The 1008212-nt window shown below is 47.2% G+C and overlaps 1 protein-coding gene across 1 annotated transcript; it reads right to left on the bottom strand.

Moving 5' to 3' along the window:
• Positions 1–136329: 136329 nt before the first annotated feature.
• LOC138528198 (transient receptor potential cation channel subfamily M member 2-like) lies at positions 136330–739086 on the bottom strand. Its single transcript, XM_069639650.1, has 33 exons — positions 738925–739086; positions 728209–728297; positions 712599–712860; positions 675996–676176; positions 594142–594308; positions 488068–488248; positions 451311–451372; positions 434934–435134; positions 430706–430808; positions 377668–377789; positions 353257–353601; positions 350563–350574; positions 346456–346584; positions 343001–343130; positions 328712–328857; positions 312516–312628; positions 297711–297948; positions 274147–274265; positions 270319–270451; positions 270059–270230; positions 255985–256165; positions 254068–254249; positions 251236–251368; positions 247178–247265; positions 232050–232137; positions 228857–229008; positions 222484–222560; positions 192152–192253; positions 180134–180220; positions 151774–151879; positions 150594–150695; positions 139344–139454; positions 136330–136455 (listed from the first exon to the last, which is right to left on the bottom strand). The coding sequence occupies exons 1-33, from the start codon at positions 739084–739086 to the stop codon at positions 136330–136332; spliced, it is 4602 nt and encodes a 1533-aa protein (XP_069495751.1).
• Positions 739087–1008212: the final 269126 nt, after the last annotated feature.

Genomic DNA, 1008212 nt, shown 5'->3' with positions numbered 1-1008212 from the left:
CCCGTGTTTCTGGGTCTAGCCACCCCAGTGTGACTTTGTCTAGGTTTTGCAGTATGTGGCCATGTTGTGCCCTGGTTTGGGATGAGTAAAGCTGCTCGTAATAGTCTCTGAAGGTTACATTAATGGACTGCAGGTCTTTGACAAGGGTAACATAAACATTCTCTATGGCCATTATGGGGTTCAGCTGCCTTTGCTGTTTAACTGCCCTGGCTAGGGTTCTGCTAGGGCGGTCACCCTCACTATATTTCACTGCCGCGATTGGATCAACCGTGAACCTCTCTGCACTAGATGCAGTGGAGAACATTTCTTCCCTTATCTCCCTGAGGGCCCTGCGTAATTCTTCGGTGTCCCGTTCCCCTTGTCGCACCTCCAGGGTCTGTATCTGTTTTTCTAGTTTCCGCATGGTGCCCCTTAGTGCTTTAAGTACACCCCCCCGCCTTCCTTGGAAATACAGCAACCTCTTCTGTAGGCTTTAAATGCCTCCTATATCACTTCAGGTTCAGGCCAGAGTTTACATTTACAGTGAAGTACATCTGGATATCCTGGGCTATTTCATCCCGGAACGCCACGTCCTCTAATGCGGTGGCTCTAAATCTCCACTGTAGTTGTCTAAGGGGGGGGCCTGCAAACTGGCTTTGCGTACTAAAACAGGGCAGTGGTCAGAGAGGGTGCGCGGCAATATGAAGGATTCTGTCCCGTTTCTCGTTAAGGCGGTGGTGGCCATAATATAGTCTATCCTGTTTAACCAATAATTAAGGCACACTGAGACATATTACATAAATCTATCATATATTTATACTGCATATTTGCATTTATAACCCAAACACACCCTACAACAGATTTGACATGAGTAGTAAAACTGTCAATGTATTCATCACTCCTCTCTAGCCCCCTCTCTATCTGCCTGTATGTAATTAATTAAACAGATAACACTGTTTTCCCAATCCTTTTATGAGGTCAGACTTTTGGCAGCTGTGTGGCTTATTCATTGTAGGGGGGCCAGCCACAAAGCTATCATTTTCGTGCACATGCGCATACAAGGTTTCCTAAATGATGTCACTAAAAAAAGCACCACGTGCCTGGTGTGCACGCAATGCCATTTGCTCCATAAAACACACCACACCACGTCAGCATTGCATATGTGCAGAAGCACAAACAGGAGCACCTATTTATGACAATGTCATGTAGGGAAATGTTCTGTGAATGCACAGTCTGAAAACGGCTTTACAGGTGGCACTCTACAACGCGCCAGCCTCAAAGTAACCATAACACAAGTTACCGTCTGTGGAGTTCTCGCAGACTCCAAGACAGAAGAGAATAGTTAATGGTGACACCAACTAACCAACCCCGAGGTGACCCGGTGCACTGAGGTGATATTCTTGAGGTCTTGGGCTGTCCCTTGACGAGAGCGGCAGTGTTGTTACCGAAAGGGTCAGCCCGCTGCCAAGAGGCATACCACAATTACCACCCGTGTATTTCCCTACATGGATGCTAAGGGTGTTTTTTTTTAATTACAAAACAGGAACGTGTTATATCCGCCCTACGTCCCGCAGCGCGGTGACGTAGGGCCGTTTAATAAAAGCCCCGCCCCCGGCAGTGGGAGGCAGTTCCGGGCAAACCCAGCACAGCGTGTGGGTGTCTTTTTTGTCCGCGCTCCTGCCGATGCCGCGCCCCAGGCCGCGCGGCCTCCTGGACCGGTGCCAGCCCCACGTGCGGGGTCCTCCGGAACACCGGTACTTAACAATGGCGACGAGGAAGTGAGCGAGCAACCACGCGCTCTAGATCAACTCACACGCGGACGCCCCACGGACGTCCCGTACGAAGTTTTTGGACACCCGGTGGGGGCCACCGAGACCACGTGAACCCCACCCCAAAAAAAAATAAAAAAAAATTTCTCTCTCATTCCCTATCCTAAAGGGGTCGAGAATTTTTTTTCTCTTCTTTTGCCATTTCTCCTGCATGGCGCACATGCTACAAGGCGCCCATCGGTCGGCGCACATTCACCGCAAAAGAACACTCCTCAATGCAATGTGCGGACGAACCCATGAGGCAGGACAACATCAGGCCAGCACGACAGCATAAACAACAAACCGAGGGTACGTGACACCATGGCGGCTGGGTCATCAACTCCTGGACCCTCCACGCCATCCAGGATTGCGGCAAACCTGTCGATGGCGTCACCACCACCCCGCACGCTGGGCAGTTCGTCGACGTTGGTTCAACCTTTCGACCCATTCACCGACCCATCATCCAGTGGACCCAGATGGCAGTTATGGCTGCAAAAGTTCGAGATGGCCATGGAATGCAAGGACATCACGTCATCCAGAAAGATGAAAGCTCATCTACTCCTCAGTGTGGGCGACGAGGTGCTACGCATCTTCAACTCCCTGCATGTTGATGATGGCCAAGACGCATATCTGAGTGCAAAGGACGCCTTAACGGCACATTTCCTCCCGCAACTAAATCCAGACTATGAGACTTTCATTTTTTGCACGACCATCCAGGCCACTGATGAGACTCTAGACGCCTACCACACGAGGCTGAGGAAACTGGCCATGTCGTGTGAGTTCACGAACACTGAGAGGGAGATCAGACGACAAATCATAAATGGCATACATTCGGAGAAGCTGAGGCGTCTCGTACTCAGTGAGAAAGGCATCCCTCTACAACACATCCTGGAACTGGGTCGACAGAGGGAGCTTGCCCACTCCAGGGCCGCCAACATGGAAGCAACATTACAGAAACTGCAGCCGTCCCTCTCCACAGCGATGGTCGCCCAGATCTCCGACAGACCATTTACGAGAGGTGAAAGTGGCGGCAGCCACACCCAGAACAGGTGGCAACCTCGAGTACCAGGACCCACGGAATGTGGGTGGTGTGGTGGTCAAAGACACGGAAGGCGAAACTGCCCGGCGCAAGGCACGATGTGCGGAGCGTGCAGCAGGAAGGATCACTACGCGAAAGTGTGCAGATCAGCGAACACGCCACTGCAGCCCCCACAAGGCGCTCAGGAAAAGGGGTCACCGAAAAAAAAGAAGCAAGCCAGCGCAAGGAGGGTTGCAGTAGTCAACTCCTCGACGGAAGAGGAAGGGGATGATCTCTCAGCCCTACAAACGGCAGGCACGGAGAGCGAAGGAAAGGGCCGAAAGGTATACCTGGTATCTGTACTGAACCAGGGGCCAGTACCACTGAAAAGAACCGCCAGGCGACGAAAATGCACGGTCTCCATCCAAGGCCAGTACGTACAGATGACCATTGATACGGGAGCCTCGGTAAACGTCATGCCAACCAGTGTCTTCCAAACTCTTACACCACCACCTGAGCTCAAATCTACAGACACTCGTCTATTTGCTTACGGCAGCCGGAGACCCCTGCCAGTCATCGGGAGGTTCCGCACCACTCTTGAACATGGCGAACAGAAGGTGTGGTCAAAGATATATGTCGTGAAGGCGGGAATCGAAAGCCTACTGAGCGAAGATGCGGCTGAAGACTTGGGCGTGGTCAAATTCATCTGCCACATTGACTACGCAGCCGAAGTCGAGAACTTTCTCAGGCAACACCCCAAGCTACAGAAGGGGATAGGCTGTCTCAAGGGAAAGACTACACATTGATCAATCAGTGCAACCATGTGCGGTGAGACACCGGAGGACACCGTTCCACATGAGGGAACAGGTAGAGAACGAGTTAAGGTCACTGGAAGCTGCCGGCATCATTGAAGAAGTCACGGGACCAACGCCGTGGGTCTCCCCGATGGTGGTCACCAGGAAGCCCAAACAGCCCGGAAAAGTCCGGATCTGTATTGACATGCGCCTGCCCAATGCGGCCATAAAAAGGGAACGACACATAACACCAACAATCGATGAAATCATCACCGACCTCACTGGGTCATGTGTGTTCTCGAAGGTAGACCTAAAAGCGGGGTACTACCAACTTAAGCTCCACATTACCACTTTCTCAACCCACCTAGGTCTGAGGAGGTACAAGCGCCTGAGCTTCGGCATCTCATCGGCCGCGGAAGTCTTTCAACAGACCATCCAGGAGGTCATCAGAGGCATACCAGGGGTATTGAACGTGAGCGATGATATCCTAATACATGCACCTGACACCAAGGAACACATCACGAGACTCAAGACACTCCTGGGCAGGTTGGAAGAAGCCGGACTCACAATCCATCGAGAGAAGTGCGAGTTCCTAAAATCGGAAATAACCTTCTTCAGGTACAAGTTTGACCGCACCAGCATCTCACCTGATCCCCAAAAAGTGCCGGACATCCAAGCTGCTAGTCCCCCAGCGACCCCCACTGAAGTACGCAGTTTTCTGGGAATGGCCACCTACTGTGGCAGATTCATTCGAAACCTAGCAACCCTATCTGAACCGCTACGGGAACTAACAAAGGTCAGCACCAAGTGGGTCTGGGGGCAGGAATGCCAGGAAGCTTTTGAGAGCATTAAAGACTCCCTGTCGACTGATACCAAGATGGCCTACTACGACACGGACCTCCTGACAGAACTATTTGTGGATGCCAGCCCAGTAGGACTTGGAGCAATCCTGATGCAGGTCACGAAAGAGGGCGAAAAAAGACTGATCGCATATGCATCCAGGGCACTCACAGCTACGGAACAAAGGTACTCCCACATAGAGAAGGAGGCCATTGCCGTACTATGGGGGTGTCGACACTTCCACATGTACCTGTATGGGCGCAAGTTCACGGCAATCACTGACCACAAGCCCCTACTACCAATCTTCACCGGGTCATCGGCACACCCACCAGCCAGAATCACCAAGTGGCTGCTACACCTCCAGCAATATGATTTCGAACTCGTCTATCAGCCGGGCAGTGGCAACCCAGCGGACTTCCTTTCGAGACACCCACGACCAGCCACTCAGCGGGAAGTTCTGATTGCCGAAGAAACGGAGGAACACATTTGTCAAGTGGTTCGCACCATGAGGCCCAAAGCGGTAAACATTGAGGACATTGCAACAGAAACCCAGAATGACCCCTGTTGCGACCTCGTAAAAGATGCCATCATGTCAGGTAACTGGAAGGAATTCATGACGCATACCCGCAACAGAACCGAGGGGGGTAGGGAGTTCCTGTCCGGCATGTTCACGGTTCGACAAGACCTCTCAATCACCGAAGGAGGGCTCCTGCTAAGGGGAGATCGCATCATCATACCCCCAAATTTGCAAGACAGGATAGTAGCCCTAGCGCATGAAGGACACCAAGGTCTCGCAAGAACAAAGGCCCGGGTCAGACACAGGGTGTGGTTCCCTCACATCGACGATCGTGTCGAAGGCTTAGTGAACACATGTTTGCCCTGCCAAATAACGGGTGGGCCCCCAGATCCAGGACCGATTCTGTCAGCCGAGCGCGGCCGGGCACGATGGGAAGCGATCAGTATTGATTTTTGCAAAATCAGAGAGGGTCTACATCTACTGGTGGCAATCGACGATCACTCACGCTATCCAGAGGTCGAGATACTGGAGTCCACCGCCGCGGAAGTGGTCATCCCGGTGATAGAAAAGATGTTTGCCACTCATGGTCTGCCCACAACCATCAAGAGTGACAATGGACCCCCGTTCACAGGCGAAGAGTTCAAGCAATATCTACAGGAACTGGGCATCAAATACCACTACATCATGCCGAGGTGGCCACAAGCCAATGGGGACGTCGAGCGGTTTATGAGGACCATCAATAAGGTGCTCCGAGTATCAAGGGCAAATGCCAGCCCGTGGGAAGATCGACCTATACCGCTTCCTGCGGAACTATCGGGTCACCCCACACAGCACCACGGGCATACCACCTGCTGACCTCATGTTTGGAACCATCATCAAATCGTCGATTCCCCATCACCCAAGCAGGACCCCCAATGACGTCAATAATGCCCGCATGGAGATGAGAAGAACACGTGCCAATGCTCACATGAGTGCCAAAAGAAGAGCAAGGCCGTCCGACCATCGGGTGGGTGACCAAGTCATCATGTTACGAAACCCCACGAAGTCCAAGCTAGACACCAGGTACGAGGAACTGCCATGGACTGTCAGCAACCGGCGCGGGACCATGATAACGGTGACCCGGGGGCATCGGAAAGTGACAAGGAATGCCTCCTGGTTCAAGCCCGTGCCCTGCACTCTCTGGACGGATTGCGAGGGCCCTCAAGACGACGACAACTTACAACAAGACAGCGAAGAGCTGGGACAAGACCCAGAGGAAGAAGCCGCCTGGGACCGCAGCTGGCAACCAGAGAGCCTGGCCGGCAGTGGGGACGCATAGGCAGTGAAGGTGAGCAGATTCACGAGCCGAGTGGGGACAGCCCCCAGGTGAAGCGGTATAGTCTGAGAACCAACACGAGGCCGCCCGCGAGCCTGAATGACTATGTATGCTGAGCGGACACCGTCGCCAGGCATCCCACACAAGGGGGAGCTGGTACAGTGTGAAAAGAGAACTGTGTCAGGAGTTTGAAGTTGAGTATGTTGATTGTGTTGATGTTAAGTTTATTTGAAATAAAGGAGGAATGTTATATCCGCCCTACGTCCCGCAGCGCGGTGACGTAGGGCTGTTTAATAAAAGCCCCGCCCCCGGCAGTGGGAGGCAGTTCCGGGCAAAACCAGCACAGCGTGTGGGTGTCTTTTTTGTCCGCGCTCCTGCCGATGCCGCGCCCCAGGCCGCGCGGCGTCCTGGACCGGTGCCAGCCCCACGTGCGGGGTCCTCCGGAGCACCGGTACTTAACAGAACGTACCTGCAGAAAGCATCAGTCCATTTTCAATGTCGATGACTGTGACATCATCAACATGAAAAGGGACTGAGGGGACTGCAGCACTGCACGGTGACGGGCTGCAGAGCAATATTTTATATATACAAAAAAATACATTAGCACCCGTGTAGTTAACTACACGGGTGCTACGGTGAGGGGGAGCGGGGTAGGGGGGCGTTGATTACCCAGCTTGCTCGGAGCATGGTTTTGTACCAGACAATACAGCCCGCATTACGAGCATCCTGATTGGTCAGCACCACCTTCCAGGGTGCTAATAAAATAAAAGCTTTTTCTTCTTTTAAAATCTGCTTTGCTTCCCCCGAATATTTTATTAGGATTAATTGCACATCAGCTCTGTGTTACTCATCACAATCGATTTTTAACTGAACTTAGTTCATTTGTTAATGCCTTTTTGGAAGAAGTGGGACTAACTGTAACACAGTTGATGGAACTCCCGAATCCTACTCTTCCGTTGAAAAAGCACCTTAGAACTTGGGATATTAATAATAGCTTATCTCGATTGGCAGCTAAAAAGAATTACTCTACCTAGATAACATGCAGAGTTTTACGCCTAACTCCCCACGCACCTATCTCACAAAGCTTTGTTCTGTTCATCTAAGAAGATTTGCCATGTATAAACATGTAGGAAGATGGAAAGAAAATCCCACGCGAAGACAGGTTTTGTCGATTATGTACTACATACATCAAAACCGCCCCAACACATCTTGGCTAAAAGTTCCCAGTTAAAAATGTGTATTTGAATGGATATTTAGACATTGCGCCTTCCCTTGACTTTGATCAATTGTGGGTTAACATAGTTGGTGCTGAACCCCTTGTGATAACAGCGACTGCCTTTCATATCTGGGTAAAGATTCAAGAAACAATTGAAAGCTTAGGTATGCCGGTGGTTCACATTGCTTCGGAATTCATACAGGGTGCTTTGAAACACAATTTCTTGATGCATAAGCGCCTTACAAATGCACAATCAATAAATAAATAAATTAGATATTTTTATGCTTACCTTGTTGCTGATATATATATATATATATATATATATTACACAGTCACGGTAGTGGCTGTGTAGTTATGGTTAAGTTGCTGTTTCCCTAGGAAGAGCACTTTTTGGGCGGCCTATAACTCCGCTCCCCCTGGACGAATCCTCACCAAACTTTGCAAAAAAAGTATATGGGCACTCTGAATTATTTTGCAAAGTTTGGTGATGTTTGGTCCAGGGGGGCAAAGTTATAGGGGGGTCCCAAAACGTCTTTTCTTCCCATAGACTGAATGGGGGAAAACTTTGCGCACGGCTACATGCCAAAACGCTGGACGGATTTGCACCAAATTTGCGGCAGGGGCAGGTGCTTGGTCACAATAGCGTGCTTTTATAAATTTTGTGACAATCCGTCCAGTAGTTTCCTTAAAAACGATCAAAAAGTATGTCTCTAAAAATTAGTGATATCTATGTCCGCTCCGCGGTCACACTTCCCTGTTCGCTCCGTGGAGAAGATTTCAATTGGCTATTCCATGGCGTGCTGCCCGCGACCATGTTGCGCTTTCACCGATTGGTTGTGCCACAGCGTGAAGTGCATCATAATCGTTCGATACGGCCGCCATGTTTACTTCGTTTTCTGTTGTACGCGGACATCGCTGCTAACATACATAAACGAAGAAGACACCAATGCACTTGTTACACTTATGGAACACTGTTTCGAAAGGTGAACGTTAATGAGATGTGGCAGTAGAAAGTCAAACATTGGTGTATTCTTGTCACCAGTGTCATACGGTACAGTGGGACTTGCTACTCATTGTACGACATGAACTTACTGCGTCCATGTTACAATACATAAACAACATTACTGCGGTCAGACTGGCGTCCTACAGTTTGGAATCTGAGCCAGCCACCTGCACTGTTTCGTATACACAGCACTTCTGCGGGTGTACGGGAGTAGCGCTTCTCATGAATAGCTGCTGATATGTTGTTTCAAAATGACAATGTATTTGCATTCGGAGTGAAGGTCACTTGATTTTCTCTTTTCAATACGAGCTCAGTACGGCCACATATTTGTCGGCACCCATAAGGGTCACTTGTTTTTTTACCTTGAGCTACAGGGAAAAAGCAGAAAGAATGCAGGGAGTAACAGTTTGAAAAAACATATCGTTTGATAAGGTTATGCTTCAAAAACGGCCACATATTTGTCAGCACCCATAAGGGTCACTTGTATTTTGACCTTGAGCTACAGGGAAAAAGCAGAAAGAATGCAGGGAGTAACAGTTTGAAAAACATATAGTTTGATAAGGTTATGCTTCAAAAACATTTGTAAGGAACATGAAATATCAGTTCCCGAAGAGGCACTCTTCCAAATACCCTACTGTCTGACTGTACCGAACGCAATGGAGGCGGTCCACATTATGTAAGTTTACTTTTGACGCCTGTATACCGAACTGGCATTACATTTTTAATTTCGAAAAGAAAAAATGTATTATTGCTAATGAATTACAAGCTTTCTGTGCTGTTGAATTTTTTTTTTCCATTATGGAGATTGCACATTGTCGCCGTTTGTAGGGTGCCACTACATTTCCCCACATTAAATTAATATTTAGTAAAAATGGTATTTGTTACAACGTTGGTTTGTGCAGAGGTTGCGTATTGATACACGTTTTATTTCCCCTTTCCCGCTCAGCTACTTCCAAACAAAAATGTTATTATTAATAATGACGTACCACCTTTCTGTGGCGTTGAATTTTTTTTCCCAATATGGAGATTGCACATTGTCGCTGTTTGTAGGGTGCCACTACATTTCCCCACATTAAATTAATATTTAGTAAAAATGGTATTTGTTACAACGTTGGTTTGTGCAGATGTTGCGTATTGATACACGTTTTATTTCCCCTTTCCCGCTCAGCTACTTCCAAACAAAAATGTTATTATTATTAATAATGACGTACCACCTTTCTGTGGCGTTGATTTTTTTTTTCCCATTATGGAGATTGCATATTGTCGCCGTCTGTAGGGTCCCACTACATTTCCTCCTATTAAATACATTTTTACTGAAAATGTTATGTATTACAACTTTGGTTTGTCCAAAGGTTGCGTATTGATACATGTTTTATTTCCCCTTTCCCCCTCAGCTACTTCCTTCCCTATTGTGATTGTCACGGATTGCAGCTGCTGAGTGACGGCTTTTTTAACTGTCAAATGCAACTGTTCGTCACCGGTTGTCGACCAAAGAGACAAACTTACTATTTCTATGGAAATGTGAATAGGGCGATCATTTTGCACAGTTTATTGTGAAATAAAACTACTTTACTAATTCCATAGGGCGATGATTTTGCACAGTTTATTGTGAAATAAAACTACTTTACTGATTCTTAAATGTTAGGGTTTTTTAACAATTTCACTCTCCTATTTCAAAATGCGGCGTGCTACGTCGCAGGTCGTAATGTGTTCTTTTGTAGGTGATACATCACGGCATGTAAGTCCTTATGGACACATTTGTTTATGCTGCCAAGGAACGTTATGGAGAAAGGTATTGCATACCACTTGCTTTGGCTACGGGAGGGTCAGGCCAATCTCATATGCTTTAGTGCCGTCAGGCCAATTTCTGTCACCCAGATGCCCCATTAACCAACATTAGTTCAGAATGATTAGTATCTTTCTAAAAGAGGAAAAATGAGGTAAGGTGCACTGAAAGTGTTTGCTGTATAGAAATGTTTGTAAAATAATACATGGTTACACCCTCCCAATACACATATCTTCACACCTTTCGACCTGTGCCACTTACGAAATTATGTGTCGAAAGGTGAGTGGTAATGGTGTTGCTTGCAGTATTTCTGACGTGATTGCACTTGACATCACAGAGTTTGTTGGGATTTTGTGCAGACGTAAGAAGACTACTCCTTTGCGTTTTCTTAGCACATTTTTACAAAAAGAAATTACTGCATGTACAACACATGTATGTAAAGGTCATTTCCAACGACCGAAAAGCTTCGTGTTGTGCATGTGGTAGTGTTTTGATATTTGACAAGTGTCGTCATGTACATAACACATCAACGGTACAGCTTCCGTCTCTGAGGGGTAGGCTCTAGGCATAGTTAGTGGCCACAATGTCGGGGATGTGGGTACTGGCCATTACTGGAAGGGACAAAACATTGCATTGAAGTCTCCATGTCCACCAGGGACTGGCTTTCTGGTAAAGGTCTTGCTCATAACGACACATCTCACAAGGAAGAAAAATGTGGTCCTGCTATTACGGTCACCCGTCTTCCCTTTCTATGGTGGCCATCTTGGAAAAGGATTTGATTTCTTCAGCCGGGAATGCCGGAGGCGTTCCGGTTGAAGACAAAAAATCCTCTTTTTTGGTACATTTCTGATGTCATCTTTGATGTTCTGGGTGTTAGTCTTAGCAATGCACGTAGGTGGCGCGAGTTATGGTTGTTTAGCGTCCCATGTTTAGGGATTGCCAAGTGTTTTTCGGTTTTACTGTGAACTATAACGTCCCAGTAACAAAGTTTTTTCACTGAATATACATATGTATATATATATATATGGCAGTGAAGAAAAACAAAGGGGCGAAACATGTGATGTCGTCAGTGATGTCATCAATGACATTTGTGATGGCATCTTTCATGTTCTGGGTGGTAGTGGTAGCAGTGCACAGTGCTAATGGCAGGAGTGGGTGCTTAGCCTACCATAACTGGCAAATTTCAGGGGTTTTTAGGTTGTAATGTGGTCCGTAATGGCAGGCTGGAAACGTTTCTTTAGTGAAGTGCACATGTTTTTGGTAGGGCAACCTAACCATAACGTCCCCTTAAAGTTTTTCAACGATATATATATATATATATATATATATTCACTAAAAAAACTTTTCCACCTCCCCATTATAGTTCAAATTAAAACCGAAAAACCCCAGAAATTTGCCAGTTATGGTAAACTAAGCCACCATACCTGCCATCACCACTGTGTACTGCTAACACTAACACCCAGAACATGAAAGATGGCATCACAAATGTCATTGATGACATCACTGACGACATCACATGTTTAGCCCCTTTGTTTTCGTTCACTGCCATACATATATATGTCCATTCAGTAAAAAAACTTTGTTAAAGGGATGTAACACTTCACATTGAAACCAAGAAACACTGCACATTCCCCAATTATGGTAAGCTAAGCAACCATAACTCGCACCACCAGCGTGCATTGCTAAGCCTAACACCCAGGACATCAAAGATGACATCACAAATGGTCATCGTACGCATTTGTCTGCAAAATTGCAGAATTGGCGCAACATCGCCATCAGCCTCAGCACTCCACACCACCTCCACTCCTCTCACATCGAAATGGTGTGCCACATGCCTACTATCGGCATAGTGCTGTAAGCCATGGGCAAAAATATCTCCAAACACCAAAAGCCTGACTCTCTCCACCTCTGCCATCTTCAGTATACGCACCGTCTTTCGACACAAAAGAGCAATGTGAACGTCTGATTGGCTAATGCCTACAGTCCCCTTTCCATGCTGGATCTGCTGTAGAAACCCATATGTGACACGCCCTACCCGTGGACAAGCGTTGTCTACGTTACCCAGTCCTTCTAGCCTTTCCACATCAGTCGCAAATCCAGTTCCTCATTGGACACAACTAAGCAGTCACACAACCATCCACCAATCACATTAAACATCGCTAAATCTAACTCTGTCAGCAACATTGCGCACTTCAAATTTACTATCGATGACTCTGAATGGAAGTCACATATCGTTGCGAAGCACCTACCTCACAAACGACTGTGCAAGTGTTGTGGATTTCTACATACACCTCCATGCATGTGCACATGTATGAGTATAGAGTACAGGTATGCATATTTTAATCAGAGAAGATGTGCAACCCTTATGATTTCAATTAAACAAATTAATGCCACTAAATCTGCATAGGCAATACATACCGCTTCTTCCCATTTTAAGTGCAAGATGTCCGATTTTTCATTGGCAAACCGCACTATACCTTATTGTCTCCCGCATAACCTATACATACGTTACAGGCATGCCTATTTAGCGCGAAACTCGAGTTTACATTCAAAATGTCTGAGTTGTGTACTGTGTACGGCCTACAGTAATGCTACTTGCAATGCGATCTTATGGGAAAAGTAAGCGCTCCTGATTGCTGTGGTGACATCTCCCTCTGAGGGTCTCTTGATTTTTCGGCATCGTACTTATAATTTGAAAGTAGAAAATGTTTTCCCATCTACTATAATGTCCTATCGCTTACAAGCCTCTCTCCTATAGATAAAATAGCTTTAAAAAACAAGGCATTATCATAACCTTAAAATTGTTCTCATTTCTGAAGGACTTGCAAGTAACATATTGCAAAAAACATACAAAGACAGCACATAGTGAAGTGAAATGCACACATGCATTGTGTTGCAATATGAAAGGAGAATACTCTGACAAATGAAGCACAATTAACGTATACCGTATCATCACTGCTTTAAACACACAAAGTGAATATTTTTTTTTTCTCAATCGCAGTGAAGACTACTCTCCTGGGAAGCAACAGCATCTACACTGCAAATGACATATTCCAAGAAACCTGGTCTTTTCGCAAAAACTATTCCTCAATGAGGGTGCGTGGGTTATTTGTTAACTTTGGGCACCAAAGCAAACATTGATTTCTGCACCATTCTACTCACAAATCACCATTTGTTAAACAAAGAATAACAGGCAGAATGGCTCACAAATCCCCGTGTGTTTGGAACTGAAATAATATGTGGAATCATTAGAATGTTAGTACTAGGAAAGAAATAGCTGTTTCAATTTTATGCCATTTTGTTTACAAATAATGCTTCTCGTCACCACTAGGCCATTTTGTACTGTCATCTGAAGCACATTGTAGTGCTATATAAATAGAAAAATAGCCTCCCAAATCATTGCAAGAGTCCAATGCACATTCACACACCACGGCAAACAGCTTCCCCATCAAAATCATGCACGCATGCACACAACACACATACATTGTACAACAGACCAAAGCATGCCTTCTTTTTTTCAACAGACACCAAAGAATGCCTACCAAAAAGCAAGTCCGTAGAAAGGAACGCAGAATTAGAGCAAATAAAAAGAAAAGTGTCCAATCTAAGCATCCATCTGTAGTAGAGTTTGTAGAGAACGTAGGAACAAACCAGCTAATACAGTCGTTTAGCAAAACAAAGGAAGCGTCAACTACTGAAACTTTACCTCCACAAAACACAAATATCTTGGCAAACAATCGGCTACCAGTATAGCTAGCAATGCTCCTAATAATCCTGATATAGTAACAAGAACCCACAGTAAAAAAAGTATTTTACCAAAAAAGTTTCGCCAGAGAGTCCTTCAGAATCTAATAAGAAGAGGTCTGAAATCATCCTCAACCCTTAAAACCTACCGTAGAAAATGAATCCTACAAGCTCTCATGGACAGTGCAATCCTTCTCAAAAGGAAGTTGTTTATATTAGTGTTAAGTAGGATGAAAGCACTAACAAAACTAAGTACCAAACTACAAAAGAAACTCAGCAATAAACGGAATGTGAACAAAAATAATTTCTTAAATGTTTGTGGAGGTGAATGGAGTCACACGACAACCACAGAACCATATTGTAATGAAGAAGCATACATACAAAATCAAACAAACACAATTGCCATCCATAGCAGTGGACGAGGGTATGAAAAAATCAATAATACCATCATGGAACAAGAAACACTGCTTACAAAAGTATCCCCTGAAAACTCAGAATTACCTCTCGATTCTACAGAACCACACCGTCCAGTATACAAATGGCCGCGCACATCAATGTGTGCCATTACAAACAAATCTTTCAAATCTTTACGTCAGTTCCTCAATCAGTATGTAAAAGGTAAAGACAAAAGTAAAATGAAAGTGCTGCAAAATATGGATATTTTTCCAGTGCGCAAATACACAGGACTACAAGGACATTCATTAGCTTGCATTTCTGGACCTATTTGCAAAAGCACCTTCCATGATATCAAAAGGATATCAGTACATCATTCAAATGTAAGAAATCTAGTGTATAAAATATACTATACAAAAAGTCCAGCTTCAGAATTAGGCAATTTAAATAATACTCTTCTGCATGGTACACCCAAATACTTACAAGAAGAAATTGACCGTATTCAGGGAAAATATTTTGGAAGTCAAAGCCACTTACAAAATGCAATAGTTTTAGAACATAGTAGCAACAGTTCTGCACATAGCAACCTTCTATTACACATATACAGAAAACAAATACTAAAATGTAAAAGGGCATCGGCTGAAGTACCAAACCAAGTGTGTGTGTGTTGCCGCAGAAAGTTTTACAAAAGGAACACAAAAAATATAGACATAGCATACAAAATAGAAAACAATGAAGATTCTAAATTGTTTGAATTAACTGTCTACCTTTTAGCAGAAAACAAATATGAACTGAACGCCTAATATGTTGCAGTTACTGCACTACAAATTAGACAACAACCACACTCCTTCACGTGCTATTACAAATAATTTGGAATTGTTCCCACTACCAAAAATCCTGCAACAACTCAATTTGTATTAGAGCATCATAATTCAAACAGTTCACCCATTTCAAGCAATTATACGCCTTCATCCAAAAACAGCAAAATTACCTCCCTCTGAATTGGTGAAAGGCATTTGTGGCAAAGTAGCTTATTTGCCATTAGATCTAACTGAAAATGTACACACTCTAGGAGGGCAACGTTCAATAGAGCATTCTTTAATAGTCTTGGTAAATGGTGTACCAACAAAAGACAAAAGAATTTGGCAACAACTGGTGGATTTACATAAAGTTAGACAAGCATTGCAATATCTAAAAGACAATAACAAGTACTACACGGAAATAAATATTGAAGAAAGCTTAAGGGAAACAACTGAAATAATTCAAGAGCCGTCAGAAACTGGACAATCGAACTTCTGGATCGTGCTACAGTATCCACTCTTTTGGACCAGTACACAATTCATCCATTGCATTCCAATGAAAGCATATATGATGCACTAGAAACTTACCAAATGTGACAAACCAAAGGTTCACCAATGAGTATATGGGAAAAAAGTATAGACGCACGTGCTTTTCCACTGCTATTTCCTAATGGAAAAGGTGGAAGATACGATGATAGACACATTCAGATTGGGGCATCAGAATACCGCTCATTACAAATGTGTTCGCAAGATCCCAGATTTAGACAAAATGTGGAATACATATTCCACCTACTCTATGAAAGTGAATTAGCAACGCTATGTCACGGAGGGCTCAATGGGAATGGGGAAGGCGGTAATTACGGTACCGCAAATTGCGGTACCGTAATTACCTCCAAAGTCCCTTTGCGGGTCCTCCCTTAACGGCTGGAATTGGGCGGTAAGGGATTACCGGTACCGGTGCCCTTACCGGTACTGGTAATCCCTTACCGCCCGGGTCGTAATGAGGCCCTATGTATCAGTATCAAGAAGATACAGAAAACTTAACTGTACAACAAGCAAAACTTAACAAAGATCAGCGCACCATTTTTGAAGATGTAACAAAACAAATTGTACATGGTGTACAACACGAAAATAAAGAATGTAACTGCCAAAATTACAAACCTATACTGCTGTAGGTGAGTGGTGAAGCTGGATCAGAAAAAACATTCTTGATCAAAATCATCAGCAAGTTTCTTCAACAATTGACAAACAACAAACTGTCAGCTGTTGTAACGGCCCCCTCAGGTTTAGCTGCCTACAACAACGGCGGTGTCACTTTACACAGATTACTACTGCTTCTAGTAGAGCATCAAAATAAATTAGACTACTACAAACTTTCTGCAGAAGCTGCAATGGAAGTATGCAGAGTATTGAAACAAATGAAAATGCTACTAATAGATGAAGTGAGCATGGTCTCCAACCTAATGTTGGCTTTGATTCACCTCAGATTGCAGGAAGTACTTAAAAATAACAACGAAGAACTCTTTGCAGGGAAACACATTATTGTTTTCAGAGATCTCCAAATGACACCAGTGAAAGGTGAACCTATTTTTGAAACCTTAGGCCACAAACTCTGCCGTAAAACTGTTGGCAGCATAGGTAATGTCAACCTTTGGCAACATTTCCAATACAGAGAATTAACAGAGAACATGCGGAAATCCGCAGATCTCACTTTTGCCAACATCTTAAAAAGTATTAGAGTTGGTGTACTATCGCAAGAAGCACAAGTAGTATTGAAAAACCGGCACATTCATGCACTTTATGGCGATAATGCATGTGCAACTGATGTTATGGAACAATTAGCGCACAAAAATGTCAATTGTATGGCATTAATGCCAACTCTTGCAAGCTGTTTCAAATTCAATGAAACAATGGTAAATAAAGAAATGCAACCAATAATGGACATTAGGGATACAGACAAACTAGACGTACATGATATGACAGTACTCATGTGTGATCAAGCCACAACAAGACTAAATAGTTTAGAAAATTCAATCTCCAACGCAGCTGGGTTGGAAAAAATATTAAAATTATCCTTAAATTGTAGAGTAATGCTTAAACGTAACCTTGACGTCGAGCAAGGGCTAGTTAATGGAGTACTGGGTACAGTTGTTGGCTTTCAATCATACCCACGTGATAGCAATATTCAGTTTGTCAATATTCGCTTTGATAAACGTTCAGAAGTGAAAAGGATAGGGAGCTCAATTGCTCGAATCTTTCTCTTCAAAGACATGTATGTACATAGAGAGCAATTTTCTCTAACTCTTGCATATGCAGTTACTATTCATAAATCCCAGGGTATTACCCTAGACAAAGCATTGATAGATATAGGAAACGCAGTCTTTAAAGAAGGAATGAGCTAAGTATCATTATCACGCTTACGTACACCTGACGGTCTATTGCTAATGAACTTTGATGCAAGTAAAGTCAGAGCTGATATTCCTTGCATTCTAGAATACAATAGACTGCGTTCACTGTACACCCCCCATCTGAAACAATATCCTGTTCCAGATAAAGTAAAACGTGGTAAAAGAAAACTAAATCAAACAGAAATGCAACATAATCCAACAGCAAATCCCTCAAAGAAAACAAAAGAAACTAAAGCTTCATCAATTACCACAAACAAAGAAGAACCTATTTGTGAATGTGAACCAGGTACGTCTTCAAAGAAGGAACAGAAACTCTCAGATGCAGAACTAGCTTGTCCATTCAAATTTGCAAATGAAACTGGGGTAAGTTGCTTTGCAAATGTAGCAATGAATATTCTATTTCAATTGCCACCAATTGTTAACAATATTTACTTACACAGTACAGACCAATTGTGTTTGCAAATGTTAGTGCTTCATAGAAACGCAACAAACAATCCTGACAACACGTACATGTGCATGGAATAAGGCAAGAATTGGACCACTGTGCTAGAATGGTGAGATTCACTATAAACTCACAAGAAGATCCACAAGAATTTCTAATGTACTTACTACTAGTATTGGAAAACAAAAGCATACCTGTAAATGAAATCTTCCAGATTTCGTACATGTGGAAACATACATGCACTCTCTGTAGCAATGTGATACAGGATGAAATCCCAAATGAGCGATTTGTGTATGTTTACATACCTAATTGTGAATCTATTCCATTTCAGCAACTTGTACAGAATGCAAACTATGGCAGATTATGTACTATTTGCAATTCGGACAATCGCTCCACCTTACTGATACAATCACATAGTGCCTACATAATACTTATGCTTCTACGATATAATGCAGATGGTACTAAAAACAACTGTAAACTGACTGGATTCACACACGGTCAAGTGTCACTTAGAAAGAAAACCTTTACAACAATAGGTATTATCTACCATGCAGGAGCTACAACCAATGCAGGTCACTACACTGCATACATTAAAAAGAAATGTGGATGGTTCGAATGTAATGATAGCACCATTACTCTAAAGTAGAGATTGCCAGCTAATCTTACAAATGCGTATTTAATCTTCTTAAAGCCAAAATTTTATAAATAATGTGTACTTCAAGATTACCAAAAAATTATGTGAAAGACTACAAACAGTTAGAATACGCCTACAGGTATCTAACTGCCCAAGAGGATATAACAACGACACAAATAAATGAATATCACAGATCTGTAAGAACAAATGCACAGTTAGAATACACCTACAGGTATCTAACTGTTGTTAAAAATCGGCAGCAAGGCAACAAACATAACATTAATCAGAAAGAAGAAGGAAGCATTCAAAGGAAACAAGGAAGTAGTTAGTACCATAGCAAATAAAGTTTTTTTTTAATCCGAAAAGGATTTTTTTTTTCCCAGACCCAAGGATTAGAAAAGCAAACACAGAAACTGAGTGGAATGCACAGTACACTGGTTTGTAAACTAAATATGAGGGTCCAAAAAAAAAAGTTTACTGTCCATTATGCAATGTAGTAAGTTTTCATAAAATGCAAAGACTAACATACCTTTTTCTTTTATCACAGAAATTAAGAAAGGATACTTCCGCCAAGTACTAAAGGCATTTTAAACATATATGGATTCCGAACAAAGTAAGGTGTAAGTATATTAGCAGTCATTTTGTACACATGCGAACCTACACGTCAAATCTATGGTAGCAATATGCTGCTGTGGCTGTAGGCTGGCCCTTGCATCTTGGTTGTGTAAACTACCACCTACGCCTTACGACCAAGGTACAAAGAGTATAGTTCCTACCCACATCCATCGCTGCATATCAAAACCTTGGTCCTTGTAAATTAACTACTTTTAAGTTAACTTTTGGGACCATCGTCTGCAGCCATGCAGCCAAGATGCTAGGACGTGTACACAACTACCGCATTACACGCACCCATATTCACTTATAACCCCACTGCTTATGACTTCAGTCTTGGGTGCATGGCCTTTGGGCATGCAGGCAACACTCTGGGTCCGGGCAGAAACACCACAGCATATCGGAACCACTGTGCCTTGTAATTTCACTACTTACAAAGTTGGTTTTCAGAGCAAAACGCTACGCCCTCCCCACAACCATCTTAATGATGTTGCATAGTACAAGTGTACCTATAGCTGTGATATGCTGCAGTAGTTTGTAGCCACGGGCTACAGACATGTGTGTGAGGTCATAGATTTATCAATGAATGGGTATACAGTATATAAAATCCATAGGTGCTTACAACTGCAGTGCATATTACTTTGTTCAAATACTCTATATCCTGGGCACTACTACCACACCATATGACATCCATTGGGGCATATAACAACACTACGTACAAATGTGCTTTTGGGGGCATGGCCTTCGGCCATGCATCCATAACTGCAGCCCCTCCCCACAGCCGCCTGAGTGATGCACTACCACACCATATCACACCCATTGTGCCTTGTAAGTACACTACATATAACTGTGCTGTTGGGTGCATGGCCTCCGGCCATGCACGCATGACTGCAGAACCTCCCCACAACCACCTCAGTGATGTGTGGTAGTTGGGGTTTTTCTATAGGTGTGGTATCCTTCAGTGCTTCTGGCCATAGGCTGCACTCCTAGCTGTATGCCCATAGATATTACATGGGATAGGTGTGCAGTGGCTTGGACGTCCAGTGCTTATAACTTTGTTCTTGGGTGCATGGCCTGTGGCCATGCACCCAAGAGTGTACATACTCCCCACAACCAGGCAATCGATATGCAATACTACGGGTGTATTCATGGGTGTGTCATGCTGCGGTGGTTGTGGCCAGGGCCTACAGTCGTGGAAGTAAGGCCTTCGACCGACGGACATGCATCCAAGACTCTAGGCCCTGGCCACAACCACCGTAGCATGTCACACCCATGGCGGCATACTAATGAATACAATACCCATAGGATAAAGTAATGCAATTGCGACATGTTGTCAATTTCAATGGTCGCTAACACCACGCGTGTTCCTACAACAGTTACAAGTTGCCTGTGCACTGCATGGACTGAAATACTACCGTTATTGGACCCCTCATTTTCTGTGCGTACAAAGTGGCCATAGAAAATACACCATGAAGACCGACCGCCAGAACAAATGCATTGATCACCCATGTCTTACTGTCTGAACCTTTCCCAACGCTCTATGACACAGCAAAAAAAAAAGTTTTATAAAGATAGCATGTTTGCGCTGGTTGACGCTCTGCTATCGGCGGATCCAAGATGTCGGGCGCATCCAAACAATCTGACGCAGAACACATCTTGCTGCAGCCAATCGGCAGAGACGTCGCGTGTCCGCGGTAATGACGCCAGCCCCTTAGCCAATCAATATCTTGTCCGTGGACCGAACAGGGAAGTGTGACCATAGATATCACTAATTTTTTTAGACCTACTTTTTGGTCATTTTTATGAAAAGTACTGCACGGAAGGTCACCAAATTTACAAAAACACGCTTTCTGGACCAAGCCCCTGTAACTGCCGCAAATTTGGTGAAAATCCGTCCAGCGGTTTGACCTGTAGCCGTGCGCAAAGTTTTTCCCCCATTCAGTCTATGGGAAAAAAAGACGTTTTGGGACCCCCCTCTATAACTTTTTCCCCCCTGGTCCAAACCTCACCAAACTTTGCGAAAAAATTCAGAGTGGCCCATATACTTGTTTTGCAAAGTTTGGTGAGGATTCGTCCAAGCGGAGCAGAGTTATAGGCCACCCAAAAAGTGCTCTTCCTATGGAAACAGCAACTTAACCATAACTACACAGCCACTACTGTGGCTGTGTAATGTTTGTTTGTTTCATTGATGAATTGTTCTTAAATGTTTGCTTGTATTAATGAAACTTCTATGGATTATGTAATTAATTAATTTGTGAAATAAACCAGCCATCTCGCCCCAACGTATTAGGATTCTGAGGTGTATTAGTTGTGAATCATAGACTATCCCCCATGTTTTAACTCAGGGGACAGTGGTGAGGTTGGGTAAAGCTGGCCTACTAGACCTCTTCTGGAGTCTTCTATGGACATGCACAGTTCAGCCAGGAAGTTGGGATACTTGATAGCTGTAATATGCCACTTGGTTAACGATCAGAAGATCAGTCTTTAGTCGCCCATGAAAGCCCATCACACACCTCTCTTAGCCCCCCAGGGACGTTCCCAGTAAAATATGTATGTCACCCTTTCTTAAACTAAAAGTTGAACTGGAGAAAATATGGAGATCCACTCTCGGCAGAGGACCATGTGGGCTGAGGTTTGTCACAGATTTCATGTTCCTCTTTTCATCTGTATAGTTGACCTTTGCTAGGGCAGCAGAAGGTGGAAACGGCTACTTATGGTAAAATAATCTTGGTTTTAAACATTGTGAAAGGCAATGACCAATTTAATGAGTGGAAAACAACAAACATAAAATACAGTGGTAATATAACATCAATGAATTTGTTTGTGCACTGTGGTTTCATCGAAATAAAGTAACTATGTGGCAATTTACCTGATGGAAAATTACTCAGTGGAGTAAAATAGATAGCAGTATATAGAGCGTTAGGGGTGGGTAAAGGTAGGGTTGGGTAGGTTTGCACCCTGGCTGAGGACTAGGTTAAACATTATCCAGATTATGCAATTCCTTGAAAAAATATATCTTTTGCACTAGGGTCATATTTGCTCTAGTGCTAATTACACCGATGCTGGATCTGAACCGCTCCTACCCACAAATGCAGTCTTACACGTGTGAAGGAAGCAATACCAGAGAGCAACGTGGTAGCAAAGAAAAGTGCTTCAACAGAGCTTCCTTAATGGGCCACTGCACAACCACAGTGGCAGGCCGCTAAATGTGGGTAGCGTGGATGAACTCAAGAGTTCATTGTGACAGAGATGCTGCGAAGAACGTCGAGTCCAGGCAATGGATCATCTGAAAATAATACAAATGGCTTAATTAGCAACCCCTGAAAGATTGGCATAAATATTAATTAGGATGTAAGTATTAAGAACTATTATATAATTATATATTTAATGTCCATTTAAATGATCAGGCAGCAGTATACAGGGCATTCCGAGTGCTGGCTAGTCTATAATTATTGTTATTAATAGGGTAATTATCGAGCATGGCACTAGCTTCGGGAAGCAATAGAACACTTTACAATTCATAGGGGAAAGTACACTGTGAGAGAAGCGATTGCAAGGGATGTGGTATCCTAAAGTTATGGCCAGATGAGAAAAGCTACCTCACAAAGCCCAGGCCAAGATGAAGCATGTTTAACAATGTTGGCTGGGGGCGTGGCTTGGAGTCATGGCGGTCGGCACGGCTCTGTAAGAGCTCCCGGCTGAAGCCACGCACCTTTTAGTAATGCACCGGGGAGACTGAGTTATTTGTACAGCTTTTGCCAAGACTTTTGAAGCGGACCTCCCACGGCAGTCCCTGGTCGCCTTCGGAGGCAGGAAACGGCTGTTTTAAGCACTTTGTGGGACCCGGGGGAGCAGCGGCGGGGGAGGCTGCGGAGATCAAGATGGCGGACGCCTGAGGCAACGTTCACCCAGGGGTCCGCAACCCGTGTAGCATCTACGGTCCAGCAGAGCTCCTCTGAGCATAGCGCCGCTGACCCCCCTGTGCCCCGGGGCAGCGACCCGTCGGGTCTCGGGGCGGAGCGCGTTCTGAGGCGAGTGAGAGGAACCCGAGTTGGTGGAGCCCGGTCGGGGCTGTGAGCCAGCGGGGCGAGGAAGTATCCAGCTGCCGAAGGCTACAGCGGCGGTGAAGCGGCCCGCTGGAGTGGTGATCCCGCGCCCCCTCCACCCCCCTGCTGGGGAGGTCAGCAATTGTGAAGTTGGGGATCCGCGGCGGGACAGCCATGCTCTGGTCCCGCCTGACCTGGCGGCCATCGGCGGGGGCCGTCCTGGGTCCCGCCGTGGACGGCACTTCTGCGGGCCCCACGCCGGGGGCCGGAGGCTGAGTGGGGGCAACACAACGCGTCGCAAAGGCCACATCCCAGGACTCCGGAGGGGAGAGGTGGAGCTGCCGGGTCCTGCGTCGTCTGGGAGCGGTAGCCTCTCACGGCCCAGCTCTGATAGCGGAGCGGTGCGGGGGCAGAGCAGGGGCACATCCCATCGCCGCGGCCCGCTTGGTAGCGGAGCCCGTTCCCTCTCCTCCCAGCAGAAGACCAAGCCACGTCATCGCAGCTGAAGAGCCCAATTCAGAGGTGGGTGCTGCGTCTCTGTCGGCTCGGCTGAGGAGCACAGAAGCGGGAACCCAAGCCCCGGGGGGGAAGAAAAATACAATAAAATAGTCAGCCAGGGGCACTTGCCCAACAAAACGCAGGCAAGAGGGGTTGGAGCCCGGTGGGAGCAGAGGCAGACTCCCGGGCCTGGTCCAGCAAGACAAGAAGCAACTCAGACATTAGCAGTGGCAAAGGCCACCCGGGGACACTTCCCCCATGAGTTCCACCCCCTGTGGTCAAACACAGCCGGAGCCCAGTCGTCAGAGGTGGAGTGGTTCGGGGGCTCAACCCAGCGCCAAGGTGGTAAAGTCCCACGGGAGCCAAGGCACACAATCCGATCGCGGACGCCTGGCAAACAATCAACCACAGGCAGCCCCACCATGTCAAGTGCCAGATGGGGGTCGCACCACCCCCCCACGCCAGAAGGGTAAACATATCCGGTCAACACTTGTCGGAGAGTGTCCCCCGGGCTGGGAGCTTCATCGCACCCCACCTGCATCAGCTAAGCTAGTTGCCTTCTGGCGGAGCCGTACTCTCCCCTGCTCCTCTGAACTGTATTCCAAGATCAGCAGTGCGCCGCGCCGTCGTCAAGCCCCCAACCCAAGTCACCATGGCTAAAAATTCCAGCAGGCAAACCGACATTGCAACCCTCTTATCCACTCCGGCCACAGATAAACCCAGGAGAGGGGAACGCCATGAGATGGGGGAGACAGATGTTGAAAACACTCACGGGCCGCAACCCCAGGGTGAGCAGTCGGCAGCGGTAACAAAGTCGGACCTCCAGGAGCTGCTCTCGGCATTAACTAAGGAGTTTCAGAGAGGGACGGAGGAAGTGAAAAACACAATCACCGCGCTGGACTGCAGAGTGGGGGAACTGGAAACCAGGACTGCAGAAGCAGAGAACACCCTGTGTGAGCATGAATACGAAATTGAGAAGGGGTCAGACAGACTGGCGGCACTGGAGGCCAGATGCGAGGCCCTCGAGCTGAAACAAGAGGACACAGAGAATTGCTCTCGTCGCAATAATATACGTCTGAGGGGCATACCCACATCAGTCCCGGATGCTGACCTGGAGAGCTATGTGCGTGACCTCTTTCACTTCATCCTAACGCTACCGGACGACAGGCCCCTGGTGATTGATAGGGTCCACAGAACCAGAGCCAGGCCCAACCCCTCGGTCCCACCGGACGTCCTTGCGAGACTGCATTATTACAAGGTAAAGGAGGAGATCATGATGGAAGCTAGAAACTCCCCCCGTATCCTGTTCAGAGATGCCACAATTTCCCTATATCAGGATCTTGCGGCATCGACGTTGGCAAAGAGGAAGGCGCTGAAGCCAGTCACAGAATGGCTAAGGGAGAAGGGAGTCTCATACCACTGGGGATTCCCCACTGCACTAATCTTCTCTTGGAACGGGAGCACCCGCCACATACGCAACACTCACGAGGCAGAGGGGTTATTGTTCCCGGATGGGGGCGAAGGAAGCAACAATGAAGACCCGCCCTCCGAACAGGAGGAACGAAAAGCCTCCCACCAGGCCTGGTCACGCGTCGAGAGGAGGCGCCGGAGGACCAGAGGCCCCCCACAAAAAAGCAAATGGCCCAGCAAAGATGGCTAAGGCGCCCCACAGAGCCCTGAGGCCGAAGCGTCACCTATTGGTCCGAATGCCACCGGCAGACCCCACCATTGTGCGAAACCCATGCAAGTAAATCTACGACCAGCACACATACTCAGTTCTCACCTGTTAACAGCAAAGGCCAGTTGGCCCATATCCCAGAAGGCAGCGTTAGCCCAGCCGGAGCCCCCCCTTTGTTTGAAGGCTGGTCCGGAAAACCAAGTTCTGTTGTTTTTTTGAGGGGGGGGGCAGTGGAGTGGGGTCTAATACCAGTAACACAGAGGGCAGACACAATGATTTCTACCCATACGAAGCGGCAGAGAAGGGTGGGAGGCAGCAATAAGGATCAGAAATGGGGTCACCTACCACTAACCTAACCATGATCACATGGAACGTCCAGGGCCTGAACTCCCCCAGGAAAAGGAAGTCCGTGGAACATCGCCTGGCCCAACTTGAGGCGGACATAGTATGTCTGCAAGAAACTCATCTCCTGGCGGCAGACGAGCAACGCATCAGGTTCCATAGATTCCCCAAGAGATTCTTTGCTTCCTGTGGCAAGAAAAAGAGAGGGGTCGCTATTCTACTTAGCCAAGCGGTGGCGCTCTCCAAGGTCACGGTCAAACGGGACCCCAAGGGCAGATTTTTGCTGATTAAGGGACTCCTGGTCGAACTTCCTATCACCATCGCAGCCATCTACTGCCCGAATGAGGCCCAGGAGCGCTTCTTACACAAGGTGCTCCCAGTGTTAACCACCTTTACTGAGGGGAAACTACTAATTGGGGGGGACTTTAACCTTACCCCGGACCCCACTATCGATAAGTCCCTGCCGCCCAATGGATCAGACTTCTCAAAAGCACTGGGACTGGCGGAATTCCTGAGGGAGACGGGGACGGTTGACGCATGGAGATTGGCTAATGACAAAGCAAGGGACTACACCTTTTTCTCACACGTCTACAGAGGTCTGTCGAGGATAGACAACCTCCTGTTCTCGAGCGTCCTGTTCCCCTGCATCACAGATATCCATATAGGATTGAGGATCATCTCGGACCATGCCCCAGTGGTGAACTTCGCAAAGCAAAAGTAGTCCTCGAAATGCATCTGGCGGATCGGACGGCCCAAGCTCTAACATTTACAAAGCAATATTACTACCTAATAGCAATAAGGCCAACCGTCTGCTGGTGCATAAGCTGAAGAAACTGCACACCAGGAATACCATCAAAGTCCTCTGGGACCGAGAGGGGATACCCCGCTGTTTGGACTCAGAAAAGCTTGCCATTATCACCAAACACCACAGGGAGGTGATGTCTGGGAAACCCACAGAGGTGGATCAAATTGCGAAGTTCCTGCAGTCAGTCCCAAAGCCGCCCCGCCACCCACAGATGGACGCCCTGGAGGCTCCTATCTCCTCGGAGGAGGTGGCTGAGGTGATCAAAACTATGAAAAACACAGCTCCAGGCCCACATGGCTTTCCCGCCCCATTCTATAAGAAATACAGCCACATCCTGGCCCCGCGTCTGGCCTCTTTGTTCAACACCTTCCTGGAAACAGGCTTGGTCACCCCCTCCATGGAGGAATCTGATCCCAAAACCCGGGACAAACCTGGAACTTTGCTCATCGTACCGCCCCATTGCCCTACTAAATGTAGACAATAAGATTTTTTTGAAGCTCTTGACACGTAGACTCGCTGCTCTCCTTCCAGACCTTATACACCCAGACCAGACGGGCTTCAATCTGGGTCGCAACACCCAGGACAATATTAGACGGAGCATCAACATCATCGAAACAACCAACAGAACTGGAGAGGAACTGGCTGTGGTGTCGCTTGACGCACATAAGGCCTTTGACAGGCTGGACTGGGGCTTTATGAGAGCTACACTCCAACACTATGGGGTGGGACCAAGGTTCCAGAAATGGATACTGGCAAACTATCAACAGCCCACCACAACCCTCAGAATCAATGGGGCGTGGTCCCCTAAAATAGCGATCACCAGAGGAACCCATCAAGGATGCCCCTTGTCGCCCCTCATATTCGCGTTATCCATGGAGCCGTTCGCTGCCAGGATCAGCCTAAGCCCCACTATCCTAGGCCTAAAATATAAGCAAGAGACGTATAAAGCTGCCCTGTATGCGGACGATGTGTTGCTGACACTGACCCACCCAAGCTCATCTCTCGTGGCACTAGAGGAGGAGTTGGCGGGCTTCAAAGCTGCTTCCGGGTACACAATTAACCCCAAGAAGTCAGTGGCTTTGGGCATTAATATGCCCACAACAAAGCTGGAGGCGCTACTAGCCGGCCTCCCAATCCCGTGGGCCAAAACACATCTGAACTACCTGGGTGTTCAACTTCCCAAGCTGGCTGAACACACGTACAAGCTGAACTTCCCGTCCCGGTTTAAGGACCTGCAAGCGCACATGTCCCACTGGCAAAAACAAGAGATATCTTGGACGGGGAGGATCACAGCACTAAAAATGAACTTGATTCCCAGACTGCTCTATCTCTGCCAAGCTCTCCCAGTAGCGATCCCCTAAAAGGCCAAGCAAAACCTCCAAGCCAGTATGATGAAATTTATTTGGGCAGGAAAGAAGCCACGAGTCGCCTGGAAAATCATGCTAAGGAGCCCCGGCTCCGGCGGCTTGGGGGCACCGGAGGTTGAGAGATACTGCCTGGCCGCCCAGCTCTCTGCAGCATTCATGTGGCAAGCGTCAACCAACAAACCCCGCTGGCTCAAGTTGGAGGAGGAATGGAGCCACCACCCACTGGATTCCCTGCCACACATCACAGGGCGTAGAAACCCGCCAAACTCTGGCCCGCTTACATCAACCTGGAACACAGTTAGCAGCTAGAGGCAGGCGACGAGGAGGTGGAAATGCAGGGGCCCAGCAGGCCCCCTCTCCCCGATCTGGGATAACCCGGATTTCACTCCTGGGGTGGGTCAGGGTGCCTTTTCCAGTTGGAAGGCAGGAGGCCTGAAGTGGGTCGCAGTCTTTTTCGACAGGGACGTCCTGCTCACTTTTGAGGACTGCAAAAGTAAATTCCAGGTCCCGGAAGCCGAAAGATTCCGATATACCCAACTGTGTCACTGGCTTTCGCAAAACCCAATGAGCAATGAGATCACGGGCACACAGAGAACTCACGGCACTGGAACAAACGGTAACAACCACCCCGCCCAAAGGAAAGATCTCATCCCTATATAAGCTACTGGACAGGGTAAACCTGGACTCGAAGGAGTCCTACATGGAAAGGTGGGAGCGAGACCTTGGCAAAGAACTAGATATGGCTAGTTGGATTCGCATATGGACGAGAACCCACAAATCCTCGAAATGTGTCACGAATAAAGAGGGGGCCATCAAGGTCTGCTACAGGTGGTATATCACCCTGGAAACCATGCACAAGTGTGACCCCACCATCCCGCCACATTGCTGGAGAGGTTGCGGAGTCACCGGCACGCTGTTCCACCTGCTCTGGACCTGCCCGAAGGCCGAGAGGTTCTGGAGGGAAGTCCTAGAACAGATTCAGCTCATCACAGGACTGACGATTCCGTGGGATCCGGGAATCGTCCTTCTAGGTGATACAGGGGAGGGTCAACTGCTGTTGTCAGGCAACCTGGCAAGCCTCTGCACGCACTTACTCACCGCAGCCAAAATCTCCATCGCCATGTTGTGGAAGCTCCCGGAGGGTCTGACAATCCCTGTGGGGTGGGTGAAATGTTGGGACATTGCAGCCGCGGAGAAAATCATGGCCCTCTGATTCGGAAACAGCAATAAGTTCTATAACATCTGGTCCCCATTCCTGGACTACGTGGAGAAATTCCCCGGGGTGGCAAGACAACCCCTCTCCCTCTGTTGGTTGCTGAAGATGGACTAGCCCCCCCACCCCTCATCCGATATCATCTGCTTCCTATTCCGCTGTCGCCCTTGAACATAGCCCCTGTAACCGTGATTTAAGACTGCAGAACCCCCCCTCCTGAGGTTTCCTCCTTGACCCCCCCCCGCCTTTGTTCGCCTCAGAGGAGGCCAAGTTCTTTTGGTTGATTATTAACGAGATAATATGGTAATATGTCATTGTGAATACTGAAGCCTCTGTTTTCTATAAATGCCAATAAAAAGAGTTTTTGAAAAAAAACATTGTTGGCTGAGCTCAATATGGGCTTGTATTGAAGAGCGCTCGAGCAGGTGACAACGCTCCAGGAAATAGATGATGCCCATGGAGACGATAGCTAGAGGTGAGCACCTCAGATTGATTAGGAGGTCTTCCCTGTGTGGATAAAATGCTTCCAAATCCCAGAAGGATCTGAAGAAGTACAGGTGTCATGCCTTGCAGTGCTCATCTTAAAGAACTGTTTCAAACCTTAAAATAATGTTTAGTATAAGTTTTAATCAGCGGTAACTCTGTAAAGTTGATGCAGCATGGTATTTGGACCAAGCCTGTAAATACATGCTTGCCCTTGTTTATGGTTTAAATCGATTTTAATATTTTCTATACATGCCTTTTGATTAGAATCCAAATAAAAGTGATTTGAGCTACAAAAAAAAGCATAATATCAGAATGCTATCCCATGAAATCAAACAGAGGGAAACCTAACATTGTAACAAGTTCAAATGATATGTAATGACAACGAAAACATTTTGCAAAATGCTCTTATTGTGTGAGTTGATCGAATCAAGGTTTGAACCTCTCAGATCCTTCTGAGTTTCAACTCCAAATATTTAATTCATTAGAATGGATTAAAGTTCTGATTGTTAAGGTAAATTCACAACATGATCTGGAGCTGGTTGTTAGACAGAAACCTGTTCAGTTCCCTCTGGGACCACTGCAAAAGGCTTAGGACTACAGGTGTTGGCAGTAAAACCAATTGGTAGCAGTCTGTACCACCCAGATTTACCTGGTAGCTGTGGCTGAGCAGTCAGACTTCTCTCAAGAAGAGTTAGGCAGTATACAGAATATTCACAATAGTTCAAAAGAACACAGTAGAACAAGCAAACACTGACCAGAGCTTGGTGTAAAAGGGATATCATTATTTATTTAAAAACCACATCTAATAAAACACACTGGCACTAAGATCAAGCAGTTCAAAAACACGGTCACTAAAAGATATACACTCCCTTCAATGATTATTAGACAAGTCTTCAGTAAAGCAACACTTATTTTCAGACAGCGATGAGCGCTTAGCGAAGATGGCACTCTAATCAATCGGCTTACAACGGAGAGAAAGGCAGAGCAAAGATAGAAACAGATCCCAACACTTTCGTAAGCACACAGTAGGAGTAGAAGGCAGGTTAAAACCGTAAAGTCAAAGTTAACAAGGCCGGACCCACTTTAAGAGGCTCCGGACGAAATGTGTCCAAGGTCACACGGTTTAAAAGTGCACAAAAGTCTTGCAAAAAGTTCAGAAAGGAGTTGGATCAACAGAAAGGGACCAGTTAGATGGTCAAGGCGGCCAGCCCAGTCCAGAAGGTTAAGGGGTTATTATTACCTTGTAGCAATCTTTAGAAAGGGAGGCCTGGCGGACACGGTACCTTGAAATGGTGAGAACGCTCCAGCGGGGGCAGTTGTTCCTGGCAGTGATTGCAAGTCGGTGCTTCGTCCGGAGGAAGAGAGGATCTCGTTGAGGAAGAGAGCAGGAGTTCGTTGCACTGCCAGGGAAGAAACCAGCCACGGAGTTCTCAATTAAAAGGAGCGGTCCTTTTATTCGCGGTGCAAGGGTAAGTGGCTATCCGGTTGCCGGGGTGCTTGGCCCGGGCAATTCGACCACTTGGACGTCTTGGAAGCGAAAAAAAGAAGGTAAACTGGTTGTGCCCACCAGTCAAGGGAAGAAGACTCTCTAGCAGGGAGATCTCCTCTGTCGTTGGGAAGTGGTGAGTCGGTTCAGCAGGGCTCCACCGGTGGTGTCGTCGTAGCAGGTCGGCTCAGCTTCTCCCTCTTCGGATTTTCAGGTCCTGTGGAGACTTCTGAAGTTCCAGTCCCAAAAGCCCTGCTTTTATGCAGCACACCCCCATTCACTCAGCCTAGCTGTCAATCAAACATGCTAAGTGGTGAGCCGGCCGGCTCACCACTTGGGCCAATCACACAAGAGTGCGACTTGAGTTACCAAGGTAACTCAGTCCAGGCTGCCTAAACCCCCTCCCACCCCCCCTGTGGTACCCAGACAGAGTGGCACCACTTTGGAGGGCTTCTGTGTAGAAGCCCGTCAAAAGTGGAACAAAGGGCTCGACCTTTGGTTTGGAGTTACAGAGGCGAACACAAACGCCATTTTAAAACCGAGTTTTGGCAGAAAATACCAACCGGTGAATTAATATTAAATAAATAAACCGGCGGTATGTTAGAGGCTATGTTAAAAAAGTATTAGCCTCGAACAATGGGAAAATCCCATAGAGATATATTCGCGTTTGAATATAAAAAGTAGTATCCACTGCCACCAGCCAAAACTCGACGAGGGGGGACGGGAGAGTGCCCCCTCGAATAACAGACCAGGGGCAATCGAATTGCCCCTACCAGTACGTCCACAATATGATGGTTTGTACTGGTTCTGTTAGTAATTTGGGACTAGTAAAGCCAATGGTGACTTTACATGCCCTGGGAGACAGTAGTCAGTCCCAGGGTATGGAGTCTATGGTGGGGTGTCACTATGACACCCCTGTGTCACTGCACTGAGGGTGCTGGGTAACACACATAGTAAAAACACATGAGACCCTATGGAGTAAAAGACCCCATAGCCCATAAAACACATTAACAGTCAAAGGAACGCCACAAATCATGTCCAAGAGTGGGAGTAAAAAAGAGTCTCACTCTTGGCAGGAGAAAAAAACAAACTCCAGAAATCCAGCAAAGCTGCTGGGGGACTCACTAGGTTAGGAAATTCAGCCTAAACAGAGAATTCTCCCTAACACTGGTCCACCCACCCTAATCACGAGCAATCGAACAGCTTTCAAATCAAATCCACAGGAGAAGACACAAAAGCATTAACATTTCCTTAATCTCCTTCATCTTCTCCTGGTATTCATGATCAAGCCCATGCCTGGGTTGAATCCTGCTTGGCACTTTGCCAATTCTCTGTCTCCTGGAACAACAACACATCTCAACTCACTCTTCTAACTATTGGTGTTACACAAGGCTCTGTCTTGGGTCCTCTCATCCTTACACTCTCTACCTGTGCTCTTGGGGAACTTTTATTTTTTTATTGTGGTTTTTGTTAAACAACTAAACTTTCACATGTTTACTTTACAAAAACAATAGTCATTAATTTCTATATATGACATAGGAAAAGTAAATTATGCATGTTCGTTATATTGCAATACAACAAATTATCAAACATTTATATTCATATTCATATTAAAAGTAAGAAGCATCAAAAGGTAAGATTAGACTTGGCTTCTAGATTAGATAAAAAGAACTACAAACCGCATGTCCTAAAAACTATACAAAGTTTAACTGATGTTATCACTGCGATTGTAAGATGGGTTTCATCTACACTGGACAATCCCAACCAAAGGTCCTCTGGACCATTCATGTGTCAGACACAACAACTAAATGCCTTTACTTGATATCTGTGAAGGGTTTCACAGTCAATTAAAAGATGCCTCAGGGTTTGAATGGTGGCGCCATCATTGCAAATTGAGCAGAGTTCGGATATAGTCTGAGAATGATTTCTGGTACTTCTCATCTGGTTAGTAAGTACTAAATTCAAACAAAATCATAAAACTTGCTGTGTAAAGTATGAATTTGGAAACTCAGAAAAGTATCTTGACCGAACACCCAAAGGTTTGTCCATTAGGTCAGACTTGAGTGTATCCTTCAATTGTGCAATACTGCAATAGTTTCAATCAAATCATTTTTTAATCATTACAATTATAATTGTTCTTTTTCAAAGCGCTTAATACCTACCGGTTTCTAAGCACGAGCCCGGGATTCAAACCCGTGTTGCTATGCGTTGTCTTGCTTCCAAGACTCACACGTGGCCCCTGAGCTAAATCTTTAATCCTAGTTGGATTTTCACAAAGGTCCACAGTTCTACAGTCTATGGTCCTCAAAACACAATCTGCTCTGCTATAAAAGTCAACCATGAGACCAGATGTCTTTCCCAAGGACTCTGCCTTAAGGTTGACCTATAAAAATTCATCATATGACGAGAGAATATTTCTGTAAAAGGACAACACTCTCCAGTCCAAGTGAGCCTTCATAGATGTTATAACTAGCTCGTATCTCAATGCAGTCATCTGCAGGATCTGCGTGATTTTTCCGTCACAGAAAAGTCAGCAACGGAAACGTTTGCATGAGAAATGTGCGAACCACAAAAGGTTCGCACATTTCCCATGCGAACACGCATTGAAAACCCTTACATACCCACACCCCCACCCACACCCACAATACTCCCCCGCCAACACCCTCAACACACCTCCACCCACTCCCCCAACATAAACAAACCCTACTTACCTTTATTACATGCTGAGTCCCTGCAGCGCCAGTTCCCTTTCACTTCCGTGATCGGGAACCGGCGCCACGCACCGAGGGTTCCATGTCATTTCATCGCAGGATGAAACAGTGATGGGTTTTTCTCAGTTGATATTTCAACGCGAAAAGCAATATTTTTTTTTTTATTCCATCCCCATCCCCTTTAATTATTTAACAATCCCCGAACACCCACACCCCATCTATATATTTTTTTAACCCCCCTACAAAATTCGACGAGTTTTCACGTTGAAATGACAACAGTGAAAAACCCAGCGTCCCCTCATCCCACGATGAAAGGGCGGTGTACCGCACCGAGAAGGACACTGCACGAGCCTGCACGCAGAAGAAAAATGCACAACACGTGTATTCATGGAATTCTTCACATAAAGTAACCGTATTCGCAAGTCGCGCCTGAACGCCCCTGCCCGGCCCACCCGCAAAGCTGAAAACCGCTAGATCAGATACATTTGCACGCTCCTCTGCAAATACATGCACCCTTCAAACAGTGTGTGGGGTCCCCTGTAAACAAGCCTGCGACTTGGGGATCGTGCTCTTGGTCCATGCAACTGTATCCGGCACCCCGACAACTTGCGTATAAAAAATCATAACTCAGCAATAAGTCAGGATATCTGCGTGCGGACTCAGGTAAAACGTTCCTGCACCCTGCTACACTGCTTACATGCACCCTGAGTTACATAATTTCCCTGATTGAGTACATGAACCCCAAAATCCGACTTGCGACTCCACCTGCGCGCTGCATATCCTACGTGCAAGTGTACCTACGCCTGCCTTCGATTGGTGGATTTTATGAAAGACTTGCATGGCCATTTCCAAGCCGAGAGGTTGCGCGATTGAATACATGAATACGTCTCGTGCCTCGCAATAGTGGGTGTCCTTGGAACGCCCAATTTTTTGCAAGTTCTTCCCCATTTTTGGTGTTCCACTCCCTTCCCAGCCCTCTGCGCAGGACACACCCACACTCAGCTCGGAGTCTCAGGCAAGGCCCTCGTCGGCTTGCACAAACGTGCCGAGCCAGCATGAAATCCATGGAAGTGCAGGGAAAGTACAGAGCATTCTATTCCATGAATCGACAAAGGTGGATTTTCGTGCAGTTGCCCGCAAGTACCCTATTTTCTTCACAGATAATTCCATGAATCGGGCCCACAATGTCATTGCGCTATTGTCATACTAGTGGGTCTCTCGGATATAGCTCAGTCAGTAGTGCAGTGAGAAAAATGTGGCCTAGCCTATTGGACTTTTCAAGCTACACCTCCCTCAGCTAAATCATATTTTATTGTTGTACATATTCCTCTACAGATGCCAATTTTAATTCTTTACCTCATGCCTTAACTGGTCCAGCCGCCTCATGCCTCATCCTTTGTCCAACAACACGTGTGCCTGCTTTATTTATATTATTTTTGCTCAGACCAATATACACATTTTTCTTGAAACACTCATAATGTTTGGAACAAATATGCACGTTTTGGCTTTTTCGGTTTATGTCTTAAGTGTTGCACCCGAGCTTCTTCAATAGTAAACTCCTAAAGCGTTCTATTCCCAGCCTTTTGACTTGCTCTTGCACGTGAAGGAATAAAGTGCTTTCTGTGTCATGGACTGAGATTTCTAAGTGCAGCCCATAAAGCGTGCAGACCTGCAGATAAGATTATAAACGATGCCTGTGTGGTCTGAGAAGAAAGCATGCCAGTGGAGGTGTGACTGCTCTGAGCTTGAGCCCAGCCGTGTGACTGGTTGGATAGTCTACCATTTAAGCACTGGCCTCTCACCTGGGTTCAGCCTGCACTTTACAAGATTGAATCCTGCAGCAGGACTGTATCTGCCCGCGTTTCTCCTGAGGTTCATAAACTGAGCAACAGTAAATGGGGAAAAATAACACCAATTATTAGAAACGCTTAGAAGCACGTTGAATCTGGCATCAAGCGCTACAAGAAGACACGTTGGTCATATTTATCGAAAGTGGCACCCATTAGCTCTTCAATGAGTTCATTCTACTTTTTAGGACACAGGATGTACTTCCTGGTCATCTTTATATCAGAAGGATGCATTTCTGCTAGTCTCAGACTCAGATGATAAATTGTGAGTGACCAAAATAGAGGAAAGGAGAAACGTGAAGCTTGTGAGGCAGCTGAAAACAATGGCATGAGAGCAAATAACAGCTAGAGACCTAAGAGATCAAAGTAACTCTACTGACGATCAGATCATTCAAACACAACTGATGAAAACTGTTCCCACTAGTATGACTTGTATAAAGTTTTGAAAAAGGGATGGACGCGATCTCTATAATTCGAATGCAATCGTAGGCTGTTATTGTGTTAAGCTATTTCTCTACATAGCTTCATGTTTGATTCACCTGTCTGACTATTTGGGTGTGGTGGGAAAACAAATGATTGTGCCATTTAATGCTGTGCTGAGTATTTCTAAAACAACATCTCCCTTCACTTATTTAGTGGTCAGGCGCGTCAGCACTGGTGCACCATCACCCACCCGGTCAGCACCAGACCGCGCCGTAGCGCTGGAGTGCTGCTAGTTCTCCTGTTGTATTTACTGTTTTCCATGTTGGTAAGAAGGCACTGGCACATAATTCATATGTATGCTGTTGTGACCCGGGTGGCGTAGCTTCCCACCATCCTGCATCCGCTTAACCACTTAATTAGCTGGAGTGCATTGTCCGCCAACGCTATGTCTGAGTCCCCTACTACTTAAGGCATTGCTGATATGCTGTTGTTTTACCTTAGCACAGGGCTCTAGAGGAAGTCTTATCCTCTAGAGATGTAGGCCCCCTTAAAGTTAAAGGTACTCCTATTGAACAGTTGATTTCCTCCCCTTTGGGTCGCCTGGGATAGGTAACATTTTTTGAGATAATGTTATGTCTGCTGGAGGAAATAGTTTCTGGTTACGATTGGTGGCGGATTGGAGTTCTTGGAAGTAATGGGTGGCTTTGGCAATGCGAATGGCTGTTTTATATTTGTTGCAGCAGTGCCTCTGGGGTGTCCTGGTTGAGGGGCGTGAGTCATATTGCAAGGCTCTTCCTAGGTGTCTGTGTTCATGCGCGAGAGAGAGGAGGGAACTGTTGAACTAGGGTTTGTGCTGGTTATTGTGGTGTTTTTGTAATTTGAGAGGTGCAGTTTTGTCGAGTGTCTGTGTGATGATGGTGGTGTATTGGTGGAGTAGGATGGAGGGATGTGTGTGTTGTGTGGGGGAGTGGTGTTCGTGGTGTTAGGGCCATGTCTGCAATGTTTTTGGTTTGTCTGGCTCTGGGATTAGGGGATGTGTGGCAGGTGGTGGGATTCTGTGTGGTAGGGTGAGCTTTAAGGGCATATCAACGTGGTCTGATCACGATACTCAGATTTGATTATCCACAGAGAGATTATTTTTGCGTGTGATCAAAACTGTCAGGGAGTTGCCAGCAGTGTGTGCTGGATAGGTGATGAGGTGTGTGAGGTTGTAAGGTGTGAGTTGAGGGAGGATACTCTTTAGTATGGCATTGGTGTCTGGAAGGGAACTACTGTGGTAGAAGTTGCCAAGGTAGATGTTGTTGCAGGGGGGGGGTGGCGGTTAGTAGTGAAGTCAGTGTAGAAGTTTGTATTGTGTATAGGAGGGTAGCACATGAGGTAGAAAAGGGTAGGGTGTGGGTCTGAGGGAGGAGAGCAAGTGAGAGAGAGTGTCAAAGGATTTGCATGGCGTTGTTTGTGATTACTAATTGTGAATGTGTCTTTACATATGATGGCAATGCCACCACCTTGTTAAAGTGGGCGGTCTCAGTGGTTGATGAGATAGTGAGTGGGAAGTTTGCCAGGGATAATAGGTGTGTGGTGAGGTTTGAGCCATGTTCTGTTACTACTGTTCTCTACTTGAGTCACATTTTCAGGTTTATCACAAGATGACTTGCTCCCAAATCCAGGCCAGTGCCCCCCTTCTGACAATAAATATTCGGACACATTGATATATCAAGACTGATGACCTAATAAAACCCAGCCCCATATCTTATTGTGAAGTTCACAACAGAAACACTTGTGTACAGGTGTGTTATAAATGACATATCATATCATATAATAACATCATGGGATATATGTGGAAGACCAAACCACCACTTTTCCAACTGGTGGTTCTGTTTTTTCCAATTCTGTCCTTCCACTTCAAGGAGGCGTCCCCTCTCATACCCCCATTTTCTCCCATCCACCCCCCCAAGTTCCCGCTTGCCGATAACCCATTTAAATACATTTATTTTCAATTATATCGAGAAACAATACATCAATCTTAATATCAACATAAATCCTCACAACATCATACATAATTAAAATTACAAAATATTACTTAAATACTGTTTAAAACTCATACAAGTGTTTCAAAATTTTTCCAAATAAAATGTGCAGCCAGCAGCAAACACCAGCGACTCCCCAGAGTAGGTGGTACTCCAAAATTGATCAGTGTAAATTGATTGTAGGTTACTAACAAATGTGTGGCAACCATTGACATTCTTTCCCTGTAATCATTCAATAAATATCTAGAAGTCTCAACCGACATGTTACACAGTCTGCAAGTCTTATTTACATATGGGATTTTTTTCCAGGCTCCTCTATTTTCATAGGTTTCAAGGAGATTAAGGCTAAGCTTCGCAATAAATCTTCTTAACAAGGCACATTTTGTTTTTGCAATGCATGAGCAAGGATGAGGGAATGGTTTTTGGTTTAGCGGATACTTTCTCCAACAATGTCCCTCTTTCCCATATTATGGCCTTGCATTTCATTAGGTTGGTACTCACTCTTACATTAAAAGGTAATTCCATTTTAAAATAAATCCAATTAAAAAATGCATACACTTGATCAATATTAATCTGGAGTACTCCCATCAGTTTCCAAGTACCCCAAAACCATAGGTAAAAAACATCCAAGCAAATAATATGTGTTACCACCGTCTTGCATCTTCAAGTATAAGGAACATCTCTGAATCCCCCAAAGATTCAGGATGGAGTTGAGTCCTACTTCACAGCAGATTGCCTCAGATGGTACACATTGAGGCAAACCAAGAGTACGCTCCCACATTTTACTGTCAATCTGTTGAAGATAGAGTACCTCATCTTCAGTAAGCATCTCCATCCTGTTCAAAAGGCTTGGTATCAAACAGGCCTTGTATAGGGTTTAAAAACACTCCACAGATCAATCTCCCTTTCCACGAAATGACGCTTTTTTCAATAACTGGGGCATTATGGATCTGCGTAATGCAGATTTATGTAATTTGGAATTAACTAACACACCCAGGTAGACATCATACTCAACTATTTCAATGTTTGCCCTATCCATTTTCCACTTGAATTCCCTAGACTTTTTCAGCCAATTTCCCACCACCAGTATATTGGTTTTAGAGGGATTCCTGAAGAGGCCATTCTCTTTGGAGTAGTGAGTCAGGGCATCAATACTGCACTGCAATCCAATGGGCATCCTATCCAGTAAGGCAGTATCATCTGCATAGAAAAGCAAGAGCAGCACGCTGACCCCAATCCTGCATCCAATCTCCCTCCTGGGTCTGCCACAAATATAAGTTATAGAATAATGGTTCCACAAGCAGCCCTGTTTTACTCACTGATTTGTGACAATATTGTGAGACACACCCCCTTTGAGAACAAGCGTTACCCGCACGGAGGTACATCTGTGTGACCATAGCAACAATTGAAGGATCACAACCCCAGGCAATCAGTTTGTTCCACAGCTGCCTTCATACCAATCGAAGGCTGCAGAATAATCTACAAAACATACAAAAAGCCTGAAGCCCTTATTTGACACAGTGGATCTCATAAGGTACAGGAGGCCTCAAAGATTGTAAATGGCGCCCATACCTTTTCCTGAATCCTGAGCACTTGTTATCACAGAAAACTGTTCTTACCCCTCACATGTTATTGGCTGTGGCTCTTCTTCAAATGTGGGTTCCTGTGACGTGAAGAGTGAGTGAACTACAAAATCTCCTCCAATGAGAATGTCTCCCTCCCTGGAGTAGGGTTCCCGCTTCCAGGGGGGGAGCTTGCATGCTAGTTGCACCCTTCCCTTCCCAATTGTGGAGAGCAAAATAAGCAAGAAGAGAAAGAAATCCATTGGTGGTGAGAAAGGTCCACTAGAGCTTCTTTCAATCCAACAAATGTAGGATTACTATAGCAGTGAATAATGTAGCATTCAGGAAATGGTAAAGCTTCATTAAAAGTGAGAACTAACTCTGTCGTTTAACATGCCACCAGTAAGCCTAGAATGCACAAAACATATTTAAAATAGCCCTTACTGTACATCCTTTAAGAAGCACCAATAATTGCTCCTGTTTGTTAGTTTGCCTAGTAAGTAGTTTTATACTGTGTGCCAAAAACCCCAGAGTGCAGGCAAGCCTATAATTTCAAAGTTCATGGGGAAATTATTACTATAATTGTTATTTTATAATGCACTTAATACCGAAGAGGTTTATAACTGCAGACCTGGGATTCGAACCTGTGTTGCTCTGCGTCGTCGTGCTTCCAAGGCGAGTGCTTGCCACTGAGCTATACTACCTGGGCCTATGATGAGCAATCTCCTCTAGTCATTAACCTCTTCCTCTTAATTACTGTCTTTAGCATAATAATACGTTGTGTAATGCCAGGTTTAGAGAACCTCATTGTTGAAGACGAGTTGTCTTATTCTGCAGGTATTCATTAGGAGACGGTCTCCATGTGGAATATCGCAGCTGTTCAACATCTGTGCTAGTTCGCTCAGGGATGCGTCATCTCCTAATGGCTGCCAGTCAGAGACCACAGCATGTGCAGTAGAAATAATGACTCTGGCCTTCTCTTTCTGTGCCTCGTTCTTTATTTATGCTCTGCTAGTGTGATCCCCTCTCTTCTAGAACAGACATTCTAGCTGCCAGGTCAGACCCACTGAGATTACCCCAGGTGTATATTGGGACGTAGCTGAAACTCGTATCTTTTGGACACCATGCTACTCACCCTTTGGTTTGGGAAGAATGGCAGGAAGAGCTATCACTATCGCTGACACATCCACTAAAATGACCCCCACTAGAGTAGTACTTGGCTTGGCATCTCAAGATCACTGTTCGCCCCCCCTGGGTATCCACTGCCCCAATGATTTCTCAAACGCATGCAGGCTTTTCAGCATTTCAGGTTTGCTAGCCTTACTGCTATTGTATTCTATTGTATGTGTTATATGTATACCGCCCTTTCCCCATTTGTATGGCCTCAATGCACTGTGGTGGAGTCCACTCTTCCGACATGGATCGTGAAGGGCACTGGGCTTCAAGCCCTTCACTGTTTTCATGCTCTGCTCCAAGGTGCCAGTACATTAACCAGCAGTACCTGTCTCTTGGCTGACTATGTCGTTCTGCTCTGCAAAAGTACAGTGCTGAGTAGGGGTTACAACCCCCACACTATTTCTAAACCATCAGTGATCCCAATAATAAAGGTGGATCAGGTGAAATCAGGCAGATATAGCTCCTTTAACTCTTGTCGTGACGTAGGCTGTGGGCAGGCTATACACTAGGAGGGGTGTCAGCTAGCAGCAGGCCACACATCAGTACCACAGTGCCAAAACTAAAGAATGTCAAACCTGCATCTTTAAAAATAGGAGGCTTTAAACTAAACACACTAATACATTAATAAAAAACAAGGTAACCTACCTCAGTAGGAGGAGGCACGAATACAAAGGCAATATCGCAGCTGGAAAGTTAAGTTAAATGAAGACAGCGGGCCTCATTACGAGTCAGTCGGTCCAGAAATAACGGTGGCGGTAAACCCGCGGCCACCGTTGTTTCCGGACCGGCTGATCTCGAGTCCTGCAGGCGGGAGGTGTCATTCCTGCCAGGTCTGACCTGGCGGGTTTAACACCACCCGTCTGCCGGCGGACGTGGAAACACTGGCACCATTACAAGATGGTGCCGGTGTTTCCACTTCCCCATTCCCATGGAGTCCTATGGGACTAGATGGGAATGGGGATTTACTGAATTCTGCAGGCGGGGTTGTAATGCCCCGGTGATTCCAGGAATCACGGAGGCGGAATGGTAATACGAGTCCGGCGGTAACCTGCCAGAATTTCAGGCACGGTTACCGCCGGACTCATAATGAGGTCCAGTATTTAAGAGTTAAGGAGCTGGGTTTTTTAATTCCACTAGGGTCCTCTAAGGCAGACATGGGGTATTTCAACCACTTCATTACTTGGCTAGACTGACATTTTGGGCCAGACAGTCTAGCCATTTCATAGTGTAGCATGACCTTTTTTCCCAGGGGACTTATTTTAAAGCAAGCATCTTACATGTTATTACGTGGCTACACTGTCATTTTGGGGCATCCCGTTAAGCCATTTCATACTGGGGTAAAACACTTATCTGGGCATGTATGATAAAGTAATCATGTCAAATGTTATTATGTGACTAGAATTGCATTTTGGTGAAGCCAGTCTAGCTATATATTTGGCATGGAATTATTACTGGCCATCTATGATAAAGTAGCGAAGATGTGCTATTATGTGGTTTGTTATTTATTACTGTAACATGCGTTAAGAATCTGGACAATTTGTCCCTACTTCCAAGGAGGAGCCACCCTTGTTGAGGTTAGGGAGGTGAGTCTGCAAAGCGAGACTCACCTTAGGGGTCAGGGAATGTGGGATCTCACTGGGAATGACTCCCCTCTAGGGGACTAGAACTCCCATTCCTCCAAGGAACTACCCTACGAATGAATACTCTGTTTGCATATATGGGAGTATAAGAGACTGATATTACTTCTGTTCTGCATCCAACAAATACTTGCATTGCTTGTATATCATTGCCCCAAGGTAATAGTGGCATTTCCTTGAACTGACAAAAATCAACACGCCCCTTTGAAGTACAGCAGCAAGAATAAAGGGACTAGAAACCTTGAATTGCAGATTAATAATCCTACACAGCCTCTCACGTACACCTGGTGGTGTGACCATGCTGCAGCCATTGTGGTTCGGGGACCCGGGAAACTATGCCAAGGGCAGGAAAAACCTGAAGAATGAATCCTCCAATTTGAACTTGAGGACCCCACAGACTGCCAAAACAGGCAAAAGAAGAGAAGCTGGAACCTACATGCCGGTGACTCTGTGGAGAAGGGTGAACGGCAACATCCCTGTTAGGACGCCATCACACTGGAGCAAACACAAAGCCATCAAAATGTACCAGGGTGGTGGGAGAGAGCAGAAAGAAATAGAGAGAAGGCAACCTGCAAGAAGGGTTACGGGAGACCTAGAAAGCTGAGTATTGAATCTTGACAAGAAGCACATATACAACTAGAGAGGTTAAGGAAACTTGAAATCCAGAGTAGCCTGGAAAGTCCGAAAATAAGTTACATTGGTACAATCATAAAGCAAAGGGAACCTGGAGGATTAGATCAGCCTAGTCAAGATATGGAACCAATAGAGGGAAAGTGGTCAAGGTGGTGAAAAAGAAACAAGGGAAACATTCTTCCACATAATGAACTTGCGATATTTGCTTTATAGATAGACTTACAAGTCCATCTGAAGAGGATAACATGGGAACTGAGAACACTTCTTTTCTGAACTATTTTAGTATGAATTGATATCCATCTCCAGTGAGAGATCCAAAGGACAATTGGTCGAACATAGCCTGAGCAGAGAGGCTATTGCTTTGGCTTATAATTTTATTTTTACATCCCGGTTCAAGCAGCACTCTGTTTGGAACAGATGGAGGAGGATTCATGTCACGGACCTTCCTTCTTCCAAGATGGCACTCATAGTGCCAGGCGCAGGTCTAGTGTCCGGATCTAATGCTGTTTCCTTCCTGTTTCCTCCTCAGTCCAGAGTTAGAACTAGTTATATGTCTGTATCTCTCTGTCCCAGCACGCCATCGTCAAGCATATTGCACCGGAACCCACATGGTGCGAATAACATAGGGAGTCATGGACAGTCCACCTCATAGTCTCTCAACTCGATTCCTGATCCTGCGATTCTATGAGCAGCTGCATATCTGCTGCAGCACTTCAGATCCAGGAAATAGGTTTTTCTTCCCCAGAGGGTTTCCCTGGGGGCCTCTGTACCTCCCTGTCTTAACTTATAAGAGAAGGGAGGAGTGCAGGAGTCTTGGGGAAGCTTTTAGTTGTCCCACTGTTCTGTGTCTGATCAGGTTTGTTGTTTTCTGTTTACTCTTGAATGTATTTGGATAATATACACTGTCAGCGACGCCTGTGAAAGATAAAAGTTAAATAGTGCAACTATAGATCAGATGCAGCAGTCAGTGGCATCAGTTCAGGCCTTAACCCTGGAGGTTCAAACGTTGACGTTAGAGAATGTTACTTTACGTCAACAGTTATCGCGCCCTCCTGTAAGTCTCGAAATACCTCCAGGGCCCCCACCTGGTGGTAAATATGATGGCAGTACCCATAAACTAAAAGAATTTCAGGATGCCTGTACGGTACAGTTCACTTTTAAAGCTACTTATTTCCTTCAGAGAAGGACAAAGTAGCACGTATGATTTCACATCTAACTGGGGCAGCTCTGGCTTTGCCCCCCCTTTAGTTAACACAAATAGCCTCATAATTGATTCCTATCAAGCCTTCAGTCAGTCTTAAGGCAATGTTTGGTAGGCCCGAAATTACAGTCGCATCTCAAGAACTTCTTTTGGATTTTAAACAGGAATCCCAAGATAAACTAACTCATATCACCAGGTTTAAACAACGGGCCACCAATACAGCCGAGCCAGATGATGCGTTAGTCACATTGTTTTGTAGAGGAAATTCAGAGGAATTGAAAGATGAGATCTCTAGGGTTCCTTGTTCTGCTAACTTAGCAGAAATGATCATGCTTACTATGCAATTGGATTACTGTTTACAAGAACGCCATCTAGAAAAGAAACGTGGTAGATCTACTAAACTGTCATGATGCCCGCTCCCGGGGAGCCGGTTCAAGCCCTGCGTCCCCGAAAGCGGACATCCGGTCCCCAAGGAAGGACCCAGCAACCCCAAATAGGGGCCCTTTGGACAGTGTCCTGGCGCCTATGGCGCCAGGCTCATAAAAGACATCAGTCCTGGCGCCATAGGCGCCAGGCTCATTATGGGAGTGCTTGGGTGCACTTACCTGATGCAGACCATGCTGCAGGATCCCAGCCTCCTTGAGGCCTGAAAGGAACTACTTTACCTGTGGGACTAATTTACCATCCGGGCTTGGTCAGGGAAGGATACATACCTGATTGGAGGAAAGATACATACCTGGAACTTCTTCCAAGGCTATTTAAACCCCACCCGAACAGCCACACGTGCTTCGCGTTGTTCTGCATCTAGCAGCTGGACGCTCACCGTGTCTGCTCCGGCATCCTGACTTCTGCCACGCCTGCCAGCATCCTGGATCACCTGCAAAGGAAGAGAAGAAAAGAACAGAAGAAGCAAAAGTCCTTACCTGCTAATCCGCATCCCGGAGACATCTCGCCGACAATCCTGAAAAGGAAAACTTTTATTTAAAAGTTCATTGCGTCGATCGCTGCAGGGCCGCATTCCACTCAACTTCACAGGGTGCCTCCATGTTCAGCAGCGATCATCCGGATTCGCAGTCACGCCCCAGCGCCTAGGGAGAAAAAGACCAGAACAAAAGGTGAGAGAGAGAAGGGAATAAGGAAAGCTAAATCTCCATGTTAAGACTTACCTGTTGATTCATTCCCTCTTCATTTCGAGTCCGCGCCGCTTCCTGGCATTTCCGGACCCCGGCCCCTAAGGGGAAAAAGAGACATCAGCGTTAATGAGCGAATGAAAAGACATTACCAAAAAACGCTCATTAAAGACTTACCTGATTTCTACAAGGATTTCACCTCTCATCTCGGGTCGGTGCCTGTTCCCTGGCATTCCGTACCCCAGCCCCTATGGGGAAAAAGACACTAGCATTAGTACATTAATGCATGGACACAAGGGGAACCTCTTATCAAAAGACTTACCTGGAAGCCAAGCAAGTTTGGTTCTCACCAATCCGAAAATCCAGTGAAGTAACTGGATACCAACGCGCCCCTGCATCAGAGGCAGGATGGAGAGCTCGTCCTTCCAGACCCTAAGAAGGATACTTCTGCGAGCCAGACAAGCCAGATTTGGGGGCCCGGTCCAGTCCGTCTTCTGAACCCTGTGCATCACCTTAGAAGAGGTCACAGCAGCGCGAACCAGGCCAGCGCCACCGTGGGAGTCAGGTGAGCGTAACATAACGCAAAGCCTTCCTACAAATTCCCACCCAGGCGCTATGGAAAGTTCTGAGACTGATCAGTTGGCCCAATTACTGGGGGAATTACGGGCCGAAGTACATGCCGCTCGTCAAGAGACTAATGCCCTCAGGAGGGAATTAATAATATCAAAGGAAAGAACTGATGACCTGGCCAGACAGCTTTTGCAAGGTCAAGCTGGGCAAACTCCTCTACCCGGTTCCGGAGGGAACCCCGCTCCTGTGGTTCCAGTAACCCTGTGCAGATTAATCTACCTGGAAACATGCCGCTGGCCCAACCCGAACGCTTTGCTGGAGACCCCAAATGATTCGCCGTATTCATGAATCAGTGTCGTTTGCACTTCCTATGCAGACCTGGGGTCTTCCCTAATGATCAGACCAAGGTAGCCTTTGTATTGTCATATCTCAGCGGCTGCGCTGCCAATTGGTCAGTTCCACTGGTTACTCAAGATGACCCGATTCTCCATGATTTTCAAAGGTTTCAAGCAAGCATGGAAAGGTTATTTGCTCGACACTCTCAGGGGCAGGCTCTGGATGACGAACTTCTATCCCTGCGACAGGGCAATCAGGACCTCCTATCCTATATTGCAACCTTTAATAGACTAATTGTGGAAACGGGATGGCCAGAGGATAAAAGAGTCACGTTGTTTTATCGAGGCCTACGCGGAGAACTTAAAGATGTCTTGGCCCAAGTTGTAAATCCGCCCCAAGAATGCAACGAGTATATAGACTTAGTGGTCCAATTGGATCACAGACTTCAAAACAGAAAAGCAGATCGGTCCAGGTTTGAGACCCGGGTGTTGGTCAAGACCCATGCTAATCCCAAGGGAGTTGATGTCTCTGAGCCTATGCAAATTGGAGGGGTTAAAGGGCCCTTTACTCAAAAAGAACGTGAAAGGAGGTGGCAGTTAAAATTATGTCTTTATTGTGGGAATTCTGGACACTTTCTACGAGATTGCCCAGCAAAACCGCCCCGAAAGGCGGTAGGAGCTGCTGATAAAAACCATGAAGACTCTGTTTCGGGAAACAACTCCGCCCGACAAGTGTAGGGGTCCGCTTGCCGAGCTTGAAAACTAACTCTCAGACCTCGCATTTCATTGTGCCAATGGTTCTCGTAGATCCAGAACAGCCTAAGCGGTTGCATGCAATAAAGGCATACATCGATAGTGGGGCTATTGGAAACTATGTGGATCGTGAATTGGTCTCTAGGATTAACCTCCCTCTCCGTCCTAAAACCAGCAAAGATGTCATCACCACAGTCGATGGAACTGAAATTGCCTCTGGACCGGTAACACATTCCACTACTGAGGTGACTCTTATTGGTCCCGACAGCCATCGGGAGGGTGTTGTGTTTGATGTAATCAAGGCTCCACAGTTTCAGGTTATTCTTGGAATTCCTTGGTTAGAGACACATAATCCTCGAATTGATTGGCGAGCTAAGAGAATAACCTTCCCGGATTGTACACAAACCTGCTACCCAGAAAACCTGAAGATTAATCTAGCATCTGTAACCTCTGCCTCCATGCAACTACCGCCGGAATACCAAGACTTTCAGGACGTCTTCCAAAAGGAACAGGCCCACACGTTACCTCCTCACAGATCGTACGATTGCCAAATCGATCTGGTGCCCGGTGCACAACCCCCTTGTAGCAGGATTTATGCCCTTACCGAACCTGAGAATCTGCATTTGAGACAATATTTGGATCAATACCTAGCTAATGGTTTTATTCGCCCGTCAAAGTCCCCGGCATCCTCGGCTTTGTTCTTCGTGCCCAAAAAAGGAGGCGACCTTAGAACTTGTATCGATTACCGCGCATTGAACCAGATAACGGTTAAAAACCGTTATCCTCTGCCTCTGATCCTTGAACTCCTTGACCAGGTGAAGGACGCTTGCATATACACCAACTTAGATCTCCGGGGGGCTTATCATCTGGTACGAGTTAAAGAAGGCGACGAATGGAAAACTGCCTTCCGTACTAAATACGGATTATTCGAGTACCAGGTGATGCCTTTCGGATTGTGTAACGCGCCGGCTGCCTTCCAATATTTCATGAATGATGTCCTTCGGGAACTCATCGATGTTTGTGTTGTCGTATATATCGATGACATTCTGGTGTACTCCTCTTCGGAATCTGATCACAGAAAACACGTCAGGGCAGTACTTGAAAAACTGCGCCAACACAAACTATTTGCTAAATTGGAGAAATGTGTTTTCCATACCACAGAAGTCGAGTTTCTGGGTTTCATCCTGACACCCAAAGGAGTCCGAATGGACTCAAGAAAAGTGGATGCCATCCTCAAATGGCCATCACCTAGCCTAGCTCTGTAAAAGGGGTTCAAAGCATGCTCGGCTTTGCCAATTTCTATCGCAGGTTTATCCCAGAATTTGCACGCGTGGTACAACCCATTACTGCACTCTTGAGGAAAAATAAACGTCTGAAGAAGACGAGCAGGCCTTTCAGGATTTAAAAGCTAAGTTTACCTCCGCACCTATATTGAAACACCCGCGTCCAGATCTCCCTTATGTCGTCGAGACTGACGCATCCAGCCTAGCCATGGGAGCTGTCCTGTCCCAAAGAGATCCCGAAACCAACCAACTGCATCCCGTAGCATTTTGATCCAGAAAATTCTCGGCACCCGAGGTTAATTATGCAATCACGGACAAAGAACTGTTAGCCATTAAGTCCGCTTTTAAAGCCTGGCGGCATTATCTGCTTGGCGCTCGACATACCATCACAGTGATCACTGATCACCGGAATTTACAGTATTTGAAAACCGCCAAGGCTCAGTCATCACGGCAGCTCCGATGGGCTTTGTTTTTCGCTGAATTTGATTTCGTGATTACCTATCGACCTGGCTGCAAGAATGGCAAAGCAGACGCCTTATCCCGAATTGGAATGGGAGAATCTGATACAAACTCAGAACCAGTACCAATAATTCTCGAACAGAGGATTCTAGGCATGACTTTGTTACAGACGCTTGAAGACATTCAAGCCAGAGTGAAACAACTCCTGGACCCTACAACCTTACAGGAATGGATACAAAAGGGATCAGACTTTACCATAGATAATGGTTTACCTTATTTCCAAGGACGCTTATTCCTGCCACATAAGGAATTACACAAACTAGTTATTTCCGGTTATCATGATACATTAATAGAGGGACACCCCGGTATTGCCAAGACAGAGGAAAAGGTGAAACGACAATTTTGGTGGCCCTCTTGGCGAAAAGATGTTAAATCTTTTGTGATGTCCTGTGGTGTTTGCGCCCAAAATAAAAGTCAAAAGAAAAGACCAGCCGGTCTCCTTCAACCTCTAGACATACCGCCAGCACCCTGGCACACCCTATCAATGGATTTTATTACGGACCTGCATCCTTGTTCGGGGTACAATACTATTCTGGTAATTGTGGATTTGTTTTCCAAAATTGCCCACTTTATTCCTTTGAAAGGTTTACCTTCAGCTTCTGTCCTAGCCAAAGAATTCCTCGAAAATATTGTTCTGCTACATGGATTCCCATCTATACTAATCTCTGACCGGGGAAGCCAATTAATTTCCCACTTCTGGCGCAAATGTTGTCAAATGGCGCAGATCGACGTAAGATTATCGACCAGTCACCACCCTCAGACCGATGGTCAGACCGAGAGGACAAATCAGACCCTTGAGCAGTACTTACGGTGTATGTTACAGCACTCTGAAAGCAACTGGAAAGACATTCTTTGGATAGCCGAATACGCATATAATAATTCGGTACACTCTGGAACTGGCCACAGTCCTTTTTATACTTTGTTTGGGCATCACCCTCGGACCTCAAACCTTGACTCACCTCAGAACCTCGGAATGCCTGCAGTAGAACATCTGCATTCTACAATTACACAAGCCTTCAAAGAGGCAACTACGCATTTACAACAAGCCAAGAGAAAATACAAGGAGAATGCTGATCTACATCAAAGTGAAGCACCTCCGTATCAGATTAGGGATCAAGTGTGGTTAGCTACCAGACATTTACCACTCAAAGGGCCTCGAACTTTTAACCCAAAATATCTGGGACCTTATTCTATTATGGCAATAATTAACCCAGTGGCTGTTAAACTTGATTTACCAGCTAGTATGCAAATTTACCCTGTTTTTCATGCGTCACTTCTGAAACCAGTGGTACCCGGAACCCGACTACTCAAACCTCCAGAACCTATTCTAATAGATGGGGAGCCCGAATTCGAAGTGAAGAACATTTTAGACTCAAAAATGTTTAGGTCAAAACTGTTCTACCTAATTGATTGGAAGGGGTACGGACCTCAGGAGAGGTCGTGCGAACCCAGCGACCATGTGCATGCACCTCGATTAGTCAGGAAATTCCACCGACTCTTCCCAGACAAACCAAAACCCCCGGAGGGAACAACCTTGGGAGGGGCCTTGGGGGGAGGGCTGTCATGATGCCCGCTCCCGAGGAGCCGGTTCAAGCCCTGCGTCCCCGAAAGCGGACATCCAGTCCCCAAGGAAGGACCCAGCAACCCCATATAGGGGGCCTTTGGACAGTGTCCTGGCGCCTATGGCGCCAGGCTCATAAAAGACATCAGTCCTGGCGCCATAGGCGCCAGGCTCATTATGGGAGTGCTTGGGTGCACTTACCTGATGCAGACCATGCTGCAGGATCCCGGCCTCCTTGAGGCCTGAAAGGAACTACTTTACCTGTGGGACTAATTTACCATCCGGGCGTGGTCAGGGAAGGATACATACCTGATTGGAGGAAGACAGCCACACGTGCTTCGCGTTGTTCTGCATCTAGCAGCTGGACGCTCACCGTGTCTGCTCCTGCATCCTGACTTCTGCCACGCCTGCCAGCATCCTGGATCAACTGCAAAGGAAGAGAAGAAGAGAACAGAAGAAGGAAAAGTCCTTACCTGCTAAATCCGCATCCCGGAGACATCTCGCCGACAATCCTGAAAAGGAAAACTTTTATTTAAAAGCTCATTGCGTCGATCGCTGCAGCGCCGCATTCCACTCACCTTTACAGGGCGCCTCCATGTTCAGCAGCGATCATCCGGATTCGCAGTCACGCCCCAGTGCCTAGGGAGAAAAAGACCAGAACAAAAGGTGAGAGAGGGAAGGGAATAAGGAAAGCTAAATCTCCATGTTAAGACTTACCTGTTGATTCATTCCCTCTTCATTTCGGGCCCGCGCCGCTTCCTGGCATTTCCGGACCCCGGCCCCTAAGGGGAAAAAGAGACATCAGCGTTAATGAGCGAATGAAAAGACATTACCAAAAAACGCTCATTACCCCGGCCCCTATGGGGGAAAAGACACTAGCATTAGTACATTAATGCATGGACACAAGGGGAACCTCTTATCAAAAAACTTACCTGGAAGCCAAGCAAGTTTGGTTCTCACCAATCCGAAAATCCAGTGAAGTAACTGGATACCAACGCGCCCCTGCATCAGAAGCAGGATGGAGAGCTGGTCCTTCCAGACCCTAAGAAGGGTACTTCTGCGAGCCAGACAAGCCAGATTTGGGGGCCCGGTCCAGTCCGAACGCTTTGCTGGAGACCCCAAATGATTCGCCGTATTCATGAATCAGTGTCGTTTGCACTTCCTATGCAGACCTGGGGTCTTCCCTAATGATCAGACCAAGGTAGCCTTTGTATTGTCATATCTCAGCGGCTGCGCTGCCAATTGGTCAGTTCCACTGGTTACTCAAGATGACCCGATTCTCCATGATTTTCAAAGGTTTCAAGCAAGCATGGAAAGGTTATTTGCTCGACACTCTCAGGGGCAGGCTCTGGATGACGAACTTCTATCCCTGCGACAGGGCAATCAGGACCTCCTATCCTATATTGCAACCTTTAATAGACTAATTGTGGAAACGGGATGGCCAGAGGATAAAAGAGTCACGTTGTTTTATCGAGGCCTACGCGGAGAACTTAAAGATGTCTTGGCCCAAGTTGTAAATCCGCCCCAAGAATGCAACGAGTATATAGACTTAGTGGTCCAATTGGATCACAGACTTCAAAACAGAAAAGCAGATCGGTCCAGGTTTGAGACCCGGGTGTTGGTCAAGACCCATGCTAATCCCAAGGGAGTTGATGTCTCTGAGCCTATGCAAATTGGAGGGGTTAAAGGGCCCTTTACTCAAAAAGAACGTGAAAGGAGGCGGCAGTTAAAATTATGTCTTTATTGTGGGAATTCTGGACACTTTCTACGAGATTGCCCAGCAAAACCGCCCCGAAAGGCGGTAGGAGCTGCTGATAAAAACCATGAAGACTCTGTTTCGGGAAACAACTCCGCCCGACAAGTGTAGGGGTCCGCTTGCCGAGCTTGAAAACTAACTCTCAGACCTCGCATTTCATTGTGCCAATGGTTCTCGTAGATCCAGAACAGCCTAAGCGGTTGCATGCAATAAAGGCATACATCGATAGTGGGGCTATTGGAAACTATGTGGATCGTGAATTGGTCTCTAGGATTAACCTCCCTCTCCGTCCTAAAACCAGCAAAGATGTCATCACCACAGTCGATGGAACTGAAATTGCCTCTGGACCGGTAACACATTCCACTACTGAGGTGACTCTTATTGGTCCCGACAGCCATCGGGAGGGTGTTGTGTTTGATGTAATCAAGGCTCCACAGTTTCAGGTTATTCTTGGAATTCCTTGGTTAGAGACACATAATCCTCGAATTGATTGGCGAGCTAAGAGAATAACCTTCCCGGATTGTACACAAACCTGCTACCCAGAAAACCTGAAGATTAATCTAGCATCTGTAACCTCTGCCTCCATGCAACTACCGCCGGAATACCAAGACTTTCAGGACGTCTTCCAAAAGGAACAGGCCCACACGTTACCTCCTCACAGATCGTACGATTGCCAAATCGATCTGGTGCCCGGTGCACAACCCCCTTGTAGCAGGATTTATGCCCTTACCGAACCTGAGAATCTGCATTTGAGACAATATTTGGATCAATACCTAGCTAATGGTTTTATTCGCCCGTCAAAGTCCCCGGCATCCTCGGCTTTGTTCTTCGTGCCCAAAAAAGGAGGCGACCTTAGAACTTGTATCGATTACCGCGCATTGAACCAGATAACGGTTAAAAACCGTTATCCTCTGCCTCTGATCCTTGAACTCCTTGACCAGGTGAAGGACGCTTGCATATACACCAACTTAGATCTCCGGGGGGCTTATCATCTGGTACGAGTTAAAGAAGGCGACGAATGGAAAACTGCCTTCCGTACTAAATACGGATTATTCGAGTACCAGGTGATGCCTTTCGGATTGTGTAACGCGCCGGCTGCCTTCCAATATTTCATGAATGATGTCCTTCGGGAACTCATCGATGTTTGTGTTGTCGTATATATCGATGACATTCTGGTGTACTCCTCTTCGGAATCTGATCACAGAAAACACGTCAGGGCAGTACTTGAAAAACTGCGCCAACACAAACTATTTGCTAAATTGGAGAAATGTGTTTTCCATACCACAGAAGTCGAGTTTCTGGGTTTCATCCTGACACCCAAAGGAGTCCGAATGGACTCAAGAAAAGTGGATGCCATCCTCAAATGGCCATCACCTAGCCTAGCTCTGTAAAAGGGGTTCAAAGCATGCTCGGCTTTGCCAATTTCTATCGCAGGTTTATCCCAGAATTTTCACGCGTGGTACAACCCATTACTGCACTCTTGAGGAAAAATAAACGTCTGAAGAAGCCGAGCAGGCCTTTCAGGATTTAAAAGCTAAGTTTACCTCCGCACCTATATTGAAACACCCGCGTCCAGATCTCCCTTATGTCGTCGAGACTGACGCATCCAGCCTAGCCATGGGAGCTGTCCTGTCCCAAAGAGATCCCGAAACCAACCAACTGCATCCCGTAGCATTTTGATCCAGAAAATTCTCGGCACCCGAGGTTAATTATGCAATCACGGACAAAGAACTGTTAGCCATTAAGTCCGCTTTTAAAGCCTGGCGGCATTATCTGCTTGGCGCTCGACATACCATCACAGTGATCACTGATCACCGGAATTTACAGTATTTGAAAACCGCCAAGGCTCAGTCATCACGGCAGCTCCGATGGGCTTTGTTTTTCGCTGAATTTGATTTCGTGATTACCTATCGACCTGGCTGCAAGAATGGCAAAGCAGACGCCTTATCCCGAATTGGAATGGGAGAATCTGATACAAACTCAGAACCAGTACCAATAATTCTCGAACAGAGGATTCTAGGCATGACTTTGTTACAGACGCTTGAAGACATTCAAGCCAGAGTGAAACAACTCCTGGACCCTACAACCTTACAGGAATGGATACAAAAGGGATCAGACTTTACCATAGATAATGGTTTACCTTATTTCCAAGGACGCTTATTCCTGCCACATAAGGAATTACACAAACTAGTTATTTCCGGTTATCATGATACATTAATAGAGGGACACCCCGGTATTGCCAAGACAGAGGAAAAGGTGAAACGACAATTTTGGTGGCCCTCTTGGCGAAAAGATGTTAAATCTTTTGTGATGTCCTGTGGTGTTTGCGCCCAAAATAAAAGTCAAAAGAAAAGACCAGCCGGTCTCCTTCAACCTCTAGACATACCGCCAGCACCCTGGCACACCCTATCAATGGATTTTATTACGGACCTGCATCCTTGTTCGGGGTACAATACTATTCTGGTAATTGTGGATTTGTTTTCCAAAATTGCCCACTTTATTCCTTTGAAAGGTTTACCTTCAGCTTCTGTCCTAGCCAAAGAATTCCTCGAAAATATTGTTCTGCTACATGGATTCCCATCTATACTAATCTCTGACCGGGGAAGCCAATTAATTTCCCACTTCTGGCGCAAATGTTGTCAAATGGCGCAGATCGACGTAAGATTATCGACCAGTCACCACCCTCAGACCGATGGTCAGACCGAGAGGACAAATCAGACCCTTGAGCAGTACTTACGGTGTATGTTACAGCACTCTGAAAGCAACTGGAAAGACATTCTTTGGATAGCCGAATACGCATATAATAATTCGGTACACTCTGGAACTGGCCACAGTCCTTTTTATACTTTGTTTGGGCATCACCCTCGGACCTCAAACCTTGACTCACCTCAGAACCTCGGAATGCCTGCAGTAGAACATCTGCATTCTACAATTACACAAGCCTTCAAAGAGGCAACTACGCATTTACAACAAGCCAAGAGAAAATACAAGGAGAATGCTGATCTACATCAAAGTGAAGCACCTCCGTATCAGATTAGGGATCAAGTGTGGTTAGCTACCAGACATTTACCACTCAAAGGGCCTCGAACTTTTAACCCAAAATATCTGGGACCTTATTCTATTATGGCAATAATTAACCCAGTGGCTGTTAAACTTGATTTACCAGCTAGTATGCAAATTTACCCTGTTTTTCATGCGTCACTTCTGAAACCAGTGGTACCCGGAACCCGACTACTCAAACCTCCAGAACCTATTCTAATAGATGGGGAGCCCGAATTCGAAGTGAAGAACATTTTAGACTCAAAAATGTTTAGGTCAAAACTGTTCTACCTAATTGATTGGAAGGGGTACGGACCTCAGGAGAGGTCGTGCGAACCCAGCGACCATGTGCATGCACCTCGATTAGTCAGGAAATTCCACCGACTCTTCCCAGACAAACCAAAACCCCCGGAGGGAACAACCTTGGGAGGGGCCTTGGGGGGAGGGCTGTCATGATGCCCGCTCCCGAGGAGCCGGTTCAAGCCCTGCGTCCCCGAAAGCGGACATCCAGTCCCCAAGGAAGGACCCAGCAACCCCATATAGGGGGCCTTTGGACAGTGTCCTGGCGCCTATGGCGCCAGGCTCATAAAAGACATCAGTCCTGGCGCCATAGGCGCCAGGCTCATTATGGGAGTGCTTGGGTGCACTTACCTGATGCAGACCATGCTGCAGGATCCCGGCCTCCTTGAGGCCTGAAAGGAACTACTTTACCTGTGGGACTAATTTACCATCCGGGCGTGGTCAGGGAAGGATACATACCTGATTGGAGGAAGACAGCCACACGTGCTTCGCGTTGTTCTGCATCTAGCAGCTGGACGCTCACCGTGTCTGCTCCTGCATCCTGACTTCTGCCACGCCTGCCAGCATCCTGGATCAACTGCAAAGGAAGAGAAGAAGAGAACAGAAGAAGGAAAAGTCCTTACCTGCTAAATCCGCATCCCGGAGACATCTCGCCGACAATCCTGAAAAGGAAAACTTTTATTTAAAAGCTCATTGCGTCGATCGCTGCAGCGCCGCATTCCACTCACCTTTACAGGGCGCCTCCATGTTCAGCAGCGATCATCCGGATTCGCAGTCACGCCCCAGTGCCTAGGGAGAAAAAGACCAGAACAAAAGGTGAGAGAGGGAAGGGAATAAGGAAAGCTAAATCTCCATGTTAAGACTTACCTGTTGATTCATTCCCTCTTCATTTCGGGCCCGCGCCGCTTCCTGGCATTTCCGGACCCCGGCCCCTAAGGGGAAAAAGAGACATCAGCGTTAATGAGCGAATGAAAAGACATTACCAAAAAACGCTCATTACCCCGGCCCCTATGGGGGAAAAGACACTAGCATTAGTACATTAATGCATGGACACAAGGGGAACCTCTTATCAAAAAACTTACCTGGAAGCCAAGCAAGTTTGGTTCTCACCAATCCGAAAATCCAGTGAAGTAACTGGATACCAACGCGCCCCTGCATCAGAAGCAGGATGGAGAGCTGGTCCTTCCAGACCCTAAGAAGGGTACTTCTGCGAGCCAGACAAGCCAGATTTGGGGGCCCGGTCCAGTCCGACTTCTGAACCCTGCGCATCACCTTAGAAGAGGTCACAGCAGCGCGAACCAGGCCAGCGCCTCTGTGGGAGTCAGGTGAGCATAACATAAACCCTCTAGTGATCTATCCTGCCCAACCACTAGAACAGTGCAATCTGAGGAACCAATGCAGTTGAGGGTCACCTGAGGTCCATTGTCTTCTGACAAAAGAAATTATAGGAGATTAATGGATCAGTGTATGACCTGTGGATCTAAAGATCATTTAGTACAGGAATGCCGTATACCTCCGCCCAGAAGGCAGGGACACGGTTCATCCCGTTCCTAGAGGGAACCACGATCAGGGAAGAAGAGGTTGGTTCCCTGATTCAACATCCAATATGATCATCCACTTCAAAGGACAGGTGCCATTTAGATTATTCCTCAATGGTGATCCTCAAAGTGAAGTTCTTACTACCTGATTTAGAGATACATAATCTACCCGCATTGATAGACCTTGGTGCAGCAGGACTCTTTGTGGATGATCAGTGGCCAGGAACAACAGATTACCTCGCACACCCAAGGAAGTTTCCATCCCAGTGGAAGGAGTGGATGGTAGTCCATTAACTTTTGGCCCTATAATTGAACAGACCGTTCTCTTATCGATGTGCATTTACTCTCACAAGGAACTAATCACTTTTGATATAATTAAGGCTGCACATTAGCCATTTATATTGGGGTTACCTTGGTTGAGGTTACATAATCTTTACATGAACTGTGCTGCTGGATCCATGTTTTTAGGTTCCGAACATTGCATATTTCACTGCCTAACAGAAGGTTCAGTAGGGTTACATACCACCTTGCCTCTGGCTATTGTCTCCAAGACTAATACAGTGATTGATAATATTCTAGCCTTAGCAGAGCCGTAGCGGGAATACCAAGACGTATTCACTGCACAGAAATATTCTGATTTACCCTTCCCCCCATCATAGGGATGATTGCGTTATCCAACTCCTACTTGACCAACCAACACTCTTCAGGAGAATGTATATTCTTTCAGAAAAAGAGAAATCAGTACTGAAGGAGTACTGCAAAATAATCTCTAGAATGGTTTGATCACTGAATCGACCTCTCCAGTGGGAGCTTCTCTATTTTTTGTATCTAAGAAAAATACAGATGAATTACATTCCTGCATTGATTTTCATGGCCTTAAAAAGATAACGGTACCAGATCTTTATCCCTTGCCCTTAATCCCAAATATCCTGGAGGCGGTTAAGGGGGCATCCTTTTATACCAAGTTATATCTCAGGGGTGCCTACCATCTCATCCGTATCATAGAAGGTGATGAATGGAAGACAGTCTTCAGCACTCCTTTGGACTTTTTGAATACAAGGGGATGCCCTTTGGTTTATCTAATGCCTTTGCCATCTTCCAACAATTTATGGATCGCATTTTTTCTGATCTATTATAACACTCAGTTATCATTTACCTCGACGATATCCTCGTATTTTCACGCAATACTTCTGATTATGTCCTTCATGTTCAGATGGTACTGTCCATATTCCAAGAAGAACATCTTTTCTGCAAGCTGGAGAAATGCAACTTCAACCAACCTGAGGTCCCTTATCTTGTACATATCCTATTTGCTAAAGGCATTTCTATGGACCCAGAGAAGGTGCCTGCTGTATTAGATTGGCCTCCTCCATCCATAGTGAAAGAGGTACAACGGTTTCTGGGATTTGCCAATTTTTACAGGAAATGCATATCCCACTATTCACTCACTAGTCTTCCCTTAATTGCTCTTTTGAAGAAAAGGGTTTCGTTCGCATGGACAGATGAGGCTCAATGCGCCTTTACAGAACTTGAGACCCTATTCTCCTCGGCACCCATTTTGAAAGCACCAGATCAGAATAAAGGGTTCATAGAAGAAACCGACGCATCCCATTATGCTTTGGGGCTGTATTATTACAGGAATCAGAAAAAGGAATTGACTGTCCAATGGCTTATCTTTCCAATACCCTGTCTCCCTCAGAGTTTAATCATTTTGTCTTAGAAAAAAACCTCTTAGCGGTTAAAAGAGGCTTTCATGATGAGGACATCTCCTTTTGGGTGCTAAATTCCTGTGGTGGTCAGGACGGACCATCAGAATCTAAAGAGCCTTCAATATGCTGAGGCTAGGACCAGCCGTCAAGCCAGATGGGCTAATTATTTCCGATATAACGTTACATTTACCTTTATCCCAGCAGGGCTAAGCTCCAGGCAGATGCCTTGTCAAGAAAGGACACACGATTCCCTCCATGTTTCCAATCAGAACACCTTTTTCCAAAAGCCATATTTATCCATGTGGTCTCTGATTTTATTCAAACAGTTCATAGAGAGACAGCAGCTAATGATAGCTTGTTATAATCTACTGACGCTAACTTCTACCTGATTTACGAAGGTGGCTACTATTTCTGTGGTGAAAGGATTTGCTTTCGCACAATTGCACTTCAATGCAAAGCTCTTCACATGTACCATGCCTCAGTGGCTGCTGGTCATCACAGAATTACTACCACCCTAAACCTCATACAGAGACGCTTTTGGTGGCGTACCTTGGTCCATGACATTCAGGAGGACTACATTGTTGCATGTACATCTGTCTAGAAATTAAAATACCTAGGAAACATCCCCAGGGCCATCTAGTGAGGATGCTGATACATGCCAAACCTTGGCAAATCATCTCATGGGCATTGTGGTGGATTTGCCTCCTACTAAAGGATCCACTGCGGTCATGGTAACCATTGACTATTTTACCAAACTCTTGTTGTGCCGGTTGCAGGTCTAGTGTCCGGATCTGATGCTGACTCCTTCCTGTTTCCTCCTCAGTCCAGAGTCAGTATTAGTTAGATGCAGTCTCCATGGGAACCCCAGTGCATCGCTACTCTTCGCTCAAGATGCTCTATAAGTTCGAAATCTTTGCCTTCTGTTACTTACTAACACAGCTCCCTGAATTTCTGTATCTGTTGCCTTGTTTCTTTTCTTGCTCATTAGGAAAACCCTGGAAGTGCGCTTAGGAAGCCTTCTTCTACCTCGCGCATGGTGCCTTCATGGAAGAAAGCATCGGCACATTCCTTATGACACACGCTACAACTAATTGTCATTCAGTCGCTCTCCCTCTCTAATTCTGTCTGTATCTCTCTGTCCCAGCACGCCATCGTCAGGCATATTGCACCAGAACCCACATGGTGCGAATAATGTAGGCAGCCATGGACAGTCCACCTCCTAGTCTCTCAACTCGATTCCTGATCCTGCGATTCTACGAGTGGCTGCATATCTACTGCAAAACTTCAGATCCAGACAATAGGGATTTCCTCCCCAAGGGGTTTTCCCAGGGGCCTTTGTTTCTCCCTGTCTTACCTTATCAGAGAATGGAGGAGTGCAGGGGTCTTGGGGAAGCCTTTCGTTTTCCCACTGTTCTGTGCCTGATCAGGTTAGTTGCGTTCTGTTTACTCTTGAATGTAACTGGGTAAAAGAGTTGACATAATATACACCGTCATTGTAACATGTATGTTGTTTTTCCACAGTGGTAGGGCCAGATAGTGATTAGGTTTGGAATGAGGGCTTCTTCTGACGACGGAGAAGCCCCCTTTGATTCGTTTTGTAGGTAGGGAAAACCCCTATCAGCTGTGGGGATGGATAGGCTTTTTCATATCAGTTTAAATAGACGCCCTTGAAATGCCATCCTTGAATCTGTCTCTTTCTTCTGCTTTGCCACATATGGCATTTTTCACTGGGCATCTAAGATAAAGCAAGAATGATGTGTTATTCCGTGACTAGACTGGCATTTGAGTGCAGGCATTATCCGCAAAGCAAACACGAGTATATTTTTATATGGGAATACTGGCATATGTTAGTGCAGCCAGCATGGAAATGTATGGGTGGAACCAGGGTGAATATGTTTTCATAAAGGATTATATTGTGGGCAAAGGCATTATGAAAATTATGAAAATGTGTTGGAAATGCTATTGTGCACTGTTGCATTGGTGATTTTTGGATTTAAGTTTCACTATGAAACTAATTACAAACTGGCTGGCTTTTTTACACAATGTGTCACGCGGTAGAATGCATAATTCTAAGCTGTTATTAGAAGACATTTTCCCGGTAGAAATTCCCCTCAACCTCCTTGTCTCCTTTGGGCTCCCTCACTACTCTCGGTGGCTCAGGTATACCTGTGGGAAATATTAACGCCACTACTATAACAAAAACCAGCCGCTACTAGTAATAAGGTGGGCGAGCCCCTTTCTGTATCAGGGGCTTTCTTGCAGACACAGGCAGGGTTTCAGAGGCAGAGCACAACCAGCCCGCGTACTGATGTAGGTGGACTGGGAGGGAAACAGTCGTGATGTGTTACCATGTATTCATTTATTTCTTAGTGTTATTATTGTTCCATAAGATGCGAATGTCATAAGCAGATATCATAGGGGAACCCTATAAACATACTCTCTCCTCACACATTCCAATGTCCACGTCCATAGACAATATAGCATGGTCACTAAGTTCATTGACCTTGAAATTCGAGATCAAGCGTCTCATTGTATCGCTGAATTGTGCTGCTTGTTGAACATGGGATCCTTGAGGCTGCAGGTAAGATGTATTTAAGTTCTTTATTATGTTTCTTCAAGTTACTTCATAAGTAAGAGCTGAAGCACCTGGGAGCCCACTGGCTGCCACCACCCAGGCTACATAACTCCAACTGCCTGAGCTGGAACCACAATCATACACAAACATTCTGGTCACTCATTCAACATTCTCTCTCTGACATCAAGCAGGAAGGCACAATAAAACACACCTCCGTTCCTTTAATATTAATGAAAGAATGCAGCTGCACAACACTTACGCTAACAGTTACATTCAAAACATTAGGATGCCGCAATGCAACACACCTTCCTTCCAAACACACGAGTTACCTGACCCACACACATCTGCAGGAAGAACAGAGGGATCCTGACTCTGAAGGTGTAACTCACCATCCAAACAGCATTCCCGCACCACAGTCCCTCATTCTAAACCAGATGAATTATAACTTAATACCTTCTACCCAAAACTGCCACCAAAGGGGTGCAGGCCTGCCACGCCTAAGTAGAAACCTTCCGATCCTTGGGCCTAACCCCTACATTCTCTGCAAACTGCAACTGCAATAAAACTCCTTTCATCCATTAGTGCCACTAATGGACCTTAGGGCTGCCACCAATAAGTACTGACCTTCCCCTTCTTTGGCGGGTATGCAGACTTACTGCACCAAACATGCATAACTAACAAACATAAGAAACACATCTCGTTGAGATAACACTACCTGCAGGAAGAATACCAGTATACAACCATACATAATGCAAGCACGCGTGCAAACACACATCTCTAAACGCAACACACATACCCACAAGGTGACAACATGCCACAATCAAATGTTTACCTACTTGATGCTCCATGCAGAAACATAACAACACTTCCACCTTGCCCTAGTTTGTTAGCCAGACAAACTAGGCACCATATAGTGAAACTCAACAGAGAAAGACAAATGCTACACTTCCATCCAAGAAAACAAGTTGCAGCAACAGCTGAAACAACAGTTGTCATACTGACCAAAGCACAAGATGGATTTTGCTCTTCCCTAGTGTTGCTGAGCAGCGTCGTTCAACAAAAATAAGTTTCCTTTCACCACTCTTTTCCCTGAGTTAGCCTGCCCCTATAAGGCCAGGGGACGGCAGCCGCTACCTGATCCTGACCCTGTGTGGCGGCTATATGAAGGAGGACCACCCGGGGGAGATGTCTCTCAGTGAGATAAGATGACATCATTGATGCAAGTCGCATACCCCTTTTCCCTTCCAGGGATGTTTCCTCTATTACCCATACCTTAATGGCATATTTCCACACTCTTCCCCAACCTCTAGGTACATCTACTTTGACTACTCTCCAAATTCCCATTAGGAATAACATATTGACAACTGGGAAAAGGAAGAGGCAGGGAGCAGTGAGGATCACTCCTAAGAAAGTCCAGTATCCACTTCCACCACGGCATCCAAGAGATGGTTGCATAACCTCTGATATGAGAGAGAACAACAGAGTAATGAAGATCACTTGAACCGGGTGGCCAGCGCAGCAGTCTAGCTGTTGGAAAAGGTATAATCGAGCCAGGAAGTTGAAGTGCGAACCGGCTACAGCTGACAAAGAGGTTAGGTTGACCTATGATTCATATATGTAGTTTGGGTTACATATATGAAATCTCTGTTACACTTGTGACACTTTCCCGAAATGAGCTGATACATATATGCACCAAAAAAATAATTATTTCTGTGCATTTTTTAAACATTTGGAGATATACATTCAATGCAGCTTCTTCTAAAGCCACTGACTACAGTCTTTTTTTGCATTAAGTGCATTTCTCACAAACATTTTGAACATTTTCGCACTTTGCATCACTGGTGACAAAGAGAGAAAATTGTGTTTTTTTCTGTGGGGGAAACACTTAGAGTGCTGAAAATTAATCTGTGAGCTCACTAGTAACATGCCATTGCAGCCATCTAATTTAAATTCAGCAAACATGTAATACCTTTTTGAGGCTCCAAGGGGTACAAACTCAGAATTTTACCCTACACAGAGTTCCATGGCATCAGACCGAAAAAGCACATGTTTAACATTTGCAGATATACATTCAATGCAGCTTGTTCTAATTCCCCTGAATAGTCTTTTTGAGCATTTCTCATGAATATTTAGAAATTGTTTGCACTTTGCGTCACAGCTGATAGAGATAAGAATTAGTTTTTATCAAAAGGTGACTCCCAGAAATCCTGATCTTTGACTCAAGTCCAGAAAGAAAGACACAGAGAGAAAAATGTGTTTATTTGTATAGCGCCTCTATAAATATACTAATAATAACAGATTTTTACATAGCTTCAGCAGAGGCCCCCATTGCCTTCAGAGACCCTCTCATAGTCCTATAATACCTATACAGCACTGGCACCTCCCGCCACACACACCATAGCTATGATAGTCTCTCTTGAGGCTACTATCCGATGTATTGATGTATACTCTGCTCGCACTGCCAACTGTTATGATCTCCAGTGCTCCATTGTGTGTATCCCCGCCTCCGGTCCTATATGTTGCATGGCATGCTCCCCCCTTCCCATGGTCGCTCCCCTACCATTTATTGTATGTTTGGAGGGCGTATCCCCCCTCCATTGTTTATATGTTTTGTAATGTGTGTCCCCCGTCCATTAAGCGTATGTATTGCAATGCGTGTCACCTTCCCATTGATCATGTGTGTGGAGTGCATGTCCCCCCTCCATTGGTTATATGTATTGTAATACCTGTCCCCTCTCCATTGAGCGTATGAGTGGAGTGCATGTCCCCCCTCCATTTGTTATATGTGTGGAGTGCATGTCCCCCCTCCATTTGTTATATGTGTGGAGTGCATGACCCCCTCCATTGAGCGTATGCATTGTAATGAGTGTCCCCTTTCCATTGATCATATGTGTTGTAGTGCGTGTTCCCCCGCCATTGATTGTATGTATTGTAATGCGTGTCCCCGCTCCATTGAGCGTATGTGTGGAGTGTTAGGAAAGATTTAATATTTTAATGTAATTTTCCCTCCATGTGTCAACCCCCAAACGTTTTGCTGCTGTTTTACACCCTGATCTAACCTTTGCCAGAGAAGCACAGCCCTCAGCTGCACTCCTCTGGGCTTTCGCTCACTTTGAATGGGGAAACTGACATGCCCTTAAGACAGTCAGTACTGGGAGACTTTGTTTACCTTAGTCCTTTCCTCATGTTGCAGCTTTTGTGCAACATGTAACAAGTGTGCAATATAACTTACTTTACCGCTCCCTTGGGTCTCTAGTCATTCCAAAGGCCCTAGAAACTCTTGTTGGACTTTTTATGAACTGTGCAGATGTGTCATGGACATGACTGGTGGCAGCTATCATTTTACTGTATTTTTAACCCATTCTTGCCATGTAAAACATGCTTACCGCACTTGGCACAAATCGGTGGCCTGGCTCCAAAATGGCCATGCCATGAGGTTCTTTGTCCTGTCCTTTGGCCATCTTGCCACTTCACCTTCCCCAGGTCGAGCCGACCCGGGTCAGTCCTTATTTGGTCATGCACTTTCCCGCGAAACCCAATGCTTTGGCGGGCTTCTGCATGCTGTGTGTGTGTGCCTCCAGGATGTGGGCTGGGATGTCTGTTCCCAATACACATCCTGAGTGCCAGAGAGTCTGGACTGTCCTGAATGCCTGAGACCACCATGGTCCATGATTGGTCCGCATATGGAGTGAGTGTTTGTGAGCAGATCTCCCAATGGGTCCTCTCCGTTTTGGCGCGAAGGGAACTTTGGATAAGAGGAGGCCGAAAACACCACTACCAAGTCGATCTCCTGAGTTCACATGAACAAAGGATAAGGAGCCAAGTATCCTGCAACAAGAAGCCGAGTCGAGGAACCGCTGGTGACCCGCTGGAAGGTTTGGCACCCTGAGCCCGCTGTCGTCCTGTGAGACCCCTCTGCATCTGATCGTCCTAGAAGGTCTGTGAAGACGCTTCGATCCATTGGAATAGTGGGATCAACTATTCTCGGCACTTTCAACAAACCCTGCAAGTAAGCCTCTTCCGAAGTGTCAGTGGGCCAACCAGTGGGCTGACCAGCTTACAAGGGACGTTTGCTCTGTTACCACCGCTGTTTTGAGGAGGTCCTCGAAACTTGGTAGATTGTTTGCTCGTGTCCACGGCACCCTCACACAGACTTTCGTACACTTGGCATTCCCTGGTCTGAAGTGAGACGAGTGCGCCCGGACCGGAGTAAACACGGTTACCATGTTGCCCTGCTGTGGCAATGACCTGTGCAAGTTTGCTGAACTCGTGACCCCCTTGACCCTGAAGCCTGCTGCAGTGGAACTGGGCCGATTCTTCCCCCCTGAGTGGAGAAATTGCCACTGTCCTGTTTGGGAATCTCTGCTGTATCTCGGAAGCTACACGGTGCCGAGACGTCGTGATTGTCGCATTCGAACCTGCCAGGGAAGTGGACTGTACTGGCGAAGTCTGGGTCTGCCTGCGTCGGGGACCGATGAGTAGTCCTTACCCCAACCGGTGGCCCCTAGCACAGGAGCCCATTTTTATGCATGAAGTGGCCCCCAAGGGCCCCTTTCCTTTCCACAGATTTTTGCAAAATAGCAACCCCATCCCACACTCTCAAAATGCCTCTGCCCTCCAGTGGAGGTCCTGCTTGAATAGTGGGAACTTGTTCTCCATCGCCGCATCCACCTTCTTGAGTTGCCAGAGACACTTGAAGAGACCCTATTTTGTCCATTGGCACCAGTGCGTGCAGATACTATTGAGCATAAGGCTCTTCTCTTCGTAGGGCTTGGACTGCCTCTTAGTTAGGTGTATTCTTGATGTGGAACTGGGTCTAAAGATTACTTGCACTGCCTGTTTTCCTCCCCCTCTAGGTGGTCTACATATTTCGTGCTTTCTATTCCGTTAGACCCCTCTGGTCCTGTATATATATTGTATTGATTGTGATGTGTTGGTTTACTTTAGTGTTACTGTGATTCTTTGCTATGGTCTACATTACAAAGGCCTTGTAATAAATGTGTCTATATTTTAATATAACATCTGTCTGGAGTAATTTGTAAGTGTCCTTGCTTTGTGTGCTCATTGAGGTCTTTCAGTCACCCTCACCCCTCTTGAGAGTTAGTCTTGACCGCTTGCCATAGCTACCCTGATTGGTCTGGCTTGTCCAGAGGTTACCCTGTTCCAAGAAACTAGGTTGGCCTTCTGAACCTCTGCCCCTCGAGTTCAGAGTTCAGAAATCCCTCTTAACATGGAGTGCCTGTCCCACCTCTATTGGTTATATGTGTGGAGTGCATGTCCCCCCTCCATTGGTTATGTGTATTGTAATGCATGTCCCCCTCCATTAAACGTATGTATTGCAATGCATGTCCCCTTCCCATTGATCGTATGTGTGGAGTGTGTGTGTCCCTCTCCATTGGTTATATGTATGTATTGCAATGCGTGTCCCCTTCCCGTTGATCGTATGTGTGGAGTGCATGTCCCTCCCTCCATTGGTTACGTGTGGAGTGCATGTGCCCCATCCATTGGTTATATGTATTGTATTGCTTGTCCCCTCTGCATTGAGCGTATGAATTGCAATGCGTGCCCCCTTCCCATTGATCGCATGTGTGGAGTGTGTGTCCCTCCTCTATTGGTGATATGTGTGGAGTGCGTGCCCCCCCTCCATTGGCTGTATGTATTTTAATGCGTGTCCCCTCTCCATTGAGCGTATGTATAGAAATGCGTGTCATCTTCCCATTGATCGCATCTGTGGAGTGAGTGTCCCTCCTCTATTGGTTATATGGGTGGAGTACATGTCCCCCCTCCATTGAGCGTATGCATCGTAATGAGTGTCCCCTTTCCATTGGTTATATGTGTGGAGTGCGTGCCCCCCTCCATTGGTTATATGTGTAGAGTGTGTCCCCCCTCCATTGGTTATATGTGTGGAGTGCATGTCCCCCCTCCACTGGTTGTATGCATTGCAATGCTTGTCCCCTTCCCATTGATCGCATGTGTGGAGTGTGTGTCCCCCCTCCATTGGTTATATGTGTGAAGTGCGTGTCCCCCCTCCATTGTTTGTATGTATTGTAATGCGTGTCCTCCCTCCATTGGGTGTATGTATTGTAATGCGTGTCCCCTTCCCATTGATCGCATGTGTGGAGTGCGTGTCCCCCTCTATTGGTTATATGTATGGAGTGCATGTCCCCGCTCCATTGAGCATATGCATCGTAATGAGTGTCCCCTTTCCATTGGTTATACGTGTGAAGTGCGTGTCCCCCTCCTTCGGTTATATGTGTGGAGTGTGTGTCACCCCTCCATTGGTTGTATGTGTAGTAATGCGTGCCCCCCCTCTATTGAGCGTATGTATTGTAATGTGTGTCCCCTTCCCATTGATCGCATGTGTGGAGTGTGTGTCCCCCCCTCCATTGTTTGTATGTATTGTAATGCGTGTCCTCCCTCCATTGAGCGTATGTATTGTAATGTGTGTCCCCTTCCCATTGATCGCATGTGTGGAGTGTGTGTCCCCCCCTCTATTGGTAATATGTGTGGAATGCATGTCACCCCTCCATTGAGCGTATGCATCGTAATGAGTGTCCCCTTTCCATTGGTTATATGTGTGGAGTGCGTGCCCCCCTCCATTGGTTATATGTGTAGAGTGTGTCCCCCCTCCATTGGTTATATGTGTGGAGTGCATGTGCCCCCTCCACTGGTTGTATGCATTGCAATGCTTGTCCCCTTCCCATTGATCGCATGTGTGGAGTGTGTGTCCCCCCTCCATTGGTTATATGTGTGGAGTGCGTGTCCCCCCTCCATTGTTTGTATGTATTGTAATGCGTGTCCTCCCTCCATTGAGTGTATGTATTGTAATGCGTGTCCCCTTCCCATTGATCGCATGTGTGGAGTGCGTGTCCCCCCTCTATTGGTTATATGTATGGAGTGCATGTCCCCGCTCCATTGAGCATATGCATCGTAATGAGTGTCCCTTTTCCATTGGTTATACGTGTGAAGTGCGTGTCCCCCTCCTTCGGTTATATGTGTGGAGTGTGTGTCACCCCTCCATTGGTTGTATGTGTTGTAATGCGTGCCCCCCCTCTATTGAGCATATGTATTGTAATGTGTGTCCCCTTCCCATTGATCGCATGTGTGGAGTGTGTGTCCCCCCCTCCATTGTTTGTATGTATTGTAATGCGTGTCCTCCCTCCATTGAGCGTATGTATTGTAATGTGTGTCCCCTTCCCATTGATCGCATGTGTGGAGTGTGTGTCCCCCCCTCTATTGGTAATATGTGTGGAATGCATGTCACCCCTCCATTGAGCGTATGCATCGTAATGAGTGTCCCCTTTCCATTGGTTATATGTGTGGAGTGCGTGCCCCCCTCCATTGGTTATATGTGTAGAGTGTGTCCCCCCTCCATTGGTTATATGTGTGGAGTGCATGTGCCCCCTCCACTGGTTGTATGCATTGCAATGCTTGTCCCCTTCCCATTGATCGCATGTGTGGAGTGTGTGTCCCCCCTCCATTGGTTATATGTGTGGAGTGCGTGTCCCCCCTCCATTGTTTGTATGTATTGTAATGCGTGTCCTCCCTCCATTGAGTGTATGTATTGTAATGCGTGTCCCCTTCCCATTGATCGCATGTGTGGAGTGCGTGTCCCCCCTCTATTGGTTATATGTATGGAGTGCATGTCCCCGCTCCATTGAGCATATGCATCGTAATGAGTGTCCCTTTTCCATTGGTTATACGTGTGAAGTGCGTGTCCCCCTCCTTCGGTTATATGTGTGGAGTGTGTGTCACCCCTCCATTGGTTGTATGTGTTGTAATGCGTGCCCCCCCTCTATTGAGCATATGTATTGTAATGTGTGTCCCCTTCCCATTGATCGCATGTGTGGAGTGTGTGTCCCCCCCTCCATTGTTTGTATGTATTGTAATGCGTGTCCTCCCTCCATTGAGCGTATGTATTGTAATGTGTGTCCCCTTCCCATTGATCGCATGTGTGGAGTGCGTGTCCCCCCCTCTATTGGTTTTATGTGTGGAGTGCGTGTCACCCCTCCATTGAGCGTATGCATCGTAATGAGTGTCCCCTTTCCATTGGTTATATGTGTGGAGTCCATGTCCCCCCTCCATCGGTTATATGTTTGGAGTGTGTGTCTCCCCTCCATTGGTTGTATGTGTGGAGTGAATTTCCCCCCTCCATTAGTTATATGTATTGTAATGCGTGTCCCCTTCCCATTGATCGCATGTGTGGAGTGTGTGTCCCCCCCCCTCTATTGGTTATATGTTATATTATGTTATTTGGCATTCATATAGTGCCTTATGTACCATTGGTATGATCTCATGTGTGGAGTGTGTGTGTCCCCCCCCTCTATTGGTTATATGTTATATTATGTTATTTGGCATTCATATAGTGCCTTATGTACCATTGGTATGATCTCAAAGCGCTGGTAGGTTGAACGCCCTCGGGAACCGTAGTTCGATACAGTAGAGAGAGAGTCATAGGTGTGTGGGTGCACCGGATATGTGTGCAGAAGGTGAGGCAGTTGCATGATAGCTGCTTCTTAGCGGTAGGTGTGGTGGCGCGGCGGTCAGTTATATGTGTTCAATTCTAGAGGGTGGACACTCAGACTGATTTATGGCTGTGTTAGGCCTGAGGAGATGCTTAGGCTAGCGGTGTGTGCTTGGCTAGATGTGTTTAATTAGGATGATAAGGAGTTTGTGGCGAGTGTTAGTATGGGAACAGCTATACCGAATAGGTCATAGTATCGCTGTGTTCTAGTTGAGTGGTGGTGTATAGGAGAGAGTAAGCGAGGTAGTGTGATATGGTGGTTATCAGTAAAGCGCTAGAGATCGAGTACTCCATCTGTAATATCTATTCTATCTGTTTTGTTTACTCTGTCCATTCATTCCACTTCGTCTGTACATGCATTTCGTCTGCTACATCCATTTAATCTATTAGTCCTTCTATTCATTCCACCACTCGACCCTTCATCTACATGATCTAGTCCTTCCATTCCATAGACCTATATCATCCATCCCATCCGTTTAATATGTTCTATCCGTTCCATCCTTCCTATTCATTTGATCCGTTACATGTGTTCCACCCATTCACTTGTTCCATCTATTCAGTCCGTTCCGCCTGCTTTATCCGTTCTATCCACTCCATCTGTTCCATCCACTCCATCTGTTCCATCCACTCCATCTGTTCCATCCTCTCAACCTGTTTCATCCTCTCGACCTGTTTCATCCACTCCATCTGTTACATTCACTCCATTTGTTTCATCAACTCCATCTGTTGTGTCTACTGTATCCGTTTCATCCACTGCGTCCCTTTCATCCACTCAATTTGATCCATCTATTCCATCTTTTTCACCTGTTCCATTTGTTAAATCTACTCATCCTTTCCATTCATTCAATCTGCTCATTCATCTCGTCTGTTCAATCTACTCATCCGTTCTATTCATTCCACCCCTACATCTGCTCTGTCTGTTCCTTCCACTCAGTCTGTTCCTTCCACTCCGTCTGTTCCATCCACTCCTTCTGCTCCATTTAGTCCATCTGTTCTATCCACTCGTCCGTTCTATCAGTTTGATTCACTCCATCCGTTCCGTCCACTTGGTCCGTTCCATCCACTCTGTCCGTTCCATCCACTCCATCCGTTCCATCCACTCCATCCGTTCCACCCAGCCCATCTGTTCTATCCACTCATCCGTTCCATCCACCCGTCCACTCCATCCGTTCCATCCACTCCATTCGTTCCATCCACTCCATCTGTTCCATCCTCTCGACCTGTTTCATCCTCTTGACCTGTTTCATCCACTCTATCTGTTACATTCACTCCATTTGTTTCATCAACTCCATCTGTTGTGTCTACTGTATCCGTTTCATCCACTGCGTCCCTTTCATCCACTCGATTTGATCCATCTATTCCATCTTTTTCACCTGTTCCATTTGTTAAATCTACTCATCCTTTCCATTCATTCAATCTGCTCGTTCATCTCGTCTGTTCAATCTACTCATCCGTTCTATTCATTCCACCCCTACATCTGCTCTGTCTGTTCCTTCCACTCAGTCTGTTCCTTCCACTCTGTCTGTTCCATCCACTCTGTCTGTTCCATTTAGTCCATCTGTTCTATCCACTCATCCGTTCTATCAGTTTGATCCACTCCGTCCATTCCGTCCACTTGGTCCGTTTCATTGACTCGGTCCGTTCCATCCACTCCATCCGTTCCATCCACTCCATCCGTTCCACCCAGCCCATCTGTTCTATCCATTAATCTGTTCCATCCATCCGTCCACTCCATCCACTCCATCCGTTCCATCCACTCCATTCGTTCCATCTACTCCATCCGTTCCATCCACCCCATCCGTTCCATCCACTCCATCCGTTCCATCTACTCCATCTGTTCCATTTACTCCATCTGTTCTATCCACTCATCCGTTCCATCCACTCCATCCATTCCATCCACTCGATTTGTTCGATCTGGTCCATCTGTTCTATCCACTCATTCGTTCACTCCAGTCATCTGTTCCATCCGCCCGGTCCGATCTACCCCCACCGTCTGTTCCATCAGCTCTATCCGTTCCATCAGCTCTATCCGTTCCATCAGCTCTGTCCGTTCCATCAGCTCTGTCCGTTCCATCAGCTCTGTCTGTTCCATCCACTCCATCCATTCCATCCAATCCATCCGTTCCATCCATTCTATCCATTCATCCGTTCCATCCTCTCCATCTGTTTTATCCGCTGCATCCGTTCCATCCGTTTTATCCACTGCATCCGTTCCATCAACTTCATCCGTTCCATCCACTTCATCTGTTCCATCCACGTCATCCGTTCCATCCACTTCATCCGTTCCATCCACTTCATCCGTTCTATTCACTTCATCCATTTCTTCCATTCCTATCTGCTCCATCTGTTCCAACTTCCATTTGTTTCGTCAATTCCTTTTTTTCCATCTATATCATCCGTTCCATTCATTCCAATCAATACACCCACTCTGTTTCGTCTGCTCTGTTCACTCTGTCGGTTCCATCTATTCTGAGCAGTGCATCCTCTCCAGCTAGCATTCCGTCCCATCCACTCCAGCTAGTACGGCCACTCTGTTCCATCTGTTTCATCTGCTCCATCCGCTCCGTCTGCTCCATCCACTCCATCCGTTCGTTCTGACCAGCTGACTCAATCGGACCAGCTCTCTGTTCCATCCATTCTACCTGTTCCATCGGTTCATTCCTTTCATTCAGTCTATCCGTTCCATCCACTCCATCCGTTCTATCCACTCCATCCGTTCTATCCACTCCATCGGATCCATCTACTCCCTGGTTCAGATCATTCACCCTTTCATTCCATTTCATTCCTTTATCCACTTTATCCATCCACTCCATCCTTTCTACGCATTCAATCTACTTTCGGTTTTGTCTACTTAATTTGTTCTTTACAATTGATCAGTTTGTTACATTTCTTCCGTTCTCACTACTTCTTCTGTACCATTCATTTCTTCCGTTTCACCCGCTTCATTCCAGTTCATCCGCTTTGTTCCAGTTCACCCACTTCATTCCAGTTCCATCCACTTTCTTTCAGTTCCATCCACTTCCGTTCCATCCACTTCTTTCGTTCCATCCACTTCTTTCGTTCCAGTTCCATCCACTTACTTCTGTTCCATCCACTTACTTCTGTTCCATCCACTTCTTTCGTTCCATCCGCTTCATCCGTTCCATCCACTTCATCCGTTTCATCCACTTCTTCCGTTCCTTCCACTTCATTCGTTCCATCCACTTCATTCGTTCTACTCAGTTTATCCATTTTATTTACACTGGCCGTTTGGTTTTCTGTTTGATCGATCGGGTCTCTATGCAGGATTGTTATCTTTGTTCAAACAACCATGGGATTCTGTTTATTGTTGTTGTTTTATCCTGTTTGTGCTATTAGTTGATTTTTAAGGGAAGAGCCACATTTTCAGTTGTTTGCAGAAAGACATGAGGTCTTCGGTGAGTCGAATGTTGGGTGGAAGTGAGTTTCACAGAGTGGGGGCCAAGGCTGAGAATGATGATCCACCTAACCTGACTGAGTTGGTGTTTAGTATCACTAGGAGGCGGGCAGAGCTTGATCTTAAAGTGCATGGTGGATGGTAGGGTTTTAGCTTGTCCTGAAGATATTGAGGTCCGGTTTTATGCATTGCTCGGTAAGAGATGCATAAGGTTTTGAATGTCACCCTTCGTCCAACCAGGAGCCAGTGGAGAGTTTTGAGAGCTGGGGAGGTGTGATCTCTAGGGCCAAGTGCTAGTAGTAGTTTGGCTGCAGCATTTTGCTCTCTGTAGTTTACTCAGGTGGTATGCTTGGACTCCGAGGTAGAGGGAGTTAGCATAGTCCAGTCTTGACATTACAATTGATTGGACAGCGGCAAGTCTATTGGGAAAGGAGAGGTATGGAAAAATGCACCTAAGAATTTTGAGGTCGTAGTAGCAGGACTTAGAGACGGTTTATAGTCATAATACCGAAGTTCTAAATCTCGAAAAAAAATATCTTGAAAAAAAAAAAGGCCGAAAAAAAATATCGAATTTTTTTTTATGACGTTTTTTTTTCGAAATGGGGGGGTTCCCCCTCAACCCCCCTTTTTCTATTTTTTTTTATTTTAACCCTTTTTTTTACTTACCTGACCCAAAAAATACATATATAAAAAACAAAACAAAAAATCGATATTTTTTTTTTCGCCCTTTTTTTCCGAGATTTTTGTTATTCGAGATTTTTTTTTCTGCCTTTTGACCGACCACCCTTAGAGACATTGTTGACTTGGTGCGAGAGGGTTAGGTCAGAGTCGAGAGTGCATCCAAGGTTTTCTACTGAGGTTGTCGGGGGATTGCCCATGGATAATGGCCAGGGAAGAGGGTACAGGAGTAGTTTGGTGTTGCCACACACCATGATTTCAGTTTTGGTAGGGTTTAAAAGAAGGTGGTTTATGGTCATCCGGTGATCAATGTCAAGGAGGCAGGCAGCGAGGTCAGACTGGCAGCTGGGTTGTGAGTTAAGGAGTTTTAGGATTAGTTGGGGGTCATCGGTGTAGTTATAGCACAGGATATTGTGTGAGCGGATTATTCGTGGGAGGGTGGACATGTAGAGGTTGAACAGGAGGGCTGATAGGCAAGCTCCTTGTGGAACTCTGGTATTGACTGGTCGGGCAGCGGAAGCAAGGGGGGGGAGGTTTATTTGGTTCCTATTGTTGAGGAAGGATGCTATCCACTTGAGAGCATTTCCACGGATTCCTATGGAGTGGAGGTGGTCGAGGAGCATGCAGTGGTTGATTGTGTCAAAGGCGGCAGATAGGTCAAGAAGGATTAGTGCAGCGCATCTCGCAGAGTCTGCAGTGTTTTTAAGGTCATTCAGATTGAGGTCAGGGTGGTTTTGGTTCCGTGTCGGGGTCTGAAACCTGACTGAGCGGGGTCTAGAAGATTGTTGGCTTCGACAAAGGCATTTAGTTGGGAGTAAGCGGTCCCCCCTCCAGTGAGCGTATGCATCATAATGAGTATTCCCTTTCCATTGGTTATATGTGTGGAGTGTGTGTCCCCCCTCCATTGGTTGTATGTGTGGAGTGCGTGTCCCCCCTCCATTGGTTATATATATATTGCAATGCGTGTCCCCTTCCCATTGATCGTATGTGTGGAGTGCGTGTCCCCCCTCTATTGGTTGTATGTATTGTAATGCGTATCCCCCCTCCATTGAGCGTATGTGTGGAGTGTGTGTCCCCCCTCTATTGGCCACACATTTTGTAATGTGTGTTCCCCATCCCGTGGTCGCAGTTCTTGCATCATGCTCCCCCCTCCCCCTGACCACTTGTGATGGGGTACGTATACCGCCCCCCACCGTAGGACCACATGTGTATAAGGTAATCACCCTTCCACTTTATGGTAGCCCACACATTCACATCCACCTACCTGAATCGTTCACCCCTCCCAATCCCCAGTGCTGTTTTGTTTCACCCTTCTCACCTGTTGCGTAGTGTTTATGCCCCCCCCCCACACTCTCCCCTAGTCCCGGCGTTTGTATGTAGCAGCCGCACTGCAACATGGGGCAGGCACCATGTATTTGCTTACCTACTTTGAGGCCGTATACATACTATGAGGTAGCTCCCAGTAACAAGAGGCGAGAGCCCCTTAGTATCTACCCCTTGCACTCCCTGGTGCTGCCTGCCTGCTTTGTAGCACTGTATTTTATATGCACTTTTGAAACCATATTCTTAAGCGAAAGCGCCTTGGCACCCTAGGGTTTTGGGCGCTATACAAGAACAATAAATAAAATAAAAATAATCGCACCCTGAACCCTCTCTCTTTGCTGCTTCCATAAATCCAGCATAACTAACAATGTTCCTGTGTCACTAGGCCTATCGCTTTAAAGCAGTCCTTTCCTTGTGGGTGTTTGTGTTGTAAGCAACTGGGTTAGTGTCTCCCCCATGGGTGCGGCTGCGAGGGGGACCCCCCTGAAGGTGCATTGACCTGCTGCTTGCTGCCTACACCAGCACTCCGCCCCCCATCATAACTATGCTAAAGTGCCCCTGTGACCTCACTTTGTGCTGCATGCCCCGCCCCAGCAGGGGGTGGGGAGGCCCTGATTGCTCTAGTGTCATGCAGCCTTCACTCTGGGAGGCTGTGAACCACCCCTGCAGGGAGGGGGAGGGGCTGAGTCTAGGCCAGTGTGCTCAGCTCGCGGCAGCCCCTTGTCACACCCGCTTACCTGCCGCTCTTCAGACCCAACCCATATCCCCCTCCCATCTACTAATGTCTGGACTCTGGAAATTGTCATCTTTTCTTCCCCAGAGCTCCATTAGAATATGTGGCATGCACGCCTAAAAGATGGGCTTCATGGCACTTAGAGTGCAGGGATGCCAAGGCAACCAGTAGATGTGTGGGAGGTTTTGCGGTCCCTTGGCAATCCCCAATGATACCCTTCATCCAACGTGACTCTGAACATTCTATTCAACCTTGCAGTGCTCCATGCCACAAAGAGGCCGCACCATAAACATTCCTGTGACTGCCTCACTCACTCAGACAAATACTCTCCTGTTCTCTAGCAAAAGATAAAAGGCTTCATGAAAACAACTTCGTGTTGCCCCAAAATGCATAAGTGCATCAGTGAACAGCATAACTCTGAACCTTGCCGGCTGCTTGAAGGGTGACAGTCAGGAACGGCGGTAACGTTCTACGGCCTTTCACTGCTGATGACTTCACAGGAAATGATGTCACATGACATTTGCCACCAGACACATCTCATGAAGTGACTTCCCTGAAGCAGACAATACATAACTTGCGAGAAGTGTGAGTTTATTTTAAAATGTATTAAATCCGTTATGCAAGTGCTGACACTTGTGTGTTTGAAAGTTTGAAGAGCACCAGTTTCGGGAAGTAAATGGCACAGCAGACTAGAGGTGACTTCAAATGTAAAAGAATGGGAGCGACTGTGGGAATATTTTTGTGGAATATGGAATGGAAGTGAAACTCTCCTTTTGATCCTCTTTCCAACATTTTCAAGAATGGCTGTTAGGTAAGATTTCCACGGAGCTGGTAAATCTTCCTTTCCTGGTTCAACTCCAGAACATTTTGCTTTTCTAGTGGGATATTTTTCATTAATACCTCAGTGAGTGGGAACCTTTTCCACACTCACCTAATCTTTAACTCTTTATGGGTGTCATTTTTAAGACTCTCCATAGTTTATTTTTAAAAGTTATCATGTCTAACAATTTATTGGAAAAAAGTGCCTGTTGTTGTTTGGTTGCCCTAGGGGCTCCCCATTTAACTTTCTTGTGCTAACCTTGAGTGAACTACAATTCCCAAGGGTAGAAAGGATCTTTGGATCCTTTTACATTTTTTTCTGTGAAACCAGCACACCCCAACTTATGTGGAGTGCTGGGGAGATACAGTTTTAATGTGAAAGGGGATACATTGTAACAATTATGTTACAGTGACAAGCTTACCTTTAATGGCTGGTGGCAGTGATACCTTTTACTAATTTGGGGCACCTTTACCGCGGGCTGTAATCCCAGCTGCAGTAAAGGCACCTAAGGGTGCTCATTTTACCAAAATGGCCCCTGCCTTCTTTTTCTGTCATTTTATTGTTTCTTGTCATTTCTTGTTCCTTCCCCTGACATCCAGGGTGGGAAATTCCTTTGTTTGAGTTTTGTCTTTGGCGGGAGTCCCCTGGACACCCCACCCAGGCTCTAGTCAGTCTGTAAGCACAGGAAGTGGGGGAGGAATCTAAAACTCCTGCATCCTTTGTCTTACACCTTCCTTCAACTGGGACAAATCCCAGTCGGGGGCTGGCTGTCCTGATTGGACAACCAGACGCCCCTTTCTTGTAAAATGCGGGGAGAGAATGCAGAGGTTGTGCTGTAGTTGCTGATAAATACTGGAAAGCTGGAAGCTGAAGTCATGTCGACCACTGGAACAGAAAACCGAAGAGGATGATGAAGGAAAAGCGGCAGGAATGATTTCCAGCAACTGGAGAGCCTGCTGTGTAACCAGAGCCTGCTGCAGCCCTTCCTTCCAATCGACCTGGGATCTCCGAAAACGACAACCCGAACCCAGAGCCTATTGAGACCCACTAGACTCAAGAAGACCTGCATTTTGAGCCACCCCACAGGTTGCTGCAACCTTGCGTTCTTGCAATACCCCAATACCCTGGGACCTCCAGCCACTGTGCGGCGCGCAGTGTTCCAAATTCCGAATCTCAATGAAACTTCGTGGGCATCCTGGTGTATCTCCAGAGACATGGCTCAAGTCCAAAAAGTCCCCTCACAAGAGTGCTGGACCTTTTCAACGACGAGAATTCAACCCTGATTTTCTGTCTTCTTCTGTGCTCCTTGAAAAGGCGCCAAACCTGCAGAACCGCTTTCAGCCATGAGGGAAATCTTGCCTAGAGCCTTCTTCATTGATCCCTGCTGCAAAGTCCCTTCTGAAGTCTTGTGTTCAGTCTCCAGGACAAGGAATCCACTGGCCGGGTATTTGGCTGCAGTCCCTGAAGTTCTCCTGCTGCAATCTCTTCTTCATTGCTGGGTACTGTCTTGGCTTGGGTATATACTTACCTTAAGCCTGTTGGGATTTCTGTGTAGCTTTGGGGTGTCTTCTGTGATTGGGAGGTCCCTCATCCAGTGCACCCAGTCCCACTGCTAGAATCCTGCTGGGGTGTCTTCTGTGAAGCCCTGGACCCTCTTCTAACCCTAGAAGTAAAGTACTCATCTGTTTGCCCAGTTTTCCTAAGGAACTCTGACTTTTGCTACTAACGAACTTATTCTAACACTGCCTGTTGGTCACTAGCCCTAGTGACCCCCCTTCTGCCACTGAGAACACTTATGCTCCAAGAATAAGGGAAAGGCTTTGAAGGGACTGGGACTTCTGCCTAGAAAGGAAATCAAGTGTTTTACTTACTTGTAAAGAGTCGGTGGGTAACTGTAATTCTAAGAGTGAACAGTTACAAAAGTTCTTACTGATCTTGAATGTGTGATGCACTATTCTTAAAAGTATCGTTAACATCTTTTCTTCCTTAGCCACTGTTTTGCCAATCTAAAAGAAAGTAGATGTAAAGGTGTTTTACTCTCCTGTGATTAGGTTGTGCTAGTTTCACCAGATTATTCCTGCAGGGTAATTGTACGAGTGTCCTCCAAACTGTTGGTATCACCAGGTTAGTCCTGTTAGGATAACTGTATGAGTGTCCCCAACTGGGTCTTGCTTCTCCTGACTTGCTGCTGACCTGTCCTTAATAAGTCTACACTAGGTTGTTGCCTACCTAGAATAGCTATTCAGTAAAGTGTGACATTGTGTTTTACTTTCCCCTTCATTGTGAAGTTAAAGTAAGTGGGTTTTACTTACCTTGTGTTAGCTGTGTGCCATCCAAAACAAGTTACCAGAGTTATTGCTTACCTCAATCCGGGGTTCCCTGATTTCCAAAGCATCTGTAATTGTGTATTACTTCATTAGGTTTCTACTGCACCTAGAATAAGTGTTTCACTATTCACCAAAAAGTATATTGTCCAGTTGACTGTGTATGTGATTTGTTCCAAGAGTCACTGTACAACTAGAAGGGCCTACTGCCCTTGTATTACCAAAAGTAATCTGAAAGTTACCATTGGTCTTTTACTCCCAAAGAATAGGCTTGACCTATACTAAATGTGTATAACAAGGTTTTGACTTCCCTGGAACTACTGTTTGGTGTTCCCAATAAGGTTTCTACTTGGGTCTGTGTACTTTCAAGTATAGTGTTGTGTTTTATATTGTGATTTTATATAATGTGTTAGTACTTACTTAACCCCTAGATTTATCTGGGCCTACCTGTATTTAAATAACTCCTTTACTTTTACAATACATAGTGTTTCAGTGTTTCTTTGGATCATTTGTATTACAATTTCACTTGTACTGTATCTACTGCCCTCTCTCCCTGATAAAATAAGCCTGGCTGCTCTGTCTACGCTACCCTGAACTCAGGTGGTACAGCCTTATACTAAGAGTGGAGTCTTGTACTGCCTCAGTTGAATGGTTTTACTAAGCCCTTAGTTGGACTTCAGAAAAACTGTCCTAACACTGTTGGCATGCGCTGGGATAAAGGTGGATTGCATTGCATTGATTATTGATATACTTTGTGTCCAAAGGAAACCATCCAGTAGGTTTGGGTTAGCCATGGTAAAGTGTACTTATTGTATTTAACACAAGAACCAACACCATGGCTTGTTTTAGGCCTGAGGACTATTCTTATGCTGCAATGGAAAATTTGGTCACAATGTGTATAGAGAAGGGCCTCGATTGTGAAGGAAGTAGGCTTGAATTATTACAAAGGTTATGGGACCATATGCATGGTTTCAGTGAACCTATGTCCACTTCTAACAATATTGCTGGGAGTGAGGATGATGAGGGTTCAGACAGCTGTCCAAACTCCTCAGAGGAGGAATATGAGGGTTCTGATGAGGAGGATGTTAGTTCACCCCCTCCCCTTCTCTTGCCTCTACCTTACTGCCTACCATGTGCTCTGAGATATCTAAGGAACTGGATATAAGAAAACTCCTGTGGAAAAACAATATGATAATGTGGGAATATGGGAAAAAGTCTGACAGGTCTGTAGAAGACAGTTTTCTGCACCCCTCTTCTTTTTCCAGGTCTTCTGTGTCTACAACTTCCAGGTTCCCAGAATTGGTGAGCCTGTATGATCTGAAGTATGACATTGTTGTATGGCTGAAAACCTTTGACCTCACTTGTAAAAGGTTTGGTCTGTGCGAGAGTGATAGAATACCCTGGGTTCTTTTTAGACTTCCCAAGAGAAACTATCAAGTTCTCTTGGATTTACATGACGTAGAAAGAGGTAACTGGTCTAGGGTAAAAAAAACAGCTCTCAGGTATCAGAAGAAAGCTTCTCCATATCTAAACCTCTTAAGGGACTCTGAGAATAGAGGTAGGTCAAAAAGTGCTCTCTCCTCATCCCTTAAGAAATGGAACAAGTTACTTACCTGTAACTGTTGTTCTCCAGCATGGGTCTGGCATGGATTCACATGCTCATGAATATTCCCCGTCGTCAGGCTGGGAATCCTCGGTAAAGCAAAAACCAGTATCAGTTTCGTTTCTGATCTGTCTTTCGTAGTAATAACCAATCACTGGTCTCTGCGTCATACTGACCACAGCCAATGACTGCCCTCTACCTAAGCACCGCCTCTGGCAGCCATCTTCAGATTTGGAAGCACGTGAAGTGGCAGTATGACCAAGTGAAGAGCCGCAGAGGGGTAGGCGGGAGGGTTCGCATGTGAATCCATGCCAGACCCATGCTGGAGAACAACAGTTACAGGTAAGTAACTTGTTCCTTCTCCAGCATGGGGTCTGGCATGGATTCACATGCTCATGAATAAAGAATACATAGCAGTACACACATGCAGAACCACGGGAGGTGGCAAAGGCTCAACATTAAGCATTACATCAAACTCAACATTAAGCATCTTACCTCCTCACCAGGCTCACCTCAGGCGAACAGGTTGCGCAGCACTGCTTGGCCGACCCTGGACTCCTCCCTGGAATCCCGATCGACGCAGTAGAACTTTGTGAAGGTGTGCGTCGACCTCCACGTAGCAGCCCTGCATATGTCCAGCAGGGGCACACCAGAAAGGAACGCTGTGGTAGCTGCGATCGCTCTGGTGGAATGGGCTCTCGGACGGCCAGGCAGCGGTCGGTTTGCCAACCGATGACAGTACATGATACAGCCGGAGAGCCATCTGGAAATGGAAGCCTTCGAGAGAGCCTTCCCCTGATTGACAGGTCCAAAGTTCACAAAGAGTTGTGACGTCTTCCGAAAACCCTTCGTGCGGTCCACGTAGAACTTCAGCGCTCTAGCTACATCCAGCGAGTGCAAAGTCCTCTCAGCCGGCGACGAAGGCGACGGGAAGAACACAGGTAACACCAAGGGTTCGTTGAGATGGAAGTCCGACGGTACCTTGGGCATGAAGGAGGGGTGCGTCCTGAGCACTACCCTCGTGTCGTGGAAAGTCAAGTACGGGGCCTTGCAGGAAAGGGCCTGGATCTCTCCCACTCGTCGTGCGGAGGTGATGGCCACAAGAAAAGCTGTTTTCCACAATAGAAACTTCAACGGGGCCGAGTGCAGAGGCTCGAACGGAGGTCCCATGAGCTTGGTCAGCACCACGTTGAGCTCCCACGCCGGGGCCGGAGCCTTCACCGGCGGGAACGATCTGAACAGTCCCTTCATGAACTCTTTCACCAGACGATGAGACCACAAGGACGTCCGCCCCGTGGTTCTGGTGTATCGGGAGATCGCAGCAAGATGAATCTTGATGGACGCGTGTGCCAGACCAGCTTTGGCCAGCGTCAGCAGGTACGGCAGTACTTGGGGGGCCGTAATCCGTAGAGGGTTAATCTTCTGTGCGTGGCACCAGACAGAGAACCTCTTCCATTTGTGTCCGTAGCATTTAAGAGTCGAGGACGCCCTGGCCTTTGCAAGAACCTCTCTGCAATCGGCCGGTATGTCGTATCCTCCAAACTCTAGCGCTGCAGGAGCCAGGCCTGCAAGTTCAGCGACTTCGGGTCGTGGTGGAGGATGGCGCCTCCTTCCCTGGAGAGTAGATCCGCGTCCGCCGGCAGCTTGATCGGCGGGGACGCTGACAAGTCCAGAAGGTCCGGGAACCATATCTGCCTCGGCCACGCAGGTGCGACGAGGATCATCCTGCACCGTGACCTCTTGAGCTGGTTGACGAGCCGGATTAGCAGAGGCAAGGGAGGGAACGCGTAGAGGAACAGGCCCTCCCAGGGGAACGAGAAAGCATCGCCCATGCTCCTCGTCTGGGGAAACCTGCTGGCGAACCTCCGGCACTTGGTGTTCATCGCCGTCGCGAACAGGTCGATCTGGGGTGTGCCCCACCGTCGGAAGAGGCGATCCACCAGATCCTGCCGTAGTTCCCACTCGTGGCACGAGCGCAGCTCCCTGCTGAGTGAGTCGGCGATGGTGTTTTTTATCCCTGCCAGATGAAACGGCACCAGAAAAATCCCTTGGGCAACGGCCCAATGCCACAGGTCCTGCGCCTCCTTGGACAGCGCTGGGGACCTGGTTCCGCCCTGTTTCCTGATGTAAAACATGGTGGTGGTGTTGTCGGTGAAGATCCTCACCACCTTGCCCTTGAGGGACGGAAGGAAGGACCTGAGGGCCCAAAACACTGCACGGAGCTCCAGGACGTTGATATGCAGGGACTTCTCCGTCGGGAGCCAGAGTCCCCTTGCGTGCAGATTTTTGGTGTGCGCTCCCCACCCTTCCAGGGAGGCATCCGTGGTCACGGTCTCCTGGTGGGCTGGGGTCTGGAAGTCCATGCCCGCCGTCAAATGCGCGCGGGTGCCCCACCACCGTATCGCTCGTCGGAAACTCTCGTCGAGCTTGATCCTTTCCTCGAAGCTGCCCGTCGTCTGGATCCAGCGCGCATCCAGGAATTCTTGCAACGGGCGCATCCGGAGCCTGCACATGGGAATGAGGTAGATGCAGGAAGACATCATCCCGAGGAGGGACTTGATGGACCTCACTTTGGCCGCGTCGGCCACCAACATCCGTTGCACCTTGCCCAAGATGGTCCTGGTCCTCTCCTCCGACGGGGAGGCCAGAAGGGACACTGTGTCGAGCCTGGCTCCCAGAAACAGTGCGACTTGCGCGGGCACCAGGTGGGATTTGGCGTAGTTCACGGAGAATCCCAGGTCCGTGAGGAGTTGGACGGTCCTTGCCGTGTGGACCACGGCGAGCTCCCTCGTCTTGGCGCGGATGAGCCAGTCGTCCAGGTTGACGCCCTTGGACCACGAATCTGAGGAATTTGCGGTGCCCCTTTAGGATGGGAATGTGGAAGTAGGCATCCTCCAAATCCAACGACGATAGGAAGTCTCCTTCCTCCAGCTGACCCAGGACGTGCTGGAGGGTGACCATCCGGAACTTCTGTGCCTTGATGAACTTGTTCAGACGTCGCAGGTCCAGGATGGGGCGCCATCCTCCCGTCTTCTTCTTCACGAGGAAGTATCTCGAGTAGACTCCGGAGCCCCGAAGCCTCTTTGGGACGAGTTCGATGGCGCCCTTTCTGAGCATCGCCTTTACCTCCAGGAGAAGTTGAGGGACGTGAAGTTCTTTCCTGGCCACGGGGGGGACGCGCGGGCACCTTCTTTGAAACTCGAGCGCGTGGCCCCGGGCCAGGGCGTCCAGCACCCAACGGTCGGTGGAGATGGACTCCCACACGCTGACGAAGCCCGCCAGCCGGCCTCCCACCGGGGTGCTTCGGTGGGGGCCCGACCCCACGGCCGGTTCAATCCTGCTTGGGCGCGGCCTTGACCTCCTTGGCGACGACGGCGGGGTCCGCTAGACTTGCCTCGTCCTCTGTAGGCCTCTTGCGACGACGAGCGGGCCGCTTGACGGTAGGAAGCGAAACCGCCGCCGGAACCTTTGGAGGCGCCCTTGCCTCCGCCGCTCCGAAAGGGCGTCCGTCGTTGCAGGACTCCAAGGGCCCGGGCCGTCTCAGTATCCGCCTTGATGGCCTGAAGGGAATCGTCCACTGTCTTCCCAAACAGGTTGTTCCCGTCGAAGGGCATGTCCAGGACTCTGGTCTGGACGTCCTGCCGGAAATCCGTAGCTTTGAGCCATCCACGACGTCGAAGGCAAACGCCGTTGCCCAGCTGGCGGAACCCGGTGTCGGCGATGTCCGTCGCCACGGTGATGGCGTGGTCCGAGGCCACCTCACCTTCCTGCAGGATCTCAAGGGCCTCCGCCCTCTTGTCGTCCGGCAGAAAATCCAGCAGGGGAGCTATCTTGTACCAGAGCTCCCTGTCATAGCGGGCCACGATAGCCAAGGCGTTGGCCGCTTTAATCGTCGTCGCTGCCGACGAGATGACTCTACGTCCCATAGCATCCAATTTCTTTCCCTCGCCGTCCGGCGGGGAAGTCGATGTGGAGGCCGCACCCCCCCCCGCTTTCTTCCTGGCTGCCGCGGAGACGACAGAGTCCGGGGTAGGCTGCGCCCGGAGGCACAGGGGGGCCGTGTCCGGGACCCGGTACTTTTTCTCGTACCGGTCTCTTCTAGCTGGCGTCGTGGAAGGGTTCTTGAGGAGGGAAAGGCCCTCATCCCAAATGTCGTCCAACAGAGGCACTGAGAGGACCGTCTTCCTCTTGGCCTCGCGCCGCTGATAAAGGAAGCCTTCCTTTTTCTTCACCTCAGGGCAGAGTTGGAAAAGCTCGGAAGCCCTGGAGATCATGGAGTGGAAAGATCCGATCTCGTCGGGCGGAGAAGCCCTGGTGGGAGGCGACGACGGAAAATCCTCGTCGTATGCCTCGTCGTCCGTACCCGTCGCTGCCGTGTCAGTCCCCGTATCATCCCCTCGGGTGGACGGGGAGGAGGGCTGGAAGGGGCGCGACGGTTGAAAAGGAGGTGGTGGATGGATCCTTCTTTTCTTGGTAGGGGGAACACCAGAAGGTCCCGGTTCTGGATCCCCCGACGGGAGAGGTTCCTCCGTCGGTAACGGTAGCCTCGTCCTTATCTCGGAGCATAAGGACTGTATGGCCAACAAAATGGCCGCCGAGTTGTCTTGCGGCGCTGGCAGAGGGGAATCCGACGGGCGAGCAGGGGCCCCGTCGGTATCCTCGACGATGTTGTCGTCGTCACCTGCGTCGGGGTCCATTCCGACGGGCTGGCCTTCTTCCACGCCTAGGCCGTGGCTTAAGACCTCGATCAGCTCCTCTTCTGAGGTTGAGGCCGAATCTCCGACGACGCCCTGCCCCCCCTTCTTCTTCCCCACGGAGGGTTTCACGGGGGTCCTATCGATGGGCACAAAGGAAGACTCCCTCCGAGGAGGCAGGGAGATTCTGGGCCCTGAGGTCGCCACCACTGGTGCAGCCACCACAGGCTGAGCCAGGGCCGCCGCGACCGTTTCGATAGAGGGCTTGGTCGGATGGATCAAGGCCTTCACCACCTTAGGTGCGCTCACCGCCTTATCCTTGAGGGAGGGGGCACTGCCACGCTCCTCCTCTGCCTTAGAGCTCGACCGGGGCCTCTCCAGGAGCTTCGCCGGGTGCTCGGCCTTCCTCTTACCCGACCCAGAGTGTTGGCTCGTGGTTGATGGTGCCGGGGAGGGTGCGCCCTGCCTGGCGCCCGTAGAGCCCGACCGTTCGGCGCTCCCGGTGCCAGCGGACTCGCGGTGCTTGGCCTTATGTTGGGCCCCCGTCGCCGGGGCGCCCTCAAAGGTCTTAGAAGACCGCTCGGATTTCTTCTTCTTCTCGCCAGACGGGCTCTTACCCTCCAGCCAGTTGGCGAGACGTTGATGGCGGTCCTTCATGGTCCGTTCCGACATGTTGCCGCAAAACGCACAGTCCTTCTCCACGTGCGTCTAGTCCTCATGAAGGCAGTAAAGGCAGAAAGAGTGTTCGTCCTCCTTGAAGACGTTCTGCAGCTGGCATCCAGGGCAGACCCTGAACAGCTTTCCGGGCGTCGAGCTTCCCTTCTCCTGGGCCATCTCCGAGACCGGGCCTGAGAAGCTTCTGGATTCCTCCGAAGTGTAGCTCGACGAAATCTTCACCCTTGAGGCACAGATGAATCCGACACGGGTCCCCGTTGATCGGATGTAGGATCGGTGGAGTTTGAGGCTCTTTGACCGAAAGAATCGAAGTTTTTTGTGAAAAAAGCGCGAAAAATAGCACTAACGCTCGAGAGCAATAGCACAAGGATCCCAACACATGAACGTTCGGTAAAAATCTGAAGATGGCTGCCAGAGGCGGTGCTTAGGTAGAGGGCAGTCATTGGCTGTGGTCAGTATGACGCAGAGACCAGTGATTGGTTATTACTACGAAAGACAGATCAGAAACGAAACTGATACTGGTTTTTTCTTTACCGAGGATTCCCAGCCTGACGACGGGGAATATTCATGAGCATGTGAATCCATGCCAGACCCCATGCTGGAGAACTGTCAATACTGAGTATAGCAGAAAAGTTGTGGTCTTAGACTCAGCTGAGACCTCTTGTAAAAAGGCTGAGGCTCTTAACCTTGAAGTAAGAGAGGTCCCCTTAGGAGACCCCTCAGAGATAAAAGGCATTAACTGCCACTCTGAAGGGCACTTGGGTGTAGCACCCATAACTTCAAATAGGGACAAAGCCCCTAGGCCCACAAAGCTAGAGGTCACTTCTGTGACCCCACCTTTAGCTGCTGCTAAGGTGATAGAGCCTCTTGAAAAACCACATGTAGTGGAAGTGGTTCAACTAGTTCCCAGAAACTTAACAAATTCTGTCCTAGTACCAATATGGTGTAATACCATTAACCAGGTCACTGTTGTGACCCCACCTTCAGTTAACACTGAGTTAAAAGAACCTCTTGAAAACCCACCTAGAGTGGAAGTGGTTCACCCAGTGGATATAAACGTATATATTCCTGTCCAATCTATAACACTGTGTAAAAACGTTGTTGAACCTGACAAGAACCTTAGTGTTCATGTCACACACCCTGTGTGGTGTATGTCCTTTAGAATAAAGGCCCCTTCAGTTAGACCTGTAGTGGCTGAAATATTTGAAAACCCACTTACAGTGGAAGTGGTTCCTTAAACTCTAAACATGGATACACCTGAAAACCCACTTACAGCGAAGGTGATCCAGATGGATGTACAAAGCTTAGGTGTTTTTAACAACCCTAAGAGGGCAAGGAGTTTCCTTGACCCCAAGGTAGGAATTGAGTTTTCTCCTTTAGTTCAGAGTGCCCAGAATGTAACTTCTAGGCCTGAAAAACTGAAAACCAAAAAGAGTTGTAAGAAACCTAAGAATAGCTTTCTTCCTAGGCCTTTGTAATAAAAAGCCTGTGACTCCAACTACTACAAGAGAGATGGATAGGTGTTCTGACAAGGCTAGGGTCCCTGTTTCAAGAGACCACTCTAAACCTGTGGGATCCTCTATAGCGAATCCTACTGAACGTCCTAATGTTAGAAGGGAAACCTCAATAAAAGGCAAATCAAAATCTAGAATATTAGGGAAATGGGAGCCCAAACCATGCCCTGCCATTTCAGTTTCAATTCTAATGTCTTTGACCCACGCTGCTTCTGAGGAAAGGGTGGATAGACCAGTTGGAAACCTAACTAGGCCTTTGAGGACTGGTAAACCTCAAAGCTGGTGGAAATCCAGAAAAGATATGTCTAAGGCTAAACCTCTTGACATTATGGGCTCTTCTGCTGAAGACCCCCTTGTAAATCCTAGTGTTAGAAGGGAAAACCCTAACCAAGGTAAAAATAGATCTAAGAGTAGGTGGAAGGGTGTACAATGCTTTGCCACAACCCCTCCAAATAGGATACCTGAGACCCAACCTGCTCATGTGAGAGAGGTGGTAAGGAATCATGGAGACCCCTCTAGGTCTAAGGGATTTATTTATAAGAACCCTTTTAAAAAGCCTATTTTAGGTTCAGAGGTTGTCACAACTTCTGAGGGACTGTTTAATCAGATCCCCTATACCTTAGACAAGAGTAAAGTGCCCAACACTACTTGTAGGTCATATAGTTTGCAAATGATAACTAATATAAGAAAAAGTATCACAGCAGGGGTTACAAAAAGATGGACTCAGCAAACAGTTTTACCGACTTGAAACAAGATATCCATTCAGGTAAGGATTAGCTTCTCCTGTTCCTTAGTCTGGGGGGACAAGTGTTAGGTAAGATTTCCACAGATCTGGTAAATCTTCCTTTCCTGGTTAAACTCCAGAACTTTTTGCTTTTCTAGTGGGATATTTTTCATTAATACCTCAGTGAGTGGGAACCTTTTTTCACACTCACCTAATCTTTAACTCTTTTTATGGGTGTCATTTTTAAGATTCTCCATAGTGTCTTTTTAAAGTTATCATGTCTGAACAACTTATTGGCAATAAGTGCCTGTTGTTGCTGGGTTGCCCAAGGTGCTCCCCATTTAACTTTCTTGTGCTAACCTTGAGTGAACTACACTTCCCAAGGGTAGAAAGGATCTTTGGATCCCTTTTACAATTTATTCTGTGACACCAGCACACCCCAACATATGTGGAGTGCTGGGGAGATACAATGTATAGAACTGTATGATACCTTTTACTAATTTGGTGCACCTTTACTGCAGGCTGTAATCAGAGCTGCAGTAAAGGCACCTAAGGGTGCTCATTTTACCAAAATGTCCACTGTCTTCTTTTTGTGCCATTTTAGTGTTTCTTGTCATTTCTTGTTCCTTCCCCTGACATCCAGGGCGGGACATTCCTTTGTTTGAGTTTTGTCTTTGGCGGGAGTCCCCTGGACACCCCGCCCAGGCTCCAGTCAGTCTGTAGGCATAGGAAGTGGGGGCAGAGTCCAAAACTCCCCCTCCTTTGTCTTATACCTTCCTTCAACTGGAACAAATCCCAGTGGGGGGCTGGATGTCCTGATTGGACAACCATATGCCCCTTTCTTGTAAAATGCGGGGAGAGAATGCAGAGGTTGTGCTGTAGTTCCTGATAAATACTGGAAACCTGGAAGCTGAAGTCATGTCGACCACTGGAACAGAAAACCGAGGAGGATGACGAAGGAAAAGCGGCAGGAATGATTTCCAGCGACCGGAGAGCCTGCTGTGTAACCGGAGCCTGCTGCAGCCATTCCTTCCAATCAACCTGGTGTCTCCAGCCACTGTGCGGTGCACGGTCTTCCGAAATCCGAATCTCGCTGAATCATCCTGGTGTATCTCCAGAGACACGAATCAAGTCCAAAAAGTCCCCTCACAAGAGTGCTGGTACCTTTTAAACGACGAGAATTCAACTGTGACTTTCTGTCTTCTTCTGTGCTCCTTGAAAAGGCGCCAAACCCGCAGAACCGCATTCATCCATGAGAGCAATCTTGCCTAGAGCATTCTTCATTGATCCCTGCTGCAAAGTGCCTTCTGAGGTCTTGTGTTCAGTCTCCAGGACCAGGAATCCACTGACCGGGTATTTGGCTGCAGTCCCTGAAGTTTCTCCTGCTGCAATCTCTTCTTCATTGCTGAGGTACTGTCTTGGCTTGGGTATATACTTACCTTAAGCCTGTTTGGGATTTCTGTGTAGCTTTGGGCTGTCTTCTGTGATTGGGAGGGCCCACATCCAGTGCACCCAGTCCCACTGCTAGAATCCTGCTGGTGTGTCTTCTGTGAAGCCCCTGGTCCCTCTTCTAACCCTAGAAGTAAAGTACTCACCTGTTTGCCCAGTTTTCCTAAGGAACTCTGACTTTTGCTACTAACAAAAACTTATTATAACACTGCCTATTGTTCACTAGTCCTAGTGACCCCCCTTCTGCCACTGAGAACACTCATGCTCCAAGAATAAGGGAAAGACTTTGAAGGGATTGGGACTTCTGCCTAGAAAAGAAATCAACAGGCCGATGCATGGAATTAATGTGCGCTGAAACTTTCCGCCCAAGCGATTCATGGAAGTCGGTACGCGTGTAAATCCATGGATGTGCGCTAAAATCCTGCGTGGCGCACGCTGGCACACTGTGATGCTGGAAATGCATCGGAGGGACAGGGCATCCGTATCCTTGTCCTTTACAGCTTTTTATCGTGTGTTCTGTCGTGTTTTCCACGCAGGAGTTCATGTGGGACTCCTGGCGGTGTAGCTCTCTTTCTTTTGGTTTGGTGAACGGACCCGTGGGATACCCTTATGGCACCCATGGGTGGGGGTACAACCCTGTGCCCCTAGTGTATGTTTTTGGGCACCTGTGGGTGGCCCGCAGAGCAGGGTATGGGCCGGTGGCAGCTCCATGCTGGATTTGACAGGTGCGTGGAGTATCCTCCATTTTGGGATACCCCGGCCCTGCCATTGGGATCAGTTGATTCCTGATGGAAAATAAGATGGCCCCGGTGGCCTCTTGCTTTCTATTACCCATTACCTTGTTTTCCCAAAGTCCTGGGAAGCCCTGACTCTGTCCCTTCCCCCTGACTGGCTGTTGGGTGGAAATGCCATATATGGTGTTGTTGTGAAGGCCCGGCCAGACTAGCTGGAGCCTTCCCAGTGATGTATGTTGTGGGTACCTCCTGTGGGTAGGACCCGGGTGAATAGAGTGTGTGACGAATGTGCATTCTGTGTTGTGGATGTCTAGTATCTGGTGGTTGACACAATGACAGACAGCCCTGCCCGAAACCGGTATGAATGCAGCTTGGAGTGTTGAATGCCTCGGTACTTGTCCCAATACACATAACTTGTTGTGAGTGTCTGGAGAGAAGTGAATGGCCTGAATACCTCGTGTGCCTGATTGGCTGCCTGCCTGCATGAATGCCCTTAGTCGTGATTGGATGCTTGAGTGTGACCCAGCGGAATGAATGGGAGATCAACAGTATATCTGGGAACCTCTCAACGCTAGGAATCGTGTTCAGATGCTGAAGTCCACAATGACGAGTAACTGGAGTAGCTCACGCTTGACCTTGAAGCCCTGCTGGACGAGAAGAATTGCTGTTGCTCTTCTTCGCAATCTGAAAGCTGCTGTGCCTCCAAGGACTGACCCAGAGAGGACCTGGTAAGGCGCCCTCTTCCCTAGCTACGAGGGACCATCGTGCACAGCTGATATTTGCCAACGCTCCCTGGTAGACAGACCTTCGACAGGCTGCCGACCCGATACGGGGACTGCTGCGGAAATCCAAGGAGAAGCACTCAGACTGTTGTCCGCCACTGTCGACGACCGCCGTCGCCGACCGGAGCCGCCATGCTCCCGTTTGCCTAAGAACTTCCATTGATCATCGGACAGTCTCGTCTGCATCGTCACCTGCTTGTCTCCCGCTGGAGAAGGCCTGACCGTCGACGCGCCGAGGAGCATCCACCGGTGGGTTTCCCGCCACCTAAAGACCACAGAGACGCTGACTACTCGACGCCCTTGCTGGGCCACAGTTCTTCATCATCTCTTTGCGGTCCAGAACTATCATCACCGAGGTGCCCTGCACGCCTCTTCGTTGCAGGACGCCAACGCTCTGTCGTCGACTAGGACCGCTAGGAACAAAGCTGCCACTTCACGGCCGTAGTTCAACCTGTTCACCGTCGGACGTTCGACGACCCGTGACTCCTGCCTTAAAGGGAGGGCACTCAAGAAGGGCTGTCGATTCCCCGACACTGAACGCCGAGTTCCTCGACACCTCTCGACGATCCGTGGCTCCTGCCTTAAAGGGAGTCCCTCAAGACTGATCGGTCGATGCATCGTCGGAGAACTCTACTCCACCAGGTACGTTGGGGGGTAAAACCTTAATAGGAAGTAAGACTAGTGAACATTACATGGACTGAGCTTGTGCTATATATATTTATTTACAGGTTGCCCAGGTGGGGGGGGGATTTCCACACAGATCTGTGCCTCGTGGTAGGGGTCAGCATTCTGCCTACCGTTTCAACCATCTTACGTTCCTTCCTATCTCTATTGCTGGTTTCCTCGTTATTGATCTGTATGACATTTTAACAGTACAGTTGATGCACTTTAATGAGATTTGATAACATTGGTGGTACCACTTTAGAATTGTATATATTTATCATTATTGACTTCCGAGTACAAAGTGCGTTATTGTGCTCGTGAACATACCTTTGAATATTAATTATATAAAGACTGTGTTTTCAGTAATACAGTGTGTGGACATTCCTTTGTGGGGGATCGGGGACTACACTGTACTTAAGAACCAGCCTGCATCACCTCCTGAGAAGCTAGGCCTTGATTGCTCGACCACGTACCAATAATAGAGAATCTTGGCTGGGGTCCTCTGTGCCTCTCCTCTACCATATAGAGAGCGGAAGTACAGACAACCCCTACCAGTCTTTACACTGGTGGCAGGGGTGGGATGCTTATGGTTTTAAGAATCAGTGTATAACCGTGCCACTTACAAAATATCTGCACTTTATTAGATTAAGGTTTGGGTGTGTACAAAATAACTGCATCACAGGCAATGGAGTCTATTGCGAATGGTAAATTGACTCGGATGAGCTTAGAGGCTCTCCAGAGTGCTTGTGAAGCCAGGGAGTTAGACTTTGTGGATAAGTCTAGGGCTGAGCTGATAGCTGCCCTGGTGGACTACCAGACCGATGGTGAAACTCTTGATGAGGGGGGGAATGCAACCAATGAGGACTCTGCCCCTGGGGTTTCTACTGAATCTGTTTCTGGAAAGGCCACCATTCCTGCTGCCTCTGTTCCGAACCCCAGCAATTCCTTGGAGCTTGAGTATTGGCCTTTGAATATCGCAAGTTGGAAATAGACGCTGAGCTTAAGAAGGAGGAGTTGGCTCAACAAGTTGAACTCAAAAATAGGGATCTTGAACTCAAAGACAAGGACACTGAATGTCAGAGAATCCAGCTAGAGAAAGCTCGAGTGGAGACTTCAGCGAAACCCAGTGAGAGTGTCAGGTCCCCAGCAACTAAATTTATGAAGGATTTGGTTGGTGTGTTTTCGGAGGGTTCTGATATCCTCCAATGGATTGAAGCGTTTGAAATGGCTTGTGCAATTCATGATGTTGACAAAAGAGATCGGGCTAAGTGTTTGCTAAGCAGAGTGCCTCAAACTGGATATGACTGTATTCTGAAGCTGAGTGTGGAAGAAAGGGGTCAGTATGAGTGTATGAAATCTGCTTTGATTGCCAAGTTTGGCAAGACGCCTACCCAATACCTTAAAAGGTTCAGGGATTTTAAGAAAAGAGAGAATGTGTCTTGGGTTGACTGGGTGAGTTCTGCACACATGAATATGATGGGGTGGATTGATGGTTACAAGGTGAAAACTTTTGTTGAATTGTCCCACCGGTTGTTTTTTGAGCATTTTTCTGAAGCCTGTTCACCAGAGCTGCGTCAGTATGTTGCTGACCAGAACATTTTGGATCCCTTTAAGCTGGCTAGGTTGGCTGACAAGTGGGTCTCCCACCGGGTGTCCCCTAAGGACTCCAGTGGGAAGGACAAGGACCAGGAAAAGGGGGCCTCTCAGAAAGCTGAGGAGTCCCAAAAGCAGTCACAGTCGAAAAAACCTAAACCCTCCTCTCCTAAGACCCAAAATCTAATGGGGATAAGTCATCTGTGGGTGGGAATAAGAGTAGTGGTCCACCTGCTGCAAAGCAGACTCCCGGTGGTTCCAGTACCGTACCCCGCACTCCCGGCACTTGTTGGGACTGTGGGCCTCTGGATCACAAAAGGGGTGACTCCAAGTATAAAGGTAAGGCACTCGGAGTACAGGCTGTCAGCCTGACCTACCCTTACCCCATGTCTGAGGTGGAGGCCACTGTCCTCCCCTCCTCTACAGTGATCACTGTTGGTACTCCCATAGAGATTTCCTTAGTGTCCCTTGGGGCCTGGGACCAGTACGCGGAAGTACTGGCGACTATCCCACAGAACACCCGTAGATTTTTGAGAAGTGTCCTCCTGAATGGCCAGCCTTCTACTGGTGTGAGAGACACTGGGGCAAGCATGACAGTGGTGGACAGGACCCTGCTCAAGCCAGAGGACTATGTAGATGCTCCTCTGAGAACCACCAGGTTAGCTGGTGGGCCTCCCAAATTATCGCCTGTAGCCCGAGTCACACTCGTAATTGGAGACAAGACAGCAAAGCTTCCTGTCCTGGTTCAGGACAATGTCCCTGCTAACATTCTGTTAGGTAACGATCTAGTAGAGTTGGGGTTGATCGTGGATGGTCTTCCCATGGCTGCTGCTGCGGTCACTAGAGCACAGGTGACTCCGGGTCTGGCTGTGAGTCAGGTACCCGAGCCGAAGGCGCGGCCTAAGGCACGACGAAGGAAGGGCAGGAAGGCCACCTCTGTGGAGGGAGCTCCTTCTCTTCCTGCTGTTCCTACAGCACCCATTGGGATCCATGCTCCGGACGGGCTGGGTCCAGTGGTAAACCCCGTCTCAACTCCTGTGGGAGAAGAGCCAGAAGACTCTCCTGTGGGAGAGGTTCTCAACCCGGAGGATCATCCCGATCTTCAATGCTTGTTAGCTGAAGGGGGACCCTCCCGGGCAGACTTCTGTAAAGGACAGAGAGAGTGTCCCTCTCTCTCAAGGGTCTGAGGAAACAGGCCCTGTCCCAGGCACAAGGAGAAGTGCCTAGGATTTTCCGGATTTATTGGGAGGGTGAGCTCCTAGTTAGTGAGCCCACTAAGCCTGAACCTGGTGCCCTCAAGAGGTTGGTGGTACCCCAGGTTTACAGGCCCTTCCTACTGCAGTTGGCGCATGAGGTGCCCTTGGCTGGTCATCTTGGTACCAAGAAGACTAAGCAGAAGCTCCCTGCCCATTTCTACTGGCCTCGGATGGGAGTAGAAGTGGAGTCCCACTGCAGGTCCTGCCCAACTTGTCAGTGGCTGGCAAAACTGGAGGCAGTGTCATTGCCGCACTACAGCCATTGCCAGTGGTTGGCACACCGTTTGAGAGGGTGGGCATCGACATCGTCGGTCCCCTTGACCCTCCCACGTCAGATGGACATCTGTTCATCCTGGTTTTGGTAGATCATGCCACCAGGTACCCTGAGGCTATACCCCTTCGGATTGTTACTGCCAAGGTGGTTGCCCGGGCCCTCCTAGGCATTTTTACCCGTGTTGGATTCCCCAAGGAGGTTGTCTCTGACCGAGGATCCAACTTCATGTCTAGTTACACGAAAACCATGTGGAAAGAGTGCGGGGTAACCTACAAGTTCTCCACTTCTTACCACCCCCAGACCAATGGTCTGGTTGAGAGATTTAATAAAACTCTCAAGGGCATGCTAGGTGCTTTGGAAGAGCCCCTAAGGAGGAAATGGGATCTCCTCCTGCCATGCCTGCTGTTTGCTTACAGAGAGGTACCTCAAGAAGGCGTTGGTTTCAGCCCCTTTGAGTTACTCTTTGTTTATCCCGTGAGGGGGCCCCTTGCCTTGATCAGAGAAGGTTTGGAAGCCACCCCTCTCGGTCCTGCCAAGCAAGTGGGGGACTATATGTTAGGCCTCAGACAGAGGATGACACAGATGATGGGTCAAGCAACAGCGAATCTCAAGGCCAGCCAGGAATTGAACAAAATACTGGCATGACCTTAAAGCATTGCAAGTGGATTGGACTCCGGGACAGGAGGTCCTCGTGATGGAGCCTACCAAGCCTCGGGCATTGGCAGATAAATGGACTGGACCCTTCAGGATAATCTCCAAGATGGGCGAGATCAACTATCTGGTTGACATGGGAGTCCCAGGGGTAGCCCATCAGGTATTCCATGTCAATAGGCTCAAGCCTTTCCACAGGCGAGCAGAAGTCTCATGTCTCTTGCTAGCTTCAGAGCAAGAAGAGGATGAGAGTGAGCCCCTTCCTGATTTGCTGCATAGCAACCCTCAGGATGGCTCAGTGGAGGGAGTGCAGCTCTCTCCAGATCTGACAACCGAGCAGCAGAGGGCCTGTAGTACTTTGCTCCAGCAGTATGCCTCTCTGTTTTCGTTGACGCCGGGCCTTACACCGTGGTGTAAGCACGAGATTGACAATGGTGACAGCGTGCCTGTCAAGAGCAGGAGCTACCGAATGTCAGATAAGGTTAAGAACCACATCCAGACTGAGGTCGCCAAGATGTTGGATCTGGGTGTTATTGAACCCTCAACCAGTCCCTGGTCCAGTCCCGTGGTCCTTGTCCCCAAGGCAAGTTCCCAGGCAGGTACCAAGGATTGGAGGTTCTATGTGGACTACCGAGGAGTCAATGCCGTCACCAAAACTGACGCGCACCCATTGCCCAGGGCTGATGAGATCGTGGACACCATAGGTGCTGCCAAATTTGTGAGCACCTTTGACCTCACCTCGGGCTATTGGCAAATAGCTCTGACGGACCATGCCAAGGAAAAGACGGCGTTCTCAACACCAGAGGGACTCTACCAGTTTAGGGTCATGCCTTTTGGGTTGAAGAATGCCCCTGCCACCTTCCTTTCAATCATGCTCTCAGTGGGCTGGAAGCCTTTTGTGTGGCTTATTTAGACGACATTGCCATCTACAGTTCTACTTGGGAAGAGCACTTGACACATCTGGGTAGATTGTTGCAGGCCTTAAAGAGGGCTAACCTCACTATCAAGGCCACCAAGTGCCAGATAGCTCAGGGGAAAGTCACGTATCTTGGTCATGAGGTAGGAGGGCGTCAAATCCAAACTCTCCCCAGTAAGGTACAGGATGTACAGGACTGGGAGACTCCCTCTACTCAAACCCAGGTGAGAGCTTTTTTGGGCCTCACTGGGTATTATCGCAATTTCATGGCGGACTATGGAACCATAGCTGCACCACTGACAGCTCTAACTTCACCCAAGCAGCCTAGGAAGGTCAATTGGACTGAAGACTGTCAGAGGGCCTTTGATGGCTTGAAAGAAAGTCTGTATCGGGCACCCGTGTTGAGTGCGCCTGACTACAGCCGACCCTTTATCGTCCAGACGGATGCCTGCGACACCGGAATTGGAGCTGTCTTGTCCCAGTTAGATGACAAAGGGAGAGAACATCCTATCATATTCATCAGTAGACAACTCAAGGGTAGAGAACTTAGGTGGGCTACTGTTGAAAAGGAATGTTTTAGTATAGTTTGGAGCCTTAGGCGTTTTAGGCCCTACCTTACGGGGTCTACCTTCAAGGTCCAAACAGATCATAAGCCCCAGAAGTGGCTTCTACAGATGAAGGGTGAAAACCTGAAACTGCTCAGGTGGTCCATTAGCCTGCAAGGGCTAGACTTCACCATAGAGCACAGACCAGGGAAGAGTCACGATAATGCAGATGGCCTTTCCAGAAGGTATGTTGACCGTCTGGATGAGGGTGTCTATCCCGTGGGAGAATAGGCACCCTCCACCTCAGTCTGGGGGGGCCGACTGTGATGCTGGAAATGCATCGGAGGGACAGGACTCCGTATCCTTGAAATGTATGGCTTTTTATCGTGTGTTCTGTCGTGTTTTCCGCACAGGAGTTCATGTGGGACTCCTGGCGGTGCAGCTCTCTTTCTTTTGGTTTGGTGAACGGACCCGTGGGATACCCTTATGGCACCCATGGGTGGGGGTACAACCCTGTGCCCCTAGTGTATGTTTCTGGGCACCTGTGGGTGGCCCGCAGAGCAGGGTATGGGCTGGTGGCAGCTCCATGCTGAATTTGACAGGTGCGCAGAGTATCCTCCATTTTGGGATACCCCTGCCCTGCCATTGGGATCAGTTGATTCCTGATGGAAAACAAGGTGGCCCCGGTGGCCTCTTGCTTTCTATTACCCATTACCTTGTTTTCCCAAAGTCCTGGGAAGCCCTGACTCTGTCCCTTCCCCCCGATTGGCTGTTGGGTGGAAATGCCATATATGGTGTTGTTGTGAAGGCCCAGCCAGACTAGCTGGAGCCTTCCCAGTGATGTATGTTGTGGGTACCTCCTGTGGGTGGGACCCGGGTGAATAGAAACCGGTATGAATGCAGCTTGGAGTGTTGAATGGCTCGGTACTTGTCCCAATACACATAACTTGTTGTGAGTGTCTGGAGAGAAGTGAATGGCCTGAATACCTCATGTGCCTGATTGGCTGCCTGCCTGCATGAATGCCCTTAGTCGTGATTGGATGCTTGAGTGTGTCCCAGCGGAATGAATGCGAGATCAACAGTATATCTGGGGACCTCTCACTGCTAGGAATCGTGTTCAGAAGCTGAAGTCCACTACGACGAGTAACTGGAGTAACTGACGCTTGACCTTGAAGCCATGCTGGACGAGAAGAATTGCTGTTGCTCTCCTTCGCAATCTGAAAGCTGCTGTGCCTCCAAGGACTGACCCGGAGAGGACCTGGTAAGGCGCCCTCTTCCCAAGCTACGAGGGACCATCGTGCACAGCTGATCTTTGCCAACGCTCCCTGGTAGACAGACCTTCGACAGGCTGCCGACCGGATATGGGGACTGCTGCGGAACTCCAAGGAGAAGCACTCGGACTGTTGTCCACCACTGTCGACGACCGCCGTCGCCGACTGGAGCCGCCGTGCTCCCGTTTGCCTAAGAACTTCCATTGATCATCGGACGCTCTCGTCTGCATCGTCACCCGCTTGTCTCCCGCTGGAGAAGGCCCGACCGTTGACGCGCCGAGGAGCATCCACCGGTGGGTTTCCCACCACGTAAAGACCACAGAGACGCCAACGGCTCGACGCCCTTGCTGGGCCACAGTTCTTCATCATCCCTTTGCGGTCCAGAACTATCGTCACTGAGGTGCCCTGCACGCCTCTTCCTTGCAGGACGCCAATGCTCTGTCGTCAACGAGCACTGCTAGGAACGAAGCTGCCACTTCACGGCCGTAGTTCAACGTGTTCACCGTCAGACGTTCGAGGACCCGTGACTCCCGTCTTAAAGGGAGGGCACTCAAGAAGGGCCGTCGATTCCCCGACACCGAACGCTGAATTCCTCGACACCTCTCGACGATCCGTGGCTCCTGCCTTAAAGGGAGTCACTCAAGAAGGATCGGTCGACGCATCGTCGGAGAACTCTACTCCACCAGGAACATGGGGGGGGGGTAAAACCTTAATAGGAAGAAGTAAGACTAGTGAACATTACATGGACTGGGCTTGTGCTATATATCTTTATTTACAGGTTGCCCAGGTGGGGGGATCTCCACACAGAACTGTGCCTTGTGGTAGGGGTCAGCATTCTGCCTACTGTTTCAACCATCTTGCGTTCCTTCCTATCTCTATTGCTGGTTTCCTCGTTATTGATCTGTGTGACATTTTAATCGTACAGTTGATGCACTTTAATGAGATTCAATAACATTGGTGGTACCACTTTAGAATTGTATATATTTATCATTATTGACTTCCGAGTACAAAGTGCGTTATTGTGATCGTGTACATACCTTTGAATATTAATTATATAAAGACTGTGTTTTCAGTAATACAGTGTGTGGCCATTCCTTTGTGGGGGTTTGGGGACTACACTGTTCTTAAGAACCAGCCTGCACCACCTCCTGAGAAGCTAGGCCTTGATTGCTCGACCACGTACCAATAATAGAGAATCTTAGCTGGGGTCCTCTGTGCCTCTCCTCTACCATATAGAGAGCGGAAGTACAGACACCCCCTACCAGTCTTTACACGCACACGTCTTCAAACAGCGTGCGCTACGCACACAGCAAATGCGCACATAGCGCAGCGCACACAACAACAGTAGGCGTAACACGGGGCATAACACGCGGAATGGGGAACAACGCGTGAAAATGTGGGCGTCACGGGGGAAGTACAGGAGGCAAATGCGCGGAACGCCCACACGTGCGCCTACAACATGTATTCATGGATCGAACGGGGCTAATGCGTGCGCCAAAAAAGACGCGCTAATCTGGAAACACGTACGCCAGCAGGAAGCAGGCGTACGTGGACCCGCGCAGCATACAAGTGCGCGTAAACAACAAACAAGCTCAGACGCCAAGATGAATATACCGTTCCTTGCAGCAGTGGTCGTGGGATACCGGAGGAGGAGGAGGAGGATAGGCAGGCCCAGAATTTTTACACCCAGAACCAGCTTTTTTGGGATGCCTCATGACCAGGTGTATGGGAGGTATAGGTTTCCACCTCACATAATACTCGACCTGGTGACTGTCATGTTTTTGCAATGTTTCATGGCGTGTTGCTGTTATGTGTTGGTGGTAAGTATTTGTTCATATGTGCTGTTTGTTATTGATTACTGGGAGCATATTGTCTGTGTGCAATTTCCATTTGGGACAGTGCACTTTGTGACACTTGTGTCAGGTCTTGTGCATTGCTTTGTTTTCTTTCACATTGCATGACATGCCATAGTGTGTTGGGTGGCGGAGCTGGGGAGGGGTTGGGTGACATGACGCTGTTTTCATGTTGTATTTTGCAAGGGGGTTATCAATTTAGCAGCATAGATGTATGTCTTATAATGACACAGCATTGGTGGTGTTTCGGTAGGTAGGGATGCACACAATGTAACGCTTCCAGGTGACCAATCTCAGGCTGGTATGGTTGTGACAGTCCCTTATGTCATCATCATTGATTGTCAGCTGGTATGTGCCAGGGCTGTGTGGCTGAGAATCCTCCTGGGTCTGCACCATCTCCTGAACCTCACCAGCATCAAGTGTGTCGTCACCTGCAAAAACATGAAATACAAGAAATGGAAACCGGCATGAGCACCATAGCACACACATAGGCCTGACAAGACACAGATCCTGTACATGGCTTACACATGTCCCACATGACTATAACCCTGGCATGCATGCACTGTCAATGTGTTTGAAGGGGAGTCAAAAAGGCAGACAATCAGGACACCGAGATGGAAAAGCAACACATTCGCAGCATGTTGTGTAGCACTGGCATCACACATCAGCCTGTAAGTGGCATGTCCAATACACATACATGACACATGCCAGCACACAGATGTCATGTAGCATAGCCATGGTAAATTAGACAACTACAGCGATATGTCAGTGAATGAGTACTGTCACACATCCATGTCACATGGACATGATGAGAAGATTAATGCAGAATAGTGTTGCAAAATATGCATGTGCCACACACTGCAACACATCCAGTGTACAATAAGACAGTGATTGTAGGCAGATGTACACATCAATGGTTGGTCACTTCAACATGACAGTAAACAACTATCATGTTCCACATGCAAACAGGCCCTAACAATAAATTTCAGCAGGCCAATACTCCCTCGCCCTGAATGGTCTAATCATTCACATAACCAGGTAACTAAAGTGGCACAATGTGGGGGTGTAAACAATGACAGAAGCATGTCACATATGTGGCATTAGGGATGAAAAAAGCATATGAAAAATGGGATGATCTAAACAATCAGCCTGAATGAACACAGAAAAAATCAGAACAATGTTGTTGCAAGATGATGTTTCAAGGGCAACAGCAGTAATGTGGGGCTAATTGGCTACTGTGGGCAGAAGGGATACTGTCTTACCCAAATCAAAGGCACGTGAATGTATTGGAGGAAGCACATGGGTGACCCATAACACTTAGGAGTACACACCCTCACCTGGCACTCAATCAGAACCCGTCACCCAAACAACATACACATGGATTACACACACATGCATGGGCACTCACCGGACAATCCGTCATAATCAGGTAGGTCTCCCACGCCTTGGATCTGTTCCTCTGTGACGAAGATCCCAGCAACAGACTCATGTTCAGTGAGTTCATTGTCCTCTGGTGGAGACCCACCGCCAGTCACCAGAATAGCGGCATGATTTGAGGCCAGCTTGTTCTTTGCTCTGCGTTTCAGGTCATTCCACCGCTTGTAGCAATCATCAGCTGTGCGCCTCACAAATCCAAGGGCACTTATGCGGTCCGCGATGGTCTGCCAGTGTGCCCTACGTTGACCAGGTGTGGTCTTGCACCCTGCAGTCACCACCATTTTGCGGCTTTGTGCCGACACATAGGTCACAAGTGCATCAAGTTCGGCGTCATTAAAGCTAGGCTTCCTTGACGTGCCGGAGTGTGTAGCCGTGTCTGGGGTCTCAGCCTGTAGTGCCAGAGCACCCTTCCTCTTTTTCAAAGGTGGAGCAGAGCCTGAGTGGCTTACGCTGCTCTGGTCAGTAGGGGCAGAAGCGCCGGTGGACTGGGTACTAGGAGTGTGCGAAGGCACAATGACCATAGGTCTTGGTGCAGGCATTGGCTGAAGTGTGATGTTGGCAGGGGCAACGTCAGTTTGATGGACCTGGACCGACACTGTCCCGGCTGGGAGACTCAGAGCTGGGGTGGATAGAGCTGCAGCTGCCCCTGCATCCTCCCCACCCTGCCTACTTGGGGCAGCAGATGACATTGCTGCCCCAGATCCTCGTAGCCTGGTGACACCAACTTGCACCACCACACGTGGCTTAGACTTGCTGACCTGGAAGTCAGCCTGGGAGTCATCCTGTGCCGGGTCAGGTGCCACAATGGGCTGGTCCAACAAGGGCTGAGCTGGGATGGTGTCAGCTACGTTTCCCACAACCATGGGGGGGGGCATGGGTGTCCCTGATTGGTCGTCCACACATGAGGGTCTAGGGGCACCCTGCAAATCCTGGCCACGTCCCCTACCGCGCCCACCACGCTGACCTTTTGGAGGTCGGCCACCTTTGCCTCCCTTACCGCTTGGTCGCCTCCCAACCATGGCAGTGATGTTGTTGTGCGTATGGGAGTAGCAGTAAACGATTGTCCTGGGCAATTGGGGGTGAAAAGGGTAGGGTACTAGATGGAAATCGTACCGTAGTGCTCTAGCAAGGCTGTCTGTGACCCCTGGGGGAAGATGACGGGTCACTCAACGCACAGGCACCCCGAAAACAAAAAATAACATGTACGCAACCCCTCGTAGACCACGTGCGTGGAAAAATGACCCAGCACTACGCTGTGGCACCCAGGAACATAAAAATAAGTGTACGTGTGTTACACGCAGCCTACAATGACCTCTGAAGGGGTACGCGACACACAGGGCAAGCACAGTTGGTAAAAACATGCGCGACTCACCATCTGCCTGGAAAAAGAACGTGAAAAAAACACGTGTGTGCGCGTTGGCAACACCCACGCCAAAAGAAGAATTGTACGCTGTCTGAGGAGACAGGACAAAAGAAGAAGTGAACGCTGTTTGAGGAAACAGGCCCAACAAAAAATGAACGCTGTCAGAGGTAACAGGGAGTACGAACTTGAAACGCTGTGAAGTAATCGCGTGTGAACCGACAAGAAGTACAGAATTCACCCACTCGCTCTCCACGAAAAGCACGTACAAGGAAATGGGGTCCTACACGTACCTTTTAAAGCAGCCCACACGTACAACATCACTTACGTGTGTACGCGCTAAGGCCCTTTCCTCCAATTACACGAGCTGACACTCGGACGTGCAGTTTTTGGACGTATATGATGAACATGCACCCGTGTTGATGGAAACGCCCGTGTGCGTCACGTCACAGACGCGTAGGCCCTTTCCTCGGATTACACACATAAAAACACACTGACGTGCAGTTTTTTCATGCGCCATGAGCCACTATGCCCACGTCACGAGGGAAACGCCCGTGCGCGTCACGTCACAGACGCACTTACGCACTAATGGCCTTTGGTCCAATGAAACCGCGTACGTGTGCTGACGCGCTTATGCGCTAAGGGCCTTTCCTCAAATTACACGCTGACGTGCAAGATTTTCACGTGCCAAATCACTCCGTATCAAGCTAGCCACGCAACAACACACGGAAGACCACGCTCCTGCCCAGAAGGCCGAATTACTGCCCCCCAGAGCCCCAAGCACGCTCCCACCTGCAATCATCTGCTGCTGCCTGCCTGCTGCCAACGTGCCCTGGTATTTGGTGCCTGCACATCAGCCAGGGTTCCAGTTGCTGTGTCCACACCTGCTGGAACAGAAGACTCCCGACTGGGATACCACCGCTCCACAGCCCAGCCCCAGGACCCAGTTGCCCACCCACGCCTGCCTCAGGGGTTGCCATGTCGGGGCAAACATCATCTGAGACAACTGGCGACCCCCAGCCAGAGAGGCAGAGGGCCACCAGCTTCAGTGTGAAGGAAGTTGGTGTCCTGGTGGAGCATGACCTGGGGCAGTATGATGCCCTCTTCGGAACATCACGCGCCAACAAGGAAGGACGGGAGAGGATCTGGGACGACGTAGTGGTTGCCATCAACGTGGAGGGGGTGGCAACCTGCGACATCAAGAAGCGCTGGGAGGACTTCAGGTCCAGTACCCTCCACAAGGCCCGGCGCCTCTCGGAGGGGGGCCGGGTCAGCATGAGTGACATCCAGATGAGGGCCCTGGAACACATATGCCCAGGGCTCCACGCCCAGATCCTTCGGAGGAAGACCCATCTGGAGTTGAGCGGTAAGTGGCCAAGCATTGTTGTGTGAGACAGGGCATGTTGCAGTGTGCTGGTAGTCTGATACTTGACTGTATGTGTGACATGGGCCATGTATGGATGTCTGTGTGCAGGGACATCAGGATCATGCATGTGAGACCAGTAATGTGCGAACCACATGGTTGGTGCATGAGTTCCAATGCAACATGGGAAGCTGTATGGCAAATGCACACATGAAAGCATGCCAGTGTCTTTTCTTGCACATGGTGGGGGTGTGAGAGATGGGTGTTGCTGTCATGTACATGTATGGTGCACATGTGTGTGTGTCTGAGAAGTGTGTCTGTGACTTTGATACCCCATGGATTCATGACACATGTCCGTGATGATGTGTACATTCACTCATGCAGTGTGGTCACCGTTGTATGCACTGTGTCTATCTAATGTGTCTGTGGTGTACAAGGCATGATGCCTGACCCTCCGGTGATGTGTGTGCATGGGATCAGTGTGAGCCATGATGCATGTGAGTTTGAAGGCAACATTTTGATTAATAGAGGCCCTTGTACATGGATGCTGATGTTGATTGCAGGCGCCATGCCTGTTTATGCATGTGTGTTGCGTGCATTCACCCATGTGTTGTGGAGGGACAGGATGGAAGTGACGTTAGACACTGCCACTCATGTGTTATTGCTTCCTGTCTAGGCGAATATTGTACTGTACCCTGATGCTTGTGTTCTATGTCTCCCTCTACGCAGCGTCGAGTGAAGAAGAGGGCGGAGACGGCGCTGTGGAGCCAAGCAGCGGGGATGCCTCCACTGGGCGGCGACGCAAGGCCCAGCCAACCTCCCAGGACTTGCCATCATCTGGGAGCGAGGGGGCTGGTGCCGCGTCTGCCACTACGGCTGTGGCAGAAGGGCCGGGAGAGCCCCCACAGGGCTTGCAATGGCAGAAGATGGTACGGAGATATCCAGGTTGGCGGTCTCCACAGAGGAGGAGGAGCCCGCTACTGAGCCGCACATAGGGCCTGGTGGGGGTAGTACCACTGGTGCAAGTGGTGCAGTCCAGGGCCAGGGTCAGGAGGCAGCACAGGTCACCACGGAGGGGCCTGTGCATGTCCCTGTCCTTGACCCTGCGACTGCACCACCATGCACCAGCAGGGATGCCCCTTCCCAGGCCCATCCGCAGGTAGGGGAGAGTGCCATGTCATCTGCCTCTCCACTACCTGCGGACGAGGGGTCCAATGAACGTATGGGCTCTGTCCTGATTGGTGTTGAGTTGCGCACGCGTGACATTTGTGATGACGTGCGTTCTTCCTGGGCAGAGAACGCACGCCATCACGAACAGCAGCGTTGCGACGTGGCACTGTTGGGAGGGGCCCTGGTTGGTGGGTTCCTACATTTGACACGCACTCTGGCAGGCCTCTCCTCCTCTGTGGAGACTATACGCCAGTCATTCTCCCTGCCGTCTTCCGGCCCAGATTCCACCAGGGCCCCCTGCGGACCTGGCCTGACCAACACAGCCAGCTTGGTAGAGATCCCATCCTTGCCACAGTCAGGAGTCGGCGGTCCAGCAGGGGTGGACACCACAACTGGAGACCAGCTGATGGAGGATGTGCAGGCATCATCGGACAGGGCACATGGACAGCAGCAGCAGCAGGAGCAGGCTCTAGGTGGAAGCAATGATGGCTCAGGCCCATCGACATCAGGGGGGCAGGCATCGGCCAGAGGGCAGGAGAACCCTGGAATGGATGCGTCTTCCGTGTGGCTGCGGTTGGGACAGAGTATAGGTGCGGAGCGGCGGTGGGCAGAGGAGGCGCGCTCACCATGGTCAGGGCGGAGTTCTCCATGCGTCGGGCAGTGAGGCGGGCAGAGTGCCTCGAGGCGATTCGCAGGGAGTTGGAACAGGCCATGAGTGCCTCCCTGCGAGACCTCGGGGCCAGGACAGAGGCCCACCTCCAGCAAATAGACATGGAGTTCGATGATGCTCTGGCCGAAAACATCAATGAGTGAGCCGCAGGACTTGCCCATCGCCATTGTAAATAGTTTATAGTGTTAGGTTTCCTTTTTTTATTTTTATTTTGGGGCTTTTGGACTATGCCCCACACTTTTGTAAATAGTTTTTTGGTTAGGTCGGTTATTAGATAGGTTTCATTTGTTTCGTTGGGCTCATGGACACTTGAAAATTGTATTGTACATAGTTGGACATTGGATTTATTTGGACATTTTAATTTCATTTCACCATGATCAATGGATTTACCTTTTTGCGTTTCATTTGGATTTGGTTTGGTGGACAGAGAATTTTGGCCATTTTTTTTTTTTTGGATTACTTGGGTTTATTTTTTTTTATTTGGACATGCATTTCATTTCATGTTTGCCATTATTTTATGCTTTAAGTACTTTCAATTGGTGTTCATGTTAATACATTTTGATCTTTTACTTCAATGTGTGGGATTCACTCATTGGGTTCATGCATGTTGACATGTGCGTTTACTCAATCAATGGCAACCTGTGTGTGTGACAGACATGTGTTGATGTACATAGTTGACTTTTGGTTTGTGTCATGAGATGGTCATGTCACTGCTGGGTGGTTGAGTGGGTGGGGGGACATGAGTGGGACATGAGCGGGGGCCTGCTGGCAGGTGCCCCTCACTGCTGGTGGGTGGGAGTGCAGGGGGACATGAGTGGGGGCGTGCTGGCAGGTGCCCCTCACTGCTGGGGGTGGGGGTGCAGGGGGACATGAGTGGGACATGAGTGGGGGCCTGCTGGCAGGTGCCCCTCGCTGCTGGGGGCTGGGGGTCCAGGGGAACATGAGTGGGGGCCTGCTGGCAGGTGCCCCTCACTGCTGGGAGGTGGGGGTGCTGGGGGACATGAGTGGGGGCCTGCTGGCAGGTGCCCCTCACTGCTGGGGGTGGGGGTGCTGGGGGACATGAGTGGGGGCCTGCTGGCAGGTGCCCCTCACTGCCGGGGGGTGGGGCTACTGGGGGACATGAGTGGAGGCCTGCTGGCAGGTGCCCCTCACTGCTGGGAGGTGGGGGTGCTGGGGGACATGAGTTGGTGATCATGTTGCAAGGTGACATGTGGCTTGGCTGGGGGGCATGCCCATGGTGGATGGGCTGCCTGCGGGACATGACCAGGGGTGCAGGGTAGTCCTCTGTGTTGTGGGCTGCCTGCAGGGGACGTGGAGGGGGTAGAGGGGAGGACACCTGGGAGGACCCACACTGCCAATTCACGTGTAGGACTCCCCGCACACCACACTGGATACACTACCCCGCTCTGACAGCAAAATCGCCTGTGAAACTTCACGCGCACCCCCGAAATACTCGTTCCCCGCTTGCACAGGGCCAATCGCGTGTGACACTTCCCGCAAACCCCAGTAATACACGTACCCCGCTCGCACAGGGCCAATCGCGTGTGAAACTTTGCGTGAACCCCAGTAATACACGTACCCCGCTCGCACAGGGCCAATCGCGTGTGAAACTTTCCGTGAACCCCAGTAATACATCTACCCCGCTCGCACAGAGCCAATCGCGTGTGACACTTCCCGCGAACCCCAGTAATACACGTATCCTGCTCGCACAGGGACAATTGCGTGTGAAACTTCCCGTGAACCCCAGTGATACACGTACCCCACTCGCACAGGGCCAATCGCGTGTGACACTTCCCGCAAACCCCAGTAATTCACGTACCCCGCTCGAACAGGGCCAATCGTGTGTGAAACTTCCCGCGAACCCCAGTAATACACGTACCCCGCTCGCACAGTGCCAATCGCGTGTGAAACTTCCCGCGAACCCCAGTAATACACGTACCCCGCTCGCACAGTGCCAATCGCGTGTGAAACTTCCCGCGAACCCGAGTAATACACGTACCCCGCTCGCACAGTGCCAATCGTGTGTGAAACTTCCCGCGAACCCCCGTAATACACGTAGCCCGCTCGCACAGGGCCAATCGCGTGTGACACTTCACGCGAACCTCAGTAATGCACGTACCCCGCTCGCACAGGGACAATCGCGTGTGAAACTTCCCGCAAACGCCAGTGATACATGTACCCCCCTCGCACAGGGCCAATCGCGTATGAAACTTCCTGCGAACCCCAGTAATACACGTACCCCGCCCGCACAGGGCCAATCGCGTGTGAAACTTCCCGCAAACCCCAGTAATACACGTACCCCGCTCGCACAGGGCCAATCGCGTGTGAGACTACCGGCGCAGCGGGGTACGTGTATTCGGAGGGGTGCGCGGGGAGTTTTACAGGCGTTTGTGGTTGTGAGCCTGTGCACCATGTACGGGATTTGTGCGCTGTACATGGGGCACGGGGAGGGGTTGGGGGCATAACTGGCGCTGTTGCAGGCTCGATGCGCCACTCTGCACCATGGCTGGTTTTGGATGTTAAAATCCATGAATACGCTGTGCGCGGAAATGGATTTTAGCGCACGGTGCTGGCGCATTAAGTCGCACGAGCACACTGTGCGCCAGCGCGTGCGCCACTTGTGCGCTGAATTCTATGAATTACCCCGCAAGTGTTTTACTTACTTGTAAAGAGTTGGTGGATAACTTTAATTCTAAGAGTGAACAGTTACAAAAGTTCTTACTGATCTTGAATGTGTGATGCACTATTCTTAAAAGTATGGTTAACATCTTTTCTTCCTTAGCCACTGTTTTGCCAGTCTAAAAGAAAGTAGATGTAAAGGTGTTTTTCGCTCCTGTAATTAGGTTGTGCCTCTTTACAAAAGTAATGTGTTGGTTTCACCAGATTATTCCTGTAGGGTAATTGTACAAGTGTCCTCCAAACTGTTGCTATCACCAGGTTAGTCCTGTTTGGATAACTGTATGAGTGTCCCCCAACTGGGTCTTGCTTCCCCTGACTTGCTGCTGGCCTGTCCTTAATAAGTCTACATTAGGTTGTTGCCTACCTTGAATAACTACTCAGTAAAGTGTGAAATTGGGTTTTACTTTCCCCTTCATTGTGAAGTTAAAGTAAGTGGGTTTTAATTACCTTGTGTTAGCTGTGTGCCATCCAAAACAAGTTACCAGAGTTATTGCTTACCTCAATCTGGGGTTCCCTGATTTCCAAAGTGTCAGTCCAGAAAAGAATAGACAACCCTCGATCGTTAGGCACTATACTTTGTTGGCCAAAGACCAACCGTCTCATGTGTTTAGTAATAGAAAAGGTGTAGCAAAAGTTAACCATGGAGTGGCCATTTTAAGGTGACTGAAATCACCATTTTGTTTTCTTTTTGTTTTTCTCTAACGTTGCCTTTTTGCCTCATGTAAAACTGCTTTGCTGAAATATTATTCTGCTTCACTGGTGCACAATGCAAGGCCGCGAGTGGCATGTTGAAACATAACGCAATAACCCGGACAGAAATGCCCGGTCCCCTCCCTCGCATATCCTTGGAGAGTGAGCAGCAAGGCATTCTAATCAGTACAGCAGGTGCCAGCTAGTCTCGGTAAGCACAGTAGAAATGCTAGAGCGAACATTAAATGACTTGAATTATGCTCTTCTTTGCGGCCCCCCTTTCCTGAGCCCGGTAGAGCCCTGGAGAGCAAGTTGACACCCAGTACATGAATAGAAACGAGGAGATAGCAAGGCCTGGAATGTGTCTCTCCCTACGCACAGCTTGCTTGTAGAAACAGAAGCATTGTGTTCTTTGTGTTCTTTAAAACAAAGACTTATGTCTGTGAGCTTACAAAATTGCAAACTGTTACTAAATGAATGTTTGAAGGTATCATACTCGTCAGCATTGTCAATCATCGTGCCTAGTTCAAAGGAAATGCAGCAGGGGCGGTATAAGTTGTGACACTACTGATTACTAGATGCTTGTTTTGTATATATGTAACTGTTGTACGAATTTCTCTCTCTTGCGTGCCCCGAGGTCTGGTAGACACACGTTGCGGGGCGTGGGACCAGTTGGCCAACTGAGACTATTTGCTTTGCAATAAACCCTAGATTTTGGGAATACAACCTCATGTCTGGCGTATCAGTTTGTGTGTGGTGATTGTGCCTTGTTTCCATACGTTAGGGTCCCTCAGGGGCCCCTTCAAGATGGTGCCCGAATAGGGACCCTCCCCCACTTGTTCCATCGTGTACGTTGTAAAATAAGGAAGGCGGAGAGAACGGCGAGGACGGGACGATCGAGCCGGGATCAAGAGGTGTTCGGGGCACCCCTGCGAAAGCGATGAGAGATTCCTTTGCAGATCTGCACACAACTGATCCCTGATCAACGTGCCCGGCCAGAGAACAAGGGGGCGAGGGTCCCGAAACGAGGCAGAGTGAGCCAAGATACGCAGACACAACGTAATTGGTTGCGTCAGTATACCGACAAATTGTGTCTTGAAAAGACAACTTGATTGATCAGGTGAGTCGTGCCCCAATTCAAAAGTGATCCTGATATTGGTGAGAGTTGATTTTGCAAAATCAAACACCCAGTGTAAGTTTGATTGGCCATGGGTAAGGTTAAAACATGCCTGGGGTATTGTCCCCCCCTAGTGGGATTTTTCTACTGCAGCCGACAATCTTTGGAAACTGGCCAGGTTGCGCCACCCGAGGAGTCGCCGGCGTATGAGATGTATCTGAAGTATGGTGTGGGAGCGATAATGTTTTGTGAGATTTGGCATAAGCAAACCAGAAAGCAGGAAGATCTTCAATGGCCGAATCATGGGAGTTTTGAAATGACGAGAATAGATAATTTGGAGAAGGTGTTGATGAAAAAGAAAGCACGTCCTGCAGCATTTGATATCCTTAGGGACTGGAGAAGGGAAGCAATGGTTTACTGGAAAAATAGAGAGAAACATGCGCGCAGGCATAAGTCGAAAGCAGAGGGAGCGAAGGAAAAGGAAGAGTGGAATGATAGACTGAGAAAGTCAAATAGACGCCAGCAATTGAGCATAGAAAAGATATACCCACAGCGGGAGTTGCATTCATCAGACAAATTAATAGATAAAATATTGACAGACACAAAGCAAGGTCCAAGAATAGAGACTAAAACGATCACATCAGTAGCAACTGCTCAGCCCCCTCCTGTTGCTCAGCCTCTCCCAATTGACCAAATCCCAGCCCAGCCACACACTGCACAAACAGTTCCTCCCATTAGCCAGTCAGCGCCGCAACAGTCAACTGCCAGTCCTGCTGTCCCATCCGCACCTCCCTCTCAAGAGATTGGTTCTGTCCCATCTTCCCTTTCTGTGATTGAACTTGAACTTGTTGAAACAGACGAAGGGGCTGAACAAAGGGGATGTACGAGAGTAACTCGTAGTGCGATTAGCAAGGAGAGCAAGCGAGAGTTGCAAGAACAGGCCGAAATGTATATAGATGGTAATGATGAAACGTCCGCGATGGCTTCAATATTCAACTTCAGGAGGAGCAACGAAAGACAGGTAGTGTTGGAATGCATGGGGGAGTATTTAGTGGCGAGATGGAAACAGTTAATTGGGAAGCTGCCTCCGCAACGACTGTTGGATTTGAATGCATTGGCACGTTGTAGAGGGAGGGATGAAGAGATGAGGGAACATGTAGACCGACTTTTTGAACTCAAGAATGAACTGAATAATGGGCGTGGCCAGCGCGCGGACGATGCAAACGTGAGCCGAGTGAGCTCCCGCAGGCGCCAAAATAATCCTGCATTTTCATCCTGATTCCTGGGGATTTCGTGCAAATAAACACTGCGACCGAGCCCATAACGCTGCGGGCCCGGATTGACGGAGGTGGTGGCACCTGCCTGCCTAGACGACGGAGATAAATCCACATTTTGCCGAGGCCCGGCAGCGGAGCTACGCGACCAAGATGGCCGCCGGTGTCTGGGGACGGACTTCTTCTGCCTGATCGAGAGGCCCGAGACGACCTGACACGGCGGGGCACGGGACAGAACGTGAGGCGGACGCCCGGAACCTATCTTCCTCCACCGCCGAACATGAGATTATTCACCGGCTGAGCCTTGCTGACACCCGGAGGATGCCCGAACGGATTCGATCCGCGAGAGAAGTGCGGGGGAAAATGGCAGCCTCCTGAGGTCCCGGTGGGGTGCGGCTCCTGCCTCCTGACTGCAGCCGTGTTAGAAGTAAGTGACCGAGCCCTGCCCGGTGCGGACTGTACTGTACCGCCCGCTTGGGGGAACAGCTAGAAGTGCCGGAGGTCCACGCGTATTGTGGAGGCCCACTAAAGGGCGCTGGGCCTTAGAGTACTCTCGTCACATAAGCCCCAGGCCCTGGTGGAGAAAGCTTTTGGAACTCATACCCCCTCACTTGACTCGCTGCTCGGCCACCATCCCATATACCGGGGGGTACGACCACTCCAACGGCGTTCATACAATAATTCCAGCCCCGTCGTAGCAGACACCCCACTACTCCCGAGAACATGGGGAAGGACAGGCAGAAGAAACCATCTACACAGAGCAGCATGGACCAGTTTGCCGTTGATACCACCCCAGCCCCGGCGGACCCTGCAACACGACCAAACTCCCCCACGGGAGATGAATCCCTCTCCTTACGGGACGTAATGGCGGCCATCGCCAACTCTCGCTCCTCCATGGAGACCAAAATAGACAGTATGGCGGCGGATGTCTCCTTCCTACGCCACGATCTGCAGAAGCTGACTTCCAGAACAGGAGTCGTGGAACACCGCATCTCCGAAGCGGAGGACAGCATCGGCGGGATCAACCGTCAGCTGTCCCAAGCCTTAAACCGCCTGAAAGCCTTGGAGGCGAGAGTGGATGATGGAGAGGGAAGGTCCCGCCGCAACAACGTTCGCATCCTGGGCCTGCCGGAGGGGGAAGAGGGACAATGCACGGAATTGTTCCTGGAGCGGTGGCTCGTGGACATCTTCGAACTCCAATCCTTCTCAAAATTCTTTTCGGTGGAGAGGGCTCATAGAATACCTTCGGGCAAACCGCTCCCGGGCGCTCCGCCCCGGACTATCATCGCTCGCTTGCTCAACTACCGCGACAGGGATGCCATTCTGCAATTGTCACGCTCGCAGGGGACGATCACCCATAACGGCTCCCGAATCGCCTTCTTCCCGGACTATACCCGAGAAGTGCAGAGGGCACGACAATCCTTTGAACTAATCAAGAAACAACTTGCTTAGATGAACGTGAAATACGGCCTGCTCTTCCCGGCCCAACTTAAGATCTATCATAAAGGCACTACTGTCCACTTCACCGACCCACAAGACGCCTGGAAGTAGGCAGAGGCTCACATAGAGGGCGATTGGACTGCAAGACCAAGGAGACCGAGAGGACGACCCCGACCCGGGCCGAGGCGGGCCTCCCCGAGGAGACACCCTGAACGGGGAGGACAGGAGATCCCGGAGCCACCGGCACAACAAGAAGAGGAATGAACTAACTATAGTCCCCTACGAGGACCTTAGAACACTGCTGGGACACACGAGGGTGTACCGACCGTGCCTCTGATACCGACACGCAATTTACCCACCATGGAAGAAGTCGACGATGGGCGCAAGGTGGGAACTCTGGGGAAAGGTCTGAACTCTCCCCTGGTTAGACCTCTTCCCCCCCTCTCTTTTTCTTGTGGTTTCGACCCTATCTAAGGGTCTGGTTTTTGAGCTGACACCTTAAGTTGAAGGATCAGCATGTTTGGGCGACAGGTACTTCGTGTTGGGGTGGAGTATGGGGTGGGGGTGTGTTGGGAAGGTTTTAAAATTGTTTGTTGGTTTCTTCAGGACTGCCACTTGCTCATGGGCCGAACTACTCACTGTCCCCTGTTAGGGGCGTCTCGCACTGTTCCACGAAGCAACCCTGCTTCCTTAGTACAGGCGAACAATACACCGCCATCTCTTATGAATCGCTATACCCCAAATATCCCCATCATACGTAGTAAATATCCTCTACGCAAACTCACATATCCCTCATGCAGCACACTAAGTCCTTGAAACTCCTTACCTGGAATGTGAATGGGATGGGGTCAGGAATTAAACGGCGCCTTATCATGCAATTCCTACATAGACATTCCCCTGATGTGGCCCTCCTTACGGAAACCCACTTGGCTGGGGTAAACTGTGTCTTCTTCCAAAGAACTAACTATCGCCTTGCCTTTCATGAGGGATACACAATGGGCTCCAGGGGCACCCTTATTCTGATACACAAACTTATACCATTTATTCAGCATACCGTAGAACAAGATCCCAGGGGCCGATACGTGTTCATCCTGGGAACGATCTGGGGTCAAAAGGTGGCAATTGTCTCGATCTATTCTCCACCGGGTCTGGGACAGGAATTACTGGATGACCTCACCACCCTTATAGGTAAACATCACCCTGACATATACATCCTAGGGGGGGATTTCAATGACACCATGAATAACAACACTGACCGCTCCCACCTCCGAAATCGTAACCCAGATACCCCTACCAAATTAGCCAACTTTACATCTGCCCTTGGGTTCCGGGATGTATGGAGGGAGCTACACCCCGATGTTAGGGAATATTCATTCCACTCTGGTGCCCACGGTTCTATGTCCAGACTGGATTATTTTCTTCTATCGCACACTGACCTCTATAGGGCAATGTCCGCAGAACTGCTCCCTCGGGGCATCTCGGACCATTCACCGCTTTCGATGGAAGTATGTATGCAGGGCGCCCTCCCCCCCAGAACGTGGAGACTTAATAGCTACTACCTGGGGTTCCCGGAGCTGATAGATCGCCTAGAGGAAATATCCGCCGAATACTTCGAAATTAATGAAGGATCGGTAGATAACCCCGTGACTGTATGGGAGGCATATAAAGCAGTGCTTAGGGGCGAAATCCTCTCCTGGACGACACATAAAAGGACCACCCGGCTCCAAAAGATACTAGAGGCCGAGAAGGAAGTGAGCGACAGGGAGGCTAAACATATTTCCGACCCCACGCCTGACACCCATCGTTCCCTCCAACGTGCCCAAGAGCGTCTTCGGAACAGAGCGATGGATGACGCTAAGCAGGCCCACTGGCAGGCTAAAGCGAGAATATACGAACTAGGGGACAAAGCGGGCAAATTGCTCGCCTGGCTGCAGAAGAGAGACGAAGGACAACGCCATGTCCGGGAAATAGTCACACCACAGGGCGACAGCTATCACTCTGACGCTGAGATTGCTGAGGCCTTCTCGATGTTCTATGCAGACTTGTACCGAGCCCCAGCCTCTCCACTAGACCCATCCCTCTTAGCCGAGCTATCCTTGCCGACGCTCTCTGTGCAGCAGAGGGAGCATCTGGACTCCGCCGTATCAGAGGCCGAGATTTCAGAGGCACTATCTCAGCTCCAGTCGGGGAAAACACCAGGCCCGAACGGATTCCCCGTTGAAACCTGGCAAAAGCTAGGAGCAGACAAGATGGTGGCCCCCCTGCACAGAATGTTCCTTGCCGCCCGGGAACAAGGGACCCTCCCACCAGACCTATGTAAAGCGACCATCGTGGTCATACCCAAACCTGACAAACCTCCACACAAATGTGCTTCCTACAGACCTATCTCATTGATTAATGGAGAGGCCAAGGTCCTCGCAAAACTCCTGGCGAACCGGTTACAACTGGTTACATCCACCCTGATTCACCCGGACCAATGCGGATTTCTGCCCCACAAATCGACCCGGATGAATCTACGCCGTCTCCATTTGGCAATGGAGAGATCCCCGATCATAATCGGACCTTTGGCCCTGCTGGCAATCGATTTTGAAAAAGCGTTCGATTCAATTCGATGGGATAGCCTTTGGGAGATTATGCGCCGTATGGGATTCGGGGAAGTCTTTATAGGATGGGTACAATTACTTTATACTAACATCCAAGCGGAGGTAAAGGTAAATGGTGGTCCTCTCGATCCTTCCCCTTGGGCCGAGGTACGCGGCAAGGATGCCCGCTCTCTCCCCTTTTGTTTGCCCTTGCAATCAAACCACTCGCTGTTTGGCTTCGCCAAAGCACAGCCTGGACGGGGTTTAGTTGGCCAGAGGGCTATGAGGACCGTACATCTCTTTACGCAGACGACCTCCTTATATACCTGGGAGACCCGCCTCGATCATGTCCCATCGTAACACAGCTGCTCATCCGCTTTGGTAAATTTTGCGGACTCAGAATCAATTGGGATAAATCAGTTTTCTTCCCTGTGAAGGGTGGAGAGCAGGCCATCCCCCAGGAATGCCCGTACCGAGTTGAACGACAAGGCTTTCGATACCTGGGAATCTGGATATCCGGGGACCTAACAAGCTATGTAGAACACAATCTCCGACCGATCGCAGACCGGTTCATTATCGATGTCCTTATGGGTAGAGCGGCACTCTTTAAAATGATGACCCTTCCCAGATACCTCTATGTCCTTCAAAATGCCCCACACAGAATTCCAGACTCAGAGTTTCACCTAGCAGAGACACTTCTTAGGGACCTTATATGGGGGGGAGGTCAACCACGAATAGCGTTAACCACCCTTCAGAGATCGATCTGGGAGGGGGGAGTGAGAGTCCCCCGTCTCCACACCTACTACTGGGCATCACAATTGGCTGTGGTTAACGATTTGCTTCACGGGAATCGGGACCTACCTCACATACGAGCTGAGATGGCCACTATACAGATGCAGACCCGCTGGCCATTCTTTATCAACCCCTCCCGAGAACCCCCCCACCCACAACTACAACGCACCTCACTATGGCACACCGGTTCGTTGGGTGGGATAATAAAGTTACCATCGCACAACCTCTCTGGCAAAATAATAATCTAGCTGCGTCCCGTAACCTAGAGCCATGGCCCAACTGGATGAAAGCAGGGGTCACGCGAGTGGGGGATATGCTCACAAATGGGAAACTGGCCTCATTTGAAGATCTACAGTCACACTTCCAGATCCCAAATACGGAACGGTGTCACTACATACAACTAGCCCACGCTTTAAGAACCCACTTAACAGCTGACACAAGGCTACCGGACTACACCCCCGTAGAGCGTAACATCCTACCAGCGTATATCCCCACCAAATGCACTTCCATCTTATATAACGCCATATCCTCCTTTGCTACCCCCGAACTGAATGAGCTCAAGGTGAAATGGGAAGCGGATGTGGGAGAGATAGATTCGGAGGACTGGATACAAGTCCTCATGCACTCTCGTGAAATTGCTATCTCCTCTAGGCTCCGACTGGTGCAGTTGAAGATACTGCACCAGGTATACTACCCTAGGACACGACTATACGGCTGGAAAAGGGCCCCAAACCCAAACTGTCTCCGCTGCGGGGAGGAGGGAACCTTCTTTCACACCTTGTAGGCATGTCCCTGGATGCAAGCCTTTTGGAATGCATGCTGTGGGGAGCTCTCCAGGGTCCTGGGCCAGACCATACCACTGGACCAAAAAGCCCTACTCCTGGGAATACCTAATTAAATCGAAGCTAACAAGTGGGAGAGATTGCTCTTACACACGGCAGCAAGGCTGATCAAGCGTAATATAGCGCAGAAATGGGGAGCCCCTGACCCCCCGACAATGGATCAATGGAAACTGGATATGGACGTGTGCGCCATGATGGAGCATAGGATCTATTTGGCAAGGGGTTGTCCCAACAAAGCCTCGAAAATTTGGGATAGGTGGGAAGATGAAGCGATCTAAGACTCCCTCCTGCATGCTGGGGAGCGTGCAATGGGTATTATGTACTACACGCCGATATATGTACTAAGGAAGACTTTTGACCACAGCTGATATGTGCACTGCCTTTGTTGATTGAGACTGACCATGATAGTCCTTATGTTGATTTGTTTTTGATTTTTGTGATTGTTGTAATACTATGATAATAATAAAATACTTTATTAAAAAAAAAAAAAAGAATGAACTGAATAATGAATATGCTGAAATGTTTGCCACACCTGGGTATAGGAGTAGAGATATTAGGAGAGATAGAACTGAAGCGGTAGAGCCCTATATACAGCGGCGATATTTGTCATTGTCAAGACGGACAGGCGACCGACTAAAAGTGTGTATACGAGAGGCGTTGAAATGGATTTCAGATCCTAGTATTCTCACAATGGAGATACATGAGATATTTGATAAATACACCTTGCCCATGAAAAGAAAAGCACTGCAGATAATGGCTGAACATCTGATAGACAAAGATATAAATGAGAAGAAAGCCAGCCCCTCTGAAATAATAGCAGTATATAAGAGGGCATTTGAACGCGGAACAGGAGAAACAGCCTTATCACTCGACATGGGAATATTACTACAGATGAGAGAGGGGGGAGGAACAGTGAGTGCGGTATTTCCCATGAGAGAAGTCCCACCTACCTTTGTGCCAAAAGTAGAGATTCCTGCAACAGGCACCGTAGCGGCGCAGGTAACGCCAGCCCATTATACCGCCCAATATGTACATGTTCCCTTTTCCAGATAGGAAGTGAACAACATAAAACAGACGATTCCCGATATAAGAAAGAATCCTGCAGGATTCTATAAAGCAATAGAGTCCTGTTTGCAGTCATCCGTACTCACTATGGGTGACATAGATTTAATATTCCCAGTAATACTGCTAGCAGACATATGGAAGCAAATAAGAAAAGTGGATGATGCAACGGCCTATGGCGCCACATGGGCAGTTTTAGTACTAGAGGATAGGAATAAAGAGGTGGGAGGGAAACCAGGGCCAAATATGGCAGCATTACCAGCACGAATAATACAGAAATTGAAAGAAATTGTTCCAGAGAAAAGAATTCAATGGGACAAATTGACTGCATGTGTTCAGGGCAAGGATGAACTAGCCACAGAATATTTCAAGAGCTTCGAAGAAGTATTTACAGATTTCAGTGGACAGGATGGAAGTACAGAAGCAGGAAAAAGGCTTTTTGTCAATAAATATGTGAGAGGGTTAATACTTCCCATTCAAAACTTAATAATGACATTGGAAAGTGCATGGCAAGCAAAAACGTTGAGTGAAGTACTACATATGGCTCAATATTATGAGAACAGAGTGAACGCGTGAGAAAGAGGCGAAGGATAGAACACATTTAAAGACAAGGGTGCTACTCCAGCCGGTAGCGGCGACACAATAGAGGTAGAGGAAACGCCCAGGGCAGAGGTAATTCGAACATGCGTGGAGGGCCCCTGGGACTGAATCAATGCCCGTATTGCAGAGAGGAAGGTCACTGGCGAGCGCAATGTCCACACTTGCAAAATAGAAATGGGTACGGCCAGAGAAGACAGCATAAGGGGCATCCAGGAGCAAATGGGCATAACAGAAATAACATGCAGCAGCACCAAAATAGTCAAGGGAATGGTGCCCAATATAAGAACCAAGCTCAGAATCAAACCTCTAATCAGAATCAGAGCCAGCAGAACATGCAAAATGGGAGTAGAGGAAGGTGCGGGAACATTTTTGATACTCATGCGAATGCGTACTTTCATAACAGCAGCGATTACACATCGGATGATGTGTTGTTTCCTCAATAGGACAGCCCAAGACAGGTGTTGGAGCCAGTGTCTATTCCCGTGAATCAGAAAGGACCCGACGTAGTAATGAAAGTCGGGAATAGTGAGCACAGATTCCTCGTGGATACGGGGGCACAAAAGTGTTCGATAAACCATCACTTGATTCCAGAAATACCACTGTCAGGGCGAACAAATATTTCAGTAGGGTTCGCAGGCATCCCAGTGATAAATCCAATGTCCCACCCAGTAGCAGTGACATTAGGCCCATTCACTGAATACTGTCCTTTCCTTTTAACAGAGAACTGTGGGGAGAATCTCTTGAGATTAAATGTATTGAAGAAATTGAGTGCAGTAATCCACTGTACACCAGATGGAGTATTTTTGACCATTTCACCACAGAATGTACCGGTATCCGAATTTGTGTCTAAACCTTTGCCAGGCGAATTGAGTAAGGTGCCAACTTGTATTTTGGCTATAAATGACAATGATGTTGGATGCTTGAAGATAGAACCAGTGAAAATTGCTTTGAAAGAAGGAGTAACGTTACCGCGTATTCCGCAATATAAAATCTCAGTAGAAGGAGATAAAGGATTGAAAAGTATTGTTTCTGATTTGGTAAAATTGGGGGTGATTGAAGAGATTACAGGCAGCACGTGTAACAGTCCCATTCTCCCGGTGTATAAGAAAGGAGGTAATGAGGTACCGTACCGTTTCATAATTGATCTGCGGCATTAAACAAGGTGGTAGATCCTCAATTCCCGTTAGTCCCAGATGTTAGCACGATGTTGACCATGATTCTTGCCTCAGTTGAGTATTTTAGTGTTATTGACTTGAAGAATGCATTCTTTAGCATTCCAGTGCACAAGGAAAGCAGATTTCTGTTAGCCTTCACGTTAGGAGGACGATCGTTTACATTCACGCGCATTCCACAAGGCTACACAGAAAGTCCGAGTATTTACAGCAGAGCATTGAAAAACAACTAGACATGCTAGAGTTACCAGCAGGTTGTGTATTGTTACAATATATAGATGATTTGTAGCTCGCTGCAGATACAGAAGAGATTTGTAAAGAGAGTACTGTTTTATTACTTAGCAGCAGATGGCCACAAAGCGAGTTTAAAGAAGTTTCAATATTCTCGAAAGGAGGTGATTTATTTGGGTTACCTACTTTCGAAAGAAGGGAGAAGACTGACGCCAGAGAGAATAGAGAGCATTTCTGGTATGCCTATTCCAAAAACACAGAAAGGAGTCAGAGCTATAATAGGCATGGCTTCTTATTGTCGGCAGTGGATTGTGAATTTTTCCCTAATTGTGAAGCCAATGGTGGATTTGACAAAGAAGGATGTTGTGATGCCCTTGCAGTGGAATGAAGAATGTCAGAGAGCATTTGAGATGCTCAAAACTGCGTTGTGTTCTGCTCCAAATTATGAAAACATTTTCAGATTGTTTGTACACGAGAGTGAAGGCTGCGCGTTGGCTGTTTTGAGACAGGAACAAGGTGGAAGAAATAGGCCATGCAGCTATTTTTCTTCTGTGCTGGACCCTGTAGCGCGTGCACTACCACAATGTTTGCGAGCTGTTGCAGCGGCTGCTGCGTCAGTGAAACAAACAGAAGGGATGGTATTGGGGCACACCTTCATTTTGATGGTGCCACATGCCATAGACGTTCTACTCAATAGAACGCAGACGCAACACCTCACCTCTGCTAGATTGACTAGATATGAAATTGTCCTCTTTGCGCCACACATCCAAATTATGAGGTGTATCGCTTTGAATCCTGCTGAATTAATGCCACTACCCATGGGAAAAATTGATGGGAATGAATCACCTCCCCATGATTGCTTAATGGTTACTGAGGAAGAAACGAAGGGGAGAATTGATTTAACAGATACCCCACAAAAAGAGCCAGATGGAGAGTTGTTTTGTGACGGCTCCTGTTTTAAATTGCCAGATGGCACATCAACTGCTGCTTATGCTATCACCATGTTAAAAAGTATTGTGGAGAGTAAAAGAATCCCCTACAACTCTGCACAAGCGGCAGAGATAATAGCCTTGACCAGAGCTTGTGAGATTTCTGAAAATCTGAGTGTAAACATCTATACTGACCGCCAATACGCCTTTGGCGTGGTTCATAACTTTGGCCGACTCTGGGCTGAGAGAGGTTTCCCATCATCACATGGGGCTAGAATACAACATGGCCCTTTGATGGCACGATTATTGTCTGCACTTACGCGTCCAAAGCACCTGGCAATAGTAAAATGCGAGGCGCATAAAAAAGTAACATACAAAGTGGGAGAGGGAAACGCATTTGCAGACAGAATTGCGAAACAAACTGCCACTGATCTGAATACCAAAATGTTAACAGTACAGTCGGAGGAAGTGCCCTGCATGATAGAGAATGGAATTGCCACTGTCAAAGAGATGCAGGCAGAAGCCTCTGCAGATGAGATAAAAGGGTGGGCTGAGGGCTCTGCTGAATTAGATCTGGAGGGATGCTGGGTAGACAAGAAGAGTAGGAACTGGATGCTGCCCAATTCCTATGTAACTGCAATGGTCACGATGGCCCACAGCCCTACTCATATTTGTGCCAAAAAGATAGTCCAACATTTAGCCACAGTATGGGAGAATGCGCACATAAAGAAAAATGCCGAGAGGTTGGTCCAGAATTGTATCACGTGTCTACAACACAATGTGGGGAAGGGAACAGTGACTTCAACAGGAAGTTCTGGCCATCCCTCTATGCCTTTTGAGGTAATCCATTTTGATTTCATAGAGATGGAGAGATGTCAAAACTCAAAGTATGTTCTGGTGGTCATATGTGCATTTAGCAAATGGGTGGAAGCATATCCATTGAAAGACTGCACTGCCATGAGCACGCGAAAGTGATGTTAAAGGAATCCCTTTTGGTTTGCCCCGTGTCATATGGTCAGACAACGGTCCACATTTTGTGGGCGCAGTAATATTACAGATTTGTGCAGGTCTCCAGATTGATAAGCGATTCCATTGTTCTAGACACCCCATGTCTGCCCGTCTTATTGAACACCACAACGGTATCTTGACATCTAAGATAAGCAAGGTATGCGCAGGAAACAAGTTAAGCTGGGTAGATGCATTACTGCTACCGTTACTGTGCATGCGCACATCTGTGCAGGCAAGAACTGGGCTCTCCCCGTACAAAATCGTTATGGGGAGACCGTAGAATGTTTGGTGTGCACCTCAGCCAAAAAGGCTGAGGGAACTCGAATACCCTGGCAGACGTAGAACGTGTACCACTTTGGCGGCCACCCTCTTTCATTGCGCCGCAGCCTGAAAGGAAAGCTTCATCATCACTGTGGCACCCACCATCATCTACTAGTGCGCCACAGGCGGACTCCGAGCTGGAGTCTGGAAGTGCATCCGCACTATTCATTGATCACACGATACCAGGAGCAAGGCGATACAATTTGCGGCCTAGGAAGGAGTGATCAAACCTGCATTTCTGTTGATCTTTTTGTAACCTCTGTTTCCTATTCTCTAGGAACTGGAGGCCTAGAGGAGAGCGGCGTGAGGGTTGTGCAAATCAGACAGCCCAATAAATGAGGCTCCTCAGTGCTAACATAAAATCCATGTTTCCTGAACCCGTACGAACGAACGGGGCACACATGGTACGAAGGCAATTGATAACTGCTCTGGAGTTCCTTGAGCAATGTGCAGACGCACAGAGATCTTGCCCAGCGTGTAGCAATCCAGGCTGCTAAGAACTGGCAGAAAAGACTGTGACATTTATCAAACTTATTGACATTCCAACGTGTGCAACGACGAGAGACATTCCCAACAAACACTGCAGAAGAAGAAGGACAGTGAGAGAAAAATGCCGGAACCAGCTTTTGCCCCCTCCTGCACCACTGCTGATAATGAATTAAACATAGCGCATAGAAGGGCACAGAAAGTAAATGGTCAAAGAAATTGTATGCTGAGCTTAACGATAATAATGTGTATAATGAGTATATTGGCCCCAATAATGACAGTATTGGTATTATGGTATTTGGAAGAAATGCACCCATTAGAAATGTTCTTGCCCATGAGAAACATCTCCACCACTGAAAGCCCTGTTCATGTAATTACTTACACTCTGTCCCCAATGGAGGAAACACATAGGGAAGGTTATGGAAACAACGCATTACTGCAAATAATGAATATGACACATTCAATTTTGAAAAAGAACAACTGTTGGGTGTGTGTTCATTTGCCACAGCATGGTGGCAAATGAATAGGTTGGTACGTGCAGCCACTGACATTGAGTTCTGCATGCAGTGCATCCCTGAGTACATTATATTATGGGAAATGGACTAAAAGTGAAACGGGTCAATTAGATAGCACAAACATGAATGAATTTGAGGAGATAATTATGAGACCTATAGGTTGCTCCGTATTTCATAGAGCACAAATGATAATGCCAAAAGCTGTGCCCAAACCAATGCCACACAATAGATTGTTCATGCCGGAAAAATCATCTGTAATCATATTTCGTATGAGATCAGAAGGAAATAAAGATGCAGTGCCTCCCCCCTATACTGTAAACTATAGCCCACGTTCTGTTCCTTTTTGCTTAAAGAAGAAGGGCTCCTATTCAGTAGGGACATTCACTAGATGTATGAATACAGCGATTCTTAATAGGGAAGTAGAACCAGTGTATGTAGGTGACCCTGTATATTTTATATGTGGGGAAAAAGCGTATCCCTGGTTGCCTAGAAACTGGGGAGGTACTTTGTTATTTGGGACTTTTGTTCCCAGGAGTGTTTCTTTTAAAAACAACAGACATAGCCAAACTATCTAGATCTAGGCCACAGAGGAGTAATGAAGACGGATTAATAGTAGAGGACGTAGCAAAATCATTTATACCATTATTGGCCCAAGCAATAAACTCCTATAATATACGACAAATATCCAGAATCTTAGAAAAAACAATAAATGGAACAACAGATATATTATACAACATGACATTAGAGGAGTAAGGGATTAGGTTAATGACACTACAAAATAGAATGGCGCTTGATGTAATCCTGGTTGATCGTGGCAGTGTTTGCAAAATCGTGGGATCAGCATGCTGTGTATTCGTAAACGACTCCTCTCCCACGATTTTTGAAGCGATAAGAAAGCTACATGTCTTGAGCTCTGAACTCCATACCCAGGAAGGAGGTTGGGATATAGACTCCTGGTTCTGGGAGTTGTTATATTTGTGGGGATGGAAATTATTTGCGATCCTAGTAGCAGTACTAGGAATATTCATGACATGTTGTTCCTGCATACACTGCCTACCTGTAATATGCACTGAAATAAGTGAAGAGTGTGTACATATGATAGAAAAAGAGAGCACTATTAAATCAAATACTCATGGTAATGATGAAACAAGAACAGTAAAAGAATTCATGTCAATTGATATTGAGTATAATGAAGATGAGACCAGTAGTGTGCAAGATTCAGAATCTGATTCAGATACTCGGTCGGAGGAGGATGCAATGTATGGATGAGGCGTTTGGCATACAGCCAAAAGGAGGGTTTTGTCAGTCCAGAAAAGAATAGACAACCCCTCGATCGTAAGGCACTATACTTTGTTGGCCGAAGACCACCCGCCTCATGTGTTTAGTAATAGAAAAGGTGTAGCAAAAGCTTAACCATGGTGCGGCCATTTTAAGGTGACTGAAATCGCCATTTTGTTTTCTTCTTGTTTTTCTCTAACGTTGCCTTTTTGCCTCATGTAAAACTGCTTTGCTGAAATATTATTCTGCTTCACTGGTGCACAATGCAAGGCCGCGAGTGGCATGTTGAAACATAACGCAGTAACCCGGACAGAAATGCCCGGTCCCCTGCCTCGCATATCCTTGGAGAGTGAGCTGCAAGGCATTCTAATCAGTACAGCAGGTGCCAGCTAGTCTGGGTAAGCACAGTAGAAATGCTAGAGCGAACATTAAATGACTTGAATTATGCTCTTCTTTGCGGCCCCCCTTTCCTGAGCCTGGTAGAGCCCTGGAGAGCAAGTTGACCCCCAATACACAAATAGAAACGAGGAGATAGCAAGGCCTGGAAAGTGTCTCTCCCTACGCACAGCTTGCTTGTAGAAACAGAAGCATTGTGTTCTTTGTGTTCTTTAAAACAAAGACTTATGTCTGTGAGCTTACAAAATTGCAAACTGTTACTAAATGAATGTTTGAAGGTATCATACTCGTCACCATTGTCAATCATCGTGCCTAGTTCAAAGGAAATGCAGTAGGGGCGGTATAAATTGTGACACTACTGATTACTAGATGCTTGTTTTGTACATATGTAACTGTTGTACGAATTTCTCTCTCTTGCGTCCCCCGAGGTCTGGTAGACACACGTTGCGGGGCGTGGGACCAGTTGGACAACTGAGACTATTTACTTTGAAATAAACCCTAGATTTTGGGAATACAACCTCGTGTCTGGCGTATCAGTTCGTGTGTGTGTTGATTGTACCTTGTTTCCATACGTGAGGGTCCCTCAGGGGCCCCTTCAAAAGCATCAGTAATTGTGTATTACTTCATTAGGTTTCTACTGCACCTAGAATAAGTGTTTCACTATTCACCAAAAAGTATATTTTCCAGTTGACTGTTTATGTGATTTGTTCCAAGAGTCACTGTACAACTGCAAGGGCCTACTGCCCTTGTATTACCAAAAGTAATCTAAAAGCAACCATTGGTCTTTTACTCCCAAAGAATAGGCTTGACCTATACTAAATGTGTATAACAAGGTTTTGACTTCCCTAGAACTACTGTTAGGTGTTCCAAATAAGGTTTCTATTTGGGTCTGTGTACTTTCAAGTATAGTGTTGTGTTTTATATTGTGATTTTATATAATGTGTTAGTACTTACTTAGCCCCTAGATTTATCTGAGCCTACCTGTATTTAAATAAATCCTTTATTTTTACAATACATAGTGTATCAGTGTTTCTTTGGATCATTTGTATTACAATTTCACTTGTACTGTATCTACTGCACTCTCTCCCTCCTAAGATAAGCCTGGCTGCTCTCTCTACGCTTCCCCGAACTCAGGTGGTACAGCCTTATACTAAGAGTGGAGTCTTGTACTGCCTCAGTTGAATGGTTTTACTAAGCCCTTAGTTGGACTTCAGAAAAACTGTCCTAACAATGGCAATGTACCCTAATGTTGCTCCCATAGAGTGGCTAATGCGCCGCCTCTCCTCGCTGGATTTCAGGAATGACCGGATTACAGGAGGTCATCTTCATTACTCTGAGGCACACTCTTCCTCGTCAGCTTCCCATGTGAAGGAGGCCTGCATCCCCAGCCAACGTTAACCCTCTCCCTTCACCTCCCCAATCATTTTCCCTAGCTCCTGGTCCTCACAAAAGGACTGCAACCTCCCCCCTGTTCTATCTGTAGGTGCCCACCCCCCTGACACATGATTGATTGATTGATTGTTTATTTGTATAGCGCCTATACATAATGTGTTTCAAAGTGCTTCAATGTAAGGGAGGGAGCAAGGGAAAATGCAATGACATTCTTACAAGGCCTTGAGACATTAAGAATGTGAAATTAACTATCTTACTAGGCCTGGCGACATTTCAGACAGTGCAAGAGCTTTGAAAATGATAAGGAGGGGAGGGAGGGAGGGTAGGAGATGAGACAGACAAAGACTATCATACTAGGCCTGGCGACATTTCAGATAGTGCAAGAGCTATGGCAAAAATCGGGAGGAGAGAAGGGGGCGTAGGAGATGTAAAAACAGACAAGCGACTTTCATACTAGGCCTGACGACATTTCAGACAGTGCAAGAGCTTTGACAGTGATAAAGAGTGGAGGGAGGTAGGAGATGAGACAGTCAAAAACTATCATACTAGGCCTGACGACATTTCAGATAATGCAAGAGCTTTTCTTTCAAGACATGCACGCTGCCCCTGAGCTATTTGCATGTTCAGAAACAGCCCTGTAAGTAACATAGCAAAGTTCCCAACTCATACTGCTACTGACAGTTCTCCTCCAAAGGATGCATCACAGTCTCCTCCTACCCTAAGGTGGTAGTGGGAAACTAAAGGGTGTGTGGAAACGCATGTGGCTGCCCTGCAAACATCAGGGAAGGGGGTATCTATAGCTTCCAAGAGGTTGCCATCTACCAGTGGATCATTCCTGCGTCAGAACCTAAACCCTGCGCTAAGATTCTACTATGGTGGCCCAGACTCATTTTCTCAAAGTGGCAGCATATGGGCGTGCCACCTGGCCAATTTCCTGGTTGATATGGAAGGCTGTCCCTACACAAGAACAAGAGGAAGGTCCCAAGGAGGCAGTTCATACCAGGGAACTTTGAAGTGCTCGAGAGGCAAACAAGAGTACAGTTGAGAGCCCACATCATGGTTCCCGAAAAGCATGAATAGCTTCCCATTATACCCGCAAAGTGGACATAGATATCCTAACGAGGATCCCTTCATGCAAGAATGCCCTTTCATGCCCTGCCTGGAGGGCAGACACAGCCTATAATGGCACGCCAGGCCGAGCTAAGGCAGACCTAAGTGAAGCGAGGGCCTCAGCTCGGGCTGTGGGCCGTTAAAGGCCATGTCCTCCAGCCAGGCAGGGCATGAAAGCCATTCGCACGCTGGGTTTCAAATGGCTTTCACAATTTTGCCTCAGGAGATCTGCACTGCTTGCGCAGCCGATCTCCCGATGTAAAATGGAAAAAACGAAAGATGGCCGCCACCATATGGAAAAGCATGTCTATGGCGGCAAGACGGGAGGTGCTCCGGGACCGGAGCATTGCGCTCTGGCCCGCAGGTAATTGGAGGGGGTGGGGAGGGGAAGCGGGACACAACTTTGCATTGCACTAATTTTGATATTATTTATACATAATTCATGCATTTATAAATTGTACTTATGCCAGCCTCAGAAGAAGAGACATTCTCGAAACACGTGTCAGGCTGATTCAATCCACTGTTAAATCTGCATAACTATGCAATGAAAAGCTTTGTGTTTGGTGCAGTGTGATTGTACAAAACGTGTGTGATAGCATTCTGAATTGTGGTGTGTAGGGCAATACACCCACACGGTACATATATTGTGCAGCCGTTGAACAAACACTTATTGCAACATAGTGCTAGCGCTGGACGTCTCTGTTCTTTCTTGCCCAAATAGCTTCTCCTTTTCTACATAAGCTTGAGATATCTAGCTGCTGCACGGTAGACCTTTGAAATTATGGCAGAAGCAGCCGAATATATTCTCACTAGGGATGAGGATATCAAAGCATTGTTTGCCCCAAGAGGGTCAACCCTCAATCCATTTAAAAGACTTTATAATCAAAAAGAGGACCCAGTTCCAAATTTGTCAAATTGGAAAGATTAAGTATCAAGGAAATAAATAAATTCTGGGAGAAAACTATGCTCAAGCACTACCTAGCAGAAAACAAAATACCGAGGGGACTTAGAATCCTTATCTTACCCGATTTTGAGGATCCTCTAGACAGCAACCTAGCTTTAGAATGGGAAGCAAATCTGACCTCATGCTCCAACAATATGATGAAATTACTCATAGAGGATGGGGAAAGGGAACATGCATGTATAGTTAATCAAATTGATGAGTTGAAAAATGAAATAGAATTATTTGATGCACCTAGTGCAACGATTGACAAAGATTTTAAGACCATGTACAATATACTAAGAAAACACCAGGATGAGGTGAAAATGAGGAAATCAAGAACATGTTCGCGTGATGACAGACTATAGAGACAATCGTGTTTACACATGTCAACCGAAATTTGATGAAGTATCAAGATCACGTAGCAGCAGCTTAGCCTCATCAGTTGCAAGCTCTGATATTGGTAGTGATTCTGACAAAACAGATACTACTACAACAGTAGAACCTGTGGAGCCCAATAATTAACAAACTGATGAGGAAGAAGAGGTACCTCATGGACTCCCAATACCAGGACCATCGTCAGGTCCCCTTTTTTTAGAACAAATCAGACAATTCAAAAAAGGCAATCGACAAGAAGCTATACGCAAACAGGTCAGATTCCGACTTCCATCAGGTTCATATATTGTAACACCTGGTGCAAACCAAGGGGCACAAGGGGTGGCAAACATAGGCGTAGGAAACACAGCACCAACAGGATCTCGATTGACCAGAGCCTCTTATCAGAAAGCTCAACAAAACCAGAACAGATAGATTTAGTCTATAATTTGAGCCAGCATCAGCTCTCGCCAGCTTTACATTCTGTCTTAAACAAGGGACTATCATTTGCACCGTCTGGTACAAATGATTTGGTACGGATTCAAATTGATCTTTTTAAGTTCATTAGAAAACAAACTAAAAAAATACTTTGCTACACAAATTAAAAAATTCTCAAGCAAGACTCGGATACTGGAACCATCAGAAGTATCTTTGCAGACAATGATGACCACACATATACTCATGTCCCTAGACGATGCCGCGGCTGATAGGGACCTGAATATAATGGATACTTTGCAGGATCTAGATATCCAACAACAAAACTTAAAAATTTAAGAATTTCACAAGCAATCCAAGTTTACGCCTATTTTTTCTGAGAATAATATTATTGACACCTTTCATCGTGCTGTAACTATTGATATCCAGGCTTTGGCAGACAATCCACAACATAAGACTTTCAATTCTAATCTCACACGTTCTGAAAGGGTAGCGTTACAGAATTTGGCATCGAATAATGCAGTGATTATTAAAGAAGCGGACAAAGGTTGGAATGTTGTAATTTTGGACAGGCAAGACTACATTGAGATGGGGCTATGTCACCTCAATACGATTGGATGCTACGGGATCCTTAAATTTAATCCACTGCCTACTCTGAAACAAGAACTGAAGATTCTCATAGACAAATGGCATAGCAAAGGGGTTATTTCTGATGTTGAAAAACTTTACCTTATGGTTGACTGTCCAACTATTCCGACCGCCTATTTTCTTCCTCAGATCCATAAGGCCTTTGATAAAATACCAGAGGGGAGACCTATCATTAGCAGTCAAGGTGGACTTATGGAACCAATATCAATTTATGTTAATGAATGCTTAACACCATTAGTGTCTCTACAACACCAATTTATATACGTGACACTATGCGTATCTTGTTGATACTGGAGCAACTGAAATATTGTCTGAATCTAATCTTAGTTACACTTGATGTAAAGGTGTTATATATGTCAATCGACCATAAGAGAGCTATTGACAGTGTTGACTATATTTTTGACAACAATCAGCTTCCTATCATTTGGTTTAGTAATGATCAAAGAACTATTGATTTGCACTCCAAAACAATGTTTTTTTTTTCGATAACATTTATTTCAAACAACTCATTGTTATTGCTATGGAGGCTAGTTTTGCACCATTAGTGGCTAATATTTTTATGCATCAATTTGAGCAGCAATATGTCTTCACTAACAAAACATTTTCCTCTGTGATTTATATTTGGAAAAGGTTTATTGATGATGTCTTTGTGATTTGGTCTGATACTGTTGACAATCTATTACTATTTGTTCAATATTTGAATAATAATGTATGGGGTTTGAAATTTACACTTCAGTGGAGTGAATCCTCAATTGATTTTCTTGATTTAACGATTTCAGTGTCTACAGATGGTTTCAAGACCAAAACGTATCGCAAACCTACTTCTGTGAATGCCGTATTGCATGCATCTAGTTGTCACAAAAAGTCAGTGATTGATAATATCCCAAAAGGTGAATATATTCGGGCTAAACGTAATTGTTCAGCTATTTCTGATTTTGATGACAAAAAAATGTTAATTCATCAAAATTTTAAAAATAGAGGATACAAGCCCCCAATCCTTAACAAAGCAGTAAGAGATGTTACAAATCTGATGAGAGCGGACCTACTGACTCCTCGTTCAAAATATAAGAAACAACCCAACCAAATTAGACTGATAACCAGATTTAATGCTGACAATAATAACATCTATACAATTTTGAAGTTCCATTGGCATCTGCTACACTTGGATCAAGATCTTACCAAATGGCTTGAACCAAAACCGGGGATCATTTTTAGCAGAGCCCCAACGCTTAAAAATATTTGTGTCCATCATACATGCAAAACCAAAAGAGAAGCAGCACATGGTTATCTCTCGGGTGTCCGAATGGTTTCTATAAATGTGGTAATTGCAATATGTGTGCATATACATTAGAAACATCAACGTTAGACTAGACGAAATTTGTAGTTTATTGCATAACTTGTATCTGTGGACTGCGTTACATTGGAAGTACCATTAGACCGTTGAAAATTCGGATTAGAGAACATTTGTCATCCATATCTAATTGTGAGAGTAAATATCCTCTGGCAACTCATTGGCAGGAAAAGCATCAAATGGATAACAAGCAGGCTATTCGATTCACGGGCATGGTCCAAGCAAGCATTACACAAAGAGGTGGGGATCGTGAACTGAGATTGAGGCAACTGGAGGCTAGATTAATTTGCAAATATAGATTGACAACTCGGGGCCTCAACTCAGATCATGAATTTCATGTATTTTTATAATTAATAATGAGTTAACAAGACACTGTACCTCAGGTTGTTCGTTTGTGTATGAAGATCATTGCTAACCTGCAGTTTTAATTTTGATAATTTATGATTTTCTTTTATTAATTAATTTCCCACTCGGATTGCATTACTATCACACTGATGCAGAATAATGCTATTTAAACTTAAGGTCATAGAGAGCGCACCCAAGATGTGTCATGGCGCTATCAATATGTGTATATTTGAAAATATATTGAAAACAACGGTTCACAATATATATATTATTGGTTGTTTATCAGAACATATCTTTTGGATTGTAAAAGGTGCCGCTGATGGCGACGATGGAGTGCATCGCGTGTCTGCATAACTCGAATGTAAGTCTGCATTGAACGCGTAAATGGTGATTGCTACAACTTCTACCTTTAATCCGCAAATATCTAGGATCTTAAGTACTTATAGTATTTAATCATCAGTAAAATAAAAAACAATGGTAGCGATCGAATTATGGATGGAATTGGTGAGCGACTGTTATTTACTCAACCAAGATGGCGGACGCACGGAAGCGGCTACAGGCCAATGTTAACAGTCTAGTGTGTGTTTATACATTCCTAGGAGAGACGGCGGCGGTTTCTCCCGCGTAGCTGTCAGAAGCCGAAAGGCTGGTGGGTGAGATGGTTGTGTGTGTTTATCTATGGTCCCTAAACAGGCTGATACGATTACCTATTGACAAATTGGATGAATAATGACTAATTAGATGCTTGTTTGCATTTTCTATTTTTTTGGGTTACCTACATGTTTGGCTATTCGCAATCTGTTAACTTGGGATACAATTTGGATGGTTGCCTTATTTGGTGAATCGCGTGCTGTTTAATATCGGCGCACAGTTCAACAATCCGTTAATTAACTAGCATTACAAACTTAATGGAAATGGCAGGTAATTAAGGAATTTTCTGCGTATTTATATAGGTGTGGAAAACAAATGACTAATGAAATCAGAAGTGTATCTGATAGGGGATTTCGTTGATTTACAGATATATGTAGCATACTAAGATACATGATTTACTAATGCTCGTGTTGGTAAGTTACAGTCTTCAATAATATGGCATACTAACAATAGTCTATATATTCAATTGATGACAATTGGTCTTATCTTTTATCTATTTTTTCTTGCATAATTGGTGGCTATTTAAGAAATCGGACTAGTGAAATTGGTAAATATATTACTTGGTTATATACACTTCTGATCATGACGTGACACACTTTATCGCTGTGCATTCAACTGAAATGAGATGGCCAATAGACCAATGAGTCTTATTTCTTTATTCTTTGGCTATTCTTCACTTATTATTGCCTCACAACAATTGGTATGTACTCATGATTATGCATTTCATTTATTGTCTGCACAACTGTAATATGAATGGTTTGGATCACCCCTTTAAACTCCTTGCCTTGCACTACCTATTTGGAATGTCAACTTTGCATTGCACTAATTTTGATATTATTTATACATAATTCATGCATTTATAAATTGTACTTATGCCAGCCTCAGAAGAAGATACATTCTCGAAACACGTGTCAAGCTATCCCAATCCCCTATTAAATCTGCATAACTATGCAATGAAAAACTTTGTGTTTGGCGCAATGTGATTGTACAAACCTTGTGTGATAGTACTCTAATTTCTCATCCTTAATAGTTGATAGTTAAACTACAATTGTACTGCACAAAATTCAGGGTAACTCATATATGCTTGGTATATTTCTGTCTAAAATAAAACATTTCAAACAAGAAAATAAATACTAATTATTTGCAACAAGTATTTTACTGTATTCAAATTAAAAAGTGTGTTTATTAAAAAACAAACGCGCCACCCAGGGCATACATGGAGCTCAGTTCTTCCACATCAAGTCCCATTTTTACATTATTAGCAAATGGCTGCTCCTGCCATTGCTGCTGAACTAGGACATAGGCTGTCAGCAATTTAAGTACTTTGTGAGCCAAGCAGACAGACGCGCTTTACTTTTTTTTCCATTGTTTGCAAATACTTGTGTACAGGCGCGTTATAAATGCCATATCATATCATATCAATAAATACAGATAGAAAACAGATTAAAATGTAAACATCAGTAAAACAAAAAGAAAAAAACGAGACTTGCATATAAAGGACAGCCAACAGTGGGGTAAATCCAAGTAAGGATGCTAAAATGGTACTACCATTTTTCTCAAATTTTATTTTGCTGCATTTTTGACCACTATTTTTTACAGCAAACACACAGATGGGAGTTTCAGGTTAGAAATATAGAGAGCGGGGAGGGGCGAGGGGAATCCTGTGCTTTTTGTGGTAAAAAAAAGAGGTAAAATAGTCAAAGAAAAATGCAATGAGAATGTCATTCAGCAACAAACAAAAAAGTTGGGTAATCTTCATAGATCCGGGGAACTAGCAAACTGGATGAACTCCATGAATCTGGAGTGTTTCTCTGCCATCACCTTCTGCTTATCTCTGCCATCACCTTCTGCTTATCTCTGCCATCACCTTAGGGTTATCTCTGCCATCACCTTCCGCTTATGTCTGCCATCACCTTCCGCTTATCTCACCTTCCCCTTATCTCTGCCATCACCTTCCACTTATCTCTGCCATCACCTTCCGCTTATCTCTGCCATCACCTTCCACTTATCTCTGCCATCACCTTCCGCTTATCTCTGCCATCACCTTCCGCTTATCTCTGCCATCACCTTCCACTTATATCTGCCATCACCTTCCGCTTATCTCTGCCATCACCTTCTACTTATCTCTGCCATCTTCTTCCACTTATCTCTGCCATCACGTTCCGCTTATCTCTGCATGTGCATCTACAATTCAGACCATTACAGATTGTCGCTCCAAAACCACTTCACTGGGCACCTTACCAAGAAAACATTTATCCATGGCTGAGAATTATATTTTCTTTCTTTGAAAATATCAATATAATAATTTAGATTATGTGGGTTCAAAATCACAATCCTGCTCATGTATAAAAGACAAATGCACCATACTTGTGTAATAATGATGTCAAATAGAATATGACCATAGATATACAATCAGTGCATGCTAGAGTTTCCACTGAAGTGCAGCAGACCAGGCTTTTAAAGTGACATGCGACTGTGACATGGACTAGCCTCTGACTTTACGCTGTCTGTGGGATCCGGTTTGAACTGGTCCTGGATCTGCAGTTGATTCTGGTGTGTAGCTTAGTCAGAATTTACACAACTGATAATTTCTTGGCTGGTGTCACAGGTACTAGATATGGCTTGAGGTCCAGGTGTCCAGGTGTTTAGTGGAGACCTTTCCTCTGATTATGGAAGTACCACAGGACCAACGATGCTTCAAGCTGTGCTGGCATGAAGTTGCCCCTTTTCCCTGAGAGCTGACAGTCAATCACATATTAGAAGCTCTTGCTGGAGCCATGCATGCTGCAGATGGTTGGAGAGTGCTTCCTGTACGAGCACGGTCCACTCTCCAGAAGCAACCTCATGATGTTCTCTTCCGCTTTCCAGAGCTCTCTGCCACCGTCTGGGCTGACCATGCCTTGTGTCCTTGCTTACACCAAATAGATGTATTTAAACCCTGTGTTATGACACTCTTTTGCCCGCCAGGCACAGTCTACTCTGCTCAGCAGTGACCAACAAAAGGGCTTTTTCAGTGGCAAACACTTGATCCAAGAATGCATGGTTTTTCCGAGCACTCCCACTCACTTCCTTCTTAGTAATACATGGTTTGCCTACCCAGTAATGTGGCTGTAGCTCTGTGCAGCTACTAGCGCCCATCTCAGTAGTGAGCTCTAAAGTTCTCAGTTGCTTTACGGAGAATTTCCTTCTGATTTGCAAACAGCGGAATCTTCTGATCCACGACCTGCCAGCGGATGGAGAACTCAGGCTCACGGTCCAGAATATTCTGCAAGAGATACAGTCACATTGAGTTACCATCAGTCAAGGCCCAAGTGTTTAGACAGTCCCTACTACTGGTGTGCACATTATGGCGCGGGGCATGATTGATGAATGAGCACACATGAAGTGTGAACTCCTATAGTCTCTACAATTGTCATACGATATGATTGTGGATATAAGGACTCAAAGAGCAGTAAATCCACCCACCCTGAAAATAACCTATTTGATGGACACTAAATGGAGAAGCAGAATACAAACAACAGTCCCAAAAGTACTAGGTGAACAGTCCTAGGCAAAAGGAAAGGGGTTACAGAAATCTCATCTCAACCTTGGCACACAGGTTCAATCTACAAGAACATGCTCATAGAATTAGTCTCTTCATGTTTGTTCTACCAGAGGCCTGCACTCCAAAAATATAATCTCAAGTTAGGATTTTTGCTTGCTTGTATAAAGGTCAGGGCATTCAGTCACAAAGCTGTCAGTACAAGGACCAGCAGCAGTGGGGGGAATCCCCAGCACATGCACTGGCTGACCCCTCCCCTCTCCTTCTTAGCCCCACCCTCCCACTCCTAACTGGATCATGCCTTTGAAAGAATGAACCAACAGCCTTCCTTCTACTTCATGTCAGCACTCACTGATATGTGATTGCACCACCATTTCCCCAAACACTGACCACACACGTGAGTGGAGTTGGTTCATTCACTTGCTGCTCTGTGTTCCAGAACACCCTCCCCTTTCCAACAGGTTCCCTGCACAATCTTCATTTTTAAGCTTCCAAAATAGCTGTGCCACGCCTAGCAGGTGGGGCCCAGCAAAGTAATGGTGTGGCGATCTGGGTGCGGTTAGGAGAGGCCAGGGCGCGTCTGCCAGGTGCAGCCTGTGAAGACGGTGGCATCTGGGGGCAGGGTCAAAACTCCAAAAGTGAGGAGGAGACATGCATTGGAGGGGCGGGGGTTAGTGCCCGGGCCGCGTCTGTCAGGTGCATACCAGGCGGGGTGGTGAGCTGTCTGGGTAGCGGGGCTGCTCCCTGGTGGTGGCACTTAAACTACTGTGTGGCATGCATCCTCATTCCCGAAAACAAGGAAAGGGGTGCTTTTTGAAGTGTAAAACACAGAGGTTTGCCTCTGTAAAATCCTGATAAAGGATTGATTTTTTAAAGTCTTTTTATTACTGGGCTGGGGCAGACACAAGTGTGAAATGGAGAATGCTAATGGCCACATTTCCTGACATGTCACTGGGAAGGAGTCATTAGCATTCCAAAGCCCCTCATTCTCCGTATAATCCACAGTAAATGACTGCACCACATAAGCCTGATTTTTTTCTAGCCAGTCTGCAATGTGTTTAAATTGACCTGAAAACAGTGAGGTAATAATGCATACACACTTGCACCTTTTATTTAGACGATGCATGTGGTAACATTTTGTGATATGTAGACAAGTTGGGCAATACACAGATGTCTGGTGGTCTTAAGCAGGTTAGAGTGCTTCAAGCATCATGGTGTTGTAATTGTTTTACGGACTCCTTGATTTGGGGAATAAGGGGTGTTTAAAAGGAATGTTGAAAACAAGGAAAGGGGGTGTTTTAAAAAAAATGGAGAGCAGCGTGGGTACAACTTTAGACTAAGTGTGCCACCACTGGCGGCTGTTCTTAGCTCGGAGCTCCCATGAAGTGAGGGAGCGCTGCACTCAGAGCGCTGAGCGCAGCTCCGCCTTGTACATCGCTATGACGCTTGCCACAATCTGCAAGCTGCAACGGTTGGTATAGCTCACAGATTAGCCAATCGCTGCAGCACATGCCACTGTGGGGTGCACTCTTTACTTTTATTTTATTGATTTATTGCATTTGATAAAGAGCTGACCTAGCCCGCAAGAATCAGCAGGGGGGCGCACCCAATAAAAAAGTATCTGTCAAGGATGTTCCAAAGCAATTCATATTTAAATCATAAAAATACTCTAAAAGAATGATAATTAGGCTACAAGCAAAGCAATCTAATGTAATACATTAACCACTCAAAATACAAAGAACAGAACAGGTGTTTAGGGAAAGTTAATAGCATTTCAGATAATGATCTTCTGAAATAGGTATTTAGCTTTTCATGACACCCTGATGGCAAATGGCAGCAGCAGCGTGACCCTGGCTGTGAGTTCCACTAATAGGCACATAACCAGAAAAAGCTGGAGGATTATTGCCGCGCCCCAGATTTCGCTATTTTATTACAATGACCTCTTTGGATGTCCATTCATCTCTGCAGCAACATGACATAATATCTAGAACTCTTAAGAGAATTGTGATACAGCACACAAACCATGACAACCTACAGGTAGTGCACACACAATATTACATCAACACTAAGGACGGTCCTGTGTGATGAAAATCCTATGAATTTTTAATATACTCCATAGAGACCGCATGTGCATGCTTGGCAATCATTTTGTTTAATTTCCTTATAACTTATGTTATGATTTCCATTATACTTGCTCTTTAACACATATATTATGTTATTTTGATTCAATTTATTACATACACATGGCATTTTAGGGACCTTGAAGAAGGTCATTAGAATTATCTGGCAGTGGAAACACTCAAATATATGTCTTGCCAGCAAGGGTTTGCGTAAACTGTTTTTGAAACAGATTTGATGAAAATGAAATGATCCTACCTCATAGAGAAATGTGGTCACGTTTAATGAAAGGCTGGCAAATGTCTTTGATTATTGCAACTGTTGGTTATCGTCAAGACATTAAGGGAAATCTAAACTATTTTGTGCAAGCTTGGAAGTTCTAGGGGAATCTTTCTGTGAGAACTTTGTATATTTTGTGTAAGGTTGAAATTAACCCATATCAGGATAAATAAATAGAATAAATAAGCCATATCATCACATGATAAATGCCTTACCTGTGTCAGCTGATCCAGCTTCTCCGCAGACTCCAGGTGCACGTTTATCGCCAGTGTCTCGATCCAGGCGTTGTCGGTGTTCCTTGGGTCATCCAAGTAACCCCTGTACACCTGTGGGCGGAGGGAGAGGTTAAGAAATACCCAGTGGAAATAAACACCACATGTTTTGTTTTGTTCCACACACAGAAAAAAATATAAACACAAAATACAAATGCAGGTCTCATCCATGCAGTTACTTGCCGTATAAATAGACCTATGCGACAAAAGACAATATATGCGATTGAACAACATTACGATTTCCAACTAATGGCTAAGCAATAGATATACAGCTTGACAACTACTGAAAACGAATCAATCTAGGGCCACTAACTGTAGAGAGTCCCAAAAATAAAGCTATAGATCAGCATATTTAATAGATACATTTCTAGCTAACAATAGCTAATAGATAGTCTTGGGATTTGTAAAGGTCTCAAAGAAGGAAGCTGACACAAAGGTGGCATGGTTTTGGTTATACCCCTTTATTTCTCAAAAATAAACCTCACTGTCCCCATCTCTAAGAGGGGCTTCCTTGCCTTGAACTAAAACTAAAGGAATTGTCAGAAGGTCTGTGAAATCAAAGTCCCACCGTCCTGTGCCAAATCCTACTCTAACCACCCCATCAGCCTTGGGAGGATAGCTCAGGGGCAACATGCTCACCTTGGAAGCAAGACGACACGGAGCACCACAGGTTCAATCCCCGGGTCCGTGCTTAGACACCTCTGGGTATTAAGCGCGTTATAAATAACCTATCATATCATATCACTATAACTAAAGGCATAAAGGTCCTTCTTCGGGAGGATGGCTCCGTCTCCTGCTTCTTGAATAGTGTCCTAGAATGTTCTTTTCCAACAGAAATGCTGGGGGAATAACTCCCTTCCCCTGGCTTACGTGCTTCACCCAGTCTTCATGCAGTACCCAGGAGAATGACTCCCTTCCCCTGGTTTACGGGCTTCACCCAGTCTTCATGCAATGCCCAGGAGAATTACTCCCTTCTCCTGGTGTAAACATATGCAGTTCCCAATAAAATCAGGGGGAATGACTCCCTTCCCCTGGTGTCTCCAGTACAGCTCTTAGCCCAGTACCAAGAGAATACCTCCCTTCTCCTGGTGTTAATTTGCACAGTTCACCACAAGGCCAGGGGGAATGACTCACATCCCCTGGTGTCTTCAACACAAGTCCTGGGCCTCTACCAGGAGAATGATTCCCTTCTCCTGGTGATGCTTGGTTCAGTTCACAATACTGGCAGGGAGAATGAGTCCCTTGCCCTGGTGTCTTTTCACAGATCTTTGTTTGATACCAGGAGAATAAATCTGTCCTCTTCATATTACTTGGCACAGTTCTTTCTCACTGTTGGGGTTCCAGACCCTTCTCGGTTGGCCAGTGATTTCCTTGTTACCACTGCGCGGAGGAAGATTTCCTATGATGCTCTCTTTCTCACTGTTGTGGTCTGTGAGAAACAAGAAGGTGTCTCACTCTCTAGTCCCCGCAGATCTCTCTCTCTGGTGGCCAGGGCACAGCCATCGCCTTTGGATCCAGACTCTGGGGGTGGGCCAGTGCAGGAGGATCACCTGGATGAGGGGTCTTTGGGGAGTGGAAGTGGGACACTGGATGGTGAGACGCGGTATCCCTCTCCCTGTAACACTTTTTCCCCATCCTACTCAATGGGATATTTAGAAACTCACCCCGCCGCCCCCTTTTCCTGCACAAACGCTTTTACATGGACAGCCCGCTCTGAGAGAAAACAGATTCACACCTGAGCTGTGTACCTGACATGTCTCAATACTATGGTCAGCCGAGTTCACGCCATTATCGACAATCACTTACACGTGACTTCAATTACACTTCCCCATATGGATAAAAGGCGGAGCACAAGAGCACACTTTGAGCAAAGCAAAGCACACAAAGGTACAGCAGTTTAGTTTTGAGTCGGCAGCTGGACGAGAGGAGAAAGACGGCAAGGCACGAGAGGTTTGTGAGGGCAAACCCCTTGACTTTTTTGGCAGGAAACCGTTACTTTCAAGAAACCTTCAAGGCAGAAAGCATAAAACCAGGAAACCAGGCTGAATAATCCTCCATTGTGTGTCATAGATATCGAGGGCCCTCCTGTGTAACTGACCAAGGTGGGGAGGAGCTGCAGACACCGTTGTATTGTCCTTGGCTCCAAGAAGAAAGAAACGACAGAGGACAACACAGCTGGTTAGTTGGGGAGACCAATACCAGACCGGTCTGTGTTGAACTCATGGTTGCAAGCAGCAACATTATAAAGCAAACTTTGTTAAATGCGTGTGATGAAAGGCACGAGTACAGCTACATTGCTGGTGACTATATGACCTTAAGAAAGAAGGATACAATGCGGTTGATAGTGGGCTCCCTGACAAAGGAAAGGAACTTTGATGTTTGTTTGTTACATCATACCCTCTGCAATAAGAGACTGTCATTGTGAGAGGGACTTTGGCAGAAGGCCCTGATGCATATGTGTTGAACTGTTACTTCCTGGTCAAGAAGCCAGAGTGTGTGTGAAGCCTGCACATGCCGGCCTGGCCTCCTGCTGAAAACGTGGGGAAGGGAAGCCAACTGCTCAACTATGCTGACATATAATTTCTTGAACACTTTTCTTTTGCATACATTGTTATCCCACACCATTCTGTGTTTAGAAGTAAGGATTGGCAATAGGTTTATTAGTATGGGCCCTTTTATTTTGACAGACTCCAGTAGGACTGCGTTATTATTGTTTGATGGTCGTAGCTTGCTCACATCTTCAGATTTAGGTTTAGATACGCATTCAGCCAACCCATTTAAAGTTCAATAAACACCCTTGAACTGTGATCACTTGTGTCTGTCGTCACTGTTTGATACCATGCCTTCCTTACAGGTCCCAGACCCTTCTCTGGTGGCCAGTGGTTTCCTCGTTAACACTGCGCCAAGGAAGATTTCCTCTGATACTCTCGTTCTCATAGTTGGGGCCCCATAACCTTCTCTGGTGGCCAGTGGTTTGCTCGTTACCACTGCATTGAGGAAGATTTCCTCAAATGCTCTCTTTCTCACTGTTGTAGTTCAGACCATTCTCTGGTGGCCAGTGGTTTCTTTGTTACCATTGCGCCGAGGAAGATTTCCTCTGACAATCTTTCTCACTCTTGGGGTCCCAGACTCTTCATCATTATTCCCATAAACGTCTTCGCTAATACTGGGCCGGGGGAAAGCCACCTTAACCTCTGCATCTACCCCTAACTCCTGTCCGGTTCAAGTGTACCTCCCCTTACCTCTTATGGGGCTCTGGTATGTTGCCGGGACTTCCTGGAACCAGGGCACACTTCTCCAGCTCTGTGCAATTCTCTCCACTGCACTCGTGGCTTCAATGCGTCTTCCTGGCTTCGGGATTTAGTCTGCCTCAACTTGGCAGGCAGAGTTCTTTGGCATACTCTTGCCACTCTCTGCTTTTCCCCAGCTGTTGGTCGGCTTTTGAATCTCCCACACTGGAGAATTCGTACGTCAGCTGCTTTCCCCAACAAGACTGGATACTGCTGTACCTGCCACCACTGTGCTTCTCATTACACCTGCGTTTGGCCCCGTGGCCGGGCTTGACACGTCTAACGGTCCTTTGTTCCTCTTCATACATTGCATCCATTTCTTCTAATGCAGATTGCACAAGTCCTTCACTTTTACTGATCTGATCCTCATGACTCCATGGGGCCATCTTGTAACAGTGTCATTACAGTCAATGTTCTTTATGTCTCCTGTGTTCTGCCTTGTCCTAGTGCTTTTGGCTGTAGGCCCTATGTTACAACCATAAATGGGTTTGCTTTCAATGAAGTGGCTCTGGACATTACGGAGTGCTAAGGAATGTCAGGGAGTAACAGCATTCATTGGCCTGTACCCCAGGTGATCATCCTTACCAGAGGAGGAATCAGAAGTCCTCCTGCATTAAAGCACCCCTAGGGGGACTATTGGGTAGCGGCCATACCTCCCTAGCCTCATGAAAAGGGGCTCCCCCTCGGGAGAAGTAACAACGCCTTGTGAATCGTCACAGGTTGCATAGCTGTAATTGAGTAGAGTCCAAGCTACGTATCTATAACAAGTTAGTGGCTTTATAGGAAGTATGGCGAATCATTGCTTCAAAACCCCTACCGAGACAGTGGGGCAGGATTATCATCCAGCTTCAGAGGTTGGGTTTACCTACCTGTGCAAGTACTGCTGCGGGAGGTGCACCTTCAGCTCCAGAGTCGGAGATCCCAAGCAAGATGTCCTGTGGCCTAAACAACCACCAGAGAAGGTCTGATGACAAGGTCGAACATAGGAGTTGTAATTGATTCCCCTGCATGTGCCGGGGGTAGGGATGTATGTGCGGGTTATTGAAGCTGGATGCCAGCATCTGCCATGAAGAACATGGGGGAGAGGTCCTCCAGATCACACCATTATGCTCCATGTCCAAGGCATGGGAATATCATCAGTGGTGCACCCTTCGTGCCACCCCAAGTTATGTAGGAGTCACTTTCCCCCTGACCCTGCCAGATAAGGTCCTCAAGTGGAGCCACAGAAAGGGAGAAAGACATTAGAGATTCTTACAGTAATGTGCAACCCCCTTCAGCAGCAGGCTGGATGTGCCCAGGCACGTGTGTATGCTGCCTTTTGCTCTGCACATTAATGACCAGAATTTGGTGTCAGGGACCTGGCTACTCCTGAGTGCAAACTTACCAGGTCCCTGCCATCAATTTGTGATTTTATATAAAATGAGCTCCCAAATAGGTGGGAAGAAGGAGAGAGAGAAAGGAGGTTATTAACCAACTATCCCTATATTTGCCTTATTTAATGTCATCAGCCATTGTATTTTCATTATACCTGTGTATAAAAAAGGGCAGTGGACCAATCCCAAACATGATAGAATCTTAGCTATGCTGGATGTGTCAGCTAAGATCTTTGCATAGGTACTTTAAATTGAGTTAAATCATTGGGCTTCGGATGCAAACATTATACCCTTCAATCAGATGGGAGTTCAGAAGGGCGCTGACATTCATGCTAATGTCTTAGCTCTGGTATCTACGGTCGGATTTCCGTGGAAGGTTCAACAGCAGCCCATTTATGCAGCCTATATCGTTTATAGTGCTGCTTTTGACACGGTACAGCGTGAGGTCGCATGGGAAAGGTTAGCTAAATGGCTGGGCAACTTAAAATGATTATTACCCTCCACTCTGACACTAGTGTTAATGTGAGGTTATCCCTCACTGAAGCGGTCACTAATCTGAAGCACTCATTTCATGGATTGATGCAGGGTTGTGTTCTTGCCCTCACCCTATTTAATCTTCACCTTTTCGACCTGTCTAGTGAGTTGCTTTCTACTTAAGCCTTCCAACATAGATTGGGAAACATGAACATTCTAAATCTTGGGTATGCTAATGACCTGGTTCTCTTAGATTGCACTCCTAAAGGTCTCCAGCAGCAGCTCAAGATCCTGAATTCTTATTCATGTAAGAATTAATGATCTATTTATGTTCATAAAACAAAGATTATGGTGTTCCATCCTGGCCAACCTAAATCAACTAAAAGGTTCTGCTGGAAGATTGGCTGCTATCCTTTAGATATGGTTACTCAATATGACTACTCAGGAGTCACTATTGATAACAAGCTTACTTGGCAAACCCAGCTGAACAAAATTGGTATTAAAATGTGCCAGCAGCTTGGAGCCATTTTGACATTCTCTTGGAAGCACTGCAGCTATTCCTTCAATTATATTTTCTCAGTATATAAAACTAAAATCCCTCCTGTCCTGCTTCTTCAAGCAGAATTTGGGGACATAGACATGAAACTAGAGACCCAATGGGCCTCATTACAGCCATGGCTGTCCGGGAACAACGGTACCAGTAAGCATGCCGGTACCGTGGTTCCCGGACCACCATACTACGTGCTCTGCTCGCGGGTGCTATTTCACCCGCCAGGTTTTTCCTGGCGGGTGTAACGGCACCCAAGAGCAGAGCACGTCAGGTGCACCGGCACAACTCTGAATGTACCGGTGGATCCGACGTCCCCATCCCCATTCAGCCCTATGCGGCCGAATGGGGATGGGGACGCCCTTGATTCCGGCACCCAAAAATGGGCAATTACCGGGTCCGCCGAGCTCGGCATGACCCGGTTCTTGCCCATCCACGGGTGCCGGAAAAAATGTAACTCTTAATAAGGGCACGGCTACCGCCAGAGTTGTAATGAGGCCCACTGTCTCAAAACCAGCTCTAAATGCCCCAATAGCCTGCCGATTGAATTCCTACTTTTGGAATTTGGCCTCAATAGTATTGCTAGTTCCCTTAAGGTGCGTAGAGTAAATCTCAATTGGAATTCTTCTGATAATTCCCTTTACCACTACATTAGGACTGCTTTTGACACTGGAATAATTGGCTTGAGGAACACTACCCTGACTTTTATGCTTAGTGAAATCAGTGGTTTGTGTCAACGCACTAAAACCAACCCTCTCAGCATTACATACATTCGTTTTAAATTTAGTCAAAAATGAAATCTTGGCTGTTGATTCTAATCCAACCCTGATTTATTTGGCTAGCAGATCTTTGATCAGCGAGTACATTTTGCATGATATTTTGGGTATGAAAATTCCCTTATATATTTGTGAATATCTGGTTAATTGGATTCTACATGAATATTTGAGAATCAAATTTACCCTGGCCAATATCATGGAAATTTTGGGAGGGAGAGTGTGATTAAATGGGGATTGAAGACGCTGCAGATTATGTGGTAAGAATGTAATGGAGAGAGTAAAAAGCACCTTTTACATGACTGTGATCTTATCTTGCAATGAAGGAACTTTCTTCAAGTTTATGGCACACCTTCGTATCCAGTCAATACCCTGGAAACAATTTGCGACAGTTTCCTTTGCGTAAATTACATTACGTTGACATACTGAATGGCAAAAATGTGCTGATAATTCTATTTTAGACATTTTTTTTTAAAGCATTTGTTTATCCAATTTTTCAAAAACAAATGTGACTAATTCAACAAACAAAAAGTAAAAGCATATGTAAATAGAGACAAAGGTAAATGCAATTGAGGGTATAGGCTTATAAGACAACAATGAACCAGCAGGGTAACTAGCGATCAGGTCAGAAGATGTCCATGTAAACTCTGACACTTAGGACTGAAATCAGGAAACATCATCTCCTCAACCTTACAGCCCAGCCCCTGGTTCGCCCCCAGCCTCAGCAATGAAACAGGTGAGGACTAAATCAGGGAAAAGTGTTTAAGCAGCTGTGGATTAATCGAACGAAGAGGATACCCATTGTAAAACACATGGAAAGGAAGCCAAACCCCAATGTGGATAGCCATACAACCCCGAGTAGTGGTGCAAATCTTTTCTGATGAGGCTATTTCACAGATTTTGTACTACCAGATATTTATGTGTGGATCCTCCTTCAATTTCCAGCACATGACCAATGTAATCCGGGCCACCCATAATAGGTGGCTAATCAATGACACCTTGTGCACATGCATGGGGTAGACAGCCTCTACCGTTTCACTCAACAAAACCACCAAGAGGCCCATTGGCAACTGTAACCAAATTATATCCTTTATCTAAGCCACAATTTCCTTCCAGAATACTGGTCCACCAGAGGTGTTAAAAAGTCTCCCTCCAACCCATAATCTTTCTGGCACAGCGGAGAAATGGAACCATTGACCCTATTCAGACGGGACAGCTACATGTACCACCGAGTATGTGTTATCTTTGTTTGTCACACATCGAGATACCGCTGCGGCCCTTGCACAGGTTCTGCCCCAGGACTCGTCAGAAATTGGCTGCACCAAATCCCTCTCCCACTGCGACACATTTGAAAGCTGCATCGCCGGCCGGGTCTGATATGTCTAATAATATATAGAATCAAGTTTTTTTTGTGAGCCACCCTCCCATAGTGTGAGCCCCAATTCAGTGGGTGCCCGTGTTCCAGCCCTGCACACCGTGGCACTAGCCGCCCAGTGCCTGAGTTGGCAATACCTAAACCGCTAAGACTCAGAGACCCCAAACTCTTTACACTCTTCAAATGCCAATAAAGTGTCCCCGTGATACAGCTACCTCAGTCGTCAGTCGTCCCCCACACCAAGCACCAAAGGCCCCATCCACCAAGTTTAGCGTAAAATCTGAAGACTGGCGACAGTGGGCCCATACTCCCAGGGAACCCTCCATAGCCTTATAGCCTTATCCCAGTAATAGAGCAAAGCCGACGAGGAGGGAAGGAGAGTACCTGTACTGCACGACCCAAGTGCGGTAAATCCCATAGGGATTGTGCAGAAAATGATTGCTCAATATCCACCCAATCGGCCCCATCCACATCCCCCTGCCACTCCAACAGGTGCGATAAATTGGCTGCCATGACAGTGATAAAGAACCGGAAGGCCCAGGCCTCCGCCCTATTTGTCAGCATGGAGTACCTGTCTAACCACGCGCAGCTTACAATCCAACCACACAAATTTCATCATCTTCTGATGGAGGGATTGAATAGCGGCGGTAAGGATCGGACTCGGCAAAGCCATCAGAGAATAGAAAGTATGGGGACGATATACATTTTTTTCTGCTGTGATCCGACCCATCCGGGAGATCTCCTGGTTACCTCACCGTAAAATGTCCTCAGCCAGATCTTTAAGCAAGGAGGGGATATTAGCCTGGTACAAGCCCCCACAGGTAGGCATTAACCTAACCCCCAGCTAGTCTAACTGGACATCACTCCAAGTGTAAGAAAATTTGCTTTGAATCCCGGCGATTTCAACCGGGGACTCTGAGACATTTTGTCCCTTAGATTTGCTTAGATTCACACGAAAACCTGAGGCTTGTTCAAACTGGTGTAGTTCCAACATCAACACTGACAATGATGAGCGAGTATGCAGCATCATCAGCAAAACATCATCTGCATACAAGGTACCCTTATGGTCCATCCGTTCAATCGGATACCGCTAATTCCCAGGTTGTTTCTAATTCAGGTCTCCAGGGATTCCATCACAAGGGCAAAATTGAGGTGTATAGGGGGCATTCCTGCTGCATTCTTCTAGAGATTGGTGTATAATGACAGTATAACCCATTAAGGTATATCCTCGTTTTCGGAAATTTGTAACAAGCTAAGACTCTGGCAATACATTGGGGCCAAACCGAAACATCTGGAGCGTTGCCTGAATAAAGCCCCAATCAATACAGTCAAAAGTGATATTAGCGTCAAGTGCCAATATTGTCATTGGCATTCCCCCCAATGTCCTGCCTCCACAACATCTATAGCTCACCTAATGTGATCATGCATGCTACGACCCACAATAAATCCTGTTTGATCCTGGTGAATCAAAGACGATAAAACCCCCATCACCCGAGAGGCCAATACTTTGAAATATATCTTGGCGTCCGTGTTGAAGAGGGAAATTGGGTGATAGGAATCACACATTGTAGAATCTTTGCTTGGCTTTAAAATCAAGGGCAGCAAAGAGTCACCCATTGTGTCTGACACAGCTCGTGTTCAAAAAGGAATTAAAAAGTACCTGCAAGGGAGCTAACAACTGGGCCTTGAAGGTTTTGTAGAACAATGGAGTGAATCCATCAGGCCCCTGGGCCTTCTGAGTAAGGAGCAAACTGATAGCCTTGTCAGTTTCCTACACCATAATAGGGAGCTCCAACTAGTCACAGACCCCTGGGAAAGCCCGGGAAGGTCAGTGAACGCCAGGTAAGAATCCAGCTCACCCAAGGCCAGACTCTACAAGGTCATCTTGTGCTTGTGGAATGCTGAAAACACCTTGAGTTTCCCATCTTCTGTGAACTGTAAAGTTCCAGAGGAGTCCCTAATGCCTGCAACATGGGTCCTGGATCTCAACTTCCTCAACTAGTACACCAACAGCTTATTGGCCTTATTAACGTGTACATAGTAATACTACTTCATGTGCAGTAGGGACGTGGCGGTGCAGTTGCCATCAGTGCCTCCAAACTAGATCTAGCCAACCTCAATCCCTGAGATTTTGACTGGGTGTGAGCCTTTTCCCGATGGCGAACCCCGGCCTCCAGGTGCTGTCTATTCTGCTTCTTAGATCTAAAGTAGGACATGGACCTCCCAATCTCACCAGCGATGTCAGAGGTCCATTGCTGCACCCCCAGGCGCCCTGAACAGGGGGGGAGAGGAAGGAGAGGGATCCATGCAGCGCTCCTCACCAAGCGCTTGCGAGAAGGGAGCCCCCAGCATCCATCCAGAGTGCCACACCCCCAGTGAATCTGCTTCCAATGGAGCCGTCTGCCGCTTCCTGTGACTCCAGGGGAGCTCCAGTGCTGTGCTGTACTAAATCCGGCGTGTGTGGAGCAGTTGCGGGCCCCACGTTGCCCAAGGTCCAATGCCATCTTTCTCCTGGCCAAGGCCCCATTTTAGACCTTTTGATCATGTAATTGTGTATGACTGTATGATTTTGTTTGACTGTGTTATTGTATAAGTATAAATTCATTGGCTAAATTATAATAAAATAAGTAAATAAATGCATTGATAAAATATGTGCAGTGAACATTCTGTAATGAATTTCCTGGATGCTGGACAGCCAGTGGTGGTTGGAACATGTGCCCTTTTTCCTGACCTCACCTTGTTTTTGCTAATTGCAAGCCATTACAGGATGTAGTAGCATTGCTATGGTTCATAAGTACTTCTGTCCAGTATTTACTGGTATCGCACGAAAATACCATATATAAAAAACTGAATGGTTCAAATGATCGGATTTTGGCTGTATCAGCCGAAAATGCCGAATATTTTAACCATTCGGTTTTCATCATAGCGAACAAGGGAAGTAGGTGTTGCAGGGGTATCCCCCACATCCAAAACAAAGCTTTGGTGGAAAAAAAGAAAAGAAAAGGACCCTGCAGCGCCGGTTCCCATCCACGGAAGTGAAGGGAACTCGCGTTGCAAGGACTCAGTGGCACGCATCGAAGTGTGCCACCAAAAGGTAAGTAAGGGGGCGGGGGTAGCGGGGTATAGAAAGGCAATGTAGTATAGGGTGCTTATTTCGAATACCAACATTTAGAATGGAAGATTTCCGTCTTCGTAATGTTCATATTCGAAATAATCACGTACATCCATTCTGTCCCAGCTCATTGTAAATGTGTGTCGGGCTATCATGTCCCCCTGCCAGTCTCACTTCTTCAGGCCAATCATACACATTCCTCTGTTGGTGCCAGAACCTCACAGTTCTTTGATGAATATGCAAACCCACCTCTGTGCCCTGGACCTGCATGGCCTCAAACTGATGCCAGAATTCCTCTTTCAGAATCTCCTTCAGTTTGGAAGGTAACTTCTCCCCTGGTGCCAAGGTTCCCTAGAATTAAACCAGAAATTAAATGAGTTAGAACTTCTCATGAGGTGCCGGGCCCATATACTGCTAGACTACTTTAAGAAAGATTTCAATCCAGCCGTGGCCGGAGGGTATGTGCCATGGCACTGCCATCCAGCGTACGTGATTCCAAATCACCGCCCTGCTCAAGCACTAGGGACCACAAGTGTAGATCCGCGCAAGCTGAGCAGTCCCTGAGAGCAGTGAAATGATATGAAGTGTGGCAGCTGTGATAGCCAATGACTGGGCTCATAACAAGTGTGCCAAGCTGGAAAAAATGCCAGTAATTCCAGCTTTGGCATTTTCTCTGGACGGCACACTTTAAGTTTGCCAGTGGTGGCCACGGATCTCCCGGCAGGCCTGGCCTGCCAGTAGATCAGGCCCCTACCAACAAAGAAATGCCGCAATTAACGGCACCAGTAATACCTATGAGACGCCATGGGAATGGGAAGTTGCCGGCACTCTGCCGCCCGTAATATCCCAGTAATATCAGGATATCAGGCGGCGGAGACAGTAAGGGCAATTTTCCAGTATCCCGCCAGAATTACCGACAGGATACCGGGAAACTCTTAATGAGGCCCTTCTCTGGAGCTGTACAGGGAAAGCAGTTCTGATAGTCTTCTTTCTGGCCAGAGTCCTTGCAAAATAAGGGACAAGAATGGAGATAAATGGTGCAGAAAAGGGAGGCTACCCTGGTATTACACTCCAATTGTGTTACGAAGCAACTGCTTTCACAGTTGTATCATGAAACTATAATACATAAGTACACAAATGCACAGACTCTCTAGGACTTGGGCAAGTTGACACAAGCACAATGAGAATCTGATTAAGAGGTTTACTGGGATTCATTTGAAGTTGTAAAGAAAGGCCACAATCTCCGTTTGGTTGCTGCATGGAATGTGCACCAGAAATGCAACACCAACCGGCCTTCTCAGCAGAGAGAATGACATTCTAAATTCCATCTGATTCTCATCTGAGTGCCTTGGCTTGAAGGTGTTCTAGAGAGCGGCCTAGTGAAATCCCTCCAGTAGCCCCTCCCCCCCATTTCCCTGGTTTATCTTACCCCTGGAAGAGCCCAGTGTTCTGATGTGACCGGTTTCACTGCCAGGATTTCCAGCATCTTCTTAGAATTCTTTCGACTAATCGATCCATTTATATTTCTCCTCCAGCTGTGAAGAGATAACATATAATCAGACTGTATTAATGGCTGTGTCTGTTCCAATTAAGTGAGCCTCTGCTGCCTACTGCCCTAATAGACCTGCGTTACAGCAGATGCTACGTGCACATGTCCTGCTTTTCAGTTTATTCAAAGCATGTGAATCTATGAAAGATCCAGTGCTGGAGAAGACTCTAGGTCTCCAGCATTGGTACCTTACATAGAATCACATGCAACCCACCCTCCATCCCCTCTGGAGACTCCACTGGTTCGTAGCTGGGCACTTCAGCCGGCTAGAATCTAAGCACAGCTTGAAGGGTTGGGGCTGAGAACTCAACGTCCTGTTGGCTGAGAGAGAAATAACATAAAACAAGGTGGATGGGCAGCAGTAGACACAGCTTTTTTGCTTTAACATAGGACTGAAGATTCCCAGCCTGACATGGGGAACTATTCAAAGCATGTGAATCTATGAGAGACAATGCAATAAAAGGGGGCTGTTTCTGAGAACCCTCGATGAATATCTTCCTTTTAGAAAAGCGTTGAAAACCCATCTTTTCCAAATTAACTTTCTCCTTCCCTGTTAGAGCGTGAAGCAATGTCTGTCCTGGGTTTCTCCTGTTTTTTCGTTATCGCCTAGGCGCCTTCTGACCTTAGTTCGCACTCTACACATTTTACAATAATGATACTTGCATCGATGTCACTTTACCTGTATGAGGTCAACCTACCTGACCTGGAACATCGTGAGTCACTTCCTGCTAAACTGGGTAAATAAAACACACAATCGATGTCTATGCTACATGGAAAATGTTATACTTCTTGATACCACAGAAATAGGGCTAGAAACGATCTCCAAACAAATGGCCAAAAGTCACACATCACATGCTATGAAAATGACAACATGGAAATTGTTCCTTGGAGGAGTTTCGAATGGATTGTGTCCTCCAATGTATTCCTCATCTTTGACATGTACTGTCCAGCTTCAGCTGCCTCGGAAAACCTTTTCAGCAGAGGGTGCCGTGCGTCAATGGCATCGAGTCGATGTCCCTTGAAGGCCACCGTCGAGGGTGAAATAATTGGGGATGATATATAGCAAGCGAGGGCGCTGGTTGGGCTCAGTTCCGTTTTTCCGTGACAGCATTAGCTTTGACTATGAAATTCGGTGCGCCTCATTGTTCTACACATTTCTTTAGAGAAAATCTTTCATTTCGATCGTCATGTCTTCATCTTCGATGCCGTCCAAGATGTCTCTCACCGACCCGCATCGTGTCTGCCTGTGGTGCCTCGGGGGGGCCAACGACTTGTCTAATTGTGTAAAGTGTCAATCCATGACAGGAAAGGCTTTGAGGGGGAGAGGAAAGGGAAACACCAGGTAGGAAGAATATCCAAGTCCCCTAAACCCCGACCTGCTAGGCCTTCAACCGACGAGTCGAGAGGAGACTCGAAGGAAGAGGTCTAAGCACTCCAGATCTAGGAGTGGCTCCCACCACTCATCGTCTTCCTCGAAGAAGTTGAAGAGAAGGGACCAGAGGTCGTCTTCATGGACTTCTTCGTCCGACGCCTCACCCGAAAGGGTCACCTGTCCCACCAGAAAATCTACCCCAGCAGAATGGCAAGCTTTCCGAAAGGAAATGTTCTACATTTTCGAGAAAGGTCAAGCCCCTACTGAGCCTTTAGAGCAAGCTGGTAAGGAGAGGACTCGCCCAAAATCCTGTGTGGCCTCGAGCCCGGGAAATCGGCCTGATAAACATAGGGAGCCATCGTGGCCCTCTTCCGATGTCAAGCACAGGGAAAAGTCGAGGTCATCGACGCCTTCAAGACCTTCGATGCCAGCAGTGTCTTCGACACCTGCTAGGCCCTTGACAACGAAGGTGTCCTCGACACCAGTCGGGCTCTCGGCGTTGACCTCGAAGATTTCGAAGCCTTCGAAGCCAACTGCGCCACATACGCCAGTTATCCAATTGAAACCCAGTGTCCCTCCTCTGTCGACGCCAGCAAAGCCTTCGACATTGTCAAAGCCTGTTTCTTCCATTCCTGAAAAAGTTGTCACTCCTCTTCCTAGAAGAGTTTTTCAAGTCGCTCTCTTCAATTTATGAAGATGAGAGTTCAGAGGAGGAAGATGCCCCATTTGGGTTGCAGTATGGGACACCCAATTTTCCTGAGTGTCTAATATCTGAAGAGTCCAGTATTAAAGACTTATACGACACCTTACAGTATACAAGTGGAGTAGACACTTCACCCGAGCTGGAATTTGGGCGACCTGAGCCGGGCCGGACATGAGCCGGGTGAAAATGCAGACGCTCCATATAGGCAACTCATGTCCAAAGTTGTTGAGTACATGGGATGGAGCAGACCACTACTCCCTTATGAACAGTATGACCTAACCGATATATTGGATAAGGGTCCGCAGACTGACCCTGCTTTGCCATTCCATGTGGCATTGCAAAGAAGGGTGGCTAAAAAGTGGGAAACACCGGAGACCAATCCGGCAGTTAATAACAATCTGATAAACAAGTAGGGACCCTGACTACCTGTCGAAACACCCCACTCCGGAGAGTATGGTGTTGCAGGTAGCTACAATCACTTCAAAACAGACAGCGTACTCTACCGTCCCTCCTGATAGGGTTGACAAACGTGTAGATGGATGGACAAGAAAGGTATTTTCAGCAGGGAGCATGGCATTGAAATCAGCCAACTCCACTTGTGCCCTGGCAACATTTTCGTACACTCTGTGGGATTGCATATCCATGGCGGCAGAGCATATTCCCGAAGGGGAAGAAAGGGATGGCTTCTTGGCTATAATTAAGGACGACAAAAAAGAGGCTAGTTGTGCATCCCTTCAGTCAGGATTGGATACTGCCGATAGTGTCAGCAGATCCATGGCTACAAGCACCGTAGTACGTAGACATGCGTTGTTGAGGAAGTCGGGTTTTGCACCAGATGTGCAATCTAGACTGCTCAAAATGCCTTTTGATGGGTCTCATCTTTTTGGCAGCAAGACTGACGAGAGCCTTGAGAAGTTGCAGACCTACGAAGCGGCGGCCAAAAATGTAGGCCCCACTGTTACACAACCTCAGCCTTTTCTTCCTAGGGACCAACCTTGTGGGGGTAGATCTTTTCGCTACTACTCCTCAGTTGGAAGGGCAAGAGGAATGGCCAGTCAAAGGGGCCAAAAAAGGTTTTCTTGTGGTGGACGAGGTAGAGGTGCGAAGCCAGCTCAAGCAGCAGCCTCCTTACCATTGGCCTCTGCAGGAGCCGCCACAAAACCACTCTGAGGTCTTGAGTCACAGTACACTAGTGGGGGCAGACTGTCTCAGCAGCTGCAAGAATGGTGAGACATTACTTCAGATGCTTGGGCCCTGGAAACAGTAGCCCACGGTTACTACCTTCCCTTTATAAGAAAACCTCAGAACAATCCACCGGGTAGCCGTTCTTTGATGATTCCGGATCCGGTCCTTGTGCAGGAAGTTTTAACCCTGCTGGATAAAGGTGCCATAGAACCAGTACCGGTAGCGGAGAGGAACAAGGGATGGTACTCCCCATATTTTTTTATCCCCAAAAAGGACGGAGGACTGAGACCCATCTTGGACTTGACTTGAACAAGTTCCTCAGGAAGGACAAGTTTAAGATGGTCACACTTTTTCAGATCCTTCAGGCCCTCCAATTTCAGGATTGGTTGGTGTCATTGGACCTTCAGGATGCTTATTTTCATGTGCCAACCCATCTCAAGCACAGAAAATACCTGAGGTTTGCAGTTGGCAGTTCTCAATATCAATTTCGAGTTCTGCCATTCGGCTGACCTCCGGCCAAGGGTTTTCCCCAAACTGATGAGTCCCATATGACACCTTCTCAACAGCTCCAGTACATCGGGCTGTTTTGGACACTTCCTTGGGAAAGAGCTCACCACCCAAGGTGAGGGCTCAAGACATTCTTCAGATGGTTACCAAATTTCAGAGTGCCCAAAATCTTCTGGCCTTCGATTTCTTAAGGTTGCTTGGTCTCATGGCATCCTGCATTTTTCTGGTGCCAGAAGCCTGCCTGAGAATGAGATCCCTTCAATGGGCTCTAAGAACACAATGGTCCCAGTTCTCAAGAAAGATGTCGGACTGACTTCTGATTCCAACCAGGGTCTCACAGGATCTTCTGTGCTGGGCCTGCAAGGACAACATTCTGAAGGAAAACCCTTTTGGCAGCCATGGCCGGAGATTACAGTAGTGACGGACGCCTAACTCACGGGGTGGAGAGCCATGCCAACGATCTGACAGTCAGCAGTCATTGGTCTCCATCGGAGTCCAAACTACACATCAATCCTTTGGAGCTGAGGGCAATCAGACTAGCACTGAAGGCCTTCCTGCCCTCTGTACAGGGAAAGAATGTCCTCATAATGACGCACGACATGGTGGCTATGTACTACCTCAACAAGAGAGAAGGTGTAGGGTCAGTACCACTGTGCAGAGAGACAATGCAGCTCTGGTACTGGGCAATTCAAGAAGGAATCTCCCTATTGGCAGTTCACCTAGCCGGAGAGGAGAACACGGCGGCGGATGCTCTGAGCAGGCAGAGCACAGTCTCCCACAAGATCTTCACCCTTTAGGGAATCTGTCAAGTGGATCTGATCGCGACCAATGTCAAACGAAAGTGCGAAATGTACTGCTCAAGGGAATTTCCCTCAAGAGGAGCTCTAGAAGACGCATTCGTGGTGGACTGGGAGTTTCCACTCCTGTACGCGTTTCCTCTAGTCCCTGTCATTCCTCACGTGATCAGGAGGTTGAGAAAGTTCAGGAAACACATGATCCTAATTGCACTGGATTGGGCCAGTAGGACATGGTACCCAGACCTTCTAGACATGTCCATCTGTCCTCCGATATGTTTTTCATAGAGAGAGGATCTTCTCTCATGAGAGGAAGGTCAGGTTCTCCATCCAGAGGTCAATACTCTGAACCTTCATGCTTGGTTTCTGAAAGGTTGAGGTATAAGGATTGGGACCTCCTGGATGACGTGATGGAGGTGTTGCTTTCGGCTAGAAGACCAGAAACAAAATCCTTGTACCGTTGCCATTGGAACAAGTTTTGCAACTGGTGCAAAGATCAGAATGTAGATCCTTTTCTGTGTAAAACACCAGATGTGTTATCATTCCTTCTATCTTTAGCCAATTTGGGGCTCCAGATTGGCACTATTAAAGGCCATCTGGCAGCGCTATCCATTTTTAAGCACTCGTCAGAGGAATGTTCCTATTTCAAAATCCCTCTGGTGACTCAATTTCTAAAACGACTCATTAACTTATATCCTCCGTCTCCTTTCCAGGTTCCGGTTTGAGTCCTTAATTTGGTTTTGAAATTCTTGATATGTGCACCCTTTGAAACCCTGCACACGTGTCCTTTAAGGTTGTTAACCTTGAAAAACATTTTATTGGTTGCTCTCACATCAGCACGCAGAGTGAGCGAGTTGCAGGCACTGTCAGTAAAGCCACCCTTCACGGTATTCGACAAGGACAAGGTTGTCCTGAAGGTCGAGCCTTCGTTTCTCCCAAAAATAATTTCGGATTTTCATTTGAACCAGAAAATTGTCCTACCTTCCTTCTACCCTCTGCCTCACCCTAGTAAGGAGGAGGAAAGGCTTCATAGGTTATTTCCTAGAAGAGCTCTAAGCTTTTACATTACAAGAACATCCAAAATACGGTTAGATGATCAGTTGTTCATAGGGTATACAGCACAAACTATGTCAGGCTGTTACCAAACAGACCTTATCTAGGTGGGTGATTGTAAGAACCAGGACGGGAGACGGTATTGATGCTTCAAATAATACTTTATTTCTTTAAGGTTCAGAATGTCCTGTTCTCTTTAACAAACTATAAAAAAGGTTTATGGTAGTTTCTTCACTACCTCAAAGTCTTGGGGAGAGGCTCCTTCCAGTCACTCGAGCCCGGATAGGCCCACCATTCACTTCCTCTCTCCTCTCCGGAGTTCTGGAAAACAACAACACAGGAGAGGCCGCGTTATCCCTTTTATACTTTGCAATTGGCTTATGTCCCCACCAAACAGCCTCTGGCTAAGTCTATCCCCTTCTGATAGGGTGCTGTCTACAGGAGTCACCGTCCCCACCTCCTCCCTAGCTGCAGCAAGTTCATAGACGGAACCTTCCCAGCATTCCTCTGGGTAATGATGTCTCTGCAGCCCCCTCCCATTCCCTGCCCCGTTCTTGGTGTGCCACGGACTGCCGTGAGTTTTTCCCCTCCCAGCTTCAGCGTGCCTCCGGCCCCGCCCCCTTCCAGTAAGTCTCATTGCTGGAACTGCGTAGGCCGTGTAGGCTGTGGTTGCAGGTGCGGCACATGAGGTAAGGAGCCCGGGTCTGTGGGATGTTTCCAGGGGATGATGGACCGCTACCCCTCCGCTGCCGGTCCGGTGGGCAGGGTATGGGGCATGTATGTCTCTCGTCTGTCGCCGGACCCCAGCGGAGTGGGAGGGCGGTCCTCTCCCTGCTGCATGCCGCGGCCGTGGCGCGGGCATCTCACGCCCAGCTGTTATTGCCCAGCTGTCATTGCCGCGGCTGGTGCTGTCCGCTCCTCGTCCGTGCCTATAAGTGGGCTTGTACCTGTCCGGATCCCACTATCCCCACAGTGATTTTGGCAATTTCTGATTGCTACAGGCTAGCAGGAAAAGACCCTCCCGAGGGTTTGCAGGCTCATTCCACTAGGGACATGGCCACATCGACAGCCCTGCAAAGGGGGGTTCCTATTAGAAATATATATGATGCAGCAACGTGGTCATCAGTACACACGTTCACAAAACATTATGCTCTGGATGCTTCCCAGTCTCAAGATCTTGTTTTTGGCAAGGCGATACTTTACTCTGCCCTTGACATTGTGTAATTTCTAAAATTCTTCTACTTCCTCCAATCATAACCACTGCTTTGGGAGTCTGTCAATGATGAGGAATACGTTGGAGGACACAATCCATTCAAAGAACAAGTTACTTACCCCTGGTAACGTTCTTTCGACTGGATGTATTCCTCGTAGCCCTCCCAGCCTACTCCTCCAAAGAATTTCCCATGCTGTTACAGCTTCCGCTCCACCAAGGTTGATTACTGTCATGCCCGTATTTGTGGACATCTGGGCTACATGAGGAAGAAGAAAAACAGAACTGAGGCCAACAGGCGCTGCACATGCTATATATCTTCCCGGATGACATCACCCTCGACGGAGGCCTTCAAGGGACATCGACTCAACGGCAAAGAATAGAGGAGAGGCTGCTGGAGACTTCGAGGGGCGGATGAAACCGTTTGCCAGGTATTGATCTAAGCAGGACTTTAAATGCTGGTTTTCTGGTTCTGTGAGTGCGTAGATTCGCCCACAAGGGATCTGTGCCCCCGGTATCAGGTCGATCTGGCAATCATATGGTCTGTGCGGCGGTAAGGTATTAGCTTGTTCTTTCTGAAATACATCTTGAAAGTCCTGGTATTCACTTGGTAGGGTACCGGTTACCCCCAGAGTTATTGCTGCTGTTCCATGAGCAGAATTACTAGTATCAGTCGACTGTTTTCCTTGATGGTAACAAGTGTGAGCACGACGTTCGAGAAAAGGCCAACTCTTTTGCACGCCAATCTATTTGAGGATTGTAAGCTACCAACCACAGCATCCCTAAAATCAACTGAAACTGGGGCGCCATGATGAGGTCGAAAGCGATAGATTCCCGGTGTCCATCCTGGCACAGAAGGGTTAACACTGCGGTGCATTGGGATACTGGACCGGAAGCTATTTCCGTACCATCAACAGTGGCGACTGTGTCAGTGGTTGACTTAGGGCATAAAGGAAGCGCCATCCTTGCTGCAAGATCTTGGCCCATATTTTTTTTTTTATTTTTTTTATTAAGCATATAGAGTAAATAAATACAAACTTTTGCTTGTTTCGCTCACTTACAAGGCCAAACCATATCTTGGAGTCTTCCTTATATTTCTATAGCAATTCCTCCCATACTTGCCAATTTTTAATTGTTTATTCAAGTCCTCTTTGGTTTGGCCTGAGTATAGGCATAATTCAAAGATTATGCTTTTTCCTTCGTCATGGGATCCTTTTCTATTTCACTGTGTGATTCCTGTTTGTTTTCCAATTTGACCATCATCATTTGTAGGAAAATTCCAAGAGCTCTCGTGGTTTTCTGATTTGGGTTGTCATACAAGGTTTCCCACCATAAATCGGAATCCAGCCCACACGTCGAAGTTAATGCTGGATGTAAGAATAGATCTCTTGCTAATCTTAGTTCAGGACAAAACATTATTAGGTGTTTTAAAGATTCCACTTCCTGCTCACAGAGCCGGCACATGTTATCACTTACTGTGCCGTATTTTTTCAAATTTGTTTTTGTTCTTAGGATATTTAATCTAAATCGTAGTCTGATGAGTCCCATGAATAGGATTCCCACTCTTTTTCAAATAACTAGGTAGAGTTTTTGGTACTGATCTGAGATTATTTGAGAGAGTGTGAGATTTGGAATTGGCGCGAGCGGTTTCTGTTTTATCCCAGTCAGCACACAGTAACGCAATCTTCACCCTTTTAGGGTTATTGCATAGTGTGTCCTCAGAAATATTTAAGTTCTGTAAAAGATCTTTACATTTTTCTTTCCAGCTAGACAGTGGCCAGAATTGCGCTTTTATGTTTTCATCCTTTAAGATTTCATATGATTGTGGCCTGCAGGGAGTACAAGCACAATTCATGTCGTATTATGATCATTGGGACACATTGAGGTAGTCTCATTAGTCTTCTCCAAAATATGGCTTCGACCTTGCCCCAAGTTTCTGATGGTATTCTGAGTGCTGTATCTCCAGCATAAGCGACAGACGGAATAACTTTTGTATTATAAAAGTCAACTGTTGGTTGAATCGAAAACTTTCCGAATTTTTGTTTCAATATAAGCGCTTGTGCCGTTAGTTGACTCATTTTACGCAATATGTGCTCTATCCACGGTTGGTCGTTCCAGTCTGCACTTATTATTGCTCCCAGGTATTTTGCGCTCGTTGTTATTGGAATAACTTTGTTCCCGACATACCATTTGAAAGACTTTTTCTCTCTGACTCTTGATGTTTTCATTATTAGGATTTCAGATTTTTCAGGATTTATTTCTTGATTATTTTCTTTGACATATGTTTCTAGGGCCTCCAATTCTTTCTGCAAACCGATTGGGGTCTTATCCAAGATGATCAAATCATCTGCGTACAACAGATGGCCCACTGGTAAGGTGCCTATTTTAGGCGAACAGCCTCTCGGAATGACAAGCCGGTCCTTTATCTCCAGAATGTAAAAGTTATAAAGGATCGCTGCCATAGGGCACCCTTGCTTTAGGCCTCTTGTTGTCGGGATCGGTTTGGTTAGGTTACCTTTTTGATTTAACCTTACTTGAATGCATGTGTCAGTATGCATGGCTTTAATAGCGGCCACAAGATCTTCAGGGCATCCCCTTTGCTTTAGCTTTTTCCACAGGATTTGTCTATCCACTTTATCAAAAGCGGCGGCCATGTCTATGCACGCCAGGTAAAGTTTCTGTTTTTCGCAGATAGTTTTAGCCTTTAATAGGTTGAGTATGAGCAAATTTAGCCCGCAGTCAACTTTTTCAACAAACCCTGTCTGCCGTTGGTCGTAATTTCTTGAGTGTATGATCCATTCCTTTAATCTCTTTAAGAGGATACCTGTAAATATTTTACCTATTACGTCCAACAAAGATATTGGACGATAATTCTCAGGCTTGCATCTATCTCCCTTTTTGTGAATGGGAATAATAATCGCTTTAGTCCAAGATTCCGGTATTTGTTTAGTTTTGATGATTCGTTTAAACAGTACGTAGCACATGTCGGCCCACACTTCAGGTGCTTGTTTTATATGGCGTTTGTTAGGCCATCGGGCCCAGGTGCCCGCGAACTGCTTGCCTTGTTGATCAGTACAATGATTTCCGACTTCTCGAATGGTATATTCCATGGAGTCTTATCCATGATTATTTGCATCTGAGCATCTTCTAGCATCTCCTGGCTATAAGCTTTTTGGAAATATTGGGTCCATTTTCCTTCGTGAATCGGGTTTATCTGTTCTGTTCCTTGTAGTACGCTTGTTTGATTCATTAGAGCCCACATGAATTTAGCGTTTTTATTGGAGGTAGCTGATAGCATCTCTTCAGAGTCTCTTTGAAACAGTAAGGCCCTGTGAGATTTAGCCCAATTACGATAGGCTTTTTTTTACGTTGCCCTTTCTTCACATGCCCCCTCGGTGTTCAGTTTGTTTAGAGCTCTTAGCTTTGTTGCTAGCTTTGATTTTCTTTCAGCCAGTTCAGAGTTATATTTATGTAGTCGTGGAATTTTTGGCTGTATCTTGTAGCCTGATTTTACTCTGAAGGTGGAAAGACATGATTCGTATTCAACTCCCATGTTTGTTGTTAGTTTCCAGCATTCTATGGTTTTTTTGAGCTTCAATGTCATTTTTGGTGCTATTCGTAATCTGTTAAGGCCATTGTTCGTTTCAACCTTGTGAGGCCAGTTTTTTTGATAGGCCGATGCACTTTCCTGTGGTTTGATTGTTAGTACACACGTAAGGAGAAGTATTTTGTGGTCGCTTTTGCTTGTTGGAATTATATTCAGCGAAGAGGTAGTTTTGAACGTTTCTCTATCCACAAAGAAATAGTCGAGAGTTGCGTTTTGATTATATGAAGCCCATGTGACTGCTCCTTGTCGGTCGCCGTTCACATTTCCATTTACCTGCAAAAGGTCTCGACTATTCATCTCCGCTAACCATCTTTTCGTACGCGTTACTCTCTGTTGTGAGACTCCTCTTTGTTCGACATGAGACTTCTTTATACAGTCTATATTGAGGTCACCACAAATGATTAATGTGGGTTTCTCAAATTCGGCTCTCAGCTCGTCAATGTGTTGAAGCACAGTTCCTAGGAAATTCTCTCCATCCTTAGCTTTAAGATTCCAATAAAGATTAATAATAATTTGATAATGCTTCTTGAATTGATGAAAGCCTCCGTTATGCTCTTGAATTCTGATTATTTGTATAAGTGGTGAGGGAGTCATAACCCGGAATATGTTTCCTTTATATTCGTTTTTTATCACTGTCAACAGTCCTGCGGAAGGTCTCCCTTTCAGACCTTAATATCCTTTGTTAAGGAAACATGTGGACCCCCCATGACTGGGGGTTCCAAAAGCCAGCATTCTTGGATGCAAATAATATCTGACTTTAGTAATTCCTTATTCAGATGATCCAGCAGATGTCGATGCCCACGAGTGTTCCATGACACTATTCGCAGGTTATTTGAGACGTCTCCGCAGTCGATCTAAAGATTGTTTTTTGTGGATGATGTTCCAGCGAGCCAATTCCAGGGTTTAGTTGTGTCGATTTTTGTCACAAGTGCTGCTTCGCTACCAGCTAAAGGACTCAACGCCTTCCATCCTACGTTTCCTTTTATTCTCATTCTGAGAGCAGTGGGTCCTCGCAAAATTGTTGGAGAGGACCTTATTGGTTTTGCATTCAAATCATCTGTTGACAGGGCGGCCCTTGATGGAGAGTGGCTCGGGGTCCGTGGCAAATTATGCAACTGTTTTGGTCCTTGTTCTTGGTTTTTAGATTCAACCGATTTGATGTAGAAGCCAAGGGATCTGAGTGCATCAGCAGCTAACCAAATAAGATTCATAATTGCTTTTGAAAACAGATGGAGGCAAATTCGATCGGTTTCATCTTCTTTAGGAAAAGCCACTATCTTGATGTCATTAGGCTCAATGACTCGTAGTTGTGGTACGTTGTGCAAAAGTCTCATAAGATTTGATCTATTTAGGATCAGACCATCTCTAGCTTTCAACACTCGTTCGACTATGAGTTTATGGCCTTTCTTCTCCATTTTACCTCGCTTTTCCGTGGACGTATTGGCTCGGAGTCGATCACTTTGTTTTTTTGTTTCTTTCCTTATGGTTTCTCGTCGAGGCATATCTTTCTTTTTCTGATTCTCCTGATTTGAATGGTCCAGCATAGCGTCCAATAATTGTTGTTGTCTCATTTCATTTATGCTTTTGCGTTCCAGCAAATCTCTTTTTTCCTGTAAAGTTTTAAAAGCTGGTGATTGGGTCTCGCTGTGATTTAGTTCCTCGTTCTCGTCGTCCTTTTGATCGGCGTTCACTGGGCCTTCTTGACTGACAGAGTCTGCAGATCTGTCGCACTCGTGGACCGAGAGTTGCAGGAGGGCATCCATGTCTTCGCTAGTATTGGATTCGTCTTCATCTGTGTCTACAGTTATCGATTCTGGGACGAATTCTCGATTTTTATAGTTTTGGCATTTTTGTGAGCCGTTTAGTTGGAAACTTCTTTCAACATTATGCGGCACGGTTCCAATAGGTTTCAAATTATGAATGAAGTAACGGGTTCCTTCTGCCGAGGTGTGTTTTGGCAGTGGTAGATTTTTTAACTTCTTAGCTGTTTTCCCCAAAGCAATTTCCTTTTTTTTGGAGCATTTCACAGCAGTTTGTTTGGGTTGGCCACCCGTTTCCTTTTCCTTTGATGCAAGTGGACTTTCTGTAGCGAATAAAGGAAATAGAACTTTATTTTTATCTACCTTAGGACAGTTATCAACATGGCCTATCGATGGATTTATTATCAAATCCTGTATATCCGATTGTACAGCAGGACCAGTTGCGGAGGCAATGACGGGTTTTTCTTTGCAGATGATGTTTTGTTGTCCCGTTGATGACTCCGGCCTCACTTGTTCTGGTGGACTGTCAATGACCGCTGTTTTATCTGTCTTATTATCAATTTCGTTCGCATAACTCCATGCGTTTTCTGTGGATGTACATTTTTCCATAGTTTGGCCTTGATACTTAAATACATCCGGTTTCATCATTGTTATGGTATCACTGAAACAGTGGAGAAACGCCTTCTTGTCTTCTCTGGCATCTTCCATCAGATCGATAAGAGTTTTGAAAATGACATGTTCTGTTTCTTCCTCTCTTGCTCTCTTTTCTTTAATAGTAGCAATATACGAATCTATGTATATTAATTTGGATTGAATTAGAGCCAAAAGAGTTGATTGATCCTTGTAGTTTTCGTAAAGTACTTCATATAATTTGAGGAACGGTGCCATGGTTATTGTCATCATAGATCCCATTGCAGCTTGCAGGTTAGCGCAGGCTTCTGCGTTAGCTTTTAATATTGCTGGTAATTTTATCATAGGCAATCTCTGCCTGGCTGCGCTTTAAAGGCGCTTTAGCAGACGAAATATCATTTTCTTCGTCTGTACTTTCAATTATGGTTGGCTCGATGTCGCTGTCCTTTCTTTTCGTTTGACCTGCTTGTTTCTGCGAACTGTTATTTGCTGTGGCTGAAAACAGCAATTCATTGTAGAACTCTTTCATTTGGCTTGGCTGCGTCAATACAGATTTAGATTTTATTTCTGGGGCTGTTTTGAAGTTAGCTGGAGTTATTACTTCTTCTCCCAAACCTCGTTTCGATCTATTTGGGTGAGGAGTTGAGGTTTTTGTTGGGCTGGTAAACACCGCCAAGGCCTCAGCTTCTGTAGTTGAAATGATTGGTGTTTGTCCATTATGTGCTTCTTGTGGCTTCGAGGAGCAGTCTTGACTGAGGACTGATCCAGCTGCAGTTTGCGGTAGCTCTGTGCGGGCAGGATTGCATGGACTGTGATTCTCTAGAATAGGACTCCTCCGGTCTCCATCCTTTGCTGATGTCTGATTCGTTACGCTTGCAACTGGTTCTCCAGTTCCAGTCGCTTGAAGTAATTCTTGATCAGTGACTTCTAGTTCAGCTGTCATTGAACATTGTTCCCCGGTGATACCGGGGGCTACTTTTGTTGCGGTTCCAAGATCTTTTTTATTAAAGTGCCATCTAATTGATTTTATGTCCGAGAGAGAATTTGCTCTTGCTTTACTCTTTTGAGTAAGATTTTGAGTGTAGCTTTTATTTGCTCTGAGTGCATCCTTTTTTGCGGCTAGTGGGCTTGTTGATTTAATGCTTTTGCACATAGTTGATTTTGATGGTGGCTTTAAGCTGCAGTTTTGGTTATGTCCTTTTTGAATCAAGGGCTCTGCAAAGGTCAGGGGGTCGTGGACTTTTTGAGAAAGAGCCAAGCTTTGTTTTTTAATGGGAGAAGAACGGGGGTTCGGGGAATGTTCATGGTCGTTCCAAAGGTCTCCCATGGCATCCACGTATGCAGGAGAAATTGGGCTTTCACATAACTCTTCAGTTCCTTTATTTACCTGTGTTTGTTGAAACGTAAAGAAGGCCTCTTCACGTGGTGCGCAGAAAGCAAATTTTCCCACGCTCCCTGGTTCTTCGACTCCTACGAAAGTTTGTATCCCGTCCCCTTCCATTTGGGACTCCGCTGGGGCCGTATCTCCAATTCGCGAGTCAGTAGGAGTATCGTCCATACGCACAGCCCTTCTGGCCACGCCCCTTCCCTCTCTCCCCACCGCGTCGCCGCTCCCAGCGATCGGGGGGCGGTCACTCGACCCTCCCGGCCGAGCGCACACAGCCACCCCAGCACCAGGGGCCGCGAAGGCATACACCCCACAGACCCCCAGCCGGGGAAGCCCACCCACCGGCCCCAGAGAACCCCCCGACACACCGGCCGCGCCCCCAAAGGCACCCCCACCCACCCCCCGCGGCGAGCGGCCGGAACAGCGGGCCAGCAAAGCCACTCCAGACTCAACGAGCCGCACGGCAGCCGCGGGTAAGGGGAGGCACCTCGTAGGGGAGGAGGCCTTAAGGGCTTTCAAAACTGGGGAACAGGTTTTTTGGCACGTACCTTTTGTTCCATTGACCACCGTTTCCATATTGGGAGAAGCCGCCAACCGCAGGGAACCTGTTTCCAACAGGCCAACTGCGGAGGCGGAGATAGCATCCTCTAACTCTCTATTATGCTCAACGCTGGCGCGTTGGGGCCCATTGCATGATGGCGTGCCAGTGCCAGTGACATGTTCATTCCGAGTGTTGTTTTTGTCAATCTGTGTTTCATCAGAAGGCACAGGGCATGGCTCCTCATCTACCCCATGCAAGGCATCGGTCATTTTTGAGCGGCTCCGTGTATGAGGTGCTTGTTTCTTTGGGTGGTTTATTGCAGTTTGTCTTATGTCCAAGGCGCCTTCTGCGCCCTCTCTGCAAACACTCTGCTAACACTCCGCGGACGCTCCGCGTCTAGAGTGAAGCTTATGTTCAGGCACCACCTCCAGGCACCACCTCCAAGCAGTAGAAAGAGAAAAATTACTCAGGGTCCAGCAGGGTAGCTTCCAGGCACAGGCACCAAACACTCTGCTAACACTCCGCGGACGCTCCGCGTCTAGAGTGAAGCTTATGTTCAGGCACCACCTCCAGGCACCACCTCCAAGCAGTAGAAAGAGAAAAATTACTCAGGGTACAGCAGGGTAGCTTCAAGGCACAGGCATCAAACACTCTGCTAACACTCCGCGCGAGATCTTGGTCCATATAGTTCCCAACTGCTCCACTGTCTATGTACACTCTTACTGCGTGCATCCGAGATGGTTGTTGGTAAATGATCAAGATCACAGACAATGCAAAATGGGAGGTCTGTAGTTCACTTTCTTCGCTCGACAAGCGGACCCCTACACTTGCCGGGCTTGGTAGTTTTCCGACTCTTTGTTGGCATCTTCCTTGTCAGTGGCCCCTACGGTTCTCCTTGGTGGTTTCACTGGACACTCCTTAAGGTATGGCCTGATTTTCCGCAGTACAAACATAGCTGCTGCTGCCTCTCTTGTCCCTTTCAGCCTTAGTCAAGGGGGCCCCTACCCCTCCGATCTGCATTGGTTCCCCTGAACTTTATATTGCTTGTGGGACATTATCCTTTGATCGTACATACATAGGGCGAGTGTCCAGTCTGATTCAATCTGCTCTTTGGTCTTGCAACCTATGATCTAGTTGAACAACAAGGTTAATGAACTCTGCACAGTCTTTCGGTGGGTCAACCACTTGAGCAAGAACATCTTTTAGCTCCCCCTGTAGGCCCGATGAAATAACGTGGTTCTCTTCTCCTCGGGCCATCCTGCTTCGACCACAAGCCTATTCAAGGTTGCTATGTATGTTAATAAGTCTTGGTTTCCTTGACAAAGGGACAAAAGTTTGTTGTCTAATGCCTGTCCATGGGTACGACGAGCAAAGAGTTTCTCCATCTCCTGCTGAAAACCCCTGAAGTCGTGTAGCAAAGGATCGTCCTGACTGACAAAGGGTACAGACCAGTCTGCAGCACTGCCGCTCAGATAAGATAGCACGAAAGCAACCGCTGATTGGTCATTTGGGAAGGCCCCCGGCCTACAAAGGAAATTAAGACAGCATTGGTTCATAAATGTTGCATACTTCTTGGGATCTCCCGTGAATCGTTCAGGTGGGGCCAAAGGAACTGCCCCAGGAAGGGTTATCTGTACAGGATTGGCTGATGGTACTGGCATTGATGAAACGTTATCAGGCAATGGTGCATGAACTGGAGAAGTTGCCGGCTCAAGTCGTCAGTGCGTTCTTTAGCAACTATCAACTCTCTCCTCAGGGCATTGGTCTCCTGCCTGGCTGAATGTACCTCAGCATTTAACTGCCCCAGCATTTGGGCTAACTGGTCGGTTTCTGACGTTTCCATGACGTCCAGGTGGATTATGGTATAAAGGGTTTGCGTTCTGTAACGCTCACCTGATATCCACAGGGATGCCACTCAGCCTGATTGGACCACTCACGATCTCGAACCCTTCCCTTGGAATCTGTTTGACTGAGGATTGGGCCTGAAATACAGGAGTTTCGGATTTTAACTTTACTGTTTCTTGTTGCTTGACCCCCACCTCCCTTGAGGACCAAACCTTCCCCTATGTCCTCTCCTCACCTTGTTTTCTTGTATCGTGCGCTCTTCGTCCTGCTTCTCGGTGCAGAGGTGCGTTGTTTGATGTGGGTGCGGCGCGACCTAGTTGCTTCACTGGTGCAGGCCCAATGAGTCTGGACTTGCTGTAACTCCAGTCCGACAAGGTAGGTTTGTTGATTTTGGTGAACTGTCCTTTTCTTTTCTCTTGCCCCTAATAATGTCTCCTCTTCTCCCTTTAGGTGTTGGAAAAGGTTGTTAATGGTGTCGTGCTGCTTAGGGGGCCGAGCACAAAGCAGTGAGTGAAAGCGCGATGCGCGGCGCTGTTTGCCTTTTTCTTGTGCTGACCTATGTCTCTCTTTTCCCTTGCAGGCCGTTGCAATGTCCCAGTATGGCTGCCGGCTAAGAGAATAAGTAGCGGTGAGTAAAGCGTAATGCGCGGTGCCTTCTTGTCTTTTTTGTGCTAACCTGTGTTGCTTTTTCTCCTTTGTAGGTCAATGGTATGCTCCATAACTGAAGTGACCATAAGCGGCTCGAGTCCAGGTAAGAGTGTGATTATTCTTGCTGGTTTTTTTGGGGAATCGGAATATGAGAACGCTTACTAATGTCTTTTCCCTTCGTTCTTTTCTTCCCAGGATGCGGCGTTCCGCAATGGAGATGGCGCTGCCGAGATGCTGCCCACTGGACCAGAGGAACGATGGATGGAAGCAGGATTCTCCTCAAGGTAAGTGTTGTGCTAATGTTGTTCTTGTTCTTTCATGTACGCGGTACGAGGGTGGCAGGCGAAGATCTCAGGGGACCGATCTGAACGCGGTGAGTGTCACGCTGCAGGCACAGAGTAACGCAAAGTGTGTTTCTCTGCCCAGGGGTGGTTTACATAGCCTCCAGGTATCCCAGGTATCCCTAGGTCAAACCACACCCAAAAAGCTAGACCGCATAGCTCAGTGCATTACCAAGTCCAGTTTCCAGTCTTTCCTCTGAACATGTATGAGCCACAGGCGCCACGACTGACTCCAAGTGGGTCTCCGATGAGATGGGGAGGCCTTTAAGGCCCATATGGAGGATCGTAGCCTGGCTCCAGTGTTTTGCCTAAGAGGGTTAGGGACAGGGATCATGACAACTTTTGGTGGGAGCAGATAGTCAGCTTCTTGCGATGGGATGCCCAGCAGATGATCTTCACGATACTGGCTCGTTAGGACTCGATGCAGGCTTCAGTTCAGCGAAGGTTGTCACATGGCAGGCTTCTCCCTGTTTCTCAGCCCCTGACTTGGAAGAGGAGGTTTCTCAGAGTGGGAAAAGGTCACTGCAAGACCGGAAGGATGCCCACAAGGTTCCAACCAAAACCCCACTTCAGGAGACGGTGCACAGCAAAATGGTCCCAAGTATTGGGAGATTACAGCCCAGGATGGTCGCAGCTCTTCTAGGGATGGCTCAAAATGCAGTTGGTCTCAAGACTGGTTAGACTCACTATTCCAAGGGGGAAGTCATCCAGTCTGGATCTTCCCTGTCGAGTAGAAGAGGAGGTTGGAGCAGCAGCGGCTACACAGCAGTCCTTGGCGGTCGCTGGAGGTGGCTGCAGACATCCTTCTTCTTTGGATTCTTCTTTCCATTGGTCGGCTCTGCCTTTCTGCTCCAGGAGCCCCGCCTTTTATGATGGAAAACGTTGCCAGTTACCATTCAAGCCTTCATGCAAATCTCGGGGCTGTACTGTCCAAAAGGACAGCCAGACACCCAGTTCGAACTGGATCCAGGCAGATACACTGCAGTACAAAGGGCAGGGGAGTTTCCCCACTTCCTGTCTTTTCAGGCATGCAGAGAGCCTTGGCCAAAGACAAAGGACTTAGCAGGACCTCCTCCAGCCAACTAGGTAGAAGAAAGTTCAAGAAAGGACACGTCATCAAGAGTTGGTGAAAAGAAAGTACAGCCACCATTTTAGGTCAATTGTGACCCATGTGTCCCTTACCGCAGTTGCAATAGTAGCCTGCGTGTTCAGTTCACAAAACCTTGGTAGAAATCATCCACTGCCACCAGCCACTCAGATGAACTTGTCACTGTAACTAGAAAGCTACAGCAGAAGTGGGAAAAGAGATACATTATGTCCCCTCAGCACTCGACATAAGGTGGGGTGTGCTGATTCTGCAACAATAAAAGTCAGGTAGGATTAAAAGTATCCACCCTGTCCTTGGCAACGATTGTTATCACCAGGAAAAGAAAAAGGGCAGCTCAAGGAGCTCCCAGCAACAGTGTACAGAAAGTGATGTGTACAACAATAATAAATTGCAGATGCCTAAAATGTTGGAGGAAAGTATACCTCAGAAAAGAAACAACCAAAAGGGTTGCGTTTTGATTATATGTTAGAGTAAACGACTGGGTGAGTGAGGAAAAAGGTTCCCACCCACTCAGAAGAACTGGTTGAAAAACGTGCTGGCGACTCACACGTGGGGAGAATTACAGCCAAAAAGGAAATTGTTCCCAACACCTTGGGACACATCCTTGTTGCTTCAGCCACTTTGGCCACCATGCACTACCTCCTTTTCTCAGCCATAGTTTAATTTACAGAAAATCAAACCCTACTCACATTATTACAGCAGGTCAATTTTTGAGGAAAAAATCTGTGTAAGGCTTGGATTCTGTGGTGGATCAATAAGACAATGCATTACTTACCGTAAAAGCATTTCTGATGGTTGTATCTGCTTATATTCCTATTATATCATATCCCTATTAATACCATATATTCACATGCTGTGCATAGTCCGACATCCAGTGGTCACTGCGGAGTATTGCATTTTGTTTTTCGTAGTCGAAAAGGGGACGTCGACAAGGCGTGTCTGAAACACTATCCCTATAGTGACGTGCGGTGTACCCACAATCCCTCACGCGTCGAGATCCCTCTGTTTGTATTTTTTCTGCCCTGAGGGAGCCTTCTAGACGTGAGTGAGTACAGAAAAAGAGAGATATAAAAAGATGTCTATGTTCCTTCCATCCGAGCGGGGAGGAAGGGTGGGCGCATGTGAATCTAAGCAGATACAACCATCAGAAATGCTTTTACGGTAAGTAATGCATTGTCTTCTGATGTTTGTTAATCTGCTTAGAATCACATGCTGTGCATAGACTAGCGAACAGTACCCGGAGTTGGAGGTGGGTTGTGAGAAGGAACAGTAGAGAAAAGATGTCTTAATACTGCTTGTCCCACCTGGGAATCAGATCTAGAGTGATCATCTAGACAGTAGTGTTTTGTAAAGGTGTGTACAGAACTCCAGGTTGCCGCTTTGCAAATGGACTCGAGGGGAACATTTGCAATGAATGCTATGATGCCCCAGTGCCTCGAGTAGAGTGTGCTCTTGGCTTGAAGGGTAGTTCTCTCTTAGCAAGAGTGTAACAGAGAGTGATGCATTGAACAATCCATCTAGATATAGTGGACTTTGAGACTGCATCCCCTTCTCTTCCTGCTGCCACCGAGACAAATAACTGATTAGTCTTTCTTAGTGGTCTAGTTCTTTCCATATAAAACATGACAGCTCTGTGCACATCAAGTGTATGCAGGCTTTTTTCTCCCAAATTTTAAGGGTTTTGAAAGAACGTTGGTAGTTCTATTGACTGGTTGACATGGAATTTCGAGATGAATTTCGGTGCAAACCTCGGGTGTGTGCGTAGAACCACTTTATCTTTGTGAACTGTTACAAAGGGGTCTAGAACAGAAAGAGCCTGTAGTTCACTACCTCTCCTAATGGAGGTGATAGCTATTAAGAAAGCAGTCTTAAGAGAGAGGTCCTTAAGAGTTGCCTTGTGCATGGGTTCAAAGGGTGAGCCCATGTTATAACTTTATACTAACAAAGTACTTGAAGCAAATTATCTCTCGGCAAATGAGAATGACACCTACCTCCGTGATGGTCAGCTCTCTTTGAACTAGAAGCAGGAGGGAATTACCTGAAAACTCCTCTCAAACCCAGCTCAAGGCTAGATTGAAGTTAAGTCTCCAGGGGAAACCCCGAAGGGAAAAAACCCCGTGAGGTGCTGCTGGGGAGCGTAGATTCCTGCAGCGGCTGGTGGAGGGTCACAATGGTTGGGCTGTGAACCGGAATCTTGTCAGGGAGGATTCTGATAGAAACAGAATAGAATTTCAGATAATTAAAGATACCGGATCTAATATAGAAGAGTGGTAGGAATAAGAAAAGAAGCTTACCCTGACAAGCCTATTCCCTTCTAAGCTTTTCTTTTTCAATCGGATGTGAAAAGTTGGCTATGTGCCTATATGATGTTAAAGAGGTTAGGATATGTCAAAAGTAAAGACACGAAGATGCAAAGGATGTTGTAGGAATTGGAGTCTTACCAACAGGTGATAGCCCAAGGGAGGAATTGTAAAGAGCTGGATGGAGGGCTTGAGCTCGAGGGGACTGAAGACTGAATAGGGCTGAAGTTGAAATCTAATGTTGACGTAATAGATAAGCATGATTAGAGGGAGAAACCCTGTGAGAGACACAGAAAAACAAATAGCTAGACAGAACAAAACACTACCAGAGAGAACAGTCGGGAACACACGGAGGTGACTTCCTGTAGAACCGCTGGGCTCGGAAGGAAATCGAGATCTCTAAGTTTCAGGAAACGGAAAGGTAAGGAGATAAGGGATTGAAGCTACAAGGAAACGATCCACTGAAAAGTAGCAGAGGAATAACTTCAGATAAGAAGGTAGCGAACTTACGATGCGCAGCGCGACTCTGAATAGAGAAGCAACGCGTAGTGCTGCGGTTCCTGTTGCCGGAAATACCATTCCGGAAGTTGGGGGCGGAGCTAATCCCGCGGTCCGAGGAGCGGGAACAACTAGAGCGCGGCTTACAGTCTCTGGATCCTCCACATTGAGTGTTCCGATTCCGAGTTTAACCGTGGATGTCACGGGTATCGATTCCTGAAAGTGTGCAGCAGTGCGATTCCACAGGACAGTTGTAACAGCCCATGAGTCTGGTAAGTACCACATTTAGGTCCCAGTCGGGAGCTGGGTTTGCTATCGGAGGGTGTATTCTATTTACCCCCTCCATGAAGGCTTTGATAACTGGGACTTTCCACCATGACACTTTAAGTTGGGAAGTGGTGTATGCAGAAAGTGCCGCTAGGTGGACTTTAATAGAATTGAACATTAGACCCGAGTCCAGTAAATGGGTCAGGTACAGAACAATGTGCGTGGGGGAGCAATCAACTGGGTTGATGCTTCTTCCTCTACACCAGATGACAAATCTCTTCCATTTGCTAGAATAACAGTGACAAGTGTTAGGCTTTCTAGCCTCCCTGAGGATGTCCATGCATCTCTGCGGGAGTTGTAAATGTCCAAATTCTATGATCTCAGGAGCCAGGCTGCTAAGTTCATGGTCTGAGGGCATGGATGCAGTGTCCTGCCCTTGTCCTGTGACAGCATGTTGTACGGGCAGGGAAGTTTCACTGGAGGAGATAGAGACATCTCCATCAGGTGAGCGAACCATGGCTGCCGCGCCCACATAGGGGCCACTAGTATCATGGTAACTTGTTCCTGGTGCATCTTGTGCACAATCTTGTTGAGAAGGGGAGTCGGGGGGAAAAGCGTAAACAAATTTCCCTGACCATGGAATCGATAGACCGTTCCCCTTGGATTGGTTTTGGGGGTACCTGGAGGCGTAATCTTGGCATTGTGAGTTCTCCAGAGTTGCGAACAGGTCTATTTCTGGGAATCCCCATTGTGTGAAAACGTCGAAGACGATGTCTTCGTGTAACCGCCATTCGTACTCTGAGGGCAGAGGGAAGTCTCTGCTGAGTTCGTCTGCTAGCAGATTGAGTTCCCCTGGTACATGTTGTGACAGTAGGAACATGTTGTGTTTGAGAGCCCACTTCCAGATGTTCTGGGCCAGCTTGGACAGTCCTGGAGAGTGAGTGCCCCCTTGCTTGTTGAGGTTGTACATGGCTGTTGTGCTGTCCGTGAGGACCATCACTGTTTTCCCTTGTAGGTGTGCCTGGAAGTCTTTTAGTGCTTTGAGCACAGCCAGTAGCTCCAGTAAGTTTATGTGTTTGGATGCTACGCTCGGAGTCCACACTCCGTGAGCAGTCTGATGGGATAGGTGAGCCCCCCATCCTGTGAGGGATGCGTCTGTGGTTAGAGTGGCTTCCACTGCGGGGGTGGCGAATGGTTTCCCTATTACCAGATTTTCCTTCGACCACCACCGTAGCGAGAGAACTAAGGCCTGCGAGACCACCACTAGATCGTCCCATTGTCCGCTGGCCTGACACCATTGGCTGTTGAGCCACTCTTGCATTGGGCGCATACACAGGCGCGCGTGAGGAGCCAAATAAATACATGACGCCATCATACCTAGCAAGCGCATTGCTCTGCGTACCGTCACCTCTCGACCTGCCACATATTGAGGGATCTGAAACAGCATGTTTTGGACCCTCTCGTTGGAGGGGAAGACGAGGCCGTCCTTTGTTCGAATTAGAGCCCCTAGGAATTGTTTGATCTGGCTGGGGTCTAAGCTGGACTTCATCTCGTTGATGGAGAACCCCAGTTGGAACAAAAGGTCTACAGTCTTTTGGGTATTTGCAAAGCATGTTTCGTAAGAATCCCCTGTTATGAGCCAATCATCGAGGTAAGGGTATACTGGGATGGAAAACCTGCGCAGGTGGGACGCTGCCACTGCCAGTACTTTCGTGAATACCCTCGGTGCTGATGCTATGCCGAAGGGTAGCACTCTGAACTGGTAGTGTTTGCCCTCTATCTTGAACCTGAGGAATTTCCTGTGCGCTGGCAACATTAAAATATGAAAGTATGCATCTTTCATGTCTAGTGTTGTCATGTAATCTCCTTGTGATAGCAGGGGGCTCGCTTCCTGTAAGGTCACCATACGAAACTTTTGAGGTTTGACAAATTTGTTCGCTGGGCGCAGATCTAGTACAGGGCGCACGGTTAAGTCCTTTTTGGGTACAAGGAAGTACAATGAATAAATACCTTCCGTTACCTGAGATAGAGGCACGACCTCTGTGGCCCCTTTTTCCAGTAGTTGGTCCACTTCTTGCAGAAGGATGGCGAGGTGTTCTGGTGTCATGCATCGTCCCCTTGGGGGTCTGTACGTTGGGGAACTGTTAAATTCTATACAGTAGCCGCGGGCTATGGTTGATAGTACCCAGCGGTCTGATGTTATTCCCTCCCATGCTGGAAGAAAGGATGTTAACCGGCCCCCGACCGGCGATGCATCGGAGGGGACCCGAACCTTCGAGTTGGTGTTGGTGGCTTGGGAACCTCTAGGGGTGGAACCCCGACCTCTCCCTTTACCACAGCGTTGTCCTCTCTGGGTGTATTGTCCACTGGTACCTTGGTTAGAGGACCAGTTGTTTGCAGAGTATTGCTGCTGTTGATTTTGCTGCTGGCGTTGGCCTCGAAAAAAGCGCCTATTGCCATAGCCACGTTTGTTAGGAGGCCTAGAAATCTGGTCTAGGGTTTTGATGGTGTCAAACTCTTTCTTTGCCGTTTCTAGTGCCTCATCAACCGCCTTGCCAAAGAGGTTGTCATCTTCTATAGGCTTGTTGATTAGAGATGCTTGTGTTTCGGGTTTAAATCCCGAATTACGCAGCCAGACATGGCGTTTTAGGAGTATTCCTTGGACTAGGGAACGGCCAGCCGGTATTGCAGCATCCAGAGTGTTTTTCACGATGCTTTGGTTGACTAGGGTCCCTTCAGTAATCGTGGCCAGAAGCCGTGTGCGTAGGGGTTCTGGTACCTCCTCGATGTCCTTACGCAGCTTGCTCCATTGTGCCTCTGCGTAACTTGCTAGCAGGGAGTTGTTATTTGCAATCCTTGCGGAAAAACCAGCAGAGGCTGTGATCCTCTTCCCTAGGGCATACAATTTTGTACCCTCTTTATCAGGTGGTGCCTCGCTGGTTGACAGCGGGACCCCTGCTCTTTTCCTTGTATTTGTCACAACTAGGGAGTCTGGTACAGAGTGGCCCCTGAGGTACAACGGGTCTGAAGGAGAGGGACTGAATAGTTTTTCTATCCTCGGGTTGACCCCTCTGACCAACGCGGGTGTAGATAGTGAAGGGATAATTCGTCCCCTTACTGAGGCGAGGAGGGGAATGGTTTGGCTGACAGGGGTAATCCTTGATTACCTTCTCCACAAAGTCAATGTCAGGAGAAATCTCCCCAGTGTCTATTTTGAAATGCGCTGCTGCCTTCCGTAGTAGTGCATTAAATGTATGTTGATCGTCTATAGGTGACGTGTTCCTAATAGGTGAGTCCTTGGGAGGGGACAGGTTTAGGGCATCAGGGTCCGAAAACGCTGATGGGGACTGCCAGGGATGTGAAGCACCCCCACCTATATCTGGATTCTCGTCAAAACCCTCTTCATCTAGGTGTTGTTCCTCTTCGTTGCCTAAAAATTTGTCCTCCTCCTGAAAATGGGGGTCCTCTCCAGTGAGGTCATATAGATCTACATCCTCTTGGGAGGGATTAAACAGTCTAGGGATTTTCACCCTGGGGTCCTCCTGAGGTCCCTCTCTTGCCCTTTTGGGTGTTGGTAGGTTTTGGGTCTCCATAAACCTCTCCATCTTCTCCATACAGAACTGGAGTCTCTCCAGGGTCTCATGAGGTATCCCTGGGCGGTCTGGGGGGGGGGGGGGGAATAAGGTATTCGGCCTGAAAACACTTTGACCTATCCCATAACGTCGAAGAAAGGTTTCCGTCGCCGTCTGAAAAGCCTTCTGGCAGGCTAGAAGTTCCTCTAGATGAAGGGGGCAGTTCCTGCCTTCCTTCCGGCCTTTTCGGCGTTTCTTTAGCCTTCTGAGCGGTATTCGGCGCGTCTTTCGCCGTCCGTCTCTGGCTATCGGTGGAAACGATCCTCTGCAGGCTCTCGACGACTAATCTGTCCGTGGAGGGCTGTCTCGACGTTACGGGCGTTGCGTGTTCTACGGCGACGGGCGCTCTCTGACGGAGCGCTTCGTCTGGTGGTTTGGGGGTAGCGCCCTTAGCTGGGGGAAGCCCAGTCGCTGGTCGTGTTTGCGGTTGCGAGGGGGGCTTAAGATTCTTACGGTCTGAGGAGGACGCCGGTGGAACCTGCGTCTCCGTTGGCGCTGATGGTTTCTTCGTCTTTGACGAAGAAGAGCCGTGGGTTATGTGTTTATGGGAGTGTTTTTTGTGTGCGTCAGTGTCGCCGGGGTGTTCATCCCCATAATCAGGGCGTGAGCCGAGCTTGTCAGGCCGGGGACAGGCGACGAGGAGAGCGAGCGCTCCTTAGAGAGGTCTACGACTTCCGAAACGGATGTCGGGTTATCACATTCCTCGTCACTTTCTGCGGCGGCGGCGGGTGAGGAATCGGACCTCGACGTGGCGTAGGCCGCCCACCTCTTGACCCTGCGGTCCTTTAAAGTCTTAGGCTTAAGAAGCTGACAAGCCGCGCAGCCGTCTTCCTTGTGATCAAGGGGCAAGCAACGGTTACACCGTTTATGCTTGTCTTTCCAGGTGAACTTGCCTTTGCAAAGCGGGCAAAACCTAAAGGGTGTCCTCTCCATAGCTGAGGAAATCTATAGCTGTGATAACAACCCCGAGGGAAAGGGAGGGGAAAGGGAAAGGCATTCTCAGAGAGAAACAAGTAATGTCCCACAACCCCACTCTCCCTACTGTCTTTTGGCCGGCGAGGCCAGGCCACGTGTTCGGCAGCGCCGAAGGATCTCCTCCGTCTCGTCCCGCAGTCGAAGTTCTTGCTCGGCGGAGAAACAGCTTCGCAGCTACGTCGAGGGAGGGATCTATGTAATGGATATTACTAAAGAACGACCAAAGGTTGAGTAAATGAATTTGCAATGTCTCTCGAGGAGCTCCGCATAAAGGCGACCAATATCTGGGTGGAAAAAAACAATCTGAGGGACCTCGACGCGTGAGGGATTGTGGGTACACCGCACGTCACTATAGGGATAGTGTTTCAGACACGCCTTGTCGACGTCCCCTTTTCGACTACGAAAAACAAAATGCAATACTCCGCAGTGACCACTGGATGTCAGACTATGCACAGCATGTGATTCTAAGCAGATTAACAAACATCAGAAACATTAATTCCCTGTCCTCTTCACAGGGCCCCTGCAGCAGATTGCCACCATTTATATGCCATGAGGCATCCAGGGAGAAGGGAGAAAAGGATACTGGAGAGCCACACCACTGTCAATTGCTGGAAATTCTAAAACATGCAACACATCTGAGTGGGTCCCACAGCTCCACAGTTTGCAATATCCTGTGAAACCGGAAAGAGTGTTGGATACAAAAAAACTCCAGCCTAAGGGGGAAAAGCAGGGATTGTGCTTTCAATAGCATGGATAACCTCCAGTCAGAGATGTCATTGGGGGGTCGCAGTTGCGACCCCTGAGCTCTCCCATGCTAACCCGAAAAAAAAAAGATTTTTTTTATGGATGCTGCTGTGCTGTGGCCCGCGCCATGTAGCTTTTTGTTTCTGGAGTGGCTGGCATTCTTGTTCAGGCCTCTGAAAATAAAACAGGGGGTTCCACAAGTGTAACACGTTGAGCAGTGACCCTCAATAAGAAAGAATAGGAATTCTACACAATAATTGCTAGACTCATTAAAGGTTTACCTTTTTAAAATTAGTTTCAATGGCCGGCATGGAAAGGGAGAACAGACTTCATTTTCCCTTCCACGGCAGCCATTTAATTGTTTTTTTTGTTTTCTTCCTTAAGTACCCCGGTCCAATGGGCCAGGTTACAAATAGCAATAATAACCTCGCTGGGGGGGTATTACCGAGTCAGGTAATGCCCCAGGCCTTCGTTAAGGCCCTTGCTATGCACGGGCCGGTAACTATGGGCCCCGGAGCATTACCTGACACCGACTCAGGGGTTATCACTTAAGTAGTGGTTCATACCACAATGGTACATATTTTTAACTGCACAAAGATGTCAATTATGACCCTTTTAGGCATTACATGGGTAAGTTGGTGATAGGGGGGGACAACAGACATGCCCTCCTTCCCATCCCTTACATGTTCCAGTCTACATACATTTTTACGTATTGAAAGGAAGTGACTGTGCTTCCCATCTGTACAATTACAAAAATGTTGTGACCAATGTAACATTTTTACCGCCACCTCTTTTCCAGAGATAAAAATGGGCAGATTTCTGGTTTAGTAATCCAATGTGTAATACCTCTGGCGGTATTTCTTGGGAACAGCCACAGAAGTATTCCCCATCTGACCTCTGAATTGGGCAAACAGTAAAAAACATTTGTGGGTGAAATACCCCAGTTTTTTTTTACTATCACTGCCCACTCATAATGACCTACGTATGTGGCAACCACACAGAACATTTGAAGACATCACAATGAAGTGGAGACACCACAGTGTGTGAACCAGATCCAGAGAACGATGTGTATTCGTACGGTGGGTAGCATGACTGAGAATCACAAGAGGTGCAGCGCAATGTTCACCACTTACCGGGTTAGCACTGGGTGTAGAGAATGGTTTGGCCCATGACATCTCAGACTTCCAATCCCTCGTATTCCTGTCCGGCCCATTGGATTTCTGCAAAAATGCCAAAAATATTCAAGATTAAAACAGATCCTTAACCTTAAAAATATTCAGTATTTTCATAACTCTTTCTTAGAACCTAAAAGGAGGCCCCAAAAATGTAAAGATTCTATTTCACTTGTGAAGAGCTATATCGATTCTGAACGTCTGGGCTGAGCACTGGATGGCTCTCTGAGGTACTGCTGGCATGAATGCCAGACTGGATTGTTCTCTGAGGTACTGCTGGCATGAATGCCACACTGGATTGCTCTCTGAGGTACTGTCTGGCATGAATGCCAGACTGGATTGTTCTCTGAGGTACTCCTGGCATGAATGTCAGACTGGATTGTTCTCTGAGGTACTGCTGGCATGAATGCCAGACTGGATTGCTCTCTGAGGTACTGTCTGGAATGAATGCCAGACTGGATTGTTCTCTGAGGTACTGCTGGCATGAATGCCAGACTGGATTGCTCTCTGAGGTACTGTCTGGCATGAATGCCAGACTGGATTGTTCTCTGAGGTACTGCTGGCATGAATGCCAGACTGGATTGTTCTCTGAGGTACTGTTGGCATGAGTCACCTCGCCAGGAGCTCACTCGAGGAGAGGGCAGGAGCTCCTCCTCATGCGCAGCAGCATCCGCATCCAGGAAGCAGCTCCAGCACACCACGTGCTTTGGCCTCCACATCTACGGCACCGTGCATCGACAGCCACGGAAGGCCTGCTCTGTTTGGGGTAAGGCCTAAACCCCCCAACCTCACCCTCCCTCCACCTGCAACACCGAAATTTTGCTGCTAACGGGCAGAATTCCCTCGATCCTGCACTGCCTGACCCTCCTGCCTGACCTTACTATGCCGGGCGCCGTGCGGCATGAAAGCGAGGCTGAGGCCTTGTTGCAAGGGTACTAGCACCAACTTCTTCTCCACGCATCCGCCGGCAGGCGGAAGCGCCGGCCACACAAAGGCCCATACAAAGGCCCCTGTTTGCACCCTGTTCGCGACATGGAGCGTCAAGGAGCAGATTAGGAGTCCCCCCTCGCCTGATACTGATGCCTCTGCCTTCCTGCATATGAGCCCGTCACCAGTAAGACTCTGCATAACTGTGAATACCTGAGCTTAAAACCCGTACTACTGTATGTATGCTCTTCTATAAGTAGCTCAAAGGAACCCTTGTCTTTTTCAATCTGCATTCTGCGTAGGCATCAGCTCCCTGAAACTGCACCCCGCACTATCAGGCAGTCATCCCCTAATTCCGCAACCCTGGTCATGGTACTACCCTGCCCCTCGTTGCTTTGTCATTGCTGAAGGCCTTCCACACGCCTGATATTTTGATGTATGTCTTGTATTTTTGCGCCACCTGCATCCATGACCCTACTTGGCCCAAACCTAGGCGTCACCTAATGCAGCCGATGTACTATTCTGTGTTGCACTTGATTTGTGTTGTGCCTTATGGTCGCTAATAGACCTCTTTTGATTTGTGCTGTGCCCTTTTGTCGCAAATAGACCTCACCTGATTTGTTTTGTGCCTTACGGTCGCTAATAGACCTCACTTGATTTGTGTTGTGCCTTATGGTCGCTAATAGACCCTTTTGATTTGTGTCGTGCCCTTTGGTCACGAATAGACCTCACTTGATTTGTGTTGTGCCTTACGGTCGCTAATAGACCTCATTTGATTTGCATTGTGCCCTTTGGTCGCGAATAGACCTCATTTGATATGTGTTGTGGTCGCTAATAGACCTCAGTTGATTTGTGTTGTGCCTTACCTGTAGTTACTACTGCACCCTTGCTAATAACCTATGAACTTCACTGCCCCCATCATCAGAGCCAAGCCACCTACAATGGCCACATTTAGAGGCGCCACTCTAACTATGGCTACCCTCCTCCCGTTGCTCCGCACCCACACAACCACACCACTTTACCCAGACCTACTATCTCCAATAGAATGGATAAACAGATTTGCCCGCCCACCTTCACCATGCATACCCTGTCCCACACCCCTTAGAAATACAAGACTAGGATCTCGCCTTGTTGTACCCACTACCACATGCCTGAACGCAGACCCACTGACCATGACTAGAAACGATAGACTCAGCTATCGTACTAATCTTGTCACAAAGCTCACTAGAATGCTCACCAATCAGACTGCGAACCCCAAGCAGCCTACCTCACTTTCTGAACTCTCACCTAGTCACAACCCTACTATACCGCACTCGCCACCTCACACGAAAACTAACCCTCCACAGACCTCTATCAAGGGAGCCCTCATCAACGCTCGCTCATTGGTTGCCCACGCTACTGATGTTGCCGACATTATTTCCACTAACCACCTAGACTTTATCGCCATCACGGAGACGTGGCTCCACCCAGCAGCCGGTCCCACAATAGCTCTAGCCCCTCCAGACAACTACAACATCATCCGAGCTGACAGGAAAAATGGAATAGGCGGAGGTATAGCAATTATTGCAAAATCCACCCTAAACATCAGAGAAGTAACAAGCACAACCCTACCTTCAGCCGAACTTCTATCCGTCAAACTCCCATTATCTGACACACAAACCATCCTGCTCCATATTATATACAGACCCCCAGGACCCCCCTCCACCTTTGAAGAGGATATCTCTCTCCTACTCACCACCAATTTGAAACCGAAATCCCAAATCATCATTCTGGGATATTTCAACTTGGGACTCAATGACCCCAATGACAACCAAGCCACTTCCCTTAATGACACGATTACTCATCTAGGCTTCACCCAACACATTAATCAACCTACACATACAAAAGGAAGATCCTTGGATTGGCTTGCAGATGCCAATTGCAACCTCTCACTGACTGACATCACTCCCTGTGCTTGGACTGACCATCATCTTATTACCTTCTCTTTACCTAGATCCTTACCATCTACCACACGACCTACAAAGTTACCTCAAATAATCACCAGAAACAACCGCAACATCACTATAGAGAACCTCAAACCTTTTCTCGCGCCTATCAGTAAAGCTAATGTACCCACGCAAAAAAACAACCCAGCAGCCATAGCAGACCTATATAACAATACTTTAGAACTAGCCCTCAACCAGATAGCTCCTCTCAAACAACGAAAAGCCAAACCTATTGCCCACTCCAACAAATGGTTCTCAGCAGAATTAAAAGCTCTCCGTAATATTAAAAGAACTGCAGAAACTAGCTGGAGAAAAGCCCCTTCTCTCTCCACTAAAGACACATTTGCTTCAGCTGCCTCCACCTACAAATCTGCCATCTTAAATGCTAAGAAAGAGACCTACAACTTGAGAATACAAAATGCCAAATCTAGCACCAAAGAACTCTTCTCTATACTAAGAGAACTTGAATCACCACTGCCCCCTACAGAGGACTGCATCAAAGACAAGGCTTGGTGTAACAATATCCAGCTCGCCCTCGCTAACAAAATTGCCCTCCTACAAACCAAGATAGAAGCAAAAAAAGCTGGCATTGCCTTCAAGCAGAACCCCAGCAGCAAAACTAACCACACTACCCCTATCTGCCCATCTTTCCACTTCTCACCAGTCACAGAAGAGGAAGTAATCAAGATAATCGCCAGCCTCAAACCATCCAACTGCAAAGGTGACATTTGCCCAGCATCCGTCATCAAAGATGGTGCTAATGAGTTAAACCCTCTCATCACCTCTCTGATCAACTCCTCCTTCAAAAACTCAGTGGTCCCCAACAACCTTAAAGAAGCGTGGGTCCTACCCCTGCTAAAAAAACCTAACCTAGATCCCAACATCCCCACAAATTACAGGCCCATCACCACAGTCCCATTTCTTCTCAAAATCTTGGACAGGGTAGCCTATCTCCAAATACAACAACATTTGGAAGGAAACAACCTCCTAGGCCTGCGACAATCCGGCTTCAGACCAAGGCACGGGACTGAAACTGCCCTCTTGGATCTAAAAATCCAAATGGATGACGCCAAAGACAAGGGCAAACTGGCCATCTTGCTCTTGTTGGATCTCTCTGCTGCCTTTGATTTGGTTGACCACCAGATCCTCACTCAACACCTCTCCTCGGCTGCGGCATTCTCTCAGAATGCCACTAAGTGGATCCAGTCATTCCTGTCTGACAGGACGACTAGAGTCTTCGCCCCCCACTGCGGCTGCGGACCCTATCCCAATCACATGTGGAGTGCCGCAAGGCTCCTGCATTTCTCCCACACTTTACAACATCTTCACGAAGCTCCTATTTGACCGTCTTGACGATCTGGGTGTCAGCTACACTAATTATGCAGATGACACCCAGGTCCTCATCACGCTCACTGGCAGCTATGAAGAAGATGCTGCAAAGCTTAATGATATCTATTTAGAAATCCAAGCCTGGATGGCCACACACAGTCTTTGCCTTAACAACGATAAGACAGAATTGCTTATCGTAGGCTCCCAGGCTCGCCTCAACAAACTGGACCAAAGGTACCAATCCTTTACCATTGATGGCAACATCATAAAAGTCTCCAAAGAGGTTAAAACATTAGGTGTATACCTCGATTCTACCCTATTACTAAAGAAACAAATAAACTCTACCATCTCAGCTACCTCATACACCAATAAATTGATCAATGCCTGTAGGCCTTTCCTCTCCACCTCTAGCTGCCTCACCCTATCTAGAGCGCTGATATTGTCTAAATTAGACTATTGCAACACACTCTACTTAGGCACTACCACTAAAAACTTGAACAAACTCCAGATCCTGCAAAATAATGCACTAAGATGTGCCCTCAACCTCCCACGCAAGGCGCACATATCCACGGTTAGAAAAGAAGTCCACTGGCTCCCGATCCGTGACAGAATTAAGCTAAGAACACTGGTCATCACCCACAAGTGCCTATCACATACGGCCCCACGATACCTTTCTGACAAATTCGCTAGACACTGCCCCATTAGACCCACCAGAACACCTTACCTACACCAACTAAAGATCCCTAATTATAACCTAAAAACAGCAGGGGGCTCCAGTTTTCCAGTGCTTGCAGCACAATGTTGGAACACCCTCCCCACTACAATTAGATCGGAAGCCGCATTCTGGCCATTCAGAGCCATGGTAAAATCATGGCTACTAGCCTAAACAGCCAGACTCTCACCGACATGACCGGCTAGCCGCCGCTCTCTACCTGTAGTAATGTTTACTCCACCTACAGCCTATTCAGGACCAACCTGTAACCCGGTCCACATTAGCCACTGTAACTTTTTTTTTCTTTTTTTGCATATTCTCTGTACATACTTTTCTTGGTATATTCTACTCTTGTATGTAAACATTCAGAGCCTGGACTAATGTACGTTCTGTCTGTTGTACTATGATGCTCGTGTAACGATATGTAACTCTGCTGTACACATGATTATGTGCCCAGTTACCTGAGGGTTCGGATGCGCTTTATAAATAAACAAACTAAACTAAACTAAACTAAACTAATGCCAGACTGGATTGTTCTCTGAGGTACTGCTGGCATTAATGCCAGACTGGATTGCAAACTGAGGTACTGCTGGCATTAATGCCAGACTGGATTGTTCTCTGAGGTACTGTCTGGCATGAATGCCAGACTGGATCGTTCTCGGAGGTGCTGCTGGCATGAATGCCAGACTGGATTATTCTCTGAGGTACTGCTGGCATGAATGCCAGATTGGATCGTTCTCTGGGGTTCTGCTGGCATTCATGCCAGGCTGGGTTGTTCTCTGAGGTACTGACTGGCATGAATGCCAGACTGGATTGTTCTCTGAGGTACTGCTGGCATGAATGCCAGAATGGATTGTTCTCTGAGGTACTGCTGGCATTAATGCCATACTGGATTGTTCTGAGGTACTGCTGGCATTAATGCCAGAATGGATTGCTCTCTGAGGTACTGTCTGGCATGAATGCCAGACTGGATTGTTCGCTGAGGTTCTGCTGGCATGGATGCCAGACTGGATTGTTCTCTGAGGTACTGTTTGGCATAAATGCCAGACTGGATTGTTCTCTGAGGTACTGCAACAGAGAAGAAACTGTTGGTGCCCCCCAGACTGCAGTCCTAAAGGCAGAGTCCATCCAGCATAGCATTGCACCCTGCCCAGAGCAGAAGAAGTCTGCATGTTATCTGCATGTTAGGCACAGATTTAGTGTAAACTCTTGCTACTGTGTTGATACATTGGTTTGATAAATGTTGGTCAAATGCAGCGGACATCTTGGGTTCCCAGATCTACCAATGAATGGACTGGGACATTCCTATTGGTTATGAAGATGCTTTCCTGTTAGGAGCATTAATGCTTAGGTTTCGTCTCATATAATTAGTTTGGGTGGATTTAATTAATCGTCACAGTGAAAAAAGAAGAAGACTATACAGTGCTTTCTTTTGGAAAATTTCTGTGTCGAAATTAGCAACCTTCAACAACTTACGAGTACTATTGGGCTCAGGGTGCCTCATTTAACAACTACCTTCAGTGTATTCTGTGCTTTAGAACAGACACCCGATTATTGATTATTTTCCCAATCCACCAAAATACGCCTTAGGGAAAATCAAGATAACGACAGATCAATTTTACTTTTAGATTCCATTGGGAAATTATTCTACAAAAAGGCATTAGCACTTGAATTGCTCCAAAAGTATGTTCTATGAAAAAGAAAAGTGTACACATGCTTCATTGATTTAAAAACCGCATTTGACCTATTGAAATGCTTACTAAACTAGAAAATACCAATTCTGACCCTAAAATCGATTTTATGGTTATAGCCTAACAATAATAATTCAGTAAGGGGGGGCATGCATGGGGAAAGCACCAGCATGTTTAATGTTGGCAAAGGGTTTGAACAAAGCTGTGTGCGGGCCCCTACGCTGTTCTGCGTCTATATAGACGATATCGCGACAGAATCATACACCATCCAAACAAATGCTCCGGTTATAGGCAGTGATAACATTCCAATGCGGTGCTACTATCTAAGACCATAGGTGACCTAAAGAAGTTGGGGGATAAGTTTGTCAATCCATGCCAATGCAAAGGAATAGAGCTTTATATATCTAAGACCAAAACTATGGTTGGTACAAATAAGAAGGCAATTAGCAGGACAATTAATTTGGTAATTAATGGTGAACTAGTCAAATAGGTGTTATTTTTTTACTAACTTGGCATGCGTTTTACCCGAGTAGGGGCATAGAAGAAATACATGGAAAAGTCAACATACGCATTAAAAGGTTACTCGGAAGCGACATTAAGCTTCTCTCGCCAGCACGGACTGAGAGCGGTGGGTCCCACCCTCTCTGTCTACAAAACTGAGGCCAGACAAGCCACTATATTTGGAGTATAAACCTGGTGCCACGTAGGGGCACAGAATTTGCATCTCAGGAAAATGGGTTCTTAAAAACAGTATTATGCTTAACTAAATCAACACATACCCCAATTCTTTGTTTAGAACTCAATTGGCAAGCGATGGAACTCATTCTGAAGATGAGACCCATTTTCTATTGCCTTTGGCTCTGGTCCTCCCCAGTATTAGGCAAATATAGAGAAGCGTCCCCGATGTGATAAGCATCCAAAACAGTAGGTCCCTGCCTTGGCTCCATCATGTAAAGACACTTAGTGAGAAGCTTGGTAGATCACACCGAGAACGATGGAGGCAACCTGGCTCCATCATGTAAAGACACTGTGTGAGAATCTTGGTAGACCACACCTAGCATGATGGAGGCAACCTGGCTCCATCATATAAAGACACTGTGTGAGAAGCTTGGTAAACCACACCTAGCAAGAAGGAGGCAACCTGGCTCCATCATGTAAAGACACTGTGTGAGAAGCTTGGTAGACCACACCTAGCATGATGCTTGGTAGACCACATCTAGCATGATGGAGGCAACCTGGCTCCATCATGTAAAGACACTGTGTGAGAAGCTTGGTAGACCACACCTAGCATGATGCTTGGTAGACCACACCTAGCATGATGGAGGCAACATGGCTCCATCATGTAAAGACACTGTGTGAGAATCTTGGTAGACCACACCTAGCATGATGGAGGCAACCTGGCTCCATCATATAAAGACACTGTGTGAGAAGCTTGGTAAACCACACCTAGCAAGAAGGAGGCAACCTGGCTCCATCATGTAAAGACACCGTGTGAGAAGCTTGGGAGACCACGCCTAGCATGATGGAGGCAACCTGGCTCCATCATGTAAAGACACTGTGTGAGAAGCTTGGTAGGCCACACCTAGCACGATGGAGGCAACCTGGCTCCATCATGTAAAGAAACTGCATAAGAAGCTTGGTAGACCACATCTAGAACGATGGGGGCAACCTGGCTCCATCATGTAAAGACACCGTGTGAGAAGCTTGGTAGACCACACCTAGCACGATGGAGGCAACCTGGCTCCATCATGTAAAGACACTGCATGAGAAGCTTGGTAGACCACACCTAGCATGATGGAGGCAACCTGGCTCCATCATGTAAAGACACCGCGTGAGAAGCTTGGTGACCACACCTAGCATAATGGAGGCAACCTGGCTCCATCATGTAAAAACAGTGTGTGAGAAGCTTGGTAGACCACACCTAGCATGATGGAGGCAACCTGGCTCCATCATGTAAAGACACTGTGTGAGAAGATTGGTAGACCACACCTAGCATGATGCTTGGTAGACCACACCTAGCACGATGGAGGGAACCTGGCTCCATCATGTAAAGACACTGTGTGAGATGCTTGGTAGTCCACACCTAGCATGATGGAGGCAACATGGCTCCATCATGTAAAGACACTGTGTGAGTAGCTTGCTAGACCACACCTAGCATGATGGAGGCAATCTCCTAGGCCTTCTTGAAAACCGAGTTAATTGAATGGAATCTTTCCTTGTTGTTGAATACGTTATGTATGCATTAAAGATGGAACAGGCACAGCAAAATATTTAGACCTCACCAAACCCCCTTTACAAGTACCTTACTCTTTAAAACTAAGAGCTGCCATATTATCCTTAAGGACATTTACTGTACTTGGAAGGATGGTGGTTCACAAATATGTCAGCTCTGTCCGCAATGCAGGAAAACAGTATCCAATTTCCTGTTCATCTGGCCAGCATGTGCTAAATTCGGACAGACCAATTTAAAACCCTGATTAAAAGAAATCACTGAATCATTGATATGCGTTCAACAGGATTGTTCTGCTAAAATTGAAATCAATAGGCGTAACTTTCCCTGTCGTCCATTGCATAAGCAGCAGAGGGGTCGCTATGGGCAGCTGGGGGGGCTATAGCCCCGGTTCCCAGCAGTCACGATATTAGCATAGTCCTGGATCTTTTCCAGACCTAGCACCACCCGTGGTAAGCAGAATTAAGTTTTTAAAAACTTCTGGTTAGAACATAAGGAAACTCGCGCAACTCTCATGCTTACAATGATACCGGGATAGTTAATAGGGAGTTCACTCTAGAGGGGATCTAAAGGTGGCTTCTCATTGACTTTTCATTAGTTAGATCTTGCCATTCGTCCATAAACTGTTGATTGCTGCATAAAGCTTAACACAATCTAACCCACACTAATACATTGAACTATTTATGAGATCGAAAATGAATGGATTGATGACCGATCAAGGCATCAATTGAGTATGCGTTGGTTAATTTATTTATTTAAACATGGCTGCTTTTAGTGACACAAATCTTATTTGGTCATGTAAGGACATGTGCCATGTGAATCTAGCTTTTGCTTTCATGATGTTCGACCATGCTTTATTTTTATTTTGATCTTTTTATTGCTGTTATGGTGTTCATGCCAAAATAGAGATTGCATTGATTGATGTGTTTTATAATGGATTTCTACGGAATCCGGCTGGTGTAAGCAGGTGATAAACCAATGCATATTCCAAAGGAATCCTTTGGTTTGGTTTTACAAAAGCATGAAAATCTAATGGAGGCATAAAACCATGTGCTCTTCCAAAGCAGAGCAGGAAAGCAAAGCAGCGATGCCAACTATGCTTTGCTATCCTCCTACACGCAGCAAAGGCACACAACTGAGCTGGAGCGGAAAAACAATACACCACACTGGAAAATGAACCCATTGTGTATTTTTTGGCATGTTTCTAGAACTAGCAGAACTAGTACCAATAGCACATGGGTTGTCACTCAAATCATATACAAGGGTTATGTGTAAGCACTCAGAGCAGGCAGGCCCATAATGGCAGCCTGTTTGCTTCATGTACTACCTTTACTTGCGGAAGAGTCACCCTTACCTTACACTCACTACTCAGAGACACTGCCAATAAACACTGCAATGTCTAAGCAGTAACACGTGATTGACACTACTATCAGGACAACCTCTCTGCTGTGAAATGCTCATGCCCTGAGAAGACATACACAGTACAGTAACCGTGCAACTCAATGCGCAAACCACTCCCAACAGCTGTCAGTGTTGCACTCCACACTTCTGGACCAACATCCCAAAAGAAATAAGAAACACCAAAGATCACCTAAAATTCAGGAAATTACTAAAAACCTGTCTCTTTAACACCACAGACGCAAACTGAAAACTGAAACAAAAATGACTAAACTGGAGAGAACACTGACAGCCCTAGTACCAAAAGGAAAGCCCCCACGGCACCTGGACAGGTAACGCCAGGTAGAGTGGAACACAGGCAGCACCCATAGAAACTGAGTCAACAACCTCTGCCAATCCTACCTAACATCCTCATTCACCCCTTAGGTGCTACTAGGTACCACAGTGTTGTGGAATTGTCGGGATATATGCATTCACCACACCAGCTGAGTTGTGGACATGGGCAGGTCCACTGGCCTTATGAGTGGGAAGGGAGGACAGATGGGGTTGAGAGGGAGGCTGGTGGAGGTTGGGGCCAGATGTGAAAGGGACCTTGAATGCTGAATGGGCCCAGATCAGGACAGTGGCGCATGGTTGCCCCCACACATCACCTGGGGAGACTACACAAGCCCAGCGCCTTAATTGAGGATAGAGAGGCCAACTAACCCATTCCACTAACAATTTCTCCCTTCTGCATACACCCCTCAAACTCCAAACCAAACAGAACCACAGACCAACGCCCAACAAACCGCACAAACTTCAGTACATTGCAGCAACAAAACAAAAAACACACATAGACTTGCACACAACGACTACCGGCTGCAAACACCCAAGGCCCAGCCAACGGGCCCACTGGGCTGAGGCTGCCAACAGCACATCACTGCGCTCTTGCACTTTTCCAGCTTCCTCCCACTAACTCACCCCGCCCTTCCTCTTTCAGAGCCGCCAGAGCGCCAGGGGACCACTCCGGTGGTGATAGTGCGCGGTACAAATGTACTTTCACATTAACATTAACTTCTAAAGGGCATTACTCACTGGCAAAGCCTGTTGCAACTGGGGATTGTTTGTGAGCATGTAGGTAGGGTTATCCAACTCCATGCTTCGAGGGCCGGAAATGTGTCGGGATTGTCAGGTTACGCCTCACTAATATTCATGAGACACATTTGCATACAATGATTCTAAATATGGCCATTCTCATGTATATTAATGAGAGATATCCTCAAAACCCGTCAGGATTCCGGCCTTCAAGGACTTGAGTTGGACTACTATGAGTAGAGTGTGTTTGGTGTAGGTATTGTGCACATTTTGTGTGTGTCCGCCTAGTGGTGGTATGTTCGAGGGCCGTGGAATTTTCTTATCAAGTCCAGGTGGATGGAATTGTAGTTGGGTTTGGAATGGAAGGTTAGCAAGGAGACTGGAGGCTGTTCTGCAATAAGGCATGTATTTCTGTCCATCTGAAGACTTTGTGCAACATAAACATGTGTTTCCCGGCTTCTATGCGGTGTGACAGTGGTGACGATGACGCAATTTCAAGCCATGGTGAACCCCTCAGTCTTCCCCAGATGCAAAGCCTGCTTATTCAATGCAATGTCCCAGCATGTAGTGGGGCCTGGCCCCTCACTATGCCACGCCCAACCCCTTGCAATAGTCATGTGGTCAGTCACTCACAGTGGCAGCCCATCCTTCACCATGTAGGTCCCACAACAGCTGCGCAGGTCGATGAGGCCGTCCAGGGCATTATACTGGCGCGTCAGCAGATGTTCAGGTGACCTGAAAAATAGGAAGACATATAGTACAAACACTTAAGAAAGCACTGATTTGAAGAGCAGTCAGACAGGACAAAACATCAAAACTAATCTGGAAGTGGCTGAAAGAGTGAATAAAGAGGCAAGCATGAAAACACAATATACTGAAAGAAAAGGTGGATAAGGGCAAATTCTTTTTTCGATTTTCTGTAATAACTTTTGATTTTTATATTTTCAATAGGTTTTCTACAGTAAGTTATTATTCATAGGCAGTGGGCTTTCAGCCTCCTTGCTCCCCCTTTCATCCACTATGGCTCTTGTAGACATTGACAAGCAAACACCATGTCTACATTTATTGAGTGTTATCTGTTTAAGGATACTAAGGAATTATTCTTGCAATTTCCATCCTGTTGAGCATTCATCCAATCAGGTTTGTGCCTGACAAATACATGACAATTCCAGGAACAACCTGATTGGATGAATGTTCCTGTGAATCAAATCATAGCACTACCTAAAGAAAAGTGCCCCCCTGCTTGCACTCTTTAGTGCCCTCTGTTGGGATGGCTTTTGTTAGCCACATAAAACAATCCATGTAGAAAGAGCTGCTGAGCAGCGCTGCAACATACCCGGCAATGCTTATAATAATAATAACTCTTTACAGGCTTAATACCCAGAGGTTTCTAATTGCGGACCCGGGATTCAAACCTGTGTTGCTCTGCGTCGTCTTGCTTCCAAGACAAGCACGTTGCCACTAAGCTATACTACCTGTGTCAACTTGCTGCAGCCAGTGTGCTGCCATTGCTAGGCAACCAAGTGTTGAGATCCCACCTGTGCCACTGTGTGTCTGGTTCGACCTGATGTGTGTTGCTTCAGCCTCCTCTTTTCCTGGTAGTCCGCACACCAGTCCTGCCTTTAACCCACCCGTGCTCATATTGTTCCTTCCTGCAGATCCCTGCACCTGCTCGAGATGGAGCCTGATGTCCCGCTGGACCAGTGCATAGTGTGTACCCTAGGCCAGGGCTGCTGGTAGAATGAGCAGCTGAGGCGTCAACCATGTGTTCCCTAGGCCAGGGCTGCTGGTAGAATGAGAAGCTGAGGCATCAACCACATGTATCCTAGGCTACGGCTGCTGGTAGAATGACCAGCGGAGGCGTCAACCACGTGTACCCTAGGCCAGGGCTGCTGGTAGAATGAGCAGCTGAGGCATCAACCACATGTATCCTAGGCTACGGCTGCTGGTAGAATGACCAGCTGAGGCGTCAACCACGTGTATCCTAGGCAGATCCCTGCACCAGCCCGCGATGGAGCTTGATGTCCCGCTGGACCAGTGCATAGTGGGTACCCTAGGCCAGGGCTGCTGGTAGAATGAGCAGCTGAGGCGTCAACCATGTGTTCCCTAGGCCAGGGCTGCTGGTAGAATGAGCAGCTGAGGTATCAACCACGTGTATCCTAGGCTACGGCTGCTGGTAGAATGACTAGCGGAAGCGTCAAGCACGTGTACCCTAGGCCAGGGCTGCTGGTAGAATGAGCAACTGAGGCGTCAACCACGTGTATCCTAGGCCAGGGCTGCTGGTAGAATGACCAGGTGAAGCGTCAACCACGTGTATCCTAGGCCAGGGCTGCTGGCAGAATGACCAGGTGAAGCGTCAACCATGTGTATCCTAGGCCAGGGCTGCTGGTAGAATGAGCAGCTGAGGCGTCAACCATGTGTACCCTAGGCCAGGGCTGCTGGTAGAATGAGCAGCTGAGGTGTCAACCACGTGTATTCTAGGCTGGGGCTGCTAGTAGAATGACCAGCTGAGGCATCAAACACGTGTACCCTAGACCGGGGCTGCTGGTAGAATGACCAGCTGAGGCGTCAACCACGTGTACCCTAGGCCGGGGCTGCTGGTAGAATGAGCAGCTGAGGCGTCAACCACGTGTACCCTAGGCCGTGGCTGCTGGTAGACTGACCAGCTGAGGCGTCAACCACGTCTACCCTAGGCTAGGGCTGCTGGCAGAATGAGCAGGTGAGGCGTCAACCACGTGTATCCTAGGCCGGGGCTGCTGCCAGAATGACCAGCTGAGGCGTCAACCACGTGTACCCTAGGCCGGGGCTGCTGGTAGAATGACCAGCTGAGGCGTCAACCACATCTACCCTAGGCCGGGGCTGCTGGCAGAATGACAAGGTGAAGCGTCAACCACGTGTATCCTAGGCCGGGGCTGCTGGTAGAATGACCAGCTGAGGCGTCAACCACTTGTATCCTAGGCCGGGTCTGCTGGTAGAATGATCAGCTGAGGCGTCAACCATGTGTACCCTAGGCCAGGGCTGCTAGTAGAATGAGCAGCTAAGGCGTCAACCACGTGTATCCTAGGCCAGGGCTGCTGGTAGAATGAGAAGCTGAGGGGTCAACCACGTGTATCCTAGGCCAGGGCTGCTGGTAGAATGAGCAGCTGAGGGGTCAACCACGTGTACCCTAGGCCAGGGCTGCTGGTAGAATGAGCAGCGGAGGCGTCAACCACGTGCACCCTAGGCCAGGGCTGCTGGTAGAATGAGCAGCAGAGGCGTCAACCATGTGTATCCTAGGCCCGGGCTGCTGATAGAATGAGCAGCTGAGGCGTCAACCACATGTACCCTAGGCCGGGGCTGCTGGTAGAATGACCAGCCTAGGCGTCAATCACATGTACCCTAGGCCAGGGCTGCTGGTAGAATGACCAGCTTAGGCGTCAACCACGTGTACCCTAGGCCGGGGCTGCTGGTAGAATGATCAGCTGAGGCGTCAACCACGTGTACCCTAGGCAGGAGTTGCTGGTAGACTGACCAGCTGAGGCGTCAACCACACCTACCCTAGGCCGGGGCTGCTGGCAGAATGAGCAGGTGAGGCGTCAACCACGTGTATCCTAGGCAGGGGCTGCTGGCAGAATGACCAGCTGAGGCGTCAACCACGTGTACCCTAGGCCAGGGCTGCTGGCAGAATGACCAGCTGAGGCGTCAACCACGTGTATTCTAGGCCGGGGCTGCTGGTAGAATAACCAGGTGAGGCGTCAACCACGTGTACCTTAGGCCGGGGCTGCTGGTAGAATGAGCAGCTGAGGCGTCAACCACGTGTATCCTAGGCCGGGGCTGCTGGTAGAATGAGCAGCTGAGGCATAAACCACGTGTACCCTAGGCCAGGGCTGCTGGTAGAATGACCAGCTGAGGCATCAACCATGTGTACCCTAGGCCAGGGCTGCTGGTAGAATGACGAGCTGAGGCATCAACCAGGTGTACCCTAGGCCGGGGCTGCTGCTAGAATGAGCAGCTGAGGCGTCAACCACGTGTACCCTAGGCCGGGGCTGCTGGTAGACTGACCAGCGGAGGCGTCAACCACGTCTACCCTAGGCCGTGGCTGCAGGCAGAATGACCAGCTGAGGCGTCAACCACGCGTATCCTAGGCCGGGGGAAAGCCAGAATGACCAGCTGAGGCATCAACCAAGTGTATCCTAGGCCGGGGCTGCTGGTAGAATGAGCAGCTGTGGGGTCAACCATGTGTATCCTAGGCCAGGGCTGCTGGTAGAATGAGCAGCTGAGGGGTCAACCGCATGTACCCTAGGCCAGGGCTGCTGGTAGAATGAGCAGCAGAGGCGTCAACCACGTGTACCCTAGGCCAGGGCTGCTGGTAGAATGAGCAGCGGAGGCGTCAACCAGGTGTATCCTAGGCTGGGGCTGCTGGTAGAATGAGCAGCTGAGGCGTCAACCACGTGTACCCTAGGCCGGGGTTGCTGGTAGAATGACCAGCCTAGGCGTCAACCACATGTACCCTAGGCCGGGGCTGCTGGTAGAATGACCAGCGTAGGCGTCAACCATGTGTACCCTAGGCAGGGGCTCCTGGTAGAATGAGCAGCTGAGGCGTCAACCACGTGTACCCTAGGCAGGGGCTGCTGGTAGACTGACCAGCTGAGGCGTCAACCACATCTACCTTAGGCCGGGGCTGCTGGCAGAATGAGCAGGTGAGGCGTCAACCACGTGTACCCTAGGCCAGGGCTGCTGGTAGAATGACCAGCTGAGGCATCAACCACGTGTACCCTAGGCCAGGGCTGCTGGTAGAATGACGAGCTGAGGCGTCAACCACGTGTACCCTAGGCCGGGGCTGCTGCTAGAATGAGCAGCTGAGGCGTCAACCACGTGTACCCTAGGCCGGGGCTGCTGGTAGACTGACCAGCGGAGGTGTCAACCACGTCTACCCTAGGCCGGGGCTGCAGGCAGAATGACCAGCTGAGGCATCAACCACGTGTATCCTAGGCCGGGGCTGCTGGTAGAATGAGCAGCTGTGGGGTCAACCATGTGTATCCTAGCCCAGGGCTGCTGGTAGAATGAGCAGCTGAGGGGTCAACCACGTGTACCCTAGGCCAGGGCTGCTGGTAGAATGAGCAGCAGAGGCATCAACCACGTGTACCCTAGGCCAGGGCTGCTGGTAGAATGAGCAGCTGAGGCGTCAACCACGTGTACCCTAGGCCGGGGTTGCTGGTAGAATGACCAGCCTAGGCGTCAACCACATGTACCCTAGGCCAGGGCTACTGGTAGAATGACCAGCGTAGTCGTCAACCATGTGTACCCTAGGCAGGGGCTGCTGGTAGAATGAGCAGCTGAGGCGTCAACCACGTGTACCCTAGGCAGGGGCTGCTGGTAGACTGACCAGCTGAGGCGTCAACCACATCTACCTTAGGCCGGGGCTGCTGGCAGAATGAGCAGGTGAGGCGTCAACCACTTGTATCCTAGGCCGGGGCTGCTGGCAGAATGACCAGCTGAGGCATCAACCACGTGTACCCTAGGCCGGGGCTGCTGGCAGAATGACCAGCTGAGGCGTCAACCACGTGTATCCTAGGCCGGGGCTGCTGGTAAAATAACCAGCTGAGGCGTCAACCACGTGTACCTTAGGCCGGGGCTGTTGGTAGAATGAACAGCTGAGGCGTCAACCACATGTATCCTAGGCCGGGGCTGCTGGTAGAATGAGCAGCTGGGGCATAAACCACGTGTATCCTAGGCCAGGGCTGCTGGTAGAATGACCAGCTGAGCCATCAACCACGTGTATACTAGGCCAGGGCTGCTGGTAGAATGAGCAGCTGAGGCGTCAACCACGTGTATCCTAGGCCAGGGCTGTTGGTATAATGAGCAGCTGAGGCGTCAACCACGTGTACCCTAGGCCAGGGCTGCTGGCAGAATGACCAGCGGAGGAATCAACCACGTGTACCCTAGGCCGGGGCTGCTGGTAGAATGATGAGCTGAGGCGTCAGCCACGTGTACCCTAGGCCGGGGCTGCTGCTATAATGAGCAGCTGAGGCGTCAACCACGTGTACCCTAGGCCGGGGCTGCTGGCAGTCTGACCAGCGGAGGCGTCAACCACGTCTACCCTATGCCGGGGTTGCAGGCAGAATGACCGGGTGAGGCGTCAACCACGTCTATCCTAGGCCGGGGCTGCCAGAATGACGAGCTGAAGCATCAACCACGTGTATCCTAGGCCGGGGCTGCTGGTAGAATGAGCAGCTGAGGCGTCAACCATGTGTACCCTAGGCCAGGGCTGCTGGTAGAATGAGCAGCTGAGGCGTCAACCACGTGTATCCTAGGCCAGGGCTGCTGGTAGAATGAGCAGCTGTGGGGTCAACCACGTGTATCCTAGGCCAGGGCTGCTGGTAGAAAGAGCAGCTGAGGGGTCAACCACGTGTACCCTAGGCCAGGGCTGCTGGTAGAATGATCAGCGGAGGCGTCAACCACGTGTACCCTAGGCCAGGGCTGCTGGTAGAATGAGCAGATGAGGCGTCAACCACGTGTACCCTCTGCCGGGGCTGCTGGTAGAATGACCAGCCTAGGCGTCAACCACATGTACCCTAGGCCGGGGCTGCTGATAGAATGACCAGCTTAGGCGCCAACCCCGTGTACCCTAGGCCGGGGCTGCTGGTATAATGAGCAGCTGAGGCGTCAAGCATGTGTACCCTAGGCAGGAGTTGCTGGTAGACGGACCAGCGGAGGCGTCAACCACGTCTACCCTAGGCCGTGGCTGCAGGCAGAATGACCAGCTGAGGCGTCAACAACACGTATCCTAGGCCGGGGGAAAGCCAGAATGACCAGCTGAGGCATCAACCACGTGTATCCTAGGCCGGGGCTGCTGGTAGAATGAGCAGCTGTGGGGTCAACCATGTGTATCCTAGGCCAGGGCTGCTGGTAGAATGAGCAGCTGAGGGGTCAACCGCATGTACCCTAGGCCAGGGCTGCTGGTAGAATGCGCAGCAGAGGCGTCAACCACGTGTACCCTAGGCCAGGGCTGCTGGTAGAATGAGCAGCGGAGGCGTCAACCAGGTGTATCCTAGGCTGGGGCTGCTGGTAGAATGAGCAGCTGAGGCGTCAACCACGTGTACCCTAGGCCGGGGTTGCTGGTAGAATGACCAGCCTAGGCGTCAACCACATGTACCCTAGGCCGGGGCTGCTGGTAGAATGACCAGCGTAGGCGTCAACCATGTGTACCCTAGGCAGGGGCTGCTGGTAGAATGAGCAGCTGAGGCGTCAACCACGTGTACCCTAGGCAGGGGCTGCTGGTAGACTGACCAGCTGAGGCGTCAACCACATCTACCTTAGGCCGGGGCTGCTGGCAGAATGAGCAGGTGAGGCGTCAACCACGTGTACCCTAGGCCAGGGCTGCTGGTAGAATGACCAGCTGAGGCATCAACCACGTATACCCTAGGCCAGGGCTGCTGGTAGAATGACGAGCTGAGGCGTCAACCACGTGTACCCTAGGCCGGGGCTGCTGCTAGAATGAGCAGCTGAGGCGTCAACCACGTGTACCCTAGGCAGGGGCTGCTGGTAGACTGACCAGCGGAGGCGTCAACCACGTCTACCCTAGGCCGGGGCTGCAGGCAGAATGACCAGCTGAGGCGTCAACCACGCGTATCCTAGGCCGGGGGAAAGCCAGAATGACCAGCTGAGGCATCAACCACGTGTATCCTAGGCCGGGGCTGCTGGTAGAATGAGCAGCTGTGGGGTCAACCATGTGTATCCTGGCCCAGGGCTGCTGGTAGAATGAGCAGCTGAGGGGTCAACCACGTGTACCCTAGGCCAGGGCTGCTGGTAGAATGAGCAGCGGAGGCATCAACCACGTGTACCCTAGGCCAGGGCTGCTGGTAGAATGAGCAGTGGAGGCGTCAACCACGTGTATCCTAGGCTGGGGCTGCTGATAGAATGAGCAGCTGAGGCGTCAACCACGTGTACCCTAGGCCGGGGTTGCTGGTAGAATGACCAGCCTAGGCGTCAACCACATGTACCCTAGGCCAGGGCTGCTGGTAGAATGACCAGCGTAGGCGTCAACCATGTTTACCCTAGGCAGGGGCTGCTGGTAGAATGAGCAGCTGAGGCGTCAACCACGTGTACCCTAGGCAGGGGCTGCTGGTAGACTGACCAGCTGAGGCGTCAACCACATCTACCTTAGGCCGGGGCTGCTGGCAGAATGAGCAGGTGAGGCGTCAACCACGTGTATCCTAGGCCAGGGCTGCTGGCAGAATGAACAGCTGAGGCATCAACCACGTGTACCCTAGGCCGGGGCTGCTGGCAGAATGACCAGCTGAGGCGTCAACCACGTGTATCCTAGGCCGGGGCTGCTGGTAAAATAACCAGCTGAGGCGTCAACCACGTGTACCTTAGGCCGGGGCTGTTGGTAGAATGAACAGCTGAGGCGTCAACCACATGTATCCTAGGCCGGGGCTGCTGGTAGAATGAGCAGCTGGGGCATAAACCACGTGTACCTTAGGCCGGGGCTGCTGGTAGAATGACCAGCTGAGCCATCAACCACGTGTATACTAGGCCAGGGCTGCTGGTAGAATGAGCAGCTGAGGCATCAACCACGTGTATCCTAGGTCAGGGCTGTTGGTATAATGAGCAGCTGAGGCGTCAACCACGTGTACCCTAGGCCAGGGCTGCTGGCAGAATGACCAGCGGAGGCATCAACCACGTGTACCCTAGGCCGGGGCTGCTGGTAGAATGACCAGCTGAGGCATCAACCACGTATACCCTAGGCCAGGGCTGCTGGTAGAATGACGAGCTGAGGCGTCAACCACGTGTACCCTAGGCCGGGGCTGCTGCTAGAATGAGCAGCTGAGGCGTCAACCACGTGTACCCTAGGCAGGGGCTGCTGGTAGACTGACCAGCGGAGGCGTCAACCACGTCTACCCTAGGCCGGGGCTGCAGGCAGAATGACCATCTGAGGCGTCAACCACGCGTATCCTAGGCCGGGGGAAAGCCAGAAGGACCAGCTGAGGCATCAACCACGTGTATCCTAGGCCGGGGCTGCTGGTAGAATGAGCAGCTGTGGGGTCAACCATGTGTATCCTGGCCCAGGGCTGCTGGTAGAATGAGCAGCTGAGGGGTCAACCACGTGTACCCTAGGCCAGGGCTGCTGGTAGAATGAGCAGCGGAGGCATCAACCACGTGTACCCTAGGCCAGGGCTGCTGGTAGAATGAGCAGTGGAGGCGTCAACCACGTGTATCCTAGGCTGGGGCTGCTGATAGAATGAGCAGCTGAGGCGTCAACCACGTGTACCCTAGGCCGGGGTTGCTGGTAGAATGACCAGCCTAGGCGTCAACCACATGTACCCTAGGCCAGGGCTGCTGGTAGAATGACCAGCGTAGGCGTCAACCATGTTTACCCTAGGCAGGGGCTGCTGGTAGAATGAGCAGCTGAGGCGTCAACCACGTGTACCCTAGGCAGGGGCTGCTGGTAGACTGACCAGCTGAGGCGTCAACCACATCTACCTTAGGCCGGGGCTGCTGGCAGAATGAGCAGGTGAGGCGTCAACCACGTGTATCCTAGGCCAGGGCTGCTGGCAGAATGACCAGCTGAGGCATCAACCACGTGTACCCTAGGCCGGGGCTGCTGGCAGAATGACCAGCTGAGGCGTCAACCACGTGTATCCTAGGCCGGGGCTGCTGGTAAAATAACCAGCTGAGGCGTCAACCACGTGTACCTTAGGCCGGGGCTGTTGGTAGAATGAACAGCTGAGGCGTCAACCACATGTATCCTAGGCCGGGGCTGCTGGTAGAATGAGCAGCTGGGGCATAAACCACGTGTATCCTAGGCCAGGGCTGCTGGTAGAATGACCAGCTGAGCCATCAACCACGTGTATACTAGGCCAGGGCTGCTGGTAGAATGAGCAGCTGAGGCATCAACCACGTGTATCCTAGGCCAGGGCTGTTGGTATAATGAGCAGCTGAGGCGTCAACCACGTGTACCCTAGGCCAGGGCTGCTGGCAGAATGACCAGCGGAGGCATCAACCACGTGTACCCTAGGCCGGGGCTGCTGGTAGAATGACGAGCTGAGGCGTCAGCCACGTGTACCCTAGGCCGGGGCTGCTGCTATAATGAGCAGCTGAGGCGTCAACCACGTGTACCCTAGGCCGGGGCTGCTGGCAGTCTGACCAGCGGAGGCGTCAACCACGTCTACCCTATGCCGGGGTTGCAGGCAGAATGACCGGGTGAGGCGTCAACCACGTCTATCCTAGGCCGGGGCTGCCAGAATGACGAGCTGAAGCATCAACCACGTGTATCCTAGGCCGGGGCTGCTGGTAGAATGAGCAGCTGAGGCGTCAACCATGTGTACCCTAGGCCAGGGCTGCTGGTAGAATGAGCAGCTGAGGCGTCAACCACGTGTATCCTACCCCAGGGCTGCTGGTAGAATGAGCAGCTGTGGGGTCAACCACGTGTATCCTAGGCCAGGGCTGCTGGTAGAAAGAGCAGCTGAGGGGTCAACCACGTGTACCCTAGGCCAGGGCTGCTGGTAGAATGAGCAGCGGAGGCGTCAACCACGTGTACCCTAGGCCAGGGCTGCTGGTAGAATGAGCAGATGAGGCGTCAACCACGTGTACCCTCTGCCGGGGCTGCTGGTAGAATGACCAGCCTAGGCGTCAACCACATGTACCCTAGGCCGGGGCTGCTGATAGAATGACCAGCTTAGGCGCCAACCACGTGTACCCTAGGCCGGGGCTGCTGGTAGAATGAGCAGCTGAGGCGTCAAGCATGTGTACCCTAGGCAGGAGTTGCTGGTAGACGGACCAGCGGAGGCATCAACCACATCTACCCTAGGCCGGGGCTGCTGGCAGAATGAGCAGGTGAGGCGTCAACCACGTGTATCCTAGGCCGGGGCTGCTGGCAGAATGACCAGCTGAGGCATCAACCATGTGTACCCTAGGCCGGGGCTGCTGGCAGAATGACCAGCTGAGGCGTCAACCACGTGTATCCTAGGCCGGGGCTGCTGGTAGAATGAGCAGCTGAGGCATAAACCACGTGTACCCTAGGCCAGGGCTGCTGGTAGAATGACCAGCTGAGGCATCAACCACGTGTACCCTAGGCCAGGGCTGCTGGTAGAATGATGAGCTGGGGCGTCAACCACGTGTACCCTAGGCCGGGGCTGCTGCTAGAATGAGCAGCTGAGGCGTCAACCATGTGTACCCTAGGCCGGGGCTGCTGGTAGACTGAAAAGCAGAGACGTCAACCACGTCTACCCTAGGCCAGGGCTGCAGGCAGAATGACCAGCTGAGGCGTCAACCATGTGTACCCTAGGCCAGGGTTTCTGGTAGAATGAGCAGCTGAGGCGTCAACCACGTTTATCCTAGGCCAGGGCTGCAGGTAGAATGAGCAGCTGTGAGGTGAACCACGTGTATCCTAGGCCAGGGCTGCTGGTAGAATGACCAGCTGAGGCGTCAACCATGTGTATCCTAGGCCGGGGCTGCTGGTAGAATAACCAGCTGAGGCGTCAACCACGTGTACCCTAGGCCAGGGCTGCTGGTAGAATGAGCAGCTGAGGCGTCAACCACGTGTATCCTACCCCAGGGCTGCTGGTAGAATGAGCAGCTGTGGGGTCAACCACGTGTATCCTAGGCCAGGGCTGCTGGTAGAATGACCAGCTGAGGCGTCAACCATGTGTATCCTAGGCAGGGGCTGCTGGTAGAATAACCAGCTGAGGCGTCAACCACGTGTACCTTAGGCCGGGGCTGCTGGTAGAATGAGCAGCTGAGGCATCAACCACGTGTACCCTAGGCCAGGGCTGCTGGTAGAATGAGCAGATGAGGCGTCAACCACGTGTACCCTCTGCCGGGGCTGCTGGTAGAATGACCAGCCTAGGCGTCAACCACATGTACCCTAGGCCGGGGCTGCTGATAGAATGACCAGCTTAGGCGCCAACCACGTGTACCCTAGGCCGGGGCTGCTGGTAGAATGACGAGCTGAGGCGTCAGCCACGTGTACCCTAGGCCGGGGCTGCTGCTATAATGAGCAGCTGAGGCGTCAACCACGTGTATCCTAGGCTGGGGCTGCTGGTAGAATAACCATCTGGGGCGTCAACCATGTGTACCTTAGGCCGGGCCTGCTGGTAGAATGAGCAGCTGAGGCATCAACCACGTGTATCCTAGGCCAGGGCTGCTGGTAGAATGAGCAGCTGAGGCATAAACCACGTGTACCCTAGTCCAGTGCTGCTGGTAGAATGACCAGCTGAGGCATCAACCACGTGTACCCTAGGCAGGGGCTGCTGGTAGAATGACGAGCTGACGCGTCAACCACGTGTACCCTAGGCCGGGGCTGCTGGTAGACTGACCAGCGGAGGCGTCAACCACGTCTACCCTAGGCCGGGGCTGCAGGCAGAATGACCAGGTGAGGCGTCAACCACGTCTATCCTATGCCGGGGCTGCCAGAATGACCAGCTGAGGCATCAACCACGTGTATCCTAGGCCGGGGCTGCTGGTAGAATGAGCAGCTGTGGGGTCAACCACATGTATCCTAGACCAGGGCTGCTGGTAGAATGAGCAGCTTAGGGGTCAACCACGTGTACCCTAGGCCAGGGCTGCTGGTAGAATGAGCAGCGGAGGCGTCAACCACGTGTACCCTAGGGCAGGGCTGCTGGTAGAATGAGCAGCGGAGGCGTCAACCACGTGTATCCTAGGCTACGGCTGCTGATAGAATGACCAGCTGAGGCGTCAACCACGTGTATCCTAGGCCGGGGCTGCCAGAATGACCAGCTGAGGCATCAACCACGTGTATCCTAGGCCGGGTCTGCTGGTAGAATGAGCAGCTGAGGCGTCAACCACGTGTATCCTAGGCCGGGGCTGCTGGTAGAATGAGCAGCTGGGGCATAAACCACGTGTATCCTAGGCCAGGGCTGCTGGTAGAATGACCAGCTGAGCCATCAACCACGTGTATACTAGGCCAGGGCTGCTGGTAGAATGAGCAGCTGAGGCATCAACCACGTGTATCCTAGGCCAGGGCTGTTGGTAGAATGAGCGGCTGAGGCGTCAACCACGTGTACCCTAGGCCATGGCTGCTGGCAGAATGACCAGCGGAGGCATCAATTACGTGTACCCTAGGCCGGGGCTGCTGGTAGAATGACGAGCTGAGGCGTCAGCCACGTGTACCCTAGGCCGGGGCTGCTGCTATAATGAGCAGCTGAGGCATCAACCACATGTACCCTAGGCCGGGGCTGCTGGTAGTCTGACCAGCGGAGGCGTCAACCACGTCTACCCTATGCCGGGGTTGCAGGCAGAATGACCGGGTGAGGCGTCAACCACGTCTATCCTAGGCCGGGGCTGCCAGAATGACGAGCTGAAGCATCAACGACGTGTATCCTAGGCCGGGGCTGCTGGTAGAATGAGCAGCTGAGGCGTCAACCATGTGTACCCTAGGCCAGGGCTGCTGGTAGAATGAGCAGCTGAGGCGTCAACCACGTGTATCCTAGGCCAGGGCTGCTGGTAGAATGAGCAGCTGTGGGGTCAACCACGTGTATCCTAGGCCAGGGCTGCTGGTAGAAAGAGCAGCTGAGGTGTCAACCACGTGTACCCTAGGCCAGGGCTGCTGGTAGAATGAGCAGCGGAGGAGTCAACCACGTGTACCCTAGGCCAGGGCAGCTGGTAGAATGAGCAGATGAGGCGTCAACCACGTGTACCCTCTGCCGGGGCTGCTGGTAGAATGACCAGCCTAGGCGTCAACCACATGTACCCTAGGCCGAGGCTGCTGATAGAATGACCAGCTTAGGCGCCAACCACGTGTACCCTAGGCCGGGGCTGCTGGTAGAATGAGCAGCTGAGGCGTCAAGCATGTGTACCCTAGGCAGGAGTTGCTGGTAGACGGACCAGCGGAGGCGTCAACCACATCAACCCTAGGCCGGGGCTGCTGGCAGAATGAGCAGGTGAGGCGTCAACCACGTGTATCCTAGGCCGGGGCTGCTGGCAGAATGACCAGCTCAGGCGTCAACCATGTGTATTCTAGGCTGCGGCTGCTGGTAGAATAACCAGCTGAGGCGTCAACCACGTGTACCTTAGGCCGGGGCTGCTGGTAGAATGAGCAGCTGAGGCGTCAACCACATGTATCCTAGGCCGGGGCTGCTGGTAGAATGAGCAGCTGAGGCATAAACCACGTGTACCCTAGGCCAGGGCTGCTGGTAGAATGACCAGCTGAGGCATCAACCACGTGTACCCTAGGCCAGGGCTGCTGGTACAATGATGAGCTGGGGCGTCAACCACGTGTACCCTAGGCCGGGGCTGCTGCTAGAATGAGCAGCTGAGGCGTCAACCATGTGTACCCTAGGCCGGGGCTGCTGGTAGACTGACCAGCAGAGGCGTCAACCACGTCTACCCTAGGCCAGGGATGCAGGCAGAATGACCAGCTGAGGCGTCAACCACATGTATCCTAGGCCGGGGCTGCCAGAATGACCAGCTGAGGCATCAACCACGTGTATCCTAGGCCGGGGCTGCTGGTAGAATGAGCAGCTGAGGCATCAACCATGTGTACCCTAGGCCAGGGCTTCTGGTAGAATGAGCAGCTGAGGCGTCAACCACGTGTATCCTAGGCCAGGGCTGCAGGTAGAATGACCAGCTGAGGCGTCAACCATGTGTATCCTAGGCCGGGGCTGCTGGTAGAATAACCAGCTGAGGCGTCAACCGCGTGTACCTTAGGCCGGGGCTGCTGGTAGAATGAGCAGCTGAGGCATCAAGCACGTGTACCCTAGGCCAGGGCTGCTGGTAGAATGAGCAGATGAGGTGTCAACCACGTGTACCCTCTGCCGGGGCTGCTGGTAGAATGACCAGCCTAGGCGTCCACCACATGTACCCTAGGCCGGGGCTGCTGATAGAATGACCAGCTTAGGCGCCAACCACGTGTACCCTAGGCCGGGGCTGCTGGTAGAATGACGAGCTGAGGCGTCAGCCACGTGTACCCTAGGCCGGGGCTGCTGCTATAATGAGCAGCTGAGGCGTCAACCACGTGTATCCTAGGCCGGGGCTGCTGGTAGAATAACCAGCTGAGGCGTCAACCACGTGTACCCTAGGCCGGGGCTGCTGGTAGAATGAGCAGCTGAGGCATCAACCACGTGTATCCTAGGCCAGAGCTGCTGGTAGAATGAGCAGCTGAGGCATAAACCACGTGTACCCTAGGCCAGGGCTGCTGTTAGAATAACCAGCTGAGGCATCAACCACGTGTACCCTAGGCAGGGGCTGCTGGTAGAATGACGAGCTGACGCGTCAACCACGTGTACCCTTGGCCGAGGCTGCTGGTAGACTGACCAGCGGAGGCGTCAACCACGTCTACCCTAGGCCGGGGCTGCAGGCAGAATGACCAGGTGAGGCGTCAACCACGTCTATCCTATGCCGGGGCTGCCAGAATGACCAGCTGAGGCATCAACCACGTGTATCCTAGGCCGGGGCTGCTGGTAGAATGAGCAGCTGTGGGGTCAACCACATGTATCCTAGGCCAGGGCTGCTGGTAGAATGAGCAGCTGAGGGGTCAACCACGTGTACCCTAGGCCAGGGCTGCTGGTAGAATGAGCAGCGGAGGCGTCAACCACGTGTACCCTAGGGCAGGGCTGCTGGTAGAATGAGCAGCGGAGGCGTCAACCATGTGTATCCTAGGCTACGGCTGCTGATAGAATGACCAGCTGAGGCGTCAACCACGTGTATCCTAGGCCGGGGCTGCCAGAATGACCAGCTGAGGCATCAACCACGTGTATCCTAGGCCGGGGCTGCTGGTAGAATGAGCAGCTGCGGCGTCAACCACGTGTATCCTAGGCCAGGGCTGCTGGTAGAATGAGCAGCTGAGGGGTCAAACACGTGTACCCTAGGCCGGGGCTGCTGATAGAATGAGCAGCTGAGGCGTCAACCACATGTACCCTAGGCCAGGGCTGCTGGTAGAATGACCAGCCTAGGTATCAACCACATGTACCCTAGGCCGGGGCTGCTGGTAGAATGACCAGCTGAGGCGTCAACCACATCTACCCTAGGCCGGTGCTGCTGGCAGAATGAGCAGGTGAGGCGTCAACCACGTGTATCCTAGGCCAGGGCTGCTGGCAGAATAACCAGCTGAGGCGTCAACCATGTGTACCCTAGGCCGGGGCTGCTGGCAGAATGACCAGCTGAGGCGTCAACCACGTGTATTCTAGGCCGGGGCTGCTGGTAGAATAACCAGCTGACGCGTCAACCACGTGTACCTTAGGCCGGGGCCTGGTGGTAGAATGAGCAGCTGAGGCGTCAACCACGTGTATCCTAGACCGGGGCTGCTGGTAGAATGAGCAGCTGAGGCATAAACCACGTGTACCCAGGCCAGGGCTGCTGGTAGAATGACCAGCTGAGGCATCAACCACGTGTACCCTAGGCCGGGGCTGCTGGTAGAATGACGAGCTGAGGCGTCAACCACGTGTACCCTAGGCCGGGGCTGCTGCTAGAATGAGCAGCTGAGGCGTCAACCACGTGTACCCTAGGCCAGGGCTGCTAGTAGACTGACCAGTGGAGGCGTCAACCATGTCTACCCTAGGCCGGGGCTGCAGGCAGAATGACCAGCTGAGGCGTCAACCACGTGTATCCTAGGCCGGGGCTGCCAGAATGACCAGCTGAAGCATCAACCACGTGTATCCTAGGCCGGGGCTGCTGGTAGAATGAGCAGCTGAGGCATCAACCATGTGTACCCTAGGCCAGGGCTTCTGGTAGAATGAGCTGCTGAGGCATCAACCACGTGTATCCTAGGTCAGGGCTGCTGGTAGAATGAGCAGCTGTGGGGTCAACCACGTGTATCCTAGGTCAGGGCTGCTGGTAGAATGACCAGCTGTGGCGTCAACCACGTGTATCCTAGGCCGGGGCTGCTGGTAGAATAACCAGCTGAGGCATCAACCACGTGTATCCTAGGCCGGGGCTGCTGGTAGATTGAGCAGCTGAGGCATAAACCACGTGTACCCAAGGCCAGAGCTGCTGCTAGAATGTGCAGCTGAGGTGTCCACCACGTGTACCCTAGGCCAGGGCTGCTGGCAGAATGAGCAGCTGAGGCATCAACCACGTGTATCCTAGGCCAGGGCTGCTGGTAGAATGACCGGCTGAGGCGTCAACCACGTGTATCCTAGGCCGGGGCTGCTGGTAGAATAACCAGCTGAGGCATCAACCACATGTATCCTAGGCCAGAGCTGCTGCTAGAATGTGCAGCTGAGGCGTCCACCACATGTACCCTAGGCCAGATCTGCTGCTAGAATGTGCAGCTGAGGCGACCACCACGTGAACACTAGGCCAGGGCTGCTGGTAGAATGAGCAGCTGAGGCATCAACCACGTGTATCCTAGGCCAGGGCTGCTGGTAGAATGAGCAGCTGAGGCATCAACCAACCACGTGTACCCTAGGCCAGGGCTGCTGGTAGAATGAGCAGCTGTGGCACCATCCACGTGTATACTAGGCCAGGGCTGCTGGTAGAATGAGCAGCTGAGGCATCAACCACGTGTATCCTAGGCCGGGGCTGCTGGAAGAATGAGCAGCTGAGGCATAAACCACGTGTACCCTAGGCCAGGGTTGCTGGTAGAATGAGCAGCTGAGGCATCAACCACGTGTATCCTAGGCCAGGGCTGCTGGTAGAATGAGCAGCTGAGGCATCAACCAACCACGTGTATCCTAGGCCAGGGTTGCTGGTAGAATGAGCAGCTGTGGCATCATCCACGTGTATACTAGGCCAGGGCTGCTGGTAGAATGAGCAGCTGAGGCATCAACCAACCACCTGCATCCTAAACCAGGGCTGCTGGTAGAATAAGCAGCTGAGGCGTCAACCACGTGTATCCTAGTCCAGGGCTTCTGGTAGAATGAGCAGCTGCGGCATCAACCAGGTGTATCCTAGGCCAGGGCTGCTGGTAGAATGAGCAGCTGAGGTGTCAACCAACCACGTGTATCCTAGGCCAAGGCTGCTGTAGAGTTGGCAGATGAGGTGTCAACCAACCATGTGTATCCTACGCCAGGGCTGCTGGTAGAATGAGCAGCTGAGGCGCCAACCAACCATGTGTACCCTAGGCCATGGCAGCTGGTAGAATGAGCAGCTGAGGCATCAACCACATGTATCCGAGGCCAGGGCTGCTGGTAGAATGAGCAGCTGAGGCGTCAACCACATGTATCTGAGGCCAGGGCTGCTGGTAGAATGAACAGCTGAGGCATCAACCAGCCATGTGTATCCTAGGCCAGGGCTGCTGGTAGAATGAGCAGCTGAGGCGTCAACCAACCACGTGTACCCTAGGCCATGGCTGCTGGTAGAATGAGCAGCTGAGGCGTTAACCACGTGTATCCTAGGCCAGGGCTGCTGGTAGAATGAGCAGCTGAGGCGTCAACCAACCACGTGTACCCAAGGCCATGGCTGCTGGTAGAATGAGCAGCTGAGGCGTCAACCACATGTGTCCTAGGCCAGAGCTTCTGGTAGAATGAGCAGCTGCGGCGTCAAACAACCACGTGTATCCTAGGCCAGGGCTGCTGGTACAATGAGCAGCTGAGGCGTCAACCAACCACGTGTACCCAAGGCCATGGCTGCTGGTAGAATGAGCAGCTGAGGCGTCAACCACATGTGTCCTAGGCCAGAGCTGCTGGTAGAATGAGCAGCTGCGGCGTCAACCAACCACGTGTATCCTAGGCCAGGGCTGCTGGTAGAATGACCAGCTGAGGCGTCAACCACGTGTATCCTAGGCCAGCGTTTCTGGTAGAATGAGCAGGTGAGGCGTCAACCACGTGTATCCTAGGCCAAGGCTGCTGGTAGAATGAGCAGCTGAGGCGTCAACTATGTGAACCCTAGGCCGGGTCTGCTTGCAGAATGAGCAGCTGAGGCGTCAACCACGTGTACCCTAGGCCGGGGTTGCAGGTAGAATGAGCAGCTGAGGCGTCAACCACGTGTACCCTAGGCCGGGGCTGCTGGTAGAACGAACAGCGGAGGTGTCAACCATGTGTATCCTAGGGCAGAGCTGCTGCTAGAATGAGCAGCTGAGGCATCAACAATGTGTACCCTAGGCCAGGGCTGCTGGTAGAATGAGCAGCTGAGGCGTTAACCAACCACATGTACCCTAGGCCAGGGCTGCTGGCAGAATGAGCAGCTGAGGCATCAGCCACGTGTATCCTAGGCCAGGGCTGCTGGTAGAACGAGCAGCTGAGGCATCAACCAACCACGTGTATCCTAGGCCAGGGCTGCTGGTAGAATGAGCAGCTGTGGCTTCAACCATGTGTATACTAGGCCAGGGCTTCTGGTAGAATGAGTATCCTAGGCCAGGGCTGCTGGTAGAATGAGCAGCTGAGGCGTCAATCAACCACGTGTATCCTAAACCAGGGCTGCGGGTAGAATAAGCAGCTGAGGCATCAACCACGTGTATCCTAGGCCAGGGCTTCTGGTAGAATGAGCAGCTGCAGCATCAACCACGTGTATCCTAGGCCAGGGCTGCTGGTAGAATGAGCAGCTGAGGCATCAACCAACCACCTGCATCCTAAACCAGGGCTGCTGGTAGAATAAGCAGCTGAGGCGTCAACCACGTGTATCCTAGGCCAGGGCTTCTGGTAGAATGAGCAGCTGCGGCATCAACCAGGTGTATCCTAGGCCAGGGCTGCTGTTAGAATGAGCAGCTGAGGTGTCAACCAACCACGTGTATCCTAGGCCAAGGCTGCTGTAGAGTTGGCAGCTGAGGTGTCAACCAACCATGTGTATCCTACGCCAGGGCTGCTGGTGGAATGAGCAGCTGAGGCACCAACCAACCACGTGTACCCTAGGCCATGGCAGCTGGTAGAATGAGCAGCTGAGGCGTCAACCACATGTATCTGAGGCCAGGGCTGCTGGTAGAATGAGCAGCTGAGGCATCAACCAACCATGTGTATCCTAGGCCAGGGCTGCTGGTAGAATGAGCAGCTGAGGCGTCAACCAACCACGTGTACCCTAGGCCATGGCTGCTGGTAGAATGAGCAGCTGAGGCGTTAACAACGTGTATCCTAGGCCAGGGCTGCTGGTAGAATGAGCAGCTGAGGCGTCAACCAACCACGTGTACCCAAGGCCATGGCTGCTGGTAGAATGAGCAGCTGAGGCGTCAACCACATGTGTCCTAGGCCAGAGCTCCTGGTAGAATGAGCAGCTGCGGCGTCAACCAACCACGTGTATCCTAGGCCAGGTCTGCTGGTAGAATGAGCAGCTGAGGCGTCAACCAACCACGTGTACCCAAGGCCATGGTTGCTGGTAGAATGAGCAGCTGAGGCGTCAACCACGTGTATCCTAGGCCAGGGCTGCTGGTAGAATGAGCAGCTGAGGCATCAGCCACGTGTATCCTAGGCCAGCGTTTCTGGTAGAATGAGCAGGTGAGGCGTCAACCACGTGTATCCTAGGCCAAGGCTGCTGGTAGAATGAGCAGCTGAGGCGTCAACCACGTGAACCCTAGGCCGGGTCTGCTTGCAGAATGAGCAGGTGAGGCGTCAACCACGTGTATCCTAGGCCGGGGTTGCAGGTAGAAAGAGCAGCTGAGGCGTCAACCATGTGTACCCTAGGCCGGGGCTGCTGGTAGAATGAGCAGCTGAGGCGTCAACCAACCACATGTACCCTAGGCCAGGGCTGCTGGCAGAATGAGCAGCTGAGGCATCAACCACGTGTATCCTAGGCCAGGGCTGCTGGTAGAACGAGCAGCTGAGGCATCAACCAACCACGTGTATCCTAGGCCAGGGCTGCTGGTAGAATGAGCAGCTGTGGCTTCAACCATGTGTATACTAGGCCAGGGCTTCTGGTAGAATGAGCAGCTGAGGCATCAACCACGTGTATCCTAGGCCAGGGCTGCTGGCAGAATGAGCAGCTGAGGCGTCAATCAACCACGTGTATCCTAAACCAGGGCTGCTGGTAGAATAAGCAGCTGAGGCGTCAACCACGTGTATCCTAGGCCAGGGCTTCTGGTAGAATGAGCAGCTAAGGCGTCAACCACGTGTACCCTAGGCCAGGGCTGCTGATAGAATGAGCAGCTGAGGTGTCAACCAACCATGTGTATCCTAGGCCAGGGCTGCTGTAGAGTTGGCAGCTGAGGTGTCAACCAACTACGTGTACCCTAGGCCAGGGCTGCTGGTAGAATGAGCAGCTGAGGCGTCAACCAACCACGTGTATCCTAGGCCAGGGCTGCTAGTAGAATGAGCAGCTGAGGCGTCAACCAACCAGGTGTACCCTAGGCCATGGCTGCTGGTAGAATGAGCAGCTGAGGCGTCAGCCACATGTATCCTAGGCCAGGACTGCTGGTAGAATGAGCAGCTGAGGCGTCAACCAACCACGTTTACCCTAGGCCAGGGCGCTGGTGAATGAGCAGCTGATGCATCAACCACGTGTATCCTAGGCCAGGGCTGCTGGTAGAACGAGCAGCAGATGCATCAACCAACCATGTGTATCCTAGGCCAGGGCTGCTGGTAGAATGAGCAGCTGTGGCTTCAACCATGTGCATACTAGGCCAGCGCTTCTGGTAGAATGAGCAGCTGAGGCATCAACCACGTGTATCCTAGGCCAGGGCTGCTGGCAGAATGAGCAGCTGAGGTTTGTTTGTTTGTTTGTTTGTTTTATTCACTTTTTATGCGCGCCAGACCCAGGGGTAGCAGGGCGCAGTGGCAAGAAAATGCAAAGCTTACAGGTTACATCAAAGCATAACGTACAATATAAATACAGTTGAAATTGACAAAGTATACAAGTTTGCGAAGGTTAATCCAATTACAGGTTGCAACCAGGCAGATGTACAGTAGAGAGAAGACTGTGTGGTCATGGGGCACATGTAATTACAAGTATAAATGGGAAACAGGTGATACAAAATATACACAGGTTTGAGAGCGGGCAGTAGGGTAGTAGAAGGGGACACGGTCGAGTGAGATCAGCTGAGGTTAGTCAGGTGAGGAGTTGGATGACATTTTATGGATGACATTTTTTCTAAAGCGGAGGTAGGGTACGTCTGCTCTCAGGTCTTGAGGTAGTGAGTTCCAACTCTTTGCCGCCTTTACCTGAAAGCTATTACCACCTATCGTCTGTAGTCTAAAGTTAGGTATGGTCAGGCAGTTGGAGTTGACAGCTCTGGTCGGTCTGGAGGATGTTCTCCTATGGAATTTGTCAATCAGGTATTTGGGGGCGGAGTTATTGAGGGCTTTATGGGTCAGGGAAAGCATTTTAAGTGTTATTTTGTTCTCAATGGTCAGCCAGTTGTGACGGCGTCTGGCGGCAGAGATGTGGGATCTTTTGTTTATGCCTAGTGCTGCTCTCAGGGCATTGTTTTGTAATATTTGTAGTCTTTGCGTTATAGTTTTATTTGCTCCGGCGTAGAGAGCGTTGCAGTAGTCAATCCTGGATAGTATTAAAGCTCTAGCCAGGATTAGGCAGCTCTTGTTGGATAGGAACGGTTTACCGGCTCTTATTAGTTTGCACGTGTAAGCCGTGGAGGAGGCAAGGGATTTTAGCTGTTTGTCGAGAGATAGGGTGGAGTCAAGATAGAATCCCAGGGTTTTTACGTCCTTGGACACTTGGATGATATTCCCATCTATGTTAAATGAGGAGAATTCCTGACCTAATTTTTTAATATTAGTTTGAGTGCCCAGGATAATCAACTCTGTCTTATCATCGTTCAGACAGAGGCCATGGGTGGCCATCCAGGCCTGGATGATAAGATATACCTTGTTCACCAATTCCGTGTCTTTCGCATGATCCCCAGAAAGCGGGAGGAGGATCTGTGTATCATCTGCATAATTAGTGTAGGTGATACCGAGATGGTCCAGATCATCAAACAAGGGCTTGGTGAAAATGTTATATAGAGTAGGGGAGACACAGGAGCCCTGAGGGACACCGCATAGAATAGGGGTGGGATCAGCTGCTGCCGAGGGGGAGAAGACTCTCATTGTTCTTTCACTCAGAAATGACTCAATCCATCTGATGGCTTCCGGGGAGAAGTGGGCCGCGGAGTCCAGGTGACTGCAGAGGACTTTGTGGTCCACCAAATCAAAAGCGGCGGAAAGGTCAAGGAGTAACAGAAGTACTGTTCTTCCTTTGTCTCGAAGTTCGTCAATTTGGGATTTCAAGTCAATAAGGGCGGTTTCAGTTCCATGTAAGGGACGGAAGCCCGATTGTCTCTCACCTAGGAGGTTGTGTGATTCCAGATGTTTTTGAATTTGGTTATAAGCGGCTTTGTCCAGAATTTTGAGAAGAAATGGTACCGTGGTAATGGGGCGGTAGTTAGTAGGGATAAGGGGGTCTAGTGTCTGCTTTTTAAGTAGGGGAAGTACCCATGATTGTTTAAGGTTGGCCGGGATGGTGGCTGAGGTGAAGGAGGCGTTTATCAGTTTGGTGATAAAGGGCGATAATTCTCTGGCAGCGTCTTTTATTAATTGTGCTGGGCAGAGGTCACCTTTACAGTTAGATGGTTTAAGCGACAAGATAATTTTTTCTACTTCCATGGTGGTCAGTTTGGTGAAGTGGAAGGAGTCACTATGCGCCAGTAGATTATTGGTCTTGGGCATTTTTGGTGAGTCCTGAATTTTCAGTACTTCTTTTTTTTGCTGGATTTTATTTTGGAGAGTAATAATTTTGTGGGAGAGGGCTTGCTGGATGTCCGTGCACCAAGATTTGTCCTTGGTACAGGGGTCTGGTGTGGCGATCGGGGACTCAAGTTCCTTTAAAATAGAAAAGAGCTCTTTCATGGTGGAGGTGTCAATCAACCACGTGTATCCTAAACCAGGGCTGCTGGTAGAATAAGCAGCTGAGGCGTCAACCACGTGTATCCTAGGCCAGGGCTTCTGGTAGAATGAGCAGCTGAGGCATCAACCACATGTACCCTAGGCCAGGGCTGCTGGTAGAATGAGCAGCTGAGGTGTCAACCAACTACATGTATCCTAGGCCAGGGCTGCTGTAGAGTTGGCAGCTGAGGTGTCAACCAACTACGTGTACCCTAGGCCAGGGCTGCTGGTAGAATGAGCAGCTGAGGCGTCAACCAACCACGTGTATCCTAGGCCAGGGCTGCTAGTAGAATGAGCAGCTGAGGCGTTAACCAACCAGGTGTACCCTAGGCCATGGCTGCTGGTAGAATGAGCAGCTGAGCCGTCAGCCACATGTATCCTAGGCCAGGGCTGCTGGTAGAAAAGCTGCTGAGGTGTCAACCAACCACGTGTATCCTAGGCCAGGGCTGCTGGTAGAATGAGCAGCTGAGGCGTCAACCAACCATGTGTATCCTAGGTCAGGGCTGCTGGTAAAATGAGCAGCTGAGGCGCACCGGTGATCCCTCTCTGTGGAAACGGGGTTGGTGTGGTTGGTGTGCTGTTGCTGAAAGATCTTCGAGAATCCTGTCCCATGACAGGCATTTCTTTCGTGGTGCATGCACTGTTCCTCTCGTACCCTTTGTTGCATACACTCACATTTCCTTGCCTCTGCACGGTAAACGGTGGGATCATGCGATGCACCCTTGTTGTGGGGGCTTTTCTACTGCTGTCCTTATACTCATTCACCAGTCCTCATCTCAATATTTTGCCCATCCTCACACTCATTCATCAATTTCTATATTGTTCAGTAATCCATTCCTTCATATCGCACATATTTACCTATATACATCATTACACTATATGTCCTTTAAGTTTCATTTATTCATCTTCATAACATTTCATTTAACCCTCCAGCACGATACTCTTACCCATTCCTCTATCCTCATAAGAACTCATTCACACATACGCCCTCAGTCTCATCCATCAATCAATCCTCACATTTGCAGTCATTCACCACTCTTGCACCCTTTGTATACTTTCCCTATTCATTAATCTTTTATAACGCACTTAATAATGGAGATCAGTCTCAAACTGTGGGACCGGGATTCGAACCTGTCTTGCTCTTCGTTGTTTTGCTTTCAAGACAAACATGTTGCCCCTGAGCCATTCTACTGGCCTGCCTAGGTCTGCCTAAGTGGGTTTGAAATGGCTGGGTGCTATGTAGCTCCTGCTTGAGCCTAGAAAGCCTGGTTATCCTGAAACCTACAGCTACCAGGAGCTTCTTTTCTTTCTCCAGACTAACTGGCACCAGACAAATACACACATTTGACATTAACTCTGTATATTTGGGAATGTTAATAAGGGGAAACACAGGATAGATCTAAGGGATAGCAAAGCAGTATGGAACATAAATAATGGACCAAGAATTAGAATTTGCATTTCATGTGAATGTTAGGTTTCCGGTGCACTATGCACTTGCTCTTGGTTCCCCAGAGCTCCTGTCTCCTGGGGGATGTCTAATACCAAGGAGCTGCTTTTAGCTTCTGCTCATCAAATCTTAATTTTGATCCCTAGAGAACAGGCAAATGATTGGCTTTGCTAGTGCTTGTTTTTAACTAGGAAAGAACGTCAGTTGCAATGTCATTATCATCTCTACCCGACTCTACCATATGCACCTTATTAGTGCCTCCAGTGCCCTCGGCTTCTGAGTGTGGTCCATGCCCTGCCAGTCCTGCTGGGGCATTTAAATTCTGCACTTCTAGGTAGGCAGTTTTCAGTCTTCCTGCACCAGGAGGTGGATGTGTTTGCTGCACACAGAACAGGTGCACCCACCTCAAGCTTTGTGGCTTGACAGACTCTATATGATAAATGACTGCCTGCAGGGCCATTTTAAGGAATTTGTGGGTCGGGGGCACAGACGCCTTTGGGGGCCCTAGACCAAAATAAATGAAGGGATCCAGACACTTCTTTCATAATAGCAGCCAAGAGGAAGGCATACCAGCCAGAGTGTAAATGCAGGGTACAGATCAGGAGCGGTATGAACAAGCATTGACAAAGCCAACAGTTTTGGCTTCTGTATAAGTGTTAGTTAGGTATATGCCAGGCACAGCTATTAAATGCAGGGTTCGAAATTGCAGAGATCTGTCTTGCTCCTGGTTATATAGAGCCAAGGGCAGCCTGGTTAGCTTGACACCAACAGCTACCAGGAGCTCCACTTGACTCCTCTAGCAAATAGTGCCAAGCAAACATAGCTATGTGATATTAAATGTGTAGCTATGGGAATAACTTTACACGACTATAAATGACACGCCTAAGGGACATTTAAAGCATATTGTATAATATGCAAATGGTCAACAAGTGAAAGTTTGCATTTTGCGCTCATGTTATATTTGCTGTGTGCTCTGGGCGGACTCCTGGCTCCCCAGAGGTAGCTCCTGCCTAACGGGTGATGCTTTATACCTAGGAGCTGTGTTTTGCTCCTGGTCAACAAATCCCTATTTCCACCCCTGTAAATGCCCGGGTACTTGCACCATGTTGCACCTGCTACCATCAATGGCCAGTTAATACCACTATGGCAGTACCTGGCAAGTGCCTTTCCCATGCCTAACAAAAGCCCAAACTATTGGTATTGCCAATGTTTGTTTACAGCTTGTAATGGAAACCAGAAACCGTTGTCACAGAAAAGGAATACTTAGGAGTGCACTGCACACCCAGCCCACTTTCCTGTAGTGTGTGCAAGTAAAAACAGCGGGAAAAAGACAAAATGTCTAACTCCATTGCTCATAGCCACCCAGCTAAAGGATGAAAACGCATTTCATTATGAGGCACCTACACTTTGAATTTTGACTCTGAGCAAAAACAACACAAGTAGCTGAAGTGTATGCTAAACTTGGACATGCCGAGACACATTGCCAGAGTGAAATATAATTGGAAAGACTTAATTCAACAAGTGTCTTCCCCATGCCTACACAAAAGCCCAAACTGTTGGTATTGCCAATGCTAGTTTAAGCAGCTTGGTAACGTAGATGAACAAGTTACTCACCAACTGGTAACGTTCTTTCGATTGGATGTGTAATTCGGAAACTTTTTCAGCAGAGGGCGTCCTGCATCGATGACGTCGGGTCGGTGTTCCTCGAAGGCCCCCGTCGAGGGCAACATCACCAAATGTTATAAATAGGACGCACGATGCCCGTAGCCTCAGTTTATGTTTTTTTCCCCATAACGTGTGGTACCAAGACAATGCCTGCTTGACTGCACATAGCTTTGCGGAAACGTAAGCTGCAATTGCATAGGAAATTCTCCAGAGGGGCAGGCTGGGAGGGCGATGTGGAATACGTTGGAGGAACATCCAATTGAAAGAACGTTACCAGTTGGTAAGTAACTTGTCCTTCGAATGGATTTGTATTCCACATCTTTGACAGACTCCCAAAGCAGTACCAGAAAATGAAGAGGGAAAATAATTTAGAGTGCCCAATCAGATAGAGGAATAAAGAACCGCCTTACCAAAGGCCATATCTTGACCCTGGCTCGTATCCAGGGAATAATGTTTAACAAAGGTGTGGGTAGAAGCCCATGTGGTTGCATCACAAAAATTCCTAACAGGAACTCCCCGTTGTAGGGCTGTGGAAGTAGCCACGCCCCTAGTTGAATGAGCCTGCAGCCCTTCAGGAGGGTCCTTACCTGCCAATCGGTAACACTCCGTAATGGTGAGGATAATCCACCTGGACAAGGTCTGTTTGGTAACAGCCTGGCCCAATCAGTGTCCAGCATATCACACAAAGAGTTGATTGTCCACTCTGACCCTGGATATCCTAGAAATATAAAAGCTCAGAGCTCTCCTAGGATCCAACCGATGGAGTCGATCCTCTTACTTTCCAGGATGAGGAGGAGGATAGAAAGAAGGAAGAACCACTTTCTGGCTCAAATGAAATTCAGATACTACCTTAGGTAGAAAGGTGGGACGTACCCGTAGTACAACCCTGTCCTTGTGGAATACAGTAAAGAGCGGCTTAGAGGAAAGTGCCTGCAATTCCCTCACACTGCGAGCGGAAGTAACCGCAACCAAGAACACAGTCTTGAAGTACAGTAATCTCAAAGGACAAGAGTGCAAAGGTTCAAACGGAGCACCCATTAGAAATTTCAAAACCAAATTCAAATCCCAAACCGGCACCTGGAAAGGGGACGGCGGGAACACATTAGTCAGTCCTTTTAGAAATTGAGAAATCAAAGGAATCTTAAAGTAAGAGCATTCTTCAGACGAGCGCTTAAATATAAACAGTGCCACCAGGTAACCTTTAATGGTACCACATTTTGTCCCTTGCACCAGTCGCAAAACTTATGCCAACGACAATGGTACAAGGATTTTGTTGCTGGTCTTCTGGCCGAAAGCAACACCTCCATCACATCATCCGGGAGGTCCCAATCCTTATATCTCAACCTCTCAGATACCAAGTGTGAAGGTTGAGAGTCCTGACCTCTAGATGGAGAACCTGAACCCCCTCTCGCAAGAGTAGATCCTCCTCGGTAGGGAAGATGGCGTGGAGGGTAGATGGACATTTCTAGAAGGGCCAGGTACCACGCTCTCCTGGCCCAATCCGGAGCAACGAGGATCATGTGGGAATTGAACCTCCGTAACCTCTGCAACACTTGAGGAATGACAGGGACTGGAAGAAACGCGTACAGTAGTGGGAATGACCAATCCACTACGAATGCGTCGCCTAAGGATCCTCTCGGAGGAAATTCCCTTGAGCAGAATCTCTTGCACTGGTTGGCACTGGTGGGGTTCCCCAAAGGGCAAAGATCTCCAGAAGGACTTCCTGAGCCAACTCCCACTCGTGAGAGATCGTGCTCAGCCTGCTCAGAGCATCCACTGCCGCATTTTCGTCTCTGGCCAGATGAACTGCCGAGATTGAAATTCCCTGCTGGATGGCCCAGAACCACAGCTGCATTGCCTCTCTGCACAATGGGAGTGACCCTACTCCCCCTTTTTTGTTGGGCTAATGCATGGCCACTGTGTTGTCCGTCATGATCAGGACACTCTTCCCCCGCACAGACGGCAGAAAAGCCTTCAGGGCTAGCCTGATGGCCCTCAGCTCTAACAGATTGATGCTAAAGGCAGCCCATTCCTCCGGAGTCGAGGACTTTGTTGGGCAAGCCACTTTCCTCGAGGCACCATCCTCTGAGGAGGACGGGGAAGGCGACCGGTGATGGCGCTTCCTTGAATGCCGAGACGAGGACGACAAATAGCGGGAACCACTCCGTGACAGAGACCCCCGAGAATCCTTCCGACGCTGAGAGTCGCCCCTCGAATCGTTGGTGGACATACCCTTGGACTTGGAAGTACGTTTGGACTTACTGGGTTTAGCACCCCTTCCTACCTGAAGCTTACCCTTACGCTCCCGCAAGGCATTAGCAGGCAGCGACTGGCAATTAGAACAATCGTTGTTGTCGTGACTCTCGTCCAAGAAGACATCTTCACAAGGAAAAACATGAGGCGCGCCGGGTCTCCGAAGCAAACACGTTTGCGGAAAAAACGGAAATGAGGCTACGGGCGCCGTGCGTCCTATTTATAACATCCGGTGATGTCGCCCTTGACGGAGGCCTTCGAGGGACATCGACCCGATCCATTCGAAATGTAGTTAATATATATGTTTACTTAAACCATTTTGGCCTGTGGACCCTTATTTGGTTCACACCCCCTGTTTTATTTGTGTTCCCTGGCCCAGTCCCTCCCAGCCACCACCCTCCCCCCCCAATATTGATTTCTAGAGAGGCCACTGCTGCCATATGTTTAGATGGTTTCATTGCTATAGGAGAACGCTTGCACTGCCGATTATTTGAGACTGTTATTGCAATAGGAATCTGGCTCTGCGATCTAAAGATACTTTCAATCATCACTATGGAGTTGCGCTCAGCGTGCTGCTACTTCTGTCTGATAAAGCCGAAGCCGGGCTCTGAAACCCTCATCTTCCTGCAACAGCAACACGCTGCGAGGGGACTCATGTAGCCAATACCAGCAGGCCCGAAAACAGGCGAAGAGGAGAGTAAAAAAGCATAGGATACGAAATATTACATAACATCGGCCAACATCTACTAACGCCCAGAGTTCTTAAAGGTCCTCTCAGACCTATTCCAATTCTCACTGTTAATCTGATCCCACCTCCCATGCAATTGTGTCCCGTGCCCCATTTCTACTCACTATAGCCAGGCGACACAATATTTTGATGCCTGCCGTACCCGCTCGTACCCGCATCAAATCAGAAGGGAGCCTGCCCCTTTCAGTGTGATGTTCATAAAACCAGAACTCTACGTGACGTGAAAGTCACGCCAGGGAGGGCCGTGGTTAGATCCTTACCACCTGCTACAAACGGTGTAGCTTCGGGTTGGTGACGATACATGTCCATCAGTCTCCATCTGCTTGTATGAACAAGCACCCTCAGAGCCCAAGAGAAACGTCATGGGCTATTCCAACTATTTCTGTCCCTCAGCGTTCATCACCGCCAAGAAAGTAAAGCGAGACACAGTGTTAAAAGCTTGTCCTGTTGTTTATTTTCTGCTTTTAAATTTGCCCAGTGTCCTCTTCGTGAATAACAGCACAAGCAACGAGACTGCATAAAAAAGCTAGACAAATACCTCACAAGTCCTTAAATGTACAATTTGTAAGCCATTTTAAAAGAAAACTTAACTCTTACAACACCTGCCTAAATGTCATTAAAAAACACTAAAATATGTAACATTACTTAAAATATGCTGTAATTATTTTTAAAAGCATCAATCGACTGAAAATACTTTTTTATAACATTAAAACATGGCAGTCGCATTTTGGAAGTAAAAAAGGCCAACAAATCCACCACACAGTAGAAATTCAGCCAAAGAGGCATGTCGTGGGTGGAGATAGGTGGGGAGGGGTGGGAAATCCCATCCATTTCACTTAGCAATGGGCGTTAAATGGGTGGGACACATAGTCAAACTACCATGTATCCATCCTTATATGCCAACCTGCATTGAAAAGCATTACAACAAACCTGCATCCAAAGCCCCTGTTTCAAGCTCTCATTTTAAAGCTCTTATTATAATGACAATAGTTTCGTCTTTTCTGAAAGGCTGGCTGTCTTTAACACAGATATTGTGCAAGAGTAAGAGAAGGAAACAACTCTGGTTAGTCCCAGGAAAGGGGACAGTGAGGAAGAAAACAAGATGGCTGACATAAATTATGAGCGGTACAGTACTGTCAGAGGCACTTGGAGTTTCTCTTTTCACACCTACTCTGTCAATGGCCCAAAGGCTCCTCGGTCATCTCTCTCTGCGATATGGAAAGGCGGGTCATAGATCAGGAACTCCACCTATAGACAAGAAACACATTATAGCATTAATCTCAAAGAAACTCCTAAAGAAACACCTTCCTTGCACTGTTGTAAATGGTGTACTACCCCCCTCCGGCGAGAACCAGTCCAGTATAGAACCAAAGTGCATCCAGTCTTTAAACTGCCTTGAAAAGGTGCAACCATTGGTGGGATTAAGATTGCGCTGGCCAACGGATAACTGATAAACTTCAGGTGGGCTACCGGAGAAGAAGTTCAGTACTCATAAGTTTTCATCATTACAGCATTGGTTGTAGGGACAACAGGCACAGAACGACCTATTGCTTAGCAATAGACACCCTTTGCAAGCATGTATATTTCATGGTCACTTGTAGCCAATGAGCTTGTGTGTGAAGAAATGGAGGCACATTGACTGTTCTGAAACTGGTTGGCGCCTGTGGGGGAGACACTGGGAAGGTTGAAAGGCGCATGCTCCCAAAACATCCTGTGTCCCTCCCAACTTCACTCATGAATGGCTTATGCCCACAGTCAGTGGTCCAGGGCTAACCGACCGTCCTACTTCACCCATGCATGGCTCATGCCCACAGTCAGTGGTCCAGGGCTAACTGACCTTCCAACATCACCCATGCATGGCTCATGCCCACAGTCAGTGGTCCAGGGCTAACTGACCTTCCAACTTCACCCATGCATGGCTCATGCCCACAGTCAGTGGTCCAGGGCTAACTGACCTTCCAACTTCACCCATGCATGGCTCATGCCCACAGTCAGTGGTCCAGGGCCAACTGACCTTCCAACCTCACCCATGCATGGCTCATGCCCACAGTCTGTGGTCCATGGCTAACTGACCTTCCAACTTCACCCATGCATGCCTCATGCCCACAGTCAGTGGTCCAGGGCTAACCGACCTTCCAACTTCACCCATGCATGGCTCATGCCCACAGTCAGTGGTCCAGGGCTAACTGAGATGCTGTGTTTGCTTTTCAATGGAAGAATTAGGAGGCCCTGTTCTATGTATGAATGTAAGTGTGTGTCATGAAGACATATTTACATGTGCACATAGGAAGTAGAATGGATGTAAAACGCTGCACACATGCTTGAGTGTTTTGGTGCGCTGGTTGGCTGACAGTATGTGCTGTGCTGAATGATGAGCAGAGGCATTCCTTGCAAACTCCCTCCAATTCACCTATGCGGAACGTTGAGTGCACTGCATCCTCTTTACAGTGAAGATCATGGAAGTAAAGTGGCTGGATGGTGGTGCGTTCATCAGGGGGTTACGACATTAGCCTAGGCAAGGAGGACCCCATGTGATAGGAGGAAGAGGAGGGGGCGATAGCCCAGGGGTATCAAGTTCAGTTAGATATCAAAGGGGTTACTATCCAGACCTGTCTCTGTGTGCATTGTGTGTACAGGCTGTGTGTTACGAGGGTAACAACTGCCGACGAGTGACGGAGACGGCCTACGCATTGACATCCCACTGAACACTGAGGGATAACGGCTCATTACCACGGGGGTGCCTGGGTACAGTGGGGCACCTACTGTACATACATTTGCTGATGTAACTGACTGTACCAGCCTAGAAGCCAGCACTGTTGATGGAAAGAGCCCTGCTACGAGCAAATGAGGCCGAGCTGGTCCACACAACCACTAAGAGCCAATCAGGCCAGACCCCCACGTGCACCAGTTAGAGGTTGGAGGTAGGAGCTGTGGCGGACCGCAAGTTCGCCGCAGTTCACCGCAGTATTTTCAACTCGCTGGTGGCAGCGAGTTGAAAATACTGTGAAAGGACGGACATGGGGTGGCAGGGAGAAGACACTCTAGCGCCTCAGCAGACCAGTGCAAAGGTGTCCTTTTTAGGAAAACCTAGCCCATTCGCATTGAAACCGCAGCAGGACAAGAGCCCACGGTGGGTGGAATGGGTTGAGGAGTTTGATTACTTCATAAAAGCACAGGGGAGGAGAAGTCACCCGTTCTCAAGGAAATGTTCATGAATTTGGCTGGTAAGGAGATCAAGAGATAAATTAAAACGATCCCAGCGGAAGAAAGGGTCGCCTATGACGACCTTGTGACAGCGCTAAACAAGAAGCTGGTGATTCAACCCAATAGAGACTATGAGAGGTACAACTTCAATCAATGTTGGAATCACCACATGAAACTGTGGAAGAGTTCATAACCTGCCTCAGGCAAAAACTGGTGCACTGCCAGTAATCGCAGTTCTCGGATGATGAGGCCATCCAGTTACGTGTCATTGAGGGCTGCGTGTCGTCAGCATTCTGGAAGCAGCTATTGAAGAAACCCCAGGCGATTTATGAGGTGATTGAGCTACCGTGAGTTCATGAAAGGGTAGAGATACAGGCTAATATCTTGGCGATGCCAATGAGGCAGACAGAGAAGGACGAAACAGTTGCAGCCCTCTCGGTGTCCAGGGACACGAGCAGAGGACCTGTGCAGAGCCATAGCATGATGCAGGACCTGCCGAGAGACAGATCTGCAGCCCAGAATAGGGCCTCACCACAGAGGTCATGTTTCAGATGTGCCCAGGCGTTCCTGCATGCTGGCATGCTCCCCGCTGTTAGTCAACGGTGCTCCAAGTGCAGGAGGGAAGGCCGTTTCCACTCCGTATGCAGAGAAGGGAGACTGACCCTATCCCCCTCCCCCCGAGCTGGAAACATGTGCCCAGAAAGACCCTGCAGATTGCGTGGAGGCCGACACCTGCTTAGCCGCCGATGCCAAGAAGGATGACAAGGGCCCTGGACCAGTATCTGGACTATGGGGAAGCGCAATATGAAAAACAACCAGGCCAAGCTATCTACTACCCTGACCAGTATGAGTATCCGATGGACATGTAACCTGACTATGAGGGATATGCACAGGATCTGTACCCAGAGTGCACTGATGAGTTTGTCAGCCTCATGCACAGTGAACAGGAGGGGCTGGAAATCCGTAAAGTAATGGTTAAGATGGGAGAGGCAGCACACTTCTTCCTAATAGACACGGGTGCCACCGTCAACATCAGGGGGAGCAAGAGTTTCTACAGACGGGATACCAAAGCGAACTAACAACATCAAACGTATGCATTTTTCTGTGGGGGGCAAATACACTGCTGCCATCTATGGGGCAGTTCCAATGGACACTGTTGCATAAAGGGAAATCGATGACCACCACCATCGCTGTCCTCAGAAGCCCCGCAAGTAGAAAATGTCTGCTCAGCTATAGGACAGCGAAGCAGCTAGGACTCATTGACCTCCACTACCAGGGCAGTGACATAGTGCAGTGCAGCGTGGACACCACCAGCACATAAAGCATCTCCCATATGACAGGGACAAATATGGGGAAAAAGGTTATCAGACTTATGTTTCCAGAGCTGTTCAGAGGACTAGGAAGACTGCAGGGACTGTGGTCAGATTACACATTGATGAGGGCCAGGCCCGTACACAGCACCCCAGGAGGCGCGGGGTTCCACTTGCAGCAGGCAGTGTCCCAGGAACTACAGCAACTAATAGACAATGGGACCATAGAAAAAGCAGTGGGGCCGACACTGTGGAATTCACCCGTGGTTTTAGTACCAAAGGTGGGGGGACAAGATCAGGCTCTGCATTTTCATGAGTGGCCAACACATCAATACAGAGGGAGAAACATGCAGAACCACAAATAGAGGACATGATCTTCCAACTAAACAGAACAACCAAGTTCTCGAAACTAGGCCTCAACCGGGGTATCACCAGCTCGAACTACACCCTGAGTCGTGGCTCTTCACGACATTCTCCACCCGTGTGGGTTTGTTCAGGTATAATCGCCTCAACTTTGGAATTTCATCGGCCGCAGACACTTTTCAGGAGGCAATCAGACAGCTGCTCCTTCCTGTCAAGTCGGCATTCACATATTCAGATGACATCTTGGTATATGGAACAACCCAAAAGGAGCATGATCAGACTCTCATGTCTGTGTGTAACATTTTGTGCAGGGCAGTCCTCAAACTGAACTAGGAGATGTTTAACATTAACAAGGGCATTCTACGATTCTATGTACACTTTTCTCCAGCTGGGGGTTGCAGCCAGACCCCGAGAAAGGTACGTACCCAATTTGATTGTTTTGAATTGATCGTATGGTACATCTGGCCGAATTCGGCCAGTACCATTCGTACGATTTGAAATGATAAAATGGGGTATACAGTACCAAACATGGGGAGAGGGGGTCCCAGGGGTGTCCCCCGCTCTCCATGTTTGGTAGTGATGGCCTTTGGGGGTAGCAAGGGTGTCCCCCGCTTCCGGAGGTTTGGAAGCGGGGGACGGGAAAAAAAAGAAGAAAAGGGGACCCTGCTGCGTTGGAACTGACCCGCATATGAGGAACAGAACTGACGCTGCAGGGTCAGAAGAAAACCAGGCATGAAAAGATAAGTAGGGAATGGGTGGGGGGATGTATTGGGGGCCGTGGGGGTTAAAGGTTGGCTGGAATTGGCCACAGCAAAATTGTCTTCACAGCAAAATTGACCACGGTCAATTCGGCCACGAAGAATTCTTCCATGGCCAAATCGTATACATCCCGAGAAAGTATGCACCATCAGTGAACTGCCTGCACCAGTGCAAGTGGCCGACGTGTGCTCATTCCTGGGAATGGCTGGTTATTGTGCCGGGTATCTCCCCGAGTACGCCATCACCACAGAGCCTATGAGGAGACTGCTACGAAAGGAAGTGCCGTTTTGATGGTCACTGGAGTGCCAGGAGGTGTTCAACTACATCAAGGATGAGTTGGCGAAGGCGACACACCTGGCCTATTTTAACCTGGCATGGCACACTGAGATCATGATCGATGCCAGCCCTGTTGGGCTGTGGTCCATACTGGCTCAGCTGTAAGAACTGGAGGCACCAGCAAGCTACGTCGTGGCCTATGCTAGTTGGGCTCTGTCACTCACAAAGGGAGCCAAGAAGAAGAACCTGGCCGCCATCTGAGCCTGTGAGCACTTTCACCATTTTGTAATAGGCAAGAAATTAATGCTTTTGACGGAGCGTCAGGCGCTCTTATCACAATTTGGCAATCCGAGGACGAAGATGCCACTGCGCATAGAGAGGTGGGGCATACGCCTCCAAGAATACGACTATGACATAGGCTGGGGAGAGCACAATCCGGCTGATTACATCTCAAGGCACTGGAGCAAACAACAGCAAACACTGAGGGATGGCGATGCAGAGCACTTCTACTATGTCACGGAGCACGCCCTACCACCGGCACTGACGATGGAAGAGCTAGCCCAAGCATCGATGAGGGATCCGTCCATTGTCAGGGAAACAGAACTGAACAACACCAATAAATGGAATGATTACAGGAGACGGCTGTCACTGCACAAGGACGCTGACAGAAGGGAAATTGAAAGGCTAGCCAGAATAAGCACGGAACAGGCAGCCATCGGACCAAGGGATCCTCCTAAGGGGACGCAGTCTGTTCATACCAGCCACCCTCAAGCGAGGCATGGTGCTGATGGCACTTGAAGGCCACAGGGGAGTGGACGCCACCAAGAAGATACTCAGACAAACCCGTATGGTTCTCATTCATGGACAGCATCAAGAGACCCGTCAGACTCATCGAAGAGATGTGAGATGGATGTAAGGAGATATGTGAGGGGGAGGTGTTGCGGGGATGAGGGGGTTATGACATGAGCCTAGGCAAGGGGGACCAGATATGATAGGAGAAAGAGGAGGGGCGAGAGGCCAGGAGGCACGAGTTCAGTAAGAAATAAAAGTGGTTACTAACCAGACCTGTCTCTGTGTCCTTTGTGTGTACAGCCTGTGTGTTAGAAGGGTAACAGATGGTAGCCCAGAGACATCACCAAAGGAAAAAGAAATAAACCTAAATCAGCATGAAGACTGCACTTCATGCAGAGTAACTTCAACTTTAACTTGAATTCAGTACGGGCATTCCAGACGTGGACCCTTTTTTTCTTTGTGCTTAATTAGGCGCTGCAAGTCCATCGCAAATCAATGACGATGTCCAACTAGGGAGAAACCTATGTCTGGGGTTGTTGTTGTTGCTAGTCACCAGGAATTTCATTCCTGGACTGGTCTTGTGGGTAGAGCCAGACTGATGTGAAAATGGATATTTCTCCTCAGGTGTTTTATAGGGAACTGAAAGTTTGGTGCAGAGCTTAACGAGTGGGCAGCACCCCATAGTTCTCAGCAAAGAGGAGGTCACATTTCTGGCTTGTATTCAAGATTATTTTCATGGTGGACCATGAGATGAAGGAATCCCCAGCAAATTCTGCAATGCACCACCAAACATTAGCCTAGGTCACATGTCAACTCCCAAACGCCTGATACCATTCTCACCTGCCATGGAACCATCTCATCTGGAACTGGGAAGCGGTGGACATTGGAGTCAGGATACAACAGCTCGCGGACGTTCACGTGATAAGGATATGCAACGCCTTCTGCTACCTCCCCAGCACCCGCCTCGCCTTCTTCAAGTGACTTACTGTGCACTGAAATACAAGTCAAGAAGCCCCTTGAATGCTGAAACCTTCAGAATTTCACACTCTACTCAAAAGGCCAGGGAGAGAAACTGAGGTGGGGTGAGTGGTCTAATTGAAAGCTTTGGGGAGTGGGAACAGAATGCCTAAATGTAAAGTGTGTGATGGAGGGAGAAGAGGTTCAATGGACTATGGAAAGTGTGTGTGAGTGTGTGTGTGTGTGTGTGTGTGAACCCAGGCATTCTTCGGTATGAAGCATGACAGTGCATTTTACTGGATTAAGGATGGTTATTTTTATCTGTACTGATGGTCTAATGCATGCTTTGCCCGTCAGCATCTCTATTTTGTAATGATTCTTACCACGTACATGGCTGGCACCCTACGCACTGTGCTGTCATCCCCTTTTCTCTTTGTTGTTCTAACAATTAGATGCCAACATTGAAGAACTATGGGCATATGAGAGTGGAAGCACATTAACCCTACTCATTAAATTACAGATGTCCATTAGTCAGTCGTGCTAGATGTTTCTTCTGTGTGAATCATGTTAATTTGCTCAGATCACGTGTAAGGCTCTTTCTCAGGCCCCTGGATCTGATGTTGTCCTCTGTCCCCCTGTGTACAATGTACCACATGGGTCAGTCCTAGATCCCCCCTACATTTCTCTTAATCGTGCCAATCTTTCTCTGATAAATGTTCCTCAAATTGATTCTTTTCTCTATTTTCTGATGCTCTTCCAACTCATCTTACTCCTCATCATTCTGTGGCTGAGAGATGGTTGGTGGGTAATGTTGTGCACTCAACTGCTTTCAAAACAAGATATATAGGCCAGGAGGGTAGCTCTGGGGCAACGTGTTTCTCCTGAAAGCCAGACGACACCGAACATAGGGGTTGAATCCCAATCCCACGCTGAGAGGCTGGTCTCCAGTATTAAGTGCTAGATACATGATTAATTGAATGTATATACTTTCCTTGTATTTGCTACCATTAGCCCATGAATTTCTTTAATAACCTCCCTCATCTAAGTCTTTTTATTTTTCTCAGCGCATAATTAGGCTTTTATTTTCATTTCCCCTCTGCACAGAGCAGACTGCTGCAAGGTATGTGGCAATCAGTTATTTAGCTATTTTCACTTCTCTAAAATTCCTTCTGCAGACATCAGTGCCCGCTTGTTTTCATTTTTCTTTCCCTCTTTATATTACACTTTCTCAATATGAAACTCATCTCTGATCTCTTTTAGGTTTTCATTGACTACAGACTGGCCCTCTTAAGTAAACTAACCTTTTCAGGGCCTTTGGAACCTAAAAGATTATGATGGCCTGACCCCAAAGGTACCTCAAACCCTGACAGGTGGAAACTGCGTGGCAGCTGAGGTGATCCGGTGATGGGCGAGCTTGGTGTTGCAAAGTGGAAAAAGCCTAAAGGCATTCAGAATGTCAGGTGGGGTCAGGAATCAGACTGGGGGACCAGGTACAACAATCAAGAAAGAGTAGAGCACCTGTGGGCTGACAAACCCAATGCTTTGGGGACCAAGCTTGAAGCATTCTGATGCGCTAGAGACACACTGGGAAGAACAATTACAGAAAATCAGAATCCAGAAATGTGGCGTGCTGTCTTCAGATTGGACAACCTGTGGTACTATAGGAACTGGTATAGTCAGCAGAATGACTCGGGACACCACATTCCAAGCCTATCTGCAATGCATATTGTACCGGCAGCCAGTCCCCACGATGGACCTGGGTCATTTGCATACTATGACAGGCTTGTGCACATTCTGTTAAGGTAAAGAAGTGGTCATTAACCCAGGAACTAGAGATCACTTGTATACACTATTTCTGCTCTTTATTCTTGGACATTTAGTTCCCTTTATTAAAATGAGAATGTTCTGTTACTCTGTACTTTGCCATCAACTCATTCTCTCCTGTAGGGATTAAACCTTTTATCATGGCCAGGCATGGTGAGCCAAGAGTGGGTCACAGAAATCTTTTCCTTCCAATGTGGTACCATCTCCCCGGGAACAAGTCAAGTCACTTGATCTATCCCCATTTCTGCTTCACAACACCATGGGACTAAGAATTTGAAAAAAAGCATGCTTGGGGTGTAACTCAAGGAATCTGAGGAGGTGATGTCTAAATGAGGCAGCTCAGTGAAAGAAGTGTTTTGAGCGATGGGCACAATTTTGAGAGATGCCCTAGAGGAGAGCAGACAGAAAAAGTCAAGAAGTGGATGGTTGCAATAACTTGAAAGTGAATCGAATGGATCCCAGCGCCAACCTCCAATAGGTGATTGGAGGATCAATCACACAAGTCTTCTTGGTTCATGAGAACCGTATCATACATTCAGTAAATGTTGGGACTCTCAAACCTGTTTCTGTTTTTAAACGGGCTTTGCCATTATTCGATTCACTTCACAGTGTGCACTGAGACTCCTGGACCATCACCAGGAAAGGTCTTTATTGGAAAACAGTGAATAATTTGGACACAGAAAGGGGCGTAGACACCCAAAACCAGAACCTGTTCTCGAGTTGCTGAAGCGCTCAGGCAGCTAAGATCCAACCCTGGAAAGTCACTGAAAGCATGTTTGGGTAAAACCAGCCCTCGATTTTAGAAAGTTGGTAAACAGTCAAACAATATTTGAGTGACTGAATACTGGATTTACTTCATATGGGAGGCAGCTGAAAACACAAAAGGTCCAGTTCCACCAGTCTGGGTGAGTAAAGAAGTGAGCAAGCATATTTTGCACTCAAGAGATCAACTAGAGGTGGTTACAGTCGGCTTGAGAGGTCTGCATTTGTGATGCTCAGCTTGTCGATGAAGGAGATGAAGCAGACAAAAGGTAAATATTGTCCAGATAGTTAAAGAGACAGAGAGATGGGAGAGGGAAGACCAAGGAAGAGCAGAGTTTCAGAAGCCGGCAAGTCTTCAAGCTTGCATGATGTTTACTGGCACTATGCTCTTCTATAAGGACTACAGGCCTAAGTGTCGGTGTGCACACAAACAGCATGTCTCAAATGTACATCATCTCTGACCCTTTCATCCTTGACCTCCGCTACTTACCCAGGACAGGAGCATTGGACTTCGATCCAAACCCCTTTTCTGACAGCACCTCAATGATCCAGCTCAGGGCCTTGGTGGACTGGATCATCTAAGTAATAGTAATAGAAGTAATGATCTATACTCGGAGACAGGAACTTTCTTCATAAACGAATATACATTCAGATAAAACATACAGGCTGTAACGTGGCATTGTTGAACATTGCAATCAGAGTCTGTCTAATAGACAGTGTAACAAATGTATAACTTAATAATACCGTTAATAAAATAACCTGCTGGCCCTCCACTCCACCCTGCCTCTCCCGTGCTGGATCTCTAGATGATGGCTAGATGAAGCACTCAAAACTAATGCCTTTAAATTTAACTTCCTACACATAATCCACGGCATGCATTAGAATCTCCTATATAGCTCACCTTGATGACTGCAGGATCCCCTTATTGTAGAGCTGCCAAGTGGCTCAATTTCAGGAGGGACCTCCTACTCCACTCCAGGGATTTGCTTTTACCTTAATTTGACTTCAGTCCATTTTATTCAATTAGAGTGCCCACACACTCCCTGCAGGCAATTGACAGAGAATTGAAAGCCCAGGACTGGGACATTGTGCCCATACTGACATGGAGTCATCTGGAAACCCAACCTTTGTGCTGGCTCTGGGAACTTGAACCTGAAACTCATTTCTAATTTCCCCACCCCGCTGTCCCAGGAATTCCTCAGGTGCAAGAGCAGCACGTAAAGGCCTCCCAATCTTGATGCACAGACTTTTCTTACATGGTGATTGTTGGAAATGTATTTGTTCCTCTCTGTTCCGATTACCTGCGCCATTTACCCTTCATTTTCTACCACTCTGAGACGCTCACTCACTTGTCACCTTCTCTTTATCCCCTGCATCTCTTCCCTCCTTCAGCAGGATCAGGAATGCGACCTCCCCTAGGTTTAGATGGTATAGTCCCCTGATCTTCACTCTCTACCTCCCTGTCTCACTCCCACTCTATAGCCTGGTTCCGTAATGCAAACAGTCACAAACCAGGATTTAACTGCTATAGACCCCTCACCTTTACCTTCAACATCACTGCCTCCCTGTTTTGTCTAATGTCAAATGGGAATATGCCTTTTGCATTGTTATGTTGCAAACCTGTTATACTGCGCTTTATCACCAGCATAATTCCTCAGAGCGCCTAGGCTTGACCAACAAGAGGTGAACTTTGCCCCCATCAGGCGTTTCCAGACTGTAGTCTGCAGAAAACGTTGAAAAGGGGAGAGAGTAGAGGGAAAGGGTACGAACGGCTTAAAACAGACTACGGGTAGTGATTGTGGGAGCTTGGATGTGTGAAGCAAGGACCATGAAAAACATGGCAGAAGGTGAGAAGTAAGCTCCAGGTTGACGAACTAAAAGACAAAGGCAGAGTTGCCATCCTACTTCTCTTAGACTTATCTGCAGCCTTTGATCTTGTTGACCATGAAATACTATGTGATCACTTGTCATCGGCAGCACACTTTTCTAACTCTGCTGTCACATGGATTTAATCTTTCCTTGCAAATCGAACTATGCTCGTCTTTTCACCCACTGCTGCGGCCGACCCGATCCCCATCCATCACCTGCGGAGTCCCACAAGGCTCCTGCGTATCGCCCACTTTGCACAATATCTTTACAAAGCCACTATTTGACAAACTAAACCGTCTGGGTGTCACCTACACTAATTATGCAGATGACACACAGATACGCCTAACATTATCAGGCACCTATGACACAGATGTCTGCCGGATCAACGAAGTCTGTACCATCATTCAGGCATCGATGGCCACAAATGGCCTTTGCCTGAATGATGGCAAGATTGAGCTGCTCTTAGTCTGCTCTTAGACGGCTCACCCAACAACCTTCTGAAACTTTGTCCGAACTACACAAGTATCCTCATTGATGGGAACAATATACACATTGACAAAAATGTAAAAACCCTAGATTGTTACCTCAATGCCAACTCTAATCTAACCAAACAGGTAAACATGACTACTTCAGCCACCGCCTACACCGGCAAGCTGATCAGGGCATGCAGACCCCTATTGTCTTCCAATAGCTGCCTCACACTGGCCAGGGCACTTCTACAGTACAAACTGGACTATTTCAATGGCTTATACTTAGGCGCTAACAAATCTATAATTAACAAATTGCAGATTCTACAAAATAATGCACTCAGAGCAGCACTAAAAATCCCCAGAAGAGAGCACATTTCGGCAACTAGAAAGCATTGTAAATGGCTCTCCATACAAGGGAAAATTGACTTAAAAACCATCTGCCTTACCCACAAAAGCGTTAAACCACCAAGCCCCAACATATCTCACCGACAAATTCACACGGAAATTGTCAACCAGAACCACAAGATCCACCAACACCTCCTGCCGGGTGGTGCCTAGGTATAACCTTAAAAGAGCTGGCCAAACTAGCTTCCCGGTTCTAGCTGCCCAGCTATGGAACACACTCCCACTGGACATCAAGACTATTCAAACATTTGAAAAATTCAGAAGCCACGTTATCACATGGCCACTCAACAAAACTAACCTCACTTACCTGACAACACCCTGCATATCCACGATCCCATTCCTACTACATGCATGTAACCCTCTCTTTCTTTCTCTGTACATGTTTTACATATTACTGCTTTGCTTCCATGCACTACCGTCTATCCCCTGTATCTTGATTGCATAAACTGTATTTCATCTGTATAAACTGTATCATGTAACCGTCATTTTTCACCTAAGCGCCAAGATACCCCTGGGTCAGGCGCGCTATATAAATAAAATAAACAAACAAACAAACCTTTATTGAATTAAGCTTTAGGCCTTGCCTATTTACATATTTCCCTATTTTCCTCTTCTATCCCACAGTTAATGAACCAAGGGATCGCACATTGATCTTTTAAGTTATTTATGCCCTGACTTTTTCATCATTTTCACACACCTGTCAGCTGCATAGAATCACATGGACCTGTTTTTTTTGGGGGTAATGCATGTGCATGTGCCAATGGTTCACTTGCTCTATCACTGGCCTATTACACTCTATAGTCAATTGTTTTAAGAGCCCATCCTACCGGAACTCTATTTTTACCCGCATTTTTTGATAGTATATCACAATGATTCACTTGTATGAGATTCGAATCATAGCCCTCTTCATATTTGTCCCTTCTGTGCACTACAGCTCCCATATGCCCTGAAGTCCCCCACCTTTTTTAGACGTTATCAGGCACGTTAGCGCCGGCTCATCTAAGCTGGTTTGTGCCCGCTTGTGGGAGGTGAGAGGGCTGTACAGTCTTTACCCCGCTTACCGGTGTGGCTACATTGTTAAAAATAGTACGTGCTAGGTTTCTGTAATGACGTTTGTTAAGCTTATACTGATTATTTGCACAGAATTTCGCGTAGTGAACTAATCAGCCGGATTCAGCATAATCGTAAAATGAGGCTACAAGCCCTTAATTAATCGAGACTGTGCACAAGATCCCGCCCCACTAATTGGTGCACACACAATGGTGTTGAACCAGATGGGTGCAGATAAGCTCCTTATTTTGGAGGAAATTGCGGGTACTATAGCAGTCATGAATCAAGCAGAATCTGAGCCAGTAGTTTACCATCTGGCCCCCACTGTTTCCCTTAAAACAATGCTGTTAAACACACGCTCTTTGGCATTTCATACTTCTAAGGTGGCCACCCATATCCAGTCAGAAAAATTGGACTGGATTATCCTAACGGAAACTTGGCTCTGTGAGGCTAATTTACACTCAGCCCAATTAGCCACACCACCTGGTGACAAGTTCCTGCACTTGGCCCGGGTGGGACAAAAGGGACAGTGGTGGCCATAACCTACAAGGATAATCTTAAACTGCTTTCATCCAGTATACCAGTGTTGGATGCCTGTGAGACCATGTTTGTGGAATGAACCCTTAATTATACCTTCACACTCATTTTTTGTTCTCCACCACCCACCTGCCTCCACTGCAGCCTTCCAGGAGCAACTCCTGGCTTTCGTCGGATCTCACACTAAACCACAAGGCCTGCTGTTAGTGCTAGGAGACTTCAATCTCTGGGCATATGACCCCTCCAATTCTGAAGCCAGTGCATGTTTGAATCTTTTAGAGAGTATTGTGCTGAAACAGTGTTTTAATGTGCCTACATACCAATGGGGTCACACTTTGGACTGGATTTTATCCAGAAACGAGACCCCACATTGGATGTACAAAGATGCTGCTGGTCTGACCATCACATTCCTGTCCCCGTTTCAGTAAAGGAAAGTGTTTGCTCACGCCCTAAGGCCATCTTGCGTAGAGGCACTCAGAATGTCTCCCAGGAGGCTTTCCACTCTATTGTCTCATCCCATTTAGCCGCTCTGGAAGTAAATTGCTCCTTGGAGTCATTTACTGTACAGTTACGTGACACAATGAATAGAGCTTTTGATAAATTAGCACCCATTAAGGTAATATTAAAAGCGAAAGATATTTCAAACCAATGGTTCTCTCCAGACACCTTGGCAGCTAGGCAGCTTAAACGCCTGGCCGAAAGAAGCTGGAGAAAAGAATCCCTCCAATATTTCTCTGGTAATCTACAAAGAGGCTGATAAAAATTACTAAGGTGCTATTTTTAAAGCTAAAAAGGACAAACTGGAGGAACGAATCATGGGGTCGAAATCAAGCCCTAAGGAGCTATTTATTATTTTGAAAAAGCTCAAAGGTATAGCTCCTGAATCACATATAACTATTGACGATACCAGGTATGCACACCAGCTAACACCCTTATTTCACAGGCCATAGATATAAGTTCCGAAATTACTAGCACGGAGGGGGACAGTGCAGTGAATGTGTTTGTTTTTCAGCAGGTCACAGTCCAAGAAGTGTCAGCAACTGAGGCCCAAATGAAACCCACGTCCTGTAAGAGTGACATTGTTCCAGTCCCATATTTTAAGGACTACTTTACTCTCATTGCGCCATCAGTTACGTACTTCAAAAAACGATCTTTTCAGGAAGGGTTGGTTCCTGATCATATCAAAGAGGCCTGGATCTACTACTGGACTACTAAAGAAAGAGGGTCTAGACCCAAATGAGCCTGCTACCTATTGACCTATAATTAATGTACCTTTTTTTTGTTAAATAAGATTGCCTGTACGCAGTACGATGCTTTTGTGGAAGAGAACGGAATTCTGGCTAAAGGGCAGTCAGGCTTTACGAAGAAGCATGGGACCAAAACTGCCCTGGTGGACGTCAAATCCTGCTTGGCTGAAATTGTGGATCAGAGTAGTCTGGCCACGCTATTGCTGCTAGACCTGTCCGCCGCTCTAGGTTAGCAGTGAACTGGTTTAGATATTTTCTTGGATCGAGGAAGGCTAGGATTTGTCAGGGGGGACTCTCAGCCACAACAATCTTTACTCAGTTGCAGAGTACCACAGGGCTCCTGTGTTTCACCTCTGCTTTATAATATATATTCCAAACCCTATGTCGAACTCCTAGATGGTCTGGGCATCAAATTAGCTAATTATGCGGTCATTCGGGAGCTCTCTGGATCTTATGAAGTAGATCTATTGAAAGTCGGCAAGATTTTCAATGCTGTCAAAGCATGGATGGCAGAGAATTGTCTTCACCTAAACGATAAGAAAACAGAGATTTTGATTCTTGGGAGTGCTACAAAGTTGAAAAAACTGGATATCCAGTATGGGGCACTAAAATACAGGTCTTCGACCATGCGAAAACCCTGGGGGTCATTTTTGATCGCAACCTCAATTTCGGTCAACACGTGTCTTACTTGAGCTCCTGCTGCGCTTCTATGACCCAGCTAGTTTGGCAGATACGCCTGTACCTATCTGAGGAAAACAGGGCTCTGATTGCAAAAGCTACAGTAAATTCCAGGCTGGATTATTGTAATGGGTTACTAGTTGGCTCCTCGCAGGCAAACGGGAAGAGGCTGCAGACCATTCAAAATGGTGCAGTCAGAGCTATATGAGGGACTGACGCGTAGATATTATGTTACTGCTGCCCGTAGGAAGCTACAGTGGCTCCCTGTTCACCAGAGGATTTGCTTTAAAGCATCCTGTCTGGTCTATAAATGTCTAGCAGGTGATGCCCCAGATTACCTCAGTTTACGAATCACGAGGCTGCTGCATAGACGCATTTTACGATCGAACAATAAGGACCTGTTGATACAGCCTAGATTTTCATTAAAGAGTTTTGGAGGCCTGAGCTTTAATGTCTGGGCACCGAGGGTCTGGAATGATCTTCCACAGTCTCTAAAACATCTACCGTCAATTGTCCAATTTAAGAAAGCCCTGAAGACACATCTGTTTGATGTAGGAGGAACCTAGGATTCTCCTCTCTCTTATAGGCTTTCTCCCATCAGGTTTCTCTCTCATCGACTCTTCTCCACTGTTCCACACCTCTCTTTCGTGTTTCTTGTTTTTCTCCAGTCATGTGAACGCCCTGAGGCCTGCAGGCGTGTTGGCGCTATATAAAAATTCTTTAGAATAGATATTGTGGCAGAGCCACCAGGGGGGGCGGACATGAGCTGAGCTCCTATGTTGCGCTCCGCCACAGAGTCTGCTAAAGAGGAACTGAGCCCCCGCTAGCAGTGCCTGAAAGAGTGAACCGACCGCCCCCCCCCGCCCCATGAGAGAGCTAACCCTGTGGGGCCCCCGCAGTGCAAAAAAGTACTCTGGAGCCCACGGGGAGCGGAAGAGACGCCATGCCCCTCAGAAGGCATACCGCAGGCCCAGAGTACATGCACAATCACCCCCGTGAGTAAGCGAAACTCGCACCCGGAGGGGGAGGGGACTTAGACTGCTGGAGGTTAACGGAACTCCGGGGGAGACCCCTCTGCCTGGGTCGGACCCCCAGGACAAGCCGCTTACAACACCACCAAGAGAGCAGTGACTGAGGATCGTAGGACAACCCACCGGTGATGCGGCTCCCACCCCCCATCCTGAGGGAGCCGGCCAGGCCTGCGCCTTCTGAACACCTTCTCAGCCCTGGAGCCATGCAGGCCGGATGCAGCTATCGTCCAGCCCCGATCCCTGAAGCTCAAGCCTGCTCAAGCCAGGGCTCCAGCAAGGAGGTGAGTGAGCCCCCGGCCTCCGCCACCACCCTCCAGGATTGTTGAAGAGCGGGTCTTCCCCACTCACACACAGGGCCCCCGCAGGGAGGGGGGAGTGAACGCTGGTCCCCACTGCGCCTCACTGAACGGAGCGAACCACCACCTGGAGGCTCCATAAACATCCTCATAGTCATCCTGGACATGTATTTGTTGAGAGCAAATGGCAGCTGCCAGCTGAAACTTGAATGCCCTAAAAAAACATCCATCTTGCTGGTTGGGCTGTGCCGTGGAGACTGTTTTTCTTTACTGCAAAAGACACAGGTTGATCGTGGGAGCCCCAGGACAGCATTGATTTAAGCTCCCCTACATCCTGCCAAACTGCCAATGTATAAACTGTTGCTAGTGAGCTCACACACAGTATAGGGGTTATAGCATAGCATCCATCAATAGGGCTTTTGGCGACAAAGCCTGCCTTGCCAAATCCTGCAACAGCTAGTTGATCGAGAACGGCACGGCTACCGCCAAACTCGCATCTGACACCGGCACCCACGAATGGGCAATTACTGGTCCATTCCGAGTTTGACAGGCCGGTAATTGCCCGTTCGTGGGTGCCATAGGGCTGAATGGGAATGAGGAGTGCGGATGCACCGGCACCGTTTATAACGGTGCCGGTGCACCTGCGAGATGTGCTCGAGGGTGCCTGACAGCTGTCAGGCAACCGCGAGCACAACTCAGAGTATGGCGGTGCGGTACTGCCATACACCCAATGAGGCCCAATGTATTATTGGAAGGTTCTGGATCTGTTCTTGTTTCGTTTTGGTTTGTTTACCATGTAATGTTCAATGTGTAAACTCAAAACTACTCAAATGTTTTATTTAAAAAAAATAAACAGCATAGAAGACGAAAGAGAGACATCCTTTGCAGGCGTGGTAACCAGCTTTACCTTTAATGTATATTCATTGCCTTAGATTGCTTTTAGGTTATTCTTAGTTAACTGCCCTTAGAACCCATGGACTTGTGATAGAGTTTCTAACCCTTTCCTTTTAGTTATTATTCAGGGGTTGGTATCACCTGTATTCTGGCTCATCACTCCTGACAGCACCAGGATTGTGAGTAAGATAGAAGTTACTTTTTCACAATGGCTACACACACATTGCTAATTGGTTATAGGTTGCTTTAACAGTCTAGAATTGAATAGAAGTATAGGGTGCTAGGGATCTATTCAATTACTTTATTGCTCATATAGGGAAGTGCATATTGTTTGACTATACTATTTTCAATGCTCATTTTATTTTTTACAATAGAATACATACACGGAAATGCTAAACAAGAGAGCGAGACCATTCTTAATGTGTTTCTATTCATTAGCAAGTGCAAAATCCTACTGGTTTAGTAATAGCATTGTGTAGGGAAGATGTTAACATAGAATGTTTATTATACACATAAGGATAATAAACATTGGTTTTTAGATACTCTAGAGCTAGACACAAGGTATTGCTGTCCAATGGTAAGCCTGCCAGGTTCTCATTGGTAGGGGCTTCTCTTGCACTTAAGCGCAGGGACCAAACTCTCGCAAGAGCCTTGCATGGGGTACAACACTATTCTCTGCCACAAACCCTGCCACAGCCCCAGGTGGGCATTTAGACAGAGTGTGGGGTTGAGATTAGGCTCTGGCATGCAGGGATGATGAACATCATAACACAACTGCTGCTATTAGATTGTGGTATTCAGCTCATAAAACTGGCCAGAGAGAAAGGAGAGTATATTTTCTACGCCCATTGTGTGTGTGGGCAGCTGGTCCCCACAATGGGCCTCATTACACGGTAGGCGGTAGGGACATACCGTTACCGGTAAGGGATTACCGGTATCGGTAAATCCCCTCCCCAATCACGAACCGGACATACCGCTATTAGCGGCACCGCAAAGTACGGTGGCACTATTAGCGGCAAGTCCGTGAGCGCGCGGCCCCTCAGACCGGAAATAGCGGCATAGCGCTAATATCACGGCATCACGAGCCATGTGTACATGGCAATACCGGCATGTAGTAGACCCAAAGAACCCTTACCGGCAAGGCGCTAATACCGGCATCGCGAACCACACGTTAAAAGAGCACAGCAGAGTTCCCACCTGCCACAGGTGGACAAAATCAGCACAGGTGGAGGCAATGGAGACTGGCAGCACAAAAGAGCACACCACACCCCTCCCCACACCCATTCCCACACCAAGATGGATGCAATACTAGCAGCATTACATGGGCTAGAGGACATGATTGCTGTGCAGCAGCTACAACAACAGGCAGCACAGAGGAGACGCAGGAGGAGGAGGAGGAGGGCAAGACAGGCGCAGCAAGCACCACCAGTGCACCTAGTGATACCACAGAGGCAGCCACCAATTCCCAGGATCAGAGCCAGTCCAGTCAACCTAACCCCTGAGCAGATACACACCCTGTACCGTCTGGACTGGGATACCATCACCACCATAGTAGACATGATATACAACGACATTGTGAGTCTCATTGACATCCGTACTGCCATCCCCCCTCTACTGAAGGTAGTAACAGTGCTCCACTTCTTGGCCACAGGCACCTACCAGCATACGGTAGGTCAGATGCATGGCATATCACAACCAGTATTCTCACGCACACTGAACCAGGTGCTCGATGCCCTCCTGCAGCACACAAGTCAACACATATACATGCCACGGACTGCCCAGGAGATCTCCAACACCAAAGTTGGCTTCCATTCACTGGCAGGCATCCCAAGTTGCATCGGGGCCATCGACTGTACCCATGTAGAACTGCTGGTCCCACATGCCAATGAGGTAGTGTACCGTAACAGAAAGCAATACCACTCCATCAACGTCCAAATGGTATGTGACTCCAATAAGATCATCACACATTGCTGTGCCCGATATCCCGGTTCAACCCATGATGCAATGGTCCTGCGGAACTCGACAATACCACGATACATGGAGCGACATGCTGGACAACGTTCGTGGCTACTTGGTGAGTAGCAGGCCGACCACATGTCAGTGTGATGTGGATTGTGAGTGGGAGGGAGATGCATACTCCAACTGGGCGTGAATGGGGGGGGGAGATGCATACTCCAACTGGCCGTGAATGGGGGGGGGAGATGCATACTCCAACTGGGCGTGAACTTGTGTCATGAGAAGAATGGACATACATATTTGCATCACTGTACAGTGAGGCAGCCCACAATGGACCAGAGACAAAACCACATGCCGGAAGTGAGTGCCACGGCAAACATATCAATCCATTACGCCAAACAGGCCATTCCAAACAACATGCACACCGCACAACACACCATTCCCCCATTACACAAATCAGCAACATGCATATCAAAATCACAACTGAAATGTACGCTGAACAACATCAGAAATGGTCCGCGCACATGAGTGCATACAAATGGATCCCCTGTAGCCATTGTGGTGAGGCACACCCGTACCCCACCACAGAATTGCCATCAAACAGCATGGGGACATCAACTAAGGAATGGCAGTGTACTAGCAGTGTGGCACTAATGTTGCCAGGGCCAGGAAACACAAATCACTTAAACTCTGGCGGGACATGGCAATCCCTGCTGTATGCATGCATGGTGCATGTCCACTTGCAAGGACCACCTCACCTTCCCACATTGCAGTTACCCTGATTGCCATGCGTGCTTGGATCAGTGGATGTCGTTGAATATGCAATGTTTGTTTGTGTGATATGTGCACGCTCCACATTATGTAGACACTTACACATACCCATTGTTGCACCCATGCAGGTGATGCAGGTTATCCCCTGAAGAGGTGGCTCCTTACCCCTGTGCAGAACCCACAGAACAGGCACGAAGAGGACTACAATCATGCACACACCCGTACCCGCGTGGTGATCGAGCAGACATTCGGCCTATTGAAGGAACGCTTCCGGTGCCTCAGCAGGTCGGGCGGGGCACTCCTGTACGGGCATGAGAAGGTGGCCAAGATCACCATGGCATGTGTCATGCTTCACAATATGTGTATCAGACGGAATGTGCCAATGCCCCCTGACATAGAACTGCGACCACCGTCTGAGGATGATGACGGGGATGAGGATGGAGGAGAGGGGGCTGCAGGTCATGCAGGTGGCGATGCCCATGAGGGACGTGCTGTGCGGCAGCACCTGATAGACCATTGTTTCTGATGCACATGGATTAGGAGGGTGCAATTGGTGTTCAGCTCAGGGCACGAGGTGTATGGAGGACATAATCACAGTGCACCCTTCAACAATAAAGCACACATACACAATTATCAATGTCCAGTCATGTGATTATCCATGCCATTACGTGTGTATTGAGCATTATGACATTCAAACGTGCATGTACCCTCCACCCCAACAACCCTCACCCCCCTCCCCCCACAACTCCCCCAAACACCCTCACCCCCCTCCCCCCACAACTCCGCCGAACACCCTCACCCCCCTCCCCCCACAACTCCACCGAACATGGTGTGCACATCAGTGCTGCATTAGTTCCCAAGTGTCAACAGGGACAGGCTGGCCCTACTTCCCTCCTCCACTACCACCATTGGGGGGTTGTGAGTCTGACCGCCGCAAGGACCGGCTGGACCTGCGCAGGATGGTTGTCTGGTCGGAGCTAGTAGACGAGGGCGTGGCTGGTTGATCTGCTCCCTGTGAGTGACGCATGCTCTCCATCGCCTCAGCAATGCGCGTTAGGACCTGCCTCACAGCGGCCATCTCGTCACATAGGCGCGTCGTGTTGCTGTCCATGGCAGCTTTCATGTCCCTTGACAACACCCGGATCTCCTCCCTGGTCGAGGCAGCCTCGCTCACTTGCCGGGCAACCAGGGCATTGAGCTCCTCCTGGCGCTGGCGTATCAGGCTCATGGTGTCGTCTGCGGCCCTGCCCCTGTTACTCCTCGGCGCAGCTTGCTGCATGTGGCCGACATCAGGTGAGCTCGCCACGGGACTGAATGACCCATCCATTGCATCTCCGGCATGCACCTCATGGATGCTGCCATTGGATGTGTTGCATGGGCTGTGGAGTGGGGACAGCTGGGGGCTGGGTGTACGCTGCCCTTCCGGTGTCGGACATGGGTCGTCCACATCACTCATAGGTGCCGTGGCTGCTGCTTCCCCAACGGAGCTATTGGCTGCGGACGGCGTGCCTTCTGGCACTGGCTCCTGAGTGGTGGGGGTGGGTGGTGGGGGTGCTGCCACAGTGTCGGATGGCATTTCGACCCTTGGTGTGGTCGTTGCGTGGGTGGCTTTTGAACGCTGGGCCACTCCAGATATCCCAGTGCCCCTCGATGTACTGGGCCTGGTGCCTGCATCCTTTCCCTTGGCCTGCTTTTTGGGTGGTGGGGCCTGCGTTGCAGAGTCCAGCTCCTCACTGTCAGATTGTGACCCTGTGGGGGAGCAAGACAGGGATAACATCAGTGATGGGTCAACGTGCATCATGCATATGTTGTTGTTGCTGCAGTTCTTTGGATTTGGACATCTACTTTGGGCCTGCAGGTTGTTGGCCAGATGGGTGGGTCATCCGGACATGTGTCAGGGTGACACGTGTGTGAGGTGCTGCATGCATGTGGTTGTGTGGGGATGTGCAGGGCATATATGCAGGGTTGTGTACATGTGTGTGTGATGACCCCATCCATTAGCTGATTCCCAATTCACATTTGGGGGAGGGACTCATGCTTGGCATTGCTGTGTCTTGCGTGGTCACTCACCTCCGTCTGACGTTGTTGCCACACCACACTCCATTCGGCCCACTCCCTCGATGGATTCTATGCCAATGGTGCTGGCACATGTCTCCTCCCACTCCTGCATCTTCATCGGGGATCCACCTCCGCCTCCTGTGCCCATGGCCATATTCCTGTTGGCCGATAAAATGCTGCGTACACGGAGGCGCAGATCATCCCACCGCTTGCGCACGTCCTTTACGGTGCGGGGGGTGGAGCCCACCGCACTGACTTTCTGCGCCACCTCAGCCCAGATTTCCTTTTTTCTCAGGAGTGCCGGGCGCCGCATGTCGCTAGCGAACACTACGTCTGCATTTGCAGCCAGGGTGTCTGCCAGCATTTTCAATTCCTCGTTTGAGAAGCGTTCTTTGCGCTGGCGCGCATCGGCTTTCTTTAGGGCCTTGGGCATTGTTTGTTCTTCTGGGATGTGGTTTTGCCAGTCGTGGTGTTGCTGCAGGTCCTGAGTGCAGGGGATGGCAATGGATTGTGTTTTTAAAGATGGCCGCCGGGCTCTTTCCCGTTCCGGTGCGATGACGCTATTTCCGGTTCCGGTGTTTTACGGTGACCGCTAATAGCAGTGACCGCTAATAGCAGTGACCGCTAACAGCGGGGACCGCTAATAGCGTGCAGCATGAGGGCGGAGGTGCTATCAGCACTTTGGTCGGAGCCGGTAAGGTGCTTTTCCGCCATGGCAGTGGGGTCATTTACCGGCATGGCCCTATGCGCGTGTCCGCTAACTCGTAATGGAACGCTATTAGCGGTCTCCTACGATGGCGGACACGCTAATAGCGCCATGACGGTAAATCACATTTTTTAGCGCCTACCGTGTAATGAGGCCCAATGTCTCCTTCCCCAGTGCTGAGAGAAAACTAAAGCAACTCACCGACCCACTTGTATGTCTGGTTCAGAGAGGGCGGGTCATGTAGAACACTGCTGCCGTTTCCCCGAGAACACTGGCACTGATCTCACCCTCCTAAGGACACATCCGATGCAGGGATGGCGTTGCTCTGAAGTGGTCCCCAGCAGCAAGGACCTTGCACTCTTTAATAGTGATAACCCCCATCTGTGGCAGCAGCAAAGCTCGCTCTTTGACTTGGCCTGCTACTGAAACATTCTTCCCGCAACGCAGTGTAACAGGCAAACAAATACATCAGTTGACTATTTCAACCAAGAGCATAGCAAGCACAAGAATAAAGCTGAAAATTGAAAACCCAGGAAGCACAGAAGCACCCTGCACTCATTCCTAAAACAAACACCCCAAGATTAAGCTTTAAAGCAAAGCGCTATCATAAGTGACTTATGCGTTGAAAGAGCAACAAGGAAAGCAGATGGATATAGGAAAGGATGGAATTTCATGGTCTGGACATCAGGGCTTTGAAGTGCCCCTATCACATGTTCAGGAAAGTTGAAACTGCACATTGCCCCAGGGTTTCATGGGAAATGCACCCAGCTTGTGAAAGTTGAAACTGCACATTGCCCCAGGGTTTCATGGGAAATGTACCCAGCTTGTGAAAGTTGAAACTGCACATTGCCCCAGGGTTTCATGGGAAATGTACCCAGCTTGGGAACTTTTCTTATGCTGCCGAAATTTCAAGTGTAGAACGTGAAGCATAATCCTCGCGTTCAGTCTTGCCACAGAATTTAAAATCATGGTGCCTTTTTTATTTTAAAATAAAAAAGAGGTCATTAGAGAGGTACCCATTTCTAGTGGGTTGTTTTTATGTGTTAAGGAAAAAGAATAATATGAAGATACTGTGATGTGTTGAAATAATGCTTTTGTTTAATCAGGCATTATTGACTGTGGGGTTGTCCTTAATGCACATGTAATGTTCAACCATTGACTTTGCTGTTGGGGGTTCCTCAGAATCACTTTTCCATTCTACAGTATCATTCATTGTCACCAGATCCACCAAGCATAAAGCTGGAGTTTATAATTATGTATTTATTTTCATGTATGGTTTTGATATGTGTTGCTAAGCACCATCACATGATTCCTATTGTGAGTTTGAGGTTTCCAATCTGGCCTAGGATGGGTGGGAAAAGCTCCACCTCTTTAGACTGAGGCCATCCAGGCACCACAGTGTTGTGATGTTTGGGATACACAGTGTTCAATGCTGTTGGCAGGGGGAGGTAGCAAGAAGAGTGGAGATGATTCCAGCGTAAGCTCCTAGATGGACGCTAAAACCATGCATTGCAAGGAGTCATCACAGGACGGATGAAGGGGCGCAACTGCCAAAATAGAAAGGGAGTCCCTAAAAGGGTTTTCTGGACACAGCTTAAAATAATGGAATAACATTCTAACAAATCAAAGGAAAGGTCCCTGTCCCCTCACCTGCACTTCCAGGAGTGCCAGCTTCCGCTCCATCATCCGTGACCGCTTCTCCTGGTCAATCTCCAACAAATTCACCACTGCACTGACCCTACAAAGAGGCAGGAATACAAGGCAAAGCTCATAGTTGCTTCTTGTAAGGTTCACAGTGCATGCATGACTGAGGCAGCTGAGTTCCCCGCTCAAGCTTGCTGAACTCGTAACTCATTGTGCTGATAGATCCAATGACCTACTTCAGATTATTCGAGAAGTCAGCATGAGACGTGGCCCAGAGCTTCCATTAACACCCTTTGGAGCTATCTTCTGTCTGTAATTCAGGTCCTCTTCCGTTGCTGCAGCATTCTCGCTGTAAGTGTCCGAACGCTGCAGCAACGCGCGGTCCATGCTGGCTGCTAATCAGGGGAATCAATCAAACCGATGGTCTGAATAATTCGAGTAATGGCATCCACCCCAGCTGAATAATTCACACCCCAAACTTGAATCCAAACGTCCATCAAAAGGACATTGAGATCTGTACCCTATGCTATTTCCTCACAGGGTATCCGAGTATGTAAGAAATACCAGAAATTTGGCAATATTCTTCTAGATTCAAACGGGAGTCTTTGACCAATTCGTGATCACGCCGTGACTAATTGAGAACACGAGAACAGTAGGACACCTTCAGTTCAACTTGTTTCCCGTCCTGATGAAGGCCAACCACTTGCCAGCTTTATGGCTCAGCTGATGAATGGTCAAAACACAGAAGTGTCGACTCCTTTTTTCCACAGTTTGTAGTGTCAACACTGTCAATTTATGTACTGTTTTGTACTATATTCACATGTTACTTGTTCACCAAAATCCCTAGATTCTGTAAGGGATTATACATGTTCATTTACACTGAGGTCCAGTCAATGTGACTGGATAGAATATCAATATATTGTTTACAGATTTTGTTTTGTTATCATTTTGTGTCCTGCTCTGATAGACAACTTTGAAAATGACTTTTTATGCATTAAAATAATTGGGCAAACAGCCAAATTGTTCATACTTTGACATAGAACAATGTCTCTCTTCTCTTCTGTGTAGGGTCAATATTATGAGTGTACATAGGTTCAGTCTCCCTGATCACTTTGCCATATAGGTTAAGGACACAGACTTTTAAGTTGAACTTACTGACTCAGACTATCCTTAGTTTCTTTAGGTAGGGAAATCCAACCTTAGCATAGGGCAAATTCGGCCTTACATCATCCTGACATTTAAGTTCATAACAAGTTTTTGTTTGAACTTAGAATCTATTGTCTGTGTCTTGCTTCTTGATGCCTTTACAACACCCAAACCACAAAACAAAGCACATGACATCTGTATGACATCACGTATGCATGGAGTACAGTATACGATACACTCTAACAGCATACCACTGCATTGGCACAGAGTACAGTATAAGTACTGCCTAATATCATGTTACCACACTAAGTACAGGATAGAATATTCTCCAACAGTATGCCCCCACCCTGGAACAGAGTAGACATTAGAATACCCCCCAAGGTGATGGCAACAGCAGACATTGACAAAGTCTGAGCACAGGATACAATTCTCTATGAAAGCATTGCACCACACCAGCGCTAAGTACAACATAGAACACCCCTGTGATATTGGGAGATGGGTACATTACTCTCCTATACCATGGCACTGGTCTGATAATGGGTGCAGTGTAGATGACTCTCCTGCTGCTCGTACAGAAGACTAGGCAGGTCTTAATGCAGATGAGATTTGTTCTCCAAGCACGAGTAGGGTTCTGACACCGTATGCATGTTGACAAAAGGTGGTTGTGTTAGGTTGCTTGCGCCCAGCCTTAACAAATTGTTGGTTCACAAATGAAATTTTGATAAGTGGTTTGCTAATTACTTTTTAAAAATTTTTATTGGTTATATACCAATACTTATAATATAAGGACATGGGTGCCAACATGATCCATTTGGAGGGACGTGCAGTAGTTTCTCTCTTACCTGGGCTTGCTCAAGGCACAGATATGATTGTATATACAGTATATAGTGTTGTTCTATAAGCACACTCCTTCACAAGGTTTGCACATCAAAATAAGGTTCATGTAGGATTGAATATGCAGGTTGCTCTTAATGCAGATTAAAGAAAATCTGTATATGAGAACAATTACCTGCATATTGAGTGTGTATCTGTGTAAGCAAACCATACATGCTTAAAAGTGTGAAGTAACACTGGCTCCCAGTTAAGCAAAGAGTGATGATTATACCCCTATGTCCCACTCATCGAGACCACATCACGCTCCTGCTGGAATCCAGACACTGGCTCCCAGTCAAGCATAGAGTGATGATTTTACCCCTATGTCCCACGCATCGAGACCACATCAGGCTCCTGCTGGAATCCAGACACTGGCTTCCAGTCAAGCAAGGAGTGCTGATTATACGCCTATGTCCCACTCAACGAGACCACATCAGGCTCCTTCTGGAATCCAGACACTGGCTCCCAGTCAAGCAAAGAGTGATGATTATACCCCTATGTTCCATGCATCAAGACCACATCACGCTCCTGCTGGAATCCAGACACTGGCTCCCAGTCAAGCAAAGAGTGATGATTATACCCCTTATGTCCCACTCATCGAGACCACATAACGCTCCTGCTGGAATCCAGACACTGGCTCCCAGTCAAGCAAAGAGTGATGATTATACCCCTATGTCCCACGCATCGAGATCACATCGTGCTCCTGCTGGAATCCAGACACTGGCTCCCAGTCAAGCAAAGAGTGATGATTATACCCCTATGTCCCACTCATCTAGACAACATCACGCTTCTGCTGGAATCCAGACACTGGCTCCCAGTCAAGCAAAGAGTGATGATCATACTCATCGAGACCACATCAGGCTCCTGCTGGAATCCAGACACTGGCTCGCAGTCAAGCAAAGAGTGATGATTATACCCCTATGTCCCACGCATCGAGACTACATCAGGCTTCTGCTGGAATCCAGACACTGGCTCCCAGTCAAGCAAAGTGTGATGATTATACCCCTATGTCCCACTCATAGAGACCACATCACGCTCCTGCTGGAATCCAGACACTGGCTCCCAGTCAAGCAAAGAGTGATGATTATACCCCTATGTCCCACTCATCGAGACCACATCAGGCTTCTGCTGGAATCCAGACACTGGCTCCCAGTCAAGCAAAGGGTGATGATTATACCCCTATGTCCCACTCAACGAGACCACATCACACTCCTGCTGGAATCCAGACACTGGCTCCCAGTCAAGCAAAGAGTGATGATTATACCCCTATGTCCCACTCAACGAGACCACATCACACTCCTGCTGGAATCCAGACACTGCCTCCCAGTCAAGCAAAGAGTGATGATTATACCCCTATGCCCCACTCAACGAGACCACATCACACTCCTGCTGGAATCCAGACACTGCCTCCCAGTCAAGCAAAGAGTGATGATTATACCCGTATGTCTCACTCATCGAGTGGAATGGGCAAGAGGCTCCCAAGTACCTGGCTAAAGAGGTACATTATTATATCCAGTGCACCCTGCACAGGATCATGCAAGAAAATACAACATGGCGTGAGAGAACCGGCTGCCCCAAGCACACACTCAGGAATGAGCGATCACAAAACAAAGACTCCAGGATGGCCAACTAACGTGCAGAAAGACAGAACACCCGGCTATGGCAACATTGCTTTCTATATCAATGCACACCTCCAAGAATTAACTGAAATGATTCCCAAACTATGAATGAACCGGGATAAATGGTATGTGACTTACCTTAAGCAACAGAAGATGCTTACTCTACAGTTGGCCAATTTAGCCCAGTGACATCCTTCAGGTTGTTCCCTCTCCCTCCACTCCTTACCCAAACCCTTCCTTCTTGGTGCTCTGACGGGGGAGGGGGAGCCTGATGTGTAGCGTGGTAAACAAATAGATAACTATTAGGCTCTGTATGGACTGAATTATGCCCCATGTGAGACAGGTGGTTGGAATGTTGCTCCTCATGGACCGCAACTACGTTTTGGAAGGGTCAGGTCTGGCCTGAGCGTGCACGGTGGTCCTTACTTTTCAGAGGTGTCCCGGATCTTCTGGTCTGTGCTCTGCTGCTGCTTATACTGCTGGCTCTGGAGGTAATTCTCCTTCATGTAGGACTCCCAGGATAGCAGCGCTGCCGACTCGCTCTCGTCCAGCGTCCGCACTGTCAGATAACATGCAAATACATGAATGTTACTTTCCTTCATGAAAATAAAAGCGTGGCCTCCAAAAACTGTCCTCCATCAGAAGAAGCCTTTATGCTCTATGGCAAATCCACCACAGAGAACACTGTCTCTGCAGTGCACAGATATCCATGGCAGTTTATTGCACAGTGAATGGCCCCGGAAATAAGCCATTTAACCAGGAAGCTGTGAGTTTTCACTGTAAAATGGCTGCCAATGGACTACTCATCATGTTTAGCCGTACAATGCAGGACACTCTTTCACAAAACGCCTTCTCCATAAGAGAGTGGGGAACCCTTTCAAGAGAAATGCTGAGAGGATGGGCTGAAACTTCAGGATTGCCTGTCTCAGGCTTATCCTTTCCATGAGACCACAGCATGCACCAGAGGCTAGGACAGCAAATTAGTACTACTGGTCCCATGTAATCTGCCCACTTCCCTTCCCACATTTAACAATAATCAGCATAACCATCTGATCTTTCTTTGGTGACACGGACTGTCTGTACCTTCTTACTCCTTCACCAGCTCTCAATTATTCAACTAGTGGGTTCCTTCTTTCTGGAGGCTGTGTGCTGCATTTTCTTCTTTTCTGACTGTCTATATTTAAAAGTTATGTTTCACTTGTCCTATTACTACCTTAGGAAGAGACCCATGTGGTCTTGACAGCTAATAAATAAAGGTTAAAGGAATTGTCCCTGCAAGAACCCCTGACTTTGCCTTTAAAATAAAAAGAAAACAGCACAATTATTTTGTAGGAAGTAAAGTAAGTATTCCCATTCCCAATAAGCTATACTTCTTTGCAGCTACTAGCTTGAAGTACCTTTGCGTTCCTTTTTAGATCAGGCAGTAATGATATTAAGAGTACCTACCAGTGGTGCTGGTAATCTGGTAAATGGGTGGGAGCAGGGGGCAATCTCCATCATGCCCGTTGTTTCCTGTGTTTTCCTAAGTGTACTTTTACTCCCTATTTTTGCTGCAAGTGTCTGCCTATTTTGGTAGTACAGGTGACTCATAGGCCCTCATTATGTTGGTGCTGTCGGTAGTACTGGCGGACTACTGGCAAACTCGGCTTACTGTTTCCGATGCCCAATAACCCAGTAATACCGGGATATTACGGGCAGCGGCGGAGCAGTAAGTTACCATTCCCGTAGAGTCCCATAGGACTCCCGGGGAATGGGAACACTGAAGCACTGGCACCGTCGGCACCGTTAGTAACGATGCCAGTGCTTCAGTGAATTATCTACCAGTAGGGGCCTGGACTAGCGGCAGGTCAGGCCTACGGGTAGTTCACAGCCCCTACCAGCAGACTCGGAGTGAGCCGGTCCTGGAAAAGGTCCCAGTAACGCTGTCACTGGCACCTCATTTTCGGACTGGCTGGGGGGCCGCCTCTACTACAGAACAGCATCCTCCTCTGATGTGTTTGTTCCACATGGAAATAGTATTGCACACAGGTTATTTTTCAATCGCCCCTCTTCAGATATGATGCTTAAATGGCCACCCATCTCTGGACACATTACAATGTGCCTTTATCCTTTGTGAACCCTTTAACAATTTGTTGAATCTTCAGGATCCATTACAACAAGAACACAACCCCATTTTGCAGCATCTAGGTTGGATGTAAAGGCAGGGGGGTCATAAGGCCTCTGCCGGTCTGTACAGAAAGTGCCGGTATTTCTGTATACTGGCACATTTCCAGACCGGCAGAGTCCCATTTTGCTGGTGGGGGGTCGGGGGGCTACCTGATTTACATCCAGCCAAGAGCTGTATTACTGGCACTGGCCTTACTGATGCCAGTAATACCGGCAATTCCCTCCATGGAGTCCTGTGGGTTGCATGGAATGGGGATTTACCACACTTCCCCCTGTACTATGCCAGTAATGCTGGGGCATCAGGCGGCGGGAACGGTAATACCATTTGCCGGTATCCCGTAGGAATTACCAGCAGGAAACCGTGAAACAGGGTCATTACGCGTTTGCCTGTACCCCATCGGTAATTCTGGTGGGATACTGGCAAACGTGTAATGATGACCCTCAATGACCACTCAGTCGTTTCCCAGGACTGTAAGATCTAGAAACTGTTCTTTGAGGGGTGGGGTCTTGGATGACTTTCTCGAAGAGACTGGGCAAAGAACCAGGGGTGAATGAGGTACTGAGGGACTCTGTGAAGGAAGCCGTAAGAACCTGGGTGTGGCCTTGGCCATGGTGGCTGGGATTGCATCATCTTGTACTGGGATGGCCGAGGGTTTGGTTTGGTTTAGATGGTGATAGAAGAGCAGATGTTGGTACGGCAGTAATGGTCAGCTGCTGGGGGTGTAGAGAGGCACGCTGGGTAGTGATTTTGTTGTGGATGTTTTGGAACTGGAGACTTTGGGCGGTTGCACTGGGAGTGAGGAGTGCAGAAAGAGTGTAGAAGGATGTGGATAGTTTAACACTTTAAGGCAGCCAAGAGGCAAACTCATCCACAGTGTGTGCCATATAAATGGTCACACTCCCTCACCACTTCTCTGCCTCCTGTTGATATATAAACAGGTCTTCATTTCCAAAGAAAAATATAGAATTCCCCACAGTGAAAGGGTTAATGTTGGCCACAAACATTCTGGAAGTCCTGACCCTCTTCCAGCGCCCCCCACCCACCCTCATATCTGATGCCCACCCCATGGGGCACCAGCAGGCCATACTCACTGAGATGTTTCTGCCCCCGTGCTGGCCTGCGCATCATGACATATTTCACCAGGAAGTGAAGGTGACTGAGGAGGATGAAAGGGGGAGGCGCAGGAGGTCGGTTGTTGTACTCCTCGATCAGGTCATGGCGCTGGAACTTCCAGATCTGATCTGTGTGATCCTGCACTTCTGCAAAAGTGTAACTGGGAGAGGAGAAAGGAGTGAGGTCCAATTAGCGTCCAATCATAAGATAAGCGTCATATGCCTTGAACTCAACTCATGCCCCCACATCTGCACCAACTCATACTATGCGCCTCCCCACAGTTTCAACCATTCAAAGCGGTCCTGGCTTTCAATTCAGGAGGCGATGTTGTCTAGTGGCTAGTTGATTAATTTTCATCCATAAGACTTGTTTGTGTACCCAGGCTTCACACTTGTAGACCTAAGGGTACCAAAATATTGTTGGGGGAGGGCTTCTGGAACAATTTAAAGGCAAGAAGAAGCTTGAATTGGGAGCAGTTACACATAGATGGCTACTCAGTGCAACAGCAGCGCAGAGAGGTCAGCGATGAACAGGGGAGTTTGGAGCAGGTAGCAAAGTTCAGCACTTAACAGCGAGGAGCAAAGGCACAGGAAGAGGGGGTGTAACCTGCTAAAGGGTGGAGATAGATGGCTAGCCCGTGTAACTGCGGCGCGCGGAAGTGGATGATCAACAAGGGAGCTTGGTTGAAGGTAGCAAAGTTCAGCTCTTTACTGAGAGGACCAAAGGCTCAGAAGGGGTCCCGTGAGGAGTTGGTGCAGTAGTGTAACCTGCTGAAGGGTGGAGATAAATGGCTATCCTGTGTTACTGGAGCGCAGAGAGGTGGGAGATGAACAGGGGAGTTAGTGCAGCACTTTACTGAGAGGAGCAAAGGCACAGGAGGGAGGCTGATCCCATAAGGAGCTGCTGCAGTAGTGTAACCTTCTAAAGGGTGGAGATAGATGGCTATCCTGTGTTACTGGAGCGCAGAGAGGTAGGAGATGAACAGGGGAGTTTGGTGCAGGTAGCAGAGTTCAGCACTTTACTGAGAGGAGCAAAGGCACAGGAGGGAGGCGGGTCCCATGAGGAGCTGCTGCAGTAGTGTAACCTTCTGAAGGGTGGAGATAGATGGCTATCCTGTGTTACTGCAGCGCAGAGAGGTGGGAGATGAACAGGGGAGTTTGGTGCAGGTAGCAGAGTTCAGCACTTAACAGCGAGGAGCAAAGGCACAGGAAGAGGGGGTGTAACCTGCTAAATGGTGGAGATAGATGTGTAACTGCGGCGCGCGGAAGTGGATGATCAACAAGAGAGCTTGGTTGAAGGTAGCAAAGTTCAGCTCTTTACTGAGAGGACCAAAGGCTCAGAAGGGGTCCCGTGAGGAGTTGGTGCAGTAGTATAACCTGCTGAAGGGTGGAGATAGATGGCTATCCTGTGTTACTGGAGCGCAGAGAGGTGGGAGATGAACAGGGGAGTTAGTGCAGCACTTTACTGAGAGGAGCAAAGGCACAGGAGGGAGACGGGTCCCAAGAGGAGCTGGTGCAGTAGTGTAACCTGCTGAAGGGTGGAGATAGATGGCTATCCTGTGTTACTGGAGCGCAGAGAGGTGGGAGATGAACAGGGGAGTTAGTGCAGCACTTTACTGAGAGGAGCAAAGGCACAGGAGGGAGACGGGTCCCATGAAGAGCTTGTGCAGTAGTGTAACCTGCTGAAGGGTGGAGATAGATGGCTACCCGTGTAAAGGCAGCGCAGAGAGGTGGGAGATGAACAGGGGAGTTTGGTGCAGGTAGCAGAGTTCAGCACTTTACTGAGAGGAGCAAAGGCACATGGAAGGGGGCATCCCATGAGGAGCGGGTGCAGTAGTGTAACCTTCTGAAGGGTGGAGATTGGTGTTTTAGTTGAGTAAGGCATAAAAGACTCACCTGAACATAGCGATGAGCAGGTTTATAATGAGGATGTTGGCAAACAGCAGGTAGAGGCAGAGTAAAATGATGGTCAGCCATTCCGGGAAGAGCGGGTTGCCCGCGTCATCAGCATAGGCACATTTTGGCAAGTTCTGGTCCGTTGCATTAGGTGAGCACTTTGTTACGTCAAAACCTGAACCTTAAACACACAAGAAATACTGTCACATGTTATATATATTTAATAGTACACACAGAATATACCTAATGCGCGCGGACACACGCACACACACACACACACACACACACGCACACACACGCAAATATAGCAACTTCCTTATCCCAAGATGCACCATCCACTACATATACAAACAAATGATTTTTTCCAGTGCACTTTTAAAGTTATTTCACCTAGAATAGTGTGTATGCTTTGCACCAGTCCTGCTAAACGACCACTCAGGAAATGCAGAAGCGTTGATGTTGGAGGAAGAAATGCTGTTATACAGGAGCCTCTCGGGTGGATAGCACAGGGGCAACCCGCTCCTCTTGGAAGCAAGACAACACTGCGCAACACAGGTTCGAACCCCGGGTCCGCGCATAGAAATCTCTGGGTATTAAGAGCATTATAAATAACCCATTACATTTACATTCAATGAAAGCAAAATTGCACACACTCATGACCAGCCTACAGGGATCAATAGCTTGTTTCTGCGTGCGTCTACCCACCTGCACTCTGCTGTTTCCTACATAAGGTTGCCTTGTGTACATGCTAGGCTCTCAGGGGGCACTCATATGTTCAGTGTAAAGGCAAATGGGCCATGTGCCCTGGAATTCCTAACATAGGTAAATACTGCTGTGCCGGAGCACATCTGGAGCAGGTGCAGGATCGCCTTTGATTTGCACACGAGATGCTTGAGACCGCAGCGAGTCAAATGTGACCCTCGAGGCTAGCTTGTAAAATGCACCCATAATAGAATTGCACGACAATGCTAGCGACCCTTCTGATATGTGAGGACATTACTAGTCACGCGCATTTTATTCAACTGTGATTAAATGTGAACTATTTCAAGATCTAAATTACAAACAATAGTATAATTTAAGAAACCTTTAAAGAACTAGGCAAGGTTCACTCTGGCCAGGCCTTGGAAGAATCCTTGATCTAATAAGATTCCCACCGCCAGCAAGGATGCACCCTCCGGGGTCCCTCCAAGCAAATGGCTCTTTTGGGCTGGGAGGGCCGGCGCGCTTACAATTGCCTGTGCAGTTTACTAGACAGGCTACACCTCCCCTCACGAGGCAAATGGGGGCCTGGCTTTACTGAGCCAGAGGCACTGGAAGGAAGGGCCAAAGTTTGAGCTTGCTTTGCTCAGGACTCATTACAGGCGTTCATCTTCCTTGGAGGGGAAAAACATAGGACAGCACGTGGGTCAAAAAGGGAACAGTTATGCAGGCTGGGCGAGCCCACCTTGTGTTGCGGGGGGCTATATCAGACAGCACAGGAGTCAAATAGGTATAGTTAAATGGAGTGGTCAAGCCTCTCCTCATGTTGCGGGAGGTTACATAAGATAGCAGATGGGTTGAATAGGTACAGCTATACAGACTGGGGGAGCCACACCTCATGATACGGGGGGGCTACAACAGAAAGCACGAGAGTCAGATAGGTGTAGTTACATGGACTGGCTGAGCCTGTCCTCATGTTAAGGGGGGCTACATCAGACAGCATATAGGTCAAATAGGAACAGTTATAATGACTGGCAGAGTCTAACTTCCTGTATAGAGGGGCAACATCAAACAGACTGCCTTGCAATAAGGACTCTGTGAGTTGGTGCGATATAAGCATTACACGTATAAGTAAAGGTCTTGTTCACATGAAGTGCACTGTAGAGGCACCTTTAACATTGGGTTTTGAAACGAAAATGGATGCACAAAGCTAAGACCACCCAGATTCAATTTATTTTACATCAGACATTCTACACACTAAAACGAAAGCGGATGCACAAAACTAAAATCATCTAGATTTGATTTTTAACATCGGGCACTATGCGCATTAAAACAAAAATGGATGCGCAAAACTAAAATCACCTAGATTCAATTTTTTTACATCAGGAAGTCTATGCATTAAAACAAAAATGGATTATTGCAGACAAACAACTCTAAGACGTGCATGGCAAGGTGGTGTTGACGTAGTGGTTATTGGAAGCTAACATATGATAGTCAGGAAAGTGTGTAGCAGTCAAGGTAAACAAGGTTTGTGTCGCAACAAGGAGAATCACACCTTGTGCCTCATGGCTGCTTACCGGGCGAGATAAAAGCCTGATGGAAGCCGCAGTGTTGTGTGTCCAGAGTAAGTTTTGCCGGGAAGCGCTCTTTCCTGCTCAGACAGGCTCGGACAGGGGCCTTAGGGTGGGCCTTGGTGCAGGGGGCCGGCTTCTCACCTCCCAGCGACCCTGATTTGTGTTCTACAGTCCAGGCCGGCCAATCACTGAAGCTGCAGGCCAGGCTGAGTGAGGCACTTTCAGTATGCAGAAAGTGTTGGCCATGTTGAAGGTGGTGGGCCAGGCGCAGCACAAAAAGTGTAATAAGTGAACATAACACTTTTAAATTAGTCGCCCAAAGCCATCTAGGCCTACCTGCTGTGGCGCGTTAGCTGTAACCTCAAGGCACTGGGCCAAGAGCACAGTGGGAGGCTGAAAGCATGCACCAAACTGATGGCCATGCATCCTTCTTGGCCCTTGTTAAGTGCCCTACCTGTTATAAGAATGTTCTTCCTTTTCAAAGTTCTTCACTCACAGCATCCGCCAAGCAGACCCGAGGTGGTGTAACCCACTTCCGGAACGACCTTTTCTCGCCTGGTACTTTTCTTCATGTCATTAGAGTTGCACCGAGGATTCCTACTTTTGGCCTCATCACGAGTTTGGCGGTAACCCTTAAATCCGGCGGTCTCGCTATTACCGCCGGATTTAAGGGTCTGCCAAATCAGGGCTTCGGCAGATTTCTCCCCAGCTCTGTGTCACGCTCACCTGATTCCCACGGAGGCGCAGGTCTGGCTTCGAGTGCTGATGCTTCTTCAATGGTGAAGCGCAGGACTCTGAAGATGGACAGGTAGGGCCCCTCTACTCTGGCTTCTCTGGCTCGTAGGAATATTCCCCTGTGCGTGAAAAGGGAGTATTACCTACTGACGGAATAATGCTCAAGCCTCCCACTTCCTTCCAACCCTCCACGATACCCTTCCACGATTCCCCGTGAAGTCTCACCTTAGGGTCTGGAAGGATGAGTTCTCCATCCTGCTTCTGATGCAGGGGCGCGTTGAAACCCAGTTACTTCACTGGATTGAGGTTTGATGGAAGTTCAAATAAACTTGACTATTCAGGTAAGGCGCTGTAAGAGTTCTGTTGCAAGTTCAAAAGTTCAAGCTTAATAATAATGTTCATTGTCTTATTGCAGCAAGCGCTAACTCTTATGTCTTTTTCCCCTTAGGGGGCCAGGGTTCAGAATGCCGGAGATATGGCGCCGACCCGAAGTGAAACGTGCAGTTCCAATAAATGACAGGTAAGTTCTGGATGAGCGTTCGGGTAATGTCTTTGCATTCGCTCATTCAATGTCTTTGTCTTTTTTCCCCATAGGGGCCGGGGTCCGGAATGCCAGGAAGCGGCAGGACCCGAAATGAAATGGGAATGACCCAACTGGTAAGTCTTAGAAGGAAACTGAGCTTTTCCTATTCCCTTCCTTCTCTCACCTTGTGTTCTTGTCTTTTTCTCTCTAGGCACTGGGAAGTGGCTGCGGATCCGGATGATCGCTGCTGAAGATGGAGGTGCCCAGGAAAGGTGAGTGAAATGCAGCGCTGCAGCGATCGAAACGAAATGCTTTTAAAAATGATGTCTTCCCTTTCAGGATCGTCGGTGTGATGTCTGCGTGACACAGCTTTAGCAGGTAAGGTCTTCTTTCTCACCAATTCTCTCTTATCTCCCTTTGCAGGTGACCCAGGATGCTGACAGGCGTGGCTGAAGTCCAGATGCAGGAGCTGACACGGTGAGCGTCCAGCTGCGAGTAGCAGAACAACGCGAAGCAAGAGTTGCTGATCGGGCGTGGTTTAAATAGCTTTGGAAGAAGTTCCAGGTATGTATCCTTCCACCGATCAGGTATGTATCCTTCCCCGACCACACCCAGGTGGAAAGTAGTCCCACAGGTAAAGTAGTTCCATTCAGGCCTCAAGAGGGCCTGGATGTAGCAGCATGGTCTGCATCAGGTAAGTGCACATTGAAACACTTGAACACATGTCTAGCTTTATGAGCCTGGCACCTAAGGTGCCAGGACAGGGGTCCAACATGAGCCTGGCGCCTAAGGCGCCAGGACTGTGTCCAAAGGGCCCCAGCTTGGGCCCGCTGGCACTTCCCTGGGGGGAATGATGCCTGCCTCTGGGGTTGCTGGGTCGGACTCGGCTCCTTGGAGGTAGGCATCATGACAGTACCCCCCCTCAAGGCCCCTCCCAAGGTTGTTCCCTCCGGGGGTCTTGGCTTGTTCGGAAATCTCCGGTGGAACCTTTATATTAATCGAGGTGCGTGAACATAGTTACTAGGCTCCCACGATCTCTCCTGAGGTCCATATCCCTTCCAGTCAACAAGATAGAAGAGTTTTGACTTTAACACCTTGGAGTCTAAAATACCTTTAACCTCGAAATCTAATTCACCTCCAATTTGAACTGGGTCTGGAGGCTTGGACAGTCGGGTCCCTGGTTGTACTGGCTTCAAAAGTGATGCATGAAAAACTGGATGAATACGCATGTTGGAAGGTAAATCCAGTTTAAAGGCCACGGGATTGATTATAGCCTTGATGGGATAAGGACCTATGAATCTGGGATTGAAGGTTCGCGGGCCCTTGAGGGGTAAATGTTTCGTTGCTAGCCATACCTGGTCTCCTACTTGGTAAGGAGGAGTTTTACTTCGGTGCAAATCAGCGTTTTCTTTATACTTTTTCTTGGCTTGCTGTAAATGAGTTGCAGCTTCTTTGAAGGCTCGGGTTATTGTGGAATGCAAATGATTTACTGCGGGCATTTCCAGGGTCAGAGGTGGATCTAGGTCAGAGGTCTGAGGATGGTGACCATACAAAGTATAAAAAGGAGTTTGTCCGGTTCCAGAATGCACTGAATTGTTGTATGCATATTCTGCGATCCAAAGGATGTCTTTCCAATTTAACTCGGATTGGTGTAACATGCACCGAAGATATTGCTCAAGAGTCTGATTGGTTCTCTCGGTTTGTCCGTCGGTCTGGGGGTGGTGGCTGGTGGATAACCGCACATCTATTTGTGCTAGTTGGCAACACTTCTTCCAAAAATGGGAGATAAATTGACTTCCACGATCCGAGACTAATATGGAAGGGAAACCATGTATGCGAACTATATTCTCCAGAAATTCCTTGGCCAAGGTGGAAGCTGAAGGCAAACCTTTTAAAGGGATAAAGTGGGCCATTTTGGAGAATAGATCCACAATTACAAGAATAGTGTTGTAACCAGCACAAGGAGGCAGGTCAGTTATAAAGTCCATTGACAAGGTGTGCCATGGTGCCGGTGGAATATCCAAGGGTTGAAGTAGGCCGGCTGGCCTTTTCTTTTGACCCTTGTTTTGGGCGCAAATTCCGCAAGACAATACAAAAGACTTTATGTCTTTTCTCCAAGAAGGCCACCAGAAGTGGCGTTTGATTTTTTCCTCCGTTTTAGCGATACCAGGGTGTCCTTCCATTAATGATTCATGATGATGGGCAATAACAAGTTCTTGCAATTCTTTACTTGGCAGAAACAACCGCTCCTGGAAGTAGGGTAAATCATCCTTAACGGTGTAATGAGGACCTTTTTGACTCCATTCCAGTAAGGCTGAAGAGTCTAGAAGTTGTTTTACTTGCGTTTGGATGTCCTCAATAGTTTGCAATGAAGTTAGGCCTAAGATTCTTTGTTCAGGTATGATTGGCACAGGTTCTAAACTCGAATTGGGTTCTTCCATGCCAATCCGGGATAAGGCGCCCGCTTTACCATTCTTGCAGCCAGGGCGATAGGTAATTACAAAATCAAATTCCGCAAAGAATAGAGCCCATCAGAGTTGTCGTGAAGATTGCGCTTTAGCCGTCTTTAAATACTGTAAATTTCTGTGGTCCGTAATTACGGTGATGGTGTCTTGCCCCGAGAAGGTAGTGACGCCAAGCCTTGAAAGCAGATTTAATAGCCAGTAACTCTTTGTCGGTAATTGCGTAGTTGATTTCAGGAGGAAAAAATTTCCTGGACCAAAAGGCCACTGGGTGTAGTTGGTTAGTTTCTGGGTCTCTTTGCGACAGGACAGCTCCCATGGCCGAACTGGATGCGTCGGTTTCCACAATATAAGGGAGATCTGGGTGCGGGTGCTTTAATACAGGTGCAGAGGTGAATTTGGTTTTCAGGTCCTGAAAGTCTTGTTCAGCCTCAAGAGTCCATTCAAAGCGTTTGTTTTTCTTTAGGAGAGCTGTGATGGGTTGGACTGTTCGGGAAAATTCCGGGATGAATCTTCGATAGAAATTGGCGAAGCCGAGCATGCTCTGAACTCCCTTCACCGAGCTAGGAGATGGCCATTTGAGGATGGCGTCCACCTTTTGCGAGTCCATTCGGACTCCTTGTGGTGTCAGGATGAATCCGAGAAACTCAACTTCTGTGGTATGAAAAACGCATTTTTTCGAGCTTTGCAAATAGTCTGTGCTGGCGCAATTTCTCAAGAACTGCCCTAACATGTTTTCTGTGATCGGACTCTGAAGAAGAGTACACCAGGATGTCGTCAATATAAACAATGACACAGACATCGATAAGTTCCCAAAGAACATCATTCATAAAGTACTGAAAGGAGGCAGGTGCATTGCACAAACCGAAGGGCATCACCTGATATTCGAAGAGCCCAAATTTGGTGCGGAATGCAGTCTTCCATTCGTCGCCTTCTTTTATACGTACCAGGTGATAAGCTCCTTGAAGATCTAACTTGGTGTACACACAAGCGTCTTTCACCTGGTCGATAAGCTCAGGGATCAGGGGCAGAGGATAACGATTCTTAATCGTTATTTGATTTAGGGCGCGATGGTCTATACATGTTCTAAGGTCGCCCTCTTTTTTCGGCACGAAGAACAAAGCTGAGGAGACAGGAGACTTGGACGGGCGAATAAAACCATTGGCTAGGTACTGATCTAAATACTGACGCAAATGCAGGTTCTCAGGTTCCGTAAGAGCATAAATCCTACTACAAGGTAGTTGAGCATTGGGTACCAGATCGATTTGGCAATCATAAGACCGATGGGGAGGTAACGTGTTAGCCTGTTCCTTCTGAAAAACGTCTTGGAATTCTTGGTATTCTGACGGTAGTTGTACAGGGGTGGAAGTTGCTGAGGCTAGACCCATAACTGGATTTCTTGGATAACAAGTTGGTTCACAATCAGGAAAACTTATCTTCTTTGCTCGCCAGTCAATTCTGGGATTATGTGTTTCTAACCAAGGAATTCCAAGAATTACTTGAAATTGTGGGGCCTTGATCACATCAAACACGATTGTTTGCCTATGTCCATCCTGACCCACCAGTGTCATTTCAACAGTGGAATGCGTTACAGGCCCTGAGGCTATTTCGGTTCCATCTACTGTAGTAATGACATCTTGGGTTATTTTCGGGCTGAGAGGGAGCTTAATCCTGGAAGCCAATTCACGGTCTATGTAATTTCCAATAGCTCCACTGTCAATGTATGCTTTTATAGCATGCAACTGCTGAGGCTGTTTTGGGTCCACGAGCACCATTGGCATGACAAAATGCGAGGTCAAAGAATCTGTTTTCAAGCTCGGCAAGCGGACACCTACGCTTGTCGGGCTAGGTCGTTTCCCGAATCAGGTGTCAATAAATCGTTATCAGTGGCTCCAACCACCTTCTTAGGTGGTTTAACCGGACAATTTCGAAGAAAGTGACCGGAAGTCCCGCAATACAGACAAAGTTGCATTTGCCGTCTTCTCTCTCGTTCCTTCTGCGTTAATGGTCCTTTAACACCGCCGATTTGCATAGGTTCGGATACGTCGGTACTCTTGAAGTTGGCGTGGGTTTTGATCGGTACTCGGGTTTCGTACTTGAACCGATCTGCTTTTCTATTTTGAAGTCTGTGATCAAGTTGAACCACCAAGTCTATGTAGTCTGCGCAGACCTGGGGTGGATCTACTATCTGAGCTAGAACATCCTTAAGCTCTCCGCGCAGGCCTCGATGAAACAATGTGATCCTTTTGTTTTCTGGCCATCCAGTTTCCACAACCAGTCTATTAAAGGTGGCAACATAGGACAGGAGATCCTGATTACCTTGTCGTAAGGATAGCAGTTTGTTATCAAGGGCCTGTCCTTGAGAGTGTCGAGCAAACAATCTTTCCATGCTGGCCTGGAAACCCTGAAAATTCTGGAGAATGGGATCATCCTGATTTACCAATGGAATAGACCAATCGGCAGCACTGCCACTGAGGTAAGATAGTATAAAGGCTACCTTGGTCTGGTCGTTAGGGAAGGCCCAGGTCTGCATAGAAAGTGTAAACGACATTGGTTCATAAAGACGGCATATTTCTTGGGATCCCCCGCAAAACGTTCAGGCGGGGCCAAAGGCATGTGTCCAGGTAGATTGATTTGTACCGGGTTATTCAAACCCATTGATGTGGAAGTACCTCCGGAATTAGGTAAAGGAGTGTGCCCTGCCTGGGCCTGCAATAACCTTTTGGCCAGGTCATCTGTGCTTTCCTTGGATAGGATCAGTTCTCTTTTGAGAGCGTTAGTCTCCTGGCGGGCTGAGTGCACTTCTGCCCGTAATTCTCCCAAAAGCTGGGCCAGCAGATCTGTCTCGGAAGTCTCCATAGCGCCCGGGTGGGAAATTGTGGGTAGGCTTCGCGTTCTGTCACGCTCACCTGATTCCCACGGAGGCGCAGGTATGGCTTCGAGTGCTGATGCTTCTTCAATGGTGAAGCGCAGGACTCTGAAGATGGACAGGTAGGGCCCCTCTACTCTGGCTTCTCTGGCTCGTAGGAATATTCCCCTATGCGTGAAAAGGGAGTATTACCTACTGACGGAATAATGCTCAAGCCTCCCACTTCCTTCCAACCCTCCACGATACCCTTCCACGATTCCCCGTGAAGTCTCACCTTAGGGTCTGGAAGGATGAGTTCTCCATCCTGCTTCTGATGCAGGGGCGCGTTGAAACCCAGTTACTTCACTGGATTGAGGTTTGATGGAAGTTCAAATAAACTTGACTATTCAGGTAAGGCGCTGTAAGAGTTCTGTTGCAAGTTCAAAAGTTCAAGCTTAATAATAATGTTCATTGTCTTATTGCAGCAAGCGCTAACGCTTATGTCTTTTTCCCCTTAGGGGGCCGGGGTTCGGAATGCCGGAGATATGGCGCCGACCCGAAGTGAAACGTGCAGTTCCAATAAATGACAGGTAAGTTCTGGATAAGCGTTCGGGTAATGTCTTTGCATTCGCTCATTCAATGTCTTTGTCTTTTTTCCCCATAGGGGCCGGGGTCCGGAATGCCAGGAAGCGGCAGGACCCGAAATGAAATGGGAATGACCCAATTGGTAAGTCTTAGAAGGAAACTGAGCTTTTCCTATTCCCTTCCTTCTCTCACCTTGTGTTATTGTCTTTTTCTCTCTAGGCACTGGGAAGTGGCTGCGGATCCGGATGATCGCTGCTGAAGATGGAGGTGCCCAGGAAAGGTGAGTGAAATGCAGCGCTGCAGCGATCGAAACGAAATGCTTTTAAAAATGATGTCTTCCCTTTCAGGATCGTCGGTGTGATGTCTCCGTGATACAGCTTTAGCAGGTAAGGTCTTCTTTCTCTCCAATTCTCTCTTATCTCCCTTTGCAGGTGACCCAGGATGCTGACAGGCGTGGCTGAAGTCCAGATGCAGGAGCAGACACGGTGAGCGTCCAGCTGCGAGGAGCAGAACAACGCGAAGCAAGAGTTGCTGATCGGGTGTGGTTTATATAGCTTAAATAGAGGATCTGGATGTAGCAGCATGGTCTGCATCAGGTAAGTGCACATTGAAACACTTGAACACATGTCTAGCTTTATGAGCCTGGCGCCAGGACTGTGTCCAAAGGGCCCCAGCTTGGGCCCGCTGGCACTTCCCTGGGGGGAATGATGCCTGCCTCTGGGGTTGCTGGGTCGGACTCGGCTCCTTGGAGGTAGGCATCATGACACTCTGAGCTGGGGTGAAATCCGCCGAAAATTCCCCCCTTGAGCCCAATGGGGAATGGGGCATTCCCGAATGGGCTCAGTGGGGAATAGGGAATTCCATTGCCGCCAAACCCGTGATCCGGCGCTAATAGCGCCGGGGGTTACCGCTCAACTCGTGATGAGGCCCATGTATGCCGGAGAGAAGAGGAGGAATGTAACTTACATTTCCGTAACTCCCTTCGCCACCGCCATGCAAATACTCCAGCATTTGCGTCAGCATCCATTTTCATGCTGGTGCAAATGTTGGGGATTCCTATGGAATACGCTGTTGTTTGCACCAGCAAAAAGCAGGCAGACTCCATTGTAAACTTCCTATCCAACATACATGGCAGGCAGGCAGCGTTTACTCAATTTGCATAGCGGAGTGCAAAAAGGCGGCCTACATGGTTGTAGGGCACCTTTGTACCCTCCTCTTTTACACTTCACTGTGCAAGTGAGGAAAATACAGTGGCAGAGACTGTGTACGTGAAAGTGTATTGTCCTGCTGCCGAATTACAGGAGACTAGAAAATGAGCTCCTTAGTATTTTATACCACTCATTTTGTGGACAATAGACAATTATCTCTTGACTATTTTCAACTGGTGTCACTTTTTCATGCACTGACTAGCATCTTGGGCGTTAAACTTTGAGCTTGGTCTAAGCTACCAAAGGGAGAGCTAAAGGTCCCTCACAGAGTCCTGGCTTACCTCAGTGGTTGTAGTGTATGCTGCCATGTCAGGGCTGCTGTGGGAGCTCTGCTAGACACATTAAGCTTCTTCTCACTTGCAGTCAAGCCAGGATGCTCTCACAGTTTCCCACACACACAGGTGGACCTTCCTTGCCAACTCTCCCCATCACTGAGTTGTCTAACTTTTTTAAAGTCTGTTTGTTCTAGGCTTGTTATAGCTCAGCTTCATCCTCAACCAAAATGTGAAGCTCTGCCCCTTTCACACATGTTCTCATTGCATGAGTAGGAAGGAGCAGACCACAAAGATACCTTGATATTGGGGTACACATAATGTGTTTTATCCTCAAAGTCAAAGGGGAAACACAAACCCAACAGATAATCCAAAGTAAAAAGGAACTTCCTGGTCCTCTGTTTAGATTGAATAGGAATATTTTGAATCCCAAACAACCCTCTCTCTTGGAGGTGAAGCGGTTCTCCTCTGGGTCTGAGGCAGAGAAGCCCCCTTCAATTTCTTGAGGATGGATTGGAGGATGACCTACAGGGTGCAGCACCGCTCAGGAGGGCATTGTCCTCACAGAGGAATAGTCCAAACCTTAGATAAGGAACCTTTTCGAAGGTTCCTAATCTAATCGACTGGAGGTCCAGCGCCATTCCCTGCTCTCAAGGAGAAGCAAAGGTTCTCAGTCATCCACTCAGGATCATGTCCAGCCAAAGCTCACAGCCTAAGGAGTTTAAGGACGCCTGCATACTTCTTTCACAAGGTTTGGCTTCCAGTTGAGATTGGGGTCTTTATCTTGGCTTGGACCGGGAGCTTGCATTATCAAGTGAAGTGATATGTTTGCGGCAAAGACAAGGCAAGGGTCTGACAAGCTACTTGGGCAAGAGCTCAAGGGTCAACCCCACACGCTTGCCATAGGCATATTTAGCAGATAAACACATGTTGCTATCCGACCCCCCCCCAATATGGCTACTCCTGGATAGAGGCTCTAGCCCTTTACTTAGGTCAAAATTAGCAAGTGTTACTTTGTTTGTGCAGGTGGCCTTGCTAGTCTCGCCATTGTCTGGGATATAGCTCACAGCCTGCCTCCACTCACCCTTTCTTAAAAGGTTTTAGGGGGGGTTCAGGGAGCACTTCTTTTCCAGTCCTTAAAATCAGGCTACCTGGATTATACAGTTCTACTGTTTTACAGACTTGGCTATCCTCAAGCTGTGGCTCAACTGGCGCAGTCTACTCGCCTGCCCACAGGTACATTCTACCTGGCCCCTTGGCTTGGCCACACCACTGCTCTTTCTCCTTTTATTGTTTTCTCTCTCTGGTCAAAATTCTCTGTTAGGAACGAGGACTTTTCTCACTGCAAATCAGTCAGCTTCTGTTCCCTTTTATACTCTGGCTGATTGGGTGAGTGAGTGATTCAATGTGGTTTCTGATTTGTGGGCCTGATTTCCTTCCTTCCTTCCTACTTCATAACCCAGGATTGGTCCTGACATACTAGGTCCACCTCCTCAAGAATTCAACGGCTGGTTGTTGTAATTCCCTCCATTATGGTGCATAATTACTCATTAATGATTGGTCCAATCTCAGGTCCTGCTGCCCAAAGAAATAAGTATTCACTCCACCATGTTGGAATGAGGTGCCAGAGAAATGATGACTGGGGAGGCGGCACGTAGCCCTCCCTACTTTGTTGACGGTAAGCAGGTCCTTCCACAAAAGCACCACATCAAACATGAATGTTGATCGCCTAGATTGTTGGTGTCTGTTCGGAGATTGTCAAGAAGCCCCAATCCAAAGTCAATGCTGGAGTCTGCTTACCTGGTTTACACTCAGCACCAGGTCCCGCTACGCACATGGACCTGCACAGCTTTCAATAAAGCAAATGTCAAATCATTGTTTGGGGGAGCTCTTTCTTTAATAGCTCTTTCACTCCATCTTGCCCTCTCTCTACCCTGGATGTCATCACTGACCCAACGGCTGAAAAATACCATGCACCTCCATCTGCACAGATGGGGAAGGTCTTGCTGTCCCACTCTCCTTGCACCAACAAAGAATGCTCGTTAGCTCGCCCCAACAAACTAAAATCTTAACTACTGCAGTAGATTCATCTTGTGACTGTACTCTCACTTTGCAAGCTATTCTCAGACCTCCAGATTATGCTAGCTAGCCCCCATCCCCACTTCATCTCCTCTTCTTGCCATACAGGTGAGTTTGCCTTCTGCTTCTCACCCATCTGTTCTCATATAAGAGGCACTTTTACAACATTCACAACTCTCTCCCCCACCTCTCTCATTGTACACACTCTACAATCATTTTTCGTACATCAACACAACTGAACTCATATCCATTTTCCGATCTAACAACCTCACTTGTGCTCCAGTGCACCCATTTGCACCAAAGACAATTAAGTAGCGTCACCCCTTACCTGCTCTTTCATCTCCTTTATTAAACCTACCGCTAGCCCCTGGACCATCCCAGCTTGCTCCAAGATAGCTACCCTCCTACCCATCCTGAAAACACCATCTGCCAAAAACATCACAAATGATTACCCAGTTGTATAATGGCCTGTCTCCCATATGCCCTTCTATACGCAAGTCCTTGAACCTACTGTGTTCAACTGCATGAGACCCTACCTCGAAGTCACATAGAAACAACACAGGAATTGCATCTTACCTGTACGGATACAATAAGCCAGTGCACAGAACCAACCATTTGCAAGCCAACGCACAAAGACGCCAGTTTCTCCTGATTCTGGACCTATCCTATCACTCTTCCCTCAGTTACCAAGACAGTGCTCTTTCTTGCAGAGCCAAGTGAGCACCTGGAGACTGCCCTTGGGCGGTAGCGGTGCATGGTATAAATCCACTTAACATACTGTAAAATACTCCCTCAGATATCAAGAGACTTGCTTTCCAGTGCAGTAAAGTACATTAAACACATTGCTATCAGCCTATCATGTGCCACCAAACATCACTGAAATTATGCCATATTTGTAATATACTGAGATGTATAATCTAATACACTGTGAATGACATCATCCCATAATCAGTCCTGTATTTTATGTCACCAACCATGAGCAGAAAGATTCACTGACTGCCCAACAGTTCAGGGACTGAAGCGAAGACAAAGGCAAATCTCAATGGTGGCTCAAGGGAAATCAGAACGAGCGAGTCTTTTGCTGCTTACGTTCGACATCAGTTGGGATTTGTCCGAAGAGGGTGAGGAAGGGCTGGTAAACAACACTACGCAGAATCCAGTCCAGGCGATCTTCATTGTGGACCAGGATGGCCTGCTTGGCAACGCCGTACGAGACGATCCACACAGCCAATAGGAAGAGGAAGAAGAAGATGTCCTTCATCTGGAAGCCAGAGAAACAATGTTTAGAAATCTGAGGGGGAGCCATGGGCTTTTCTTAGCACAGAGCTTGCATGCACATCAAGGTTTACCATTCTCTGCATCATGATGATCTTGGGCCCAAGGACTTTACTGACGGTAAAAATATGCATTAGACGGATGCAGAAGATGATGAAATCTAGAGACAGTAAAATTCTGCCCAAGTAGAGGGTGATCGAGAAAAATCTGAAATAGGAAAAAACAAGCCCTAAATCATCCTATTGTACAACTCTCATATAAAGAATAAGACTTCCTCCTTCTCAAGTCAATACATGACCTTGGGGGCTGACGCGTCATGGTCATCATTGGTCTATATTTCTTCCTTTGCTCATACAGCAGGCCAGGGGAGGAGTGAGTCCATGGGTGTCAGAGTGGAGTAATGGATCCAAAGAGATACTCTCTTCATCATAACAGTGCATTTCAATGAATACCTTTGCCTGCACTTTAGGAGTTTGAAACACTTACGGCCCTTTTTTAGACACTAAGAACGGGGTCACATGAGTGGTGAAAAGGAAACGTGAACAGTGTGCGCTTCTATTCTGGCTTATCCTTGATATAATTCTCATCAGTGTGTGACATTTAGGGTTCTCCAATCAGGGAAGAAGATCTGACTGAAGTCGCACAATGGTTTGTGAGCTTGTCAGGTCTTTAGAGTCATGTAAATGTAGAGAAAGGTCTTGCATGTAAAATCCAGTTCTGTGCAAAGTCTCCAGAAATCCCGTTCAGCAATAAGAGTGATGATTGTTTAATCTATAATGTTTTGCAACCATTTTCTGAACTTTACCCCCATTCTAGGCCATTCTGCCCCAATCCAGATGTCCCAAATCTAGGTGTTACTGCATTTACTGTTGCGCCCCTATTTTAGCCATGTGTCCCATTCAGATAGAATTGCGAAGAGTAAACATGCGTCACACTTAGAGGGAATTGTGAAGATTATGCATGCCTCACACTTCAGAGTGAAATGTGAAGTTTAGCCATGCATCAAACTTAGATAGAATTATGAAGTTTAGCCATGCGTCACACTTAGAGCGAAATGTGAAGTTTAGCCATGCATCACACTTAGACAGAATTATGGAGATTAGTCATTTGTCACAACAGATAGGACTGTGTAGACTAGCTGCATAGAAGAACTTAGTGAGCAGCCAAAGGACTAACTACCCAGCTTCTACTTCCTCAAAAACACCACCCAAACTATGCACGCCCACTGGGCTAGCCAACCTATACCGTAACACACATCCAACACAAGCAACACACACTTACAACAAACAAACTTGGACGATGGACCTTCCCCGTATGGACACAACAAGCCAATGCGCACAACGTTAAACAACTGCCAATCTACACATAAAACACATACATGTCCCTACATAACAAACTGTCACATAGAAACATCCCAGGCATTGAGCCTTACGCGGGTGGATACAACAAGCCCGGGCGCACAACCCTAAATACCAGCAATCTACACATAAAACACACAGATACACCCCAACACAACAAACGGCCACACAGAAAGCATCCCAGGCATTGGACCATACCCGTACGGCTACAACAAGCCATTGAATGCAACCTACCCTCTGCAAGCCAACACACACACAAGCCAGTTTCTCCTGGTTCTGGACCTATCCTATCATTCTTCCCGTGCTATCCAACCGTGTCCTCTTTCTTGCAGACCCACGTGAGCACCTGGAGACTGCCCTTGGGCGGTAGCGGTGCATGGTATAAATCAACAAAACATAACATGACATAACGTACCACTCAAAATAGCTCGGAGGCTGCAATTCTATTTCATTAAACTGATTTCATGCTATGTTATGTTACTAATTAGCTGTAAAGTGCACCAGTGACAATAAAGTGGGTTATTGGTGCCAAAGGTTAACATTGTGCTATTGAAGGAGGAAAAAAGAGGCAGAGACATTATTATTATTGTGGAGGTGCACGAGAGTCTTTGTTTCTGATTGTATTAGGTGTTGGAAGGGATCTCCACAGAGATTGTGTTCAGTGCCGGGGGAGGTCCCTCAAAAGAGAGGCATGAGAGGCTTGGCCACCCTTCTTGGTGATCTCAAGGGCCTCATCAATACCCTCATGGTGCCAGTCTTGGTACTGCATCAGCAGCCCTGGTGGCGTATGTGGTGGTCCGCTTAATTATGAAGCTGGGGAAGGCTTTACCAAGGAAAAAAGGTGCGTGATGTGGGAGGATTTGATAAGGTTATCAACGCCCTTTCCCCCGCTCCCGGGTTTCTTTAGAGATGGAGAGATTTAGGCTGTTTTCATGGAAAGATGAGAAGGACCAGTATCAGGATGAGGCAACCTCGGGGAGGACGCCCAGCCGCTAAAAACCCAATCAGAAGCTATGCCCAGACCACTGCATTCAGCCAGTATGGCCAGAAGATGGCCTAGAAATGCAGCAACAGCAGGAAAAGGCAGGAAATTCTCGAGTGGGTAAGCATACCTGCCCCCTTTGCAAAAATCCAGCAGGACTTCACTCGGTTCTATGTCTTTTTGTAGGTTGCCTTACAAAAAGACTGATTTTCTTCAGCTGATTTTAGGCGGTCTACAAAAGGTGAAACGGAAAAATTGCTTTGCCCCCCTTCCATGCCTGCCCCCACCCTCTCTGGTCATGTTAGTCTAAAATCGAGGGATTACACCACCGAACCTCCCTCCCTCAGCCCCGGCCGCCTCCCGCACCACCCAAGACTCCCCCAACATAAACAGATACACGCAACAGATACACAAACACAAAAACTTACCGGTTCTCCCCCGACGGCGCATCCAGGTCCTGGCATGCCTGTCAGCCCCTGCACCACTCGTGTGCGTTGCAGGGGCTGACAGTTCAGTTTAGAAAGACCGTTCTGTGTGACCACAGAGCGGTCTTTCTAAATCGTGGTCACAGAGCGGTCTTTCTAAACCGATCTATTGTTAAATCGTTTTTAAAAAAACGAGTTAATGACTTAAGAATTTTAGCTCAGGAACAGGGTTTCCCCCACGCATTCCTTCACTCACAGGGCTCCACCAATCCTATTTGGAATTTAAAACAAAGGATTTGGCAGACAGATAATCCTGTTGGCCCCATAAACCACCCAACACCCAGGATCACCCTCAGGGGAAGAGTAGAGGCCCAGGAACTAGTCAAAACAAGTCTAAAGACTATGGAGGCTGCCATCTTGGGCTTCCAGGGAGCCCACCTGGGCAGAACAGCCACTTTTAAGGCCTGCCTCATGTTTTCCCTGAACAAGTGAGCTCCTAAAACAAAATGGCAGAGAGTATGAATTGTAAATACCCATTAGTACCTTGATTGCTTCCATAAAAGTGCATTGGGCTACTAGAGAGGTGAATCGGCTTACACCCCCGTTGAAGCCAAAAATAAATATTAGCTACCACCAGCCTACCCCCTAAAATTACTTTACAGACATAAAATCAGCCTAGGGCAAAAGTGAGAGGCACCCCTGTGACTAGGCACCGTATGGGCAACCCAATACCATAAAGCAGAAGTAAGGTCATGCAGCATGTAGCAGCAGGAGGACTTCAACAGAAGTCCCTCGGACTACCAAAATAAATTAGAAAACCCAAAAAAGTAAAGTGGGTAAAAGCAAAACGTGTTGGTTCCCATTAATGAGACTACAGAACCCCTCAAAAGGGAATCCTGCGCTAACAGAAGTAAATTTGCTCGTAGTCTGTTTCTGATGGTGGTTTGGGCAGGACATGAGCTTCACTCGCTCTTCCTGAGCACTCTACAGGGTCAGGCAGCGCTTCAAATACGATGTGCAGATTATTGGCATGGTCTGTCATTGACTCTGTGGAACCTATACACGGTTTTACTTAACTCACTTGTATGGGCAAGCCTCTTGAGAAATAGCCAACAGAGCATGAAACTCACTACCAACCTGCAGGCCAGCCCCGTGACGAACAAGATGAGACCCAGAGCATCCACCTGGTTCCAGAACTTGCTGATATACAACAGGCATCTATTCTTAAATCCCGTACCCTCCGGATCATAGAAGCACTGTGGGGGGAAGGAAACAGAAGACAACTGAAGGATATTCACCTATTTGCATGAACCCATACTCCAGAGACACCATAGACCTAAAGGTCTTGCTGGCAGAAGTGCAGTGTGGTGATGGCGCGGTTCTCACATTTTGCAAAGTGTGACTACCACGGCCCACACTGACATTTTTTGGGACTTTTATTTTGTTTCCCTTATATTCTACAATATCATATAGAAATATTAAAACTATTCACATGGGATATTTTTGGGCGGGAAATATTCAACAGATTGGACTAATTATTTGGGATTGAATATTTAATAAAGGTCAGTGTCAAGATCCACACTGTTGGTCAGATAAAAGAAATAGTCCTGCCATCAGCCTTTCTCTTTCAAGCAAATTGTTGAACTGAGGTTACACATGTGGAACAGTTGTCAGGGGACATGGAGTAAGGATTGCATGGCAAGAAGTAGGTGTGCCCCAACATGGAGCAGGGCTCAGCAACACAGTGGACCCCCCTCGCCACCACAACAAAACCTGCTCGGTGCCACAGGTGAGTGTGGCTCTGCCCACCGAAACACACCGATTCCTTAAAGGGCCTGATGTCTTAAAGGAGGGATTAGTTTAACTTGTGCAACATTATTTCTTGAACATTTCCAGGACTGGAGGAGGGTTGGCTACTAGAGACTTGGAGTTACCCGGCAGTCTGCAGGGGCAAAAGCACCACATACTTGCAGAGAAAAACTCTATTAACAGGCATGGTGTTTATAATAATGTTGCATTCCTTTTTATGCATTTTGTGTCTAATCATGACACTGTTTTATGTTTCTTCTGATTGATGTTTTTCATGACATTTTCTTTACAGCTTGGACATTTTAGCAGAGATACATTTTGATGTATAAGTGCCATTATGAGACCACATCCCTTAGGGTTGTTAGCACAGCTTATGCGGCCTCAGTTGGAAGAACAGATGGTACATTAACAAATAGGCAAGGGCGGCTTTAGGCAGCTGGTTCTGAGCAATGATAATGCTGCTTGCTCAGAGACATCACTTGGCGTGGACACTTCAACAATAGAAGATTAAGGATTTGAATGTGGGGTTGGACCCCGGGTGAACCCTGGGACTGGAGATTTCCAGAAGGTTCTGAGTCAGGTCTCTGAAACCTATTGGGTGAGCTTTGTTTCTCTGGCAGTCAAAAAGAGTAGGAGTTTGGAATGCCTTCTGTAACACAGGTTTTCCACAAACATGGTTCTCCCATATGAACTGGAGTTTGTGTATTCTAGAACACACCCAACTGGGCTGCAGAATGTGAATTTCTGAGTGTCACAGAGGAAGCACTGACACCGTTCTTGGGTACAGATCCTGTATACATCTTACACTAATAGATAACTTTGCGGAGTTGAACAACAGAAAGCAGGAAAAAGAAAAACAAGCAATGGAGGGATATGCTGAGGAAATCCAGCACCCTCCAGACCAGTTTCTTAAAGCTCCCAACTTTGGGAGGTAAATCAGCTGGGTCACTATGGCAGGACATTATTTTACGTTAGAAGTATCAAACTATTGAGGAACCGGTTATGATTAGATACGAGAGCCAATCCTGACCCACTGACCACATCAAAAACATATAAATAATATTCTTCTGCCCCTTTTATAATGTTGTGCTCTACTCATAGGTGCAACAGATCTCTGCAGCTTCGGAGCTGAACTCACAGTCCCTCCGTGGTTTTCTAGTATAACATTTTCAGAACAAGATCAACATGGGCAGGGAAAAAAGTCCGAAAAATGATAAGAACCCCTGATATCCTTCCTGTCTTTTACAATATCTCTGGAATTGTGACCATCCAACATAAGACATCTAGTTTCTGACTGGTACCCCCTGTCCCGCAGCCATCCTAACACAGACAAACACACTGAGTGAATGATAAGGCCTCTTTCAGATATTTCACCCTCATGAAAGAAGATGGTACATGTCACTCTGAAGAAGCATTGGATTCAAAAAATGTTCCTGGTAAGGCAAGTCCATCACCAACTTCTCTGAAAGAGAAAGACCCACAATGGTTTCGTGCCACAGCAAGCTAGAGAGTTAAGGCCCTCTTGATGAGGTGCAGACGGCTTCTCATCCTCGCCCAGCTCAAGCACTGCATTGACCGTCATCTGGAAGAAGCTGCTGGAGATCAAAGTCTTAAGGTCCCATCAGAAGCCTTGCTGCTGCCTTTAACCTAGATGACCATAGAGCGCTTCATCGTATCAGATCTCAGACTTAGTTCAAATGGATCCCAATAAGGACAACATTGCAGGGGGGGCGTGGCTTGGCGGCCATGCGAGCGTGAGCTAGTCTTGGAGAGCTCCCACTCGATCCGGAGACAGATCCTGCAAAAAGGCCATAAATAGAAGGGAAACGACAGAAAAAAGTTGGGGAAGGCATCGGAAAGCCCAGAGAACACGCAGAAGAAAGTTCGAGGAAAATCGGTGACTGAGAAGGCTGAAACGGAGAGCGCGAGATACGCGGTACCACCACGCAAAATGGCGGGCGTGCCTCGCTGAAAAGGCCGCTCGCCACGGAGAAGAAGGCGGGTGCAGGAGGAAGGAAGACAGGACCCGGGGGCGCCGCCGGCGGACAACCAGCCCAGTGAAGACCACCGAGCCGCCCGGGAGAAGAAAGAAGACCGAGATACGCGCCGCAGCGCTGTGCCGAGATAGACTGAGGAGGCGCGAACGCCCACAGACCGTAGCACAGGCCGCGGCAGAGCGGGAAGAGACCAGGCGGGCAGCGGCGGAGTCGGAGGCCTGGAAGGTGCGCCCCCCCTGACAGTCAGCAAGGGGGGCTGGAGGTGAGGACGCCGAGGGCTCCAGCCGGGAACCCTTTGGAGGACTGGCCGCTGCGGGAGACGGAACAGCCACCGCAGAAGAAAGGAGCCCGGAAGACGTGCCGCAGCGCCGTGCCAGGGCAGACAGAGAGGGGCGCGGGTGCCCACGGCCCCCCCGACAGTAGGCCCGAGCGGAGGCTGGTAGTCGGGGCGCCGGGAGCCCCAGCCGGGGAAAAGAAAAGAGACCCCAAGGCCAGAGGACGAAGGGGGTGAACGGAGTGTCCGGCCCCGACCTGGGGACCGTTGGACACTCCCTTGAAGAGGTGCCTGGGCTCATAGCGGACGCAACGGATGGTGATACGTCTGTGACAGGCCGGTTTCCGCCAGTTTCCGCCAACACACACACTGGGGCACACACACTGGGGCGAACGGCGACGGACAGCAGGGCCACACCAGAGAGGTTGGTTGAACGCCCGACCCCGGGCCCGCCCTGGGGATCATAGGACATATGTGGGAGGACACAGCCCACTCAACAGTCTTGACAGAGACCCTGGGAGTGCCACGAACCACACAACTGGCGGGCCTACTCCCACACACACCTGCACGGAAGAAATAGCCAGGGGCACACCACCCCACGGAAGACGGGGTGAGGCTACCCATAAGAGGAAGACCACAGTAAAGACCCCGGCCCAACGCAACAATGATAGGCCACCACTACGAAACTTCAGGAGCAGGATCCGCATACTGGCATACAGCAACCGAAACCAACATGCCCGAGGCAGCTGAAATGGACACGGCAACATCACAAGTGGCGCAAGGAGAGATCAAACAGGTGGAAGGAAGTATCCTGGAGGCCATAGAAGCACTGAAGACTTCGATAGAAGGCAAGCTGGATGCAGTAATCGTAGACGTGGGGCTGCTTCGGCAAGACACGAGAAACCTGGCGGAGAGAGTGACAACGGTAGAACAACAGGTACAGAGTAATACAGCGGATATGACCACCTCCCAATCACAAATGTCAGAGGCACTGGAACGCATCAGTACGCTAGAACGCAGAGCCGAAGACGCGGAAAGCAGGGCTAGACGCAACAATGTACGCATAGTGGGGCTGCCGGAGGGGGAGGAAGGCAGAGATCCCACGAACTACATCGAGAACTTACTGATCCAAGCGGTGGGAGCCGGGACCCTGTCCCAGGGTTTCGTTGTGGAAAGGGCACATAGAGCATTAACTAAGAAACCACGCCCGGGGGCACCACCGAGGCCTATGATCGCAAAGATCATGAACTTTAAAGACAGGGAAAAAATCCTGGCGTTCTCGAGAGACGGTGGAGTCATAACCCGGAATGGAGCCAGGATAACCATTTACCCAGACTACACGGCGCTCGTGCAAAGGCAGAGAGCTCAGTTCTGGCCGACCAAAGACCGCCTTCGGGCTGCGGGCGTGAAGTTCATGCTACTATACCCGGCTAAGCTCAAAGTGCTACATAACGGAAGGACACAGATCTTTGAGACCACAGCGGACGCCCAACTGTGGATGGACCAACAAGGGTTCCCGCAGCCGGAAGGGGGGAACAGACGGAATAGAGAGGCGCCCCGACGTGGCAGAGAAGGAGATTGAAGATGGAACGCAAGACCCAGGCGCCCGGCAAAACTGGGCGAGACAAAATCTGAGGAACACTGCAGCGAGCCGCAGGCTGCTACACCACCTCACTGCAACTAATTTAAGACAAAACGGGAAAGAAGACACAGGGATACTCCCTATGGAAAAGTGAAAGAGCAGGATAACCAACAGCTCACGAGTTCAAGGCCTAAACCAAGGAATTATACTGGGAGTACAAGACTTCTGGAACTGGACCGCCAAGACCCACAGTAGGAACCCCAAGCAGAGACAATGTTTATAGTGCCAGTTCTAAGGCACTACGCCGCGACAAGTGCGCCTGAGGGAAAGAAGGCGGCACCTGGAGAGCGGTGGGGCCCGAGCAGGGGGAGGGAGGCTGGGCGTTTGTTGTTGTTGTTTTTAGTTACAGTTGTTAGGAGGCTAAGTTTGCGGGGTGAAGGCATGAGGAAAAAAGGACATGGCAGACAAAGAAACCACGGCGAAGGCACGGAAGGTGGACACGCGGGGCAGACCCCGGGTGCCAGGGGTCAGCGAAGCGCACTGAAGGAAAACACCAATAAAAAACCGAATCCAAGAACCGCAAGATCAGCTACACCCCGGGGAAACGCGGGGGAAGGAGGACGTGTGAACCACACAAAGTATCACAGGAGAGATGCGGGACGAGGACCCCCGGAAGAGGCACGCCAAAAGGACATGAAAGTGTACGGGCCCATGGGACGGAGAGGGCCACTAACGCCTGCCCCACAAGAACCGAAATGACCTAAACATCGTCACATGGAATGTTAGAGGGCTAAATGCATACGTCAAGAGGCTGAGGGTCTACACCTGGTTAAATAAAACCAGAGCCCACGTTGCAATGCTGCAAGAGACGCACCTGACGGTCGGAAAACAAACCAAGGTGGCCAAGAAATGGGGAGGTCAGATGTACAGCTCAACGTACTCTAACTACGCAAGGGGGGTGATGACTTGGATCGCTCCGAGCATCCCATTCCAGCTCATCAACCAGGAAAAGGACACTGAGGGTAGGGTCCTGATCGTCCACGGAATGCTGGAAAACCGGGAGGTGTGCCTGGTGAACAAAAATGCCCCCAATCATGACGCAACAGCCTTCTTTGAGTCACTCACGCCCCGGCTGGCCCCGTACAGGAACGCTACGATCATCTGGGCTGGAGACCACAATTGCGCACTGGAACCCCGACTAGACAGGTCGGACGACAAGCATAGACGACCAGCGCCACCAGCACGGAGGTTACGGAAGATAATGGACCAGCTGGAACTGGAAGACATCTGGAGGAAGGTACATGAGGGGGAAAGGGGATACACACATTACAGTGCTCCGCATGGGACATTCACGCGGATTGATTACCTTTTCACGGGAAGGGAAACACTAGGCGAATTCACTGGGGCACATATACATGCACGAACCCTGTCTGATCACACCCCCCTGAGAGTCACATGGGTACATACACACAGGGGGGCCCCCACGCCCACATGGAAACTAAGGGCAGAAGCACTGCAGGACGGGGAATTCCAGGAACATATCCAAAGCACGATAGAAGACTACTTTGAGTATAACTCGGGTAGCGTGGACAGCACGGTGACGATCTGGGAGGCCCTTAAGGTGGTAGTCAGAGGTGCGGCAATGGGTAAGACGGGAGGACTCAGGAGGGAAACCCTAACACAACTGGATGCGTTAGAAAGGAAGATTGAGAGGGCCGAGAAACGGGCGGGGGAGAACGGAGGAGAGCAGGATGATCTTACCACCCTGCGGCAACAGTGCATGGTGACTTGGGAAAGACTAGGGCGCCTAGATTATGGGAAGTACATACAGAGGCTGCACGCAGAGGGGGATAAGCCCGGCAGGCTCCTGGCCTGGCTAACCAAGCAGGAGGCCAAGCGAGAACCAATTAATGCAATCCAGAATAGTCAAGGGGAGGTGGTAAGGTCCCAGGAGGGTATAAACGCGGTGTTCTCGCAATTTTACGAGAAGCTGTACACAAAAGTCCAAGAGGGGGAGGAGGGGGACCTGGAGGATGCCTTCGCGGAAATCAGGCTCCTGCAACTCACCGAGGAGCAGGCCCAAATGCTGGATGGTCCCCTCACAGTGGAGGAACTGGCGGAAGTAATCACTCAACTGCCGACAGGGAAGACCCCGGGGCTGGATGGGCTACCGGGGGAATTCTATAAGAAGTACAGAGACAGTTTAGCCCCTAGATTGCTGGAAACATTGGAGGAGGCATATCAGACGGGGAGGCTCCTGAATAGCATGTCGGAATCCATTATAGTGCCAATACTTAAACCAGGGAAACCACCCCTCGAGTGCGGGTCTTATAGACCAATTTCCCTGATAAACCAGGACTCCAAGATCCTAACAGCGGCATTAGCTAACCGACTCAAGAGAGTGATACCCACCCTGATCCACACTGACCAGACAGGGTATGTACCTGAACGGAACACGACATGGAATCTCCGGAGACTCCATTACGTCATTGATAGGACTAACCAAGTAGAGGGGGAGTGCGCAGTAGCTTCACTAGATGCGATAAAAGCGTTTGATTCGGTGAGCTGGGACTGGCTTTTGGGAGCACTCGCCCACTTTGGGATAGGGCAGGGGTTCCTTCGATGGATAAAGTTGCTCTACAAAGACCCGAGAGCAAGGGTCAAGACGGGTAGGCTTGTCTCCGGGAAATGGAGCATAGGGCGAGGTACGAAACAAGGGTGCCCGCTGTCACCAATGTTATATATTCTAGCTTTGGAGCCATTCGCGGCTTTCCTAAGAATGGATTATATGGATACGGGCATAGCGATTGACGGGGTGACACACCAGATATCGATCTACGCAGACGACATACTGCTCTACGTCCAGAACCCACGCACCCATCTGCGAGAATTACTCGAGGCACTAGGGGCATTCGGTAGACTATCGGGAATCACTGTTAACAGGGAGAAATCCTCACTGTTCCCCCTGGCGGGCCTGCGAAAAGTGCCACCAGACCAACTGCCGCATCTGGGCCTCACATGGACCCCGACCACCTTTAGATACTTGGGGGTGGACATTTACCATGATACCACGGACACACACATAGCCAACACGCAGGCGGCCCTGAACAAAATTGAGCACGCCATGCAGTTCTGGAAGACCCTACCACTGGGGATGATAGGTCGAGCGGCCTTATTGAAGATGACGGTCCTGCCCCGGCTCCTATATTATTTTACCAATATCCCTTACAACATCCCGGGAGCTTTCTTTAAACGCTTGCACACCTTGGTGAGGACCTTCCTGTGGGGAGGGGGGAGAAACAGGGTAGCACTGACTACACTACAGAGGAGCCACGAGTGGGGGGGCATTAAACTCCCGGACTTCTGGCATTACTACCTGGCGGCACAACTCCAATTTGTGGCGAGATGGCTGGGGAGGATATCTCCATTGACGCAATTCTTCTCCGACCAGCACTCAGGCAATATTACCTGAGGGAACTCCTGTGGATGCCAGCTGCCCACGCTAGGGCTCTTCCTAACATGGCCCAGCTGGGCCGAACGCTATGGGAAAGAGCCTGGAAGACGCAAGGCATGCAGGACCCCTGCTCGAGACAGATCCCCTTGGCGGGTATGGTAGATACCCGCATAACAAGCCTGGCCACGTACAGGGCACAATGGGAGGACAAGGGGGTAGCCCAAATAGGGGACCTGTGGCAAGAAGGACAGTGGGTCGGATTCCAGTCCCTGGTGGAGGAGCAGGAGGTGCACAAGGGCCAGTTCATCCTGTATAACAGCTTAGTACAAGCAATAAAGAAGAGGTGGGAAACCATGCCAGAGGCGGAGGGAGAGGATACTGGGGGTGCGCTGGATACCTGGTATGACATTTCTGAAGGAGGACACACCGTGTCCAGGCTCTACGAGCAACTACTGGGTACCACTAATAGGAAGACACTGAACGTGCGGGCAAAGTGGGAAGAGGAGCTCCAGCAGCCCTTCCAGGAGGGAGAATGGAATAGAACCCTCCAATACACGAAAAAAGTTTCTAGGAATGCCAGGTTCAGACAGCTGCAAATCTACATAGTCCATAGAGCATACCTAACTTGCAAAAGAATGGCGAAGATGAGAAAAGGACAAACTCCCAGCTGCCCACGCTGTCGGGAAGAACAAGCAGACATGGTGCACATGTTCTGGTCGTGCCCCAAAATAACAAAGTTCTGGAATATGGTGAAGGATAAAGCGAGGACGGCAGGAATCCATATGCAAGCCTGGTCACCTAGGTCATATATACTGGGCCTGTTCCCGAGGGGGGACAGGCAGATGGCACACGTGGCAAAAATGAAAGACCTGATGACAATACTGGCGAAGTGCCGCATAGCAATGGCATGGAACACGAGTGAAGGACCCTCGGCAGAGGGCTGGTGGGCAGATCTACAAAAATGGGCGATAGCTGAAACGACTGTCTGGACGAGAGCCACACAGAGGGGAGAAGGCAACAGCGGAGCCAGAATACTGGCGTGGAACACCCTGGTGCAGGACCTGTTCGGAGACGGGGTGGAAAACAACAGGAGTGACTCAGACGACTCGGAAGGAGGACAGGCTGGCCCGCCTATGCCCGGGGGCGGAACATAGACCAGAGGGAACACAGTGAGTGGGGAGGAGGCGGCCTGGCCGGGGCCGGAGCAAACAATGGACAATATAGACACAACTCCAAGGTGCCAACACACGTGTTCACGGACAAGGAGAGGCCACTCCCAGGGGAGAGAGGGGGGTGGCCGGGACGATGGTTTCTCTGTTATGAACTTAATAACCTTTGGCGAGTGGCCCATGGCGATAATGGACCACGGACATAAGCAATTGCCTTCATGGGGAGGGGGGGGAGGGGGGGAGTTGGAAATGCACTTTTCCTCTTGTTGTAAAACCAATAAAAAGAAGTTAAAAAAAAAAGGACAACATTGCACTGACCCTACCCTGCTACTAGAAGCACCAAGGTGGACAGTAGGAGAAGAAGATGCAGAAACACCACAGCTGCATTGTGTTAGGAAAGATTTCCCTTAGGTACAATTTTCCCTCTATTTGTGAACCCCCCAAACTTTCTTCTTTCATTTGGAGTAACTAACCTGACTTTTTCCAGTGGAGCATAGGCTTCAGCTCTCGGCTGTCACTCATTCGTTATGGGGCAACTGACACGTCCTTCAGGCTGTCAGTACTGGGAAACTATGTTTCCCTTTGTTAGGCATAATCCTATGCAGTTCCCTTAGGGAGCACTACAGAAGATTAGAACTACAGGTATATGCAATAAATCCCCTTTGGTATCAGTCTGTACCACACAGATTTAGTTGGTAGCTGTGGCTGAGCAGTCAGACTTATCTCAAGAGGAAGATAAGCAGTATTCAGGGTTTACACAATAGGACTACAATACTATGGAACAAGGAAACACTGACCAAAGCTTTGTATCAAAAAGAATATATATATATATATATTTATTTTACTGCAAGTTAAAACAGTCAAGAAAAGTATACACAACTCGTAGACACGTTAGAGCAAGAGTGAAAACTGAGCAAAACGGCACAGTGTAAACCAAGCAGAAATGGCACTCTAACAATTCCTTCAGAGAGAGGGAAAGGACAAGTTATACAGGTTTAGACTCTATATCACACCAGCAACACTTCCCAAGGGGATTGTGAACAAGTTAGGCAAGGTAGTATTTTAGCATAAGCAAAATGGCACTTCACAATATTAAAAGGGGAAGGAAAAGTTGGTTATGAGTGTTTAGGTGCACCAAAGCATTTCTTGATGAAAAGCAATCTAGAGAAGGCAGTTGTAAAAGAATTAGCCAGAGTTAATAGGCCTGTGCCAGAGTCAGTGGTACAAGGCAAAGTGCCCAGGATCAAACTGTTCTAGTAGCTGCAGTCAAGTCTTTGTTTAACGATTTGAAAAGGCGGTTGCAGAAGGTAAAAAGATAATGTTAGACGATAGGGGCAGCCAACCCAGAAGGTAAGTAAAGGATTTAAAGCACCTTTAGCAATACCCAGTGAAAGGGGAGGCCTGGCGGAACAATGAACCTTAAAAGTGGAAGAGGCTCCTGCGGTGGCGGTAGTTCCTGGCAGTTCCTGCAGTTCGGGAGATCCAGCAGAGGAAGAGAGGCTCTCATCGTGGAGGAAGGTTCGAGTTACTGCACTGCCCAGGGATGAAGCCAGCCACGGTGCTGCCAAAACGAAATAAAAGGTACGCTCCTTTAATTTGCGGTCGTGGTCGATGGGTGCCTGGCTATCCGGTCTCCTAGTGCAGTGCACTGGCGATTCGACCAAGGCAAGTCCTGGAAGGGGATTGGCGAACTGGTTGGCCCCACCAGCTCAAGGGAAGAAGACTCTTGTAGGTGAAGATCTTCTCTTGTCGTTGGAGAAAAGTGGTGAGGATCTGCAGCAGGGCTTCACCGGTGGTTCAGTCGTTGCGGATGTCTTCAGCTTCTCTCCTCTTTGGGTTTCTTAGTTCCAGTGGCAACGTCTTGTCCTCCAGTCCTCAGAGCACTGCTTTTATGCAGAAAAAAACCCATTCATACAGCCTAGCTGTCACTCACACAGTGGGGTGGCTATCCTGGCGGGATAACCCCCGAGCCTATCAGGGCAGAGTGCGACTTGGGTTGCCTAGGTAACCCTGTCCAGGGTGCCTATTCCCCCTCCCACACATCCTGTCTACCCCAGACTCAGTGGGGCAGAGAGGAGAGCTTCTGTGTAGAAGCCCGCCAAAAGGACGCACAAAGGATGCCCGACCTGGGTTAGGATTTCAGAGAAAGACACGAGAAAGAAATATTATTAAAGATCTGGCAATAAAAACCTACTGGAGTAAAGTATATAATAAAATAAACCGGCGGTATGTTAGAGGCTGTCAGTAAAACTGGTAGCCTCGAACAATGGGAAAATCCCATAGGAAAATATTCACGGTCAAATATTTACGGTAGTAACCACTGCCACCAGCCAGAAACTTTTAAGAGAGGGACTGGACGGTACCCTCTCGAAAATGAACACCAGGGAAAAACTATTAACCCTTTCCAGTACCTCTATAGTAAGATGGTTTGTACGGGTTTTGTTCATAACTATTGGCTAGTAAAGTCAATGGTAACTTTACATGCCCAGGGAGACAGTAGTCAGTCCCAGGAGATGGAGTCTATTTTTGGGGGTCACTATGACACCCCTGTGTTAGTGTACTGAGGGTGCTGTGTAACACATGTAAAAAGATGATACCTATGAGGGTGAGAAAACCCCCATAGACCATAAGCACAAAAATAGCCTAAAACACACATCATCAGTATGTCTAAGAGTGGGAAAAAGAGTCCCACTCTTAGCAGGAGAAAACAATAAACACTTCAAATCCAGCAAATCTGCTGGGGGACTCTATAGGTAAGGAAAATTAGCCTTAGAAGAGAATACTCCCTAACACTCGCCCCCCAGACTAAGGGACAGGAGGATCTAATCCACTCCTGGGTGAGTCTCTTACCTCTAGTCGGTTAAAAACATCCTAGAGAGACCATCAGCATTTTGGTGGTGACATCCTGACCTATGCGCAAAGGTTTTCCTTTGTAAGCTATATGACCTACAAACCCTTTCTGGTACATCTTTCCTATTTAAGGTATAAGGGAGCTGAGCTAACAGTCCCCTGGAAGTTGCAACAACTTCTGAACCCAAAATAGGTTTTCTCAAGGGGTCCTTTAGAAGGATTCCCTTAGATCTAGAAGGGCCTCCATGGTTCAGACGAAGTGGGCTAGACTGACAAAGTTTGGTCCAGACTGTGCAAAGGACCAATGAGTACTTTTCTATCTTACCGGTGGCCTCCTGGCACATCCATTCATTTTTACTCACAAGTGTCCCTCAAAAGATACTCAGCCTGGCTGGGATAGCCTGTGCTCTCCAGCTATTCCCGAACTCTGAAAGTCGCTCTATCCACAAGGGTAGACCATCTTCTAGGAATAGGAACTTATTCTTCATCGTCTCAAGCCCCTTCCTGAGCAGCTACAGCCCCTGAAGAGAACCAGTTTTTTCGTTTACGAGCGTTGTTAATGCACAACTGTACTTTAAGCGCTAGGCTCCTCTCTTCGTAGAGCTGTACTACATAAGTTAGACAATCAAAAAATAGTCCATAGGCGCACCTCTGTGAGAACCAACATGGCTAAATGACCTGTTCTTTGGGATGGTACCCACTCGAGAGTCTGCAGCCACACTTTAGCTCACTGTACCTTTCACAGAAGGGAAATATCCATTTGCACATCAGTCTGTGTCCCACCCACATGGGCAGTCTATCACCGAAATGCTATGGCAATTCGCTTCTGAACAAGAGTACCAACAGCAACCCCATACACGTGTTTCAGCCTTGTTGGGCCTCATCAGTGAGGCAGAGATGTGCCTCTCTCAGGACAGTGAGCAAAGGGTCCACGTCTGGATGACCCTAGGAAACTTAGGGTGACTAAACATAAGTTCCTTAAACAATCAAAAAATAGTCCATGGACTATTTTTTGACTGCATAAGTTAGACATTGTAGATGAAGGACTGCCTAAACTGATATCTGTGTTGATTAAACCCCTTTACTGTTACAGGTCGTGGTTATTTTCTTCCCCCATCATCCGCCTTAGTCTTATCGTACGATTGTATAGAGGTTAGATAGTGTATGATCGTGTGTGGGATTGTTTCTTCATAATTGTGGTTTGATTGTGTTTTCCTTATAAGGCCTATAATAAATGTATTTTTTATACATCTGTCTAAGAGTATTCTGTGGAGTGTTACTGTGTGTGCTCATTGTGGGCTTCGGATCACTTGAACCCCTCCTGAGACTTATTGCCTCATTACAAGTCTCGCGGTAACCCTGCCGGTGCTACCGGCAGGTTGTCACCAGACTTGCAATATTTACTGGCACCTAACTTGCTGGTAACACCAGGGGATTGCAACCCGGCGTTCCGGGAAGTCAGGCGCCGGTAAATTGTAATTCCCCATTCCCATTTCAGTCCCATAGGACTCAATGGGAAAGGGGACCACGGAAGCAGTGGCACTGTTAATGACAGTGCTGGTGCTTCCGTGAAACTCTGCGGGCGGGTGCCGTTCCACCTGCCAGGTCTGACCCCGCCCACAGAGTCATACTGTGCCAGTCTGGTAACAACGGTGCCGGTAGGCTTACCTGCACTGTTGTTACCAGACCGGCACAGTCGTAATGAGGCCCTAAATCTTGACCGCCTGGCAAGCCAATGTAGATTGGTCTAGTTTGTCCTCTCTCCATGGCTGTTCACCCAACACCTGGCACCTCTTGCCCACTGCATTGCCGCTCTCTGCCCCGACTTTCAGTGCTATCCGGATGAGACTCAGATCGTTTTCAGGCAACCCTCTGACACCTCTTCTCCTTCTCTCATCTCTGACTGTCTGTCTGATATCCAGGAGTGGTGTGCCGCCAACTATCTCTGCCTTAATGCCAGTAAGACAGAGATTCTCCTCATCGGCACACCTGTACCCTCCTTTCCTGTCACGCTCTGGCCTGCCGCCCTTAGCCCTCTTCCTGCTGCCACCTGTGAGGCTAAGAACCCCAGGGTCATCTTCGACTCCACACTTTCCTTCTCTCCTCACATCTCTGACGTCTCTAAGAATTCAAACTACCAACTGCACCTCCTCACAGGTATTCTTCCGTTCTTCACTTTCTCCCAGAAGCTCACTGTCTCCAGAGCTCTGGTTCTCTCTAGGCTGGACTACTGCAACAGCCTCTTTCTAAATCTGCCTGCTTCTACTCACTGCACTCTGCAACTTATCTAGAACAGGACTGTGAGACTTGTCTTTGGCCTCAAGCCCAGGCATCATATCTCTCCAGCACTGAAATCTCTGCATTGGCTCCCGGTGGCTGCGAGGATTAAGTTCAAGACCCTCTGCATTGTCCACAAGGCCTTCTGGGGCCTAAATACCTCCAACTCTCTCTTCATATATACCTTCCTACTCGAGCTCTTCGCTCCTCCACCTCCAAATCCCTCAGGGACAGTCATTTCACCAAGCAACGAGTTGGTGGGGCCTCCCTCTGGAACAGCTTCCCTGCATCTCTTAAACTTGAGGAGAACCATCTCCGGTTCTGGAAGCACCTTATTTATTTTATTTTATTTATTTACATTTATAAAGCGCTCACACATCCCGCAGGCATCGAGGCGCTGTTACAGGAATTGTTTGTTTTTTCTTAGTTGCGTAATTGTGTTTTTTTGTCTCAGTTACGTATTTATAACGCGCTTAAACACCCGGAGGTTTCTAAGCGCGGACCCGGGGATCGAACCTGTTGCTGCTTCGTGTCGTCTTGCTTCCAAGACGCGCACGCTGCCGCTGACCTTCCTCTTTGCTTCTGCCTTCTCGCTTGCTCTCCCCTGCGGATTTTCTATCTGAAAATGCACTGGTCACCTAGCTACCCTCTGATCTCAGGGCCAGGTCCCTGCCCGCCCAACTGCACACCTGCATTGCCTCCCGGCAAACCGTGGACTTGGGTCTGTAACTGTAACCCTACAGTCCTCATACCTGCGCTTTGGACTCCTGCTGTCTGCACTTGCCCTTGCACATGCCACCCGTTGGGCGCACTTCTTGTTATTGTTTTGATCCCATATACAGCACTTCCCCGTCCCCTTACCACTCGCACTTTTCCCCTCTCCACTCCCCTGCACTTGCGCAAGCTCAATGTCACTTGGCCTAGTAAGATCGTAGTCTCTGTCCTCCCTCTGTCCCCTCCCTTGCCTCGACGCGACTTGAAACACTTGTGCATTAGAGCGTTATAAATGCTATATCATATCATTACCTTAATTTAAATATAGGGACACTAGGACTAAAAGGACTCTGGTCAGCCCTGGTTGAAGCATAAACAACATATGAAATAAAGACGGGGTGCTAGAGTTTACTTCTACAGGAGGCCACGCCACAGAAAGGTCATTTGTGAAGAGAGAAAAAAAAAAGAAATTCAATTCGCTCTCTTTATTTACAAAAAGTAAATTGCTAATGTATTAATCTTTAAAAAAAACACACTAGTCACAGTTAAAACTTCAGTTTAGTGTTAAAGATAAAACAAACAATGAATACCTTGGTAGACTATTTCTTAATAAACAAACATTGTCAACAATTGATTACAATATTAATACACAGACAAAATACAGAAAAATACATTATTCACACAACAATTATTAATTCATAAAAAACATAATGTAAAGCGAGAAAAAAGTGCTTAAGTGACGATCTATTACAGTTTGTCTAGCCTTCAAGTTAAGGCCAATAGCTAGCCAACATATTTCATTCCTATTGAGATGTGCAATAAAATTATAGGAACTTCTTCAGGGGGATTCTGCTTATATTCTGTGTCGTGATGAAAACAACCTCCAAATGGAAGTTGCTCAGTCCTTTTTTTTTGTCCTGTGTTATCCTAATGTATATTCTTTACATAGGTTATCTCGAGGAGTTTAATTTCGCTCATAACTCTCTTGTCAGAGAGTTGTGCTTGTGCTTAGATGTAACTAATGTGTGAGTGCTTTCTTCTCAGCAGTAGCCGTAGGTCTTGCGCAGTGGGTAAACACCAGACATTTCAGTATGTCGAGTCCAGTTTTGCTTGTGTGGGGTCCTTAATAGCCGTCTACACTCAACAACAGTTGCCTGTTTATCGGTACAGGGATCGAATGGTCTTCGGTTCTTCCTCGCCGCTGTGTCGATTACTAAAGACGCTGAGCTAACCACACCTATTGTCATCCAATCACTGCAGAGCCTCATTACCTCAAAGGAACAAGGAACATGTTTTGGGCTTGTTAACTGTCTTTTGTTTACCTATAGCCCCAGTCTAGCCCAACTCATAACTTACACCTGTTCCTTCACAGTCAGCCATCCACCCCTTCCCTTTCTACTCACCCACCTAACCTCTGTCTCTCTTGGGCAGCACCCTCTCATCATTGTCTTTACCTGCCTATTTCTTCTACCCTCTATCATGCATCTTGACCGTTCCATTCCTCCTTCTACTCACTCTTCTCTTTCCCTTCTCTCATAGCCTTCAGCCTCACCTTTGTGTAACTTCTGCATCACTCTCCGGCCTCCCATCGTCCCCCTGCATCTGAATCACTCAAAAAGACACCCCCTTCCTCCCAGGATCTCCAAACCCATCTATCTCCCTTGGCTACTGCACAGCACCTGCTCCTCTCCCCCACCTCCTATAAATATTTGACTTGGCCTCTGAAATGCACAATGCCAACACGTCTTTCTATATCACGGACCACTTCGACACTCATCACTCTCATCTTTTATTTCTTGCCATCACAGAAACCTGGATCTACCCTCCACACACTGACTCTGCTTTCTTCTAGCACTCCCTTCAATCTGTTTGAAAGGACAGCAGTGCCGGGTTGCTTATCAATAAGGCTCTCAACACTGCGTCTATACCACTGTCTGACATCAACTGTTTCTCTTTTGAACATGTCCCTATTCAACTCCTCTCTCCTATTCCTTTCATTGTTCTGGCTCTCGATCGACCCACTGGTCCTCTAGACCTTTTCTTCCCTTATCTGACCCTTCTCCTTGAGTCAATTTCTACTGCCATCCCAATTGCCATGCTGGGGGACTTTAACCACCCAAGCCCGCTGCAGCCACTTGCCTTGAACTCAACTCCCTCCTAAATTCCTTAAAGTTGTTCTGTAATCGCATTTCTCGCGCGCTGAAAAGTTTGCCGCGATTTGCATTTGGCTCAATTTCACTCCATATAAAAATAGCTATTTCTTGCTTTCAACTTCTGAATTTCATTTTCCATCTGCTAATCACTCAACAATCATTGCTAGTGTCTACCTGAACCAATCCAAAGCAACTCTCACTAGTTCTGAATCAATTTAGCGAATAAAAGTCATTTTAGCATTTTTCCCATCACTTCGTATTACATTCAAAAGTATTTGACCTGTTTCAAATCATTCCTGTTCTCTAAGCTTGCTGGGGGAATTGGGATTGAACTTGCATCTGTTGATTGTACATTCCTGAAACCTGTGTGTCCTCATTCCATCTCTTCATACTGCGTATTAGGGGGGGATTGAGTAACAGGGGGAAAGAGTGATTACATTGTCTTTGATTGAATTCATATCAAGTTTCATTTCTGTGCTGCATTCATTTCATATTATTGCATTTCATTGAACCCACACAAAGTTATTCTCTGCTACATTATTCTTATCACTCATACTCCTATTGATTAAAGAGATTGTTGATTATTGTCATATCACCCATTGCTGATCATTGTATAAATATTAATAAGTGTGATATCTAGATATTATTCATATTCATAAAAGTGTGATTATATATATATATATATATATATTGTTCAATTCATCAAATAAATATTTTAACTCTGCAAAACAAACCTCAGTCTGTTGGTTCAGTCAGACCGGGGGGGATTCAAAGAGGGGCGTTATATAAGGGTACATCATCCAGAAATAAAAGAACTTTTGACATACAAATATATAAATAAGGGTTCCAGCTGGGCATCTCATGCTAGGCATTGACTTAGGTGGAGTGCTGGGTTGAAACCACTTACAATCCCTGCATTTTAGGATTTAGCTATTTCCAGGTATAGATTATTTAAACTGTTGCAGCCAGGCTCTGTGGGTAGAGTTGGCTACACTTGTCATCATGTGTCGCTTTACATAGGGCCAGGGCATCATTAAGATACCTGACCCTTGATGATTGCATTAATGGGATCAACTGAGCGGCTCCTGGGTCTTTATAAAGAGGGCAACAAAATACAAAATGGTACAGGGACTCAACAATGTCATTACAATGAGGACCAGAAGCACTGTAGCTTGCATTCCAGAGATTCTCTGGATGACCTCACGGGAAGGTACCTAGCCTAAATCGTATAAATAGTGATCTGGTGAATTGGGGTTTGAAAATGTCTAGGCATAATCCAAACCCTGACCAGTATTTATTCAGTAGCTCAGAGCCTTGGCAAGATGCAAGCACCTGCTCCACATTATGCCCCCTATAGAAGGATTTCACAGATACCTGGTGCGATTTATCGATTGTCCAGGGATTAAGACATAAGTCATTCATGTTCAGTTCTTGCAGCGTGGTTAGTTATAGCTGCACCATGACATTTTATTTATTTATTGATCATTTGTAATGCGCACTATACATCAAATTGTGTTTCAAGGCGCATCAAGACAAGGGGGGGAGGGAAAGGCAGAAGGTACAAAAATAAAAAAAGGAGAAACACGTTCTTAAAAGGTCTTGAAACATTCGGAATGTGCCCGTGTTATAGCATGAAAGCAGGGGAGAGAGGGAGAAGGGGAAGTGCAGAGAGGGGGTAGACAAACAAAAAGAACGTGCACTGCTGCTTCACAACATCCCTTAGTCCCTCCTGAATTTGTATTAAGCAGGTGTAGGACCAAACTCTTATCTAGAATAAGCACCAGGTCATATTCAATATTAGGCCAGTTCAGTTTGAGTTTTAACCATGTGTTTGTCATAGATTTGGTTAGGGATACCAGTTTTTTTTCCAAAAAGATGTTCTCTATTATGGTTATTTTACCAATATTACCAAAACCTCATAGATCTGGACCATACGTGGTGGATGCTTTTGCCTTGGCATGATACAGTTGTAGCGCTGGTCTCACTGCGCCATTCCCATGGCTAATTGCAAGTGTAGCAATAGCACCAGATGATTTTTCCAGGATAGCATCCGATTTCAATATTTGCCTTGTCCATGTGTCACCTGATCAAGAGTTATACATTCTAACTTAATTGTTAACTTAGGGAACATTTTTGCCAGGTGTGTGGAATGCTGTGATTTTGGTCTTTGTCATATTAATTTCCAGCCCATTCTCCTGACAAAACTTAAGAAACAAATTACACTGTTTATGTAGACCTTTTGGTGTCATGGAAATTAAAACCGTGTCCTCCGCGAATATGAGTAGTGACAATCTATCAGAGCCCAAAACTGGAGCATCCACAATGGAATGATCAAACAAATCAAGTAGAGGGATGACAAAAAGGCATAGCAAGGATTAAACACCAGGGTGACCAAAAAGAAGAAGTTGAGCGGAAGCCTACCAGGAGTTGGAGAGAGGAGAGGAAGTAAAAAGGAAGATCAGCTGGAGAACAGAAAAGCAGGAGGCAGAGAGGATTGACCAGAGACTAGAGGGGACAAGAGCAGAAACTAAATGGCGGAGTTGGGCCTGAGGGATGATTGGCGGGAGACACGTGGGGATGAGGCGGCTTATACGTTTTTCTCGGGAGTGCATGGGACCGATTCTAGGATAGATTACATGTGGGTATCAGCATCCCTCCTGGGGCGGGTTAAGGCGGTGGAAGTGGGTCCCTTGGGTATAGCGGATCATAAAATTCTTACTATACATTTAGAACTAGGGGAGAGGAAGAGGGGGATTTGGAGCTGTACATACCCGGCGGCCCTCATGAGAGATTCAGAACTCAAAGAGGAAATAGAGGGTAAAATGAAAAAGTTCATGGAGGAATATAGAAGAGGGGATACATCTGAGGGGATAAGATGGGACGCGTTTAAGGCCACTATCAGAGGCGAATTTATAGCAGCCAAGGCCAATCAGGCTATGCAAATGGGGGAGCTTGAGAGACAAGTGGAGGGTAAAGTTGAGGCTGCCCGACTAAGAGCAGAGGCAGCACCGTCTAGATCCTCTCTGAGAGAGTATAGGCGAGCTGAGGAGCAGCTCCGAATCCTCAGAACGAAAAAAGCTGAGGGGGCCTTACTGTTCGTTCGACAAATATACTATGCCAAGGCGAACAAATCTGACGCCTTATTGGCCAGACTCCTGAGAGGGGAAGCAGCGAAGAAGGTGATAGTGGCCTTTAGGTCAGAGGCGGGAGAAAGGGAAACGCGAAATGAGGACATCCAGGAAATCCTCGCAGCCTACTAAGAGGCCCTCTATACATCACAACACCCCATCCCTCGAGTTCAGGAAGAACTGCTAGGGAAAGTTAATTTGCGCAAAATCAGTGAGAAGTCTCAGGTGAGCATAAGCCAAGAGAAAACAGAGGACAAGGTGAGAAAGGTGATATTATATTAAATCTTCCCCCTGGTAAGGCTCCAGGCCCTGACGGCTACACGGCCGCGTTTTATAAAACATTCTCGGCTTTTCTTGTCCCGCACTTGACCCACTTATTCAATACGTTTAAGGACACCGGACGTATCACCCCATCTATGGAGGAAGCTAAAATGTCCCTGATCTTGAAATCCCAGAAGGACCCCCTGGAACCGTCTTCGTATAGGCCGATAGTATTGATTAATATTGATGCTAAAATCTACACAAAGATTTTGGCCAACAGATTAGAGGGATTGCTCCCGGAATTAATCCATCGAGACCGATCGGGGTTTATCCGCGGCAGGCAGACGGCAGATAATCTATGGCCTATAGCACATTTAGTGGAAAAGACGCAGAAAATGAACACTCCCGCGGTCCTACTCTCTTTGGATGCTGAGAAGGCCTCCGACCACGTGCAGTGGTCGTATCTCTTTCGCACTATGGAGAAGATGGGTCTGGGAGGGGACTTCTAACAAATGGTGAAAGCCAATTATCAAGAACCAAAAACCCGGATTATGGTGAATGGGACCCTCTCACGCATCTTTCACTTAAGTAGGGGTACAAAACAAGGCTGTCAATTGTCCCCGCTGCTTTATGCCATATACTTGGAGCCACTCCTGCAAATGATACGGGATGAAGATGGGATACAGGGGATTCTGTTCGGGGGAAAATCACATAAGGTCTCAGCATTTGCTGATGATATGCTTCTCTCCGTAACCAACCCAGTAGATTCTATCGAGGCTAGTAAGAAGGTACTGGATAACTTTGGGGAGGCCTCGGGACTTTGCATCAATTTGGGAAACTCGGATCTTATGGGTTTGTCCCTGGGTGGGGCCTTGAGCGACAGATTGAAAGTGGATACTCCGTTTATCTGGTCCCCCGGGGGAATTAAATATCTGGGAGTGCGGTTACCCCTACTCTTAGGGATGGGACGTGGCTAACTATCTCCCTCTCCTGGACCGCATTAAAAGGGACCTAAGGAGCTGGGGGTCACTACATATCTCCTGGCTGGGGCGTCTGGCTGTGATCAAGATGGTCATATTGCTACGTTTGCTTTATTTGTTTCAAGCCATCCCGCAGATGGTCCCAGAGAAATTTTTTAGGGAGATCCGAAGCTTAACAAAGGAGTTCATCTGGGAAGGAAGACGGGCTAGACTCAGCAGAGGCCTGCTAGAGGCCTCCGGGGAGGAGGGGTGGGCTCTTCCTAATTTCAGGCAATATTACGAAGAAACCCAGTTATGAATTATCAGAGAGTGGTTGTGGGAAGGTGAGGGACCCTTATGGGTTGGCATGGATAAGGCGGTGACCAAATATGACCTGGACAGGGTTTTGTGGTTGAGGAAGGACCTGCCACCTAAACATATGTATGAAAGGTCCATTACGGGCTTAATGGCGTCCAACTGGGACCAGCTGGCTAGGAAGAAGGGAATGACGTCCTTCCGTCACCTTTTACACCGATATTTAACCACGCTGACTTCACCCCCGGAACCGAAAAGGGAGCATTCACGCAATGGGAGGAGGGGGGATGTAGGCGAATGTGTGACATGTTTCAGAATGGGGAAATCCTGTCATTTAGAGACTGTAAAGAGGCCCTTGGGATCGGCGAGCGAGAGAGGCTTGGATATGCTCAACTGCGCCATTGGCTGCTTCAGCCCCCAAACAAACAGGCGGCAACAAGGGAGGTCACTTCCCTCGAGAAATTCCTACTCACCAATGATAGGTCTAAAGGTCTAATTGGCAACCTGTATAAGATCTTGGAAGAAGCTACCCCTCATGAAAGATGGCCCTTCATGACAAGGTGGGAGCGGGTACTAGGGAGAGGGTTGGAACTCGAGGTTTGGTCCCGATTGTGGAGGGAAATCCCTAAGGTGGCAAAGGCTTTGCAGACACAAGAGGCCAGGTATAAGATAATATAGGGATGGCACTATACACCGGAAATCCTGCATTGGATGAATCCTGAGGTCGCAGGGGAGTACTGGAGAGGCTGTGGGCAGGAGGGAATGGCTGAACATTTCTGGTGGAGTTGTCCTAAAATCACTCCATTCTGGGAGGAAATACGGAGGGGACAGGAACAAGCAATGGGAGAGGTGGGATTTAACCTCCTGAACATATACTGTTGGGCATCCGAGGCGGAGGCGCGGGCGGGGAACCGCGCAGCAGAGTGAGAGCCAGGGTGATATTGACACTTACGGCTATGACTCTTATTGCCCAAAGATGGAGAAGTATTAATATTCTGACCGTCCAGGAATGGCTACGAAGGTTATGGGACACTGTCACTCTTGAGTGGGCAATTTATGCAATGAATGGGGATTTGTCGAGATTTGCAAATGACTGGGGAGAGACATTGGCCTACCTCAGAGACGATTACAGAGCAAATTCGTGCCCCCAACGCCTTAAGATTTTGGACTTGTATCAAGCTTAATGTGTGTGCCGAACCAGAGGCTTTACTGGAAGGGTGGATATACGCGCCCGTGGGGAGAGGGGGGTGGGTTGGACGAGGGTTCTGTTGGTTTTTTTCTTTGTTCTATGTTACCGTTCATGTGTAAAATATAACAGAGATGTAAAAAAAAAAAAGAGCAGAAACTAGTTTCTCTGGATTCTTCCAGGTATAGCCAGTATCTGTACCTTATTATTTGTAGAAGGGCCTATTGAGGTGGTTTGCACGGTCCATTGAAATGATCAAAGTTTAGAATAGTAAAGAAGTAAATGTCTACAGTTCTTTGATAGAGATGGACACGCTCACCCAAGGTCTTACTAGATATGACACAATTAGTGGCTCTAGTAGTCGGAGATCCTAAAATCAAGCAGATTGCATTTTAGAATTTAAGAAGGTTAGAAATCTTCAATTGGGTGAACGGGTGAGAATTTATTTTGACTTCATACTATGTAAGAGCATCTATTGCGGCCATTTGAAAAATATGATGTGTGACGATGCACTGATGCTTGTTTGCAACAGAAAGGTAAGCACGTATGTCTGAAGATGCTTGATGTCCTTACCTGCCTCAGTTCCTCACATAGCACAGAGAAAGTCCAGACATAGAGCAGGCACTCCCTCCAAGATGGCAAGGTCTGGAAATCAATCATGAGGACGTGGGCGAAGAGCCAGAGGAAGCCGATGTAGGATATGACGTTCCAATAGAAGACCACCACGGGGGCCGTGAAGAAACCACTGAGACGTGCAATGCAGCTGAGTGGCTGAGGCTTCTTAAGTCCGTCAGAAGAGGATATGTTGGTCCTACCATTAATACATTTGGGAAAGCAGAACCAAATTTACATGAACTCCATAAAGACAATCTTAGAAGTACAGTATTTTCTAGGCTGGCATATTAAAGCGCTATTAAAATCATTTGTTTGTTTAAAATGTATTATAATATTGAAATGCTGGCAGGCCCTTGTGAAGATGGATTTGCAGAAGGCCTTAACCAGTCACAAAGCTTGATGTTTTGCTCCAACGTTCTGTCTCAATGCTCCGTGCTATCCTTAGCCAACATTGCATTAAGAAAACCCTCGCTGCAAGATTATCTGCACCTTCTCCAACTGTTGCACTTGTTTTTAAGCTGTTTTTGTGATTTAGCCACATGATAATGGCATTACAGCCCTAGGGAGAGGGATGCAACAGGTGTTATCTGCCCACTCCATTACCCCTTCTTATGCACCCTTGGGTTCACCCCTGGTCCAGAACTGGAGTGTGGGCAATGACTGGAATGCCTCATCACATTCTTCTTTTTCCCTGCCTCTTGTAGTTATTTTGCACAGTCACCCATCCACTCTCTCTAACTGTACCTCTCTACATAAGGTGCCAGAGTGGACCAGAAGACATGGTGCTGATCAGGCCAGACAGGTGAACAATGACATTATTGACTAGACAAGGAAAATGACAGCAGTCTGGTGCAGGCAAAAACCCAGACCAGGGTAGGGCATTACAGAATGTAAGGGGTGGCAGGCGACATGTAGTGGTGTCTTGGACTATTTCAGCAGAAGATTTCAATGCGAGTTGGTGAAACAGTTGCTTGGGGTAATCATATTTTTATAAAGATGCACTGTGTTCCAGAATGAATAAGCAGTGCATAGGTAACAGAGGGGACACAAAATGCCCCACAAAAGGCAAAAAAGGTTGCAGTTTTCACGGGGCCCACATGAATGAAATGGCTGTTTTGTTGGGGTTCGGTAAGGGCTGGAAAAAATAAACTGCTATTTTCTGATTTCACCAATAAATACAATAAACAGAATGGGAATGAAATGAAAGTCCAAGTCAAATCCACTGCATTTGGCAAACACCTGGTCTGGCTGCATCCAAACATGCCAACGCTAATGCACGTATGGACAAGCATGCATGTGACATGCTCAGGAGGCACAAGCATGAACATTACGCTTGAAATATACATGCGCACAATCAACATACTCTTAAGGATTATGTGAACCCAGGTCTCCAAACGCAACCCACACAAGCAATCTGCACCACACACACAAACACAGGCAATAGCCCAAGAGAAGACACTGAGGGGAACTACAAACATTGCACTCAGAATAAGTGTATACAGATTCAATATGGCCAAACTGTAAGGAAGCACAATAGGCACATCTAATATGCATGGAACGGTAGTGAGCACAGACAATACACTCAGAATCTGCAGGCACACACATGATACAAACAGGCAGGCATTTAGAATGTATGTAAGTACAGAGCATCCATTCGTAATATGCATACACAGAAACACACACACTCGTTCATCAACACACACACATATACAGTGAACACACAAATAAAAAAAGGAAATCAGTGAAAATAAAAATGTATTTTTAAAGACTAGCAATGCTGGTTATTGCGTGCTATACCCTGCGAGCAATGCAAAGCCAGTCCTTCCCCTGAGGAGGATGACATCAGTTGAGAGGGTCCAAGATCCTATCCCCCCAGCATGCGATTATGCAATACACCTTTGTCTCACACCATGCACCATATACAAAGATCTCCCAAGACTCTTCCTGTTTCTTGTAGAGAAACCGAACTGACTATGAGCCAAGGTAAGCCATACCAGAGAGAGAGAAACCCCACAAGAGTCCCATGAACTGTCATCAGAAGGCAGGACCTGAATACAGGCAACACTCCAAAATACAGCGCTAACAGCGTCCCGCACTGGAAAGAAAAACAAACCAGCCGAGCAGTAGCAAGGTGGTGGAGAACACAGTCGCATAACGTTCTCCAGCAGCAATGCTCCGCAGCCGGTGGTTTACTCCTTAGACCACCAAGGACTTTCCAATGGGGTCTTCACCTCCAAAGGAACTGTACTCACCAGGGGGGAACTAGAGCCCAGCTCCCTACAATGGTCAGGAACACACAATGCCTCTGGCTGCCAGCAATATTCTGCAACAGGCCCGCACAGAGGAATGGGGCGGGGCTTATCCCACCATTAACATTTCTGCTGATTATGTCACACCCCGGAAGGGAAGGACAGGGATAGATTGGATAGGGGAAGTGATGGCAGGAGGTGGGGGAAACTAAAAGGAAGAAAAAGAAGCAGGAAGTTGTAAGTAATTCGGGTGAGGTCAGAGGAGGTGGAGGTGGCAGACCACGAGACCAACAGGAGGAAGGAAGGTGCAGCGGATTGTGAGAAAAGGGTGAGGTATTGGTTAGTGAGCGCAAGTGGCATTGTATTTTGAGTGTGCGTGTTAGTGTGGAATGTATTCTTAGCAGAATAAGGATTGAATGTGAAGTTTTTGGAACTAAGTGGGAGGAGAGTGTCTTAGTAGAAGGTGGGTGGAGGGGAGTAATGGGGTGGAGGAGGGAGTATTAGCGAGGGAGAGGGTGGAGTTACATCATGGGGTGGAGGTGAGGCCTAGAAGGAACAAGTGACATCTGAGGGACGGAAGAGTAAAAAAGGAGAGAACAAAGGTGGGTGGAGTTGGAGACAGAGAATCGGGAGAGCAAAAAGTGAGCATGGCAGAATATGCACTGAAGTAACCAGGGTGTCTGTAAGGTACGATTCCCTATCCGTATAGAACACTAACCACTGGTTATAGTAGGGACCGTTTTAAGAAGTCCCTGAGCGAGATTGTTATACAAGGCAGTCCTATTTATTACAGGAAAGAATTTAGACTACAGGGGATAACATTCAGCGTATACTAATCTGGGGTCCGGGATGCTTCAGTTAGGGAGGTGGTGCGTTTCAAGATGAAAGAGAGAGAGAGAGAGAGAGAGAGAGAGAGAGAGAGAGAGAGAGAGAGAGAGAGAGAGAGAGAGAGAGAGGGGGGGGGGGAAGTCCTTAATGAGCCCCTGTGAGGAATTGCCATCTGGCACGGGTACAAAGCCCTGGCCTTTATTATTTTTATTAGCACATACAAAAGCATATTGCACTTATGCCCTGCTGCATCAGTAGCCCGATCCGCAGCACTTGCTCTGCTTGTGACGCAGGGCAGGTTCCAGAGTCATAAAATGCCTACTCAACTGCCGCAGCGACAGCAAAGTCACTGCAGCACAGGGGCAACATTTAAGATATGTCCCCTGCACCAAAACTACGATGATCATGAGTATTCCATGCTGGTGGCAGGGGAATCTCCAAGCATAAGCTACGTCTTAGTTTAGGCATTATGCATAGCGATACTTATGATCATGGCCACCACGTCAAAGTTGATATTGCACATCTGTCAGCTCCTGTGAGTCAGCCCTGCTGTGGAAGGGAATGTGTATTTGGTTCAGAGGGCTGATACTGCCACATGGCAGGACATACACCCAGAGGATTCAGCCTCTCTTTGATTCTCTTTTGTAGGGCTGGTAACCCCTTCCCCAGAGACAGCAGCACAGCTGGAAGCCGTCCTGGGCCCAGGTATCAAAGGACAACATCCATTCAGGAGGAGTAGCCTCACACCAGGTAGCTGTATATCCAAAGATCTTTGCTTTCAGTAGGAGGGAAGGGGGCGGGAGAAGGATAGGCAGACGTGCTCTGGACATTGGAAGCTATGCACACTGGAAGAAGCCTTCCACCATCGTGTTTCTCACTGTCTCTATGTCCCTTTCCTGTCTGCTCCACTTCCTCCGGAGCATAGCACTTTGGGTGCAAGATCAACAGGGAAACGTCCACTCCAGCCAGGAGTAGTGATTGGTCCCCTAAAGCAGGCTAGCTTTAGGCCAATCTCCCGAGGACGTGTGCCTTTAAAAGAAGGAGTCTCGCACCCCTTCAACAGAATTCCTACAGTTCCTTAAGCATCCTTTGAGGTTGAAGAGACATTCTGAACATTCTCAACTGGATTTCCTTTGGAAAGTTGCACTGTCCAAAGCCCTCAGCCTGAGGTGAAGAAGGAGCCATCCAAGACAGAAAGAAGATATGTCCTCTAACTGTCGAACTGGAATATTAAATTATGCCTCCTATTGTAACGATTGTACGTATATTGGCCTACGCCAAGTTGCTTAAAATTGTACGCGAATAAGTCTCTACGGCAAGGTCTAGACCTTAGAAATTGATGTAAGCCGCCATCTTGAATCAAGCCTCCATTTTAGGTTAGAACAGCCATTTTTGGGGTTTTGACAAAGTAACCCTGTAATCTAAAATGGCCGTCTCGTGTGCTCTTGTTCTTGCCTCAACCTCTTCAACCTCTGTAGGAGAGTTAATGTCCAACCTGCCTTCAGGCTACATGTTAGGGTCATGTAGACCTTGTCCTTTGTTGACCTCGGGAGCAGGGGATTACTTGAATCAGCAATGTTAAACTACAAGTATACAAGAACAGTAACGCTATCCGAATACAAAATGCGAAACATTTGTTTGATCTGTATTAAAACAGTATGTAAAGAGTGTAACGTTAAATTAAAGAATAATGGAGTGTGTTAGTAAATGTATTCAAAAGTAAACCGCATGCACGAGATATGTAAATTAGGAAAGTCAACCTGGCGCGACCCTAGCCCAATGTATTATTAACTTGTAAGAGGCTGGATATCATTTTTACAAATTGTATAAATACGTCGATGTCCAGCTAGGAATTCTATTCACTGCTCACATTGAACCCTGCTGGTGGTCTCTGTGATTTATTGATGGCCAAATAGTTATTTGTGTACTTTGTTGAATACTGTTCAGTTTTGTAATAAAGATTCTGGGAATCTTTACAAGCCCATGTCGGTGTATTTTCCTTTGCTTGGTGTAACAGCTTTGATATTGTATTTTTTCTGATGCCACATAACCACTCCATGGGAACATTGGGAGTGACTAGTGCTGTGGACCAGGACCAACCATTCTGCAATTGTCCCTCTGTGCCAGAAGAGCAGGTCCTGAACTGGACTATCCTGTCCTAAAGGCCTTTACGAAGTCCTCACAGCAACTGGAGGGATAGACCAGCCGAAGCTCCCTGTTCTATCACAGAAACGGTTGCTCCATGTTCCCCGTATCCTGAACAACAGGAAAGGTGCTAGTGCTGGTGTCTGTGTTCCTCAAACCAGCCAAACTATTGCACTTCATCTAAACTAGCTTGATACTGCATCATGTCCTCGTGAAGCATGTCACCTGTTAGGCCCGAAGTGTCTGCTCAACGCCGGAACCCGAACCAAATCTCTGGAGAATCACTCGCCAACTAACTGGGGGTTACAACCATGGCTCGGACCAGCTAGCCCGAGAACCACCGCCTCATTGACTGCATATTGACAAACCTAGATCACCACTTCAACGGCCATCATCCGTCAACTCGAACGGCCATCATCCGCCAACTCGAACCTCAGGAGCGTCACTCACCGACCTCTCCCAGCAACCAGAGCCTGACTCGGCCTGGCCAACTGTGAAGCATTCTTGGGACTGCCCTGATCTTCGTCATTGGACCGCCGTGGTTTGACCGCACAGAGCACTGGCATTCGGCCCTACTGGACACCTGCTTGCTGCCAGAGCCTACTATGTGCCCGACTGAGCCTGATCAGCTCAGATCAATGTTCGAACCTTGGTCTGATGCGTCAGCCGACCAAAAACTGAATCCAGGTACTGTAACACTGAACTGCCCCACATGGGCCCTAGAGACTGGGTAGATCACGATTGCTCCTGTTTTCAACCTAATATCTTTTTATGGTAGTACCTTACCTACCACCCCTGGAACTAAGCTTGAAGTGCTACTTTATCCAGTCTGTCGCATCTTCCCTGTCTTTCCTCTGCGGTGGGTCTTTGTACAGTAATCTCTTTTCGTTCTACTTGCAGATGGTACATTTTATTAAAGTGTTTCTATTTGTATAAAAACATTGATTGGACATTGCCTTTATTTTGGACTGCGGTACTGTATTGTTTGGGTCACTACTGGTTCACCTCTACACCCCTCTTGGAAGTATAGCATTCACTCGGCCCGCGTTACCGCAAAAGGCAAAGGAGGTATATCTCTTGATTGTCCCTGTTTTACCTTTATGATTGCTTGAGTTTTGGTTTGTAGAAGTGTGAGGACTGAGTGGGCCATTTTACCCCTACTCATTCGTGTACTCCTGCGAGGCGGAATCCAATTCATCACAGCCCCTCCAAGACGGATGGCCCTTACTGAGCCCCTCCAACCACCTGATACCAATACTGAGGTCATTCTATGCTTAGTTACTAAACTGTGTAATGTGCGCCGAAGAGCTGGGGTCCCTAACTGGAATAATAATTTCTTGAAAAGGCTTTTATGAAAATGTACTGCAGCCAATTTTATAATCTACTCAATAGAAAAGTTTAAAACAGGAATTTATTTACAAAACAGATGAACAACTAGACCCAACAAAACAAAGACTTCAAACTGTAAGACTTTCTTCATAACCACATCAGTAGCACCAGTACTCAGGATATGAACTCTATTATGTCTAGATTGTAACCTAAATGCTTGCGGGTCGCTTTTATGAGTAGTACATGTTTCTCTACATAGGTATGTATTGTCAAAAGTATGTATTGCTCAGAATCAAAACAATTAACACTTTGTAGCCCCCTAGTGTTTAAACATGAGACCTTGTTATCTGTTACTGTGGCAGTTTTCTGTCCCTCAATACAGGCATCTTGCACAACACTTATCCGGAGCCCTGGGTTCTTAATTGAGCCAACAGGGCAGTTGAGTGGGTATTTGCTGCTGCCTCCGCCGGATCCTCAATTTCAGGTAATAGGGCATGGCTGGGCTACAGTATAGCTGAGATGTCCGACAAGATGGCCAACCTCTGAGTCTCACAATTGTAGTGTTTTGTCCTAAAGTGCAGTGTCTCAAGCATTTCTATGGTTTCTGCACCTTTTTCGTTGTGGCTAACCTCAAAGAAGGTCCTTTGTCTCTCTTTGCCTACACATGCTTTTAGGACAATTTCCAGGCCATATACATGAGATATGTGGTGCCGTGGCGTGACCGCAAGCAAGTCGTGGTGGACAAGTGGGTCCGTAAACAACGCTGATACCACTTACTTTGATGTAAACCGAACCGACTGAAGAAAGAACAGGGAAGCCACAGAAGTTATGAGAAGCCAAACTGACAAGTGAAAGAATGGGTCTCAGCTGCGACGTTACCCCTAAACAATCCAGGAACCAGGAAAAGCAGGAGAACCAGGAGGGGGAGAAAAGATTATTACTGGAACGTTCATACTCATCCCAGTTGTGGCAGAGTATCAAGAGTGAGTGAAGAGAAAGAGCATCATTATGGGCATGGTCATATGGTTTCAGTCGAGATAAAGTATCAAGGGTAAATGAAGAGGGCGAGCATCATACTGGAACGCTCATACTCGTCCCAGTCGAGATAAAGTATCAAGGGTAAATGAAGAAAGCGAGAATCAAACTGGAACAACTTGTTCCAATCGAGATATAGTATTAAGAGTGAATAAAGGACAAGAGAATCAATACTGAAACATTCAAACTCGTCACAGTCAAGAAAAATAGTTGACATTGAATATGGGAAAAACCTTAAGTCTGAATAAGGAGAAAGGAATAAACTTATCCCATGAAACGAAAGGGACAAACCAAACTAGAATAATACAAGAGAAGAACAAGAAGGAAAGAAAGAGTAATCAAGTGAAAGAGATGGTTGAAACCTTGAAGGACCCAGTATCAGTAGTGTGTGACTTAAAGGAGTTACCACGACCAACCTAAGGATACTTTATTGAACTGAACTTGGTGAACACCAGCTCACAGGAGAAGGGAGTCATTCTCCTGTGCTTTAGTTGTTCTAACATACATTAGTTGGGAGAGTGGACTGATCTTGAGTAGGAGTTTTCACTTTTCATTTAATCATATTCAGCAGTGAGATGGAAAATCAGATTCTGTGTTCTTCTTCTAACCCACCGCAAGAGGGAGTAATAATTGGAGAGAGGAGTAGTCGTGTGGAGGAGGGAGTAAAGCAGAGAAGGAGGTAGTAATAACAGTGGAAGGATGGCTAACATCAAAATGTGAGGGCAAGAACTAGCATGAGTGCGAACATCAAATGGACAGAAGAGTGCTGGGAGGGGTGAGGCACAGAGGACAAGATGAGAGAGCAGTAAAGGGAGAGGTGTGAGTGTTCATGTAAGACAAAGTCTGAATCAAACTGAGTATTTGTAAGGCACCATCTTTAATCCTATTAGATTACCCAACTATGCAAGTGTGGCCATTAAAACCTAAAAAAGAGAATACACCCTTAAACAAGTATGAAAAGTGTCTCCTTGAACATAAGATCTTACTAAGATATGCCTGCTCATATTAATCAAATAACCTTCCCTCCCCACCCATGAGTCCTCTACTTAACTCTACCACACCTTATGACCCTAACTTCCGCCCATGTCCACATTTAGATATTACTGGACAACCTTGAATCTGCCTTCCTGGGCTCTGCGAAAGGATACCAAACTTGAACATACATCCACCTGTCTTATGTTTGTTCTAATATAAATGTCGTTCAAGCACCAGAATTTCTGTTACTCATAATCCTTAGCAAAAATATCATCCACACTGTGTAACTGAACTGTCAGCTCAAATATCAGATACTGACTGTAAGTAAGCCGGCTACTTGGAAGTGTAACCTCAACTCATGCTTCCTATGCTTTTGTACGCATGTCACACAAGCACTTAGAAGCAGTACCTTTGCAATGCAATATAAAACTCAAATACTAATTTGCCTTTTAAGTATTTTGAGTGGGCAAATATCATGCTCAGTGTCTCCTACTTTGTTAACATTACCCTGTAGGCGGAGAGCAGGAATGCAACATCATTTATTTGGCATGCAAGGAATAACGGGTATGGACTATGTCTGGCATTACTTGTACAAAGTATTAGAATGACTGATATTCAGACAGCTAGAATGCCTTTCACACAATCTGCATCCTTTCCAGGTTTTCAGAATTGCATTGGGCATAGACCGTAAACAAATGATATGGCAACTCGCTGCTATACAAAAACGGTTTCACTGAGCACTCGTATAATCCTACCGAACAATGTTAGGGTAGGGTATGTTGTAAACAATTTCTATACACTGCTAAATAATTGTGTACATGAAGAATTGTGACATGTTAAAATGCACATAACATCACACTGATGCTTTAAAAATGTTTTGCTTGAAAAGTATTGTGGCTATGCAAATATCCCAGTAAATATCTCAGTAGAACAAGTTACTTACCAACTTGTAACGTTCTTTCGATTGGATGTTCCTCCAACGCATTCCTCATCTTAGATGTATATCATCCAGCTTTGCTGCTCTTCGGAAAATTTTTCGGCAGAGGGCGCCGTGCGTCGATGTCGTCCAGTCGATGGTCCCTCGAAGGCCTCTGTCGAGGGTAACGTCATCGGGTGTATAAGTAGCACACGCGGCGTCCGTTAGCCTCAGTTCTGTTTTTCCCGTTTTTATCTTTGATCTTGTACTGTGTAGATTGTGCCGGCAGACAGGTATGAGCCTTGCGAGATTTGAGATGGCAATAACACAGAAACATCTACAGAGGGGTAGGCTGGGAGGGCGATGAGGAATACATTGGAGGAACATCCAATCGAAAGAACGTTACCAGTTGGTAAGTAACTTGTTCTTCAAGTGGATTGTGTCCTCCAACGTATTCCTCATCTTAGATAGACTCCCAAAGCAGTATGGACAATTCCTCTGGAGGAGGGGGTAGATTTTTCGATACTCTTAGATGGCTGAGTATAGTACTGCTTTTCCAAAAGTTAGCTCCCTAGAATGGGAAGCATCCAGGTTATAGAATTTTGAGAAGGTGTGCAGCGAAGACCAAGTTGCTGCTTCGCAAATGGATCTTATTGGAACACCTCTTTGAAGGGCCGTGGAGGAGGCAATGCCTCTAGTGGAATGAGCCCTTAACCCTTCCGGAGGGTCTTTTTGAGCTAGTCTGTAGCATTCTGAAATGCAAAGCACATTCCAGCGTGAAATTGTCTGTTTATTCACCGATTTACCCAGTTTCCTTCCTGTGTAACCTATAAACAGCTGGTTAACCACTCTAAGTCTAGAAAGTCTATAGATGTAAAAGCTTAAAGCTCGTTTAGGATCCAACCTGTGTAATCTTTCCTCCTCCTACGAAGGATGGGGTGGAGGATAGAATGCGGGTAAGACAATTTTCTGACTTAAGTGAAAATCAGATATTACTTTCGGTAAAAATTATGGTTTTACCCTCAACACAACTCTGTCCTTATGGAACACAGTATAGGGTGGCCCAGAAGACAGTGCCTGCAATTCGCTCACTCTTCTTGCTGATGTTAGAGCAACCAAGAAGGCTGTTTTCCACGTTAGTAATCTTAATGGACACGTGTGCATAGGCTCAAAAGGAGCACACATCAATAATTTTAGGACTAAATTGAGATCCCAGATCGGTACTTGAAATGGGTGAGGAGGAAACACATTAGTGAGCCTTTTTAAGAATTGTATTATCAAAGGAATTTTGAAGTAGGAGCATTCTTCCGACGAGCGCTTGAAAATGGAAAGCGCCGCAAGGTAACCTTTTATTGTTCCAATATTCAGACCTCTATGTGCTAGGGTCAGAAGGAAAGATAATACTTCCGGAATAGAACATAGAAAAGGATCGACATTCTTTTCTCTGCACCAGTTGCAAAACTTTTTCCAACGGCAACGGTACAGAGACTTTGTTGCTGGCCTTCTTGCCGAAAGCAACACCTCCATAACGTCATCTGGAAGGTTCCTATCCCTGTATCTAAGCCTTTCAGATACCAAACATGAAGGCTGAGCGTTTTGACCTGAGAGAGAAGGTTCTCTCTCTGTGGAAGACGTATTGGAGGGCAGATGGACATGTCTAGAAGGTCCGGGTACCCGTTCTTCTGGCCCAATCCGGGGCAATTAGGATCATGCGGCTCCGAAACCTTCTCAGCCTCCTGATTACCTGAGGATTGACGGGAATCGGAGGAAACGCGTACAATAGTGGGAAATTCCACTCCACCACGAACGCGTCCCCCAGGGCTCCTCTCGGGGGAAATTCCCCTGAGCAATACCTTTTGCATTTTCGGTTGATTCCGGTTGCAAACAGGTCTACTTGAGGGGTTCCCCAAAGGGCGAAGATCTCTTGAATGACTTCCTGAGCCAGTTCCCATTTGTGGGATACCGTGCTCTGCCTGCTCAGAGCATCTGCCGTCATATTCTCTTCCCCGGCTAGATGAATTGCCGTTAAAGAGATTCCCTCCTGAATCGCCCAATACCAGAGCTGCATTGCTTCTCTGCACAGGGGTAGTGACCCCACGCCTCCTCTTTTGTTTAGGTACTGCATGGCCACTGTGTTGTCCGTCATTATCAGGACATTGTTTCCCGTGACAGATGGCAGGAAGGCCTTCAGCGCTAGTCTGCTTGCCCTCAGCTCTAAAAGGTTGATATGTAGTTTGGACTCCGATGGAGACCAACGACCGCTGATTGTCAAATTGTAGGCATGTGCTCCCCACCCCAGCAGTGAAGCGTCCGTCACTACTTTGATCTCCGGACATGATTGCCAAATGGGTTCTCCTTTTAGGATGTTCTCTGTACAGGTACACCATACAAGGTCTTGTCTGACCTTGTTCGGAATCTGAAGAAGATCCGTCATTTGACCCGAGAACTGGGACCACTGAGTCTTTAGGGTCCTTTGAAGGGATCTCATCCTCAAGCGTGCGTCTGGCACCAGAAAGATGCAGGATGCCATGAGGCCGAGCAACCTTAAAAAGTCGTAAGCCTGGAGATTTTGGGCATTTTGGAATTTGGAAACCATCTGAAGAATGTCTTGAGCCCTCGACTTGGGAGGCAAGCTCTTTCCCAAGGACGTGTCCAATACAGCTCCTATGTACTGAAGCTGTTGGGAAGGTGTCATCTGTGACTTCTTGAAATTGTGGGAAAAGCCCTGTTTGTGGAGGAAGTGGCAGGTGACTTTCAGATGATCCAGTGATTGCTCGGCAGAGCGCGCTCTGATCAACCAATCGTCCAGGTAGGGGTAAACATGCATCCCCCCTCTCCTGAGGTGCGCTGCCACCACTACCATTAACTTGGTGAAGACCCTCGGGGTGGAGGTCAACCCGAATGGCAGGACTCGAAACTGATAGTGTGAGTCGCCAACTACGAACCTCAGGTATTTTCTGTGTTTGAGATGAATTGGCACATGAAAATAAGCATCCTGGAGGTCCAATGGCACCAACCAGTCCTGGAGTTGATGGGCCTGAAGGATCTGAGAAAGGGTAACCATCTTGAACTTGTCCTTCCTGAGGAACTTGTTCAAGTTTCTTAAGTCCAAGATGGGTCTCAGTCCTCCGTCCGTTTTGGGGATCAAAAAATACGGGGAGTACCAACCCTTGTTCCTCTCCGCTGCAGGTGCTGGTTCTATAGCACCTTTCTCCAGCAGGGTTAGAACTTCCTGCTGTAGGAGCAGGTTTGAAAGTTTCAACGGGTGTCTCCCTGGTGGATTGCTTTGAGGTTGCTTTAGCAAAGGAAGGCAACAGCCTTGGGCTATTATTTCTAGAGCCCAAACATCTGAAGTAATGGCTCGCCATTCTTGCAGATGCTGCGACAGCCTGCCTCCTACAGGTGTTTTGTGGTGCAAGTCATCAAAGTGGTTTTGTGGCGGATGTTGCAGCTGCTGATGGCAAAGAGGCTGCAGCTGGAGCTGGCTTAGCACGTTTTCCTCGTCCACCACGAGTGGCCTTTCTTTGGCCCCTTTGACTGGCCATTCCTCTTGTCTTCCCGTATGCGGTGTAATAACGATCGGATCGTCCCCTCCATGATTGCCCTTGCGCACGAAAAGGCTGAGGTTGCCTAATAGCAGCTCCTAAGGATTTTGCCGCTGCTTTTGAGGTCTGCAACCTCTCAAGGCTCTCGTCAGCCTTGTTGCCAAAAAGGTATGACCCGTCAAAAGGCATGTTCAGGAGGCGGTTCTGTACGTCTACTGCAAAACCCGACTTCCGTAACCACGCAAACCTGCGCATTACCCTGCTAGTGCCCATGGACCTGCTTACACTATCCGCAGTGTCCAATCCAGTTTCCTAGCCTAACGATGGCTAGGAAACCTTCCCTTTCTTCCCCTTCTGGTATGTGCTCCGCCGCCATTGCGATGCACTCCCATAGAGTGTATGAAAATGTTGCCAAGGCACATGTGGAGTTGGCAGATTTGAATGCCATGCTCCCGGCTTAAAATACCTTCCGTGCCCAACCATCCACACGCTTATTGTCCCTGTCTGGAGGGATAGACGGGTACGCAAGTTTGTTGGAATCTGTGGCTGCTTGTATGACCAAACTCTCAGGAGTTGCATGTTTTGACAGATAGCTGGGGGTCGCTACTGGCTGGGCAGTATTTTGATGCGAGGGATTTATTTACCGGAGGAATAGAATCCGGAGTTTCACAATTTTTGGCTACCCTGTTTTGTAAGGCTACATGAAAAGGTAGTACTGGGTCTTCAGTGGGACCATGGTCCAATATGTCTGTTAAATCGTCCGATATGAATTGGGCTGGTGGTCTAGACCATCCCAAGTAATCTACCACCTTGGTCATTAACTGACGGTAAGATGGACTGGCATGCTCTCCTGGATCTGGTCTACCGAAGTCATTCTCAGGAAAGGTGTCAATGCCACTTGCATTGTGTAAAGACGCCACCAAATCCCTCATTCTGCTTTCCTCTGAGATCAAGCATTCTGGGACATTTGGGGTGCCATACTCCAATCCAAAAGGTACATTTTCCTCCTCAGATCTCTCCTGTTCCTCAAATATTGAGGTCAAGGATTTGAAAAACTACTTCCTAGGGCGAGGCTTGAAAACCTTCTCTGGGAGAGGAGGAGGAAGGAACAAGTTACTTACCTGTAACTGTTGTTCTCCAGCATGGGTCTGGCATGGATTCACATGCGAACCCTCCCGCCTGCCCCTCTGCAGCTCTTCACTTGCTCATACTGCCACTTTGCGTGCTACCAAATCTGAGGATGGCTGCCAGAGGCGGGGCTTAGGGAGAGGGCAGTCATTGGCTGGGGGCAGTATGACCCAGAGATCAGTGATTGGTTACTACTAAGAAAGACAGATCAGAAACGAAACTTATACTGATTTTTTCTTTACCGAGGATTCCCAGCCTGACGACGGGGAATATTCATGAGCATGTGAATCCATGCCAGACCCCATGCTGGAGAAGTTAGGTAATGTCACTTGAGAGACAATGTTTCCGGCAAAGCACACATCTCAGATACTATCCTATCATCTGAGAGAGACTACAATGCAGACTTCAAAAGTCTTTAAATGACTCATTAATGTATGACACATGGTATTACAAAGCTGTGCAAAGCACTCAGCGTCTCCTGACCCACACTAGCATATGATGTGACTGAAGAAGAGCACAAAGCCTGCCGAGAGCTGAGCATTCCCTTCCCACATTCCAAACAGCACACCCAGCATCCATCTCACACTGACTATTCCAGAATCTAAAGTCTCACCTGAAGGTAACGAGGCCGGTGTAGATGAGAGGGAAAAGCAGCATACACAGGAGGACTGAGACAAGGCCATTATCCACAGAGAGTCGTCCCCACCATATTTTGGTCAGAAGTATCTACAGGAGGGGAACATTTTGGGAAAACCAAGATCAGCATGTTATCTTCAGAGCACATTTTCCATCGCTGTCTCAGAGGTTTCAAAGTGCAGACCCGGGATTCGAACCTGTGTTCTGCATCGTCTTGCTTCCAAGACGAGTGTGTTGTCCCTGAGCTATCCTCCCTGCCCATTGCTGAAAGAGTGTAGGAGTACCTGGAAGTGAGGATCTCAAGGGTGGGCACCCAGGAGAGAAATCAGCTCAATACAGGAAATGAGTGACTTCCAACGAGCTTTGACCTTGGTTGCTTAGGACTAAGGTGATTGTGAGGATTGTAAAGTAAATTATATTAAACTGATTGAAATACTGCCTGGGTTGGAGCATAGGCAAATATATCTTGCTAAAGGATCAGTTGTTTTGTCCTGCGACTCCCATGATCGCTGACAAAGCTGGCTGGGGCTGATGGGAGTTGTAGGCTAAAATATCTGGTGGCTGCCAGAATGGCTACCCATGGTCTAGGTCGACTAGAATCAGGCGCTAAAACTATACCTCATTGGGGAGGCCTCAGTGACACTGTCCTGACTTATGTCTGGGATTCGAGTGAAAAAGGCAAAAAGGTACACTCAGATGGCAGATAATGTTGAGAGAAGAGCCAATAGTCGGGATAACAAAGGAGATGCAGAGGATGTAAGGAAGAAAGAAAGTAAGCCTTGGATTGAAGCCATTCAGGGGAGAGGGCGGATTGGTCAGAATCAAATCACTAAATAGACCAAAATAAATGTATGGTAAGACTTGTGTTTTTAAGAATTAGGTTTTTATTCAGGGTTGTCAATTAGGAATTTTATTCAGGGTTGTCAATCTTGGGGTTATCTTCAACCCATCGCTTTCCTTCATTCCACAAATCAATGAGATCATCAGAAAAATCACATTTTGAAGTCAACATGATAAGACAAATCATACCCGATCTAGAAATGTAAAAAAAAATGGACTTGACCAAAGGCCTAGTGCTCTGGAGTCTGTAATATTACAGTAGTCTCTACACTGGCCTCAACAAGTCCTCTGTGCTTCTTCTACAAGAGCGGGCAGATGTAGCTCAATAAGGAAACCACAGTATCGGACATCAGCCGGCTTAAAAGTACTCAACTGGCTCGCTATAGAGATAAACTCCAGGGTGGCTTTATGCATCAAGCACAGGAGAGTTTAAAACATAATGACCAACTAGAAATCTAAGAGCTGCATGGAGCAATGGTCTCATCCCTGACAAATACAAGGAAACTAGGCTAGGGGACACACCTTTGCCACCTGTGCCCCTAGTCTTTGGAATATACTGTCTTCACACCTAAGAAACAATAATAGCTTTAACAGTTTCAAAAGGAATTTCAAGCTAAGGTTTTGGGAAAAAGACAAGCCTCCCTTACCAATGACCTTGCTTCACTGCTGAGTCTACACTCCCCCATATGGTACTTCTGAATTACCAATGTTATGCTATGTTATATTAATTACACTTATAAGGCGCCAAAGCCCGCAGGCATCCAGGCGCCGAAAGACAGAAGTAGTTGCAGACAGAGCTGGAGTTATTCTATTCAAACAATATAGTCTTCAACTGTTTACGAAAAACAAGGTGGTTTTCTGTCAGGCGCATCTGTGTCGAAAGTGACACTTTCAGAGCTTTTTAATTATAACGCTACCCAGAAGCTAGAGTGCATTGGACCCAGACTGAACTTACTTTTTTACATCAATCCGGTACTGCGAGCTCATCTACGCTCTTGCCGGCAACTGCCCTTCCAGCGCGCTTCCTGGAGGAGGCGGGGCAACATTGTGACACGTGACTCCTTCACGTGATCCTGGGATCATTTAAAGACCGGAGGCTACCACCCTTGCGGCGTTAAGCCCGACAGGAGTAAAGCCCTGAGGCTGTTGTGTGGCTGTTTGGTGGCGATGGTGCAAGGCAGCTGAAATTAAAACAGACCCTGGCGCAGACAATCCTCACGAAGCAAATAGGGACTAGGCAAGAATTGACAGTGGAGACTGCGGGCATATAGCCTTTGATCCACTGCAAGATACAACGGTCTGACAGATACATCCAGACAAGAGGCACTAGTAGACTCAATAAAAGACCAAACAACACTCATGGCTTTGATACACTCCAAAAAAGTTATCTAGAGCAACGCATGAATAATATATTGGAGCGACTAGACATCGAAGCACAAAATAGCCACTTTTGGCAAAGCAGGCTATTTGACATCGCCCGTAGCGACAGAGCTGAAAAGACAGACCTCACTAACGCACTAATTAAAATGATGACAGAAACTAACCAAGTCAGATCAAAGCAGATGTCTCATGCAAAATACCAAAGTCCTAGTAATATGAAAAAACAGAAAGAATGGACTGAGAACAACGAACCCTCATACTTACTGGAAAAACATGAAGCAAATAGGAACCTTAATCCTGCAGAAATAATTCTTATTGACCTTACCCGAGAACCCTCCAAGGAAAGGAAGGCACACACCCATACAGATACAGACAAAGGAAAAGAGATTAACAAACCAATTGACGATGAGGGACTTATACCCCATTCAAAAGGGAAAGTGACGTATGAAATCTTCTCCAAAGGAAACAAGATACCGCCCAACAGAGAGCAAGAAAAAAAAGGAACAATACTCAATAAACAAAAAAAGCAAAGGGGCTCACAAGCATTCTTGAGAAATCTAACAAATCCTCCAAAAGAATTACATCCCAAGATGAACAAAGCAACACAGCAGAATAAGCAAAACAAACTTGAACCCAAAGCAAAAAAGAAAAACCCAGACAACAATGAAGTAGACACAGAATTAGATGAACTAATCAACCTATTAACCTACACGGAGGACGAAATAGATCAATCTGAAGAAGCCCAAATTGAAATGGCAGAGGCATCATTGATTACGGTAGATGAACATGAAGGTGAGAAACCAGAAGAAGACCAAAACCTCGAAGAATCAGGATATGAAATGACACTTGATGAAATATCCAAAATAGAATGGGAAAACAACGATGAAACAGCATCGGATGCGAATAACCATCCCTCACCCATAAGGGAGCCCCAAAGCAACAACGATGATGATAAAACAACCGATGGACAAACAGAAAAAATAAAACTGCCAATTTTTGTGCTTCCACAAAAACAGCAGACAGAAATAAAAGTCAAGAAAATAAAATAATCAAGAATAACAACAAAAAATGATAACCTAATCATGAACCGCTCAAATGTACTAAGATTGATACAAGCCATTCCTAACATGAAAGAAATTACAACTAAAGATATAAGAACAGTCGAATTCTGTGATGAAATAACATTGGACCAAGTGAAGATATATTTTCAATCTGAAAAAAACCCTGAACAAAATAATAGACAATAAAAATATTTGCAAGCAGCTAGGCTTCGAAGTGACCCTGATCGAAGAAATACACAACAGAGAGGAGAAAAAAACAAAAAACAGTAAGCTGGAGCCAGCCTGAAATGAACCAAAGCAAATACGAACTGGATGATGTCTATAGGAATAGATCACCGGGACACAAGAACGATGGCGAGATGTATGAGAGTAGAGCAAATGACAACAAAGATTATCAAAGTCATCATGACCTTCATAGAAAATATGGACTATGGAGGTAACCAGAGAACTCACCCACAAATACAGAAGATAGACACAACCAAAGAAGATAACAATTAAAGGAAGAAAGTCTGCATCCAACCAGGATCTGCTCATGGAACACGCAGGGACACAGCCATTTATTCAATACAACAAATTGAAATTTTATTATGGCTGACATAATCTGCATCCAAGAGTCATGGATAACGCAACAACCAATAGCAGATAGATACACCATACTAATGAATCCTGCAATCCAAAAGCAAAAAGGCAGATCGTCTGCCGGACGCCTAACGTTAATCAAAAATGGACAAAACATTGACATACTAGAACACGACAACAAGAAATAGAAAAATCTAACCTATCACCCCGAGCTAAATGCTGGACTAAAGAATTATATTGCAGAAATATTAGGAGATCTGACAGTATCGACACAACCAATGGAAAGCAAAAGGAAACCTGGGCAAGAGGCAAATCCACTGCCATAATTGATTACATATACCTGACCGAAAATTTACATAAAGATTTGCGGGAATCCAGAAATATCAAAACGGAAGAAAGTGATCATTACATACTGGAAAGAACGCTGAATACTGGAAAAATGGTGAAAGATAAAGCTGATTCAACAAAAATCAAAATACATATCAGCAACAACAGATTAAGAATTAGGGGGAAAAGAATGGAAGAATTGCCAAAAATAATGAATAACTCAACACTAGATGATCTAGAAAAGATCAACAATGGAGGTTTACTGTCACCTTACAGATGCAATAATACACAAAATGGAAAGTCAACAGCTAAAAAACACATCCATGCATACAACAACAATTTAATGAACAAGAAAAGAGAATTGAGAACAAAATTGAGAACAAAAATAAAATTACTAATTAAACAAAATTTACCGGATAAATATAAAGAAATCAAAACAGCAAAACAACATTACAGAAATTGGCGAAAGAACAACAAAGCCTTGATATTACAAGAGGATGCAGAAAAGATGCTGCTGACACTAAAGAACAGAAACACAAAACAACTATGGGCGTTACTACACGACAATACCCACACACAAAACAGCATGGTAACTGATATACCAGAAGCAAGTTGGACAGAATATTTCTCAGAGATCTATGGGGGCAAATACCCAATGAAAGCAGCAAACAATATACAGCAACACATATGGCAATGGGACCGTGAAGATCTAAAAAGGGCGATTAATACTCTAAATGCTTCCAGAGCCCCAGTCTGTCCAACATGATAATCAAGCAGAATGCAGCAGTATGGACGGAAATATGCGAAAGCATCTTCCAAATGATACAAAACACAAAAACAATTCCAAATACATGGAAGCAAGCCACCATCGTACCCATATTTAAGCAGGGCGACACAAAAGATCCACGAAACTACCGACCGCTGGCGCTCCTAGACCCTTTGGGCAAAAGTTTTGCTAAAATATTACTAGATAAACTAGACAAAATATGCCACAAGACAAACTGGTTTCATTAAAACACTGGGCACCAACATCAAACTATTTCTACTAAACATATTAAAGCATGAAGCCATAAGATACAAAATCCAAATCTATGCCGCTTTTGTCAACTTACGGCTAGCATTTGACTCTGTCAACAGAGACATTCTATGGGATAAACTGACCGGTAGGTAGTGTCCAACAGACATCATCGAACCGATTAAACTCTTATACGCGGACACCAGCGTTAGAGTCAAATTATCGAAAGAAGGGGCACTCACAGATCAAATCAGAACATGGAATGGACTAAAACAAGGATGCCTATTGGCAGCCACTTTATTTCATCTCTATATGGCAGATCTTGAACGAAATATCTATACACCTCAAACAAACCCCCCAAAAATCAATAACACAGCAATACCTTGCATTATATATGCTGACGACATAGTACTCCTGGCCAAAACTCCGAGAGGTTTACAGATTGCACTTGAAAAATTAGAAATATATATGACAAAGAACAAACTGAAAATAAATACGAAAAAAACAAAAATCATGACTCTAAAAAAAGAAAACAATATCAATCGCCAGCTCGTCTACTTTTATATAGGCAAGGAAAAAAATGGAAACAGTAAAAACCATAAAATATCTTGGAATATGGATATCCCAATCAACAACAGAAGAAGAATGGGCAGCACACCTGAAAGAAAAAACCTTGTCCCTAGCCCGACAAGCAAAAATAATACATCGAAAGTATGGAAAATTCTCCATGACCACAGTAGCTACATTTTACAAAAAAAAGTCACGGCCATCTGGAGCAGAAAGCATGATAAACACCAACAATGACATCTGGGATAAACTAGAAGGGAGTTTCTGGAAAAAAGTACTAAATTTGCCAGCTTCGCTACCTACGATACGAATCCGAGCTGAATTTGCACTTCAATCGCTTGAGTCCATTGTTCTATGGAAACAACTTGACTTATACAGGAAAATAATGACTAAAACCAACACCCCACCTTTGGAAATATTCAGAACAGAAAACAGCTGCAACTACGATCATGTCTTGGAAAAATGGAAAACAGCGACAGAAGTGAAAAGAAAAGAGCAAGAGATATCGATGGAAATGCTAATAGAGAGACCAGAAAAAGCAAAAACAAAACTAAAAGAAAATGATTGGATGAAAACCAACCGAGAGAAAAACAAATACCGGCACAACATACAAAATCCATCTGACAACAGAAGACTTAATCAACTTCCTTCATACTTACAAATATTTCCATCGTCTAAAACAAGAGACACATTTATGAGATTGCGGCTAAATATCCTCCCGACCCGAGAAATAATGGCAGCCAGAAAACAAATACCCAATTGCAAACAATACTGCCGATTTTGCAAGAACCCCCAGATGACCGAGAGCCTTCATCATATAATTATGATATGCCCGGCACTGAATGAAAAACAACAACAATCGAGAGAATGGTTCATGAACACACAAACTGTTCTAACACCAGAAGATCGTTGGGCAAGAATGCTCTCTGGAAACGAAAAAAAAACGAGTATTCGCCCTGACATCGTTCTGGAACAACATCATGAACAATAAAGGAACAGCGTAAAATATAAGCACGCGGGATCAAAACAAGAAGAAAGAACAAGAATAAGGATAACATTTCACTAGCCCACACTCTGCAATTTGAGCAATACACACAATGAAAGTCAGATGAAAGGTTTAAAGCGCAAACCAAACATAAAAAAAAAAAAAATGATAATCACCAAAACTTTCACCTTCCAGATTTCTGCTACACAGATGACGCCTACCCTATTACCACCCTGTACTTTTTACAAAGCACCCGCTTTTAACACTCAGTAATTTAGCTTGCAATGGGGATGGGTCAAGCATGCATATTCTGTGTACGAAGGGACATTTGTACATAGCTGTTTGTTTGTAATCTTTCTCCCTCCTTATTATAGGGCATAATAATAAGGGCATATATATTTTAAGATTATTTTTGCTTTGATGATCAGGAATAATTGTTGTGCCCTGTATACAGGCATGTTCCACTTGATGGTGAGGGGTAATTTGTGTGCCCTGTACACAGGAATGGTCCACTTGGTTCACTTTATGATGCCTGCCAATGTCCGAATAATAGCTTTTACTTTACTTTACTTCATTCAATTTGTAACACGCTGCCTTGGACCCGGAGGCGTGAGGGCGCGAAAGACAAGACAAACAGGACAATAACCGTTAAGAATGGAAGTGAACAAGTCAAAGAGGTAGAGAGACAAGAGGAGCATGAGGTGTGGAGCGGCCACAGCCGAGAGGTGCAAGAGTAGTTTGTTTAATAGAAGAAGTGCGTCTTGTGGTGCTTCTTAAAAGAGGAGACGGTTCTTTGTTTCTCTTCTGGACAGTAAAAAAATGTAAAATAAGTCTGGAGAAATGTTAAGATTTTTATCTCCAACCCCGAGGTCCTAGAAAAGGAACTGCTGGCAATGAAGCTTGCATGAAAAGAGTGGCATCATCTGTTGTGGGTGCCCCATGGTCCACAGAAATACACACTGATCAGCGAAATCTACAGCTCCTACAAAAGTATGATTGTTGGTCTAATTTCTTTTCTCTTTATGATTTTAAGATGCCATTCATCCCTTGCTATACTAACCAAAAACTGTTGTTTTTCTTTCAATAACGCATGTACATTCCGCATCCTCACTCATGACACAACAGTGACCGGACATCGAGGGATCACTTTCACTTTGGAGCTAGTTCAGAGATATTGTTGTTGGCCAAAGATGCAACAAGAGGTACATGAGTATGTGTTAGCTTGTTCACTTGTGCTCAAAACAAGAATCCTGGAACATATCTTGTACACAAGCCAGAATACCAGACAGGCCATGGCAGAGAATATCAACAGATTTCATAGTGGATCTGCCCTCCTCAAATGAGTGCACTGTGGTCGTGATAACTATTGATTTTTATTACAAGATGGCTCACTTTTCACCTTTGAAGAAGAGGCCTTCTGTATATGAAATGAGCCAAGTGTTCTTATGGGATATATTTAGCCTGCATGGGATACCCTAGGTCATTACCTCAGAGCAAGGACCCCAATAGACTTCTAAGTACTGGTCTGTCCTCTGTAAGGCTTTGGGAGTCAACAGAGCCCCTTCTTTCGGTTATAATCCTGAAACAAATGGACAGACGGAGAGAATAAATCAGAACTTTGTACAGAATCTCATGATCTTCACTAAGGCCACTCAGCATAATCGGGCTATGTGTTACCTGGTTGCAGAGTTCTCATACAATAACTCCTACATTCGTCCAGCAAGATGAGCCCTTTTTTTTACCCATGGGTACCATCCCATATGGTTGCCTTCTTTACCATGTACCAATTTCAGGAGTGCATTTGGCAGAAGAAGTCCTTCAGGAATTACATGGCATACATCATCTGCTCAATAAGCCTTGTTAGATGCACAAGAAGAAACAAAGAGATATGTAGACTTCAAACGGAAAGAAGCATCGACCCATAAACCAGGAGATCTAGTATGGTTATCCTCAAAATACCTGCCCAAACATCGAACACTTTCCAAATTCTCTCCCAGGTATTTTGGGCCTTTCAAGATAATCAAGATAATTCATTATGTGGTTTACAAACTATAAGTACCTCCAGGATTGCATTGAATACATCTAGTTTTTCATGTTTCCTTATTGAAACCCTAGCTACACTGATAAACAGGATAGCAACACTAGCGGAGATGCCACTGGAGGAGCGTATGCATAAGGATGAGTGTTACCAACATCCAGATTAACTCGTACACTGACCACCACTTCGAAGAGCCAAATTCAAGGCACTGCCAGCGGGAACTTTTCCCACAGACGGATTACTGACGGTGCAGAGTATTTACTAGAGATGAATTACTGATGGTCATGAGACCCTTCTAAAGAAAGGGCCCTTCAAAGAGCATACTGGGGATTGAGTATATTGATAAGATTCCCCGCAGACAGCCTCACACACCTACCCAATCGAGCCTGGGTTGTGACAGCAGCGTACAAGCAAGATTGGTAACAAACTAAAACTTCAGAGCCATTACACTGAGTGTATTTCTAAAGAAGTGACAGAAATTTGCCACCTCCTGATGAATGTTCGCCATTTGTTGGAACAGAACTGAAACATGTTGAGCTGAATGTTTAGGCCAAATAGCTTTTACGAGATACGTGTTAATTAGAACAGAGACAATATCTTCATCAGTTTAGAAAATATACTGCATGTCTGAAGTACCATATATACCACCCACTAAAAGTGGATAAGACATTTGCATAACCCTAGTCACTCTTTAAGAATTGTATTTAAACTTAAGAATTCACCATCTTGGATCATTGTATTTATGGATTTTTTAACTACTTTGGATTTAATAAATGTATATTTGTTTGAAATTAATTGTTTGTTGATTTGACTGCTCAACATCACAGGCTGTGATTTCTCAAACCCCTATTATCCTCGAACCTATTGAAACCCATCATCATGAGAAAACTTGCAAGTCCCAAGCTATTTTGCTATACTGTTGCTGACAGATCCTGGGAACCAGCGGAACATGTTAGTGCCCCATGACTGGTTCGTAAATTCCATCAGCTTTTCCCCTGGAAACTGGGAGAAACTTGCGTGGGAGGGGACATGATGGCAGAAGGGGCCTCAAACGGCTCCCAGCTTCTTACCTGTCGTTAAAAAGCCGCAGGAAGAGGAACCCATCTTTCGTCAATTGGAGGATATACCAACCGGTTTGGCAGACGCCAATCCAAAAATGGCAGAACCACGCGTTATACTCCTGTGTGAGCACATATGGAGACGCAAAGTGTCATCACGCCAACATGGCACCGTGGTCTGGGAGCCATGGGAACACAGAGGCTACAAGATGGATTATCCCGAGGTAAGCAGTGAGTCACAACTCTCCCTGGTATGTTGCATACGCTGTGTTAACTAATCTCTCCCTGCCTTCCTTTTCTCTAACCTCTGTCCTTACTACCTGTACTCGCGCCCCTCCCTGATACCAGCCCTGCCTGTCCTGCTCAGCTTCCTTGATTCACACTAGATTGGACCTAAATTCATATCTGCTGCTACCAGCCATTAGGCTTACCTTACAGACTCCTGGACCTGGATTCCTTCATCCAGGAATTGAATATTAGTCCCCTTTAGGTTTTTCCTCCTTTGGACCACACTCAGCATCCAGCATTCGGTTCCCATCCAGAGGGGAAGGTGGCTGCTTTGGCAGAACAGACCCATCAGGTAAGGCCAGTCGCAGAGAGATTGCGATGCCACCTACAGCACGATAGGATGGAGCAATTAGAGGAGCTATTAGAAGCCATCCAAGCCTTTACTACAGAGGTGCAAAATCCTAAGGCCGTTAATTCCATATTAGGCTAATTATGGTTAAAAGAGAGGAAGGTTTTCCTCTTTGAGGGGCTTCCATAGGGAAGCTTCATGGAGACCCTAAAAGGCTCAAAGAATTCTTAGATGCATGTACCGTGGCCTATGTTTTTCGGGCCTGCCTCGTTTCCCATGTATGGCTCAAAAGTGGAATTCTTGATATCACATCTTGCAGGTAATGCACTGGCTTTGTCCACCGCTCTCATAACCACAGGTGACCCCCTGATGGACGATTACATAGGATTTGTTACTGCTTTCAAACGGTTTTTTGACAGACCAGTGTTGATCTATACTTCACAAGATACAATTTTGGACTTTGCTTAAGGCAATTTGGATGTTTTATCCCGCACCAGCAAGTTCAAACAACTGGCTCAGCACATAGCCTGGCAGGAGGAAGCTTGCCAAGGGGGCTGTCAGATGAACTTAAAGATGAATTGGTCAGAGTTGCCCATCTGGCGAATTCAAAGATTTGATTAGGATGGTCTTGCAGCTAGATTTTTGTCTACAAGACCGAAAGCAGGAGAAGAGAAGGGGTAGGATTGTAGTCCCTTGAAACCAGTGTAACCTAGCCACCAAGTGGTTCATATGCTTCAGATAACTCCGAACCAATGCAAATAGGGACAGCTCCCAGACCCCATTTGGATGAAGAAAGGATTTGGCAAAGGCCCAATGGTCTCTGTATGTAAGAAATCAAGTGGGTATACATGCTAGAAGTGGTTTAGCACTGTCCTTGTTGTATTTTATGTTGTATTGCACTAATCATACTGTGCTTGGGATATATTATATAGTCTGGTTTTGTGTTTATACCAAAACGTGGGTTTAGAGGATTGACATGTTTACCCTAATTGTCATGGATAATAATAACAAATGATATTCTGTTCCCCAACGTGCTAGTATTGTCCTGAATTTCTGGATGCACCACATTCTTTAAACAGATTGTTTAATTCTTGTTTAGGGCCATGTACTGTTAGATTAGTTAGCATATAGCAGATGGGGAGCAGGTGCAAGTGGATCTAGGTCACCTGGCCTAAGCCCCGCCCACCTGGTACCTTCCTGCCTGCTGCTATTTTTCACCACTTAGCAAGCCCCACCCACCTGGTGCCTTCCTTCACCATCACTGTCTTGTGGCCAATGCTGGATTTGACTTTTATGGACTTCATTCATTCACGGTGCGTCACTCTTTCTCAACTCTCATGCTGGACTTCCTTTGCATCTTGTACTCATGGTGGCCCTGAATCATGCTGTTCCCATCTTCATCTTGTATCCTGGCTTGCAACATTATGTGTTACTACTGACTTCTGCAATTGTATTCGCTCTCCACTCTTGCTTCTCCACTCTTTTTGACTGCTTACTCTCTTTTCTCTCCTCCTTTCCCTTCTCCCTTTTCCCATCTCCTCCCCTTACTTTCTTCTATGCACTTACTCTATCAGAACTGTCCCTGGACCTAATATGATAGCAACCTCGTCTGTTTCCACCACCCTCCCATTACTGTTTTTTTTAACCCCCACCACCCCTCCAGCACTATCTGAAATGTTGTCAGCCCTAGTATGATAGTCGCTTGTTTTGTTCCTCCCCTCCCTTTCTGCACCCCTCTCCCTCAGCTTTTATTTTTTCCGGCTCTACCAGAAATATCGTCAGGCCTAGTACGGTAGTCGCCTGTCTGTTTCCATTTCCTTCCCACTCCCCCCCTCCCTTCCTTATCTATGTCTTAGCTCTTGCACTATCTGAAATGTCGTCAGGCTGAGTACGATAGTTAATTTCACATCCTTACTGTTCACAGCCTGTAGAAATGTAGTTGTATTTTCCCTTGTTCCCTCCCTTGCCTTGAAGTGCTTTGAAACACATTGTGTATAGGCGCTATATAAATAAACAATCATATCATAACGATCATATATTAGATCTGAGATATTCACAGCATACTGGTAAAAGGCAGAGAAATTCACAGCATATTTCTCTGTATGTACTGCAGGTCTGCAGGCCATCTCTTTAGTCTTTGTCCCCTGGCTCCTCCCCACAGAGGGGGAAATGCCAGCTCCAGTTCATAATTGAGATACATGTTCTGGAGTTAGACCAGAGTCCCGTGCCACTGAAGGAACAAGGGCTAGGCCATGGCTCTTCTGGAATTGAAGGTGCATCTGGAGTTGCTACGGATCACATCACAGAAACAGCATCTCTGGTGGATTCAGGAGCAGCTGGTGTCTTCATGGACAAGTCTTGGACCCAGAAATGGGTATCAAGAGCATCACTAAGGAGGTGGCTCAGCCAGTGGAAAGAGTCAATGGAGACCCTTGAAAATATAGAGGAACTCACAATGGAGTTTGCATAACACACAGAGATCTTGTCTTTTGTCCTAATAACTGCCACACATTTTCCAATTATTCTGGGGATTCCCTGGCTAACCCTTCATAATCCATACATTAACTGGACCACTCGTACCTTGTTCTTAGGATCTTAGGATAAGAGACATGTGTAAACAGAGGCAAGACCCTGACTGACAAAGGTGACCGGACACAAGAAAACGTCACCCTGGTAGCTCAAGTACAGTATGCTATTCTGGAGAAATATTGCAGCTTTTCAGAAGTATTTCAACAATAGATTAACAAACATTTGCCTCATCATAGGGCGTAGGATTTCACAACAGACCTACTTCCTGACACTACAGTTCCATTCAGCAGAATGTATATGTTGTGTCCTGGGGAGAAACAAATCCTCAAGGAATATCTGCAGGAAAACTGCAGGAGTGGCATGATTACCGGATACACATCTCCAGAAGGAGCTTCATTGTTAATTATCCCAAAGAAAGAAACTTCAGAGTTAAGACCATGCATCGACTACAGGGGTTTGAACTGGATTACAGTGAAGGATAAATAGTCACTTCCGCTGAATCCAGATATACTGGAAGCAGTACATTCAGTTCATAGTTTTGCTAACTGAATTTACAAGGTGCCTATCACCTCGTACGGATAGGAGGAGATGAATGGAAAACGTCTATTCGGACATTTTCACTACTGCGTTATGCCATTCGGGTTATCAATGGCGCCGGCTGTTTGCCACAGGTTTATGGGTTACCTACTTCTTAGGTCAGCTATCATCTATTTAGACAATGGGCCTGATTACGAGGTTGGTGGTAATCATGGCGCTATTAGCGCCATGACTACCACCAATAACAGGACCGTGTCCGGTCCCGTTCAATGGGGACTTACCGGTCCAGGCCGACCTTGGCGGGACCGGTAAATCCCCATTGGTAAAGCCATTCCCCATTCCCATTTGAGCAACCAAAGGGCTCAATGAGAAGGGGGAAGGCGGCAATAACGGTACCGCAAATTGCGGTACCGTTATTGACCCCGAAATCCCTTAACGGGTCCCGTCCATAACGCCTGGTAAAACCAGGCGTTAAGGGAGGGACCCGCTAAGGGACCTCAGAATAGGGCGCAAAGGGATTACCGACACCGGTGTCCTTACCGGTGCCCGGTATCCCTTTGCGCCCACCTCGTAATGAGGCCCAATATCTTGATTTTTTCGAAAGAAGCCAAGGAACAGTAATATCATCTTACAGAAGTCCTGCAAAGATTACAAGACCAGCAGTTATCACTCAAACCCGAGAAGAGCCTTTTCAATGTGTCGCCAGTTTCCAATCTAGGATACATTTTGTCTGACCCAGGGGTTTCTATGGACCCAAGAAAGATCCAAGCTCTCACAGATTGGGACGCCCCCAGATTGGTAAAAGAAATACAATGGTTCTTGGGTTTAGCAAGCTTTTACAGCAGGTTTATACCTGTATTTTCTTGACTGGTTTTACCACTCACTAGGTTACTAAAGAAAGACATCCCTTTTTGATGGGCAAATGAGACAGAGAAAGCCTTCCAACATTTCAAGGTGCGATTTATCTCTGCCCCTCTTCTTAAGCAACCTAACCCCGATAGGCCTTTCATTCTGGAGACAGATGCTTCAGAAAGTGCAGTCGGTGCAGTTCTGACAGTAATTCTGATACATCTTTCTTTTTTTATACCAAACTCGTAATGAGGCCCTTGTTTTTTTTCTATCCAAAACAGAGTCTACAAATTGTAAATTAGGAGGTATTAAATGTAAAACATGAGAACGATTTGAATACCATCGTTATTATGATGGCACCTGCAGTACTATACCATTATACATTTAAATTTGCACTGTTACCCTATTCCAGTGGGCACTGGGGATCTCCAGATTTTCTGGACTATGATTTCCATGATCCCTCATCATTCACTTTATGATGTGATAGGTTATTTATAATGCGCTTAATACCCAGAGGTTTCTAAGCGCAGAACCGGGGATCGAACCTGTGTCACACTGCATTGTCTTGCTTCCAAGGCGAGTACGGTGCCGCTGAGCTAGCCTCCCGGGACCCGGCTGGGGCCGATCAGAATTGTCAACCAAAATGTCTGGAGTGCTGAAGGTTGCAGAGGCCTGCTTACTCTATGGCACTCCTTTTACCCTCCTTGCATGCATGAAAGCAGTCAATCAACAAGTATTAAATCGTTCTACTGGCATGTACCATGCTGATTTCTCGAACTTGTAATATAGCCTACAAAACTCTGAAGGAACTATTTCATATTGAATAAAGTTGTACGTTTAGTAATTATAATTATAAATGATTATTTATAACATGCTTAACAACCAGAGGTTTCTAAGTGCGGACCCGGGGACCGAAGCTGTGTTGCTCCGCGTCAATGCGTTGCCTTATAGCTATAGAAAAGTCAAAAAGGAACACTTGCGGTGAAAGAGAAAAGAAAGGCTCCACTAAGGGGCAAATTGAAATAAGACCATGCAATGAGGCAATTTCAAAACGACAGCATCAAAATAAAGGTGAGAGTGAATAGTGTGCAAATCCAGGGCGTAAGGTAAAGGGACATACAAAGAGAGAGCAGTGCCAATATAGAAGGATTGGAGAAACATAGAAATAACGTTTTATCAAGCACAAGAGAGACAAGAATAGAAAAAAAGATATCTCAAGAAACGGAAACAAAGGGAAAGGTTAATATAATACTCCTGCAATAAGACAAACGTTAGGATTGGTGAGAGAGCCAGGGTGTGGAGGGACCCAACCACCTAACGCCCTGAAAGTAGAACATTCAGAAATGTGACATCCAAACCTCTTGACGGCCCCAATGCAATGTACTGCTTAATCAATGAAAGTCAACATGTGTTTATCATCTCTAGGCGCTTTATCAAGGCAAGTATTGTCTAGAGTGATCCTGAAAAAAGGCAAAGGGTTGTTAAAAAATCATTCAGGCTTTATTGGCCAGTGTAATCACTGGGGAGAATGGGGAAGGGTGCTGGTGCTCCACTCAAACATCAAAAAGATATTTCTTGTTTATTTACACAAGTTGCAGGTTCAAGTTACTCTCAAGTTTGCGTAGCTATGGAGACACCTGCCAACCGTCCACCCCACTCTACTCACACCAACATTCCACTCACCTGACCATTCACTCTTGCACGCACCCTTGTGGTGGTTACGTCCCCAAGAGTGGGCCACACAAATGTAATTCATTCAACTGACATGCATGCGAACGTTGTAGACCAAAGCACAACAGAATGTCCTCCAGGCACACAGCAAAATACTGACCTGGACTCCACCCTGCGACATGAAGCGCATGGCCTTGGCCTCCCGGGCCAGCTGTAGGCAGGTGGTTTTACCCCAGGCTGGGGAAATGCGCGTCAGGAGCTCCTCAGCCCGGATTTCATTTTTCCGATAGCACTCTGAAAACACCCCTAAAAACAGCATAAAGTATCAAATTTAATGCCACAGTCCTGCTAAAAGATGGCCTCTGTGGCAGCAGGTTAAAGTTTCAGTACCACTGGATCCAGCGGCAGCGTACAAGGTTTTATATGCATTCAGAACAAGGGGAATAATAATGGCAAAAGTCACCTCCTGAGACTAATACACCCCATTGGGTTCTGGCCAACGGTTCCACAATGAAGCTGCAAGGAAATGGAATGGTCTCAACTACGGTTCAATAGATGTGCAGCAACTTGGTCCAGTTTGAATTATTTGAATGGGAAGTACAACCAATGGAAATTATATGCCACATTTTAAATATGTATAAAAGTCAAGATTAATCCTTCGACTGTCCCCATCACCCTCTATTTCCCCACATGTCCATTTATCAGTGTTTTCCCTGGTTCATGTCCTAAGAACTAACATCACTGGCTCACACTCGTATTGCTGCGTAAAGCAACCAGTCTCATGATCGCCCTGATTAACATATGCATCTTTTGTAAGTGTTCCTGTTCAAAGCACATTGTTTCTCAGACCATTAAATACAATAAAAAACTATTGCCGTGCCTTTTAATATATAACAGCAATGTATGATAACTGAATCGAAAAGATCAGGAAAACACATAAAACACAGCAGCTGAGGAACACTGTATGAAGATTACATGACACATCATACACCCCAGAGTATGGTGAGATTAGGCCTGTAACTAGAGTAGTTCCACGGCTGAGGCCCACCAATGGGTATACTCAGCCGAATAATGGTACAGATGACACTAATCCATACTCCACTTCAAGCTGCAGGTCCATCCCAAGGCTGACATTGAGATTGGCCATGGAGAGCCACATATTAAGGATCACAGCTTTGAGTCTAGGTTTCTCTCTCCGGGAGGATCCTTTAAGACATCATACAGCCGGTGGACAATGTCATTTATCCAGCGCGTTCCCTAAATATGCTACCCCAGGAATGCTGACTCAGGTTTGTACAGTGGAGATGTTCTCATAAAGCTGCAGTACTCATTCCAGGCAAGTGTCAGGGATATATCGGACACCCAAAAAAACACAAGAAACAAGTCATGGTCAAGAAGGTCCCTATCTAAGGGCATATCTCCAAGTGTGAGAAATTGGCCACTGCACAGCCATTTGTTTATGCATTCGACTGGATACGGTCCAATGGAGACTCATCAAGAGGGATCAGTGCCCCCTGGTATTAGGGTATGAGCTACATTGGAAACATCTGGCTACGCTTCAGTGGGTTCACTGGTAGCTAGAGCTCAGTTTAATCAGAGTACCAAATAGAACGTCGTTGCAGCAGCCTCCCAGAACCATTCAGTTTATGATGTAAAGAGTATTTTATTTATTTATTTATTTAGACATCTGTAAAGCGCACCTTGCCCTGAGGTATCTAGACGCTAGTTTTTTTAAAGGTACAGTAGAAAAGTAAGTGCGTACAGGTGTAAAAAAGTATAGGTTAACGGTTCTGTACAGCGTAAAGCATACAGTTAGAAGTGCTGGAGAATGTGTGCGGAATTGTGCGGTATAAAGGTCATATGTAGTTAATGTGTGGTGGTGCAGGCCCTTTCCCCTTTACAGCCAGTAACGTGTAGCGAAGTCCCATTCCTAAAACAGTGGCTCTACACCATGCGCTTGGTTTTTATTGAGAGAGTCTGCTACAATGTTTTACAGGACCTAAGATAGTGGCCAATGAGACATGGTCGATGAATGGTGCAGGAACCACTTTGGCTTCAAACAACTGTCAGTGTTGACTATAAACAAGCTCCCCCGAGGTCTGCCCTGCTGGGGTGATTCTGTGTGCCACCTGCAAATGATCATAACACTTTATTATTATTGTTATCACCCAGATTACGCTAACATAGAATAAATCGCCCATGATTTTGACCTCTACACACTGGGCTGAAGGATATTGGCTATTGTAACGGACCTCAAATAAATACAGGGGATGTGGCCGTATTCTTTGCCTACATAGTAACTGCTCTCCTTACCCCCACTCCTTTCCTTTCATTCCTCTCTTGTAATTCCTTTTTGTTCCTCAAGGACCCCACATGGGCACTTCCACACCGTGACGTGATGTACATTGGCTCAGGATACGCCACCTCCCCCAGACCTAAGAGAAAACAACTTTGGGCCCTTTACCCCCATCATCTTGTGAGAACAAAAAAAATCCCGCTCTCTCCTTCATTCCTCACATCATGGACCTTACTAAGTAGTCCCACTTCCAGCTCCACCTCCTCAGCGGCATCCTTCCTTTCCTCACCTTCCCCTGAAAGCTCAATGTCTCCAGAGCACTGGTCCTCTCAAGGCTGGACTACTGCAACAGCCTCTTTCCTAATCTCCCTCTTTCCTCCCTACGCCCCCTACAGCTAATCCAGAATAGTGCTGCAGAACTTATCCTTGGCCTGAAACCCAGGGACCGTACCTCTCCAGTCCTAAAATCTTTCCATTGGTTCCGGGTGGCTGCAAGGATCAAATTCAAGACCCTCTGCATCATCCATAAGGCCTTCTGGGGGGGCCTGGGACCTCGCTGTGTCCAACTTTCCCTCCCTAAATACTCCCCTGCTAGAGCCCTAGGCTCCTCTAATTCCAACTCTTTGACTGTCAACCGCTTCTCTAAGCAGAGTGGAGGGCAGGGCTCCCTCCTCGGCTGGCGCCTCCCTTTGGAACAGCCTTCCTGCCCATCTCAGACTTGAGCCAGACATCCTCAAGTTCAGGAAACTGCTCGAAACTCTGCTATTCTCTACATCTTTCCCTTCCATGCTAAACACTCTACTGCCACTGTGACTGGTGGCCTGGATTCCAGGCCCTTCTTCCCAGTCTATACCAGCACCCCCCTGCTGCACTGCCCTGCAGGCCCCTGTTTGATGGCACTGCATCCCACCCTTGTGAGTCACGTGCACTTGCCCTTAGCCTGAGAATTCACCCCTGTTCCCTTACCATTTAGCCTCCTACTCACTCTCTGAGATCAACCTGTTTGGGAAGTAATCAAGTAATCATGTGATTACATACGTGTTTCAATATGATTGTCAATATCGGACGGTTCACTTCCTTCAGGGACGACTCTGTTGTCCACCCAACTTTCAAAAGTATCTTCAGAGAGTTTGTTTGCCATCTCTCTGGGCTGCTGTTATAGATCAGTTTATGTTGGTTATTGTTAGTGATCGAGGATCAAAAGGTGAGGTTGCCTTGTTCTACCCATACTGAATTACTACTTTCAAAATGCGGGATTTCAGCTCCTGAGCATTTGTCTGCATACGCCTTGTTGGTATTGCACCTTTTTCTGTGAGGTCTGCATCTAATCAGACATGTCAACACCACAATGGTCCTCTGGTATGCATGATCTTGCAACTCTTCCAAACATTACCTCCGAAAACATTTGTCTGTCGTGCTGCGTGTAGTTTTGCGGTAATCCCTCAACAATTGAGAGTTTGCACTACTGGACCTGCGGTTATCCGACAAATTTGCAGAGTCAGTTTCACGAAAGATCCCACAGACCGAAAATGGAGTCACTGGACAGTGATGTAAGCTAAGATATCCTGCAACTAACTTGAAATCCCTGCCACCGAGTGGTGGTCCTTTGTCAGGTTTGACAATGTATGCAATAACATTTGCAGCAAAACCTTTGTCTAATGCCAGAATAGTAGAGGTTGCTACTGTGGATGAAATCACATGCTGTTCTAGATATCGCAAACACTCATTAGGAACCACCATGACATATGCATCTGTGTGTCTGGGTAAAAAAAGAAATCAACAGCAACATCTTCCAAGATGGCTGCCGGAAGCGGCATCATCTGTAACAATTCAGGGAAAGTTGTTTTACTAGGTAAGTCTATTTTGGGAAACAAGACCTTTTACCACAACAGCCTTTTTGTGGCAACCATGCCCAGTTGACACTCGTGGTAGGGGCGGGGGGTGCCAATATCTTCTGAAACAATGGAATTGGTATGACAATCTTAATTTTGAAAAGTATTCATGAAGTGGTCATGGATAAATATTCCTTGCTCAGAATTCATCTTTTCAAGCGCATCTTGGTCGATGTTTGTGACAGATTGAAACATCTTCTTAAAGGAGAGGTTCTCCCAGGAGTTGTAATTGATCAATCAACAAGGCATCTATTTTTTAGCACATATCAATCTTACCATATCTTTCCAGACATTTAGACATGCAAACCACATGTGTCCGAAACAGCCATTGTGTGATAATCTAATCAGTCGATCGATCGTCCTATGCTGAAATGCCTTGGCGGCAATACATCATAATATGTGCCCCTGTATGTGACATCAGCATACCAGACCGCTGTGCTACGTACCTTTCAAGACATCAGTGCACAACATAGACAAACGTCCTCTGTGCACAATTTATTGATGTGTCGCCATGGAAATCACAGCAAACCTTTTCCCCTTGATAACATTATAGTTTCTCCTGCCTTCGTGTCCATCAATTTTATTTCCTTCAAGGCTCGTTCTTTTTGCTCTGTTCAGCTACCAACTATGATGCATACAACACAAAAAGATACTGCCACTACTAAAATGACGTTTCCCCACATGTGCTTCTCATTTACATAATTCCGTAATTGACAAATGTGTTTGCTAAACCAGGTATAAAAACGAATCTTGGACCAGTACGTTATTTCATGTGCAAATTATCACTTTGCATATGTTTGCCTAATGTGGCGTATTTGATCTAATCTAACTAATGTATTTTTTTAAATGCATAATTGACTATACATTGATTTTCTCAAAAGAGTTTGTTGTCTCTTTGTCATTTCTCTATAAATAGCATTTATAAACGACCCATCCATATATATAGATATATATATTTAATAATAAATCTACATATTTCTTTTCCACGCAGTTTTTGTTCACCAATTGCAATCCTCAAGCATTATGGACAGTATTGATGTATGAACCAGAATACAAGGATGAGGAAATGTATGAGAGGGAAAACCAGCAACAACATTTTCAAGGACTGAAAAGTGGTTTAGGTGATTCACAGGATCCAGATCCGAGTCAAATGGAAGACTTTTCCAATTGGTGTACGTGCGTTAGATGTCAATTGATGTCAACGTGGATTGAAAACACATGTGGCCACGAAAATTCAGGCTATTTGGCCTACATATCCGAAGATGAAACTCCAGCACTATGCGTGACGCAGCAACAAGACCTCTGGGCAGCCTGCCTTACACGTTCTGCATTGGGAATTATGCTGGTGCTTATGAACAAACTTCGTGGAACCGTTCACCCTCGTGGTCCTAGCAATGAGTAAGTGTTGGGTCCATCTTTTTTAACTGAACAAACGGTGCACTATTGCCTTATAAATTATTTTAAAATGCTAACGGGATCTCATTAGTTCACTATATTTATAGTCATAAATGTATTATATGTATGTTTTGATAAACAAATCAATATACTTTTTCTATAACTCCTCATATTTCCTTATCATAGTCATAACCTACCACCAAAAAACTTCCTATCAAGTTAATTATTTCCCTGGAAATATCAATTTGCATATCTTAGTTTCCAAATATTTGACGTTGAACTCCTTATCTCCAAATATATATTTTTTTCTTTCTCCTACATATGCCTAATATTTTTTTTTGTTGTTGTAGAAAATAACAAATTAATGATCCTATCATTTCTCTATCATTTTCATAGATGGTACAGGCGTGTGGCCTAGAGATCGTACATGAGGCAGAGTCACAGAACATTGAGGTTCCAAGCTCCAAGTGATCCAAGCAGGACATCACGCTTGTGAATGGGGAACGGAGGTGCCGCCTGGATTCAATTGATGATCCACAGAAGGAGCAAAGCCCACAACAAGAAATGAAGGTCCTGCAGAAGATGACCAAAATAACTGTGGTTATCGAAACCACCGGTCGACCAATATGCCCATGAGCCTTCTCATGAGCGCAACGATGTCCAACTAATGAAGCTTGAACACGTCTTAAATTACTTCTTTTACCGCACAATTCCGCTTGTGTCTCACCTTTTTAACCCATTTTTTAGGTATATGTGTATACTTGTTGATTAGGGAGAGTCTCCTCGCTATCCCTTTTAGATAGGCGGTGCACCACCAGACACCTAGGGAGAGATATCCCTTATAGGGTCACAGTGTTCTTATTAGTAGGGACAGTCTGCATGTGTGTTCCGTCAGCAAGATGAACATTTTGTCTTTTCCTCTCACTTCATCCAGATCTCCCCTCTTTGTTATCAAAGACAGTTCTCACTTTGGCCCTGCTCTCGCAATGGTGATGGTGGGTGGCCCACTGACCTCCACATCCCAGGTACCGACCAGAATGTACAACTCAAAGGGGTCTTGCGTCTAGGAACCCTTAGCCACAACATAGACCCAGTGTTCCCATACTTCTCTTTGAAGACAATGTCCAGGCAATCACTATATGTATGCCAAAGTTCACGCGGGCAGGCATCTGTTCCGCTGGCCTCATCCTGACCCCCCCCATATCAAAGGTAGTTCTCACTTTCGCTGTGCACTCATAATGGGACTGGGCGAGTGTGCCCACCATCCTCCACATCCCAGGTGCAAACCGCAATGTAGAACTCAAAGAGGTCTTGCATCTAGAGACCCTTGGCAACATGGCCAACCCAGACTGTTGTCTCCATACTTCCCCTTGAAGATAATGTCCAAACAATCAACATATGTGTTTCACCATCCACAGGGGCATGGACCTTTTCCGCGGGCTTCATTCTGTGCCACCTCTCTTTTCAAAGTCAGTTCTCACTTTGGCCCTACTCTCACAATGGTGGTAGGTGTGTTGGCTCACCATCCTCCAAGTCCCAAGTGCCAAACACGAGGTAAAACTCAACAGGTTCTTGCATCTAGCGACCCTTGGCCACATGGCCACCCCAGACCCGGTGTCTCCATACTTCCTTTTGAAGACTCTGTCTGTGCAATCAAGATATGGGTGTCACCTTTCCCACGGGCCTGGAGCTTTTCCGTTTGCTTTATCCGGATCCCCCTTCTTCCTTATCAAAGGCAATTCTCACTTTGGGTGTGCACTCAAAAAGGGGGTTGTTACCTGTGCCCGCCGTCCTCATTTTGCGGGTGCAGGCCACATTGTACATCTCAGTGAGGTGTTGCATCTAGTGAACCTTGGCCACATCACACCCGAGGTCTCCATACTCCCATTTGAAGACAATGTCAAGGCAATCATAATATGTATGTCACTGTTCAGGCGGGCCTGGGGCTTTTACACTGATTCCCCATCTCCCTTATCAAAGGCAGTTCTCCCTTTGGCTGTATTTGTATTTAAGTTTATATAGCGCTTTACGCCAAAGCGCTGCACATTTTAACAACAGGGTACATTTAATGATAACAAATTAACAGTAACAGTAGTAGCAAATTACAATTTTGAATCAGACCAACAAAACAGTATGTAGAGCAATTGGAGAGAAGGGAAGGGGAGAGTAGTGGAGTAGAACTGAGAGGAAGAGGGAGGGATGGGTAGGAGGGGAACCGGAGGGGCGAAGGGGGTGTGAAAGGGGTGGGAGTGGAGGGACATGATTATGGGGAAGAGGGAAAGGGTGGGAGAGAGGGAGTGATAAGGGGGAGGGGTATCATGGCGGGGAATGGAGAAGGAGAGATTTAAGGGAGGTGCGGAATGAGGAAAAGGTAGGAATAGAGCGGATTGAGAGAGGGAAGGAGTTCCAGTGGAGGGGAGCTAGGAGTTGGAAGGAGTGGAAATGAGAGGAGGCACAAGGGGAAGGAGGAACAGTGGGAAGGAAGTGGTCAGTGGAGCGAAGGGAGCGACAGGGAGTGTAGAAAGAGAGAAGGGAAGAGAGATAAGGGGGAGCAAGATCATGGAGAGATTTGAAGACTAAACAGAGAAAGTGAAATTTAAGTTGGGAGTGAAAGGGAAGCCAGCCAAGGGAGGATAGGGAAGGAGAGATGGAGTCTCGGGAGGTGAGGAAACAGAGGGTACAGATGGCAGAATGGTAGATAGATTTGAGGGGGGCGAGATGTGAAGTAGGTAGACCAAAGAGTAAGGAGGAGCAGTAGAAGAGGTGAGAGAAGATAAGGGAGGAGATTAAAAGTTTAGTGGCATGGAAAGTAAGAGAGGGGCGGACTTTGCGAATATTATAGAGGTGGTAGCGACAGGCACGAGAGGTGAGAGATATGGTGGGAAAAAGTGAGAGAGGAGTGAGGAGTCAAAGTGAATGCCTAAGTTGCAAGCGTGGGGGGAGAAAGTAAGATAAGAGGGGGGAAAATGAATGCAAGGAGGAGGAGCGGGTGGGGGAAGGGAGTTGGAGGGGAAGAAAAATACTTCAGTTTTGTCAGAGTTAAGGGAAAGAAAGCGAGAAGACATCCAGTTTTTAATGGCAGTAAGACAGGAAGAGAGTTTAAGGTGGAGGTCAGGAGAGAAGGAAGAGAAGGAAAGAAAGAGCTGCGTGTTGTCGGCATAGAAATGGTGAGAGATGCCAAATGAGGAGATAACAGGGGCAAGGAGGGAGGTGTAGATTGAGAATAGGAAAGGGCCAAGCACCGAGCCTTGGGGAACTCCGTATTCCAGAGGTGTGCTCTCACAATGGCCCTAGTTAGGCACATGGTCTAGTATGTAATTTTACATCATCAATCCTGCATCCACCTCAAAGTTTGCACACAGCCATACTGGGGTACATCCTCAATACATATCACGCCCTGAAAAAAACTACCAAGAGATTTCAAGGGTAGTCCTTCCGCTGTCCATCTTCACATACACACTCAGTTATCCTACTGTTTTTAAACATCTTTGAACCCTTAGCCAGTAAGCATGTCTAACTTCTACTACGGTGTCATTGTCCCTCCTCCCTGGAAGGTGTGGGACCGATGACGCCGGTGTCATTAGCTTGCAATCACGTTCTCGCCGGAACACACTGGACCGCTCTCGTCTTCCTTCAAGATGTCACCGCCCCATTCTCTACAACTGTAGCCTCCAGACTAAATGCAGCCGGGTAAGATGCTGTTTTTCCTTTGCGTTTCTTTGCCCTTTCTCCAGCCCTTGCAGTTCTAAATCTCTCTGAGTTCCTGGTACTGCCGCTCCCTCCTGCGGACCTCCAGCCTTTCGATTTATTGCTCTGACTTTCCTGTGCCTAATTGTTCTCTTCCTGCCTTCCTGCATGCTGCTACCTTTCGTTCCACTCCAGTCTAACTTCTGATGTTCCCTTTTCAACAAGCAGCTTGATTACTCTTGCTACCTTCCTGTTATCATTTGTTTCCACCGGTGCTGCTGGTATCAGTACTACCTTAACACCAGGGATCGATCAACACTGGATGGACCCTGTGGAATATTACAGAGACCTATTTCTAATACCTGTGTATTCGATCTGCAAAAGATTGAAGGTTTATTTTTTAAGCCTTCTGGCTTTTTTCTCTTTGCATTGCTGTTTTCGGGCATTGTTCTCTTTCCTTAGCTGGTTTTCCTGGCGGGCATAGTGGCTACCCCTCGGGATCGGCCTTACCTCTATAAAGACTAGCAGGATCACTTGAACCGACTACAGAGGAAGAATCAGGTAAGGGGGAATCTGTGGATTTTGACATATGGACATTATCAACACACAGCTATTTGTCTTTGTTGCAGAATCCCCACGTACATCTTTTAATACCACAGGTAATATTATTTACAAAGTGCATTCATAGTACATTTTCATGCTGGTTTCCCTCCATTTTGTCTTTTCTTGTATCTCCATTATTTTACAATGTTCAACATTTGAATGTATTTTGAGATCCTTATACACTACATGACATTATGTTCTTTTGTTAATAATGTACTGTTTTATAAATCAGTTGCATACTTTGATAATTAATATTTACTTTTTAAATGTATTTTGAGAACTTCTTGTGCAGCAAACAATGCCTTCCTATATTGGGTTGAGTTGTCCAAATTCCAGCCATTCCAAGACTTCTGCTACAGTGCTGCACATTTTCCTGAAGGACATGTCTTTGATACAAGTATGTTTGTCCAACTGTGGCTTCCCAGATTCTGGGCTGGAGAGCGGAGCCAAAAATGTCTTGAAGGATGTAAGGTTTAATCGATTCTGCATGTGCAGCATCAACTTCTCATCAGATAAATATGAATCTTCAAAATTCACTAACAAGGGTCGGCCCAGACTGGCCTGTCAGTTACTTCCCAATGCTGTTGCAACTGTGTTTAATCACACACACACACAGTTAGGTAAGCAATGTAAGGTAAGTAACAACTACCAATAATTATTGTATATATATTACTTGGTGTATCCTTATACGATCTCTCCCGATTTCTACTGCAACAATTTCCTGCTAAATTTCTGTTCTTTTACAAATTGATATAATAACACTTGTAATATTGTGAATTTTATGTAATAGCAATTGTCTTTATTTTTTATTTTATGCAAGCTTATATTCTTAATTTTGTTTAACTAAATCAACTAATAGCAATGTCACCCTCCCTGTTAGCAAGTAATTGTAAGACCTGTTATTTTATTGGTCAATGCATTGTTTTATTAATTTAAAAGTTTTTAATTACGTAGATACAGCAGGTGGAAGTGCAGCCGGCTACTTCAGAAGAAACGTCAGACACTTCTTTGAACCCTCCAGTGAGCCCTTATGATGACATGCCTAGCGGTTACAATACTTTTATTTGTCCATGTTTTAGATATACTATGTTTTCTAGTGAGTGTGTTCATAGATAATCAATTCTCCACTGGATCAAGCTTCCAAGTCATACAATTGTCCAGGATCAACAGAAACCTTAATTGCCTTTCAAGTGCTATTATTGTATTTCCTAATGTGGCTACATGTAGACTGTAGCTGCATTAGACTCTAGACTGTGTGCTATAGCAGACTCAATAAACTTGATTTGTTTTGTTTAAAAAAAAATCTTGTCATACATTGCTACCTTTCAATGAATACATTCATCTTATAAATAACTGTATGTCATATGCAAGAGGACGCTGGTACGTCATCAACTTAGCCTTCTTCATTTGGTACTGCTCATGCTGAGGAGGTATTAAATATAAAAAAAAGTAAACACTTTACATATGAAATAAATGCAAAAATAAATAAATATATAAATAAATATGATGTTTGTCCTTTGTTTAATGTAGTTTGTCACATTTCTCCAGTTTATTTTTTTCAAGGTGTACATTTGAAACTTCTATGGGTTTTTGGATGTGATTGACTGTGTTATATCATATTCTCTAACATGTACCATTGGAAAAATATTAAAACATCATATCTTAATTGCTGTGTTGAGCACGTTGCACCCTTTACCGTCAGCAGTAATACGTAAATGAGAGTGTTGGTTGATATCATTGACTTGTTTTCTCCTCTAAATGCACAACGTACATGTTTCTATACTGAAAACCTAAACAGCAAGCCAAGTACTGCTACTGCCTATATATTGTGTTCTTACTAATTTTGATTTAAAGGTGGCTGTGGTGCTAAATTTGACATCTATGTCCCATGACACTAGCACTGTGCAACAGGTATATATTATATAAGTGTTTTATTTTAAAACCTGAAGTGCAGAATTACTGTACCTGGAAGATTAATTAAATATAGAACAATATCTGTAATCACAAATTAAATGCAACTGAGAGTCAATATTCATACTGTCAATGATTTTCTGTATGCTTATTTCATGTGTTACTATGTCCCAGAAGTCAACTACTGATGCGGTGGAGCTGGAAGAAATACAAGGAGCACAGGTCAAAAAAGGTAAAGTGGCAGTCCTAGTTAATTATTTGTTGTGGTGTCATGTACCTTTCCCTGTGAAAAGTGAGCATTAAAGTGAAATTGTGTGATATCTTGAATGGACTTACTGTCTTTGTAATGCTAATTCTACTTTTTTGCATGCAAGCAATAATATTTTTCAATGTCAGATTATATATTGTGTTCAGATCACTTTTTATCTATGATTTGCAGAAGGATACAGTTGTGCAAACCTTCAGCTCTATTCCCTATGACACTAGCGATGGATAAAAGATATTTCCCATCACTAGCCGGGCTCCACCTGACATACGCAGCTCAGCTCTGAAAATGATTCTAGCCTCCCAGGAAGCAGACTTGCACTGTCTCCTTCCCTTCAATCCTTCTCTGAACAGTCTTTTTCTAGCAATCTTTCTTTCCTTCAGAATGCTCTCTTCCCTGCCCAGTCCACTGCTGGGCAGGAGGTTTTCTCCAATGTTCTCTGTTTTTCCTTTCTTTCACATGGTGGGCTGGATGGTTGAGTCCAGATAAGACCTTTGTAGTTAACCCAGAAACACTACATACACTATATTGTTCTCCACACCCTGGGGTATGTGCCTTTATTTCTTTATTTCCCTCACAGTACACACATGTACGCTACCTAGACAGGCCCAAATTGGGCCAATGGCTACAACTATATAATAATGTACTATTCTGCTGGTGTCGTTCTTGTATCAACTGTTGGTAAAGGGTGTCTGGACAAATAGTCAGTGAGGTTTTCCAACTTTCCAGGCTTTGTATGAAGTTCCATGAACTGAGGAATGTGATGTCTGAAAGAGCAGTAGCAATAATGAAGACCTCAGAACCTAAAACAATGAGGGAAATGCAACCATTTTTAGGCCCATGTAAGTATTGCAGGCCCTGGGTATTCGATTACAGTACTTATACAGTCCCGGGAGGATAGCTCAGTGCAATGTGCTCGCCTTGGAAGCAAGATGACACAAAGCAACACAGGTTCGATCCCCGGGTCCGTGCTTAGAAACCTCTGGATATTTTGAGCGTGTTATAAATACGCAACTAAGACAAAAAAAAAAACACATTTACGCTAAAAAAAAAAAACGATTCCTGTAACAGCACCTCGATGCCCGCGGGCTGTGTGAGCGCTTTCAAAATGCAAAAATAAATATATTTGACCACTTTTAAAAGGGCTTAAAGAAACACAGCTGGACAAGAGGAAAATAATATGGACAGATGAGATGACTTTAGGATTTGAGTAATAATATTTAATCAAAGGGCACGCCTTCCTCATATTATCATTTTACTGATGTTTCTTCTTAGGACACAGATCAAATTCCTGTGAGAACGGTATTGTTTTTTTACATAAGGTCTGCGATAATGTTCCTTTTCTTGCGAAAAAACGAAAATGTTTGGCTTGAAATCGTCTTCCTTAGATTTCAACAAATCTGTCAAACTCACCAGTTAGTCCTCTTTTACCATCCCGACTGAAGGCAAACCCCCCAGCCCTTTCCCCAATATAATTTTAAGCTTTTCTTTTTCTGATCTTGCAGGATTCTCGCAGAAACACTTGCATCGAGCATTAAGAAAGTGGCGACTTTTCATTCATGAAAAACCTCACTTGCTGCTCTACACTATAGGAGATATGTAAACTAAGTTTGCGCCAAGGCAACCCTTTCTCAGCCAAATTTTAAAACAACTTCTGGAAGGATCTGCACCAAAACACGAAGAGGCAGCTCTGCACCACTTTGCACCCAAGTTGTTTAGAATTTGAAGCAAATCCATCCAGCGGTTTCAGCTGTGTGCCTGTCCAATGGATGCACATTTGTGCCTATTTTGAAATTCTGGGTAACAGGTCAAAAACAAACCCCTTTTCAATGTAATATAACTTTTAAACTGTTTGACAAATGTCTCCAAAACCTTCCAATTTTGGGGGGCCTGCACCAGAAAACATCTTTGGAAAATGTTTACAAAATCAATGGATCAAAGGTTTCACCTTAAGTATGGGGAGATTACTGTTACCCTATAATTCTGGTCCTTTCTATTTCTTCCTAGACCAATTGCTAAATAAGGCGACGCCCTCTATATATTGAGATAATATGTATCCAAGTTGGTTGGCGGTGAATGCAAAGACAGTCGGGTAGACACAGGCTCTCTCCACTCTTAGATTGCATGGATGCTGCATATTGGGTTACCCCTAAAGTAATATAAAGTCTTGAAAATAGCAATACAAATCGTTAAAGAAGGCCCACTTCACCATGCAACCATAATGTAAAGGAACATTAGGACTTGAAATGTCATACAAGCATAGACACACACTGATACAGAGAAGGGCTAATTGACACCGCCAACGTGTTTCAATGTTTGCATGTATGAGTATTTGCGTCAATCGTGCTTCAGAGAACATCTTCTCAAATAGGAGTGGAAAGGTAAGCGCTGTATTCGTACCCACTGCCCGCTCCTCATACAGGGCTGCCAACGCCAGCATGTTCTCGGAGTTGTCCGCCTCATCTGCCTCCTTTGAGAGCTCCTTCAGAATTTTGCTGCATGCCAACGCGGCCACAATGCAGTCTTGATCCTGAAAGAGAGCAAGCAGTTACTAGATGTGAGGCCATCCATTAGGGGGAAACAATCCTCTAACCAACCAAACCCACCTCTCACAGGTAAGGAACAGGAGTTCAAGGGTCTCGGAGCACTGGCTGATGTCTATCAGACCTTCCAAGTGAGGAGCATATGGGTGTGTGCCCTGCTCCCAGGACATACCCTGGGCGGTTAGTGTTGAACATGTTGAACGTAGGTCTGGAAAATGCCCTTTTCATATTTCCTTACAGTAAAACCATAACTGTTGTTTGCCACAAAGGGTCTGAACCCTTCCAACTAGTGGTGGAAGTGAGTGACAAATGTAAACTTCAATGTCATTTATTCCCAATATTTCTGGAATGCCTGACAAATCCCCAAACTAGAAACAGCATGATCATCTGTTCCCTAAATGAACACATTGAGAAAAGATCTTCTTCAAGCCTTGCAGGGAGGTAGATAATAAAACAGCTTTGTCGGCAAATAAAAGAATGTTTAAGCGCATCTTATTTATCAAGGGGGCATCTGCCTGGAATGCTAGTAGCGAGCTGGCAAGATCGTTAATAAATAAGGAAAACAGAAAAGGTGCCAGAACCTAACCTTGCCGTACTCCTCTAGGAACCGGGAATGAATCTGTCCTCTGCCCCTATTTTCCCATCGATCAATGGCATTATTTTCTGTGTGTGTCGACCATATGCAATTTACCAGCTGCAAAGGGATGCCAAGTCTATACATTGCACCCCATAATAGCTTGCGGTTTACATGGTCAAAGGCTGTCTTCAGAGCGATCAAGATCATATATAAAGGCATAACTTTCTGTGTAACATTATTGTCAAATCAATGTCAATCGGAAGGCCTGTTCTATAGTTCCAGTGCCTTTACGTGGTGCAGAAGATATCCTTCATTCATAAGTTTGAGTAGCCTGTAAGCCAGAACCTTTGCATATACCTTTCCCAGACTGTCAAGGAGGGTGATAGGCCGCAAATGTGAAGGGTTATTTCTATCCCACTTTTTGAAAATTGCGATGATTCCTACTGATCGCCATGATGCTGCTGGTTCGTTATTAGTATTAAGCATATTACCTTTTTTTATCAAAACAGGGAGCCAGTAGGCGGACTCTAGTTTACATAGGTTGACTGGAATCCCGTCAGGTCCGGGCACTTTAAGAGTTCAGTGGAATTCTGGCCGTAATTCTGCCGAAATGCCATCAAACTCAATTACTGTTATGGCCACTTGGTTTCATGGAATTACCACGGGATTACAAGTGGTAGTAATTCCCCATGTTTGGAGGCCATAGGACTCCATGTAGATTTTTGGAGAATTTACCACTGGTGGAATTACTGTGCGGTAAATCTGCCGATTTCTAGGGGTTAAGTGGAGGATTTACCGCTAGCAACATGCTGGAGGCGAGTCTACCAGTTTCCCTCTGAAAATGGATGCATTTACCACACAGTAATTTCGCTGGCAGTAAATCCACCAAAAATGTAAATCTGGCGGTGCAGAAAAAGTGGCACTAATGGAATTACTGTCACTTTTCTCATGCAGCGATAAACTTGTAATGAGGCCAGAATTGTCATCATGACCATGGACCTGAGCAATGCCGGGTGGTACCATTGTAGTCAATAAAAAGGGCTGAACCACACATGCACAGTTAGGTCCACAGTTACCCGAACACTAGCTCCTTGTATTATTTGCTGCACACTCATAACTGCACCACTACCACTGGCCCCACTGCAACAGGAATGGAAAACAGTGGAGTCAGCTGTTCTGAATGTACCTGGGGTGTTGATTGATCTACTCTTGTTATCCAGCTGTGGGAAGTGCCAGCTCTGCCGTGTGGCACAGTGTTACAGAGCCTTCGCCGAGAAGGTCATTGGTCGACACCAAACGCTGTTCAAGAGCAATCAAAGTGCATTAAAATGTTCTGCTTTATCTAGAAGATTGTGTGAAATGAGCCATACACAAAACACAGGTCATAGCATTGCCCAAATGCGGCTTGGATCTCAGGCAATAGACCAAAGGCTGGATGGTCAACACAGAGAGATTGCTTCAAACCACCCACCCAGCCTACAGTTCTTCCCTGATCTCCAGGGTGGAATTCATGGTGCAGAATCTGTCCTGCAAAGAGGTACTCCATTCTTTAATGCTTAATATTCAAGCTTTTCACGGCATTTGGATTCTTATTTTAAATTAAAAAAGTGCATGCGGCTGAGCATTCACAGCATGCGATGGATAAAGTCCACATTAAGATGGAGTGTTTTCTAGGGTCTTGGAACATTTCCTAATCACAGTAAATGTATTCGGTGGCATGGACATGAAAAAGACTAACCAAAATAATAAGAGAGTTCAAAACACTTTGTTTTAGATCTGCTGTGAGACACTCATTTCACTTTTTTAAATTCCCCAGTGGGTATTAGTACCCGGGAACTGTGCAATTATGCAGCGCACTTTGGCAATGTTTATGGCAGAGTACTGGAGAAATAAACTGCACGTTGTTGCAAAATAAGGCACATAACGCTGTACCTCCTTGATCATCTGCAAATGTTGCTCTATGTGCATAGTTGTCGTTTTTAATGACTGTATGTTGTGTGCTCCTGTGTTTGTCGAGTGGGTGAATTTAGGTGTTTTTGACATTTCTTTATTGTGTAATATGTATTAGCACCATGGAGAGAGTGCGGACACAAATCTGTAGTGGCCAGTTGGTCTACTAATGACATTTTGTATTCTTTTGTACTACCCTGAATATGCTTAGGATAAAGTTCCTTCTTCCTATTTTTAGATTGTATAATATCCGTACATTAGCTGAGGCCAGGGTGCCAGTGTTCTCCCCCCCGCCCCCGCAAGAAGGTTGCCCATTCTATTTATGGTTTTATTGAACATGCATCATTCGTGAGAAAATCAAATGGTTTTTAAAGAAGGACAAAAGTACTTTAGCAGATGTTTTGCATTTTGTTTTCTTGTATGATTTCTTTGTACTTTTGTGAAATGAAAATGTAATTGAATATCACAAGAGATACTTGTGTGATTCTGGAGTGAACTTTACTGGGCAGAATCCCTGGACATAACTGCAACGGCACCAGGACAGGGCTGCCTTATATGGTGCATGACACCAACCACATGTGAACACACCTGTTCTATGACCCCCTAACAGGCTGTTTCCGGGATAAAAAGGGCAAGTCGCTAATCATTTCTGCACTTGCTGGTTTGCATGGATTATAAAGTATTAGTTAATCGTGCTTTGTGTGTTGGTAATCATGCATCGGCCCTATGGATCGCATCTCTTAGCTCAGGTCATCTTTTCGTAAATGGGAAGAGCCATTTCATACCTGGGACCAGGCGATCTCAGCCAGCTCCTCGCGGTTCTGAAGGATGGACCAGATGAGAAGATCCCGCAGGGGGTAGACAGGCAGCGGCGGGGCTTCTTTGGGATGGGTTTTACGCTTCTTACCCAATATCTGAAAACACACATAAATGGGACATTTGACATATATTCGCAACCTCAGACATGACCAACTCTTATCCACCTCATATCTGGCTGCCTGACTGCTATCAGGCACGGTGCTCTGCCAGTGATCTCAACCTTAATGTCAGTAAGACGGAGATCCTTCTCATTGGGACGCCTGCTCCTTGTTTCCACCCCACTGTCTGGTCAGCCCCCCCTTCCCCTCTCCCCCACCTACTTATGAGGCAAAAAACCTTGGGATCATCTTTGACTCCTCTCTTTCTTTGTCTCCACACATCACAGACCTTGCCAAGAAGTCCAACTTTCAGCTCCACCTCCTCAGGGGCATTCTACATTTCCTCACCTTCCTCCAGAAGAGCAACGTCTCCAGAGCCCTAGTTATTTCTGGGCTGGATTACTACAATTGTGTCTTGATCTAACTAGCTGTTTTCTCCCTTCACTCCCTTCAACTAATCCAGAATAGGACTCCAAGACTTATCCTTGGCCTCTAGCCCAGGGACAGCATCTAAAAGCTCTCCACTGGCTCCCAGTGACCGCAAGGATCAAATTCAAGACCCTTTGCATCATCCACAAGGCTGTCTGGGGATAGAGACCTCGCTACATCCAGCTTTTCCCTGCTAAATACCTCCCTGCCAGAGTCCTTTGGTACTCTGGCTCCAACTATCTGCAGGTCAGACGTTTCACCAAGCAGAGAGTTGGAGGAAGATCCCTTTCCTCAGCTGGTTCCTCCCTCTGGAACAGCCTCCCTGCTCCCCTCAGACTTCAGCCAGACTTGAGCCGGATCTTTTTAAATTCTGGAAACTTCTCAAGACTTTCCTTTTCTCCTCTTCCGTCACTCTCCTCCTACCATGCTAACTCTCCCTATGCCGCTGCAACTGGGGCCTGGTCCCTGAGTCAAAGGGGCCAGACCACCACCCTACCAGTCCCCCCAGCATCCCTTGCCAGCACTTACCCTCGGGCTCCCTTCCCCGGACTAGCCCTAACCTGGTCCACCCTGCCCACCGCACTCATCCTCCCTTCCCCCCTCTTTCCACTGGCACTTGCCATCTTGGCCCCCCAAGCACTTGCCCTCCCCCCTCCCTTTGGGCACCCCATTCATGCACTTCTCCACTTACCCCGTTCACTTACCACCGTGTCATGCACTTGCACGGTAGGCTTGTCACAAGGCCAATATAACCGTTTTTGTTGTTCTACTTTCTTCCTATGTTCCCCTATCCCCCACCCTCCCAACTTGTCTTGTGGCCCCTGGAAATACTTGTGTATAGGCATCATACAAATGTCCAACTAAATAAATAAAATAAATAAAAACCAATGTATTGACTAGTGCAATTGATGCCATGCAACATCCCTGCCACACGTATTTTAGGAGAATTTCTTTGAGATTAATATTTTGCACTGAAAAAAGGTATCGTCCAGACCTACTTAGAGAATGTAGTGTGAAATAACACATCTTTACGACATTCCATTTAGGGGCAGCTCGTCCATAATAGGCAGGGGCATCGACCTGTCAAAACCCCTGCTCAGTATGGAGGACTATAGTGATTTATAGGCTATTTTAGCATACTGGCCAAAAAGAAACCTAGGGTCCTTTACTCTATTTGTTTATGTCACTTTGCAATGCTAGGAATGCATGAACGTTTCAGATATTTTATTGGCACTGTTCGTATAATAAAGTGTCTGATATGTGTGGAAGCAGAATTACAGTTGATATTCTGTGCGCAAACATTTGAAGGACACCCCCCTAATAATCAATGCACCAACATAAATTCCCTAGAATGAGGGCATGCCATGCACCAGGGTTAGGGAGTGAGGGTGGGCATTTATTCTTTAAAAATGTACATTAAAGGAACATGCCAACCAGCACATTCAAAAGCACAGCGTGTCGCATCTAGTTTTTCAACTTGTGTAGTAATGTTCCGGATGATTAAACATGTTTAAAATGCTGCTGTTGTGGGCTCTGACAGCATATATGTGCATATATTAAAACTACAGAGGACACATACATTGGACAAAACATTTACCCCCAATTATACCATCCCCACAACATTTTCAAGTATATAAATGCCACTGCTCACAAGAAACGCAAGGGGAAGATAGTTGCTAGGTATGAAAGATTGCTAAAAGGCTCCATTTTACTTTGACAAGCTCGAATCTGATGGAAACGCCTCTGTGCCTCCTGAATGATCTGTGTTGACAAATGAAGATTGTGAAAAAACAGGAATAACCCTCCAACCCTTGCACAATTCCCTTACTTACCCCCAGTCACAAACAGAACGCCACTGCTTGTTCTTGCACTGGTCCTACGCATCACACCAGCTCCACCAAATCCTCTGGAGGGGATAGTCGATGATGGTTCACCACACCTTCATTTGGTGGTCATCATCTCACCAGTCGATCCACAAGCCACCAACAGGCGAAACCAGACACTTCCAGAAAAGGCACTCCTTTCACTTACAGCCTCATAATTGTCCAACCTCTGGCCATCCAATATAGAATGAACAAATAGCTTCATTTACCCTACAACAACGAAAGATGGCTCATCCAGAATCTGAATGACTACGGTCCCAGCTCCACCAACACTCTTAGAATACCAGCCGCACCAGGAACGTGGACTTGCCTTGTGTGAGAAACCAGAAGGTGTCTCACCCACCAGACCCCAGTGATTTATCATCCAGGTGGCCAGGAAACAACCGTCACTTTTCGATCCAGTTCCTGGGGTTGGTCCAGTGCAGGAGGCTCAATTGGATGAGGGGGCTTCGGGGAGTGGGGCACTGCATGGCGAGACACTAATCCCTTCCCTGTAACACCTTTACCCCATCCTACCAGTTAAGATACATAGGAACTCTATCCCACCCCACCCCGCCTCTTTCCTACTCAAACACTTTCACACGGACAGCCCGCTCTGGGAGAAAACAGACTAACACCCGAGCAGTATACCTAACGTGTCCCAATACAATGGTTAGGCGAGGTCAGGCAATTATTGACCATCATTCACACTTGACTTCCATTAAGCTTCCCCACACGGATAAAATGCAGAGCACGAAGGTAAAATCTGAGCAAGGCAAAGCACATGAAGGAACAGCAATTTTGAGACGGCAGGTGGATGAGGAAGTAAAGCCTGCAAACACAGAGGGTTTGTAAGGAAGGAAATTCCCTTGACCTTTCTGGCAAGAAACAGTTGCTTTCAAGAGCCCTCAAGATTAGACAGCTAAAGACCAGGAAACCAATCTGATAAATCATGCATTGTGTGTCAAAGATACCTGCAGTACTCCTGCATGATTAATCGAGTCGGGGAAAAGCAGCAGCCGCTGTGGTACTGTCCTTGACTCCAAGAACAAGGTAGCATCAGAAAAATCAACACAGCCGGTGAGTTGGGGAGTCCGATACAAGACTGGTCTGTGTTGAAGCCAAGGGTGCAAGCAGCAACATTGTATAACGAGCGCTGGGACGAACATTATCAAAACGCGCGTGATGAAAGACAAGAGTAAGGCTAAACTGCTGATGAATGCTTGAGCTTTGAAAGAAAATGTACAATACTGTTGATAGATGGTCCGGCACTGCGTGCATGCTCAATTGAAGGTCTCTGTAAGGTGCCCAGCTGAGAAGTGGCAGAAATAAAAGTTAAAGAATTGTAGTAAGAAAGAAATCGTGAATCGAAGTGATCCTGTGACGGGTCAAGCAAAATCCCATGCCGAGTCGAAAGTCTTCGATTTGTGATGCAGAGAGGAAAGTTTGGAAAGTGAGACAAAATGGTCTGAGCCTGATTGAGGGAGACCAATTCAGAACATTGTGTTAAAGTGGGTCTGAGCCCAGCAGAGGGGGATCCGGGGTGAACATTGAATCACCCGAGAAATTGTACATGTGAAATTCCTGCGAAGAAAGAAACTTGTATGTTCGTCTGTTGCATCAGGCCCTCTGTAATAAGAGACTTTGAATGGCAAAGAGACTTTGGCACAGAAGGCCCTGTTACTGAGATTTTGAACTGTATCCTTGTGCTAGAAAAGCCAGAATATGTGCTAGGCTCGAGTGTGCTGCCTTGTCCTGTGCTGAAAACGTGGGGAAGGTAAGCCAACTTCTCAGTTAGCCTGATATATTGTTTCTTGAACACTTTTCTTTTGCATACACCATTGTCCCACATCATTTGTATTTAGAAGGGTTTTTTAGTATAGGCCCTTTTATTTTGACAAGACTCTACTAGGACTGCGTTATTATTATTTGATGGTTGTAGCTTTCTCCCATCTTTAGATTTAGGATTTTACCAACCCGTATGAAAGTTCAATAAACACCCTTGAAGTGTGATCACTTGTGTCTGTCTTCACTGTTTGATACCATATCTTCCTCACACTTCACACATCCTAGCTTCCTGGCAGCTCACAGGAGAGACTCTCAAAGCAGCATTCTGGTGGGGTATAGCTCGATAATATGGCATAATGATACCGTCTTTACAAATTGTAACGTCACTGAAACCCCATCTTCTTGTCTTCTCTAGGAAGACAACCCCACTTCATTGACTGATCATAAATGTAGAGCACTAAAGAGCAGCCAGTTGGAGCCTCAGGGCACACCTAGTGCAGAGTTCAGCAAGGATTGGAAGAAGGCCTTCAAGACAGTAGAGAATTTACCCTATGGCATAGGGTTAATTAGCCGGTCTAAGCTTTCTTCCAGATATAAAATAAATAAAGGTGGTATGTTAAGGAGGGGGCGGGGGTGAAAAGCATCTGTTCCTCTCGAAGAATAACTTTATATTCAGTGCCATAGCATCTGTGCGGACAAGACCACATTCCTTGTTGCATCCACCCACAGACTCAACCACATATGTAAGGTTTTCAGTGGCTTGGGCTACCAAATCCTAAACAATTCCATAGTCTACCAAGCCTAGATTGATCACTCAGCAGGTCCATTTATCTCTCCCAATGCTGGGGTATTCCAAAATCCCAAAATCCCCTCCCGCACTTCTGGAAAGTAAACATGAACAGTATTCTGGGATTTTAAAGATCTTAAAGTGGCCTCAATGTATCACTTTCATTAGTTTATCTTGTAATGTGATAATGAACTCAAAGCACCCAATGGACCAAATTCTTCACACATGGATAAAGTCTTGTTATTCATACAACACTTTCGGTCTCTAATGAGGCACAAAAGAATAGGTCTGCTTATAAAAAACTAAAACAACCACTGTAATCAACATCAGAAAACACTGCACGACATCAATTGCAGACAAAGAGCACATCTTCACGTAGCTTCCCAAAAAATGCCTTGCTGTGTCTTTTTCATGTCTTGCTAAATCTAGCTTCTTTATTGTTTACAATCCTCTACAACCTGCTCACCATTATATTGTCTACCTTACATGAGAGTGTGCTGCTCCCAGGTGTCCAAGAGACTGCTGTCATTTTTGGGAACACATGTTTCACATACAGCGGGAGATCTGACACAGTAGCACATACCCCGAGAGCAGGAGAAAGTCAGATGTTGGGCTCCAGTGGATTACAGTAGTGCAGAGAAGAGGGCAGTGCTTTGTTGTTGCTCAGAGCTGCCGGCAGTGTGGTTGTCGATCTATAGTTTGGGTATCAGTCATTCATTTGGTGAATACATTAATATGACTCATACAAAAACGATTTCATAGTCGAGAACTAAATGTGTAGCAGCTATGCTGGCAAGTGCTGGTACTGTCCTATCAAAAGCAGAACAGAAGGGCTAAGTCTATAGTCCCAATGAAATAATTAATGTCTTGCTGAAAGGTGCCAGTCCTTTCCTTTTGTACAGTCAAAATAACCTAAACAAGCGTCCGATGAGAAAAAGTACCTGAATTGGTCTAACTCGGAAGCACGTATCCTGTCCATTTGAACTGGCAGGGATGGATCTGCAAATAGACTGAATGGAATGACATTAGTTGATGAGCCCATATGTTTATGTTGAGTCTGCATTGACAATTGGGAGTCAACCCAAAAGCCAAGAAAGTTCACAGATGTGGAGACAGGAGTTGTGACACTATCATGTGGTATCCAATGATTTACAAGGATTGTGGAACAAGAATTAGAAACAAACCGAAGTCAGTCTTAGAGGTGTTTATAAATTATCATTCCCCATGCCCCCAATCCTGCAATCCCCAGGAAGTTCTTCTGCCGGGGATATCCCGATATCCCATATGAGGAGCTGAGTGTCATCCTTGGTGACTCCCCACCTGCTAGATATGGATCTTAAATAATCATTCTTGGAAGAGCCACCGGAGAACTGTGAAGGGAGGTTCCCGGACAGTCAGGAGGAGCTCTATGGCAACGAGATATGCGTAGGAGGGATATTGTGCGTGCCATAAACAGACTGAATTCAATAAATGCATAGGATACAAGTATTACTTCAGGTCTTTTTAGTTTTAATTCACATGATTTTCAATAGTTCAAAATGTAGCCAGGAGTTTATGCAAAAGACTTCCTTTAATTGGCATGGCGATAACTTTCTGCTTCCAACAATGCTCTTGAGTGAAACTCATTGCAATATGAACAGATAAACAGTTCTCAGTACTCATTCAGTACTCATTCAAGAGAGCACTCAAGACTCTACTCCTGCATCTCCATGGCCCTCTAGCGCTTCCCCGTGAGGCCATTTCTGTCCCTCTCTTACAACACTCTGCTGCTTGCCATTTAAGTACACACCCATACTTACACACATTTACCTTTATGTTGATTTGTGGCACTATAGATGAGCGGGAGCTTTTGAAATTTGGATAGAGTAGCTTTGTAAACTCTCCCAGAAGCTCCTTTATGACCCGGGCGACATGGTGGAGCTGGATGTCGGAGCGACCCTTCGGCTGGGGCAGCTGCTCCTCCTCTGCCAGGAGCTTCTCCAATTTGCTGTAGACTGGACTGGACGGCTCCATGTTGTTGTAGAGTAATTTCAGGGCATCCCATGTCAGGAATTCCTTCAGGCTCACTCCATGGTCCAGGAAAAGCCGCACAAAGTCAGGCTTGTTATCGATCAGTGCGATGGTCATCTCTGGATACAGATCGGAAGGCTATCAGACAAACAAGATATTCCATAAGTAAGCAAATACAGAGCTGAACATCCGCAAATACAGATCAGAGCATCCCATTACTAGGAACAATCCTTGGTGGCTCAACATAATAGTTAGAGGAGGTACACTGGAAACAGATGAAGATTCAGGGACTGCAGAAGTACACAACACTGGTCTTCAACCCTTGAACAGTAGTCACCAGTGCCATACTCATGGCCAAAAAGTTAAGCTTTACCCAGTGGTTTGTTACCTAATAAAGTCTTCAATTATGTTTATTTGGATATAAAAACATTCATCAAACACAGACAATATGAGGTATAAACATCATTAAAATACTGCATGTCGATAAAACAATTACCATAACAAGTTCAATACCTTTGAACAGAAACATTATAACCATAGATCTCAAAATACCAAAACCATTTCTATCCCTTTAAAATCCCCTTTCTTCTAAGCATAGCACTTTTCAGATAAGGCAAAAGGGCCCAGGCAGTCAATTCTGATTCCGCCAACAAAATTAACAACAAGGCGGGCCTATAGCAGCGAATATCAGTGAGCTTGATAATCTGCAGGATAGTATGTTGTCTGATGTCACCGTACCCGGGGCAAAATAACAAAGTGTTTCAGATCCTCTCTTGGCGCCCAACACGCTGGGCAGCCAGGATCATTTGGGTATCCTGACCACTTTCCAGTATTTCCCCTTAGCAGTAGGCAGTCAAACCTAGCCCTCGTTTTGAGCAAACAAGATATTCCATAAGTAAGCAAATAGAGAGCTGAACATCCACAAATACAGATCCGAGCATCTTATTACTAGGAACAATCCTTTGTGGCTAAACACAATAGTTAGAGGAGCTACACTGGGAATAAATGAAGATTTGGGGGCTGCAGAAGTACACAACACTGGTCTTCTACCCTTGAACAGAAGTCACCAGTGCCATACCCATGACCAAAAAGTTAAGCTTTACCCAGTGATTTGTTACCAAAGAAAGTCACATCTGGCCCAATAAGGGATGCATGCGTATAAAGAACACACAATAGTGTCTGTGCCTAGGCCTAGGTGAACTGCCTATTTCTTTACCGAATTGTGAAATCTTTTCAGCTGCAAAATGTATGGGGGGCACCCCTCACAGCCGACCTTTTAACTCCCAACCACAACCAGCACCCTTTAAACTCAATATACTCTTATCCAAACCAATCTACCCTTTTCTCCATGTTTAGTCAGTGGATTACATTGTAGTGAACATTCTGCACTGAAGAATATTTGCGGTTAGTATTTTTCTGTGAAATCACTGAGGCCAGACTTGCTAATGAGACTTTCAACTCTTCTCCTGAAATTTGGGTTGCTTATCGAGTCTTATTTATTTGCATTTATAAATCGTGTATCAGCCCGGAGGCATTGTGGCGCTATTAAAAGCAGAATGACCTGGTTACATAGTACAATGGATATATACAGTGGGATAGCAATGGGGGGGGGGGGCAGATAGGGATGAGTGTATTCAGTTGTTCAGTTGAAGAGTGAAGTTTTTATCATTTTCCTGAAAGCTGTGAGGGAGGTCTCCACTCTGAGAGCTGGGGGTAGGGCATTTCAATGTTTAGGTGCTTGATATGAGAATCCAATCCCGCCTGCTTTGGCCCTGTTAATGAGCGGGATGTGTCGTTGGTTAATGTAGAAAGATTTTATGGGGCGTGCAGAGTTGGTTCTCGCCAGGGGCGTTGCTAGGGGGGGCTAAGGGGGCTATAGCCCCTGATCTTTTGGTTGTAGCCCCGGATAGAATGTCAGGAGCTACAGCCAAAAGATTAGCTAGCCCCCAGTCCCAACAGTTCCGACATCAGCTTAGCCCCGGGTCTTTTCCAGACCTAGCAACTCCCCAGGTTCTCGCAATGGCCTCTGATAGGTATGGTGGGGCTGTGAGGGACAGGCATTTGTGCGAGAGAGTAAGGATTTTGAAGGTTATACGATCTCTTATGGGGTGCCAGTGTGCAGCCTGCCTAGCTTGAGTGATGTGATCTCTTTTGGGAATGCTCAGGGCTGCTCTAAGAGCATTGTTTTGTGTGATTTGGAGTATTTTTATATTTTATGCCGACGTACCTGCTAGCATTGCAATAGTCTAATTTAGCCCCAATGGTGGCTCTAGCTATTGACATACAGTTTTGTTTGGATAGGTAGGGTTTAATCGCATTAATAAGTTTGGTGGTGTGAGCGGAGGCCGCGGTGATGGCGCTAACCTGCCTATTCATAGATAGCGTAGAGTCTAAGTAGACCCCTAGAGTCTTGACTGAGGAAGATACAGCGATGATAGTGCTGTCTGTACTGAAGTTATGGTATTGCTGTCCTAGTTTGTTCAGAGTCATTTTAGATCCAAGAATGATAATCTCAGTCTTTTCTCCATTAAGACAAAGGCCATTGGCCGCCATCCAGGCTTGGATGGTAGCGTAGATTTGATGCAAAGCTTTGGTGTCTTGATCATATGAGCCGGAGAGTGGTAGGAGTACTTGTGTATCGTCAGCATATTTAGTATATGCTATAACAAGTGCATCCAGTTTATCGAAGAGCGGTTTGGTGAAAATGTTGTATAGCGTGGGGGCTGTGCATGAACCGGGGGGGACTCCACAGTGAATGGTGGTGTGAGCAGCGCTAGCCTGGTTAGAGAAAACTTTCATAGCTCTGCCTTCCAGGAATGATGTGATCCAAGAGGAGGCATCTTTAGAGAAATTGGCAGTCTGGGTGAGATGTGATGTAAGGATTTTGTGATCCACCAGATCGAAGGCAGCCGAGAGATCCAGGAGTAGTAGGAGTGCTGGCTTGCCTTTGTCCATGATTTGAGTGATTTGGTTTTTAAGGTCTACCAGTGCGGTTTCTATGCCGTGCCCTTTACGGAAACCAGATTGTCTATTGCCTAGGATAGAGTTAGATTTAAGAAAGTGTTGAATCTGGGTGTGGACTGCTTTATCCAAGATTTTTAAGAGGAAAGGGACAGTGGTTACGGGCTGGTAGTTATTGGGCAAGGCGGGGTCTAGAGTGTTTTTTTAGGAGGGGCATACCCATGCAAGCCGCGACGATACCCGTTTTGAATGAAGCATTGATGAATGCTGTTAGGAGAGGGGCAAGGGAGTCAGCACAGTCGTTGATGATATTAGGTAGCTAAATGTCACCTTTGCATATAGACGGTTTGAGGGGCTGGAGGAGGTTGATGACTTCTGATTCTGTGATGTCACGGAAGACGAATAGGGGATTATTTGACTTCAAGGTGTCAAGGGCTGGGTGTGGAGGCTGGATGAGGTGAGGTCAGGCTTTGTAATGCTCCTGGATTTTAATTTGGAGTAAGTCAATTTTACTGAGCAGTGCGGTTTGTATACTTGAGTACTAGGCTTCATCTTTGATGATCTCATCTGGGCTGTCGGGAGGGGAGATGAGTTCATTGGAAATTGAGAACTTTAGTTTGTGAATTGGCTTTGGTGATCCGGGAGTTGAGTTAGCTTTAGCTGTAGTGATGGCCCCTTGTACTGGGTGGAAATCTGTTTGAAGATGTTTTTTATTTTTTTATTCGTATTTATATAGCGCACAACAGCCCAAGGACATTGTGGCACTTGTTACAGTACAAAGCTTAGTTACTTAGTTACATGGTCATTAGCAATATATATACAGGTTGCAATGTAGTTACATAGTCATTAGCAGTATATGTACAGGTTACAATATAGTTATATTACATTTGTGTTATATTACAATATACATGGCAGAAGTGGAGGAGGCAGTCCTCCACTTGCTAGTTGAGGAGAGTGGCCTTGAGGTTGTTGCGGAAGACAGAGATGGAAGTTTCAGCTCTAAGGGTGGCAGGGAGTGAGTTCCAGAGTTTCGGTGCAATATAGGAGAAGCTTAGACCTCCCGCTGTGGCTCTCTTTATGCGTGGTATGTGTAGCTGGTTGGTGTACTGAGCTCTGGTGGGGCGAGAGGATGTGGTCCTTGATATTGCTTCAGATAGGTATGCTGGAGTGATTTTGTTGATGCATCTGTGAGTGATGGTGAGGATTTTCAGAGCAATACGGTCTTTGACCTGGAGCCACCGGGCTTCACGTCTGGCGGGGGATATATGGTCTCTTCTACGGATGCTCATGGCGGCTCTGAGGGCATTGTTTTGTGTGGTTTGCAGTCTGTGAATGTTTTTGCCGGAGGCGCAAGCTATGAGGGCGTTGCAATAATCGAGTTTGGCTCCTATAGTTGCTCTAGCTATGGCCAAGCGGTTGGGGGTGGATAAGTAAGGTTTAATGGCATTGATGAGTTTGGTGCTGAACGCTGATGCAGGGGCTATGGCGCTGACTTGTTTGTTCATCGATAGATTTGCATCAATGTGAACACCCAGAGTCTTGACAGAGGATGATACGGAGATGGTTGAGTTGTCTATGTTGAAGTTGTTGTATTGGGGGCTTAGTTTCGATAATGTGTTTGTCTGGCCCAGGATGAGAATTTCAGTCTTCTCCCCGTTAAGACAGAAACCTTTGATTGCAATCCAAGCTTGGATAGTGGCATAGATGTTGTGAACGGCTGTGGCGTCTTGGTGTCCTTGGTCTGATCACTAGGGTCAGCTTGCCAATTGTTTAATGCCTCTCATTTGCTTGAACGTAGAGCCTGTAGTTCCTCAGTGAACCAGGAGTTGGTGTGCATAGATTTTTTCTCCTTTTTGCATTCGATGGCGGCTATAGCTTCAATAGCTTTGGTGAGGGTGTCCGTATATGTTATGTTATTTGCCATTTATATAGCACCTTATATATATCACTGGTATGACCTCAAAGCGATGGTAGGTTGAACGCCCTTTGGAGCCATAGTTCAGGTCAGTAGAGAGAGATAGTGTCGTATGGTGCGTGGGTGCACCGGATATGTGTGCAGCTGGTGTAGTTGTTGGATGATAGCTGCTTCCTAGCGATAGGTGTGCTGCTGAAGATATCAGTTGGATGTGTGCAGTCTGGTGGGTGGATACCCAGACTGGGTTCTGGCTGCATTAGGCCTGAGGAACGCCTATGTGAGCATCTGACCGGAATGTGCTCAGCTAGCTGCGTTTTATTAGGGTGATGAGGTGTTCATGGGGTCGTATTTGTATGTGGACTGCTAGGCCGAATTATCAGGGGTATAGCTGTGTTCTGGTTGAATGATGGTGTATAGTAGAGAGTAAGCGTAGTGGTATGATATGGTGGTTATCTGTAAAGCGCCTGACAGGCACGTGAACAGGACGGTGGGACATACATAGCGACATATATATATAGCGACAGGGGTCAGTACAGATATATATGGGGATACAGATATATAGCATATACAGGGGATACAGATATCTGGCAACAACACGGGAGAAGGTGCACAGTGATACAAAGCATGGGGTGAGTTTCAACGGGTTAGACTCATTCTATTCTGCCCCATTCGTTCAGTCCACTCTGTTAATTTATTCTGCTTCGTATACTCAATCCATTCCACCTATGTTATCTATGTCACCTATTCCACCTATTCTATTCACTCTATTCATTCTACCTATTCTCATGCGGGATATGCTATCATTCATAATTCTAGCTAAGTGAGAGGTATGCTACCAATCATAATTCTATCTAGATGAGGCACATGCTTACATTCACAATTCCATCTACGTGTGGCACATGCAATCAGTTACAATTCCAACTAAGTGAGGGATATGCTACCAATCATCGTTCTATGTAGGTGAGGCACATGTTATCATTTCTAATTCAATCTAGGTGTTGAACATGCTATCATTTAGAATTCTATCTAAGTGAGGGATATACTATCATTCACAATTCCATCTAGGTGTTGTACCTGCTGTCGTTTACAATTCAATCTAAGTGCAGGATATGCTACCATTTTCAGTTCCACCTAAGAGTGGGACATGCTATCCTTTACAATTCCATCTAGGTGTTGCACATGCTATTATTTACAGTTCTATCTAAGTGCGGGATATGCTATCATTCACATTTCCATCTAAGTGTTGCACATGCTATCATTTATAATTCTATCCAAGTGAGGGACATGCTACCAATCATAGTTCAATCCAAGTGTGGCACATGCTACCATTTACAATTCCATCCAAGTGTGGGACATGCCGGCGAACCATGGGCTAGATGCTGCCACACTTGTGAATCAAGTTTGGTTTGTAAACTGTCTTGCGAAATAGAGGTATACCAGTATGAGCAGCAGGAACACTTTTACCACCTTTTTACTGCCCCCAGACTTTCGCCAGTAACCTTGTGTACCTTGATCGACACTAACATGGGAAGGCTGTGGACTCCCACTTAACAAAACCACCATATCTGAAAATGTATCCCGTTCCAATGATCAAACATCTGGCGTCAATTTACACTCACCTCATGGGGTGCATGTCTTACAGTCAGAGGACGCCATTGTTTAGATTGATAAAGATTTGCAATAAGAATAAGTTTAGAGTCTGTACCTGTACACTTAGGTTGTGTTCACCTTTCCTTGTAGGATTTCTTTTGAGCCTTTATAGTTGGATCCAAGCTAAGGGTACCATTATAAGATGATAAGAATATATTTAGACTGATGTCACGCCAGTTGATGAACTCCCAGAATACAGTTCAGGCCTTCACTTTTCCTTCCATTTGTATTGTTCTAAGATAATCTGGTTTTAGACATCAGACTCGGCATGCAAATTGCCAGACTTGATGATTCCCACATTGTGCCGCTAGTGAACAAGATTGTAACATCTCTCCTCCCACCCTGAAGAATGTCCACATGGTATCAAAGACAAACAGAAACATGTTACAATCAACTATTTCCATATAGTTTCTGAATGAGCGCACAGTATACAGTGATGACATATTGGACATTAGGGATAGACCTGGCACCAGATGCATGCGTTATGCACACCAAGGGACTAGTCAAAGTGACAATTATGTCTGTAATAATCCCTAATGCGACTTTGTTTTTCTCCCATATTTTTTCCTCTACTCATTTCCTTTTTCTTTTATAATATCCTTTTCCTTTGTAACTATTAGTTTTCTCTTTCCATACAAATGGCAATTTATTTATATGGATTGGTTTGTGTATTAGGTTATGTTTTAGCTTGATGGTCACTGCCGCAGATCGAATGGGAAAAGTGACTCGAAACACCTGTTTTTTTCGAAGATTTGGTGAGAAAGAGGGACTTGGAGAACGAGAGGATGAAATTCCCATGACTGTAGCCTCAGGTTTGGAGTCAACACCAGAAGGTAGAGCGGAAGACGAGATGCCAACACCCGGCGGGGCAGACGGCTATACCACTAAGGCAGTGGAGTAACTTTGCTGAAAATGTTGGGGGGCGGGGGGGACATGACATCTGAAGAAAAGTTGGCCCAGCCAAATGAATGGGGACAAAATGGTGTGTCATGAAATTTGGGGGGGGGGACAAACAGCCCTGTCCCCCCCATAAAATTACGCCCATGCACTGAGGAGGCAGGCAGGAAAAGATATCTCAGCCACGAAAGAAGAAGGTGCCATGCAAGATTCCAGGACTCTATAATGGGAGACTAGGCTTGAAAGGACACGGACTAAAGCATGCCACCGATGTTGCCCATGTTGGGCCAAATAGAGTTTGGTATGTTACCATGTTATGCCATGTTTGAAGACTGTCATGTTTACACTGACGTAGGTATGAATAAAGGGTAATCCCTATTTTTTGTTGACGGGGGATCTAATCTGATGGAAGGGATGATCTGTGAAGAGAAATTGTGAAATACAGATTGACTACCCCTCTCTTTTAGTCTTGTATGGATCCCAGGTCGGGAATCAGAGCAACCTGTGTATTACATTAACTAGGTTATCGCTTAGTTGAGAGAAATTGCGCTACAACTGCAATTTTATTACAAAATATATCTTTTTAATAGTCATAAAACATCTTAAAAAACATTTCAGACATGATTATCAGTCATTCCATTCATTCGTCATACATATATTCTAACAGGGGAGTTCTACAACTGAGGAAAAGACTTGTGCATAACAGTTGTTCAATGTATGCAATTTAGACATTGGAAAAAGACATTGGATTTTCCTTAGGCAGTCGACATATGTTTCGGCCCCTTATAGTATACCACTTATGTCAACAGTGGTCACCACAGTTAGTATCGGGCCATCTTCAGGACAGTTATTACTTAATGGTGGATCAATCTTCTTCCCCATTAGCACACTCACACATACATGTGCGTCTTCTGTGTGTGTGTCTTTAAATGCCGTCTTGCTATGGCTGTGGCTGACTCGGTGTCTTACATGCTATTGTTACGTAAGGCTCTTAGAGATAGTATACAGTGGACTTCTCTGATGTTTGTACAGGTTAGCTGCTGCTATTTGTATATTGGGAACTGGTCTTGCTTTTGCTGCGTGTGGCCAAGTTTCCTTTTGTACAGGTTATTTGGGCATATGTTCCAATAATGGATTTGTTGCCTTTTTCTACTCCGTCCGTGCACTGGAAAGGGAGCCTGTCGACAGGCTCGACAAGTCCACTGTATACTATCTCTAAGAGCCTTACGTAACAATAGCATGTAAGACACAGAGTCAGCCACAGCCATAGCAAGACGGCATTTAAAGACACACAAACAGAAGACGCACATGTATGTGTGAGTGTGCTAATGGGGAAGAAGATTGATCCACCATTAAGTAATAACTGTCCTGAAGATGGCCCGATACTAACTGTGGTGACCACTGTTGACATAAGTGGTATACTATAAGGGGCCGAAACATATGTCGACTGCCTAAGGAAAATCCAATGTCTTTTTCCAATGTCTAAATTGCATACATTGAACAACTGTTATGCACAAGTCTTTTCCTCAGTTGTAGAACTCCCCTGTTAGAATATATGTCTGACGAATGAATGGAATGACTGATAATCATGTCTGAAATGTTTTTTAAGATGTTTTATGACTATTAAAAAGATATATTTTGTAATAAAATTGCAGTTGTAGCGCAATTTCTCTCAACTAAGCGATAACCTAGTTAATGTAATACACAGGTTGCTCTGATTCCCGACCTGGGATCCATACAAGACTAAAAGAGAGGGGTAGTCAATCTGTATTTCACAATTTCTCTTCACATGTTTACACTGACTACATTCAGGAAATGTTTATTTCATTGTTACCGAAAAATGAGGAATGTGATGTGGTCACGTGGTGCGACAGGAACATTCTGCCGTTACGCGTGTTAAGGAAGAAGAGGGCGATCCTGCACCACGGCAGTGCGCACCGGGAGCCCAATACGGCAGGACCTGTGTCCTTCTGTTCCATTCAGGGACATGTGGGGCAAGGCCTGCATGCGGGGGTCCTGGGGCAATACGGCTTATAACAGATGTGTAGAACGTGCTGTAAAAGTTCTGAAATGCTACTTAAGTGGTGGAAAATGAAGTCCTTCACTAGTCCTTTGAGCTCTGAGGATCAAGCAATGTTAATTCTGGATATCGCATGCCCAGGGCACCAGTGTTGCCAAGCATGACCCCTTGGGAGAACCTAATTTCAATCAGCAGTCCGGCTAAGGACATTAGCAAAGGAACTGCGTGACTTTAGCAGCTGCAGATTTCTGCCGCAATTGTTAATTGTTCTTACTGCAAAACGGTTAAATCAATGCACTGCATTCTGGGCTGGCACCTGATTTAGTTAAATGGTGCCTACAGCTAAGCGCTGAAAAGAGAATAGTAAGATGGTGCATGATAGTGTGTCACTGGACGATCTCTGCTTGGTTTGTGAAACATGAATGCTCTTTCTATGCGTGAATTGATATTTGTTCTTTAGTACAACAGTCACAGCAAAAGATCTACAAGTAGAGCAGCCACAAACAGGCAGGAGGGAGATCGGGTGAAACCCATGTGTACTCCCCTCACCCCCTGGTGTGTCTGTAGTCAACATCAGACGCTGAGCTTCTCTGACATCCAAAAGCTGTGTTGAGGATTTTCTAGTCCTTTCCAGAGAGCCCTGGGTGTGTAGATTGGAAATGCTATTATGTCGAGGTAATTGATGGGAAGGGATATGTTCTGACGTAGGAGTCTATAAATATGACTCTAGAAACACAAGATAGGAACAGACCTGAAGGAAAGAGACCTGTGCGAAAATGAGAGGGTTATAAGCTGCAGACGTGCACAGGGGTGCATGCATGTTGAGACTTGAATGTCGTGTAGGCAGAAGAGACCTCTGTCCCCAAGTGTCACACAGAGAGAACCCAAAGTCACTCCCTGTGCAACCCTTGAGGCCACAAGTGGAAGATGTTCAACTCCGGAACCACGAACCTCTGGAGACCCCAATCCACTGCAAATAAATACTGATTAAGTACCAAGCCAAAACAGTTAACAACAGTGCAAAAACAATGTGGAATGGGCTTACCAGAAAGGCCAGAGAGGAGACTGCTAAACATATGAGGTTGAGGGTCTGGGACTCACGTGGGCAGTGCTCCTCATGGTGGAGCAATCCGTGACAGAGCCCAAAGAGTAGTGCGGTATGAGTCCACCTGATTGCAAGAACGAGATCTGGTAACTGTGAAGAACTGAGCCAGGAAGCAAAAGAACCAGATGCAGAAGGGAAATCCGATAGCAATCCAAAGAACAGTCCGTGGTCAATCCGTGAAACACATCCAAGTTACCAATTGCCGATAGGGTATTCCAGGAGAAGTCCGTAATTCCAAAAACCAGGGTCGAATCCAAAATGTCTAAAGAAGTCCACAACGAACGTGTGACGCCAAACAGAGTTACAGGTAACAGCTGTGAAGCGGCGAGTATATGGCAATCCGTGTTTAAATACTCGCATTTCTGGCGCTACTCCCAGTCACGTGACGAGCAACCGCATCACATGGGCGGAATCCCAGGTCACGTGATCGAGACTTTGGAGGATAGAGCATCCTGAATGGTGGTTCACCAAGCTTTACTGGGATTTATGGGGCTGGTCAGTAGGATGGGGGATTCTAGATCTCTAATAATTGTAAATAATTCTTTAGTGTTGGAGGCCGTGTTTGAGAAACGGTTATTGAGCGATTCTGCTTTGTGAGAGAGTACACAGAGTTTATAGGCTTTAGATAGTTGTTGCAGTTTGGTTTGGAGTTCTGGGGAGTGGTGCTTCTGTCTAAGTGTTATAGATCTCTTTTTTCCCTTCCGAGTTCTACGAGTTTGTTATTGAACCAGGGGGCGCTGTGTTTGGGTTTGGGCACTTTGGTTTTGAGGGGGGCCACTTCATCTATCGCTAATTGTAAGCACTGGTGGTAATGCTTCGAGATGCTCTCTGTGCTAATACTGTCCAGTAGTTTAGTGTTGAGCAGGTCATTAAATACTGGATTTAGATTCTCAGGGGTAAGCTTACGCGCATTTCTGACCTGAATGGGCGCTGGGCTACATGTTTCTCCCAATAAGAATTGGCTACTTTTCCCTAACCATTATTTGCCTTTCTTCCCTCCCCGGTGCATGAATGTGTAGGAAACGTCTTGAAAAGGGGGCTAAGCCAATCCCAATGTCTCTGTGTGGGTTTTCCACTTAATGCCCAAAGCAACATAGAAAGTTCAATATCCCAGTTTGTGTTTTGAGATCCATTCCTGTGTTTTTGTTAAGTTCGGGGCATGGAATTTTCTCTCCCCTTCTTTGCATTTGCTGGTCTAGGAGACCTTTAATTTATGATGCAAGCTTGCCGGCAGTCATAGCCCTTCCCGTGACGTGGGATTTCGGCACTGCACTAGTGCACACTGTCTCCCATTCTTAGGTAGGTGCTCTGCTGAGCGTTGATCTCTCAAGGGCTGTGGTGGATCTTCTTGGCTTTTCTTTTCCATTGGAAGCCTGGGACCCTGTTGTAGGTTCTCTCGCGTGGCCTTCTCTGTTTTGCCTCAACATTGCTCTGGAGCTTCCTGAAAGTAACAACTAACACTGGCGAGTATCCGCACCAAGAGGCAAGGCTAGAGATAAGGAACAAGTTACTTACCTGTAATTGTTGTTCTCCAGCATGGGTCTGGCATGGATTCACATGCTCATGAATATTCCACGTCGTCAGGCTGGGAATCCTCGTTAAAAAGAAAAAAGCAGTTTCAGTTTCATTTCTGAACTGCCTTTCTCCTAAAACCAAGAGTCTAGAGTCGGCCAGGCAGTGCTGCGCAACCTGTTTGATTGAAGGTGAGCCTGGTGAGGAGGTAAGAGATGCTTAATGTTGAGTTGTTGAGATGCTTAATGTTGAGCCTTGCCACCTCCAGTGGTTGTACATTTGTGTACTGCTATGCATTCTTTGTTCATGAGCATGTGAATCCATGCCAGACCCCATGATGGAGAAGGAACAAGTTACTTACCTGTAACTGTTGTTCTCCAGCATAGGTCTGGCATGGATTCACATGCGAACCCTCCCGCCTTACCCCTCTGCGGCTCTTCACTTGGTCCTACTGCCACTTTACTATATGTGCTACCAAATCTGAAGATGGCTGCCAGCGGAGGATTTTAGGTAGAGGGCAGTCATTGGCTGTTTACAAGAGAGGGCCTGGATCTCTCCCACTCGTTGTGTAGAGGTGATGGCCACAAGAACCGCTGTTTTCCACAATAAAAACTTCAGCAGTGCCGAATGCATAGGCTTGAACAGGGAACCCATGAGCCTAGTCAGCACCACATTGAGCTCCGAAGCCGGGGCCGGAGCGTTCACCGGCAGGAACGAACAGAAAAGTCCTTTTATGAATTCCTTGGCCAGGCGGTGTGACCACAATGGCGACCGCCCCAGAGTTCTGGTGTAGCGGGAGATAGCTGCCAGATGCACTTTGATGGAAGCATGGGCCAACCCTGCCTTGGCCAGCGACAGCAAGTACAGCAGCACCTGCAGAGCCCTAATCCGTAGAGGGTCACGTTTCTGTGCGCAGCACCAGACGGCGAACCTCTTCCACTTATGTCCATAGCATTTCAGTGTAGACGACGCGCTGGCCTTGGCAAGCACTTCCTTGCAGTCTGCCGGGAGATCGTATCCACCAAACTCTAGCGCTGCAGGAGCCAGGCCTGCAAGTTCAGCGACCCTGGGTCATGGTGCAAAATCGCACCCCCTTCCCTGGCGAGAAGATCTGCATCCACCTGAAGCCTGACTGGGGTGACGCTGACATGTCCAGAAGGTCTGGGTACCATATCTGCCTCGGCCACGCAGGTGCGACTAGGATCATCATGCACCGGGACCGCCTGAGTTGCTTGATGAGTCGCAGAAGCAATGGCATCTGGGGGAACGCATAGAGGAACAGGTGGTCCCAGGTGAGGAGAATGCATCTCCAATGCTCCCCAGCTGGGGAAACCTGCTGGTGAACCTCCGGCACTTGGTGTTTGTCGCCGTAGCAAACAGATCGATGTGGGGATTGCTCCATCGTCAGAATAGAAGATCCACTTGGTCCTCTCGAAGTTCCCACTTGTGGCAACAGTGTTCTTCACTCCTGCCAGGTGAAACGGGACGAGGAACATCTCCTGGGTGACGGTCCATCTCTATAGGTCCTGCGCTTCTTTGGAGAGCGCCGGGGATCTGGTGCCCCCTTGCTTCCGGATGTAAAACATTGTGGTGGTGTTTTCTGTGAAGATCCGCACCACCTTGCCCTTGAGGGATGGAAGGAAAGACTTGAGGGCCCAAAACACTGCCCTTAGCTCCAAAACGTTGATGTGCAATGACTTCTCCTCCGGTAGCCACAGGCCTCTTGCGTGGAGACTACCGTTGTGCGCTCCCCATCCTTCCAGGGATGCGTCCGTCGTGACAGTCTCCTGATGGGGTTGGGGGGTCTGGAAATCCGCACACGCCGACAGATGCGCGGGTACCCCACCACCGAATCGCTCAACAGAACCTCTCGTCGAGGGCGATCTTGTCCTCGAAGCTTCCCGATACCTGGTCCAACGGGCGTCGAGGAACTCCTGCAGCGGTCCCATCAACAGCCTGCACAGGCGCACAAGGTATATGCACAACATCATCATGCCGAGGAGGGGCTTGATGGACCTCACCCTTGCGATCTTCAGGGTCAACAGCCTTGTGTACCTTGCCCAAGATGGCCACCATTCTCTCCTCCGACGGGGACGCCAGGCATGACACCATGTTGAGCCGGGACCCCAGAAACAGCGTCCTGCAATGGCACCAAGCAGGACCTCGCAAAGTTTATTGAGAATCCCAGTTCCGCGCGTAGCCGGACGGTCCCCGCCGTGTGCTCGACGGCGGTCTCTCTCAACTTTGCTCAGATGAGCCAATCGTCCAGGTATGGGTAGATGTGAATCCCCTGCAGGCGCAACCGAGCCACCACTGGAATTGGTAATGCTGCCCTTGGACCACGAAGCGCAGAAATTGGGTTGTCCTTTGTGAATGGGGATGTGGAAATAGGCATCCTCCAGGTCCAGCGACGATAGGAAATCTCCTTCTTCCAGTTGTCCGAGCATGTGCTGAAGGATGGCCATCCGAACTTCTGGGAACTGACGTACTTGTTGAGGCGGCGGAGGTCCAGTATGGATCTCCAACCGTCCGTCTTCTTTCTGACGAGGAAGTACACTCCGGAGCCCCAGAGTCTTTTTGGGACGAGTTCTTTCTCGCCCTTCCTCAGCATGGCCCATATTTCCAGATGAAGTTGAGGGACATGGTTTTCCTTCCTGCGCTGAACTTCCATTGAAATTCCAGGGTGTGCCCATGGGCCAGGGCGTTCAGCACCCAACGGTCGGTGGAGATGGAATTCCACATGCTGGCGAAGTTCGCCAGCTGGCCTCCCACCGGGGTACGCAAGTGGGGGCCCGACATAATGGCCAGTTCAATCCTGCTTCGCCGTGTGGGCGCCACTTTGGAAACCTTGGCAACGGCGACCTCCTCCGGACTTGCTGCGGCCCCTGTAGGCTTCCTGCACTGCAGAGCGGGGCGGTTGATGATAGGATGAAGAGCCACCATCAAAACCTTTGGAGTATTCCCTGGGACTTTCCTTCGGAGGTCCGAAAGGACGGTCGTCACTGCTAGAGCATGCACAAAGCCCGAGCCATCTCGGTATCCGCCTTAATGGCCAATCCTGTGTCGGTGATGCCCGTGGCCACAGTGATGGCATGGTCTGATGCCACCTCGCCTTCCTGCAGGATCTCCAATGCTTCCGCTCTCTTGTCGTCAGGAAGGAAGTCGCCCCATGGCATCCAGCTTCTTTCCCTTGCCGTCCAGAGGACGTCGACGCCGAAGATCCAGAAGACTTCTTCGCCACCGCCGAGACCACTGAGTCACAGCTGGGATCTGAGACACTTGGGTGCAGAGTCCGGCACTCTGTACTTCTTCTCGTACAGGGCCAAAAAGACTGGTTCGTCATAAGGGGCAGTCCCTCGCCTCAAATGTCATCCAAAAGAGGGATTGAAAGCACGGTCTTCCTCTTAGCCTCCTGGCGCTGGTAGAGGAAGTCTTCCTTCTCCTCCCCGGGGGCCAGCTGGAACATTTCCAAGGCCCTAGAAATCATTGCATGGAAAGAGGCAATCTCGTTGGGCGGTGAGGCCCTGGGCACTGGTGGGCACTGGTGATGGGAGGTCCACCCCGTCGCCGTTGTCCGTACCCGTGCCCGTCGTCGCCGTAACTGGTTCCGTATCGTCCCTCGGAGGAGGGGATGACGGCAAAGTATGGAAAGGAGGAGGAGGGTGAACTCTCCTTCTCTTGACGAGGGTTCCCCCGACGGTCCAGGTGCCGCGGGATCTCCTGCCAGCGACAGAGGCATCCTTGTCCGGATCTCGGATCTCTGAGCACAAGGTGTGCAGTGCCTGTAGGATGTCCACTGACATGTCCGCTGGCGGCGGTTGCTGTGGTGGCTAAAACGGGAGCGATGGCAGTGGCCTGCTGTCCTCCGGCTCCTCACCGCCCTGCTGCTCCTTGACAGTTTCCTTGCTGCTCTCCACATCCGCCTTGCTGGGATCCTTCCCATAGGAGCTGGCCTCGACAAACTTCTTATCCAGTACGGCCTTCAGACCAGAAATTTCCTCCTCAGAGATGTCCGAGCCCTGCAGGACTACTGCCCTCCCCCCCTTCTGCTCGACCAGCGGGGATTGTCTAGGGGAAATGATCGGCATCGTCTTCACCATTGTCTTCTCAATGGGTAGAAAGGCTGATTCTCTCTGAGCAGGCAGAGAAACTCTCGTCTTATGGGCCGCCTCCTGCGAATCCACGGCCTTCGCTAGGGACGCCACCACTCCTTCAAGAGAAAATTTCACCTGTTGAAACTGGGACTCCAGATCTCCAGAAGTTTACCCAGATAGTCCGACTTCCTCTTCTTCGCTGACCAGGAGTGGTCCTCATGGTCGAGGGTGCCAGAGATGTCGTTCCCGAACTGGCCACGAGGAGCCTGCCCAACGGCGCTCCCAGTGCCCGCGGGCTCGCTGTACTTTGCCTTGTGTTGGGCCCCCGTCGCCGAAGCACCCCCAAAGGTCTTAGAAAACCGCTCAGATTTCCTCTTGCTGGGTAAGGCTTCCTGCCGGGACTCACCCGCCGCCGGGATCTTCGTCTGGATCCACTCGGAGAGCCGCTTGCGATGGTCCTTCATGCTGCGAGGCACCATATCCTTGCAAGACGCACAGGCCTCCTCCACTTGCGTTTGATCGGAATGTAGGCAGTAAAGGCACAGGGAGTGCCCATCGTCCAGGAAACGTTTCCGTAGTCCACATCCAGGGCAGTTCCTGAACAGAGGCGTTGAGTCTCCTTTATCTTCAGCCATGTCCACGCGGAGTAGGCCTCAAATAATCTTCCGCAATCCTCCAAGAAGGGAACTCGACGATAAATCGCCCTTGAGGGGTGTAGACATTTCCGAAAAACGGGTCCCCGTTAGTCGGATGATGGATCGATGGAGCTTGAGGCACGATTGACCGGAAAAATAGAGTAAACTCTAAGAAAAAGCGCAAAACGCAGTAAAAAGCCCGAGAGCTAATCACGAGAACTCCTACCACTCTAACGTGCGGTAAAAATCTGAAGATGACTGCCAGAGGAGGGGCTTAGGTAGAGGGCAGTCATTGGATAGGGGCAGTATGAACCAGAGACCAGTGATTGGTTGTTAGGATACCCCGTCTCCTTCCACCATCCACTTCAGGGGTAGGACTGGCACTGGATGGCTCCTTAGTAGGTCTCCCACCTGAGAAGGGTTCCCGTCCCCTCTTGACAAGGCCCAGTTACTGGCCTTGTCACAGCATTCAAAATACCAGAAGTAGATCCAGGTGTTTGCATGTGAGATGTGACAAAATGTATAACCAAATTTAGATTGTAGATTTAGATTGAAATTGAAATTCAAGAACCAAAAATAGAAAACACAAAGAACCATGAATCAGTGGTATCAAAAGATCATCGTGAAATTACGTGTCCAAGAGAAAGAAAGATAACATGACACCAATATCGTCAATTTCCGCCTCACCCAATGGAGAACTGCTTTAAGCCACTTTGAAACTAAATCACACATTCACGATTACCATCCACCTGGTCTATCATACCCCTGGGCCAACAGTATCCTTCAAAGAAGATATCATGCATACTTTGTTCACCAAGACCAAACCCTCATCCAAAGTCCTGCTCCTGGGAAACAAACTTGGGATACAATGACCGTGGCGATAACAATGCCTCATCGCTAGCTGCATCCATGGCCTCGAATGGCTTCACACAACATATCCTGACCCCCACTTACTCTAAAGCCTGCATCCTGGATTGGCTCACAGACCTCAACAACCAAGCCTCAATCACCTCCATTCTGCCTTGCCACTGGACGGACCACCATATCATTACATTCTCCATTCTCACTGACACCTCCAACCCAATGCCTACCACACCGCTGCCTACCAAATAGCATGGAAACACCTGCAACATCATCAAAAACAGCATCTTACTCTTGCTGTAAGAGTTGCAGCCACTATTCAATCAGCCACCTGATGTTGCCATCCTAGTAGAGTTCTACTATTGACTCTATCACTCCTCTGACCATGCTCAAACCTAAACCCACCAAGCATCGGAACAAGTGGTTCACTATTGTCATCTGCACCCTCCGACAAAATAAACATGAGCCAGAAATCACTTGGAGGAAAAGTCCAACAGACAGCAAAAAAGCACTCTCTGCCTCCTTGGCAAAAGAATACAAAATAGCTTTACTACAGGCTAAAAGAGCCACATACAATTCCAGAATCTCAAACGCCAAATCAAGGTCACAAGAGCTTTTCTCTATTCTGTGCAATCTAGAATTACCCACTGTCACCCCATCAACCTGCACCAAGGATGTAGCCTGGTGCTCCAGCATATATGTGGCTCTCATCAACTCGAGACTCTCGGAAAAAAAAGATCTTCACCAAAAAAATGACTCAGTGTGCCCACCCTCTGCCCCCACTCACCAACATCCCTCCGGCAGACCGACCAAACCTTCCACTTTCATCAAGCCGTTGTGGCTGAGTTCCCTCTACTCATGAAAAGCCCAAAACCCTCCCGATGCCTTGGTGACACCCGCCCAGCCATGGTCATCAAAGACTGCACTGATGCCCTAGCACCTTTCATCACCGCCATCATTAATGTCTCCTTCTCGTCCTGTCAAGTGCCAGCCAGCCTGAAGGAAGCCCGGGTGTTCATTTTACTGAAGAAATCCACCCATGACCCAGAAATACCCACCAACTATCGCCATATTATACTGTCCCATTTTTATTGAAGATCCTCGATAGAGAAGTTTACATCCATATACAAAGCTACCTCAAAACTAACAACATCTTAGGCTTTAGCCAATCTGGCTTCAGACCTGGGCATCGAACTGAATTGGCACTACTCGACTTATAAAAACAGTTAGATGACATTAAGGATGCTAAGTCAGCGATCCTGCTCCTGATTACCCTATCTGCCACCTTCCATTTGGTGGACCACCAACTATTGTGCTAGCACCTTGCCATAGCATTTAACTTCTCACCGGAAGACATTCACTGAATAGCCTACTTCCTGGCCCACAGATCCATTAAAGTCTTTTTGGACACACCAGCAACCTCCCCCTCCACCTCACCTGTTACCAGTAGTGTACCACAAGGATCCTGCGTCCCTTCAGCCTTGTATAACATCTTCACAAAAACGCTATTAGATCTGCTCAATGAGCGAGGCATTTCTTATACCAACTATGCGTATGACACGCAGGTCCGTGTCCTACTCTCCGGCAAATATGCCTCTGACTCCAACATGCTGCGCTTAGTATACCAAATATTAGTATTTGTATTTATTGAAAACAGGCATGGATGACCTCTCACCTGCTTTGCCTGAATGACGACAAGACTGAGTTCCTCCATGTTGGCTCCCAAACCGTCTGCAATAAACTACACATTCACCATCGATAGGTTAACAATCCCAGTATCGAGCTATGTTAAGATCTTGGACGTACATCTCTCTGAAGGAGCATCACAAATTTTTAAAAATCACGTGCCGCAGGGCCTGATGTTGTGTGTAACTTATTAATAAAAAAGCAACCAGAGCTTTGGGCTACTGCACCTACTATTCGTTCAAATGGGTAAATAGGTAAGATAGGTACCATCCCAAAAACTTGGCAATCTAGCCATATACTAACTGTCCATAAAAAAGGTGCGTGGGATTGTCCTAACAACTTCTGCATGTTAGAAATGCTTGATACATCATCCAAGATAGTTGCTCGTGTCCTTCTGCAGGAATTGAATGTGTGGATTAGAGACAAAAAGATATTACCAATCAAATTGGATTCCGCGAGGGGTCTAGCACTGTGCACGGATTGTTACTGAGTGAAACGTAATCTCGTGTGTATATCGACTTCTCTGCAGCGTTCGATACGGTGAACAGAAACCGTTTATGGAAGAAGTTGCATGCATGGGGTATCCCTTTGGGTCTCCTTCGGATGCTCATGTTGCTGCATACCAATACTACGGTGCGGATCTGTCTAAATGAAATGGGTAAATTGTCAGCCTCTATAACGACAACTAGTGGTGTAAAGCAAGGTTGCATGGTGGCCGCACTACTATTCAATCTATACCTGGCGGACATGCAGACCGCATTTCAGCTATACACAGCTAATCCAGTGAAGATCACCGGTGTAATCATCGGATGGTTAGCCTACGCCGATGATCTCATTTTACTGGAGTAAACGTCTGCTGGTCGCCAGCAAATGCTGGATGCCCTTGGTAAATATTGTGCTGACAACGGACTGTCGATCAATATTGATAAATGCAAAGTGATGGCTTTCACAAAAAAGCGTCAACCTAAAAAATATGTGTGGAGGTTGAGTGGTAAAATAATGGAACAAATGACGACCTATAAATATTTGGGCATCATTGTAGATGATAAATTAATGTGGGCCGCTCGCTGGATTTCACTTCAGGAGCGGTGTTCAACAGCAACTAATACCTTGAGTATATTTATTGGTCGCAACAGTGGTTACTCATTCTCAGCGGTTTTTACCATATATTTGGCAAAAATAAGATTGATACTTCTATATGCCATCATTATATGGGGCCACAATCTAATCAAACGGGTGGAGTGTTTTGAAGCACGTCTGTTACGCAAATTGTTCCGATTCCCAACGAATGTAAGCGTTGAGTATATTTACTTGGAATTTGACTTAATTGGTATTATACACGCATTTACCCACCACTGTGTGATAAGTTGTGAAGCTAAACAGACTTGAAATAGATACAATTAGGACACCATATATAGCAGCGTTTCCGAGACTGGATGCAATGCTCTTTTTGGCATCATGGCCAATTTAAAAATGCTCCACGTTAAGTGGGTTGGCATGCTTAATCAAACAATTCAGTATATACACCATGAAACTCATGCTAAAAAGAACATTTAAAGAGGTCAGTTATGAACAACAGTTAACCAACTTAGCCACAACATCACATAGCAGTAATTATATCCAAGAACGAATCCCTAGATGCTCCACTCCGGCATATATCAATGCATACCCTAGTCCACAAGTTGTTAGGCTATACCTGCTGTTGAAATTTAAAATGTCAGAAGCATTGGAAACAAAAGCAGCTGAAATGCGCATACCACACGACCGTTGAATGTGTCGCCTGTGCGGTAACAAAGTCACTGAGTCCTTACACCACTTAATGATTGTATGCGATAGCCTATATGCATTGGGCTATAAGCATATGAAGTCATACAAGAAAGTCTTTGTGCCTGTCGAAATAGATATGTTATGGCAGCTATTCCTAAGTGGCAATGATATCAACCTGATATACTTCATGGTTGCTTTTAACAAAAGGATCGTATTGATTTTAAGATGTATTGATTGATTTTATTGCATATTGATTTGCACAGTGCTGCGAGATTTGATTGTCGATTTATGTTGATTTTAACAGTTGTGATGTAAATGTTAATCTGTGTGATACAAAGCATTTGTTTTGCTATATGCCCAGCACCCTCGCCAATTGTAAAAAACCTGGGGATTCTGATGGACAATAATCTCTCGCTAGAGCCACAAGTAAACTCTCTCCTCAAGAAATGCTTCTTCCTCCTGCGAGCGGCAAAGAGGATCTTACCGTTCCTATCGTTCACCAACAAAACAACCACCATCCTCGCCCTCGTCATGTCCAAAGTAGACTACGCCAATAGCCTATACCTAGGCATGCCTGAATGACTCTTAAAAAAACTACAACGCATTCAAAACGCGGCAGCCAGACTACTTCTGAAACTACCCCAAAGAGAAAACACTGCACCAGTGCTGAAAACACTACATTGGCTACCAATAAAACAACGAATAAAATTCAAAACAATGTGCATTACGCACAGAGCAGTACACAACAAAGGCGCTGAGTTCCTAAGAGACAAACTGCGCCTACATCAACCAAGAAGAACGCTTAGATCAAGCATGGACATCCGCCTGGAACCAATGTCCTACAACAAAAGAAAACTCTGAGGATCCTCCTTCTCTCACCAAGCCCCGAAAACCTGGAACGACCTTCCAAAGTACATACATAACACAAAAAACCACCTATTATTCAGGAAATTACTCAAAACCTGGCTCTTCACGTTATAACTAGAAAGACCGGCCAATGGGGCACACGCACAACTAAATCATCAATGAACGCAGAGAGACCCTGATACACACCGACCAATCAATGGGGATAAGCTAAGGTAAATATCCCACGACATACTAAACGACCAAACGGGAGACAGCCGCAACACGACCAAAAACAGTACATATAGCAAGACAAAGACAGAAACACTAGGATGAATCATCAAGAGGACCATGACCTTAATTACAACCATCCCCAACAGCCCTAAGGACAAAATATAGAGAGGGAAAGGAAGCACTGTACCACAAACCCCAATCCAGCGGGTGAGAAACAGAATGTTTCATCACTACACACCATCCACCAATACACAGCAGGAAGCACAACACCCCATCTCACTAAACTACAACTAAACAATAGCCCCAAGGATGTTCACCCTATGGAAACTAAAAAAACAGTCAGGACAGAAGGAAACGAATGACTAAACACACAGGCTCACCAAGACGGATGCACCAGGACCACATCAACACGGCTCCGAACCATTCAAAGCCTCAACCGACCAGGGTCACACTAGATAACCTGAGAATAGATACTACTCACCCAGTCCCACACCTGAAGATCGGGTTCAGACGCACCTACCAATCCAAACATTACTCAATATGACACAGCTGGATCTGCACATAACCACCAAAGCGAGTCGACCCACGAGGAACAAGCAACAACCCAACCCACAGGCATACAACTCTAACGGAACCATAAGTACCTTAATAAGGATACAGACCCCACTAACCCAACCCTCAATCTTCTGCATAATTAAACCCACACAAAGCTACACAACCATCTCTCTCAGAGCAATCCGCACGCACTTTACCACACCGCATCAAAAAGACATAAACTTCACCCACAGCACTTGAGGACTTGCCAGATCCGATACTAGCACCAATGCCCAGTACTCGGTGTATACCGAGCTGAAGCTGCCAACAGCACATCACGTCTCCCACTCTCCTGCTCCCCTCCTCCCGACTAACCCTACCCGCCCTTCCTGTTTACAGATCCGCCAGAGCGCCTGGGGACCAATTCCATTGGTGACGGTGCGCTATACAAGTACCTTTAACATAACATAACATATGTATACAATAAACTTTGAAACTTTGAAGGAGCAGGTCAATGCCATTGCCTCTTCTGCAGCCTGCTCCACAAAACTACTCAACGACAGCAGACCGTTTCTCTCCCCCGATAGCTGTCAACTTATCACCCGGGTGCATATTGGCTCAAGGATTGACTACAAGGATTGACTACTGTAACTCTCTTTGAAGGTGCATCCAGCCGAAATATCAACAAGTAGTAGAGAACAATGCCATCAGAGCTGCACTTAATGTCTCTAAGCGTGAGCATATATCCGCTGCCAGAAAACAGGCTCAGTGGCACCCAGACAGAGTGTGCATCATTTTTAAAACATTAGCCATTACCCATAAATCCCTCACAAACGCTGCCCCTGCCTACCTGTAACACAAGTTTAACAAAATGCAGTCCGCCAGACCCACCTGCTCCACTTTTACCCACAGGCTGAATACCCCAAGATGCAATCTAAAGAGATCAGGTGGCTCAAGTTTCCCAGTCATTGCCTGCAAATGCTGGAATACGCTGCCCCCACGCTAAGAGCCGATATGATATGATATGGCATTTATAACACGCTTATACACAAGTGTTTCAGAACAATCCTATTGGACATTCAGGAAACTCATGACTCTGCTCTTTGCGCAGGGTCCACTGTAAAAGACTGGACGCTGACAACCAACCACAGACTCTGCATCTTTGTAACCAATCTATGCAACCTTTGTAACCAGCGCCTTGATGCCTAGGGGTTTAGTGCGCAAAATAAATAAATAAATACATACATTTCAGAAGGAAGCTGGGAATAACAAACAACAACCACCTTCACACAAAAAAAGGGAATGTAAACACAAAATGTAAATAAAAGGTTTGTCAGCACCGATCCATTCTTAATATGTTAACCAAACAAAGAGAGAAAATGCCAATTCAAGCGGCATATCAAAGACAGTCAATGTGCATTAAAGAGCCAGATAACCATTGGCACAGCGAGAAACTAATTCCGTGGTCATAGTCCGCTGGCATCACTTACCTTCCATTGCTTATCATCGGTGAAGATGTCGCTCTTTGCGATATCCACCCTGTTCCATGACACAGCCAGCTTCAGTTGGTAGTCCCAGTTCTCATGGCCATGGTGATCAAGGCGGGCGGAAGCTAAAGAGTCGAAAAAGAAAAAAAGAAAAAAAATACAGCTTAAGTAGTAGCACTGCTTCAGGGGTGTTATTAGTTGACATGTTATTAAAAAGACACTGATTTGTTAAGTATTTGGGAAACTGCCGTAAATTAAGCCTTATAGAAGAAGTGAGGGCGCGTTATTACAGGATAATGACCCACCCCTCGGGCAATACTTTGGTTAAGCAAACAAAGGAGGGTCTGGGAATCTCTCTACCAGCACGAACACAGCCCAATGACCTGTTCTTGGGTGAATAACCCCTGGGAGAGACTCTACCAAGTCTTTAGCTCACTGTCCTTTTCACAGAGAAGACATTTCCCCGCATATCAGCCTTTGTCCTGCCCAGGGGCAATCCAGCGCCGAAATGCTAGGCAATTCTCCTCTGAACAAGAGTACCATCAGTAACCCCATACACGTGTTTCAGCCTTGTTGGGCATCATCAGTGAGGTGGAACTGTTGCCTCTCTAGGAACAGTGAGCAAGGGGTCCACGTCTGAATTGCCCTGTTAACTTAGGGTGAAACCCAAAGTTAATGTATGCAAACAAAGGGGGGTCTGGGAATCTCTCTACCAGCACGAACACAGCCCAATGACCTGTTCTTGGGTGAATAACCCCTGGGAGAGACTCTACCAAGTCTTTAGCTCACTGTCCTTTTCACAGAGAAGAAATTTCCCCGCATATCAGCCTTTGTCCTGCCCAGGGGCAATTCTCCTCTGAACAAGAGTACCACCAGTAACCCCATACACGTGTTTCAGCCTTGTTGGGCATCATCAGTGAGGTGAAACTGTTGCCTCTCTAGGAACAGTGAGCAAGGGGTCCACGTCTGGATTGCCCTGTTAACTTAGGGTGAAACCCAAAGTTAATGTATGCAAACAAAGGGGGGGTCTGGGAATCTCTCTACCAGCACGAACACAGCCCAATGACCTGTTCTTGGGTGAATAACCCCTGGGAGAGACTCTACCAAGTCTTTAGCTCACTGTCCTTTTCACAGAGAAGAAATTTCCCCGCATATCAGCCTTTGTCCTGCCCAGGGGCAGTCCAGCGCCGAAATGCTAGGCAATTCTCCTCTGAACAAGAGTACCATCAGTAACCCCATATACGTGTTTCAGCCTTGTTGGGCATCATCAGTGAGGTGAAACTGTTGCCTCTCTAGGAACAGTGAGCAAGGGGTCCACGTCTGGATTGCCCTGTTAACTTAGGGTGAAACCCAAAGTTAATGTATGCAAACAAAGGGGGGGTCTGGGAATCTCTCTACCAGCACGAACACAGCCCAATGACCTGTTCTTGGGTGAATAACCCCTGGGAGAGACTCTACCAAGTCTTTAGCTCACTGTCCTTTTCACAGAGAAGACATTTCCCCGCATATCAGCCTTTGTCCTGCCCAGGGGCAGTCCAGCGCCGAAATGCTAGGCAATTCTCCTCTGAACAAGAGTACCATCAGTAACCCCATACACGTGTTTCAGCCTTGTTGGGCATCATCAGTGAGGTGAAACTGTTGCCTCTCTAGGAACAGTGAGCAAGGGGTCCACGTCTGGATTGCCCTGTTAACTTAGGGTGAAACCCAAAGTTAATGTATGCAAACAAAGGGGGTCTGGGAATCTCTCTACCAGCACGAACACAGCCCAATGACCTGTTCTTGGGTGAATAACCCCTGGGAGAGACTCTACCAAGTCTTTAGCTCACTGTCCTTTTCACAGAGAAGAAATTTCCCCGCATATCAGCCTTTGTCCTGCCCAGGGGCAGTCCAGCGCCGAAATGCTAGGCAATTCTCCTCTGAACAAGAGTACCATCAGTAACCCCATACACGTGTTTCAGCCTTGTTGGGCATCATCAGTGAGGTGAAACTGTTGCCTCTCTAGGAACAGTGAGCAAGGGGCCCACGTCTGGATTGCCCTGTTAACTTAGGGTGAAACCCAAAGTTAATGTATGCAAACAAAGGGGGGTCTGGGAATCTCTCTACCAGCACGAACACAGCCCAATGACCTGTTCTTGGGTGAATAACCCCTGGGAGAGACTCTACCAAGTCTTTAGCTCACTGTCCTTTTCACAGAGAAGAAATTTCCCCGCATATCAGCCTTTGTCCTGCCCAGGGGCAGTCCAGCGCCGAAATGCTAGGCAATTCTCCTCTGAACAAGAATACCATCAGTAACCCCATACACGTGTTTCAGCCTTGTTGGGCATCATCAGTGAGGTGAAACTGTTGCCTCTCTAGGAACAGTGAGCAAGGGGTCCACGTCTGGATTGCCCTGTTAACTTAGGGTGAAACCCAAAGTTAATGTATGCAAACAAAGGGGGGTCTGGGAATCTCTCTACCAGCACAAACACAGCCCAACGACCTGTTCTTGGGTGAATAACCCCTGGGAGAGACTCTACCAAGTCTTTAGCTCACTGTCCTTTTCACAGAGAAGAAATTTCCCCGCATATCAGCCTTTGTCCTGCCCAGGGGCAGTCCAGCGCCGAAATGCTAGGCAATTCTCCTCTGAACAAGAGTACCATCAGTAACCCCATACACGTGTTTCAGCCTTGTTGGGCATCATCAGCGAGGTGAAACTGTTGCCTCTCTAGGAACAGTGAGCAGGGGGTCCACGTCTGGATTGCCCTGTTAACTTAGGGTGAAACCCAAAGTTAATGTATGCAAACCAAGGGGGGTCTGGGAATCTCTCTACCAGCACGAACACAGCCCAATGACCTGTTCTTGGGTGAATAACCCCTGGGAGAGACTCTACCAAGTCTTTAGCTCACTGTCCTTTTCACAGAGAAGAAATTTCCCCGCATATCAGCCTTTGTCCTGCCCAGGGGCAGTCCAGCGCCGAAATGCTAGGCAATTCTCCTCTGAACAAGAGTACCATCAGTAACCCCATACACGTGTTTCAGCCTTGTTGGGCATCATCAGTGAGGTGAAACTGTTGCCTCTCTAGGAACAGTGAGCAAGGGGTCCACGTCTGGATTGCCCTGTTAACTTAGGGTGAAACCCAAAGTTAATGTATGCAAACAAAGGGGGGGTCTGGGAATCTCTCTACCAGCACAAACACAGCCCAATGACCTGTTCTTGGGTGAATAACCCCTGGGAGAGACTCTACCAAGTCTTTAGCTCACTGTCCTTTTCACAGAGAAGAAATTTCCCCGCATATCAGCCTTTGTCCTGCCCAGGGGCAGTCCAGCGCCGAAATGCTAGGCAATTCTCCTCTGAACAAGAGTACCATCAGTAACCCCATACACGTGTTTCAGCCTTGTTGGGCATCATCAGTGAGGTGAAACTGTTGCCTCGCTAGGAACAGTGAGCAAGGGGTCCACGTCTGGATTGCCCTGTTAACTTAGGGTGAAACCCAAAGTTAATGTATGCAAACAAGGGGGGGTCTGGGAATCTCTCTACCAGCACGAACACAGCCCAATGACCTGTTTTTGGGTGAATAACCCCTGGGAGAGACTGTACCAAGTCTTTAGCTCACTGTCCTTTTCACAGAGAAGAAATTTCCCCTGGGCAGGACATGCGGGGAAATTTCTTCTCTGTGAAAAGGACGGTGAGCTAAAGACTTGGTAGAGTCTCTCCCAGGGGTTATTCACCCAAGAACAGGTCATTGGGCTGTGTTCGTGCTGGTAGAGAGATTCCCAGACCCCCCTTTGTTTGCATACATTAACTTTGCATTTCACCCTAAGTTAACAGGGCAATCCAGACGTGGACCCCTTGCTCACTGTTCTTAGAGAGGAAACAGTTTCACCTCACTGATGATGCCCAACAAGGCTGAAACACGTGTATGGGGTTACTGATGGTACTCTTGTTCAGAGGAGAATTGCCTAGCATTTCGGCGCTGGACTGCCCCTGGGCAGGACAAAAGCTGATATGCGGGGAAATTTCTTCTCTGTGAAAAGGACAGTGAGCTAAAGACTTGGTAGAGTCTCTCCCAGGGGTTATTCACCCAAGAACAGGTCATTGGGCTGTGTTCGTGCTGGTAGAGAGATTCCCAGACCCCCCCCTTTGTTTGCAATACTTTGGTTAAGGGTCACTATTATAACAATGAACCCTCCCGAGCTCCAGAAGGCTAAAAAGTAGAACATGGCCTTGTGAATCCAGTGTCCCTAGGGCTTATCAAAAAGGTAGACCTGCTGCTTCTCTCGAGCAGCTGCTATGCTCAATTGATATAGAAAAAACTTGGCCTGGAAATATTCCAGTGTGCTGTCACCGGTGCGCAGAAAAAGAAATGGTATTACCTAAATTGTCCTTTTACAATTGACCTTTTGTCCTAATTGACCTAATTATAGTGGTCCTAATTGACCTTCTGCACAATTCACCTTTATATTATTTTAGTCATTTATATATGTATTGGGTAGGTTTTGGATTATAAATAATATAAGGGGATTGGTTCTGGGGTTGTGCAGGCGTTTGGATTGGGTGGGGGCTTGGGGGGGTTTCCCCCCACATATATGTCCTAATTGACCTTTTAAAATAGGTCAATTCTCCAGAGGTCAATCGTGAAAAGGTCAATTAGTATACATCCAAAGAAATACCACCCATTTGCTGTTAGCATCAATAGGTACATTGTTATTTTGGTGAAATTATTTATATTCTATGGTTTGTGGTAAAGGATCTTGTTAGCAAATAGTATTATTTCCTTACTTTTGACGATAATTATGAACAATAAAAATACATTTGCTTATGGCACTGTTGGAAGGTGCTACTTTGGCAACTACGACTTAATGTTTTTATTCTCATCATCTCTGGCAACTGATTATGATATCAATAATAACTGTAATCAGACTAAGGAAATTCCACCTACCTGGAAAAAAGCAAATATTGTCCCAATCTTCAAGAGAGGCGCAACTGACGATCCAAAACAGTACAGGGCGATTGCCCTTTTGGAAGTCATGGGGAAAGTTTTTTCGTCCTTTGTATTGGACGCTTTCCAAAGGTGGACTCGTTCTACCAATTCCATGGACCCCTTCCAGAATGGTTTCATCAGAAACTCAGGAACAACTACCAACATCTTGCTCATGAGCCCCCTGAAGGCTAAAGTTCTACAAGATGGCCTCCCGATCTACGTTGTCTTTATTGACCGGGTCCAAGCCTTTGACCAGGTCGATAGACAGCGCCTCTGGGCGAAATTGGAATCAAAAGGATGTCCGGATTCAATCCTAGACCCCATAAAGGCTCTACATCAAGGGACCTCCATACGTGTTCGCCTTAGTGCGGATGGACGCTTGTCTGAGGAGATCGGGACAGCCCGAGGAGTTAAACAAGGTTGCCCCTTGGCTCCCTATACAACTCCTACATTGCAGATTAATGGGGAATCAAGTCAAACGGTCAGGCACTTTCCACCTTCGTTGGGAGGAGAGAAGATCGATCGCTTATTGTACGCCGATGACATCATCCTGATGGATTTGACGCCCATTGGCCTTCAACGCCAATTGGACAATTTGGTGTCATACATGTCAGAAAACAACTTACGGATACATAATGAGAAAACCAAAGTGCTCTTCCTGGGCAGGCCTGCAAAGAAGAAACAAAAACCCTCTTGGCACTGTGATGGCAAGAAACTGGAAACAGTTCATGCTTTTAAATATCTCGGAATTACAATCAGTAATGATAGGGATGAAAAGACCATGCAAGAAACAATCTGGTCAAAACTAAAGAACCTCACAGTGCAAGCAAAGCTGTGGACAGGAAGCACGGTCGCTTTTCAATTATCCCCATCCTGAGATTCTTCAAGTCAAAGGTGGTTCCTGCCTTGTTATACGGCATGGACGCAATGCCACTGGCTCCAAACTCCATATAGGAGAAATACGAAAGCTTTTTCTGGCGAAACGTCCAAGGCTTGGCGACATCCAACCCAATATCACTAATAAGGAGAGAACTTTGCATATCATCAATGTTAGCAACAAAAAAGAGAGCCACCTTGATGCTATACCGCAAAGTCATCAACAAGCCAGAAGCACGAGTGCTAGACCTCATTCGAAAGGAAATCATAGACGGTGACAACTGGATGCTCGCGAAATGGGAACAAGCCAATTTATCGATCTTGAAAGAATTGGACCTGCCAGTGGAAACACTAATCCAAAATCCCAACAGAGTGGCGAAAAAATTGTTCGAAGCAGACTGGATTCATACGCAAGAAGTGGCAAATAACTACTCTTTGACAGCCAGTTTGCCAAGTGCTCAGATGAAGCTTAATACGGTGCGAGGTTACCTCCATAAATTTCCAGACAAGAGCCTCAGTCGCACGTTCTTACGATTTAAATTAAACCTACTGAAAACCAATGAGATTCTGGCTATTCGTAAGCAAGTGCAAACAAACACATGTCGCTTTTGCAAATCACAGGAAAATATAGAAACCACAAAGCACTTGATACTTGAATGCCCTGGCCTGGTGACAGAAAGACATTGCTTTCTTATGGACCCGCTGAAGCACTATTCAACCCTAAACTTGGAAAACCTTTGGTCACTGCTGACTGACGGGAACAATAAGCGATGTGTCATAGGAGTGGCTCTGTTTCTCAAATCATTGAACTTACACTAGAAGGAGTTAGCTCCGGGGAGGTTTGTCATCAATAACTCTCAACTGTGAACTCACTGAAGCTCCCCTCCTCCTCTGGTGTATTGGGACTTAGGTTCAAAGACTAAGCAAAGCCAAAGCAGAGATTTGACAGGAGTTTACAAACAGCCTCTGTTTTTGTAAAAATTGTTATACAATTAAATAAAAAATAAAATAAATAAAAATAAAATATCTTTAATATCTTGTGAAACTATTGTGGGGATGCCGAGGAAGCCAGGTGCAAAGGACAGAGTTCAACCCAGCCGTTATGGGTTTCGGGTCTCGGGGCGTGGTTGGTTAAACGCCTATTGGACATATAGGTTACAGCTCTAACAAAATGAGCCTAGCTATTACCAAAAGGTGTTGAGGCAAGAATAACAGAAAGTGGACATGGCGCCCATGAAACCCAACCTCGAAGGCTCCAAAGAAATCAAAGAACGATAGTTCCCTAGGCTTAACAAGTCCTTGGCCCGTAGGGACACCCTACATAATCCAAAAGAAAGACCAAAAGTGATGGCAGAAAGAAATGCGAAAGCCCGCTCACTCTTAACCAGTCCCGTTAGCCCCCAGGCTAATCAACAAATAGTCCCAAAATGTTCTGGCCAATAAAAATCCACAACCAACCAACTAAGGCATGGTCCAGCCCTATGATACAAAGCAAGTATAATCCAGCAGTGGCCAGCACTGCTTTCAGTGGCTTCTTTTTCCTGATCACCGTGGTTCAGTGTCTGATAAGGTCAGACTTCCACTAGATCCCTTTGTAAAGACTGGAGGGGGGTGTCTGTACTTCCGCTCTCTATATGGTAGAGGAGAGGCACAGAGGACCCCAGCCAAGATTCTCTATTATTGGCAACGTAGTCGAGCAATCAAGGCCTAGCTTCTCAGGAGGTGATGCAGGCTGGTTCTTAAGTACAGTGTAGTCCCCGAACCCCCACAAAGGAATGTCCACACACTGTATTACTGAAAACACAGTATTTATATAATCAATATTCAAAGGTATGTACACGATCACAATAACGCACTTTGTACTCAGAAATCAAAAATGATAACTATATACAATTCTACAGTGGTACCACCAATGTTATCAAATCTCATTAAAGTGCCTCAACTGTACGGTTAAAATGTCACACAGATCAATAACGAGGGAACCAGCAATAGAGATAGGAAGGAACGTAAAATGGTTGAAACAATAGGCAGAATACTGGCCCCTACCGATCGACACAGTTCTGTGTGGAGACCCCCCCACCTGGGCAACCTGTAAAATAAAGATATTTAGCACAAGCCCAGTATTGATCCGGGCCTTATTTCATCCTATTAAGGTTTTAACTCCCAAGGTACCTGGTGGAGTAGAGTTCTTCGAAGACGCGTCAAAGGATCCTTCTTGAGTGACTCCCTTTAAAGCAGGAGCCACGGATCGTCGAGAGGCGTCGAAGATGGTGAACTTGGCGTTGACGGCGGCGATGAGAAGTTCAAGTGTGCCGAGACCCCGATGTCGATCCAGGCAGTGCTTGTCAGCGACGTCCTGCGAGGATGAGGTGTGCGGGGCACCTCGGCGATGGATTGTTCAGGACCGCAAAGAGTTTCAGAAGAACTGTGGCCCAGCAAGGGCGTCAAGTCGTCAAAGTCTTTGTGGCCTTCAGGTGGCGGGAAACCCACCAGCGGATTCTCCTCGGCGCGTTGGTCGTCCTCGACTTTCTCCAGCGGGACAAAGCGGTCGACGTTGCGGGCAAGGGAGTCCTTGGATTCAAATGTTCTTAGGCAAAGGAGCGGGCGGCTCCGGTCATCGGCGGCACGGCGTCAAGTGGTCCCCACGGCTGGGCAACACAACTTCGACTGGCCTCCAGCGGTTACACAAACCTGCAAACCCTGGTCGAAGGCAATAGACTTCGACAGCGGTGAAGTCCAGGTGCTTTGCTTTGTTCTCTTCAGCGGTCCCGTCTCGGGTCGGCAGCCTTTCGAGGGTCTGACTTCCAGGGAGCTTTGGCGAAGGTTAGCGGTGCTCGATGGTCCCTCGGAGCACGGGGAGAGGGCGCCTTACCAGGTCCTCTCACGGATCAGTCCTTGACGAGTTCGTCAGCTTTCAGATCAGGTCGAAGCAAATGCAACAGCAAGTCTTCTTCTTCCAGCTGGGCGTCGAGGATCAGCAGTACCAGTTACTCTTAAAGTGTAGAAACAGCTTCTGAACAATTTCCAGTGGTGAGAGGTCCCCAGATATAATATCTTGTCTCTCATCCACACTGCTGGGTCACTCTCAGCAGCCAATCCTACAGAAGGGCTTTCATGCAGTCAGTCAGCCAATCAGGCACACAGTGCATTCAGACCATCCTCCTTCCTCTCAGACACTCACAACAAGGAATGTGGATTGGGACAAGTACCCAGCCATTCAACACTGCACACTGCATTCAGGCTAGTTTCGGGCAGGGCTGTCTCAGTCTTTGTCTCTCATACCAGAAACCAGACAGCCACAACAAGAAGTGCATATTGGTCACACACTCCATTCACCCAGGTCCCACCCACAGGGCGTACCCACAACATACAGTCACTGGGAAGGCTCCAGTCAGTCTGGACTGGACTTCACAACACCACCATATATGGAACTTCCACCCAACAGTCAGTCAGGGGGAAGGGACAGAGTCAGGGCTTCCCAGGCCTTTGGGAAAACAAGGTAACAGGTAATGGAAAGCAAGAGGCCACAGGGGCCATCTTGTTTTCCATCAGGAATCAACTGATTCCAATGGCAGGGCCGGGGTATCCCAAAATGGAGGATACTCAGCGCACCTGTCAAATTCAGCATGGAGCTACCACCAGCCCATACCCTGCCCTGCGGGCCACCCACAGGTGCCCAAAAACATACACTAGGGGCACAGGGTTGTACCCCCACCCATGGGTGCCGTAAGGGTATCCCACGGGTCAGTTCACCAAACCAAAAGAGAGAGCTGCACCGCCAGGAGTCCCACATGAACTCCTGCACGGAAAATATGACAGAACACACGATAAAAAGGCAGTAAAGGACAAGGATACAGAGGCCCTGTCCCTCCGATGCATTTCCAGCATCACACCCTTTCCCTCAGCCCTTAACACTTAGTTTGTTCTTTTACCAGAGTCAACAGAAAAGCTACCTCTGCTCAGATGGAGTCTTCCACTTTCTCCAGAGGTGGCGCACAAGGGTACTAACACTCCTTCTGGTGTACAACGCTCCAAGTCTTCCGAGTATCAGGCAGTGTTCTCACATTCATTTGTGTCCTCCAAGTTAAGACGTGATTGCCTGCAGCCTCTTTTGTACCCATGAGGCAGTGGGCTGTCATTTAAGTCTGCTTCTTATTAGCCCAATCGGGGACCTTGCAAGATACCCTGTACTGACTGGGCTTTAGGCAATTCAGATATCATTTTTCTATTTGTTTATTTTTGTCTCTCCACCATTGGTTACTCATGAAAGAGGAACCCACATGCGTCAATGCTGGCAGTCGCAAGGCTTTAAATGTTTGTGGTCTTAGGCGCCATATTGGAATCTCTACAGCTTTGCCCACTGATCCGTCGCATTCCGAGACCGCCAACCTCCTTCCATTATGTGCCAGTGGAGTGTTTGCATGTTCACGACTCAAACAAACAAGAGGTTTTTGCTCTGCTCATGGAAACATTCAGGTACATTTCCTCGGGTGCCTTTCTTAATTTTTTATGCTCTGCTCTGTGGTATTTGTTGTTTCTGGTGCAGGGCTGCTACCTCACGTGGTCCTTTTGGGTTATTCTGGAAACAGGGCTGCCCTTTGTGGTCAGGGTTTTACTGCATCGCTGAGGAGACATTGAGTCTATGGGATCCTGCTCTGACTCAGTTTTGCAAAAATAAAGGATGGTGAGCACCCATGAACACATATACCTTTGCTTTCTTCCTGGCTCCCCTTGGATTTTCAAAGCGATACCCAAACAGGAAGCCTGCATTATAATGGGCGCTGTCCTGCCAATGGATACCTTTAAAGGTGTGCAGTTAAGAGAATGAGGAGCCATCGCATAATCCAATTACTGTTGTCCTTATTCTTAACCAACCATACCAAAAGTGCATGAACCACCTCCAGTTGAAACCTTTGTCTAGCTAGTTAATACTTTAGGAACCCCACAGCCACTTAATAGCGAGGGACTCAAGTTCGATTGTGGAGAACCTCATCTCTCTGTCAAAAGGTTTTTGGCTGGTAAATAATATTTGTTAGGAGTTACGGAGAATTCTCATTCAATGGCTAATTTCCCTTACCTAGTGAGTCCCCCAGCAGCTTTGCTGGATTTCTGGAGTTTATTTTTCCACTTGGTAAGAGTGTGCCTATTTTTCCCACTCTTTCCTGTGTTTTGCCATGTGTATTTCATCTGTATTTGTGATTGTGGACTCTGGAGTACACCACTTCCATAGCCCCTTCTTTTGTGTGTTTCACAGCGCCTTCAGTGCAGTGACACAGGGTTGTCTTTTAGACTTCCCGACTCCATTTCTGAGGCTGACTACAGTCCCCCAGAAAAGGGTAAAGTTGCCATTTACTTTACTTAGTCAAATAACCACAGATCCAGTACACCCCATCTTACATGGAGTACTGCGAAGGGTTAGTCCTCAGCCTTTTTTATCAGTACCTCCTAGAGCATTGTTTCGCTCTTTTAACATTTAGACTTGGCTGGTGGCAGTGGTATCTACCCTAACTTTTCTACCGCGATTATACTATATAAACGTGGTATTGTTTTAGGCTGTTATATTACCCTCGCACATAAACCCGCTTGACCAAATGCTCTTTCTTTTGGCTCCGGTTGGGTTTATTCACCATTCCTTTTTGTTAAAGTCCTTCTTGTGTTTTACTTTGCGCAGCAAACCAGGTTTGCCTTCTTTGTTCACTGTCTTTTTGCGGGCTTCTGCCAAGAAGCCCTCCTCTAGAGCCTGGGTGTCTAGGTGGGCTGCATGTGAGGGAAGGGTGAAGTCACCCCCTGCACAAGGTATCCTAAGTCGCACTTTGCCATAATTGGCTGAGGTCGTTGTCCGGGCTGGACAACCCCCCTGCTGCGTGGTTGAAAGCCAGGCTGTGTGAATGGGGGATTTTCGCATAAAAGGCAGAACTCTTGGGCTAGAAGTCAGAGTCGCCACTGGAACTACAAGGAACCGAAGAGAAGCGGGGAGAGCGACGGCTGCTGCAACTATCCCGTCCCGGTGAAGCCCTGCTGCAGTCCTGAGCTATCTACCCTTCGACTACCAGAGAAGATCCAGTCCGGAATCTTCTTCCCTTGAGCCTGGTGGGGATAACCAGCTCACCTTCCACAGCCAGAGGATCTTCTTTGTGGTCGAAATCGCTGCACACTGCTGTAGTGGTCCGGATAGCCATCTGAAGAGCCTCTCCTGTTTTTAAGGAGCATACCTGTCATTCGCCGCCGCTGCTGCCGGTTTCATCCATGTGTGGTGCAGACCACTCCAGACGTGCTCCTTCGTACCAAAGCTCCAGGAACCGTGGGTCTACAGGATATTACCAGGAATAACTGCTGTGGCACCAGCTTCTTCATTGAATAAGGTACTGTGTTCTGCTTGAGGAATTAGGGTGAATCCCTTCTTTCCTCCTCCAAGGCGTGTGTCATGACCCCCATCCAGAAGACCCCCTGGCAAGCCCATGGGCCAGGAAGGTTCCACTAAAACCAGGCATCCTTGGCCTAGGCCTTCTTGGGGCCAGTACTGGCGCCTTTGGCGCCAGGCTCATACTTGATAAAGGACTTGTATTGGGAACTACTTTATTACAGTGTCAATCAACATGGAGGCATCCACATAGCTTGGCTCCTTGGAACCAAGCTATGCAGTATAGTATTTTTGGGTGTGGTACCATAGGAACTATTTTACCTGGTCTACTTTCTTGAAGCTATCTAAACCACACCCGACTGGGATAACACGCTTTGCGTTACTTTGCAATTCTGCAACGCGACTCTCACCGTGTTCAGCTGCACCCGCGAACCTCGGAAGAACAGCATCTGCTAAGGAGAAAAAGGACATCGTTAGCATAGCAGCTTACCTGTAATTTCATCGTTAGCTGTCCACGGCTCTTGAGATCAGCATCCTGGAACCAGCGCTCCTCCCCAACCGACGGATCTGCAAAAAAGGAAGAAACAAGGCATTAGACATTTTTACAATTTAATGAACGGTTCCGAAAAGCTTACCTCGCAAGCCGCTCCTCGACCAGCATCGTCTCAGGAATTCCATGCACCGGGTGAGCATCGCGACCTGTGGGAAGACAAGACAACAGGTTAGCAAGAGGCAAGGCATCATAGCGCTGCGCTTAGCGCCTACTCACCGCATCAAGGCACTCTAAAAACGCCATTACTTACCGGCGAGACCCAATTCAGTCTATGCCACATATTGGACTTCCGCTGACCTAAGGAAGAAAAAAGACATTAGTTAAACCAAAAAGGCATGCAAGGACAATACTATAGCACAGCAATAAGACCTACCTGAAAGACTCAAAGCGGGCCGGCATCAGTGAAGGAACTCGATCGCAAACGCCCACCAAGCACAATGCGCCCCTGCCAAGAAGGCAGGATGGAGGACACACCTGCATTAAAAACAAGGTGAGGAGAGGTCCAGTGAGGCCGCAGATATATAGGGGTGATGGGGGACTGTTTACCCCAGTTGCCCAGTCTTGAACATTGCCCACCTGGATTCCAGGCAGAACCCTCCCGCTGGTCACACCTGGGAACCGCAGAGAAGGATACCTGAGTCCCAACTGCTGGGTGGCATCCCCATGGAACCAGGTGTGCGTAACAGACCTCGGAACTAGACCAATTGGCCCAATTAATAGGAGAACTGCGCACTGAGGTTCATTCTGCCCGACAGGAGACTAACGCTCTCCGAAGAGATTTAATAGTGACTAAGGAGCGCGCAGAAGACATTAGCAGACAATACTTGCAATCACAAGCAGGACAGACACCTCTGCCTGGAAGCAACCCGACGATGCAGAATCCTACCCTGCCATCCACTTCCTCTACTCCGGTACAAATTATTCTACCAGGAACAGTTCCTTTGGCACCGCCGGAGCGGTTTACAGATGATCCACGGAAGTATGCAGCTTTCATGAATCAGTGTCGCCTTCACTTTCTTTGCAGGCCAGGAGCATTCCCAAACGACCAAGCTCGGGTAGCCTTTGTTTTATCATACCTGAGCGGTGGCGCAGCAGATTGGTCTGTACCATTGGTGACCCATGATGATCCTTTATTACATGACTTTGGGGGATTTCAGAGGGAAATGGAGAAACTTTTTGCTCGCCATACCCAAGAGCAAGCAGTGGACAATGAACTCCTTTCCCTTCCGACAGGGGAATCAGGACTTGTTAACGTACATTGCTACTTTCAACAGATTGGTTGCCAAAGCTAGGTGGCCTGAAAACAAAAGAACCACGTTGTTTCATCGGGGCTTACGAGGAGAATTAAAAGACGTTCTAGCTCAAGTAGATGATCCTCCTCGAGACTGTTCTGAGTTCATACATCTGGTCGTACAACTAGACCACCGGTTGCAAGACCGAAAAGCAGATCATTCCAAAATGGATCCTCGGGCTGTGTATGTTCGGTCTAGAGACAATGTAACCCAAGCACAAGAAAGCACTGTGGAGCCCATGCAAATTGGGGGGGGTGCGCCCTCCATTAACAAAACAAGAGCGAGATAAAAGAAGGCAACAACAGTTATGTCTGTATTGCGGATAACCTGGGCATTTCCTGAAGGACTGCCTGGTGAAACCTCCAAGGAAGATCGTCGGGGCCACGGAAAAAGATGAAGAGAAACAATCTAAATCGGAAAACTACCCAGCTCGGCAAACGTAGAGGTCAGTTTGTCGAGTGAGAGGAAAGAGCCACCGACCTCACACTTTGCAATACCAGTGATCTTAATCAATAACCAACGGTCGTCAAGAATGCATGCCGTTGAGGCATACATCAACAGCGGAGCAGTCAGGAATTATATAGATCAAGACCTGGCTGCAGAGATGGGGCTTCCCTTATGTTCTAAGCCGACTACAGACAAGGTGACTACGGTAGATGGGACAGAAATAGCTTCCGGACCCGTAACCCAATGCACAGCCGAGATAACCTTGCTGTGCCAGGACGGGCATCGGGAACTCATTTTGTTCGATCTCATCAAGGCACCTCAATTCCGGCTTATAGTAGGGATGCCATGGTTAGTCGCTCACAACCCTTTGATCGACTGGCGGGCCAGGAAATTAACCTTCCCCAGTGACTGCTCTCCAGCCTGTTATTATCAAGAACAGAAACCAGCTTTCAGTATTTCTGCAACTCCCGGAGCGACAACATCAACCCTGGTTGTAACTAATACCTTGCCAGAGGAATATCGCGATTTCCAGGATGTATTCAAGAAGAACCAAGCAAACACCCTGCCGCCGCACAGGCCTTATGACTATCAAATCGACCTTGTTCCTGGTGCTCAAGTCCCTTGTGGTAGAATCTATGCTCTTTCGGAGCCTGAAAATCTTCATCTGAAGTCTTACTTAGACCAATACCTTGCAAATGGATTCATCCGTCCATCGAAGTCCCCTGCAGCCAGTCCTTTGTTCTTCGTGCTGAAAAAAGAAGGGGATTTAAGGACCTGTATTGACTATCGTGCATTAAACCAGATCACTGTAAAGAACCGTTATCCCTTGCCACTTATCCCAGAAATGCTGGACCAGGTCAACGATGCTCAGATTTACACCAAATTGGATCTTCGGGGAGCGTACCACCTGGTCTGGGTCAGAAGCGGAGACGAATGGAAAACTGCTTTCCGTACCAAATATGGTTTATTCGAATATCAAGTCATGCCCTTTGGGTTATGCAACGCTCCGGTAGCATTCCAATATTTCATGAATGACGTCTTGAGAGAGTTAATTGATGTCTGCGCCCTAGTGTACATAGATGATATCCTAGTGTACTCAACCTCAAAACAGGATCATATCAAGCATGTCCGTTCAGTCCTCGTCAAGCTCCGTGAACATCGTTTCTAGGCTTTATCCTTACTCCATGAGGCATCAGGATGGACCTGCACAAAGTTGACGCCTTTCTGAAGTGGCCATCACCAACGTCAGTAAAAGGAGTGCAAAGTATGTTGGGCTTTGCGAACTTGCTCTTTGCTCTTGCTGGACGGTTAAAGGGGCCTGATGATGTCCATGACTACACGGTACAATGGTATGGTTATGATGGGGAGTTTCTGCAATGAGGCCTTTGGGACATGATCCCTGGCTCTCTTCTGGCATACCGGACAGGATGCCACATTGTTACCAATGTCTTAGTTTTGGCCAGGCCAGAAAAATCTAAATTATATTTAATCCTAGGTTTCAGTGATTCCCTGATAACTGGCTTTGAGGTGTGAATGTGACATCTCCATTACCTCCTTCTGAAAATAGCTGAGAACCAAATGCTGGAATCTAGGGAACCCATCCGTCTTGGGATCGTTCTCTGATCAATATAGCAGGCATTTGCTTTCAACAAAGTAATGTACTTGATTAAGTACTGTGACAGGATCAGTAATCTGACCCTGTCAAGATGGGATGGGGACCTCTTCCAGCCTGGGTTGGAAGGCCTTCTGAAGCGGAAGCCAGAGTCAGTCCTACCCAGAGGGGGAAGGTGGCAGTTGGGAGGGCCGCAGTCCCTGTACTTCTTGTTGTGCAGGCATGCCTGTGCAGAGTAACACTGATGATCACCCCATGCCTGTCCCGCACAATACTGGGCAGTTTATTTCTGTTTTTGTAGGGATCTACAGGCCACCACACCTACCTACCTACTAGCACATTGCCTGTAACAATCTCCTGAACCAACAGCAGTTCCTCAGCATTCTGCACCACCATCTATCTTCTGCCTGTTCTCTCGGTCCACCACCCCTCCACCTGACTTCACCAGACCATCTTTCACCCTGTCTTCTATTTACTGACCTTTTTTACTCCTCTCTTCCTGTCCCCCTCATTCTATTGGTCCACCATCTTAGGACAAGGGTGCAGTGTTGCGTGACGCAGGTGCGCAGGAGACGCTGCACGTTAACACGTAATTTGTTGCACCTATGTCAACGCATCAAAACCTTTAAAAATCAAGGATCGGACCCTTTGCGGCAAGGCCATTGCAGGACAAGACCGCAGTGTTGTGTGATGCAGGTACACAGGAGATGCTGCTTGTTGACATGTAATACATTGCACCTACGTCCACACATCGAAACTTTTAAAAACGAGGATCAGACTCTGCTCCCCAGCACTTAAAGGTCTATATTTGCAACTCTACAGTCCCTTCTCTCTGCACATATGAGCCACCTGCTGGCTGAACTTGTGAGTTAACTGTACTTCCACCTTTCGCCTCCCCCTGGCACTTCTCTTCCCTCTTTCCGGCACTTGCATGATCTGAATGACACAAGGCCTAGAAAGATCATTATTTCGTCCTCCCTTTGTTTCCCCCTCCTTTTCTTGTTGCCCCTAGAAACACTTATGTACAGGCGTGTCATAAATGCCACATCATATCATATCTGCGGCAAAGCCCTCTCAGGACAAGGCTGCGGTGTTGTGCAATGCAGATGCGCAGGACATGCTGGCCGTTGGCCCGTAATATGTTGCGCCTACATCCATGCATCGAAACCTTTAAAAACCAAGGCTCGTACACACTGCAGCAAAGCCCTCGCAGGAAAAGGCCACATTGTTGTGTGATGCAGGTGCGCAGGACATGCTGCCAGTTGGCATGTAATATGTTACACCTACGTCCACACATCGAAAGCTTTAAAAAACAAGGATCGGACCCTCTGCGACAAAGCCCTTGCAGGAAAAGGCTGCATTGTTGTGAGATGTAGGTGTTTGCTGGCAAAGGGGTAGCAGCGCTGGGTGCGAGTGCGTGACGAAATCGCTGTCCATCTGCGTCCGAAAGGTAAGAAGGTGTTGTGAGGGAGAGTAGCACTACTGCACTCCATGCAACTCCCCGTGCTTGCGCGTCTTTCCTCCTGACTCCACATGCGCTGTCCCCCCCGCAACTCAGGCTCCACTTCTCCCGGCCTTGACCGTCTATCCCCTTTACGCCCAACTCTATGTGCGCTGTTCCCCTCGCAACTTGCAACTTAGGCTCCACTTCTCCCGGCATTGTGTCTCCTTCCCCTCTCCGCCAGACTCCAGGTGCGCTGTCCCTCTTGCACCTCAGGCTCCACTTCTCTCTTCTCCTCCTATCTCTCCAGGTCCCCCCCCCCAAGGTGTTACTATTGTGTTATATATTTTTTGTTGTATTGCATGCATTTCTCCTTTTACTACTCTAGGTCCCCCAGGGGTTACTATTGTATTGCATATTTTGTATTATGTTTTCATTTCTCCTTTCACTTCTCTTCCCCCTCCCCCAGGGGTTTCTATTGTATTACTGCACTGTATCCCTCTCTTTAGGCCCTGCCTCCTAACTGTGATTACTGTTGCTACTGTATTCTGCATTGACTGTATCTGTCCTGCCCTTCAGCTTTCCCCCTTTGTGCGCCCCTAGTATGTGACCCACAGCCTACCCTCCTGCGTGGGCTTCCTCCACTTCCTGCACCTCCACACACCCCTCTTTGGTGCTCTCAGTCTCCCATATCTTCTCTAACTGCTACTCTATCTCCTATGCTAGCCCTCTCACTATGTCTGGTAGGAAGAAGTTCAAAAGGGACATCCTGGTCTCCAACCCAGGCCTCCCTATGGTGATACCTACACCAGTGCTTCCTCCAGTCAATCCCTTAATGACATCCTCTTTGCTGTTCCCTCTCCAGGCCTATGAACCCCCCATATGGTCTCTGTTCCCCCCTTTTTCCCCCATCAATGGTGGCCACTGCTCCAAGACCATCATTAATGTCTATCTGAATGGCACCATCTTGGTCCAGGGACCTCAACCCAATCTCCTTCTTTTCGATAGACGTTTCCTGTGTCTCATCAACCTCCTCCCTTCACCTCTCTGGCTCCTCCACCAACTCCCTCTTCCTCCACCTCTCTGGCACCCTTCTCATCTTCTCTGGCTGCTCCGCCTCCTCCTTCCTCCATCTCCTCTCTGGCATCCTCCTCATCCTCTCTGACTACTCTGCCATCTCCTTCGGTACCCTCTACCACCTCTGCAGGGTGTACCTCATGCCTGTACCACTCCACAGAAGTCTTTCAGAAATAGCAATCTGTTCCACATCGCTACGCTTATCTCTCACTCTGCTGTCAAACAATCCTCTGACATCTGCCGACTCCTAGACTCAAGAACTTGATCTGGATGTCCTCGGTTTCACCGAGACATGGTTCACGGGCAGCTTTGTCACGAGTTTTGACACTCTCCTCCCTGATGGCTACAAGATCCCCTCTGAACCCAGAAACAACCATACAGGAGGTGGAGTAGCCTTGATCTTCCCGTAGTGGATCCCTGCTTCTGTCATTCCTATGCAGGCCTACTCCTCCTTTGAATGCCTGGTCTGCAGGCTTTCAATCTCTCGAGGCCTCTCTCTTACTGTGGCAACCATCTACATGCCACCTGGCTAGGTCGCTCTCTTCTTCTCCGAGTAGGCCGACCTCTCCTCCTCTCTCCTTGCCTCTAACTCTCAACTTCTCGTCCTCGGAGACCTCAACATCCACCTGGATGCTTCTAACCTCTCATTAGGGCTCTTTTGCAATCTCTGCAAATCTCTCTCTCTTTCTGTTCTACCCTTTGGCCTGTCACACCCTGCCGGGCACCCCCTGGATGTTGTCATCTCTTCATACATCCCCCTCTCAAATCCTCTCACCAGTCCTCTCTCTTGGACAGACCATGTTCTTCTCTCCTCCCAGCTGTAGCTCTCTTTCCCCCAAGGTGAAGCCGACCCCAGCATTGCCACCCACATTCTCGGTTATCCGGCCCATGAAGCGTGTCAATGGATGCTTTTGCCGCTACTTTTTCTCCTCCTCCTACGCCTGCGGCTGACTCACAATCTGACACAGCCCTCTCCTAACTTCATATCTCTATCTCTAACACTCTTGATGTCCTTGCCCCTGTCATGAGGATCTGTTTGAGGCCCACATCCAAGTGCAACTCTTGGTATGACTCTGACCTCACCACCCTTAAACGCAAGTGTATGGTGGCTGAGAGGAAATGTAGGGCATCAGGCTCATCCTCTGACAAACTGGCCTTCCGCCTGCTCCAAAAACAATACAGACTATCTGTCCAAGAAGAGAGCCCACATCCAAGCCTGTGTCTCAGCGGCATCTAACTGCACAGCCAAACTCTTCAAAATCTTCAAGGAGCTGACCAATCCCGCCAACTGTCGGTGACCCCCAGGTAAGTTCGGTGTTCGTTTATGGCTGCTGGCTCCATTCATTGCAGTGAGTACTGCAGGGTTTGTTAAGGCGTGCATTGAATGAGGGTGTTTCCGAGTTTGAGCTCAGACCGGTAGTTTTTCTCTACATTTCGCTACGGTCCCAGGTGGTTGCTAGGGATTCTCATACTTTAAGTTCTGTAACAAAACAAATAGAACTTAGGCAAGCATCATAGCAGTAAGCCATTGGGTGATGGAAAATGGTACCAAGAGTAGAAATGAGGGGCCATAAGGGGGCAGAAACTGGGGCTCTCTCCACTCCATCACCCTACCCTTTTGGCAGGACTGGCCCTGGGAAAAGCATGGTAGGACTCCTGCCCCTGCACCAGAGGGGTCCCTGTTCCTCCTTGATGGGATCAAGCACCTTACCCCGTCACAGAGTAGGGTAATTGATGATTTAACTGTCCAGATCGGAGACCCCATTGGGCAGTTAATTTGTGAGGTGATCTGCCAACACATGGTGGTCAAAGCGCCACCTGTCCTTAGTAAAACCCAGAGATGCTGGGGTACTTTTGTTCAACCTCAACATGGAATGAGATATCGCTCAGGAACTTAAGCCTTCAGCACGCTGAAAATACCAGACCAGAGGAATTCATCTTTGATACCACCTGTGAGAAACCTGGGCATATTCTCGCTCCTAAACCCCCTGGATCCTCTTCTGAGGTGGCCGGTGTAAGGACATCACTCTTGGATCCCTCCCTTGGGGTTGGAGAAGCGAGGGACGATCACCTGGGTAGAAAGTCCTCGAAGATTGGGAGTGGGGTGCCCACAGGCGAGACATGGCAGCCCCCTTTCCCTACTGATAACCAATCTAACCTTGCCCCAACGTTTATGGGCTACTGCAAGACCTCGCCCCTCATTTCCCCACATTTAACACGTGAAAGTACTGGGACGAGGAAGTGGAGACTAAGAGTAATTAACACTACACCTTCATTTTACCACTCTCGTACTGGGACGAAGAATATGCCTACAAAGTGTGGGGCGAGTCAGGCATGTCCCCTTCATCATGGTCAGGTAAAACTAAGTAAAGATCCACACCTGCAACCTGTTAAGCGGTTGCAGGTGTATAAAATGAGGGTCAGAGAAGAGTATGAGGAAAGTAAAAAAGGGAAGCCTGCGTGGGAGAGATCAGCAGAGGCACTTTTCTGTGTGGAGGAAGCCGTGGTGGGACCCGAGAAGGAGCCAGGACGCCGCCAGATACTCCAGGGAACTTGTGGGGCCCAAGACAAGTGGGCCATGTCGTTAACACAGGTGTGGGAACCTCCAGGACAAAGCGTGAGCAGCAGGCGTTGCGGGCGAACCAAGGAGAGAGAGGACGCCATACGGGTCCGGGGAGAAACCACTCCAATTGCCGGCATGCGGAGGAAAATGCCCAGCATGCGAGCAGGGCTCTCAACAGATGGACCTCCAGACAAGGAGAGAGGAAGCTGTGGGGGGGCGTTGGAAGGAGACAGAGAGAATCAATGGGTGTCAGGGAGAGCACTTGGGCAACGGGGCACGTGAGCAGACTGTAGCTAAGTAACGGTCCTTGAAAGCAAGTTCAGCGAATCATATTGAATACCGAATTGAACAAAAACCTGAACTTAAGCATAACAAATACATCTTAAATCCCAAACTGACTGCAAACTTGAAATCAAGCATCACAAATGCATCTTAAATACCGAACTGAAAGGAAATGGTAATATTGAGACTTTTGTGGAACTTTCTTGGGGAAGGGGAGCTGAAAGAGAACTGCTAGCTGGAAGAAGCTCAGAACGTTGAATTAAACTCTATTTCTTTTGTTAGTAACATCCCTACACATTGGTTAATGTTAGTTGTGAGGGCAACAATAGGTTTTGGACACAGACTTTTAAGTTGAACTCTTTGACTCAGACGTTTCGTTCAGGTAGGGAAATCCCACTTTATCATAGGGCAAGTTAGGCCTTCAACCATCCTGACATTTAAGTTAATACATATATTTTGTTTGAACTTTGAATCTGTTTTCTGTGTCTTGCTCATGTTGCCTTCACACACTTCACCACGATTCGCTGTGAAACCCAGTTAAAGGACACGTTTCAGCAAGAAATCCCGGAGAAAGACTGCTAATCCTGTTGTGTGCTCATGGGATTGATCTAAGCATAGATGTCACCTACCGTTCTCACAATGCTCTGGCCTGGAATGGGTGGGGGGGGGAGTGTAAGGTTTGTTACAAAAAATATATACTTCAGCAAGAGTGATGAAAGGCCCCAGCCCTTGCTGGGTAACACTCATTCCAGTAGCTTCTTTCTCCTGATCACGGTTGTTCAGTGTCATTACTGAAGTCAGGCTCCCATTGGGCACTTCCACTAGGGCTCTGGCCATCGACACTTAACTGTCAAAATTGTGCTTTTATTGGCTTCTATAGACTATCCAGTGTTAAGTATGAACATCCGGACAACTGCAAGTTAAAGGAACTGTTTATTTTAAGTTATATTTATAATGAAAGGACCTCCAGCTGCATAACACTACAACCAGGCAGATAAGAAAGCAGCAACAGATTCACTTGGAATGCCAACAAAAGTAAACAGCAGCATCATAGCAAAATGGAACGTTCTCTTACAGTATGACATACCTCCATTCCAGGCTACATTGAATAGACAGGGCTGTATTCTTTCCATGGCAATACTTGCTTTCCATTGTCATTGAACACAACATTTAACTTGCTTATATTTCTAGATCTTGAACCTACATCTTAATTGACTTGTATATATGTCTCATAAAAGCTAGACCATAACACATCTCCCTCCTTTATTTTATTCCAAAAACATCATCCACCCCTTTTCACAAAGTAACACGATTCAAGTTCCACACTTGTCCTACTACCCGAATCGCTCCACGCAACACAGCAATTACCTTTACAGGTTCGGAATATAATGCTTCTCCTTTCTTCTTCAACACCCCTTTCTTTATCTTCACCATGTCTCCACATTCAATTCTCAAAGTTTTCTTCCCTCTCCTTGCATTCTCACGCACTACCCATTCCTTCTTTTTCAAATCTTTTCTCACACCATCTACCACATAATCACTTTCTCTGCTTCTTCCCAACCATGGAGGACTGACCACCGTGTTTGGTTTACGTCCTCTCATTAACTCGAAAGTGGTTATTCCCGTAAATAAATGAGGTGACATGCGCAGACCAAAAACCCTGTCCTGGATTGCAACTTTTCTATCACATCCTATTTCAGTTGCCATCCTAATACTTTCCATGATACATCTATTCATTCTTTCCACACACCCATTCGTCTCCGGGTGATATAACGCAGTCCTCTTGTGTTCGATTCCAGCCTCTTTGACATATTTTGCAAAACATCCACCAACAAATTGAGGACCATTGTCAGTCAGAATGCTTTCAGGGACACCTTCCCTAGCAAATATCTGCTGTAACTCCTTTACTAAGGCCTCTCCTCCGGTGGTCTCCCTTACTATACTAAACTCACACCACTGTGAAAATAGATCAACTAGAACAAATATAAATTTTTCTCTTCCATACCCTAAATCAGCTGGGCCCAGGATATCCACTGCACATCTCTCCAAACTCCACCTGGTACTTCTACCTCTACCTCTACCTCTACAAGGGGTTGTTGTCTAGCCGCTTCTCCTTTTCCAATCTTAGTACACATAGGACACTCAGCCAGTCTTCTTTCTATGTCCCTGTCAAAACAGGCCACCAATAATTCTTACGTAAAACACTTTTTGTTCTGCTAATGCCAAGTGCCATGTGTCCTACATGAGCTAAATCAGTCATTCTGTTTCGTAACATTTTGGGAACCACAGCACGCTCCCATCTGAATAAAATACCACCTACCACACTTACCTGACCATTCCTGACCTCCCATAATGGGAGGGTATCTTCTTTCAATTCTGTTTTCTTGGGCCACTCACCCGAATCCACATATGTAATAACCAACTTTAAAGACTCGTCCTTGTCCATTTCCTCCAACCATTCTTCCTTGAACACTATGCCCTCAGTATTAATGAAAACCATTTCCATTTCCATATTCTCACCATATGAATCCTTTTCATTCTCTTGTTTCCTTAACCTTCACAAACTATCCGCTAGTATGTTTTCTTTACCCGCAATTACTTTAACCACAAAACTGTGACATTGCATGCAGGTAATCCATCCGGCAACCCTCCTGGACACTTTATCTAGGCCTTTATTCTCTAAAATTTCTTTAAGTGGTTTATGATCAGTGCACAACATAAAACATGTTCCCCATATAAAATTTCTGAATTTCTCCATGGCCCAATAACAGGCTAAAGTCTCTTTTTCAAGTACAGAATACCTAAATTCAGCTCGTCTTAACCCTCGAGATGCATGTGCTATAATCTCTTCCTTTTCCTGATCATCCACTTGAGACAACACTGCACCAATCCCCATTTCGGATGCATCAACAGTGACTTTACTCTGTCGTTACGTATCGAACTGTCCTAATGGTTGTGCTAAATCTATTTCCTTCTTCAATCTGACAAATGCACTCCCACATTTGGACGACCAGACAAACTCAATTCCTTTCTTCAGCAGTTTTCTCAATTCAGTCACCTTACTAGCATAGTTGTGTACAAACCTCTGATAAAATTCAGTCATCCCTAGGAATGATCTCAATTGTGCTTTGTCCCTTTGGCTTTTGATATCTTTTATGGCACTTACCAAACTCTCTTTTGGCTTTAAGCCATCTGCCGATATTTCATGGCCTAAATATTCAACTTTAATAACACCAAACTTACATTTTCCTTCCCTTAACACTATGTCATTCTTTTCAAATATCTCCAAACTCTATGCAGTGTGTTATTGTGTTCCTCTTCACTCTTCCTACAAATCAAAACATCATCCTGAAAACAATATACACCTCTGATTTTTCCAACTAATCTGTCCATAACCTTTTGAAAAACTGCAGCAGCAGATACAAGTCCAAAAGGCATGCGTGAGAACTGGAAAACTCCCTCATGGGTGACAAATGCTGTGAGCTTTCTGCATCGTTCTTCCAATTCTACTTGATGGTCAGCAGAAGCCAGGTCTAATTTCGAGAATGCCTTTCCTTGCCCAATTCTCGAAAGCATCTCTGACAGATTAGGTAGAGGATGACGATCTACCAACACACACTTATTGAGTTGATGTAAGTCTACACACAAGCGTAGCTCACCTAAGCTTTTCTTAACTACCACTAGTGGAGATGTCTAGTCTACCCCTCCTGTTTACACCATGGTGGTAAAGTTGGTGCACTTAGCACCAAGGTTGTAATGACCTCCTATGTCTCTTCAATGTCTCACGCTCCACATGGAACATATGTCTATTTAATGTCCCTTTCTCTTGTGGCTGCTTCCCCCCTTTTCCTTACATGTCATCACATGTGTCCTCAATGTTCACCCCTCCACACTCCTCATTCCAAATCAGTCTATTGCTTCGCTTATTGTGCTAAGGCGCGGAGAGTAAATGAGAGGGGAAGCCACTTACCAGGCAGCTACAAACATTCAAAGAACGGAGCGGCGCTCACCAGTGTGCAGAGGAGGTCCTGACTTGCTTTAGGTTGGCTGGGGACAGTGGTCTCTCTTCTTTTGCTGCTCCCCCACCACAGCTTTACTCTGCTTGTGCATCAGGTTCTTGAAAATCCTCGTTGCCAATGTTAAGTATGAACATCCGGACAACCGCAAGTTAAAGGAACTGTTTATTTTAAGTTATATTTATAATGAAAGGACCTCCAGCTGCATAACACTACAACCAGGCACATAAGAAAGCAGCAACAGATTCACTTGGAATGCCAACAAAAGTAAACAGCAGCATCATAGCAAAATGGAATGTTCTCTTACAGTATGACATACCTCCATTCCAGGCTACATTGAATAGACAGGGCTGTATTCTTTCCATGGCAATACTTGCTTTCCATTGTTATTGAACACAACATTTAACTTGCTTATATTTCTAGATCTTGAACCTACATCTTAATTGACATATATATGTCTCATAAAAGCTACACCATAACATCCAGCTTCTCTGAGGTAGGGTCTTAACCCTCCTGCAGGGGTAGAGAACCAGGGTCTTCCCTCTCCGCCTGGTGTACAGCCCGCTACATCTCCCTTGAATCAGGCAGCATTCTCCTCTTACAAAAGAGAGCTGGGGGAGAGACACCTTTCTTCTCCAGGTCCAAGAAAAGAAATGACTACCTGTAGCTACTTTTATATCCATGCGGCTATGGGCTGTTTGTCAGTCCACTACTGATTGGCTCAGTCTTTGACCTCTCAAGGTCCCCTGTTCGGATAGGGCCTTGGGTAGTAAGCATTAATATATCCTCGTTATTTGTTTATTTTTGTCTCACCCCCATTTATTAGGAACCCATGTGTATTAAAATGTTCCCTTGCTGATGCTGGGTGAGGCTTTATATATATATTTGGGCACTCTGTGCCATCTTTGAATCTCAGCAGTGTTTGCCTGTGGTTCTGTGGTGTTCCGAGACTGCTAGCTGCCTTCCATTGTGTGTCAATGGAGTGTTTGCATTGTCACAAGGTAAGAGAACAATATTGTGATACTCTGTCTAGTGGTTTTATGCGTTTCTGCAGATGGGCTGCTGGCACATATAGTCCCTTTTTAGTTATTCTGGATACAGGGCTCTTGTTGGTGCTCGAGGTTGTACCTCATCACAGAGGAGATGTTGAGCAGAGATGATCCGGCTCTGACTTAGTTCACCCCATATGAAGGATGGTGAGTGCCTTTGACTCACCACACTATGCAATAATAACTTTTGTTACAATTAGTCCTAAAGAGCTTCTGTTAGATGTAATATTTTATCCAGATTGACGTGACTGATTGGTATAGGCAAGACTTTATTGAGCATACACATGCCAATGTACTTTTAATGGCTGTAAGTGGTTATTTTTCAACCCTTGTTCTCTTTGAACGTTTCCTCCCCTAACTTCTCTTTTGATCGCGGGAAGTCTTTCAGCAGCTAGTGCTGCAAATAGTGCCTTATGAATCATAAATAACTTAACAAATCATTATGAGACATTGAGCATGTCTATGGATATCACAATCCATGATATTACTAGCTCAAATAGACTTAAATGAGTGGCTACTTTAAGTCCTGCATGGGGAGGAGCAAAGAAAAAGGGCCAGGGAACTTCTATCTTCCAGAATGTCATTGTTGGAGAACCCTCTCAACTTGGGGCAAGAGGCCTACCAGGGTGCTTACCAGCACTGTGGGAGAAGGTGTGGTTGGAGTGTAGTGAGAGGAGAGTGTAGTGGGGTGTAGTGGCAGTAGAGAAGGAAGTGAGGAGAGTGTAATTGAGAGTAGTGGGAGGAGAGAGAGTATATTGGAGAGTAGTGGGAGTGGGGAGAGTAGTGTAAGGAGAGGGAGTAGTAGCGATTAGAACAGAGGGTAGAAGTAAGCAGAAGAGGGGAGAGAACATCGGCCGGACAAAAGAGAGATGAGAGAGATGGCAGGAGGAAGAGCAAGGAGGAGAGTAGAAGGAAGGGAATGAGGCCGGGTGTGAGTATTGGGAGGGCCCAGTCTCTGTCCCTTCTACCCGTGCCTGTCTAAATGATCAAAGTACCACTTGCAATTGGCCCATATCGGCTCTGCAACATGCTGGCCAGTGTTGTATCAGGATTCCAAGCGGTAAAGTCCCGATCTCGCAGCTCACCATAGAGAGAGGGGCAGAGACACACGCAGAACGGAGGAAGAATGTCCCATGCATCAAACTGGCAATCCAGACGCTCCACTTAATATGAACTGTAAATTTGACTATACCTTTAGTGGCTCTCCATTACCAAATGACGGCAGACTAGCGTATGGAAAGGGGCAGGGCTTAAAGTCAGTTATATGTTCTCTAATGCCTATAAACCCGGCACCTGGGAAAAAGTTAGTCAGAGGTTGGAACAGGATACCAGCTGACAGTGAGAACTAGCGGAAGTGGAAGGGTGGGTAAACATGGGAAAAACGATCAAGGCAGTGTGGGTTGTGCGGGTGAAGTAAGGGGAGGAGAAAACTGTCAAAGAAGCCAGCCAGAGGACGGACATTACAATGGAGCGTGGAGAAATGTTACAGAGTATGTGAGCAAAGTAAGGTATAGGCTGGTGAGAGAACGTGATACTTGGCTTTGAGTGTGCCTGGAAGGTGAGTGAGCGAGAATAAGGGAGAGTGTAGGGGTGTGAGGTTTAGTAATATGGAAAGGTGACTTGGAGAGTAAAAGGAGGGGGACTGTGGGAGAAGTTGTGGGTGGAGTGTAGTGGGAGGAGAGTGTAGTAGGGTGTAATGGTAGTAGAGAAGGAAATGGAGATGTGAGTAAAGTGTATTGAAGTGTAGCGGGAGGAAAGTATATTGGAGAGTAATTGGAGGTGAATGTAGCAGAGAGTACTGGGAGGAGAGAGCAGTAGGAGGGGGGAGTAGTGGGAAGAGAGAGAGTAGTAGTGACTAGAGCAGAGGGTTTAAGTAAGAAGTATAAGAGAGAGAGGGTGCATCAGGCGGACAGAAGAGAGAGCAGAGAGATGATAGGAGGAAGAGCAGGGAGGAGAGTAGGTGGATGGAAAGGAGACAGACCAGGATTAGGAATACAAGGGCGTGAGAGGGAAGGGCACGTGGAGCCTGGGAAATTGGAAGACAGCTATCCCAGTAAAAACAAAATCCTCCTTATTCTGTGGGACCACTGAATAGGATCCACCTAGGAAATCCCAAAGGGTGGCAACTAGGTAAGGCGTCAGCCTTTAGGCATCATAACCAGCCAATCAGCAGGTAAATAGTAGGGTTTAACAATCTCTCGTGAGCATTTTGGGATTTAGTAATGCCTGAGTTAGAGAGGGAAAAGCCCACGGGATGCTATCCCACCTCTCACCCCATTCAGACCTACCCACTCCAGACAAGGCCTCTTGCCCAGGTGGTTCACCCCCTTCTCAAATCTCTCAAATCACACAACCACTCCCTTGAACATAGGTGGTGGGCTTACCTAATACCCCAAAACAACCTACACCCAGCAATATCATATCTACAGTGCCGAAATCCGTAAGGCCAAAAAATACTTTAGTATGGAACAGTTGGCAGATCTCAAATCAGCAGCATAATCATTTCCGGAGTGGTATGTTGGCATATATAGATTTATAGGACCATGTTGGCATTATTGCTGTAGGAGGCATCATGAATATATACTTTACAGTGGCATGCTGGCATACATTTGGGTATAGCTAGCATGAGCATGTTTTAGAAGGCCAGGCATGTTGGCATACATTGTTGACACAGACATCATGAACATATACTTCAGTGTGGCATGCCAGCATTTATTTGAGCACAGCCAGCATGAGGACATGTTTAACAGGCCCATACTGGCCTCATTGTGTACAAAGGCATCATGAAAGGGTGTAGCCTTATGAACATGTTTTACTGTGGGAATGCTGGCATATATTGTGGGCACAGCATCATGAAAATCAATGCTGGCTTATATTGTTGGGCATAGACATCATAGAAATGCTGTAAAATGCTCCTGTGCTCTGTTTGTAACCTGGAATCTATTGGAATATTTCACGCGCTTACCATTCATAACCAATTGTAAATTGTTTGATTTTTAACCATCTTTTTCTCAAAAACTGCACACAGTAGAAGGCCCATCTCCCACATGTCCAACCATCTGCGGCATTCCCCCCACACAAACTGACTTCTCCACACATACAACCACCCCATGTTGTAGGTGCCCCTCCTCCCCATGCACACCAACCATGTGCAACTTGTCTCAGTTTCCAACATACCCCCCACACAGTCCTGTTCAGTTTGTCCCACCTCCCAGAACAAGTCTGTGACTTGTCACTGTACCAACGCCCACACCCTAAACCTTCGCAGCATATCCAAGTCAAAGCAAAGCCGGATGGTGTTGTCATGTGCAGCACAATACAGCCATACATACATTTGATCACACCCATTCAGTCAATGAGATCCAGCACCATTTAAACAAATGCGCTCATCAACACATCCATTCATCCTCCATTCATTTAATCAAGTCCTCCGTCCAATCTTCTATACATGGTCAGGGCCTCTCCAGCGGTCCTTTTTAGTCCACTCTCCCTTTCCCCACTACAGCTCCTATCCTCCCCGCTAACAGATTGGGGACTCTTTGGGTCAGAGCCAGTTTCATTTAAACTCTCCCAGGACAGCCTTGCCTGGCCAGCCGGTGTAGGGCCAAGGCAAACAGTGATGCCTATTTGTTTATTTTCTGTGGTACCCAATGCCCAAGACCTGGCCAGCCACAACGCCTAGCCAAGAGCCTCCGGCCGATCAAAGCCCAGTTAAGAGACGCTGCGCAACTATGATATCCCATCATTAATTAATGGTTTCCCCACTGTATTTTCATCCTTCATTAACTGTAGGCCATAGATAAATAGTTGCCAGACCGATTTTTCTGCCTTAAATTATTTGGTACCCCATTGTATTTTTACCCCTGGTATCCTAGATTTTTGAAAGAATATATTGCAGGTGCCTTCAAAAGTCCTTTTATTTTAACCACTTCATTATAGGTTTGACAAATATAGATGTACATATATTTTATTTATGATAAGATACAGCATTTATAAGGTGCCTATACACAAGTGTTTAATTTAATTTCATCATTTGTATAGCACCTTTCACTGTGGGTATTATCCCAATGCGCTGTATGTTGAACGCCCTCGGAGATACCAAAGTCTAAAGGATGGGAGATTTGTTGGTGCTATTATGCATGCGTACATACTGGCCCTTGGCGGTTATGCAAGTGGCCATGTCCCTACTAGCCAACCACGTCTAACCTGCATGTTGATGGGTTGAAGAGGTACACTAGGGAAAGAACTTGAAGATGGTGTGCAAGAGAATAGACAATTGTGTGTAGCTACAGTTCCGTTTTTTGTTGTGAAAGGTAGCTGCGTTCTTATGGAAGATGTATTGTGCAAAGTGTCATTCGAGTTGTGTGTGAAAGCAGATGCATGCGGAAATGTGGCCTTGCATTCAGCTAATTCCATAGATGCGAGGTGTGAGGGGAAAAAATGAAGTGGTTATACATAACGGAATCAGTACATTCCGCAAAATTCTAACATCTGGATTAAAATATAAGGTTGCATCATTCTCTATGCATTCGGCTATCATGTAGTGATACTTCCTAGAAATCCGAATTGATCTTAAAGGCTGCATTCTGCCAAAACCTGTATTACACGCAATAGACAGTTATCAATACATAGTGTCATAGACTTCGTATCCTCAAAGTGCAATACATTGCCCACACTCCAAATCCATCTGAGTGCAGCACTACAGTCACCATAACAACTCCTCCAAGTGCAAAACATCAGTTATCCTTCACATGTTCTATATTCTATATGTGCCATAAATAGCATGCCCTAAGTGTTAATCTGAGTGTGATACGCTGCCCACTGTGATGAATCTGATCATGTATTCACTCTTTTCCTGGAGGTAGTCTTTCCTCATGTGACCAGGGGACACCTGATCAGACCCTGGGGGCGTCTATATGAGGGAGGACGACATGGAGGGAGACGACGCTCTGGGGATGACCCGGCATCATTGGATGAAAATGCTTTTCCCCTTTCCCTTTTAGGGATATCCACTTCTGCCTGTATGGTGTACTGAGACAGTCCCCTTCAACCACCCATAAAACCTATTGATGACATCTTTTAATATTCTGTGAAGAGAATGCCAAAGACTGCCTATCATTCCCATTTACCATTTATATAGAAACACTAGGACGGGATGCTGAATGGAACAATGAGGATCGGTGAAGCAGAGAAGCCCAGGATACGCTTCAGTGGTTGTGAGCTATGATAGGTGCTGGGACATTTAAAAACCCTGACCAACATGGAAGCGGGAGACGCTGTTTGGAGAAGCTTTGTCGTCCTGGTGCTGACCGAGGGACTGGTGACCCGCAGAGAAGACTGGAGCCTGGAGGCTCAGGGGAAACGGCGGAAGGAGGAGGACTGCTGGAGTGGGTTCGCCACGCTGGGACTGTAATAGGAAAAGAAGGGAAGTCTTCCTGGCAGCTACAGGAACTGAGAAGCAGCACCAGTGCTGCCTGAACATTGAGAAGGGCTAAACCGCGGAACAGGAGCCGCAAAGGACGTGGAAGCCACTATGGGAAACCAGTGACCCCAAGAAGCAGAGATGGGACACACTGACTGTGAGAAGACCAGAGCACGCCACCAAAAGCTGGTGAATCCTGAGAATGGAAGCTGCAACACCAGGGCACTTCAACAATGCTATCAAGGTCAGATAAGAGCCAGTGAAGTGAATGAAAAGGGATTTGAAACCAGATATGGCAAAAGGAATAATACCAGAAGTCAAGTTTGCACGTTTATAAAGTGGACTGTTCAAGAAAGTCTTGGAAGGAGAGTATACCAGGGAAAATCAAGTTTGCAAGTGTGTGAAGTGAACCACATGAGAAAGGCCTGACAGGAAAATACACCAGGCGAAAAAAAGCTTATAAGTGAAATTGCATTGAATGTGGAGAAAAAACTGGCTGGGGAATATACCAGGTGGCCTGCGAGGTTGTGACCCGCATATAAGTTGTTTTGCATTCAAGTTGTTTTGTTGCACAAAGAATCCAAAGTAAGACTCATGCCTTTAGGATTTTGAATTGTTTGAACAGACCTGCGGAAAGGAGACATTTCCCCTGGAGTGGAGTGCAACGCCAAAAGGATGAAGTTATCTTCTTGGGCTATAAAGAACTTTGACTGTCTTGTTGAACTGTTGTATTGATGAAGAGGAACCTGGGGAAGGGAGTAATTACCTGAAACTGGGAACACTATCCATTGGGAACTTTTGTGTTGGAGTTACAGCTTTCTTTTGAACTTGAACATTTGTGCACTATCACGGCAAAAGACGTTTGGCCTCATTACGAGATTGCCGGTCCGGATACAACGGTACCTGTAAGCTTGCCAGTACCGTTGTATCAGGACCGGAAAACTCTGAGTTGTGCTTGCGGGTGCCTTTCATTCTGCCCGGTCTGACCTGGTGGAATGAAAAGCACCCGCAAGCACAGCATGCCTGTAGCACAGGCACCGTTATGCACCTTGCCGGTGCTACAGGTATCCCCATTCCCATTTGAGCCCTATGTGGCTCAAATGGGAATCACCCAATTACAGCACCTGCGAAAGGGCAATAACCGGATCCGACGGGGCCGGAATACCCCGGTAATTGCCCATTCATGGGTGCCGGACTTTCTTGCAAGTTTGGATGTAGCCTTGCCGGTTTTGCAAAGCTACCTCCAACCTTGTAATGAGGCCCATAACCTTTAGCACTTTAAGAGTTATTTTTACAATGTGAGGGCTAGAATAGGATTTCGGACACAGGACATTTTGATTTGGACATCTTGACAGAGGACAGACCATTAGTTTTGTTTGAGGTAGGGAAATGCCTCCTAGAATAGGGGTGGTGAGGCATTTTCCAAAGCTTTAATATTTCAAATACAAGTTTGTAACCACAATCAGAAATCTCTGTATCTGTGTCTCATTCCTTGCTCCTCACACCACTCTCAAGTCCGCAAAACTGCAATGCACTACCCCATCAGACAGTTCAGGTGCAGACAGAAAGCCCTCCCCACATTCCTTAAACACGATTACATTGCCCACCCCTATAGAATACAAATTAAACACATTGTATAACCCCAGATCCATCCAGGTGCAACACATTTCCCGCCCTCATGATTCAATCTAAGTGAAGTATATTGTCGATCCTCAGTGTTCATCTAAGTGCGATACTCTGCCCACTCACAAGTCCGTCCAATTGCAATGCATTACCTCCATGACGACAATTCAGGTGCAGAGTCAAATCCCCCACCCCTAAAATGCATTAAAGGGTAATACATTGTCCATCCCTAAACAATCCCAATGCAACACAATAGTCCATCCCCAAATCCATCTAGGTGCAACGCATAGCCCACTGGTCAGGAATCGGCCCAGTGTTACATGATGCCCACCCTCCAACCCATGCAGGTGTAATATCTAGCCAATTTTGGAGTTCTTCCAAGTGTGGAGGGCTGGACGCCCCAAGACTCCTCAGGCGCCATACCTTGGCCACACTGATGCAGTAGGGCCATGGCACAAGGGGAGAGGATGAATGAGAGGACGGGAGCAGGGCCCAGAACAAAGATAGAGCAGTTACGCATGGAGGATTAATTGCTGCAGGCCATTGCGTGTGGGTGAGAGGTGGCAGAAGGGTTTCAGGTCGCAGGGGTTTAATTGGCCTTCCTGAAGGAGAATTGGTGCTCTATGAGGTGGAGGGAGAGGAGGAGGGAGTTCGGAGGGCGTGTGCAGCAGCCATGCAATAAAGAAGAGCCTTCTATTAGCTCCTATAAGATCACCAAAAGATAAGCTTTCCATCCGTCCACACGCTGGAATGAAAGAAGAATTGGGGACCGGAATCAATCAGGAGCTACCAGACAAAGTTTTGTGGCTCGAGAGGTCCTGGCCGAGGAGGAAGAGCCGTGTGTCTCAGATGCACTGAAAATCAAGCAGGACAACTGCGGCCCGAGGGACAGAGAATAGAGGGATTCTGGAGCAGAAACCACGCAACAGGCGACCTCTGCACTTAGGAGGCTGCATGCCCACTCACAAAAGCAGCGAAGAGGCACAAGCTCTTGTGGACGATCGCTGCGAAGAACCTGCAGCAGACTAAGTGAAGTTCTGCTGGCAAGAAAGAGTGCAACCCCACAGAGACCCAAACAACACGCCTCACAGAGAGAAAAGGCAAAGGCAGCAAGTGCAATGAAGGAAGCGAGAGATCGTGGGGTGTCTGAGCCCCCGCAGGGTGCAAAACACAGTTTTGTGGACAGCTGAGGGCTGAAGGCCAAGTCTACTGAGACAGCGGGCAAGCAGGAGAACGCTCCTAGCCTGTGGGCAAGAACAATAGGGGATGAGGAGGAGTGGCGGTAGCCCCGCGGGTGCTGCGAAGACCAGAATACAGAGTGCATCAGGGAGGAGACAAACGGTAGACTGATTGTAACTCCCCCACTACATACGCACAATTTAATACATTACCCTGGCCCCACCCACACACTGAAAAGGTCCATGGCCTGTGGACCACTGCCCGCGTTAGCTGCTGAGGGAAGAGTCCGGAGGCAGCGCAAAGAGGCTAGCGGGAGTCTCTGTGGTATGCAACTGGTCCAACCACTGAATAAGATCGCATAAGCATTCTGGCACAGGTGCAAGGGTATTGAAGACTAACAACTATAGGAGTGCAGAGTGTGAGTTCACACTGAGCAGGAGAGAGGTTGACACTAAGACTCACATGCAAAGAGCTGAAATTGCACTGAAGGAAATCACCCCAAGCAAATCAAAGAGCGACAGAAATACAGTGGCCTGGGAGCCTCGCACACACACTGAATACAATTGGCAGGCAAAAAAGGAAAGGCCAAGCAAACTGTCATGGAAGCTTATGCACAAAAGGGGGACACCAATGCGAATCAGCAGGGAGAAAAATCAAGGTCAGCCTCAACACAGCAGGTGACCATGCACGAAGAGGGCCCAATCTGTGCAGCTATAGCATCGCTCAAGACAGAGTTGGAGTACAAAACCATTGTAAGAGCACTTGCAGACCATGTGGGCACAGCAGAACAGCAAGTGCAAGATAATACAATGAACATAGCCAGCACCCGGACCAAAAGAGAAGAACTGAGAGAAAAGGTGAAGGCTCTGGAACAACGCGTAGAAGAGGCAGAAGGAACAGCCCGCAGGAATAACATAAGGATACTTGGACTCCCCGAGGGAGAAGAAGAGAGACCCCACAGAGTGCGTAGAAAACATGCTGCTACAAGAAGTGGGTGCAGGCATGCTGTCTCAAGGATTTATGGTGAAGAGAGCACACAGATCGCTAAGGAAGAGACACCAGCCGGGTACCCATCCGAGACTCATAATAGCCAAAATACTAAACCATAAAGATAGAGAAAAAGTCCTTGCCTTTTCTAGAAAAGGAGGGAATCATTAAGAGAGGAGCCTCGAAATGGGCAACATACCCTGATTATATCACCCTATTCTAACAACAAAGAGCACAGGTTGGCCCGGTAAAGGAGCGGCTGAGAAGGGGGAACTTGCACTACATGTTAAACTACCCTGCTAAACTGAAATTATTGCACAAGAAGAGATTGCACTTCTTTGACGACATGGAAAAAGTGCAGGCTTGGATGGACACACAAGGGATATCACAGCTCCCACAAAGAAATGGCGATGCACCATAGCAGATTGACTCTGGCACAATTAGATGCAGGCCCCAAGAACTGAAGCACACATGAGGGTGGAGGACATAATGAGGATAATGCGGGTACGTGGAAACTGAAACATTGCAGCAAGAGCAGGTGCCACTAGACGGTTGCTCGGGAAGCGGCTGCGAACACCACTTGAAAACTTTGGATGTCAGTTTTGAGACGTCGAGCTGCCGCACGCGTGCCGATGGGAGGAGAGACTGGAGCGAGAGAAGCAGCTTGGCCCAAGCGAGAATATTAACACTGGGCCACTGTTTGGTTTGGCACTGGTTTGGGGAGTTACCAGTGGGATAGGGAGGGCGAAGGGAGGAGGAGAATGGGGCACATAGGGGAAGGTATCGGGGGACTGTTTGGTTATTAGACAATTGGAACCATAAACACGAACGGACAGACAATGCAAAGTTGCTGAATGTAAGAGTGAATGGGACCATCAAGGGGAGATGACTAGAGGAGAAATCAGACCACGTCATGATAAACATAAAGGCATGTCATGGCCCAGATCAGAGATGGGCATAAGTATGCATGTAGCAACACTTGCCGAACTGATGGGGCAATGGGAGTCAAGAGGCCCGGACTCCCGATATCTTAAGTGGTTAATATAATCACCTGGAATATGAGGGGTCTGAACAGTTATATAGAGAGGCTGCGAATACATACCTACCTGTCCGCTAAGGTCGTCCAAGTAGCAATGCCCCAAGAAGAACAAGTTACTTTCTTACCTGGTAACGTTCTTTCAATGGGATGTTCCTCCAACGTATTCCACATCTATGACAGCAATCACCACAGCTGTGCTGCTCCAAGAAGATTTTCGGCATCTGTGTCCTGCTTCGATGACGTTGATACGCTGTCCCTCGAGGGCCTCGTCGAGCACTGACATCACTGGATGTTATAGGTAGGACCCACGACGCCTGTTGTAGTTTTTTCCCAGAACGTGTGGCACCAATCTTCTGCCAGTAGGACCACAGAAAGCCTTGCGGAAACTTAAGCTGCAATCGCATAAGAAATTCTGAAGAGGGGCAGGCTGGGAGGGTGCGATGTGGAATACGTCGGAGGAACATCCCATCGAAAGAACGTTAGCAGGTAAGAAAGTAACTTGTTCTTTGAGGGGACTGTGTCCTCCGATGTATTCCACATCTATGACATACTCCCAAAGCAGTACCAACGTATGGAGGTGGGAAAAGAATTTAGAAAATTAGAATGCCCAATCAAATTGCAGAATAGAGGACCACCTTGCCAAAGGCCAAATCTTGCCCATGGATAGAATCCAGGGAGTAGCGTTTTAAAAAAGTATGGATAGAGGCTCATGTGGCTGCTTCACAAATATTACTAATGGGAACACCCCTCTGCAGAGCAGTGGAGGCAGCCACACCCCTAGTAGAATGAGCCCGTAAGCCCACCGGAGGGTCCTTATCCGCCAGACGGTAGCATTCAGAGATTGTCAAGATGATCCAACAGGACAAAGGACAAAGGTCTGCTTAGAAACAGCTTGACCCAAACGCCTTCAAGCGTATCCTAAAAATAGCTGATCGTCCACTCTGACCCGGGACATGTGTGAGATGTAAAAACTTAAAGCTCTCCTAGGATCCAACCTATGGAGCCTCTCCTCTTCCTTACCACGATGCGGAGGAGGATAGAACGCCGGAAGAACTACCTTCTGCTTCAAATGAAATTCTGACACAACCTTTGGAAGAAAAGAAGGACGAACCCTAAAGCCAACCCTGTCCTTATGGAACACCGTGAAAGGTGGCTTGGCGGATAGTGCCTGCAACTCACTCACTCTGCGAGCGGAAGTAACCTCAACTAAAAATACAGTCTTAAAGGACAACAGTCTCAATGGACAAGAATATAAGGGCTCAAACGGAGCTCCCACCAGGAACTTTAAAACAAAGTTCAAATCCCAACTGGGCACCTGGAAAGGTGACGGAGGACACACATTAGTTAGCCCTTTCAGAAACTGAGAAATCAAAGGAATCTTAAAATAAGAACACTCCTCGGACGAGCGCTTAAATATGCACAGAGCCGCCAGGTAACCCTTAATGGTACCCGCTGGCAGGCCCTTGTGGGCTAATGAAAGCAAAAAAGACAGAACCACAGGAATTGAACACTGAAAAGGATCCACATTCTGTACCCTGCACCAGTTGCAGAACTTTCTCCAACGGCAACGGTACAGGGATTTTGTTGGGGGCCTTCTATCCGAAAGCAACACCTCCATCATGTCTTCAGCGAAGTCCCAATCCTTATACCTCAGCCTTTCAGATGCCAAGCATGAAGGCTGAGAGACTTGACTTCTGGATGGATAACCCAACCTCCCCTCCCATGAGAGCTGATCGTCTCAGTAGGGAAGACGGCGTGGAGGGCAGATGGACATGTCGAGAAGGTCCAGGTACCACGCTCTCCTGGCCCACACCGGAGCAATGAGGATCATTTGGGAACCGAACCTCCGTAACATCCGCAACACTTGCAGAATGATGGGGACTGGAGGAAGAACGCACAGCAGTGGGAAGGACCACTCCACTACGAACGCGTCCCCTAAGGCTCCTCTTGGAGGAAATTCCCGCGAGCAGAATCTTTCGCACTTCCGGTTGACACTGGTGGCAAAGAGATCCACTTCAGGGGTCCTCCAAAGGGCGAAGATCTCCAAAAGAACTTCCTAAGCCAGCTCCCACTCGTGAGAGACCGTGCTCTGCCTGCTCAGAGTGTCCGCCACCGCGTTTTTGTCTCCAGCCAGATGAACTTCAGAGATCGAAATTTCCTGCTGGATGGCCCAGAACCAGAGCTGCATCGCCTCTCTGCACAGTGGGAGAGACTCTTCAAAAGGCGTTGAGGACGTCGATGGAATCGGCGTCGACATCGAGCGAGGTGCCAATGGCATCGACACCGGCGTCCCATTCCGCCGGTGATAAATGCTTGTTGGGACAAGCCACCCGCCGTCTGGGTGAGCCTTGGACGAGGACGGGGAAGGCGACCGGTGACGGCGCTTCTGAGAGTGTCTAGAAGAGGCAGAGGAATGGCGGGACACACTCCGAAAACAAGACCCCCTGGACTCACGCCGATGCGGAGAGTCACCCCTCGAATCGTTGGTCGAAAGCCCAGCGGATTTCGACTTACGGTGCTTGGAAACCCTACCTACAGACAACTTCTTCTTCCGCTCCCGCAAGGTCTTCGATGTCAAGGACTGGCATTCATCGCAGTCATTGGTGGCGTGGCTCTCACCGAGGCACCAAGGCAGATGTCGTGCGAGTCCGTCAAGGACATCTTGGAACCACAGTCACGACACTTCTTGAAGCCCGACCGCGGGGTAGAAGACAAAGACATTTTTCACAATAACCAAGTTAGAAGAACCGATTCAACAGGAGAAGAACCGAGGCGCGCCGAGGTTCCAAAGCGAACACGTTCGCAGAAAAAAACGGAACTGAGGCTACCGGCGTCGTGTGTCCTACATATAACATCCGGTGATGTCGGCGCTCGCCGGAGGCCCTCAAGGGACAGCGTGTCGACTTCATTGACGCAGGACGCAGACGCCGAACATTTTTCCTAAGCAGCACAGCTGTGGTGATTACTGTCATAGATGTGGAATACGTCGGAGGACACAATCCCCTCGAAACACCCCTTACGGAAGAGAGCCAGGGCACACTCGCAAAGAAATGGGGTGGTGCAAACTATACGGCTCACCCTTCTCGGCGTATGCAAGGGGAGTCCTTGTTTGGATTGTGCCAAGTTCAAAAAGGACAATGAGGTGAGAATGGCCGTTGTACATGGACGGTGGGAAAACATAGAGGTAAAATACATACGCTTTATAAATACATTTGCTGCAAACCATGACCCTAGTCTTCTTTAGATTATCATATGCAAGGCTGTCTATGTACAGGCAGGCAATATGGGTATGGGAAGGAGACTAACTGCACACTAAATCTGATGCTGGACAGGTCAGACACCAAATACAAAAAGCTGGCGCAGCCAACCAAAACCCTCAGAGGCCCGTTACGATATTTGGGACTGGTGGACATTTGGAATACTTTACCATCAACACAAACAGAGTTGAACAAAGGAGTACGGTTTGGGACGAATTCAAAGTGGTCATGCTAGGGAAAGCTATAGGAATAATGGGAGGCCTAAAAAAAGAAACACTCAAGGCCCTAGAGGATCTCAAAAATGAAATAGCAAAAGTATAAGGCGCAGGAAAAGAAACATCAGTTGAATCAGGGCGGCTGATGAAATTTAGACAGGAATACATGGGGGGCGGAAAAAACGGGAATGCCTGGACTTTGAAAAATGCACTAAAAACGAGTGACTTGTGGCGTGGCTATGCAGACGTGAGGAACATGGAGAGGGGATCAGCACCATTACTGATGCACAAGGGAACTTGGTCAGGACTCCGTTAGAGATCATCGAGGTGTTCTCCGACTTTTAGAAATCCCTGTATGCAGATGAGGCAAAAGGGAGTAGGAGTGACATGAATGAGGCATTTTCCCATATAGACTTGCCGAAACTCAGGGAGGACCAGACAGACGAGCTCGATGCACCACTGGCGCTAGAGGAATAAGTGAAGTTATAAGAGAGCTGCCTACTTCCAAAACCCCAGGACCAGATGGACTCCAAGGAGAGTACGACAAAACATATATAGACATACTGGCACCCAAATTGCTGAGTGTTTTCACAGGAGCACTACCCAATAGTCTGAGAGAAGCCACCATTATACCTAGCCTCAAACCATACAAAGCACCACAGAGGTGTGGATCATATAGGCCCCTCTCCATGGTAAACCAGGATTGCAAGATCCTGACGGCGGTCCTAGCAAATATATTAAAGAGGGTAATAGGAGACTTAATACACACTGACCAAACAGGGTATGTCCCATGGCAAAACGCCACATGGAATCTGCAAAGGCTACACCATGTAATAGATAGCCCTGACCACCTGTCGGATGAATGCGCAGTTGCATCATTGGATGCAGTCAAAGCCTTTGACTGTTTATTGGGACTGGCTGCTAACGGCCCTGGCACATTGTGGCATAGGGAACATCTTCTTACGATGGGTCAAACTGTCTACACAGCGCCCGTAGCCAGGGTGAAGACAGGCAGGCAGAGCTTCGAAGCATGGGAGGTGCAAAAGGGAACAAAACAGGGCTGCCCACTGTCACCAATGCTGTATATCCTGGCTATAGAACCACTGGCTGTGTTTCTCAGAAAGGAATATGCAGAGGCAGGAATAGCTTTGGATGGAGTGGTGCACCCGATTTCCCTGTATGCGGATGGTATGCTACTGTATGTAAACAGGCCAGAGGACAACCTACCACATTTGCTGGATGTCAGATGAGTTGGAGAGCAAAAAGTGCCCGTTAGGCCGCAAATGGCAGACGCAGACCTTTCGCTACCTGCGAATTGCAATACGGCACGACCCGGAAATCTCCAATAAGAGCAATACGCAGAAATCTGCAGATGGTGTGGCCAGCTCCATGAAGGTCTGGAGAAGGCTGCCCCCCTAGGAGTCACATGGAGAGCGGCTCTCCTGAAGATGGTCGTATACCCCCCGCCCCCCAGGCTCCTATACTGCTTTACAAAAGTGCAGTACAATATACTGACACTCTTCTTCCGAAAACTGAATGAGCAGGACAATTCCTGTGGGATGGAGGCAGAAACTGATTTGTCCTGAGTACTCTGCAGAGGGACTATGCCGAGGGTGGGATGAAGGTGCCCCACTTCGAAAACTACTACTTGGCAGGGCAGTTGCAACATGTGGTGCGATGGCTGAGGACAAGACCTCCCTGGAAACCTTACTGCTACAACCACAGTTGAACCAATACTTTCGGAAGAAAGTATTGTGGGTAAAGGAGCTCGCCTTGCAGCGACCTTCCCAGTTGCTGGAGTTAGGCAAACATATATGGCACAGAACCTGAAGACACCTAAGCAGCCCAGATCCCTGTTCGGTGCACCTCGTCCCCCCTGACAGCAATAATAGGCGAACAACAGGGCGCACACGCGTAGTAAAGGAGACACTGGGAAGATAGCGTAGTGGCCACTATCGCGGACCTTGTGAGAGATAGCGAACTGATAACCTTCCAGACCCTGTTCGATAAACATGGCATTGTCGAAGGTCATTTCCTATGGCATGATCAGAAGAATTAGGAGGAGATGGTCTGATCCACAAGATGAAGTAGGGTTTAACGTGACACCAGACACCATGTATGATGTATCTGAAGGGGGCACATGGTCTCCAGACTCTATGAGCTGTTTTTGAACAAGGTGGGGGAAACGGAACTCAAGGTGCGCCATAAGTGGGAGACAGACATTGGGAGAGGGCTGACAGACTCCGAGTGGAAGAGAACTCTGCTTTACACGAAAGTAGTTTCTAGAAATAATACATTTAAACTGACCCAATTATATGTCACTCACAGAGCATACATGAGCCCACACAGGTTGTCACTCATAGCTGGAACAAAAGTCCAGGTTTGCACAAGATGCGCCCAGGAAGGAGCGGACTTGATGCATATGCGTTGGGGGTTTCCGATTATTCAGATACAGACATGGCCCGCAGAGTATTATCTGCTGGGATTGTTCGCTAGGGGAGGGAGACCAAACGCCCACTTTGCCAAAATGAAAGATCTAATCTGCATACTAGCAAAACACTGGATTGCCATGGCATGGAAATCGACTGAGGGTCCCAGACTGGAAACTTGGTGGGTAGACTTAAAATGACGGGCATTGGCAGAAACAGCAGTGTGGCTCAGAGTGCTACAGAAGGGAAATCATGAAAGGCGAGAGGGGATTGAAGCATGGAACACTTGAACAAGGAATATGTTCCAATCTAAAGTAGATAACCCAGGTGAATGCATACAAAGTTTCTTTCACATTGTTATCCATCTGGCCCTCCCACGATCATTGAAGGTCCCACAGTAGCTCGGCGTAACGGTGAACTGTGAAAGCAGTGTTACATTGTATGGCAATTGTAAAAATGGCACTAGTTGAAAAAAATAACAAAGAGGATACATTTCAAAAGACAAATTGGATGCTTTATTTGAACACTTCATAAAAACATTGTTGATAAAAAAAAGATGGTAATCATTTGTACCTGGATTTGAACTGTTCCACAAGCTCTGCTTTAGGTGGACAGGGCACGTTGGCAATGTTTTGTGGCAATGTATGTGTACTCGGAACAAAATCACACGCAATTCTGTGATTATGCATCTCCAAACAATTAATAATAAGATCTTTCACAAAATCAAATTCCATTTCCTCGTATACTGGCTTGACCACCCATTTTTTGCTTCTTTTCGTAAAGGCCATAGTGTAGCGAAGCATCCCAAGGTTTCCCGCAGTCCTCGATTGTTCACGGCCTACATTCTCGTTATGCGCTAATACCGCTAGTAATGTCTTCTCAAGGGCTTTGTGTTGAGGTGAATATGGAATCAACAACTTCTTCCGTTCCTGCTCCAGGGACAAAGGGTCGTCATGTTCACATTTTTCTAGCAGAATTTCCACAGACCCACCACAAGTTTCGGAGCTCCACCAAAGATGGTTGCTGAAAGACTGGGACCCATGTGAAATACTTTCCTAACCTTTGTTTTTCCCTGCAGCTGAGATTTTTTATTGATGGATTTGGCAACGTGCCATACATCAAATTGATGGCGAATATTTGGAAACTGCTCTCTCATTGTCTTGGCTATTGAAACGTGTCATTCCTTGGCTATGAGGTCGATTTGCATTCCCCTCGATTGGACATCTTCCAGTGATTTAAAAAAAAAAAAGTTTCTCCATGGCCACTGAGGATTTACATTCGGACACCTGCACGACCACCAAACTCACAATTTTGTTACTTTCCATGGCCTTGTAAGTGGTATGTGCAGTAGTATGCTGAAAATCTGGGGCTGTCACACTGTCCATCACCAGCTAGCCTGAACCGTTTTTTGGAGAATGTACTCTGAATTGAAAATTGTTCAATTTTCCAAGCTTCACTAATGGCAGGGAATAGATATTGACGTTGATGTTTGTAGTACTGTGTTTTAGAAATGAAAAGCAGTCCCACAAATTGACAGAAACTGGACAACTTAATGAGACTAGAGCCACTGAAAAGTAAAGCTGCTGCACACAGTAGATTGCCAGCTGGCAGTTTCCCCAGCATTGGTTGAGCGGACCAACAACATTTTTCATGGAACATATCACAGGTGGCATGTATTTTGAGGTTACTGTCTTGTGATACACGAGTCACATTCACCAATGGCTTCCCACATATTTCCCATCTCACTGAATGCACACATTTCAGCATCTTTATAATCTCCATCAAGCTGCAGTCGAATACTATGTATTTGGCCTCCTTTATTAGACTGTTATCCTGCATTAATGTTGTTTCTGACTGAACTGTGGTTGACGTATCAGCCAAACTGGACATACTGTAGTTTCTCTAGTTCCTCGGTCAATTGTATTGATGCTTCAGTCTCTGTCATTCCAGCGTCTGTTACTTGTACGTGAATCAGAGAAATCATCAATGTCGATTGATTTTTGGGAGGCCCTTTTTTGGCGGGTGTCGATTATGTCAAGTGGTCTCCGACTAATTCAAAAGCATCTTCAATACATTCAGTTTCATCTTCATCAGGTGGAGCAGTCGCATTGTAGCAATGGTCCAAAAACACTTTGCTGGATTCGACGGTCACATTAAATTCATTTTCTGGCCATTGGGCAAATGCATTTCGAGTATGAACACGCTGCGCCTCGATTAGTAGTTGCTCCATGGTGTAATCAGTTTGGCAAGCAGCATCCCTCATTTATGTCGCTGTCTGTGTCTGCATAGTCCGTACACCACCGGGCAACTAGAAGACAGGTTGGAAAAAGATGTTCAATGTAAATCCATCATACAGTATTGGACAATTTACATTTAAAAAAAGCATATTATGAAGGCCCCAGCACAAAACACTGTTTAAAAATTAAATTGTTTATAAATTACCTTCTCTTTCTTGCTTTTTGTTGAAACCTTCTTTACTGTAACATCAGCAACAGCAAGCTGGTCCACCGACTCGGATCCACGTGCCTCCTCTTCTATATCTGGATCTTGTATACATCCCTAGAAAAGAGTATCCATTTAAAATAAGTTATTTGTATTAGAAATCAAATTATTCCTTTGCACAAATTGCTTACACAGATAAACTCGTACATCGTGTACGTCATTTAGTCAAAATATACATTTGGAATTTCACTTGACTGATGGCTAGTTTACTCGATCAAAGTTGACTGTGCGAAGCACACTCTTCGAAATGTTGCAATAAAGCAATTTGCAAAAACTGCTTGTTTCTAATATTGTCACTGTCTAATAGTATCAGATCTAGGACCAACTTTCTTTCATGCGAGGGAACCGTCAGTACGCATACCTCTGGCTCTGGATCAACTACAAGGGATAATGTAATTGTAGTCGAAACATCAGCATCTACCTGTAACACAGTCCTTGTTTTAGTATGGATGAAAACATTTGAAATTTAACACACAATGTGACAGACAATGGTACATATCTATAAAAAAAAAGCACGAAAGAACAGTGTGTAAAGGAACGACACGATATGTAAATATGATGAGATTATCTCATTAGAGGGAACTGTCAGTACGCATACCTCTGATTCTGGATCAACTACAATGGATGATGTAATTGTAATCGAAGCTTCAACATCTACCTGTAACAAAGTACTTGTATTAGTATGAATGAAAAAATTGAAATTGAACACACACATTGTGACGCAGACATTGGTACATATCAATAGCAAACCACTAATGAAACATTGTAAAAACGAATGACATGATACGTAAATATGATCAGATAATCTCAAATTCCATGCATAAAACAATTCCAGAACTGAATAGCTAAGTAAGACTACCTGATACGCGCTCGAAGTGGTTGTTGACTCCAGGCAAGACATGGACGCTGAATCTTGTTCCTTCATATTCAGTGCATAGTCATGGAGTTGTAATGTAAAGGGAAAATATTAGTTGATTTAGAAATGCTAATCTTAAAAATTGGCATGCATGGAGACAGATTACGAAAACATTATGCTTATTTCAAAGGACACTATAGCATAGTTATCTGTGCCCATAAATCAATTTTCTATGAGGCTTCTAAAACCAAGGCCAGATGTTTAGCAAAATGCTCTTTATTCAAAAAGCAATACAATCTTGTAAATATGAAAAGTATTATAAGGGAGATTTACACCTAAAACACCAATCCGTCCATTTAGTTACCTGTTCACTACCCCAAGGGCTACAGCTAAATCCGGAACCGTGATTCACCTGAGGCGGCATGTGAACGAATACAGTTGGAATTGCATTTGGGACCAATTTTCGAGTTGTTCTGAGTTGATTCTTCTTTGTGTACATGGATGGGTCGTACATATTCGGGGTAAAGTGCAGGCTGCAGATGCGGTATCGATCACACCTCTTGTCATGCAAGACTTGTTTGACTCTACTTTCAAACTCTGCCGGCGCATAGCCGCAATATCTGACCTATTCTCTTATTCGATGTATAGTCTTTGGGAATACATGCATTGTAGTGCCTTCAGATTTCTCATGGGTCTTAGAAGGGCAACCGAAAATCACACATGCAGGCATTGTTGGAAATTCTGCAAAAAAAAAAGGTCAACATTATTCGAAAATGACTTTTCATTAAAACATGAGAAAGAAGGAATTATAGCATACATTCTTCTAAGCAAAGTATGTTTTGGTCACCACCGCAAAACCAGTGTAGCGTGGCCGGCTGTACTATAGGATAACTTTCATAAACCATTCATTGATGTAACGAAAATCAGAACATGTTACTCGTCCCTTGAATGTACTATCGTGCATCAAAAGGAAACATGCTTATATTATAGACACGCAATTCAATGACAAATGACACTGATGACAATTGTTATATCGATAACATAAGAAATTAAACTCAAGTCAATGGCAATGAGACGAGTGAACATAACACTACTGGGTACGTTCGTTCGAAATATATCGAAATTTCGAGATCAAAGAGATATGATTAGGAGACATGCCCTTACCTTGACCAACAGTTAGATTCAGCAAGCAGGGTAGTTAGTGGCAGGAGAATAGGGAGATGTTCACAGCTAGCACGACAACAAGTTAACTCGCAGTGGTCACAGAAGTTCTCAGGTAGCATGATGACGAGCAGATTCCCAGTGGTGACAGAGTTTCTCAGGTAGCACATTCACGAGTTGACTTGCAGTGCTCAAAGATGTTCTCATGATAAATATCAAGTGGTTTATAAAGAATTAGAAGAGGGTGTGTATGTGAATGAATGACGTGTGTATGTCGTGGTCTTATGTGGATTGCAGGGGCACGGCCTGCTTCAGGGGATCCTGCCTGGATACACGGGGTCTGTGGAGGTCATGTGTTCAATGGCCCCATGGCATAAGATCACTTTGAAGTGTACATGGTGTTTGGCTCGGAGGAGCCTGAGAAACCTAGAAAGAAAAACCGCAGCGTTTTCAAACACAATAACGTTGTATTTATGTTTGCGGTAGCTTCAAAAGCTACCGCAAACATAAATACAACATTTTTAAAGCTGCTGTTTTATTTCTAAGTTTTCCGGGCTCCTCCAGCCCGGAAAACTTAGAAAAAAAAACGCAGCTAGTGCTTATTAAAAAAAAAAAAAAAATAGCACTTACCGAGATTCAGCTGCAGCTTTTCTGCCTGTAGTCTCCGGTCCGCGTCCTCCGAGTCCCGGCACCAATGAAGGAAAAGCCTCCCAGTGGTAGCTTTTGTTTACTACAGCTTGCTGGCTTTTCCTTCACTAGTGCCGCAAAAGCAAAAGCCAGCACAGGCGGGCATCCATTTCACAAAATGGATGTGCCCATGTGCTTGCTTTTCCAATTTTTGAGCTTGAATTGCTCAAAATTTTACATAGGAACTTTAAAGAAAAAAGTACGAGTATATTTGCTTTATTATTGCCCATCTTTTTGGGCAATAACATTTTTTGGGCGAACCATTCCTTTAATTTTATGGCACAAATGTACTACACATTGGGCCTCATTACGAGGTGGGCGCAAAGGGATACCGGGCACCGTTAAGGACATTGATGCCGGTAATCCCTTTGCGCCCTATTCCGAGGTCCCTTAGCGGGTCCCTTCCTTAACGCCTGGTTTTACCAGGTGTTATGGACGGGGCCCGTTAAGGGACTTCAGAGCTAATAACTCCTGAAGCTATAAGAAAGTGAAGCTATAAGAAAGCATAACATGCTGAGACCAGGAGTCGGAACTCCTGAAGCATAATGAGAAAGTGAAGCTATAAGAAAGCATAACATGCTGAGACCGGGAGTCAGAACTCCTGAAGCATATTGGGAAAGTGAAGCTATAGGTAAACATAAAATCCTGCGACCATGAGTCAGAACTCCTGAAGCATAATGAGAAAGTGAAGCTATAGGTAAACATAACATGCCGAGACCGGGAGTCAGAACTCCTGAAGCATATTTGGAAAGTGAAGCAATAGGTAAACATAAAATGCTGAGACCAGGAGTCAGAATTCCTGTAGCATAATGAGAAAGTGAAGCTATAGGTAAACATAACATGCCGAGACCAGGAGTCAGAATTCCTGTAGCATAATGAGAAAGTGAAGCTATAGGTAAACATAAAATGCTGAGACCAGGAGTCAGAATTCCTGTAGCATAATGAGAAAGTGAAGCTATAGGTAAACATAACATGCCGAGACCAGGAGTCAGAATTCCTGTAGCATAATGAGAAAGTGAAGCTATAGGTAAACATAACATGCCGAGACCAGGAGTCAGAATTCCTGTAGCATAATGAGAAAGTGAAGCTATAGGTAAACATAACATGCCGAGACCGGGAGTCGGAACTCCTGAGGCATATTGGGAAAGTGAAGCTATAGGTAAACATAAAATGCCTCGACCAGGAGTCGGAACTCCTGAAGCATATTGAGAAAGTGAAGCTATAAGAAAGCATAACATGCTGAGACCAGGAGCCAGAACTCCTGCAGCATACTGGGAAAGTGATGCTGCAGGTAAACATAACATATAAAAAAACAGCAAACTGGACCAATAAATAGAGGATGACAGATCGCACTCATTTATCGTTTTTCATATATCAATAAATGTTTTGTTTCAAATCTATGTTCCTTTTTATTTTTCAAATAAATATTCAACGAAAAAATAATATTACATATTACATGACACATTTTACCACAGAAAAATATTCTTATTAGGCTCACATCGCTTTTCCCCACCGTTCATTCACTCACATTCATCTACATACATTTCGTCCAATACATACATAATTGACCTTTTACACTAGGTCACTATAAACAATCTTAAATGTAAACAATTTTAGTTTCCCTCTGCCTGTTCTCAGGTAACTCAATCTGTATATAATTGTTCCAACAGATATTCTGGTCGACACGTGTTTCGGTTGTCAATAATGGACTTCAAATATCGTGTCCATTCAGTAAAGCAACCTTCGTCAGGACAAAAACAGGGAACTCATTAGGTCCCATTTCACACCACAGGTATGGGGGAAGAGCAGATATGATGGATACATTCTCACGCCACTTGAACGTGCATCCAAATAAATTTGGACCAACTTCTATCATAAAGAATACTTCTAGTCGCCTTCATAACATACTGAGAAGGGAGTCAGAACTCCTAAAGCAGACCACAAATGTGCAATTAAAAACATAAGTGGAGAAGAACCATGCATATAGACCTCCTTTGTATTTTTAAGACAACCCATAACAAAATATAATTCCTGAACTACAAGGAGTGCTTTATGTCATCATTTTTGTTGAGTCTGTCACAAGAGTGATGACTGGCTGTGGAGGCAAATGCAAGACTGTGGAAGGAGGTATGTGGATGTGGGGGAGATTTCTGACTACATGATTGATCTTTGACCATGGGGGTGATGAGAGGCTTAGGGTGTGATGTGTGGCTGAGGGGTGTGCTGGGAGGATGAAGGGTACAATACTTGCCTGTGAGGTGTGCTGGGAGGCTGAAGGGTGCGATGCTTGCCTGAGAGGTGTGCTGGGAGGCTGAAGGGTATGATGCTTTGATGAGGGGTGCGCTGGGAGGCTAGGGGCTGTGATGCCTGGTTTAGGGGTGTGCTGGGAGGCCCAGGGGTGTGATGCTTGCCTGAGGGGTGTTCTAGGAGGCTGAAGGGAGTGTAACTTGCCTGAGAGGTGTGCTGGGAGGCTGAAGGGTGTGATGCTTTGATGAGGGGTGTGCTGGGAGGCTAGGGGCTGTGATGCCTGGTTTAGGGGTGTGCTGGGAGGCTCAGGGGTGTGAAGCTTGCCTGAGGGGTGTTCTAGGAGGCTGAAGGGAGTGCAATTTGCCTGAGGGGTGTGCTGGGAGGCTGAAGGGTGTGATGCTTGCCTGAGAGGGGTACTGAGAGGCTGAAGGGTGTGATGCTTGCCTGAGGGGTATGCTGTGAGGCTGGAGGGTGTGATGCTTGGCTGTGGGGTGTGCTGGAAGGCTGCACGTGGCAATGAAGGCCAATGGATTTGATGGGTGTCTGCAGGGGGTGTTGGGTGTTTTAGGGGATGGTACGTGGCCACAGGGGATGATACATAATCAAGGAGGAGGATGCGTGGCCAATGAGGCACATGCAAGACAGTGGAGGTAAGTGCAAGGGTACTTCGACTGCTGTGAGGCTGAGTGGGGTGGGTTTCTGTGGTGGGTGAGATGTGGCTATGGGATTGTGCTTAGTAGATGGTGTGATCATTGCCTCTGGGGCAGTGAAAGGGCTGAGCGTTGCTGTGCATGATGGTGTGGTGTGTGCATGCCCCTGTGTGGGATGGTGTGCAGGCTGATGTTGGTTTAAGGTGTGACATGGTGTAAGTATGTGGGGTACTGTCCTATTATCAGTCCTCTAACAGAGCACATGCCAAAGGGCCTCTCTTTTATTATGAGGCTCAAGAAACCAAAGACAGCATGCAGCTGGTTCAGGTCACTACCCAAAGGCCGGGAAAGTAAAACATCAACTGCACCAGCCACCTAAAAAGCTCTAGCTCCCTCCCCAATGAACCACATTCTGCCAGTGTAAGTAAATGGCAGCTCACCCCCACATGTTCTGGAAGAGTAGATGTTCCTTCCATGACGTCCCAACCAGCTCCTCCATCATTTTTGTCATAAAGTGTGTGATCACTTCCGGGGCCAGATAGAGAAGTACTTTTGGGAAGATGCCCTTGAGGGTGATAAGGCTCAATAGCCAATGTTGAATACCTCTTCTAAAGAGTCATAGAAAAGAAGAGTTGGAATTTAGCCAAATGGCTCATCCTTTTCACCTGTGAACTAGGAAAAAGTCACTAAAGTAGTTCTGACATTGCCCTATCCTGGCTGTGCTTGCAGACTCCCTTTTTGTTGGTCTTTGGCTGTAATTGCATTTGCATATACTTATGATGTTTAATAATTTGCTGTTGCTTATTTGCGTAGATAAAGGAAAGCCACCAGGTCCCGCCCCAACTTTCTTTGATTAAGTGCAAAACGTTTCAAACTCCAAGTATTTTTGATTGTTATTTCCCTGAAAGTGAAGTTATAGGGTGATCAAAAGTGAGTACAGTAAGATAAATATGGTCTTACATAGTGCAATAGTTACCTCTGTAGCCAACCTTGCTATACGCCTTTTAATGCAAACTAAAAGTGAACTTGTGTTTCTGTTGCTGCATCAAGCTGGGTGCTCTTCCGATTACCTCCCACATTTACACCCACATGCAGAATAGAGTCATCAACATCCCTCGAGAAGATGCCACTGTGTCAGTATCCAGTCAAGAGGCTTGTAATGAAGGCTCTATCTGCCAGTAGGAGCAGGAATCAAAGCTTCCTTTGATTTGGCTTCCTGAGCGGCTATTCTACCATTTTAGCTTTCTATGTCATCTTCAATCAAATTCTTTTCTCCTTAGCTTTACTGCCACACCGCTCATCTTTGTTTTTTTAATGGAGTACAACTAATTTGTCTGCCATGTTCAGCATTCAGAGGTTATATCCCACAGTTAACTGAATGTCCATTTAAAAGACCTGCAGGACTTGGTGGGCATGTTAGGTTTACTTTTCTCAAAGCAAATTGAGCAGGTCTGCTGTTCCCTTCCAAACCTCCAAAACATGGCATCTATTTTGCTCCTCATACCACAGCATCTATTTGCTCCTGTTATACAACTTAGTTGAGATGAATCCATCCCTCTTCCTGGCCAGGTTTAGGAGGCGGGGGGTATGAGGTGAACATGATGTGGGGACTGGATACACATTGAAATGCAAACTATTAGTTCATCTCGGAAGTGAGACTGGTTTACTTTTTGGAATAACCCAAGAATGGGCCTTCCCACTGGCTCATAATAGTTACATCTAAAGTGAAATCTGTTCTGATGGAACAGAGAAAAAATGAAGAATAAAGGCGGGGCACTGCCTGTTGTGGACCACCCGCTCCACCCCCAAACTTTCAACTGGTGTGTAGGCCTTGTCCCCACCAGGGTCACGGTTCCACCACGTCATTTGTTGTCACTGATTTTGAGTGGGGGAAAAGACGGAGTCCAAACCCTCTTCAACAGTGCTCATAACTGAGAATAGTCAACTAAAACAGACCTAGGAATTGAGCAAAGAAGTTATAGTCCAGACCTGGTTAACCCTGAATTGCCCTTGCTGGTCCCAGCCTCTATGAGCAGGGCATGTCAGCAGCCAACCGTCTGGGCCAGCCAATGAGGCATTGCCAAACTCTCAGGGCTCCTGAGCAGGGCACTGATAATGCTTTGGCAAACGATAATGCAATACCTGCAGCACAGGCCATTCAAACACTAATGGAAGCACAATCCTTTGAGTTCCTTGAATCTCTTCCCCGGAGATCCACGTCTCACCTCACCAGTCACTTTTCCCGACCATGGCCTCACCTTTCAGGAGAGCCTGGAGAATGGCCACGTCCACGTCCTGAGCCCCATCCTTGTCCTCCCGGAAGATGGTGAGCAGCTGGCTCATGCGCACAATGTCCTGGATCTTAGAAAAGGAAAGACAGAGGTTTAAGGTGAAGGAGAACTCATCCTAGTCTCTTGCACTATGAGGTGGATGGGCTGTAGCCCTTAAGCACCACGCACACCAACCCGCCAGACCAACCACACAGCTATATAAAGAGGAACATTGAGTCATAAGATAAAAGGCTAGAAATATCGAGAGTCAGTGGCTTCTTCAGGTCACAATGGCCATGGTTGTGGAAGCCGACTCAGCATGAGGCTTGCCTTTGAATAAAATAAGCATCAAAGTTCAAACAGTTGAAAGATAAGGGGATGGCAGGCCAGACATTTATTTTTTAAATGTACTTGTGGACGCAGACAGGAAATAGGCAAAAGCAGGACGGGAGACAGGCATGATTGAAATGGCTATGGAAAATGTAAAGTAGTGGAGTACTGAGGAAAAATGCTTCTACCACCCCCTGGGGTTAAGGCAACCCTGTGCCATAGCCGATGGTCCAGGATGTCTTTCCCGGATGGAACACAGTCTCTCATATACAATGAAAAAGAACCAAGAAGGCCAAACCCAGCTTGGGGTCCAGGCTTCCGTTTTTTTGGGGAAAGGAAGTCATGCAACTCGAAATCCAAAAATGTGGTAGTCATTTCATGTTTTTGGAAGTCAAACTACTTCCATGGTCAGCAAATAGAAGTCAATTGTTGGGTTCAAAAAGGCAATGGATATTCAAGTCTGAGAAAAACATGAAAGACAAAATACCAAGTCCAAATATGCGTGCAGTGGATGGAGGAAGCAACTCTTGAAGACGGTAATGTAAACTGAAAATGCAATCAGCATGTTTCGGAAAATCTTTGAGCCTCCACAACAGGAAGTCATATTTAAACACTCTTCAATTTATGGAAGATTTTAACTTCATGGTACATATTCTTTGGAAGGTTTTCTGGTTTCTTTTCTACCTAAAAACATTCAAAAAGAGATGAACTGAAGCACTGCAAAGGGCCTCATTCATAATGCAATATTTACACAATGTCGGGTGAATTTACTCGCTGAAATAGCACTCTATAAACAGCCATTTTGACAAATTCTCAGCACGTGGTTAGTTGTTGATAATGATCTGCTAGTTTATGCAACTGGCCCATTTTTTCCCTGTATAATCTTCAGGTCATTGTTTTCTGGCCAATCAGTCCCATTCTGAGTTTGGCGGTACGATACAAAAATGGTGATCATTCCAACACTGGCACATTTTTGGCAGTAACAAATCAACGCCATGTTTACTGCATCTCTGAATTCAGAGTTCGGAGGTGAAGTGGAGGATAGAGCATATAGCTGAAGGTGAGATCCCCACTTTCCATCCAGAATTGATAGATTCACCACAGCAGAACTATTGCTTCTCGTAAATCCCCCAAAATCCTCATGGAGTTTGAAAATGGAGATTAACTGGGCCGTTATCTCACTTGCAATCTGACAGTATTTGAGTTGAGGCATAATTCCACAGTGAACATCGTGGAATTCCTGCCAAAGTGGTAATGAGGCTATTTGTGTATCAGAAGATCTAAGTTCAAGGTCCTTTAGCATTAAATGTTCTCATGCAGTATCTCGACCTATCCCATAGTTGTCTTTGTTCGGCAATTATATTTGCGCTGCTGCTGCATATCTTGCAGTTTTGAACAGAAAAAAATCCTTTGCAGAAGGGACTCCAGACCCTCAAACAAAGGCCTGTGATCCCAATATGCACCCCTATGACATGGGTACCCTCCAACGGCAACAGGAAAACAGCCCCCTACCAAAGCTCAGAGAATGTCCATAATCTTCTTGACATCTGCCAATCATGCAGAAACGATGGATCAGAACCCAAAATCTAGCTATTAAGTAATACTGTTCCAGAACTTTACTTCTTGCACACAGCACTCTCAAAAGTTCAGACATGCAGTGACAGGTTCAAATCCTGACAAGTCCAGCTCAGACCATCATTCCTTTGAGATTGATGAATTAAATAACATTAAATTGAATAATTTAAAGTGGCAGGAATGCAACATAAAGTGGGATATAAAACGTGATGTTAATAACAGCTCCCCAGATCACCAGCCCTATCTGATCCGCAAGGCAAACTCAAGTCCTTAGTCCAAAAACCACTTCAGAATTTGTAATCATGACCTAAAGCAATCACAACAAATCCCTCTTCCCTGGCCTGAAACTAGAGATCCACAAAACCCTAACGTTACCAAACATGCAGGAGTACATCTTATTAGTACCCAGCAGAGGGGTTAAGGGCTGACAGCCACCCAGTCAATGAGGAGGCTCGGAACGGGGGCATTACCACATGGTAATTCTGCTGCTGCGAGCCTTCTCAGGGCTGGAGGCTGCATTCTTCTCCGTCGGAGATCCCCTCCATGCCGCCATCCCTTCCCTCTTCCCCCATCCACAGATTTCCCTCTCCCCCCACTTACCTTCTTTCTGGATCCTTTTCGGCAGTGGGTGCGCTCAGAACACTTCTGTCCTCAATGCGGTCACTCCCGATCTGTGACACGCCACCATGGAAAGGAAGAAGAGACTCTCGTTCCATGATGGCCATTTTGTTAGTTTACTTTTTTAAAAAAACTATTTTCAATGGCCACCATGAAAAGAGAGAATGGACTCCCTTTCCTCATCCTTGGCCGCCTTTTTTTTCTTTTGTCAGTCACGAAATCTCGGAGCATTTTGCACATGAAAAATTATGTTTTTAGTACCCCGGTCTTACAGGTCGGGGTAATAATAAAGCAATAGAACCTGAGGAGGGGGGCGGTCTGGTAATGCCCCCTTGGCCATAGTTACTAGCCTGAGTGAAGCAAGGGCTTTAACGTAGCTATTGCTGTTAGTCCCCCGGCACATCGGTGTTTTTCTCTAGCTGAGAAATGGCAATGAAACCGTTTCTCGACTCGAGAAAAAAAAAAAATGTCTACAAGGGATCGGAGAGAAGGGACTATACGTAGTCCCTTCTCCCTTTCCATGGTGGCCATTAAAATCAATGAATACAAAATAACCAAAGAAAATGGCCACCATGGAAAAGGGAGAAAGGGACATGTAGACCCTCTCCCCTTTCCATGGCGGCTATCGGGTGGCGGATATGCAGCAGGAACAATCCTGTTCCTGGTACCAGTGAGCGACAATGCTGCAGACGGTAAGTCGGGAGGACGAGGGGGTCTTAAATATGTGGATAATTGGGGTGGGGTGAGAGAAAGGGGGCGTGGGAACACTTACCTGATTCCCGCCAAGGGAAGATGGTGGCCTCCCACTTAGCGGAGGCTAGTAGCAGGTCATACGCTGTGTGATAAGGGGCCCATAGTTACAGATGCTAGGGCTACAGATCACATGTCCTACACATTTTCTTACTTGCTACCTATAGAAATCCTCTCCCCACTCATAAAAAATCCACCATGCCTGTTAACACACTCACCCCAATTCCGCTTGCACTGGACCCCCCCAAATCTGCCAACACTTCTCACCTGGCCTCCAAAAGCTCAACTGGATGCCTTGTGTGCTAATCATTCATCATTATGGTTCTGTGCCTCTGGAAAAGCCTATATCAAAACAGCCAAACTACGTGTACAATGTGCTTCCAGAAACCCCCTCCCGCTGACCGTATTACCTTGGCAGGCATGCCTTCTTTTTTTGTCCTTCTGAGCAATGTGTTACCACTCGCCTCCTAGGAACATCGGCACCCATGGGATGGTAACTACCCATTCTTTCTATCCCTCTGTTACAGACAGCCCGTCCCCTTTCCTGCACCCCCTGCACCCCCTGCATCATGATGTTAAGGGCTGAAAATCCAGTAAAATCCCCTCTCCATTTCAGAGGGGAAGCCACCTTCTCAACACTGTGACACTTCCAATGGTAGTTCCCTTAGTAACCTAGAAAGCCCCTTAATGACAGCTCAAGGTGATTGCCATGTGTACCTGTGAGCACCAGCAAGAGCACCTGACATTTTATTTTGAATTGTAAAGCGAAGTGATACTACCCATATGGTATACATCTCTATAAAAAATGAACTGGATAAATACAACTTGCGATAATGATTACAGAAGTTGTATAATGAGAGAAAGTTAGTGGAAGTTGACAGAGAAGCCAGCACAGAGACAAAGTGCAGCCACTTATACACTGTGCCGTATCAAGCAGTCTTACTTTCTTGGTCCACTCGATGATGTGGATCTCCGTGAAGGAATCAAAGGCTTCCGGGAACAGATAGCGCAGTTTATCCTGAACCAGGGCGATGGTGATCTTTGAGCTGTTCAAATTACCCACCTCGGCTATGACATCAGCAATGCCTCCCGAACCTTCAACAATAACGCATGGGGTGTTCTCGGTCATGGTGGTATGAATCATCTGGAGGACAAGTTTGGAAAATAATGCAAAAAGCTGTGGTCACTCCTCCATGTTTCTAAGGGATAGGCAAACACCAGTGGAATATAGAGTTCATTGGATTAGGGACACATAATAAAGATAGGAATTGAGGGCTCGACAATGACATGGACAGTGACAGGGACAAAATAAACTAATGTAGATTATTCAAGTACAGATAAGGGCAAATATACAAAGGGGATTATATTGCGTTTAGCCCAAATACTTAAAGGATTTATTTCAAGGTATACATGTTTGGACAAATACCTCTCTTCACTCCAGTGCATCATCAGACTAAGAATTAGGCAAAAATTGACCATATTGAGACTAGCTCGAGGCATAACCAAAATCCACCCAGGCTGCTTTCAAGAGCAATATAGTTGCTGCATACAGGAGGGCAATGGAAAGTGCAGTTTGTTTTTATTGAAAGATTGTATTGACTATTTCTTTGTTACACAAATGCATTGTTTGTCTCATACTTCCAAGACTTTTTCCTGGCTTTCTTTAAAAATATACACTGAAACCAAAGGAATGGAAATGGGACAGCTGCCAAGTTTATATAGAAGAAAAATGTACCAACATGGTACCCCTTTTCCTTCAAACCAATTGTCGCAGCACTCAATCATAAGATGCAGTCTTCTTCTAAGGACTAATGCGCATGCAGTAAGGGGCAGCCAGGATATCCTTTGGTGAAAGAGTGAGAGACAGATAGGAAGGATTGAAGAATAGATCGGAAGAACAGAAAAATCAAAACGAGGTATGGAAAGACAGATAGAAGGAAGGAATGATACAAAGGATAGAAATATACAAACAATGGAAAGTTAATAAGAGCCAGAAAGATATGAAGGAAATGATAGAAGGAAATTATAGTTATAACACATGGCTCCGACACCTTTCAGGTGAGGAAAATAATACAAAAATATTGGCCCTTGGCACGCCTAAATTTACCAGAAGAACAAACACCACGTTTTGCGTTCAAACGAGTGAAAAAAATTCGGGAGCACCTGTTCCACTCCCAATATATGAAAGAGGCACCAAGAACTGCCCTTTGGAACTTACGCACAGTGAACAGCGGAAATGCACCAAAATGTCACCCTCAGAATTCAGACTCCCGAGATAAAGACTTTTTTCCGCCCCCACCTTACAACACATATATATGAGGGGTTGTAGGGGGTCTCCCCCCACATTTCCATATGGTATAAAGGGTGTTGGAAAAAAGAAAAAAGAAATCGCCATTTTCGGCCGTCAGAATTCTGGAGGTCTTCATGATCATAATAGATCCTGAACGGCCACGACCCTTGTTGAAACTGCGTGGCATGTAAATTCACCACTAAAATGCAAACATTGGAAATAGGAAACAGACAATAGACCCTACAGGACATGACAAATTGCAAATCAAACCAAGTAATATATTGCATACAGTGCCCCTGCGGACTCAGGTACGTTGGAGAGACTATGAGATCAGTCAACATCAGGATCTCAGAACATAGATCAAAAATCAGCTGAAAGAACTTTACTGCGCCACTTGTGGAAAACTACATCGAGGCCCGCCACACACTGGAGGATTTGTCCTGGTGGGTCCTAGAAAAAGTGAAAGGGGGACCAAATGTGCCAAGAAGCCTTTTAGAAAAAGTCCAGTTGGATCCATAGACTGGACACATAACCATAGCCTAAATGAACAGTTTCCACCATTGATCACTTAGGCTAGCCCTTTCTCTCTTGCACCTTCCATAATGAGGGGGCACTGATTTATACTCATTTACCTTGATCTACAGCACTTTTAGCACTCAATTCCCCTAAGGGAGGGATCCCCTCATGATCCGAGGTCTCTAAAAAGTCAAACTTCCTATTGCACCTCCTCAGAGGTATTCTGCCTTTCTTCTCCTTCCCCCAGAAGCTCACTGTCTCACAAACTCTGGTCCTCTCTAGGCTGGACTACTGCAACAGCCTCTTTCTAAATCTACCAGCTTCTACTCTCCGCCCTTTACAACTAATCCAGAACAGGACTGCAAGACTTGTCCTTGGCCTCAAGCTCAGGGATCGTTATCTCTCCAGCTCTGAAATCTCTCCATTGGCTCTGAGTGAATGCAAGGATTAAATTCAAAACCCTCTGCATAGTCCACAAGGCTTTCTGGGGCCTGGGTCCAAAATACCTTCAGCTATCCCTCCGCAAATACCTCCCCTCTCGAGCTCTTTGCTTCTCTACCTCTAACTCCCTCAGGGGCAGTCATTTTTCAAAGAAACGAGCTGGAGGTAGATCTCTGCCTTCGGCTGGGACCTCCTCTGGAACAGCCTGCCTGCCACTCTAAAATGTGAGGAAAACCATGTCCGGTTCCGGAAGAACCTAAAGATCTTCCTCTTTGCTTCTGCCTTCGCCCCCCTCCACCCCAGCTGATCTGCTCTTACTTGGCACTGTGCACCTGGCCACCTTCTGTCCCCTGGGCCCAGGTACCTGCCCACCCTGCCACCCTCCTGCACTGCCTCCTGGCCACCCCTTGCACTGGGGACTGTATCTGTACCCATACAGCCCCCCCCCCCACCATGTTCTTCTTTTTCTGCACTTATCAGACCTTCCCAGTCTGCTGCTGTAAACACAGCACTTGCCACTTGCTGGCTGCACTAACATTCTTTATTGACTCCATTATCTATTTATTTTTTATTTATTATTTATCAGTTCTCCTATGCATTTTCCACTCTCCCCTTGCATGCACGCGTGCGTCCTCAATGTCACTGGGCCTAATAATATCGTTGTTGTGTTCTCCACTGTTCCCCTCCCTTGCGTTGTCACGCTCTGAAACACTTGTGTAGGAGTGCGATACAAATAAAATATCATATCATATCATATCATGCTTGCAACTCACGTTATTCTTAGGGGGCAGTTCATCTAATTGTCTATAGTAACAAAACCGACCGGCCCCATCCCCGATGCACAAACACCTTTAAGCAGCTGCTAAGTCACGCCCATCTGGCTTGTCCTGTTAGATATCTGTTCCCATATTTATCGCTCCAATGACAATTCCACCTTTGAAATGCGATTTTAGAGAGGGTTTCACGTTCAAATTCCAAAACATGTCTTCCCAAGAGGCGAGGACCGCCACAATGTACCTTCAACAAGCCGCCCGACATAGGATATTCCTCACCTCACTTGGGCCATGCCCACCTGTCACATAGCGTCCTGGTTTCCATGACTATCATGCCAGAACACGTTGGCAAGGAAACTTCCACACAGACGGGACCAATCAGAGTGGGCTAACGTGTGGTCTCCATGGCAACCAAAGCTTTTTTCATACAGCATCAGTACCATTGGAGCCCGTAAACGCTGCTGCATCTCCCCTGACACTTTGCAGTGAGGAACACCGAACGTCAGGCATTTTCCTACCAGAAGAAATACCCCGTAGACAATACTCCCCAGCACCATAGAGCCTTCGTGCTGCATTGGTACACATGGAGATGCAATCAATCTTAAGTGTCATTTTATTCTTTTCTCACTTCGATTTTAAGCAGATCCAGCGTATCCTACACACGGTAATCCAAGGTTGAGGCCACGGCCACCACAAGACACCCATGAGAGAGGCTTTCTCCACAAACAGGTACGCTGTAATGCTCAATGCTGAGCCCGATGTACATCATTCTCAGAAATTAGGGAGCCCCAGACACCAACAAACAAGCCACCGTATCTACAGTAGGCGCAATACCGGCCCCCTAATAGCAGGGACAAAAAGGAGTATCCCGGTACTAGTATCAATTCTGTTAAGTATTTCAATCAGGCGACGCACACCTTAGTCTCGGCCTAGTCTGCAGCGCACGATTGAAATGCTTATTTTTTTTGTTAGATTCAATATTGAGATGGTACACCACTCATATCACACACCCTTTTCAAATACCCCGGGTCACAATGGACCATGAACCAGGCTAGTTGATAAAATGTAATATTTATTTATTTTAAAATTCAAAAGAAATCATACAATTTTTAAAATGGGGCAGCAATCACCAATGGGGTGATAAGAACAATAGGAATGTAAGCAATGCGCTTAGTTTAACCTTCTATTGACAACTACAACACACCAGGGTATAGGAGCACTTTTTGATTTTAGGTAAGATAGCACTTGAGTTAGAATTTCCCCCTGCAATGTTCCCTCAACCCACAAATAATCAATTCTAAGTGGATAAACAGAAGCATCAGGTAATCAGGAATGACAACTGGAAAACAGAATGGAAATCCGACTTTCCCTCCCCAAACAAGAGAGAAAAACGGATTTTAAACCTCAGCAATGCTAAAATGACACTCCGAAATGGATGAATAAATGAATGAATTAATGTGTATAACTCTTGAAACAAAAACAATTCTTTACTGGAGCAACACTGGAAAGATACTAGCAATCACAAGCAATGGATTGAGCAAAAGCAGACAATTCGAAATTGAATGGAAGATTTAAAACAGTTTATAATCAAATGACACGTTGTAAATTTAGCAAACTTTTGCAATTCCCGTCTGAATTTACCAAAATGGTTTTTAATAAAAACGTGTAAAATATTTTATGCGGTCTTTTTATTGGGGTGTAGCTATGGATCATAGGTACAATATGGAAGTAACATTATGTCTCTAGTTGGTAAATTGAGTGCGTTATACAAGATCTAGTGAGGTACGTTTTTTAGAAAATGAAGGCGCGAAAAACGAAAATAAATCAGTTTTGACAAGAACAGTTTTACTCGACACTAGGGCATTCAGGCTAGGCTACCAGATTGAGACACAGTAAGCTCCAGGGTTGACTCGTAAAATCAATCCTAGCAGATCCTCGCCCGCCCTGGCGGAACCAGTCCGATCACTCGAAAGAGGACTAAGGGCTTAGGATTTCACAAGACAAAATGATTAAAGAAGTTAGGGCTCGCACAAGAAATCAAAGGCAGGGTTTCAGCAATGATGTTTGACAATATTGCAGGTTATCAGGATAAGGATAGGATGACTTAGAGAGAGGAACTAAGGACAAGGCAAGGCAAGATATACTATGGTTTCCTATGGTTCCTATTGATACTCACAGTCCACTTTTTAGTTTGGATTTTGGACAGACAGCGGTTCTGGTCTAACAAAGCACAGTCGGACAAAATCAGCGGGACAAGATCAGCTGGGCAGGGACTGGATACCAAAGGATAGTTCTTATTGACTGTCAATTCTTGTTACAGGATGCTACAGGTCATCAGAGTAGCAGGATAGCAGCAGCATGCAGTGAGTGGCGGCAAGGCAAGCTGGATTAGGATGCCAAAAGTACCACAGTTTCTTCTGGTTACTGGGAGATTAGTGGGTTTTAATATTGTAGGGCAGGCCTTGCCGGAGCAGGATCAGCAATGCTTGGGTTTTGCAATGGGCCCTGGAATAGGATCAGCAATGCTTGGCCTTGTTGTTGGAATCTGGAGTCTGAAAGATGAAACAGGAACAGGAACGCAACGCAGGAAATCAGGAAGAGTGTGTCCAGGGTCTTGTCAGGGACTCTTATTTATCATGCAAAATGACATCATCAAGGTAGAGGCTGGGCAGGGTTAACTACGCCCACCCCTAAACTACTTGGATTCGCATGGGAGCTAGTCTCCGCCTCGCTCTCAGTTGGTTTGACTTCTAAGGGCATGATGTCAGATTTATGAGGTGAGGTTTACAATGTCCAAACACTCGCACATTTACTTTACTTAAAATCCGATTTTGCCAAAAACATACATTTCTTTACTTGTAATCTCTTGGAAAAGTGTACGCACAGGTTACATATTATGTGCTTCACATTTCAGTCCAATCCTCATGTCTGTGCGACCTTGTTTCGCCTTTCTGATACATTTTGGTAATTTTACACATTAAAGATTTGGCCTAAAATTCTACAATTTTATACACAAAATCGAATTGTCCCCAGGGATGTATGTACGAATTTTATGTTTGCCACATTAATACTTTCCTTGGAATCTGTCATATTCATAACTTCTGTACCCCATGTGGCAATGAGTTCTACCAAGTTTTAAAAGACAGCCCCCAAAATGAATCTAAAACTGTGCATTTTTACATTTCTGCTAATTCTTGCTACAGAAATAAAAGTCTTTAAAGTTTCTTCCTAACGTGGTCTTTGGCACCAAAAGGCAGTCCCTTTGTTACCAGATCATGTTTTTTTGTCTTCCTCCAACTGCAAGCAGTTGTCATTTCCTTCCAGGCAAAGGTGTTTCCAGTCTTAATTGAAGGTTTTATTGACCCTTCACACTTGACAGGTGAGTGTCCCAGGACTGCCATTGTCACAGCCTGGAGCATAGACGAATGTCTGATGAGCATGTGAACTTTCATTGTCCTGTCCCATTCAAAGTTTTTCAAGTTGGCACGGCGCACCTACGTTTCCTGGATTTATGGTGTATCTCCCTTCCTTGGAGGAGTTTCATGGCTGGCAACTGGAATAACAGTTTTTTCTGAGAGTTTGCAAATCCATCCCATGTGTTTTAAACGGTTTAATTTCCTAATTTGGGTCTTGAATTAAACAAACCTATGACAGAAGATATCCTATGCGTGTATTATCACCACTAACATAATTCCTTTACATTGCTAAGTAAGCAGGCTTTCATTAACAATTGAGTTTTAAACAGGCCATTTTTTTTTCTTCATTCAGCACAGCCCATTTTTTCACGTGTTAAAAACTGCTAGCATTTCTTTTTTTTATTTGCTTTGCAGCTCCTCAGATTGCCACTGTCTTTGAAGCTGTAGTCATTTCCCTGCAGCAGGTGTTTTATCTAAAGTATAGCTACATTTATCCTTGATCTGGCTCAGAGAGTAAAAAGTCTCTTTGAACTGCTGCGCCTGGATACATTTTGGCAAGAAATAAACGCATGTTCCCGTGCATGTGAAAAGAAAGTTGCTTGTTGATTTCTTTCAAATCTACTCTACAGGACCTGTCATTCAGGAATTATGCCTGGTTTTTCTGAGGCACAATGACTTATCCTGGGCCTGGCAGGGCTGTTTCCATCACAGTGGTTTCAGAATGCACAGATGGAAATAGCATAACAGCATTTTGAAAAGGTGAAAAGGGTTGCATTTTGAAGGGGAATTTTTGGCTTTTGCAGCAATGCAGTGCTGCCTGTTCACTTGATTCCATATATATGTCTCAGAACACACTGCATACTTTTTCAGTGTGTCCCCTTGTTCCATCTTGCCTGAAGTGTACTAGGCAGGATGGTGCAGCCATCTTTTGTTGCTGCCAAGAAGCAGTTTTGAGGGCCTGGTGCGCACAGGAGCCAGCGCCACCAGGTTGCTATTTCTTGCGCAAATACAGCTTGGTGATGTGGTGCAATGTGGTTGAGTGGGTCAATATATCCCACAATTCATAGCTCATCCAGACTTTGCCTCTTCCTCTTTTAGGAACTGGAAGCCGGACACAAGGAGGTCAGAATCCCTTTTTGTCCGATGCCAGAGAACCAGACCAGTCCAAACCAACAATTAGATGTCCACGTTGTGAACTGGATACAGTTGTCCACGCCCAGGGGTTTGAGATATGGAGTTAGAACTCTGGGGTAAGTAATTCCATGGGTTCAAACTAGAGGCATCATTACTTATTACCATACCATCATCGGCCTAAACACCCTTAACATATATGTATGCTCTTTCAGGGGCTTTAATTTATGCCCTGAAGAAGGCGGTCCTTGATCAAGAAAGCTGCCGAAATGTGACCTGCTCTGGGAGAATCACGTCCACAGTCAACCTACCCCAGATAATCTTGCTAAGCTTTTCATGTTGGCAGACCCTTCTATACGACTTACAATCTCCTCCTGACAAGAGGACAATTAGTCAGATGCTGAGTGACCAGAATTAATGTTCCTTAGTGCACCCTATGAAATATATCAAAAGAAGATATAAAACCTAATGTAGTTACACGCCGTGTGAATAATGAAGTAACTTATAAGCCGTAACAACTAATAGGAGAAACAACCCAGGGAAAACAATCACACCAGTGTTCCCCAATTGAAATTTTTTATTTAACGTTTGAAGATGGTCTAAACAGTGTCCTTTTTTTTGTTTATTGCTTCATTACCTAAGGCATATGTCAATATGGAATAACACTATTGACCCATATTATTTGACTCATTACGATAATGTGATTTCTTCTCTACCTTTACTACCCACTTCTGGTCTCATTTTTCCACCTAATCAGCTACTATTCTTTTTTACCCTATTCATAACTTTAGAGATTTGTTCAGAGGTTGATTTGTATATGCTTTTTGAAATATTGGTACATGAATTAATGAATTCCTTGTTTACTTTATGTCAAATACGGTTTTATCTTCTACACATGGTTTAAATTTTAACCATGATATGCAAACTAAATTACCTGAGAAATAATAATAACAAATACAAAATATTTAATTTTATATATGTTTGCTGATAGTGTTTTTGTGACCGATGATGGTAAGGGGGACAATGAATGTAAAATCCACACCCCAAGAGAATCTGATCTAAATTATGATCAAATATTCAAATTTACTGGTTGTGCCCCCCCCCCTTTATTTGTTGCTAGGAAATGATCAAAAGTACTGATAAGAAAGATTAAACATTACATAGACAAATGAGGAGATACGTAGATTGTATGGACGAATTGAAGACAAAGGATAGATTGGCAGAATAGATTAATAGTTAATAGGGATGGACAGAGGCAGGATAGGTAAGATGGATGAAAGGAGTTTTCAATTATACATGCTTTTTCAAGGTCATGGAGTTCCCTCGCAACTAGTTCACACATGTGGAAGGGTGTTCTTCAGTGTCTCACTGCTCTTGCTTCCATTGTGGTGTCGATATGGAGTTTTTTGATCGCTCTTTTAGACACCCAATGTCTCACAGTAAATTGGGATGCTTGGACAGAAGATCTTGGATCTGTTGGTGATATCTTACATATGAATTGTTTGACGCCCAGATTTTCAGCTGATTCCCAACATAGAAGGCACTCCAAACTGGTGTCTGCAAAGTATATTTTTTATCATATGGTATTGCCCCCTTTTTTAATTGGGCCCGGTAGCATCCTAGTACTCGTCAGGGTTTTCGACACTCATTTGTATAGAGTAGCATTTCTGTTTTTTTCAGTGCTGGTTTAGGGCTTAATTTTGCATATGTTGACTGTGGTATGGTGTTCACGGATGCTGCAGTGTTGACTGTGACAACCGTCACCTGCCGTTGATTCATCTTCATGTTCTGATTCTTCTGTGGATGAGCTGTCACCTGCATCTACATGTCAAGTCTTTGCTTGTTTTTTTTCCGGCTCGCTCTTTGTGGCGTGCAGCGTCTCAGTGCTGCTGGTGCTGAGGACTGACACACTTTTGCATATAGCTATCTTCATGCGCTGCACGTCGTTCCTTGTGCTGGACAGTCTTTTCTCCAGTGGTTTTGGCCTGAGCACCAACCGCTCTCTTTGGGGCCTTGCAGGCATGATTGCCACATTGGGAGGCTTCCTGCAGTTCATTTTTGGTGCCTTCGTGGACTGTAGTAGGAAACTCTAGCAACTGTCATGAATCGGGTGATCTTTAATTTCTGTAGGGTGTTCCCCATTTGTGCAGCTCTCACATGGGCAAGTTCACGTTGGCAATCATACTCTAATATGCAGTGTAAATGGATTCCTTTTTTCGCTAAGTACAATTCGCCTCAATTTCTCAGAGGGCATCCCATTGATGACCTGACGTCTTATCTCCTTCTCAACCACTTCAAGCTCACAAGATAAAACTAACATGAGCAGATGCGTGTGGTAAGCATCAATCATCTCCGATTCCTCTTAAACCGTCGTGTGGAATATGAATACCTCAGAATCTGGATTTAGTTGGGCATGAAGTGATTCATGAGGGCTTCTTTAGTGGTGCCTAGTCATCCGGGGCTCCTGTGTTCGCAAGTGAATAAAATATGTGTAACGATTCATCGCCTGTGCTCAAAAGGAGGTGCAATCTCTTTTACTGGAGGTTGCTACATCACTGCAGTCCATCAACATGTCAATTTTCTTTGCCCATATGGCCCATCTGGGGCCAACTGATGATGGGTCAGTATACGGGTAAAAAGGGGCCAACTGCATTCCTGACTGTCATGCCTGCTGGACATATCTCTGGACCAGGAACGACCTCTCCATACAAGATGAGTTACGCCCATAGAACCACTAGACCATTCTACTCAAAATGGAGGTTGTTCGATGCATTGCCCGGAAAACGACGTCTGCATTTTTCACGTTGTTAAATTTCACGTGATTTAGGTCCGTCACGTGTATCACGGCAGTGCGTACATAAGCAGCGTGGGAACTACGATCGCTGCTTCTGATTACGTCAATTTTGGCGTTTTGGTAGCTGAACTCCGGACCTGCGTTCTCGCATTCCCTTCAGCAACTTCTTTGGCCTATTTTGAGTGCGTTTCCTCCACACGCTAATTCCGGAGCTGCGTGTATCCTGTTCGCGTGCCAAATCTCCACGCGGAAGCTGTCTGCAAGCGCGGCTGTCCTGAGCTGCGTGAATCCTGTTCGCGTGCCAAATCTCCACACGGACGCTGTCTGCAAGCGCGGCTGTCCTGAGCTGCGTGAATCATGTTCGCGTGGCAAATCTCCACGCGGACGCTGTCTGCAAGCGCGGCTGTCCTGAGCTGCGTGAATCCTGTTCGCGTGCCAAATCTCCACACGGACGCTGTCTGCAAGCGCGGCTGTCCTGAGCTGCGTGAATCCTGTTCGCGTGTCAAATCTCCATGCGGACGCTGTCTGCAAGCGCGGCTGTCCTGAGCTGCGTGAATCCTGTTCGCGTGCCAAATCTCCACGCGGATGCTGTCTGCAAACGCGGCTGTCCTGAGCTGCGTGAATCCTGTTCGCATCTCAAATCTCCACGCGGACGCTGTCTGCAAGAGCGGCTGTCCTGAGCTGCGTGTATCCTGTTCGCGTGCTAAATTTCTACACGCAGACGCTGTTTTCAAGCGCGGCTGGCCTGGCTGCGTGTATTCTATTGCGCGCAATCCTGCACGTGGTTTTCTGAACTATTTTGAACCATTGGTACCTGTGACAGTTAACAGGTGAAATTCTAATTTTTGTTCATCGTGGGAAAGGAAGTATTTCATGAACTATTGGAAGGTTATTGTGCATAGTACTTTGGACGCTATCCTGTGGTGCACCAACCCGGTATCTAGCGAGAGCCTCGTGCCGTTCGGGATAAGTCTCCCTTACTAATCTTCCCTTCCTTTGTCGTTTGTTCAACTTCTGGATTTCTTCAAGAAACGTTTGTGGATTACTTCAGTTTTTGCCATAAGGTCAGTGTCTGAATGAATGCTAATACTGTGTTATCTTAGTAATTCGATTGGGACAGTTTCTTATGATACTTTATCTATCCTAGGCATACTTCCTACATAATTCCCACGCCCTTTCCAGTGATCCATCTCTCTGCCTGTTTCATCCAGTCAGAGAGTTGTATCATTTGGAAGGTCTAATTTGACCTACCTACAATCAAGTCGTGTGAAAATAGGATCCGGAAGAGCCCTACCAAATTGTATCCTTTTTTGGTTACCGTATCCTTTTCAGTTGATACATTGGTGATTTATGACACTGACCCACTATGGTTGTACGTTATAGTTGAGGGATAGAAACTGGCTGCTAACCTGTTTGATGCTGGGGTGCTTGTGAGCAGGCTGTGGTCTGGGGACTCTTTGCTCCTGGTGTTTCCATCATGTTACTGTCAGTTGTCCTTTCTAATATCCTCAGCCCTCTGTGTGGTATTTGCTGTGCTAAACAAAATGTGTTCTTTTTTATTGAAAGAAAGATGTTTTAATCTTTTTTTTCTTGTGTGTGTGGCGGTGATCCCGCTTTGTTGTGTTCCTTGCTGCAGCATTCGGTGAGGCTCCTGCAGCGCTGGAACCTAAGGGGACTTGCTCACTGTGCCCAAGGTCTACTGCTGCACAGCGTGGAAAATGAGAGCTGGAGACAGTAGGTGCATGTGCGGCTTGTGCTGCATGGCCAGTGACCCACAACCCTCAGTTCATGCCGTATTTATTCATACGCCACCGTCCGTGCACAGTAACGTCTGGTGTGGAGCGAGGACATAACACCCGCCCCCGATGCTAACCTGGCATAGAGTGGTAGCATCCCCCAATGGGATTAATTTAATTAACAATTCCCTTGCATCATTTTCACCGGCTGTTTTAAGTCAGGCATTCTACGTCATGCTTCATTTGAGCCATGTTTCCCTGTTACTTGTGAAATGAAAATTACCGATGGTCCCTAATCCCATGACAGCTATTCCGGAATAGTATGGGGAGTGGAGTTTGGAGGGGGCTAAGGGGATACACCCCCTTGCATTTGCTATGGTGGAAACTTACTCGAGCTAGGAGCAGCATAGAAATGGTTGCCATCCCCCTCATTTGCACCAAGTAAAGAACATTCTAGTTAATTCTATTTTTCTGGCAGAGTTTTTGGGTTTTCTAGGGCACTTGTTAATGGACTATGTGCCCTTCATTTCATACCAGACCTTGATGATTTGAGAGTTAAACTCACCTTTGCTCTGATAATCTCACTCTCACTGGTTTCACCTCCTCATATGGTTGAGCACTGTAGGAGTTTGGAGTGTCTACATGCTCATCTGACAACTTGCTGGCTAGAAAATTGTTGTCTAATGGATGGTATTTTTTCTAGTCCCTGACATGACAGTGAGCCCCTCACGGGTACTGGCGAGGGACCCAAACCAGCCCCGAAGCCAGATTTCCCTGTGGGAAGTGTTTACTCTTCAACTACTTCCACTAAATGTAAGGTGCATGCTTTCTAGCATGGCAAGTACATAGTATATGAACTGGTACTGCATTAGATGTGTTTTGTCTATCGAAAGGTGGCGGCATAGCACTCATTGTCAAGGAGTCGATCTCCATCAGAAAGGTTGAAAAGTCTACCCTTAGTAACTGCGACGCCCTAGCCCTTAAACTCAACATCTCCCTCAAATGCACCATCACTCTCTAAATAGAGTACCGACGCCCGGATCCCCTAGCAGACTTCCATGCTATCACCCCCCCTCCTCTCTGACAACCTAAAGGCCTCCTCCAAAATTCTCTTGGAAGCTGATCTGAACCTAGGGCTTCACAAACCCAAAGACACCCCATCCAAGTCCCTAGCAAAGGCCTTGGAACCTTTAGGATTCAAACACTCTAACTTGTAACCTACACACATCAAAGGCTGGACCATAGACTGGCTAGCCTACCACAACTGCCTGCCAGTCGTCATCGCCAACACTCCCCTCCCCTGGACTGACCACCACCTTATCCAGTTCACTCTCTCCCTCTCCAATCATCAGAAACAGCCGGCCACACCCCTCCCCCCTTTCTTGCCAGAAGCGCACGCCTACTCACCAAAGACAGACTCATCCGACATTTTCGAGTCCCAACCCTATCCCCCATGTTCTCTAATGATCCTAACATACTGGCACCCACTTTCAACTCCATTATGACTAAAGCAGTGGATGGCATCGCTCCCTTAGCTACACAGAAAGCCAAACCCATCAAACACTCCAATACCTGGTTCTCCCCGGAACTGCTGGAGTTACGCACCAAGAAACGGGCTGCCCTATCCACCTGGCAATCCAACCACTTGGAATCTGCTAAACAGGCGTTCAATCAACTCTCCAAGGAATACAAAAAAGCGATCATCCAGGCCAAAGCCAACTCCATCAGTACCAGAATTGCCAACGCCAATTCTGACACCAAAGAAATATTTGCCATTTTTAGGGAACTTGAAACCCCTGTTCCCCCCGCCCACCCCTCAGGCCATCTCCAAAGACGAAGCCTGGTGCTCAGACATTCGAACAGTTATACTGCACAAGCTGAACACACTCCACTAGAATCCCTGCCAACCAACACCGCCCTAACCCCCCCAAGCTACCTCATACACCCACTCCTAAACCGAATGCCCCCCCACCACTCTTCTCGTTCAGGGACATGAACAAATCAGAAGTCCTCTCACTCATGAAGAATATCAAACCATCCATGTGTAAAGGTGACGTCTGCCCGGCCACCCTTATCAAAGAATGTGCTGACACACTTACACCCTGCCTCACAGCTTTCATTAACGCCTCCTTCACTTCAGCTTCTGTCCCACCCTGTCATAAAGGGGGAAGGGTTCGCCCCCTCCTAAAAAAAAATCCCTCGACTCAAACAACCCCAATAATTACAGACCTATAACCACTGTGCCCATCCTGTTTAAAATCTTGGGTAAAGCAGCTTACCTACAAGTCCAACACTTCCTAGAATCTAACAATGTCCTAGGCTCTCGACAATCCAGCTTCCGCCCTGGTCACAGAACTGACACTATCTTGCTTGACCTTAAGAACCAAATTGATGACATCAGAGACACAGGCAAACCTGCCCTGCTCCTCCTCCTTGACCTGTCTGCCGCGTTTGACCTGGTAGGCCATAAGCTACTGTACCAACACCTTGCATCCTTGTCACACTTCTCCGCCACTGCCACCGTCTGGATCTCCTCCTTCCTCCAAGGTAAAGCCATGCATGTCTTTTCCGACCAAGCATCTGCCAAACCCGCCATCATCCAATGCGGACTACCACAAGGCTCCTGCATCTCCCCTACACTATATAACATCTTCACCAGGCCCCTCTTCAGTACACTGGACTTCGTCGGCATCATGTACATCAACTATACTGACGATACTCAAGTCCTCCTCCATCTGTCAGGCGATTACAAAGAGGATGCCAGGACTCTTAACACCACTTACACCACCATTCACACCTGGATGGCCGAAAACTGGGTGTACCTTAATGGCGAGAAGACAAAGCTTCTACTAGGATCGACTGACACTCTCAAAAGACTTGACATGCGCTACTCCTCCTTCGACATTGTTAACACAGCCATTCCAGTCTACCAAACAGTAAAGGCACTAGGAGTCTACTTAGACGCCAGCCTATCAATGTCCAGACAAGTTAGTGCCATCGCTTTATCTGCAGCCTACTACACTAAACTTCTCAACGCTGCTACGCCTTTCCTCTGCATCGCTAACTGTCTGACCATCTCAAGAGCCTTAATCAGATCCAGACTGGACTACTGCAATGTCCTCTTCACGGGCACCTCCACCAAAAACTTGAATGAACTCAAACGCATCCAAAACAACACCCTACATGCCGCCATGCGCATCCCCAGAAGAGAACACATCACTGCTGCTAGACGGCAAGCCCACTGGCTGCCTGTCCGCGAACGTGTCCTCTTCAAGATACTTGCCCTCACCCACAAGTGCATCCATCACACTGTTCCTCCCTACCTCACCACGAGAGTGAACATATCCCCCCTCTAGACCCACTAGAACTCCCTATGCCAACCTGCTGACTGTACTGAGAGTCATGCGTGCCAAAGGGGGTGGAGTCAGCTTCCCCTTGATTGCCGCCACGCAATGGAACGCTCTCCCACCTGCCCTCAGACTGGAACCCTCTCACCTGGCATTCTGCAAAGCCATCAAAACTATGCTATTCTCCTAAACACTGCCCGACTCCACAACCACTATGTGTATAGATATTATAACAACTGCTGCAACATTATGGGATTAGCCACACACTATGGAACCTGTGTCGCTGTATTACCCAATGTAAAACATAAACATATCTGCTCACCCATCTGCAAAGGTAACTAATCTCTCCTATACTGTAACTAATTTCCGATGTAGCAGCACCTCAATGCCTATGGGCTGCCTGCGCACTCTATAAACGCAAATAAATAAATAAATAAATAAATGTGATAGTTTTATGCCATTTCATCATATAGGCCAATTTTGCATATTTAGCACTGAAAATAGTTATCGAGCTAATTACCCAGTTGTGCAAATAAGGGGTGTTGTATAAAGTGTTAACCCGACTTAAAATGAACAGGCTGTATCAAATTATACCAATGTATATGTATATTTCAATGCCGTCTCTTTGCCTAATTTATTTGTTCTCTTCTTTGATTATTGCATTGGTTTATGAAGTTATGGTGACAATGAGCACTTTTGTAACTCATTTGAGCTTGGGTTAGAAGGTGCAATTGCACTCCACGAGTTTACGAATGAGAACTCATGCTATGCCCGGGTTGTCCTCCCTTCCAGCATAGAGAAGCGAGGGACCGTTAGACGTGCAGCTTTCAATATTCCTAAATGTCACATAGAACCATGTTCTGTAGTAATACTTACATCAAGCGTTTCTGGCCCTCCCTCCAACACCACACGCACGACTGGGATCTTGAGGTCAACACCTAGGGTAAAGAGAGGGTCACACAGGGTTAGAGAGGTCCCCAAACAAAAAACGTATACATCAAATAGTATTGCCTGCAGAAGACTTGCCATGAACAGCTTCCCACATCATGCAGTGAAAAGCTGTCATGTAGAATCTGTGTGCCAAAAAGTTATGAATTCATGAGGCAGTTTAGTTTAGTTTAGTTTATTATTTGATAATGTGCTCCAAACCCAGGGGTAGCCGGGCGCAGCAGTCACAAGAATACTTAAGCTTAGGTTACATTACATACAGAGGATACCAACAAAAGATGCATTACATGTGTTATTAACATATTTACAATACATATATACAAAAGATGCAAGAAGTGGGTACCTCACATCACACGGGGCAATGAGATAGTCTATAGACTAGGGAATTATATGCAATGATCCGGGCCTAGAGCAGGTGATCGGTTTGTAGGTCGTCCTTAGTCCACAGCCAGCTTTTCACATTACATCTAAATCTAGAGTAGGGTAGGTTAGCTCTCAATGCGATTGGGGGTGCATTCCAGGCGCGGGCAGCTCTGACAGGGAAGCTTGCTCCACTCGCATTTGTTAGTCTGAATCTGGGAGTTTCAAGTAGGAGGTGACTAGAAGCTCTAGTGTGGTGGCTAGAGGATTTTCTGGTCAGTCTAGCAGAGATGTATGAGGGTGCAGTATTGTTCAGTCCTTTATGGGTGAGAGAAAGTGTCTTGAGGAGAACTCTGCCACTAATTTTTAACCAGTGATAGTCTTTCCTAATGTTGGATATGTGCGCTCTACGGGGTATGTCCAAGGCTGCTCTAAGAGCATTATTCTGCAGTATTTGCATTTTGTTTATGACAGTTTTACTGGCGCCCGCATAAAGGGCGTTACAGTAGTCCAATTTAGACATTACTAGGGCGTTGGCTAGTGTGATACAGTTGGTTTTGGAAAGGTAGGGTCTGCAGGCTCTGATTAATTTACAGGTGTAGGCTGTAGAGGAAGCCAAAGAGTTGACTTGTTTTTTGAGAGATAATGTGGAGTCGAGGTAGAAACCTAGTGTTTTTACCTACGTTGCCACTTTAATTATATTGCCATCTATGTTGAAGGCAAGATAATTAGGGCTACGTTTTTTGAGGTTAGAGTCGGAACCCAGGATCAGTATCTATGTTTTGTCGTCATTCAGGCAGAGGCCGTGGGAGGCCATCCATGCCTGAATGAGGAGGTAAATCTTGTTTACTATAGCTGTGTCTTCGACAAAATTGCCAGATAGTGGTATGAGGATCTGCGTATCGTCTGCATAATTAGTATAAGTGACCCCCAGTCTGTCAAGTTTGTCGAAGAGTGGCTTAGTGAAGATGTTGTACATTGTGGGGGAGACACATGAACCTTGTGGGACGCCACAGGTGATTTGTATTGGGCCCGCTGAAGCTAAGGGGGAGAACACTCTCATCGTACAGTTGGCTAGGAAGGATTGTACCCAGGCTATAGCTTCGCTTGAGAAATAAGCAGCAGACGCTAGGTGGTTGCATAACACTGCATGTTCCACCAGGTCAAAGGTCGCCGACAAGTCGAGGAGGAGGAGCATAGATGTTTTACCTTTATCCTTCAACTCGTCGATCTGTGTCTTAAGGTCAATTAAGGCCGTTTCACTACGATGTAGTGGTCTGAATCCAGATTGGCGTGATCCTAGTAGTTGATTTGTCTCCAGATAGTTTTGGATCTGGAGGTAGGCTACTCTGTCTATGATTTTAAGGAGAAATGGGACCGTAGTAATGGGCCTATAATTGGTAGGGATAGCTGGGTCGAGGGTCTGTTTTTTAAGGAGAGGCAGTACCCAAGATTCTTTGAGGTTTGTAGGTACAGTGCTGGATGTAAAGGAGGCATTGATTAATTTAGAGATGAAGGGTGCCAAGTCTCTAGCTGCGTCCTTAATAACTTGAGCTGGGCAGCTGTCACCTTGGCAGTTGGATGGTTTCAGGGCTGATATCACCTTTTCAGTTTCCAATATAGGTATGTTGGTAAATCTGAATGGTTTGCAGTTGCTTTGTGTAACTGCTCTAGGTGTATTTGTCAACTGGGTGGTATGGGTTCCAGTGGAACTCAAGGACACTTTCTTCTTAGCAATTTTGGATTGTAGGGTTGTGATTTTATTAGCTAAGGCATTTTGGATGCTGGTGCACCATTGTTTATCCTTGGGGACATTGTCTGTGGGGGCAATCGGGTTTTCCATTTCCAGGAGGATGGTAAAAAGTTCTTTGGAGTTTGAGTTAGCTTTACTAATTCTCTCATTAAATGTGTCTTTTTTGGTTTGGATGATTTCCTTCTTGAATTTTTTAGCAAGGTTATCAAGTAGAGTTTTATTCTCAGCTGAGGGTGTATACCTCCAGATAGCTTGGAGTTTACACTTTTGGATTCGCAGTTCTTTGAGGTGAGGGTGAACCATGAGTTGAGATGAGATTCTCGTTTACTTTTACGTAGTTTGATAGGGGCAATTATGTCCAAGGCTTTGGACATAGTGTTGTTGAATGTCTCAACTAGCGTATTAGGGTCAGAGTTAATAGTGCTGGCAGTGAGAGCTGGTTGGAGGAGTGGGAGGAGTTTTTCAGCCGTAATTTCTTTTTTACTTCTGGTTGGCATAGGTGGTGCTACTTCCGGATTATCTAATTTAGGAGGCTCTATAGTAGATGAGAAGCAGATGAGGTGGTGGTCAGTCCAGGTTTGTGGTAAAATATTAAAGATGGTAGTAGCACAGTTTCGGTTGGCTATCCAATCTAATGTGCGTCCTTTTATATGTGTGGGGATAAAACTTTTTGGGTAAGGCCGTGATAGACTAATATTGATTGGATGGAGTGGGCCTGTTTGTCCCCATCGTCATTGAATGCCAGGCTTCTGTGAGGACCATATATAATTTATGTTTAGATAACATTTATAAGCTTTTACTGAATGCCAATTCCTGGTAGCTAGATTGAAACTCCTAAAGTCTTCATATCATTTGGTAAAATCACCAGCAACATACCAACCATTGCCACTGCATCAGTGCATACATATATGGATGATTTTCAGGCAGTCATATTCACAATACAAATGTTTCATTGTGTAGTGTATTGTAATTTCCAAATGATCGTTGTCCGTGAGGATTGTCTCAAACTTCCATTTGTGTCATTAAGGTTTGAGCGTTGATATGATATGATAGTTTATTTATATAGCGCCTATACACATTGTGTTTCAAAGCGCTTCACGGCAAGGGAGGGATCAACGGAAAATACAATGGCATTCTTACAGACCATTAACAACAAGAATGTGACATTAACTATTGTACTAGGCCCGAGGACATTTCAGATAGTGCAAGAGCTTAAACGCAGATAGGAAGGAAATGGGAAACAGACGGGCGACTACCGTGCTAGGCCTGACATTTCTGGTAGAGCCAGAGATTGACAAGAGCTGAGGGATGGGGTGTGGAGAAAGGAGGAAGAGGAACAAAACAAGCGACTATCATACTAGGCCTGACGACATTTCAGATAGTGCTGGGGGGGGGCAAGTAAACGGAGGGGAGATGGAACTTACAGTCTCAAAGTTTCGCTTTTCAGTACCAAGGAATGCACACAGCATCACTTCACAAGGACTTGGAGAACCATTACATAAAGGACGAAAAAGAAAGAGTTGAGGAAAAAAAGGGCTACTGGGTCCATGCAACTTAAGCCCTGCCAATATTTTCACATGTGGCCTAGAGAGCTGGAATTACAAGGTGGCGAGATGTGTGCTGTCAATGATAAAAAGCACTGAACTAGTGCTTTCCGCAGGCAACTTCTTTGCTGCCATTGAGTAAGCCTGGTAAAGGGTATCCAGTCATTTCCTCGACAGGAATTATGCAATTCTGCCAAAGTAATTTACTTCGACAGAATTCTGCTGGAAAAAAAAACAACTAATTATATGGGTGTGAGTGGGTTAAGCGGATAAAATGTGTCAGGTGCCTAGGGTAGGGGGATTAGTGTAGGGAAGGGGGGTCCCCCCCACACACATTAGAAAAACAAAAACATTGGTGAGGGTTTGGGCAGAATTCCTGTCGAAACAATGACATAGAAGCTTGCAGGTAGTTCTGGCAAAGTGATTCAGGTGGCATGGGCTAAAGAGCACAAACATGGCTGCGTGGTTCGATTTTGGACACAGTCTCGTGTGGGCTGAGGCAGGGGTTTGCACACCACCTGGGGGAGTTGGATTTAGTTAATGGATAGGTAGAGAATTGATAGGATTGTTGAGGGGAGAGGTAGAAAAATGAAAAAGAATTAGCCATTTTTTGTGACTACTTCTGGCAAACATGCCTGTGCCCTGGAGGAGAACAAATCGCAGAAGTGTTTGAAGGCAACAGCAGGCAAGTGATTACTTTCAGTCAGGGTGTCACGTAGGAGTACCCAGGAGGTAGCGTCTGCTACCCAAGCCTTCCCCCTCTGGCACGGCTGCCATTGCACTTGCTACCACTGGGTGTGTGAGGGACAGAAGACAGACAGGGCTTCAATCTAGTGCGTGACTGTCTCTGAAATATCAGTCTGTGGAAAGAGACAGTTTTGGGGCCAGCTTTCAAAACTGCCTCCAAATGTTCTCAAGTTAAATATCGCTGCAGGGCTTCCACACGTGTGAAGTATAAGTAATAAGTCACGTAATGTATGTCTGTTTTGCCACAGGTGCCGAACCCGCCTCCACATCAGATCTGATCCAAGCTGCTGAATTCTATTTCGTCCCAATACTGCAATGAAGCATTTTCATCTCAGTGTTGTTCGCCTTGATTTGTGCATCCAAACTCTTGAAGAAAATCTTCCCATTTGCCGCTTTCCCACAGAAATGTACCAGCATCATTGTAATCGTCATTTCAGTGATGGACTATGCTAACAGTCTGTATTTGGGTACTCCAGTTTAGCTCCTACCCAGGCTTCAATGAGTCCAAAACACAGCCGTACGAATGCTTTTACGCATCGGATTCAGAGACCTCACATCTCCAGCCCTGCTCTGACCTCACTAGCTTCCAGCAGGAAGAAGAATTTCCTTCAAAACTCTTTACAAGCCAAAACATGAAACTGACCCGAGTACCTGAGAAATACAATCAAAATGCACATCCCCAGACGCTCCCTTAAATCATTGTAGTCCCTCGTTTCTCCAAACAGGGACCAGGTGGATCATCCTTTTCAGTCCAAGCCCCCAAACTATGGAATTCTATCCCTCCCAGCATCACGACCATACCCACATACAAAGGATTCAGAAGATAAATCAAAATGTGGCTCTTGGCTTACTAAGGGTCCACACAGGGATCTCACCTTGAAACACAGCAACATCATTAACAGGACAACTATCATTATCTGTGAACTCGTGACCAACAAACGTTGCATGACGACACCTTTACCTTCCCATTACTCTCAGAAACATACATCATTACCTGGTCTTGCTTCACAATAAGCTTGGATCAGCAGTCTCTGCCTTCTATAACAATGTCTTATGTTGCACGCTGTTCACCACCAATCCTGTACCCAATGAATAATAAAATAGGACAGCTCGTCCAAACACATTTTGGTTTTTTGACTCCTTGGCGGTATCAACTTCTGATTGATTGATTTGAGTCATTTATAATGCACATGAAAACCGAGCAGACTTATCTGCATCTCAGGGCAGATGGATCAAAAAAAACTCTGATGTCGAAATCAAGACTACTTTTAATTTTCTTCTGATAATCGAACAAGACCTACGAATATGTCATAGACTTTGCACGTTGCCTCTTCTTGGCCTACAAGAGAGCACCATTATGTTTATGCTGACTGACATCTTTGAATCACAGGTACTAACACACAAAATGTCAGGCTGCTGCTAAGATTTTCTTTAAGATTAAACACATTCGCAATACGCCATTACCTGTCAAATCCTTAACTCAGAGTTAGGGGGAAGCTTTATGGCACCAAACAGAATAATATAACCTATTCATCTCTCCTGCTCACCTTCTGTTTGCCAAACTCACTCATCTCCAACACGTTCAACACTTGGAGCGGGCATTTTATTCAGCGTGCTTGGCAAAACCAGTGATCTTCCAATCTGGTGAAAGCCCCCACAATACTAGGGCAATCTTGAGCACCTCTCAAGTCCATCACACAACCGATCTAGCATCCAGATTTAGCACCATAAATCAAACTACCCATAACCTTCTCACTTTCCTCAGACAACAGTCTTCAATTATCACACACGCACCCAGAGGACTAGAACCATATACCTCTACCCTCCTTTCTTCTCATTCTCCCCAATCTGTGTATTTGTATTTTGTATTTTATAAAGCACCTTAATTCAAGGTGCTGTACAGAGAACAAGGCATGGTACAATATAATGGATAAATAAAAAATTCAGAAAACAATCAATCAAGGATGTTGCAGCAAACGAGACTTCAGCAACCCATGAAATAAAGAATAGACAGAAATGGAACGAAGAGAGTAAGGACGAACATTGCAGTGAAAAGGGGCTAAACGCTTAAAAGTGCAAAAACGAGATTGGGCACAAGAGGGACAAGGTGCCGCCAATAGAAACTGGATAGAAGAGTTGAGGGAATGAGAAGGAGTATCGAAATATATCAGAGCAGGGAGATGGCTAGGAGCAAGACCATAGAGGGACTTAAAGGGACTTAAAGACAAGAGAAAGAAAATTGTATTTAATTTGCCTGTGAAAGGGTAACCAGCCAAGAGTGGCAAGAGAGTCTCGGAAAGAGAGAAGACAGAGAAGACGGATAGAAGAATTGAATACAGATTTTAGAGGGGTAAGATGAGAACTACGAAGTCCAAAGAGGGCAGAGGAACAGTAAAAGAGTCGGGACAAAATTAAGGAGTAGATTGGGAGTTTAGAAGCTTGAAAGGTGAGACATGGATGGGCTTTACAAACATTGTGATGGTGGAAGCGACAGGCGCATGAGGTTAGAGAGATGTGAAGAGAGAAAGAGGGATTAGAGTAAAAGTTGAGGGCAAGATTGCGGGCCGTGGGGGAGACAGAAAGCTGGGATGGAGGAAAATAAATAAAGGGAGGGAGAGGGGGGAGGATATTAGTGGTGTAAAAGAGGGCCTCAGTTTTCCCAGCATTGAGCGTAAGATAGTATGAGGACATCCAAGATTTAATAGCAACCAGACAAGCAGAAAGAGTGTGGTGAATTTCATAGGAGAACGAAGAGAAAGGGACAAAGAGTTGAGTGTTGTCAGCATAAAAGTGATGTGATAAACCAAAGGAAGACATAACAGCTGCAAGAGGGGAGGTGTAAAGAGAGAGCAGAAAAGGGCCCAAAACTGAACCTTAAGGCACACCGTGGGCAAGCCGGAAGGATTTAGAGGACTTGCCGTCGCAAGAATCAGAAAAAGATCTTTGAGATAGGTAAGAATGAAACCAAGACAGGGCAGAGCCAGTGAAACCAAAGGAAGAAAGTGACGCTGATAGAGAGTGGTCGACAGTGTCAAATGCAGCAGATAGATCCAAGAGGATGAGAAAAGATGAGTGTTTGGAGTATCATGCAGAAAGAAGGGAGGCCAAAACCAAGAAGAGAGCGGTTTCCGTGGAGTGGAGAGGACGAAAACCAGATTGGAATTGTGGGAGAATAGAAGAATTAGAGACAAACGTAGAGACTTGAGAATAGACCAGCCGTTCCAGTAATTTAGAGAGATAGGGTATTAAAGAAATAGGATGAAAATTTGAGGCAATCAGTGGATCAGCGGTAGGTTTCTTTAAAATTGGGATGATGGAGGCATGCTTGAAGGATGTGGGAAAAGTAGAGGTAGAGGCAGACGTGGAAAGTAAGGTAAGACACTAGTGAAGGGTAGACCTTAAGAGTAAGTGTGGAAGGGATAGGGTCATTTCTATCATCTTACTATCTGTTCCATCTCTAACTCCATTTTAGCTCTTCCAAAAGTTCAGGATCTGACAACACACCTAATTTTCAGACAAGGCTTAGGTACCGTAAAACCACTACAATGGTAAACGGCGCAGTACAAATGCTGGTTAACATAACATTTCATTCTGACAGCAACCAGTTACGCAGCACTGTTAGTTTCTAATGTTTTTTTTGTTCCAGAGGCCTGCAACAAACATTATGCAGGGGATAAGCTCTAAACGGAAGAGTCATTTATCTGACAATCTATAAATGTTGGTATACCAGCAAAATAATTACACAACATGTGATATTATCCCAATATATTTCTATGGGGCACTGGGGTCATGCTTTGTATTTGATGGATGCAATTAGATTTGTAAGGCTTAATTTTACTTCTGGTGACTGTACAGTGCATATTGTCACAGTGTATAGCTAAGAGGTCACCTGTGACATAGGTTCAGCCTGCACTTAATATGTGATTGATTACTTCAGTACAATTACATTGGGTATTCATGTGAGGAATTGCCATCTGCCAAGGGTATAGAAGCCCTTTTTTTTTGTATTCATTAATACAATAATGTGGGTAATCTCTGAAAGGGCAATCTACTGATCAGATTCCCCTTTCTTAGGTTCCATGTAAAAAGCATAGTATACCCTTGTGCCCTGCTTCATCAGTATCCTGACCTGCAGCACCTGCTCCATCAGTGGCACAAGCACCATTTGATAATTCGTCTACTGTTCTGGTGGGAGCATAATCTCTAAATAAAAGCCATACCTGATTTAGGGTATTGTGGATGATAATCTCATAATTATTACAGCCACAACAGTTTTATATCACACATGTGTCGTCCCTGTGAGCCCAGCTCAGCTGTGAAAGGACTAAGTGTATTTTCCCCAGACACGGCTGTCTCTGCTACAGCTTAGGGGTTTGCATCTCTTGGGAGTCCTTTGTGATGGGTGGTAACCCCTCCCCCAAGAGACAGCCACTCCACAGGAAGCTGACCCGGAAACAGGGACCAAAGTAACACATCCATTCACACAGAAGCAGCATCACACCAGGGTGCTGCATATCGAAATTCTTTTGATTCTGTTTAGAAGGGAAGGGGCAGGAATAGTATAGAAGGAGCTAATGGCAAGTAGAAGGTTCTACCACCTTGTTTCTCTCTAACGATATCTCTCCTTCCTGTCCCCTCCACTTCCCTTTACACAAAGCACTTTGGGCATGATGTCAGAAGGAATAGTCAGGTTATTCCAAGAAAAGGACTTGGACCCCTAAAGCCGACAACCGCTAGTCCAATCACATGTGGGCTTTTGCCTTTAAAAGAAGGGGTCTCCCACCACTTATTTGATTCACTATGGAACAAACACCTGAGCAGGATTCATTTGGACCTTATTTGGGAGAGTTGTACTTTCCAAAGCCCACAACCACTGAGGTGAAGGAGAGCAGTCCAAGACATGGGAAGGCTCTGCCCCCAAACCCACTCCCAGGGCACATTGGGGTGAATCTTGCTGTGGGCCAGGACCTGCCACTCTGCACCAGAATCTCCCAAGGCTGGGAAATCAGACCCCGAGAGAACTCATCCTGTCCCAGAGTCCCTGGAGTGGGATGTCAGCTTCTGAAGGACCAGATCAGCTAAGGCTCCCTGTTCAGCCACATTGAACCGGTCAAAACTGCTTTTGCCACTCATCGAATGAGAGGAATCCTGCCAGTGCTGTCTTTGGCACTCCTCTGAACATTACAGTGCCTGCATCTCATACTAGCTCTATGCTGCATTGGTCTCTCGCCAAGCTCGTCACCTGATAGGCTTGATACAACTGCTCATCACCGGGACCTGACTCGAACTGCTGGAGAGTCACTTGCCACCTTGAAATTGGGGTTACACTATAAATCAACCCAACTCGCCTTCAACTCCTGTTTCACCGAATTGCACACAGGTGCAACAGGCTCACTGTTTTGAACAATTGTCATCTGCTGACTTAAACTGCTAGAGTGTCACTCATCTACCCTTCCCGGCAGTTACAACCCTTGACATTGAACAGATCCTGGTGAGCAACCCGACCTGCTTTGCCAAACGTTGTCTTGAAACCGAAATGAGTATCACATTCGGACCTGCCCAACGCACGATGGCTGCTTGGGCCCACATGATCGAACATACCGGAACTGAGATTGATTCGCTCGCATCACTGCTCGAAGCCAGGTTCAACAACACTGAACCTCAAAAGAACCGAAAAAAGCTACTATTGACCAATAACTGCCCCCTGGTCCATTTTGGGTCATAGAGACTGGCTAGGTCACTTGTGCACCTTTTTCATCCAATATCCTTTTTGTGGTTTCTAAATTTGCCTACCTCCCCAGTGCTACATTCCTCTATCTGCTGCATACTCTCTTCTTTCCGCAGGAGTGGGTTTTGTACAGTGTTCTCTATTTAGTTTTCTTGCAGATGATGTGTTTGTTTAAAGTATATTTTCTTTCTTAGAACCTTGACTGGACATTCCCTTTATTATGGTCTGTGTTACTTTGTTGTTTGGGTCTTTACTGGACCACATTCATACCTCTCTTGGGAGCATAGCCCAAATTACCACAAAAGGCAAAGTGGGCTTGTTTTAACTTTATGATTGTGTTGGCTCTTGGTTTGTAGAAGTGCGAGGTCTAAGAAGGCGGTTTAGCTACTACTCATCTTTGTACTCCTGCAGAGCAGACGTCAGCTCATCACAATTAATAACAGATATTATTACAGAGCTTAGAATATTGAGAAACCGGCATGCAGCACTCCATATCAAGATGTATTACTTGCCACTGCAAGGCATTATAAAGGCATTTCACGCTGCACTTGGCAACTGAACATGTAAAGCTGTACCTTACATATGATGACCATACCAGACATTAACCCACAGCAGATGGCATTTCTGAGTCATTTTACACTGCTTGGCATGAGATGGCAACACCCCAGGGGACATCGCTGGGGAATTTGTGGCTGCACTTGCCATACACTGGCAGCACCTAGCCATGTGAGAATGTACCTTGCCAATGATGACTATACCAAGGCAAAGTGGCATTAACTGGCATTCCTGAGGCTTGCGAGGATGCATTTGGTATAAGAAGGCAGAACCTGCACGTGTGAGGATGCAGCTTACATCTGCTAACCATACTAGGAGTATGAGGCACTTCATGGCATCAGAGGACATTTCTGAGGAATTGAAGAATGGACTCGGCATAAGTTGGCAGCACCTGGATATGCCAGGATGTTATCGTACATATGACATACCTCCGGTGTGATGGTATGACAGCCATAATATGATCTAGGCTACCCAAGGCAATGTGGCATCATCTGGGAATGTGGGGCTTCATTAGGAATGTAATGACTACGCCTGCCATGTGAGGCTCTCACTATCATTAGATGGCAGTAAATGGGCATATGCAAATGTGTTGGCATATGAAGGCAGTGCCCCAGAATTGCATTGGCTCTGCTTGGAGTACATTAGCCATATCCCCACCAAAGGCATATCAAGGCAGCACCCCAGCAAACACATGAATGGTAAATAAAATCGCCTTTTGTCTGCTTTAGTAACTATTATTTTATTAATTGTATTAGCATTCAGAATGAGTGGTTATTCTCAGGATAGGGGCTGTCTCATTTTATGAAATTTACTGTATATTAGTAAGACTAATACAGTAAATTTCATAAAATGAGACAGCCCCTATCCTGAGAATAACCACTCATTCTGAATGCTAATATTGATTGTGGGTACTTTTTTTTTAGAGAATTACCTAGCATGTTGGTGCTATACCGTCCTTATGGGTGGGGCCAGACTGGTATGCAAGCAGACATTTCCTCCCTGGTAAAGCACAGTGGGCTATCCATGATTGCCGGCCCCCCTGTGGGGGCACAATCCCACGCAATGTGCTTTTTCCACAGTACAAGGCTCTCACATTATTGGTCATTAATATTATTATTATAATTACTTTTAGTGTATTTATGGAGCGCGGACCTGGCTTTGGGATGCAAGGGAGCTCTTTACAATCATAGGGGGAAGAACACACTGAGGGAAGCGGAGAAAAAAGGAGTGGGGAGCTAACGGAAGGTTGGGCAATTGGCAGCTTGGGGGGGAAGACAGTGGGGAGCAGATCACAGAGTCTCAGGTAGGCTGGGGAATGCAGTGTGTGTGTGTGTGTGCTCATGTGATATGATATTCCTGTGATGTCATCAGGTGTGTGATATCACTAGCGCTACCTCGGAATGTTGAGGAACTGACATCCCTGCATTCAATATCCAACAAAGTTTGATATTTGTCTGTGCCCAGTCCATGAGCATGCTGAGTGCAAAGAAAAGTCTTACAACTCTTTTTACCAAAGAAATGTTGTAGACATTCTTTTAGGTGAGAGTGAATTCAGAGGTTGTAAATGAGAGTGTTGTATTAGATGGCCAGTGCAAAATGTCAGTGTGTATCGTAGCCACACCAACAGCGCTAACACCACAAACACCTCCAACATCAGATGCATCCTACAGTCCACATCATATCCTACAATGAAATCCCAAAGAATGCATATTTTTCGACCAGGTGTGACAGTTTCAGGGTCATAACCCTTTCAAGGGGGAACAGGGAACGTCCTCAGCCTGGGACTCCAGTCTCTGCCCCACCTTCCTGTGCCATTCTTGTGGAAAACTGTACCACTGTCGATCACCCAGTGTCTGCCAAACTCTATTCTGCACAGAATTATTTGTGAATCATTACTGCACTACCAGTTCCAGAAGGACTTTTAGCAACTGCAACAGAATGTCACTGTGTCCCACAGAATGGAGCAACAGACTTCCCAAGTCATTAGAGAACAGAAGCACCAGTAAAACAGCATGTCAAAAAAAACAAAAGGGGACTCGCTGCATCTCCACGATAGCCCAGCAATCCAACCTGCACCATAGAGACTGGTTCAAGCACAATGCATGCAAAGCGCTGGTTGGCCCGAAGATTCAGATAAGCAGGGCAACCAATGGAAGAGTGAGGGAAAGAAAGGAGGTAGAAGTCGGGGAATACAAACCCTATGAGGGCCAGAACAGATGAAGGGTCTCAGGTGAGGTCAGGTTGAGTGGAGGTGGACCGAGAGAGAAGGTGGAAGAAGGATGGTGGAGTGGAGCAGAGCATTGCTGCCATTGTTTTGGAACTTATTGCAGTTGAGGTGTTGCTAGGAAGAGAGAGGGGCTGTCAATGAGTTAGTGTTTGGTAGATCTTGTGAGAGGGGATAGTTAGGTTGACTGAGTGAGAGCAAGACGAGTGAAGAGGAGTAACAGAGTGAAAGGAGTGCTTGAAAGTAGAGGGGAGAGGAGAGCAGAGTAGAGAGGGGAGAGAAGAGTAGAGCAGAGATGGGAGAATACAATCAAGGGAGGAGAAGAGAGGAGAGCCGAGGGGGAAGAGGAGTGAAGAGGGCAGGGGAGTTGAGAGTGGAGCGAGACGAGGAGAGGGACAAGCAGAGAGGGAGAATTCAGAAGGGTGAAGAGAGAGGAAAGGAGTGGGGGAGGAAAGAAGAACTAAAAGAGAATGTGAACATCAGCGGGATAGAAAGAGAGAGCAGGAAGACGTTTGGAGGGAGTGAGAGAGGATGGAAGAAGGCCAATAAAAGAGTGATTGAGGGAGAGAGTGAGCCAGAGTGTCTGACATTGGTAACTTAGAAACTTGATTTTCCGATTGAGAAACCTAGCGAGTGGTAGGTTAAGGTGTGAAACTGCAATTTCCTATGATGGTTTATCATGTGATTAATCCATTAATTTATTATTCATTCATTCACACATGCATTTATTTTGAATCCAGTTAGAATAGGGTATGTTTGAGCACTGTAGTTTTGGTCTAAGATACTATGGTTCAATATATGCTGAGAGCCATGTGATTATGTACACTTGTCATTTATAGCACAATATAGTGTGCTTTTAGGCGCTAGATATGATCTGCTTTGTGTCTCTGTCCATCTATGAATTTGGCTTCTTGCTGTGCACGGAGAGGGAATTGTTTTTGCAAGCGAACACAGTGTGAAATGTTTTGATAACAACTACAGCTTTGGCAGACAGTCAGCTACTCCTTGGCACAGAGAAACGACCTTGCTGAGTGAGGAGACTGCTATGTTTTGGGTTTTGCAAACAAGACTGCGGTCTCATTGCGAGAATGTTAGCGATAGCTTGTTCTGTTCTTAGGAGAATGGAGAGACATGTCACTGTGACTAGTATAGTTCACGCCATAACAATGCATGCACGTAGATAGACACATGCTGTTTTCCATGAAATGCTTACTGCGCATATATGTAATGAGTGTGTCACAGCACTACAATGCTAATGTATAACTGTGGGGGTTTCTGTTGAGTAGATTCAGATGGCAGTAGATGGAGAAGGAGAGGGGAGTGAGTGTGGGAGTGAGCTCTCAGAGGAGAGTGTGTGTGTGTGCAAGTTAGAGCTAGGGTTTGGGATGCTGGGAAGGGAGCTCTCAGTGCTATGGTGGTGTTTACTGGAGCATTGCTGGAGAGAAGCCGGAAGGGTTGGGATTACTAAAAGCACTCATAGGCCAGAGAGTGCTGATTGCTTTGCTTTCTTATGTAGTGATTAGTGACATTATGTCAAGCAATGCAAGGCATGAATAAAGATGCATTTTGTGCTTTGAAATGAACCGTTTTCCTGTGTCTTTGTGATTCTGTTTTGTTTGCATAGTATCACAGTGCAACATTTCTAGTTTCACAAAGGCACCTTTGGAACATGTCAACATGTCTAGAGGGAGCTAGATAGATGAGGCTTGGTGCCTTTTCGCCTTCAAATATAGCAAGACCTAGATTGGAGGTGTTACCAATTACTAGTTGGAAAACCTGGGCTTAGGAACACCTGGGTTAGGGTGGAGAGAGCTCACTGAAGGTTGAGGGAGGAAAGGCCATCAGTGTACCTTTCCTGAACCCTGAACATTGAGGTGTAGCTTGGTTATCTAGGCCTTATTAATGATGCCCAATGTCTGGAGTTGCTCGTGGTCTCTTTCAGAAGGGATGTGACCAAGCAATTCGGGCTGGACTGCCCCTTCTGGCCTGATTTTCACACTGTCTTTCTCCTATCTGTAAGGGCTTGGCAGGCTGAAGAGTGATGGTCCGAAGGGATGCCAGGAGCTATGCCAGAGATTAAGAATAAATCTAACCCTTCCAGCCATTCCCTCTTTTGCTGTGCTTTTCGTATGTTGCAGCCAGCATGAAAATGTGTTTTACAATGCTGCTGCGGATGACTGTTTTGATCACCTTGCACCTATTGGGGTTTTTCCATGTATTTCCCTACAGAACCAATCATAACATGTATGGCTTTTCTAGCTATTTAATTCTGAAGTTTGTGCTGTTCGATGCACCATTGCAAACAGTTATTTGAAAATAATCGTGGAGTCGGGCAGCATAGTCTCTAGCAGCAGACTCGAATTTTGCAACGCTCAGGATGTTCCAGGATCTGCAGTCCTCTTTCTTTGTTTGCACCAGCGTCGAGCTCCAGTGCCTTTAACAACCCCAGATTGCTGCGGAGTGGGCTGCAGAGTCGGGCGGCAGAGTCTCTAGTCTCTGGCTCGAGAGCTTGAGGGAACGAGGAATCAGCCTGCAACGGACCGTGAAGTTAGGATTCAACCAGGACCAAAGAACTAGATCGATAAGATAGCTGGAAGAACACTTACTTTTCGGACCCGCCTTACAGTGGCTTTCAGCCTATCGTGCACGTGACTGCAGGGTCTTGCCTTTGAACGTGTACATAAGGCTCTCATCTCATCCAGATCCTCAATATATTGTGCATGTGACTGCAGGGGTCTGCCCTTTGAACGTGTGCATATGATCTCATACTTTACAGGCGAGCTCACGCCGGACCTCCTCTGACACTTTGCAAAACCACCTATGATTACCATACCTACCATTAGTGACCCTCCTTGGCAGAGGTAAGAAGACGAGACTGGGGGCAGCACCCTTTGATCGTCCTCACACTGAGAGAAGGCTGGCCAGCCCACCCCACTCAGAAAACCAGAAGAGCCCTTTCTAAGACCCCCAGTTCAGTTGCACTGAGCAACGATTCCTCACACCACGACCCACAGTGCTAGCAAATAGGCCACGTGGCCTACTGGTATCTTACCCGGACCCCCTTGTTACCTACCTCCCTCCCCCCATTCCTGCATATTCTGACCAATTCTCCTCCAACATCTCAAACAAGCAGATGGCTTCAAGCATCTGTCTAAGTACTGGAAAGAGGGGGAAGGTAGAGACTGAGGACCTCATGGATACCTTAGCCACCAAACATGGGCGCCAACCTTTAATACACCAGGCACTAAGCAAGAAAGCAAAACCAAGAGTGATATCTCTTCTAAAGAGCACAGTGACTATTGAAGAGACAGCACTACCCGCTGACCCAGCCAACCAGCAAAGATGTGAAACCCTTATCCAGGAAAACAAAACGAGAACACAAGCCCATACCATATCGAATGATAACCGAAAAAGCCAATCCAGTGGGGGTCGGTTTAGCGCACCGAACCCAAGTAGACACACTCCACAAGTATGTGTCTAACTCAGCCGAAAGCTCTTGGCATAAGAGAAAGTCTCAACCACACTGTGCCCCCATTGCCGTTTGGGCAGCTATGCAGGCGCTCCGTATCCTGGCCGAGGGACTATGAACCAGGAGTGGAGGTCGCAGATGAGCTGAAACCATCAGAAGGTCCAAAGTTCAATGAGACGACACATACTGAAGCAGCAGAGACTCCAACAGACACCATGGTTCACACACCCAGGGAACATCTAGAAAGCAAAGGTATAAACGCAGTCACTACAAGAAACATTACTGAAGGAGAACAGCCCATAACACCACTAAATTCGTTAGACCCGGCACTCCAACGGCTCACCACCGGCACAGAGAAAGTCACTACAAGGAACGACCAGAACCGTATAGAGACGGTCGAATATAGGCAAGAACAAGAACCAGCGGAATCAAAGAGAGATGTCTCTGTTGAGCCAGACAATGCTCCACCTGGGATAGCAGTGCCAACTATTCCTATCCAGCCTAATCTGAATCACACTGATACAGTGGAATCGACGACCAAAAGAAAAGAAAAAGCTAGAAAAGCAAGAGAACTGTGGATGCAATTACAAGACAAGACCCGGCTCAAAGAGAGAGAAGCAAAGGGATGGCAACATAAACCCCCTCAGAAGTGCCCGCCTATCATTAGATCCATTGGAATTGAATTCAATCATGAACCCACATGAAAAAATGCACGGCTACCAGTGGAAATCAAATGGAGATGGGAACCCGAGGCACTGTTATACCTCGACACCAGCCTATAAACAGCTAGAACACAACTTCTCGTTTACCACCAAAGAGGAGAGACGTGACAGGGAGCGGAAACTGGACAACTTGCACAGAGCCCAAAAAGAAGAAATACCTAAAAAATATGACCAAAGTCAACAGACGCCCCCAGAAATACCGGACCTTAACACACCGACCGAACTGCCTGGAGCTCACCCATGTACACGATTACCAACAACAATGCAAGAACTACAAAACCTTTTGATCACAACAACAATGGAATCTATGATTCCATATCTAAAACTGCATGAAGCAAATGTCGATGCGATAAAAGATCAGGCGACCTTACTAGCCCGTAAGCATACGAAAAAAACACATTCATATTGAGAATTTTATGGCTCAGTTTCAGCAACGGCTGGAACATGAGGCTGAGACAAGTAGGATTTGGGAAGCGAGATTAGCAGATATTGCCATCGCTGATTGTGCAAACAGAGTACATGCAACAACAGCCCTAGTGTCATTAATAAAAGAGATGTCCAAAATAACTAAACTGACAGACTCCCCACCTTGCTCCACAACCATACCTCAAACGGTCCAGGTACAAACCCAAGCGCCAAAAAAAGAGCATGAACAAGTCCCTAAAGAGATTTCGACCAAGATAGGAGGCATCCAGCCGCAGCAAGACCAACCACGGAATCAGATCCAAACCGGGAATGAACCACAGACTTTCCAAATCTTCTCAAAACAAACGATCATGAACCCTCCACAAAAGACAAAACCAAATGGGAAAAAGACAGCAAAGCGGACCATGGGATCACGAGCATTCCTAAGGAATCTCACGTTACCACAACCCACCCCCACTGGGACAATACCGCGGCCTACAAACAAACGACCAGAACCTCAGCAGCCCACAAAACAAGCAGATCCACATAATAGCCGTAAAGCATCGAGGGATACCCCCATGATACAAAATGACGAGGACACCACCACACAGAAAGAACTAATGGAACTTTCAACATACGAAGTGGAATCTGATTCAGAGACGGCGGCATATGGACAAGAACCTAATGAGGAAGAAATGATTATACTGGACCAATACCCAGATAATCAGACATGAGTCGAAAACAAAATACAATCCTGACCTGTGAGGAGATCTCAGACGAAGAGCTGGAACTCGCTAAGAATCTACCGAAAGAAGACATATCGAAAGAAAAACAAAAGAAAACCCACGACCCAGAGAACAATTCAAAAACCAAAGCAACAAAAACAGCAGAAACCTTGAGGAGAGAAACTTTGCATACCCCCTGTTGCGAATGTCAATCTTTATAAACCCTATAAAGATGCAAGAACATTTTTGGATAACACTGAAGCAAACAAAACCATCAAAAATGCCAGTGACATTAAATAGAATGAATACACTACGCCTACTAGGAGCTTTCCAGCAGCTGAAACATAAGATCTCAGGATATTAACCTCGTCAGATTCATAGACGATGACTTGCTCAACATAGTACAAAGTGAATTAAAGGCAAAGACCAACATGCAAGAGATATTAGATATAGCAAAGAACCGAGGAAGAACACAGCAACTAACCCACCAAAAGATCAACAGAGGAACCAGAGAATTTTTTGCCGTGAATCAATGGAGAGAAGTATTTATACTGAATACACGGACTCTGACGTTTCTTATATAACACCAAAAGGAAGCTCTAAAGAAAACCTGAACAAGAACTATAGATCGGGAGATGACAAATGCAAAGAGACGAATGCAAGAACACATCCAACCACCCAAGAAAGATAATATTACCAGAGGCAAACCAGGATGAGATGAAATTGGTCTCATGGAACACCAGCGGGTTCGGCCATCTTTTTGAGCAGACACATACGACCTTAACTGATGGACACATCATATATTTATAGGAAACGTAGATGACGCAGCCACCAGTCTGGGAGGGTTATACTATCATCCATAACCCAGCACAAACTCAACAAATGGGAAGACCATTGGCAGGGCAACTGATGCTCATAAAAATTGGCTCATAATGGACACCAATCGATTACAAAAATATAAATCCCTGGATACAGTATGTTATACTGCAAAGAGAAGTAGCATTTGGGCCCCAGAGGAAGAACATATGAGACCCCTCAACAATACTCCTAGTCAATCTCTACTGGAACCCACCGGCAATCAATGAGAAGATCTTCATTGATAAACTCATGACTGGACTCGACCGCATAATCATAATATACTTCACCATTGAAATAGTTATATCTGGCGATCTGGACATGCATCTAATGGATCAACAAGGGAAACCCATAGAACCGACCCTATTAACGACTAAAGAAAAATTTTGGATCATAGAAATGCAGATGAGATCCATGATGAATGCAGGAATATACCATAACCAAAAAGAAAACAAAATGATTCCAACTTGGAAACAGCGCTCTGCTGAGTCAATAGTGGACTACATCTTTACTTCCTCAGGTATCTATCAAGCACAAAGAAAGATGGAAATAATACATACCAGCCATAGTGATCATAGCATCTTAACACTGACATGGTCGACAAAAGGTCCACAAAGACATAAACAATATCTTCCAACAAGGACACTCAACATGCAACAAACGCAACTCAGAATGAACCCAAAATCAGATGGACGCCATGATAGGAACCTTTTTGTAGACAGAGAAAACTTCGATCGAACAGCTCAACTATGGATGGCTCCTGATTCCATACCAGAGAATAAAGACGCCCAGCTTAATTGGTAAATCCTTGCATAAGCATTATTATGATCCCATAATCAGAGAAAAAAAAGAGAGCTGAGGTAAACTCTTAAAGAAAAACCTCAATCCAAGTTCCAAGCAAGCAATTCAAAAAGAAAAAAACTTCTACCGAAATTGGATAAAGACGCATCAAAGCGCATTACTACAGGCTGATGCAGAACAAATGCTTGACTGCCTTAAAAATCGTAACACCAGAGCCATCTGGGCGCTCCTAAACTCAGCATACTCGACACAACATCACCTTCTCAAAACGTGCTTGAAAAGCAGTGGATAGAGTATTTTTCTGAACTTTACGGAAAGAGGCACACGGCAGCTATTGACAAGAGCCCCAATGCCACCAAGTCGTCAATTTCCAGCACCAAAGAGGATATCATCCAAATAATCGCCAAGTTAAATACATCACGGGCTCCTGGGCCCGGTGGGCTGTCAAATGAAGCAATAAAGAGTGCCCCAGATCTATGGGCAACGCTAATGGTTGAACTTATAACCATAATAAATGAGCACAACAGAATACCATCAACATGGAGGTCCCCTACGCTCATCCCAATATACAAGCAAGGGCTAAAAGAAAATCCAGCCAACTATAGGCCAATAGCCCTCCTAGATCCCTTGGCGGAAATCTTAGCTACAATCTTGCTGCAAAACCTAACAACATGGGCAAAGGAGGAAAAACGGTTTGCTAAGAGACAAACAGGTTTCATGCGACAAGTAAGCACAGAAATAAATCTCTTCCTACTGAATTTAGTAAAGCAAGAAGCCATGAGGACAAAAAGAGTCTGGATGGCGTTTGTAGACTACATTTAGCGTTTGACACCATAAATAGGCAGCTCCTCTGGAATAAGCTTGAGGACTGGAAATGCCCAGACCATATCTTGCAGCTGATCAAACTGATGTATTCTGATACCAAAATAAGAGTAAGACTGACTAATGATGGAATACATACAATCGAAACATCGAATGGCCTTACACAAGGATGCCCTTTGGCAGCAACCTTATTTAACTTGTTCACAGCAGAGGTAGAGCAAGAAGTGAGCGATCTTGATTTCAATCCACCCAAAGTAAACTCTGCACCATTGCCCATAATGATGTATGCCGATGATATAATACTGTTAGACAAAACCCCACGAGGTTTACAAATCAGCATGGACTGACTATCAACATACATGTCCAAAACATGAGCTTAAAATGAACATCGCTAAAACTAAAATCATGGCCAACAGGAAGCCTAAAATCAAGGAAAGGAGCCCAAACATAAGGATTAATGGTCATCAACTAAAGGTAGTGCAATCCTTTAAATATTTGGGAATTACGATCAACCAAACTAAAGAAGAAACGGCATGGGCCTAGATGCTCCAAAAGAAAACCTTTGTGCTTGCAAGACAAGGAGTTATATTACACAAAAAGTACGGGAAATTTTCCTTCGTGCCAATAACAACCTTCTATAAAACCAAAGCTATTACAGCATTAGTGTATGGAGCAGAAACATTGATAAAACTGGACGCAGCGATCTGGACCAAACTAGAGCAATATTCTGGAGGAAAATATTAAACCTACCTTCGAGTTTTCCAATGCCACGAATATGCTTTGCTGGCACTACAATCTATAAGGTCGATAGTGTGCTGGAAAAAACTAGGTCTTTATCGAAAGATAAACACAGAGGACACAATGTGCACAATTGAAATAATGCGAATAACACCGAACGCAACCTCCATTACAATCCTAAGAGAATGGATGCAAGAGCAGAAGCAATACCTGAAGAAGATATATCAGCGGAGATGTTGTTACAGTGGCCACAAAAAGCAAAGAAAAAACGGAGGTGAAATGACTGGTGCAAAACCATCGCAGAGAAAAATACCTATAAAGAAACCTTGAACTGTGCACTAGAAACAAGGGCAATAACACAACTACCAGCATACTTGAAGATCTTTCCGGATCCAAGGATAAGAACGTTATAAATGAGGCTGCGCCTGAATCTACTGCCCACCAGAGCAAGAATAGCGATAATCAATCAGCAGGACAAAGGAAATAGCCAATGCAGATTCTGTGACCAAAATGGAACCTTAGAAACCCTACATCACATCATAATGGTGTGCCCGATATTACAGGACCAAAGAGCACTATGCAGAACTTACTTCAATACCAGCAAAGAAGCATACTCCCCAGAAGAACTTTGGGAAAAAATACTGGTGGGACACAACAGCAAACTGATATTGATCATAATAGCATTTTGGGAAAAATTCATGAAATGAGAACCAGCGAGATGCAGTACACACGACTCGAGAACCTGAGAAATATGAGAGAGCCAGCAACGAAGATTTGAAATTCACTACAGTATTAATGAAAGAAACCTATGTATAAACTACATCATTTTAAATAAAAAAATAATAATAATAATAATCTTGCAGTGAGATTCTTCCACTCAATGATTTGGGCATGAATGCTGTACTCATGGCAACTATATGTTAGACTTTGATTTATAAGCAGGAGATGGCTTTCATAGAATATGTTTCAAATTTATACTGTTACGCTGTCATTCATGCAGATATATTGACAATTATACATATCCTCATTTGAAACTGGGATTTGTCTACTGAGTATGCATTGCAACTTGTCACGGATGTGACTGCCAAGTGTGAATGTTGATTTTGATTGGTCATTGTGCTTGTAGTTTAACGTTAGGCTTGTGGTGGTGGCACAAGGGGGATTGCAGGGTCCCAACTGGAGCACAACACTTCACAAGAATTCCCACTAGCCGAAGGTCAGGCACACAGGACTCCCCCGAACAAGGAAACGGATATTCAGGGACTCAGGTGAGGGTGAGGGGGGGTGAGTGGTTTTTCTCTAGCGTATCGGGCACCTTGGAGAGTGGTGATGTCATGGAGGACGAGGCAGCATTTTTCTCTACAGATGGAGATGTATTACCGCCATCATGGTTATATCCAAAATAAAACAATTGTACTGCAGTAACCCGATTAGACAGACAAGAGGCCATGCATTGAATGAATCTTTGACATATCTGACAATTGGGCATGTAATTTGCATGCGACTGCATGTTATTCAGTGTGCATGTGTTTTACAAGTAAAGTACAGCAGAGCCACCAACTGTAGGCAGTTTCCTTAGGGGTTGATAGACTATTTATAATAACCATTCCCCCCTCTTGCGCTGCACCCATAGAATACAGCTGAGTCCAACAGAACATTTGGTCCAGTTATCACATAGTCACTGACACAGCAGTAATCTCTGGGCCTGAACACAATGCGCTGCATGGGTTTTATAAGGTTTTAAACTGGTCATCTCTGCTACTAATAGTCACCAAACTTTAATTACTATTCTCAGTCAATGTAATGCCTTTTTATTTTCATGTTTGCACAGACTACGATCTTCCGAAGGGCCTTCATCCACCACAGCACTTCGAAGCCATAACAGTGGCAATAGGGGCTATATAAATATCAATGAACATAACATGAGGCATGAGGCCCACTGCACTCCACTTTAAAGAGTCAGTAACTCACCAGCAGCCCCCACCTCCTTACCCACGCCAGAATGTACGTGTCTCCTGAGACAAAGTGACCTGCCTAACTTTGGTAACCCACAATTGGATGGTCAATGGGGCAGGGTGGACCCCCTGAGATGAGCTAGTGAAACCTGGGGGGGATACATGGGAATGCCAAGATGCTGCTGGGTCCCAGCTGTAAGGCAGGGGCAGCCACAGGAATACTCAGCCCCTACCACTCAGACAGGTATGTTGGGAATCCGGGGGGATAGCCAGACAGATGTGCATAACCCAAACCCTTCTACCCATGTGCAGAACCACTAACAGAGTAGCACTTGGGAACTCATACTCCACTGTTCATTAAAATGTGTGAGTCCACAAATGGGGGAGTCACAGACACCCTCACACCACCCTCCACCACAGGGATGGGGGATGGACCTAAACCCTGATATGATTTGATTTGCTATGATAAGGAATTTATAACGTGCCTATACATAAGTGTTTCAAGGCGCGAAGAGCCTCCGTCTATCAGAAGAACACACTTAGAGAGCCTTTCAAGCTTCATAGCCAGATCTAAACATCTAGTATAGGAAAGGTAGCCTCTCCCTTTAGGAGGGCAATATTGCACCATTTCAAGCCTACTGATGACCAGGGAACACACATGTCACCCCCAGCTAAACATCTAGCAAGGGAGCAATGTTGCACCATTCCGATCATATGGGAACAATCAGGGACACACATGTTTCTCCTCTGCACTGGTGCTGGAGACACCCTCTCACATTCTGAGCTATTCACATAGCCAGCTGCCGTCCCGGGATTACAGAGACATGCTCTAATGATGAGGAAAGGATCTGTGCCGAACCTGCAAAGGAAGAGATGAACAATCCCAAGTCTCTCAGCATTGCGGGGATAACAGACTTGCTAATCCCCCATGACAAAGGAAACACAGATGAAGACATGTTTCCATGCTTACAGGAATATTTGCAAACCTTAACTTTGCACGCCGGGAAACGAGGCAGATACTTTCTAATGGGCAATAACAGCTGGACTCCAGGGGGAGGGAGGGAGACTCCATACCTGACCATAGCCCTTCCACAATCCAAGATCTCAGCAGGCCTTCATGTGACATCGAATGGCCATGAATTCATTGAATCAGAAATGTCCGAAGGAGAACAAAACGAAAGTTATTGTACCAAAAATAACTTTCGGTTTTCTATCCCGCTGACATTTCTGACAGCTCGTTTTCCCCCCACCTTCCTTACTTACCTGTGGCCAGCACACCTCCTTGTGTGCCGCTGTCTGGTGCATCTCTCTGTAACCCGGGTTCCCTTCACTTCCGTGCATGGGAACCGGCGCTGCAGGGTCCTCTTTATTTTATCCAATCTTATTATATGGGGATCAGGGGACACCCCCACAACCCCTAATGCTGTTATAGTGAACAAGGGTGCGAGGGACACCCCTGCAAACCTCCCTCCCCTTGGTACTGAATGGTACGTTTATTCGAAATGTTCGGATGTTCGTATTGTATCAGTGCACCAGTGTCCTCAGTAGCATTGTGCACCACCTGATGGGAGGACAGACCCTCATAAAATGCAGCTTTATCAGTCTGGCAGTATGGGGTGTTCTGGCGTTGGGCAAAGGAGTTTGGTGGAGAGTGGTGAGTGATGAATCCTGAGAGGAGAGCAGGAGGAAAGTGTTGGAAGTTGGAGGCAGAGTCTGGAAGAGGTTCGAGGAAGAGAGAGGTGTATGTTAGAGGGAGAAGTGCTGTTGGAGAGTGAAAGAGGTGGGACCAGTAGATGTAGAGATTTGTGGGGAGTTTGGAAGAGAGGTACCATCAGGAAACCTACAGCCAATGAGGGGGAAGAAATCTGAATCCCTTATCTCTGGGGTAGAGGAAAGAGATAGGGGGAGCTACACTTACTATACCTGAGTAGTAAAACGTGGCAGCCCTTCTTAGAACAGGTGTCTGTCACAAACCTGGGGGGAGCAGCAAACCATGGGAGACTTGGACCAAGGAGGAGACCCAAAAACATGAGAGCAGATGGCGAAGTACTCTAGGGAGAAAGTCCTGCTGAGATGCAAGCTTGGAGAAGCATGTGAAACTATAAAAGACTGGACTTCTAGAGAGAGAGGCCCTAGAGGTACATACTTGGAGTGGGAAAGAAGTAGTAACACCTGAGAAATAAGAGGGAGAGTGGCCCAGAAGTATTTATAGAGCGAGGAAGTGATTATCTGGGAAGAAAGAGAGGACGGTACTGGCTTGGAAGTAAGGGGACCCAGCTCGGAAGTAAGGGGTAGAGACGATGAAGAGATTTAAGAATAGAGCAGACAGATAAGTTGTTTGACCGATGAGAAAGGATGATAGCGCAAGGTTGAAGGAAGAAGAGAGATAGAGAGAGAGAGAGAGAGGGAGAGAGAGAGAGGGAGAGAGGGAGAGAGAGGGCGAGAGGGAGAGAGAGAGAGAGAGAGAGAGACAGTGGGGAAGACTCAGTGACGGAGACCTTAAAGAGAGAGGGAGTGGGTAGAGTGAGAAGACAGAAGGCGACCATCACAAGAAATAAAGTACAGTGAACAAAGAAAATGGTTGGTATTGGTTGAGGAGTGAGGAAGAAAGCAATGAGCAGGAGAGGGCCATAGACCATTTGGGACAAAGGTAAAGGAGAGGAGAATATCCGAATAAAGAAGATGGAGCCAGATGGAGAGAATAGGAAAAGCTGAGAGAAGAATGGCAGACCCGGGAGAAAATATCAAGGGAAGAAGTGGACATTTCGAAGCAGTGCCATGCCTCTGCATCAACCCTCAGCAGTGCCAGCAACACCTTCCAGCAAGGAATCCTGAGTCTATCACAGGGAGAACACCAAGGAGAGAAAGGTCTGGTAGAGCACTGAAACACTGGCCTGGCCAAGAGCTGTGGCGTCACAACATAGGACCATTTAGGAGACAAGATGATTTCCAGAGGCACACACCACCCAGCTTATGAGTAAAGCAGGAGAGTAGGGGCCTCCCTGAAAGACTTTCGTAAGAAATTTGTGTTTGGAGTCTGGATGGTTCTTTATTGGTTTTTTTGTTGCTAAGGACTTTGAGGATTTTGTGTTGGACCTTTTGAACTCTGGACTTTGGGACGAGGCACCCTATGGTGTAACAAGGGATCACCTGCTCATTTGAATATGAAATCCATTGCCTCTTTCCTCATTTTAGAAATGGACAACTTGAGAACATCGCCCAGCACTTTACTTTTGGCTTTGAGTAGTAGACTGACACTTCTAGCTACATGTGTACAGCATCTTGACTCTTTATGTGTAACTGGAAATAAGCCCTTAGAACACATTAGTTCTTGTCTGTCTCTATTATTGGTAACACACCTGATGAGGTGGCGAGACCATATGGCAGCTCTACTACAGAAGGTGGGAGGTGAACAGGACCTCTTCAGAAAAGAGATGAGAAAGTTTCCAGCAGACCAGGTAAGTCCAGGGCAGAAAGTAGAAGAGCCGGGAGGAGGAATAAGATGTTTCAATCTCACCAGCTTACACTAATGGGGATCAGAGAGGAGGTTTGACCATGATCCTAGCTCAGGAAAGTGGTCAACTGGCCAAGGGCACCCCCATCCCCAACACAAGAATCTGACAGAGATGGTCAGTCCTGGCAAGACTCACGGGGTCTCTTGGCCTGCTGGGGGATACATGTCGACTAGTACAAAAGCAGAGAGAGCCTACCATGGAAGGCCAGCCATCACAAGGGTTTGGGTTTGCGAGGCTGCCCAGGAGAGGCAATGGAGAGCCCCTCCCACAGCCCTTCGCCCGATGATCGCTGACGACTCCTAAGAAGCGCTGAGTACCCTAACTACGATCACCTGGCAGGGTAAGCCAACTGAGCCCCCTTGAACCCTCACAGCCTCTCAGCGGTCCATCTGGGGCCATCATGTTTGTTCGTGATCATTTACTACTGTTCCTCATCTGCGGGTGCCAGAAAATGGCTGGCGCTCTTGTTGCCCTTGGTTGCCTAGCAACCGTACGAGTGCCCGATTGGGTGTTGCATCGTATTTCCTGCCTCGAATAGAATCGCAAGGCGCTAGCAGGCACTTCCGTCGAAGGCACCCGTTTAAGGCTGTTTGTAAAGCCTATCTGTACCACTCTGCGGCGCTGCCCAGGAGAGGGAAGGCGGGCTGGAACCCCTCCCATAGCCCTTCGCCTGATGATTGCTGACGACTCCTAAGAACCGCCGAGTACCCTAACTACGATCACCTGGCAGGGTAAGCCATCCGGGCCCCCCTGCACCCTCATAGCCTCTCAGCGGTCCATCTGGGGCCATTACGTTTGTTTGTGATCATTTACTCCCGTTCCTCATCTGCGGCCGCCAGAAAATGGCTGGCGCTCCTGTTGTCCTTGGTTACCTAGCAACCGTACGAGAGCCCGATTGGGTGTTGCATCGTATTTCCTACATCGAATAGAACCGGAAGGCGCTAGCCGGCACTTCCGTCGCAGGCACCCGTTTAAGGCTGTTTGTAAAGCCTATTTGTGCCTATCCGTGACTACACGGAACACTCGGCACAACACTGTACTGTACTCCTACTTAAGGGACATTTTGGACAATACCTCGAGGACATATGAACAGTAACACCTTGTCTCATGGTAAGATAGCTATTCAAACTCCCGTTGAGAATCCTCCTCACACTACCTAGCAAACCTGTATGAAATACTATTGAGCATACTATGCTGATCATATCGTTATTAACTAGTATCGCCGGACGTATCTCATAGATACATTGTTCTGCCTCTGGAACACGCTACTCATTTGCCTACTAAAATAGCCTTATGTGATGCATGTCCAAGTGTAGTTTTGCGCCTACGAGTTACCGATGACCCCTGTGCACTGTCAATAGACATATTACTTCGCTGTCCAGTAACTGCCAATGACTTCCTGTCTAACAGTACCTGATGCCATAGCTTAGTTTGTTAACAGTTACTGCATCTGATTAGTAATTTAGCCATTCAAAGTAACCTTGTACTGCTGCAATACCTCTGATACTGCTCACAGGTTTTCGACATCAGATAAACTAGATTGTTAAACATATTTCACTATGTACTGGCTTACTCATAGTCTTGGGATACTCTTCCTGTCTACGGCATCCTGAGTGTTTAATATTAACATCTGTCCTCACTCTTTTCACACCAACATTGTTCCCACACACTACTATATCCAAACCTGGGTTATCTATACTGCTTGAACTCGTCCACCCCCATCGGACGACCACATCTTTCCACATCACTCCTCAGTACTGTTCCAAGCCAAAGCAAACTATGTCTAGTGTCAATCCATACTTGAACTCACCAGCTCTCTGGCTTGACCACTTCGCACGAAAACCTACATCAAACCAACCTTGCACACTCACTCTCAGGAACTATAGACTCAGTTCCAGATTCTGTAAAACGACACATTCCCCTTACACCAAAACTAAATCTATAACACCTATTACCACCCTTACCAATATTACCAACACTTGCTCTTCTCTCAAAAATCCACCAACCACTCACCTAAGCATTTGACATTAGAAAAAACGAACTTGTTCAAAGGAGCATTAATTAACGCCAGATCTATCCCAGCGCATGCTCTAGACATTGCAGACCTCATTGTAACAGTGAGGACCTAGACTTCTTAGCAGTCACGGAAACATGGTTGCACGCAGCCTCTGGACCCTCGCTAGCCCTTGCAATACCAAACAACTATGCCATCATTACAAATGACAGAGACTCTAATCAATCAATCAAAAGGAGGAGTAGCCTTGATCTTAAAAACTACACTTGAACTTAGACTAATCCCTAATATCCAGATCCCCTACGCTGAGCTACTATCGGTAAAGCTATCATTATCTCCAAACCAAACTACCACAATGCACCTTCTCCTTCGCTGAGGATAGCTCCTCCCTTCTCACAGTCAACACTAAAACTAACTCTAAAACAATATTACTTGGTGACCTCAATCTCGGATACCAAGACCCCAATGACACCAAAGCCCAGGACTTTGCTAGCTCTTTGACTGACCTAGGATTCAATCATCATATTCACAAGCCTACACTTATCAAAGGAAGATCCCTTGAATGGCTTGCTGACCTAAATTGCAGTATCAATCTGATATCAGTCACTCCATGTATCTAATCTGACCATCATAAGATAATTTTCTCAGTCAAAGCATCCCCCACCAATCCTAAACCTAGTATTGCACCATCCATCACCACCCGCAACAAGAAGGGCAGTGGCGGCTGGTGAGTTTGAAAGCTGGTGGGGCGTACATTTTACAGGTGAATTTCGTAGCGAGCGGGCGCAGCGCGTGAGCCCAACCCCTCAGGGAGGGTGCGGGGGGTTCTCCCCCCCATGAAATTTTTGGAAAAATGGCCTACAAAATGTGCAATTTACACCTTAAGAAGTGCTAGATAAATGCTAAACAAGCATTGGCAAAGCCAACAGTGTTTCCTTTGGTGTAGGCATTGCAATGATGGTCTGTGAGGCGAGAAGGCTGGGCACTGAGGGAAAGAGAGGTTTTGAGAGGAAAGGGCTTTGCGAGGGAAAGAAAGGCGCAGAAGAGGGAGGGAAAGAAGTTGGGGACGAGCGAGGGAAAGAGTGGCGCTTGCATGGCACTATCTACAGCTGCACGGACGGGATAAGGAGGGTGGTGCAGTGCACGTGGATTGACAGAATACGACTTCAGTAGAGGCCCAAAAAGCTGTATGTCAGCAAATGGATCCAGGTGACACCATTTGGAATTAATCGAGGGGGTGTCCACTGTCCACCAAGACACTCTACTTCAAGCAACAACAAAAAATTAGACAGCAAAGGCTGCTTTCAGGAGCATGATGCTTGAAGTTGCACTTTGCCAGCCATGAATGGCTCATGCTAGTGAAATATCTAACTGGCATCTAAGACATGGCTTTTACTGGATCCAGGTGCGACACATGAGTTTTAATAATGGAATTTCTATTTACGTGATAAAATCAAACCACCCCCAAACTTTCTTGATAGAAATTCTGTAGATGCCCAGACCCCCATGTGGGATCCTGCAGAAACATAGTCAGCTGCAATGTTTTCCTGGACACCCTAATGCGATAGGTTATTTATAATGTGCTTAATACCCGGAGGTTTGCAAGTGCTGGTCCGGGGATCGAACACGATTTGCTCTGTGTCGTCTTGCTTCCAAGGCGAGCACGTTACCACTGAGCTATTCACCCGAAGGCGAGAGCCAGCAAAGGTGAGGAGGCGTCCTTGTCATGCACTGTCAGCAAAGAATTGTGTGCACTTCATAACATTCACACTTGGTTTATTAAACATGAAGCACACAAATAGTCGCAAGTGCTGTTTCTATGGGCCTTCAAAATACATTTTTATAAAGGAAATTATGTTTTACCTAGAATGTACTTTGTGAACACCTTTGTGTCGAGGGGGCTAGGGGGTTGTGCTGTATGTATCGCACCACCCTGTAAGCTCAGGTCACCAACGGCCGAAGCATTTCTCTCTCCCCTTTTTCCCCCCATGCAAAGCTCTTGTAACTCCCTCCACTGGGACCAGAACTAAGGGATAGAGACAGCCTGGAACAGGAATGAGGCCTAGAACTCATGAGGGACAGAAGGCGAGACAAAGACAAGACACCGATCCAGATTGCAACAGTGGGAGAGCTAGTTACAACATACAGAACCATAGAGATAGAAACTAGACAGAGGGGAAGAAGCGAAGAACTACAAGACACAGGCAGAGAAACAGCGAGAGGGAAGAGCCGAAACCCCGAGATAAAAGGCAGCAGCGACCCGAAGTGCAGGTAGCAGACCTAAACAAACGGCAGTTGACAGAATGCCGAAAGCCCAGAGAAAGAGGCATTAAAGAAGGGGGCAGACGACGGGAGAGGTAGAAAATGCAAGGACATGGAAAATGAAACAGAGCGATACAAAACGGATGGGGCAAGGGACACATGAGGAAAGATGGGAGTACAAATGCGGTCAGGTGGAGAGGGGAACCTGGACAGTAGGATCCTTGTTAGGGTGGTGCCAAAATGCCAGCGGCAGAAGGATTTCTGTGGGTATGCCACACAGAGAAACAACGGCAGAACGCGGAGAGCAGGGAAATGGGCCCAGCAATTACAGGACAGGTGCAGGCTCTGCACCCAGATGCTACGTGGAGACAGGCAAGGCACCAGAGAAAATACGCGGACTAGGAAGCGCTGAGAAAAGATAGTGCAGCCATGGACAGTAACGGTCACAGTGAGAGAGGGTGGATGACGGGCAAAAGGAGCTACGTGGAACACTAAAAATGCAGATGCAAAGGGGGAACCGGGAGCTACTGGCTGAGGGGCAGGTACGTTAAGTGACAGCCAGACAGAGAGGGTGAGTTGGACTGGTGGAAAGGTAGATGCCTGGGTAGGGTAGCATGGAACTACTGGCAGCGTATGCTACATTGACTGTGACACAGAAAGAGAAGGGTGAGCGGGCAGAAGGAGAGACGCTGATAGGGAGCGTGTGGTAAATGGGCAGTGACACCAACCCTCATATAGTGGAGAAGAATGGAGGCAATGGTCGTAAATGCGCCAAGGGAAAGGTTGAAAGATTGAACCAGGGTGCGTTCTCGGTGGACATAAAATAAAGAAACAAAACCAGAGCATTTTTTTTTTTTTAACAACGATTACCAGTGGCACGTGTAGGCGAAGTCGAGCCATCGCCACATACAGGGCCCAATTCAAAGAAGCTTTTTTATAATGACAAAACCGCGCTGGGCCAGTACTCAGCCACGGCCCCTCCTGCATCATGCTAGACCTGGCCAGTGGCCACCAGGCACCAGCCGTGGTGGTGCGCCACTGTGCCAGGCCTCTCCCTCGCGCTGCCGGGGCTCTTGTGCCGTTTAATATTTTCGGCATTTTTTTGTCCAAAAATGCCGAAAATATTAAACGGCACATTTGGATGGACGGAGTCGGAGAAGATTCTACGTAACGCGGGCACTGCAGCACGCCTGCCTGGGCCTTGCTGTCCGTGGCCCAAGGCCCTTGGGCTTCCTTGGCCCACGGACCGGGGGTAAGAAAGGCCCAGGCCAGGCAGCCCCCGCCTTGGTGGTAGGCGGGCCCGGGCCGCTACCACCAAGGCAGAGACACAAGGCCCCAATTTACACACGGTCAGCAACACTGAAAGACGTAGGCCCTGGCCTACACGTCTTTCAGTGTTGCTGACTGGGGCCGTGGACCACGTCCCCAAAAACAGAACATCTGGGACCACCTACTTACCCGCCTGCAACTCGTGGTCCACACCGTCTCTGCTGGGCTGGTGGTCTTCAGGGCAGGGCAGCTGAGGCTGAGCTTGCGTCGTGTCTGTGACTCCTGCCGTGCCATCCTCAGAAAAGAAAGAATCCAGGGGAGAGAGTGCATAGATACAGTAATGTCATTGGCTGTTTGCCATCCAATGCAAGGGTTCATTGGCTGGCAAACAGCCAATGACATTACTGTGTCCATGCAGGGGAGGGACTTAGGAATTTCATTTCCTGACCTACTACCTAGTGCGCTGTTTGCGCACATTTTAGACTGGCGGGGCCACCCCTGAAGCGCCCCGCCAGCCTTCTAATTAAAGGGGCTTACGTAGAGTGCGTGGAGCTACGAGCTCCACGCACTCTACTATTGAAGAAGTTAGACGTAAAAAGGGACGCGCCCCGCTGAGAAAGCAGCCGGGCCCGGCCCTTAGTTATTGTTGCCTAACTTGACTTGCCACAGCGCCCCCGCACTGTTGGCAAAGGAAATGCAAGCTAAAAAAGAGATTCAATCACAGAAGTTCTCTGATTGAATCTCTTTTAGCTTCCTCTTTCTTTTCTCTTTCTTTTCTGGGGGGGCGGCGCCCGGCCGCCCTATGATAGCAGCCGCCACTGAAGAAGGGCATTACCAAGGAGAGACTACTACCGCTCATCCTTCCCCTTCTTAATAAAGCCACTGTATCCTGCACAGACCCAACTGTCCTGGTAGATACTTATAATCAAACCGTATTAAAAGCCTTAAACTCCATAGCCCCGTTAAAACTGCGCAAACCCAAACAGCGTGCACACCTCAACTCATGGTTCACACCACAGCTGAGACCTACGCAAATCAAAAAGAAATGCAGAGTCACATTGGAAAAGTCATACAACTGACGCTAACAAAAATACACTTATCTCTGCATCAGTTAACTATAAGGCAGCAATCATCTCAGCAAAAAAGGATACTTATAATAATCGGATCCTCCAGGCAGAATCCAATACAAAAGAGCTCTTTAAGATCCTTAAAGAACTTGAATCTCACATAGCCTGTACAGACAAGTGCATTACTAATGCTGATTGGTGCACTAGCATACAAAAAGCACTTATGGACAAAATAGCTACTCTCAAGATCAAAATCAATAACACAAAATGTAGCCTACCTGCTGACCTCCCTTCCAAAGCACCGGTTGGCAACCCTTCGGTACCCAGGCACCCCTGCAAACCATTTAGCTTCTCCCAGTTATCGATCAGAGAGGTGGAAAACATCATTAAAAAAGTTAAGCCAACTAACTGTCACAGTGACTCTTGCCCAGCTCCGATTATTAAGGAAGCTGCTCATGGAGGCCTGGGTCAACCCTCTCATCAAAAAACCCACTTTGGACCCTAGTAACCCGTCTAATTACAGACCGATTACTACAGTGCCCTTCCTCTTGAAAATATTAGACTGAGCAGCCTACTTACAAATTCAGGAATACCTCGAGTCTAATAGACTCCTCGGTCTCCGACAATCAGCTTTCCACCCAAAACATGGCACTGAGACAGCTCTCATTGACTTAACAACACAAATCCAGGACATCAAATACAAAGGCAAACTAGCTTTAATATTACTACTTGACTTGTCGGCAGCATTCGACCTGGTCGATCATCAAATACTCTACCAACACCTCAAAACTGGAGCCCATTTCTCTGATGAGGCCACTGCCTGGATCAGTTCATTCCTGCAAACAGAACAATGCGTGCCTTTTCACCATCTGCCTCATCTGAGCCGTTACCCATCACCTGTGGGGTCCCACAAGGATCTTGTGTATCCCCTACACTATATAATGTGTTTACCAAACCATTACTTGCTATTCTCGACTATATGGATGTCACCTATACCAACTATGCGGATGACACCTAGATACTTATTCCCATCACTGGCAACTATGCAACTGACTCAAAAGTCCTCAACATTATCTACTCAGTCATCCAAGCCTGGATGGCATCCCATGGCCTATGCCTAAACGATAAGACTGAGTTACTTATCCTTGGTTCACACCTCTGACTCAATAAATTGGACCCGGCTTTCAAAGTCTTTGTCATTGATGGGAACACTATCAAGGTGTCGCATAATACTAAAACATTAGGCTTCCACCATGACTCTACCCTCTCCTTGACAAAACAAATCATTTTGGTGGCCTCTGCAGCAGCATACAAGTGTAAACTTGTGACAGCATGCAGACCCTTCATTACCGCCTCTAACTGCATCATTTTAGCAAGAACTCTTATTATGGCCAATATTGATTACTGTAATGCCCTATATCTAGGGACCAGCCAAAAGAACATTAATAGGCTTCAGGTAATACAGAATAATGCTATCAGAGCAGCCTTAAATATCCCTAGAAATGAGCATATCTCCGATACCAGACGGAACCTCCACTGGCTCCCGGTGACGCACAGAATATCTCTTAAAGCCATCGCACTTACCCACAAGTGCCTCTTTAAGCAAGCACCAGAATACCTGGCCAACCGCTTTTCTGCACACACAGCTACCAGACCACTTAGATCTGCACAAGCTCACTCACTTGCTATACCCAGATGTAAACTACAAAACTCAGGGGGATCCAGCTTCCCGGTTCTTGCGTCTAAACTGTGGAACACATTCCCAAACTCGTTCAGAAATGAAGTCTGCTACTCTGCATTCAAGAACAAAGCTAAATCCTGGCTCGCTGAGCAAGACTTAGCCACCACTCGAGTCTGATTGTACACATTTATTACGCTATATTACCCGCACTACCAAGTCTTGTGTAGGTGTACAGCCTCTAATCTTAATAATCAGGATTAATCATAATTTGTCTCATATGCATATATACTCTGTGACCATTTGCTACTGTAATATTTACTGGGTTTTTTTTACTTCTACCATGTTTACCTGCTATTATGTGCCTCCACCTCAAGTAGCTGTATCTTGAGTCTATAACTTAACCTGTAACCTTGCAATAATTACGCCTAGATGCCTGCGGGCAGGGTGCGCAATATAAATAAATAAACAAACAAACAAACCCAGCAGACCTGCAGCTTGAGCCAGGGTGAACATACCCCATTTCTGTAACTGTTTAAAGAGACTTTCCGCAAGGCTATGCTGCCACACGGCTAATTCCCTAGGCTCCATACAACTCTGAACAGAATACTATTCTTCAAACAAGCAACAGCTGGCTCGAGCACAGCTGCTTCCTGTGTTTTACCTGGTTATTACTAAACACTCAATGTGGCCCATTTTCAGAACACCTGGGCTTATGGGGTACTTCACCCCATCCTGTTGGGTTATAAATTCATGTGATGTTCTTGGAAGGTCATAACGTGTGTCATCTCACCTCCGCTATCACTGTGTTTGTACACGCCACTTTGACCAACATATGCTCCTCATACATTTGTCTGCTGGTAATCATATATTAAAATGGTACCTTAAGAGGAAAGAGAATGCAATCACAGACCCCCCCAAACCCTGCCCCCCCAACAAAAGCTATTGTGGAGGTTAAAGTTGGCATTTCTATAGGATGAAAATCCACATGTAGTCCAGAAGTACTTAACTGCCAGCAGTATTTATTCCCTAGTGTTGGAGGGACATACCCTTGAAAGGGAGGTAAATGAGTAGTATGTTGAAAGTATCTCCTATGTCAGTGCTATGAAAAAACACCCGTAGCATGATACGGTCCAAAGTGCTCAGCACAATCTTTATGGAATTTAAAGGGCTTGGCAGAAACCCAGAGGTGGTGCTAATAACAAGGCTTACGAGCCGCCACCACGTGGGGTCTTTGCTTTTAGGGGTGGGCAAAACAGCAACCAATTTTACTGAAAGAAACCCAGTAGCCTGCTGTGATGCAGTGCAAGTATACCCAGCTTAAAAGTGGGCCTCATTGGGTGTGGGTCGACGCGCATTTCCCTTGAGTGTCTTGAAAGACATGAAGTTTCAGAGGATTCAGAGCCCCTGGCCCTGTGAGCCCTGGGTGGGGCTCTTCCTGCTGAGAGTCAGCACACACATGCCAATCTGTTCTTACCTCCTCTCTCCATCGATTGCTGCGAGATGAACTTCTCCAGCCTGGTCCTGAGGGGAGCCTCCACTCCTGGGCGCCCATGGGTGCCGTCGTCCACCAGCATGAAGTGGGAATGGTTACTGTCCAGACAGCACAGTTTGCCCTGGTTCTCTTCATCCAGTGTGTACTGCGCAGGCGCGGCGCCCTGGGGTGAGACGGGAAAAAAAACATTGCTTATTATTACCTGCACTGCACTGTCATGGCCTGACTTGTCTCTGTATGTGGGGGGTTGTATTCCAGCCAAGTGGCCCCCGCATCTTGTGCAGGTCTCCTGCTGCATTTCCCCCCCACAATGTCTGCGTGTGAGATCATGTGACTGACGCATTTCTACCCCGAGTTCCTGCTCTCTCCCGCGCATGCGCAGCCGTTACCCCTCGTGCCACGCAGCATTCTACTTCCGGAGGGCCCTTCTGCCAGGAAGAATTCCCAAATAAACACTTCATTGGCCATGTCATATAAGCAGGATTTGAATGGCGTCCACACCAAGATAAAGCATGATAATTATGGGTTACAAACATGTGGCTACATGCAGCCGGGTCTGCTCTGCATTTTAACATCCATGCATGCATGTCAGTTACAAGTACACTGTGATGCGCAGCCAGGAGTAGAAAGTCTAGTTTGCGCAAAATTACTCTTTTACAGCTAAAACCTTGCTCGTGCAAGAAAGAATGAAATGGCACTCGCTTTCAAGCAGTGATCATATGATCCCCAAATGATGTTCCTTCAATTCAGGGCAACAGAATTTGCTAGTCGATGCATCAGATCAACAAGTCTTTTTGGTTGGGAATGGTACATATGTTTTGGGCATGCCTGGAAATTGGGGGTTTCCGGAGGGAGGTAGCCCACCGTCTCACTGAGAAAGGGATTACATTTGAGGTGGAATCCTTGTGGGCGTGCATGGTTGGGGGATTTCCAAGACCATGCAAGTTGAAACATGTGCGTAAACTTAAAGACCTGGATTATATACTAGCCAAGTGCAGAATTGCTATGGGTTGAAAATAATAGACCAAAGGTGGAAGTGTGGTGCATAGCTCTCAACTTACACGCTTTTGGCGGGTGTCACACGCCTTGTAAACAGCCGACTCACCCGCCAAGCCTCCATTATGCCCATTCGTTTCAATGGGCCTCTCGCTCACCAAAACTAAAAACAGGTGTTTTCAACTGCCTTTGCGGCACAAATGGATGACCGCTATGGTGGTGGCACAACCTTGTGTGGATGCGCAGACAGCGGTGTGGAGTGAAGCAGTTCACAGAGAAGGGGATGAAACGGGGGAGACGTTGATGGCTTGGAGACACTTAGTTGCCACACTGTTTGAGCCGGCCCAAACCTGCCCTGATGATGACGATCCCTCAATAGGAGCGCAGGGGGAGGCACCCTCATGTATAACGATAGACGATGGTCAGGTAGAGTAGGTTCGGGTTCAGGGGGAGGTTGCGGGGAGGCAGTGAGCATTTATGACATTGTTGATATTTCTGATTGCAACACATCGTCTGTTTTTTGTTTTGGTTGTTTATGTTTAATAAAATCAATAAAATAATTGTATAAAAAAAGTCTTTTTGGTTGTGTTGTGGAATGGGGAAGCAGAGGAATTAATCAATGCGGTCACCGTGGGTGTAACGCTCACCTGACTCCCACGGAGGCGCTGGCCTGGTTCGCGCTGCTGTGACCTCTTCTAAGGTGATGCGCAGGGTTCGGAAGACGGACTGGACCGGGCCCCCAAATCTGGCTTATCTGGCTCGCAGAAGTATCCTTCTGTAGGCGAAAATAGGGGATTAACTGTCTGCGGGGTAATGCAATCGGCCTCCCACTTTCCCCTCTCACCCTCCTCGAAACCCTTCTGTGATTCCTCGTAGCGTCTCACCTTAGGGTCTGGAAGGACGAGCTCTCCATCCTGCTTCTGATGCAGGGGCGCGTTGGTATCCAGTTACTTCACTGGATTTTCGGATTGGTGAGAACCAAACTTGCTTGGCTTCCAGGTAAGTTCTTTGATAAGAGGTTCCCCTTGTGTCCATGCATTAATGTACTAATGCTAGTGTCTTTTTCCCCATAGGGGCCGGGGTACGGAATGCCGGGGAACAGGCACCGGCCCGAGATGAGAGGTGAAATCCTTGTAGAAATCAGGTAAGTCTTTAATGAGCGTTTTTTGGTAATGTCTTTTCATTCGCTCATTAACGCTGATGTCTCTTTTTCCCCTTAGGGGCCGGGGTCCGGAAATGCCAGGATGCGGCGCGGACCCGAAATGAAGAGGGAATGAATCAACAGGTAAGTCTTAACATGGAGATTTAGCTTTCCTTATTCCCTTCTCTCTCTCACCTTTTGTTCTGGTCTTTTTCTCCCTAGGCGCTGGGGCGTGACTGCGAATCCGGATGATCGCTGCTGAACATGGAGGCGCCCTGTAAAGGTGAGTGGAATGCGGCGCTGCAGCGATCGAAGCGATGAGCTTTTAAATAAAAGTCTTCCTTTTCAGGATTGTTGGCGAGATGTCTCCGGGATGCGGATTTAGCAGGTAAGGACTTTTCCTTCTTCTGTTCTCTTCTTCTCTTCCTTTGCAGGTGATCCAGGATGCTGGCAGGCGTGGGAGAAGTCAGGATGCAGGAGCAGACACGGTGAGCGTCCAGCTGCTAGATGCAGAACAACGCGAAGCACGTGTGGCTGTTCGGGTGGGGTTTAAATAGCCTTGGAAGAAGTTCCAGGTATGTATCCTTCCTCCAATAAGGTATGTATCATTCCCCGACCACGCCCGGATGGTAAATTAGTCCCACAGGTAAAGTAGTTCCTTTCAGGCCTCAAGGAGGCCGGGATCCTGCAGCATGGTCTGCATCAGGTAAGTGCACCCAAGCACTCCCATAATGAGCCTGGCGCCTATGGCGCCAGGACTGATGTCTTTTATGAGCGCGCCAGGACACTGTCCAAAGGGCCCCTATATGGGGTTGCTGGGTCCTTCCTTGGGGACTGGATGTCCGCTTTCGGGAACGCAGGTGCTTGAACCGGCTCCCCGGGAGCGGGCATCATGACAGCACTCCCCCCCAAGGCCCTCCCAAGGTTGTTCCCTCCGGGGGCTTGGTTTGTCTGGGAAGAGTCGGTGGAATTTCCTGACTAATCGAGGTGCATGCACATGGTCGCTGGGTTCCCACGACCTCTCCTGAGGTCCGTATCCCTTCTAATCAATTAGGTAGAACAGTTTTGACCTAAACATTTTTGAGTCTAAAATGTTCTTCACTTCGAATTCGGGCTCCCCATCTATTAGAATAGGTTCTGGAGGTTTGAGTAGTCGGGTTCCGGGTACCACTGGTTTTAGAAGTGACACATGAAAAACAGGGTGAATTCGCATACTAGCTGGTAAATCAAGTTTAACAGCCACTGGGTTAATTATTGCCGTAATAGAATAAGGTCCCAGATATTTTGGGTTAAAAGTTCGAGGCCCTTTGAGTGGTAAATGTCTGGTAGCTAACCACACTTGATCCCCAATCTGATACGGAGGTGCTTCACTCCGATGTAGATCAGCATTCTCCTTGTATTTTCTCTTGGCTTGTTGTAAATGCGTAGTTGCCTCTTTGAAGGCTTGGGTAATTGTAGAATGCAGATGTTCTACTGCAGGCATTCCGAGGCTCTGAGGTGAGTCAAGGTTTGAGGTTCGAGGGTGATGCCCAAACAAAGTATAAAAAGGACTGTGGCCCGTTCCAGAGTGTACCGAATTATTATATGCGTATTCGGCTATCCAAAGAATGTCTTTCCAGTTGCTTTCAGATTGCTGTAACATACACCGCAAGTACTGCTCAAGGGTCTGATTTGTCCTCTCGGCCTGACCATCGGTCTGAGGGTGGTGACTGGTCGATAATCTTACGTCGATCTGCGCCATTTGACAACATTTGCGCCAGAAGTGGGAAATGAATTGGCTTCCCCGGTCAGAGATTAGTATAGATGGGAATCCATGTAACCGAACAATATTTTCGAGGAATTCTTTGGCTAGGACAGAAGCTGAAGGTAAACCTTTCAAAGGAATAAAGTGGGCCATTTTGGAAAACAAATCCACAATTACCAGAATAGTATTGTACCCCGAACAAGGAGGCAGGTCCGTAATAAAATCCATTGATAGGGTGTGCCAGGGTGCTGGCGGTATGTCAAGAGGTTGAAGAAGACCGGCTGGTCTTTTCTTTTGACTTTTATTTTGGGCGCAAACACCACAGGACATCACAAAAGATTTAACATCTTTTCGCCAAGAGGGCCACCAAAATTGTCGTTTCACCTTTTCCTCTGTCTTGGCAATACCGGGGTGTCCCTCTATTAATGTATCATGATAACCGGAAATAACTAGTTCGTGTAATTCCTTATGTGGCAGGAATAAGCGTCCTTGGAAATAAGGTAAACCATTATCTATGGTAAAGTCTGATCCCTTTTGTATCCAATCCTGTAAGGTTGTAGGGTCCAGGAGTTGTTTCACTCTGGCTTGAATGTCTTCAAGCGTCTGTAACGAAGTCATGCCTAGAATCCTCTGTTCGGGAATTATTGGTACTGGTTCTGAGTTTGTATCAGATTCTCCCATTCCAATTCGGGATAAGGCGTCTGCTTTGCCATTTTTGCAGCCAGGTCGATAGGTAATCACAAAATCAAATTCAGCGAAAAACAAGCCCATCGGAGCTGCCGTGATGACTGAGCCTTGGCGGTTTTCAAATACTGTAAATTCCGGTGATCAGTGATCACTGTGATGGTATGTCGAGCACTAAGCAGATAATGCTGCCAAGCTTTAAAAGCGGACTTAATGGCTAACAGTTCTTTGTCCGTGATTGCATAATTAACCTCGGGTGCTGAGAATTTTCTGGACCAAAATGCTACGGGATGCAGTTGGTTGGTTTCGGGATCTCTTTGGGACAGGACAGCTCCCATGGCTAGGCTGGATGCGCCAGTCTCGACAACATAAGGGAGATCTGGACGCGGGTGTTTCAATATAGGTGCAGAGGTAAACTTAGCTTTTAAATCCTGAAAGGCCTGCTCGGCTTCTTCAGACCATTCAAAACGTTTGTTTTTCCTCAAGAGTGCAGTAATGGGTTGTACCACGTGTGAAAATTCTGGGATAAACCTGCGATATAAATTGGCAAAGCCGAGCATGCTTTGAACCCCTTTTACAGAGCTAGGTGATGGCCATTTGAGGATGGCATCCACTTTTCTTGAGTCCATTCGGACTCCTTTGGGTGTCAGGATGAAACCTAGAAACTTGACTTCTGTGGTATGGAAAACACATTTCTCCAATTTAGCAAGTAGTTTGTGTTGGCGCAGTTTTTCAAGTACTGCCCTGATGTGTTTTCTGTGATCAGATTCCGAAGAGGAGTACACCAGAATGTCATCGATATATACGACAACACAAACATCGATGAGTTCCCGAAGGACATCATTCATGAAGTATTGGAAGGCAGCCGGCGCGTTACACAATCCGAAAGGCATCACCTGGTACTCGAATAATCCGTATTTAGTACGGAAGGCAGTTTTCCATTCGTCGCCTTCTTTAACTCGTACCAGATGATAAGCACCCCGGAGATCTAACTTGGTGTATATGCAAGCGTCCTTCACCTGGTCAAGGAGTTCAGGGATCAGAGGCAGAGGATAACGGTTTTTAACAGTTATCTGGTTCAATGCGCGGTAATCGATACAAGTTCTAAGGTCACCTTCTTTTTTGGGCACGAAGAACAAAGCCGAGGATGCCGGGGACTTTGACGGGTGAATAAAACCATTAGCTAGGTATTGATCCAAATATTGTCTCAAATGCAGGTTCTCAGGTTCGGTAAGGGCATAAATCCTGCTACAAGGGGGTTGTGCACCAGGCACCAGATCGATTTGGCAATCGTACGATCTGTGAGGAGGTAACGTGTTGGCCTGTTCCTTTTGGAAGACGTCCTGAAAGTCTTGGTATTCCGGAGGTAGTTGCATGGAGGCAGAGGTTACAGATGCTAGATTAATCGTCAGGTTTTCTGGGTAGCAGGTTTGTGTACAATCCGGGAAGGTTATTCTCTTAGCTCGCCAATCAATTCGAAGATTATGTGTCTCTAACCAAGGGATTCCAAGAATAACCTGAAACTGTGGAGCCTTGATTACATCAAACACAACACCCTCCCGATGGCCATCGGAACCAATAAGAGTCACCTCAGTAGTGGAATGTGTTACCGGTCCAGAGGCAATTTCAGTTCCATCGACTGTGGTGATGACATCTTTGCTGGTTTTAGGACGGAGAGGGAGGTTAATCCTAGAGACCAATTCACGATCCACATAGTTTCCAATAGCCCCACTATCGATGTATGCCTTTATTGCATGCAACCGCTTAGGCTGTTCTGGATCTACGAGAACCATTGGCACAATGAAATGCGAGGTCTGAGAGTTAGTTTTCAAGCTCGGCAAGCGGACCCCTACACTTGTCGGGCGGAGTCGTTTCCCGAAACAGAGTCTTCATGGTTTTTATCAGCGGCTCCTACCGCCTTTCGGGGCGGTTTTGCCGGGCAATCTCGTAGAAAGTGTCCAGAATTCCCAAAATAAAGACATAATTTTAACTGCCCCCTCCTTTCACGTTCCTTTTGAGTTAAGGGTCCTTTAACCCCTCCAATTTGCATAGGCTCAGAGACATCAACTCCCTTGGGATTAGCATGGGTCTTGACCAACACCCGGGTCTCAAACCTGGACCAATCTGCTTTTCTGTTTTGAAGTCTGTGATCCAATTGGACCACTAAGTCTATATACTCAGTGCATTCTTGGGGCGGATTTACAACTTGGGCCAAGACATCTTTAAGTTCTCCGCGTAGGCCTCGATAAAACAACGTGACTCTTTTATCCTCTGGCCATCCCGTTTCCACAATTAGTCTATTAAAGGTTGTAATATAGGATAGGAGGTCCTGATTGCCCATGTCGCAGGGATAGAAGTTCGCCATCCAGAGCCTGCCCCTGAGAGTGTCGAGCAAATAACCTTTCCATGCTTGCTTGAAACCTTTGAAAATCACGGAGAATCGGGTCATCTTGAGTAACCAGTGGAACTGACCAATCGGCAGCGCAGCCGCTGAGATATGACAATACAAAGGCTACCTTGGTCTGATCATTAGGGAAGGCCCCAGGTCTGCATAGGAAGTGCAAACGACACTGATTCATGAATACGGCGAATCGTTTGGGGTCCCCAGCAAAGCGTTCGGGTGGGCCAGCGGCATGTTTCCAGGTAGATTAATCTGCACAGGGTTACTGGAAACCACAGGAGCGGGGTTCCCTCCGGAACCGGGTAGAGGAGCTTTCCCAGCTTGACCTTGCAAAAGCTGTCTGGCCAGGTCATCAATTCTTTCCTTTGATATTATTAATTCCCTCCTGAGGGCATTAGTCTCTTGACGAGCGGCATGTACTTCGGCCCGTAATTCCCCCAGTAATTGGGCCAACTGATCAGTCTCAGAACTTTCCATAGCGCCTGGGTGGGAATTTGTAGGAAGGCTTCGCGTTCTGTAACGCTCACCTGACTCCCACGGAGGCGCTGGCCTGGTTCGCGCTGCTGTGACCTCTTCTAAGGTGATGCGCAGGGTTCGGAAGACGGACTGGACCGCGCCCCCAAATCTGGCTTATCTGGCTCGCAGAAGTATCCTTCTGTAGGCGAAAATAGGGGATTAACTGTCTGCGGGGTAATGCAATCGGCCTCCCACTTTCCCCTCTCACCCTCCTCGAAACCCTTCTGTGATTCCTCGTAGCGTCTCACCTTAGGGTCTGGAAGGACGCGCTCTCCATCCTGCTTCTGATGCAGGGGCGCGTTGGTATCCAGTTACTTCACTGGATTTTCGGATTGGTGAGAACCAAACTTGCTTGGCTTCCAGGTAAATTCTTTGATAAGAGGTTCCCCTTGTGTCCATGCATTAATGTACTAATGCTAGTGTCTTTTTCCCCATAGGGGCCGGGGTACGGAATGCCGGGGAACAAGCACCGACCCGAGATGAGAGGTGAAATCCTTGTAGAAATCAGGTAAGTCTTTAATGAGCGTTTTTTGGTAATGTCTTTTCATTCGCTCATTAACGCTGATGTCTCTTTTTCCCCTTAGGGGCCGGGGTCCGGAAAGGCCAGGATGCGGCTCGGACCCGAAATGAAGAGGGAATGAATCAACAGGTAAGTCTTAACATGGAGATTTAGCTTTCCTTATTCCCTTCTCTCTCTCACCTTTTGTTCTGGTCTTTTTCTCCCTAGGCGCTGGGGCGTGACTGCGAATCCGGATGATCGCTGCTGAACATGGAGGCGCCCTGTAAAGGTGAGTGGAATGCGGCGCTGCAGCGATCGACGCGATGAGCTTTTAAATAAAAGTCTTCCTTTTCAGGATTGTCGGCGAGATGTCTCCGGGATGCGGATTTAGCAGGTAAGGACTTTTCCTTCTTCTGTTCTCTTCTTCTCTTCCTTTGCAGGTGATCCAGGATGCTGGCAGGCGTGGCAGAAGTCAGGATGCAGGAGCAGACACGGTGAGCGTCCAGCTGCTAGATGCAGAACAACGCGAAGCACGTGTGGCTGTTCGGGTGGGGTTTAAATAGCCTTGGAAGAAGTTCCAGGTATGTATCCTTCCTCCAATCAGGTATGTATCCTTCCCCGACCACGCCCGGATGGTAAATTAGTCCCACAGGTAAAGTAGTTCCTTTCAGGCCTCAAGGAGGCCGGATTCCTGCAGCATGGTCTGCATCAGGTAAGTGCACCCAAGCACTCCCATAATGAGCCTGACGCCTATGGCGCCAGGACTGATGTCTTTTATGAGCCTGGCGCCATAGGCGCCATGACACTGTCCAAAGGGCCCCTATATGGGGTTGCTGGGTCCTTCCTTCGGGACTGGATGTCCGCTTTCGGGGACGCAGGGCTTGAACCGGCTCCCCGTGAGCGGGCATCATGACAGCGGGTGCCCGTAAGATTGGTCAGAAGAGGAAAAAGGGACCACTAACTACCTGCCAAAATAAAAACCCTTACTACGATCCTCTGATAGCGGGGAGGAAGAGAATATTGCATAGTAACCTTTGTTCTGCCCACGCTTAGATATAAATTCCAACAGTGGGCCACATGCAATTTCATCTCTCTGCACTGTGTATAAGAACTGGCTGTGTGTGCATAAGAGCTCACGGCACCCGGCCAAATGGTTGGTACTATACAGGCTATTGCAGAGAAAAGAAAGCAAAACATTTTGGCAAGTGTATAGAGAGTTATTGGGTGCGAGCGATAACATTGACATCAACCCTATTAGTGAGGACGATTGGATTGCTCATGTTGTGTCATTACATGACTCTTCTACCGTCTGCCGTACATCTCTTCCTTTTTTTGATCAACCTGCTCTCCTTGATACTTCAGATTTTCCATCTCTTCTGAAAAAGAATTCAGCAAAAATTAAAAGGATTAAGTCCTCCTGGGCCCCTGGTCCAGATTGTTTGACTAACATCATATTTAAGAGTGACCCCAATTTGTGGGCTGGTATCCTTGTCGGTCTGTTCCAGAAAGTAATTACGGAAGGCCAAGTTCTCTCCTCCTGGAAGAAATCGATAATGATACCCGTCCACAAAAAGGATTCCAGGAGAAATGGACGATAGGAGATCAGACTCTGGACCAAGTTGACTTTTGTATATCCGAATACCTACTTGACCTCTACTCTCTCCTCCAAATTGCTTCAAACCTATATTATCCCAAAGGCCTTGTCCAAATTTGGAGAAGCTTGTACCTTTACACAATACAAAGGTGGGTCCTCAGTTGAAGGCCTTCTTATGATCTATAACCTGAGTGTCATTCTGGGCCTTGTCTATGGCATGGAGATTTACACAGAAAACCAACTACGTTGGTTGGATGTCCAAGAGGGCAAGTTGTGGAAGCACAATCTTGGGCTCCCTCAATCAGTTCCAGTGGCTACACTACGCCTGGAATGGGGCCTTGTGTTACTACCTACCCAAGTCAAGATTAAAAGATCAGTTTTGTTATTCAAAACCCTCCAAGATGGGGAAAGGACTATTCTTTCTTGGCACCACTTTTTGACGCCTTTGGTTCACTGCTGCTCTCCTAGTCCTTTTGAAAATATGAAGGCGGCTTGTGAGGATTTTCACCAGGTGATTGGTTGGGAATGGCCTGCCGAAGATAACTTACTTTTCATGCTGGCCAGACACTTATTAATCGACAAGGCCACCCTTGGGACGGGGCTCAGACTGTTGACTATTTGAGTAGGAGTCATCATACACTGAATATGCCACACAAGCTTTTCTTGTCTCTAAACCGGATGATTATCTAATGTATACCATTGATCAGGGTTTGCAACGTTTTATTACGATTTTGCATTTCTGCCCACATTTAAGCTGCTTGGAGCAAGAAAGCAGATCCCTAAGGACCAACGGAGATGCTGCCTTTGTCACGTTTGTTTAGAGACGTCTAGACAGCTATTGAATCAATGTAATTATCTGAGCGATTTGTAGGAGTCCCCGGGGGGCGTGGCCAGCACACATTGCATAAGGAAGCAGTTCCGTTGAGCTCCTGTCTGAGATCCAACATTCGATCCTGTTGTAGCGGTTAAAAATTCAGATCTCTGCACCCGAAGGCAGCAACAGAAAGCAGAACCCTTTCCCCTTCATCCGGCCTGTTTCCCGAAGTGGCTTCAAGTGGAGCCCCTTTGCCCCGCAAAATTGCGCTGTCGGCCTGAAACGCTTTCCTTAACGCGAGGGATCGCGTAAAACACTGCCCACCATCGGATCGCACAGCGGAGCCATCCGTCCTCCCCCACCAGAGCCTGCAACACTGACCAGCTCTGGAGCAACCCCCGGCCGGCCCGGCCGTAGAGCACTAGGTTCACTGAACACTTGTGGGATGTTTTTACCCATGCATCCAAGCCCTACCATAAAACTGTGCATTACTGGCATTGAAAACATTATGATGGCCAGAACTCCCCAGAGAGTGCACAGGGAAAACATGAAGAATAGGCTGCCACCCATTTTTGCCTATGTTGTGAGCACAGGAGGGCACTGCCTAAAACCACCATTGGGCTACACACACAGTAGCCTGAAACCATTGGGAATGGCAATGCTGATTGCCAAAAGCAACCCAGAACTGTGGGGAATTCATTTTCTTAATGTCAAAAATGGATGCAATACTGGTGCTCACCACTATCAGAAAGCCGGCGTTTTAAAACCACCAGACCTTTGTGTAAAACTGAACAAATGAACCCAAACCAGGCCAAGGAAAGACTTGCTAAGAGGTGGATACAATGTAAAACTATATTCTGAAATGACTTGAAGGACGTAATTATTTAATGTATATATAAAAAATAGCTGGGGATGTCAGCAGCTTAAGTTAAATGGACAGAAAGCCACTAAAATCGAAATGTTTAAAATAAACGAGTGACCTACTTTTGAGTGTAACATAGGTTGCAACTGTTAAATGTCATAGTTTTGAACTTAGAATCAGCATTCTAGCTGCATGTGCAAAAATTGTCAGTTTGATTTGAATGTAGAAAACTGGGAACTAAAGGGACATTTAGCTGAATTCTGCCTGACAGCTACCCCCGACAGGAGTTGAACGGCTCAACAACTATTCCCAGGCCTGGCTGCATTCTGCTGCCCCTACCAAAAGGAGGTGACACCTCTCTGATTGATTTAGGGGAGTGGTACCTGGGGACTACAGGAAACTAAAGAAAGCACTGTCACTGGCTCAGGCAAATGTTATATTGGGGGGGCCGTAAAATGGCTTCTTCTTGGGAGAAACTGGGAGGGGCAGTGCCTGTGAGAGCAAGCTGAGCTTGGGGGAAGTGGATAAACCAGAAATCTCACCATGTGCTTTGGAAAACCACACCCCTTTGGGGCCAGAGCATGATTTTAAAAAGATGGATAATTCATAGTGCAGACTTGTAAAAATTATATAAACAACATCATCATTCTTGGGATTTTTCTGTGCACATTTTAAGAGGTGTTAGGACCCTGTGGTATGTTCTTGGGGATAGTAGCGGAAAAAAGGTTGTTACAAATGTATGCATGTGAAAAATCTGACACTTTTTCATCTGAAACCCATATCCCTGGTGCACATTTGTGTAAAATCTGGAAAGGTTTAGAGGTCGTTATCTGGATGAAAAGGGGAGAATTCTGTCATAAGTGGAAACCACATCTTACAAAGACAGGGATCGGATGGTTTGGTGCTACAGAAAATATGTTAACTGGACCTATAATATTAGAAAGTTTTACATAGATAAATATGTATTTGGGTCAGAAATAGATTTGTGTGCAATTTGACAAGGGGAGGTTCCTCTGACCATAAAACCTACAGCATCACTCTGACACTCCATTTCTTTTCCCCAATCAAGGGAGAGAGGAAAGCTTGGCCAATGATAAGTGAGAGGGGCAGGCTTAGCTAGGCTTAGCTAGGCCCAGGCACACACCCATTTTCAAAACACATAAAAGGGAACATTGAAACCCAGGTAGGCACATTCACTTTCCATTTTCTTGCGGGACGCTTTGCCGGGAGACTTCAGACTTCACATCCAGAGATCCAGACTTCAAATCCATCAATCTCCAGAGACCAGAAATTAACTCCAGAATTTGTAGCAGAGAGGCCTGAATCCACAAGCTGAATCCTCTTCAGCAGGCCTCAAAACCAACCAAACTATTCAACAGTCGGGCGAGCTGTTTGAATACTTTGCCAAGAACTTTTGCAAGAACCTGTAGCAGTATCCAGAAAGCAGTGCTGTATCCGGAACTGCTAGCAGAACCGATAACAGAACCAGAGACCCAGAGACCAGATCGCTGTGAAGAACCGCTAGCAGAAGTTCAGCCAATCCTGACCCGATCGTTGACGAAGTCGCATTCCTGTCCAAAATCTAGTGTGAGTACCCAGCTAGCACTGTGCCAAAACCAATCTCTTAGTTTAAAATAATCTAATCCAAACTATTTTAGCCTATTAGAACTGCCTCCTAAAATCGTGTAATTCTGTCATCTTTAAAACTGAAAACTGTCATCTGTCATTCTGAGCTTTAAAATTTCAAATCCGAAAAACTACCTTTACTAAATCGGCCGTATCTCCGGAACCGTTCGTGCTAGGAGCGAGTTTTAACTGTCATCTTAAAGCTAAGATTCTAAGCTTTCCAACGAACCAACTCCTTATAGTGCCTCCGTAAGTGCGCTCGACGCACGCGACTACATTTTCCGCGATTTGACATTTTGCTTAATTTCAGCCACGTGCAAAAATATTTGTCCTTGCTTTCCTTGTTGAAATTCGTGTGCAACCTGACAATCATTCATAGAGCATTGCTAAAGTGATCCTGAATTAATTTAAGTATCTCTCACTCACCCTGAACCTCCTATAGGGAATTAAAAGCATTTTTCGCATATTTTTCACTTAATTGCAACCACATCAAAGTATATTGCCTGTGTTTAAAACTCCTACCTGTTTTCCTCCAAGCTTGCTAGGGGGGAACTGAATTATATTTGATTGCATTCCTGAGAACTGTGTGCTTTCCTCCCATCTCTTTATCTTGCATAGAGGGGGGGGGTGAATTGTCAAAGAAAAGTGATTACATTGTCTTTTGTTGAAGTCACATCAAGTTTATTTTCTGTACTGCATTTTCATTCATCATTGCATTGTCCTTGAAGCAATAAAAGCATTCTCAGCTACTTTATCCTCTCTATATCACTTCAAAGCCATCAAAAAGAGTGTACCAATGTAACATTATCCATTGTTGATCACTATCATCTTCACAAGTGTGCTATCAAACATTAATTTATTATAAAAGTGTGATATGTATATATATATTGTTTAATTTTCAAATAAACTTTTTAATTTGCAAAACAAACCTACTTCTTGGCTCAGTGGGGTCAGGGGGATTCTAAGAGAGGGGCGTTATATAAGGGTAGTCATCCAGAGTAAACAAACTGGACATAAAAATATATCAATAAGGGTTTCCCTCATCCCAGACTAGGCATTGACTTAGCTGTAGTGTTGAATTGAATCCGCTTACAAAGTGGGGGCTCGTAGCCGGGATATTCTGGATTAGGTTTATCACTTGTGCAGCTTAATACAGTGTGTCAACTGACCGGATACACATATCTGGTTATATCACCACGCTGTTTTACACTGTGAAAGCACCCCTCAAAGGAACGCTCTAAGGAAACGGTCTGTTTTGCAAAATAAAATATAAACTTCTGTAAGTCAGGAAGGAACTCAAATTCCAGAATGACGACACTGGTAGACATCAAAATAGCCAGAGAGCACTTCTTACATAAGCTATTTTTGAGAGGTGAAAGGACTGAGCAGGGCCAGGATGCGAGGTTGCAGGCAATCACACGACAGGTCACTGCAGCTGGGTTAGATATCTGGAGAGATCAGGGTCCCTTACATGTGGCCCTGAGTGAACTATACATGGCTCCTAAAGCTAAAGATGAACACGACAAGATGGTTAGGATAGCGGCATATTTGTATCTATATATGGGAGCCATGCAGGACAAATGTGCTCAAGGCCAATATCTGGCAAATAGGCAACAAATCGCGTTAGAGAAGGCCCAATCTGACCTAGTCTCTTCTGAGCAGAGGATGCACAGAAGCCAGGAGTCCGAAAATTAGAGCAGACAGTATCTCATTAAAATCAAAGAGGACATGTGTATCCTGCAACAGGAAAAGTCTGACCAGGATACCAGATTTCTGGCCTTGCAGAAGGAGTACCAAGAAGGTTTGGACTCCCTACTGCATAGCCAGAAAAAGCTGGAGCAACAATTAGATTTCAATAGGGCATGTGCTGAGCAGGTAGTCACCTTGCAAAGCCACCTAGATAGGGAAAAGGCAGAGAGCAATAAACTGATCCTGAAAGACCTGGATACCCAGGCAGAGTTTGATCAGGAGCGCCAGAAAGCTGGTGCCTTTCAAAGGCAGAGGGACGACCTGGCGTCACAAATGCAGGCTCTTGGTCAGGAAAGGGATACCTTAGGCCAGGAAGTCTGCCATTTAAAAAGAAAAATTGAAGAAAATCACTTGGCCCTCCAGGGGCTGGGTGACCTCCAAAAAGAGCATCAGGGCTTGCTAGGTCACACCAGGAGGGTGGAGGAGGCTCTGGCAAGAAAGGAGCAGGCCAGTAGGGATGGGACTCAGGAGGTAACCCTCCTGCAGCAGAGACTGGCCCAGTACTCCAGGACCAATCAGGAGGCACAGAGAGAAAATTATGCTCTCTGTCAGCACAATGATAGGCTCCAGCAACAGGTAGCCATGCAAGAGAGACTGATAGAGTCTAGTAAGGCCTTAACTGAGGAACTGAAAGCGCAGGCTCTTGCATTGCAACAGGGAGCAGGGGCTGACAGAGATGAAGTTCGCTGGGAAAGGGAAACACCTGAGCATAACCTCAGAAGCCCTAGTACCAGAGGCCTTCATCTCTCTCAGTCCCTGGACTCTGCCACCCCCATGTCCCTTGGCGCGCATGAGCACAGGGCCATAGGAATGGCAGATTACTATCCAGCCAAAAGTATGGGGCTCATAGGCCAGTACCACCCAGGAATGGATGGGCGGGCATCCGGAAATGGGCGCCTGAGTACAGTGCAATTTAGTGGGGAACCCCAGGAAATTAGGCCCCCTAAGGGCATCCTAAAAACCTCTGCCCAGTTAGGTCACTGGGGGGGGGCACCCATCAAATCCTGGTAGCAAGGAGGGATCTGAAGACTCCTCTGAGCGTCACAGGATACAGGAGACCAGGTCCCCACATTCTGCCAGCTATTCCCAGGCTCGCAGAATCCGGGAAAACCTGGAAGATCAGACGGGCACCTCTGGGAGCAGTGCTTCTGAATCAGAGGATGAATGGACCAGGGTTACCCGAACCAAAAAGGCCAATAAGGTGAAAAGGGCCTTGCTTAAGGACCCCTTAAAACAGATTAAGGCAATCAGGAGTGTCATCACGCCTTATCATAAGAACGCCAAGTATTCTGTTTGGGAACACTTGGAACTCTATGAGCAAATGATGGAGACTTTCCATTTGAAGGACAGCAGTGGCTGCATCCTGTCATGATGCCCGCTCCCGGGGAGCCGGTTCAAGCCCTGCGTCCCCGAAAGCGGACATCCAGTCCCCAAGGAAGGACCCAGCAACCCCATATAGGGGCCCTTTGGACAGTGTCCTGGCGCCTATGGCGCCAGGCTCATAAAAGACATCAGTCCTGACGCCATAGGCGCCAGGCTCATTATGGGAGTGCTTGGGTGCACTTACCTGATGCAGACCATGCTGCAGGATCCCGGCCTCCTTGAGGCCTGAAAGGAACGACTTTACCTGTGGGACTAATTTACCATCCGGGCGTGGTCGGGGAAGGATACATACCTGATTGGAGGAAGGATACATACCTGGAACTTCTTCCAAGGCTATTTAAACCCCACCCGAACAGCCACACGTGCTTCGAGTTGTTCTGCATCTAGCAGCTGGACGCTCACCGTGTCTGCTCCTGCATCCTGACTTCTGCCATGCCTGCCAGCATCCTGGATCACCTGCAAAGGAAGAGAAGAAGAGAACAGAAGAAGGAAAAGTTCTTACCTGCTAAATCCGCATCCCGGAGACATCTCACCGACAATCCTGAAAAGGAAGACTTTTATTTAAAAGCTCATCGCGTCGATCACTGCAGTGCCGCATTCCACTCACCTTTACAGGGCGCCTCCATGTTCAGCAGCGATCATCCGGATTCGCAGTCACGCCCCAGCGCCTAGGGAGAAAAAGACCAGAACAAAAGGTGAGAGAGAGAAGGGAATAAGGAAAGCTAAATCTCCATGTTAACACTTACCTGTTGATTCATTCCCTCTTCATTTCGGGTCTGCGCCGCATCCTGGCATTTCCGGACCCCGGCCCCTAAGGGGAAAAAGAGACATCAGCGTTAATGAGCGAATGAAAAGACATTACCAAAAAACGCTCATTAAAGACTTACCTGATTTATACAAGGATTTCACCTCTCATCTCGGGTCGGTGCCTGTTCCCCGGCATTCCGTACCCCGGCCCCTATGGGGAAAAAGACACTAGCATTAGTACATTAATGCATGGACACAAGGGGAACCTCTTATAAAAAAACTTACCTGGAAGCCTAGCAAGTTTGGTTCTCACCAATCCGAAAATCCAGTGAAGTAACTGGATACCAACGTGCCCCTGCATCAGAAGCAGGATGGAGAGCTCGTCCTTCCAGACCCTAAGGTGAGACGCTACGAGGAATCACAGAAGGGTTTCGAGGAGGGTGAGAGGGGAAAGTGGGAGGCCAATTGCATTACCCAGCAGACAGTTAATCCCCTATTTTCGCCTACAGAAGGATACTTCTGCGAGCCAGACAAGCCAGGTTTGGGGGGCCCGGTCCAGTCCGTCTTCCGAACCCTGCGCATCACCTTAGAAGAGGACACAGGAGCGCGAACCAGGCCAGCGCCTCCATGGGAGTCAGGTGAGCGTTACAGAACGCGAAGCCTTCCTACAAATTCCCACCCAGGCGCTATGGAAAGTTCTGAGACTGATCAGTTGGCCCAATTACTGGGGGAATTACGGGCCGAAGTACATGACGCTCGTCAAGAGACTAATGCCCTCAGGAGGGAATTAATAATATCAAAGGAAAGAACTGATGACCTGGCCAGACAGCTTTTGCAAGGTCAAGCTGGGCAAACTCCTCTACCCGGTTCCGGAGGGAACCCCACTCCTGTGGTTTCCAGTAACCCTGTGCAGATTAATCTACCTGGAAACATACCGCTGGCCCCACCCGAACGCTTTGCTGGGGACCCCAAACGATTCGCCGCATTCATGAATCAGTGTCGTTTGCACTTCCTATGCAGACCTGGGGCCTTCCCTAATGATCAGACCAAGGTAGCCTTTGTATTGTCATATCTCAGCGGCTGCGCTGCCGATTGGTCAGTTCCACTGGTTACTCAAGATGATCCGATTCTCCGTGATTTTCAAAGGTTTCAAGCAAGCATGGAAAGGTTATTTGCTCGACACTCTCAGGGGCAGGCTCTGGATGACGAACTTCTATCCCTGCGACAGGGAAATCAGGACCTCCTATCCTATATTGCAACCTTTAATAGACTAATTGTGGAAACGGGTTGGCCAGAGGATAAAAGAGTCACGTTGTTTTATCGAGGCCTACGCGGAGAACTTAAAGATGTCTTGGCCCAAGTTGTAAATCCGCCCCAAGAATGCACAGAGTATATAGACTTAGTGGTCCAATTGGATCACAGACTTCAAAACAGAAAAGCAGATCTGTCCAGGTTTGAGACCCGGGTGTTGGTCAAGACCCATGCTAATCCCAAGGGAGTTGATGTCTCTGAGCCTATGCAAATTGGAGGGGTTAAAGGTCCCTTAACTCAAAAGGAACGTGAAAGGAGGCGGCAGTTAAAATTATGTCTTTATAGTGGGAATTCTGGACACTTTCTATGAGATTGCCGGGCAAAACCGCCCCGAAAGGCGGTAGGAGCCGCTGATAAAAACCATGAAGACTCTGTTTCGGGAAACGACTCCGCCCGACAAGTGTAGGGGTCCGCTTGCCGAGCTTGAAAACTAACTCTCAGACCTCGCATTTCATTGTGCCAATGGTTCTCGTAGATCCAGAACAGCCTAAGCGGTTGCATGCAAAAAAGGCATACATCGATAGTGGGGCTATTGGAAACTATGTGGATCGTGAATTGGTCCTAGGATTAACCTCCCTCTCCGTCCTAAAACCAGCAAAGATGTCATCACCACAGTCGATGGAACTGAAATTGCCTGTGGACCGGTAACACATTCCACTACTGAGGTGACTCTTATTGGTCCCGACGGCCATCGGGAGGGTGTTGTGTTTGATGTAATCAAGGCTCCACAGTTTCAGGTTATTCTTGGAATCCCTTGGTTAGAGACACATAATCCTCGAATTGATTGGCGAGCTAAGAGAATAACCTTCCCGGATTGTACACAAACCTGCTACCCAGAAAGCCTGAAGATTAATCTAGCATCTGTAACCTCTGCCTCCATGCAACTACCTCCGGAATACCAAGACTTTCAGGACGTCTTCCAAAAGGAACAGGCCAACACGTTACCTCTTCACAGATCGTACGATTGCCAAATCGATCTGGTGCCCGGTGCACAACCCCCTTGTAACAGGATTTATGCCCTTACCGAACCTGAGAACCTGCATTTGAGACAATATTTGGATCAATACCTAGCTAATGGTTTTATTTGCCCGTCAAAGTCCCCGGCATCCTCGGCTTTGTTCTTCGTGCCCAAAAAAGAAGGCGACCTTAGAACTTGTATCGATTACCCCGCATTGAACCAGATAACGGTTAAAAACCGTTATCCTCTGCCTCTGATCCCTGAACTCCTTGACCAGGTGAAGGACGCTTGCATATACACCAAGTTAGATCTCCGGGGGGCTTATCATCTGGTACGAGTTAAAGAAGGCGACGAATGGAAAACTGCCTTCCGTACTAAATACGGATTATTCGAGTACCACGTGATGCCTTTCGGATTGTGTAACGCGCCGGCTGCCTTCCAATACTTCATGAATGATGTCCTTCGGGAAATCATCGATGTTTGTGTTGTCGTATATATCGATGACATTCTGGTGTACTCCTCTTCGGAATCCGATCACAGAAAACACGTCAGGGCAGTACTTGAAAAACTGCGCCAACACAAACTATTTGCTTAATTGGAGAAATGTATTTTCCATACCACGGAAGTCGAGTTTCTAGGTTTCATCCTGACACCCAAAGGAGTCCGAATGGACTCAAGAAAAGTGGATGCCATCCTCAAATGGCCATCACCTAGCTCTGTAAAAGGGGTTCAAAGCATGCTCGGCTTTGCCAATTTCTATCGCAGGTTTATCCCGGAATTTTCACGCATGGTACAACCCATTACTGCACTCTTGAGGAAAAATAAACGTTTTGAATGGTCTGAAGAAGCCGAGCAGGCCTTTCAGGATTTAAAAGCTAAGTTTACCTCCGCACCTATATTGAAACACCCGCGTCCAGATCTCCCTTATGTCGTCGTGACTGACGCATCCAGCCTAGCCATGGGAGCTGTCCTGTCCCAAAGAGATCCCGAAACCAACCAACTGCATCCCGTAGCATTTTGGTCCAGAAAATTCTCGCCACCTGAGGTTAATTATGCAATCACGGACAAAGAACTGTTAGCCATTAAGTCCGCTTTTAAAGCCTGGCGGCATTATCTGCTTGGCGCTCGACATACCATCACAGTGATCACTGATCACCGGAATTTACAATATTTGAAAACCGCCAAGTCTCAGTCATCACGGCAGCTCCGATGGGCTTTGTTTTTCGCCGAATTTGATTTCGTGATTACCTATCGACCTGGCTGCAAGAATGGCAAAGCAGACGCCTTATCCCGAATTGGAATGGGAGAATCTGATACAAACTCAGAACCAGTACCAATAATTCCCGAACAGAGGATTCTAGGCATGACTTCGTTACAGACGCTTGAAGACATTCAAGCCAGAGTGAAACAACTCCAGGACCCTACAACCTTACAGGATTGGATACAAAAGGGATCAGATTTTACCATAGATAATGGTTTACCTTATTTCCAAGGACGCTTATTCCTGACACATAAGGAATTACACGAACTAGTTATTTCCGGTTATCATGATACATTAATAGAGGGACACCCCGGTATTGCCAAGACAGAGGAAAAGGTGAAACGACAATTTTGGTGGCCCTCTTGGCGAAAAGATGTTAAATCTTTTGTGATGTCCTGTGGTGTTTGCGCCCAAAATAAAAGTCAAAAGAAAAGACCAGCCGGTCTCCTTCAACCTCTAGACATACCGCCAGAACCCTGGCACACCCTATCAATGGATTTTATTACGGACCTGCCTCCTTGTTCGGGGTACAATACTATTCTGGTAATTGTGGATTTGTTTTCCAAAATGGCCCACTTTATTCCTTTGAAAGGTTTACCTTCAGCTTCTGTCCTAGCCAAAGAATTCCTCGAAAATATTGTTCAGCTACATGGATTCCCATCTATACTAATCTCTGACCGGGAAAGCCAATTCATTTCCCACTTCTGGCGCAAATGTTGTCAAATGGCGTAGATCAACGTAAGATTATCGACCAGTCACCACCCAGACTGATGGTCAGACCGAGAGGACAAATCAGACCCTTGAGCAGTACTTACGGTGTATGTTACAGCAATCTGAAAGCAACTGGAAAGACATTCTTTGGATAGCCGAATACGCATATAATAATTCGGTACACTCTGGAACTGGCCACAGTCCTTTTTATACTTTGTTTGGGCATCACCCTCGAACCTCAAACCTTGACTCACCTCAGAGCCTCGGAATGCCTGCAGTAGAACATCTGCATTCTACAATTACCCAAGCCTTCAAAGAGGCAACTACGCATTTACAACAAGCCAAGAGAAAATACAAGGAGAATGCTGATCTACATCGGAGTGAAGCACCTCCGTATCAGATTGGGGATCAAGTGTGGTTAGCTACCAGACATTTACCACTCAAAGGGCCTCGAACTTTTAACCCAAAATATCTGGGACCTTATTCTATTACGGCAATAATTAACCCAGTGGCTGTTAAACTTGATTTACCAACTAGTATGCGAATTCACCCTGTTTTTCATGTGTCAGTTCTGAAACCAGTGGTACCCGGAACCCGACTACTCAAACCTCCAGAACCTATTCTAATAGATGGGGAGCCCGAATTCGAAGTGAAGAACATTTTAGACTCAAAAATGTTTAGGTCAAAACTGTTATACCTAATTGATTGGAAGGGGTACGGACCTCAGGAGAGGTCGTGGGAACCCAGCGACCATGTGCATGCACCTCGATTAGTCAGGAAATTCCACCGACTCTTCCCAGACAAACCAAAACCCCCGGAGGGAACAACCTTGGGAGGGGCCTTGGGGGGAGTGCTGTCATGATGCCCGCCCCCGGGGAGCCGGTTCAAGCCCTGCGTCCCCGAAAGCGGACATCCAGTCCCCAAGGAAGGACCCATAGGCGCCAGGCTCATTATGGGAGTGCTTGGGTGCACTTACCTGATGCAGACCATGCTGCAGGATCCCGGCGAGAGGTCACAGGAGCGCGAACCAGGCCAGCGCCTCCATGGGAGTCAGGTGAGCGTTACACATCCAGTACGTCAAATGGACATTCTCCCCTGAATACTCCAGTTTCTTTGCGGGCTGGAGGAGCAAAACCATTCAAGATGGTCCACATATAGGGCGGCCATCTTGAAACATTTTTCTGTACATAGAAATCCCCAAGAGGCTCGCAAGGCAGCCTACAATTTGCAATGTGGGGAGGATCAGGCCGCACAAGAATTCATGCAAGAATTGAAGCGTGCCTGTTAGGCGGAAACCTGTGCAGTTCCCTCTGGGACCACTGCAAAAGATTTAGGACTACAGGTGTTTGGCGGTGAACCCACTTGGTAGCAGTCTGTACCACACAGATTCACTTGGTAGCTGTGGCTGAGCAGTCAGACTTCTCTCAAGAAGAGTTGAGCAGTATGTGGAGTATACAATATAGGACAATTCTTCACAGTAAGACAAGCAAACACGCAACAAGGATTCAGTGTAACGATATTAAGGTATTTATTTATAACGGAACATCTATAGAAAACACTATGGCACTATCACGGCAAACACTTCAATTACAATTACTCTACGCAGAAGAAAATGATCAATCCCCCTAACAATATTTCGACAAGTCTAGGTTCTACCGGTATCACTTATTTTCAGACAGAGGTGCATACCTCAACCTAGATGGCACTCTACTATTAGTTAAGACGGGAGAGAAAAATAGGCAGGTTACGAAATCAACACAGTTCAATACTTCACGGATAAAATGCTAGGCACGAAGGCAAGAACCACAATAGATCATAAAGTTCAGAGGCCAGGCCCACTCGGAGAGAGGCAAGGCGATATGTTCCAAAAAGTCTCTAGTGGAAATGCGTCCGAGTGTTTGTAGCAAATTGTTATCGGCAGATTGAACCTGTTCAGAACAATACGTGAGAAAAAGCTTGGAGGCGACCCAACGGAAAGGCGAGGATTAAGACACCTCACTCGAACCGATCGAAGGGGAAGCCAGGCGGACACGGTACCTTGTTGTGGAGAGACAGCTCCGGCGGGGGCAGTTGTTCCTGGTGGTGGATGCACGACCGGTCTTTGCCAAGAGTAGAGATGATCTCGTCGTGAAGAAAAGTGAAGTCCGGTGCACCACCAGGGAAGAGACCAGCCTCGGAGTGCTCCGTCACAAGGCACCACCTTTTGGTCGCGGTACAGAGGAAGTGGCTATCCGGTTGCCAGGGTGCTCTGCACGGGCAATTCGACCACCGCGTCCTGAGGCGAAGAAAAAGCAAAGGGGACTGGTTGTTCCCACCAGTCAGGGGAAGAGACTCTCCGGCAGGGAGATCTCCTCTGTCGTCGGGAAGTGGTGAGTCGGTTCCGCAGGGCTCCACCGGAGGTGTCGTTGTGCAGGTCGGCTCAGCATTACCCTCGTCGGATTCTTAGGTCCTGTGGCAACTTCTGAAGATCCAGTCCCAAAAGCCCTGCTTTTATGCAGAAAACCCCCATTCATTCAGCCTAGCTGTCAATCAACACTCGCTAAGTGGTGAGCGGGGAGGCTCACCACTTGGGCCAATCACTCCAGAGTGCGACCGGAGTTGGCAAGGCAACTCGGTCCAGGGTGCCTAAGCCCCCTCCCACACCTCTGTGGTAACCCAGACAGAATGGCACCACTTTGGAGGGTCTCTGTACAGAGGCCCGCCAAAAGTGGAACAAAGGGCTCAACCTTTGGTTTAGGAGTCACAGAGACGAACACAGACGCCATTTTAAAAACCGAGTTCTGGCAGAAAATACCATCCGATAAACCTATTTAAGATAAGTAGACCGGTGGTACGTTAGAGATTAACGAGGAAAAGTATCAATCTCCAACAATGGGACTAATCCCATAGGGTTATGTCCGGGGTCGAACATAACAAGTAGTTTCCACTGCCACCAGCCAAATCTCGACGAGGGGGGATGGGACAGTGCCCCCACGAGTAACAGACCCAGGAGTAATCGAATTACCCCTACTAGCACATCCACAATAAGATGGTTGGTACTAGTTCTGTTAGTAAATTTAGGTCTAGTAAAGCCAATGGTGACTTTACATGCCCGGGGAGACAGTAGTCAGTCCCCGGGTAGGGAGTCTATGGTGGAGGTCCGCTAGGACGCCCCAGTGTTACGGCACGTAGGGTGCGGTGTAACACACATAGAAAAACATATGAGACCCTACGGAGTAAAAGACCCTATAGCCCATAGAACACATCGACATTCAAAGGAATTACACACATTCATGTTCAAGAGTGAGAGGAAAAGAGTCTTACTCTTGGCAGGATGGAAAAAACAAACTCCAGAAATCCAGCAAAGCCGCTGGGGGACTCACTAGGTTAGGAAATTCAGCCTAAACAGAGAATTCTCCCTAACAGTGCCTTTGTGCAGACCACCAGAAGGGTGCGCACGGACAGCAGAGAATTCTTCAACACATTTTTCCATGCTCTTCCCAAGTACATAATGACCCAGCTCGTGAGAGATTTTTGCGAGAAAAGATCTTTAGACTGGGTCATTGAGCAAGCCACCCGGATCTATGAGGTGCAGAAGCCCATAGAAAATAAAAGTAATGCGCAGAAAAACCCCAAAACCAACAGCACCCCTGCTGCTGCCAAGGTGGCAGAGGCAAACGTTGCCCCCGTTTTAGATTTGGAGATGGGGGGGCCTAAAAACCTGCCTGCGCCAAATAATTCACAGCCCAGAAGGCCCTCAGGCCAGTCACAGACACAGAGTCGAGGAGGTAGTCCCACAAATGGGGTCCCTCGCTCCCCTGATTATGTAAGTCCCCGCTATAAGGGAAACCGACCCATCCTGGGTTATGTGTGGACTCCTCCAGCCCAAGGGGGGGGATCCAGCCAAGCGCCTAACCCGGGGAACTTCCCTCCTAACTTCCCCCAGGAGGGCAGAAATTCACCCAATTTCCAACCCCAAAACCATCCATCCTTCTTTCCCGAATTCCCTGAGCCCAGACAACCGAATCCGGGAGAGGGGAGGCCAAGGGTGGAGGGGTACCCAAATCTTCCCAACCCAGGGTATTACCAGAGAAGGGATAGCTACCCTTCCCGGAATCAGCCCAGGGGAGAAAACAGAACCCCGTATCAAACTGAGCGGGTTTCCCAACTTGAGCGCCAGGTCCAAAATATGGCACGGGATCTGGGTCACATACTGAGGGCTCAACAGAACCCTCAGATGAGCATGCCACCGCAGAATGCCCCAAACTCTGGGCCTGGTGCTCCAGAACAATGACGGGGGCAGCACCCCGATAACCCACCGGTTCCCAGGGAGGAGGCACAAGGGTTAGGGGGGTGTAAAGCCTTGGAGGAAGCTTCCTTCCCAACTTGTAAACAGCCCCTGGAAAACCAGGAACCGGAAACAAAATCTCCTACCCCTGTGGGGATTGAGCTGTCGCCGCCCATCATTCTATCCCAGAACCAACAATACCAAAATCCCATGGGTCAAACCTATCTTGATGACTGCCTCCAAAAAGGGGGGGGGCAGTCCAGAACCCGAAACCATTTCCAGTTGCCAACTTTTTCTTTCAGATTCCCCAAGCTCTCCACAGAATTCTGCCCAAATCTCTTCTCTCGCCATGTCCAAAACCAGAAAATTAGCCCACCAGTTGTCCAAAAATGTGCATTATCTGTGCCCCCTTGAGGAGAAGGAGGGAAGATACTATGCCCCGGTACAAGTACAGGGGCAGGTTACAATTTGGGCACTGGTGGACACTGGATCCCAAGCTACCCTTCTGTCCAAAAGGGCCTTTGATGAACTAAATGCAGGAAGGGGGGAGAATTACCGAATTCCTCTCACCTCTCTTCCTGGACAACTGCAGAACTTTGACGGGAAGGAAATTCCTGTCGAGGGGACTGCAGACTTGGACATTAAAATTGGGCGACACAAGGTGAAACACCCGGTCATAGTAGTAACTCCAGAGGGCACCCCTTGTTTACTAGGGAATGACCTCCTGAGAAGGTTGTCACCCCTAATAGATTGTGTAAACAAGGTCCTCTGGACCCAGACTAGCCGACCAATAAAATTAAAACAGAGTGTCAACCATGTTAGTTTAAATGGCACCTGCCACATGGTTGAACAAAAATCTGACCAAGTAGAATTTCACTTCCAGAACAACCAAATTCCAGATGTGACAGTAATAGCAGTAGGACAACAGACTGGTGATGGGGGGGTCCTCTCTATTTCTGAAAATCAACCTTCCTTCCAGTTTAAGGTGCTATTCCACACTGGAAGGAAACACTCTGAAATTCTTTACCAATCCACAATCAGACACTCCCACTCCTATAGTCTAGAAGGATGTAAAATCAGCTCAGAGCCTGGCTGATATTCAGCAAATTGGAGAGCAGTTGTTCATCCCTGTTCAGTTAAATGATGGGAAGGACTCTGTTCTCGCCCGAGTGTGTGTGAACAACGTTAAGAGCTTCATCAGCGAAGCCATGTTCCGCCAACTCCCAAAAGATCCAGCCATTCCCACATTCAAACTGATAGACAAATGGGAAATGGATCTGGAAACACCCAATTCCAAACATCACCTGCCAAGCAGGTGTATGCTCAAAATCTCCATTGGCGACAAGAGCATAGTCCATGATTGTTGGGTCGTGCGAGACGTCACTGCTGCCTTTTACTTAGGCAGTGACATTCTCAATCGCTTCGCCATTAGTTTGGACCTAATGAACTTCAAAGCTTGGTCCCGATTAGCGGATAATCCCATGGGCTTTGATGATCAAGAAAAAGCATTTAGGTCAGCTCAATTGCTACCTTATGCAGTTGAAATTCAGCTTAAAGAGGAAGTCGCCATCCCAGAAAGGACCCGACAATTCTCCCTGGAAGTGAAAGTTAAAAGAGGACAAAAATTGAAAAACCCTGATGCTTATATTCATCTAAATGCTTCTCTCCAACAGCAAGGGTTGGGGGTAAACCCAACACCATTAGTCAACATAGAACATGACACCATTCCAATAGAGGTGGATAACAGCGACTTAAAGAGTATTACTCTAGCCGCAGGCACCATTATTGGAATGGCGGTTGATGACCGACATTTCTCCATTGATTTAGGAAATGAACTGTTAGGACCGATCCCCAAGGACTGTTTTGACAGTGACAGTGAGGACAATACAACACCAGACAGGATTTTCACCCGGCATGGGGGGAACTTCCTGGTGTACACTTCTTGCCCTTATGGTAAGGAAGATGTGACTTGTCACTTCAGAGGGGATGAGGTGATTTTCCAGGTCCATGAGGGCTGCCTTTCCCACCTGAAGCCTCCAGTCCAAATCAGCACTCTGACCAGGGACATCTCCACCCAGCTGGAGGAGGCCGCTGAGATAGCCAAACCAGAAGTCTTTCCAGGCTTCAGGCAGATGGTGGAAGAGAGAGTCAACCTAGCTGATGCCTGTGTGACTCTGGAACAGAAGCAAAAGTTGAAACAAGTTTTCTTGGATTTCCAAGATCTCTTTGCGGTAGACTCATATGACTGTGGTCGCACCGACATCCACACGACAACAATTCCCACGGACCCTGGCATGACTCCAGTGTTTGTGAAGCAATATCGCTTGCCTCTCGCATCCATGGAGTCCCTTACTGAAATAATTAAGAACCTTGAGTCCCGGGTAATAATCCGTCCAGTACACAGCACCTTCAACAATCCGGTGCTGGGAATATTGAAGCCAAACGGCCAGTGGAGACTCTGTGCTGACCTTAGGGAGCTCAACAAACAGGTCCATACTTCCCGATGGCCTCTGCCCTACATTGACCAAGGGCTGGCCCAGATTCAGGGGTTACAGGTATTCATGGCAAGATTCAACGATTGTGAGAAGGCACTCCTGGCAACGGTGTGGGCATTGAAGAATTACCGCCCGTTCATATTACCGCCCGTTCATCCAGGGGAAACACATCATAGTGGAGACTCCACACCAGCCTCTGCAATACCTCCAAAGTGACAGAATCCGGGCCGGAAATGTAATTCCCGTATTACTTCTGTCAATGCAAGGCTTTCCATGATTGTGCCAGAGAAAACTGTCTCGAGGACGAAAGTCTAAAAATCACGGACAACATGGAGTCATACCTTAATTCCCCACACAAAGTCTTTGAAGAAGACAAGTGTGAGGGAATGCCCACTGTCTATGTGAATGGATGCTCTTACCATGTTGACAACAACAGGGAAAAAGAACTCGTGGCCGGCGTAGGGAACGCATGGGTGAATGAGTTTCCAGAACCCTCCGCTGGATACAAAATTGGTCCCCGAAGTAGTCAGGTGGCAGAGTTGATGGCTGTGCATCAGGCCATCCTCGCTGCTGTCCAACATCAACTCCACGAACTGGTCATAATCACAGATTCGGATTATGTACGGAACGGGTTCGTGGAGCACCTGGTTAATTGGAAAACCAGAGGCATGTTATGTGCTAACAACAAACCCCTGAAACATGGGAAGTTAATCCAAAATATTGATGATCTGGTCACATCGAATGGGATGACCATCTACTGGAAAAAGATCAAGGGTCATTCCAAAGTAGAGGGACCAGACAAAACTGGAAATGACTTAGCTGATCAGCTGGCCAAAACCGGGGCCATCCAAGGGGATCTAATAGAAATAGAGTCCCTGTTGGGGGAAATCCAGGTCACTGCTATCACTAGATCCCAGACAAATGCTCACAATGATCTTTCAACTGCACAATGGAGTAAGGAGACCCCTGATGCTGATTTGATTACAGCTCCAAAGGGGGATCCAATAATTGGTAAGTTTTACCAACACATCGAGGACCCTGAGAACTTTCCCCTGACGGATACAGATTACATTGGGAAAGAGGACCTAAGAGTGTTGATGAAATGTCCAAAAAGGTTCCGAATCCAAGACGGTTTGTTGGTAAGGAAATCCCAAGCTGGCCATGATCAGTGGGTGGTCCCTACCTCATTCCGAAGCCTGATGTTAAGTCACGCCCATGATGCGGCCACCGCCGGTCATAGGGGGTTTCACACAACACTTGAGATCTTAAGAGAGGTTGCATACTGGCCACACATGGGGCAGGACCTCGACCAATACTTGAAGGGGTGTCTGGTGTGTGCACAATTTCAGCCATCATTCCTCACACACCGTGCGCCTCTCCAAAAGAGGGGGTTGACACTGCCATGGTCAGATTTGCAAATCGACTTCGTAGGCCCTGTAATTCGCTCGTCTAGAGGAAACAAGTACATGTTGACCGTCGCATGCTTGTTTACCAAGTGGGTGGAATGTCTCCCGGCCCCAAACTGCAAGGCAGAAACAGCAGCTGCCCTGCTGATTAACCACATCTTTTCCCGTTTTGGTCTACCTCAAAGGATTGAGTCAGACAGAGGTAGCCATTTCATCAGCGAGGTAATGACAAAGATGTGGGAGATACTGGGGGTCAAAAGGACGCTACATATTGCTTACAGGCCAGCTTCTTCTGGAGCAGTGGAGAGATACAACCGAACCATTGTGAGCATCTTAAAAAAGTTTGTGGCAGATTCTGGGCCAAGTTGGGATATCCGATTAACTCTGGTCCTAATGGCCATCAGATCTACCCCTTCATCCGCAACTAAAATGACACCATTTGAGTTGATGACCGGACGCAAGATGGTGCTTCCCCAGCATTTGCTCTACAGGACCAAAGAGCAGACACTGATAAATGCCTCCACAACTCATGAGTATGTGGAGAATTTAAGGAAACACCTCCAGCATGCTTTTGCCTATGCTCAGCGGAATCTAGAAAGATCAGCTGATAGCATGAAAACCCACTACGACCTGAAGACCACCAGGAAGGAATATACTGTGGGAGACCGGGTCTAGCTATACAATTTCCAAAGGAACCAGGCCAAACAGCGAAAATGTTTGCCTACGTGGAAGGGACCGTTTGAAATTATAGACAAAATCTCCTCTGTAGCCTATACGATCCGCATCCCCAAAGGCAGTTCGGCAGAGGGGGAAGACAAGTGGGTGCATATAAATCAGCTAAAGTGTTGCCATCCCAGGTACACATTGCAGCAACTGGAGGAGTCCTCTGCAATACCAGAGGGGACGGCTCCAGATTAATTCAGTTCCCATCCCAAAATATCCCACATATAGTCTCTAAAATATTATGATTGGAAAAAAAATATTTCATGTTATATCTTGTTTTAAGATAAGACTGCAAAATGTATCCTGATGTATAAAATGTATATGCCGCCCCACCATTAATAGTGGTGGAGAAATGTCTACGAATAGGTATTGCCGCTTTTGCTTTATCATCCTAGGAGAGATGAAACCACGGAGACTGACCAAGGAGAACGACCCAGAGACCGGGAGCAAAGATCCGAGAGGCCCGGGGTACCGCCCAATATTCCCATCAGGACAGGCGAGGAGAACCGATCGATCCAACCGGATGGAGGAAAAGATGCTGAACTGTGCCATCTACGGAACTGGAAGAAGATGAGGCGAACATCCCAGATCTTGCGAGTTCCATCAGTGAAAGATCAGAATGGCCATCGCAAGAGGGGGGGCTTGTGGGATGTTTTTACCTATGCATACAAGCCCTACCATAAAACTGTGCATTACTGGCATTGAAAACATCATGATGGCCAGAACTCCCCAAAGAGTGCACAGGGAAAACATGAAGAATAGGCTGCCACCCATTTTTGCCTATGTTGTGAGCACAGGAGGGCACTGCCTAAAACCACCATTGGGCTACACACACAGTAGCCTGAAACCATTGGGAATGGCAATGCTGATTGCCAAAAGCAACCCAGAACTGTGGGGAATTCATTTTCTTAATGTCAAAAATGGATGCAATACTGGTGCTCACAACTATCAGAAAGCCGGCGTTTTAAAACCACCAGACTTTTGTGTAAAACTGAACAAATGAACCCAAACCAGGCCAAGGAAAGATTGCTAAGAGGTGGATACAATGTAAAACTATATTATGAAATGACTTGAAGGAAGTAATTATTTAATGTATATATAATAAATAGCTGGGGATGTCAGCAGCTTAAGTTAAATGGACAGAAAGCCACTAAAATCGAAATGTTTAAAATAAATGAGTGACCTACTTTTGAGTGTAACATAGGTTGAAACTGTTAAATGTCATAGTTTTGAACTAAGAATCAGCATTCTAGCTGCATGTGCAAAAATTGTCAGTTTGATTTGAATGTAGAAAACTGGGAACTAAAGGGACATTTAGCTGAATTCTGCCTGACAACTACCCCCGACAGGAGTTGAACTGGCTCAACAACTATTCCCAGGCCTGGCTGCATTCTGCTGCCCCTACCAAAAGGAGGGAACACCTCTTTGATTGAATTAGGGGAGTGGTACCTGGGGACTAGAGGAAACTAAACAAAGCACTGTCACTGGCTCAGGCAAATGTTATATTGGGGGGGCCGTAAAGTGGCTTCCTCTTGGGAGAAACTGGGAGGGGCAGTGCCTGTGAGAGCAAGCTGAGCTTGGGGGAAGTGGATAAACCAGAAATTCTTTGGAAAACCACACCCCTTTGGGGCCAGAGCATGATTTTAAAAAGATGGATAATTCATAGTGCGGACTTGTAAAAATTATATAAACAACATCATCATTCTTGGGATTTTTCTGTGCACATTTTAAGAGGTGTTAGGACCCTGTGGTATGTTCTTTGGGATAGTAGCAGAAAAAAAGGTTGTTACTCCAAATGTATGCATGTTAAAAATCTGACACTTTATCATCTGAAACCCATATCCCTGGTGCACATTGGTGTAAAATCTGGAAAGGTTTAGAGGTCGTTATCTGGATGAAAAGGGGAGAATTCTGTCATAAGTGGACACAACATCTTACAAAGAAAGGGATCGGATGGTTTGGTGCTACAGAAAATATGTTAACTGGACCTATAATATTAGAAAAATGGTACATAGATAAATATGTATTTGGGTCAGAAATAGATTTGTGTGCAATTTGACAAGGGGAGGTTCCTCTGACCATAAAACCCACAGCATCACTCTGACACTCCATTTCTTTTCCCCAATCAAGGGAGAGAGGAAAGCTTGGCCAATGATAAGTGAGAGGGGCAGGCTTAGCTAGGCCCAAGAACACACCCATTTTCAAAACACATAAAAAGGAACATTGAACCCAGGTAGGGACATTCACTTTCCACTTTCTTGCGGGACGCTTTGCCGGGAGACTTCATACTTCACATCCAGAGATCCAGACTTCAAATCCATCAATCTCCAGAGACCAGAAATTAACTCCAGAATTTGTAGCAGAGAGGCCTGAATCCACAAGCTGAATCCTCTTCAGCAGGCCTCAAAACCAACCAAACTATTCAACAGCCGGGTGAGCTGTTTGAATTCTTTGCCAAGAACCTTTGCAAGAACCTGTAGCAGTATCCAGAAAGCAGTGCTGTATCCGGAACCGCTAGCAGAACCGATAACAGAACCAGAGACCCAGAGACCAGATCGCTGTGAAGAACCGCTAGCAGAAGTCCAGCCAATCCTGAGCCGATCGATGACGAAGTCGCATTCCTGTCCAAAATCTAGTGTGAGTACCCAGCTAGCACTGTGCCAAAACCAATCTCTTAGTTTAAAATAATCTAATCCAAACTATTTTAGCCTATTAGAACTGCCTCCTAAAATTGTGTCATTCTGTCATCTTTAAAACTGAAAACTGTCATCTGTCATTCTGAGCTTTAAAATTTCAAATCCGAAAAACGACCTTTACTAAATCGACCGTATCTCCGGAACCGTTTGTCCTACCTGTTTTCCTCTAAGCTTGCTAGGGGGAACTGAATTATATTTGATTGCATTCCTGAGAACTGTGTGCTTTCCTCTCATCTCTTTACCTTGCATAGAAGGGGGGGGGGTGAATTGTCAAAGAAAAGTGATTACATTGGGCCTCATTACACGGACGGCGGTAAGGGTTAACGGTCACCGTTAATGGCAACGGTGACCGTTAACCCTTACCGCCGTACTACGAGGTCCCTTTGCGGGTTGGAGGAATTAACGCCTGCTTCTTGCAGGCGTTAAGTACCAACCCGCTAAGGGACCTCGGAGCTAATTACGGCACCGCAAAATTGCGGTGCCGTAATTAGCGCCTTCCCCATTCCCATAGAGCCCTATGGGGAAGGGCAATGGCGGAAGGGGGATTTACCGCCCCTCCAACCTTGGAATGGGGCGGTAAATCCCCTTTCCGCCAAGGCGGTGCCGGTAATTTACCGGCATGGTCCATGGTGCTAATAGCACCCTGGATTACCGCCTTCCGTGTAATGAGGCCCATTGTCTTTTGTTGAAGTCACATCAAGTTTATTTTCTGTACTGCATTTTCATTCATCATTGCATTGTCCTTGAAGTCATAAAAGCATTCTCAGCTACTTTATCTTCTCTATATCACTTCTAAGCCATCAAAAAGAGTGTACCACTGTAACATTATCCATTGTTGATCACTATCATCTTCACAAGTGTGCTATCAAACATTAATTCATTATAAACGTGTGATATGTATATATATTGTTTAATTTTCAAATTAACCTTTTAATTTGCAAAACAAACCTACTTCTTGGCTCAGTGGGGTCAGGGGGATTCTAAGAGAGGGGCGTTATATAAGGGTAGTCATCCAGAGTAAACGAACTGGACATAAAAATATATCAATAAGGGTTTCCCTCAGCATCCCAGACGAGGCATTGACTTAGCTGTAGTGTTGAATTGAATCCGCTTACACGCAGCAGCTCACCGGCCACAACAGACTGCTCCGGGACCGCAGGAAGCGGGAGGTGAAGGGCGCCCTCAGCCTCGTTGGCGCTCACCCATCCACTGCTTAGGACCCGCTGAGGCGAACCGCCGCACCCGCAATACGCGGGACCCCGACTTTGGGCCCAGAGGACCGTCAGGAAGACCGCACCCAACCTGAACACCATTGGGGCAGCCGTGAGAGACCGGAACAGCAACCAGCGGGGCCGCCCGCCCCTGCGCTGCCAGCACTCCTGGGCCTGGAGTACAATTGAGCTCCAGGATCTCCCCGCCCAGCAGCGATTTGCACGCACCCGATATATATAGCCTGAACCCTGACTACACCACTTGGGCTACTATCCACAATCCCCCTGGAAAGGGGACGCCACTGGCCGCCTGCACTGCCGCATAAACCCAGCGTTTAGCAGCGGGGCCCAACTCATTGGATGTCCCTCGAGCACCCAACGCAAGCCAGCAGACAGCTGATACACCGCAATTGGGGAAGGAAACCCCTCTCCGCCACCGCGCACTGCGACCCTCACCAGGTGTTGCCGGCCTGGGCCTGAAGCTCCGGGGCCCTGGGGACACCGACCAGCAACATGCAGACTGAATCGGGCCCCTTGAACCTAGGCTGCTGATTGCACCCCACTGCCATGGGCCTGGGGGACCTGGCTGAACTCGCCTGCATTCGAGACCCCCACTAGACCAGCCAGGGGGGCCGGCCTCCCAGTGGCGGAGCCGCACAGCCCGCTCCGACCAGCCATTAATGGACAACCCCCCGATACTCCCCACTACCTTAATCAGCAAGGGGCGGGCCCGCACACCGGCAGCAAGACGAGCCTTGAGGCCTAATCCATTGTGCCCAGGGTATGCCTATGGGCCGCACAACAACCTTGAACCACCAACTTGGAGGGTTGAGGCACTAACAGTGGGTGCGACCGCAAAGTACGCCTGTCTGGCCCGTCCTGCCTCTCTGCTGCGTTAACTGCCCCGAGGACTAGCACACCCCCATACCGCGGGGTAATGTCTGTGAAAGGCGCAAGAGGTAAGCAGAGGCAGACCATAATGGACATTTATACAGCCGGGGGAGCAGCGGGACCAAACACCAGCCCTACCGGCCTCACGACGACCCGGCCCGAACCCCCTGAGGCACCAATAGAACCAGCTAATTCGCAACTGCTAGAAGCCATCAAGTCCCTCCAAATGACTATGGAAAGCAAAATTGACGCTGTGGCAATCAATTTGAACTTACTAAAACAAGATGTATGTGCCATAGCAGGCAGAACGGAGGCACTTGAGATCCAGGTCCGTGAAAACACTGAGGCCAAAACCCAGCTCCTGAAGGATGTTGACGCACTGGCACAAAAAGTAAAAAACCTTGAAGATAGAGCGGATGAGGCCGAAGGGCGGGCTCGACAGAATAATATCAGAATTATTGGCCTGCCAGAGGGCATTGAAGGAAACGACCCCACAAACTACATTGAAAACCTCTTACTGCAGGAGATCGGGGCTGGGAAACGAACACAAGGATTCACCATAGAAAGAGCGCACTGCTCACTTACCAAAAGATCACCCCCGGGGACGACACCCAGGCCAGTAATTGAGAAGGTACTCAACTGCAGGGACAGGGAGACCATCCTGGCCTTCACTAGGTCAGGTGCCTGTATACAGAGAGATGCAGCGAAGATAGCCATATACCCTGACTACACCTTTCAGGTCCAGGGGAGAAGAGCCCAGTTCAACCATGCAAAGGCAAGACTGAAAAAAGCGGGCTTGCGCTACATGCTCCTATATCCTGCGAGACTGAAAGTGCTACACGACAACAAGGCGCACCTATTTGACACCCCTGCTGATGCCACAGAATGGATGGACGTAGGCAACTCCCAGACCTCGAAATGAGAGACCGCAGATCGCGACAACCTGGGACCTGAGCGAATATCAAAATGCATATGCATACCAGGGAAGGAACATAGATGGAAACTTAACTTACATTCGGAACAGCAAGATTGATCCCAAAAGAGCTATACTGAACAGAGATTGCTACATATATGACAGCGGCCAACGGAACATCTTCTGCCCCCAGAAGGAATAAGGGTATATTAAACCCGCCCGTAGGGCACCAAGAGACCACTAAAAAGGTCAATGGAGCAGAAACGGGGTAGTCAGAACGGGGGAAACCCTGCTGGACTTGTTATGTTAAGGGGAAGTTTAAAGTTCGGGGAGGGGGGAACCAGGGAGTTGGTATTCAAGTTTGGGGACTTTATGCAAAATATCCAAGACCACGCACAGCGCTGGAAGCCGCTGGAAACATTGTAAAATGCACCAGGAGCGCCACCCACATAAGACTGATCACAAAACACCCATGGCTGATAAAATCAAATCCTGACACGGAATGTCATTTGAATGAATAGTTACGTTAAGCAGCGCAGAATCCATGCATTCTTAAAGCGTTGCAAGGTAGGAATAGCCCTCCTGCAGGAAACTCACCTGAACGCATAAAAGCTTGTCGCACTCGCCAAAATTTGGATCCACCTATTCCACCTATGCAAGAGGAGTCCTAATATGGATAGCCCCCACCATCCCCATAAAAATGTTACAATCAAAAACTGACGACAAAGGCAGAATGGCCTTGATACACGGCAACGTCGAGGGAAAGGAATTCTGTTTGATAAGCACCTACGCACCCAACCATGACACCACAGTCTTCTACCGCTCCCTATATGAGCGACTGAGCCCATTCGGAGATTGTACCTTAATATGGGGAGGAGACCACAACTGCACTCTAAATCCCCTCATAGACAGATCAGACAATAAGCATGTCTGCCCGGCCCCACCGGCCAAAATACTGAATACACTAACACAACAATACGTGCTCAGGGATCTGTGGAGAGAACATCATCCAGGGAGGCGTGAGTTCTCCTTCTACTCAGCCCCACACGCTGCCCACACTAGAATTGATTACATCCATGTATCCGAGGAACAACTGGCCACGTTCAGCGACACACAATACCTTGCCAGAGTGTTGTCGGACCACTCCCCATTAATGACAACGTGGACATTGTTTGCACCCAGACCCCCCGCCCCCACCTCGAGGCTCAGGTCGGAAGCCCTACTAGACGAGGCCTTCTCCGAACAGATTAGGAAAAGCACCCTAGACTACTGGCAAATTAACATGAATAGCGTACAACACATTAGCAAGGTATGGGAGGCGTATAAAGTGGTCATGAGAGGTGAGATGATCGCTACCATAGGAGGAGCCCAGAGGTCCATACTCACCACACTTACACGCAGTGAAGACGAGCTACAAGCACTTGAAGCCAAGGCCCCCATAGACCCCACCCACGTCCAAAGAATGATAGAGTTTAAACAAACCTGCCTGGGGCTCTGGGAAAAACTTGGGAAGCTTAGCTACTCTAAACACATTAAACGAACTCACGCCCTTGGGGACAAGCCCGGGAGGCTCCTAGCCTGGCTCTACAAGAGAGAAACCCCCAGGACACCCATTTGCCAAGTCCGTAATCCAGACGGCACTCAGACGCGCATGCAGGCCGGTGTAAACTCGGCGTTCACCGGGTTTTACCAGGCCCTATACATTGAACCCCCATCACCCAAAGACATCGAAATAGATGATGTCTTAGACATCATCGAGCTACCCAAACTAGACACGCAACTAGCGGAGGCCTTGGACGAGCCCATCACCCCAGAAGAGGTCATGGCCACCATTAGATCCTTACCCTCTGGCAAGGCCCCCGGAACGGACAGGCTCCCAGGGGAGTTCTATATAACGTATGAGGAAACGCTGGCCCCGCTCCTGGCCAAAGTATTCACTGAAGCATACGAAATAGGATCCCTCCCAGACACTATGAGGGAAGCCTTGATTATCCCCTTACTGAAACCAGGAATGGACAGAGATTAGTGCACCTCTTACAGGCTCCTGTCTATGCTCAACACTGATAACAAGATCCTAACAGCACTGTTAGCAAGGAGGCTGCATAGAGTGATCCCACTCCTAATCCACCAAGACCAAACTGGGTATGTACCCAGCCGAACCATTACAGATAACCTGCGTAAATTACACCACGTCATACATAGCACTAACAGCAGGTCCGAAAAATGCACAGTGGCATCCTTAGACGCCACTAAAGCATTTGATTCCGTCCGATGGAAGTGGCTGCACACCACCATGGCCAAGATGGGTATAGGACCAGCCTTCCTAAAATGGACCAAACTTATATGCACTGACCCCACGGCCAGGGTGCGCACTAACAATACCTATTCAGATAAGTGGCGCCTCTACAGGGGCACGCGACAAGGGTGCCCCCTCTCCCCCATGCTATACATTATTGCAATAGAGCCCGTAGCAGCATATCTAAGGCAGGAATACAGGGACGGGGGCATCGTGATAGATGGAGTGACCCATCTGGTCTCTATGTGCCCAGATGACACACTACTCTACCTGAACAACCCGGAACATATATTGCCATACATACTGGAGACTCTGGATGGGTTCTGCAGGTACACAGGGATACAAATTAACCAGGACAAGTATTGCCTCTTCCCCCTCGCATCTCTAAGTAAAGTCAGCGAAGAAAGACTCCCTGCCATGGCCATCAAGGGGAAGACCCCCTCCTTCAAGTACCTTGGTATAACCATTCATCGAGACCCCAAAACCGAGCACTCCCTCAACACAGCAAGAGCAAAAGACAACCTAGAGAAGGCAATGGACTTCTGGGGCAGACTCCCGCTCTCAGTCGCAGGGAGAGCTGGGCTTTTCAAGATGGTGGCGCTGCCCCACCTCCTGCACTTCTTCACCAATGTTCCTTACAACATCCCCCGGCAGTTCTTCAGAGACTTAAACAGTCTATGCAGGCGTTTCCTGTGGCAAGGAGGGAGACACAGAGTGGCGCTAGAGGTAATGCAGAGACCTTATGACAGGGGAGGCCTGAAAATCCCTAACTTCGAACTGTATTACTTAGCAGGCCAACTGAAGCATGTAATCCAATGGATGGCAGACAAAACCACAACCGACACCCGCCTCCTACAACCAGCCATCCCCCACATGCTACTCAGAGACCTATTCTGGACCCCAGTCGGAGTGAATCAGCACAAACCTTACCTAATGAGGCTTGGAATCCAGATCTGGAAAAGAGCCTGCAAAATCATGGGGACGTCTGACCCATAGTCACCTCAAATACTGATAGCAGCAATTATGGCAAATAGGCCAGGGGGCTCAAAAGAAATAAGGAACACGTGGGAACCCTGTGGGGTCGCCACCCTCAGAGACCTTGTGGACGACCAGGATATTCTAACGTTCGCAGAGCTACACAAGACCACGGGATTACCAGTGGGGCAATTCCTACTTCATGCAGCGGTAACAAGGAAGCTTGCAGATAGATGGCCTGAGGTGGAGAACCTCGAAACTGGACTTGATAGCATCGAAAACATATTAAACACTGCCGAGGGCGGTCACGAAACCTTGCGACTCTATGAAGCATTGCTAAACAGCGCAACCAAGCAACCAAGCAAGATCTTAAATGCAAAGCAAAATGGGAACGAGAGCTTGGCCTCCAATTTGAAGACAAAGAATGGGAATCTATAACCCACTATCATAAAAAAGTGTCCAGAAACGCCCGACTGCAACTCATACAGTTTTATATTACCAACAGAGCGTACCTCACACCCGCGGCAATCACCAAATTCAAGGGAGCGAGGACAGTTGAGTGCCCAAAATGCAACGAACCCCGGGTGGGGATGACCCACATGTTTTGGGAATGCCAGGCCATACAATCCTTTTGGTCTCAGATCGCAGCGAGGGTCGCCAACCCGGACATTATTTTGGACGTGCAGTCACCAAGATCGTGCATCCTGGGCAGATACAGGAAAAGCAAAAAAAAGCAAAACCCTTAAACAGGCTCAAAGACCTGATATATATTTTAGCAAAGAGACGCACCGCCATGGGGTGGAAATCTCCCAAGGCCCCCAGCGTAACATCATGATGGGAGGACCTCCGCAAATGGATGGCGGCAGAAACAGGTGCATGGGAGAGAGCAGAGACTGGAAATCAGCGAGGACCTACAACTATGGGTGGCGCTCACGGTGTCACTATTTCATCCAACTGAACTAGCTTCCACATCTGACGGCACCGGCAGCCCAGGAGGCCCATCCGGAAAGTGAAGGATCTATAAGAAATAGGGGGGTCTTGGAAAGTTGGGGGGAGGAAAGGGGTGTGAGGGATACGTTAGATCTTTAAATGGTGCAATAATGATGATAATTGTTGTCTCGTTATAAAACCAATAAAATACATTAAAAAAAAAATGTGTAGGAGTCCCATTATTTTAATTGTATAACTCACATTGAGGACAACAGACTGGACCAGTTTTGGTCCACTGTTGGGGGCGCTCATTCAAGAGTCGTGACAAATGCGGCTTTCTTGGTTTGGAAAGTGATACTAATGAAATTGGAACCATGTTTGTGCTGGCTCTGCTGGTTAATGATGTTATTATTTATTTTAATTATGTATGTATTACATTATGCATCTGTATTACAATTATCAAAGTACTGCGTGACCAGGGAGGTCACATAGGGAAATTATGGCCCATATTAGCATTGGCACAAGCTCCCCGGACTGAGGAGTTACTGTGTACCTCAAATAAGGTTAAATGAGACAATGTCAAACCCATTCTTTGGCTGGCTTATGATTGAACAAATTAAACCTTTCTTGTGAATCTAAGGAACGCAGGCCAGAATATCTAACATTTGCACCAGTGCTAAAAATGAAGCAAGTGCTTTTATAATACAGAATGGGGCAAACAGGTTTTGTCACAGTCCATATCATCTAAAAAAACATTTGCACTTAGGCAAAAAGGGAATGTGACTTTTTGTACTATGTGCACTGCATAACATAAATGCATAACATAAAAAAGAAATGTGTTTACTACAATTATTTTCATGTTACAGAGAAAATATACTGAATAAAAGTACCTGCTTCTTCTTTGCCTTAGTGAAAACATTATTAGGTAATACAGACTGGGGCTAAACCTGTTTGTTCCATTTCGTATGATCTAAGCAGCAACAGTGGTACTAAATTCATTTGCTTCATTGCTCTGCATAAGGGCAATGATGTGCTGCACTTCCTGACCCGCATGTACCATGTACCGTTCTGAAGAGAACTACCCAGTAACTCTGAAGGCAGACGCCTGCTCCAGAGAATGTCAAGTAAGACTGCAGTGGCACTTGAAAACTGTTCTTCTAAGCTACTCCTCTGCTTTTGAATCTGCCAAACGGGACTTCTATCTCTCTCTCATTTCCTCTCAATCCTCTCAACCTAGGAACCTCCAAACATCTCTCAACTCAATTCTCTCACCTCCGAAACCCTCCACATTTCCTCTACTCTTTATGCTAACGATCTAGCTCTCTATTGTGCTTCAAACATTTCCAGCATTCAAAATACCCTTGCAAATTACCTTCTATCCCGCCACCTGCTCACGTTTCTCTACCACCTCTACCCTCCTATCCTGCAACAATGTCTTCCTTTACCCCACTAAACCTGATCAGATTATTGCCCTTCTTCTCAGGCCTAACCTTTCATGTGCCCCCATTGACCCTCTATCCCGTATCCATATCTTACTTCCCTCTTCAACTCCTCTCTCGTCAGTGGCACTTTCCCATCATCCTACAAGTCGCATACTATCATGTTTAAGAAACCTGGCTTAGATCTCAACTGTCCTGTCAACTTTTTTCCTGTCTCTCTTCTACCTCACTATTCTAAAATCCTAGAGCATGCAGTTTTCAACCGACTCACTGAGTTCCTTGACACACACAACCTCCGGGATCCTATTCAATCTGGCTTCCAACCTCTGCACTCCACTGAGTCAGCTCTCCTCAATATCAGCTACTGCATCTCTTTTGCTCGTCAGTCTAACCGTTAATCTATTCATATTCTTCCTGACCTCTCTGCTGCCTTTGATAACGTGAACCATTCTGAACTTTTCTCAACACTCTCCCCTAGGCATCAGTGACAAGGCCCTCACTTGGTTTGCTTCATATCGCGCCCCCAGATGCTTCCAGGTGTCCTGGAACAGCCTTACCTCTCCACTCACCCCTTTTTCTGTTGGTGTTCGTTAATGGTCAGACCTAGGTCCACTTCTTTTCACTCTCTATACCTCTGCTCTTGGCACCTTGATCTCCTCCTTTGGTTTATCCTATCACCTCTGCAGTGATGACACTCAGACCTTCTTTTCCTTTCCCTGCTTATCTGATGAGCTACAGTCAAACATTTCTAACTGTCTCTCCACCATATAATACTGGATTGCATCTCACTTGCTGATGCTCAACTCCACTAAGACCGAAGTTCTCTACTTCCCATCCAAGTGGGCTATCTCTTCCTCTTCCCGTCTTCTAATCATCTATGCTGAATACCTTCACTACACTGCTTTTGGCAAACTTGGTGTCATCTTCAAACCATCTCACAACTTGTCGTTCTTCATCTCCAGATCTGCCACTGTGACCATACTTAATCTCCTCAACATCAGAAAAATAAGACATCTTCATCCCTTCAACACTACTCAGCACCTAATTTCTTCTTTAGTACCCTGTCAGTCTGACTATAGCGCAAGTCTAACTCTATGGCATTCCAAACTATGCTTTTCCACCTCACAAAAAAGTCCTCAACTTTGCTGTCTTCAACTTTCCCCGTTTCACCTCGACCTCCCCAGCCCGTTGTTAGTTAGGCTTGTTTTATGAGACGAGGGCGAAGTATAAACTCATTCTCATCATCTTCAGAACTATCCATCGACTCGCGCAAGCCTACCCATCAGCCCATCTCACTAACCACTATCTCCCTCGCTCCCTACAATTGTGTTCGGCTCATCTTGCCCACTCTCGTGCCCCTTGCACTCCATCTCATTTCTGCTCTCTTCCTCTCCTCATCCCTTACTCTGGAATGCTTTTCCTCTCCCTCTGAGCACTAATCCCACTCTACCTCTGTTTAAATCAAACCTCCTAGCACTCCTCCTTTCTGAAGAACTACTAGCATAGCATTCCATGCCACCACATCTCCCTGTTCTCCTGTCCCCTACCTATCTACGCCAACCTCACGGCACCTATCCTTCATCCCTTCATCCTAAAACGCAGCACTTCCTCCACTTTCCCATCCCTATATCATGCTCTACTGTATTTATCCCCTGCTCTTGTTTCTACCTCCCCTGCATCATCTGGTCCCAATCCCCATCCTCTCACCCATTGTTAAGGACACTGGTCTTCTGCTCTGTAAATCAAAGTTAAAACGTTTTGGAAGCATGTTTGTGCCCCAAATGCATGTTTTGCTGTAATTTTCATTAAATAAATAAAAATGAAATAAAAAATAGAATAATTCACAGCCCTCCGATGATATTGATAGACAAGCGGACACCATAATGAAGGGACCATGTGCTTCTGTGCCCTTTGTTGTCAGGGCATTGATTAAAGCAACCATTGCTGCCAAGGCCTTATTAAAAGACCCATTTTGGGGAGAGTTCAGACTTCTTAGAGATGCTGTTAATGATGCACAGCATTGCACAGTACACCTGGGACTCCTGATACTCTCAGGTTCTCTGCTGTGGCTGTTTACCACGGTGAATATTGAATGGGCGGAGTAAAGATGGAAGATCAGAAGCGTGGGGTGCAGCTCAGGTCACGTCCTGTGTCTGGATGGCACGAGGCACAGCCCAGATTGACACATAACTGATTTTCCTCAGTCCAGAGTGAGTGGTAAAGGAAGGGGGTTGCCCTCTCTTATGATATGATATGCCATTTGTAACGTGCCTATACACAAGTGTTTCAAGGTTCTAGGTTCACATGTGGCTCCTCTTCATCAGTGATAACAGCAGCCCTGACAACCAACTCGCTATGGCCCCCGTCAATTCTCATTCAGAAGAGCCAGTGGGAGCCAAGTTTCAGGCATTTCTTCAGTATAGGGAAATTCATATCAGAGTCATGCGTACGGAACATACTTACACAGGGGTACACAATTTGGTTCACCAGCCCCCCTTCCGTGTCCGGATGGAAGGGGGGCTACCCCTATGCTAAGGGGTCTACTGAAGGCTTAGGATCTAGTGTGCAGAATCTGCAGATTAAAGAGATATCTGCCCTACAGCATAGGATGAAACAAGGCTATAGGGGGATGGAGCCGGTGCAGGGCCTGAAGCGGGTGCGCTGGTAAATTCAGGATGTTACTTTCATAACATGGTTTCTCTTCCACCCACTTCTCTACTAATTTGTAAAGAAAACATCATGTTCTCTATCGATTTTGAGGATGGCTATTTCACACCCCAATAGCTCATCCTTCCTCACATTTGCTGTTACAAATTAACACTTTCTGTGTTTTGTTCTGCCATTGAAACTCAAGATGGCCCATTAGCCTTTACTAAGGTGGTAGGACCACTGGTGCATGTTCTCCACCCTCATGTAGGCAGCTCGTGGTCCATTAACAGTCTTTGGATCTTCTGAGATCGTATTCTCATAGACGGATTCATCGTTCTGATCGTGTGGCTCAGTTTTCAATATAATAAAGTCACAGATTATACACTCCACTCCCATGGAATAGTTTATGAAGGCCACCTTTGCCTACTTCCCCACATTTCTGACACTTAAGGCACATTTTAGACCCTCTTGGTCAGTAGGAAAGCCCCAGCACATCATTGGTGTCAGCATTCCAGCACGATGCCCATCTCCCTCTTGCTGTTCAAGGGGCAGGACTCCTCAGGCACGGACATCGGATGGGATGTTCTTCTGGTGACCTGAGTGGCTTAATTCTGCTTTTCCACCCTTTTCCAATTAGATTTGGATCTAATGTTAGTCCCGTAGTGATGCACAATGATTTGGTTTGCTGGGATGATTCATCTGGCTTGAGGTGGTTGTGTCTCTCACCAACAAACCCTCAGAGGTTTTCAATCCTCCCAATCCAGTCCTTACTCAAGCTCAGACTGTCAGACTGACTGCTGAGAGGGAGGGGTTGTCTATATGGGTCTGTATGTCGATCCGGCAGTGACAAGGCACTTTGTAGGTATATATCTGACATTGGGTACTGTTTTCAGTTTTTGTGACTATCTAAGGGCTGGCTCCCTGTATCCTGTGATCAGTTACTTATTCAAGAATGTTTGCAGGATGGGTAAAATCTGGGTTTGGTGCTGTCCTCTTTAAAGAAGTCATTAGAGCATTCAGGAACACCAGGGGACATTTAGAAAGGGGGGCCTAACATTTCTCCTTGAAGCTTGCTTCTGTCACGCCCCAGTCTCTTGATTGTCCATACTTAGGACCTCCCATTGGCTTGGTTAGCTTAACAGCCTACAGTTTGAACCCCTGATGTTGATCTGATGTTTTTGTCTTTCAAAACATTGTTCTTAGCTGTAGTTAGTCTGATTGGCACCTCAGGGGATTTGGGCCCTCCTGTGCACTGAACTCTGCATAAGGGTTTTGCCAGATGGCTTGCTCCTGCTTCCATCTCATTCCTTACTTCCTACGCTCATGACTGCCTTTCACTTGTCACAGGAGTTCATTCGTTCCACTTTTGGTACATTGGGCTCCTCTAGGCCTGCGGAGCATTTATTGGACAGTGTTCTGGGTGCATATATGCACGGCATGACTTTGATTGGCACTTCTGACTTTTTCCTTGCTGTCTGTGGTCCAGAGCACAGGGCAAGCATTCTTCCACGGCTGCTCTGAATAGATGGGTGGGGCAGACCATTGCAACTGCGTATGTGAACCAGTCGGTAGCATTGCCGACAATGATTCAGGGTGTTTCCACTAGAGCGAGATGAAGGTTGTGTCCTTGTCCCCGACTAGTCAGGCTGCTACAGGGGCTCTCTTTGCACATTCCTTAAGCACCACAGGCTTCATGTAGGAGCTTCTGAAATGTCACATTTTAGTGTGGCTGTTTTGCAATCTTCCTGATATTGCGTGATCTTATTAAATCAAAGTGGTAATGATGCCCAATCTCTTGTGCGATAACTGGCAACGAATGGATGCTTGCTGCATCTTCATGAGTGAGATGAAGGAGAGGGATGAGGTGGTAATGTCCCCGATTACTCACCAACAATTTTCATTACTTGAAGTTATGGTATTCCTTGTCCCAGTCCCCTCTTCCCATGACACGGCATATCTTTGCTACCAGACTGCCAGTGCTACTATAAGGACCTCCAAAGAAGCGGGGCCCAAAAAGGGCAATCAAGTATTTGACTTGGAACTTTGGCTTGGCAAAATGGGATATCTAGTGGCAGGATGCTTCATGAGGTTAGGAGTGGGGTGAGAAGTGTAATATTAGAGTGGTAACGATTACTGGTAATCCAAGCATCATTGGGCTGAGGAGATGGGAAGATGTGCCTGCGAAGAGCGGTGGACATGCTTTTTACACTGTGGCAGAGTTGGGGTGGAGGTTCAGGAGCGCACACAGTGTTGGAATGTACTCACCTGCCACCCATTGATTTGGAGTGGATAAAACATTGAATTAAATTGCTGCCAGTGGGCTGGTGGCAGGCACTGCGGCTTAATTGCAGCGTCTGAGCATGCACGCTAAATTCCCTGCTATCCATGTCTGTCATGGTGCAATGGCTGGCCTAGTTCAGCTGACTGTTCTTCCTGTGGGCTCTGGCTCCAGGAGTGAGATTGTTACATGCAATGGAAGATCCAACCGTCACTGTGTAGTTATAAACCTGTATGACTTTATTTCTCCATTTTATTAATATGATATTGAAAGTCAAAAACACAAATATGTTATGTTAAAGGTTCTTGTATCGTGCACAGTTGCCACTTGTGTGGTCTCTTAGCGCTCTGGCGGATCTGCAATGCAAGGGGGGTAGCAGGGTTTGTTTGTTGGATTGAGTGGGAAAAGAGCAAGAGAGCTTTGATGTGCTGTTGGCAGCTTCAGTTCGGAGAAACCGGTCACTGTGTGTTGGTGCATTTTCGGTCGGCAGCCGTCAAGTGCTGATGTGTGGAGCAACAGATAACAGGGGGCTCCTTCATTGATAAAGCAGGCGGGGAGGCATGCTGGCTGTAAAGACTGGTAGCGGGTGTCTGTACTTCCGCTCTCTATATGGTAGAGGAGAGGCACAGAGGACCCCAGCCAAGATTCTCTATTATTGGTAACGTAGTCGAGCAATCAAGGCCTAGCTTCTCAGGAGGTGATGCAGGTTGGTTCTTAAGTACAGTGTAGTCCCCAAACCCCCACAAAGGAATGTCCACACACTGTATTACTGAAAACACAGTCTTTATATAATTAATATTCGAAGGTATGTACACGATCACAATAACGCACTTTGTGCTCGGAAATCAACAATGATAAATATATACAATTCTAAAGTGGTACCACCAATGTTATCAAATCTCATTAAAGTGCATCATCTGTACGGTTAAAATGTCACACAGATCAATAACGAGGAAACCAGCAATAGAGATAGGAAGGAATGTAAGATGGTTGAAACAATAGGCAGATGTCTGACCCCTACCCTTAGGCACAGTTCTGTGTGGAGATCCCCTCACCTGGGCAACCTGTAAATAAAGATATATAGCACAAACCCAGTCCATATATTGTTCAATAGTCTTATTTTCTCCTACTAAAGTTTTACCCCCACAATGTACCTGGTGGAGTAGAGTTCTCCGAAGATGCATTGACCGATCCTTCTTGAGGGACTCCCTTTAAAGCAGGAGCCACGGATCGTCAAGAGGCGTCGAGGAACTCGGCGTTCGGTGTCGGGGAATCGACGGCCCTTCTTGAGTGCCCTCCCTTTAAGGCAGGAGTCACGGGTCGTCGAACGTCCAACGGAGAACAGGTTGAACTACGGCGGTGAAGTGGCAGCTTCGTTCCTAGCGGTGCTCGTCGACGATGGAGCGTTGGCGTCCTGCAAGGAAGAGGCGTGCGGGGCACCTCGGTGACGTTAGTTCTGGACCGCAAAGAGAGGATGAAGAACTGCAGCCCAGCAAGGATGCTCTTCGGCGTGTCGACGGTCGGGCCTTCTCCAGCGGGATAAAGCGGGCGACGATGCAGACAAGAGCGTCCGATGATCAATTGAAGTTCTTAGGCAAACGGGAGCATGGCGGCTCCGGTCGGCGACAGCGGCCGTCAACAGTGGCAAACAACAGTCCGGGTGCTTCTCTTTGAGATTCCGCGGCAGTCCCCGTCTCGGGTCGGCAGCCTGTCGAAGGTCTGTCTACCAGGAAGCTTTGGCAAAGATCAGCTGGTGCACGATGGTCCCTCGTAGCTCGGGAAGAGGGCGTCTTACCAGGTCCTCTCTGGGTCAGTCCTTGGAGAGCAACAGCAATTCTTCTCGTTCAGCAGGGCTTCAAGGTCAAGCTTCAGTTACTCCAGGTACTCGTAGTGGACATCAGCTTCTGAACAATTTCCAGTGGTAAGAGGTCCCCAGATATACTATTCGGTCTCTCATCCACACTGGTAGGTCACACTCAGCAGCCAATCATCCAGAAGGGCATTCATGCAGTCAGTCAGCCAATCAGGCACGCAGTGCATTCAGGCCATCCTTCTCCCGCTCAGACACTCCCAATACGGAATGTGGATTGGGACAAGTACCCAGCCATTCAACACTACAAACTGCATTCAGGCCAGTTTCGGGCAGGGCTGTCTCAGTCTTTGTCTCTCATGCCAGAAACCAGACAACCACAACAAGAAGTGCATATTGGTCACACACTTCATTCACCCAGGTCCCACCCACAGGAGGTACCCACAACATACATCACCGGGAAGGCTCCAGCTAGTCTGGCCGGGCCTTCACAACAACACCATATATGGCGCTTCCACCCAACAGCCAGTCAGGGGGAAGGGACAGAGTCAGGGCTTCCCAGGACTTTGGGAAAACAAGGTAATAGGTAATAGAAAGCAAGAGGCCGCAGGTGCCATTTTGTTTTCCATCAGGAATCAACTGATTCCAATGGCAGGGCCGGGGTATCCCAAAATGGAGGATACTCCGCGCACCTGTCAAATTCAGCATGGAGCTGCCACCAGCCCATACCCTGCTCTGCGGGCCACCCACAGGTGCCCAAAAACATACACTAGGGGCACAGGTTTGTACCCCCGCCCATGGGTGCCATAAGGGTATCCCACGGGTCCGTTCACCAAACCAAAAGAGAGAGAGCTGCACCACCAGGAGTCTCACATGAACTCCTGCGCGGAAAACACAACAGAACACACGATAAAAAACAGTAAAGGACAAGGATATGGAGGCCCTGTCCCTCCGATGCATTTCCAGCATCACAGTCGCCACCCCCAGACTGAGGTGGAGGGTGCCTAATCTCCCACGGGATAGACACCCTCATCCAGACGGTCAACATACCTTCTGGAAAGGCCATCTGCATTATCGTGACTCTTCCCTGGTCTATGCTCTATGGTTAAGTCTAGCCCTTGCAGGCTAATGGACCACCTGAGCAGTTTCAGGTTCTCACCCTTCATCTGCATAAGCCACTTCAGGGGCTTATGATCTGTTTGGACCTTGAAGGTAGACCCCGTAAGGTAGGGCCTAAAACGGCTAAGGCTCCAAACTATACTAAAACATTCATTTTCAACAGTAGCCCACCTAAGTTCTCTACCCTTGAGTTGTCTACTGATGAATATGGTAGGATGTTCTCTCCCTTTGTCATCTACAAGACAGCTCCAATTCCGGTGTCGCAGGCATCCGTCTGGACAATAAAGGGTCGGCTGTAGTCAGGCGCACACAACATGGGTGCCCTACACAGACTTTCTTTCAAGTCATCAAAGGCCCTCTGACAGTCTTCAGTCCAATTAACCTTCCTAGGCTGCTTGGGTGAAGTCAGAGCTCTCAGTGGTGCAGCTATGGTTCCATAGTCCGCCATGAAATTGCGATAATACCCAGTGAGGCCCAAAAAGGCTCTCACCTGGGTTTGAGTAGTGGGAGTCTCCCAGTCCTGTACATCCTGTACCTTACTGGGGAGAGGTTGGATTTGACTCGCCCCTACCTCGTGACCAAGATACGTGACTTTCCCCTGAGCTATCTGGCACTTGGTGGCCTTGATAGTGAGGTTAGCCCTTTTCAAGGGCTGCAACACCCTACCCAGATGTGTCAAGTGCTCTTCCCAACTGGAACTGTAGACGGCAATGTCATCTAAATAAGCCACACAAAAGGCTTCCAGCCCACTGAGAGCATGATTGACCAATCTCTGGAAGGTGGCAGGGGCATTCTTCAACCCAAAAGGCATGATCCTAAACTGGTAGAGTCCCTCTGGTGTTGAGAACGCCGTCTTTTCCTTGGCATGGTCCGTCAGAGCTATTTGCCAATAGCCTGAGGTGAGGTCAAAGGAGCTCACAAATTTGGCAGCACCTATGGTGTCCACGAGCTCATCAGACCGGGGCAATGGGTGCGCGTCAGTTTTGGTGACGGCATTGACTCCTCGTTAGTCCACACAGAACCTCCAATCCTTGGTACCTGCCTGGGAACTTGCCTTGGGAACAAGGACCACGGGACTGGACCAGGGCCTGGCTAAGGGTTCAATAACACCCAGATCCAACATCTTGGCGACCTGAGCCTGGATGAGGTTCTTAACCGTATCTGACATTCGGTAGCTCCTGCTCTTGACAGGCACGCTGTCACCAGTGTCAATCTCATGCTTACACCACGGTGTAAGGCCTGGCGTCAGCGAAAACAGAGAGGCATACTGCTGGAGCAAAGTCCTGCAGGCCCTCTGCTGCTCGGTTGTCAAATCGGGAGAGAGCTGCACTCCCTCCACTGAGCCATCCTGAGGGTTGCTATGCAGCAAATCAGGAAAGGGCTCACTCTCATCCGCTTCTTGCTCTGAAGCCAGCAAGAGACATAAGACTTTGGCTCGCCTGTGGAAAGGCTTGAGCCTATTAACATGGAATACCTGAGGGGCTACCCCTGGGATTCCTATGTCAACCAGATAATTGACCTCGCCCATCTTGGAGATTATCCTGAAGGGTCCAGTCCATTTATCTGCCAATGCTCGAGGCTTGGTAGGCTCCATCACGAGGACCTCCTGTCCCGGAGTCCAATCCACTTGCGATGCTTTAAGGTCATGCAAGTATTTGTTCAATTCCTGGCTGGCCTTGAAATTCGCTGTTGCTTGACCCATCATCTGTGTCATCCTCCGTCTGAGGCCTAACACATAGTCCCCCACTTGCTTGGCGGGACCTGGAGGGGTGGCTTCCAAACCTTCTCTGATCAATGCAAGGGGCCCCCTCATGGGATGTCCAAAGAGTAACTCAAAGGGGCTGAAACCAACACCAGCTAGTCTGGCCGGGCCTTCACAACAACACCATATATGGCGCGTCCATCCAACAGCCAGTCAGGGGGAAGGGACAGAGTCAGGGCTTCCCAGGACTTTGGGAAAACAAGGTAATAGGTAATAGAAAGCAAGAGGCCGTAGGGGCCATTTTGTTTTCCATCAGGAATCAACTGATTCCAATGGCAGGGCCGGGGTATCCCAAAATGGAGGATACTTCGCGCACCTGTCAAATTCAGCATGGAGCTGCCACCAGCCCATACCCTGCTCTGCGGGCCACCCACAGGTGCCCAAAAACATACACTAGGGGCACAGGGTTGTACCCCCACCCATGGGTGCCATAAGGGTATACAACGGGTCCGTTCACCAAACCAAAAGAGAGAGAGCTGCACCGCCAGGAGTCTCACATGAACTCCTGCGCGGAAAACACGACAGAACACACGATAAAAAGCAGTAAAGGACAAGGATACGGAGGCCCTGTCCCTCCGATGCATTTCCAGCATCACACTGGCTACCCTGGTACCGTCCTTGACTCCAGCAGCAAGCCAAGAGGACTCAAGACAGTCGGTCAGTTGGAGGAAGCTGATAGGAAACTGAACTGTGTGTGAGTCCAAGGTTGCAAGTGGCAACATTAGATGAATGCAGGACCCTGAGAAGAAAGAACTTGTGTGTTTGAACTTTTGAGAAAGTCCAGAGAAGGGTCAGCTGCAGAGTGTTCAGGCAACATAGGAGTGCTCATTTGAAAGACTCTCGCCGGCTTTCGTGTATTGAAACTGAAAGTTTGTTTGTTTGTTTGTTTTAATCACTTGTGATGCGCACCAGACCCAGAGGTTCCAACCAGCTCTCACTGCCAGCACTATTAAAGGATAGTTCCGGGACTTTTTTTTATTGTTCCTACGGTTCGGCCATGTGTTTTTAAGCATAAATCGGTAGATCGTAGAAAACTTTCCTATGGACCTTACCCGACTTTTCGTCCATTAACGCACTCGAAATCAGCCGCCATTTTGTGATAATCCTATCATTTCCCCCCATCGACCTGGCTCACCTGCGTTTGCGGCACTAAATCAAATCCCCCGCCCCTGAGCCTGACATCAGCAGGCGCGTACCGCCCATTTCCCAACGCCAAAGCACGTTTCGTGTCAACAATCGCTGCGCCTCAGCTAATGAATTGTCGCCATGGAAATGGCAGGACGCCTCTTTCCTCAATAAGTATAAACACACCGTTTCACAACACACAGCAGCAGATTTTCGATTCCATTACTCTCTCTGTGTTACTTTGAGTATTCTGTGACTCGTTTCTGTGCTCTGGTCAGCTACCTTCGCCGCTTCTAGGCCTTGTGAACACCTGTACCATCTCTGTAAATTATTTTGCTTTCTTTACCACACAATGGCTACAATAATGCCGTATATGTACGAGCCCGAGTACACCGAGGAGGAACTACTGGAAAGGCAAGCACGCGAAAACGATGGGGATTCGGATGGCAGTTGGGAGGACCAGTCAACGGATGAAGAGCCTGGACCATGTCGCATGGACGGCGTCTCCACCTGGTGCACGTGCAATCGGTGCGAGCTAATGCCAACTGAGGAGGAGAACTGCTGCTGCCGTGAAAATTCCGGGTGCTTGGCCTACATTTCGGAAGGCGAGCCAAGTCCGCAATGCATCACCGAGCTGCCAGAGTTCGGGGAAGCCTGCCTCTCACGGACCGTGTTGAGGATGATGATGGTGCTTATGCACGAACTTCGCGGCACTGTTCGTCCGCGTAATCCGAGTAACGAGTAAGTATACTCTGGTTGTGATGTCAGTGATGCCACTACTATTTCATGGTCGTCTCCCACATATACAATTACATCTACATATCATTCGAACGCATGTAAATTGGTTCCATATTGTGCATTTTCTAGATAGAATTTTTTTCAAAGCAGAATGACATTTTTTACCTGAATCGACATTGATAAGAAAGTTTTGTCATTTTAATACAGTTTGCATCTTTCTTTTTCACAGGTGGTACAGGCTGGTGGCCTATCGTTGCTTCACTTGGTGGCTTCACGGGAGGCTCGGACACCGCGTTCGGAGAGTAATACCTGCCTGTGCGGTACTTGCCATTAGACAACATTTCCCCAGCGACAGTGGACAATACCGCGGATTTTCCCTGGATGTGCTGCAACCGGAACTTTACAATGTGTAATGTTTATTATTTATGTTCAATTGAAATTAAGATCTAAAATAAAACCCAACATATATTTTAACAATGGTTGGTTTGATTTTTTAAATTAATCTAGTGTGTCTCCATTGAATAGTCTTCCTGTGCCTTGTCTTGTCACACCACATGTCTCCGGCCAGCATCCTCCCTCACGCTGGCCGCCCACCTTCAATCCACATAACCGTTGAACCCATATGCAGCAGACATACATATGTTATTTTGCGGGTTGGCATCAAGCCTCCCGGCCTTGCCTCCTCCCCCAAAAATACTTACCACACCACTTTGTTCAAGCGTTGGCAATAAAAGGCTGTTAGATTTTATTGATACAAAACATGGTTATAGGTAAATAATCAATATGGTTGATCATAATAAATCATCCTTTTGGGCACCGGGTACAGGCTGACTAACTGCCTAAGCATCCAGGGTCTCCAGGGTGAACTGCACCCATATATTCTCCTGGGAGGGTGAGGTATTTATAAACTCACCCCCCTGCCTTCCATGTACTAGATCCTGCAGCCTGCCTCTTACATGCAGTTAGATGGCCTCTCCTTGGTGAGGCCCTGCGGCAAACGAGTCTTGTCTGCACGACCACCGCCCCAATCCACCCCCCGCCCTATCAAAGGCAGTTCGCACCGGGGTACTTGCGCTGGCAAATGGAGCTGTCAGGGAGCGATAAAGGCCAAGAGGTGCCAAAGACCATGTACACTTCAAAGTGGTCTATAGAGCATGGGTTGTTGTTCCCATGTCTACCTCCAGACCCCGTGTCTCCTGCCAAGCATCCTCCCTCACGCTGGCCGCCCACCTTCAATCCACATAAGTGTGTCTCCATTCACAAGTCTTCCTGTGTCTAGTCTGCACGACCACCGCCCCAATCCACCCTCCGCCCTATCAAAGGCAGTTCGCACCGGGGTACTTGCGCTGGCAAGTGGAGCTGTCAGGGAGCGATAAAGGCCAAAAGGTGCCAAAGACCATGTACACTTCAAAGTGGTCTATAGAGCATGGGTTGTTGTTCCCATGTCTACCTCCAGACCCCGTGTCTCCTGCCAAGCATCCCCCCTCACGCTGGACGCCCCCTGCAATCCACATAAGTGTTTCTCCATTCACGAGTCTTCCTGTGTCTTGTCTGCACGACCACCGCCCCAATCCCCCCCCCCGCCCTAACAAAGGCAGTTCGCACCGGGGTACTTGCGCTGGCAAGTGGAGCTGTCAGGGAGCGATAAAGGCCAAGAGGTGCCAAAGACCATGTACACTTCAAAGTGGTCTATAGAGCATGGGTTGTTGTTCCCATGTCTACCTCCAGACCCCGTGTCTCCTGCCAAGCATCCCCCCTCACGCTGGATGCCGCCCTGCAAACCGCATAATGCCACGACATATTCACGTCATTCATTCACAAACACACCCCTGTTTCGAATTCTTTATAACCCACTTCATATTTCTAATGAGAACTTCTTTGCGCTTTGCTAGTCAACCCGTGAAGGTGCTGGTCATCTGCTCTTCGTCTCTGTGAACTTCCGTGACCACTTCGAGCAAACTCGTCAGTTTGCAACCTGTGAACTGCTCCCTGTTCTACGACAAGAAACTACTCTGATCCCTGCATCTAACTGTTTGTTCGTCAAGGTAAGGCCATGTACCATAATCATTTTGCGTCCAATTTTTTAATTTATATCTATTTGCTAGTAGTCATCAAATTGCATCCATGTTTTCTTTTCGTTCAAGACAGTACATGCAAGGAACTAGTCACATGTTCTGAGTTTAGTCAAATTATTTTTCTATTTTTTTAAAGTTATTCAAATACTTATCCGCATGTGAATAACGTGTATAGTTCCAAGAACCAAAACGAACCTTGCATTGAACCTTTTATGTGTCATTTAATTTTTTAACACATTGGTATTCATAGAGAATTGTTGATCTTTACTTTTCAGAACTTTCCACAATGCCTGCCTGTTCCATTGGCGGTTGCCCTTCGAAGACCCATAAAAAATCTGAAGGTACTATAATGCATGTTTTCCCTAAAACAATAGATCAGATAAGAGAATGGGTCCGATATTGTGATATCCACCGTCTGAGCTTGAAAGTAGAGTCCTAGAAGTCTTTGCGGACAAGGGGGGTGATCGATACCGCATCTGCAGCAGGCACTTTAGCTCAGACATGTACTCCACATCATTGCTAATAAAGAAGAACACACTGTCATGATCTCTGCTTCCAAAAGATCAGGACTTGCCCGACTCCCTTGGAAGCAGACCCATAACCCCGGTTCCGAGTGCCAGCCAGTCCCAATTGGGACCTTTTGGACCCTGTCCTGGCGCCAGTGGCACCAGGCTCATAAAGATGCCCAGTCCCAGCGCTGGAAGCGCCGGGCTCATAATGCTTGGGTGGACTTACCTGCAGCAGACCATGCTGCTTACTTACCTGTCAGTTGAACCCCTGATCCTCTTCTGTTTGGGACTACTTTTCCTGTTGGGTGGGGCAGGAGCCACTCCCTAGGTTCAGAACACTGGAACTCTTCTGGAAAGCAGGAACTCTTTTCTTACCTAGGCGTTGCTGTGGAAGGAGACACCTAAGCACTACAGGAGGCTATTTAAACCACACCCGATGGATGAATCTTGCTTTGCGTTATTCTGCATTCTCTGCAGCAGAACGCTCATCGTGTCTTCTGATCCTGGGCCTAAGGGAACAAAGGCTTACCATCCTGGAATCCAGTCTTCAGCAGCACCTGTAAAGACAAAGAAAGAACAGGTTAGCACTACGGTCTTCAATGGCAGCGCATCTCTTACCTGGTCCATCGGCTGTCACCAACGCCTCGCGCTGCATTCCGGCATCTGAAAGACAAAGGCTTACCTACTCTTCGCATGCTCCGGAGGTCTTCGCACTGCATTCCGGCATCTGAAAGACAAAAGCTTACCAGCTCTTCGCACGCTCCGGAGGCCTTCGGCGCTGCATCCTGCATCTGAAAGACAAAAGAAGGTGCGTTTAAAGACATTGGGCAACTATATTACTCACGTGGCATTACTCCTTCCCAGGCCGAATCCAGTGGGTATTCCAGCACCCTTCAGCTTCTCTAAAGCTCCGAACTTGTACCTGCAAGATAAAAGGGACAGTTAGTGCGCATCGTGAAGCAGGCTACAAGCGCTTACTTACGTGCTTCCAGGCGCTTCTATTCCTCACGCAGGTTCGATCCTCAACTCTCATCAGCCCGCCATCCGCCATCGCCGGAACCCTGCAAAACAAGAGATATCATTACAAAAGACTTTTAGGACATTTGAAGTGCCCAGAACTTACCGTTCGTGCAGTTAACGACGGACAGCAGTCCTCTGAGGTCAAGAGGCCTGCACCCTTATCCAGTGAAGAAACTGGTTATGGCACCCTGCCCCGAGGCAGATGGAGAGCTCGGCGTTCACTTACCTAAGGTGAGGGCGTTAACCTTTGGGGTTCTACAGGAGAAGAGAAAGGGAAGAGGAGAGAGGCACCCAATAACCCCAGTTAATTAATCCCATATTTTCTATCTGCAGACATCTTACTCTTCGAGTGAGACATACAGTGCACAGAGGTCCAGCCCAAAGAGCCAACCGTGTGTTACACATCACCTTTGAAGATACGGCATTCACCCAGTCAAGACCGGCGCCTCTGCGGGAATCAGGTGAGCGTTACACACACCGCGAGCGAAGCGAAAATTGCTCTCAACCGCTATTCCCACTCTATTCGTCCACATCCCTCCACTGGTGAGTCAAGTTTACGGATTTAGCTCTCGGCCTTGCGGTAGTGTGTAGCATTAGCTAACAATAATTTCCCCATTTATGTATCCACTCAATATGAAGGCAGAAGATTCTCCATCCGTGTCGTTATTGCAGTCATCAGCCACTTCAAGCGCCTATCGGGTAATCTTACTTAGCTATTCTGCCACTGACTTGTTTTAGGCATGTAAATCAATAGTTTTAATTTATCGTGTAATTATTTTACCTAATGGTACACCCTAGTACTCGTCCTCTAGTCTTTGTTTTCAGTTATAATTATTGTTATCCAAAATAATGCAAGTACTGTCTTTCAGGGAGATGCTGAGGAGTCCAACGCATTGACGACAACCGTTGATGTCACTCAGATGCTCGAGGTACGTTTCCGGACAGTTCCATCGATGGAGATCATCAGATCTTGCATTCTTGTAGCGTGATTGTTACACACAATGTTTCTTTCGTTTTTAGCCATTGATATGTCCTTCTGTCATCGCCCTCCTATGTGTCTTCTTTTTTCAATATTGTGTTCATTACTAATGAAAGTCCTATGTTTCAGGGAGTCGATGGAGCATTAGTCCAAGAAGAAGGGGGAGCATGCAGTTACGGGTCGGTGCAATGTTCTACAAGAACATCACCCCTAGTAGTTGATGCAGATCTCTGGGTGGTGACACTTCCAACGATCGAGCAAATCGAATCATATTTAGATATCCATTATTTATTTTAGACAACTGATCATTTGTGCAGGTCTATTTAGATGAGCCGTTGACGCCTGCACAAAGTTTATGTTCTTTTTAACAAAATAGAAAACCATACTAATGCAATTACTGTGTTTCAGGGAGTTGCTGAAGCGTCATCTTCAATAATATCATCAATGGAAGTCTATGCTGAGCCCGAGGTATGGATCTTGACAGTTCCATCTAACTAGATCAACAATGCGTGAATAATTGTCGTTTGAATGTTCTACACAATGCGTTCATTCGTGTTTTGCTATTGAGATGTTCGTGGGTATTGGTCCCCAAGTACATTTTGTGTTTTCAATATTATTATACATACTAATGAAAGTTATATGTTTCAGGGAGTCGATGGAGTGTCAGTGCGTGATGGATGTGCTTATCATGAAAATATAGTCGTTGCAGCGCAAGAGGAAGTGGAGACATGCACACATGAGTCGGAGCAACAGCGTCCTGATGTTGAAGTTCGAGGCAAGAAAGTTTCAAAGAAAAGAAAGCAAAAGAAGATTAGTGTCCTGGTCACTATATTATGTTGTTTTTCACTGTTAATAGTTCAATACTGTAAGTTGTGTTTAAACTGAACATCCCTTTTCCAATCTGTCCTCTAGTTGCGAGTGGGTGTACGAACTAGATCTACACAGACAGTGAAGCGAACGAGAGATGTTGCTTGTCAAACCTTTTGGCAGGGACTTGAGACTGGAGATGCATCGTGCCAATGGGAAGAATATGAAGTGATTGACAACGGAGCTATACCACCACCAGCCATTGATAGTGAATGTCCTCCTGGTAGTTCGGATGCAGTCGGAGATGAATTCACAGAATCCACACCCGCAAAAACTAAGACCGCGAGAATGTTGAAGAAATTGTTTTATTCACCCATCGCCGGAGAAGGAACAGATGTTGCAATGGAAGAGAATGAAGTGGACGACAATGAAACACCATCAATATCACTGAACATAGCGGAAGACGATATCAGAGATTCTACCTTTCATGTGAGTGACATGTCCTCAACGTTACAGGCCGAACCAGCTGGGATGCAGAGTGACAGTATAAGGAAAGAGGCCAAATTCATTGTATTCGATAGTTGTTTGATTGATATTATTATTAGGATGAAATGTGGGCATTCGGTTGGTGGGGAAGTATGTGGGGAGCCATTGATTAATGTGACTCGTGCAATTCGAGGCACTAACCTTAAAATACATGCCACCTGTACAAAATATCATCCTTTCTCATGGTCTGCACAACCCATGCTGGGGCAACTGCCAGCAGGCAATCTACTTTGTGCAGCGGCCGCACTTTTTAGTGGTTCAAGTTTTAAAAAGTTAGAGTATTTCTTTCAGTTTGTGGGAATCCATTTCATTGCGAAAACTCAGTTCTACAAATACCAAATCGATTATCTATTTCCAGCCATTAGCGAAGCTTGGAGAATGGAAAAAATGTCTATTGATAGTACATTCGCGGGCAAACGGTTCAGGCTAGCCGGTGATGGACAGTGCGACAGCCCAGGATTTTCAGCCAAGTACTGCACCTACTACTTTCAGGACATGGAAAGTAAGAAAATTGTGAGTTCGGTGGTCGTGCAGGTGTCACAAAGTACATCCTCAGTGGCCATGGAGAAAGTTGGCTTTGTAGCATCATTGCAAGAACTACAATCGCGGGGAATGGTGATCGACCTGATAGCCACGGACAGACACGTTTCAATTGCCAAGACAATGAGAGAAGAGTACAAAAATATAAATCACCAATTTGACGTATGGCATCTTGCAAAAACAATCAATAAAATAATGTCGGCTGCAGGTAAAAAAAAAGATATGCAAGGTATTTCACAGTGGTCCAAGTCAATCAGCAACCATCTTTGGTGGAGCTCAAAAACATGTGGAGGGTCGTTGGAAATTCTACTGGAAAAATGGCGGTCAGTAATGCTACACTGTAGCCACGTTCACCGCTGGACCACAAACCAACATTTCCACAATTGTGAACATGGCCATTTGTCCACAGAGGAGGCACGGAAGAAGAAGTGGTTGATTCCTTCATCACCCACTCACAAAGCCATTGAAAAGATTGTATTTGATAAAACTATAACAAGAGATTTGAGGGGACTCACGGAATTCTGCCAAACAGGAGATTTGGCAGAATTCCGTGCAATATGTGCCTAAAGTACAGGCCAAAACGATTGCATTTTGGCATGGAGGGCATGATAAATCGGACTCTTCTAGCGGTCTTGGCACATAACCATAATGTTGGCCGTCAACAAAGTAGGACGACCAGAACTTTAGGGACGCTTCGCTACAATAAGGCCTTCACTAAAAGAAGTAAACAATGGGTGATCAAACCAGTGTTTCAGGATATGCAATATGAGTTTATTGAGAGACTTATTGTTGATGTCCTAGATAGGCACATACATAGAGTTGTGAACGAACCTGTGCAGGGGACAACTGCATTGCCACCCAACATTGCCTCTGTTCCATGTCCACCTAAAGCAGAGCTCATTGAGAAATACACATCACGGTTTAAATGATTGTAATTTGATTGTCTGTTCTCTCGAGTCTCCTCATGTTGCAGGCCCATTGAATATGTGTATCTATGTAATGTGTAAATAAAAGTGATTGCTCAGTGTACATGCAGTGTGTCTCTCCACCGTTGCCCCTCCCTTCACCGTGCAGTTGTGCGAACCACCCGGGTGTCACCTGTGACTTTGCTCTGGAGTCTCCTCATGTCGCAGGCCCATTGAATATGTGTAGCTATGTATTGTGTAAATAAAAGTGATTGCTCAGTGTACATGCAATGTGTCTATCCAACCTTGTTCATTTGCGCATTAAATTAAACCAAACAGTAATATAAATCATTTTTCAAAAAATATAGAATGTCTCCGTATTTATGGTTCTCTGGGGCTGCAAATGCACGCAGACAAAATGCAAAGATGGAGTGTAAATTTCAAGTCCTGTGAGATGGCCTTACACTGAATGTAGCTAACTAGGAATGTGTGCTCGTTCAAAGTGAAGGTCAGCTGCTTTGATTTTTTGCTCGGGTGCCGGAATGGCCCACGACTCAGTATAAGGTTCTATTGTTATTTGACCTTGACAGGCCGGGACCATCCCGAATGACTTCTTTTTGGGGGTGTGGTGCAATAACGTAAACGATAATGAATATAATTTCAGAAACGAAAGCCATTTAATGTTCGTTCATTAGAAGAAATAACGTCGGCATAGAAGGAGTGGTATTTCGGGGCTGCCCTACGCACAGACACAATGGAAAATGCAAATATAATGTAAGTAACTCTTTAGATGAGTTTATACCGCAACTTAATTACTATACAGTAGCTTTAAAGACGGGTTAAGTTGTACTTCTTCGTTCTATGTGGCATATTGTTTTGTACCGCGCACTATCTTGAGGAGAACCATCTCCTTTTACGGAAGCACCTCAAAACCTTCCTCTTTGATTCTGCTTTCTCTCTCCCTCTCCCCTGCTACAACTGGTCCACTGTCTGCGACCTCGGTCCTGGGCCCTTCCACTCTCCACCTGCACTGCCTCCCTGTCAACCCCTGCACTGGGGGACTGTCTCAGTATCCTACAGCCCCCCCTTCCCAGCCCTTGTTCTGCACTTACCTTGCACTCGCCACCAGCTGGCCCTATGTATTTATTATTTTGTGCTACTTACCTTGTACTCCACTTCCCCCATCCCCTTCCCCTTGCACTTTTACCTTCCCCCTACCCATGCACTTGCGCGATCTGAATGACACCTGGCCTAGTAGGATCATTGTCTGTCTTCTCCTTGTCACCCCCCCTGCCTCACCACGCCTTGAAACACTTGTGTATAGGCGCGTTGCAAATGCCATATTATATCATATCAGTGACGAAGTGGTCCACTGGCGCTCAGGCGGCTCTGAAAAAGGCGAAGGAGAGGGGGTGGGTTACTGGAAATGACGTATAATACCCAGTTGCACTGTCCTAGCTATGAAATAATTTCCCAACCTAATATATAAAATGAATAATTTTAATAAAGATCTGATGGTGAGACTAATTTCATTTTTTATGTTTTTAAAACAGGTACATCCTTCATTATTGTATGTGTCACGAGTACCAGACACCGGCGGATGGCTTTTACAACCGCCAGTTGCTTCTCCGCGTGAACAACGTTACCACCCTGACCATTTTATGGGACGATCGCCAAGTACAAGTATGCCCTTACGCGGTACTAATGGCTAGATGCAACATACATACCGTTGTGGTGGCTTAGTGCCTCGTTGTTGGAACAGCCATGCGATTATCAGTGCGACCGAAGAGCTTATTTTATCGTAAACCAACACCCTGTGTACTGCACACGAACATCGCTTGCCTCAAGACGAACTATTTTGGATCGAGAGCAAAGAAAAATGCAAATCGCTGAATATTCTCTAAACATTTGATGTCAAATAAATGTACTTTACCAAATTTACAATCTTGCGGTTTGATTTAAAAGTACAGTTTCATATTCCGAATTGTGGCGCGCTGTGTTGTGAGCTGATCTGTGTTGGTTTCCGGGTTCTGTGTGGAGTCGCGTAGAAGACGCCTGGGCGCGTTTGCCTACGCAACACAGTCACGTCACGTATAGAGGCAGGGAATATGAATGTTTTGATAAAGTCTGTTTCAGGGGCGGGGGATATGATTTAGTGCCGCAAACGCAGGTGAGCGAGGTCGATGGGGGGAAATGATAGGATTATCACAAAATGGCGGCTGATTTCGAGTGCGTTAATGGACGAAAAGTCGGGTAAGGTCCATAGGAAAGTTTTCTACGATCTACCGATTTATGCTTAAAAACACATGGCCGAACCGTAGGGACAATAAAAAAAAAGTCCCGGAACTTGCCTTTAATGTTCCCAACAATCCACCTAAGTGTAGTGCATTTCCTACCTCCAACAATCTATCTAAGTTCAGTAACTTCTCCCCCCCCAACAATCACTCTAAGTGCGGTACATTTCTTAACCCAAACAATCCATCTAGGTGTGGTGCATTAAAAAACAAAAAATAAACTGTCTAAGTGCGTTACATTTATGTTCCCAACAATCCATCTAAGTGTGGTGCATTTCCTACTCCCAACAATCCATCTTGGGGGCGGTACCCAGCACGATACAGATGCTACACCATGCCCATCTCATGGCGCTGCAGGAAGCTTAAAGCTAGCCCATACAGTTAGACCAGATGCGGAACATGGTTAATGTAGGAAAACAGGTTAAGTGTACACATGGGTAATTTACACAATGGGGCTACATGCAAGATAAGGCTAATCCTTATACGTAGACAAGAGCAAATAGGTATACGATATTAGGTAATAAGACTGGTGGGGTTGTACTGGAGTGCAGTAATGGCTTCACTCCCCACCCAGATCACACCTACCTTATCAGTCGCTGCTGGTTGACTGTGGTAGGCTTCCCAGGTGAACATGGGTAAACACAGAGTGCAGCTGCTTATTCTGTAGCTGCACTTTGCCTTGTGGCACCTTAGCTGAAGGGTGCCTAGGCAAGGCTGCCCTGGGTTCTGCTGTAAAGAGTGTGGCTAAGACTTCCACCAACCAATGGGTGCACAGGGAAGGCAGGAAGAGGGAGGGAGGGAGAAAGGCCAGGGGAGGGACAGAGGGGGTAAACATGGAAACCAACATGAGGAACGGAAAAATAGAGAGAAAGAGGCATCAGAGAGAAAAGAACAAATGGGTCAGAAGACAAGATGGGGCCACTCACCTGCTTTTGCGTGGCAGCAGCAGGACCCGCTTGCACGGGTCCTCTTCAGTTTGGAACTGCTGCTTCAAAACACAGGGTGAGGAAGCAAGGCTTCCACCAACCAATTGGTGTGCAGGGAAGGTGGGAAGAGGGAGGGAGAAAGGCTGGGAGAGGGTCTGAGGGGTGAAACAGGGAAACCAACATGAAGAATTGTAAAATAGAGGGAAAGAGGCAATGACGGAGAATGAGACTGGCAGGAGAATGCCAGTCTCATTCTCCGTCATTTCACTGATGAAGCAAGTGTCAGTTGATACTTTTGCCGCCACTTTCATTCCCCCTCCCACTACGGCCACTGACTCTGACATTGACACAACCCTTGCTAACTTTCACCTCTCCACCTCCAACACTCTGGACATCCTTGCCCCTGTCATGAGGATCCATATGAAACCTGCCTCCAAGCACAACACCTGGTATGACTCCGGCCTAGCCTCCCTGAAATGCAAGTTCAAAGCAGCAGAGCGGAAGTGGCAGCTTCGAGCATATCCTCTGACAAACTGGACTGCCACCTGCTCCAAAAGCACTACAGACTCTCCATCGGCTCGAAGAAGAATCACTATATCCAAGACCCCATCTCTAGGGCCACTAACATGGCTGAATTATTCAAAATCTGCAAGGAACTCGCCAATCCTACTGCAATCTCCCCTTTTCTGTCATCGCTGACCCTCTGCATTGCACTGGCCTCCCACTTCATTAACAAAACTCAGGACATCCTGTCCTCACTCTCCTCTACACCCCTCCATTCTCCCTCACCTGCTCTCAGGCCTCCCTTGGCCCACCTCTCCCCTTCCCTCCTACTCTCCCCTTTCTCAGACATATAACCGGATGAGGCCTCTAGACGTGTCCTCTCTATGAAAGTCTCTTCAAAACAGGTGGTCCCCTGCTCCTCCATAATTACCAAGGACAATATTGCCTCCCTTGCTCCAGCCTTGGCTGATTTCTGCAATCACTCATTTGCCACTGGCTCCTTCCTGCCATTCCCTTGTGCATGCTCTCCTCAAAAAAACCTTCTGCCGACTCTTCCTGACCGGTTAACTACTACCCTATTTCCATTACCCCCTTCCTAGGCAAACTCTTGGAGAAGCTGGTCATCTCCGAGCTGATCCACCACACTGTTGAATCTGTTGATTGTCTCAACAACCACCAGTTTGGCTTCAGAGTAGCCAGAGGCATGGAAACGGCAATCCTGAACATCAGTGAAGACTTGCTCTCAAATCAATTCCAACTCTCCCGTCGTTCTCATCCTTCTTGACCTTTCCTCTGCCGTTGATACGGTCAAACATGCCACCCTTATCCGTGATACCCTTGGCAGCAATGACATGGCACTGCACCGGTTGACCCCCTTCCTCTCTGACCGAGCATCCCAGGTTCAACTGGGCCCTTTTCTCTCCTCCATCACACTCTACACCTGTGGCGTCCCTCAGGGCTCTATTCTCTCGCTGTGGCTCTTCAGCATCTACCTTGCCCCTCTAGCTCATTTGATCTCCGCCTTCTCTCCTCACTTCCAGTGTTATGCGGACAACACGCAGCTCTCCCTCAAGCTTCCCTCCACTGCCTCCTCTTCTTCCTCTCTCATTCCTGACTGTCTGATTGCTATTCAGGCATGGTGTGCTGCTAACAATCTCTGCCTTAATGCCAGTAAGACTGAGATCCTTCTCATTGGGACCACAGCACCCTTCTTCCCTCTACTCTCTGGCTACTCTCTGGCTGCCCTCTATAGCCCCCCCCTCTCAACCTCCTGTGATGCAAAATAACTCTGTGTCATCTTCGACTCCTCTCTCTCTCCTTCCATCCTCACATCACAGACCTTGCCAGCAAGGCCCACTTCCAGCTGCACCTCCTCAGAGGCATTCTCCCTTTCCTCACCTTCCCCCCAAAACTCAGAGCTCTGGTCCTCTCTAGGCTGCACTCCTGCAACAGATTGTCAATCTGCCTAACCCCTCCCTTCACCCCCTTCAACTTATCCAGAATAGGACTGCAAGACTTATCCTTGGCCTCAAGCTCAGGGACTGCATCTCTCCAGCCTGAAAATCTCTCCACTGGCTCCCGGTTGCTGCGAGGATCAAGTTCAAGACCCTCTGCATCATCCACAAGGCTTTCTGGGACCTAGGACACTGATACCTCCAACCCTCTCTCCTTAAATACCTTCCTGCTAGAGCCCTCCGGTCTTCTAGCTCCAGCTCTCTGCAGATCAGACGCTTTTCCAAGCAGAGAGTGGGGGTAGATGTATCTCCTCTGCAGGTGCCATCTCTGCCCCTCTCAGACTTGGGCTGAATCTCCTTATGTTCCGGAAGCTTCTGAAGACCCTCCTTTTCTCTGCCTTCTTCCCTCACCCTCTCCCCTGCTAATGTCCCCCTCTGCCTCATTGACTGGCTGCCTGGTTCCTTCTGATTCTTAAAGGGCACCAGGCCCTCCTCAACCAGTCCACCCCTACACTTGGTCTCCCATTACCCCACTAGCCTGCACTTACCCTACTGGTCTCCATTCCCCTACACTAGCATGACTGGGCCTGCACTCCTTGAGCCCATCCAGCTCTGTTCCTTGTACTTAGCATGTGGAACTTCTTTCCCTGCACTCTTTGCAGTCCCCTGGCACTTGTACACCTGGCTTCCCCTTAGCACTCGCTTAACCCATGGGCCCTTTTTCCTCTACACACACCCCCAGCAATTGCACGCTTGCCACTCTGACCTGCACTCCTCCCCCTCTTCTTGGTACTGCACTTGCATGATCCGAATGACACAAGGCCTATTGCGACTGTTTGTTTCTTCATCCCTGCCCCCCCCCCCTCTTGTCTTGTTGCCCCTTGAAACACAATTGCTGTATAGGCACATTATAAATATTCAATACATAAAAATAAAATACATAAATTGACAGTGTAAACACGTTCTGTAGCCATCTATGGCCCCTTCTATACTTAAGCAACACAGGCTAAGTCTAAAAGCATTATGTATCCATATCTCGTAACCTCTATGCTCAATCAACACAGGCCAAGTGTATAAGCCTGGCATATCTATCTACAGTACCTTCTATGCTTGATCGACACAGGCTACGTTTTACAGCCCTGGGCGTCCATCAATGGACCCATGTATCATTGATCATCACCACTGTTAGTGCCCAGCAACTGCACACCTTTCTTTATAGATGTTTCTTTTGGTTTCTTTTGGTTTTCTGCATAGGTCCATCCTTTGCTGCTTCATACCCTATGTTTCATCACTTAACGCTTTTGCATTTCTATTTGTATAGACCCTAGTGAATTTTAAATGATTTTTCGTTTATTACGTTCTCGTTTCTGTATGGCAAACTATTTTTAATTGTGCTGGGTATTTAACTCTGCTGCCCTGCCTCGGAAAAAGAAATGCTTTATATGTGGCGAGCTAACATCATGTAAACCTTAGGTAGCCATCAATCCCTCTTTGTACTCCCAGTCAAAGGCAGGTTTTTGCTTGAATTTTGGTTTGCCACATGTGACGGAATGGATTCTGCCCTGCAGAAGTAAAAGGATGAGTAGAGGCTAACATGCCCACTGTAGGGAAGGCATGGTATCACAAGTATTGACAGTGACACAATGGATACAATTTGTGAAACCTTTATTGATAATGTTGGGGTTGGAGAAACTCCTATTCTGCCCTATAACTAAGATGGGAGAAGTCTTGACCATCAAACGATAAACGAAACAGTCCTAGTGGTGTCTGTCAAATCAAAATAGCCTATACTAAAGAAAACCTAATGCCTGCCCTATCTCTTGTACAAAAAGTGTAAAAAGGAGAAAATGTATGCAAAAGGAAACGTCAGTGTTCAAATAATAGTGTGGCCGAACCATCTCTTCTCCCCACGTTAGGCCTCACGGGGTAATGCGATACTTGTAGACAGGATGACACACTCTGGGTCGGCTGCCAACACAGTGCACAACCATGGATCGAGGCCCGCCTGGCCTTCCACGTTTAAAGTCCCTTTCTCTGCTTTCAAAATGTTTCAACCAAAACATTCAAAGGTCCCCCTCTGCTGGGCTCAGACCTTTCACCACACAGTTCTCGTAGGCCCCCCTCTGCCAGGCACAGACCGCTCACAATGTAGTTGACACAAAGCAGTTGCAAGGGGACTCCCTTACCCAAGCTTAATACACTTTGGGTCTCCCTCAATCGGGCTCGGACCACTTTCGGATGTCGAAGTCTTTCGAATGTGTGTGACATTTGGTTACAGACCACCGCAGGACAACTTCGACTCAACGTTCACTATTTACTTTCACTGTTGCTGTTTGTTCGCCCTTTCGCTTCAAACAATGAACCTTTCACAGAGACTTTTGAATGGGCTACTTCCTTTCACCGAACCACTCCGTTACATAGTATGGCTAATATGGCAGCTGTATTTCACTTTAAAGTTCATTCATATGTCTGCCTTTCTTGCGTTTCATCCACACGCGCGCAGCCTTCACTTGTGAAATGATGTTGCTACTTCATTCACTTTAACACACACACCGGTCTCGCAGGTCGCTTGCCAACTCACCGGCTGTGTGCGCTTCTTTCTTGTTTGCCACTTTCCGATTTTCGAGTTACGGTTAGTACCACAGGCTTGGCCTCACTTTTCAACTCTGCCGTTCACCCGGGAGGGTTGCTGGCGTCCTTGAAACACAATGCAATCTTCACTTGTGAGATCTGGCCTTCTTCACATGCAACAACCTTCAGTAGGGAAGCCTTGGGGTTTTTAGCCCGCTGATCTCGTTCCTTGGTCCATTGCTCTGCTCCAGTAGGTGTGCCTTCATCCCGGAAGTTCTGCTTGTTCTTGTGTTTCGCCTTGCTCAGAGTGTGTCTTTAGGTGATGCCTTTTATTTGTGTGGGGAGAGCTAATAGGTATCAGGTGTATGCACTTCGGGTAAAGTGCCTGGCTTGATATTGATATTTTATTTCTATCGCGCTCGTACACAAGTGTTTCAGAGTGGGACAAGGCAAGGGAGGGAAGGGGAACAGGGGAGAATAAAACAACGATCTTACTAGGCCCAGTGACATTGAGAACGACAAGTGCATGGGAGAGGGGGAGGGGAAAAGTGCATGGAAGGGGGGAGAAGTGGAGAGTGCGGAGCAAAGGAGAAACAGATAAATAATAATAAAAAATAATAAAGGCAACAAACAGTGGTAGTGCAGCCAGCAATTGGCAAGTGCTGGGTTTAAGGCAGCTGACCGGGTGGGTCTGATAAGTGCAGGAAGAAAAAAGGGGCGGTGGGAGTCTGTATGGGTACAGATACAGAACCCAGTGCAAGGGTTGGCCCAGAGGCAGTGCAGGAGTGTGAGCAGGTACCTGGGCCCAGAGGACAGAGGGTGGCCAGGTACACAGTGCTAAGAGAGAACAGATCAGCAGGGGAGAGGGGGAGCGATGGCAGAAGCAAAGAGGAAGGTCTTGAGGTTCTTCCAAAACCGGAGATGGTTCTCCTCATGTTTTAGAGTGGCAGGGAGGCTGTTCCAGAGGGAGGCCCCAGCCGAAGACAGAGATCTACCCCCAGCTCATTTCTTTGAAAAACAACTGACCCTGATGGAGTTAGAGGTAGAGGAGCGAAGAGCTCGAGAGGGGAGGTTTTTGCCGAGGGATAGCTGAAAGTATTTTGGACCCAGGCCCCATAAAGCCTTGTTGACAATGCAGAGGGTTTTGAATGTAATCCTTGCATCCATTGGGAGCCAAAGGAGAGACTTCAGAGCTGAAGAGATACGATCCCAGGGCTTGAGGTCAAGGACAAGTCGTGCAGTCCTGTTCTGGATTAGTTGCAGAGGGCAGAGAGTAGAGGCAGGTAGATTTAGAAAAAGTCTGTTACAATAGTCCAACCTAGAGAGAACCAGAGCTTGGGAGACCATGAGCTTCTGGGGGAAGGAGAGGAAAGTTAGAGTACCTCTGAGGAGGTGCAGTAGGAAGTTTGACTTTTTGGAGACATCAGACATGTGGGCGGAAAAGGAAAATGTGGAGTCCAAGGTTCTTAGCTTTGCAGGTGGGGGTAGGAGGAGGGCCAAGGGAGGCCAGCCAGAGAGTGAGGGGAAAGGATTGGTATCCTTTTCCTGATCCGATTAACATCCAGTCCAGTATGATGTGAGAGAGTTAGTATGGTTACTCTCAGTCACCTTCTTCCTCGGCCTAGTGTTTGTGTAAAAAAGGGGGGGGGGCTAGGACTTCGGAAAATCCAAAAAAATAGGATGGGGTAGATGAGCAAAAAAGAGGGGAATACTGTGTCTCACCATCGGCTATCTCACCCCCACTCCCTGAAGACGCCCCACCCAGGTGATCCTCTCATACTGGTCTGGATCCAAAGGTGATAGCTGTGCCCTGGCCACTTGAGAGAGAGATCCCCGGGGGCTAGCAGGTGAGATACCCTCTGGTTTCTCACACCACTCAACCCTCACAGTGCTACAAACCAAGAGCCAAGACAATCATAAAAGTAAAGCACAATCATAAAGGAAAAGCAGACATAACTAAGAGATAGGCTATAATCTCAAGAGGGGCGTGAATGTGATTTAGTAGCGATGAAAACAGCAAAACATAGCATTCAAAAATAAAGGGAATGTCCAATCAAGGTTCTAAAAAAATTGATATACTTTACCAAAACACACCATCTGCAAAATAACTAAATATGAAAACACTACACATAACCCATCTCTGAGTCCAGAATAGAGAATACGCAAAGATAGCACAATGCCGCACTCTGAGTAATTAATCAGGGGTGTAAGGCAAGTAAAATCCTCAATGTTCTTTTAAAAAGGATAAGTTTCTTGGATGCAAAAAGGGACTAAGTGACCTGACCAGTCTCTAGGGTACAGGACTGGATCAAGGGGGCAGTTAATAATCAATAGCACATTTTTGCAGTTGTTGGAGGTTCAACAGCATCGAACCAGGTTTCGAGCTGTTGTGCAAGAGGGTCAAGCCAAGTTCGAGGACGTGCATGGTAGTTGGTCCAAGCATTGAGGGGGTGTCGAGCAGGGTCGAATAGGGTAGCTCTTAGGCAGAATTATGTGCAGTACCCTTTGGGAACACGACACAATTAAGACTACAAGTGACATTACAAATTCACCTTTGGTACATGCCTGTACTACACAGTAAAGTGGTAGCGATGGCTGAGCAGCCAGACTTATCTCAAGAGCAAGTGAGCAGTATCAATAGTTACACAAAGAACAGCAATTACTATGATTCAAACAAAAACTGACTCAAGGTTTCTGAGTAAAAGAATATACATTTATTTACACATCAGTTGTAAAACATTTCACTAAAGCAAAGCAGTTGGAAAATCACGTTACTAATAAACCACACCACTCCCAATAGATTCTGGACAGGTTAAACTCAAAATGAAGTATGAGAAAAATGGCACTCCAGTAATTTAAAAAGGGAGGAAAAAACAAAGTTAGGTAAAAATTGAGCAGCACCAAAAGGTAAGTGCAGGGCAATCTAGAAAGAGGAACTACAGTGACAAAATCAAATCAAAAAAGGCTTAGGGCCAAAGTCAATAGGACAAAAGTTTTTTGCTCAAGATCACACAGTTCAGGGTAGTTCGCGGTTAAGTCTTTGCCAAGAGTTCCGGACACAGTTGGTCGGCAGAAAAGTTAGTTTAAAGAGAAGAGAAGGACAAGCCCTCAGATTGGCAAAAGGTTTCACACACCTTCACCGCGGCTGAACGAAACGAACAACCGGATTTGCACAGTACCTTTAAATGGAGAAGCTGTAGCTGAGGCGGACGTTCTTGGCAGGTCCAGAAGGCTCACGGTTCCTGAAGTGACTGTCGGACTGACATGAAGTAGGAAGACTGGAGGGTCCTGCACTGCCTAGGGAAGAAGCCAGCAGCAGAGCAAAGCAACAAATAAAAGGCGCGCTCCTTAAAACCCAAGCACGGTCCGACCTTCCTGGCTATCCGGTTCACTGTAGCTCTGTACAGCAAATTCAACGAGAGGAGGGAGTCCTGACTTGCAGTTGGGGTGAACTGGTTGGTCCCGCCAGCTCAGGGGAAGAAGATTCCTGGTAGATCTTGTCTGTCATTGGAATCTGAAGATTCGGACCTGCAGCAGGGCTTCATCGAGCGGTTCAGTCGTTGTAGGGGTCCTCTTCTGTCAGCTCCTCATTGGTTCTTTCGTTCCAGTGGCGACTCTGCCTTTCCAATCCCAGAGAGTTTTCCCCCATTCACACAGCCTGGCTGTCAATCACACAGCAGGGTGGCTGTCCCGCCGGGACAGTCACCTAGCCAATCGAATAGGAGTGCGACTTGGGTTACGAAGGGAACCCACGGCAGGGGTCCAAAAACCCCTCCCTCACATCCTGCCTACCCAGACTTTCAGGCACCTAAGGAGGGCTTCTGTGGAGAAGCCCGCGAAAAGACGGCGAAAAAAGGAACCAAACCTGGCTTGGAGCACGGAGTAACACGCAAGAAAAACATTTTCAAAAAGACATGTTGAATAAACCCAGCCGGAACCGTATAAAAACGTATATGGTCCAGCGGTTTTAAGTTCGAGGTACCAAGATAGCCTAAAACAATACCAAGGTTATTTAAGATAACCGCGGTAGGAAAAATAGGGTAGTTACCACTGCCACCAGCCAAGTCTTGATGAAAAGGCAGCGAAACAATGCTCCAAGAGAAACAGACAAAAAGGGATAAGTATTAACCCTTTCCAGTACTCTATGTAAGATAGTTTGCACTGGGTCTGTGGATTTTAAAGAGACTAATAAAGTCAATGGCCACTTTACATGTTCTGGGAGACAGTAGTCAGTCCCAGAAAATGGAGTCCAAGTTGGGAAATCTAAAAGACAACCCTGTGTCACTGCACTGAAGGTGCTGTCTAACACACAGTAAAAAGATGATGCCTGCGGAGTAGGTGAGACTCCACAGTCTATGAACACAAGAATGTTAAAACACACACAGCAAAACACATATAAGAGTGAGAAAAAAAGACTCACACTCTTACCAGGTGAAAAAAATAAATCCTAGAAATCCAGCAAAGCCGCTGAGTGACTCAGTAGGTAAGGGAAATTAGCCATCTGGAGAATTCTCCCTAACACTGCCCCCCACCAGACTAAGGGACAGGAGGGTTTAATCTACTCCTGGATGAATCTCTACCTCTACTCGGTTAAAAAACATCCTAGAGAGACCATCAGCATTTTGGTGGTGACATCCTGCTCTGTGCTTAATGGTGAAATCAAACCCTTGTAGACAGATTGACCATCTCAGAAGTTTTGGGTTTTCCCGTTTCATTTGCATTAACCATCTCAAGGGTTGGTGGTCTGTCTGAATCACGAAAGTAGATCCATACAAGTATGGTCTAAACTTCTTCAGAGACCACACAATGGCAAAGCATTCACGCTCTATGGTTGCCCACCTTGTTTCTGGTTCCTTCAGTTTCCTACTGATGAAGCAAATGGGGTGCTCCCTACCTTTCTCATCCAGTTGACTAAGGACTGCACCTATACCTGTATTGGAGGCATCTGTCTGCACAATGAAGGGTTGGTGATAATCAGGAGCTCTTAGGACTGGAGCTTGACCAGGAGCTTTCTTCAGGTTTTCAAAGGCTTGAGTGCAATCCTCATTCCATCTAAGCTTTTTAGGGAACCTTGGAGAGGAGATCACATTCAAGGGAGATGCTATGGTCCCATAGTTCTCTATGACATTCCTGTAGTACCCAGTGAGACCTAGGAAAGCTCTCACTTGGGTTTGAGTAGTAGAGGTGGCCTAGTTTTGCACAGTTTGTACTTTGCTAGGCAATGCCCTTATTTCACCTCCTCCTACCTCATGACTGATGTAGACCACTTTGCTCTGACCAATTTGACATTTGCTTGCCGTTATGGTCAGATGGGCCTGCTCAAGAGCCTGTAAAACATATCTTATGTGATAAATATGTTCTTTCCATGTAGGGCTGCACACTGCAGCCATGCAGAAGTCCTCAATCCCATTCAGAACTTGATTGATCATCCTTTGGAATGTAGTAGCAGGTGCATTCGTTAATCCAAAAGGCATAACCTTGAACTGGTAGAGGCCTGCTGGGGTTGAGAACGCAGTATTCTCCTTGGCATGGTCTGTCAGGGTTATTTGCCAATAGCTTGACGTCAGATCAAATGTACTGAGGTACTTGGCTGAATCAAGTCTATCCCCCAGTTCATCTGTTCTTGGCAAAGGATGGGCATCAGTCTTAATTACTGCATTTAAAGCTCTATAGTCCACACAGAATCTGAACTCCTTGGATCCTGCCTTTGGTACTAGAACAACTGGACTAGACCATGGTCTTGTAGATGGCTCTATAATCCCGAGATCAAGCATCTTGTTGACCTCTCCTTTGATGTGGGATATCACATGTTCTGACATTCTGTAACCTCAGCTTTTCACAGGTAAACAGTCACCAGTGAGGATATCATGCTGGCCCCAAGGGGCCAAGCCTGGTGAAAGTGAAAACAGGGAAGCAAACTGATTTAACAGAACTTTGCACTCCTCCTGTTGTTCAAATGTCTGTTGCGAAGAGAGATTGACTCCTTCTATTTTCTCATCCAAAGGTTGGCCTCTGAGGAAGTCAGGTAGAGGTTTCCTCTCCTCCTCCTGTTGAGCTGAAGCTAGAAGCAAAGCTCCCACTTCTGGTCTCGAGACATATGCCTTCAAACGGTTGGTGTGAAAGACTCTGGGGGCCTCCTTAGGTCTGCCTAAGTCCACCAAATAGTTCACCTCTCCAAGTTTGCCCACAACCTTGAAGGGTCCTATCCATTTGTCCTGCAAGGCCCTCTGCCTTGTTGGCACCATAACTAATACAAGCTGGTCGTGAGTAAACTCAACCATGCTGGCCTTCTGGTCATGCCAATGTGTGACCAGAGCCTGACCTGCTTTTAAGTTATCACTTGCTTCTGCTATCATGTGTGACATTCTCCTCCGGAGACCTATCACATAGTCAGTCACTCTGACTGGCTTTGGGGAAGGAGCGCTCTCAAACCCCTCCTTAATCAGGGCCAATGAACCTCTGACTGGATGGCCATAGAGAAGTTCAAAGGGACTGTAACCAACTCCCTCCTGAGGGACTTCTCTATAAGCAAAGAGAAGGCATGGCAGTAGAAGGTCCCACTTTCTCTTAAGGGGTTCTTCTAAAGCACCTATCATGCTCTTCATAGTACGATTAAACCTCTCTACCAGTCCATTTGCCTGTGGATGGTAGGCTGTAGAGAACTTGTAAGTGACACCACAGTTTTTCCACATGGCTTGCATGTAGTGGAACATAGAATTGGATCCCCTGTCGGATATCACTTCCCTAGGAAACCCTACTCTGGTAAAAATACCAAGTAGAGCCTTAGCCACAGCCTGAGCCGTAACAGTTCTCATAGGTATGGCTTGTGGGTATCTTGTAGCATGGTCTACTACAACCAGGATAAACCTGTTCCCTGAAGATGTGGGAGGGTCAAGGGGACCAACAATGTTGATGCCCACACTCTCAAAAGGCACTCCCACCACAGGGAGAGGCACCAGGTGTGCCACATTCTTGGCTCGACTCTTGCAAGTGTGACAGTTCCTACAGAATTTGTCAACTTCCGAACCCGTCTTAGGCCAGTAGAAGTATAAGGAGAGCCTTTCTTTTTGAAACTCATCTGACCAGCCAAAGGTATCTCATGGGCCAACTATAGGAAATGGAGTCTGTTGGCAAGGGGCACTTCAATTCTTTTGCCGTCCCCAAGGATAGACTCTGTTGGTTCACTATAGAAGAGGCCATCTTCCCAGCTTAACCTGTGCTTAACAACTTCTTGCCCATCAAGTTGGTTAGCAGCCTGTTGTCGAAGACCCTCGAGATTAGGACACTCTCTTTGTCCTCTGCTGAAGTCTGCCTTGTTGGGTCCACCTTCTGCCAGTAAAGACTGCAGCTCAGGATAGTCAACAGGGTCAACATCTCCAATTAAAACAGTGTCTTCTTCCAGATTTGACTCTTCAGAAACTGGCTCAACCATCAAGGTCGTACCTCACTCTCTGCCTCAGCAGGTGGAGGGATCACAGGTGTGATCTTGGACAATCTTGGGGATGTCCTTGTTGGTAGCACAGGGGTGCTGTCTGACTTTTTACTTGAGGTCTTTTGCCTCTTTCTTTCCAGAAATTGCAGTGAGCAACTCCTGTGGAGTGGGAGTGATAGTTTCCTCTATCAACTCCTCTGTAGAGCCTCTTAAGGTAATCTCCTGTGCAGGCCTAGTGAGCTCCTGTCTCCTCTTACTGGGAGGCCTGGGGGTACTTGACACAACTCCAAGAGTTTTCAGGTCATTACCCAACAGAACTCTCCCAGGCACTTCACTCTGCACACTAACAGGTATTTTGACAGTCATATCATTACACTGGATGAGAGCTGATAACTGTGGAAGCATTTGCACAGGGCCTCCAGCTAACTTGGTGAGGCGTTTGGGTGCCTTAGCAACATCCTCCACCTTGAAAAATGATTCATCCACCACAGTGATGCTGGCTCCAGTCTCTCTGATGGCAGGAGTCTCCTGGCCATTCACAAGAACACTATCTTTATAATTAGTTTTGTTGTTTTTTTTTGTTTTTTTTTCCATTTTATGATTTTGCAAAATGATTTTCCTTTCCTTTCTTTCTTCTTTCTTTCTTTTTTTTCTTTGGTTTCTCTTTATTGATTTATCTGTTTTGAGTCTGTTGTTTTTAGGCGTTGGACCAGACTAGTCGGCCAAGCTCACTGTGAGTTGCTCCGTCTCTTGTTTCGCGCATTCGTCCAAGGCGGCTTTTAGGATTTTTGCCGTTGCTAGGGGCCATGAAGATTTTGAGCCACTCATTAGACGGGACCACCACACTTCTTCTTCAAACAGAGAGAATGGTGCAAGTAGAGGGCCGAGGAACGCTCTTCTCCATTTGATAGTCTTAGAGCAGTTTAACAGAAGGTGTTTCACTGACTCCTTTTCTGATGAAACTTTGCACAGGCGACAATGGTTTGTCGTAGAGAGCCCCCTTATGGCCCGAACTTCATTAGTTGGCAGTAAGTTCAGCCTTGCCCTTAGGAAAGTTGAGCGAAGAGCTCTGTCTGGAAATCTTTTGATGATTTCAGTTGTGGCGTGCAATTTTTTTGCTTGAGGAGGGAGATGCACCACTAATTTGTTTTTTTCTGCAATTGTTTGGGTTTCAATCCAGTCTTCTTGGTCCATTTTCTTTTTGACTTTGGTTGGATTTTGAGTCAGTATCTCTTCTCTGCATGCAATGTTAGCCAGGCTTGTTCTTTGTTTGGTCGCCTATGCAGTCAAAAACTTGCAGCTATCGTTATTCATTTCCATTTTTATCAGGTTGTATAGCGGTGGAGATTCAGACATGAGCACTTTCCTGAAAAGGGCCATTTCTCCTGCCTCTTTTACTGCTTTCAGGGAGCATAGGCCCAATTCTCTTCTGATGGCTGCAATCGATGTTGAATTTGGAAATTGGAGAACTTTCCGCCAGAATTATCCCTCCAATTTTTGCCAGATTGTTGATGGGATCGCGGGCAAAGCTTCGCCTAAGTAGACCAAGGCACGGCACCACTTTCCCTTTGTAGAATTTTACCACCGGTAGCAGTGAGAACCGACCATATTTCCTGTCGATGATCAGAGCCTGAGTTGTTAGCTTCCGTGTTTTTTCCCACAGGTGCTTTTTCATTGATACTTCTGTTTTTGAACTGTCTATCATCACTCCCAGGTATTTAAAGTTTTTGATTACCTCCAGGGAAGCTTTTTCAATGTGCCAGCTTGATTTTTTTGACTTCTTTCCAGGTGGTTTTTCCATTATCAAGATTTTCGTTTTCTCCTTGTTTTTTTTTTTTTTTTTTTTTTTTTTAATACTTTTTTTATTAAGGTTCAACCAACAAAACAATACAGACCAAATATACAGTACAAGATGCCATAATACAGTTTCGAATGTGTATCACATACAATTTGATCTCTACTCCCCAAAAACCCCCCCCCCTACGAGCCCATCCGGTCTGTTCACTCTGTGTTCACGCCGCGCGGTGGGGTCTGTTCTCCATTAGAATCTGCCAGATCTGGCATCGTTCCAAACAATTCCGCTATCAGTGATTTCCAAGCCAACAGGGTTCCCACCTCTTCTTCCCCTCCTATCATACTGGACTCCTGCCATACCATAGTCTCTGCTTCCGCCCACTTCTGCAATTCCTTCCACCATATCTCCCACTGTGGTTTATGACAAGCCTTCCACCCCATGGCAATCCTCCTCTTAGCCAGCACATACGCCAAGTCCCTCAATTTGTTAACATGCTTCAGTTTCTGCGATCTAGGGAACCCCCCCAATAGGCAGGCCCAAGCTGACTCTACGACCAGCGTGACTCCTTTATCCGCCAGTTTCGCCGCTATCTCGCTCCAGAAACGCCCAACCACCGGGCAGGACCAAAACATGTGTAACATGTCAGCCCGTTCTTCATCACACTTGGGACATGCTTGTCTACCTGCGTTTTTAAACTTTGATATCCTCAGGGGCGTCATGTACGCCCTATGCGTAATATATAATTGTATCTGTTTCAGCCTAGCATTTCTCGACACCTTCTGATGATACCACAGAGCCCTCTCCCACATCCCATCCTCCATCGGGCCTCCCACCTCTGTTTCCCAATCTAATCTGAGTTGCGTTGGTTCTTTACCAATCCTAAGCATCAGCATGTCATACAATCTTGAAATCTCGTGCCCTCCCTCTGTTACGTCATATATAGTGTCTACAATACCATCCGGCTCTGCTTCTAGAATAGTTTCGGGCCAAGTCTTCTTGATTTCCCGCGCCAGTCTATGATATGTAATATATTGACCTACGTGCAGCCCTGTGTCCTCGCCCAACTCCTCAAAACTTATGATGGCTCCCTCCCGCCAAACATCTCCCACCGTTGCCACCCCCACTGATTCCCAGTGGTTTCTAATCCTCCTCCGCAGTTGCACATCTCCTTTAGCCAGTGCCACCAGTGGTACTTGCGGGGAGCACGGAGCCGGGATTTCCATCATCCTGCACGCGCGGCGCCAAATCCTCCACCCAAGCAACATCATTTTGGGGCGCCCCTGCATTTCTGTTTCGGATAGCCAGATCATCTCTTTTAAGTAAAATGGGGCACAGTCTGCACTAAACAATCTGGATTCGGGGGTACTTTCATCCGAGAGCCATTTAGCAACGTATTGCAGTTGGCCTGCTACATAGTAGGCCTCATAATTGGGGAGCCGTATCCCCCCTTTTTCGTAAGAGTTTTGCAGTTTCCACAATGCCATCCTGCATCTAGTTCCCTGCCACAAAAAGTCCCTGCATATACTATTAAGCTTGACAAAAAACTTCCCAGGTATGAGGTATGGAATGTTCCCGAAATAATGCAGGAGTCTGGGCAAAACCACCATCTTAAGCATTGCACTACGTCCCATCATAGCTAGCGGCAGCTTCCCCCAAAATTGCATACTTTTCTCTATTTTCCCCACGGCTACCTCCGTGTTGTGCTTATGTTCTTGTTCAACCGTATGATACACGTCTATCCCAAGGTACCGAAAGGTATCAACTGCCCAAGGGGCTTGCAACACCGGCAGCTGTTCTACAGGGAGACCCCTATATTTACCCAGCGGGAAAATCACAGACTTCTGTGGATTCACAGCTATTCCAGACAGCCCCGCATACCGATCCATAACCTCCAAAATATACTGGAGATTCTCCTCCGGATACTTCAGATACAATAACATATCGTCTGCATATAAAGAGATCAAATGTCGCTCCCCACCCACTTCGATGCCTATGGTGTCATACTGCTGTCTGAGGTATATAGCCAAAGGCTCCAATGCCAATATGTATAACATAGGGGACCACGGGCATCCCTGTCTAGTACCTCTGCCTAACTGCCATCTCTCTGAAATAACAGCTCCCGTCTTAACTCTAGCGAGCGGCGCACTGTATAACATCTTTGCCCATCTTACATATCCGGGCCCCAACCCATATTTCGCCAGAGTAGACAGCAGCCATGGCCACTTAACAGAATCAAAAGCCTTTACCGCATCCAAGGACACTACTGCCAAGTCGCCCTCATTTCCCCCCGCCCATTCGATGACTCGATGGAGTCGCCTGTGATTGTGAGTTATGTTCCTGTTTGGAACATACCCTGTCTGATCCGGGTGTATAAGTTTGTCTATGACTCTTCGCAGTCTGCTCGCCAAAACAGCTGTTAAAATCTTGCTGTCTTGATGCAGCATTGATAGCGGTCTGTAGGAGCCACAACTGTCCCCAGGCTTATTCGGTTTAGGGAGCGGGATTATAATTGCTTCCCTTAGCGACTCCGGCAGCTGTCCCGTCTCAAACGCTTCATTCAACATATTCAGCATCGGGGGGAGCACCTCTGCCATGTATGCTTTATAAAACTCGCTCGGAAACCCACCCGCCCCCGGGGTTTTACTAGTAGGCAATTGTCTCACCACTGCTTCCAGCTCTTCTAAAGTGATTGGTGCATCCAGCTCTTCCCTCTCTTCAGCACTTATCCTGGGCAGACCTATATCTTCGAGTGTTTCTTTTATCCTCCCTAGATTATCCTCCTCAACGTCCCCATACAGTTCTCTGTAATACGTGGCAAATTCCTGATTAACTCCCTCCTGGGTGTCCGCTACACTGCCATCATCTCTTGTTATTGCTCTGATGGTGGATCTGGGGGTTTCGCTCTTGTATAACCAGGCCATAAGCCGTCTTATCACCACCCGCGTGCTGTCTCTCTATGTCTTTCTTATAATTCAATTTACACAACCTATCCCAATGCTCTCCACACTTCTGTTGAAGTTGAAGTATCCGCTCCGTATTCGAACCAATATCGCCATCCTCCCTTTGTGCTTTTTCCAAATCCCCCTCCGCCTCCTGCAGATCAGCCAGGATACCGCCTTGCAGACTTTTGGACTTTGCTATGGCCACGCCTCTCAACACTACTTTAAAGGCCTCCCATAACGTGCATGCCGAATCTACACTACCCCTATTCTCCTCAAAGTAATTTATGATCTCCTCCCTTACCTCTTCTTTGAACACAGGATCCTTAAGCGCCTCCGCTCGGAGACGCCACGTAGGGATCCTTGCTCTTGGAGGGCAGTATTGCCAGCTAACAATCAAGGGCGAGTGGTCCGACAGGACTCTCGCTTTATATTCCGCCCGCCCCATTTCCATTATTATGTCCGACGTAGCAAAGACATAGTCTAGTCTGGTGGACAGCTGTTGTGGGGCCGAGTAGTGAGAGTACTGTCTTTCTTGGGGGTGCTTCACTTTCCATACATCAGTCAAATCGAAATCATTGAGTAACGCTCGCAACACCCGTGCCGCCGGGGCTGGTTTTTCCAACTTCTGGTCCGATCTATCCACCCTTGGGTCTAGTACACAGTTGAAATCCCCACCCCAGATTACCGCACTTCCCATGCACATACCAAGGTTAGCACTCAGGGTTCTAAAATACATCGCTGTATTCTGATTGGGAGCGTATGTATTGATTATACTTATTTCTCTGTTCTCTACCAGGCCCCTGAGTATGACCATCCTCCCGTCCCCTTCAGCAGCTTCCTTTAACCCATGAAAGGGGACATGCGGGGCCACCCAGATAAGGACCCCTCTAGCATAAGCTGAGTATGTTGAGCCCACTACCACTCCTTTCCATTTCTTCTTGATCATTCCCAGTCTCTCTTTTGTCAAGTGGGTCTCTTGTAATAGCGCAATGTCTATCTTTTGTCTTCGCAAGTATAACATGACCTTGTTTCTCTTCAGATAACTGTTTAGACCCCTAACATTCCACATGATTATTTTAAGGTCCCCCATGGCTTGTTACATTTTCCACCCCCACCCCAGCCGCGCAATCCACTGTTCGTACCTGTTCTCGTCTACGTAGGCTCGTATCCCAATTCAAACTTCCCTTAACTGCACACACCCCAAACACCCCTCCCTTCCCCTCATCCCACCCAACCACACCCAACTCCCCACGCCTCCCACCCCCCATTTTCCCTCCCAACCCCCCCAACTCCCTCCCCAAATGTTGCCCAGCTCCATCCCTGGATCTCAGGCTCCCCCGCATCTAGCACTTTCCTGGCTCCCGCCTGTACTCGCTGCTCCGAGGGGTAAGGCCGCCCTACTGGCTAGCCTGCTAGGACTGTTATGGGGGGATAGGGTGCTCACATCCTGCCGCTCCTATTTGCTATAAACTCAACACACTTAACTGTACAAATACCCCATATATTTACGTTTTGCTATATTCAAGTCCTTGTGTCCGCTCCAGTCCATGAGATCTACTTCAAGTGCCACCCGTCCCCAGTGATGTCCCTCAACCAGAGCCACCACCCACATTTCAAATGGATACCCACTGCACATCATGTCCCGCTACATGTAATGTCTCAGCCACTTATCGTATTACTCTTGCGCTTGATCCGCTTCTTGTTCCGGACAGCCCTGAAGGTCTAGCCAGGTCGTCGCTTCTTCGGGCGTGTGGAAGAAAAACATCTTGCTCTTATGTATCACTTTTAGCTTTGCGGGATACAGCAGCATATATTTGATCCCTGTCGCACGTAGCCTTCTCTTGATCTCCACGTAGCTGTACCGCTGCCTTTGGACCAACACTGTGTAATCTGGATACGCCGTGACAGTGCATGACGCCCTCTTAATGGTTCCTCCTTTACGGAAGTATTCTAAAATCTTCTCGCAATCCTTATAGTTCAGTATTTTCCCTATTATTGGCCGGGGAGGAGCCCCCGGTTGTGGCCTCCTCATGAGGGCTCTATGCGCTCGCTCCACAGCAAAACCTTGCGAGAGATTTTCGGCCCCTATTTCCTGCAAGAGTAAATTCTCGACGTAGTCAGTGGGGTCTCGGCCTTCCTCTCCCTCTGGAAGGCCGACCACGCGAATGTTGTTCCTCCTCGCTCTTCCTTCTGCCTCCTCTGCCCGATTCTCCAGGTTAGCTACCTGTTGCTTTAGCACGTGAACCTCTTTCGCATTGCTGCTACTAGTGTCCGTGTTGATTTTCACCGCACTTTCCAAGCTACTCGTCCTCTCAGCCAACGCTCTAACATCCTGTCTCAGCAAGGCGACATCGATGCCCACTGCATCTATCTTGGCCTCCAGGGAAGTGCGCAAGTCCGCCATCGCCAACCCCCATGAGTCTTTTAGTTCCGTGATAGCCGCCAAAATTTGGTGGTTTTCGATCGTTGTAGAGCTCTCCATTGGTGCTGACGCGCCCCTTGGTGCTGCGGTCCCCGGAGACAACTGCGTCTTGGCAAATGCTTCCATTGTGGACTGTCTACCCTTACTCTTGGTTGCAGTCCCTCTTCCCGTCATCTTGCCTGCGGTAGCTTGGTCTCTGACGTGTCGGCTCCGCACTACTAGATCAATGCAGACCCAGGTCCCAGAGAGCTGCCCAGGAGAGCTTCCGTACAGGCATGCGTTCACCGGGCTATTCCTGGAATGGGTTGTGCTCTCCCACGTATTGGTTCATTGGATTGACCGCAGGGATAAGTTCTCCTCGCGTCGCAGGCATCCAACTTTAGGGCCCTCCGCCCAATGTGCACCGTTAGGTATGTCTTGCACAATCTTCCTCGCACCCTACCCTGTGCAGTGCTTCGCTGTGATGCTGGTTGCACTTAGGCTCTGTTTTAACACGCTTCAATATACCATTTGGCAGCGCCTACCAGCACAACAGTACCATGCACCATGCTCCCATGACCCCACATATGTATCCTCGCTGGCTCACCTTCCCAGTAGTGTCGTGGCTGGGCTCATCGCATCATGGGACGGGCTAGGCGTTAGTTCGCTTGCATGGTGGCTTTTTGCGGGGCAACCTGTGTTGTAGCGCCCATTTAGGCAGTCCAGCATTCCACCCGTACTTCGCCGATGGTGCCCTTCTCACTTCTCCATGCCCTTTCAGCGCATCTTCCAGTGGCAGCCTCCTAGTGCCTCAAGGTTTGCCATCTCCTTTGTGAGGGGCTGCTTTCTTTGCGACACCCACCCAGTATTCCTTTCTTTATCGTGCTGCGCCCTGATCCACGTTCTGGGCGCACTGCGTGGTGCACCTTGACCTGCTGGGGGGTTAGCGCAGTAGTGCAACTCGGCACCTCGTAGTCTTTTGCGACACCCACCCAGTATTCCTTTCTTTATCGTGCTGCACCCTGATCCACGTTCTGGGCGCGCTGTGTGGTGCACCTTGACCTGCAGGGGGGTTGGCGCTGTAGTGCAACTGGGCACCTCGTAGCAAAGCTGCATCTGCCGCTTCTTCGTTTTACCGGCAGGTCATAATGGTTGGCAGTGTCGGTATCCTTGTTCCCTTAGGTTCGTTTGGCTGGAGTTCCCTTTGTTTCTTATGGGGCACGTCTCCTGTGTATCACTGCCACACTTCCATTATGCGTGCGCCCGCTATGATCCCTCGTCTTTCACAGCCGCTCTTCGTTTCGGCTGCAGAGGTGGCCACCGGCTGCGCCCGGTACCGCCGAATATATCCCAATTCACGGGCGTTCCATGCCCTCACTGCGGGTCCCCAGGCACCGCGGCACGTCGTGCTCGCTCATCCTCCAGGGGAGTCCGCTTTGCAGTCTCAGACTCCTCCGGGGCAGCCCCCCGCCGCCACGTTCTCGCGGGTGTTCCGGTGCGAGCAGGCTTACTCTGTTGGGCTTCCCAGTGCCCTGTTGGGTGTGTGCTTCACGGTGCCTGGCTATTATCCGCACCTCCCTGGGAAGCGCCGGCTCCTCTGACCACTTCAGCCCGAGCGACGGGCACGGTCTTCACTCCCGTGGGTTCCTTTGTCCGCGTCTCGCCGCCATTTTGATATCAGCTCCGCAGCGCTCACCAGCAGCATCAAAGTTCCGTAACTTTTGATGTATCAGTCCAAGCAGCACAGAGCAACGTTCTTTGGAGTCCACATGTATTCATAACGGTGCGATCATAATTTCTTGTCGGAATTTTCGGTTCACATGCGTGCGCTTGTACGGATCAATGTTCGGATCCAGGAGCTCACAGGAAAAGCCGCCTAGTCCATGGCTGCCAAGCCACGCCCCCATCCGTTTTCTCCTTGTTTATCTCCAGATTGTTTTCAGATATCTAAGAGGCCAGGTTATCCAGTTGTCTTTGGAGGCCGATTTCTGCCTGGTCGAGGAGGATAATGTCATCAGCATGAAGAATTCGAGCCAAGGCTGTTTGGCCAATTTTTGGCGGAAAAGATCTTATTTGATTTGCACTCTCTTTGTAATTGCCTAGGAAGGAGATAAACAGGGCTGGAGCAAGGGGACATCCTTGCTTAACTCCTCGGAATGTTGTTATTTCTTCGGAGAGAAGGCTTTTCTGGGTCAATTTAACTCTCATTGAGGTTCCGGTGTGAAGGGCTTTGACAGGGTCCAGTATTGTGTTTGGGCAGTTCCAGGTGGCCAATTTTGACCATAGCATCTCCCTGTCAATTTGGTCGAATGCCTAGGTGAGGTCGATAAAAGTGAGGAAAACCTTTCCTGATCCTTCCATGAGTTTGTTCTTTAAAATACTAAGGATCATGATATTCACTGTAGTTCCACAGTTCTTCATGAAGCCCGCTTGGAAAGGGTCGTTGCATTGAGCAGATTTTGCCCATGTTTGAAAGCTCCTTTGTAGGAACGAACCATAGATCTTTCCGATCGTGTCTAGCAAAGCAACTGGGCGGTAGTTTATAGGGACCGCCCTGTCTCCTTTCTTGTATAAAGGGGCAACCACTGAGGTAGTCCAAGAGCCTGGAATTGTTCTAGACAGGGTACAGTTTTTGAAAACTTGACTGATAAATGAGGCCCATTCTATCGGATGGTTTTTCAAATCGATGTTGGTAATTCCATCGGGTCCGGGTGCTCTTGAGGGTTTTAGCCTTTTTATGGCTGTCACAATGTTGTCAATATCAGAGAAGTCTTCCCAGGTGGTAACTTCGGAGGGTTCTTCCGTAATGTCTGAATTCTGCTTGGGGAGCTTGAAAGTGGTAGAAAAATGAGATTTCCAGACGTCCTCCGCGACACAGTTAGTTGGTAGGAGGGTCGAGGGATTGTCATTCTTTCTTATCAATTGCCAAAAAGCTCCAGAGTTTTTGTCCGCCAGTTTCCTTAACATTTCTTCAGCGTCTTGTTCATATAGAGTAAATCTGTGGAATCTTCGCCATGACTTGTATCTTTTTTGTTCTTCCAAGAAGATTTTCTCAGCATTATTTGTTTTTAAGTTAATCGCTTGCCTCTTCAGTTTCCTCAGTTTTCGGCTTTTAATGACCAACTCCCTGTTGCACTTGTGAATCGGGTGTGTAGTGACCCTTGCTTTTTTCTGTATATTTGAATAATAAGGGAGTAGGAGAGACTGGTAGTCTGATGAAGGCGTTAAGGCTCCTGACTCCCTGTACTGCTGTCTAGTATAGTTTCTTGTAAGTTCTCTGATCCTTTCAGTCGTGAGTCTGAGACGATTTCCTTGGGCTGTGGGTTCCGTAGCCTCAGACGAGTACTCCCTTGGGCTAAACCCCGAGAGCCGACTGATTTTCAGGATATTATGGTCACTGGCGGTGGTCCGTAGGACTTCGAATGATGTGATCCGAGTAAGCCGACCCTCTGATGTAAAGATGTAGTCAATGGTCCCCTTTTGAGTGCCTCTTTCCCAGGTCGGAATGTAGCATACTGGGGGAAGGGTCTCCTCGATGTTGTGAAGATTTCTGGTAATCATAAGAGATTGCCATTTCTGCCCTCGAGACTCTGCCTGGATTTTTGGTCGTGAGTGGTTGGTGTTCTGGCAATTTTTCGGGCATTTAGCGTTTAAGTCGCCACTTATTATGATTAGTGGCTCTTCCTGAGCTGCCAAAATTCCATCAGTCTCTGTTTCGATGATTTTAAGGAATTTTGCATCTGTGATAGACTGCAGATTCCAGTACGTTGTAATTATGGCCAGCCAATTGATCTCCTTTTTTTTGGTCGTTTGTACAGAGGGTCTTGCCCATTCCACCAACACCGCGAGGTGGTTTTGGGTTGCAGCTAGGCGTTTCTTAATTGTCAGACAGCTCCGAGCCGGACTGCTACCAGGAGACCGGAGGACGGGCGACCCAGTCGACCTTTGCTGGCTGGTGAGACCATTACTGAGAAACCATCAATTCATGGTTTGTCGATAAACCATGTTTCTTGTAGCGTTATGATGTCGTATTCCGCAAGGTTGACTTCGCCTGGACTTGTTAGGTGACTAAATCCTCTTGTGTTCCCAGAAATCATTTTAAGGACGGAGCTTTCTTGCATCTTCATGCTTTGAGCGGCTGCTGAAGGTGGTAGTTGAGTCTTTTCTCTCTTTAGCAGGCTCCTTGGTGTTAATTGCTATTTTTTCATCGAGTGCATTGGAGCTTTAGGCAACCACGCTAGCAGTTGTTTGATAGGAGCGAATGTTGACGAGATCTTCGGGGGTGGAAGAGGGGACCTCTCACTCAGCGCTTCATTTGACTTGCCGTTCACGTTTTTAATTGTTGTTTTAGGTGTCCCGTGTGGTACTGGGCTTAGGTTTCTCCTTTGTCTTACCCTGCTCGTGGGATTTTGGTTGCCTTTCCTGTTCGAACGTTTGGCCTCTGCACCAAGGTCATGGAAAGTGGCCGTCCGATGGCTCGCTGGTTTAGGGTGATCATGTGGGCTCCTCTGGGTTTCCGCTATGGATGGTTTTGGCTTGGGGTCCATATTCGTCGAGTGTTCAATTTCTTTATCTGTTGAACTTGTCCACTCTGTGATGGTGTATCCACATTTGAGTAGGTCGGATTCGCCTTCTCTGGAACTCTGCTTCACAGCGTGTATTTTAACATGAAAAAGGCCTTTGCCTTATGTCCTTTGTGGTATGGCTCGACTAGCGTTAAGTCAACCGTCGTCAGATGCTTAAAGTCTTTGGAGTGCTTCAGAATTTTCAGGACTGTGCCCCTGTTCAGGGTTATCGCTTTGGAGTTTTGCGGGATCTGTTCTAGTTTAAAGATGATAGAAGGAGACAGGTTGTGCTGAGGCCTGTGGAGACGGGAGGTGTATTTTTGTCTGTATGGACTTCTTTGCTTTTTCGGACTGGATCCTCTTCGGGGACTGTCCGCGCTTCTTCTGTTTCTTGGCTTTTGGTTCTCACGGGACCTTATGTCCGTTTCTTTTTGACTTTTTTTTGAGGTAATGAAAGGTTTTTCAGCTTTAGCGGACCTCTTGGATATCTGGAGTTGTTTGCTTGGGTCTCTTCCGTGCGAGGACCACTCATTCGCCTACGTTTTTTAGAGACTGGAGAGACAATCTTGTTACGTTTTGTAGACGTGGTTTGCTTGCCAAAGTGCCAATTTTGGGGGTCAACGGCACTCGTAGGCGATGTATGGAGGGTTAAGTTCATGAGATTTTCATCTCTCATGAAATCATCTGCTGTGATTGGTGACTTTCTTGAAGGGGCCAGGATGAAACTTTTCTCTGGTGGAGACCTCTTCGACGTAGGCCTCGAGGATTCACTTTCCTTATGATCTTTCACTTTTGGCCTGACCGAGGGGCCTGCTTGTTGAGTCTGTCGTTTTATTTCTTTTTGGTCGGGTTGATCTGAGGCTTTGTCGGCCTGTAGAGAGGATTTTACTTTCTCTGCCCGCTTTGCAGGCGTCTGTGCACCAGACTGGATATCCGCAGGTTTCGAATTTTCTGACAACTTCGTTAATGGCCCTTTTGATTGTGAGAAGGGCTTGGAGGACCCCTGTTTACTAGTTCCAATTGAGAATAAATTGGATAGGTCAGGGTGACCAGGGTGAGACTGGTTCTTTTTTTGTTTGCTTTGATGGTCAGGACAATTGCCAGGAAGGGACCTTATGTCTGCCGCTAGTGGTTTAGGTACCAACAGTTGCTCGGTTGTAGTGGTGATTTCCGTTTCAGAGCCTTCGTCTGTTGAGTCCTTGATAACAATGGTTCTCTGGAATGGAAGCTCCGGTGTTGGCCCAGGTCTCGTAGGGGCCAGCAGAATTTTATTAAACAGTTCAGTGTCCTGTTTTTCTTTAGCAGTGATATATCCTTCCAGAAAAATCAGTTTAGTGTGAGTCATTGCCAGTAAAGTTGTTTGGTCCTTAAGTGAGTCGCTTATTGCCTTGTATAGTTTGCCGAATGGGGTAGTGGCAATTGTTGTTGCAGACATTAAGGTCGCTAGGTCTAGTCATTTTGGAGGCGAGTCTTTCTGTGTTTCATCATGTAGCTGCTCGCCAGATTTGCTTTTTCTTCTTGGTGTGGTCGGAGGCAGAGTCGGAAGTGGAGGGAGCAGTGGTGCACTTTTTGTTGGACTTGAGTCCTTAGAAATTGGTCATAAGACTGGTTGATGTACCGGGTGCCCTGGGGGCAAGCTTGTGTGGTTGACCACTGGATCTGCCTGAATTGGGGAGGGAAGGAAGTCCTCGGACGAAAATTGAGGTCGCCGCACTCTCTCCGATGGTGTTGTGTTGGGCGAGAGAGAGCGCGGAAACACTGGTTCTGTAGGGGTTGGTGTTGGCGAGGAGTTGAGTGCTGGGTGAGTGGAATTGACTTGCGCCCGGTCTTGACTCTGAGCTACACAGATGGAATTAGTTGGGGATGGTAAGTTTGCAGCTGTTGGAGGAAGAATAGAACGGGGAGGCCTCTGATTTTTGATACTTGCACTGGGGTCGCTGAAAGGGCCCTTTACTTTGTTTTGGTCCTTTGTTGCTACTAAGGCGGGTAGACTTTGTATTGGACCTATTGGGTGTTCTATGGTAACTTCCAATATCTCTGCGTACATGAGTTCTTTTAGAACATCGTATTTTCTTTTTCCTTGGCTCACGAAGTATTCCTTCAAGGAATTACATATACTTGTTTTGCACAGGACCTTCAAAGCAGATGTTTTTTTTTTGTTGTAAAGTTTGCTGAGTGGTTTTTTGTTTTGTTATTTTTTGACGTTGGTATGTGGGACACTTTTGGTCCAGTTCTTAATTTGTTTTTCTTTTTTGGGGAGGGGTCGCTGACAACGAGGTAGAAGATTCTATTACTTCTCCCAGTTCTTCTATGGAGTCGTCTGCTTGATCACTGGTTCCCGAGGGGGAGGCCCGCATCGCTCTTCCCTCTGGCGTTGTCAGCCTGACTCCTTCTGGGAGCCACTTAGCCGCACCTCCACTCGGAGGCGGGGCCGCGCCTTCTGGGGCATGGATAACGCCTCCACCAGCCTTTTCTCGGATGATGTGCCGAGGGGGGGAGACCCCCGTCCCCTCTCCGCGCCGCCCAGCACCACTAGCGCGGAGGCGGCATCTGTGCCCGGGACTCAGAGCGGGACTTCAGAGGCCTCGAACAGCGTGCCACGAACACCCGTCGTCGGCGCCGGAGCAACGGTGAGGTTGAATGAAGGTGGTTGGGAGGGCTGCACCTCATATCTTGGAGCAAGCCCGGCGGCACAACTCGGACCGGCTGGTGAATCCCTCGCAGACCGCCCTTCGGCAGGCTGCACTGGGGGCGAGCCGGGAGTTTGTACCACCTGAACGTGCTCGGACTGTATTAAAACGTCCGGTCCTGTGTCCATTGCTACTCCCGATGCTACTCCCTGTACAGTTTCCAGTACAGCTGGAGTATGTAGTTTGCTAGAGTCTGCCAAGTCAGCCAGGGCCGATGAAATCTGGAGAAGGGGGGGCAAGCGACCCGCACGAGCGGCAGATGCGGCTGATGTTGGCGCAATTACAGCGTTTCTTGTTCCCTTTAATTCTTTGGCCAGTGGTTCTTTAGACCATGTCAATGGAGGGCCGCCACGCGAACCTGGGGTCGACCGGGCCGAGGGGCCCCGGTTTGACTCTGGTCTGTTGTAGGATAAGCTGGCACTCTGCATCCAGCGCCCATCTTCTTCCGTACCACCCGAAGGGTTTTCAGATTCCATATAGTGGTGGTCTGCCAGTCCTGTCCATGGACTGCAGCAACTCAACTCAGCTGCCAACTCCGCGGCCACTCCGCACATAGTATGGGGTTTTATGGGTCCTCCCACAAACAGGAACACACTGCAACTGAAGAGAGACTCAGGTCTCTGTAGAGAAGGAGAGAGTAGACTGCCACAGACTGCAGCAACTCAACTCAGCTGCCAACTCAGCTGCCAACTCCGCGGCCGCTCCGCCGATAGTATGGGGTTTTATGGGTCCTCCCACAAACAGGAACACACTGCAACTGAAGAGAGACTCAGGTCTCTGTAGAGAAGGAGAGAGTAGACTGCCACAGACTGCAGCAACTCAACTCAGCTGCCAACTCAGCGGCCGCTCCGCGGATAGTATGGGGTTTTAGGGGATCTCCCACAAACAGGAACACACTGCAACTGTAGAGAGACTCAGGTCTCTGTAGAGAAGGAGAGAGTAGACTGCCACAGACTGCAGCAACTCAACTCAGCTGCCAACTCCGCGGCCGCTCTGCTGATAGTATGGGGTTTTATGGGTCCTCTCACAAACAGGAACACACTGCAACTGAAGAGAGACTCAGGTCTCTGTAGAGAAGGAGAGAGTAGGCTACCACAGACTGCAGCAACTCAACTCAGCTGCCAACTCCGCGGCCGCTCCGCGGATAGTATGGGGTTTTATGGGTCCTCCCACAAACAGGAACACACTGCAACTGAAGAGAGATTCAGGTCTCTGTAGAGAAGGAGAGAGTAGACTGCCACAGACTGCAGCAACTCAACTCAGCTGCCAACTCCGCGATTAAGTATTATCTTTATAATACTCTTTAGTATTATCTGGGATGGAATTCTAGACATCTAAATTCTGTTGTTTCCACAAGCCCAGGGACACTAAAGAAACACTAGCTGAGATTCTCATGGGCTCATCAGCCGGTAGGTGTAAGTTTCCACTTGCCATAGGTACTTCTTCCTCTGGGGAGAAGGCTTAGGAGAAAGTGTTTACCCTTACATCTGGGATCCCCTTTCAAATGGTCAGTTGACCCACAAACATAACATTTCCCAAATGTCTTACTGAATGGGGGGTTGTTCTGACCTCCATCTGGTTTGGGTCCAGATGGTGCACTAGCCTGATTCGGTTTCCCTTGTGGTTTACCCTTATATTGTTGTTTGTGGCCCTCTTTTGGATTGGAGGTATTAGAATTCTCCTTGTTATCTTTCGTTGGCTGCTTTCCCTCATCCTTCTTCTGAGTTGCCCCAGAATCCTTGTGAGTAGCCCTGTTGGCAACCAACAAGCCAGCAGCCTCAGCTAACTTCATTGGATCTATCTCCTTAGAATAAGCCAAGTGCTGTCTGAGCGCAGGAGAGCAGGCATCATAAATTGACTACAACATAACAAGATTTCTCATACCTTCATAAGTGTTTACTCTGTAACCCTTAACCCAACCATCTACGTTTTTCAAACATTTACATACCCAGGTAGTCCAAGGGGTACCATCATGCTTTTTGAGGGTCCTAAACCTCTTAAGGTACTGGGAAGGGGTCTTCCCAAATCTAGCAATTAAAGCTAACGTCACACACTCATAATCCATCCCATCCACCTCCCCCAACTCCATCACAACATCATATACAACCGTGGGTAGCCTAGAGAAGAGCCAGGGAAGCAACTGATTCCCTGTAAGACCTTGAATCCCATGGTTATATTCAAACATTGCCAACCAATCCAAAATATCAAGCTTAACCTCACAGATACCCACAATTTCTTTAGGCATACAGGCTCTCTTAGGACTGGAAGACCTAGAAGACTCTGGGAGAGAAGCATTTTCAAGAGATAACCTTTTTATTTCTAGTTCATGATTCAACTTCATTTCTCTGAGCTTAGGTTCTTGATGTTTTTGTTCAGTTTGAGCATTTAAACGTTTGAATTCCAGTTCAAGCCTCATCTTTCTTAGAGCAATGAATTCAGGAATGAGTGTAGGACCTGGTGGGGTCCCAGTGGACAAAGGTTGAGGTTGCTGTGCAGGTAGAGGGGCTGTGAGGCCTACATTATGAGACACATCTTATTCCTATAACTCATCAATAACAGACACATTATCATCCTCATTATTGTCCACATTTGCTGAGGGGTCAGGTATTTCAGATCCACCCTCCAGACTTTGTTCCTCTAACATTCTTTCAATCAATTCAGACTTTTTGCCTTTAATAGAGAGATTCCTTTCTTTACACATATTTTTTAGATAATCCACAGTGTAAGTAAGGAGGGTCTCCTGACTATAGCTTTCCATATCAGACATGATTAATATTGCTTTTTAGTGATGTTTAGCCCTATGGTTAGTTGATCGAAAGTAGCAGCAGCACTCTAAGTGTAATCACTATGATTACACGGTGATCCTCACCGCTGTACACCGGTGTTAGGCATAATTATGTGCAGTACCCTTTGGGAACACCACACACAATTAAACCTACAAGTGACAGTACAAATTCACCTTTGGTACAAGCCTGTACTACACAGTAAAGTGGTAGTGGTGGCTGAGCAGCCAGACTTATCTCAAGAGCAAGTGAGCAGTATCAATAGTTACACAAAGGGCAGCAATTACTATGATTCAAATAAACACTGACTCAATGTTTCTGAGTAAAAGAATATACATTTATTTACACATCAGTTGTAAAACATTTCACTAAAGCAAAGCAGTTGGAAAATCATGTTACTAATACACCACTCCCAATAGATTCTGGACAAGTTAAACTCAAAATGAATTATGAGAAAAATGGCACTCCAGTAATTTAAAAAGGGAGGGAAAGACAAAGTTAGGTAAAAATTGAGCAGCACCAACAGGTACATAAGCAGGGCAATATAGAAGGAGGAACTACAGTGATGGAATCAAATCAAAAAGGCTTAGGGCCAAAGTCAATAGGATAAAAGTATTTTGCTCAAGATCACACAGTTCAGGGTAGTTCGCGGTTAAGTCTTTGCCAAGAGTTCCGGACGAAGTTGGTCGGCAGAAAAGTTAGTTTAAAGAGAGGAGAAGGACAAGCCCTCAGATTGGTGAAAGGTTTCACACACCTTCACCGCTGCTGAATGAAACAAACAACCGGATTTGCGCATTACCTTTAAATGGAGAAAAATCTGTAGCTGAGGCAGACGTTCCTGGCAGGTCCTGCAGGCTCACGGTTCTTGAAGCGACAGTCACACTGACATGAAGTAGGAAGACTGGAGGGTCCTGCACTGCCCAGGGAAGAAACCAGTAGCAGAGCAAAGCAACGAATAAAAGGTGCGCTCCTTAAAACCCAAGCATGGTCCGACTTTCCTGGCTATCCGGTTCACTGTAGCTCTGTACAGCAAATTCGCCCAGAGGAGGGAGTCCTGGCTTGCAGTTTGGGTGAACTGGTTGGTTCCACCAGCTCAGGGGAAGAAGATTCCTAGTAGATCTTCCCTGTCATTGGAGTATGAAGATTCAGACCTGCAACAGGGCTTCACCTGGTAGTTCATTCGTTGTAGGGGTCCTCCTCTGTCAGCTCCTCGTCGGTTCTTTCGTTCCAGTGGCGACTCTGCCTTTCCAATCCCAGAGACCTGTTTTTTATGCAGTTTTCCCCCATTCACACAGCCTGGCTGTCAATGACACAGCAGGATGGCTGTCCCGCAGGGACAGTCACCTAGCCAATCAAACAGGTGTGCGACTTGAGTTACCAAGGGAACCCATGGCAGAGGTCCTAAAACCACTCCCTCACATTCTGCCTACCCAGACTTTCAGGCTCCTAAGGAGGGCTTCTGCAGAGAAGCCCACGAAAAGACAGTGAACAAAGGAACCAAACCTGGTTTGGCGCACAGAGTAAAACACGAGAAAGACATTTTCAAAAAGAAATGGTGAATAAACCCAGCCGGAACCATATAAAAACATATATGGTCCAGCGAGCTTAAGTTTGAGGCTACCAAGATAGCCTAAAACAATACCAAGGTTATTTAAGATAAGCGCGGTCGGAAAAATAGGGTAGTTACCACTGCCACCAGCCAAGTCTTAATGAAAAGGGAGCGAAACAATGCTCCAAGAGAAACAGAGCAAAAGGGATAAGTATTAACCATTTCCAGTACTCTATGTAAGATAGTTTGCACTGGGTCTGTGGATTTTAAAGAGACTAATAAAGTCAATGGCAACTTTACACTTTCTGGGAGACAGTAGTCAGTTCCAGAAAATGGAGTCTGAGTTGGGAAGTCTAAAAGAAAACCCTGTATCACTGCACTGAAGGTGCTGTGTAACACACAGTAAACAGATGATGCCTATGGAGTAGGTGAGGCTCCACAGTCTATGAACACAAGAATGTTAAAACACACAAAGCAAAACACATGTAAGAGTGGGAAAAAAGGTTCACACTCTTACCAGGTGAAAAAAATGAATCCTAGAAATCCAACAAAGCTGCTGAGGAACTCAGTAGGTAAGGGAAATTAGCCATTCTGGAGAATTCTCCCTAATAGTAGCTCAGGAGTTCAAACGTGGCACTCAAGTGATGCAGGTCGGAATGTGATCATAGTAGGTTTGAATTCAAACTGGTTCATGACGGGTATATCTGCTGATTGGGATCGATGAATAACACCCCAGCAGTTTGTGTTAAGGTCCGGTATGGATTTGAAGCAGTGACCTTGATATTCCAGTATGCGGTTTGGCGAGGAGGTGGTTTGAGGTCAAATGGGATTACATTTTTTGGTAATAGCTTGGAGGAAGTCATCAAGTGACGTCCCAGTGGTTCAAGTCGAGAGTCGGAAGGGAGCAGTTAATTCGAGCTGAGCAGGTGACAGGCTCGGAAAGGTATGAGTCAGTGTCAAGGTGATTCAATCGGTGCAAGCACGTTGGGTCGAAGTGTTGGAGGACAGCAGCTGTATAGTTCCACATTATGAACAGTTGTCGAGCCGGGTTGAGGAAGAAGTACAGTGCTGAAGAAGTGCAGATCGTGAGGGCCAGCAATGTCAGTATAACTGTCCAAATGACAGCGAGAATGCTGGTGACAGGATGCGCAGATAGGTTTGAGGCAGCGTTCAAACATCGCTGTTCAAAGGAGTGCCCCAGGGCATGGTGGACTAGTGATGAAGATTAGCAACAAAGGTGCTGGTGGTTGAAAGGCAGTTTCAAGGCTGCCTGTGCAAAGAAGGTCTTCTGGTTTGTGGCAAGATAATAAAATGCTGAGCACACGTGGTGCGGCAGTGAATTAGTTTGAACACACAGCAAAGCGGTTTGAGATGGTTGAAAGCAGCTCTGCAGGGTCCGGTAAGTTCTAAGACATTGAATCAGGTTTGAATCACAGTTCAAAGTAGTTTGACTGGAGAACCCAGGATTCCTGGCTGGCTTGGTCCTCTGGTTGCTGTGAGTCCAATCCAGGGGTTCAAGAATATGTTTTAGTCATTGTTCTCAATCTCCCAAGCACTAGGGAAGCAGGTCCACAACTGCAGGTTTCCTACAACACGGTGAGGCCTTGGGTACATTTGTGGCTGGCAGAGAGGCAGGTCATCCCCAATGGTCCCTGGGGAAGGTTAGGGGATAGAGCTCGCCTCTGCCTTGGACACTCAGTCTTCACCTCACTGGTGGAGGACTTTGGAGAGATCAACTCTACCCACAGAGTTCCAGCAAAATCTTCTTGAAGGGGTGGGGTCCAAAAGATGATTCAAAGAAGTGGTGCGAGACACCTTCTTTTAAAGGTGAAAGTCCACAGGTGATTGGACTAGCGCTTTACTTTAATAATTTCTACTGTGTGCTAAATGACCCGGAGGCTTATGGGTGCAACACAGGCAACAAAAAAAGGACAACAAAGAATGGATCACAATAAAATAATGATCAGCTGGTCCACAGTTAGAAGTTAGCAAAATGGAAAGGTGATGGCTGGAAGGTTTTGAATAAATCATAACCATGGGCACAGCTCTGGGCAACCCTCCAGACCATCATTTTTCAGCCTGCCAAGCCATTACAGAAGGGAAAAAACCATATGCAAATCAGGCTTAGTCCTACCCCAAAAGGGGCAGTCCTGCCCGAACTGCTAGGTCACATCCCTTCTGCACAAGACCACAAGCATAGCCAAACATGGTTCAGCCTTGTTGGGCGTCAGCAGTGAGGAGTAGCTTGGGTCTCTACACCCGGCAGACTCGGGACCCATGTCTGGGCATACCCGTCCCACTCGGGGTGACTTTAGCAAAACGGAAAGGTGATGGCTTGAAGGTTTTGAATAAATCATAACCACAGGCACAGCTCTGGGCAACCCTCCAGACCATAATTCTTCAGCCAGCCAAGCCATTACAGACGGGAAAATACAATATGCAAATCATGCTTAGTCCTACCCCAAAAGGGTAGCTACTCCTAGCAGTTCTGCTGGACTACCACAAGCCTGATTTGCATATGGTCTTTCCCCTTTTGTAATGGCTTGGCAGGTGAAGAACGATGGTCTGGAGGGTTGCCCAGAACAATGCCAGAGGTTAAGATTTATTCTAAACCTTCCAGCCATCACCTCTTTTGTTTTGCTATTATCACCCCGAGTGGGACGGTTAGTCCCAGACGTGGGTTCCGTGCCTGCTGGGCCTAGAGACCCAAGCTACTCCTCACTGATGACGCCCAACAAGGCTGAAACATGTCTGGGGATGCTTGTGGTCTCGTGCAGAAGGGATGTGACCTAGCAGTTCGGGCTGGACTACCCCTTTGGGGGTGGGACCAAGCCTGATTTGCATATGGTCTTTCCCCTTTTGTAATGGCTTGGCAGGCAAAGAATGATGGTCTGGAGCGTTGCCCAGAGCAATGCCAGTGGTTAAGATTCATTCTAAACCTTCCAGCCATCACCTCTTTTGTGTTGCTATTGCCACCCCGAGTGGGACAGGTATGCCCAGACGTGGGTTCCGTGCCTGCTGGGCCAAGAGACCTAAGCTACTCCTCACTGATGACGCCCAACAAGGCTGAAACATGCCTGGGGATGCTTGTGGTCTCGTGGAGAAGGGATGTTACATAGCAGTTCGGGCTGGACTACCCCTTTGGGGGTGGGACCAAGCCTAATTTGCATATGGTCATTCCCCTTTTGTAATGGCTTGGCAGGCGAAGAACGATGGTCTGAAGGGTTGCCCAGAGCAATGCCAGAGGTTAAGATTTATTCTAAACCTTCCAGCCATCACCTCTTTTGTTCTGCCACAGTAGGAAGTCCCAGTGAGTCCTATCTAAATAACAGTTTCTTCCTAAATAGTCCTGTAGAGTGCTCCTCTCTCAAATCAGGAGGAATATCGTCCCAGGCTTTAAGGGCGGCAACAAAAAAGGCACCCTTACTGACCTGTGTGAGAGAACATCTGGGCTCCTTCAACTGATTGGTATTATTAGATCTGAGAGTTCTGGTGTTTGATTTGTTCATTCATACTTCCTAAAGATAACATGGACTCCCACCAAACAGATATTTGTGAGTAATTACCAGCAGGTGAACATCAATCCTAGCCTCAATTGGAAGCCAGTGTAATTCCTGTCTTACCTTAGTAACATGATCTTTCCGTCTGAGGCCAACTATGACCCTGGCAGCACTATTCTGTATAACCTGAAGTCTGGCACATTATGCCTTATGGATTCACGTTAAGAAACTTCTACAGTAGTCTATTTTGGATCCTGTAAGTGCTCTCGCTACTGTTTCATAGTTAGCCTTAGAAATGTAAGGGCATATTTGTGCTAGCAGCTTAATATAATATGCTGAGGCAGAAACCAACATATTCACTTGGGTATTCATGGTCATATGTTGATCTAAATGAACCCCCAAAGTTTTAACTCTCTTTTTTGTCACCAACTCGCATCCAGCCACCTCAAAGGTCCTGTAATCTGCTCCTAGCTTAGTGATTTTATTTGGAGTTCTTACGACCATCAGTTCAGTTATTTCTGTAATCAGAGCAAGGCCATTCTCAACCATCCATACCTGAATTAAACATTAAACCTCATTCACCCTTTTGACATCATCCTCATAGAAGTCAGATAACGGAATGACACACTGGGTGTAATTGGCATAGTTTGTAAAACGGATAGCTTTCTCCTCCAATAAGTTACAAAGGGAAACTGTACGAATATCATAGAGCGAGAGGCAAGCTCCTTGGGGCACTTCAAATTGCATCAATGCTGGTGCAGCATAGGCTGTTGTTTCGCTGCAAACCCCACACATTCTGTTAGTGAGAAAGGAACAGATCCACTCAGCGGCCCTATCTGAAAAAACAGCAACTTCTTTCAACCTGCTGATAAGTAGTGGATGGTCCACCAGGTCGAAAGCTGCAGATAAATCCAGTAACATGAGTAAAGCTGTTTGTCCTGTGTCCACAATATGTAAAAGTCCACAGGTGAATGGACTAAAGCTAGCATGCTTTAGAGTCCAATTGTTGCTCTAGAAATATGTGGACTTTTCCCTTCTGACATCACACCCAAAGTGTGCTATTTGTATTTGTATTTGTTTTATTTATAAAGCACAGCCAGGCCCAGGGGCATACGGGCGCGTAGGTTTAGATCTGGTTACATAAAACTGGGTTACAGTTACATTAGTATGCAGGAGGCAAAGGTTTCAAGGTTACGGTTACAGATAAATACAGACATTGGTGTTACAGGTACACACATACAAGTTGTCATTTTCATGTGGTAGGCAATGGAGGGTGCAAATAATAATATAGCATATAATATAATATATTATTTACATACATACATTAGGCAGGCAACACAATTATGATCTAGGAAGTTGGGCTGCCATTGTGTCAAGGTCATGATGCCAGCGCTTAGTGTTACGTTTGAATAGGTTGAATGAGGGTTCTGACCTGAGGAGAGCGGGGAGTGTGTTCCATAGCTTTGAGGCTTGTGCAGGGAAGCTAGCTCCTCCCGAGTTATGGAGTTTAAATCTCGGTATGGGCATGGTGTTAGCTTGAGCTGCTCTAAGAGGTCTTAATGATGTGTGTGGGGTAAGTTGGTTGGTGAGGTAGGATGGTGCAAGGTTGGCCCTGGCTTTGTGTGTAAGGGCAAGAGTTTTGAGGGATATTCTGGGCTCTACTGGGAGCCAATGGAGATTGCGTCTGGTCTCAGAGATGTGCGACTTCTTAGGGATGTTGAGGGCTGCCCTGATGCCATTATTTTGAATTACTTGTAGATTGTTAATATTTTTGTGGCTAGTGCCTAAATAGAGGGCATTACAATAGTCAACTTTGGACAAAACTAACGTTCTAGCAAGTGTAATGCAGTTAAGTGTGTAGATGAACGGCCTACATGTGGTGATAAGTTTACAGGTGTAGGCGGCTGATGATGCTACTGCATTCGTTTGTTTAGAGAAGGATAAGGTGGCATCCAGGTAGATACCAAGGGGTTTAGTGTTGTTTGAGACGGGAATAGTGTTACCATCTATAGTGAAAGATTTAAAAGCAGTATTTCGTTTTTTTAGTTTGGCATGAGTACCAAGGATAAGCAGCTCCGTTATTTCGTCATTGAGACATAGGGCCTCATTACACGGTAGGCAGTAAACCATGGCGCCATTAGCGCCGTGGTTCATGCCGGTAATTTACCGGTACCGCCTTGGAGGAAAGGGGAATTACCGCCCTATTCCAAGGTTAGGAAGGCGGTAATTCCTCCTTCCTCCATTGCCCTTCCCCATTCCCATTTTTGCCCCATAGGACATAATGGGAATGGGGAAGGTGCCAATTACGGTACCGCAAATTGCGGTACTGTAATTAGCACCCCGGCCCCTTTGCGGGTTTGTTTTTTAAGGCCTGCTAAAAGCAGGCGTTAATGTACCAACCCAAAAAGGGACCTCGTAGTAAGGCGGTAAGGGTTTACCGGTACCTGTAAAATACCGGTACCGGTAAACCCTTACCGCCTACCGTGTAATGAGGCCCAAAGTCAGTGATGAGCCATCCATGCTTGTATTACTGCGTATATTTCATTAAGGGTTATGCTGTCTGTCGCATAGTCACCAGATATGGGAATGAGTATCTGAGTGTTGTCCGCATAATTAGTATACGTGACACCCATATAGTCAAGGATATCGAAGAGGGGCTTCGTAAATACATTATAGAGTGTTGGAGACACACAGGAGCCTTGCGGGACCCCACAAGGTACCGGTGAAGGTTCAGCAGAATCAGTGGGAGAGAAGACCCTCATAGTTCTGTTTGCCAAGAAGGAGCTGATCCAAGCAGTGGCTGCGTCAGAGAAGTGTGCTGCAGATTTCAGATGGCGGAAGAGCGTTTGGTGGTTGACCAAATCAAAAGCTGCTGACAGATCAAGCAGTAAGAGGAGTGCAAGTTTACCATTGTCTTTTAAGATTTGGATCTGAGTAGTGAGGTCTATTAAGGCAGTTTACGTGCCATGTCTGGGTCGGAAGCAGGATTGCCTTAGTCCCAAAAGATTGTTCGATTCTAGATAAGCCTGTATTTGCAGGTAGGCTGCTCTATCTAGTATTTTTAGTTAAAAGGGTACAGTTGTTATCGGTCTATAGTTAGACGGGTTGGCAGGGTCAAGAGTTGGTTTTCTAAGTAGTGGAATGACCCAGGCGTCTTTTAAATTATCAGGCACTACTCCGGTTTTGAAGGAGGCATTGATAAGGTTAGTAATGAACAGTGCCAGGTCATGTGCTGCTGCTTTGATGATCGGGGCAGGGCAGGCGTCGCCTTGGCAGTTTGACGGTTTGAGTTTCCTAATGATGTTTTCTACTTCCCAAACTGAAAGGGGTGAGAAGCTGAATGGCTTACAAGTTGACTCAAAGGTGGGTGACTTGTTGGGGAGTTGTTTGTAATCAGGGTCAGAGAGTAACAAGCATTTATTTGCATTGATTTTCGATTGTAATCGAGCTATTTTATCTAATAGTGCCTTCTGGATGTTGCTGCACCATAGTGCATCTGTGACACATTTGTCAATAGGGGCAATAGGGGATTCTAATTCTTTTAGGATCTTGAACAGTTCTTTTGTGTTAGATTCTGCTTGCGTAATCCTTTTGTTGTAGGTGTCTTTTTTAGCGAGTAAAATGGCTTCTTTGTAGCTAGAGGATGCTAGGGTTAGCTCATTCTTGTTGGTATTTGTAGGGCATTTTTTCCAGTGTGCTTCTGCGGTTCTTTTAGTTTTGCGTAATTCTCTTAGATACGGTGTGAACCATGTATTAAAGTGGCGTTGTGATTTAGATTTCCGCAATTTTAGTGGTGCAATGGTATTCAGCGCTTTAAGAATGGCCTGATTATAAATGTCCACTAAGACTGTAGGGTCAGAGGTGGCAGCGTTGTTGAGAAGGGGGAGTAATAGTGGAAGGAGTTTATCCGGTGTGATGTCTTTCTTGTTTCTCGTGCGGGTGGCAGGAGCGATGATAGGAGCCGGGTGAGGTGTATTGGCTTTGATGGAAAAGGTTATTTTATGATGATCCGACCAGATACAAGGATCATTAGATATGAGATCAATAGAGCAGTAATATTAGTGAGCCAGTCCAATGTTCTTCCTTTGATATGTGTAGGCTCGTGAATAATGTGGGTGTGACCTAAGTATGATAGGGTGTTGGCTAGATCATGGGCGTTAGTATTCTTAGGGTCGTTAAAACTAAGATTAAAGTCCCTGAGTAGGATAGTTTGTGAGTTAGGTTTAGTGTCCGTGGATATAAGGGATACAATATCCTCTATGAATGTGGAAATAGGTCCTGGTAGTCGGTAGATGAGGTGCACTGTTGCTGTATGGTTAGGTGATAATGGAAGTTTGATGGACAAGGATTCAGCAGAGGGGATTTGGGCGTCCTGAATGACTCTAATGTCAAAGGTGTTTCTGGAGATGAGGGCGAGTCTGCCTCCCTTCGCCTGATTGGTGTTTCTATCACGTCTGATGATAGCATAGTCATTAGGTATAGCAAGGGCCAGAGATGGACCAGAGGCTGCATTTAGCCAGGTTTCCGTGACCGCGAGGAGATTGAGCTTTTCATGACTTATGAAATCAGCGATGTCCAGAGCATGGGCAGGGAGGGACCTAGCATTCACCAAGGCTGCTTTGATGAATGTGTCTTTTGCAGGTTTTTTTGTGGAGGTAGGGGTAGGTAATGCAAGGAGATGGGGTATGGATTGCTATTTGAATCAGTGGCCAGATTAGCTAGGTTGTTATCTCTATGCAAGTGTTTGTTGCTCTTGTGTGCATGTGGTTGGGGGTTTTTAGTACCCAATCAGGCTCCTAATCTCGAATTTCTAGTTAAAATGCTAGGGTGATGAGAGCAAGGTGAGGTAGGAGCGAGATTGTTTGTGATGTTTTTGCAAGATAAGGATGAGCTATTATATAGCTTCAAGTATGGGCGCTGTTTTAGTGGGGTAGTTCTGGAATTAAGTCTAAGGTTTCTATTAGGAATAGTACAAGGTTGATTAGGGGATGGACTGGTAGCAAAGTGGCGTATCCAGAGTGCCGGATCATCCAGGTATGGGTTTGCAGGGGCCATAGTACTAAATCACAGGGTGTGGGTAGTAGCTACCTTAAGTGTGCTGGTATATGTGTATTGATTAGTATGTAGGAGGGGCTGACAAGTCCAATATCTAGTGTAAGTGTACAATAGGTGGAGGAGAGTAGTTAGGCACCAATACATAGTGGAGGTAAGCGATGCCGGTGGGCAGTGATTAGGAACTCAGTGTATGTGGTACTATTGGAACATGAAGATAAAATGCAGTGTCTACAGCTATGTTCACTGAAGTTCGTCTAGGTTGCCGCAGCGAATAAAGCCACAGCTTTAGTGCCCCAGTTAATCAATTTGGCTAGGTTGTAATAAGGTGATACCAAGTAGTTCAGAATAGAAGCACTTAGCCAGGAGTTACATGAAGGCAGCAGCTAGAGGAAGTACAGGGGACAAGAAGGAGAAAGAGAGAGAGAGAGGTGGGGAGAAACAAGATGGTTGAACCTTCCCCCAACTGTACAGAGCTCTGACTGTATTCACTGACCCTGCCCCTTCCCTCCTTAATAGGATCAGAGGCCCCATTGGTATAGAGCACCCTGGTGTGAAGCAACTCCTTTTGAATGGATGTGCTCCTTTGATTCCTAGGCCCAGAGCAACTTCATGATGTGTGGCTGTCTCTGGAGGAGGGGGTTATTGACCTTCACAAAGAGATCAAAGAAGAGGCATGGCCATTCAGGTTTGCGTCCTGTCACTTGGCACGACCAGCATGTCTGGTCAGAACATGCATTACCTTTCACAGCTGAGCTGGCTCACAGTAGCTGACCTGTGTGATATCAAAGTTGATGTAACTGCAATGGGGAAGAAGGATAAATCAGGGGCAACGTGTTTGTCTTGGAAGCAAGACAATGCAGCTCAACACAGGTTGGAATCCTGATCCCGTGCTTAGAAACCACTCACTGGTATTAAGCGTGTTATAAAAGAATAATTATAATAATAATAATAATGATCATGAGCAGGGATAGGCACCATGCCCTATGTCAGGCACAGCTTATATTTAGAGTTTATCCTGCCACCAGTATGGGCTACACATAATCATGATATTTTGGAACAGGTGTGCGTGCATGTCTTAAATCTCACCATTGTGCTGCAGTGATTTTGGCTATCACTTCAGCTGTCACGAGGGAAGGCACCTGTGACCTGAACCTGCTCTGAGACACTGTAGGGAACATGCTGTGATCAGGCTAATGATGCAGCAGTGCACAAGTGCACACTATGCTTTTGACATGGAGTGCATTGTGAGGGTGCAGAAGTAAGGCTCAGCCTCAATGGTGGCATGTTTTTGGGTAGAAACATTTATTGAATGAAAAAGGGTCGGAAAATGCCTCTCTGTCCCTAAAACTAAGAGGGGTTTCCCTTCCTCTAAGAAAACTAAGGAAATTGTAAGAATGTCCAAATTATAAAGTCTGTCATTGTTGTGTCGCAAAAAACCTACTTTTGTCCTTAATACTAATAACCTAAACCAACTATGCAAGGATGATCTCTTCCCAAAGTAAAGTGTTCTGCGTAGATCCAAGCAACAGAAACGTTCCCAGTCTCTTGGGTAATCGCAAGTGGCAGAAGTAAAGAAATGTTCAAACCTGTAGGACTACAAGGTAAGGGTCGTAGTCCTTTCCCCTAGTATCCTTCTTATAGTGTTTCTCTCCCTTTGGGGCCTCTCAGGCCTGTACTTGTTTATACAAATGTCAATAGGCAGTACTCACGAATATGCTCCTTATGCTTCTCCTGTTTATCCCAACAACTTGGCACACTCCTTTTGTTTGCACAATGTATTCTTCACTTATTTTGGGTGCAGGTCCCAGACTCACAGTATTCCAATTGGCTTGGTGTCTTCCTTGCCAAGCAAGTGTCCTCTCATGGACTGTCCCTCTTCTGGGTGCGAGTCCCAGACTTGCAATATAACTGCATAGTTCACTCTCCTGATAAGCAGTTGCCTTTTCATGAACTTCTTATTTGGGGGCGGGTGCCAGACTTGCAATATTCAAAGTGTCTTGGTATACTCTCCTGCCAAGCCTTCATCCTCTCAAAGATTGTCCCTCTTAGGTTGCAAGTCCAAGACTTGTAACATTCACAGTAGCTTGGTTTACTCTCCTGCCAGGCAACAGTCCCAACGTGGACTAGCTCTTTTTGAGTGTGTGTCCCAGACTCAAAATATTCCATTTCGCTTTGTTACAGGTTCTCATAAGGGTGTGGGTCTCAGACTCGCAATATTCGGTTTGGTTTTTGTTTCTGTTTCTCATATGGGTGCGTGTCCCAGACTCGCAATTCATTACCAGGGTCCCAGACCCTCCTGATACGACTTCTGCCTTCTCCTCCTTGCTCCCCTGGACCTCCAGCACCACTCGGGTAACCTGTGTACCTGTTTGCTTCTCTCTGGTAGGTACTGGGGTTTACTGAGCAGTTGCTGCATCTCTTGAGGCTCTGGTAGCATTTGGGGCTTTGTCATGGTCTGTAGTGGCTCTCCTGACGTCTGCTTCTCCCTGGTGGTGCGTCCCCTCTCATGGGCACTTTCTTGGTGCTCTGGATGCCTGGAGGTTTCACACAGCAACAAGCCGAGCAGTCCTTGCTTCTTGGACCCTGTCTGGCTTCTCGTCCTCCGCTCTTGTCTTCCCTCCTGCTGCCTTACATCCCTTTCGCTGCTGCATGGCTCACCGGATTCCTCCTTGGAGGATAGCTCTCTTGTTGCATCTCAGCAGTGGGAAGTTTAAAATCCTACGTTGAAAAGTGGAGTTGCTCTGGGCTAATCACATTCATTGAGAAGCTAGAGAACTCACTCTGCTTCTCCAGAGTGATCCTTGGACTCCTGCTCATCTTCTTCTTCTCAGTACATGCCATAGAGTCAGATGTAACATACTTTGCATCGTATAATGTTTCAGTCTCATGAAGTAGATTACATTCCCCAATGCTTGTGATAGAGGCATATGCCGTATACCTTGCATTCTCTGGGGTTTTAACGTTATCAAGTGTAGTAGGTGGACTAACCTGACAATAGTAGACACGGGCCCTATCCACAAGAGGGGAAGGCGGATTTAACAAGCAGCAGGAAGGTTTTAGGTATACTAACAAAGGGGAATACCACGCTGTCTGAGGATGGTCGTCCCCAATACGATAAGGGGGTTCCTCCCCGATGCGATCCTCCCCCGGTGCACCACCCCCAGGGGGACTATTGTACTGTGGACGCACCACCCTGGCCCCATGGGAGAAGGGACAACACCCACAGGTTCATCCCGGGATTCAAGGGAATTTGATCAGCAGATTACCCTTTCAGAGATGGAATTACCTGCATCCTTTTACTAAATTAATATAAACAAGGCCAGGGTTTCTACATCCTTGCCAAATGGCAATCCGTCACACCACTCGTCTAGCCATTTATGCACACACTCCCTCTAACTGAAGGTAGAGAGAAATCTTGTTAAATAAACAACTCCCAGTGAGGTCATTCCTCCACAACCAATCTTCTCCCTTATAGCACACATTTTCATACTCACCACTTTGCTGATCAGACTGTCCCGGTTGTGCAGAAGCCCCCAGTTGGCGATACCAATAGCGATGATGTCGCTGTCCATCTGGCTGCTGGTCATGCTGAAATCTCTGACAGCTTCGCCAACATGTTTTGTCACGCCGGAGTGAGTGCCGCCTGTTATGATCCAGGCTCCTTTAGAGACCAGATCAAGAGATGGAAGTCTTTGATTGATTGTTATTCCATTAACACATTATATCCGCTTTCCTAATAGATATATTTGCTCATTCAGAACAGTTCAATTCATGACTGTCTAACCAGAGAAACAGAGTGCCTGTAATTATCGATTGGGTACATTTCCCACAAACAATGTTGCACAGTAGAGATCCTAAATGCTTTGAGATGTCTGTATGTTCTAGTAACCTTGAGTCCTAACAATATGCTAGATTGGTTTAAGCAATGAGCTTACGTGTAACTTTGGATGGGCAGCGCACAAGGCTGGAAATCTACATCTGCTGAGCAGCACTCAAGTACCCAATGCCTTTATACGGTGCAGCATGTACGACTTGTTTGTTCTGTATGGATATCCCTTGAAAGTCTAAAGACCATCTTCTCTTTCACTGCAGTAAATTGACTCTAGCAGTTCCAGAAGGCCTCCAGGATGCTCCACGGCAGACTTAATGTTTCCGAGGCTATGTCCAAGGAAGACTGTGGACATAGAGTTCTGAAAAAATGTGCCCAATTTTGAGACAGATCTTTGACTTTCACACCAGTGCTGAGGAAGTCTGGCATGGACAAATCCAAGACCAAAAGTCACAAGGTTGTTGTTGAAAATCAGAAAGGTTTTTGTTTCCCAACTGGACATGTCCTCTAGCATCAACTAGATTTTCTAGAGAGACCACGAACCTACAATTAGAAATGTGAATTTACATGAAAAGCAAACATTGGTAAAAGAATTAGAACAACTTTTGTGGACCAATTCCAGCTTTCTGGAAACATTGTTCACCATAATTGCATTGTAATCATACATTATATGTGTCCACACAGTAGATTCACATGTCTGAGCCCCACCTGCTACAGTATGCATTTCTCTGTTAAGCGCGTGGCTACTACATGGAGCAACCTCTGCCTGTCCATTGATTTCTCATACAAGCGTTGATAAGAGAACTCGCTCGCACAATTTGAAATCTCATACGAGAACACATCTTGTTTAAAACCCTGGCCATCACACATACATTTCTCTCCAATGTGGCCCCCATCTACCTGTCTGAAAAGTTCAATAAAGCCCATTCGACAAGACCCACCCGGTCCTCTATCTCTCAACAGCTGGTCACACCTAGATTTAGACGATGCAGAGCTAGAGGCTTGAGCTTCCCCGTCATCGCAAGCTTGTTTTGGAACTCACTACCTCTGACATTGAGATCAAAAAGTCTTGTTGGACCTTACGCAGGCAGCTTAAGACACTGCTCTTCTCTCAAAGCATGACCCTTGACTGAGCCAACCCACCTGACATTACTACTCTGTGCTTGACACAATCCTGATCCTCGCAACCAGTGCCTTGATGCCCTTGGGTTTAGTGTGCTTCTACAAAGGTATGAATAAAGAAATACATTAATATGAATAGGGAGAATAAAGGGCCATTTCACTGCCTATTTTGCTTGATGTGAAAGATGCTTTCTTTTTATAACCGCTGCCCCCAGGAAATTGCAGAGTGTAGGGGGCCTCTTGAGATTTTCTATAGCACAGTCCACGAGCAAAGGCTCAGAGGAATCTCCTGGTTTATGGCTGTACAACATGAAGGAGAGGCAGAACTGCAACGCTTTGCACACAAGGCTAAACAGACATGTTACAGTTTTCCGAAGATGCAGATTTTGAAGAATAGGTTTTGTGCTACACTTCCCACTGCGTGCTATAAATACAAAATACAGGCAAATTGGGTCAACGTCTTTGAACAAAGGCAAACCAAACTGTAGGAATGTAAATAATCTGATACATAGCCATAACATGTTTTAAATTGTATGGTGCATTTGGTGTGTCACAATGTTAGACTATACATGCGTGGTGTCTGTGTGTGAGGGGTGGGGGGTGGGAGGCTGATGGGCTATCTGTCTCTCCTATGCAAGCTCTCCATAAAGCTACCCAGGACTTCAGGTAGCCAAATGGCTGCCCAAAGCCCTATGCTCCGGTTATAGAACCTTGCAACAGATAACTACAAGTCACTAGTTCAAGCCTTGGTGTGACAAAACGCCCACTGCAGGAGTACCGACATGAGCATTGGTTTCTGAACTCAAACTCAGGCCCACACAACTACTAAAGCAGCAGTGATCTCAGTCAAAACGTTGAAACAGGCACAACAGGAATAGTAGGCCTCCTTTGCCTTTTTAGTGTAACATGGACCGAGGGTACACTATACTTCTTGTTGTTACGGCTGGAACGCTTCAATGTGATATAGTGACGTTCCATATTCATGGTTTGAAAATCACAGCTTGTTCATAATTGTTGGCGCACTAGGGGTATATATTGGAAGCATTAGGTTCCCTCATTATTAAGAGGGCAGTTTTTGAATATTGCCATAGCCTGGAAGAAGGCAGTTGGGTCGAAACACGTGTCGGCTAAACTCATCCTGGCATTTTGTTTTCGAAGCACATTAAATTCATTGCTTTTTCGCAATGTGGCTGTGTAACTCTTTGTATGTACATGGTGTGAGCCAGGAAGTAAGCATCCTAAATAGGAAAAGTACTGTTGTTCCCAAACAAAAGAAAAGTATCATAGTTCTATAAATGTAGGACTTTAATTACGCTAAAAGGACAAACCATTAAAAACACTAGCAAGCCACCCCTGTAAGGAAATACACAGATGTTTAGTAAAAAGGAGACCTCAGATTAGTGAAGAACGTGGTATGCAGGCAAATAGTCTTTCTAGCAAGTTCAATTTCAAGAATCTGCCTCATAAGATATAAAGTGGGGCCTGAAATGTTGCTAGGACCCGCAGAACATGGACGGGGGAGATGAACCACTGTTTTATACCTTCAATCTTCTTTCATGGGCTCGTTGGGTCGAGCTGGCTTCTAGGTGCTTTACGGTGAGTCAAGTCAGGCTTGAGTCGGTCAAGTTGGTTCAACGGGCCACAGCAACACAGTGCAATAAACAAACTGTGAAAACTCTACACTTAAAGAATCTTGGGGCATGTCTCAAAGTGCCGATCAACGCAGTTCAAAGGGTCAAGAGTGGCTTGATGATTGAATGCAGTGATTCAACTTCATCAGCAAGCAGGCTTGACTGGGGTCAACATAGAATCAGGGGTCAGTAGCGGAATGGCTCAAAATTTGAAGGAGCGCAGATAAATGGGAGTGATGTTGAATCAGGGTCTCGGAAATGCTCAAGCTCTTCAAAAGTATCTCTCGTGGGTCCTAGCAGTGGCTCGAAGGGTCCCCAAGGCTTTCAGAAGTTCAAAGATGCAGGGAGAGCTAGAGGCAGGTTCCATTTCATCATGTGGTGCTTTAAGGCCTTGTCCAGGGTCTCTGGGGAAAGGATAAGGCCTTTTTATGCCCTTCCCGTTCAGGAAGAATGTCAGTTGTAACTTGCAGTTTTGCTCCTTTAGCAGGCACAGTCCTGGGTACCAGTGTCCAAATAGCAGGCATCCCTTTTCCAAAACCGAGTCACTTGAAATGTTCCCTGGAAGTGGGTAATGAGACAGCCTTTTTCCTTCCTTGGACATCCTTATCTGCACTCCAGTGGCTGGGAACTTTGGGCGGTCTTTACCCTAACAAGATTCCAGTAAAACCCTCTTCAATTGGGTTCTTTCAAGATTGGGTTCTTTCAAGATAATTAAAGATAATTCAAAGAAGGTTCAGTCATGGGTAGCATCTCACCCCTTTATTTTGTAATTTTACCACAGCTAATTGGTCCATTCCAAGCATTCTATAAGGGGCCAATTCTTGCTGCTGTAACAAGGAGTTTGTCTTCTGATGTTAGCCCCAGAGTACTTTCTTTGCAGGATGTTAGGAGGGATCAGTGTTGCCTGAGCATTTTCAAGATGGCAAACCCATCTGCTGGCCCTATACTTTTCCCTCTCCTGTCTGCCTGAGATCGAACGTTTTCCAGAGATTATCCATCAATTATGTCTTCTACATTGTGTTGTAGAGATCCCTCTTAAGCTACCATGCCTCACCCAACCCACTAGGGGTTTGTCCTGTTGTCCTAGGAAGGTGTCAGGACTTCCCAGCAGAAAACAAGTGGTACGCAGGACTGGCTCAGCATATTTTGCGGGGAAACCCCTCAACCTCAAACAACAATATGCAAAGACTCTGCGATCTGCAGGATTCATGCAACACCAGTTTGAAAATAAAATAACATCAGATGAATTTTGACAGGTATAATAGTATATCCCCATAGGCCACTATACAAAACTATATATCATTTTAAAATTACATTTAACCAAAGTCCTGCCACCGGGCCATCGGGATACCAAGTCGCATATAGTTTCAATCATGGGTGCCCACTGTTAAAGGCAGACTGTAACTGTTGGAATTCATTTTGTTCCAGCAGGCTATTTCTGGAAGGCACATTTTACTCTGGTGGTGCTGTGTCACCAAATCGCACTGCTCTGTCAGTTGACAGAGCCCAGCAAGAGTACACATCTGTACTAAATTTGTTTAGTATGGAGCATTAGAATGTGAGGCCTGGAGGCCACGGCCAGGTGACGGACCATGAATATGTGGTCCCTATTAGCACTGTCATACACAGCCCTTTTGGCCCCCATTAACCTGCTGTGAGAAGTCAGCAAAAAGAGCCGGACACAAGGTAGATATATTTCCAAGCATAGCCATTTATTAATATAGGTTGGGAAACTGCCTACCTGTCCCTATTGAAAGAGGAATTTCCCTACCTAAAAAGCAAAACTATAAGGATCAGTCAGCATCAGAAAGTCAGAAAAGCCATCTTTGTGGCCAAAACGTTCTATCTTGACCCTCACACTAATAAACTAACGAAAGGGTGCAAGGAAATGTCTTTGTTTCTTGATGTTAGCAAAAAGTGTTCAAAACTAAAATGTAATAATGCCTCCAACAGAAATGTTCTTTGAAGTAGAAACCCTTGTATTTAGAGGGTAAGCCCCTTCCCCTGGTTTCTTAAATAAGATGGCAAAAGTGCCACTTTCATAGACAGTTCATTTGTTTCTTTACTTGACTCACAAAGTTCTTGTTTCAATCACAGGTTTTGCAACAGTCTTTCTGTAAACTTGATTTTAACTATGTAATAGTTCTGCAGATTACCTGGTGCACTCCCCTGCTGGAAGTTGTCATTCAATCTCAACCACCTGGTATACTCCCCTCCCAGGATGTCTGCTATAGCTCCTTTAATTAATGTCAATTACCTGGTATACTCGCCTGCCAGGAATCTTTACATAGCTTCAATTACTTGGTGTACTTGCCTACAAGAACTTCTCTTAATTGATTCACAGTTCCTTTGTTGTTCAGAAATAGTATATCATGTAAGGTACTTTGTATACTTGGCCATGATAGCACTTGCACAACTTTCTCCCCCACACTAGCATCTCGTGCACCTGTATTGGTTTGGGGCTTCTCTTGGTACTGTGTCTTGTCTGCATACAAACATTCTTCTTATTGAGTGTTACGTTAATATTTTGACTGCTTTCACTTATTCTTCTTATGCTCTTTTCATTGTTAAAAATCTCATACTTATCAAATATGGGCTGGCATGCTTGTCGGAACACCCACGGGGTCCCCTGCTGCTTTGGGTATACTCACCAACCTCTTCCAGCGTCTTTGACTCTGGCCGCGCTTTTGTGGAACATCTGCTTCCTTTGCTTTCTACCCTGGAGTCAACAGAGATCTCTCAAGCATTTCCTGCAGCTACGCAGTCAGACGCAGGCTTCCCTTCTCAGTTGGAATTTTCAAACTCTGCTTTCACAAGCGGCCTGACACACACAAGCTTCTGTGCGGCTCCTCGCATCGCCACAGCTTTTACTGCTCATTTGTGGCATCCCTCCTTCTGTCCTGGTAACCTTTTCTGAGTGACTGGTTTCTTCTATGGGTTTGTTAATAAGAGCGGCCTGTGTTTCAGGCTTGAACACAGAGTTGCATAGGCAAACGTGCCACTTGAGTAGTGTGCCCTGGGCCAGGGACCTGCCTGCTGTCTCCACAGTGCTCAGAGTGTTTTTAATTATATTTTGATTTACCTGCCTGCCCTCGGCTACGATTGTGAGTAGTCTGGATCTAGCGGGTTCAGGAACCTCCTGGAGACCTTTTTGTACAAGGTTCCATTGTGCGTCTGCATAACTGGCAAGCAACATAGTGTTGTGTGCTATGCGTGTTGTGAACGCAGCTGCCGAGGTAACACTTTTACCTAAGGCGTACAACCTTTTAGATTCCTTATCCGGAGTTGCCTCTCCCGTAGCAAGGAGTACCCCTGCCCATTTCTGGGTGGTAGTGACTACCAAGGAGTCGGGGGTGGCGTGGCCTTTAATATATTGAGGTCAGTAGGAGATGGCCGAAATAGTTTCTCCACTCTTGGATTCACTGCCCGAGTCTGTCCTGGCGTGACCAGGGAGTGGGCCAACCTTCTTTTAATAGAGTTCAGGATAGGAATGGCTTGGCTTGAGGGGGGGTTTCTCTTTGAGAATGTCCTCCACGAAATCTTGTTCGGGTGCCGCCTCCTGCTGGTGATCTTAAAGTGCTCTGCTGCCTTCCTCAAGATGGCATTGAAAGCCATTTGATCGTTCACAGGCGACGCCTGGCGGGCCTGAGTGGAAGGAGGGGAATCCAGGCATAAGACATCAGTGTTCTAATCCTACGTAGGGAGCGCCCATGGCTCCATCTCCACTTGCTGGGTCTCCTCCCAGTTGCCCATGGCATCTGTCTGGTCATCAGTGTAGTCTTGCAGGAAGGAAGGGTCTTCTTCCTCATCATAGATGTCTTCGTAAGTGTCCATCTGGACCACATCTTCATAGTGGACAGAAGCAAAAGGGTCTTGAGAGTCAAGATATTCAGGGAAACGTGAAGCTGACACCAAAAGAGGGTCTTCATGAGATCTCTTAGGGGAAGGATGCTCTGAACACGAGACCATCCTTTCTAGGCGGTCCATGCATCCTTCGAACTTTTCCCTGGTCCGCTTAGAGGGGCAAAAGGTGGAAAAACGTCGACTTCCTCTCGTTGGTGTCGAAATTTGTCCCCAAGGGTGTTGGACAGAGGCTCCTGACTGTCCTCGTAGGTTTCACGAGAACTGGGTCGCCATGGCGTGTCTTTAGACCTGTCCGCGGTACGCTTCATGTGTTTCAACAGTTTATTAGGCATCAGCCCAACCGCCGAAGTAATCCTCACAAGACTATCCTCAATCTCCACCGAATCGGCGTGAGTGAACGGGTCAATGGTAGATTTACCACCTAACACGACGCCAGAAGGCCTAGCGGTAGATTTCTCACCTGTGGAAAGGCTAGGGGGCATAGGAGTAGGTTCGGGACTACCGGGGGCGCCGGGGCGTTGAATGATCGCACTTCGGCGTCCAAATATGATTTAGAGCTAGCGCCCTTAACTTTGGGATGCCCAGTCGCAAGACGCTACTGCGGATGCGGGGAAGGCTGCTGATCTACCAGACCAGAGGATTCAGTCTAAATTATCGGCGGTCCTGTTGGCGATTTCACTCCTGTTCTATGGAACCTTTGAAACCGGTGATGGGGTTGTGTGCTTAGTGTGTGGTTTCTGTACGCCCTTGTCTCTTTTCGCCGGGTGTTTTCCCCAAAGTGAGACTTACATCAGGCCTAGAGGGGTCAGGGGCAGGCGTGGCGGACCTAGAAGCGTCCACCTCAAGGTCGATGACATCCGACACGGTTGTCTGGTCATCATCAGTGCCCCCGTCATTTTTTTTTGGCGGGTGTGGCAGTGGGGGAAGAGGATTCAGCCCGCGACATGCTATACGCGGCCCATTGCTTTACACAGCGCTCCTTAAGGGTCTTCGGCTGAAGGAGTCTACAGGCTGCACACCGCTTCTCGTTGTGATCTATGGGTAGACAAGAATTACACGTTCTATGTTCATCTTTCCACGGGCATCTGACTCTACACTTACACCTAAATGGTGTCCTTTCCATAGCGAAAGGTATAGACAAAGATGACCAGACCTAGAGGGCAAAGAGGGGGAAAGAGGAGAGACATAACGAAAGATATGGCCACCTCAACCCCACTCTTCCTACTGTGTAGGCCGGCCAGAGGGCCCGGCCACGTGGATGGCTCCGCAGCCGGATCTTAGGAGCCGAAATCCACCGCCGTAGAAACTTCCTGCAGTTTTCGCCGAAGTTGCTTGAATCGCAGCCGAAGTGACATATGGGGAAATAACCGACAAAGTCAGTATAAAGATAAACAATGTCTCTTATGAAGAGCTCCGCTATAGGGCGACCAGTTATCTGGGTTGAAAAAAACAATCTGAGGGACCTCGGCATGTGAGAGATTTTGGGTACACTACATGTCACGATAGGGATAGTGTTACAGACACGCCTATGCCGACGTCCCCTTTCGGTCCCCAAAAGACAAGATGCAATACTGTGCAGTTACCACTGGATGTCGGACTATATGCACAGCATGTGAATCTAAGTAGATTAACAAGCATCAGAAACTGCAGTTGGATTGTGTACTCTAAACAGCTGTAAACAATGTGTATTTCTACAAACAAGCACATATAACTCTTGGCTGAAGACCTTCAATTCCTACAAAGTGTCCGAGAATGACTGCGGGCGCATTGCAGCCTTTGAGCTCTCTTGAGTGTGACGGCCATCTACTTTTATTGCGACCTCTGAGAGTGACTGCTGGCTTACTGTAGCCTTTGAGCTCTCACTAGCAAGACGGTCTCCTTCATCTATTTGCACGGCGACTGCTGAGAGTGGCGTTGGGCTCCCTCACTGTTCTCTCGGTTCGGCTGTGCTTTGTGTGCTTTGTGTGTACTGCATATTGACTTGGGGGAATATTTCTTTTTGGGGGAAACAATTGTTTTTGATCCCCGACCTTTTGGTGTGCCCAAGTGGTTTGGGACGTGTGACAACTGGCCTGCAAATCCATTCAACTTCTGTTATGTTGGTTGGGGCAGTGACTGCGGGCATAGGCCTTTGAGACGCTCTTCCATATTAACTTTTGAGTAACCTTTACGAGTCTCTCACGTGATTCTCCTGTGCTTTGTCTACACTTATGTCAGATATTTTAAGTGGTCTACATTGTATGCTCATGTGTTTTACCTGTTTTAATCTTGTTTTAACCAGTTTTCGCCTTTTTAGACTAGTCTGAATGTGATTATAGTGTGTCATTTATTACATTTTGCTACCCCTTGACTTCCTACGATTATTATAGCTAGTGATCAACAGGCTATTGTATTGGTATGTCTGTCCCGCTTGTCCGGTTTGTGTTTGCTCCTCCCGTATAGTCCCTTTTTGACAACCAGGAAAACCGCCTGGGTTTGATTTACATGGTGACTGGCATAAGAAGCAAATTCACCTTGGAGGAGTCCACGGAGGAAAGGTCGGACAAAACGGCTGGCAAACAGAAGTTGTCACCTTTGGGGGGAAAGGGTTCTCTAACTACGGTGGCACAAGTCCATGCCCCCAAAATGCTGGTCTGCTCTCAATAGGCCTCCAAGGAAGCCTTCTTTGAATTCATGAGGAAAGCTTGTCTCCTTCGTTCTGCTAACGGGGACGAGTCTTTGAACTCGCCACATACCTCTACCAGGATTCTTCCTAGGGTCGGCCCCCAGACCCAGGTTAACCCCCAGCCATCTGAGATGGGGGAGAAGGGGGCCTGATTATGGGGTAAATGGTGTTGAACCCTCCAACATCGGGTGCCCAGGTAACGTCTGTACTGGGGTGCGACAGGTAAATAGGGCCTTGCTTCCCCCAGGAAGAAATCACGGACCGGGAGCCGTTAGCCTTTAGGGAATTATTTTTTTCTGGTTGTACGGAGGAGAAGGGGCAGGGTCCAGGCTCTAACATGCCGGGGGGGGGGGTTAGTGGAAACTGCCCTCCCTGATGGAAATTCCCCAAATGCGCTTCCTAATGATCAAGTAATGGGAGATACACAGGGGAAAGAACAATCCGGCAAAGCAAGAGATGGGGAGGAGCGGACGTTAAGCACCATTATGTACTCCCCAAACTTCAAAGGCTCCCAGTCCCAGGGGAAACCTGACAAAAAGTGAGAGGGGACACAAGATTGAGAGGCCGGGGGGAGGAACTTTGGGTGCCCTAGCAAATAGTAACCAGGTGCAGGAAGGCAAACTAGTAGCGGTATCCCCCGGTGGTAATAAAACTGGGGAGATCAGCCCACTTACCCTTCCCTTTTGGGGTTAACATAGAGAGCAGTAACTTTGCTTTTCCTAAAGGGGTGACATCAAGGCTGGAGGGTCCTAAATTGCCTAGGTCAGAGCAGGGAACCACCCAAAAGGTGAGATGGTATTTTGTGGCCAGACCCCCACTGAGTGGTAATCCAAAAGCATCACTGGGAAACAACCAGTCACCGGGGGTGCTACACTGGCACCCGTAGAACCCTGCAACCAGCCCTTGAACAAGAGCGCCCAGTGCCATATACAAACTATTGATCCTGCCCAGAGGGAGATGATGCGTACCCTGGTATTGGTTGCTAAGGTGCTGGAACTTGCCCTGTCAACACTGAACACTGTTCAGAGAGACCTAGTGCACACGGTGGCAAACCAAGAGAAAGTGCTTGCTTCTATGATGGCGAAATTAACCAACATTGAAGGCTACATAAGGGGGTTAGATGCCCGCTTGCCCTTAAACAAGGGTGAGGCGGAAAGGCAGCAAACAACAGTAATGGGTACCTCTATCCTAGGTGTTATGTCAGTGGCCTCAACTGTGGTAGAGGAAGTGGCTAACACCGCCATGTGCTATGAGTAGGGCGTCTCTTCCAGAGAATGCAAGGAGGGTATCTCAATTAGAGAAGTTGAGAAGGGGTATTCCCTTCCTATCAGGTGTCCCCAGCCACCCTCCAGGTTGTTGAAGACCTGCTAAACGAGATTGAGCCTGATCAGCCAAATATGGGAGAGGGGACCTTAGTGTCTGACAAGTTTGAGATATTCAACCAGGGTAAGGGGAAAAAAAGACCAGGGCTGATAGCCTGTAACACCATGGGCCAGAAATAAAAAAACAAAAAGGGGCAGAAGAAAACTGTCCGGAAGGGGGTTACACAGTTTATTCAGAATCTATCTTCGCCTCCAGCCCCGAAACAGAGCGTGAGGGTGGTTGGCAGTAGAATAACGCGGGGGGATCCCCAACCCTCCACACTACAAGAGAGGAGGGAGGTGGATCACACAGAGGAGTTGGTGGTCGCACCCGCAGATTCGAACGTTCAAATTGTCAACTCCTTTGACACAGGGTGTGACTCGGACAACGGGAGGGAGTGGGAAATTGTGGGGAGGAATCGGCTGTCGCGGGCCCCTTCTGAGATTTTCAAGAGTGCTGGAGAGGTGAAATATGTGGGGGTTGCACCGGAGAGCCAAACTTCCCGAGGTATGAGAGTAGACCAAACACAAACGGGGGGCCCATGTAAGGACTGTTTTGGGGACTTAAATCACAGGGCGGCCCGTTTATGACTCTCGAGGATCGCAGATTAGCGTTAAGGGGTGACTTAGATAATGTAGTGGAAATGAACACGGGGGAGTTCACAAACAAAGTGGTCCTCTATAAACTGCCTCTGGACCAAGAGCAGATTGTCCTAACTCGCTCCAAGGTGTTGGCTATCTTGTGGAAATCACAGGCCTTAGCAGATTCATCCTCAAGGGACATTACCCAGGTAGAATTCTGGAATTGTTTTAACATGGACAAAGTGATACTCCATGTTGCCTACAACATGGTCCTTAACTAGGTGTTGGCAGAAGCGGATACAATTAGAGCTTGGGGCTACGACCTCTATAAACTACCAATTAGGAGTGGGGGCCCTCTGACGCCAGCCAGGGTGCACTAGGCAGAGCCTATGAACGTTGCATTTGTGTTGGAAAATTTGAAATTAACAATAAGATCCTCAGGGCAGGTTGTAACGTGAGATAATTCTCAGTGCGGGCGGATGGCTTAAGTCACCCGGTAAGGGAAGAAGACTAGTCTTTGGTGGTGGCCAACTTAAACTGTGAGGCCTAGCGGCCCAGTATGTAGGGGGTCCCACGTGTGGTGTTCATACTAAGGTTGGCTTAGGTTGGCTTGATTTCATGGCATTGTAGGGGTTTCTCGCACTTGTTTCAGCCTGATAGTGTGGACCTCTTAAACTCTGATCTGTTCTCCTTACAAGAGTGCTGGTTGACAGATCCACCTGTCATTGACGGGTACTTCCTTCTGCTTACACCAGCTATTAGAGGTGATAGGGTGCGCCCTCCGGCTGGACTGGTGACAGGTGTGTCAAAGAAGGTTTGGGTGGAGGTAGAGAACTTTGCTAACCCTAATCCCTACGTTCAGGGAATCAAGCTCGTCTGGAATAAAGAATTAAAGAAAGCTTCCCGGGTAGAACCGACACTCTCTAAATTAACATTTATTGGACCAATGCAAACATTTCCCAAACAGACTTGTTGGACTCAGTTAAAGAGATCCTGTTGAGTTGGGTTGGTAAATGTCTAAACTCTGCTATCATATGTGGAGACCTGAACAGTAGGTGTTTGGAGTGGCCAGCTGGTAAAAGTGCCTCAGGGCCCGAAAAGTTAAGTTGGGAAGGGGGCGGGCATGGGGGGAACTTATGGAGGAATGATGGTTATTAATCCTCAACAGTAACATCAAGGGTGATGAAGTGCCACAGCACACTTGGGAGAGGGGTGCCCAAAGTAACATTTTAGATTACATCTATGTTCCAGAGGATATTTACCCCAAGATTGAGTCTTTGTCAATAGTGGAAACTTCGGTGAGTGACCATCTGGCACTGAGAATTACATAGGCTGTCCCCTCAAGTAAGCAGAACCCGGGAGGCTACGCCTTTGACTTAGATGTAAACGCGGGGGTGACAAAATAGTTTGGAATGAGCATAAATGACAACCTTCAACAGCATTTTGGCCTCTGGAGAATTTAACACCCACTTTGAAGCAGGGTTTGATGGAAAGAGTGTGCAGGGAATTCGGGAGCAAATCTACAACCGCCTGCCAAAAAGGAAACCAGGCAAAATTATCCATAGGCACACATTTTCCTGGGTTATCTTGCTTTGAAAGAGAGAATTACGGCGCTCCCTCAAGGAGACCTGCTAAAACCATCTGTTGGGCAGGAAGCATCTGAAGGCGGTTTATAAGCCCTGGTTACGACATTACCGCCATCAGATGACCCTGAGGGACGCCCGTACGGTGCTGCAGGTCATGGCAAGTAACACCTCACATGACTTCGGGAACTTAATTAAAGATAACGATAGGGTTCAAACAGGGTCCCAACTAAACCAGATATCTGAAGAAATGTGGACGGCTCATTTCTCCGAGATTTATAATTCAAATGGTGTTTTTGAACAGGGGTGGATTCTGGACATGAAAAAAGAATGACAGAGTGGGTGTTAATATGCTGCACTTAATCTCAAAGAGTAAAAAACAATGGCTCTGGGGCTAGATGGCCTGGCGATGTGCGTCCTTAAAAATAATCCAGAAATCTGGGTAGGTGTCCTAGACAGTATGTTCAGGACTATACTCAGGGTGAAATCCGTGCCAGAGTCTTGTTTAATAGCAATTGTAGTCCCAATATTAAAAAAGGTTTCCCGCCTAAGCACCTCCAACTATAGGCCGATTTCCTTGTTGGATTGCCCAGCCAAGATATTCACAGGCCTAGTATTAAGAGATCTCCGAAACTGGGCAAAAGAGAGAGGAAGGATGGATCTCTTCCAAAGAGGTTTTTTTTCAAGGTGTAGGGACTGAGATGAACGGGTTTGTGCTGGAACTGCTAAAGAACGGGGCGATGAAAAATAACAAACCACTTTATGCTACCTTCATAGATTTCTCGATTGCTTTTGACACTGTCCTGAGGAACACTTTATGGGCCACATTGAACAAGGCAAGTGGGGTTGCCCACCTCCTTTACTGGTAATTTGAATTGATTGTTTATAACGTGCTTAATACCCATATGTTTCAAAGCGCTGACCCGGGGATCGAACCTATGTTGCTGCAAGTCGTCTTGCTGTTATGTTATGTTATGTTATTTGGCATTTATATAGCGCTTTATATATCATTGGTATGACTTCAAAGCACTGGTAGGTTGAATGCCCTAAGGAACCGTAGTTCTGGTCAGTGGAGAGAGATAGTGTCGTAGGGTGCATGGGTGCACGAGATATGCGTGCAGGAGGTGTAATTGCTGATTGGTATCTGCGTCCTAGCATTTAGGTGTGGTGCTGGAGATGTCAGTTGGATGTGTGCAGTCTGGTGAGTGGACATCTAGACTGGGCTTTGGCTGCGTTAGGCCTGAAGGACGCATATGTGAGCAACGAGGCCGGAATGTGCTCGGCTAGCTGCGTTTTATTAGGGTGATGAGGTGTTGATGAGGTGGTATTCGTATGTGGACAGCTAGGCCGAATTAATCAGGGGTATAGCTGTGTTCTAGTTGAGTGATGGTGGGTAGTAGGAGTGGTGATGTGATGTGGTGGTTATCTTTGGAACGCCCGAGGCCAGGCACGTGAACAGGATGGTGGGAATATAGCAAGAGAAACTTAGAGACAGGGGCTATACGGGTATATAGGGGGGATACAGATATATAGCAACAGCCAATACCAAGGCATGTGCGTTGCCCCTGAGCTATCCTCCTGATAGTGGCATCCGTGTGTAATGCTAAGTGTGTTTGATTGGCTAGAGAGGGCAGATTATCTGCTCTGATTCATTCGGCAAGAGACCTGAAGCAAGGTTGCCTACTGGTACCGATTTTATTTATTCTTTTCCTTTCCGATTTGGGTGAAGCCTTTTTGGATACCAAATGTTTCCCACCAAAACTAAAAGCTATAGTGACTAACTGCTTACAGTATGCTGACAACCTGATTCTAATGGACCATATGCCCATTGGGTTGCAGCGTCAGTTGAACGTCTTGGGGGTTTACACCAAAAAAGAATAAATTAACGATTGGCATCCCCAAATTGAAAATCCTCTCTATGCAAAAGGGGCCAGGAAAGGCAGGAGGACAATTCAACTTGTCCATTGGTGGGAAACCCTTAGAGAAAGTGGATTATTTTGTTTATTTGGGCTTCCCAATCTTCCCGAAAGAAAATAGAGCCCGGCGGTACGCTGCAAAGAAACAAAAGATCACGGCGTTGCCCGCACAGGCCGTATGTCTAAATAAGTCATTTGAGCACTTCTCGATAATCCCTGTATGAGAGTTTTACTGCAAAAAGGTGGTCCCTGTGGTGACCTATGGTGCAGAGATGACATTATACTCTCTCAAAGGGCAATGGCCCAAGCTTGAAGGAGCGTTTTGGAGGAGAATTTCAAAGTTACCAGCCAGCGTTGCAGTACTGGTTCTAAGGTAAGAATTAGGTCTGGTTTCACTGGAGGCTTGGGTTAAATGGAAAAACCTAAACTTTCTCTGAAAGATCTACCTAGCGGAAGAGGGTTCAAGCTTAGAGATCTAAAGTGTGGGCTAGAGTCTAAGTCCCAGACCGGTCTCTTAGAATGGCTCAGACTCTGTATGGAAATACCAAGTACCATTGACTCCTCGGTGGAGTACCTACTATCGAACCCACTAAAAGTAAAAAAGAGAGTTTGGGAGACTGACTGGATTGACACGATTGATCCCGTTAGGAAGTACCATTTATTCTCGGGGCTGTTGTAAGATGTCAGACCCTACAACATATTGCCATATTACCTGAGTAAATGCCCGGGCCTATAATGGCGTGGCCAGTGTCTATGCTTCTGCCTGAATTTGTTTCCTACCAACAAAATGTTGGGTGCCCAAACTGGTGTAGGCTGTAAATTACTTATGGTGTCGTAGATTCTGTAAAATGGGAAACTCGATCAAAACTATACAACATCTGACGGTTAAGTGCGCCGCGTTGAGCCTGCAATGTCAGATTCATTTTTTGCATCTTTTAAATGATTTTAACAAAGTACACCCGGGCAGGGTATGACAATGCATCTGAAGTGGGAGAATGGGACAACACCCTCCCCCCAATCTCATCCAGACCATGGCCACGACCCAGACACCCCCCACAAGACGAGTTTGTCTATTTACCAGATGACAAAATACCCTGGGTCAGAAACATACACATAAGAGGAGTATGGCCACCAGCACGGCCCGCACCATCCCGCCCGCCTCAAGCCGACACCTGTGACATGGATGAGCTCGACTAAGAACAACATCCACAAGTATCCACATCTTTAGAGATGCCATAATGACATAGCCAAGAACACACGTGCCACCATGCACACTGGTTACTCACACACCAACCTACACGAAGAACATACACAGTGCTATGACGTAGGTGACTGACACACCCACTGACGTGCATTGTTGTTATTTTTCACATAGGCCTTTTCACAATACCGCAGAAACGCAAGACGCCTGAAGAGCTCGTGTATATGCTTGCTGACGCTACTCCCGCCACCCACCCACATGACGACACCATCATGTATATCTAATACTGTTTGTGACGCCCTGTCAACCCGAGACCCCCATACCATGGATTATGTACCGCCACCCATGTACTAGACCCGGCTGGGCCGCAAGCAAGAGTCACCCAGGCAAGAGCCTCACCATGAAAATCCTCTCAGAACAAGAGTACAAGTGCTGACATGCAGAACGAGCCCCCAGCAAGAGCTACAGCCAAGGCCACGATGTTGCAACTGGCATGCCGCGAGCCCAGCGTCAAGGTTATACCTGTAAAATGCCAAACCCACAGCCGAACTGACAATGTGCCAAGTTCACAAGGCAGAAAGCCGCCTGGGTCCCACGTCTGGGAAACAGGTTGCAACAACGAAGCGGCAAGATGGACACCTACAACGATGGGAACGAGCCGCTCACAAGCCTATGAGCAGACCTGTCCGTTAACTGCACAAACACATAGTTGCACATTGTTGCTAATGACAGGTACACCGCGAGCTGGGAACGACGATGGTCCCAGGCTTGGGGGCTCGCGGGAGAACCAATCAGAACACAGGGGGGCTCATCACTGATGCCATTAGTGTTAGCCAATCACCAGGGGTCCCCTTGTAACGATTCTAAAGTAACAACTATTAGGGACAACCCAAGTGTACCACCTGATCCATCCTTATCCACTAATATCCTTCTCCATATGCTACCTATACTAACCCTACCACTCGGGGAACCAATCCAGAGTGGCAATAGTTTTTTTTGCTAACTTTCCCAGGTGACGTGGAAAGCGCGTCATACTGCTGTAAAAAGGGCCTGCGAGCCCCACTAATAGTGAGAGTCTGATCGGACGCGTACGATCCGAGACCCATCCCTGCCGTTGTTATAATAAACAGCAGAACTACCTTGCTCCTTGTGTGTGTCTCATACTCCTTTTGGGGACACGGGAGGAGTTGGGGCCTCCCCAGCCCGGAGGCCTGTGGACGGCTCCGCCGGCCCCGGGAAAATCACCCCGACACATCTTAACAGACAAACCCTTTAAATGGTCATTAGCTGCTATACGTTTTATAAAAGAGGTTTTAGTACTCAGGTAGGAATGTGATTGTTATTGTGTGATCAGATTGTCAGATGTTAATTAAGGCGAAGTCTATTATTCAGTACTAAGTTATTCTAATGAATTGGTTCATTGAGCTTTGTTTTTATTAGGCTGAAATGTGAGGTTAAGAAAATGAAATGTAAGGGGACGATGCGAAGGATGTGTCGATGTTAAAGTTGATGTCAAACTGTTTTTGACATGCTTCTATTTATTCCGATTTTTTTATTCTGATGTTTTTGATGTTTTATTGTGTTTATATGTGAAAAGTTCCTTGTGAACTATAAAGCATCAATTAAATAAATAATAACAATAGTCATCAAGCAATTCACACTTACCATATTTTGGCTCAATATATTTAATCCATAGTGCATCGCTGACTATGTTAATAATTAACGAGGGTTTGATTCCCTTTATACTATTTAAAGTATGGCATAATTTCTTGGTATCACCATTCCTCGAGATCATGAACATAGCCTGGCATTGGACATTATTTGCAGTGTATCTATGTCTTTTTGTCCAATTGTTATATTTATTCTTGAGTTTCCTAATATGTGATTTCCTGACTATCTCATAGCTGTGGGACCTCTTTATCTGCCTTCTTTGTTGCCTAAGTGTCCTCTTGACATCTCAAATAATTCTATTGAAATTCCTTTGTGTACCTTAACACACGTGTAAGTATAACATCAGCCAACTGGCATCATAGCAGTTTTAAAATGCGGGACCCATTGTACTATTTGGTCAGAATCCTGTTCCTTCAGGTGGTGTATGTCACAATAGTCGAAACCTGCAACATGTCTACTAATCGTTTTTAGATTACCTTCCATCTATTTGATGCTATTGGCACAAGTACTGATGTCAACGTCACATACTCTTCTAGAATGTTCATTTGGCCACTCCAAAGATGGGTGTAATGTGACCACGGCATGGTCGCTAAAATCATTAAATATCAAGCTACAATAGACTGCACAATCTGTAGCTTCAAAGTTGCCAAAAAACAAATCTATAGTGGCAGACTTGTTTCCAGCTCTCCAGATATAATTACCCAGAATATCTCCTTTGAGTCGACCATTAAACCATCAGGTCCCAAACCTCCATAACCCTCCTCCATACCTTACCTTGCTTATTTCAAACCCTCTTCAACATCGTAGTATGTCCCTCCAGATATTTGGTGTCACCAATTTCAATCTTATCTATACAGTGGGCATTTAAATCTCCACCGATGATTTGCATACCCTTTCCGTTTTCATAATTATTCAATAAAACATCATATACACTTGATTGAATGTGTTCAGTTTCTGTTCTACACGGTGGGTCGTAGACATTCAGCATGTGTCAACTTCTACCACTAGTATGTTATACTCATTTTCTGGGGTACAAATTTCATAGACAATATACTTAGAACAGAGTCTATTTATTAGGCCCCTAGCTGGACGCCCAGCTGGTCCTTTTTTGCTAATTTTGTGAAGATTTTATAATCATCAAGAAAAAAAAGGAGTAGTTAATCAACTTTCCTCAGTCATAAAGATATCAGTATTAAACAATAAGCTGGGTTTTCCCTTGCCACATGCAAACTGTCTATTCCCACGAAATGTTCCATGTACCGGTTTTAAGGGCAGCCTTGGAAGAAAGCCAGGGAAGCATGCCCACTCTGGCATGTTATCTGCCCTTTTTAGGGCTGGTAAATTCACTTAATACCATCCTCCCCTCTTTCAAGGGAATTATTATTAGTTGTTTATATTTGGTCTTCAGATGCCACAGCTGTGACCTTAGGATAATAGTGCACGTCAAAGCCCATCTTAAAAAGGTTGGGCAAGTATACTTTTATGATATTCACAGTGTCACGAGATGCACAATGTACATGAGTAGTGGATAAAGGAGCATTGTCTATAAATTCCATATAGTGAATATCACTAGATGTTAATAATTCACAAGCACATACTTTCTATCTGGGAATAAGTTACAAATCATAATTGAGGACCCTGCTGCTACTATCTCATTGCAGTTGTATGTGTCTCAAAGGAGCCTGGCTTAGTAGGCTCCTGTCACAGTGCGGCCGTGGAAATTGTGGAAAAGATGGAGGCTCAACTATGACACTGCAGCATGGCAGTGTAACGTTCTAGTCTTCCGCGGCTGTGGGGTTTTTATGGCGACCACGCCCCCAGCGAGTCGCGTTGCAACTTGTTTCAGTCAGTCACTCTTGGCTTTCTCTCCCCTAGCAGACCCCCCCCCCACCAGTGCTTCCCTTTGTTTCCTGCTGTCCCTTTGCCTGCCTTTGATCCATGCCTCGGCATTTCAACTTGCCGGTCCATTCTTTGTCCTCTCTTGAGAGTTTGCCTCTTAGCACGACTCCTCTTCCTCAGATCTTCCGGTGTCAGTGACGGGTTCTGTTTTTTCTTGGGTGCAGCAGCGGGTTTAAGTTTGCTTTCCTGTACCTTGCCTTATTATGCATCCATCTCTACGCTCCGTTTCCTTCCTGTGTGTATGACAGGGTTCCTTCCTCGCTATCTATTTTATTACGGTGTATCCAGGGGTCTTTCCTATCTCGATTCTGTTTTCTGCCTTTCTGTGGGTACTTACTCTCTTGCTAGCTTTCATCTTTGTCGTATCTCCCGCTTTCTCTTTCGTACCTCCGGGACCACTCTATTAATTCCTTTGCGACCACGTTATCACAAGCTTGCTCCTTTCCGTTGCCAGTCTTTTTTATTTCACAGCTTTATTTATCTGCCCTAATCCTTCTCTTGTCTGGTCCTTGTCTAAAGGAATACTCTCAGTTGGTGCCTTTCCCAGTATTTCTGCTACGTCTCGGCTTTCTTCCGTTTTGTCTCCTGTGAACTGTGGTATTAACAAGAGTAACGCTTCAGTCCTTGTTTACTTCTACTGGATTTCCACCCAAGAACTCGGATTATTGACAGTCAACCAGCCTCCTTCACATCCTGTACAGCCTTTCAGACTGATCCTACGGAACCACAGGGTTTTTTCTGCCTCAACAGGCTTTTTCCCTGTACAAAGGGGCAGACTCTCCTGGGGTCTCCTGCCTGCCTGTTTACACCGCAGTCAAGGTGGCCTCGGGTGGAGACCATCCTTATCTCTATGAACGCAAGAAAGAGAAAAAGACTCAAAAGACCAAGGACGATTCTGAGGACCCCAAGAAGTAAAGAAGGATAAGAAAGAGGACTTCTCCTGCTAGGCTGTTTACACCACAGTCAAGGTGGCCTCGGGTGGAGACCGTCCTTATCTCTACGAATGCAAAAAAGAGAAAAAGACTCAAAAGACCAAGGACGATTCTGAGGACCCCAAGAAGGAATGGAGGAGAAGAAAGAAGACTTCTCATCGAGATAGCTCCACAGAAGAACCAGGTGAGGAGACTCAGTGGGAGGAATATTTAGATTCTGACAGTTTGCAACGCCTACAGACCAACATGGCCTCTTTCGAGCAATTCCAGGAGATGGTGACTGATATACAAGGACTTCAGGCAGAGGTTCAGACTCTTCGACCGAGAACGTTAGCCTGCGGCAGCAAGTAGCGGTACGAGAAGATACTCAAGGAGATCTACCCCCCTGATGTTCTCCTTTGGGAAGTATGATGGCAACCCCAAACATTTGAAGGAGTTTTTGGATGCCTGCATGGTCTACTTCACATTCCGTCCCAAGGCATACGAGTCGGACAGAGCAAAGGTCGGCTTGCTTGTGTCAAACTTAGTGGGAAACACCCTGGCATGGGCTACTCCGCTAATTGCCCAGGTGAATCCCGCTATGAATGACTATTCACAGTTCACTCAACTAATGCGAACCAGATTCGACAGACCAGAAGTTCAGTATTCTTCTTACGAAGCTCTCTTGGACATTCGTCAAGGGACAAATGATGTGCAGACATATGCTTCTGCATTTAAAAAGTTGACAACGGACGGAGGATGGCCTGACTCGGCACAACAAACCCTATTCCGTTGAGGTTTGCATGATGAGGTGAAGGACGAGGTAGCTAGAGTGGCTTGTCCCTTCCCTTTCCAAGAACTGGTGACGTTGACTCTTCAGCTGGAATACCGTTACAGGGTTACAGGAGCGAAGACAGGAGAGAAGAAACCCACTTATCCTGTTCTTGTTGGCAAAAACAGCGGAGATATTGCTCTAGGTTGGCGTTTAAGCGTTCGGTCTGTCTGTTGCTTTGTGGGTGGTATCCAGATGATAACACTCTCTTGATCCCCACGGAGCTGCATAGAGCTGACCAGAACCTTGATGTAAATTGGGACCCTCTATCAGACACAATAGATCGGGTCAAACCATGTAGTCTAACAATGCCCTTAAGGAACACTTCTACAGCTTCTGGTGCTGAGGGTAGGCCCAGAAGAGGAGAGAAGTGAGCCATCTTGCTCAGGGTATCCACCGTGACGATGATTGCAGTGAAACCCCTAAAAGGAGGAAGGGCAACAATAAAATCGATAGATATGAGTTCCCAAGGTCTTGAGGGCAATGGTTCTTGTTGCAGAAGACCCAATGGACAGTGAGTGGTGTGTTTACTGGAGGCACATACTGGACAGACCTCCACATATGCTTTGACATACTTAGCCATGGTAGGCCACCAAAAGTACATTGACACCAGATTCAGGGTAGCACCCTGGCCCTTGTCTCCTGCAGAAGGGAGGTTGTGACACCAAGACAATGCTTGAGTTTGGAGTTCTTTGGAAGGCAGGAATAGCATTCCCTGATAGAAATACAACCATTAAACCTGAAAAGTGCACCTTCGAGGCTTCATCAGTGTTCTATTTAGGGTTCATCCTCTCAAAGGAGGGTGTGCAGATGGATCCTGAAAAGGTGAAGGCGGTTCTACAATGGCCCACTCCTAGAAGCCCTAAGGACATTCAAAGGTTTCTGGTTCTTTCAAACTTTTACCGAAGATTTATACCTAACTTCTCGGATATTGTACTGCCCATTACCAAGCTGTTAAAGAAGGGTATAATACAGCTGAACGGACCTGGGAAGCCAGAAGCCACATCCATGCCCCACGTCTTTTATGTCAGTTTCACCGTCTCCATCCCGGAAAGCCCGGAGGAGATCAGATAAGGAGGGGGCATACTGTCACAGTGCAGCCGTGGACATTGTGTAAAAGATGGAGGCTCAACTAGGACACTGCAGCATGGCAGTGTAACTTTCTAGTCTTCCGCAGCTGTCCCTTTGCCTGCCTCTGCTCCCTGCCTCAGCATTTGAACTTGGCGGTTAATTTTTTGTCCTTTCTTCAGAGTTTGCTTTTTAGAGCAGCGACTCCTCCTCGGATCTTCCGGTGTCGGTGACGGGTTCTGTTTTTACTTGTGTGCGGTAGCAGGTTTAAGTTTGCTTTCCTGTACCTTGCCTTATTATGCATCCATCTCTATGCTCCGTCTCCTTCCCTAGTGTATGACTGGGTTCCTTCCTTGCTATCTATTTTATTACGGTGTATCCATGGGTCTTTCCTATCTCAATTCTGGTTTCTGTCTTTCTGTGGGTACTTACTCTCTCGCTCTTTTTCATCTTTCTCGTATCTCCTGCTTTCTCTTTCGTACCTCCGGGTCCACTCTATTCATTCCTTTGCGATCACGTTATCACAAGCCCGCTCCTTTCCCTTCCCAGTCTTTTTTCTTTCATAGCTTTATTTGTCTGCCCTAATCTTTCTCTTCTCTGGTCCTTGTCTAAAGGAATACTCTCAGTTGGTGCCTTTCCCAGTATTTCCGCTACGTCTCAGTCTTCTTCTGTTTTTTCTCCTATGAACTGTGCCATAAACAAAGGTAACGCTTCAGTCCTTATTTCCTTCTACTGGATTTCCACCCAAGAACTCGGATTATTGACAGTCAACCAGCCTCCTACACATCCTGTTCAGCCTTTCATACTGATCCTACAGAACCGCAGGGTTTTTTCTGCCTCAACAGGCTTTTTTCCCTGTATAAAGGGGTGGTTGACACCGAGTCAAGGTGGCCTCGGGTGGAGACCGTCCTTATCTCTACGAATGCAAGAAAGAGAAAAAGACTCAAAAGACCAAGGATGATTCTGAGAACCCCAAGAAGGAAAGGAGGAGAAGAAAGAAGACTTCTCATCGAGATAACTCCACAGAAGAACCAGGTGAGGAGACTCAGGGGGAGGAATCTTTAGATTCTGACAGCTCCTCATGCTTACACTTCCTTACTATAAACTTTTGATCCAAGCAAGGTGTGTCCCTTTCCAGAGTGGAGCATTACTTCTCGGTGTGACTCCTTTTTTCATCTAAAGTGGTTCGCGTAGTTACCATCTCCTTCAGGTCTTCGTTTTTCTCAGTTTCCACTTGCTGCTTGATTAGCCAATCCGTTTAAAGTACTGCAGATTTATGACCTCATTTTAGTCTTCTGTTAGCTCTTTTCTTTGCTTTTTTAGAGGGAACAGGTTGTGGTATGTCACCTGTCAAAAGTCTTGCTACCCTGGTATTTCGTCACCCTCTGAAGATTTTTTTATCTTCATCCTCTTTAGACGTCTTCACTCTTTTCTTGTAATATGTACACTCCCATCATTACTTAAATGCTGATATACTTGAGCGGCACTTTGTTTGTATCTACGTTTGGTGTTTCCCTGTTTAGACACTACTTGGCAGTATCAGTCGGCAGTATGTTGGTGATAAGAGCATGTAGAACCATTGGATCTTCAGCGGCATGTTTGCCATTAGGTGTTGCTTCGATAGTCAGCAGAATGCTGGTTTGGTAACAAATGTCCTGTAGTTTGTTACATTATTTAATCAAGATTTCCATGGCAAATTGGTGGGTTCGGATAGTGGCAACCGTTGTCGAAGTACTTTTTTTCGATGTCTCATGACTATTCTTAACATAGGAGTCAATAAGCAGTTCCAAGGTAGCCGATAAACTGTCATCCGCAACTGCAGTGGCTCTTCATTGTTTGATGTCAATAGGCCCCTCCTGCTAGGATATTGGCAATTTTTGTTTGCAGTGAATAACAATATCTATTGGCGTTAACCTAGATGTATTAGTATCCAGTGCTATTGCTTGTTCCTTTGCAGGTCTATGTATAGGGCCATCAGAAGGGAAATGTGCAGTTATTTTCCCTTTCGAGTTGTTCATATCCGTTGGCACCTGATCGTTTTCCGTGCCTTCCTCATTTGGCAAAGGCCTTAAATTTGACATGTTAGTTGACATAGTCATGATGGGCGAACACTCAATTGCCTTGTTAATATTCCTGTTTTGTAAATTGTACGTTGACTTTTAAGTTCTGTGTTTAGGAGGCATTATTAAAGAGTGACAGCACACAATAGTCCTGCCCAACTTCTAAGCAGTTGATACGGGGAGTCCCGCTACAAATAATCACGTTGGCTCTTATGAAAAAACCAAGGGTATTTATTAAAATAAATTGGCAGAATGGCTGTTTCGTCAATCTCTTTTTGGGCTTTAAGGGACAGGGGAATACTGGCTCTAGGGCCATCCCTCTCTTCACTTGACTTCCCCAGGCTGTTAGTGTCTATGGATTGGTAACCCCTAGCTGTCTCTCTTCTCACTACAACTAAAGGTGTTTGCCCTAAGTCGTTGTCTATCTGGCTTCCTATGGTACTTCTAACTCTCCCTTGCCTATCATTGGTAAGTTGCTGGGAAAAAAGGGAATGGTGCCTTCTTTAACCCAGTGTCAATTACACTCCTTCCACAACCTCTCACTCCTGACCCTTCGCTTTACAAATCCCTTCCTGCTGTTCTCCTCCCAACACGTCACTGACCCTTCCAATCTCGCACTACGCCTTTCCACCTCCAGCCTTCAATCTTACTTCCTTTCCCACTCCTGTTCTTATATCGACTGAACTCTTGTTCTTATATCGACTGAGATCTTCCACAACTCCTCTACCATGGTTCCCTCTTCTCCCTCCTTCCTCTCACTCTACTTCTCTGCATCCTACTACTGTTCCCCTAATCCGAACTTCTGCTTAACTCTTTACAATAGCTGTTCCTATTCTCCCACTCACTGACACTCTTCCACGGCTACTGTTCCAACTCCACTACTACCACTGCCTTTCCCTACTGCCTTCAAGGTCACTCTGGGATATAGTGCCCTGCTCACGTTCTGTACTAGCCCCTGTTTGACCTTCAGGGAGTACCAGCGATATGGTGCCCTGCTCAACCAGGAATATGGTGCCCTGCTCACCTTTCTTCCACTAATTCCCATAATTCCCACTCTACCACTAATATCTTTCGCTTGCTACTCCCACCACCTACTACCTCTGCTCCAAACCCCTATCACTTCCACCACTCTACTACTCCTACGTCTACTACTCACACTCCTCACAAAAACACTCCACAGACCCCCTCCTTAACAATATCCTCCACACTCCAAAAACGCTCTTGCCTTCAGTGGTTTCTCGGACGTCCTCAAACTCTTCCTGTCCTCACGCAACTAACCCAGTCTTGCACATTCACACAGACTTACTTAAATACCCCACCCCCTCCCAGGATTGGCCAATTACCTTAACCAATAGCTTACTTGGCTCCCAGGGGTGTGACATGGGATGGCCAAGGCAGGGCTTAAAAGTGCTAGTAAGCCCTGCCCCTTTTCCAACATGTGCCCTGTAGGCGTAATCAGACGCTGGAATCTCTATAAAGCCTGTAGGCTCCTAAAATAATTGCCCAAATCCCTGGTGGTTTAGTGGGTTATGGCCGCCATGGGGCCTTCTTTTATTAATTATAAATCCCTGGTAGATTCGTGGTGGCGTTCCTGCTCCTTTTGCAGGCTCCAGCTGACTTTGTAACTGTTGCTGGTAATTGCAACAACCCACAGCAGGGACGCTGCTGCTGCAGCTATGGTGCTCCTCTACCGTGGCCTGCAGACCATCGACTCCACAGGTAAAATGGGGTGACAGGGTAGGGTGGGCTCCCTTTACCCTTCTTCTCAAAGGGCCACAATGCTGGCCTTGTCACACAGTCAATCTTACAGTATTTACTCAGTAAAGTTACTCCTTAGAAGTTTGGCATTCAATCGTGGTAATTTGTCGAACTGTTTGACATTCATGGTAACTTCCTCACTCGTAGCGCTCCGTGCTCCAGCAGCCCAGCAGATTGCAAGGCTTCAGACACATAACCACGCTTTTCTGCTGCACAAGGTGTACAGTCCACAGCCACCGCAGCTGGCACTGCTGAAACTGTGTAACTATGGGGGACTCTGCAGCACTCTTTGCGAGTGCTTCTCATTCCCACAGCATATTTCAAATCCTGCAGTCAGCTGGTTCCGTAGAAAAGTAGAAACAGAAAACAGACCACCAGCCTCAGGTCTGTGTAACTGGGGGGCACTCTGCAGCCCTCTGCAGAACATGTTAAGTAAACGAATGGCTGGCTTCATCAAGACAGAAATGCCAGTACATGCCATCAAAAGCCACCTGATGGTTCTCCCAGTGAACAGACAACTCATGGAGGGCCTGTCAAGCGGGAAGAGGAAGGACCGACATTGGGTCGCAGTTCCATGCAGCCAACTTAGGAGCCATCACATGTAGCATGCTGCCTCTTCTGATGTCCACATATAAAGGGTCACTGGTCTGCAATATTTACTTTAAAATGAAGAACTCAAAATATTGGATAGTTGTGGGAGTGTGGCAGAGGTGGAGGAGGAATGGGCATGGGGTGCCTATTAGGTGATATGGGGGCTGCAAGGAGGCATGGTATCACAAGTAAGACACTGACACAAAAGGCTAAATTGTAAAACCTTTATTCAATTTTTGGGGGTTTGGAAAAATTCCTACTGTGACCTATAGCTTGGATGAGAGTTGTCTCTATCATCAATTAATAAATAAAACAGTCCCAGTTGAGTCCTGTTGGGAAGGGGGCAGCCCCGTTCCACCCCCTAAGCACTTTATAGTGAGGTGAGATGCATTCAAAGCACTACGATGGGCAAGGGGGGAGGGGAGACGGTGAAGGGACCACCTCTCAATATAAAGTACCTCATTTCAATATAATCAACCCACATAGTGTAGCGCAGGGCGCTAGCAACATTGCTATTTTACGTAAAACGTTAGCAATCATAGGTAAAAGACAACACCTGCACAGCAAATTCTGCATTGCATGCACTACAATCAAATTGAGAGACAAGGGAAATCTCCAGCTATGCCGGAGCCCCCATGAGGACAGTCCACACCCCCAACTGTCACAACGCCTATTCATTGTTCTGACAGTATTGCAAAGTTGTGTTATTTACTCAAGAGGAATGTGCCTACAAGATCACAATCATAGACCGGCGCCTGGTGTGCATGTTATCTTACACTGGCAAAAGCATGACCCAGCCCATCCTCAGGCGGCCACAAGTTATAGCCCATATAACTGACTAAACCTCAAGATCTCTACATTCCATGGCACCAGGTGCCCTTTGACCACCAACCCCAAAGTAAGAAGTCCTGAAATGTTCAGAGCACGGACAGCGTACGTCTCTGAGCGACAGTCGTATGATTTGTATTGCAATGTGCTGGGAGGGATAAATTATAGTTCAAAACGAGGGTGAGACCTTGAAGCTGGATAGTGCGGAGGGAAGTGAGTGAAATGTGTGTTTGAAGGATGGACTGTCCCAGGACCTCCTTTGTGCCAGTTTTAAGGCCTGCCAGGTGCACAGTCTGGTGATAAAGTAGCATTGTGTTAGGAGTGTAGTTAATTTGTTCTTTGACCTTCAACGTGAGAAGATGATCACTGCAGCACCCACATGATGGAAGACGGACAGACTGGTTTGAACCAATGGCCTGGCATCTCTTATGGAGCGGGCGGACCATGTATAGGCGCACACCAACCAGCCGTGCAGGTTTCTACTGTATATATTGCGTCATCAATGACAATGTTTTTCCTTATAAGATTCTGCTTGTACTACTTTTTGGCAAAATGTTCTTAGCAGCAGAGTTCTTTGCTGTTGCTCTCATCTGCGTGTGAGATTAACCCTATTGGGTTGTATTCTCTCTGGTGCGAGCGTTCAGGGACTTGCTTTCAATCCGTCAAATCAAAATGGCCTACACTAACAAAACCTAATGCCTGCCCTATCTCTTGTACAAAAAGTGTGTAAAGGAGACTATGTATGCAAAGGAAAATCAGTGCTAGAATATACAGAATAAATGTGGCTGAGTCAGCTCTCCTCCCGACGTCAGGCGGTCCCCGTAGACAGGATGACTCACTCTGGCTCAGGTTCTCAAAACAAAGGCAGTTAAAAATGTGGATCGAGGCCCGTCTGGCCTTCCACGTTAAAGTCTCTCTTTCCAGCTTTCAAAAAACAGTTCAACAAGAAGTTCACGCCAGTCTCCCTCAGTCGGGCTCAGACACTTCAAAGAAAAAACTTCACGTAGGTCCCCCTCAGTCAGGATTAGACCTTTCAAACACAACACTTGCAGGGATTCCCTTCCCCAAGCTTAATTCACATCCTTTAAGGGGTTCCCTTCCCCTAACTTGTCGCACTTCCGGTCTCCCTCAGTCGGGCTCAGACCTTTTCCTGATGCTGAAGACTTTCAAATGTGCATGGCTTTTACTATAGAACTCCACAGGACCACTTTGACTTTTCCTTCAGCTCACACTCTGGTGTTATTTGCCCCAGTGTCTCTTGCTCTGGGTAGTTCGATGCCATGAGCACAAAAGTTCAATGTTCACCCCACCCACCTTTTTCCCAGGGTTAATTTTGATCACTGCGCCTTCTAGAGTTCACTCACTCTATTGCTTCATAACAAAAACATTTCACCTTTCACTAAGACTTTCTAGCAGACTACTTCCTTTCTGTGGACCACTCAGCTACTATTAGTACTGCTGGTTTCACAGCTATCAGTAATTCAAAGTTCATCACAGGTCTGTCTTCCTCTGTGTCTCATCCATACGCGTGCAGCCTTCAATTGTGCTATATACTGCTGCAACTTGGACATTGGAGAATCCTATAAAATAGAATGGGTCATGGGTATGGGAAAGGGGGGAATACCGCGTCTCACTATCGGTCGCCTCACCTACATTCCCGAAGACCCCTGCTAAAAATGATCCTCCCGCACTAGTCCACCCCCAGGGTCTGGATCCAAAGGCGATGGCCGTGCCCTAGCCACCTGAGAGAGAGATCCCTGGGGACCAGTAGGCACCCTTTGGTTTCTCACAGGGCCCAGTGGGGTCTCTCCTTGTTGTCTGCTTTTTCTTTTTTTACTCATTCTGTTGTCTTCACTATCTACATAATCTGGCAGAGAAAAGATATATTAAAACTTTAACAACAGGCCATTTTATTTTTTCATTTTTACATTTTTAAGTGGTTTATTGTAAGGATTTTTTTTCTTAAACCATTATATGGCTTTGTCTGCTGAATGTTTCATGCAGCAGAGTAGTGTTTTCTTTAGCATGTGAGTGTGATGAAATGACTACTGCTGTGCAGGAGTGCATGGATGGGTGGTGACTAAAGGGCCTACTCTGCCCCAAACTTCTAGTAAACCACGAGTGGTCCCAATCATAAAGGTGAAACAAGGTGCAACAGGAATGATATACTTTATTTGCTTATTGGGTAGCTCAGGCTGAGGGCAGGCTATAGTCGTTAGAAGGGATGTGGGCTTGCAGACAAGCCTCCAAAAGGCAAAAGTACTGTGGTATCAAAAGAAAAGAAATCTCCACTCAAGTTTCTATACAAATACATAACGTTAAGTAAACTAAAAATACACACAACTAATGAAAACACTGATGACCCACCCATTACAGGTAAATCAGAAAAACACAGACTTTGCAATACAGGGGCACTCTGGGTTTCAAAACAGGGGCAGACAGATAATAAGATCAACAGCAAGTGTTCAAGTTAATTGAAGATGTAGTTAAAGGTAAAGAGTATATTATTACATGTCACCAAGTCCATTTAAGGCAGGCAGGGGGGACAGGGCCATTTCAAATACCTCTTAGTCTTGTTCTTGGGGAACAACAATATCAAGACAGGCTTCTAGGCGCTTTTGGTGATTTTGCATTGAGTTGCTGAGCTGGGCGACTGGCTCCAACACTCTTGGCACAAAGAAGGTTGGTACAGGCAAGCAGTGACCAGGTGGTTGTAGCTCACAAGCAGTTCAAAGAGGAACACAGGGCCTAGGGCTGTTCCTTGGCTTCTGGGGTAGCTGTGACACCCAGCCAGGGTTCCAGAGAATAAGGGTAGTTCTGATTCTGCCCGTTCCAGCTGAGCTGGTTGCCGGATATAACTTGCAGGGCTGACTCTTCCAGTAGGCTGAGTCCTGGGTACCAGTGTCTCAGAAGACAGGCAAGCCTTAGTCCAAAGAACAGTCACATCAAAATGTCCCCAGGAGCGGGTGTGGGGAATGTCTTTCTTCTTGCTTGGAGATCTGGGTCTTCACCTCTAGGGCAGAGGACAACCAGGTTCCAGGTGAATCCTTCTTCCGTAGTCCAAAGATTCATCAATTAAGGGTAGGATCTTTCTCCCTTATAGAGGGAAAAGACCACAGTGGATTGGTCCCCTTCTAATCTTTTCTATAATGGATACAATCCTGGTTGCTGTGTTCAGAGTCTTCTGCCTGGTGATGCGATATCCAGAGTGCTTTGTCTGCAGGAAATACAGAGAGGAAAGGAACTTTGGGAGCCCCTTGCAAAAGTCTAGATGGTGGGACTCCTCTGGAAACTGTAGTCCTCTCCTGCACTACTCTAACTCTGCATCCATCCTCTGTATGCCTTGATCAAAATGACTCCCAGTAATTACCACCCTGGTGTAGGTTCCTCTGACTTGGCAGGGCCTGGCTTTGAAGCGCTGAACCTCTCCATTCTGCCCACATTCGGCAGTTCCTATCTTCCTGGAAGGGACAACGTCTTCCCAGGGAAGCAAGGGCTGTTGCTGGGTCAGGACACATACAGTGTATTTTGAGTGCAACGTAGCCCCAGGAAGTGACTACACAGGAGTCCTTGACCAGGACACTAGAAAACAAGCTGATCCTAAAATGATATTAATTGGCTGTGGCTAGCGTCATTATATAATCCCAGGAGCCACCACGTCAAATCATAGATGTCTTATACTTATTTATTATAATCTGCCACCAGAGTTGGGGCCCTTCTTTCATACCATTTCAAAATGGCTTCTTCACTTTCAAAGCTACTCCTGCTTTTATTGCAAAAGAAGCTAATGAATAGAATGAGGATCACTTGAGTCTATACATGCCAGCTTGGAGAGCGTATTCAGAAAGTAGTCCAGGATGCTCCATCCAGAGTGTAGACTTGTAGCAGATTTGATAGGTTATTTATAAAGCGCTTAATTCCCAGAGCTTTCTAAGCATGGACCTGGGGATTGAACCTGTGTTGCTCCATGCCGTTTTGCTTCAAAGGCAAGCACGTTGCCCCTGATTTATACTTTTTATTAGAGAAAAACGGCTTGGCATTTTCTAAAGGTGAAGCCCTGTTGCAGCTGCACATGCTGCTGGCATGCCAGTTACTCAGGTCCAGCAGCAGCTATAGAGAGGGGGGTGTTATATATGGAGGACGTCAAATCCTGGGTACAAACCCACCAACACAGAGTGCTGTCTAAAAGTGGGACTGTTATGCAGATCTGACTTTCATGGTAGAATTCTGTTACTATAGCTCCTACAATTATGAAGGATCTGGTAGATTCCCCTTAGCAGATGGTAAATCTGTCACAGTGAGCCTTTCTTTACTTAGTTTGGTGTTTCTATGGGGTCATGGGGGCTTTGCCTTTCATGATCATATGTAGGGTACAAGGTGCCAGATTGCGGTCTCTTGCAGATGCATGGCTCCATCTGCTGGCCAACTTTCCGAGTTATTATTGGGGGGGGGGGGTTGGTAGTGCCAGGGGTCACCCAACTGTAATCTGCTTCATCTTTTATACCCAGCCAATCACCACTGGAGTGGTGATACCCCACTGTGTAGGTTGTGAAATCACAGACCGCTGGTATGAGCGCTTCATCCCCATCTGTCTGATTGCTATGGCTACCACTGTTCGTTGGTTGATTTACGATTGGCCGGTTATGTTGGTGTTTTCCAGGCTCCTTTCATTGCCATTATATTTCTTAGAGGGTCATGCCAAAGCGGTTCATCCTCAGATCCATGCCTATCTACAGTGTGTCTTTATTACCACGTGACTTTTACTGAATCTCCATTTTGGATTTTGTTGCTTTCTTTTAAACCAGGGCTGTATCAGGTATGCTGGGCTCAACCTTGTGATATAAGCTTGTTATTTCGATCCCTTCTGCTTTGCCGGTCAATATTTGGAAACACTTGTGTTATGATGGGTGCCCTTTCCTAACTGCCAGGTGCTTGTAGGACCTTTCCTGATGAGCATACTTTCAACTTCACAGTAGAACACACGTATGTATTTGTTTTCCAAAAGGACTAACAGTAGGGAAGTACACTCAATATTAATTGTGGGGTGTAGACGTGATCCCCAGGATTGATTAAGGGCGCCACAAGATGTACTATGGACAGTCCGAACAAACAGAATATGCTAATAATGCAAGCAGGATTCCTTCTCTTTAGATTGTCAGTAGACTGCAGGCTCTAACTACCAATAAAAGCCTGAATTCCATGCTTCGCTTCTCCTCTTCTCTAGGCACTATTTCCAGCTCTCTCTTGACAATCAGCAAGCTTGGAATGGAGGCTCTACCAGTCACTAAAAGCCTGGATTTCAAGCTTCCCCTTTGAGAAGTGTACACACTGGGTACTGGGAAAGGAGGCGTGCGCTTTGTCATAGGAAGCCCCAGGTGAAGCTTCCATTTGTTTAACCTTGTACAACCTCTAATAGCGTTAGAACGCTTACCATTAGGCACTATTGTCTGGTAGGTGACATTCACCTACGTTAGAGGCCCTTACCTGTGGCTTAGGACGCTAAATTGGGCAGTGCTCAATTACCACACAATAGAGCCCTACAGTGCAGACTCAAACATTTCATTAATTGACAATATTTTTAAATTGCTTTCATTGTGATGTCAGTGAACTGTGATGGGTCGAAGGTAGGACTTGGTCAACTGGACAAAGTTAATTGGACTTTCATTAATAGAAAGAAAGAAAGTCTCTGAAATAGCCCTATTGCTAGGATTGGATTAATTATCTAGGAAGGAAAATAACAAAGGCGCTCGTCAGGACATCTTACATAACAATACTGTCCTCTTTCCAAACCTAAACTAGCACTATGAAGAGAAGAAATAAAAGTAGTTCAGATGAATACTCTGAATTAGTTGGTTGTTGGGTAATGCTTGACTCCCCCCACCCCTCTGCCACTCAATATAATTTGAAATGTTCTTTCCAGCTTTCCCTGGCGTTTGGCTTTCTTCAGAGTTACAACACAAATCTAAAAAGTCTTGTATGAAGGTGAAGTTTGAAGTTATCACTCTGTTTGGTTTCTCGTCACAGTCTTTAAAATCCACAGAAAACAGTTCTATGTAGGTTTTATTAGGTGGTTGATTCAGGCCTCTGTGTCTCAGCTCCATGTCCCTTACGGGTGAACTAGCCCATTCACCCAGACCCCTCTCGGTTGAACTCACACCCCCTTCTGGATCATATTCTTCTCGCTCTTCCACCTGGGGTATTTCTCTTATGCTCTGCTTTCTTTGGGCCCCTTCACTTGGGAGGGATATTGGTTCCCTTTCCTCGAGTCCCCTCCTCTGTTTGGTCAGACTTTCACCCCCTCTTCTGTATACCCTTTTGCCTCACCCCCTTTGGGTATTGCTTTTGCGTTCTGTTTTCTAGAGTCCCTTTTATCATAAGGGGTATGGCTGCCCCTTCCTTGGGTCTCAAACAGGCTGAGCAGTTAATAGAAGAGTACTCAATGTATGTACTTGAGAAGGATGAAGGGCTCAGTGGTTGGTAGAAGCGTGCTCAATGTATGTATGTACTTGAGAAGGGTGAAGGGCTCAGCAGTTAGAAGTGTACTCAATGTATGTACTTGAGAAGGATGAAGGGCTCAGTGGTTGGTAGAAGCGTGCTCAATGTATCTACACGAGAAGGAGGAAGGACTCAGGGGGTTGCCAGAAGAGTACTAAATGTATCTACTTGAGAAGGATGAAGGGCTCAGTGCTAAGTAAAAGAGTACTCAATGTATGTATGTACTTGAGAAGGGTGAAGGGCTCAGCAGTTAGAAGTGTACTCAATGTATGTACTTGAGAAGGATGAAGGGCTCAGTGGTTACTAGAAGAGTACTAAAGGGATCTACTTGAGAAGGATGAAGGGCTCAGTGGTTGGTAGAAGCGTGCTCAATGTATCTACACGAGAAGGAGGAAGGACTCAGGGGGTTGCCAGAAGAGTACTCAATGTATCTACTTGAGAAGGATGAAGGGCTCAGTGTTAAGTAAAAGAGTACTCAATGTATGTATGTACTTGAGAAGGGTGAAGGGCTCAGCAGTTAGAAGTGTACTCAATGTATGTACTTGAGAAGGATGAAGGGCTCAGTGGTTACTAGAAGAGTACTAAAGGGATCTACTTGAGAAGGATGAAGGGCTCAGTGGTTGGTAGAAGCGTGCTCAATGTATCTGCACGAGAAGGAGGAAGGACTCAGGGGGTTGCCAGAAGAGTACTCAATGTATCTACTTGAGAAGGATGAAGGGCTCAGTGCTAAGTAAAAGAGTACTCAATGTATGTATGTACTTGAGAAGGGTGAAGGGCTCAGCAGTTAGAAGTGTACTCAATGTATGTACTTGAGAAGGATGAAGGGCTCAGTGGTTACTAGAAGAGTACTAAAGGGATCTACTTGAGAAGGATGAAGGGCTCAGTGGTTAGTAGAAGAGTACTCAATGTATCTACTTTAGAAGGATGAAGGTCACAGGGGTCACTAGAAAAGTACTCAATATATCTACTTGAGAAGGATGAAGGGCTCAGTGGTTGGTAGAAGAGTACTCAATGTATCTACACGAGAAGGAGGAAGGACTCAGGGGGTTGCCAGAAGAGTACTCAATGTATCTACTTGAGAAGGATGAAGGCCTCAGTGGTTAGTAGAAGAGTACTCTATGTATCTACTTGAGAAGGATGAAGGGCTCAGTGCTAAGTAGAGGAGTACTCAATGTATGTATGTACTTGAGAAGGGTAAAGGGCTCAGCAGTTAGAAGAGTCCTCGATGTATGTACTTGAGAAGGATCAAACACTCTTTAATACTTTATTTTTGCATTCATCAACAAACAACTCAACATGGAGTCCCATTTCCCCCCACCCCCCCACGCCCCAAGATGTACAAAATGTGAAGAAGCACACATGAGTCACAGTGGCAAGCATACACAGCATTTCTTAACCTCAACAGCTTGTACCTTTTTATCAATCTGCAGCAGTTATCAGGTATTGAATATAGGGGCCCCAAACATCTGGCGGATGTGCATGCAAGGGGAGAGTCTGCTGTTTCCATGTCGTGACAGTCGGTGACTTCCTGGAGCCACAGTTCAGCACTGGGGGGGGGGGAAGACCCTTTCCCCTTGCCATGGGCACCCTCCTGCGTGCTAGTACTAAGAGCAGTCCCGTCAGTCTCCTCACTGCTGCCTGCAGGGGTCTAGTGCATTCTAATAGTGATGTGCGTGGATTCATCTCCAGAAATACCCCAATAATAAGCAAAATCTTGGGCAGCACCTCTGACCAGAACTGACAAACCCTCGGGCACTCCCACGCTAGATGAAGGAAGCCCGCCGGAGCATAGCCTCATCTAGCACATGCGTCAGGTGTGTAAGGGAAGTGGCTGTGTAATCTTGATGGGGTGTGGTACGCCTGGTGTACAAAATTAAAATGGATAAGTTTATACTTATGTTGTAACAAGTCGACTTTGGATGATAAGGATAACTTGGAGTCAAGACCACCAATGCCCGCTTTAAGGTCCAACAAAATGTCTCTAATGTACGCCTCTGGAGTTTGGGCAGCGCTCATTTCTAACTCCTCCGTTGGGTCAGCTAACTCCACCTGAAGTTGTGGCCTGGGTGTCCAGGCAGAAGGTCTGCTTTCGAAGTTAAGATTCAGCTGTGTTTTGTCCGATTTCCCCATGCTCTCCTTCTGTCCCACTCAGGGCCGGCACCAGCAGCTTGGGACTGGTTTTGATGGCTGCAAGTGCCCGTCCACTCCCGCCGTGCAGGGTTGGCAGGTATGCAGTGCTATGTGCTGGATCTTTGAGCTCACCAGTTGTTCAATGTTCACACTCAGCTGCGCTAATTTGCAGTTGAGTTCAGCTCCATTTCTTTAAGGCAGGGGTCTGGAGGTACTCCTCGTTGGAGTAGTCTATCTAGGAGCAGAGCGAGCCTGCACTGGTTCCAGTCTTGTGCCACTTTTCCTGCCCTTCTGTGTGAGTTACACTGGACTTTTCCCTGTACCAGGGTACTCTAGGAATGTTTAATATATGTCATTCAGGTACCTTCCCACGATGGTCAGCCTGGTCTGCCTCTTGCCCATCATTTAGGGAAATATTGGAGTGTTACGAGAGTGGCCTGGGGTCTCTATGAGTCATGTTCTTGTCAGTCAGGTGGTCTGCTTCCCGCAGTTCACCAAGGGAGGGGGGGCGAACCCCAAGCTTCTCCTCGCTCCAGCTGTATGTAGGGTTGGTGGATAGCCTTTTGGGTCAGCCGGAGCTGGCTGTTCATCCTGTTATGGCTAGGCAGCTGGCACTCCCCAAACTCCCTGCACAGATGTGAGCCAATGTGAATGGGGTCCTTCGGGTTTTCAGCGTGGGTGTTCTCCCAGCGCCAGTGTTATTTTCCCTGGGGGGGGGGAATGGACTCCTGACTGCCACAGTTGTTCGGTTGTTCATTGGACCAGCAGGTGGAGTGTTGGTTTATCTGTGCAGCTGGTCTGTGGTTGCCTTAGGCAAACAACTGGGACCTCCTCTGCTTTCTATCCTGTGGTATGTAGAGCTGATAAGTCAACGGCCATGCTCACCTGTTAATTACTCCCCTGCTGACAGCGCTGGCTGCTTAATGGTCGGCAGGGGGCGGGTGCCACACTGCCTTCAGTCCACGATCAAGTGTTGCCAATGTGGATGGTCGTACTGGTCTGGTGAGTCAGCCAACTGTGTCACATCATGGGTTGGCCGTGAAGGATAGAAATTTCACTCCCCCTGTTAATTTTCTTTAGCCAGGGGCTGCAAACACACCAGCTCTCTGCGCTGTAGCCCCCCACCACAGGGCCGGCACGCAGTCTGGGGGAAGGGGAAGGTGGCCCAGTACTGTGGTGCCGAGGGGCTCCACACCTTCCCCCGGCTCTGCAGTGATATCCCCACGCAGGCAGAAGATCCCTGGGTATTCTGGGTTGTTGGAGCAATCTCAGTGCTCACTGTCCTCTCAGCCAAACACCTTCCCTCACTGCCAAGACCACTGTGCCGTTTATCGGTGAGAAATGGCACAGATCAGGGTATCAGACCGGGCTCCTTACTGCCTCCGCTCTGAGCTGCACTGCTGTCCAGTGGGAGTCTTTATGAATGTGGGGGATCGCAGGCCCGTGTCTCCATGCAAGGGAGCTGTGTTCTCCCCCCGCCGTCCTTTTGCTGCTGTAAGCCCACCAGCTTGACCCTTCAACAGGGTATTGGACCAAAATGGTGGCCCCCGGATCTGTTGTGTGGGTCACTCATAGCCCCTCAATACCTGGGGAGTTTTTTCACATGCCAGGTTCGCCGCTATGTTTCCACGGGAGGCTTTGCTGCAACTGACAGGGTAATTCATAGAAATTCACACAAAAGTGGCGCAGGCGGCTGGCGCACAGTGTTCCCGTGCGATAGACTGCACCAGCCGCGTGCAATAAAATCCATTTCAGCGCACAGCGTATTCATGGATTTTAGCCTCCAAAACCAGCCGTGGCGCAATGACCCTGCAGCAGCGCCAGTTACGCCCCCAAGAAAGCCCTCGCGCAAGGAAAAGGCATCAAAATCCCCAATCCAGCGCAAAGGTCTGCGACAACCCAAAACCAGTTTACCGGACTGCCAAACAGCAAACGCCAAGCGGGGAACATGTATTACGGGTTTCGCGGTAACTTCCGCACACGAAAGGGCCTGTGCGAGCGGGTACGTGTATAACTGGGGTTCGCGTGAAGTTTCACACGCGATTGGCCTGGGTATGTGTATTTCAGGGGTGCACGGGAAGTTTTACACGCGATTGGGCTGGGTACGTGTATTTCAGGGGTGCGCGGGAAGTTTTACACGCGATCGGGCCTGGGGGAGCGGTGTACGTGTATTCCAGGGGTGCGCGGGAAGTTCTACACGCGATTGGCCTGGGTACGTGTATTTCAGGGGTGCGCGTATGTTTTCACAGGTGACTGGCCTGGGTACGTGTATTTCAGGGGTGCGTGGGTGTTTTCACACGCGATTGGCCTGGGTACGTGTATTTCAGGGGTGCACGGGAAGTTTTACACACGATTGGCCAGGGTACGTGTATTTCAGGGGTACGCGGAAAGTTTTACACGCGATCGGGCCTGGGGGAGCGGTGTACGTGAATTCCAGGGGTGCGCGGGAAGTTCTACATGCGATTGGCCTGGGTATGTGTATTTCAGGGGTGCACGTGTGTTTTCACATGCGACTGGCCTGGGTACGTGTATTTCAGGGGTGCGTGGGTGTTTTCACACGCGATTGGTCTGGGTACGTGTATTTCAGGGGTGCGCGGGAAGTTCTACACGTGATTGGCCTGGGTACGTTTATTTCAGGGGTGCGCGTGTGTTTTCACATGCGACTGGCCTGGGTACGTGTATTTCAGGGGTGCGCTGGTGTTTTCACACGCGATTGGCCTTGTTACGTGTATTTCAGGGATGAGTGGGAAGTTTTACATGCGATCGGGCCTGGGGGAGCAGTGTACGTGTATTCCAGGGGCGCGCGGGAAGTTCTACACGCGATTGGCCTGGGTACGTGTATTTCAGGGGTGCACGTGTGTTTTCACACGCAACTGGCCTGGGTACGTGTATTTCAGGGGTGCGCATGTGTTTTCACACGCGATTGGCATGGGTACGTGTATTTCAGGGGTGCGCGGGAAGTTTCACACGCAATTTCAGCAGGGTACGTGTATTACTGGGGTGCGCAGGAAGTTTCACACGCGATTTCAGCAGGGTACGTGTATTACTGGGGTGCGCGGGAAGTTTTACACGCGATCGGGCCTGGGGGAGCGGTGTACGTGTATAGCTGGGGTTCGTGTGAAGTTTCACACGCGATTGGCCTGGGTACGTGTATTTCAGGGGTGCGCGGGAAGTTTCACACGCGATTTCAGCAGGGTACGTGTATTACTGGGGTGCACGGGAAGTTTCACACGCAATTTCAGCAGGGTACGTGTATTACTGGGGTGCGCGGGAAGTTTCACATGCGATTTCAGCAGGGTACGTGTATTACTGGGGTTCGCGGGAAGTTTCACACGCGATTTCAGCAGGGTATGTGTATTACTAGCCCACTGCCCTTGTAAATAGTTATGTAGTTAGTGTTAGGTTTCCTTTGCTTTTTTATTTATTTTGGACCTTGTGGACAATGGACCACATTTTTGTATATAGTTTTGGGCAGTGGGCCCATACTTGGCCCCATAAAAACACATGTGCAACCTGCACACTACTGGCACACCACCACACGCACAGCTTACAATCAGGATGCATGTACACTTGCCGCTCGACTCCAGACGGGTCTGGCTCTCAAGGACCTGGACGTGGAGCGCTGGGGATATGCGTTCCAGGACCCTCATCCGATCTTCCGACAAGTGGCCCCGGCGCCCCTTAGCATCTGCTGCCTTCAAGAGGCGCCGGGCCTTGTTGAGGGTCCTGGACCTGAAGTCCTCCCAGCGCTTCTTGACATGATGGAATAGTCGGACTGCCACCCCCTTCGCGTTGATGGCAGTCACGATATCCGTCCAGATCCGAGTCCGTCCTTCCTTGTCAGCGCGCAAACTTCCGAAGAGGGCATCATACTGCCCAGGGCTTGCTCCACCAGGACACCAACTTCGGTGGCAGTGAAGCCGGTGACCCTCTGCCTCTCTGGCCGGGTGTTGCCAGTGGTGCCAGATGTTGCAGTGCCCGACATGACAACCCCAGAGGCAGGAGTGGGTGGGCAACTGGGTCCTGGGGCTGGTCTGTGGAGCGATGGAATCCCAGTCGGGAGTCTTCGTTTCCAGCAGGGGTGGTCACAGCAACAGCACCCCTGGCTGATGTGCAGGCAGCAAATGGCAGGGCACGTGGGCAGCAGGCAGTCAGGCAGCATCAGATGGCAGGTGGGAGCGTGCTCGGTGCTCTGGGGGGCAGTAATTTGGCCTTCTGGGCAGGAGCGTGGTCTTCCGTGTGCTTACGTGTGGCCAGCTTGATACGGAGTGATTTGGCACGTGAAAATCCAGCACGTCTGCATGTAATTCGAGGAAAGGGCCTTAGCGCGTAAGCGCGTCAGCACACGTACGCAAATTCATTGGCCCAAAGGCCCCCAGCGTGTAGGCGCGTCTATGACGTTACGCGCATGTATGTTTTCCATGGCGCGTAGAAAAAATAAGCACGTCAGAGTGTCATAGCGTGTAATTGGTGGAAAGGGCCTCAGCGCGTATGCACGACTGTGATGTGCGTGCGCGGGCGTTTCCCTTTACACGGGTGCATGTTACACGTCCAATGACTGCACGTCAGAGTGTCCGCTCGTGTAATTGGAGGATAGGGCCTTAGCGCGTACACGCGGAAGTGACGCTGGACGTGTGGGCATGTTTAAAAGGTACGTGTAGAATGCCATTTCCTTGTACGTGCTTTTCGTGGAGAGCGAGTGGGTGAAATCTGTACTTCTTGTCGATTCACACGCAATTTACTTCACAGCGTTCAAGTTCGTACTCCCTGTTACCTCTGACAGCTTTTTCTCTTTTTGTCTTTTTCCTGGGCCTGTTTCCTCAAACAGCGTTCACTTCTTCTGTTGTCCTGTCTCCTCAGACAGCGTACAATTCTTCTTTTGACGGGGGTGTTGCCAACGCGCACACGCGCATCTTTTTCACCCTATTTTTCCAGGCAGACGGTGAGTCGTGCACGTATTTAACATCTGTGCTTGCCCCGTGTGTCGCGTACCCCTTGAGAGGTCATTCTAGGCTGTGTGTGACACGCATACGTTAATTTTTGTGTTTCTGGGTGCCACAGCGTAGTGCAGGTTTATTTTTCCACGCACGTGGTCTAGGAGGGGTTGCGTGCCCATTATCTCCCTTTTTTGGGGTGCCTGTGCGTTGCGTGACCCGTCATCTTCCCCCACGGGTCACATACAGCCTTGCTAGAGCACTAGGGTACGAATTCCATCTAGTACCCTACCCCTTTGACCCCCAATTGCCCAGGACAATAGTTTACTGCAACTCCCATACGCACAACAACATCAGTGCCATGGTTGGGAGGTGAGCACGCGGTAAGGGTGGCAAAGGTGGCCGAGCCTCAACATGTGGGCGTGGTGGATACGGTAGGGGACGTGGCCAGGACTTGCAGGGTTCCCCTAGTCCCCCATGTGTGGATGACCAGTCAGGGACACCCATGCCCCCCCCCCTGGTTGAGGGTAACGTGGCTGACACCATCCCTGCTCAACCCTTGTTGGACCAGCCCATTGTGGCACCAGACCTGGCACAGGGTGACTCCATGGCTGACTTCCAGGTCAGCAGGTCTAGGTTACATGTGGCAGTGCACATTGGTGTCACCAGGCCACGTGGATCAGGGGCAGCTATGTCATCTGCTGCCCCGAGTAGGCAGGGTGGGGAGGCTGCAGGGGCAGCTGCAGCTCCATCCACCCCATCTCTGAGTCTCCCAGCCAGGACAGTGTCGGTCCCAGTCCATCCTGCTGACGTTCCCCCTGACTATATCACACTTCAGCTAATGCCTGCACCAAGTCTCATGGTGAGTGTTCATTCCCACACTCCTAGTCCACAGTCCACCGGGGCTCCTGTCCCTAGTGTCCAGAGCGGCGTAGAACACTCAGGATCCCCACCACCTTCCAAGCGGAAGAGGAAGTGTGCTCGTCCAGTACAGGCTGATGCCCCAGACACGGCTACACAGTCCGGCCCGCCTAGGAAGCCCAGCTTCAATCAGGCCGAACTTGATGCACTTGTGGAGTATGTGTCCGCACATGACAGAGAAATGGTGATTACTGCAGGATGCAAGACCACACCTGCACAACGTCTGGCACACTGGCAGACAATCGTGGACATCATAAGTGCCCTTGGATTCGTGAGGCGCACAGCTAATGATTGCTACAAGCGCTGGAATGACCTGAAGCGCAGGGCAAAGAAAAAGCTGGCCTCAAGTCATGCCGCTACTCTAGTGACTGGAGGTGGGTCTCCGGCAGAGGACATTGAACTCACTCCACATGAGTATGTTGCTGGGACCTATGTCACGGAGGGACAAATCCAAGGCGTGGGAGACCTGCCAGATTACGAGGCATTGTCCGGTGAGTGCACATGCGTGTGTCATCCATGTGCATGGTGTGTGTGTGAGGGCTTCTGATTGAGTTCCAGGTGAGGGTGTGTGTGCCTGAGTGGTTTGGGTCACCCATGTGCTTCATCCAATACATTCTGCGCACCAGGATTTGGGTATTGCAGTATCCCTTCTGGCAACAGTAGACATTTAGCCCAACCTCACGCCAGTTGCCCTTGAAGTGTCATCTTGCCACAACATTCTTGCGTATTATTCTGTGTTCATTCCAGCTGATTGTTTGCATTCCACCACTTTCACTAGGCATTTCTCAGTCCTATTGTCACATGTGTGACATGGCTATGGTACATGCCATCTGTGTGATGGCATGTGTCATGTATGTGTATTGGACATGCCAATCACAGGCCAATGTGTGATGGCACTGCTAGCCAGCATGTAGCAAATGTGTTGGTCTTCCATCTTGGTGTCATCAATGTGTGCCATTAGCCTCCCCTTCACACGCAGTGACGGTGCATGCATGGGAGGGTTATAGTCATGTGGGACATGTGTCAATGAAGTACTGATTCTGTTGCTTCTCAGCCCTAATTGTGTGCCATGGTGCTAATGCCTGTTCTCATTTCTTTTCTTTCATGTCTTTTGCAGGGGATGACGCACTTGATACTGCTGGGGTTGTGGAGATGGTGCAGACCCAGGAGGGGTCTCAGGCCCGGGCACCAGTGAGGGACGTGGTGTGGTGGTGGGTGAGAACCCACACTTGCTGCAGACCATTCTCTCAAGGGGTGTCTCTGGGTGCACCTCCCCCAAGCTCTATTCAGGTGTCGATTCGGATGATGAGACCTATGTGCCGTCGCAGGTAAGTGTTTCTGGGAGGGATTCTGTACTGTCCAACCCACCTGCACCAGGGGTAGAACCCTCAATGGGGTTGTCAGTGTTGGTAGGTCCGCCTTTGGTGGTTACGGATGTAGGGTCACACTCCGCAACATCTGATCCTGTTCCTGGGCCAGCAGATCAGAGGGGGAATGCAGTCCTGCAGCCTCAGGCAGTGCCGGCACAGCAAGGCGCAGTTCGCCTTGCCCCAGACAGGTGTGGTGCCCGCCGACGCGGGGCCGTACGCCACCTGGCAATACCGCGTGGGAGCAATCCATATACGGTATGGCAAACCAACAGGCAGCATTATCTGAGATGATGGCTCAGGCCATGGATAGGGTGGCCACTTCCATTGTCCCCCAAGAAAGGCTGATGGAACAACTACAGCAGGCAACAGACTCCATTTGCCAGTCAGACAGGGAGGACATGTTGGCGTCCAACAGGGACAGACGGGCGGCACTGGAGACTCTGCGGGAAGCCATTTCTATTGAGTCCCAGGGCCACAGGAAAGCCCTGAGGGTGGAACTCCGTCAGCTCAGGGTGACTCTTGTTGAGCTTGAGGCTTCAACTGACACGAGGACAGAACAGCAGCTGGAGCGGCTCACATGTACGCTCTCAGCTGAGATGCAGGCAACTAGGGAGGAGGTCCGGGCATCCCGTGAGTTGTTGCATCAGGACCTCTGCACGATTATCCTCCAGAACCAGACCTTTCACACCCGCATGCTTGCTGCCATGGAGGACCAGACTAGGGCTTTGCGTGGGCTGCCTCCCATAGTACCACCACCTCCTGATGCAGCTGCAGAGGGTGAGGAGAGCGACAGCAGCGATTCTCTCACAATGGGGTAGCCGTGGGCATACGCTGTATTGTGGCTAGGCACATGAAGGCTTGTCCTGAATTTGGGTTAGATGCTTGGGTTTGTGTGACACACACCCCTCCTGCTTCCCGTTTCCATGGGCTTGCAAAGGGTGTGCCCAAGTGACATTGACTTACACAGTGACGTTGGACTCCCATTTGATGTGTGGGCAGTCTGTAGTTAATACTGTGTATACATTCCTAGTGCATATTGTTGTTGTATTGTACACTGCATGGTGTATTGATATGTGCCTCTGCATCCATCTCATCCTCCCAATTTGCAGGTCCATTCCTCATGTCTTCACAAGGCGGTCTACTTTGGAAATGGAGTCCATGTTGTAAACAGTGCACCTACACTTTTGCGTGGCGCTAACACTGTACAGTTGGAAGTGGTCGAAGTGCTGGCATTATCAGGTTGTTACACTACCAATTTTTTAAATCCGTACTGTCATGTTTATGGTAGGTTTGAGGTTGGGTAGGTGATTTCTATTGTTGCTAAATATTTGGTAATGTGTGTTGTTGGTCCTGCATTACTGTGAACATTTCATGTGTGGCCAGTTTCCATTAGGGACAATGTACTTTGTGACACTTGTGTCATGTTGTGGGAATTACTTGGTTTGCTCTCACATAGCATGACATGCCATGGTGTGTTGTGTGACGGTGCCGGGGAGGGGTTGGGTGACATGGCACTGTTCTCATGCTGGATTTTGCAAGTGGGTATTCATTTTTGCTGCACAGAAGTGTGTCTTTTGATGACACTGCATTGGTGGTGTTTGTGTAGGTAGGGATGCACACATTGTGACACTTCCAGGTGAACAATCTCAGGCTGCTATGGTTCTGACAGTTGACTGTCCCTTCATTCATCATAATTGTCAGATCGAGTCATCATTGATTGTCAGATGGTATGTGCCAGGGCTGTGTGCACTCCACAGGGGTGTGATTTCTATGTGAAGTAATTAGCCACCAGCTGCGTACAGGCTGCCTCACCCCGTGCCCTTTCCCCTCCCATGCGCCGCGGGCGTGCATGTGGTTGGGGATGTGGGGGCACCACCATGTCCACAGCCAGGCCCCGGCGTGTTGCAACATTGTGCAGGACACATGCTGCCACTATGATCCTGCACACTACTGGGGAAGCGTATAACAGTTGCCCGCCAGAACGGTCAAGGGAGCGAAAGCGTGACTTGAGCACTCCGAATGTGCGCTCCACTATGCCCCGGGTTGCAATATGGGCTGTGTTGTATCTTACCTCGGGAGGCGTGATGGGGTTCCGAATTGGCATCATCATGTGGGTGCTCAGAGGGTAGGCACTGTCCCCTGGGGAGGTGGTGATGGGTATCATTAGTGGGGTAGTGACATTACTCTGTATCTGACATGCATGCGTGTGCAGCAGCATTTATACTCACCAAGCAGCCATGCATCGCCATGCCGCCCAGCTTCCATGTCCCGGTTTAGGATTGACATCCTGTAAATGAAGCTGTCGTGGGTGGACCCTGGATAGTTGGCATATACTGAGGTGATGATTCCCTTGGCATCATATACTACCTGGACGTTGGTGGAATGCCAGTGCTTGCGGTTTCTATGCGGACTGATGGGCGTGCAGTGATGATGGCCAACACCTGGTGTAGGCACTGTGACTGCGTGGCCTGTGACAGACCCCCTACTATGTGTCACAACCGCGTGTTCCTGGCGTTTATGGAAGAGCTGGAAACATGGCGGCCGTCCGACTGTGCCGCCACGTTGTGCTCCCAAGCGCTGTTAGCGGTCTAGTCCTTTCCATCATGGCCACCGCCGAGTGTATTTCCCTGTTTACGCTCGGTGGCTGGGCGCGTTGCAACTTCTGATTCCTCTTTGTTGCTAGCGCTCCGTAGTTCCCTCGCTTGGCGGAGTTCCGCTCCTGTCCTCTGTTCCCCTGCTTGGCTCTCTCATTCTGTTGTCTTCTCTTCCCTCTCTTGCCTGCGCCCCGTTCTTCTCTTGGGCGCTTGGTTTACTCGCCCCCCTTCGCTTTCTCCTACCTTGCCCTATTTGAGTTTCCTCTCTCTCTCTCCCCCCCATTTGATTCCATCAGTTCCGTTCTCTCAACTCACCTTGCTGAGCCCTGACCTGCCAGGGTTTTCCGGTATTCATATTCAGCTAGTCTTGGATTCCCTCTAGTTCCGTTTCATCGGATTTCTACGCTCCGAAGGGGTTTTTGTGCAGCAAGGCTTTTCCCCTTGCTCGCTTGTCTGTCGCGGGGGGGAGTCACCGTTGATTCGTTCCCAAAGGGTCATGGTGGCTTCCTCCCGAGGCCGACCCTATCTACACAAGGAGAGGAGGACTCTTACTCGTCGATCCCGCGGAAAGAAGTTGGACTTCTCATCATCATCAGGTGAAGAGGAAGGGGAGCTTGAAGACTCTCAGGGTTCGAGTGGGGTGGACAACATAACGGATAACCCTGTCGATAGGCTCACAGCGTCAGGCATTGTTGATACTATGGCACTTGTCCGCTGAAATGATCCGGTAGCCAAGAAGTGCAGTACATTGAGGACCTTCTCCAGGGGGCTGAGTGCTTGGGAGCACACGGTGGGTGATGTGAGGTCATCCTCCCACTCACTGATCAGGTTGAGTATTATGTGAGGTGGAAACCTGTACCTCCCATACACCTGGTCATCAGGCATACCAAAAAGGCTGGTTCTGGGTGTAAAGATTCTGGCCCTGACTATCCTCCTCCTCCTCCTGCGGTATCCCAAGGCCACTGCTGCTAGGAACGGTATATTCATACTGGCGTCTGGGGGTTGTTTGTTGTTTGCGCACACTTTTATGCTGCTCGGGTTGACGTACGCCTGCTTCCTGCGAGTCGACGTGCGCCTGCTTCATGCAGGCGTACGTATTTCCGGATTGGACCGTCTTTTTGGCGCGTTGTAGGCGACCGTGTAAATCTTCCCGCCCACCCCAGGAATACACAGGCCCAGTCGCGTGTAAATCTTCCCGGCCACCCCAGGAAGGTGCACCACTCTCCCAGGCCCAGTCGCATGTGGAAGTTCACGCGAACATGTAATACACGTACCCTGCTGAAATTGCGTGTAAAACTACCCGCGCACCCCTGAAATACACGTACCCAGGCCAATCGCACTGCTGGGGGTGGGGGTGCAGGGAGACATGAGTTGCACATGAGTGGGGGCCTGGTGGAGGGTGCCCCTGCCTGCTGGGGGGTGGGGGTGCTGGGAGACATGAGTGGGGGCCTGGTGGAGGGTGCCCCTGGATGCTGGGGGGTGGGGTGCAGGGGGACATGAATGTGGGCCTGGTGGAGGGTGCCCCTGGATGCTGGGGGGTGGGGGTCCAGGGGGACATGAGTTGGACATGAATGGGGAACTGGTGGAGGGTGCCCCTGACTGCTGGGGGGTGGGGGTGAAGAGGGACATGAGTTGGACATCAGTGGGGGCCTGCTGGCAGGTGCCCCTGGATGCTGGGGGGTGGGGGTGCAGGGGGACATGAGTGAGGCCTGGTGGAGGGTGCCCCTGGATGCTGGGGGGTGGGGGTGCTGGGAGACATGAGTGGGGGCCTGGTGGAGGGTGCCCCTGGATGCTGGGGGATGGGGGTGCTGGGAGACATGAGTGGAGGCCTGGTGGAGGGTGCCCCGGGATGCTGGGGGGTGGGGGTACAGGGGGACATGAGTGGGGGCCTGGTGGAGGGTGCCCCTGGATGCTGGGGGTGGGGGTGCTGGGAGACATGAGTGGGGGCCTGGTGGAGGGTGCTCCTGGATGCTGGGGGGCGGGGGTGCAGGGAGACATGAGTGGGGGCCTGGTGGAGGGTGCCCCTGACTGCTGGGGGGTGGGGGTGCAGGGAGACATGAGTTGGACATGAGTGGGGGCCTGCTGGCAGGTGCCCCCGGATGCTGGGGGGTGGGGGTGCAGGGGGACATGAGTGTAGGCCTGTTGGAGGGTGCCCATGGATGCTGGGGGGTGGGGGTGCAGGGGGACATGATTTGGACATGAGTGGGCCTGGTGGAGGGTGCCCCTGACTGCTGGGGAGTGGGGGTGCAGGGGGACATGAGTTGGACATGAGTGGGGGCCTGCTGGCAGGTGCCCCTGGATGCTGGGGGGTGGGGAGCAGGGGGACATGAGTTGGACATGAGTGGGGGCCTGGTGGAGGGTGCCCCTAGATGCTGTGGGGTGGGGGTGCTGGGAGACATGAGTGGGGGCCTGGTGGAGGGTGACCCTGACTGCTGGGGGGTGGGGGTACAGGGAGACATGAGTTGGACATGATTGGGGGCCTGGTGGAGGGTGCCCCTGACTGCTGGGGGGTGGGGTTGCAGGGGGACATGAGCTGGACATGTGTGGGGGCCTGCTGGCAGGTGCCCCTGGATGCTGGGGGGTGGGGGTGCAGGGGGACATGAGTGGGGGCCTGGTGGAGGGTGCCCCTGGATGCTGGGGGGTGGGGGTGCTGGGAGACATGAGTGGGGGCCTGGTGGAGGGTGCCCCTGGATGCTGGGGGGTGGGGGTGCTGGGAGACATGAGTGGGGGCCTGGTGGAGGGTGCCCCTGGATGCTGGGGGGTGGGGGTGCTGGGAGACATGAGTGGGGGGCTGGTGGAGGGTGCCCCTGACTGCTGGGGTGTGGGGGTGCTGGGAGACATTTGTGAGGGCCTGGTGGAGGGTGCCCCTGGATGCTGGGGGGTGGGGGTGCAGGGGGACATGAGTTGGACATGAGTGGGGGCCTCGTGGAGGGTGCCCCTGGATGCTGGGGGGTGGGGGTACAGGGGGACATGAGTGGGGGCCTGGTGGAGGGTGCCCCTGGATGCTGGGGGGTGGGGGTGCTGGGAGACATGAGTGGGGGCCTGGGGGAGGGTGCTCCTGGATGCTGGGGGGTGGGGGTGCAGGGAGACAAGAGTGCGGGCCTGGTGGAGGGTGCCCCTGACTGCTGGGGGGTGGGGGTGTAGGGAGACATGAGTTGGACATGAGTGGGGGCCTGCTGGCAGGTGCCCCTGGATGCTGGGGGGTGGGGGTGCAGGGGGACATGAGTGTAGGCCTGTTGGAGGGTGCCCATGGATGCTGGGGGGTGGGGGTGCAGGGGGACATTAGTTGGACATGAGTGGGCCTGGTGGAGGGTGCCCCTGACTGCTGGGGGGTGGGGGTGCAGGGGGACATGAGTTGGACATGAGTGGGGGCCTGCTGGCAGGAGCCCCTGGATGCTGGGGGGTGGGGTTGCAGGGGGACATGAGTTGGACATGTGTGGGGGCCTGCTGGCAGGTGCCCCTGGATGCTGGGGGGTGGGGGTGCAGGGGGACATGAGTGTGGGCCTGGTGGAGGGTGTCCCTGGATGCTGGGGGGTGGGGGTGCTGGGAGACATGAGTGGGGGCCTGGTGGAGAGTGCCCCTGGATGCTGGGGGGTGGGGGTGCAGGGAGACATGAGTGGGGGCCTGGTGGAGGGTGCCCCTGGATGCTGGGGGTGCTGGGAGACATGAGTGGGGGGATGGTGGAGGGTGCCCCTGACTGCTGGGGTGTGGGGGTGCTGGGAGACATTTGTGAGGGCCTGGTGGAGGGTGCCCCTGGATGCTGGGGGGTGGGGGTGCAGGGGGACATGAGTTGGACATGAGTGGGGGCCTGGTGGAGGGTGCCCCTGGATGCTGGGGGGTGGGGGTACAGGGGGACATGAGTGGGGGCCTGGTGGAGGGTGCCCCTGGATGCTGGGGGGTGGGGGTGCTGGGAGACATGAGTGGGGGCCTGGGGGAGGGTGCTCCTGGATGCTGGGGGGTGGGGGTGCAGGGAGAGAAGAGTGCGGGCCTGGTGGAGGGTGCCCCTGACTGCTGGGGGGTGGGGGTGCAGGGAGACATGAGTTGGACATGAGTGGGGGCCTGCTGGCAGGTGCCCCTGGATGCTGGGGGGTGGGGGTGCAGGGGGACATGAGTGTAGGCCTGTTGGAGGGTGCCCATGGATGCTGGGGGGTGGGGGTGCAGGGGGACATTAGTTGGACATGAGTGGGCCTGGTGGAGGGTGCCCCTGACTGCTGGGGGGTGGGGGTGCAGGGGGACATGAGTTGGACATGAGTGGGGGCCTGCTGGCAGGTGCCCCTGGATGCTGGGGGGTGGGGGTGCAGGGGGACATGAGAGTGGGCCTGGTGGAGGGTGCCCCTGGATGCTGGGGGGTGGTGGTGCAGGGGGACATGAGTTGGACATGAGTGGGGGCCTGGTGGAGGGTGCCCCTAGATGATGTGGGGTGGGGGTGCTGGGAGACATGAGTGGGGGCCTGGTGGAGGGTGACCTGACTTCTGGGGGGTGGGGGTACAGGGAGACATGAGTTGGACATGATTGGGGGCCTGGTAGAGGGTGCCCCTGACTGCTGGCGGGTGGGGTTGCAGGGGGACATGAGTTGGACATGTGTGGGGGCCTGCTGGCAGGTGCCCCTGGATGCTGGGGGTGGGGGTGCAGGGGGACATGAGTGGGGGCCTGGTGGAGGGTGTCCCTGGATGCTGGGGGGTGGTGGTGCAGGGGGACATGAGTTGGACATGAGTGGGGGCCTGGTGGAGGGTGCCCCTAGATGCTGTGGGGTGGGGGTGCTGGGAGACATGAGTGGGGGCCTGGTGGAGGGTGACCCTGACTGCTGGGGGGTGGGGGTACAGGGAGACATGAGTTGGACATGATTGGGGGCCTGGTGGAGGGTGCCCCTGACTGCTGGGGGGTGGGGTCGCAGGGGGACATGAGTTGGACATGTGTGGGGGCCTGCTGGCAGGTGCCCCTGGATGCTGGGGGGTGGGGGTGCAGGGGGACATGAGTGGGGGCCTGGTGGAGGGTGCCCCTGGATGCTGGGGGGTGGGGGTGCTGGGAGACATGAGTGGGGGCCTGGTGGAGGGTGCCCCTGGATGCTGGGGGGTGGGGGTGCTGGGAGACATGAGTGGGGGCCTGGTGGAGGGTGCCCCTGGATGCTGGGGGGTGGGGGTGCTGGGAGACATGAGTGGGGGGCTGGTGGAAGGTGCCCCTGACTGCTGGGGTGTGGGGGTGCTGGGAGACATTTGTGAGGGCCTGGTGGAGGGTGCCCCTGGATGCTGGGGGGTGGGGGTGCAGGGGGACATGAGTTGGACATGAGTGGGGGCCTGGTGGAGGGTGCCCCTGGATGCTGGGGGGTGGGGGTACAGGGGGACATGAGTGGGGGCCTGGTGGAGGGTGCCCCTGGATGCTGGGGGGTGGGGGTGCTGGGAGACATGAGTGGGGGCCTGGGGGAGGGTGCTCCTGGATGCTGGGGGGTGGGGGTGCAGGGAGACAAGAGTGCGGGCCTGGTGGAGGGTGCCCCTGACTGCTGGGGGGTGGGGGTGCAGGGAGACATGAGTTGGACATGAGTGGGGGCCTGCTGGCAGGTGCCCCTGGATGCTGAGGGGTGGGGGTGCGGGGGGACATGAGTGTAGGCCTGTTGGAGGGTGCCCATGGATGCTGGGGGGTGGGGGTGCAGGGGGACATGAGTTGGACATGAGTGGGCCTGGTGGAGGGTGCCCCTGACTGCTGGGGGGTGGGGGTGCAGGGGGACATGAGTTGGACATGAGTGGGGGCCTGCTGGCAGGTGCCCCTGGATGCTGGGGGGTGGGGGTGCAGGGGGACATGAGAGTGGGCCTGGTGGAGGGTGCCCCTGGATGCTGGGGGGTGGTGGTGCAGGGGGACATGAGTTGGACATGAGTGGGGGCCTGGTGGAGGGTGCCCCTAGATGATGTGGGGTGGGGGTGCTGGGAGACATGAGTGGGGGCCTGGTCGAGGGTGACCTGACTGCTGGGGGGTGGGGGTACAGGGAGACATGAGTTGGACATGATTGGGGACCTGGTGGAGGGTGCCCCTGACTGCTGGGGGGTGGGGGTGCAGGGGGACATGAGTTGGACATGAGTGGGGGCCTGCTGGCAGGTGCCCCTGGATGCTGGGGGGTGGGGGTGCAGGGGGACATGAGTTGGACATGAGTGGGGGCCTGCTGGCAGGTGCCCCTGGATGCTGGGGGGTGGGGGTGCAGGGAGACAAGAGTGCGGGCCTGGTGGAGGGTGCCCCTGACTGCTGGGGGGTGGGGGTGCAGGGAGACATGAGTTGGACATGAGTGGGGGCCTGCTGGCAGGTGCCCCTGGATGCTGAGGGGTGGGGGTGCGGGGGGACATGAGTGTAGGCCTGTTGGAGGGTGCCCATGGATGCTGGGGGGTGGGGGTGCAGGGGGACATGAGTTGGACATGAGTGGGCCTGGTGGAGGGTGCCCCTGACTGCTGGGGGGTGGGGGTGCAGGGGGACATGAGTTGGACATGAGTGGGGGCCTGCTGGCAGGTGCCCCTGGATGCTGGGGGGTGGGGGTGCAGGGGGACATGAGAGTGGGCCTGGTGGAGGGTGCCCCTGGATGCTGGGGGGTGGTGGTGCAGGGGGACATGAGTTGGACATGAGTGGGGGCCTGGTGGAGGGTGCCCCTAGATGATGTGGGGTGGGGGTGCTGGGAGACATGAGTGGGGGCCTGGTCGAGGGTGACCTGACTGCTGGGGGGTGGGGGTACAGGGAGACATGAGTTGGACATGATTGGGGACCTGGTGGAGGGTGCCCCTGACTGCTGGGGGGTGGGGTTGCAGGGGGACATGAGTTGGACATGTGTGGGGGCCTGCTGGCAGGTGCCCCTGGATGCTGGGGGGTGGGGGTGCAGGGGGACATGAGTGGGGGCCTGGTGGAGGGTGCCCCTGGATGCTGGGGGGTGGGGGTGCTGGGAGACATGAGTGGGGGCCTGGTGGAGGGTGCCCCTGGATGCTGGGGGGTGGGGGTGCTGGGAGACATGAGTGGGGGCCTGGTGGAGGGTGCCCCTGGATGCTGGGGGGTGGGGGTGCTGGGAGACATGAGTGGGGGGCTGGTGGAGGGTGCCCCTGACTGCTGGGGTGTGGGGGTGCTGGGAGACATTTGTGAGGGCCTGGTGGAGGGTGCCCCTGGATGCTGGGGGTGGGGGTGCAGGGGGACATGAGTTGGACATGAGTGGGGGCCTGGTGGAGGGTGCCCCTGGATGCTGGGGGGTGGGGGTGCTGGAGACATGAGTGGGGGCCTGGTGGAGGGTGACCCTGACTGCTGGGGGGTGGGGGTGCAGGGAGACATGAGTTGGACATGAGTGGGGACCTGGTGGAGGGTGCCCCTGACTGCTGGGGGGTGGGGGTGCAGGGGGACATGAGTTGGACATGAGTGGGGGCCTGCTGGCAGGTGCCCCTGGATGCTGGGGGGTGGGGGTGCAGGGGGACATGAGTGGGGGCCTGGTGGAGGGTGCCCCTGGATGCTGGGGGGTGGGGGTGCTGGGAGACATGAGTGGGGGCCTGGTGGAGGGTGCCCCTGGATGCTGGGGGGTGGGGGTGCTGGGAGATATGAGTGGGGGCCTGGTGGAGGGTGCCCCTGGAGGCTGGGGGGTGGGGGTGCAGGGGGACATGAGTGTGGGCCTGGTGGAGGGTGCCCCTGGATGCTGGGGGGTGGGGGTGCAGGTGGACATGAGTTGGACATGAGTGGGGGCCTGGTGGAGGGTGCCCCTGGATGCTGGGGGGTGGGGGTGTTGGGAGACATGAGTGGGGGCCTGGTGGAGGGTGACCCTGACTGCTGGGGGGTGGGGGTGGGGGTGCAGGGAGACATGAGTTGGACATGAGTGGGGGCCTGGTGGAGGGTGCCCCTGACTGCTGGGGGGTGGGTGCAGGGGGACATGAGTTGGACATGAGTGGGGCCTGCTGGCAGGTGCCCCTGGATGCTGGGGGGTGGGGGTGCAGGGGGACATGAGTGTGGGCCTGGTGGAGGGTGCTCCTGGATGCTGGGGGGTGGGGGTGCAGGGGGACATGAGTTGGACATGAGTGGGGGCCTGGTGGAGGGTGCCCCTGGATGCTGGGGGGTGGGGGTGCTGGGAGACATGAGTGGGGGCCTGGTGGAGGGTGACCATGACTGCTGGGGGGTGGAGGTGCAGGAAGACATGAGTTGGACATGAGTGGGGGCCTGGTGGAGGGTGCCCATGACTGCTGGGGGGTGGGGGTGCAGGGGGACATGAGTTGGATATGTGTGGGGGCCTGCTGGAGGGTGCCCCTGACTGCTGGGGTGTGGGGGTGCTGGGAGACATGAGTGGGGGCCTGGTGGAGGGTGCCCCTGGATGCTGGGGGGTGGGGGTGCAGGGGGACATGAGTGTGGGCCTGGTGGAGGGTGCCCCTGGATGCTGGGGGGTGGGGGTGCAGGGGGACATGAGTTGGACATGAGTGGGGGCCTGGTGGAGGGTGCCCCTGGATGCTGGGGCGTGGGGGTGCTGGGAGACATGAGTGGGGGCCTGGTGGAGGGTGACTCTGACTGCTGTGGGGTGGGGGTGCAGGGAGACATGAGTTGGACATGAGTGGGGGCCTGGTGGAGGGTGCCCCTGACTGCTGGGGGGTGGGCGTGCAGGGGGACATGAGTTGGACATGAGTGGGGGCCTGCTGGCAGGTGCCCCTGGATACTGGGGGGTGGGGGTGCAGGGGGACATGAGTGGGGGCCTGGTGGAGGGTGCCCCTGGATGCTGGGGGGTGGGGGTGCTGGGAGACATGAGTGGGGGCCTGGTGGAGGGTGCCCCTGGAGGCTGGGGGTGCAGGGGGACATGAGTGTGGGCCTGGTGGAGGGTGACCCTGACTGCTGGGGGGTGGGGGTGCAGGGAGACATGAGTTGGACATGAGTGGGGGCCTGGTGGAGAGTGCCCCTGACTACTGGGGGGTGGGGGTGCAGGGGGACATGAGTTGGACATGAGTGGGGCCTGCTGGCAGGTGCCCCTGGATGCTGAGGGGTGGGGGTGCAGGGGAACATGAGTGTGGGCCTGGTGGAGGGTGCCCCTGGATGCTGGGGGTGGGGGTGCAGGGGGACATGAGTTGGACATGAGTCGGGGCCTGGTGGAGGGAGCCCCTGGATGCTGGGGGGTGGGGGTGCTGGGAGACATGAGTGGGGGCCTGGTGGAGGGTGACCCTGACTGCTGGGGGGTGGGGGTGCAGGAAGACATGAGTTGGACATGAGTGGGGACCTGGTGGAGGGTGCCCCTGACTGCTGGGGGGTGGGGGTGCAGGGGGACATGAGTTGGATATGAGTGGGGGCCTGCTGGCAGGTGCCCCTGGATTCTGGGGGGTGGGGGTGCAGGGGGACATGAGTGGGGGCCTGGTGGAGGGTGCCCCTGGATGCTGGGGTGTGGGTGCTGGGAGACATGAGCGGGGGCCTGGTGGAGGGTGCCCCTGGATGCTGGGGGGTGGGGGTGCTGGGAGACATGAGTGGGGGCCTGGTGGAGGGTGCCCCTGGTGCTGGGGGGTGGGGGTGCTGGGAGACATGAGTGGGGGCCTGGTGGAGGGTGACCCTGACTGCTGGGGGGTGGGGGTGCAGGGAGACATGAGTTGGACATGAGTGGGGGCCTGGTGGAGGGTGCCCCTGACTGCTGGGGGGTAGGGGTGCAGGGGGACATGAGTTGGACATGAGTGGGGGCCTGCTGGCAGGTGCCTCTGGATGCTGGGGGGTGGGGGGTGCAGGGGGACATGAGTGGGGGCCTGGTGGAGGATGCCCCTGGATGCTGGGGTGTGGGGATGCTGGGAGACATGAGTAGGGGCCTGGTGGAGGGTGCCCCTGGAGGCTGGGGGTGGGGGTACAGGGGGACATGAGTGTGGGCCTGGTGGAGGGTGCCCCTGGATGCTGGGGGGTGGGGGTGCAGGGGGACATGAGTTGGACATGAGTGGGGGCCTGGTGGAGGGTGCCCCTGGATGCTGGGGGGTGGGGGTGCAGGGGGACATGAGTTGGACATGTGTGGGGGCCTGCTGGCAGGTGCCCCTGGATGCTGGGGGGTGGGGGTGCAGGGGGACATGAGTGGGGGCCTGGTGGAGGGTGCCCCTGGATGCTGGGGGGTGGGGGTGCTGGGAGACATGAGTGGGGGCCTGGTGGAGGGTGCCCCTGGATGCTGGGGGGTGGGGGTGCTGGGAGACATGAGTGGGGGCCTGGTGGAGGGTGCCCCTGGATGCTGGGGGGTGGGGGTGCTGGGAGACATGAGTGGGGGGCTGGTGGAGGGTGCCCCTGACTGCTGGGGTGTGGGGGTGCTGGGAGACATTTGTGAGGGCCTGGTGGAGGGTGCCCCTGGATGCTGGGGGGTGGGGGTGCAGGGGGACATGAGTTGGACATGAGTGGGGGCCTGGTGGAGGGTGCCCCTGGATGCTGGGGGGTGGGGGTGCTGGGAGACATGAGTGGGGGCCTGGTGGAGGGTGACCCTGACTGCTGGGGGGTGGGGGTGCAGAAAGACATGAGTTGGACATGAGTGGGGGCCTGGTGGAGGGTGCCCCTGACTGCTGGGGGGTGGGGGTGCAGGGGGACATGAGTTGGACATGAGTGGGGGCCTGCTGGCAGGTGCCCCTGGATGCTGGGGGGTGGGGGTGCAGGGGGACATGAGTGGGGGCCTGGTGGCGGGTGCCCCTGGATGCTGGGGGGTGGGGGTGCTGGGAGACATGAGTGTGGGCCTGGTGGAGGGTGCCCCTGGATGCTGGGGGGTGGGGGTGCTGGGAGATATGAGTGGGGGCCTGGTGGAGGGTGCCCCTGGAGGCTGGGGGTGGGGGTGCAGGGGGACATGAGTGTGGGCCTGGTGGAGGGTGCCCCTGGATGCTGGGGGGTGGGGGGGCAGGGGGACATGAGTTGGACATGAGTGGGGGCCTGGTGGAGGGTGCCCCTGGATGCTGGGGGGTGGGGGTGTTGGGAGACATGAGTGGGGGCCTGGTGGAGGGTGACCCTGACTGCTGGGGGGTGGGGGTGGGGGTGCAGGGAGACATGAGTTGGACATGAGTGGGGGCCTGGTGGAGGGTGCCCCTGACTGCTGGGGGGTGGGTGCAGGGGGACATGAGTTGGACATGAGTGGGGCCTGCTGGCAGGTGCCCCTGGATGCTGGGGGGTGGGGGTGCAGGGGGACATGAGTGTGGGCCTGGTGGAGGGTGCTCCTGGATGCTGGGGGGTGGGGGTGCAGGGGGACATGAGTTGGACATGAGTGGGGGCCTGGTGGAGGGTGCCCCTGGATGCTGGGGGGTGGGGGTGCTGGGAGACAAGAGTGGGGGCCTGGTGGAGGGTGACCATGACTGCTGGGGGGTGGAGGTGCAGGAAGACATGAGTTGGACATGAGTGGGGGCCTGGTGGAGGGTGCCCCTGACTGCTGGGGGGTGGGGGCGCAGGGGGACATGAGTTGGACATGTGTGGGGGCCTGCTGGAAGGTGCCCCTGACTGCTGGGGTGTGGGGGTGCTGGGAGACATGAGTGGGGGCCTGGTGGAGGGTGCCCCTGGATGCTGGGGGGTGGGGGTGCAGGGGGACATGAGTGTGGGCCTGGTGGAGGGTGCCCCTGGATGCTGGGGGGTGGGGGTGCAGGGGGACATGAGTTGGACATGAGTGGGGGACTGGTGGAGGGTGCCCCTGGATGCTGGGGGGTGGGGGTGCTGGGAGACATGAGTGGGGGCCTGGTGGAGGGTGACTCTGACTGCTGGGGGGTGGGGGTGCAGGGAGACATGAGTTGGACATGAGTGGGGGCCTGGTGGAGGGTGCCCCTGACTGCTGGGGGGTGGGGGCGCAGGGGGACATGAGTTGGACATGAGTGGGGGCCTGCTGGCAGGTGCCCCTGGATATTGGGGGGTGGGGGTGCAGGGGGACATGAGTGGGGGCCTGGTGGAGGGTGCCCCTGGATGCTGGGGGGTGGGGGTGCTGGGAGACATGAGTGGGGGCCTGGTGGAGGGTGCCCCTGGAGGCTGGGGGGTGGGGGTGCAGGGGGACATGAGTGTGGGCCTTGTGGAGGGTGCCCCTGGATGCTGGGGGGTGGGGGTGCTCGGAGACATGAGTGGGGGGCTGGTGGAGGGTGCCCCTGACTGCTGGGGTGTGGGGGTGCTAGGAGACATTTGTGAGGGCCTGGTGGAGGGTGCCCCTGGATGCTGGGGGGTGGGGGTGCAGGGGGACATGAGTTGGACATGAGTGGGGGCCTGGTGGAGGGTGCCCCTGGATGCTGGGGGGTGGGGGTGCTGGGAGACATGAGTGGGGGGCTGGTGGAGGGTGCCCCTGACTGCTGGGGTGTGGGGGTGCTGGGAGACATTTGTGAGGGCCTGGTGGAGGGTGCCCCTGGATGCTGAGGGGTGGGGGTGCAGGGGGACATGAGTTGGACATGAGTGGGGGCCTGGTGGAGGGTGCCCCTGGATGCTGGGGGGTGGGGGTGCTGGGAGACAAGAGTGGGGGCCTGGTGGAGGGTGCCCCTGACTGCTGGGGGGTGGGGTTGCAGGGGGACATGAGTTGGACATGTGTGGGGGCCTGCTGGCAGGTGCCCCTGGATGCTGGGGGTGGGGGTGCAGGGGGACATGAGTGTGGGCCTGGTGGAGGGTGTCCCTGGATGCTGGGGGGTGGGGGTGCTGGGAGACATGAGTGGGGGCCTGGTGGAGAGTGCCCCTGGATGCTGGGGGGTGGGGGTGCAGGGAGACATGAGTGGGGGCCTGGTGGAGGGTGCCCCTGGATGCTGGGGGGTGGGGGTGCTGGGAGACATGAGTGGGGGGCTGGTGAAGGGTGCCCCTGACTGCTGGGGTGTGGGGGTGCTGGGAGACATTTGTGAGGGCCTGGTGGAGGGTGCCCCTGGATGCTGGGGGGTGGGGGTGCAGGGGGACATGAGTTGGACATGAGTGGGGGCCTGGTGGAGGGTGCCCCTGGATGCTGGGGGGTGGGGGTGCTGGGAGACATGAGTGGGGGCCTGGTGGAGGGTGACCCTGACTGCTGGGGGGTGGGGGTGCAGAAAGACATGAGTTGGACATGAGTGGGGGCCTGGTGGAGGGTGCCCCTGACTGCTGGGGGGTGGGGGTGCAGGGGGACATGAGTTGGACATGAGTGGGGGCCTGCTGGCAGGTGCCCCTGGATGTTGGGGGGTGGGGGTGCAGGGGGACATGAGTGGGGGCCTGGTGGAGGGTGCCCCTGGATGCTGGGGGCTGGGGGTGCTGGGAGACATGAGTGGGGGCCTGGTGGAGGGTGCCCCTGGATGCTGGGGGGTGGGGGTGCTGGGAGATATGAGTGGGGGCCTGGTGGAGGGTGCCCCTGGAGGCTGGGGGTGGGGGTGCAGGGGGACATGAGTGTGGGCCTGGTGGAGGGTGCCCCTGGATGCTGGGGGTGGGGGTGCAGGGGGACATGAGTTGGACATGAGTGGGGGCCTGGTGGAGGGTGCCCCTGGATGCTGGGGGGTGGGGGTGTTGGGAGACATGAGTGGGGGCCTGGTGGAGGGTGACCCTGACTGCTGGGGGGTGGGGGTGGGGGTGCAGGGAGACATGAGTTGGACATGAGTGGGGGCCTGGTGGAGGGTGCCCCTGACTGCTGGGGGGTGGGTGCAGGGGGACATGAGTTGGACATGAGTGGGGCCTGCTGGCAGGTGCCCCTGGATGCTGGGGGGTGGGGGTGCAGGGGGACATGAGTGTGGGCCTGGTGGAGGGTGCTCCTGGATGCTGGGGGGTGGGGGTGCAGGGGGACATGAGTTGGACATGAGTGTGGGCCTGGTGGAGGGTGCCCCTGGATGCTGGGGGGTGGGGGTGCTGGGAGACATGAGTGGGGGCCTGGTGGAGGGTGACCATGACTGCTGGGGGGTGGAGGTGCAGGAAGACATGAGTTGGACATGAGTGGGGGCCTGGTGGAGGGTGCCCCTGACTGCTGGGGGGTGGGGGTGCAGGGGGACTTGAGTTGGACATGAGTGGGGGCCTGGTGGAGGGTGCCCCTGGATGCTGGGGGTGCAGGGGGACTTGAGTTGGACATGAGTGGGGGCCTGGTGGAGGGTGCCCCTGGATGCTGGGGGGTGGGGGTGCTGGGAGACATGAGTGGGGGCCTGGTGGAGGGTGACTCTGACTGCTGGGGGGTGGGGGTGCAGGGAGACATGAGTTGGACATGAGTGGGGGCCTGGTGGAGGGTGCCCCTGACTGCTGGGGGGTGGGGGCGCAGGGGGACATGAGTTGGACATGAGTGGGGGCCTGCTGGCAGGTGCCCCTGGATACTGGGGGGTGGGGGTGCAGGGGGACATGAGTGGGGGCCTGGTGGAGGGTGCCCCTGGATGCTGGGGGGTGGGGGTGCTGGGAGACATGGGTGGGGGCCTGGTGGAGGGTGCCCCTGGAGGCTGGGGGGGTGGGGGTGCAGGGGGACATGAGTGTGGGCCTGGTGGAGGGTGACCCTGACTGCTGGGGGGTGGGGGTGCAGGGAGACATGAGTTGGACATGAGTGGGGGCCTGGTGGAGGGTGCCCCTGACTACTGGGGGGTGGGGGTGCAGGGGGACATGAGTTGGACATGAGTGGGGCCTGCTGGCAGGTGCCCCTGGATGCTGGGGGGTGGGAGTGCAGGGGAACATGAGTGTGGGCCTGGTGGAGGGTGCCCCTGGATGCTGGGGGTGGGGGTGCAGGGGGACATGAGTTGGACATGAGTCGGGGCCTGGTGGAGGGAGCCCCTGGATGCTGGGGGGTGGGGGTGCTGGGAGACATGAGTGGGGGCGTGGTGGAGGGTGACCCTGACTGCTGGCGGGTGGGGGTGCAGGAAGACATGAGTTGGACATGAGTGGGGGCCTGGTGGAGGGTGCCCCTGACTGCTGGGGGGTGGGGGTGCAGGGGGACATGAGTTGGATATGAGTGGGGGCCTGCTGGCAGGTGCCCCTGGATGCTGGGGGATGGGGGTGCAGGGGGACATGAGTGGGGGCCTGGTGGAGGGTGCCCCTGGATGCTGGGGGTGTGGGTGCTGGGAGACATGAGCGGGGGCCTGGTGGAGGGTGCCCCTGGATGCTGGGGGGTGGGGGTGCTGGAAGACATGAGTGGGGGCCTGATGGAGGGTGCCCCTGGATGCTGGGGGGTGGGGGTGCAGGGAGACATGAGTTGGACATGAGTGGGGGCCTGGTGGAGGGTGCCCCTGACTGCTGGGGGGTAGGGGTGCAGGGGGACATGAGTTGGACATGAGTGGGGGCCTGGTGGAGGATGCCCCTGGATGCTGGGGTGTGGGGGTGCTGGGAGACATGAGTAGGGGCCTGGTGGAGGGTGCCCCTGGAGGCTGGGGGGTGGGGGTGCAGGGGGAAATGAGTGTGGGCCTGGTGGAGGGTGCCCCTGGATGCTGGGGGGTGGGGGTGCAGGGGGACATGAGTTGGACATGAGTGGGGGCCTGGTGGAGGGTGCCCCTGGATGCTGGGGGGTGGGGGTGCTGGGAGACAAGAGTGGGGGCCTGGTGGAGGGTGACCCTGACTGCTGGGGGGTGGGGGTGCAGGGAGACATGAGTTGGACATGAGTGGGGGCCTGGTGGAGGGTGCCCCTGACTGCTGGGGGGTGGGGGTGCAGGGGGACATGAGTTGGACATGAGTTGGGGCCTGGTGGAGGGTGCCCCTGGATGCTGGGGGGTGGGAGTGTTGGGAGACATGAGTGGGGGCCTGGTGGAGGGTGACCCTGACTGCTGGGGGGTGGGGGTGCAGGAAGACATGAGTTGGACATGAGGGGGGGGCCTGGTGGAGGGTGCCCCTGACTGCTGGGGGGTGGGGGTGCAGGGGGACATGAGTTGGATATGAGTGGGGGCCTGCTGGCAGGTGCCCCTGGATGTTGGGGGGTGGGGGTGCAGGGGGACATGAGTGGGGGCCTGGTGGAGGGTGCCCCTGGATGCTGGGGGGTGTGGGTGCTGGGAGACATGAGTGGGGGCCTGGTGGAGGGTGCCCCTGGATGCTGGGGGGTGGGGGTGCTGGGAGACATGAGTGGGGGCCTGGTGGAGGGGGCCCCTGACTGCTGGGTGGTGGGGGTGCTGGGAGACATGAGTGTGGGCCTGGTGGAGGGTGCCCCTGGATGCTGGGGGTGGGGGTGCAGGGGGACATGAGTGTGGGCCCGGTGGAGGGTGCCCCTGGATGGGGTGGGGGTGCTGGGAGACATGAGTGGGGGCCTGGTGGAGGGTGCCCCTGGATGCTGGGGGGTGGGGGTGCTGGGAGACATGAGTGGGGGCCTGGTGGAGGGTGACCCTGACTGCTGGGGGGTGGGGGTGCAGGGAGACATGCGTTGGACATGAGTGGGGGCCTGGTGGAGGGTGTCCCTGACTGCTGGGGGGTAGGGGTGCAGGGGGACATGAGTTCGACATGAGTGGGGGCCTGCTGGCAGGTGCCCCTGGATGCTGGGGGGTGGGGGGTGCAGGGGGACATGAGTGGGGGCCTGGTGGAGGATGCCCCTGGACGCTGTGGCCGTGGCGCACGCCGTTGGATGAGGGTGCAGGGAGACATGAGTTGGACATGAGTGGGGGCCTGGCGGCGGGTGCCCCTGACTGCTGAGGGTTGGGGGGTGCTGGGAGACATGCATTGGTGGGCAGTAGTGCAAGGTGACATGTGGGTTGGCTGGGGCGCATGGCCATGGTGGATGGGCTGCCTGCGGGACATGTGCAGGGGTGCAGGGTAGTCCCCTGTGGTGTGGGCTGCCTGCAGGGGCCGTGGAGGGTGTAGAGGGAACACTTCACGTGTAGTACTCCCCGGCACCCCCGAAATACACGTAGGCTGCTGGATTCGCGCGTGGAACTTCCCGCGCACCCGAAGTGCATGAACCCTGCTGAAATCGCGTGTGGAACTTCACGCGCACCCCAAAATACACGTACCCTGCTGATATCGCGTGTGGAAGTTCACACAAACCCCGTAATACACGTACCCGGCTGATGTCGCGTGTGGAAGTTTACGCGAACCCCGGAATACACGTACCCTGCTGAAATCGCGTGTGAAACTTCACGGGCACCCCGGAATACACGTACCAAGGACAATTGCGTGTGGAACTTCCCGCGCACCCCGAAATACACGCACACGCTATTTTTCACACAGCGGGTGTCCGTGTTTGTCGCATACCCCTTTGCACCTCATTTGTCCTAGAGGGCCACAGTATGGATCATTCATCATAGCTGTATATAGGTGCTTTTTGTTAGCACACATTTTGGCGCATATTTATTCCAGGCGCAGGGACGCTACCGCCTGCTTTCTTGTGGCAGACTTGTTTGGCCCTGTGCGCGTCTTTGCCCGTGCGCTGGTTTGCCCTATTCGATTCCATGAATACGAGTTGTAGGCGAGCGTGTGGGCGTTCCGCCCCGTGTTCCGCCTACTTTTGTTATGTGCGCCGCGCAATGTGCGATTTCGCTGTGGCCGTGGCGCACGCCGTTGGATGACCTGTGCACCGGCGTGCGCCGCGCCCTTTTTCAGCGCACATCCAATATTTTTCTCGCGCATGGACTTCCATGAATCGATGTGCGCTGGTTTCCCTCCGATTTTCGCACTTGCTCTGCGATTCGCACGTTTTGGCACCTCTGCGCCGGAATTTTCGGCGCACATTAATTTCATGAATCGGCCTGTGAGTTTCTGTTGCTGGATCCGTCACCCTCCTAAGTGGGGCGCTTGGCTCGAGGCTCTGCCACTGATTCCGTGTGCGTGCTAGGTCACTGATATTTCGATCCAGCACCACCTCTGAGGATTGTGTCTTCTCCGGGGTGGCTTGGAAGGCTCGTGAGCTCATCCACCCGCTCCACACCAATCGTTGGGCCTCCACTGCGCTCATACCCGCCAGCCGGCCCTGGGATCGCAGCTCTTCTCCCGTGATCAGTGAAGACTTGCGGGTGATCTGACGCTGACAAATGCCTATGGGGTAATTTAGCGAGCACTGGGCACCTTCAAAGTATCGTTATTATCGCCTCAGACACAGTTTTTATCAGGATTGTTGGGAGCTCTGCGCGGAGCTCAGAGAAGAGCCGCCATCTCGGTCGAGGAGATAAAGGAGTATTCAATGTATACACTTAAGACGGATGAAGGGCTCAGCAGTAAGAAGCGTACTCAACATATCTACTTGAGAGGGGTGAAGGGCTCAGTGGTTAGTAGAAGAGTACTCAATATATCCACTTTAGAGGGGTGAAGGTTTCACTGGTCAGTAGAAGAGGACTCAATGTATCAACTTGAGAGGGCTGAAGGGCTCCATGGTTAGTAGATTACTCAATGTATCCACTTGAGAAAGATGAAGGGCGGCTCAGAAGTAAGAAATGTACACAATGTATCTACTTGTAATGGATGAAGGGCTCAGTGGTTAGTAGAAGAGTACTCAATGTATCTACTTAAGAGGGGTGAAGGGCTCAGTGATTAGTAGAAGAGTACTCAATGTATCTACTTAAGAGGGGTGAAGGGCTCAGTGATTAGTAGAAGAGTACTCAATGTATCTACTTGAGAGTGTTGAAGTGCTCAGTGGTTAGTAAAAGTGTACTTAATGTATCCACTTGAGAAGGAGGAAGGGCTCAGCAGTAAGCACTGTACACAATGTATACTTGTGATGGATTAAGGGCTCAGTGGTTTGTAGAAGAATACTCAATGTATCTACTTGAGAAAGAAGGGCTCCCTGGTTAGTAAAATAGTACTCAATGTGTCTACTTGAGAAGGATGAAGGGCTCAGCATTAAGAAACATACTCATTGTGCCTTCTTGAGACTGATGAAGGGCTCAGTGGTTAGTAAAAGTGTATTCAATGCATATGCTTGAGTGTCAAGAAGTGCGTCCCGAGGACGCTGCGTACCTGTGTTTCCTGAAGGCTTGCGTGCCGGGGTCGCCAGGACGTTGATTGTAGAACGAAAGACGACAGGGTAACGCCAAGAACCGGCCCAGGTCCCGTACTGATTTGCAGGATTGAAAATGGGTCCGATTCCTGACGCCACGGATGGACACTTCCCTGGATTTACGTGGCGCCAGAACAGTGCGAGCACTGAACAGGGAAGGTCGGTAGATGTTAACAGCAAGCTTGAGTACGTTGCTTGATTCTGCAGAGACCCTCTCGAAGATGGTGGAAGAAGGCAGCCGAAACTGTAGTATGGCAGCAACTGCAGGCAGCAGAAAAGGCAGAGTAAAGGCACCGTAGAGGTACTGGTACCCAAGCCCAAAGCAGAGGAGTATTCAGGCAAGGGAAGGTGGGCAGGCAGGAGAGGGGTAAGGCGGCAAGAAGGGAAAAGGAAGGGACAAGGGACTCCAGACCAGGACCAGACTAAGCACAGCCCAGGGAGGCCAGACCCCCAACCAAGGAACCAGACCAACAGGACAGGGGAAGGCAGGGCAAACAGGAAGGGAACAAGGAAGGCAAGCGGAGTAACCGAGTAGGGACAAGGTAATTCAGTAGCGAGCGGGAGGTCAGGACCAAACCGCGTTGAGACGCGGCGAGTACAAGACCAGGAAGCTCTTTTATAGAGACTCGGCATGGAAGCGAGGCTTGACCCGCAATCTGAGTCGGCGCATGCGCGGAATCAAGGTATTCATGGAAACGAGGCTTGAACCACAAGCCCGTTCCCTGCCGCTTCCGCGTATGAACGCATGCACCCCGACTCGCCCGGTGCGGGCACGCACTCCAAATGAGCGATGACCTCGGAGAATACACCTTAGGCCAAGACGATACCGCGGGTACAGCCGCCAGGCATCTCCCCGCCCACGAGGATACGGACGTTCCCGTTCCCGGGTGAGTGTCCTAGCACCATGCCCCCTCCCAGAAAGACCCGGGGCCCCCGGTTTACAAGGATGGCGTAAATAGAACTCACACACCAAACGAGGAGCATGGACATTCCCAATAGGTTCCCAAGTGCGGTCACAAGCTGAATACCCCTCCCAGTCCACCAAGAACTGCAATTGACCCCGATGGAAATGAGAATCACAGATTTCCCGGACCTCAAATTCAGGAACACCCTGTACCTCAATGGCCGCAGGACGGGAGCCCGAGCGCCCATAGGGGTCATCCAGGTAAGGCTTAAACAGGGAGACATGAAAAACGGGATGCACCCGCCAGGATGGGGGCAAATCTAGTTTGAATGCCACCGAGGAAATCCGTCTAGTAATTCGAAAGGGCCCTAGGAAACGGGGAGCAAGTTTCGTAGGTAAGTTGCGAACAGGTAGGTTCTTGGAAGAAAGCCACACCTTCCTCCAACCCTAAATGTGGGTTCAGGGGTACGCCTCCTATCTGCCTGGGCCTTCATGTCCTCACGTGCCTTAACCAGGGTACCAGTCGCCTGAGCATGCAGTCTTCGTATCTCTTGAATCAGCTGATCAGCAGAGGGAACCGTGCTCGGTCGTACAGGAGCAAACGGAAAAAGTCTAGGATTGAGTCCATAGGAACAAAGAAAGGGGCTTAATCCTGTAGCAGAATGGATCGAGTTATTATAAGCCACCTCAGCTAAGTCCAAATGCAATGCCCAGTTGGTCTGAGAGGCGTTGGAAAAACAGCGCAGATACTGTTCCAACGTCTGATTTGTCCTCTCAGTCTGTCCGTTGGATTGTGGATGATAGCCGGAACTAAGCGCCAGATGTATGCCCAGGTGACGACACAGCTGTTTCCAAAAAGATGATATGAACTGGGAACCACGGTCCGAGATGATCTTATCGGGTAGTCCATGTAACCGGTAAATGTTGTGCAGAAATGCTTGGGCCATGGAACTAGCAGAGGGAACTTTGACCAAGGGGATAAAATGAGCCATCTTGGAAAAACAGTCCACTACTACCATTATGCATGTGAAGCCCTCGGAAGGTGGTAGTTCCACTATGAAATCAGAAGCTATAGTATGCCATGGATATGGCGGTGTCTCGATTGGTTGGAGTAGACCGAGTGGCTTCCTTCTGGGCATCTTTACTTGGGCACATACTGGACAACATTCCATGTATTGTTTAATCTGTTTAGCCAATCCTGGCCACCAAAACTGTCTGGCGACAAGTTCTTGTGTTGCACGTATGCCCCGATGGCCCCCAATCTTCGAATCGTGAAATGCTTGCAAAATGGCAATTCGGAGAGAGTCGGTAGGTGCATATAATCTCCCACTGAAGAAGAGCAACCCCTCGTTCTCACTAACTTGGGGTAATTTCAATAGTTCCGTTCTGTAGGGATCTGCCAACATTTCTTGTAAAAACGTATCCAGACAATGAGACACGGAAAACAAAAAATGTTCTGGGGCTAGCAATAGTTGATTCTGGCTGTCTTGCTTGATGTCTTCCAAGGAGCGAGACAATGCGTCTGCTTTCAGATTCCGAGCATTGGGTATGTAAGTGATTGTGAAATCGTAATGTGAAAAGAAAAACGCCCAACGGGCCTGGCGGGAAGTGCGACATTGAAGAGATCGTAGGGACTGTAAATTTCTATGGTCGGTACGGACCTCAACAGGAAACCGACCTCCCAAAAGGTGATGGCGCCATTCTTCAAAAGCTAATTTGATAGCTAAAAGTTCTTTCTCGATCACGGCATAATTCCATTCGCTTGACGTTAATTTTCGGGAAAAATAAGCCACTGGGAATTCAACATCTGACTGCGGGTCCTTCTGTAGCAGAACAGATCCAACAGCGAAATTCGACGCATCTGCTTCCGCAATGAATGGTCTACTCTCGTTGGGATGATGTAGGATGGGAGAAGTGCTGAAGGCTTCCTTGAGACGTTCAAACGCATTAGTAGCTTCCTCATTCCACACAAACGACGTCTTACTGCTGGTTAAACTGGTTAAAGGGGCTGTGAGATTCGAGAAACCTGGTATAAAGCGCCCATAGAAATTGGCGAATCCAAGGAATCGCTGAAGGGCCTTCACATCATTAGGTTGTTGCCATTCTTGAATTGCCCGTAACTTAGTTGGGTCCATCTGTATGCCAGAACGGAAAATCACGTACCCAAGAAACTCAATCTTGTCTTGATTGAAGAGACATTTCTCAGCCTTGGCGTATAAGTGGTTCTGACGTAAACGGCTGAGAACTTCTTTGACATGTAAAATGTGTTCCTTCTTATCTCTTGAAAAAATCAGTATATCATCTAGATATACCCACACAGATATTCCGAATAAATCTGAAAATACGTCATCCATCAAACGCTGGAAAACGGCTGGGGCATTGCATAGTCCGAAAGACATTACACGATATTCATAATGCCCCAAGGGTGTCTTAAAAGCCGTTTTCCACTCATCACCAGTCTTAATTCGTACCAGATGATATGCCCCTCTTAAATCCAACTTAGAAAATACACAGGCAGAGTGCAAGGATTCCAGGATATCACATATTAGAGGCAACGGATACCTGTCCTTCCGAGTAAGATCATTTAACTGCCGATAATCGACACAGGGACGTAAAGTGCCCTCCTTTTTCTTGACGAAAAACAGCGGAAATCCTGCAGGAGACTTGGAAGGGGTGATATACCCTTTCTGAAGACAGTCGTTTAGATATTCTTGTAAGGCTGTTCTTTCTTGTGGGGATAAGGAGTACACTCGTCCATGTGGAATCACAGAATCTGGCAACAGATCTATGGCACAATCAAAACTTCTATGAGGAGGGAGAGGTATGTCTCCTGGTTCCGAAAACACAGAAGAGTAGTCTGCATATTTAGATGGTACGGTAGATATCTGGCATACATAAGATTTTCCATTCACCTCTGTCTGTGTGGCAGTTGTGGATATCCCAACAGACAACCCTGAGGAGGAACAATCCAGTAAACAACAATCTGAATTAAATGTCAATGTACGGGTTGCCCAATTAATTTTAGGGTTGTGATACAACAACCAGGGTAAACCCAACACGATCGGATAAGATGGTGACTTAATCACATCCAAAGATATCTTTTCCCGATGTTCATTGATCCACAACTGCAGAACTCCGGTGTGATGTTGAATGGGACCAAAAGACAAAGGTGTACCATCAATGACCTCAATCGGTGTGACTTGATTCTTCTTAAGTAGAGCTATCTGGATCTTCTTGACGAACTCAACATCAATATAATTGCCAGATGTTCCACAATCTAGAAGACCCATGATTACAGTTGACTTGTCCTGCCAGAGTACTTTAATTCGGAGTACCAAAAGGGCTGCGGGTGACATGGGCCGTAAGGACTGGTTTAAACGGTGGGCCTGTCATTGCCTTCCTTATACATGACAGGCCTATTAGTTTTCCGACTTCCTGAGTGGTCGTAACTGACAAGTACCCAAATAGTGCCCGGCTGCACCACAATACAGGCATAAGTTCAAGTCCCTTCTTCGTTTCCTCTCCATCGCGGACAAAGGTCCTCTAAGTGCCCCCAATTGCATGGGTTCCGGACCCGTTTCTGATGTACTTGAAGCACCAGCAGGTAATGGAAAAGACCTGGAGTACGTCCTCTCCAACCGACGTCTTTCTCCCTTCCGTTCAGCCAAACGGTGATCGATTCGAAGAACCTGTTCCTGAAGTACCTGTAAAGTATCCGGTTCTGGTATATGAAGTAGTTCATCCTTGTACTCCTCTCTCAGGCCTCGCTGAAAAAGCGTCTTTTGTGTAACTTCTGGCCATTGAGAATCCGCCGCCAATTGACGGAACCGACCGATGTATGTGATCAGATCACTTGAACCCTGCTTTAGATCCATCAATTGATTTTGTGCAGTGGTGGCCAAGTTAGGTGACTGGAACACTTCCAGGAACGCTTTCTCAAAGGCGGCAAAATCACTCGGAATTAGACTGTTTGAGGATTCCCTAGAATATACCCAATCTTCGCCTTCTTGTCGGTGAAACTGGAAGCCCGGAACAAAAAATGAATCCTGCAATGATTACAAAATTTGGCCACTCTTCTAGAATCCCCATCAAACTTCATGGGTGTCGTCTGTACCATGGCAGAATCAACCTGAGTTGTGGTGCTAGTCCTATGCACCACCATCTGACGTAGTGTCTCATTTTCTAGTCGAAGCGCTGTCATTTCAGCCTTAAAGATCTGATTTTGTCTCTAAGATCAGAGGATTCCTCCATCTCTGGGTCCGAATCGGAGGTTAGGCGTCTCAATCTGTCAAGATGTGCGTCCCGAGGACGCTGCGTACCTGTGTTTCCTGAAGGCTTGCGTGCCGGGGTCGCCAGGACGTTGATTGTAGAACGAAAGACGACAGGGTAACGCCAAGAACCGGCACAGGTCCCGTCCTGATTTGCAGGATTGAAAATGGGTCCGATTCCTGACGCCACGGATGGACACTTCCCTGGATTTACGTGGCGCCAGAACAGTGCGAGCACTGAACAGGGAAGGTCGGTAGATGTTAACAGCAAGCTTGAGTACGTTGCTTGATCCTGCAGAGACCCTCTCGAAGATGGTGGAAGAAGGCAGCCGAGACTGTAGTATGGCAGCAACTGCAGGCAGCAGAAAAGGCAGAGTAAAGGCACCGTAGAGGCACTGGTACCCAAGCCCAAAGCAGAGGAGTATTCAGGCAAGGGAAGGTGGGCAGGCAGGAGAGGGGTAAGGCGGCAAGAAGGGAAAAGGAAGGGACAAGGGACTCCAGACCAGGACCAGACTAAGCACAACCCAGGGAGGCCAGACCCCCAACCAAGGAACCAGACCAACAGGACAGGGGAAGGCAGGGCAAACAGGAAGGGAACAAGGAAGGCAAGCGGAGTAACCGAGTATGGACAAGGTAATCCAGTAGCGAGCGGGAGGTCAGGACCAAGCCGCGTTGAGATGCGGCGAGTACAAGACCAGGAAGCTCTTTTATAGAGACTTGGCATGGAAGCGAGGCTTGACCCGCAATCTGAGTCGGCGCATGCGCGGAATCAAGGTATTCATGGAAACGAGGCTTGAACCACAAGCCCGTTCCCTGCCGCTTCCGCGTATGAACGCATGCACCCCGACTCGCCCGGTGCGGGCACGCGCTCCAAATGAGCGATGACCTCGGAGAATACACCTTCGGCCAAGACGATACCGCGGGTACAGCCGCCAGGCATCTCCCCGCCCACGAGGATACAGACGTTCCCGTTCCCGGGTGAGTGTCCTAACACCGAGAAGAATGAAGGGCTCAGTGGTTAGTAGAAGAGTACGCAATGTATCTACTTGAGAATGAAGGACTCATTGGTTAGTAGAAGAGTACTCAATATCTAATTGAGAAGGATGAAGGGCTCCGTAATTAGTATAATAATACTCAATATATCCACTTGAGAAAGATGAAGGGCTCAGTAGTTAGTAGCCAGGTTTTCAATGTATCTACTTGAGAAGAATTAAGGGCTCAGCAGTAAGAAGCATACTCATTGTATCTTCTTGAGACTGATGAAGGACTCAGTGGTTAGTAGAAGAGTACTCAATGTATCTACCTGAGAAGGATGATGGGCTCGGCAGTAAGAAGCATACTCATTGTATCTTCTTGAGACGGATGAAGGACTTAGTGGGTAGTAGAAGAGAACTCAATGTATCTATTTGAGAAGAATGATGGGCTCAGCAGTAAGAAACATACTCATTGTATCTTCTTGAGACGGATGAAGGACTTAGTGGGTAGTAGAAGAGTACTCAATGTATCTACTTGAGAAGGATTATGGGGTCAGCAGTAAGAAGCATACTCATTGTATCTTCTTTTGATATTGATATTGATATTTTATTTCTATTGCGCTCATACACAAGTGTTTCAGAGCGCAACAAGGCAAGGGAAGGGGAGCAGGGGAGAACAAAAACAACGCTCGTACTAGGCACAGTGACATTGAGAATGCACAAGTGCATGGGAGAGGGGGAGAAGTGCATGGAAGGGTAGAGAAAAGGAGAATGTGGAGCAAGGGGAAAACAGATAAATAATAATAAATTAATAAATAATAAAGGCAAAAAACAATGGTAGTGCAGCCAGCAAGTCGCAAGTGCTGGGTTTAAGGCAGCAGGCTGGGTAGGTCTGATAAGTGCAGGATGAAAAAAAGGGAGGGGGGCTCTATGGGTAGCAGGGCCCGGAGGACAGAGGGTGGCTGGTGGACACGCAACCCCAACAGGAGAAGGAAGTTGACAGTTTGCAACGCCACCCACCTACGATGGCCACTCCGGAGCAAGTACAAGAGTTAGTTGCCGCAGTACAAAGCCTCTCATTAGAGATGCAAAACATGAAGGTGGAGAATAATCTACTAAAGCAGATGGTAGTGGCACGAGAACCCCAGTCCACTGACTTGCCACCGATGGCCTTATCCTCGGGCAAATATGACGGTTCCCCTAAGAAACTAAAATAATTTCTTGATGCATGCAGGGTCTATTTTGCTTTTAGAACCCGCACTTATGCTTCAGACCATGCAAAGAAAGGATTCCTGATATCCAACATGATAGGCAATGCCCTAGCTTGGGCCACACCGCTAGTTACTGGTATTGACCCAGTACTGCAGGATTTCAGGGCGTTTGTGGAACTGTTAAAGCGTACTGTTGAGAGCCCAGAACTCTCTTTGGCAGCCGGGGAAGAATTGTTAGACGCACGCCAAGGTCAGGCTGATGTAAGGTCTTACATTTCATTGTTTAAAAGACTGGCTATGGAAACTGGTTGGTCTGACCAATCCCAGTATATTCTCTTCCGCCGTGCCCTTAAGGAAGAACTGAAAGATGAGATGGCACATTTTCCACGTCCTGCCACGCTACCTGAACTGATGACTGCTGTTCTACAAATGGAAGCCAGAATGCAAGAAAGACGTAATGAGAGATGGAAATTACGATCTTCATACACCGGACCTCCCTCTCCTGTCCCACCTTCCACCAAACGCACGGATGAACCCATGCAGATAGGTTCAACCCGAAGATCACTAACTCCTGAAGAAAGAAAAAGAAGGAGAGAACAAGGTTTATGCACCTATTGTGGTTCCGACAGACACACAGTAAGAAATTGCTAGGCTTGGGAAGCGGTATTATGATCGCTTCTCTAAGCGACTCCGGCAACCGTCCCACCTCAAACGCTTCATTAAGCATTTCCAGCATTGGGGGGAACACTTGCTCTCTATATACTTTATAAAATTCACTAGGGAACCCATCTGCTCCTGGGGCCTTACTGGTGGGCAGCTGCCTCACTACTTCTTCTAACTCCTCTAAAGTAATTGGTACATCAAGCTCCTCTCTCTCCTCTCCACTTATCTTGGGCAGTCCTATATCTTCTAGTGTTTCGGTTATTTCCTCATGGCTGCTTCCCTCCTTGTCCCCGTATAGCATCCTGTAATAATCCGCAAACTCCTTGATGACTCCTTCTTGGGTTTCCGCTACCCCGCCGTCTTCTCTAGTTATCATTCTAATCGGGGGCCTAAGGGTTTCACTATTGTACAACCACGCTAAGAGCCGTCCCGTTTTATCCCCACCCGCATGCTGTCTCTCTATATACTTTTTATAATTAAGGTAGCAGAGCCTTTCCCAGTATTCCACACACTGTTGCTTACATACTAGCTCCATGTCCACGCTTCCACTTTTTAGTGCTTTTTCTAGTTCTTCCTCTGCCCTTTGTAGGCCAGCCAAGACCCCGCCCTGTAGGCCCTTTGACTTAGCTATGGCAACCCCCCGCATCACTACCTTAAAGGCTTCCCACAATGTGCCCGGCGAGTCAATGCTACCAGTATTCACCTCAAAATAATTAGTAATCTCATCTCGTATATCTTCTCTAAAGACTGGATCTTTGAGCGCCTCTGCTCGGAGTCGCCATGTCGGAATCCGCACCCTCGGGGGGCAATATTGCCACCCGAGGACCAGGGGCGAGGGATCCGAGAGGACCCTCGCCTTATATTCTTTGAACAATCTCTGACATTACATCTGGCGTGGCAAAGAAATAATCAAGTCTTGTAGGCAGCTGGTGCAGGGCTGAATAGTGCGAATATTGCTTCCCCAAAGGACATTTAGTTCTCCAAACATCTGCCAAGCCAAAATCGTCTAGCAGCATCTGCAATGCTTTAGCCGCTGGGGTAGGCTTATCAATCCTGCCATCAGATCTTTCTACCTTGGGGTTCATTACACAATTGAAATCTCCACCCCAGATCACTGCACTACCCACACACATACTAAGATTGGTGCACAGAGTTCTGAAGTATGCCGCCGTGTTTTGATTGGGGGCATACGTATTTACAATGCATACTGCTTTATTCTCCACCAATCCCTTCAATATGACCATCCTCCCATCCACCTCCACCACTTCTTGCAATAGCTGGAACGGGACGTGCAGCGCCACCCAGACAAGCACTCCTCTAGCATAAGCAGAGTATGGCAAGCCAACTACAACGCCTCTCCATTTCTTCCCTACCAACTCCATCTTCTCCCGCATCAGATGCGTCTCTTGCAACAATGCAATATCTATCTTTTGCCTTCTCAAATACAGCATGACCTTATTCCTTTTCAAATAGCTGTTAAGTCCCCTGACATTCCACGTAATTATCTTAAGGTCTCCCATGGCTCGTTAGTACTCCCTTCCCTTACCTCCAGCCGATCCCTCCTGCCCGCGCAATACAGATACATCCATCTAGCTCTTCTATGTAGGCTCACATTGAGACGAAAACTCCCCATAATTATATGCACACCAAACTCCCCGCCTCCCTCCCCTCCCTCCTCCCAACCCTTCCCAAACAACACCCTCCCCTCCTCAACTTCAAACCACTGCATTCCCTCCTCCCTCTCCCCCCTCCTCTTCCCCCCCTTTAACTGTTGCCCAGCTCCATCCCTGGATCTCAGGCACCGCCGCATCTAGCTCTTTCTGGCTCTCGCTTGTACTCGAAGCTCCGCAGGGTGAGGTTGCCCTAGCAGTTAACCTACCGCAACTATAAACAATGTTCGGGGGGTAGGGTGCTCTCGCCCTGCCGCTCCTGTTTTGCATCAGTTCAACTACACATTGCTGTACATTTTACGTAAGTGTACGCACTACTATATTCCAGTTCCTTAAGTATGTCACAGTTCAATGTGTCCGAGCCAAATATCAACCTTACTTAGTTGCTCCCCTTAGCCTTAATCTCAATCATAGGCGCTGCCAGGGTGTTCACTCTGCGCCATATCAATATACATACAGTATCCCAGTCACTTATCGTGTTCCTCTTGAGGCCGCTCCGTATCCCGTTCCGGGCAGCCCTGCAGGTCCAGCCATGTCGTTGCTTCCTCTGGAGTCTCAAAAAAGTATGTTTTACTCTTGTGCAGCACCTTCAATTTCGCAGGGTACAGAAGCATGTATTTTATACCAGCCACGCGCAGCCTCCTTTTGATCACCATATAGCTGTACCATTGTCTCTGGACCAGCATTGTGTAGTCAGGGTACACCGTAATGGTGCTTGAAGCCCTTACAATCGTTCCCCCTTTCCGGAAGTATTCCAACATCTTCTCACAATCTTTATAGTTGAGTATTTTCGCGATTATTGCCCGGGGAGGAGCCCCAGGTTTCGGCTTCCTCATAAGGGCTCTGTGCACCCGCTCCACTGCAAATCCTTGCAAGAGTTTTTCAGCTCCTATTTCTTGTAGAAGTAGGTTCTCAACGTAGTCTTTCGGGTCCTGTCCTTCCTCTCCTTCCGACAAGCCAACCACACAGTCATTCCTTCTTGCCCTCCCTTCCGCTTCCTCCGCCCGGTTCTCTAGGTTAGCTACTTGTTGTCCTTAGCGTTGTTGGAGCTGTTGTCCGTATTGATTTGCACTGCGCTCTCCAGGCTGCTCGTTCTCTCTGCCAACGCCCTAACATCTTGCCTTAGCAGGGTAACATCTATGCCTAATGCATCTATTTAAGCCTCCAATGACGTGCGCAGGTCCGACATCGCTGTTCCCCATGAGTCTCTCAGATCCGTGATAGCCGCTAATATTTGGTGATTGTCTGTGCCCACGGTGCTTTCTACTGGTGCTGTCAAGCCTTTAGGCGCCGCAACCACAGGAGACTGTTGTTTTGTAGCAAATGCCTCCATTGTGGGTTGCTTGTTCTTGCTTACAGCCCCTCGCCCCGTCATCTTGCGGCCTCAGTTATGCGCCTGTGGTTACTTGTTCTCAGGTGTGTTCATCCTGCTGCTCAGAGTTGATATGTCACCAGTGCATCTCCCCGGGTCGGGGAAGGTATCCCAGAGTAGACCTGTGTTTGCTGGGCGAATCCTAGAGTGGATTGTGTCCTCCCACGTTTGGGGTTGTCTTATTGTGTCTTAGGGGCTGCGCTTTCCCTTTTTATCATCACCTGTCTACCAGGCTCTTTGCATGCTGCACATCACTGTTTACGTCCACAGCAGTCCCTCTTCCATCTACATCCGCTAGGATTCACTTTGCATATCGTGCCTTTCTGTGGTAGCATCCACTCTTTACCCCTTTGGCTCCACTGGGGTCATCTGCTCATCCTCAGCCCCTTAGAATATCCACTGCTCCCACTGCTATGTTCCATCTTGTCCCTCAATGCAATGAGGGTCTTCTTTGTAGCCAGTCTAGTTGTCTTTTGTTGTATCCTCCGGTAGCCTTTGCTACCAGGGGCTCATTTCCGACCTCACCAGCCGCTATCGTACTCCATAAGCAGCCTTCGTTTACCTCTGCTGCCCATGCTGCTTAAAGTCCACGTTATGTGTGTCGAATTGGCTCACACGCTTCACTGCCTCCCGTGTAGCCATCCCGAACTGCCGCATCCATTCCAGGCATCAGCTGTGTACCCTGTGTCGGGCGCTCGCAACAATGTTTCATATGATCCTGATGCACAGCTTTTATTTACAGAAATGCTCAGATGGCCGCTCTGACTGCGCTCGACAGCATCAGGTCCGCGCAGCCCGCTCCAGCGATAGATCTCGCGGGGGAGCCCCGCCCGCACAACAATGTACCTTTGGTACACCGCTCCTTACCTTCCCTCCGTCAGCTGTTTCATACAAACTACCATCAAGCAGACAGGCTCCCCGCCCCGGTGCGAGCTTTCCGTTTTGTTATGCGTTATCAGGCTTCGTGACCCTGACTGCCAAGGATCCCGATTCCTTTGTAATCCGCCATTTTGTGGGACTGCAGGCCCACCGAGCCGCGCATAAAGACACAGATATCTCGGACACGCTCACTCCGATTAATCTGCAAATTGCTACGGCCATGGGGCACACCTTCCGATGCCTTAACTTGCTATTTCTGGAACTCTTGGTCCACTTTCAGTGCAGTAACACGGATCAACGTCGGATCACCAGGAGCTGCTGTCCAGGAGCACGTCCTACTCCATGGCTAGTTAGCCACGCCCCCGTGTTCCAACTTCTCTTCCGGCAGTGGATGAAGTGTTGGCTCGTCTCAAAGACACCCAGGAAAAAGCTAAACTAAATTTGGCAGAGAGTCTCAGAACATACAAGAGACAAGCTGATAGGCAGCGACAGGAAGTCCCTGAATGGAGAGTGGGTTCTAAAGTATGGCTTTCTACCAAATATCTACCACGATGGTCTCATCCATCCAAGCTTTCACCACGCTTCATTGGGCCCTATCCCATCACTGCTAAGATCAATCCTGTGGCTTTCCGCCTTACGTTGCCTAATACCCTAAAACGCATTCACCCAGTTTTTCATGCTTCTCTACTAAGAAGTGCCGACCAATCTTGCATTTCTAGATCTCTCCTGGTCCCATCTTCTCCTGACGTACCAGAGTACGAGGTGTCACAATTGAGGGATTCCAGATATCATAAAGGTCACCTAGAATACCTGGTACATTGGAAAGGCTTCTCTTCTGCAGAGGACTCCTGGGAACCCCTTTCGCATATACATGCCCCTATCCTTCTTAGGAAATTTCACAGGGCTCACCCAGGCAAACCCGGGGGTTTCGAGAGGGCATACTGTCATGCGACACATTGGATACTGGCATCTGTGGCCCCGTTTGAGTCTCCACCGTAATTCGTGATTTTCACCACCCTTTCATCTACGTGCACGTAGCGATCTAGTTCTTTTTCACATGATGCACGTAGAACCATTTAGGCACACCCCTTTTTGACATCTGCGCGTTGCAACCTTTTGGTTAGCTGTGTTTTGCTTTCGCTGCCGTTGTTGCGCTACGCAGTGTTATTTCCCAGACTCTTCCGGCCTCTTTATCTTGCCTTATTATTCACTTTCTCTCCTCCTCTGCTCTCCCTGTTATTGTGCTGCCTTCCTGTGTGCGCTTTCGCGCACAGGTCTACGGTACCCTGCGGTGCCTCTGCCTCTCTCTCTTTCCCTGCTTTCTTTTCTCTCCTCCTCAGTGCATCCGCCTATCGTTTTTGGTTCTTCCAGCGGGAGTGCCTTCCGCACTCTGCTCCACTATCCCTGGTGGTACCGGTTGGGATCTGGCCATTCGAGGTCCCATTGCCAGACGTTTCTTACTCTGTCGCTTGTATCCAGTTCTACTGTACACCGCTTCAGAGGGTTTTTTTGCCACATTTGGCTTTTTCCCCGTATTGGTCCCTTCTGGGAAGGGGGCCCAGGGAAGTGCTCCCAAGTAGCCTTCACTGTGGCTTCCTCCTGTATGAGACCCACGCTACACAACAAGAAAGAAAAGGACTACAGATCCCACAGATCCTTGAACCCAGTGGAAGAAGACACGGATTACTCAGGTGAGGAGGTGGAGGAGGGAAACTGGGACACTCAACCCCAACAGGAGAAGGAAGTTGACAGATAGTTGGCAGGACAAGAAGGATCAGCTGTGGGTTTCTTGAGAAGAGAATGCACAAGGGAGTGCTTAAGAGAGGCGAGGAGGATCCTGAGGCAATGGAGTGGTTGCAAAAATCAGCAAGGGCCGGATGGAGGGTATCAATGTGGTCCTTGATAGTTTTAGAGGAACAAGGATGTACCTGTTTCGACGAGGCTTTCAAAGATCGGACTTGTCTAGCGACCTCATTAGGGGAGAAAAGAGGAAAGGAGGAGGAGGGTGGTGGGATGGCTGGAGGAGGGTCAGCGAGTAAAGACAGAGAGGGGAGAGGAGAGGGAGTGGAGGAGAGTGTGGACAAGATGTCCTGGGTTTTTGAGATAAAGTGAGAGGCAAGGGCATTGCAAAGAGCCTGAGAGGCAAGAGGAGGGGTAGAGACTGCAGCAGCTCTTTGCAGATTTTAAAGAGTTCAGCTGAGTTGTTAGATGCCACAGAGACACAGGCTTGAATGTGGGCTCTCTTCTTGGTACGTACAGAGAGTCAGTATTGCCTTTGGAGTAGGCGACAGATCAGTTTGTCAGAGGATGAACAGGAGTCCCTCCATTCCCTCTCGGCTGCCCTGCACTTCCGTTTAAGTGTAGCTAGGTCGGAGACATACCAGGAGTTGCACTTGGCTTTGTACTTCAGGCGGATCCTCATGACAGGGTGAGAGCATCAAGAGTATCAGAATTAGAAGAGTAGAGAAGAGACAGGGCTGTGTCAGGGTGTGAGTCAGCCAGAGGATGAGGGGGAGAGGGGGTGGGCGAGAAGGTGGCAGCGAAAGCCTCAACTGACACACATTTCATAGGCCGGATGTCCAGGAAGGGAGGTGGCAGTTTTGGGGTAGGCTTGGTTTGGGGGAAGATAGAAAGAGATGAGAAGAGAGAAGGCAGAGGTCACTCCAAGAAAGGGGAGTGGACAGTGAGATAGAGAAGGGGAGGCCAGAGGAGATCAAGACATCAAGTGTGTGTCCTGAAGAGTACGTTGGGCCAGAGGGGAGGATAGAGAGGGAGAGGTTGTGAAAGAGCAAAGCTGAGGGACAGGGAGAATCAAGGTGGATGTTGAGGTCACCAAGTAGGAGGAGTTGAGTGGTTGAGCCCAGGAGAGAGGAGGAGAGGTCAGCCCACTCGGAGAGAAAAGGGGTGATTTGACCAGGGTGGCCGGTACAGAGTAGCAATAGTGAGAGAGTAGCTAGGAGAGATTGAGAGCCTGCATACCATATCTCAATAAGACTGAGGACATCAAGGTCCAGTTCTTCAAGGAGGTGGCAGCCAAGGAGTGGGAGGAGGAGGAGATTGGCCTGAGGACCTTGGACCATGACAGTGCCATTTAGTTAGACATTAAGGATGACTCTGGAGGAGTCGAAGGAATCCATGAGGACTTCCCAGCAAGTGCCACCATTATGGGGAGAGGAGGAGACAGGACAGAGCACAAAGATCATATGAGGAGTCCATAGATCTGGCGAGGGGACAACAAAGAGGATGTCGGTGAGGGTCTGTCTGGAAGAGACGCTGGAATAGGTATCGGCGATAGGGAGACGTGGGTTGGAGGCCAAGATATCCTTTTTAAATTTCTTCTTTCCAGACTTAGTGAGAAGGGAAGGATAGTTGATAGAGAAGCAGTTTGAGTAGATGGGAGTACATGGCAAGGAGAGCTGAGGGTACCAGCAGAGAAGGAAGTATAAGGGAAATCAGAAAGCAGGGACTAACTCATGCAGAATGTGGCTAAAAAGTCATGGTAGTCCAATAGTGGCTGCCTCAGCGAGGGTTTGGCTGTGGCTGAAGACTCATCTAGCGGCCTGTAAGCGGACAGGGAAGCTGACAGGGGCCTTAGTTGCTGGTGCCGGCTTCCGCCTCCCGGGGTCAGTGATAGGCCAATATGGAAGTCTGTGCCCAATCACAAAGGGCCAGGCTGAGGGCACAAGGAAGAGCCACTAGTGTGGTAAAGAGAGGCGGCCATCTTCAAAGGGGGCAAAAGTCAGGGCAAAAGCACAACACAAAGCACCCAAAGCACTGCTCACACAAGGTCATTTTTTCAATCAGGGTGAAGATGAAAGGGAAACAGAGCTGCGAGCGGCAAGGGCCTGGCAATGCTTTTACAAAAGAATGAAAGTGAATTAGGTCGTGTCGTGCCCCTGATCCGAGGAAAAACAGCCCAATTGCAGATTTATTCTGACAATGACGGCAGGGAGGAGTAATGCCGTCTGAAAGCCTTGCAGACCTACCTTGCTGATGGAGCTGGTGGGCAGCTCAGGGCTCAGCTGTGTCATAGAGGAAATGAGGAAGACGGATTCTTGAGAGGATGAAGGGCTCAGTGGTTATTAAAATAGTAATCAATTTATCTACTTGAGAGGGTTGAACACAGAATGTTGGCAAGTATGGGCTAACATAACACGAAATGTAGAAGGCAGATATTTTATGCTAAGCAGCAAACAAAGTACAGAACACGGTCTAATTAAATTCTAGGCTAGTCACATCTTTTCAGATAATATGGAATGGGACAACACATGTTTGCGCCTCCCTGTATTCCCTAAATAGCAACTGGTGCTTTGCGCAGTTGCTAATTTTTTAACACAGTCGCAAATACAGCAGCCCTTTCATGGGCCTGCAGTCCGCAGCTTTCAGGCCAGGGTCGCGGTCCACAGGCTACAGGCGGCAGCCATTTCATGGGCCTGCAATCCGCAGCTTGCAGGCCAGGGCCGCAGTCCACAGGCTACAGGTGGCAGCCATTTCATGGGCCTGCAGTCCGCAGCTTGCAGGCCAGGGCCCGCAGTCCACAGGCTACAGGCGGCAGCCATTTCATGAGCCTGCAGTCCGCAGCTTGCAGGCCAGGGCCGCAGTCCACAGGCTACAGGCGGCAGCCATTTCATGGGCCTGCAATCCGCAGCTTGCAGGCCAGGGCCGCAGTCCACAGGCTACAGGTGGCAGCCATTTCATGGGCCTGCAGTCCGCAGCTTGCAGGCCAGGGCCCGCAGTCCACAGCCTGCAGGCGCAGCCATTTCATGGCTCTGTAGTCCACATCCGTTTCACAGGCCCGCAGCGCCCACAGCTGTGTAGCAGTGCTCACCTGTGGTCTGGGCCGCTTTGATGAGTCCTCTGTTGAAGAGGTTCTTCAGCCTCGCTTTCATGCTGAAGTTCTTGGTTCCGCCAGTCACCGATATCAGCAGGTTGGGGGGGCTGAGGTTCCACTTCCTGGTCATCATCTCATAGAGAACCTTTGAAGCAGTGCCATTGGACACACGCACATACTGCCAAGAAAGGACTAGTGTTAGCTCCAAGAGTCATGTGGGCCCAGCCTTCAAGTGTGCTCACTGCAGGCATGTCTGCTGCACTTTAATTACTACACATGTTTATTATTAACACACAAACAGTAGTTATCATCACCATTAAAAACCACAGTAGACAACCATTCACACAACCTATTGGCCTTCATATTCACTTTTTACGATCTGGCGCCTCTCCGATTTTCTCTGAATGAACTCTCTTGTGGCGCTCTAGAGGAAAGACATCATAAGACTGCAGTGTAAACCAGCACAACCACCTTGCACTTTCTACTATGCCTGCTTTTACCATTTGCCTGGCTAGTGTGGTGTATATCACAGCAGTAAACTTCAGTCCTGTGTCTCTTCAATGCACAGACTTTAGGTATAATTAACTGGTCATTTAAAAAAAGAAATATCTGTGTTCTTGAACATTATATTTTAGTCATAAGCGGAGTTCACTAAGGTTTACATCTCATTATCTCAGGGGATTTGGGGCAGAAAAAGCAAGTTCCTGCTGTGAGCTAGTAAATACGACAGTGCCTGTATGTGCTCAAATACGCCAATGTGTGTGTATGACACTTTTAAAGGTATCCTCTCTCTCGGTTTGAAATGGGAGGGCCCCCGTCCGAGTCTGCTGCGCGTATCTGTTGCTCTTTGCCAGATTCTGGGGGCCATATTTGTGAGGTTGCCCCCTTGTGGCACCCGCCAGCACAGCTGCTTAAAGAGAGTGGCGTTCTTGCTGGGAGCTAACATGACATTTCAACCTGGCTTGCCTAAGTCTTTACAGGCTAAAGGAATTTCCAACTATAAGGAGAGTTTCAAACAAATGAAAGTGTCACAGCCTTTCTTTTGGGTAGCTCTGCTGGGATGTGAAGACCCCACATGTCTAGAGCTGTCATGAACTACCTAAACCTGAGCCCCTATCTCTGAGGCTTTTTCAGAGAATATACATCCCTTTTTCAGTCTTGCTTAAACCAGATCCCCAACCTTTTAGAGTCATCATTGTCTACCCATCTTCTTCCTGCCCCCCTTCCTTACTTGGACAGGAGTGTCTATCACCTGTGGCAGCCATCCTCCGACCCACCACTCAGGGAACTCATGCTCGGCCCACCTCCTGTTTTCTTTTTGTCCTCTATGGAACATCTTTCAGGAGAGGAGGGGCTATCTAATGTTTACTATTAGTGTATTTATTTATTTATTTGCATATTTATAAAGAAGCGCACAAAGCCCATGGCCATCGAGGCGCTAGTTACAAAGGTGGGAAAAACAGTTATAGTAGGAGTAAGTTAATGGGGAAAGGAAGGCGAGAAAATGTCAGTTGAAGAGGTAGGTTTTGAGATGCTTTTTGACCGAGTTGTAGGAGGGTTTGTCTCGCGGGTGGGGTGGGTGTTCATTCCAGAGGGCGGGTGTGCGGACTAGGAACTTGGCCCCCTCATGATTTCTATTGGTTGAACCTCGGTGTGATGAGGCGATATTTGTAGGCCAATCTTACAAGTCTTGTCGAGGAGTGTTTCTTGATTTTTCCTGGAAAGTACTGGGGGGCGATGTTTTGAATTGTTTGCAATTCATGCATGTTTTTTTCTGAGGTACCGCATAATAATAATTTCGCATTTATATGGCGCTACGAACCCTCAGGTATCTGAGGGCTGCTTATTATTACCCACGGTGTGTGGTGCTCATTTATTGACCTCTGAAGGATGAAAGGCTGAGTTGGGTTCTGCCGGGATTCGAACCTGTGTTAGCAGGATCTGTACTGGTGTCAAAGAAAGTGCTCTACTCGCTGTGCCACTATAATAGTGGATTACAATAGCCAAGTTTAGACCCTAAAAGGGTGCAGGCAACTTCGAGCCAATTCTTGGCAGTAAGGAAGGGTTTGCTGGCATTACTGAGTTTGGTGGCGTAGCCTGCTGAAGAGGAAATGTGGTTGACCTGTTGGGTCATGGTGACGGAAGAGTCGAGATACACACCTAGAGTCTTAACGTAGGTGGTGACAGTGATATTGTGACGGTCGACGATGAATGGTTTGTACCCTGGTGAAGTTTTGCCAGGCTGGCAGGAGGTCCAATGTGGAGAAGTTCAGTTTTTCATCATTGAGGCAGAGTCTGTGCGTGGCCATCCATGATTGGATGGTTTCGTACATCGCTTTTATTCTGAGAGTTTCTTTGTAATGGTCACCAGTAAGGTGGATGAGAATTTGTATATCGTCGGCGTAATTAGTGTATGAAATGCAGAGAGAGTCGAGATGAGCGAAGAGAGGTTTTGTATACACATTGTAGAGTGTATGGGAGACACAGGAGCTTTGTGGTACTCCACATGATGTGGGCGTGGGATTGGCAAAAGCATCCCCGACGAAGACTCAGGATGATCTATCAGCCAGGAAAGAGCCAACTCACTTGGCGGCGTCCGGCGAGGAAAAGGCTGAGGAGATGAGGACATGACAGAGAATCTTGTGGTCCAGGAGGCCGAATGTTGCCGAAAGGTCGCGCAGTAAGAGAAGTGAAAGGGAGCCCTGGTCATTGGCGTCATCAAGCTGATTCTTCACGTCTAGGAGGGCAGTTCTGTGTTTTGGGCGTGAAGCCCGATTGTCAGCTCCCCAGAAACTGGTGGAGTTCGAGGAACGACTGGACCTGTAGGCAAGCGACTCTGTCCATGATTTTCAGGAGGAAGGGGACTGTTGTAATAGGTTAGGTTAGTAATTGGTAAGGATTGCAGGGTCAAGCAAGGGCTTTTTAAGTAGCAGGGAGATTCCGGATTCTTGCAGGTTGGAGGGGCCAGTGCAAGCGGTGAAGGATGATTTAATAGTGGTAGCGATAAGGGCAAGGGTTCTGCGCACTCCTTTACTGACAGGCATCTCCCAGGCAAAGGGAAGGCTTGAGGCCTTTGATGATGTTGGCAAGGGTGGAGCTGCTAGTGGGTTGGAAATGGAAGAGGGGGATGTCTGTATGGTCTTTGGGATGCAGAGCTGGAAGCGGGCCTGGTAATATGGTGTTTGTTTGGTTTTTATTTTTGCTTGTAGCTGTGAGATACTGCCTGTCAGGGTGTCTTGGATACTGTTGCACCAGGCGTTATCTTTTGTGGTGGAGGAAGGTGGGCAGATGGAGGTCTCCAGCTCCCTGAGGATGGAGAAGAGCTCACGTGAGCTGGAGGCTGCTTAGTGATTCTCTTGTTGTAGGCGGCTGCTTTGGATCTCAGGATGGCTTGTTTCTAATGGAGGGAGAATTTGGACGGGTGGGTTTTGTTGGTTCTGGTGAGGTCTTTGTGCCAAGGTTCTTCCGCAGTTCTTTCAGTGCATCTTGTGGTGCGAAGGTCAAGCATGAACCAGGAGTTGAGGTCTGAGGTCTTTTTAATTTTCTGGGCTTTGAGAGGGGCCAGCAGGTCTACGGTTTTGCATAGCAGGGCATTGTAATGTTGAAAAAGGGAGGCAATGTCCTGTGTTGGGGGGAAGAGTTGGTTGAGAAGTGGGATGATCCTATTGCTGGTCAAGTTGCATGTGCTGCGTGCCATGGTGGTGGCTGGGACATATTTGGTGGGCATGGCGATGGTGAAGGAGATAGTGTGATGGCCTGACCACAGGCATGGCAAGCTGGATAGCTTGTTCTTTGCTAGTCCCGAATGAGATCTCAGTTTAGGCTACCCCGCTGGATGAGGAGCATTAATGAGGACAAGTACTTTGCTCCTCTTTGCCCCCGCAGGGTTTATGCCTGGAAGAGGTACGGCGAAGCAGCAGTTCCATTGATCTCCTGCTAGGAGGTGCCCCCCTACATGAGCCTGACCAGTGAGACAAGGTCAGGCAAGGGGCACACGCTCACATTGAGGCCCCCCACCTGGTAAACTAGGGCTTTTTCTCCCCTCGCAGGATTCTCACACCTTGGGGGCCTCTCCACTGGGTACCTAATACGTTTTTACTGTGTTCACTGTGCTCTCCAAATTGTGGTGAACTAGGGCTTTTCTCCCCTCGTAGGATTCTCACACTTAGGTGGCCTCTCCACTGGGTACCTAATACACATCTACTGTGTTTACTTCTGTGTTTACTGCTGTTCTGAATTGTGTTAACTAGGGCTTGCAGCTCACTCCCTGTCCCCTGCTCTTGTCTGTCTCCCCCCTCCCTCCTATTCCATGGTGCTCTCTATCTCGCCTATCTTCTCTAACTGCTTCTCTATTGACTATCCTGCTCTCCTCACTAAATCTGGTAGGAAAATGTTTAAAAAGGACATCCTGGTCTCCAACCCCGGCCTCCCTATCCCAGACACCTACACCAGTGCCTCCTCCAAGGAAACTCTCACTGACATCCTCTTTTTCGTGCCTTCTCCTGACCTATGGTCCCTTCATATGGTCTCTCCTTTCTCCTCTTCTCCCATTAATGGTGGCACCCATTGGGATGTCCTCTTGGCCTCCTTCCACTCCTCTAAGGCCATCATTAATGTCTACGCTAATGGGACCGTCTTGGTCCAAGGCCCTCAGGCCAACCTCCACCTCTTTGATAGACGCTTCCCGCAACTCATCAACTTCCTCTCCTCTCCTGCTGTCCCCCCTCCTCTGTCCTCGGCTACCTTGCCTCCACCCTCCCTCCCTGCCCCCTCTTGTGCTCCTTCTTCACCTCCGCAGGGCGTACCTCTGATCTGTACCCCTCCCCGAAAATTCTTTCAAGGATGGGAACCTTCTCCACATTGCCACTCTTGACTCTCGCTCTGCCGTCAAACATTCCTCTGACATCTGTCGCCTTCTTGAGGAACTGGACCTTGACGTTGTTGGTCTCACTGAGACATGGTTCATGGCCAGCTCTGTCACCAGCTTTGACAAACTCCTAGCTGATGGTTACAAGATCCTCTCTGTGCCCAGGCCCAACCGTGCTGGGGGGGTGTGGCCCTTATCTTCCCCGAGTGGATTCCTGCCACTGTCACTCCAACTCAGACTTACTCCTCTTTTGAATGCCTTGTCTGCCGACTCTCTCTCTCTCCTAGCCATTCCCTTACCATGGCTACTATCTATCGGCCAGCTGGTCAATTTTCCTCCTTCCTCTCCGAGTGTGCAGACCTCTCCTCCTCACTCCTGTCCTCAACCACTCAACTCCTCTTTCTTGGAGACTTCAACATCCACCTGGATGCCTCCTGTCCCCCCTCTGGACTCTTTCGCGACCTCTGCGACTCCCTCTCTCTCTCTATTCTCCCGTCTGGGCCGACTCATTCTGCAGGGCACACTCTTGATGCCCTGATCTCTTCTGACCTTCCCCTCTCTGTCCCTCTCTCCACTCCTCTCTCCTGGAGTGATCACTTTCTCCTATCCTCCCACCTCACCTTCCCTACCCTACAGGCAAATCCACTTCCATCATTGCCACCCACCTTCTCGGTCATCCGACCCATGAAGCGCATGTCAGTTGAGGCTTTTGCCGCCACCTTCTCACCCCCCGCCCTTCGGCTGACTCCCACCCTGACACAGCCCTCTCCACGCTCCACTCTGCTATATGTGATACTCTCGATATCCTTGCCCCTGTCATGAGAATCCGCCTGAAGCCCAAAGCCAAATGTAACTCCTGGTATGACTCGGATCTCGTCACCCTTAAACACAAGTGCAGGGTGGCAGAGAGGAAATGGCGTGCTTCATGTTCATCCTCTGACAAACTGGCCTGCCGCCTGCTCCAAAGGCAATACCGGCTCTCCGTTCTCACCAAGAAGAGACCCCTTATCCAAGCCTGCATCTCTGCGGCATCTAACAATTCGGCCGAACTCTTTAAAATCTGCAAGGAGCTGGCCAACCCTGCTGCAGTCTCTACCTCTCCTGACCCCTCCAAGGCCCTCTGCACGGCACTGGCCTCTCACTTCATTTCAAAAACTCAGGACATCCTGTCCTCACTCTCCTCCTATCACCTCCCCCCTCTATTCCCTGCTCTTCCTCTGGCCCTCTGCAGCCACCCCTCCTCCCTCCTTCTCTGCCTTTCCCCTTTTTTCTGCTGACGAGATTTTGAGACAAGTCCGATCTATGAAAGTCTTGTCAAAACAGGTCCACCCTTGTTCCTCCAAAACTATCAAGGACCACATCGACTCCCTGGCTCCTGCCCTGGCCGATTTCTGCAATCACTCCTTCACCTCTGGAGTCTTCAAGCACTCCCTTGTGCACCCCCTTCTTAAGAAACCCTCTTCCGACCCCTCCTGCCCGGCTAACTATCGCCCAATCTCTATCACTCCCTTCCTGGGCAAGCTCCTGGAGAAACTGGCCATCTCCCAGCTTAATCTCCATGCTGAATCTGTTGGTAGTCTTCATGACCTTCAGTCGGGCTTCAGAGCTGCCAGAAGCACGGAAACTGCTCTCCTGAACCTCCGCGAGGACCTGCTCTCGAACCTTGACTCTAACACTCCATGTGTTCTCATTTTGCTTGATCTCTCTTCTGCTTTTGATACTGTCAACCATACAATCCTGCTCAACCGCCTGCGTGATAACCTGGGTATCACCGATCAGGCTCTGGCGTGGCTGACCTCATTCCTCTCTGATCGACCCTCCCAGGGCCAACTGGGGTCCTTCCTCTCTGACATCTTTTTCTCTACCTGTGGTGTCCCCCAGGGATCTAACCTCTCTCCCTGGCTGTTCAACCAGTATCTGGCACTTCTTGCCCACCGCATTGCCGCTCTCTGCCCCAACTTTCAGTGCTATGCGGATGATACCCAGCTCATTTTCAGGCTACCCTCGGCCTCCTCTTCTTCTTCTCCTTCCCTCATCTCTGACTGTCTTTCTGCTATTCAGGAATGGTGTGCTGCAAATGACCTCTGCCTTAATGCCAGTAAGATTGAGATTCTACCCATCGGCACACCCACTCCCTCCTTCCATGCAGCTCTCTGGCCGGCCTCTCTTGGCCCTCTTCCTGCTCCCACCTGCAAGGCAAAAAACCTCGGGGTCATCTTTGACTCCACACTCTCCTTCTCTCCTCACATTTCTGATGTCTCTAAGAAGGCCCACTACCAGCTACACCTCCTCAGAGGTATCCTTTCTTTCCTCTCCTTCCCCCAGAAGCTCACTGTCTCTAGAGTCCTGGTTCTTTCGAAGCTGGATTACTGTAACAGCCTCATCTAAATCTGCCTGCCTCTACTCTCCGCCCTTTGCAACTCATCCAGAACAGGACTGCGAGACTTGTCCTTGGCCTCAAGCCCATGGACCGTATCTCTCCAAGACTGCAATCGCTACACTGGCTCCTAGTGGCTGCGAGGATTAAGTTCAAAACCCTCTGCATTGTCCACAAGGCCTTCTGGGGCCTTGGGCCAAAATACCTTCAACTCTCTCTTCCTAAATATCTTCCTTCTCGAGCTCTTCGCTCATCCGCCTCCAACTCCCTCAGGGTCAGTCGCTTCTCCAAGCAACAAGTTGGGGGTAGATCTCTCTCTGCAGCAGGGGCCTCCCTCTGGAACAGCCTTCCTTCCTCCCTGAAACTTGAGGAGAACCATCTCCAGTTCCGGAAGCACCTCAAAACCCTCCTCGTTGCCTCTGCTTTCTCTCCCCTCTCCCCTGCTAAAATCACTGAACCTGCACTGAATCTGCAACTGGGCCACTCACCGATTTCGGTCCTTGGTCCAGCCACTCATCCCCTGCACTGCCTCCCTGGCAACCCCTGCACTGCGGGACTGTCTCTGTATCCCTACATCAACCCCCCCTTGCCAGCACTTGTCTGCACTTACCTTGCACTTGCCACCAGCTGGCCCCTAGTATTTACTTTGTTTTTCTACTAACCCTGTACTGCACTTTCCCCTCTCCCTTCCCCCTTGCACTTTTCCCTTCCCCTCTACCCTTGCACTTGCGCGATCTGAATGACATCTGGCCTAGTAGGATCGTTGTCTGTCTCCCCTTCGTCCCCCCCTGCCTCGTCGCGCCTTGAATCACTTGTGCATAGGCGCGTTACAAATGCCATATCATATCATATCATATCATATCACCTACCTGTGTCCTGCAGGCAACTAAGACTTTGGCTTTTTGGCCACCCAGTCCTCTAGGCAGCGGACACTCAGCGGGTGGCTCCCCTCAAGTCTGCTCTCTTCAGAAACACGTTAGAAGATAGCGATTGGGCTCTGAAATAAGGTGGTGTTTTTGAGCCCCTTGTTAGCCTCAAACCTTAAATTGAGGCTCTGTACAAAATCCAATTAGCATGATTGCAGCTATTGTAGGAGCATATTATTTAGAAAGTACGATTTGCTTCATGCGGTGTGTCAAATGTTTGGTGGTGTTAAGAGTTGTCAGTAAGGATGTCAGTAAAGATGGTACTCTGGCACGATGGGTCAGGGATCAAAATTAAGATTGGATAAGCAGGAGCTAAAATCTGCACCTGGGTATCCAGCATTCTCCAGTGACTAGTATCTACTGCTGGGAAACCAGGAACTAGTACAAAGTGTTTCCGCAAATCTAACTTCCACATAAGATGCAAACAGATGCTTTGTCCATTATTTGATTCCTTATGCTTTAATTGTCATACAGGTATGTAATAACACTGATTTATAGGGATCGCCCCAAATGCACAAAGTTAATGTCACTTAGGTTTGTTGGTTCAGCATCAGTTGGCCAGGGGAGCCAAAAGTAGCTCCTGGTAACTGTTGGTGTCAAACTAACCAGGTACCTCTAGGCTACAAGCAGGAGTAAAAAGCTCCCAGCTCCCCTCAATTCAAACTCTGTGGGTCTGCTACATGTCTTATGCCCACCACAAGATTTACAATGGGGAATTCAAAGTAATTTTCCCAGGGGCATTCCCACCAGGTGTATGGTCTTGGCACACCCTTCTTTTCCTTTCCTTGCAAGTTGGATGGAGATGAAGGGCCCAGAGACTGTGTCCTCTGTTCCTGAATATTGTTGTAAATTCATAATTCGGTTGTCTGAAAATATTGTATGTGATTAACAGCACGTCACAAAATCACTGCTGCGCTGCATGAGGGATGAGTAGGGAATGAACCCCATACTCAGCCTCATGCTGTGTGTCATTCAGATCGTACTAGTGCGAGACACAAAGTGCAGGGGAGGCAGAGAGGGGAATTGCCATGGGGAGGTTAGGGAAGGGCAATCAAGGCAGCAATACTCTTGAGTAAAGGCAGCCAGTGCAACACGGCTCTGGGTAAGTGCAAGGAGGCAGGAGACGGTAGGGTTCCAGATACAGCCCCTAAGTTCACGGCAGGCCTGGAGGCATTGCAGGGACTACTGTTCAGGGGGGGGGGCTGATACCTGAGAGACTCTGAGGGTAGCTAGGCAGCCAGTCAGGGCAGCATACAGGTTGGTCAGCAGGGGAGAGAGAGGCAGAAAGCAGAAGTGAAGAGGAAGGTCTTGAGCTGCTTCCGGAAATTCAGGTGGTCTGGCTCAAGTTTGAGAGGGCACGCAGGCCATTCCAGATGGAGGCACCTGCAGAGGAGAGAGATCTACCCCCCACTCTCTGCCTGCATAAGCGTCTTACCCTCAGAGAGTTGAAAGTGGCTTAGAGAAGGCCTTGAGAAGGAAGGTGTTTAGGAAGAGTTAGGTGTAGTGCGGACCCCAGCCCAGGAAAGCCTTGTGTACGATGTAGAGGGTCTTGAACTTGACCCTTGCATCCACCGGGAACCAGTGAAGAGATTTCAGGGCTGGAGAGATACGGTCCCTGGGCGTGAGGCCAAAGACAAGTCTTGCATTCCTGTTCTGGATTAGTTGCATAGGGCAAAGAGTAGAGGAAGGCAGATTGAGAAAGAGGGTGTTACAGGATGGCTCAGTGGCAACACATTCGCCTTGGAACGAGACGACGCAGAGCAACACAGGCTCGATCCCCGGGTCCACGCTTGGAAACCTCTGGGTATTAAGCACGCTATAAATAACCAAGTACAATATTACAATAGTCCAGCCTAGTGAGAACCAGGGCTCTGGAGACAGTGAGCTTCTGTGGGAAAGTGAGGAAAGGAAGAATACCTCTGAGGAGTGTAACTGGTAGTGGGCCTTCTTGGCAAGGTCTGTGATGTGAGGAGAGAAGGAGAGAGTAGAGTTGAAGATTACACCAGTCTCACAGGAAGTGATGGAAGAGGGCCCTAGGCGGGCTGCCAGAGTGAGAGAGCGAAAGCGGGAGCAGGGGTCCCAAAGAGAAGGCTCTCAGTCTTACTGGCATTAAGGCAGAGATTGTTGGAGGTGCACCACTCCTGAATCGCAGATAGACAGTTAGGAATGAGCAGGAGAGGAGAGGAGGCTGAGGGTAGCCTGAAGGAGAGCTGAGTGTCATCAGCATAACACTGAACGTTAGAGGAGAAGGTAAAGATAAGGTGGGCCAAAGGGCCAAGTAGACATTGAAGAGCCAGGATGAGAGGGTAGAGCCCTGGGGAACACCACATGCGGAGAGAGAAGTAATGGAGAGAAATGACATAGTGTGCCCACCCCCTTAAATAGGAAATCTGCCACAGCGGCAGTCCATCTAGCCCTCTGTAAATGCCCAATCCTGGCTGCTGTGTGTAGTCTTTTGCCTGGTAAGGTCATACCCAGAGGGCTTTTTCGGCAGGAAGTGGCTTGCAGAGCTTGGCCTTTGATGCCTGGGTTCCCTCCAACCCCCCTGAAAGCAACCTGGTCTCTGGGAATGTGGCAAGCCTTCCCAGGCATGGACAATGTGGTTTGGTGTGCTAAAATCCTGTTGTGCAGTGACCCCAATACCAGACATACAAATTTACAACCTCTGACAGTTAAATAGCTCACCAGAAACCAAGATGACAATAAATGACATCATCAGTTTTGGCCAGCATAGGTGTAGCTTTCCATAGGCCATCAAAGCTAAAACCAGATATGGCTTTGTATTATTTAAACTGCCACTAGGTCTTGGGGTGGTACAGTTATATTGAAAACTGCTTCTTTACTTTCAAAGGGATTCCTTTTTTCATTGCAAAAAATCAAAATGCCTAATTAGAATAACTTCTCTATGCATGTCAGCTAGAAATAATTTGGGGGAATCTTCCAGAAGTAGTCATGAGTGTTCCCTCCTAACATTTGTACCAAATTTGGCAACCAAATTGGTTTTACACTTTAGTGAACAAATTGGTTGAGCACTTTTGAAAGTGTCTCCCAGTGCTGCTAATGATGAACTTAATGTTGCCGTGCAATAATTCCACTCCACACTTTCCCTCACCCTATAATACTAGATAAACAACGGAAGACGTGTCAATAGACAGATGTATGATGTGAAGTTGTTTCCTTAGTGCCAATTAAGAATTCAAAAGGAAATTTAGATAAGGACCCTTTCCTCATCATCCGATGTGCTCATTTATGTGGATGTATTCTCTAATGTTATGAAATATGTGTCCTAACCTGGTGTTGGCATGCCATCTACCAATGCCCAGCAGAAGGTATACATGTGGTGCCTTATATATGGGTGTTGGTCAGGTCAGTTATTCACCCCATGGCTCGCAGGTTCATCTGGATACAAACCCAATTACAGAAATGTTTAAAACACAGAGCAGTGCTGACTTTCATGACATAATTTATTTAGAAGAGCTCCTGAAATGTCAAAATCTCTGAGATTCCGCCTAGCAGATGGAAATCCATCATACTGCATATTTTCAAATACCAATGAAATTTTGTTGAGTTTGAAGAATGTAGTTTCAGGGCCCTTTCTGTCTAATAGTGGCAGGTTCTGTTTTCCAGCTCCACTATATAGGCTCTTCAATTTACCAGTTTAATCCTGTCTTCTCACCCCACATCGCTTTGCTTTCTAAATGTCCTTCGTGTCTTTTCAGCTCTCACATGAGAACTCCCAGCTCGTGGGTTGTGGTTTCCAAAGTTTCTCTCCTCAGACAACGCTCTCTCCAGGACTCTACCATCTTTCAAACACAATGACCCAGCCTAAGAACCCCTTCAATTACTTGGGTTGTCTTGTGCAGTCCTCCACCCGGCTATGTCACAGAGCCTCTTCTTTCCATCTCTCTGCAAGGCTTGTGAAGCTACTGCACCTGAATCACTGTGATGAATTGACTTCTGCCTTGCAGAAGTACAAGGATTAGGAGAAGCTATAGCACCTACTCACCCCTCACACCTCTACAAACCAAGAGTGAACCCAGTCATAAAGGTAAAGCAAGCGCAGTTAAGCGATGTATCTCCTTCGTCTTTTGTGGTAACATGGACAGAGGGAAGGCTATACCATCAAGAGAGGTGTGAGTGTGAAACCAAGACAGCAAAGTACAACAGTCCAACATAAAGGAATGTTCAATCAAGGTTCTATACATTTTTTTATTTTTACTTTTTTTATTGAATCAGCTGATATGAATCAACTTTACAATAAGTCAACCATTTTTAAATAGCATACATACTAGTATTTAAAAGCAATGATAAATCATTTCATTAGAATAAAAGGAAAACATTATTTTACAATGGTATTAAAATAAGAATGAAATTAAACTTAGTTCATTCCGATATACATGATTGCTCAAATGACACTTGCTGCAGCAATGCTATGATCTACAGGGACCCTTGATTGCATGCTTCAATGAAAAGGAGCATTGATTGCCCAATGTTTACCTTCATCATAGTACATATATGTTAATGCAAGACAGCACAGAACTTATTTATTGCTTGATACCCCTATTCAGCCATGTAAGTCAGAGGTATTGATCACCTGGTTGAACTTAACACACAACCTCTAGAAACTTAGACATGTTGGGGGATCATGCTCACAATTCCGATGGATAAGCTCAATCCTCAAGTTTCAAGGCATTCATAAATCTAATGGTCCCAAGTCTGAGAGAGGTTATGCTTCCATTGAATATTAGCTGCCAAAGTGATTCCGGAGATACAGCTTCATGTCTTTGGATAGGAGTTTTCAAATATTGTATACGATTTGCCATTAACATTTTGCAGTCAATCAATAGATGATATAAGGTTTCTAGTTGATCTTTACATTGACAAAATCGACAAACATTCTCATGTGGCTGAATACTAGCAAAAAGTACACTTACTCCATATGGGTTCTGTAGACAGACATAATAACACTCTTATCAATTGTTGAAAATCAATGATCCTGTAGGTCACTGTTCCGAGTCGTTTATCACTTGATAAAGTAAACTGCACTGCGAAGGGGCGCGTGGGGCTGGCGGACGTACCCCGGAGCAGAAGCAGAGGGGAGGTGAGAGTTTGCATACTGCAGCATACTGGGACCCTCTGTGCGCTCTCCCGACCTGTTGCCTCACCCTGGCGCGCTGTAGTGTGTTGCAGTGCAAATATCTCAGAACCCGTGCGTCTTAGGGCCTTGAAATGGTATTACCCAAATTGTTCGTTTACAATTGTTCAAATGAACAATTGACCGAATTTAAAGGGTCACAATTGACCTTTTCACAATTGACCGCATACAATTCGGTCAATTGTGGAAAGGTCAATTGTCATTCAAACTGTTGTAATACGAACAATTCGTATACAACCCTTGAAATGTGGTTTTAATATTGACATTGATATTTTATTTATATTGCGCTCGTACACAAGTGTTTCAGAGCGCAATGTTTTCAACATCTGAGTTTTGATCCTCGTGTTGAGACGCTTAAAATGAAATTTGTCCAGTCCTTCTATGACCACGTTGATGTTTTGCACATTTCAGGCAACCGTCTCATGTGTGAAGCGGCTGAAATCCGGTGAAATGGCTGCAGTGTCCAAATGTCATATAACTAGGAATGTCCAGAGGGTCCGAACAGGTAACTACGTAAAATCTGTTGCAGATGGGTGGAACGTGTGGAATTGAATAAGGAACAAACTAACAGATGTTGTGCTATATATATATTTATATGTTCAATGAAAAAACTTTGTTGAAGGGACATTATGGTTAAGTTGCACTAATAAAAACCTATGAAATTCAATGAAAAAACTTTGTTAAGGGGACGTTATGGTTAAGTTGCACTAATAAAAACCTATGAAATTCAATGAAAAAACTTTGCTAAATGAACTTTATGGTTACAAGTAAAACCGATAACCCCCTGAAATTCGCCAGTTATGGTAAGCTAAGCAACCATAACTCGCGCCACCACCGTGCACTGCTGAGACTAACACCCAGGACATTACAAATGTCATTAATGACATCACGTTGCCCTCTAAGCCAATCGGAGTCCTGTCCGTGGACCGAACAGGGAAGTATGTCCGCAGAGCGGACATAGATATCACTAATTTCTTTGCCTTATGTTTTGGTTGTTTAAAAAAAAACTACTGGACGGATTTACACCAAATTAACAAAAGCTTTCGGGACCAAGCTGCCGCTCCTGCTGCAAATTTGGTGAAAATCCGTCCTGCGGTTTGGGCTGTAGGCATGAGCAAAGTTTTTTCCCCATTATGTCTATGGGAAAAAAATAATTTTGGGACCCCCCTATAACTTTGCCCCCCCCCCCTTGACCAAACCTCACCAAACTTTGCAAATACATTTAGTGTGGGCCATATTCGTCCAGGGGAGGGGCAAAGTTATAAGCCACCCAAAAACCATTGCTCTGTGTTTGTTTGTTTTAATATTTGTAAAGCGCACCTAACCCGTGGGTAGCAGGGCGCAAAGAAACAGGAGGAGTGTACAACTTAAGTTACAGAGCACGCAGTAAATTAATCCAACTGGGTTGCAGTGTTCATTTGGACCAAAACATTAAAGGATACATTAGGTGAATATACATAATTTACAAGTTGTAGATATATCTAGTCATAGCGGTGGGGGGATATACAATTTATATACAATTTTCAGTAGGCACGGCAGTGAAAGAGAATGGATGTCATAGCATTAGAGGTCATGTTCCTTGATCCAGCGGATGGTGTTAGATCTGAATTGTGGGTAGGGAAGGCCTTCCCTGAGAGATGGTGGTAGGGAGTTCCAAAATTGTGCTGCTTTGACAGGAAAACTATTCCCTCCAGACAAAGTACGTTTGAATCTTGGGACAAGGAGGAGGTTTGAGTTGGCCTTTTTAGAGGGGCGGCAGGAGGCCGGTCTGGTGAATCTTGTTATCAAGTATTGAGGGGCCATTTGGTGTAAGCATTTATGAGTCAGAGAGATCGATTTAAGGAACATTTTATCTTTTGTAGAAATCCAGTTGTACGATCTTCTCGTCTCTGAGATGTGTGCTTTCCTCGGGAGGCTTAGGGCTGCTTTTGAGGCATTGTTTTGTAGGATTTGAATTTTATTTATAATGCATTTGTTGCTGCCTACATAAAGTGCATTGCAATAATCCAACTTGGATAGAATCAGTGCTCTGGCTAGAGTGATACAGTTGTTTGGTGAGAGGAACTGTTTGGATGCCCTAATAAGTTTACATGTATAACATGTGGCGGAAGCCATGGCATTGACTTGTTTTTTTTAAGGTGAGCGTTGAGTCTAAATAGAATCCTAACGTTTTAACCTCCTTAGCTACAGTCATGATATTATTGTCAATGACAAGAGAGGAGTAGTTTTGGCCTAATTTATTGAGGTTGGGTGCTGTGCCTAGGATGAGGAGTTCGGTCTTATCATCATTCAGGCATAGACCATGAGAGGCCATCCATGCCTGGATGATGAGGTACACTCGATTTACAAAGGCCAAATCCTTGTCATAATCCCCCGTCAGCGGGATAAGGATCTGGGTATCATCAGCATAGTTTGTGTAGGTGATACCCAAGTCACCTAGATCATCGATAAGGGGCTTTGTAAACATTTTGTTCAGGGTGGGGGAGACACAAGATCCTTGTGGCACACCACAAGTAATGGGCATAGGGTCAGCAGCCGCTGAGGGGGAAAAAACTCGCATAGTGCGGTTGTTGAGGAAGGACTGGATCCATTCAGTTGCCTCCTGGGAGAAATGAGCTGCCGACTGTAAGTGTGTGCAGAGGATCTCGTGGTTGACCAGATCAAATGCAGCTGAGAGATTGAGAAGTAACAGAAGTGCTGTCTTGCCCTCGTCTCGCAACTCATCTATCTGTGCCTTAAGATCGATAAGCGCAGTCTCGGTCCCGTGCTGCGGTCTGAAGCCTGACTGTCGGACTCCTAGGAGGTGATTGAGTTCAAGGTATTGTTGAATTTGTTGGTATGCTATTTTCTCAAGGATTTTGAGAAGAAACGGCACAGTGGTAATGGGACGGTAGTTGGTAGGGATGGCAGGATCTAGATTCGTTTTTTTAAGGAGTGGGAGGACCCAGGATTGTTTCAGATTGTTAGGTATGGTACCGGCTGTAAAGGATGCGTTTATTAGTTTAGTGATAAATGGTGAGAGTTCTAGAGCTGCATCCTTTATCAGTTGTGCCGGGCATGGGTCCCCATGGCAGTTCGAAGGTTTGAGTGCAAAAATAACTTTTTCAACCTCGTTAGTAGAGACTTTGCTGAAGTATAAGGAAGGGGTAGGCTCAGCAGGTGGCGTCCGGGTGGGATGAGGTAGGGTAGAACTGGTATTACTCAATTTAGAGATGGAGAGAATGGAATCTCTTTTGTTACTGATTTTAGTTTGCAGTGAAGTAATTTTATTGGCAAGAGCATTTTGAATATCTGTGCACCAGTTTTTGTCCTTGATGCATGAGTCAGGTGGCTGGATGGCAGTTTCTATTTCTTTCAGAATTGAGAAGAGCTCTTTAGTATTAAATTTCGCTTGAGAGATTCTAAGGTTATAAGAGGTTTGTTTTGCAAGGATAATTTCTTTTTTGTACTGGGAAGCTAAATTACTTAGGTTTATCTTATTAATTTCAGAAGGGTCTGATCTCCAGATTTTTTCATAGCGTCGTTTCTCCTGTCTGATAGCCTTAAGGTGAGGAGAGAACTAATTGTTCACATGTTTGCGAGGTTTGCTCTTTCTCACTTTGAGAGGTGCTATGGCATCAAGGGAAGATAGCATAACTTTATTGTACAGATCTACCATGGTTGAGGGATCTGTATGGTCAGGAATAGCGTTAAGAGTGGGTAAGATCAGAGGAAGAAGTTTTTCTGGATTGATGTTTCTCTTATTTCTATTTGGGACGGCTGGAGCTATACTGTTAGATTGTAGCGGTGGTGTGGGCTCTAGTGAGAATGTGATCAGGTGATGGTCAGACCACGGCTGTGGAATTATATATGAGACTGTAAGTGGGCAGTTATGCACAGCTAGCCAATCTAAGGTTCTACCTTTAGCATGGGTAGGCGCTGAGATTTTCTGAGTGAAACCTAGTTCCTCTAGGGTGTTATTGATTATAGTAGCATTAGTGTCTAACGGGTCGCTAAGACCAAGGTTAAAATCTCCTAATATAATGCTTTGGGTGGAGTTCTTGAGATTATGCAATATAATATTTGTTAGGTCATCTTCAAAGGATCCAAGTGGACCAGGGGGTCTGTATATTAGGTGAATGGATACAGTCTGCGTATTAGATAGAGTTAACTTAGCCGTTAGGGATTCACAAGAGCTTATGTTGTGTGGTGGTGAGAGATTCACTGATAGGTTGGTTTTAGCTATGATAGCAAGGCCACCACCTCGAGAGGTGGTACGGTCAAATCTTAGGAGGGTGTATTCGTCTGGCACGGCTAGCATAATTGCTGGGCCGGCTGCTGGGTGGAGCCAAGATTCAGTAACCGCTAAGAAGTCTAGGTTTTCATTGTGTAGTAAGTCAGCTATGTCAGTAGCATGAGCTACCATAGAGCGTGCATTTATAAGAGCAGCTCTCATCCCAGACTGAACTGGTTTTAAGATTGATAGTTGTGTTTTAGGTTTGCATTTTGGGAGAAGGGTAGGTTCTCGGAAGAGTCTGCTGTTAAGTTGGAGAGGGTGCCGGTAATGGCTTGAATTATGCAGGCTGCGAGTGGCATTGCTGTGCGCTAGATTGGTTGGAGGGTCATAGAGCATAGGTAGTCTAGCACGTAATTTAAGGTTCCTCTGTGGAACAGTGCAGGGTATGGTAATCACGGCAACCTGTTTGAGGGCATTCTGTGCTGGCGCAGGTAGGGGTGGATTAAGGGACATGGTATGGTCATGTAGGCTAGTAATGTATAGGAGGGTTCTTAGTAGGACAGTGTAAAGCATTGGGAAATACATTGTATGCAGGGAACTGGTAAGAGTTCAAGCAAAGTATAGCAGATGTCCATACATGATAACATAGGTGTAACACAGGCAATTGTAGAGACCGAGTGCTATTCAACAGGGGCTGGGCAAGAATCACACAGGGTGTAAGAACAGTCTAGTGCTAGTGGCATCCATGGCAATTCAAATTTGGGATATCTGACACATTTAGGGCACATTGACGCTTGGTGCACTGCAGTAGTAGCTGATCAAATACCGCATCAGGTAGGATATATGCAGAGTATACTGGCATGCAAGTGAAGCAGGATAATAGGGAAAGCTTCAAGTTGTAGAGAGGAGACTAAGTACAATACTGGTAATCGAAGAAGGCATATACGATGCTGCTATGTCTAAGCTTGAAAACTAGACATGTGCAGGCTAAAGAGCTGTGAATGCACAAACAGTGGAGCATCTAGATTCGAATTTTAGCAATCAGGGCTAAAGTGAGACCAATTACAGTGAGCACAAACAATGGAGCATCTAGATTCAAATTTTAGCAATCAGGGCTAAAGTGAGGCCAATTTAGCATGGGAGCAGAGAGGCACTTGTGGGTTACTCACAGTCTCAGTGTGCATGGGCAGGGGGTCTGGCCCTGGGCTCTGGTCAGCTCAGGACAGTCTCAGGACAGTTGTTGGCCTTGCCCTCAGGGCCTTTCCAGGAAGGGCCGGCTTACGCCTGCTGGCTTCCAATAGGCTCTAGTAGTCACGGCACGGGCCAATCAGCAAGAGGCTATTCTCTGCTGTGTTGTTGAGAACGGGGCACATCAGGGCAGGAACACTCTTAACCATAAAAGCAACTTAAGCATAACTACATGGCAGCTACCATATATATATATATATATATATATATATATATATATATATATATATATATACTTAAATTAAACACAACATACACTAAATAGAAAACACTACAAAAACCCACCCCATAGATAAAACACAGAATATGCAAGACAGTAAGATGTAGCACTCTGGGTAATGAGCAGGGTAGGAAAAGGCAATACAAAAACATAATGTTCTTGTAAAAGGATATGTTCTTGAAGTGCAAAAGGGATTTAAGCAATCTAGCCAGTCCCTAACCCCAACATGCACCAGGGGTGCAGTTATCAGGCAATAATACCTTTGCAATGTCTTGGCGGTTTGGCACTGTTGGGTGGTTTGATTTGGTTCAAAATGAGGTAGTCACAGTAGTTCAGTGGCAAGCAGATGTTCAGGCAGGGTTAAACTGAAGAAGGCTGCAGTGTGAAGCGATGCGGATTGTGGATGTCACCAGGCTCCGACGGTGGACAGGCTGATGGCGGGATGCACAGGTGAGTTGGTTCAATACTGTGCTCGAAGGATGCGGTTTAGAGAGAACACCAGGCTCAGTCCGATCGTTGACTGCAATGGCGATGAAGAGGCTAAGGGTTTGAATGGTGGTCTGAGCATTACAATGTGCAGCGATGCTTCTTTGTTTGAGTCGAGCCAACAACACACTTCAGATGGCACAGTTTGAACAGGCAGTTCTGCAGTTCAAAGGTTGGTGAGTGCCAAAGGCAGCTGCGGAGTGTCTTGCTGGTTTAAACAATGTCAAACATGCTTGAATCATGAGTCACAGTGGTGCAACTATGTAGATACAGGAATCCTAGCTGTCCTGGCACCCGGGAGCTGTGAGTCCCCCTTCAGGGTCTCAAGGGCTACAGTAGACCTTGATCTAGGGCTCCCAAACACAGGGGATGCTCGCACACACTCTCAAAGGTCCTTCAGCATGATGATGCCCAGGGTGGCTGGCGGAGGTGCATGTCCTGTTCCAGCAGCAGGTCATCCTTGATGTGCCCTGGGGATGTTTAGGGGACAGAGCTTGCCTCTGCCTTGGACTACCTGTCATCACATCACAAATGGAGGCTTTGGAAAGGACTGCTCTCCCAATAGAGTCCAAACGAAATGTTCTTCAATGGATGAAGTCCAGAGATGATACAACAAAGGCGTGGAAGAACCCTTCTTTGGAAGTCAAAAGTCTACAGGTGATTGGGCAAAATCAAGCTTGCTTTAAGGATCCAATCCCTGTTCTTGCAACAAGTGGCCTTTGCCTTCTGACATCACACCCAAGTTGCTTTGTGATACAGGAAGTGAAGGGGACAGGAAAGAACGCTTGCTAGGGTATTTGACAAGGGCGCATTGTACCTATGCTGAGAACCTTTCCTTGAGCGCCATTCACTCTCCGGGGCAAAGATGCATTATTGTAATGGTACGACTGAATGTTTTGCCTGTGAGGGCGCGGATGACGTGGTTGTATAACACATAGCTCTGCATGAGTCGAAGCGGGATTGATGAAGAGTTCATTCACTTTCTTTTAATCTGCCCAAAATGATTGGATCTAAGGCGTATTTGGCTAAAAAGTCTTTTTATTGCCAATAATATCAGGCATGTTTCTGACACAATGGATTTTGTTCTGAAATGCATTTTATTAATGATCTGTGTGAGTATATTACTGCAGCTTATAAACGTATGGCAAGAAAACGTTAAGCCTTTCTTATATGTGTCCATTTTAATATGACTTTTTTTTTAAACAATTTGTAACTGTACAGTTTTTTTGTTTTTTTATTTGCTGTTAATGGTGAAACCGAAATAAAGTATATTTTTCTCAGGAAAGAAGAAAGGCAAAGATAGAAAACAAGGTGGTCCGAGCTCCCTCTGTCGACACTAACCCTGCCCCTTCCTCTAACAACAGCATCAAAGGCCCTTTTGGGATGCAGATCCCTGGTGTGAGGCTAGTCCTTTTGTGAAGGGTGTGCCCTTTAATTGCTGTTCCCAGGACAGCTTCTGTGGAGTGGCTGTCTCACTGGGGAAGGTGTTACCATCACAAATGATCAAAGAGAGGCAGCCCCAAGCGCTACAGTCTTGCTGGGAGCAGGAGAGCCAGCCTGGCTGGGAGAATACACATATCACTTCTACAGGTGAGCTGGGCTCACAGTGCTGACACATGAGATATGGCTTGGATAATTATGAGAGATGCTAACCACCATACCTCAAACTCAGGTGTGAGGTATATGCACTGTTTAACATGCCACCAGCCACTAACTCTTTTATGGAACAGAGGTGCATATCTTAAATGCAGCCCCAGTGATGTAGTGACTTGGACATTACTGCAGCTGTCATGATGGCACCTGGGACCTGAACCTGCTCTGTGCCACTGGAGGTCCAGGGGCACTGCAGATCAGGCTGCTGATTCAGCAGGGTGCAGGTGTACACTATGCTCTTGTCATGGAGCTTTTGAAGGGGGACCTGTTAGCAGGTCACCTTTTCTGGGATGGAAATACACGCATCATTTAAGGGCTTCTGCCCCCTTGCCAGATTGCAATTCCTCGTGCTCACTTCTTACAGATCTCCATTGTTTCTCCTCTGTTGCTTTGTCACTTCCCGTTCTCTCACTTGTCTCATAGGTTTAATATTCTCTGTCTCTTCCTCATTCCCCCTCAATCAAAGTCTCTGAGCTCTGGACTCATGATTTAGGGAGAGCCGATCATAGAAGCTCAGGCCGCTATCTTGTATCTTAATATTATTTCTGGAGCTGGTTGATCTGAACGGTGTGCTGGCTGTTGCCTGGGCATATCAGGTCTAACGGGGTGGGTAACTGCCTCCACCTTGACTTGCAGGCAATAAATAGGTCCCAGTCCATATTTAATTGTGATGCAATAGGGAGTTCAGGTTGCTCAAAATGCAATATCCAATTACTGGTACATGCCCTTATCTGTAGCTCGCCCAAAGAAAATAAATGCCAGTGGGCACAATGAAAAGGACATAAGGGGCCACAACACGGCCACCTTCAAGTGTTCACAGCATTGTTAGCCTGGGATAGACCCAATAAGTCTAGTTATTTGCCCTTAACTTTCATGTGACATTTTGCCTGTGGCATTCCTTAAAAGCAGGGCAAGGACAAATAATTAAGCACTATTGCCTGTTCCTTCAAGAAATATGGGCAATTATGTGCCTGGAAGAAACATGGGCCACAGTTAAGCGAGGCCACATACAGAGGGCTTAGGGCACTTAACTGCCAGAGAGCCCACACCAATGGGCAATGATGCTATTTGCCCTCTGGCCAAAGGCCAGGTGGTAGGATGATCTCAATTTGTCTTTGGAAATAAAATAGCCCAAAAGTGTCTTAAGGCCACTTAAAGATGGCTGCCTAGCTATGGATGTTAGGCGGCCTTGGAGACATTGTACTTCCCTTTGCGATGAATATTAGCAAGGGTGGCCAGGCGACGGGTGGAGTGATAGTCGTCGAGATTGGATACAAGTTAATTTGGCTACCGTACCTTTATGCATTTTAGATGTTTTACCCATTACCCTTCTTTAAACATTACCCTTGATCCTACAACAGCACTTCAGGATGCTTTTATTAAAGTCACTTTTAAGTCAGAACAGAGACCTCATAAGCACTCTGCACCCTGGTATTCATCCTCTTTGCAGGCTCGTAAACCCTCATATAAGGCTGAGCGCACCTGGCACTCTGCCTATCATCCGATGGATAAAGCAGTCTTACAACTCTACCACGTGACATATCATCAGGCCATTAAATAGGCAAAATCTGTCTAATTTGCCAACTGCATTTCACAGGCCTTCTACCTCACTTTCTATTCTGTCACCCTTGTCACACGAAGGACTGTACTCCACATTTGCTGACACCACACAGGGCCAGCTTCTTGGAGTAATTTCATGGCTCAAGTCTTGCTCTCCCCTGGGCCAAATTCCTTTACAAGTGCTAAAGGAGATTAGCATTGCTCCAGCTCTCTGCAGTGAACTTCTCACTGAGCCATGGTCATGGTGTTCTTCCTATAGCTGTCAAACATGTACTGGTTACACCTCTTCTTAAAAAGCCTAAACCGGATCCTGCATTGCCTGCTAATTTTCGTCCCATTTTTCTCCTTATGTTTTTTGTGATGGTGCTTGAAGCTATAGTTACCCCTCAACTTAAGAATTTTCTTGAGGATGCTCGCATTCTGGACCCTTTTGAATCAGGCTTCCGCCACTTGATGGTTACTGAGTAGGTGCTGCTTTCAGTTATTGGTGACCTCTGTGAGAAACCAGAAGGTGTTGCACCCACTAGTCGCCGGGGATCCATCATCCAGGTGGTCAGGACACGGCCATTGCTTTTGGATGAATTTCCTGGGTGTGGACCAGTGCAGGAGGTTCACCTGGGTGAGGGTTCTTCAGCGAGTGGGAGTGGGACACTGGAGACGCAGTATACACTTCTCTGTAACACCTTTACCCCATCCTAATCGGTAGGATATTTAGGAACTGTACCCAAGACAGTCGGTGAGTTGGAGAGACCGATACATGACTGATCTGTGTCGAATCCAATGTTGCAAGCAGCAACATTGTATGGCGAGCGCTGGTGTGAACATTGGTAAAATGTGTGTGATAAGAGACACAAGTGTAGTTAAACTGCTGATGAGTGATTGAACTTTAAAGCAAGTTACAATACCTTTGACGAGTGGTCCGGCACTGCGTGGGTGCACAATCAAAGGTCTCTGTAAGGTATCCAGCTGAGAAGTAATAATAGTAGATACATTTGTTCCGAGCCCGGCGGAGGGAGACCAATTGAAAGAGAATGAATAAATGTGAATCGAAGTTGTTATGCGACGGGTCAAGCAAAATCCTCCGTGCATTTGAAAGTCTTTGATGTTGATGAAATAGAGAAAGTTTAGAAAAGTATGTGAATTTGGTCCGAGCCTGGCAGAGGGAAACCAATTGAAGGTTTGTGTTAAAGTGGGTCTGAGCCTGGCATAGGGGGACCCAGGGTGAACAGAAAATCACCCGAGAAGTTGTATAACTGAAAATCCTAAGAAGAAAGGAACTGTACTGTTTTATTGTGTTGCATCAGACCCTGTGAAATAAGAGACTTTGATTGACAAAGAGACTTTGACACAGAAGGTCCTGATGTTGAAGTCTTGAACTGCATCCTTGTGCTAGAGAGTTATTGGAACTTGCACTCACTAACAACTTTTTTCAATTTGAGGATACTTTCTACCTGCAAATCCGCGGGACAGCCATGGGAGCAGCATTCGCCCCGAGCATGGCGATCATCTTTATGGCAGAATATGAATACAACAATGTACTGAATACACGTAACCCATTTCTGGACAGCATAGTGCTTTGGCACAGGTAGATAGATGATATTATTTGTATCTGGAAAGGAGAGGAGGACAACTTGACAAACTTTTTCAACTGGATCAATAACTGTACAGAAGAAATAAAATTTACCATCAACAGCAGCAATTCCAGCATCAATTTCCTTGACTTGACCATCAAACCCAAAAATAATCAATTGGAATGCACCATGTTTAAAAAGGAAACTGATCGGAATACAGTCCTTCACTATACAAGCAACCACCCGCGCAATCTAAGAGACAACTTCCCATATGGACAGTTTCTATGGGTGCGTAGAAACTGCACAGACATTGCAGAATTCAAAACAAACGCGTCTGCCCTAGAAGAGAAGTTGAAAGCCAGAGGTTACCCCAAAAAACTGCTCAGAGATGCCATGAAGAGAGCCAGGTTCACGCCCCGTGAAGCTTTACTTGCACCTAAAATTCACAGTAACCAAGAAGACAACATTATGGCCTGTGTCACCACATTCGGTCCTAATACAACCAAGCTCAAAGGCCTTATAAGAAAATTCTGGCCACTTATTCAGCTCAGCTTGCCGGAAGAACCTATACCAAGAATGGCCTTGAGGAGATCTAAGAACCTTAAGGACTTGCTTACCCATGCTAGGATGAGCAGAAACAGCACTAGATCTACCTTATGGAATCTTAGGGAAATCAATGGTCACCATCCGTGTGGCAATTGTACTGTATGCAAACAGACCAAAAAAATGACCTCCTTCAACATCGGCACTAAGGAATGGAGATTAAGGCACTTCTCTAATTGCAAATCTAGCAATGTGATCTACATCATTGAATGCCCCTGCGGGCTAAGATATGTGGGGCAAACATCAAGACCGGTTCACAAGAGAATTGGGGAACACCGGTCCCGCATTCGGTGCAAAACCATAACGGTACCACTGGTACCACACTTCCTCGAATACCAGCACAACCCGGACAGTTTCATATGGTGGGTTGCTGACAAAGTACACAACACCAGCAACCTCATCAATTCCTTGAATTTTAAAGAGTCCTGGTGGATGTACAAACTTCAGGCCATCATAAAAGGCCTTAATGAAGCACAACCCCAGAGCCATTTCTAATGATCTCCATGCCTTGCATCCATAGAGCGCATTTGACATTCCTCATTCCGCCCACACATAGGAGCCCATACGTCCCCCACTCCTTCTGGTGCATATGGGCGGGACACGTCAATTACACGATACAGGGACATCAACTTTATTGACATTTTGAGACAATCCTCCCTTTCTTGTCTCTTGTTCGTCATCACTAATCTGGGGCAATGCGCCTTTGCCCGGTTTCACAACCCATCGGTTGTTAGGGTCCATATTCCCCCCTCCTTTCAGAAAGGTCCCTTACCTCCAATGTGACAGGACAGGAGACGTTTACTTCAGCTATACGGAGCTGTCCGTATGCTACCTGTAACACAGACACCTGCCGACTGCAGCGCTCTGGGCCTCGGTCTCACGGCAGCTCACTTCCGCATTCACGGGGCCGTTGCCGGGCGACCAAGACGCCGGCCCTACAGAGCTCTACTACGCATGCGCGCCGGATCAGTGCATATCCTTAGGTGCATGCGCAGTACCCTGCAATGCCGCACAGCTCCTTCTTGGACGCCTGCAGGCAGCCGGAGCGCCGTATTTCTTACAGCTCCCGAACAAAAGGTAAATCATCGTTCTGCTAGCCAGCCACTGTCTGGCCCTCTATCCTTCCTCCAGATCAGGCACAATTTATGCCATTTTTCTAATTTGACTGTTTCTCTGTTCAGGCAGACGCTTGCAGCTCCTTTCAGATCCAGCATGCTAGGCTCCTTCCAGCACGCCATTTTCAGCCCACACATTGCATAGCAGCAACAGATCACTATGGGGTTGTTTTGCAGCACCATCTAAAGGTAAATTTTTTACCTCCATTTTTTACTCACTTCATGTATCTGACATCGGGCAATGGAGGGGGAGTTGGGCAGATTTTGCACTAGAGCCCTTCCAGTGTACATCCACTCCTCCATCTAGTGTATTATGGCAACATGCCTTTTTAATTTTCAGAGGAGTATTTTATTTTATTACATTTCCACTAGCCTCTGGCAGCTATCCAGAACCCAGGCCGATGTGAGGCCAGTCTCTGTCCACCAACACGAGTAAAACTAGACATGTTCTCTCTAGTTTTATTCATGGGGTCTTGTTTCTTTGTGACAATGACATGTTTATGTACATGCCTTTTTAACCACTGTGCGTTTTCTACACTTTTGATATTTCACTTTAGTAACCCTAGCTCCCCTTGATCTTCCACAGGGGACTCCTTTCCTTGGCTCCATGAAGAAGGCAAAAGCTGCCATGCTCTGGAACTCGTTGCCACATAACCTAAGAGCTGACCAACCATACTTACACTTTAGAAAACACCTCATCAGTCACCTTAACTCCAATAACCCTTGTTTGTAGCTGCACTTTCTATACCTAGGTATAGATAGTGATACCTTGCTCGCGACCTCGCCCTCGCCTCTAACAGCCCTTACAGCACACATCTGTACACTTTCCTCCTGTATAGATATTGACCTATTATGTATGAAGTTTTGCATACATTTCCATACCTCCTATTCCTGTAATCCTGTAATCCGGAATATTTTTAATCCGGAATATTTTTCTCAGGAGTACCCGCCTCTAACAGCCCTGTACATATTTGTATATTTGTATATTTACCCCTGCATAGATATTGACTTTGTATGTTTGAAGATTTCTACATTTCTTATTCTGTAATTTTGGTTATCTCTACCACTACCTCAATGTGTATATTTCCGCAACATTGTAAGCTTCGAATTATCTTCTGCCTGCGCCCTGGTGTCCCTGGGTAAGGTGTGCCATATAAATAAATAAACAAACAAACAAACAAACAAACAAACAAACAAGGCTGGGACCCTCTAAAGCCGAAACGTCCTGGGACTCCTTTACCCTAGCGGTGTGGCGGGGTCCCCCTTAAATCTTAGTAGAGATTTACTTCAGTGACGTCAATCAACTACCTTTTGGTCACCCTTTAGCCTGGCTTAGTTAGACCCATCCAAGGACTTTACTTTTGAGGATTATTTAGGTTTCACCAGTTACATGTTGCATTGGGTAAACCTGTTGTAAACCTGTTGGGTTAAATTGATCTACAATTAGAAAAACAGAATGTATTAGCAAGAACAGGATGCCTTTATACTTCTGTCATGTTTTGTACTAGTGACAACACACAGCATGTGCATGTTTGACTTTGCTTTATTCTCTGCTACGTGCCTTTCATCTGTATTTGTTTGTATTTTGATGTGCGATTTGGGTGAAAAATTTACACCCTTGTATATTGTACTTACAACTCCTTCACAAAATGTGTAAAAGAATAAGGACAGCCACTTAATAAAAGCTGTTCTCTCGCAAACTAATGATCTAGCACATGTGGATTATTACGTGTTTTTCATGTACTGCTATCCTTGGTAATATATAAATTGTGACACCCAAAGATAGCACATTGTCTTTAAACTTAGACTGCAATTAATAAGCTGCAGTCGGCTTAAACTTCTCCAGTCAGGACACCCCCCCTTCTTGTGCACATTTGTAAATGGCCCTCAGTCCTGAGTATGGTTAGGGCTCTCCCTCCCGTATATACAATCCTTGTGCTAGAGAAGCTAGAGAGCGTGCTAAGTTTGACTGTGCCACCTTGTCCTGTGCTGAAAATGTGGGGAATGGAAGCCAAAGCGTGAATATCTGATATATCATTTCTTGAACACTTTTCTTTTGCACAACATTGTTTCCCACACTATTTGCATTCAGAAGTAAGGATTGGCAATTGGTTTATTAGTATAGGCCCTTTTATTTTGACAAGACACCACTAGGAATGCGTTATTATTTATTGATGGTCGTAGCTTGCTCCCATCTTTAGATTTAGGATTAGATAGGTGTTTTCCAAACCCAGTTCAAGTTCAATAAACACCATTGACTGTTATCACTTGTGTCTGTCTTACTGTTTGATGCCATGCCTTCCTTACAACGCACTCTAATAAGAGATCAGTGTGGGTTTGGCTTGCTAATACTCTTTGATTTGTAGGCTGCATTTGACACCATCAACCACGCCACCCTGTGTCTGTGACAACAGGAGGTTGGTATCACTGGGAGAACACCCCAATGGTTTGAATCTTAACTTTCAGATTAATCTCAGACTACTTCTCTTCCTCTCTTTAGGTCTGCATCATCTTACCTGTGGGGTCTTTCATGGCTCGGTGGTCTCTCCTCTTCTCTTCAATATCTACGTCTGGCCCCTTGCCAGCCTTATCCATTCCTATGGCTGCCGATTTAATTCATGTGCAGATGATGCAGAGCTGATCCTTCGAGTGGATCAGAACCCTACGGAGTCAGCAATTCGTCGGAAGGCCTGCTTGGCTGCGATAGGCAATTGGATGAACAATAACTGGCTTAAGTTAAACAGTGACAAGACCGAAGTTCTGGTTATTGGTCTGCCTTCTGCACGTTCTCTTTTGACCCCTGGTTTTTGGCCATCTCCGGTAGACTCAGTAAAACACCTTGGAGTCAAGATTGCGGCCTCTATATCACCTGATTTGCAGGTTGTGCCTGTCACGTCGGCTAGCAAGGTTCCCTGTCCCCCCAGTTCTCCCGCCATTGTTTCTAGTCCCTTCCAACCCCATGCCCGGTTCCGGGATTCACCTGTGCCCTCCTCGCTTACTTTGCCATCACCTGGACTCCAGCGTGCTGCTACCCGCTCGCTGCAACGCCCGTTTCAGTGGCGACTTCCATGGCGATTGAAGGATCGGCTTTGTGTCGTCGCACTTCCGCATACCAGGAATGCTTCCCGCTCTCATAACATGGCTGCGGTTCACGTGACCCAAAAGATACGCACACGTGCTGTACCCGCAGATCACGTGACCGGAACCTGCGGATCACGTGTCCGAAAGGGAAGAGAAGCGCCAGTATTTAAACGGCCGCGTCGGTCCATCCGATGCTTCACAGCTGTTTAATTTTGGACACTGTTCGGCGCTACGTACCTGATTTCTTGATCATCTGGATATCGACCTTGGACTGCCTCACGGATTGGTTTTGGATCTCCCTGGTTTTTGTCTTCTGCATTGCCTATCACGGATCACGGACTGCTTCTTGGACTCCTGCTTGCTTTATCCCTTGGCACTACGTTTACTTGGTTCTTGTTCAGGACTCTGACAACTGGTGGGCCCGGCCCATTAAACCCACATCTGGCCTTCCGGCACTTCCCTCGGAGTAAGGAGGGCCCTTGGAGAATCCCGGAAACCCCCATAGGTATACAGGAGTACCTCACCGCTCCAATGGGTAAGACCGTTCCAGTTGTTTGTGTTTGGCTAGTGGTTGTTGTTAGGCGCATAACTTAACCGGTGCTTTCTTTGCAGTGGTCCGGGGTTCGGAGGGTCTGCGGTTCCGGAGGAAGAAGATCTCCCACCTGTGGCCTCAAGGGTTGCACAGGGAGTGTATTTTGTTCCTCCCTGTGTGGCACTTGTGGATAGAGGACTCTCCTGACTACACGACAGTCAAGACACAACAGACTGTGAAGCCAACCTGTCGTGTAGTCATGGAGGGGGCCGCAGATGAACCCTTGGCTGCTATGGTACAAGCCATAACCGTGTTACATGCTGATATGGCCGCAGCTAACACTGCCTTACATCAACGCTTGGACAACATCCAAAGCACTAAACATCCCTTGCCTCCCGATGCCTAATTCATGGATACCCCATCAGGTTCCCAGCCCGCTACGCCTCCTGTACCAACCCCCCAGTGTCCCATACCGGTGATACTTCCATCCCCCTTCCCATTGGCTGCCCCCGAGAGATACCATGGGGACCCCAGTAAATTCAGGACCTTCTTGAACCAGTGTAAATTGCACTTCTTGTGCAGGCCCCAAGCTTTTCAAGACTCTACTACTAAGGCAGCCTTTACACTCTCCCATCTAGCTGGTACAGCAGCCGCTTGGGCCAATCCCATCCTGGAGAACAACAACCCTGCCCTTTATGACTTCGATCTGCTAGTTGCAGAAATGTCACAGGTATTCGATACACGCCATAAAGTACAGTCCCGTGATTTAGAACTCCTGGACCTAGGGCAAGGGAAGGGTTCTTTGATCAAGTACATTACCAGATTCAATCAGCTGGTAGCAGAGACGTCTCGGCCTGAAAGCAAGAGGTCTGTCGTGTTCTACAGGGGCCTAAGCAATGCCATAAAGGACGCCCTTGCCGTTGTTCCCTCTTTGCCAACCACATTCCAAGACATAGTAGACCTAGCATTACAGGTAGACGCTCAGCGTTCGGAACGCAGGGCTGAGGCTGGTTTTCCAACGCCTCCTGGCGCTTCGGCTACCCCTGACTCCGCTCATGAACCTATGCAGATAGGGGGCATACGAAGTCCTATCACACCAGTAGAGCGCGAACGTAGGAGAACGGACAACGCTTGCTTCTATTGCGGATTAACAGGTCATTATGTCAAAGAATGCCCCCCGCAGGCCGAAACACAAGATCTCGGGTTTTCGGACTGCTCGACCCTAGAAACGGGGAATGGGTCGAGCACCTCTTGTCTTACCCCGAATCCCATACCCGCTTTCGGTCGCATCAGGCCGATCCATGTGCAAGCAGTTATCCAGCCCACGCCCGGAATCACACACCAGGTTACGATCATCATAGACTCCGGGGCCAGGGGTAATTACATCGACATCTCACTTGCACAGTCCCTGAACCTACCCTTTTTGACCAAGACCTTGCCCGAACCAGTACACTCGGTTGATGGCACTTCGCTGATATCCGGGCCTATTAAACAGCAAACGGCCCTGATGCTCTTGACAATACAGTCAACTCACACCGAAACCCTGAGCGTTGACCTCATTGCTATGCCCCAGTTCGGCCTCATATTAGGAATCCCCAGGCTCCAGGAGCATAACCCGTTGATAGACTGGAATGCCGGTTCCGTACACTTCGAGTCTGACCTTTGCCAACACTACTGCCTTTCCACAAACAACAGGGACACCAAACCTGCTCAGGCTTTGGGATCCATTGCACATCTGACCATCAGGGACACCACTGCTCCGGCTTCCCCAATAGAACACCATACAGTGGGCTTGGTCTCCACGCACGTACCGGCCCAATACCAGGATTACGCAGGGGTATTTGATGAGGGTTCGTCAGAAGCACTTCCACCACACCGCCCATACGATTGCCCGATAGACTTACTACCCGACAGTATCATTCCCACCGGTCGGGTCTATTCCCTTTCCCCAGCTGAAGACCTGGCTCTGAAGGAGTATATCCAGAAGTCCCTCCGCTTAGACCACATCCGCCCTTCTACTTCTTCAGCAGCTAGTCCCATTTTCTTCGTCCCCAAAAAAGAAGGTGACCTGCGCCCATGCGTAGATTACCGCCGGATCAATGCTATCACAGTAAAGAACCGGTACCCCATTCCCTTGATTACGCCCCTACTCGACCGTCTCTCTCATGCATCCATCTTCACTAAATTGGACCTGCGCAGGGCTTACAATCTGGTTCATGTACGCCCTGGCGATGAATGGAAAACTGCTTTTTGCACTCGCTACGGGCTGTATGAGTATACAGTAATGCCCTTCGGTTTATGCAATGCTCCGGCCACGTTCCAGAGATTCATGAACGACATCTTCTCCGATATCCTGGACGTGTTCGTTGTGGTATATCTGGATGACATACTAATCTTCTCTCGAAACCTAAATGAGCACGTACAACACATACGCAAAGTGCTTTCCAGTTTGCAGTTACACTTCCTATTCGCCAAGCCAGAGAAGTGTCTGTTCCATGCTGATTCCGTGAAGTTTCTTGGTTTTTCTATCACTCCTGGGGGGCTGGCCATGAACACTTCCAAGGTACGGGCTGTATTAGACTGGCCTGTTCCCAAGACCCTGAAGGCTCTGCAATCTTTCCTCGGCTTCGCTAACTTTTACAGACGCTTTATCTCTGGGTTCTCTTCTCTGGTGGCACCACTCACTTCCCTGACCAGCCCTTGAAGTCCTTTCTTGTGGACGGATATACATCAACAGGCCTTTGAGGCCCTGAAACTAGCATTTACTACCGCACCCGTCCTGCAACACCCGGACCCGGAACTACCCTTCGTCGTGGAGGCCGACGCCTCCTCCTTTGCTTTGGGCACGGTGTTGTCACAGATATGCCCCACCACTGGCCGGCTTCACCCTGTGTCTTTTCACTCTCGCAAATTCACTGACGCCGAATCACACTATACTGTGACTGAAAAAGAATTGTTAGCAGTCATGGACGCATTTCGTGTTTGGCGGCATCATCTTTTGGGAGCGAAACACCGGGTCACTATGTACTCCGACCACCAGAACCTGCAAGACTTGGCCTCCTTGAAATGTATCAACAGCAGGCAGGTCCAGTGGCATTTGTTTTTTGTTGTTTTTGATTTTGTCATAAAGCATTGTTCAGGGTCAGCCCACGGAAAAGCCGATGCCCTGTCTCGATCCCCTGGTGGTGTGGCCTTGCCGGTGTACCCTGACACTCTACTAGACTGTGGCAAGGTGGTTTGTCTGTGCACCCCGTCTCTGCCTTTGCTCGAAGCAATACGGAAGTGGGTTGCCATACACCACGATCAGCTATCCGAATGGGATCCTGTGGACCGTGACGGCCTACCCTTCGTATCAGACAGATTGTTCTTGCCCACTACGGATACTCGCAACGTGGCTCTCGAATGGTCCCATGATGCCCCTGTTTACGGACACCCCGGTCAATCACATACCTTGGCATTACTGAAACGATGGTGCTTGTGGCCTTCCCTGAGAAAAGACGTGGAGTGTTACGTTAACACCTGCGCCATTTGCGCACGATGTAAACACCGTAGGGGTCGCTCTGTGGGTCTCCTTCTCCCCTTGCCCGTTCCCCCCAGACCCTGGCCCACGGTAACTATGGACTTCGTCACTGATCTATCGCAAGTCCAGGGCTTTGACACTATGCGGGTGGTTGTCGATTTGTTTTCGAAAATAGCCCGCTTTATTCCCTGTAAAGGTATACCTACTGCTCCTGCCATGGCCAAGCTCTTTTTTGTACATATCTTCTGTCTCTTCGGGCTCCCTTCAGTCATCATCTCGGATAGGGGTTCACAGTTCACGTCACGCTTTTGGCGTGCGTTGACCAGACTGCTCGGTATAGATGTCCGTTTTTCGTTGGCATACCACCCTGAGACGGACGGTCAGACCGAGAGGCTTAACCAAACCCTAGAGCAGTACCTGCACTGTCTGACCATGCAACAACAAGCATGGTGGTTGCGAGTGGTGCATCTTGCTGAATTCGCATATAACAACGCTGTCCACTCTTCCACTGGGTTCTCCCCCTTCTACGTCCTGTACGGGCAGCATCCTCGTGTGTTGCTCATCCCTGATCTGTCCTCCACTGTCAATCCGGCCGCAGCTGCCTGTGTTAGGGATCTGGCCTCCATCCATGCTCAGACCTCGACCCACCTCCTCGAGGCTCAGGCATCCATGAAGGCGCAGGCCGACAGACGGCGGGTTTTGGCCCCGTCGTATGCCGTGGGGTCTCGCGTCTGGTTGTCTACTAGGCATCTGCGACTAGTGGGGTGTAGGAAGCTCTTGCCTCGGTTTGTTGGTCCCTATCTGGTGTCCAGGGTTATCAATCCTATGGCCTATAAGCTGGCTCTCCCGGGGTCTTGGCGGATCCACCACGTGTTCCACATCTCGCAGCTCAAACCCTATCCTGGTCCTATGCGGCTTCGTGCCCCCGCGGCCCCGGTGTCCTTGGTCTCCCCTGATGTGTTCGAGGTCTCTGCGGTCCTGGGCTCCCGGGTTTTTAGGGGTGCCCTGCAGTATCTGGTGGACTGGTCGGGCTATGGGCCCGAGGAGCGGTCTTGGGTTCCCGCCGTGGACGTCCACGCCCCCCGTCTGGTGGCTCAGTTCCACCGGGACAATCCTTCTTGCCCACGGGGTCGTGGGCCTTTGGGGGGGGGCTCTGTCACGACGGCTAGCAAGGTTCCCTGTCCCCCCAGTTCCCCTGCCATTGTTTCTAGTCCCTCCCGACCCCATGCCCGGTTCCGGGATTCACCTGTGCCCTCCTCGCTTATTTTGCCATCACCTGGACTCTAGCGTGCTGCTACCCGCTCGCTGCAACACCCGTTTCGGTGGCGACTCCCATGGCGATTGAAGGATCGGCTTTATGCCGTCGCACATCCGCATACCAGGAATGCTTCCCGCTCTCATAACATGGCTGCGGGTCACGTGACCCAAAAGATACACACACGTGCTGTACCCGCAGATCACGTGACCAGAACCTGCGGATCACGTGTCCGAAAGGGAAGAGAAGCGCCAGTATTTAAACAGCTGCGTCGGTCCAACCGATGCTTCACAGCTGTTTAATTTTAGACACTGTTCAGCGCTACATACCTGATTTCTTGATCATCTGGATATCGACCTTGGACTGCCTCACGGATTGGTTTTGGATCTCCCTGGTTTTTGTCTTCTGCGTTGCCTATCACGGATCACGGACTGCTTCTTGGACTCCCGCTTGCTTTATCCCTTGGCACTATGTTTACTTGGTTCTTGTTCAGGACTCTGACAACGGGTGGGCCCGGCCCATTAAACCCACATCTGGCCTTCCGGCACTTCCCTCGGAGTAAGGAGGGCCCTTGGAGAATCCCGGAAACCCCCATAGCTATACAGGAGTACCTCACCGCTCCAGTGGGTAAGACCGTTCCAGTTGTTTGTGTTTGGCTAGTGGTTGTTGTTAGGTGCATAACTTAACCAGTGCTTTCTTTGCAGTGGTCCGGGGTTCGGAGGGTCTGCGGTTCCGGAGGAAGAAGATCTCCCACCTGTGGCCTCAAGGGTTGCACAGGGAGTGTATTTTGTTCCTCCCTGTGTGGCACTTGTGGAGAGAGGACTCTCCTGACTACACGACAGTCAAGACACAACAGTGCCAGGTGCAGTGCTGTTTCTTTCAATTTAAAACCTTAAAAAAAGGTGGTAACTTTCTTACTGTACCCATTGAGGGGACCAGTGGTTGCGTCTGGGGTTTTAGGTATTCTCGACTACCGTAATGCTACTCTACTGAATCAGCCTAAATATCATGTCAAGAGACTTCAACTTCTCCAAAACTCTGCAGCCTATTTAATTGTTGGTCTGCCTAAATATATACATATCTCCATGGTTCTATCTCAGCTTCACTGGCTCCCAGTTGAAAGCAGAATTAAATTCGAAGCTTCCTGTTTCCCTCATAGAGCCTTGCATAAACGGGGGACTCTTTATTGTCCAGAGAAGATTACACCTTATTCATATGATATGATAGATTATTTATAATGCGCTTAATACCCAGAGGTTTCTAAGCACAGACCCGGGGATCAAACCTGTGTGCTCCACATCGTCTTGCTTCCAAGGCGAGCACGTTGCCACTGAGCTATCCTCCTGAGCTATTCTCCAGTTAGAACTCTTTGTTCGACAAACTCAGGTGTCCATGTTGTCCCAAGGTTAAAAAGAAATGTGTAGGTGGAATAGCGTTCTTGGTCACAGCCCCCTCTCTTTGGAACACTCTTCCCTCAGCTCTGAGGTTGACAGAGGATCACACCCAATGTTGGAAATCTTTGAAGACCTTTCTCTTCCCCAGGTAAAACCTTGTATATCCTCTCACACTCCCTTCTGCTGATTTTTTCCCTCCCTAGTGCCAGGATACCATTGGGTCGCAGTGCGCTATACTAAAATCATTTAACATAAAATAGTTAAGTGCACCAGCAAAGAGGAGGATGACGGTTGTAAGTTACAAAGGAACAGGTGATTGAGGGGTGGTGGATAGTATATGATATGGCATTTGTAACGCACCTATACACAAGTGTTTCAAGGCGCGATGTACAGGGAGAGGTGTTGGCACATGGCATGGTGCGCAGAGTGTTGAATCCTGTGAGCCATGTGAATGAATATTGCCTAGAAGGCCTGGATCCCAATTGGCTTCTCAGGATTATGTCATTACACTCTGGGTGAAAATTAGCAAAATTATCCAAATCTGTAATCAGTAAAACTACATTACTCGAGGAATGGCACACTGTGCTCTGCCCGAGTCATAACACAAAGAACAATACAAAAGGTACATTACAAACCAGTGGCTTTCTTCTCTTCAACAGAGAAGCACAGATCCTGGGGTGGACATTCCCAAACCTTTCACTGTCTTCGCTATACCGAAGTATGTACATAAATCAAAGAATGGTTCATACCAGAATATTGTCCCACATATGTGATGTACTGAGAACCTAATAGACCTAGTTTAATCCAAAGCAATCACGTACCTTCATGACGCTCTTTCCCAGGCCAGTGAAGGTGAGATCCCCGTAGGCATCTGTTGGCTCCTCCCGGATTTGCTCTTCAGGATTCCATTCTAAACCTTCTTCATAGGGAGGGTCCGTGTCCTGCTCTGAATGCTGATCCCTCCTGTAGCCACATCCACACACTTCCTTCCTAAGAGAGGAGAGGGAGCTGGAAGTCAGGACATCTTGAAGACAAAGAGCGAGGTTAAGTTGGAGGGGAGGAACGAGCAGAAAGAAGTAGCCACTGAAAATTAGATACAGCATTAGTAATATGACCAATGTATTAACCGAATATCTATAGCTTATAAATTGTATTCTGCCATGTGTAATAGAGTCGATACCTCGCCGCATCAACTCAGACCTTCACCTCCCCAATACTCAGGTCAATCAATTGAGTGGAATGGAAAATGACTCCCTGTGATAGCAGCACTGTATGAAACACCAGAATTAATGAATTGTAATGGATACAAGGGTAAGAAAAGCCATTGTTTAGCACTTATACAGATCTGGGAGAGATCTCTTGTGAATGAATGAGGCAGGAAGCATAAACAAGTTTAACAGATGTGTCAGTTGCTGGTAATCACAGTAGTTAAGGGATAAGAAGTCACAGTTCACATAGAGTGAAGGGAAATGGAATCCGAGAATGTCGCTGTTTTTGAAACTTTATTACTCACCACAAAAGGCCCACAGAACACAAGACGGGGTGGGCTCTGAGGTATACACCAAATTGTTTGTTTACAATTGTTCGAATGAACAATTGACAGATTTTAAAGGGTCACAATTGACCTTTTCACAATTGACCGCACATATATATATATCACTTTGGTAATATATAAAGGAGTTTTGGGGGGGGTTCGGTTGGGTGGGAGGTTGCGGGGGGTTTCCCCCTGCATATATGTTACAATTGACCTTCACAATTCGGTCAATTGTGAAAAGGTCAATTGTAATTCGAACAGTTGTAAAATGAACAATTTGTATACAACCGGCTGTGATGGTGAAGAGGTACTCGGCACAAAGGGAAGGAGAGACAGCAATGGGTGTAGTGTTTGCATGAATATTAACCTATCCGAATCGAGTTTTTAAAACACTACTCTACAAAATACCACTGGAAATATTCAGTAAAATATGCACACTGACAAAAAGTCACCCAGAGATAGAATGAAATCAAATACTGCATGAAATACTTCAAATGATAGCAAGGAGAGTGCAGGGTCAGACTGGCCTATATGTAGGGTTCATGCCAGTAAATATGTTATGTGTGACTACAGCAGACTTAGTCACATCTTACATTAGTAGCCATGCACTGACTGAGCCCCAAGACTGCAATCTCTGGAACTCCCTAACAGAGGGTGCCTCCAAACACACTTTCAAATGGAATCATTTCATTTCATGTTTGTCTTTTCTATGCAGAAGGTAATAGTGTAGTAAGGTGGATGGGCTCAACATCTTAGTGTGTGAGGGTGCCTTGGGGACAAGGATGGTTCAGCCGCTACCCGATGTGCCTCCCAGAAGGTGGAAGGATTGCTATCCTGCAGGCGTGTCGTCCCCACTGAGGAGCAGTATTAGGTGCTCTGCACGCCGTCAGGGATGTTTAAAACCTCTAAAATGACCTTGTCAGGGACCATTTAAACATCTCTCTTTACAGACCTGTAACACATCCTTACCTGAGTAGATCAACTCCCTCATAGCCAGGGATTGTAATGTTACGTCTCCACTATAAGCCTCTCCAAGAAGGACCCCAAAAGGCTGCATACTAACAAGCTCTCGTCAGACTGACACAGTGTTTGCCAATAAAATGGAGAGTCAAAGAAAACATGTTAAAAGGGGTTCAAAAGATCATCAAAGCAAATAGGTGAGTAAGATCACGTAGTTAAACACTTCAATTAGGTTCAATTAAATAGACTTACAGGACCATTAGGCACGACCGATTACCAAAACAGGGAATCAAACATTTCTAAATGCCTACTAATCGGCGGGGCAAGACACCGGATAAACACTTCCAATTTGTATAAAAAGTGACTAGAAAGCCTAGAAGAGGAGAGAGGAACACCAGCGGCAGTGACAGTCAGAGTTGGGACTGGAGCAGAATTAAGGCGGCACATGCAACACTCTTCCTACAGGAGTAGGAAGACCACGCCTGAGCAGAAGGTGGCAACCTTGTTAAGCAAACTGCTGACTCCCCCTACTGTGTCTCAAGGGAAAGAAACCTGTCCCAAGCCCAGGATGGACCTGGCCAGAGAAACCTTGAGTACCCAGATCGTGGCGAGACCAGGCCTTGTGACTAATGATATCCGGTCGTGGTGGGACCCCCTTGTAAGTGCTGATATCAGGCCATGCTGAGACAATGTTGGGAAGGGGAGACAACCATCCCACATCCCCAAACAGTTCAGGATAAGGCAAAGGCCATAAGATGTAATGTAAGAGACCAGGGGGTAGGGGGCGCTCTTAAAGTCCTACACACAATCACATTATTGCATGCTTTGTAGATGTAGTGCACATGCAGGAATAAACGCCATTTTAGATATTAGCAGCCATATTGAAGTGTAAGCCTAAACGCTGCGCAGCAACAAGCATCACAAACGGGAACATGAGGAAAAGGAATAGGTTGTATCCCGGGCATTGATGAGAAAAGCCAGAGCCGCAGAGATCCATAATCCCTTCACTATCTTAAAAGCTGCCAGCCTTCATGCTCTTGGAAGAATGTGCCCTGCAAGGCCACAAGAGGAGGGCCAAGCATCTCTGTATGATACAATCCCACGAGAAGGAGGGCACGGGTCTCCAACCCCCACCAGTCCCAACTCTAAGGTATAGCACCCAAAGGCCCTAGCCTTAAGACCCCTGATTTCCAAGGTACTAGCCACCCCCAGACCACTGATCATAAACCTGTTTGACTCTAGATCGATCAGACAGATCAGAAAGCAGGGCATTTTTGCCTGCACTTCTGGGTCACATGATTTGTGCTGCGAGGTGCAGTGAGGGATAAAATATTAGCCCAGAACGAGGGTGGAAGACCTTGGAGAGGTGCCGGCCTGTCTGGAATCCAGTGAATACTGTGAGTTAGTGTGACCTTGGCCTATGTATAGGGTCTCACCAACCAGCCGCACAGATTTCTACTGTATGTAATGATGTAACTGATGACATTATGTACCTTCTTAATGTGCTGCCTATGCAGATTTTGCAGGAACGTTCGGCAGCAGCAGAACTCTTTGCTGATGCAATCCTATATTTTGGGAATAAAATACTTGTTATCCTCGCAAGAGGTGTCTTGGGATTTTTTCCCCGAGTGGGTTGTATTTTTTCTGGTGTGAGCATTCAGGGGCTTTCCCACAACATGTACAAGTAAATGCTGATATACTAGGTTATCGGGAGACCTGTCATTGTGAAAGAAAACTACAACGATCCTAGTGGGGCGTACCCGAACGACTACAAGATCGTAGAGGGAGACCGATATTGGTGAACTCAGAAGTCTGAGTTGATTACAGAGGCTGTTACTTGTCTTCCCTCCTTCAGCTACTGCAGTAAGTTTTTTCTACCTGAAACCAGGTCCATACCCTGCTGCCCTTTCTCTCCCCTCCTGCAGGACCTGGAGCTTCTCTCTACTAAAGCATGACTCTACCTCCAGGCTGGCTGTGCACCCATTCTTTCTCACCCTGTTTTGATGCTACCAGACCCACATTCCTTGAGTTGTCCATATTGTGCTGATGCTCATGCTTAGACCAACTTCTGGTACGCTGTTATTCCTCGTTCCGTTGTGGTCTCTTTCTGGCTGGCTCTCCTGGTATGCTCCCTCCTATGATGTTATCGCTTCAGTCCTCTGCATTGCAACTTGTGCCCTCTGGCACAGCCTTCCTTACCTTTCGTTCTACGTTCCTGCTGCTACTTTCCTCTTTGACTTCCTAAATGATGTTGATCTGCGCTACATTTCATCCGATTGCATTTTGTCTCCCATCCGCGCTCTGTCGTTGCCTCTGCGGTCCAGCTACTTTCCTCTTTGACTTCCTAAATGATGTTGATCTGCGCTACATTTCATCCGATTACATTTTGTCTCCCATCCTCGCTCTGTCGTTGCCTCTGTGGTCCATGCTTACGGGCCTGCATTGACTTTGACATTTCATTTTCATCCATGCTGTCTTTGCCTCCAACCTTAAATGTTGCCATTGTTATGCTGCCCTGCTCTCTTTGTGATGTGGTAGTACTATGTATTTCACTTCCTGCCTACTTGCATCTGATACTGGCTGTAACCTTCTACTCTGTACTGTAATGAGCTGCGTCACACAATGGCTTGTTTTTTAACCTGTTGCACTTATTACCTCTCTCCTTCCTCCCCTCCTGCACTCCGTCCCTTTTTATTGTTAAGGACTTGCATGATCCAAATCGCCTCACGGGCTAGTCAGATTGTTATTGTTTGTTTTCTTCCTCTTTTCCCCCCTCCTTCATTTCCCCTCCTCCCCCTCTCCCCTTCTCCTATCGTATAGCACTAACACGTTCCAAATGTTTCAAGGGCTTTTAAGAACATTTTTTGTTTTTATTTTACACTTCATCCTCTTCCCTTTTCCCCTCCTCCTTGTCTCGATGTGCCTTGAAACACTATTTTTGTTGTACAGTGCACATTATAAATAACCAATAAATAAATAAATAAAAGGGACCTGGGAAAGGTCTGCAGGATCGAAGTGAAAGCAGGAAGACCAAGGAATGGTGAGTCCCAACTGTGAGAAAACTTTGAAACTAGGGCCGAACATTATAGAGAAGGATTTGTGAACTCTTCTGTCGACCAATTCTTGGAAAGTTTGGTTTTTAGCTGAGGGACTAGCCAGGAGGCTAAGGACTTATTATGAGAACTTTCTGTTGGCCACATCTTTGAAATCTTGTGTTGTATGCTAGGGATTCAGTGGAGAAACAAGGTCTTATTAGTTTGGGTTGAACTTTCTGATTCGACCAACTCCACAGGAGGTCATGGACGCCGGAAGCCTACTTCAATTTACAGGAATAGGCCAATTTGACTGAAAATAATTTACTGTATGGCCTAGTTGACCGAATTTAGGCTGTACGAAATGATCGTACAATCATGGTCAACTAGGCCATACGGTTCCATTATAGCGAACAAGGGGAAGAGGGTTTGCAGGGTTGTTCCCTGCTCCCTTTGCTCGCTATAATGGTGACAGGGGTTGCAAGGGGGTCCCCCGCTTCCGGGACATTGGAAGTGGGGGACATTAAAAAAAAAAAAAGAAACAGAGAAAGGGACCCTGTGGCGTCAGTTCTGACCCGCGTTGCAGGGACGGAACTGATGCTGCAGGGTCAGAATGAAAGCGGACGTGCAAAGTTAAGTGGGGGTCTACAGTCAATTCCGCCGCGAACGATTATGCCACGGTCAAATCATACTAATCCACTTTACGGTGGTGCTTTTCACACATGGTTTGGATTTAAATGTCTCATTCCAGTTGCAAAGACTCCCCAAGAGCATGTTGGCATTTGCTCCAACCCGTACCTTGAAAGGCACATCAATAAAACATCTTGTTTAAACTACAAGCTGATTTTGTAAAGTATCATTACTCGCTGCTGGTTTGAATAAAGGCCAAGCTTTCTAGAGCTGGGTTTTTTGATGGTCAATGGAATCCTGGCTTCTGGTGAAGGACTTTAGTAGTCACCTCTCAATCAACGTACCCTTTGTGAGCATAGGATTGAACAAACCAACATGGAAAGGGGTCTGCACACACCGTCAGATACAAGGACTGATTTTAGGCAATACATCAAAAGACTCTACACTATTTACATATGTAGAGGTGGGATTGCAGGGTTTGGGAAAGGGAGGGCAACACTGAGGTGATTCTTCGAGTAAGAGTAGGTGACAGTAAAGGGATTTTGAAGCCCATTACTGTGAGGGTGTTCTCAATATCGGGGGTTACGAGTTCCAGTAGAGGTGGCAGGTTGTTACAGCTGAGAGATCAACAGATAACCCAAGTCCAAGGAACAGTTTACTATTACTATTACCTCCCCAAGAAGGGATTATGTTTGATCAAACCCACAGGAATGGTATTCAGGATAGTACAACTATCAGTCTGAGTCCCACGCCCCACTTTCTACCTAGGACTTTCATCCTCAGGCTGTCCTTCTCTCCATTAGAGCAGGGACACTTTCTGTTTCTAGAATTCTATAGTGCTCTAACAATTCGTTCTCGGCTCTGGGTATTTTGTGGTGGCGGTTAATGTCCTCCAGATCATGCCTTAGTGTGCACGGGCAATCATACTAGGTAACCCCACTGGTATCCTCATATCTTCCAGTCGGGGTCTAGCGTCAGGCAACATACACGCTGTTGTACCAGAGGGGTCCATCTGCTTTCCCATCCTGATCAGACTCGCAACTGACCTGGACTGGAAATTCTGGTTCATATCTAAGGCCCTAAGTAGGGTCCCTTTTCCACTCCAGGGCCTCCATTCATCCCAGGTCCTAAAGAGCCCGTCTTTCATTCTGCTTAACCCCTTTCCTCCTCCTCATAGCCCTCCATTTCACTCTTTGTTACTTACCTTCCTCCTTCTTTCTTCCTTCTCCTCCCCTCTGATTTTGCTACTTTTCCTTTACAGCCCCCTCTTCCTCTCTATCTATTCCTGTCCTCTATGCTGTCTCCTCAGCTCTTTCTAGCCTTCTCTCCTCCACCTCCTCCCCTTCTCTCTCCTCTTCCCATAGCTGCTCTGCCATGCTCTACTCTTGACTCTCCCTCTCTCCTGCACTCCTACAGTGCCCCACTGCTTTACTCTCCTTATATACTCATGCAGGGCTAAGGTCCAGAGGCTCCATGTGCCGAGTTTAGGAAGCTTGTATTGGCCATTTTGGAATTAGTTGCCCATTTTCCCTCATCGTCTGATTCTCTGATGAGACTGCCTGAGTCTGAACCTGAAGTTTCTCTCCAGTAAGGAGTCTTGTTTCCTCCTGACAGCTATGGGCCCCCTTGGAGTGAGTTGAGAAGGGCTCATGGCAGTACCCGCAAGTACTGATCGCATCTTGTGTCTCTCTAGCGGATAGGATTAATTACAATGAAAACATGATTTATGAAGTCCCATTGTCATGGGTCCACTTGCAACTTGTTCCCCTCTCTTTCAAGCTCCCCTTTCAATATCTATTGTAGGGTTCTCGGGGGTTAGTGTCTAGTTATGGGATAAGGGATCTGGCCCCACAGTCACAGCGCTCCCATCTCCGAGCATCTGGCATGTTTCCCCTTCATATACAGCCCTATCTTCTGTGAAGCTCCCTTCATCTCTAATAATGTGTAACATCTTGGAAAATCACCACTCACCTCCAGGCATCCCCATCGATATATTTACTGATGAAAGGTCTGTGAGCAATTGGAAGTGTCAGCCGTGTAGGAATATTTCAAGGCCACCATAGCCCATATATCGGCTAGGCATTCTACTTTGGTTGGTGTGTAATTCCTGGGCAGATCTTTACTAGCCCCACCCCCGTCCCACTTCTGAGAAGGAACTGCCTCCAGATCTACCTTTAAAGGTTTGGCGATGAGGAGCGTTGGATGGCAGAGATAACACACTGGCTCTAGCTGTTTCATTGTAGGTGGTTGGGTTTGGAAACCTTAATGTTGGTATGAAAAAGGGTCCAGCAATTGTCGTAAATGAGGGGATGAATCATCATATTATCTAGCTAGCCATTGGAAGAGCCACAGCTGTTTCCTGTTGGTGCAGTGCAGTTATCACTTCCTTTCTTGCGATTGCATGAGGCCTTTTACCACCTGGAAGCCCAGGCATCTATCAGTGGGCTGGGCAAGGTGATGCTCGCCAGTTGTCTCTTAACACCATCTTCCTCAGGGTTTATGTTACCAGGTACAAAGGTCTCATGAGCTCGCTTCCAATGTGTTTATGGATCATAGTGTCATCCAGGTAGGTATGGCATAGACATGGTGGTCCATTAGGCCATGAAAAGTGGTGTCTGTGCCTTGAGACACAGAAAGCAGAGCTGTGAATTGAAGCGTTCCTCCGGTGTGTGGAAGGCAGTCTTTTCCTTATTGCCAGAAAGCCGAGGGATATGCCAATAACCTCTGAAACAGCGTTGAGATTTACATGCACATGCCTTTTTGCTCAATCATTTTATTGATCCCGGAAACTGGATAGGCCTTACCTTTCCAGAAATTGGGTCAAAAACACCAACCTCGCCTGGTTTTTCCAAAGACATGATTGGACAAGCCCAGTGACTTTGGGAGGGTTCAATGACTCACAACTCCTCCAGCTTCCGAATTTCCTCCTTGACAACCTGTCCTCCCACTTGAAGGGGGCAGTAGGCCTAGAGCTACCAATTTTTCAGGTGCTTTGCAAATGTGATGAAACAAATGCTTTGCTTGTCCCGGTATATCAGAAAGCACTTCTCGGAAGCGCTTGAGTCAGCTGGCAATATATTTGGACGTACTGTGTTGCAGGCTTTCTGGACCTATCATATGAGGTGGGGAAGGGTTTAGTTCTTCTGGATCTTCTCAGTTAGAGGGCAGCCATCACAGTCAAGTCATCTGGGTCCTTCCACTCCCTCAACCAGGTTATGGAATACACCTAGGAAGGCTTTCCAGTGTCCCTTTGTTCCATCCTGACATGACAGTATAGGGTGCATGCCATGACAGCACAGGGTGCAGGCCATGACAGCATAGGGTGCTTGTCATGACAGCACATGGTGCATGTCATGACAGCATAGGGTGCATGCCATGACAGTATAGGGTACATGCCATCACAGCATAGGGTGCATGTCATGACAGCACAGGGTACATGCCATGACAGCACAGGGTGCATGCCATGACAGCATAGGATGCATGCCATGACAGCATAGGGTGCTTGTCATGACAGCACAGGGTGCATGTCATAACAGCATAGGGTGCATGCCATGACAGCACAGGGTGCATGCCATGACAGCATAGGGTGCTTGTCATGACAGCACAGGGTGCATGTCATGACAGCATAGGGTGGATGCCATGACAGTATAGGGTACATGCCATCACAGCATAGGGTGCATGTCATGACAGCACAGGGTACATGCCATGACAGCACAGGGTGCACGCCATGACAGAATAGGGTGTGTGCCATGATAGTATAGGGTGCATGCCATTGGGAAAACAGCTTGTTTTCTGCGGCCAGAAGTCAAGTCAGGACTTTGTCCTCTACATTGAACTTGTATAGTTGGGCCTGCTAATCATACAGTAACTTTTGCTTGTTCTGAGCGTGGCACATGTGTTGGTTCTCACAGGTTCACAGATGAGCATAATTTTCTCTCTGACCCTTTGGAGGAAATGGGCCAAGTTCACAGCCGGGTCATGTTGGTTCCCCCCAGCTTTCCATCAGCATTTCCAATACATTGTGGTCTTCCTCCCTGAGATGAGTTTATCCGGGAGACTCCTGTACAGACATACAGGGTCTTCAGGACAGGAAACAAGGCTCACAGGATCAGGTCAATTGTTCCATTTCCGTCCACCAGTTTCCAGAGCATGTTAGTCAATGTTTGAAGTGTTCAACTGAGCTAGTATGCAGCGGTTCAGAGAGTCTGAACATGCACCAGGGTCCTAATGTCCTCTATAATCCCCCATAAACATGGATTCTTAATCTGTTAGGATCAATTTCAGGAACCCTACCTTTGATAAGAACACACCAGATGATTAAGGTTTGGTTGTGTTGTGTTGTTCTTTAAAGGGAACATGTTTGGGTACTCGGTGGCGTGAACAACTTTAACTAGTATCAGTTTCCTGCTTTAGAAGAATCCAAGGAACACATATTATCCATCCACACTCTATATAAATAGCCTTGCGTGTTCTAAAGCACCAGGCTCAGACGGAATAGCTATTACAAAGTCTTCTGAAACACTCATGCCCCCCACCGCCTGAAGGCATATCAAAAGGCTATTGAAAAGGGAGGTTTGCATCAAACAATGAGAGACACCACTATGACTCTACTATATTATTAAAACCAGAGAAGGAACGAGAACAATGTTCCTCTTATCGCCCTCTCTCTCTTACAAATGTTGATAATAATAATATATACCATAGGTTACTCCCGTGCATGCAAAGCCTCGGAATCCTGGATCAATCGAATCTTGGATCTATCGGGATTCATGCCCGGAAGAAGTACGTCCTATGGCCTAAGGTGGTGTTTTGGGCTTCTGGATCTGTTGAACAGGAAGTTCTAGCAATCTCAGTACTAGACGCTGGAAAGTCATTGGATTCGATTGAGTGGCGTTTCTCGTTAGCTGTCCTGCTCAAACTGGGACGGAGGTCTGAATCTGTCTCCAAGGTGGCTATTCTATACAACTCCCCCAAGGCTAAGATAAATATAATGGGCAATTGTCAGACTCTTTCTCATTGGGCAGGGGCACAAAGCACGGCTGGCCCCTCTCGCCAATGCTCTTCGCCCTGGCCACTGAGCCTCTGGCGGCTCTGCTAAGAGACCAACATTTAAACAGGACATACAGCTATACCTAGAAATGTATTATATCTCTGTATGCGGAACCTTGCACTTATAATGCATCAAATAAGCCTGTTTGGGGAACCCTCCGGTCTGCGTATCAATCTTGGAAAATCCATTATTTTCCCCTTAACTGAGGGAGCCCCCGAAGCTTCAAGAGTGTTGGGTTTAGAAGGGAAAGAACTAGATTATTGGGGATAGAAATCAGGAAAGATCCTGATCTGCTGTTCAGAGAGAATTATGGTAAAACCATAGACAACTGAAAATACAGGTGCTGAAATGGTGTGATCTACCTCTGATACCAATTATTGCACCCCCGGATCGTCTGTATTTGTTTTTCAGTGTCCCCTTGATTCGGCCAGAGTGCTTTTTCTGTTAGCTCAGGGGTTTACTGTTAGAATTGATATGAGCCGGGAAGCACGCGAGAGCAAGCTGTGAATAGCCAACAGCTCCTTGGAATAAGGTGGTCTTGCCCATCCAGACTTGGAAAGTTACTAGCCAGCATGACAGACCTTCTTCCTGTCATTCTGGTACCCCAAAAGGCCAGAAAGACAGTGTGTACAGACTAAGAGATAAGTAGAAAGGAAAAAATGATTAACTAAATATTGTAGCTTGCACACATCGGGCATGGAAGAGGATAGTGGCCAAACAGGGCGTAATTAGCCCATATTCCCTCATTAGTACCGGTCAAATGGAAAAAGCACTCAAGAAAGTATATATAGCCTTGGTGACTAGACTGGGAATTACCACGTTCGGGGACTACTCCCTGGGCGTTCTTTTGTAACACTAACGGCTTTCAAGGAAGAAGGGTGATTTTCTATTTCAGACAACTAAAAAATGTATTTAGAGAAAATTGTCTGTCCTTTCCAGTTCAACCCCCCAATCTTTACACCACTAAATAACACCAATGTGGCACAGGCCGAAGTTTGTTTGGTCTCAAGGATATATGGAAGACTCTTGCAGGATGCCCCGGACAGTGGGAGAACAATTTGAGCCATGATATTCAGGTCGAAGAATGGTCCCTCATTTCCACCAGGTACAAAGGTATACATTTCAATTGTATTCACCAGACTTGCTGCACTGCAGCCAAACTACACAGCTACTACTCAGGGTCCTCATGACTGTACTCACTGTAAAGGCCGCATGCTGACCTTATGCTTTGGGCCTGATTATGCAACACCATATTTGAGCCTTATAGAACTGTGTTATTTCGTCCTAAGACGTATTAAGGAACACATGGAGTTGTTGCCTATGTTCGGCTTACCCGTTCCATCCAGGTTTCGCTCAGAAGTTGGTTGGACTAGTTCTGGCTCAAAGAGGAGTCCTAATAGCCTGGTGGAAGGCTCCAACCACGAGGTTTAAGGACTGGTTATCCAAAGTTGCTTATTGCTATTACATGGAGATTGACAACATATGTTCCAACTCATTTGGGTTCCATATCAATACCATTTAATACCAGAACCCCAGGATACGTACTCAACATGATGACAAAGACTAAATGCCAAGTCGCAGTGCATTGAAGGCGCATGCGTATCCTTTTAGTACAATTATGAAGTATGCTCTAGCAGTAGCAGAGGCAGCTTCTGGTGCCAGGGGGTGCAGATAATAGGGCACCAGTGTGAGGCTGCAGGGCATACTAGGCACCAGAGGGGATCTGGGGAGTGGGGGGGGGGGTTCACCGGCCATTCCCCTTACTCTCCCCCTGGCACCAACACTGTGGCCTTGTCACATTGATGCATGTTTTATTTAATGAACTGTTGGCACCGATCTTGATTAGCCTTTGTAGAATTTCTATTGAATATCATGAATAAAATATATTTTAAACAAATCCATCCACACTCTAGAAAAAGGGTCTTTGTTAAATGTAAGAGGCTGGTGAGGGGGTTTAACCCAAACCTAGGCTGGAGGTCTTTTGACATATGTGACACATTTCACAATTCCTCTTAAAATCCCCCGGCCAAATAGACCAACTAAGGTCGTGCTCTTGAGTCTTGACTATCCCCCGAAGGCTGGCAGTCAGGTATCATTGGGCCAACTCTAGTAGTGGATGATGGAAAGGAGTGCGGACTAGGGGTTGGGAATGGGAGGCCTGCCCGCTCTGTTCCATTATGTTATCCTTGGTAAAGTAATCCATTATTTCCTATGAAGAAGGGTCCTTGTTTATGGCCCCCTCTTCTACTGGCATCACTTGATGAAAAGCATTCCATCCAGAGAAAGACCTCATTATGCCAGGCAATTGCAAAATCTGGGAAAAGGTAAAAGTCTGCATTTCGTGATGAGGGATCCAGTTGGCGAGTACAGCTAATTGGCCCGCTAGGTCGGGCCAGCTCCTTTACCTCATCCATTCCGGTTTAAAATTGAGCTCAGATATATATTGAGCTATTGGGTACCCAATGTGGATGGGAAAGGGATATACTGAATGATTAATAGGTAGTGCCATCACCACGCCCCTACAGCCTTTGTCGATAACTCTGGATCCCACATTGATGCCATAGTCTGCCCCTAACCCCGACTTGAGGGTTAATTTTATCATAGATTTATCGGAGGAACACGATTGTCAAGTCTGTAGAAAGAAGACCTTGATCCCAAGTTCTGCTGTAATGTGTAGATAAAAGCCAGCCACCCTGCATGGTTCAGTATGCATGGTATGATCTGGTTGGACACCCAACCACGGTCGGAGGGGTGCAGATGTAGGGCAGGTTCAGACTCTTGCTTGGGGTCCTGCTGGCCTCTACCTCACCACTTCCATAACACCCAAATCTTAAAGAGTCCACCTCCCATTGTTCCCTCATTTTTTTCTACTCCTTTCTACTCTCTTATTTTCTCCTCCTCTGCACTGCACCATTTCCTCTAATTCTCTCCTCCTCCTCACTTTTGTTCCTTCTCCTCTGTGTCCTGATTTTGACCTTTTCTGGTCCACCTGTTCCTCTCCTCTCTGGCTCCTCCTTTCTTCCTACTTCCCCTTTCTACTCTCTTCTTCTCCTATCCTCTCCTCTTCTCTGCGCTCTCTCCTTCTCCTCACTGCTCCTCCATGCTCTACTATGCACTCTGTTTCTCCTGCACATCCACATTCTGACTCCTAACTCCCACACCACCCCATTTCTTCAGTCCCCTTATATACTTTTGCAGGGCTGGGGCAGCTCCATCTGAGTGAGAGATAAATGCAACACAACCACACTTGGTGATTTGTTAAAGGCCCCACTTTGTCTAACTTGCTCAGAGGACCGGCTCTGCCCACCAAGGTTAAACAGCAGCTGTCCGCCATCTTGGAATCAATCTGCCCCTTTTCTCTGATCGCCTTATTCTCTGATATAACCACCAGGGTCAGGCCTGAAGTCTATATGGGGAGGTCTATATGGGATAAGGATCCTAATTTCCACATGCCACTTGTAGGTTCCAGCAGACTGAGAACAGTGAGCCATATGGCAGGTCCCCTGACCCGAGTGTTCGAGCTTGTGCATTTCTAGTATAAGTTTAGTTCTAGATCCATTCTAGTTAATGTGAAGCTCACGTAGCCATGCTGCTGCAGGTCTAGGAGTGGAGAGGTCCTCTCTCTTCCAATCTCCCTATTCAATATCTAGTGCATGTTTTTGAGAGCAGAACAGAGTGTCGGGGGGGGGTTAGCTAAGGGTGGGATGAAGGGGCTGGGTGATACTCTGTATTCTGCCTCAAGCACCAGCATTATTGAGTGGGTGACAAGTCACTGTCCCCTGTGTATTCCTACTCTCATCCCTAGCTTCCAGCATGTGACTTTGTCACAGGGGAGAGGAGGGAGAATGAGCAGAAGTGAGATGCAGTGCGTAGGGGCAGGGACAATGAGCTTGAGCAGGGTTTGGAATTTCAGGGTGCGAAGAAAAGAGAGAGAGTGGGGGAGCGGGGAAATGGATGCCTGTGGACACATTTAAATGCCATGAAAACTCATTTAAAAAGGGAGTGTTGGTGCATTGTGTGATAATCAGCATCACGGTGGTGGCCAGAGGTGGGAGGGAATCGAGGGAGATCAAAGTAAGCGCGCAGGTCAAAGTTAAGAAGTTTCTCCGGAGGGAGAAAATAATAGAGTTGACGACCCAGGAAAAGACTTGAGCAAAAGTCTACTTTTCTGAGGACTAGAGTGGCGTTAGAGTTTTAGCAGCGTGGAAAGTAAGGCGGGGATCGATTTCTCTGATGTTCAGCCTGGCTTCTATTGAAATAGTAGTAATTAATTGCTGGAGCCCTATGGGGAAGGGGGTATGAGAAGATTAGAAGGAAATGATATAGGAAAGGGGAGAAGTGGGTTTGTGTTTGAAGGAGGGAGTAAGAGCACTTCGGTTTTTGAAGCGCTAAGCATCAGGAAACGCAGTGCCATGCAGTGATGAATGTGTGAGAGAGAGAGACAGACAGTTATTGGTGCAGGATGAGAATACTGGCATAAAGGAGGGGGACGAGAGGGAGGGCTTGGGTATCATCAGCAAAGGGATGGTATGAGATGCAAAAGGAAGAGATGGATTTCGCAAGAGCGGAGGTGTAAAGAGTGAGGCAGAAAAGGCCAAGGGAAGAACGGTGCAGGAATCTCTACAGGAAGGCAAGTGGTGGGGAGGGTGCCAAAGTTCGGCCATATGGACGAGGAGTGGGCAGACGAAAAGGTGGCAATTCATGGGAGGGTAGTGTCCTGGAGACCAGGTGAATGCTGGTGATGAAGGGAGAAGGGTTATCCACCGTGTTGAATGTAGCAGAGGTGCCAAGGAGAATGAGAATGGATGAGAGAAAACCAGTAGTATGTTGCTGGGGTGTGTGGAAGAGATAGTCCCATAGGCCTCTTACTGCCTTAATCAGGGAAACGGTTTGTGGAGTAAAGGTGCGATCAGTGATCTGAGCAGCATAGTGTAATAAAGCCCCACCTGTTGCAGCCCGGTGGTTTGGAAAAGGGGACGATGTGGCGAAAGATATGAGGAGCTAGGGTGAGATGAGGCGCAGCAGCTCACGTGGTGCCCTAAATTAGATTCCTTAGAATCATCAGAAGGTTTGGGGAGTGGTTGCGATTCAGTTAGATCTATAATGATATTCTGGTATGATCCTGTTAAATACTTTTAACCCATCATCAAAATGTGGGTGGAATTATGTGATACACTTAGAGGTACAAGGGATCAGTGTTACTTCGTCGTAAGTTTCTTTCTTACCCTTCGTCTGAAGATTTGGCGCTTCTCCTGAAATGCACACATTGCTTTTTCTTAATGTTTTGTAAGAACCAGGAGTTTAGCAGTTTTTTCTGAAAAAAGAAGAAATATAGACAATGAGCTTTACGTGGTCAGCATGAATCTAAGATTGAAAACTGGACACTTTCTGTCTAGTTTATGAGGTGAACATCAACCAAACCGAGTAGGGAGAGATACATTCAGAGAAGTCTCAAATGCAGCAGAAGATTGAAACAGCCATCTAGTTTGCCAATTTCCTAATTGCATTTTATGCCTGGTCCCCAGCAGTACCCATGATTAATCAGTGTTGTTGGTTGGTCCATTTTCCCTCATCTAGGGAATTTTTTTTAGGTTTACAACTTTGCCTAATAGCGGACAGCTGACGGAGATGTTCAGCCGCTTCATACCCCTTTGTGGGCTACTCTGGTGGTGGCCGGAAGAATAAACAACACATCTTTCATGGAATGCTATCAGGTGGTTCTGCGAGTAGCCTGATTGTTGCCAAACAGTCCCTCGTGTAGTCCCCAATGTCTATCGGGCTGCAAGGCACTGTATCAATCTGTACACATGTCCAAGTCCATTATGGTCATTTCAAGTTTGCCGGTTTAAACAGTAAATCCCCATTCCATGGAATCCCATAGTAATACCAGCGTTTTCTTTGCCGGTGGGTTGGATTTACCTCCAGCTCAAAGCTGGAGATACATTCTCCAGCCGTACCGCCAAACTTGTAGTTTGCAGTTCAGGTAAACGTTATTACCAGACCAGCAAACTTGTAATGACTGAACATGTATCAAAGCGGAGAAGCAAGTCACAGGACTCCCACCAGCCAACCAACTGAGCTAAGCTTGATAGGGCACTGGTGTGGAAGGAAGAGGGGCACCACAGAGATGCAGGGCACATATGGCACATCTGCTGCTATGCTGCCAGAGCTCTGCACAATTTGAAGAAATCCCTTTCAGGTCCCAGGTGAAGAGGGCAGGGAATACTGTTTCTATGTATCTGGGTCTTTGGGTAGAAAGTACCAATGACAATGATTTATTTATATAGTACTTACGCCTAAGCCTTTACATAGAACGTATATACATACAATATCAACCAATCGGAGTTGCTACTCATTTATCAACCTCAGAAGGATTAAAGGCAGAGTTGGCCTTGCCGGATTCGAACCTCCAGATCGCAGCAGCGGACGCTAAACCCGCTGAGCTAGCTTACTGGCTAATGTTGAGGGAAGCAGAACTTAGGCATCAGGTTGATTAAAAAAAAGGCCAATAACCTTGGGTGAACACATACCAGAGTGCAACCCTTTGTGAATAAAGGATGCTCTCCGGCAGGCACTTGACAGAATCCAAGGACTGAAACGTCACGCAGATTTTGTGTGCAGTAAAAATGGCATGCAAAAGGCATTTGCTCATGTAGTTATTTTGTAAAACAACCCAAAAGTAAAACTGCCCCCATAGTTAGGTTTTGGCTATTAGGTTGTGCTAGCCACTTATAAAGCCGAACCTATTGACATGGGATTAGCAGATATAGAGGAGATGGCATCTGATGAGGGAAACACAGCCTGCAGAAGTTGTTTGGTGATTTTGTTGCCCAGTCGACACACATAGCTATGCTAAGGCCTGTGTGACTTCACTCCACGTACCTGGCCCTCTCCTCCTAAACCCCTGTAGTGCACTTAAACTTCTGCGTGGTACGCATCCTCATCCCCAAAAAAGAGGAAAGGGTGCTTTCTTGATGTGTAAAACACAGATGTCTGCCTCCTTGAAATCCTAACAAAAGGGTTGCTTTTTTTTGGTTGATGCAGGTTGACACTAACAAGGGCTTTGAAGTAACAAAGACAAGCTATGGTACGCCATAGCTGGGCTTCACAGGCCACATGTCATTGCCGAAGTCTGTTTCCTTGATGTCTTATCTTTTGTTATTAGGCTGCGGCAGACACGTGTGAATTGGAGAGTGCTAATGGCCCCTTTCCCTGACAAGTCACAGCTCACTGGGAAGGGGTCATAAGCCTGAAACAGTGTATTGCATGCACACGTGCACATTTTTATTCATAAGGTGATTGTGTGAAACAAGTCTGTGGTAAGAAAACAAATCGGGCAATAAACATAGATGTCTGGTTGTCTTATGCCCGTAAGACATTTTCAAGAAACAGGGTGTTGTAAATGTGTGCAGACTCCTTGATTTCGAGAATAAGCGGTGCTTACAATGAATGTTGAAAACAAGGAAAGGGGGTGTTGGAGACGAGCATGGGTCCCACTTTAAACTGAGAGTATCACCACCGGGCATAAACCACACCAATTGCAAACTCCGTTACGTGTAGCCAATCAGCCACATTCTCTCAGAAAGCCTATGATGCGCAGCTGTTGGACACTACTGGAAATTGGAAACTGAACAATGACCTCAGAGAGGTCAGTCATGGACTACCTTCTCACCGGAGTCAAGTCCTAAAAATTAAAGTGGGGGGGTCTCATGAAGAAACACAATGATATGTGAGGTCACCAGAAATTAGCATATCAAGGTGAAATATGCACATATCATTAAATTGGCTTTGCATAACAACCCAAATTGCACACAACAAATGGCATTTGCCTTTCATAAAAACAACACACACACAAAACCAAGAGAGAATATTTTCTTCTAATAGTGTTTTTGAAAACGTTAAAAGGTGTGCATGTTGTTGGGGGTTTGTCCAGACCCCTCATGCGATGCCCGTAAGCCCCCAACTCCACAAGGACGACACACACACACGTCCTTGCTGTTCGGGCTTCCCGGTCGCTGTGCTCGCGTCCGGGAACGGCCCCCTTATTTATGCTGCACGCTGCGGCATGCAACGTCACGCTGCCGCGTGCGCGTCCCTGTAAAAGGGGCAGCGCGACACATGTTTTAACCTCCAAGAACCAATACAAATGTTTTCCCTGGAACTTGCAGTACCGAAATGGGACATTTCAACTTTATTTATTTGTTTTTTTTCCGTCAGGTTATATAGTGCAGTGGTGAAGTGTCTGTCCTGCAAACCAAAGGCTGTGGTTCGATCCCCGAGGTTGTCTTTAATTAATTAATTAAAAGAGGACATTGAATGTTTCTCATTTTAGCTGGGGGGACTGAGTCCACCCTCTGAAAAAAGTAGGTGGACTCCGTCCACCCGCGTGATACCGTCGACTTTAGCCCTCCTTCTGCACGTCACTACCCATACCGGGAAACTGACCTCTCGTTAGTTTGTTCGTTTTTTTTACCCTATTTGCTAGTTTTGTGGAACTGGGTTGTTTGGGTGTTATTTTGAACCGATGAGCTTTTTCTTTTTTATACCAGGTCTGTGTAGATTATGGCAATACAGGGAGCTGTGAGCTGAGTTAATTTCTAACACATATTCTTACACACACTGCTTTTAGACTCACACATAGCACACTAGCCCATCCACACTTCTACTGTCCCACACACATTACCCCTTATACAATGACCCCACACACACTGACCCCCACATACACAGCTTCCCACAACCACATAGTCCCCACAACTGCACTGTCCCACCACACACACTACCCCCACTCACACACTGACCAACCCAAACACACTGCCTGAATGCAAAATTCCCCCCACATTCACACTGTCCACACACACACACACATACACACTGGCCATGCCCACACCCACTGCCCTCACACACATGAATACTGCCCTCGAAACACACTGCCCACTCACATATAATTCCTCCAAACACGGCTCCCACAAACTGCCTCCTCCACACTTATCTCACACATTCACTGTCTCCCACACTAAATGTCATCACCTACACTGACCCCACTCACACTAACCGGCCGCACATACATTGGAAGCAAGACCATGCAGAGCAAGAGAGGTTCGAATCTCGGATCCACTCTTAGAAACCAAACTCAGGTATGGTATTAGGTGCATTATAAAAAAGTGATTACATAATTAAATAAAGAAATGAATAAAATACACTGCCCAATGGGCATACTGCCCGACACACACACACTGCTCTCTACCCCCAAACACACTACCCCAAACACATTGCCCCCTGCATGCACACTACCTCAAAATAAAAGCCCCCACACATTTCCCAACACATCGCTTACAGAAACAGCACCACCACACGCACACATACACACATTCTCCCCAGAAAACCACACTCTGCCTGCCCACACGCACACTATCTGCCCCCACACATTGCCAGGTTCCACAGACACATTGCCACTCACAATAGCCCACAATACATGCCCACACGGACCCCACCCACACTGCTACACACACACACTGCCCGTACAATCTGCACACTACACTCTCTGCCCCAGTGCGCACACTGCTCCCACATATGCACACAAACACACACACACACTACCCCCAAACCCAGGCACACTATACCCACAAACACCCTGTCCACTCACACCGATTGACCCCACACACCTCTCCCACTCCCACAGTCGCCGCCAATATGATGGACTAAAATCAAGCAAGGGTGAGAACATTCTGGCTTTTTTTTGTTATTAAATTAAAATGTATGTGGGTATCTCCATCTCGGAAAAGGTCATCTGCTGATTAGATTCTCCTTTCATAAGCTCCATGCCAAATGAATAGTGTGTACCTGTGCACTGCTGCATCAGTATTCTGATTCACAGCACCTGCTCTACCAGTGGCCCAGAGCAGTTTCAGAGATCCCAGCTGCCCATTTTACAGCTGCAATGACTGCCAAGTCTTTGCAGTGCAGTGACTACGTTTAAGATACGCACCCCTGTACCCAAGACTATAATGTTTAGAAGTAGCTCATGCTGGTGGCAGGGTAAACTCTAAATATAAGCCATGTCTGAGTTAGGGCCTGGTGCATGGTACTGCACATTATAATTGGAGCCACATCCAGTTGATATCACACATATGTCAGCTACTCTGAGCCAGCTCAGCTGTGGAAGAAGATGGCAAGTGATAGGACAGGAGCCTGAATGGCCATGCTTCTTCTTCAATCTCTTTGTTTGGGTAGGTAACACCCTCTGCCAGAGACACTCACACTTTCCTGGGCCCAGGCATCAAAGGAGCACAGCCATTCAAAGTGAGTAGCTTCACACCAGGATGCTGCATCCCAAGGGGCTTGTGATCATATTGATATGGGAAGGCGGGGGCTTAGTGTAAACAGGGAGAGCTCTGTACAGTTGGGGGAGGATTCCACCATCTTATTTATCTCTGCCTCTCTTTCGCCTTCCTGTACCCTCCACTTCCTCTACTGCAAAGCACGCTGGGTGTGATGTCAGAAGGGCAAAGACCACTTCTTTCAAGAACATGGATTGTACCACTAAAGCAGGCTAGCTTTAGTCCAATCACCTTTGGACTTTGACCTTTAAAAGAAGGGGTCTTCCACCACTTTTTAGATTCACTCTGGAATGACACCTGAGAAGGATTTACTGGACCTCTTTTGGGAGAGTTGTACTTTCCAAAGCCCGGAACCACTGAGGTAAAGAAGGAGCAGTCCAAGGAAGAGGAAAGCTCTGCCCCACTAACCACTCCCAGGGCACATTGGGATGTGCACCAGGTCCTGCCACTCTGCACCAAATCTTCTGAAACTGGGAGAGCACACCCTGAATGGACTCATCCTGTCCTGGAGCTCCTGAAGTGGGTCTCACAGCATCTGGAGGACCAGATCAGCTAAGGTACCCCATTATGCTGCATCAAAGCCGGTCGACCTGCCGTTGAAGCTGAGCTCGATGTGAAGGGATTCCTACAGTGCTACTTTTGGCTACTCATCCAAAACTTTGAACTACAGAACCCGCTCGACGCTGCATTGTGCCCTTGCTGAACCCATCACCTGCTAGCGTTGAATCATCCACTCGATGCCAGGCTCCTACTTAAACCACTGGAGAATCACTTGCTGACTCAAACTAGGGGTTAGGCCATTCACCAAACCGTATACTGGACCAACAGGATTATAATTTCAACATTCGCGCCTGCCGACTGGAACCACTGGAGCGTCACTCATTGCCCCTTCCTGGCAGTTACAATCCGACTTGTCTGAGCTCCACCGTGAACAGATCCTGCTTCACCAAAAGCAGACATTGTACAGCGCAGAGCTACCACATTTGAACCTGCTCAACGCCTGCTTGCTGCTTGGGTACACACTATCCAACATGCCCGAACTGAGCTCAATCCACTCACACCACTGCTCAAAGCCAGGTTCAATGCCATCGACCTGCCAAAGAAATTGCTAAGGTCACTTTTTCATCCAAAGACTTATCCTTTTTGTGGTTCATAATTTGCTCATCAGCCCTGTGTTCATACTTGGAGTGCTACATTCCTCTATCTGTTGCATCTTCTTTGTTCTTTCAATAGGCGTGGGTTTTGTACGGTGTTTTCTACATAGTTTTCGTGCAGATGGTGTAGTTTATTAATGTGTATATATTTTCATAGAAACTTGACTGGACATTCCTTTATTTTGGACTGTTATACTTCACTATTTGGGTCACTACTGGTTCACCTTCACAATCCTCTTGAGAGTATAGACTTCCCTCAGCCCACATAACTCTGCCTGTCATTCCTTTATGATTGTGTTGGCTCTTGGTTTGTAGCAGTTTGAGGGCTGAGTGGGCATTTTAGTCCCTACTCATCCTTGTATTCATGGAGGGCAGAATCCAATTCGTCACACCCACATACTTCCCCCACAAAGTCACTTCCCACACAATAACACTGCCACCACATACTACACACACTGCCCCCAAATCACACACACTGCACCCTCACTCAATCTGCTCTCCCCATACACACCGAAGTTCAGCTTGCAGTAACTATTCAGCCGAACTCCGGATGAAAAATAACTATTCAGCTCCGCTTTATAATTACTTACTATTCGGCTCCAGGCAAATACTTTGTTGTTTTTTTGCATTAAAATGAGAATAACGAGAGGCAAATATAGAGTGCAGATTGCACAAGGGAATGGCCGCGAAGTATGCCTGAAAGCATTCATGAATAAATATAAAACTACGGTGCATATGTGTGTGTATTGGAATGGTGAAGATGAGCATGGTTTGTTCCTATGGAGAAAGTCTTAACAGGTAGTGGGGAACAGTAGTGCACCGCCTCAAAGGAGACAATAACCGTGCTTCTATTAGGCATGCTAGTCTGGGCCTGCCTCAAAGGCGGTAAAGGTAAGCCTGCCACTGGAGGCCTCCAACACTTGAATATGGAGATGCCAGGTGAGTGTGGTCAAGAATTAAATGTTCATTTGGAGGATGGGGCATGTACATGCCCACCCACATCTCACAGAAAGCAGGCCAAATATGTGTGCTGTGACCCGTCGATGCAGCCCACATCCTCACTGATGTACTTCCTAGTGTGCTATCTTGGGTGGGATAGGAGGGCTGCTGCACTTATGTTGTGGCCTTCCTTTTTTCAGTGGGTTCTGGGGGCCTTGTAGGCACCACCAGGGTTACCTTTTCTGCCCCGCTGTGGGCCTGTTAGCTTCTCTCACTGCCCTTATTCCTTCTGGAGGCCTGGCCTGTGCTCTGGCCCCGGTTCCATGTGTTAAAATCGCGGCAAAAATTGCTGTGGTTAGAAAATATTGCGGCAAAAATGCTGTGGTTTTGCCGCTGCAATCCATGTAAAGGATGTGGGGGACACCCCCGCAACCCCGGACCCATTATACCATTGAAGGGGACCGGGGGTATTACGGGGTTCATCTTTACTGGTTCAAACCACATCATTTTTGCCGCAATCTTTTGTATAGGCAACATTTTTGCCGCAATGTTATCACTGCATACCCTGGCCCCTGCTCACATGTGCATTCTAGGGGGAACTGTGTGCTGAGGGCTCTTTGTCCAGTGTGCCCCTCAAACAATACATGCAATAGACTCTTGCTTAGCACTCCAGCTCACCCCTGAGCCCATTAATTGCCTTTTGGGCAGGATTTCCGAGTCATAGCAACAAGCAGTTAGCTAGACAGTGAGGTACCCTTACATCCAACTAAACTGGGTTGAGGTTCAGATTTCTCTCAAAGTGTGTGCTATTTTTTATCAGTATTATGAAAAACTCATGGTGACAACAAGTAAGACAGACACAAGTGATCACCATTCAAGGTTGTTTATTAAACTGTATAGGCAGGTTGGAAAAATGCCTAATCTAAACCTAAATCTAAGATGGGAGCAAGCGTCAACCATCAAATGAAAAAAAGGCATGCCTAGTGGCATTGTGTCAAATAAAAGGGCCTATACTAAGACACCTAATGCCAAACCTTACAGCTATGACAGAGATGGGCATGGGATAGTTCTCAAGAAAAGAAAGAAGTGTTCTCAAATAATATGTCAGGATGCGGTAGCCTGGGTCAACCTTCACCACATTTTTGGACACGGAATAAGATGGGAGCTTGGAGCACAGTACAGTCTCAGGCTTCTCCAGCACAAAATGACAGTTCGAATGGCAGCTTTCAGGACCGCCGATGGCCAAGTCTCATTTCCATAGAAAGTCTCTTCCCTTTGAGGCCTAATCTGTTCAAATACCAATAACAAAAGTTCCTTTAACCAAATTAGTTATTTAGGGTGATAATGATTCTCCCTCTGGGTCCCCCTCTTCTGGGCGCTGACCCTTCTCAATTGACATCCATAGTTCAGATAGGGTGATGGGTTCACTCCTGGGGCCTCCTCTTGTGGGCTGACCCTTTCTCAATTGTAACCCAAAGTTCAGATAGGGTGATGGTTTCACCTCTGGTTCCCCTTCTTCTGGGCTGACCCTTCTCAATTGTATTCCTTAATTGTATGGGTCAGTTCTTTTCTTACTTAAAGTTTGGATGATAGCTTCACCCCTGGATCTCCATCTGCCGGGCTCTGACCTCTCTTCACTGTCAGTACTCGGGTGATGGCTTCACTCCTGGATCTCCCTCCGCCGGACTCGGACCACTCCTGACTGCCAGTATTTGGGTGATAACTTCATCTACTTTCTTCAACCTTTGGGTTTGACAACTATTCACCCTGTGGATCCCCCCTCTGCCGGGCTTTGACCCCTTCTTGAGTATTGGTCTCCCTCCCCGGGTTCACTCTGGCTATCGATTGGGATGATAGTTGTTCACCCCTGGGTCTCCCCCTTCTGGGCGCTGACCCCTCTTTACTTCCAATGTTCTCTTTTTACACCATTCAATGATTGTGGGAATTACCTCCCTTTCTTCACATTGTTTGCAGATCAAAGTCTTTCGTTTGTATAGGGATTTTGCTTGACCCCCTGTATGACCACTTTGACCTATTTCGCTGGCCCCCCTTTGGCCTCCTGGTATCTGTAGTTTCTCAATCAGTGATCAACCAGAGTCTCTAAGTCATTTACAGTTTCTTGGAAGATAGTCCAAACTAGCCACTCCTGCGATTCTCACTCAACACAGCCCGGTTCTTATTGGTTTCCCTCTCGACTCACCGGCTGTGAAGAACCGCTTGGCTTTCAGCTGCTCTGGAGTCAAGGCCGGTAAAACGGGCACAGAAGCTTCCCCTCACATTAGGGTTAGTAGGGTTTTCGGAAGGGGAATGTGCAATATGATAATCAGAGGAATGTGATTGTTGGGATTTGTGGGGCACACAGGAATAGCTGGGATTGTGAAATGAACACAGGGGATTGTGGGACCGGTAGTGTTTTGTCAGGGTAAATTGAGTTTTCAGAAAAGAATAATCAGAAGTATGTGGTGAAGAATGGTTTAGAGTTATCGGGTAGAAAGCAGGAAAACAGGGTTTTTGGGAAATGTGGTTTTCCAACTTAATAGGGTTCTTACTCCTAAGTGATTTACCAGATGGGGGGTGTGGTAGATTTTAATAAAGGTGGCTCAATGTGGCACAGCCCACAAAGGTCTCAGGGATCTCCCCCTCCTCGCCTTCTTCCCTGGTAACATACCGCGTCTCACCTTGGGTATTCCCCCAAGCATAACCCCAGGTTCCCCTACCCAGGTGATCCTCCCCCAGTAGTCCACCCTCAGGAACTGGATCCAACAGCGATGGCTGTGTCCTGGCTACCTGAATAAGGGATTCCCTAGGTTTTACTGGGAGAATACCTTCAGGTTTCTCACAGTATATATCAGTATATATGTATTGAGTATGTGTTTTGACCAACTTTTTTATACGTTAAGGTATGGCTGAGTGGAATTTCTTCAGTCTACATTGTATTTGCTGTGTATACACTTTTTGGTTCTTGTTTTCTCTTTTATTTATTTGTTTAATGTTAAAATTGTTTAACAGTATGTATATTAATGTGTGCCTAACCAAATGCATAATGTTTGATATATGGCGAGAAATGAAAAATGTTTTAATCTAGCTTTATATGATTGTGACATTTCTTGGTTACAGGCTCTCCATAGATAGGCCTCAAACTCAGAGCATACTCACAATTTTCACACCTTTGAAATATCAGAAATTAAGTTTCAGATTAAATGACTTGCCTGTCGGGACAGCCCCTTATGTTATAATTTATGATGTTTCCCCAGTCCCAGCCAGAGTAGGAGATGGTCCTCAAGTACAAAGTTGCACTCTAGCTCATACACAATCATTTCATTCATACACCATCATTTCATTCTGGGCTCGCTCCCAACGTCAAAGGAAATCAGGTCTCCTGACATTGCAGTGTGGTATGGGAGTTCAGCTGTTTACTTGCTGCTATCCTCCAGTCCCAGAGTACTGACCTTTTTTGCAGAACACCTAGCACCGCCATCCCCCCTCACGCTCCTGCCCAAGAAAGTCTTACCTTCTCGTGGTCCAGGTCTACGAACTGGGAACGCACGGTCTTCCACCTGTCACCATGCGGTTTGGAAGGCGGCAGTAGATGAAGGTCCCGCAGACTCGTCTGGGCAACAATAGGTCCATCTGTCCCATCCAGGGGGCCTTCATCTGGCTCCAGGGATCCCATGATGGTACACAACTGTCCTCGCCTCACATTAAATCGGCACAGAATCTGAGCGTATCCTTCTAGGATGGCCAGAAAACAAGCTGTGGCAGGGTTTCATCCTGTGTTAGGAAGACATGTGCGTTCTGTTTATTAAAAGATTTGAAAGAGATAGACAACTTGAAAAATCAATTAAATAAACACTTTTTAAAAATAAATTAGAGTCAACAATGGTATAACAAAAAGTCTACCAAAATTGTACTGCAGAGGTCCCATATTCTTACAGGAGCATCGAGAAGTCTGTGCCACTGTGCGGCCCCAATAACACTCACCATGAGTTGTAGTGTGACCAGCCATGTTTGGGCACATTCAAGGTAGGTCATGGGAAGGAAACAGGTCTCCATCCACACAATTTGTCATCCCAGAAGGCATCTGAACAGGAACCACGTTCCCTTCTATTTGTCAAGATTGCATGTTTTCAGCATCTGAGTTAGTTTGCCGGTCAGTCACCACATTAGGAAGCTGATGGCTATGACCCGATATAATGACCGAGGAACACTCTGGCCTTGGTAGCAAGTCAAGTTGTCCTGATACAGTAGACATCATTTCCATCATTAGGTTTCTGAACATTGACTGTGCACGTCTATTAGAAACTTGGGGAATTCTCCATTAAGTGAAAATAACTGCAACCAACTAATCAAGAAAAAACAGTTACCAGTGCAAACGTGCAACTGAAATTGACTGAAATTGTACACACAACAGCTCAATAAATGCCCAAAAATGTCCAGTTCAAGCATCTGGACCCAGAAGAAACCAAACATTTGTAACTGGTAAATTGGGCTTTCCGCTGGGATGTCCAGAACTCAGGGGAAATTCAAGGTGAGAAAAATACCACTTAACATGTGCATTCTTTCAAGGCGCTATCAGCGAATGTGTGGATCATGGGAATGTCATGGGACTTCAGGGACAGTCACTAAGAGTTCTGAGGCTGTAAGGAGATATTGACCATTACACATTAGATAACCTTGAATTCTCTGTATATGTCCAAATACTGACTACAGCTCAGGTTTTGCATAAACATGCAACAACTACCGGTCGGGAAAAGTCTTTCTTCAGTGTATATAACCACCAGACGTGGCCTGTGGAGCCGCGTGTACTTCAAGTTTTTAGAGATAGGAGGGTCCTGGAGGCTCCTGAGAGTGTGGGGAGCAGTGACCACAAGCTGGGAGTCATGAATGATCTGAGGTCTGTCAAGCCACATCTGAGCGAAGGGTCTCCAGATGGGAGCTGATCTTGAGAAGTCTGAGTGCATTAGAGTGGCAGTGAGGATGATGAAAAGATCTACTGTACGAGCTGGAATGAAGCTGTACCTGAGTTGGTTCCTTGCTGCACGAAGACCAGATGCTGTTTGATCCAGGTCACGATATGGCATTTATAACGCGCTTATACACAAGTGTTTAAAGGCGCGACGAGGCAAGGGAGGGGGTATAGACGGAAGACAGAGGCAGCCAGGGGCGTTGCTAGGGGGGTCTAAGGGGGCTATAGCCCCTGATCTTTTGGTTGTAGCCCCGGATAGAATCTCAGGGGCTACAGCCAAAAGACTAGCTAGCCCCTAGTCCCAACAGTTCCAACATCAGCTTAGCCCCGGGTCTTTCCAGACCTAGCAACTCCCCTGGAGGCAGCGATCCTACAAGACCAGGTGACATTGAGATTGCGCAAGTGCAGGGGAGGGGGAAGGGAAAAACTGCAGAGGAACGGGGAGGGGGTCAGTGCAGTACATAGGATAACAGTAAAATAAATACATAAAGGCAATAAATAGAAGTGCGGCCAGCTGGTGGCAAGTGCAAGGGTAAGTGCAGACATCAGGTGCCAAGTGCTAGTAGGGGCTGTAGGGATACAGAAACAGTCCCTGAGTGTAATAATTGCCTGAAGAGCAGTGCAGGTGTGCAATTGGCAGAGAGGGAACCTGGGCCCGAGATCAGAGGGTAGCCAGGTAACCAGTGCAGGTTCAGATTCAGCCAGGAGATCAGCAGAGGAGAGAAGGAGAGAAAGAAGAAGCAAAGAGGAAGGTCTTGAGATGCTTCCGGAACCGGAGATGGTGCTCCTCAAGTTTCAGGGAGGCAGGGAGGCTGTTCCAGAGAGATGCCCCAGCAGAAGAAAGAGGTCTACCACCAACTCATTGCTTGGAGAAGCCACTGACCCTCGCTTCGAATGGCCTGTTTGTTGCTCACTTGCTGCGAGATGCAATGCCTGCAAAACAACCACCGATGGTGGGGAGGGTATCTAGAGAGATGGGAAACATCCAAAATGACTGATAATAAATGACTGAATGCGTTATTTGGCCAAATTTCGGCCTTTCAAAAATTACAAACAGCCAAAAAGTTCGACCAGATCACGCATTCGGAGCTAGGGGCTGTGGAGGGTGCAGGCGTGTCCCCCACACCCTTGCTCACTATATTGTGAGCAGGGGTTGCGGGGGTGTCTCCCGCATCCATCACATAAAAAATAAAAAGGTAAGGACCCTTTGGCGCTGGTTCCAGATCACCGAAGTGAAAGGGAACAGGCGTCTCAGGGACACTGCGAGTCAGTGGCTACAGGGTAAGTACAGGGGCTGGGGGGTGGGGGTTGGTAGGGGCCAAGTTGGAAATGCTCAGGAGAGAAAAGACTGAAGGTTATTTCAGAAAAATAATGCTTAGTCTTTTCTCCCTCGAACATTTGGATCTCAGGCTTTCAAACCCCATCCAAGAAATGAACATGAGGACAAGTTCAAGAAAGGGTCTAATGTAAAGAGGAGGAAGACAACACTATGGAGCCTCCATGAGTCTGGCAGACACAGACGTGAGAGAAACGTGCAGAGTTGAGCCAACAGGTTGCAGGAAGTTAATCAAGAGAGTGCCTCTGACACGGGAACCAGCAAGAGAAATGGTGGGGTGGGGGTGGGGGGGCTAATAGCACCAAGTTAAGAAGGAGGAGGAGAACAGGGAACTACAAAGCCACAACAGGAAAGAAGGGTGCCGCCGAAGATGGGTGATTAAGAGATTTGAGGAGGAGAAGGAGAGTTAGGCATTGTTGTCCACATTTCCAGCTTACAAATCAAGACAACTAAAACGGAAATAAAATCCATATTTGATGCTGGTAGATATTGTGGGATTAAAACTGAATATGAAGTAAAATATGATGTGTGCACCTAGGAACTAGTAGTAGCACAAGGCTCAAATGGGCTGGAAACCATCTTGAATTGATACTTCATAGAAACTTCCACTTACATGCTCAACAATACGCGGGCTTGGTCTTTTCTATACAAGGTCTGTGTGTGTTTTGGATCTGCCTCACACAGCACTGTGAAATAAATATTCTACCGAATTGGTCTCACCTAAGTTATGATGGGAACCCAGTATTATTGTCCAAAACTAAGAGAAGTGAAGCCAGAAACTATTGATGTGCAAGTCTAAGAGAGGAGAAACAAGTCATTCTGGCAGAACGCTGGTAGATGTTACTCAGGTAACCAGCTCAATTCTAAGTGAAGTGAAATAGGGGTCACCTCTGTCATGTCTAAAAGCAATGAAGCAATCCATTCATGTTGCACACTAGAAGATGTGGTCTATCTGGCCATCTAAGTTTCAAAGAACTGAAACAAGCAATTTATGGCGCATGCTGGTATGTGCATTTGAAGATACCAGCTCAAGTCTATGAGAAGTGAAACAAGTCATTTGTGGCATATGCTGGTAGGTGTGTCAAGTCTAAGAGAGGTGAAACAAGTCAGTTATATTACATGCTTCCAGGTGTGTTTTAATATACCAGCTCAAGTCTAAGGGAGGTGAAACAAGTCTGTTATACTGCATGCTTCCAGGTGTGTTTCAAGATACCAGCTCAAGTCGAAGGGAGGTGAAACAAGTCCGTTATATGGGGGCGCTGTTGTGTGCAACGAAGATGGCCGCCTGATCGAAGAGCTCCGATCCCCTGAACATCCTGTAATCAAAATAATCTTTTTCGGAGCCATTGCAAGGGATAACGCTCCGTTTGGCAGGTGCCTTAACACCCATACCCCACTGTGGGCAAACACGGAAAGAAACTGCAAAGACAGTGCTGAGTTCTCGCCATTCTTAGCAGCAGCAGGTGGACCCGCATGCTTCGTGCGGACTCCTAGAATTAGAGAGTGGCCGCGCTATGCCGCGGTCGAATGACCAATGCAAGGCCGCAAAGGGGGAGGACCGTTCCTCCTGTTCTTCAGACACAAGTGCCCAGATATACAACACACGCAAGGCTCTGGCCGGAGGAGATCTGCACCCTCGGGCAGACACTGGAACCAGCGGCAGACTGCTCGCAATCCCCTGTGGTGCATCGGGGCACAGAAAGGCTGAAATCCTAACCAAACCCTGTGGTGTGCGTGCGCTCCACCAGAACAAACAAGGCCCAGCAGAGGGGAACCTCTGGACACCGGCCCACAATCGCCGGGCGGGAGAACTGTGAGGACAAATGGCGAGCGACGACCCGACCGAGAAGCGGGACACGAACCAGCCAACAACGCAAAGGTACGCGCCCATGCAATGAGTGAGGACCGGCGTTGCCTAGGCACTACCCCACGGTCCCGTAGTACGTGAGAGGAGACAGTCCACCCGGGGAGAGGCCAGAGTGCCGGCTCCTTAGAGGGTCCTTACACCGATGCTGGGTTGGTGATATTGGCTGGATTGATCAAGGGCACTGGATACTGTGATAGGCCCGGGGCCATAATACTCATAGTCGCGCACCCAGTCCCAGCCCAAACCGCAACGCAGGGAGAATGCAGTGGGTAACGAAGAGACTGTGCTCAACACTCCCCGAGCCCTGGATCGTTAAGCTCCTGTCAAACACAGCCTCATTTGGAACAGGCCTCTTCTTCTGACCATACACACCCGGTCACACCTGCATTCTGAACCTGAGGCCCACGGCTAGTGGATCCTCGATCACCACGGAGGAGGGACCGAGATACCACACAGTGCGCACTGCAGCCAGAGACAAAGGTACAAATCCACTGCTGCGAATGTATCGCCGCACACCGCACCATGCTCCTCCAATACGACAGGTGGGAACGTGGGCCCCTAGCAAGAACGTGTCTTGACGCAATGCCTCACAGCAGGCACTTACAAAAAAGCAGGGGGGCACGCAGCAAATCACCCTAGCTGCCAGGCTGAAACAGGATGCGGGCCTGCACGCAGTGAGAGTCTCCTCAAGACACTTTAAACAACCACTCTAAACCTATAATTAAACGGAAGTTGGGCCCAAGAGACAACCAGCTATACAACAAGGCCCTTGCCACAGCGGGGAGAAACCCAATTGAAAAAACTCAGACGCAAAACACGAAGCCACCTCGGCAACAATGCAGGAGAAATCCATAAGACCCAATAACACTAAAGCCTACATGGACAGGCCGTGCAGGCGAGACACCTGATTTGCCCTGGCAACTATACAAGAAAACTGCCCCACAGAACTGCGGGACATGGGAGAACACAATACATCTTCGATTGGTATACTCGCAATATGGGCCGCCACGAGAAGAAAGGTACAGGTGCCAGGAAAACCGGCCCAATGGACTCCTTCACCAGCTCCCAAGTACACGGGTCAGCCGCAACCGCAATGCCAGTGGCAGACAGCCAGGCTGATACTTCAGCCGACGCCAGAGAAGACGGGCTAATAACAATGGTGCAAAAAGGCTTTCTTGCAGTAAATGTCAAACTGGACGACATTGTGGCAACGATCAGCTCCCTGAAGGCTAGGGTAGACAAGGAGAGCACCCGCATCACTGAAACAGAAAACAGGATCAGTACCAACGAAGATATCCAACACAGCCGAGACATTGCACAATTGAAGGGGGAACTACACAAACCTAAACCAAATGCGAGGACCTCGAATCGAGATCCAAGAGGAAAAACATCCGAATTGTTGGAATCTCAGAGTCCTTCTGCAGAGGCCCGATGGAGCGACACAGAGAACATTTTGAAAACCCTGTTAGGTGCAGAATCCTTTTCAGATCACTTTCTTGTGGAAAGATCCCATCGTACCCTGGCGCCACCGCCCAAACCCGGGGCGCCTCCATGTACGATAATCACTCGCCTCCTTAACTACAGGGACAGGGATGCAATCCCTGCACTACGAGGAAAATAGAGTGCACATCTATCCGGATTTCTCGACCAGTGTCCAAACACAAAAGAGGTCCTATCAACCAGTCAAGAGGCAACTCAGGCTCCACTTATGTTCCGTATGCTCATCTTCCCAGCGAAGATGCAAATCCAATATGGGGGCAGGACACACTTTTTCGAGAATCCTTTAGAAGCCGTGACATACATCGAAGCCTCTATCCCTATCCCTCCTAAAGACCAGGCACGAGATCAAAACATGCGACCACGACCAGAGGATGCGAGACTCAACCCCGCCGACAGAGTTGGAGGCATGCCGATATCCTTATACAAGGTTAGATGACTTTAGCAATGATGAATGGCTCTGAGCAATATGTGTTAATATTGGGATCGTGAGCCTCTGTTGATGGCAGGCCGTGCGGCAGCAACAAGCAACCCTCCGGAGAATTCCACAAGTTATGGGAAATGGGATACATCATCGTGTTGGGGTTGAAGGTGCGGGTGGGAGTGGGGGCGGGGGGCGGAGTTTGGATTTACAGGATAAAAGTTTAAAAGTAGAGAGGTTGGTTACATTGGACACAACTGTAATAACAGATTCTTCTAGCCGCCCAGGTCACAGACCTATGACTAAGGAAGACCATGGCGCAGGGTGATAAATGTATAGCTATTAAACTCCTTTCATGGAATGTACGAGGCCTCAACAATCCGATTAAGGCCCGAAAAATTGCAGCCAGACATAACCCCCAGATCTTATTACTTCAAGAAACACATGCTACTGGTCAGGTCTGGACTGGCTTCCTTCCAAAATGGGGTCCCCTAAGGCATTATACTGAGTCTTCGACCCATGCAAAGGGGGTGCTTACATTAATCAATCGAAATTGGGATTCCGGCTCCGGGATAGCAAAATAGACACCCACGGCAGATATGTCCTGGTTTGGGGGGAGGTGGCAGAAAGACAGCTTGTTATAGTTAATACATATGGCCCCAACATTGACAACCCTGAATTCTACAGCACCATACATAACATGTTAATCACAACTGATGACTCAGCAGTAATATGGGGGGGGACTTCAACACGATACTCAATACAGCCCTGGACCAGTCCTCGACTGCCTCCCTTGCCCAAACTAAGGCTGCTCTAACCATACACCAGATAATGCATCAAATGTCCATTGTAGATATATGGCGCGACCTACACCGACAGGAAAAGCGTTTACTTACTATTCATCAGTACACAACTCTGAGTCACGCATAGACTACTGGCTTATTGGCTCCACCCTTTTAGACACAGTATTGAACTGCTAGATGTACCCGCGTACGCTCTCAGACCACTCCCCAAAATCAATCACCCTAACAATGCGAAACACCACACCGAAGACTAAACGTTGGAGGATGTCCCCCACTATACTAAGGTACCCCCACGTGTGCGAATCCCTACACATCGAAATAGAGGAATTCTTTCAACTAAACGAGAGATCAGTAGACAGATTTGCCATGGTATGGGAAACATTCAAAGTATTGCTGCAGGGTGCCATCATGGCCAAATCCACTGGACTGCTGAGGTCTGTCAGGAGAGAATTAGACACAGCGGAAGCGAAACTTGAACTACTTGAGTTTGAATACAGCACCACACACAGTAAAGAATCCCTCTCCGATATACATACAACACTGGGCGAATTTAATAAACTTGCAGAGGAGGAGATACAGTACATAGCCACCCCAGCCCAAGCTCGGAGATATGGGGAAAGCAACAAGGCTGGGAAATTCCTAGCTCAGATGCTCAAAGCCGAGAGCCACCATAGCACCATCACCAAAATACAGACACCTAATGGGGAAATGGTAAATCGAGAGCAAGATATCAATACGTTTGCCGAATTCTACAAGCCATTATATTCCAACCAAGACATTAAATCGAAGGAGGAGATAACAAATTACTTACACACACCTGATCTCCCGACATTCACATCGGAAACCCGAATGTTATTAGACACTTCCATTACATTGGAGGAAATTGTAGAGGTAATTAATATCAAGACAAACTAGCCCAGCTCTTGCTGAAAGTATGGAAGGAAGCAATGGAACGGGGAATACTACCAGACTCCATGCGTGAGGCAGTTATAATGGTTCTCTACCAGCCCCGTCGGCCTGCACAAGATATGGGCTAATAGAGACCCCTTTCGCTTATTAATACAGACGCAAAAATCTTTGCTAAGATTCTAGCGACCAGATTGCTGCCTTATATGCCCATATTAGTGCATCCCGACCAGGCCGGCTTCATCCCAACTAGGTCCACGGGCGTAAATTTGCGACGACTCTTTGGAATAATGGCACAAATAGACCCAAAGGCGAATACTGCCATAGCGGCCCTGGACGCCGAGAAGGCCTTCGATTCTGTCTCCTGGTCGTACCTGTTCTAGGTACTCGAGAGATTTGGATTAGGTCAATATTTTGTAAAGTGTGTCCGGCTATTCTACACTAACCCAGTTGCGCAAGTACTAACTAATCACACTATGTCACCTCCATTCTTATTAAATAGAGGTACCAGGCAGGGGTGTCCTTTCTCCCCCATACTGTTTGCACTCACAATAGAAACTATGACCGGAACCCTGCAAATAATCTCCCTCTCCGCAGACGATACCCTGCTATACATACGAAACCCAAAAGAAAACCTGGGCCCCATCATGGCATACATTGAGACATTCTCTGAATACAAAATCAATATCTCCAAGTCCGAACTGTTCCCAATAACCTCCAACACCGGAGGTATGTCCAACATACAAGGGTTTAAATGGTCCCCCGTGCACGTCTGGTATTTGGGAATTATGATTTCCAGGGATAAAAACACACTATACGCTGAGAACCATGGGGGATTATTACAATCTCTTTCCATCAAATTACAAATCTGGTCCAAGCTTCCCATCTCGCTTTACGGACGAGTAGCACTTCTCAAGATGGTGGTGCTCCCCAAACTACTTCATTATTTCTGCAACATTTGGGCGGGAAGAGCAGTCTTCGCAAAATTTAAGACCTTAACTTCCTCCAATGTGTGGGGTGGCAAAACAGCCAGGTTGAAATGGTCCAAAATGGCAGAGCTTTTTTCAAAAGGTGGGATCTCGGCACCCGATTTTGAACTATACTACTTAGTATCTCAGGCACACTTTGCAAGACACTGGTTCGATCCAGATGATACAGCCATGCATATCCCCCTCGAAAAATATGCAGCCTCCCCGACTGATTTGCGATCCGTAAAGTTCGACCCCAAACGCAAGAACTCCTGCGAATACGACCCAGTGAGCACCACCACGCGGGCGTGGTTTAAGATATATAAGAGAATCAGGTTCACGTCCCCATACGACCCAGAGATACCACTATGGAACTTTCCTGACATAACACCCACCTTTGACGAGGCATTAAAGAGGGCATGGGATCCAAATAAACAGTTTAAGATGAGAGATATGTTCCCAGACGGCAAGTTCTGTGAACTAGGGGCTTCATCGAGGCAGTGGGTAGGGGACACCTTAAACAATTCCAATTCTATAGAATGAAAACCGTTTTCATCGCCAAGTGGCCCACTTTCCCGATAAAACCTCCTACTCATGAATGCATCAGCGCAATGACAGGGACAAGTGGACACAGGAAAGGAGACTCCGTACTTTATAATTTGGTCCAAACACACTCTAAAACATGTAATAACATCAAAGAAGCCTGGGAGTGGGATTTGGGTGTAGAACTGGGCGAAGCGTGCTGGCTGAGATGCTGCCAACTCACTAAGAATGTCTCAGGCCTGAGACTGATCCAATTTAAGGTACTCAACCAACTTCACTACACCCCCGCCAAACTGGCTAAGTTTGTAGAAGGCCACACAGGTAAATGTCTCAAATGCGATAGCCCCAAGGCAGATGCGTACCATATGTACTGGACTAGCCCACCCGCGGCGAGATTCTGGGGGGAAGTGGTGGAAATCCTAGAAGACATCACCATGATCCCAGCCACACCCTCCCAGCTGAAATACCTCTTTGGGGATATCGGCAAGGTAGCCGAGACCACCAGACGACTGTTTAAAATTGCATGTGTCGTTGCAAAATGAAACATTCTGAAATGTTGGAAATCCGTAGAGGACCCTAAAAGGGAAGACTTCTTGAAAGACTTATCAATGATAAACGAATGTGAGGAACAATTTATTATAACTGTATCGTCGCCGTGCCGACCTAAGGACATTTGGTCACTCTTCCGACTTTATGTATTTAATATGCTCCCTGAAGACGACAGCAACACACTGTGATTGTCTGTGCACAAAATGGAATGTATAAATTGATTTAAGTGTACCAAATGTTAATGCAATCTACCAATTACCTGGAGCGTTGATCTGATGTAACTCTCTCTGAAAAATAAAAGTTTTTAAAAAAAAACAAGTCAGTTATATTGCATGCTTACAGATGTGTTTCAAGATACCAGTTCAAATCTAAGGGAGGTGAAGCAAGTCAGTTATATTGCATGCTTACAGATGTGTTTCAAGATACCAGTTCAAATCTAAGGGAGGTGAAGCAAGTCTGTTATATTGCATGCTTCCAGGTGTGTTTCAAGATACCAGCTCAAGTCTACGAGAATTGAAACAAGTCATTTATGACACATGCTGGTTGGTGTTTTTCAAGATACCAGCTCAAGTCTTAGAGGTATCAGGTAATAATGTCCCCATAGAAAATTTACCCATACATGATGTCACCGGGAAAAGCCATTGGCAACACTATATATGGTGACATTATGTATGGTGATGGGTTGTGGGGATGTCCCCCGGTCCTCTTGTACATTGTTCAATGTAATAATGTCTCTGCAAAAACAGTGACTTTTTTTGTCAGGAGACATTTTTGTGGGGACATTATTTCATGGAACCATCTAAGAGAGTTGAAACAAGTCTGTTATATGACATAGTCCCAAGTGTGTTTCAAGATAACAGCTGAAGTCTGGAGAGGTGAAACAAGTCACTTATATTGCATGCTTCCAGATGTGTTTAAAGATACCAGGCAGTAAAGATAAAGGCAGTGATATATACCAGCAGGTCTTGTGGCCCCTGCTGTAGAGCAAATAACCCCCCCGTCAAAAGCCTGCCCCTGACTCCTGCATGCAAAGAGCTTGTCTAGCTCATGTTGAAAACCAGCAACATTATACAGGATGGGGTCGTCCTGATTCACTAAAGGGACTGACCAGTTGGCTGCATGGATCCCTCCCCCCCAAGTATGATAGCACAAAGGCTACCTTGGTCTGGACCGTACAAAATGTGTAACCTGCACTGGTTCATAAAAATAGCATACCTCTGTGGATCACCTAGGAATCGCTCAGGAGGGGCCAGGGGTACTGCTACAGGGATGGTTACCTGAATATGGGGTGGCCCAGCTACGGCCCCATCAGATGGGCCAGGCAGTGGGTCCTGACCCACTTGTGTTATGGTCAGACATTTAGCAAGATCCTCTGTCCTTTCCCTGTTCACGACTACCTCTTTTCTTATGGCATTAGTCTTGGAACGGGCTGTGTGCCCCTTGGCTCACAAATCCCCCAAAAGGGCTGCTAACTGATCTACCTCCGACTCCATGACACTCGGGCAGGGATTGAGACATGGGCTTGGGGTTCTGTAAAGCTTACCGCTGGTGCTCTGCAGGAGTGCCTGATCCAGACTGTTCTGAAGCGTTCCCCCCACAGGATAATTCTGCTATGGTGAATACCCAAGACACTCCTTTCCCCACTGGTCTAAAGTACAGAGAACAGTGAGGTTGGGAGGGACCCGGTAGAACTTGGAGCCTCTGGTAAGATGTGCAAGGGGGTCTGGGTGAAGACCGAGGAATAAGTGCAGATATTCAATACGCGTTCCCCAGCTCTTCCCCCCACCTCCACCTTGTATCCCTCTAATTAGGCTGGCTGGCGCGCTGATGCTGCTGCTCACCACATTTGGATGGAGAAGGCGGACCGGAGATATCAGGTAAGCATCTGACTCCAGTTGCTTCACTAAGAGTAGTGGTCCAGGCCGGCTGCAACGCACTGGATTCTGAAGTTATGAAGGTAAGTCTTTGTGCAACACTGCTTGTCTTCCTGGAGCCTTAGCAGCTTGCGGAAAGGAGCAGAGCTTATTTCCTGTTGTTTGCTCTCAGTGAGTGCCGCGATGCGCTCTAACAAATCTCTTTCTCCTCCTCTCCCCAGGTGCAGGTCTCGCAGAATGTCTTTTCACTGGATTGGCCACAGTGGGAAGAATGAACGAGGTGGCTGATCGCTTGTTTAGGTAAATTGTGCTAAATGGGAAGTTTGGGGGGGTTTGGCAGCTAAGTTAAGTCTCTTACTATTGTTTTCTTGTTTCAGGAGATGCACTTGCTGTGGGCCTCGATCGGATACGATTCCAAGTGAGTATCAGGGCAGAAACTTGAAGCAGAACTCTTGCGATGAAGCTCTCAGGTACGTACGGCTGCAGGTGAGTCTGGGCTGCGATTCCAGGTGAGTATCAGGACAGTAGCTTGAAGCGGGACTCCTACGATGTGAAGTCTTCGGGTAAGTATGGCTGCAGATAGGTCTGGGTGTGCACCGCACGTGGAAGAACAGGAGTGGTAAGCATTACACTGCTCTGGTAGGTAACAGATAAAACGCTAAGCACAGGGTGTGGCCGAGGGCGTGTTTTTATAGCTTCTGGCCGCACCCTGTTAACACTAGACCACCAGGGAAATCAGATCTTTAGGTCTGCCAGAGGCCATCTTAAGTTCCAAGATGGGTTCTGTCTTGGCGGCCATGTTGGTGTGGGTCAAAGCAACTCCTATCAAATGCCTGCGCCAGCCAGCCACCCTACATGTCAAACTTCTCTGTACACTGCCATGGGAAGTTGTGCGTCAGGTCCTAATGCACATGTCTTGTGCCTTTACTGGGATCATGACAGCACTCGCCTCCAAAGCCCCCCCCAAGGGTAGCCAACCCAGGTCCTGGCCGAGTTGGATGATTGTGGTGATAACGAGCTAGTAGGCGAGGTGCATGAATGTTTTCTGCTGGTTCCCATGTCCTATCTAACACGCTGTAGCCTTTCCAATCGACCAGGTAATGTAACTTTCTTCTGATGATTTTGGAGTCTTAGATGTCTTGTACTTCATATTCTTTTTCCCCATCTATCGTTTCTACTGGTGGAGGTACATGAGTTTCGTGTGCCTGGGTGTACAGGTTTTATCAATGACACGTGGAAGGCAGGGTGTACTTTTAGGGATGGGGGTAACCCTAGTTCAATTGTCACAGGGTTAATGACTGAAACGACAGGGTAGGGGCCAATGTATTTGGGATGGAATCTTTTGGGCCCCTTCGGTTGGATATTGTGGGGTATATTTACCAGCCCCAACAGAAATCCCCTGCATCACGAAACTGCATTTTAGCAGTTACAAAAGAAACTGCTGTGCTTTTGTCTGCTAACCACATATGGGGTGAGATTGAACATAACCACCCCAGGAATGGCTGCATTTTGTTTTCTTCATGTGAACCCAAAGAAAATATCTCAAAGGCAGAATGACTCAGCGCTGCTGTTCTGTCATCTCAAAAAACGCAAAGCTGCACAAGAAAATGGCCTGGATTTAAAACGACCTCGCAGTGGTGCTACTTTCATTTTAAACATCACACAGTTTTGTTCTAGTAAAACACAGCCACGTCCATCTATTTCATGTTGAACTCCATCAAATAAGGCCTTCCCTCCCAGAACGGCATTGTTATATCAAATAAAGTCTGTGAAGAGCAGAGAATTTCATTTCAGTCCGCACGGCAAGGATTCACTTTGGAAACAAATTAACCCATGCTAAGTACTTCAAAAGAAAGCTCCCTCTCTCTTGCTATGTGTCAATTATCAAGAAACCATTTTTCAAGCATATCCCTGTGTACAGAAACTGACCAGAGCTGAAAAAATAAATAAAAAAGCCCTCAGAAAGCAAATGCAAAGAAAACTGCATCTTGTGTAAATCCGTTTTTGCAAAAGGAAGAAAACTTCTCTTTTGAAATTTAAATATGAAATCATCCCAATACTAGCACAGAAACTATTATATGTGTGGGGCTGGGGTGGTTTAAATGTATTACACTTATTCCCAAAAAGACTTAGTTTCTGTGAAAGAAAGAGAGAAAAAGAAATAAAAATGTTTTGAAACGAGCAGAATAAGTTTGGCCTAGGCAGGCACTTCAAAGGTACAAACCCCCCTCGGAAAATAATACCCTCCACAAAATATGAAAGGGCCAAAGTGTGGAAATTCATGACCTTGTCAGACTGGCCAGCATTTCAACAGGAGTACTTTGGACCTGAATTGAAACACCGTAAACCGCTGTGTTTTCATCTGTTTGTGAGGTCAGAATTTTTTGTGAGCAGCTAACAGACCTTTTAATTGCACCTGCCACTTTAATCCAGCTGAACACGCCCATCCAGGAAGTGGCGTGTTCAAAAGAAGCTTGCCGATACCCTTGTGGCATTAAGCCCGCAGGGGAGAAAAGGGTGCAGCTGTAAGGCTGCTGGGCTGGGGGCTCGGCATCGGTGCTAATATTCTTTGCCTGGTCTTAAAAGAATTTTGGGAGTTCTCAGCTTCTGACTGTGTTCGCTGGAAAATCTGTTTTGTCATCTCCTTAACGGTGCTCAAAATGCCGCCTTTTACTCCACATAGCCGCTAAACATTGAGGTGCTGCGAAGTGTGCACAGATCTTTGTATTCGACAGATTGCTGGTGATTGAAAGGTGGTCAATTATCTGGACACAGCCATACTACGCCACTCGAGGTAAGAGTGTGTTATAAGTATTGGGGAAAATGCTTTGCAAAGCGACTACAAAGAGCAAGCATTATAATTTAAGGAAGAGCAAACCCTATGGAAAATGTACAGGCCATCAACGAGAGGAATGTGCAATTGGGTCTAACAGGACCTGTGAGATCACTAACTACTCCTTTTCTGATGTACCTGTTGATAATAAACGAGTTAACAAAGTCAAAACTTCATGCGTTTCTACACCCATTACAGACTTTTTTTAAGTGGGAAATGAACTTTCTAGAAAAGCTTGTCAAACTGTTAGCATTGGAAAAGTCATTCTGCAGACATCCATCCACCAATGGGGGAAATGAGTGCGAGTACTCCCCCCCCACTTCTTTAGATGCTATTGATGAAAATTCGTTATTGGAGCTATGTTATCGACTTGGTGGGTCCAATAGAGCTGATGTTGACGCAGAAGTTGCTATGGCAGAGCAGGTGAATGATAAATCTATCACTCATACCATAGAAAAATCATGTCATTATGTTGAATCTACAGCACGCTTATCTAGTACACCTAGTTTACTCTCATTGTCAGGCTTGCCTAGCTATCAGACACAATGTAGCTCGACACAGCCTGAGGTCATTAACATCTCTGACCACAATGGCCATGATAATAATCACTCGATGGCGGCGCCAAAAGAGTCTATTCCTTCTGGACCAACACTTGTACCGTCGGCTGGCCTTCTTCATTTTGCTTTGAAAATATTGATCAAACTTGTGGATGAAACGTTTTATCAAACTGTGAAAAATGGTCAGCTATTGGACACTTTGATGCAAGCGAAAGCCACTACAAAAGTGACTGATCATTTAAGTGGGAATGATAGTCATAGAGAAATAATACATGAGCCCAGTGCTCCTATTTCTCCTACTGAAGGTATTGAAGTTGCTAATCCCTATAATATAACCTAATCTCCAGGTAGATATCTAACTCACAAAGATCGGAGAAAACAAGTAAACCGAGATCCCCTCCACCTGCCCCCTCTATTATTAGTGTGGATGCCCATAACAATGAAAGCTTACCATTAAATTCTACAGTAGCCTCACTAGTTGCGATAAAAGTTAAAGCAAAACGCCTTAGAAAACGCGTGAATAGAAAAAAAGAGCATCTGCTAAATTGGGCACTTTGACAAGTTGGTTGACTTCTAATGATAAAATCAATGAGACAATATCTATAGCTACCAATAAGCAGAGATTAGCACACAAATCATCTGGGGAAAATAGTGAAACTACCACACATAATATGCGAGAGAGACAATCCTGCAATAATCATAACAGTGAATGCGAAGAAAAGTCTTATAACACAAGTGCCATGGCTAAAGACAACAGAGTTATCACTATTAGTGAATGCACAGAAAGGCGCACAAAGAAAGCCTTTAATAGACCTGCACTACTTGCTAAAATTCCAGCGCTACACATTTTTAACTCCTGCGACTTTGAGTTTGTCCAACCACTAAAACAGCAATTTGGGACTATTTCTCTAATCCATTGTGTGCTTCCTTCCACAGCGTGCACTATCCGTGCCCAAGCAGAGTCCTTGCTTTTTTTGGCTTATGAACTTGATATTCCAATTTCAAATAATATGATCTCCCAAGCTTGTGAACATTGTAAACCTTCTAAAACTAAATCCATCAAATCTCCTCCTGCTCAGTCTGTTAGTTCAGCTGAAAATCAAGCAGACTGGAAATGGCTTAAGAACCTGCTGGGACAACTAGAAGTGAACCATTACCCTCGCATCCTGGAACACCAGAGGGCACTCCCATTTCCTCCAGTTGGGTGGTTCACTTGATGTGATTATTAGACATTCCATGTTTCTTTTGCAAGAAACATGGCTAATGGATGATTTTCACATTGACTCAAATTGCATTTATCAAAAACATGCAAAGAAAGGAGAGAAAGGCCAGCCATATGGTGGATTACTTATAGGTATCAGTCATGATTTTTGGTCTGATGAATTAAGTAATAGAGCTGGCAATGATTACGTTCTGGCAGTTCAAATTAAAGGTAAAGATGGCCCACTCATTCCTAATACCTTAATCATAAATATATATGATCCACCAACTAAAGAATGTACAGAACAGTTCCTTCAAAGAATTCAACAAAGGTAGCAGGCGCCCTCACTCGGAAGAACAAGGCATGATAACCTGTTCAGTGGTTTTTAACCACATTGAGAGTTCACAGCCATGCTCAGAGAGGCACAGCTTCACCTCACTGATGATGCCCAACAAGGCTGAAACACGTGTATGGGGTTGCATTTTGGTGCTGGACTGCCCATGTGGGCGGGACAAAGACTGATATGCAAATGGATAAACAAATTGATGCAAACTATGTGAAATTTTCCATTTTACCAACCATGCAATATTGTAAGTGCAATACAATACCCCAGTTATTTTATGGTCTTGAGTTTTTCTCACTTTGGGTAATGGAACAACTAGTAAAATATGAGGCATTTTTATTAAAGTCGTTGTTTAAATGCTTACCAAAGTGTGTACCCGTGGTTGCTATACGTTATGACCTCGGTTTAGCATCTATAGGAAGTATGGTCACGTGGCGAAGGGTCTCTCTCTTTAGAAAGTTAGTTACTACCCTGAAAGGTACCTTGTATGATCTATTGGGAAGTGGCTATGGTAGTGATTCCACTACCTCGGGCTATCTAAAAAACCTTAAAGCAGAATGCCTGGATTATCTGAATAAACTAGGAGCATCACTGGATCTGCTTATTTTCAATCAAGATAAAGTTAAAAAAAAACTCCTTGAGTGGATGGATTGGAGTATCACTAAGGGGAAAGTTCTATAACATTTATAAACAGTTGGTTTCAAATACTAAGCATGGGGGGTCACAGGAGCCATATTTGACCCCATTTCCAGATAAGCGAGTACGACATGAGTTCATGCGTTTTAGATTTAATCTGTTGCTAACCCACGAGATCAGTGACATGCAGGAAAGGAGGAAAGACCCTCAAACACTGTGCAGGTTTTATGGTATTAAAGGCCTAACTGAAACATTGGAACATCTACTAATTGACTATATCACAATAAGAATGGAGCGTATTGAATGTTTCTGTGCATTTGTACCAAATACTGAATCCCTAAATCTTGACTGGTTATGGTGGCAAATGCTCCATGGAAAGAGGACGCCCTTGCAGTTAGCTGTAATTATATTTCTGAGTAATACCTGCAAATCGACATCTATTGGAAACAGAGAGTGAAATGGTTATTGGATATATTAGATATATCGACGTAATATACCACTGTATATGCAGCAATCTATTCAGCCGTAAGTAGACCACTGAATATGTTCGGCAAACAGTTTGTTACACTCATTTGAAGTCATGTATTACAAGGTATCTTAATTAAGACCTATGTTTTATGTTGTTATGTTTCATGAAGATTAGTTCTTGTATGTAGTATTTTTTTTTTCATATTCTTATTTTATGTATTATTGACTGTTGTAAGTGTACCGATTATAATATGTGCTTTGATATCTTTTTTAATAACTTGGAAAATTCCGAAATTTTGTTTTTACACTTCTTCTTTTGTAAAGGTTATGTTATAACCAAATACAAAAGCATAAATAAATAAATAACAATGAACTCTCACCTGCCGAGTAGAGTAAGGAGACCCCAGATGCTGATTTAATTATGGCACAAAAAGGGGATCCGATTATCAGGAAATTTTACCAACACATTGAGGACCCTGTGAACTTTCCTCTGATGGAAACTGATTACATTGAGAATGAGGACCTCAGGGTGTTGATGAAGTGTTCCAAAATGTTCAGAATCCAAGACGGTTTTTTGGCAAGGAGATCCTTCTCTGGATGTGACCAGTGGGTGGTACCTACCTCATTCCGAAGCCTGATGCTAAGTCACGGCCATGACGCGCCACAGCCGGTCATCAGGGGTTTCATAATACTCTAGAAATCTTGCGGGAGGTTGTATACTGGCCACACATGGGGCAGTGGAATCATATGGGTTTTTCCCAATTTCTTGTTAAAGGGGGGTTGAGTTTATGTATAGAGAGTGAGCCAGACAAAAACTAAATTAAAGTCAACTACCCCTGTCTCAGTCTGCTATGTACCGGGCAGGCTTCCACAAAACAGTTGGTTGCTAAATTAGTCCCAACATATTTATCATGTCCAGGTCCTTAATGTACTTTTAAAACAAATTTTATTCAAACAACAATTATATATTTTTTTTGTACTTTACAACTAAAAAATGATTAAGAAAATATGTGCACTTTCCACAAGGCACATATACATAAAATAAAGATTCATGACTTAATCAGTGCGATATTCTATCAGATAGTGGGGTTAGTAAGTGATATATACATACAATTTGACAATTTTAATACAGTTTATTTTTAGGATTGTTGTTTATATCTCTAAACAACAATCCTAACAATCAAGAGAGGACAATAATTAACTCTCTGTCTTAGCAACGGCTATTAATGAACAGTGCAAATGTACAAATTTACAAAACTGTATGAAAATATGAAAATTGTCAAATCGTGTGTATATATCACTTACTAACCCCACTATCTGATAGAATATCGCACTGATTAAGTCATAAATCTTTATTTTATGTATATGTGCCTTGTGGAAAGTGTACATCTTCTCAATCATTTTTTAGTTGGTGGACTCTCTTGGGTACACAATTGTACCTCGCGTGGACATATGTACAAAGGCACCCCCAATTCCGAGCGGGACCGATCTGTCTTTCTTTCCTGTAATCGGTGGTTCAATTGTACCACCAGGTCAATATATTCCGAGCAGCGCTCAGTCGGGTTGACCACTTGGGCTAGGACATCCTTGAATTCACCACGAAGACCTCGGTAGAAGAGGGTAGTTCTCTTTTCTTCCGAAGAATTTGTTTCGGCAACGAGTCGATTAAAGGCAGTGACATATACCAGCAAGTCTTGTGGCCCCTGCCATAGAGCCAATAACTCCCTGTTCAAAGCGGGGACTGTTACAGGGGTGGTTACCTGAATATGGGGGAGCCCAGCTACAGCTCCATCAGGTGAGCCAGGCAGTGGGACCTGACCTGCTTGTTTTATGGTCAGATGTTTTGCAAGATCCTCTGTCCTTTCCCTGTTCACGACTACCTCTTCTCCCATGGCATTAGTCTAGTAACAGGCTGCGTGCACCTCTGCTCGCAAATCCCCCAAAAGGGCTGCGAGCAGAGGTGATGATCTACCTCCGACTCCATGACACTCGGGCAGTGTTTGAGACGTGGGATTAGCATTCTGTAACGCTTACCTCTGGTGCCCTGCAGGAGTGCCTGGTCCGGACTGTTCCAAAGCATTGCCCCCACAGGATAATTTTGCTATGGTGAATACCCAAGCCACTCCTTTCCCCACTGGTCCACTGGTGAACCAAAGGTCAGAGAACAGTGAGGTTGGGAAGGACCCGATAGAACTTAGAGTCTCTGGTAAGATGTGCAAGGGGGTCTAGGTGAAGACCTAGGAATAAGTAAGTGCGAAATTCAATACACGTTCCCCAGCTCTTCCCCCCACCTAGCCCTTGCATCCCTCTAGATAGGCTGGCGCGCTGATGCTCACTGTCTTTGGATGGAGAAGGCGGACCGGAGATATCAGGTAAGCATCCGGCTCCAGTTGCTTCACTAAGAGTAGTGGTCCAGGCTGGCTGCGACGCACCGGATGCTGAAGGTATGAAGGTAAGTATTTGTGCAACTTGTCTTCCTGGAGGCCTTAGCAGTTTACGGAACGGAGCACAGCTTATTTCAGGCTGTTCGCTCTCGTCGAGTGGCACGATGCATTCTAACAAGTCTCTTTCTGCTCCTGGTGCTGATCTCGAGGAATGTCTTTTCGCTGGATTGCCCGCTGCGCGAAGAATGAACGAGGCGGCTGATCGCTTTTTCAGGTAAATTGTGCTAAATGGGCTGCTTGAGTGGGATTAGCAGTTAGGTTCAGTCTCTTACTATGTTTTTCTTGTTTCAGGAGCTGCACTTGCTGTGGGCCTTGATCGGCTACGATTCTAAGTGAGTATCAGGGCGGACATTCGAAGCAGAACTTTTGAGATGAAGCTCTCGGGTACGTACGGCTGCAGGTGAGTCTGGGATGCGATTCCGGGTTAGTATTAGGACAGAAGCTTGAAGCGGGACTCCTACGATGAAGTCTTCGGGTAAATATGGCTGCAGATAGGTCCAGGCGAGCCCTACACGTGGAAGAACAGGAGCAGTAAGCATTATACTGCTCTGGTAGGTAGCAGACGAAACGCTAAGCACAGGTATGACCCGGGCGTGGTTTTATAGCCTAGGGCCGCACCCTGTTAACACTGGACCACCAGGGAAGTTAGAAGTTCGGGTCTGCCAGGGGCCATTTTATGTTCCAAGATGGGTTATGTCTTGTTGGCCATGTTGGTGTGGGTTAAAGCAGCTCCTATCAAACAACTGTGCCAGCCAGCCTCCCTACATGTCCAACTTCTCCCTACACTGCCGTGGGAGGATGTACCCCGGGTCCTAATGCACATGTCTTTTTCCTTTACTGGGATCATGACAAGAATGATGGCTGCACCTCAGACAGTGCACAGCAGCACTCACATGGCTACAGAGAAAAGGCATGGGTGAGGGAGTCTCCTTGCTACCCACTCTGTCTTCGTGGGTGGCTGACTGTCCCAGTGAGTGGCACCCAGAGAGACGGCCGGACATCAGATAGTACATGGCAGCCCAGGACGGCAGCACTCGCCTGTCTCACAGAGGGCAAGGTATGGGTGGTTGACACCTTTCTGTCCATTTCTGTCTCGATGGCTGTCTGACCATCACGCACTGTGTCCGATCCCCTGGGGGAGGCTCCCACAGCACACTGCAGCAGTTACCACAGACTGATAGCCTCAGGCATGGGTAAAGGTCAGCCATGTCCATCATGCCTGTTCTTCATTTTCACTGTGTTTTACATGCTGTCAAAGCTTGCACTTATATTAATAATACACGTCTCTTATCTGTGTCCATGAATCCGGCTTCAGTGAGGAGATGCTGCTACCAACAAGAGGGTGTAGGGTGTGGGTTTGGGCGCATTTCCCTGCAAGGATCCAGATGGCAGCCAGGAAAGGGTCTCCTTTTAGGAAGAAGCTGAGAGAGAGAAGTGACCCTAAAAGAACCAGGGCACAGAGATACGGCACCTCATTGAGGAGGAGAGGGTGCAACCACTGCCGCAGGTTGACCTCAGTGAGAGACCAGAGATAAACAGTGCCCGGGGAGTGACCTCAGTGAGGGACTAGAGATAAACAGTGCCTGGAGATTGACCTCAGTGAGAGACCAGAGATAAACACGCCCCGGGAGTGACCTCAGTGAGGGACCAGGGATAAACAGCGACTGGAGAGTGGCCTCAGTGAGGGACCAGAGATAAAAAGCGACTGGAGAGTGGCCTCAGTGAGGGACCAGAGGTAAACAGCAATTGTAGAGTGGCCTCAGTGAGGGAAAGATCAGAGGCGTCTGTTAGTGGTGATCCCTATAGATGAGATGAGATGACCCTAGGAAGACAGCAAGTGGCGATGGGGGCAGAGATGTTATTCAATTTGCTAATATGCACCAATATATTTTACAATGTCTTAAGAGCTAGTTCACAGAAGGCCACAGGAGACTGTGCCCTAACAAAAGACTGCACATTGGGAGTGGAGGGATCAGCAGGTGGCAATACCTTAAAACGACAGTGCAGGCAAGGATGCATGGTTGCTTTAGGAGGAGTCTGTTGTGTCCTTGTCGATGGGCCATTGTGTTATGGACTGTATTTCTTGTCTATTTGACGGGTAGCCTCTTATTATTTCTGTTTGTTCGTAATGGAGGTCAATGAGTGCCAGGACTCTGGCTTTTCTGTAGCTGAGGAGGCATCGTCCAACTGAGGGGCTTTGTGTGACATGTATAGTCGTTGGCACAGTGAGGCCTCTATGGGACAAGTCACAGAGGAACTGCCCTTTGGATGTTAGGGGTAGTGCTGCTCCCCATTGGAAGATGTGTGTTTTCGACTGGCATAGTGGGTAGAGGTCTGCTATTGTGTGATGTAGTTCCTCGTTCGTCACGTTGACAGTGGCCCCCGGTTCAACAACAAACTGGTTCCGGGTGTCTCCCATTTGCACTGTCACTGCAGGCGTGTCATCGGTAGCTGTGCTGAGAAGTCTGACGTATTCTCAGTCATAGCCATCTTGCAGGTATAGTGGGTATTGATTTTCTACAATTAGTGTCCTTGGCGGAGTGTTATTGTACGGGTCATAGTTGGGTATCGTGGAGGTCATGCTGCCTTCTTGTTCCTGGGTTATCGCGTGTCCCCTGGCGTAGACCTCTTTGGGGTTAGTCGTTTGGTGTTGAGCATACTGCTGGTAATCATGTAGTTCGTGTGGCTTCCTGTCGGGTTCGATTTGTAGTCCTTCAAGGGCTCTTACGGTGTCTGGGCGTGAGTGGGGCACTGTGGGGTATGTCATGCCTCTTTCAATTGGTCGCAGGTCATATTGTTCTTTGTTGTTCCTGGTGTCGTCCTGTGTTTTGCAGTGGTTGTTGCTGAGTTGGTCCTGTTTCTGGTAGCTTCTCTTTGCACATGGTCTTGAAGCGATTTTCTTGGCAGCAGCGCATGCACCTTTGACCGATTGCGGGGCATGGCCCTTTGTGGGGGTATTCAAAACCACACCGGTAGCAGTGTCTGTCACTTTGGGGGCTTCTGAAGGTCTGTTGGTTTTGTGGGCATTGGTATCTGGTGTCATGGTCACAATGATATCTCCTTTTTTGTTGTTTTCGATGGCGGCGGCTTGGACGTCTATCCGTTCGTATACTCTTGCCAGGTCGAGGATCTCCTTGAGGGGGAGGGGCTTCTTCAGGAGGTATTTTCTGAACATTAACGAGATGCATCCTTCAATTATTCGCAGTCGTATCGCTTCGTCATCATTGAAGTTGGCAAAGTCACATTTTAGAATTTTCCTTTGCAGGTGGATGACAAATTCGCTGATAGATTCATGAGTGAGCTGGGCACATTGGTTGAAGGCATAGCGCACGTAGTCCCTGTTTGGTGTCACTACCAGTTTGCCATTAATGGCTTCGAGGAGGCGCTGGTACGGGGCTCATTCTTGCAGTGGAATCGTTCTTATTATGTTCTTGATCTCTCTTCCCGCTACATTCGTGAAGATGCTGATTTTGTTGGGAGGGTCCTGGGTTCCTATGGCACCCACAAAGTCTTCGAATTCCTCAACCCATTCTTCCCACCGCTCTCCCTGATCGCGGTGCGGGTTGAGGGTAAAGGGGTTGGGGCATCTCATGAGGCTGGCATGGGATGTGGGACTTTCATTGGCTGCTGGCAGTGTCCTGGCATCAGCGGCTGCTTGTGCCTGGTCAGTCATGGCGTCCCTGTTCATGGTGCGCTGGTCGGGGTGATTGAGACTTAGACTTAGTTGGTGGTGGTCGTGGTTTGCTTACTGGGTGTGATGGGGTGGCCAGCTTGTGACGTTGTTTGCCCCTCTGTCTGTTACTGCTGTTGGCGGTATTCAAACCAGGCCGTGGGTAGGTGTGGCCCTCTTTTATCACTTATTGCTGGTCGGGGCTTGTTTGGACGCCCTTTTGCCAGTTGTCTTAGTTGGGTCATGCCCGGATGTCGGGTCTTTGCGGGTGGTGGGCTTCTGCGCCAACTGGAGTCTTCAGTGTGCCCTGTGGCGAGGTGTCCACTTTGTTTGGACGGCTGGCTTTTGCTGCTGTTGGGTTTGGCGCTTTGGTCAGTGATCCTTGTATTCTCTGCAAGTTGTCGTTTTTGACGCTCGCAGGAGTGTTTTGGCACGTTGTTGTGGGGCGGATTGGTGCCGTAGCTCTCTGCTCGGCTTGTGGCGGTGTGGCCTCAGGGCCTCTTATCCGTATTGTCTGGGAAGCTCGCAGGAGCATTTGGCGCACTTTTGTGGGGTGGTTTAGTGCCAGGGCCTGCTGCTCGGCTTGCGGCGCTGTGGCCTCGGGTCTTCTTTCCTGTACCGGTCGCTTCTCCTGCGTCGCCTTCTGTGTGTCGAGGTGGGTTGCTGGATCCCTGTCCCAGAGTGCGTTCTGCATCACGGGCTGCAGGGCTCAACTTCCTTTGTTTCCCGCAAGCATAGGCCGCTGGACTCACTGTCTTCTTTTCTCCTGGTGAGGTACGTCCGCTGCTTCTTTCTGCATGTGGGCTGTCGGTCGTCTTTCACTAGTTCTCTGGGCGTCTGCTGGCTTCACAGCCCTCCTCCTTCTGCTGCACTGCTGCACCTTTCCTACTGCCGGGCTCACCCGACCCGCCTCACAGCCCTTTAGGTACTGGTTCCTTGTTACTGCCGGGTATGCGACCCCTCCACTGCTGGACATACGGCCCGCCACTGCTGGGCACTCGTCCCATCACTGCTGCTGGTCACGTAGACCCCTTTCTGCAAGCCGTGGATGCAGCTGCTTCATCGCTAGTTGTTGGCTCCTAATGTCGCCTCCCCATACTCGCGCGCCACTCACACAATGAATGCCGGAGCCAGGTATCGGGTCGACCTTTCCTTTATTCTCTCAACTACAAACTGAAATTCCCCTTCCCTTGTCCCTCCCCTTCCACCGTCCTCCCGCTCTCTGGCGTGCCCTCCTCCTTAAAGGGGCCATTTTGCTTTATTCACCTGCAACAGAGTCTGCACGCAGGAGACAGACTGGCGCTGGAGGTGCACGCAGGTAACTGCTGATGCGAGATGCAGGGACGGTCTGTCGAGACATTGCAGCAAGCAGGCTTCTGAGGCACCTGCATCTCAGCAGCAGGGGCTGGACGTCAGCACAGCTGATGCCTGCATCCTGGCAGAGTGCCGAGACAGGAGCACCTCCCAGTCCAACAGCACGAGGAAGGTGTCAACACACCCCATGCCTGCACCCAGGCAGAGTGCTGAGACAGGAGCCCCTCCCAGTCCAGCGGCACAAGGAAGATGTCAACACACCCCATGCCAGCAGCCAGGCAGAGTGCTGAGACAGGAGCCCCTCCCAGTCCAGCGGCACAAGGAAGGTGTCAACACACCTCATTCCAGCAGCCAGGCAGAGTGCTGAGACAGGAGCCCCTCCCAGTCCAGCGGCACAAGGAAGGTGTCAACACACCTCATGCCAGCAGCCAGGCAGAGTGCTGAGACAGGAGCCCCTCCCAGTCCAGCGGCACAAGGAAGGTGTCAACACACCCCATGCCTGCACCCAGGCAGAGTGCTGAGACAGGAGCCCCTCCCAGTCCAGCGGCACAAGGAAGGTGTCAACACACCCCATGCCTGCACCCAGGCAGAGTGCTGAGACAGGAGCCCCTCCCAGTCCAGCGGCACAAGGAAGGTGTCAACACACCCCATGCCTGCACCCAGGCAGAGTGCTGAGACAGGAGCCCCTCCCAGTCCAGCGGCACAAGGAAGGTGTCAACACACCCCATGCCTGCACCCAGGCAGAGTGCTGAGACAGGAGCCCCTCCCAGTCCAGCGGCACAAGGAAGGTGTCAACACACCCCATGCCTGCACCCAGGCAGAGTGCTGAGACAGGAGCCCCTCCCAGTCCAGCGGCACAAGGAAGGGGCCAACACACCCCATGCCTGCACCCAGGCAGAGTGCTGAGACAGGAGCCCCTCCCAGTCCAGCGGCACAAGGAAGGTGTCAACACACCCCATGCCTGCACCCAGGCAGAGTGCTGAGACAGGAGCCCCTCCCAGTCCAGCGGCACAAGGAAGGTGTCAACACACCCCATGCCTGCACCCAGGCAGAGTGCTGAGACAGGAGCCCCTCCCAGTCCAGCGGCACAAGGAAGGTGTCAACACACCCCATGCCTGCACCCAGGCAGAGTGCTGAGACAGGAGCCCCTCCCAGTCCAGCAGCACAAGGACGGTGTCAACACACCTCATGCCAGCAGCCAGGCAGAGTGCTGAGACAGGAGCCCCTCCCAGTCCAGCAGCACAAGGAAGGTGTCAACACACCTCATGCCTGCAGCCTATCAGAGTGCTGATATAGGGGCCCTTCCCTGTCCAGCAGCACAAGGATGGTGTCAACACACATCATGCCTGCAGCCTGGCAGAGTGCTGTGACAGGAGCCCCTCCCAGTCCGGCAGCAGAGATGGATGTCAGCACACATGATGCCTCCACAAAGTCCCCCCACTCAGTCCTGCGACAGGAGTCCCTCCCTTCTAAGAGCTCACTGCCCCATCCACACTTTATTTGTATTTTAATTTTAATTTTTGTAGCGCGCTAAATCGCCCACAGGCCACGAAGCGCATAAGGAAACAAACGGGACACAACAACGAAAAATAGGTAAGGCAGTGCAGGGCAGAAGAGGACTAATATCTGATTTAATAAGGAGCAAGATTGTAGAAGAGAATATTAACACCTTTCTTAAAATCGGATACCCCAACTCTCCGTGAAGTAATTGTCATCGCACACTTACCTGAGCCTCCTTCAGGGCAGTGTAGCGCGAGAGTAACCCCGCCCGGGCTTGAGTTGGCAGTCTATGTGCCCCCATAACCTCCTCCAGCCGCCCAGGTTACGCCACCCGAGCCATGCGTGCGGCAGCAGTGAATCCCCCCGTCCAGTGACAGTGGGAAAAGGCAGCACCTGTTCTTTCATCGGGCTGCAGAGGGAAGCAGGATCCCCAGGGGCCAATAAGCGCGCAGGAAGCACCTGGGCCCCAACTCACAATAACATCAGCGTCCTGGAAGTCACGGAACTCACACACACACACAGCTCCTGGGACTGGAGAGGCGTGGGGCGTGGCAGGGCTGCGTTTAACAGAAGGGCACTAAATTGGCGTATAAACCCCAGCCCTCCCTCCCTCCCTCCCTCCCCTGGCTATAGTGCACCTATTCTAAGCTGTGCCTTGTAGTTTGCTCTTAAGCCACCGGCTCTCTTAAGCCACCGGCTGCCCTTTTAAAATTAGAATTGACAAAACCAATAGGTCTGGCATTGTAAATATAGTCGGTAAGCATACAAAAAACTCACAGGATAAAAGAAGGGGGACCCTTTACATCAAAAGCGAAATCTATCGCTTTTGTCAATGCCTATTTTTCAAATTTGCACTCCCTTGAATATAATTGGCAAGGCTTCCACCTTCTAATGTCCGCCCCCTCTATTCTCGGGGGCCTTATTTGTGTTCTAGTGACTACTGGGCACTAATCGGGCAGGTCTCATTTGCATAGCGACCAACCCCCGTTGTCTGGAGTGGGCACTGCTGGTTTCTTGCCCAGTGTGTGCCATTGTCGTTCAGGATGGATTACAAAGGACTGACTGGAGGGAGATGAGAAGATGGACAGTGGTGGGCGAATAACCCAGGCCAGCCTCGCTTTGAACTAGTGCCATATATACTCCAAAGAAATCTACTTTAAAAGGCATGGGGCATGAATTATTACAGCGCTACAGGACTTAGAAATTGGCACGAAGCACTATACAAATCACCAGATTGTCAGCACTGCGCTGATAACCAGTGCAAGTTAATTTAACAGAAGTAATGCAGCCAGATCCCAGGCCCCCCTTCCACCTCGTGGAAGGAGTTCCACCCCACAATGAGCGTGGCCCAGCGGGCCTTTTAGCCCATATTAAATGTTTATAAACTAGAAAAAAAGAGGACTACAGACATGCTTAATGACTTGAATCTGAATTTAATGTAACGTGTGCATTACTTTTTATTAGCAGTTCAATACTTTTCAGTAAAATATCTAATGCTTCGAAGAAAGGTGAATATTCCCATGGGTAGCAGGCGCGGCGGGCCACTTTAAGTTTCACGGTCACGCCACTAAGCCATAACTCTCTCAGGTCCAAAGGGTTGGTAGCAGAAGCTGGGCTACATGTACAGGGTGCCCATCAGGACTGGGGGGCAAGGTTGAACCGCCAGCCACAGGTTGGTAGGAGAAGCTGGGCTACATGTACAGGGTGCCCATTAGGACTGTGCGGACGGCAATATACTGTTCCCCAAAGATCACAAGGCTGCGTTGCACCCGTGTATGCAGTCCATTCATTCTAAGTTAAAATGGAAACCGCAATACGCCATAGCAATCATAAAATCAGTACAAGTCAGAAATGCCATGTCCAATTCATATATTGATCATGCGTTATGGCTCTTCCCCATGCCAAAGGACGCACGCTGGGTTGGATAGCAGACCTCAACTGCCAGCCAGGTTTCCATCAGCTCAAACGCCCATTGCCCATGTTCAGACCACCATGTTGTGTCCTTCACCAGCCAACCGACACCTCCCCCGCCTTGCCACCCACGTTGGCCCGCCGCTCCTGTAACCTCAAGAAAGAACGAATCCTGCCCCTTCTTGACACCTTACAAGTTCCTTCATAGCCTAGACCCAGTCATGCTAGCCAATCTTTACTCCAAGACATTGGCACTAGCTGTTGATTCCAGTAAACTCCGCCCCCCTAGCGTCTCATAAAACCAGACAGACCAGGCATCGGAACTCCTGGTTTACACCAGACCTCCAAGCCCTCTGCACTCAGACCTCCAAGCCCTCTGCACTAAAAAGCGTGAAGCAGAAACACAATGGAGAAGTTCCCCTTCTGACTCACACAGGCCATTGTTCACCACAGGAGCCAAACTAGACAAACAAGCCACCATTCCTAACCAAGGATAGCTGCCTCTCCATCGCCCGAGCAACTATAGGAGCCAAACTAGACAATTGTAATGCGCTCCTAGCCGGCACCTCCCAAAAAAACTTATCTAGGCTCCAAACAACCCAAAACAACGCTCTCAGAGCAGCCCTCAGCATACCAAAAAGAGAACACATCACACAAGCCAGAAAGGCAGCTCATTGGCTCCCAGTCAAAGACCGTATCTCCTTCAAAATTCTCACAACCACCCATAAATGCATCAACCTCACAGCTCCCTCTTACCTATCTGACACGATAGGTAGATATCAATCCACGAGACCAAGAAGAGCACAATACACGAACCAACTAGCAATACCTCGCATCAACAGAACCAAAGCAGGAGGCATAGGCTTCCCCTTCCTCGCACCTAAACTCTGGAATTCCCTACCTTCTGACCTCGGAGCTGATGCATCTCTTTTCTCCTTCCGAAAAAAGCTCAAAACTGCCCTGTTCAACTAAACCCGTTTTCATGTGCTCCTGCTGCTCTTGCATATCTGTAAAAAAAAAAAAAAAACAACAAAGTATATCTCGTCCAATGTAACCTTACGGACATGAACTGTATGTAACCAAGTATAAGCAACACTGTAACTAGCGCCACGATGCCTTCGGTCTGATGTGCGCTCAACAAATGCGAATAAATAAATAAATAAATAAATCTTCCTTGCAAAATCCACTAGTTGCAACACAGGAATGGCCAACGCCAACTCAAACACTCGAGAGATCTTCACCATCCTCAGAGAACTAGAAACTCCCTCCACCCCCACTCTCAACGCCACTAAAGATGAGGCCTGGTACATTAAGATGCAAAACTCCCTAGTAGACACAATCCACACCCGACACAGAAAAATTAAACTCAAGCTAAATACCCGTAGCACCATATCACAGCCTCCTCCTATTACCTCACCTAACATCGTCCTACAAGACCTCCCCACCTTTCGCTTCAGCAGCGTCACGGTCGCTGAGGTCACTGCCATCTTGAAGGGCCTGAAAACATCTAGATGCAAAGGTGACGTATGCCCTGTTGCTATCATCAATGACTGCTCTGAGACCCTGGCCCCTTTCATCACCACTTTCATCAACTCTTCCTTCGCCACCATCCTTGTCGCCACCAGCCTCAAGGATGCCTGGGTACTCCCAGACTCAAAAAATGCACCTTAGACACTACTGCCCGAACAACTGCCAGCTCATCACATCTGTCCCCGTCCTTTTAAAAATCCTAGAGAGGGCGGCCTACCTACAAATCCAGTAATACCTAGAATCTAACCATATCGTGGGAATGCGCAAATCTGGGTTATGTCCTGGCCATTGTTCTGAATCAGCCCTGCTAGACTTAAAGAACCAGCTTCATGAAATCAAGCATGAAGGAAAGCCTGGTCTACTTCTTCTCCTTGATCTCTCAGAAGCATTCGATCCGGTCGAATACAAGATCCTCTGACAACGACTTACTTCTGCAGCCAATTTCTCACCTCTATCTCTGGTGGTGTCCCTCAAGGTTCATGTGTATCCCCTACACTACATCTTTACCTAACCACTATTTTACCTCCTACACTCAATTGGTATATCATATACAAACTATGCCAATGACACCCACATTCTCCTCCCCTTCTCAGGCAGCGATTCTGAAGACTCTGACACAGTAAAAACTGTCTACCAGATTATCCATGCATGCCATCCAGGGTTGGATGGCTGCACTCCTCTTTTGTCTCAATGATGAGAAGACTGAAACCCTCCTTGTGGGTTTGTCGACGATGATCAAGAGTCTTAACCATCAATATGCCTCTTTCAGAATAGACCTTATCTCAATCCCCGTCTCTCCAGTAGAGAAGACACTGGGAGTCTATTTCGACACCACACTTCCCCTTACACTGTCCCTGACATTGGAAAATGGAAGCATCAGGCACCATGACACTTCAATTGCCGTCATTGGGTCCCTTCTTCTAATCTTCATGGACCGACTGGCTGGCTGCCAGCGTGTGTCGGTTCTGCAGTCCTGAGGTGTGCTATGCCATTCTTATCCCTTGCCCTGGGTGGCTGATGGCCTGGCTGGCGCACTGGTGGGCTTGTATGCTGGGGCACTCTTAGGAAAGATTTCTCTTTACTGCATACCCCAAAAAACGGGTGCTCCTGGTGTAGCAGGCCCTGCCGTGGAGCAGGGGGACCCGCCACACACCAGGTCCGGTGGGTCCCCGGCCCAGTCCTCACCCATCAGGCCCTCAGTAGGGGTTGGAGTTGACCATGACATTTGGTACATGTCACATGCCATGTTGAGCTCCAACCCCTTCTCCCTCTGCTTATTTGCAGCTCACATACAGGAACCAGGAAGCTCTTGGAACTTCCTGGTTCCTGTTTGTGAGCAGCACGGAGGAGCCAATGGGGCCTGGAAGGACGGACCGAAGCTACAAGAAAAAGGTAAGAAGGCCTTTTTTTAATAATATGATGTGTGTTTTGCATGTGTGAAGTGCGTGTCAGATGTATGTATGTAAATGGTGGGTGAATGAGAAGTGATGTAACGTGTGTTTTTGAATGTTCTGGGTGGGTGGGCGTGTGTCTGTGTAGAGAATGCAATGAGTGGATGCAAGAGAAAGTGTGAGTAACTGGTGGGTGAATGAGAAGTGATGTGTGTTTTTGAATGTACTTAGGGTTGTGTGCCTGTGTAGAGAAAGCAATGAGTGGATGTAAGAGAAGGTGTGAGTTACTGGTGGGTGGATGAGAAGTGATGTAATGCGTGTTTTTGAATGTTCTGGGTGGGTGGGTGTGTGCCTGGCTAGTGAATGCAATGAGTGGAAGGGTGTGTGCCTGTGCAGAGAATGCAATGAGTGGATGGGTGTGTGCCTGTGCAGAGAATGCAATGAGTGGATGGGTGTGTGCCTGTGCAGAGAATGCAATGAGTGGATGGGTGTGTGCCTGTGCAGAGAATGCAATGAGTGGATGGCTGTGTGCCTGTGCAGAGAATGCAATGAGTGGATGGGTGTGTGCCTGTGCAGAGAATGCAATGAGTGGATGGGTGTGTGCCTGTGCAGAGAATGCAATGAGTGGATGGGTGTGTGCCTGTGCAGAGAATGCAATGAGTGGATGGGTGTGTGCCTGTGCAGAGAATGCAATGAGTGGATGGGTGTGTGCCTGTGCAGAGAATGCAATGAGTGGATGGGTGTGTGCCTGTGCAGAGAATGCAATGAGTGGATGGGTGTGTGCCTGTGCAGAGAATGCAATGAGTGGATGGGTGTGTGCCTGTGCAGAGAATGCAATGAGTGGATGGGTGTGTGCCTGTGCAGAGAATGCAATGAGTGGATGGGTGTGTGCCTGTGCAGAGAATGCAATGAGTGGATGGGTGTGTGCCTGTGCAGAGAATGCAATGAGTGGATGGGTGTGTGCTTGTGCAGAGAATGCAATGAGTGGATGGGTGTGTGCCTGTGCAGAGAATGCAATGAGTGGATGGGTGTGTGCCTGTGCAGAGAATGCAATGAGTGGATGGGTGTGTGCCTGTGCAGAGAATGCAATGAGTGGATGGGTGTGTGCCTGTGTAGAGAAAGAAATGAGTGGATGTAAGAGAATGTGTGTGTGAGTGACTGGTAGGTGAATTAGTATGAATATGATGGTTTGTTTCTGAATGTTCTGGGTGGGGTGGTGGGTCCGTGTGTGTGGCACCTGTGTAGAGAATGCAATGGCTCAGGCGCGCGTGTGTTGAGCGGAAGTGCGTTGGGCGAAGTGTGATGGTTGTCTTGCTGTGGACCTCTTGCCGAATCTCTACTGATCCTGCGACTTTGCTGCGCGTTACATGCTTTGTGTTTTCCTGGACAACCGTTTGCTATTGGCTGCCGTGGTAGGCTATATCCAGAACCAAGGACTGGACTTTTACTACCTTTACTATCTTTTAAAAAACTCAAACTTGTGCCAAACTTGTGGTTCTTGCACATTTTTCCTGCTCTTTGCTTCAACCTAGGACCTTGCCCTGCCTTCAATCCCGCCTTCACCTTTACAAAAACATTGTGCTCGCGCGTGAGCGCATTTAGCGCAAGTGCGTTGGGCGAAGTGTGTTGGCTGTCTTGCTGTCTCACGGGATTGCGGGGGCGGGTGCACACTGATCTATATTTTTTTGTGGTACGAATTGTTTTATTTAATTATTAATTTACTTTGTTTATTTTTAGTTTTTTCTTTTGTGTCGACTTGTAACTATTTATACACACTATAACTATCATCTGTGTCAAACCCCTAACTCGAAGTATATCAAATAATGTCTATACGTTAAAAAAAGGAATGCCAAAACTTGGCGCCGAAGTATATAGTCTCACACACCTACAAAGCAAAAAAGCTTTAATTGCTCAAAAGATCAAAGAGAAAAAGCGGTCGGTCTCCCTTAATATGGACATCCAAGGCTTCTATAAAGCGGATGCCACAAAAGGGAGCAAATCCATCCCACAATTGCTTATTGATGACCCAAATGTACAATTGACCCACATTATTCTTCCCAGCATAGAGGCAAACATGCCTGCCAGTCCGATGACCTCGAATGTTGCAAGCGTTTGGAATCAAACTAGGAGAGAAATAACTGAAACGACAATATAATTGGCATGTAATACAGGGGAAATATGCTCAACACAAGTTTATAAGACTGAATCTAATTTGGAAACAGATCAGTGTAGATCTTCTCTGAAAGCCCCCCCCCAATGTGCACTGTTCAGGCACAACAGATGTTAAGAGAGGAGCATGGAAAGTTAACGTTGGCTGGTGAGATTGATGAGGATATTCTGGACTTTAGGAATACGACAAATAATCAGATGTGCAGTACATATGTTCCAACACAGGTGACCGGATGCAATTTGATGAAGGTATAGACAGACGAGTGTCACCAAATGATACTGTAATTAATGTATCTAAGAAAGATGAGCATGGGCTGTACAAATCGCTGATAATGTTCGAAAAATCGTCATCTGGTGGTTCAAATAGGTCCCTATCATTTGTAGCGCCTACACCAAGGCAAACAAAATTCAGTGAGCCCATTGAAGACCATCCATTTATCATATGTGATATGCAGGCGGGTACAATGGCTAATCGGTTTTCATTTCCTGAAGTGCCGGCCTTAAATAATACTTTAAGTGCCATGAACACAGCGCTTTTATCAATGGCAAAGTTATATGAGACACTAGATGAAAAGTTTAAAAACAAACATCATTGCTCCTTCAAATAAGGTCTGATGTAAATAATTGGCAGACTACAGATGTGTAACAATACTAGATAGTTTGAAGTACTCACGGAGCTCTGACGATATAAGTTTGCTTCTTTTGAAGAAAATGGTATGCCTCCCTCGAGTCTCTAATGAGGCCAATGATTGGACTCACAGAGACCGGAGGGCGGCATCCACGGGAAACCCTCTGGGGGAAAAAACCCATCTGTGAGATGCCGTCACGGAGTCCAAGGATTTTCGGTGGAGATGCAGGTAAGAGGTAAGACTTCCGATGGTGTTGTTTCCACAGTAGCAGCAACGGCAGCAATGGAGTGTAGCCAAATTACTTCCCGTAATCCACAGCAGCGAACAGCAACAAGGAAGGGGAAAGGTAGCTTCAAATTTGAACCGCAAGAAGGCAAGCGGAAAGCAGCAAGGCGAGACAGGAGCAAAACGGTACAGGAGCACCGAAGGGGAAGAGCAGGGAGCGCTGCGAGAAGCGCAAGGCAAGGGATGATATAATGGAGGAGAAAAGGTAAGAAAAGAATAATAAGTGGAGCGTAGAAGCAAGCAAGTAGCAAGTAGCGACGCACCTACCCGAAGCTGCAGAAGGAACTAAATAGCTCTGGGTAGATGGCGGTCGCCATCTTGAAAAGAACCAGACCGCTGCGCTGGATTTGGAAGAACGGAACAAAAGAGGCGCCATCTTGGTTTCTTCCGAGAATACGTGGGATGATGCCTCTTCCACTGCAACCATAAGGATCTCCTAGTGGTTCTGACAGTATGCCCTCCCCACGGGGTAGTAGGTCTCGGCTTCCATGGGTGCATACGGTGAACTTGCTTAAGAGTTTTGTAGCGTGTACCGATGAATCCAGTTCCCAGGAACGATCAGATGGAGCATAACCTTTCCAATCAATAAGGTATTGTAGAGAACCTCTGTAGTACCTAGAATCACATATCGCAGCAACTTCGTATTCCGGTCCGTCGGAGGTTAATTGCGGCGGAGGATGAGTGTTCTGCCGCCTTTGAAAAGTGTCTACAACGTCTTTCTTCAGTTGAGACACATGGAATACGTTATGTATCCGATGCCAAGTTTTGGGTAGTCGAATCTTATAGGCCACAGGTCCTATTGCCTTGAGAACTAGAAAAGGCCCAAAATACTGTGGTGAGAGTTTAGTGGGGCCCAGATGTTTTGGTAAGTATTTAGAAGAAAGCCACACTTGATCACCAGATTTAAAATTGGATTCCTGGGAACGTTTTCTGTCCGCTTGTAGCTTGACTTTGGCCCTGGTATCTTTAAGGGTGGAAATGCCTTCATATGATTCTCTTGAATTTCTTTTACCAAAGAGTCCACTGAAGGGATTTTTGTAGAGGAAGGAATGTTAGTAGGGAAGACAGAAGCATGAAATCCGTAGGAACAGTAGAATGGTGACATTTGAATGGCTGAATGAGATGCGTTATTGTATGCGAATTCTGCCTAGGGTAGCAGGGTACTCCAATTATCTTGGGATGCGGACACAAAACAGCAGAGGTATTGCTCCAAGGATTGGTTGAGTCTCTCTGTTTGCCCATTAGATTGGGGATGGTAGCCAGATGTTAGATTCAGCTGTATACCCAAGGAGCAACATAAACATTTCCAGAAGGCTGAGATGTATTGTGGTCCTCGATCTGACAAAATACTCTTGGGTAATCCGTGCAAACGAAAAATAGTTTGCAGAAAACAGGAAGCCATCTGTGCTGAAGAAGGTAATTTTGTTAAGGGAATGAAGTGTGCCATCTTCGTCATGGAATCTATTGTCACCATTATGGTAGTGTATTGAGAAGAAGGAGGTAGGTCCGTAGTGAAATCCGTGGATATTTTTTCCCAAGGCTGGGATGGCAATGACGGTTGCATTAGCTTCCCCATGGGTCGAGTATGAGGGTTTTTTGATTGGATACAAATTGCACAGGATGCTATGTAATCTTTTATATCTTTGTGCATAAGAGGCCTCCAGAAATATCGATGGATTAACTCGTAAGTGGTTGTCTGTCCGCGATACCCTGCTGTTTTGTGGTTGTGACAAAGTTGAAGAATATGTGACCGTAGGCCTTTGGATGGTATGTCCAATTTTCCTGAATTATAACAAAGCTCCTTTTCTTGTACCAGTTGATATTGCTGTATCTCTTCGGGAGTGATGTTTTTGCTGTTCTTCTTAACCTCTTGGAAGAAGGAGGAGATGTAGTAAATGAAAGGCGTCTGAGGTAACATCTTTTTACTCGCAGAAAGAGATCTGTCTTCAGATAGACTACGTGACAACCCATCCGCGATCTGATTGCTCGTTCCTGGGATAAAAGTAATGACCATGTCATAGGAAGAAAAAAAATGAGCCCACCTAGCCTGGCTTGAGTTCTGACATTCAAAGTTTTGTAGAGATTTTAGGTTTCGGTGGTCTGTTCTGACTAGAACGGGGTGCCGAGCTCCTAGTAACAAATCTCTCCATTCTGAACATGCTTTCTTCATTGCCAATAGCTCCTTCTCCAGTAGGGTATAATTACATTCGGCTTGAGTGAGGGTTTTTGACATATAGGCAACTGGGTGTTCTGTACCATTGGATGATGTCTGTTTAAGTACACCTCCCATAGCTGAAAATGAGGCGTCTGTCTCCAGTATGAAGGGTCTACTTTGGTCTGCAACCTTAGGATAGGGGCCGTTGAAAAGGCGGTTTTGAGGGTCTCAAAGGCATGTTGTGCTTCAGGGCTCCAACAATGTGTCTTCCCTTTTTGCAATAATGTTGTGAAGGGTTTGATTACTGCAGAGAATCTTGGAATACATTTCCGGTAAAAATGTGAAAATCCTAGCAATCTCTGTATTTCCTTGGTATTATGAGGGGGTTTCCAGTCAAGAATAGCCTTAACCTTTCTGGGATCCATTGCAGCTCCTTCTGAGGAAAGGATGAAACCTAAGTAAGGGATACTGGATTGATGGAAAGAACACTTTTCAATCTTGGCAAAAAGATGATTCTTTTGTAATCTTTGCAAAACTTCTGTCACATGTTTAACATGTTCATGAGGGTCTTTTGAAAAGATGAGTATATCGTCAAGATAGACTATGAGAGAATGTAACAAAAGATCTGAGAATATGTGGTTGACAAAGCGTTGAAATATGGAAGGAGCATTAGCTAGCCCGAAGGGCATTACTCGATACTCGTAATGTCCAAATGGCGTACGAAAGGCGGTTTTCCATTCATCACCAGGTTTAATTCTGATCAGATGATACGCCCCTCTAAGGTCCAATTTGGTGAATACAGTGGCCCCTCCGACAGCTTCCTAAATGTCTTGGATTAATGGAAGAGAGTAGAGGTCTTTGCAAGTGATCTTATTCAGCCCTCTATAGTCAATACATGGTCTTAATTCCTTGCTGTCCTTCTTTGGAATAAAGAACAATGAAGCTCCCGCAGCACTCTTGGATTCAGTAATAAGTCCATGCTTAAGATTGGCTTGAAGGTAGTCTTTCAATGCTTCCTTTTCTGGTTCCGAGACGCCCGAACGGTACTTGTGCATCAGGAAAAATGTCAATAGAACAATCATCTTGACGATGAGGAGGAAGTTCTTTGAATTCTTTGTGAGAAAATACGTCTTGGAAGTCATGATAACATTCTGGTAATAGATTGAGATTTGATATCACCGATGTGTCAGAAGAAGTACTTTCTTTAGATGGGGAAGTAAATAACCCTATAGCTCCTTGGTGAAGGCAATTGGTCAAACAATGTTCAGACCCCAAAAAGAGAGTTCCTGCAGTCCAATTTATGAAGGCATTATGTTTAACTAGCCAGGGAAGTCCAAGGATGAGAGGATAATGAGCGGCCTTAATCAGGTCAAAACAATCATTTCTTGATGGGAATTGATCTTTAGAATGACTTCCTCTGAGTTCTCCTTTATAGGACCAGACAGTAGGGGCGTTCCATCCACTCCTTCAACAGGAATGGCCACCTCCTTGGTTCTCCTGGGAATGGAATGTTGGGTAGCCCATTCTGCATCCATAAATACTCCTGCAGCCCGCAATAAATAAGTGCCGGGATCCCAGGAAAGCTCTTGTGATGAAGTACTAGAGTTACCTGGAGTACGATCATGTTTTGAGAAGTGGGAAGACATCCAAGGGAACTACTGGCGCGATACCCGCTCATGGTCCCTTTCATGGGCGAGTATTGGCCTTTCCAGAGCGTTTTGGAGGAATCAGAGAGCACTCGGTGATCATGTGTTTGTCCGAACCGCAGTACATGCAAAGACCTAAGGTCTTGCGTCGAAGCCTTTCTTCCGAGGACAGTGGACCTCTAGTTGCTCCCAATTGCATAGATTCTCCATCTTCTGATCCTCGAGAAGGTCTTTCAGGAAGAATTGGCTGAGAAGCTTGACGACTTCGAGATTTGCGTTTCTCGTTATTTCTCTCCTGTACACGGTAATCCATCTGGAGTACAAGTGAAATCATTTCCGCGTGGTACCCGGGAAATTTCATCTTTAAGTTCATCACACAGGTTTCTCCGAAATGTGGTAATTAAGGCATCGTCAGACCATGCAGTTTCTGCTGCTTAATTATTTGAATTGCGTAATGAAGGAGAGAATCTCGGTGTTGCCTTGGCGTAGGTCGAGTAACTGCTCTTGAGCCGTGACCACCAATTCTCGTCTTCCAAACATTGCTTGTACACTATTTGTGAATCCAGCAAGTGAATCCATCAACTGGTTGTTTGTGGTGACCAGGGGCGTAGCCCATGCCAGATCATTAACAGACATGTTTGATATCATATAACTAACCTTCGCTCTGTCTGTAAGAAAAAATGTAGGTTTGAGCGAAAACTGCACGGTGCAGGAGTCCAGGTATTCCTTAAATTTCTTGGGATTACCATCGTATTTGCCCATTGGTAATGCCCCGGGGGGTATTTCAGAGCGTGAGGTAACCAATTGTCACAACAGTTGGTTTTCATTCTTTAGAGTCTGCATCTCTGTATTCAAGTTTTGGACTGCCGATATCAGCTGTTGCACTTGTTGATCCATCTTCCTGGGCGTCGCTATCTGTAACAATACTAGATATTTTGAAGTACTCACGGAACTTCTGACGATATAAGTTTGCTTCTTTTGAAGAAAATGGTATGCCTCCCTCGAGTCTCTAATGAGGCCAATGATTGGACTCACAGAGACTAGAGGGCGGCATCCACGGGAAACCCTGTGGGGAAAAAACCCGTCTGTGAGATGCCGTCACGGAGTCCAAGGATTTTCGGTGGAGATGCAGGTAAGACTTCCGATGGTGTTGTTTCCACAGTAGCAGCAACGGCAGCAATGGAGTGTAGCCAAATTCCTTCCCGTAATCCAAAGCAGCGAACAGCAACAAGGAAGGGGAAAGGTAGCTTCAAATTTGAACCGCAAGAAGGCAAGCGGAAAGCAGCAAGGCGAGACAGGAGCAAAATGGTACCGGAGCACCGAAGGGGAAGGGGAAGAGCAAGGAGCGCTGCGAGAAGCGCAAGGCAAGGGATGATATAACAGAGGAGAAAAGGTAAGAAAAGAATAATAAGCAGAGCGGAGCGTAGAAGCAAGCCAGTAGCAAGTAGCGACGCACCTACCCGAAGCTGCAGAAGGAACTAAATAGCTCCGGGTAGATGGCGGTCGCCATCTTGAAAAGAACTAGACCGCTGCGCTGGAGTTGGAAGAACGGAACAAAAGAGGCACCATCTTGGTTTCTTCCGAGAATACGTGGGATGATGCCTCTTCCACTGCAACCATAAGGATCTCCTCGTGATTCTGACAAGATGGCCATATGGATAAAAATAATAAAATCTGCACCTCCTTACATAGAGGCTTACCCATACACGAAGAACAAGTGGAAACACTTGGTCATGACAACCCTCAACACATTTCTATGAACCAAAGAAGGTTGAATAATAAACTAGAAATACATCAGGTGAAAAATCAACCACCTGTATATAGACCCCTAGATGAGTTAGTCGCAATGGTATCGCTACTGTCACAACCAATTGTGATAAAACAACCTGAAGCAATACAACAAACAGTCGCGGCCACAAAAACATCTGTGAAGTTACATCCAAATGACATTGAAAATGTGCAGCCTTTGGTATATGAGTCTTTTACAGCCCTTGATTCACAAATTAAGCTGGTAACTAGACCGGAACAAATCCAGGGGAAGGATGTAAGATCGACACATGCTACCATACAGGAATTACGAGATGAGATACGGGCCTCCTTTGAAAGATGTGACAAAGAAAATCAAATCATAAAACAAATTATGATGGAGAGTCAAAATGAGCTGCCCAAAAACAATACCCAATTAATTCAAACGTTACCTCCAGATATCAAGTTACTTTTAAAAGGACCAGAAACAAAGCAAATGAGGTTAGAGAACGAGTTAACATCTAGGGTATGCCAGGATGAGTGGGCTCAGGGGCACGCTAGTGGAGCTCTGGCTGCAACAGATAAAATTGACAGGTGGAACAAATCCCCAGTTGATAAAAGAGGGAAACAATATAATCGTTTATTGATTAAATGCTGGAGTCATCCTTTTCAAAAAAATGATTTAAATCGTGCCAGCATTTTGAATATTTGCTCAGAAATCCCTGCTTTAGAAGCCCTGATGACAACAGATATCGGATTAGTTGAATTTGTGAACCAATGTGATCTGACTGAAGCAAGATTATATATTCAGTCGGGTGTTGTATTAAACACATTATGGCTAGCTCGAATTGCATTTTTTAACCTGGGTTTTATATTGAGTCAAAAATCGCCTGTTAATAATAAGGTGGAGAAAACACCTGATCCCCAAGAGTGAGAATATATGGGGAGAAGAGAAATCAGCAATCAAGTACTTCAGTAACAGCCATACAAAAAAGATGGCAGGACCGAAATAATGAGGATAGATCATAACAACCCCAGTTGTCTGAGTTAATCAGCCTAATCTCATGGAATACAAGAGGGCATAAACACTTTATTAATACCAAGAATGAAGATCTTCTTAAATATGATCTCATAGTATTCCAAGAGACTTGCCTGCGCACAACACCCATATGGGAATTGTAGAATATTTATGTGGTTCTTGCGATTGAGGCTCAGCAGGGGCGTCCAATGCTGGGCCTGATGATGGCCTTCCGGAAAGACAAACAAATAGAAATTCAATGGCAATTATCACCATGTGTCCAAGTTGTCAAAATTCTTAGAGGTGAGAGTTTTTTTAGCCATTGTTAACATTTACTGGGGCAAAAAATATCTGTCCTCTGATGAGTTTTTTTAACATTTGAACAATATTCTTGACCTTTTGCTCCTGGATGACTCTATCACCGATACATTTATTATGGGTGATTTAAACCTCTACCTCTTGTCAAAGGGGAATCGTGTTAGAACCTTGGATGATTATCATTGGTCTACGATAATGGCAGACAGGAACTATGCCATGCTGAATGGATCGATACAAGGGGAGGACAATCCCCCGCTAGCAACATGGCATTGTGCTGGCCACTATGTGATATTAGATTACATCTATGTTAACATCCAGTCCCTGAGTAAATTAACATCATTTAGTGTACAATCTACAATAATGAGTGACCATAGTCAGTTATGTATAACTTGTGAATGGCCCATGGTACGAACAAAGTTAAGCAATCATCATATGGCAAATCTAAGAGTTAACAACGCTGGAAACAGAATAAAATGGTCTGAAGCAGAATTAGTGTAATATAGACAAATGCTCTATCAAGATCGATCATGCTATGTACAGGCCATGCAGCTGTTTTAATCAGGAGGGTTGCACGGTCAACAGACCCACAATGGTCATCTACACACTTTTGATCATGAGGTAAAACTTAAAAAAAGTGAACTAAGGAAAAACATGAGGAAATTGATGTATTTATCCTCAGTGGATACATATGTTCATATAAAACAACTTAAAAATGCCTATAAAAAATGGCAAAAAGGAAGACACATGCAATAAAATATCAGCATGATGGAGAATCCATGATGAAGCAGGTTATTATATGAAGTCTTCCAGAGGAATGTGGGCGCTACTCAACAGTAGTTGCCATAAACATCAAACTGTAGTACAAATTAATCCTATCCCAGAAGAACAGTGGAGAACCCATTTTGGCAATGTATATCGGACACCCTTTCCTGATTTATGTTATAATTTGAATAAAATAACTGGTGATCATGATGTGAATTTTGACATGGCTGATATTCATCATTATATTTCAAAGTTGAGTACTTCCCGGGCATCCGGTCCAGATGGTCTTCAGAATTCAATGTTAAAGAAAAATACTGAAATTTGGGTGCATATATTGTGTTTAATATTTAAGAACATCATGGCAACTGGAAATATTCGGTTATCCTGGAAAACATCCATAATTATGCCCATATTTAAAAAGGGAGACCGTGCAGATCCGGTCTCATATAGACCAATTGCACTTTTGGACTGCCCAGGAAAAAATGTTGCCCGTATGATTTTGGCAGAGTTTAACAAATGGTTAGATATCATGAACCATAGGGATCCATTTCAAACTGGGTTTCTGCCAGGCCTGGGCATGGCAGTTAATCTTATAACTTTGAATGCCATCACACAACAGGGAGGACAACATAAACAAGCCATATATATGACGTTTGTTGACTTCAGATCGGCTTTCGATCGTGTTCCAAGGGAATTGATGTATACAAAGTTATTAGATTTAGCATGTCCATGGTACATCTTGAAATGGATTCTAGAGCTCCATACGAATACATCCATTATAGGACGAATAAGGAATGATGGGTTGTTATCAGATCCAATAGAAACGACTTGGGGATTGAAGCAGGAGTGCTTGGTGGCCTCTGCCCTATTTAATTTTTTTATATTGGACATAGGGAGAAGCTTTATGGGTATGATTACTGACCCTCCAAAATTGTATGGAACCGTAATTAATTGGCTTCTTAATGCTGATGATATGGTGCTCATATCAAAAACACCATCAGGGCTGAGAATGCTGTTGAATGCATTAGATAACTATGCCATAAAAAATTGCATTAGCATTAACATCAAGAAGTCACAAGTAATGCAATTTGGCTTAAAAGGTCAAAAATCCTATCAATGGCAACTGCAGAACATAGATATACAGACGGTGAAATCAAACATATATTTGGGAATTTGTGTCAATAATCATCCATCTGATAAACCATATGAGGATCACATGCAAATGAAACACTCTACAGCTTTATCTCAAATGAGAATTATAAGATCAACATTTTGTAAATTCACAATAGATCCTTTGATAGTCTACTATAAACAAAAGCTAGTTCCGACTATTTTGTATGGTTCAGAGACAAAGACATGTCAAACTTATGCATATTGGTTAAAATATGAAAGCATATATTCGAAAAAATCACAAATGCTTCCAATGTCTGAATCACTGGCTGTACTTAGACATGAATTGGGCCTCATTTCTCTGTATGCAATATACAAATGGAAAATATGGCAGTTGTTTAGGAAGTGTTTAATGAAGGAAAGTAGGCATGGTTTACTACGATCATAGCAAAATATTTGCTTTCGGCTGAGGATGATTTTACAAAAACATGGCGTAATGCTGCCCGGAAAATGATGCCTGGAGTGGACATAACGGAAAAAATGTTAATTGAAAATCCAAATAAGGCTAAATTTAAATTATGGAAATCCGATCGGATTAAAACAAGAAGTGCCTGTATGAAAATACATAAATTCAGCCAAAATCCATTTGCCCTTAAAATTCAGGGGGAGGTCGAAAAATACTTTAAATGGTCTCCAGATCCTGGTCACCGTGCAGATTTTTTGAGGTTCAGGCTGAATATATGGCCATCAAGGGAAATAATGCATAAGTGGACGATGATATCTGTGCATGAAGTCAATTGTCGGTTTTGTAATAAGACGCTGGAAACCATAAAAACTTGATGGTAGAGTGTGAGGAACGTATACCCATAAGGGTTGTACATTTTAAATGTCATTTTAATGAGGATGTAGCATTATCGTCAGAACAACTGTGGCTTGAACTGTTTCATGTGAATAGAAGATGTGTAAGATATGCAGTTGTCCGTTTTTTAAACTGTTTAAATATTAAGAAAGTGGATGTGTATTCTAGCATTTGGACATACACCACTGAAAAGGAATATGTCCTCTTTTTATTTTGTATTATTAATGTATGTTATGAAATGAGTTATGCATTTTTTTCTTTTTGAATTTTGAAAAAAAAATATATATAGTTTAATAATAAAGAAATTGTTGAAAGGTCGGTTTATTCCGATCAAACAACAAAACAAAAAACAAAAATGGGTGGAGGTAAGAAAAGGTGTATGAATGAGTGACTGGTGGGTGAATGAGTATGAATGTGATGGCGTGTTTTTAAATGTTCTGGGCGGTGTGTGTGTGCCTGTGTAGAGAATGCAATGAGTGCATGTAAGAGAAGGTGTGAGTGAGTGACTGGTGGGTGAATGAGCATACATGTGGTAGTGTGTGTTTGAATGTTCTGGGTAGGGTTCGGTGTGTGCCTGTGTGGTAAATCCAGTGTAAGCAAGTGCTAGAGGAGATGTATGGGTGAGTGACCGGGGGGGGTGAAAGGGGATCCATGTGTGTGTAAGGCCCTGGGAGACTAGGGATCACTGGAGCATTTTTGCCACATCCTTTATTGACATTGCATGTTTTACTGGTATGTTTGGGCAAAGGCAAGTTCATCTGTGCCATTCCCTGGCTAGACTGGCATTTTGGTGCAGTCAGTCTAGCCATTGTGGCATGACATGTATTACTCAGCATCTTTAAAAAAGCAACCATGATCAGTAGTGTTACCTGGCTAGACTGATGTTTTGCCCTAGCGGCCTGTATATTCTTCATTGTAGCATGACTTTTTTTATTAACTGAGCATCTATGATGAACCAAGCAAGATAAATGTTCTTATGGGTTAGAGTGGCTTACATTGGAACCAGTTTGGACAGGGTTTCCCATTGTGACATGTCACTTTTAATGGCCAAACCAACGGGAGTATCTACTTACATAGGAGTACTGGCATATATTGGCAGAGCCAGTTTTGTGCTCAGTGCCAGTAATGATACTATAGTGAAACGTCTTAAATCGAACATAAGTATGGTTTTATATGGGAATACTAGCATATGTTGGTGGAGCCAGCATGGAAATGTAGGGACACAGCCAGCATACAAATGTTTTTTCCACTGGCATATATTGCAAGGACCAGCATGATAATGCATTGAGAAACGCCCTGTGCACATTTGGTGACTTGCATCTATTGTACTTTTCTCATGATTTACCCTACAACCTACACAACAGATTGTTGGCCTTTTAGCCAAATTTTCCCAGAATGTGTGCTTTGTAATGCACCATTTTAACCCATTAATCAAAACATTTACTCAGTCGCAATCACATACTTGTGGAAAAATATTTACACCCTCCAAAAAACCTACTCACCAGCCACCCTGGTGGCTGGTATATTTGTGAACCAGGCACCTCCACCTTCTCTCTATGTTACGTTAAAGATTTAAGCTTTGATTGAAAAACATATTTACTTCTTTCACTTGCAGTAGTGCATGCCCCTGCAGTGGCATAATCATCATGGACATTCCGCACACGTGGTGGTCCGGACCAGCCCAGGGTGTGGCGTGCCCCGCCCTCTGATTTAAAGAGCTTGGGGGGGGGGTGCCCACAGCATAGCTCGCAGGGGAGCTGCCAAAGTTTGTGTTATGCCATTGGGCACACTGGGTCTGACAAAGGGGTAGTGTGCAGTGCGCGCCTTGAACTCTGCAGTGCATCCCCAGGTGAGAAGCAACTCGTGGGTGTTTTCAAATTGAAATAACTGTGTGGTGCTAGGAATTTATGTGTGCAGCAATGATGTTACATTAAATGGTGTTTTTTTAAAGTCCTCTGGCACCCAGTATTATGCTTAGATAATAAAAACTATGGGGGGGTTTTGGGTATATTGAAAGAAACTTTCCCAGGTGTTATACTCCAGCAAAGATAACATTATCAAGTACACTCCCCTCTGTGCCTGCAGACCAGTCTAAGAGGTTTCTTCTTCTATCGTAGTGGTAGCTGAATCATATATACCTTTGTTGATATTAAATCCTGGTCAATTATTTCATTATCAGGATTTGCTCGTGCTTTTTTGGCTTATTTAACACAGCAGCGCCACAGATAAGACGTACTTCTGTGTCCATTGATGTTTCATATAAATAAAACGCCCTTCCCTGCTCTGAGCCCCAGCCCTGGGGCCCCGGGGCCCCGGGGGGTCGAGCTCTGGAGCAGCTCAGGAGAAGCTGAGCTGAGGTGTGTCTTTGCCTTGCAAGCTCCCAGCCCTGGGCCCAGGCCCCAGCGGCGGGGGAGGGGAGGCTGTCATTTCACAATGCTCTGCCCAGCCTGAGGGTTCCGTTGGCACGGCGACGGCAGCAGGTGAGCCCTGGAGCAGGGGGCATGGAGAGGTCAAGGCAGACAGAGCTGGGAGCCCCAGGAACAGGACCCAGGCCAGTGGAGGTGGCTCAGCTGAGCCCACCTGACGGCTCGAGGCCACTCCTCACAGGGCCTCTGCTGCTGTCAGAAGCCCTGGGGCCCTGCTACTGGTGGAGGAAGCATTCAGGCCTCAAAGGGCACCGGCCTTCTCTGAGGCCTGTGACTGGGCTCAGAAACAGAACATGTGAAAAATAGGGCCCAGACACTGCACTGAAGAAAGGTAGGTTAAGGTGTGAAAACAAAAGCACCAATAAGAAAGGAAAAAGCATAGCTCTTAACACACCCTCATCTGGACTTTGTGGCCAGTCCCTGTAGATTCATTTTCAGTCCCCTAGTCAAGGCTAGGGGTGGGCAAAGTTACCCTCACTACTGGTGGAACGATATTGCCTAAATTCGCCTCCAGCTCTGTTCTGCCTGCAGGGACATTTTTTAGCTGTTGTGCCAATTTTCTATGCAGATTTTGCTTCCTGAAATGTGTTTTTTCCCTGAAATATCATGTTTTTGACCGCTAAAACAAAATTTCATGGAAAAAATCAATGTCTTCTGGCAAACCATCTGAAATGGTGTTTTTTTCACAAACTATCTGTTTTCAGTCTGAAACTTCTTGTGGCCACCAAAAAACAACATTTCCCATAAAAAACAGAATTTCAGGGAGAAAAAGCCTGAAATTGGCAATTTCTCTCTGTGGGCAGAGCAGGCGAAGTGGCAGAATTTGCCCAAAATTCTGCATTTTTTCTGCTGAGCAAATTATCGGCCACTTCGACCACCCCCTAGTCAAGGCCATGATATCTATGGACTTCAAGGGAAAGACACTTGCAGCACACAATCATCACCGTTCTAACACCTTCTCTATTTCCATTGACTTCATTGGGATCACCCACCCAAATATATAGCTCTTGCCGACTGGGAGACTCAACAGGATGAAATGTGTAAACCGAATGGTAGTGCGTAAAAAGGGCCAACGAAGGACGTCTTTCTCTTGTAATGTGAAGTGGAAAAAAACAAAGGTGAAGTAGTTCCTTGGTTTTGTAGACAGTAGGGGAATAGTTCTATTTTGATATTTGTGTTTGTACCATGCTCCGCTGCCATCATTTCCAGGGTCTCTAGGCACTCTGCAAGTCCTGAAAGAGAGGAGGGTGGGTTGGGTGAGGTTAGTGGGGAGAACGGGGAACATGCAAGCTAACTTTGCTGTTGTGTTGATGGGTGCAGGGGAGTGCTTGAGGGGATGCAACTTCACTTTTCTCTCATTGTGACTGTCAGAGCCTGCTCCCCCCTCTCTCTCTCTCTCTCTATCTGGCTCCCTCTCTCTCTCACACATAGATACATTTACCCTGTCTGCCACAGAGCTCTGGGAATCGACAAATGTGCAACGGGGGAAGTGTAGAGACTCCACTCATTACCATATGCTAGGGGCTAAGGCTGATGGGAGGCAAGATGTTTTGGATAAGAGAAGCAGATCCCTGAGACATGAGGACCCCATGCCCCCATTCAGCTGCCATAGTACATAGGTTGGCAGGCTTGTCCCTGAGTGAAACCTCACTCTAATTTGCTCAGGTACTGCGCTGAGTGTCCAACTCAGACATTTGCCCGCCAGGCGTTTGTAAGGCGATCGGGGCAGGGGCCAGAATCTCTGGCGCTTTCGCCCAGAAATCTATTCCAGTGTCTTCTGCAGTCCTCAAACTCTTCTGACACTGCGCACACAGCCAAAGGACAGAATGAAATGGAATGAAATCCCCTGCCGCGCCATTCCCCTGGTTTTGTAGCTGTTCCATAACTTCAGCTTCAAAATGATGTTGAAATACTGCCAGTGGTTCTTCGTGGTGAAATGAGGAGCAGGACAGATAAAAGGTGGAGACTGAATACCTTAAAGTGCCCCGTGAAGCTTGGTGTGCCATCCGTTAGGCCTAGAGGGGTGCTGTATCTGCAGGAAGGTAAGGAGAAGCATGCTGACAGTCAATGGGAGAGGTTCGGGGCAGGGGGTTAGGAGGGCGATCCAGTAACAATTCAATCTGGAGGAGGCCCTTCAGGGTGTCCAGTATGTGTGATGCAGAGGGATAGCTCTGCTGTCCAAAGCCTAACCCTTTACAGTGCAGTATGTGCAATGTAGGAGGCTTGCATTGCTGTCGGAAGCCAGACCATGTGTGAGTGACGCTTGCAGTGTGGCTGTGCCCATTCTCTGTGACAGGAGTTTGTCCTGCTGCACCCGTTCAGTAGGAGGGAAACCCATGCTGTAGCACTGTGTGAGTGAAGCTCCCCCTGCTGTTGCCCTGGCAGGACCTGCCATGTAGTGTGACACTCAGATGTCTGTTAAAGCTGGGACAGTGAAGCAGATTTGTCAGGGCCGTGCACTGTTCCTGGTTCATCCTTGATGCCTCGGAAATATGCTGAGGAGGGTTTTAGTGGAGCTAGACATGTGAACAGCATGTCCCAAATGGCATGACACATGTTGCTTTTGTATATGTACAGAGCTTAAAATGGTTTGTAGGAGTCATCAAGAAGGAAAGCACATTCCAATAAAACGCCCTTTCCTGCACTGAGCCCCAGCCCTGGGGCCCCGGGGGGTCGAGCTCTGGAGCAGCTCAGGAGACGCTGAGCTGAGGTGTGTCTTTGCCTTGCAAGCTCCCAGCCGTGGGCCCAGGCCCCGGCGGGGGAGGGGAGACTGTCATTTCACAATGCTCTGCCCAGCCTGAGGGTTCCGTTGGCACGGCGACGGCAGCAGGTGAGCCCTGGAGCAGGGGGCTTGGAGAGGTCAAGGCAGACAGAGCTGGGAGCCCCAGGAACAGGACCCGGGCCAGTGGAGGTGGCTCAGCTGAGCCCACCTGACGGCTCGAGGCCACTCCTCACAGGGCCTCTGCTGCTGTCAGAAGCCCTGGGACCCTGCTACTGGTGGAGGAAGCATTCAGGCCTCAAAGGGCACCGGCCTTCTCTGAGGCCTGTGACTGGGCTCAAAAACAGAACATGTGAAAAACAGGGCCCAGACACTGCACTGACGAAAGGTAGGTTAAGGTGTGAAAACAAAAGCACCAATAAGAAAGGAAAAAGCATAGCTCTTAACACACCCTCATCTGGACTTTGTGGCCAGTCACTGTAGATTCATTTTCAGTCCCCTAGTCAAGGCTAGGGGTGGGCAAAGTTACCCTCACTACTGGTGGAACGATATTGCCTAAATTCGCCTCCAGCTCTGTTCTGCCTGCAGGGACATTTTTTAGCTGTTGTGCCAATTTTCTATGCAGATTTTGCTTCCTGAAATGTGTTTTTTCCCTGAAATATCATGTTTTTGACCGCTAAAACAAAATTTCATGGAAAAATCAATGTCTTCTGGCAAACCATCTGAAATGGTGTTTTTTTCACAAACTATCTGTTTTCAGTCTGAAACTTCTTGTGGCCACCAAAAAACAACATTTCCCATAAAAAACAGAATTTCAGGGAGAAAAAGCCTGAAATTGTCAATTTCTCTCTGTGGGCAGAGCAGGCGAAGTGGCAGAATTTGCCCAGAATTCTGCATTTTTTCTGCTGTGCAAATTATCGGCCGTTTCCACCACCCCCTAGTCAAGGCCATGATATCTATGGACTTCAAGGGGAAGACACTTGCAGCACACAATCATCACCATTCTAACACCTTCTCTATTTCCATTGACTTCATTGGGATCACCCACCCAAATATATAGCTCTTGCCGACTGGGAGACTCAACAGGATGAAATGTGTGAACCGAATGGTAGTGCGTAAAAAGGGCCAACGAAGGACGTCTTTCTCTTGTAATGTGAAGTGGAAAAAAACAAAGGTGAAGTAGTTCCTTGGTTTTGTAGACAGTAGGGGAATAGTTCTATTTTGATATTTGTGTTTGTACCATGCTCCGCTGCCATCATTTCCAGGGTCTCTAGGCACTCTGCAAGTCCTGAAAGAGAGGAGGGTTGAGGTTAATGGGGAGAACGGGGAACATGCCAGCTAACTTGTTCAGACCAGAAACACCAGCCAATGAACCAGAAGGAAAGGTGATTTCAGTAGACATAGAGAGCATTATAGCAACAGCTGATTACATTGCAGTGCATGCCCAAGACAGCGAAGGAAGAGCATGGAGAGCAGTAATAGCACTAGCAGAGGGATGTAGACTAACATAGGTGTCAGACGAGGAGCTCTTCTCAGAAGAAAAGGAGGAAGGTGAAATGGTGTTTATGATGAGTGTGGAGATATGGCTAAGAGTGACGTATAAACAAGTAGCACAAAAAATTGCAATGGCACTTGAGGCACCCGCATCCACCCCAGTTCCCTTCTTAGAAGAGGATATGGCAAGGGTACCCACGTCACTATGGACTACTAGCCCCTATGACGTGGGATGCATAAAAAGTATCAGAGGTGTAAGGATAAAATTGAAAAAAGGTGCAATACTCCCCCGAGTAAAACAGTACCCCTTATCAAAAGAGGCAGATGAGGGCATATATGAAACCATTACGGCCCTCATAAATAATGGCATACTAGTACCATCAGAATCACCATGCAACACAGCTGTATACCCAGTGCGCAAGGCTAAAGGGGGGTCTTGGCGCTTCATACAGGACCTCAGACCCTTGAACAACATAGTGGAAGCAGAGTACCCCATAGCAGCAAACCCGGCCACAATATTGTGTGGCATTCCAGCAGAGGCATCACGATTTACAGTGATCGACCTTAAAAATGCTTTTTTCTCAATACCATTGCACCCCGACTCACAAGATTTGACAAGCTTCACATACAGAAACACAAAGTGGAAACACACTAGATTGCCACAAGGATACTGCGAGTCACCCTCAATATTCAACAGAGTAATACAGATGGATTTGGGTAACATAGAAGTAGGAAGCACAGTGTTGCAGTATGTAGACGACATAATAATTTGCAGCACAAATGAAAAAAAATGCAGAGAGGACTCGTTGAAGATGTTGACAATATTGGCTGAAAAAGGTTACAAGGTAGATATGGAAAAGTTACAGTACTGTCAGGAACAGGTACTTTACATTGGTCAGCTCATATCCCAACATGGAAGAAAGATTGCACCACAAAGAGCACAGGCCATCTCAAAAACGCCATTGCCACAAACAGTGAGGGAACTACAGCAGTTTCTAGGTCTGTGCAACTACTGTAGAGCATGGGTATTTGATTACAGCTCATACATAGGACCCCTGCTTGAAGGGTTAAAAGAAGCAAACAAAGGGGAGAAAAAGTTGGGGTGGACGATGGAAATGAGAGAGGCTTTTGATGAATTGAAAGATGCGATATCAACTGTTCCAGTACTAGCCACCCCAGATTATGAGCGACAATTTTTCATATTTTCACATTGCGACTCAGCAGTAATGAAAGCAGTGTTGGCTCAAAAAACAAGCATGGGCTACAAACCAGTAGCGTTTTACAGCGGCCACTTAGACCCTGTAATGTTGGGTCATTTCCCTTGCGAACAAGGCCTCGCCGCAGCTGCTTTTGCGGTAGAAAAGGCGTCAACAATAACCATGGGGTGCCCAACCACACTATTTGTGGAACATGCACTATTTGCAATATTGAATAAACCCAAATCCACCCTAACCACGCAGAGGGCATCAGGTTATGAGATAATATTATCCAGAGCTGAACTATCAATTGTTAGATGTAGCACAGTAAACCCTGCAAGGTTTTTAGCAGAAGTAATTGAGGAAGGAGATTATGCACACGATTGTACGCAAACCACTGAAATGTACTCATGTGCTAGAAAAGTTGAAGAAAACGCACTAGAGGGAGGTGAGCTCCTGTTCATTGATGGGTCATCAACAATTGACCAAAAGGACGGGATAAGGAGAACTGGGGCAGCGGTGGTGAAAATGATGGCGGTACCGGTGTGTGTGGCAATGAAATGTGTGCAACTACCACAGCATTACTCTGCTCAAGCTGCAGAACTAATTGCTCTGATCTTGGCGTTGAAGGAAAGCTTTAATAAACGAGTGACCATATATTCTGACAGCGCATATGTTACGTCTACTGTCCACTCAGGGCTGTCAAAATGGAGAAGAAGAGGGTTTAGAAGAGCTGACGGCACTCCAGTGCAACATGCTCTCTTACTGGCTGAACTAATTGAAGTAATAAACAACCCCAGGAATTAGCCTTGGTCAAATGTACCGCACATACCAATGGAGAAGATCATGTCTCAAGAGGGAATGCAGCGGCAGACGCACATGCGAAGTATGCTGCGTACTTTGGTGAGATATGGAACCCCCCAGAGTCAGAGAGAGGGAGAGGGAGGGGAATGGCTAAGGAGATATTGATAAGAGAAGGGTACACCCATCTCCCCGCCACACAGATAATGGAGCTACAAGCAGCTGCACCAATGGCAGAAAAAGAAATATGGGTAAAAAGAGGATGCACAATGTCACCAACTGACGCACTATGGCGCCAGGGTAACACTGGAAAAATTGTAATACCACTGGCACTATTGAATACCGCCCTGAGCCAACTACACCACCCAGCCCATACAGGCAAGGAAGTAATTGCAGCACGAATTAGGGAAGACTGGTTTTGCCCCGAGTTAAATTCCCATGTGTCAAATTTCATAAGTAACTGTCTCACATGTCAACAGTTTACGGCCGGTCACACTTTGAAGGTGATAAAAGGTACTATACCCCGGCCAGAGGGACCCTTCCGACATCTCCATATTGACTATGTTGATATGATCAACGTATGTCAAGGAAACAGGTACATGATCGTAGTAGTATGCCCATTTTCGAGGTGGATTGAAGCAGGGCCATGCTTCCACCCAGATGCATTCAGAGCAGCTAAATTTCTAGTAAGGGAGGTCTTCCCCAGGTGGGGGGTGTGCGAGGTACTGCGGTCAGACAATGGCCCGCATTTCGCAAACGAAATGTTCCAACACATCACGTCCTTATTGAGCATCAAGCATAAATTTGCATGTGCATACCACCCACAGGCCAACGGTATATGCGAGCGCCTGAATGGCCTACTAAAGGAAGCAATTGCAAAAATACAGCAAACAACAAAAAAGAGTTGGTTGTATTGCCTTCCGTTAGCCCTATTCGAACTAAGAAATAGGCCGGGCTCCGATCACCACCTCACCCCGCACGAGGTGGTTACCGGACGCCAAATGCGCCTTCCTCTGACACCAACATCAAGAGCATTCTCAGACCAAGATAGCACTGCCACTGTTTTTGGTGATGAAATGTATAAATATGTGTCTTCTTTGATTACTAGTGTAGTGTTTGTGTCTCAACAGCTCGAGCGTACACGGGGCGGGTCTAACAGCGACCAACAAGAAGACGCGGTTAAAGAACTGGAAAAGGAAAGACTGTGTAAAATTGCTAAAGGTGACCACGTGCTACTCCGCAATTTCAACAGGAAGTGGAGCGATCCACGTTTTACTGGCCCCCATTTGGTAGAGGAGACATCAACGAGAGCAGTAAAGCTACAGGACAAACGTGCCTGGAATCACCTACATGACGTAAAGATCTACAAACTCCTGACCCGCCCCAGCGCCACCGACAGGGCCATCGGAAGAACAACAACAGCGTCACCAACGGAGGAAGAGAATTCTGCCATTGCCGACGGCTTAAGTGTCCCCATACCCTGCCAACCCCCAGATTCCCCAGAGACAACTATTGGACCCACCCACCCCATGGTCACCCGATCAAAGAGTAAAGAGACTTCCGCCAGCTAAGCCCCAAACCCTCTGCCCATTGATCCCCTACCCCCTGTAGTAACAACAGAACTGAAGGACCTTGTTTTGCACATATACACATGTAAACACTTGAATGTTCTCTCTTTCTTTTCTCTTGCACATGCAGGTACTGCGTATTATTGTACTGTTAAGAAAGTAAGTTAACTAACAAATTCACTGCCCAGGAGTAGATGGTACCCTCAGACGATAACTACCCAGAAGAATTGTCACACCAATTTGTATATGAAGTAAGAAGACCAACGTACCTGAACAAAAGAAGGGTACGTGTCTACTACACAGCATTTCTCTTGGCCATAGAATATTCAATGCCCCACCTCCACCCATACTTGCCTGCCCTAAGAGATAGATCACTTAGAGTGGCATGGGAACAGCTCTTCGCCTGGGCACTGAATGACTATCTGATAGGGGGGGCTTAAAAATAAACAACAACTAACACTAATAACAAGCATATTGAGAATTTTCAGGCGGGCAACTTTAACGTCGCAAGAATACGCTGCCGGACTGCAGCAAGGTAAGAGCAAAATGCCGGTGAAATTAGCTTTTGTAATAAAATTGATAGGGATTTTGATGATCACCGGGTTCTTGGCTGCCTCTGTATGGCAGTACAGCTATGCTACGAATATTGTTGCTGTACCCAAACCTAATATACCCCCACCCCCAGCTGCAACAGGTGTTACGTCAGGTGGTATTAGTATAATCCCACACAAAGATAATAAGGTTAAACGCAGCACATATTCAGATAATAAAGGTATTGACAACTACATACAAGATTCAGCGCACATCTCAAACAACATGTGGTATCAACACATGACCCACATAGGCAAGCAGACAACAGAAGACAGCTGCTACGTTTGCTCATTAATTCCATATGCCATGAGCGCTTCTCGAACTTTTGTTGCCACGGAAATAGATGAAAAAACAGCACAGTGCATAATATACCTGGCACTGTTCCAAACGAAAGGAAGGTTTCAAGGGACAGTGGTACAACTGGTGTGGAAAACACGTGACTCATATCCATATGAAAACAATTTTCTCAAGACTTATTTAAGTTACCACAAGAAAAGTTTACACACTGAAGCCTTCAGATACATGACGAGTGGTCCCGAAAAAGGAGAAACAAAGAAGGTAACACTACAGTACCTACCATGTGATTGGTATGCCACTGAAGTTGCTGGTAAAACAGGATGTTGGGAGAGGGCACTGGTGACGATAACAGGGAAGGTGTACTTGGACAACAAATGGGAGATAGGAGTGGTTGGCAGCAACATGATAACAAAAGAAACTATTTCCACTATCGATGGGCACAACCACAGATGTTGGACGACTTGGATCAAGTACGTACCCATGCTCACGTGGATAGAGAAGGATGAAGACCCAATAATAATACTGCCACTAACTGCGCCTAAGGTATGCTACCAACATAAAGGAGAGGTGGACGTAGGATATAACACCAACTGTGCAAGCGTGATGGAGTTACCTGAGGGGGGAGCAGGAACAGCAGTGATAATGGACCACTACTGGGCCTGCGGAGACAAAGCATACCACACACTGCCCCCTCTGTGGAATGGTATATGCACAATAGTGCACGTTAATGTACCGTCACTAGTGGTACCCCAGAAACACGTGAATATGGCCAATTTCCCCAAAATGGATGAAGGGAACGAGAGGAAGAAGAGGTCTGTACAACCTCAGAAGGGGCCGGAGAACAAAATCAACAGCAATGATAATGTCCTGAATAGAAAGAAAAGACAAGGAGAACCTCTGACGGGAAATTACCTATGGGGAAGATCAGAAACAGCACTCACCTCAATTCCGCCAGAACACAGACTGTTTAGCAGAGCAGCAATGTTCTTCTCCTCGATAATACATCCGGGATTACAGGCTTACGCAAATACAAAATGGCTCCAGATAACTAGATGGCTAATGATGACCATCAACTCTACAGTGAATGGATTTAACGCCATAAAAGAGGAACTGCGCGCAGTAAGAATGGTGGCACTTCAGAACAGATATGTACTGGACCTCCTCACAGCAATGGAAGGAGGGGTTTGCGCAAAGATAGGACAATCATGCTGTACATTCATCCCTGCCAACGATGCTGACAACGGTACACTGACAGAAGCAGTTTCACAATTGGCCCAGATGCACTCCAAAATGATGGATGAAAGTAAAGGTGTAACAAAGGATGGGAGCTGGTTTTCAATATTATGGTCATGGATGCCATCTTGGCTGTCAGATGGACTGAAAATTATAGTTGGATGTACGATTTTGGCTGGAGCTACACTGATCATAATAAGATTTTGGAAAGCCCGGAAGGCACGCACCACAGATGAAATGATTGAAATGGCCGGTATGCACCCCTTGATGCCAGCAGATGACGGCCAACACACAGGCATGATAATACAAGAGAGAGAGAGGCTGCGTAACCAAATCACCACCAACCACCTGGACCCACCCTCTGTGAAGCTCGAAAACCCAAGAAACCCAAGGAGCTACATAGGGAAATGGGTGTACTGCACTCCTGGAGGAACATGTGCATACATGTATTGGTCATTTGAAGACCATGTCAACCACTATGGACATTTGGGAGGAATAACTAAAATATGGAGAGTGAGAGGAGATAGAGAAAAGGATATGTTTGTGGTCGACAAGTCGACCAGAGGGGGGACTGAAGTGGGAGAATGGAACAACAGACTCCCGCCAATTCCCTCTCGCGCTTGGCCTAGAGGATCACGGCCTAGGCACCCACCACGAGATGAGTTTGCCCATCTACCAGATGACCAAATACCTTGGTACAGGAACCTACGGATGTGCCCACCTACCTGCCCTACCTGCCCAGCAGCTCGCCCTACCCAGGCCGACACCTGCAACATGGATCAACTCGACTAAAACCAACACATCGTTAGAGATGCCATGACGACCTAGCCAACGGTCACACCTGTACGACCATGCACACTGGACACTCACACACCAACCTACACGAAGAATATCCTCAGCGTTATGACGTAGGTGACGGACACATCCACGGACGTGCATCTTTATTATTTTTCACATAGGCTTTTAAGATGCAGAAACGCAAGACGCACGATGAACTTATCCAAATGGCTTGCTTACGCTTCACATAAACCCTATAACCTAAAGCACCTGTGCAATTAACGGCTCCATTTATGCACCTGATTCAAGTAGGCCGCAAGCAAGAGCTTCCATGAACATTAAAATGAACAAGAGTCCGGTTGCTGATCCTGCAGAATGAGCTCGGCGAAAGGCAGACAGCCATGCCACAATGTTGCAATCTCGCACGCCGCACACCAACGTCAAGGTCACACCTGCAAATTAAACAAGGCACACAGTGGGAAAAACAATATTAATTGTGCAGAATTCGGCCTCAAACACGGTCCCGCCTCACGTGACCAAGCAAGACCTGAACGGATGCCAAGGCTAGGAGAATGGAGGCGCCTGGACCTCTCGTTACGAGACACAAGCAGATACAAATAAAAGACTCAATGGACATCTACGACAGTGGGAGTAGTCGGCCTTCCAGTCCATGAATAAGTCCTCGCATTGTCTACACGTACCCATAGTCAAACATTGTTGCAAATGACAGGTGCACCGCGAGCTGGGAACGGCGATGGTCCCAGGCTGGGAGGCTCGCGGGTGCACCAATCAGAACATGGGGCTCTTATCACTGACGCCATTAACATTGACCAATCCTCAGGGGTCTTCATGTAACAATTCTCATGTATCTAATTGCAGGGACAACCCAGGTATACCACCTGACTGACCCTCAGCCACTAATATCCTTCTCTATATGTATGCTATACTAACCCTACCACTCAAGTTACCAATCCAGAGTGGAGATAGGTTTTTTGATAACTTTTCGAGGTGACGCATGTAGCGCGTCATATCAAGGTAAAAAGGGCCTGCGAGCCCCACGATTGTGTGTGTGTCAGGACGGACGCGTACGCTCCTTGACCCATCCCTGCCGTTTGTATAATAAACAGCAGAACCACCTTGCTCCTTGTGTGCGCCTCATACTCATTTTTGTGATACGCGGGAGGAGTTGGGACCTCCCTGCCCGGAGGTCCGCGGACGGCCCAGCCGACCCCGGCAGAATTTCCCCCCGACACTCTACTCTCTGCCCTCTGCAACTAATCCAGAACAGGATTGCAAGACTTGTCTTTGGCCTTAAGCCCAGGGATCGTATCTCTCCAGCCCTGAAATCTCTCCACTGGCTCCCGGTGGCTGCAAGGATCAAGTTCACGACCCTTTGCATCGTTCACAAGGCTTTCTGGGACCGGGGCCTGCACTACGTCCAACTCTCTCTTCCTAAACACCTTCCTTCTTGAGCCCTTCGCTCAGCCACCTCCAACTCTCTGAGGGCCAGATGCTTCTCCCAGCAGAGACTGGGGGTAGGTCTCTCTCCTCTGGAAGTGCGTCCATCTGCAATGGTCTCACTGCCCCTCTCAGACCTGAGCAGGACCACCTGACGTTCTGGAAGCAGCTCAATACCTCTCTTGTCGCTTAAACACTTTGTATTGTAAAAATAAAGGATTTATTTAGATACAGGTAGGCCCAGATAAATCTAGGGGTAAGTAGGCACTAACACATGGTATGAAATCAGAACGACTTGAGTCGAAGGTCAGGATTTCTGGGAATCACCTTTTTAGAAAAATTATTTTTATCTCTGTGTGAGCTGTGACGCAAAGGGCAAACATTTTCAAACTATTTATGAGAAATGCAATAAAGACTGTATTCAGGGGAATTAGTACAAGCAGCATTGAATGTATAACTGCAAATGTTAAAAATGTGCATTGGAACAAAACAAATCAACTTTTTGTGTCGAAGGGCTTTTTCGGTACGATGCCATGGAACTCTGTGTTGTGTAACATTTTGAGATTGTCCCCCTTCGAGCCTCAAACATGTATTTCATGTTTACAGAATTTAAATTAGATGGCTGCAATGGCATGGTACTAGTGAGCTCACAGATGAATTTTCAGCATTCTAAGTGTTTCCTTCGCCAGGAAAAACACATTTTTATCTCTGTGTCGAAGGGCTTTTTCGGTCCAATGCCATGGAACTCTGTGTTGTGTAACATTTTGAGATTGTCCCCCTTTGAGCCTCAAAAATGTACTTCATGTTTACTGAATTTAAATTAGAGGGCTGCAATTGCATGGTACTAGTGAGCTAGCAGATGGATTTTCAGCACTCTAAGTGTTTCCTTTGCCAAGAAAAACACATTTCTATCTCTGTTTCGAAGGGCTTTTTCGGTCCGATGACATGGAACTCTGTGTCGGGTAACATTTTGAGTTCGTCCCCCTTGGAGCCTCATAAATGTACTTCATGTTTACTGAATTTAAATTAGAGGGCTGCAATGGTATGGTACTAGTGAGCTCACAGAAGAATTTTCAGCATTTTAAGTGTTTCCTTCACCAGGAAAAATACATTTCTATGTCTGTGGAGGATAGCTTATGGGCAACGTTCCCGTGTTTGAAGCAAAACGACACAGAGCAACACGGGTTCGATCCCCGGGTCCACGCTTAGAAACCTCTGGGTATTAGGCGCGTTAGAAATAACCAATCATATGTGTTGAAGGGCCTTTTCGGTTCGATGCCATGGAACTCTGTGTCATGTATCATTTGAGTTCGTCCCACTTGGAGCCTCAAAAATATATTTCATGTTTGCTGAATTTAAATTAGATGGCTGCAATGGCATGTTACTAGTGAGCTCACAGATGAATTTTCAGCACTCCAAGTGCTTCCCTCACAGAAAAAAACTCAATTTTCTCTCTGTATCACCAGTGATGCAAAGTGCGAACATTTTCAAAATGCTTGTAAGAAACACACTAAATGCAAATAAAGACTGAATTTAGTGGCTTTAAAACAAGCTGCATTGAATGTGTATCTCCAAATGGTTAAAAAATGCACAGAAACCAATATACATTTTTTTTGTTGCATATATGCATCAGCTTATTTCGGGAAAGCATCACGTGCAACAGAGATGTCATATATGCAACCCAAACTACACATATGAATCACACATGAATTTCTCATGTTTTATTTTCAAATGTCTAAATCCCTTCAGAATTACTTGGCAAGGCAACTCTCAATTTCCCACTGTCAAGTATTGGCATTCCCCAAAGTTATGTGGTTCTCTTGTGGATGTCTTTATTACACAATTGCAATATTCACTATCTTGATTGGCTATTCCAGCCTTGGCATACAATGCTCATATCTCTTTCACTGTTTTAGCCGTGCGCCCATAAGCTTCTTTCACTTTCTCATACTTCGGGTTGTTATTCCGACCTGGGCACATTATGTTCCTAACCTTTTTCCCCCGCTTTTGTGGGGCTGTGTGCCCGTGAGCTTCTCTTTTGTTTTCATACTCTTGGTGGCTATTCCAGCCGTGACATACAATCTTTGTAACTCTTTCTGACTGTTTTCGGTAACGCTGTCGGTTCTTTTACTCCGTGAAAGCAAAGGTTCCTGGCATTACTGGTGTCCCCAAATCGACAGCGGCTGTGTTCCGAACGGTGTTGCTTCCAGCGGAACAGGTGCTTGTCCAGTGGAGCTCAGCGATCCAGGCTCATCTCCAGTCTCTGGTCTCACCGTCGGTTGCTGGTCCCAAGGCCCACCACTGTTTATCAGTGGTCACTCCACCAGAGAAGACTGTTGTCTTCCTATTGAGGATCATTCCTAGACTGGAGCCTCTTGCTCGGTCAAGGCACCCGCCCGTCCAGCATCCAGCTAGCGTTTTTCTCTCCAATCATGGCTTATGGAACAATTTTTACAGTTAAGGGAGCACATAGGGTACCATTGCGGGCACCCCGTGAGGTAGCCGCAGAGATTTGCTGTGACCCACATCTTCAATTTTAGAGACAGAGATGTACTCCTTCAAAAAGCCAGAAGACGTGGGCCCCTGAAAGCAGATGGTCCCACAGTGTTCTGTGCCTGAATTACACCAAGGCAATACAGAATCAGCAGCAAATTGGCTAGGCCATCAAGAAGGAACTTGGATTAAGGGAAATTACAAACATGCTACTCTTTCCAATGGGGCTTGAAAGTCTTTTTTCATGGTAGTGCACTTGTTTTCAACACACACCAAGATAGAAGTGGGACTGGCTGGAAAGGAAGGTTGGAGATGCAAGGACGAGTGGTTTAGGCTCTTAGGGAAAACGGAATTCTCAACAGAAAAGGTGGAATGCACAATAAGATGGGGAGGCACCTGAAGGAAAACAAGTTGAGGGTTCTTTGACAAATCTGGACAATTGGTCCCTTCTCCCCAGAGGTGAGAGAGCCACCCCCTTTAAGTTTAGTGAGGTGAGCCCGCTAAGCAAGACCCTGCATAGGGGTTTGGACAAATGGGGCCTCACTGGGAGTGACTCCCTTCTTGGGGACAAGGTCTGCCATTCCACAATGGAACTTCCAGTCCAAACCACCTTGTCTACTTATATGGATGTTGGAAAAACTTTGGCACCTCCTGTAAAGACTATACTAAACAAAAATCCTTCTTTGTCTCTATTGGCTTCGGACTGTCCTTTTACCCTTTCATGCATGGAGACCCCATCAGTGTGGATCAAGGAGATGGTTAATCTAGCAGTGAGACTGACACTGTTTGTAAGGAGAGGGATCAAGGCATTTGGTAAGGAAAGGGAGGATGGTTATAGGTCTGTCATTGGCAATGTCAGGCCGGGAAGATAGCTCCGGGGAAACGCGCTTCTCTTGGAAGCAAGACAAAGTAGAGCAACACAGGCTGGAATCCCAGTCAAGCGCTTAGAGAATGGTCTCTGGTATTAAGCATGTAATAAGAGATTCATTCTTAATGTCAGAATGGACTAGGGTTGGTCTCCTCTGAATGGCAACTGCTTTATATATAGCGTTATTGAGGGAGGAGGGGGGAGAGTGGGTCATTCACCAAGTCCAGCCGGTGGTCAGATATTCCAGGCCATAAGGATTTGAAGATTCTTGCAAGACATGGGTCAAAATGGAGGCTTTGCATTTGGTTAAAAAGAGGCTTGGATTGGCTGATGTGTAAAGGAATGAAGATGAAGGTTGGTAGGTTGCAGGTCAAACTCGGAAGACCCTTAGGAAAGAATAATACTAGACAAGCAATGCTGCTTGACATATTTTGCCCACTGGTCAGGATCTTGAAGCAGAAGAAAATGGTTTACTCATTATAGAACTTTGGGAAGGTTCCGCCAGGACCTTAAAGTGCAGTGGTTTATTGAGGCTTTGTTGGCAGACACACGTAGGCTTAGTAGTACCAGCGGCAGAAGATTTATGTACGGCCTTGTGGGAGTATTTTCTCCAGCTTCTTGGTGTTTCTGACCAGCACGAAAAGTCTTGGGTGGTAGGAGGGCAGATGTCAGCCAGGCGTAGGCAGAGTCACAAGGCTCATCTGAGATAAGGGCGGGGGTGGTGGGATCGGGCAGGGGGTTTAGCCATGGCAAGCAAGAGATACATTTTGAAGAGTATGGCGAGGTGACCGCCCCAGACCAAGGGTGCAGCTTTAAACATTGGCTTTGTCCTCACAGGTGAATAATAGGTCAATGATGCTGCCCAGATTGTGGTGGGGTGTTAAGAAGGCAACCAGCTCACAGAGTGTATGTTGAGTTTTAGCACAGGCAGGAGGTTGACCAGACTGATCGACCAGACATTCATGTCACTGTGTACAATGGAGTTAAGAAGGGAACCTAGAGTTAAGCCTCATTGGCAGCTAGGTTGTGTGCAAAGATTGTTTAGGGCAGTCGAGGACGAGGATGTTGCAGGCTAGAAAGGAATGGTCGGCGATTGTGACGACTTCACCTGCTGGGCAATTGCTGTCTGGGTGCGCCATACTGTGTGGACTCATTGAGTGGGGGGATCTTCATGCTTGGACCCATTTATAGAGTCAGATCTTTGTCCTGCTCGGGTTAACAGTGTTGTAAGGAACCTCCAACTCACTGAGCTATCTTGCCGGCGCACTGTTTAATGAGATGTGTGTTCTTTTACCTGAACCTTTGGCCCCTCGCTGCCATACAATGTCAAAGAGAAGTAGAAAAGTTCTGTACGAAGTATCCAGGGCCAGGGGGTCTTTAATGGTGTGCGGTGTACTCACCTGGATGGCACAGCCTTCACTTACCCAAAGGATGCCCCTTACTGTCATATAAATGTTATCTGACATTGTTTTGCATTACAGTAGTTGCAGTCTTCCCGTCAATATAGGGTTTGAAAGAAAGCAACAACTGTGCTAGTTTTACTTAACATATTCCTATAGGGGTTTATGTGTTTGTAACAGTGATTTATTATGATTCGTGTACTTTCCAAATAATCTCTTTAAAACAGAGCATTTTTCAGATCTATAGATTGAACACATCTCTATCATCCAGACATGAGAAAACACGTGACCAAGTGTCTATGTGGCGGGCTGGTCTCAAATCCCGGCTTCAGCAGTCAGCTAAAGTGTGTTATCCTGGGCAAAAGATGTTATGCTGCTGTGTCTTATCTGTGGGAGTGCTCATAATTGAGCAGAAGGTGAGAGAGAGAGAGACTGTGTGCGTGTATCAACAAAATGTAGGCGTACACAGTAGGAAATCAAGTCAAGGTTTTGTTCTCTCAAATGTAGGCACGAGTGAGTGACACAGAAGGGTAAGAACACGTCATTAATAGTGTTAAATGTGGGTGGTCTCTTAGTCGGCACAAGCACGACCTCTGCACATACATCCCTTTGAGATTTACTACATTTTGTTTAGGCTAAAGTTAAAAGCAACAGTCTCATTTTCATGCTGTCCCATAGTGTTTTTAAACCAACTAGAGCCAGGCGGGCCACTCATGTTGTAGCTTCCATCCTCCTAGGCGCCTTGAAGGCAAATTAATTGTTTTATTCAAATCCAACACAACATAGATAATCCATGTAATGAACCACTTATACTGTCCACAGAACAAACTCAAATGAAAAAATAGGTGGCGCGACCTCCTAACTAAAGCATACTCAAGTTCAAAGGGTAGGCAGAGCGAAGTTAGCCCAGCTGAGGGTAAGGTGCTGGGTGCACTGCACAGCCCCCACACTCTCTTAGACATAGTTGCACTTGCTAAGTGGTACAATGTCATGCAACACACACGTGCACAGCACTGGCTTGCTTTGCTAGCAGCAACTTGAATTCCGGTACTGACAGTTTGGTGTATTCTCAACTAAAAGGCCAGGGTGGGCCAAGTGGCCCGGTGTTAGAAATGGCACGAGTACAGAATAGACTAGCCAGCAGGCATGAAGGTGTAAGTCATACCTGCTGTGATGCTGGAAATGTATCAGAGGGACAGGGCCTCTGAATCCTTGTCCTCTTCTGCCTTTTATCGTGTGTTCTGTTATGTTTTCTGCCCAGGAATCCATTTGGGACTCCTGGCAGTGCAGCTCTCTCTTTTGGTTTGGTGAACAGACCCCTGGGATACCCTTATGGCACCCATGGGTGGGGGGGGTACAACCCTGTGCCCCTAGTGTATGTTTTTGGGCACCTGTGGGTGGCCCACAGAGCAGGGTATGGGCTGGTGGCAGCTCCATGCTGAATTGGACAGGTGCTCTGGGTGTCCTCCATTTTGGGATACCCAGGCCCTGCCATTGGGATCAGTTGATTCCTGATAGAAACAAGATGGCCCCTGTGGCCTCTTGCTTTCTATTGCCTGTTGTCTTGTTTTCCCAAAGTCCTGGGATGCCCTGACTCTGTCCCTTCCCCCTGACTGGCTGTTGGGTGGAAGTTCCATATATGGTGTTGTTGTGAAGGCCCAGCTAGACTGACTGGAGCCTTCCCAGTGACTGTATGTTGTGGGTACCTCCTGTGGGTGGGACCTGGGTGAATGGAGTGTGTGACCAATATACACTCCTTGTTGTGGTTGTCTGGTTTCTGGCATGAGAGACAAAGACTGAGACAGCCCTGCCCGAAACTGGCCTGAATGCAGTGTGTAGTGTTGAATGGCTGGGTACTTGTCCCAATCCACATTCCTTGTTGTGAGTGTCTGAAAGGGAGGAGTGTGGCCTGAATGCACTGTGTGCCTGATTGGCTGACTGACTGCATGAATGCCCTTCTGTGTGATTGGCTGCTGTGTGTGTGCCAGCAGTGTGGATGAGAGACAGAATAGTATATCTGGGGACCTCTCACCACTGGAAATTGTTCAGAAGCATTCAGAAGCTGAGTCTCCACTCAAGAGTAACTGGATTTGCTGATCCTCGACGTCCAGCTGGAAGAAGAAGACTTGCTGTGGCATTTGCTTCGACGGAACTGAAGGTTGTCGAAATCGTCGAGGACTGACCCGAGAGAGGACCTGGTAAGGCGCCCTCTTCCCGTGCTCCGAGGGACCATCGAGCACCGCTGAATCTTCGCCGAAGCGCCCTGGAAGTCAGACCCTCGAAAGGCTGCCGACCCGAGACGGGACCGCCGAGGAGATCGAAGTGAAGCACCCGGACATCGACGCTGTCGAAGTCCATTGCCGTCGACCAGGGTTCGCAGGTCTGTGTAACCGCTGGAGGCCCGTCGAAGTTGTGTTGCCCAGCCGTGGGAACCACTTGACGCCGTGCCGCCGACGATCGGAGCCGTCCGCTCCATTGCCTAAGAACATTCAATCGAAGGACTCTCTCGACCGCATCGTCGACCGCTTATCCTGCCGGAGAAAGTCGAGGACGACCAACGCGCCGAGGAGAAACCTGCCGGTGGGTTTCCCGCCACCCGACGACCCCAAAGACTCGGACGACTCGACGCCCTTGCTGGGCTCCCGTCTCTACAATCTTTGCGGTCCAGAACTATTGTCATCGAGGTGCCCCGCACACCTCCGCCTTGCAGGACGCCGACGCCCCGACGCCGACGAGCACCGCTCGGACGGAGCTGCCGCCTCTTCGACAACGTTCGGCCTCGTTCGTCGACGGACGTTCGACGCCCCGTGCCTCCCGCCTGAAAAGGAAGGCATTCAAGAAGGGCCGTCGATTCCCCGTCGCCGAACAGCGAGTCCCTCGACGCTTGTCGACGCCTTTTCGAGGAACTCGACTCCACCAGGTACATTGGGGGGGTAAAAACATTATAGGAGAAAAATAGACTATTGAACAATATCTGGACTGGGCTGGGGTTATATCTCTTTATTTTGCAGGTTGCCCAGGTGGGGGGATCTCCACACAGAACTGTGTCCAGTAGCAAGGGCCAGTATTCTGCCTATTGTTTCAACCCTCTGTTATCTCTCCTCTCTCTATTGCTGGTTTCCTTCTTATTGATCTGTGTGCCATTTCTACAGTATTGTGAATGCACTTTAATGAGGTCTAATATTAGTGGTACCACTTTAGAATTGTAGATATTTACCATTGCTGATTTTCCTGAGCACAAAGTGCGTTATTGTGATAAGTGTACATAACCCTTGAATATTAATTATATAAAGACTGTGTTTTCAGTAATACAGTGTGTGGACATTCCTTTGTGGGGGCTTGGGGATACACTGTACTTAAGAACCAGCCTGCATCACCTCCTGAGAAGCTAGGCCTTGATTGCTCGTCCATCGCTACCGTATTAGAGAATCTTGGCTGGGGTCCTCTGTGCCTCCCCTCTACCATATAGAGAGCAGAAGTACAGACCCCCCCACCGGTCTTCTTTACAAAGCTGGTGGCAGCGGTGGGATGCTTATGGTTTTAAGACTCAGTGTATAACCGTGCCACTTACAAAATATCCGCACTTTTATTAGATTAAGGTTTGGGTGTGTACCAAATAACTGCATTACAAGCAATGGAGGCCATTGCAAATGGTAAATTGACTCGGATGAGCTTAGAGGCTCTCCAGAGTGCTTGTGAAGCCAGGGAGTTAGACTTTGTGGATAAGTCTAGGGCTGAGCTGATAGCTGCCCTGGTGGATTACCAGACTGATGGTGAAACTCTTGAGGAAGGGGGGGATGCAACCAGTGAGGACTCTGCCCCTGGGGTTGTCGCTGAATCTGTTTCTGGGAATGCCACCATTCCTGCTGCCTCTGTTCCAAACCCCAGCAATTCCATGGAACTTGAGTTATTGAGGATGAAGTTAGCCTTTGAATATCGCAAGTTGGAAATAGAAGCTGAGCTTAAGAAAGAGGAGCTGGCACAGCAAGTGGAACTCAAGAATAGGGATCTTGAACTCAGAAATAAGGACCTTGAACTCAAAAGCCAGGACACTGAATGTCAGAGAATCCAGCTAGAGAAAGCTAGAGTGGAGACTTCAGCTAGATCCAGTGAGAGTGTCAGGTCCCCAGCCACCAAGTTTATGAAAGATTTGGTTGGTGTGTTTGTGGAGGGTTCAGATATCCTCCAATGGATTGAAGCGTTTGAAATGGCTTGTGCAATTCATGATGTAGATAAAAGAGATTGGGCTAAGTGTTTGTTAAGCAGAGTGCCTCAAACTGGATATGACTGTATTCTGAAGCTGAGTGTGGAAGAAAGGGGTCAGTATGAGTGTATGAAGTCTGCTTTGATTGCCAAGTTTGGCAAGACACCTGCCCAATACCTTAAAAGGTTCAGGGAATTTAAGAAAAGAGAGAATGTGTCTTGGGTTGACTGGGTGAGTACTGCGCACATGAACATGATGGGGTGGATTGATGGATACAAGGTGAAAACTTTTGTTGAGTTGTCCCACCTCTTGTTTTTTGAGCATTTTTCTGAAGCCTGTTCACCAGAGCTGCGTCAGTATGTGGCTGACCAGAACATTTTGGACCCCTTTAAGCTGGCTAGGTTGGCTGACAAGTGGGTCTCCCACCGGGTGTCCCCTAAGGACTCCAGTGGGAAGGACAAGGACAAAGAAAAGGGGGCCTCTCAGAAAGCTGAGGAGTCCCAAAAGCAGTCACAGTCGGGTAAACCAAAACCTTCCTCTCCTAAGACCCAAAAATCTAGTGGGGATAAGTCCTCTGTGGGTGGGAATAAGAGTAGTGGTCCACCTGCTGCAAAGCAGGCTCCCAGTGGTTCCAGTACCGTACCCCGCACTCCTGGCACTTGTTGGGATTGTGGGGCTCTGGATCACAAAAGGGGTGACCCCAAGTGTAAAGGTAAGGCACTTGGAGTACAGGCTGTCAGCCTGACCTACCCTTACCCCGTGTCTGAGGTGGAGGCCACTGTCCTCCCCTCCTCTACAGGAATCACATTTGGTGCTCCAGTAGAGATTTCCTTAGTGTCCCTTGGGGCCTGGGACCAGTACGCAGAAGTACTGGCGACTATCCCGCAGAACACCCGTAGGTTTTTGAGAAGTGTCCTCTTGAATGGCCAGCCTTCTACTGGTTTGAGAGACACTGGGGCAAGCATGACAGTGGTGGACAGGACCCTGCTCAAGCCAGAGGACTATGTAGGTGCTCCTCTGAGAACCACCAGGTTAGCTGGTGGGCCTCCCAAATTATCGCCTGTAACCCTAGTCACACTCATGATTGGAGACAAGACAGCAAAGCTTCCTGTCCTGGTTCAGGACAATGTCCCTGCTAACATTCTGTTAGGAAACGATCTAGTAGAGTTGGGGTTGATCTCGGATGGTCTTCCCATGACTGCTGCTGCAGTCACTAGGTCACAGGTGACACCGGGTCTGGCTGTGAGTCAGGTATCCGAGCCAAAGGCGAGGCCTAAGGCAAGAAGAAGGAAGACCAAGAAGGCCACCTCTGTGGAGGGAACACCTTCTCTTCCTGCTGTTCCGACAGCACCCAATGGGATCCATGCTCCGGACGGGCTGGGTCCAGCGGAAAACCCAAACTCAACTCCTGTGGGAGAAGAGACAGAAGACTCTCCTGTGGGAGAGGTTCTCAACCCGGAGGATCATCCCGACCTTCAATGCTTGTTAGCTGAAGGGGGACCCTCCCGGGCAGACTTCTGTAAGGGACAGAGAGAGTGCCACTCTCTCGAGGGCCTGAGGAAACAGGCCCTGTCCCAGGCACAAGGTGAAGTGCCTAGGACATTCAAGATTTATTGGGAGGGTGAGCTCCTTGTTAGTGAGCCCACTAAGCCCGAACCTGGTGCCCGCAAGAGGTTGGTGGTACCCCAGGTTTACAGGCCCTTCCTACTGCAGTTGGCGCATGAGGTGCCCTTGGCTGGTCATCTTGGGACCAAGAAGACTAAGCAGAGGCTCTCTGCCCATTTCTACTGGCCACGGATGGGAGTAGAGGTGGAGTCCCACTGCAGGACCTGCCCAACTTGTCAGTTGTCTGGCAAGACTGGAGGCAGGGTCATTGCCCCACTGCAGCCATTACCAGTGGTTGGCACCCCATTTGAGAGGGTGGGCATCGACATCGTCGGTCCCCTTGACCCTCCCACTTCAGGTGGACATCGGTTCATCCTGGTCTTGGTAGATCATGCCACCAGGTACCCTGAGGCAATACCCCTTCGGACTGTTACTGCCAAGGTGGTTGCCAGGGCTCTCCTGGGCATTTTCACCCGTGTTGGATTCCCCAAGGAGGTTGTCTCTGACCGAGGATCCAACTTCATGTCTAGTTACATGAAAACCATGTGGAAAGAGTGCGGGGTAACCTACAAGTTCTCCACCTCTTACCACCCCCAGACCAATGGTCTGGTTGAGAGATTTAACAAAACTCTCAAGGGCATGCTAGGTGCTTTGGAAGAGCCCCTAAGGAGGAAATGGGATCTCCTCCTGCCATGCCTGCTGTTTGCTTACAGAGAGGTACCTCAAGAGGGTGTTGGTTTCAGCCCCTTTGAGTTACTCTTTGGACATCCCGTGAGGGGGCCCCTCGCCTTGATCCGAGAAGGCTTGGAAGCCACCCCTCCAGGTCCCGCCAAGCAAGTGGGGGACTATGTGTTAGGCCTCAGGCGGAGGATGACACAAATGATGGGTCAGGCAACAGCAAATCTCAAGGCCAGCCAGGAATTGAATAAGTACTGGCATGACCTGAAAGCTTCGCAAGTGGATTGGACTCCGGGACAGGAAATCCTTGTGATGGAGCCTACCAAGCCTAGAGCTTTGGCAGACAAGTGGACTGGACCCTTCAGGATCATCTCCAAGATGGGCGAAGTCAATTATCTGGTGGACATGGGAGCCTCTGGGGTAGCCCCCCAGGTATTCCATGTCAACAGGCTCAAGCCTTTCCACAGGCGAGCAGAAGTCTCATGTCTCTTGCTAGCTTCAGGGCAAGAAGAGGATGAGAGTGAGCCCCTTCCTGATTTGCTGCATAGCAACCCTCAGGATGGCTCAGTGGAGGGAGTACAACTCTCTCCCGATTTGACAACAGAGCAGCAGAGGGCCTGCCGGGCTTTGCTCCAGCAGTATGCCCCTCTGTTTTCACTGACACCGGGCCTTACACCGTGGTGTAAGCACGAAATTGACACTGGTGACAGTGTGCCTGTCAAAAGCAGGAGCTATCGTATGTCAGATACCGTCAAAAACCACATCCAGGCTGAGGTCGCCAAGATGTTGGATCTGGGTGTTATTGAACCCTCCACCAGTCCCTGGTCCAGTCCAGTGGTCCTTGTCCCCAAGGCAAGTTCCCCGGCGGGTACCAAGGATTGGAGGTTCTGTGTGGACTACCGAGGAGTCAATGCCGTCACCAAAACTGACGCGCACCCATTGCCCAGGGCTGATGAGCTCGTGGACACTATAGGTGCTGCCAAACTTGTGAGCACCTTTGACCTTACCTCAGGCTATTGGCAAATAGCTCTGACGGACCATGCCAAGGAAAAGACGGCATTCTCCACACCTGAGGGACTCTACCAGTTTAGGGTCATGCCCTTTGGGTTGAAGAATGCCCCTGCCACCTTCCAGAGATTGGTCAACCATGCGCTCAGTGGGCTGGAAGCCTTTTGTGTGGCTTACTTAGACGACATTGCCGTCTACAGTTCCACCTGGGAAGAGCATTTGACACATCTGGATAAGGTGTTGCAGGCCTTGAAAAGGGCTAACCTCACTATCAAGGCCACCAAGTGCCAGATAGCTCAGGGGAAAGTTACCTATCTTGGTCATGAGGTAGGAGGGGGTCAAATCCAACCTCTCTCCAGTAAAGTACAGGACGTACAGAACTGGGAGACTCCCACTACTCAAACCCAGGTGAGAGCCTTTTTGGGCCTCACTGGGTACTATCGCAATTTCATGGCAGACTATGGAACCATAGCTGCACCCCTGACAGCTCTAACTTCACCCAAACAGCCTAGGAAGGTTAATTGGACTGAAGACTGTCAGAGGGCCTTTGATGGCTTGAAAGAAAGTCTGTGTAGGGCACCTGTGTTGAGTGCGCCTGACTACAGCCGACCCTTTATCGTCCAGACGGATGCCTGCGACACCGGAATTGGAGCTGTCTTGTCCCAGTTAGATGACAAAGGGAGAGAACATCCTATCATATTCATCAGTAGACAACTCAAGGGTAGAGAACTTAGGTGGGCTACTGTTGAAAAGGAATGTTTTAGTATAGTTTGGAGCCTTAGGCGTTTTAGGCCCTACCTTACGGGGTCCACCTTCAAGGTCCAAACAGATCATAAGCCCCTGAAGTGGCTTATGCAGATGAAGGGTGAGAATCCGAAATTGCTCAGGTGGTCGATTAGCCTACAAGGGCTAGACTTCACCATAGAGCACAGACCAGGGAAGAGTCACGATAATGCAGATGGCCTTTCCAGAAGGTATGTTGACCGTCTGGATGAGGGTGTCTATCCCGTGGGAGATTAGGCACTCTCCACCTCAGTCTGGGGGGGGCGACTGTGATGCTGGAAATGTATCAGAGGGACAGGGCCTCTGAATCCTTGTCCTCTTCTGCCTTTTATCGTGTGTTCTGTTATGTTTTCTGCCCAGGAATCCATTTGGGACTCCTGGCAGTGCAGCTCTCTCTTTTGGTTTGGTGAACAGACCCCTGGGATACCCTTATGGCACCCATGGGTGGGGGGGGTACAACCCTGTGCCCCTAGTGTATGTTTTTGGGCACCTGTGGGTGGCCCACAGAGCAGGGTATGGGCTGGTGGCAGCTCCATGCTGAATTGGACAGGTGCTCTGGGTGTCCTCCATTTTGGGATACCCAGGCCCTGCCATTGGGATCAGTTGATTCCTGATAGAAACAAGATGGCCCCTGTGGCCTCTTGCTTTCTATTGCCTGTTGTCTTGTTTTCCCAAAGTCCTGGGATGCCCTGACTCTGTCCCTTCCCCCTGACTGGCTGTTGGGTGGAAGTTCCATATATGGTGTTGTTGTGAAGGCCCAGCTAGACTGACTGGAGCCTTCCCAGTGACTGTATGTTGTGGGTACCTCCTGTGGGTGGGACCTGGGTGAATGGAGTGTGTGACCAATATACACTCCTTGTTGTGGTTGTCTGGTTTCTGGCATGAGAGACAAAGACTGAGACAGCCCTGCCCGAAACTGGCCTGAATGCAGTGTGTAGTGTTGAATGGCTGGGTACTTGTCCCAATCCACATTCCTTGTTGTGAGTGTCTGAAAGGGAGGAGTGTGGCCTGAATGCACTGTGTGCCTGATTGGCTGACTGACTGCATGAATGCCCTTCTGTGTGATTGGCTGCTGTGTGTGTGCCAGCAGTGTGGATGAGAGACAGAATAGTATATCTGGGGACCTCTCACCACTGGAAATTGTTCAGAAGCATTCAGAAGCTGAGTCTCCACTCAAGAGTAACTGGATTTGCTGATCCTCGACGTCCAGCTGGAAGAAGAAGACTTGCTGTGGCATTTGCTTCGACGGAACTGAAGGTTGTCGAAATCGTCGAGGACTGACCCGAGAGAGGACCTGGTAAGGCGCCCTCTTCCCGTGCTCCGAGGGACCATCGAGCACCGCTGAATCTTCGCCGAAGCGCCCTGGAAGTCAGACCCTCGAAAGGCTGCCGACCCGAGACGGGACCGCCGAGGAGATCGAAGTGAAGCACCCGGACATCGACGCTGTCGAAGTCCATTGCCGTCGACCAGGGTTCGCAGGTCTGTGTAACCGCTGGAGGCCCGTCGAAGTTGTGTTGCCCAGCCGTGGGAACCACTTGACGCCGTGCCGCCGACGATCGGAGCCGTCCGCTCCATTGCCTAAGAACATTCAATCGAAGGACTCTCTCGACCGCATCGTCGACCGCTTATCCTGCCGGAGAAAGTCGAGGACGACCAACGCGCCGAGGAGAAACCTGCCGGTGGGTTTCCCGCCACCCGACGACCCCAAAGACTCGGACGACTCGACGCCCTTGCTGGGCTCCCGTCTCTACAATCTTTGCGGTCCAGAACTATTGTCATCGAGGTGCCCCGCACACCTCCGCCTTGCAGGACGCCGACGCCCCGACGCCGACGAGCACCGCTCGGACGGAGCTGCCGCCTCTTCGACAACGTTCGGCCTCGTTCGTCGACGGACGTTCGACGCCCCGTGCCTCCCGCCTGAAAAGGAAGGCATTCAAGAAGGGCCGTCGATTCCCCGTCGCCGAACAGCGAGTCCCTCGACGCTTGTCGACGCCTTTTCGAGGAACTCGACTCCACCAGGTACATTGGGGGGGTAAAAACATTATAGGAGAAAAATAGACTATTGAACAATATCTGGACTGGGCTGGGGTTATATCTCTTTATTTTGCAGGTTGCCCAGGTGGGGGGATCTCCACACAGAACTGTGTCCAGTAGCAAGGGCCAGTATTCTGCCTATTGTTTCAACCCTCTGTTATCTCTCCTCTCTCTATTGCTGGTTTCCTTCTTATTGATCTGTGTGCCATTTCTACAGTATTGTGAATGCACTTTAATGAGGTCTAATATTAGTGGTACCACTTTAGAATTGTAGATATTTACCATTGCTGATTTTCCTGAGCACAAAGTGCGTTATTGTGATAAGTGTACATAACCCTTGAATATTAATTATATAAAGACTGTGTTTTCAGTAATACAGTGTGTGGACATTCCTTTGTGGGGGCTTGGGGATACACTGTACTTAAGAACCAGCCTGCATCACCTCCTGAGAAGCTAGGCCTTGATTGCTCGTCCATCGCTACCGTATTAGAGAATCTTGGCTGGGGTCCTCTGTGCCTCCCCTCTACCATATAGAGAGCAGAAGTACAGACCCCCCCACCGGTCTTCTTTACACCTGCCTACATTTGAAAATCAAAATTCCTGAGATTTAAGCCCCGCCCACATCCACACAAGACTCCGCCCACACGCCCCGCCCACCTTTCAAAAAGGTAAACCCGATTGTTGTAGCCTTCATTTTGCTTACTATAGCATTGAAAATAATTCATTCAATGTTATAGTAAGCAGAGCCGCCGAAATAATGGTGCTTTCAATCCATGTTATTGGATTGAAAGCGCTATTATTGCGGCAGCGGCGCCTTCAGTTTGCTGAATATAGCATTGAATGAATTATTTTAAATGCTATCGTAAGCAAAATGAAGGCTACAATAATAGTGCTTCCAATCTATGTCATTGGATTGTAAGCAGTATTATTAAGGTGGCGGTGCCACGTTCATTTTGCTTACCACAGCACTGAAAATCATTCATTCATTCAATGCTATATTCAGCAAAATGAAGGCGGCGCCGCCGCAGGAATAATGCTGCTTTCTATCGAATGACATGGATTGAAAGCAGCATTATTTCGGCTGCGGCGGCGCCGCCTTCATTTTGCTGAATATAGCATTGAATGAATGAATGATTTTCAGTGCTATGGTAAGTAAAATGAACGTGGCACCGCCACCGTAATAATACTGCTTACAATCCAATGACATAGATTGGAAGCACTATTATTATAGTGTTGCAAGCAGTGGGCACGAACATTTCGCGCCGTTTCCGGGTCCCGTCATATTCTCCACCTGATTGGCTGCTGGCGGCAGCCAATCAGGTGGAGAATATGACGGGACCGGAAAGAATCTCAAAATTCCTGAGATTCAAGGGATTTTTCCGGAGACCCGGAGAAATGCTTAAAATTCCGGAGTCCCCGGAAAAATTTCGGAGGTTAGGCAGGTATGGTGTAAGTAACATGTCCAGCAATTATTAAAGAGGTCGAGTGCGCAAATGCGTGCAGAAATAACTCGTCATATCAAAGTTACACGGCAACAATCATGCGCTCAAAAACACCGTTTCCGAGGAGCACCCCATTAGCTTTTAATTTTTTAGATGCGTTTATAAGTCTTTAGTAATAAAAAAAAGGCAACTTTTGAAACAAGGTTTGACCTTTTGGTGACATTGCTGAAGGGCGAGGACATTGAAATGACACTACATCTGCAGCACATTGTATTTAAGCTTATTCGTGGAGCCATCATGTTTGGCCTCAGCAAACACGTGTGGCGCGCTTATGCCGCAGTGCAGGTGCACCCTCCCGGAAATGTGACCGGAAGAGTTTCCCGTTGTTTCAGAGATGTTGGGGGCAAGCGCATGAAACCACAGTGCCAGCGTCAACGTTCTTTGACATGCAAGAGATACACGTGTGGCATTGCCAGTAGCCCAGCCCTAAAATGAATTGGCGCTTTCCAACAGGTGAATGGAGTCTGGAGACCAGCAGACAATCTTGAGGGCTGAGCTGTAGACATTCAGTGCTAACGGCCGCATCTTTTGGGATACGTCCTTGCAGCCGTGAGCGTTCACAGAAACCCATAATTGACTTTGACAGTAACACCCCGGACCGCCAGGAAGCTTTCCACCCCCAGGGCAAGAACTGGGCGAGGCTTTTGAACACATGAACTTGCACTTTTGTTTAAGTGCAAATGCTGCCTATTGACCCTGCATTTTGCCAATGAATGCAAAGACAGTGGGAGCCGCCTCATTCTTTAAGAAAGAGAGGTCACACTCCAAAGGTGCGGGAGGCAGTGCCCCCTGCGATGCTTTCATGCCCCCCCCTCTTTCAATCACACCCAAATGGTGAGTCCTTGAATACCTGCTCCAAATCCCCAGCACGGAGCTTAACAGGGCGTTTTAATTGCTTTTGTTTTTGACATTACTGTGCAGAGACATCATGGCGGAGCTTTGGAATGTTACCTTGCCTCACATACTGGGAAGTATGTGTGAACAGTTCCCAAACTAAGATATTTAGTGCTGATGGGAATAGTAAACAATTCGCCAGATGGTGTTTGTGGAAATCCACTTAAATAAATGACATTATAAAAAGGCACTTCGGGCAAAAATCCCATCTCGTTTCATTGCCCCCTTCTTTCCTGTTGAGTATATCTGGGGGTGATTCCTTGTTTCGTTCTTTGCTTTAAAGCAGAGAGTTTTGGTTTTCATGAGGCAACGTTCATTTATTTTCCCCTTGTAGCTTTTCATGGTGACAGCTCTGGTGTTTCTGCGAGACTGTCTTCTGCTAGTGATCCACTGTCTGCAGTCTGCAGACACGATGAATATGTCACTAGGAGTAGCGCAGAGAAGCCCTAAAAGTAGACACCCTCCCTGTAAAACGTTTCCATTATGAAATCTCAAAAGGGAAATAGAAATCACCATGTTCAGGCAGGTTGCGCACATGTGTGGCAAACATGTAGCCAATGCTATTCAGGAATGAATGCAACAGACTGTAAGACAAGTAGAACCGGTTCAGATTCTGAACTACATCTAGCCGCTAAAGGTCCTTTCAACTGATCTTAATGTGTTTGGGGGGTCCAGATGGGACCCGTCTCACCTTGTCGTCTGGCTGGTGTGCTACAATTCTCGCAGTGTGTTTTATGGTGAGCGTGGCCCCCACATACTCCTCTGGCACACTGCCTCAATACCCCAAAAAGAATTTCCAAATATTCCCACAACACGCCCCTCGCCCACAAAAATATGCTGTTAAAAACGCAACGAAACATAAGTTTCACCAAATGCAGTTAAGCGGCCACGAAGAGGGGGGTGGGTACCGGCCAGATGGTTGTGTTGCCGGGGCATCCCTTTACCATTATTGGGTGTTCAACTATAAAAGCACTTACATCAGGTGCTTACAAATAAGGTGTTTGCTTGCTGATAACCAGTGTTATAACCCCAAATCCTGGAAAAGGTTGTGGGCAGATTTTGGTTCGGAGGGGATGGCTAACAAAAGTGCACATACCGCCTTACTATTTTGGACAAATATGGTGAGGCTATTCCTAGCGCAGATTGTGGATTGATTTATTTATTTCATTTGTAACGCGTACAAAAACTCGGAGGCATTGAGGCGCAGTTACAGGGTTCCAGTTACATCTGGCCAATTGGCATTTGGTAGGTAGTGCATACAGATTGTGGTTACATTCTAGATAATAAGACAGACAGACTTGACAGAGTGGTGGTGTGTTTCCAAGAAGGTAGTGGGGGCGGGGAAGGGAGATCAGCATGGAGCATGCACGATTAAGTAAACAACCAGGTTTTGAGCGCTTTGCGGAAAGCCCAGTAAGATTCTTCCGCTCTCAGTGCATGTGGTAAGTCATTCCATTGTTTGGCTGCAATGGACGGAAAGCTGGACTGTGATCATGCCCACAATCCAAACAGTGAGCCCACCATACCTGCTTATAATGAAGGGGAAAATAGGCCATACATTTCTGATGCCAGCTGTTGGCAGCTCACCTCAGTGTTTCATTGCTGTAGTTGGTAGAATTTGCGCTCCAGTAAGATGACTTGTGTGTTTGGGTTTGTCCGAGTCAGGCGAGTGGCCGGGAGAGTTTGGGAACAAAATGGCTGTTTCCTTGCTTACTGCTTATAAATCTAAGTGCAGCATAAGAGAACATTCATGTTCATCCCTAGGTCGCTGTCAACGGCCACTGAGGAAGGTGGAGGTAACGAGGACATCCATGGAAGACACCACCATATTCCTAGAGTGTCCGGGATGCATTTGTAGATGAAACCAGCCACTAGAAATGCATTCCTTGCACTAGACATGATCGCCATGCACAGCTGAGAACAATTGCCATGAGCCTTGAATGGAGCTGCATGTCATTAACATAGAAGTAGGAGAGGTTCTGGTTACTGATTCCCACCATGAGAGGCAGCATGTCAATGAGCAAAGGGGATAGAGGAAGGCTCGAGGTCGGACGGACTCCATGTGCTAACTTAACTGATTGCCTAACTGTACAATGCACAATGTGCCTGCTGTGCCAGCATTCTCCCTTGATACACTGGCGAGTGCCATATAACAGGGTTACCACCAGTCACTACCATTGCACTTTGCTTGTTAAGCAGTTGCATTGAACTAGTACAATATCTTGGCAGATTCCTCCTTAGATAAATGGTTCTTCTTCAAAGATAGGGTTAGGTGACCTCATCCCAAAAGCACATTGATAAACTTGCTTTTCTTGGCGGGTGTGCAGATTCTCTCTAAAGTGTAGTGCCTGATAAATGTAGGGTATCATTATATGTGTTCTCCTACTGCACAGTTTCCAAACGTCAGCACAGGATGTGTCCTGCTTCCAAGACACCTGAGTTGGTGCTGAGCTACCCTCCGGCCTAGTTTAAAGTTTCAATATGAATGAGTTATTTATCATGAAACTGCTCAACATTGCGATTGTATTGCAACTTCTCTTTGAAAAGCGGGCCATCAATTCTCAAGTGGATCACGGGAAGAAACCCGCCATTTTACAATTCAGTGCGAAAGCAAAAAGTGAAGATTACATTACACTTGTGCTGTTCATGGTAGAAAACTTCATGATTTTCTTTTGATAAAACAAAGCACACAGCTTTCCACAAAGGCTCTGTTTCCATGGCGCTGGCTCCCCCCCCCCACACCCCACTTCCAGGAGGCACATTTCACACCTCTTTGACACAACCATGCACACTCAACAGTGGCTGGTGGTAGTTGCAGAGCAAGAGGCACCAGTTGTCTGCGATGTGCATGGCAGATACTTTGGGCATTTCCTCTCAGTTTGCATAAATCACTGTAAGTCATTTTTGCAGAAGTAAATAAATAAAACACCAGTTAGTTTAATACTCGAAGGCCTGTATCCGCGTGAGCAGTGAGAATAATGCTGTCACAAGGCTTTGCCTCTTTCCCTCCCCCTGCTTCTCTCATGTTTAACACGGCTTCAGCAATGCTGGGGGGCATTGGGGAGCGAGGGGGAAGGGAGCAGTATGGAGACACATAGCAGTATTGGTGCAATTAGAACGTTAAAAGAATGCACCATCATTGTAAAGAGCAATTGATATTTTGGTCACCTGAACTGGAGGGCTAGAATGGATGTAAACGTGCAATATTGACACCTGACAGGTTTCACTATATTTTACTGCAGGTGAGAAGACTGGGTAGAAATGCTGTCATTCATTTTTGCGACAGCTTGCTTGAGCTGTGTCCTGCACATGTTCCTGCATTTTCTTTTTGCTTTTTGTCAACACAGTGCAGTGGCAGAAGCGTTTTACATATAATTCCTCTGGCCTGATATGTGGCAAGCTGTGCTGCTGCGATAATGAACAGCTCTAGTGTCCTGGTAATTCTTGCCAAGATAGCTTAGTGAGATAAGTGATCACTTCAAAAAAACTGCATTCAGCCTGCACACAGGTTGGCATTCTGGCATCCTCCTGGCATTGGCAAATTGTTGTTATAATGACGCCTTTTTATTGCACTCAATTAATAAAGCACTCACACGTGGGAGGAATCCAGCATCTATTGAAAATGTGATATAATGGGGCACTGGGATGGCGTCTGGGCCTTTCAACTTTTTCAAGTGAAAGGGTCTTTGAGCCCTAAGGGGCTCCCAGCAATTGGCCCCATGTTGCCAGTCAACACATAAACATTCATTTCTCTATTTTTGTTCTGGGGCTTAAATGGTGCGCTTTTCAGCACTTGCATTACAAGCTGTGATTTCTCTTCCCACAGGATATACTTAAGTGTTATCACCTCATTGCCATCTAACAGCTGCATCAGCCACTTGCTGACAAAGAAGGGCTTAGTGCTCTTCAGTGGGTATTTAATGTTTAAGCTCCCTGCTGGCTGGCAGTCTTGTGATAATTGACAGTGATTAACCTAATTTTTGTAACCATTGTAATGTTTGCACCCCACACCGGTGAGGGACTGTTTCCACTCCAAGCAAACACCCTAGAGCCCATTCATCCTGTTTTAGTCCAGGAACAGCACTAGATCTATTTGTTTTATCCCATGGCTTATACTACTAGCCATTGGAGACAACATTTGAATTTCCCTGGGTTTGCTGGTGGCTAGATTTTGGATGTTGGAGCGTTTGAGGCAGCAATCAAAAAGCGTGCAGACTGACTCTAGACCTTGGCGGGTGCCTGGGCACCTGATCACCAGGCCCGGACTGGCCTATACGGCGATAAGGCAATGCCCAAACCAAAAATGCTAAATGCTGGTGTGGGCCCATTTATTTGTTCAAAGTGGGCTACTTTTTTGGCTAATGCGTGCTAGTTTCATGAGTGACTTTACTTTGCAGTTAGTCGTTTTGCTGAATAAATATTCTTTAAAATGCCCAATTTGCATCACATTTCATCAGAAAAACTCCCCCTTGGGTACTATTTAAACAGTCACAAAAGGAATGAATTGCCATTTGCAACTGAGGGCCACTTTTTAATTTGTGCCCGAGATAATCGTATGGCCCAGATTGACCCTGCTGACCACCCTCTAACCACGGGCCCCCTCCTACGAACAGAAACACTTTTCTGCTTTCAAAGAAATGTACTGACAACTAGGTGTTGTATACTCAAAGCTAGGGGTCTCTACTCTGAATTTAGCTTAATTCACAGGCAGCTCATTTCTGCTAACATCCCCAGGACCCTGCCCCTTGCACCAAGAAAACCTACTAATATGCTATAGTATTTGCGCTTCGGGAGTAGAACTATTTTTTCGCATAGTTGAACTGAAATGCGCATCCTTACGTTGTATTATCGCACGAAAGAGCGGGTGTTTGGGCTGCGCAGCTACATTTTTGTTAAAAAAACAGAATAACAAGATTCAAGAAATGACCGGCAGATGAAACCCCCGATTAGCTTGCCTCAAGATGGTCAGAGAACAATGATGGACATGATGATTAGGAGAGGACCATATGGTGGCCCTACAGATATCCATCAGTGATGCCCCCCTACTACTCCTTTCCTTGTGTTGACCGACCCACCATCATACCTGGAGAGGAGAATCAGAAAGTGCAGGCACCACAACAGTAGAGTACTTAAACCACTATATATTGGAGTGAGAAGAAGCCTTTTGACACATGCTCCTGCAAAATTGACGAACACATTGTTAGATGATCTGAATAAAGTGGTTCTGTTTAAATGCATCAGAATTCCCTCTTTCCCATCCAAGGAAACCAGCAGGGCATGTACATCCACAGACAAGTCACTTGATAGCGATGGAATCACAATGTCTTGGGGAAAGATGGAAAGTGGACCCCGTCTTTGAAGTGAGAGTGGGCGGTCAAAATGTAGCAGAACAGCTTCTGGGTACATAGATAAATAAGGTTAAGAACAGCATGACTCATCAAAGGAATCTGGACTCTCATTGAATTGCACTGGCTCCCGCTGCAAATCTGAATCATCTTTAAATCCTGTTGTATCATCTACAAAGCTGTCACCCTGAAGTCCCCAAGCTATCTCACTGAGAAACCCAGCATCTGCGTAGTGTTGGGTGTCCTGACCCACGTTTAAGCTACCCTGCTACAACATTTGGTGCTGTGGGCTTAGAAAATTCAAGATGGCGGAAAACCCACATGTGCGCTGAAATCCAGGAAAGCTGCGCAGTTTGTGCGCCCACCAAAATGGTTGCCTCACTTGCCACCCACCAGTGCGAGAATGAAAGGCCGGGTTGCCATGAGGGAAATGGGTTGCCAAAGGAAAAACAGTAGCGCCGGTTAGCTTCAAAGCGCTTTAAAACCACCATTGGACTACCCGCACAGTAGTCTGAAACCATTGGGAATGGCAATGCTGATTGCCAAATGCAACCTAGAATTGTGGGGAATTCATTTCTTAAATCCCAAAAATGGGTGCAGTACCAGTACTCACCACTATCCAAAAGCCGGCGTTTTAAAACCACTCTGTGTGTTTTTCTGAAGGCAAGCAAAATGCCTATTTCAAACCTTGCAACATGTGCAAAATATTCACTGAACACCAGCAGACATTTGGCAGAATGGAGTTTTGTGTGCCTACAAAATCTGGGAAATGAAGAGCCCAAAAACAATGCTTATAACAAAAATGCTATGGAGTCAGCAGCTTAAGCCTAACTACAACTGGATTTAAAACCACCAAAATCGAAAATGTTAAATTAAATGAGTGACCTATGTTTGGTGTCACATGCCTTTGTAACTGTTGAAATGTCATAGTTTTGCGCTTAGAATCAGCATTCTAGCTGCATGTGTAAAATTACAAGTTATTTTAAAAGCAACAAAAAGTTAGCTGAAGGTCTGGCTTAAGGAACTTGATTTTGCCTAGCAACTACCCATCAGCAGTGAAACTTGAGTCACCACTGTGTTCCCAGGCCAACCTTCCTTTTGCTGCCCAGGCTAAGGATATGCCATCTATCTGATAATTGAATTTCCTGTGCTCTGCCAGAGAGTGAACAAAGCCCTCTCCACTCAGGCAAAGGTTTTTTATTACAGACGTCGTAAAAAGTGGCTTCCTCCTGGAGAAGCTGGGAGGAGCACTGCCTGTGAGAAGCAAGCTGGCTTGGCAGAAACTGGAAAGACTGGTTTCTGTACCATGTGACCTGAAAAGACACACCCCTGCAGCAAGGATATGGTTTTATAAAAAGGGGGATAATTCATAGAGCGGACATGTGAAAATTTTATAAATGATACCATAATTCTTGTGATTTTTCTGCCCACAGTTTAAGACGTGGTAGGAACCGGTGGTATGTTCAGGGGGGTTTTAGCGGAAAAGTGGATATTACTCTAAATGTGTGCATGTTAAAAATCTGAAACTTCATCAGCTAATGTCCCTACCCCCTGCACACATGTATGTAAAGTTGGGTCCATGTCGGAAATTGGAAAAGCAGTTAAAAAGTCAATTATGTACACTCTTTGAATGCAAGCTCCGAGAATGAGCAGATTTGGACATAGACATGGCTAAATTCAGCCACACCATGTATATGTAATTTTAAACAAATGTGTACCTGTGCAAATATGTTTTTAGGTCAGATATAGATTGTGTGTAAAGTTGACAGGGGTGGGTTCTCTGTATCATAAACAGACCTCATCATGATGACACTTCATTTCATTCCCCCAATCAAGGGGACGAATGAAAGCTGACCAATGACGATTGAGAGGGGCAAGTCTAGTGATGCAACACACACACCCATTCTCAAGAAACAGATAAAAGCAGAGAGTCAGGACACATAGAGAGATTTTTTTTTCATCTGCCGCTGAAAGCTCTGCCGGAAAAATCCATACTTACCTCCATCAAACTCCAGAAAGCCAAACTAGAGACTTCAATCTATCCAGAGCAGAGAGACCCAAAGAACCGGTGCCTAGCAGAGACCAGACCCCTGTGAGCAGTTCCAGAGGCCAGGCGCTGTGAGCAGAACCCGGAAAGACCTGACCAGACTGAAGTCCGTGACCAAGTCGCTTTCCTGTTCAAAATCTCTTGTGAGTACTTAGCAAAACTCAGAACACATCTCTTAGTTTAAATTCATCTAATTCAATCTATTTAACCTAAGTAGAACTGCCTCCTAGCTGTCACCTGTCATTCTAGCTGCAAAAATTTGTCACTTGTCATTTTGAAAAAGTGTGCGTTTAAAATTTACAAAACCAAAAACGACCTTTACTAAATTACTCATATCTCCGCAACCGTTTGGGCTAGAGACTTGCAATAACTTTCATTTGGAAGCTGAGATCCCAGGCTTTTCTAGGACCCCAAAACGGTAGAGATAGTCCTTGCGGTTCCTTTGTAATAGCGCTCGGCGCATCCGCGAATTTTACCGCGATTTGCAATTTCTTCACATGTAAAAACTGCTGCTGTTTGCTTTCCATTGGCCAGAAATTCGTTTAACCTGCTAACTATCCCTGCATCATTGCTAGTGTGAGCCTGGACTAATATTAACTAGATACCACTCACCCTGAACCTCTATAAGGGAATTAAAAGCAAATTTAGCATATTTCTCATTCATTGCCAGCACATATCCAAGCATTGCCTGTGTTTTCAAAACTCCTATCTGTTTTCTGTAAACTTGCTGGGATTGAACTGAATTACAGCTGATTGCATTTCTGAGGACTGTGTGTTTTCCTTCCATTTCCTTGCATTGCATAAAGAGGGGGGGAGGGAATAGCCCGAGAAAAGTGATTACATTGTCTGGTTGAATCATATTGCGTATTTTCTGTACTGCATTCATTGAATATTGCATCCACCTGAGCTACATAAAGCATCCTCTACCACATTATACTTTTGTTCCTATTTACCAGTGTGCTACCTTATCCATTTCAGGTCAACTCATTAGTCATTATAAAGAAGTGTGCTAGTGCCAGATTCTCCGTTGTTAATATTTACCATATCAGATTAAGTGTGATATTCAATTATTAATTTATTATAAAGTGTGATATATATATTTTAATTTATCAAATAAACCTTTTAAACTTGCAAAACAGAACTACTTCTTGGCTCAGTGGGGTCAGGGGGATTCCAAGAGAGGGGTGTTATACAAGGGTAGTCATCCAGGACGCATGAACTGGACCTAAAGATATATCAATAAGGGTTTTCATTCAGTATTCTAGACTAGGCGTTAACTTGGCTGTAGTGCTGAATTGAATCCTCTTACAAAGTGGGGGCTCGAGCCGAGACGTTGGGTTAGATTTACCATTTGTGCAGATTAATACAGTGTGCTAACTGACGGGATACATACATCCAGTCGGATCACCACGCTGCATTACGCTGTGAAGCATTCCTCAAAAGGGACACTCCAAGAAAAGTTCTGTTCTGCAAAAATAAAATACAAACTTCTGTAAGTCAGGACAGAGACCAATCTCTAGAATGACGACCTTAGTAGACATGAAAATAGCCAGAGAGCACCTCTTGCATAAGCTATTTGTGAGAGGTGAATGGACCGAACAGGGCCAGGATGTGTGGTTGCAGGCCATCACACAACAGGTCACTGAAACAGGGTCAGATATATATAGAGATCAGGGTCCCTTACATGTGGCCCTGAGTGAACTATATATGGCTCCTAAAGCCAAAGAGGAACACAATAAGATTGCCAGGATAGCAGCATACCTGTACCTATACGTTGGAGACATGCAGGATAGATGTGCGGAAAGCCAAAATCTGGCAAATAGGCAACAGATGGCATTACAGAAGGCCCAATCTGATCTGGACTCTTCTGAGCAGAGGCTGCAGAGGAGCCAGGAGTCAGAAAATGACAGCAGACGGTACATCACTAAAATAAAGGAGGATATGGATGTGCTGCAAAAGGAAAAGTCAGAACAGGATACCAGATTTCTGGCCCTACAGAAGGAGCACCAAGACAGTTTGGACTCCTTACTGCAGAGCCAGAAAAAGCTGGAGCAACAATTAGACTTTAACAGGGCATGCACGGAGCAGGTAGCCACCCTGCAAAGTCATCTAGATAGAGTGAAGGTAGAGAGCAACAAGCTGATCTTGAAAGACCTGGATACCCAGGCAGAGTTTGATGAGGAGCGCCAAAAAGCTGGTGCCCTTCAACGGCAAAGGGACGACCTGGCGGCACAAATGCAGGCTCTTAGTCAGGAAAGAGACGCCTTAGGCCAGGAAGTCTGCCATTTAAAAAGGAAAATGGAAGAAAATCACCTGGCCCACCAGGGGCTGGGTGACCTCCAAAAAGAAAACCAGAACTTGGTAGAGCACACCAGAAGGGTGGAGGATGCTCTAGCAAGAAAGGAGCAGGCCAATAGGGACACAGCTCAGGAGGTAACCCTCCTGCAGCAAAGACTGGCCCAGTTCTCCAGGACCAACCAGGAAGCACAGAGGGAAAATGAGGCCCTCTGTCAACACAATGATAGGCTCCAGCAACAGGTAGCGATGCAGGAGAAACTGATAGAGTCGAGTAAGGCCTTAACAGAGGAACTGAAAGCACAAATGCAGGCTCTTGCATTGCAACAGGGAGCAGGGGCGGATAGAGATGAGGTCCGCTGGGAAAGAGAGATTCCTGACCATAACCGCAGGAGCCCTAACACCAGGGGCCTTCATCTCCCCCAGTCCCTGGACTCTACCACCCCCATGTCCCCTGGCGCACATGAGCACAGGGCCGCAGGGATGGCAGATTACTATCCAGCTAAGAGTATGGGGCTCATAGGCCAGTACCACTCAGGAATGGAGGGGTGGGCATCCGGGTATGGGCACCCAAGTACAGTACAGTTCAATGGGGAACCCCAGGAGAGTAGGCCCATTAAGGGCATCCTGAAAACCTCTGCCCAGTTAGGTCAGTGGAGGGGGTACCCATCAAATCCTGGCAGCAAGGAGGAATCTGAAGACTCCTCTGAACTGCGCAGGACACAGGAGACCAGGTCCCCACATTCTGCCAGCCATTCCCAGGCTCGCAGAATCCGGGAAAACCTGGAAGAACAGACGGGAACCTCTGGGAGCAGTGCCTCTGAGTCCGAGGAAGAATGGACAAGGGTTACCCGAACCAAAAAGGCCAATAAGGCAAAAAGGGCCTTGCTTAAGGACCCCTTAAAGCAGATTAAGGCGATCAGGAGCGTCATCACGCCTTACCATAAGAACGCTAAGTATTCTGTTTGGGAGCACTTAGAGTTGTTTGAACAAATGATGGAGACTTTCCATTTGAAGGACAGCCAAAGCTGTATTCAATATGTAAAGTGGACATTCTCCCCGGAATACTCCAGTTTCTTTGCGGGGCTGGAGGACCAAAATCATTTAAGATGGTCCACATATAAGGCGGCCATCCTGAAACATTTTTCTGTTCACAGAAATCCTCAAGAGGCTCGCAAGGCGGCCTACAATTTGCAATGTGGGGAGGATCAGGCCCCACGAGAATTTGTGCAGGAGTTAAAGCGTGCTTTTGCGCAAACCACCAGAAGGGTGCGCACAGATAGTAGAGAGTTTGTCAATACATTTTTCCATGCCTTGCCCAAATATATAATGACCCAGCTCGTGAGAGATTTTCATGAGAAAAGATCTTTAGACTGGGTCATTGAACAGGCTACCCGGATCTATGAGGTGCAGAAGCCCATAGAAAATAAAAGCAATGCCCAGAAAAACCCCAAAGCCAACAGCACCCCTGCTGCTGTCAAGGTGGCAGAGGTAAAGGTCACCCCCGTTTTGGATCTGGAGATGGGGGGGCCTAAAAACCTACCTGCACCTAATAATGCTAGGCCCAGAAGGTCCTCGGGCCAGTCGCAGACAGGGAGCCAGGGAGGCAGCCCCACAAATGGGGTCCCTCGCTCTCCTGACTATGTAAGTCCTCGCTACAAAGGTAATCGACCCATCCTGGGTTATGTGTGGACTCCTCCAGCCCAAGGGGGGGGATCCAGCCAAGCACCTAACCCAGGGAACTTCCCTCCAAACTTCCCACAGGAGGGCAGAAATTTACCAAACCCTGGGCAGAACTTTTTCCCCAGATATCCACCCGACTTCCAACCCCAAAATCATCCATCCTTCTTTCCTCAATTCCCTGAGCCCAGACCACTGAATCCGGGAGAGGGGAGGCCAAGGGTGGAGGGGTACCAAAATCTTCCCAACCAGGGGTACTACCAGAGGAGGGATAGCTACCCTTCCCGGGATCAGCCCAGGGGAGAAAACAGGGCCCCGTATCAGCCTGAGCGGGTTTCCCAGTTAGAGCGCCAGGTTCAAAACATGGCGCGGGATATGGGTCATATACTGAGGGCACAGCAGAACCCTCAGATCAGCATGCCGGCGCAGAACGCACCCAACTCTGGACCTGGTGCTCCAGAACAATGACGGGGGCAGCACCCCGATAAATCACCGGTTCCCAGGGAGGAGGCACAAAGGGAAGGGGGGTGTAAAGCCTTGGAGGAAGCTTCCTTCCTCACTTGTAAACAGCCCCTGGAAACCCAGGAACCGGAAACAAAATCTCTTGCCCCTGAAAGTCTGCCTCCTAAGGAGCAGAGGGGGGGTAGGAGAAACAAAAGACCCAAACAGACTCAGTTTGAGGAGGAGGTACAGATCTTCCAATTTGAGGGAGAGGGATCCTCAGAGGATCCTGGGAAAAGGATCTTCTCCTTCAGAGAGGGGGGAACTCCTCCCAAAGAAAAATGGGTCCCTAGGGATGCAAATCCAGACTGGGGAGATGTGGAGACTGAGCTACCGCCGCCCACCATCTCATCCCAGAACCAACAGCAAGAAAATCCCCTGGTTCAAACCCATCCTGGCGACTGCCTCCAAAAAAGGGGGGGCGGCCCAGAAACGGAGCCAGGGGAACCCACAATGGCTCTGATCTCCAGTTGCAAATTTTTTCTTTCAGATTCCCAAGACTCTCCACAGAATTCTGCCCAAATCTCCTCGCTAGCGATGTACAAAACCAGAAAGTTAGCCCACCAGTTGTCCAAAAATGTACATTATCTGTGCCCCCTTGAGGAGAAGGAGGGAAGATATTATGCCCCGGTACAAGTACAGGGGCAGGGTACAATCTCAGCGCTGGTGGACACTGGATCTCAAGCTACCCTTCTGTCCAGAAGGGCCTTTGACGAACTGAATGCAGGAAGGGGAGAGAATTACCAAATTCCTCTCACCTCTCTTCCTGGACAACTGCAGAACTTTGACGGGAAGGAAATTCCCGTCGAGGGGACGGCAGACTTGGACATTAAGATCGGGCGACACAAGTTGAAACACCCGGTCATAGTTGTGACCCCAGAGGGCACCCCTTGTTTACTAGGGAATGACCTCCTGAGAAGGTTGTCACCCCTAATAGATTGCGTAAACAAGGTCCTCTGGACCCAGACTAGCCGACCAATAAAATTAAAACAGAGTGCCAACCATGTTAGTTTAAACGGCACATGCCACATGGTTGAACAAAAATCTGACCAAGTAGAATTTCACTTCCAGAATAGCCAAATTCCAGACGTGACAGTAATAGCAGTAGGACAACAGACTGGTGATGGGGGGTCCTCTCTATTTCTGAAAATCAACCTTCCTTCCAGTCTAAAGTGGTACTCCACGCTGGAAGGAAACACTCTGAAATTCTATACTAATCCACAATCTGAAACTCCCACTCCTATAGTCCAGAAAGATGTGAAATCAGCTCAGAGCCTGGCTGATATTCAGCAAATTGGAGAGCAGTTGTTCATCCCTGTTCAGTTAAATGATGGGAAGGACTCTGTTCTCGCTCGAGTGTGTGTGAACAACGGTAAGAGCTTCATCAGCGAAGCCATGTTCCGCCAACTCCCAAAAGATCCAGCCATTCCCACCTTCAAACTGATAGACAAATGGGAAATGGACCTGGAAGCACCTGACTCCAAACATCTCCTGCCAAGCAGGTGTATGCTCAAAATCTCCATTGGCAACAAGAGCATAGTCCATAATTGTTGGGTCGTGCGAGACGTCACTGCCGCCTTTTACTTAGGCAGTGACATTCTCAATCGCTTTGCCATTAGTTTGGACTTAATAAACTTCAAAGCTTGGTCCCGATTAGCGGATAATCCCATGGGCTTTGATGATCCGGAAAAAGCATTTAGGTCAGCTCAATTGCTACCTTATGCAGTTGAAATTCAGGTTAAAGAGGAAGTCACCATTCCAGAAAGGACCCGACAATTCTCCCTGGAAGTGAAAGTTAAAAGAGGACAATATTTGCAAAACCCTGATGCTTACATACATCTAAATGCTTCTCTCCAACTGCAAGGGTTAGGGGTAAACCCAACTCCATTAGTCAACATAGAACATGACACCATTCCAATAGAGGTGGATAACAGCGACTTAAAGAGTATTACTCTAGCCGCAGGCACCATTATTGGAATGGCGGTTGATGACCGACATTTCTCCATTGATCTTGTAAATGAACTGTTAGGACCCATCCCCAAGGACTGTTTTGACAGTGACAGTGATGACAACGCAACACCAGACAGGATTTTTACCCGGCATGGGGGGAACTTCCTGGTGTACACTTCCTGCCCCTATGGTAAGGAAGATGTGACCTGTGACTTCAGGAGGGATGAGGTGATTTTCCAGGTCCATGAGGGCTGCCTTTCCCACCTGAAGCCTCCGGTCCAAATCAGCACTCTGACCAGGGACTTCTCCACCCAGCTGGAGGAGGCCGCGGAGATAGCCAAACCAGAAGTCTTTCCAGGCTTCAGGCAGATGGTGGAAGAGAGAGTCAACCTAGCTGATGCCTGTGTGACTCTGGAACAAAAGCAAAAGTTGAAACAAGTTTTCTTGGATTTCCAAGATCTCTTTGCGGTAGACTCATATGACTGTGGTCGCACCGACATCCACACCACAACAATCCCCACGGACCCTGGCATGACTCCAGTGTTTGTGAAGCAATATCGCTTGCCTCTCGCATCAATGGAGTCCCTTACTGAAATAATTAAGAACCTTGAGTCCCGGGGAATAATCCGTCCCGTCCACAGCACTTTCAATAATCCGGTGCTGGGAATATTGAAGCCAAACGGCCAGTGGAGACTCTGTGCCGACCTCAGGGAGCTCAACAAACGGGTCCATACTTCCCGATGGCCTCTGCCCTACATTGACCAAGGGCTGGCCCAGATCCAGGGGTCACAGGTATTCACTGCAATAGACCTGACCAATGGATACTGGACTGTGCCTGTCAGTAAGGAGGACCAATACAAGCTGGCTTTTACCTTTGGGGGCCAGCAGTACACCTGGACCCGGACTCCCTTCGGATACCTCAACTCCGGCAATGAATTCAACATTTTTCTACACAAGGCCATGCCTGACTTGGGTGCAAGGGGTAACTTGGCTTATGTAGATGATGTCCTCATCAAAAGTTCATCTGTGGAGGAACACATAGCAGAGATCCGTTATGTTCTGACACAGTTGAGGGCCGCCGGAGCAAAACTTTCCTTTCAGAAAGCACAGTGGTGTAGAACCCGTGTTAATTTCTTGGGGCATGAGATTACTCCTCAGGGCCTCTGTCCCCAGGAAAAGAAAGTGGAAGCACTTCAGAAACTGAAAGACCCCACAACTCTGCGGGAACTAAGGAGCCTCCTTGGACTGACTAATTACAGCAGAAAGTTCATTGAGGGCTATGCAGAGATCACCAGACCCCTGATTCATCTCCTGAAGGGGGGGGTCAAGTGGGAATGGGGTCCAGAACAAGCCGAGGCGGTAAAACAACTCAAAAGAAGCCTCTCACAAGCGCCTTGCCTAGCTTACCCTGTCAGAAACAAGGAGTTCTTCCTGGAGACGGGGTTCTCTGATACGTGCTTGACGGCAGTATTATACCAAAAGCATGACAAGGTCAATAAAGTAATCTCCTATGCGAGCAAAACTTTATCCTCTGTGGAGGAAAAATTCAACGATTGTGAGAAGGCACTCCTGGCAACGGTGTGGGCATTGAAGAACTACCGCCCGTTTATCCAGGGGGAACACATCATAGTGGAGACTCCACACCAGCCTCTGCAATATCTCCAAAGTGACAGAATCCGGGCCGGAAATGTGAGTAATTCCCGAATTACTTCCTGGATTCTGTCAATGCAAGGCTTTCCTGTGGAGGTCAGATATGGCCAAAACAAGAAGAGTCCCCTCGCGCAAGGTCTGGCTGACTTGCATGATTGTGCCAGAGAAAACTGTCTCGAGGACGAAAGTCTAAAAATAAAGGACAACATGGAGGCATACCTTAATTCCCCACACAAAGTCTTTGAAGAAGACAAGTGTGAGGGAATGCCCACTGTCTATGTGGATGGATGCTCTTACCATGTTGACTACAACGGGGAGAAAGAACTAGTGGCCGGCGTAGGGAATGCATGGGTGAATGAGTCCCCAGAACCCTCCGCCGGATTCAAAATTGGTCCCCGAAGTAGTCAGGTGGCAGAATTGATGGCTGTGCATCAGGCCATCCTCACTGCTGTCCAACATCAACTCCACGAACTGGTCATAATCACAGATTCGGATTATGTACGGAACGGGTTCGTGGAGCACCTGGTTAATTGGAAAACCAGAGGCATGTTATGTGCTAACAACAAACCCTTGAAACATGGGAAGTTGATCCAAAACATTGATGATCTGGTCACCTCGAATGGGATGACCATCTATTGGAAGAAGATCAAGGGTCATTCCAAAGTAGAGGGACCAGACAAAACTGGAAATGACTTAGCTGATCAGCTGGCCAAAACCGGGGCCATCCAAGGGGATCTAATTGAGATTGAGTCCCTGTTGGGGGAAATCCAGGTCACTGCTATCACTAGGTCCCAGACAAATGCTAACAACGACCTTTCAATTGCACAATGGAGTAAGGAGACCCCTGATGCTGATTTGATTACTGCTCAGAAGGGGGATCCAATAATTGGTAAATTTTACCAGCACCTTGAGGACCCTGAGAACTTTCCCCTGACGGATACCGATTACATTGGGAAAGAGGACCTAAGAGTGTTGATGAAATGTCCAAAAATGTTCCGGATCCAAGACGGTTTGTTGGTAAGGAAATCCAAAGCTGGCCACGACCAGTGGGTGGTTCCTACCTCATTCCGAAGCCTGATGTTAAGTCACGCCCATGATGCGGCCACCGCCGGTCATAGGGGGTTTCACACAACATTGGAAATCTTAAGAGAGGTTGCATACTGGCCACACATGGGCCAGGACCTGAACCAATATTTGAAGGGTTGTCTTGTGTGTGCACAATTTCAGCCGACATCCCTCACGCACCGGGCGCCTTTACAAAAGAGGGGAATGACACTGCCATGGTCAGATTTACAAATCGACTTTGTAGGCCCTGTGATTCGCTCGGCTAGGGGGAATAAGTACATGTTGACCGTGACATGCTTGTTTACCAAGTGGGTGGAATGTCTCCCAGCCCCAAATTGCAAGGCAGAAACTGCAGCGGCCTTGATGATTAACCACATCTTTTCCCGTTTTGGTCTACCTCAAAGGATTGAGTCAGACAGAGGTAGCCACTTCACCAGTGAAGTAATGACAAAGATGTGGGAGATACTGGGGGTCAAGAGAAAGCTGCATATTGCTTATAGACCAGCTTCTTCTGGGGCAGTAGAGAGATATAACCGGACAATTGTGAGCATATTAAAGAAGTTTGTGGCAGATTCTGGGCCAAGTTGGGATATCCGATTACCTCTGGTCCTAATGGCTATCAGATCTACCCCTTCATCTGCAACCAAAATGTCACCATTTGAGTTGATGACTGGGCGCAAGATGGTGCTTCCGCAGCATTTGCTCTACAGGACCCAAGAGCAGACACTGATAAATGCCTCCACTACTCATGAGTATGTAGAGAATTTAAGGAAACACCTTCAACATGCTTTTGCTTATGCTCAGCGGAATCTAGAAAGATCGGCTGATAGCATGAAGACCCATTATGACCTGAAAACTTCCAGGAAGGAATATCAGGTGGGAGACCGGGTCTATCTACACAACTTCCAAAGGAACCAGGCCAAGCAGCGCAAATTTTTGCCTACATGGAAGGGACCCTTTGAGATCGTCGATAAGATCTCCCCTGTGGCCTACAAGATCCGCATCCCCAAAGGCGGTTCGGCAGAGGGGGAAGACAAGTGGGTCCACATAAACCAGTTGAAATGTTGCCATCCCAGGCACACTCTGCAACAACTGGAGGAATCCTCTGGAATCCTAGCAGGCACTGTCTCAGACTAATTCAGTTCCAACCATAAAACATACCACATCTAGTCTCTAAAATATTGTGATTTGCATGAAACTGTCTCTTAGTTATACTGTTTTTTTTTTCTCAAAATAAGAATGTAATGTTTCGTTATGATAAAATGCATATGCTGCCCCACTACCTCAACAGTGGTGGAAAAACGTCTATGAGTAGATATTGCCGCTTTTGCTTTATCATCCTAGGAGAGATGAAACCATGAAGGATGACCAAGAAGAACGATCCGGAGACCGGGAGCAGAGACGCAACGGGCCCGGGGTACCGCCCAATCTTCCCATCAGGACCGGCGAGGAGAACCGATCGATCAGTACCGGATGGAGAAGAAAACGCTGAACTGTGCCATCTACAGAAGAGGAAGAAGATTATGCGGACAGACCGGTGCATGGGTCAAAACCCTTGTGCACGCGACTCCCCATCGACTCAAATTCAAAGTGCAGTCGCGTGGGGGGGACTTGTTGGGTGTCCTGACCCACGTTTAAGCTACCCTGCTACAACATTTGGTGCTGTGGGCTTAGAAAATTCAAGATGGCGGAAAACCCACATGTGCGCTGAAATCCAGGAAAGCTGCGCAGTTTGTGCGCCCACCAAAATGGTTGCCTCACTTGCCACCCACCAGTGCGAGAATGAAAGGCCGGGTTGCCATGAGGGAAATGGGTTGCCAAAGGAAAAACAGTAGCGCCGGTTAGCTTCAAAGCGCTTTAAAACCACCATTGGACTACCCGCACAGTAGTCTGAAACCATTGGGAATGGCAATGCTGATTGCCAAATGCAACCTAGAATTGTGGGGAATTCATTTCTTAAATCCCAAAAATGGGTGCAGTACCAGTACTCACCACTATCCAAAAGCCGGCGTTTTAAAACCACTCTGTGTGTTTTTCTGAAGGCAAGCAAAATGCCTATTTCAAACCTTGCAACATGTGCAAAATATTCACTGAACACCAGCAGACATTTGGCAGAATGGAGTTTTGTGTGCCTACAAAATCTGGGAAATGAAGAGCCCAAAAACAATGCTTATAACAAAAATGCTATGGAGTCAGCAGCTTAAGCCTAACTACAACTGGATTTAAAACCACCAAAATCGAAAATGTTAAATTAAATGAGTGACCTATGTTTGGTGTCACATGCCTTTGTAACTGTTGAAATGTCATAGTTTTGCGCTTAGAATCAGCATTCTAGCTGCATGTGTAAAATTACAAGTTATTTTAAAAGCAACAAAAAGTTAGCTGAAGGTCTGGCTTAAGGAACTTGATTTTGCCTAGCAACTACCCATCAGCAGTGAAACTTGAGTCACCACTGTGTTCCCAGGCCAACCTTCCTTTTGCTGCCCAGGCTAAGGATATGCCATCTATCTGATAATTGAATTTCCTGTGCTCTGCCAGAGAGTGAACAAAGCCCTCTCCACTCAGGCAAAGGTTTTTTATTACAGACGTCGTAAAAAGTGGCTTCCTCCTGGAGAAGCTGGGAGGAGCACTGCCTGTGAGAAGCAAGCTGGCTTGGCAGAAACTGGAAAGACTGGTTTCTGTACCATGTGACCTGAAAAGACACACCCCTGCAGCAAGGATATGGTTTTATAAAAAGGGGGATAATTCATAGAGCGGACATGTGAAAATTTTATAAATGATACCATAATTCTTGTGATTTTTCTGCCCACAGTTTAAGACGTGGTAGGAACCGGTGGTATGTTCAGGGGGGTTTTAGCGGAAAAGTGGATATTACTCTAAATGTGTGCATGTTAAAAATCTGAAACTTCATCAGCTAATGTCCCTACCCCCTGCACACATGTATGTAAAGTTGGGTCCATGTCGGAAATTGGAAAAGCAGTTAAAAAGTCAATTATGTACACTCTTTGAATGCAAGCTCCGAGAATGAGCAGATTTGGACATAGACATGGCTAAATTCAGCCACACCATGTATATGTAATTTTAAACAAATGTGTACCTGTGCAAATATGTTTTTAGGTCAGATATAGATTGTGTGTAAAGTTGACAGGGGTGGGTTCTCTGTATCATAAACAGACCTCATCATGATGACACTTCATTTCATTCCCCCAATCAAGGGGACGAATGAAAGCTGACCAATGACGATTGAGAGGGGCAAGTCTAGTGATGCAACACACACACCCATTCTCAAGAAACAGATAAAAGCAGAGAGTCAGGACACATAGAGAGATTTTTTTTTCATCTGCCGCTGAAAGCTCTGCCGGAAAAATCCATACTTACCTCCATCAAACTCCAGAAAGCCAAACTAGAGACTTCAATCTATCCAGAGCAGAGAGACCCAAAGAACCGGTGCCTAGCAGAGACCAGACCCCTGTGAGCAGTTCCAGAGGCCAGGCGCTGTGAGCAGAACCCGGAAAGACCTGACCAGACTGAAGTCCGTGACCAAGTCGCTTTCCTGTTCAAAATCTCTTGTGAGTACTTAGCAAAACTCAGAACACATCTCTTAGTTTAAATTCATCTAATTCAATCTATTTAACCTAAGTAGAACTGCCTCCTAGCTGTCACCTGTCATTCTAGCTGCAAAAATTTGTCACTTGTCATTTTGAAAAAGTGTGCGTTTAAAATTTACAAAACCAAAAACGACCTTTACTAAATTACTCATATCTCCGCAACCGTTTGGGCTAGAGACTTGCAATAACTTTCATTTGGAAGCTGAGATCCCAGGCTTTTCTAGGACCCCAAAACGGTAGAGATAGTCCTTGCGGTTCCTTTGTAATAGCGCTCGGCGCATCCGCGAATTTTACCGCGATTTGCAATTTCTTCACATGTAAAAACTGCTGCTGTTTGCTTTCCATTGGCCAGAAATTCGTTTAACCTGCTAACTATCCCTGCATCATTGCTAGTGTGAGCCTGGACTAATATTAACTAGATACCACTCACCCTGAACCTCTATAAGGGAATTAAAAGCAAATTTAGCATATTTCTCATTCATTGCCAGCACATATCCAAGCATTGCCTGTGTTTTCAAAACTCCTATCTGTTTTCTGTAAGCTTGCTGGGATTGAACTGAATTACAGCTGATTGCATTTCTGAGGACTGTGTGTTTTCCTTCCATTTCCTTGCATTGCATAAAGAGGGGGGGAGGGAATAGCCCGAGAAAAGTGATTACATTGTCTGGTTGAATCATATTGCGTATTTTCTGTACTGCATTCATTGAATATTGCATCCACCTGAGCTACATAAAGCATCCTCTACCACATTATACTTTTGTTCCTATTTACCAGTGTGCTACCTTATCCATTTCAGGTCAACTCATTAGTCATTATAAAGAAGTGTGCTAGTGCCAGATTCTCCGTTGTTAATATTTACCATATCAGATTAAGTGTGATATTCAATTATTAATTTATTATAAAGTGATATATATATATTTTAATTTATCAAATAAACCTTTTAAACTTGCAAAACAGAACTACTTCTTGGCTCAGTGGGGTCAGGGGGATTCCAAGAGAGGGGTGTTATACAAGGGTAGTCATCCAGGACGCATGAACTGGACCTAAAGATATATCAATAAGGGTTTTCATTCAGTATTCTAGACTAGGCGTTAACTTGGCTGTAGTGCTGAATTGAATCCTCTTACAGTAGGCCTGTGATCCATGTGAAGTAAGGACATGTGCAGACTTGAACTCTGACGGTGCAGGAAGGAAAGAACCAGAAAACAGGCCTTCACTGAATATACTCTAAGTCTCTACAACCTCCTCCTGGTCAACATCAGACTCACCTCTTCACTTCTACAGTTCAGGAAAGCACTCAAGATCTTCCTCTTCCAGGAATGTTTCCTCTCTGACACCTAGGTCCACACACCCTCCACTCCCCACCCTACCTGAGCTTGGTGATCTGCTCCCCACTGTTTCCACCCCTGGCAGCTTGTAGATCCCTTTCAGCCAATTACCCGCCGTCTCATCTATGTTACCTCCCTGCTCCCTTATTTGCTGCTTTCCTCACTTAGTTCTTCACCTTTGATTGTAAAGTGCTCTGTTGCTCCCCAAAGCTAGATCTGTGCTCATTAAATACCCCCCAAAAAAACAACAAAGAACCTACAAAATAATAATAAAGACGAATATAGCAGTACCTCTAACTCCACGTACTATTGGCAGAAACATTAGCTATGAAGAAAACTATTGTCAGGGGGACATACCTGACCTTAACAGATCTAAGGGGTACAAACGAAGGACCTTGCAGAACCCTAACAACCAAGGCCGAATCCCAAGGAGGTGTGAGAGACTTAACCAAAGGTGGAGCCATGGAAACATTGTGTAACAAACTAGAAATGACTGACTCAGACTCAGGAGATTCCACCCACAGTGCCGGTCTGTCTAAATCGCAGCCCACTGTACCCACCCTTAATGTATAAATAAAAAGGCCCAGGTGGAACCCGGCCTGCAAGAATGTAGCAATGTCTGTGAATCTGCAATTCAATCCAGTTGGAAGTTATTCCCCAATCCCTATCGTAGGCCTGCAGGGTGGGTGACTTTTTAGACACTGGACCGCTTAGACGATAGGAGAGGAAAGGTCCTGAGATTTCAGCCATTCCCTTTCAAGGACTAAGCTGCCCATTACCAAGTGTTGTGAGGCATTAGGGCTGCTGACAGACCGAGGCAGGTGAGACCGGAATGAGCAGTAGGAGGCCCACAGCTAACAGAAGTAACAGAGGGAACCAAGATCTGCATGGCCAATATGGGCAGAGGAGAACCACTGCCCTGGATGTCTTAATCCACCTCAAGATACTGCACAGCAGAGGAATCAGAGGAATTATATACAGAAGCCCCAGAGGCCAGCAGATGGTCTGAGCATCCACCAGACAATCCCCACCTCTCCTGTCCTGGAAGAGAACCTTCGAAGTCTATGATTGAGGAGAGATGCAAATACTCTGCCGGTTTTTCCCTCTAGAGGTAAGCCTGAGCCACTAAGGCTCTGAATCTTTACCAGCTTTTGTGGGGTGACTTTCTTTGGAAAGCGCTTATGTGCGCAGTGTAATCCATCCCCCCGCTTATGGACACAGTGCTGCCTCCCGCACCACTCTCCCAATTGGTTAACACTGCGAGCTGTATTGTGCAGGCCCTAGACCCCGGCAAACTAGCAGTTCAGATACTCTGCTGGTGTTTCCTCTAGTGGTGAGCCTGAGCCGCTAAGGCTCTTAAATCTTTACCAGCTTTTGTTGGGTGAATTTCTTTGGAAAGTGCTTCTGTGTTCGTTGTAATCCACCTCCCCACTTTCGGATACGGACCTGCTCTCTCCTCCCTCCCACCCCCCTCTCGTGATTGGCTAACACCACAAGCCGTGTTGTGCAGGCCCTAGGCCCCTGCACACTCGCAGATCGGGCACTCCACTCCACAGGTGTTTCCTTTTGAGGTAAGCCGGAGCTGCTAAGGCTCTTAAATCTTTACCAGCTTTTGTGTCGTGAATTTCTTTGTAAAGCGCTTCTGTGCGTGTTGTAATCCACCTTCCTGCTTCTGGACACGCCCCTTCTCCCCTCTCGCGATTGGCTAATTGTCGCTCTTACACAGACCTTCCCAGGGCAGCCGTCTGCCTGGTCAGCTGCAGTGGCCAAGGACCCCAAGGCAAAGGGCGGCTTCTGAAGCAGCGGCTCCAGACAGTGTCTGCAGGTGCCAGCAGGGGAAGCAGCAACCCACTAACATAAACAAAGCCTAAAGTACTAAATAACCCTCCATGCCACAGTGACCCATACAACCAAACAGGCACTCGGTGGACTTACCTAGCTTTAGCTCAACGCACTGAGCCCAAGAGAATGACTAACAGTGCCCCCATCTTAGTCCCTGCGTGCAGTGTCATTCCCTGACCCCCCCTCCAACAACAGCCAACAACGAGGTAGTTCCAAATTCATAATCCCACCCGCAAACCAGCAGTAGCAGCCGGCTGCACTAACCAGATGCGCCATACGGGGATCAGACTGCCGTCAACCATCACCAACGGATAAGGCAGGAACAATTTTACACTATTTTCAGATATCATTGTATGAAAACTAGGCCTCTCTCCCCCTATACAGGACTCTCATGTAGGTGTAGCCCCCATATCTGCCTATTATATTGTGAAAGCTTCTGTATTGAGAAACCTAGGCCTTCTCTGCCTATTATATTGTGCGACCTACTGGCAGGTGTCGCGGGAGGAAAGCTCAGGGGCAACGTGCATGCCTTGGAAGCAAGACCACACAGAGCACCACAGGTTCGATCCCCGGGTCCGTGGTTAGAAACCTCTTGGTATTAGGTGCGTTATAAATGACCTATCATATCATATCATAGTTGTGGGATCGATCTATACAGGTGCGCTAGTTACCACTCACAAAATATTATTGTAAGACAACCAAACAAGATCGGTGGCAGCGAGTACACTATTCCCTCAAACCTCCCACAAAAGTTTGCAAGTTAGCACAGTAGAATGAGGTTCAGGAAGGTTTCTCGCACTCAAACCCTTGGTTTTAAGAAGTCCATCAATGTCAAATGATATATCACTCCAAAGAAATAGGAAAGATGACATTTATTCTTCAAAACAAAGACAGCCGGAACGTGTTTCGACTCCCTGGTCGCTGTCAAGGCTGTGACAAATTAAGCACATACAAAGAAATTGTATATGAAATGATAATAACAAATGGTGTTCAATATTCGTCCCATGGCAGAATTATCAAAATAAGGTTCAAAATATTACCATTGTTACATCATAGCACATACCATATCATGTCACAGGTCAGGTAAAAAATGGAGGGGTGGGTTCAAATGGTGTCAGGTTGGTTTTGAAGAAAAATTGTGAAAATTACAAAATGAAAAGAGGAACCACAAATTAGCAAAATATCCAAGAAATTCTATGAGAGTTATTACAATATATAACAATGTCCCATCAATAAATTTGAATCACTATTGCACATCCATTGTGCTGTTAACATACATGCAAAGCCATGAGCAACTCTTGAAATTAAACAGACCCAGCAGCCTGGCCGGCTAATCAGGGGGTAGTGATGGGGTGCCACATCAGCCACCCTCCACAGAGACTGGGGGTAGGGCACCAAGTGCACCCCTCAGCGGGTCTGCAGGTTCAAGGTGTGGCAAGTGACCAATCCAAGTGCAACGCACTCCACACCCCTGCTGGTCCCCCCCATGCCAGCAGGATTGTGGTGCGTGAGTAACCATGACACCGCGCAGTAGTCACATCAACATGTTGCAAGCCCAGTTGGCCTGCGCCATTCAGTCATGGCAGACGAGCCCCATGGGAGCACATGACCCTCTGCACCTACATGGGTGCAGCTGTTAGGCAGAATTATATGCAGTACTCTTTGGGAACACTACACACAATTAGGACTACAAGTGGCAGCACAAATTCACCTTTGGTACAAGCGTGTACTACACAGTAAAAGTGGTAGCAATGGCTGAGCAGCCAGACTTATCTCAAGAGCAAGTGAGCAGTATCTATAGTTACACAAAGGACAGCAATTACTATGATTCAAACAAACACTGAGTCAAGGTTTCTGAGTAAAAGAATATACATTTATTTACACATCAGTTGTATAACATTTCACTAAAGTAAAGCAGTTTAAAAAACACACTCTTAATACACCACACCACTCCCAATAGTTTCCAGACAAGTTAGGCTCACAAAATGAAGTGGGAGCAAAATGGCACTCTGGTAATTTATAAGGGAGGGAAAGACAAAGTTAGGCAGAAATTGAGTAACACCAACAGGTAAGTAAGCAGGGCAATCTAGAAACAGGAACTACAGTGATGGGATCAAATCAAATAGGCTTAGGGCCAAAGTCAATTGGACAAAAGTCTTTTGCTCAAGATCACACAGTTCAGGTTAGTTCTCGGTTAAGTCTTTGCCAAGAGTTCCGAACGAAGTTGGTCGGCAGAAAAGTTAGTTTAAAGAGTAGAGAAGGACAAGCCCTCGGATTGGAGAAAGATTTCACACACTTTCACCGCGGCTGAACGAAAAGAACAACCGGATTTGAACAGTACATTTCAATGGAGAAGAAGCTGTAGCTGAGATGGCTGAGGTGGACGTTCCTGGTAGTTCCTGCAGGCTCACAGTTCCTGAAGCGACTGTTGGACTGACCGGAAGTAGGAAGACTGGAGGGGCCTGCACTACCCAGGGACGAAACCAGCAGCAGAGCAAAGCAACAAATAAAAGGTGCGCTCCTTAAAACCCAAGCATGGTCCGACCTTCCTGGTGATTGGGCCCACTGTAGCTCTGTACAGCGAATTCGACCAGGGGAGGGAGTCCTGGCTTGCAGTTTGGGCAAACTGGTTGGTCCCACCAGCTCAGGGGAATAAGATTCCTGGAGGATCTTCTCTGTCGTTGGAGTTTGAGGTATCGGACCTGCAGCAGGGCTTCACCAGGCAGTTCAGTCATGGTAGGGGTCCTCTTCCGTCAGCTCCTCGTCAGTACTTTCGTTCCATGGCGACTCTGCCTTTCCAGATCCAGAGACCTGCTTTTTATGCAGTTTTCCCCCATTCACACAGCCTGGCTGTCAATCACACAGCACAGCCAATTATGTCAGTGTAACAGGGGTCTCCAAGGAGACTCTGTGCAGGGTGTCCTAAACCCCTCCCTCACATCCTGTCCCCCCCAGACATACAGGCGCCTAAGGAGGGCTTCTGCGTAGAAGCCCACAGAAAAACAGTGAACAAAGGAACCAAACCTGGTTTGGCGTGCAGAGAAAAACACAAGAAAGACATTTTGAAAAAGAAATGGCGAATAAACCCAGCCAGAACAATATGAAAAACAATATGGTTAAGCGGTTTAAGTTCGAGGCTACCAAGATAGCCTAAAACAATACCAAGGTTATTTAAGATAACCGCGGTAGCAAAATAGGGTAGTTAGCACTGCCACCAGCCAAGTCTTGATGAAAAGGGAGCATAACAAGACAGAGAAACAGACAAAAAGGGATAAATATTAACCCTTTCCACTACTCCATGGAAGATGGTGTGTACTGGGTCTGTGGTTTTATAAGACTAATAAAGTCAATGGCAACTTTACATGTTCTGGGAGACAGTAGTCAGTCCCAGAAAATGGAGTCTCAGTTGGGAAGTTTAAAAGACAACCCTGTGTCACTGCACTGAAGGTGCTGTGTAACTGACAATAAAAAGATGATGCCTGTGGAGTAGGTGAGGCTCCACAGTCTATGAACACAAAAATGTTAAACACACACAGCAAAACACATGTAAAAGTGGGAAAAAGGGCTCACCCTCTTACCAGGTGAAAAAAATAAATCCTAGAAATCCAGCAAAGCTGCTGAGGGACTCAGTAGGTAAGGGAAATTAGCCATTCTTGAGAATTCTCCCTAACAGTAGAAAGCCGAACATATAACAAGACAGTGTACCGCTGCTGGCTGCACAGCAGTGTCCCATAGAGCCATGGCCGTGGCATAGACAAAGTCACCATACCCACAAGGCGTGCATCACCAGGGGAGGGGATGTGTGGGCATCAAGACATTTGACCGTCCCATGTGATGCTATTCCTAATACTGTGTCTGTATGCCAGCACTTGACCATGAGAGGATGCTACAATATGCATCAACCTGCAGGACCACATGCATGCATAGAATTCCCAATCAGCTGCCTCTGCATGGACATCCCGCCTTCACCACACGCAGGCCAAAGGCCACCTCAACATGGGTCACACACACATGGCTGCGACCATTCCCACAATGCTGTGGCCACATGCAATGTCCCCTGAATAAACCATGCACATATGGCCAAATGGGTGGGTCACTATGTAGAATAGCATATATAGACTTGCATGCCAACCCACATGAACGCACCATACCTGACAACATTCCATTTGTCCCCCACAGGCACTCAGGCAGCACAGGAAAAATCTGAGGAGGATGACGGGGGCCGACCCATCAGGAACTGGCGTCTCCAGGCCCTCAAAGTCGACTACCACCTCTGAAGGATGGCCACATGCAACACTAGCAAGGTCAGGCCTGCTGGTGGCAGCGCAGGTTCTGCGTGTCATGATCTCTGCTTCCAAAAGGTCAGGGTTTTCCCAACTCCCTTGGAAGCAGATCCATAACCCAGGTTCCGAGTGCCAACCAGTCCCAATTGGGACCTTTTGGATCCAGTCCTGGCGCCAGTGGCACCAGGCTCATAAATATGCCCAGTCCCAGCGCTGGAAGCGCCGGGCTCATAATGCTTGGGTGGACTTACCTGCAGCAGACCATGCTGCTTACTTGCCTGCCAGTTGAGCCTCTGATCCTCTTCTGTTTGGAACTACTTTTCCTGTTGGGTGGGGCAGGAGCCACTCCCTAGATTCAGAACACTGGAACTCTTCTGGAAAGCAGGAACTCTTTTCTTACCTAGGCGTGGCTGTGGAAGGAGACACCTAAGCACTACAGGAGGCTATTTAAACCACACCCGATGGATGAATCTTGCTTTGCGTTATTCTGCATCCTCTGCAGCAGAACGCTCATTGTGTCTTCTGCATCTGATCCTGGGTCTAAGAAAAAAGGCTTACCATCCTGAATCCAGTCTTCAGCAACACCTATAAAGACAAGAAAGAACAGGTTAGCATTACGGTCTTCAGTTACAGCTCTTCACTTACCTGGTCCATCGGCTGTCACCAACGCCTCGCGCTGCATTCCGGCATCTGAAAGACAAAGGCTTACCTACTCTTCGTGCCCTCTGGAGGTCTTCACACTGCATTCCGGCATCTGAAAGACAAAAGCTTACCAACTCTTCGCACGCTCCGGAGGCCTTCGGCGCTGCATCCCGCATCTGAAAGACAAAACAAGGTGCGTTTAAAGACATTGGGGAACTTTAATACTCACGTGCCATTACTCCTTTCCACATCTAACCCAGTGGGTATTCCGGCACCCTGCAGCCGCTCCGAACTTGTACCTGCAAAATAAAAAGACAGTTAGAGCGCATCGTGAAGCAGGCAACAAGCGCTTACTTACGTGCTTCCAGGCGCTTCTATTCATCACACGGGCTCCATCTTCAACTCACTTCAGCCCATCATCCGCCATCGCCGGAACCCTGCAAAACAAGAAACATCATTACTAAAGACTTTAAAGACATTAGAATTACTCGAAACTTACCGTTCGTGCAGTAAACGACAGACAGCAGTCCTCTGAAGTCAAGAGGCCTGCTCCCCTTATCCAGTGAAGAAACTGGTTACAGCACCCTGCCCCGAGGCAGATGGAGAGCACGGCGTTAACTTACCTAAGGTGAGAGCGTTAACCTTTGGGGTTCTACAGCAGAAGAGAAAGGGAAGAAGAGCGAGACATTCAATAACCCAGTTCCTTAATCCCATATTTTCTATCTGCAGACATCTTACCCTTCAAGTCAGACATACAGTGCACAGAGGTCCAGCCCAAAGAGCCAGCCGTGTGTTACACATCACCTTTGAAGATACGGTATACGCCCAGTCAAGACCGGCGCCTCTACGGGAATCAGGTGAGCGTTACAGAACGCAAAGCCTACCACAAAACTCCCGTCCAGGCGCTATGGAAAGCTCGGATACCGACCAGCTAGCCCAGTTACTTGGGGAACTGAGGGCAGAAGTGCATGCAGCCCGTCAGGAAACGAACGCTCTAAGAAGGGAACTGATTATTTCCAAGGAGCGAACAGATGATCTCGCTAGACAATTGCTACAGTCACAAGCCGGACAGACCCCGTTACCCGCATCTGGGGGAAATCTTCCTTCTACATCCTCTATGAATCCAGTGCAGATCAACCTACCTGGGAATGTACCTCTGGCTCCGGCCGAACGATTTTCTGGTGACCCAAAGAGGTTTGCAGTATTTATCAATCAGTGCCGGTTGCATTTCTTATGCCAGCCAGCAGCCTTTCCAACTGATCAAGCTAAAGTAGCTTTCGTGCTTTCGTACCTTAGTGGCAATGCGGCAGACTGGTCGATTCCTCTAGTAAATCAAGATGATCCGGTCCTCCATGATTTTCAAGCTTTTCAGCTCAGTATGGAAAAACTGTTCGCAAGACATTCACAGGGGCAGGCCTTGGACAATGAGCTTCTTTCGTTGCGACAAGGTAATCAAGACCTTTTGGCTTATATTGCGTCTTTCAACAGACTGATAGTGGAAACTCAATGGCCTGAGGACAAAAGGATTACGCTGTTTTATAGAGGTCTACGTGGAGAGCTCAAAGATGTGTTAGCCCAAGTAGTGAATCCCCCACAAGATTGTTCTGACTATATAGACTTAGTCGTTCAAATAGATCACAGACTGCAGAACAGGAAGGCCGATCGTTCCAAGTTTGATGCTCGAGTATTTTCCAAACCGCCAACTCCTTCCAAAGGAGTAGACTCCGGGGAACCCATGCAAATAGGGGGTCTGAAAGGTCCTCTAACACAAAAGGAGCGGGAAAGGAGAAAACAGTTGCAATTATGCCTCTATTGCGGAAACTCAGGGCACTTTCTTCGAGACTGTCCGGTGAAACCTGCCAAGAAGGCAGTAGGAGCTGCAGTTACCAAAGTTACAAACTCTGAGCAGGGAAACGACCTTGCCCGACAAGAATAGAGGTCCTCTTGCCGAGCGTGAAAACCAGTTCCGTGACCTCGCATTTCGTGATACCTATGGTCCTCATTAGCCCTGATAATCCGGATCGATTACATGCAATTGAAGCTTACGTCGACAGCGGTGCCATCGGCAATTATGTGGATCATGAAATGGTTTTGAGGATGAATCTAACTCTTTGTCCCAAGGCTGTAAAGGACGTCATTACTACGGTGGATGGTACGGAGATAGCCTCCGGGCCAGTAACGCATACCACTCAAGAGGTGACGCTAGTAAGTCAAGATGGACACCATGAGAAGATCATGTTCGATGTGATCAAGGCCCCTCAGTTTCAGATTATTCTAGGAATACCTTGGTTAGAGAAACACAAACCTCTGATCGTTTGGCGAGCAAGAACGGTCCAGTTTCCAGAATGTGTCTCTACTTGTCACCCTCCACCTGGTGTTGCACTGGCAGCAATTTCTTCAGAGACTCCCCAGTTACCTCCCGAATACCTAGAATACCAAGATGTTTTCCGGAAGGATCAGGCTAACTCTCTACCTCCTCATAGGTCTTATGACTGCCAGATAGACCTGATACCTGGATCTACTCCTCCTTGTAGTAGAATTTATGCCCTCACCGAGCCTGAGAACCTTCGACAATACCTGGATCAATACCTGGCAAATGGGTTTATTCGTCCTTCCAAGTCCCCTGCTTCTTCAGCTTTGTTCTTCGTTCCAAAAAAGGAAGGAGACCTTAGAACTTGTATAGATTATCGCTCCCTGAACCAGATCACCGTTAAGAATAGATATCTGTTACCTTTGATCCCTGAACTCCTGGACCAAGTCAGGAAAGCATGCATATATACAAAGCTGGATCTTAGAGGAGCTTACCACTTGGTACGAGTAAAAGAGGGCGATGAATGGAAGACGGCCTTCCGCACCAAGTATGGGCTATTTAAATATCAGGTCATGCCCTTTGGACTTTGCAATGCCCCGGCCGCCTTTCAATATTTTATGAACGATGTCCTCAGAGAGCTCATAGATGTGTGTGTTGTTGTTTACATTGACGACATCCTCGTTTATTCTTCATCGGAATCTGAACATCGGAAACACGTGAAAATGGTCCTCGAAAGATTGCGTCAACACAAACTTTTCGCTAAGTTGGAAAAATGTGTTTTCAACGTGACTGAAGTTGAATTCTTGGGATTCATATTATCACCTGGCGGAGTGCGTATGGATTCAAAGAAGGTCGATGCAGTTCTCAAATGGCCATCACCATCCTCCGTAAAAGGTGTGCAAAGCATGTTAGGCTTTGCTAACTTTTACCGCAGGTTTATCCCCGAATTCTCTCGAATAGTCCAGCCCATCACTGCCTTGTTAAAGAAAAACAAACGTTTTGAATGGTCTACCGAGGCGGAACAAGCTTTCCAGGATTTGAAGACTAAATTTATCTCTGCACCAATCTTAAAACACCCTCGCCCCGAACTCCCCTACATCGTGGAAACTGATGCTTCAAGCCTTGCCATGGGGGCAGTTCTATCACAAAAGGACCCGGTAACCAATCAGTTGCATCCCGTGGCATTTTGGTCCCGCAAATTCTTGCCTCCTGAAATCAATTACACGATTACTGACAAGGAACTTCTGGCTATCAAGTCTGCCTTTAAGGCTTGGCGGCATTATCTGCTGGGGGCCCGACACACCGTTACTGTGATTACGGATCACCGAAACCTGCAATATTTGAAAACCGCAAAAGCCCAATCCTCTAGACAACTCAGTTGGGCATTATTCTTTGCCGAGTTTGACTTCATAATTACCTATCGACCTGGTACAAAGAACGGTAAAGCTGATGCCCTTTCTCGGATGGGAGTGGAAGAACACTTGATCAACCCTAAACCTGTACCAATCATTCCCGAACAAAGAATTCTGGGTGTAATCGCCACAGAATCCATAGAGGAAGTTAAGGATAAAGCCAGGCAACTTGTAACTCCAGCAGACATACAGAATTGGCATCTGCAAGGAAAGGACTTTGCAGTAAAGGACAACTTATTGTATTTCCAAGAACGATTATACCTACCCAGCACAGATTTACAGAAAAAAGTAATCTCTTGTTATCACGATTCTTTAATGGAAGGACATCCCGGTATGGCCAAGACCTCAGAAAAGATCAAGCGCTACTTCTGGTGGCCGTCTTGGAAAAAAGATATCAGAGACTTTATAATGTCCTGTGGAGTATGCGCCCAAAACAAGAGTCAAAAGGAAAGACCAGCAGGCCTCTTACGCCCTATTGACATCCCACCTCGCCCTTGGCATACGCTTTCTATGGACTTCATCACCGATCTACCTCCATGCTCCGGATACAATACGATTCTAGTAATCGTGGACTTATTCTCCAAGATGGCGCACTTCATTCCGCTCAAAGGCTTGCCTACAGCAGCAACTCTGGCCCGAGAATTTCTCGAAAACATCGTCCGACTGCACGGTTTTCCTTCGGTTCTAATTTCGGATCGAGGTAGTCAATTTATTTCTCATTTTTGGCGAAGTTGCTGTCGGTCGGCTCAAATTGATGTGAGACTATCGACCAGTCACCACCCTCAGACCGACGGACAAACCGAGAGGACCAATCAAACTCTGGAACAGTATTTACGCTGCATGCTGCAACAAACTGAAAAAACTTGGAAAGACATCCTTTGGATAGCCGAATATGCCTACAATAACTCTGTCCATTCGGGAACTGGGAAAACCCCGTTTTTTCTTTTGTACGGCAGTCACCCTCGAAACTCGGAGTTGGATCCCCTCCAAGATCTTGAAACACCAGCAGTAGACTACCTGCATTCTACAATCACCCAAGCCTTTAAGGAAGCTGTTTCTCACCTTCAAAGGGCTAAAGAACAATACAAGAAAGGAGCAGATCAACATCGGAAGGAAGCCCCTCAATATCAAGTAGGGGATCAAGTCTGGTTATCCAAATATCTACCTCTAAAAGGGCCACGCACATTCAACCCAAGATACCTTGGTCCCTATTCCATCACTACCATAGTAAACCCAGTAGCGGTCAAGTTGGACTTGCCCCCGCACATGAAGATACATCCGGTCTTCCACGTCTCTCTATTAAAACCCGTGCAACCTCAAACCCGACTAACTAAATCTCCAAAACCTATCCTAGTTGATGGAGAACTCGAGTTTGAAGTCAAAAGCATTCTGGACTCCAAGATCTCCAAATCTAAACTATTTTAGCTAATTGACTGGAAAGGCTACGGCCCCCAAGAGAGATCCTGGGAACCTGCTGAATATGTCCACGCTCCTCGCCTAATCAAAAGATTTCACCGAACATTTCCTGACAAGCCAAAACCCCCAGAGGAGCCCGGTTTGGGAGGGGCCTTGCGGGGGGATACTGTCATGATCTCTGATTCCAAAAGGTCAGGGTTTTCCCAACTCCCTTGGAAGCAGATCCATAACCCAGGTTCCGAGTGCCAACCAGTCCCAATTGGGACCTTTTGGACCCAGTCCTGGCGCCAGTGGCACCAGGCTCATAAATATGCCCAGTCCCAGCGCTGGAAGCGCCGGGCTCATAATGCTTGGGTGGACTTACCTGCAGCAGACCATGCTGCTTACTTGCCTGCCAGTTGAGCCTCTGATCCTCTTCTGTTTGGAACTACTTTTCCTGTTGGGTGGGGCAGGAGCCACTCCCTAGATTCAGAACACTGGAACTCTTCTGGAAAGCAGGAACTCTTTTCTTACCTAGGCGTGGCTGTGGAAGGAGACACCTAAGCACTACAGGAGGCTATTTAAACCACACCCGATGGATGAATCTTGCTTTGCGTTATTCTGCATCCTCTGCAGCAGAACGCTCATCGTGTCTTCTGCATCTGATCCTGGGTCTAAGGAAAAAGGCTTACCATCCTGAATCCAGTCTTCAGCAACACCTATAAAGACAAGAAAGAACAGGTTAGCATTACGGTCTTCAGTGACAGCTCTTCACTTACCTGGTCCATCGGCTGTCACCAACGCCTCGCGCTGCATTCCGGCATCTGAAAGACAAAGGCTTACCTACTCTTCGTGCGCTCTGGAGATCTTCACACTGCATTCCGGCATCTGAAAGACAAAAGCTTACCAACTCTTCGCACGCTCCGGAGGCCTTCGGCGCTGCATCCCGCATCTGAAAGACAAAACAAGGTGCGTTTAAAGACATTGGGGAACTTTAATACTCACGTGCCATTACTCCTTTCCACATCTAACCCAGTGGGTATTCCGGCACCCTGCAGCCGCTCCGAACTTGTACCTGCAAAATAAAAAGACAGTTAGAGCGCATCGTGAAGCAGGCAACAAGCGCTTACTTACGTGCTTCCAGGCGCTTCTATTCATCACACGGGCTCCATCTTCAACTCACTTCAGACCGTCATCCGCCATCGCCGAAACCCTGCAAAACAAGAAACATTATTACTAAAGACTTTAAAGACATTAGAATTACTCGAAACTTACCGTTCGTGCAGTAAACGACGGACAGCAGTCCTCTGAAGTCAAGAGGCCTGCTCCCCTTATCCAGTGAAGAAACTGGTTACAGCACCCTGCCCCGAGGCAGATGGAGAGCACGGCGTTCACTTACCTAAGGTGAGAGCGTTAACCTTTGGGGTTCTACAGGAGAAGAGAAAGGGAAGAAGAGAGAGACATTCAATAACCCAGTTCCTTAATCCCATATTTTCTATCTGCAGACATCTTACCCTTCAAGTCAGACATACAGTGCACAGAGGTCCAGCCCAAAGAGCCAGCCGTGTGTTACACATCCCCTTTGAAGATACGGTATACGCCCAGTCAAGACCGGCGCCTCTACGGGAATCAGGTGAGCGTTACACTGCGCCACTCCCACATGTCACTGGGTCCACCTCCACACCTACTACACCCACACAGCCAGATGCAGTGGCTGACACTGAGGACACACCTACTGGCAGGGGTTCCGATGGCACCCAGAAGGAATCCAGTCAAGTGCCACAGGGTGATGTAGGGACACACAGTCCTGAGAGCATTCCCCGCCACCAACATGCCCAGACTCCCAAGTTTGACATGCACACTCCCTCATATGGCTTACCAAGCTTCAGCCCTGATGCTCTGTGGTGCCCCCAACACATTGACCACCCACTACCAAGCCACACCATCATCCAGGGGATGGACGATATAGAGAGGCGGCAATGTTAGATGGAGGCCATTGCCAACACACTCATTACACCTCCAGGCCATACGTGACTGTATGCAGGGAGCCACCTGCAGGATCATAAGGTCAATGGAGCAGAACTGAGAACAGGCAGCAGAAAGTACTGCTGCACTGACGGTCTATGGCTGCAAGTCAGGGAGCTGACCAAGGGGATAGCAGCATTTGCAGATTCCATGCAACAGAGCCTTGAACTAACCTTGCAGCACATCCTGGGGCCAGGGTCCATACCCTCAAGTTCAGCCACACCCACTGAGGGGTCACAGCTCAGCACACCAAGGCGCTGGTCCAAGCATCATTTGGGCCTGAAGTCACTAGGGGCAGCCCTGACGGAGAAGAGGCCACACAAGTGACAGTGACACACTTGTTGTCCACAGTGGGTGTGTTGGTGTGGTGATGGGGGGAGTGTGATACTGGGTAGTGTGTTGGGGTGGTCGTGGTGAGAGTGGGAAGGAGGATAGTGTGTTGGGGTGATGGTTGGGGAGGGGGAGAGGGGATAGTGTGTCGGGGAATAGTGTGTTGAGGTGGTGGTGATGGAGGGGGGAGAGGTGATATTTAGTGCACTCAAAAAACATTAACATTGTTAAACTTCATCAATGCAAGGACATTCCTAATTGTGTCATTGTTGTATTTATTCATTGATGTACCATGTGAATGTCTCAGAAAAATGTGTCGTTCTCTGGCAATGCGTGCAGATGCATCTGCCACAGGCACTGCATCCGCATCTTCTGTGGGTGGCATGTACACATCAGGGGATAGAGGTAGAGGGACATTCCTCTGGAGTCAGATACTATCCAGCATGGAACACACACGCCCATTTTTACCCACGTTTTGTAGTGTATACATTAGGGCACCTCCTATATGGTTCAGGTGCAGGGAATAGACCTTCACGAGGCCAAAGGTTCGATCTATGTACACAGTGGTCCTGCTCTGAGGTGGCTGTAGGCAAAATCCTGTGATGTTTGTGGATCACACAAAGGTGTCATGAGCCAGGGCAGCTGCGGGCACCTGGAATCACCTGCATTGATCGAGGCACAGCCATGAGTCACAGTGGATTGTGTGAGGGTGGTCTTTCACAACATCAGGGTAATGGACATCATGTGCATGCAGATGGGGCTTCATTGCGAGGCATGTGTCTTTTTAATTTTTGTGCATGTTGTATCACTCGCATCATGCATTGTGTTTTCTTAACATGCATCCTGTTCCATTGCAGCTGATGTTACATCATGTGTCTGTCAGTGCCATGTCAAGCTGACATGATGGCTGTCTTGTGCCAGTGTATTGCTCTCATGCACGTGGCCTGATGGGTTTCCTATCGGCCCTCCATAGGCTTATGGGGGCAGCCGATCTGCATTGCAGTCTGAGTGTACATGGGCATTTGGCTGTTGAACTTGCAGGGTTAATGTTGTGTGATGTGATGTGACACTTTGTGTGACATTGATTTAGGATGATACATGTTGCATTGCGGTACCTGTTGTCATGTGTGTGTTTGGAGTTGCTACTGTTTGTGTGCATCCGCTTATCCATCCACGTATGTCCGACATGTGCATGTTCTGTGGGCTGTACTGTGGCATTGGTGTGGGAGGTGGGCAGGTCTGACTTGTATATTCACTTTCCATGGCATGCTTTGTGGCGTTTTGCACATGCCCCCCATGTGGTCGGATGCATTGCAGTGCCTGTGTGCTGACAGGTTTGCTCACCCACTATCATGTTATCCTCTGTGCCTCTCCATGTATCCAGGCAGTGTACTGATCCGTAGGACCATGGTAGCGTGGGTGGATCCAGGGTAGTGGGGACAACAGTGGTGACGTACAGGTTGGGATTGCAGGTTACCTGCATGTTCAATGAGTGGTAGTGCTTCCTGTTGTGGCACACTGCTTGGTGGGCCTGGGGCACCACCGCCACATAGGTACAGTCATTTGGCATTTGTGCAACGGCATAGAACTGCACCTGTGCTTGGGGGGTGGGCAGTTAGATGTAAATAACAAGGGGGTGGTCCTGGGAGTCCCTCTGCCATACATTATTCCTGTTTACGAGAGCCTTACCCAGAGTCTTTAGCTCTCTATCTTTCACAGAGGAGAAAAATCCAAAATATATCAGTCTTTGTCCTGCCCTGGGGCAGTCCAGCACCGAAATGCTAGGCAATTCTCCTCTGAACAAGAGTACCAATAGCAACCCCAGACACTTGTTTCGGTCTGGGTGGACCTCATCAGTAGAGTGGAGCTGTGCCTCTCTAAGAACAGGGAGCAAATGGTCCACGTCTGGATTCCCCTAGTAACTTAGGGTGAGACCCAAAGTTACTTAAAATATGCAAATAACAATGGGGGGTCCTGGGAGTCCCTCTCCCAGACAGTAGTCCTGGTTACGAGAGCCTTACCCAGAGTCTTTAGGTCACCATCTTTCAGAGAGGAGAAATATCCAAAATATATCAGTCTTTGTCCTGCCCTGGGTAAGTCTCTCATAACCGGGACTAATGTCCGGCAGAGGGACTCCCAGGACCCCCCTTGTTTTTTGGCCAGTTAGATGTGGATTGTGACATGTTGCAGGAGCGCCTCAAGCGCCTGGACTTACACTGCGCTTATTGTTGGCTGTGCCATGCCGTGCATCATTGTCACGGAGTGCTGGAAGGTGCCAGTTGCTAGGAATTGTAGGACGGACACTAGCTTTAGCAGTGGGGGCACAGCTGCCTGCATGTTGATCCTGCTCTCTATTTCGCCCTAGATTGTGGTGAGCAGCTCATTTATGGTCTCCCCGTTGAGGCGGTGCAGGATGACCAACTGACAGGTGTTAGGGAGAATTCTCCTTCTAGGGCTAATTTCTCTCACCTAGTGAGTCCCCCAGCAGCTTTGCTGGATTTCTGGAGTTTATTCTTTCCACCTCTTAAGAATGTACATCCTTTTTCCACTCTTACCTGTGTTTTGGTCTATGTGTTTTTACTCATTGTGTGATCTTGGGCACTGGAGCACACCACTCCAGGTGCCCCTGTTCTTGTATGGGTTACACCACACCCTCAGTGTAGTAACCCAGGGTTGTCTTTAAGACTTCCCTCTGACTCCATTTCGCTGGGGCTGACTACTGCCCCCCAGAGAAAGGTAAAGTTGCCATTTACTTTACATAGTCATTTTTACCACAGACCCAGTACATCCCATCTTACATGGAGTACTGGAAAGGGCTAATCTGTACCCCTTTTCTGTCTGTACCTCCCCGAGCATTGTTTCGCTCTTTTAACATTTAGACTTGGCTGGTGGCTGTGGTATCTACCCTAACTTTTCGACCGCGATTATATTAGATAAACGTGGTACTGTTCTTGGCTATTATATTAGCCTCGAACATAAACCTGCTTGACCAAATCGTCTTTCTTTTGGCTCTGGTTGGGTTTATTCACCATTTCTTTTTGTTAAAGTCCTTCTTGTGTTTTACTTTGCGCGGCAAACTAGGTTCGCCTTCTTTGTTCCACGTCTTTTGGCGGGTTTCTGCAGAAGCCCTCCTCAAGGCGCATGGGTGTCTAGGTGGGCTGAATGTGAGGGAGGGGTGTAGTCCCCCCTGCACAGGGTACCGTAGGAAACCCAAGTCGCAACCCCCCTGCTGCGTGATTGACAGCCAGGCTGTGTGAATGGGGGTTTTGCGCATAAAAGGCAGGTCTCTTGGGCTAGAAGTCAGAGTCGCCTCTGAAACTACAAGGAACCGAGGAGAAGCAGAGAGAACGAAGGCTGCTGCAACTACCCCTTCCATGTGAAGCCCTGCTGCAGTCCTGAGCTATCTACCCTTTGACGACTAAGAGGAGATCCAGTCCGGAGTCTTCTTCCCTTGAGCCTGGTGGAGATAACCAGCTCATCTTCTTCAGCCAGAGATCTCCGCCGTGGTCGAAATCGCTGCACACTGCTGTAGTGGTCCGGATAGCCACCTGCCGAGTCTCTCCTGTTTTTAAGGAGCACACCTTTTATTTGTTGTCGCTGCTGCCGGCTTCATCCCTGGGTGGTGCAGACCCCCTTCAGATGTCCTCCTTCCAAACGAAGCTCCAGGAATCGTGGGTCTGCGTAAAACCAACAGTAACAACTGCCAGGGCACTAGCTGCATCGTTGAATTAAGGTACTGTGCTCTACTCGAGGAAACTGGGTGAATCCCTTTTCTTCATCCTCAAGGCTCATCCTTGTCTTCCCTCCTTCTTATAACTTTTGCTTCCGAACATTTACAATATCAAAGTACTTTTGGGCTACGTTGAATCGTGAACTGTCTAACGGTGTGATCTTCGGCAACAGGTCTCCGGTGTCACTTAATCCTGGCTCCGACCCTTTGATGTTTGAACTCCTGTTTCTGAGTGTTTCTCGATCCTGTCTGCCTAACCTAAATATTGCCTGTGATTTTTGACTCCAACTCCCTCTGGGTATCTCAGGTGATAAGTGTGTTTTTGCCCCGGTAGCATTTCATGTCATGGATACGCGTTTATTGAGTAGACCGAACTGTCAAAAAGTTATCGCAACCGTATCCGCGGTATCATGTTTTATTCATAACACTGGTTCATTCAAACACAGGGTACTTACCTTGAGACATACTGTACAAAGTGAATTGGTTAGTTGTAGAATATTTAACGTGTTGTTTTGTTTAAAGTTTAATAGAAGTGTTGTGTTTATAACTGATGGTTTAAAAATAAATGTACTTATATTTTGCTACCTGAAACCTTGAGTCAGTGTTTGCTTGAGACACAGTAATTGTGGTCCCTTTGTGTAATCTCTACTACTGCTCATATACTCTTGAGATAAGCCTGGCTGCTCTGCTACTGCTACCACTATAACTTAGTAGTACAGGCTTGTACCAAAGATAAAACTTGTATTGCCACCTGTAATCTTAATTGTGTGTAGTGGTCCCTAAGGGCACTGCACAGGATTCTGCCTAACGACAGGGGTCCATGGTGAGGGCCTGACCTTGGGCATTGCTGCACGCTTTGCTTGACCTCTCCTCCTCTTCCCCTGTGCACCCGGTGCCTTGGGCTGGTTGTCCAGCCTCTGTAATTCCAGGCACAGCATAAGCAGCTGCATGTCCCATCCCACGATAGCTAGCGGCAGCATGCTGTTGGGAACTGTGTTTGGGGAAGGCATGTGCCTTATTTAGCACTCTTGAGTGGATTGGGATCACCTGTTGCTTCATTTCTGCCACCCGTATTCATTTCCCTCCATCTGGAGGCTGGGGCTAATTGCACCGAGCTTTCTGCAGCATTAGCGCTGTATTTTGGCGATAATACCACTGTGCAGGTACTTGTGAGGCAGCAGTGATTGCGCTTCTTGGTATCGGCGCAGATTCTGCCAGCTATAATCGCACTAGCTGTGGTTGCGCCAGCAGTAATAGAACCGGCTGTTTTACAGTCGGAGGTTTTTGCACCAGCTCATGATACGGCGGAGCATTTTTGGAGGCGCTTATTCCATTAATGCCACTTTTAAGGCTTACCGCCAGTGTCGTGATGAGGCCCAAAGTCTTCAGGATGCATTCACCAAGCCTGTCAGACAGATCAAGCATGAGGAGTTAACGAAAGGCAGGTGTGTCAATGAGGAATGCAGGGCTGCCAAGCAAGATTTAATATGTTGTCTCAGGGAGGGCCTAGTGGTAAATAAAGTAAGGTTGCACAATCTCAAGACTCCACACACATCTTTGATTCTGAAGAAAAAAGCATCCTTTAACCAGAATAGATGGGACTAGTTGCACTCAGCATGTGTTAACGGCGACTCCCACCAGTTCTTGAAAAAGTTTGCAGGTAAAGATCTTAATTCTCCCAATGCCCTCCAGAGTAGCATACCACCTTCTTCATGGCAAACGCACTTTGGGAATATGTACCAAGTCAGGGCGGCCCAGTTGGAGGAATGCTTACAATCTGAGGATATATCCCCCATTTGCAAATCCCCTGGTCCTTACAGAGAGAGAGGTAGAAATGACTGTAAAAGCACAAGCTGAGGGTAAAGCACCAGGCCCAGACCAGTACCAGTGGATCTGTACAAAGATGAACCCCCAATATGGACTCCCTTATTGTGCCGTGTCTTTGATGTAGCAATGGAGAGCAGGGTGACATCAAGGTTCTGGAGGAATGCAGACATACTCCTGATCTTCAAGAAGGGGACAAGGAACACCATGGGAATCCGCCCCATTTCACTTCTAGATGGGGCTGGGAAAATGTTTGCCAAAACTATCGTGGAGCGATTACAGGACTGGGTAGATTCAACAGGGTTCATTAGCCACCTACAAGCTGGTTTGTGGAAAGGGTGCAGCACAATAGATCGTCTGATTCCAAATACAGAGTCTTTTGTTGCACCAGGATATATGTGGTCTTTGTAGATCTAAAGGCCACTTTTGACAGTGTTCCCATAAATTGCCTGTGGCAAATGCTGAGAAACAAAGGTATCCCCAGGACCTACTGATCCAAATCCAAAACTGTATACTGATAAGACAGCGTTTGCATGCTGGGATTTCGGGGTGCAAGTTGACAGACCCAATTGCTATTCAGAGAGGTGTCAGGCAAAGCTGCGTGCTAGACCCAATCCTCTTTAACTTTCAAATCAATTAGGTTATTGAGGAGTTGGAGGCACGTAGCCTTGAGCCACTTAGATTGGGCAGCACCAGATTCCCCGGATTATTATTTGCGGATGACATGGTGCAGCTGGCCACATCCCCAATGGGTCTTAAGACCACTCTGGCAATGTTCATTGAGAAATGCAATGAATTGGGTCTGGAACTCAATAAAGAGAAAACAAAGACACTTTTCTCTAGACCCCACCTGGCACAATCCTTGAAGCTTCACATCAAGGATGGAACCCCTCTAGAACAGGCCCTATCCTAAGACTATCTTGGAGTCAGGTTCATGGACAACTGCTTGTGTTTGCAGCAGGAAAGAAAGACAATGGCTACTCTTGAAACATATTGTGATGGCACAGGGCATTTTCACTGCATGCATCACAGTGGTTCCATTAGCCCAGCCCTGCTATTACATCGGATGCAGGTAATTTCCTTGTCATTATTCTATTCTATTATATATATTCTTTGTAGAGCGCCTCACACCCGAAGGCCTCAGGGCTCTCTGCCTGCTTCTACTCTCCGCCCTCTGCAACTCATCCAGAACAGGTCTGCAAGTCCTCGGCCTCAAGCCCAGGGATTGTTTCTCTCCAGGACTGAAATCTTTGCACTGGCTTCCAGTGGCTACGATATTAAGTAAAAAACCCTCTGCATTGTCCACAAGGCCTTCTGGGGCCTGCTGCCTCAATACCTTCAACTCTCTCATGCTAAATATCTTCCTTCTCGAGCTCTTCGCTCACCCGCCTCGAATTCCCTCAGGGTCAGATGCTTTTCCAAGCAATGAATTGGTGGTAGATCTCTTGCTTCGGCTGGAATCTCCTTCTGGAACAGCCTCCCTGCGTCCCTGAAACTCGAGGAGAACCATCTCCGGTTCCAGAAGCTCCTCAAGACCTTCCTCTTTGCTTCTGCGTTCTCTCTTCCTCTCCCCTGTTGAACTTGTGACTGAAACTGCACTAGCCACCTGGCTACCCTCTGATCTCGGTCCCAGAACCCCTCCCCTGCCATCTGCCCACCTGCAATGCCCCCCTGCACTTAGGGGCTATTTCTGTATCCCAACAGTCCCCACTAGATCTTGACACTTGATGTCTGCACTTACCCCTGTACTTTTACCTATTGTTTTATTTATTCTATTTATTTTTTACTGTTGATCCTATGTATTGCACTTCCCCCTCCACCTTCCCCCCACACGCTCCCTTTCCCTCCTCTCCTGCACTTGCGCGATCTTAATGTCACCTGGCCTATTAAGATCGTTGTCTTTGTCTTCCATTTGTTCCCCCTCCCATGCCTCGTCGCGACTTGAAACACATGTGTATAGGCGTGTTATGAATGCCATATCATATCATATCAGAGTATCAGAGTAGTTGCATTGCGTTGCACTCTTTGTTTCAACGGGAGGCAGTGTAACATCTGATGGGCCTTAAACACCTGGGCCCACCGTCCAGGTCTACAGACTTCTCAGGTTTGGATAACCTGTAGCTTCCTTATTTTGGCCTGAGAGGTACCAACACAGAGCCTGTTACAATAATCAAGTCTAGTGTTTATGGTAGCAGAGGCAATCAAAGCCCTATTCTTTTTTCAGATAAATACAGGCGAGTTTGGCACAAGAGACAAGTCATGTAAGAGCAAGAGGAGATTAATTATGACACATGTTTACTAAAAGTCACTTGCGAGTCTAAATAGATCCCAATGTTTAAGCATCTTGTAGGACAGGGATAAGATTGATGGCAATCAAAAGTGACCATATTGGGAGTCCAATTTTTTAAGGCTAATGCTTGCCCCAAAGATAAGAAGCTCTGACTTTTTATCATTCAAGGCAAGTGAGTTTAGTGCCGTCCATGACTGCACTGCTGCAAAGACCGCATTTACCCTCTCAAAATCCTTAGAGTATGTCCCCAATAACTCAAGGAGGATCTGGGTGTCATTTGCGTAGTTTGTAAATTTCACTCCCAGACCATCCAAGATATTGCCTAGCGGCCTGGTATACACTTTAAACAGCAAAGGCACAAGACCTGAACCCTGAGGGACACCACAAGTAAGAGATACAGGCAGGGATTCAGCATCATCTTTCACATCAACATTCACTTGTCTTGGACCTGGGAAGGACCTAAACCAGTGAGCAGAACTAACTGAACATTTGGTTTAGGACCCCCGTAACCCTTCCCCTATTCCCTTATATGTAAATATAATTAATTTTGACTGAATTTCGACCAGGAAAACTCAAAAATAAAAGGTCAAATGTTTTTCGAACAAGTAGGCTAATATCGAATATTTTCCATCTTGATCAGTTTGTCTGCGAGGAGAGCATGATCAACTAAATCAAATGGATCAAAGAGATCAAGTAATAGGAGCAGTGCTATGTGGCCTTCATCAATAATTTGTAGGATGTTTGACTTCTGATCCAGTAGCGCGGTTTCTGTACCGTGCCTTGACCGAAATCCTGATTGCCCTGAAGCGAGAATTTCTTGTTGCTCAATGATGTCCTGATAACACCAACAGCCCACTTTATCAAGGATTTTTAACAAGCAAAGCACATTGTTTATTGGTCTATATTTGCCTGGGTCAGTAGGATCCAGGTTATCGTTCTTTAATAAGGTAGATATCCAGGCTTCTTTTAAGCAGTCCGGTACTTGGGCCTCTAAAAAAGACATATTGATAAATCTTGTAACCCACGGAACAAATGAGGCCAGGAAGTCTTGCAAAAGAGATGCTGGGAGGACATCACCTTAAAAGAAGTGGGTTTCATCCGTCGTACCATGTTCATAAACTCATTATCTGATATCTTCTTGAATAAACAAAATATGGAAGAAGGTAGTTCAGCCCAAGGTCTCACAAGGAGTTTAGCTCATTCAGCAATGAGGGCTTGATAGCATTATATGGGGCTCAGCTCTGGGGACGTGTGGGAGTGAAATCTCTGGGTATTGTTGAAAGGACATTTTTAAAAATGCTACTCAAGTTACCAAGTTCTTCGCCTAGCGGTAGTATATTTATGGAATGTGACCTTCAACCGGTCGATGATCAAGCCAGATTGATCCGCCTTCTGTGGTGGATGAGGATTTGGACCTCGCCAGAGTTGGCTGTATATAAAGATGCCTTGGTGCATGTTTTGTCTCTGCTGGGGCCCTCCCTCAGTGAAAAAAACTTTGTTAAAGGGACGTTATGGTTAAGTTGCGCTACTAAAAACCTATGAAATTCAGTGAAAAAAACGTTGTTAAAGGGACGTTATGGTTGCAAGTAAAACCGAAAAACCCTTGAAATTCGGCAGTTATGGTAAGCTAAGCAACCATACCTCGCGCCACCACCGTGCACTGCTAAGACTAACACCCAGGACATCAAAGATGACATCACAAATGTCATTGATGACATCACTGATGACATCACATGTGTATGTACTTCTCATGAAATATGTGTAGAAGGGATTCTTATTATGTTGCAAAAAAAGTGTCAAGAATCATTGCAAGAAATATACCCTAATAAGTGCATTGAACGATGCATTGATATAAATAGCATCCTATTATGGGGTTCTATCTAGCATACTAAGCTACTCATACAGAAACATAACATTGTGTGCAGCGTACAAGATGAAGGTATGATATGTGTAATGTTAATATGTTGAATAATGAAATGATAATTGTTTTCTTAATAGATTTTTGTGTACTGTGAAATATGTAATAAGTAGCTAATAAAACCCATGTATTACATAATTGCATTACTATAGACAAAACACAAAGACACAAGAACACATACCAATATGGGTATATACAGGGAAAGTGAAGTTAGCAAAAAAGCTCAAGTAGTAGCAGAAACAATTCATAACTTAACTGATTAGTTTCATGCGTATAAATGATTGCTCTGTTTCAAAGCTGCTATTTACCCTATGTATATGTATCACTTGATGTGATTGGACCCTAAGGAAAGTAGTGTGAGTACAATGTATACAAATATGACCATATACAGGGAAAGTACAGCCATAAAAAAAAAAACTATCAGAAAGTGCTCATAAGTCTAGTGATTATCTTTATGCACAAAAAGGATTGCTGTCTTTCAAGCTTGTGTTTTCCCATATGTATATGTTTCATATGATGTGACTGTACTCTAAGGGAATTACTGTAAGAACCTACTAGAAGGATGTGTCTACAAATAAAATAAAATTCTTAGTTTCTGACTGTTACTGAAGAAAACCATGTGGCCTAGATATGTCAGCAAAAGACAAAATAGTGAGCCAGACATGTGATGTCATCAGTGATGTCATCAATGACATTTTTGATGTCATCTTTGATGTCCTGGGTGTTAGTCTTAGCAGTGCACGGTGGTGGCGCGAGTTATGGTTGCTTAGCTTACCATAACTGGCGAATTTCAAGGGTTTTTCGGTTTTACTTGGAACCATAACATCCCTTTAACAAAGTTTTTTCACTGAATTCCATAGGTTTTTAGTAGCGCAACTTAACCATAACGTCCCTTTAACAAAGTTTTTTTCACTGAATTTCATAGGTTTTTAGTAGCGCAACTTAGCCATAACATCCCTTTAACAAAGTTTTTTCACTGAATTTCATAGTTTTTTAGTAGCACAACTTAACAATAATGACTTTGACTTTATATACATGTCATATGGAACTGACTAGATCTCTTCTTATGAACTTGATGTCCGCAAACTTATTTAATGTTCGCGGACATGTTCGGAGAACAGTACCACTACCTAAAAACTGTGGGGGGGGGGTGGTGGGGTATGTTTGATTGTTATATCATAATATGGGAACATTTAACAAATTAAAAAAGCAGCACACAAACACATTATATATAGTAATACATAAGAAATGTAACCCATATATCTAACACACTAACCATTCATTTAAATACAATATGTTCTGAAATGGAATATACCACAAGAAGATAAATTGGCTTCCAACATAATTACCTCACAGACACAACAGAACTGAGAACAAGACCAGACCCACTGAATACATAGGATTTATCTTACCAGAAATAGTAGGTGTACTTCATTTTACTCATATATTTATAAACTTTCTGTATTAGATTAAAAAATATATTATCATTTTTTTTTTCTCACAGAAATGTCTAGTACTCTGGAATGGCTAGAGGACAATTTCCCACATGAAGAAATGTAACAAGATAGTGAAACTAATGGTAAACACTTTATAATATAAACCATTTATTTATTATTTTTTTATATACATTTAACATATATATTATTTTTTTGTACAGAGCATACCAACATAGAAAAAACTTCAGAAAACCCTGTTATGGATAACAGTCTTCACAATATAGAAGAAAAAATGGATGTATTGTTGGTTAATTTTAATAATTTAAAAACGTTTGTAGAAAATCATTTCAAACCAAAAACCTCGTACCATTGCCCCACATGTACTTGTCCCTCCTCACCATATCCCAGTCAATTATCCCCAAACCCTCTCCATAATCCAAAATGTTTTGATGAGATTTCCATCCCTTCTTCACCTAATACCAATCATGTTGAAACCCCAAATTCTCCTGTTTTTGTTTCTGTTTCTGCCTCACCTTCTCTGTCATAAATTATGAATATATGTTAAATAAAGTTTAATATTTATATTGTATTGTGAATAGTTTCCGTTTTTTTTAAAAAAAACAATAAAAGTGTCAGCGGACAGTGCGAGTGTTCTGAAATGTTCGTACATAAACGAAAAAGGAGGTGTCCTGAAGAACACCACACCTGTTCGTACTGTTCGCTAGCAAGTTGAAACTGTTCTAAGAACACACGTGGTGTCCTGAAATGTTCGTAAAGAAACAAAAATTAAAGTGTTCTAAAGAACACTATATCTGTCCGTAATGTTCACTATCAACTTAAAACTGTCCTAAGAACACAATTGGTGTCCTGAAATGTTCGTAAATAAACGAAAATGATGTGTCCTGAACAACAGTACAACTGTTCGTAGTGTTCGCTAGCAACATGAAACTGTACTAAGAACACACGAGGTGTCATGAATTGTTGGTAAACAAACAAAAATTAAAGTGTCCTAAAGAACACTATACCTGTCCGGTACTGTCCGCTAGCAGGTTCAAACTGTTCTAAGAACGCTATTGGTGTCCTGAAATGTTCGTACGTAAACGAAAATGGAGGTGTCCTGAAGAACACTATACCTGTTCGTAGTGTTCGCTACCCAATTGAAACTGTTCTAAGAACACAATTGGTGTCCTGAAATGTTCGTACATAAACTAAATTACACGTGTCCTGAAGAACACTATATCTGTCCTTACTGTTCGCTACCAAGTTTAAACTGTTCTAAGAACACACGTGGTGTCCTGAAATGTTCGTAAAGAAACAAAAATTAAAGTGTTATAAAGAACACTATATCTGTCCGTAATGTTCACTATCAACTTAAAACTGTCCTAAGAACACAATTGGTGTCCTGAAATGTTCGTAAATAAACGAAAATGATGTGTCCTGAACAACAGTACAACTGTTCGTAGTGTTCGCTAGAAACATGAAACTGTACTAAGAACACACGAGGTGTCATGAATTGTTCGTAAACAAACAAAAATTAAAGTGTCCTAAAGAACACTATACCTGTCCGGTACTGTCCGCTAGCAGGTTCAAACTGTTCTAAGAACGCTATTGGTGTCCTGAAATGTTCGTACGTAAACGAAAATGGAGATGTCCTGAAGAACACTATACCTGTTCGTAGTGTTCGCTACCCAATTGAAACTGTTCTAAGAACACAATTGGTGTCCTGAAATGTTCGTACATAAACTAAATTACACGTGTCCTGAAGAACACTATATCTGTCCTTACTGTTCGCTACCAAGTTTAAACTGTTCTAAGAACACACGCGGTGTCCTGAAATGTTCGTTTCACGTGTGACGTACTTTTAATTACTTCACAACCCGAACAGTGTCCGTAGGACATCAATGCGCATGCGCTAACCAATCTCCGTGCACTTGGTGTCCTGTGGACAGGCGCTTCCTTCGCGGACTAGTTCGCGAACGGATCATATGACCGCGTCCACGCTCATCGTGTGTCCTGAAATGCGGACACTGTTCGTGTTCCCGAACAATTTAAAAGTACATTTTCAGTTAATCCATAATATTTGTCAATAAAATCTCACCATGGCACAAGTCCCACATAGCAATCTTGAGTTTCTATATACCTTTTGAAACTTTCCGATCCTTTTTTTGTGTTTGATCTGTCCGCGGACAGTGCGCATGTCCGCGAACCGCGCACAAGCACCCCTATAAAAGACCATGCCCAAGAGCTTATTCCCATTGTGTTTCTGGCTATTCTTCAAAACACAGTGATTTTTGCTGCCACCTGCAGACTACACCATCATCGAGATGGCATCCTTGGCTGCTGAACTGCCACTTGGTGCTGCACCTGCTTCAGCACCACCCCCACCCCCTCCACCACCACCTCCCCAAGGGCCTGAAGAGGGGAACAGGAGTGAGGATGCGGAGGAGGAAGAAGAGGATGATGAGAATGAGGTAGAGGAAAACCCTACTACCCGCACTAGGCGTGAGTCTTGGGTGTGGCGGTCATTTACCATTCATGGTAATGTTCCTAAGGCTTGTACGAACCGTGTTACCTGCAATGTGTGCAAAATGATACTCAGTCGCGGGAAGCACGGTAAGTACAGCTTTGGGACCACTACTATGAAGCGACACCTGAGGTCATTTCACTCTGGGGCAATTCGCAGGGTTGTACCTTGCGAAGAACGTAGCAGGTTGATTTCCTCTACTTCATCCTCTGTTTCTGATCCTGTCACCACAAGGACCACCTCTGTGGGACAGCGTCTTCCTCAAGCTGCCTCACAGGCCATACAGAATTCTGATGACCCTTGCCTTTCGAGGGTCACAGTTGTATGTATGTACTGTGACACAGTACTCTGCAGGGGGGGAGCGACTTCGGAGTGCTTTTGAGACTATCGTCTCAGAGCACGAGAAGACCTGCTCACTACCCAAATAAAACCCACTCTACATCTTCCTCTCTCAGCTCGCCCTTTCTTATCCCTGTGGTTGGTGTCCCCCCCTTCACCCTCCTTTACCCTCCTCTCCTAGTGTGTCATGTCTGAAAAACCAAAAAAATACAAAATAACAAAAATAAAAAAAAAATAAGGCTCTTTTCAGAGCCGCCTTTCCCAGTTAAAAAATAGAAGTGAAAATAAATGAAGCAGGGCTCTTTGTATTTTTTAGAAGTCCGCGGACAGTTCGCGAACATTAAAAAAATTGAGTTGCTACTCCATCACAAACATTGTAATTTTCTCTGGAAAGAAGTGGTGTCTCTGAAAAGAGCCTTTGGGTGGTGTTTGTAAGTCAAAAATTGTAAATGCTTAACATCTACTTCAAAATCGTTGTTGTAATTCCAAAAAAGGTCGCAATGCATTTTGTACATTTCTCAGAAAAATCTGATTGCCAGCATAAGTAAAATGGACTCCATCTCTGCGAAAAATGTATGTACTACAAAACATAATATTTTCATTGTGAAAAGAAGACATGCCAAAATCTCTTAAAAAGGCACAAACAGCCTTATTAACATTGCGCCTTGCTTTTTCCATTTGTGGACCAAATGAAGAAGAACGAAGCCACATTTGTCTCTGCGCAATCCGTGAAAATATCACTTGAGAATTAGGAAACATGTCCATAACCTTCCTAAGTCCTTCTTTCATAGCAAATTGCAAAATAATTCCAGTCACATTTCCTAAACTGTTCCCTCCACAATGAATTACAATTATGTCTGGATGTTGCTCTGTCTCCAAAGTAGCACAGAGAGGTAGCAAGTCCAACCACTTCATTCCACGTACTCCATGCCAGTGTACTTCCACATGTGGGAGTCCAAGATCTACAGCTACTCCACAGCTTTCTGCATGCACCTTCAACCAATGTATCCACGAATCTCCTAAAATCCAAAGAATCTGTTTTCTGAAACACACAGCTATAGCTATCTTTTGTTCTCTCAGCAAAAAGAGTATCTGAGAAAATCTCTCCTGGCACAACACACCCACCAAACTTTCCTGACCAATCCCTTTCAGTGCTTATTCTCATTTGCATGACTTCTGAACCCAAAAATCCCCGGATGTAACTCCTGATGTCCGCGAACTACCGCCATGTACGCGGACATATCGTAACATGAACAGCCCTTCTACCATTTCCACTACACTCTCTCTGCCATTCCCTCATTGGATGTACCTCAACAATCACATGACCATGCACCAATCACATTCAAGACCTCTACATCTAACTGCATCATCATAGCTCAGCACTTCAAATGTACTCTGAATCTCTCTGAGTACAAGTGTCATATCATTGGCAAGCACCATCTACCAGAAATACTGTACAAGTCTTCAAGATTTCTACTTGCAGCTCCATGCATATCCATATGCATGAACACAAACTTCAGGTAAGCATATTTTCTGTATAGTAGATGAACACATTTTCAAACAGACTTTTACCTTGTAAAATCTGTAAAATGAATTTACTGTACTTTTTTCAATTTCCTAAAATCAACTATCACTTATAAACCTTTATACTATTTACTTTCTTTATACACACACACTCAAATCATGTTAAACTAACATTTTTTAAATGAAATATATAGACTACAAATATTCAAACAAAATTGCATGCAAACACAATCTATGTTTAAACCTTTATAAAAATACTTATACAATTTCATATTTTTTGTTTTTATTTATTTATTTACTTAATTACTTTAAATTAGACATGACATTGAGGCGCTATTAACTAGAACAGTTTACTTACAGAAATAGTGGTATTCACTAATATATTATAAATTTCACAAGACATAGTAAAGATTTTTTTTTTTTTGCTACAGTTAGTCATTCAATACAATTTGTTCATTAAGAACATATCATATGTACTGAACTGATGCAATGTATCTTATGTAAATAAATTAGTTTAATGGTTTTACAGAAGGCACTGAGGATTTCAATTAAAAAAATCAATATCTAAATTCAAAACAGTGCTATATACAAACAAAGTTACTAATTTGAAGCTTTTACAATTGCAGTGAAGATCAGTTTCCTGAAAAGAAGCAGCCGAATTCGAAGAAGAAAGAAAAACTAAGAAGTTACCTGTTAATTTAAAAAAAAGTAAGTAAAATATCACCATAATATTTGTATTATTAATCAAATATACTATAACATTAATACGAGCTATTTTGGTTTCTAAAAAAAGAGATTTTGTACAATTTTGTCCAAAAATGTCCATGTCTTAAACAGCAATTTACAGCCAGAATGGCCCACAAATGTCTATTTATGGACACACAAATTACCCAACTGAACCACTACAATTTTTATATTATAGAACAAACAACTGTTTTAATTGTATACATTAGATTTACTATCTGTACTTTTCCACACCACTAGCTTACTTTTTTTTGTCATCTGAACCCCAGTTTAGTAACACATAAATTCAAGAATACCTATCCCTACTAGTTTTAGTTCCCAATGCACAATCACACACCATTACATACATCTTTATCATCTTACTCAAACACTCATGCACACATCACACATACATTCCAGAACACCCCAACCCATATCTTCTTTATTTTTTCAACAGACCCTAAAGAATGCCTACCAAAAGTCAAGTCCGTAGAAAGCAACGCAAAAGTAGAGCAAATGAAAATAAAGGTGTCCAACATAAGCATCCATCTCTAGCAGAATTTGTAAAAAAAAGTTGAAACAAAACAGCTAATACAATCATTTAGTGAAACACAAGAAGTTTCAAGTACAACAACTTTGCTTCCTCTATCAAAATGTAAAACAAACCAAAAAACAATTAACAGAAAATCAGCTATCAGTACAGATAAAAGTACTTCTTCAAATTTTAATATAGTGCAAAGTAAGCATACCAAGAAAAGTATTTTAGCCAAAATATACCGTCACAAAGTCCTTCAAAAACTTATAAAAACAGGAGAGAAATCAGGTTCAAAGCTTAAAACCTATCGTAGGAAATTAATCTTAGAAGCATTGATGGACAGTGCCATTCTTCTCAAAAGAAATGTATTTATTTTACTGTTAAACAAAATGAAACCACTAACAAAACTAATAACTAAATTACAAAAAAGACTTCTCAATAAGTGAAATGTCAACAGAAAGAACTTCTTAAGTATCTGCGGAGGTGAATGGAATCACACTACGAGCACAGAACCATATTTTAATGAAGAAGCGTACAAACAAAAGCAAACAAATACGATTGCCATAAATAGCAGTGGTCGAGGTTATGAAAAAGTGAATAATACCATAATAGAACAAGAAGAACTCCTTACAAAAATATGCCCTGAAAACTTAGAATTACCCCTCCATTCAACTGAATCAGAACGTCTAGTGTACAAATGGCCATGCACGTCAATGTGTAACATTCCCAAACAATGTTTCAAATCTTTACGCCAATTCCTCAATAAATATGTAAAAAGCAAAGACAAAATCAAAATTTAATTACTGCAAAATATATATACCTGTCCAGTGCGCAAGTACACAGGACTACAAGGACATTCATTGGCCTGCATTACAGGACCTACTTGTAAAACCACTTTCCATGATATCAAAAGGATATCAACACATCATTCAACTATAAGAAATCTAGTCTATAAACTGTACTATGCTAAAAGTCCTGCTTTAGCACTAGCAAAGTTAAATAACATCCTTCTACATGGTACAGCAAAAGACCTACTTGAAGAAATTCACTATATCCAGAAAAAATATTTTGGAAGTGAAACCCATTTACAGAATGAAATAGCTTTAAACCAATTAAGCAACAATTCTACACATGAAAAACTTTTGCTAAACACATACAAAAAAGAAATACTAAAATTTAAAAGTACATCCGCTGAAGTACCAAACCATGTATGTGTATGTTGCCGTAGAATTTTGTATAAAAGTAACACAAAAACTGTGGATCTATCATACAAAATAGAAGACAATGAAGATTCTAAATGGTTTGAATTAGCTCTCTACCTTGTAGCAGAAAACAAATATGAAATAACTGAGCCCTTAATACTTTGCAGTTATTGCACTTGAAGGCAAGCGTCCCCAACCAGCACGATCCTCCCCGCAATGAGAGACAATGAAGGACTCTCCCAAGTCGGGAATAAAGCCAAGACAGAGTGCGGGTGAGCTTAAGTGGGAGTTTATCAATCAGAATAGGGCATGCAAAGAACTCTGCAAACTCCGGGAGCGCTCTGTCTGACAATAGCAAAGACAGGCGTATATATTTACAAAAAAACGTCATAAGAACCTACATACTATAGGGGGCACAAGTTCGATGGGATTGGGTGGCGATGACTAACTATAGGTGCTGCTGCGATGCGGTTGGCTTTGGCTGGAAGACGTCACTGGTCAGCCTCATGGGTTGGGCTGGGCCTGGCAGGTTGGCTGAGTTCATCCGGACGGTGTTGTTATGCCATCGCGGCCAGTGTCAGAGATGAATGTCGTTTCCTGACTTATTTGCCCTAGGCCATGCACACCGCAGTCATTCAGTCATTACAATATTATCTTCTTTAGTAAATCTTCCAATAGGTTATTCTACAGGTTAATGCAACACAGGAGGAATGCACCTTGTGAGGGGTCTGATGGTCATTCGTCATGGGCAAGGTTACCAGTGTCCTGTTGACCAGAGCCATAGGTTGAGGGGCTAAGCTTCAGGGCATGGGACGGGCGGTGCATGCCTCCCTGTCTTGTTAGATGTGGTTATAAATGTGCCGCTGTGTGTTGCCACAGTGTTGGGTGTCATGATTGCACAGGGCCATAAGTCTAAGATGATCCGGTGGGTTGTGGGGTTTACGAGGGGGCGCCTTTGGAAGTGTGTGTTCAGGCAGAGGTTTACTGCTGTGCTGTAAATAATGCAGGTGGCGGGCCGCGGCCTTGGGTGCTGCAGAAGGGGCTACAAATCTTTGAAGCGGCTCCAGTCTGGTTGGGGGAGGTGGAGCAGCGTGGCGCGGGCCTCTGCTCTCATGTTTGGCAGTCTTTGCAGGGTGGGAGGGGGAATGGCCTTGCACATATTCACAAAGGTATCTTCCTCGTGTGTTGCCGGCTTTTAGAGGTGAAAACATCACAATCATTTGAACCCTTTATAATATTTGTCTGAATCACTTGAAAACATACATTTCACTTTGTTGGATGTGTCTCAATTATATCCAGTCTGAACACCTTATTCGTACACTATGTTTTAACAATTACAGTATTTAGTTATATACATATACATTTGCAGTAAGTGAGGTAGTATTGAGGTTGGTGGAGTACATAGAAAATGACCCGCCACTGTATGTGACGGTGGCGGCACATAAGGGGCTTAGACATACACGCATGACAAGTGCATTCTCGCACATCCTTCACATGAGCCCTCTGCATGGTTACATTTGTCTTCTTGTGTACTCTAGCAGCATTAGTTCAGTTATGGCGCGGGATCGCGGGGTGTATGGTTTTCAATGATACATATAGAGAATACTCCCCCGGAATGCTTTTATCATTTGCACACCCCTGCAGGGGTGTGGGTTCTCCATAGCTGGTGTCAGGTAAACATGCGTTTCTTACAATCCTTACACAATTTTACAGGTTTCTTTAGTAGAAGTAGTTTTATGGAAAGGATACACGTATTAAAAGTAGTTTTTGACATTCGTATTTGGGTGTTTTTCTGCTTTCATCGGATGACCATTCTACAGATCTCCCCATCACCCAGGCCTCGCTGACCGGGTCATGCTGGGAGCAGTGATACACTGTGGACGGTGAAATGTTACAGTATTAGTATCTTATGCTAGTTCATGTCCGTCTTGTTCGTGGGAACGGGCTCACAGCGGATCTGCCTGGGTACTGTGGCGACAGGGATAATTGAAACTCTCCGAGGGTGGGGGCCGCGCTACAGTGCGCTGAGCTCACACCATCTTTGATAGACAAAATGGTTTCTGGGCCTAGCTAAATTCAATACGTGTGGGCAATGTCATCAGCAGGTGAACCCTCCACCACCTGGGCCCGGGTGGTCTGAGGGGACGCCCAATGAGCCATGGCCCTCACCTGGGGAGGGGATGAAGGCAAGGAGGGTCTTTTGGACCACTCCTCCCCTACATTTCCCCCCTTTCGTTACTTAAGTAACGAATACTTTAAGTCCTCCAGCCTTCTACATTCTTCTTCGTCCATCACTGCCTCATCCCATGCAGTTGTGCCTTTTATGGGCATCCATGCTCTGCACACCCCCCGTAAGCTCTCCCCTCTTCTGGCATATTTATCTGGAGTACAAGTCAGGTAGATACATCCGCCATCTCCCGCCAAATCTACCCACACCTCCTGGTACCATTCTAATACACGAGGCTCTCTGATGGTGGTGTGCCATAATTTGTCTATGATATCCTTGTCATGATACCTAGGCACTAGTTGATACCTTGGTGCGTCATCAGTTCCAGTTTGCACCTGCACTTCCTGCATAGTTTGCATTGTCCCACGGGTGTTGCCCATTGTCACCATCATCACTGCACCATTAGGTACTGCGTTAGCACAACATCGAAGACCCACCTGGCACAGGCAAAAAATTAAAAGGAGGAACACCACAGCTGGCATCAAAAATTTTACAGTTGTTCCAAGCCATGAAGGGACCCAGGAGAAGATGTTATCGAACCACGTACTGTCTTCTGCTCCACCTTCCATTTTAATTTTTTCTCCTAGGTTGTGTACTGCTTCGATCACATGGGACAGGGAGCCGTTTTCTGCGTCTTCGGAAGGTACGAAAGTGCAGCAGGCACTTCCAATTTTTCGGCAAACACCTCCATCCATCGCCATCAACAGGTCCAAGACATACCTGTTTTGCATTGTCATCAGCCGTAAAGCCCTTAGTTCCACTTTTATTACGTTGAACCCTTCTTCAGTGTCATTGGCCAGCTGAATCAATTCCTAACGTGTTATCTGGAGCCATTTTGCGTTTGCCCTTGCTTGGACACTTGAGATGAGTGAGGCAAAGAATGTTTCTTCTGAGCTGAACAATCGATATCAGTCTGGGATCTGAGCCAACAGTTCTGATGATGCCTTTGATATGTAGTTTGATGCTCGTTTGTTACGGGTCAGCACCTCTCCCTTGCTTCCGGAAGACAGGACATACATTTGTGACTCTGCAGTCGGCTGGGCTGCGCTCTGTTGTATGCATTCCTGTTCCTTTTTGCTCCCATCGATGTGGCTTTCTGGTATTACCATTAGGGCTGAGTGCAGAGTGGCCATTGAGCAGCTGCCATTCCATGACGGGGGAAGGTGCAGGTATGCCTGGTTGCCGCATACCCAGTACGTGTCCATCAGGGCCGCTGTCCCTTTTCTCAGATCTAGGATGGTGAGGGTCTTGTTACAGTTCTTGTTTGTTCCCATGGAGGTCTTCCCCTCTCCTTTAAAACATAGTTCATAGTCTATTTCGTTCTGTAGTTTGAAGGGTTTTTCAATGGCGGTTACTCAAGTTAGTTTTGAAATGTGTTCCTTCCATACTGCTGTGCATGTTTCTTCTATCCACTGCAATTTCTCTGGTGCCACACCTCTCAGTGCTTCAGCTTTGCACATTACTTCTTCATCCTTCCACTTGTTGTCCGTAAAAAGTGTCCCTTGTATTACAAAAAATGGTTCCTCCAGACATACCACCCCTGCCGTCTTCGGGTAGCAAGTTTTCTCGTTCTGCAGCATTCTGAAAGTAACTCCATGTGCCTGGAAGGTGTTCTTAATCCTGCATAACGTGAGATGAAGGAGACATTGGGCATCTATAATTGGCAACTCTCTGGGTAGCAATACTTTGGGTGTACCTGAAGCATGAGGAATGAGGGAGCAGACATAACAGCTCTCATTTGTTGTTTGTTTAGCTGTAGCACTCATATCCGCATACCATTTATTTGTCTGGTGGGGGTGTCGTGGGTCTTCCATTTTATCGAGTCCTAACCCATAGTACTCATCATACCTCCTTCCCCCTGCGTCTCTTTTTCGTCTGTTGTTCTTGTTCCTCATGTATTTCCCAGCCTCCTGGGCGAGGGACAAAATAGACCCCCCTTTCTCATTCCCGGCCCCCTTGACCCACTCATCATACAAGATATCGTGTGCTGTTTGCATCTTTTCCTTTTCGTCCCTGACGTTATCTTGCAGGTTGTTTTTTAATATGGGGGCAGGTTGGCTGGTGGGGGTATCATACAACCACAATATGGCAGACGGGTTTCGATCATTTAAACTGCGAGCATTATAATTAGATATCTTTGGTGGAGACACTGTGTTGTTTTGCATTCCACCCTGCGGCTCTTTCTTTTCTGAGATGACAGCATTGGATGGTGTAGTATAGTAACCCCATAAAAGTTTAGTTCTGTCCCATACCAGAAAATCACCTTCCCTCGTATTGGCACTTGCAGTTGCATTGGTCCCAGTAGTGCTGTTAATCTCAGTAGTGCTGTTAATCCCTCCCCCCTCGTTCATCTTGATAGAGATGAACGCTACAAACCAATATGTAACCAGGCCAAACATTATTATAAAAAACAACGTAATGCACACAGATAGTCCACACTCATACGAATATCTGCATCTCTCATTTAGTAATTCTCTCATTCTACTAATTCTATCCGTTGCAGGCTGCCCATTAGATGCCATGGTAGTTCCTGTTCGAGATACAAAAGTGCATTAAGTGCATGCATGTAAACATTTTGCTGGCACCATCAGTGCCAATATATATTGACGGGGAATGGAAGCGGGTAGGGTTGCAGGGAAGGGTATTCACAGACAAGGGTGTAAACACGTCATAATTTGATCACTTCATTAATTACATATAAGTCCACAGGATAAAAAGAAAAACGTTTTTTTTTTTTCTTTTTCAGTAATATCTTAAAAAGAGTTCAAGTATAATCCAGTCATTTTCCCATTCATGTCCAGTACTAACACACATACACAAGTTCATATTCAGACATTCTGCTCAGTTCCATCGTTTGCTGTTGTCTGTGCCTCCTCATCTACCTCCTCTTGCACATTACTATATGCTTTTCGTACATCTGTTAAGTGTACCCAGTATTTTAAGCACTTCACTTTTACTGCCGTGGGCGTGCAGGACACTACCTCGTATGGGCCATGGAACCGTGGTGCATTCCATCAACGCACAAAACTCCTGACATAAATCAATTCGCCCGGCATCAGCTGTAGCTGTTGCTCAGGCTCCGTGACAGACCCTGTTATGTTTCCCTCCTCTCTCGTGAAGGGTGGAGAGAGCTGCTTTGATATTGCGCGCGCTTCCCTTGTCAATTTCTTCAAATAGTCTGTGAACTCATCCCCCAATATCGCAGCGCTTCTGTGTGCATCTGAGTGTTCGCGCAGTGGAGAGTGTGCTGTGCACATTCGTCTCCCAGTCACGATCTCGTGCGGGGACAAATGGTGGTCTTTGCTTGGCTGATTCCTCAGCTCAAATAGCGCAAGGGGCAGATAGTAAATCCAATTCTTTTTCAGTGAGAAGCATAGTTTTGATAACCTGCCTTTTAACAGTCCGTTCATCTTTTCCACTACGCCATTACTTTGAGGATGATAAATCGAACACAACTTGTGTTTTATTCCCAATAATGTAGTGACTTCCTTGAAAAGTTCATTTACAAAATGAGTGCCATTATCTGAGCGAATCACGTCACAAATTCACCAGCGCGGGAACACTTCCCTCACTAGGAACTTTGCAGCGCTTTTGGCATCAGGTCGTGCACATGGTCCTGCTTCCACCCACCTTGAGAATGGGCATAGAACCACAATCATGTATCGTGCGCCATTACACCTTTCCTCCATGTCGGCGTAATCAATATGTAGCTCTCTGAATGGGCCAATGGGTTTTGGAATTGTTCCCCGGAGCGTGCGTAATGTCATTCCTGAATTGTATATTTGACAAGTTGTGCATTCCATCGCTAATCGAGATACGTGCTCCTGGAGACAGGGCACGAACCATTCTTCCTGTATTTCTGCTGCAATGTGTTGTTTGGTATTGTGTGCAGGGAAGTGTAGTTGTTGAAACGTAATTTCCAATAACTTTATTGGCATTACCACTTTCCCTGAGTTGCTTTGTCGCCACAGTAAGTCTGTTGCCGACTTGCTGCACCCTCGTTTTGTCCACATCAATTTTTCGTCTGCACTAGCTCCTTCCTGTAATTCTAGTATTTGTGATATAGGCATCATGTTGTAGCCTTCTGGGAGCTCTTCGTTTGTCTTGTGCTGCAGCATGTACTCACCTGCTTCATATTTCTGAAAATAGGAAGCCTCCTTGGCGGCAGCGTCCGCTGCCGCGTTTCCCAAAGATACAACGTCTGTGTTGGATGTATGTGCTTGGCACTTCACTATTGCTATTGCAGTAGGGTTTTGAAGGGCCTCAATTAACTCTTTCAGTAATTCCGCATGCTGTACTGGCGTTCCAACTGCCCGTCGGAATCCCCTCCGCCTCCATCTCGCTAGACCTCCATGTACAGTCGTTGTCATGTAGGCCGAGTCTGTATATATTGTCACTGCGCAACCCTTTGCTGCATGTAGTGCTTCTATGAGTGCAATCAGTTCTGCTGCTTGTGCGGAGTAATGTGATGGGAGGCGGTACTGCAGTAGTGTTTCATACTCACCGTCTTCTAACCTCACCACTGCCATACCAACATGTTTTTCTCCCGTGTCCACATCAATGGATGCAGACCCATCCACGAAGTACACTTCCTCCTCGCTTAGAGCGTTCTCACACACCACTGTGTCCTCCCCTCTTTCTCCTGTGTAAATTGCACAATCGTGGTCCTGCATGTCCTCTAGTGTGAATGCTTCTGTAATGAATGTTGCGGGGTTCACTGTCTTGCATCTCACCACATGAATATTGGCGCTAGACAATATGATCTCATAGGCTGTTGCCCGCTGTGTTGTCAGTGTGCTTTCTGACCTCTCAAGTATTGCAAATAATGAGTGTTCCACAAACAATGTCACAGGGCAACCCATTACTATTGTGGCACTTTTCTCAATCGCGAACGCGGCTGCAGCGAGTGACTGCTCGCACGCGAAATAACCTTGCATCACGGCATCTAAAGTACCACTATAGTAAGCCAAAGGCTTGTGTCCTAGGGACGTCTTTTGTGTCAGAACAGCTGTCATGAGTGTTCCCTTGCAGTGTGAGAATAGGTAAAATTTGCGCCCATAATCAGGATTTGCTAGTACTGGAGCGCTTGAAATTAACTCTTTTAAGGATTGGAATGACGTGCTCATTTCTTCTGACCATTCGATTTTTTTATTTTCCTGTTGTGCTTCTTTGAGCGCTTGTAGTAAGGGTCTCGTATATGCTGCATAGTCTAATATCCATGCTCGGCATAGTTGCGCATCCCCAAGAATTTCTGCATGTCTTTCACTGTTGTGAGTTCTCCTACTGATCTTATTGCTTCTACCCTGTCGGGGATTATTCTCTTTCCATCTTTTGATATCAGCTGTCCCAAGTATAAGACCTCTGTCAGGCAGTACTGTAGTTTCTCCTTGTCTACTTTGTACCCCTTATTGGCCAATAGAGTCAGGAGTGGGGGCCTGTTGTCCACAAATTATTTGGTACGAGCCTCATGTCGTCATCAAAAAATGACGGCGGTGCTCCCACCACTGCCATCAGTTGAACGGGGATTTCCCTGGCTTGAATCAAAATGTCACAGGGAATCGCTATTTCCATTACTATTTCACCATCCCCTTCTGCATCTGAAAATAGATCCTCATCTGATAACTCTCTTAGGGCGATGTTGGCATTTGTACACAGCACTGTACGCCACTCACATACTTCCCTATCTAATCCAATCACAGCAATCCTTTTCGCTGATACCTGTACAGCGTGCAAATCTAATGATACCACTGATCCTGGTGCTGTGTCGGGGCACACTATGGGGCGGAAGAGGAACTCTGCTGGAATCCTCCAGTCCATTCTTCTCAGCTCTGGAATTATGAGGGCCAATGTCTTTAGGCCTTCAATAAACATTTCCTCATTTTCCGGCAACCCTCGTACTTCTTGTGTGGTTGTGTAGGCTTGCACTACCAACATCGCGCGCAAGGGGCATATTCCGGGTGTTGAACACACTATTCCTCTCTCGGTAAATGATATGGTCATGTTGAGTTTACTCAGGAGATCCCTCCCTAATAAATTTATTGGTGAGTGTTCATAATACAGTAAGGGTGTCTTTACAGTCTTTCCCCCCACTGTTACATCCAATACTTCTGTGTAAGGAACTTCAATTACAGCCCCAGAGAACCCCTGCGTCTCTAACTTCCTGTTAGATAACGGGAAACGGCCCTCCCTGATACATGATTTCTCCGCTCCCGAATCCACCATGAATATGAACTGCTTGTCTCCTATCTGCGCCCCTACCAATGGTTCCTCTGCTGCATCGTAGGTGGTAGATAGAACTGGACACTCAAGTGTTCTCTGTGGGCTGTCGTATGCGGGGTGTCTCATCGCCCCCCCTTGATTGAAGACACTCCCTGAAACTACTGATACGCCGCTATAGGGTGCTGGTGCGGGGGCCCCGTTTGCTGTTGTCGCAAAAGGGTTGCCTGGCATGTACTGCATATTGCCATTGTTTTGTGGGTGGTTCTGTGTTCTATACTGGTGCCCCGGTTGTTGCTCATTATTACCTTGGCCTACGTTTCTCGGTTGTTGTTGTCCCATTGGAAGACCATATGGGCTCCCCGGGTGGGGATGGCCATACTGTTCTACCTCTTGGAACCCATTATTGGGTCTGGCTCTGCATTCCCTAGAATAATGCCCCCATCTTCCACAGTTCCAGCAACTCCCTTGTGCACCTCTAGGGCCCTGCCATCCATTTCCTCCCATTCCCCCGTACCCTGGTCCACCTCCTCTTCGGCCTCTGTAACCACCCCATCCCCCTCGAGGGGTCCACTCTTGCCACTGCAGACCTCCGCCTTGCTCCTGCTCGTTCCACTGCCGCTGTCCTGCTCCAGCCCAATTAGTTGCCATCCTTCCTTGTATTGCTATCAGCCCCTCCTCCTCCTCATCTCCCTCCCTGCCGTGGGGGAGTGCGGCTACAGCCGCTGCGACCTTCACCAACTTTGTCTGCACTAGTTTTGCTTTGTCTGCCAATCTCTTCTGCGCCACCTCCTTCTCCCTTTCCTTTATTCTCTTACAATGGTGTACTATTATGCTCTGAATCTCAGGCCATCCCTTCGCTTCAATGCCCGCTATTTTGTCAAGCGCCTTTTGCACCTCCTTTGGGAGCCCTCTTTTTATAATGAAGTAAAATAAAGAAGTCGATTGATACCAGGGCGTGCCCGTTTCTGCTCTCCACATCTCTTGGACCCGAAAAATGTAATCCATAGCCTCCTCCCCGTCATTCATTGTACACTGCATTACTGACTGTAAGTCTGGCGTATCTGGAAACGTTTCTCGCAAGGCATCCCATACCCTCGCACGCACTATGTTAAAGGAGGCCCCGTCATGGCGGTCGCAGTCTAATGTTACTCCCGGGAAACCGGCCTTAACCCTTACTCTCTCAGCCTGATCCCCCACTGCTGATACGAGCAAGCTCTTCACATCTCCTATTGCTAGGGGTACCCCGGCAGTTTGTTTCTCAAAGGCGTAAATCCACTTACTTGCCCCTCCTGATAACGGGGGCAATAGCTTTAATAAATTGGCTTTATCCATCTGAGCCCATGGGATATAATTCGGCCTCCCTCCTCCCCTATGTATCAATGGGAGCTGTAGCCTTCCTTTTGTCATTGCATCTACACCCGTTTTGGCTGCTGATGTTCCCAGTGATGCCATTTTCCCCACCCTTTTCCTTAATCGCCCCGTCCACTCATCATCCAGTGTTCTCATTGAACATGTACCATCCACCCCTTCACTTCCCCCTCCCATTGCCATGCTCAACCTGTCGCTTTCCTCTAAATCGTCCCTTATGTCACATAGTAGTTCCTCTCTGTCATCTATAGGCCTTTCTTCATTATCAATACCTCCCTCTCGTGCCCCTACTTCAATTATTCGTGTCGGTTCTTCCTCAATTCTGAACAGTTGCTCACCTTTTTTCCACCCGTCTTCGAGTGTTCTATTCTCACTCGGCGCTCTAGACGTGCGCCCTGATCTTGCTGCATTAAGTGCTGTCTGTTCACATATGTCTTTTATCCTTGAGAGCTCATCTTTCGCTATTGAGAGTCTGGATTGTAAATCATCTGTTAGCTTTTCTATGTCCACCCTTTGTGTACTTGCCTGGGCTCGCTCCCTTGTACTTTCATATGGCGGGGGTGCCGTTGGCCGGTGGGGTGTAGTAGTTGTCGGGGGAGGCACATAAGTGGGGTCACTATACCCTTCTGCGGGCACAGGCTTGTTTAATATCGGGTACAAGCTTATTACCTCTATCGGTGGCGCTACATTTGACGATTCTTTAGCATCTTTCTGTATCATCAGTGGATTGTCAGTGGTGGATGGGAGGTCAGGATTTAATGCTGGTGCTTTAGGCCTGGTATCTCTTCAAATAACCTCCAGAGATCTAATATTTCCCTCCTATTGTGCAACTGCTTCCCCTTGTATTTCAAACAAATGCATGTGGCCACCATATCCAGAACACTTTTATCAAAGGACCCCCCCTCGGGCCAAATCTGGGGTAACCCCTCTCCTTTCAGCTCTGTTATCCATTGGTCATGATATTTCTTAATTCGCTCCGCGTACCCTGGTAGGTTCTTACAAATATGTGATAAGGGTGTTTCCGCCCCCATCTTTGCGTTTTCTTAGTACTTGTGTGTCTCTGTGTGTCCACAATTACAATTGTAAACCTTTGTGCTCTTCCCCCTGCCTGCGCAATACAAAACTGGCCGTACACAGTCTTTATTCTCTTCTCTTTGGGGGGCACATACAAGAGCAACCCATCGGTGATTTTGACAATATCAACCCGGAAATCAAAAAGGTACACACTCCCTTCACCTTGTCACCATCATTTTTTTTTTTTTTTTTTTTTTTATCAAGAAGCTTTATCCGGCCACACTTACCATGACCATTCAATTACTATACATTTATAACCATTTTACACACACACAGCATCAAATTGTCTTCTGACTCATACGAGGTGCACACACCTCTCTGTAACACTCTATTCACAATTCAAGCTGCCCTCCCTTTCCTCCCTAGCCGGCTGTCCCTGTCCGTCTTATTCAGATATAAGGATGCTCATATATATATATATATATATTGGTCTGTTCTTCCCTCTTCTAGTAAGACTCTCTCTCTTTTACTTTCTCCCTAACATTTTGTACTGATCTCACTTTTATTTTCCCCCCAAACCTAAAGAAAAGAAAAGAAGGAAGAAATAGCAGTCACTAATATATTCTCCGTGTCCCCCTTTGCCAGACACTTTTATCTTATAATCCACTTCTTCATATATTCCCAGTACTAGTCAAGATAGCACTATGCGGCGCCGCCTTCCACCCCCTTTCGGAGCTAGGTTACCGTCACTTTTATCACTTATTCACCTCTTGATCCTAATGGCCATATGCAAAGAAAAAGCAAAGAAATTTTAGGATGATCCTTAGTAGATCTGCGTACCCCCTTTTCTACCCCTCTTCGTTCTCTGTCCTAGACTTCTTCCCCCACTCCCTTTACGATCGCTCGCACTCAATACTCACGTGCCCGTCTTGAACCGATAGTCTCCGAAACTGGGTCCGTCCAGGCAGTGTTGCCGTCCGCTCAACAGTCAGCCCCGGCTCTTGCGAGCGGTACTCAAAGGGGATTTTTCAACTGGGATCCCGTACCCTCTCTCTTTTGAGTGCGCACTTCTTAGTGTACCGGTCACCGTTGGCGGGCAGCCTCCCGGAGCCGGCTCACCGTGCGTATCCCTTATCGACCGGAGATTCTTGTGCCAAAAGGGGACGGTAATGTTAGGTCGGGAAAAAATAATAATAGTAATAATCACGCTTTCGGGGTCACCACTGAAGGCAAGCGTCCCCAACCAGCATGATCCTCCCCGCAATGAGAGACAATGAAGGACTCTCCCAAGTCGGGAATAAAGCCAAGACAGAGTGCGGGTGAGCTTAAGTGGGAGTTTATCAATCAGAATAGGGCATGCAAAGAACTCTGCAAACTCCGGGAGCGCTCTGTCTGACAATAGCAAAGACAGGCGTATATATTTACAAAAAAACGTCATAAGAACCTACATACTATAGGGGGCACAAGTTCGATGGGATTGGGTGGCGATGACTAACTATAGGTGCTGCTGCGATGCGGTTGGCTTTGGCTGGAAGACGTCACTGGTCAGCTTCGTGGGTTGGGCTGGGCCTGGCAGGTTGGTTGAGTTCATCCGGGCGGTGTTGTTGTGCCATCGCGGCCAGTGTCAGAGATGAATGTCGTTTCCTGACTTATTTGCCCTAGGCCATGCACACCGCAGTCATTCAGTCATTACAATATTATCTTCTTTAGTAAATCTTCCAATAGGTTATTCTACAGGTTAATGCAACACAGGAGGAATGCACCTTGTGAGGGGTCTGATGGTCATTCGTCATGGGCAAGGTTACCAGTGTCCTGTTGACCGGAGCCATAGGTTGAGGGGCTAAGCTTCAGGGCATGGGACGGGCGGTGCATGCCTCCCTGTCTTGTTAGATGTGGTTATAAATGTGCCGCTGTGTGTTGCCACAGTGTTGGGTGTCCTGATTGCACAGGGCCATAAGTCTAAGATGATCCGGTGGGTTGTGGGGTTTACGAGGGGGCGCCTTTGGAAGTGTGTGTTCAGGCAGAGGTTTACTGCTGTGCTGTAAATAATGAAGGTGGCGGGCCGCGGCCTTGAGTGCTGCAGAGGGGGCTACAAATCTTTGAAGCGGCTCCAGTCTGGTTGGGGGAGGTGGAGCAGCGCGGCGCGGGCCTCTGCTCTCATGTTTGGCAGTCTTCGCAGGGTGGGAGGGGGAATGGCCTTGCACATATTCACAAAGGTATCTTCCTCGTGTGTTGCCGGCTTTTAGAGGTGAAAACATCACAATCATTTGAACCCTTTATAATATTTGTCTGAATCACTTGAAAACATACATTTCACTTTGTTGGATGTGTCTCAATTATATCCAGTCTGAACACCTTATTCGTACACTATGTTTTAACAATTACAGTATTTAGTTATATGCATATACATTTGCAGTAAGTGAGGTAGTATTGAGGTTGGTGGAGTACATAGAAAATGACCCGCCACTGTATGTGACGGTGGCAGCACATAAGGGGCTTAGACATACACGCATGACAAGTGCATTCTCGCACATCCTTCACATGAGCCCTCTGCATGGTTACATTCGTCTTCTTGTGTACTCTAGTAGCATTAGTTCAGTTATGGCGCGGGATCGCGGGGTGTATGGTTTTCAATGATACATATAGAGAATACTCCCCCTGAATGCTTTTATCATTTGCACACCCCTGCAGGGGTGTGGGTTCTCCATAGCTGGTGTCATGTAAACATGTGTTTCTTACAATCCTTACACAATTTTACAGGTTTCTTTAGTAGAAGTAGTTTTATGGAAAGGATACACGTATTAAAAGTAGTTTTTGACATTCGTATTTGGGTGTTTTTCCGCTTTCATCGGATGACCATTCTACAGATCTCCCCATCACCCAGGCCTCGCTGACCGGGTCATGCTGGGAGCAGTGATACACTGTGGACGGTGAAATGTTACAGTATTAGTATCTTATGCTAGTTCATGTCCGTTTTGTTTGTGGGAACGGGCTCACAGCGGATCTGCCAGGGTGCTGTGGCGACAGGGATAATTGAAACTCTCCGAGGGTGGGGGCCGCGCTACAGTGCGCTGAGCTCACACCATCTTTGATAGACAAAATGGTTTCTGGGCCTAGCTAAATTCAATACGTGTGGGCAATGTCATCAGCAGGTGAACCCTCCACCACCTGGGCCCGGGTGGTCTGAGGGGACGCCCAATGAGCCATGGCCCTCACCTGGGGAGGGGATGCAGGCAAGGAGGGTCTTTTGGACCACTCCTCCCCTACACACTACAAAACTTGACAACAACCAATCTCCTTCACGTTCTATCACAAATAATTTGGAAATATACCCAGTACCAAAACCTCTACAACAACTTAATTTATATGAGAGCATCATAATTCAAACAGTACACCCATTTCAAGCAATAATACGCCTTCAACCAAAAACAGCAAAATTACCTCCCTCTGAATTGGTAAAAGGCATTCGTGGAAAAGTAGTTTATTTACCATTAAATCTAAAAGAAAATGTGCATACTCTAGGAGTGCAACATCCAATGCAGCAATCTTTAATTATATTAATAAATGGAGTACCTACAAAAGACAACAAAAATATGGCAACAGCTGGTAGATTTATATAAAGTTAGACAAGCCTTCCAATATCTTAAAGAGAATAATGAATATTACAAAGAAATTAATATTGAAGAAAACTTGAAAGATACAACTGAAATAATTCAAGAAACACAAGAAGCTGGTCAATTTGGCCTCTTAGATCCTGCAACAATATCAAACACTTTAGACCATTATACAATTCATCCATTGCACTCTAATGACACCATAGAAGATGCACTGGAAACGTACCAAATGCGTCAAACAAAAGGATCACCAATCAGCATATGGGAAAAAAGTATAGAAGCACGTGCTTTTCCTCTACTCTTTCCTACTGGCAAAGGAGGAAGGTATGATGATAGACCTATTCAAATATCAGCTTCAGAATACCGCTCATTACGGATGTATTCTGAAGATCCCAGATTTAGACAAAATGTGGAATACATATTCCACCTACTCTTTGAAAGTGAACTAGCAACTTTATGTTACAGAGTTGCACACATATTAAAATCAGGATCACACTTTTAAAATATGACAGCTACACAATTATTAGAGAAAGTGCAACAAAAGGATGAGGTTTTACAATCAAATATTACAAATCTATTAGCAAATATGCGTGGTACTAAAGAGTACTGGTTTCGACGTCATGGAGATGTACGTTGTATGATCAGAAACCTTGGCCCACCCACTTGGTTTGTTACATTAAGTTGTGCAGAATATGCATGGGAAGATTTACACGACTTCCTACGCATATCAAATAAAAACAAAACAAACATAGATATTCTAACACCTGGAGAACTTTGTTCTTTGGATCCTGTTAATGTTTCAAGATATTTTCACCATCGCTTCATTGCTATGCTACATTTTATTTGTAATAAAACTGTTCCTCCCCTTGGAGAAGTGCAACACTTCTTTTGGAGAAAAGAATACCAAGCCAGGGGAGCACCACATATCCACATGCTTTTATGGATTAAAGATGCTCCTAAATTTGATCAAGACAGTGATGCCACTGTTTTACAGTTTACTGAAAAATATGTCACTTGTGAAATTCCATCAGAAGCCACAAATAGTGATCTTCATGCACAAATTTTACAATTTCAAAGACACAAATGTGGAAAATATTGTCGTCGCAAATACAAAAACAAAGGCAAATACTACACCAAATGCCGATTTGGTTTCCCTAGACCAGTTACAAATACAGGTCAAGTAAACAACCTCATGTCTTCAGTTAGACATAGTGTTAAAGGTAAGTCACCTAAAAATACATATTACATAAAAAGAAAAGAAGAAGAAAAATATATCAATGATTATAATGCAATCATTGCCCACTTATGGAATGCAAACATAGATGTGCAGTACATTGCAGACAATTCTACTGTAGTTGCACGATATGTCACAGCATACTTAACTAAAGCAGAAAAGACCTCTGGAATGACCTGTCATCAGATAAAACAGTATCTCAGAAATTATACAGCTTGGGCATAAAAATGCTCACCCATAGAGAATGTGGATCTTATGAAGCAGCTGATCGTTTAACTGGTACTTCATTGTATGGTAAATCTGAAAATATAGTATGGCTAAGTCTTGGTCCAGCTAAATCTAGAAAAAGAGTTCTAAAATCATATGAAGATATAGAAACAATAGCCAAACATGATCCCAACAGCCAAGACATTTTAAAAAACAATTTATTGGACACATACTACCCAAACAGAAGTAATACTTTGGAAAACATGTGTCTATACCAAATAGCCCAAAACTACACATACAAAAATAATATGAAACCTGATGAAAAAAAAGGTAAATATAGAGTGACAGACTGTGAAGGCAGCTTAGTTAAACTCACTAAACCAAATTTAATTAATCATATCAAATTGTCATTGAAGACTCCTCAACATAAAGAAGTATATTACATGTCCCTGCTACAACTCTTCAGACCATGGAGAAAAGAAGAACAATTACTAGATAACTATGACTCATATGAGGTTGCTTTCAAAGCAAATGAAAGCACTATAACTGATGTAAACTTTACACAGTACAAAACAATGTTGCACAATGAACAGCAGCATGAAGAAGAACTCCAAGCCCAACTAGATAAGGATACTCCTGACAGTAGTCAACCTTCTGTAACAGGAAGCCAAGAACCACTGGGAGAACCACTAATAACAAATGAGGCAGAATTAGCTATGATAGAAGTAGAAAACAACATGTGTCAGTATGAAGATAATGAAGACTTAACTATACTACAATCAAAACTAAACAATGAGCAAAGTAGCATTTTTCAAGAAGTAACAAAACAAATTGCACATGGTGTAAAACATGAAAATAAAGAATGTTCCTGCCATAATTATAAACCTATACTACTGTACGTCAGTGGTGAAGCTGGTTCTGGCAAAACATTCCTAATCAAAATCATTAGTAAGTTCCTTCAACAATTGACAAACAACAAACTGTCAGCTTTTGTCACTGCCCTCACAGGTTTAGCTGCCTACAACATAGGTGGTGTTACATTACACCGATTACTACTATTACCAGTAGAACACCAGAACAAATTAGACTATTACAAACTTTCTGCAGAAGCTGCAATGGAATTACGCAGAGTATTGAAACAAATGAAAATGCTACTGATAGATGAAGTGAGCATGGTCTCCAACCTGATGTTAGCTTTGATTCACCTCAGATTACAAGAAGTACTCAAAACAGACTATGAAGAGCTCTTTGCAGGAAAACACATTATTGTTTTTGGAGATCTGCTTCAATTAACACCAGTAAAAGGTGAACCTATTTTTAAAACATTAAGGCACAAACTCTGCCGTAAAACTGTTGGCAGCAATGGAAATGTCAATTTCCAATGCTGTATTGTTCCTTATACATTTGTTTTTCACCCAAAGTTATAAGCAAATATGAATGTGATATGCTGCGGTGGTTGTTGCCAGGGCATAGAGTCTTGGGTGCATGGCCAAATGGCCATGCACCCAAGACTCTATGCCCTGGCAACAACCACCGCAGCATATCACATCCATAGAGTCAAACATTTCAACTATGATCTATGGGAAACGTTTAATGTCCGCGAACAATGTGAGTGTTCTTAGAACACTTTGAACTTGCCAGCGAACAATACGGACACTGTTTTCAGGACACCCCCTACGAACATTTCAGAACAACACGATAGTTCTTAGAACACTTTCAACTTAACAACGAACAATACGGACAGCGTCCTAAGGACACCCCCTACGAACATTCCAGGACACCGGGAGTGTTCTCAAAAACGTCTTCAGAACACCCCCATTTTGTTTATTTGCGAACATTTCAGGACACCGCGGGTGTTCTTAGAACACATTCAACTTGACAGAGAACAATACAGACAGCGTCCTCAGGACACCCCCTTCGAACACTCCCCGGACACCGCGAGTGTTCTTAGAACAGTTTCACTTTGCTTGCGAACAAAACGGACACATATTGAGTCCTTAGAACACCCCCAGTCAGTTTATTTAGAACATTTCAGAACACCCGTGATGTCCGCAAACAAATTGAACACAAAAAGAACGTCTAACACATAAAAAACACAACTTTCATCCTATCTCATACACTCCCACCCTCCCCAAACACTCCTACACACCAACACACTCTACAAAATACACATTTTGAACAAAGTTTCACCGCGCTGTCCGCGGACGTCCGCGAATCCAAGATGGCGGGCGCTACCGAAAAATCTGACGCGCTTCACGCTCCATGCCGTCCAATCAGCGAACACGTTGCATGTCTGCGAACATCACGCAAGACGATTGGCCAATCAGGACACTGTCCGCAGAGCGAACAGGGAAGTGTGTTTGCGAATCGAACACAGATATCACTGATTTTTTTTACCTACTTTTTGGTCATTTTGAAAAAAAATACTGGACGGATTTTCACCAAATTTGCAAAAGCACGCTTTCGGGACCAAGCCGCTGCTCCTGGTCCAAATTTGGTGGAAATCCGTCCAGCGGTTTGGGCTGTAGGCGCGAGCAACATTTTTTTCCCATTCAGTCTATGGGAAAAAAAAAGAAGTTTTGGGACCCCCTCTATAACTTTGCCCCCCCTGGACGAATCCTCACCAAACTTTGCAAAAAAAATTCAGAGAGACCCAAATACTTTTTTTGCAAAGTTTGGTGAGGATCCGTTCAGGGAGAGCGAAGTTATAAGCCACCCAAAAAGTACATTATGCAAATATTTTATTTCAATAGTTGTAAATCTGCTTATCATATGCTTCATCGATTTTATCTTCAAATGTGTTCTTTCGTTTTAAATATCTGCAGTCATTTTATGTGTCCAAATGTTTTTTGTTGTATTTATGTGTTGCTTTTTGGCTAACACCATAATAAAGCTAAATGATTGACTGAGTATATTTAAAGTGAGTGTTCAGAAGTTTTACTCTGGTGTGAGCGGAGGTTAGACTTATGATAGACATAGTTTGAATTTGGAAAATAGTTTATAGGAAAATTCTCTATCATGATCCGTCCAGTCTGTCGCCCAAAGCCCTGGTCCTGAGCAGCGAGAACTGGCAAATCTGACACTGCCCACTGAATGCTGGGTTGTCATCAGATCCTTGAAGAGGGATGGCCAAATTCACCCCCTCCTATAAGGTACATGACATGGAAGAAGAGCAAGAGATGTCATAAACGGCCATACTATTTCGGACCAATTCCTAGTGCTCCAATTATCGATAAGTATGTTGAGAGGTACCCACTCAGTCAGCCCTACGGACCAGGTGCGGTACTAGCCTAACCAAAAGTGGATGAAGAGCTTCCGGCTGCAACTAAATAGACCTCAAATGACAGTATTGACTAAAGCGCTGAGAAGCCAAAGCCATTGACGTTATTAGAGGCACCACAATATAGCATCATTAGACAGGAAGCACACGTGCCATCTGCACATCGGGACAAAAACACACTCTCAAATACACAAAGAACACAAGCGTACAGTTCTATAGTTAGAGGACAGAAACATATACATAATGTCCTCGCTTTTATTGTTTTGCCATTAGCTTAACGCAGCAATGCAAAAACCGCAAGAAGCAAGAGATCCTGAATGAAGTTTGCAAATGCTTATGTGCAATTAAACTTATGGAACTGCAGGAACACCTATGAGACCTGAAAGATCCAAGTGTGACTAACGCATGGAGAATATAGAATACCATGGACACTCTACGAACCGCATAATGGTTCAGGAAAATTACAGCAGGCCACAAGCCTCTCAGCAAGAGCTGAGCTAAGGTGAATTCAGGCTGAACAGAGAGCAAATGTGTGAGACAGGACCTGCTGCCAAGGCCACCAGATACAAATAACATTCCATTCCATGAATGACAGTAACACCAGCTGCAATAAATGCGAATAATTCCTCATAATTCAGAGCTGCAGAAGCTCCAAATCACGGTCTCCAAAGACGTGACCCGGCTGACACAGATGATGAATTGAAACCAGAGCTGGGAAAGAGAGTTGATTGCACGCCGCCAGACAGAAGCTTGCAACAAAGATGTTGCAATGTGAGACAAGTGTTGCACGATATGAACGAGCACTCTCTCATATTACAGTTCAGGCTCCTAGAGGTGGGTAGCAACGGGCAAGAATCAATGGTAAATCCCTCACACCTCAACACTGTTTAGAGATTGTAATTTGGGGAAGGACCAGGCCAGCCACCTGACATGCGAGAGCCATTGGAATAACTCATATAAGGGAATATATAGGTTATTAGGCTCCTGACGGCCAATCCAGTAGGCCAGTTTTCTGGAGAAGAGCCCAGGTCGTAACGTCATTCTGATCTCATTTGGGAACAAAACTGGCCTGCGAGCCAGGAGACGTTGTTTCGTCTATCCTTGTACTGATGCCTGTTGGTTTTGGCTGTAATAAACCGCAGTTGAACTTTATGTATGGCTGGGTCTACTTTCCTTTTTGGGGGAAGGTGTTGGGGCCTTCCACGAGTCCGCAAACTCCTAGTAGCCCTCAAATCTACCTGGGAGTTTGTCCCCAACAGCCTCCAGAGCGCAATCCACCCATTCAACTTAGGGCAAAAAGTGGACCCACTTCACCACCTTGTGTGCAGCAGAGCAACTAGACCCGCTGACAACATCTATGGACCAAGTTTTGTCCTACTTGTTACCCATGGCCCAGAGCAGACTTTCTCAGTCATCTATTAAAGTGCATCTCTCAGCCATCTCAGCCCATACCACAGGCCCACACTAGGCCTCACTAATCACTGACCTGCTAGTCAAGGTTTGTCTGGCTTACTACACATTTTTCTCCCCAATGCCATCTTGGTGCTTGGATACCGTCGTCAGCGCTTATGACAGCACAGTATGAACCCATCCATAGATGAGTCTTATCTTGGAATGTCACCTTTTTAGTAGCCATAACGTCTGCTAGACAAATTGGTGAGCTTCAGGCCATCTCAACAGAGCCGCCTTTTACTGTCTTTCTAAAGGATTACTACTGGGGGCCACCAATACTCCACCAGAGGGAGGGCAGCGTCAGCAGAATTTCAAGCGGGAGTGGCGATAAAGGACATATGAAGAGCAGCAACCTGGAACACGCGCCAAACGTTCTCCAAGCATTACTGCTTAGCAGAAGATGTCAGAAGGGAGTCAGAGGTCAGACAGGCAGTCCTCCACCACCTGTTTGCGTTAGGTAGGAGCATCCTATGTTCTACCATCCTTAATGTTGAGGCTAAACCTCTACTGTGTTTTATAGGAGCATGGCATGCTTCACTGCTTGGTATTCTATTCTTGCATGTGGATCTATGAAAGATCCAATGCTGGAGAAGTCTTTGTTACTTACCTGTAACTGTATTTCTCCAGCATTGGTATCTTTCATACTCAAGCGCCCACCCTCATCCACTGGGAGGCTTCTCCAATCCCAATCAGTCATCGTGTTACAGTCTCTACAGGCAAAATCTGAAGATGGCTGCCTGGGGTGGAGCTTAAAACATGCCACTTCATTGGTTGGGGTCATAAAGGGCCATACTGAGATGGAGGGGTTGCACAAGTTAGTGCCTTTCATGCATAATGGACAGTCTGTATCACCTTTTTCCTTTAGGAAACATTTATATATACAATTATTTTTAAATTAGTGAAGATTCCCCGTCTGATGACAGGGAATATTCAAAAATGTGAATCTATGGAAGATACCAATGCTGGAGAAATACAGTTACAGGTAAGTAACAACAACTCCTACACAACTTTCTCATGCACCTGCCAACCACCCACATCACAGAGTGATGGATCCAGGATGCATTGTGCGGTTGGAGGCATGATTGCACCATTCTTGAAGCCAGCAGGTTTGAACCTAAGGGAATGGGATTGGGTTTGCCACTAGGAGGACGCTTTGCCATTTCCTTGCAAATCACACTTCTGCATCAGCTTTGAATGTAAGGCTTGTCTCCCAGGTACAAGTACAGAGGAACCGGCCGAGTGCCACTGTTTTGGTTTATCTTGTCCATGTGGGGATAGCTTGTACTTTTGCCCCCGGACCCTTGCAAAATAAGTTATTGGATTCAGGTAGGTAAAGAATTACACAAGAAATGCCAGTTAGAATGATAATATAAATGGCTTGGTATATGCCCTTTATTCACTCATTACATACATGAAGAAAAATAAACACATACGGCCTCATTTCGACTGCGGCGGTAAGGGGTTAACGGCACCGGTAAGGATGCCGGTGCCATTAACCCCCTACCACCTCATTCCGAGGTCCCTTAGTGGGTCCTACTAGGGCCGGCTGGTTTTAACAGCCACCCTTAGCGGGATCCGTTAAGGGGCCAGGGAGCTAATAACGTGGCCGCAATTTGTGGGCCCATTATTAGCTCCTTCCCCATTCCCATTGAGCCCTGTAGGGGCTCAATGGGAATGGGGAATGGTTTTGAAAATGGGGACTTACCGGGTCTGCATAGGTCGGAATGTCCCGGTAAATCCCCATTCCGACACCACGGAACCAGACACGGGTTTGGAGGCAGCCATGGTGCTATTTGCACCATGGCTACCTCCAAACTCATAATGACCCCCATAGTCAGTTATACATAAACATAGAAAGAGAGCATCACAGTTAGGATAGTTGCAGAAGACACCTCCAGCTCTGCCACCACAACACTGCTTAGACCCACAGAAGGTAGTCAAAGAGATCACTCGTACTAACGGGGTCTGGAGCGGAGCGTCCTCCCTCTTATTGAGACTGCATCACCCGGGGTTCAAATTCTAACTGCTTTCCCAAGAAGAATACCTCTTCTCTTTATTGGGCTACTTTCGATCCCCGCCCCTCATGGGTTACCAGACTGCCCTCGGCCGAAGAGCAGACAGTAAGCATGAGGAGCAAAGAGTGGTATATTCCAACTAGAAGCGGAAAAAAAACAACTTCTCTCCTTGCTTTTGTTCCCAGTACCCCTTATCACTGCATCTGCAGAGCGCTCTGACACCCTTTCTGGATTGCCCTTCGGCGGACAATACAACTATTCTCAACAGTTACATCAGTATGTAACACTGCCTCTGATGCATAAATACATGTTTACTTGCTATGCCCACGAAAACGTAGGTTTTCATTGCTGTTTCATTGCGGTAAATGGAAGTGAATGTCCACGATGGTCGCTCATCAGCAACATGTTTTTCAGCTCATTTATTCACACACGCACTACAGCCACACATACGCAGTTCACTTAGGGACAGATGCTCCCAATGCCCCATCTCCAGATTAGCCAAACATTAATTCATGCCAGATGTGTTGCGAGTTGCCATGATAGCCAGTTATTCTGCTCGTCAACATCTCTTGCCTTTCCCCTTATCTGTGAAATAGTTTTGGCCAAAGGGTTGCACAAAATGTGACCATATTCACCAAAATCCCAGAAAACACAGGAACCTTGTGCCCAGCTCGAAGCACAGGCCCACGCCTCACTTTTCAAAACAGACAGAAGCCTATTCTTTGATTCTGTCAGAAAATTACTGGAAAAAAGACTGACGCCGGTTGTTTGATGCAGATAATATTATTTTATGGGTGGATATTTTTCTACTGCAAAGTGCAATTCGTATGTTTTCCACTTTTTTGTCAGCCAGTCAATAAGCTATTTATTTTGTTTTCCCGCAGCTGTTATCAAACACTTGGAATGTGTAAATGATAGTTCCCAAGTAGTTATAAGCATGTTTCTTCTACAAGCAGTTAATTTCTTCTCTAAGCACTGAGTAATTCACTGACTGTTTTTTTAGCTAATTTACATGTTGGGCTCTTAACATGCTTGGATATGGTTCCGTGTAATTCTTCAATAAGGCATTAGGAAGCAGCTTGCTTGCTTATTCAATTCTTAACAAATTCCTTTTATTTTGACTAGAGTGGTGTCTTATACTGAGGTAATCTGGATTTATGGGCTGGGATGTTGGCCATCCAAGAGAGAAACACACCCTTTCTCTTTTCGGATTGAGGTGGGGAGTGTAATAAAGTTACTCACCGTAGTGACTACCTTACTCCTGGTAAAAAAGACTGGTAAGAAGATCGATTGGTTCAAATGAAAATCGGTAACCAACTTAGGCAGTAAAGAAGTGCAGAGCTTGGAGTTCACTTACTCGCCTTGCCGATGTCACTGCGATCAAAAAGGCGACCTTCCAAGAAAGGTATTTGAGATCGCTAGTGGCCATGGGTTCAAATGGTTTATGGCATAACACGGTGAGGACCTCTTTCAAATCCCATTTGGGATGAGGAGTGCGTACAGGTGGGAAAAGATGTAGAAGACCCGCAAAATGCCTTTTAATGACTGGATTAGTCAAAGAAAAGGAACAGCTGTCAGTGTAAATATAGGCCACAATGGCAGATAACTAAGTCCTGGAGGACAAGAATGCCCGAAGCAGTGAGGTGAGATACGAACAAAAGAACAGTGTCAGTCGTAGCGTGCCTGGGGTCAAGTTGTTTAGCTAAACACCAGTGGTAAAAACGGAGCCATTTGCTCCTATATTGAGACCTTGTAGAAGGTTTTCTGGCAGCTTGGATAATGTGCATATTGTCCTCGGACAAATTGAAATGCGCTAAAGATCTGAATTCAGGCACCAGGCCGCCTGAACGATTGTGGGTAGGAGCAGGCTCGGACTGCCAATAGGCCCATGGCCGAACCAAAAATGCAAAATACTAGTGTGGGGCAGATTTTTTGGTCAAAGTGGTTCACGTTTTTGGCCAATGGGGGCCAGTTTGATGAGTTACTTCACTATGTGGCTAGAAGTTTTGACCATAGTTGCTGAATAAATATTCTGTAAATTGCAGAGTTGCCGTCATATTTGGTCAAAAAACTCGCCCTTGGGTGCTATTCAAACAGTCTGTCATAAATGGAATGAATTGCCATTTGCAGCTCTGGGCCACTTTTTCATTGGTGCCCGAGACAATTTTTTGCCCCAGCCCGACCCTGGGGAGGGGTGCCACATCTGGTGTTCGCACTGGTGAAGCAGGTCGGGAATCAACGGCAATCTGATCAGAGGGATAATCGACAGATGCTGAAGTTCCGAGAACCAGAAACTGGCTGGCCACCAAGGAGCTATGAGGAGGAGAGTGCAGTTTGATGCATTCCTGAGCTTGCAGAGTGACTGATCAATCAGAGGCAGTGCAGGAAAAGCATAAGTCTTCATGTTGTGCCATGGAATCTCAAAAGCGTCCCCTAGGGAGGAGATCCCAAGACCGTTTCTGGATGCATATAGACGAAGATTCCTGTTTGTAAAAGTTGCAAAGAGGTCCACTTCTGGAGAGCCCCATTGGCGCAAAATGGTGGAGAGAACAACTGTGCTCAATTCCCACTTGTAACTGGCTGCTGACTGGCGGCTGAGTGAGTCGACGGTCACATTTACGTTACCCGGAATGTGTACAGCCAGGAATCAAATCTTGTGCTGGATGGCCATTCCCAAATCTGTAAGGCTAGGTCCACAAGGAGAGGTGACTTGGTGCCACCCTGCTTCTTGATGTAAAACATTGCTACAGAATTGTCAGTGCGAATATGGACTACTTTGCTCGTGATGGACGGTTGAAAGGCTTTGAGTGCCAGAAAAACAGCCAGGAGTTCCAAATAATTTATATAAAACTGCCTGTTTTTTTTTTAGGATTAGTTTGGGACTCTTTTCTTTTTATGCTGCGAAGCCCCTCTGCCATGACCAAAACAGTTCTGATTGCAATTATAGACTAGGAAATAAAGGGCAATGCAATCACACCACTTTAGCTCGCTATATCCCCCTCCAAGCAATATTTGACTATCTATATTAAGGGCACAAAAAGTAACCCTACCACCAAGCCACCTTACCGCCTAACAGCCCAACAGCCACACTTCGCAGGCACTTCCGGATGCACGCGCCGGATGCGCGGGTCCGAGTGCAAATAAGGAAGTGGTCAGTGGGTTTGTGGGCGGGCAAACGGGCGGGTTCAGGGGGGCGTGGCTAAAGGGGAAAAGAGAAGAAAATGGCGTCAGTGGGTTGCCCGACATACAAAACCCGCGGGAGACCCGCGGACACTAAAGTATGGGGTGCAGAGTCCTCAACAAATACCCAGTGTGAAGGTCCACATTAGTCCAGTAAGGTGCGCGTTACGCGCAAAATTCAAATCAAGTCCTTCTTCTTGCCGACGGCACTGCGGGAAAAAAGATCCAAAGAGACAGCGAAGCAGCGAACACAGCCCAACAGCCACACTTCGCAGGCACTTCCGGATGCGCGTCAAAACTCAAAACTGCCTGTCTTGAAGTGTCCAAAGGTCGAATACTTTGAGGTGACACAGCATCGCGCCCCACCCCAGAAGGGAGGAGTCTGTGTTAACCATCACTTGTGGGCAGGGCTCCTGGAAGGAGGCCCCCACAGAAAGGTTGTCGGTCGAGGACCACCATTGTAGATCCGCCGCTATTCCGGACGGAACTGGGATTATCTTGGAATCCGAGTCCGAAGCCTGAGACCAAGAGCTCCAAAGAGCCAGATGAGTATGCCTCATTTTCAGACGCGCAAGAGGAAGGGCTAGTACGCAAGAAGCCATGAAGCCCAAAGACTGAAGGAAGAGCTGACACGTGGCTGATAGGTTCGTAATCCTGTTCGCCATTAGGAACATCTTGGTACTGACCATATTCCAACGGAAACCCAGGAAAATCAGGTCTTAAGAGACCGTCATGGAAGATTTCCGCCAGTTAATCGACAGCTCAAGGTGGAACAGGAGCTGGAGGAGAGACTGGAAATTGTTCAATGCCGCCTGTGGGCAAGGACTGCACAGGAGCCAGTCATCCAAATATGGATATACATGAATGCCCTGTAGCCCGAGGAAAGCTGCGATGACCAACATCGCCTGCGTAAAGACACGTGGCGCCAAAGTGAGACCAAAAGGGAGCACATGGTACTGGAAGTGTTTCCATCCCAAGGAGAATATTACGCTCACCTGGTATCCACAGGGACGCCACCCAGCCGGGTTACTCGCTAGTATGCTTCTCAGCTTGCCCTGATGTGGTCTGCGGGGAAGGTTCTGCCTGAAAATACAGGAGGACTGTGTTCAAGACTGACCGACTGGGGTAAGTATCATCCCTCCACCCCGTATGATTTCAGTCCCTCTGGCGCGCTCTCCTCACTTTGTGGTAGAATTAGGCATGCGCTCTGTCCTGCCTTCTTTGCAGGGGCGCGTTGTCTTTCATGGGCGAGTGAGGTCCAGTTACTTCACTGAAGCTGGCCCGTTTGAGATTGTTCAGGTAGGTCTTATTGCTGTTCTTTAGTTTTGTTGTATCCCGCATGCCTTTCTTTGTTTAAAATGTCTCTTTTTTTCTCTCTTAGGTATGCAGAGCTTCAGCGTGGCGAACTGGCTTGGTTGAGCCCCGCTGGTAAATGATGGCGCATTAAGAGCGCTGTGATGCGGTAAGCGCTATGCGCAGCGCTGCAAAGTCTTGCCTTTGCTAACCTGTGTTTTCCTTCCTTGTAGGTCGCTGTGTTCTTCAGCGCGAGTGGAATGTCCGGAGTGGTGCCAGCCAAGAGGCGACCAGCCAGGTAAGCCTTTTGAGCAGTTTGTAATTTGTAAATGTCTCTACTGCTTTCTTTAATGTTGCCTCTATCTTCCTCTTTCAGGTTGTTCTGTCCGGGAGGCGTGCAGATTCGAGGATGCTGTTCTCAGTAGCTGAGAGTGGCTAAAGATGAAGATTGCAGGTAAGATGCTGCTGCTAATGATGTTCCTTTTGTCTCCTTGCAGGTTCCGCTTCTCCGAGGTTCGAGGGAATAGCTGGACACAGTGAACGTCACGTTCCAAGCTGCAAAGTAACGTGAAGCGTGTTGTCTTGCTCCGGTGTGGTTTAAATAGCCCCAACAAAATAGTCCAGGTAAAGTAGTCCCTAGGCTACCACACCCAAAACACTAGACCCCATAGCTTGGTTCTTAGGAACCAAGCTATGTGGATGCCTCCATGTTGGCTGACAATACAATAAAGTAGTTCCCAAGCACATTGTTTTTCATGGTGTATGAGCCTGGAGCCATAAGGGCCAGGGCTAGCCCCATGAGGGCTTTTGAAGAGGATGCCAGGCTCTAGAGGCCCAAGTCCTGACTCCACCTGGCCAATGGGTTTGCCAGAGGGGGTTTTGGGCAAGGGTTGTGACAGAGAACCACAAATATTTCCGATGCGGCCTCCATATCAGGATGTGCATGTAAGCGTCCTGAAGGTCCACTACACTGAGCCAGCCGCCCTTCCGAAGAGAGTACTTTATTTAGCAAGGCGTGATCATCTTGAATTTCTCTTGGGGAAGAGAAAGATTGAACTGGGAAAGATCAAGGATAGTGTGCAGGCCAGCCTGTTTGGGTTTGGGCACTGTGAAGAGACGGTAGTAGAAGCCGTGCCCTTGCTCCCTGAGGGGAACAGGCTCCACCGCTCTGACGTCTAGAAGTTTCTGTACCTGGGCTCTGAGGGAGGGCGACCCGATCTGTTGGAAGGGAGGGTTGAAAGGTGGGGCAGGGGGGGAGGGACAAGCAAAAGCCCACCCGAGCGGGAGACAAAAACCCACCGGTCTTCAGTGATGGTCTGCCACGCCTTCAGACAAGAGGAGATTTGTCCTCCCACTGGACTCTCATGCGACCGACCAAAAATATAATTTGGCTGATTTGTCAGCAGAGAGACTACATGTCCCTGGAGAGGAGGCTGATGGGCGAGAGAAAAACCAACCACCTTGCTGCTGTTGCTTTCAGCAGGGCCTGCCAACCGGAGCTTCAGTTCGGTGCTCACAGGGATCCTAAAACCCCCTGTATCCAGAGAAGGGCTCGATTTTCTCTTTGTGAGTTCCTCGTCTGTAGAAGAATGAAACAATTCCTTGCCATCAAAAGGAAGGTCCAGTACTTTGTCTTGCACTTCCTTTGAGTACATTGACGCGTAGAGCCACGCCTGGCGGGAGGTGTCAACCCTGACCATAAGGCCTCAAGCTGCGGTATCTACATGGTGTGCCGCTGCTTCCAGTAGATCCTGTGCCAACACTCTGGCGTCGGACAAACCGGCTTTAAAGTCATCTAGCCCATCCGCAGGCATACACTTCTGGCAATCGGCTAGCTCTTTCCACAGCCTCAGATTAGCTGCTGCCATGATGAGCTATGTGTTCGCTTGATGAAGTTGGAGTGCCGAATTGGCAAAGACTTTCTCGCCCTTTGGATAAGATTTGAGACGCTGCTGTTGAAGATGCAGAGGGCGACTTGGAATGGAGGGTGGCCACTGCCACCACTGTTGAGGAAGGGAGCGGAAAATCTGATAAGGCTATCTCCTCAGAGGCGTGAAGCTCGTATTGAGCGTCAATCCTCTTGTTGAGGTTAAGCCAGTGTGGGGTTTATCCCAGACCTTACAGGCCTCAGCCAATACATCCTTCTGGGGGAACAGGCCGGTGCACTCCTGGGGTGACAGGGTAAAGGTCCCAGAAAGCACCCCCTACTGAGGAGTGGGGGCCTCAGGTACTGGAATATCAAGGAGGGCTATCATATCCAGGACCTGGTCATGGAAAGCTCTCACCTAGCGGGGCTGTTGATCGCTATCCTGATCCGCTTGAGGCTCATCCAACGAGGCGGGAACAGAAGACTGGTCCACCACGCATACCGCCTCAAGTTTTAAAGTGTTGTCCCGGTCTGCCGGTGTCTTCTCTATAGGTGACAATGGGGACAGAGGAGGGAGGGATGGAGGAGGTCAAGAAGGAAGCGGTGAAGGAAGTGGCACCAATGGGACCTGCATTGGCACAGCCGGGGCAGAAGTTGTCCTAGGAGGTTCAGGGTACATTTCGCTGAAAAAACATGTAAAATATGCCTTCATAGGGTCAGAGTGCATGAGCATCTGAAACTTCCCAAAAAAGTCATCCTCAGCTGAAGGTTTTGGTGCTGGTACAGGAAGAGGCCGCTTGTGAGGGGCATACCCCCATGAACGCAAGGAGTATGGTTGCCAGGAGGGCCCACAACTGGCCAGATCCACATAGATCAGTGGAGCAGAAGTAGGAGGGAGCAAGAGTGTATGAGGCAGCATTGTCCGAGCACTGCAGTCGAATGAAGGGCGGAACAGATTTTGGTTGTCCACATAGTGTGGAAAAGTCTGCGCAGCCCCAAAAGGAATGCTCCCAGCACTAGACGATGTGAACGTTGGTGTAAGAGAGGTATCCAAAATGGCCACCGTGGACCACAGAGGTTGGGCTGCCATTTTGTTGACACCTGAAGAGAACTGCGACACATGCGGAGATGAGGCAATTGGCTCCTCAGGGGATTCAGGGGACTTAAGTAACACCTTAGCCTTGACACAAGGATCCTCAGCAGAGTCGGTACTAAGGGGTCTCGGATGCTTACTGGACATCTTAGAAACTGCCCCAGAATTAGAACCTCGGCAGAGCTGGTAGTGGAGTTGTTATGGTCCATGACCGCTCTCTTTGTCCCCTCGACAGAACCAGTACCACCACGACCCTGAGCGTGGGACGGTTGAGGGATGTACCTCACTGACAAGACCTTCAAAGAGGATCTCTCGGCTCTGTCAGTGCTGATTATAGCCCCAAGTAGAGGAACCTTGGGGACGTGAAGCTCCAACCATAACACCTAAATGGTGAACCTCGGAACGGTGTCTGGATTTGGCAGGTCCGCTGCAGGAACCCTCGGAGAACACTCTGGTGCACCTATTAGGCCCTTGAGGCACCTCAGGGGAACCCCTGGTGCCAGAGCTACAAAAGCCCCTCCCGGGCCTGGAAGATCTTGGGAAGGAGTCCTCTGGCCAGGGCGCCCTAAAAAGTAAAGAACTTACCGGGCATTTCTTCTTTTCATCGATGAAAAGCTGGAAATGAGGTGGAGGAACACGCTGAAACACTTCCTCCCCTCGAAGAAGACGACGTTGGAGTGCCCGGACGGATAGGGAGTCGCAGTAGAAGCACGAATCCTAGAGATGTTCCGGGCCTAGACACTCCAAACAAAGAGAGTGGGGATCCGCCCTCGCCAAGCGATGTTCGCATGAAGAACAGGACATGAATCCCAGGCGCTCCGGCATATAGAGGACTAGATGACCGTGGAGCCGGAGCTGGAAGGAAGGACAAAGAGAATAAATATAAAAGTGTTGCTAGTGCATCCAACGCAGACTGCGCTGAGAAAAGGACTGAAGGGCGATGAGCCGGGCAGAGCTCGAGAGGGCAGGGTTACGGCTACGTGCGGTACCCCATGTAAAAATAAAAGAAGGACAAAAATAGACATTTTTTGATGCTTTTTACAAAAGTGCTCCGGTCCCGACCAGAAGGCCAGAATGTCCCACAAGCATGGAGGAAAGGGGACGGGACGTAGGAGTAAATTATATTTATGTGCGGTCATAACATTATTAATATCACACACCATATCTGTGGGGACGTTGTCATCATCATCACACACCATAATATTTATCACACATTATCTCTGAGAGGGACTTTAACATCAATGGAGGCCCTCACCATCTCTGTAAGGTTGTTAAGATCATTATATCATTATATTCACACACTATCTCTGTGGGGACTTGAACACTAGTGTTAAGATACAAAATCTATGCAGGAGCTTTAAAATCATAATTATCATGCACCATCGCTGTGGGGACGTTAACACCCTCACACACAATCTCTGTGAGGACTTTAACATCATTATAATCATACAGCATATCTGTGGGCACCATTATTTATCAGCAGCCTTTGACACAGCTGATTCTGGTATTTTGCTGACCAGACTCTCTGAGGTTGCCCAGGTCTAGGAAGGTGCACTGAAGGGGTTATCCTCTTTTTTAGAAAACCTACTCAAGTAGTTAAACTTGGAGGCTTTTACTCGGATGACTGCTCGGCTCTATGTGGAGTCCCACAGGGCTCATCATTTTTTTCCGTAACATTATTCAATAGACCCCTGATGGACTTTTTCTCAATGTTTAAATTGAATCACCACTCTTATAAGAAGGATATGCAAATTTATGTCAGATTACAATCTGTACCGGATGCGACTGAACGCATCATTTTTTGCTTGTGCTAATGCAATCAAAAGTTGGATGATTGAGAGTAAGCTTCAGCTCAACCCCACTAAAACAGAGGTGATAGTGTTTGGCCCAAAACACCTTCTTAGGAATTACCATGAAATGATCCCCTGTCCCGCCATGTTTGATGGAGCTACATCTTCCTTGTGTAAGGTAAATAAATGTCAGCTGCATTTGGCAAGCATCTTTGGGCTGTAATGCCCATGTTTCTGAGGTTGTTACCTCTGTTTTCTATCAACTCAGGCTTCTAAAATCTATTCTGCCATTCATCTCCGTGCTGTGGTCTTGGGGACAATGGTACATTCCAGACTTGACTATTGCGGCACTCTGCTTCTGGGAGCACCAGAAATCAAACTTCAACGGCTCCAAGTGGCCTAGAATGCTGCTCTCAGATTGGTATGCAATATGCCAAAATTGGTCCCCATCTCCACTTATCGGAGGAGATTGCATCGGATGCTGGTTCGGAAGAGAATTGAATTTACATTACTGTGTCTTATACACAAGTGTATTCATGGAATGGCACCCATGTATTTGGTGTCAAAGACAAAGCTTTATCAGCCCTTGCAAGCTTTGCGCTACTCCACCAACATTTTGCTGGTCTCTCCTTTTTCTCATTACGTCTCTCGAGGCGATCGCTGTTTTTTCATCGGGGTCCCTTGTCTCTGGAACACACTCCCAGATGACCTGCAGAATACCTGCTCTAGTGCTCTTTTTCAGAGAAATTTGAAAACGTATCTGGTCCAGTGATTTTCTGTTACGTCTGAAGTGGGCAAAGGAATCGAATATCAGTGCAGGTTTCTGCAGGTATCACACTCCATGTCTGTAGGGACATTAACACTATTTTAACCACCTTCTGCCTCCCAGGGGGATTTTAGCATAATTTTTAGCCCAAACCATCTTTACGCGGATGATAACACTATTCTAATCAGACTATGATAAAATGTCCCTATGGGTCTTTCGCATCATTATAATCACACACCATATCTGTGGGGACCTGAACATCAGTATCACGACACACAGTCTCTACAGGGACTTCAACATTGCCAACATTGCACACCATGTCTATGGGGACATTAACATCACGATGATCACACACCCTCAATGTAGGGACTTAAACACCAGCATTGTGATACAGTGTCTCTGTGATGACTTATCCTCATCACACACCATCTCTACAGGCACTTGTCCTCATCACATACCATCTCTGTGATGACTACTCCTCATCACACACCATCTTTGTGAGGACTTTATCCTCATCACACACCATTGGTATGGGGACTTCAGAAATTATACTATTAAACCAATCTGTGTGTGGACTTTTACTTTACCATGATCATGAACCATCCCTATTTGGAATTGTCACCTTCCCAAAGAAGACAGTCACATCTCCATCATCACACCAATCCTAGGGAGGTGATATGGGTCAGTGGGCAAGCCTGTGACCTTGCAGCAATCCTGAATTCAAATCCCTGCTACCTCCTTGACCACAGTGTATGAGCCTGTATTATTCACATCATCTTTGTGTCCCCTTTCTCTTTTCTGACTTATTTGGAGTGTTGTTATAGGGTTCAATGCTGTTAAGTGAATATCGTACAAGAAGTGCAATGACATTAGCATCCATCGGTTGAGTGTCTCTAGGATGCGGGCAGATACCCATCTATAGAAGTAGAATTGTATAATGTGCAGAGTACTGTAAAACAGACATTTAGCCCTTCGTCTATGAATGCATTCAATTCCAAATAAGAAAAATGAAGTAAGCCCCCACAAGAATGGTAACACATGTTCAAGTCCCCACAATGATGGTACCGTGAACGTGTCTATAAATAGGCATTTTTGCATATTTGATGTTGGATTCCATATTATGAATTTTTTCTGAACATATTTCTGCTATTAGTATATTTTTAAAACACTGGGAAGGCTTAGTCCCCACGAGGCTGGTTTCCACACATAGTTTCCACAAGGTATGTACAACTCCACACAGCCTCATTACAGGCTTGGAGGTAGCCTTGCCTGTAATATAGGCAGGCTACCTCCAAACTTGCGAAAAAATCTGGCACCCGCGAATGGGCAATTACTGAACATGGCCAGTTTGGCGGACCCGGTGCCGGTAATAAGGGACACCCCTTCCCCATTCGGCCCCATAGGGCTGAATGGGAATGCGGAGCTGTGAAACACCGGCCACTAGACCATTTGCATAATTTACTCTGGAAAACTCAAGAGCAACAATTACCACAATGTTTTGCTGATGCTTAAGAAGGGGAAGAGTTCCATTTAAATGGTACATTGTATGATGTGCCCTCTGGATTAATTATCAACACCACATTGGGCCTTTGGTGGCAACTCGTTGGTAAATCTTCCGAATTGCCACCAAAGTCACCATTACCACCATTACCAGCAATTAAAAAGAGTGGATGCGCTGAGGAGAAAGGGCTTGGAGGGGGAATTTGACCTGCTCTAGATATAGATACATAGATACGAGTTTTAATTTCCTATTGGTCATAAGGGGGGGTCGAGGGGGAGAAAAGTGTGATACTGGTGAATTGGGGTGCTGCTTTGATGAATTGTCAACTAATCTATATTGTGTTTAGACTGGGACTTGGGGCCATTACCTCAGTGCCCTTAACATTGCAACGTGCTTTACAACAATCTGCAGTACTTTAACAGATGCATTCTATACAGCCTAACGAAAACCCACTTCCCGTTATTAGGCTGACAGTATATTACGTTGTATGTGGCGTATTGGGTCAGACATTGCTCTCGCAGGCAGTGATCTAGTCCCATATTATGGCCATAAGTTATGGAAAACACTGTGAGCTGTTCTTCCTTCTGCTTTTAAGAAACTCATTGCTCCCTAGTCTTTCTACCTATTGGTCAGAGCCTCACAACAGATTTATTAGTCTGCTAAATGAGGGCACACTCTTTTTCAGTTGGTAGAAAAAGCCAATGTTGTTCTCCCCGACATTGCCATTCTCAACCCCATCCCTCAGGCCCTGTAACTTTGGGTTTATATATTAGCAAGTAATTATGTAAAAACAACTTGGTTAATATAAAATTGTTGTATACAATTGTCATGGGTTGACTTAAACTTTAATTGTTGGATTTGTTCCCGATATTAAACTGGTATTTAGTTTTGACCATACATTATTTATCATGTCAGTTGCATCAATTGAACATGGAATGGAACACAATAAAATATTTCCCCAAAAAAACATAAAATTAACTTTTGAAATGTTAAATTTAAAGAATTAACATGCCCGCCCAATAGAAGAAGTGGTTGTGAAGGACCAGGAGCTGTGGAAGTGACACATTATTTTCGTCAGTTTCATTCACACTCTTCCCAGCATAGATGCCAACTTTTCACATTGGGCTCGCACCACATAAATGTGCATAATTTGCATAGCTCCACCCACCTCACTAAAAGGACAAACTGCACCGTAAACTCACCAGACTAAGGACATATGCATTACAATTTGATACTGTTAGGCAGAATTATATGCAGTACCCTTTGGGAACACCACACACAATTAAGACCACAAGTGACAGTACAAATTCACCTTTGGTACAAGCCTGTACTACACAGTAAAGTGGTAGTGATGGCTGAGCAGCCAGAATTATTTCAAGAGTAAGTGTGCAGAATCAAATAGTTATACAAAGGACAGCAATTACTATGATTCAAACAAACACTGACTCAAGGTTTTCAAGTAAAAGAATATACATTTATTTTACTCTTCAGCTGTATAACATTTCACTATTCTTAGCAGTTTAAAAATCACACTCTTAATACACCACACAACTCCCAATAAGTTCCAGACTAGATAAGCTCACAAAATGAAGTGGGAGCAAAATGGCACTCCAGCAATTTAAAAGGGAGAGAAAGACAAAGTTAAGTAGAAATTGAACCACACCAACAGGTAAGTACTCAGGGCAATTGAGCCAGAGGAACTACAGTGATAGAATCAGGAAAGAAAGGCTTAGGGCCAAAGTCACTAGGTCAAAAGTCTTTTGCTCAAGATCACACGGTTCAGGGTAGTTCACGGTAAAGTTAATGCCACAGATTCGGGATGAGGTTGGTTGGTAGAAAGGTTAGTTCAAAGAGAAGAGAAGGACAATCCCTCAGATCGGAGAAAGATTTCAAACACTTTCACTGCGGTTGAACGAAATAAACAACCGGATTTGCACACTACCTTAAAACGGAGAAGAAGCTGTAGCTGAGGCCGACGTTTCTGGTAGTTCCTGCAGGCTCACGCTGCCTGAAACGACTGTCGGACTGACAAGAAGAAGGAAGACTGGAGGGTCCTGCGCTACCCAGGGAAGAAACCAGCAGCAGAGCAGAGCAACAAATAAAAGGTGCACTCCTTAAAACCCAAGCCAGGACCTTCCTGGCTATCCGGCACACTGTAGCTCTATAAAGCGAATTCGACCAGAGGATGGGTCCTGGCTTGTACTTTGGGTGAACTGGTTGGTCCCGCCAGCTCAAGAGAAGAAGTTTCCTGGAGGATTTTCTCTGTCGTCGGATTCTGAAGATTCGGACCTGCAGCAGGGCTTCACCGGGTGGTTCAGTCATTGTAGGGGTCCTCGTCCATCAGCTCCTTGTTGGTTCTTACGTTCCAGTGGCGACTCTGCCTTTCCAATCCCAGAGACCTGCTTTTTATGGAGTTTTCCCCCATTCATAAAGCCTGGCTGTCAATCACGCAGCAGGGTGGCTGTCCTGGCAAGGACAGTCACCCAGCCAATCAAACAGAAGTGCAGCTTGGGTTACCAAGGGAACCCATGGCAGGGGTCCTAAGACCCCTCCCTCACATCCTGCCTACCAAGACTTTCAGGCGTCTTTAGCAGGGCTTCTCTGCAGAAGCCTGCGAAAAAACGGCACACAAAGGGACCAAACCTGGTTTGGGACGCAGAGAAAAACATGAGAAAGATATTTACATAAAGAAAATGGCGAATAAACCCAGCCAGAACCGTAATAAAATATACATGGTCAAGCAGTTTCATGTTTGAGGCTAATATAATAGCCTAAAACATTACCATGGTTATTTAAGATAACCACAGTATGAAAAATAGGGTAGTTACCACTGCCACCAGCCAAGTCTTGATGTAAAGGGTGTGAACCAATGCTCCAAGAGACACAGACAAAAAGGGATAAGAATGAACCCTTTCCACTACTCCATGTAAGATGGGGGTGTGATTTAAAGTGACTAAATAAAGTTAATGGCAAGTTTATCTTTTCTGGGAGACAGTAGTCAGCCCCAGAAAAATTGAGTCAGTGGGAAGTCTCAAAGACAACCCTGTGTCACTGCACTGAACGTGCTGTGTAACACACATGAAAAATTAGGCTGTGGAGTAGGTGAGGCTCCATTGCCCAAGATCACACAAAATGTAGAAATACACGCAACAAAACACATCTAAGAGTGGGAAAAAGGTTCACACTCTTAAAAGAAATAAACCCTAGAAATCCAGCAAAGCTGCTGAGGGACTCAGTAGGTAAGGGAAATTAGCCATTCTGGAGAATTCTCCCTAAGAGATACAAGCACAGTTGACTTTTATTTACTTTTTTGTAATGGTGTTTAATAGCGCAGATAAGTGTCCCAATAGAGGTGATAGTTGACTGTAAAGTGTGAATAGTTTGACAGGTGAGCCCTCTATATCTGTGCATTATTTAGTGCAAGTGTGCACTGTACTGCACGTTTGACTAACCTTTTAATAGACATTCAGCTGATAATGTGTGGTTTCTATATCTGGCTTCCCAGTGCATCATTTATTTTTACAAATGAGCATCATTTTAAACTCAACCCCACCAGTAACTTTAGTGCCTGGAATCTCTTGTTTTTATTTTGGTGATGAGACAGCAAGGCTGTACACTTCTGGGTAGCGAAAACCTCAGTCTTTACTAGGTCATAGGAGGTCAAAGTACGGTGACTAGTCAAAGCACACGCCTGTAAAGCCATTATTTGGAGACAGAAATGCTTGTTTTCCACATAAAAGGACCGTCTTGCAGGTTTTCTGACACTTTAGTAGACTCAAGGGTTTGGTGTATTATTGCAGGCCAAACCCTGACAGCAATGTGGTAGCTATTTCCTGAATATTTTCCTAGTCAAGTAGGACTCTATGCACCCAGACTTCATAATCTGATAATGACATTGTGAACTGATTACTTTCCACTGTAGCTTGCTTACCTTTTGCTTACCATTACCTTTTCTGTTATATATTAAAAAAGGGAGACAGGGAATATATAAGCGATTTGGAATATTGTAAGAGTGCGCTGTTTATAAAAGTCAAGGGTATTTTAAATATGATTTTATGAGCAAGTGTTAAACAAAACAGACATTTGAATACAGAAACCTGCCCAGTACACACCCCAAGAGAAGAACTTTACCAGAGGCAATCATCCGTAAAGCCAGAGTCTTCAGTGTAATATGTTGCCAGAATATTCTCATACAGTAAACACAGAGCTGAAGTGACGCCATTTTCAATATTTCAAGTTATGTCTATTTGTGATTTGAATAGTTATTAAAGCGACTCAAACAAGGTATCAACATAATAAGGTGGATTGTGAAGCTATTTAACATCTCTCACACCAGCGGTTGCTCTGGGCTTTCACCTTGCAAACATCTACCTTCTGAACTTCTACAACTGAAGGAACCATTCTGCTCTGCGGGGTGACAACACAGATGATTCATGGTTATTTTATGGCCCCTGGTCTGCATTTTTATGCCTCATGTTTTCACTTGACTGCGGCAAGAGACTACCTCTTGGCCCTGATGGTGCCTTCAGTTGAATGCCTAAGAGATGCCTGGAGTGTACTTGCATCACATGCTCCAGAGCTACAAAACCATTATATTAAAAAAAGACAGTCACAAGGGGCGTGTGTGTGTGATAGTAAATATATAAAAAGACAGAGAAACATATGAAGACTAACAAACAAAAAAAGTTCATGTGATGCCTTGTGACGTCCCCCATCAATCATAACCCAAGCACTTTGTCAACTACACATCTTTTGACGTAGCTTAGTGATCTTTTGTGGCAGGAGGGAATGTGGTTGTCTTTATTGTTTTTCAAAAATAAGTTCTATGCCATCGCGCTTACCATTTCATGTATGTAGATGTAGTTCCCAAAGCAGAGCTAGGTAGGGTTGAGTTATTTTATCACTACAGAAGGGGTAGCAGGGATTTGCAACTCTGAATATAGGCCATCTACCAACAAGGAAGGGATGCCAATCTGCTGTGGACAGCTACAATATCTAGATTCAAAAATAGAAGTAGTAACTCACCTAATAATATTTTGATTATTTCACAGCACACTGTTGCTGAGAATGACCAGTGATATCACCATTGGAAGACAAGCTATTTGACTATGGCCCCGCTGTTGTAGAATCCTCTGCCATCCACACATGAATACAGAGGGGTTTCCTCGAGGACATTGCTGTTCATGTCCTATGAAATAGGTAAGGCTTGCGCTGTTTGTGGATATCCACATGCATAACTGTGGTCTACCAAATCTGATACTGGACAGAGGAAGTTCATGACTTTTCAAGTGTCAGGTCCTTTCCTCAGTGCTCGTGCGGCAAATGGAAAGTGGAGAGCGGCAAGTGAGACTCAAGTGCCAGGATAAGGTGCAACGACGAGACGGGGACAGAGAGCCCCTGTGGTTTGTGCTCAGGAGCTCGGGAACCAGCAGTAAGTTGCCCAATGGGGGAGGTGGTATCGCATGGCAGATACCGCAAGGAAGTGCTGAACCCTGATCTGCCTTCATGGTGTGCAGAAACATAGGTAGCCGGGGTGCCTCGGTGGCACCTTGGTGGCAGGGAACTGCAGCAGTGACTTTTACTGGTCTAGCCCCATACTGCCCCATTTTTAATCTGCTGCTCTTTGACCTGCTCGACCCTGCTTTGTTTTAGAGCTGCCTGGTGAGGGTAGGGGTCTCAGTGACATCTAACTGTGGAATGAAAACCTGAAGTGTGGTGTTGGGTTGGCCCACATGCTTTGAGGTGGGATTATAGAGCTGTTTTATTACTTCCTCTCTCCTTCAGAATATCCTGAGGTGTTTATTACATTAATTTCTACTTAATTGTTGCTAGAGCGATTGCTTTCTGTGATGCACCGAGCCACCTGCGGAGTGCGCAGTGGATTGCATTCTGAAGCAGTCCATGTGGAGGCAAGCAGAGCTGGAATACTTGGCTCGCCCTAACCATCTGGAGGAGAGCTCAGAGCCCTGAGAGAGGAACAACATTTTCTATCTCGCCCCGAAACGTGTGTGTTGATTTGAGAAATATCTGATTTAGCCCTTAGCCTTGTGAACAACCAGATCGTATCCTTGCCATCGTGTTGTTAAATGTGCACCGGTTACAGAGCAAGATGCTAGCAAAAGATAGCGCCTGCTCTACTCTACCATTTAATTTTGAGAGTCAATCTTATGCAGCAGCTTCTCGCAAACAATCTTCTAAAATACAAACTTGCATTGAGACGTGCTTTAAAAATGCACAATTAAGAAATCAGGATCAAAATGCATCTACACAGTCAGAGCAGATAAAGATGAATGCCTCTCTCTCTGACAATTAACTTTTAATTTCAGCTGATGATAATAGAATGCGTCTGGAGTTATTAAGATTGGCAGAAAAGAGAAACTACATTCTCTAACACTACGTACAACCACTGAGACGACAGTTAAAAAATAGAACAAAAAAAATCTAATAGACTCCGTGTACTTTACATTTCTCAGTAAAGTACATAGGGCCTCATTAAGGGGTTTACGGCGGCGTAAACAGCGCCGACCCTTACCGCCTGATTCCGAGGTCCCTTAGCGCCATGGCGGATTTAACACCTGCTTTTAGCAGGTGTTAAAATCCATGGCGCTAAGGGAACATGTTGTTAATTACGCCACCGTAATTTACGGTGGCGTAATTAACGCCTTCCCCACTCCCATTATTCCCTATGGGGCAAAAATGGGAATGGGGAAGGGTAAATGGGGATTGGGGACTTACCGCCCCGCCAACCTTGGAATGGGGCGGTAAGTCCGCCAACCACAATGGCGTAAACGTAGTTTACGCCATGGTGGTAAAGGTACGACCCAGGCGGTAACTTACCGCCTGGGTCGTAATGAGGCTCATAGACTCAATTAGATTTTCCAACATTTCCATTAGCATTTTGTGTTATGCTAATGGGACCAAATCATAACACATACCAATAGAAATGTGATGCAGGAAAGGTTGTGGAAGTACAGATATCCTTAATTAGAAGAAACACTTGCTATCACTAAGAAGGTGAAGAACACCATGAATTATGCAAAAGCAATGAAGGAGAAGGATGTAAGGAATCCTGGAAAAGTAACAAGCATCAAGGCTCAAAGAAGTGAAGGACGCCACAATGAAATGCAAGGAACATCAAAACAAGGATTACAACAATAAGGGAGGCTAATCGGAAGATGCTATGCAAGGTGAGAAAACAAGAACAATTAATGGAAAGTGCCATCGATGTGGTAGAAAGGGGCCTTTATCCAAACTCTCAAACATGCTGAGCTTCAAGTAAGAAATGTGGACTGAAGGGTCATTTTGGTGTAGTGTGTAAAAACAGTAAACAAGGAAGTCAAGTGAAATGGATTCAAGAAGAAGAAGACAACGATGGACAAGAAGTAGAGGTTGTCGCCATTGTACGTGGAAACAAGAACAGAGCCCCCAGAAGCACCTTTAAGTTCAATGGTATAAATACGGACCTAATGATGGATTCAGATTCGCCATACACCATTCTCACAAAGGATGAATGGGAAGAGCTGCGCATAAAAGGATACAGTTCATTTGAAGGGTCAGCGATTAAATGAATGCGATATCAAACGGCTATTGTTGAGTTAAAGGAAGACGAGCAGAAGTGAATGTGTATGAAGCTAAGAAGGGAATTAAACTGTTGTGATGGGAAGATCAAGCTATGTTAAAAATCAAACTCAGTTCAGAGACTGAAGAGCCTGTCTCAATTGCCTTATTGCTATGATAAAGCCACCGAAGGGCCACCCCCTGTGTCCCTACGGTGCAGGGCTAAAAAAAACATCATAATCCTCCATGGCCGAACGTTCCCTTAAATATGTTTCCTGCAAGCATATAATGTCAAATCTAGTAAGATTAGTGGTCGCTGACGGATCATTAAATAGCTGATTGCGGCCTCGCGAAATCCAGAATAACATCTTCAGGGTTTGGCAAGTGTTCTTTAGGATGTATACAAATTGTTTGTTTGCAAATTGCTCGAATTACAATTGACCTTTTCACAATTGACCGAATTGTGAAGGTCAATTGTAACATATATGCAGGGGGAAACCCCCCGCAACCCCCCACCCAAAACAAACCCGCCCCAAACCCTTCTATATATATATATATATGTATTACCAAAGCGAGATATATATATATATATATATATATATATATATATATATATATATATATATATATATATATGCGGTCAATTGTGAAAAGGTCAATTAGGTCAATTGTGACCCTTTAAATTTGTGCAATTGTGCATTCGAACAATTGCAAACGAACATTTCGGGTAATATCGTTCTTTAAATATGCTGAGGGATTTTGCCCCTTTGTCATAAATGCCCTTTTCATCCACGCCCAGTCCTGAGCATCCTTTTGCTCACCCAGATTACTGATATTTTCAAATAGTACCCAATGCTTTCCATGATGTTTAAGGAACAACATCTTTAGTCCAGCAAATAGCTTTTCCCTCTTGCCAGTCATTTTTTCCTGTAATTATTTTTCCTGTAGATTTGAGCCATGCTATCACTGGGGCTTGTTCAAGTAAGATGTATTTTATTATATAGATGCTGAATCTATTTTAACCACATCAGGTTTTTCATCATCAAGTAATGTTACCATGAATGGTGCCGGTGTTACCGTCAAGGTCTGCAAGCAGGTGCCGGCTGCTCGCAGAACTCGGAGTATGCCGATCGGTAACAAACTCCAGTGTTGGGTCTGAATGCAGGTGATCCTCTCGCTGCATTGAACATCAAAGGGGTGAGCTTGGCACCAACTGTTGCTCCTGAAACCCTGAAGGTGGCGGCTCCGTTAGCCTGGGCAGGTCAGGTTGAGCAGCTAAAACCACGACCTAGGGTTAAGGAGACACAAATGAATGATCCAAAATGGTGTTTTGACTTGATTCATATCAAAATTGTGGAGAAAAGTGTGTCGACAAATAGCCCCTTTTTAAATAGATCCTGGCTCCTGGAACTACTCCATATGATACCGGATCTAGCCTTAATCACCAAAAATTATCTTTTAAAACTGGAAATGGCTAAATTTGACAGTTCTGATAATTGGATGGTGGTGACCTGATTGTCCCCCATTGTGGTGGAACGGATTTGCATAAATGCGCAGGTATTGAGTCAGCTTGGTTTCGAGACTCAGGTATTTATCCCAGCACTGCATGAAACCCTTGAGCTGAAGGAAGGGTTCGATGTTAATAATGTCCACTGAGAAAGTAAATCAGATAGGAAGAAGTAGGCTGAAGGGCCAGGTGGAGGTCAATTCAGGAGGTAACCGCCTCCGTTGGTCAACTAGAATCATAAAGAAATATTCTCAGAAACCACGACTTGACGTGTGATGCGTCTAAATCACAGGACACCATATTGGAAACTATCCACCAAGCCACAATGGTTATAATGTTAATGTTAATGCCAAAGAATATTTGTACCGCACACTATCACCACCAGAGTGGCCTCCTGGCGCATGCCGACTAGACAAGTGGCCACTCAGAAAGGCCTCCACCGACCTGGCCATCGATTTGACCAAAAGATTGCTGGAAGGAAGAGAGTACTAAACTCTGCCCTTCGAGGAGTAGGAACAAATCATTCTTGATCAGAGTCTGAAAAGAGAAAAACCATAGCCACCCCGAAGAAAAACTATAAAACCTGGCTGAGAAACCATTGTTTCTCACAAAATGATGAGGGTTGAAAATATTTGAACAAGCTAATTAGAACAACTGACGCAAGAAAATTATATTACTGGCTGGGGAGTTCCCAAGATATGTCCAATCAACCAAGGGAATTAGTGACTATAACAGAAGCAAAATGGGTGGAGTTCATTAAGAAGTCCTTTGATTGTGTGCCCCGGGAAGTTAGACTAAAATTTACCAACTAAAAGCAACTAACACAGCCGGCCCAGATGGCCTTTCTAACTTGCTTCTGAAGGCAGACGCTGAATTGTGGGCACATATCCTAAAACAATTGTTAGCACATGTCTGTCGAACGGGTAATATCCTTGAAACGTGGAATAACACCATCTTAATTCCAGTCTTTAAAAAGGGCCAGTGTGATTTCCCAGAAAACTACACACTCTTAGTTATACTTGACTGTAGTGGACACATTTTTGCTAGCATTTTGCTGGAAATACTATCAGCCTGGTTAGCCCAAAAGGGATTGTAAAGTTACCATCAAACCGGTTTTAGGAAAGGGTGTCCAAGAATTCACCCAATTTAGACATTACTCACGCTGATATCAGATACGCAGCTTAAGCCTGGTACGGCAGTATATACCTGTTTTCTGGACTTTTCTTCTGCTTTTGATAGTGTTAGCAGAGAGAAATTATGGGAGATGCTGGAAGAGTGGCAAATAGGCCCCTCTCTGCTGTATTTTATTAAAGCTTTATACAGTGGGACAGAGGTCAGAATCTGACTCTCCCAGGATGTGGAACTATCTGACACCTATAGTGACAATGAGGGGATTGAAACAGGGTTGCACCTTATCATCCCTACTTTTTAAACTCTACTTGTCACTACTTGCACAGAGACTGGGGGACGTGGCAAATTTTCCACCACAATATAGGAATAAGGGTCTGGCATGTCTATCATACGCAGATGACGTTGTTATCCTCGAAATAGCTGAAATTGGATTGCAGCGTTCTTTACAGGCCCTTTCGGAATTCACATCTAATCTCGCTTTGAGACCAAATATCAAGAAAATGAAAATCATGGTGTTTGGGAAAGGTTCAAGAGTTAGTAATCCTTTTGAGTGGCGCTTGGGGGGCAAAAAAGTGGAAATGACGTATGATTACAGATACTTAGGAATTACCATTAGGGCACATTTTTCTGGTACCTGTCTTTTGTAGGCGGCAACTCAAAAAGCTTGGTACAAATGGCTTGCTCTAAAAAAGACGGTTGAATCCCAAGGTGGGAGATGTATAGAAGCCAAGATCCTAGCATACAAGCTCTCAATCATAGCTACTATCCTTTATGCCCTCAAAGTATTCCCATGGAAATGGGAAGTATCTTTGGGCAAGTTGGAGGGAAAGATCTTGCGATCTATGCTAAGCTTGCCCTCGGGTACACCAATACAGGCAATCATATTGGAATTAGGACTCCCATCCCTTTGTATGTCATGGTCCCTGGCATCTTGTAATCTTCGGGCCAAGCTAAAATACGCATTAGGGGGATCGGAAAGCTTACTATCACTTACACTTCAACATGCCAGTAGATATCCAATGAGTGAATGATTTAACATCTTGGACAAAAGGGTTACGCAGAATTTCGAGGATATTGGTGTAACTCCAATTCCGGATACCTGGCTGAGATTTAACCTGGCAAGTACACCGGACAATCTTTTGTAATGGATAGCCCTAAATCTTATTTAACAAAAAGACAGTATCCGGAACTGATCAGGTTTATCCTGTCAGTCAGGCTCCAGACAATATTGGTATTTGAAAACACAGGGGCCTGGGCAGGAATTTCACATAATAGGTTATGCAGATTATGTGTGAAAGATATTGAATCAGCACGACATGTGCTTACGCAATGCGATGCTTTAGAAAGCCTCTATGGTCGGAATCCTTCCGAGTGCTTTGTTTGGGGCGGAATCGCTTGTGTCATCAACAGCTGCTATGAATGTCCAGGAATTAGCCTGCAGAATATGTACTGCAAGGGATGATAATTGAAAAACTGATAGTGATTTTTATGTGTGTAATATTGTTATGGCTATCTGTAGTTAGCCCAATTTTATGATGCTGATGTATTAATTTATTTTATTGGGAATTTTTACTGTGTATTGTATTGCGTATTGTGTATTGTTTACATGTATTTTATGTTTTAGTGCCAAAAGGTTGCAATGCAATCAAATGCACTTTAAATTAAATTAAAAAAAGAAACTATATATAAAGTTGGCAGACCACACCAAGCTAGTGAGTCCGTACAAACACAACTTTTATTCTTCTCCTTACAGCAGCCTCAACCGCTTCAGCAGGGCAAACAGTTCAACAGTTTTAAAAGCTAACATTCTTCTTCTTGCCATTAGATTCTCATTCCATGCTGGAATGCTACCACTCAACTGAACTCTAAATAACTATGTACAAACCCTCTTTAATTATGTACACATAAATAACTTGTTATACATGCATGTATTATAGATGAAGATGAAACGTGTTGGTAACCTAAATAACTATGTACACATAACACCACAGTTGTTATACATGCATGTATTATGGATGGAAATGCGACGTGTTAGTAACGTACACAACAACTATAACCTCTGTTGGGACAATTATCATTATCTGCACTATCAAACACTATTACAAAAAAGTAAATAAAGTGAACTGTGCTTGCTTCAAATTGTAAATCAGATGTCCTTAATTTGGTAGGTTTACAGCACAGTTTGTCCTTTTAGTGAGGTGGGTGGAGCTATGCAAATTATGCACATTTTTGTAGTGCAAGCCCACTGTGAAAAGTTGGCATCTCTGCTGGGAAAAGTGCGAATGAAACTTATGGAAAGAATGTGTCACTTCCGACAGGTCCTGGTCCTTCACAACCACTTCCTCTCCTGGACGGCATGTGATATCTTTAATTTTAACATTTCTAAAGTTAATTTTACTTTTTTGGGGGAAATGTTTGATTGTGTTCCACTTCAAGTTCAACTGATTCAAATGACATGGTAAACAAAGTGCGGTCACAACTGAATACCAGTTTAAGAGAGAGAACAAATCCAATAATGGAGGTTTAAGTCAAACCATGACAATTTTATACAACGATTTTATAACAACCAAGTTGTTTTTTACATCACTACTTGCTAATACATAAACACAAAGTTACAGGATCTGAGGGGTGGCAAAGAGAATGGTGCCAACCGTTCTACCAACTGAAATCGGGTGTGCAATCTAGAAACATACTTATGTCTTGCATGCCTCCTCACTCAGTCTGACACTGAGAAGTCTCCACTGGAGCTCCGGTGCCCAGGCTCACTTTCTATAATGCTAGCCAGAAGCATCCATCTTTATTGAAAGCACCCATTTCCTTGTTTCAATCAGACATTTAATAACCCCCTACAACCCTCTGTTATATCCAAAACCAAGGGGTCAGTAAATCTATTGCAATGTCCTATGCTTGAAAATGCTGATTGTCACCACTTTGTCTCCAAGATTCCTTCTTTCTAAAAAAGGTTTTGTCTCAGGAAAAGGCATTTACAGTTTTTTTCATTGATGTTTGTAAAACTGCCCTGTGAATGCAGGACTGCAAGTACCTTAATGCACTGTGACATGAGCCTGAAAATCAGGACTGGCTGATAATTTCATACCTCACGTGAGATAGCGAGACATCTCTGCACCCCAATGTAGTCATTGTTTCACAGCAGCAGGCAGTTTGCTGTTATGTGTAGTGTGAATAAAATGTGCAAGCACAGATACATTTTTAATACATTGTTTTCATGCCAACAAATTAGACACAGCACTGACTAGTTAGCAATGTCACGTAAAAAAGGTGCATTTTTTAATATCGTACATGTATTTGCTTTGGAGTAGGCACAGAGGGATTGTGGGGGCTTGAAAATGCGTATGTCCCTTCCCAGTGAGCTGTGACTTGACAGACAAACCAGCGATCCCCACTCTCTGTTTCAAACCTGTGTCTGTTGCTGCCTTTAATTAAAGAAATGACATATGTGACGGGGTTACGAGTGACAACACAGTGGTGTTAGCCTCCATTTTTCGAGTCCTTAGGGCTCAATGTGGATTTTATTTTTTACATTAATTCAGTCATTCTGCTGCGGTAATTCCAAGGAATTTTAGTTGTCAGGTGGATGATTTACCTCCAGAAGTTTGCTGTACTCACCTCATCCACCTTGCCCCAACATTCTTAGTGCAACGCTTTGGTGAATAGTGATAACAGAATTACTGCCACTTTACTGCAACATTTTACCAAAGCGATGTACTCGGAATGAGGCCCAATGTCTGGATCACGAGGAAATCAGGTGAAAATAAAAAGAGTAATCTGCAAAACATTGGCCATAAAAAAAACCCCGCTCAAGTGTGGCGGCATTCAAAGATGTGCACGAAAGAACAGCATGAGTGCCCTTGTTTGGGTAGATCAAAGAAAACATTTAAAAGGCAATTATTCATGACCTGAAGCCCCACAGGCTGAGAGAGGAGAAATATCCTTTAAATAGGTGCTCGCCGAGCACTCAGTACACAGGTGTGCTTCTTTGAGAACTCACAGACAGGAGACATATAGAGTAAAGGAACAACTCGAATACATGAAAATGGCTTCATGTTCAGCCTGGATGGAGCTATATGAAAAACATCTTGACTCAGCGAGTGCTATGGCAATATACTACACCGACGACTCATCTTTTGTGGAAGACAGCATTAGGCAGGCATTGAAATATCTCGTCACTGTGTTTTCTTCAGGTAAGTGCAGCACAGTTGCTTCACTTTACACTTGGCCTGCAAGCCATATTTTAATTAACCTTAACTTTCAGTAGGAAAGATCCTTTACAATATCGACATATATTTACTTTATTTATTTATTAATTTATATAGCGCACCAAACCCGGAGGTATCTAGGCGCTTATGCTTAAGAGATTGGCTACAGTGCTTATGGTTACGAGGCAAAATGCGCAGGAAGTAATTACATCATATAACGCAGTAAAGATGGTAATTACATCACAAGCAAAAGTACAAAAGGAGTTAAGTGGGCACATTTGTAAAGCCTTACCCCATGTTGCAGCGGGGCTGCGACACAGAGGTGCAGAAAAGTCAATCAAATGGGCACATTCATGGAGCCTAACCCCATGTTGCAGGACACAGGTGCATGCATACAACAGGGGGGCAGCAAGGTACAGGGTTCAGGCACACAGGCACATGCATACAACAGGGGGGCAGCATGGTTCAGGGTTCAGGCACACAGGCACATGCATACAACAGGGGGGAATCAAGGTACAGGGTTCAGGCACACAGACACATGCATACAACAGGGGGGCATCAAGGTACTGGGTTCAGGCACACACACACATGCATACACAAGGGGGCAGAAAGGTACTGGGTTCAGGCACACAGACACATGCATACAACCGGGGAAGCAAGGTACTGGGTTCAGGCACACAGGCACATGCATACAAAAGGGGGGGGAGGAAGGTACTGGGTTCAGGCACACAGGCACATGCATACAATAGGGGGGGCAGCAAGGTACAGGGTTCAGGCACACAGGCACATGCATACAACGGGGGGAAGCAAGGTACAGGGTTCAGGCAGACAGACACATGCATGCAACAGGGGGGGCAGCAAGGTACAGGGTTCAGGCACACAGGCACCTGCATACAAAGGCGGGGCAGCACGGTACTGGGTTCAGGTACAGAGGCACATGCATACAACGGTGGGAAGCAAGGTACAGGGTTCAGGCACACAGGCACCTGCATACAAAAGCAGGGCAGCAAGGTACAGGGTTCAGGCACACAGGCACATGCATACAGCAGGGTGGCAGCAATGTACTGGCTTCAGGCACACAGACACATGCATACAAAAGCGGGGCAGCACGGTACTGGGTTCAGGCACACAGGCAACTGCATACAACAGGGGGGCAGCAAGGTACAGGGTTCAGGCACACAGGCACATGCATACAAAAGTGGGGCAGCAAGGTACAGGGTTCAGGTACAGAGGCACATGCATACAACAGGGTAGGCAGCAAGGAACAGGGTTCAGGCACACAGGCACATGCATACAACGGGGGGAAGCAAGGTACAGGGTTCAGGCACACAGGCACATGCATACAATAGGGGGGGCAGCAAGGTACAGGGTTCAGGCACACAGGCACATGCATACAACGGGGGGAAGCAAGGTACAGGGTTCAGGCGCACAGGCACATGCATCCAAAAAGGGGGCAGCAAGGTACTGGGTTCAGGTACAGAGGCACATGCATACAACAGGGGGGCAGCAGGGTACAGGGTTCAGGCACACAGGCACATGCATACAACAGGGGGGGGCAGCGAGGTACATTGTTCAGGTACACAGGCATATGCATACAACATGGGGGGCAGCAGGGTACAGGGTTCAGGCACACAGACACATGCATACAACAGGGGGGAGTAAGGTATAGGGTTCAGGCACACAGGTACATGCATACAAAAGGGGGCAGCAAGGTACAGGGTTCAGGCACACAGGCACATGCATACAACAGGGGGGCAGCGAGGTACATTGTTTCAGTACACAGGCATATGCATACAACATGGGGGGCAGCAAGGTACAGGGTTTAGGCACACAGGCACATCACATCCCAATTATAATGATGGGATTAGGAAGGAAATAGGGTAAGGCACAAATTGAAAGGAGAGTTTGTTGAGGGAAAGGGAAGGCTGAAGCTGCCTACTTAGACCATGAATGGAAGTGTCTGCTAGAAGTATGCACTGTGTCCTTAGCAATCACTCTCACAAACAAGCATGCATGCAAACACAAGCATTTACCCAGTGGGCTTCTAGAGCATGGAACACCCAACCTCTTCACATCTTCACTGAACCCTCAATCACCAATTTCAGGTCAAGCCTCAAAACATACCTGTTTCCCCACACAAAACCATCCACTGCTACTACTTGTCTATCCTAATCTTCCTATCCCATCCTGAAAACATTTTGTACCTTTTGTTCCAGCTCTACCTTTTCAATATTTGAACCCTCTAAGGAGCTTTGGGAACATCTGCGTATGCACAGCGCTGAACACAGATTAAAATTAAATTAAATAAACCTCCAGTTTCAACGTAGAGAAACCTGAATCTCCCTTTAAAGGAAAGCACTTCCGGTCACTATACAATGGTAGTGTGCATTTAGACATTGTTGAAACTTTGTCTGGAACATGAAGGAAGACCATAACTCCAAGAAACAATGTTATAACACCTGTGGCTTCCCAACTAGGGATTGCATTTTAGTACAAACATAGTTACAGAAGCATTGTACATCTTTCCCAAGAGTGCAATGTTGAAGTTTCCCTGAGCTCACAGACTATTCTCTAAACTGAAGAATGTCAAATGCATACCCGGGAAGACAACTATGTTTTTGGTCCAATCCAATCAACTCAAATCAGCAACAATTGCACATAATCTAGCCAATCCCAGAGATCTCCCAATTACCTCTCACATGTGTAGAGACTAAAGGAAAGACCTACCCAAGAGGATGGAGTACAGTATAAATGCTGCCAACCCCCATTTGATGAGTGAGGAGTGCAGCTCCAGGAGGTTCATGTTTGGAGAATGGTGGAGACTAGAGAGTGCTGGAGAGTAAAGAGACTGGGTTAATAGAGGCCCCCCTACCTATCCCTACCAGCTATAACCACGGTAGCATATTCACAGAGGACTTTGTGCCAGAAGTAGTCAAGGCGTACAAGTACTGTGAAAGCCTAGTATTTGCTGGACCTGTAGTTAAGGGATCAGAAATCATGAAACATGCCACATCAGAAGAGGGGAGGGAAAGCAACATCCAATGAGCTCTAAGTACTTGGAAAGTGGCTGCAGGAGCCTGATGAGTAACTGCCTGCATCTGGAAGGAGATGGACTTCTGTGGGAAGGACCATCCAGATTTCTATTATCATTTCTTATGTGGAGATCTATTTTGTATGTTTCCCTTGGGCCCTACAAATACAAAGTCCACACTTTAACACATTGAACTAAAAATACATAGTGATGGTGTCCTTCTTGATCACAGGTGTGTTATGTGACTGCAAGTATACATGCACACACAGATGGCAACTTTGTCAAGCTACATTTCATTATGCTGCAGTGCCCTATGATTTTTTAATCCCCTGGTCTCCTTTACCTACGCAGCCATGGTGTTGATAAGACAAATATCACACTCTCCCCTTTTTCAAAACCTAGGAGGGAGTTGCTTTAGGTCCCTCAATTCCAAACAGAGTCCAATGAACGACCCCTCGAGTGACAAACCAGGGATATGTCAGCTCGGTTCTGCCTGAATGTGCCCACATATGTCAGGTCTTTGGACAGAGGTTCCTCTGGCAGATACACTTTGGTGGTGGGATTGTCCCCACAATATTTCTGCCCATGTTCTACAAGGTGCTGCACCACAGCCATGTCTATATTTGTATGTTGCTGCAGCCTGTTTCCCTATATGATACTCACCAAGCATTGAATAACAGGCAATGGCATCTCAACAACATCATATCATGCTGCCGCATTTCTTTTGTTTATTGGAGACATACAGATGGAATGGAGAGTGGTCTCTGAGGGTCACCAACTGCTCACAACTGACGATCTAGCCAAGGAACGATGCCTTTCTGACTCAGTGCCACAATTACAGACAATATGTCCTTGTTGTTGCCATTTTTGCATTTGCCTTCTTTCCCTGCCGGTGGGTTTGTTGTAAAAGCGCAGAAACCTTGGGATACGCTTGAGTCTTTAGATATTCATTGTAGCTCAGAAAGGTAGGCTTCCATCGGTTCTACAACAGAGGAGGTTGAAGGTAAGTCCCTGTTTACACACACTCCAGAATGAATACAACCCTCTGGGGAAATATGCTTGCAAGGATAGCAAGATTTAATTTTACAGAATACAAAATATCAGCAAAGGACTCTGCTGTTCGAGAACATTCTGACTGCAGAATACTGGTCAGTCCCTTTTGAGAGGGTGCAGCATCATAGATGACATCACAAATAGGGTCAAAACCCACACAGTTGATTGGGATTGGAAAGACAGTATACATCGCATCGCAAGTGACATCAAAAGTGTTTGGGCTGTTGGGCTGCTGTGCTGCCTGTTTCCGAAATTCTGCTTGCTTCATTTTGCCTGCATACTCCTAGTCGGCAAGAAGAACTGTCTTTCCCGCAACGTGGACTGTGCCAGCCACTTTAAACATCAACTGTATTGGTGCATACTGCTGCCACTCACAAACTCCCCCTCTCCGCCACGCCCCCTCTTCACCCGGGACTAGCCTCAAATAAGCGGGGAACACGCATCGCCAGGGGCGTTGCTAGGGGGGGCTAAAGGAACTGTAGCCCCTGATCTTTTGGTTGTAGCCCCGGATAGAATCTCAGGAGCTACAGCCAAAAGACTAGCTAGCTCCCAGTCCCAACAGTTCCGACATCAGCTTAGCCCCCGGTCTTTTCCAGACCTAGCAACTCCCCTGCGCATTGCAAGTAGAGTGGCCAACTGTCCCGGAATTCGCGGGATTGTCCCGCAATTAGGGACTCTGTCCCGCCGTTTGCAGAGTGGCTGTGCTAGAGGCAGGTTGTCCTGACTTTTGTCAGGACAACCTGCCTCTAGCACAGCCACTCTGCAAACTGAAGTGGCCATGGACACAGCACGGCGCTGCCGCCTGCTGCATTCTTTCTCCGGGCGGCTCTGCAGCCCTGGCTCCTTTTGAGCTTCCAAGTCGAGCTGTAACGCTCTGACCCCTGGTTTAATTGAAATGCTAATGCTTTGTTCCTGGGGTCATGAGGGTCATGTTTACAGTTAAAAAACTTGACCATCACCTCCCAAGGACAAACCATTTGCATTTCAATTAAGCCAGTTGTTAAGAGCCATTAAAAAAAATTACATTTAAAAAGAGGCGGGTCACACGTGAATGACGTTGTGACGTCATCGCCACCTTATGGGCAAGTGTCCCGCGAGAGACTATCAAAGAGTGGACCACCCTAATCGCAAGTGACATCGAAAGTGTTTGGGCTGTTGGGCTGCAGTGCTGCACGTTTCAACATTCTGCTTGCTTCATTTTGCCTGCATACTCCTAGTCGGCAAGAAGAAGCTGTCTTTCCTGCAACGTGGATTGCGCCAGCTCCTTTAAACAGCAAGTAATTGAAGTGGACTGTGCTCGTACACACGTTTATTTTGTAATTTTGCTTTCACTGTTTTCACGTCTCCCGGACATTACGAGGAACGGAGGAGACTGATTTTCCTTTTTTCTTTTTTTTCTTTTCCTTAGCTGTATTGGTGCATACTGCTGTCACTCACATGCTCCCCCTCTCAGCCACGCCCCCTATTCACTTGGGTCTAGACTCACATAAGTGGTGAACGCGCATTGAAAGTGTTTGGGCTGTTGGCTGTGAGGGTGAGGGGTGAGCAGTGAGTTATTTTTTCTTATTTCTTTTCATGTCTTTTTAATTGACCTCTGGTTAATAGTAATAAACCCACCTAGCAGGTCTTAATTTACCACCTATTTTCTCGTAGAAGCGTGCGTTTACCCATGAAGTTATGGCTTCAGGGTTACGCATTGGCCATCTCTCTGAAATGTCGGCATCCAACATCTTAAATGTCGATGCCTTAATTTGCTCTGGAAATGCGGCCTATCAGAACCTATTGGTAGGCTGAATGATCCCAGCCCAAAGAGAGATTACAGTTGTGGTCCTTCTACGGACCTAAATCCACCACCAAAGACTCAAAATGATTTTTTTGAATCTGTGTCAATAGGATCACCTGAGAACATAGAATAACGTCCTGAGATTGAGACAGTGTTTAACCTTAGCCCCCTTGAAAGGGAGGTGTTATCCCTGGTGGCTCCCATCGCTTCTAGCACATCTACAAACCAAATTGAGGGTGATAATGACACAGCAGAAGTAGACTCTGCAGGAATCATGGAATTAAACAAGCGAATCTGTGATTCAGTCGTGTGTACTAACCCCTTTAGTTCATCGTAAATTCTATTTTGAACCACCATCCTTTACACCACCAAGGGGGGCTGCTTTTATGTCCAAGATTCCATACAGTGACCTAGATCCCTAACCTATTAGCTTGTCAAATAAGACACAGGACATGAGGTGGGATATTTCACAAGTTCCCCTTGGAGAGAGTGTGAGAAACCATTCTCCAACAAGGAACACACAATTGGATATGCAACAAGTGAATAGGGAAGATGACACACCTCAGAATTCTAATCCATCTAGTCCCTATTCCTTTCCGGTGATAATTAGGATTCTTGATCTACTTGACAAAGGCCATGACTTTACACATTTAGAGTTAAGGGAATTGAAAGTGATGTCCTATGATTTACTCCAGAAATTCTACCGGCTGGAAGGTTTTGTGATGGCAAAAGATGCCACCACCCTAGCTACCTGTCCCCGTGATTGGATGACCCATCTATCAGGGAAAATTAATGAAAAAAAAACCTTCAGCTGATAAACAGACGCAATACATACAAATGCTAGCGCCAGAGGTTGGGATGTTGGGGAATATCGTGACACCTAATATCATGCTACTTGAATGTTTGCGAAAGGACATTGTCGCCATAAAAAATGACATCAAGAAAATTAAGACTAGTTTGACACCAGGAATAGTTCCATCTGTAGCTCCTACGCCAAACTCGGAGGAGGCGACTATTCCCTCTGTGTTGCTTAAATTAATTGAACAGACCAACTTCGAAGAAGATCTCAAATTTGAAATAAAAGGAAAAAATGGCTTCCCATCTCATAGGCTGAAAAAACTACATCTTAAAGCTGTTAAACGAGCTGAGACGCGCAGGAGAGAAGCAAAGTCCTTAGGAAAGGAGCTGCCCCCACAGGAAGGAGAAGATGAACCACTGGTAGCAAGGACATTAAACAGCGATCATGGGCAGACTAATCCCCCAATGCCTTTACATGACAACGATATCATTGATGTGGAGCACCTCTCGGAAGAAAGTCGAGCAATCCTCTTACCCCGACGTCCTGCATTGGTGTTGGTCTCTGCTCCCTTTTGTGATAAAAACAAGGGGAAGCAAAGTAACCAAAGTTTAGTACTAAAGGCTATGATCCAATCAGACAATATGGGGAAAGAGCAACCCAAAGGGGATACGATAGGGCCTCTTCTTCCACACTCAAATGAGAATGATAACCCCGGAACAGTATGTTGAATTACTTTCCCAGGGTAGGTGTGAAGTGTATCAAGAACACACCTAATACTACTGATAACCGGGCATCCAGTAAAGGGATTTTAATGGGAGATAAGCTAAAGGCCCCCTTGCCTGAGATTGAACCAAAAGCAAAGGCTACTCAAGCATGTAACCTGGTAAAGGGAAACATCAATAATGGTATTTCTTATGCTGAAATCTGCAATCTTCCACAGGGTAATCGATCACAAACACACCCTATCACTACAAACGACTATGTCATAATTAGTGGTTCGGGAAAATGCAGATTTATACCTGTTACAGAAGAACCAAAGACTATGCAAGATATAAGGAGTCCTTCAACAGGACCCAGTGATACTAACAAGTCCCAATCATGCACGTTAACCGCGCCTCTAATGACTCAGACTCCATGGGTGCGGGACCCGTACAGAGTTCCCTTAGGCCCTATTGTGATCCATAATTCTCTATTGATCTCATAAACTGCTCACATAAGCATTGATCAACCCCTTAACACCATGGTGGGAGGTGGTTTACTTACTGTGCAACCATTTAGAAATTAATTAAATGCATATGATGGGAAATGGTGTGTATTGGAGGAAAACGGTGTAGTCAGTACGAATAGCAGTTGCCCCCCCCCTATCAAACTGAATGGGGCAGCAGAATCTGGTGAATTAGCTGCTGCAGTGCCATCGGTGGACCGTTGCTTCATCCCGCGGACCTTGTTGAGGGTGTAACTACGAACTCTATGGTTCCTATGATTTACAGTAGAGACCCAAAACAACAAGCGGCACAAGCTTCAAATACTCAAGCAGAATCAATGAAACCGCTTAAGGTGTTTGATATTATTGGTCTAGAGGGCGACCCTGAGATCCTACGGGGTCAAAGGATTAATCAGAGATACTTCATGGACATAATTGCTCACATTCCTACATTGCAAATTCTTAAGAGTAATGATTTTGATAGGATTGCCCTAGCACAAGATAATAATTTACGTATGTTATGCTATGCAACTAATGCGAATGTCTTGAAACATATCTGGAGCTTTAGAGCCGAGCTAAAGGAGATGGGCTTTTCCCTCTATACATTTAAGTATGAAACTGAAGCACATGAATTTCTCCACAAACCTTTAAAAAAGGTTGAAGCTTCCTCACATGGTCCATTAGATGGAAAATGTGACGAACATAAATGCATAACGCAACTATTAGCTATTGCAGCGGGTAGCCAGGAATTGGCTTGGGTGGAACCATTGTTGCACTCAATTTCCAATATGAAATCTGCAAAAACCTCATCTTAGAATGAGAGCGAATTGGGTTTGAATGTTATTTCATGGAACTCATGTGGGCATCTGATGCTTCATACGTGGTGGGCAACCAACTCTTCCAATTTGAAATGCGATATCATTTTACTACAAGAAACTATGAGTGTACATATGGTAATGCTAGAAGGCTTTAACACTTACTGTAGTCCTGCAAGTAGGGGCTCAGAAGGTCGTCCTATTGGAGGACTTGCAAAAGCAATTGGCTACTATAAGGAATGACAATCTGACATTATATATATAACGTTGAATGTGCTGGCAGTGTCAAAAGAGATGGGTAATAGAGTGGAACAGACGATTATACTCATTGCAATATACTGGAACCCATTGAAAGTTTTGTTGTATGCCATGTTTGATGATTTAGATCAATGTCTAGAGAATATTTCTGTCCAAATGCCCATGTGTAAAATCCTCATTGGTGGTGATGTGTTTGGTAGGTCCTGACGAACTGAGTTGTAATTTAGCAGGAAGTAAGAGAATAGCTTGGAATAGAGGAAAGAAGTCGATTTCATGCCTTGAAAGTTGGGACATCTCTTTTGTAACATGAGCAGAAGCTTCACCTAAATTCAAATGAATTGTGGGGACTCGAGGTCAATGATTGATTGATGTTTTTTCAGTGTCGAACACCTTGATCCACGTACTTGACACCGTTTTAATTCATCCGATAACTACGGGTGAGCACGCCCCAATTCAGTTACAATTGGAAATCCCCTTTGCCTGACATAAAGTTATTCCATCACTTCCACTGATTGACATTGATCGACCTTTCATTTCGATGAGGTGGAATCCATTTCTATGCCTAGAATAGCAGAGGTAGTGAGAAATTATTTCAATACATTTCTAAAAATGGCTTCTATCTTTGAAGATCAAAATAAGATCAATGAGATTGTCCCCCATGGAATAAAAACCATTCGTGATCAATGGACACATAAACCAACTGTTCCCGTCCTGCAATTTGATCTCGAGATACATCTGCCAAAATGCAATAAAAACAAAGAACTGCGTAACATCAAAAAGCACACTAGAGACCCTGAGCAGTATGTTCACTTAAAAACATGTATTCTCCAGAGATATAAAAACAAATTGGTCTTTTTGCGCATCACTAAAGAGAATATTCTTAATTGCAAGCTCATAAGAAAGATCTGCAAACACAATGCAAAGTCAGTATGGTCCGTAGTACGCAATACTCCAGACATTAAGTCAACAAATAGTGACAATATTATATCTGCACAAACTTTGAGCAAATTCATATCTGAAAAATGTGCTCTTCCGTCTCGTTCTGACCATGTGGGATTGTGTCCCAATATAAAATCGGAGTGGGAATGTTTTTCTTGCTCTGAATTTGACATCTCCTGGGCTATAAAGAAGCTTTCCTACTCCAAGGCACCTGTTCCTGATGGGAATCCGCTGTGTGTATATAAGGCAGACCCTCCCTTATGGGCTTGCATTTTGAAGACTAAATTTGGTTTAATATTAAGGATAGGGAACACGCCCGAGCAATGAGGAACATCGATAATTGGCCCTATATTTAAATAATGAAACCGTATTGATCCGCGGAATTATCGGCCAATATCATTAATTGATACTAGTGCCAACATATTTGCAACCTTAGTGTTGTATGAACTTGACAATTTCATATCACAGAAGAACATCCTGTCCAAAGCACAGATTGGTTTTAGAAAAAATATGGGGACAACGCTGAATGTAACCTTGATGTTGCATATTCTGGCAAATACAAAAAAAGGGGGCGACTCCTGTATACATCACAAGCATCGATATGACTGCAGCTTTTGATAACGTGGTGAGGTAGTTACTTTAGAAGAAAATGGTTAAAGTTGGCATCCCAGCAGGATTAATATTCTGGATCATGAGATTATACTCCTACACAGCATACAGGGTGAGAATTAATAAAGAGGGAGCAACTACTGAGTCCATTAAAAGATTGTTAGGATTGAAACAGGGTTGTAACCTTGTGGCCACTCTCTATAATTTGTATTTGTGCGATGTAGAGAGTATCTGGAATGCGATGGGTATGTTTCCTGTAAGAATGGGTTGTCTTAGAATCTATTGGCTGGCCTTTGTCGACGATTTAATCATCATGGACTCTACGCCGGCGGGGCTTCAAGCCAAGCTGTATGTCTTTGAGAATTATGCCCATGAGATTAACCTTGCGCCTAACACAACGAAAACAAGTATACTGGTCCTCAATGCAGGAAAGAAGTTGAAGTCATTTAACTGGAAATTGGGTGATTTGGTGGTGTACCAGTTATCAGAAATATGCTACCGAGGGTACCAGCTTAGTAGCAACTCTTCGGTTAGCCTAAGGAAAGAAAGATTGACTTGAAAAACACGGCCATTGCCAAGCCAAATGAAAATTATTTCTGCAAAATACTGCCACTTCTCATTAATCCGGCTGCAGGATTTTTTTATAATGAAAGTACAGGCCGTATTAATTTACATCTTGGATATGTGTCTGTTTGACCTAACCTTATTTCTTAATACGCTACAGGGCTGATTAATTAAAGGGTCTCTGAACTTAGCATTTGCGATACCTAACTGCGTCACTAGGCATGAGTTGGGGATTATTTCACTCTCATGTAGTGTTTTATGGCGTGCTTTATGTAATTATGCGAAAATGCTGAATCCTCCAAGTAACATATGGGGAGTTGCAAGCATTGATCAATCCCTTCGATCAATCAGTATAAAATATGAATGCAAAAAGTATTGGACGCTCTATCAGTTTCACAAGAAGATCTGTATCTCAGACCTGCGTATGTTAAAAAAAACAGTTTGAGAAAGATTGGATTGACACCATTGAACAAATACAACAATATGCATCATTTACTGAATATGCTAAATTTACCAATAGGAGATTGCCATGTAGCAAGTATATTTGTATCTTCCCATGCATGACCATATGAGCATATTATATCCGTTTTAAATTCAACCAGTTTCATACAAAGAAGCGATGTAGAAACGGGGCTAATATGTCTCCTAATATGCAATGTATGAAGTGTCGATTCCCGGATTGTGATGAGCCCTCGGAGACGCTTAAACACTTGGTCTTGGAATGCCCATACTTCAAATCAGCACGCTCCATGCTCGTAATGAAATTTGCAAATCCTGATTTTGTTGATTCCACAGGTCTTGTGTGGGAAAGGTTGATGAATTGCAATTACTACCCTATGATAGTTGCACTAGGCCATCTCTTAAGGATTATTGAAAAGGAGTTGGCTTTGAATGCCTAAATGTGATGTAACTAGAAAAAGATGAATTTGTAATTTTAATGGTGTTAGACATCATGGATGTGATTTTCTTAGAAAGTAAATTAATTGTTTTAGTATTGTAAATATGAAATTGATTCAATAATGAATGTAAGATGTTTTGTAAAGCTTTTATTAACCATCTAAAAAAATAAAAAAAAAAATATACATGATCCTGCTCCATATGGGTTGCCAGATTAAAATTGGTTGGTTTTTCGACCGTTTCTTGGGCTCCACATGGGTCAGCTGGGCTCATCTCTCTGTGGAGTGAAGGTCAGGTCCCCCATGAGTTACATTGTAAAAACTATGCTAGCATACTACCCCTACTACTACATCACTGTGGCATGCACCGGGGATGCTTGGGGATTAATGTCAGTGGGAAGGGAGGAGGGAATACAGTCACACTGACCCACACCTTCTAGGCTTTGTTGATACGGCTCCTCTCGCACCCAAGGTCTCCACCCTTGCTTGATCTATAATGTATCCCTCCCTGTACCATATTGTGACCAATCCTGGGTCCAAACCCCAGGATTGGTCAGAATATGTTCTTGATGAAATTAAAAATGACTAATGAAATGTTGGTTATATGAAATTGCTACTGAAACTTTGATTCTCCAATTGTCCACAATGCCTCTCAACTAAATGCACCTATGTTGCTTAACAGTATGTTTTTGCACTTATGTATATTCGCTTAATGTGTTGCGTTCAAAGAATATAGTAAAAGTAAAACTTGGGACAATGCTATCTGGATAGAAAAAAGGTAAAAGAGAAATAAAACAAGGCTAATTGAAAACACCCAAATTACGGATCACAACTTGTGTTGTATTCCTTTAACAAAACCAGGATATAGGTTCTTGAAGGAATAAGGGATTTAAGCACCTTAGTTAATGCTAGACTTACAAACATGCTGAATTGATGCATGGAAAGCTTGACAATGGCAGGACCTCCTCTGTTATACTACTAATATATTGCCCATAGTCCTTGCCACTTATCGGCCCACCCTTTTGTTTCCAAAATACGCATCGGTTCTGTCTATAACTTGTCAAGAGCTTCATGCCTGACATGGAACATGCCAGACAGGATCAATAGGCCAACAAAGTCTGTTATTCCTAATGCCCTACTGCATTCAGTCACTGCCAACTGTATGGTTTTTTGCAGGACGGCAGACATTCCATATCTGGAGTTCACAATCAGGCCCAAGGTTGATTACCCTCAGGATTATGAGTAGGAATTCTTCTGTGATTAGAAGCAAGGAGGTCTATGGAATAGTTTCCTTGAGTCTGAGGCTCTACCTGCAGTCATGTGCTCTGTTTCTTCCCTCGTAGTTAAGGAAGGTTCTGAGACTGCACTAGCACACATACATCCTCTCATTCGTGCTTCTGTCCTATAATGTTGGCCATCTGCACTTCTTGGAGCGTGCAGGCACAAAAGTCTATTCTGCTCAGTTGCTTTCCAAAGTGGACATTGGGGCATCAGTTTAATTTCCTTCTGATGCAGTGTCAACAGAAGCGTCACTATCGGCAGTAGTATCAGAGGTGGTGTTTACAACACTACACATGATCTCTTCCACAATCATATATCTCATTTACACAGCCAGTCATAACTGCAAACCATACATAATAGCATTGATCACCAAAGGTGATCTAAGTAACTAGCAAAGCAGCCTCTCACTCCAGCACCTCTCAAATCACTGGCAGAGCTGCAAAACACAACTCTCAGTGCTTCCAAAACCCTGAATATTGATAGCGCACTTTACAAGAGTCCCTGCCACTCCCCCTCTACCTCAAACACAGACAGGGGTAAACCATCCTTGCTCTCTGCTTCTGAAAGCAAGTTCAACACCACCCCTTTGTTTGGCTCTGTACCACAAACAGTAGTGGGAAATTAAAAAATATTGAATGTTAAAGGGTGATCCATCACCTTGATGCATTAGAACGTGTTCAACTATGTGAGAAAACAACAGCAAAGTGCATGAACCATGACTTTCTTCTTCTTCCTAATGTGTGCTGCTTAATCAGATGTGGCTTTTTGACCTACAACACAGTGCTCTTGAGTGACATTCTGTTTAGAATGTAATCCTTTATGTATGCTTAAGATTTGGCCTGGGGTAGTTGTTTCCAGTTGCAGAGGAAATCAAACTCAGGATTCGATTTGATGAGAGAAGTTCCGGAAAGATTAATAGAAGCCATGCAGGGTGAACACAGAAACGGATGACATTCAATCTCCTAAAAATCCCAAATTGGTGTCACCCTCAACGCAAACAATAACTTATATATACTTTTAAACATATTAATTCTAATGTAACCAGAAGAAAAAAGCATGATTTTGTCATGTTCTTCCAAGTAATCTAATGTATTTGTTTATTTATGTATTGATCATTTGTAATGGGCTTTATACAACATAATTGTGTTTCAAAGAGCCATAATTCTTCTCTATGTGGGTGGTTACAGAGATGTGTGCTGTAGCAGCATTACACTAGCATGAGAATAGAACACTGCTTCTGTGAGCCACGCTTAGATGCTTCATTCAGACGGGAAGCATATATGTAACTCAGAATAGAGTCTCCATAACTATATCAGGCAAGTGCATGTAAATAGGTCTTAGTTCTCTTAAATCTGTCTATTTTCTCATTTTGATTTGAATTCACTTAAAATTGCATTTCTATCTCCTTTCTTTAACACCTCTCTTACATATAACTGCATTTTTCTTCCACAGTAATCCCACAATCGTGGCTGTTGACCACTAGCCTCACACTTCTAAACTGCTTGAATTATCACATCAAAAAGTCACGCATCCTTTTAACATATCAGAGTGTTTCAGCAATTTATGTCCTGAGATTTGCAATGAGTGGATGTAAGAGAAGTTGTGAGTGACTGGTGGCTGAATGAGAAGTGATGTGATGTGTGTTTTTGAGTGTTCTGGGTGGGTGGGTGCTTGTGTAGATAATGCAATGAGTGGATGTAAGAGGTGTGAGCGATTGGTGGGTGAATGAGAAGTGATATGATGTGTGTTTTTGAATGTTCTGGTTGGGTGGGTGGATGTGTGTTTGCCGTGTAAAAAATGTAATGAGTTGATCTGGTGGGTGAATGCAAAGTGATGTGATGTGTGTTTTTGAGTGTTCTGGGTGAGTGGGTGGGTGCCTGTGAAGAGAATGCAATGAGTGGATGTAAGAGAAGGTGTGACCGGTGGGCGAATGCGAAGTGATGAGATGTGTGTTTCTGAGTGTTCTGTGTGAGTGGGTGTGTGCCTGTGACGAGAATGCAATGAGCAGATGTAAGAGAAGGTGTGAGTGACTGGTGGGTGAATGAGAAGTGATGTGATGTGTGTTTTTGAGTGTTCTGGGTGGGTGCTTGTGTAGATAATGCAATGAGTGGATGTAAGAGAAGGTGTGAGTGACGGGTGGGTGAATGAGAAGTGATGTGATGTGTGTTTTTGAATGTTCTGGGTGGGTGGGTGTGTGTTTGCCTGTGTAGAAAATGTAATGAGTTCATCTGGTGAGTTAATGCAAAGTGATGTGATGTGTGTTTTTGAGTGTTCTGGGTGAGTGGGTGTGTGCCTGTGACAAGAATGCAAGGAGTGGATGTAAGAGAAGGTGTGACTGACTGTTGTGTGAATGAGAAGTGATGTGATGTGTGTTTTCGAATGTTCTTTGTGTGCCTGTTTAGAGAATGCAATGAGTGGATGTAAGAGAAGTTGTGAGCGACTGGTGGGTGAATGAGAAGTGATATGATGTGTGTTTTTGAATGTTCTGGGTTTGTGGGTGGCTGTGTGTTTGCCTGTGTAAAAAATGTAATGAGTTGATCTGGTGGGTGAATGCAAAGTGATGTGATGTGTGTTTTTGAGTGTTCTGGGTGAGTGGGTGTGTGCCTGTGACGAGAATGCAATGAGCAGATGTAAGAGAAGGTGTGAGTGACTGGTGGGTGAATGAGAAGTGATGTGATGTGTGTTTTTGATTTTTCTGGGTGGGTGGGTGTTTGCCTGTGTAGGCAATGTAATGAGAGTATTTAAGGAGAAGGTGTGAGTAACTGGTGGGTGAATGTGAAGTGATGCGATGTGTGTTTTTGAATGTTCTGGGTGGGTGGGTTGGTGTTTGCCTGTGTAGACAATGTAATGAGTGGATTTAAGAGAAGGTGTGAGTGACTGGTGGGTCATTGAGAAGTGATGCGATGTGTGTTTTTGAGTGTTCTGGCAAGTGGGTGGTCGTGTGTAGAGAATGCAATGAGTGGATGTAAGAGAAGTTGTGAGTGACTGGTGGGTGAATGAGAAGTGATGTGATGTATGTTTTTGAGTGTTCTGGGTGGGTGGGTGCTTGGGTACATAATGCAATGAGTGGATGTAAGAGAAGGTGTGAGTGACTGGTGGGTGAATGAGAAGTGATGTGATGTGTGTTTTTGAATGTTCTGGGTGGGTGGGTGTGTGTTTGCCTGTGTAGAAAATGTAATGAGTTGATCTGATGGGTGAATGCAAAATGATGTGGTGTGTGTTTTTGAGTGTTCTGGGTGAGTGGGTGTATGCCCGTGAAGAGAATGCAATGAGTGGATGTAAGAGAAGGTGTGACTGGTGGGTGAATGCAAAATGATGTGATGTGTGTTTTTGAGTGTTCTGGATGAGTGGGTGTGTGCCAGTGAAGAAAATGCAATGAGTGGGTGTAAGAGAAGGTGTGACTGGTGGACGCATGAGAAGTGATGCGATGTGTGTTTTTGAATGTATTGGGCGGGTGGGTGTTTGCCTGTGTGGACAATGCAATGAGTGTATTTAAGGAGAAGGTGTGAATGACTGGTGGGTGAATGAGAAGGAATGTGATGTGTGTTTTTGAGTGTTCTGGGTGGGTGGGGGGATGGCTGCCTGTGTAGATAGTTAAATGAGTGGATGTAAGAGAAAGTGTGAGTGACAGGTGGGTGAATACGAAGTGATGTGATGTGTGTTTTTGAGTGTTCTGGGTGGATGGGTTTTTGCCTGTGTAGATAAGCAATGAGTGGATGTAAGAGAAGGTGTGAGTGACTGGTGGGTCATTGAGAAGTGATGCGATGTGTGTTTTTGAGTTTTCTGGGCGAGTGGGTGTGTGCGTGTGTAGAGAATGCAATGAGTGAATGCAAGAGAAGGTGTGAGTGGCTGGTGTATGAAGGAGAAGTGATGTGATGTGTGTTTTTGAATGTTCTCGTTGTGGTTTGGTGTGTGCCTGTGCGGTGTATCCAGTGTGAGTAAGTGTGAGAGGAGAGGTGTGGGTTAGTGACTAGCTGTTGAAAGGGGATGAATGTGTGTGAAAGGCCCTGGGAGACTGGAGATCACTGGAGCATTTTTCGCCAGATACTTTATTGACTTTGCATGTTGTACTGGTATTTTTGGACAAAGGCAAGTTCATTCATGTGTGCCATTCCCTGGCTAGATTTGCATTTTGGTGCAGTCATTCTAGCCATTGCTTACTGTGGCATGATATTTATTACTCAACATCTTTAAAAAAGCAAGCATGATAAGCAGTATTACCTCGCTAGACTGATGTGTTGGTGTAGCCGCCTGTGTATTCTTCACTGTAACATTACTTCTTATTAACTGAGCATCTACGAGGAATCAAGCAAGATAAGTGTTCTTATGGGTCTAGACTGGCTAACATTGGAACCAGTTAGGACAGGTTTTCCTATTGAGACATGTCACTTTTAATAGGCAAACCAACTGGAGTATGCACTTACATAGGTGTACTGGCATATATTGGCAGAGCCAGTTCTGTACCCAGTGCCATTAATAATAATATAGAAAAACGTCTTAAAGCCAACATAAGCATGGTTTTATATGGGAATACTAGCATATGTTGGTGGAGCCAGCATGGAAATGTATGGGAACAGCCAGCATACAAATGATTTTTCCACTGGCATATATTGCAAGGACCGGTATGCTAATGCATTGAGAAATGCCCTGTGCACTTTTGGTGACTTGCATCTATTGTGCTTGTTTTCATGATTTACCCTACACCCTACACAACCGATTGTTGGCATGTTACCCACATTGTTGGCCTTTTACCCAAATGTTCTCAGAAAGTGTGCTCTGTAATGCACCATTTTAACCCATTATTCAAAACATTTACTCTGGGGAGTGAGAAGAATCCCTCCTGTTGCTCACCCCCAAAACATTTTCGCTAGTTCGGGCTCCATCGCTATGCTCGGTCGCAATCACATACTGGTGGCAAATATTTACAACTTTCAAAAAAACAACTCACCAGCCACCACTGGTGGCTGGTATATTTGTGGGCCGGGCACCACCCCCTTCTCTCTATGGTATGTTAAAGATTTAAGCTTTGATTCAAAAACCTATTTACTTCTTCACTTGCAGCAGTGCATGCCTCTGCAGCGGCATAATCATCATGGACAAGCACACGTGGTGGTCCGGTCCGGCCCGGGGTGTGGCATGCCCTGTGCTTTGTTAAGGAGCTTGGGGGGGGCCCCACAGCATGACTCACAGGGGAGCTGCCAAATTTTGTTCTATGCCATTGGCAGAGATCGTTAACGGAGCACCACACCTGAATAGCAGTCAGCCAGTCAGATATGAGAGAGGACGGGGAGGAGGTAGAAGATGGAAGCTTAATGGAAAGCGGAGCGTCATCAGCATAACACTGGAGGAGAGAAGTTGGAGATCAAGTGGGCCAGGGGGGAAAGGAAGATGTTGAAGAGCCATGGCGATAGGGTAGAGCCCTGAGGGAGGCAAGAGGTACAGAGTGAGGTGGAGTAAAGGAAAGGGCCAAATTTCACTTGAGAGGGTCAGTTTGAAAGGAAGGAAGTTAGCCACACCAGTGCCTGGCCTGTGATGCCTAGGGTATCACAGAGACGATTTATGAGGATGGTGTGATTGACCATGTCAAAGGTAGAGGAAGGATCGAGAAGGATCAGAACAGAGGAGAGTTAGAATCAAGGTTTAAGGGCAGGTCTTCATGGGTGTTTAGGATGACCAGTTTCCATGCCTCTGGATGCTCTGAAGCCATACTGGTGGTCATGGAGACAGCCAGTCGATTTGGTGTGGTGGTCAGTTGGGGGTGACAATCTTCTCCATGAGTTTGGCCAAGAAGGGGGTGATAGAGATAAGGCAATAGCCAGGCATGAAGGGTCTGCAGACAACTTTTTTAGAAGAGGGTGCACAAGAGAATGCTTGAGGTGTTGTAGGAAAGAGCCAGTGGCAAAGGAGTGGTTACAGAGATCAGACAAAAATGGAGCAAGAGTGAAGATGTTATCCTTGATAGTTCTGGAAGAGCATGGGAGCACCTGATTGGAGGAGACTTTCATAGAGCGGACTACTCTAGAGACCTCATACGGTGCAAAGGGAGAGATGGAGGCGAGAGTAGGGACAGTGAAGACAGGAAGTCCAGAGTTTTGGTGGAGAAGTGGGAGGCAAGTGCAGTGCAGAGGGCCTGTGAGGGAAAACGAGAGGATGAGACTGCAGTAGGATTGGCAAGCTCCTTGCAGATTTTGAAAAGTTCAGCCGTGTAATTATTTGCCCTAGAGAAGCAGGCTCGCACATGAGCCCTCTTCTTGAAGTAAATTGTGAGACGAGATTGCCTTTAGAGCAGGCGGCAGGCCAGTTTGCCAGAAGATGTACCTGAGGCCTGCATTTCGAGGCAGGCTTCATGTGGATCCTCATGGCAGGGGCAATGATGTCCATAGTGTTAGAGATGCAGAGTCAGTAGAAGTTACACACGCTTCATCGGTCGAATGACCAAGAAGGAGACTGGCAGTGAGGGTAGATGCATTGTCTGGGGCCCAGGGAGCCCAAAATGGGAGGAGAGGAGTGAGTGGTCAGACCAGGAAAGAGAAGTAGTAAGAAGGTTGGAGATATCGGATGAGATGAGATCAACCAGGGTGTGTCTGGCGGAGTGGGTTGGACCAGAGGGAAGAATTGTGAGGGAAAGAGAGTCACAAAGGTCACAAAGAGTTCATGCGGCAAACCCGGAGAATCGAGATAGATACTAAAATCCTCAAGGAAGAGAAGGTTGGGGAGGAGGCCAGGAGAGAGGAGGAGAGGTCTTCCCATTTGAGAGGAAAAGGGGGGTAGGTCCAGGCGGCTTGTTGATAGTAGTGAGAGTGGGGGAGAAGGAAGGACAAACAGCCTGCAGCTGAGGCATTCAAAGGAGGAGTAGGATTGAGTGGGAATGATGGTGGATGGAAACTCACTCAGGGAAAATCAGGGCCACTCTGCCCCCAGAAAGGGTGGGCCTGGGATTAGATAGGATCTTGTAGCCCTCGGGGGAAGGGTTTCAAAATCAGTGACAGAGCTGGCCTTGAACCACGTATCAGTGAGAGCATGGATGTTATGGTCAAGGTCTTCACGGAGGAGACAGATGTCAGAGGAGTGTTTGATAGCAGAAGGAGAATTGCAAGTAGCTAAGTGAAGCTGGTTGCCCCCTTTGAACATTTTCTGAGGGGTTTACAGGGATGGAGTACCACCTTCAGACGGGGGATAGAGGAGGGAGGACAGGGGTGTTGCAGGAGGTGGCGGAAAATTGAAAAGAGGAGGTAAATACCTGTCAAGAATGAGGAGGTTGGGATTACGATAGACATTGATGATGCACCTGGATGATGAGAAGTGAGCCAAGAGCACTTCCCATCTGGTGGGTGAGGAAGAGAAAGGGGAGAGGGCAGAGACCATCTGAGGAGGCCATAGGTCAGGAGAAGGAATGACAAAGAAAATGTCAGTGACAGTCTGCCTGGAGAAGCATTGACATAGGTGTCTGCAATGGGCAGACTTGGGTTAGAGACCAGGAGAGCCTTCTTAAATGTCTTTCTACCAGACTTTGAGAGAGAGGGAGGATAGGTGATGGAAAAGCAGTTTGAATAGATAGGAGAGATGGAGAGCACCATAGGGGTGAGGGGTGGATCAGAGGTGCGCACTGGAGGGAGAGGGACAGAACTGCACAATGTATAACATAAATCACAAGGCGGCCTAGCAGCCAATCAGAGCAGAGAAACCAGCACTAAGGAACAACAGGATCCTAGTGCGGGCAGAGTTAGAGGTACAAGAGTTGAGGTTCAGCCATACATGAGGACTGTCAGAAAACATACATTTAGCACAGAAATGCCCAGGTTCAGAAATCATTTAGCACAGCAAAATGTTTAGATTCAAAAATCATTTACCACAGACAAATGCACAGATTAAAAAATCATTTATCACATACAAATGCCCAGATTAAGAAATCATTTAGCACAGAAAAATGCTGAGATTCAAAATCATTTAGCAGAGGAAAATGCCCAGATTCAAATATCATTTACCACGGACAAATGCATAGATTCGGAGACCTTTTAGCACAGAAAAATGCTAATTCAGATAACGCAAAATACAATGAACACAGTGAACCGAAGAAGAACACAAATTGGGAGAGCCATTGAGATCTCAAAGGTTAGAATGCAACTGTATAGTGGACAGAAGACAACTGAGGGATAAGTCATGATAGTGTCATTGAGGCCAGGAGGGAAGTAGAGTGGCACTTAGTGCCAGATTTCAGGTCCAGACAGAAGCCTATACCGTGACATGGAAAGCAAGCAGGAGGCAAATGCTCACCTAATTGCAGATGAGTCAGAGTTTTGCACGATGGTCCCTCATAGCTCGGGGAGAGGTCTCCTAGCCAAGTCCTCTCTCGGTTCAGTCCTGAACTGACTTGACAGCTTTTAGATTTCGTCAAACGAAATACAGCAGCAATTCCTCTTCTTCCAGCTGGGCTTCAAGGATGAGCTTCAAGTTTCAACTTCAGCTTCTGAAGAATTTGGGAAGTGAGTGGTCCCCAGATATACACATCTGTCCCTCATTCACTCTGGCTGAGCCAGGTTCAGTCAGCCAATCACACAGAAGGGCATTCATGTAGGCAGGCAGTTAATCAGGCTCACATGTATTCAGGCTATTCACTTCCACCCATACACCCATAATAAGGAATGTGGATTGAGGCAAGCACCCAGCCTTTCAGCAAACCACACTGCATTCATGTCAGTTTCAGGAAGGGCTGTCTCATTCATTGCGTCACACACACATAAACCAGACACCCATAACATAGAATGCATATTGGTCACACACCTTATTCACACAGGTCCCACCCCAAGGGTGTACCCACAACATGCAGTCACTGGGAAGGCTCCAGCCAGTCTGGCCTGGACTTCCCCACAATACCATACATGGTTCTTCCATCCAACAACCAGTTAGGGGAAGGGATAGAGTCAGGGCTTCCCAGTGCTTTGGAAAAACAAGGTAAGTGGCATTAGAAACCAAAAGGCCACAGGGGCCATCTTGACTTCTATATGGAATCCACTGATTCCTAAGGCAGGGCCTGGGTATCCCAACATGCCTGCTCTGTGGACAACACACAGGTGCATAAAACATACACTAGGGGTACAGGGTTGTACCCCACCCATTGGTGTCATAAGGGTATCCCAAGGGTCTCTGTACATCATGACCAAAAGAGGAAGAGCTGCACTGCCAGGAGTCCCAAATGAACTCTTGTGCAGACAACAACACAGAACACACATAAAAAGGGACCACAGGACAAGGGCATGGAGGCCCTGTCCCTCCAATGCATTTCCAGCATCATATGTACCCCCACCCATGGGTGCCATAAGGGTATCCCATGGGTGTTGTTCACCAAAAGGAAAAAAGTGAAGAGCTGCACTGTTAGAGTTCCAGGCTTGACCTCAGAGGAAGAAAACATACAGAAAACACGCACAGAACCATGGTAAGACATTCCCTCCAAAAGGCATTTCCAGCATCACAGTAAGCTTAAAGCTCCTGGAGTTAAAGCATACAATGGGAATCCACCAGCACCATATATGGCAACAGACTGCAATGTGCTGTGTACACAACCATCTATATTAAAATGTCCCAACTTGGCAGAAAACGCACAAAAAACTGGTATCATGAAAAGCGGTGGGCAGCCCATTTATAACAACATAGTGCTAAGAAATTACATGCATTTGTATATCGCAACCTTCACCAATGGCATCAAGGCCCTTTTAAGATGTAGATAGGCAGAGTATAAAATGTACATAAAAGGTGGGTTTTCATTCGAGCCTTGAATAGGTTGAAATCCAAAATGCCTTAAAGGAACATGGGAAGCAAATTCTTGAGGTGTGGGCCAGCCTCAGAAAAAGAGTGACTGCTGCAGCGTTCCAGGTGATAGGAGGGAAGAACCAAACGAGGCGATGAGGTGGAGCATAACAGCCAACCAGGGCGATAGGGTACGATTTCTTCCGGTAGAGGTAGGCAGCCATTTCCATGATAGGCACAGTGAATAATGCAAAGTAATGTAAACTCGATCGTGCCATAACGGGAAGCCAATGAATGTCACGTCAGGCCACGGATACTGACTGGCTGTAGGGAATTCCCTTGCATTGTGCAGCATCTGCAAGCGATTTAGTAAATAGGCAGGTTGGGCCAGAGGCATGGCATTGCAATAGTCAAGGCTACTGTTAATAGAGGTGTTTGTGACCAGCGCATGGAAACAGGCTGAAATATATGGCATTACTTTCTTCAGCTGTTTAAATTCAAAGAAGCCTGCAGGTGGAATATTGACCTGGCCTCTGGTGATAACCAGGCCGAAATCTTAATGTTAATATTTTTCATTGTTTTGACACGGGTTGGTGAAGGACCCAGGGTTGATGGCCAGAAGTCAGAAGTCCATAAAGCGAGGGAGACTGGGAGCCCACTACCAGGACCTTGGTTTTCTCTCCATTGAGTTTTGGCCAATTTGAGCCCATCCAAGGACCCACGGCCTCAAGACAATATCTCAAACATCAAGTCTTGCATTTGAGGTGAAGCCGGAAAAGTAATTGAGTGCCAACTGCAGAGGAAAAATAACAGAAAATGTTGGAGCGGATGAGATGGGTCAATGGCTGACTATAAATAATAAAAAGAAACTGGGAAAGTGCAGAGCCTTGAGGGACCCCACATGAAACCACCACTGTGGAGATCTAAAGGGGATAGGGACACTAATTGAGTACACAGTGACGAACAATCCGGAAACTCTTCTAGCACTGAACCAGTAATACCTGCATCCTGTCGCCTCGCCAGGAAAGTGGTATGGTCGATGGTATCAAAGGAACAGACACGTTTAACAGCATAAGGCCTGCTACTCCACCTTGATCCCAGATGAGAGTTAGATCATCTGGCACTGACACCAGCACTGATTCAGTGCCCATAAGGGGGCTAACGCCCAATTGAAAAGGGTCCAGAACATGATGATCTTCCAAAAAAGACCTTTGTTGGGGAGTAACCAATGCCTCCAATAATTGCACCCTCCTTTCACTCTGACAGTAACCCTTTTCATTCTTTTTCACACCCCTACACTCCCCCTTAGTCTCATTCACACACCCAAGTATTCCTTTCCCTCACCAATGAATACTTCACCTTCCACATGGCCTCTATAATCCTCCTCCATGCATCTCTTCGCCATTAATCTTCTGTCTGGTTTCTTGTCCCTCCATATCCTCCCTTGACCTCACCCGAACAACCCACACCTATCTGTCCTTCCTGCCCTCTTTTATCCTCCCCCATCTGCCTTGATTGGTCCTCCGCCTCAGCTCATTCCTGGGCAAATGGCTGACTTATTTTCCCCCGTGGGCAGGGGGACATGAATCAAAGCACATACAAAGGGACTTAAGCCCTGGCCCTTTTTTATAAGCAGTCGGTCAGCTCTCTATGATGGCAGCCTGTTGCAAACAAAGCAAATTCTAAAGTCTGTGTCCACATTGCATGGAGTGTCTCAATTGCTGTTCTGACCAATGTGGTGTCCTCCTGCCGTCCCACTTGCCGCCACCTCTCCCTCTGTGAGTTCTGCTGTGGGGTCTCTACCACAACATCTCTCTGATAGCTGTAGTCCTGTTGTGCACAACAGGTTTGGGTCAAGCAGAAATGGTGCTTCCCACTTTTAGCAAGGCACAGGGAGCAGGGGCATAGACTGGGGTGCTCCCCTCTCCCACACCATACCTCTGGGGCAGAATTGGGTCTGACAGACACAGCATTAGGCCACCTTCCCCAGGTTGAGAGGGGTCCCCATCCCCTCTTGACAGGCTCAGGTCCCAGCATTGTCACATTAGCCCCTTATCTAACCAGGTCTAATTAAAAGAATATATACATGTTTTACTTACCTACACAGTTATCTTTCAAGCACCTCAAACATTTGGTCCCACACTATGTTTAATCCCCTGAGCCTAGAAGGCAAATATGCCTTATGAGTGGAGGACTGCCCCGCTCTGTGATGTAATACATGGTCCAACCAGATTGGACTTCTAGAATGGGATGACTGGTTAAGCTGTGAATGGATCATCGACTTCCATCTCCAGTATAACTTGTCTTTCCTCTTGTCCCTTCACTATCCACATACCCTCCTTCTGTTACTCCTGCTCACTTTTTACTCCTGCTCTCTAAATGGCAGAGTGGAAGCACAGAGTACCCTGGCCAAGATTCTCTATAGGGTGTCAGTGGACGAGCAATTAAAGCTTAAGTTCTCAGGCGGTGATGCAGGCTGGATGTTAAGTACAGTGTAGTCCCCAAGCACCCACAAAGGAATGTCCACACACTATGTTATTTATTTATTTAAACATTTGTATAGTGCAGAGACTGCTGACCCTAAGGCTTAAGGGCGCTGACAAACATGTAGCATACAAGGGTTAAACAAGCAAGCATTCGGAGAGCCATCCGGTGATTTATTGAAGAGGTGTGTCTTCAGTCCCTGGAGTTTTCCACTCTCAGTTTCAAGGGAAGATTGTTCCAAGCCACGGGGGCTGCAGTAAAAGAGACACAGGCCTTAGTCTGCGATAATCTACATGCCGGGACAATGAGCTGAGATTGATTATTGGATCTGAGATTATGTTTACTCACCTTAGGCCTTAGTTCCTCATTCCAAACAATTGAAAGAGATAGATAGGAGCCGAAAGAGAATTTGTTCTTTAATAAGGAATAGTGAAGTTCCCTTCTAGCCCTAGAGATATGGTCTGAACTGTTCTTGTCCCGAACAACCCTAACAGCGTTGTTCTGCACCACCTGCAGTCTATTCAGTTCGCAGTTTGGGAGACCGGTCAACAGGCTACTACAATAGTCTATCCTGGAGCTTATCAGTGCTCTTGCTAGCGTTTCCCTACTGGTTTGTGAGAGGAAAGGGCGGGCAATCGAAAGAAATTTAATATAATAGCAGGGCGAGGCCACCTAGCTACCAACCTGTGCTTTCATGTTAAAGTTACTGTCATGATAGATGCCCAGAGTCTTGACTTTTTTCCTTGACCACTATAACACATTCATCAAAAACTAATTGAGTATTGGTCTTCAGGTTTACGAAACTTAGGATCAGTACCGACAAGCATAAGCTCTGTCTTGCTTGTGTTAAGAGCCAATCCGTTGGAGCACATCCAACCTTGGATGAGAAGGTAGATCCTGTTGATATTATTTTCATCATCCAAAAAGACACCAGTGATAGGTATGATACACTGAGTATCGTCTGCGTAATTTGTAAACTCTATGTTATTACGGTCCAGGAATTCAAGAAAGGGCACTGTAAAGATGTTATAAAAGATGCGGGAGAAACAGGCTACCTGAGGGACGCCTTGAGTCACCTCCTTGATGTTAGCAGCTGACAGATTGCTGCTCACTCTCCAATGGCGATCTTTCAAAAAAGAGGTAACCCAATCAGCCGCTTTCGCTGAGAAACCCGCCACCTCCCTCAGCCTGGAGCCCAATACAGTATGGTCTACCAGGTCGAAGGCAGCGGAGAGGTCCAACAGCATCAGCAGGCTGGGGTCACCTTGGGCCATATGTCGGAGGAACCTAGATTTCAAATCCAGTGAAGCCACGCTTTTCCCGAAAGCCAGACTGTCTCTTATTCAGGATGATACCATTTCTCAGATGAGCTAGTAGTTGAAAATATGCAACTTTATCAAGAATCTTAAGGAGAAATGGGGAATTAGAGATAGGATGATAGTTAAGTGGGTCATCGGGAAGAGAGCAGGTTTTTTTAATAATGGGGTCACTGAGGAGTGTTTGATACAAGTGGGCACCGCACAGTCCCTGCAAGAGGCAATGACAAACTTACAGAGGGTGGGGATGAGTGAGGTTGGGCAAGTTTTAATTGTTAAGGCAGGACAAACATCTCCCTTACAGTTAGATGGTTTAAGATTTTGAATTATTACTGCAAGGTCCTCCTCAGTAATTGGTTTGAAAGAGAAAAAATCCTCCTTCCAACATTTAACGGGAGTAATGGTGTCCTTGAGACCCTTACAAGATAAAGATGATCTAGCTTCTATGATGCCTGTATTGATTTCATTAAGTTTAGCATCCATGGCCTCCTGCACTTGGTTGCACCAACTGGAATCTTTTGTAATGGTGTCCTGCATGCTGTTCTTTTCTGTTTCCAATTCTTTCATCAAGGTAATCTCTTTTTGCAGCAACCACTGCTTTTTTATAAGCCCTAACATGACTTTTATAGATTCTTTGTCGGCTTCAGACAGAGGTTTTTCCATTTGTAGAGTGCATTCGTTTTAGCACTTTTAAGTTCTTGGAGATCATGAGTAAACCATAGATTAGGTTCCCTGATTACTATGTTTTTGTTCAAGATGGGTGCCAGGGTATTAACTGCGTCTTGGAGTGTAAGCTGCAGTGATATCTTCTATCAAGGAATCGTCTTTAATGAAGCTATTACGCATATTAATCCATGTATCAAGAGCTTCAGGCGTTTTAGATTTCTACTACACATGGTGCTGAGAGCAGGTTTCTTATTGTTGATAATTTTTTCTAAGGTCATCTCAAAATATATAAAGAAGTGATCCGACCATGGACTATGTTAGTGAAAACACAGACTTTATATAAATAAGCTTCACTTTATATACACAATCACAATAACACACTTTGTACTCTGGCAATACTATAATGGCAAATATATACAGGTCTACGTGGTACCACTCTTAACTATCGATTCCTTTAAAATGCGTCCATGGCTAACAGCCCCAATAACATATGAATCAGATGGTAAAATGAGTCAACAGTACACCACCGAAAGAATGTTAAATCAAGCAATGGCAGAACAGTCCCCTGTCTACCTACAGACAGTTCTGTGCGAGGATCCCTCCACCTGGGCAACCTGTAAATAAAGCGTATTGACAAGCCCAGTCCAATGATGCTTAATATAGTCTTGATTCCTTCTAAAAGGCTCCAGATCCCCAAAGTACCTGATTTCGTAGAGTTCTTCGGTGAGTCGTTGACAGGCCCTTCTTGAGGGCACTCCCGTTAAGGCAGGAGCCATGGGTCATCGAGAATCAGTGAAGAAAAAGGGTGAACACTGTCGTTGCGGTAGCAGTTTCGGTTCTTGTGGTGCTTGTTGACGATCAGTCGAAAACACCCTTCAAGCTGAGGTGTGCGGTGCTCCTCGACATCGAGTGTTTGTTGCCGCAAAAGAATTGATGAAGAACTTTGGCCCAGCAAGGGAGTCAGGTCGTCGGTGTCTCTGTGGTCTTCAGATGGTGGGAAACCCATTTCACCTCAGTTGTCGGCGGCCTTGACTTTCTCTGGCGGGACGAAAGCGGTCGACAGTGATGAGCAAGGGAGTCCTTGAATCAAATGTCTTAGGCAAAGGAGCACACCGGCTTCGGTCGGCGACGGCAGTCATCGACAGTGATGGACTTCAATGTCCAGGCGCTTCGCTTCTTAATTCCACAACTATCCCCGTCTCCGGTCGGCAGCCTTTCGAGGGTCTGACATCCAGGGAGCTTTGGCAAAGATCAGCTGGTGCACAATCGTTCCTCATAGCTGGGGAAGAGGTCTCCTAGCCAGGTCCTCTCTTGGATCAGTTCCTTGAAGGCACAACAGATTTCAGATTGGTGAAGGACAGCAGCAGCAATTATTCATCTTCAAGTGGGCTTCAAGGTTAAGCATCAAATATCAACTTCAACTTCTGAACGATTTCCATCAGTGAGAGGTCCCCAGATATACTGTTGGTCTCTCATTCACTCTGCTGGGTCACAATCAGGCAACCAATTATTCAGAAGGGCATTCATGCAGTCAGGCAGCCAATCAGGCTCACAGTGCACTCAGGCCATTCTTCTCCATCAAGACACTCACAACACAGAATGTGGATTTGGACAAGCACCCAGCCATTCAGCATTCCACACTGCATTCATACCAGTTTCGGGCAGGGCTGTCTCTTCATTGCATTACATACCAGAAACCAGACACCCATAACATGAAGTTCATATTGGTCACACACTCCATTCACCCAGGTCCCACCCCAAGGCTGTACCCACAACATACAGTCACTGGGAAGGCTACAGCCAGTCTGGCCTGGACTTTCCCACAATACCATATATGGAATTTCCACCCAACAGCCAGTCAGGGGGAAGGGACAGAGTCAGGGCTTTCCGGGACTTCGGGAAAAACAAGGTAACATGCAATAGAAAGAAAGAGGCCACGGGGGCCCTCTTGTCACCCATCAGGAATCAACTGATTCCAATGGCAGGGCCTGGGTATACCAAAATGGAGGATACTCAGAGCACCTGTCAAATTCAGCATGGAGCTTCCACCAGCCCATACCCTGCTCTGTGGGCCACGCACAGGTGCCCAAAAACATACACTAGGGTACAGGGTTGTACCCCCACCCATGGGTGCCATAAGGGTATCCAAAGGGTCTGTACACCAAACCAAAAAGAGGAAGAGCTGCACGTGGGACTCCTGGGCAGAACACAAAACGGAACACAAATGAAAAAGGACTACAGAACATGGACAGGGAGGACCTGTTCCTCCAATGCATTTCCAGAATCACAGTGGAATATCCCACAAGGGATGTTGTTAAAACATCAAGAATTATTTATATAAGTTGGCAACAATTCTGGGAGATGTATGCTGTCTGTGCAAGAACAGGATCACTCATTGACCTCACAACATAATTCATTATATAGCATGAACATCCAAGGACAAAATAAACTTTGAAAGGCAATAGGTAAATATACCATCATAGCAGATTGGAAATAGGGTTGTGATAAGGATATTTCAATTAGGATAATGCTGGGATTTCCATTCAGCTAGACCTCTGACTCCACGTGTCAGTCCAAAGGTAGAGTGGATGGAGAAGCAATTGCTATAACAAAGAGAGTGTAAGTCTCTGAATGAGGGTGGGTCCAGCTCAGCAATCATATGACTGCAGAAACCCCAAAGGTCCATGCTAGGGTCACATGGACTGAAGGTAGGGCAGCAAGAGGGGCAGCTGTGATCAAGTGGAAAAAGTAGCATATGGCAATTCCACTGTGGCCTAGTGAAATCGGTGTGTAATCTTAGGTGCAACAGCAACCCTCCAGCCAGTTGCTGTTCAGAGCTCAATGGCCACAGCTGAAGCTTCATTAATGGGACTAAGACAGGAAGACACGGGCGCATCATCAGGAGTTTTACTGATCTGGCCAGTGAATGTGTTGAGTGGGACAAGATGGACGAAAACCAGAAATGTAAGATGAAAAAAACTGCATTTCTTCACACCTTAGCTCAGTTTGTCTTCCCCTTGGCCTGGTGTCTTCAGGTTGTTCAGCTTCAGGATCACACAGAGAAGTCCCACTTGTCATGATAGTCATCATGCACACAATCCAGAGCATTACCTCCACACAGAGACAGTCAGGATGCTCCTTTGGAGCTATGGCTGGATTTATTGCAGATAACTGAGCTTTATCTGTCATGAAGATACATAGAGGGTTCGATCTCTGCACATTATGGCAAGTCAGCCATCTATCCATTGCATTTGACAGGTTTACTATTAATCAGCAGAGCAGCTAGGTCCCAATTCCCATTAGATGTGTGTACTGTAACTGATTAACATTAGATATCATCAACATTTCCCTCCACAGTTTTAACAAAAAAACAAGCATGAAAAAAACAAGCATGTGTATTACTATTGTACATTGTCTCTTCATACACATAAATAGAAACATTTAAACAATGTGCTTGCACATTTGTTTTGCAGTAATGTATATTTATTCTCATATAGTGATATCATCTAAGCATTAAAATACTATCATCACATGATGAGCAACCCCTAATATTAGACAGATTACACGGACGCATACATGAATATAGTTCTAGCATCCCTTTCATGTCTTATTCTCAGTGAAGCGCCAATGTGCATAGCAATCTTAAGTATGGCACAGCAAAGCCAAGAATACACTTCAAGGAGTGCTTTTAGGAAAGACAAGCCAGTAGCTGTCTGGTGTTATTTCAGTCAATCCTAACTCATTAAAAGAAAGGATCTGAACCCCTAGCAACATCCCATCCTAATGCCATTAGTAAGAATAAGGGTAACAAGTAGAAATCCACCTCTTGGTTTCCTATTTCCCATCCAGTAACGTGGGTAGGAATTTCAAGTATCCTGATCAAAAGATGTGCAAGGGGAGATTGCTGTATCCAAACCTGAACCAAAACTTTATTCATATTTAGGCAGCTCACCCACTAGTGAAATAGTCAGGGGACTATACCATTCTATTCAACACCATGTAAAATATAAAAACGTGAAGGCAATTACATTACAGGTTAATTCAAGCTCAAAAATATAGATACATAGAAACACAAATAAAATTGGAAATTTGAAACATTGGCAAAATGCCAATATTTGAGAAACAATATTAAGATTTACTTTACTATACAAAATATAAGGTTAACACCTGTGGCCCAACCTGTACCGTATGCAAGGACTTGGGTCTTTTCTCTCCTCCATTACACTCTCAAAATGTGGTGTTCCCCAGGGATCTATCCTCTCGCCCTAGTTTTTCAATGTCTATCTGGCCCTCTTGGCCCGCCTGATCTCTACCTTTTCCTCTAACGTTCAGTGTTATACGGATGGCATGGAGCTCTCTTTCAGGCTACCCTCGGCCTCCTCCTCCTCCTCGCTCATCCCTGACTGTATTTCAACTATTCAGGCATTGTGATCTAATGATCTCTGCCTTAATGCCAGTAAAACGGAGGTCCTTCTCATTGGGACTCCCGCTTTTCGCCTTTCACTCTGGCCAGCCTCCCTTGTCCCTGTGAGGCAAAAAAGCTTGGGGTCATCTTCGACTCCACTCTCTTCTTCTCTCCACACATCATGAACATCTCTAAGAAGACCCATTTCCAACTGCACCTCCCCACCTTTTCTCATTGTCTCCAGAGCACTGGTTCTCTCTAGGCTTGACTATTACAACATCCTCTTTCTCAATCTACCTAACTCTACCCTCCGCCCTCTGCAACTCATCCAAAACAGGGCCGCAAGACTTATCCTTGGCCTCAAGCCCACCAACCGCATCTCTCCGGCTCTGAATCCATCCACGGGCCCCTGGTGGCTGCAAGTATCTGGTTCAAGACCCTCTTCATCGTCCACAAGTCTTTCTGAGACCAGGATACAAATTATCTCCAATGATTGCTTCCTAAGTACCTTCCTTCCAGAGCCTTCCGCTCGTCTACTTCCAATCCTCTGCAGGTGAGTTCCTTCTCCAAGCAGAGAGTGTGTGGTAGATCTCTTTCCTCTGCAGGTGCCTTCCTCTGGAATGGCCTTCCTGCTGCTCTCCATCTTGAGCTGGACCACCTTAAGTTTCAGAAGCTCAAGACCTTCCTTTTCTGCTCTTCCTTCTCTCAGCCTCTCCCCTGTAAACCCTTCCCCTCCCCCGTTTCTCTCTGCCTTCCCTCTGCTATCCTTTTCTTCCAACTGCTCAGTTACGTTGACTGGGTGCATTGTGCTCCTCTGAGTCATATTGGACACCAGCCTCCCCGACCATCCAGTCACTTGCACTTGCCTTCGGGCTCTCCTGCATTGTCACCTGGCCTTCTTTGCACTTCCGGGGCTTTCTCCCCTTGGAAGCCCTTCCTGCCTTGCACTGTACCCAGGGCTTGTTCCACTGGGTGCATTTCTCCCCCTCGTCCCCTGCACTTGTCTGCACACGTGCACAATCTAAATGATACTAGGCCTAGTAAGATCGTTTGTCTTCTTCCCTGTTTTGCCCTCCCTGCCTGGTTGCGCCTTGAAGCACTTGTGCATAGGCACATTATAAATAACCTAGGCAGAATCGGGTTGCAGAGTCTCTTGTCTCTGGTCTTCTGGTCTAACGGAAGTGCGAGTTGCTTCTCCTGATTCTTCAAGTGAGCCGAGGCCAATATCAGCAATTCTTGCTGTGGTTTGATACCCACCCAAGAGAGTGGTGAAAACGAAAGGAGGAGACTGTGGGAATTGATCCTTTGATCCTCCCAGTGTGTGCAACACAAAACATATTGGACCAGATTTGTGGTATAGTTAGGCTAACACAAGCAGGAGACTGCGGGACTTTGTCCTTTGATTCTGCTGCTGTGTTGGTCTGCATCTTACCACAACAGACATTACTGCTGCTGAGTGCTTAAAACTATCTTTAGAGTGTGTCTTAGAACGGCGCAAAGCGAAGATCGCTACATCAGCTAAACTGGCCAGTTATGCCAAGCGGAGTGACATACACCACTCGAATTTGGCCTAACTACATATAAGTACGTACTGCAATTACATCTGTGGATCCACCAAATCGCCCCTTATATTGTCACTGATGGCGACTGGTACGAGGCATGCAACCAGATCTAAGAATAAGCCTGGTTCTATGGCTGAACTGGTGCTTCTGGGAACCAGTCATCCTGACAAAATCATACCAGGCGATACTTCACAGGCACTGATTACAATGGGAGTTACAGTGATACCAGTTACTAACTTAAATGATAAAAATCAGGAAAGCAATAAATATTCTGAGACTGGCAATGATCCAGATCGCCTAGATAAAGAACCAGCAATGACAGGCCTGCTCCCAGTTCACGCACAGAGGAACCAGGTAGAGACACGTGAGCCACCTCTTTCACAAAAGGAAAAAGCTATCGCGGCAAAGAAATGTTGGGAGCAGGCTTACACAAAGGCCAAAATGATAGAAGATGTTGGACACAAGAGCCGCCATAGAAATGAATACCAGCAGGCACGACTATCGATGGACATTACAGAAAACGAGGATTTGATGACAAATCAGGATAAAAGAAATTAAGTATTCAACCTGCAGACAAATATAAAGGGCGAACCTTCTTGGTTAGCCTCAACGCCACGAATTTTAAACCCCTCCACGATGACAAAGGAGTATCAAACGCCCACCGTAGCAAATCATAGTAGGCAACCTGGAGACAGCTCCTCACCAGCAGATCATACTCCGAATAACAAGAATTTCTGTCAATGTCAACCAAATGTGCCACCTACTAAAATAACAGAAGCGATATCCACCACAATGCTAGACTTACAAAATGTGCTTTTACCGGTAACTTCACAGGCGATGATACCATTCATGAAGTTATTAGAAAGTAATCGCGATGCGCAAAAAGACCAAGCTACATTGCTGGCCCTTATCCACTCGAAACAGATTTTTTTAGAGTCTTTCATAAATACGATACACAATCGACTTAATAAAGAGGCTGAAACAAGTGCCCAATGGCAGTATAGGCTATTTAAAATAGCTAGAAGAGATCACAAAGAGAAAGCAACATTGACACCAGGTACGATGGAAATCATAGCAAAGGGGCACCAGAATCCTAATGTAAAATCGCAAAATGAAATTGGAAAAAAAGAAGCCGCGCCACAACCAACAACTCATGCACAGTGAATCGACAAATCGAGCATGGACATACACCAACTAGGTGGGTATTCTACTGAAGCCACTGAGGACCTGACCTCTTTACCCGAAAAACAAATGGAAAACTTTGCTATTTTTGACAACAAAAAGAATACTGCCAATACTCCACAACAAACACAGAAATAAAATATTAAAACAATAAAGAAAAATAAATCAAATGGTTCTAGAGCCTTCCTACGCAACTTGACAATGCCCAAAGTGAACAAAACTATACAACAAGGGGATAAAACAGTGGCAATGCAAAATAGGACATTGGAGCCACAAAGAGCTACTACGACCGAAACGATACAAATAGATATTGCCATGAAGGATAATGCGAGACCCAACACAAATACAGACCGACAGAAAAAGATTCACCGAGTCAAGAGGTATTGCTGAACCTCTCCACCTATTCTAAAGAGCGAGATAGCAAATGGGACTTGCAAGCGTCAATCACTGATCAATCTTTAATAATCATTGACTGTTATGAAGAAGTGTACACCATAGATTCAACCTACACAGATTTTACCTGTGAAGACATTTCTGACTCAGAGCTGGAGATTTCAATACTTAGTGTGGAATCAATCTCAGACAGCGAAGACTTTACATCGCAATATTTAGAGAGGACTCAAAGAACCAACAGATCAGCAAATAGTGTAGACACAGATGCCAGACCCAAACTGCGTCAACCTTTGTTTATCAATCCTCCGGATCTACTACAAAATACAAAATTAAAAATTGAGCAAGTGAAAAATGATAAATATTAACATGAGCTGATCCTAAATCGAACAAATACTTTGCGATTGATACAATCCCTGCTCTTCGATGGGTCAACACAGGACACATCAAAGTGGTGGAATTCATGGATGAAAAGAATTCAGATGTGATACTGGTACATTTCCATAATACAGAGAATATTAAAAAGATTACCAAAGAGGCACACCTCTTTTTGAAACTGGGGTTTTAATGTATCTCCATAACAACAAACAAGAGTAAACCAACATGTGAACGCCTGCATCATGATAAGAGATCAATAAAACAGGAGAGAGGGGGAGCCGACGGTCCGCACTCCCCAGGGACCATTATAAAAAGCAGAATGTTCAGCTCAGCCGAAAGAGTGATAAATAAATATATGCGAGTGAACTTTACTAACATGCCATTCTGGAGAGAGGAAGAAACCCCAAATAGGATGATGGCATCAATGAGAAAAAACAATTCATAACCACCAACTAAAAGGTCAAATACTACACTGACCCTTTGTTCTTGGAACACCAGAGGCTTTTCTCATCTCTTTCGTCTAAATATGGCTGATCTCTGGAAATATAAGTTTATATGTCTAAAAGAAACATGGATTGACACCATGCCTGGATGCGATGGATACACAGTGGTCATGAATCCCGCGATATCCCATAAAAGAGGACGGCCATCAGCAGGACTACTAACTCTGATTAAAATGGAAGAGAACATACACGTGGTGGACTCGACCAACTTCTCCCCGTGGATTCAACTAACGATAGTAGAAATTTTGAGCACAAAGATGATGCATGGAACCGTGGTGCAAGCTCCGGTGCAGAGATAGCGATATTCAATTTATATTGGAACCAGGCGATGATTCAAACGGATGAATTTATTGATACTCTATTCTCCGCCGTAGATAATTTAGTGCTGGAAGCCAACGAAATTGAAATAATATTATGTGGAGACCTTAACATTCATTTATTTGACCAACAAGGCCTAGTGATCGAGAGAATGCAACTCTCAGCGAGAGAGAAAACATGGACAAAAGAAACCACCTGGCGACATCTCTATTATACCAACAAGATGAACCACAGTTCGAAAAGTACTACCTGGACGAATGGAAAAGTGACAGCCACTTTAGATTACATCTATATGTGTCCAACTCTAGTCTCCAAAGTAATGGCCCAAGACATTACGAGATCCGATAACAGTGATCATCATATTATCAGCATTACATGGAAAGCACAGTATTGCGAAGGAAGCAAAGTAGATTTACTGCACATGGAAACTAACACTGCAGTCACCCGACTGCACATTAGTGATAACCAAATGAAGAAATGAGTAAGCATATACACCAATCCCGTGGTGTGTGTCAAGAAACAAATAAACTATGAATGGATACTCATACCACACCTACGAAAGATTCACAACCAAGAGGCGTCCAAAAAAAGCCACACACATGCTTATAACTTACAAGTAGCAAATAAAAAAAAGAACTACAGAGAAAGATCTCTGCAATAAAAAGAAAGAATGATGTCAATGCATGGAGCGCAATGCGTAAAGCAAAACAAAGTTACAGAAATTGGACAAAGAATGCAAAAGCACTGCTCTTACAACAAGATGCAGAAGCAATCCTAGCACTACTGAAAACTAACAACACGCGAGGGTTGTGGAACTTATTAAATCCGCAAACAGACAACCAACATAAAATAATCCAAGGGATTGTTGAATCTGCTTGGATTAACCATTTCGAGACCATCTATAAACGTACGGCGAGCAATCAGCCCATCAGTACGGAGCAGAATGAATCGACCGTATGGACAAATGCATGGACATTCGATGTGATTATAACAATCATAAAGAAGCTCAATTCATCAAGAGCACCAGGCCCAGATGGCCTGAGTAATGCGCTCATAAAGAAACATCCAGAGGATTGGGCCAAATTATGCTTACATCTATTTGCTGCGATTGAAAAAGGGAAGCAAATTCCATTAACCTGGACGACAGCCATCTTGATCCCAATATATAAAGCAGGGGATAGGCAACTGCCCACAAATTATAGACCAATCGCACTTTTGTATCCGATTGGGAACATTTTTGTGACACTCCTGCTTAATAAATTCAATATATGGATCAAAGAAAATTTGATATCAGGCAGACTGGATTTCTGTAAATCTTATGATCTTGAATCTATTAAAACATGAGGCACTGGTTAACAAACATAACACATATGCAGCATTCATGGACCTGCATATGGCTTTCGATATTGTAAATAGAACAACACTTTGGGGAAAACTAAAAAAGCAGAACTGTCCATTGATGCTATTGGAACCAATCAAGCAACTATACAGCAATACAACTTTCAGAATTAGACTTTCTCAACAAGGACAATTATCGGCACCAATTGAAGCGGACAATGGGCTTAAACAGGGCTGCCCCCACGCAGAAACACTGTTCAAGCTGTACACTGTGGATGTCCCTGATCCCCCCTGATTTCAGAAGGCAAATCCACCTAAAATAAACCACCATCAGATTCAGCACTTGATGTATGCAGATGATATTGTTATTTTGGATAAAACAGAGTTAGGGCTACAAAGAAGTCTACAGGAGTTGGAAATATACATGTTGGAAAATGACTTAGAGATAAATACTGCCAAAACAAGAATCATGGCACAAACCACAAAAAAACATTTCAATTCTACATGAATGACAAAAAATTGACCACAGTGACAGCAATCAAATATCTGGGAGTCATAGTGAATCAATCAGAAATAGAAGCACCCTGGATAAATCATTTAAGAACAAAATCGGCCTCATTGGCGAGACAAGGGCAACTTCTACATAGAAAATTTGAAAAATACTCATTAAAACCGATCCTTATTTTCTATCGACAAAAGGTGACTGCCATCCTTAGTTACGGGAGTGAGGACATGATAAATCTTGACCAATCAATTTGGGACCTCTTGGCAGGACTTTTTGGAGGAAAATTCTTGTTTTATCGAAATCCTTCCCGACTAAAAGAATCAGACACGAGATCGCAACGCAATCTTTACGATCAATAGTTGAGTGGAAAAAAAATGATTTGTATAGGAAGATGATTAATGAGGATGAAATCCCAGCATACAAATTATTTCAACAAAGAAATAACACAGTGGCTAATATGGACTTAGCGCTATGGAAGAACGTCATGAAAGGCGTGATGACAGCAAATAGTATAACAACGGAGATGCTAGAGAATCGCCCTCAATGTGCTAAACAAAAACTACAGTGAAATGATTGGATACGCACTCTGACAGAGAAATCACAATATCAGATGAATTTGAACTGTGAGTTGGATAGCCGTGCACTTGATGATCTACCCGCATACCTGAAGCAATTTCCGGACAGGCTGATCAGGGATCAATTTATTAGACTATGACTGAACCAATTACCAACACGGGAACTCATGGCAAATAATAGGCAGATCCCTAAAGAGGAAACCTTCTGTCGATTCTGCGGGAATAAACGGATGCTCGAGAATATTCATCACATCATCATGATTTGTCCTGCATTAGTTGAAAAGAGAAATTGGTTTCGAGAAATGATATCAACAACTTTGCTCGAACTTAATAGCCAGGACAAATGGAATCTCATACTGTCAGGGAACAACAGGAGTCTTACTACTGTCATCATTCAATTTTGGAATCATATTATCCCGATGAAGAACACACACACAGTTGGTATGAACGACTTAAAGTAGCAAGGAAAATGAAATAAGGAATTATGGAGAGTAGGGACAATGAAAGAAAGCTTTTGTGTTTAAACTTTTTGTTGTACATTTTGGAAGTGTATGGTTTGTTTGGTTAAATGAAAATTTTTGAACAAAAAACTATGACATTTCAATAAAAAAAAATAACCTATCAATCAAGAGGTTCTTCCGTGAAAGGCTGCCTAGAGAAAACATGGATTTTTAAAAAGAGGACTGGAAAATGCAAGGATTTCGATATGAATGACACATTTCCAGTTGACTGATAGTCATCACACTTACTTTCTTTCCACTACCATCTTCTCCACAACCCTTGTGAACAAGATTCTTTCATTATACAGGGATTTGTTGGAGGGTGTTGCAGGAGTTACTTACATCCTCAAAACATGAGCAAATTACTACAGCATATACGTGCATGCTGGAGGGCACTAATTTGGTTAAATCACATGGTGAAATAAACTGTTACATTATAGTACGAATTTAATATATATTTTTTCAAACAAAATAACTTGTGGTATTTGAGATATGGGTGGGATTGAGATCACTTGCTAATTTAACACATTCAACACATTGATGCCCATTTTATTGTTTATTTCTTCTATTTGAATTGCCCTTATTCATAGTAGGGTCCTCCCCTTAATTGTTGATATTCTGTTATTCATAGAAATATTCATTATAGACAGCACAGTTCATGGTCACATTTTAAGATACAATACAATGCTTCCTTCCTAATTGTTTGTAATGAATCGCAATGAATATAAGTCTTTGTTAATGTAAGGACATTGTGCTTTTGTTGTTGTATGTACATATGTGTTGGTTTACTTTCCATGCTGGTCACATTATAATGTATATTGTTTTCCTCATGCTGCTATTGTAATTATTAATGGACTATGAAAGAAACAAACATGATATGCCGGGTATCTTGTGTTCCCTTTCAACCAGGTGCTGTGACAGGAGACACTTTAATTCAGTATGGATTAAATTTAGCAACGCTTTTCCCTGCATGCGGGTGCTTCAAAGAAATCATTTTCTCAGAATTCCTTGAGAGTCATATACAGGTTGTCAGAAAATGGGTTAACAAGAAACCTGGAGCGTTTGACTGGAGTCCTTCTGCAAAGTTTGTCTGTGAATTGGAAGGAAATAGGTAGGAATGCTGCTGTACCATGTGAAGTGTGCAAAGCTGCACACCTTTCCTTTGCATGTCAAGCAGTTTATTCATATTCAGAATGCAGGACCATGGCAATCAATAATATATCCCAATATACCTAAGGAGGAGTCATTATCGCAGGACAATGGTTGGGTAGGGTCATTATTCCAAGAGATGATGACCCCTCCGTAGATCTATAAGGCTATTATCACATAGCGGTTGCAATATGTGTTTGGAGGTTTGGTGCCTAAGTACAAAGAAAAGTTACTTTAGTGGTAAGTAAAGAAAATAGGCAAAATGATGTAGTAAATTAAATGTGGTTTTATTATGTGGTTTTGAAATAACTGGGGTGTCTTCATGAGTTACGCCTGTTAATTGCACATTTGGTTAAAATTGTTTTTTTTTCTTTTTTTATTTATTTAGCACTTCTGACAAATTCCTTTTGTCTTTTGCACTTATATAAAAAAGCATTACAATCTTAATCAATAACAATTAATACATTACATTACCTATCCATCACAATATAAAATTCACATTTCATAGAATACAATAAATGATCACTCAATCCTATATTTGCACTTGTCCAAGATCCTAAAAGAAACAGGAGAAATTAAAATAAGAGGAGAGGTCAGGGGTAATGTATATCCTTCAGTTTTGTTCTGTGGGAAGCCTTCCCAAAATGGAAGACGGCAGCAGTCACTATCAATGAATTGGCCATATAAACCGCAGACCAAAATTGGTCCGTCTTATAACCGCAGGCTTCGTTAGCATATTTGTTGTAGCTTTTCCCATATTGAGGTAGGAGAGCCTCATACTGCGTGAGGACATGACACACCGTTTCTATCTGCTTGGTACATAGTCTTCAGTCACCTGTCCCGTGGGAAACCACACCTTGCTCCTGTGTATTCATAGAAAGGTATTTATTTATTTAATTGTTTTTCTATAGCACGCTTAATACCTTACCTGAGTTCGGTTTCTAAACACGGATCAGGGATTTCAATTTCTGTTGCTCTGCATGGTCTTGCTTACAAGACCAGCGCATTGCGCGCGGATAGATGATAAATTGGCATTAGTTCGTACTTAGCCAAATATCTGGGGTTCATGGAGGGGAAATCCCAGCTATGTATACTCAGTATGCCTATGTTTGGTGTTAAGTTGATCTATGGTCACTACCATGTCATAATAAATTGACTTTTTTCTGCGTTTCACATTAAACTGTTCTAGTTACCCCATCCCATGTAATGCAATGTTCAGTGTACCCAGAAGGCCAAGTGCAGTAATACTTAACTCTGTGTATGCCATATCTTTCCTGGTTTCTCTCGTTCTGCTAGCTAACCAACTTGTGTGCTCCACCAGAGTGGTTCTGAGTGTAAGGGCCTCATCCACTTTATATACCGAGGTAATGTATAATAGAATCCTAGACGTTTTCCAGCATGTTAATAACAAAGTTATCCCCAGTTCGAGGCATAGAGCCTCGACTGGTACTGCCTGTGGGACCCCTAATATAGAGCTTAAAAGCGTACCCTCCAGTTCATCCAACCAATGGATGTGGTGTGCAGGCATACATTATTGCAGGTATCACACTTTTTAAATATGCTTCACACAGTGCTTCAATGTTCCCACCACATTCTATATATATATATATATATATATATATATATATATATATATATATATATATATATATATATATGTAGCTCTTAGTGATTTACCACCTTCTCATAATCGCTGTCTGTACCAATTATCTGTGCAAGTGTGTGTTAGGTGCCGTAAATATAGGACTTTCCAAATTACATGTCCACAGCAGTGGCCGTGTAGTTATGGTTAAGTTGCTAAACCCATAGGAAGAGCACTTTTTTGGCGGCTTATAACTTCGCTCCCCCTGGACGAACCCACACCAAACTTTGCAAAAAAAAGTATATGGCCCACTCTGCAAAGTTTGGTGAGGTTTGGTGCAGGGGGGGGGAAGTTATAGAGGGGGTCCCAAAATTTCTTTTTTTCCCATAGACTGAATGGGGAAAAAAATTTGCTCACGCCTACAGCCCAAACCGCTGAACGGATTTTCACCAAATTTGCGGCAGGAGCAGCGGCTGGGTCCCAAAAGCGTGCTTTTGTAAATTTGGTGAAAATCCATACAGTAGTTATTTTAAAACGACCAAAAAGTAGGTCACAAAAAATGTGTGATATCTATGTCCGCTCTGCAGACACACTTCCCTGTTCGCTCCGCGGGCAGAACACTGATTGGCTAACCGACTTGCATCATGTCCGCGGACATGCAACGTGTCCCCTGATTGGATGGTGAAGAGTTTGAGGTGCGTCAGATGTTTGTAAACGCCCACCATCTTGGATCCGTGCTTGGTGTCCGCGTCCATCGCGGTATAAACATATTAAAAAACACAACATTGCTCTTGTCAAACTTGTTCGTGAACAGTCCTATGCAGGATCGGAAGAAGTGGTTGATTGACTTCCAATCTATGTTTACAAGTCCACCATTTACGTTTCTGCCTCACCATCTTTGTTGCCACTGAAATAATGACATCAACTTGAAAATTAGTGAAGGTTGCAGGCTAAAAGCACTGTGCAGAGAAGTGATGCAGTACCCACTGCTAAGGGGTAAGGAAACTTTGCAATGACAGAATGCGCCCTACTCCAACATTGAAGTAGAGGGTACACAAAAAAGAGTCAAAGTGTTTCTAGCAATGGCCCCATGTGGGATTGTTGCTTCTGCAGTCTGCAACGTGAACCTTACCTTGTGGTATTACAGAGTAATACTACATTCCGAATGCCCGTTCTTTTATATTGTTTATATTGGGTGCCCAATATTTATTACTATTAAATAGAAGTAATTTCAGGTTATTTTACACTCTAAATGAAAACGCTTGATGTTTATAAATTGATGTGCTTGTGCTACACCCAGAGCGCGGCAAAGAAAGGGCTATTCATGTCTGTGTTAAAATGTAATTAAAGTAATAATGCAGTCAGACTGGTGCCCCCTACAGTTGGCACCACAGGCAGCAACCTACCCTGCCTGATGCAAAGACCACCCTGTATGTGCATGAGAATTACAGTTCTCATGGATGCGGAGTGGCAAGTTATTGCAAAGTAAGAATGTATTTTGATTCTGAGTGAAGGTCACCACCTTTGAATTTTTGTTTGCGAGCTCGGGAAGCCCACGCATTGACACGCAGTATAAGTTTCAATTGTTTTTTGACCTTGAGAGAAAGGAACCATTCTGAAAAGGAATTGAATGAAGGAGGGTTGTTATAATGTAAGATATGATAAGGTTATGTATTCAAAAAGTGGACTAAGGAACATGTAAATTCAGTTTATGAAAAATTGTTGGTGCAAACAGAGTCTCCCTTACAGTCTGAGTTACGCCAAGAGAATGGAAATGCTGAATGTAATGTAAGTTTAATTTTGGATGATTTTATACTCGAACAAGCATCAACTTATCATTATCTGAGCATTATTTGTGGGTTACATTGTACTTGTTTGTTCTGTGTGTCATATTGCAATGAAACTCAAGTATAACCTTTGTGTGTAATGTTCTTTTTACCGTCCAGATGGGCAGGCCAGCATTGATATGCATGTAGACCACTACTCAGTTCTCCCTGGTTCAACGCTAATATTTCATTAAAATGCCATGTATGAGCACATAGAATTGTAGTGTCAGCTTTCGTATCCAATTTAGAGTTGATCATACTACATAGGAATGTTCTCGGAAGCAAATTGTAATAAAGCTCGACTAGTGAGACATATTACTATTATGTTTCCGAAACAGATACATTTTGCAATTTTGGGATTGTCATAGATTCCAGATGCCAACTGACAGATTTTTTAATCGGCAGCTCCAGCTACTTGTGAACAACTGGATATGTTTGACAGTTTTTTGGGACATTCGGCAAGGGCAGATATGCCCTTACGCTGTACTAGCGATTAGGAGCAACATAACATCCTTTACGGTGGTCTAGCTTCAAGTTGATGCACAAACCCTGGAATTCACTGTACTATCCAAGTGCTTCTTTTATCCAAAACGAACACCTTTTGTACGAAAAAAAGAACAATGCGTGACTCACGATAAACATTTTGGATTGCGAGCGAAGAAAGAAATTTCAAATTTGATTGAATATGGCAATAGTTGGATGTTGTTGGAGCATTAATGTGAAATAAAAGTACTTTACAAATTGTATAGTCTTGTTGTTTCTTTTTAAAGTACGGTGTAGTATTCCGAATTGTGCTGTGTTGTGAGAAGTTGTGTGTTGATTTTCGGGTTCTGCGTCACATCACGTAGGTGATGACTGGGCGTGTTTGGGTACGCTGCTCAGGAACGTCACAGAGAAAGGCGGACAATATCACTAGGATTGGTGATGTGAGGCTCAGGGGCGGGGCATATGATTTAGTGCCGTCAGGGCTGTTCACCTTAGATTGGGACCCCCCAGAAATGCCAAATGGACAGTATATATTGCGCTACGTCACCTGCTCCTATCACAGTCGCTGGGCTCCCTCATCCCACTCCTACCCAGTCCCTGGTCTCTCCGTACCCCATCACACACCCAGGGCTCTCCCCACTCTGTTCCCACCACTATCCCATGGTTCCCGCCCATTGTACTCCCACCATAGTATGTGGGTTCCCCATCCCGTTTCCAACACAGTCTGAGGGCCATTGGCGGCTGGTGATTTTTTTAAGTGGAGGGGCATAACTGTTTCCCACAAAAATGCCATAGCGACCGAGCATAGTGAGGAAGCCAGAACCAATAAAGGGTGGTTCGGGGGGGTTTCCCCCTGTGAATGTTTTTAAAATAATGGGTTAAAATGTTGCATTGTAGAGCATACTTTTAACAAAAAAATGGGTAAATAGCCAAACAGTTTGCAATTGGTGCTGGGAGTCCAGGGGGCAGGCATGACATTTTTTACTGGACATCTATAATAGATGTCCAGTAAAAAGATACCATCCCTGTCCCCTGGGCCCCACTGGGCCTAACACAATCAACATGATTACGTGTGCATGCAAGTCGCTGCACATTTATACAGCAATCACTCTATCATTGACACGAGCATCCATCACCATACATTCACTCATAACATAAGCATACACGCATCCATACACATGTTTAAATAAAAACAATGAACATAAACGTACCTTCTGCATTGGCCTGCGTGTGGGTGCTGAAATGCCCTGCTCCAGGCTGCTCTGTCCGTATGTGCGAGGAGGCGCAGGAGATCCTCCCTGGACATAAAGACATGCAGTGCCCCAGCCAGCATTTTCAATGAGCTATGCAATGCTGGCGAAGCAAAACGCCCCAGCACTTGTATGGCTCAGTGAGCATGTGCGGCTGGGGAACTAAACTGAACTGTCAAAGGAAAACAGTTTTCCCTTTGACAGTTCAGCCAGACCCCGAGCACTCCATCAGCTGGAAAAAGCAGCTGAGGGAGTGCTCACTGTTTCACTTGGCTGGCTCCTTAGCTCCTCCATAATGGGTGAGGCTCGGACTGGGCTATAGGGCAATGCCTGTACCAAAAATGTAAAATGCTAGTGTGGGCCAGTCAAAATGGGCCACCATTTTGGCCAATGTGGACCAGTTTGATGAGTTACTTAACCATGCAGTTATTAATTTTGACCATTGTTGCTGACTATATCACAATTTACTTACATTTTAACACAAAGCACCCCCTTGGGTACTACTGAAACAGTGGGCCTCATTACAACCCTGGTGGTAGCTGTGCCATTAAAACCGGCACGGCTGCCGCCGGCGTTGCATCCGGGTCCAGCACCCGCGAATGGGCAATTACCGGGTCATGCCGAGTTAGGCGGACCTGATAATTGCCCTTTCGTGGGTGCCGGTACCGGTATATCCCCATTCCCATTGAGCCCAATAGGGCTCAATGGGAATGGGGAGCTCGGATGCACCGGCACCGCTAATTACGGTGCCGGTGCATCTGACGAGCTGTGCTCGAGGGTGCTGCACAGCATGTCATGTCAGACCTGGCAGGCTGTCAGGCACCCGCAACGGTACCGCCATAGTTGTACTGAGGCCCAGTCTGTGACTGAAGGAATGAATATCCATTTACAACTGCGGGCTACTTTTTCATTGTTGCCTGAGACAGTTTCATGCTTCAGCCCGACCATGTGAGCCACTCTGGCTATTTCTTCCAATCTAAAGATTTTTTTTTAGATTTCATGCTGAGCTCTCAGGGCCCCACAGTAATGTACCCGCAGACCCCTGGGGGGTCGCGCCCCACAGTTGGAATACCACTGCCTTAGGCCGATGCAGCAACAGGTAAGATTAGCCCAAGATGGCCGCGCCCTGTTGCCAGATTTCACATGTGTACAAAAGAGGAAAACTAAGGTAAGGTGCACTGGAAATGTTTGTGCGATCGATCAACGTATGGATAAAAATACGTGCCTGAACCCTCGGAACAAAATATTTTCTGAGCATTGCTCTTGTCAAACTTATCAAATAATCTCTAAGGAGGTGAGGGGTGATGAGGATGGGATTGTATATTTGTGACTTGATTGCGAATGAGTTTACAAAGTTTGGTGGGATTCTGTCATGAGGGGGGAAAATTAGAGGGGGTCCCAAAATAATGTAATGGCTTAAAAATGAGGTGACATTTAATGAATCTACACTTATTTTGGCAAACTGATAATCGATCTAGATATAAATGGTTTCTCGAAGCTTGGTGGGATTTTGTCACGAGGGGGCAAAATTAGAGGTGGGGTGCCAAAATAATGTAAAGGCTTATACATGTGGTGCTATTTGACAAATCTACACAACGGTTTGCAAAGAGATTATAGATCTAGATATAAATGTTTTGGTACAGTCTGAATGGATTTTGTCAAGTGGGGGCTAGGCTATATGACGATTGTGTGTGCATTAATTTGACAGTTTTGAAAAAATAAAACATGGGTGGATTTGCAGCAAACTTGCGTAAGGAGCATTGGCAAGGGCCTACAAGCATGGTTTTGCCAATGTGCCAGAATTTTATTATTTGCCAAGTGTCATAAAGTAGCTATAAAAAAAATAGCGGTATACCTTCAGTGAATGTGGGGTAGCCTGTGGCATTGGGCAGTGGCCAGATTGTCTGGTTCATGGAATAAGGTCATGATCCAGACAATCTGGCTGCTGGCTATGACCACAAGGGAGAAAACATAGGATTAAAGTGGCCATGTACACCTGGGACTGGCTTTGTGGTAAAGTTATACCAAATTAGGATAGATCTGAAAGCGAAGAAAAATGTGCTCGTGGTAATATGGTCATAGGGTTCTCTTTTTGCCTTCTGTAGGCTGCCATGGAAAGCGAAGAGGGCCCTGTATGGAACCCTCGCCTTCCTTTTCCATGGTGGCCATCTTGGAAAAGGATTTTCCTTCCTATACTGGGACGCCACACGCGTCCCGATGTAAGAAGCAAAATCCTCTTTTTTAGCACCCCGGGTTCTGCTTTGGGAACCTGGGTTGCTAATGGCTTTCATCCCCCATTTCAGCATCGGTCCGCGGATATCAAAATCACTGGATGGGGGTTCAGCATGTTCTATGTTACATGTATATAAAGTAAGGGAATCCTAGTAAACATACATCAAATTCACAGTATGTATATGTATATTTAGTAAAAAAAACTTTGTTAAAGGGACGTTATGGTTCAGTTGTGCTACCAAAAACCTATGTATATTCGGTAAAAAAACTTTGTTAAAGGGACGTTATGGTTAAGTTGTGCTACTAAAAGCCTTTGCAATTCAATAAAAAAACCTTTGCTGAAGGGATGTTATGGTTCAAAGTAAAAAAAAAAAAACTGAAATTCGCTAGTTATGGTAAGGGAAGCAAGCATAACTCTCACCACCACTGTGCACTGCTAAGACTAACACCCAGGACATGAAAGATGACATCACACATTTCATTGATGACATCACTGATGACATCAGATGCCTGGCTCACTCTTTTTTCCTTTACTGATATATCTAGGCCAGTAACAGTCAGGAACTAAAAATTAAAAAAGTACTATATTTGTAGACTTGAACTTGAAATATGTTCTTACAGTAATTCACTTAGGGTCCACTCACAGCATATGAAACATATACAAAGGGGAAAACACAGACTTGGAAGACAGCAATGCTATCTATGTATGAAGATAATTAGTAAGGTTATCAACACTGTCTTATAGTTCTGTTGTTTTTTTATTACTGTACTTTCCCTGGATATGCTATTTGTACACATTGCATTTACACAACTTTCCTTAGGGCCTGGTCACAATATGTGATAGTTATACATAGGGAAGTAGTAGAGCAATCATTTCTGTGTGTGAAGATAATCAGTTAGGTTACTTCACTTTCCCTGTATATGCTCATATGTGTATGTGTTGTTGTCTGTTTGTGTTTTGTGTGCAGTAATTCAAAAATGTAGTAAGTGGGTTTTATTAGGTACTTATTAAGGGGCCAATTCATGGAATAAACGTGCGCCGAAAATCTACGCGCAAGCAGGCGCAAGCATGTGCGCGTGCGATTCATGGAAGTCCCTGCGCGTGTCTTCCCCGGGATGTGCGCCAAACCCGTGCATGGCGCACACGTCACTGCAACATCCCGAAAGACGTGCGCGACGCGCACAGTGAAAGCGCACAACCTCTGCGCATACACTAGAAAGTGGGCGGAACACGGGGCGTAACGCGCGGAATGGGGAACAACTCGCGAAAACAAGGGCGTAACTGGGGATGTACTGCAGGGAAGCAGACGGAACGCCCACACGCAGCCGAACCACACGTATTCATGGAATCGAATAGGGCAAAGCCACGCACAGCGAAAGACACGCACAAGCCCAAACACGTCCGCCACACGAAGGCAGGCGGTAGCGTCCGTGCGCATTACAAAAGTGGCAACATACAGCAATAGGGGTACGCGTATCTCAGGGGTGCGCGGGAAGTTCCACACGCGATTCCATCAGGGTACATGTATTTCGGGGTGCGCGTGAAGTTCCACACGCGATTCCATCAGGGTACGTGTATTTCGGGGTGCGCGTGAAGTTCCACACGCGATTCCATCAGGGTACGTGTATTTCGGGGTGCGCGTGAAGTTCCACACGCGATATCAGCAGGGTACGTGTATTTCAGGGTGCAGGGGAAGTCACACACACGATTCCAGCAGGATACATGTATTTCAGGGGTGCGCAGGAATTTCCACACGCGATTGGGCCCGTGCGAGCAGGGTACGCGTATCTCAGGGGTGCGCGGGAAGTTCCACACGCGATTCCATCAGGGTACGTGTATTTCGGGGTGCGCGTGAAGTTCCACACGCGATTCCATCAGGGTACGTGTATTTCGGGGTGCGCGTGAAGTTCCACACGCGATATCAGCAGGGTACGTGTATTTCAGGGTGCAGGGGAAGTTACACACGCGATTCCAGCAGGGTACGTGTATTTCAGGGGTGCGCGGGAATTTCCACACGCGATTGGGCCCGTGCGAGCAGGGTGCGCGTATCTCAGGGGTGCGCGGGAAGTTCCACACGCGATTCCATCAGGGTACATGTATTTCGGGGTGCGCGTGAAGTTCCACACGCGATTCCATCAGGGTACGTGTATTTCGGGGTGCGTGTGAAGTTCCACACGCGATATCAGCAGGGTACGTGTATTTCAGGGTGCGGGGGAAGTTACACACGCGAAATCAGCAGGGTACGTGTATTCCAGGGGTGCGCGGGAAGTTCCACACGCGATTCCATCAGGGTACGTGTATTTCGGGGTGCGCGTGAAGTTCCACACGTGATTCCATCAGGGTACGTGTATTTCAGGGTGCGGGGGAAGTTCGACACGTGATTCCATCAGGGTACGTGTATTACAGGGGTGCGCGGGGAGCACCACACGTGAATTGCACGTGTGGGCCCTCCCAGGTGTTCCCTCTACACCCTCCACGGCACCTGCAGGTGGCTCACACCACAGGGGCCTACCCTGCACATGTCCTGCAGGCACCCCATCCACCATGGCCATGCCCCCCAGCCAACCCACATGTCAACTTGCACTACTGCCCACCAACGCATGTCCCCCTGCACCCCCAGCCACCAGGGGCACCCTCCACAGGCCCCCACCCATGTCTCCCACCACCCCCACCCCCCAGCCACCAGGGGCAGCCTCCACCAGGCCCCCACCCATGTCTCCCAGCACCCACACCCCCCAACACTGTGGGGCACCTGCCAGCAAGCCCCCACCCATGTGCAACTCATGTACCCCTGCACCCCCACCCCCCAGCACTGTGGGGCACCTGCCAGCATACCCCCACCCATGTGCAACTCATGTACCCCTGCACCCCCACCCCCCAGCACTGTGGGGCACCTGCCAGCAGGCCCCCACCCATGTCCAACTCATGTTCCCCACCCCCCCAACCCCCCAGCACTGTGGGGCACCTGCCAGCAGGCCCCCACCCATGCGCAACTCATGTTCCCCACCCCCCCAACCCCCAGCACTGTGGGGCACCTGCCAGCAGGCCCCCACCCATGTCAAACTCATGTTCCCCACCCCCCCACCCCCCAGCACTGTGGGGCACCTGCCAGCAGGCCCCCACCCATGCGCAACTCATGTTCCCCACCTCCCCACCCCCCAGCACTGTGGGGCACCTGTCAGCAGGCCCCCACCCATGTCTCCCACCACCCCCACCCCCCAGCAGTGCAGGGGCACCCACCACCAGGCCCCCACCCATGTCTCCCACCACCTCCACCCCCCAGGGGCACCCTCCACCAGGCCCCCACCCATGTCTCACACCACCCCAACCCCCCAGCAGTGCAGGGGCACCCACCACCAGGCCCCCACCCATGTCTCCCACCACCCCCAACCCCCAGCAGTGCAGGGGCACCAACCACCAGGCCCCCACCCATGTCTCCCACCACCCCCACCCCCCAGCCACCAGGGGCAGCCTCCACCAGGCCCCCACCCATGTCTCCCACCACCCCCACCCCCCCAGTCACCATGGGCAGCCTCCACCAGGTCCTCACAATCCACAATCATGTGCGTTATGGTCAGCCTCCACAGCCAAAAAGCCCTACCAAGTAACCCATTCACCCACATGGAAATGGAAATTACATGTTACACCCCCAATGTTCATAAAGCAAATGAACCCATGTCCGTCACACACAATGATTGCAATTGAATGGGAAAACACCCAACATGACATGCATGAAACCAATGAGATGATACCACACAGTGAAGTATGAAAACAAAATTGTATTAAAAAAAAAAGAATGCAAATGAAATGAAACAAACTACAGTGGCAATGAAAAAAAGATAAGCTGCATGTCCGTGTAAAAAAATAAAAACACCAAATCCTAATCCAAAAAAATGTTGTCCAAAGTCACCGAAGTTGGTGTCCTGGTGGAGCAAGTCCTGGGGCAGTATGATGCCCTCTTCGGAAGTTCCCGTGCCGACAAGGAAGGACGGACTCGGATCTGGACTGACATTGTGACTGCCATCAACGCGGAGGGGGTGGCAGTCCGCGACTTACAACATGTCAGGAAGCGCTGGGAGGACTTCAGGTCCAGGACCCTGAACAAGGCCCGGCGCCTCTTGAAGGCAGCGGATGCCAAGGGGCGCCGGGGCCACTTGTCGGAAGAACAGATGAGGGTCCTGGAACGCATATCCCCAGCGCTCCACGTCCAGGTCCTAGAGAAGCAGACCCGTCTGGAGTCGAGCGGTGAGTGTACATGCATCCTGATTGTGAGCAGTGCGTGTGGTGATTATTCGGTAGTGTGCAGGTTGCACATCTGTTTGTATGGGGTCGAGTATGGGTGGGGGTGTACAGGGCCATGGGGCTGACACATGCGAGGGCTGTAATGTGTGAGACATGGATGGTGCTTGTGTGTGTAGGCTTGCATGCCAAATGCAGTTGTGTGGGCACACATGTTTGGATGAATGTGTATGTAAGTAGACATGTCCGTGATGTCACGCATGTATGTTGTTTTCGGCTGCATGTATCAGCACTGTGTACATGTGCATGTGTGTGTATTTCACAAGGGTGCAACAGTGATGCAACATGGATGCATGTGACAGCGGTATGTGGAAGCCTGATTGCCAGATGTGACATGGATGCCCGTCTGAACAGTGCGACACTTGGCAGAGGTGTACACATGCATGCAAGTGTGGTGGTGTGTGTACATGTGTGGTGCACTTCCTGTGTTGCATGTGATGTCTGGCTCACCTTTGGCTGCTCATGCTGTTGTATGTGTATGGATGGTGGTGGCAGTTGCTATATGGCTGTGGTATGGCTCATGTGTGCGAGTTGTAATGACATGTGTGTTGGGGATTGTGATGACATGTCTGAGGTTTGCCAATGCCACTCATGTGCAACTGTCATGTGTGTATGTGTCCATTGTACAGTGCCCTGATGCCTGTGTTTTGTTTCTCCCTGTCTGCAGCGTCAACTGATGAAGAGGGCGGAGAAGGTGCTGTGGAGCACAGCGGCGGGGATCCCACCGCCAGCCGGAGACGCCAGGCCCGGCTCACCTCCCGTGTTGTCATCTCGTCGGGGAGTGAGGAGTCCGGTGCCACGTCCCAGGCCGCAGCTGCCGGGGGGAGGTCCAAGAGGCGGAGGTTGGAGTTGGACTCCTCGGCAGCAGAAGGGGCAGCTGGGACCCCACAGGGCCCAACAGTGGAAGATGGCACGGAGTCATCCAGGTTGGTGGGGGGTTTGGTGGAGGAGGAGGCCGTGCAAGCACCAGAGACGGGGTCTGGAGGTGGGGATCCCACTGGTGCTAGTGGTGCAGTGCAGGACCAGGGACAGGAGGCAGCACAGGCCGCCACGGAGGTGCCTGTGTGCAATCCTGTCCCCGATCCTGTCCCTGCATCATCTTGCACCAGCAGGGATGCCTACGTCCAGACCCGTTTTCAGGCAGGGGATGAGCTGACGTCAACTGGCCTTCCTCTGCCTGCGGACGTGGCTATCCAGGTCCGGGTTGAGCCTGTCCTGGCTGGTGTGGCGTTGCGTCAACGGGCCATGCGAGGTGACCTGCAGTCTTTTCATGGAGAGACTGCACGTCATCTCGAATGGCTCATTGACCACGTCAGCCTGCTGGGACAGGTCACCCAGGCCGGATTCCTCCGTCTGATGGGGCTTGCTCCGATCCCCTCCTCAACTGGACCCCCTACGCGCCAGTCATCCTCTGTGCCATCTTCCCACCCATCAGTCACCTGGGTGCCCTGTGGAGCTGCCTCTGACGGTGCGGCCAGGCTGGTGGAGGAGGCATCCCTGCCACAGTCGGGAGTCGGACGTCCAGCAGGGGTGGCCACATCAACAACTGCACCCCAGCCGGCGGAGGATGTGCAGGCAGCAGGAGGCAGTGCACGGGCAGAGGCACAGCAGCAGCAGCAACGTGGTGGGAGCCATGAAGGCTCGGGGCCTTCAACATCGGAGGGGCAGGCATCGGCCGGAGGGCAGGTTGACCCAGGACGGGGTGTGTCTTCTGTGTGGCAGCGGTTGGGCCAGCAGATAGGTGCGGAGCGGCGGCGGGCGGAAGAGACGCGGCTCACAATGGTCAGGGTGGAGAACTCCATGCGGAGGGCCCTGAGGCGGGCCGAGTGCCTCGAGGCAATCCGCAGGGGGTTGGAGGAGGACACGGCGTCGTCCCGGCGGACCCTCGGGGCCATGGAACAGGACTGCCTCCGGGACATCGAACAGGAGTTCGATGATGCCCTGGCCCAGAACACCACGGAGTGAGCCGCTGGACTTGCCCGCCGCCTTTGTATATAGTTCTTTAGTTTTAGGTTTCCTTTGTTTGTTCTTATGATTTGGAGTCGACGGACACTGCTCCACTTTTTGTATATCGTTGCATTTTAGTTAGGGTTTTTTGTAGGTTTCCTTTGTTCAGTTGGGCTCATGGACCCTTGGATGTTTTGTACATAGTTCTTCATTGGATTGATTTTATTTTTCATTTGACTTTGGACAACATTTTTTTGGATTAGGATTTGGTGTTTTTATTTTTTTAAACGGACATGCAGCTTATCTTTTTTTCATTGCCATTGTAGTTTGTTTCATTTCTTTTGCATTCTTTTTTTTTTAATACAATTTTGTTTTCATACTTCACTGTGTGGTATCATCTCATTGGTTTCATGCATGTCATGTTGGGTGTTTTCCCATTCAATTGCAACCATTGTGTGTGACGGACATGGGTTCATTTGCTTTATGAACATTGGGGGTGTAACATGTACTTTCCATTTCCATGTGGGTGAATGGGTTACTTGGTAGGGCTTTTTGGCTGTGGAGGCTGACCATAACGCACATGATTGTGGATTGTGAGGACCTGGTGGAGGCTGCCCATGGTGGCTGGGGGGTGGGGGTGATAGGGGACATGAGTGGGGGCCTGTTGGGGGCTGGCCATGGTGGCTGGGGGGTGGGGGTGGTGGGAGACATGGGTGGGGGCCTGGTGGAGGCTGCCCCTGCACTGCTGGGGGGTGGGGGTGGCGGGAGACATGGGTGGGGCCTGCTGGCAGGTGCCCCACAGTGCTGGGGGGTGGGGGTGGTGGGGAACATGAGTTGGACATGGGTGGGGGCCTGCTGGCAGGTGCCCCACAGTGCTGGGGGGTGGGGGTGGTGGGGAACATGAGTTGGACATGGGTGGGGGCCTGCTGGCAGGTGCCCCACAGTGCTGGGGGGTGGGGGTGGTGGGGAACATGAGTTGGACATGGGTGGGGGCCTGCTGGCAGGTGCCCCACAGTGCTGGGGGGTGGGGGTGCAGGGGTACATGAGTTGCACATGGGTGGGGGCCTGCTGGCAGGTGCCACACAGTGCTGGGGGGTAGGGGTGGTGGGGAACATGAGTTGGACATGGGTGGGGGCCTGCTGACAGGTGCCCCACAGTGCTGGGGGGTGGGGGTGCAGGGGTACATGAGTTGCACATGGGTGGGGGCCTGCTGGCAGGTGCCCCACAGTGCTGGGGGGTGGGGGTGGTGGGGAACATGAGTTGGACATGGGTGGGGGCCTGCTGGCAGGTGCCCCACAGTGCTGGGGGGTGGGGGTGCAGGGGTAAATGAGTTGCACATGGGTGGGGGCCTGCTGGCAGGTGCCCCACAGTGCTGGGGGGTGGGGGTGCTGGGAGACATGGGTGGGGGCCTGGTGGAGGCTGCCCCTGGTGACTGGGGGGTGGGGGTTGTGGGAAACATGGGTAGGGGGCCTGGTGGTTGGTGCCCCTGGTGACTGGGGGGTGGGGGTGGTGGGAGACATGGGTGGGGGCCTGGTGGTTGGTGCCCCTGGTGGCTGGGGGGTGGGGTGGTGGGAGACATGGGTGGGGGCCTGGTGGAGGCTGCCCCTGGTGACCGGGGGGTGGGGGTGGTGGGAGACATGGGTGGGGGCCTGGTGGAGGCTGCCCCTGCACTGCTGGGGGGTGGGGGTGGTGGGAGACATGGGTGGGGGCCTGGTGGTGGGTGCCCCTGCACTGCTGGGGGGTGGGGGTGGTGGGAGACATGGGTGGGGGCCTGGTGGAGGCTGCCCCTGGTGACTGGGGGTTGGGGGGATGGGAGACATGGGTGGGGGCCTGGTGGTTGGTGCCCCTGGTGGCTGGGGGGGTGGGGGTGATGGGAGACATGGGTGGGGCCTGGTGGAGGCTGCCCCTGGTGGCTGGGGGGTGGGGGTGGTGGGAGACATGGGTGGGGGCCTGGTGGACGGTGCCCCTGGTGGCTGGGGGGTGGGGGTGCTGGGAGACATGGGTGGGGGCCTGGTGGTGTGTGCCCCTGCACTGCCGGGGGGTGGGGGTGGTGGGAGACATGGGTGGGGGCCTGGTGGAGCCTGCCCCTGGTGACTGGGGGGGTGGGGGTGGTGGGAGACATGGGTGGGTGCCTGGTGGAGGCTGCCCCTGGTGACTGGGGGGGTGGGGGTGGTGGGAGACATGGGTGGGGGCCTGGTGGTTGGTGCCCCTGGTGACTGGGGGGATGGGGGTGGTGGGAGACATGGGTGGGGGCCTGGTGGAGGCTGCCCCTGGTGACTGGAGGGGTGGGGGTGGTGGGAGACATGGGTGGGGGCCTGCTGGCAGGTGCCCCACAGTGCTGGGGGGTGGGGGTGCAGGGGTACATGAGTTGCACATGGGTGGGGGCCTGCTGGCAGGTGCCCCAAAGTGCTGGGGGGTGTGGGTGCTGGGAGACATGGGTGGGGGCCTGGTGGAGGCTGCCCCTGGTGGCTGAGGGGTGGGGGTGGTGGGAGACATGGGTGGGGGCCTGGTGGTGGGTGCCCCTGCACTGCTGGGGGGTGGGGGTGGTGGGAGACATGGGTGGGGGCCTGGTGGAGGGTGCCCCTGGGGGGTGGGGGTGCTGGGAGACATGGGTGGGGGCCTGGTGGTGGGTGCCCCTGCACTGCTGGGGGGTGGGGGTGGTGGGAGACATGGGTGGGGGCCTGCTGGCAGGTGCCCCACAGTGCTGGGGGGTGGGGAGGTGGGGAACATGAGTTGCGCATGGGTGGGGGCCTGCTGGCAGGTGCCCCACAGTGCTGGGAGGTGGGGGGGGCGGGGAACATGAGTTTGACATGGGTGGGGGCCTGCTGGCAGGTGCCCCACAGTGCTGGGGGGTGGGGGGGTGGGGAACATGAGTTTGACATGGGTGGGGGCCTGCTGGCAGGTGCCCCACAGTGGTGGGGGGGGGACATGAGTTGGACATGGGTGGGGGCCTGCTGGCAGGTGCCCCACAGTGCTGGGGGGTGGTGGGGAACATGAGTTGGACATGGGTGGGGGCCTGCTGGCAGGTGCCCCACAGTGCTGGGGGGTGTGGGTGCTGGGAGACATGGGTGGGGGCCTGGTGGAGGCTGCCCCTGGTGGCTGGGGGGTGGGGGTGGTGGGAGACATGGGTGGGGGCCTGTGGAGGGGGCCGCTGGTGGCTGGGGGTGCAGGGGGACATGCGTTGGTGGGCAGTAGTGCAAGTTGACATGTGGGTTGGCTGGGGGGCATGGCCATGGTGGATGGGGTGCCTGCAGGACATGTGCAGGGTAGGCCCCTGTGGTGTGAGCCACCTGCAGGTGCTGTGGAGGGTGTAGAGGGAACACCTGGGAGGGCCCACACGTGCAATTCACGTGTGGTGCTCCCCGCGCACCCCTGTAATACACGTACCCTGATGGAATCACGTGTCGAACTTCCCCCGCACCCCGAAATACACGTACCCTGATGGAATCGCGTGTGGAACTTCCCGCGCACCCCTGGAATACACGTACCCTGCTGATTTCGCGTGTGTAACTTCCCCCGCACCCTGAAATACACGTACCCTGATGGAATCGCGTGAGGAACTTCCCACGCACCCCTGGAATACACGTACCCTGCTGATTTCGCGTGTGTAACTTCCCCTGCACCCTGAAATACACGTACCCTGCTGATATCGCGTGTGGAACTTCATGCGCACCCCTGAAATACACGTACCCTGCAGAAATCGCGGGTGTGACTTCCCCTGCACCCTGAAATACACGTACCCTGCTGATATCGCGTGTGGAACTTCACGCGCACCCCAAAATACACGTACCCTGATGGAATCGCGTGTGGAACTTCACGCGCACCCCGAAATACACGTACCCTGATGGAATCGCGTGTGGAACTTCCCGCGCACCCCTGAGATACGCGTACCTTGCTCGCATGGGCCCAATCGCGTGTGGAAATTCCCGCGCACCCCCGAAATACACGTACCCTGATGGAATCGCGTGTGGAACTTCCCGCGCACCCCTGAGATACGCGTACCCTGCTCGCACAGGCACTATTGCTGTATGTTGCCACTTTTGTAATGCGCACGGACGCTACCGCCTGCCTTCGTGTGGCAGACGTGTTTGGGCTTGTGCGTGTCTTTCGCTGTGCGTGGCTTTGCCCTATTCGATTCCATGAATACGTGTGGTTCGGGTGCGTGTGGGCGTTCCGTCTGCTTCCCTGCAGTACATCCCCAGTTACGCCCTTGTTTTCGCGAGTTGTTCCCCATTCCGCGCGTTACGCCCCGTGTTCCGCCCACTTTCTAGTGTATGCGCAGAGGTTGTGCGCTTTCACTGTGCGCGTCGCGCACATCTTTCGGGATGTTGCAGTGACGTGTGCGCCATGCACGGGTTTGGCGCACATCCCGAGGAAGACACGCGCAGGGACTTCCATGAATCGCACGCGTGCGCGTGCGCCTGTTTTTTTCCGCTTGCGCCTGCTTGCGCCTGCTTGCGCGTAGATTTTCGGCGCACGTTTGTTCCATGAATCGGCCCCTGAGTCTATTGGTAGTGGCATGTTTTTCCCAAAAATTCATTGACGTCTGGAGACCTATCGGGGTCTGATCCATGATGATAGTGTTGTCGGCATAGGACATGAAGGGTATTGGTACTCCCGCCAATTTTTTGGGGAAATGCAAGCCTTCCTTCGAAAAACTCCCGTACATCACTCACATATAAATTGTATAGGGTGGGGGCAAGGACACAACCCTGTTTCAGGCCCAAGTTTGTATCAATCTGTTGTGTCAAAGTCCCCTCCTATGAGGTTCTCACCACCACCTTAGTGCCTGTATGCAGGTCTCTAATGAGAATAAGGACAGATCAATCCCACTAGTCCTAGTTTCACCCCTAATAATCAGCCTCTGATGACACACTCAAAGGTCCCTGAATAATCCACGAATGCCACATATAATTGGGTCCCATGGGTTTTCTTAATCTTGGCTAAAATCAGTTTAAGGGCCCAAACACAGTGAACCGCTCTGCCACCACGGCGAAAGCCTGTCTGACTTATCTTTAAGATGCCGTTATTCTCACTCCATTTGTTAAGATCTGTTAACGAGCGTTTGGGGAAGATTTTGCTGCTGGCATCCAACATAGCCAGCAGCCACTACCTCCTTAGTTCGTCTCTGGGTCTTATGCACAGGCATAAGACAGATGATCTCCACTGAACCACTCTTCACAATGTTTTTAAAAGCACTACTGAGAAAACAGGCCCACAACACGGGCTCCTTTTTAATTTACGATGTTAGGTAATTTATCGGGACCAGAGGTTCCAGAGGACTTAGAGCTTATTATAATCTGATGAATGTCATCCACATGGAAGTCCAAGCACCCTGGTCCACCACCCACTTGTGTTATTCAGGATGTCTCCGCCCTGTCCAATGCTGTGCAGTTGTTTCACTTAAGATATCTAACCCAGTAATAGTTGTCAGTTCCTGTGGTTCTTTTATTGTTATATGAGAGCGGTACAGCTGCCAAAAGCTTTTAGTGCCCTTTGCCCTTATTAATCTATGCAACATTTTCCAGTTATCTGAATTTTGATTATACTTGTTTGCCCTCAAACCGACTTCATATTTCTATGTCAATTTTTTCAAGGCTAATATTCTCTCCTCGTATGTTAAGGATTTATTTTTTGTAGCAATCTAGATTATCTATGGAATTCCTTCTTTATTTTCTGTACAGTTACATCATATAACTTACCCGCAGAACCTGCTATATAGTGTGTAGTATTATCCATCTTAACAACATCCATGATGTTCTGCACCAGAAAATACATATCTTGCACATAGTCCAAGCTTTGGTACTGCACCTTCTTAGTTGCTTCAAACAGGGACATCATTTGGGGGTCACCAGGGGTCACAGCTGTGGTCTCCCCTACTACCCGCATGGCTTCCCTTGTTACCCCTAAAAGAAAAGTTCAATTTTTAAAAAAAATGTTTTTGTAATGGAAGGTCCTGGGCTGTAGCCAGCACAATGTGGCTCTTTGTTACTGGAGAGGCTGGCATTCTTGTTCAGGCCCCTTAAAAACCAGGTAGTTCCACACGTGAAACACTTTGAGCAGTGACCCTAAATAAGAAAGACTAGGAATAATACATAATTTGCCTTTCTGGAATTCTATACAATAACTGCTAGACCCATTAAACGATTAGTTCAGGCACACACCAGGGGCTGAGTCACTGATTTAGTCTGTTCTTAAACACCTCATATTCACAATGCAGACAAAAACTTCCAAAAAGCATTTAGAGTAGAATAAGCATCAATTTCGGACTATGTATTTTGCTTTTCACAAGTTGATATGTTTTTTTCTGCTGATGTTTATGCTAAGATCATCACGCAACATTCCATCTTGGTGTCCTCGGGTAACTTGACAAAATCTGTTTGCCCAAAAGCTTGTGTACAGTGCAGAAATGTTTGACCCTAGCACATCAAGTGGGCCTTGATTTCAATGTGCCACAATTAATGCTTTGTTGTAATGTAAAGTGTCTATCTTTCCCATCTCCCTGGCATGCTGTTCAGGATATTTCTTTGCATGTATGAGGCAACGAGTGCCCAGAGTACGTGATGTGTGAGAGCGCTGCTTTCCCTATTTTGCCAACCTCTGAAACCTGAAACGTAGATCCACGCAGTCTTGACATGTGGCCACCTTTGCACCAGAACTGCAGATGAACTGGTCTGCTGTTAAATCTCAGTTACCAGTTCAAAGGTATCCACTACAGAGTGTAATTTGCTTTCTGACTTTGAGAAGATATAGACATGTAACTGCTCATTTTATTATAGCCGGTAAGCTATAGCTGGTAAGACAGTTCAGTGAGTTGAGTGCTCACTTCTGCAATGTGTGTGTGATCTGCAGGTTGTATGTTCGAATCCCAGCAAGGCCAACTCAGACTTTTATGCTTCTGAGGTTCATAAATGAGTACCAACACAGGTCGGGTGATATTGTATGTATAGTTCTATATAAAACGCTTAAGCATAAGTGCTATATCATTAACACATCATTATCGTTTGGCCTTGGAACTCTGTTTGCATTCACAGTAATTTGGTAATATGGGCCTATACACACTGATATTCACGATATGTATGGTGATCCATTCTTGTATGAAATGTAAATCACATTAGTGATATTGTAACCACATTTAGGAATAATGCTATGTGATGCCACTTCCTGTTTTGTCAAGAGGTGAAAAGTTATGTTTCATCGCTTCCTGTGATGTCACTTTAGAGTGGGGTAAAATGGCATCACTTCCTGTGATGTCATCATAGGTCAGGGGTCATGTGATGTCACTTCCGCTACCCCTGGCATTTTGGTGAAATGACATCCCTGGAATCAGCCCAATACTTGTAGCTGACCACTGGATTTTGTGCTTCTGAAGGTTAACCGTTGCTAACTTCACAATCGGGAGCGTGCCCGTAACCCTCTGATGTTCTACAGTAACGGTCAGAGTTGCGAGGTCACTTAAATTGTTAAACCCAATCCTATAGCTGGTTCTCCTTATTTCAAGGTTAGGAGTCATACAAATTGCATTCATACACAAGGATTGTCCTGGCGCTATCCATGTAGGGGTATTCGAGATGTTGAACTCATCAGAGGCTCCCAATAGTTGCAGACCACAATCACTTAAGACAACCACCCATGTTCTCCCCTTTTCAATAAGAAGAGCCTGTCTTGCTGTCAATGGGTTTATTACCCTGATGTTTTACCGTCTCCTCCAGCGCCAAGCTCGAACTCTTCTAATGATAGGCAGTGGGTGTTAAAATCACCAGCTACTAAAGCTGCTCTCTCACCCACCCTACCATTTGTTTGCCAGGATGTCAACATCTTAGCTACTTTTCCTTGCTGTGCCATAGTAATATTACACTCTGGCGGTTCATATAATGTAATTATCAGCGTTTTAGTATTTTTAGTAGGACAACTGCTGATCACTTCTGCCATCAAGTAATCTGATTGTAAGACACTCATAAAGGATGTAATCACAAATTGAGCTCTTGCTCCAATACAAACATTGCTGCATGGGTGACCTCTTCCTTTCTTTGCGGGTTGAGTCAAAAGCCTTTAACCATCTATCAGCAACTCTTGTCGTTCCCATGACTCCTGCAATACAAATATATCTGCTGTACTCACACACTTTTGACCCTCAGGATTGACCATAAAGAATGGAACCCCGTAGTGTTGTTCCATGATAACAATTTCAAACCATCTATATTGTTTGCATTGTATCAATGGGCTATATTCTTCACCAACCTCCCCTTGTGCACATTCGTATTCTCGTCTCTGCTTCCTACACCCTTGGTACTGCTTATTCTGCCGTACTTCAGAAAGGGACTGATAATACATCCTTGTGTTAACCTGCATTTCCAACACCATGTGTTCAAAATATTAAGAATAGAAAATCAAATTCTGCACAATAATTGATGACACAAAAGTTATGATGGCCCAGTTAGAGCTACTTCCTATTCTTGGCAATTCCACTTTGTGAATGTCACTTGTCGTGATTATTCTCAGATCAGGAATCAAGTGTATCATTTGCAAGAGATTGGTGCAGCATAAGAATGGGCTATTGTTAAACGTCACAACTTCGGTTAGGAGCGAAGCCTCTGGGGGTAGCCAGGTATTTTGCTAGGGGTACAAGAACGCCTTTTGGGACTTAAGACCAATTCTCGTGTACCATGTTTCCACGTCACCCACTTGGTAATGTTGGGTTACATATGTCCGAGCAGGTCCCTGAGTTCATTTACTTATGGATGTAGCAGTCTGAGTCTGTTGTTCGTTAACCTCATTGGCAACCAAACTTGGCACAGTTTGTAACACTTTTATAGCTGTTTCAGTAGTAATCAGATCGACCGGTTTATTCTTGGCGTTACCATTCTCTGGATGATCCAGCTGCCTTTTCACCACACATGGATCACACCATTTATCCAAGTTTGCTTATATTTCCTTTTTCTTACGTAGTGCCAATATTCCCTTCTTACACTTGTCTGCTTGTGTCAGTATATAACAATCCTTTTCCGCAACAGATTTTCGTTCTTTATTATTTGAAGTGGCCAAAGGTTGGGGATTTATTTTTTGTTTTTTTATTCTTCATTCCTTGTCCACCTCCCTTAGGCCAAGTATGTTTCGATGCTCTCTTCTTTGGACACTTTTTGCACTGCTTAGATGGAGCGTTATTAACAACTGTCATGTTAGAATCCATGTCCATACAGGAAATCTCAAACTGAGGACCAGGAGAGAAGGATGGTGGAGTGCCATAATCAGCTAGAGATGTAACACTCCTTAGTTCTACACTGTGGAGATTACTCATTGCCATTCCCTGGCTATTAGTTAGGATGATGTCCACCACTCGAGCCAGGATAAACTTAATATCCCCTTGTTCTTGTAGGAGCAGGTTACATGAAGAGAATGTGCATCGACCTTTGCCATCAGTGCCGATCATTTGGAGGCCTCAGTTCACACCCATCAACATTAGCCAGTGCATTGCCACCTGGAGGGTAGAAAATTCAATGGAGAAAGAATCTTCAGATGTAGATGAGACTAGTTCCTCCAGATCAGGGGTTGATGATAGATTAGTTCCCATTATCTCACCTTGTGTGCTCTCCCCGTGTGGTTAAGTACTGCAGAAATCCTAGGTTGTAGGTTCAAACATAATTTCAACAAGTTATTGTTGTCCAAGCTTGCAAAGGGCGCAGTTGAAGTAGACGCCGCAGGTGCCACTGTGACAAAAGGTTGGCTTTTTCAATGTGTTCATTGCATATTGGTTGGTAGAACCGAGTGATTTTAGCCATGTGTGCAATTTTCCCTGCAGTATCAGCTTCCCTATTGTGAGAAACCTGACAGTGTCTCACCTGCTAGTCCCCGGAGATCTGTCATCCAGGTGGCCAGGACACAGCCATCGCTATTGTATACAGTTCCTGGGGGTGGACCAGTGGGGGAGGATCACCTGGATGAGGGCTCTTCTGGGAGCGGAAGTTGGACACTGATGGGTGAGACACAGTACCCGCTTCCCTGTAACACTTTTACCCCATCCTACTCTGTAGGATATTCAAAACCACTACCCACCCCTCTTTTCAGACACAAACACTTTCCTGACCCATGACAAACAACGGTCTAACACCAGAGCTGTTTACCGGACATGTCCCAACACAAGGGTCAGGCAGAAGCAGCCAATTGACACACATACCTGACAGCCCTTTACGTTCCCCACAGGGATAAAAGACAGAGCACGAGAGCACACTACGAGCAATTCCGGACCGACAGTTCAAGCGGAGGAGAAAAGTGCGGAGACCTGAAAGGATGATGAGGAGGGATTTGCACTTCCCCAACTTAGACCTGCAAAGCTTCCGAAAAGGGAATCACAAGACTGGGGAGTAGAGCTGACGTGTGGTGTGGCAGATGTCAACGGTACACAGGGTCTTCCCGCATTTATAACACAGGCAAAGAAGCACGCTGACTACCGTGGTACCGTTCTTCACTCCAAAAGCAGGACAAGCCAATGGGTTCAGCACAGACAGAGAAATCTGATAGCAAACCAAACTGTGTTGAGCCGAAGGTTGCAATTGGAAATATTATGTGAATGCAAGGAACTTGTGAACAAAGAACTGTGAACTTTTTGGAAAGCCCAGAGAAGAGCCAGCTGCAGAGTGGTCAGGTGCTGCAGGAGTGCTCATTCGAAGGACTCTCAGTGGCGTCTTTTGTTTGTGTTGAAACTACAGGTACCAGAAAGCCCTAGGAGAGGGCGGTGTGAGGTGTCAGAATGGTCCTATAAGTGTCATGTCAAATCCCTGTTACAATCGAAAGTCTCTGACCCATAGCCGAAAGATAGCTAGGGTAAGGGAACCCCCTCGCTTCCTGAGAAGTTTGTGAATCAAGGCAAGTGTGAACCCGACAGTGGAATGCCAAGGAAAAAGCTAAGAGAAGTAAATCCTGCACTGTGATTAAACTAAGTGAACTGTGAAATTGCCAAATGGGAATCCAGCTAATGGATGCATGTGAACCAGGGTGAAGAATGATGCACCCAAGGACAATGTGTTGATATTAAGAGTGAAAGGCCGTAGTGAAACTGACGGAAGGAGGGCCACATTGCAAGAAGGATCCGAGCCCGGCGGAGGGAGATCCAAGTGGCGAAGAACAATTGCCCAAGGTGCAAGATCACGGAAGAAACTTTTGTTTGTTTGTTGTTTTGGTCCAGCAGGCCTTCCAAGGCAAGAGAATTTGTAGGAAAGAGACATAGCCCTTGAAGGTCCTGCAATTGTTGAATCAAATCGTGAACCTCATGCTGGAGAGACCCAGGAGTGTGCTGTGCTCAGAAGTCCTGCCTTGTCCCGTGCTTAAAACGTGGGGAAAATGAGCAAAAATGGCACAAGCGCAGCAAATGGGCCCTTTCCATTTGCATCCATTGCTGAAAAGCTCAGGTCACCTGAATCTCAAAGCTGATCTGATCTTGTCATGAGGGACTGGACAATAATGCACAGATTCTGCGTCCGACATAAATGCATGAAAGGTTCCCAGCAACCAATTGGCTGCATTGAGCGCATTTCACTGAGACGGGGCATTAATGGGCATGTCCCAGAGATATGCACAAGTAAAAAGTAAACATTCCCATCCCTGTTGGGATATGGAAATGCAGGTGTGACAGGCTCATTAAAACCATGGCTGTGCCACTTAAGAGAAGTCATGAGAGGTTCAGAAATAACCCTGTCATGATCTGTGCCTCCCGCTGCACCTGTTTCAAAAGGCGCTAGCATGACGCTCATTTCTGGGCATTTAAAAGCACTTCCTTTTAGTGAATGTCCCTTTATTTCCATTTTCACAAAACTAGTCACTATAGGTAACCTTGTAACAGGTGAAATGAACTCATTACACCTGGATGACTGCTGCCCCCATTACATGCTTTATGTTTGTTCTTCATAAAAATGAATTCAACATGTTTCACCCCAACTGGCATCTGGTAACACCTGATATGCCCCACAGATATCCTACTATTTCATACTTTTTGTATTTGGATTTTGCTTTTATTGCATTTGATTGTGAAAAGGGAATATAGCAGAGAGTATCTGGCAGAGAGTGCTGCAACCCTGTTAACAGAAGTCTTACGAGAGTATACATGTATGATATCAGTATGACATAAACCATATGATTAGAATCCAGCAGGAACATGAAAAGAGAGGCAAGTTGTTAAGTGTACAGCACTAACTACCAAGGGCCAGAAGGTTTAGACAACAAGCATTGGCCATCTTAATTTCCAATTGATTGGCTCAGCGGACAATTTAATAATCATGACTCGGACCCGAGTTGGACTCCAAATGCAAATCACTGCATTGGCCAAATACACCAAAAGCCATTCTCCAAAATTAATAAATCAAAAACTAAAATCATGATTTTCAATAGAACTTCTAAAATTGATAACTAGTTGTGGTATATAGACGAACATAAACTTTAAGTGGTTGGGAAATATAAAAATCTAGGAGTTGTAGTAAATAACAAAACTACATGGAAAGAGCACACTATGTCCAGCTGAGGAAATGCTAAAACATTGATTACTATCATATATACTGGGACTAATGAATTGAACAATACATTTTCCCCAGATGTTCATTCACCTCATTTAACTAAAGAATCCAAGAACACACTATGGAATATGATAATGATAGGACATTACTTCTATATAATACACGCTGCTCTGCACTATTTGAATATGATTAATGAGCTACTACTACAATCCTAATCTCTATGATGATTAATTTTATGTGGATATTAATGGATTTATTACTTATTTCAATGGTCTTTGTTATACTTTAATCTGTTATATAAATTATGTTGTTATTTATTGTATAAAAAGTCATTAACTTGACTATTATATACTAATAAAGTAATACACAGTAAGGTACGAATAACAGAAATGTACAGAAATGTACAGAGATGTACAGTAGTTCTAAGGAGACACACATAATAAGAAAGAGCTCAGATATATATATATATATATATATATGTATATATATATATATATATATATATATATATACATTGTTCGGTAAACTACAGGATGAATAGAATGTTGTGGTATACAGTCTTTATAATAAACATTTTATATATAATGAATATATAACAGAAATGATATAACGAAAAACATAAGAAAAATGTATGTGGGGGTGGGGGAAACAATTAGGGTGGTGGGTTTTTAGAGTTGGGAAACAGGGGTTTGAGGGGCACCCCCCAAACAATGAAAAAACAATTGTTTTGTTTTGTCGTTATATAATTTTCATTATATGTGCATATGTTATAAAATGATTTGGTATAAAGACATGTAACCAAATGTTGTTCATGGGATTTAAGCCAGTTTGTCATTAAGACAGTGTGTCTGTCTTTAAACCCTTACACCATGTATTTCATACACATTTGACATCAAATCTCAGCTATGGATTTACAATTAAAGTATTTTTCATGTGAGTTCTTAATATGTTTTCTGATTGCCCACCAGTATTTTCCAAGTTATAATAAAAATTAGTCCTAGACTGTTATTGATACTATGTAAAATAGACCAGAATTTAGGTAATCTATCCCAGATAATGTGCTTGTCCTAACAATGACTTTGCATTCTCCAAAGGAATGGATAATCAGGGAAAAATCACCTGACAATTTGTGTGGATAATTGATTTGCAAACACTATGAGTTAAGCCTTTTCTGGGTGCCATTCTTCACTGCAGCTTGAGACAAGAGAAATATACTCAGTTGGAAGCCCGCAGAAGAGCCAGTACAACAAGACTGGACAATGTTTAGTTTCAAGATATAAAATGAAAGGGAGGAGATTCCAATAAATTGTTCCCCAAACAGCAAATCTCCATCCAGCTTGTGTAAGCATCAGAGCCTATGGTCTAAAAAAAAGTCCACAATTGATACGGACGGTTTTGAAAATAACAAGATCTTTAACTTGTAGAGATCCGTAAGTAACAGAAACACGTTTTTTCCGGAGGTCAGTACCTAGCCTAACTGCACATTTCTGCATTTTCTGAAATTAGAAAAGGTTTCGATGGAGCATTGCCTTTCTCTGAATACAAAGAGTTACATAGGTGGGAATTCACAATCTGTACAACCATGGTGGCTATTTCTTTAAGTGGCTTGGAAGTGGCTGTTCGACTGAGGAACCCTGGAGCATTGACTTTGTGTCTTTGAGATTACAGTGTTTTGGTACGTCTATCAAGCCCTGGAAACTCTGTTGGACTCTGCTGGACCTTTTAATATATTTATTTAGCTTCTGGTATTAACATAGTACTCATATATTCATTCATTTCATTTTTAGGTGGATAACCCCTCCCACTTTCCCAGAATCCATTATAATGTGCTGTGCACGTGCTCCTGCGCAAACGCTCCAAGTAAGTGGCTCGGAAGTGGCTGTTCAGTTGAGGAACCCTGGAGCATTGACTTTGTGTCCTGGAGATTACAGTGTTTTGGTACGCCTAACGAGCCCTGGAACCTCTGTTGGACTCTGATGGACCTTTTAATATATTTACTTAGCTTCTGGTTTTAATATAGTACTCATATATTCATTCATTTCATTTTTAGATGGATAACCCCTCCCACTTTCCTAGAATCCATAATAAAGTGTCGCGTACATGCTCCTGCACACGCACTTTGAGTAAGTGGCTCCGAAGTGGCTGTTCGGCTGAGGAACCCTGGAGCATTGACTTTGTGTCCTGGAGATTACAGTGTTTTGGTACACCTAATGAGCCCTGGAACCTCTGTTGGACCCTGATGGACCTTTTAATATATTTACTTAGCTTCTGGTATTAACATCGTACTCATAAATTCATTCATTTCATTTTTAGGTGGCTAACACCCCTCTTTCCCAGAAACCATTATAACCGCCTGTGCATGCACTAATGCACGCATGCTCCTAGTAAGTGGCTCTGAAGTGGCTGTTCGGCTGCGGAACCCTGGAGCATTGACTTTGTGTCCTGGAAATTACAGTGTTTTGATACGCCTAACGAGCCCTGGAACCTTTGTTGGACTTTGATGGACCTTTTAATATGTTTACCTAGCTTCTGGTATTAATATTGTACTCATATATTAATTCATTTCATTTTTAGGTAGATAACCCCTCCCACTTTACCAGAATACATTATATCGTGCCGCGTTCGCGCTCCGAGTAAGTGGCTTGGAAGTAGCTGTTTGGGTGAGGAACCCTAGAGCATTGACTTTGTGTCCTGGAGATTACAGTGTTTTGTTACGCCTAATGAGCTCTGGAACCTCTGTTGGACTCTGATGGACCTTTTAATATGTTTACGTAGCTTCTGGTATTAATATAGTACTCATATATTCATTCATTTCATTTTTAGATGGATAACCCCTCCCACTTTCCCAGAATCCATTATAATGTGACGCATCGCTTATGCGCTCCTGCACGCGCCCTCCAAGTAAGTGGCTCGGAAGTGGCTGTTCGGCTGAAGAACCCTGGAGCAACAATTTTTTGTCCTGGAGTTTACAATGTTTTGGTATGCCTAAGGAGCCCTGGAACATCTGATGGACCTTTTAATATATTTACTTAGCTTCTGGTATTAATATAGTACTCATATATTCATTCATTTTATTATTAGGTGAATAACCCCTCCCACTTTCCCAGAATCTATTATAACGTGCCGCGCATGCCCTCCTGCGCGCATGACCTGAGTAAGTGGCTCGGAAGTGGCTGTTTCGGCTGTTCGCAAGCCGAGCCACTTATTAAATATTTTGTTGTTTTATCCCCTCCAGTGGTATAGGAAAGTTGTGTCGAAGTCAAATTCAACAACTGGCTGCCACCTAGTGTTACGTGGCATTGTTGCTGCTGCATGAAAACTACGGTGTTCGTATTGCCAAATTGCCACGCGCCCGGCACACTGTCGCATATTGTCTAAAGTTGAAGAATATGACCCGTAACTGCTCTCTTCTGTGGTGGTTTACTTGAATAGTGATATAAATGTGGAGGAGAAAGGCAGTGCATTCACGGTAAGATCGAATAATACACAGTATTTGATTTCTCCTGGCTCCTATGCTCTCTGTTACTTTGGAGTGTGGGTCAGGCGGATTTGTAAAAAGGTTGAACAATGGCTGTATAATGGCTGTATAACGATTTAACATTTTAACGCTGATTGTTGGTTACCGCAGTAAGAGTAGTGCAAACTGCTCTCGAACTGCACATCGGCGGTGGCTTGAACATTTAACATCAATAGGGTGTTGCTGGGATAGACCGTTGTTTGTAATAGTAATCCTTCGAGGTGGTGGGGTGAGACCATGGATGGTTACGAAAAGGAGATTGCCCTCCACAAGAATCTGCTGAACAGACGCATATGCATACCAAAGGTTATAACTAATCCAAAAAATATCCTTATTGATTGCAAACAGATAACTGACTACTATGACAAACTTTCATCAGCAACGTCTTTGATGTCAGTAATTAATATGACCATGGTCAATTCTGTGACTGAAGACTTGGTAGCAGAACTCACTAATGATTTAGCATGCGTGAATGCTAAATTGTTGAATTATGTAATATGTGGCCCTAACAAGCCACCGATAGATGAATGGGAAGTGAATGAACAAACTGTTGATAATGTGGCAGCTATGATGGGGAAAAAAAAACTAGACCCCACTGCAACTATATACTTACCTGTAGTTGGTAACAGGGAAGTACAGACCCTGCAAGGGTATGTACTGGGTGAAACAACTAAAGTAATGGTACATAGCAATCAAGTAAGAGAGGAAATAGGTAATATCGATCTTTCATCATCAAGGCTTGAGGAGTAAGATGTGGAATATATGGGGATAGATCCAGAACTGTCTACAATTGATGTAGTTCCCACTTCCCACTCCAATGTTTTTTACCCAACCTAATAAGATGGGTATGACCACTGAGGGAGATCATTTGCAATTCCCCACATTTGAGTTCAACAAAAATATTAAGAGCGAGAATGGCACATTAGCAGTCCCAAACTACGCCTTTAAATCGGTATCTAGACTTTGCATCAAATTTTTATCCATCGAATTTATATCCATCGAATTTATATCCATCGAAATGTATTCATTGAAATGCTTTTCCATCGAAAAGCATATTCATTGAATGAATTTCAATGGATTTTAGAATTAGGGTTAGGGTAAGGGTTAGAGTAAGGGTTAGGATTAGATGTAGGGTTAGATTTAGGTTAGGGCAAGGGTTAGGGCAAGGGTTAGGTTAAGGGTTAGATTTAGGGTAAGGGCTAGGGCAAGGGGTAGGGTTAGAGCAAGGGTTAGGGTTAGATTTAGGGTTATATTTACGGTTAGGGTTGGGGTTAGAATTAGGGGTAGGGGTAAGGTTAGATGTAGGGTTAGATTTAGGGTTAGATTTATGGTTGGGGTTAGGTTAGGGTTGGGGTTAGGGTTAGGGGGTGTACACTTGGGGATAAGGGGTGGTGAGGGTGGACCCCCGCCAAATCAACAATAATTACTGCAAGTTACAGGGAGCTGTCCAGTGCTGAAATACATTCAATATTTCAGCGCTGGACAAGGATTACAGTTTGAAAATGGGGGTTGATGTGGGGGGTTAGATGGGGAGGACCTCTCAGGGTTGAGGCAGTTTTGAGGGGGAGACCCCCCAATAAACAAAAAATATCACAAGTTACAGGGAGCTGCCCAGTGCTGAAATACATTAAAGATGTCAGCACTGGACAAGGGTTCAATTTTGAAAATGGGGGTTGCGGTTGGGGTTTAGAGGGGGAGGACCCCTGGTGGTTGAGGGGAGTTTGGGGGGGAGACCCCCAATAAAAAATAAATATTGTAACTTACAGGGAGCTGTCCACCTCCCTGTAACATTATGTTGCATCGAATTTCCATGCACAAAAATGTAAAGTGTTTTTCGATGAAAGGGTTTCGATGGATAAACACTTTGCATTTTATGTATAGGAATTCAATGGAACATTTTTCTTCGATGGAAAATTTTCGATGGAAAGACCATAAACCTTTTAAATCAGATTGTGAATTGGAAAGGAATGCCATCAAGATTACTCCAACTAAAGCAATAAATGATCCGAAAATCTTGGTGCAAGCCAGCGCAAGTGTGAAAAAGCAAGCACACGCGCACATGTGCGATTCATGGAAGGGCCAGCGCGTGTTTACTGCGGGATGTGCGCCAAATCCGAGCGTGGTGCTCACGGGCACTCACGTCACAGCAACAATCCGAACGCTGTGCGCAATGCGCACAGGGAAAGCGCACAACGTCGGCGCACACACCAGAAAGGTGGTGGGACACGGGCGTAACAAGCAGAATGGGGAACAATGCGTGAAAAAGACGGCGTAACTGGGGAAGTACTGCAGGGAAATACACGGATCAACCACACGCACGCGAACAACACGTATTCATGGAATCGAATACGGGAAACCCGCACACGCTAAAAGACACGCACAGGCGTCAACACGTCCGCCACATGACGGCAGGTGGAAGTGCCCCCACACGCGCTGTATAAAAGTGCGTGCAAACAACAAACACATATATACAGCTACGATGAATGCCCCATTTGTCGCTTCACTGATTGTGAGACACCGCAGTAGGAGGAGAATAGCCAGGCCCCGCATATTGTTTCCCCAGACCAGCCTTTTTGGGATGCCTGACGACCAGGTCTATGGCTGTCATGATCTCTGCTTCCAAAAGGTCAGGGTTTTCCCAACTCCCTTGGAAGCAGATCCATAACCCAGGTTCCGAGTGCCAACCAGTCCCAATTGGGACCTTTTGGACCCAGTCCTGGCGCCAGTGGCACCAGGCTCATAAATATGCCCAGTCCCAGCGCTGGAAGCGCCGGGCTCATAATGCTTGGGTGGATTTACCTGCAGCAGACCATGCTGCTTACTTGCCTGCCAGTTGAGTCTCTGATCCTCTTCTGTTTGGAACTACTTTTCCTGTTGGGTGGGGCAGGAGCCACTCCCTAGATTCAGAACACTGGAACTCTTCTGGAAAGCAGGAACTCTTTTCTTACCTAGGCGTGGCTGTGGAAGGAGACACCTAAGCACTACAGGAGGCTATTTAAACCACACCCGATGGATGAATCTTGCTTTGCGTTATTCTGCATTCTCAGCAGCAGAACGCTCATCGTGTCTTCTGCATCTGATCCTGGGCCTAAGGAAAAAGGCTTACCATTCTGAATCCAGTCTTCAGCAACACCTATAAAGACAAGAAAGAACAGGTTAGCATTACGGTCTTCAGTGACAGCTCTTCACTTACCTGGTCCATCGGCTGTCACCAACGCCTCGCGCTGCATTCCGGCATCTGAAAGACAAAGGCTTACCTACTCTTCGTGCGCTCCGGAGGTCTTCACACTGCATTCCGGCATGTGAAAGACAAAAGCTTACCAACTCTTTGCACGCTCCGGAGGCCTTCGGCGCTGCATCCCGCATCTGAAAGACAAAACAAGGTGCGTTTAAAGACATTGGGGAACTTTAATACTCACGTGCCATTACTCCTTTCCACATCTAACCCAGTGGGTATTCCGGCACCCTGCAGCCGCCCCGAACTTGTACCTGCAAAATAAAAAGACAGTTAGAGCGCATCGTGAAGCAGGCAACAAGCGCTTACTTACATGCTTCCAGGCGCTTCTATTCATCACACGGGCTCCATCTTCAACTCACTTCAGCCTGCCATCCGCCATCGCCGGAACCCTGCAAAACAAGAGACATCATTACTAAAGACTTTAAAGACATTAGAATTACTCGAAACTTACCGTTCGTGCAGTAAACGACGGACAGCAGTCCTCTGAAGTCAAGAGGCCTGCTCCCCTTATCCAGTGAAGAAACTGGTTACAGCACCCTGCCTCGAGGCAGATGGAGAGCACGGCGTTCACTTACCTAAGACATCTTACCCTTCGAGCCAGACATACAGTGCACAGAGGTCCAGCCCAAAGAGCCAGCCGTGTTTTACACATCACCTTTGAAGATACGGTATACGCCCAGTCAAGACCGGCGCCTCTACGGGAATCAGGTGAGCGTTACAGAACGCAAAGCCTACCACAAAACTCCCGTCCAGGCGCTATGGAAACCTCGGATACCGACCAGCTAGCCCAGTTACTTGGGCAACTAAGGGCAGAAGTGCATGCAGCCCGTCAGGAAACGAACGCTCTAAGAAGGGAACTGATTATTTCCAAGGAGCGAACAGATGATCTCGCTAGACAATTGCTACAGTCACAAGCCGGACAGACCCCGTTACCCGCATCTGGGGGAAATCTTCCTTCTACATCCTCTATGAATCCAGTGCAGATCAACCTACCTGGGAATGTACCTCTGGCTCTGCCCGAACGATTTTCTGGTGACCCAAAGAGGTTTGCAGTATTTATCAATCAGTGCCGGTTGCATTTCTTATGCCAGCCAGCAGCCTTTCCAACTGATCAAGCTAAAGTAGCTTTCGTGCTTTCGTACCTTAGTGGCAATGCGGCAGACTGGTCGATCCCTCTAGTAAATCAAGATGATCCGGTCCTCCATGATTTTCAAGCTTTTCAGCTCAGTATGGAAAAACTGTTCGCAAGACATTCACAGGGGCAGGCCTTGGACAATGAGCTTCTTTCGTTGCAACAAGGTAATCAAGACCTTTTGGCTTATATTGCATCTTTCAACAGACTGATAGTGGAAACTCACTGGCCTGAGGACAAAAGGATTACGCTGTTTTATAGAGGTCTACGCGGAGAGCTCAAAGATGTGTTAGCCCAAGTAGTGAATCCCCCACAAGATTGTTCGGACTATATAGACTTAGTCGTTCAAATAGATCACAGACTGCAGAACAGGAAGGCCGATCGTTCCAAGTTTGATGCTCGAGTATTTTCCAAACCGCCAACTCCTTCCAAAGGAGTAGACTCCGGGGAACCCATGCAAATAGGGGGTCTGAAAGGTCCTCTAACACAAAAGGAGCGGGAAAGGAGAAAACAGTTGCAATTATGCCTCTATTGCGGAAACTCAGGGCACTTTCTTCGAGACTGTCCGGTGAAACCTGCCAAGAAGGCAGTAGGAGCTGCAGTTACCAAAGTTACAAACTCTGAGCAGGGAAACGACCTCGCCCGACAAGAATAGAGGTCCTCTTGCCGAGCGTGAAAACCAGTTCCGTGACCTCGCATTTCGTGATACCTATGGTCCTCATCAGCCCTGATAATCCGGATCGATTACATGCAATTGAAGCTTACGTCGACAGCGGTGCCATCGGCAATTATGTGGATCATGAAATGGTTTTGAGGATGAATCTAACTCTTTGTCCCAAGGCTGTAAAGGACGTCATTACTACGGTGGATGGTACGGAGATAGCCTCCGGGCCAGTAACGCATACCACTCAAGAAGTGACGCTAGTAAGTCAAGATGGACACCATGAGAAGATCGTGTTCGATGTGATCAAGGCCCCTCAGTTTCAGATTATTCTAGGAATACCTTGGTTAGAGAAACACAATCCTCTGATCGATTGGCGAGCAAGAACGGTCCAGTTTCCAGAATGTGTCTCTACTTGTCACCCTCCACCTGGTGTTGCACTGGCAGCAATTTCTTCAGAGACTCCCCAGTTACCTCCCGAATACTTAGAATACCAAGATGTTTTCCGGAAGGATCAGGCTAACTCTCTACCTCCTCATAGGTCTTATGACTGCCAGATCGACCTGATACCTGGATCTACTCCTCCTTGTAGTAGAATTTATGCCCTCACCGAGCCTGAGAACCTTCACCTTCGACAATACCTGGATCAATAACTGGCAAATGGGTTTATTCGTCCTTCCAAGTCCCCTGCTTCTTCAGCTTTGTTCTTCGTTCCAAAAAAGGAAGGAGACCTTAGAACTTGTATAGATTATCGCTCCCTGAACCAGATCACCGTTAAGAATAGATATCCGTTACCTTTGATCCCTGAACTCCTGGACCAAGTCAGAAAAGCATGCATATATACAAAGCTGGATCTTAGAGGAGCTTACCACTTGGTACGAGTAAAAGAGGGCCGTGAATGGAAGATGGCCTTCCGCACCAAGTATGGGCTATTTGAATATCAGGTCATGCCCTTCGGACTTTGTAATGCCCCGGCCGCCTTTCAATATTTTATGAACGATGTCCTCAGAGAGCTCATAGATGTGTGTGTTGTTGTTTACATTGACGACATCCTCGTTTATTCTTCATCGGAATCTGAACATCGGAAACACGTGAAAATGGTCCTTGAAAGATTGCGTCAACACAAACTTTTCGCTAAATTGGAAAAATGTGTTTTCAACGTGACTGAAGTTGAATTCTTGGGATTCATATTATCACCTGGCGGAGTGCGTATGGATTCAAAGAAGGTCGATGCAGTTCTCAAATGGCCATCACCATCCTCCGTAAAAGGTGTGCAAAGCATGTTAGGCTTCGCTAACTTTTACCGCAGGTTTATCCCCGAATTCTCTAGAATAGTCCAGCCCATCACTGCCTTGTTAAAGAAAAACAAACGTTTTGAATGGTCTACCGAGGCGGAACAAGCTTTCCAGGATTTGAAGACTAAATTTATCTCTGCACCAATCTTAAAACACCCTCGCCCCGAACTCCCCTACATCGTGGAAACTGATGCTTCAAGCCTTGCCATGGGGGCAGTTCTATCACAAAAGGACCCGGTAACCAATCAGTTGCATCCCGTGGCATTTTGGTCCCGCAAATTCTCGCCTCCTGAAATCAATTACACGATTACTGACAAGGAACTTCTGGCTATCAAGTCTGCCTTTAAGGCTTGGCGGCATTATCTGCTGGGGGCCCGACACACCGTTACTGTGATTACGGATCACCAAAACCTGCAATATTTGAAAACCGCAAAAGCCCAATCCTCTAGACAACTCCGTTGGGCATTATTCTTTGCCGAGTTTGACTTCATAATTACCTATCGACCTGGTACAAAAAACGGTAAAGCTGATGCCCTTTCTCGGATGGGAGTGGAAGAACACTTGATCAACCCTAAACCTGTACCAATCATTCCCGAACAAAGAATTCTGGGTGTAATCGCCACAGAATCCATAGAGGAAGTTAAGGATAAAGCCAGGCAACTTGTAACTCCAGCAGACATACAGAATTGGCATCTGCAGGGAAAGGACAACTTATTGTATTTCCAAGAACGATTATACCTACCCAGCACAGATTTACAGAAAAAAGTAATCTCTTGTTATCACGATTCTTTAATGGAAGGACATCCCGGTATGGCCAAGACCTCAGAAAAGATCAAGCGCTACTTCTGGTGGCCGTCTTGGAAAAAAGATATCAGAGACTTTATAATGTCCTGTGGAGTATGCGCCCAAAACAAGAGTCAAAAGGAAAGACCAGCAGGCCTCTTACGCCCTATTGACATCCCACCTCGCCCTTGGCATACGCTTTCTATGGACTTCATCACCGATCTACCTCCATGCTCCGGATACAATACGATTCTGGTAATCGTGGACTTATTCTCCAAGATGGCGCATTTCATTCCGCTCAAAGGCTTGCCAACAGCAGCAACTCTGGCCCGAGAATTTCTCGAAAACATCGTCCGACTGCACGGTTTTCCTTCGGTTCTAATTTCGGATCGAGGTAGTCAATTTATTTCTCATTTTTGGCGAAGTTGCTGTCGGTCGGCTCAAATTGATGTGAGACTATCGACCAGTCACCACCCTCAGACCGACGGACAAACCGAGAGGACCAATCAAACTCTGGAACAGTATTTACGCTGCATGCTGCAACAAACTGAAAAAACTTGGAAAGACATCCTTTGGATAGCCGAATATGCCTACAATAACTCTGTCCATTCGGGAACTGGGAAAACCCCGTTTTTTCTTTTGTACGGCAGTCACCCTCGAACCTCGGAGTTGGATCCCCTCCAAGATCTTGAAACACCAGCAGTAGACTACCTGCATTCTAAAATCACCCAAGCCTTTAAGGAAGCTGTTTCTCACCTTCAAAGGGCTAAAGAACAATACAAGAAAGGAGCAGATCAACATCGGAAGGAAGCCCCTCAATATCAAGTAGGGGATCAAGTCTGGTTATCCACCAAATATCTACCTCTAAAAGGGCCACGCACATTCAACCCAAGATACCTTGGTCCCTATTCCATCACTACCATAGTAAACCCAGTAGCGGTCAAATTGGACTTGCCCCTGCACATGAAGATACATCCGGTCTTCCACGTCTCTCTATTAAAACCCGTGCAACCTCAAACCCGACTAACCAAATCTCCAAAACCTATCCTAGTTGATGGAGAACTCGAGTTTGAAGTCAAAAGCATTCTGGACTCCAAGATCTCCAAATCTAAACTATTCTACCTAATTGACTGGAAAGGCTACGGCCCCCAAGAGAGATCCTGGGAACCTACTGAATATGTCCACGCTCCTCGCCTAATCAAAAGATTTCACCGAACATTTCCTGACAAGCCAAAACCCCCGGAGAAGCCCGGTTTGGGAGGGGCCTTGAGGGGGGGTACTGTCATGATCTCTGCTTCCAAAAGGTCAGGGTTTTCCCAACTCCCTTGGAAGCAGATCCATAACCCAGGTTCCGAGTGCCAACCAGTCCCAATTGGGACCTTTTGGACCCAGTCCTGGCGCCAGTGGCACCAGGCTCATAAATATGCCCAGTCCCAGCGCTGGAAGCGCCGGGCTCATAATGCTTGGGTGGACTTACCTGCAGCAGACCATGCTGCTTACTTGCCTGCCAGTTGAGTCTCTGATCCTCTTCTGTTTGGAACTACTTTTCCTGTTGGGTGGGGCAGGAGCCACTCCCTAGATTCAGAACACTGGAACTCTTCTGGAAAGCAGAAACCCTTTTCTTACCTAGGCGTGGCTGTGGAAGGAGACACCTAAGCACTACAGGAGGCTATTTAAACCACACCCGATGGATGAATCTTGCTTTGCGTTATTCTGCATTCTCAGCAGCAGAACGCTCATCGTGTCTTCTGCATCTGATCCTGGGCCTAAGGAAAAAGGCTTACCATTCTGAATCCAGTCTTCAGCAACACCTATAAAGACAAGAAAGAACAGGTTAGCATTACGGTCTTCAATGACAGCTCTTCACTTACCTGGTCCATCGGCTGTCACCAACGCCTCGCGCTGCATTCCGGCATCTGAAAGACAAAGGCTTACCTACTCTTCGTGCGCTCCGGAGGTCTTCACACTGCATTCCGGCATCTGAAAGACAAAAGCTTACCAACTCTTCGCACGCTCCGGAGGCCTTCGGCGCTGCATCCCGCATCTGAAAGACAAAACAAGGTGCGTTTAAAGACATTGGGGAACTTTAATACTCACGTGCCATTACTCCTTTCCACATCTAACCCAGTGGGTATTCCGGCACCCTGCAGCCGCCCCGAACTTGTACCTGCAAAATAAAAAGACAGTTAGAGTGCATTGTGAAGCAGGCAACAAGCGCTTACTTACGTGCTTCCAGGCGCTTCTATTCATCACACGGGCTCCATATTCAACTCACTTCAGCCCGCCATCCGCCATCGCCGGAACCCTGCAAAACAAGAGACATCATTACTAAAGACTTTAAAGACATTAGAATTACTCGAAACTTACCGTTCGTGCAGTAAACGACGGACAGCAGTCCTCTGAAGTCAAGAGGCCTGCTCCCCTTATCCAGTGAAGAAACTGGTTACAGCACCCTGCCTCGAGGCAGATGGAGAGCACAGCGTTCACTTACCTAAGACATCTTACCCTTCGAGCCAGACATACAGTGCACAGAGGTCCAGCCCAAAGAGCCAGCCGTGTGTTACACATCACCTTTGAAGATACGGTATACGCCCAGTCAAGACCGGCGCCTCTACGGGAATCAGGTGAGCGTTACAATGGCAGGTATAGGTTTCCACCTCGTATCATCCTAGACCTGGTCAGGGAGTGGGAAGATGACCTTACATCCCCCACCCTGTGCCCCGAAGCATTGAGCCCCTTGGGGAAGGTGCTCAATGTCCTGCATTTTTTGACCACTGGGTCATTTCATAAGACAACTGCCATAGTGGGGGGGGTCTCACAGGCCACGCAGTCACGCTGCCTACACCATGTGATGGCAATCATGACTGTGCACCCCTCAGTCCGCAGGCACATATACATGCCCACAACACCCGCAGAAAGGCAGGCCGTGGTCCAAGACTTTTACAGGGTAGCACACTTCCCCAAAGTGCTTGGTGCCATAGATTGCACCCATGTGGCCCTACGTCCACCTAGGGCCACTGAGCACATCTATCGAAACCGCAAGCACTGGCATTCCATCAACTTGCAGGTTGTATGCGATGCCAAGGGAATCATCACCTCTGTCTATGAAAACTACCCTCGCTCTACCCATGACAGTTTCATATACAGAATGTCTGCCCTGAGCCGGGCCCTGGAAGTTGGGAAGCATGGCGACACATGGCTCCTAGGGGAGCACAAATGCCTGTGCACATGCATGCATGTCACACACAGACAAATACACAAACCCAACTAATCACAACCATTATCATCTCCCCAGGGGACAGTGCCTACCCTCTGAGCAACCACGCCAATCTGGAACCCCACCACACCACCCCAGGGAAGATACAACGCCCATATTGCAACCAGGGGCAGAGTGGAGTGCACATTCAGAGTGCTTAAGTCACGCTTCCGCTCCCTTGACCGCTCTGGCGGTAAGCTACTATATGCACCCCCAGTAGTGTGTAGGATCATTGTGGCAGCATGTGTCCTGCACCATGTTGCAACATGGAAGGGTGTACCGGTGGACATGGTGGTGCCCCCACATCCCCAACCACAGGCACAGGCGCTGCCCATGGCAGGGGAAAGGGCACGTGGCGAGGCAGCCTAGACCCAGCTTGTGGCCACATTTTTCACCTAAACACCCACCCCTGCGGAGTGCACATAGGCCTGGCACATACCAGGTGACAATCGATGATGACAAAGAGACAGTCAACTGTCACAACCTTACCACCCTGAGAATGTTGCCATGGAAGTGCTACATTGTGTGCATCCCTAGCTACTTAAACATAACCAATCCTGTGTGACCAAAAGGAACACATGCAAGGTGTGTATCACCCCCCCTCCCCGAAAAACAGGCCATGACAATCCCTGGTATGTCACCCAAACCCTCCCAACCCACATCACCCTTGTCTGACACACCATGACATGGCATGAAATAGCAAAAGCCCAACACATGACAAATAAAATATGAAGTGACATGTCATACATGGAAAGTGGCCCAAGACAATGACGCCTGACATAGAATGAGATGAAATGACTGACCAACAACCTCCTGCACATACCAAGTCATACACAAATGCTTTCCACCAGTGGTAGCATGAACACAACACTGAATACCTGTTCACATGCACATTGGGCAAGGCAAAATCGCTACTCCCGAACCCGTGTGCTATGTGCGTCTCCTGCAATACACTGCTCAGCACACAGCACAGTGAGCAGCCATTGTGTTGGGGATACTCCTTGAGCATCACATGAAAAGGACAAACAAAATAAATAACCTATTGAAACATGTACAGGATCCCCAAATGGTAATTGATCATGCACTGCAGGGACACAGCGTGCCCGAGAAGGTAATCTGTGTGCACCTGTGGGCATGGAAGGGTGATTGTGCATGTGGTGGAGCATTGTGCAACTGTGTGTGTCAGTAGGGACATGCACTCAATATATGCATGTGAAATCAAGTGACCCTCAGTGTCCTGTACACATCCCATGTGAACATTGCACATGTGTACACCCCAGCATGTCAAACCACACCAATCCCCTGACACCTGAAAAGTAAACACAACATAGGAACAGGCATTGACCAGCAGAACACATCATGTACATAGTACCCCACAATTACAATGTCAGAGTGCCCAAACACTGTAGCCCAAGCCAACTGTCCAACAACAAAAGGCCATCCCTCATTTACACATCACCATGACCTTCTGAATAACTGTGTCTGGGGTATGTAGCCTTCTTCCTTCAAGTCTGCCTGGCTACAGGATCACCCTACGCATTGGTCTCCATGTTCCACTTTGCATGTAAATAGGGTCCAGCCCCCTCAGAGGCCACCTTGACTGGTAAAAATACCAAATCGCAGAGAACTCCAAGGAGCCAAACCCCCAAACCAGGGAATAAGCCTGTAGGCACCAAAAACCCCTGGAACAGTCTCCAGTAGATGACTTGAAGTAGCAGAAAATGTCCAGGCACATGTCCAAGCAGAATGATAGAACAACCAAGGAAGCACAGTTCAACAGTGGTTCAACAGGATGGGCACCATTTTCAGTACATAATATACAATGAGGATGCAACAACTGATGGGTAGTGTCACAGCTCCGGTCTCCAGGCGCATGGGTGGTACAGACTAACCACCCCCTCTGTTGTCTGGGCGCCTGCAAGGTCAAACTTTTTTTTGTTTTTATTTTTTTTTTTTATTTGTATTTAATCACTGCGGATTTTTACAAAGAAAAAGGAACAAGTAGTTGGTGTTGAAGGAAGTTTCAAGGACAATGTCTAATGTTCAAGTAAATAGATGTTTCACCATGTCGATGAAGGATGAAGAAGGGTCGACCGAGATGGTCCGATGGGAACGACGAAGTCTCACCAAACGGCACCATGAAGGCGAGTTCTAAGGTTTTGGCGATTTCGCCAGTTTGGACTCGTGTGTAAGCAGTAGGTAGGCGGGGATTAAGGTTCGAAGCTTCTTAAGGAGGTGTCGAGTTGATGATGTGTTGCATGATGTTAACCGTAGCTAGAGCCCAACCAGGTTTGTCGCCTGCGATCAGCTTGTTCCAACAGTTTCCCTCGTCTAACGATACAAAGTCAGAGATGATGCTCTTCAAGTAAATGGCACGGATGTCACGTGTCTTTGGACAGTTCAAGAGGAGGTGGCGAATTGTCTCTTTTTCTGTAGTCGATTTGCAATACCGGCATCGATTAGTTTCCGATAGCCCTCTGATTGCCAAGATTTCGTTTGTCGCCAGAAGATTCAAACGTATTTTCAAAAAATATAGACGCGCTCGTCTGCTTGGAAAAAGTTTGAGATAAGTTTGCAGTGAGTCCAGCTTGTTGAAAAAAGGGGGAAGGTGACTGGTGAGCTTATATTTGTTAGCGGTTTCTATGGTTTGTATCCAGTCCCACTCTTTAATTTTTTTCGAGGTTTTGGAGGGTTGGTTATCAGTTCTTCTTTGCTACTTTCAGCCAGGTGTAGAAGATTGAGCATGTTTGATTCCCATTTCTGGAGTGAGTTACACGATTTCGATTCGAGTTCCTGGTTTATCAGTTGATAAGCGTGTGGCGACCCAGGCGTTATGCATTTCCTGTATAGTTGGACTCTGTTCAGTGCGACAGAGGTTCCCAGAGATAGGAGGCCTAATTCTCTCTTAATCGAAGCTATTGGGGTTGATTTAGGGAGGCCAAGAATTTTCCTCCAGAACAGGGCTTCCAATTTTGGCCATAACTCTGTCAGAAGGTTAAGCATGGCGTCAGTTCCATAAGTGACCGAGGGAATCACCTTCTTTTTGTAGAAGTCTCTTACGGGGATTAAGGAGTAGCGACCGAATTTGAGGTTGATTGCCTTTCCCTGTGTAGATAACTTCTTGACTTTGTCAATGAGGGATTCTTGCATGGCTGTGTCCTTTAAGGATGAATCTAGCGTGGCTCCCAGGTATTTAAAACTAGAGACCATTTCGATTCGAGTAGAGCCAAGGTAGAGATGGAATTTTTCTGTTTTCTTAGGTGTTTTTTGGAACTTCATTATTTTAGTTTTGGACTCGTTGATTTCTAAGTTGTTTTCCGTCATGTACCTTTGTAGGTTGTTTAATTGCCGTTGGAGACCTATAGGGGTGTGGTCTAATAGAATGAGGTCGTCGGCATACAGCAGGCGGCTAATCTGGGTACCTCCTAGCTTTGGAGGGAACGAACGGATTTGTTTCCCAAAGTCTTGAAAGTCACCTAGATAAGTCCAGAATAATGCAGGAGCTAGTGGGCAACCTTGCTTAACGCCTCTAGCTGTTTTTATCTCTCCCGAAAGTGACCCTTGTTGGTTTAACCTCACCCTCATTGATGTACAGGAGTGTAAAGCTTTGATTGGGTTCAGAATCTCGGGTGGACATTTCCAGGTCGTTAATTTCTGCCACAGTCTAGCGCGATCCACTTTGTCAAAGGCCTGGGTTAGGTCCACGAACGTGATGTAAAGTGTGGGTTTACCTTCAAGAATCTTGTTTTTCAGTGTATTTAGTATCAAGATGTTGGCGTTCGTGCCCAGGTTCTTAAAGCCTGTTTGGAGGTTATCATGACAGGGGGCCCACTTAGTGAAGTGTTGTAAGAGAAGGGATCCGAATAGTTTGCCTATTGAGTCCAGGAGGGCTATAGGGCGGTAGTTGGCTGGGTCGGCCCTATTTCCTTTTTTGTGAATTGGAACTATGTTCCCTTTGGTCCATGATGGAGGTATGGGTCTGGATGCTACACAACGGGCAAAGATGATACTCAGAAGCTGGGACCACGCTTCAGGATGGGCTTTTAGATCTAGGTTTGTTATCCCATCTGGGCCAGGAGCGCGGGAGGGTTTTAGCTTCTTTATTTGTATTTGGATTTCTTCCTGGTCAGTAATGTCTATCCATGGCGAGTTGGTTTCGATTGTTTTGCCCTGAACGGGATCTGTTTCTTTGAATAGAGCTTCGAAGTGGGTCTCCCAAACTGAGGCAGCAATCCCGTTTAATTGATCGGGAGAGTGCCTGGGGTCGCTGAATGAATGAGGGCCCAAAAGTCTCTCGCGTGGTTGCCGTTTATTGCCGTGAGAATGTTTTCAGCGTCTTGTTGGTATAAGTTGTGTCGATGTCCTCTAAGCCAGTTTTTGTAGGCTTTAACAGCTATAGGGATGGCTGATTGCGTTGCGGGGTCTTTGCTTTTTAGGGCAAGTCTTTTGATTCTCCTTAACTCTTTCTTTTTTTCTTGGATTAGTTAGTCAAAGGTATGAGACTGTTGAGGGGGGTTCTGACTGGTCTTTCCACGTGGAACTCTATATACTGTCAACAGCGGAGTATAGTCAGTCGTCGACTGCTGGTTTCGTAAGGTGAGGTCTTTGTAGGCAGTAGTTAAGGAGGTTATTGCTTTTTTGGTCATTTTTAATCTTGTGCCTTGCGTTGTTAACTCGAGGCTGGTTTGCATCGAGATGTTGTTTGGAGCTACCGAGACCCAGGTGGTTTCTAAAAGGTTGTGGTCACTCTCCTCTGTTCTTTGGACGTTGAATGATGTTATTAAATTTAGCAGCGGCCGAGAGACGAAGATATAGTCAATAGTGGATTTTGAGTTGGCTCTCTCCCAGGATGGGTATCTCTTTGGGTCGTGGAAGGTGTGATCGAGGTTTGAGAAGGCTCTGGATTCCATTAACTTCTGCCATTTGGACGCCCTTAGGTCGGTGGAAGGGCCTTTCGGTTTGCCAGCGGGGGGATTTTCCGGGTTGTGACACTTAATGTTGAGGTCACCACATATAAGTATGTGGTCCACTTGGTGTTTTAGGAGAATCCAATCAATGTCTTGTTCCATTTCTTTGATGAATTTTGAGGTGTTTGTCGTGGCCGGGTTCCAATATACTGTAATGATGATCATCGGCTTTGGTTTAGTTGGAAGGGTCTCTGCAGTCGGGGACCAGTTTAGCTTCATCATTAACGTATTGTCAGACTCTTTTAGTTTTTCTATGTTCGTTAGGCCTCGGCAAGTTCGAATCGCTACAAGTAGGCCGGCGGTTGGTCTGCTTGAAGGCAGATAATATCGTATTCGTGCCAGTCTACGGAGCTCTGGGAGAATAAATGGTGAGAACCTCTAGTGTTCCATGAGCACAACTTTATACGGTCGCTCGTCAGGCTGTGCGTGTCTTTGGTGATATCTCGGTAGAGCTTGGGTTTTGATGGCTATTTTATCCGCCGGGGCTTCAAGGCCTTAGGAAGCCATGACCATACTGTCTCGAGGGTGGAGGCTGGAGTGGGTTTGGCCACGTTAGAGTAGAGCTCATTTTGTACCGTCTTTTGGATTTTCATTGGATCGACCGTTTGTCGTTGTTTAGACTTGTCTCTTTGAGGAGCATGGGGGAGCTGCGTGTTTGAAGAATGGCCGCCTAACGTGGTCAAGTGGGCAATTTGTTTTATGGATGGTGTCAAGTGCACTTTATTAGTGATCAGATTGGCAGGTTCTTCCCGTGGACGGTTATCTCGGACATTTTTTGTAAGACGATGTTGGTATTGACTAGGTTGCTTTGATTCAATTTCTCTCTTAGAGGAGTTTGCAGTAAGCGTCAGTGCCTCATTTTTAAGTGTTTTTATTTTCCTTGTCGATTCGCTTAGGCTGTAGCCCAGTGTTAACAGGTCTTCAGCCGCTGATCTAAGTAATTTGTTCGTAGACGAAGAGGAGATGTACAGATGGGAAATCGCCTTGTGGTGAATGTGGCTTGGATCTACTATTCGGATGTCCGCAGATTTGACTGCGCGTAGTTTTGGGATATAGCTGAAGAGGTCGATGACTCCTCTTCTATTCAGGGTTACTCTGTCTCGGTTTTCTTGGATTTGCGCTAGCTTGAGGATCAATCGAATTTGAGGTCTTTTTTGTGAAGGATCTCTGATTGTTCTGTTGTTTGTAGGAAGTCTATTTATGGGTCTTTGCGGGTAATTAGGTAGTCGAACGGGATCAAGGGTAGAATGTTTAGTGTCTTCGTGATGTTCTTTCGAATTGCTCGGACAATTTCCACTTTTTCTAGCTTGTCTCTGTTGATGAGAGGATCTTTTCTTAGAGTTGTGGTTAGGGTAAGGAGAAGAGTGCTTTTTCATGTCATCCTGTCTCCTGATGGCTGACTTTCTACGGTTCGCCAGGGTGAGAAATGGCGAATCGGAGTCAGAGTCTTCTGGATTAAACCTCGTGTGTTTGTAAGTAGGTGACGTAGCTGGATCTGGTATGTAGGTTTCATTCATTGAGTTGAGTGTCGACCTCTCTGTTAAGTGCTGTGTTAAGTTCATCAGGTCTTCTTGGTCTAAGAATGCCTGGGCCCCTCTTGGCGAGGGGTTGCTAGGGTCATTTTCTTCACGTGTCAGCCTTTGCTTTGCTTCAGGTTTGGATGTTGAGGGAGGTTGAGTCTTCGGAAGTTTTACTGATGGTGAGAGTTTACCTCTGGTCGGGGCCTGAAATAGAAATACTGGTTTGAAGGTTGGAGCTGTCGTAGGTCGTGTAGTGCTCTTTGGGGGGTCTTTTGTGGGTTTTTCTGTCCTGATTAGTGGGTTGGACGTGATTGTTAGGTCGATTAATGCTGTTGTTTGGGTTGCTGTAGATTTTTGCAGGGTATGATTTGGCCGCGAGACCACTACAGTTGTGTTATCCTTTCCTATGACTGTGGGTGATGTCGGTGGCTGAGATCTGGAGGCATTCTCCTGCTTTTGTTTCAGGTCTAGGGCCATTATGTACCCTTCAAGGAAAGTCAGTTTGGTTGACATTGCCGCCTGTATTGAGATTTGGTCTTTCAAGGTGTCTCCAATTGTCTCGTAAAGTTTGGTAAAGGGGGCGAGGGCGATTGTCAGGGCCGACATCAGGGTACACATGTCGAGTTTTTTTAGGGGGGGATCTTTTAAAGCTGTGGAACTTTGAGAAGAGGAACGGTTTCGTGAAGGGGATAATAGGCGGGTGGGGGTAGAATCTGTATTTAGCGATCTGATTGGATGGTCAAGCGAGAGTCTTCTTTGAGTATTGTAGTTGTTGAGGTTTGAGTAGAAAGAGTCTAAGGTTCTCTCAAGTGGGGGATTTGGTTTAGGCGGTTGAAGGGTCGTCTTGTTCCGAAGGCTGTCGATTGGTGGTTTATTTGTTCTGTTGTGGGGGTCCCATGCCTCAGGAAGGGACGTTTTCGCTGGTTCGTTCTTGTTGGTTAACTCCACGACTGTAGGGATGTGGTTGTCTTTAGAAATAAGGTCCTGAGGTAGGGTTTGGGAAGCCAATGGACTTCCACCGGTGAGGGCTATGCTTTGACAAACCGTAGAGTAGTTTAAGGATGTCTCGTGAAGCTCTCTTTCCGGTTCCCTAGAGTCTGGGGAGGCAGATTCACTCTCGTTGCTGGACAGTATTTCACTATCTACCCGCTCTGGGACCGGGGCGTCCGTGGTAATGGCAGTGTTATTTGTGCGCCCAGGCGCTTTATCAGGCACTATGTCAGCTGCGTTGTTGGGAGCTAGGCCCGTGGACTGTGGAGCAGTTGTTGGTGCAACGGTTGCAGCTGAGAGTATGTCTGCGCATGGCCCCCTTTCCTTGGTTTGGGGTTGCGTGGGGCAGTCAGTTCCTTTAGGGTTAGACAGCAAAGAGGGTTGATGTTGCCGGCTCAGTCTACGCTGTTTAGTAGGAGGGGAGCATTCGCTGGCCGCTTCTAGGATTTCCTCGTCAGTCAAATCTTGACGTATTCCTTGGAGGACCTTTGGGTGCTTGAGAAAAAAGTCTGATAAAAGGTTCAATGGTTGTTGGTGTTTCTTTGTTGTCTTTATAGAGGTTTTTGTTAAAGCCAATCTGCTTTTCTTATTTGTTTCACCACGATTAGTATTGGTAGCTTGCTTCGTCAATGGGTTTGATGTTTTCTTTTTCTGTTTTTGGACTGTGGTTTTTTTTGTAGTTGGAAAGGCACTAGCAAGTCGTGACCTTTTTTTCTGGTTTAGCACTGTACCTTTGCCGTCTGAGGTGGTGAGTGATGGAGATTTTGATTCGGCAACGAGTAGAGGCTGTGAGTTAGCCTCTTGTATTGAGGCTTGCTTTGCACTTTTGTGAATCTGGGCTGTTACCGTTAGTACGGTGGGGGGAGGCGCTTGGAACTGTGCTCCCTCCTGGGAAGCCATGTTGCGCGCTGCTTCATGTACCTGTGGTTCTGGAGGCGCGGTTTGAAGGCCCCTAACCATTGAGTCCGTCGCAACCGAGGCCCCACTCCCCTTCTGGGCGGGGGTGGCCACTATGGACGTCTCGGCCTCGGCACCCGTACCGACGCGAGCACCCATCAGTCCGTCCAGAGGTCTCAACGCCGTCTCCCCTCCGGGTGACGGCGGAGCTCCAGTCTCGACTGAAGGAGGCTGCGGGCGGGCAGGAGTCGCAGCTGGTTCGGAGCTTTGGCTTGAAGGCGGATGGACGTCGTCGAGGAGCGAAACCTCAGTCATCGCCTTCGAGGGCGGAGGAATGGCCCCGGGCGAGGGCAAGGGACGACTGGAAGGTCGAACTGGTGTTCTCTTATCTCGAGAAAGTGGAGTTGGTATTTTAGGTAGTGCAGAGGTTATAGTCGCTGCGCCTTTTAGGGAACGTTGGTGCGTGTTCTCAGAAGTGGAAGAAGTGCAGGGCTGGTTCTGGACGGCGAAGAAGTCTGTGAAAACTGGTGCAGTGCTTCTTATGGTGGCCGTTGAGCTTCTCAAACAGCGGCCCAAGTCGACCTCTTGATTGACTGGTGTGGTTGGTGGAGTGGTCGTCCTTGCAGGCTTAGCCGGCTTGCCTGGCATGACTGCTGGACTGCCACTCACCGCCACTCCGCGTCCGCTCCGCGGAGACAATGAGTTTATGTAGTAAGTGGCTGGAAACACACCTCTCAGTAGAAGTTAGCACTGTAGAAAGACTGAAGTGATGATAGCAAGCTGCAGGACTGCCACTCACCGCCACTCCGCGTCCGCTCCGCGGAGACAATGAGTTTATGTAGTAAGTGGCTGGAAACACACCTCTCAGTAGAAGTTAGCACTGTAGAAAGACTGAAGTGATGATAGCAAGCTGCAGGACTGCCACTCACCGCCACTCCGCGTCCGCTCCGCGGAGACAATGAGTTTATGTAGTAAGTGGCTGGAAACACACCTCTCAGTAGAAGTTAGCACTGTAGAAAGACTGAAGTGATGATAGCAAGCTGCAGGACTGCCACTCACCGCCACTCCGCGTCCGCTCCGCGGAGACAATGAGTTTATGTAGTAAGTGGCTGGAAACACACCTCTCAGTAGAAGTTAGCACTGTAGAAAGACTGAAGTGATGATAGCAAGCTGCAGGACTGCCACTCACCGCCACTCCGCGTCCGCTCCGCGGAGACAATGAGTTTATGTAGTAAGTGGCTGGAAACACACCTCTCAGTAGAAGTTAGCACTGTAGAAAGACTGAAGTGATGATAGCAAGCTGCAGGACTGCCACTCACCGCCACTCCGCGTCCGCTCCGCGGAGACAATGAGTTTATGTAGTAAGTGGCTGGAAACACACCTCTCAGTAGAAGTTAGCACTGTAGAAAGACTGAAGTGATGATAGCAAGCTGCAGGACTGCCACTCACCGCCACCCTGCGTCCGCTCCGCGGAGACAATGAGTTTATGTAGTAAGTGGCTGGAAACACACCTCTCAGTAGAAGTTAGCACTGTAGAAAGACTGAAGTGATGATAGCAAGCTGCAGGACTGCCACTCACCGCCACTCCGCGTCCGCTCCGCAGAGACAATGAGTTTATGTAGTAAGTGGC

Source organism: Ambystoma mexicanum, chromosome 7q (assembly GCF_040938575.1).
Source record: "Ambystoma mexicanum isolate Mex_15411 chromosome 7q, UKY_AmexF1_1, whole genome shotgun sequence".
Lineage (NCBI taxonomy): Eukaryota > Metazoa > Chordata > Amphibia > Caudata > Ambystomatidae > Ambystoma > Ambystoma mexicanum.
Note: the sequence above shows the minus strand (reverse complement) of the source record. Positions and strands in the feature narration are given on the sequence as shown.

Bases quoted from the DNA above. Each gene is read 5' to 3' on its own strand.
- LOC138528198 (XM_069639650.1), bottom strand. From the start codon at position 739,086: ATGGGATCCCTGGAGCCAGATGAAGGCCCCCTGGATGGGACAGATGGA. The intron at 676,177-712,598 runs GTACGTGATTGC...CTTTCTTGGCAG, and splicing joins TGGGAAAGAGCGTCATGAAG to TATGTGCGTGTGTCCAATGG. The intron at 192,254-222,483 runs GTAGGTGTGAAA...CCTATTTTTCAG, and splicing joins GCCTTTGGGCCATTGACAGA to GTCACCTGAACATCTGCTGA.